Source organism: Pelodiscus sinensis, chromosome 15 (assembly GCF_049634645.1).
Source record: "Pelodiscus sinensis isolate JC-2024 chromosome 15, ASM4963464v1, whole genome shotgun sequence".
Lineage (NCBI taxonomy): Eukaryota > Metazoa > Chordata > Testudines > Trionychidae > Pelodiscus > Pelodiscus sinensis.
Window position 1 is genome coordinate 40,837,149 of NC_134725.1, and position 935,301 is coordinate 41,772,449.

The 935,301-nt window shown below is 46.7% G+C and overlaps 7 protein-coding genes and 3 long non-coding RNA genes across 28 annotated transcripts; 4 read left to right on the forward strand and 6 right to left on the reverse strand.

Moving 5' to 3' along the window:
* Positions 1-11,371: 11,371 nt before the first annotated feature.
* Positions 11,372-90,405, reverse strand: PITPNB (phosphatidylinositol transfer protein beta). The gene is made up of 12 exons (XM_075898908.1): positions 90,327-90,405; positions 79,816-79,846; positions 77,490-77,635; positions 69,463-69,554; positions 68,323-68,330; positions 63,989-64,063; positions 61,769-61,852; positions 34,617-34,694; positions 19,316-19,426; positions 18,320-18,442; positions 14,206-14,291; positions 11,372-13,269 (listed from the first exon to the last, which is right to left on the reverse strand). Exons 1-11 carry the CDS (start codon positions 90,344-90,346, stop codon positions 14,244-14,246), a joined length of 816 nt encoding a protein of 271 aa, XP_075755023.1. The 5' UTR covers positions 90,347-90,405; the 3' UTR covers positions 11,372-13,269; positions 14,206-14,243.
* Positions 90,406-119,317: 28,912 nt separating this feature from the next.
* Positions 119,318-709,500, reverse strand: TTC28 (tetratricopeptide repeat domain 28). Of its 10 annotated transcripts, XM_075898913.1 has the most exons (24): positions 708,897-708,943; positions 692,351-692,457; positions 646,609-646,887; positions 307,696-307,843; positions 303,044-303,316; positions 301,507-301,637; positions 234,652-235,159; positions 217,207-218,548; positions 215,695-216,218; positions 212,983-213,092; positions 212,384-212,513; positions 210,455-210,673; positions 206,216-206,381; positions 182,925-183,065; positions 168,337-168,481; positions 155,204-155,383; positions 145,097-145,817; positions 142,423-142,547; positions 140,372-140,603; positions 139,371-139,447; positions 136,642-136,665; positions 135,666-135,795; positions 132,595-132,702; positions 119,318-129,108 (listed from the first exon to the last, which is right to left on the reverse strand). In XM_075898913.1, the coding sequence occupies exons 3-24, from the start codon at positions 646,834-646,836 to the stop codon at positions 127,481-127,483; spliced, it is 7,290 nt and encodes a 2,429-aa protein (XP_075755028.1). In that variant the 5' UTR covers positions 646,837-646,887; positions 692,351-692,457; positions 708,897-708,943; the 3' UTR covers positions 119,318-127,480. The 10 variants fall into 10 exon arrangements, with proteins under 10 accessions (XP_075755028.1, XP_075755024.1, XP_075755026.1 ...); XM_075898909.1 differs by lacking the exons at positions 692,351-692,457; positions 708,897-708,943 and adding an exon at positions 709,357-709,500; XM_075898911.1 differs by lacking the exon at positions 692,351-692,457 and having other exon boundaries at positions 708,897-709,046.
* Positions 398,235-434,448, reverse strand: LOC142818532 (uncharacterized). The gene is made up of 2 exons (XR_012896039.1): positions 403,178-434,448; positions 398,235-403,146 (listed from the first exon to the last, which is right to left on the reverse strand). It is a non-coding gene; the product is annotated as an uncharacterized LOC142818532 (long non-coding RNA).
* Positions 709,501-715,672: 6,172 nt separating the features above from the next.
* CHEK2 (checkpoint kinase 2) lies at positions 715,673-765,662 on the reverse strand. 3 transcript variants are annotated; one of them, XM_075898919.1, is made up of 16 exons: positions 765,529-765,662; positions 764,262-764,373; positions 762,547-762,801; positions 759,954-760,078; positions 754,859-755,006; positions 748,989-749,079; positions 745,804-745,912; positions 743,275-743,328; positions 742,634-742,695; positions 740,881-740,980; positions 733,658-733,744; positions 732,716-732,879; positions 732,403-732,518; positions 720,784-720,869; positions 718,310-718,390; positions 715,673-715,915 (listed from the first exon to the last, which is right to left on the reverse strand). In XM_075898919.1, the coding sequence occupies exons 3-16, from the start codon at positions 762,794-762,796 to the stop codon at positions 715,796-715,798; spliced, it is 1,593 nt and encodes a 530-aa protein (XP_075755034.1). In that variant the 5' UTR covers positions 762,797-762,801; positions 764,262-764,373; positions 765,529-765,662; the 3' UTR covers positions 715,673-715,795. The 3 variants fall into 3 exon arrangements, with proteins under 3 accessions (XP_075755034.1, XP_075755035.1, XP_075755036.1); XM_075898920.1 differs by lacking the exon at positions 765,529-765,662 and adding an exon at positions 765,403-765,511; XM_075898921.1 differs by lacking the exon at positions 765,529-765,662 and adding an exon at positions 765,049-765,345.
* HSCB (HscB mitochondrial iron-sulfur cluster cochaperone) lies at positions 765,662-774,758 on the forward strand. 2 transcript variants are annotated; one of them, XM_075898923.1, is made up of 7 exons: positions 765,662-765,888; positions 765,995-766,091; positions 767,488-767,577; positions 768,720-768,864; positions 769,464-769,511; positions 772,249-772,312; positions 774,320-774,758. In XM_075898923.1, exons 1-6 carry the CDS (start codon positions 765,662-765,664, stop codon positions 772,299-772,301), a joined length of 660 nt encoding a protein of 219 aa, XP_075755038.1. In that variant the 3' UTR covers positions 772,302-772,312; positions 774,320-774,758. The 2 variants fall into 2 exon arrangements, with proteins under 2 accessions (XP_075755038.1, XP_075755037.1); XM_075898922.1 differs by lacking the exon at positions 772,249-772,312.
* A 2,370-nt stretch (positions 774,759-777,128) lies between these two features.
* On the reverse strand, positions 777,129-809,356 carry LOC102461712 (solute carrier family 2, facilitated glucose transporter member 11-like). Of its 2 annotated transcripts, none has more exons than XM_006119651.4 (12): positions 809,118-809,356; positions 804,184-804,282; positions 801,919-802,079; positions 798,642-798,766; positions 796,049-796,178; positions 794,193-794,341; positions 789,657-789,844; positions 788,610-788,720; positions 788,396-788,497; positions 782,172-782,247; positions 780,616-780,743; positions 777,129-777,523 (listed from the first exon to the last, which is right to left on the reverse strand). In XM_006119651.4, the coding sequence occupies exons 1-12, from the start codon at positions 809,181-809,183 to the stop codon at positions 777,320-777,322; spliced, it is 1,539 nt and encodes a 512-aa protein (XP_006119713.2). In that variant the 5' UTR covers positions 809,184-809,356; the 3' UTR covers positions 777,129-777,319. The 2 variants fall into 2 exon arrangements, with proteins under 2 accessions (XP_006119713.2, XP_014427275.1); XM_014571789.3 differs by lacking the exon at positions 809,118-809,356 and adding an exon at positions 808,705-808,955.
* Positions 809,357-826,702: 17,346 nt separating this feature from the next.
* Positions 826,703-841,295, forward strand: CCDC117 (coiled-coil domain containing 117). 6 transcript variants are annotated; one of them, XM_025182885.2, is made up of 7 exons: positions 826,721-826,778; positions 828,129-828,243; positions 828,373-828,472; positions 833,213-833,263; positions 834,195-834,422; positions 837,552-837,689; positions 838,401-841,295. In XM_025182885.2, exons 2-7 carry the CDS (start codon positions 828,135-828,137, stop codon positions 838,651-838,653), a joined length of 879 nt encoding a protein of 292 aa, XP_025038670.1. In that variant the 5' UTR covers positions 826,721-826,778; positions 828,129-828,134; the 3' UTR covers positions 838,654-841,295. The 6 variants fall into 6 exon arrangements, with proteins under 6 accessions (XP_006119711.2, XP_025038670.1, XP_006119712.1 ...); XM_006119650.4 differs by having other exon boundaries at positions 826,763-826,832; XM_075898924.1 differs by lacking the exon at positions 826,721-826,778 and adding an exon at positions 826,801-826,827.
* Positions 841,296-857,218: 15,923 nt separating this feature from the next.
* On the reverse strand, positions 857,219-861,853 carry XBP1 (X-box binding protein 1). The gene is given in 6 exon segments (XM_075898925.1): positions 857,219-858,320; positions 860,434-860,508; positions 860,511-860,597; positions 861,203-861,328; positions 861,411-861,507; positions 861,593-861,853. Coding segments are annotated over 6 exon segments (1,128 nt in total). The 5' UTR covers positions 861,775-861,853; the 3' UTR covers positions 857,219-857,759.
* Positions 861,854-867,209: 5,356 nt separating this feature from the next.
* Positions 867,210-897,337, forward strand: LOC142818533 (uncharacterized). The gene is made up of 3 exons (XR_012896040.1): positions 867,210-867,923; positions 868,789-868,939; positions 896,461-897,337. It is a non-coding gene; the product is annotated as an uncharacterized LOC142818533 (long non-coding RNA).
* Positions 897,338-907,484: 10,147 nt separating this feature from the next.
* Positions 907,485-912,966, forward strand: LOC142818409 (uncharacterized). Its single transcript, XR_012895895.1, has 3 exons — positions 907,485-910,357; positions 910,445-910,549; positions 912,507-912,966. It is a non-coding gene; the product is annotated as an uncharacterized LOC142818409 (long non-coding RNA).
* Positions 912,967-935,301: the final 22,335 nt, after the last annotated feature.

A 935,301-nucleotide genomic window follows, 5' to 3' on the forward strand; every position in this document is an offset into this window, starting at 1 on the left:
CACACTGTTGACTCATATCCAGCTTCTCATCCACTGTAACCCCCAGGTCCTTTTCTGCAGAACTACTACTTAGCCAGTCGGTCCCCAGCCTGTAACAATGCTTTGGATTCTTCCGTCCCAAGTGCAACATTTGTCCTTGTTGAACCTCATCAGATTTCTGTTGGCCCAATCCCCTAATCTCTCTAGGTCACTCTGGACCCTATCCCTGCGCTCCAGCGTATCTACCTCTCCCCGCTAGCTTAGTGTCATCTGAAAACTTGCTGAGGGTGCAATCCATCCCCTCGTCCAGGTTATTAATAAAAATGTTGAATAAAACCAGTCATAGAACAGAGCCTTGGGGTACTCTGCTAGAAACCGACTGCCAACCTGACATCCAGCCATTGATCACTATCCGCTGGGCCCAACAGTCTAGCCAACTTTCTATCCATTTTACCATCTATTTATTCAATCCACATTCCCTTAACTTGCTGGCAAGAATATTGTGGGAAACTGTATCAAAATTCTTGCTAAAGTCAAAGTATATCACATCCACTGACATCCCCATATCTACAGAACCAGTTACCTCATCAAAGAAGCTAATCAGATTAGTTAGGCCCTTCCACGCTGACTATTCCTGATCACTTTCCCCTCTTCCAAATGCTTTAAAATGGATTCCTTAAGGATCCCTTCCATGATTTTTCCAGGAACCGAGGTAAGACTGACTGGCCTATAGTTCCCTGGATCATCCTCCTTCCCTTTTCTGAAGATGGGCACTACATTTGCCTTTTTCCAATCATCTGGGATTTCTCCCAATCTCCATGATTTTTCAAAAATAATGGCCAAAGGCTCTTCAATGACATTTGCCAACTCTCTCAGTACCCTCGGTTGTATTAAGTCTGGACCCATGGATTTGTGTACGTTTAGCTTTTCTAAATAGTTCCTAATCTGTTCTTTCTCCACCAAGGGCTGTCCACCTTCGTCCCATATTGTATCACTTAACGCATTAGTCTGGGAACTGACCTTTTCCGTGAATACAGAGGCAAAGAAAGCATTGAGTACTTCAGCTTTCCTCACATCATCTGTCACTAAGTTACAGCCCTCATCCAATAGGGGCCCCACACCCTCTCTGATCAAACCTCTTATTGCTAACATGCCTGTAGACACCTTTCTTGTTACCCTTCACATCCCTTGCTAACTGCAATTCCAATTGTGCTTTTGCCTTCCTGAGAACTCCCCTGCATTCTCGAGTGATACGTTTATACCCCTCCGTAGTCATCTGTCCAAGTTTTCACTTTTTGTAAGCTTCCTTTTTGTGTTTAAGTTCACCAACCTAACCTAACCCATCCCCACTTCACACATTAGCAAGAGGGAGAGAGAACCAAGTAGGGAGAGTGCAAAGAAGGACAAGGGGGCTGTGAGGGAGCCCACTCTGCCCACCCTGGGCCAATGTGCAGGGAAGGGGCTGGATGGGGTGAGAGGCAGAGCAGGGAGGAAGCTGAGATTGGGCACTTGCAGCCCTACCCCTGGGCACTGGATTATTTCTGAACCATGGAAATAGTCAAAATCAACATAAAGAACATGGTTAGTGTGCTGTGCCTCCTAGAGAAGCATCTGCTGTCAGTCATACCCTCAGCAGAGAGGAACTTGCATGAAGACAACTGACACCGTGTTTTGAGAAACGAGTTACCAGAACTGCTCTACAGCCAGAAAAGTGAGGTTGTGTGGTCCGTGTGGGCAGGCAAAGCTTTTGGTCAAAAAATATGTCAACCAACACTAAGTCACTCTTCCTGATCCCCTTCTGAGTCCTGTCCCAGTTTACTGCCCAGTGTAGCTCTGCTTCCAACAGGCTGAAGAGCAGGGAGGCCACATGTCCTCTATTGCCACACACATCACACCTTTACAAAGTGAGTTTTCACTGGTCTTTGCAATTCAGCTACTCTCTCCTGACCCTGTGAGAACTCATTTTACTTACTCTTGAGTATTTGTACAGACACTGTTTCTAGGTTTTTTATCCCTCACAATGTGGGGTTCTAACAGACTAAAACTCAACTTCTGCCTCATCTAGGGAGCTGATGTAACAAGATGCACATTTTGTGACTGGCTCAGCAAGGTACAATTGAAATACTAAGTAAAATTCAAGACAGCATCAACATCCCGGCCTAGTAAAACACCTGAGACACCCCAAGGCTTCCTTACAGAATGCCTTTGTATCTAGGGGTATAAAATCCTGAGTAACCAGTTAATAGGTTAAACATTGGGTTAAGCCAATGTTTAACTGGTTAACTAAGTGGGATCCTGACTCCAGCCCTGCTGCCACCACTACCAGCAGCAGCAGGAGGCTCCCAGCCCCAGCACTGTTGCTGGCTCCTAGCCCTGCAGGGGCAGCCCTCTGCCCACAGCAAGCGACTGGCGTGGGGCTGCTGTTGGGCACCAGTCAACTGGTACCAGTAAGTATCACCCAATAAGGGTGATGCTTACTGGGTGTGAGAGTTTCACTCCCCATGCTTCCCTCTATGTCTGGGTGATCACCTGTAAAGAGCCTCTTTTGTTTTTTAAGTCTTAGCAGTGATTGGTCTTAGGAAGTCAAGTGACCTCCCTAACTGGTAGGGGCTGGCCAGATAATTTTCAGTAGAAGGGGACAGTGTAAAACAGAATTCCCACCTGAAAGGGAGGCTATTTAAGATATAAACACTGAAAAACTTTGCCTGTGGCTGGCATGACACTCCCAAGGAAAGGTACCAGGGACCCCATGGAGAGATCTTCCCTAGTTTGGAAATTTAGCAGGAATAAGAACAGTTTTAGGGTAAGTTTGTAATAAATATTAGATCTAGATATCCGTTTTTTGTTATTTTACATTTGTAATTAACTTTGCCTGTTTTCACTTGCAGCTACTTCTGCTGGTACTTAATAAAAATCAATTGTATTTACTATCAAGCCCCGTGTACATAATCATTACCTAGGGGAGCAACCAGTGTCTACATTCTCCTTTCACTGTTAAAGGGGGCTCACCTAAATAATTCATTTGGGGTTCTGATCCCATTTAGGGGTGTCCCTGTAAGCTGGGCCCAAACTGCATTTTCCCTGGACCTGAAGAGTTTCACTGTCTGTATTGCTCCTTGGGGGATAGTGATCTCAGCTCTGTGCCTGAGCTGGGGGAGACCAGGAGATCTGGCTCAATAGGACAGGGAGCTGAGAAGCCCCAGAGAGCAAGGAGGTGAGTGTCAGTGGCTTTGCCAGCACTCCAGGAAGCAGCCCCTGAGGTTTTCTGTGACTGGCCCCCATCAGTCTGGGTCGCCGGTTACCCGTTCACATCCCTATTGTATGCACACACTGTACAGTCTAAACTGTGGTCGGAGTCCAACTCATTGTGATTCAGAATATTGGGAGTCTGAGCGTGGCTGAAGACAGACTTTGCTACACCATATTGTCCACAAAGTTCCAAACTCATGGATATGCTGCAGCGGGAACAGCCTTGTAATGCTGCCTTCATCTTGAAGAAGAACTATTTCTGACTACAGGGGACTCTGATTGGACAATGACCAGGTGGAAACCAGGGCTCAGCCCATGCCAGGTTGAGGTGCCCATGGCAGAAAGCATGAAGCTTTGGGATGGCACCACGGGAAGTATCAGCCTGTTTAAATAGCACAGCCTACTCACAGAGATTCACCCAGCTGGTGGTGTTTTGAGCATGACTGCTTTTCATGGCCTAGACGCCTGTTCCCAACTCGCCAACTAAGAGATGGGGGAAAGCCGATTGGTGCAGAGGAGCACATGGCTTGGACAAAGACATCTCTTAGAGGAGAGTCCATTGATAGAGATTCTCTAGGTTTTAGACAGGAGGAGAGGATGGAAGAGGATAAAGTATGGGCCAAATCAGACAAAAAACATCCACATAAAAAAAGAATCTGACATCAGAAAAGGGCAGACAAATAAACAGTGACAAGTTTTTAAAGTGCTTGTACACAAATGCTAGAAGTTTAAAAAAGAAGATGGGTGAACTAGAGTGCCTCGTGTTAAAGGAGGATATGGATATAATAGGCATCATAGAAACCTGATGGAGTGAGAACAATCAATGGTACACAATCATTCTGGGATATAAAATATATCGGAAGGACAGAACGCGTCGTGCGGGTGGGGGAGGGGCACTATATGTGAAAGAAAATTTAGAACCAAATGAAGTAAAAATCTTACATGAATCAACATATTCCATAGAATCGCTATGGATAGTAATTCCCTGCTCTAATAAGAATATAACAGTAGGGATCTATTATTGACCACCTGACCAGGACAGTAATAGTGACTATGAAATGCTAAGGGAGATTACAGAGGCTATCAAAATAAAGAACTCAATAACAGTGGGGGATTTGAACTATCTCCATATTGACTGGGTATATATCACCTCAGGATGAGATGCAGACCCAAAATTTCTTGATATCTTAAATGACTGCTTCGTGGAGCAGCTGGTACAGGAACCTATAAGGGGAGAGGCAATTCTCGATTTAGTCCTGAGTGGCGCACAGGATCTGGTCCAAGAGGTAACTATAACAGGACCGCTTGGAAATAGTGACCATAATATAAGAACATTTAACATTCCTGTGGTGGGAAGAACACCTCAGCAGCCCAATGCTATGGCATTTAATTTAAAAAAGGGAAACGATGCAAAAATGAGAAGGTTAAACAGAAATTAAAAGGTATAGTGACTAAAGTAAAATCCCTGCAAACTGCCTGGACACTTTTCAAAGACACCATAATAGAGGCCCAACTTAATGTATACCCCAAATTAAAAAACATAGTAGAAGAACTAAAAAAAGAGCCACTGTGGCTTAACCATGTAAAAGAAGCAGTGAGAGAGAAAAAGACATCTTTTTTAAAGTGGAAGTCAAATCCTAGAGCGGTAAATAGAAAGGAGCATAAACACTGCCAAATTAAGTGTGAAAATGTAATAAGAAAAGCCAAAAAGGAGTTTGAAGAACAGAGACAATCAATGTTTTTTTAAATACATCAGAAGCAGAAAGCCTGCTAAACAACCAGCGGGGCCCCCTGGACGATCAAGATACAAAAGGAGCACTTAAAGATGATAAAGTCATTGCGGAGAAGCTAAATGAATTCTTTGCTTCAGTCTTCACAGCCAAGGATGTTAGGGAGATTCCCAAAGCTGACCCGTCCTTTGTAGGTGACAAATCTGAGGATTTGTCACAGATTGAAGTGTCATTAGAGGATGTTTTGGAATTAATTGATAAACTTAACAGTAACAAGTCACTGGGACCAGATGGCATTCACCCAAGAGTTCTGAAAGAACTCAAATGTGAAATTGCGGAATTATTAACTATAGTTTGTAACCTATCCTTTAAATCAGCTTCTGTACCCAATGATTGGAAGATAGCTAATGTAACACCAATATCACTGGTCTACAATTTTTTAGAAGTCGTCTGCTTCAAAGATAAAATGTACTATTTATTATGTATTTTGATGTGCTGAATTCAAATATGACAATTAAAACAACTGATTGGCTATTGTTTCCAAGATATTTAAGTTTTTACATTTTACGTCTATGTATATTGTGTAGATAGAGTTTTAATCATAAATTGTAAACCTAGGTCTTTTCATGTGTTTATGGTTGCTTTACATGATAATATTTCACCTATCCTGTTTATGTAACACTTTAAAAATCAGCAAAAGGATTATATAAATAAAATGTATTAAACAAAAGGCAAAAAACTATTATTTTCATAGTTTAGTCCTATTCAGTGTCTACTCGGCACTTCTTGGCTTGTCTCTTGTATTCATTACATGAAGCATCTCTTGTCACTGTCCAGCAATAGTCTGCAAGCATTGATGGGCTCCATTTGCCCTGATAGCATTTCTCCATTGTTGCAATGTCCTAGTGAAATCGCTCATTGTGCTAGTCGCTCACTGCTCCGCAGTTCGGTGGAAAAAAATCTGATGAGAGTGCAAAAAATGTATCTTTAGTGACATGTTGCAACCAAGGCTTCTGTATGCCTTGAGGAGGTTTTCCACCAACAACCTGTAGTTGTCTGTCTTGTTGTTTCCGAGAAAATTTATTGCCACTAACTGGAAGGCTTTCCATGCCGTCTTTTACTTGCCACGCAGTGCATGGTCAAATGCATCATCTCGAAGAAGTTCACGAATCTGAAGACCAAGAAAGACACCTTCCTTTATCTTAGCTTCACTTAACCTTGGAAATTTTCCACAGAGGTACTTGAAAGCTGCTTGTGTTTTGTCCATGGCCTTGACAAAGTTCTTCATCAGACCCAGCTTCATGTGTAAGAGTGGTAACAAAATCTTCCTTGATTCAACAAGTGGTGGATGCTGAACACTTTTCCTCCCAGGCTCCAATGACTGTCAGAGTGGCCAATCTATCTAGATGTAGTGGGACTCTCTTGCACGACTATCCCATTAGCAGAGAAAACAGCAAATCGCCACAAAGCTGCCACTGATGTTGGTCATAGTTTATGCACCTCAAAAGTTGTTTCATGTTGTCATAGGTTTCCTTCATATGGACTGCATGACCAACTGGAATTGATGGCAAAACATTGCCATTACGTAGCAAAACAGCTTTAAGACTCGTCTTTGATGAATCAATGAACAGTTTCCACTCATCTGGATCGTGAACGATGTTGAGGGCTGCCATCACACCATCGATGTTGTTGCAGGTTACAAGATCACCTTCCATGAAGAAGAATGGGACAAGATCCTTTTGATAGTCACGGAACATGGAAACCCTAACATCACCTGTCAGGAGATTCCACTGCTGTAGTCTGGAGCCCAACAGCTCTGCCTTACTCTTGGGTAGTTCCAAATCCCTGACAAGGTCATTCAGTTCACCTTGTGTTATGAGGTGTGGTTCAGAGGAGAAGGATGGGAGAAAATGTGGGTCCTGTGGCACTGATGGTTCAGGACCAGAAGTTTCATCCTCTTCCTCGTCTGACTCAAGTGAGAATGATTCTGGTGCATCAGGAACTGGCAGTCCTTCTCCGTGGGGTACTGGGCGTATAGCTGATGGAATGTTTGGATAATGCACAGTCCACTTTTTCTTCTTTGACACACCTTTCCCAACTGAAGGTACCATGCAGAAATAACAATTGCTGGTATGATCTGTTGGCTCTCTCCAAATCATTGGCTCTGCAAAAGGCATTGATTTCCTTTTCCTGTTCAACCACTGGCGAAGATTTGTTGCAAAAGTGTTGCAGAATATGTGTGGGGCCCACCTCTTGTCCTGATCTCCAATTTTGCAGCCAAAATAAAGGTGACAGGCTTTTTTAACCATAGAGGTTATACTGCGCTTGTGATGCAAAAGTCACTTCACCACAAACATAGCAGAAGTTATTCTGCACTGTTCACACAAGTACAAGGCATCTCTGCTCACTTTGGCTAAACAGAAATGTGTCCCTCTGCAAAATCAAACACTGACAAATAAGAGAGCATGACACTGTATGATTTCTAGAGCTGATATAGGGCAATTTGTTCAGCAGAGTGATGTAAGCTTCGTTATGATTGCATCATCCATGACTTCTAGGAATAACATGATGGAATTCATATCATGTATGATGCAATACCAGCTTCAGATTGCATCATTCATTGTTTTGCCTAAAAAGCAAGTACTGTCCAAACCCAGCCATAGATTTATTCATAGATCCAGTCAAAGATGTATTTTAGTCATTGAAATCCCTTCCCTTTATAACTCACTTATCCTCCGCCATTCGCAAGTCAAGGGTCGTATATACTGACCCAATAGCATATCTTGAAAACTAAAGCCAATCAACAATTTTAAGCATCATTTTTGTTCTCAGTGACCCAGAATTAGTAAAGTTTGACTACATTTATTTCAGAAGCATTTTGGCTGTAGAGCAGTTTATTTAAAAGGGGCTCTAGAGGCAATGCTGGCAATTAGAGACCAGTAAGTCTAACATCAGTACCGGGGAAATTAGTAGTAAAGAATAGTAAAGAATAAAATTGTCAGACACATAGAAGACCATAATTTGTTGGGCAAAAGTCAACAAGGTTTCTGTAAAGGGAAATTCTTTGAAGGGGTCAAAAAACATGTGGACAAGGGGGATCCAGTAGATATAATATACTTAGATTTCCAGAAAGCCTTTGACAAGGTCCCTCACCAAAGGCTCTTATACAAATTAAGTCGTCATGTTATAAGAAGAAAGATCCTTTCATGGACTGAGAACTGGTTAAAAGACAGGAAACAAAGGGTAGGAATAAAGGGTAAATTTTCAGAATGGAGAGGGGTAACTAGTGGTGTCCCCCAAGGGTCTGTCCTGGGACCAATCCTGTTCAACTTATTCATAAATGATCTGGAGAACGGGGTAAACAGTGAGGTGGGAAAGTTTGCAGACAATACTAAACTGCTCAGGATAGTTAAGACCAAAGCAGACTGTGAAGAACTTCAAAAAGATCTCACAAAACTAAGTGACTGGGCAACAAAAAGGCAAACGAAATTTAATATGGATAAATGTAAAGTAAAGAACATTGGAAAAAATAACCCCAACTATACATATAATACGATAGGGGCTAATTTAATTACAACTAATCAGGAAAGAGATCTTGGAGTCATTATGGATAGTTCTCTGAAGATGTCCATGTAGTGTGTAGTGGCAGTCAAAGCAACCAGGATGTTAGGAATCATTAAAAAAGGGATAGAGAATAAGATGGAGAATATCTTATTGCCCTTTGGTATGCCCACATCCGGAATACTGCGTACAGATGTGGTCTCATCTCAAAAGAGTTATACTGGCATTAGAAAAGGTTCAGAGAAGGGCAACTAAAACGATTAGGGGTTTGGAATGGGTCCCGTATGAGGAGAGATTAAAGAGACTAGGACTTTTTAGCTTGGAAAAGAAGAGACTAAGGGGAGGATATGATAGAGGTATATACAATCATGAGTGGTGTGGAGAAAATGAATAAGGAAAAGTTATTTACTTGTTCCCATAGTATAAGAATTAGGGGCCACCAAATGAAATTAATGGGTAGCAGGTTTAAAACAAATAAAAGGAAGTTCTTCTTCAAACAGCTCATAGTCTGTGGAACACCTTGCCTGAGGAGGTTGTGAAGGCTAGGAATATAACAGGGTTTAAAAGAGAACTAGGTAAATTCCTGGAGGTTAAGTCCATTAATGGCTATTAGCCAGGATGGGTAAGGAATGGTGTCCCTAGCCTCTGTTTGCCAGAGGGTGGAGATGGATGCAGGAGAGAGATCGCTTAATTATTACCTGTTCGATTCACCCCCTCTGGGACACCTCACATTGCCCACTGTCAGCAGACAGAATACTGGACTGGATGGACCTTTGGTCTGACCCAGTATGGCCATTCTTATGTTCTTATGCCAATGCAGTGTTACCCATCACCACTTCCAATATCTGTATACCTACTACATGAGGCTTTCCCAGGAGGTAACTCAGTCTCCAGCTGGCCTAGAACACAGCTAACTTGTTGAATAGCCAACACCAACAGCATAAATTTAACAACCACTACGTCAAAGGATGTGCTGGCTGTTATTTCCCCACACTGTAAGCTAGAGCTGAAGACAAATCTATACAAGACTTGCCCAGTTTGGGTTCAGTCTACCCAAGATACCATCTTCCCAAGTTTTGAAGCAGCAGAGACCCACCAAAATGCCCAATCCAACTGTCCTAGATTTAAATTATAGGGACACAGTTCACAGGACAAGGCCATTAGCACTAAGCTTTGCCTTCCATGTGGAGCTAGCAGAGCCCAATTCTGCCCTTCATGGCACACTCCGGGGCTCCCTTTCTGAGGCTTCTGCCTGAGCAGCACAGGGAGTAATGAGCTCAATAGTCTGTACTTTAGTCTTACACACACACACACACACACACACACACACACACTTAGACAAGCATGTTATAGAAACAAACAGTCCTGCTCTGTGTCAGCTGGTATCTCACCCCACTGCAGGTAGTGAACCATCTATGGGAATGTTTTCATGGCTGTCCTTGTCTTAAAGCCCATGTGAAGTAGCAGCTCACCCAGGCACACTGCTATCATCACAACCAGAGTGGTTAAGCTTTCCTGCCTCCAACTGGTGTGAGGCAGTGGCATGGATTCTGCTAGAACATTGCTAGTGGCCACTGGTCGGAAGATGAGGAAATACACTGCCCTTGCCATGGACTGGCGACCTTGTACTGCATGCTTTACATGGCCTTTAGGGATGTCCACACAGGGGTAACAGACCCATGGCAAGGCTGTGGCTGGCTTGGGTCAGCTGACTCAGGGTTGCCAAATCACTGTGCAGATGTTTGGGCTCAGGCTAGAGGCCAAGCTGCAGGACCCTATGGGCAGCCCAAGCCCAAATGTCTACACAATTTTTCAGCCCCAGCGTCTTAAGCCCTGTGAGCCTGAACCAGCTAACCCATGCTCGTGACAGGTGTTTTATCCCTGTGTAGATGTGCCTTATCAGGACAAGCATGGGAATATGAGCAGAATCAAACCAACTCAGACTTCCATGGAGATTGAGGTATCCCCAAGGATGCAGTGGGAGTATAGCAGCTTCTCCCAGCCCCACACGGCTGTCATTACAGTCTGACATGAGAGAGAAAACAATCAATGGCCGCAGACTCTACCACCTATCCCTCTGTTCATTTTCTCCACAACACTCTTCTAATGTGGAAAACATCTTGAACTTGGGGAAGTCACTATCATTTCTCCTTTAAATCCTTCCGGAGTAGCCTCTCCTGCTGTCCTGGCTCTGGAAACCTGCCAACTATTGCCAATTAAAATACACTTTAAAACAAAATGCAACACAAGTGTAAGCTCACTGAGGCATGGAAGTGGTCTTCCATTTCATCTACACAAACACCTAGCACCCTCACACAACACACAGAATTGTTAGAAGGAATTGCAAAGAAAATAACTGTTAGGAGGGAACTCACCATGCTTTCTGTACTGAGGTGGAAGAAATTTTGGCTCTGTCCACATCAGTGAACACACTGTTCTAGTTACATCAAGGGGTTGCTTTGGGATGGGGAGCTAACACTGATCAAACACATTGCTCATTTTCTGCTGTAGCCAGTGCCATGGTTTCCAGACAATTCCTAAGCTGAACAGCTAAAAATAAAAGGATCAGTTACCAATAGGAAACACAAAATGTAGCACTGTAGCAACATATTTGACCATTATGCTCTGCAGCCATCCATAAGAATTCACCTAAATATTTACATGACTCAGTTTAGATTCCAAGTATTTCAAGGCTTTCAAGCATTTGATTTTTTTTCCTGCTTAGCTCAAGTGGCTGAAGAACATTAGATTTTTAACCATCTCCACATATGGAGAGTTTCCACTAATCGAGAAAATGAAAATGATAGCAAGATGAGCAAGCCACAATGATACCTAAGACATGACACAAAGGATATTTTATGATAAATTTATTTAATTAAATTTAATTGACTGTTTTATTGTAGTTCATATCAGACTGCCAAAGTAAACTAAACATTTACATTCACTACAAAGTTCCTTCAAATTTTCAAAGCTAGTCCAAAAAAAACCCATGGAAGTGATAAGGGTTCCTTCCCTCCTTCAAACGTATTCTGGCTCCCACTGGTGAAAGTGGGAGTTACATTCCTGGACTGAAAAAAGAGAACGGAGCCCTTAGTTTCACAAATTGGCAAAAACCCTCCTTGTAGCAAGTTATATAAACATGGTTTAAAAGTTTTTTTTACAAAACCAATCTTCTGCTGGTGCAGAGAATAGATGTCCATTTTCATTGAAAGCTGCGGAAAGACAATCCAAAGACTGACCTTTGTAGCATGAAGATAGTGAGGCAAACAACAATACAGTACAGATGTATAAAAAAATCCACGTCCACTTGTCTGCTGTCATTGCAGATGGAATGGACTAGGTGGGCTAGTCATACTCCAAAGCTGATCTGCTTCACTTGAAGTCAATGAGTTGTCCACTGACCGTAAAGGAAGAAGAATCACTCACGCTATCCACTAATTAAATAAGCAATTATTCCCAAGTGTCTAGTGGGGGTGTGGGGCTGAAAAACAAGATAGAGATCCTTCAGCAAACCTCTACAGAGGTTTCTGGGAGGAAATCTCACCTAACTAGTGATCCTAAAGTAATTTCCTGATTTAACAAGCATTTTGATAATATATATATATATCTCTATATATCTATGATATGTTTCACTGGAATATTTGTCTTTAAAAAAATCATGAAGACCACTTCCTATTTGAGAATTATCCAAAAAAGGCCTTTTTTATACCATCTTTACTTTTATATCTACTTCTAATAAATCAGTGAAACAAGTCAGATGCTACAATTTAAACTTTCATCATACCTGAAAGAGAACATCTTTTTTTAAAAGTGAATTTTCAACATGAAAAGAGCTAAAAGTCACCGTTATAGTCCACTGCGTAATCTGTGTGAAATCGAGACCATTTGCATAGTTTCTAAACTGAAACTTTGAAAAAAAATAATTTATTGTAAGGAAGTGCTACACCTCCAATTAAACTACACAGCCTAAAATATTCTTTAAAGGTTCAACACCAGTATTGTCAGTTACTTTGTCTGAAAGCCTCCTGGAAAACTGTTTAGTTCAAACTGTTATAAATCAAAAGCCATTTTTTCCTTAATTTTGCCAATTTTTAATGAAAACATTTGAATTTCAATGTACAAAATTCTAATAAAACAGGTGATTTCTTTCAGCAAGATGGGTAAGAGTTGGGCCATTGTTATATTCCTCCTTCAACAGCAAAAGTCTTCCAATTCTCATTAATAGAAAAAATTCTTCTGATTTGACTGTTAGATGACAATCCAAAAATAAATAGTTATAAATACACTGAGAGTTCCTATTCCAAAATCACATAGGGAAAACACAAAATTGAAAATTTATTTATCACCATTTGTTTGCTTATAATGAGACATAGGTATATTATAGCAGAGTGATTCAAGAGGGAAATAAAACAAAGGTAGGGAATAAATTGGTCCAGTACTGACATTCGGGAAACATATCAGTTAGCATAATTCTGCAGTCAATGTATCCTTTAAATGACACTACTCAGTCAATCTGTATTTGCTTTAGGTATTTATAATGAAAGCAGTTTCCTTTGCATCTTTGCTGAAGATAGGTATAGTGGAGAAACTGTAACAGCCCCTCAGTATGCGTGTATGTATATATAATTATATACAGATAATCATGCATCCACACACACATCTGTTTATCAACACTGCAAGTGACAGGTCAGATCCATCATCATTCATCATTGGCAGCACTGGTTCCTCTCACTTGGCCTTGATTACGTAACTGTAGGAAAAACAAAAGATACAGTAAGTGCTTACAGCTACTCAAGCAAAATGAAACTCTAAAAATGCAGATTTTACTAATTCGTTAAGAAAAAAGGTTAGTGCAGCACAGTCAAACCTTCACCAGCATTAAGCTGGATAATCCTGTATCAGTTCAAATTCTCTAGGGAATCTTTTAGGTTAGAAACTAGTTTGTGACTGGAACAGCAACTGAGATATCAAACAGCAGAAAGGAATCACAAGTACAAAGCACACCCATACGCTGGATCTGTGAGATTTGAAGTCAGCTGCAGATACAGGGTCCACCATTAAAGGCATGTGAGAAAATACTCAAACTAAGAAATATCAATGTTAAGGTACTGGGTGTGAGCATGAAGGGTTGCACCTCTGAAGACATTCATCCCTGGCAGCAGCATTTTTAAGGATTTTTTTCCCTTGAACTGGTGTTCCCTCCATACACCCATTTCAAACCATAGTTTTTTAAAATTCAGCTCTATTATCTTTAACTGCAAAGAGGGTCTAACAGAGCAGCAAAATGTCACTTTGTTCAGGAAGCCCCTGCAGGCTTTAGCATTTAAATGCCCTGAAGGTCAAGCACAGGTCAGGAGACAAACTGTAGAGCCTGAACTTTGGGCTTTTGCACCAGACAAGCACAAAGTGTGATGTGACAGCTTGCTTTGCAACACGAATAACGCACCCTGCTGACTGAACTGACCATGTGCCCACAGCCCATCAGGATGCCAAATGCACACTGAAGGTGTCACATGAATCCCAGCCTTTGGGGTGCTATTCTTCTGTTGATTTGGTCAAAGCAGGGGAAGGAGGAAGAGTTCAGTGCCACGAAAAGCATCTGGAGACACCATTTTAGAATATCTGATCCAACAGTAATTCCCATCACCAGTAAAGATTCATCTTTTCCTCCCAGGAATTCACTTACACAGCTTGATTTTGCCTCTGAACCTACAGAGGATTCCTCTAGACGTCAGCAGCCACTGTGCCTCGAACGGAACCCTTCTTACGCATCTAAATGTAAAATAAAACTGTAAGCTACCAAATAAAGAACCTGTCACGAGGTTATTAGGAGAGAACTAAATTGCTCAGAGCCAATCCCAGATCCAGTGGAAGATTTGAGGCGGCTAGGAATGAGGGACACTTTGTAGGACAAGAAAGTCAGCCTGGTAAGGTACTGCTGCCATATGGAGATGCAGTCCCTCTGTTCCTAAGGGCCATCTGAGGACTGAATTGAACTGTTTGGAGCATACAGCACTTCCACTGCTGCTCAGGCCTGAGATGGACCACGGATTGGGCAGCTTCAAGCTGTTTCGTTCTTCTGCCAGACTAAACCCTCTCCATCAGTTGACCTGTTCAGAGGACAACTGATAGGGTTTAGTCTGGCAGAAGGCTCTGGGTGTCCACAGAGTCAGACATATAGAAGACAAAAATAGAGATAAGTACAGAAAATTGTGAACAGTATGTTAGGTAAGGCTAGAAGCCCACTGAATAGGGATGAGACGAGGCAGCCAGGAAGCAGCAAACAATGGACAGTAGAGGAAACAAAGACCAACAATAAAAACTGATCAAGACAAGGAACTGGAAAGGCAAAAAAAACCAGAACATAAAGGAGCAGAAAATCTAATGAAGTAAAGAAAAGTAACAGAAATGAAAAAGAGAAAAGATTCTAAAGAAATCAAATAGTAACAGAAAAGAGAACACAAAACTGCCAACTCAATTAAAAACAGGCCTTGTTTCCTGAAATTGTTTCTTGGGAATAACATGAAACTGCAGAAGTCAGTGAGTTCCAGGACTGTATCCCTGAAGAAGCTGTATACTGCTCAGGGGTGGAAGCGCAAGGACATTCCTATCATGCTGGGCATCCCAGCACTGAGTCTCTTTCCTGTTAGTGGTCCAGGCCCATAACAGTAAGAGCCAACCTTGAATTGTTTGAGATGTAGCAAAGTTACCATTTATCATAACATTTCAGCAAGTGGCTATTTAAGTGTGGCATATGGGGAGCAGAAATTCCTTTGGGACAAAATTAAAAGGAATGTTCAATTTCTACTGTGGATGGCACAATGAGTGTTTACACTTTATAGTTAGGTAATTCTCCATCACTAGGATACCTCTATCCCAAAAATCTTCTTGGAATGTATGTTTTAGAGATGCCTGAAGATACCTCTTATATTACTTTTTATGGCTTTTTCTTTAGTATTTCAAATAGCAGGACTCAACCTTTTCTACATGGATAGTCCAGCTACAAGACCACATTTCACCATTTTAAAGAGTCACCAGAGAACACATTTGAAAAAAGTGATTTCATAAGTTATGAGGAGCTTTCAATGTACTAAGTCTTGACACACAACTATCTGCTTAATTCTGCAAAGAATAAAAGGGGAAGTAGAAGTCAGCTTCCAGGACAGACACGATCCTTAAAACAAAGATGACGTTAAGAGTTATAGCCTGAAAACAAGAAAACTACACTTAACTTCAGTATGGCAGATAAGAGCGAATGTACAGCAAATACGTTAGGAATTAAAGTAGTTGCAAGTAGAATGCCAAAGTGTAAATAGTTACATAGCAGTGAACACAAACCGAAAAGTTACTGGTCACTTCTCTTCAGCCAATGTCCTTTTATTCCCTGTTAGAGGAAAATATTCACACGATAGCATGTACTTCTGGAAGTAAAAGGTCAGGGACCACATTTGCTTTATGTGAAACATTTGTGAATTTGAACATTTGATCTTTGAGATCACTTTTACAAAGTCAAAAAAGCAGTTGCCCATTCCCAAAGACAAGCATCAGCAGTGCATGCAGACACACAAAGAGGATGTTTTCCATAGTCTGAGGATTGTCCTACACATATCTGGGATGTGCATACCTTATACTATATTTCCCTCTTTCCCAGAGAAACTGGGTGATGTCTGGCTCATACTAGACCATAACAAGCATCCACCTCTATATTTGCATCTAGGCAGGAAGGGTCATAAGCAGTGGGAGATAATCCATCTTTATTCAAAAAAGTGTTGTGGGTTTGCCAAAGCAGCCCCTTCTTCTTTGGCTAGCTTGGAGAGGAAGGATATTTTGCACTTAGCTGTGTTAAAGCAGGTTATTTTCCCCTTGGCTTAAAAATTAGAAAATATGGGAAGACATTTAGAACCTGGAGTAAATAGACTGAATACATTTCTTCTACCCACTCCTACAGGGTAAGTAAATGGGGCAGTTAGCCCCTCATCTTGCAAATATACAGTTGAACATTGTCTGAGTAACCAGGCATAATGCTTCTGAGCCACCTTGATTGTGTTATTTTGCTAGGAAAAAAGCTTACTGCAGAGAGCCATTGTTGTGCAGAGTGTAGCCGTACTCATGTGGCCTTTGGAAACTGCCTCTGGAGCTTGGCTGATAATCTCTCCATACTTCATCCTGAAGGTGGTTGGGTTTGTTGCCATCTACAGGTCTAAGAGTAGGAAATTCCAGTGACCTTGTATTATACTACTGCTGTTCAGGGACAGCGAGGCATTTAAGACTGCTCAGAAATATAGCAGGTACTTAACTAGCAAAGGTAATCCAGGCAACACTCAATTGTGTGATCAGAAAAAAGTCTAGTGAACCTTCAGTCAATGTGACAGAATTGTCCACTCTGAAACCAATTATCTGTAGTATATTCAAAAACAGAAGGTGTTTTGATCCGACAGTACACATTTCTCAGTATCTGTGGCTACGGATAGTACTTGATATTCCATACAACATGACATGCAAGACTATGTGTCCATCCAGTCGTCTAAGAATCAAGTGTCTTGTAAGGGTGAGCAGAGTGAAGATTATCTGGCCTTTTCCTGCTAATCAGGGCCATTCTCAGGGACTCCTATGCTAAAATATAGATTCCTACAGCCTCCAGAGCATAGCCAATCCCAACCCATGGGTAAGGAGAATTTGGTGGGCTTGAGTTCATGGGGATGAGCAGAAGCATTTCTATTCCTCCTCTAAAAAACATTCCTACTCAATGCAAACAGCAATGCACAAGGCTGAGCTAGCTACACATTCCCAGAGATGGAGGAGTCAGAGGTAGCACTGGTATCAATACTAAATTAGTCTGCATCGCCCGAGCAACAAAATGTATTGGAGTACTACTAATATCAATATTGGGTCTGTAGTGAGAAAGCCAGACTGTTCCAGGATCTCTGTCAGCTTAAATGTGCTGAAGTCTTACACCTTTATTACTCTGCCTATCTGAACAGAACCAGAGTGCTTGGAAGTTCACTACACATCAAAGGAGTGCAGGGCAGTAAGGCAGTCAAGCAAGCACCTTACAAAGCTCAAAGTGAGGTTTGGGAGACGCTAAAAGATCTGAGTCTCAGAACTTACAAAGACAAACATTCACAGCAAGAGAATCACACCCTGAAAAATGACTTTGCAGCAGAAAGAACCTTTCCTATCTTGTTGTGTTCCTCAGCGTCAGAGAGAGGGAGAAAACTGAATGAAGCATGAGAAGCACTCACAGCATCCAAGACACAGAGGGAGGTAACACGCAGTTCTTGTTAATTTTCTAATATGAGATTTTTTCAGGGCTGGGTTTCTCAATGTCTATCACAATCATCAAGACAAGTCCAACTGACCTCATGTGACACAAACTTACTGCCAGACATGTCTGAAGGGGAAGACAACCAACCCAAATTACAACTCAAAAATTAAACACCACAAGACACTTACAATGCAGAAGTGAGGTGACAGCAACAAGGTTCAACTGACAAGAGATAAAAATGGAGCTGGGGGATGGTTTTGCATGAGGTATATAATACACATTTAAAGAGATGCTCAGTGCCAACATCTAAAACATGAAATGTTTACATTTAAACTACTCCTGGATCTTTACAGCACAGTACGCAGAAGCTCCAAGAGAGTAAGTCTATGAAAGAGATCCCATGAAGAAGAGCATAGCATTTTTTTAATCACCATTATCCCTGGCAGGATGGAGAAAAGCAAATAATGTAGCCTTTGTTTATAGCCCCAATTATCTCAGAGTGTATATTTAAAAGCAGCCCTCAAAGCATTCTTACCGCTTCCAGCTCTCGTTGGGTTTCATCCTCCATTCTCCTAATGTCTTCCATAGTCAGATCAATCCACTTGTCAATCCAACAAAACAGCTGGCGATGGAAGTTGGTAAATATCCTCTTTTCTTGCTTTAAGGAGGCAAAGCAGCCCATGATATATCAATAAATGTCTTAAGGAGAATTGTATTAAAATTTAAAGGCTATTGCAAGCTATAATGTCACACATTCTTTAATTCACAATGCTACTATTTGGCCTTCTCAGACTCCCAAGTTTGAGTTAAAGATTTCAACATCTTTTTTCTGGCTCTTCACGAGGAAAATGAAATGACTTAGTAATAACTAGTTGTTTTAAGTAAGAAGTTTGCCTATTTTGATACTTGAGAAGGGTGTGGACTCATTTTCCAAAATACATTTACTCTACTGACTTGGATTATAGACAGAATAAATATACTGTACCACAAAGGAACTAGGACACTCATGCACAAGCTATACAGGAACAGCATCCACTTAAAAAGCCCCAAACAACAAAACACAGCTTCTGTACAAGCTCAGTAATAAGAACATTTGTGGTAAAATAAAATGATAAAGAAAATGGCATTGGGAACTCACTAATTCATGCTTTTTTTGTAGCATTAAATCGAGGAATTACAAAATGAAACTTAACATCTACCAATGACACAGTTTAAAGCTGCACCACTACTTTTGTCAGTTTATGCTCTTATTACCTGAAAACTGTATTACATACAGTCCTCCAAATACTTATTCATGTGCTTAACTTTACTATCATGAATACTTCTGCTAAAGTCAATGGGCCTACTCACAGCAATCAAGTTAAGAGTTAAGTGGTTGCAAGTTAGGAACCTTAGAAGCCAATGGTTTGATTTGCTAAAGTGAATGTATCAGTGTCTTTACTAACATTTCATTTTAACAGAAGAAAAAATTCCCAACTTTTCACTTTTTTTTTTAAACTATGCCACAGTGTATTTAATAACCAGCTCTTACCTTCTGGATAAAGTTTTCTACTTTGTTCTGCAGTCCCCACCATTTAAATTTGATAGTCACCAACTTGTAAGCACACATTTTAGGACAGTCTTCATCTGCTGCTAGCTCTTTCTGTTTGTGGAGAATTGGAAGAAAAAACCCATTATCTTCATTTAATGCTAGTGTTTGAATAAAAACTTGTTGGCATGGAAATTTATAAAGGCAAATCAAACAAACTTCAGATGTATCAATCCATTTAGTAGTATTATTTCAAATCCCCATTTTAAATGCTTAGGTAACGGTTATATAGCACTTGGAACATGCAGCATGCCACAGATTAATAAAATATTGTCAGGTTATAAGACATTTTAAAAACATATTTACCTCTGTTACCATTGTCACAACACACACATGACAACGGATTCTGAAATAATTTACAATTACATTTCCTTGTCATGAGTTATGCTAACAGCTTACTTTTTAGTTTTCCAGCTTGGACAATGAAAACAGATTACTGTAGTGGGTATTGTTTTGGCTGAAGTCAATATTAAATCATTTGCCCTTTTGGTTCTTTAGTAGTATAACAATTCTAGTGGGTTAGACACTACAAGGGAGTATTTGTTGAAAATACTTTCACTCACCTGAAGAAAGATTCATGTAAGTGTTTTTATTGGTTTTGTAGCAGCTTATTTTTCCACACATTTGACCTGACAATGTCCCATTAAACATTAACCTCCATTTGACGTGTGGAACACTGAATTTATGCTTGAAACCCCAGTTAGATTCTCCAAATTTTGTAACACAAAAATCCATCGAAAACAGCATAAAGCCCAAGAACCAAGGCAATTTTGCAGAAGACTTGTTAGAATACTGGTATCTCACACCTATTGTGCCTACACTATGCAGTAGACAGATATGAGTCATACCCTCCTTTTCCTAGGAATCAGTACTAGAGTCAGTGTCCCATTACTTTATATGCTCTGTATGTGTTGTTTGCATTTGAATACTCATACCTTTGGCTGCAGGAGCAAAGCAGACAGGGGCACGCCAAACTCCTTCATGGCCAGCAATACTGGCAAGTAGCTATTAGCTTTACTGAGACCTCATCTCACGGGGATGGCAGAAAGAGGTTCAAACTCATGGATATGGGGAAAGTGAGGCCCTGCAGGGGACTGAACTGGAGCAGAGTGAAGAGCGCCACACCATCACCTGTTCTCCCAGCAGCAAGCCATGTAGCCGTTGGGAGTCTGCAGTCAGTGAGAGCAGCTGGATGGAGGCAGTATATCCCCTAACAGTCTCTGTGGGGAGCACCTCTGATGAACAACTCCTGCACTCAGCTTACTTGTTCTCACTGAGGAGCCTGGACTAGACAAACTGAAGACTTTACACTAAGTTGTTCCATGAGCGGGCAGGAAAGTTGCAACATTTCTGAAGGTGCTAGCCCATCACTTGTTAAACTGCCATCAAAACAATTTAGCCAATTAGCACACTTTCAAAATGAAAATATAAGGGACAACGCTGTAACATTCTTTACAGAAGCAGAAAACTCTTTTTCAAGAAAGTGGGAGTGAGTCTGTTGGAAAGAGACAAGACAAACTGTCCTATAACCATAACTGAAAAGCTATTATTGGGACTTAACAGTATCTGCCTCCTGCAATGCTGGTTACATCAAAATGTAAGCAAGTGGTTGGTGGTGACAAATAGGCCCATTCATTTTCTTCCTCCAACACACAAACAATTTTGTATTTTTTAACATTACACAGTGATTCAGGAGAAATTTTGGGGTCAGGCTAATTACAGATAAATCCTGCTTTCAAGTGTAAAACACTGCACTGACATGGCCAAGATTCCAGCTTTAAGCTGTAAACACCTCAAGGAAAAGGAGGTGCATACTATTTAAAAAAGTTAAAAGATGAGGAAAGACCTCCCTTGGTCTCATAGGTATAGCCATCCAAGACCAAAGCAAAGCAATTTGTGAGGTTTTATTTTGTAGCAGTTTATTAAGTAACAAAAGCATTACACTGCATCATAAAATATCAATTACTTAACAAGGCCTGATTAGAAGAGAGTTTCAAGCACAAGCTTTCTTTTCCACAGGATTAGTCTGCATAGTCTGCATGCGGTTTTCTTTTTACTTGCCTAACAATGAAACTCTGGATTTTGAATTTACACATCTGACAGCAATTCTGTGGTGAAACAAAATTCGTTTTTTTTTAAATCTGAAGTTATAGGTGACTGGTATTACCCAGGAAGAAAAAAAATTCAAGATTTGGGATATATAAAAATAGTCACATTTCTACTAGGGATGTAATAGGATAATTGTTTACACGGGGCAGGAGACAGGTCCCTGAAAGCTGGCAGGAGCCGGGAGCCAGAGATGTAACTGCTGTAAAATTTCAGCGGTTACATGGTAACTCAACCACCCGCTTTTTAACATTCCTAATTTCTACTGAAATCTTTGAGTATCAATCATGCTTGACAAATACTGCTTATGCTTTTAATTACAATTTAATTAAAATATTGCAGTTTAGAACTATATGAATATTCCCTGTGGGCCAGATGTGCTGTTGCTGTTCCTTAAAAAACCCACAAACCTACTATGGCACTGACTATCAGCCCTTAGAGCATATCTACACTGGGCAGTTATTTTGAAATAACTCTCCTTATTTTGAAATAAGGTGAGCATCCACACAGCGAGCCAAATTATTTCAAAATAACGGGTTTTCTTATGTTCTTATGTTTGTTATTACAAAATAATAACCCCTGCTTCTGATGAGGAATAACACCTATTTCAAACTTGTTATTTCGGAAGTTATTATTTTGAAACAATCTCATAGTGTAGACATAGCCCCAGACACAACAGGATGGAAGGCTATGAAGACAATTCCCTTCTCACACAAGAGATGGTCTCTCCTTACGAAGAGTAAGGGGCTGAAGTGAGGAAGCTCTCTCTGCTACCTGCAGTGGGGACAGAAGATAATCTTCTTCACCACTGTCACAGCTCAAAACTACAAGAGTGCGGAACAAAAAAATAAATACATTCACAAGGACTCTTTACATTACCTCTTGATCCCAGAAATGTCAGTCAGGCCCTTAAATAAAAAGCTGCTAATGTACTTGAAACCACTCAGCTGGATGGCCTGCAACTGCAAACCCAAAGCATTCAGCTTCTTTAAGACTGAATAAAAGCCTGTGGGACTGCTGTGCGTCCTGCCACCTCACCCTCACTCTGTTCCTAGAGCTTGCTGTCACTGGAGGCACAGAAATATATATTTTTTTTAAACCAACATACCTACTACTATCATACAACTTACACTGACTCCTTTAAGGAAGTGGTGGGCCACGTGCAGGTCACTGGGGCCCCATTCGTCACCCGCAGGCTTCCTGTCACCCCCTCCCATCTACGTGCCTCTTGCGCACCAGGGCACTGGAGTCCCGCACTGCCTTCTCCTTACCCTCCCTCCTGGCACTTTTGGAGTTTTGCGAATCCGCTGACTAGAGCTGCATCTTACTCTTCCACCTCCCTCCAAGAGTTGGAATGCCACAATCAGCTGTTCTGAAAAATATGACTATCACAAAACTGGGTATTTTATTGGGTTATTCCTTACTACTAAGCACTTAGAAGTGCCTCCAGAGTATTTAACATACATTTTATTTTTGTTGGGTTCCTTAGATTTCATATGTCTAAATTTAAATGTAATCCAAGAGGCTACATTATGTTTTTAATTTTACAATGCATATTAAGTTACTCTGTGGTATGCAGAAGGGGCCCCAGGGAAAGTAATGTATATTTGGGTTATATAACTTGTAGAACAGCAAGCAATCAGTATATGAAGCTCACAAGTTCTCATTTATTTTATCTATGGCCAATACAGGAGTAGGACTTTTAAAATGTGCAATGCCAAAATAGGCTAAAATTAATTTTTGAAACATTTTTAATATATAGCTCACTTCTTGCAGACAGTTTTTCTGCTAAACTTTTTCTAGGTATGTAAAATATAGGGCACACTAGAGCTAAATTTACTACACCAGTTTCTCACTAGCACTCTGGTATCAGTAAGTTAAGTGGAAATAAGTGTATACAGAACTGATTCATATGTTCTGTTTATGAAGAGAAGACTTAAAATCCAACTTTATGTGCTGAAACTGCAACAAGCTTAAACCCAGGCACCATTAGGAGAGGGGGAGTTAGAGAAGTAGCCAGTCTCCAGCACTCAAAAATCAGAACCTAAATCATGAGTTTGGCTTAAAATAATGACATTTTAAAAAATAATAAATGTTGAGTTATTTTGCCTTCTGAGTTGACTCCCTATAGTTTTCAAGTTTCTATGCAACTGTGAGGGCTAGTGGGTTACTTTTTAGAAGCTGAAGCTTTATGGAATAAACCAAATATTGTAGGACTCAAAATGAAGTAATGATGTGGAACTACTAGAGTTTATGTTTCCAGAAGACAGAAGTACAGAGAAAACACTGGAACAAGAATGCAGAGGGAGGGAGAGATCTATTTCTCCCAGTTTGATCAAGGTGAAGTGTTTGAGTTACTTTGTTCAGAACAAACAACCTTAAAGACTAACAAATTTATCAGGGCATAAACTTCTGCAGCTCACTTCATCTAATTCTTTCTGATTCTGTCATCTGACTCTTTCACTTCATATACCTGACAAAGTGAGCTGCCCTAATAAATTTGTTAGTCTTAAAGGCAATGGTGGGCAAGAGTCTCTCCGCGGCCAGATTCAGCCTTCCAGGCCACATGAACCAGTCCATAGCCACCCTTCCGCTCCCCTGCCCTTTGGACAATCGAGACATGGGGAAGTGGGAGCACACGAAGACTCATTCCATCCTGCAAAGGGAATAGAATCATAAAACACTAGAACTTGAAGGGACCTCGAGAGATCATCAAGTCCAGTCTCCTGTCCTCATGGCAGGACCAAACACCATCTCTGACAGGTGTCTGTCCAACCTGCTCTGAAATATCTCCAGTGATGGAGATTCTACAACCCCCGTAGGAAATTTATTCCAGTGTTTAAACACCCTGACAATAAGAGTTTTTCTTAAGGTCCAACCTAAACCTCCCTTACTGCAGTTTAAGCCCATTGCTTTTAGTCCTATCCTCAGAGGTCAAGAACAACTATTTTTCCTCTCCTCGTCGTAACACCCTTTTAGTTACTTGAAAACCGCTATCATATCCCCTCTGAGTCTTCTCTTTTCCAAACTAAACAAGCCCAATTCTTTTATTCTTCCTTCATAGTCATGTTCTCTTACCTTTCATCATTCTTGATGCTCTTCTCCGGACCTTTTCTATTTTCTCCATATCTTTCTTGAAATGTGGCGCCCAAAACAGGACACAACACTCTAACTGAGGCCTAATCAGTGCTGAGTAGAGCAGAAGAATGACTTCTCCTGTCTTACTCACAAGACTCTTGTTAATGCATCCGAGAATCAGTGTTGTCAAAAAAAGCAAACATATCACACTATTGACTCATTTAGCTTGTGGTCCACTATGACCCCTAAAATCCTTTCGGCAGTGCTCCTGCCTAGACTATCACTTCCCATTCTGTATGTGTGAAATGGATTGTTCCTTCCTAAGTGGAGTACTTTACATTTGTCCTTATTAAACTTCATCCTATTGACCTCAGGCCATTTCTACAGTTTGTCCAGATCATTCTGAATTTTGACCGTGTGCCCCCAAAACTCTTGCAACCCTTCCCAGCTGGGCAACATCTGCAAACTTAATAATCATACCCTCTATGCCATTATATAAATTGTTGAAGAAGATATTGAACAGAACCTGTCGCAAAACAGACTGTATGTGGAACTCCACTAGTTATGCCCTTCCAGTAGGACTGTGAACGATTAATAACTACTCTGAGAATGGTTGTCCAGCCAGTTATGCAACCACCTTATAGAAACCCCATCTAGGTTATATTTCCCTAGTTTATTGATAAGAAGGTCATGCAAGACCATGTAAAATGCCTTACAGACCGTGTCCACCACTTAAACTTTGATCAGGGCAGGAAAAAATTCCATCTTAATAGGTCACCAATAAACATTCAGGACATAAGGGAACACATGAGATTCTGACATATCCATCTTGCCCACATCTAGAGTGCACTAATTCTCAGAAATTATGATGGCCAACTTGTGGCTTTGTATAGAGACCGGCACTTTGAAAGCAACAAGGAATTTAACTGGCAAACAAACATGGCTGAGACATTACAAAGCATTGGATAATCAAAAGGAAGGCCATAGTCTGTTAGCTCAAGGTGCAAGTCTGCTGTTAAATATATTGAGGCAATTTGGAAGCACTGGAACAGCACAAAGTCTGGAAGGGTTCTAAAGCTATGGATCACTGACAGTCAGACCCTTTTCCTTCCCAGATCACATTGCTTAGACGCAGAACATGGCTCAAGCAAGTTATCCCCTCCATCGCTCCCAGGCACCACAATGGGCAGGAAACCCCCACTTCCTCAACAAGGGAGGAAGAAAACTCCGCCCAGGTCAGGCCTTCTAGTCTCAGAGATCAAAAGATGTGCCAACAGTCCATCCCCATCATGGTATAATAGCCTTTTCTTGCTGTACCTCAATGGGTAGAGATGTTACAGAACTAACCCTTGGTATACATGCTTTAGGCAGATCTACACTACCTACCAAATTGGCAAGCAACTACCGATCCAACAATGGTTGATTTATCCCCTCTAGTACAGAAGTAGTACATTGACCACCATGCCATGCTGCATTCCATTTCCCACCAATTGCTATACTCCATCAGAATGAGAAGCATAGGTGGAGTTGACAGGAAAGTGCTAGCTGTCGACTTACAGCAATTAGTAGAACTAAGTATGTCAACTACAGCTATGTTATTCATGTAGCTGACATTGCTTAACAGATCAATGGCTCACTGTAGTGAAGACTAGGCTTTAGGATACAACCTTTAATTACATGATCACATACAATTTTTCCACAGTACCACTGTTTCAACATGCAAATATAGGATGAACAAAGGGACAAGAACTAAAGGTTGTGTAAACAACTATAAATCTGCAATTACTTAACTTCCAAGTGTTTGACTTTGCAACTTCAATCTTTTAATGTGCTTTTGTATGTAATATAAATACTCTGATTATATATATTGTTCTCTAATAATTGGTGAAGCTCTATAAACCAGGTCCCTTCTGTCGTTGAAGGAATGGCACTTTTGATGCAAAATATAACATTGGTTACCATTCTGAAGAGAGAAAACGTGAAATCCACATAACAGAACTTTTTAACTGGTGCATACCTAGATAATCATGGTAAGGAAACTATTATAAATCATGTTCTCTTTTAGAGAGACAAGGGAGTGAGGCAATGTGTTTTACTGGACCAACTTCTGTTGGTGAGACACAAAAGCTTTTGAGCAACGCAGAACTCTTCTGCAGTTCTGGAGAAAGTACTTAGGTTCTCCTGACTTCCATGACTTTTCAGCCTATGTTGGCATAACTTATGGCACTCAGAGGCAGGAAAAAAAAACAACACACCTGAGTGACATAAGTTACCCCTATCACAGTGCGTGTGTGCACAGCGCTGGTTCGCTGGAGAGCTTCTGCTGCACGTGGAGGTGGTTTTATTATACTGTGGAGAGAACACTGTTGGAATATAGCGTATTCACCAGAGGTCCTGCAGAAGCACAGCTATCTTAGTACAGCTATGCTGTTGCTGCACTGTTCCTATAGACATGGCCTCCAAGTGTCAGCTAAATACAGGAAAAAAATGTTAATCAAAAGCAAATAATGGTGTCCTGTTGGGTCCAGGAAGTTGATACTAGTATGGTAATTTTCTAGACTGGAGTTTAATGTATAGATGGTGGTATATGGATTATGGTAGAAATCTGAGGGAGTTTAAGGTTGTCTGCGGAGAGGATGTAAATACATTGATGTAGCTCAGGTATACCATTGGATTTATGGTGCATTTGTTTAGAAATAATTCTTCTGGATGGCCCATACGGTCAAGAAAAAAACATGTTAGAAGAGGATTACTGTAAATATATTGTGGCCCAGTGTTGTTCCATTATTTTTTAGTATAAATGCACTAAGACTAGCTGATTAAAATGCTAGGCATTTACTGCAGTAACACTTAAATAAAATACATGACACCTGTAAAGAAAGAGTTTTAACGTTCAAACCAGTGGCTCCTGATGAGAAAGACATTTTTGCTCAATATGTTTTAAACAATCTACAGTTAAAAAAAGAACGTAAAGAAAAACCTCCAGAGAAAGCACTGAATAAATCCTTTTTCCCTTGATGCCCCTGACTTCAAAGGTAGGATGGATTAATCAATCATTTAATGTTCAACATGAAGCCAACTATCAATTCGCAAGATTTCATTTCATGTTTTTCACAAGTTATTTACATTAAGTTCATGAAAATATCTGCAAACTGGCCATTACAACAAAATATCCATATTTTATTTCAATTAATATTTCATCATTTAAGAAGCTTAATATATCCAAACTGTCTTAGTGTAAAGCCAAAGCCTGCTACTGCAAAAATGATTCACATAGGGATACTGGTATCAGTGTGCCTTTGAACATTATGAACAAACTTTGGGATTCTTTTTCATGCCATCAGTAATACTGAACTTGATACTAGTATGGTAATTTTCTAGACTGGAGTTTAATGTATGGATGGTGGTATATGGATTGTGGTAGAAATCTGAGGGAGTTTAAGGAGTTGCACACTTGTTTAAAAACAGCTGATGTAGTTGGACTAGTAAATACAATTAAATCTAATGTCCAGATAATTTATCATAAGAGATGGGCCACAGGCATTCTTTGTGGAAATGGAGGCAGGAAATACTGCTCCAAACTAATAGCAGTACATCAGAATTATAATTTCTCTACTTTTCTCTGTGTTTCCCTAGGACACTGAACACTACAGAGTACTGGAAAGCGTGCATGCACGCATGCACACGGATTTCTCCCACTCTGGTTTTTCTATAGTGCCTTTTATTGTAGAATCTGAGCACTGAAAGGGATGATTAGATTTGCATGCTGAGCTCCAAAAGGAGTCTGATTTTTGACCATTTCCTAGAGCCTGGTTAAACTAGATTATACACACATTTGTTATCACGGGAAACTTCTGCAAAAATAGGCCTTGCTGCATGCGCAAAAAAAAAAAAAATCAATCAGCCCTTAGGCTCAATTTACTCTTCTCTGGTATGTGATTCTACCAGTTTTGTCAGTGAATGGAAAATGCCTTCACCAACACTGTTTTTCTTCCTTTGCCTGGAAGCAGGGAAGTTACTTTGTACAGTAAACTTCCGATAATCTGGCACCTTTAGGACCCAGGGGGTGCTGGATTATCAGATATGCCGGACTATCGGAAGGGGGGGCTATGAGGGGTCTGGGGTGGGGTAAGGATGGGGGCGGTGTCCGTGCTGCGGGACCAACCTGGCAGCACCCCAGCTGCTCTGCCCCGGGCGTCCCCAAGTCAGCTGCTCCTGAAACTGACCAGCGGCTGACTCAGGGAAGCCCGGGGCAGAGCAGCTCCAATTGTCCAGCTGCCTGGAGCACTTCCGGGTTCCAGGTGCCGGACTAGCAGGAGTGCTGGACCACTGGATGCTGGACAACTGGAGTTTTACTGTACATTGCTGATTTACTAAAAGGCACCTTATTCCCTGGACTTTACTGAGGCTATAGAGAAATTAAGTTGATTTTGCAACTAATTTTGGGTGATGCACCAACTTCTCCTGTGCAAATACAAGTCACTAACTGGCCACGAACACCTATCCACATTCATGATTCGTGGCAGTGGAAAGTCTTTGCTGCCAAGTTACACATTTCAACCACAATAGCTTGATGTTTTGAAGTCTCATTTTTTTCCTCCTGGGCAACAGCTAGTAACCAGTGTTAGTATTTTGTCCCACAAAATGGGGTACCAAGCATCAACTGCTGAAATCCCTCTCCTGTGAAGTCCACTATACAAGCACTCATTACTGAGCTAATAAGCTGCTGCAATACTGAGACAAATACGCAATAACTTTACAGGGTCTGCACATGTCAAGGGATCCACTCTTTCACCATGCTGTAAACAGGATACATCTGGTGTCAGCAGCCCTTAGCATGCACACCACAAGTGGTATGCGAGCCCATTTCTCGTGGCATGCGGGGCAGGAGCTCAGTCCCACCCCTTCCCACTACACAGCCAGGAGCTTGTGCTGTGGTTCCAGTCTCAGCCACACAGCTACAGGCTGGAGCACTAGCTCCAACTTCCTGCTGGGGGAGGAAACGAAGGGGGAGGGTTAAGAGGCGCACACATCCCTGGGGCTGCCCCTGTCCAGCCTAGGTGTGCAGCTCCCATGAGCTAAGGGGTTAGCTCCCCTTCCCCTCCCCCGAACCTCTTCTTGGCTTACAGGCTTCTTGCTACAGGAGGGGCCAGGGTTGGACCTGCTCTGTAGGGCCAGGGCTGGGCAGCCAACACATATGGCAAGCCAGGCTGCTCCCGGCGGGCTGTGCATGGGGGGTGGGGAGCCCTTTCCCCAGCAGCCCTCTGCACTTGGCTGGACTGGAGCCATCTCTGAGCAGTCCCAGGCTCTGCCTGCCCCAGCCCAGGAGCTGCAGCCTGCAGGCAAAGGGCTAGTATAGGCAGGGAAGAGACTCCCCTCCCCCCCCCCCCCCGCCTCTCTCACCCCAGCGCTGCTGCCCTATCAATGAGTATGCTGGAGGCACAGAGACGTGGGGGAAAGAAGATGCAGGGGCAGGATGGGAGAGGAAAGGGGTTGCACTGAGGGGCATATAGCGATGTGGGGAGCAAGGCTGGAGCAGAGGGAACGTATGAGTGGGGATACAATTTGCAGAAGCTGCATTTTTCTTTTACTCCCCACTTCTTTGCCTCCTGCCCCCAACTCGTTATTTTGCTGCATTCTCACCCTCACCTTTTCTGCGTCACTCCCCCAACCTCTACCCACCCCCAAACTCCCTCTCATGCCCCCACACCCTCTCCTGCTGCCAAACTCCCTTCCAGACTCTACCATCCTCATCCCGTCCTGCATCCCTGTACCACTTGTTGGCAGCCCTGTCCCACACATTGAGCCCCTCGTTTTTGTTCCCACCCCAGAGCCTAAAGGGCTCCATAAGATCCACTAACTCTGGAACCCCAGAAAAGTAAATCTGGCCTATGGGAAGCCCTGGACCTCAGTTCTCCCTGTCTTCTCCTTGTCCCGTGGGGCACCAGAAGAGTGAGGTGCCTCAGCTGGGGGCCACATAGTGAGTGTTGGGGGGTTTTGTAGGAGTTTTTTTGCTTCTCATTTCTGTAGTTCCCAAATAATTTCTGTATGTCAGTGACCCTCAACCCAAAAAAGTTTCCCATACCTGCCATAAATAAAGAAAACATTGAAACCTTTAATATTGGACATAATATTTTCCTTTATGTAAAATGAAGTTTGAAACCAACATGAGGAAGTTAAAATGCTTAATCTGTTTAATAAATTTAAATTAAACCGTTCTCAGCGGCAGTACTAGCAAATCGGCTTAGGTGTAAATATTTTATTAATAGTGAGTTTCCATTAGCAACTGGTGGTCCACAAAGATTTGCATTGACACAGGTGGTCCAAGTGGCATGCGGTGGAGAGAGGCCCTACCCCCGTCCTGGGAGAGTGGCACAGCCCAAGGCAAAAAGTTAAATCTTTGCACGCCATGTCAGAAAGTTTGCTGACCCCTGGGATACACAGTTACAGCTACTGCCACTAGCTCCCATTAGGAAAGCAATTTAGCTGTAATGTGCTTTCAGCACTTTAAGGCTTGCTTTTCACTTAAATCAATCTACCTATGTTCCTCCCACAGCAGATATATAGTTTAGCCCACATAAGTCCTGATATGGACAACCATTATATTGGCAAAATAATTCCTCCACTAACCTATCACCTCTTAAAGGGGATCAGCTACACTAGTGGAAAAACCCTTTCTATCTCCGTAACAAGTATCTATGCCATGATGCTACATTGTCCGTGTGACATTAGCACCTGTAACAGACAAGTCATAAACAGACGTAGATAAATTGAACTAATGTAACCAATGAACATGAAAAGTTCATCCATACCTTGGGGCCAAGGGATACGTGAAGTCCTTGTATCAAAGTTTTCAGTTTTATGATCTCAGACCAAATCAATCCCATTGAGTCCTATTAGTGCATTCCTTGCTATTTAAACTCCCTCCAAGGAAGTAGAGGCTCATGAACCTGCCAGGCATGGGAGTGAGTGTGTCTGACAAATAAGATGCAGTTGAGGCTTTTGGGATCAGGGAGAAGATGTATCTCCTTAATTTTTGTGTGGGGACAGGAAACAGATGGGAGTTGCTGGCCCACTGCATCCTACACTATTACCTGATACTTTCTTACGTTGTCATTTCTGCAAAAATAATGAGCAGTAAAATAGCGAATAGTGAAAAAGCTTCAGCATCGCTACATTGATGGGACAGTTCAGAATACTCAGAGCTATTACTTCATGCTGTCTGCAGATTCAAGTACATTCATTTCACATTCTGATTCTTAGCAACCAAATACAAGAGACTTTTTAAAATGACAAATCACAACATGCACAGGCTATAGCATCTCAAATCATGTTCATATGCACTCCAAACCTCACTTCATTTAAGCCACTGTGCTTGGAATTTGCTTCTACCAAAGACGTGCCACACCACAGAATACACAAGCCTCAAAACACTGGAAAACATGCGATCTCTGTCATAAAGCTATACCCACATTGATTCAGCTTCTGTGCTCAGCTGCTAGCTAAAGTACATTTTTATCCTTCTATGCTAGGGCTGCTTCACATGATGTAAGCTATGTCCAGATGTTAAATTCTAATCACTGAGGGCTTGACCTCAGCTTCCAAGATGATCATTCTGAGAAAGATAGGAAGCTACCCATGCTAGATCTGATTACTGGTCCATCAAGTCCAGAATACCTCCATAAATAAGGCAGCCACCGCCTGAAACTTCAGAAGGCAAGAAAACCCTATAAAATCACCTTGCTGACCACACAATGCAGAAGCAGCTCAGCTATGGGTCCTGACTTGTGAGAAGATTTCCAAGGCAGGTTACTTATTACTTACATGCCTCAGATCAGGATCTCGAGGATGAGACATGAGAGCCACTATGGTATTTGGACAACCACCTATCAAATTATGCACCAAAATTATAAAATGGGCAAAATCTTGTGGTAGTTGTTTCTCTAAAGTCCCAGCTCTGGGAATCATCAGAATCTCCATTAGTCTTCATAAAAAGGAGGGTTAGTTTCTACCCCATGTAGTTGTGAAGAAAAAGTTTGAAAATAGGAAATCCTGAAAGCAAAGAAAAAGCTGACATTTTGAAAAAAAAAATCCCATGATTTGTTGAGCCTGAATTCATGAGTTGTGAATGGCCAGCATCAGCAATTGAGAGGTGGTTGCAAATAATTATTCAGACTGCACAGCTAAATGCAGTACAAAGTTTTGCTCAGGTGCATGGGACAAGCTCTGGGAACATGTTTTCCTGCTCATCCCCTCACACACAAGGAACGATTTGAAGCAGAGTTTTATTGTGTAGCTATGTTCTATAGGGAGCTAGACTTTGTTGGTGTGGGACAGCATAGTGAAACTTACCTATGACATCGTCATTACAGGTATGTCACTCTCCTGCCATTTGTTGAATCTGAGGCAGATGAATTGATACAGTGATGGGTAATAGTGAAGGTTATTGGTAACTATGCCTTGGGGGTTGGTATAAGAGACACAGGAGTAGCCTTATATCACAGGCAGCAGTCTGATTCAATACAGCTGCAGCCAATGGTAACTGCATTGCATGCTGTAGAGAGCAGGGAGGTTTTGGTAACAGTGTTAACAGAGCTTTCAATGTGACAGCATTAATAGAGCTTTCAAATAATTTAATACTTCTTTACAGAAACAAAGCTTTACTCACATAAAACTAAGAGAAAAGCTAAAGCTCAATCAACCCATCATGATGGTGATGCTTTTACTCATCTTGTGAACACGCATCTTGTTAATGCATTTAAGAAAACCACTGGTATTGTAAATGACTGATATTTGTAGCCACGCCTACTGAGATACACAGGCATGAAGGCTTTGTCTTGAAGCAAAAATGTGAGTCAAGTTATTGTTTAAATCACTGCACACAAGCCACTTAACAGAAGACTGATTCCATAAATAATGAAAAATGCGAGAGGCACATATTCCAAAGGATAAGTATGTATTTGTATCAGAACTAGTAGTTCAAAAACCAAATACATACCTAAGCTAGATGCATGATCTCTCATTAAACTCATCCATTAAGCATCAGTGTAAGTAGCTCCATTGTTTGCAGCAGAACTACAGCACTATGAGTTAGAAGAGTACCAGACACACAACAGGAGAAAGAGGTTGGGCATCACTTTCATTCAACTGTTGCTGCCTTTTTTGTTTTTATTTACCAACACTTTACTTTTTCCCTCCCCACCGGCCACTTGCTGCGTATTTTTATAAGTTCTTCCTAACCAGCTTGCCCAAGGAATGAACGAGGACAAAATATTTTTGGACAATAAGGGAGTTAAGAGTCCCTTAATGACGTAATAGAATAGGATGCGTAGTGCTTTGTAATAATGAAATATAGCAAGATCCCAGACTATAAAACCTTGCAATATAAAATGAGATTCATTTAACAGACATTGTTCTTAGGTATGTGACTTATATGGACATCACTGTAATACAGAATTCAGCTGTGCATTTATAACAATGTTAGGGATGTTAGAGTATAACTGCATAAAATGTTAGCAGTTACACAACTTCTTGAAATTCCCCAGGGGCGAGGCTGACAGCCAATGTTCTCCAGTCCCACTCTCAGGGAGCCCTCTGATCCCACGCTACTACCTCTATCATAGGCAGCAATCCTGGGAATGGGAGGGGGCAAGTGGATCTGGTGCTCTTGGAGAGCTGGCTTAAAAAGCCCGCTCCCACCTTCCCCTCCCCCACTTCCTCTAACACAGGAAGGGTGGAGAAGTAATGTGTGTAGTCATCTACATGCTGACATCCCTAAACAATGCTAGTCCTTTTTTCAATATAGCAATTCCATAATTAACCTTATGATCCCAAATGATTCAAATCAACTTGTCTATTAACATTAATACAGCATTTTTGTAATAGTGACAGACTAGGTATATTTTGTTTGCTAACACAGCAAATTCACTTTGTGTAACTGGTTTTGAAAAGGAAAAGAAAAAGAAACTAAAATATATTTCTGCTATGTCAGTATTAAATTAAAGCACCACAAACATTTATCTTCTGCTAAGGAAAAACTTATAAGGTCAGCTCACAATACCTTCCAGTTAGGCCCCAACGGTCCTCTCTTGGTTTTCACCGACTGAAACAATACTGGGTCCTCATCAGCTTTATAGTCCTGAAAAAAAGCAAAAAGCTAGAGAGTCAGAGGAAAAGCAGAAACACACTGCCACCAGCACAAAGCAGCACTTAAAATCACTGAGCCAAACAGAAATAGAAGGGAACCTCAAGAAGTCATCAAATCTAGTCCTGCAATATGTCAAGATCAAGTAAACCGAGCCCATACCTGATGGGTGCTTGATAGGTGATTTTAAAAACTTCCGATCGCGATTCCTCAACCTCCCTTGGAAGTCTGATACAGAACTTAACTACCCTCATAGTTAGCAAGTTCTCTCCATTACCTAATCTAAACCTCCCTTCCAGTTGATTAAGATCTTTACTTCTTGTACTACCTTCAGTAAATATGGAGAACATATGGAGTGCTTTTTATAACAGCACTCACCATAGAAAGACTTAACAGGTCTCCCTTAGCATTCTTTTCTCAAAGCTCACTTTTAACCTTCTCTCTTAGGTCAGGTTTTCTAACCTTTGTAACATTTTTACAGCTCTCCTCTAGACTATCTCCACTTTGTCCACATCTTTTTGAGGTGTAGCACACAGAACTGAACACAATTTGTGACCTTATTAATGTTAAATATAGCAGGACAATTACTTCCAATTTCTTATATACGACACTCCTATTAATAAACCCCAGTAAATCCTTTTCAACAGTATCACCAAGATAACAATGTCCCCCCATATAGCAGTTGTGCACTTGATTCTGACTTCTTAAGTGAACTACTTTCTTTATGTTTTTATTGACTTCCATTTGTTGGATACAGACCAATTCTCCAGTTTTTTAAAGGCGTTATGCAGTCTAATCCTACAAAGTCCTTGCAAACCTTCTCAGTTAGCATCACCCAAAAGTTTTATAAGCATGTTCTTCGCTCCATTATACAAGTCATTAATAAAAATACTGACTAGTACCAGACCATAATTGACTTCTGCAAGAGTACCCCGCCCCCAATACACCCTCCTAATCTAACAGCAAACTAATGATAATTATTTTGAGCATGGTCTTTCAATCAGTTGTGCATCCACTTTATGGTTCTCATCTAGACCACATTTCCCTAGTTTTCTTGTGGGACTGTACCAAATGCATTCTTTAAAACCAATATATACCATCTATTGTTTCTCCCCATCCAAAAGGCTAACAGATCTTCATGATTTGCACCTGACAAATCCATGCTAACTTCTTCATAACCCAATTATCTTCTAGTCTGTTTACAAACTACTTTAATAATCTGAGCCAGTGTCTCTCATATTCAGCTAGGTAGTCTAATTTCCCAGGTCCTCTGATGCTTTTTAAAAACAGATTCTACATTTGTTCTCTTCGTCTTCTGGGACCTCAATTGTCCTTCATGAGTTCTGAGACTGCATCAGCTAATCAACTTAAACCTTCCTTGCTGCAATTTAAGCCCATGGCTTCTTGTCCTATCCTCAGAGGCCAAGGAGAACAATTTTTCTTTCCCTCCTCCTGTAACAAGCTTTTAGGAGCTTGCAAACTGCCATCATGTCTCCTCTCAGTCTTCTTTTCTAAACTAAACAAGCATAATTCTTTTAGCCTTCTCTCATAGCTCATGTTTTCTAGACCTTCCATCATTTTTGTTGCTCTTCTCTGAACTTCTTCCATTTCTCCACATCCTTCTTGAAATGCGGTGCCCAGAACTGGACACAATACTCCAGCTAAGGCCTAATCAGTGCAGAGTAGAGTGGAAGAATGATTCCTCATATCTTGCTCACGACATTCCTGTTAATGCATCCCAGAATTGTTTGTGCTTTTTTTGCAACAGTGTCAAACTGTTGACTCATATTTAGCTTGTGGTCCACTATGATCCCTAGATCCCTTTCTGCATTGCTCCTTCTTAGACAGTCGCTTCCCCCTTCTGTATGTGTGAAATGGATCTTTCTTTCTTAGTACTTTGCATATGTCCTTATTAAACTTCATCCTATGTACCTCAAACCATTTCTCCAGATCATTTAGAATTATGACCTTATCTCCCAAAGCACTTGCAACCACTCCCAGCTTGGTATCGTCTGCAAACTTTATAAGCGTATTCTCTATGCCATCATCTAAATCAATGTATTTAAAGAACCTCTCCTTGCCTTATGTCCCTTGGTAGGCGTAAGTCATTCTGTGCAGTAGCCTTGCTGGTTTTGTTCCTATATTTGTGGGCTATTCTTTTCACTCCTCCTTGGCAATTTGCCCATTTCTACATTTTGTAGAATTCCTGTTCAATTTTCAGGAAATGACAGAGCTCCTGATGAAACCATACTGGCCTCTCACTATTTTCACTGTCTTTCCTTTGCATCCTTTTGGAGCACTCTGGAAAAGGGTTTTGTTCTCCCATGTATTTTGTTACTCCCCCACCTTGAGCAGCTTCTCCATTGTATGCAGACAAAGATCTCGCTATTGTTACATATTTACATAACTAGGACCCACGAGTTCCCTTTTGAGCCAGATACTCATTATATTAAATATTGTACAAAATCACAGGAAGATACTACCCTGGTCAACAGAGCTTACAGTCTGAATTGACCGAGTATACACACTATATATGCACTCTTGTAATTATCAACTTCCCACAACACTCCCTCAGGCTAGTAATCGCAGATTGGCTGATTTTTTTGTAGACATTACAGCAGAAGCAGCTATAAAATATCTGAGAAGGAACGAGGTAGGCCATATACTCTAACCTGAGACTGAACTGTTCACTTTAAGCAACAGCATAGAACGTTTTTCTACCAACTTGCACAATATAATATAGAAAAATGGCAAGTAACTCAGTTAAAGCTAAACAAAACCAAAGGTTCTAAATGTTTACAAGCTATAATGGACTTTAAGCATTTCTATAGCCCTCATTTATAGGGTGTTACAAGGAGGGACAAAAATTATTCTCCCTAACCTCTGATAATAAATAGGACAAGCAATGGGCTTAAACTGCAGCAAGGGAGATTCAGATTGGACATTTAGAAAAACTTCCTACCTGTCAGGGTGTTAAACACTGGGATAAATTGCCTAGGGAGGTTGTGGAATCTCTCACTGGAGATATTTAAGAGCAGGTTGGACAGACACCTGTCAGGGACGAACTATGGTGCTTGGTCCTGCCGTAAGGGCAGGGGACAGGTTTGATCACCTCTAGATCACCCTTCCATTTCTAGGAGTGTATCTTTGTATTATCAAGCAAGATATTGATTAAGGAGCTAGGACTTAAACAAGTCTGAAGAAACCATTAGTGGTAGGATAAAAGTGCTCCTGGAGTGCCAGACACAATTTTGAATGTCAATTACAAGAAAGCTACTCAAAGATCAATTACAGGAAAAGCCTTATAGAAGCATACCACTAGTAAGGATGGAGAAGTAACAAGAGCACAAGACTCCATGATACACTATAGTAACAGCAAGCCAGCCAACTGATTGTCCATTTGCCTCAAATATTCCAGCAAGACTGTGCAGAGGTAGGTCATAGCATGCATTTTGATAGCATCATGGTGCCATCTGTTATCAAGCCTACTTAAATGCCTGGGACACTATTACATGACAATGTCATCTGTTGGTTAAAGGGGTCAGGGGTCACTGACCCATACAAACTTGGCCAAAAATCAAGCAGCAAAAAAATCCCCCAAACCTTCACTGACATGGCTCTGGAACTAGAGATGTAAAATCCCACTTAATCAGTTAACAGTTTAAAAACCAGCTAAACATGAACCACCACTTAAACGGGGGCAGGTGTGTGTGTGTGGGGGGGGGGGGGGAGGAACAGGCACTCCAGCCCAGCTGAGCTGCTGGTTAACCGTAACCAATAAGCATCATGCGGTAAGGATAATGCTAACTGGTTAACCAGTCACACCCCTTCCCTGAACTGAAGCAAAAAAGAAAAACCCTCAATGACAAGATCTCTGAGAAGCAGAAGAGAAGGTCACTCTTCTCATTCCCCTCGCACACTGGCTCCTCACTCTAGGTACACCACCTCAACAAGAGGTGTAGCGCTTGCAGTGCACTGGCTACAACACTGGGGTGCCAGTGTGGACACCCTGGTATAGTACGGAACCGTGACTGGCCTCTACTGTGTCCCCCACAATGCCTGGTCATGCCTGTCTGGTCATCAATTTGAACTCTATTGCCCTCCCCCTTAGGTGATCAAACCTTGAGACCCCATCCTTTACATTCACTGGGAATTGTGAAAATCCTCTTCCTGTTTGAAAGACATTAAAAGGCCAAGAAAGCAATTCTATGAAAGTGCACTCCATGGCGTTTACTTTGGTCAGAGAGCTTTATCTACCACATTCACAAGTAAAAGAAGGCACAAAAGCACTGCATGTTTGCATTCACAAATCAGTGCCAGATAAATGTAAACCATATATTTTATCCTGAGACTGAGTTCCTATAATACAAATCTCAGAATTTGATACAATAATATTCTGTATGCTGAAGTTTATATTCATTTGTGATTTTGCTGGAATACAGCAGTGAAAGTGTTTGCATGTTCTCTTTTCTATAAGGCTCTCACAGTGAGCAAGTATATTCCTTCATATATGACAGTTTCAACATACAGTACACAACCTTAACTCCCAATTATAGCTGCAAATAAGCAATAGCATGGAATGAGACAGCCTGCTGGCTTTGTTAATATTCTGTCTCCTTAGGATTCCACAGGGGAAAGGGAAAATTGAACATAAAGAAGCCCTTGGCTTTTGATTTACTGTGCTTGCCACCAGCTGGAGACTTCTCATCTCATTAGTTATTTCTGAATACTGGAAGAGAAGACAGCTGTTGCCTTCTTGAATCTCCAGCTCCCAGGTATTCTGAAGTATAATGCTGGCATGCATTTTTTGCAATCCTTTTGAAAGAACAAAAGCAAATTTGCTTTGCAACAAACATTTTAAATGAGTTTCAAGGTACATTAATAGTACAGAAGCAGGATGGATTAAAATAGATTTAAAAAAATCAAATTGATATAAGTTGGATTTTTTATTTAAAAAAATAAATACTACATTTCTCATTTAAAAATAAGTTACAATTAAATCTCATCACAAATGCACTACACCTACACTTACAAGTCTCAAAAAAAAATTAAATGGCTCTAGTCTAGCCAGCCTAACAACTAGCTCTTTCTTCTTGAAAGTTCTGGGCTTTCAATTTCTGTTTCTCAGCAGAACAAAAAGTAGCATGTGCAAAGAGATGTAGGCTGGATAGGATTGTTTTTGTTCTTTGCATATGTGGTAGTGGATCTTGGCAAAGTATAGCAGAGGAGTTACTTAAGATCTCTTAAAGACATAAACAATATATAGGAAAGTCAGCACAGAAAGGAAAGTGGAGTGAGCTGGAAATAAAAATGGAAGACCTTATTCAACACATACACAGCTTCCTATGTTCCCTTCACACTTTTGCTACAGAAAAACGGTCACAGCTTCTGAGTGTAAGACACACTATCTAGGAATATTTTGAAGACACTGATCTCCTGGGTAAGAAAGCAAAACATATCAAGTGTAAGCAATACAAGAAAATGATGCAAGGCTTAGTTGCAAGAATGAAACATCTTAAGGAAAACTGCTTATTGGGAAAAAATAATTTTGATGCAGATGTGGATATGGCTGAATGGATCAACTGGTTAGTAATTTAAATAATTCACTTTCCAATGCATTATTCTTGAAGACTATGCCTTTTAATGCAAGTATGATTTGACAAGTAAATTCCCAAGCTATTGTGCTTTGTTGGATATTACTAGAAAAAAAAGAGTTTAGCTTAGCTAATGCTTACAGCTTGTTTAATTAATTAACTAGGTTTAGAATCTATCACCCAAGTATACAATACTCCTGCAGTAAGAGAAATCTAGAGTTGCCAGGTGCTACTGTCATTCTCTTATATTACATAATACATGCCCCTTATTTTGGAACATCAGGGCCACAATTCATAATGGCAATACCATAAGTCTTTCCCCTATTTTACTTCAGCATAACTCAATTTTCCCACAGAAACCACAAACTATATCATTTTTTGAGAAAAACTGAAGAGCCAATGAGTTCAATGGGGATTACTCCAAAATAAAGAATGGTCCTGCAGCACTTTAGAGACTAACGAAAAATGTAGATGGTATAATCAGCTTTTGTGTGAGCAATCCACTTCTTCAGATGAATGGAGCAAGGGGTCCAGAGGTACAAATAAATAGAAAAAAGAAGGGAAAAAAATCTTGTCAATTAGAGTGCCCGTGCTAAATGAGGCTAATAGTGTGGGCTGTAAGTGCTTGATACTTCACTTTTGATGTTATTGGTGCTGAATGTAGCAGCCCATCCAATTCATGTCTTTGTTCAAACCTTGATTAAAGGCATCAAATTTGCAGATGAAGGCAAGTTCTGCAGCTTTTCCCTCTAGCTGGTTTTTGAAATTGCTTTGTAGTAGTATAATCACTTCTAGATCCATAGTGTCCAGGCAAGTTAAAATGTTCCCCAACAGGTTTCTGTGAGTTACAAATCAGATATTTGAAATGGTGTCCATTAATCCTTTGTCGCAGCGACCGTCCAGTTTGGCCAATATACATGGCAGAGGGGCATTGTTGGCACTTGATGGCACAGATCACATCAGTGGATGTGCAGCTGCATGAGCCTCTGATGTGGTGGCTTATGTGGTTAGGTCCTGTGATGATGTGCCTTGTGTGGACAGATGTGTGGACAGAATTGGCACTGGGGTTTATTGCAAGAGTGGGTTCCTGGATAAGTATGATAGAGGCGAGCAGCGTGGTTGCTGGAAAGAATTTGTTTCAGGTAAAGAAGTTGTCAATAGGCCAATCCTTACCTATCTCCCAAGGTCTGTGAGGGTGAGGAGTCGTCTTCCAGGACAGGTTGTAGGTTTTTAATGATGCGCTGGAGGAATTTAAGTTGGAGGCGGTAAGTGATGACTAGTGGTGCTCTGTTATTTTGTTTGCTGGATCTATATTGAAGAAGCTGAGGGTACTCGTCTGGCTCTGTTAATCTGTTTTTCCACTTCCTTTTAAGTTTTAAGAATGACTGACAGATCTTTTAGGTGCTTGTCTCTCTGGGATTGGAGCAAATCCGGCTATATCTTAGAGCCTGGCTGTAAACAATTTGATTGGGAAATGCATCTTGGATGAAAGGTAGAGGCATACAGGTAAGTATAATAGTTGGTAGGTCTCCAGTATAAGGTGGTGGAAATGCGTCCATCATATAATTGTACTGTAGTGCCAAGGAAGTGGATCTCTCATGGACTGAGCCAAGCTAAGGTTGATGGTGGGGTGGAAATGTTGAAATCCCTGTGGAATTCTTCAAGGGTCTCCTTGCCGTCGGTCCGTATGATGAAGATGTTGTCAATGCAGCGTAGGTAGATTAAGGATATAAGAGGTCGAGAACTGAGCAGGTCAGCCATAAAAATGTCAAAAACAAAGTATCGGGCACTGATAACCTACTTTATTAGCCTCATTTAGCACGGATACTTTTTCTGCTATTTATTCGTACCTTTGAACCTCTTGCTCCATTAACCTGAAGAAGTGGATTATGCCCAGGAACACCCATGATATCAGCTACATTTTTGTTAGTCTCAAAGGTACTACAGGACAATTTGCTGTTTAAGTTTTGTTCAGTTACAGACTGACATGGCTACACCTCAGACTTCCAAAATTAAGTGCACTCTAAGCAGTCAGTCTTCACTTTATTGATAACTTGGTTTAAATCCTTTTTTTTTTTTGTGGTTTAAATCAAATTTGTACAGAAGTATTTTTATACTTCAAGTTACTTTGGTATTTCATATTTTGATGACTGTTTATCATTGCTGTATTTAAACTGCCCAGGTAGAAGGTTGGTTGATTAAATGAGAGAAGGGACTTAAATAAAATTATATTAAAGGGAAGAACAGATTTTATTCAAAACATTTTGCTCTAGACTATTAAACTAGGTAAGAACACTAGCATGTTAGGTGTAGGGATATTCTAAATGAAATTTTTCTAAAATTAAAGCTGGTTTATATGGTCATAAAAAACTATTTGTTCTAATAAACCCAAGTACAACAGAAAGTGAAAAAATACATGCAGACACACAAGTCTCGGTCCTTGTAAATAAGAATATTCTTTGCATTTAGAAACAGCCTTGGATCTCCTAGAACGGTGGTGACAGTGTGCTACAAATGCAGTCTGTATACATTCTAAATGAACAATGGTACATGTCACTATCTGGTGGTGGTACTTGGATGCACCAGAAGCCTCTCCCGTTGCATCAGCATCTGCTTTGAAGAGTGCTCTGAACTACAACCCTGGTTAAAAGAACAGCCCCACTGCAGCTTTAGAATTTAACTAGAATGCTATATAAATATATGTTTTGATATTCATTCACTTCTCAGTGTAATTCACTGGAAAAGTGAGTGTGATCATTTAAAGGAACCTAATCCTATGACCTGTTATCCCTGGTTAGAGAACAGGCTAGATGAGCACTTTTAAAGAAGACAATAAATGCACAGAATAATTGAGACAAGCCACCAGAAGCCCAAACAAACATGGCTAGCATTGGAAATAATGCCTAAAATCTGGGCCAGAAATTCTTGTTGGATATGCCATCCTCCTTCTGGATATGCTTGGAAACTTCTGACAGAACTGGGGATGCTATTTATTTGCACAAGTATTATTGCAATCAGCTCTCTGCTCCAATTTGCTAGATCTGTACAAACAATTATCAAAAGGATAGTTCTTGTACCAGATTTACAGTCTGGATTACAATTTACTATACTAAACGAATAGATACAAGCAAATGGAGTAGGAGAAAGATTTATGGAAGATAGATCCTGTGAAACTAATTTGATACATTTCTGATGACATTACAAATTTGGTTGATAAAAGATGATGATGTAATGTACTTAGGCTTCTGTAAGTTTTTTAATTGCTACCATACATTTTGATTAAAAACTAGAATACAAATTAACATGGCACACATTAGATAGCTTTCGATCTGATAGTTCTCAAAACATAATTGTAAAAAGGGGATTGCCACTGACGGGGGGGGGGGTGTTTGGAATAGGTCTGCAGGGATTGGTTCTTGGCTCTAAGCTAATCAATATTTTTAATCATAATAGTCTCCATTTCAATCTACATAAAATATGAAAATTTTTCTGCTGCATAATTGCAAGGGCCATTATCCCCTTACACAAACTGAAAGAGACTGTTATTGTAATATGCTCATAACAGTTTCTCCTAAGGGGCAATTTACAGCCACAAGCCATCTCCTCACTAACTCTCTCAGATGTCAGAGTCAAAGCAGCTCCTAACATCAGCCTTTCTGTTCATAGTTACAAACTCCTCAACCCCAGCACGCAACTACCTCCTGCAGAGTCTGATGCTCCTCAGTCCCTACTTATTTCCAGAAAAAGAGTAGGAGAACTGCATAGATGAGTACATACTCACTCTCAGGCTAGGTCTAGACTACAGGCTTCTTTCGGAAGAAGTTTTTTTCGGTAGAGATCTTCTGAAAAACTTCTTTTGAAAGAGTGTCCACACTGCAGAAGCACATCAAAAAAGCCATCTCTTTTTTCGAAAGAGTGTCCACACTGAATGGATGCTGCCTCACATGTAAGCTGTGATTGCTATGGACGGAATGGCCACCAGGGCACCTCTTTCCTCTTCTTCTAAAAGAACGCCCTCTTCCCCGTCCACATACGCCTTTTTGTGAAAGAGCTTTTGGAAAAAGGCTTCTTCCTCGTAGAATGAGGATTACCAATGCCAGGAAGACCCCTCTGTTCTTTTGATTATCTTGTGGAAGAACGCAATTGCAGTGTGGACATTCCTCAAGTTTTGTCGGAAAAAAATCTGTTTTTCAAACAAAACTCTGTAGCGAGGACATACTCTAAGATGCATCTGTATGGTTAGAATATTCCAAGACTATTCTAGGACTAAACTATGAACGCGTGTCAATGTCCTCCAGTTCCATCATCAGGTATTTGCTGTCTAGAGCTCATAGCCACAGAAAAGCAGTTAGAGCAGCACTATAGAGGCAGTCATAGTAGCCTTCTCTATGTCATGGGCTGTTTGGGGCACTGTGTTCAGTGTGGGGAAGAGAGAAAGACAAAAGAAATTCAGATAAGAAAGGGAAGCCAGAGACAACAAGAAGGAAACAAGTGAAGCAGAAGGGAGGGGACCTCACTTTTCTAGATAGCAATGAAAAAAAAAAAATCTACCATGTCACCACAGTCTTGAAAAACCCTAAGTAGATTTTTTTTTTTAAGTTAACCATTGGGGAAAGTTTCTAGAAGAGAAAAAAAATATTAAGCCTGGCACCTTTTGAGTAAAAATCTCCACTTGGGAAGAGTTTTAGTTCTAAGCTATAGATGTATTGGTAAATGCTATTTTTTGAGTTTTTAAAAGCCAAGTATTGAGTAACCCTCTTCAATATGAATCCAGACCGGGGTGTGTGCAATGATTTTTGAAGGGGGGCCACTTCATGAATTTTGGAAGTGGTTGTAGACCACCCAGAAAGGAGGGAACCTTGCACAGAAGGTGTGGGTCCAGGAGACTTTGCATACTCCCCTGCCCACAGACCCTGAGTGGCCCATTGGCTTCGGGGCAGGGAAGCATGTGTAGTCTTATTCCCCACTCCTGCACTGCCAGGGGTGTGCAGTGCCTAGAGGGAGCCACCAGCTGTTTTGAACAGCTAGAGGTTCCTTCTAGTTGCCATACACCCCTGCTCTGAGGGGGGGGACGAGAGGGGGAGACTTTGCATGCTCCCCCATCCCCAGGTCTCAACTGGCAGGGTGGCAGCACTCTGGATCAAATGGCTTGGTGGGCTGGATTCGGCTTACAGACACCGTCTTGCCCACCCCTGATCCAGACCAAAAATAATGTATTGTAGGCTGCTGTTAATCTAAATTGTTGTATAAAATTTGTGAACTAAGTGGCATCTCTGTCGTCAGAGAGATTAAAAACATTCCTAACTAATATTTAAAGCAAGCGGCTCACCCTGAAAATAAAAGCTACAGGAAAAGAGCTGGTGCAGAAAAAGTAATGGGATACTGAACGATGGCAATATTTCATATTTAATCAAGTAAATGTTTAACTTCCTCATTCAGCTAAAGAATAAGCCTGTAAGACAACATTTCAGTTTGATCTACAGTAACACTGAATATGCAAATATAATCAATATTAAAAATATGATTTCTGAACAGCTGTATCTGACTCAGACTCCATCTTTTTTTTTTGTAACAATATTTTTCATTCGTAATAAAGCAGCCTTTGAAGTCTCAAGAAAATAGCAACTTTCTTTTGTCCGTTGTTCAACACCAGGCAAGCCCTCCAGGACTATAACCAAGTCAGAAAGTTGTTGGAACCCAGTCATTAGCAGAAAATGAATCTTCCTGAAATATTTCTTTGTGCCAACAGATCTCATATTGTGGCAGTTCTCCCCAACCTGGAGAACGGGATACAGCTTTCTTCTTGATGCAGTTCACACCATTCCCCAATCAGCTGGGGGCTTGCCACTATTAACAAAATAGTATTTTTTTAGTGTAAGTGAATGGATATCAACATATCATCACAGCAGAAGTTAAGCTTATAAATGCAAATTAATATACATTGGAATAAATCATCTGAACTCTTCATATAGCTTACTGGATTCTAATCTAAATTAACAACTTAGAGGAAAAACGTAGTCAACTTTGTGCACAATTCAATGAAGATTAGGGATGTAAAATTTCGGTTAACTGGTTAAACATTATGCTTAATCGGTTAACCAATAAAACAGAGGAGGGCTGGAGTGCCCTAGGCTGGGAGCCACTCTAACTAGGAGGAAGCAACCCCAGGCCTGCCGTGAACGGGGGCTACTCTGGCCAGGCTGGAGCAGTCTCCTGATGGCGGGCAGGGGGCTGACTGTTCCAGCTTACCCGTTAACTATTCACATCCCTAAGAAGGTCTTTGCTCATATAGACAAAAAAACAAACAAAATGTTATGCCAGATAATGGAATGGAGTACTGTACACTGAAAGCATATCATAAAACATTGGTGTATCTTTAACTAGAATGCTACATGTTGGGCTGTACCTGTAGGAAGAGAACAGAATTAGAGGGGTTCAGAGAGCTGTGACGAACATGGATTGGAGGCCTGGAAGAATAGCTATATAAAAAAGTGAAGAGATTTACACTGAAGGGAGACAAAATAAGTGACAAAAGGATGTACAAAACAATGAATGGTATAGAGAAGGTAATTTGGTCACTGCTTTCCATAATACAAGGGCAAGGGTTCATCCAGTGACAATGAGAAACAGGAAGTTCAACACCAAGAAAAATGTTTCCCCTCCATGGAGTAGGACTTAAAATAACAAGAATATATGAAAAATTGCAAGAAACTTTCCTTCTCATTCTCCAATTTCTTGTGGCTGCTATTATGAATCCACAGGCTATAATGAACTACAATATGAAGGCCAAAATCAAGACTGCATCCCTGAATCTTGACTTAAATGAGCATCTGCATTCTGACATCACCTGCCTTTTAGGCAAATTTTGAGTTGCATTTTAGGTAGGCAGGTAACAAGTTCTTTACTGGGGGAGACAAATGCCACACTGTGGAGTTTATTGCCACATCCATTTAATCCTATCTTACAACAGCACTCGGCCAGTCATAGAATTTAAGGCCAGAAGTATCTGGTTTTTGATACATCACAGGTCAGAGATATGAAACGCAACAACTGAAATTAAAATAGGTATTACAGACCTCAGGAAAACAGAGTATATTGTACTCCAGGGACAGGTTCACAGGGCAGGAAATTGATTAAGTAAGATTTATACAGATAATCCTGGAAAAAAAAATCTGTGTGGTCAGTGATAATTGGACCTGGAGGGGGGGGGGGGGGAAGAGAGAGAGAGAGAGAGAGAGAGAGAGAGAGAGAGAGAGAGAGAGGGGGGGGGGGGGGGGTTCCTTCCATGACCAACATATAGTGATTAGTTAGAACCAGGGTGGATAAAAATCAATGGTTTAAAAAACAGCATTAATTTACTTCCACAAAATATTTTACAATGAAGAGCACACAGAATCATAAAATCCTAGGGCTAGAAGAGACCTCAGGAGGTCATCAAGTCTAGCCCCCTACTCAAGGCAGAACCAATCCCAACTAAACCAACCCAGCCAGGGCTTTGTCAATCCAACACCTCTAGGGATGGAGATTCCACCCCTTCCCTAGGTAACCCATTCCAGTACTTCACCACCCTGCTAGTGAAATAGATTTTCCTAATGTCCAACCTAGACCTCTCCCACTGTAACTTGAGACTATTGCTTCTTATTCTGCCAGCCATCACTACTGTGAACAGCCTCTCTCCATCCTCTTTGGAACCTCCCTTTAGGAAATTGAAGGCTGCTATGAAATCCCCCCCTCACTCTTCTCTTCTGCAGACTAAATAGACCCAACTTCTTCAGCTTCTCTTTGTAGGTCATATGCTCCAGCCACGGAATCATTTTGGTTGCCGTCCTCTGGACCCTCGCCAATTCATTCACATCCTTCCTGTAATTGGGGGCCCAGAACTAGACACAATACTCCAGATGTGGCCTCTCCAGTGCCGTATAAAGGGGAATAATCACTTCTCTAGATCTGCTGGCAATGTTCCTCCTAATGCACCCCAATATGCCATTAGCCTTCTTGGCTACCAGGGCACACTGTTGACTCATGTCCAGCTTCTCATCCACTGTAACCCCCAGGTCCTTTTCTGCAGAACTACTACTTAGCTAGTCGGTCCCCAGCCTGTGTCAATGCTTGGGATTCTTCCGTCCCAAGTGCAGGACTCTGCACTTGTCCTTGTTGAACCTCATCAGATTTCTTTTTGCCCAATACTCTAATCTGTCCAGGTCACCCTGGACCCTATCCCTGTGCTCCAGTGTATCTACCTCTCCCCCTAGCTTAGTGTCACCTGAAAACTTGCTGAGGGTGCAAACCATTCCCTCGTCCAGGTCATTAATAAAAATGTTGAATAAAACCAGTCACAGAACAGATCCTTGGGGTACTCTGCTAGAAACCGACCGCCAACCTGACATCGAGCCATTGATCACTACCCCTTGGGTCCGACAGTCTAGCCAGCTTTCTATCCATTTTACAGTCCATTTATCCAATCCATACTCTAACTTTCTGGCAAGAATATTATGGGAGACGGTATCAAAAGCTTTGCTAACATCAAGGTATATCACTTCCACTGACTTTCCCATATCCACAGAACAAATTAGCTCATCACAGAAGCTAATCAGATTGGTTAGGCACGACTTGCCCTTCATGTATCCATGTTGACTATTCCTGATCACTTTCCCCTCTTCCAAGTACTTCAAAATGGATTCCTTGAGGATCCCCTCCAATATTTTTCTGGGGACTGAGGTAAGGCTGACTGCTCTGTAGTTCCCTGGATTGTCCTTCTTCCCTTTTTCAAAGATGGGCACTACATTTGCCTTTTTCCAGTCAGCCGGGATCTCTCCTAACCTCCACGAGTTTTCAAAAATAATGGCCAAAGGCTCTGCAATGACATTTGCCAACTCTCTCAGTACCCTCGGATGTATTAAGTCCAGACCCATAGATCTGTGTATGTTTAGCTTTTCTAAATAGTTCCTAACTTGTTCTTTCCCCATCAAGGGCGGTCTACCTCCTTCTCCTTCTGCACTGTCTAGTGCATTAGTCTGAGAGCTGACCTTGTCCATGAATATAGAGGCAAAGAAAGCATTGAGCACTTCAGCTTTTCCCACATCGTCTGTCACTAGGTTACCTCTTAGTTGAATGTTACTGTACAACCCTGAGAGCTAAATAAATGATGAATACATGAAGCACAAGTGATAGTCTAAGGTTAGAGAGAAAGCCTGTTCTTTTAAGACGTTTTACTTAACATTAAGATTCATGTACAGTCAGTGAACACCTCTGTATTTTCAGTAAAATCACCATGTCAACACAGACCATTGCCTTCAAAATAGGGATGTAAAATCCCAGTTAGTCAGTTAACTGTTCAAAGACTATGTTTAACTGGTTAACCAAGTAAACAAGGGCAGGAGTGCCCCTCAGCCACATTGGGCACTGCAGGGCTGGAGCAGACTCCTGGCCCCGGTGGGCTGGGTGCTGCTCCAGCCCATCAGTTAACCATTCACATCCCTACTTCTCAATTTCCGTAACTTAATGTATCAATAGCCAAGCAACAATGTTCAAAGCAAGGAACAGCATAGCTACAGGATTAGTGCTATACCAAGGCAGATTTAATCAGCACTGCAGTGGGACGATCTAGTGCAGTTCTCAAACTGTGGGTTGGGACCCCCTTTTAAAGGGATTGCCAGGGCTACCTTAGACTTGCTGGAGTCCAGGAATGAAAACAAGTTCCACAGTCAAGACCCAGATCTGAAGCCTAAGGACTTATTTCCCAGGCATCAGTTCTCAGGTTACAGGCCCTCTGCTTGGGTCTGAAGCCCTTGGGCTTTAACTTCCTCTCCCCCTACACTCTTCCCCCCCCCCCCCCACAGCAGTGGAGGTCAGGCTTTGCCTCTGGGCAACAGGGTTTGGGCCAACTCGGCCTTCATACCCCTCCTTGGGGCTGTGGAGTAATTTTTCATGTCAGAAGGAAATTGCGGTGCAGTGACGTATGAGAACCTACTGATCTAGAGACATGCAGACACGAGGCAATGTCTGCACTAGAAGCAGGGATGTGATTCCCCACTCAAACTAAAAATAGCACTGGTGCCCTATGACCTATAAACGTGGTAATAAATAGAAATGAGATAAATGTAAACACAGAACCTGTTTAGGAGCCTACATACAGGGTTGAAAAGGACAATGCCTGGTAAACTGTGGGTGAAGTGAAATGAGACAGTTCAGAGACAAGCTAGTGGTAAGTTAGGACATAACACCAGGTCATGCTGTAAACAAGTTTGGTTCTGTTTTTAAAAATGTTTTGAAAGAATCCTACCTATGCTGATAGTGTCTGGAATGGTGTCTACACAGAAGTTAATTAAGGTAATTAATATTAAATAGTTAATACTGGAGAAGATATTTGACAGTGGAAATATAGATACAGGCAGTCCCCGGGTTACGTACAAGATAGGGACTGTAGGTTTGTTCTTAAGTTGAATTTGTATGTAAGTCGGAACTAGTACATATTGTAGGGAAAACTCTAGCCAAACATTTCTCCAGAGCTCAGTTTTATTCTCCCATACCTCACTTCCCTCAGTCCTTTATTTTCAAGCTGAGGTGTCTGCTGAGAAAAGCCACTCTGCATGTCTCTGGTCTGCTGGGGGGGGGCGCTAGCTTCGTGTCTCCCTGGTCTGCTGGGGGGAAGCAGCTAGTGTGGGGTTGCCTCACCCCATTTGTAAGTAGGGATCCGATGTAAGTCGGATCCATGTAACCCGGGGACTGCCTGTATAGTAAAAGAGGTATTTTTACTGATCATAAAAATGGTAGACTTAAGTGTATCACAGTCCTCCACTAAATGAATCTGCGTGCTCAAAGGATTAAACCTAAAAAAATAAGTGTAGTTATTTGTATTATTTATATTTAAAAAGACTCATTGAAAATATTTAAAATAGAGTTCACAACCCACAGGAGCACAAACACTGCCAATAGCACATATAGCAGCACATGCTAGATGCCCCACATGCATACCCATGGGGTCCGGATGGCTTTGTACAACCTTATGTCTGCCCTCTTGTGCATTTACAACAGGCTTTACACAACCTCACTGTCCTACACACACTTCCCTAAAACCTTAGGTACACAAATAGCAGCATCTACTAAGTACACAAAGCTAGATTCCATTTAAGCAATGTATAAGAAGTATAAAGCAAGGGCTTACTCTCTCTTTGCCATAAAATACCTGCAAAGAATGAGACAGGACACCTGTGCACCTCTTCAGCGGGCTGCAGGAAAAGCTCTATAATATTAGAGTTGAGAAACTGTAAACAGACATGCTAAATACTAAGGTCTTGCCTACAACAGAAGTCATGGAGAAGTCTCTGTGAAATTAGAGTGCAACAGCTATTCCTCACTGAAGGAGTGTCTAGACTACAGGGTTTTGTCAACGAAAGTGGACTTTTGGTCGACAAAACTATACCTGCATCTATACTACCGCCGAGTTCTGTCGACAGAAAGTCGACAGAACGTGGCAATTTTGTCGACGGCAGTAAACCTCATTCTACAAAGAACAACTTTTTTGACAGAGTTACTATACTTTTTCAAAAGAGAGCATCTCGACTGTTGAAAAAGTGGCTTGCTTTGTCGACAGAACTGGCTGTTGTCTAGACACTCTTTTTCGACAGAGGCTGTCGACAGTATCTGTCGACAAAGCCTCTGTCGAAAAAAGCCTGTAGTCTAGACATACCCAATCTCTTTTGTAAGAGTTCTCATCCTGAACTGAGAATGTCTGTGAATTAGGTAAATCAGCTTCCAAAGTAGATTGATTTAAATTACATAAAGACACTCAGTGGAGTATCATTGTTCATACAAGGAAGAATTATTCAGAAATAGCTATTCAAGGCTTTTTCACTCACATAAGCAAGTCCTAAGGAGGCAGAGTCATGGTTGTACAATTCAGCTTGGGCAATTCAGCATTTGTGCCTGCCTAAATATGCAGCTTTGGTTTTTTCCACAGACAGATTTTAAATTCTACCACATCTTCTAAAATTATTTGGCCAGACCCTACTAGAACATCCTATTCTATACAATGTTCTGCCTTCTAACACTTTGCATAGGGGAAGAGAGGAGAAAGACCAGCAATATGAGATGAGACAAGAGAGAAAATATTGCAAATGAAAAGTAACAGATAAGTAAAATCTGGTATTTAAGGAAAAAAGTTACCATGACTAATCCATTTTATTTAAAAAATGTTCTGGAACAAGAAAGAGACCAACTTGTGCAAAGACGCTGAATCAATTAATCCAAGTCTGGTTAAGAGAAGGAAAAAGTGAGACTGGATTAAAATCTCGATGCACAAGACAGAATTGTTAGCACTCTTCTCAGACACAAGCCTGGAGGAAGGAGTCTGGACTAGACCCAGATCACAAATAAACAAAAGCTCTTTTCAGAGCTCAAGGAAACTATCTATACAGCCAGAGCATAACTCCCAAAAGCAGCAAGTCCTTCTTAGGAAGTGAAACAGGCAAGTGTTGAACAAACAATACAGCTGAAAAATGGAAAGCTACTTGAAAGCTTAAAAGAAACGGGCAAAAAATTGTAATTCAACAGGACAACAGCATGTGGAGAATTCATAGGCCTTTCAAAAGACAGTACTTCAAAAGGGACCGTCAGCATCATTTGCAACGTTGCTAAACTGACGTCATAATCAGCTTTTCCATGATGTCCAATAGATGGGACAAACGAGTCTCTAAACTAATTCAGCCTTTACTTATATAAGTTAGGGATGTTAGATAGCAGGTACTAGAATAACCAATTTACCACATGATTTATTTGCAGTTAGTCGACTATTCTATAGTCCCCTGTGGTGGGGCTGGCATCCAGTGCAATCCAGCCCCACTTTCAGGGAGACCCAACTCCCCTTGCAGACCAGCTGCCCTCACTGCCGCAGAGAGGGCAGGTGGGGGGTGGAGGGAAGAGAGGCTGCCACAAAGCATGCAGCATCAGCTCCTGCTTCACCACCAGCCCCACTGCCTCCGATACAGAGGCAGCAAGAGGGAGAAGGGAAAATAGTTGACTAGATTAATTGATAAACCAAGGCTTATCAGTGAATCATCTACTCGACTACTTGTTTGCAACCCTGATATAACTAACCAAATCTTAATGGAGATGCTTTGGTCTTTGCAATTCTTTTCAGAAGGACACGGACCCATCCCAGACTCCACAAAGAAATGTTTCTAAAACCTGGCCAGTGATGATGCCAACAGACACCAATGTGGAAAGAGATAACACAGTGGTCTCCAACCTTTTTAAGTGCTGTCAAAGATCTACGTCGAATCAAAATACCCTTGCCCCACCTCCTTCGTGCCCCTTCTCGGAGTACCAGCCCCTGCTCGTTCCATTCTCCCTCTCTCCCCCATCCTCCCTCACTTTCACCAGGCTGTGGCAGAGGGTTGGGGTGCAGGCTCTGGTCCTGGATTAAAGGATTGGGAGTACAAAACGGGCTCTGAGCTGCTCTTGGGTCAGGCAGCTGAGGTGCCGGAGGGGTTCTAGGTGCAGGCTCTGGGAGGGTGTTCAGATGCAGGGGTGCTCAGGACTCAGGTAGGGGCTTGGAGATCTGGAGGGGGTTCATGACTGTGGCAGGGTTTCAGGACGTGGGCTCCAGCTGGGCCCTGTTACCTCAGGTGGCTCCTGGGTGGGGGTGCAGTGGGGCTAAGGCAGGCTCACCCCTGCCCTGGCCTTGCACCGCTCCCAAAAGCAGCCAGCAAACTCCATCCCAAGTCCTGTTGTGCCCCTCTCTCTGCTCTGTGGAGATAGGATGCAGAGTAGGAGAGGGGGCACCTTGACGTGGACACCGCTCTTCTCCCTGCCCTGCCCTGCACAGAAAGCAGGAGGCTCCTGAGGAGACAGCTCCAAAGCAAAGGGCAGGAGAGATGCAGCAGTGGGGGGAGGGGCAGCTGAAGTGCCGGCACTTGGTAGCCTCTTGGCCAAGCTAGTTAGGATCCCCTGTCGGATGCTCCAAGATCTACCAGTATATCCCGATCAACTGGTTGGTGACCACTGAGGTAACAGCACTACAGTCTTGTATCACCTCAGTTGAGCCTCTCAGACATTGTTGCCCTGAAAGACATGTGTAAGAAGGGCAGTGACATACAGAGGAAAATTCTATCCTGGGCCTAACTTAAGCAAGTTCAACAAGGCACCATTTGTATTTGTTAGAATTCTATGTGCTTGTTTCTCAAGAAAACCTCCTGAACATCAACAGACACAGCACTGAGTAACCAGATGGACAATCTCTCAGAGTTCTCACTCATATCCCAGTGTTAAATTTTACGCTTAAGCTTTAGAGCTTAGTATCATCACTATTACCAGAAACATTATGCCACACAGCCATTGGCTGGCAGAGCCTGTATGTCAGTATTACCCATCCTGTCTGACTGATAAAAGCACTGCAAGTGCACATGCTCTCACTACACAGTAATAGGTCAATGCCAAGAAGGAATTTTACAGGCATACTGCCTATCTTCTCACCATGGTACTTCAGGGAACTATAAATATACACGTTTTTCATCACTACTCTGTTCATTCTCCAACAACTAGAAAGAGCGCATGCATGAGTGTTTTGATGGAGGTACTTTGGAAAGACTGATTGAAGCAATAAATGTTATGCTTCATTGTAAAAATACTGAGATTTAAACAATCAATTAAGATTCATCTTTTCATTTGGACCTCTTCTTGAACAGTTTTGCAGTCACAGCTCACATCTGAGTGTAACAGGGCTGACTTACAATGTACTAGCAAAACAAATAGTACAAGCATGTCAGACAAGCATTCAGATGTTGAAAGTTTAAGGGAAGGGAAATGTGGAAAGGGTGGTTATTCTGAGCAAGCAGGGCAACTTGGAAGAAGCCATGAGATAGGGATAGATAAAGGAGATGAAAATGGGATAATGACAAGTGCAAGGAACAAGCTAGACCAGGGCTACTCAACACAAGGCCCACAGAGCACATGCAGCCCACGGCCTGTTTGAGGCCTGCAGTGCAGTCTGGGTTTACGTGGGGCTCAACATGTAGCTGGAAGCCGAAACAAAAAAGGAGTCATATAATGGTGTTCTGCTGACATGCGTTTTAGTAGTTAAATTCCTGGACTGTCATTGCTCATTAAAAGTGCTGTCATATGGATGAAAATCGGGTAAATATTGCATTTTATTAATATCAGCAGAACTGACTTAAATGGGGCCTGCATGTTGTGTAGACTTGCCTTCATTTTTGAATTCATGCCTGTCACTGTGAAAGAAGCTATTTGCATATATATTTGCATGTATATGCAACTACACTTAAGTTGCAGCCCTCAGCATGCGCTGTGAGTATCATTGCGGCCCTTGGAGATTCCAAAGTTGAGTAGCCCAGAGCTAGACGCAATTTTTTATGAGCCATCTGGAATAGAACAGGGCCCCTTAGTATTGTACCATGGGCCGTATAGCTTAGGCAAGAAGTTCCTAGGCTGCCTCCAACACCACATGTTTTGTCAGCCACACTTCTGGGCTAACAAAATATGGTTTTTTAGCTATACAACATACCATGAAGAGTCTCCTCAAAGTAAAGCTCCATTTCACCTTCAATGAAACATTCATTTTCAAAGTGGGAATATTTTAAAAGTCCTCTTAAAATTTTTTCAAATTTCTGAGCTGCATTTCTAATGAGAAATATAGAACAGGGATGATACCACATGTTCTACAGAAATTCTGTCACTTCAGGTATTTGTGCACCATTGCTAGAAAGTTTACAGATCTGTACTAAACGACATTACTAAAAAAACAGATGCTGTTCTAGAAACAAAAGAGTGATCAGATATGGTCTGGAAAAAGGCAGATGTAATCTCAGTGCACAGAAATAGCTACAAACCTGATTTCAATTTCACTGTTTTCACTATGCTCATTTTCCGTCCAATTACTTCAAAAATTGTAACCTTTATATTAATTGAATATACACTACTGCTTATGCTTTAAAGCTTCATCAGCTCTCAAGAAGTGACTTTTATATACAAATCACAAAAGCTACTTAGACAAAGTGCTGTGGATAATTAAGACTGACCAGGTTTAAATGTGTACCTTAAGAGAAAAACAGATGTAAAAATGTATACAAATGATTTGACAGACAAGGGTGTGGGTTAGCATATGTATGCCATTAGAACCTTTACTACTTTTATATTTATATGGATATAGTTTTGATTACAGTTAGAAACTAAAGGAACTGCCACACACAGAGATAGGCCAAAGTTTACTCATTTAGTATGGAGGGTAAAAATTTCTGCCTAGGGATTTGGATCAACTGCTAGAAAATTACAAATTTAATTACCTTATTTTCAGAAAAATTGTGAATTGACAGGAAAATATACATAACTTTCCTCAGACAGGAGAGCAGCAAGTCCTCTCTATAGTACATCAGAAAAATACCACACAAAAAGACAGGAAAAGCATTTACACAATCTCCACCCCACCCTCTGCCCAGCAAAACCAGAACTAATGCTGTGACTAAAGGAAAAATAGGCCAAGTGATACAAAGCACTCCACAGACTACTTAAAAGAACCAGGCAAAGAATGCCTCAGATGGGAAGTGGAGTCTGAACAGAGAAATTTAGCTACATTAAGTGGTCAATCTTCAATAAAAAAATACATCGATGGTGTAACTAAGTACAGTAGTGCCTATTTTCTAATGGTGCACGAAGGGCATAAAGTAAACAGTAGCAATTACATTAAGAGGATCCCATAGAGTGGTAAGATTTAAGCACTACTCACTTCTTTGGAGTCTAATAATTAGCATAGCTTCAAGTGTTTACACACAAACCTATACTATCTATGATCATAACCAATGTTCCCTCTAATCTTTTCCATCTATGTGCAGATTTTTTCTGTCCATGTGTGGAACAACATTTTATATTCACCGAGGCACGTGCAACTGTGCACCACAAATAGAAAAAAAAACCTAGCTGAAGGCGCCCTATTAATCTGCTGGATAAAATCTGAATCTCTCCTGAATGGCTGCACAAATGTACAATTTACAGGGAACATTGGTCAGAACCAGTACAGGCAGTCCCCGACTTACGTGGATCCGACTTACGTCGGATCCCTAGATACGAACGGGGTGAGGCAACTCCCGCACATGCGCAGCAGCATTCCCGGGGCTCGCTCACCTGGGTCCTAGGATCCTCCTCCTCCTCCTCGGGCCGGCTCCGACTGGGGTCCCGCAGAGCTGCCGGGCAGAGGAAAAGTGTCTCCCCACGCCCGCTGCCCCCTCCCCTGAGCAACAGGCTGCCGAACAGCAGACAAAAGCAGCCTCTCTGCCCCTCCTCCCCTCTATACATGCCGGGCTCCCGGAGCGCAGCAGCGTCCCCGGGGCTCGCTCACCTGGGTCCTAGAATCCACCTCCTCCTCCTCTTCGGCCGGCTCCTCCGGCCTGCCGGCTCCAACTGGCCTCTGCCTGCAGCAGCTGGCCACAGGGACAGGGATCCCACAGAGCTGCTGGGCAGAGGAAAAGTGCCTCCCCACGCCTGTGCCCCCCCCCCGCGGCCTCGCATCCTGCACACCTCCCCCCTCCCTCCCTGCCAGCAACAGGCTGCCCCCTCCCCTGAGCAACAGGCTGCCGAACAGCAGACAAAAGCAGCCTCTCAGCCCCTCCTCCCCCTATACATGCTGGGCTCCCTGGGCAAACAAAGACTCCACCAACACAAACAAAGTGCTGGCCTCATTGTGTTAGCAAAAAAAGGACCCTCCTCCTAGAACCCTGGGTGGTGTGTGGAAATAAAGCTATTAGCTCAAAGCATGGTGCAGAGCTGTTTGGTATTTGATGAGTTACTCCTTTAGTCCTGATTTTGTCACAGGGACAGAAATAGATGTGAAATCTTCTGAACAGGGGAACAGACAGCAAAACAAACATTAGAGGGGAGTTAACCTTTCCCTATGCTATCCAAAACTAAAAAAATGTTTGGCTCGAGTTTCCCCTACAATATGTACCAGTTCCGACTTACATACAAATTCAACTTAAGAACAAACCTACAGTCCCTATCTTGTATGTAACCCGGGGACTGCCTGTATTCTTACGGATGACAGCAATGATCTTGCCTGCCACAATTCCAGGTTTGCAAAAGGAAATACCCATCATTTACCTGCAACTTTTCTAAGGTTATATGCAAATGACAAAACCACAAGGTCTGATAAATGTTCATATTTTCATGCAGGTAGGAATCACTTTAACTTCAGTTAAATGGAAATTCTCAGAAGATATTTTAAAAATAAAAATTACTGAAAAAGAACTTAGTAAACAGTGCAGTTAAGACGAACAGAGTTCCTTCCCTCCATAAGGAATACATTAACACACAGTATATTCAATCAGTGGTTAGGACTGCTTGAAAAAACACAAATTCCTCTTTTATAAGTAGGGGGGGGAAACAGTGCAGAGGGAAAGAAAGATGTGCATGCGTACATAAAAGAGGAACAAAATAGAGCAACATGAACAGAACTCAAGTTTTCTTGCAAAACTGTTCTACACAATGTATCAGCTAACCTTCAAATATTATCAAATCAAGATACTCAACATTCTTCTTCAGATTAACTATTTAACAGCAGGTGGCCAATGGAGAATAGACATCCAGTCAAAAACATTTCACGTAATAGGCTAAGCCAATAGTAAGGAGACCACATTCAATATGTAAAGTCAGGACATGCCACAATTAAGACAGACTAAGTCATCTTTGTACCTGTCCTTTACAGGTCAATGTGATGCAATCGTGGATTAAAGATATCACTTTTTTTGGTGCATGGATTGGGCACCACAAGGAGCGAAAAGCAGATGCACTGTATAAAAGTGCATGTGTAACCCACACACTTAGTGTGGTTACTGAGTATTGCAAGTGGCATCTAGACCACTGCAACAGTTAAGATCAAGAGACCTCTACAGCATGGATCCCGGACAAGCCTCCACTTGTAACCACCACCAAGGCGGATTTGAACCTGGGACCTCGGGAGCTGACTCTAGGAGCCTCTACCCTCTGAGCTAAAAGCCAGCTGGCTCCCAGCCCATGCTGTAGAGGTCTCTTGATCTTAACTGTTGTAGTGGTCTAGGTGCCACTTGCAATACTCAGTAACCACACTTAATGTGTGGGTTACACATGCCTGAGAATAAGCCTCTTTTTTTCTGCTTCCAAAGGGACATGCAACTCTTCTGCTATTATTCGTACATCTCGTGTCCTTACCACCCCCTTACCCATGCACTGCCATGTCCAGGTTAGCTGGCTAAGCCACAATTAGAAGACAGTATCTAACAATCAGAGGCATAATGTCCTGAACAGGCTTCCAACAGGAGTAATGGGAGCAAGCTACCTAACTAGTTTTAAGATGCAGCTTGCTAAGTTTATAAATGTAATTAAATGGACAGGTTGCCTGCAGTAACACGAGACTGGACTCAATGACCCAGAAGGTCCCTTCTAGTTCCATGAGCATATCCAGAACTGTAACACCACATTGCGCACCTCACTACACTAACTGTGTAACCTCACTAGTGTACCCACTGTAATTTTCATTGCACTATTCATAAATTGAGTCACATCTGAAACTAGGAAGTAAGTTCTCAGGGCAGGCTCTCTGGGAGGTGCTTGACATACTTCTATATACTTAGACTAATAAATAGCAGTAATAAAGCAGTAACTGGAAAGTGAAAGTGGAAGAAATGACACAGGTGTTTATCTAGTTATAGTTGGACCCTCTGTCAGCAGAGATGAAAGGCCAGCCTATATGCTGATAATTGCTTCACTGCCTGGCAGATGTTTGGAGAGGGGAAAAAAAAAAAAAAAAAAAAAAAAAGATGCAAAAGCAATTCTCCAAGACAGATTTCAGCACAAACACAGATCTTCTTGAACTTGCCATAATCCTGCTGAGGGGTGTTTAAGAACATATTCTTAAAACAGCAACCAAAAGCAATGGTCTGGTCTCAGAGCTCTATGAGAGGCCATGCAGAAGACTTAGATTTAAGTTCTCTTTCCATTTAATTTCAGCCTCACACACTAAAACCAGCACACAACTGTTGGTCAAGTCAATTACTGTACTGTTAAGATTAAAAGCTGTATGTTTAAAGGCAATGTATTTTTAGTAATGTGATAAAAAAATCAAACTGGATAGATTAGGAAATGCCCACAAAACTTGAAAGTTTTGAGCATTTAGATTAGGGCTGTCAATTACGTGCTGGTAATGCAAGTTATTAATACAAAATAAACTAACTGGACTAAAAAGATCAATTGCAACTAATCACAGTTTCATGTATTACTGTTAATGTGAATAACAACAGTGTCCATGGAAAAAATCAGGTGTGCCGTAGCACCAAGATAGCTATGACCACTCAAAGACATCCAGTGATCACTGGTCAAAGCAACAGCTAGTGCATTTTTCAGAAGCTCCAACTTTGCAGTCTTCTCCTTGTGATTTAGGTCATGTATTCCTGATGCAATGGTTTGTTTGAAGGGCAAGGTGTAGGATTGAGTGGAAGACAGTTTGAATAACTCCTGATACTTACAATAATGAGTAGCCTGCACTCCATAGCTATACTTTGCCATAGCATTGGTTAAGCTGTTGTACTTTGTTTGATCCATGAGGCTACAGTGAATCTAAGTATACTCTGTCACAAATAGCAGTGATCACTTGCTGCCAATGGGTTGTATAGAACAAGCACTAGAGGCAGAGGCGTGCTTAGTGCATAGGAAAGAATTGCAGTCTTGTAGTACTTCCATGGCACTGGAACTCAACCTTGCAATGGCTACAGATAACCACCTCTTTACCCAGGGAACCATTTGGAAGTTTTTAAAAATAAATTCCCCATTCAAAAGATCTGAACTTTTGCTGCATTAACTATTTCTGATATTTCATCCCTCCAGATCATGAGAACACCATAGAATTTTGCCAGTGTCCACCAAGTAATAAAGTACAGTAAGTGAAGAAAAAACTGAGATATGTGATTAACGTGGATTAAAAAATGAGTTCATGTGTTGTGTTAATGACTTGTGTTCACTGTGATTAACAGCTTTTAAAAATAATTCTGTATCTAAGTTGCACTTCCATGAAAAAGACTGCAATACAGTATTTATATGAAGTGAACTGAAAAATATGATTATCTATTTACAATAAATATATTGTAATAAAAAACTGAGCACTGTACATAGTGTATTCCAAATTGTAATTTAAAATCAATATATTTGAAAATGTAGAATATCAATGTACAATAAATTTGAATTGGTATTTTGTTTAACAGTGCAAATAAAATGCAATTAATTGCCACTCTTAATCTCATGATTAATGACTTTAATAACTGACAGCCCCCAATTTAGATTAATATGTCTCTCAAACAATGCTATATTTAACTGAGATCAAATACTCTGATATCAATCTATTTACTAACAATGAAAAAACCATGTTAAAGGTGCAAATAAAGTCTAAAGTAATTAGCTAGACAGGACAATCATCTCTCAATAAGTACAATGTCTACTTACTGCTGGTTCTACTTGAGTTCTGTCCGCAATGTCAACATGAACAACTTCAACACTCTTCCATGTATTTGGATCCAAGTCATGAACCTGCAATGGGGAGAGGAAGGAGCTTCAGTCTGTGTCATCTTATCACAGCCACTGCATTAATTTTGGATTACCCAGATTTTTCTGAGTTCTATAAAGATGAAAAGTTACGTTATAAATCACTGGGGGGGAAGGAACATGGCTTAAAGTTACTGGGTTTTTCATTTTAGTAATAACTTTATTAAACCTTCAGTTCTTGTGCTTTCAGAGAAGCTTCATTTTAAGATTAAGATGTGTTTGTCTATTATTTTCCTTCCATCTAAGGACATCAAATCCTGTAACTTGAATTATACATTCAATATGCTAGACAAATGTTCCCTTAAATCAGAGACTCCAACACATTCTGAAGTTGGCTAGTATATAGTATTCATCAACATCTATCAAGACATGACCTAATGCAAACAGAAGGACCCAGATAAATAACATGTGCCATATGCATATTGCTGTTAAACATATACACACTTCAGATTAAGCACAAGCATAATTATCTAGGAAAACTTTTTATTTTCTATTTTGTTAGTGTAAGTCATCTCTCTTCAGGTTTATAAGCTGTGTAAAAAATAAATAAATAAATAAAAATGGTCCAAGCAAGTCATGCAAACATTGAAAATGGACATTTATATAGCTGCCCATCATTAATATCTGACTATTCTTTCAATGGAGAGGAGAAAAGGGACAGTCCAAATTACACATCACCCTATCCTATTACAAAGAAATTTAAAAAACCAGCTGGAAAGAGAAGCTGTAAATCTGACGCTTTTAATCAAGGTTTGAACAAAGACATGAACTGGATGGACTGCTATATTCAACTCCCTAATGACATCAAACTTTAAGTATCGGGCACTTGCAGCCCAATCTATTAGCTTAATTTAGCATGGACATAAATTGACAAGAGTTTTTCCTCCTTCTCTTCCCCTTCCCCCCCATCCTATCCCCTATCTCTCTATTTATTTGTACCTCAGGACCCCTTGTTTCAATCACATGAATTCATTAATTCATAATTGTGCCCACGAAAGTAGGGATGCAGTCAATTCATCGATTAGCAAAAGCTTATTAGTTAATACTATTGACTACATGCATTTCCCCCACCAGTAAATTTTTTAGAAGGCTGGCCAGCAGCCTGGCTCAGTCCCAGCTTACGCCAGGTCCAGGACCTACCCCTACTACTGTTCTGCATCTGAAGTATATTAGGAGCCAGGCAGGTAGCAGCCCAGCTCAGTTCTGGCTTGCACAGGGTCTAGAAGCTCAGACCCACCCTCCACGCCATATCAGAGGTGGCACCACAGGGCAACAGGCAGCTGATCTGCAAGGAGAGCTGGTTTTTAAATTAGCTCCCCTCGTGAACCAGCTTCCACTGGCACCCTGCGCTGCTGCCTCTGACACAGAGTAAGCAGCATGGAGTGACAGGGGCTCCTCAGGAATGAGGCTGGAGTGCACTGGCTGCTGGCCCCACCCCTAGGGCCTAAAGAATAGTTGAGTAACCGATAAGAATTCATGAGGTTAATCAACTATTCAATTAACCGACATTTAACATCCCTTCACAAAAGCTCATGATCCTATCTACATTTTTTGTTAGTCTCTAAGGTGCTGGAGAATCATTTGTTGTTTAAGTTTTTACGCAACCCTATTTGCACTGAACCAGCTATACTGAAAAGGACATATCCAGGAATATTTTCAAATTTAGCTAAAAGGAATTTCAGCCTGTACCTTTAATAAAATACTTGAATCAAGAAAACTGCATGCGTGCTTTCAAAGCGCCTACAATTCATTAAAACCCCTTGCTGGAACCACTGGGATAGGAGACCACCAACATTTAAAAATCTGCGATAAAAAATTTCCTTGCACAAGTGCTCAGAGTCAATATCTAGGTAGCACAACTGCAATTCACTATCTGACCTGAACATCTTGTAAGCTTTGAAAATAAAAACATTTCCCTTTCCCTAATTTCTTCCTTCAATGACGGTACGAGAAATAGCTTGACTGATTTACAGGAGTACTTTTTATTATTTGTTTGAGGGAGGCTGCTTTCTCCTTTAAGGACCAGCTATTGCCCACTGCCAAAAGAGAGATACTGGTTCACCAGGATCCATGTGTGCAGCAAACAAGGCAAATGTTGGGTTACTCTGGACCCTGACTTACGTTTTCTGATGTCCCCAAGTCTGGTTTATGCCAGGTCTCTATTTTTATGAAGAAATCATCTTTCATATATTCATTCTGTAAGAAACAAACACATGCAGCTGATGGGTGATCACACTTTTTTCCTTTTTAAAATCTTATATTTAACAAGTTCATGTCACCACCAAGGAAGACACAGCAGGCCTTGACTACCAGCTTTGCTTTCCATTTGAACGTGGATATTAACGGGAATAATAAAGGCCCCATTACTGCACATGGAAACAGTTACGTTCAGATGCCCCACACCTCAACCTGAAATGTTGGTTAGAGCATAAAATGCAACTTGAATGACAGGACACCTACCCACAATAGTTGTTGAGAATTTGTAAACATTTCAATTGGACTCTTCCAAATTGTTTCAGTATTCCCCAACCCATGTTACTGCAAGTTTTCTATTTCATCTAAAGTCCGAATTTTATTTTATTTTTTATTTATAAGACTGAATACCACAGAAATCTCAACAAAAGGTTTCATACAAAAATACTATTCTGGTGTGAGATCTTTCCTACAGCACTAAGAGTAGGAAATGTCCCTGAAGAATTTTCAATGTTTTAAGTTATGTGATAAAATACAGGGACTATGAAACAAAGCTGATCATGAAACTTCCTTCCTCCACAGAGTAGAAAGGAATGGAGTTACAGGCAGTCCATTACAGGCAGTCCCCGGGTTATGTACAAGATAGGGACTGTAGGTTTGTTCTTAAGTTGAATCTGTATGTAAGTCGGAACTGGTGTCCAGATTCAGCCACTGCTGAAACTGACCAGCGGCTGACTACAGGAAGCCCGAGGCAGAGTTGCTCTGCCCCTGGCTTTCTGGAATCAGCCTCTGATCAGTTTCAACAGGCTGAATCTGGACACCAGTTCCGACTTACATACAGATTCAACTTAAGAACCCCAGGCATCCCCAAGTCAGCTGCTGCTGAAACTGATCAGCAGCTGATTCCAGGAGACCAGCTGATTCCAGGAGACCAGCAGACCAGGGAGATAGGCAGCAAACCCCGTTCGTAACTACGGATCTGACATAAGTCGGATCCGCGTAACTCGGGGACTGCCTGTATTAACCAAGTCAGAGAACATGCACCTTTATGTGCACAATACTATGATTGGTCAGGTTAAACTTGCTTTATAGCCCCATCTGCAATCCTTTGTTTAGCTGGTCTTTAGTGAAACCCAAGCTGTTTTCTTAGACTCCACAATAAATTCAGATGCAGAATTGAAGTTTGCTTGACAGAGAACAGGTCAAGCAAATGTGCATTACTTCTGATGATAGAAGATTAGAAAAAAGGCGAAGCACTTTACAAAAAAATAACAGTCTTTTGAAGAGAGATGCACCATTACTGCAAGTACTAGTTTAAAATTAAAGTTGAGGTTAATTAAAGTTTCTGTGATACCAATCCAGATTCTGGGTTAAACCAATTTAAATGAACCAGACTTCACTAATCAGGAATAGGAATTTTTGCACGTGAGCCAGAGTTACTACTCTGCTCTTCCCATACAAGGAGCCCTATAGATTTGACCAACATACGGCTAACTTTCTGACAAACTGCCTATTGGAAAAAAATGTGGCAAATGAAGGAGTTTTATATGTTAGGAAACACACTTTTTAAAATTAGAGCTAACTATTATTTTGATGTTACTTTCACAAAGAACACTGTGCTCTTGGCAAGGCATATATAAAAAGGAAGGAATGTTCTGCAGTACAGAAGTAGAGTTTGATTTAATATAAGCTTCCCAATGAGAAGGTCAGGTCATTCAAAACATTCCCAAGTCTCCAGCCCTTCTCGGTAAGAGAAAACTCAACATACTCCTTGCTGGATTATTCATTATCTGCTCAAAGGATGATAAGGTATCTTCATCTCAGTGTCTTACAAATATTTTAGATCTCAGAGTGGATTAAATGTTGGGCTGTAAGTTCTGAGAACTGAGCCATTCAGTCCAGAGGACAGTTTGGGGGCAACCGTCCCAGGCCCCGTGCTTTGGGGGAACCTTGCAGCAGCCACCTCAACAGTCCTATGGATGAGACAGCCCTTCTGTTAGCCACAGGCCCATGGTATTCTGGTATGGGGTAGCTACAGAGGTGGAGCCCCGCCAACTCACCATGGCAGGAAAGTGGGCTGGGGCTGAGGCACTCCGCTTCCCACCACTACAGTGAAGTAGAGTGCAGCAGACTGGGAAACGGCTGCAGACCAGAGCAGGCTGCTGTTTAGCTCTGGCTCCTGCCACTGTAGTGAGTGCAAGGGGAAGGATGGGGGGGGGAGGGACAATACACCAATTCTTGCCAGGCCCCCTAGATAAATTCCAGCTTGTGTTGCTCAGGGAGGGGAAAGAACAGTGGTGGGAGCAGGGCCTGCAGCAGAGTTGTCCTGGGCCTGCGGCACTGGGGGGGGGATGGGAAGTTGCTCCCAGCCCCATGCCTCCTGTAGGGACAGCCCTGTCTTGAGAGTGAGTATCAGCGTCATCTCTACAGACATGATCCATTATATTTTCAAATGCTGGCAGGGAGTATTTCTGCCAAGCATCCCATCATCAATTGTCTAATTTCAAGCTATAGTGGCTGTATTCTATAGAAGAGATCAAAAACAGGTTTAAACACCACTACAACAGTTTTTAATGAGAGGGGCTTATTTGTTTGATTTTAGCTCATTGTTAAAAAGCCTGCTGGTGCTGTTCTTACTCTGACTAGTCGAGCTGTACCACACTGAGTAGCAATGTTGCAGCATGGGCCAAACAAGAATCAAAGGAAGCTGCTCATTTATAAAAATCTACTATTAATTTAAAATGCACTTTACTGCATTGCCAGTGAGAAGTGCTTCACAAATCTGCAAAGTGATGCACGAGGTTACACAAACTCCCATTAAATGACAATAGCAATTGTGTGTCCATTACATTAAACCATTACCACTTAGCATACCAATTTTGCTCAGTGCAATGACTATTTTGAGTATTTCATGCTTACATTCACGGAAGAGACATCTGAGTTCTTGGGCACAACCAAATAAATCAAATGAGAAAGAACTAATCCTCTTCCCTTCTAGAGCTGCACTTAACTTGAAGGATTATATGATAGGCTAGACATTCAGCATGAATATGCAGCAGCTAGCTCTGGACTGGAACCACATCAAGAACTGCCACTCCAAACCAGACTGGTGCTCCATCTAACACAGTATTCTGTCTCTGGTAAGTTCAAAGACTCAAGTATTTTCCGTCTCTAAATTCAAAGTGAGTGAATCCAACAAGAAACAACGTTCAAGTGACTATGTACAGAATGAGGTTAATGAACATTTAAAATGTTAATTTAAATTTAACCATTTAAATCCTGGAGCACAGCACCACAGGCAGGAGAATGCTCTGGCCAGGCTGCAGGCAAGGGACTGCTTAGGCCAGGCCAGGCTGCCAGTTAACCTGTTACCCAGTAAGCATCTTGGCAAGACATACGCTTATTGGGTAAGTGGTTAGCCTGTTAACCCTTTACATTCCTAATGTACAGTCTGCTTAATTTGGCCTTTTGCAGGGAATAGAGTAATAACTCAGATAAAATACAGTGGACGCTTCTTAGATATTTATAACTGGAAGTTTTACCCTTTTCAAGGATTATGGCAAAAATGAAATCTTGGGGGGATTGCCTGGGAATACTTTAAGTTGGAGGGGCTTTTCACTTCAGCTTTCCCTAATGGCATATGTTATGTACTTGCATTTGGGGCACACATTTGGCCTTCCTCAGCACTAGTTTCCATGATCACCTTACCATACAAGACCACTGAAATAGACAGGGTGCAGGCTTTCTGGCTATCCATGAAAATACTTACTACTCTGGTGGGACGAAAGCTCCTCCAGAGGTACTAGCTGCCCATTTCAAACAGAACACGTGCCCAGATCCTGCCATAATCGCATAGAGCGTGTTTGAAGCAAAAAGGCAAAGCTAGCTTGCAATACCAGACTTGCAGGAAATAGACCCCAAGGCAATTTCTTCCCTTTCCCGGATATCTTCCTGTGGAACTCCTGACATTTTAAACTGTGTATTCAGCTATTAAATGAGTTTAGCCATGGTGTACTGTTGCAATATGAGGAATGATGAAGAGCAGAGTGAGTAATGAGAGGAGCACACGATAAAAAGGAAAATAAGTCTGAGGAAGACAAGTTAGCAAGTAATGGATCTGAAAATTCTCATTTCTGACTGGTGAAATCTTAATTAAGGCAGAGTCTGAATTGGCAGCTATGGAGCATCAGAAAGTCAGTTACAACTTTAATAACCAAGAATCACATTAAAAAACATATTTAACAAATAATACAGGTACTCACCGTCACAACTGAAAGCCAGATGAACATGCAATAAAAAGGAAAAGGAAGCATTCAAAATAGTGTTAATGTGTGAAACAGATCTGTCACAAAAGTTTTAATGCTAAAGCAATCTGTAACAGACCGAGTTATATACAGAAGGTATAATACAATCTCTCATTAAAAGCCCGTTGTTCAATAAGATAACCCCCCAAAAACCTCATTTATCAGCATATTTCTATGAACCAGATTGTTAATAAGATGAAGTATGGTTTAAGGTATTTTAAACACACCGAGGATGTGTCTAGACTACATGGTTCCGTCTATGTGCCAACATTCAGCTGATCTGACACAGCGTGGCAGTCTAGACGCGGATCTGTCGGCTGGGGAAGCCTTTGCTGACCGATCCCTTATGCCTCGTGAAACAAAGTTTACAGGATCAGTCAGCAAAGGCTTCCCCAGCCAATAGATCCATGTCTAGACTGTGTCGGATCAGCTGATCGTTGGCACAGCGCGGCGGCCATGTTTATTTTTAATGAAGCGGGGATTATTTAAATCCCCACTTCTTTGACTATGCCGAATAAACTAATTTACATGGCTCCGTTGATGGACCCATGTAGTCTAGATACTCCCTGACACAATAGATGGCAAAAAATAAAAATGGACAGCATTCTTGAAACTTAAAGAAATCAAAGCTTCAGAAATGCAATCTGAATGAAATCTGCTTTATGCAACATCTCCTGTAAAGAAGAAAAAGCTTTCTGGACTCTACATATGAATACTGCATCAAATCAAAGAACTGTTAATGGTATCTATAATTATCATTTTTAACCTTTATGCTCATTTGTAGAAGCCATTAGGAACTGTAATGTTTATTTCCGAACAGGTTTTATCCTGAACTTGGAAATAAATATTAGTCAGGCTCTTAAGTCTTGTACTAGGGACATCATGCACTACCACCTTATGATGTCTTGGGATTGAAGTCTGCTGGTTAACTTAAGTTGTCATGTCTTTGATGGTTGCATAGCTCAGCCAAGAGGTTTGACAAAAATTTACCTATAAAATATTTTCAATCCAGCTGCAAAACTTTGGGGGCCTAAACCACTTGATAGTGTTGTTAAGCAGTAAAGCAAAAAATTAATAATCAAGTCAGAGCAAGCTTACTTGTTCTACAATATGGATATGCATTCCAAGCCTTTTCATGGAATACCAAGGAGCCTTCTGGAGCAATCATCCTTACAAATCCAGGAACTTTACTGTGAAGAGCAAAATATTGTACATTTGTTACAGCTTTGCCAAGTGAAAGAGATTCCACAGATTTCTAGCAATTTTGCCTAAGCATATTAAAAATTACGATGCATAAACAATCAGTTTAATTTGCATGAAATGCAATAATGTTACCATGCCTAAAGTCGGTGAGCCAATTAAGCATATTTTCAGCAGCATTATATCAGTCAAATTTAGTTTAGCTTTCGTTTCTCTTCAAATAGAGTATACACCATTGCCCAGAGCAGGGGTGGGTAAGAACTACTCGCCAAGCCTTTTAATCCAGCCAGCAGTTTGATGCACAGGGACCCTTGGGCACTGAGCAGCTCCACATTATTCAAAGTAGCTGGCTGCACCATCTGACACTACTCGGAAACCGACCAATGGGCTGAGAGAATGGGCAGCACACAAGCCTCCCCTGTGGCAGATGGTGCAGAGAGCTACATGGAATAGCCAAGCCACTTTGAGCGTGGGGCTGCAGCAGGCAGAGCGCTTGCCTGAGGGTACCGCTGGGCTGTTGTTGGGAACTACCTATGTAAGCGCCTCCCTGCCCTAGGTCACCAATCAACACTCTTCTCCCCACTCTCCCCTGCCCCAGGTCACAACTTCCTCTCAGAACATGCACTCTGTCCTACTTCTCACCCAGGCCAGAATCCTCTCCTGCACCCATATCCCCTCCTGGACCCTGCACTCCAATCCTCTGCCCCAGGCCACAAGCCTCTCCTTCACCTAATGTCCCTATCAGACCCTGCACCCTCTCCTGCACCCCAATTCCTTACCCTGAGCACCCTTCTACATCCAACCTCTATCCCAGACTCTATGACCTCTCCATATAAAAGTGCTGCCCTTGATCACTTATCCAAGTGTCCTGCCACTAAATATTATTGCCCACCCCTAGTCTAAAGAAACTGCTTCTCTCTCTAGCACAGAGGTGGGCAATAATTTTGGTGGGGGGGCCACTCCAAGAATTTGTAAAGTGGTCAAAGGCTGCACTTTTCTTTGGAGGAGGTGCGGGTCTGGACATGTGGAAGTTGGGAGCATTAGGGTACCTGGGGTAAGGGACTGGGTTGCAGGATAGAGATGTTAAAATTAATCAACGAATTGAACAGTCAATGGAATTTCGACTGTTGCTACATTTCGAACGTGGAAGTGCCACACAGCATTCTGCCTTAGAAATGTACAAGGGCCTCAGCAGGGGCTCTTGTGCATTTCAAAGACTGAAATGCTGTGTGAAGCCCAGGGCCAGTGGGGGACTCTGAGTCTACCGGCCCCAGGCTCCATAGAATCACAGAATACTAGGACTGGAAGGTACCTCAAGAGGTCATCGAGTCCAATCCCCTGCCCTCATGGCAGGACCAAATACTGTCTAGACCATACCTGATAGATAAATGTCTAACCTACTCTTCAATATCTCCAGAGATGGGGATTCCACAACCTCCCTGGACAATCTATTCTAGTGTTTGACCACCCTGACAGTTAGGAACTTTTTCCTAATGTCCAACGTAAACCTCCCTTGCTGCAGTTTAAGCCCATTGCTTCTTGTTCTATCCTCAGAGGCCAAGATGAAAAAGTTTCCTCCCTCCTCCTTATGACACCCTTTTAGAAACCTGAAAATGGCTATCATGTCCCTCCTCAGTCTTCTCTTTTCTAAACTAAACAAACCCAATTCTTTCAGCCTTCCTTCATAGGTCATGTTCTCCAGACCTTTAATTATTCTTGTTGCTCTTCTCTGGACCCTCTCCAATTTCTCCACATCTTTCTTGAAATGCGGTGCCCAGAACTGGACACAAGACTCCAACTGAGGCCTAACCAGTGCAGAGTAGAGCGGAAGAATGACTTCTCGCCTCTTACTTACAACACACCTGTTAATGCATCCCAGAATCATGTTTGCTTTTTTTTGCAACCGCATCACACTGTTGACTCATATTCAGCTTGTGGTCCACTATAACCTCTAGATCCCTTTCTGCCATACTCCTTCCTAGACAGTCGCTTCCCATTCTGTATGTATGAAACTGATTGTTCCTTCCTAAGTGGACCATTTTACATTTGTCTTTATGAAACTTCATCCTGTTTACCTCAGACCATTTCTCCAATTTGTCCAGATCATTTTGAATTATGACCCTATTCTCCAGAGCAATCGCAACCCCTCCCATGTTGGTATCATCTGCAAACTTAATAAGCGTTCTTTCTATGCCAATATCTAAATAGCTGATGAAGACATTGAACAGAGCCAGTCCCAAAACAGACCCCTGCGGAACCCCACTTGTTATACCTCTCCAGCAAGATTGTGAACCATTAATAGCTACTCTGAGTACGCTTATCCAGTCAGTTATGCACCCACCTTATAGTAGCCCCATCTAAGTTGTATTTTCCTAGTTTATTGATAAGACTATCATGTGAGACCGTATCAAACGCCTTACTAAAGTCTAGGTATATGACATCCACCGCTTGTCCCTTATTCACAAGACTTGTTATCCTATCAAAGAAAGCTATCAGCTTGGTTTGGTTCTTTACAAATCCATGCTGGCTGTTCCCTATCACCTTGCCTCCTTCCAAGAGTTTACAGATGATTTCCTTAATTACTTGCTCCATTATCTTCCATGTGGCACTTCTGCTTTGAAATGTATAAGAGCCCCACTGGGTGGAATGCCACTGTGCCCCAGCCCCCTCCCATGGAGCTGGAGGGAACCCCTCTCCTCTTGCCCCCATCCTGCTTCCTCTTTCAGATAGAGGCAGCAAGTGGGGGGGGGGGAGGAAGCAACTAGTTGACTAGTGCTTTTGCTTATCAGATAGTCAACTAGTCAATCAGTTGCTTACATCCCTAGCGCAGGAGATGGTGTGAGGTCTGAGAGGGAGTTTGGGTGAAGGAAGAGGTTGAGGCCTGGGTCAGAGAAATGGGGTGCAGGGTCTGGGAAGGTGTTTGGGTGTAGACGAGGATTCTGGCCTGGGGATGGGTATTGGGGGTACAGGATCTGGGAGGGAGCTGTGACCTGAGGCAAGGGGGTACAGGTTTGGATGGTGACCTGAGTGAGGGAGTTGGGGTGCAGGAGGGTTGGGGTGCCAGAGACAGCCTCTGGCTGTGAGGCACTTAAGTGTCTCCTGACCAGCAATCCTGCAGCATCTCCAAGGCAGGGTGAACTCCCTGCCTGCTGCATCCCCAGACCACTTGAAACTGCAGGCTCTTCCCTCCACATGGCTCTCAGCTCCAGGAGGAGGAAGAGGCTTGCGTTACCTCCCCAACTCCTGGCCAATCTTTCAGCTCCTATTGACTGGTTGTTTTTAGACAATAAGGGCTGAGAGATTGGCTAGGCTCTGTTCTTACTGGTTGGTTGTTTCCAGGCAATAAGAGCTGAGCATTAGGCCGAGGATGAGGAGATCACACAAAGCTTCCCCTTGCCTGCAGAGCAGAGAGCTGCACAGACTGCATTTTAAACTGCAGCAGATGTGTGTCTGAGACTCCCAGCAGGGTGCTCTGTGGGCCGGATCTGGTTGCTTGTGGGGCCAGACCTAGTCCCCAGGCCATATTTTGCCCAGCCTTGTTCTAGCAGCATGACATGACAACACAGATGAAGTCATGTAGCTCAGGTGGCTCTGACCTAGAATGTGGCTAGGAATTAACTAAATTATCCCAATATGTCTCCAAGTAAATATCAAATTTCTACTATAGGAATTGTCATGCATGGTTAAACCTAAGGCCCACCTAATCCAGAATTTTCTCCCCAACAGTGGGCAGATCAGATGCTTCAAAGTAAAGCACAGAACCCCAAAAGAGAAGGGTTTTTTTCTGAACCCCAGACAGCTGGTCATTGATTTATGCCCTGCAGCAGTAGAGATTCTATCTACAGTTGAGGACGATCTCATTAATCATAATGGATCAGAAGTCCCAACATCACTAAAAAAAAAAATTAAGACCACATGTCAATTTGTAGCTTACACAATTGTAATCAGTAATATATACTCCGGCTCGGTACAGTATAGACATCTACACTCAGCTCTGCCCATGCACTTCAAGAACTCCCTGCAACAACCTTCCAGGAGTTAGTTATTCCTTTCCACACCAATTAATCCCGTATAACATAGTATTTGAGAGTGACATTATCAGCTATATGTTTAGAGTGCTACTGAACTCATTTCTCCAGTCTGGATTTTATCTCTGATTTCTCAAGGTGAAAGATTCAAGTCCCATCTTATTTATGAAAGAAATGTAATTCTATAGCCTGTCTGAATTCCATACAAACATTTCATTATCTCCAGCATTTAATGATGCCCTATTCCTGAACAGATTCCTTTTAAATGGAAAATATTTTCGGTGTCCCATACTCTGTTAGATCAAGAAAACAACTCTGGCTACTCAGAGATAAGAATGAAGGGGCCCAAGAACAAAGCCAGGAACCCTGCTTAAGTCCAACGCTCTGAACAATCACTCAGTCACCATCTTTCTGCCTCAAATGGAATGGAAGAGTCATCCTTTCCCTATTGAATTACTGGTAAGTGAAGATCACCTCTTCACCAGGATTGCTCAAGTGCAAACTCACTCTCACTGTAGAAGTCATTGGTGACTGACTAGATGGGAGAGATCCAGAACAAATGGCAAAATAATGTATTGTTGTTTTCAACTATTCAACCTCCATGCCTGAAACAGATTTAAATGGAGATGGGCCAGCAAGAGTCAACCCAATAAATATACTCTAACAACTTCACAGTAGCTATAGCAACCGTGTACATCAATTTCTGTATACAAATTTCCATATGCTTACAGTTAGCTCCAGCTGATCAGCTCATGCTTTGGCTCATGCTGCCTAGCTGGAAACTGTTTTGCAATAAAAAAAAAAAAAATCTGATGAACAATTTTAATCTTGGATAGCAAAACACAATTTGATTGGTTTGATAGCAAACATGAGATTTCTGTTTTTAAAGTGAATAGATAAGGTGTTGCTAAACTTTACTACCGAAGTATTCCGACTAGCAGACACATGCAGATCTGGCTACCCTTCTAACATTTAGACATCAAATTAAGTTCACCCAATTTACACGGAATACTTTCAGTACCAATCTCTTCCACCAAAAGGAAACATACCTAAGGATCAGTTGTGAGCCAGCTGAACAAAATGTCTTAGATTTTAATACAAAAGATACACACACCCGAAATGCTACGCACCACTAACAAGCAAAAAAAGTCACTAAAAAGACTGAGTTTAAGAGCAACTGCAGTTAGGAGCAGCTACTGGTCCAAACTAGAAAAATAGTTAACCAAAGACTAAATTAAAAGTTAACAAATACTTATCACAACCTGAATTTCCCATAAATATTAGCCTTTATCACACCCTCTTTCCCTAGATAGCACAAACTGAGGACTAGCAGATAGCTATATAAGAAATGCATTAACCATCAGGACCCCGACAGAGGCTCCCTGTTTTAAACCAACTGGACTCCTGCTCCAGCTCTGTACTGGAAGTGACATCTCAGCTTCCCCCAGACACACCAGGCATTGAAAAAGCACAGGCTGGGGGGAGGGAAAGAAGTTATATTCACCCCCTCTACTATCATGTCAGCAACACCTCATAAGAACATAAAAATGGCTGTACTGGGTCAGACCAAAGGTCCATCTAGCCCAGTAGCCTGTCTGCCCACAGTGGCCAGCACCAGGTGCCCTAGAGGGGATGGACTGAAGACAATGATCAAGCAATTTGTCTCCTGCCATCCTTCTCCAGCCTCTGACAAACAGAGGCCAGGGACACCATTCCTACCCCCTGGCCAATAGCCTTTTATGGACCTAACCTCCATGAAATTATCTAGCTTCTCTTTAAACTCTGTTATAGTCCTAGCCTTCACAGCCTCCTCCAGCAAGGAGTTCCACAGGTTGACTACACGCTGTGTGAAGAACTTTCTTTTATTAGTTTTAAACCTGCTCCCCATTAATTTCATTTGGTGTCCTCTAGTTCTTCTATTATAGGAACTAATAAATAACTTTTCTTTATTGGCCCTCTCCACACAACTCATGATTTTATATACCTCTATCATTTCCCCCCTTAGTCACCTCATAATTAATGGTATTGAGAGCCAATGACAAAATATCAGCAATGGTTTTGCTTTATATGTTATTGGGTTTTTTTTAATTTTACAGAGTTGATCAAACGGTCATGAATAATTTCTTCATAAATTTTCTTCATGAATTGGTAGATGAGGGTTAGCTACATCATTAAAGTTTTGCTCAACCAGCTCTAGTTTTAAATATGTAAAATGTTGAAGGTTAAACAATTGGAACTGCAGTCTCAAGTATCGCAGAAAGTGACATATACATATGAGTGTAAACACATTCATTCTATTCCTGGGGGGAAATCTGTGCAAAAAGGCAAGATTCATACTTTGACAAAATAGCAATAAAATCACTCGTTTCAATCATTTTGGTAATTTATTTCAAAATACCTGTTAACAAGCATGTTAACAATACAGACAACAGCAAAAGAAGATTTATCCAGGAGAGTTAAAGAAATCCCTACACAACTCAGTTCCAGCAGTAGGATGCTAGAGGGGGCTGTAAGAGGCCTCAAAACACAGAGACCAGCAATCCCCTCCCTCCAAAATCCAGCAACAGAACAGCCCCCAGATACCAATACAGCCAGAGTCTTTACTGTCCCAACTTCTTTACAGTTCCACCAGGGATTATGATGCGGTGCAGCCCTGCCCTTCCTTACTCCGTACTGCCTACACCTAACAAATAGAACCCGAGCACAAGGAATGGGCTTATTTGAAACCGAAATCTGCTTTATGCATGCAAATGACAGATAACTAATGAGGAATTTCTTAGGTCAGAAAACTGTATTGGTAACTTTGAAGACTTTCACCTATCAATCAGCAGAGAACTAGTTCTATTCAAGAATTTTGTTTGTTAGCCATTTTTTTCTACATCTTTAACAACAACCTTCTGTTCTATATTTAAGCATTCAAAAAATAAAAAAGTGTACTAGATATAGAACTGTACTCTTTGATCCACTGGACAGTCTGTTTACATTTGTGACAAGGACAAACTAGATTAGGAGTCTCGGCAGATGTGGCAAGATTCCAGCAACAACTTTAATAAGCAAATATTAATGATCACTTTCCTTTCAAGAATACAAGTTGAATGCAACTGCAGCCAGGATATTAAATCCCTTTTTATACTAGAAATATCACACTGGTGCATGTGTGTCAAAACAGTATGTGAGAAAATGACCTCAGATAAAAGACATTTCCTTATTGGTAAAAAGAACAAATCAAAGCTCACTGGCAGCAAATATAACCCAATTTCAGGAACTGACCAGAGACCTGCAGCCTAGCTGAGGAAGTGCTCACATTAAACAGGGAAAAGTATCAAGTCAAGTCATGTCAAAAATACACGTTAACAGGTATATAAATCTGCCATGAATTTTTTTCATTAACAAAACCATAGGCTGAAATATCACAGCCTTTGTTAAAACTCATGTGTTTAACATGAGCAATGTGATGAACTATGTTCAGAGGAAACTCTTCTTTAAAGTGCCTAAAACTGACTTTTTTTTGGTCTATTCAGTAGGGATGTTAGCATGTAATCATTTACAGTATCAGAGGCAGTGGGGGGAGGGTGAAAACCAAGTGTCTATAGGGAACAGGCTTTTAAGTTGGCTCCCCGCAAATGCAGGCTCTGCAGTCACCTGCCCCTCCTACCAACCCTACCTCCCACAGCAGTTACACTTTTACAAAATAAATGTTTGCCAACATTCCTAATATTCAGATTGATTTTGTGGTGTGCTCCTCTTCTTGCCTACTACCCTTCTTAACATTCCCAACTGGCTCTAAACACTTCCTGGTCAGAACTGAAAGTATGTAGTACTCTTCCATGATGAAAAAAAGCTGGGAAATCATGGGCAGTACTTCTCTCATTGAAAGACAACAAATACATCCCTTACCTCTTTAAGTGATAGATTTTGTGGGTATACTGTCCCTTTTCACCATCCTTTTCATAAGGCTCATTCTTTAAGACTTGAATTCCTTCACCACCTCCTGTTTCATTTTTACTAGCTTCTGCCACAGAGTAAAGTTGCCCAACTTGATACTGAAATTAAGAGATGCAAAATTTCAAAACTAAAATGTAACAGAACACTGTGTAGAGTGTCAGAGTAGAGATATTTCAATTTGACCAGCAAACTTTGTATGGATATAATTTCTTGTAAGTGAACTGACATTTTTACTATAAGGAAAGTATACACTAGACCCGTGGTCCCCAACACGGTGACCACAGGTGCCATGGCACCCGCGGGGGCATTTGTGTGCGCCCGCCGAGTGCTCAGGGCTGGCCTGGCCCCAGGCACGTGGTGCATGCACAGTGCCAGAGCTGGGTCCGGGCACACGGCGCATGGTGAGCGCCGGCCCCGGGAGCGCTGCGGATTGGCCACCCACACTCTGGGCGTGCAGCACTTGCAGGGGGTGCCAGCCCAGGGCGCGCGGCGCTTTGGGGGGCGGGGGTAGAGCGCCAGCCCCGGGCGCGTGGCGTTTCCAGGGGGCACCGGCCCTGGGCGCGCGGCACTTGGCGGGAGGAACGCCGGCCCTGGGCGCGTGGCACTTGGGGCGCACAGCGCTTGCGGGGGAGGGGAGAGCACCGGCCCCGGGCACGCGGTGCTTGCGGGGGAGGGGAGGGGAGCGCCGGCCCCGGGCACATGGCTATGGGGGGCCTCGCCCCTGGGCATGTGGCTATGGGGGGGGGGGGCCGCCCCTAGTCATGTGGCTATAGGGGGGGCCGCCCCCGGGCGCGCAAGTGTCCCCGCCCTCTGGCGCCCGGTTGGGCGAACAGCCACGCCCCCTGGCGCCCGGCAACCTCAAATGGTTGGGGACCACTGCACTAGACAGTGGTTCCCAAACTTTTCAGCATCATGCCCCCCTTTTTGATTTGAGAAACCCCCTCTCACACACCCCCCAAATAGCAGCAAAACTTGAGCGGGGGGGGGGAGGGGAAAAAAAAGGAGCTGACTGGGGACAAAAAACTTGGGGCAGGTGGGGGGTTGCCTCCCTCCCCCTCCTCCCCTGGAATTTCAGCACATCCCCCAGTTTGGGAAACCAAGCACTAGAGAATGACAAAACTCTGGGAAAATATGTCTAATGGATTATTAAAACAAACAGTGCTGTGTTTTGTTCCACATTCATATAACAGCATACAATCTTGAGTCTCACTAGGCAGATCAAGAATGCTTCTATCAGAAAGCGTCAGCAAGAGGAAGGGAAGTGGGGGCTCCACGCAGCACTACCAGTTTGAATTGCGGCATGCAGCCTGGGCCAACTGAATCCCCAGCTGGCCCAGGCTACAAGCAACATTTCAAAGAAGCAGCGCCACGTGGAACTCCCCCACTGACCCTGTGCTCCATGTGGCGCTGCCACTTTGAAATGCTGAATGAAGCCTGACACATGGCTCCTTGCAGCGTTTCAAAGCAGCAGCGCCACATGGAGCCTGGGTTTGGCTGGGGGCTCAGAGTCCCTAGCTGACCCTGGGCTCCTTGCAGTGCTGCCACTTGGAAATGCTGCAGGGAGCACGGACTGCTTGAGTCCCCTGCTGGCTCAGTGCTCCCCACAGCACTTTTGCCTTTGAAGTGTAGGAACAGCTCTATGGTTGTTGCTACACTTCAAAGGTGGAAGCACCCTTATCAACTAATTGAATAGTCGATGCAAATTGCACTGACTATTCGATTAGTCAAATAGTTGAAGTTTGACATCCCTATCATTGAATTGAGATAAGTTTGCTCAGACTGACTGATGGAACAGTAATTCACATTTGGTGTTCTAGTGCAGTGGTCCCCAACCTTTCGTGGCTGCCGGGCATCATGCTTCCAGGGGTGGGGCCACGCATGCGTTGCGCGCTCGGGGGTGGGGTCCACCCACACGCCCTGCACCATGCATATGCTGCACGCCCAGGGCAGGGGCCGCCCATGCACCTTACCGTGCATGTGCCGCGCACCGGGGTTAGGAGCCGCCCATGCACCGAGTCCAGGGCTGACACCACGCATGTGCCGCGTGTCGGGTATAGGGGCTGCCAACACACCCTGAGCCGGCACCACACATGTGCTGCACGCCAGGGGCGGGGCCAGCCCAGATGTTTCGGCGGGCACACATAAATGGCACCCGCGGGCACCACGTTGGGGACCACTGTTCTAGTGTATGCACAGTACAACACACATTGGGATCCAGGTTAATCAGTTTTTAAAATAAGACCAAAAAAGCCCAACAAGAAAGGCAGATATTACATACCTCTTGCACGGAGCATGGTAAAGCCACTCGGCTGAAAGAGAAAAGAACAAAGTAAATGCATAAAATAAAATCTAAATAAGTCATCTGTTCCATACGCAATACCTATATTAGTCTTTATAAAGAAATTAAATTTGCCATTTTATGAATAATGTTCATTGACCTTTTATAAAGCAAAATTACATAAGCAACCAGCCAAGTATAACCCCATGTTAAATATTTGTTGTAAGTAAAAAAGTTTAAGTGGTTGAAATCGGAGAGAAGCAAAGAGACCCAAGAATTACATCCAGCTCTGTCATTAACTTGAAGTGACATCAAATGCAAAAATCACTTGCAAAAGTCAGAATTTAAGGCAAGAAAGGACGACCAAACCATCGAGTCTGACCTCCTTTACATATTGGGCCACCATCATCCTGAATTGAGGGACCTGCTTCCTCATTTGTAGAACAGCAATGAAGCTTATGCACAATACCCTGAGATTCATGAAAATACACTACTGCAGATGCAAAGTAAAAGAATGAATGAGAATGACCACAAATCTGACTGCAGTGATTTTTTTAATTATTGAAACTTAAGTACTCGTTGAAAAAAGTAAATGCAGTAAAAAGCAATCTGTATTTGGGAGAGCAAGCGGCAGTGTATGACTGGACAGGTAGTTTATAAACAGCATTGATACATCCAATATAACAGAATTACAATCACAAATATAAAAAATGTTAATATTTCAACAGCAACAATTAAGCTTCAATATACATGCCAGAGATCTAAAAGTGGAGTTGGTTAAACAATTAGCCAATAAGCTAAAGCTTGTCGGTTTATGCTACCAACTATATGCATCCCTCTCTCCCCCAGCAGTCTGGCTCAGTTCGAGCTTGTGCTAGGTACCTAGCAGTTATCCCCACTCCAGCTTTGCAATAATACTTTCTTTGCAGAGACATAGCAGCAGTAGCTCCTGGGATCTGGCATGAGCTGGGACTGATCTGGGCTGCCTGCCCACTGGCTCCTAAATGATTTTTTATGCAGAGCTATGGCAGGGGTAGTTGCTGGACCTGGCACAAGCTGGGACTGAGTGCTTGCAGTGATAACCCTTATCAATTAATTGTGTAGTTGACAAAATATGCCGACTACATGAATAAAATTACATGCTTCTTAATATCCCTAATACATACAGTATTGACTAATTCAGTTCTATACTGAAAGTACATGTGCAATGCAGTTAACTGAATATTGCTATAAAAGCCTTAAAAAAAAAAATCACAATTATCTGGAACGTAAAAGTTACCTAAGAACTGATCAACTTAACACTGCATTAAGAAATTTGCATTTTACATATGGATTTTTTTTCCTGACAAGTAAAGGGAATGAAAGTTTGGGGGGTTTTGTATTTAAAACCTAATTTAAATACAGGGTACTTTATCAACATTTACGTGAAAAGGAGACATGGATTAATACTCCATTTTTTTTATTCCTATTGTTTGGGCACTCTGTGAAATTGGGATATTAAAACTACAGCACATCAGTTACTACTGAGAAGAACTGCATCCTACAACAGAATGTTACTGATTTCCTGCAAGTAAAAACTTGTGTAAGTTTGTGGAACACAGGAACTGTTGCAGATTAGGGATGTTAGCAGGTAGTCAGGTAACAGTTAACTGGTACCCAGGAGCAGCCCCCTCACCCGCAGCCAAGTAGCTGGGAGCCAGGGTGAAGGCCAGCAGCAGCCAGGCTTGAGCAGCCCCTCCTTGGAAGGGGAGCCACTCCAGTCCAACCTCAGCTGATGGGGAGGATCCCCTCTGCCCTACCATTTAATCAGTTAAACATGGCTTCTCCAGGCCACACCAGTTAACTAATTAAACATTATATCCCTATTCCATACCTCTAATCATTTTTGTTTCCCTTTTCTGAACCTGTTCTAATGCTAATCATAGAATCCTAGGGCTAGAAGAGACCTCAAGAGTCATCGAGTCCAGCCTCCTGCCCAGAGCAGGACCAGTTCCAACTCAATCAACCCAGCCAGGGCTTTGTCAAGCTGGGACTTAAACACCTCTAGGGATGGAGATTCCACCCCCTCCCTAGGGAACCCATCCCAGTGCTTCACCGCCCTCCAAATAATTTTCCTAATATCCAACCTAGACCTCCCCTTGGAACTTTATATATCTTTTTGAGATGAGGTGACCACATTGGCATACAATATTCAAGATGTGGGATTACCATAGATTTATATAGCGGCAATATTCAGTGTCTTATTATGTATCTCTTAACAATTCTCAAAATTCTGTTTGCTTTTTTGATTGCCACTGCACGTCAAGTGAATGTTTTCAGAGAACTATCCACAATGACTCCAAGCTCTCTCAAGTGGTAACAGATAATTTAGTCACCATCATTTTGTATATATAGTTGGGATTATGTTTTCCAATAGGCATTACTTTGCATTTAACAACTCTGGGAAGAAAATGGCAAGTGAAATTCAGTCTTAGTTTTGTGAGATCCTTTTAAAGCTTCTCACAGCCCGCTGTGGACTTACCTATCTTGAGCAGTTCTGTATCTGCAAATTTTGCTACCTCAGTTTACCCTTTTCTCCAGATCACTTATGAATACAGGCAGTCCCCGGGTTACATACAAGATAGGGACTGTAGGTTTGTTCTTAAGTTGAATTTGTATGTAAGTCGGAACTGGTACATATAGTAGGGGAAACTCTAGCCAAACATTTCTCCAGAGCTCAGTTTTATTCTCCCACACCTCACTTCCCTCAGTCCTTTATTCTCAAGCTGAGGTGTCTGCTGAGAAAAGCCGCTCCGTGTCTCCCTGGTCTGCTGGGGGGAAGCAGCTAGTGCGGGGTTGCCTCACCCCGTTTATAAGTAGGGATCCAATGTAAGTCGGATCCATGTAACCCGGGGACTGCCTGTATGTTGAATAGGACTGATCCATTTGTCTCCCCTGTATATTCTGAAAACTGACCATTTATTCCTACACTTAGTTTCCTGTCATTTAACAAGTTATCAATCCATGAGAAGACCTTCCCTCTTATCCCATGAAAATCTACTTCGCTTAAGAGCCTTTGGTGAGGGACTTTGTCAAAGACTTTCTGGAAATCTACACACTGTCCACTAGATCCTTCTTGCCCACATGCTAGCTGACCTCCTCAGAGTATTCGAGTAAATTACTGAGGTATAATTTCCCTTTATACAAAAATCATATTGATTCTTCCAACAAATTATATTGATCTCAGGGTACGTCTAGACTACAAGCTTTTGTCGACAGAGGCTTTGTTGACAAAGCTTCTGTTGACAAAGAGCATCTAGACCAGTGGTCCCCAACACGGTGCCCGTGGGCGCCATGGCGCCCGCGGGGGTATTTCTCTGCGCCCGCCAAGTGCTCAGGGCTGGCCTGGCCCCGGGCACATGGCGCCTGTGCGGTGCCGGAGTCGGCCCCGGGCGCATGGTGAGCGCTGGCCCCTGGGGGCGCCACGGATTGACCGCCTGCGCTCTGAGCACGCGGCGCATGGGGGAAGCGCAGGCCCCGGGCGCGAGGTGCTTGGGGGGGGGGGGGGGAAGCGCCAGCCCCGGCCGCGCGGCACTTGAGGGGAGCGCGCCGGCCGCGCGGCACTTGAGGGGAGCGCGCCGGCCCCGGGAATGCGGCTATGGGGGGGGCCCGGCCCTGGGAATGCGGCTATGGGGGGGGGGCCCGGCCCCAGGCGCCCGGTGGGCGAATGGCCACGCCCCCGGGCACCCGGCAACCCCAAATGGTTGGGGACCACTGATCTAGACTATATCCAGTTCTGTCGACAAAGCAAGCTTCGTCGACATGAGAGTGTAGACATAAAGGACAGTGCAGTGCAATAACGCCTTCTATCGACAGAACTCTATAGACAAAAGGCGCTATTCCTCGTAGAATGAGGCTTACCACCGTCGACAAAACTGCTGAGTTCTGTCGACAAAACCCTGTAGTCTAGACACACACTCAGTATCTGACAATTCTGTTCTTTACTATAGTTTTGACCAGTTTGCCCAACACTGAAGTTAGACTTACCAGCCTGTAATTGTTAGGATCACCTCTAAAGTCCTTTTTAAAAACTGGCATGACATTAGCTATAATCCAGTCATTTGGTAGAGAGGATGCTTTAAGGACAGGTTACCATAGTTGTTAATTCCAGAATTTCACATCTGAGTTCCTTCAGAACTCTTGCATGATTCTTATGGTCTTGATGACTTATTACTATGTAGTTTATCATTTGTTTCAAAACCTTTAGAAGTGGTTTATAAATACTTATTATTTCACCTTTGCCTCAACTCCACAAGCTAGTGTTTTAATCTCCATAGATAGTTTTCTTTTTTCTACATCAGCTGTATAAAGATGTTTGAAATTCCCCTTCCCACACAGAGCACTTATGCTATCCCACAGCTTAAAGCATTCAGCTTGTATTTTCCCAAAATTCACCTTCAAGCAGAAACCAAGAACAGATTTCCACCCTAAAGGCAAAATAATTTGGTAATCTACACAAATAAAACATTAAGTAATAGAAACCAGATTATGTCCTAAAATATAACAGTTCACCCACCATAATTAATTTAAACAATCTCACTGTAGTGACTCATTCTCCTAACCCCGTAACAGGGCAAAACATAAAATGAGGTTCCATTTGGGAATACAGCTAATAAATACCTCAGGAGAAAATATTCTGAAACAGTGAATAGTAAGGAGAAATTTGGGGAGCAATAATTCCAAAGTCAACAAATGACAGAGGACACCAGGTGAACATATGCAATGAGATGGAACAGCTAAAAAGACCAATGAAATTTTGGTTCATATGTAAAGCATAGGGATGTTAAATACCATGTAACTGCACCAAATATTATTAGTTACATGATTATTCTATAGTCCCATGGGGTACAGGCAGCAGCCAGTGCACTTCCAGCCCCACTCCCGGGAGCCCCCTGCCACATTATACTGCTGCCTCTGTATGAGAGGCAGGAACATGGGGTGACAGGCAGGAGCTGGTTTGCAAGAGAGTCAGTTTAAAAATCAGCTCCCTATGCAGACGAGCTCCCATCTGCTGCTGCTGTATGCAGGAGACCCTAGCTGCACTGGCATCCCAGGGAGCAGCCTCTGGAGTGTCTGTGATGAACCTGGGCCTGTGGACAGAGGCTGCTCCATGGCAGCAGTGTGAGGATAGGAAAATAGCAGCAGCTCCAGGGGAGCAGGCACTGTCTCACACCTCCCCCTCACCGTGCTGCCTCTAACACAGAGGTGGGGGGGGGTCAGTATGTGTAGCCGATAGGATTAATCAATAAGCCCAGGCATACCGGTTAATCACCTAGTTGACTACACATTGACATCCTCAGTAAAGCAGTGACACCACCATCATTTTGCAGCAAGGAAAAGACTGTCTCTGTTACTTTACCTGTTACATGCAGACACAGCTAGGATGTTTTTTATGTTCAATTCTGGGCACCTGACTGCTGAAATTACCAATGCCTGTCCAGTTGTCTCATAGGTACACAATACACAGTTCTTCATAAATTCTGGGACTAATCCTCAGATCTAAGTTTTGTCCAAAAGCACAACCTCCACACCCCAATCTCTACCCAAAGAGTGACTATCAGATGTAGGCCTTGCTAAAACAATGCACGTATTTGACACCCTGAGGTCAGATTATTGCAGCATGCTACATATGATCACAGATCTTGAGACAATTTGTAATTTCATGTGAATGGCAAACATGGCTGTCCACTTGCTAATTTGATTTTCCTGCAGGGAGCACACTTTACAGCTGATCAGTCCACCTACTGACTCCCAAGTGGAGCTCAAAGTGCTCCTTTGATCTGCAAAATGGTTAATAAAATAAGTTATTATGGCTAGTTAAGTGACAGCCCATCCCCTCTGTATAGTACTGTGGTTAGAAGCATCAAACATGCTAAACTGAAGCCTCTTTAGTCTAAATAGGAGAAGGTGGTACTGCTTACTCCAGAATGCACTCCTGGCCATTCCTCAGATTTGTTAGTTTTCTGGGTACTCCTCTGGTTCATCTCACTACCTCACCCCCAACAGAGGAAGATGGGTTGATAGGATTAATTTGCAGTACTGTTTTGGAAATCAATTATTTGGATATTCTTGGTTGGCCTCTTATGTTTACTTTAGGGATGTTAGCAGCAATGTTCCCTCTAAGCTGTGGAGCAGCACAGCTTCCCAAGTGATTAATCAGCCCCGCCCAGTCAGAGGCTCAGGGCACCAAGCTAACTCATTGGGTGGGGCTGATTAATCACCTGTGAAGCTGTGCTGCTGTGTAGCTTTAAGGGAACACTGGATAGCAGCTACCCAGGAAAGAGGTAGCAAATGCAAACCAGGATCATTAACTGATTCAGAGGCAGCAGTGCAGTGTGGCAGGTGGGAAATAGCCTGTTTGGGGAGTTGGTTAAAAAACAGACTCACGCAGAGGGCCCAAGCTGCCTGTAGAAAGAAGCTGCTCCAGTGTCCCACAGAGCAGCCTCTGTCTCCAGCAAGCTCAGGCACCCCGAGGACAGGGGCTGCTGCTGCTGCTCCACGCTACTGCCTCTGTATCGAAGGCAGAAGACTCTGGTGGCAGAAGGCTCCCCAGGAGTGAGGCAAGGAACTGGGAGTGCACTCATTGCCAGCCCCATCCCTGGGGAGGGCACTGAGTAACCATGTAACTTAAGAATTTTAGTGGTCCCACGGTTATTTTAATAACCAATTTCAAACATCCCCAGTTTATTTGTATTTTAATATCCTTATCTCAAGCACCGAAAGGCTGCTTAAAATTTTAAACTGGCATACATTCTGATAAATGTAGTATAAACAGTTAACAGGTTGAAATAATCCCTTATGCTAAAAGAAAATATAATTGCTTTGTCAAAAAAATCTTATGTCATACCATACCATGATATGCACAGTTATGAAACTTAATCCAAACATTTTGGAACAATTTGTGCCAAATACAAAATGCAAATGAAGTTGTACCATATTGTACTGCACTGAATGGGTATAAACACCAGAACAAAGGAATTATTTGGAGGAGTCCAAGAGCACATAACTCTGTGGAATTATATAAAATTAAGCCCAAAAAAATCACTGCATCACCAGCAAAATCTGGTACACTCTCCCATAGTAAATCGTGATTGCCCCATAACTGAGTCCTTCAAACTATATTACAAAAGCCATTGGAAAACAACATATGGAACAAGCCTGCACTGGTCAGTTGGAAGAAGAGAAATGAAACTGTTCTTTTCAAGCAGAGACATCCATGAGTCACTGTGCCAACACTGAGGCCTAAAGTCTATGAAATCTTTCCCAACTGCTATTGTAAGAAGGAAGGTTCTTTAGCTGATTGATTACTCATGTTCCTTTAGAAGGGAACTGTTAGATGAGTCTAAGCCTCTCTCTCTCTCTCTCTCTCTCTCTCTCTCCAGCAGACTCCCAAGCGTACTGATGCTCTGAGTTTACAGTCTTTAATGTTCATTTCTATGAGGAAACTTCCTTCTCCTGGAGACAGAGCTAATAAGAGTGGATAGCACACAGTAAAGCACAAGAGGGCAGCCAAATCAACTACATTATCAGTATCTGTGCTATAAAGAAATTAACTGAAACATTATTCTGTACATTATGACTGTTGGCAGGGAGTTCACATTTGACACTTCAGCACTATTTTGCCAGACAAAGGAATTTGCTAAATAATGCTTAAATTGTCACAGCATTAAGTCATTTAATAAATTCTTCAGACATACCTAAAGCTAAAACAGAGGCTCCAAATGTAAACAATCTGGCCAGAAGTTTATGATATATACAAGAAAGTAGTATGTTCCTTTAATTAAACAAGTCACCAAAGAGCTCTTTGAAATGCAACATTTGGGAAAATTTATTCAAGACAACATGAATTTCTTCAACAAACCAAAATTCAGGACAATGCCTAGCAGAGGAAAAATAGTGATAGAGATGCAGCTGTGTTAGTCTGGTCTAGCTGAAGCAAAAGACAGAACTATGTAGCACTTTAAAGACTAACAAGATGGTTTATTAGGTGAGGAAGAGACATCTCACCATAATGTGGGAATGAGGAAATTTGCTACTAGATATTTCAGATGTTGCCTCCCCACACTAAGTCTGAGATTACATTGGACAGGTGAAAAGGGTTAATGTTTTAATACAAAGAACTATCACATTTAAGTCAGCCACTGTCAATGCCATCCACACCCACTGAGTTGGAGCAAAACTAACACTCTAAGCCACTGCTGTATTAACGAGCTCTAAGAGAAGGTAGGCACACAGACACTGTCAAATAGAAAATGTAGTTTTTAATCTAAGAAAGTGAAACTGAAAAATGTTTCAGTTGGTCTTTGCATCTGACAATTGTTATTCAGCCCAATCTGTTATTGTGGTTTCTTATGTAAAGGCAGTCCTAGGAGCATAACAGGTAAAACACCACCATAAGTAGTAGCTTTAAGTATGGAACTGTGTCTGCACTAGCCTATTAAAACAAACTCAACCATTACATTTTTCCCTATAAACAAGAGAGATAAATTGACATATTGCTTGAAACATGTGGCCAACAAACCCCAGTGATACCAAAAGAACATTCTTTCCTTTAGAGAAGAAACCTCCAGTTAGTTCTCCTGCCTCAAAAAATGAAAAAGGACGCAAGAATATGTGAAATACAATCATAATTGCCTGTTTGACAATTGTTAGGCCATGCTCACCATGATATTTTAAGACTTGCTCATGTCTAAGTAAATACAATTCTGAACAAACCAATGACTCATGGATTCAAAGGCCAAAAAGGCCCATTGTAATCATCTGGTCTGACTTCCTGTTAATACAAGCCACAGAATTTCCCTACAATTCCTAGAGCATCTTTTTTGTAAAATATCCTACCTTGATTTTAAAATTGTCAGTAATGGAGAATCCACAAGTTGAAGTGGTTAATTAATCTGTCAAAATTTACACTTTGGACCATATTATTAGACACTTCTCTGCTACAGTGAAGAGTCCATTATTAAATATTTGTTCCATGTAGATACTCAAAGACTAATCAAGTTACCCCTTAACCTCCCTTTAAGTTAAATAGTCAGAGTTTGAGTCTATAATTATAAGGAAGGCTTTCTAATCCTTTAAGTCACACTCCAGGCTACTCTCTGTCCTGCTCTAATTTGTCAATGTCCTTCTTACATTGTCAGCATGAGAGCTGAACCAGTGTTCCAGAAGCACTAGAGCAGTGCTTAATACAGGGATAAAATAACCTCTTCATGACTACTTGAGATTCCTTGTTTATACATCCTGAAGATTGCATTAGCTGGCTCTTTTGGCCACAGCATCACAGTGGGAGTTCATGTTCAACTGATTATCTATCACAACACTCCTCAACACTAAAAAAAAAAAAAAAAAAATCATCTCTCTCAGACTCACTACTTCCCAGACAGAATCCCCCATCTTGTAACTATGCCCTATATTTTTTGTTCATAGGTGTATACATGTAGTCAATTTAATACATATTGTTTGTGCCAAACAATCACAGTCATTTTGTACCAGTGACCTGCCCTCTTCATGTGATGATTTTGCATTTTTTTCCTAGTCATTAATAAACATATCCTGTAGGACCTCAATGGCAACCAGCTGCTTGATGATGACTCCTCTTTACAATTAGATTGAAACCTAACAGTTATTCAGTTTTTAATCAATGTGTACCATGATAATTTTATCCTATTGCTTTTAAATCAAAGTGTCATGCAGTACCAAGTCAAATGCCTTACAGAAACCTAAATATATCAACATTGCTACCTTACAAAACTAAACCTGTCATTTCATGAACATAGATCTTGAGTTAGTTTGACAATATTTTTTCCATAAACTGATACGGATTTGTATAAATTACATCACTTTGTTTTATTACTTTGGTAACTAAATGCAGCATCAGCTGCTCCAGTATCTTGCCTACAATCCGTCTTAGGCTCACAGGCCTACGATTACTCGGTTCATCCTATTCACCTTTTTTAAAGGCTGCCACAACATTAGCTGTGTCCCAGGTGCACGAACTTGCCCCCGTGCTTCAGCACTTCGTTCAGTCCTGCCCTCTGTGAAGCCAGGCTCAGTTTACACCAGAATACAAGGCAGGGCAGGCTCAGGCTCCCCCGGCTCACGGCTCAGACACGTCTCACCCGCGTGGCAGCCAGGCCCACGGGCTGTCACTTGCGTCGCGAGGAAAACAACTCGCTCGGCCGCTCCCAGACACACCCTGACCGGCCGCGGTGCCCCGGGCAGAGGCGAGCGGGCCCGGGCCCGGCGGGCAGCGGGGCAGGCGCAGAGGTGAAGGGCGGGGGCCCCGCGGGGAGGGGGAGCAGGCGGGTGGCGGGCAGAGGCCGGGGGCAGGGCTCGGGGGCACGGAGGAGCCGGCGCGGGGCCTGCCCGGAGCGGGCCCGGAGCCCGGGCGGGGGAGGGGGAGGGGGAGGGGCGGCCCTGCCCCTGCCGGACGATCAGTGCGAGGCGCGGCCGCTCCCCAGCCCCACACTCACAATTCCTTGATGAGCACCATCTTCCCGCCCGCAGAGCCGCAGTGCGCAGGCGCGACCGGCACCACTTACCCAGTCTTCCCCGCGCGGCTTCCGGGATCCGTCGCCCGCCCCGACTAGCCAATGGCCGAGGCCGGCCTCAGTCCAAGTCGCCTCCCCGTAGCTAATCCAATTGGGAACCGCGAGCTCCTCGGCTCACCAACCGCTGCAGCACAGCTCCCCGCGAGCGCCGCGCCTCCGCCAATCAGCGAGCCCCCGCGCCCTGCGCTGCCCCGCCCAGTTGGGCGGAGCGAACTCCGTAGAGCGGGCCCCTCGAACGCCCGGTAACGCCCCTCCCCGCTCCGTGGGGCTTCGTGACAGCCTCATGGCCCCGCTTCCCGGCGGCCCCCCCGCCCCGGGGCTCAGCAACCGCTTCATAGACACCCCCCCCGCCTCGAAAACGTCACATTAGAGCCCCCTGCAGGGGCCTCGCGGGGGCATCGCGCCCCCCCCCCACACTCCTGGCAGGACCAGGAACCCTCGGGGGCGCCTGTCTAATCTGCGCTTTCCATTGCCGTAGTGTCCTGCAGCAGCCGCCCTGCAGCCCCTCTCGCCGGCCGGTAGCGCCCTATAGCGCCCCACCCCCTACAGGCCTTCAGGCTGCTGTCAAGTGCCCCAGGACACTCCTCCCATAGCCGTAGAGTTTTAATCCGTAACTGAGAGTAAAGAGCAGTTACTTGCCGCAGGGCGGTTGCTCTTTAAGCTGTGGCTCATGTCCGTTCCATGCAGGTGTGCCCCTGCGCCAGGTGTGGTCAGAAATGTTTCCCTTAGCAGCACCTGTTAGGCCAGCAGAAGACTCCGAAGAAGGGGAGGTGGGTGGGATTTGCAATGGACATAAGCAACATCTTGAAGATCAACAGTTAAGAGGTAAGTAACCATTCTTCGAGTGATTGCTCATGTCCATTCCATGGAGGTGACTCCAAAGCAGTAACCCCAGGAGGCAGGATCAGAGTTCTAACCTTCCACTGAGTGGAGGACAGCCCTACCCAGGGCAGCAGCCTCCCTTGCCTGATGTGTCAGTGCGTAATGATTAGCAAAGGTGTGGACAGAACAGCAACGGTGGCCCTGCAGACTCATAGACTTTAAGGTCAGAAGGGACCATTATGATCATCTAGTCTGACCCCCCTGCACAGTGCAGGCCACAGAATCTCACCCACCCCTCTTAGAATAATCCTCTCACCTATGTCTCAGATATTGAAGCCTTCAAATACTTTGAAGGCCCCAAGATGCAGAGACTCCTCCAGCTGTGATCTGTGCCCCATGCGACAGAGGAAGGCAAAAAACCTCCAGAGTCTCTGCCAATTCTACCCTGGAGGAAAATTCCTTCCCAACCCCAAATATGGCGATCAGCTAAACCCTGAGCATGTGGGCAAGACTTACCAGCCAGACACCCAGAAAGTTCTCTATAGTAACTCCTATAATCCCTCCATTGACCTATTTCCCACTGATAATAAATGGTCAATTAGTTACCAAGATCATGTTCTCAAACCATCCCCTTATCATAGAACTGGAAGAGACATCAGAAGGTCATCAAGTCCAACTCCCCAGCTCTAGGCAGGACCAATCCCATCTAAATCAACCCAGCTAGGGCTTTGTCAAGCCAGGACTTAAACACCTCTAGGGATGGAGACTCCACTACTTCCCTAGGTAACCCATTCCAGTGCTTCACCACCCTCCTAGTGAAATAGTTTTTCCTAATATCCAACCTGGACCTATCCTACCATAACTTGAGACTATTGCTCCTTGTTCTGCAATCTGTCACTACTGAGAACAGCCTCTCTCCATCCTCTTTGGAACATCCCTTCAGGAAGTTGAAGGCTGCTATCATATCCCCCCTCACTCTTCGCTTCTCCAGACTAAACAGACCCAACTCCCTCAGCCTCTCCTCATAGGTCATATGCTCCAGCCCCCTAATCATTTTGGTTGCCCTCCGCTGGACCCTCTCCAATGCGTCCACATCCTTTTTGTAGTGGGGGGTCCAGAACTGGACACAATACTCCAGATGTGGCCTCACCAATGCCGAATAAAGGGGAATAATGACATCTCTGGATCTGCTGGCAATGCTCTTCTTAATGCAACCTAATATGCCATTAGCCTTCTTAGCTACAAGGGCACAATGTTGTCTCATCCAGCTTCTCAACCACTGTAACCCCCAGGTCCTTTTCTGCAGAACTACTACTTAACTGGTTGGTCCCCAGCTTGTAACTATGCTTGGGATTCTTCCATCCCAAGTGCAGAACTCTACACTTGTCATTGTTGAACCTCATCAGATTTCTTGTGGCCCAATCCTCTAATTTGTCTAAGTCACTCTGGACCCTTTCTCTGCCCTTGAGCTTATCTACCTCTCCCCCCAGCTTAGTGTCATCTGCAAACTTGCTGAGAGTGCAATCCATCCCCTCATCCAGGTCATTAATAAAGATATTGAACAAAACCGGTCCTAGAACCGAACCTTGGGGCACTCCACTAGAAACTGACCGCCATCCTGACATCGAGCCATTGATCACTACCCGCTGGGCCCGGCCTTCTAGCCATCTTTCTATCCATCTTACCGTCCATTTATCCAGTCCACATTCCCTTAACTTGCTGGCAAGAATATTGTGGGAGACCGTATCAAAAGCCTTGCTAAAGTCAAGGTATATCACATCCACTGACTTTCCCATGTCCACCGAGCCAGTTACCTCATCATAGAAGCTAATCAGATTGGTTAGGCAGGACTTGCCCTTTGTGAATCCATGCTGACTATTCCTAATCACTTTCCTCTCATCCAAGTGCCTCAAAATGGATTCCTTAAGGATCCCTTCCATGATTTTTCCAGGAACCGAGGTAAGACTGACTGGCCTCTAGTTCCCTGGATCTTCCTTCTTCCCTTTTTGAAGCTGGGCACTACATTTGCCTTTTTCCAATCATCCGGGATTTCTCCCGATCTCCACGACTTTTCAAAGATAATAGCCAAAGGCTACTCAATGACATTTGCCAACTTCCTCAGTACCCTCGGATGCACTAAGTCTGGACCCATGGATTTATGTACGTTTAGCTTTTCTAAATAGTTCCTAACCTGTCCATCTTCATCCCATCTTGTGTCACTTAGCGCAGAAGTCCAGGAGCTGACCTTGTCCATGAATACAGAGGCAAAGAAAGCATTGAGTACTTCAGCTTTCCCCACATCATCTGTCACTAGGGGTATGTCTACACTACAAAGTTAGTTCGAACTAACGGATGTTAGTTCGAACTAACTTTCATAGGCGCTACACTAGCGCTCCGTTAGTTCGAACTTAATTCGAACTAACGGAGCGCTTAGTTCGAACTAGGTAAAACCTCATTTTACGAGGATTAAGCCTAGTTCGAACTTACTAGTTTGAACTAAGGGCTGTGTGGCCCTTTAGTTCGAACTAGTGGGAGGCTAGCCCTTCCCGGGTTCCCCCTGGTGGCCTCTCTGGGCACAACCAGGAAAACTCTTCTCCTCTCCTCCAGCCCCGGGCCCTTAAAGGGGTAGACTCTGGCCAGACGGCACTGGAGTCAGCCAGCCCTGCCAGCAATCTCTGCCCCTGAGCCAGTGGCCCCACAATGAGCCAGGTAGCCAGTGGCAGCGAGCCGTCCCCTGCCCAGTCCCCGAGCACCCAGGGGCCGTAGACGGCGCGCGGCCTCCTGGTCTAGTGCGGAGGTCATGGACCTCATTGAGGTTTGGGGGCAGGCCCCCAATGTCCATGATCTCCGCACTAGGAGGAGGAATGCGGCTGTCTATGGCCGCATAGCAGCCGCCATGGCCAGCAGGGGACACAGGCGCACCCAGGAACAGGTGCGCATTAAGGTGAAACAGCTGCGGCAGGGGTACGCCAGGGCCACAAGGGGCGGCGCCGCTGCAGGGGCTGCCACCTGCCCCTACTTCGCTGCCCTCCACCAACTCTTGGGGGGCAGGGCAGTCCGTGCCAGCCCGGGGGACATCAAGCCGGGACCAGAGGGCCCTGACCTGGGTGCACCGGAGGGGCCACTGCTAGCTGTTCCAGCAGGGTCATCCAGGGAGACCGTACCGGGTAAGTAGTTTGAATTAAGTAGTTCGGGGGGGGGGGGGAAGTGGGAGGGAGACCAGAGACCGCGTGCGTGGGCCATGCCTTCCACAGATCACGCAGACACCTGTGCACGTGCGAGCACGTGCCATGCCACCCTTGGGCAGGTGGCTCCAGCTGCATGACACCCAGGGGCCATTGCCCAATAGGCACATGCTTGTGCAAAGAGACGTGACATGCTCCCGACCCCGGGGCAGGACCCAGCAGGATGATTTCCCTTCACATGTCCCCTCTACACGGAGGCAGGGGACATCTCCCCTTCCCCCCCCCACCGCCCCGGCCACACTATACATGGCACAGGGACATGGGTGTGGTCTTGGGGCAGCTCCCAGTCCCAGGGAGAGCCAGACATCCTGACCATGGCCTCTGTACAAGCACAGCGGCTGTGACGGTGCAGGACATGATCACCCTCACGTTGCGGAGTTGGGGAGGGGGCTGGGCATCATCCTCTGTGTCCCCAGGGAGAACTGACCACTTCTCTTCTTTCTCTACAGCTGCACCAGCTGCTCGTGCAGGGCGCACCACCCCGCCCGGGACATGCTCCCGCACCCGCGGCCTGCTCCTGACCGCCAGCACGGAGCAGGAGTACCGGGACCAGCACCTGGGGGCCCTGCGAGCCGTGCACCGCACACTACAGGCCTGGATGAGGGAAGACCTGCAGGTCCGCCACGAGCTGCTGGCTGAGCTCCGAGGGCTGAGCACCAACCTGCAGCTCCTGCTGCAGAGCATGGTGCCCCGTGCTGGTCCTGTGCCTGCTGCCCCCCCAACTGCTGTCCCTCCTCCCACTCCTGCTCCCCCTCCCACCTCTCCCTCCTCAACCCCCACAACCTCTTCCTCAATGTCCACACCCCCCACCTCAACCTCCGCACCCTCCACCCCATCGCCCCGGGGACGCCGAGGCCCCCTCCCTCGCCATGCTAGGAGGTGGTTGGCCCGGCGAGACCCCCACCCCTGATCCTTCAGTTTCCCCACCCCCTCCTTTCCCTTCCCCCTTTCAGCTCCCTCCTCCCAGTTTTCCCCCTCCCCTCTCCCAGCCTCTCTCTTCCCCTCTCCCACCTCCTTTTCCCAGTCTCCCTGAGTTTTGTTAAATAAACAGAGTTTCTATTTTTGAACACACGTGTCCTTTATTTTGTACATCAAGAAGAGGGGCTAGGGAAGGGTAAGTGGAAGGAGGTGAGGGAGGACTGGGGCACGAGCCCCCGATGGGGAGGACTGGGCTGGCTCTGTGGGCTTCTAGGGGTGGAAGCTCTCCTGCAGCCCCCCAATTGCCCGCTCTTCCCAGATGGCAGCCTGCAGCAAGTGCAACCGGGCTGATGGCCGAGTGTGTGATGTGCCCAGTGTGGGAAGTCCGGGCACTCCAAGCCAGGACTGCTTTGCAAGCGGGGCACCCCTGAGAACTGTCTGTCCGGGGTGGGGGTCGGGTCCCTTTAAGCGCAGCCCTGGGCTAGCCTGAGACAGCAGCTCCATGCTCTAAGTCCTCCTCTGATGTCCTGCCGGCACTGCTTCCGGCCATCCTTAAGCCCAGTTCAGGGTCCACTCTGTATGGACATGCTAGTTCGAATTAGCAAAACGCTAATTCGAACTAGTTTTTTAGTCTAGATCCGTTAGTTCGAATTAGCTTAGTTCAAATTAACTAATTCGAACTAAGTTAGTTCGAATTAACGTTGTAGTGTAGACGTACCCTAGGTTATCTCCTTCATCCATTAGGGGCCGCACACCCTCTCTGATCACCTTCTTTTTGTTAACATGCCTGTAGAAACCTTTCTTGTTATCCTTCACATCCTTAGCCAGTCGCAATTCCATTTGCGCTTTTGCTTTCCTGATAACCCCCCGGCATTCTCGAGCTATACCTTTAAACTCCTCCCTGGTCATTTGTCCAAGTTTCCACTTTTTGTAAGCTTCCTTTTTGTGCTTAAGTTCACCAAGGATTTCCCCTGTAAGCCAATCCGGTCTCCTACCATGTTTGCCTCTCTTGCTATGTGTCGGAATGGTTTCTTTCTGTGCCTTCAATAAGGCTTCTTTAAAATACCGCCAGCTGTCCTGGACTCCTTTCCCCTTCATGTTAGCATCCCATGGGATTCTGCCCATCGGATCTCTGAGGGAGTCAAAATCTGCTTTTCTGAAGTCCAAGGTGTGTATTTTACTACTCTCTTTTCTTCCTTTGGTCAGGATCCTGAAATCTACCATCTCATGATCACTGCTTCCCAGGTTGTCACCCACCTCTACTTCCCCTATTAGTTCCTCCCTGTTTGTGAGCAGAAGGTCAAGACGCGCACGGCCCCTGGTCGGATCCTTCAGCACTTGTGCCAAGAAGTTATCCCCAACATTCTCCAAAAACTTCCTGGATTGCCTGTGTACTGCCGTATTGATTTCCCAACAGATGTCAGGGTGATTCCCAATGAGAACCAGGGCCTGTGATCTGGCAGCTTCGCTCAGTTGTCCAAAGAAAACCTCATCTACCTCATCCACCTGATTCGGTGGCCTGTAGCAGACACCAACCACAACATCACTGCTGTTGTTTGCTCCTTTAAACTTAACCCATAGACTCTCAACAGGTTTTTCTCCCTCTTTATACTGTAGTTCAGAGCAATCGTAGTGCTCTCTTACATATAGCGCAACTCCTTCTCCTTTTCTCCCCTGCCTGTTCTTCCTGAACAGTCTGTACCCTTCCATGACAGCGCTCCAGTCATGCGAGTCATCCCACCAAGTCTCTGTTATCCCAATTAAGACACGGTAGATGTCCAGGTTTGGGCTGCAAAAGCTGCAAAGAAGGCCTGTTTTCTTGTAGAGTGGGCCATGAGGGGAGGAGCTGGCCCATAGCATTCCCTAATACATGCTGTGATCCAGGAGGTGATCCTTTGCGCAGAGACCAACTGATCTTTCAGCTGCTCTGCAATGGCAACAAAGAGCTGAGGCGACTTGCAAGAGGGCTTTGTTCTCTCTAAATAAAAAGCTAAAGCCCTCCTAACATCCAAAGTGTGCAACGCCTGTTCTTTACCCGATGCATGGATCTTGGGGTAAAAGACTGGCAGAAAAAATGTCCTCAGACATGTGGAAGTTCAACACTACCCTTAGGCGGGAAGGCAGGGTGGGGGCGCAACCTGACTTTGTCCATAACGAAAACTATATAAGGGGGTCTGAAGTGAGAGCCCTCAGTTCAGATATACACCTGGCCGACAAGATGGCCACCAACAGGGATACCTTGTAGGACAGGTATAGTAGCGAACACGTCACCAGGGATTCAAAGGGAAGTCCTATGAGTTTGGACAGGACCAAGTTAAGATCCCACTGGGGAACAGGCTGCCAAACATGCGGATAAAGCCTGTCCAGGCCCTTCAAAAACCTATTTACCATTGGATCCGCAAAGAGGGTCTTAACCCTGACATCTGGGTGAAAAGCAGATATAGCTGCTAGGTAAATCTTAATTGAGGAGGAGGATAACCCCTGATGCCTAAGATCCAGAAAGTAGTCCAGGACCAGGGGCACAAGGGCATCCATAGGAGACACCTCTCTCAGAGTAGACCAATTATAAAACCTGCTTCCACTTAGCCAGATAAGTAGCCCTAGTGGAAGGTTTCTTGCTCCCCAGCAACACCTGCACATGAGCCAAACACTGAAGCTCCACTGTCGTCGGCCACAGAGCTTCTGTACCATCAGGTGCAGGGTCCACAGGTCCAGGTGGATAAGTCTGCCAAAGTCCTGTGTGATCAGGTCGGGGACTAGTGGGAGCGCGACCAGCCTTTTGCACAACAGGCTCAGGAGGGTAGAAAACCAGTGCTGCCTGGGCCATGTGGGTGAGAATTCCCACACCTGCAGGAGAATCTTGTGGATCAGTGGAAATGATGGGAAAGCATATAGCAAATCCTCAGGCCAGGGAATTAATAACACATCTTCCAGAAAGCCCTTTCCCAGACACATGAGGGAATAGAACCCAGAGCACTTCCTATTCTGGTGTGTTGGGAACAGGTCCAGACAGGAAAACCCCCACCTGTGGAAGATGTCCACTTGTGTCCAGAGAAGGACCTGCTCAGCTGGTCTGTCAGAGTGTTCTGGGAGCCCTGGAGGTGTTGAGATCTCGGAGATCCGGGATGGGATGAAACCCAGCCTTGGCTTTGGGAACCAGGAAATACTGGGAACAGAAGCCCCTGCCCAACACCTCTGGGGGAACCGCCTCTGCAGCCCCCAGGACGAAGAGCTGAATTACTTCCTGCAGAAGAAGCTCATGCGAGGGGTCCCTGGAGAGAGATGGGGCAGGGGAATGGGAGGGAGGAGGAGAATGGAAGGAGTGACATACCCCCTTCTCACAGTTTCTAGGACCCAACGGTCTGAGGTAATAGAGTCCCAACCCCAGTGGAAAGGGAATAGATGGTACCGGAAACGGAGGGGCGAGGCTGGTAGGTTGTCCTCAGGTGTAGTTTCAAAACCCTTGACAGGGTCCAGAAGGCTTACTAGACAGACCCTGACTCTGGTCCTGGGTTGGCTGGGAATAGCATCTGCCATTCCTCCCATTGCTGTTCCTGTTAACGGCGAAAGAAGTCAGGGTGTGTGCTCTGCTCGGAGGACCAACGGGCATTCTTGCCTGAGAAGGAGCATCGCTGGGTAGCCACGGTGTGAATACCCAAAGACTGTGTCTAGACTTGCCAGCTGTCTACACTGGCCGCTTGAATTTCCGCAGGAACACTGACGATCTCATGTAAGAAATCAGTGCTTCTTGCGGAAATACTATGCTGCTCCCGTTTGGGCAAAAGTCCTTTTGTGCAAAAGAGCCAGTGTAGACAGCTCAGATTTGTTTTGCGCAAAAAAGCCCCGATCGCGAAAATGGCAATCGGGGCTTTTTTGCACAAAAGCGCGTCTAGATTGACACGGATGCTTTTGCGCAAAAGCGTCCATGCCAATCTAGATGCTCTTTTCCGCAAATGCTTTTAACGGAAAACTTTTCCATTAAAAGCATTTGCGGAAAATCATGCCAGTCTAGACGTAGCCAAAGACTTTAGGGTGGCCCGGGTATCTTTGAGGACGTGCAGACGTTGGTCCATCTGCTCGGAGAATAAGGAGGGGCCCTCAAAGGCAAGGTCCTGTATGGTGTTATGTAGTTGGGGAGTCACCCCAGATCCCTGTAACCAAGAACTGTGGCACATAACCAGCCCCGTGGCCATGGTATGTGCAGTCGTGTCAGCCACATCGAGCACAGCCTGGAGCGCAGCCCTAGAGATTGCCCTGCTTTTCTCCAAGAGGGCTCTAAACTCAGGCCAAGAGTCCCTGGGGAGTAGCTCAGTGAACTTATCCATGGAGGCCCAGGTGTTATAGACATAGCAAGACAGCAGAACCTGCTGGTTCGCTATGCAAAATTGTAGGCCTCCCGACACGTGGGCCTTCCTTCCTAGGAGGTCAATTTTCTTGGCTTCCCTGTTTTCAGGGTAGCACCCGGTTGTCCCTGCCTTTCCCTTTGGTTCACCGCCTGAATGACCAGGGACTCTGAAGGCAGATGGGAGAAGAGATATTCATTCCCCTCCTGGGACATGAAGTACCAACGCTCGGCCCTCTTGTCCATCAGTGGGATAGAGGCAGGGGTTTGCCAGAGGGACTTAGATATTTTGGCCATGATTTTGTTAATGGAGAGGACCACCCTGGTGGGAGTGTCAGACTGCAAGATGTCAACAGTTGGGTCGAAGTTATTCGACACCCTTTCAGCCTAGACGCCCAAGCTCTGAGCCAGGTGTCAGGTAGCTCCTGGTGTGCCCTCCAGTCCATGGAGGACATGGAAGGGAGAATGTCACCCAGGGCCTTGTCAGGGGAAGAAGATGAGGATCCCTTTGCCCCCATCTCCACAGGGGCCTCGGCCTGCGAGAGAATCTGAGAGGCCGTTGGTGAGGGCCCTATGGGTGGCTGAACCACCTGGCCCTTGGTCTCTGAGGGCCGTGGGGAGATTTGGCCTGGGGGAAGTGACTGCCCCAATGTGGGTGACTAGATCAGTGGGGTCATTGAAGGAGGCACCCTGGACTCAAAAAGGACTGACTCAGGTCTAGAGGGGCCCATGCTCTGGTTCTGGTGTTAGGCCCATGGGGCCCAAAATGGCCACTGAGATGGGCCTGGAGCCTGTGGGGGCCAGGACTCTTGCATCACCGATACCAGGACAGGCTGTGCCCATTAATGCTATTGCTGATGAACGGAGGTACTCCGGTGCCGTGATTGGTGGGAGTGGGGTCTGGACCCGGATCCCCTGGACGACTACGTGGACTCCGCCTCCGAGTTGGTTGAATACTCCAACGCCGACCATGGCGGGGCGGAGGCAGATGCAGTTGGTGATCTGGCTGATGGGGTGTGCCGAGCCATTGACTCCGGTTTACCCTGGTGCTGGCAGGGAGGAGGAGGAGGCATAGCCAAGCCCGGGCGTGGGAAGCTCTAAATGGTGACAGTCGCGGTGACCAATGGTGCGCTCAGTGCTGGCTGAGATCTTTGCCCTAGTGCCCAGTCTGGTGGCGCGGCATGAGCTGGGGTTGAGGTCGCAGTCGGTGTCAGCCCTGTAGGCAGTGCTGCACTCGGGCCCGGAGCAGCGTGGGAGGTGACTGTAGCAGAGCGGTGCTTCCTAGGATCCGGTGCCACGGTGCCCACTGCCATAGGATCTGGTTGGTGCCACCCAGGGTCCCAATCTTTTCCTGAAGTCAGTGCCAGGGTAGGAGAAGGGGACAGTTCAGATCCCTGGCCATCTCAAAAGCCTCCGGAGTTGAGGGCTCCAGGAAGTCCCCCATTGGGCTGGCGTTCCTGTGAGGACTTGGTCACTTGCCCGACCAAGAAGGCCTGATTATGCCACAGCTGCGTGCCCCACTTGAGGGTGCATGGAGGGCATGTGCCGTGCGGGCAGCCTACCCCTGCTAGACCTCCTCTTTTTCTGAGGCACCAGGGCCTGGGAATGGTGTCAAGGTCTGTGCGGCACCGGGAGGCGCACAAATGGCCTGATGCCTCCCGCACTGAGGCTGGTGCGCTCTGCGTTGCCAGTGCCAGGTCCTACACTGGTGCTGGACATAAACCACCTCCATTAGAATGATTTTCAGGCGTGACTCTCACACTTCGTCCGCGGTTTAAACACTTTGCAAATTTTACAGTGAGCCTCTCCCAAGCACTTAAGGCAAGCAAAGTGTCGGTCACCACAGAGCATAGGCCTCTGGCACTTGGCAAAGGGTTTGAAGCCCTGAGGGCTGGGCATGCCCTGCCACACATGCCCGGCGCGTAGAGCAAGGACCGCAGTGGGTCCCTAGCACTAGAAAATAGCACTTAACAACTACTTAGAGAACTGATAAGAACCGTAACTGTTGAAACTAGAACAAAGAACTTTAGAAATGAGTAGTGATTGAAATGTAGCCGTGTTAGCCTGGTGTAGCTGAAACAAAAAACAGGACTATGCAGCACTTTAAAGACTAACAAGATGGTTTATTAGGTGATGAGCTTTCGTGGGCCAGACCCACTTCCTCAGATCAAATAGTGGAAGAAAATTGTCACAACCATATATACCAAAGGATACAATTAAAAAAAATGAACACATATGAAAAGGACAAATCAAATTTCAGAACAGAAGGGAGATGGGGGAGGGAAGGTAAATGTCTGTGAGCTAATGATATTAGAGGTGATAATTGGGGAAGCTATCTTTGTAATGGGTAAGATAATTAGAGTCTTTATTCAAACTCAGGCGTAAAGTGTCGAATTTGAGCATGAATGACACTTCAGAGGATTCTCTTTCGAGTGTATTCTTAAAAGGCCTTTGAAGCAGGATGCAGGTAATCAAGTCGTTGAGACCATGTCCTTTCTGGTTGAAATGGCAAGAAACTGTTTTTTCTTTGTGATCCGGTCTAATACCTGTTTTGTGGGCATTGATCCTTTGGCGAAGTATCTGAGACGTTTGTCCAATGTACATAGCAGACCATCCCCCTTCTGTTCTGAAATTTGATTTGTCCTAAGTGTGTGTTATACCCCAAACCAAACCCCTCATACCCAGGGGCAGCCCATGAGCCTAGGTGAACTAGGCAGTTGCCTAGAGCGCCGCTGGCCGGGGCGCCTCATGATGACATCATGGCCATTGACGGCCATGCAGGCGGGGATGCTGATCGCGCAGCCAGCTGCCACAGCCAGCCTCAGGCCATTCCTGCTCATACCCCCATCTGAGTTTCCTGTAAGTAGCATGGCTGTGCAGCCACACAATAGCCTAATTTAGTGCTGCGTTGGCACTCAAGAAACCCAGCCCCCATGGACCTGCCATAGCCAGGGAAGATGTGCCCTATATAGAGATAATAACCTGGCCTGTGACCTGCTAGTGCTTGGGGACAGGCACCCACACCCACCTAGTCTGGCCCCTGTACTGCCTGCTATAATGGACTATGAACTGATCCTCAGTGGAGCCCAATACCTACCTTGAAACCCTCTGTTTCATCAAAGAGCATTCTTTTTTTTCCCCTGGACCTCCCACAGAATCCCAACACCATCAGAACAAGATTATCCAGTGCCCCATAGGATTGTAGCAGTTGCCTAGGTATGTTGTCGATTGTGTTTTCCAGTTGAGGGAAGCCCAAACACATTCAGGCTATGTCTACACTGGCGAGTTCTTGCTCAAGAATGGCTGTTCTTCCGCAGAGCTTCTACACGGCCCACCCACTCTTGCGCAAGATTTACAGTAAAGCATGGGAAGAGAGGATTTCTTGTGCAAGAGCAACACTCTTTTCTAACAAGTGTAAGAGCTCTTGCGCAAGAGGGCAGTGTGGACGCTCGGCAGGGGTTTCTTGCGCAAGAAAGCCCTATGGCTAAAATGGCCATCAGAGCTTTCTTGCGCAAGAGAGCATCCACACAGCCATGGATGCTCTTGCGCAAAAGCACATGGTTATGTGGACGTATTCTTGCACAAGTGTAGATGTAGCCTCAGTGTTTTCCTCCAGCTTTTTTTCCACCAAGTCTCTGGCTATGAACATTGTCCCTTTTCCTTTTTAAAATCTCTACTGCTTTCCTATAATTGGGTTCTACTTACTGGCAAATGTGACTATCTCTGATTTTAATAGTTTCGATGTAGTGAGACTGCAACTTAATTCTTTGGTACCTCAGACAGTCACATATGTCACCTTTTTGATGGTATAACATTATCAGTATTGACTTTTTCTATTCTTAAAGAATTTTCTTCTCTTTTTGAACCTCCCTCAATTTCTCTTTTGACTTTGTCCAGACCTGTTGGTTTTCCAGGTGCGACCTGCCAGATGCCTCGATGTCTACTTCAGACAGGTAATTGAGAACAATAAATACTGGTTAACTTGACTGTGATGTAGCATAAGTCGGTTTTCTCCTCATTAAGCAGATGCATTCTTACCATCCATTATGTACCATATCCCCTGTCACAAGCAGTATGCCCCCTGAATGCTTTACAAATGGCGTGTTCACTATCTTCCTTCATTCTTTTTCTTGTCCACACAATCACACACATTTTCTTTTTGTCAAGCTAAAAGAAGTTGATCAACTCATTATACAGGCTGTTTTTTTCTTTTCTGCCGGTTGCTTTGCTGTTCACTAGGAGACTTGGTAGGTGTGAACTTCCTAAGAACTATTTTCCATCAGCTTTCTGGCTTTTTTTTTTTAATTGCTGTCTTCACCTCCTCCTTCTACTGCTATTCTTCAAGAGATTGAGGTCTGATTACTTTAGCACATCCATGAAGGTAGGATCTCATCTTCTTAGATCAGTATGTTCTTGAAGATACAGAACTCCTCTTTTGCTGTTTTAGTTTCAGTAACTCTTGGCTCAAACCTTGTGACTTTCTCCCTAAACTTATCTGGTGTTGTCCTATTCAGTCTCTGCATTCTGATGCATAGATAATATAGGGGTGTTAAAAAGCAGTTAATTAGGAAACCATGTAACTGCTGAAAATCTCAGCAGTTACACAAAATGCATATTGCAGGGCCTACTGCGCAAATGGCTTTCCAGAAGCAGAGCCGGCTGTCCCCACGCCCAGAGAGCTGGCTGTGCTGAAGGCTCTGCAATTTAAGCTTTATACTTCAGAGCCTACAGCACAAGGTGGCAGCCAGCTGGGAGCCTGCATGTAACTGTTAATGGTAACCAATAAGGCCAGGCTTTTCGGTTAACCATTACCCAGTTATACTATTATAGTAAACTTCCGATAATCCGGCACCTTTAGGACCCAGGGGATGCTGGATTATCAAATATGCCAGACTATCAGAAGGGGGGGGCTATGAGGTGTCTGGTGTGGAGTCGGGGGGATGCGCCTCTTGGCGCTGTGGGACCAACCTGGCAGCACCCCACCTGCTCTGCCCCAGACTTCCCCAAGTCAGCTGCTGCTGAAACTGACCAGCAGCTGACTCCAGGGAGCCAGGGGCAGAGCCTGCTGTGCCCTGGGCTTCCCGGAGTCAGCCGCTGGTCAATTTCAGCAGCGGCTGACTTGGGGAAGTCTGGGGCAGAGCAGCTGGGGTGCTGCCGGGTTGGTTCCGCAGTGCCGAGGGGCGGCGCTACGAGACCAACCTGGTAGCACCCGAGCTGCTCTGCCCCAGGTGTCCCCAAGTCAGCCGCTGCTGAAATTGACCAGCGGCTGACTCAGGGAAGCCGGGGGCAGAGCAGCTCCAATTGCCTGGCTGCCCAGAGCACTTCCGGGTTCCAGATGGTGCCGGACCATCAGGAGTGCTGGACCATTGGATGCCGGACCACTGGAGTTTTACTGTACATCCCTAATATAGTGAGCAAAGCTTATGCTGTGTCCATTAGCAAGTTGTGACTATTGCTTGTAGGGGTGTGACTGTTTCTCTCAGGATGATGTGATAGTCCTTAACCATCTTCCTTTGACTTACTCACATTAGCAAGAAATCTGTTTGCGCCACTTCAGTCCATGTAGCAATGACTTCCTTGTTTCTTAAACCAAGTGTTGCCAGGCACCCACTGATTATCTAAACACGTGTCAAGCTTGTGGCACCTGCTCTAGTCTCCAGACTCAGCACATACTGTCCCAGTATTTGGTCATAGCTTGGATGAGTTGAACCCACATGAGTTTTGAAATCTCCCAAGACAAGCAGTAATTTCTCTGGTCCAGTTATATCTGCTCCATTTTGCAGGCTCTGCCTGATCTCTTCTGTTTTAGTTGTGGATTGAATAGCAATACCATAAATAATGTGCACTCTTTTTCTTGAAGCCATTAAACAGTCATTCAACCTGGTCGTTTCCCAAACACTTTTACAAACCTCATTGCAAATCACCACTCCTGCACCATTTCTCTTTTGACTACCACTATCCTACATAATACAACTTACAGCCCAAACTCAGGTTTCTAGTTATATTTACTACCCATCTAGTCTCCTGCTCATAGAGTATGTCGATTTTCTTTGAATCTTCATGTCAGTCAACTACATGCCTTTCCTGATTAAGGACTATACATTCAGTGGAGCAACTTACAAAAATTATTAAAAATCTCTTCCAGAAGACCAAATTTTCATCTCGCGTTTCACCTTTTGGGCTCAGCAAACTTGTAAATTCTTCAGAGAATGTAAGATGAAATCCTGGTTCAACTGAAGCCATTTAGAAAGTCCGATTTATTCACTAGAGGCTGAAGGATTTCACCCATTGTATTTTTGTCATAAGTGCTTGTGATGTGTGGTCTTCGAGGAGACAGTGTGGGGTACTTGTGAAATCAGGGCTAAGGTATAGTTCTGTGTCCTTGTCACAGCTATTCTAATGAATTGCTTTGTAACCTTGGGAAGGTCAGTTTGATTCTTTTGCAGCTTTCATCATCTATGCAACGTGGATAATAGCTACTCCACAGAGAGCTATAGAATTTTTTTCATTAACATTCATAAAATGATGCCCTTGGATGGAAAATACAACAGAAGCACAAATTACAGATTGCATACAAAGGGCAAACATGCTGTGTATTGGGTAGCTAAAGATCTTAGGTCAAGTATGGTTGATAAGCTAGAGCCAGATGTGCTACAGCTTGGGCAGGTATTGGGCAAATTTAATTCACTCCCTCACACACGTATAGCTGCTCTGGATTACATAAAATTGTCTTCTCAACTGATCACTCACAAATGTGAGGCAGCAGTTCTGGAGACCATGGAATAATTTTGTGCAGTTTAGTGACTTTTGCTGCTGAGAGAAACTATCCTTTGAATGTCACTGAAATCAGATTCTTTCAGTCTCTGTGGTCTGGGTAATAGAAACAGCATAATTCTAGTAGTAACAATTTTACTAGGGCTGTCGATTAATCACAGTTATCACACACAATTAATTCAATACAAATAATCACAATTTAAAATTAATCCCTATTGCTATTTTAAGTGCACATTTAAAAATAGTTTATCAAATGACAATTATTAAATATTTTGGATATTTTTCTACATTTTCAAATGTATTGATTTCAATTACAACATAGAATACAAAGGTTACACTGCTCACTTTATATTATTATTTTTATTACAAATATTTGCACTGTAAAAATAGCAAATATTTTCCAGTTCACCACATATAAATACCATAATGCACATTCACAATAGAGAGATTGTGACTTAGAATGTAGACCCTTTTGTTACATAATTGAACTCATAAACAAAATAATGAAAAACTTTAGAGCCTACAAGTCCACTCAGTCCTACTTCTTGCATAACCAATTGCTAAGACTAACAAGTTTGTTTACTTTTATGGGAGACTATGATGCCAATTTCTTATTCACAATGTAACCTGAAAGAAAGCACAGGCATTTGCATGGCATTTTTTATAACTGACATTGCAAAGTATTTACCAGCACTGGAAGCTACTGATGTGCCAGATTTGCTAAATATTAGGATGCCCCTTCATTCTTCAGACAGCATTCCAGAAGACAAACTTCCATGCTGATTACACTTGATAAAAAACAATGCTTTAATTAAATTTGTGACTGATCTGTCTGGCGAGACTGTTTTACCCACATTCTGCCATATAATTAATGTTATAGCAGTCTTGGATGATGGCCCAGCACATATTGGTCATTTTAAGACTAAAAAAATATGTAGGTTGTATTTTTCACTTGGGACAGAAGAATCCCAAGCACTGCTACAGGCTGGGGACCGAATAGCTAAGTAGCAGTTCTGCAGAAAAGGACCTGGGGATTACAGTGGATGAGAAGCTGGATATGAGTCAACATTGTGCCCTGGTAGCCAAGAAGGCTAATGGCATATTAGGATGCATTAGTAGGAGCATTGCCAGCAGATCTAGAGAAGTGATTATTCCCCTTTATTCGGCTCTGGTGAGGCCACATCTGGAGTATTGTGTCCAGTTCTGGGGCTCCCACTATAGAAAGGATGTGGACGCATTGGAGAGGGTCCAGCGGAGGCAACCAAAATGATTGGAGGCTGGAGCACATGATCTGCGAGGAGAGGTTGAGGAATTTGGTCTTATTTAGTCTGCAGAAAAGAAGAGTGAGGGGGGATTTGATAGCAGCCTTCAACTTCCTGAAGGAGATTCCAAAGAGAATGGAGAGAGGCTGTTCTCAGTAGTGCCAGATGGCAGAACAAGAAGCAGCAGTCTTAAATTACTGTGGGGAAGGTCTACGTTGGATATTAGGAAAAACTGTTTCAGTAGGAGGGTGCTGAAGCACTGAAATGGATTCCATAGGGAGGTGGAGAATCTCAATCCCTAGAGGTTTTTAAGTCCAGGCTTCACAACAGGGATGATTGGCTGGGATGATTTAGTTGGGGTTGTTTCTGCTTTGGGCAGATGGTTGGACTCAATGACCTCCTACGGCAGTGGTCTCCAACCTTTTTACACCCAAGATCACTTTTTAAATCTCCGAACAGGTGAAGATCTACCGCCCCGCCCCCTTCCTTGAAGCCCCGCCCCTTCCTTGAAGCCCCGCCCTCTCTATTCTCCCTCTGTCCATCATTTGCTATCCCCAGCCCTTACTTACACATTCTGATAAACAGTTTATTTTTAAATTATGCGATGTATAAAATTAAAATCACGTGTTTATAGTTATGAAATAAATGGTCTGGTTTTTATTCATGCTATTTAAATCTAAAAGGAAGCATTTATAATTATACATTTTGTGGGGACTGAGTTCTGCGGCTGGGGCCAGGGGAGAGGGAACAGGGTGCTGGGAGGGCAGAGGACAGGGTTCTGCAGCAGGGGACAGGGTGCCAGTGGGGACAGGAATAGGGACAGAGTTCTGTGGCTGGGGACAGGGGAGTGGGGACAGAATTCTGTGGCTGGGGATGGGAGTGGGGACAGCGTTCGGGGAGTGGGGAACAGAATTCTGTGGCTGGGGACAGGGGAGTGGGGACAGTTCTGTAGCTGTGGAGTGAAGGCTGGTGAGTGGGGTGCCAGTGAAGGCAGAGAGTCCCCTGTATCTGCCTCCTCCCAGGATTCCCCCGCCCCCAGAGGGAAACCAGCGCGTGCCTGCCCTGGGGCAGACCCACACGCGGCGCAGGAAAGCGATTTGTCTCGGGCCATCCATCTCCAGCCTCTGACAAACAAAAGCCAGGGACACCATTTCTATTCCCTGGCTAATAGCCTTTTATGGACCTAACCTCCATGAAATGATCTAGCTTCTCTTTAAACTCTGTTATAGTCCTAGCCTTCACAGCCTCCTCTGGCAAGGAGTTCCACAGGCTGACTATGCACTGTGTGAAAAAAGAACTTTCGTTTATTAGTTTTAAACCTGCTACCCATTAATTTCATTTGGTGTCCTCTAGTTCTTCTATTATGGGAACTAATAACTTTTCTTTATTCACCCTCTCCACACCATTCATAATGTAGCATGAACACTCTAAGTGACCATTTTATTCCCTTTTCCCCTTCTTTTTCTTTCTCTCCCCAGCCCATATTTATTTTGGAACTGGATATTTAATAACTCCATTCATCTGAAAAAGTGGGTTGTGCCCATGAAAGCTTTGTTTTGTTAGTCTTTAAGATTCTGCTAGATTATTAGTTGTTTTTTACGTTTTTCTGGTTACAGACTAATTCAGCTACCCCTCTAAAGTTTTTAGCCATTTTAAGAACACTTTCACTGCAGCTTTGACAAAACACAAACAAGATACCAGTGTGAGATTTCTTAAAATAGTTACAGCATTTCACTCAAGGTTTGAAGTGCCATCCAAAAATCTGAGAGGGAAGACATGTGGGGCATCCTTTTAGAAGCCTTAAAAGAGCAACACACTGATGCAGAAACTACAGAATCTGAATCACCAGGGGAAAAAAAGAACTTTCTGCTGGTGACATCTGACTCTGAGATGAAAATGAACATGTTTCAGTCTGCTCTGCTTTGGCTCATGACAGGACAGAACCCATCATCGGCATGGACACGTGCCATGGAATGGTGGTTCAAGCATAAAGGGACATATGTATCTTTAGCACATCTGGCATGTAAATATTTTGCCATGCTGGCTACAACAGTGTCATGCAAATGCCTGTTTTCATTTTCAGGTGACTTTGTGAACAGAAAGTGGGCAGCATTATCTCCTGCAAATGTAAACAAATTCGTGTGAAATGAATAAAAAGAGGACCCACTCCCTAAGCAGTGTTCTTACTCCCAAAAGGGAAAAGTACCAAAGACTCTGGGAATCCTTGAAGGATTCTGCTATTGCTAGTAATGTTATGTGGAAGGCAGTGGGTATGTGAAAGCGTTGCCATGTACACAATTCTCCAATGAGCCTGGGCTGATCAGTTCATGTGTGCGATTACACACAGCCTTCTCTCCCACCAAGGCTACTGCCTATGTTTGGTGACAAAACATGCCTGTGTAGCCAAAGCTCCATTTTTGGTGACAACAACCTTCCACCCCTGCAAGACACTTTTGTTTTTTCATCCTTCTTTTACAAAGGACAACAAAGAACCAGTGTGCACTCTGTTGTTTGTTCTGTCAAGAAAACTGGCTCTGCCAGAATCTGCCCTGATGGCTCTGCTTAGTGTTTTGTGATCTTTGCTGCCTTGCAGACATGTGCCTCTTGCCTTTCAAAGCTCCAGGAAGTATCTGTCAGCTGAGTGAACTGCTCCATTTGGGTAATAAAGAACAAATCATTGGAATGCTTCTGTTCTGCCATGAGCTATAAAGACAGCAGCTGGCAGGCTGCTGCTACAGGGCGAGGCTGCTCTGCTGCTTTGACATTCCTCATCATGAAGAGCTCACAGAGCTAGGAAGGAATCCCAAGATGCATAGCGATCAGCCTTGCCTTCCCATAACATTGCACTGTTGGATGCTTACCCATGTTGACTGCACCTTTGTTGCCAAATCTTCCTAGTGTAGACATAGCCTGGATGTTTTTTCTGACAAAAGTCTCATTGTAGAGTCAATGTTCTCACTGTTTTATCTCCAAAAGGCAGTTTTGGGTGACAAAATGTGCCAGTGTAGACAAGGCCTAAGCATCTCTGCATTGCTGCAGAATCTGAAAATATCCACTTCAGTTTCCCACATAAAAGTTTTCTAAACAGAGACTCCTACTGGGCCATCAAAGATTGTACAAACCTTTTCTCAGCATCCGTGGCCTTTTCCGCTCATACACGCCCAAAGATATTTTAGAAGAGAAGTCTTATGTGCCACCATATAAAGAAATAGCTCAAAACACTGAGAATCTCAAGCTATGCACCCTCTGTGAGTTTTAAGGGGGGTGGTTTTGATAGACTTTTTCTAAAGATATATGGCAACATTTGAAAAACTAATTTCTTTTTTCATTTTATTTCTTGTTGCCTCAGACAATGAAGCTCGCAATTAAGATATAATCTGCTTAATAAACTTTGCAGTCTTCCATTACTTTTCACACTGGTAAGTGGAAACCATTATATACAGCCCCAGGTAACACTTTAAAATAGCTAATTTTGTTAAAAAGATCTATTTTCCAAATTCTTTGTGACAAAAGTAATGGCATTGTCTGTTGTATGTTTGTATAGAATCTGGCCACATAAAATGCGCTGGAGGAAAGTTCTTTTCAAGCAAAATTAGCTCTTGTTAAGACACCCAGCATACACACAATTAGACACTGAAATATTATTTATTTAATTAAAACATGTTGTAGGTACAATAATGACAAATATGAAGACAACTCCCAATCAGCATGTGTGGAATGGGAGGGGAGTATTTAAAACTGCATGTGCAAAGAATATGAGACAGAAAGAACGAAAGATACAAAAAAATGCAAGTGAGCACTGATACTAGTTAGCAGAAGTTTCCATATTATTTTCAGACCTATTTTAATACAATTGCTGGGACTATGGTCTACTTTTTCTGAAGTGCTGAGCACCATTTTATTTCAGCTATAATTGCACTTCTGGGAAGAGGCCTGGTATGTCTTGTAGAAATAATGTCTGAAATGGCAATGCTGAAGTTTCAGTAATACAGTAAAACTCCAATAGTCCAGCATCCAATTGTATGGCACTCCTGATAGTCCGGCATCAAAATGGCAAGAGCCTAGTGAGTGAGCTTTGGCAAAAAAGGAGTCACAATGCAGCAGCTGAACCGAGCAAAAAGGGTAAAAAAGGGTTAACAAAACAAAACCATTGCAGTATACTCTATACAGTATGTACAATAAAAAGGGTTAAAACACTTTATATACCGTATATATTGTATATATGTATAAGCAACATATAGTACCTCCTGATAGTCTGGCATATCCGATAATCTGGCATCACCTAGGTCCCAAAGATTCCAGATAATCAGAAGTCTACTATATATGTACTTGACTTTAAACAGAAAAATGAAATGATAATTGGGAATTGTTTAAGAACATTTTTTTAAATATCCAAAAAGCAGTAATCGAGAAAGAAGACTGCATTGGTTAAAAAAAATAGAATAAAGTGGTATTTTGATCATAAGGAATATAAATCATAAGTGAAGAATTATAAAAAATCAAGAAGGGAAACAAGAGGACATAAGGTGAACACTATGGCTGACAGAGATCAGCAAAATACATTTTTGTAAAAAACGTATACTTGAAACAAAAAGAATCCAATCACCAGTATTGCTAGAGAGAAATGGTAGAATTATCAATAATAATGCAGGAAAAGCAAAAATGTTCACTGCTAGGGATGTGAAGGACTAGTCGACTAGTTGCTTCCCCCCCTTGCTGCCTCTAGCAGAAAAGAGTCAGCAGGGGGAGGGGCGGAAAGAAAGGAGTACTTCAAAGCAGCAGCACCACAGGGAGCCTCGGGCCAGACATGGTGCTGCCACTTTGAAATCTGCATGCAGCCCAGGGCTAGCTATGGTGTCCCCAGGCTGCACACAGAGTTTCAGAGCGGCAACACCACGTGGAGCCTGGGATCAGCTGGGGACTCCTCCACCACTGACCTTGAGCTCCATGCGGCACTGCCACTTTGAAATGCCACGCAGAACCTGCTGCTGGGTTCCCTGCAGCATTTCAAAGCGGCAGTGCTGCATGGAGACTGGGGTCAGCAGCGGCAGAGTACCCAGCTGATCCTGGGCTCCACATGGCACTGCTGCTCTGAAATGCTGCAAGGAGCCTGATGCTGGGCTCCCAACAGCCTTTCAAAGTGGCAGCACTGGATGGAGTCTGGAGTCAGCAGGGGAGTCCCCAGGTAACCCTGGGCTCCATGCAGCGCTTTCACCTTTGAAGTGTCCTACCGTCCTAGGGCTGTTGCTACACTTCAAAGGCAGAGGTGCCCTATCAACTAATCAAATAGTCGATGCAAAAATGCATTGACTATTCCATTAGTTAATTACTCGATATTTAACATCCCTATTCAATACATATTTGTTCTATAGCTTAGAAAAAGGCAGATGCTGTAGTCATATCATAAGATGGTTATAATGATCAAGAATCATTTTGCATTCCAGTAGTGACTCAGGAGGATATTAAACAGCAATTACCAAAGTTAGATATTCTTAAATCAGCAAGTCTTACATCCAAGAGTTTTCAAAGAGCCAGCTGAGGAACTAGATAAACAGTTATAAGATTTTTGATAAATCTTGTAATATAGGGGAAGCTGCAGCATTCTCGAAAAAAGTTAATCTTATGCCAATAGTTAAATAGATTCAGTGAGGCAACACAGATAATTATAGTCTTGTCAATCTAACATTGACTGCCAGCAATATAATAGAATGGCTGATATGATACTAAATTAATTAAAAATTAAAGATGGATACTGTAATAATTGACAACGTGGATGTATGGAAAATAGACAAACTTGGTATCTTTGTTTTTTATAAGATTACATGATTGGTTGATAAAGCTGGTAGTGTCATAGTACTATATTACGTCTTGTATCATGGTTTGGCATTGGTACTTCACAATATTTTGAAAAAGTCAGTATTAATGAGCATACATTAAATGGATTAAAATTGGTTAAATGAGAGGTTTCAAATGTAAATGTAAATGGAGAAATATCCAAGCTGGTTTTCCACGAAGAGCAATTTTTGGCTGTCTGTTATTTGATTTTTTTATTTATGACCTAAAAGAAAAAACAGAATAATCAGTGATCATCTTTGCAGATAATGCAAGGATTGGTGAAGTGGTAAAAAGGAAACAGACTAGAGATGTTAAAATCAGTTAATTGAATAGTCGGTTAACCTCATGAATTTTATCAGTTACTTGCCTATTTTATGGTCCCTGAGGGTGGGGCTGGGAGCCAGTGTGGTTGGACCCCACTCCTGAGGAGCCTCCTGTCACTCTAGTTTAAATACCAGCTCCCCTTGTGGACCAGCTGCCTGTCGCAGCAGCTCCTCTCCAGTGGAGGAGGGGGGGGGTCTAAACTCTTGGACCCGGTGCAAGCTGGAACTGAGCCGGGCTGCCTGCCCTCCTGGCTCCTAATACACTTTAAATGCAGAGCTGCAGCAGGGTAGGCCCTGTACCCTGCACATGCCGGGACTGAGCTGGGCTTCTGGCCAGCCTGATAAAACATTTACTGGAGAAGTGGGAAGTGGTGTAGTGTATAGTATTAACTGATAAGCTTTTGCTTATCGATTAATCGGTTAATAGACGACACAATTACATCCCAAAAATGGACAGATCACTGGTCACTAATACAGACAATCTGGACTGCTTTGTAGACTGGGCACATGCAAACAATATGCATTTTATAATGGCTATCTATAAGTGTATATATCTAGGAACAAAGACTGAAGACCATACTTACAGGATGGGAGATTCTCTTCTGGGCAGCAGTGACTCTGATAAAGCCTTGATATCATCATGGTGGCTAATCAGCTCATGATGAGTGCACAGGATGCGGTGGCTGAAAAGGCCAATGTGATCATTGTTTTTAGAAATGGGAATATAAGATAGGACTAGGGAACTTATATCTGTTCTTGTCACTGGTGTGACTGATGCTGGACGACTGCATCCAGTTCTGGCATCCACTAGTCAAGCACCATGTTAATAAATCGGAGCAGGTTCAGGAAAGAGCCACAAGAATTATTAAAGAATTGAAAACCTGCTTTCTCATGACAGAAACACAGAGCTCAATCTGTTCTTTTTAACAAAGAGGAGGTTGGCAGGTGATATGATAACATTTGGGGAGCAGTAATTTGATAATGTGTGTAGGCACCTGTGACATATAGTCCACAGAGTAGCAATTGAAACTGGACAGTTCAGACTGGAAATGTGGCACATGTTGAACATGGTGAGCCCAGGGGCTGGAGCACATTTTCAAGCTCTGACAATTTTGAAAGGAAGACCGCGGATCAGCTATGCAGCGGGCTGCCCCTTTAAAATGCCGCCTCTGCAAAATTCAAAGGGGCAGCTGTGGAGCCTGGAGTCAGCTGGAGAAATAGCTTTGAAATGCACAAGAGCCGCACCCCCCACCCCCCGCTGGGGACTTTTGTGCATTTCAAAGCAGGCACTCACGTGCAGCCCAGAATCAGAGAGACTTTCCGCTGGCCCTGGGCTGTACACGGAGTTCCACATTCCTCCTTTGAAATGTACAAGAGCTCCAGCAGGAATTTCAAAGGAGTGCGGAAGTGCCTATCCACTAGTCGACTAGTCAATTAACTGCATTTTAACATCCTTACCCTGTAATAACCAGCAGATTCCACTTATTCTCTCTCACTGAAAGCCCAGAGTAAGGTGGGTACATGAGCTGTCCGCATGAAGTATGAACGAAGGCCCTTCTCTAGCTTGTGCCTGCATAAAGACACACAGATTCATCTACCAAGAAGGGTGACTGCTGTCTGCCATGGAAACGTAGTTGTACTTTATAATTTTAAAGCAATGTAAGGAATCAGCAGCAAGTGTGACCAATGCTGCCCCCCGCCCCGATTGGGTGAGAATTCAAGGTTATGCTTGTATCAAATAGGCAAAGGAGGAGCGCGGGGAGAGTTAAAAGATTATTGTTCTCTTTCTCATCTGTTAACGGTGTTATTCGGCTCCCTAAACTGTTAAAGTGTTGTGTGTTAACCCCCTTCCCTTCCCTGAGTGAGTGCAGAAGAATGTCTGAGGTGGACACCAGAGGTGGGAAAACTCTGAGGTAAACAACAGGAGTAAACAACAGTGCACAGGGCCCCAGGAGGGAGTGTACACGCCCCAAAAAGTCCAGGAACCCAGAAGTTGCACGTGATTGATCCTTAAAGGAAAGAGGGACACAGAGGGTACGTCTAAACTACATGGTTCCGTCAACGGAGCCATGTAGATTTGTTTGTTCGGCAAAGGGAAATGAAGCCGCGATTTAAATAATTGCGGCTTCATTTGAATTTAAATGGCTGCCGTGCTGAGCTGACAAACAGCTGATCAGCTGTTTGTTGGCTCAGCGCGCTAGTCTGGATGCTCCCCTGCCGACATGAAAGCCCTTTATCGACCTCCCCAGTAAACCTCATCCTACGAGGCATAACGGGGAGGTCGATAAAGGGCCTTCAGGTCAGTGTGGGAGCGTCCAGACTAGCGTGCTGAGCCGACAAACAGCTGATCAGCTGTTTGATGGCTCAGCGCTGCAGCCATTTAAATTTAAATGATGCCGCGATTATTTAAATCGCAGCTTCATTTCCCTTTGCCGATCAGCCTAATTTACATGGCTCCATCGATGGAGCCATGTAGTTTAGACACACCCAGAAACAGGGGGCTGACCATCAAACAGGGAGTCTCCCACAGAATGCCCTTTGCTCGGATCGCCTGGCCATCAGACCAGCTCAGGAGTCAATGCGGGAAGATCAGATACTATGAACTGCCATCTGCTTGCCTTATCATCCTGCCTAGGACAGCAGTGTGCTTGAGTGAGATCCCTCTCCCTTCCCAGTCTGAACTTAATAAACAAACCTTTTACACTCCTGTGTGGTGATCCCCTCTCCTTAGTGTTCAAAGCCGTTGCAATTCACATCCCCTTGCAACGATATAATACCACTCCACCAAGCAGAACTGAGTAGTTCAACTTATATTCAATCTAGACACCAGGTGCCAAGGCCTGGATCAAAGTGTAGGTGCTACAGGCCTGTCCCTAAGGCTCCTCCTTGCACCATGTGCTTACCTCACACTCTCAGCATTGAAAACCCAGGCTGCGGATACAGTGACATCTTTCCAAGTGTGCAGCCAACCTGAACCAGCAGCATAGAGCTGAGTGACCCAGGGATCTCTCTGACAATATCCACTGTTCTAGGGGTAAGGTGAGTATTGACAGCACCAGCCCAGCACAGCAATTGAAGACTCTGTTTGGCAGAAGATGCTACTGGGAAAAGGGTTCTTCATGCTGCCATACCTGCCATTCTGGAGGGGAGGTGCCCCAATGCTACTCTGAAGGGGCTGCACAGCACCCCTTGCCACATTCCCTTCCTCTCTGGATGGGAGAGAGGGCCTACCTTCAAAAGCAATGCCAAGCAGGGCAGGACCTCAGCAAGGAACCCTGTGCTGTAGCACATGCTATAGACCTCGATAAACTTCTACATAAGAGCAAGGACTGGAAAGCCAAATTATAGTGATTGAGTGTGTAAGGCTTGAGGTTGGTGGCTAGAGAAGTGTGCTGGAGAGAAACCTTGGGGTGAATGAAATTAGGGTTACTCACCTGTTCTATTTGATTTTTCCTTTAAGAGTCATAGAACACTAGAACTGGGAGAGACCTCGAGAAGTTATCAGGACCAGTCCCCTGCACTCACTGCAGGACCAAGCACCAGCTGGATCATCCCTGACAGATGTTTGTCTAACACAGGGGTTTTTGAACTCTGGATTGTGGCTTGTAAGGGCAAGCTGCTAGCTGACCACAGGATGCCTTTGCCTTCACAGCTATAGGTGACTGTGGCTCCTGTTGGCTACAGATTGCTGTTCCCAGCCAATGAGAACTGCGGGAAGTAGTGTCCTGGTACTCTTTCCTAGACAGTCACTTCCCATTCTGTAAGTGTGAAATGGATTGTTCTTTCCTAAGTGGAGCACTTTGCATTTGTCCTTATTAAACTTCATCCTGTTCACCTCAGACCATTTCTCCAATTTGTCCAGATCATTTTGAATTATGACGCTATCCTTCAAAGTACTTGCAAAGTACCTCCAAGTCCGAACTTGGTATCATCCACAACTTTATTAGCATCCTTTTTATGCCATTATCTAAATCATTCATGAAGATATTGAATAGGAATGTGAAGTAGTGGTTAATAAACTAATCAAGCAGGCAATGGAATTTCCACTGACTACTCAATCAGTTGATAAAGCCAGGACAGAGCAGTTGCAGTGTGAGCTGGCTCCAGGACCACTGCAGCTCTGCTTTTAAATGTAGTAAGAGCTCCTTTTTATGCCATCTGGTAATGTAGTAAGGACTGCTCAGTCCTGGCTTGCACTGGGTTCCACCTTGTGCCTCTGCCTCCCGTCCCCCCTGCAGAGATGGTGCTTGGAGGAACTGGCTTTTAACACAGGGCAGCAAGGGCGGGGGGGCAGTAAATAGTTGAGTAGTCTTTTTTATTTTGAGGCAAAAACGAGGTCGGGCGGAGAGGGCTGATCAGCTAACTATTTAAGGGTAATTTAACAACTGCTGCGAAAATCTCTGATCTCCGGTGCTGGAACACACTGAGAGTGGAGCATCCATGGGAACACCACTCAAAGAAGAAATTTTGTCCTGCCTGTTCAACTGCAGAGCACACAGATTTCTGAGTGATAAGCCCCTTACAGATATATACCTTATACAGCAGTGGTGGGGAACCTCAGGCCCAGGGGCCAAATGTGGCCCCTGGCTTGCCTGGCTCTGGCCCCAAGGCTCAGCACCGGGGAGCCTGTGCTGACACTCCAGCCCCCCTGCCACCCACCTTCATGGCTGGAGCACACAGAATTTACTAGCCCGGGCCCCCCAAGGCTCTGGTGTGCGAGGGGAATGTGGAGAGTGTCTTTCTCCTTCTCAGTCAGGGGCTTCTCACTCTGCTTCTCACTTGAATTGGCCCTGACTGATTTTTCGGTGGGTCAGCGGCCCCTGACCCATAAAAGTTTCCCCACCCCATTATACACAATAAAAAGGCAAATCCTATTCATCGCCTTCTGCCCATATCATCATAGCAGCTAAGCAATAACACAACTTACACGTATTGCTGTGGAAGACTAGCTTAAGCCAAACAAGCCTTTTTAGCACTGCCCTCTACCTCAAATGCTGTAGACAAAGAGTCTGGGGGCTGTATCACCCATCCATTTCTCATTGCTGCTAGCAAAAACAAGGAAACTGAGCAAATGTTGACTCTGCCATCCGCTGGGGGTAGATATGATGTTCAAACCGTCACTTTTCTTTGTGACTGGAGCACTTTCTTCTGTCATAGAAAGCAAAGGGCCTGTTAACTCACTAACCCTCACATTGCCACACTAGTAGACAGTTTCTTTTCAACCTGGCCACTGACGTTCTGTAACCATAGCGTGTAAATTACAGCATGACAAATGTTTTATTTGGAGTCTGAGGAGAAAGGTAGGTAGCAGTCATCCATTGCCAGATGTCTGGAGTAGGGAAATCAGTGGACTACACAATGTAATAGAAATGAGATCCTAGGACATGACACGGCAGTACTGAGAGAACTCATGCTTTATTAGACACTGAAATCACAAAGAAAGAAGGCCAAATGCCCTAGCAATTTCAATAAAAATATGAAATTGTTTTTACATGGTAAATTTTGTAATATAAAATGTTTAATGCTGTCTGGAAACAGAGTTTTAATTTACAAAAAAGTCCATATAGGCCAAACATGGCTAATACTGCATACAAGGAGAATGAGTGCTAATGAGCTGCTGCATGGAAGAAGGGTCTTAGTTGACTAATCCTCCAAGAGTTACTATCTTCAAAGTTCTTTTGCAAGATTTCTGCAACATAAGGGCTCACTTCACAATACACATGTACAGCCTTTCTGGACCACACGGCAAAATAGATGCAATACAGTATTCCCATATTTACTGAGACCACTCAAATTCATTGTTACCCTGCCTCAAGTGACCAGTGCTTGAAACGGGCATGCAGATTTTCTGCAGGCTTGGCCCCCTACCCTAAAAACTGAAACAGATGTTCAGTAAAAAAGTGGTACCTGTTGAAGGGAAATGTTGCTGAGAGTAGGAGTCATGTTTGGAATGTCCCCTTGCCTACTTTTACCTCAACAGTTTTTCAAATATGAACTTCTCATTTAAACAAAGGTCTGATAAAAAGGAGAATCAGCACCTGGCTACTTCAGGCCAGTTAATGAAATCAAGACATAAATTGGACTTTTGGCTGTTTCCGTTTAACTAAAGCTAGACAGTCAACAAAATATGCATAATTAGTATTTTACACATACCGGGGAAAACTAAAGGAAAAATATTCTATTGCCTTGGGGATTTTTTTTTTTTTGCATGTGGGAGGTTTATTGTGAAAGTGGATAAAACCTAGTTCTTATTGCTCACTGCATTAAGCAGTGTTATCACTTGTACCATGCACAAATACGACGACAAACGCATGTAACTTCCACAGAAAGGATTCTAATATCAAAAAGAGAACAATAGGTAATTTTCACTTCCTGAATTTTGCCACATAAAGGGCAAATCTAATCATTTCTCATCTATGGGATTGGAGAAGTGAGGTGTGAGGGTTTGTGAGATGTCTCCTGACCAGGAGCAGACAGGTAGGTATGTGATGTTTACAGCTCTCAGTAAAACCCGAAGTGCCATGTGTCCATAGAAATGCAGTTCCAAAATCATCTATATTTATACACAACCAGTTCTCCAAATACTGAACGTCTTTCTTCTCAGCACCCTAATCACTTGCCTCCATTTTACCCATTAATATTTTCTGAAAGTTCCAGTACAAAGCCCCACTGGTGGTATGAAAATGGGCTATACCGAAATGGCAGCTTTTGAACTACAACAGTTCTGTATGATTATAGCTCCAGCTATGGAACATGTGGGGGGAGGGGGAAGATTTCTGAAATGTCATGCAGCACATACATTGTGCTGTTATGTAAATAAAAAACTGTCCCCTCCAACCTTGGTAAAGTTGATTAGAACTGGAGTGGAACCTGCTGGGTAGATCAGTGGCCTGAACAAATCTGGCCAAATTAATATGCATTATTAACATAATTTATCAAATGTCTTAATTCTTGTATTGACATATTTCTGTCCCCTTTCAAATGCATCTTGGCTAATTAAGAAAGGAAAACTCCTTGGGCCAAATTGTCGCAACATAGGAAGAAGGGATGTTAAGGACTAGTAGATTATCCAATAAGCATTTGCTTATCGGATAGTCTTTTGACTAATTGATTTCTATCCCCCCTCCCTGCTGCCTCATGAGATAAATGCAGCAAACGGGGGGGGGGGGGGGGGGGGGGAGAGGTAGGGTGAGGGGAAGGGATACTCCAAAGTGGCAGTGCCATACAGCTGTGTGGCACTGCCTCTTTGAAACCCCAAAGCAGTGTTTTATAAGGGGCAGCCGCTGCAGAGCTGTGTAGATCAGCTGTGCAGCGGCTGCCCCTTTAAAACGCCACTGCCGCGCATTTCAATGGGGCAGCAGTGGAGCCCGGGGTCAGTGGGGGACTCACCAGCTGATCCCAGGCTCTGCATGGCATTTCCCCAGAACCCCGTGTCAGTTGGGGAATCCCCAGCTGACCCCAGCTTCTGGTGTTTCAAAGGGACAGCTACCATGAAGACCGGGGATAGCTGGGGACTCCCCAGCTGATCCTGGGCTCTGTGTGACACTTCCCCAGAGACCAGGGCAGGTTCCGGGGAAGTGCTGTGCAGAGCCCGGGGTCAGCTGGGGCGTCCTCAGCTAGTCCTGGGCTCCTAGCAGCATGCAGTGTAGCATGGAGCCTGGGATCAGCGGGGGACTCTGAGTCTCTCACTGACCCCGGGTGCTATGGCTTTGAAATGCACAAGAGCCCCTGCGAGGGACTCTTGTGCATTTCAAAGCAGGCACCTGCGTGCTGCCCAGAATCAGTGAGACTTCCCGCTGGCCCTGGGCTGTACATGGAGTTTCGCATTCCTCCTTTGAAATGTACATTTCAAAGGAGGAACGTGGAAGTGCTTATGGGCTAGTTGATGGAAATTCTGTCGACTAGTCAATTAACTGCATTTTAACATCCTTAATAGGAAGCTATAGGCAGTGGTGTTGTAGGCATGTCAGTTCCAGGATATTAGTGAACCGAGGTGGGCGAGTTAACATTGTTTAATGGACCAACTTTGTTGATGAGGGACAAGCTTTCAAGCTACAGAGTTCTACAAGTCTGGGAAAGGTACTAAGGCTATGTCTAACTGCACTTCTGTCAGTAAAATTTGGTCACTTGGGGGTGTGAAAATCACCCACCCCCTGACTGACAAAAGTTTTATGGAGAGAAACTGCTGGTGTGAACAGCACGTTGTCAGTGGGAGATGCTATCCTGTTGATGCTGCTGCCTCTCTCATGCCAAAGAGCATCTATACTCAGAGGTGCCATTTCAAATTTTGGTTAAGAGGGGGGCAACTTTAACCATGATTTCAAAGGTTACTTAGGCACTTGAAAGCTCATTTTAGTCAATAATTTAGCAGTTAGATGACAGGAGCCCTGTATCAAATTCCTATATAAAACAACACATAAATATTAGCACCTTTCAGCTCTTGTGGCAAGTGAGTTAGGGTTAGAATTTTAACCCATATTCATACTTTGTAATGAACTCTGTGGAGAGAATGAGACCTCATCAGAACTCCTGGGCTCTATCTCAGTGTAGCATGGGAGGGAAGAGGAGTCTAATAGTTACAGCCGGGGCAGATATATCTGGATTCTATGTAAGAACATCAGAACAGCCAAACAGGGTTTAGCCCAGAATCCTGTGTTCTGACAATAATGAATCCCAGGTGCTTCAGAGGGAATGAACATACAGACAATCATTGAGTTCTTATGTTCTTATGAGCGATTCATCCTGCCACCCATTCCCACCGTCTGGCAAACAGAGGTGAGGGACGTGCAGAACATGGTGTTGGATTCTTGCCCATAATGGCTAATAGCCATTGACGGACCTCTTCTCTATGAACTTATCTAGTTCTTTTTAGAACCCTGTTATAGTGCTGGCCTTCACTGGCAAGGAGTTCTACAGATTGTGAAGAAATTTTTGTTTGTTTGTTTTAAATCTGCTGCCTACTAATTTCACTGACTCTTAAGTCTTGTGTTATTTAAAGGAGTGAATAATATTTCCTTACTGAGTTTTTCAATTATGATTTTATAGACCTTGTTTAGATTTCCCCCTTAATCATCTCTTTGCAAACTGAAAAGTCCCAGTCTTTTTAACCTCTCCTCATATGGAATGTGTTTGGTATTCCTACTAATTTCTGTTGCCATTTTCTGTACCTTTTACAAATCAAATATATCTTTTTGAAATGGGGTGACCAAATTTGCACACAGTCTTCAGTATGTGGGTGTACTATGCATTTATATAGAGGCAATATGATCTTTTCTGCCTTATTAACTGTTCCTTTCCCAAAGAGTTCCAATAGTCTGTTAGTCTTTTTGATACCCAGTAGACATAGAGCAGACATTTTCAGACAACTATCCACAATAAAGATCTCATTATTGATGGGTTCAGCTAATTTAGACCCCATCATTTTATATATATTTTGGAATTATATTTTGCCATGTGCATTGCTTTGCATTTGTCAGCATTGAATTGCATCTGCCCTTGTGTTGCCCAATCATCCAGTTTTGTGAAACCCCTTTGTAACTATGCAATTTGTTTTGGACTCATCTATCTTGAATAAACTTTGTATCATCTGCAAATTTTGCTATCTTGGTTTATCTTTTCCCCCAAGATTATTTATGAATGCGTTGAATAGCACTGGGTCCCAGTACAAACCCTTAGGGGCACCACTATTTACTTCTCTCCATTCTCACCATTTATTCCTGCCCTTCATTTCCTATTTTTGACTGGAATGCTTGAGAAATGCTTTCAGGTTTATCTAATGATCTTTAGTTTATTTTAATGACATATGCCTTTTGTTATCTTAATCATCATGCCTCTGAATATAAACAACCTCTCTGCAGGAAAAGCTGTGCTGCACCCAGCATCAAAATTCATCACACTAGGCTGTACTGCAGTTAAGAGCTTGACCTGGGGTTAAGGTAAATAGATTCATGATTCAGGGAGGGGGCGGGGGAAGCTCCCACACTCCTCCAAATGGCAGCCCCTAGCTACACTGAATGTCTTACAACAGCAAGTCTTGAGCACCACAACTGTGTTGCTGGAAGCTGTGTAGCACAGACACAGTTGATCTTCACACAGAGTTCACAGGAAGATGGAACACAGTCAGCATATATTGCAAGGGACCATTCAAAGTGAAGTGACTTGTTAACATTCCTGTAGTCACAGGACAAATGGGTGGTTAGTGGGGCTTTATCTACACTGCAGCAGTTATAGTGGCGCAGTGGCAGAGATGCAACTATGCTGGTCTAGCACTTCTGGTATAGACACTCTTAATACCAAGAGGAGGGCTGTTCTGCCAGCTTAACTCTTTCCTCCATGAGAGGTGATTGCTATGTCTCTGGGGGAGCTCTCCTGCAGAAACAGGGCTAGCCACACTGGTGCTTAGGTTAATTATTCCAAACTCCAAGCAACGTAAATTACCCCAAAGTAATTCGTAGTGCAGACATAGCCTGGGTCACGGAGATGGCTGTTATCAGCCTCAAATCCAGTGTCTTTATTTAAGGCCAGGATTGTCAGCATCTAGGAAGGTTATGAATTTCAACTCCCTGGCTTGTCTTTTGAATTACCTCACTGAGCATAGTAGCTGCCACTGTAACAGTGGGTGTGGGTGAAACCTGACAATCACTGCACTCCTCAGTGAACTCACCCAGGGAAATGATAAAGGACAAAAACACCCTGTCACCTGTGGCTGAACATTTCTCACAAAAGGCCGGCTCTGTATCTGACCTATCAGCTGTCACCTGCAAAGAAAATTGACACAACACTTTCAACAGAGAATCCTAGGGGCTGAAATTCATAACGTTGCTAGACACTAAAAACCCTGGGCTGAGCAGACACATTGGATTTGTTGCTTATTACAACCATCTGTAACTCACTGACCCCCCCCCCCACTTTTGTTTTAGGACTGCAGGGATGTTAGTGGGCCCCTTCCCCCGGAGCAGTCACTTAAATATGTGCTAATTACTGATGCTAAACTATCTAGTCAGTCTTGCATTTAGCTGTCACTTTAGAGTCTATGCTCTAAAAATGCTCCAACTGTGCTACTGCAGCACTTTCATGAAAATGCTGCTACGCCAAGAGGAGAAGCATGGGTAAGGCGGGAGCTATAATCAGTGGGAGAAGCTCTCCTGCCAACATAGTGCAGTTTACAAGGGTCCATTTGGCATAGCTGTATCTCAAGCGTGTGGATTCCCCCATGTGATGTAGTTATACCAGTATAGGTCTGTAGAGCTGACTTGGCTTTCCTACCTTTCCCAGACTTAAGGAAGAGCTCTGTGTAGCTCAGAAGTTTCTCTCTCTCACCAAGAGAAGCTGAGCCAGTAAAAGATATATTACCTCATCCCCATATGAAGCTGTAATTCAACAGCCAAATGATTTGCATCTAATAAGAAACATAGAAGATTTGGCTTACTGGTCTGACACATTCTCTAATATGTGTAAGTGCAACATTAACCATTCATCCCTCTCTCTATTTACTGTCTCCATGCACTTCCCTGACCTATGGTATCTGTAGTGTGTGCATTTAGTTTCTTACAGTTGTGATAAGGCAAACATACCTTTCTAAACCATCAGGGTTTTAAATACTAATCAAAGCCAGTATTTCATATTACAGCCATGTGACATTAAATTGGGAAAATTTAATGCTTTGTACTGCTTTAGCATCTTTCACCCAGGATTTCAAAGAGCACCTCAAATGTTGAAACCTAGAGCTGCAAAAGGGTCTGGGTGACACAATTTTATGCATCTACAGCTGTGCCCAGCTAGAAGCCTATCTAATTGATTGCACCCACAATACACAGAGGCAGACCTCTCTTACAGAGCACAATACCAGGAACTGAGCTGACATCTAACTAAAAATCAAGGCCTAATTGTGTAAGCCTCACAACACCGCAGTGAGGTAGGTAGGTAGGTGAGTGTTACTACCCCCATTTGACAGATGAGGGCACTCAGGCACAGAGGGGTGAAGTGACTAGTCCAAGGTCTCACAGTCAGAGTCTAGAGCAAAAACCCAGGGCTTTCATTTTGTTCCTTGCTCTAAGAGTCCCACAGCATATGGGGCCTGTGAAGCTTTGCTTTGAACTAGCTGTGCAGTGTAGCTGAGTTAATGTTGATGTGTATGTCCTGATTCAGTGCACATCAATTCTGTCTTTGTTCTTTTAGCTCTGTGGGTTGTATTTAATGGCCTTCCTTAAAAAAAAGTGTCCCCAGCCTGGTTTCCAACTGCCTTAGCTCTGTCACTATGTGGTGGCTGTTGCCCAGCCTTGCCTCCCGTCCAGGCTGCAGGAATGCTCCTGGCTTTCCCACTTGGCCCAGGAAGAAGAGGTTAACAGACCCAGATGCATAGATTTTAATGTACAGTTTGCACTTTCCATCCCAAGTGTGGTCTGTTTGCACAATCACACAGACCTGTTTAATTTGCATATATTGGCCCTGAAAGCAAGATAATGGGCAAAGAGATTGTGGGCTTCTCCCTGGGAGGAGGCTTGGCAAGGTCTAGCAGTAATAGAGGAGAGAGCTCCTTGAACACATCATCACCAGATGACACATCTGTGAAATGTCTGCATGCTGAGAGGCAGCACACTGCAAACCCCTTTCTCATATTCACTGTGTATCCCTCACATTTGCAGAGGTAAACAGAAAAGTTCTGTGCTGACCAGTTACCTGCTGATACAAAAATCTTACCCTAGTAAAATTATGAGCAATGAAGTTATCACTTTATAAAACCAGAACTTGTATGTGTCATTCTCCTGCTACTCAGATAAGGGATTTTCTTCATTATTTATCAAAATGTTCTCTTGGGCTCACACCAATCCATGGAAATTTCAACCTAAAAGGTATTTCTTCAGAAAAAGTGGCTTCTATCTTATCAGCATGTCACCAACACAGCATCAGAAGGATGTGAGGTAATCATCAATACAATATTGCCAAGGAGCTGTCCATTACCAGCATTTTCTCATATATGTCTGTGTTTGGCTAAGAGCAATTGTTCCATTGTTCCTACAGTTCCATTGTTACTACTCCCTGTGTGCAGTCCCAGAAGCTTAAAAGCAATGGCTTGTATTTCTCTGGACAGAACATTATGTGCATTATCCTTGTGGCATAAAATGGAAGCTTTGCCTCGTCTTGCCTCCTTCCCCAGTCCCAGGATATATATAAATTCTGTATAAAAATCCCAACTGTAAACATCCTTTCAGGGTAAGAAATACACGTAAGTGGTTTCAAGGCTGACATTTTGTTATCAAACACGTGGACTAACTGGACTTGCTGCTGCACAGAATTAGGTCTGACCACTGCAGAAAACTGTCATTAGTTGCGTCTGGCCAAAGTACTGACAAGAGGAACTGAAACCTATTTGCATAAGGCCCTTGTCATACACTGTAAAGCACCGTGCCCGGTTATTTGTCTCATGACTGTGCTGCTCATCATGGGTGTGACCATGGCTTCCTGTGGCTTTATATTGATCAAGGCAAGTGGGTAGAAGAAATTACCAAGAATCTTCCTGTGACTGCAAGTTGAATTAGCTTGTATAAAAGACATTTCAACATTTGGAGGAAGGGAAAAATCTCCCTGGTGACAAAAATTTGTAGCCATTTCCAGAGGGCAGCCTCAAGGGGCGTACTGTTCCCGGAGTGCTATTGGAAGATGGAGAATGGGGTGAAGTCACTACGTTGGTAGCTTCAGGGTGCCTGTGTCCATTTGGAGGATTCTTTTGTGGAGAAGCAAGGTGCTGCTGATGAGACAACTCCTTAAGTTCCAACTTGTCTGTATTTTCGTCTTTGCGGTGCCGAGGAGATAAGTTTAGCAAGCTGAGAACATCTCTCTTAGAAGTCATTGTTCCAGGAGCACCTCGGAAAATCTTCATGGGGCCTGTGGAATGTTGGGGAGTGCTCTGCCAAAACATTTTCAGGTTGTGGATGGCCTGCACCTTTTCATCGATGGCAGCCATTTTTAATTTGTCTAGATCTGGGGCATCAGCGGGGCTGGAGCGAGCAGAACCAGCTGAGGAGTAGGAGAGAGCAGGAGAGGGCGTGCTGCCCACGGGAGACTGATGCCCTGAGCATGGGGAGACATTTCTTGGAGATTTAGAAATATGAGAGCTGTACGGAGAGCTAGGGTACTTGAGTTTAAAGTGAGCGTGTTCTGTTAACAAGCCATGAGAGTCAGAACTTGGAGAAGGCTGCCCACTGTGTGGGCTTGTGCCCTCTTTGTTGGAGATCTCTGATATTGTGGGGCTGTTATATCCAGAACTCACCTTCTGAAGGGATGAGCTCCTTGTTGGAGGCTTTGGTTTAGTTGTAACTGGTGAATTATGGCTCCTCTGACTAGAGCTCATTGGCCTACTGAATGCGCTGGTCTCTGAGGATCTGAACACAGATGCACCAGCTGCTGCAGAGTCTCCATCTTCCGAGTTGTTCTTGCTCATCTGACTGCCACTTCTTTGAAGACGTTCAACAGCAATAAGGTGACTTTGAGTCTCCTCCAAAATTTTCTGAGCCAACTCTTGGGGATTGAGCTTTGGATTGTTCTCCTCCTGGGATTTGACAGTGCTGTCGGTTTCAGTGCTAGACTGGTCAGATTCTCCTGTATCAGAACTTGCAAGCTTTCCAACTTTTTGGAAAGGTGAGTTTGGACTGGGAATTAGAGTCATTTTAACAGGGGAGTTTGGGGTACTTATGCTCCCTTTGGAACTGACAGACATTTTGATCCCTCCAGATTGACCAGCTTTGGATTGTTTATGGTCAGGGGAAAATCCTGCTTTTATATTGTCTTGATAGGTTGTCATAGGCTCACTGCTGATTATAGAAAATCCTTCATATTCTTCATTGTCTTTGTTGGCCGCGTCACTTGTCTGTGGAGACAGCTGGCTCCGTGGCAGAGAGGGCCTTTGCAGATAGACATTCTTAGGCCTTTCGTAGTCCTGTCGCACTCTGTGCCCTCCACCTTCTGCTGTGCTCTCCGGCTTGGAAACAAAACTCATGGATGAAGCAATAGAGCTCAGGCTGTACACAGAAATGGCATCCGAGGCAATGCTGTCGGGACAGGTGGGAGAGAAAGGAGGGTTCTGGAAGCTCAGAGGTAGTGGGTTGGAAATGGACTGAGCAGAAGCCAGTGATTCCAGTGACGAGGAACTGTCCAAGCTCAGACGTTTGGGCAGCTCTGTAGAATCTAAATACATAAAAACAACAGCACTTGTTACAATGACAGCAAATGGACTCAATGTCATTATTATATTCTAGTTTAGTTTAGTTAACAAATACAATGTTGCTTCCTCTCTACAGTTGCTAGGTGTGAGAAACACACAGAATGCGCCCCAGGAAAGGGGTGTGCAGAAACTCAAGGAACTTGGGAGAGTTGCTATTTTAGCCCTCCCTTTAGTCTCTTCATATATGACTCCAAGTGCCAGCACACCTGAACTGTACTTCTGACTCCGGCACTGACTTGTTAGGACATTTTGGACCAGACACACCCTCCATGCCTCAATGGCCCTGCCTGTGAATGAGGCTTGTATTTCCCCTTTCTTGCAGAAGTGTGCGGTGAAATCAAATCCATTAACATTTGAAAGGGATTTTGAGATGGTTGGAAGGAAAGTGCTGACTCCAGGCAGGGTTAGAAGAGATTTCCTGCGTTGCGGGGCACTCTGCAGCTGTGGCCGTGGGGCCATTGTTATGGTTTCCTTCGTACTTGGTGCCAATAGGGAGTGAGAAGAAATGTATCTTGCAGCCATCACAGGCACCCAAGACAATAGTGAGAGTGCACCAGGACATGCAGCTCTTCAGATATACCAACCCTTGCACTGCTGGGACACTGGGTCAAAGGCAGTTTGGGTCAAGAATGACCTGGTATTTGATGGTGCTCAGTTATGATTCCAGTCAACAAGTATCTACAGCTCAAAAAGACACGACTGCAGTGCACCCCCTGCAGACTTAGCTGAATGAAAAGCCAGTTGATGGATCCTAAACTGCTCTCTGATGACTGCAGTGACCTCTCCCGATTATAGCTGAGGTATGTTGACAGGCGGCAGTCCATATTGCCCCTGTGATCTCTGTTTTATACAGAGACAGGGCAGACAAATTGCCGGGCTTCTGGGTGGGGGTCCTCTGGGCTCCCAGACGGGGCAAGGCCTCTGGCAGAATGGATGGGGATAGGAGCAATAAGCCGTAGTGCTGCCCCGAGCACACCGCACCTCCCCCTGCCAGCCACCCGCATGCACCACGCAGCACTGTGGTGGTGATTTAAAGGGCTTGGGGCTCTTGCTGCTGTTGCAGCAGCAGTGGTGGCAGCCAGAAGCCCTGGGTCCTTTTGAATCACCCTGCCCTGGGGCAACTGCCCCCTTTGCCCCCCTCCTGTCAGTGGGCCTGTCTGGACAGAGGACGTCAGTGCTGTGCAGCACTAATTCATACTATTAGAAAATGGGTGGTGCTCCTGAATTGTGTAAGGGACCTGATCCATGTTCACTTGACTGGCAGCCTCTCTCTGCAGAGAACTGAATGCCCTCCAGGTTTTACTCTAAAGGAGATTTAGTAGCAGGGGAACTAGTGACAGGACACGTCGTAGAAGTTGGAGATAGACGTGACCAATCCACCCACATTTCTTTCAAAGACACAAAAATCTCTTCCTACTTCCTTTTGCTCATTCGCACACCCCATATGCCAGGGTGATGTGGGGGGCACATGCCCCCCCAATACTATGGGAGGGGCAAGAGGCCAGAACCTTGAGGCAGCCCGGGGGCTCACCAGAACCTTCACCTGCAGCAAGGGTCAGGCCCCCCAGCACTCATCAGCAGTGTCTGGGGGAAGCAGAGTGATGCCGCCACAGCTGGTTCCACTCCCATGCTCCCAGCTATATACTCTGGGGAGAGGATGAGACCATCCCCCACACTTACCAGCAGCAGAAAGCAGAGCAAGACATCCAGGACCTTGGGGCTGTGCTGCTCTGCTTTCCCCACCACGGCCCGTGAGTGCAGAGAGGTGGGGGCAACCTCTTCTGCTAGCACCAGGCCCCTACTAATGCCCTGAGCTGCACTACTCAGGATAGGAATCTTGGGGGAAAAGGCAGAGGAGGGCAGGAAAGAGGGATGGGAAGAGGCAGGCCCTAGGGGAAGCCGCCCCAGCCCCCTTCCTCAAGTAAGGGTGGCACGGGAAAGAGTCATGTAGGAGGGCTCACGTGGCCCGCTGCTAAGCTCTGTCCACTTCTGATGGGGAGGACTTTCCCTGCACTGAACAGGAGGGGGTTAACTCAGCCCTAAGAGCTGAGGAGGCCACACCCCCTTTATCTTACTGAGCATGCTCAGGCTGCTATAAAAGAGAGCAGCTCCACTCCGTTGGGGCTGGCAGTGGGAGGGAGAGGACATGCGAGGCCAGCTCCCTGCAAGACCCAGTGACTGCCCAAACGCCGAGATGCTACCACGCAGGCGGGGAGTCCTGGCACATCTAGAGATTGCCCAGGTTCCAGATGCAAGTGGAGGCAGCCAGATCCCAGAGGAAGAGGGGAACCAGAGAGCCACCAGCGAGTGAAGATGTTGGGAGCAGCCCACAGATGGTGACGACCTCAGGGTGAGTGAGCTGCTGTCGGAGAGTCAGAGTGTTGCAGTTGGAATTGCCCCGCTGACTCAGTGGCTACAGTGGGGCCCTGGGCTGGGGTCCAGTGGAGTGGGAGGGCCTGGACCCCCCTTCCAGAGAGAGATAAATCTTTCCCCTATCTACTGCCCTTTAAATAGACCCTCCACATTGGGACATGTGGGGCCTATTGAATGGTGCTGCTCTGCCAAAAGAGGCTAGATATAGATTCTGAGCGGGACTAGAGGGAAGGAACAGACAGACTTTGGTGTGAGATTAGAACCATTGGCTGGGGAGAAATGGGGTGAATACATGCGTGACAGGCGCGAGGTGGGCACCTTCACCCCACCCTGGACGGGGTTTTTACCTCAGCTCTGTGACACCACTTCTCACCTATTAAATGTTCCCATCCCCACATGAGGTGCCCAGTTCAGTGCCCCACCTTATGCCTCCGATATTTTCTGCCCATAGTGTTTGCCAAATAAACTTCCTCCCTTCCCATTATTTGTGGTGAGTCTCATAGGCTATGTCTATACTGCACCCATTGTGCGCAAGAAATATACAAATGAGGCTAAGCATGGAACATCACTGAGCCTCATTTGCATAATTAATGAGCACCCGCTTTTTGCGCAAGAGGCTTTTGCGCAAAAAGGAGTCGTCTACACGGCTCCTTTTTGCGCAAAACACCCATCTTGCTCAAGAGCCGTTTTTCTGGAAAAAAAATTCAGAATAACGGCTCTTGCGAAAGAGGGTTTTTTTTGCATAAAAAGTGGGTGCGCATTAATTATGCAAATGAGGCTTGGTGATATTCCACGTGTAGCCTCATTTGCATCTTTCCTGTGCAAAATGTGTGCAGTAAAGACATAGCCATAGAGTAACAGTGGAAAGCTATCTGCTCCTGCTTTGGGCCTGTCTAATCACATGAGGAGCTCTCTGATAGACAACTCACAGGTATGGGAAGTGCCACCCATCCCGGGACACTGATAAGTAAAACTATTCACAGTTAATGCACTTCCACCTCCACCTCCATAGGCACCATCATTCTCTCGCCATGAGATGGAATGGGAGAAAATAATGTCACAGCAGGTTGCCTTACCAAAAAGTGCCAGTAGGGACTGGAGAGCAAATTGCATGGTCCTCCTATTAGCTTGTTTCCCAGTTTTCAGTATCACCTCCTCCTGCCCAACTTCACAAAGGTCAAAGCCTGCAGGAGAACATAGAGCAGAAAGCCATTTTTCACCCAAAGATTGTTAACCTTGAACAGGTCCCAGTAAGTTACTGCTGCTTTGTATGATCCAGGGCTATCAATTAATCACAGACAACTCATGCTATTAGCTAAAACAAATCATTGTGATTTTAAAAATGAGTCCCAACTAATCACAGTTTCTATCACACAGTTAAACATTTTGGATGTTTTTCTACATTTTCAAATACTTGGATTTCAGTTACAACACAAAATAGAAGGGGTACACTGCTCACTTTCAATTATTATTTAACTTACAAATGTAGATTTTGTTGTTGTTGCCGAGCTGCATTCAAAAACAAAATAATCTGAAACTTTAGAGCCTACAAGTTTACTCAGTCCTACTTTTTGACCAGCCAATCGCTAACACTAACAAAGTGTTGTTGATATTTATAATAGAAGATGTAAGCAATTAGTCGAGTCAATACACGACTTGTCGCTTATCTCTTCCTTCTCCCCCGCCACTGCCTCTGTATCTGACTTTTGCTACATTTCAAAGGCAGAAGTGCCACAGTTCCATGATGGAAATTCCATCGACTACCTGATTAGCTCATTAATCAAAATTCAACGTCCCTAATGTACAATAGATAATTCTGTTGTCTTCTTATTTACAATGTTACCTGAAGGTGAGAACAAGCATTTGCATGGCATTTTTTAGCCAATTTTTGAAGGGACTGATGAGCCAGATATGCTAAACATTCGTATGCCCCTTTGTACTTTGGCTACCATTCCAGAGGACATGCTGCCATGCTGATGCCACTTGTTAAAAAATATTGTGTTAATTAAATCTGTGACTGAATTCCCTGGGGGGAGAACTGTATGTCTCTTGCTCTGTTTATCCACATTCTGCTAGATATTTAATGATATAGCAATCTCAGGGGATGTCCCAGAACATGTTTTAAGAAAACTTTCTCTGCAGATTTGACAAAATGAAAAGAAGGTACCACTGTGAGATTTTTAAAGACAGGTATAGTATTTGACACAAGTTTTAAGAATCTGAAGTGCCTTACAAAATCTGAGAGGGAGGACATATGGAGCGTCCTTTTAGAGGCCTTAAAAGGGCAATACTCTGATAAGGGAACCCGAATCACCAGAAAAGAAAATCAAATATACTGCTAGTGGCATCCGACTCTGAGATGAAAATGAACACGTGTCAGTCTGCTCTGCTTTGCTTGTGACAGGGCAGAACCCATCGTCAGCATGGACACATGTGCCATGGAATGGTGGTGCAAGCATAAAGGGACATATGAATCTTTAGCACATCTGGCACGTAAATATCTTGCCATGCTGGCTACAACTGTGTCATGTAAACACCTGTTTTCATTTTCAGGTGACATTGTGAACAGGAAGTGGGCAGCATTATCTCCTGCAAATGTAAACAAACTAGTATGACTCAGCAACTAGCTGAACGAGAAGCAGAGTGGAATTCTACTTCTACACTAAAACTTGCAATGGGGGGAAAGGAAAAATAGTATTTTGCCTTTTATGCAGCAAGTATTTGTAATCAAATATAAAGTGAGCCCTGTGTACTTTCAATTCTGTGTTGTAATTTAAATTAATATATTTGAAAATGTAGAAAACATTATTGTATTATTGCTTAACAGTGTGATTAATTGCAATTCATTTTTTTAATCACTTGACAGCCCTAGGACAACTCTTAGGAAGCAAAGAGACACCAGGAGCTTGCAGTGGCCTCACTTGGTGCTTTCTCATCTGTGCCAATGTGCTGTGGTTGCCCTGTTAGCATTTATATGTCTATTCCAGTAAGTCCCACTCTCGACTGGGGTTTTATTGTGCTTGGTGCTGTACAAACACATGGGCAGAGACAGGCCCTGCCCTGAGGAGCTCACCTGAGTAGGATGGAGGGAAAGAGGCCAGATGTGCTTATTTCTGTGTTAGATACACATATTAGCAAATGTTTCCCTGGTATCTATAAACAGAGTCAGTGCCAGTTTTGCCCTATAATATATGGAGATATACCTATCTCATAGAACTGGAGGGGACCTTGAGAGGTCATGGAGCCCCAGTCCTCTGCCCTCACAGCAGGACCAAGCACCATCCCTGACAGATTTGCCCGAGACCCCCTAAATGGCCCCCTCAGGGATTGAGCTCACAACCCTGGCTTTAGCAGGCCAGTGCTCAAACCACTGAGCTACCCTTCCCCCCATGAGCCCCTTTGGCCATCACTAGCTGATTGCTTAGGGGGGTGGTAGCAGCAGTGGTTCTACGGGGAAGGCAATGGCCCTGGGCTCTATTTAGGGAGAGTTTGGGACAGTCCAGAGAAGCTACAAGAAGCTGATGTATGGAAGGATGAGACTGAAGGGAAGACGGGGAGGCGATGCCTTAATTTTGTCTTCTCTCCACTTCATTTCCTGACAGTGGTACCCTTTCATTAGCTATCTATAATATAATATATGGAGATATACCTAAACATATCTCATAAAGCTGGAAGGAACCTTGAGAGGCCATCAAGTCCAGTCCCCTGCCCTCACAGCAGGACCAAGCACCATCCCTGACAGATTTGCCCCAGACCCCTAAATGGCCCTCTCAAGGACTGAACTCACAACCCTGGCTTTAGAAGGCCAGTGCTCAAACCACTGAGCTATCCCCTCTCCTACTTGCATACCCTTGCCAGCGTGAGAGGCCAATGAAAAACTGGACTGCTCTTAAAATAAATCAGAGTTTGCCAATTGAAGACAACATAACCTGGGTCCTGCTGGGAGGGAGAGGAGGAAGAAAGGTTGGTTCTCCAGGCAGCAAACATGCTCACAGTAACCAGAGAAGGAGCCATTGGCCAAGTAATGAGCAGCCTGGCCATCATCTTCTACATGCCCAACAAAGTACGCAGTGAATGTGCTTGTGAAGTGTAAGGTGTCAGATGGACACACCAGAGAGCAGCAATAAACAAGGAAACATCTTCCTACCTAAGGCTGCCAGAAACTCATGGCAGCCAGGCAGCCTCCAAAGCTGCACACTGATGGAGACCTGGATCGGTGCAGCGGGGAAATCCTGCTCCTTTTCTCCTGCTTGGAGTTGAACCAAGACCTGATGTAGCTGAGGATGACAGATCAAACATCAGCCCTTCCATACCAACGCATTCACCTCCTGGTTGACATTCCCAGCCTGTGGGTCACACCTCCCCTGGATAATCACTAATATGCTGCAGGCAAGGTGCTGCCTGTCCCTGTGAAGAGGTGCCCAGACAGCAGTCAGACTCTGCCTAGAGGGAGCAGCCCTACAACTGGCTGGATTAGCGCTGGGAAGACTCCAGAGGGACAGGTGATCCTGTGAGGTAAGCTGGAGTGGGGCTGTGGCCAGAAAAAGAAGGGCAGGAGGAAAGCAGTGGACAAAAACTGCAGGAAAACAGAAAAGCAGGAGATGCTTAGTGGCTGCTCATGGCCACTTAAAGGCCATTCCATAAATGGGCCATTTGACCAGGCGTGCATGAAGCCAAAGCCAGGAATGCTTCAGGTGCCCTAAACAAGACAAAGTCTGTCATGTAAAACAGACCAAGTTTTCCCTAACGTTCCCAGGACCTCCTGGGGAGCAGTTTGTCAGCTGACTCCAAGAGACAGGAGTGTTCGGGTGGGAGCAAAGCACTTGGTTACCAAAACATAAGCTGGGTCCCCTCCTCACCCCCTCCCCCCCACACACAAAGGGGAAAGCCTGGCTGGGGAGAAGGGGCAAGGATGAAATCCCACATCTGGCCTGACCAATATTACGCCTGCAACAAAAGCCCAACACCCGTGTCCTTTCTCCCCATTGGCAGTAATTAAGCAAATCCCAGGTTTAAAGATTTGATGACAATTAAATTGTACCCCAGGGACATGGGGCTGAAAAGTTTTCCAGAGCTTTCGACTCTGCAGAGGAGTAATGTTCCCTGGTGTGTGTGGTACTCACCATTCCCACCATATTTTTAACAGCCTTCGGAGAGCAGAAAGGAGAGAAGGAGAGAAAGCGAACATGGGTTATTCTGCATGAGGAAGTGAGCATGGTTGCAGTAGCTCATCACAAGCCAGCCCCCTCCTGCAAGATGCACAGCACAGAGCAGGAGACGGGACAATGAAGGCTGAGCAGGCAGCGAAGGGACCAAACAACCAGGAGTAGGCAGCAGGAATTGGGAAGTCCCTAGGTTTTAAAAACCAGAGCTGGCACCTCACAGGCAGCTCCCAGCCTGCCAGGGAGGAGGTGAGCTCCAGAATGATCCATCTCTGGGCAGGAGTTGGGACATAAACGCCCTTACTCTGGTTTCCTTTCATCTGATGCCATCTACACTCCTTGGCTTTCCCACTGCATGTGCAAATGAGATTCTGGCCTTAGCTCTTCCATAAAAAATACACACAAACAGCCCCGAGAGAAGGGAGCAGGCTCAGTGCTTTGCTGCTTCACTGTTCCCAGGAACACTTCCCCTCCTCAGACGCTACAGTGATCACAAGTCAGGGACGAAGGCATGTGCATTACAGCAGCCTTGCAATCCAATGTTTCCCCCAAGAGAAGCCTTAGAATGGTGCAGTGCCATGTGGCTCCCAAGCCAAACTCTGAGCCCTTTAAGAGAGGAGGCCAGATGCTGCAGTGGGGACTCTTTGTGCTCTTTCAAATGCTGGATCTGTGCCTCTACAATTACGCAACCCAACTGAGGAGCTGCGCAACTCACACACAAAGCAGCTTCTCCCAACATGGGTGACCTCTGAACACGCAGGAGACTGGATGGAGCAGTCAGTCACCCAGTGGCAGTTTTGCAGGCCAGGTCATGCTGACCTGTGCAAAGTAGAAGCCATTGTTTCCTGAATGCTAATGAATGCTCCATATTTAGATAGCTCATCCTCCCAACCCCCACACAGAGAGGCTCACTGGCCTCAGTCACAGACAGGTCTCAGCACCACAAGGTGCTAGTGAAAATGCCATGACTTGAGCCCAGAGGATGGTAACAATGGAATGTGGCCCAGGCAAGACAGCGAGAGGAGGGACCCAACATTCTTGACCCAGATAGGCAGGTAGGGGAAGTAGCATTACAAACTGGCCACCTTCCTCTCAGATAGCGGGTGGCAGTATGGGTCTGGGGTTTGCATTTCAAAGAGCCTGCCTGCCATCAGCCCGTCTGGGAGCATGGTGCCTGCCATGTGTTCACATTCATTCAAAGTCCCAGGCAATGCCAGGTGTCCTTAAGGGCAAGGGATTATAGAAGCACTTCAGAGAACAGGCCCTGGTCCATCCACACTGCAGGCACAAGCCAGGACTGGGAAGGAAGTAATGTCAGTAGCCTGTGGTTTTCATAACACCGTAGGATTGGGAGGGACCTCAGGAGATCTAGTCCTGTCCCCTGCACTCCAGGCAGGACTAGACCATTCCTAGCAGGTGTTTTAAACGAAGATTTTCACTCCTTGGAACAAACCAATCCCTAGACATTTGCATGGACTGAAGAGAAGGAAAAGCTGGGCTGAACCACCTTCATTTCCAACCACTGCAATTCCTGTGCAAAGAGAAAGCTGCCTGGGGTCTGGCCTGCACAAGAACATCAGAAACAAGAACATGCAGAAACAAGACAGCATCTCTTTTCATATTTGCTGCAGAATACAGCGGGGAAATGGTGAGTAAATCTTTCGTTAGCTGCATGCAGCCATCAGCAGAAATGTCTGCTTTTCCTGAGTGATTTAATTGTCTGAGGCAAGGACACAAGCAAGGAACAGTCACATCGGTGGTTTTATGGAGAACGTTGGATTGTTGTCCTTCAATCCACCTGCTCCATTTACTCCAGGCATCCCTCTTATTGGCTATCTGCACAGCTGCTGCACTGGCAGCGTGATTCCTGCACAGGGACTCTCGGCCTGACAATCCAAAGGAAGCCATTGCTGAGCTACAGGGGGAATGTAGGGCAGGGAGGGCCTGGGTCCCAGCTGCCCACTGATGTATTTCTCCAGAAAAACTGACACTGGTGGTCAGGTAAGTATCTGTGCAAGGCAGGAGACAGCGAGCCACATGCCTGTTCCCAATTTATCCTACACCCGCCTCCCTCTGGGGGCAGACAAAAGGCCCAGTCTGAAATGCACTCCAGAGAGGGAGGAATGTGCTGAAGCATGCCAGCCACGCAGGGCGCACAACAGAGAGCTGGGTCAGGATGGCAGAGTAAGGCAGGCTGGGCTAGCAAAAGTCACGGAGCCACAGGCCGCACTGTGTTCCCACATGACAGCGGATGTTATTGAGCCTGGAAACGTGTCTGCAGAGCTGCGAGTTGTCAACAAGTAACAGCAAAGTCTTGAGAAACTACACCGCACTAAGCATTAGGGAGTGCCCTGAAGGGAACAGCTCAGTACACACTCTTATGGTAATTGGCTGATTTAGACCTAACCAAGTGTTTCCATCCCACAGTGCTACGATTCCTTCTTCCTCAGCTGTACCATACAGCACGGCTGGGTGCACATCTCACACTCTGTTCTGTCGCTGAGCCGTGATGTCTAGCAATGTACCTGCCCCCATTTGCCATGCAGTTACTCACTCACACAAGCAGACAACAGAATCAGCATTTGAGCTTCGGGCACAAAAGCCCCCTGTCTGATACAAAGCAATTCAAGTTCTAGACTCCTTTGTCCCGGGAACAAGGATTTGAAGCATGGTGTCACCACCCTACTCACCCGGTTAATAAGCTGTTCTCCCGTCTCTGAAGCAGTGATAAGTTTGCAAAGTGCCTGAAGTGCTGGGTTAGGCAAACCTGAAAAATACCAGAAACCGTAAAGTCTGTTCAAACATGCCACTCAACTTATAGAGAGAAACATCCCAAAGAGACACTGGGCCCAGCTTTCCAAGCTAACGAGGGCTCCTGAGAGGGCCTATAAGGATTTCACAAGCTTTATGCCTAATGAGCTAATTCCCCTCTAGGAGCAGAGATAGAGGAACAATAACACCTGGGTTCTGAGGTACAGTAAACTTCTGATAATCCGGCACCTTTAGGACCCAGGGGGTGCCAGATGATCAGATATGCTGGACTATCGGAACGGGGGGCTATGAGGGGTCTAGGGTGGTGTGGGGCGGATGCCACCCCAGACCTCTCATAGCCCCCCCTTCTGATAGTCCGGTTCTACCCCAGGCGTCCCCGATTCAGCCACTGCTAGTCAGTTTCAGCAGCAGCTGAATCGGGACGCCTGCGGCAGAGTGGCTGGGGTGCTGCCGGGTTGGTCCCACAGCGCTAAGGAGCGGCGCTACCGGACCAAACTGGCAGCACCTCAGCTGCTCTGTCCCAGGCGACCCCAAGTCAGCCGCTGGTCAGTTTCAGCAGCGGCTGAATCAAGGAAGCCGGTTGCAGAGCACCTCCAATGGTCCGGCTGCCTGGAGCACTTCCGGGTTCCTGATGGTGCCGGACCATCAGGAGTGCCGGATCAATGGAGTTTTACTGTACTGGGATCAATGGGAAACGAATGGGATCTGTGGCTGAAACAGCCATATTCTCACTGCAATTCTTGCTCTAGGGCTGTGCTAGTCTTATCCTCAAGTCGCATTCCATGTTACTTAGTCACTGTAAAAACACAGAACACCCAAAGAGCTGCAAGATTTCCCACTCCTCCCTTCCAAGAGACAGCAGATGGATGAGAATTTGCTAAGGCAGACAATGCCAGAGCCTCTGTAGCCTGCTCCTTACCAAGAAGGGACTGGATGGTGGTGCTGCACTGCTGTAGCCGTTCCCCAGGGTCGGCGGTTGGGAAGAACACTGCAGCTGGAAGACCACTAGCGGGAGGGTCAAGTCGAAACCCCACAGCAGTGAGTAGCGCTTGCCAGCCTGGAATACCGCCAACTTTATTCTCCACACTCTGCTGAGAGGTGTACATGGAATTGTGCTGCCCATTCTGGATTCGCTGCAGTGACTTCTCCACCTCCAAAGCAAAAGACTGCATTAGCTTATTCTGCATGAAGTCTGTCAGTACCCTTTTCCTCTTTGTGCAGTGTCTGGAGCAGGAAGACAACTGAGGTCATGGAGTAGGCTGAGTGACAGACTATTCGGCAATCAGCGTCAGACACGAGGAATTTAAAAACTAGGACTCTCTGGTCTGGCAACATCTGTGGTCCAACAGGACTATGGATGTTCCTGGGCCAGAGGGCCCTAGTAGCTGAGAGTAGGGCACAGGAGGGCTTGTGGCTGGAAGCCCTTCTGGGTTGATGGCGCTGGGGCCAGTACTCCAGCTGGGCACGGATGACAGTCCCAGTGAAGCCAGTGGCAGCCTGGCCAGGGCCAGGAGTCCCGCTGGTGCTGGCAGCCCTGCCAGGTAACAGTGCCAAGGCCAGTAGCCCAGCCAGGGATGACAGATGCAGTGGGGCCAGTGGCAGTGCAGCTGTGAGCCCATTTTCCAGCCTATCCTCCAGGGACGATTTCCTGAGAGCCAGGTGGCTGTATTTCTCCCAACCAGAATCGCTGAGATAAACCTGCAAAAGCGACAAGGAGTCCTGTAGCACCTTACAGACTAACAGATGGATTGGAGCATAAGCTTTCGTGGGCAAAGACCCACTTTGTCAGATACATGCTACAGGACTCCTTGTCACTTTTGCAGATCCAGACTAACACGGCTACCCCTCTGATACTTGAGATAAATCTGGTGGATTTCAGTGTGGCATTTTCTGGTGAAGGCTGTCAACCAAACAGAATGTCCAGCATCACACAGCACTAGTTGGCAAGAAGGGAAGGACCCCAAGAGTCAGTTCTTCTGTCTAACAAACCTTGCTCTGTTCTAAACTGCAGTGTTCATTCTTGGCTCGAAGCCATCAGTCCTTATGGACTGTACAGAGAGGGTAGTCACCTGAATAGCAGCCAGGGAGACAGACTGTACAGTGTCTTCATTCTCACCTCCCTAATTCTTGCCTGGCTCACAGCACTTCTGTCATAGAAACAATTAACCTTAGTGACAATTGCATTTTCAAAGCACAGACCCACACAAAATCTAGGGAAGTTAGATGTTGTTCAACTGAATAATTGTGCAACTGCATCAAATCTTAGCAGTTACACAATTATTTGATGGACCCTGGGGACAGAGCCAGCAGCCAGTATGCTCCTGGCTCCGCTCCTAGGGAGCCCCCTGCCACCTTGTGCTGCTACCTCTGATACAGTAGAAGCAGCAACTTGGGGCAGTAGGCGGCAGCCGGTCCGTGAGGGGAGCTGGTTTAAAAAAATAAGCCCAGCCTTACTGCTTAATCGTTTAGACAACTATACGCTAGCATCCCTAGCACAAACAAGCTAGCTCTGATGGGGCAATTTTATTCGTCATGAAAGCAAGGTGAATCTCTGCCTGGCATCCCATTCTTTTCCCAGAGACAGGGAATAACTGCAGGGATGACACATACTGAGGGAAGAGAAGGAGGGTTAGGAGTTTAGACTCCTGACATTAAATTGAAATGTTTCCCCACCCAATCAACATTCACCTCACGATAGACAATATCACCTTTCAGAAGTTAAGAGAAGGTGCCTGCCATGCTCCAAGGCAAGGACTCACATTTTGTGTCCATACATTTCAATGGAACTGTCTTATCTAGTTCACAGCATTGCCTTAGAAACAATTAACCTTGGTGACAATCGCATTTTTAAAGCACAGACACACAAAAACCAGCTGGGTCTGCTGTAGCTTTCAAAGCAAGACTGTGAGGATCTTCTCACTGCCTCTCTGAGTGTAAGGGATACTCTTAGGGCAGCCCTCTCTTGCTTACCAGGTGTAATAAGACTCGCAGGGCATCTCGTGCTCTATCCGGATGCTGCAGAATCTCTGTCAGGGCCTGTCCAATTAGCGAGGAAGGGCTGTTAAGCTTCACATCACTCCCTATGAGCATGAAGCCTGCAGGATTCAAAGGAAGAACTTCTTAGTCTCCTCTTGCTCCAGTAAAACTAATTCTCTGCTTCCCTCAAGCTAACAGGAATGAATTTCTCATTGCCTCTTGCTAAGTTATACGCCTAGCAGCAGCCTCCATGCCGCTCAATCCCAGGGACCTGACTTCTAGGGTGCCTCTAGAGTGCTCTCCCCCTGTATGAAATCAATACTGTTCTCCTGTTTACACATGTGGAAAAATGTTGCAATTCAGAGAGACTTGTCCTACCATGTTCTTCATCTCTTTTGCAGGAGCTGAAATCAATAAGAGCTAAACACTGCCAGCAAACAACAGGACCCTGAAAATGGAGAGAACATAAGAACTGCCAGACTGGGTCAGACCAAAGGTCCATCTAGCTCAGTGTCCTGTCTGCCCACAGTAGCCAATGCCAGGTGCCCCAGAGGGAGTGAACACAACAGGGAATCATCAAATGACCCCTCCCCTGCCACCCATTCCCAGCGTCTGGCAAACAGAGGCTAGGGACATCATCCCTGTCCATCCTGGCTAATCGCCATTGATGAACTTAATCTCCGTGAATGTATCCAGTTCTTTTTTGAACCCTGTTAAAGTCCAGGCCTTCACAACATCCTCTGGCAAGGAGTTCCACAGGCAGATTGTGTGCTGCATAATGAAAAACTTCCTTTTATTTGTTTTAAACCTGTCACCTATTAATTTCATTTGGTGACCTGTAGTTCTTAGGTTATGGGAACAGGTAAATAGCTGCCCCTGTCTGGGAAAAGACATCTGCTTTGCCCAGGCTGCTGGCTTGTGTGCCATGCAAATATCTGACTCCCCCATGGCAGTATAAGGAACTCTTCCTCTTCCCCTATTCATTACAGCTGCACAGGCATGTGCTTACCTATACTGTGAATATTATTTCTGTTTGAAATATCAGTACTCTCAAGGGAAGCATGAGGGTGGAGGCTTTGCATATGGATTCAGGGGAGGAGCCTGTGAGCAACTGTCCCTGTGTGCCATTCCCTGCCTGCCTCCTGCTGGTAGTGGCACTGAGTGCCATGTCTGGTGTCATTTCTACTACACTTCTGGCAAGGGGATCTGCTCTGCAAAGCCATTCCATTTCTCCTCTTTCCTGCCAGGCTGCCACACTCCCTTAGAAGGAAAAAACAGGAAACTGAATTTTGGTGTCAACCCTACGCCCAACTTCCCCCTGGTTTTCCATGCATCAGCTGCTAACACTGGACTCAGTGAGACAAGACAGTTCCGCGTGGGTTTAATCCCAGGTGCTCAGGCTAGCCAGCAGCAACAAGCTCCCTGTCCTGGTAACAGTTTCCTGGCACTAGGGTTCTGCACGCAGCAGGTACCTGATCTCCAGCCCAGGTGGGCACATCAGGGACATGCTTGGGACACAGGCCCCGCTCTCAGGAAGGAGGATTTTTGCTGAGAAAAATATGCTGTATATTTAATTCCAGTTGGTACGTTGCTAGCCTCCGTGCCTTTCTCTTTCTGAATTTCCTTTGATACATCAAACCATTCCTGACTGGCACTGGGGCAGCGGGGATTGATCCTTCCACTGTTCTGCTTGTGGACTCCCACACACGTCAGCAGCCACCTCACCTGTGAGAGGGGCACAGGGACAAGTCTTGTCACGTCTCCTGGTGATTACACCTCTGCTGTTGCTGGCGCCGCCTCTTTAGGAAACATTACGCTTTCCTCCTCAGCATGGCTAGGGTTACCCCTCCCACACACAATGATCTAACCCAGGTGTGCAGAAGACACGAACTGAACGAGACTTCAGTTTTAGAGGAAAATGCTGCTGCCATAGGAATAGTGCCAGTGTTCCTACAAACTCTGGGAAAGCGTCAGCTCTCTGGAATTCTGGGATGTTCTTAGGGAGGCTCCAATCCTCACAGGCTCTAGCCAAGGTACAGCACACGGGGAATAGTCCCAGTTCCTTATGTCACATCGCTGAACTATTTAGCACATTTAATTTTAGAATGTTGAATTAAACACACACATCCTTGTCAGTGGATCACAGCACCGTTGTTGCGGTTCCATTCAAGAAACACCCTCCTCACCACCCATCTACTAGTGGGAATCAAATCTTTCTGCAGTACTGTGCTAGACACGGATCAATAAGAACAATGCCTCTGAGGCTGTAATCTGTAGGGAGAAAAGGAATCTTATCTCGTGTCAGTTGGGGATCCTGGGTAATTTCCTGCCTGCATGGCCCTTAGCATATCAGATCTTCCTAATGATTAAACCTGCCTGATGAGACAGGTGCACTTCATGCCATGAAAATTATGTCAAACACATGCTGTCCCCATGGTGTACACTGAAGAATGAGCGTCCCACTGGCCAGTCATTCAGCAACACTCAGTAGAGCAGAATCCGGCCCGATACACAGCTCCTGGCTGCTGCAAGGGCGCACAGTGTTACTTGTGCACCCTGCTGCTATCACAGCTCCTTGCTCAACACAAACAAATAGGTCTCACTGTTTTTCCACAAACCCTTTCCTGCTGATGTCGGAGAGCAGCCCCAAGAAGCAGACTCCTCCTACCTGCCCAGTTGGATGGATGGGAGAACTGCTTGCTGCTCTGCACGGTTTTCATGGCCTCGCCCAGGGCTGCGCTGGCTTTCATTCCGTTCAGGAGGGAGGCGTAGAAGGCATGCACAAACATTTTGGAAGCAGCCACAGGAACAGGCCAGAGTGACACCAGGACACACTGAGCCCCAGCAGCTAGGAATGCCCGAGTCAAGCCAACAACCCCATCAGCAGTGACTTTGTTGCTGGACTCTTGGTAGGAGCCAAGAACTACTAATTTGACAGGAAGCCGCAGATCCAGAATGTCAGCTGCTGTGAGCAGGAACTCCTGGAGAGGAGGGCAATCTGAGATACTCTCCACGTCACTGGCATCATCCTGCATCCGGAGGGATTCTGGAATTGTGTAGGGATTCCCGAAGGAGCTCTTGCTACTGGCTGGGTTGCTATCAGCATTGGGCGTTAGGACCAATGCCGCCAGCTTCCAGGACACATGGGTTGCAAAATGGACACACTCTGCCTGAGTTAGTGCGCTCATGACTCTCTCTTTTGTTGCCACATTGCCAACCAGAGGTTGGCAGCCAAGTAATTCAGAAACCATATAGACCTCTTCTTCTGCAGAGGGCATAGGTCCCCAAAGCCATCTGTCCATTACTGCAGCAGGGAGTTTGGGATTTCCTATGACAGCTGCCATTGAAGTAGAACTGGAGTTAGCAGGAGCATTCTTCCTCAAAAGGGACTAGAAAGAGAGAGAGAAAACCAGGGTCAAAGAACTCTCGGTTGAAGCCATGGCCCTGCAAACATGCTGCCTCCCTGCAGGAGGGTATGGAGCGGCCTGGGCTCTGTCATAGGGAGGGGTTTTTATCATTACAACAATGCTTTGCATTGCTTTAGCACCTTCCATCCAAGCTGTACTCCTTTACATACCAGCTCCATGTGGTGGGGGGTAGCATTACTATTTCCTTCTTTGGAGAGAGGAAATGGATCCACAGAGAAGGAAAGTGACTTATCCAAGATCACTCTGGAGGTTTGTGGCAAAGCCAGTAATATTAACTAAATCTCTATTCCCAGACTCCTGCTGCAACCACAAGCCCATGTTTCCTCCTCAGACCAGTCGCTCTGTGCAGCATCCCGGTAGTTAATTCTCTGGTCTGGTTTTGGTGTGCTCTGGAAATAGGGATTGCACAGCATGAAAAGGTCACTTACCTCGTACAGTAACTGGAGTTCTTACAGATCTGTGTCCATTTGAGTGGTCCATGTGCATGTCCGTGCACTCCTGACTGGAGATTCCCATAGCAGTGTCCCTGGGTCAACGTCTGCTCTAGACACCTTGTGCCCCGATCTGCAGGGAGCTAGGGAGAGGTGGACTTGCCACCACTCCTAATCCTTCTCAAGCATGAAAGCGGAAAGAGTCAGACTCCAAGAGAGAGAGCACCCATGTCGAAGAACTCCTACTGCTGTACAAGGTAAGTAACCATCTTTGAGTAACATCCCTGGGGGTGCTCCAGGGCAGGAGACTTCTGAAAGTTACTTTCCTCATGAGGAAGGGGCCAAGGAGGTGGATTCAGTTCAGATCGCAGAAGAGCCCTGCCGAAAGCCATGTGATTGCATCCAGAGCTGATAAGAGTGCACTGTTGGGAGAACGTGCCCAGAAGCAGGTGGCTGCCCTGCAGATGTCTGGATAGGTATCAACAGGGCTGCTGTGGCAAATTGAATCCTGGTGAAATGAGCAATGACACTTGTAGGGGGAAGCAAGGAGTGGACGTGTCAACACTGTGTCATGATGAAACACTGGTGGGTATACTGTGTGTGGTAATGGCTAAGAGGAACACAGTCTTAAGGGACAGATGATGGAGGGAACAATTCAACACAAGTTCAAATGGGGGTTGCCTCAAGGCACTGAAGACCAAGTTGAGGTCTGATGGAATTGCTTATTTGATAGGAGGGAAGACGCTGAAGAATACTTTCATGAACCTTGCTGTGATTGGGCAAGTGAAAACTGAAAACCAAAAACCCTTGGTGAACACTGATGGAACTCAATGATCATTCTAGTTTTTAAATTGAGAAGGTTATTGAGACTGGACCCAAGAGAAGGTTCAGATCAGAAATTGCACCAAATCTGGAAGCATTTCCACTTCTGCAGGTAAATTTTCTTTAGTGTAGGTTTTCTGATATGTTGAAGTATTGTTTGTACCTTCAGGGAGCAGTCGTGTTCTACACCACGTAGCCATTTAGTAGCTACATTTTAAGATGAAAGGCTAGAACACAGGTGGGGAACCTTTTTGGTTTGGCGGCCACTGACCCACAGAAAAAATAAGTCAGGAGCCACACTCACGTGAGAAGAAAAAAAAAACCCCAAAACCAAAAACCCCTCACTGATGTGGTCCCCCATTGAGAAAGACATTCCCTACATTCCCCTCATATATCAGAGCTTAGGAAAGTCCAATCTAGTAGATTTTGTGTGCTCCAGCACTGCAGTGGGGCAGTGGGAGTGCTGGAGAGCCAGCGTGGGCTCCCCACTGATGAGTGGGAAGCCCTGAGCCTCGGGGGCCAGATCCAGGCAAGCCGGGGGCTGCATCTGTCCCTTGGCCCTTAGGTTCTCCACCCCTGTGCTAGAAGATTTGTTAAGTAATCAATCCCAACTCCTGGGTCAGGAAATTCACTGTCAGGAAGGTGGAGAGGTAGTCACAGATAAGAGCAGACCAGCTCTGGGACCACACCTGCCTTGGCCACAACAATCCTCTGAGGATGGCTACTGATTTTTCTTGTTTCAATATGTTCCAGATCTTGAGCAGTAAAGGGACTTGGAGGATAAATATAAACCAAGATATAAGGTCAAGGAATGACTTGCTCCTCAGTGATGGATAAAATATTTTGCTGCTCTGTTGTCTACCATTATTCTAATCATGTAGCCCCTAATGTAGGGCAGGAAGTGTTGCAAATAGTGTCAATCAAAGTTAATGCAAGTGATTAACCAAATACAAATTAACTAGATTAAAAAACAGTCATGATTAATCACAGTTTTAACTGTATTGTTAAACAATAACAGAATACCAATTTAAGTTTATTATAAATATTTTGGATGATATTTTCAGATATATTGGTTTCAATTATAACAGAATAGATTGTGTACAATTCTTACTTTATATTATTTTTATTACAAAGATTTGTAATGTAAAAAAGACAGACAAAACAAATAATATTTTTCAGTTCATCTCATACAAGTCCACTCAGTCCTACTTTTCAGTAAGCCAATCACTAAGACAAATTTATGTACATTTGTGGAAGATAATACTGCCCATATCTTATTTGCAATGTCACCTGAAGTGAGACTAGATATGTGCATGGCACTGTTGTAGCCGGCATTGCAAGGTTTTTACATACTAGATATGCTAAACATTTGTATGCCCCTTCATTGTTTGCATGCACTATAGTTTTATATTGTTTTGTTTCTGAGTGAAGTTATGTACAAAAATAAAATTGTAAGTGCAATTTGTCAGTTGCCCTTTCCCAGTGAAGAGATTACACTCAGTACTTGTATGATGTAATTGAACAATACATTTCTTTTATTTTTTTTACCGTGCAAATATTTGTAATAAAGTGAGCACTGTATGCTTTGTAGTCTGTGTTGTAATTGAAAATGCAGAAAAACACCCAAAATATTATTCTTCAACAATGTGATGAAAATTGCAATTAACTGCATTTTTTAAGATCATGTCACAGCCCTGGAGGCAAGCATACCAATGCGCTGCGCAGTCAGTTGCTCTGGAGCAGAGGTGGCCAACCTGTGGCTCTGGTGCCACCTATGGCTCTTCTGAAGTTAATATATGGCTCCTTGCTCAGGCACCGACTCTGGGGCTATAGCTCCAGGTGCCAACTTTCCAGTGCTCAACTCCTGGCTCCATCTCCTTCCCCAGGCGTATTGCACCCTTGCACCTTCCCTTCTCCACAGAGCCTCCTGAGTGCCATGAAATAGCTGACTGCAGTGGGCAGGAAGCGCGCAGAAGGAAGAGGAGGCGCTGATTGGTGGGGCTGCTGGTGGACAAAAAATGCTGGAGACAGGAGAGGAGGCACCTGATTGGGACTACAGACAAATTACTGTAGCTCTTTGGCTATGTACATTGGTAAACTGTGGCTCCTTCTCAGGCTCAGGTTGGCCACACCTGATTTGGAGGATAGTCTCCTGGGGGGTCCATTGTCCCTGGGCTGCAAGACTCTTGGGATGTGCATCTCAGTCTATCTGAGAGGTACCTTCAGTAATGAGGTCTGCAGGAGCAGAAATCCTTTTGTGGCTCTTTCCACCAACTGAAACAGTCAAGTACTCTCTGAGGAACTGACACTTCTTTGCATTGACTGTGCTTGTCGAGGGGATAGACTGTTCTCAGATAGGCCTCAATATATTAAGACTGTAATCTTGCCAAGGGTGTTACAAAGATTCAGGCTGCCATATGAGCCAGAAGTTGTAGGCAGGACCACACTGCAATTTGGGGGCTCTGAAACAGGGCTGGACATTGTGATAAATCTGTGTCTGGGCAGGTATACCCTGGCAGCAGAGGAATCCAGAGTAGCCCCAATGAAGTTTCTGCAACGAGTGGCTAGAGGGGTAGATTATTCTGCATGGAGGTGGAGGTTGAGAGAGTGGAAAAGAAACAGGGCATGACAGATTGCAATCTAAGCATCTGGAAATGAATGACCTTTCATGAGCCAGTCATCCAGGCAGGGGAAGATGGTTATTCTCATCTGGCAAAGAAGGGTTGTGGTGACCGACAGGACCTTGGCAAAGATTCTTAGGGTGGTGGAATGGCTGGAGGGTGGGACATGATACTGGTAGTGATCCCTCCCTACCATGAAATGTAGGACTTGTCTGTGTGAGGAGTGCATAGTAAAATAAAAATAAATATCCCGACGGCTGGAGGAAGTGACCCAGACTCCCAGATAGAGAGAACGAATTGCTGCTGTGGTTACAATTCTGAAGCGATGATCCTGGACAAAGTATTCAAAGTCCTGAGGTCCTGAATTGATCCCCACCCCTCACTGCTCTTAAGAGTCAGGAAATACCTGAAGCCTTTTCAGGTGAAGTCCAATGGAATGAGTTTGATCGCCCCATGATTAGGAGGGATCGTGTCTCCCGTCTCAAGAGATTCTTGTGAGACAGGTGCCTGAAGAAGGACAGGGCGGAGCATGAAGGAAATGGGCTGACCAGAACGGAAAAATCTGTGGAAATCACCTCCAGGCTCCATCTGTCTGAAGTGATGAGCTCCTCGGAAGGTAGAAAATAGGAAAGACAATCTCCATACGTGCGTAGGGTGGGGAGGTGCAGCGCAGAATCTGAAGTGGAAAGTAATTTGTGACCCTAGACCACTGTGTCAAAGTTGACCTTTTGAGGGCATGGCTGGTTGGGAGGTTGCTGTAAAGAAGGGCCCTTTCTTATGGAATCCAGGCTTCTTCTTAAGGGTTCCAGTCAATTGCATGGGTGGGTAGTGACTGGATGGAATCCCAGAGTCATCTGAGACCTGCTGTTGTTTTGTTTATGTCCCAGGGCTATAAATGCTGAGATCACAGTGTTGCCTGAGGATCTTTTGAGAGAACTGAGAGATCATCTGTGGTGCCACTAAACAACTTGTGTTCCACAAAAGCAATGTCTTTGACAGTATTTTGTACCTCATGGGAGAAGCCAGAGAATTGCACCTAGGAAGCTCAGTGTATGACTTCCGCCATAGCCACGGGCATGCAGCTCTGGTGAAACTGTTCTCTCTGATCTTGAGGCAAGTGTTCAGTAAAGGCTGAGAACACATTTGTGAAGACACTTTACCACTTGCTATTTGATTGCACCGAATTGCAAAGAAGCTAAGAAGTAAGCTCTTGTGATCAAAATGCTCCAGTTGCTTCAGCTCTTTGTCATACAGCATTGAAAGGAATCTGTATTGTCTGTTCCTCTAGTTTGCAACCTCAACGAGCAGATCGTTGTGTGTAGCCTGTGAGAAAAAACATTCTGAGCCTCTGGGTGGAACACAGCATTTTGTGTCAGTCCCATTTGCAGGCAGGCAGGCAGATCGCTGGAGTCTGCCACATCAGACATGCCAGCGCTAACAGTGTCACTGAAGGAAAAGGCAATGCTGGCTGGGGCAGAGGTATGACGAATGTCTAAGAGGGAGCGCTGCCATTCCTATACCTCCTCTGACAGAATTTGTAAACTGTCTCCACACATTTCATCAGGTCTGGAAAAGCTTCACAGTCATCCGGGTAAGAGAGTGAAGGAGGCGTCATTTTCCCCTCCCTTTGGTGAGGAGGAAGATTTGTAGGAGGGAGGTTTTCTTCTGCCTCAGCTGAGTCCTTCTACTCTGAGAGGTGCACCAGAGGGACAAGACCCAAGGGAGCTGGCTGCTGCTCCTGACACGCTCTCTTACAGGATGGGACTCAGTAGAACTAGTCACTGTAGGGGGCCTCAGGTTTCAACATGTCCGTAAAGGTGGGGCCTATGGGAAAGGCCCCAAGGTTGTCCATACAAGAGTCTCTGGATAAATCGCCTGCTGGGAGTTTCCTCAAGCAGGATCTCCAGGGAGTAAAGAGAGGACCTTGCGATAGACACCTCAGAGTCAGATGAGATGTTGCTCTGCAAGTCCATCAGAACAGCACATGGTGTCAGTACAAGAGATCAGGTTAGTGCTGAGTCCCGGGGAGGGGCTGGTACCTTTATCAGTTCATGTCCCATAGCAGGCTGGTTCATGAGGCAGCACTAGGGGGAGGCATGCTGGTATCAAAATCTTCACAGAGTCTGTGCAGGGGCCCTGGCATAGGCAGAGGGTAAGGAGGTTCTGTACAATGAGTTGGCACCTGTGGAGAGCATCTCTCACCTCTGGTCAGTAGTGATTCATGCTCTTCCAGGGTGCAGACGCTGGTGGAACAGGAGCCTGGAGGACCAGCACCCTAGATAAGGATCCTCTGGGGCATGTCAGGCGGATACGGTACCGACGCATGATCGGGTTGTGGCTTGACTTGAGAGTTCATATGTTTAGAAGGCACTGGGTCCAGCACTTTAGAAGGACACTTTTATGGCACATTAGACTGGTTCTCAAGATGCAACTTCCTTCCCCGTGCTGTGGAATCAGCATGGAGGGGATGGGAGCAGGATGGGAGGTCTCCTGGGACACAGACAGGGCGGGGTGGAGAGCTTTCCCCTTCTCTTATTCTGCTCTGCAGAATTGGGCCTTGTCTTCTTTGAAGGGTTGGGTGGTGCTGCAGCACATTCAGGCTCTTTGCTAGAAGAAAGGGTGGGTGGGGCCGACATATTGGGAGATGATCTGAACTGTGTAGGTCTCAGTGGATGCTCCATTATCAAGGGTTTTAATCTACCCTTCCTAAGCATCTTAATTCCAGAGCAGATCAGAAGATGTGGGACTCCGCATGGCAGCGGGTGCAGCTTGAATGTTTGTTGTTGCAGCAGGAAGACCTGCAGGGTTGTAGCCTGAAGTGTTGGGCATAAACTAAACTTCAGACCTTGGGTTGAGACTTGAGAAATACTATAAAGGAACAAATTGGGCAAAAAAAGTTAAGGAGGACTCCCCACAACAACACAAACTGTACTATTTAACAGAAACAATTATTGGCAGGGGTACCTGAGCTACTGGCTTAGCTCAGGGACAGTCCAATGCTCCATCTCAAGCCACGGGTGGCTTAGCAGGAACTGGAGAGGCAGCAGGTCTGTCCCCCGTCTGCTCTCATATCAGGGCAGAAGGGTGTCCAGGGCAGAGGTGCAGACCTATGGACACTGCTGATGAAAATCTCCATGTGGAGCATGCAAAGGGACACAACTGGAAGAAGAATCCTTGACTAAATGTTTTTACAGTTAGGAAGTTTTTTATCCTAGTCAACATTGTTTTTTCCTGTTGGCTTTGTTTGCATTTGTCAGGTTATGAAATTTAAGGACACTATTGGGAACTATTTCTGCAACAATCAGTACTGTGAAGGATGAATGAAGCAATTCCTGTTTGTAAATCCCTTTGGGATGATCAGGATGAAAAGTGCTTTAGGAAGGATAAAATAAAAATCTCTCCTCAGCTGGTAACAGGTGCAAATGACACATGATTATGTAGATTAGAGAAGACTGTGAGGAGCTTCAGAGGGACCTAACCAAATTAGGCAATTGAGCAGAGTTCAGTAAATATTTCTGTTCTGTTTTAGAAAGGATCGGGATGATATATCACAGAAGGATGAAGGATTTTCCATCCCATTAGTAACAAAGGAAGATGTTAAACATCTCTTAGGGATAAACACTTTTAATTCAGAAGGGCCAGATAACCAGCTCCCAAAAGTCCAACAAGAATTGGTCAAGGAAATCTCTGGCCTGATGATAAAAACCTTTAACAAATCTTGAAACATGGAGGAAATTGCAGAACACTGGGAAACTGTTATGTTGTGGCAATACTCAAATGCATGTAATTACAGTGTGTAAGAATCTTCATGGGCAGAAAATACCAGGTACTGAAGGGATCTTAATATAGTAGAGAAAGACAGAACAAGAATAATAGCTGAAAGGTGAAGCCAGACAAATTAGAAATTAAGCATAATTCTTTTTAACCCTGAAGGTGATTAAACATTGAAACAAATTACCAAGGAAGTGGTGAACTTTTTATCTCTGAATGTCTTCAGATTAAGACTGGATGCCTTTCTGAAGACATGCATTGGTCAAATTTAAATTCTTGAGTTCAATACAGGTGTAACTGGGTGAAATGTAATGTTCTGTGATGTACAGGCAATTAGACTAGATAATTTAATGATCCCTCCTGGCCTTAAATCAGGGGTCTCAAACTCGCAGCTGATGGGCCATCTGCAACCAAAGCATTTTTGCAATCTGACCCGTGAGTTTTGGCCCGAGGGATGTAGCCTTGGGAATTACTGGGGGAGCCTGGCACACGGCGGCAGCAGGGATTAGGGCTGCCACGGGGAGGGCAGGGGGCCCTGATCCCTATTCCATTCAGTGCCAGCCTCCCCCCCACATTAATCTGCAAGGCCATTGCCCTGGGGAGGGGATGTGGGGGGAGTGCAGGGCGATGGTAGGTAGGGGTGAGGCTTGCGGGATGGTGACAGGCACACATATCTGCATGGCTGGGCCAGAGTGTGAAAATGCTGTGGCCATAGATGACCTGTGGCTGCAAGTTTGAGACCCTGGCCTTAACATTCTCTGAGGCTGTAAGTGTAATGGCTGATGAAGTTCAGTGCTGACAAACACAAAGTAATAGACACTGAAAGGAATCTTCTGAATGATCCCTATGTGTTATCAATTAACTGTAGCTGAGTATCACTGCAGGCAAGTCAGTGAAAGCCTCTGACCAACAGATGTGCTGTGGCAGCTCAAGATCAAGCCCTGGCCAGAGACAGAGAGAGACTGGCTCCCAGGGGCTAATCCAGAACAGGAAACTTCAAGTCACATACGACAACAACAATGACAAAATCAGGCCCACCCTCCCTGTTAGATAATTTTGTGTTTCACATGGCAATCATGCAGGGTGAGCCATGGGGCTCTGTTCTGAGCAATGAGACCAAGAACTGATGTTGGCCTTGAACTCCCCTTAGATGTTTGGGCTTCATATCAATGAAAAGGCACTAGGATCTGCTGAAGGTATCAGCTTTAACCTGCACCCTGAATGTCATGAGACATCAGCAGCAAGTGCCCCAGGCAGACAGGTGTACACATGAGCAGATTGCTAGACTGTGACTAACTGGGGGAAACTCAGCTGAGGTCACTCAATCTGCATGAAACAGGGAGCTCCACCCACCCAGAACCTGCAGGCTTGTTAAGAAAGAAGCCCTAACCACTGCCTTGACACACTTTGCTTTGTGATTCCCCTGGGGCTAGGGACTGTGCCTGACTGCTCTGGGGAGCATCACAGTACACTGAGGGTGCTCAGCTCATTCAGCACCAGTATCTGGAAGGCAGTGGGTCTGTGATTTCCATTTTGGTAGCTGATGCCATTGAAAGAGGCAGCAAACCCTGCAGTTCAGTCTGGGTCCTTGCTGGGTGAGCCTGTGTGGCATGGAGCAGCTTCAGCTCTCACATGGCACAGATGGGACCCAGCATTGCATGCCTCACTGGAGCAGTATGGGGGTATGGGGTTGGAGTTGTACCTTGGAGTTGGGGTTCAGCGACTGGATGGATGGGACTGCAATGAGGCTGAAGCGCTCATAGAGGTACTCATTCGAGGAGCTTCCTTTCAGGAGAGCAAAGGGGATAAGGTACAGTTCTCCCTCTAGAACTAGTATCAGCTGGCGATGGCGGCCGACTGGACCACTGGAATGCATTAGACCCTGCAGAAGAGAAAAGACAAAGAGGCAGCTCTCAGTCCCTTGTTTATACAGCCAAAGAAACACTCCATGTTCGGTCCTCAGTTGAAGGTCAGGGGTTCTAGTGCCCAGAATCAGCAAGCCTGAAACATCTGTTTGAAACCTGCTCTTCAGCAGAGCACACAGAACACTGATCACCCTGCTCAAAGATCTCAGTAGGGACAAGCAGAGTTAGGAAAGTCAGTGAATCTCCAGCCATGTTTCATAACTGCCATTCCCACTCAAATTCAACCCTTCCCACCCACCAAAGACCATGCCAGGTCTCTGCCTTATCACTAGTCTCCTAACACCACTCTGAAGCTATTCGCTTGGTCCAGAAATTAGTCCAATATTACCTCTCCCACTCATCTCGCTAATATCTTGGGACCAATATGGTACCATAACACTGTGTAATCTAGATTCAGTTCCCTGAATGCTGCAAATCCCTCTCTTGTCATACACCAGACAACTAGCCATCCCTACTAGCACCACATACACTGGCTGCATGAGATGCTGTATGAATGGAACATGATCATTTATATCATTAATATTGCCACTGCTAGACATTGTAACAAATCTTGTACAAAATATACCACTGTAAGATGTCAATGGAAAATTTTGGTTTGCTGAGCATAATTATCCTGCTTGTGCGCATAATAAGGACATTAAAAAGTGGATAATTGAGTAACTATGTACATGCACCTGCAGCCCAGGCTGGCAGCCAGTTCCCCGGGAACAGGGCAGGAGCCTGTGTATAACCATTCACTGTAACTGATAAGCCTAAGCTTATCAATTAACCGTTTATTGGGTTATCCTATGACATCCCTAGTGCATATATCATCTTTGTAAGTAAAAGTAAGAATATTGACTATGGCTCGGTATTTCAAATCTGTTTGCTCCTGCAATAACACTCCGTGTCACAAATGCACAATGGGAAGTGACTGTCTAGGAAGGAGTGCTGCAGAAAGGGATTTTAGGGATCATCGTGAACCACAAGCTAAATATGATTATTTAGCTTGTGACACTTGCAAAAAAACCAAACATGATTCTGGGACGGCATGAAATTAGGGAGGTGGGGTGGGTTCTGCAGTGGCCTAGGGGATAGGGCATTGGCCTGAGGAGGGCAGGGAGGTGGGCTTGAATCCCACCTCCTCCCCCCCGCCCCCCCCCCACACGGGGAGCAGCAGGACAGCCAACACAGGCTCCCCCAAGGGTGAAAATGGCTCTGTCATTTGGAAGGCAGCATGACCGACACCATGAAGGTTGGGAGGTGGGGTGGGTGTGTTCTAGTCCCCGCCCACCCTGGGAGTGGCTGAGAAAAGTAGCAGTGAGAGATAAAAAGGCATTGTTTAAAAAGTCAAAGTTAAATCCTAGTGAGGAAAATAGAAAGGAGCATAAACTCTGTCAAATGAAGTGTAAAAATATAATAAGAAAAACCAAAAAGGAGTCTGAAGAACATCTAGCCAAAAACTCAAAAAGCAATAGCAAAATGTTTTTTAAGTACAACAGAAGCAGAAAACTGGCCAAACAACCAGTGGGGTCCCTGGATGATTGAGATGCTAAAGGAGCACTCAGAGATGATAAAGTCATTGCGGTGAAAATAAATGAATTCTTCGCTTCAGTCTTCATAGCTGAGGATGTTAGGGAGATTCCCAAACCTGAGCCATTCATTTTAGGTGACAAATCTGAGGAACTGTCCCAGACTGAGGTGTCATTAGAGGAGGTTTTGGAACAAATTGATAAATTTGACAGTAACAAGTCACCGGGACCAGATGGCATCACCCAAGAGTTGTGAAAGAACTCAAATGGGAAATCGTGGCACTATTAACTGTGGTTTGTAACCTGTCCTTTAAATCAGCTTCTGTACCCAATGACTGGAGGATAGCTAATGTGACGACAATATTTAAAAAGGGCTCTAGAGGTGACCCTGGAAATTATAAACCATTAAGTCTAATGTCAGTACTGGGAAAATTAGTTGAAACTATAGTAAATAATAGAATTGTCAGGAACATAGATGAACATAATTTATTGGGAGAATGTCAACATGGTTTCTGTAAAGGGAAATCATGCCTTACTAATCTTCTAGAATTCTTTGAGGGCCCAACAAACATGTGGACAAGGAGGAATCCAGTGGCCATAGTGTACTTAGATTTCCAGAAATCACCAAAGGCTCTTAAGTAAAATAAGTTGTCATGGGATAAGAGGGAAGGTACTTTTGTGGATTGATAACTGGTTACAAGACAGGAAACAAAGGTAGGAATAAATGGTAAATTTTCAGAATGGAGAGGGGTAACTAGTGGGGTCCCCCAAGGGTCTGTCCTGGGACCAATCCTATTCAACTTATTTATAAAGGTTCTAGAGAAAGGGGTAAACAGCAAGGTGGTAAAATCTGTAAGATCGTTAAGACCAAAGCAGACTATGAAGAGCTTCAAAAAGATTTCACCAAACTAAGTGATTGGGCAACAAAATGAGTAATGCACTTTGTAAAAAATAATCCCAACTACACATACAAAATGATGGGGACTAGTTTAGCTGTAACTACTGAAGAGATATCTTGGCGTCGTTGTGGATAGTTCTCTGAAAACATCCACTCAGTGTGCAGAGGCAGTGAAAAAAGAAAACAGAATGTTAGGAATCATTAAACAAGGGATAGAGAATAAGACAGAGAATATCGTATTACTTCTGTATAAATCCATGGTACACCCACATCTTGAATACTGCATACAGATGTGGTCGCCTCATCTCAAAAAGATCTCTTGGCACTGGAAAAGGATCAGAAAAGGGCAACAAAAATGATGAGATGCTTGGAAGGGGTCCCATATGAAGAGAGATTAAAAATACGGGAACTTTTCAGCTGAGAAAAGAGGAGACTAAAGGGGGATGTCACAGAGGTCTATAAAATCATGACTGGTGTGGAAAAAGTGAATAAGGAAAAGTTATTTACTTGTTCCTATAACATAAGAACTAGGGGTCACCAAATGAAATTAATAGGCAGCAGGTTTAAAATCAAACAAAATGAAGTTTTTCTTCATGCATTACACAGTCAATTCGTGGAACTCCTTGCCAGAGGACGTTGTGAAGACCAAGACTTTAACAGGTTTCAAAAAAGAACTAAATAAAGAAATAAATCCATGGAGGTTACGTCCCTCAATGGCTATTAGTCAGGATGAGTAGGAATGTTCTTTGTCAGAGGCTGGAAATGGATGACAGGAGAGGGATCACTTGATAAATACCTGTTCTGTTCATTCTCTCTAGGGCATCAGGCATTGGCCACTGTCAGCAGATAGGACACTGGGCTAGATGGACCTTTGGTCTGACCCAATATGGCCGTTCTTATATTCTTTTATCACAGGCAAATCTGACATACAGAATTATAATTAAGACACGAGAAGTAATTCTTCCACTCTACTCTGCACTGATTAGGCCTCAACTTTATTGTGTTGAGTATTGTATGCTACATATCAGGAGGGATGTGGGAAAACTGAAGGAAGTCCAGAGAACAGGAACAGAAATGATGAAAGGTCTAGAAACCATGAGCTATGAGGGAGGCTGAAGGAACTGGGCTTGTTTAGTCTGGAAAAGAGAAGACTGAGAGGGGACTGTGACGGAGCATGCCAGCCCCGCACAGGAGAGGCAGTCCGGGCCGTGCTCTACAGCCAGCAGTCTGGGGTGATTTCTCCCTGCCCGGGCTGTTCAGCTGCCGTGCGCCCAGCCCGACCGAGGAACACGGCGCCCGGCATCAGCGCGAAGCTGCCAGGGCATCCGAAATGTTGCTGCGGCAACGCCAAGCACTGCGAACGTGGGGGGAGGAGCCTCCGGGGACAGACGGGGTCACAGCCCTGGCGGGACTTTTAATAATGGCACCCGCATTAGAGAGAGGGGGAAGGAGGAAGAGAGCCTCCTCCTCCACAGGTCCTGGCAACAGGGACGAAAGACAGATCCGCGGACCAGGAACCATCCTACCCAACAGACCGAACGCACCTGCGGCCTGAAGGCTTGCGGTAAGGAAACCGTCCAGGGCCTCGGCCGCGGGGTAGCCCCGGGAAGGGCGGGGAAGGTATCGGCTCTGGGCAGAGCCCGGATGGGCTGGTGGGCTGACGAGCTGCAGTCTTGAACCCCGTCAGCCAGGCGGGGTCTCTCTAGATCCTAGCCCTTAAGGCCCTGGGCTGGGGCCCGTGAGTGGGGGCGGGCCCGGGCCCCCCTTCCCCTCCCTTCATACAAAGGGCGTGGAAAACGAAGACAGGCCACCCTGCGAGAAATAAGTGGATTTAATTAACTGCCCGGGGGAGTGACACGCGGGACACATCACAGGGACATAACAACTGTTTTCAAATACCTAAAAGGGTGTCACAAGGAAGAGAGAGAAAAATTATTCTCCTTAATTATTCTCTGTGTGTGCAGAACTGGAGAGGGTTGCTGCACACACATGTAGCGGGAATTCTCCTTGCTGCCCCGTGCCTGTCATGCTCATGCCTCTTTATGTCCCACCCACGCTCTCTAGAGTGGAACACACCCACGTTCTGACCCTCTCTCTAGGGACTGACCTGCTTTGCCCCTTTCTAGATCCCTGGACTTAGGGCTAATTTCATTCTCTCTTTCCCATTGAACTGGAGGCTGCAGCATCTTCTTTTTGGGAGTGTCTCTTTCCCCTTTCCAAAATGTTCCTGGCCTGACTTGTCAAATGAAAACATAAGCCCCTCTGAGTAAAAAGGGGTTAGAGAGCAGCATACAACGACTGGACCTACGTGTGCACAGCAACCAGGCAACCTGGGGAGAAAGGACTGGGGGGTGCATACATTAAGAGAGATGGTTTTGGTGCATATTATTGCTTGTGCCAAATTCTGCACACACAGTTCAGATGGGGCATCCCTGTCCTGACCCACAGCTCCCCCACCCTGGCCTTAGGCCTCTCCTGAGCAGATATTTTGAGTAGTGACATGCAGCAATTTTTAATGCTGTACTTTAGACTGAGGACACGTCACTGATGACTTGAAGAGTAACAGGAATCTCCAGTGGGATTCTCTAAGCTTAGCTCACAGATCACAGCAACAGTCCTAAGGCCTTCAACTCCCTTTGGCCGCCATCCACTGGTGGAGGCTGAGGCAACACCTATAAGGCTCAAAGGAGGAAGGCTAGACACACAAATAGTAGGCTAGACAGAGAGATGGCAAGAAACTTTCCCCTTTGAAATGGGAATAAAGTGGTGGAAGGAAAAAGAGATTTTCTTTTAAGAGAAGTTAAAAATAGTCACTGACCTCTTGCTGTTTTTCCTGGCCTCCTTGCAGTTCTATAGCTCACCCTGCTCCATTGACTGGAGACAAAGATACAGGGTCAGTCACTCTGACATCCAGCTGCCTCAGGAGCCTTCCTGAGAAAAATGTCCTCTCCATTCTGACATATTGTTTACAAGCACCAGCGGCTCCTTGAGGGAGGCCTCCCTCTGCACTCTGCCTATGGTGAACCAGCCTGCGTGCTCTGCAGCTAAATTTACCAGCTACGGCTCAGTCTTGCCTCTCTCTGCAGAGACCAAGTTGACAAGCAGTAGCTTCCCACCAGGGGGTTGTTGTTTTCCAGAAATGTTTTTTTATATATATAGATTCCGTTTGACTTACTGCTCCGGGAGCTTTAGCTGCAGGCAACATAATGAGACTATCTAAGCCATAGTGACATGTGCCTAGCAGAATTCTCCATTTGTATGGAAAACCCCCAGGGCTTAATATTTTTTCATGAAAGCTGCATGTGTGTTAGGAAAACAGAAATAAAATTATGAGTCTCATTTGCATTTCACATGCCTCCAAGAGCTATTTTCAGGGGCAAGATTAAACAAAAAGAAGCTGTTCAGTGCAAACAATGGATGCAAAGGTTTGGGTGGCCACAGATCCTGTGCTCTGTGTCAGGCCAAGGACACAGCCCCCACTGGCTGCCATGGGGTTCCAGATCCCAGCACATGACGGAGGCTGGAAAGGCCTCGTAATTGTTTGCCTTGGTGACTGGTGAATTGTTGGGAGTGTGACTGAGTCACTGGACACTGGCAGTGCAGTCAGCAGCTAAAATGCCAACAAGCTGCTGGCCTGGGGGGGCAAGGCTCCTCTTCTTAGCAGCCACTGCAGAATGGACATCAGAGATGAGCTGCCAATAAAGGGACTGGATATCTGGGCTACTGGCAGAGACAGAGCTCCCATCTGCTGGGGTGATGCATCAGTGATCTGCTGTGTCCATCCCAACACGTGATTCATTATTGTAACGCTGGGCAGCAGGCTCTGGCCTGCTCTGCAGCCCCTAGCCCAGGGACACAGTCACAGAATGCCCTGAGTCAGTCTCACAAAATTACAGCACAGAGCCCAAGCACAGTGCTCCTCAGGCTGCAGGGAAATAGCAGGAGCTAAGAACACCTGGAGACCCTGTTAGAGATCCACTCCCAGCCTATTTTAGTCCTCCTGACAATGGGTGAAGTGCAGTACCCAGATTCAGGACTTCGCAGAACCCAGCACAGAAAACCTGACTAGCAAATGGCTCCTCTCAAAGCCCTCTGAAGGTTGGGTTCCTTGCACTAAAACCATCATTGGTGATTCTACTGCCCTCTCTGGAAGCAGGCGCTGCCTTCCAAACTGTAGCCCATTGGGCTAACTTGCCTTTATTATATTTACTGCCTTGTCTTCACTGTGTTCTGTTTTCATTCTACTCAGCAGTTATGCAAGGAACCTCCAGGCTGGCAGCCTGTGAGATATTACCCTCCAGCAGTCCCTCTAAGGATTGGGGACCATGAATTTTGGCACAGACAAATGACCTATGGTCACCCTTGACTTTTGGGGAACTGAAAACAGAGCATGCAAAGGGGTTTTGACCATAATAATACCTACCAACCACCAAAACATCCAGAGATGGCTAGCCACACGTGTGCCTTGGCAACAAACTGATGTATCTGATAATAAGTTGAGATCATCAATATTCTAACTTATAGGAGAAGACAAGTTCAGCATTAGTACGGTGAGGAAATACAGATAAGGAAAAGAAGGGAAACTCCTAGTGCATATGCATTAGACATGGAAGCGTCAATGTAGCATCTAACAAAAGCTTCATCCCAGGCTAGGGGAAGTAGGAGGAGCTGTGGCCCCGGCAGGTGCCGAATTGATGGTCACTGGTGATAAGAGGGAAGGTGAGGGTAAAGAAGAAAGTTTTGGGTTGTTCTGCATGGGACTGTGTGAGTATTTTATGGGCAGATGTAGACTAAGTAGTACCTCAATCTACCTCATTGAGTGGGGGTGTTTGTGACTGAGCTAACTACATGAATAAACCATCTATAAATATAGAATAATTCCTATAGAGAGAGGGTTGCAGCTGTGCACATAATAATTAAGAGTAATATTGGTCCTGATCTTGGGACAAATACATGCCAACCCTCAAAGTAGTAAGTGGGAATTCAGAAGTAATCAATGCAATTAGTCCATAATCTGCAGGTCAGGCTACAAACTCCTGGCCATACTCTCTAGGATTGACGTGCATTGTTACAGTGGTTTGGGTGAGCCAGGCATTGGGCCCAGGCTTATGGCAGTTACACCTCTAGTTATGAAATGCTTTGTACAGGCAGGACCAATGTGCCAGAAAAGCCCCACTCTCTGAAGTAACCCTGAATCTCAGAGGCTTGCTGGGGTGGTTGGGAATTGTTTCTTTTTTCATATGGCCAGAACTGTGGTCCAGCACAGTCATGTGTCTCTTCTCCTTGCTGTCCCAGCGTTAGAAAAGAGCCTTAATGTTTGAAAAATTATCCTCATCTTGTCTGCCTAGAGACACAAGAAGGGAGAGCTGGACCCTGTATTTGCCCTGTTGACTGATTGCTTTGTGACACTGGAACCTGCTTGGAGGATCTCAGACCTCAGGTGGGCTGACGTTATGGGTATGACGTAACTCTGTACTTAGCACAGCCTGCTATTAATGCACTGCCAACTAGCTGTATAAAGAATAAACTCCACAGTTCAGACAATCTCTCCCTCTCTGTCAGGCTGCCATGGAACCAGATCTACACCTTCTTGAGGAATTTGGAATAGCTGAAATCACAGGAACAACAAATACCTTCGATAACCAAAAGCTTCAGGGGGTAGCCGAGTTAGTCTGTACAGGAAAAACTTAACCAACAAATAGTCTGGTAGCACTTTACAGAGTAAAAAAACATATAGCTCAGTGTTTCTTAAACTTTTTAAGACTGAGGAACACCACAATATTTTTTTTTATGAGGAAAACCAAGGATTTTTAGCTGAGAAAAAAAAAGTTGGGGTGGGGGGGGAGAGGAAAGGTAGGGGGGGGAGTTACTGACGGAAAAAGGGCTGGGGAAAAGTAATTGGGGAAAAAAATGTCACCCGCCCCTTTAAGAGCAGCCATTTTGAATTCTGTTATTCTCTGTGGCACACCTCCCACTGCCTCGCGGCACACCGGTGTGCCTCGGAACACAGTTTAAGAAACACTGATATAGATGGTATAATGAGCTTTCATGGGCACAGCCCACTGTGTAGATTCTTGCATGTAGACCCTTCCTATCTAATTGCTATCCTATTATCCTTATCTGCTTCTTTTAACTATCCAATCTTTAGGTACTTATAAGGTTACCAGTTCTGCCTGCTTGTTTTTCCCTTTGATATTTTCATACCCTCTGCTCCTTGTTTCCTGCCCCCTTCTTTTTTTCCTTCCCCCCTTTCCCTTCTCCCCTATTTATTTTGGGTCTGCAAATCCTAAACTCAAAACTCCGGTCATCTGAAGAAATGGGCTGTGCCCACGAAAGCTCATGACACCATCTACATGTTTTGTTAGTCTATAAAGTGCTACCAGACTATTTGTTGTTTGATAACCAAGTACAACTTGATACAGAGACTTTCTGTGGACCACGGATGCCCCTGGTGGACAACACATTTTAAGGTGCCTGAACAGCGAAGGATCAGCAGTGGAACACAATGAATGGATAGTCTGGTCTCTAAATGTCAAACAGCTCATTGGGAGTTAGTAGCTAGAGTGAGAAATCTCTGGTGACACCCACACCCAAACCACACCTTCCCACAAGCCCTGCTGGGGGCAGGGTTGGCTGCTTGGCCAGCTCCCAGAAATGCTGTCCATTACTGCCCATCAGACAGACAGCTTATCAGAAATCACCCTCCCACCCTATCAGTCCTGAATCTGTCCACACCTCACTACAAATATCTCAACCAGGGGCAAATCAAGCCTGGAGGCAGCCCCAGGCTCCTGCCCTTCTCCTGCAGGCTGTTTGGAAAGGAACAGGATATCTGAGCAGCACCCAGCGATCACAGCAAATCCAAAGTGTTACGGAGGCACAGGAAGGCTGTTCCTGGGACTGTCTCTTTCTGGCCCAAGAGACTGTGGCAGAGAGAGAGATGCTGGTCCAATAGATGAGCTGTGACTCCAATGGTCTGGAAAACTCAGCAGGCCTCCCCGCTGCTCCTAGTCGCAATCTGTCAGCACTGCAGGTGCAAACGGCTCGCCAGGTCCCTTTGCACACAGTGTGCCTCTCTTGCAAGTTTTCTGGTGCGGCAGCTTAAAGCTGAAGCCCTTTCTCTTGAGAGGATCAGACTGAAGCTGATGTAATGTTTCATGATGGTTCATGTACACAACAATACTATGCACTTCTCATAGAGAAGTGCAAGTGTGGCTGCCTTGCTGACAGCAAAGGACAGCATGTTTCAAGGAAACTGCCAAGGCGGTGCTTTCCCCTTAAGCAAAAATTAAATCAAAGAGCAGCGTTACGCCCATGGTGAAATATTATTCCATTCCGCTTTTCAGATTCCCAGAGCCAGGCCCTTAATAGCATCACGGCTGCTAAACAAAGACAGTTGTTCAAATAATTATGAGCCCTGCATAAAGGAGCTAACCTCTTTAGTCTTGAAGTGTCTGTGATGTATAATCTCAGACTTTTGTTTTCAATACTTTCACTGAAAAGCTGCAAAACAGAATAGTTCTATAGTCTGGCTAGGAAACCTGCAGCTGGCTTCCCAGCTCTGCTCACTTTGACAGTGCAGCACTGCCCCCTAGTGGCAGCGAAATCTGGGTAACCAATCAGTACAGCTATCTCAGGCTTTCATATAGAATTAAGACCTGTAGGAAAAAGAAACATGGGGGAGGGGGATTCTGCCGTTCACAGGCTCCCTGCTTCTCTTAGGGAAGGGGTGTCACTACATGGAGTAACAAAAATGCAGCAATCAAATCCCTCCCACAAGAGAATCCAGGAATTCAGATGAGAGAACAGTGCACCTCACTCAGCAGCAACCCTGGAGTCTGTGTGATCTGTCCCTCGCAGCGACTGCTCCCACTCACTGCAGATTGGTCGGGCCCTTTAACAGCACGTGGATGTAGCAATGAGGCCACTTGGCGAGGTTCTACTTGTCATCCGTGTCCTGTTCAGCTCCTGCTCTCCTGCAGCTCTCCCTGAACTGTACACTCACGGTCAGCCTGAGCATGTCCAGAAACCCCACACCTCACCTGACTGACAGCAGCATCCTGTCTGATCTCCAGCCTGTGCCCGCAGCCTCCCCCTCACCTCACCACAAGCCTCCCCTGCCTGTGCCCAGGCTAGCACTTTCCTACTGGCTATGCCAGGCTCTTGTTGTAACACAAAATCGCAGGATGGTGGAGAACAGAGAGGTGGGTGAGGCTTTCAGACCTTTCTATGTCCAGAAGCCTAAGGAAACCGGGGCTGGCAGCACATAGGAGAATGCAGGCTCTGGGGAACAGGATGGGGATTCACTGACACTGTCTGTACAGCAGCAGTAAAAGGAAGGGAGAGCTACATGGTGGGGTTATAACTTGTAGGGCTTTGCAACAGGCACGGAGCGTAAATCCAGACAAGCTAGCAGGGCCCACAAGAACCCTCTGGCAGAGTGCAGCCTACAGCTCTGGTCTCCTTTCTTGGAAGGACAGAGCTCAGACTGAGAGGGCATGGTGGGGACCATTGGGTTTGGGCTGGGGTTAGGGAAAAGGAACCGGCTTTGGCCTCTCTCAGCCTCAACAAAGGGAATTCTGGCGCAGGAGGTGCATCTGAAAGGAGAGTTGCAGGAAGGCTGGGGGAGCCACTATAGAAGTTAGTCCTGGGACGTACAAGGTCAGTGGGCTGAGGGGTAGGAGCTAAGAGCAGTGACTGGCTAGGTGTCAGCACTTCCATGGCATGGTGCAAACAGCAGCATCCACCTGCACAGCCCAGGAGACGGGGAAGTGATCATCCACGCAATGCTGATTATTGGTTATGTTTGAGACAGCACCTAGCCTGTCCCTCGAGATGAATGAAGTAGAAATGCAGAGCAAGGCATGGACCCTGCCTCCAGAGCTTACAGGCCAAATATATAGCACGCAGGTGGGGCACAGCAAAAATCCTGCACATGTGCAAAGAGGTCAGGAAATGACTAGAAAAAAAGCTTCTTATGTCAACCTTATTGTAACCCCTTTGTGCTGGCCTGCTTGCCGTAGACTCCATGTTTAACCTTGAGTGTCAATTCTCTCCTATACTAATTCAAGCCCTTTCAGTGTTCGAAAACGGGCAGAATCCATTGCCCCAGAGAGGGGAAGAGACTTTCACATGGTCATGCAGCAAGTCACTGGAAGAGCTGGGATGAGAATCTGGGCCCCTGACCCCTCGCCCAGAGCCACTATCCCCAGTGGCATCAGAGGTCTGGTTAGCCTGGGAGCATTCACTTCCATGCCAGCAGCGTGATGCCTTGTGACAGTCACTCTGCTGCATATGGCAACCGCAGCACCAGGTGGCACCTTTCCAGTTCTCTGCATGTGTTTAACTGATGCATGGAACATGCGCCATACATACAGCATGCAACAAACCCCTCTGCATGAGACACTCCACGCATCCCAGATACCCTGCCATGGAGCACCCTGGCTCTGAACACATGCAGCAGAAACTGACAGGCTCAGAGTTGGGTAGCACAAACCTTAAAAGCTCTGGAGAGGGTGTCTGGTAAAAGAACAATATGGGGAGCACTGAGGAATCTAAGACGATAGCAGTGGCCAGCCCCTCTCTTGCCTCTTCACAGAGAAGCTCTGCCCAGGACGGTTAGCACTCAGAGGATGCCACATTTATCGGCTTCCTTAGACAGGAGGCGTGGGGGCTCTGCTGGGATCTCACAGTCAAACAGGCCTGAGCTCTTAATGTGAGAGCCAGGCTGGAACCAACCTGCAGCAGCTCCAGTGTGTGGATCACTCGGTAACCAATTGCCCTTCTTTTCCAGGACGCATCTCTGGCCTAGCCCCTCTCTTGGTGGGGCAAAACATATGGTTTATGCTGTGGTGCACTCAGGGACAGGCCATACCCATACCCAAGACCTCCTGGAACAGACAATCCTCCAGGGAAACCTGCAAGCCCAAACTCTGACTCTCAGTGTTTCTGACAGCGCCCCAGCTTGGGGAAGTGAATGCCTGAATGCAGCTGTGCAAGCAGCCCCAGGCAGTGCAAAGCTCCGACAGGATGCTGGGCAGAGAGCTCTCTTCCTGATGGATGCTCCAAGTGGGCAGGATTCACGTTCTGTCTGGGAACATGTCACCAGAGGAGGCAACAGTGAATGGACCTGGCTGGAGAGTCTGGGACATGGAGGCACTCTTCACCCTAAGCATGGGCAGCACTGGCATCACCAGCGCCAGCTTCCCCACCACTGGGGCACTCCCCAGACAGAGTGCTCTTGGCCTCTCTGTTGTGGTTGCCTTGTGGCAGTGCTGGGCTTGGTGACATGTCTCCCAACTGGGCTGAGACCCAGCAAACTCATTCCCTGTAGGGCCCACCCCTGCAGGCACTGCTCCCTGACAGGATTCAGTCCTGCAAAACTCCATATGACCCTCCCCTGAGTGAGGCAGGCGCCCAGCTGGGCCAGGCCAGAACCAGGCACCCAAAGGTGAAAGGTTCGGTGCTTCGTTCCCAAGCCCTGTGCTATCCAGCCACTTACCCCTTCCATGGGACCAATCAGCAGGTCATAGAGCGCGCGTAGTGGGGCTTTGGCCAACATGCTTTGCCTCCTGGGAAGAGAGGCTGCTCCATCCTTCACAGGGCACATGGTGCTGCTGGCCAGGCTGCTCATGCTCTGACAGCTCCTGTGGACAGACAAGAGGGAGAGGTTAACTGCAGTGTCCTGGAGCTCTGTGCCCTGGCATCCCCATGGACAGGCTGGTGCTCCCGGAGCAGCTTCCCCCCACTCCAGTCTCACAGCACAGAGAACAATGAGAGAAACTGCAGGGTGAAGCAGCTGCAGACAACAGCTTACATTTCTTTGAAGACTCCAGTGTCCCAACATGCTGTGCAAAGTGTTTAATGACATACTTGTGTGGAGCGATTGTGTGCAGAGAACATAAGACCCATTACAACTCGCCTGCAGCCGCAGGAAGATTTACACTGGCGCTAGCTAGGCACCAATTAATCTGGGATGGCATCAAAAGGCAAATGCGACAAAGGGAGGGCCGGGCAGACTCCTGTGCTTGCTGCCCTACACAGCGTGGCCCTATATAGAGGAAACCTCCCCAAGGGAGCACCGCTGGGAGCCAGCAAGCTGCTGACTTGGCGCTGCAATTAGACCCAGCAGCATCCCTCCACTGAGAACAGATGAACATCTCCCAAAGCCCAGGCAGGCAGCACAGCCCAGGGGGAGACCCACAACCCTCACACTTCTTGTGTTGTCCAGGGCTCAGCACAGCTTCGTAGGGGAGGGGGCATTTCTCCACCAGGCCCAGCAAAAGCACAGGAATTTGTCCTGAAACAGCGGCAGGATTTACACAGGTCCATGTACCCACTTGTCCAGGGGGCCAGCAGGGAGGAACAGGAGGGAGCAGACACCAGACATGGACCTCCCAGGGGTCAGTGAATGGACTTCTCAGGTCTGTTCTACTTTTCAGAGGGGAGTTAAGGGCTCGGCTTCCCCACCCCAGTGCTCATGCTCCAGCCTGACATACTACAGCAGTGTTTCTTAAACTTTTTAAGACTGAGGAATACCAAGGATTTTTTGTTGAGGGGAAAAAAAACAGACTCGTGAGGCAGCCATCTTGAACTCTGTTGTTCTCCACGGCACACCTCCAACTGCCTCGGAACACAGTTTAAGAAACACTGCACTACTGCTTCCTCCTACAGCAGTGCAGGACAAAATGCAGCTGACCCCTCAATCCCTGGCCCTGGAGGTGTGTTTCCTGGCTGCTATTCCATCCTTGCCACCTCATTCCAATTCTCCGCTGCTGCCCCCAACCATTAACCAGACATTTACAGCTGCTCCCTCTGCACCAGCTCACCCAGCCCTGAGGTTGGTTGCAAAGGTCCAGAGCTGATCACTGCTCCTGCCCCAAAGCTGGCACCCAAAGCTGCCCCATAGTGCCCCTTCTCTCCAGACAGGCAGCAGGAGCCAGTCGCTGCTGGCCCTATTCTCAGTCACATTTCTCAGCATGCAGTGACCTCTGGAAGCTGGCAGCCTGACATGACCACTCTGACTGGCACTCAGCTGCCCCAGCTCCCCTTTCACTGCAGAAGGAAGCGGAATAAGGGAATTGCCTGTGCTCCTGATGGGCAGCAGCTGCTCCAGGTGCAAGACATGGACGGAGCTCAAGAGGGGACAGGCGCTCTGCCTGAGCCTTCCCACCACCTAACAAAGAGCACAAACGATCTTTGGAACCACTGGGTTTGGCCAGGCCAGGCGGAGTCCCAGGAAGGCTCTCTTTCCCGGCCACAAGTGTGTGGCTCTCTTTCCCAGGCACAGCCCAGAGCCATAGTACTCACGGTTTGGCCAGCAGCACAAGCGATACCTACCCAGTAGCCATCACTGAGGGCCAAGAATGAACCATCCCCTTGCTGGGGTTGTGAGTGACCCTACCCAGCATGGTGAGAGGGAACCCAGCGAGATACTCACTCTCCTCCTGCTGGCCTTCCCACACTGCTCATGCCGAGACCACAGGGCTGGACATCTCCATGTGCCCCATGACCTCTCTGACAAACACTCCCCCGTGCTGCACAGGCATAGGGTCCGTCCCCCAAACACCCCCACCCTGCACCCTATGGGCACACAACCAAACACCTGTCCTCCCGCCCCATGCTGTTTGGGCACAGGGCACCTCTCTTGAAGCCCAGTCCACCCAGCCACCCCAAGGGTAGGCAGCATGTCTGCCAAACAAGCCCACATACACCATCTCCTGGGCATTCAGAGCTGCTCCCTCGGCACTAGCTGGCCTACGGACAGGCACACAGCAACTCCATCGGACGCATCCCGCATGCTCCCCCAGGGTATGTAACACCTATGCCTCAAAACACCCTCCTTGACCCCTGCCAGACACCAGCCCACTGTGTGATGCCAGCATGTTCCCACGGGCCATCGGTGCCCCATTCTCACAGCCATGGAACAACTGTACTGTCCCCAACCGTTTCCCCAGCACTCTGAGGCTGCTGTGGTCACCCAGGGGCTAGGCAGAACTGTAACAACCGCTTAACCATGACTGTGGAGTCACCATCAGTGCTGCTGAACAGCAAAAGACAAAAAGTCCCAACACACAAACCAGCTTCCTAGGAAGGAAGCAAATGTCCACACAGCACCATGGGCCCATGCCTGGCTGTACAGAGCTGCTGCAGTCACCATCCAGCTCATCTTCTGGCCAGCTGCTAAGATCACAGAATCCCAGAGCTCAGAGACCTCAGGAGTCATCAAGACCTGCCTCCTACCCAAGACAGGACCAACCCCAACTAAATCAACCCAGCCAGGGCTTTGTCAAGCCAGGACTTATACACCGCTAGGGATGGAGATTCCACCACCATCCTAGGGAACCCAGCCCAGTGCTTCACCGCCCTCCCAGGGAAATAGTTTTTCCTAATATCCAACCTAGACCTTTCCCACTATAACTTGAGCCCATTGCTCCTTGTTCTGCCAGCCGTCACCACTGAGAACAGCCTCTCTCCAGCCTCTATGGAACCTCTCTTCAGCAAGTTGAAAGCTGCTATCAAATCCCCCCTCACTCTTCTCTTCTGCAGACTAAATAAGCCCAAATCCTTCAGCCTCTCCTTGCAGGTTATGTGCTCCAGCCTCCTCATCAATTTGGTCACCCTCCGCTGGACCCTCTCCAATGTGTCCACATCCTTTCTATAGTGGGGGGCCCAGAACTGGACACAATACTCCAGATGTGGCCTCACCAATGCCAAATAAAGGGGAATAATCACTTCTCTGGATCTGCTGGCAATGCTCCTCCTAATGCACCCTAATATGCCATTAGCCTTCTTGGCTACAAGGGCACAATGTTGACTCATCTCCAGCTTCTCATCCACTGTAACCCCCAGGTCCTTTTCTATTGCTTAGCCATTCAGTACCCAGCCTGTAGCAATGCTTGGGATTCTTCTGTCCCAAGTGCAGGATTCGGCACTTGTCCTTGTTGAACCTCATCAGATTTCTGTTGGCCCAATCCTCTAATCTGTCTAGGTCACTCTGGACCCTATCCCTGCCTGCAAATGTATCTTCCTCTCCCCCTAGCTTAGTGTCTTTTGCAAACTTGCTGAGGGTGCAATCCATCCCCTCATCCAGGTCATTAATAAAGGTGTTGAACAAAACTGATCCCAGTATCGACCGCCAGCCAGACATCGAGCCGTTGTTCACTACTTGGTGGGCCTGAAAATTTAGCCAGCTTTCTATCCACTTTATAGTCCATTTATCCAATCCATACTTCCTTAACTTGCTGGCCAGTATACTGTGGGAGATAGCATCAAAAGCCTGCTAAAGTCAAGGTATATCACATCCTTCCCCATGTCCACAGAACCAGTTACCTTGGAGGCAATCAGGTTGGTCAGGCATGACTTGCCCTTGGGGAATCCATGCCGACTGTTCCTGATCACTTTCCTCTCTTCCAAGTGCTTCAAAATGGATTCCTTCCCCCCCTTCACTTCACCTCTCTGATTGCTCTGGGCCCACTTCTCAGCCACCTCATCCAGACTACCAGGTCTTGGGCTCTTGTCTAGCTTCAACAGGAAACTTGTTTCTGGGCACTAAGCTTAAAATAACACTACGCTACACACTGGGACTGCAAAGTCTTTATTCAAGTTTCTTTTGGAACACAGAAACTGAAGAGTTTGTCACCGTCTCTTCACAGGGCTGCCTAATGCTGAGCGTTCCCATTTCTCTGTGCAGGTCACACATCCAAGGAATGACAGTGACAAAAGCCAGAACTGGGAAGTATTCATACCCAGAACATCAAAACCTAAGTAAGTCCCTACTGCACAGGCCAATCAACCCAATAACACACATTACTGCCACCTCTGTGCCTAGCAACATTTTTCTTAGTCGCTAATACGCCCTGCCAAGAATGAAATTTGTGTACCTGGTATGTTTTCTCACATACACGCTAGGCTAGTGTGTCGGTAAAGCACAGAATCAACACATTACACTCCTCCTGCCCCTGAGAAATTCCTCAACTCATGGGCTCTGACTAACAAAGGTGGACTGCCCCCGGGGACCCTGGAAAAATGTCTCCCTGCTGCAGCACAGGACTGGATTTGCTCTCACTCCTTAGGACCAAAGTTCCCTGTAAGCTGCATGGCTATTTTCTGAGCCCCGCTCACAGGTTCAGAACTCCCGTGCAGGCAGGGAGCTCAGCTGACCGGCAGGGGGAGGGCTGTCCCACTAAGCAGCAGCTTCAAATGGGAGTTCAAGAGCAGGTAAGGAGAGAAGATAAAGAGGGAATAAATGGCTGGAGGAGGGAAGGAGAGAGTAAATGACTGGGGAGGAATGACAGTCAGAGGGGAAGGTAGTTTGGAGAGTCCTGTCTGTACAAAGAGAGGCAGAGGCAGAGGCAGAGACTGAAACACAGCACTTTACTCAATCCTCCTGGGAAGGGGCTGACTACATGGGGTAAGTGGGGGACAGAGGGATGGGTGGGTGCTGGCACTGGGGTGAGGTGGAGGTAGGGGAAGTTTGTGTTGTGTCCTGGGGTGAGGTGGAGTAGGAGTGACAAGTTTGTTTCTGCTGTGTGTTCTGTGGGCTAATTGTGCCTGAAAGTTTGAGAAGCAGAATTTTATCCCAGCCCCAGCTGATAGTACAGGAGTAGGTAGGGAAAGGGGGTAGGTGGGTGTTGGTACTGGGGTGAAGTGGAATCAGGGGGGAGTGAGTTTGTGCTGTGAGGTGGGGGAGTTGTGGATAATTTATTTGTGCTTTAGCTGGGAGTTAGGACAAGACAGACTGCTGATGCCTGCTACTTTGAGAAGCAGGATTTTATCCCAGCCCCCACCTGGATACCCCCACAGGGAGGTGGGGGAGAAGGGGTGCTGGCATCTGTGTAGTGAGGTGGAGGCAGGGGACAGTTTATTTGGGGTGTCCCTGACTCACTAGCTGGCAGCCCAGGGCAGTCCTCTCTGTTTGGCTGGGAAGCAGGTTGCATGGGTTGTGTGTGTATACCAGGAGGAAATTTGCATGATTGCATTTCAAACAAAAGTTTAAATAGGTGTTAATGGCTTAAGGTAAGAAAGAAAAAGATTTTTTTAACAGATTTTTTTTGGAATATTGCAGATATCTAAAATTCTAACCTTAATGATTTTTAAAATCCTGTGTTACTATGTGGCAGAGTTCTGGCTCTTATGAGTGAGAAGTAGCCAGTACTAGGTGTGATGCTAGTTGTTTTATAGGATGAAACCTTATTTGCAAGCTCTTTGAAACTTGCATCTGTCTACAAATCTTGAAGCCATGTGTTAATTTGCTCTGGGGCTTCTAACTCTTTGAGTTGATGACACACACAAGGTAAAAGCTTCAAACCAGGAGAACTTTTATCTGTTTTTACAGGTCTCTTTCACTTGTTCTTGTATAGCATGGATCCTAAACATTCCTCAGAGAAACCATATGAGCCTTAGTGAATGCCTTTTACTCTCCTTTCCAGTATCAGTAAATATTATATTAGTCATGCTCTCCTTGCAAATACTATTTCTAGTTGACTCATGGTTTGTTTAGCGACTCAAAGATGAGCTATGTGTGGATAATATGGATTCTGGTGTGTTTACTAGGTTGAGCTATTAGAAAGGATGATGTTAACTATCCCTTGTTTAATATATTTTCTTCCACACACACAGACTGCATTATATATTTGTATCTATCTATGTGTATGTATGTTTTTGTTTGTATTGGTGGTGCACAGCGCACACACTCTCTTAATATTAGTGCTGCACATAAGAAATTTCAACCTGCCCAAAAGAAAATTCAGCCCGCTCAAGTATAGAAAATGTTGCTGCTGGGGACACTGCACATCTCTGGTCTGGAGGGGAAAAAGGAGCTGGTGGTGGGTGGGGCCGTGGGGGAAGAAGCAGAATGGAGTGGGGCTGTGCGTGGAATGGGGGTGGGATTCCAGACAGAAGAGTTGAAGGTTGGGCTTTGGTTCTGGCATGGGGAAGAGGAAGGGGGAGCAGGTCCTAGGACACTAACTGGCTGCTGTGATTAACACCTCTGACTACTCAGATCACAGCCATGTGCCTGGGGCTGGCTGCACTCCATTTGCACACAGACAATGGACAGATGGATGGAAGGCTGGTTCTCAGCACTAACTGCACTTTACACTCATGGCCTAAGGGGAGATTTTTCAAAGGCCCAAATGGCATTTAGGATCCCTAACCCAGGGTCCTATTGGCACTCTGAGACACTGACCACGCCCTCGTTCCCTGTCCTTTTACAAAGAGGAGAGTCTGCTTGTGCCTGGAATGCCACATATTTGCTCAGGGATGGGGATATGCCTGCAAGTTGCTTGACTGTGTTCACAACTGCCCATTTGTGTGCAGTTGCAACCACTAACACAAATATAAGTGCAAAGTTGTGCACAGAATTGTCTTCTCAACATTCCACAGAAAGGTGACCTAAGTCAGCCTCACAGCCCCGGAATGAGGGAAAGAGGGATTTTTCCTCTTTCCAGGGTCCCACTTCTACATCTCCAAGCTCTGCAAGGCTGGGATGTCAGCTTATTCGGGGTGGATGGGTGTAGAGGGCCATCAGACAACTAATGTCCTGCGATTGCAGAAGCAGCTGTGTGCCAGCAGGTGGCACTAGTATTCTCTCTCTCACCACGAAATAGAACAACAGACATTTATTGCAAGAAGCTTGATTACTTTAATCAGCGAAGTCTCCATCCTGAAAGGGTTTTGCAGCTAGGCAGCCTTGGATTTATCTGCTTACCACTGAGATGGGTTTTTATGAGTCCAAAGCCAAAGGAGTAACATCAGTGGTTCACTTTCCAAACCCTGGCAGTGGCTGGGCATCAGGAAGAGAAAGAACAAATCCACGCAAGGGGAGGAAAGACAAGACTCTTTTGTGCATGACATGCACAGGCCTGGCACCTGCTGTCAACTTCCCCCCTTCGTGTGCACACATACTCCCACCGAGTAGCTCTGGGTGTGTGGATGATTTAAATTCAGTGAAAAGGCCTGGACAAGTGTCCCATTTACAAGGCCCCAATGCCACTTTCCTCCAGCTGCTCTTGCTGCTGCCAAACAGTGGGTCTGAGCAGTAGCACTCCTGGCCTTGCAGTACAGGCAGTCCCCGGGTTACGTACAAGATAGGGACTGTAGGTTTGTTCTTAAGTTGAATCTGTATGTAAGTCGGAACTGGCGTCCAGATTCAGACACTGCTGAAACTGACCGCCAGTTCTGACTTACATACAGAATCAACTTAAGAACCCCAGGCGTCCCCAAGTCAGCTGCTGCTGAAACTGATGAGCGCTGATTCCAGGAAGCCCGGGGCAGAGCAACTCTGCCTCGGGCTTCCTGTAGTCAGCGCTGGTCAGTTTCAGCAGAAGCTGACTTGGGGACGCCTGGGGCAGAGCAGCTGGGGTGCTACTGGACCAACCCAGCAGCACCCCATCTGCTCTGCCCCAGACGTCCTGATTCAGCCGCTGCTGAAACTGACCAGCAGCGGCTGAATCAGGACCTGGGGCAGAGCAGCTGGGGTGCTGCCGGGTTGGTCCAGTAGTGCCCACGGGCGCTGCAGGACCAATCGGCAGCACCCCAGCTGCTCTGCCCCAGAGTCCAAAACAAAAGCCTGGTCTGCTGGGGGGGGGGGAGCACACTAGCTGCGCCCCCCCCCCAGCAGACCAGGGACACGGGGAGCAGAGCCGCAGCGGCAGCGGGGTGCCGCGCCTCTGAGGCTTTGCTCTGGCCCCGTTCGTAAGCTGCTCCGGTGCCCCTGGTCTGCTGGAGACCGTCTCCAGCAGACCAGGGGCACCGGGCGGGTTCCCGCGCTTCTGAGGCTTTGCTCTGGCAAAGCCTCAGAGGCGAGGGACCCCGCCACGGCTGCGGCTTCAGTCTGGGTGCCTGTGGTCTGCTGGGGACGGCCCCCAGCAGACCACAGGCACCCGGACTGAAGCCGCAGCCGCGGGGGGTCCCGCGCCTCTGAGGCTTTGCCAGAGCAAAGCCTCAGAGGCGCGGGGAACCGCCGCTGCTGCCGCTCCAGTCCGGGTGCCTGTGGTCTGCTGGGGACGGTCCCCAGCAGACCACAGGCACCCTGACTGAAGCCGCAGCCGCGGGGGGGTCCCGCGCCTCTGAGGCTTTGCCAGAGCAAAGCCTCAGAAGCGCGGGAACCCGCCCGGTGCCCCTGGTCTGCTGGAGACGGTCTCCAGCAGACCAGGGGCACCGGAGCAGCTTACGAACGGGGCTTTCTCGCCCCGACTTCCGGGGCGAGAAAGCTCCGTTCGTAAGTGCGGATCCGACGTAAGTCGGATCCGCGTAAGTCGGGGACTGCCTGTATAGTGAGCTCTCTCCCAATGTCCACAACCATCCCTCAGCTCTGCACTGACTCAGCCGAGTTGCTGATCTCATCCTTTGTACGAGGGGGTCCTGGCCATAGGAAGAACGCAAAAGGGAGAGAACAAGACATGGCTACATATCGGCATCACTGTTCCTGCCCTGAAATGGGCCTTTCAAGCGCCCTAGAGGAAAGGGGAGAGATCAAATTCGGCACCTGCCAGTGCTCTGCTCTATGGCAGGCTCAGGAGGGACTGACTGCAGTGCGCCTACAGGAAAGACTAGCAAGGACGCCCGGGGAGGAGGAGAGGATCACACAGGGAACATCTAAGACAAGGCTGCTGATCTCCCCTCCACACTCTCAGACCAGACACCCCTCAGGATTCCAAGTAAGTCAGACAACATTCATGGGCCCAGCACAACTGGTCTGCACAGATCCCTCTGTCCTCTCCATGCACAGCCCTTTGTTGCAATGTCAGGTGCTGACCTGGGAGAGGGGGCCTAGCCAGACTGGCACAGGGCACTGGCCCCACTCACTTTGCTTCCAGGCCTGGGCCCGGAATCAAGTTGATGTGACAGGATTCCAGCAGCCACTAGAGCCCCCCTGGGCTTCCTGAGAAAGTGATTCATAGACTCATAGACTTTAAGGTCAGAAGGGACCATTATGATCATCTAGTGTGACCCCCTGCACAGTGCAGGCCACAGAATCTCAACCACCCTTCCTAGAATAATCCTCTCACCTATATCAAAGATATTGAAGCCTTCAAATACTTTGAAGGCCCCAAGATGCAGAGAATCCTCCAGCTGTGATCTGTGCCCCATGCGACAGAGGAAGGTGAAAAACCTCCAGGGCCTCTGCCAATCTACCCTGGAGGAAAATTCCTTCCCGACCCCAAATATGGCGATCAGCTAAACCCTGAGCATGTGGGCAAGACTCATCAGCCAGACACCCAGAAAGTTCTCTATAGTAACTCCTATCATCCCTCCATTGACCTATTCCCACTGATTCAGGGTGGAGGGGGGTCTTAGACAGGGCACACGGGGTGGTTTGCTATTCTACTGGATCAGGGTGTGTGCAATGAGATCATCAAGGGGATGCCGAGCATTTCTAGTGCTCCAGGTGGAAACTCTGCCCCCTCCTCCATATCTCCTTACTAGGAGGAAGCCAGGTCAGCACCTGGTCACAGTGCCCATGTTTCTCCCAGCATCTGCAAGCTGACTCACTGCACATGTAACCCCATGAGACTCACTTCACACACGGGAGGATGCACTTGGCTTCCATGTGACAGAGACACTGAGACACCACGGGACTGACTTGCACCGTGAGCACACTGACATAAAATAAAGGCACCTCCTGCCATCTCTGGCCATAGCCCGTGTGGAAAACAAGCAAGCAAAGGGTCCCAGCATCCCCCAAGGAACACTGCCTTCTTGACCCCCAACTGGGGCCCATTTCATCATTGCTGGGGAACTCTGAATGGGTGAAATGGAGACTGAGAGGCGAAATGGACAGTGCTAGTGCCTGCATGTCAGACCCAGGTTCACATCTGGGTGAGAAGCCACTGTCCCAGCTGACATGGTCTAGCAGTCACACTGAACACTACAAGCTCATCTAACTCCTCTTTCCAGCTGGGAAGGGGTCCTGCCCTCTGAACTCAGTTGCTGTGTGGAAGCCAAAGATCTAGTGGCAGCTCGTGAGGGCTTATTTCAGTTCCATGCAGCAGCAGCGACCCAAATCTTACTAAGATTAGGGCTTCAGTTTCACTTACAACACAGAGATAGGACTGGCTGAGATCTGAGCAAGTTCTAAAGATGTAGAAAATGAACAAAGATTGGGCAGCCCATGTACAGTGCTGTATTTTTCCCAGCCAATTAGGGCTATAGTTAAAACTAATGGGAAGCAAATGTTTCCAGGAGAAACTACAGTCAGCAAACAGAGAGCTCTACACTCCATGCCTCTGGGGGAAAGACATCAGTCCATCTGCAGAATGGCTACTCATCCAGAAAAGCACGCATATCAGGTGTGTGTGCGAAAGGTTGAAAGCACCCTCCATAGTCCCCCAAGTAAGCATGCTTGGGCCAGCCAACGGAAGGCAGGAACAGACTACTGCCTGAGCCTCCCTCCCCCAAGCTTAAGCTAGCCGGGGAAAGGCTGGGGCTGATTTCTCTGCTTATTTGGGGGGGACCATGGGGGATGCAGTCACACCCTCGCAGTCCATATTTCCAAAAAAAAAAAAGCACCCCCACAGAAATTCCTGCGAATGGGCCTGCATCTGGAGGGGCAAGGTTATCAGAGTGCCTGCCAGATGCTCCTGGGGCCAGAGCCATAACTTGACTTTACTTACAGTTTCCTTCTTGCTGTCTCCAAGAGCCTGAACATCTCTGTTGCCCTCCCTCAATGGCCTCCACACTAACTTCTCAGAGGACAAATTCCTGGCCAGGGCTGTATTTCTGACTGAGCGAGGTAAACACATGTCCAACTCACTGCAAGTGTCCCTGTATGCTGAGTGCTTAGGTGGCAGCTGCCCAGGAGAGATTCCGGTGTCGCCCAGCTGATTAGCAAAGCACCCCTGTTACCTGGGGAAAAGACAATGGACGGGGGAGGGGCTGTTGCTGGGGTTATTGGAGGCTCTGCTGGGAGACTGGGGATTTTTTGGGGGGTTTTGGGGATTGACAGCAGAGCAGGCAGGACTCAACTAGCTGCATAGGTGACTGCCGTGCAGGGCTGAGGGCCCAGGCCTACAGGCCTGAGACCCGTTGCTGTTCAAAACTCAATAAGCCCGCCTGTTTGGTGCTGGCTGAGAGTTGCTCTGGTCTAGAGAACAGGGGGGGCGCTATTTCTTCTGGGGGTGGAGGCCCCAGGATCCAGAGGGAGTGGACCCCCCCGAGAGGGCTCACGGTGGAGGCAGGCAGCTGGAGGTCCTGAGAGGCACCATCCCGGAGGCGGAGGGGCGGACCCCCCCGGTGAGAGTGGGCCCCCCAAGAGAGGGTCACTGCACTGGAGAGGACTCCCTGAGAAAGGGCTGTCTCACGGCTGCTGGAGTGAAGTGGGCTCCCCGAGAAGGGGCTGCCGCACTGGAAAGGGGGGTTCCACCCAGGAGCCGAGGAGCCAAGTGTGGGCACCACCTGTGAGCTGTGACACCCCGTAAACTGGATCTAAGCTGGAAAGCAAGCCTCATGTGCAACAGAGTGTCTGCTCACTGACAGGCCACCAAGTGCCCCTCACTTAGCCTCCCTCTCCACATGCTCCAGGATGTGCCTGGCACCTCCATCCCCCTATGCCTCCCCAGTTCTAGTTCCAGATTTCAGGACAAAGCAGCCAAACACCAATAAAACCCTCTAAGCGGATACAGCTCCATGTCTCAGGGAGGCAGGCGTAGTACAAGAGCCTCCTCTCAGAGCAACCATTTCCCAGGCTAACCACAACAATAGGGGAGGGAAAGGAATAGAGATACACCATATGTATCCCAGAAGGGAGAAGACTAGGTTCAACATGCTCACCAGGGACCTGCCATGCAGCCAGAAGGCTCCTGGGAAGCACCAGGGGTTGCAGTGACAGCTGCTTAGTGAACAAACATGCACACGCACACACACCACTGACAGGCTCCTCTGCCACCCTTACAGCAGAGCGCCGGGTGCAGCATGTCACAGATCATAGCCAGTGTTCCCTCTGTGCTGTGGGGCAGCCCTGCTTCACAGATGATTAATCAGCCCCGCCTAGCTGACTGACTGGGCACTGACTGATTAATCACCTGTGAAGTTGTGCTGCCCCACAGCTTAGAGCAGCGTTTCTCAACCAGTGGTACAAGTGCCCCTTAAGGGTACTCGAGAGAAGTCTGGGGGATACGCCAAAAAATGTCTGGGATTTTTCCCTGCAAAGGGGATCGAGGAGGGGGCGGCGGCACGTGCTTGTCAAATTGAATGTTTGGAGCCACGCACCTGGACGGTAACAGCTGCTCTGCGCACGTGCTCCAGCACTAGTGGGAAAAGTGCATGGCTCTGGTGAGACCCGGAGCAATTTCAAGTCGGGGGGAGGGTATGAGTGGGGAGAAAAAAAAATCACTTCCACGGCTGCCTCTCTTAGTTCGTTTCCTCCCTGGGGTGCTTCAGCAGGGAGGGCGGCTGAACCTGGTAACGTGCATTACCCCTATCCCCGCCAGCAGCTCGGTGCAACCCGTCCCCTTTCCTGTGGCGCTGCGGAGAGGAGCTAAAAGGCAGTGAAGCAGCACAATGAACTTTGTTCCAAAGGCCGCCTCCCCACCCCAGCATCAGTGGTGTAGCAAGGGGGGGCAGTTCCCCCAGGTGCCATGCTACGGGGGTGCTAGGCTGGGGTGGAAGCGCACAGCCCCATATGGTGAGCCTGGCACTGGTGGGCCACTTGTTCCCTGCAGACAAGCTGCCGAGACAGGGCTGGGCGGTGGGAATGGGCACTTCAAAGGTAGGATTACCGTATGTCTAGTGCATGGCTCTGGGTTAGAGCAGTGGTCTCCAACCTTTTTACACCCAAGATCACTTTTTAAATCTCAGAACAGGCGAAGATGTACCGCCCTGCCCCTTCCTTGAAGCCCCGCCCCTTCCTTGAAGCCCCGCCCTCTCTATTCTCCTCCTGTCCATCACTTGCTATCCCCAGCCCTTACTTACACACTCTGATAAACACTTTATTTTTAATTTATGCGATACATACAATTAAAATCACGTGTTTATAGTTATGAAATAAATGGTCTGGTTTTTATTCATGCTATTTACATCTAAAATGAAGCATTTATAATTATACATTTTGTGGGGACAGAGTTCTGCAGCTGGGAGCAGGGGAGAGGGAACAGGGTGCTGGGAGGGCAGAGGACAGGTTTCTGCACCTGGGGACAGGGTGCCAGTGGGGACAGAGTCCGGGGAGTGGGGACGGGAATGGGGACAGAGTTCTGTAGCTGGGGACAGGAGAGTGGGGACAGAGTTCGGGGAGTGGGGACAGGAATGGGGACCGAGTTCTGTGGCTGGGGACAGGCGAGTGGGGACAGCGTTCTGTGGCTGGGGAGTGGGGGCAGAAAGTCCCCTGCATCTCCCTCCTCCCAGGATTCTCTGCCCCTCGCCCCAGGGAAAGCAGCACGCACCTGCCCAGGGGGCTGACCCCCCCCACGCAGGGAAGCCCCGCGCGCACGCCTGCCGCGGGGCCAACCCCCCCGCGCGCACCGGGAAACCCCCTGCGCACCTCCCACGGGGCTGACTCACCCCTCCTGTGCGGTGCAGGGAGCTGATGCTCCCTCCCGCAGTACACCCGACCAGCAGAGCAGCTACTGCACTTCTGGAATCCGGAAGTGGTGCTAAGCTGCGGGACTTCTGAAGTTGACAGTACCTCCGTTTTCTCTCGAGGTAAGTGGTGGAGGTTGTGGGGGGTGGGAGGGAAATGGGGACGGGGCGGACAGGACGCCTCGCGAGCGACTGGTTGAGGCCTCGAGATCGACCAGTAGCTCGCAATTGACCTGTTGGTGACGACAGGGTTAGAGTGAGGGAGCCTGGCTCTGAGGGAGCGGTGGGTGCATTGGGTTAGAGTGGGGGAGCTGGTAGTATGTATAATTTTTTTTTGATAAAGAGGTACTTTATAAAAAGGTTGAGAAACACTGGCTTAGAGAGACACTGACCCTGGGTCCTGCTCTGGCCTCAGTTGTGCACCTGAGGACTGAGTTCACGTTTGTCCCAGTACAAATTTCTATTACACTGGGTCACACAGGGATGCAGAGCCCCACCCGCACACCCCAGAAAGGAAGCATCTCTCTGCTCTGCCAGTTGCTCCCTCAGCTGGCCACAGGGCCTGGCTCTCACCTGTTGAAGAGGTTATTCCTGCTGACCATGCGCAGGAAGCCGGTGGGGTCAGTTACTGAGTTCAGCTTATTATTCATCTCCTCAAACTGCTGGTCCATGATGTCCCCAGCTTCACTCTCTGTCTCGCTGCTGGCGCAGGCTCTGAGGATCAAACAGCAGAGAAACATTAGCAAGGCAAGGCAAGGCACAGCACCAGCTGCGCTGGAAAAATGTGAGGAGCTGAGAAACGAATCTGGGCCCAGGACAGGAACCCCCAGCCTAAGGTGTGTTCTGATCTCCTGGGCAGACCAGTCCCCTTCCATGAGGCACTGCTCAGGGCTCTGGCCACATGACTCCTACTGATGGGAACCTGGAACCAAAATCCCACCACTTGGTACAGGCAATCCACCCCGTCTCCATCCTTGGAGTCTCACTGAGGCCCTCAGACTTTGCTCTTATCTTGCACTTCCCAGCAGCAGAGCTCAAAGCGCTTCACTAAGCAGGTCAGTAACATTCCCCCCAGATCACAGACAGGGAAACTGAGACAAAGAGCAGGGAACAGGGTTCTCTTCTGAGTCCCAATCCAATCTTCTACCCACTAGGAAACACTGCCTCATGGAAACTGCAGCCAGTGGGGGCTTCAGTCTGCTACTCAGGCCTATTACAAGCTGCAGTGCCATCAGCTGGCCTTGTCTGGGTCGCACACCTCTGCCTACTCCCTATAGCCATGCAGGTGTCCGTGGAGACCTGCCAAGTGCCTTTCTCATGCCTCCCTGCTAGGCCCATCATCCCTCCCTCTGGGTTTTTATTAATAAAGACTTTGGAGTGAAAAATAAGCACACAGGTGGAGGCTGACGCTGGCTGACTGGAAGCAGAGAGAAGGGGAAGGAGTGAACTTCCATCCCAGCTGCCCCCTCCACCTTCTTGGTGCAGGCCAGACCCGGATGTCACTGCCACCTCCGCTGACCCTGGCTGAGCCCCAAACATCAGCTCAGATGGGAGACTTCTTCCCTCCCCACCTCCCATGCGTCCTTTCCTCCCCCATCTCATTTCTTCTTTTTCCAATTCCTCTCTTTTTCCTTCTGTCTAGCACAAGGCTGGCTTAGTCAGCCAACACGGTATATTACAACATTGCTGCAAGCCTCTGACCAAAAGGAGGTGGCAGAAGCAATGTCCTACACAATCTGGTACATGTTTGCCAGGTCTCACAGTGGCTGTAAAACCAGTACCAGGCCTGTATTTTTCCAAGCAGTGTGGTTGTAAGAGAAACTCAACACAAGAGACAAAAGCTGGTTTTTTTCCCCTTCCCCCTTCCTTTCCCCTTCCCCTTCTCCCTTTCCTTTCCTTATTCTGTGTGTTTATCTTGTTTTGTCCTCTCAGGAAACAGCATTGGACTTGGCAGCTCTAGCCCATCTTAACTAACCTCTTCTCTCGTCAGATAAAAAAAACAGTTCTTACTGTCTTTGATACCATCTAAACAACTGTCCAACAAGGGGTTGTTCTTTTAAAAACTTACTCCAGCTAAAGGCAAAGGGAAGAAGGGAAGCTGGTAAAATTAAAGCCTGGCTTAATACTTTACATTTCAAATGTCTGGACTCTTTTTTCTGTCTTTCCTGTGTCTTCAATAAAAGCTGAAAAGAACTTTCACTGGTGTTTGTGCCATGGTACCAAGCAGACTGAGGTCTCTGGTTATCAAACCCCAAACCTAGAACTGTTTAATGTTGTTTAGTGACTGACCTAGATGTTCTAACTAAACACAGCATCCCCCACAGTGTGGAGGACACAAGACCCACACACACTCCCCCGCAGCAGAGTGCACTGTGTCATGAGACAGAAGGTCTGAGCAGCATCCCAGATTGTCCAGAGTGCACTGTATATCTGTGCATTTCACCATTTTTGTTACTACCCATGGCCTCAAACCCTGACCAGCAAAGGCAACTATCACTCATGTAGTTCACTGCGAGGTCACTGCAGCTGCACATGGACACTCAGCAGAGCTGCCAACAAAGCCAAATCTCAAGGGACCACACTGCTTTCCAGACTGAACGTGCCAAATCCTTCAGACTGGACGGGCGACGGAAACAGCAGTAATTGTGCAGACATCTGGCATTTTTTCATTTTCAAGCATTTGACTTTGTCTCCTAAAGAATACTCTTTGAACACACATTTTGGTATATACTTTCCTAAGGTGTGGTGTGTTTGTGTAAGTGCACGGAGGGAGTGGATTTAGGAAAGGTATTAACAAGTTACCTTATGCGCAATTGTGGCACCCCCTGTCCATATGACATTCTTTGCACAGATGTTACACACAGAGCTGCCCAAATCTTGTTAGCTATGTGCATGCCTTCTGGAGTGGGCCAGTCACTTGGAACATAGATTGTCTGGTGACTGACAACAGGGAGTTGTTCACTGCATCTGCCCCCTGGGGTTCGCCACAGAAATGAAACTGACTGTGAAAGAAGCCAGGAGAGAGGCTGTGCCAACCCATGTCCCACTCACGGAGCTTTGCAAGAACAACCACCCTGGTCTTTACGCAAAACACTATGGAAGGTATTTTGATGGTGGACACACAAGCTTATCTGTGCATGTGTGTGTGTGCATGGGAATCGCTCTCTACTCTTTTGCTTTTCTTCCCCTACCCCAATTTTTCTCTCCCCCTGTACAGGTTACATAGCAGTAGCTCTAAGGACTAACCACAACCCAAGGAGGAAAGGTACTTTGTGAAATCTGCCTGCAGTCAGAGACTCAGGGGGTCTTGCCAGGCCCAGTCATAACTGAGCAGCACTATTACAATGCCCCATGCTGCAGTTCCATGGGAACTGGCTGTACACCAATGCCTGCAGGAACAGAGCGTAGGAGTCTCTTCTCTCTGCACACATCCCTGCTGCATGAAGTTGCGTCCTCCTCACTGAGCAGGATGGCTCTGGCTTGTGCTTTCAAGAAGGCCTAGTTCATGCTCATTTTGCTGTGGTCTGTCTACACTGCAGCAGTGAATGCATATGAAGTCTTGGAGAGACTAAAATGCTCAATAACCAACCACTCTGGGGAGGCCAGTTACTCATCCATCCGCAGAGCAGCTGGAAGTTGCTCAGAACAGCAGAGCTGACATTAGGAAAATATTTATTGTGGCCAATAAACATTTGGAGCCAGGGCTGCGAGCCTTTGTAGCTTCTGCATCTCTCTCCTGCTCTACTTCCTGAGTCTTCCTCACCAATTAGAGTCCTTCATCAAGGAGCTACATGTCCCTGAAGTGCTCACACTTCAAACACTGTTTTTGCAAAAACAAACCTTTCTCCAGAAGTAAGCAGTCTGTTTGCAGCCTGCTTCCAGCTGCAGGAATAGGTGGCACTGCAGGCTCCTTCATGCCTCTCTGAAAAGGATTACTCTCAAGGCTAAGCGTGTCACACATGCTCTGTGCTGCTTCATTTCAGTGCATTGCATAGCTGCAATGACTCCTAGATGTCTGTAGTTTGGAAAACAGTGCTGCACAAACACAGGTGAATCTTATATTATCAGGGCTGAGATTGCAATGTCTGGTTTGACTGGTGGCCTTATGTGTTCCAAGTGCAAATGCAAGTCCAGAACCAGAGAGCTCTCTCAGCCAGCAGACTTGGAAGGCTGGAGGATGTGAGCATGGCCTCACTCTGTCTCAGCAGCTTCACACCATTCCTCACATGCAGCCACGCCTCCTGTTTGCTCCAACATCTGACTAACCACTCTTGTACCGTTCATCACTCTAGGGCAGTGGTCCCCAACCATTTGGGGTTGCCGGGTGCCAGGGGGCGTGGCCGTTCGCCCGCCGGGCGGGGCCCCCCCAATAGCCGCATTCTGGGGGCCAGCGCTCTCCCCTCAAGCGCCGCGTGCCCAGGGCCGGCGCTCTCTCCCCCCCCCTTCCCCAAGCACCGCGCGCCCGGGGCCAGCGCTCTCCCCTCAAGCGCCGCGCGCCTGGGACCAGCGCTCTCCCCTCAAGCGCCGCACGCCCGGGGCCGGTGCTCTCTTCCCCCCTCTCTCCCCAAGCGCCGCGCGCCCGGGGCCGGCGCTCTCTTCCCCCCTCTCTCCCCCAAGCGCCGCGCGCCCCGGCCGGCGCTGGCGCTCTTCTCCCCCCCCAAGCGCCGCGGGGGGTGAATCCGCGGCGCCCCCGGGGCCAGAGCTCACCGTGCACCACGCGCCCGGGGCTGACTCCGGCACCGCGCATGCGCCACGTGCCCGGGGCCAGGCCAGCCCTGAACACTTGGCGGGCGCAGACAAATGGCGGGCGCAGACAAATGGCGGGCACAGACAAATGCCCGTGTTGGGGACCACGGCTCTAGGGGGTCACCATGCTGCCTTTGGTCACCAAAAGTCACTTTGTAAAACAAGGAAGAGCAACTGATTTTGTACCCCAGACGGAAAATGTGCTAGGACAAATGTTCAAAATAAAGAGCTCACAAACCTTGCTAACACATGCCAGGAGTTACATGTCTGTGCAGACACTGGCTGCTGGCCTCTCTCAGCATCTCTGCACTAGCCAGAGGCTGCCATAGCAATATACTTCCAGGTCAGTGCTCTCTTCACCACGCAAATTCTATTATCAGCCCAGTCCAAAGCCAAAGCAACCGCCAAGAATGAGGAGCTGACTGAACAGCAGCACATGACTGATAGAACTGGTTTCCCAAAAGTTTCTCCTTTGGGTTTTATTTCTGAGCTGCAGACAGAGGGGATCACACCCATAGCCCCACAAGCAGCTCTCAGTGCCTATCCCAGGAAGGGGAGAACTCCTGGAAGAAGACAGAAACCTGAATTCATTTGCTCAGCACAGCAGGTCCTGTGCATCCTTGGGAATCAGCTGTCTAAACAGGAAGGCAAGCACATCTCAAAATCCTTTTAACTGGATGGTTTGCTGTGAGGATCCTATATAATGTAGACCTGACCCGCTAGCGCCCCACAATTAGGCACTTTATTCACAAAAGGGCAGCTCCTTGACTAATGCAGAGGGATGGGGTGTGTGTTCCCGGAGGCTGCTGGGTAATCCCATCCTAGCACAGGCAGCCAGGCAGCTGTGTTCTGCCTTTAAACAAAGCAAAATAAACCTGGCTGGGTCATGAACGGGGAGTCAAACAGCTGTCTTGGAGTTCCTGCATGTTTCCTAGGTAACTCTCTCTGCCCTCTGCTGACAGGAAGGGAGTCACTGGCAGAGAGCAGCTGCAGGGGTTCTAGGAGGGCAGATGCTGTCTTCTCTTTCGGGGGCCTCGCATGTGCAGGCCTGGTGACACCAAGCGATGGAGAGCCCCACAGTACTTGGTGGGGAGTAGTTTCAAAGTGGCGTGTGAGGTTCAATCCATGGAGTGAAAAGAATCTGGGTCCATAATTGCTGCACTGTGCGCGGGGGAGCCTCCCTCCTGCAAATCACACTTAGCCAGCTCTGAGACCTCAGGGACAGAGCAGGAGCTCCAGCCTCAGCCATTTGCACCTTGCTGCCCTCTCAATAAAGTGAGCCACTTAGTGTCAAAGCTGACTGCCACGCTGGGAACAGACTGCGCACACGGCTCCCTCCATGCCTGCACATCCTGATCACCTTCTGCCTAAGGACATTCCTTCTCAACCTGTGCATCATGGCCACAACACAGACGCCCTGCTGCTGCCTCCACCTCCTAGGCGCACACATTTTCCATTTCAGCTGCCAGGTGCCCCTGACCTGAGCCAGAGAGGCTCTGGTAGGTGGTAAGTCTCTTGCCATTGTGGTGTGGCCCTGGGAGAGTGCCAGATGACAGCCAGGCTATGGGAACGGCATAGCAGCGAGAAAAGCCCCTCTCTGCCTGCCAGTGTGCACAGACCCCCAGTGCTCTGACTTCCGGGTGCATTCTTTAAACCCAATCTGGGGGGGGGAAACCCTAAATGTAAAAGTATAGTAAGGGGGGCTAAGCAAGAATTTGAAAAGCAGCTAGCTAAGCACATGAAACCTAAATTGAAAAAAAATTAAGTGGGTTCCTGAAGAGGTCCATCCTGGGACCAGGACTGCCCATTCAGACCTGGATAATGGAGTGGAGAGTATGTTACTACAACTTCGAGGTAACACCAGGCTGGGAGGGGTTGCAAGCACTTTGGAAAACAGGATTAGAATTCAAACCTAGAGTTCAAATCAGAGAACCGGTCTGAATTCTGCAAGATGAAATTAAATAAATGGGGAACAACTAGCTAGACCAGGGGTCTCCAACCTTTTAAAGTCTGAGATCACTTTCTGAATTTAAGTGCAATCCAGGATCTACCTCAAACCCAAATACCTTTGGCCCACCTTCTTCCTGCCCCTTCTCCAAGGCCCCACCCCTGTTCATTCCATCCTCCCTCCCTCCCCCATCCTTCCTCCCTTTATTCAGGCAGGGGCAGAGGGTTGGAGTGCAGGCTTTGGTCTTGGGCTAAGGAATTCAGAGTGTGAGAGGGGCTCTGAGCTGAGCCTGTGGCAGGAGTTGGGCTGGAGGAGAGGGGGTTTAGGCTCTGTAAGGGAGTTTGGGTATAAGGGGGCTCAGGGCTAGGGCAAGGATTTGGGGTGCTGGAGAGGGTATATGACTGGGACAGGGATTCAGAATACAAGCTCCAGCTGGACACTACTTACCATAGGTGGCTCCTGGGTGGGGGTGCAGTGGGGCTAAGACAGGCTCACCCCTGCCTGACCCTGCATCACTCTCAAAAGCAGCCAGCAAACTCCATCCTAAGTCCTGTTGTACCCCTCCACCCCCATTCTGTGGAGATAGAATACAAGGTGGGAAAGGGGAACAGCTCCAAGGCAAAGGGTAGGAGATGCACAGCAGTGGAGAGAGGGGCAGCTGAAGTGTTGCTCTTGATACCTTCTTGGCCAAACCAGTCAAGATCACCTATCAGAGGCTCCAAGATCTACCAGTAGATCCCCATCGACTGGTTGGTGATCACTGAGCTAGACGGTGGCACTGTTGAAAATGATGTAAACATGACTCAACAATATGATGCAGCTGTGAAAAAGGCCAATACCATTCTGAAGGGGTATTCATAGGACTATCATACATAAGTCTGTTTCTGCTCAACACTGGTGAGATCTCAGCTGGAGCACCATGTCCAATGTTGGGTGTTACACTTCAGGAAAGACAATGAATCTCAAAATCACTGTGTTGTGTCAGGCCAATTCCATAGGGAAGCCTTGGAACTTAACTTTCTTTACAGGTTTGGGACCATCACAAAGGTCTGAAGGAAGACATCACCTGGCCAGCACACTGCCTTCCACAGCCTAATGACTTAACCAACCAAACAATGGGTACTTAAGAACAATTTGCACCTTCTCCTCAGCTTCATGTAACATGAACACCCTAATTCAAAAAGGCTGATGAAATTTAATATTGACAAACACAAAGTAATACTCACTGGAAAAAAGAATCGCAACTATATATACACAAAATTATGGGGTCTAAATTGGTAGTTACCATTCAAGAAGGAAAACTTGGAATCACTGAGGATAGTTCTCTGAACACATCTGCTCAATAAGTAGTGGAGTTAAAGAAGTGAACAGAATGATGGGAACTACATTAGGAAAGGGAAAGATAATAAAAATACCCCTATGCCACTATGTAAATCCATTGTATGCCCCCATCTTGAATACTGCCTGCATGTTTCATGCCCCCTACAGACATTGTGTCAATAGATTAAAATTGAAAAACATGCAGAAAACAGCAACAAAAATGATTATTTATTTATTTTATTTAAAATATTTTGATTAGCTGATGAGGAGGGAGGCAGAGACATTTCGAAGACAGAGGCGCAGTGAGAAAACCAGGGAGAGTGGGGAATGCTTCAATCTCTGCTCGTGTTCAGTCCTGATGACTGCGCCTCTGCTTTTGAAATGTAGCAAGAGCTGCCCGCAGCACCAGCACCCCAGCATCGGCTCCTGTTCCTGAGCCTCTGCAGGGGTGAGAAGCAGCTAGTCAAGCAGTGACTGAACTACATGATAAGCATATGCTTACTGGGTAGTCAACTACTTGATTAGTCACTTAACTCTCTAGCTGGTGCCAGCCCAGTGTCCCAGGGCAGAGAATTCCATAGCCTGGGGGCGAAGGCGGAGAAGGCCCTGCTCCACCCAGATGTCAACCGTATCTCCATAAGTGAAGGAACATGGAGTGGAGCCTCCCCAGCCGACTTCAGTCCCTGGGCAGGTTCGTATAGGAGGGGAGGGTCCTTCACATACCCCAGTCCCAACCCATGTAGGGCTTTATAAATCATAACCAAGACCTTGAATTGTGCCTGGAAATATACCGGAAGTGCAGCTGCTGGTGCACCGGCATAATGTGCTCAGAATAACGAGCGTTAGTCAAAACTCAAGCGCTGCTTTCTTGACCAGTTGAAGCTTCTGAAGACTCTTCAGAGGCATCCCCACGTAGAGCGCATTGCAGCAGTCCAGTCGGGATGTGACAAGAGCATGAACCCCTGTAGCCAGGATGTTTTTATTCAGGAAGGGTTGCAGCTGGCAGATCAACTGAAGCTGCCCAAAAGCATCCTTTGCCACTGAGGAAATGTGGGTCTCAAATGTTAAAAAAAGATCCAGGAGAACTTGCAAGTTGCACATCTGTTCTTTCAGGGGGAGTGTGACCCCATCCAGAACAGGAAACACACCACATTCCCAGACAGACAGTTTCCTGATCCACAGGACCTCAGTCTTATCTGGATTCAGATTCGCCTATTTGACCTTATCCAGTCCAAAAGCTGCCTCCAGACACAGGTTCAGATCAGTCGCTGCCACACCTGGTTCAGATGTCACAGAGAAAGAGAGTTGGGTGTCATCTGCATAATGATGGCACCGTCCTCCAAAACTCCTTAGGACCTCTCCCAGAAGTTAAGCAGCACAGAGGACAAGAAAGAATCTTGCGGGACCCCATAGCACAATCACCATGGAGTTGAATAGCAGCCCCCTAGCTCCACCTTCTAAAGGTGTCACGACAGGTAGGACCAGAACCATTACAGAACAGTGCCTCCAATACCCAACTCCACCAGGTGCTCCAGGAGGATACCATAGTCGATGGCACTGAAAACTGCCGGAGGTCCAGGAGAATCAACAGGAATGCACTCCCCCTGTCTATCTCCTGGCGTAGGTCATCTACCTGGGCGACCAACGTGGTTTCTGCTCCAAAACCAGGCCTGAAGCCAAACTGAAATGGATCAAGATAAGCCGTTTCTTCCAAGAAAGCTTGGAGTTGCAATGCCACCACCTGCTCAAGTACCTTGCCCAAGACAGGAATATTAGCGACTGGGCGATAGTTATTCACACTGTGTGGGTCCAGGGAAGGCTTCTTAAGGAACGGCTTTATTGCTGCCTCTTTCAAGGTGGCAGAAACCATCCCGGATCTAAAAGATGCATTAACAATCCCCTGGACCCAGACTGTTATCCCTTCTTGGCTCTATTTAATAAGCCACGAAGGGCAGGGATCGAGCAAGCACATGGTCGGCCGCACTCCTCCAAGCACCTTGTCCACAGCCTTGGTCTGCAAAAATGGAAACTGTTCCAAAGAAAAACAACTGGGTAGTGTGGGGCTGAACCCCACTTACATGGCAGCCAGAGTCCAAATCAGACCTGATGTGAGCCATCTTATCTGCAAAGTGCTTTGCAAACAATTCACAGTGGATTGCTCAGGGCTCCTCCATTTCATCACAAGGGCCAGGCCGTAAGAGGCCTTGCACCACTTGACACACTTGTGTTGGATGGCATTGTGCAGATGCGATGAGGATGAGGAAGTAACTTTTCTTTGCTGTCAGTGCCACCACGGAATAGGCTCGCAGTCAGCTCTAACCCACAGTTGATTGGACTCGGCTCGAGTTCCCCTCCACTGGTGTTCTAGCCATTGCACAGCCCGTTTCACTGCCTGCAACCCCCAGAAAACCAGGGAGCAAACTTGGTTCAGCTAGCCCAAAAAGGGTGCTTAGGAGCAATGATGTCCACTGCCCGGGCTACCTCGATGGTCCATATATCAACCAGGGTATCAGCAGGAGCACTAGCTATAATGGCGAAACAATCTCTCAGGAATCTCAGAAAACCCTCTGGATCCATCAGCCTCTGAGGGCAGATCATCTTAATCGGTCCCCCACTCTGCAGAGTGGAAGATCAGCAAATAGTCTAAATTTGACCAGGCAGTGATCGGTCCATGAAAAGGGAGTGTAACCACATCCTTTATCCCAAACTCTCTATCAACTTTAGTCCAAAAGACCAGATCGAGCGTATGACCTGCCACATGAATGGGGGCAGTTATTTCTTGGGATAGTCCTAAGATCGTCATGGTGGCCATAAAGTCTTGAGCCGGACAAGACAGGAGAGCCTCGACGTGAATATTCAAGTCCCCCAAGACCAAAAGCCATGGACTCCTCAATGCCATGTCCGCAATCACTTCAGCTGTCTCGAGCAGCGAGGTGGGCAGTACATAAGCAGAACACCCAACTTATCCCAGCCACTGAACACCAGGTACAGACACTCAAATATAGCACTTTGCTGGACCAGGGCCCTGGCCGGTGAGGTGGTAACCCGCCACCACCTATCCCTGACTGCCAAGCCAAGGCTGGTGCTTGATTGAGAACCAGCTGGGGACAATTGGGAGAGGTCAACACCTCCCTTCCCTGCCAGCCAGGTTGCAGTGATACAGATCAGGTCGGCTCCTTTCTTCCAGGATTAAATCATTGATGATTGCTGTCTTGTGGGATACCGACCTGGCTTTCAGCAACAGCACCATCAGGCCTGACAGCCAGCTGTTAAAGTTCCCAGGGTCATTGAAGCCGGGAACAGGACCAGAACAAGGGATAGCTCATAACTGCCTAAACCTCATTCCCTTCTGCTGGCCCATCCTAATCCCACCACCCTATCTCCCCCTGCTCATCGCAATGCCCACTATGCCATCTGAACTCTCTCCATTAGCCACCCCGCCTGGGCTGCAACACATAATGGGGGGAGGATCCCACATCACACACACCCCTTGTTTGACCTTCGGTGGGGAGAACCTTCTCTTATCAAGAACCCTCCCCTGCCTTTCCTTGCTCTCACCACACACCGAATAGGCCACCACACAAATAGCAAATGTGCTGCTCTCACCAGAAAAAATAAAATAAAATAAAATAAAATAAAATAAATTAAAACTATGCCACATGCACAACAACCACCACCACAATACAACACACACACTCACCCTTGGTCTGCCCCAAAAGGCTGGGCTTAAGCCTGCCCCTGGTAATGGCTGCAGGCAACACCCTGTTCCTAAATATTTTTAATCCTAAAGGGGCAAGCCTCCAACCCAAGAGGTAGGGCAACAGTGGCAACAGCAGGGCAAAGGGAGGGTTGGGGGAAATGCAGGTCCTTGCTCCCAGCCCTCACTACTCCCTCCTCCTTCTGAGATTAGACATATATGGGACAGCTTCTATACTTTCAAAGATTAAAACTGAGACTGTTCCATTTAGAAAAGGGGTAACTAAGAGGCGATAAGATGTAGGTCTATAAAATCAGGAACAACGAGCAGTCCTGTGGCACCTCAGAGACCAACCAAAATATATAAAATCATAAGCTGTAGCGGGTACAACTCACTTCATCTGAAGAAGTGGGTTTTACCCAGGAAAGTTGTGATACCATTTCTCTCTATGTATTTGCTAGTCTCTAACGTGCTGTCACGGGACTATTTCTTGTTTCTGAAGTGGCAGACTAATATGGCTCCCCCTCTGAGATGTTATCAAATCATGAACATGTACAGAAAGTGAATACAGAAGTGTATGTTACACTTCTGTAACAAAGGGTTACTCAACTAGCAAGCAACCTGACCCAGGTTCAACCTTGAGAGACATATTGGTAGATAATGTTTGAGTTTCTGTATAAATTATTAGAAGTCAACAATGTAACCAAACAGTTCCTGTCTATCACTGTGTTCTGTTAATTCAGAGATAAAAAGGAGCAATTAATATTTTAATGAACTGTGAATGTAGTGATATCACTGACTTAATTCCTCTTTGAAGTATACAGCAAATCACCTGCAAATGGTGGGAGATTTACATTAATCCATGTAGCTAATTACTGGAAATGTTTAGGGAAGCAGGAGTTTATTTCAAAGACACTACTGTTCACCCAAGGCGTGAACAGGGTTCAGAGGCTGCCTGGATAATGTATAAAGGGCTTTTGGGCTCAATGTTCCCTGCAGTTTTTCCCGCCACTGAGCAGACTGCATCTTGTTATGTGCACCAATGAGAAGGTGATGTGTGACACCGAGGGGATGTGTGACAAATCACCTCCATATTGGTGCATGTAACTAAATTCATGTGGTGGGGGTGGGGCCAAGTGGTTCATAGTGTAGTAGGAGGATCGGGCTGAGGCAGAAGGCTGGGGGTGCAGGCTCTGGGATGGGGTTGAGAATGAGGGCTGGGGTGCAGCAGTATGAGGGCTCTGGCTCAGGGCAGAAGCTGTGGGATGGGACCCAGGTTTGGGCAAGTTTTGGGGTGAAGGAGGGTACTCCAGATTCCCCCCAACACTCTCCCCTCGCAGCACCACTGGGGAACATGGTGGTGGAAAAGCCCTAGCAACCAGAATCAACATGTCCATAGGACAAGCTGGCATGGCCACACCAGGCCCTTCACTTTTGGAGGCCCAGGAGTGGCCACACCAGCCATCCTATGGACAGGAGGGACCTGTGGGATTATGTGGGGCCTGGCACAGGGCAGCAGCAGAGGTTGCTCTCTGCACTCACCATGCAGCAGCCTGACAACCTGCTCGACTCCGCTGCACTGCCCTCCTAGCCCGCTGCACTCAGCTTCTCTGTAATGGGGGGAAGTAGAGCACTCCAGCCCATGGGCTGCTGGACAGTGGAGCCCTAAGAGTCTGTCTGCAACCAATAGCAACACAGAACTGCAGGATACATGGTCTAAGATCTCCACAATTCCAAAACCCTCCCCACCACACAGCATGAGGGCAGAGCTGGTGCCCTCGTGTCTCATTCAGTGTTGGATGTGTTGGCATCAATCGACGGATCATTACTACCAGGGCTCGACAATTAGGGCAATCTACTCACCTGTGGTGAGTAGATTTTAGCCCGGTGTGGCTGCACAGTGCGGTCAGCGCATGTGCAGCGCGCCAAACTGCGTGGCTGGCGAGCAGAGCTCGCCGCTGCTTGTCAAGCTCTGATTATTACGATTTGCATGGAGCTGAAACTGTGGTTCAAGCTGGTCTGGGCTTTCATGGGAAGGAGGCCACCTACACTTTCACCTCTACTCCCCTAGATACAGAGGAGCTCATAGGCACTCCCAGTACTTCTGCCAGGAGCCCGCTTTAAAACATTGCTCAAGTGCTGTGTATTTCAAAAAGCTGCAGCCTTCCCTTGGAGGAGCGATCCCTGGGTTTCTGGAAGGTCATACCCCTCGGCAGAATGAATCCACTTATAGTCAGATGAGGGATAATGAAGAATTCATAAACCGTGGATTTGGGAATGTCTGGGACAGAGTCAGTTGCTAGCTATATAGTTTTCTTATCACTCTTCCCAATGACAGTGCCTGTTGCTCATGCCTGTACAGTTACAGCTTTTTAACTCCCTGGCCTTACGCTGCAGAGCTTGTGAGTCATGTTTAGCTTTTACAGGACTGAGGTAATATTACCATGCAAAAAAAGATGGTGGGGGAGTCTCAAGGGCTATGTCTACACTGGTGGGCTCTTGCGGAAGAACGGCCATTCTTGCACATGAACCCACAGAACGTCCATACTTCTTGCCTGCTCTTGTGCAAGAAGATTTATAGTACAGCGTTGGAAGAGAGGGCTTCTTGCACAAAAGCTACGCTCTTTTCTAACAAGTGTAAGCCCTCTTCCATAAGAGGGCAGTGTGGACGCGCGGCAGGGGGTTCTTGGGCAAGAGAGCGTCCACATGGCCATGGATGCTCTTGCACAAATTCACATAGCTGTGTGGATGTGTTCTTGTACAAGGGTTCTTGTGCAAGAACCCACCAGTGTAGACACATCCCAGGAGTGGGAGGCACCCACAAGCGATTTCTCATCTAGCGGCAGGGCAGGGTTGAACTGGCAGATTTCCACTGGAAGGCAGATAGAAAGTGACATAAATTCATGATGGTCCTGATAGGAGAGCCATCCTCCTGCTCAACAAGAGAAAGTTTCTTTTCTGTTTGGTAGAGCTCTGCACAGGCCCCTTCCTCACAATGTAGGTGAAAATACTTCTACTCACACTGGACTTACCACCAGTCCAGAAGACTCTACAAATGCAGAGGGCTGTTGGGACAAGAATTTCATTCACAAACAGCTCATAAATTTCCAGGCAGTTTCCAAGAATCTCCTCAGCAGCACATGACTATAGAGTCTGAAAGTTCCTGTGCTGTAAATTGTCTCTATTTATGAGTGTTCTTGGCTGAAGTCATCATGGGCCCAAATCACTGGCAGGCTGGATTTCTGCAGCTGCGTATGCTGTTTCTTGCTAGTTTTCGAAGGGTTGCTATTCTTCTCTCTCAGGTATTTCCAGCCACTGACAAGGGCCCAGCTGCTTCTCAAAGCTTCAGACACTTGCATGGAGACACATTATTTGTGTTCAGGTTTTCTCCAGGAGAGAACCGTTTCTCATGTTAACCAACATCGGGGACAGTGAGAGAAACACCCAAAGGTCTTGAAGCCCCACCCAATGGCCTCCTCCCCATATTTGCCTATCACCAGCCACAACTCAAACTCTTGTCTGGGGAACAGTAGGGACATACCCTTAGCTGAAATTTAGTGAAATAGGAGACCCTCTTATACAACAAAACTGGCAAATACCTTCCACGTTTCCCAACCCTCAGAGGCTACTCTAGTTCCCACAAGGCCTGCAACTGAGGGAGCAAGGAGGGAGAAGGCTAGAGCGCCAGTGGTGGTGAACCCACTGCATGTCTGTCTGTTTGTCTGTCTATCACAGAGAGAACTTCTCTCTCTTACTACCATGCTAGTGACAGTGGCAAGGACGTTGTTCCCTCTCCAACTCGGTGTGCAACACAGTCAGGTCCAGAGGAGCTGTATGCCTATTTGGTGTAGGTGGGAGAACTCCACACCTTCTTGCTGAAAGGAACCGCTATCTAGTTGGTTGCTCTAGCTTCTGCTGATGTGGTGAGTTTGTGCATGACCTCGGCTGCCACCTCTCGCCAGTCCCTCCCACCCCCGATAATTCCCCACTTTGCATTGCTTGGGGAGTGGCTTTCGGGCATGGGGAAGAAGCAGGGGCAGAGCTTGGAGTAGAGCTGAGGCAGGGCATGTGTGGAGCAGAGGTAGGATGGGAGCCTGGGGAGGAGGGGGATACTGGGGAGAGGAGTTGTCCCAGGCCTTGCATCTTGCCTAGGAATGGCCCTGCCAGCAGGCAGCATCAGGGCAGATTAGAAGTGTACCATTTTATAGGGCAAACCTGCTCCATGATAACCTGGAGGACTGAGGAGTGATGTCCTGCTCTTCAGCAGGTTCATCCTTTCCCCCGTGGTGGATCCCTAACCTGGGTCCCATCTGCAGAGGGTTCCACCCTTTCAGGGAGCATGGCAGTCTGTTTGGCCTGCATGGGCACTAGCTGTGAATGCCATAGCGGGCTGTGACCAGAAGTCCTGTGGCACCTTAGAGATTAACAGATTTATTAGGTCAGAAGCTTTCCTAGGCGAAACGTACTTCAGCAGATGAGTTGGAGTGGAAATGACAGAATCCAGGGTCTATAGAAGAGCAAAAGCAGTTACCTGTCAATTGCAATGTTATCAGTGTTAATGAGGCTAATTAAGTCGGGGTAGCTGTATCCCGTTCATAGCATGTGATGTAGTAATGCAAATAGCAGAGGGGGAAAATTGTCTTTGTAATGTGTTAGCCAGGTCAGATATTTATTCAAGCCTAAATTGGCAGTGTTGAATTTGTAAATGAACTCTAGTTCTGCTGTCCCTTTTTGTAACTGGGTGATAAAATTCTTTTGTAGATGGATGGCTACTTTTAAATCCATTACTGATTGTCCAGAGGTTAAAGTGTTCCCCTACAAGTTTATGTGTGTTACGATTCCTGATGTCTAATTTGTGTCCATCTGTCCTTTGATGCAGAGACTGGCCAGTGTGGCCAATGTACATGGCAGAGGGGCACTGTTGGCACTTGATGGCACTGATCACATTAGTGGATGTGCAGTTGTATGTGCTCCTGATGGTGTGACTTATAGGTTCTGTGATGGGGTCCTTTGCATAGATATGTGGACAAGGTTGCCAAAGGGTTGCAGCAATAGGTTCCTGGGGGACTGTTTCTGTGGGGTGTGGCTGCTGGTGAGTATTTGCTTCCATTTGCAGGTGCTGTGAGCAGGCGTGCCTCTGGGTGTACTGCAGGAGGCCAGTCACACCCATTGCATTCCAAATTCCAAGGAGTTTGGAGTGGGAGAGATGCTATTTTGAAGAGTACCCCCGTCTCCCCCGCCCCGGGGCATGTGTCTGATTAGCAGGCAGTTGGAAAACTAGCAAAGGGATAAAGGACAAAGCAATTATGGAATGTCACAATGAGATTGTCTTTGTGTGGCCAACACATTTTATTGGAAGTGACTGACTTTTTAAAGCCAATTCTACCTCTCATGGCCTATTAAGACTCACACATTGTATTATTCATCTGAGCTCTTCAAAGGCTAACAACAGGCCTTCACAGTCTATGACAGCCCCAGGAAACCTGAGATTTTGTCACTTCAAACCCATCACTTTCACTACAGCTCCTGCACTTCACAGAAATGGCTGCTGTAATGTTCTGCCACAGAGTTGCACTGTGGTTCCTGAGTCCTCTCCGCTCAGACCTGAAAACAAAATGGGACACCTGGAGCCTCATGGGGAGGTGGGCAGAGTGGCTAGTCTGGCAGGTGACATTCGTCCCCTTTGATCTACTGCCCCATTGGATGTGTGGAGCTGGCTGCCATCTGTGGAGGTGAAGCTTACTCCTTGCATTCCTACCAGCACTAGGAGGACTTTAGGTCACATCTCAATATGTAGAAGCAGAGAGGCCAGGAGGAACCCACACACGAGAGACAGATGATCAAGTTTACGTCTCATGGATGGAGTTTATGCACCAGCCATCTGCTCTGCAAGTGGTCCACCTGCTAGCAGCTTCAATCTCAGGAGCTATCTAAGGCTCTCCAGCAAAGTTTAAAAAGGAGAAGCAAAATCATTAGATTATTTCCCACTTGCCAGCCAAGTCTCAGGCCCTCTGCTCCAGGAATAGTGGCCTAATCAGGAAAGCTATCAGCAAAGCCTTTGGGCTACCCCCTGGATATGCCAAACTACTGCTACCCACCTCAGCAGTGTCTCACTAGATCCCATCTGGGAGGGAGTCACTCGCTGAGGACCCTGGCACACACGTGTGTGGACTAAAGGACATGGTGCCAGTTAGAAAGGGGAAGTTGAAATCAATGGAGAGACTGATGTGGTGAGAGCTGGCACTGGCCACTGTCGGCAGACAGGATACTGGACTGGATGGACCTTTGGTCTGACCCAGTACGGCCGTTCTTATGTTCTTATGAGCAACACCTCCAAACATGGGCAGATGCAAAGTTGCCAGGCACTTACCCACGCCACAAAAGAATTGTCAGCTGCATCTTTCAGGACCGCCGGGTCCAAAAGAGTGTTCATCCAGGGTAGCCAAAGCAGGCTCCGGCCTAGCTGGAACTGTGACTGATCTGAGTGGGGAGCGTCTCCGGCGCAGCCTGGAGAGCCGTCCTCTCACTCCATGTTGTTGCAGTCCCGTGGATGTGTTCGATTGCCATCGCAGTCTGCTACAGGCACAGCGCTTCCCTCATGTGTCTGAGCTGAGGGGTTTGTTTCATGCCTTTGAGCAGCAGCAGAGTGTGGTTCAAGCAGCCTCGCAGGTCACACAAAATGAGCAGTGCTGATCCCTTTCTCGTAATCTGCTATCTGCACTAAGCAGCTCGGCTGCAATTCTGAATTCATTCAGGAAGTCTGGACTGCATCCAAATTCAGGTATCAAGAGCAAGAAGCCGATCGGCACAGCAGAGCTCATGTTTCCCCCTGCCAGTATGTGGCACTCCCCCATCCAGGAGCAAGGCAATGACCTAATCTCACCTCAGCTGCAGGGGGATGGACGATGGCATTCCAGCTCTGTATTTCTCTGATTCTGTGACGAGTTGCCACAATTCCGGGACAAAGGTACCTTTTCCTACTGGTGCCAGAGGAACAACCTGCTGCACACAAAAGGCCCAACGACCTTTTTCATCTTTGTGTGGAATAAATTTTATATTGTGAGAAATGTGTGGTTGTGCACCACCAGTAGAAATACAAGCTACCGGATGTAGGCTCTGTGGGTGCTCTGCTAATCAGCTGGGCAGCATTTGACTCTCCTGGGTGGCTACCCAAGCACTCAGCTTACAGGGAACACTGCCGAGCATGACCAAGCACATATATGCACATGGCCAATGGCCCAACAACCACAGTAAGGTGTGAGCCGTAATGACCGGGTGACTTCTCACATGGGAAACCAGGTCAGACATGGCCTGAAAACGCAGCTCTGGAAGGAAGGCTCTGGCCCACATGGAGTTAAGAACCACTCCAATGAACTCTATCTCTTGCACAGGCCTTAAAGTGGATTTTTTGTCATTTATTAACAGGTCCAGGCAGCAGCAAGCAGAATGCATCAGACTGAGGCTCCTCTGCACAAGTTCCAGAGATGGGCTCTTAATGAGCCAATTGTTCAGATATGGGAAAACCTGGACCCCTTGACATCCCAGATAAGCAGCCACTGGCACCATACAGGGTCAATGAGAGACAAAAGGGCAATGCCATAAACTAGAAACGTGTCTGCTCACCATGAAACAGAGGAAGGGTCTAAGACCATTGGATATGGAAATAAGCATCCTTCAAGTTGAGGGTGGCAGATCAGTCTCCCGGATCCAGGGAGTGGATGATGGAGGCCAGGGAGACCATGCAAAACTTCACTTTATGAAAGTCTTGTTGAGGTGTCAAGTCTAGAATAAGCCTGAGATGCCCTTTTGCTTTCAGGATTAGAACTTCGGTCCCTCAATGTCCCAGGGACCTCCTCCACTGTCCCCGGGTGCAGGAACCTACCACCCCACCACCTCCCTACCTTCAGGGTGCCCCTTATGCTGCCTTTCTAATGGGGCAGCTGGTGCTGGCCATTGAGACAGTGAGAAGAACCTCTGAAGAGGAATGGAGATGGAAGTGGGGTGCTGTGGAGGGGGCAAGAACTTTGGGACACAACTCAAAATACTATCTCCAGCATGCCATGGTGTGAGGCAACCTGTGACCAGGCCAAACAGGAGGGGTGGCATGGTTCAGGAAAGAACCAGGTTAGCCAAGGGAGATGACTGGGGCATTGCTCTTGAGCACTCCCTCAAAACAATCACCTCTTCCTCCCTGGGTGCTTTGCTGGATTGGGCTGTGCAGGTGAGCAGCACGAGGAAGGGCAGCAACAATTATAGCTCACATCTCTCTTCTCCTTGCAGACCCATATAGAGGTTGCCAAGGCCTTGACAACGAGGGCAGCCAGAATTGCTTCCTTCCAGATAATGGCATATGTATACCAAACAAGTGAAGCGTGGCCTGAGTATCTTTCAACCCATGCAGCCTCACATCCATCTACTCTGCAGGAAGTCCATTCCCATCAAATGGGATGTCCTGGATTGAAGTCTGCATTTCTTGGGACAGGCCAGCAGTCTGAAGCCAGGAGCTGTGCCTCATGACCAATGCCAGTGCAACCACCCTGCATGCCAGTCAGTCGCTTCCCAACTTTTGAAGGGAGCACATTGCTGTCATGGTACCCTCCTCATTGAGGGAGCCAAATTGCTAGGTCAGATCTTGGGTGAGGGACTCCATGAATTTACAGAGGGAGTCCCATATGCTGAAACTGTATCTGCTCAAGAGAACCTGGTGTTTCACCATCCCAAATTGCAAGCTGGCTGTAGAGTAAATTTTCCTCCTGAAAACTTCTGCGGGTTGAACTTGTGTGTCTTTGCTGTCCTTTTTGTTGGCTGCAGAGACAACCAGTGAGTCTGGAGGTGGGCAGGTTGGTTTACAGGCTCTCAAAACCTTTGGGCCTTCCAGCCCTTTTGGGTGGGAGCTTCTCAGAGGGCTGTGGCAATTTTCCGGATGCCATTGTGCACTGAGGGTACGTCTAGACTACATGGCTCCGTTGACAGAGTCATGTAGATCAGGTTTCTAGACATAGGAAAATGAAGCAGCGATTTAAATAATCGCCGCTTCATTTACATCAAAATGGCTGCCGTGATGCGTCTATCAGCTGTTTGGAGGCACAGCGCGGTAGTCTGGACGGTCCGCGGTCGACAAGGGAAGCTCTTGTCAACCGCCTCATTATGCCTTGTGGAATGCGATTTACCGGGACAGTCGACAAAGGCTTCCCCACTGTGCCGCCAAACAGCTGATCGGCTCAGCACGGTGGCCATTTTGATGTAAATGAAGCAGCGGTTATTTAAATCACCGCTTTATTTTCCTATGTCTAGTAAACTAACCCACATGGCTCCGTCGATGGAGCCATGTAGTCTAGATATACCCTGACAGTGCAGCACAGGCCAGGAGGTGATGCCGAGAGCACATTTAACAACATGTCCATCTGCTCAGACAACTCTAGCCCCAAGTTCTTGGCCATCAGTCAAAGCAGGGATGGGAACTCTTTAGAAAAGTCAGGTGGACTGGCCCTCGAGGGTCCCACGACTGCCTCATCCAGGGATGAGGATGATGTTTGTGATGCTGGGGGAGACTCTGGAGCATCATCCCCCAGGGTGCAAGAAGGCTTGGGAGCAGGCACTTACCCCAATCACCGAGTGTGTTTCTCACACCAAGCCCAGTGCCCGCTCTTGCTCTTGAGGTGGAAGCTGACGAGTGGTGTGAAGGGAGCACTAGCATCACAAGCATGCCCCACATACTGCACTGGCCATAGAAGTCCATGCAGGCTCTGGTGCACAATCGCACCAGCAGTGCCTTGGCAGGGGCTAACCTGCCCTTCCATGATGGAGAAATCCCTTTCCGTCGATGCCTCTGTTTGCAGGCTGGCTGTCGCTCCTGGTGAATGGAACCTGTCACTTCAAATAAGAGGATCGGTGCCAGGGCTGGGGAGGACCAGTACCATGATAGAGATTGGTCCTACAGCGCAGCTGACAGGGGCCAACTCCAAGAAGGATTAGTGGTACGGAAAACAGTGCAGAAAAAAGGCAACCTGCATCGAGAGGGTGGCGACTGCGAATGGTGTTTGGGCAAGCCTCTGAGACCTGTGCCTAGGAATTGAAAGGCACTTCCAAAGCTCGGAAGATTGCCGGCGATCACCTGGCCTGTGGGCGGGTCTTGGCCGCTGGCATGCCCTCGTAGAGAGCCTTTGCTGTCTCCTGGAGTGCATGCAGTACCAGAGGCCCAGGCAGAGGCCTCTGCTCTTTAGGCAGGAAGAGATCACGGGGAGGCGTCAGTCCTAGGGATGTTAAATATCGGTCAATTGAATAATCGATGAACCTCATGAATTCTTACCAGTTAGTTGACTAGTCTATAGTCCCTGGGCAGCCCCTGTGCAGGGGGAAGGGATCTGAGCACCCGGACCCGGCATGAGCTGGAATTGAGCCAGGCTGCCTGCCTGCCTAGTTCCTAACACACTTTAAATGCGGAGCTGCAGTGGGGGTAGGTCCAGGATCCAGTGCAAGCTGGAACTGAGCTGGGCTGCTGGCCACCCTGATAAAAAATGTACTGGCATTAACCTATAAGCTTTTGCTTATGGGTTAATTGGTTAATTGACTAGACTATTTCATCCCTAGTCAGTCCCACCACAAGTCTGGGCCCCCTAGTGCTTTGGGGGCTAAGGGCCCTGATTGCAGAAGCAAGTCCATGTACCTGGTGTAGATGGGTGGCTTGAACTGGCTCCTTTGCCCAATATCCTATGGCCTTTCTTCTGCAGTGTCAGCGAGAGCCCAATGCTGGGGGTGCGCTGCTCACCGAGGCCAAGGCAATTGGGGCAGAGCCCAGCTGGGGCAGCTTGGAAGCTGGTGTTAAGATAGTCTCCATGAGGAGAGCCCTCGCACTCTTTCAGGGTCCTGGGCCAAAACGTGTTTACAGATTCAACACGTCTCCTTCACATGTAATTCCTCTTGGCACTTGACATGGCTGCTGTGGAGGGTCACTAACAGGCATAGGCTTGCTGCAGCCTGAGGAGGGCTTAATTCCTGGAGACCAAGGCACACGTCACCTAGGATGAAGTCCTAATGGGTCTCTAACACTGAAAAACTACTTAACACAATTATAAGTAAACTATTTACAAAGCCCTCCGGTCTCTGTCTCAAAGTTAGAGAAACTGTTGGCCCTGGCCATGCATGGCAAGACACTCCCAATAAACACCACCGTGTGGTAAGAAGGAACTGAGAGTGTGGACAGCTGGCAGCACCTGATATATTGATGCATGAATGTGGTATTCAGTGAGGCAACACAATCAGCCCCGTGGATACAACTAAGGCAACAATCTCTGACAATCATGTCAGCAGGCACATGCACACCTATAATGGAATCAACATGAGCAAGCACTTGAAGAAAAACTTATGTTTCACTAGGGTGCATTTTCATCCCCCAGAGTGACATAAATTTTGCCAACATAGACGACTGTGTAGATATGGCCTAAGTGTTGTCATGTTCTTTATGGCAGGATCTCCTACCTATTCAATTCACAAGGGTAGAAATGCCCTAGAGTCCACCCTGCTGGCTGAAGTGTTTGGAGAGGACAAAGGGTAATTGTTTGAGCTCAGTTCAGGAAGTGCTGATGTGTTCATCCACTCAGGGAATCAAAACGTTACCAGGTGGCTCATTAGACCCATCACTGTTAAGCAAGCAGCGTGAATTTAGGGTACTGGTGTTCAATCTATAGAATAAAAATTGTGCAAAAATATTTGTGGAATATACCTGTACAATGGAAAACTCAAGGAAATCTCTACCAGTTTTCACCATCAGGTGAATGGTGAGTTATTTGCTGAGACCCAGCCATAAATGGACATAATTCTAAAATGTTCTCCCCCAAGTTACAACAGCAATTTTTCCTGAGCCAATCTCTGAGGGGAAATTAATTACATGGGTAGCTGTGAATGCAATCTGCCCATCTCTAGCACATAACGAGACATCTAGCTGCCAAGGCTGTGAGTAGAAACCCCATCTGCATGCACATACTCTAGTACTGGCAGCGCAGATGGCACCAGATACAAAACAGATCTGCCTGGCTGAAGCTCATTTATAATTTGGCCCACAGAATCAGAGTTCTGAGCCGTCTCCGCTCCTCTCAGGCTGTCTGGATACATAGCGTCCAGGCGGGAGCATCAGGGTGTGAACCCCTTACTCACCGGGTGTAGTAGGAGTCCACGCCCAGTGCTTCTCGCACACTTGAGATGTAGAGATCCAGAGCAGAATTAGTCACTGTTTGGAAGGCCACGCTGCTTGCTTCATGGATGTCCCCGGCATTCTCTGCCATGCCATCGCCCAGGTAGTATTCATGAAATTTCAGAATTCCTGCAAGGAGATATTCATTGCCAGCATTACCAACTGTGGGGAAGGGAGCACGTTGCCAGAAACTGCCAAAGAAAGCAGTACAACTGTCCTGAGGGGTTGACATCTCCAGCAGCAATGGAGCGAAGCATGCGGCGCCGTGTCTCCAGAGGGCTCTCCAGGAGGTAGTCCAGCATGCTATATTAAGATTTTGCTGTTTAAAATCTGGTTTTGTACTTTGCAAATGATGGCTCAAGGTAAGAAAAATGATCAGGGCTTTAATGAGATGTTCAGAAGGTCCTTTCTATCACAGCAGCCTCATATGAATTATAAAACAGATGTTTCTCACAAGCATCTACTTGGGAAATTCAGATTTCAATAGGAGCGTATGAAAAATGTCTATTAATAGTCTCTGACCACATAAATTGGACACCTCAGGGCTGAAAGGCTGAACAAAAATGTTATTACTACAGCAGAATCTCCATGTGCCACATGGAGATTTCTCATTTCACTCATACAACGAAGTAAAAGGCAGCTTAATGCATATTAAAAGACTAAAGCAGGAACAGTACATAACGGGGCACATTAGAGGCAGGAAAGTGCAGTGTTTTGTCCAGGATTCAGCTATTACGGCAGATAAAACCCTTCTCCAGGGCAACCAGTACTCTCTTTCTGATATGGTTAACCCTGCAGTACCACAGTCCTGTGATCACCCCCCTAAAGATTACCCTGGGCACCGCGTATGCAGTGACAGTTTTAACAGCACACCATGCAGGTGAGAATGAACAGTCAAATAGTAAGACTTAAGCAAGCCATTTTGTAGCAACAGCAGCAAATGGGCCCATTCAAATGCTCCAGGGTGATGGGGGCATTCTGAGGGCATTTTGCCTGTGCAAGGAGGAGCAAGCTGAGATGCCCTCCACATGTCTGCATTTGTACTGGAGAAGACGAGAAGGAGCCAGAGAGCTGGAGTGCTGTGGTCTGTTACTGAGAACTCCCACATGAGAGTTCACAGTAAGGCAGTGAGAAGGGAAGCAGCAACAAGCTGCAGGATAAGAGTCTAAGAAAGGAGGATAGAAAAGAGTCTGAGCAGACAGCATAATCAGCACCATCCTGTTACACAGAACAGCCTCTAAAGGCCTGGGCATTTACCAACACAAGTGTCCCAGGAGACTGGTTGTGGCTGCTCTTCCACAAGCCCCTAGCTTGTGGTGGGATTGAGGGGCTGTGACTAAATCTTTTGTTTGCCAGTGACAAACTCTGCTCCTCCAGCTGATACCACCTTATCAGGCCCAGTTCTTCCCCTTCAGTGGGGTGAAGCCCTCACCATTTTATTATGCAAACTGTACAGCGTAAGAGGCCAATTAGTGACCATGTGAGAAATGGGACCTCTCTTCACTCAGATCCATAATTAGAGCAAGAAATCAAAGAGAGACATCTAGCAAAAAGCACGTCATGCAAATATGTTGTGCACACCAATGAAGTGCACTTGTGTTTGCTTTCCTTGTGGAAGTATGTTCAGTGCAATCTGAATTAGTGCTCTTTATCTCTTTAGCTTTGTCCTGGTGAAGGGTTACAATTATTAAATTATATACAGAAAGAACTCATGAAGATTTACAGTCATCACTTTATTAGATAATGAATAACAGCTGCTGGCAAAAAGGGATCCTCTTCAAATTAATCCTCCCTGCGCTGCTTCTCTGTGATAAATGTTTTCTCATTCGTGTGAAGAAGATTCAGAGTATCAGACAGTGAGATGGTGTATCAGGAAGCTGAGTTGCCCTCCTGTTTTCTGGCATCCACTTCAATTAATACATGTCAAATGCACTTGGAACAGTAAAGCAGAGAAATGTAATTAAAGGGAGGACTTTTTGTTACATAAAAGATTCTCTATTGGAGGTGGCATGTTTGGAATCTCATTATCACTCTTTGCATTGCCCCATGGGAAATCCAGGCAGACTGGCTGTTGAAAAATGGGTAAATTAAGTACCTGAAAACGTTCCCATATATGGAAGAACGTCAAAGCCCTGAACATGCTTTTCTGACTGAACTTTCCTTTCCTCTACTTCTGTGCATACCACATGGATGGCCACTTTATATGCACAGTACCTGCCTTTGTGGCTAATTTCTGCGGCTTTGGGTGTGGATACAGACATACATTGCGTGGATACAGACATACATTGTGGATACAGACATACAGGGCTCTACAAATATGCAGGGAAAGGTGCAGCCAGAGTTTCAACAGGAGTTTCTGGAGGAGGCAGGAAACAGGCTACAACCTAGGGATCCCGACTCGGACTGATGCTACCCAGAAGAGTTTTCCCCTACATAACGTAGTGTCATTACAGGATTCCTGGGTGCATTAACAGGAGTGTTGTGAGCAAGACACGAGAAGTCATTCTTCCACTTTACTCTGCACCTAGTAAATTGGAGTATTGTGTCCAGTTCTGGGCACCACATTTGAGGAAAGATGTGGAGAAATTGGAGAAAGTGCAGAGAAGAGCAACAAAAATGATGAAAAGTCTAGAGAACATGGGCTATGAAGGAAGGCTGAAAGAACTGGTCTTGTTTAATTTAGAAAAGAAAAATCTCAGAGGGAACATGTTAGCAGTTTTCAAGTATCTAAAATGGTGGTATGAGGAGGAGGGAGAAAAATTGTTCTCCTTGGCCTCTGAGGAGACGACAAGCAATGGGTTTAAACTGCAGCAAGGGAGGTTTAGGTTGGACATTAGGAAAAACTTCCTACCTGTCACGGTGTTTAAACATTGGATCCAATTTCCTACGAGGGTTGTAGAATCTCCATCACTGGAGATATTTAAGAACAGGTTGGACAGACACCTGTCAGGGATTAAGACAGTACTGGATCCTGCCGTGAGGGCAGGGGACAGGTTTTGATGGACTCTTGAGGTCCCTTCCAGTTCTAGTGTTCTAGGATTCTATGATTAATTGTGCTGGACCTAGTAAAATCTCCCTATCAATGATAGTCCCAGTAGCATCCCACCCTGGCCAACTGGGGAGGATTGGCCATCCTACAGCACCCTGATGCACTGAAGGAAGCAGGCTCTAGTTCCTTCTCTTGCCAAAGAAGGGACAGGTGTCAGGGACTGTACACTACACCAACACCACATCTGTGCTCTGGCTCCATGGAGGAGCTGCCAGCTGATGCCCCTAGTGGGCCTGGAACCACGGTGTCAGGGTGCCAGACAGACAGCTCCGGCGTCATGTCAGCTCCCCTGAGGTATGGCCTGGCATAGCGGTGTGAGCCTTGCCCACCAGGGAACCATCGGCATGCCTTAGCCCTGATGAGGGGAGGCCCCCACTCTGGAGTTAAGAGGAGAGTCCAGTCTCCATGGCTGGCTCTAAGCTGACCTACCTGCAATAGTGCTATGCAGCATTGGTTTCTGTAGAGAAGCTATTCGCACTCCAGGAACTGGAGAAGCCCCCATTTCATTTTACCAGGCCTCCCAAAAACGCTGTCAGATGGAGACACCTTTTAGTGTCTACCATGTTCAGGCCAAATTCCTCCCCAGAGCAACACCAGTGACTGCCATGGAACTAGTGCAGAGACGAACTGGAACCATGGCCGCATTTAATCCAGTGCCCTCCAAGTGAAAGGCTGCTTATCCAATTACCAGTCCCGAGCCAGGCTGCCTCTACATCCAGCTTACACAGATGATCCTTTTTTCCTGCTTTCATGATAATATTAGTTAAAGGATGAAAACATGTTCTCCCAGCAGCTGCCAAGCCCAATGGACAGATGACAAGGGCTCCATTCCCTCAGCGCCTCAGCATCAGAATGACCCCCTAGCACTGAATTCCCAGCAAGAGACAAGTATCAGTGGCACCCTGCAGAACAAGCACCCTGTAAGGATGCCACAGCACTGTCAGCGAGCAGGGCGTGGAAGGATGTGGCAGCAAAGCAGACAGCATAATCCAGGGAACATTTCCCATTACCAAGTGAGGGACTGGTTGCCAGGCCCCATTCTCTGGGCTGAGAACAGGATGAGATTCTAATGGGTCTGACCCCAACTCTGATTTCTAGGATTCCCCTTTTGCAGGCTTTGCTGGTTGCCTCTATCTACAGAAAGGAGCCTTACCTGCCCCAGGAGCAAGTAACCAGCTATACAGGTAGCCAGCAGCCAATGAGTAGTACAGAACAAGTCCCCTCTGGCCATTCACCGTCTCCAGCACCTGGTCGATGGTGATGGGAGAATAGGGGTCAGAGTCCTGCTGTCCAGTCTGACGTTCCACCAGCAAGTCGGCGAAGGCTCTCGTTCGCCCTCTTTCTGCTACCGCCAGGGCTTCGTCGTGGTGACCTGCAAAGAGGAGCCACAAGTTAGGGAAGAAGGAGCTATCTCAGGCCTGCGCTAGACACTGCAGTGCACTGCGAAGGGGCAGAGAACGTGGCAGCTATTCCAGTCCAAAGCAGCTCCAGGGGCAGCTGGGCAGCAGCACCTCAACGGGCAGACTGACTGGGCTTCCCCAGCAGCCCCAGGCATCCTGGCTGGCTGCTCTGTCATCACACACAGCCTGCGCGCTGCTTCTTCCCAGGCTCTCGGTCACAGACCCCCACAGTCTGTAAGCTGTCCCTGCAGTGGCTAGCACTTCGCCACAAGGGTAGACCACATGGCCTCCACATCCCTGAAACTAGCCTTTGCACTCTCTCTGTGAGCTCTGCCAGAGTCTGATGCAAGCAGACTGACAGTCAGAGCCTTTCATGCTCTTTGAGGATCTAAGCAGCTCAGCGAGTATCTGCTGTGGCTCCAGGCAGACTTTTCAGAACAGAGTAGAGTTCATTAGTGAACTAGAACACGGCCTGAGGCAGTCCTTCTGGGAACTGGAAAGGCAAAGGGAAGACAGAGTTCAGACTGGCCAGTGCTAAGCCAGGCTGCTGAAGAAAACATCCAGGCTCTCTCTCTCTCTCTCTCTGCCTGTCAGTCGGAGGTGAGCATCTGTGTCTCTGCAAGCCCAGTTCTTATCACTGCCTCCTGGTGCCTCTGTCCAGTGCCCTCCTGCTGCAAAGTCATGCTGTTCACCTTGCCACAACTTCCTGTTACATGTCAGTTGCTCTATCCTCAGCAAGCCCATGCTCTGTCTGGATCTGCCAGTGATAAACTGCTGACCCCAGTGCAGAATGACACACTCCAGGAGTCCCAAAGGCAGCACATAGCCTGCTCAGCACTAGAAGTGAAATTTGTAGTCTTTTGCACCCACAGAGTAGTAACACCAAGGCAGCAAGCACAGAGCCCTACAGAGGGTTCTTAAAAATAGCCCCGGCAATTCCTACACTCATCACATACTTCTCTTCCATCTAGGTTTTATCCCACTCTTGTGCCCAACGGCCTGATCACCTTCCAGATGTGCATTCAGATGACTCACATCCACTGCATGTGACTCACTCTCTCCCAGGCCTCCTGAGGATTGCAGGTGCAGGGAAGTGGTTTGCTTTGGCAGGGATTTAGCCCCACTGCTCTGTGTGTATTAGCAAAGTCAGGCTGAAGATGGGCTCCCACAGCCAGGTGCACGAGGTGCTCAGATTTGTGTAGAGGTAGAGTTCCTCTCAGCAGGCTGGGAAAGGGAATCTCCTACCCAAGCCTGGAAGGGAAGGGGCTGCACACACATGGAAAGGAAAGGAGAGCTGCCGTGGGCTCTGCAGTGGAACCCAGCACAGCCAGGAAAGACACAAGAGTGAACCCTACCTCAGCCATGTTGCTGAGAGGGACAAGCAGTGACACCTCAGGGGAAGGGCACTGTGAACTAGGCTTCATCACAGGGTCCCAGTGCTTTGTGCAAATGTTAAGTGCAGCCTCACGAGGCTCCTGCAGGAATTAGCTTCACATTACACATGGGGAACCTGAGACCCAGCTCAGCAGCAGCAGAGGCAGGGAAAAGGCGCAGGAGCCCTGATCCCAGGCTGCTTTTCTAACCTGAGAGGAACTGCATCCCTGGAACGTGGGTCAAAGCCTGAAGCCAGGGACAAACGGAGTCCTAGCTCCCCACAGCCATGGGCCCCTCAGGTATCTTACCAAGGCTGACGAGCACTCGCTGCAGGGCCTGGTATGATGATGTCTGCAGGTCAAAGAGCGACAGCTTGTAGTCTGTGCTGAGCTGCACCTCGTGACGAATGGTTTCAAACAGCGCCGATGCCCTGTAGAGCTGGGGGGGGGGGGGGGGGGGGAACAGCTCATAGTAACACTTAGAACTTCAGCAGGCCCAGGGTGTAGCCACTAGCACATCAGGGAGAGAACCTGGGGTGGCCAGAGAAGCCGGGACTAACACGCCCTCAGCAGCAGTCAGGTCTGCCCCTGCAGGCAGCTCCCCACCCCCTGTACTGCACTGGACCAAGGCAGAGGGGCAGGAAAGTGCCATTTGGTGAGATTCAGGTCCAGGCCAGGATGTAAAACTGGGGAATTCACAGAGCCCACGGCACAGCGTGATACCTAAAGGCCAAAGCAGAGAGATGTTTGTCTCTGCTCCACAAAGGCACGGCAGAGAGAGAGTGTCTGGGGACAGGAGACTGCACCCAGGTGAGTAGTGACCAGTCATCTCTGCCCAGGTGCCGGGGAAAAGAGGACCCCACCGGGATGCACTGAGAGACCTTCCATCTGCAGGAGCTGCTGCCTACCTGGTGCTGGGCCTCCTCCAGATTCCCACTAGCCCAGAGGGACAGGCCTAGGCCATGGCGGATTTTGGCTTCATCTTCTCTACGTCCCAGTTGTTCTGCCAGTCTCAGTCCTAGAGGAGAAGTAGAGTAAGTAGAGACTAGAGAAAAGGGTCCCTGCTGCTGCTACTGTTATATGCTGGACGAAGGGTGGGTTCCTCTGCCCCTTGTGATGTATTCAGGCTGCAGACAGGAGCAGGCTAACGCTGGGTCCCAGCAGTTAGGGGCAACACATGGGGGCGGGGGGGCCATGAAGGGTCACATGTCCCCAAATGCCATGGCCAGGAGGGGTGAAGGGCAGGACAACAGTAGGTGGGGCCAGAGCCGTTGGGTGGCCAGGGACTAACAGGCAGCCTGCTGCCCACAACTGAGGTCCTGCCCCCTGCAATCACTGGCAGGGGACACGGTGCCACATGGCTCCCCAGCTGTGGCACATGGGAGAGGGGCACAACTACCCTGAACCCAGCGGCGGGAAGTGGAGTGACATGCCTGGGGGCCAGAGTGAGCTGGGGCCCATTGCTCTCCCCAGTTCCCCACTGCTGCTGGTGAGTGGGGGCCTCCCACTGCTGGACTCCCAGCCCCACTAGTCCCCTGGCCACGTCTTGGGGGGAGGGGTTGATGAGGGGTTGTCCTGACTGGCGCTTCCTTGGGCTGGAGGGTTCCTGTGGCTGCTGGCCCCCATGTCACCCTTCACCAGTGGCCCCTGCTGGCAGTGCTAGCAGACCACTCCCCTGTGTGCAGGTGCCCCAGGAAGACAAGCGCTGCACATGTTCCTATGCTGCTGGAACCAGTGGATCAGCGGGAGGGTGAGGGTATGTCTACACTGCCACCCTAGTTCGAACTAGGGCTGCTAATGCAGGCATTCAAACTTGCAAATGAAGCCCGGGATTTAAATATCCCAGGCTTCATTTACATCTTGCCGGGTGCCGCCATTTTTAAATCCCCCTTAGTGTGGACGAATTCGGCTTTCTAATTTGAACTACTGTTACACCTCGTGTAGCTGCGGGCATGGAGTCCGCACTAAGGGGGATTTAAAAATGGCGGCACCCAGCAAGATATCAATGATATTTAAATCCCGGGCTTCATTTGCAACTTCGAATGCCTACATTAGCTACCCTAGTTCAAACTAGCGGGGGTAATGTAGTCATACGGAGTTGCAAATGAAGCCCGGGATTTGAATTTCCCGGGTTTCATTTGCATAAAGCCGGCGCCATTTTTAAATGCTGGCTAGGTCGGACCCCGTGCCGCGTGGCTACATGCGGCACGGACTAACTAGTTCGGATTAGGCTTCCTATTCCAAACTAGCTGTACACCTGTACACCTCGTTCCTAATCCGAACTAGCTAGTCTGTGCCGCGTGTAGTTGCGCGGCACGGGGTCCGACCTAGCCAGCATTTAAAAATGGCGCCGGCCGGCTTTATGCAAATGAAGCCCGGGAAATTCAAATCCCGGGCTTCATTTGCAACTCCGTATGACTCCATTACCCCCCCAGTTCGAACAAGGGGGGTAGTGTAGACATACCCTGAGTGAGTAACACAAGGGGCGCAGAAGAGCCAACTGGCAGGACACGCCTACAGCAGGCAGCCCCTGGCTGGGATCTTTGGGTTTTAGCCCTTCAAACATTGGAGATGAGCACGACTGAACTGAGCTGCCAGGTGCTGCTCGGGCCCTTCTTACTCTCCTGCCTCTCCTCAGCCAAGGCCTTCCTGCCAGACCTCCCAGGGCGGGTGCAGCTAAAGCTGGGGCAGAGATTTCCATCTGACCCACCACACAAACATCCACTTCTGTGCCAGCACCGCCCAAGGCCCCGGAACATCACACTTACATCCTGGCATGTGGGGCCTGCCGAGCTCAGCTGCAGAAGAGCAGCCTGCAGGGATTCTCAGCAGCTGGAGCAGCAGGGAGGTCACCTCCCATCAGGAAAGAGAGCTGCAAGGATCTCCCCCACCATTTTAACTGAAATCCCCTCGACTGCACGGAAATCCTGCTCAGCCTGCATTTCCTGGAAAGCAGCCAAACTGCTGTAGCTGCTGTAGCCAGCCCAGCTCCCCCATTCCACTCAACCCACTGACTCAACTTCTTCCTCGCACTGCGGCTGCCATGTGGCACAGAGGCTGCTCTTATCCTGGAGATGGGGCGGCAGCAGCGTGCACGGCCAGACCAAAGGGGCCCCCAGCTGCACTGCATGCCCCCTTCAAATAGTACTGTGCGGTGCAAGGTCAAGCGGCTCTGAGGCCCACTCCACAGTAATCAGAAGGGGAGAAACAGGTCGCTCCCAGCCGAGGCAAGCTCATCCTAGGGGGCTGTTTGTGGATCACGTCATTTCCTGGCCTGCAGTGTCACCGCCAGAGGAGTTTTCCCTCTCTCTGCTCAGAGTAGACTGGCTTTTCTAAGAGACTTGGGCTGCCTGAAGTTTGGTCATTAACCCTACCCCCAAGGCACTGACTGACCCTCAGCAGATTTGCCATCCCCTTGACTGCCACAACGTGCTGCTGCATGAAGGTCTGGGCAGCCTGGCCACTAAGGAAGGGCCCTGGGTGGTAGCTGCTCGTGACTGTAAGAGCTGGCAAAGATCTCAGGCGTGCGTACTCCCGTTCTGGCATCGCTGCCTTTCACAGGGCATGACCCCTCCCCACCCCCAGCAGACATAAAGCCACTGGATTGCTAATCCACTCACCTTCCTGCAAGTACATCACAGCCTGAGAGTAGTTCTGCAGGGCATGGTGCGTCCTCCCGAGGCTGCTGTAGGACATGGTTTTGGCCACCAAGTCATTCATTTGAGCTGCAATGCTGAGATGTTGCTCCTGATAAACCACTGCCCTCTCGTAGGTGCCCAGTGACTCATACGTTAGTCCCAGGTTCCCATACGCTCTGCCCTGGTGGGTGGGATTGTTGGTCTCCTCTGCAATCTGCAGGTCCAGCTGGTGGTACTGCAGTGCGGTGTCGTACTCACCCATTTGCTGATAGACTCCCCCCAGCCCGCAGGCGGCATCGCTCTCCAGAGCCTGGTCTTTCATTTCGCGGGCAATGTTTAGCTGCCGTTCCAGGCAGGAGATGGCTTGCTCGTAATTTCCTAATTGGCTGTGCAGACTCCCCAGCTCCCCATAGGCCTGGGCTTTGTTGAACGCCTCCCCAAGCTCATGGGCCACCACGAGCCGCTTCTCAAAGCAGACCAGAGCCTGCTGCAAACTTCCCATTGCCCTGTGCAGAGAGAAAAGCAGCGTTTGCTTTGCCTGGGTGGGCATGACATAAAAACCATCTTCCCCTGTCCCGTCCTGCAGAGAATCTCTGCTCTGCAGTTGGCTCATGTCTGGCATGGCCCCACCGCTAGCTCTCAGGGAATTTCAAAGCTACCATCACTGAACTTGCCAGGAAAGAGAGACTCACAAAAGCTACATCAGGCCCAAAGAATTGTTCAGGCCTCCTTTGTCCCCTGTAAACTCCCCACTCCCAGAGCACTGGGGCAGGGAAATGGAAGTTTAATTATTCTGGGTGATAGCACAGCCTGCATAACCTCACCCCTCACCACCCAGACAGCTCGGTCCTTCCTCAGCACCTGGTGAATATATCCTGCCCCACACCACTGCAGCTCCTTATAGCCACACGCAGGCACCCCTACAACCTCTCCACCACCCGCTTTCCATACACATATGCACTGCAGTCATGCATCTCCAATACACATACACCCCCCCAGTCTCCATGTATCCTCCACAGCCATACACCTCCAACATACATCTATTCACACATCCTCCACAGCTTTACAGCCTCATATCGGTACATGTACTCACAACCCACACAAATGCATCTGTAAAGCTTCCTCTCCCCCATACTATCTCTGCACATACCTTGCCCTATGCCCACCCCCTTAGCTGTCCATCCATATCTCTAAACAAATCTTTGTCTCCCCACAGGACACACACAGCTTGCTAACCAGTGACTGCATAGTGTGAGACAAATGCAGCACATTGTCTTGCGTCTGGGTGCTCAGGCTGGTTCCCTGCCAGCAACTCCCACTGGGAGCATGTGCACCCATATTCTGGCTGTGACACAGGTCACCATGGAATGACATGAATAGGGAAGGTCACCACAGAAAACAATCATCATCATTTGGCTATTTCCACTCATGCACTTCCAAGCCATTTATCATTGCCAAGGGCCATGCAACACTGCAGCCCTCGGCTTTTGTTACCTGTGCCCGTTTCCCAGGCCCCGATAGGCCTTCGCCTGGTCGTGCATGCGATTTAAGCTCTGAGCAACAGACAAGTACTGCTCATAATACTTGATGGCTTCTTCGTAATCTCCTAGAGCCTCGTAACAATCGCCCAGGTTTCCGTAGGCTCGGCCTCTGTCCAGGACAGCTTCGTTTCCACTCAGCTGCTGCAGCATGGCAAGCTGCTGCTCGAAGTACCCAATAGCTTCCTCCATGACATTCATGTTGATCTTGGTGATGCCCATATTGCCGTAGACTTGGGCCTCTATACTGGGGTCCTTCAGCTTCTGTCCAAGTTCCAGCTGCTCTTCGTAACTCTTGAATGCCATGGTGTATTTCCCAAGGGACATGTAGACTGCAGCAAGGTGGCCATGGGCTCTGCATTCACCCGGCAGATCCCCTAGCTCCTGGTAAACCTCCAGTTCCTGTGTATGGTACCCTAGGGCCTTGTCGTATTTCTGTATCATCCTGTACCCAGAGCCCAAGGCTGCATAGGCGCTGGCCTCCAATCTCCTGTCTTTGACATGATGGGCTAAGCTCAGCTGCTGCTCATAGAATTTTATTGCACCACTGACATCTTTTTTACATATAAAAATATCTCCCAGGTTCCCGAGTGCCCGGAATTTGGCTTGGGAGTTGTTCAGAGACTGGGCCAGAGACAGCAGGTACTTCTGGCACTCCTCGGCTTTGCTGAAGTCCATTAGGGCCTTGAATGCCAGGCCCAGGTTGCAGTAGGCCTTGGCTTGGCTCAGCTTGTCATGCAGGTCCTTTGCTAAGGCCAGATCCTGCTCGTAGTACTTTACAGCCTCCTCATAGTTCCCCAGGCAGTAATGGGCATAGCCAAGGTTGTGGCACACTTTCCCCTCCCCCTCCATGTCCTGCAGCTCTGGGGACAGGCGCAGGTATTGCTCATAGTAAGGGGCTGCCTGCACATACTCTCCTCGTGAGCAATGGAAGTTCCCCAGGTTACTGAGGGCCCGAGCTTCACTCTGTATGTCCCGCAGCTCCCGGGCGATGTTGAGGTGGTTTTGGTAGTGCTGCAGTGCCCGGTCATGGGCACCTAATGCCTGGTAGGCCACTGCTAAGTTCCCATGGGTGGATGCCTGCGAGGCCCGATCATTCACTTCCATCGAAATCTGCAGCTCCTGCCGGTGGTATTTCACAGCCTGATCATACATGCCAAGGGCGTTGTAGGCATTGCCCATGTTGCCATAGGCCCTGCCCTGAGCACCATAGTCATTCAGCTCCTGCGCAATGCACAAGTGAGTTTTGTGGAGCTTCAGGGCAGAGTCATAGTCGCCTTTCATCTGGTGAATGATCCCTGAGGAGGAACAGGAACAGACATTAGAGAGAGAAAAGCCCCTCAGCACTGCCCCTTCCTCACAGCTCTGCCTCTGCCCCTTCCCCACAATGCCACCCCCTGCCTTCCCGCACAGGGTTGCCTCAGCCCCCACACTGCTTCTCCCCCACAGCTCTGCCTCCGCCCCCCCACACTGCCCCTCTCCCATAGTGCTGCCTCTGCCCTAAGGATATAAACGACGAGTTGAGCTGTCGACTATCCAATAAGCCTCAGCTTATCAGGCAGTCACTACTCAGCTACTTGCTTCCCACCCCCCCTTGCTACTTCAGAAGCAGCAAGGATAGAGGGAGCAGAAGCTGGTGCTGGGGGGAGCCAGCTTAAAAGCCAGTTCCCCCCAGCACTGTCTCCACGGGGGGAGCGGGGGGGAGAGGAAGGAAGGGAGAGGCACAGTGGGGGACCCAGTGCGAGCTGAGACTAAGATCCTGGCAGCTCTCACTACATTTAAAAAGCAGACCCGCAGCTGTCCCAGTTCACACCGCCCCCAGGAGCTAGCCCCTTTATCAGCTAATTGAGTAGTTGACTACTCAATTAGTGTATTAACCTCTACTTAACATCCCTACTCTCCCCCCTCCATTGCCCCCCCACACTGTGGTGTGCCTCTTCCCCTGCACCCCCCAGGACTGCCTCTGCCTCCCACACTGACACTCCCTCCCAGCCCCACATGGCAACCTTTTCCCACACACCATCCCCAAACTGCTCCTCTCCTGCTGTGCTGCCCATAACTCCACAGCACTGCCCCCCAACAGCACCATCCCTCAACCCATACAGCAAGCCTTCCCCACACAGCGCTGCCCTTCCTCCAGCCACCCACACATCTCCTTCCCCACAGCATCACCCTCGGCCTCCCACCAACCCTTTCCCACACATTGCCCCCAACCCTAGACACTGACTTCCCCCACAGCACTGCCCCTCCTCCAGTCCCTCCCACCAACCCTTCTCCCCAGCACCAGGCCCAGCCCTGCAGCCCCACAGTATGGGGAACCACCTACATTTTCAGGAGCATTTAAGGGGTTCTTTAGCTACAGATACACTTTCCTCTTATAGTCCGAGTGCTCCAGCATTTTGTGGGTGTCCCTGTGCCTGGGCCCTGGCAGAGCAGCACACGGCACCCACTGGAGAGTCGCCTTGCTCAGCCATCACTCCTGGGCACTCAGGAGGCCCGATCAGCAGAGATGGAAGCCCTTGGCAGCTGGGCACGCAGCACCTCTAAAGGGCACTTGTGCAAAAGGACCTAGCAAGTCCATGAAAGTGCTGGCAGCAGCTCCCAGGATCCCAGCCTGGTGGAGGAGACCTCAGCCAGAGTGTGACCACCGCAGTGCCCCCGAGCAGGGAGTGGCTGGGGATGATGCAGCAGGCTGCCAGGGGACAGAGATACAGAACCAGCAGCTGGGATCAGGACTGAGGGGGCAGAAATTAGAGGTAGAGGCAGGGGAGAAGGGGCCTGGAGACAGCAGGCCTTGGACCCAGGTAAAGGCTGGTCTGTGACTGAGACTCATGAGTCTGTTTATCACCCAGGTTGCAGTCTGGAGCCTGCAATGACTAGAACAGAAGGACGAAAGATTTTTGCAGCCAAAAAGCAGAAAGGAGATGGGAGGACTTGAGTCCTGGGCATGTACGAACAATTCTGTGCTTGGAGGCGAAGAACAGAGAGCAAACCCTCCCCAAGGAGCTCAGAGTCCCCTAGAAAACAGACAGCGCAAGAAGGTGCTGGGATATCAATGAACCTGGGCCCTGGATGCCTCCATTCCTAAACTGGCAAAAGCTCAGCCACGAGGCCGTCACCATGGGGGGGCCTTATCCACTCTTTCCACAAGGCTCCTCCAAAGGGTCTGTGTGAATGGAGCAGGGGAGGGAACTGGATTTCTGCTGGAGCCTGAGGGGTGGGTCAAGAGCCCTGAACATCTCAACATTATCTTAGGCGAGTTCCCAGTTCAAAGGCATCAGAAGCTGGGCCTGGTACGGCAGCATTCCCAGACCTCTCAGCTGCCTGGGCACGCACATGTCCTGTGCTCTGCAGAAGAGGACGCAATCCCTGAGGTGGTCCAAGAAGGCGATCCCAATGATGGATGAAGCTCAGAGAAGCAGTGAGGCCGCGCTTCAGGGAGGGGGCCCAGCTAGCAGGGATGGCCTGGAAGCACAGAGAACCACCAAAACACAAAAAGCTTCTGGGTTGTCGCACTAACCATTACCCCAAAGGAGCAGCAACCCACCTGCCCGTCGCAGCTCTGACTTTGAATGAGAAGGTTGCAGGGCACTAAACACAGAGAGGCTTCATGGAATTAGCTCGGATGAAAGACACAAGTCCCTGTGTAATGCTTTCAGGACTGAGTCAGCAGGGGTCTTCCTCAGAGGGGAGGCTGCCCCATACCCTGCTGTACCAGCAGCTTGTTCCTGAGTTCTTAAGCCGCTCACCCAAGGGGATGTTGCTAAGTTTTCAGAAGTGGATTGGGTGGTTGAGACAACCACTGGAGCTAACCCTAACAAGTCCTGTACAGCCCATTCCCTCATTCCCCTGGGGCCAGTGCTGGTTTCTTCTGCCTCCCACAGACAATCGACTTTCCTGCCTGAGCCCCAGCCACACTGAGTATTACACAGACACGACTGAACAGTAAATCGGAATAGAAGAACTTCAAGGTGCCCATCATGAGTGCCCTACACCGCACAGCAAGCCCCAGCAGCTCACGTGGAGATGTGGCTGATAATCACGGCCACAAGACACTGGAACACCATAGGCCCAATCCCCAGGGTCTGCCCTATACCTGCAGCCAAGGGCGTGAGTCTCCTTTCAGTGAGTGGTGCACTCTGTACCAATGGGACTAATGAGACTGCACTTTCTTACAGGGAGCTCTGGGCCCTTTGTAGAGATTCTCCGGCCAGGAGAACAAATACAATTAGGGAGCAACACTCAGCACCTGGCCCCAAAGAGAAGTAATCAGCTGATTCCTCAACACATGCCAAAAAGCAGTGAGGATGCAATGGAAGGATGAGAGAGGGGTGGGCTTCCAGGAGTCCATACTAGGTACTAGGCATTTGATCCAGCTCTTGTTTTGTACTTACAGACACAAATGCAAAGACAGATGGCTTTACAAGCAGAGCTGGAATGCAACAGCTGAAATCTGCTTTCCCGAGGCAATTTGGAGCTAACAGATTCATTTTTAAAATTCATATTGGACTGAAAACCCAAAATCCCAATATGTGCCCATGACATATTCTGGCCAGACATATTACTAGCAAAGCAAGTTATCCATAAATTCTGTCGGTTTCCCTCCCAATAGGAAGCTTCAGGATGCAGCAATTTATCCTGTGAAAGAAATTTATCCTGGGCAGAGAGAAATAAGATTTATACAGTGAGGCCTGGGCTGCTGCTGCCGAGTCTTTGTTTGCATTGTAAGCACAAACAGATTTACAGTTTATCAAACTGCAAGACTCATCTGAGTAGCTAAATGCCATTCAACTCCCTCCAACTATGCCAATGTCCCCCGATCCTGACCTACCACACCCCTTCCTGCTCATATTCTTGGGAATCACTACTGTGCCAGTGCACTTCAGCTCTTCCCTAGCCCCTCCTGTTATTCCTGCTGCTGTTCAGTCCTAACTTGCATTTCCTGCTATGCCAGTCGTAGGACAGCAGACTGGACAACGGTGACATGAAACTAGGAGAGGGCTCACTCATTCCACATGTGTCCTGTGTGGGATTTGAAGCCAAGGAGCTACAGCTCTCCCTCTTTTCACCTCCAAGCTCCAAGTCTCCATCCTCACAGCCAAAGCAATGAGGTGGGGAGACATCTCAGGATCCATGAGAACCTGAGACTTCAGAAAACAGATTTGTATCTGAGCCTCACCTACTTTTAAAGACATTAACTACCTGGCCCTCTTCCACCTGGGAGCTGGGGGGCCTTTACAAATGCCAGCCAACACCTGCACAACCTCACAGAGAGGCAAGCAATGGAGCTGGAAGCATCAGTAAACCTACCAATGCAATGTACCTGCCTCTGTGAGAAGGCAGCTGTGTAACTGCACACAGCCAGGAAAGACAAATCCTCCATCCAGCAGAAAGGGTCAAGTGGGTGCTGTGTGACTACTGAGGTGGAGTTTGATCAGGGCACCATGTTAACCAAGAGTTAATACTGTGGAAGAACAATGATTGTAAATATGCCACCTTGTCCTTTGGAGCTGTAAAGATAGAAAAGAACTAGGGTATCTGCACGGGACAAAGGGACAGTGGGAATAAGTAGAATGCCTGTTGGTTGTAAAGAGGGGACACATATTTCTATGTTCAGTTTGTTAATCACTTGTTTTCCTTTCAGCCAGCTTTTCCATGTGCCTTGGCTCAGCAGAGCTTCTATGAGATTAGTGTGAGCAGCCAAGCCTGTCCCAAAGTGACATAATGCAGCAGGCTCCATGTATGGAAAAACTAAACACATGGCTCACTGAAAACCACAACTGAGAAAACTTTGGTTTCAAAAATAAAGGGACTGGTAAACATTTCCTAACCTGTTCCTGCTGCACAGACAGATTCCTGTGAGGTGCAAGACACGTAATCACTCTCTATCACAGGCAGTATTGCCAGGGACCCCATCCTTCTTCTGCAAGGGAGCACCCATCAGATGGAAAGATGCTTCACATTACAGACGCTCATTCCACGGGGGAGGAGAGGTTGTACTAATGCTCTGGAGAGACATTATCTGAGACACTTTCAATGGGAGTTATGAGTTGGGGTAACCTCAGTCCAGGGTCAAGCAGAGAAGATGGTTGGGTGTTGGCCACAGGAGGGAGAGGGGACAAAAACACTTATTCCTCCAATGCTCTCAGCCATGAAACAATGACATCCTGAAGACCTGTCTGGACATGCAGGGAGGGGAACTTTGCGTCAAGCACTTGCATGGAGGATGCTCACTGGAGAGCAGGGCCTCAACATACGACAGGCCTGGTGGGGAACCTCGTTGGGGTCACAAGTCTTCAGCCAACCTGTGAACGTTGCCACTGGCTCAGACACCCACCAACTCCTGGAGGTGTTCTGATGAAAGTATTTTCAAAAGCCATTGACAAAACTCAAGAGTCACTGGAAGAGGCTTGAAAACATTCCAGGGGGCACAGTTGTGCGTTTATAGTAGCATTCAACACTGGAAACTCAAGAGGAAACAAGCTCATTCCACAGGGAAGAAAAATTCCCACGGACACCTTCTCCAAATCATTGCAAGTTCACACTGACTCACCTGGGCAAAATCCCACCTGTGCCTAGATTTACACATAACATCACAGCCATCAAGGTGGGAGAAGGAAGAAACAATCAATCACCAGGGAACCGCAGCTATTCCACATTTGCCCCAAGGCAGCAAAAAGCAACAAGTTATCTTTTCTGTGGAGCCGAGGTCAGCTGCAGGCTCCTTTGGCAACTCCCACCTGCCCTGACTCTTCTGGGAGAGTGACGTTCACACACACAAGGACTCCTGCATTTTGCTTCAGCTACACCAGACTAACACGGCTACATTTCTATTACAAGGACTCAGGGCAGAGTCCCTAGGAACGGACACTCGAGCATTCAGATGACACAAACAAGACTCTTCTGGTAGTGCTGCACATGCACACTCACCTGCATATTCACCCCACATGCCCAAGATCCCCAAAGCCCCAAGAAATTGATTACACCTACTCACACATGCACCATAAAACCCTGAACATTTACACACCAACAGCCGATACCCACTCATACCCCAGGAGTCCACTCCCCTCACTCCCCCAGTAAGAACATATAGTGCTTCCCAGGCACAAAACACCAACAAACCTAATGTGTGTTCAATACCTGTTTGCTATACTGCATGACACCCAAGGCCATTTCTTATCAGGCACTATACCAACAACATCAAGTTGCTAGACATAAAATTGTCTCAGAAAGAGCAGCCACCAATCAATACCCAGGCAGGAGTGGCTTCTGCAGGGTGTTAATGAATTCATTAGTAAGACTTATGTGGTGTAAAAGCACATTTGTAAATCGCTTCTTCACAAAGCACAAACGCCTCATTAATCCTCAGGGCACCTGGCTTGGAAATAACATAATCCAGCACCAACATTTCCAGGAGCAGAGCAAGATCCACAAGAAAGGCCCATCATTGTCTCTGTTCGGTTTTCTATGGCCAGCAGGTTAGCAGCACTGGCCGGCTTGGCTGGAGACATCTGAGAGGAAGGTAAAAGGAAGGGCAGGCAGAGGGAAGAGTGCTGTGGAATGCAATTGCACTCAGAGGAACTGGGAATCACATAAGAACTGCAGCCTTGTTTACCTCACAGGGATGAATCCATTCCAAGAGACTGGACTCCATGACACAGTGCCACAGGGCTTTTAGGCTTCAGCTGTGCACACGCCCTGTCAAACTTCTCAAGGTCCCTTCCAGTTCTAGTATTCAGTGTTCAAAATGATAGGGGTTGTCACAGCTAAGCAATGGGTATAAGCATGTAGTGAGCTGTGCATGGCTGAAAGGGGTACAGCAGGCCCCTGCTGCCTGACTATTGGGCTTCTGGAGTCAAGCCACCATCATCAGGAAGAAACTTACTCAGCTCCTGCAGATGGCATGAGACAGCCATTGGGCCTCTGAAGAGTAGCCAGAACTGGATAGCTGCAATCAGTTCCTCTCTCCCGTTTGCAATGTTCCTATTTCACGTACCACCATGTGAACCATGTAATTTGCTCAGCTTCCTGGCCATCAGCACCCGCTCTACTGATGCAGGAAACTGAAATTCCCCTGTGTGTATGGAGTGAGACATCACAGAGAGTTTATCTGTACATGAAAAGCTGACAAATATAAATAATGTGAGATTAGGAGAGAGCAGGTTGTTTTGCAAATACCTTTTCAGTCTGACATGTTTGAAGTTGCATGAATGAGATAAAGGGCATCAAAGAATTTAAAAATAATTAATGCACAATGCCTGCTCAGCCCTCTCCCCCAACTCCTTCCCTGGTCTGATGCAACTACAAGCTCCCCTCAATAACCACCTTGGAAAGAGAGAGTGAGCACATGGGTCTGTACACACAAGCATGTGCATGGAACACTTGGTCATTTGGGGCCTTGCGGAATGAGCAACCTTCCCTTCCTTTACCTTCCATATCCTCAAAGCCCAGGTCACCTGCCATATGTAAAATATCCCAGCTGCAGAACCAACCTCTGAGAAACTGAACTGGACTCCAGCAGGCTGGCCTGTAACCTAACATCTCATCCATCCACAGAGCACTGAGATGAAAAACTGGACTTAGAACAGACTTACACAGCAGGGTAACTAAGGACCAGCTCCCATCCAGCCACACCATAAGCAGTGCTGAGAACCAGCAGGTGTTTGGAAAATCACAGGTCCAACTTTAGGCATTGTAGGAGGCTATGGGGGCAGTTGTGTTCAGTGGGATCTGGAAACAGGAGGCTGGAACTGGTGATCTGGTGAGGGGGATCTAAGGTGTGGGGGACTGGCATGGGGGGTGTTGGGATACAGGGGACTCTAGGGTCAGTGGCTGGTGCTGGGGGGGAGGCTCTAAGGGTTAGGGTGAGTACTGGGGGGACTCGGGAGGCTGGGGCCTTTTGCAGACTGGTAACATTTTATGTGAATACTTGCATATTCTCTGTTTACACAATGAATATGCAAATATGCAAATGAATCATAGAATCATACAGCTGGAAGAGACCTCAGGAGGTCATCAAGTCCAGCCCCCTGCTCTAGGCAGGACCAATCCCAACTCAATCAACCCGGCCAGGGCTTTGTCAAGCCGAGACTTAAACACCTCTATGGATGGAGACTCTACTGCTTCCCTAGGTAACCCATTCCAGTGCTTCACTACCCTCCTAGTGAAATAGTTTTTCCTAATATCCAACCTGAACCTCTCCCACCACAACTTGAGACCATTGCTCCTTGTTCTGCCGTCCATCACTACTGAGAACAGCCTCTCTCCATCCTCTTTGGAACCTCCCTTCAGGAAGTTGAAGGCTGCTATCAAATCCCCCCTCACTCTTCTCTTCTGCAGACTAAACAGACCCAACTCCCTCAGCCTCTCCTCATAAGTCTCATGCTCCAGCCCCCTCATCATTTTGGTTGCCCTCCGCTGGACCCTCTCCAATGAGTCCACATCCTTTCTATAGTGGGGGGCCCAGAACTGGACACAATACTCCAGATGTGGCCTCACCAGAGCCAAATTAAAGGGGAATAATCACATCTCTGGATCGGCTGGCAATGCTCCTCTTAAAGCAACCTAATATGCCATTAGCCTTCTTGGCTACAAGGGCACACTGTTGACTCATATCCAGCTTCTCATCAGGTATGTCTACACTACCCCCCTAGTTCGAACTAGGGGGGGTAATGTAGTCATATGGAGTTGCAAATGAAGCCCGGGATTTGAATTTCCCGGGCTTCATTTGTATAAAGCCGGCCGGCGCCATTTTAAAATTCCGGCTAGTTCAGACCCCGTGCCGCGCGGCTACACGCGGCATGGACTATCTAGTTCGGATTAGGAAGCCTAATCCGAACTAGCTAGTCCGTGCCGCGTGTAGCTGCGCGGCACGGGGTCCGAACTAGCCGGCATTTAAAAATGACGCCAGCCGGCTTTATGCAAATGAAGCCCGGGAAATTCAAATCCCGGGCTTCATTTGCAACTCCGTATGACTACATTACGCCCCCTAGTTCAAACTAGGGGGGTAGTGTAGACATACCCATCCACTGTAACCCCCACGTCCTTTTCTGCAGAACTACTACGTAAGTGGTTGGTCCCCAGCTTGTAACTATGCTTGGGATTCTTCCATCCCAAGGGCAGGACTCTGCACTTGTCCTTGTTGAACCTCATCAGATTTCTTGTGGCCCAATCCTCCAATTTGTCTAAGTCACTCTGGACCCTATCTCTGCCCTCAAGCGTATCTACCTCTCCCCCTAGCTTAGTGTCATCCGCAAACTTGCTGAGGGTGCAATCCATCCCTTCATCCAGCACTGCGGTGGCCACAGCTAGACCACAGTGTCCAGCTCTGGGGGCCACACTTCAGAAAAGATGCGGACAAATTGGAGAGACTCAAGAGGAGAGCAACAGAAGTGAACCTGCCTAGGGAAGAACGCTTACAAAAACTGGACATTTAGTCTTCAGAAGAGAAGACTAACAGGGGTACCTGGTAAGAGTCTTCAAATATATTGAGGGCTGTTATAAAGAGGACCGAGATCAATTGTTTTCCATACCCACTGACAGTCAGACTAGCAATAATGGGCAGTAAGGGAGGTTTACGGCAAACATTCTAACTAAAAGGAGAATTAAGTTCTGGGAAACGGCTCCTAGGGGAGGGTGTAGAAGCCCCTGCACTGCTGGTTTTTAGGAAGAAGCTGGACAAAAACCTGTCAGGGCTGGTCTAGGTTCACTTGGTCCTAGCTCAGTATGGAGGGGGATGGACTAAGACGACCTCCTGAGATCCCAACCAGCCCTACCTTTCTATTATTCTGATCTTTTTGATGCATTTCCAGACCCTTATTATTACACTAAATGCATGTTATGTATGCAAACATATGTAGTTCTATTTTTAGTTGCAGTATGTTACACATTTGCACTGTAACCAAACTGAAATTATTCTACTGTTGAGTGTTGAAATGGAGTATCAGGAAGGTCAAAAGAGTGATAAAAATAGCAGTTTAAACCAGTGGTCCTCACTGAGACATCAGAACAAAAATGCGGAGCCTGGTGGCACCCTTAAAGACTAACACACTTAGAGCACAGGCTCTCGTGGGCTGCAGCGCGCTTTGCCAGATACATGAAGCAGGCAGTGTCAAACACAGGAAACTGTTCTTTAGATATTTTGGTGCTTAAAAAGAGCCTAAGAAATCTTCTTAAGGAGAGCCTTATTGGGACGGCTGTTTTCATGCCTGCAAATCTCAAAAATGGTTACATCGATTTTTTAATTGCTTTTAAAAAAATCACAAGGGCTGAGGATAAACTTGAGACATTTTGCCCAAGTCTTTTTTTTTTTTTTAATTTTTGAAAAAGGTTGCAAGATATTTGAACACATTAGGGTCTACAACTGAAGTGTCTCTTCAAGTACAACTTCACTGCCAGATCACTGTAGTTACTTACAATGCATCTTTGCCTTTATGATTAAATAGGACGGCGTTTCTCAAATTATGTGCTGTGGCCCATTACCGGGCCACGGGAAAAAAATACCGGGCCTCAGTGTGGCTGCCGGGAGGGAAGCAGAGTAGGGCGGGCTGGGAGAAGGTGGGGGGGGAGGGGAGAACCGGTCGCCGGGAAGCAGAGCTGGGGGCAGCGGGGCTGTCCCGTGGAGATCCGGGCAGGCGGACAGCGGAAGCAGGGTTGGGGGTAGCGGGGCTGTCCCGCGGAGATCCGGGCAGGCGGACAGCGGAAGCAGGGTTGGGGGCAGCGGGGCTGTCCCGCGGAGATCCGGGCAGGTGGGCGGGCAGCTGGCGAAAGCATGGCTGGGGGCAGTGGGGCTGTCCCGCGGAGATCGGGGAGCGCAGGTGGTGGAACTAGGGCTGGCCAGGAGCCAGGGGGGCTGGCCAGGGGAGATCAGGAGGAGAAGGACGGGAGAACCAGCTGCCGAAAGCAGGGCCGGACGGGGGCGGCAGGGCTGGACTGGGGAGATCGGGAAGAGGGGGGGGGGGGGGAGCGGGACTGACCTGGGCACATGCAGACCCTGCAGATGAGTGAGTCTGGTCAGGGATTCCATTTTGCCCCCTCCCCCGCCCCCACATACCCTTCCTCGAGTAGTTGTGAACTGCCTGGCAGGTAGACACTCTCAGGCAGCGTGAGCACATCTACCAGCCAGGCAGCTCACAGCTAAGGACTGATACATCTAATTATAATAAAACTTACCTAATTAGAAAATACCAGGCATTTTATATGTCTGGTAATTTTTCAATTTCTTTCCCGGACAAAACCCTCAAATACCAGACTGTCTGGTACAAAACTGGACACCTGGCAACCCTGTCCTTCCTTGCACCCTCCCTCTTAGCCAGATACTCTACCCCCAATCTGCTCCTGCTCCCGCCTTCTGGAGTGCTCATGCGGCACTGGGTCCCCCAATCCCTGGCCCAGGCTGGGCAGAGGATGCAGCCGGGTGAAACACTGAAATTTTATTCATTTTTCATTCTTTTTTTATATGTGTTTATATTTTTGGGCTGCAAAAAATAGTACTAAAAAAAAAGTTCCAACTGAAGTAAAAAGTTTGGGAAACCCTGGTCTAGCCAGCTTTCTATCCATCTTACAGTACATTTATCCAATCCATATTCCCTTAACTCGCTGGCAAGAATATTGAGGGTGACGGTATCAAAAGCTTTGCTAACACTGGCACTAGGGGCTTTGGGAGGACCAGAAACAACTTATTTGAATATTCATCATTTGCTTAATGAATCTGCAAATGTGCAAATGAATGTTACCGGTCCTCCAAAAGCTCGTGAATGGATTTACTGGTCCCCATGGAAAACACCCTGGAAGCTCCTTACCCTGAAACTGCACTGTCTGGGGGTATATCTATACTGTGGAGTTATTTTGGGATACCGGAAGTGTACCGAAATAACTATTGTGCATCTTTTGAAGCGGCCCATTATTCTGAAACAGATTTCGAAATAACTGGCAGCTTATTCTAACGTCATGGTAACCCCCATTCCACAAGGGCTTAGGGGCATTTTGAAATAGCAAGTTATTTCAGAATTACAAAATAAACTATTTTGAAATACTGTACTCTTGAAATAAGCTATGCAATTTGCATAGTGCCAACTGCGTAGCTTATTTCGAAGTAAGGGTGCTGTGTAGATGAACCCTGAACTATAATACATGCTGTACATGCCCATGGGCAAAGTTAACTCCCTTCAGCAGGGTCATGCCTGTTGCATCTGCCTGGGTCACGGGTGGTAGACAGGGCATCTCCCATATGTAATACACCGCATGTAAAATGTTCTATTGCTAAGCACACTCGATGAGTCTACATTGGGATTTTAAACGATTCTCTTTCAAAATGAGCTAAATCCTCCCACTCTATGAAAATAAAGCAGAGCCCTCCGGGCCCAGCTCCGAGAGTGAAGGATACATTCCTCTCTCTGCTTTTGCATTGCAAGACATGCAGCATATAAGGGAAGCAGATGCAGAGGGAAATAGAAGCTTAGCATCCAAACGCAATTACTGGAGACTGTAAACAGTCCTTTGTCATATTATAAAGTGCCTTTTCTGCATGGCACTCAGCAGAGTTAAGAGTTGCAGAGGCTGAAAGCCAGCTCTCTAGATGGGGCCTTGGAATCTGAAAACACCATCTGCTTTGCAAAGGTTGACAGTCAGAGTCCTGGTTAAACTCCACATCTCCTTGTTATGAAGGGCTTGATAACTTGGGATTTGCCCTCAGTCCATTACTTTCTGCTTACTGACTCACAGAACACTCTCTGCCTCCCTGCAGAGCACTCGGCAGCTGGGCTATGTTACATGCTGTCGCTGTCTCACTCGGCATTAGATAGTACAGGGGAGGGCCTTCCGTCTCAATCACTGAAATGCAAACACAAATTTCTGTTATTTCAGCAAAGAGGCCAATGCTGACATTCTGGCTCAGAAACACACATCCAGATGCATTTTTGGCTGGCAGTGTGGTTATTCTGATGAGGTTTTGTTTTACATGTGGCTTAGATGAAAGACAATTAAGACTTAACATCTAATTGGTATTGGATGCATTTTAAATAGCATCAATGGACTTTCTCAACAAGAGCTGCACATTTTGTTTTCTCAAAGTAACTTAACTCCGACAAAGAGAAGGGCAGAAAGGTACAGCTAAAGTATCAGCTGATAGGCGAGATACTACATTTAGAAGCTAAGAAGGCTATTTCAAAGTCAAGCAGGGAGTGGCTGAGTCAACACTACCGATTAAGTTACATTTAGGCTTAAATCCAATTCAAGAAAAACATTTCTCCTACACTGAAACCCTCACAGCTCCACAGAAGAATTTCTGGAATCATGTGATGAAAGTATTGCTAAATACAAAGCTGCTGTAAGATTAACAAATACAATGGCACAGAGAAGAACTTTCTAATCCCAATTTGCCTCACTGGTTTTCCAGCTGGCAAAATGGTGAGAGCATTAAGAACTTGAGTGAGTTTGTGTGAGGTCTATAGAAGAGAAAGCAAAGGCACATGAACATGCCAGTGATGCACAGGTTCTGTCCGGCTCCAGCCTAAGCAGGCACAGTGAAAAATTTTGCTTGCAGAGTCTGTTAACGCTGTCTCTGGCGTATTTCTGTGCTAAGAGGGTTATTTCATGGACCTGGCAAACAGAGCATCGGAATGTATGTAAGGCTCAGGCAAGAAAGAAGAAATACTGTTCAGTTTCAGACTTGAGGTCTCCTCTCCAAGCTTATAGGGAACTTGCTCTACCCCACTGCATGTGTCACACAGGAAGAGAGGGCAGAGGCCAGAAAACACAAAGCTCTCAGAACCCATTGCAGGGAATTGCAAGGCTGAGGAAACCAATTTTAGCTTCTGCTTCCCCACACTACACGTCTGGCAATAGAAACCGAACATGCAGAGAGACACGTGCCCCACAGAGGAGCACTGCTTTGCAGAGGAGAACAGCAGCCATTCCTCATGCTGAAAGTTCAACCCTGTTTGTACGAACTCACTCTCTCTCTCCCCTCTGCACTGTTCAGAGGCCATTCTGTGGAGTCCTGGGGCAAGAACTCCCATGTGGCTGTGCCCTTTCGCTGAAGGCCCTTCAGTAGAGGATCCCCCTTTTCTTCCAGCCAGGTCTCCCTAGGAGCTGTCAGTAGCTCATTACTGAAGCACGCTGAGTTGAACCCCATGTACAGCTACCCGGCACTATCCTGGAGAGGCACTGGGGTGTGGTGGGCCAAAGCTTAGGGTTCCTGAAGTATAACTAGTGGGGTGGTGCCGCTGCACCAAGGCTGGCTTCTTTGTACAATGTGGCTGGAGTTAGTGCAAAGCTCAGCTAGACGGAGAGACTCAGCAATGGCATCTCCCCTTCCCATCTTCACAGGTCGTTTCCTGCTCCCTTAATTCCCATCCCATGTTCCCTATGCCCCAGGAAGGGGATCACACTACCAGGGTTCCTAATGGAGACTCCCCTGCTATCAAATGAACACAGTGATACTCAACTCATACCCAAACACCATCTTCCTGCACTCATGCATGGACCAGGCTACACAGGGCAAAGCTTGCCACAGGAAGCACCTTCCCTTTAATTCTATGCCTGGCAATGAGCAATGATCACAGGGGAGAGACCCGAGATTCATGCCCAGGTCGCACACCTTAAACCCCAGCCCTGGGCATGTGCTCCACCCCACCTTCTGGTCCAGCTGAGCCCAGAACATGCCTCTCCTGCCCTGTTGTCTGCCAGCAGAGGCCAGAGAGCGGTTCTCATGCCCCCGCAATGGATGAGTCTCCCAGCATCTGCCACAGACATGGGGAATGTAATTAGCTCTTTGCTAAGTGTGTTTGCATTGATATTTTTCTAAATCCCTTATACAAACATCTCTTATACAAGGGCACTTCAGACTCAAAACATGGTCCTGTCCAGCCCTGCTGGCCATCAGCTCCCTGGCATACCAACAAAGCATTACCACATTCAGCACTGGCTCTTGCTAGGGAAACAACACAGGAGGTTCTTGCATCATAAACCCAGTTAGTCTCCCCCACTTGCTACAGTTTGAGGATAGAAAAAGGAAACTCGGTGCACTAATTAGAAAACTTGAGCTGCTGTGTTTTCTCCAGTTCACCTTATCTTCTTCATTCAGCTCTTGAAGACTCAGCTATTAAAGGAAATTAAGTAATTCATCAAGCCCATTTCAATTATTTGCCATGGATAACATCAGAGTGCAATTAGCATCTACAAATGAACCAAGTACCAGCTGCCAGCCGGAAGCAGAAGTTAATTTCCAGTGCAGGGCTGCCTGCTAGAACATGCACTTCCAGGGCGAATGGGGGGGAGGAGGGAAGTAACCAGATATTTCATCATCTCAATAGCCCCTCCCTGCCACACCCATCCACAGCCACACCTGCTCTGCAGCAGAGATTCCCAGCCAGGAGACCTCCTGGAGCAGGAAAGTAAGTCACAGCAAGAACCACCTGAGCTCTCTGAATTCCCAGGCAAAGAGAGAAATGAAACTGGGGAATTCCTTCTAAATCCCCTGTCTAAGGTAACTGTAGAACTCCCCACAGGGAGAGACACTGTCCCAAGCCGGCTGGGCTCTGCGCTTGCTTTGAAATCAGCTCTGCCAGAGTTTGGCCAGTGCCCCCTTAGGGGTAGCCAGAAGAACAGGCAGCATTGCATTGGGTAAGATGAATAAGCAGAGCCACCTTTCGGTTGGCAACCCTCTCACTCCCCCCCCCCCCCCCCCACACACTTAAGGGCTCAGCTGGGCCTGATGTTCTGCAGGGGTCCCAAACCCTTGACAAGATGGCAACCATGATGTCCTAATCCCCAGTGGCCCTGATCATGCTGCCACAGCTGCTTTGCACATAAACCCTTCTCTTGGCTCAGAATTGCCAACCCCCAACTTACTTTCCTGCCTTTCAACTCCCTGCCAGGAGCACCAACAGCCTCATGGCAAGATGTGGGGATGGGCCCTTGGATGGAAGGGATAGGGCCTGGGGGACTCAGTCCTCAGTGCTGCTGGAAGTGCACAACATTGGCTGCCAGGCAGCCCTCAGCACTACCAGGAGCACAGTGACCCCGCACAGCACTGCCCAGAGCCTCCCCAGTTGGCAGGCCTGCTCTGCAGTCATCTCCTGCTTCACGCTCTGCCACTTGCGCACATTCAAGGGCTGGCCCAGGGGCACGCTTTGAACCTGCACAGTGCCGACTCCCGGCAGGGGTGTTGGAACAATGTGTACAGTGAGGGTATTAGGAGCCATTGCACCACACTAAGCCTGCATAGAATGGAAACCACTGCCAGCCAGGGGGTGCTACAGCACCCCTGGACCCTGGGCAAAGGACTGAGATGGGTCAAGAAGCCAGGGAGCTGAGAAGGTGGCTCAAAGCACAGCTCCCTGCAGTAAGTCACAGTTAAGCATTGTTATGCTATTCCACACACATCCTGCAGGGCACTTACCTAGATTGGAGGAGGCTCTGCCCTCAGCAGCTCGGTCCTGCAGGCTCTCAGCTATGCCCAGCTGTTCTTCATGGTACTGTTTGGCCCTCTCCAAGTCTTGCATACATCTGGCAGCATGGCCCAGGCCAGCATAGGCCCGCATCTCAATGGCCTTCTCAGCCAACTCCTGGGCCAGCTCCAGCACGTAATTGTGGTAGGACATGGCCTTGTCGAAGTTCCTCCGGTAGTGGTGGGCACTGCCCAGGTTGCTATAGGCTCGCGCCTCCTCCCGCTTGTTCCCCAGCTCCTTGGCAATCTTCAGGTGCTGCTCGTGGCACTGCACAGCATTCTCAAAGTCCCCCATGGCGATGTACACTGCCCCCATGTTGCCCAGCTCGCGGGCCTCCGAGAGCTCTTCTTTGGACTGTTTCGCAAGGAGCACACACTGCTTGTGACTGGCCAGGGCATTGGGGTAGTCGCCAATGGCTGTGTACACATGGCCCAGGCTGCTCAGGGCGGAGGACGCTGCCTGTGAGACGAGAAAGAGAGAAGGTGAGGGCGAGAGCCTGTGGAAAGAGCCAGGTCAAAGAGAGACACAACATTCACCAGTAATCATGAACAAACTTCAGCTCTGCTTCCTGATGATCCAGTGGAAACCTGGCTACATGCACCTGTGATACGATGCTCAGGAGAAAAAGCTGCAGCTGCCAACGGGAGGGGTAAATGTGCCATTTGTGATTTTCCAGCAGCTGGGGCATTTCTTGGAGGGCAGCCTGTGGCAGTGAGAGGCTGCAGGGAGAACTGGACTGGGACTCTGACTGAAGGACGGTTTCTTCCCATCCCTGGAGAGACGCAGCAGGGAAACCCCTGGTGCAGGAAAGGCCGGGCACTCTGCCATGACACAGAATGCAGAATCTGCAGGGACTTGGCAATCTCACGAGCTGCGAGGTGCCTCAGGCTACGTCTCTACACAGCAATGCTTTCTCGGGATACTGGAGTACCCCAAAATAGCTATCCTGTGTCTCCACAGCAAGCCAGTTATTTGGGGCTTGTTATTCCAACGTCCTCTTAAACCGTGTTCCACCAGGAGTAAGGGACATTTCGGAATAGCGCTTTATTTCAAAATTAAAACGATGTAATAAGCTATTTTGAAATAGCATTGAAATAAGATACACTATTTGCAAGCTCAAATTGCATCTCTTATTTCAAGTTATGGTGCCGTGTAGACACACTCTCCCTGCAAGCAGCTGCGTCTCAGCCTGTCTCTCACTCCTCTTGCACCCCTTACTGCCATTCCCGTTATCACAGCAAAGACCTGTCTACAGACAGAGCCTAATGGCATTTCTGTGCCAAATGCCAACTGCGTGTGGAGTCACGGCCTGTGCAGTGAGCTCTCTTCCAGCAGCAGTGCTCCCAGGCTCTGACTAAGAAGCCCAAGAGAACCTGCAGCAGGAGCAGCTCAGAGCAACCATGTCCACACTGCAGTGCTTCCCATTCCCTCTGCACACTGAGCCAGTGAGGATTCCTGGGCAGGACTTCCAGCGGTTGCTTCCTACCTTAGACAGCCCAGGAAATGTCTGCTGGAGGAAGGCTGAACCATGTGCAGGGAGCGATCTGACAGGAATAAGGTGCCTCTGCTGCCTACCTGCACAGTGCGGCCAGCACGCTCAGTCTCACCAAACAGCTGAGACGCCACTCTCCTGGCTGCACCCAGGTCACCTGCAGCTATGGCATGTGCTCATGGATGCCCATTGGTACCAAACAGAGTTAGCAGCACAGATTAGCCCAAATGCAAGAGCAGGGTTTTCCCATGCACCAGGTGCAAGAGAGAGACCTGTTCCAGAATGTGTGGATGCCAGGGAAAGCCAGGAGCCTGCTACAGCAGGAGGTGAGCTCAAAACTGCTGCTCTGGTTCCTTCCCCAGGTCAAGTGGAGCAGCACTGCCTGCCAAACCCTTTGGCCGCACACAATGGAGCTCGCTCTGGGGCATTAGTTATATGCTGGCATCCAGAACCAATCCTGCCTTTCTGTCCCTCTTCCTTCTTTTCAGCTGGTGCACCTCCCTTTCCCAGACTGTCTGTAATTGGGTTGTAGTTGGATTGTCTGCAGTTGGGTTTTTTCTATCCTATCCATGAGATCACCTTCTGCAGTTGGCAACCCTGGGGCCTACCAGCCCCTCCCCACAGAAGACGTCTCCCCCAGCAGATACAGACCTTTGCAAAGGCAGTTCCCTCCCACCTGGGTCCCACTTGTCCTTGATATGCTGAGACCTTCCTGATTGTTCTCTCCAGCTCAGGACCCCTACCTCCAGCCTGGACACAGCTGCCAGGTGCAAGGGTTCACATTCAGTCTCTGTTTCTCAGCAGGCAATGAATCCCTTCCTGAGCAGCCCCTCATGTGCACCCAGCCATGAACCGTCTGCAGATCAGAAGGTTTCCTCTCCCACAGGAAAGCTGGGTCAAGTCCCCTCACGGGAGCTGCACAAGATCATTACTAGCAGCTACAGTCTGGCTACAGCAATTGGGCTTTCGCCAGCTGAGGCCAGAGGAGCCTCCCTAATGATTCTTTTCATGAAGATGATATCACAGGTGGAAGAATAGTGCAGTGCCAGGAAGATCTATGGGCCAGAGTGAAGGGCAAATAGCACAGAGGGGAAATGACTTCCACGCTCAGCAACATTAATGCGCTAATGTTTCCAAAGCGAGGGTTTGTCAATGTGTGGGCAAATTAACAGGTTAAAAAGGAAACCAGTTTTTCTGATACAAGAAGCTGAGGCAACCAATAAGCGATTATACACAATTGATAGGTCACATGATATGAAAATTGGCCAAAAGCACTACCTTGGTCATCTCCATGAATAGCAAAGCTACATTTGCTTTCCTTGAGGGCTCCTTGCAGGCAGTTTAATTGTACCATAACAACCTACACAATGTGCGATGACTTCCTTTGTTTCACCTGGTGCTATTGATGAGCCTCAAGCAGCATCATCAGGCAGCAAGTAACTGATGCCAGCAGAGGTGCAGCTGGTGTTAAAAACACCCTGATTTCCCTGGGGAGGGTGATACACACTCCTGAGATAGGAGGCCAGATGCTGAAAACCTTTGGACTTCCCTAGGGGTCTCGGAAATGCTCCTGCTGAAGCCTTGAGCCTGGTGCGCTAGTCAAGGAGAAGAGGGCAGTCTGGAATGCTGGCAGTCCTACACTAGGGGCTCTGTGAGTCAGCTGTGGTACTGATGCTGCCAATCCAGGGGTTAATGTTGTAAGGGAGGGAAAATTAAGCTTCTTTTGCTGCTGCAACTTACCCCAGCTAGCAGCAATTCCCCAAACTTGCCCTTACTTGCACCTCTGAGCCCATGTGAGTGAGGCAACTGAATGAACTGGCCTGGGCTGAAAGTTACATGGTGCTCCAATCCATCCACTCCCGCCAATGTGCACAAGAACACACCCAAGAAACATGCTTTGGCAGGGGGCTTGGGACCTGACTGCGCTCCCTTAAGAGGGTACTGTGCAGCAGGGAAGAGAGAGAGACTGTTTCTGTTGGGAAGAGAAGGCCAGCCAGCTGCACAATGGCCCAGGCAGGATTGCTGGGCGCACCTCAGTGATGGGTGGAAAAGGAGGACTTCTCTTCACATATAGAGGCACCTGTCCTATGCGGAGAAGGAGTGCTGGTTAAAAGGCATTTACAATATTGGCTCAAAAAAACAATTTGCTAGCATCTTGTCTAACTAATGCAGAAGGCAGCTCAATCACTGGGGGCAAATGGTGTTGGTTGTTGGGCACCCCACAGAACATTCCTGCACTAGCTTCTGGCCCCATCTCTAACTCCTGCAACTCTTCCCAAGTCTGGAAAGTTTTAGGCAGTTACCGAGAGTTTGCCCTCCAAGTAGCTGAACAAAAGATGAAAGGCCCCAGCAGAATCCTAACAGATTGGATTTGTCGGGAATGGAAGCCCCGCAGCGCAGTGCCTCGTTACCCTGGAAAAGGTGGTGGGGTGGAGGCTGCAGACATGAAGCTGGCCTCCCAGACACTCTCACTGACAGGCTGGCGGGGTGCCATGGACGGGGCTCTCCATCCCACCGGGGCCAGTTTTTTTCCATACGTTTAGTAGCAGCCGCAAGCAGCGTTGGGAGGAGGCCCATTCCATTACACTTAGTTTCACACCAGCTTGAAAGAGGTTTGGCTCTCTGGGAAGAGCTCTCCAGCAATGTAATGAAGTGAGTATTTGGCAAACACTAACAAGGAACTGCAGTTACCCGAGGGTGGGTCTGATAAAGCCTGTTCTGAGGCTGCTTCACAATTAAGAGGCAGAAATCAGAATTTTCTGCCTTGTGACATTCCATTAAAGTGAAAATTACTCAGTCGTGTATCTACATTCCCAGCCCAATTGTACCATGTATGAACTTAGAAACCTTGCATAGCTTCCATCCAAAGCAGTGTAAGGCCCAACACAGGCTGTGACTCAGTGAAACACACCAGGGCTCCCACCTGATGGTGGCTAGTGAAGTATCCCTACTGACCATGGGATGCTGGTAGCCTGGTTGGGACATAGTAAAGCCCAGTGCAGAACAACTCCTCAGCCTCGTTTAATCCCAGGAGCTAAGCACCTCTCTCCCTTACACACTGGGCAGCCAAAGCAGCACACTGTGATGTAGCCAGAATGCAGTGCTACTTGGGGAAATGCAACCGTGGCGGAGCAATGAGGCCTGGACCTGTTGTGGATGTCTGTTTGCACGTTAGCCAGCAGGAAGAGCCATGGACAGGTAGTCTCGAGCACAGCTAGGAACAGACTCAGCTGCGTCCAAAGTGCAGGAGCTGGGGAGAGGAGGCATGACAGGAAAGCAATGGAACTCAGCACTGCTGCACAACTCCAGAGACCCTCCCCCACAATGTTTCCTGGAAGCTGAGCATGTGGGCAGCCACCCAGGCAAGACTGAAGTGCTGCCCAGCTGATTAGCACAGCGCCCACAACTGGCAGCATGTGTTGCTACTGGTGGTGCACATCTGCACATGCCTTGGTGCACAGAACAACTTTATTCCACACGTGGATGGAAAAAAGTAGAAGGAACACACACCGAGAAGCAGCATTTAGGAATCTCCAGATCATTTACCTCAGAGAGAGATCTGGCTATTAAATTCCCAGGGCTAATGCTCATTTAGGGTTCGTCTATTCTGCCTCTTTATTGTGTTGTAACTTTCTCACTCGGAGTGTGAAAAAGCACCTGCTACCCCCCGAGCACAGCAAGTTACAGCGCTGTAAAGTGCCTATGTAACCAGACTCCCAGCACTGCTCACTATTCCCTTTGGAGAGGTGGTTTGCCATGGCTGGTGCCATAACTGCTCTGCTGTGTTATGCTTGGCAGTGTAGACAAAGCCTGAGTCCAACATCAGCCCCAGACACCTAGTCTAAGGACTACAGTTTGGCCAAGGCAGTTGGTGCATGGCAAAAGGGGCATGACTTGTACCACTGAATGCCCAGGGTTTAACTCTTCTGAGAATGGAAGGGAAGAGCAGAGGAGCAGGCAGGAGAACTGTCTGGAGGACTGGGAAGGGAAAGGGTGGATTATGATCCTGTAATCTATCCACCTAACCCAGGCGACTTGCTCATGCCCAATGTGGAAGGGCAACCCCGTTGCTCTCCTTGCAGTGCTCACACAGGGATACTCCCCACAGATTGTTCTGTTACATGGAGTGATGTCTGATCATGTGCCCTGTGTAGCCGCAGAGGCAGATTTTACTGTCATTTTCATGGCTGCATAAGGAGAGCCCAGGGTTATGGCTTCTCCTGGGCTGGTTCCCTACAGCATCTCTCCTGCAGTAAGCGAATTCTCAGTGCTCTCTCTGTACTCATGGGGGTCATTAGAAAGAAGATTGAGGGGCCTGATGTTAAACCAGTGTTTGGGAACAATTTGGTGATTAAATCTGCTGGGGAACACCAGGGACATGCTGCCAGGGGCTGGTAATAGGACTGGGGAAGATATATTCATTGTATACTTAATAAAACCCTCCCTGTAATAATGTCCTCTGGGAACTCTAAGTGGCTTGTGCATAGCGCTAACAGAGGAAGGGAATTCCAACTACATTTGAAGGAGTCTCACAACATCAAGAGTGGTGCATCAAGGCAGACTCCCCAAGTGTCAGACCCACATTCAGGAGTGGCTCTACTTGGCATTGGGGGGATGGGAGACTATGGCCTGCTACTACTGGGGTTTTGCTTCATGAGACATGACAAAAATTAGTAATTATAAAGCTGACAAAGACAGATCTTACAGTGGAGGCTGTTTGCACCTTTAATCATGCAATTTATGTATCCCTTTCATAGAAAGCAGACTCCAGACACCAAGCTGAGGCACGGAAGGGAGGGCTAAGGAAGAAAATCATTTCTAACTCTTCTGGTTTTCCTGAGAACAAAAAAGCCAGATTAGCTTTTCTAGCTGAGTAAAGTAAAGAGCCTGATGCTAAACAGATGTATAATGGAGAAGCACAACTTCATGAGGACTTGATCATAGGGGACACCGGGGGCTGGGCTATTGCATCCAAGCCAGAAGGAGGCCATGTCATTGCTACTCTGGTAAGAAGCTATCTGAGTGTTGTGACAGCCAAGAGCCTGTGAACATTAGGTCAGGGGTGATTGTCAGAAGGCTCCTCCCAGCCCTGGTGCAGAAGCACTCACCAAAGACAATGTCTGGCTAGCAGAAACATGGTACCCAGCTGCACAGACAGAAGAACTGGAAACAGATCAGACATACCAGGATGTTGAATCCCCAAGGGGCAGTGCTGAGTGGGAGTCCAGCACCCATCTAGACTCACCCCTTCCCCACAGCTAGCTCTTGCGGAGAGCCACTGGTCACAGGGGTTGAATTCCTGTGCGTGGCTCAGGCAGCGAGTGATCGGGGGGAGCTGTGTGGGAATGCTGGACAGCAAGAAAGCAAGCCCCCCAGGATCCTGAGTTACGGAGTTCTCTTCTGATGGAAATACCAAAGCTCAACACTTCCCTTTGGATTTATCTTTTAAACTGGTGGATTTCAGCCATTTTCTAAAGTACACATCAGCTTGCAACTGCCACTGGCCTGGAACTCCTTTCTCCTCCTACGCCCCTTCAAGTCCTAATGCTAAATAGAACCACATCCTGGGAGCATGAACAACTGTGTCATCTCCGCTTCCTACCGGCCATCCCACGGCGGCCTTGGTTCCCAGGCCGCTACAGAGTAGCGGCAAGAGGGGCACTAGCTGACTTGCAAAGCAAAGAAAGTGGGAGGAGCCAGATGAGGAGAAGAGATTGAAATTCACCTAACACAGTTGTGAAGTCAGCATCTAAGATGAGTCTTTCCCAGACCCTGGCAAAACAAAGCATCTCAATTGCACCTGCAAAGTTAACACACTATCCACTTACCTATCAGAGCTTCCCCTTGGGGAAGCATCTGCCCTACTTTAACCACATCCAGCCATCTCTGGGCACCCCTTCACATAGCCCGTGGATCTGATTTTGAGCAAGAGGCACGTTCCAGCCCATGCCCAAGAGCACTGTCACACAGCAAGCCTCAGAGTCTGACCCCTTTCCCCCCGCCTTATAAATTAAAAACACTTTTATATTTAATACCATTATAAATGCTGGAGGTGAAGAGGGGATTGGGTGGAGGCTGATAGTGCATGACCTCCAGAGGGGTCCCAACCCTCCCCCTTAGAGAACCCTGCTCAAGAGCTTTCACACCTATCACACTTCCCCAGTGTTGTGTATTGGGTTGTAGATATAGATCTTGTTGTTATAGTAACTGAGTAGGTCACGGGGGTCAGCCCAGCTACTCTGGGCTTGTGCTAGTGAGTTCTGTGCTATGCAATAAAATGGACACTTGCAACTACTCAAGCTCTCTGCATTTCCACTGATTTCTTCCTATACCGTGAAACTCCCCATGACATAACACCCAGAACGCCCCCTCCATTTTCATAGCCCTATGTAGCACATTCAACTCACTGTGCGGCACCGAGAATTAGCTCACTTTGGCCCTGGAGTGCTCTCCACTAGCGGTGGCTCACCCACTACTTCCTGCCTCCTCCCTTCAGAGCTCCACCACTCCCTTGCTGGGGCCGTAGCACCCCCTTTCTCTAGGTACTGCCCTCTGGGGGGTGTCCACATATAGGTTCCTCCTCTCCAGGGGGACCCAATTACGTAGACCTGTCTCCTGCTTCAGTGACCCGTTGCCGTTCCTCATCTAGCCTCTCCCACTGCTGCCTATTCCTTCCCAGGCTGCCCCCTGCCACCCTAGCATCTTCTCAGGCTTCTCTATCAGGGCCTCAGCTGGGAGCTGGTCAGGCCAGTTCTCCTCTAGTTCCCTCTGCCTGTCCCCCAGCAGTTTTGCCTGTGGCACTTTTATTACAGGCAGCGAGTCCTTCCCTCTCTAGGTCTGGAGAGAGACTAAATTCCCTCTGCTTTGCAGCCTTTTTTGTACAGGTCAGCTGAGCCCCGACTGGCTGCCTTCAGCCTCCTAATTGGATCCTGGCCCCAGACTTCTCTAAGGGCTGTTTTAACCGTTTTTACTCCAGTGCGGGAAACCGCCAAGCTACACCTTCATTAGCAGTACAGGGCTTCTTTTCCCTCACGTCTCTCCCACCAGAAAGGCAGCCTTAGGCAGCACCTGGGAGCAAACCATCTAGCCCCAAGTTTAGAAGACACAGAATCACTTTTTTTTTTGGTACTTCCTTGGATCTTTTGAAGGTGATTTTGTTTCTGTGATTGCACCTGTAAAGACATTCACACCACTGGAGTGAAGTCTATAGCTGGGGGAGTGGGCTGTGTTCTCCACTAGGCCCTTCTCCATTCAGCCAGTCACACTGCTTCTGAGCAGAGTGTTTGCTTTCACTTGAGGCACTGAGGGAATGAAGTCTCATACTCATCTGCATGGGAGCTCCCTTCCAGACATGGACAAAGGCAACCTTTGGCTGGTGTACAGTTCCATGATGAAGAGCCACAGGGAAAGGGTATACAGGGGACTTTTCATGACAGGCCCACTCCCTTACACCTCTCTGGACAGCACCGTAGATGGAGAAAATCTACTCTTTATCAACTTCCTTAACGCATCTGCCATCTCAAGGCTGGGGATTTTGGCCTGTTCACAAACCCATGTTGATAAACTGAACCCAAGGGGACAGCTGGGCTCTTCAGCCAGCCTGTGAATAAAATATTATTGCAATTTGTTCTCCTCTCACATCTAGCAAGTCTCAGCATACAAGGACTCTTCTGTGCTTCAAGTATTCCCTTCCATGGAGGGCTAGGCTTAAGAGGGGGCTGCTTTAGGGAAAGCCAGCTGGGCACTGGGATTTCACACATGGGTGAATGCTACATGCTTCTGTCCCCCTACAGACCTGCTCCAGCTGGAAACAATGCACATCTGCTGCACAGCCACAAACCTGCACACATCACAGATTCAATCATTCTGGGATAATCGTGTCTGTGCTGAGCAGTTGCAACAACATCTCATTCACCTTGGATCTATACAGCATCCAAAACTTCCGGCTACAGCCACATTAAAAAATAAAATCAGGATTTACCAACTGATCGGAATACAATTCAGCATGAATGGAGAACAACTTTAGAAGGTGTATGCTGCAAGAACAGGGCAGCTGTGGGAAGAGACCACACTCTTCTGGTAACTTCATTGAGGATAAAAATGAGAAAAAAGAAGAGCTCTGAACACAGAAGTCCACATTATAACGTCACCAAGTTACGACAGATAACACAAGAGTTTGGAACTGTGCTAGCAAACAGCTATCACGTACTTCAAGATTAATTGATTCATCAGTAGGGATGCTAAAAAGTTTTTTTGTAAACATGTAACTGCTGAAATTTTCAGCAATTAGACATGTACGAGCCGGGGGGAGGCAGCTCCATGGGAGTCGGTAAGCGGGGGGAGCTGGCTTTTAAGCTGGCTTTCCAGAGACAGCAGCACGGAGGCAAGTGGCTCTGCAGCAGCCAGTGCTCATAGGGAGCCTGCTTAAAAGCCAGCTCCTCACAAGTTTCAGATCCCACCTGCTCCCTCCCCCTCACCTATGATACAGGTAACCTAACTGATGAGCCTAGGCTCAACGCATACAGTATCACATCTCTATTCAACAGTAGAAACCAAATGGAAATGAGTACAGGAAATGTTCACTAAAACTTGTAAAGAAGCACAGGGATTCACAAGGAAATGGTTATATGAGGGTACATGGCAGAAAATAGGAAAAAATGAAAAATTAAACTGAAATTAAGTTCGGCTAGAAGACCATAAACACAACTACTCCAGGAGGAACATGCCTGCCATAAAAAACAAGTAGACCAGGAAAGAGTGTTATGAGAGACAAATGAGATTTTATAGGCAGAACAGAAGCAGATGCACAGATCACTGCAGCACACAATGGTAGGGAGCCACCATACAACATCATTAACGAGTTGTCAGGCTAAATATCCTAGATAATGGCAACGTAACAATGAAGACACCAGAACAATTCAACTGTGGTGGCAGCACTGTAGTCAACTACCAATTGTTGAGCCAATCCTCCAGATACAGAGAAAGGAGTAGCTACAGTCTGCCTAATATTCAATGGAGGTTCTTAAGGCAGACACAGGAGCCATTCTGAAGGACACAGAAGACATTTTGATAGGCCTCGTACAAAAGATATGGGAAGAATTAAAAATACCCAGTGGGGAAAGGGTCATATGGTGAAGCTGCCAAAGAAAGGAGATTTAATTGCTGTCTATTCCAAGTACGGCATTTACTGTTTTCTAGATAGAATAAATGAAAGATTCAAGACTACGACAAGAATGGGAAGGGTTCAGACATAAGAAATCAAGCGTAGATCAAATAATGACCTTTTGTATTATCGTAGAACTGCTGATTGAAAGGCAGTCACCACTTTATACAAATTTTTTCAGCTGCCACTGTGGGCCCTAAGGCAAGGTGTGGGAGGAAGGGGGTGGCTCTGTGCTCTGGAATAGGTTAGGCCAAAGGCAGTTAGCCCTTGGTGCCCACATCTGAGCCCTTCAAGGTGTGCAGAACAGCAGTCTGAGCCTAATGAATAAGGTGTCACCCTCCGGAGTCTGTAGTCATGGGTTTGAGCTCCACCCCTGCCTGGGAGCAGTCACCTAGGCTGGCAATTCAAAGGGGCCTGGGGCTCTGGCTGAAGCAGCAGCTGAAAGCACCAAGCCCCTTTGAAATTTTGGGCCCTGGGGCAATTGCCTCATTTGCTGCTCCCACCATTGGAGGGCTTGTCCGTGCCAATCTGGAATCACATGGAAATGTGTGGACATCATTCAGAGCGTCTATGAAAACAAAACAGACCAAGTAATATGTACGGCGAACTAAGCCATTCAAGTTTTCTAAGAGCGTCAGTCAAGGATTCTTTGTCATCTATAATCTTTTTACTAGTGTACTGGGCAACCTGGGGTATAATATGGATTTTCACCCAGAAGTTAGAGGATTACTAGCTTTCACCAGTCTCTCAGACCTGTGGAGATATGCAAGTCAAAACAACTAATCTCCAGGTCTATATCCAATTAGGAGGGATGAAAAATCAGTGCAGGAAAAGCTAAAAAATGAGAGAAGTGAATATAAGAAACACCATAGTACTTTCTGGGTCTGACACAAAAGAGGTCAAATATGTCAGGTACAACAAGTGAATCAGACAGACATTAAAGTCAGAACAGCAAAAAGCCAAACATGCCTTCGTAACTCTACAAAGGTGATTTGGAGGGACAGAAATGTTGCCCTTCAAATTAAACTTTGAATATTTAACATCATTGTAAAGACAATCCTACCCTGTGGCACTGAAACTAGGAGACTTATGACACTGAGGATCCTTGGCAAAAGGGCCCCCAGTTCTTTGCAAACAACTCATCTCAGACTTGATAAATGTGCTCTACCAAACACATCTTGCAAGGTATTCACCCATGAAGGGCAATGTGTGAGATACCTACAGAAAACTCGTTATTTAACCAGACTTATAATCAGTGACAGATGAGTGTCTGGGTAATAGTTAAGGAATAATGTGACTATATATGCTTTATGGGCTTGACGTAAAAGTCAGCCACCATAGGATAATATGGCCTGTTCACTCAGGTGGGAGTTCTCACCTCTCTGTTTAGCTAATGAAGTAATGCAAGGGTCTACTGTCTAGCTTGCTCCTCCCAAGAATATCAATAGAAAAACATTAGAGACAGTTGCAAACTACGGAAACCACCTGGAGATTAAAAAGGAAGAAGATAAGAGGTAGGTGTGTCCCATCCATGGCAGACTATTTCTGTGTAACAGAGGAGAGGAAGACAGTTTGCCGACTTTCCCTGAGGAGATGCTTTAGGGAACATGGGTGTTCCCATGAAAAATCAGATCCTGGCTTGTGTGGAAGACAGCCAGCTGTACAGCCTCTCTCCGAGTTATGAACGAGTTACGGACCAAACACTTGGCCGTAACTCGAGCTGTTCATAACTCGGACCCCACTGAGTTACATGCGACCGCGCTGTTCGTAAGCACGAGTCGCGTTCGTAACTCGGGGACCACCTTTATGACCGCTCCATGGGAGCTTAGGTCGTAAGTGCGAACGGTCGTAACTCGACCGTTCGCAACTCAGGGAGTGGCTGTATTACAAAGTGATGTTTTGGGGCAGGAGGAGAGAACCCCCTTTATTAGATGGGAAAAGTAGCATTAACAAGTGTAGATGCAGGTTTGTATTTTATGATCATGTTTTCACCAGTCTCTCATTTCTAGTTAACTTTCCATTCTTTATTAAATAAACCTACTTCTGTTTTATTGTACGTGTAAAAATGAGCAGTCCGGTGGCACCCTGGAGACCAACAAAAATATATAGTATCATGAGCTTTTGTGGGTAAAACCCACTTCATCATCTGCTTTAAGGGGATTCCATCTGAAGAAGTGGGTTTTGCTCATGATACTATCTATATATTTTTGTTATTCTCTAAGGTGCCAGTGGACTACTTGTTGCTTTTAAAGTTACAGATTAACACAGCTACCCCTCTGAGACATCTTACTGTAAGTGGTCACAGGTGCTGTTTGTTGCACATGATCAGTGGTTAAGGAAAAACTAATAAGCCAAAATAACACTGCTTCTGTGGGGGCAGAAGACACGGGATTTCTGTACAGAGCCAGTGCAAGGGGCTAGTATCACAAGGCAGTGCTTCCAAGGGACATGAGGGGTGGGGTGCACCTCTTGTTAACCCTACAGGAGTATGCTTGAGTGCCTAATAGGCTGGTGATGCTAGGGAGCTACCTGCGAGTCATCACAAAGACAACTCCCTCAAGCAGGGTGCTGGAGGTGACAAGTTGCCTCACAGTTCTCAAGGCTATGAGGACAGTCACACCTCATAAGACCTTATACTCCAAACTCCACGTTTTCATAAACAGGGACCAGGAAAAAATGGAGGAAAGGCCCAAATAACAAAAAACAGGCTCTGGACTAGAACCCACAGGGAAAGACGTGGGCCATGGATAAGCTGGGAAAGCACTATGGAAATGGAACCGAAAGCTATCAATCACATGGAAGAAGCTACGCCCAGAGTGGGAGACTGGTAATACTTTGGTGAAGTTCTTATGTTTCCCATGGAACAGAGATGGACGAGTGGGGGTAGGGAGAGAGAACATTTCCACTCCCCCCACCCCGTGTTAGTCTGTTAGGCAGTTTGATGAGGAGTGACAAGGCTGCAGCCTGTGTGCTGCTATGTAAAGGTGCCCCTCCTGCTAACAAACAAAGTTTTGGAATCTTACCAAGGACAGAACGCTGCTTGGGACGCTAGCTGATGGAAGAGTTTGCTAGCTTGTATTCTTACAGCAACTACCAGAAGCAAGCACAGAGGCATTGGCATTGTCTTTGCTCCACTTTGTTTAAAGTGACTTAAGGCTGGGGGAGCCACCAGCATGTGAAAAGACTGGAGAACTTGCCCGATGACTCCAGCTGCCTGGTAAGACTATCTGGCAAGGAGGCAGCTCAGTTTGTTGCAATCAAAACAAGAGAAAAAGTGCTACAAAAAGTGCCCCAAATGTCCCTTGCTTAGCTTTTCCAGTTAAGCTTTGCCAGAGAGTGGGAAGAGAGACAGTGGCTACCAAAGAATTCAGTGCCACTTTGTCCCTCTCCGCCATGCTGGCAGGCTTCAGTCGTTACAACCTTTGAAATTATCAGCTTAGAGCTTTAGCTAGAGGTACAAAGGTGGCTGGTATCTATTGCTCACAATCACCCCTGAGCATGGCTACTCCCCAGGTCACAGAAGAGCAGCTGTCCACATGTCTGGAGACAGTACAGTGGTCTCAGAGTGTCCATCACCAAAAAGAAAAGTCAAATAATGAAGAAGCTCAACAGATGCTCAGATCACTGTGGCTGGCCAGGGACTAAGGCCCAGGGATTAGCTAATGATGGCTGCTTTCTTGGTTTGCTCTAGAGGTCCAGGAGGCAGTAAGAAGGAATCAATGCTTTCAGAGTCCAAAGGATCACTGAGAGAGGGTTAGCTGTCAGTTCTGTCAAAAGAAGAGGACTCACAGCAGCTGTCAACATCACTTTATAACACACATTTTCCTTCTAGTTCTATTAATCCCACAGATCATTTTCCTAAGAAACTACAGCATAACAGAACCAGTCTCCAAGACCTGCATGTGCTCTAGGTACAAATGTGAATTGAACAGACAACACACCAAAAGTGTCACCATATCCATGCTGATGGGCTGGTGCTAGACTTTGCTGGGGGCGTCGTGTGCATTGCGTCTGAAAATGAGAAAAGCACCACTAGGCTTACTTCTCCCTCCAGACATTTGTATGCAGAAAGGAGGAGCAGCTTTGCTTTAAGGGGATTCTATCTTGTGAACATACACTGGAATCAATAACACAGTCAGACCTCATTTATTTCTCTGTAGTAGGGCTTGGCCTTTTATTTCTGTAGCATCCCCTAGTTTCAATGAATCTCCTTCTCAGAACCTGTATTTCATCCCTTCAGAGCAGCAGGTTGTACAGTGCAGTAAATTGAACATAACTAAGGAGCAGCCATGCCACTGAACCCAGAGAGCAGTTAGAAGGGAGCCTTCTGCAGCCTCACAAAGGCATGTTCTGTCTCAGTTAGGGGCATCTGCAGTCTGCTATGCTACCACTGTCACTTAGCAAAAGCACTGGCAGAGCAGAAAAATGAGGCATTTTTGGAGAGGCTGCATTTGCTTGGTAGCAAGCAACCTGCCTTGCCATACCTGCTTGCATGTAACATCTGTGAACTGCATGGGAGATGCGTGTATTGTGTATTTTTATAGCATCTTTATCAGTGATGGCACAACTCCACCACACTCTCCACCAGGTACCTATCTCCCACTCCCAAGGTGAGTCACTCTGGGCTACTGCAGCATTCGGAAGTGACAATCTCTCCAGGTGCTCCAAATGCACTAGCCCCAGTCCTCTCCTCTCCACGTGCTGAAGCATGTGGTGGGCATTCGGGGACCAGCTTTGCAGGCTGTTCATTCCTGTGCAGCACCTCTGCTGCCTTGGAGAAGGGGAAGGACTTACCCCTGTGTCCACACAACGGCATTGGTCTGCAGCTCCCTCTGGCCAAGGACACTTGGGTCTACTGTGATGAAGAGGCCCAGGATGTTTAATTTCAAAAAGGGGCATTTAATTTCAAAAAGGGGAATTACACAAAAATGAGGAGGTTAGTTAAACAGAAATTAAAAGGCACAGTGACTAGAGCCAAATCCCTGCAAGCTGCATGGAAACTTTTTAAAGATACCATAATAGAGGCCCAACTTAAATGTATACCCCAAATTAAAAAACATAGCAAGAGACCTAAAACAGTGTAACCGTGGCTTAACCACCATATAAAAGAAGCAGTGAGGGACAAAAAGGTATCTTTTAAGAAGTGGAAGTCCAATCCTAGTGAGATAAATAGAAAGGAACATAAACACTGTCAAATCAAGTGTAAAAATTTAATAAGAAAAGCAAAAAAAGATTTTGAGGAACAGCTAGCCAAAAACTCAAAAAGAAATAACAAAATGTTTTTAAGTACATTAGAAGCAGGAAGCCTGCTAAAAAACCTGTGAGTCCCCTAGAAGATCAAGCTATAAAAGGAGCAATCAAGGACGATAAGCTATTGCAGAGAAACTAAATGATTTCTTTGCTTCAGTCTTCACGGCTGAGGACATTGGGGAGATTCCCAAATCTGCACCATCCTTTGTGGGTGGTGAATCTGAGGAACTGTCCCGGATTGAAGTGTCATTAGAGGAGGTTTTGGAACAAATAGAAAAACTTAAAGTTAACAAATCTCCGGGACCAGATGGCATTCATCCAAGGGTTCTAAAAGAACTCAAATGGGAAATTGCTGAGCTATTATCTGTAGTTTGTAACCTATCCTTTAAATCGGCTTCCGTACCTAATGATTGGAAGGTAGCCAACGTGACACCAATATTTAAAAAGGGCTCTAGAGGCAATCCTGGCAATTACAGACCGGTAAGTCTAACTTCAGTACCGGGCAAATTAGCCGAAACAATAGTAAAGAATAAAATTGTGAAGCATGTAGAAGAACGTAATTTGTTGGACAAACGTCAACATGGTTTCTGTAAAGGGAAATCCTGTCTTACTAATCTATTAGAGTTCTTTGAAGGGGTTAACAAGCATGCGGATAAGGGGGATCCAGTAGATATAGTATACTTGGATTTTCAGAAAGCCTTTGACAAGGTCCCTCACAAAAGGCTCTTGTGCAAATTACATGGCCATGGGATAAGAGGAAAGGTCCTTTCTTGGATTGAGAACTGGTTAAAAGACAGGAAACAAAGGGTAGGAATAAATGGTAAATTTTCAGATTGTAGAGGGGTAACTAGTGGTGTCCCCCAAGGGTAAATCCTGGGACCAATCCTTTTCAACTTATTCATAAATGATCTGGAGAAAGGGGTAAGCAGTGAGGTAGTAAAGTTTGCAGATGATACCAAACTGTTTAGGATAGTCAAGACAGAAGCAGACTGTTGAGGATAGTCAAGACAGAAGATGACCTCACCAAACTCAGTGATTGGGCAGCAAAATGGCAAATGAAATTTAATGTGGATAAGTGTAAAGTAATGCACATAGGGAAAAATAACCCCAACTATACGTACAGTATGATGGGGGCTAATTTGGCTACAACAAATCAGGAAAGGGATCTTGGGAGTTATCGTGGACAGTTCTCTGAAAACTTCCACGCAGCGTGCAGCGGCGGTCAAAAAGGCAAATAGGATGCTAGGAATTATTAGGAAAGGGATAAAAAATAAGACACAGAATATCTTAATGCCCCTGTATAAAACTATGGTACGCCCACATCTGGAATACTGTGTACAGATGTGGTCTCCTCACCTCAAAAAAGATATTTTGGCCTTGGAAAGGGTTCAGAAAAGGGCAACTAAAATGATTAGGGGTTTGGAACGGGTCCCATATGAGGAGAGGCTAAAGAGACTGGGACTTTTCAGTTTAGAAAAGAGGAGACTGAGGGGGGATATGATAGAGGTCTATAAAATCATGAGTGGTGTGGAGAGGGCCAATAAAGAAAAGTTATTTATTAGTTCCCTAAATAGAAGAACTAGAGGTCACCAAATGAAATTAATGGGTAGCAGGTTTAAAACGAATAAAAGAAAGTTCTTCTTCACACAGCTTGTAGTCAACCTGTGTAACTCCTTGCCAGAGGAGGCTGTGAAGGCTAGGACTATAATAAAGTTTAAAGAGAAGCTAGATAATTTCATGGAGGTTAGGTCCATAAAAGGCTATTAGCCAGGGGATAAAATGGTGTCCTTGGCCTCTGTTTGTCAGAGGCTGGAGAGAGATGGCAGGAGACAAATTGCTTGATCATTGTCTTCGGTCCACCCTCTCTGGGGCACCTGGTGCTGGCCACTGTCGGTAGACAGGATACTGGGCTAGAAGGACCTTTGGTCTGACCCAGTACGGCCGTTCTTATGTTATGTTACTGTGCACTCAAAGCAGACAGAAGCTGCCTGCGTGAGGCCTCACCCAACAGAGCCACCACTGGTAGCAGGACAGGGGTGCAAGGAGACACACAGAGACACTGCTTCTGAAGCCAGGGTTTATGTTGAAATGCCCAGCCTGATGTCATTCCCTCTGCAAGTCCTACTTTAGGGCCCCATCACCTCTGGGTTCAGTGCCTTTGTCCTGCCAGCCTATAAGCAATGACCTCATGCTACTGGTGGGGAGCTGACCGATGTCCCAGTTGACACACCAAGTCTGTGACAAAGCAGGGAATTGAACCTGCCTCTATTGACCTGGTTAAAACAGCCCAGAAACAGTCCAGGCAACACCAGCATTACAGGTGCACTCAGAAGCAGCAGAGCTAGCTTGCGAGTGCCTGGAAGGGACACCGGCGCGATGAAAACAGAGCAGCTCTCAGGCACTGAGGACACTAGAAAAAATGTAAAAATAGAGCAAGGAGAGCCAGCTGAAATTCCCAGTTGATGGATGGATTAAATTTCCTGGCTTTGCAGGAGCAAAGGACTCTCTGCTCATCAGAGATGCTGTGAGGTGAAGTGGACAATGCATTTCTAGACCGCTCTTTGTTTAATTCTACAAAGGAATGACTAGGCTTCAAAGCACTGGCCATCTTTTCTCTGCCATGGCACTAGGAGCTAAGGACAGCCTCGGTGTGAGTCCAGGCAAAGCTCAGCATCTAGTGTCCATACTGCAGTCCAGGGTAATTCAGTTTGTCATTTCCTGATCCCAGTTTGCACAGAGAACTCTGGCTGACAGCCACTCATTTGCAAATCAAGACAACACTGTGCTGGCAGGAAACTTACTCACATCAGTCATCTCCATCTGTTATTTTGGACCTGGAGGGTTAAATTGTGCCTGAAGTTGTTTAAAAAAAAAAAACCAGCCTCAGTTACTGCATCAGCAAAGACTGGGACCCCTTGTAGCCAATATTAGTTATCTGGGGGGAGGTGTCTTAGGCTTTGGTGGGTGAGGGAAAGCAGCAGCTGCCTAGCTCACCAGCTCCATGAGAATATACTGCTCCTTCAGGAGCTCACTATGAGTGAGAGGAACTCCAGCACCAGAATCATTCAGTCAAAGAGCAGGGCAAATACAGCCTAATGCAAAATCCAGGCATTATTCTTGGTGCAAATCTCTTCTCCAAAAGAGCCCAAATTTGGTGACTTTTGGGGCATATTGTAAAAGACACCTGGTTTGAGCAGGTTTTTGGAGAAGGCTGCAGGTTTGCTTTGGAGTGGCTTGGGCTTAGTGCTTCTCCTCTCCTTCCATCATCTAACATTCTGGGGGAAAGAGAGGAGGGCCACAGGCAGAGAGACAAGGTTTCTAATCACTCTGGGTCACTGCTTTAATGTATTTATGAGGAGCCAGACGGGTAGCGTTTTGCCACAATAGTTGGTTAAAGGCCATCTCCTTGTTTTACAGTTCTCTCCAGGGAGGTTTTAGAAATGGTGACAATAAAAGAGGATTCATGCTGGGGGCTGGGCCAGGCCCAGAGAGGCAGAACAGGGATCACACAAGTCAGGCTGCGTCACTCATATTTAGAGAGGGATTTTTCACATCCCTGGGAGCTCAAACATACATTTTGCACATGGGCCAAGAACTTACCCAGTTTCATGCCAGTCTGCTGGCTGGCTCCCCTGCTCTTGCACTGCTGGTTCTTCAAGTTGCTGTACTAGGTTGCCTTTTGGTCCCTACACTCTCGATGTGACCCTGATATACAAGTATGAAGTGGAGAGATGTGTTCACTTTTGTAGCTATTCCGAGAGCTAAACACAAGCTTTAAATGCTGCACTTTTGCTGGCTAAGTCATGCATTACTAGAGGACAGCTGGGGACTAGTCTAAGCAATCCAGAGGGTTCTTACCTCTCCATTACAATTCCCGGCAATCTCCGTGTCCCCTCCCTGCCCTACCTCGCGCACCGCATTAGATCTCCAGTGAATTCCTCAGATCCTTGCCTTGGGTTTGAGTTCCCACCACGCCACTTAATTGCTCCATTTTATCCCCCTTTTCCCTCCGGACATTGTCTGAATCTGCATCATCCCACTCAAACCCCCGGCTTCCTTTGTAAAGAACTGAACGATGGAAAGTGAAATGCATTTAACTGAAACTCTGTTTATGCAAGTCTAATTACATAGTGCCCCAGCACTATGGATTGTAGTTCACCTCTGCACATAATACTTACTACTACCTCTTTGCCCATGAATATTGTACCCACTATTGTGTTCTCATCCTTGCAGTAAGGGAGATTCCCCTTCAGTGTGAGATTTAACAATATATTAGTGCCCTAACCCAGCCAGGAGTCAAACTCCTAGCCAAAATGCACAGAGCACACAACTTCCTGCTACCTGCTACCCAAGTTTCCCAGACTTGCTAAAGTAAAGATCCCAGCTCTGATCTGGAAGAATCTTTCAAATCTTCATCAGAAAGGTGAAGGGAATTCAGCTGTTGGATGAGTTTAGACCTGAACCACTAGAAAACTGAGACCAAAAACTATGAGGTGGAATTGAAATCCATTAGAAAAGGCTAACAGTGGATTTCCTAACGAATGCTTCTGATTTGAATGAACTCTACTAAAATTAATGGTGAATTTCTTGTCGCAGTTCCTAATCACAACCCTCCCCCCCGAATATGGGCCGTTTGAAGGCCAAGTGTGTAGAGGAACAATAAGAATTACACAAGAATAGGCTAGTAGCTAGGTGAACCCGATAGCAGAGCCAAACTCCTGTGGAGAAGCCAGCCTGAAATTTCAGTGATGAGAGTGCTGTTTCAAGTGATGGTCAGGAGCACTCTCTTATCTTTCAGGCTTAGTCAAGTCTCTCTCACAAGCTCTTCTTTGCCTTAACCATTCCCAAAGTTACAGCCACCTGCAGAACTCAGTCTGCCAAGGCCAGCTGGGAACAAGCTGCTGCTTTGTTGTGAAATTTGGAGTACAGATCTGCTTTCCTCCATTCGTACCTAACTTCAGTCTTACCAGATTCAGTGCTGCTCTCTTGTCCTGACCTGCCTGGATGGATTCTTGCAAATAGCCAGATTAGTAGTACCACTGTGTCTGTTATGCACCCATCATTCAAATCCTCCTGCCAAGGCTCTCAGACACAGAGAGCACCATCATCTTAGAATTTACTCCTCACTTCTTGGTATCTCTGGGAGCTGACAAACAAAGCACCTTGGATTTAGGGGATCTTTCTCTCTTGTGATACAAGGGAACTGCCTGGTTGCAGTCAATCTCAATACAGGATTAACTGAGTTACAGCTGCTAGGATTCCCAACAGAGCATTTTTTGATTAATTGTCTCCTACCACTGGGCTCACTGAGCTTCTCATTGAGGTCTGTTTACACTGCAATTAGACACCCATGGCTGGTGACTGCGGCTCATGGGGCTGTTTAATTGCAGTGTAGACAGATTGCTGGGCTCAGGCTGAAGCCCGGGGTCTGGTATCCTGCAAGGTGGGGATGTCTCAGAGCTCAGGCTGCAGCAGGAGCCCCACAGCCTACACTGCAATGCAACAGTCCTGAGCTCAAGTCAGCAGGCAGGGGCCAGCTGCAGGCTTTTAATTGCTATGTAGACATACCTTGGAGCCCAGCTGAGGCCCTTTCCTTGCCATGTGCACCTGCAGTAGTGCCTGGCTCTCCCTGGGTTACCTTCCTGCATCACTCCATTTCTGATGGTCCTGCTGGGATGCCCTGGAGCTGCAGGCAGAATGATGAGTGACTCTCAGCAATCTGATCCCCCTCAAGCTGCTCTTCAACAACAACAAAAACATTAATTAAAATAATCTAAAACCAGCTAGCAGACTGTGACTCCACACTTCACTAGGCCGGGCTCAGACAACAGCTTTTAAAAGAGAGCTGGTGCTTTTCTTTTGAAAAGGTCCTGTACACAAAGGGCTCAGATCCTATTACCTGCTTGTGGCTTTGTGAGTAGTTTTGGCTGAGTTTCCCAAAGGAGCTCTCTTACCCCCGTTAAGCTAGCAAGGACTAGAACACTGGAAGAGAGGAAAAGCCAGAAGCCCCCTTGGCAGATTGAATCAGAAGTGACTGGCTTCAGTTCTTGGTGGCTGTCTCTGAGAAACTAAGATCTGTAACTACCCACCTTCCCTTTTGCTCTGACGCCTCTTTCATGTAACGTTTTGGTTTTTTGTCACCATGAGACAACGTTTGCTGAGCAGCACAATAATCTCTTTAGGGCAGTGGTTCTCAAAGTGTGGTCCGCAGAGCCACTCCATCTTGCAGGTGGGCTGTGGCCTTGGAATTTGTCCCCCAATGCAGCGGGGAGCCTGTGCTGGCACTCCAGCCCCAAGCTGTGAGGTGGATCAGCCTCACAAGCTGTATCTGCCTTGCGGAGGAAGGGAGCAGCTCTGCATGTTGTTGCTCCCCCTCTACCTAGCAAAAGGAAACTATTGTCTGGAGGCTTTCCCCACTACTCCTATTGGCCAGAATTCTGGAGCAGGGGGCAGTGCCTGGGAGGGGCAGGAGAGTCGGAACTAGGTAAACACCCTCCAACCCCCTCATGCCCAGATCCTGCAGCCCCCTCCCGCCAAGATCCCCCATCCCCACCTTGCTCTTGCACCCTACCTCCCACACAGACAAAACACCCTTAGCACGCTCCTGTACCCTATCTCCCATCCAGACCCCACGCCTTGACCTGCACCCATTGTGTCATCATGGGTGGTTGGCTGGTGGTCCTTCAAAAAGGTCTGTGTTCAACGCAGCAGGCTGCGGGCCAACAAGTTTGAGAACCAATGCTCAGTCTATACTAAGTTTACAGCAGCGCTTTAACACAGCAATGTGGTTATGACATTGGTGCTCTCCCAGTCCTGTGGGTAAACCATGAGGGGAGTAGCTGACAGTGCATGGGAGCCAGTTTACACTGGTGCTTTCCCGTGCAATATCTTGCAGCGCTCAGGGGGAGTGTTTTTCCACACCCCTGAGCACAGTGAGGTAGCAGTGTAGACAAGCCTTTAGAGAGGGTCCTCTCTATGTAATATGTGCACACAGCTCTCAAGTGTGCTGGGCTGAGGACTCTAGGTGCGACTGCCATACAAATAAACCATAAAATACACACCAACATTTCTTGGTAAACACAAGAGAAACCACAAGCCCTTCTGGAGATTTGCAGCTGCATCTCTGCATTTGCTGAGTGACTGAAGCAAGCCAGTTCCAATTTGACCCCACGGGACACAGGAGGGAGGAGCAGTCCTCATGAATGATCAGACGGGTCACTCTCAGACTTAGGCTATGTCTATACTGTAGCCTTCTTGAGGAAAAGCTTATGCAAATGAAGGGTGGCATGGAATATCACCGTGCTTCATTTGCATAATTAATGAGCAGCCACTTTTGCACAAGAGGCTTTTGCGCAACAAGGAGCAGTGTAGACGGCTCCTTTTTGCACATAACCCCCCTCTCAGGCAAAAGTCATTCTTCCAGGATGAATGTTCTGCCTTGTGATTCACATTTCGCAAGGCACAAACAGTGCTCCAAGGGGCAAAGCCTGGGATGCAGAGGTTTGCTCTCCACTCTGTCACCTCTACACGTTGAGTGCAAGCAACAGGCTTGAGGGAGTCCATGTTTCTCCAGTTTCCAAGACAGGCTGCTGCTATTAAAATTTGACAAACTATTGACAATGTCATGCCCTGCACAGAACAGCTAGACACTCCAGTTAGATTACAGAGACAAGGTGGGTGAGATCATTGCTTTTATCAGACCAATGTTTTATTGGTTGGTGAGGAAGACTTGTCCCTAGCACCTGGGAACCACCTGGCTACCTCACCACTTCAAGTGGCTTAGACAGATAAGAGAAAGCCCTGCCAATGTACCAGGAAGATTATTACGCTGACTTGGTAATTGTAAAAACTTAAAAAACAATGAATAGTCTGGTAGCACCTTAGAGACTAACAAAACATAGCTGGTGTCATGAGCTTTCCTGGGCACCACCCACTTCTTCAGATGAATGGAGTATTAAAAGTCCAGATCCAAAGTAAATGGGGGGATGAGGGGGGAAAGAGAGAAAGGAAAAAAACTGAATTAGAGAGTACATATGGCATGTGGGGCTATAGGAGGATTTCCTATAATCTGTTTCACATTCACTGACACATTAACACCTATCCTGAGCTCCTTAGGATCTACCAGCCACCAGCACTGCTGCTGATCTGTGGCAATCTTTGAGGGGCAGGATGCTTTATTTAGATTCAAAGCTGTTCCTTGCTTCTTCCTTATCAGGGATATTTCAGGACCATTGCTGAGTGAGAGCTTCTGTTCTGGTTAGATTCTTATAACACTGCTATCACTCTGGCTTCTGAGCACCTGTGAACAGAATCCAGATCACACAACCCAACCATCCTCAACCTGTCGGTTGCAATTCCATTGTCACAGGGTCATCAGGACTAACCTTAGACTTGCTGGGCCCCAAAGCCTGGCTTCAGCCCTGGGGGGGGACGGGGGGCTCAGCTTACAGCCCTTTGGGTTTCAGCTTTGGCTTCTCTGCCTGCAGTGTTGGGATTTGGGCTGTGGCTCTTCCCCCTCCCCCTAGTAGGGCAGTAAGGCTCAGGATTTGGACCTCCCTCTATGTAGCGATTTTTGTTCTCAGAAGGGGCTTCTTGCAATGAAGTTAAGAATCTATGGCCTGACCCATTAGGTCAGAGTTCCTATCATCCTCTTCTGACATTCCAACTAGCAGTTGTGGGGAAGACTGTGAAGTCACACAAAGAGGATTTGCACTTCTGGGTGAAACGTAAGAATGGACATACTGGGTCAGACCAAAAGTCCATCTAGCTCAATGTCCTGTCTGCCCACAGAGGGAATGAACAGAACAGGGAATCATCAAGTGATCCATCCCCTGCCCCCATTCCCAGCTTCTGACAAACAGAGGCTAGGGACATCCTCGATGCTCATTCTGGCCATTGATGGACTTATCCTCCATGAATTTATCTAGCTCATTTTTTGAAAAGTGTTATAGTCTTGGGCTTCATAACATCTTCCAGCAAGGAGTTCCATGGGTTGACTGTGTGTTATATGAAGATGTATTTTCTTTTGTTTGTTTTAATCCTGCTGCCTATTAATTTCATTTGGTGACTCCATGTGAGTGCTTGTGTTATGGGAAGGAATAAGTAACTCTTCTTTATTCATTTTTTCTACACTGGTGATACTTTTATAGCTCTCTATCATATCCCCTCTTAGTCCTCCTATTTCCAAGTTGAAAAATCCCATTTTTATTAATTTTTCCTCATATAGCAGCCATTCTATGCCTCTAAAAATGTTTGTTGCCATTTTCTGAACCTTTTCCAGTGCCAAGAAATCTTTTTGAGATGAGGCGACCACATCTGTACGCAGTATTCAAGATGTGGGCATGCCATGGGCTTTTATATAGAGGCAATAAAATGTTCTCTGTCTTATTCTCTATCCTCTTTTAAAGGATTCCTAACATCCTGTTTGCTTTTTGGGTTGCTACTACACACCGAGGGGATGTTTTCAGAGAACTACCTACAATGACTCCAAGATCTCTCTCTTGAATTATAATAGCTTAGCCCTCATCATTTTGTACATATAGTTGGGATTATGTTTCCCAATATGCATTACTTGGCATTTACCAACATTAAATTTCATCTGTCATTTTGTTGTCCAGTCACCTAGTTTTGTGAGATCCTTGTGAAGCTCTTCACAATCTGCTTTGTACTTAACTAACATGAGAAGTTTTGTATTATGTTCAAATTTTGCTCCCTCGTTGTTTATCCCTTTCCCCAAGATCATTTACCAATTTATGAAGATGCAGCAGAGAAATCCAGGGTATGTGATAGGAAGCCCAGAACCAAGTCCCAGTGGAAGCTTCTTGTTCTTTGAGTGAATGTTTCAGAAATCAAAAGAGGAAGTTACCTTAAGAAATTTGTTTGTAAAAGCCTAGGGTTTCCAGGTTGAAATAAAACTGGGTTAACCCATCTCTGTTGCATTTATCTGTTCAGCGCCTGGATCTGTGCAGTACAAGTCCACACTCCGAGCTGAGAAAATATCACTCTCTTTTCGGCAAAGTTCAAAGCCATAAGCAGAATCAAGACAATTCCACTCAGTGACCTGGAGCGCTGGGTACCAGATACCACAGCAAAAGCAGTACACAGCATTGAGATGTGCTCATGCTAGAGTCTGTCTTGTGCAAAATCCCCTGCTCCCACTATGGATAATACAGAGCCAGCAGCACAGGATGGTGGTCTGCATGTAACCATTAATGGAAACTGAAAAGCCCAAGCTTATCAATTAACTGTGTAAATTGTTATTCTATCACATCCCTACAGTGAATCACTGACAACTATTTTCTGGGAACAGAAGTGTGTTGTGCCCACAAAATTCATGAACCCATCCACATGTTTTGTTAGTCTTGAAGGTGCTGCTAGACTATTTGTTGTGTTTTAAGTTTTTCAGTTACAGACTAACACGGCTACCCCTCTGAAACTTTCTGGGAACAGTTATCCAACTGGCTATGTACTCTCTTGATAATAGCCCCGCATAGATTGTATTTCCTTAGCTTATAAAAGAGTAGAGCATGCGAATCTGTATCAAATGCTTTACTAAGGTCTAGGTATACAACATCTACCGCTTCTCCCTTATCCACAAAGCATTCCTTGTCATGGCTACCCCTCCCCAACAGAGACAGGGCAATGCTCACCCACAAAAAATAGCATGGCAGGGGCAAAGCAACTCCCAGCTGAGATGGGTGGATGCCAATCAGCTCGACCTGGGAAGATCCTTTGGACTCCCACGGCATCACTACCAAGTCTCAGTGTGAGGCTCAGCAGTGATACAGCTTTCTCTCTTTCTGAATGCACCAGCCGAGCTAGTGGCAAAACAATGTACAGAATCCTATACAAACATGGTCTGAGTTATGCCTGGCCATGCAGACTCCCAGGGAATCATAAAGCTGCAAGAGACCTCAGGAGTCATCAAGTCCAGCCCCCTGCCCAAGGCAGGACCAGCCCAAAATCAATCATCCTAGCCAGGGCTTTGTTAAGTCAGGACTTAAAAACCTCTAGGGATGGAGATTCTACCTCCTCCCTAGGGAACCCATTCCAGTGCTTGCCCACCCGCCTAGGGAAATAGTTTTTCCTAACATCCAACAAGGAGTACAAGGCTAAGAAACCCTCCTCTAGCTTCTCGGAGTTCATTAAATCTAGCTATAGGAATCTAGACACAAGCTGATTAAAAGTAACTGGTTAAGACTGCAACTTCAGAAGACTGATCAGTTGCAACAGGATAAGGCCTTTCTGTCTTATGCAGTCTAACCATCCATTCTCTCCCCATCACAGGGACAATGGCCAGTAGCAAGATTATCCCAACATATTGCTTTCATGGGCTAATCCAACACTGACAGCATGAGGCCTACCTGGGTCTCATGCATAATGGGTTGGGGCTGTGTTACTGGCGGCTGCAAACTTCAGTGGTAATTAGAGAAGAGAGAGACTGAGCACGTGTGGAGGAAGCAATATTTTCCATCCACCAGAGTCCTGGGGCACAAAGGTAGACCTAGAACTCAGCCACCCCACTTGGTCTGTTGTTTTAGACTCAGATTGTTTGCAATCTCTGAGTACGAGGAGTTAGTATATATTACTTATTCTGCTATGGGGTTGGGCCAGATGCCGGTTGGCTATTCCTGTCCCAAATTCACTCATTAAGTGAGCACAGATGTCGGAAGTTGTCTGGGGGAAGAGAATGAAAATGGTGATGTCTGAGAGGTAATGGTCTAATGAAAAGGAAAAAACACTGTCAGCCTCATGCCAGCAAATGTACCACAGAAGCTATTTCTCCCACTTAACTTACATCAACGCAGCACACTCCTGTCAAGCAAACACAAGTACAGAACTCATACATGGACCACAGTCCTCCTGAGAAAACTGTCAAATACCAGGAAAACATAGCAATAATCCATGACAGAATCACACTGCTGCTGTGGAATAAATCACAGATCTGAAAGGGAGACAATGTTTTAAAGCTTCAGCCTCTAATCATGTACAAACACAATAGAATAAAACAAATGTTTACTGATTGCTGCTACTGCAAGCAGCAATGCACTATAATTACATCACAAATGCTATAGAAAACCACAATGTATTTATGAGTCTCTCTTCTGATTGTAAGTCTGGATCTGTCCTTTTTCCCTCAGCAGTTGATACCAAGTTCCCCTCCCTAACTACAAAGAACACATGGGTGGAATTTGTGGGGCATGCTTCTAGGCAAGCTTGTCTTCTCAGTCAGTCACTGCAGATTAGAGACACCCTGTTCTGTAGCAGTAGCTGTGTCAATGAGCAGGCACTTCTGCTCCCCCTAGGAGCCACAGCACGGGTGTGTTCAGGGAGGTTACATTCCAGAAGTTAGGTAAATGCACAGCAGAGTGAGTCTCCCACTGTCAGGACTCAATCAGCACAAGTCACGGGATTTTCCCCCTGAGACTTCCTGAGGAATTCTATTTAACATACCACTGACACAGTCACCTTGATTTGAAGAGACATAGCAATTTTTTGTTTTATCCTTCTTTTTCCTACTGAGATGTGACACAAATCTCTCAGTAGGTCATTGTTCCAGAGTCCCTAGAGGAAGGCAGTGAAAGGAATAAGGTGCTGCAAGACTACTGGTTGTTTTTTAAGTTTCTCCAATTACAGACTAATTCCACTACCTCTCTGAAGCAGAAAGAAGCAAGTTATCACCTCTAGTAATTAATATATTGTTCAACCTGTGAACATCTATCCACTATGAAACTGCTAAAAAAAGTCACAGGGTGATTCTAAAGAATGAAGACACAACCACTTTACCATCAGTGCATTAGACCCTCTCAGCCAGATGTTACTTACTGCATTACAGATTCAAACAGGATCCAAGCTAATGGGGATTCTTTAGTCTACTAGCCAATTAGCCCATCATAAGACGGGATTTTCAGGTCTCTCCTCCACATCGGTCTCCTCTCCTGAGCCTCTGGTCTCTCGCGCTGTACGTCTCCTACTGCCTCTCCCCCTCTCTCTCTCAGTTCTCCTCCGCCTCCTGCCTCTCTCTCTATCTCTCTCTTTCTCTTCTCCTCCCCATCCTGCCTCTCACTTGCGGGACCGCAGAGCCCAAATGGCTGTTTGGGCTCTGCACTCCCCGTGCTGCATGGGGGATGTGAAGCCCAACCAGTCGCTTGTGCCACTTGCTTCCACGCGGCGGCCCGGCTGAGCAGCGCAGAAATCAGCTGAGCACCATGGTGGGAGGCAAAGGGGGCAGGGCGGTGACATTCACAGCCAGGGGGCAGGGCCTGGAGCCGCCGTCACACTGCACGTCACTGCCCCGCCCCCCTTCACCTCCCACCGTGGCGCTCGGCTGACTTCTGCGCTGCTCAGCCAGGCCGCCGCGGGGAAGCAAGTGGCCGCTTGGGCCCCGCACTCCCCATGCAGCACAGGCATCCCAGAGGGAACAGCCAACATTTCAGCAACAGCACTGCCCAGAGGGAACAGCCAGCATTTCAGCAACAGCACCTCCCAGAGGGAACAGCCAGCATTTCAGAAACAGCACCTCCTAGAGGGAACAGCCAGCATTTCAGAAACAGCACCTCCTAGAGGGAACAGCCAGCATTTCAGAAACAGCACCTCCTAGAGGGAACAGCCAGCATTTCAGAAACAGCACCTCCCAGAGGGAACAGCCAGCATTTCAGGCAACAGCGCGCCCAGAGGGAACAGCCAGCATTTCAGCAACAGCACCGCCCAGAGGGAACAGCCAGCATTTCAGGCAACAGCGCGCCCAGAGGGAACAGCCAGCATTTCAGCAACAGCACCTCCCAGAGGGAACAGCCAGCATTTCAGGCAACAGCGCGCCCAGAGGGAACAGCCAGCATTTCAGCAACAGCACTGTCCAGAGGGAACAGCCAGCATTTCAGAAACAGCACCTCCCAGAGGGAACAGCCAGCATTTCAGGCAACAGCGCGCCCAGAGGGAACAGCCAGCATTTCGGCGTTACAGCCTCTCAGACACTGGGCTACTATATATATGATTCCTTTGACTGGCCAGGTGACAGGAAAAGATCCTGCTAATAAATAATCCCTTATTTATTCTTGGATCTGGACTTCTAATATTCTGGTCATCTGAAGAAGTTGGTTATGCCTGCAAAAGCTCATGATACCATCTACATGTTTTGTTAGTCTCTAAGGTGCTACTAGATTATTTGTTGTTTTTTAAGTTTTTCCTACTAATTACAGTCACTGAAAATCTAAGAATGCATAGTGCAAGGAAACAGGAATCAGACAGAGGGTTTGTCTATGTGGCAATTCAACACTGTGACAGACTGTATGTATGTTCACCACTTATATAAGATGATAATAAATTCTGTACAACGTGTGCTTTGCAAGTTATTTGAAAATTCAAAATTTGCTGATCGTAGCAGACATGGTAAAATATGGGTAGTATAAATTAATGAAGTTATAAGATTACGCTGTATGATGTTGTTTGGGCATTCTGAAAATCTGAAAAAGCAGCTGAAACCACTCACTCACACCTCAGCTTGGTGTGAATATATTCATATGGACAATCACCTGGTTATGTGGCCATTTTTTGGCAGGAAGAAGAGTGTAAGTGAGTAATTTACATTTTGGCAAGGGAACAGGCTGGCTGTTGTAACCTTCAACTGGAGATGATTCTCAAAGAGGAGGAAAATATTTTAAAATGAGAAACACAGAGTCCCTAGATCTCCTCTCCTTCCTCATCTCTACTCAAAGCATCAACAAAAGTTTGAAAAATAAAAAGTGCATCACTGAACTAGGGGAGAGGTCCTGGCTGAAAACTCCAGCAAGACTGCTTCAATCATGTGGCGAGACAAATCTTTTGCTTTAAATTCACTTTGTTTCTTCTCTCTCCCCCATCCCATCCCCTATTTATTTTGGAACTGGACCTTTAATACTCCTGTCATCTGAAGAATTGGGTTGTGCCCACAAAAGCTCATGATACCAGCTACATGTTTTGTTTGTCTTTAAGGTATGGCAAGACTATTCATTGTTTTTTAATTTGTTAAGTTAGGTATTACTTTGCATTTTACCTTTTACTTCTTTGTAACTGTGATGGATAGGAGTAGTGCTGTCCTTTTCTGAACATCCCAGCATTCAGTGACTAAAGGGCTAAACTCAGGTAGCTAAGAGGTGCTAGCAGGGAGCCAAGAGAGCCAATGGAAGAAGGGATCCCTGGCGTCTCCAAGATCTGGATGGGGGACAGCTCAGAAGAGCTGAAGTTGGTTTGGAACGAGAACAGGAAGGTCTAAAGGTTAGTAACAATCCTACAGGACACAAAAGCCCTATCTTGTGTCCCTCTTACGTGCCTGAGCTCTTACCAGTGGAACCCAAAGAGCCCCACTTTCATTTGCCTCCAACACCTATGAAGAAGTTGTGTGATTCTGCTTGTTTTCACAAGAGGGGGAGAGGGAAAGACAGATGGAATCCAGAGGGGCCCTCACAAATAGGGGAAGGGACACTGTCATGTTACTGAATTTGAGAGAAGCAGCCAGATCACTGCTGCACCCATAGGTGGGGGTGTTGGCCCCAAAAATGATATAAAAGGGGGCCATGTGAGGTGTTGAATAGAAGCTCACTGTCTGCTAATCCTATGTACGCTGTTCATGTGATTGTATAATGTCTGTGTGTGAAATTATAAGCATGTACTTTTTGTAGATACTGAGTATTTCTCTGCATGTGGTTGAGCATTGGGCAGAGCCTGGCCTATGGACATGCTAATTAGCGAGGCCCTGTGGGACAATGGCACTCAATGGGCCAAGGACACACCTCGGGAATGGTGCCTGACACCTAAGGGCTGCCAGCAGGGAACACAGGGATAGGCCGCTGGCCAGGTGACCTGCTGCAGCCAAGAAGAGCCCAGGAAGGAGGTATAAAGATGCCATGTGGCTGACTCCATCTGGGTACTCAGCTCAGCACTTCATCCCAGAGGCAGCAGTGCAGGGATCGAAGGGCCGGAAAGAACCGTGGACCCATCCTGATCCTAGGATGTGCAACAAGGACTTTTAAGCCAGCAGCTGTAACGTCTCTGCTAGAGCCTGCATCGAGAACTGGGAGATTTGGTGCATGTAATGTACTATCCTTTAACAACCTTACTCTCATGATTTTCTTTATTGTATTGTAGTAATAAACCTTTAGATGTTAGATGCTAAAGGATTGGCCCAGCATGATTTGTGGGTAAGATCCAGAGGGTAAATTGACCAGGGCTCTGTGGCTGGTTTCTTGGAACCGGACAGAACTTGTTCAGGGTAGGTGGGATTGGGTGGTAGTACCCCTCACCTGTGTATGAGGCCCAGGGCCATCTGGGGCACGGATATTGTTGGGGTGTGGGAGGGGTTTTGCTCGTGAGGCTTCAGGCAGGCAGCTGAAGTGCTCTGTGGGACTGGTTTGTGGCCTGTTTGGAGAGGTCACCAGTCTGGGGGCTGTAAGGAGCCCCGGATTTGAGCAATTTGCCCTGAGCAGATGCCCTCAGCTGTGCCCAGACCCGGCCCGGTCTGTCAAAGGGACATTCTTTGCTTGAATTCTGCAAGGCCCTGGCGCCTTTAGGCGACATGGGGGGGTGGGATGCTCACTTGGTCTGAGCATGCTCAATAACACAGCTGACATCAGCTGCCTGCACTCTGCCCCTGGCAGGCCTAGGTTGTCTCTGCTGTCCCAGGCTTTGCACTACTCCTGCATTTGTCTACTCAACCCGGTTGTGACATCTCAGTCAACAGCTTCATGCATGTCATAAGAAGCTGTAGCCTAAACCAGGGGTTGGCAACCTATGGCACACGAGAGAGAGAGCTCAGCACCACCTCTCCTCCCCTGCGCAACCCACAGGAGAGTGCTCTCTCGTCCCTGCAGCAGGTTAGGCTGCGCTAGGAGGAGACAGCGCTGCGCCTCAGGCTCCTCAGAGGCACCTCAACCGGGACTGTAGGTGCTTCTGCCACAGCCACGCGGTCCAGGGACCGTCCAGAATTAGATGGCGGCAGCAGTAGCACCTCTGGCCTCTGGGGCTGGCCCCAGATCGCATGGCTGTGGCAGTGGGGCCTCTGACACTGGCCCTGGCCCACATGGGCCCTGGCAACGGCAGCAGGGCCTCCCTTTGGGGTAGCCCGGGAGAGCATGGCCGCGGTTGTTGCTGAGGTAAGTTCCTCCCTCATGCCCAGACCCCCCGAACTCCAATCCCCTCAAGACCCCACACCTCAACTTGTTCTGACACCCTCCCTTGTTCTGCATGCTCCCTCCTGGCAGACATCCCACTCCCAGCCTGCTTCTGCACCCCAGCTCCCGCCCAGATCCTGCACCCATCCCTATCCTATTTGCTGGCAGCCCTGTCTCGTGCCACTGTACCTTTCATTTGGGTTCCCACCCCAGAGCCTAAGGGGGAGGGGTCCATAAAATCCACTAACTCTGGAACCCCAGAAAAGTAAATCTGGTTTATGGGAAGCCCTGAACCTCAGTCCTCCCCCTTCCTCTCACCCTGTGAGGCTGGGGCACAAGAGGAAATTTGATAAACTAACATGAGGAAGTTAAAACGCTTAATCTGTTTCATAATTTAAATTAAACCGTTCTCCCCAGCTGCAAATGGTTCAGTGCTAGGGTGCCAGAGGCAGGCTCCGGCCAGGAGACTTACCAGTGAGACTCCCAGACAGCAGCCCAGCACATTTCTCAGGAGTCTGCCCCTCCCCTGCATAGGCTGCAGGGCCATGTGCTCTCTGAATAAGAGCCTGCAGTGAAGAGGGAGTGGTGAATTGTGCGCTGCCTGGTCTTGAAACAGGCAGCTCCCATTGGCCAGAAACTGGCCAGTTGGATTGTGCTGGGGATGGGAACAGCCATGAAGCAGCACTCTCCCCTCCCCCTGCTCACAGTGTGTGGAACACAAATGGCTTGGCAGCCACTTTCCAGAGTAGAGTGTGGAGGCGGGGCAAGCAGGGGAGTCTGCCTGAAGCTCCGGACTGTGTCTGTGGGCCAGATCCAGTGGCTTAGTGGGCTGCATGCAAACCGCAGAGGATGTTTTGCCCAGGCCTGCTGTGGAGCAAATTCATTCTCTCTCTGTAAGTGGTCTAAGCACCACTACATGGAACAGTGCACCACACCCAGGAGGTGTCTGGGTTACACAAGCACACATCCCACAGACAAGCAGGCATGGTTTGTTTCCACTGTGCCTCACTCTCGACTTTCCAGACTACCTGCTGTTGCAGTCCTGCAGAGCCACAGACCTTGCCCAACATGCTCAGCTGTGGTCTTCACAACTTCTCAGTTCTGTACAGAGCCTGGCGATCTGAGATGGGTGGGAAATTGTTTCCTCTGCTGCAGAATGTGACAGATCCAGATTTAAGTCCCTGTTCTGTCCGATTCAGACCCAGGACTAGAACCTGAGTATACCACACCCCACATGAATGCTCTGCCTGCTGGGGTAGACTCAGGTTATGGTCATGCTACAGCTTAGGTGGTCTAAGTCATGTGGCTCAGGGAGTGAAGAAGCTACACCCCCACGTGACAGAAGTTACTTCAACCTAAGTGCCAGTGTGGTGAGCTTCTCCCACCAACATAGCTACCACCACACATGGGGCCTGGAGTACTTAAGCCAAAAGGAAAGCTCTACAATGCAGCTGCACCACTGGAAGCTCTTCAGCATAGCCTTGGCCTTGGGTTCATTCCTCTCTTTTTCCTCAGGGATTCAACCCTGGACCTGAGACACCATTTTCTCAAAAAAGCCTCCCCACAGCTAGTCTAGTCCCATAACAAGTGTGAGTTGGACAAATCAGCATTTTCCAAAACAATCCATTTTGTGGGAAATTCCTGGGCCAGTTCTAAAGGAATCAGGGCATTTTTCAGAATGCAATGGGTGCCGTGGGAGCGGGGTGGGAGACCCAAGCACTTCTGCAGCATGGCCCGAGACAGGAGTGAGATCTCGGTGGCGAGAGTGGTAGGGCCAACACGTATCTACCCCTTCCTTGCTTCAGCCTGCCAGGACATTTGGTTTTTAGAAAAATTCCCTCTCCCTTCCTCATGGTAAAGCCTCTGGATCATAGAGAAACTGGGCTGCCTTGTCTTTAGATCTGCAGTTCAGCCCTTACGGACAACTGGACTTCCAATGATCAGTTTATAAACCCAGCATTGTTAATGCAGATTCCAGAGACCAACCTCCTGCAGCTACGGCCCTGAAAGGGGTCTGGAGCATCAACCAGATGACAACACAACTCAGAGTAGCTGGGAAGATCCTGGGCAGCATAGTGAGTGAAACCTTCCACCTGTTCCTATGCAGCAGTGGTCTTGCAAGACCTAGTTTGGCCAAACACTTGCATGAATGGAGAGAGAAGAACCCGGGTAATTTCCTAAGCAGGACCAGAGGGAGGGGATGGAAGACACCACTGAAGGAAATAGCCTGTGCTCCTGGCTTGTCTTCATTGAACTGCCCCCCGCTCCAGGGAGCCTTCACATACTTGGCAACACAAGGATACCTCAGAGACCTCATCCATCTGCTGACAGCTCTCTATTGAGTAACTGTAAGATGGGGAAGTTGGTTTTTCAGACTTGGCTCCCAGAGACCCTTGCTTGCAGGCTGTAATAAGTGTGTGAATTTCAGGGGGCTCTTTCAGGGAGGGAGGGGAGCAAATGCTGAGCACAGCCCAGCGTAACACAGGCATGCAGTGACAGAGGACTCAGGGAAGCAGCAGCATGTTCTGGGCAGCAGAGAGACTGCTGTGATCCAAAGACCTCTTGGTCCAGCACACGTGTGCACAAGGGCTGCAGGGATCCCTGGGTCTGGTATTCAAGGTTTGAGCTCCCCACAGTGTGTCAGGCTAGGGTTCAGCTGAGAGCCTGCGTCACACTGGACAGCACCACCTTTGCAAAATGTACGTGCAGATAATGTGGGAGGAGATTTGTGTATACAGGCAGTCCCCGGGTTACGTACAAGATAGGGACTGTAGGTTTGTTCTTAAGTTGAATCTGTATGTAAGTCGGAACTGGTACATATTGTACCCCAGGTGTCTCCGATTCAGCCGCTGCTGAAACTGACCAGCGGCTGACTACAGGAAGCCCGAGGCAGAGCTGCTTTGCCCTGAGCTTCCTGGAATCAGCCGCTGATCAGTTTCAGCAGCAGCTGACTTGGGGACACCTGGGGTAGAGCAGCTGGGGTGCTGCAAGGTTGGTCCCCGCAGCACCGAGGTGCAGTGCTGCGGGGACCAACCTGGCAGCGCCCCAGCTGCTCTGTCCCAGGTGTCCAGATTCAGCCGCTGTTGAAACTGACCGGCAGCGGCTGAATCGGACATGCCTGGGGCAGAGCAGCTGGAGTGCTGCTGGGTTGGTCTGGTAGCGCCGACCCTTGGCGCGGCAGGACCAACCCGGCAGCACCCCAGCTGCTCTTGGGGATGCCTGGGGCAGAGCAGCTGGGAGGCTGCTGGGTTGGTCCCACAGTGCTGCTCCTCGGCGCTACTGGAACAACCCGGCAGCACCCCAGCTGCTCTGCCCCAGGTGTCCCCAAGTCAGCCGCTGCTGAAACTGACCAGCGGCTGACTACAGGAAGCCTGAGGGAGAGCTGCTCTGCCCCGGGCTTCCTGGAATCAGCCGCTGTTCAGTTTCAACAGCAGCTGAATCTGGACGCCTGGGACAGAGCAGCTGGGGCGCTGTCGGGTAGGTCCCCACAGCGCCGCACCTTGGCGCTGTGGGACCAACCCGGCAGCCCCCCAGCTGCTCTACCCAAGGCGTCCTGATCCAGCCGCTGCTGAAACTGACCAGCAGCGAGAAAAGCCTGGTCTGCTGGGTGGGGGGGAGCCAACTAGCTGCGGCCCCCCCAGCAGACCAGGCTTTTCTCGCCGCGGAGGACGGGGGCGGCGGGACCGCGGCGCGTCTCGGCGGTCCCGCCACCTGCGTCCTCCGCGGCGAGAAAAGCCTGGTCTGCTGGGGGAGGGGGGAGCGCACTAGCTGCAACCCCCCCGCCAGCAGACCAGGGAGACACGGAGCGGCTTTTCTCACCGTGGCGGACGCGGGCGGCGGGACTGCCGAGACGCGCCGTGGTCCCGCCGCCCGCATCCTCCGTGGCTTTCCTCCACGTCTCTTCTTGCCGCAGAGGACGCGGGCGGCGGGACCGCCCAGACACGCCGCGGTCCCGCCGCCTGCTTCCTCTGCGGCATTGCTCCGTGTCTCCCTGGTCTGCTGGGGGGCCCCCCCAGCAGACCAGGGAGACGTGGAGCAGCTTTTCTCGCCGCGGAGGAAGCGGACGGCGGGACTGCCGTGGCGCGTCTCAGTGGTCTGCTGGGGGGGGAGGGGCGCAGCTAGTTCGAGGTTCCCTCACCTCGTTCTTAAGTAGGGATCCAACATAAGTTGGATCCATGTAACCCGGGGACTGCCTGTATATTGAAAATTATCTTTCTGCACTTCGTGATTACAGGAGGCTGCGGAGAGCTCTCTATTGACTAAGGCTTCCCAGAGATGGCATGCACCAGACCATCTCTCCCTGGCTTACACGGGGAGTCTATTTGCATACTGAGTCAAAGGCTGATGAAGGGACTGCAGAATGAACATTAACAAGAGGTAAGGAAGGATGCCTGTTTTAGAGGGGAAGAACAAAGGGCTGGTCTAATAGGGAAGAACACTGCAAAGACCATGGGGAAGCAGTAACTGATGAGACAGGAGGCATCTTGTTATGGGAGTTTAGGCTCCAGATGGCAGGTAATGATGGTGTTTTATAGGTAAGATCATATGAATCTGTTCTCGTTAAACCTGCCCGTGCTTACACTGCGCAGCTGCCTAAGTGCTGTGTGTTCAGTGGAGCTGTCTTTGATGCTTGGGGCTTGGTACCTGCAGGAGAGACAGAGTAGCCCATGTGATGAGAGGAGAGCATTCTGTTGCCTGGGAGAGTCAGGGAGCTGCCCCTGCAGGTACAAGCAAGGCTTTCCCATGCTAAGGGCAGGCTGCTGTGAGGTTCATCATAACCCTGGGTAGTGTGATGCCCCGATCCAGCACCCAATCTGCTCCAAAGTTGGGCACACAAGCACGTTCCATCTCTCTCCACCAACCCAGCCCTATGCAAGCAGGAGTCCTGAGTGGCCCCCACCCCCACCCCCACCCCATTACACACAGCACTGGGAAGCAACTGGGATGCCCTTCCCCAACAAGCCCAGGCATTCACAGCACCACTGCAACATGGGACAGCTGCACTCTTCATGGGCCTGTCCAACTGGCCATTCTTCTGCAGGGGAACTGGAGCCCTGCAAAGCCCAGAAGGGCTGTGGCTGGTGGGGAAGCTGTATACTCTGCAGCCAAAGAGTTCAGCTGGAACTGCAGAGATTCAAAGAACAAAGGCAAAAGGCTTTCCCTGTCCTCCAAAGTAGCATGTTATCAGCTTGGAGCAGCCAAAGGCAGGAGGTGGTCCCCTCCCATTTGGAAAGTGAGGGCCTGGCATCTCTCTGGCTGCCTCAAGCTGCAGCTGGGTAGACTGCCCAAGTGTCTCTCCACAGCACTGCTGGCCAGAAGGGAGAGACAAGTCTGCACTGAAAGAACAAAGGATCTAACACCAGCCTGCTGGCAGTGCCTGACAATGGAGACAGAAAGAACAAGGGAGTCCAGGAAACACATGGAGCTATTGGCTGCACAGTTCAGGGGGCTGGGTTAGGGATGTTAAGGATTAGTCAACTATCTGATAAGCAAATGCTTCTTGGATAGTCAGTCACCTAGTTGATTCCATATCAGATACAGGCAGCAAAGGGGAGGGGGAAGGGTTTTTTTCAAAAGGGAAGTGCTGCACAGTTGAGCCAGGGATCAGCTGTGCAGTGCTGTCCATTTGAAATGCCACCCTGGCATTTCAAAGTGGCAGCAGCACACAGCTGAGCCCAAGATTAGCTGTGCAGTGCTGCCATGTATGGAGCCCTGGATCAGTAGGGAGTCCTGGGTTCTGGGGAAATGCTGCGCGGAGCCCAGGATAAGCTGAGGAGTCCCCAGCTGACCCCGGCTCCATTGGCATTTCAAATCAGCACTGCTTTGAAATGCACAAGAGCCCCCACTGGGGAGTCTTGTACATTTCAAAGGAAGAATACAGAAGCACCTATCAACTAGTTGAGTAGCTGATGGAAATTCCATCCCAGAGTCAAGCTCTCCCCTGCCAAAATCTCTCACCTAGGGCTTTGGGCGTCAACCCCAGGAGCAGCAGCAGAGCAAAAAAAGGGTGGCACTAGAGCACTAAGTTGATGAATATCACTTTCTACATTGCCACTCTTGGCATGGTGCTACTTTCAGCACTAGGCGCCCTGGTCAGCAGTCACCGCTCTCCTCTTGGCCTTCAGTGCTGGGCATCCAGCCAGTAGCCGCTGCTCTCTGCTCAGCCTTGAGTGTTAGGTGGTGGTACATGTACTTTTTTTTTGAGGTGTGGGAGATGCACAGATACAAAGAAGAGGGTCCCAATCAAATAAGTTTGAGAACCACTGCTCTAGGGAGAATGAAGCAGAAACACAAAACAGCTGAGATTTTTCCTCTACCAGGAGGCTCCATACAGCCAGCATAGCCTTATTATGCACAGCACTGCAAGGAAATGGTATGGATAGAGACAGGGATGCATCAATTCAGGACATCACTGCTAAGCATCATTGGAGCCCCAAGCAGAAACATTACCCGCCTTCTCCTAAGGACAAACTTCCCTTGGGCACAGTAGCTCTGTCTGGTGCAGGGAAATATATTTCATGCCAGTCTGCATGAGCAGGCTGAGTCTGGTGAGATTTCAGCCTGAGGTGCTGAAAACTACTGGACAAGGGTTTGCCCTATAACCTAGTGTGCCTGCAGAAGCATCCTTACTCAGAGTGGCTCAGCATTCTGCACACTCGACTCACACATTTTGGAGAAGGTGCAATGGGAGTTGGTCCTGCAGCTCTCCCAGTGACATATGTACGTTTGAGTGGGAGCTCATGTTGGCTGTGTTCCAGCCACTTCCTTATCTAACTCAGAGGAGCAGGTATTTCTGACATGCCTGGCAAGGAACATGAATAAAATATAAGCTTCCTCTGAACAAGAAAACACACTGGGGGGTTCAGACAAAAGGCCAAATAGCTGTAGCTTTGCTATTTGTTAAAGATGCTACCCTGGCAGAGGCAGCATAGCAGGGAAGACACCTGGAAAGCATTTCCGCTTCTCTTTAGAAAGAGACAGAGACACTCTGGTTTTGCAGCATTTACAGATTCCCATACTAAGGCACTGACCTTTCTTTTCTACTGCATTTTTTATTGGAAGGAGAAGGTGAAATTGGATCTTTCGCTTGTACAGCTGGAATACGAGGAACTACAGTTTGCACAATGTAGGAAGCTAGAAAGCTGAGCTCTGATGCTGGCTCAGATTTGCTTGACAGGGATTGAGGAAGGTATGGGTACTGCCTGATAGAGACAGATTCTGAGTTTCAACAAGGACCAAATCAAGGCAATCTTGGGGGCCAGAACTTGCCCATGGGCCATAGGTTTCCCATCCCTATTCTAAAGATCGACTCTAGGAACTTTGAGGGGGAATTTCTCTGTCTTGCATTATTCAGGAGGTCAGACTGAAGCCGTGGTGTCCAACACACTAGCCACTAGCCACATGTGGCTATTTGGCTGGTTGAGCATGGCTAGTTCGCTACAGCAGTAGCAGAACTGGTTGGACACGATGGGTCTAGAGGATCGCAACGGTTCCTTCTGGCCTTGCAATTTCTGAATGTATCACAAAACAAATCAGTCCCTTTGGCATGATGAACCCAGAGAATGCTCTCACAGTTGCACAAGTCACAGTGCCTGGGCTCAATTCAGACATGCAGATTATGTCGATTGGACAACAGCTGTACAGGTTGACCCTCTGTAAACTGGGACTCTCTGGTTTGACAACGTCCATACACAGCCCCTCTCCACCCCCCACTCCCACTCCAATTCTCCTTCCTCCCCTGCTCAGTGCAAACCTTTTAAAAACACAAACAACTACATTTTAGCCCTAAAATGTGACTGCTCCTTTAAACTCATTTCAGCCAATGCGTGAGATAACTCTGAAGTCACTGTTGGGCCTGGACACTGCTTGGGGTGATGTCAGCCTTTTCCCACCGAAAAGTGGGGAAAGCCCGGACGGAGGAGAATGGGTGAGGCCAGGAAACAAAAGTTCCATGTGGTAGCTGAGCACCAGAACCCTGACTCTGGCCAGCCTGTTCCAAACATTCAGACAGAGACAGGATGTAAGAGACTAGTCAGCTACCCGATAAGCAAATGCGTATTGGGTAGTGGAGTAGGAATTCAACTAGTTGCTTCCCCGCCTTGTTGCCTCTGTCAGAGAGAGAACCAGGGATGGTGGGGAGCAAGAGCCAGTGCTGGGGAGAGCCGGCTTAAAAGCCAGTTCCCCCCAGCACTGTCTCTGCGGGAGCAGAGGGGGGAAGGTAGGGGGACACAGACAGCAGCAGGGAAATAGCACGAGCGGGAACTGAAACAGTCCCTCTTCAACTGGTCCCATTGCTGCTCGTCTCCCTTTAGAATGTACACTAGTCACCGGTGGCTCTTATATATTTCAAAGGAAGAGGCACCGCAGGGAACCCCTGACAGTGGGAACTACTTCAGTCCTGGGTTCCCGCTGCCACTCTCCCTTTGAAATGTACAAAAGCCGCCAGTGGCTTTTCTGGAATGTAAAAGAGCTGAGCGGGGCTCTTGTGCATTTCAAAGAGAGAGAGGCAATGGGATAGTGAGTGCCACCCACACCATCGACTAATTGAGGAAATTCCATCAACTACTCAATTAGTAGTTTCATTGATTAATTGAAATGTAACATCCCTAGAGAGGGACATTGAGCATCATGTGCTTCGCCGAAGATGAAGGGTATAGGATGGAGCCAACGTGGGCTGTAGCAGCCTACGTTTTTCTGTAACCCTGACTAGCAGTTGTAGTACAATTGGCTCAGGGAAGGAGAGCAGCTAGGAAGAATATTAGGATTAAAACTTTCTGAGAAGCATTTTGACATTTGGCAAAGCAAATCCAGAGGTCACTAGTTCAAGCAGAGAAGCCCCTGTAACTGCTGTTTCTTACACAATGGGAGTTGTATGGCTTTGACTCTTACAATAGTTAACACTCCCTTGCAGTCATTGATATCTGACGCAAATGTTTATTTAGCCCAGCTACTGACTTTGTAAATTAGGCATTTTATGCAAACAATAGTTCTGAGCCACTAAACTAGAAAAAGAGAATTTTCCACATGGCAGCCAAGCTAAATTAATGGATCCTTCAAAGTAACATGTTCATTATCCAATTTCTTTGTTTGATCTTTTCCCATTCACTTCAAAGTGTCTCTGCACCAGTCTGCCATGCACACAAAGTCCCCAGTCACCCAGAGGGAATGCCAAGGAACAGCCCCATGGAAGCTGCATGTTCACTCAATGCTCTGCTTTGAGAACTCTTTTGCAGAACTTCTCTGCCAACTATTATGTGCACATGAAGGAGCCAGAGGGAGAGCAGTTGAGCCTTCATCCCCAGCTATTCATATTCATGTCTCAGTCCCAGACACATGGATGTGTGGGAGAGGGGAGTTTGCATGGCCCATTTAATCTGGGGCTCATCTGCCGAGCACATCAATTAATGTGGGTTCAACTGTGAGAGTAGTTTTACTAAACCTAACACAGTCCATGAAAACAGACCCTTAGGCCAACTGACACAACACATACAGGGGCACTGAACAGCCCTCGCATGGGAAGGACGGCTGGTCTCTACCTTTCTGATCCAAACTGCACCAGTGACCTGGAGGTGAAAGGTCCCGTATGTGCCATCTCATTTTTTCCTCTCTCTTCTCGTAGCTAAACAGGCCCCACACTCTGCAAGCATCAGCAATCACAAGTGCACAGACTCCTCTCTCTGAGCAGCCAGCACAAAGAGCTATCAGTGGGAACATGCTGATTCAACAGGCCTGGGTGCAGTTTTGTGAGTGTTCCTACTACCCCATGTTCTGAAAATCCTGCAAATGGTATGAGAATTTTGCCACCATGTGAATTCTGTGAGGCAGGTTTTATTCTCTGGATAAATTATCTTCCACCGCTCAGGAGAGGAACTCCTATTTGCAAACATGTGGTTTGCTTCTGAACATCTGTTCCATCAGAGACCAGAAGATACCACGTTTCTAACATGTGTCGAATGGTCACTGGTTGTAAATTACATGGATTCTGGCATTTGAAATGCACATTGGGGTTGCTCTCCAAGGAGCTACAAAATAACCTGTTTGACAATTTAGTATTATTTATTATACAACAGCAGCTTGGACTGTTAAATCCAATGACAACTTACACAAAATACAGGAGAATACCACTTGCAAAAGGAAGCCTCCTACACTGCACTATGGGTTAGCTGCAGCAGGCTTTATTGTAAGGATGTCAGTTCCACCAAGCCCTGGGATTTGGAGGCAGAACACACAAGATGAGAGGTCCAGCCCTTGCGTTAGAGGGGTAGTCAAGTTAGTCAGTAACAGGAAAAACTTAAAAAACAACAAAAAACAGGACTATGCAGCACTATAAAGACTAACAAGATGGTTTATTAGGTGATGAACTTTCGTGGGCCAGACCCACTTCCTCAGATCAAATAGTGGAAGAAAGTAGTCACAACCATATATACCAAAGGATACAATTAAAAAAATGAACACATATGAAAAGGACAAATCAAATTTCAGAACAGAAGGGGGAGACTGTGGGGCCTATAGACAACCACCTAACCTCAAGATGATTCTTACCAACAACCACAGGACATACCACACTAATACCAACCCTGGTACCTTCCCTTGCAACAAACCCCGTTGCCAGCTTTGTCCACATATTCACTCTGCTGATACTATTATTGGACCTAACCAAGTGAGTTATAAGATCAAGAACACATATTCCTGCACATCCAGAAATATAATTTATGCAATCATGTGCCGAAAGTGTCCGTCTGCTATGTACATTGGACAAATGTCTCAGACACTTCGCCAAAGGATTAATGCCCACAAAACAGATATTAGACAGGATCACAAAGAAAAAACAGTTTCTTGCCATTTCAACCAGAAAGGACACTGTCTCAATGACTTAATTACCTGCATCCTGCTTCAGAAGCCTTTTAAATCTGCACTTGAAAGGGAATCCTCTGAACTGTCATTCATGCTAAAATTTGACACTCTACGTGGGGGGCTCAGCAAAGACTCTGGCTATCTTACCCATTACAAAGATAGCCTCCCCAATTATCACCTCTAATACCATTAGCTCATAGACATTTACCTTTCTCCCCCTCCCCCGAATCCCCCTTCTGTTCTGAAATGTGATTTGTCCTTTTCATATGTGTTCATTTTTTTAATTGTATCCTTTGGTATATATGGTTGTGACAATTTTCTTCCACTATTTGATCTGAGGAAGTGGGTCTGGCCCACGAAAGCTCATCACCTAATAAACCATCTTGTTAGTCTTTAAAGTGCTACATAGTCCTGTATTTTGTTTCAGCTACACCAGACTAACACGGCTACATTTCTATCACTATTAAAAAACAACAAATAGTCTGGTAGCACTTTATAGACTAACAAAACATGTAGATGGGATCATGAGTTTTTGTGGGCACAACCAACTTCTTCAGATGACTGGAGTATTGGATGTCCAGAACCAAGAATAAATGGTGGAAGGAGAGGGGAGGAAAAAAACTGGAGGGGGGGAGGGAGAAAAAGAGGCAGGAAAAACTGAAAAACAACAGATAACCTATTAGCACCTTAAAGGCTAGATAGTTAAAGGAGGCTGATAAGAATCATTAGTATGCACTAGGAAAGGAAATAACAGAGAGGTAACCATGTTAGTCTGAACTCGATAAAACAAAAAAAGCAGTTGTGTAGCACTTTAAAGACTAAAAAGATGGTTTATTAGGTGATGAGCTTTCGTGGGCCAGACCCAATTCCTCAGATCATATTCTGAAAGTGAAATGGCATGACCATTATATAACAGAGGGATACAATGAAGAAGTAAACAAATCAGCTATATAGAATAGAAGGTAGAAGTGAGGGGACGAGAAAGAGACAAGGAAGAAGGAAATTGCTTATTGTGAGAGTCAATTAAGTGGCTAATCTCGAATTACTACGAATATCAAAAAGTGGAGAGGCTGTCTTTGTAATGTGTAAGGTAATTATCATCTAAATTAAGGCCCATTTGCAACATGTCGAATTTTAGCATAAATAAAAGTTCTGAAGTCTCTGAGAGTACTGACAACAGATTCTATGCAGACATCAAATGCCATTGGCATCTTCATTGGTTGGCTGGTTGATCCAATATCCAGCCATACAATATCATTATTTAAACCATCTGCATGAGAATTAAACCTAAGAATGAAGTGGAGTTCCAATCCTTCTCTGTGTATTTGGCTTGTGGAATTGGTCTGTAACAAAACAGCAACTTGGAGATCCCTTAATGGGTGTGTAGGGAGGTTAAAGTGTTCCCAAACAGGTTTTTGTGTGTTGCCTTTTTGGATATCTGATTTGTGTCCATTCATTCTTTCCTGTAGGGACTGTTCAGTTTGCCCAATATATACTGCAGTGGGGCATTGCTCACAATCAGCTAGCAAAGGGGCACAGAAAAGACTGTCTTTTAGGAGTGGGCATTGGTCCCTCTCAGGCCTGAAGGAGTTCAGGAAGCTTTAAAGTCCAACTATGACAGCATGCAATGACTTCTGCTGATTCTGCCCTGCTTCTGGACAAATGAACAAGCAATAGAGCTGGTGAAAAAGGCTCATTTCTGCACTCCAGCTTCATTAGTATGCTGGGGGATGGGGATGTTTGCCCACAGGAAGGTTTGAAAATTCAGACTAGAGCTTAGTTAACGCCCAGGGTGGCCAGTACTGTACAGCGGCCCACCAGTGCCAGCAAATTCCTTCACTACTTACTGGCAAACTTCCTGGAGTATTTCTGAATTAACCATGTTAGCAGAAGCTGGAAGGAGCAGCCTCTTGGTTCCTGCATCAACCTCTTCAGGAATTCTAAACCCTCCCAAAAGACTGTATTGGTCAAAAAGCAAAGTCAAGGCCTGGGCCAGGGTTGCAGACCAAAGCACATAAGATACTGACTTAAAAACAGATGTGATAAGTGTGTTTCACAAGCTGCTTCAAAATGGATAAGATGATTTGATCAGAGAGGATGTGCTAAAGCCAGGAGGACTGGAGGGCTACGTCTATATTGGCACCCCTTTCCGGAAAAGGGATGCTAATGAGACGAGTCGGAATTGTAAATCCGCGGGGATTTAAATATCCCCCGCGGCATTTGCATTTACATGGCTGCCGCTTTTTTCCGGGTTGGGGATAAGCCGGAGAAAAGCGCCAGTCTAGACTTGAAAGTAGCAATAAGAGATCCTCCGGAAAAGAGCTTATTTTCCGGAGAATCGCGTCTAGACTGGCGCTTTTCTCCGGCTTATCCCCAAGCCGGAAAAAAGCGGCAGCCATGTAAATGCAAATGCCGCGGGGGATATTTAAATCCCCCACGGATTTGCAATTCCGAAGTGTCTAATCTGCATCCCTTTTCCGGAAAAGGGGTGCAGTGTAGACACAGCAGAGGGGTTATGAATCAGCTGTCAGCAATGAAAGCCCCCACCCACCCCCTAGCTAGATTCTTGTATGGTAACGCGCTTGGATCAGCAAATTATCCAGTTCGGTGAGCAGGGGTTCACCACCACATTGCCCTATAAGGGCCTAGCTACCACACAACAGCTGCCCCCTGGTATGCACATCCACAGTCAGTGGCAGTCAGCTAATAGCATCCCTCTCTGTGGCGCTCCTGCAGGCGGAATTCATCTGGCTTGTTGGGCCTGCAGCGCCTCACTAGTCCCCAATGACTCTCCCCTCTCAGGCCACCTGCTGCCACACCCCTCTCAGAGTGGGACACGGTGCAGAGGTCTCTAGCCACTTGTGACAGGGTGCTCCGGCCCCGCACTCGAGCGGGGGAAGAGCCCGCAACAAGGTGCGAGCAAGCCCTTTCTCCCCGGCGCTGCTGCGTACGCTCTCTCCGCACACCAGGAGATTTAAATGCTGGCTGCGCTGTAAGGAGGGAGGAGAATGGGGCAGATCAGTGCTGGCAGAGGAGATGGTGCTGTCAGCCGCAAGGGAGGGGGGTTCCCTGCCCTCCCCGCAGCCCCACATGCTGGAGCCAGCCTTGGCTCCCTGTTCTGTGGACCAGGAGGGACTTGGATCAGCTCCTTCAGGGACTCTGCCCCCAGAGGGCTTAAGACTGCTCATGCTACCGGGGAAGACGGATGTCAGAGGGTGTGAGGAAGGGGCTCACCCGCCTGACATCGAGAGGCAGGCACAGCGCTGGTAGGAAGTGGCCCATGGCAAGGTTGGCCCAAAAGGTTGACAGGTTTCAGGGTGCCACCCCCGCCAAGCAGGTAGCGGCAGTTGTCCCTACCCTTAGAGCCCTGGGTTGGAACCCGGTGAAGTGGGAGAGCCCGGGTCCCCCTACCTCCACCAGGGGGAAGATGGGAGAGCTCTTGGGAGGTCTCAAGGCCAGAACGTGACCGAACAGTGAACCCCAGAGCTGAGGACTATAACTTTATGTATCCAAGGGCCAAACTCGGGACCCTGGGCATGAGCCCTCATTAGTTCGGGTATAGAAAGGGCGAACTGTGGACCCTTGCTGTAATTTGGCATACTCTCTATTATCCAGGTCCCAGGTGGACGGGACCCTGGTAGGAAAACCCCAAGCCTCTTGGTGGGAGGGGCAAGCGGTGGGCCCTGGTCCGCGGACCGTACTTTTACGCCTGAGGGACAAGGGGCCACCTGAGGGGACATTGGTCGCCACATTTAGGTGCAGCCAGCTCTGCAGGGCGAAAGTAAAAGTAGGAGGGGTCTCCAGGTGACATGCCCCCAAAAGCTGGGGCTCTGCCCTGGTGACCCCTCTGACACCATTGCTCAATGGATTTTCAGCCTCTTTGCTCCCTTGCTGACTCCAGAAAGTGCTGTACTGCCTAACTTTGCTGTTAATGACCATTAATGTGACCTCAGTTGCCAGTGCCAAAAATAAGGCCAAGGTCTCAAAGCAGCTGAATTTCCACCCCCGCTCCTTGGCAAGTCCACCTCTATAATCCAAGAATCTAATTTTGGCAAATCAAAGCAGAAGAACCTTCACACAAAAAGAAAATCTGTCCAAAGGGAGTAAAATAAATAACCTGCCTCTGATCCTAACAGAGCCTGTTACCAGGGCAAGTCACGCCGTAGGCACTGGGAACAGGCCCAAATGGTTCCAGAGAAAGCAAACTCCAGAGCTGTGCACAAGGGACTGAATGGCAGCCCCCAAATAAGCAAACCATTAGAGTGCCTCATAATTCTGTCTCACTTGCTTAGGGCATTTGGTGCATGTCACAGAAACTCTCAGGCCTATCATGATTTTCCGGGATTACGCACATGAACTGAATGACTGGGGGCTCTGTTCAGAATGGGGCCTTTATTTCCCAGCACTTTATAACTCAATGAAATCAGTGAGAGGCCTGCCAGATTCCAATGGGTTTGTCTGCTGTGTCATTCACTGCGCCTGCCATCCCTCCGAAATGATCCATGTCCAACATGATCATTCAACAGTGCAGAGGAGAGATCAAGCCTTGGGGGGGAGGGGAGGATGATGGTTTGCTTGGCTGCAACAAAAAACTTCCAAAATGATTCTTCTAAATTGGAGGTCTTGTATTTCATTCTGCTTGTGCCAGAAACGCTGTGTCCAGCCCCAATTCCCCTCCACCGCCCAGAGCAACTGTCAGCTCAACATGTCGAAATCTGCGACATGCTCAAGCGCTGCTCACTAAATTGCCAGGGGCTATTCACCCAGGTGGGCGGAGATGGTGTTTCCGAGGTGGGTTAGTCCACAGAAAAGCAATGAGGAATCACTTCATCTAAGACACAGCAGCCAAGATGCTCTTGCTCTGTTTTAGCAATGAAACCCTCAAGCACATTCATTGACTTCAAGCAGACACATGCTGCTGTGGATAAGCTTGTTTCAGTCTCCAGCAGGCTCAGAACAAGCAAGCCCATCTCCCGCTGCTACTCCATGGAGTTCATGCTCTCTCTGGCTCAGCAACAGGCTCCTAACATTAGACTCTCCAATATCAGTCTGGTCACAGAACCATGTCCCTCTGGTGCAGAGCCCACTGAGAATCACCAGTGTTGCCGTGGCAGGCCGTGAGCACAGTAACACACAATTAGCAACAAGAAAATGAAGAACTGCTATTGTTCTCTAGCCCTTTCCTTTCAAAAGAGCCACTTTTAGGGCAAAACCAGACTGAGAATGACGGGTCCCCAAGGTGCTGCACAATATAAGTAGGGATGTAAAATCTCACTTAACCAGTTAACTAACCTGCGGGGGGAGGGGGGGGAGGAGGGAGTTGCTGCAGCCTGACCAGGCTGCTGGTTAATGGCACACATCACCCAGTAAGGCACCAGTTTACTGGTTAACAAGCTACATCCCTAATTACAAGACAATGCCACAAGAAGCTATGCCCAATCCCCCCACCCCCAGCCAGCTGAAAGGGCAGATGCACTAAACTGGCCTCTGGATGCTGTGCCTGTTTGGCCTCCCTCTGCTCCTCTCAATCACATTCACTCTGTCGGAAACCAGCTTTCTCAGCCCAATGCCAGCCATGTGAGCCTTTGTTTCCACCCCAAGGAGACGTCAGGTAACACACAATCTTTTCTTCCTACCCCAGTCCTTTTCCTTTCTGCACACCCAGCAGGGGAGGGGGACACTATAGCTGTAATAAGAGACCCAATTCAGTGCTGAATGTGCTAGCCAGTAAATACACAAATGCTGCCAGCACCCAGTGGCTTTCTGGTAGCAGTCTGCCGCCCCAAAACTCTGCACTGGCAGCACACTGTCGCACAAGCACTACTTTTATTATAGCTAGTTTATGATTTTGCCTCATTTCCCTTCTATTTTTAAATGCAGGGCTGTAATAGAAGGCGTCGGAAAGCCTCAGAGACAGAGGAGTGATTACACTGTGGAGCCTCTGTGGTATCAGTGGCCTTTGCAAGACAAGGATTCAAATGCCATGTCAGTCAGCATTTGAGCAGTGAATCCCGAGGGGAACTTGGCTACCCAACAAGAAACACACTGTTCTACATTCCTCCCCTCCCAGTAATGTCTGTGGCTGCTCCCCACTCTTTGCAGGCTGCTCTCGAGGAACAATTCCAGACCAAATGGCTTGGAAGAGAGAGGCGTCGGAACAGGCCCTGGAAGGCAGAGCATGCGCACAGCTAGAACAGAATCTCAGTGAGCAGCATGAGAGAGCAGCAGAAACGCTGCCAGCAGGATTCAGTTAGGAGCAAAGGGAAACGTCTCTGCTCTGGATCACACCAAGTGCCACTCAGCACGGAAAATGCTGGCTCCTGAGGAGGAGAGAGAGCCAGGCAAATGGGGAGACACATTGGGAGGGGATGGTTTCCAGTGATACAGAATAGGGAGGGCGGAGCAGCACCAAACCCCTTCACAACAGACCTCCAGCCCAAAATGGTCCTGACCCTGCTTCGCACCACATTCACTCTAGCTGTAGGGGGGATCAGTGTGCCAGTGCTGCACAAATAGGGACTTGCCCAGTCCCTGCCCCCGAGGGCTCATTGGCTATAGATAAGCAGACAAAAGGAGGGGAGCAAAAGGTGTAACAACAAGCATCGTTGTCAGGTGGTGATGGGCACGTGGCTGGTTGGTTCCATGCATTGATACAGACACACACACACAATCAGTAGACACTGTTAACTATATAATTATCACTCATTTCTTACAAGTATCCCCAAACAAGTAGGTCTGATGGAAGGGTTTCCACGAGGGACTGTTAGCGGACTTGCTGACCCATGAATCTTCAGCCCTGGCCAACATATGACTAGGCTCTCCCATGGCTTTAACTAGAGCAATTTTACACGTGACAAGCAGTGTGCCTTATAACCCCTAAACTTTACACAAGTCTTAGCTAGGGACGTTGAAATGCATTTATTGAGGTACATGTGTAACTGCTGAAATTTTCAATGGTTAAATGTTTATATGTGAGAGGAGGAGGCTCCCACTGCACCACCTCTCCCCCTTCCCCCTCTGCCTCGTGTATCAGAGGGAAAAGCTGGCTCCCCACATGCATTGGCTCCTGTCTACCCCCCTCCTCCGCTGCTGTCTCTTACACAGAGGCAGCAGTGTGGAGGGAAGGAGGAGTCTGTGTGTAACCGTTATGGTTAACTAATGACCCAGGCTCACCAGTTAACCATATACACATTTACACAGTCACATCCCTAGTGTTAGCCTGTATCTGCACAGCCACAAGGAGCATGTATGTGTGTGTGGGCGTGACTGAGATAATCCATGTACATTAGCTATCTCGCCATAAAACCCTATGGGAGCCAAAGCTCAGTAGTACTGAGCTACAACTTGGCTAGGCGAGGTGAGCACTGTACCCCAATGATGTCTGACCTACTGCAGTCACAGATAGTGGGTGAGCCACAGCTTTGGGGAAGCTAACTCACCAGCCCTGCCCCTTTTGCTTGAGGACACCCCCAGTGACCAGAAGATCAAGGCTGCCTCCTGGGGTGCTGTTATATATGTAGATATCTATCTCTATTATATATCTATCTATCTCTTGAGTGCTGTTATATATATCTTGGATTCTGTTATTTCTACTCCAACTCATCTAAGAAGTGGGTTGTGCCCACAAAAGCTCATGATTTTACATGTTTTTGTTAGTCTCTAAGGTGTCACAGGACTGCTCGTTTTTCAGCAACAGATATTAGTCTAATCATAGATTATTACATTACTGGCCTTACCTCTCTAAAACTCTGGGATGAACATAGCTACAACAACACTGCCTACTCCAAACCTGTATAAGCACCACACCCCTCAATCCAAACCAAGCTGACTGACCCTCTCCCTCCTATGCACCCTATCAGCTCCTGGCCCATTGATCTCCTTTGCCTCTATGCAAATAGCAGTGGCAGGCAGGCCAGGCTGGTGGGTGCTCTGTTATTCTCCTTAGCAAGACAGTCTGCAGCCACTATGTGCGTTGCTGCCTAAAGAAGGAAAATGCAAGAGATGTCATAAAAACGAAAGCCATCAAGCAGGATTTGTGCAGCTACTCAGCAGTGCATGTTCTAATCGCAAGGAAACAGGTGCATGGCACAGCAGCCAGGAAGGCTTAGAGACCAATTCCTTCCGTCAGCCATTAGTGCTCCCAGAAATATACAGCATGTCGTTTTCAAGGCAGAGGCAGTTAAACTCTAACTGCCTCCAGCTGGCTGTGAACTTGCCAGGGAATGAAAAGGAAATCCAAAATCAACCCTCATCTCAGAAATCAATGACACAGTGCAAGAGCTGACTGGTGCAAGGGGTGCTCTCGTGAAGTGAGCGTGCAGGCACACAGAGTGCTCTGGGGCAGCGGACCTTTAACATGGCCAGTTGGCTCCCGTGGCTGTGTGGCACTCAGCGAAGCTACACAGCACCCTGCAGGGTGGCTAGCAAGGGGCCAAGCCATGTGCTATTACCCAGAGTGGGAATTCAGCTTGGCTCCAGCAATCCTCCTTTGCAGTATTGGTGCTCAATGCTTGCGCTCATCTTTCCTCTGGAGCAGGATGAAGAGAGAAGTAACAGCCCTGCTACATTATCCTGGCTGCTCTAATTTTCCCACCCTAACTTTGTTGTACTGGGCTTCTTTTTGGAGACTCAACTGATGCAGGGTTTTTACTGCACAGGCCTCTCATTCTTCATTCTAGACCCCTAGGAACTCAATGCTCAAGTAGGCCAGGCAGGGGGAACAGTGGTTGGCCAGTTTCTGGTTTACTATGTTTACACTTTTAGAATCTTTTATTCTTTTGATAAATTCTACAAAGAGTATTTCATCGGATCTTGCTGGCCAACTCCAGTAGCAGAAGCAGACACAGCCTTTTCCAGGTTTGCCTAATCTCACTTCACCCAGTTGCAGCCAGACCTTCCTGAAGAAAATCTGTCTGTCTGTGTTCTCTACTCACAGCATGTGTAGCTGGAGACTGACGTGGAGGTCAGAAATGAAAACCCGACAGGCAAACCCAACCATGCCACAGAGCCAGGAGAGACTTTCTAGCTGTTTCTGATCTTGCTAAATCATGCTATAATTATCGAAACCCCTATGCTACAAGCGGAGACAAGTTGGTAAAACCACATTTCCCAAACCCATGGCTTTTCCATCTGTGGCAGAAATAGATACTGTCCCTACGAGCTGAGTAACTGTCATTCAACATTGGCATCCTGTGCATTTGCCAAATACTGGAGGCATTTCTAGTTGTTGAGAAGAGTCTGTTCCTCATAGTTGTGACTCAGACGTAACTTACATTCAGACTAAGTGTCACAGAGACAAGTAGGGTGCCTGCTAGAACCATGGGAGCATCAGACAGCAGTCAGCACTACCCCACGCACCTGGCTGGGAAGCCAGTGGGGCATGCATCTGCCATCTGGGGTGACACTGTAACAGTGAGTTGGTCACCCTGTGCAGTAACGGGGGCTCTTCAAGATGTGTGTCCCTACTGGTGCTGCACTCTGGGCGCTGGTGAATCCTCGCGCCAGCAGCCAGAAATTTTTCTAGCAGTGCCCTGCCATGCTGCACACACGCAGTAGCATCTCCTTGTGCCACTGGTGTTTAATAGGTGCATGTGTGGGCAGTGTCCTCATTCCTTCTCTATCTTGATTCAAGCCCCCAAAGAGGCTCCAAAGTAGGGGAAGGAGGAAGGGTAGTGGAGCACTCATGGGGATAACCACCTCTTGAAGAACCTCTGTTACTGCACAGGGTGAGCAACTCTCTTTTTCGAGTGATGTCCCCGTGGGTACTTCACTTTGGGTGATTACAGAGCATTGTTTGTATTGTGGAGGCAGGTCTGGAGCCCTGCCCCCAAAATTGAGGATAATATCACTTGTCCAACAGATGTTGTGGGAGCAATAGCAGAGGTAACATCATAGTGCTTCCCAAAAGTGTAGTCAGATGACCAAGCTGCTGCCTTGCAAGTGTCCTCTAGAGGTACGTTGTTAAGGGAAATTGTGGAGGAATGAGCTGTTATGATTGTTGGTGACTGCTTTTTATGAACGGTGTAGCAAGTGTGAATGCCAGATGAGATCCATTGGGATGCTCTCTGAGAGGAGACGGCTTAACCTTTGGAGCCCTCTGCGAAGAACAAGAGAGCCTTATTGCCTTTCTCCAGGCTCGCGTTTGATTGAGATAGAAGTAGAGCACTCTCTGGACATCTAAGGCATGCAGTGCTGCCTATGACAGATCTGTGTGTGGCTTGGGATAGAATGCAGGTAAGTGTATAGGTTCCTTGATATGGAAGGGGGTTCGGACCTTCAAGAGGAATTTGGGATGAGGTTTAAGGGTTACTCTGTCCTTAGCAAACACTGTGTATGGTGGGTCAGTCATTAATGCTGCTATTTTACCTACTCTCATGCTGGAAGTTATGGATACTAAAAAGGCCACCTTCATGGAGAGGTGTTTTCAAGACAGGTGGTTATGGTTTGAAGAGAGGCTTAGATAAGCTCTTGAGGACATGATTCAGGTCCCATATAGGAGTGGGTGTACTGATGGGAAAATATTCTGTAGGCCCGTAAGGAAGTGCTTGGTGATGGGATATCCAAAATTCTAAGTGCCATCAGTGGTTTTGTAAAAGGCTGCTATTGCTACTACATGGACCTTTACTGTACTGAAAGAGAGCCCTGCTTCCCTGAAACCCAAAAGGTACTCCAGTAGCATTAGTATGGGAGTCGTATTGGGCAGCATATGGTGGTTCTGTTTTACCCATTGTGAGGACCTCGTCCATTTGTAGATGTATGCCTTTCTCGTGTGGTAAGTATTTGTTTTACCGTGTCTGAGCAGGTAACTTGGGCATCCTGAAGCCATGGAGGAGCTATGCCATCAGGTGAAGTTTTGTGGGATTGGGATGGAGAGTCTTGCCATGGTGTTGAGTTAGGAGGTCATGATGCAGAGGGAAGATGTGAGGATCTGCAACTGCTAATTTGTGCAGGCAAGGGAACCAGGTCTGTCTTGCCCATGCTGGTGCAATCAGAATTACCCATGGTCAATCTTGTCAGATTTTCTTTATAACTTGATGGATCAGAGGTAGCTGTGGGAATGCGTATAGGAGAGGAGCGTTCCAGTTGAGGAGGAAAGCATCTCCTAGAGAGCCCTTGCCCAGGGCTGCCCTGGAGGAGATCAGATAGCTCTTCCGGTTGGATCTGGTTACAAACAGGTCAATGTCTGGTTGTCCTCTATTGCCAAAGACATCTCAAAGGGCTCAAGAGTCTCTCTCACACTCATGCTGGTTGGAGAAGATACAGCTGAGGTTGTCCGCCATCACATTGAGTGCACCCAGTATGTACGTGGCAATAGGGTTGACATAGTGCGTGATGCATTAGTTCCAGAGACTTAAGGCCCCTGTACAAAGGGAGGTGGATCAGGCTCTCCCTGCCAACTGATGTAGTACATGCATGCTGTGTTGTCTGTCATGATGTTGATAATTTTGTGGGTTATAAACGGTAGGAAAGAATGACAGGCATAGCGAACAACCCTGAGCTTGAGAAGATTGATGTGGAGCATTTTGTTTGTGTAAAACCATTTCCCCAGTACTATATGGGGTCCTAGGTGAGCTTCCCATCCCATGAGAGCGTCTGTCATGGCAGTAATGGTCGGAGCAGTTTGCTGAATAGGGAACTCCTTGTAGCATGTTCTGAGGCTATGTTCACCAATGCAGGGAAGTGAGGACATGTGATGGTATAGTGACAGTTTTGTGTAAGGAGTTCCTAGAGGGGTTATAGATTATGGTGAGTGACACAGGCCACTAGCGGCCTGCACGCTGGACAGCAGGGGGAACTGGGAGGAGGGCGGCACCACGGGAGGGGAGCCCAAGCAGCGAGATGCCTCTGCTGAATGGTAGCGGGGCCAGAACCTGCCACCATGCCTGTGCGGCAGGAAAAATGCTGGCCCCGCCCCTGGCATGCTGCCGGGGGGGGGGGAGGAGCAGTGAACAACGGCCCAGACGTGGTGGGGGAAGCCCCCATGTCACAGAGAGGGCGGGGCCCCTAGGGCACGTCACTACCGGCGGGGTGGTTCAAAAAGGCCCGCCGGCATCAGGGATGGGGGCAGCCTACTCAGCCGATGGACGGTGAGCCCCAGTCGAGGGGCAGCGCGGAGCAGCCCCCACGGCCAACAGACGGCGAGCCCCCGCCGCAGAACAGCCTACGACAGCCCCCACTGGCGGCAGACGGCAAGCCCTGGGCATGGCGCAGCACAGGGGAGCACCTGCAGCCGGTAGAGGGTGAGACGCGGCAGAGGAGCAGTGCGGGGGAGCAGATCCCTGGAAGGAGTGGCCGAGAGCCAATCCAGGCGCAGGATCTCAGTACCATGGTAGGCATAGCTGAGCCACAGGCTGGTCCCCAGGGACTCACGGGGGGGGAGGAAGCAGCCTGTGGCGGGGTCTTTGTGGCACCCGTGGACAGACGCATTTCAGTAGTGAACCCCGTGAGTCATGCAGGGACAGTATTGCACCCTGCACTTAGGGCCCCAGGCTAGGACCTTGTGGAGAAGGCGGGCCCGGGTCCCCCTTCCCACTTTCCCCAACAACCCAGCATCTATGGGGACACCAGCGCACGCCGGCATTGGCGGCTTTGACGGGCAAGGCCAGTAGGCACCGACCCAGGGAGGGGCTGAACGCGGGGCATAGGACCCCACCAACTAGACTTTAAGCTGGACGGCGGGTCCGCTGAATCCCCCCTACTTGCCCGAGAGGGGGTGATCGCACCCGAGTACCCCATCCACGGACTATGGTACCGAAAGTCGGACAGGGGGGTGTCCGCCGAACCCCCCTGCTCGGTCGAGCAGGGGGTGATCAGACCCAGGGACCCGTCACAGTGAGCCACACTTATAAGTATCTCATGTGCAGTCTGGCCAGTCTCACCACATATGTGGTAGCTGCCATGTGGCCCAGAATTTTGAAGCATTCACGTACCATCATAGCTGGCATTCTGTGTGCTGCAGCTATAAGAGCCTTAAATCTGTATCTGTGAAATATGTGCCATGAAGGTTGAGGGCCAAGAGCCAATCCCCGTGATCCAATGCAGCTATAATTGTTCTAGCATCACTATGGTACGTCCACATCTGGAATACTGCATACAGATGTGATCTCCTCATCTCATAAAAGATAAACTGGCATTAGAAAAGGTTCAGAGAAGGGCAACTAAAATGATTAGGGGTTTGGAACAGGTCCCATATGAGGAGAGATTAAAGGGACTGGGACTTTTCAGCCTGGAAAAGAGGAGACTAAGGGGGGATATGATAGAGGTCTATAAAATTATGAGTGGTGTGGAGAAAGTGAATAAAGAACAAATTAATTTTTCCCATAATATAAGAACTAGGGGCCACCAAATGAAACGAATGGGCAGCAGGTTTAAAACAAATAAAAGGAAGTTCTTCTTCACATAGTACATTGTCAATCTGTGGAACTCCTTGCCTGAGGAGGTTGTGAAGGCTAGGAATATAACAGGGTTTAAAAGAGAACTAGATAAATTCATGGAGGTTAAATCCATAGATGGCTATTAGCCAGGGTGGGTAAGGAATGGTGTCCCCAGCGTCTGTTTGTCAGAGGGTGGAGATGGATGCAGGAGAGAGATGGCTTGATCATTACGTGTTCAATTCACTCCCTCTGGGGCACCTGGAATTGGCCACTCTTGGCAGACAGGGTACAGGGCAGGAAGGATCTTTGGTCTGACCCAGTCTGGCCGTTCTTATGTTCTTATCACCATCTAGAACTTTCTGTACATGACGTACTTGTTGAGATTCCTGAGGTGTAAAATGGGCCTCCATCTGCCAGTTTTCTTCTGTGTTAGGAAATACTTCAAGTAGAAGCCCCTTCCCACAATAGCCAATGGCACTGGTTCTATGGCTCCTATTTGCAGGAGGTATTGAACTTCCTGCTGGAGCAGGACCTCATGAGAGGGGTCCCTGAAGAAGGAGGGGCAGGAGGGATGGGTAGGGGGTATGGAGATGAAGGGGATAGAGTAACTCACTTCAATGACCTCTACTATCCAGTGGTCTGATGTTATCTGTGTCCATTGGTGTAGAAAGGACCGAAGCCAGTGGTAAACTGTAAATGGGGAGACGATGGTGCTATAGCAGTGGGGATTTCTCTCTGGCCCTCAACCAAACCTTCAGATTTGTTGTTTGGAGGATGAAGGTTGGGTTGTTGCAGACTGTTGCTGGCACTGAGGTTTGCATATCTGCTGCCTGTGTTCTATCTAAAGTTGTAACGTGGGGGTTGTCTGTACAGCTCTCTGGGTCTCAGACAGTTATTGAATTTAAGTCTCATTAGGCACTGTATACATGCCTAGAGTTCTTAACTGTGTCCAAGAATCTTTCATGGAGTGTCGAACTTCATCTGTTTTAGCTTTAAACAAGTTAGTTTTGTCAAATGAAAGGTCTTCCACTTTCTACTGCAGCTCTCTTGGGATTCCCAATGCTTGGAGCCACGAGGCTCTGTGCATGACAATGGCAGTTGCGATAGTATGAGCTGCTGTGTCCACCACATCCATTGTGGATTGTAAAGCAGTACTGGCAATGGTATGGCTCTCCTGGATAATACTATGGAGTTGGGGTTTTTTCTTCTAAGGCAGGAACTGAGAGAGCTCCTGAAGCCTGGAATAACTAGTGCAATTGCAGTTGGCGAGCTCTGCAGAATAGTTTTCAGCCCTCAGTTATAAAGTCGCTGATGAGTAAACTTTTCTACCCAGGATGTCTAAACACTTATGGTCTTTGTCCTGGGGAATAGACCTTATATTAGGATGCTTTGCCTTATGCCAGACTGAGTCCACGGCCAGGGAATTAGGTGGTAGGTGAGAAAATAATAAGTCTATCCCCTTGGACGGGACAACATATTTTCGGTTCGCCCTCTTATTGGTGGGCATGATGGATGCCGGTGTCTGCCAGGTATTATTGGCAGGGTCCATGATGGTTTTGTCCATAGGAAGAGCAATCTTGGAGGGTTGAAGAGTTCGTAAAAGTCTATACTGTTTCTCTTGAACCTCCTGTACATCTCGTTCCTGTGCTGAAGCCACCCTCTTGAACAGTTCCTGGAACTGTTTGGTGTCATCAGTGGACAAAGGGATGGTGGGGATTATGGCTTCATCTGGGGACGAAGACAAGTTGTGGAGTGGTGATCTGTCCTCACCCTTGGAAAAGGAGTCCTCCTCTTCTGACTGTGGTCATGCGGGGAAGTTTAGTGCTGTGTCCCTAGGGTAGGGAGAATATGGCGATCTTTTTGCCGGCGTGGATGGAAGAGTATGGTGGCTCCCATGAGAGGACCAGGTGTCCCAAGGATGCCATGGCCAGGGTATGGAGGTGGTGGATACAGCCAATGATGACCATACCATTATGGTGGCAGAGGGCCATGAAGTGATCTTGCAGAATGGGACTCTCATGGGGGATGCCTCTGGGTAGGACTCGATTGTTGTGATGAGAAGTGACTGTGTTGATCTATGTCTGCTTGGCTGAGGGAAAGCAATGGGGCTGGTGAGTGGGGTGAGTGTATTGAGTGCACCCAGGATGCTGGTGAAGTTGTTGCTGAGGAAGTGAGGGTTGCCAATGCTGTGGAGTGCTTAACAGTCATGCGGTGGTGCCAACACTGACTGTACTGTGGGCAGTGCAGACGAGGCTGGCATTGGTGCCCAAGGAGGAGGCATGTCAGTGCAGGGTCTTTTGGGTGCCACATCTGGTGCCGTCTTCTGTGCCGATTTATGGTGTTTGGTTGGCACAATGGATGGTGGTGCCATTGGTGCTGATGACTTCTGTCTGGGCTCAGAACGGGCCCTCTTATGTGCCACCCGAATGTTTAGGCAACGCCATGCATGGGGTGCTGGGTTTGTTGCCTGTGCTCACCCTGGATGAGCTCAGTGCTGGAGGCAGTGATTTAGCCAGAGAAACCCAGACTTTTGCCTTTACCTTGTCCAAAGAGGTAGGGTGACAACTTTTGTCCATACCTCTGGCCTTGTCCATGTTCTTGGTCCTGGAAGGAGAGTTGTCACGGGATGGTTGTAGCGACTTCTCAAATAAGAATGTTTTGAGCCTGTTGGAGTGGTCCCGTCTGGCTCTGGCCATAAGGTTTGAGCAGCGTTCACACTTCTGCGCATGAGCCTCGCCTAGACACTTAATACAAGAAGAGTGGCCATCCAATGGTGGAATGGCCTCTCAACAGGAGTTGCAGTGTTGAAGACTGGGGAACAAAGCATATTGAAACAAAGAACGATGAAAGAACAGGATGGGGTGGGAGGGGGTTTGAGGAAAAAAAATGTTTGTTTATTTTTTGAAGAACAGGGAGGGTAGGATTCAAAAACTTGGATATGAGAGAAAACTGAGGGAATTTAATGATTTTCTTTGCTATTTCAGGTGAAAAAGGGCAACAGAAGAGGAGCACTATCTGCTGCCAAAGATGACAGAGAAGGAACTGAGGTGCTGCGCGCACCAACAGATAACAATGGCATGAGGAGATGCTACTGTGCATGCCTGGTGCAGCAGAACACTGCTAGAAAAATCTCCAGTTGCCGGTGTGAGGATGCACCAGCACCCAGAGTGGAGCACCCACAGGGGCATCATTCAAAGAAAAACACAAGGACATGCACTAATTTAATCATTTACATCAGTGTCTCCTCAATTGCCATTGCAGAGAACATCCTGAACACTAATGAAGTGCAATAAACTGCTGGTAGCCAAATCGATTCTTAGCCTGCTGTAGATACAGCACCATGACGGAACTCTACACATCACCCTTTCCAATCCACGTTTCACAGACACTGCCAACCTGCATCATCCTGTCTCAAAAGGGCCAGGGAAACAGACTCCAGTCACCTAATGCTCGTCACCAGCCACTCAACTATGCTCATTGATCTGTTTCATGGGGCACTGCTGGAGGAATGTCGGTCCCAGCTGCTCTCTCACCAGTGCCTCTCTGAGCATGTACAGGAGTCACGTAAACTTCTAGCCCCTGTCGAGGGGTGCCTGGCCCATCCACTAAGGAGGATGGTGACGGGCCTTTGGAGGCCCCTCAAACTCAAACTCTCTCTCACGATAGCATGGCCTAACTGCGTTTCAGGGCAGTATGGCCTACCAGTCAGAGTCTATATATTGCACCGTGTTCAGGGCTGTACAGCTCAGCAGCCACAGAGTCAATATTCAGCTCCTCTAGTTTAGGACAGCACAGCCTAATGGCTATGGAGTCAGTGTAGTACAGCCCAGTGCCCAATGAGTCTATACCAGGGGTGGCCAACCCGTGGCTTGTGAGCTGCATGCCGCTCACAAAGGAAAAAATTGTGGTCCCTGATGGAACTGGGACAAACCTGGAACTGCTCAGATCAGTCAGTCTCATGGCTGGGCTGCTGTGAGCCGCATGCGTGCTCATGGCCCTCGCCATTCTGCTCACTGCCCCCAGCACACTGCATCATCTCCTACACATGCAGGCCCAGTTGCACTCAGAATCCCAGCCTGCACGTGCTAGCAGCCAGCGGCTGAGTGCAGGCGGCGGTGCCTTAAGCTCCGGGACCAGGGCATTAGGTTGGCGGGGGGGAGGAGGATTGGGTCAGAGCGGGAGGGAGATGCCTGGCTCTGGAGAAGGTAGGGGAGGGAGATCAGGTTGGGGGCGGGAGGATGCACATGGCATCCCAGCCAGCACATGCTCAAAGCCGGCTGCTCAGCGCACACATCCAGCACCTGGGGAGCAGCGGCAGCAACAGCGGCTCTGTTCCAGGACCTGGGCATAAGGTTGGGGGGAGGGGCATTGGGTTACAGTGGAGAAGGGAGGTGGTGTCTGGCTCTGGGGAAGTGGAGGGGAGTTGGACTGGGCAGGGCAGGGCAGGGCGGGGCGTGTGTGTGTGTGTGTGTGTGTGTGTGTGTGTGTGTGTGTGTGTGTGTGTGTGTGTGTGTGTGTGTGTGTGTGTGTGTGTGTGTGTGTGTGTGTGTGTGTGTGTGTGCGCGCGCACGCATGGCGTCCTGGCATCCTGACCAGCACATGATCAAAGCTGGCCACTCAGAGCACACGCCCCAGAGATTGGGGAGATGCACGTGGCGGTAGCAGCAGCGGCAATGGCTTTGGGACTCAGACATAAGGTTGTGGGGAGGGGGATTGGGTTAGAGCAGGGAGGAGGGTCTGGCTCTAGGGGAGGAGAGGAGAAGGGGATTGGGTTGGGGGCTGGAGGGAGGGAGTAGGAATCACGGTACTGCATGCCAGCTCCAACGCGGCTGTCGTAAGGAGCGCTTCCTGAAAAATTGGAGCTGGCATGCAGTACCAGGACTCCTACACACACATACCCTGCAGAGGCAGGCAGCAAGGGGGAGGATGTCCCCAGTGCAGTGACAGACCTGGTGTTTCAGGAAGCGTGCCAGCTGTTTATCGGAGGGTAAGGGAGAAGAGGAGAGGGGAGGAGAGGGGAGGGGAAGAGCAACCCACGCACTTCCTTAGACCTGGGATCCCCAGGTACCGGCCTCGCTGTCCCTGTTCCCTCCCCCTGGCCAATCCCTCACCTGCTCCGTCAGCACCCTGTCCCTTGCCATCTGCCCCGGCATTCTCTTCTCTGTCCCCACTAGCACAGTTGGAACCACATTACTGAGGCCTGGGGTTTTTTTTGCATCTCACTTATGTGGCCCCCAACTGACTTTTCTGTGGGTCAGTGACCCCGACTCAAAACAGGTTCCCAGCCCCTCTCAGAAATAAAGACAATGCTGAAACACATTGTGTTTGACATGATATTTTATTTAAAAATGAAGCCTGAGCAACAAGCCCCCAATTGGGGCCAAGCCCCATCTAATAGCAGCATCATAACACTCCTGCACCCCCCAGACTCCAAACCTGAGCCCATCATACACTGGAACCCCCCCGGCAGACCCCAAATCTAAGCCTATCATACACCAGAACCCCCTGCCCTGAGCCTCTCACATCCCCAAACTCCTGCCCCCCCATCCGCAGCCTTCTGCCACAACACTCCTGCACCATCCACACACTGCAGATCTGTGTCCCGAGTCCCTCATACTCCCAGCCTCGCTGCCCTGAGCCCCTCACACACCCCAGCCCAAACTCCTGCACCCTCACAGCCACAAACCTGCGGCTTGCGCAGCACCCCAACCCTCCACCTGACCCCAACACTCTCCAGCCTGGAGCCCCCTCACTGGAATGGTGTACCGGCACCTATTTTCTCCCGGCGCAGCTGGTTTTTTTTTTCCTTCTCTCAACAACTTTCCACCCTGGTATGTGGCTCTTTGCACTCTGTCCACTGCTAGTTTGGCTCTTTGATTCTAACGGGTTGGCCACCCGGGTCTATACCATTCCCCTGAGTTCAGGGTAACCCAGCCCAGCAGCCAGAGATTCATACATGGCTTCTCTGATACAAATTTCCTGACACCCAGGTTAGAGAGAGAAGCAAGTCCCTGGATCTTGCAGATACACAGCTCCCTGGAACTTTGTTGTGGGCTGATAGTCTATTTGATCTAGCAGAAACCTGCGGTCCCCTCATTATTATAGAGACTTCAGAAGCCAATGCTCCCTGTGAGAAGAGAGGGCTCTGGTACAAAGGAACATTTTTACCTTCTAAGCCAATTCCCTGTAGGTCTGGGGCTAACACAATGACCTCATTACAGTCCCATGTACAACTGCCTTCTGGTGCAATTCACAGCAACACCATTGCAACTTGATAATAATATTCATGTCCTAAAAATGTCTGCAGTGGAGGCCAAGAAAAACAGCTTTGTGTTCAGAGGAAGTGCTATGGTCAAGATGATGTCATCAGAAAGCGCCAAATTAATTTCCTGTGGTTACATCCTACAGGAAATCCAAAAGGCTCAGCTTTCTCACAAACTCAAGTAGCCATTTGTTGTCAGTAACAGCTAATTATGCCCCCGGATGTGTCAAATTGAAAACAATTGGGAACAAACTCCATTCCCCTGCATACTACTGCAAAGCATTTCCATACAAAACACTCCTGGGTTTAAGGCCTTTGCCTCAGACAAAATAAAACCCACTCAGCTCAGCTTCTGGGAGCTGTTTCAATTACTGGCCGAATGCTAATGAAACAGAGCAATCAACACACACTACTTAAGGTCAGATGAGCTGTTCTGTGTTCTGACATGGCCTCCCTCCCTGTGGTGTCTGAGCTGGTTTCCAGTGTTGCACAGTGTACACATTAGACCAGTCCAGATTTGCTTATGTGTTATGAACTGCTCTTTGTTTTGGGTGGCAAGATGCCTAGAGAGTCTGTCAGGGCTGGTCAGCATGTTCCTCTGAAAAGGGTAGAGGGACCATTTCCAGCACTCGGCTACTAGCTCACTTGGATTCACACTATGGTCTCTGAATAGAATATAAAATCCAGAAGCCTAGACTAGACTAGGAATTAGGCGGTCAGAGCTAGTGATTAGAGCAGTAATCAGGTACCAGGAACCAGAGGTCTGAGCCAGAGGCAGAGCTGGAATTCAAGCAAAGGATAAATGTTGGAGTCAGTAGCCTGTGGGCTGCAGAAGCAGGAAACAGGAACAAGGCAGGAGCCAGGCAAGAAGGCAAAGCCCAGTGTAGCAACAAGACAGGGATCACCTAGTTCAGGGATGAGGAATCTTTTTGGGGCCAGGGGCCATAGACCCACAAAAGAATTGTTGGGGGCCGCACACAAGTGAGAAGCAAAAACAATCCTCACTGACCCAGCCCTCACATGAGAAAAAGGGGAAAAATCCCTCAGACATGTGGCCACCACTGAGAAGCAGGAATAAAAAGACACTCCCTTCCATCCCCTCAAGCTCCAGCCCCACATTCAGGGGAGACACTGAGACCCTGTGTTTACTCTCAGGGCTGGATTAACACTTCTAGGAGCTGGGGACTGCGGGATTTTATGGGGTCCCCCTAGGCTCTGGGGTGGGGCCAAAATGAGGGGCTCAGTGTGCAGAAGGGATCTACTGCGGAGCCATCTAAGGTTGGCAGCGCAGAGTCTGGATGGGTGCAGCAGCAGGGCTAGGGGTGGGGTTATGTGGTCTGGGCAGGAGGTAGGATACAAGAGCGGCCGGGGGGACAGGAAGTCTGCGAGGGAGGGTGCAGGAATGGCCTCAGGATGGGGTGCGAGGTCTGTTCAGGAGGTAGGTTGCAGGAGCATCTTAAGGGTGAGGGCATGGGTCTGGGAGGGAGGATTCAGGAGAAGGCCGGGGGAGGGGGGAAGGGAGGATGCAGGAGGGCTGCCTGGGGGACCTATAGAGCCAGGGTGAGAACTCGTGAACCCTCACACAAGCTCTGCATCTGAGGCCAGGAAACCCAGCCTGCCAAGCAGGTCTGAGTATATGCTGAAAGCAGTGCAGGGAACTGCAGCTGCCTGTTCTAGCAGCCTCCTTAACACCTAGTGCACAGGGGGCTTTGCCTGCCTGGCTCTCCTGGACTGGCAGCCTGAAATCACTCACTAGGGGACACTTCAGATGCTTCCATCCCCAGCCTCCTTTAGCACCCTTTGGTAGTGCAAGTAGCAGCTACTGTCCCCCTCCATCCATCAGCTAGAATGCCCATGGTCCAGCTCACACTGTACTCCCTTATAATCTCCAGCAGCTTCTGGGCTCATCCCTGCAGAGCCCAAGGGGCTGCTGAGAAATAATACCCTAGGAAGAGCTGCAGCTATGTAGACTGGTCACTTACAAAGTGGCCGAAGCCCTCCCTAATCAGCACAGCCATAGAAGAATGATGGGTAGTGTGCACAGGGAACTCGGAAAGTGATTGGGGAAATTTTCCACATGTTAAATAATCATGAAATTATCTGGCAGCTCCCTGTCCCTCCCTCCCCACACAGTTCCTCCACCACGCCTTGCAGAAGGCATTTCCTACAGGCTTTCACTTTACTAAACTTGGCAACCACATAAAATGGGGCTTCACACCACTGACAGGGTCAGTCTTACATCCTCTACTACAGCTGGCCCCAAAGACACCCCTTCCCTGCACTCATACACACTGACACTTGGCCTCAAGCACAGTCAGACACACACTTGTGCCTCTTCACCTACAATTTGCCTTCAAACACATCCACCCACCCTCAATCACAACCTCCCTTCAGTTCCCCCCATCCTACCCCATCTAAACGTTCACTGTTAAGTTCCTGGATACAAAGTCTTTTGTTCCAGAAAGTCCACTATAATGATGCCTCTGTTCTTACAGTAAACTCACAGAGCTTAGCTCTTGGGACAGACATACCTCCAAGATCCCTTTCCCTCCATACAGCTGGGCAGAAAGCCCAAGTAAATACCTGAGGGACTGTGGGGTAAACACCAAGGAGACTCAGATGAACTCAATAACAGCCATTAACATTAACACTGCAGCTCACACGTCAGGTTCTACTTTCCACATTGAGTCAATCATAATTGTGTATTTATATGTAACTGTTGTATGTTCTCCTCCCCTTCCGCCCACTTCACTGGTTTCACTGAGCTCCTGGGGGGTAAGGACTGTCGCATGTTACATGGACGGTGCATGCAAGCGCCCTCCAAATTAATCATAACAGCAGTAGTTGAGGCCCCACCCAAGGCCAGGCCCATAGTACTAGGTGCTGTGCACACACCTCGTGACAGCAGTCTCTGCCCCACAGAGTCTCCACTCTGAACTGACAGGACAAGGATAGGAGGGAAGCAGAGGCATAGAGAGGTGATGTGACTTGTGCAAGGTCACATAGCAGGTTAGAGACAGGCTGAGATGGGAACAGAACCAGTCTTCTGCTGTCCCAACCTATGTGCTATCCACTGGACCACGCTGTCTCCACAATAGCAATCGAGTTACATGTCTGGTGAACTAGAAGTGATATAGCTTCACACTTTCCAATGGGGCAAAGGTGCAGGCAGACAGGGATTCTTGAGATCTCCGGGGAATGTCCCGTGCTTCCCCAGAAAGCCACACAGTGACAATTCCCAATTCAGTCTATTTAACAAGGTTCCTACCTCTCTGTCCTTGAGTTTCATGGCGAGCACCAGCTGATGTCTGTGGTTAGTCAGGGCCTCCCGGTAATTTCCTTTGGAGAAGAATGCGGAGCCCAGATTCCCATGAGCTCGGCATTCTCCTGTCTGGTCACCTGAGTCACATACAAACAAAACAAGAGTTAGCTAATGAAAGGTCAGTGGGCAGTGGAGTGGGCTGTTTCCAGCTTCCACAGTGAAGTGGAGCGCAGTGGGCTGGAAAAGCAATAGGGTGGAGAGGAACAGGCTGCGGGGTAACTCTGGCTCTGGCCACCTAGGTGAGTGTGGGGCCCCAATCCTTGCTGCTGCCCTGTGCAAGGCCCCCCAGGAATTTCCCAGGCCATCCTGGAAGCCGTCCATAGAATAGCTGAGATGGCCACTGTGGGCGCTCCCCAAAGTGAATCCCAAACTGTCCTGTGGACTGGAGCAAGACAGATACACTGTGTGCCAGAAAGAGACAAGGACTCTGTGTGTGCGTATATGTATGTGCGGAGTGTGTGCATGAACATGCATGTGTTGGGGGGAGGACACATAGTGTGTGTGTGCGCGCGCGCGCGCTGCCTGTGAGGGAAGTGTACAAGAGACCCTGTGCTCTCTCTTTAAACAGAGCAGCACTCACCAGCCTGAAGGATATTTCAGACAGTAGAGCCACCAGCAGCTCCATCTAGCTCCTATGCCTTTTCCCCTGCCCTCTGCAAAGATGTGCTACATGGGCAGGGGATGGGGAATCCCCTGAAGTCAGCGCCCCTTCTTCCCCCTCACAAAGGAAACAGGAGGCTCTTGTGTAGCTTAGAGCAGTATTGGGCACCTGCAGTCCTGTGTCCCGATGGGTGAGAGGCATGTGGAGGAGGGAAGCAGCCAGGTGGGGAGAGGGGGGATGCGGTTCGGCTGCAGGAGGAACCCCAGTGGGCCAAGGGCTGCTGCAGCCCACTGAGGTGCTGGAGGGCCATTCATGTGGCCTGCCAACTATTGGCAGTTGCCCATCCTTGGTTTAGAGGGAACACTGGTGCAGATGGTCCTGCTGACAAAACACATGTCCTTTGGGGGATATGAGTTAATTAGGCTAACAGCAGAACTTTTGTCAGTTTAAGCTGCATCTTCGCTAGGACACATCACCAGCATAGTTAGACAGGTATAACTATGTCAGCAATGTATTTGTAGAGTAGACAAGCTATGGGTAATTCAGATTATTTGAGCACACATCTCACTTTACCCTGCAATCAATACACTGATGACCTAAGGAAAATGCATTCAAGCCTCAAGGGGAAAAGCCAGTTCACAGACAGTCGATACCATAAAGAAATCCTGAGTGCTCCTTTAGCATGTACCTGGGACCCCCATAATCCACCCCACACATTTTGTGATAAACAAGAATGTTTGTGCGGCTCAGCAACCTGTGAAATGGCACAGCAGCTCCAGCTGCTTCCTTTCATTCATCCCAGTGCCATTCCTGTTAATTTGCACCATTTACATCAATTCCACACTAACCCAGGGAGAAAGTGAGTGAAAATGAAAACTTTACCTAATGTCTTGGCTACATCCAGGTCCTGCTGCATATACCCTGTGCTTTTCTCTGTGTTCCCAAGAGACCAGTAAGCACTGCTCAGCGCAGAGAACACAGATCCCCTCAGCTTCAGGCTGCAAGTGCCGATCTTCAGGGCAGCTTCTAACACAACCACAGAGGCTCCGTGGTGGCCTGCAGTGAGGAGCTCCTGGCCAATCACTGATACCACCACAAAGGGGCTCTTGTCCAGCTTCATCTTCTGAAGTTGCTGATAGGTTGGCTCGAGTGACTCTAAAGTAAGGAATGGAAGGCAGAATTACCCCACAGGCCAAGGGTTCACAAGCATCCAGAAGTCAGTTCATTGGCACTCTTGGGAGGCAAATGATAAAGCCACACACATGAATTTTGAACCATGTATTCAATGGCACATCTAGGAAGATCGGCAATTTGACTGTCCCAGTCCTGCACTTTGCACATCAAGAGCAAAAGAGGAGAAAACTACCCAGGAGAAACCCACAAAAAAGGGAAAGCAGACATAAACCCATTCAACTTGGTTTAACTGGTCACAAGAACAGGGAGTGCCACTAGGTACCCCTGTACTGTAGGTTCTATGCCTACTGACCAAACAAGACCTATCATCACCACGGCTGCTGGAGTGCTGTTACAAAGAATTGGTTCACTAGTCCCGTGAATCCTGCAATCATATATTCCATAAAGGACAACAATCAGGCTGGGTTTTAAATCTGCAGCTCTGTATGGAACCAGAGTGTTAAAATGTAATATTTAAAATTAGGATGGTTGCATTTCTTGACAAGGCTGTTCTTGCCTGAATCAACGTAACCATGGCAACCCAAGAAAGCCATTTGTGTCCTACTTCCATTATTTTTTCCTACAATTAAATTCCTATTTGGTGTATTGCAAACAGAGAGCATTTTAACACTATGATGTATGCTACAAGTGATGCTCCAGTCGGGTGGAGATAAACACGTAAGAATGGACTTTTCACACCCCGAACACCATATTTATAAACTGATACAGGCCTGGAGTGTGTGCCACACAAAGGAGAGAAGAGAAGGGTGCTCTTGCAGGAGGAGAGTTTTGTCTTCTGCTATCACTACTGCAAACTTCAGTTTCACTCCCCTGTAGTGAGCCAAGGCAAAGAGATTTAATTTTTTTCCTCAGAAGTCACCTGAAGTTTCCACCTCCTTTGTGATTTGTTGTTCTTCTCTGAGCTCTGACGGAAAACAACCCTGGCAATTACTGCACCTGTAAGTCTGCCTGCAGTGAGGCAGCAGCTTGTCCTCCCTCTGACCCTGAAGGGGAAGGACTCCCTGAGGCACCTGGGTGGGCGGGGCAAGAGCAACCCAGCCCCAAATTCTAGGAAACAGAGGGGCGGGTCAGAAGTATAAAAACGCAGGAGCTAGGAGCTCAGCTGGGGCCAGCCACAGAGGAAGCCAGACATGCTGCCCGAACTCCCAAGGGGGGAGGCTCAGCCACACTGTGGAGAAAGGGAGAACTGGCCTGGGTCGCCAGGACCGCTGATAACCCTGAGCTGACGGAAACCCTACTGGAGTCTTCATTCCCTGCAGACCCAGAGGAGCGAGGACAAGCCAGGGAGGGTCCCAGGAGGAACGTGGAAGCAGCCCAGGGGTAGCCAACCCATGTCTGGCTGAGGAGATGGAGATGAACAGGTCGGCGTGTTGCGGCCAGGATCCCTGCTGACCCAGAGGCAGCCAGAGCTGTCACTGCTGGGGGCCTGGTCTGGGACGCAGTGGAGCAGGAGGGCCTGCATCCCTCCTGCCACCCCACTCCCCATGTGGCAGGTTGCCCCTGTTTTGGGCCAAAGTCCTACTCTGGTCGGCTCTGCCAGAGCAAGGAGACTTGACTGCCACTCAGCCTGGGAACAGGCCTGAGCCTTTTTAAATGGTTGGCTGCCCTGCTCTGCCCATGGGCCTGGGCTGATGAACTATTGCCCAGGCTGGGAATGAGCCTGAGCTTCCTTAAACTGTTTGTTGTCCCACCCTGAGCTAGGTGTGGGCATCGTGACCCTTGCTGAACTGAGTATAGACTGCAGCACCCAAACTGTGGTGGGCCTGCCTGAAGCAGTGTTGGGCTGGACTGCTAACTGGTCTGCTTCTAGCATAGGGAGGTAGCTTGGCCTCCCTCCAGACTTGGACCAGTACGCTGCCTAACTCCCGTCTCCAGTACTACAGTGCCATACAGGCCGAATAATCAGAGTGGATGAAGGCAGTAAAGTAAACATGACCTCTTTGAGTACCTCAGCTCTCCAGGTCTTATCTGAGAAATTAGCTCCAAGTGGCCTGGCTCAGTAGAGTTCCATCAACCCAGCAGTGGCCAGAGGCCCATAGCCAATGAACAATACAAAAGGATTGTACTAAGTCTGGGGCATGTCCAGAAGGATATAGAAAAGATCTGTGCTCAGCTTGGTCTTCTTCAAAGATGTGTTAATGGTGTGAAAGGGACATGGGAGTTAAATGACACACCAATGAACACAGACTGGGAGGTTCTGGACACCTGTGAGGAGGGAAATTTCATATAACAGGGCCGAAAAGGGTTAGAAATGCAGCCAGGTTAAGCTTGGGGAAAAAGAGATTCATGTATCCCAAAGCCTCCTAATCTTTCCTTCAATTCCCTCTGCAAGACCCACCTCTGCAGCAAAGCCCAGAAGAAATCACTGAACTGAGAGCTCCAGGGATGGCTGAGGTAGGTGGCACTTGCCTTCTTTATTACCACAGCAACAATGGGTATTTATTTGCCCTCCCATCAACACACTGTGGTTACCCGCCTCCCTCAAAGGAAAGCTCTGTGGGGCAGGTTCCATGCTGGTGCTATGCCCAGCACCAATGGGGTCACATCCTGAGTGAAGTTTCTGAACATTAGCATAACAATCATTAGTACTAATGAGGCAAAAATAATCCAAAGGAGTCCATGGAATGGAGACATGTGGGAGAGCAGCAATGCTGAGAGTCCTAGAGGCCAGAATGGCCTGCAGCAGAGGTGTGAAACTGCAATACGAACAGACAGCAAAAAAGGCCATCGCAGCTTTGAGCTGTTGACACAGAAGTGCCATATCACTGAGCAGGGAGTGGACAGTCTCCCTGCAGTGTGATGGCTCCTAGAATGAGGCACATTCTTTTCAGGGCACTTCAACCCCACAATGATATTTACAGACTGGGGGCAGTTCACCAATGGGTTGGGACCAAACAATGAAGATGTATAGAGTCTCCTGACTCTGAGGAATGTATTGTGCTGCAGTCTGGTGAGAGCAGAGCACACCATGCAGACAGAAGGTGCTCCAGGCTAATACCCGAGGCATACAGCAACACTCGCTTATCCAAACACATTGCAAAGAGAATGAGGAGCCGTATGTATTTACGGCACTGTTGTAGGCAGCACTGCACCACAGAATAGAAGAAATGAAATTATCCTCATGAGATATTTGGCACACAGAAAAAACTCTGGATTAATTTATTTTGGAGGATAATGAGAAAACACCAAAAGAATGTTTTCATTTTGGGCACCGGTTGGCCTCTAAGCTCCAAAGCTCCCAGCAGCATCTGATCTGCTCCATGCTCCTCACACCAGCAAAATGCATTCAACAAAAAAAGAGAGTGAAATCCCCAGCCCTGGAAATGGGGCTGTAATACATAAAGGGGGCAAGACCCAATGAGGGATTAAATTATCACATGCACCAAACCATCTCTATCCTGGTCAAGGAGAAAGGTGAATCAGCACCCTGGTCATCTGCCTCTTCTGGGGCCTTTGTTCTGGGACACATGAAAAATGAGAAAAGCTTCGGCAGAACCCAGATTTGTACCCACAAGGCTTGAAATTCACAAAGTTGTTTACCCAAAGCTCTTGTTGAGCACGTGGGGCACACTGGTACCGATATTGTGGGATCACCTTGGAGGGTTAACTGAGCCTATGCTGTTACAATGCCAAGGTTTCCAGACTGCCTTGCACTGGGAATGCTTGTGAAACATTAGTACACTTGTGTGTGGACAAGAGGAGTTTCCCAGGGAATAAGGTGTTTGACCTCTAGAATGGGGGTGAGGAACCTAAGGCTTGCCTGGATCTGGCCCCTGAGGCTTAGGGCTCCTCCACAGCATAGGGGAGCCCGCGCTGGTGCTCCAGCTCCCCCACTGTTCTCCCCATAGGGATGGAGCACACAAAATCTTCTAGCTTGGACCCGACAGATTTCTGTGAATCAATGGCCCCCGACCCAAAAATAGTTCCCACCCCCGCTCTGTAGAATAGTCCCCGACTGGAGATACCGGTTCTGGATGGCCAGCACAGAGATGCCAGCTAGGCATTAACTCTCAGACTGCACAGCCGGACTTCCCAGAAACACAAGAACAGCAGTTCATAGAAAAAAACCAAACCCCTCTTTCCCAATATCCCCAGCTGTGCCCCACTGAATCAGACAAGAGGCTCATGTAGTTTGGTTCCTGGCTGGAAGAGTCCCACAGCAGGTAACTCAACAGAAGTTGTAAAATGCCTATAATATGCCCTGCATCTTACACAGGTTTTCTCCAGACTAAAATGCTGATGCGGCATCAGCTTCCAACTGAAATCAGCTTCCCACCTTCCTTGGAAAGGCTGAACAACAGCACATCTGCAGTCCATGTGACAATGGCTGCTTTGCTTACCTCGCATGGGGGATTTCATGGCAGCTTCCACCATTCCAACAAGCAGCTGCAGACTCTTGGGATCCTGAGCCAGCCCAGATGCAAATGCTGCCAGTGCGTCCGCATGGCGTCCAAGGTACTGAAGGGCAACGCCCTGTCGGAAGTATGCCTGCAAGCCCAAAAGTAAGGAGCAAGTTATTGAACTGATGTGATCCCAGAGCCCAAGCCTACCTGACCAGGGAGCTAGTGTCAGAGAACATAGAAGCTGCAAGAACACGCCCAGGTATCCCTGCATCATGTTCAGGTCAGGCCAATATTGGCTAATCTAAAGCTGTCCTTTGGCTCCCAAGTCCCCCACAGAGCTGAGGAAACCGTCAGTGTGGGCTGCATCACTTGCCCAGGCCACATCGACAATTATCACATGCTGCTCTGGTGTCTAAAATCAAAGCCAGAAACAAACAAAGGTTTTCCCTAAGAATTTCCCCTCTCCCCCACTGGCTGCTTATTTCTTTGTGATCACAGGGCTCATAGAGCTTGTGAATGGAGATCCCCATCTCTCCTGCCAACAGAACCAGAGCTTCACCACCCAACAAGAATTTTGTATTAACAAAGGCCAAAAACCGCTAGGACACAGTGGTAGTAAAATCATTGTCCAGAGCGTTTCATCAGAACCCTCCCCTTCCTTCGATCTGTATATACAGCCCACCTCTTCCACCATCCCAGCTCAGTAGAGGTCCAGACGCGCGCCCTGCATTCAGTTCCCCTGCCTCCATCACTACCAGGGACATGTCGGCATGCTCATCATTAATTATATTTTACCATTTTCACTCATCAGTGATCAGAGACTGATCCTCTATTCATTGAGTAGCTGACTCTGGAATTCATTCTCCAGTACTACAAGGCTGGGCAAAGAATAGGAGTCTGCTGACCTTCCTGGTGAGTTATAGTCACTACTGCATTATGCTGCTGTGTTGGTAGAAGTGGGTTAGGCAGGCAGCAGAGAGCTGTACCTGCCTGCACACAAACACTAACTCTGACCGACACTTCCCCACGCTCAACGCACACACTTCATTTTAATGTGTTCACAGCCAGTTTCCTTTACTTTTTCCATTTCACATTTTCTGCAAGTCTCCCCAGAGGCTATAGCAGAAATACACCTCTACCTCACTGAGATTCAAGGGAAGCTGCAATACTTATAAAATAAACCTCACTTCTCATTTCCAATCCCAAACCTATAAGTACTTGCATAGCTGCAAATAGTTTCACTGGCAAATCCAAGATCTGGAGGTTCCCAGACAGAGTAGTGGGAGAAACCTGCTGTAACAAAGGGATAGCAATAGCAATGACTTTCTCAGAGAACACCTGAATCTCTGTGCTTGGGCATTGGTGAGTAAGGGATTCACTTATAAAATGATGGAATATTTGTAACCGTTATGTCTGCACACAGATTGCGATAATTCAGGAGCTTCTCCTAGTTTTTACAAAGATTTACTGTTCACAGGTAACCCTTTATTGTTCTCACCAGTAAATATCTCCTTGCTGCTCGCTCTGCCACATTCAATGCACTGCCAAGTCTCTGGGAGGGGTTACACAAAGCAAGTACAGTTCTGGTAAGAGGAAACACTCTCCAAAGGCTCTGAGAACAGGATGCTGCCCTATCAACTCCACTTTTGTCTCTGGCTCGTGAGAGTCTTTAGGCACAGGCTCACCCTGCACTCTCAGGCAGACCCCCGCCTGCTATTCCTTCCCATTTGTAATAGAAACTAATCTTGTGTTCAAGGTACATTAACGAGGGCATGTGTGGAAGCCTTTGTTACTTAAACTGGATAGATCTGTAATTAATATCCAAAACGACTTTTTATTAGGGCTGTCAGGCACCTTCACAGCCCAGATTATGGAGGCAAAGATTAAGAAAAATAAAAAATGACATGGGAAATTTATAGACATGAATATATAATCTCTTTCCCATTAGCAAGCGTTGATTGGTTCTATAACTGTAAATGAATTAGATGGAGGCAAAATTCATTTCATTAACCTTTAGTACAAATGTGTTCTTATTGAACCAGACAACTGCACTGGAAACCCAGTTCCGTGTTAATTCGATTACAGGCTTGATTTAAATCAAAGAGAAACCCAAGCAACAAGAAGTGTGTAGTATGCAGTGGCCACCACTGTGTGATCTCAGAATACTATCTCCTGAATCACCATGCGCACGCTGGGGGGGGTCTCTGTTTCCGCATGTAGGCTTAGTCTACATCTAAAAATTAGGTCAACATGGCTATGTCACTCAAGGGTGTGGGAAAAACACACCTCTAACAAATGCTGCTACGCAGACCTACTCTGCAGCCCAGATGCAGCCATAGCACATTAGAATGCAACTGCTGTTCCCACACCAATGAAAAACCTGTTCTCTCCCTGTAGGCTACATCTACTACAGTATAGAGTTATGCCAGCACTGTCTCCATAGTGTAGACACAGACTCAGTTTCCCTTCTGTATAATGGCCAGAGACACTTTACAAGCCAGTGTGGCTGTGTCACACCAACTGGGCTGCAACCTCATTGCATGAGAGAAGGGACCAAGAAAATGGCTTCTGTTTACACAGAAACCCGAATAATCAGCAGGAGTGAGAAAGGCTGCCCAGGAAAAAGACAGATTGTTCAATGGAGGTGTTAGCAGAATAGTATGGTTAGACAACTGGCCCGGGGACTCTTGTCCTCTGACATAGAATTGCTTGACTTGTACTGAATAGTGAGCCAGAATATGATCGCTGTGGATATTCAAAAGGCTTACAGCACAGGCCTGTGCAGGGGTAGCCCTGCAGCCACAAGCCATTTAAATCGGATCTCGCTGCCTAAGACACTGCCTGGAAATTTGGTGGCATAGGCAGCAGGATATAAATAGAAAGTGGCCAGATGCAGTCTATCGGCCAGATTGAAGTGTTAGGTGGGCCCTTGGGCCACATGGGAAAATCTGCAAAGAAGAAAGGGAATTAATCCCATTTTTGGAGAGGAAAGGGAAAATGAAAAAGAAAGTGATCAACAGCCACAGCTGAAGACATAGATGAGGGGCTATTTTCCAGGCCTCAAGTTGGAGAGAATATTCCTATGTCTCTGTAAATGACACTTGTTTAGGTTTTATGAGGAGCACAAGCATGCTTTCCCCATTAGCACATATATGATGTTTTTATTTAGCAGTGATGCTTTCTACCTAGCTTAAACAGCAGCAGAATGAAGTACTACAGAAAGAACGAAGAAGTGGCCCAACTGCAGGTGTTTTCGGAGCTGTGGTTCCCCTGGTCCCAACCATGGGTGTATTACTGCTCTTGCCAGTTTCTGCACCATATTTTCTAGGAGCACAGAGGCTGTCACACTGGATCTGACTAGAGGTCCATTCAGTCCAGTATCCCATCTCCATGAAAGGCCAGAATCAAATGTTTGATAGGACGGTAAAGAACCCGCCACAGACAAATATGGATGATCTGCTCCCTGGGAAAGCTTTCTCTGACTCTTCAGTAGTCAGAAGACAGCTCATGGTCTGAAGCAGAAGGGTTTAAATTCTTTCCAGAATTCATGAGGATGTTTTTGTTAACCACATAAATGCTCTTTTTTTCAATCCTGCTGAGTTTTTGACCTCAATGCTATCCTGTGGCAATGAGTTCCACAGGCGAAGTGCGCATTGTATGTTTTGTACCTGCCACCTCTCAATGGCCTTCACTGAGTCCTTAATCTTGTGCTAAGAGGCAGAGCGAATAACATCACCTTCTCTATCTTCTTTCTTTCATACCTGGGTCGTTTGTGTTTTATCATATTGCCTTTTATTCATCTCCTCTGTGGTAACAATTTCCAAAATTCTCTTCACTTGATCATTTTTTCATAGCCCTAATCTGTGTTTCCATCTATGAATCCATCTATTTTCATCATACTTTTCTGGGAGAAGGGATGATTCTGCCCTGGCCCTGCAGAGAGATTCCTAGAGACAGAACTGTACTTTAGCAGTAACAAAATAATGAAATATTTAACAGTGAAACACTGCCTCTTTCTAAAGCCTTCCTTCAGGCATGGCCCTTAAGTGCTTTATCAACACTACTGAACTAAGTCTCCAAATATTCCCGTGAAGCTGCCCAGGTGGAGGAGCTGAGGCACAAAGACATGATGACCCCAGGTTCCAGCTCACTGTCATTACAAAGAGGGAGGTTTTGCTCAGGCTACAGAGAGGAAGCTCACACACAAGTCTCAGAACTCACACCAGAGGCCCAGCTTCCTGCTGGGTCTGTCATACTATTTACTGAGTGTCACTGTAACTAAATTGGTCAATCAGGGCACAAACCATTAGCCCATTGTCTGCTGCCTTTTGAACAAAAAGGTTTATTTCAGCACTGCGCAGGACCTCGCCACAGCTTGGGATAATGATTAATTGAACAAGCCTCTCCACTCTTCCTCTTCTGCACATTTCTTACCCTGGAGTCAACTGATTGTCTCCTGACAATTTGCACATATTTCCCTAATATCGCTTGTACTCCAGAGTGGTGCTGGGGGTCACTTGCAGCCTGCCCACAGGAGAGAGGAGCGCTCATTAATCAGTGAAACAGTCTAAGTGGCAGTGGCAGTTCTAACGAAGCAGCAGAGAATAACTAAATGCTGCCTTAGTAACGGGCTGAGAAGAGCTTAGTGACTGATGTAGAAGTGAAACTCCATTAACAATTCAAATTAGGAAATATATACAGAAATTCGAGACAAGTTAAAATTACTCCTTTGTTGGGACAACCCAGATATAATGGAATCCTATGAAAACAAGTATAACTAATAAGTCCAGAAGACATTCAAATGACACCCAGCTGATTAGCTTCTGCTCAGCCCACAGATCTGTGATCAGCCCACAGCATGTGTTTCTACTGGTGTTGCACTTCTGTATATGCCTCAGAGCACATAACAAAATTTATTCTGCACATGAATGGAAAAAACCGAGGGAACATTGATGAGGAACTGTAGTCCCCTGAACTGCAAGCCTTGGGCAGGTGCAGCATTTGCCCATCACCACCCCCTCACAACCACACTAGCCTGCCAGAAGCTGGCCCCCCCAAACATAGGGAGTCAACCTTTGCCTATGATCAGTGCTTCATTTTGCAAAGCAGCTCAGGACTACTCTGCCATCCACATCTTTAAGGACTCTCACTTTATCGTTTGGATATTGTGTGACAAGCACTTCTGACCCGTGTGAAGTTCTAGCCCTTTTTCTCCACTAAGTGTACATCTCTAATGTGCCTCCCTCTGCCATTTGATTCTCTGGCTCTTGAAACTCACAAACCCTGGGCTTCCAGAGGGAAGTAAACAGTTAAAAAATATCATCATTCTGAAGCCTTGAATTCAGAGCAGTACAAGCAAGATACTCCCAGTCTGAAAGTCTATTTTCAGGTCTTCCTTGACACAAAAGCCTGGGCCACTATATTTCATCTATATGTTTAAAACTGATTATTCAGTTCTTGTTGTGACTTTGAAACAAATTCAGTGGAGATGTAAGAGTTAAAAATAGCCTTTGAATGAGTAGACCATTAATTCCCCTCTTCTTTCAGAATATACTGTGCTGGTAATAGAAACTAGTTTTAGAAGTTCTACACAACTGAAGATAAAGACTGGACAGCAACATGTCATTAGCCGATGTAGTAACTCCATTTTTATTGTCATATCGTGTGAGGCAGAAGTGGGAAGGATGTGGCTTATGGACCAGATCCAACACACCAAACTGCTGGATCGGGCTCGTAGGCCGTCCCACTGGAACCCTCAGGAACAGAACAGCTCCTTGCTGCTTTAAGAAGCTGGCTGTTCCCTGTGGCTCTCTGCTCTGGGCAGGGCAGACTTGGCACTCTGCTTCTGCCCCCAGCACAGTTTCACAGGTCCTATTGCCTGGTTTCCTGTCAACAGGAGCTGAGAAATTGTGCTAGAGTTGGGTAGCATCCCTCTGGTGTCCAGAGCGGAGAGCCACAGGGAGCAGCCACCCATTTTGAGCAGCCTGTGGCTGCAGCAGAGAAGAAGCCTGCCTTGGGATCCTACAAGGCTGCTGGCTGGGAGCTGCCTATATAAAAGCCTCCCAGCCAGAGCCTGCCTCTGGCACCCCACCCCCTCCCACACATCAACGCCCTGCCCCAGGTCATCACCCAAACCTCTGCACCCCCTCCAGCTCTTCTAGGTCACAACTCAGCTCTCTGAGACCCCACACTCCATCCTACCTCTCCCCCAGGCCAGAATCCTCTTCTGCACCCATATCCCCTTTCAGACACTGCCCTCCAATCTTCTGTCCCAGATCACAACTGCCTCCTTCACCCAACCTCCCTCTCAGATCCCACACTCTCTCCTGCACCCCAGTTTTCTACCCTGAGCTCCCTTCTGCACCCAACCTCAATCCCTGACCCTGTACCTCCTCCATAAAAGTGCAGCCCTTGATCACTTACCAAAATCTAGGAGTGGCCCTTCCCATCAGAAATTATTTCCCACCCTTGATGTAAGGAGTACTAATGTCTCCAAAAACACGAGTTCACTTAAGAAAACGCAGAAGACACAACTGATGTGTTTGAAATTTCTCTGATAAAAGTCAAAACACCTTCCCCAAGTAGCAGTGGAGTCTCTTAATATTCAGAGCCAACTGTGCTGACTTTTTTCCAAAGTATGCTGAACAAGAGAGATAATGATGTGTACAGCTACGAAACATCCTCTGTTACTATCACTACATTCTGACCACAAACTCCAGCAAATCACATATGCACACAGCTGGTGCCACAATGAACTGAGATGGAGAAGTGGAGTGTGGAAACACAATGTATTCTAAAAATCAAACCAAACTGTATTTTTCAACATGACTGGCTTTGGACCTTGATCTGAAGCAAACATAAATGCTTTGCCTTAGCCATTGTATTTACTTATACTTTTAATTACATATATTGACATTTTGTTTAAAAAACGTTATTTAGCTTGCAAAGTCACACATTTGAAAGTTAGGAAATGCCAGATTAAAGGGTTGACTGGGCAAACTTAATTGTGTCTCCTACTGTGTGAACTCTGTGAATTGAATGAGGTAGGGTCCTGTGGGGAAAAAATTGTAATTGATTGTGTGACTAAAGACTGTATCACAAGATATGTGCAGCAGAGACAGAATTAAAGCTGCACGAACAACTATAAATCTGGCAATTCCTAACTTTCAGGTGCTGGACTTTGCAATCTAAATAATGTTATTTTCATGTGCATTTTAATGTGTGTGTGTAGGGAGGGAGTGGTGGTGGTAATGGTGGTGTGGGGAGGGTGGTTAGGTGGTATTGGAAAGGATAAAATACAACACAATTATGGGGAACATCAGCCCAATTATGGGGAACATGCTACTTCCCCAAATCATGCATCATCATCAGGGTTGTACCTTGAACTTCTAAATTGAGGCACAGGCTGCTTTCACCTGAGCTAAAGGAACACACGATTGGCTGCCAGCAGCAGAAAAAGGGGTCAATGGGCTAGTGACACTGTGTGATTGGTCCAAACATCATTTTGGGGAAAATCTGGCCCAGCTCTCTCTCCCTCCCCCTCGGGAGATGGAGGTCCACTTCCTCCAATGGGAGGGTGGAAAGAGCTGATGCTGGGCCTATGTGCTGGCTCCAAAAGCAGAGGCTGGCCCAGCTCTGGTTTTTAACAGTTGATAACTCAGGGTACGTCTACACTACAATGTTAATTCGAACTAAACTAATTCGAACAAACGCGTCTAGAACTAAAAACTAGTTCGAACTAGCGTTTTGCTAATTCGAACTAGCAAGTCCACATTGAGTGGACTCTGAACAGGGCTTAAGGATGGCCGGAAGCAGTGCCGGCAGGGCATCAGAGGAGGACTTAGAGCGTGGAGCTGCTGTCTCAGGCTAGCCGAGGGCTGCGCTTAAAGGGTCCCGACCCCCACCCCGGACAGACAGTTCTCAGGGGTGCCCCGCTTGCAAAGAAGTTCTGGCTTGGAGTGCCCTGAGTGCCCACACTGGGCACATCACAGCACTCGGCCATCAGACCGGCTGCACTTGCTGCAGGCTGCCATCTGGGGAGAGGGGGCAATCAGGGGGCTGCAGGAGAGCTTCCACCCCCAGAAGCCCACAGAGCCAGCCCAGTCCTCCCCATCGGGGGCTCGTACCCCATTCCTCCCTCACCTCCTTCCACTTACCCTTCCCTAGCCCCCCTTCTTATTGATGTACAAAATAAAGATAACATTTCTTCCAACATTGACTCTGTCTTTATTGAACAAAACTGGGGGAGTCTGGGAAAAGGAGGTGGGAGAGGGGAGGGCAACTAACATGATCAGGGGTTGGGAACAGGTCCCAGATGAAGAAAGGCTACAGAGACTGGGACTGTTCAGCTTAGAAAAGAGGAGATGGAGGGGGGACAGGATAGAGGTCTCTAAAAGCAGGGGTTGGGTGGAGAGGGTGCATTCAGAAAAGTTATTCCTGAGTTCCCATAAAGAAGGACTAGAGGACACCAAAGGAAAGGAATGGGTAGCAGGCTTGAAACTAGTAAGAGAAAGTTGTTTTTCTTGACAAAGCAAATAGTTAACCTGCGGAACTCCTTGCTGCAGGAGGCTGTGAAGGCTACAACTAGAACAGAGTTTAAAGGGAAGTGAGATCAAGTCATGGAGGTTGGGTCCATGGTGTGGTATTAGCCAGGGGGTAGGAGTGGTGTCCCTGCCCAAAGTTTGTGGAAGGCTGGAGAGGGATGGCACGAGACAAATGGCTTGGTCACTGTCTTCGGTCCATCCCCCAGGGTCCCTAGGGTTGGCTGCTGTCGGCAGACAGGCTACTGGGCTAGATGGACCTTTGGTCTGACCCAGGACGGCCATTGTAAGCTCAGGGCTCAGGTTCGGGGGTCTCAGTGGACCCCCTTGATTTTCATGCACACCTGCTCCTGGGTGGCCAGGCTGGCAGCTCTCCTGCCCTAGACGGCCACTTTCCTGTGCCTAGTGCGGACCTCGTGGACAAGGTCCACGATGTCCGCACTAGCCCAGGAAGGTGCCCGCCTCTTGCGGTCCAGGGCAAGCTCCCGGGAGCCGCCAGCCTGGTCCCGGGAAGAGGGGGTGGGCTGGGGGACATCGGGTGGGTGGTTCTGTGCCGTGCCAGGTGCAGGGTCTGCTGGCTGGGTGCTGGCAGGCTTGCACCTGGCACGGGCACTGTAGCCAGCCCGTGCCCCTTTAAGGGGTCCGGGGCCGGGAAGGGGGCATAGAGTTTCCCTGGTGTTGGCCAGAGTGGCCACCAGGGAAACCTGGGGAGGGCTAGCCTCCCACTAGTTCGAATTAAGGGGCTACACACCCCTTAATTCGAACTAGCTAGTTCGAACTAGGCTTAATCCTTGTAAAATGAGGTTTACCTAGTTCGAACTAAGCGCTCCGCTAGTTCGATTCAAATTTGAACTAGCGGAGCGCTAGTGTAGCACCTATTAAAGTTAGTTCGAACTAACGTCCGTTAGTTCGAACTAACTTTGTAGTGCAGACATACCCTCAGCTAAGCCTGAACGGAATTTCACTGGCCAAAGAAAAGGAACTGGCCCTGTTGAAGCACTTCTGCCCTACCAGATATAAAGGGCCATCTGCAAACAGGGGGGATATGAGAACTTCCTTGTGTTTTTTATAGAGGGTGAAAAAAATCTTTTATAATGAAAGGTGTTAAACAGCCTAAGTCCAGGGACTGCAACCAATAACACATTTTAATGCTTTGATTATTAGTAATTGCCTTGCCTGTATTTGTTCTGTCTCTCTTATTTTAAAATATGCACATTTTGATGGAAATCATTTGTTTGTGGCTAGCATGACAAGAATGTAGAAGAACAAATATTGGTCACTAAGCAATAAACTAACAACTATCCTTCCTAATTGAAGATAAAAATCAATAGTTCCAATAGCTTTTACTTCACTAGGCAAGTCTTCTGGTTTTCAATGTGAGTCATGCACACAGCAGAACAAGCAATAGCTTACATTACATTATAAAAACCAGGGGGTTGAATTTCACCCAGTTGCATGCTGCACTGTTTTCATTTGCCAGGACATCCTTGTAAGAGTCTCTCTTGATTGGAATGAGATTTACTGGAGAAATAGTTTAAAGATAACAAGCAAGAGCCAACACAAAGAAAAACAAATCAAATTTTTAAGCAATAACAACAGTTACAGCAAAAGAACCAGCCCCACTGCTGGGAGACTTAAGTCTGTTTTGCTTAAGCAAACAATTGGGATAAACAACAAAGCAGTAGACCTGAAAACTGTAAATGTGCCTTTAACAATAACAAAAAAAGGAAGCTCAGCAGTTTTGTCCTATCAGCCGTTCCTGAGACATTTGTGGGTATTACAGTACTGTTATGTACTTACACTTTAGATCTGAATATAAACAGATAACTTAATATCCAAATATTAATGTACATCAAATCAATCTGGCACTGAAACTCCAGTAAATACCTGACACGGGACCCTTCATGTTGCTTTGCCTACATACACCAGCTTCAATAAGTGTTTATACCAGGGGTGAGGAAACTAGAGTCTGGGGTGGGGGCCAGGTGCAGCCCTCAGCTTACCTGGATCTGGCTGCCCAAGGCTCAGGACACCCCCCAGTATTGGGGAGCCTGTGCTGGCACTTCAACGCCCTCTCCCCACCAGCACAGGGCTGTAGCTCACAAAATCTACTAGCCTGGACCCTCCAAGGCTATGGTGTGTAAGGGAATGTGAGGAGTGTCTTTCTTCTCAGTCAGAGGCCACGTCTGTGAGGGTTTTTTTGGGGAGAGGGGGTTGCTTCTTACTAAGTCTGTGTTCCTTCCCTGAAATGGCTCATTCTATGGCTTGCAGGAAGACAAATGAGTGAAAACGAGCCTCAGCAGTTCTCAGTGACTTCTCTATCGCCTCTCTACATGGCCTCTCAAATTCCTGTCAGGGTATCTCTCCAAACAGCATCTGCTACAGTGAGTGATACAGTAACCCAGATAAGCACCCTGGTCTGGTCTGAGACTTGGCCTTCAGGCTTGGTCATAGTAGTGTAACTAGGTGCATGTTTGTTCATGTGTGTGACAGCTGGCATTGCTAAATACAATCCAAAAGTCTGTGACAGTCTTAAGACCAGGAGGAGTTAGACATTACAACCTTTCTATTTGAGCACTAGTTTTTCATCTGTGCACTGGCTACTCACTGGCTGAGAAAGGATCCTATGCCCCCCCCAGCCAGAGTCTATCTGCGTTGCACATGATGCCACTCACGTCAGCAGACAGGCAGATGCAAGTGTGGTGTCACTCCTAGGCAAAGCTACTGGCCCTGAGTGACAGCATTTTCTTCAGTCAAGCCCACGGCTTTGGCAAATCTGACAGCATGTCACAGTATCAGTCATGTTTCAGCCACTGGGAAACTGTTCTCATCTGCAGAGTTCACCTGCACGCACTCTACAGAACACAGTGGAGTTGAGCTTTGGAGCTGATAGAGGAGGCCTTTGGCACAACTACTGCAGATCAGATGTTTGGTAAATAAGCAGGTTGGTTACATTCTGTCTCTTGGGGAAGCCGCCCTGTCAGCACTGCTCCCACAAGAGACCGCTCACACATCAAAACACAGGGGCTCAAAACCGTATGCCGATCCAAGCTATGTGAGATGCCCAACCCATGCGTCCTTCCTTCCCCACGTGGGCCTCCTCTGTGCCCTCCTTTTCATCTCAACCCCAAACCCATTTTATCTTCCATGTTGGTTTGAAATTCTAGAGAGTTCGTACATCAGTTTGTACATTGCTCCTTTCATTCCCCCGCCCTTCCACAATGCAAATTAAACTGCTTCCTGCCCGACACACACAGCAATCCAACTACAGGCAAACCTGCATTCGACAAAGGCTTGAGCCAGAGTCTCTTTCCTTAATGTGCTAATTATCTAGTCATTGTCAAATGATAATATCACCTAAGTTCCAAACCAGCCAGTCCTGCTCTCCAGTGATGCAAACTGACTGTGCTAATTAAGGGAAACCAGATCCCAAATCACAACTCGCTGTTAATTGGCAGTTACTGTACTCATAACTGCTAAGTCACGTTGCCATTGGACCAAAGAAAGCATCAAAACTGACTTTGTAAATCCCCAAGAAGAGAACTCTACAATCAAGGGCTTCTTTGAGGTGACTAGCAATAGTAACAAACAGATACCCATTTCAGGGGTGCCAAACTGTACCAGTTTCCCTTGTTTATTATTCTGGGCAAATCTTTCCCAGACAACACAGCCTGAAATGCTGGAGCGGATGCTGGGAATGATGGACAGATGAGGTTTCCAGAGTATAAAATGAGCTTTTTAAGGATACACAAAACATTCCACAAAACAATTAAACACAATGTCGAATGGTAGAGACATCAAGTCTGTGCCTAGTGCCCTGTGCTGGACTGAGAGAGTGCTAAGAATGCATCGGCTCCTGGATTTTCCCCCCGAGCTGAACTGGTGTAATAGCACGCATTGCAGAAGAGTGAGAAAGAGGGTCTCTGGTAATCAGCAAGGCTAGTGCTGTGAAGAAGTCAGGCAGCCAGGCTGGAAGTCTGCCTCCTGGCTTTAATGTCTCTTCCACAATTCCACACACATAGACGACTCCTCTTTGATCTACTCACATTATTGATCACTGCAGTTTCTATTTGGGTTGGAATTTTTCAGCTTTTTGTGTTCATTACAGTCCATTTAACTGCAAGCTGAGAATGTGTTTCTTATTGTATTGCCTATTTCTAACTGCATCAGTCACTATGCCACCCATACTATAATCCAGGGGTTTTATCCCATGTATTGAGATGCCCAATGTACAGGCCTGCGGATGGAGAATGCAGGTGGGGGCAAGGGAGAGGTAATGGGGCCGTTGCCCTGGGGCCTAATGATTCAAAGGGACCCAGGAGTCTCGGCCACTATTACAACAGCAGCGGCGGAGGCTGGAGCCCCAGGTCTTTTAAATCAACCCAGGAGTGCCATCCTGTCACTGCACAGTTCTGAGGGCTTGGTGGTAGGGTAGGGAAGGGTTAGAGCAGTGGCTGGGGTAGTACCCAAACAAACACATCTTGCCCACTGGCCTGTGAAAGCTGTCCACCCCCCTGCGAGTGTAACAGGATTCTGAAAATGTTCTTTACATTAGTTACTTTAATGTCTATCTGCACGGATTCATTTGACAGCACAGCATTAAGTGATTTATAACATATACAAATATATGCAATATAAAGTGCAACTGTAGTTCAAAGTGCAATAAAACACAGCACTTACGGACCTGTATGTGCTTCCTTGCTCTTCTCTAGCATAATTATACTTCCTGAGAAACTGTAGAATCCGAACAAGAGAACCTCGAATTAATAGGTTGTTCCTCTGTGCATACAGATGCACATCAAAATTCTTAATTATCATTTTTTCTGGACGAGCGATCTTAGTGTTTGGAGCAACCATCTTTGTTGTACTGGTCTCTGCTACAGCCACTTGGCTGAGTCTAACACCCTTTCCACTGAAGCATTCATGGTTTTAACTAATGCAGAGATATGGTATATATATACCTATTACATGTGACTCTTATGAGAGCTATAAGAATGGAGCAGCTAGAAAAAATACAATTCTTTCTTAATATCTGATTTGGTCAATTAGTTCCCCAACAGGAACAACACTGGGCAACTGCCCGGCAGGCCAAGCCCATTGGACAGAAGCAGGTGACAGGGCTGGCATCTCTGGCTCCCTAGCAACGCGCTAGAGGCGCGGGGAGCTGCGAGCCCTTTCAGCGGTTTCTATTTAAAGGGCTCTTGTGTTTTCTACGGCTGCCAGGCAACTCTGCCTGACAGGCGCAGGGAAGGCATCAGCCCTTTAAACAGAAGCATTTAAAAGGGCTCGAAGCTCCGGTGCTGCTAGCACGTTGCTAGGGCGCCAGAGACGCCAGCCCTTTCAGCTGCTTCTATTAAAAGGGCTTGTGCCTTTCCCGGGGCTGCTAGGCAAGGCTGGGGAAGCCGCCCTGAGCCCTCTGAACAGAAGCAGTTGGAACTGTCTTGTGGGCCAGATCAAAGCCCTAGACGGGCCGCATCTGGCCCACTGAGAGGCTTTTGCCCACCCCAGCCTGGTCTACACTTAGAGGTGCTAGATACTTTCACAAAAGATACTGAACATGGTAGGGGAAAATTGGTTGAGCAAAGAAACAAACAAAAAAAGGACCGAATTTATTGAGGAAAAAAAAAGAGGGGAGAACAAAGTTGCTGAGCAAAAAAACCCAACCAAACAAAACCACACCACTGCACTTTTAAATACCAGAGCTCTGCACTCCCTGCTCCTTCTGCCCCCACCAGATGCGGCTGAGGGGGGGAGGGAATTTCCCAAGCAGTCTTCCATCCAAGAAAAATAGACAGAGACTGGATACCTGACAACCCTATCTACACTAGGAATTAACATTGGTATAGCTACAACTCTCAGGAATGTGAAAAACCCTCACCTCTGAGCAATGTAGCTATACTGACCTAATCCCTGTATTGGCTGTGCTAAATTGGAGGAAGAATTCTTGCTATCCTTGCTATCACCTGTCAGAAAGGTTGAGTTCCTGTGCCAAAGGGAGAAGCCCTCCTGGTGGCAATAGATAATGTCTGCACTGAAACACTACAGTAGCATAGCTACACGCTGCTGTAGCATTTTAATTGTCGCAATGGCTTTAAGCAGCAGATCACAACAAGTTGGAGGGGCTGATTTAAGCAGAGACAAATTTAAAAAAAATGCTCAGCAGCCAGAAGACTTGAGATAACCACCATTTTAGGGGGCCAGATTTCAGGGGCAAACTGGCTGGCAAGGTCCTGTAAAAACATATTGTCATCTAGCTGCACTCAGCAAAGCAGATGGATTTATCAGTGACAGTGAGAACAGTGCAGGCAAATAGGAAAGGTCTCTCATAGAAGCAGTTTAAACCAATTCAAGAGAATGAGCCGATTACTGAATTAATCCAGATGGAACCTAGATTAAGTTGGTTTTGAAATTTGTCTTAAAGCAGAGATGTATTTTGCTGTTGCTAGTCCTATATGCTTTTTCCAAACCCAAGCACTCATTACAATTCATGCTGTAATTCTGTCATCAAACTGGTTGCTGAGGAGCTGGCTTATTTACATAAAGACTCGAGAGCCAGTTTCTAATTGGATCGTAGAGACAGAAGAAGATCAGAAGAATTTAGAGCAGAAAATAACTGTTAAACTTTTTATTTGGGAAACTGAAAAAAATGTCCCAATCCTAGATAAAGATTTTCTTCTCGCAAAGGAGGTAAAACATCTTTTGATTCATGTGAACTGCAGACTCAAACAATTACTTGTTCAGAAAAGGCAAACATATCAAAGTTTTTCTGCACTGTGCTCTCTTGAATGGCAGTATTTGAAGAGGATGCCAAAAACAGTGTGAATAATCTGTGATGTGTTTAAATCACTGTGCAGCGACCCTGCAGAGTACATGATGCTAGTGTGATGCAGGTTAATGTCGATTAACCGTCTCTCTCACAGTTTTCCAGTCAGACAAAAAGGCATTATCTGATGAGGATGAGGTATATAACTAAAGAAAGACACCAAAAAAGTGATCATCCACTTAGGCTTCTGGGGCCAAACACTAATATGTATTTCACTTCCCATCCGAACTAGTCCTTAGCTGGATTTTGGAAAGAACACAGGACAAATCTCTGCTGTGGGACTTCAGGAATGTGGGAGAAGAAGGAATGCACTTTAATTTAGAACACATGCAGCACATCTATAAATATCACTCACTGTCCGTGTAGGTTACACTCCTGTTTTCACTGAGCTGCAGTTTACATACTGGGCAACAAGCACACATCAGGGTCCAAATACTCAACAGGCACCAGAGCTACTAACTTCTGTCTACTTTAAAATAGAGATTTAGGAAATCTGCTTTCTCCAGTACTAGCTGCTCTCTACTCCTGTTGGCCCTCCAGGTTTAAGTCCAGTTTTATCAGCCCATCTCCTAAAGATTTAACTCCACTTCTAAAATTAAAGCACAACCACAGGAGCACTTTGAAATGAAAGCGTGGTCACAGCAGGAGCAATGGGAGAGCTCTCCCAGAACTCTGGCTGTGTCTAGACTACACCTCTCCGTTGACAGAGAGATGTAGTTTAGGCATGTCGAAATTGCTAATGAAGCAGGGATTTAAATATCCTGCACTTCATTAGCATAAACATGGCGATCGCTTTTTTTTTTAAATGGAGCTTTTTCGGAAAAAAACCAGCAGTATAGACACAGATCTGTTGAAAATAAACCCTTCTTTGACAGATCCTGTAAACCTCATTTTTTGAGGAATATAGGATCTGTCGAAAAAGGGTTTATTTTTGACAGATCCGCGTCTAGACTGCCATTTTTTCCTGAAAAAGCTCAGTCTAAAAAAAAAGTGGCGGCCATGTTTATGCTAATGAAGCACGGGATATTTAAATCTCTGCTTTGTTAGCAATTTCGACGTGCCTAATCTACATCTCTCTGTCGACAGAGAAGTGTAGTCTAGATGTACCCTATGTAAGTCACAGGGGAGTAGCTAACTTCCCAGCTCTGCAAGGCTGAATTTCTGGCTACAAGTACTATGCTGGGTATTGTGCAGGCAAGATTTAAATATCAACGAGTGCACTCCCTACTGCCAATGGGAGAACATCGCACAGCCCATCAGCATTAGCAAGGCTTCTGATACTGTCCCACCTGACCGTCTCATAACACAAACAAGGGAAATACAGCCTTAGTGAAGCTACTATACGGTGGGTGCGCACCTGGTTAGAAAACTGTTCCAGAGAGTGGTTACTAGTGATTCACCAAGGTGGAGGGGCTTACTGAGTGGAGTCCTTTGAGGATCAAGTCCTGGGTTCAGTTCTGTTCAGCATTTTCACCAATGATTAAGATAAAGGCATAGTGAGCAGGCTGAGTGGAGGAAGGGAGAAAGGGGGCTGGCCCACCTACCCTGAGAGGGGGAAGTTTGGGGGGTACATGTGCCCTGAGAGCTCCCACCATGCATTGACTATGGCCAGTAAGCTGAAGGAACAGTTCCATCATCAGGTGAAGACTCTGGCAAGCAAATGAGAGCTAAAACCTCCACCAGGCTGCAACAGGGCAGAGGTACCTGACAACCTGTAAGTGGCAGTTTCTGATCTCGCCCAACAGGAGACGACTCGATCACCCCTGGGAACCAGTCATATGACCTGTCAGTCCATGACAAGGAAAGCAGTGGAGCCCCATCTCACAAAAGAGGCATAGCTCGGAGTGGAAATTTGGGTGGGGCCCCAACTTTTGTGCGGTTGGGCAGTGACAGACTGCTTCTCCCCCAATGCTCCACCTTCTTCCTAGCCCTGCTGTTCTCACACACTAGGCTTCACCTGCCCAGCTGGGTACGCACATGGGATGAGGTAGAGCTGTTAGAGCGCAGCTTTCTAAAGGACAGATGCTTAGTTCCTCTCTGCATGTCAGGTGTGGCTATGCCCTGTCTCATAAGCCATAGAAGGAGAGACGTGCACCTTAGCAGTGCTGCTGTAATGCAGCCATATCATCAGGCTCTTCTGAAAATGGGATTTAGGCACTTTTGAAACATGTTATCTCGAGTGGTTTTTATAGGCAATACGGACAGACTTCCCCTGACTCTGCTCACCAAAGAACACCTGACTGCATCTGGGCAATGGAAAGAAGGAGAAACTGGGAATATTCGACCTGTGCGTTGAATTGATAGCACCTCATTGGCAGCCAATCAAAAAGGGAGATACCTCTGAATGTGCCAAAGTTGTTCCATGCTATTTCCTTCAAAAGGGATATACTGTATAACCCAGCCATGGCATTCTTACCAAAGCAAAACGCCCAAGGAAATCAATTTGGGAGCTGACATAAGAGTTGGCTGTGTAACGAGGTTGCCTGTCCACACTTGCTTCCAGTCCCTGCTCTGGTCTAGTGATCAACGGCTCGATGTCAGGTTGGCGGTCTGTTTCTAGCAGAGTGCCACAAGGATCTGTTCTTGGACTAGTTTTTTTTCAACATCTTTATTAATGATCTGGATGAGGGGATGGATTGCACCCTCAGCAAGTTCACAGATGACACTAAGCTAGCGGGAGAGGTAGATACGCAGGAGGGCAGGGATAGGGTCCAGGGTGACCTGGACAGATTAGAGGATTGGGCCACAAGAAATCTGATGAGGTTCAACAGGACAAGTGTAGAGTCCTGCACTTGGGACAGAAGAATCCCAAGCATTGTTACAGGCTGGGGACTGAATGGCTAAGTAGCAGTTCTGCAGAAAAGAACCTGGGGATTACAATGGGTGAGAAGCTGGATATGAGTCAACAGGGCGCCCTTGTAGCCAAGAAGGCCAATGGTATATTAGGGTGCATTAGTAGGAGCATTGCCAACAGATCCAGAAGTGATTATTCCCCTTTATTCGGCTTTGGTGAGGCCACATCTGGAATATTGTGTCCAGTTCTGGGCCCCCCACTATAGAAAAGATGTAGATGCACTGGAGAGGGTACAGGGGAGGGCGACCAAGATGATTAGCGGACTGAAGTACATGACCTATGAGGAGAGACTGAAGGATTTGGGTCTGTTTAGTCTACAGAAGAGAAGAGTGAGGGGGGATTTGATAGCAGCCTTCGACTTCCTGAAGGGGGGTTCCAAAGAGGATGGAGAGAGGCTGTTCACAGTAGTGATGGATGACAGAACAAGGAGGAATGGTGTCAACTTACAATGGGAGAGGTCTAGGTTGAATATTAGGAAAAACTATTTCCCTAGGAGGGTGGGGAAGCACTGGGATGGGTTCCTTAGGGCGGTGGTGGAATCTCCATCCCTAGAGGTGTTTAAGTCTCAGCTTGACAAAGCCCTGGCTGGGTTGATTTAGTTGGGATTGGTCCTGCCTTGGGCAGGGGGCTGAACTTGATGACTCCTGACGTCTCTTCCAGCTCTATGGTTCTATGATTCTATAAACATCGCTACTTTTTCTGCCCTCCATTCTCACTAACACTAGGTGACATGGGGTAATAGCTGCCCTGTTTTCCCAGCGGGAGAATCCTAATGAAACATAATCAACTTTATAGTTGATAGTTTTTTCTGATGATAGAATTATAACAAATTTTATGGTCTCAAAATAAACAATTTTAAATGTTTTGTGAATTTCTATCACTAGTGAAACATGACAAATTAAATGCTCCAGAGCCACAGTTCTTAATCTCCTTTAGAAACCATGCTTGCTCACCTGGTCTATGTGGAGACAAAAATGATCAGTAATGACTAGTTAAGATTTCTGGCATATTACAAATGAAACATGCATGTCTATGGAATTCCACAGGAGGAATATGTTATGTTGGTCACCAAGCTGGGAGTGTGGGTAGTTTGTTCCTTTCACAGGACTGGATTTCAGAATCATAGGCAAGGAACAAAACTGCTTTGTGCTTTCTTATGTATTGCAGGCAGGTTTCTGGCTTCCTTCTGATTTGCTCATAAGAGGCAGGCAGATGCTGAGTGGTTCAGTTATCCTTATAAAAGGTGTTTGAACTCTGCACCACAATGTCGACCAGTTAGCGTTGAATCACAGTGGCAGGTCCATCTTGTTAGCACCAACTAGGATATGTGAAGGCTGGAATCTCTCTCTGAATCACAGGCACCAAGGAGTGGAACAGAACACACCTCCAGGAATAACCCCCTTTAGGGGAAAAGATAAGGCTACAGTTTCTGTTTTACTCAGGTTTCAGTTACTAATGAAGCCAAGCCCCCTAGAGAGGCTGAGCTTGGTCTCTCCCAGCTCAGAGAGGATGGGTACCTGGCCTGTTGATAATTTCAGGCACAACTGTTATTTGGTCAGAATTGTTCAGTAACTACAGAAGCAGATGTTTAAGAGAGTCAGAAAACTGAATCTATATGGGTGATCACGTTCTCTGAGACTGTGCCTTCGTAAGGAAGCTGCACCAGAGCCCCCAGGCCATCCACCCAGTCAATGGTCCCTGGTCCCCATCCCCAAACCCAGCTGCTAACTTGGAGTTTGAGATTAAACTAAGCAGCAGCAGCAGCTTCTGGGCCCAGCAAAGCAACACAGCTGGACAGCATAAGGCAAATGAGCAGTCCAGCAAGGAGGAGCTTATGATTTTTTTGCCAGAACAATGACAAACTGAGGCTCTGAAAGCTGACTCTGGGGACATTGTCTTTTCATTCAGTCTATTAAATACTATGGGAAGAACCCCATGCCCCCCAACATTTCTAAACAGATAAGACTGTGAGCAACTCAACTAACATCGCCTGCTCCAGAGCAGGACAGGGATAGGGTCTATTTTGGTTTGAAAAGCAGCTCTTGGATTTTATACCTCATTAGTGTTAGACTTTAATGCTGCTGCTTCCCAATTGAAAATGCATAACAGTAATGATGGTGCCAGACATTAATATTTTAGGCTAAGTCAAAGAGAATGTTAAGACTGCACAGTTAATCGTTCGGAAAATGATATAGCTAAGTATGCACACAACCTACTATGTGAATTCTCCCCAGAGCATTTATTGCACTTCCCTCCAGTGAGGACTAATTCCAGGACAAGCACTACAGCAGCACAGGTGTAGCTAGGCCAGTGTAGTGCTGTATTACAGACATTTACTATAGTGATTGCAAAGAGGTTTTCTGTAGCTGAATCCACCCCTTTGAGAGACAGAAGCTAGTCTGACAGAACTCTGATGCTGATCCAGGTGCATCTGTCATTGGAGGTAGGTTGACCTAACTACACTGCACAGAGCACAAAATTTTCTGCAGCACAGAGTGATATAGCTCAGTGAACCTACATTTTAGATCTAGACAAAGTCTCCAATTTCTATCCCTGCTGCTTTGGCACTAGAATTGCTGCTGAAGATTAGGGATGTCAACATGTAGTCGACTGTACAATTAACCAATAATCCTGGATTTATTGGTTAATCTTGTTGACTACACTGACTCTCCTCCTCACTTGCTGCCTTGGGGGGTAGGGGAGCAGGTAGCAGTCTGGAGTGAGACCAGAGCACACTGGCTGCCACCCCCACCCTCGGGTACTAAAGAATGATCGTGTAATCATTAAGAGTCCATGTGGTTACATGACTATTCAATTACCTGCTATCTAACATCCCTACTGAGGATCACATACATTTTTCATATACAAGAATGGTGAAAATCATATAACTTTGCAAACATACATTTAAAATACCACACCAGCCCTGCATATCCGCAGACAGAGGAGCAGACATCTGCACTCTCCACCCAGTCACCTGCCAGAAAGGAGGGGCCTGGCCAGGCCCTTGCAGAGCTGATAAGGAAAGGACACAACAAGCTCCATCATAAATCTCCCTGCATGAGAGGCTGAATGCCTGCCCTGCTTGGCCCCTCTCTGCTCCCTGCTGGTGAGCACTAACCTGCACAGTCCCAGCACCAAGTCCCTACTGCAGCCCTCTTACCCCCAGTCCCTGCTTTCATGCTGCCTGCCTCTTCCCTGCACAACCTTTCTCCCTTTTCTCTTATCTGTGCTCCTCTCCCCACTCTCCACACTGATGGTTCGCTGTGCAGATGCATGTAAAATCCAGAGCACGGATCCACGGATCAGATGATAAGTTGAGCCTGGTGGCTGCAGATCCACTTTTTTTTTTAACTGCACCAGGCTCTGCACACCTAATCTTCATTAGATGGTATGACATCATGCACGTTAAGGATAGAAAGCTAGGAGAGAGAACGAGACAACAGGAAGGGGACTAATGTTTACTGCAATTATACTAAATTGTTATGAAACATTAGTGCCAACAAGGCAGTTCTTGATATAATGGTTAAAAGTCTGTGTGTCCTTATTATTCTCTTTACAATCCACCATTCTGACTGCAGGTCCTACCACAGGGAGAAAGGGGGAAAGAAGCCTCTGTTCATAAAATATAAGTCCTGATTGCGACATAATATGCAACATTTCTGTCTAAATAATGTCTTTCTTTGAGATTGCTGGGTTTTCTTGGTTTAAGCAGTGATTAAAGAGTTATCTTAATATCCTCCTGGCTCTTGCTAAGAATAGTCATGTGCTATGACATTCTAGTCACATCAAGAGGTTGCTTTATAACCTACAAAGCATTTTCTTCCAAAGTGTTTCCTGTATCAGCAACATGCCAAATCTCCATAGTGAAGTGATTTTATTTTGTCTGTGGCAAAATGATGTGCTTTCTATTAAGGATGTAAGCAACTATCTGATAAGTGCAAGCTTATCAGATAGTTGAGTAGTGATTTGACTAGTTGGCTTCCCTTCCCCGCTTGCTGCCTCTGACAGAGAGAGGCAGCAATCGGGGAGCAGAGGGACAGACAGCAGGAGCCAGTGCTGGGGGGACCTGGCTTAAAAGCCAATTCCCCCCAACACTGTCACTGTGGGGAGTAGAGGAAATAGAGGCACAGTGGGAAACGGCACGAGAAGGGACTGAAGCAATCCCCGCTCACACCAATTCCCACTGTTGTTGGAGCAGGGGCTGTCCTCCGTGACCAGAGTCTGCTGGATTCTGTGTGAGCCGGAACTGAGCTGTACCCGCTCACACTGATCACTGTATTTTAAATGTCGTAAGAGCCTGGTGGCTCTTATTACATTTAAAATGCAGAGCCACATCACAGGTGGCTCCTGGTGCTGGCATGAGCTTGGACTGCTTAGGCCTGGCTTGAGCCAGCTCCCTGAGCTACCCCCCCGCCCCGTGGCTCTGCAGAGCGGTTCTATCGACTAATTATACAGTTGATACAAATTGTATCGACAACATGATTAGCTAGGCAACTTCAATTTAACATCCTTACTTTCCCGTTCTCCTCTCCCACTCCCTAACTATCCAATATGCCCACTTTGGGGTGTAGAATGGAGGCTGAGCCTAAGTGGCCAGGTCTCTCACATGTGCCATGCTTGTTAAGTTTTAATCTCCTTGGAATAGCTCTCAGCCTCCTCTATTCCCAAAAAGTTACTGTTTTCTAGATTTGAGACAAACCAAGTTTCTGGAAACTTCAAACACAGAACCAACACCAGATACAGAAACACCCAGCTTTCTGACCCTTCAGCACAGTGAGTCCACACCTGGCCACTTCACTAAATACATCTGAGACGGGGGTGGGCAATAATTTTTGCCGAGGGGCCACCTGGTGAATTTTGGGATATGAGGTGCTTTCACTCCCTAGGAAGGAGTGGAGCCTGGGACAGAAGGGGCGGAGCTGGGGACTGGTCTCCCCCCCCCCCCCCCCCCAGAGTAGTTTGGGTCTGGAGGCTTTGAATTAAAAACACAGCAAGGGCCACAGCTCCTGGCACCACCACTACCACAATGCCTGGCAGCCCCCTGGGGTTGCTGTGCCTGTTTAAAGGGCTCGCAGCTCTGGCCGCTGCCAGGGTAGCACCATGACCAAAGGAGCCATGAGCCATTTAAATAGGATCCTGCTGCCTGAGCTGCCTCCTGGAAATCTGGTGCCTTGGGCAGCAGGATATAAATAGAAAGCGGCCAGATTCAGTCTGCAGGCCAGATCAAAATGTTAGGTGGGCCGGATCCGGCCCCTCTGCTGCATCTTGCCCAGTCCTGTCTTAGACACTTAATCCACAAACACTAAAAGCCTGGCCCCATGACCCATTGTGATCTACCCGTTACAGATCAAACCATAAGCCTAGGGCCTCCAATTCCATGACTCCTGGCTCAACTGAGCACAGAGAAACCAAATGTCAGCTTCTGTAAGCATTCCATCTGGAAATCCAAGTCAGACACTAACCGGGAAGTGACAGCTCAGCATTTCTCTAAAGTGCATATTTGCTGATGTTCCCAAAGCTTTCTGTGCTGACATTTCCTCCCAGAGCCCAGCCACAGCAAGGATTCTGAGCAATCACTGCTGAGCTGAAGGGGCACCAGGCTGCCTGAAGGGGCACACAAAATATTAAAGAGGCCAATTGTGTCTCTTTCACTTCCCCTTGAAGCATTTCCTTTCAGTTTGTTGTCAGCACAGCGAGATGGGCAGATTGCTGGGTGTGGCATCCACCAGGATGGAAAAGTGGAAAAAAGAGACAAAAATCCAGAGAGATTTCACTAATGCAGCCATGGCAACAGATTGAAAAGAAAGGGTCATAGAACCACAGGTCTCATCTTGCCAGTGTATTCAATTTAAGTGACTCAAAACCTCCATAATTGTATGGGGTCAGATGAACTTTGAGATCTTGACATTTAAAGTGCTTTTTAAATTTGATTAAAAGTCCTGATTCATTACAGCATTTTAAATAGGCATTTCACAATTTTACCACAGATTCTTCCCCCCTGCAGACAATAGGCACGTGCCACAATGAAATAAAAAGACTGGATAAAATACCACTTTCAACAGCATGCAAAGACTTACACATGCTCTGATGGACTTGAAACTGTTTATGATTAGGCTCCCATTTAGGCCCCTGGAAATTTAGACAATGCTTCAGCATGCATCTCATATAGTCTCCAGATTATCAGGCTAACTTTCAGACTAACTTGATGTATCTTTCTGCCATCATATTAATTATGTGCTAAGTGTAGAAACCGCAATCTGCATTGTTCAAGCCACGTCAGAACAGTCCCCAAGCCAACCATCTAACAGACTGAAGATGAACAATTCAGGGTATAATGTATAGGTTGGGTCCAGCCTAGAACACACCTTACATGTAGATGGGAGCAGTGCTCCATAACGATCTGAGCTGGTATGTGTAGCTTGTGAAAGCAGCTACAGGCTGAACCTCCTAGTCTCACATCCTGGGGACATGACTGGTACCAAACCAGAGAATTTGCCAGACCATGGGAACTCAATATTGTCTAGCCCAGGGGAAAGCAATAATTTTTGATGGGGGGCTACTCTAAGATTTTGGAAAGTAGTCGAGAGCTGCACTCTTCTATGATATTAATGGAGGAGATGCAGGGTCTGGGATGGAGGCTGGATGTAGAAGGGAGTTTGGGGTAAGGGATTGGAGTGCAGGAGAGAGACTGGAGTCTGGGAGGGAGTTTGGGTGAAGGATGTAGTTGTGACCTAGGGCAGGGGACTGGAGTGCAGGGGTTTGGGATGTGACCTGGGGTAGGTGGGGATTGTGATCTGGGGCAGGAGATCAGGGTGCCAGATCTGGGAGGGGGTATGGGTGTATGAGGGAGACAGAGGATTTGGCTATGTGAGAGGGCAGAGAGTTGGGGCAGGAAAGGGCTGGGGGGTCAAAAGCAGGCTGTGGCCAAGAGACTTATTTGTCAGCTGCCAAACTAGCCAGCCTGCTTGCAGAGCTTAAAATGTTTCCCAGCCAGCCAGCCTGCTTGGCCATGTGCTTCATGAATAACTGAACCCAGGAGAGGGGGCGTGGTTCTTCTTAGCTGCCTGTTATTCTAACAAGCAGCTTCCATTGGCTAGTTTCTGCCAGAAACCAGCCAATAGGAATGTGCTGGGGGCAGGGCAGCTTCTAAAATGTCCCCCATCTCCTCCAGTTTTAAAACAGATAGGAGCCGTGCAGCCAAGTTTCTGCATAGCACGCGGGTCTGCAGGGAAAGCTGGAGGAGCCCACCTAGGGCTCCCTGCTGCCTCTGTGGGCCGGATCTGGCTCACAGGCTGTATTTTGCTCAGGCCTGGTCGAGCAGCATAACCTACACTCCCACTGCTTGCTGTGCTGTTAGAAGACATTTAGAGCTAACTAACAGCACAGAACACTGGAAGCCAGGACTGGTGGCTGTAAACAAACTTTATGGGACTGTGGAAAACATGGCCACTCCCATGATCAGTGGACATCTGGCTAACTGAAATCATGCTGGACCATAGATATTGCCAGACCAGAGAGTACCAGACTAGAGAGGTTCAATCTATACTTTTTGGGAAAGATTAAAATTAAAATTGTGGAAGCATGGTGCTCTCTGAGAGGGATGCCCAAATAGATGTATTGCAAGAGCATATTGCACCGGAGTATTGTGTCCAGTTCTGGACTAGTAGCAACATTCTCCAAACTATCAGTGCTGGGCGTGAGCTGCTCCCTTAGAAACAAGCATATAGAGACAGTCTTTAGCACAGTAGTACTGATCACCAACCTTCCATGTTCCCATTTCAGTTTGCATGGAGTGGACAGCAAGGGATGCAAGAGGCTGGTTCATCTCCACTGTGGAATTCAGACTTCAGGAGCTGTCTTCGAGCTGTCCTCGGGAGTCCAGCTCTTCACACCAGAGAGAAGGCCTCACACAGTAAGACCATATCTATGCTAGGAGCACTTTAGAGGAATACTGGGGATGCTTTATCTGCAAAGCAATTCCAGAGTGGATGCCACAACACCAGCAAAGCCGCACTATGCCCCTGTGTAGTAGAACTGCACCCCACCTGCAAAACAAGCAATTTCAGTAAAAACACAGCATCTACACCAGGGGTTTCTGCCAATGCAGAACTGTCAGCCAGAAATTGCAATAGCTATGCCAGAAGTCTGCAGCAGAAACTTGTCTCTTGTTCTGACTATATATGGCCATGGTTTAGTTATACCATTTTACTACTCTGCTCTCAGACAGAGCTTAATCAGTTTCTTTATTATGCAGTGTTTTGGACCTTGCTGTGATATTCATGCCCACCTGCCCTCAGAGACTCAGGGTCACTTTAAAAGGAGAGATATTTACTAATACTATCAAATACTTACAAACATTTGAATGTGGCTATGTGACATGGGAGGCAGCCTGGAGACAGCACTGAGCTAAACTAGGGCAAGAACAACCCACCCTCCGTACTGCACCAGGCTAGCAAGGGAAAGAACACCCTGCTGGCTTGCCCACCCCTCACACAGAACTAGACTAGCAAGAGTGACCCAGGAAAGAGCCATTTTGCAAGTCTGCATTAACCTACCTCTTTCTGTCCAGCTTACATGACATTCCATTTCCTTCAGAAGTGTCTCACCTGTCCCTGCTATAAAACTACAAGCACCAGCCAAGAGTAACAGGAGACTGTATGTGAAGCAAGGAGGTTTCCTCTCTGGAGGACAGAAGTGCGTTTCCAATTCTAGGCCACTTCCTGCTTCCTTTCCAGGGACAGAAAAGAAGCAGCATCTGGAAATCCCTATTCCAACACCTTGCACTTTTAAACTCTAACGGAGAATTAAAAACAATCTATTTGGGCTTGGGTGGAAGGAATGTTTGAACACAGAACACACACAAGCCCAAGAGCTTGTAAACTCTCTGATGACAACTTTGCCAGGTTTTTTTTTTTCCAGAACAGTCTTTAAAAGCGGGTGTCTATCCTTTTCCAGTGCTTATGTGGGTGTACACATATACTCCTTTCCTCCCTTGCCAGAACACACCAGGCAAAGTAGTGGTGAAGAGTACAAAAGCTGCTCCTGTCTACACATGCTCTGGTCTCTCTCACATATTCTGTTAACTCTATTAGTCCTGATGTCTCAGCTTGAAATGAAATTTCCCAAAGTCTGAGGCATTTGGCACGTCTGGATATGGAAAAGAGCCAGTTTTTATTCAGACTTTCCATTCAATGGAAGCCAGGGGGAAATATACACAGCTTTATTTCTCAACCTGACCCAGGAGTGGCCAATATGCATGGGAAGGACAAACCCCCACCCCTTAGGTTAGTGCCGTTCTCTTTTCTAAAACCCTCAAGTTGTACACCAAACCCTTCCCCCATCCGACTGCAGCACACAGATTACTTAACACTGCTCTTCTGGGACACATTTGTCAGGAAAGGAGAGCCACAGTGAGCCTTTTGAGATCACTGCTGTTTGAGTCTAATTTGGAGCTGGTGGTAGCCAGCACCTGCTTCTGTCCTTGGGTTTTCCTGGTCAGGAAGCATGAATCAGAATCCTTGAATGCATTAACTCAAGATGATTTCATTTAGGTCAGGTCCTAATTCCTCAGCACACCCTCTCAGATTCTGGGGTTTAGGGATTAAAACTGGTTTCTCTACTCCTAATAGCTCCGCAGAAGTTTAGGGGCAAACAGAGTCTTGTAACTGACATTACATTCCCGACTTTAGAACCTTGCATTGCTCTATTTCCTGCCTCAGCCAAATTTTAACTCACTGTTTCTTTAGGTAAATTTGATCAATACAGGACATTGTGCTTTAGGGTCAGGGTCCCAGATTTGGTGCTCACTAAACTCACCCGCACAACAGTGCAAGTGGGTAGTGGAGAAAACAACTCTTAGTATTCAGAAAATGATCAAATCCAAGTGCTCCTGGATATTTCTCATTTCTGCTCCCTAATCTACCTACTCCTGAGATACTGCAGTTAACACACGAAGCTCTGTTTCAGTATCTACCAATGCAACCAGAGCGCACTTGGCCATCACACGGCAAATTTCCCATGAAATGCGTGTCCCATGGTCACTTTCCTGGTTAAAGACAGCCCATATGATCTGATCCTTTTGGATCTGCCTCAGTCTGAAAAACAAGCTGAAGACATTTTTCCTTTTTTCTCTATCAGCCGTCTTTTAACTTGATATAACTCAGCTAGCTATACAGCTATCTATATCTGCCTTTGGGCAGCCCCTCTCTGTCTGCGGTGTCATCTTTGCTGATATCTCCCTGCATAAACAGCCCAGCATCTGATTTAGTGAACACTCAAGTCTCTGTCCTGGACAATGAATAATACAGAACACACCATGAATCAAGCATCGTCAATATACATGGATCGGTCCAGGGATTTTTCTCAGCAGTAAGTGAAAGAGAAGGCATAGCACACAGCATGTGTTCGCTGGGAGGCCATTCCAGGACTAAAGGGCCATCTAGAAGACTTCAGGAGAGATGCACAGGTGAAGCAAAGGATGTGGGAAGGATGCAGAATGAGACAGAAGAGATTAGTTCTCCACAAGTGGCCATAGTGTCACCACACTGCAGAAGTGAATCATGCTTTAGAGCAGTGGAACAAAGCTAGCTGTTTACCGAGCACTTGCACCAGAGGTTTCTCTGCAAGGCCCCTAAGCTGAGTGCCCAGAGGTAATTACAACATTTCCCAGATGAGGTCTTCAACAGGTTCTTCCCATGGTACCACCTGAGGGTGGGGTACCACAGAGCCTGCCTGAGCCACCGGCCTGTATTCCTTTAACTCTACACTGCTCTGCAGCCTGCCAAACCCTCCCCCAGGCTCCAGACTGCTCTGTACCAGCTCACAGACAGGGTGGGACTCACCCAAATGCAGCTGCGCACCCAGATTCAAAGATGAGCTCTGCATGGGGAGGAGGGAAGGCTTGGCTGGTACTCAAGTGCACACTAAGCTCTAGCGCAGGAGTGAGGAATCTTTTTTGGGTCGGGGGCTGCTGACCCATAGAAAAATCAGTGAGGTGGGAGGCACAGCACAGGCTCCCCAATACTGGGGGCATTGACCCTGAGGGCTGGATCCAGGCAACCCAGGGACCACGTCTGGCCCCTGGGCCTTAGGTTGCCCACCCGTACTTTAGTGAGTAAACCCCAAACTTACCATCTTGTGCTGCATAGAGAGCTATATACTGTAAGCTCATGAAATTCACCCCGCCACTCAATGTGGTGGAAGACATGCAACAACTTTTTGCCCCCCAGTTATGAATTTCACACATTCTGATTTTAGACAAAACAAAATAAGTTTATTAACTACAAAAAATAGATTGTAAGTGATTATAAGGGATAGCAAACAAATCAAAGCAGATTACCTAGCACGTAAAACAGACATGCACTCTACGCTGAGGATATTAAAGAAACTAATTACAAGTAGCAAACTTTCACCAAAAATCTTGTTTTAGGCAGATTGCAGAGATTCCTGAAGGGCAGCTGCACTTGCCTGGAGCTTAAAACTTCAGATGTTCCATTCACAGGCTACCCAAACTTCTAGCCTGGGTTCATTCCTTCTTCCCTAGCCAAGTCTTTGTTTCTTAGATGTTTACAGAAGTCATCTGGGTGAGGAGCCAATGAAGAACAATCCTTGATGACATTGCTCCCCTACATCAAGATGCTGTCATGGCTTAAATAGTTTTTGCATATGGCAGAAATCTTTTGTTTCCTAGTGTGATTCCCACCTTCTACCCTGTCAGTGGAAAAATACCAGTCTTATCATGGAGTCCCGTAGCAGGTGACTTAGACACATGACCTTGCAGACAACCCAGAGGCTGTTTGCAGCATCCCCAGAAAGACTTAGGAGTAGGAGATTAGCATCTTCAAAGACCTATTTCCCTAATGATCCTTCCCAACCGACCATCCAGACTGACTGCATTCTGTCAAATGGGTGTTCCTCTGGTGTAAACACATTTGTAATTGACACAAAGAAAATATTCCTAACTTCAACTATAGACATGATTCATGTGTACAAATAGGATCATCATACTCTGTAAATTATAACCTTTTCAGTGATATATCACATGACCCATATTGCATAAAAAAATCTAAGTGATGCCATGCTAATATTTTAACTATATCTCTATGAAGACTATGGGGTGTAGTGTCACAGAATCACTTACACACTAGGTCTCCAGACTGCAATTCCAGTTCAGCCACACTCTCTCCCAAGTCTCTCAGGCTCTACCTGGCAAAAATTCTAGATTCCAGGCCCCCAGCCCTCCTCCAAGGCAGGCTCTCTAGCATGCCCTGTATCCTGAACTTTAGCTGGCTGACACTCAACCTTCCTCAGTTCTCTGGGTCTGGCAGCACCCAGGCCCAAACCCTTCTTTCAGTCAGTCATTATTTCCAGCCGCTTGCTCACTGCAGCACCCCTTTGTCACAGTAGCCTTGCTCTCAGGGTCTTCCCTGCAGGAGCCCTTCACACTCATTACAGTCTCTCTACAGTTTCCTAAAGATCCTTCCTTTGTTGCAACCTGCTACTGTTCTTTACTGAGCAATCACCCTGATCTCCCTCTGGCATGTAATCAGGGTTGGCTATCCCCAGCCCTTAAGAGGCAAACCACCCTATTACAGGCACCATTATAAAAATCAAACCCAAAGAGGAAACCCCTTCCCCAAAGATTAAACAAATCAACATCACAAACAGGTGTAGCACAAGTATCGGGAATTCATGGTGTACAGTATGTTCACTGTATCAAAGTGAAACAAGCAATGGAAACAAGAACCATGCATGGAGCATTTCCGGCAGCCAGGACTATGGTTCAGTGAGAAAGTGTGTCAGAGAGAATAATTCATATTCTTTCTGCCAAAGATATAACCATCAAATCCTGTCTTTTAAAGACATTCAGCAGTAGGATGATCTGCAATATTATTGCTTTCCTATATATTTGGCATTTTAATTGTCCCAGTAATGCTGCCAGCTTTCAGTATGTGAAAATGATTCCAGCCCTCATTCAGAGACCACATACCATGTGTGGGAAAAGCTTGCATTATTGTTGGTCCGTCTCTCTGAAGTAAGAGGTGATGGTGGAAATCTCCCACACTCCAAAACAGCTCCCTGGGGCAAGTCATTCTTTTGCCTACTTTTTGTAACTTCCGGTTTGGCTACTCCCCTGCCATTCCCATTAAGGTATTTCTGCAAGGCAACATTTTGTCTCTTTGTTGCTTTCTTACTGTGTAAATAATATGTTTGTTGCAAGATAGGGCATATCCTGTAAACTGGGATCTTTCTTCTGCAAATGTCTATTGAGGGAATGAGCTGCCAATAATTAAAGATTGCTGAAGGTATCCCATATCTGTAATCAATAGGGACGGAGACTTCCTTATTCATTTTACTTTAACCACAAGGATTCAGGACCTTTGGAGGAGTTGAGGCTTGGAGGGGCAGTACAAAAAGAAAAGCTACAGAGAACAAAAGCATTAATACCTTAATACAGGCTCTTACCTCTCATCAGCCTGGGGTCACAGGATCGCTTACAATTCCACCAGAGCTTTGAGAGGTGAACAACTAGTCTTTGTGAATAATTGAAGACAAAATAATGAAACCTCCGTCTGTCAGAGACATAATATAGTTTTGTAGATTTCATCACGGAGCCTTTGAATTCCCAAATAAGACATGCTGAATAATTTACTACTGTGTCAATATTGGGTCAGCAGCTATTCGTTTGAAGCTAATGTTAATTGAAAAGGAACCAGGCCACTGAAGGTTGCAGTGTCTATAAAGGGGGGTAGAGGCTGACTCCATCAGAAGATGGACAATTCCTGTGATACCAGAGAAGACAGATAATGAGGCAGAAAACATGCATGTGGCCTCACAAGCGCACTGTCAATTTTAGGTAATTCTCACACTGTTGGTGTTGCACAGTTCCACCAGTGTCAGCAAAATAGGAAATCAGGATAGACACAGGCTGGTATTCTTACCACCCTGTCACCCAGATGTGTTCTGACTCGCTTTCTGCATAATAGTCACTAGCAGGGCTTGACAAAGTATTGAATCTACTCGCCCATGGAGAGTAGATTTCTGCCGGGCGCCCCGTTCATTTGCAGTGCTCGCATGCGCAATGCAGGTCTTGCGCATATGCAGTGCGGGGCTGGCGACCGGCTTTCGCCACCATTTGTCAAGCCCTGGTCACTAGGGTTCCTCCCTTGCCCCCCCAATACTCCCCAGGCAACCCCTACCCTCACCCAGGCCTCTGCTCTGCAATGGCTACGTGTTTTTCCACACTGGTTCCAGTCATAAGGGACTCATGCTACCAGCTGAGTCCCCAGGGCCTTCTCTTCTGGGACTGTCCATGAACTGAAGAAGAGAATTAACATACATGAATTATCCTGCGATGGTGCTAAAGCTCTCTATCTTCAGATGTGTATAGAAATAATCCCCTCAAAAGAAATAATGAGGAGCAATAATGTGACATCTTGGAGATTAACACATTTATTAGGGCACCCTCTTTCGTGGGTAAAATGAAGTGGGTTTTATCCATGAAAGCTTCTGCCGTAATATATCTGTTAGTCTCTAAGGTCTCCTCAATGTTTTTGCAGATACAGACTAACATGGCTACCCCTCTGAGACCTTTCCCCTCAAAAGGTGAGTCAGATACTCCCTTCCTTCAGTGAGAGGCAACAGCCAGGAAAGGCAGAGCTCTATGCAGATACAAAATTTTCATCAACATCCACAAAAATAAGCCATGGATATCCACAAATTTGCAGGGTTCTCGATACAAATTTGTATCTGCATCTGCAAAAACGAGCCGTGGATATTCACATGCATATCTGCAGATGCCAATACCAGCAGATATATAGATTTGCATGGACTTGCGGGGTTCTAATGAGAGATGCTCCTGTCTTCAGGAACTAGAAGCCTGCTCTTTCCTTGCTTCCCTCTTTACTCTCCTCCCTCTAAGGCTACGTTTAGACTGCAGGCTTCTTTCGGAGAGATTTTCCGAAAAACTTCTTCTAAAAGAGTGTCCACACTTCCAAAGCACATTAAAAAAGCCATCTGCTCTTTTGAAAGATAGCGTCCACAGTGAATGGATGCTGACTCACATGTAAGCTGTGACTGCTATGGGCAGAGTGTCCTCCAGGGCATTTTCCACTTTTTCCACTTTCCTCTTCTCCCAAAATAACTCCCTCTTCTCTGTCCACACACGCCTTTTTGCAAAATAGCTCTTTCAGAAAAGGTTTCTTCCTTGTAGAAAGATGTTTACCAACGTCAGAAAAACCCCTCCATTCTTTCAATTTTCTGCAACATCAGTGTGGACGTAAGTGAAGTTTTTTCGGAAAAATGGCCATTTTTCTGAAGAAAAAAAACGAGTATTCTAGACACACCGTAAGTCTCTCAAAGGTACAGCTCAGAGCATGCTAACCTGTGGCCACATTAGCCCTGCATTGCTGAGAGTGGGGTCTCGGTATATCCCATCACAAACATGCCCACACTGGGTCCTAGGTGTGTCAGTCAAAGTGTATGGGCAGAACAACAGAAGAATTGTGCAGGTCTTTGAAAGTGGCCGCAAGCCCTCTCTGACACTGATATATACATAGGTCTTCCTGACCTAAGTATGAATGTGGTCTCATGTCCTTCTCTAATAGACATTTCTCCAAACCAACCTCATGTCCCTTGTGGTTTTAGGGAGAGAAAGAGAGGCAAATGCTTAGCAACAATGGAAGCAGGGATGTAATAGAGTACTGTAGTCTATTAACGGATAAGCAAAAGCTTATAAGTTAATGCTATAGACTATACACATTCCTCCCCTCCCCACTGTCCGAGACAGAACATCAGAAATGGCTGCCCATCGCAGGGAGCCATAGCCTGTAATACCTCTAAGGCTGGTATAGGGGGCTTTGTCTGTGAGGTGGAGTGTTTTCCATATAAGGGCATGTAAATTAATAATCTTCCCCTGCTCGCTCCACCCATTGCAGTGAAAGATCAGCCAATGGGCTGACTTGTGCTCAGGCCTGCTACTCCACCCACTGCAGCAAAAACCAACCTATGGGGTGATAAGTTCACAGGCAATAAAACAGGCAGGCAGCCCCTCTCTCACTGGGGATTCGCATCGAGTGAACGCCTGGCCTGATCACCCAGACGCCTTGCACCCCCCGCTCTCGAGTCTTACTGAGCTTACTCCGAGTTGGTCGACCCGAGTGGAGACAGTTTATGAGCATGCGACCGGTACTTGTGTTCCTGCTGTCTCCAGAACTGGTATAACCCCCACCCCGACCATCATCCCTATCCTAATTGATTTTTTAGTTGTCCTTATTGCTTGTCAAGTGATAGTGGCTAAAAAGTTACTAAGTTAGTTTATAAATAGTTGTGGTTTAGGTTTTTTACTGTTTCCTTGTATAAAGTTGTGTAAATAATCAGCACTATGAACAATACCAGTGTTAATTCAACTGTTCCTATCCCCTGGGCAGTTATTGGGAATTATTGTGATTTAGAAAAGCCTCAGGGAATTGTTTTGTGTTGTCTGGCAATCTGGTTAATTTTTGTTCTGATGATTGTCTGGCGCCATCAAAATAAAATCAGTTTGTGCTTTTTAAAACCCCCAGTTGTGGTCTCATCCTTTCCGGCATCCCTTCGAACCTCGTGTATTACGGGGACTGACACCCACCTTGCTAGTAATTTTTTTAGCAGGCAGGCCAGTAGCCAGGCTCAGTCTTAAACTGCAAGTGTAATAGAAACTTCAATGTCCATTAAGGCTAACCAAAGACAAACAGCTCAGGGATTTCTAAAAAAACAAGAACGACCATACTTCACCAGACCAAAGGTCCATCTAACCCAGTATCCTGTCTTCCAATGGTGGCCAATTCCAGGTGCCCAGAGGGAATGAACAGATAATCCTCAAGTAATCCATTCCCTGTTACCCATTTTCAGTTTTTGACAGAGGCTAGGATACCATCCCTGCCTATCCTGTCTTATGGACATTGATGAACTTATCCACCACAAATTTATCAAGTTAGTTCTCTTTTGAACTCTGGTATAGTCTTAGCCTTCACAACATCCTCTGGCAAAGAGTTCCACAGGTTAACTATATATTGTGTAAAAAATACTTCATGTTGTTTATTTTAAGCCTGCTGTTTATTAATTTCAGTTGGTGACCTCCTACTTCTTATGTTATACAAACAAGAAAATAACTTTTCCTTATTCACTTTCTTTACAAAACTCATGAGTTTATAGACTATCATATCTGCCCTTAGTCATCTCTTTGCCAAGCTTAGAAGTTGCAATCATATTAATCTCTCCTCATACGGCAGCCATTCCATACTCCTAATAATTTTTGTTGCCTGTTTGTGAACCCTGTCCAACTCTAATATATCTTTTTTCATATGAGGCACTCACATCTGCAAACAGTATTCAAGATGTGGGTGTACCATTGATTTATATAGAGGAAACATGATATTCTCTGTCTTACTATGTATCCCTTTCTAAATGATTCTCAACATTCTATTTGTTTTTTTGACTGCCGCAGAGCACTAAGTGGATGTTTTCAGAGAACTATCTTCAGAGACTCCAAGATCCCTCTCTTGAGTGGTAGCAGATATTTTAATCCTCATCATTTTATATGCATAGTTGGGATGTTTCCCAATATGCATTAGTTTGCATTTATCAACATTAAAATTAAGCTATCTTTGTTGCCCTTTCACCCAGTTTTGTGAGATCCTTTTGAAGTTCTTCACAGTCTGCTTTGAGCAGTTTAGTATCATCTGGAAATTTTGCCACCTCATAGTTTATCCCTTTCTTCAGATCATTTTTTAATACTCTGAATAGGATTGGTCTCAGTACATACTCTTAGAGGACACCACTGGTTACTTACTTTATTATGAAAATTGACTGCTTTCCCCTGCTACTTGTTTCCTGTCTTTTAACCAGTTTTCAATCCATGAGATGACCTACTCTCTTACCCATGACAAATTACTCTGCTTATGATCCTTTGGTGAGGGATCTTGTCAAAAACTTTCCAGAAATCTACATACAGTGTATCCATTGGCTCACTCTTGTCCACATGCTTGCTGACCCCCTCAAGGTATTCTAGTAGATTGATGAGGAATGATTTCCCTTTACAAAAGCCATGTTGACATTTCCCCAACAAATTATGTTCAATTGTGTGTCTGACAATTCTGTTCTTTACTTTAGTTGTTTGATTCTGAAGTTAGACTTACCAGCCTGTAATTGCTAGGATCACTTCTTGAGACTTTTGAAAAACTGGCATCACGTTAGCTATCGTCCAGTCATTCGGTACAGAAGTCTGATTTGCATGACAGGTTACAAACCACAGTTAATATTTCTGCAGTTTCACATTTGAGTTTCTTCAGAATTCTTGGGTGAATGTCATCTGGTCCCAGTGACTTATAACTGGTAAGTTTATCAAATTTGTTCCAAAACCTCTAATGACAGCTCAAGCTGGGACAGTTCCTCAAATTTGTCACCAACAAAGAATGGCTCAGGTTTGGGAGTCTCCCTCACATCTTCAGCCACGAAGAACAATGCAAATAATTAATTTAGTTTCTCCACAATGGCTTTATCGTCCTTGAATGCTCCTTTTAACATCTTTATTGTCCAGTGGCCACTTATATCCCTTATATATGCTTAAAATGCTATCCTCTTCAATTCTGAGCAGCATATTGAAGATAATTCCTCTTTACCATCTGGTTTTCCTTTCCAACAGCATTCAAGCTGGGATAGGGGCTTTCACAGCTACTCCGTTCAGAGGTGTGGGGGAAGAAATCAATAGTCTTTTGTCTACGCCTTGTCTGATGTTTGAAGAGCAGTGGTGGCAACCTCCGACCCATGGCCCATTGGGGTTTTGTGTGTGGCCAATGCAATATTTTGCTTACCATTGCCCATGTGCAGGATTGCCAGATTCTTTTGGTTTCTGTCTGCATTGTTTTTTCCTACTGGATTTACTAAAATAAAACACATGTAAAGCAAGGGCATGTGAAGTGAGGTGTGTGTTGATTGCAACCAAGATCGACCCTGAGAGCCATACGCTCCCTCTGAATCTGACTAAAGAGCTGCTATGGTTGAATGGGGACATCCCGCAAGTTCTAGGTATGCAAGCGCAGTGAGCAAAACTGCCCTATTTTGGGTGACTGTCTTGGTTATGACAATCTTTTGGTCCACTCAGATGACACAGGTCCACTCGTGTAGCCCACTCACTAGTGTGGTTGCCTATCACTGCTGTAGACCTTATTTTATTGGGGAGGAGATAACCCCTCTTATGGTATACTAGCATTTCACACTAAATAATGCTACTCTCATGCCCAGGAGAAAAGGGTTCCTACAGTCTTAGCCAACATATTTGTAGTTAGAGAGCAAACATTTAAAAATTCCCATACATCATGGGATACAGATACTTGTGAGGTGGATTACAAGTATTCCATAAGGTCTAAGCACATTACTATAACTCTAATAAATACTAACACATAGGTGAGACAGAGCAGCTTCCAGCTATGTGTTAATCAGCATTCAGTATGGCCTGGGGCCTTGGCATGAGCTGGCACAGAGTCTGCCAGCATTACGCCCACATGCAGCATACACACAGGGACTGCCTCTGGAAATAGAACTTATGCTGAACTTACCATGGAAGCAGTTTTTATGGGGAGGAGGGGGGAGGGATGACTGATTTGAGCTATAAATCTGCTTCTTTAGTTTACAGTGGTTCCTGGGACCTATTTGCTTCACAAAGCAACAGCCATCTACTTTTATTTTAAGCCTACCTTTCAGCTGTTTATTGAGATTAGTCTTCCCCTCCACAGAGCTGCTCCTTGAGACTCTGTGGATTGGCTGCCTTACTGTGTTGGGGTTTCTTGCCTGATGGAACAGATGTGATGACAGATTATACAGACAGCTCCATTGCCATTGCAGAAGTCACCGAGCAAGGCTGCAACTGAAACGTAACATTTTGACTCCTAACAAAGGCACATTTTCATCAAGAGACTAATTTTATAGTTTGTTTAAAAACTTGAAAAAATTCATGTGTGCGTGAAGATGCTGGAGAATCCTCCGCTTTTATGAAAAATATGTGCAGCTCAATTTTCTCCACTCACTTTTGAACAGGGACCTACTGCGATCCCAGAGGTTATTTCCTTTCTTGGGACAGGGCAATAAGAGAGAGGCATTGACCTCCCAACATATGTCTACACCACTGTTTCCCAATTTTATTTGGCCACAGAACCCATTTGAACTTGAAATAATTTTGCAGAACCCCTAACTGACTGCACGGAACCTATGACTGACAGCATGTGCAGCACTGAGTAGTGACATCATCGTCCCCACTCTCTGGCTAAGTTGGCATTACACAGGGACACTTATTGTGGCAAACACAAATGAAAATTGTTTTCCATAAAATTCATAAATGAATGAAAATTCCATTCCATTACAATAATTCAGGTGGTAATGGAATTTTCTCGCGGAACCCTTATTTTCCCTTTATAGAACCCTAGGGTTCCGTGGAACACCATTTGGGAAACACTGGTCTACACAGGAAAAATAAACCCACCACAGTAACTCTGGGAACTTGGGCCAATTTACTCAGTCTCTGAGACTTGCTGGAGCAGGCTGGATTTTTGCCTGTGTGGATATTCCATTAGTCATGTCTGGGATCATCGGTGTTGAGTGAAAGCCTAGCTGGGAAGGCAAGGCCAAGCCTCACCCCCTTCCATTTGATGCCCCACCCCGCCCCCACCCAATCCTGGCTATCCATGAGGAGAGCCAGCGCTATGGTGATGCTCCTGGCCCTCTACAGCAACCGGGGAAGGAAGCCACGCTGACCCATTGTGGCCCATGTCCCTCCACAGGGACCAGGCTGCTGAGCCAGGCTGCCTACCCAGGGGTTGGAGGCAAGGTTCTCTGTAAGCTGCAGACTGCACACTCACACAGCAGTTTTCTGAGTTCCCCTCAGAAGTTCAAAGGGAGGCAGGGAGCTCAGCTGATTCAATGGGGGAGGGGCCTCTCACTGAGCAAGCAGCTCCTAAATGGAGCTAGGCTGCCTGCTTGAACTGAGGAGTTCTGAGAGCCAGTAAAAGGGAGCTAAGGAGACAATTAATGGCTAGGGGGATGGGGAGTCAGAGGGAAGGAAATTTAGATTGTCCATCTGCAGGAGGAGAGAGGGACAGAAACTTAGTATTCTCAAGGGTGGAGAGGTAGATACGCTGAAGGGCAGGGATAGGGTCCAGAGTGACCTGGACAGATTAGAGGATTGGGCCAAAAGAAATCTGATGAGGTTCAACAAGGACAAGTGCAGAGTCCTGCCCTTGGGATGGAAGAATCCCAAGCATTGTTACAGGCTGGGAACCAATGGACTAAGTAGCAGTTGACCAGGAAAGGACCTGGGGATTCCAGTGGATGAGAAGCTGGAGATGAGTCAACAGTGTGCCCTGGTAGCCAAGAAGGCTAATGGCATATTGGGGTGCATTAGTAGGAGCACTGCCAGCAGATCTAGAGAAGTGATTATTCCCCTTTATTTGGCATTGGTAACGCCACATCTGGACATATTGTGTCCAGTTCTGGCCCCCCCACTATAGATAGATATGGACACTTTGGAGAGGGTCCAGCGGAGGGCAGCCAAAATGATGAGGGGGCTGGAGCACATGACCTACGAGGAGAGGCTGAGGGACTTGGGTCTGTTTAGTCTGCAGAAGTGAAGAGTGAGGGGGGATTTGATAGCAGCCTTCAACTTCCTGAAGGGAGGTTCCAAAGAGGATAGCAAGAGGTTGTTCTCAGTGGGGGCAGATGGCAGAACAAGGAGCAATGGTCTCAAGTTACAATGGGAGAGGTCTAGTTTGGAGATTAGGAAAAACGATTTCCCTAGGAGGGTGGGGAAGCGCTGGGCTGGGTTCCCTAGGGAGGGGGTGGAATCTCCATCCCTAGAGGTTTTTAAGTCCTGACTTAACAAAGCCCTGGCTGGGATGATTTAGTTGGGGTTGGTCCTGCCTTGGGTAGGGGGCTGGACTTGATGACCTCCTGAGATTTCTTCCAGCCCTAGGATTCTAAGCCTCCTCGGAAGGGGGAAATAAGGGGCTGATTGCCTGGGGTAGGCTGGGGAAACGGGGGTGGGTGGGTGCTGGAATCTGTGCAGTGAGGTAGAGGCAGGGGGCATTTTTTAGGGGATGTTTGATTAGCTGCAGTCCTCTCTGTCTGACTAGGCTGAAGAGGGGAGCAGGCTTCAAGGGAAGTGTGTGTGCCAGGATATTTTCATCATTGCATTTCAAACAAAATGTATATAAGTGTTAATGGCTTAAGATAAGAAAGAAAAAGGTTATTTTAACAGAATGTTTTTGGAGTGTTGCAGGTATCAAAACTCTGAACTTAATTATTTTAAAAAAATCTGTACAGTATTACTAAGTAATACATGGTAAATTGTATTGCATTAAGGCCAGATCTTTGCTATTCGGTAGCATTCTGTCTCTTAGGAGTCAGAAGTAGCAAGTACTAGCTTGAGCTGTTAGAAAGGTTGATACATGTACTCTCCAAAGGTAGTGTCAATTTTCTTTTTTATTTAATTTCATATTAAATATCGATGCATTGCTCCATGTTAAATATTTCTTGTTTTAATGTATTTTCTTCCACACATATGAGCTGGTTAAAATTATGTGTGTGTGTTTTGTTTGTACTGGTTGTGCACATCCACACACACTCAAACAACCACAATATTGACATTGCTTATAAGAAATTTCAACCCATCCCCCCAAAAATTCAACCCACTCAAGTATAGAAAATGTTAGAGGAAAACTTGTTGGGGGGGGAATCCAGGCTGCCATGCCAGAGTTCTAGCCTTCCCCGGCGGCCGGGCGGAGCTGGGCTGACGCACCATGTTTCCAGCCTTTCCCAGCAGCGGCCCCAGCCTTAGGCAGTTGGTAATGTATTCAGTTTTGGGATGGCTATGCCTTCCCTTGCCTACATTACTGACCGCCCATGTCTGGGATGATGTGACTGAACCATCAAAAACTGTCAATATAGGAATGGGGTTAGCTTGTAGAGAGCATGAAAGATCAAGGACCAGCATTTAACAACTGCCAGTGGAGAGAGAAAGATAAGATGTACCAGCAGACTGTTTAAGAACTGCTCCTCATGCGGTCCTTAAACAGTGGAGGAGGAGTGGAGTCTTGGTTCTGAATCCTGCTCAATGCTGGACAAGAGAGGCTAGTGTGCTGCCAAGCAGGCATGAGCACATGTAAGTTGTGCTTTTCCATTCTCCCTTAATAACCCTAAAAGATGATATATCAGCAGATTAGTTTTGAAAAGACTGTTCTGCATCTCTGCAAACCTCTGCTCTTGCATGGCTCCCAATGGAGTACATCTTCAACAGGATTTCAAGCGTTTTTAGCCTTGCTGCAGCAGAAAAACAATCTACTAACGCCAGAGGGCCAAGGTGTACAGCTGCAGGGCTTCCCCATGTGAAGGTGTCTATAAAGCTTATAGATACAGAATGCCCTGTGAATCAATTAAAGTTTGTTTCTGAGACACTTTGCCTGATAAATGGTGGCCACTTGTTTTAGCTGTGTAGGCCACAATCAGGGCCTTATTGTGAGACACACTGTGTGTCACAAAAAAGGTAGGCCCTGGCCAAAAGACCTCAGAACCTGTGTGTACACTAAGAGATAACAGCTGGGTCCAGCAAACTGGCAGGGTGCGAAGGCAGTGAGCACAATGACATCTACTAGTTCAAGCAGCAATCACAGCACAGCTTCAGCTAGTGACTGTCCAGAATTCCCTAGATATTAATTTGCACTTGGACAATTTCTAACAGCCAATGTTATATTTGCAATTGGCATTTTCAGTGCCCAAAGAGCTCCTTCCCACCCACCCCTAGCACACAAGGTTGGCCTAATCCACCTGGGTCACTGCACACTGGAGCCAAACCATGAAGGGCTGGCGCTGCAGCTTATGCCCCAGCAATCGTATCACCGTGTCCCACACTGGAGACACACCCCACTTTTTTGGCAAAACTGGATTTTTGTCCTGTTTGCTTTTGCCAGCGTGGCTTGAACAAATGGGATAAACACCCAGTTTTGCACTAAAATAAATAAATAAATAAATACATATAATCCAGACACCTTGGAGAGAGTTTAAATGTCACTCCACCAGCATGAATCCAGATCCTCTGTCCTCTGAGCCCTGGTGTTTATTTCTAAGTGGTGCAGCTTGTCTGCTCTGCATATACAAAAGAAGCTAATCAGTAAGCTGGACAGAGAGAGGAAAGGAATATACGGCCCTACGAACAAATGTTCCTAAAAGGACCCACAGCTAGATCAGAATGTCTCGCCCCCATGCAAGTGTTCTCTCCTTCAGAGAAAGGGTATTACTAAAGCCACCTCATCAATTTCCAGCTCAAAACCTTCCACTGCACCAGCCAGTACACATCCCACCCCATTCAGTAACATGCACTCTAACCTGTTGCAAACTTGGACTATTTCTGGTCCTGCACTCAAATATTTCAAGACTCCTATCATGTCTTCCCTTAATCTCCTCTTTTCCAAACTAAACATACTCAGATCCTTCAGCCCTTGCTCAAATGGCTTGAATTCCATCCTTTAATCAGCTTTGTCACTCGCCCCTGGATCCTTTCCAGTTTGTTTTCAACCCTTCTATACATTGGTGACCATAGTTGCACACAGTACGCCAGCAGGGGCTTAACCCGTACCAAGAAGAGAGGTACGATCACTTCTGGTAAATGGTAGGCTGTGCCTCTGTTAATGAAATCTAAATTTGCATTGCATTTGCTTTTTTTGTAACAGCCTCACATTGCTTACGTGAGCTGAGGTTGTGGATGCACAACAAATCCAAGAGCTTTCTTCGCAGTGCTGATAAGCCACATATTCCTCATTCTGTAGTTGTGCATTTAGTTTTCACTCCAAGTGCAGCACTTCACATTTGTCTTTGTTGAATTTCTTTTTGTTGGCTATCATCCAGTTCTTCAATTTATCAAGATCTCTCTGAATTTTAGCTCTATTCTCCAAAATATTGGCAACCTTCCCAGCTTTATGTCATCTGCAAACTTGATCATCAGTATGCTCTATATACCTTCCAGCTCAATAATAAAGATGTTAAACACCGCTAGATCCAGAACAGATCCCGATAGAGTCCCACTTGAGACTTTTCTCCAATCTGATACCATTCCATTAATAGTTACTCTTTGTTAGTGGTTGTTTAACCAATTATGTATCTATTTAATGACAATTATGCCAAGCTGACATTTCTCCAGCTTCTTATCAGAAAGTCACGTGGTACTGTGTCAAAATGCTTTATGTCCACCAAGTCCCCCATCTACTAAACCAGTTACCCTCTATGTTCGATCTACCAAGAGAACCAAGGAATAAAGGGACCCGTGTTGCTGACAATGGGTGTACTCATGTGCTGCTCATACCAGGACAAATCCCAGCCCGTCTCTTCCTGAGTCTCCTGCATTTAGTATCAATATTACATTCACTGCTATATTTTTTACTAACAATAAAATATCAGAAAATTACATCAACTCAACCCATGCTGGAATCAGGACGCAGTCAGAGTGCTCACAAGCCTTAACCCTGCAATGCATCCATGAACACAATGCAACATTTTGTGCAGCATGTCATGATGTGGGTGTGTGCCAAACACAGAGTTCATGAAATGGGCTGGGAGTTAGCTCTCCGCTCACATTCTTCATTCCCTCCTGCTGGTGATATCTGGCTACACAAAAGACTGTTCTATCTATCCATCAGAGTAATTTCAGCAGCTGTGTGAAAGGAAAAAGCTTTAGAAGCTCTGGATCATCTCCTTTTCTGGGGCACTGATAATTCCTGCAGTCTCAGGAGCACTACCTCAATCTTCTTATGCTTCAAAGACAGGCAAGGAAGAGATACAGAAAGCAGGAAAGAAATACAAATGCAGTTAATTCTAAAATATAGAAATGAGAGATGGAAAAGATATTAGGCTTTATGCATATTCTTGCCTGTGGGCCAGTGCATAGCTGATCTAGACTTTCTAGTACTTTTACCATTTATTTTTAAACTCCTAAAGTGATGGGACTTCCTTCAACTTCCTTTAAAAGTTATTCCAGAACCCAGTTTGCAGAATGATAATGAAAAACTTCCTAATCTGTCATCTTTAAGTTAAAGTTGCTAGATAACTGAGTGAGATACAGCAGTTTCCTCAAATATTCTTTGGGCAATCTTATTGAATTAAGCTTAAGTAGCTTTGAAGCCTATTGTACTATAAATGCAAAATTTATGCCTTATTGTGGATTGTATATAACTTCTCTAAAGACAAAGAATGACTAGCATAAATCCTGTGAAGTCTTACAGTAGAACCTCAGATTTACAAACACCAGAGTTATGAAATCAACCACACTCCTCCATTGGAACTGGAAGTACAAAACCAGGTAGCAACAGAAATTTTAAGAAGCAAATACAATATAGTAGTATGCTAAATATAAACTACTAAAAAAGAGAAAGTTTAAAAAAAAGATTTGACAGGGTAAGGAAATTGTTTGTGATTGTTTTGTTTAAATTAAGATGGTTAATTCCCGAGGAGGTCAAAACTCTGAAGTTTTACTATATAATTTAAAAGACTACTTTGAATTTTGGCATCAAAGTTAAGTGGGTTTCGTAGGAAATACTTAGGAGGAGGGGAATGTAATTTCCCACCACCCAACCTCACCTTTTGAAGTTGTGCCCAAAAGAAAAACTCATTGTCTACTGATTATCTGTTCCTGGAATCAGAAGACCTCACAGCTCTGTACTACATTACGGAGGGATTCAATGATTCACAGGTGTTCTTGTTGTGTGCAAAAGCTTCTATGAATTTTTGACTACAGGGCATCTCTGCTATAAGTTGCCCCGGTATTCATCTGTTCCGCAATAAAGTCGTTGACACTTGTAGGAACTGATGTGTTGTAGGTCCTGCCATTCCCCACTCTTAAGTCACACACACAAAAAATTGTGCAAATGGAAGTCAGCTGCAAGAAAAAAATCCCTTACTTTAAGTTGTTTTGCTGTAAATCCAAGGTTTTTTTGGAATGTATGAAAGGTCATCAAGTCCAGTCCCCTGCCTTCACAGCAGGACCAAGTAACTTTTGGTGGGATGCAAAGCCTTTGCTATAGTTAGGGTTGATCTCTGGCAAGCTTAACATGGATATAGGCTTTTTAAAATTGTTTTAACATTTTTTCAGTAGTGCTTTCACCATAAGAATAAATGTGCTGGCTTAGAAAGGTTTGTATGACTGTGGGCAGTTACTCTGTTAATAGCTCTGAAGGGAAAACAAAGTTAGCCTGCTTAGGCAGTCTGATCTGTTGAGAAACTCATGATATAGGCAGGGAACAGGGCAGCCTGTGAAAAAAACATAGTCAGAAAGCAAAGAGAAGTGGGTCTCTGCCCAAGGCTACAAATTAGGGGGTATGAGCCCCCTGTTGAGTATGCATATGTGCACTAGCTGAGTATAAGAATGGCCATAGTGTGTCAGAGCAATGGACATCTTTACCAGTATCCTGTCTTCTGTCAGTGCCCAGTGGCAGGCACTTCAGAGGGAATGAGAACAGGGAATCACTGAGTGATCCTTCAACCATCAGCTCCTCTCAAAAACTACACATAAGCCTGTCTAGATGTCTCAAGAGATCTGCAATCTTCACACCCAGCCAGCACTTCACCATGCCGTTTTTCCAGTCAATATAAAGCCAGCTACCTGCAATTTTAATGATCAGATCCCCAATTACTTTTATTTGTCTTTTCCTAATTATTGGGCTTCCCTCCTGCAGAAGGGTATCCTAAATGCAAGAGGATACATGACATGAGCTGGTGGGAGAATCCCAATTATGAGATCACTTCCCTCCACTCCATCCACTTTTATGTCTTCCTGAGAATTTCATCTTCCTCCACAGTGTAGAGGCTGTCAGAATGGGGGACAGGACCACGAGATGTCTTTTATATGTGCATCTCTGTCTTCTCTTTTAGCTCCTCCAGTTCAGCCTCTGTGCTCTCAAGAGCCTATATGGTCTCTGAGGGTCATGAACTCCTTTTATTGAATGCATACACATGTATTTGCTGTCCCCATTCAGTGCTGGTGTGTATGTGGAAGGCGCACAAGTAGTCAGCCATGCTACATTCAGTTCAATAAACTGGATAGATGCTGGTCTGTTGCAGGACTTCTGTCTGCATCCTCTCTACTCCTGCAGCTTTCTTCTCTTGGGTTTTGGTTTTATTTTTTTTTACTTGTGAGAAGGGGCTTTTTTATTGCCTTAAACTGAGAGTGTACAAATCAGGTGTATCTAGTTCTCCTACTCCTTCCCTCCACTCCCAGGAGCTGCTCCAGCGGCTAGCAAAGAGCAGCATAGCGATGGTACCACAGGAGGGGCAGCAGAGCTGTGCTGAGTACCCACTCCCCAGTGTCTGGCAAATTTACACTCAGCAAAGCTCAGCAGAGCCTCCTCTGCCACTACCTGTGCTGCCATGGCTACAGAGCTCTTTGTACATGACCAGAGGAACTGCATCCTAGTTTGTGGTATAGCTGTCACTCAACAGAGGTGATGGCTGAGCTGCTTAGGAGCCTACAGAGTAAGGATGTTAAATATTGATTAATTTACGAGTCGAATAGTTAACTGAATTTCCATCGAGTATCCAACCAGTCAATAGGCACTTCCGCATTCCTCCTTTGGAATGTACAAGAGCCCCAACAGGGTTGGAAATCATAAACTCCCCTACTTTGTTTGCTGTCCCCATTCAGTGCTGGTGTGTATGTGGAAGGCGCAGAATGTTCAAGGGCCTGAAAGTGCTGAAGATGTCAAAGGGGGTCAAGACCTTTAACATTCTATGTTTTCAGAATAGTGAAAATGGCTTTAATAATTGAGCTTAGCCAGAGGCACTGAGAGTAGAGAGCTCACTGACACATGCATGATGTCTCTGTTCAAACTCAGTATTTAGATGCAATTTATTTGAGATGTGAGTGAGGCCCTGACATTCGATGGACAAACATCAATCCAAATCATGCTTGGAATCAAAATTAAGGCCCCAAATTCCCAGAAGGCACCCTTTGAAAACCCAGGTAAGGATTTCTGTCTTTTCCTAAAAACAGTTCCATCCTTCATAATTCAGCTATAAAGTCACCATGCTGCTACGTGCTACCTGACTTGTGATCTTCCCTTGCAACAGATCCTAGATATGAATGCACCCAGAAAACAGGGAAAAAGCCAAATAGTTTAGGGGTGTAAAATCCTGGCTAATCAGTGAACCAGTTAAACGTTAGGGTGACCTAATATTTACCTGAATAACCGACTAAGCAGGATTTGCGCGAGGGGCTCTTGCAGTCTGGCTGGAGCCTGTGGGGCTCCTGTAGCCCCCTGTCCACGGCGTTGGGAGCTGCTCCCAGTTAATTGGAACTGGTAAGCATTACACGTTTAGGGTGCTGCTTACCAGTTAACCAGGTAACTGGTTAACCTTTCACATACCTAACCAGTGTTTGTGTTTAATCCAGGTAAGAATACACAGTAGGTCAGACTGGGTGTCCTAGCCACCTGCATGTCAGAACTGCATCCGGATCCATTTTTTAATTTGTCCACAATGCCCAGTTTTTCCAAAATGTACCTGTAGGGTTGACATTGCCCAGGGAATCCTGCTGTCATCCATTACGGTAATGATACTAGCTAAGTGCCCACAGCACATTGCTGTATATTGCTATTCCTTCTGCTCTGATCAGCACTCAACACAGACAACACAAGACCTCAGCTCTCTTCACAAAAATGAAAACTGTAATGTTTGTAGCTGCAAACACGGACTGAAGTGTTCACAAAACATTTGAACTCTGCTGCTACCAAGCACCTCCCATGCCAGAGACCACAGAAAAGCACAGTGAAGTGCAATTCTGTGACTGTACTGATACGGGTGAGTGATCCTTCTTAGTTTGGTATGAGTTTGGGAGGACAAGCCGTCTAGGCTTTATTCAGGAAAAATGTTGCATACTCTCAGGCCGGCGGTTACACCCATTGCCCTCATTTCCCTCTATCAGGAGCAAGACTGACATATGTGAGACAGCCCTGGACAGCGGAATGCTGGAAATGGCAGAACAGCCGTGCCCTACATTTCAAAAGACGGTGCTTAGATCAAGCTGAAGAGCCCTCACCCAGCAGCAGAACTTTGTAAGGGGTCTATACTGCAAAAAGTGCATTCTGAGGTTAGCTGACCCAGGTTAAAACAGCAGTGAAGGCATGATAACTGGGTTGTTCAGCTCAATTAGCGGTGCAAGCCGAACTTAAAGGCTTTAACCTGGAATTAAATCCCCACTGAACAGCCACATCCTCACCTCCATCCTAATCAGAGCTAGCTCATGTGAGTGAAGAGCGCACTTTTTCCTGCAGTACAAGCAGACCCTTTGGAGCTGTGGAAGCATGACCAGCCAGGTGGCCAGACTGGGTAGAGTCTTTGGCAGTTTTGCTGCTGCTGCTGTTTTTCAGTTTCTCTCACTCGGGGTTTCCCTGTTACTTACACTTCTGGGGCGCAAACTGAATTTAGGCCTCTAGGGTCCCATAAGCCACCAGTGCAGCAAAGCCCTGTATGGTGAACCCTTTAAGCATGTCATCCGGGTGAGAGAATACCTTGCACAGTCCTGCCTTTCTGATGCTCCTCCTGACTTGTCTTATATATGGCAGTAACTCCGTGATTATGCCTCACTTTGTGGTACCAAACTGTCCAAAGCAATTTCCCCCATCTTTATAGAGCCATGATTTCACGTGCACCATCTCAGCCACCTGCCAGTGCTAATCACTATCCAGCATGTGTTGTGAGTTGAGATTTCAAGTGTCACAACACCCACTCACCATCAGGCTTTTGGGAGGAGGGGGTGAGAATACTGCCATTCCCATGTGAAAGGCTAGTCAAGCATCAGACTCCACTAGGTACCTACCACAAGTTTGCAATATCATTTAGCACTGAAATGAAAGGCCAAGTATTAACCCCAATTCCAACAGGATGACCAAGCAGATGCTGAAGGTGCCACTGAGACACCAGCAAAGAATATAACAGAAGAACATTATTTTTGCAGATTTACGGTCCTTTATTCAGTTGAAAGTTTTGGTCCTGAATTGGGTTTAAAGTTTTCCTTTTTAAAAGTCCACTTTCACCAAACTTATATCAGTGAGCCAATTCAAAGGGGAAGCACAGTTTAAATCTATCTGCATATTTTTATGCTTGGGATTTTCAGTAGCACATACAAGACTGAAGGGAAACTCCCTTGTGAATAAATGGGATTCATGCTCCAGGCCACTTGGTTCCTTTCGAAAATCTTGCTCAGTCTCTTCAAATATGATTTTTGTAATAATTTCATTTTGTTCAGGATTATGAAACAAACAGTAATTTAAAGCACACAAAAATACCATTTGGTTAGCTATTTCTCCATGTTAACCCTGCTTCACTAGCCAAAGGATTTTAAATGGAGCACTCTGCAGCACAAAAAAATCAAATGAGATTCATTACTTGATTTCACATTACTCTTGGAGCATTACACATTGTGATTATGAAAAGTAGATTAATCATTGAAAGCAAGCATACTTTGCAGCATCTGATCATTATTGTAGCTGGCTTGCAAAAGATATCCACAATTCTAATGACAGCAATAAAGCACATAGAATATGAACAGAGATGTGTCAGTCTGTGATGTGTTAGGGAATTTCACAGTGCCCTGAAGTCACACTGCTATACAACACATTCCTCCTCGTCATAAATATTTTCTTTTATCTTACATAATATCATGGACATTTCAAAGTTTGTCTCGGTATTCACCTACGCATCTACTGGTTCCTATACCTACAAAACTATACCTTTCCCCACTTGCCTAAGTAGACTAGATTAGAAGGAAAAGATAAACTAACAAATCTTGTTATACCACAAACATTCCTCATTAATTAGTTTATTTGCTACAAGCCTACAGCTCTAATCTACACCTTCTTCCCAAATACACTGTAAAAAATTTGCAATGTGTATCAAATTAGTTGTCATGAACAGTGCTGCTCTATAGAACTACAAGTCTATGCAAATCTCTACAATAGTAATAAATGAAAAAAGCTTTAAAAAACAGTGAATATGGATTACACTGAACTAGAATATTTGCAGGGAATAATCTTCTAGCAGTGTTTGCAAGATAATCTGCTCTCTCAGCTGTTAAACACTGAAGGAAATCTATACAATGCCTATAACACATTCAACTTGCAAGCAAGCTCTCATTTCAAGCGCATTCCTAGGAAAACAATGGAGCAAAAATTCAGAAAAATATTGCTAAACATCAATCTGTTTTTAGCGTTCTTTAAAGCACTTGCCACTGGAGTTCGTACATTCAGTGAGCAATGAAGAGTCCAAGGTATGTACAAAATAAAATATCCCAGGCAATCCTGATTAATTTTAATAGAATTACAAAATTATTGGCTCATGTGGATTAAAATTATTCCTGGACAAAGGGAATAATGTGATTTATGGGGATTTTGTTAAGCATGTACAGTTTGACACAAAATCTTATTTGTAAAAATAATTCCACTGGGTTCAGCAGGAACTCTGTTACACAGACTGAAATCTGGCTGAAGACCACAACCAAAGGCTAATGGTAGAATGACCCTGTATGAGAGTAAGTGTGTCTCAAATATCACCATTAAATTCAGTCTTGCTGAACATCTTCATTAATGAGCTGGTAAAGGTGGCAACAGCCCCTTTGTTATTTACAGAGGAGATGAGAGTGGGAGATGTTATGGACATGAGTGATGAGACACAAAAACACAAAAGGACCTGGCACAGAACAGTCCTGCTGGTCAGTGGGATGAGACTAGAAGACCAATTAATCTATTCTCTCTCTAATTTCCAGGAGTCAGTATCAGACACTGTGAAATCTGTTTCTATTTGCATTGCACATCAGAACTTCACCTAAACAACAAAGAGTTGAAGTGAACAAAAAAGATCTCACACATGTGTTGGTGATTTCTGCTGCTGGCTACATCTACATCAAGGAGTATTAATCTGTTCTTTTTCTAGGCTCGCTCACTGAGGCTGCAAAGTGACATCAAAAGTAGATGTGAAGAAAACAACTTGGGCCAACAACTCTGCCCTATCAGATCCAATAACTTAACTAAGAAGAGACCTTTATGATTCTGGTTGAACTAGTCCAGGGCTGGCCAACCCGCAGCTCATGAGCTGTATGTGGCTCTTCCCTCCTTCAAGTGTGGCTCATGAAGCCTTCCCCGTAGTTTGCAACGCTGCCCCTAAAAAGTGCCCCAGTCCCCATTTTCGTCCGCTCACCGTCTGGTGCAGCAAAGCAAAATGGCACTGGCTGATGCGAGCCTGATGTGGCCAAAAAGCCATCTGAAGTTGTGTTTAAAGGGGGCAGCGTCTTTTTTTTTCTTTTTAAAATTTTTGCTCAACCAGATGTGGCTAGTCCTTTTTTTTTTTTTTTTTGCTCGACAACTTCCCCTCCCAGATCTTAGTGCTATATCCCCAATTATTGTGGCTCTTTAAAGGCCTTTAACAGGTTGGCCATCCCTGAACTAGTCTAACACACCGTGGTCCACTCCCACATGCCACATCGCATACATGAGAAAAACTCAACATCAAAATGTGTAAAGTCACCACTCTATGCTCTTTTAAAACCCTTCTTAAAATTTATTTCTGATGTGCTGCTTCAAAATTGTTATGGTCTCATGCTGGTTAGGCAAATCCTGAGCCAAGACTTCAGTTCTGCTAAATTCTGTTCTTTTTATTGTTACCTCAGTGCTGCAGGAGATGTGAGAGAGATTTCAACACCTGATCCATTCTTTTTTCTAACAAATCTAAGGAACAGACTCAGATTATGGAGTCAGTAAAGGAGGTATTGAAACAAAACAATACATTAAACAATAATAAATCAGTAGGATCAGAAGGTATTCAGCCACAAGTTCTGATAGATATGATGTTGCAGAAAAACTAACTAGTACGCAAATCAGCTGTTTTACCAGATGTCTAGAGGACAAGTAATGTGATGCCAATTTTTCAAAAAGACTTCTAGGGAGATCCTGGCAATTACAAGTGGGTAAGATTAACTTCAGTAGCAGACAGGGTAGGTAAAAATTGAAGACTTTTTAAAAAATAAACTAAAAAAAAAATCAGATATTTTAACTTACATTGGTTTTGTTTGATTTTTTTTAAATCATCGATAAAATACTAAAATTCTCATTTAAAAATAACAGTCACAATTACATCTCATCACAAACATTCTGCACCTATACTTACAGTCTCATAAAAAAGAATTAATGGTTATAAGTCTGTCCAGTCTAACAATTAGCGCTTGTTTAGTGAAAGTTCTGGGCTTTCAATTTCCGTTTCTCAGCAGAATAAAAAGTAACATGTGAAAAGACAGACATAGGATAAATGGGATAGTTATTGTTTGTGCTTATCTGGTCATGGATCTGGGCCAAGAGGGCAGAGGAGTTAATTAAGACATTGTCTTAGCTGTGGTCTACATTAGGCTTTATTTGGAAATATCCTCCCTCAGGTCAAATTAATAAGCAGAGTCCACACTACCAAGCCCATTATTTCAAAATAATGGGCCATTTATTTCAAAATCTGTACTCCTGCTTTCCTCGAGGAATAACACTAATTTCAAAATAGTTATTTCATAATAGCGGTAGTGTGGAAGCTCTCCTGCTGCTATTTTGAAATGACAACTCCCCAGAGTAATTCAAATTAGTTACTCCCAAGTGCTTCCTGGGGTTCTAAGTTGAGGTAGCAAATCCACATTAATGGAACCTGCCTCAGACTAATTTTGAGACTTCCCTGAAGTGAGGACACACTATTTCGATTTTATTATTTCGGGAGTTATTAAATCAATTTTAGTCATTTCAAAATAGTTTCCTACTGTAGACGTGTCCGTAAAGACAGAGATATAATATATAGGGAAAGACAGAAGCAGCACAGAAAGGAACAGTGGAGTGGACTAGAAAGAAAAGGGGAAGACATTATTCCACACACACAGCTTCCTATATTCTCCTACACTTTTGCCACATAAAAAACTGTCATGGTGTCTGGGTGGAAGACAGATTTTATCTGGGATTATTTTGAAGAAATTCATTCCTTGGGTAAAAAAGGAAAAAGTGTAAGCAATGCAAGAGAAGATGCAGGGCCTAGTTGCAAGAAGGAAACAGAATACGGGAAACTGCTTATTGGGAGAAAATCGTTTGGATAATGATATGGATATGGCTGAGTGGATCAACTGTTTAGTTACTTAAATAATTCACTTTACAATGCATCATTCTTCAAGACTCTCTCTATGCCTTTTTGAAGAAGTGTGATTTGACAAGTAAATTCCCAACCACTTTGCTGTGTTGGATGTTCCTAGAAAAAAAGGGTTAGTTTAGCTAATCCTTATGGATTGTTTAATTAGTTAACTAGGTTTAGAATCTATCACCCAAGTATATAATACAGAAAGCTGCAATCAGAGAAATCTAGCATTTTCTTGTTTTCATATTACATAAATACATGCCTCTTATTTTGGAACATCTAGGTCACTGACCATAATGGTGATGCCATAAGACTACACCCTATTTTACTTCTGTTTAAACTCAGTTTTCCCCAGGGAACCTCGTCCTATGCTTGTTTTCTCAAAAAACTGAAGTGCCAGTGAATTAAATGGGAATTATTCCAAAATTAAATGCATTCTAAGCAATCAGTCTTATCTTTTTGGTAATTTGATTTAAACCAGTGATCCTTTTGGTGATTTAACTGTCCTGATTTAAATCAATCCACCCCGGTACCAGACAAATTGGTAGAAACCATCAAAAAGAACAGAAATATCAGGCATATAGATATACACAATATGATGGGGGAAGAATCAGCTTAGCTTTCATAATGGGAAATCATGCCACACTGATCTATTAGAATTCTCTGCGAGAGTCGATACACATGTGGACCAAGGTGATCCAGTTTATGAAGTGGACCTGGACTTTCAGGAAACCTTTGAGCAGGCCCCATATCAAAGGCTTTCAAGCAAACTAAGCAGACATGGGATAAGTTCCTCTTATGACTATGTGATTAAAAGACAAGGAACAAAGGATTGAAATAAATGGTCAGTTTTCACAATGGAGACGAGTAAACAGGGGGTCTCCTAATGGTCTCTACTGGGCTGTCTGTTGGACTGTGCTGTCCCACATATTCATGTGATCTGGAAAAACAGATAAACAACGAAGCAGCAAAGTTTGCAGGTCATGCAAACATACTCAAGATAGTTAAGTCTTAATCAGACTACAAAGAGTTACAAAGGGAACACACAAAACTGGGTGATGGAACAACACAATGTCAAATGAAATCCAATGTTGATAATTGCAAAGAAATGCACATCGGAAAACAATCGCAACTATACATACAAAATGAATCCGAATTTGCTGTTACCACTCAAGAAAGATCTTGGCATTATCATGGAGAGTTCTCTGAAAACATTTGCTCAATCTGCAACAGCAGTTATAAAAACTAACAGATGTTAGGAACCCTTGGGATAGGGACAGATAAGACAAAAAAATTCATAATACCACACTATAAATCCATATGCCCATGCCTTGAATACTGCATACACTTCTGGTTGCTCTATCTTAGAAATGATATACTAGAACTGGAAAAAGTATAGAGAAAGGCAAGGAGATCGAAACAGCTTCCATATGAGAAATTAAAAAGATTGGGAGCATTCATCATTAAAAAAGGTTGACTAAAGAAAGACATGATGTAGGTCCATAAAAGCCTGAATAGTATGGAGAATGGGTACAGAAAAATGTTATTTATCCCTTCACGTGACATACACTCCAGGGATCACCCAATGAAATATGCAGCAGGTTTGAAACAAACATAAGCAAGAACTTTTTTTATACTATTTACAGTCAGCCTCTGGAACTTGTCAGAGGAAATTGTGAATGCTAAAATGTTCCCAAACCTCTGACCTACAGAAATTGGGAAGTAATTACACAATACTTGCCTTGTTCTGCTCATTCTCTCTGAAGCATGTGGTACTGGCCACAGAGAAAGGATACTGGGATAGGTGAACCATTGATCTGACCAGGTATGGATATTCTCATGTTGGGATCTGTCACAATCCATCACTTCCAGGCTGATTATTTCATGCATCACACCCTGAAACCTAAGATTTTAAGCTTTCTGGCGCAGGGACTGTGTTTTTATAGCCTTTCTGTACAGATCCTTTCTGACTCAGATTTTTCACTGATGTTCCCAAGCATAACTATAACAGCAACAGAGGGTCTTTAAATGGAAGCATCAGGCGCAATACCTTATGACCTGCTCCCTGTTGTAAGGAGGAAGCAGCTAACTCCTACCTAGAAGTAGACCTGGAACGTCCTTTCAAATTCAAAGATCCTTTGTCCTCCTCCAGCCTCTGCAATGTTTTGTTCTTACGGACAAAAGAGACTTCTTTCGTCATGCAAAGCTAAGTAGGATCTATGAAATGGAAATCATCAACCAACCAATATCAGCATCTATATAACAAAATGTGTGTTATGAATAATTCCATTCAGAATTACCAAACTGTTGGCCACTTTTTCCTAGTGTCATAGGTTTCTGATGGAATAACAAAAAGTTTTGAGAATAATTACAACTTCTCTAAGCTATGATCATGGGTACTGTGTTTCTCATATCTGATGCATCTTCTCAAGTGATCTATCCTATGTTTTCTATTCTATGTTTAAATGCACTGTGGCATTTAATTTCAGAAAGCGGAATTATACAAAATTGAGGAGGTTAGTTAAACAAAAATTAAAAGGTACAATGACAAAAGTAGAATCCCTGCAAGCTGCATGGAAACTTTTCAAAGACACCATAACAGAGGGCCAACTTAAATGCATATCCCAAATTTAAAAAACACAATAAGAGAACCAAAAAGGTGCCACCATGGCTTAACAACCGAGTAAAAGAAGCAGTGAGAGATAAAAAGGCGTTGTTTAAAAAGTAGAAGTTAAATCCAAGTGAGGAAAATAGAAAGGAGAATAAACTCTGTCAAATTGTAAAAATACAATTTTACACTATCAAGTGTAAACATATAATAAGAAAAGCCAACAAGGTTTTTGAAGAGCAGCTAGCCAAAACTCAAAAAGTAATAGCAAAATGTTTTTAAATACATCAGAAGCAGGAAGCCAGCTAAACAATCAGTGGGCCTCTTGGACAACTGAGATGAAAAAGGAGCACTCAAAGATGATAAAGTCATAGTGGAGAAAATAAATGTATTCTTTGCTTCTGTCTTCATAGCTGAGGATATTTGGGAGATTCCCAAACCTAAGCCATTCTCTTTAGGTGACAAATCTGAGGAACTGTCCCAGATTGAGGTGTCATTAGAGCAAGTTTCGGAACAAATTGATAAATTTAACAGTAACAAGTCTCTAGGAGCAGATGACATTGACCCAAGAGTTCTGAAAGAACTGAAATGGGAAATCACGGAACTATTATCTGTGGTTTATAACCTATCCTTTAAATCTGCTTCTGTACCCAATGAGAGGAAGATAGCTAATGTAATTCCAATATTTAAAAAGGGCTCTAGAGGCGATCCTGACAATTACAGACTGGTAAGTCTAATGTCAGTACCAAGCAAATTAGCTGAAACTTTAGTAAAGAATAAAACTGTCAGACATATAGATGAACATAATTTGTTGTGGAAAAGTCAACATGGTTTCTCTAAAGGGAAATCATGCCTCATCAATCTACTACAATTCTTTAAGGGGGTCAACAAACATGTAGACAAGATCCTTTACCAAATGCTCTTAAGTAAAGCAAGTTATCATGGGATAAGAGGAAAGGTCCTTTCATGGATTGATAACAAAGGGTAGGAATAAATGGTAAGCTTTCAGAATGGAAAAAGGTAACATGTGGTGTCCCCCAAGGGTCCGTCCTGGGACCAATCCTATACAATTTAGTTATAAATGATCTGGCGAGATGGGTAAATAGTGAGGTGGCAAAATTTGCAGATGATACTGAACTGCTCAGGATAGTTAAGACCAAAGCAGACTGTGAAGAGCTTCAAAAAGATCTCACCAAACTAAGTGACTGGGCAATAAAATGGCAAATGAAATTGAGTGTTGATAAATGTAAAGTAATGCACATTGGAAAAAATAATCCCAACTATACATACAAAATTATGGGGACTAATTCAGCTGTAACTACTCAAGAGAGAGATTTTGGAGTCAGTGGGGATAGTTCTCTGAAAAGATCCATTCAGTGTGCAGCAGCAGTCAAAAAAGCAAACAGAATGTTAGGAATCATTATAAAAGGGACAGATACAGAATACCTTATTGCTGCTATATAATTCCATGGTACACACACATCTTGAATACTGTGTAAAGAAGAGATGGTCGCCTCATCTCAAAAAAGGTATCTTGGCAGCGGAAAATGTTTAGAAAAGGACAACAAAAATTAGAGATTTAGAATGGGTCCTATATGAAGAGAGATTAAAAAGACTGGGACTTTTTATCTTAGAAAAGAGGAGATGAAGGGTGGATATGATTGAGGTCTATAAAACCATGACTAGTGTAGAAAAAGCCAATAAGGAAAAGTTATTTACATGTTTCCATAACATACGAACTAGGGGTCGCCAAATGAAATTAATAGGTAGCAGATTAATATAGAATACTGGTCTAGATGGACCTTTGGTCTGATCCAGTATGGAGCTCTTATGTTTAGAGGGCAGACCTGATGATCTTGTAGATCTTTTCCATCACTAAATTCTAGGATCCTAATACCCTGAGGTCTCAAAGTAAGGACAATTTCTGACAACAGCATGCTAACAAGAAAGAAATCAGATGATTAGCAAACTGACAAATTCAGGACCCTATATATCAGTTGTTGAGTTTTGGGGGTTTTTTTTTCTAATTTTTGAAAAAGCTAACAGAAATTACTGCTTTAACATTTCTCAGAAATAATTAGGTCTAATGAGAAGACAGCCCACAATCCTGAATGCAGTAGGAGACAATCTTTTTGTGTCAAGCTGAAGTAATTATTTTTGACTCTCTATCCAAAGCAACAGAAGAGAAGACAAGGAAACTGGGTGAGAAACCTTTTAAAAATCCAACAACAAATCTAAAGCCAACCGATGGAAGAGAATGGAGGAGCCCTCCAGTCTCCTGAATGGTCTGCCATCCTGAACGGTCTGCCCTTTTGCTCTGAGATTGCAGACTTGCGGGGATGGGAGAGAGAATCTGTTGTTCCCCAATAAAATAGGCAGAGACCGCCCTGCTTGAATCACCCTGGATTTCTGCTACAGGTTTATGAAATGTGCCATTATCCTCTTCTGTACAACAGAGCCTGTAGGATTTATCCATATGTAACGGACCAAAAGTGGCCCTCATCAATACTAATTCATCTGACCTCCTCATAAGTAATTACCTCCGAGTTCATCCCTTAAATTACAGAAGAATTCCTCTTAGCTGAGCCATTCCCCTGAGCGTCGGTTTCCTCAATAGGAAGGGAAACCCTGACACTAGGCAGTAGGCTCACAGTAGTCTCTGTGGGGAAGGATAGCACTCACCAATTAATTTTCCTTTCTACCTAGGCTTACATTCATTTTGCAAAGTGAGTTTCAATTGATTGTCTGGGGAGAGGAGGATATTTACCATAATTCCCCCATGGATTAGTTCTTGTGGTTGCAGAGAAAAGACTCTCTATCCATTTCTGGAGGTTCCAATTTCTCCTTTTGTCATTTAAATAAGGATAAGGGGAGAGGTGAAAGGTGAAATGAAAACAAGAACAGAACAGCTCACCATCCAGATGCTCTCCTGCTCTCTGCCCTCTAACTATGACACAGATGGGGAAAATGCTACTTGACTTCACTTGACAGGAAGCATTAGCTCTATCTCTGCACCTTTTGTTTTATAAACATTCTTTCCTTGTGTCATTTGAGTCTTTGGAACATCACACTTATCCCATGCAATCAATTCTGAGTCACATGTCCTAAGTTTGCAACTTTTTAAACATAAAAGTGGGTGGAAATTAAGTGAATACAGGGGCAGGGTTGGGGATGGTTGTTTATGGGTTTTTGACTGTGACCTGTGTCAATGCTAACGATTACAGAATGATAAGTATAACCTGACAGCATCAAATGAGCACAGTTTCTGTATGGGGAACTGATCCAAAAAACCATGATAGCATTCTTTGAAAAATATGAACAAAATAGATAGACACAAGAGATACAGATTACATTGTTTTCAAAATTACAGGCAGTCCCCGGGTTACGTACAAGATAGGGACTGTAGGTTTGTTCTTAAGTTGAATCTGTATGTAAGTCGGAACTGGCGTCAGCCGCTGCTGAAACTGATCAGTTTCAACAGCGGCTGAATCTGGACGCCAGTTCTGACTTACATACAGATTCAACTTAAGAACCCCAGGCATCCCCAAGTCAGCTGCTGCTGAAACTGATCAGCGGCTGATTCCAGGAAGCCTGGGGCAGAACAGCTGAGGTGCTGCCCGGTTGGTCCAGTAGCGCCCAAAGCGGCGTTACGGGACCAACCGGCAGCGCCTCAGCTGCTGTACCACAGGTGTCCGGAGCAAAGCCACGGAGCACGGGGGCAGCGGGACAGCCCAGACGCGCCGTGGCTATCCTGCTGCCCTCGGGCTACGTGGCTTTGCTCTGCTTTGCTCTCCGTCCCCCTGGTCTGCAGACCAGGGGGACGGGGAGCAAAGCGGCGGAACACGCGGGCAGGAGACAGCCCAGACGCGTCTGGGCTGTCCGCTGCCCGCGTGCTCCGCCGCTTTGCTCTGCTTTGCTCCCCCGTCCCCCTGGTCTGCAGACCAGGGGGATGGGGGGGGGGGCAAAGCAGAGCCAAGCCACAGAGCGCGCGATCAGCTGACAGCCCAGGCGCATCTGGGCTGTCAGCTGGCCGGGCGCTCCGCGGCTTGGCTCTGCTATGCCCCCCCCCGTCCCCCTGGTCTGCAGACCAGGGGGACGGGGGGGGGGGCAAAGAGCCAAGCCTCGGAGCGCGTGGGCAGCGGACAGCCCTGTCCGCTGCCCACGTGTTCCACCGCTTTGCTTCCTCTCCCTGGTCTGCTGGAGACCAGGGAGAGGAACGGCCCCATTCGTAACTGCGGATCCGACATAAGTCGGATCCGCGTAACTCGGGGACTGCCTGTACTTTGATAGGCAGCTCAAAAAAACTGAGTTGTATAAATAACTAACATAAAGGTCAATAATTGGTAATGGAAAAATGTAAGTAAAGGAAAGAAAATGGTGCCAGTGAATGGTTGCTCAAAAGTAGGGAAAGACTAAATAGAGAAATTTCTGAGGGGTCAGATACTTGGCCAATTTTCTTTCAATATGGCAGCTGAAGATTGGGATCCAGTGGAGACTCCACAAGTAACATTTGTCAATGACTGCATTTTTTCAGCTAATAAAACAGAGATGAATATAAGACACTTCAGATGGGTTTAAATATACTGGGCCAGGGGAAGAACTAGAGAACGTGACGTTCAATTTCTATGTGTCACACTAGCAAATATGTTCTAGCTTTTCTACATCATATATATCGTAGCCCAATGTCTGTGACTCTGTAACGCTGAAATGCTGGCTGTTCCCTCTGAACGGCACTGTTGCCTCCCTGGCTGTTCCCTCTGGGCAACGCAGTTGCCTGAGTCATGTTCTTCATCTCCTGCCGTAGTGCTCGGCTGGCTTCTGTGCCGCTCAGCCAGGCCACCGCAGGGGAGCAAGCAGTGCAAGTGGCCGTTTGGGTGCTGCGGTCCCCATGCAGCACCTCTGTGCTGCATGGGGAGTGCGGGGCCCAAGCGGCCGCTTGCTCCCCCGCAGCAGCCCGGCTGAGCGGTGCAAAGTCAGCTGAATGCCATGGCAGGAGGCAAAGAAGGGCAGGACGGTGATGTACACGCCCAGGGGGCGGGGCCTGGACGAGCGTGCATCCCTGACGGAGACAGAGGAGAGTGGAGAGAGAGTGAGATGCAGGAGGGAGAGAAGAGAAAGAGAGAGACGGAGAGAGAGGCAGAAGGCGGAGGAGAGCTGAGAGAGAGAGAGAGGGGGGAGAAAAAGAGGGGAAGGCAGTAGGAGGAGGAGGAGAGAGAGAAAGAGACACAGAGCAAGAGACCGGAGGCTCAGGAGAGAAGACCGACGTGGAGAGAGACCTGAAAATCCCATCTTATGATGGGTTAATTGGCTAGTATACTCATGATAGTCTCTGAAGAAGGATACTTGGGAGTTCCTAGGTTTGTCAGAGAGGATATCATGCATTGTGGCAGGGGATTAGACTAGGTGACACTTTCAATGCCTTCTAGAACAACAAATATAATTCTTGGGTGCATTAGGAAGAGACATGCAGAATAGTAATAACTGAGCAAAGAGGGGTTTCTTTTAAACATTCTCTGAAGTCCTACGCATAATGACTCTGTTTGTCTAAGTATTAATAATGTAATAACGTACTCCTCACCATGGTTATCTAAGCATAGCCTTGCATGAGATCATATACATGAGATCACTGACAATGGTCTGATCTTTATGAAGTAACTGAGGGTACTAAATGCTAAGCAGAAAATTTTCTAATTAGGAAAGTCTGAATTATTTATGCTCAGACCCCTGCTCTACAATGCCCCCTTTCTGACTAATAGAAAGGTAGAAGGTAGCTGTCAACACCAAAAATTTAAGCAGGGTCTCTTTTCAAGCAGCCACTTCCCTTGGTGAATTCCCAGAGTGGAAGTCAGGGGGTAATCTAACCTGTCCCGGCCACATAGCCAACACTCGTCTTCTTGCAAGGCAGTTTTATTATTAAAAGGAGAAACACCGTGGGAGAATTACAGAGCTCCTCAGAAGGCCCCGTTTCCCTGAAAGAATGGTAAAATGTGCAGCTCTTCCCATCATGCACCACTGTATGTGTATCTCAGAAGAGGATGTGGAGAGGAACCGCACAAGAGAATGTTTTCCCTCAGCAGCAGAGTACATAATTACAGAGATTTCAAACATCAATTACTGGTGCATCTCAGCTCTGGCATGTGTCTTTCCCACTTGTTAGCTTTTCTCTCCCTGCAGACACTGATCTGCAGCACAAATGTTCCAGCTGCAATGTTGCCTCTTACCAACGTGAGCTTCCATTACAGGGGTGTAAGTTCTGTTCTTCCCCACCCACATTTTTAAGGAGAAGTGGTAAGAGAAGAGCTTGAGAAACTATATTCTACTTTCCATCAAGCAAAATATAATTTTTACAGGTATTTGTGTGGTAGCCCCCTGGATGAAACATGGGTACCCCATACTTGGTTTAGATTGAAGCAAATACTTTTCCATATGTCCCCATTATATCTCAGGATCATGACTAAGACAAAAAGGGGAAATGACTTGACAAAGGCTGCACTGAAAAAACTTAAAGAACAACAAATAGTCTAGTAGCACCTTAGGGTGTGTCTAAACTACATGGCTCCTTCGATGGAGCCATGTAGATTAGGCTGATCAGCAAAGGGAAATGAAGCCGTGATTTAAATAATCGCGGCTTCATTTAAATTTAAATGGATGCCACGCTGAGCCGACAAATAGCTGATCCCTTTGCCAAACAAACAAATCTACATGGCTCCGTCGATGGAGCCATGTAGTTTAGACATAGCCTTAGAGACTAACAAAACATGTATATGGTGTCATGAGCTTTCGTGGACACAGCCCACTTCTTCAGATAGTTTTTCCTCTTACAGACTAACTCAGTTACCCCTCTAAAGATTGCAGGGTAAGTGTTTCCGAGAGGGTATTAAAGTTCAGACCTCCCAAGTCCTAGGTCCCCCCCCCCCCCATTAAGGATTCAGCTGCACAACAATAAATCTCAACATGAGGCACCCATTTTCTCCTGTCTTGACAGCTACAACGCCATCCCCCTCACTTTCAACTTTATATATTCAGTCTTCTTGCAGGGTGGCCGACAGACTTTGTGACACCCTAAGCAAGAGGGAGGGTGGCTCTGGGACCCCAGAAGAGGCATTGCCTCAAGCAGAAGGGGAAGGGAGCTGGTGAAGAGCCTCCCATAGCCAGTCCTTCAGCGCTGCCTAGGGCTCTTGTGGTGATTTAAAGGACCCCTGATTCTAGCCATCGCCTTTGCTGCTGTAGCAGCAGTGGTGAGGTGCCATGGGCCCTTTTAAATAGTGTGCCCTGGGGCAGCTGTCTGCTTCTCCCCCATCCACTCCCTCTGGCAGGCCTGTCCTCTACATGCTATTCAAAATGCAGTGGTAATGCACATCATCCTTGCACATCATTCTGGCCAAATCACCTCACACTCCTCTGGCTTCCTCTCTTCCACAGTCTCAAGCTTCATTTCTGTGCTCACACTCAGGCCCCTGCATAGCTGTAACTCACCTAAATGGGCACTCTCTCTCTCTCTCATGTTAGTCCACCCCAGTTCCTATTAGCCTTGGCCAGTTGGCTGCCCACCTCTTCACAAGCACATCTCCTTGTGCTTTCTTCTGGCACACTCCCTTAATGAGTTGTTCTTCTCCACATCCTTCCTCACAGCCTGCTTTGCTAGGACAGCCAGCAAAACCAATCAGTAATGAGTAGCCCCAAGGAGAAAGGGAAGATGTACACATGCACATTAAATATTGTGTAGAAAAAATTCTTCCATCCACCCATCTCCACCCCTTCTATTTTACTTGTCATCTTTTGACACCAATGACAATGTCTACACTAGGGATGTAATATCCCAGTTAATCAGCTAACTGGTTAACTGACTGGTGGAATTCAGGCAGGGGACCACTCCAGCACAGCAGGAGCAGCCCCCAGCCCTCTGGCTCCCAGCCCTGCACTGAGGCTGTTGTAGGTTCCCAGCTCACATCCTCCCATCCTCCACAAGAGCAACCCCCTGCCTGCAGCAGGCAGGGAGCTTCTCCAGTCCTCACCAGTTCCCAGTTAATTGGTTAATCTTTCACATCCCTCGTCTACACATGTGGCAATGCCCAGTTTAATGGATTACCTGGGTGCTACTGAACTACAGACAACAATAATGATAATAAAATCAGAACCCAGCTTTCCAGCTCTTTCCTTACTGGACATGGCTTTGGCTGACTCTTCCATGCCTCAATCTCCACTTGCCAGAAATGTCTCAGAAGATGAACTGGATTTAGGAATTCACACCTTGGTTGGGATAGAAATTGTGGCCTCTGTGATGGAGATAAAGTAATGCAGAGCTGCAGCAATTTGCATCATATCATCTACTACTATTCACTAATCTCGAAGGAGAGAAACTTCATGATCTGAAAGAAAGCTCACATGCCAGATAAACAGTTACAGAGACCTTGGTTTCCAGATTCACACAGTTGGAATGACTTATCTAAACAGGCTGTACCAGGTTACAGTGCTCTGTCATCACTACAGATTTACATTGGCCCAATGGACACACAGGCATTGCAGATTAATCACTTACCTTTGGTAGGCAGGCTATTTAAAAAAGTTAAAATCTGTAAAGTAAATCTGTAGCTTCGAATGAATGAGAAGAGAGAGAAAGAAGAGTCTAGGTTTCTGTACCCAGTCTGTCTCGCAATGCAAGTGCCCATCAGACTCTGATATATGCAAAAACATGGTTCAGAAATACTGCTTTAAATGCACCATTGGTTACTGCTAGTCTCCTTGATCATGGTCATATGGGATATGCTGTGGATTGTGGGCACCAGGGAGCTGAGAGCAGCGGTGTGAGCAGCACTAGTGTGCTGTGCACATCAGGGAGTTGTGAATAGATTAGGAATAAAGTGCACTCCTCATGAACAATAGACCTTCCCTGCTTAAGAAACCATTGGCCAGGCTTGGAAAAACCAGGCAGAGAATCTGGAATCTACATTCTGAGCTGAATCTGCTTAACGGCAGATAGCAAGTGAGAGAGAGAAAATGCAGCTACAGGTCACAGAGATTGTTTTTATAATATCATCTGTAAAAATCCCCAAAATGCATTCAGTCTATGAACACCAGTCTCTCTCCCAGAGTCCCACCCCCAGACACTGACCAGGCAGACTTTCCACACACCCCAACATCTATGCTTCCAGCCACTGCCTCATTACCTTGCTTGAGCTGTCACTGAGCATCTACTAGCACAAGTCACTAGGGCCAGGGGACTGAGTGAAACATTTTAAATTCTCACTCATGATAAAATTCAAAAGATTCATAATTAAACCAACAGAAAGTCTAAGACTAATTTGATCTTATCCTATTAACCCGAGAACAGGAGAAAACTCAAAATGAAATAATAAAATCTGAACAATTTCACCACAGAGCATTATCTTCCTGTAATCACCAACTCACAGAGTTTAACAACTTCACCTTAAATAATTCTCTTTAATATAAGCTATGACATATTCACTGATGCCAGCTTTCATTAATAAACCCTTTAAGAGTAGCCCTTGTCAGAAACATTCTACTGAATATGAAATGATATGAAGCAGAAATGAGGATAGCATAGAATTCACCACTACCAGGGTGTTGAATAACATCCTGCAGTGAATTCCATATGGTACCAATCATTTCTGTTCATTTGTAGGACACATTTGCTTTGCAAATGAGACCTTTTGGTCTGCTCTACTGAGTGAGGATCAATGACTCTGCACTCTAGTTAAATTCCTTTTCTTTTGCACAACTGGCTGTACTTAGAATGCTTTTACTCCAACATACAAAGTGTATTAAATGTAGCTAAGTATATCCGATAATTAAAGATGAACTATTCGCCAAACAGCATCCTTATAAAGTTGGATCCAGAATAATCTTCATGACGTCTCAAGTTTCAGCGTTGGTTGATTTTAAAAACAATTAGGCATACTTCTTGGCTGTGGCATTAAGATATGCACTTCAACTCTGTAAGTGCACTTTCCCCAAACTGTGATGGCTCATTTGTACATACTGATTTCTTTATCAGATTTCTGCTATTTGCCAAGGGTCCTACAAACAAGTTTAGGACAACAGTGAATGGAGAAGACAGCTCTAATACCAGCAAACATGTCACTGGTGTTTTAGCAATCTTGAGTGTAAAAAAATCCTGGGGCTCACCTGTTGCCCCCACCTGTGGCTCAAGTGTGGAGGTGGTGAGGGGTTAGGGTTGCCAACTCTCCTGGACCATAGGGACTGTACACCACTGGTGTGAATGGCACCCAGTCCAGGACAGTTGGCAACCATCTCAAGGGTACAAAGAGGTCTAAGGTGGGAGGGTATAATTCAGAAACCTCCTCCCTTCTCCCCCTCCACCCACACTCCCAAAAAACTGTTCCAGCACCACTGTGGCTGAGCATGAATTAATCATGAGAAAAGTCAGCTGATTTGCCAACCTCTGTGAGGGTGCTGGACCTCACAAGGTATACAAGACAGTTGAACCTTTCATTTAGTGTGTAACCGTGGCCACGTTGTTTAACCCATCTGTGTTTTGAAGGCTCTCTCTACTAAAGGATAATATCAAGACACTTTGTAAAGGAGTGCAGCTGATGTAAGGAGAAATGCTATAGTGCTAGAGAGTATCAGTTTATAAAACACATGCAGGGAGGAGCCTTTCCTTAGATGACAGATGTCTTGGGAGCCAGATTTCTCTCTTAACTGGACATAAAATATGCAAAGCCTAAATTATTTTACTGAATCAAAAAATAAAGCTATTCCCATTTCTGGGAACATGCTACCTCCACTGCAGCTCCGTAGAGGTTACTTTGTGCTAGTTATGTTTATTGGATTCATCTGTAAGTAATTAAATGTAGTCATAGAAGCTTGATCTATAAATGGAAACTACAAAAGCAATTACCATAACTTCTATTGAACTGGTAAGTAATGGCAGTTCCATTTTATGTACATTTAAAGGAATGCTATTTATACTGCATGAAAAAAATCATAACACAATCCACTTGCAGATATTTGCTGCCCAAATCACACTCTTCATAGAATGGAGTCATGGGGTTGTAATTTTAGCTATACTGTTTCTCATCTTATAGCCTTCCTGATAGGAGTTTCATACCTTGAAAGGGTCCCAGTGCTTCTCCTCTCATTGCAGGACACAGAAAACCCAAGTGAAGGGAAATATTTAATTTCATGTACAAGAAACTGGATGACTTGCCATTACACAGTCTTCCCCCAGCTCTAATGGCTAAAATTCAGTCCATTTTTAATCACTATTATCTCATGGCTGCTCGGGGCCTCCAAACGAAGAACTGTTTTTTATCATCAAGCCCAGTTCCTAGTGGGGAGGTGTCCAGCTCATCGTCACTAGGACATAGTCATCAGGACATCTTCCCTGTTGGAAGATAAGTAAAAACTAGCCCAGAGAAAGTGAACTATCTTCTGAGGCTGATTTTTGTTGCTTCTAAGTTTACTAAACTTCAACCATTTGGCCTGAATTTTTTTATTCTGGGTTTTGGCCTTATGCTGGCAATTTTTAGAAAGTTTTAGCTAAAATGATTCAATTGTTTCTGAGGAAGAAGTAAGGGAACACATTTTGCCCAATGATTGGGACTAATGCCTCCACATTTTGAAGCAGCAGCTTCACATTTGTCAAAGAGTTCCATCAGGAATATGGCTCTGGCCATCCATGTGACAATCTGTCTGAATTTGGCCAACCTATGAACATCTGAAAATTTCATTTTTCACATGCTGATTAGAGACGGCTTAGAGTTTGGCAACTAAAGTTTCCAAAGACCAAGCATGCTGCATCCCAGGACACCAGCCAGTAAGAAGAACTTTCCCTTCTAAATCCTCCTCCTGCCCACCAGAGGCCACTATGGTGCCCGGCTGAGGAACTGCAAAGCACACTGTCACAATATTTCTTTGCGCCCAGCAAATAGTCATGAAATCCACTGGCCAAATGGGTGTTTAATCTCCCTTTAGTGTCACGGCCCAATGACCTTCTATAACAGTCGTTAGATACCCTGCCAAATCAAGTGACCTGGATTTCTGTTCTGAGCCCAATGGTTTTAACCCATCTGACAAACCATGTGGGAGCCAATATGGTTCCATATGATAGAAGTTCTTTTTTTCCAGTGTGCTTTAAAAAACCCCAGGAAATTACATATGATAATCTAGGTTAGAAGAATGTTAGGAAATTTACCAAAATTAAGGTGGCCTGTGCAACTAAAATTCAGTGCTCTTGGGCATATGCATCCTAATACAGTTTTTAGTTAAATGTTCACAATACTATATTATTACCTGGTATGAGACACCTTACTAATGGCTAACGACATGATTTAGTCATAAAGGTGATGGAATCCATGACTTTACTGGACCAGCAACTGCAACTGTGTCCTTCCACTCTGCTTGGTGGCTACAAACAGAACCCGTAGCTGTGCACTCCATCTCTCTGCAGCTGCAGCTAGAACTGGGGCAATGATCTTCCCCAGCTTTGGCCAGGGCCAGGGCTACGAACTCCCACCCCACAATTTTAGCTTGGAGTGGAGCTGGGGCTCAGCATATTCCTTCCCTCCCTGTCACTGCAGCCACGGCTGGAGCCAGGGATGAGCGCCCCCTTGCCCAAAGCTTTAATTCTGCCCTCCTCTCCACAAGCTCCAGCTGTCATTCATCCTCCCACATATGGCTCAGCATCCCATCCTCCAGTTTCATCAGTGATTTGATAATGGGATAAAGAGTACACTTATAAAGTTTGCAGATGATACAAAGCTGGGAGGGGTTGCAAGTGCTTTGGGGGACAGGGTCATAATTCTAAATGATCTGGACAAACTGGAGAAATGGTCTGAGGTAAATAGAATGAAGTTTAATAAGAACACATGCAAACTGTTCCACTTAGGAAGGAACAATCCATTTCACACATACAGAATGGGAAGCAACTGTCTACGAATGGGTACTCAGAAAGGGATCATAGAGAATCACAAGCTACACAAGTCAACAGTGTAACACTGTTTGCAAAAATAGTGTACATCATTCTGGGATGTTTTAACAAGAGCACTGTGAGCAAGGCACGAGAAATCATTCTTCTGGTCTACTCGAAGCTGATTAGTCCTCAGCTGGAGTATGGTGTCCAGATCTGCATGCCACAGTTTAGGAAAGAGGTGGAGAAATTGGAGAATGTCCAGAGAAGAGCAACAAAAATGATTAAAAGTCTTGAAAACATGAGCTATAAGGGAAATTAAAAAACTTTTAATCGGGAAAAGAGAAGACTGAGAGGGAACATAATAATAGTTTTCAATTGCCTTAAAGGGAAGGACAAGGGAGGCTTAGCTTGCACATTAGGAGAAATTGTCAAGGTGGTAAAGCACTGGAATAAGTTGCTTGGGAAGTTGTAGAATCTCCATCACTGGAGATATTTAAGAGCATATTAGAGACATACCTGTCAGGGATGGTCTTGGTGGTGTTTGGTTCTACCATGAGTGCAGGGAGTGGACTAGATGACCTCTTGTGGTCTCTTCCTTTTCTACAATTCTATGATTTTATGTCAGTCTCTACATTCAGAATACTTTGTGGGTCTATGGTTTTGTAGGGAATGAATGCAAACATACTCAGATTAAAAAGAATCTCTGACTTTTAATGTTCCAACTAGTTTCGCCTGTTGGCTTCCAAAAATAATTTGATTTTGTATTTGATATAAGGTGTGTGCAAAAGACATTCCTCTATAATACTGATGCCAAAAATAAGCATTCAGATTGTGGTGCCAATTCTGGCACTCCAAGCAGACATGAACACACACAGCTAATCTACAAAAATGTGGCCTGTGACAACATGCAGTTCTTAACATACAAAAAAGCAGCACAGAAGAGTAAAAAAAACAGACACATCAAAGAGCCTCGAGGCAGGGCTTTATTGTCTAGCTAGTTCTGACTCCAGGCTAAAAGACCAAGATGACTTTTAGGGTAAAGGCTCCTACTTGACCCTTCCTGCCTGAGTTCTACTGCTTGTATCTGAAACCTTCCTTTGAAAAAAAAAAAACAGTTTCCCAAAGGAAATATGGAAAAACTCACCACCCCAACAGAGCTGTTGACTATAAGAACACTGCCCGTTTAGTTGTTCAACATATATTCCAATTCTATGTCAACATCGCTAGGTAGAAATTCAGTCACTAGGCGGAATCTATATAGAAAAACCCTTGCTTTGAGGAGATGGAGAAGTGACATAATAAGCGATAGTGCTTGTGTTTAATTTTGGATGTCTATAAACAAGCTGGAGACTTTTCACTCCTATAACAAAAACAGTCAATGGCCGTATAGTCCCCGAGAAGAACCAGGGTTATCTGCTGTATGATGGGTGGAGTGCAAGAGCGCCAGACAGACTTTCACTGTTCACAGAAAAGCACTAACTTAAACTTTCTATTTGTAACTCCCCAGCTAAGGAAATGATGAAACCTACAGAACCACACAGCATTTCTTCCTTTGTAACTAGCTCCTGTTCCAAATACCCAGATCAGCAAGGTTTGGGGGCGGAAAGTGAAGTTCTAATCCTTTGTTCCTGGAGTCACAGCACCACAATTCCCATAAGACTAGGTCTACACTCAAAAATTAAGTTGACCTAGCTACATTGCTTGCTTAGGGCTATGAAAATTCCAACCACTAAGCAATGTAGTTAAGTTGAGCTAACCCCAGTGTAGACAGAGCTAGGTTGAGGTACAAATTCTTCCATTCACCCAGCAGCTACCTCTCACTGAGAACCCTCATGTTTCTATCATGAGTGTCTGCACCTAAGTGTTACAGCGGCACAGCTTTGCCTCTGTAGAGTTTCATGTGCAGACAAGCCCTACACAGCTGCTCTAAAATACTCAATTGGAAGGAAAAATGTTCCCCTTTGAATTAGTACACAGACCCTTCCAAGCGCACGCACAAACTACACATAAGCCCTCCCTATATGCCAGATGCATGTGCTTACACATAGGGTACAAGGACAAGAGTGGCCTTTAGAGGAGGGGAGTTGGCCTCACAGCTGCCATTCTGGGGGGGAAGGATGAGGCTACAGCTGCATAAACCAGGACACTGCTTGCACTTCTTTCCCTTCCCCTCATGATCAGGGAGCAAAGAGAAAGTACAGAGCTTCTGTGAATTCCTCTCACTCCCAGCTAGTATGGGGAAGGGGAAGAGCAGCAAGCAGAGTCCTGTCCTGGTAAGTGCAAGTGTAGCTCCCTCCCCTCCCAAGCCTCTTGAAATGGCACCTTTGGAGCTTGTGGAGGTTATTTGTTTTATTTGCCATGAGTGGAGTCCTGCCCGTTTCTCATCAGAATTCCTGGCCACTTTGGGACTTATGCTGGACTCTTAATGCAATTTCAGGGAAGATCTGTGCATGTGAATAGCTGAGTAGGTGTATGGGTAGCTACACTTCCCCTGCAAAAGCCACTGGGTAACAGTGTCTGTGCAAATGTGGATAAAGATCTGGAAGGCCCAGGAACTGAATATACCCGGAGAACGTGAGGAATCAGAAATAAAGATGACCCTTCCCAACTTCACTGTCAGACAGTGAGGGAATAAGAAGGGGGAGAAAAAAGTCTGAACACTGATGTGTTAGTGAGGTAATATCAATATTATACACACTCCACATGTACATGAGAACACGCACACCCGACACCACATAAATCTTTGCACCTTTAGTCAGTAGCAAACAGACGGTGAACTCAAAAGTAATTTGCAGAAAACCTGGCATTAGGAAAACAGTGTAAGAGAAGAGTTTTTTATAATCCTGTGTTACTGCTCTTTGCTGCTGAGACATCTGTTACGCACAGCTAAGTGTGGGCTTCAAGCAGTGTGTGAGACTTGGGGATGGCTAATATAACTTCTACTTTGACTAATAAAGCCAAGAATCACAGGTGGTAGTGGGGTAATGCCAAATTTCCATAAGACTTTCTGGCAGTCAATGCATTGCTGCCCTTTCACACCCGGAACCCCAGAAAATCCAGACTGAAAACGCATTTTAATTCCTGCTTCATTTGGAAGGGTGCCTTGGTTTGGGAGTCCCTGCAGGCTCTCCTAGCAAATACCCCACTTAGCACAAGGGAAGCTAGCAAGCTTGGTGTCTGCTTCTGCAGGGGTGTTTCAGGTATAGGCATACAGCTGGATTCCAAAGTCTCAGGGGAGAGCCGTGTGAATCTGTAACTGGAAAAACTTAAAAACCAGTAAATGGTCCTGTAGCACCTCAGAGACTAACAAAAATGTAGATGGGATCATGAGCTTTCATGGGCACAGCCCACTTCTTCAGATGAATGGAATAAAGGGGTCCATGGTGCAATTTCTTTGCGTAGAGGGAAGGAAGGTACAGGAGATTATTTCCCGGTTAGACTAAAATGCCTACATAAAGAGATTATCGGAGGCAAGCAGGGTTACTAAAAAGGATCTATACCAGCAGGGTTTGGTAACTATAGCCCTCGTTTTTCAAATGGTGTTTCCACTAATGGCCTTTGGACCAACAGGGCCCTCAGGCTGTTCTCAGGTGCTGAATACTGACATTCGGGGTAGGAAGAGCAATGCTCCTTTACCTTGTCAGTACTGCTCCAGGATCTTCTCTCACTCTTGCTGTCCGAGTGCAGGGCATAGTAGCTGAGTTCCTACTAACCCTGACTGGGGATTCCAGTCCACGCAATACAGATCCCCTTTCTCCAGCACAATGTGGGGTTACTGTCTCAGGGACTGTGCTGAGGGTTCACTGCGTCCCCATTCACAGATGTCACCTATTCCAATATGTGTCCTGTCATCATGCTGTTCTTGTATGAAACTTCCTCCTCCAGTAGGGTCATCATACATCTCCCTGGCTGGACCTGGTCCCCAGGTTGTTCCCACCTGGGGACAGGGGGTTTGGGAGTTCCCTAGGCCCATTGGATGAGGTCTGTCACATGGCTCAGCTGTAGCATTGGTCATCTCATTATAATTTCCTGAAAGGAGGTCCAATCCCAACTAACTATCACTGGATATGTTAAGTTGCTGGCTCCTGCACTGAAATCACTGTGGGTTCCCACCGTCAGTTCCAAAAATCAACTTGAAAAGGCTTCATGTCTCCACACATATACTGCAAGCAAATCTTCCCTTCCACAGGTAGCCTGAATCACTTGTTGGCTACATCCCAAATCTAGAAATCCCGGTGCCGTCTTTCTTGGACCCATACCAGGACTGCCAATTTGGGGCAGCTATCCTACAGGTCCTCCCTTCCGCCATCCAATTCCAAGTGCATTCATGTTCCATCAATGGGCTCTCATTTTTCATGTGCCTGTCTACAGGCTCCTTTCTGGGGAGCAGGTTGACCCTGTGTAGGACCTGTCCAAGCTCAAGTACTCCAGTCTGGCTGTCTTCACTGCTCTGCGGGTATCCAGACAATACCTCATGTGACTCAGCCCTATGTCTTTCCAGGTCTACTCCACTCTGTGAAAAGGTCCAGGTGGCCGGAGAGGGATCTGTACACACTTTCAATTGCACCCAGAGTTCAGAGCCTGCTGGTAGGCAACCCACTGTATCTGTGACCCTAGGTGACAAGTGGATGGAAGTTGCACCGGTCCCGTCTCTAGCAACTGATCCACTATGAAAAAATTATCCACCTGCTGCCCCGTATCTAACACTAACTCAGGGCAATGCAGGAGCATCCCCTCGCAGCCCATTACTGGTGGCATGGACCAACCCTGAGACTTGGGCTCCCTTGAACAAAGCCACCACCAACAATGCTCTTTTATTGCATGGGCCACTACCCAAGGAATAGCCCCCTGGAGGGCTGCCGATGCATCTCCATGCTGATATATAGATAATATAAAATGGTGGTGTTCATCCAATTATAGTCTCTAGTCTGCCCTGGATTATGGTTATGGTCTGTCAGGTAAGATGCTAAAATCAACACGAAACCTCTCCAGAGGCTTTTGAGAGGCTAGTATACTCTCCTCTCAAAGGTGGCAAGGAATGCTTTAGGGTTGTCCTCAGGGCCCATCGTAATTAACTTTAGCAGCACAGGTAGAGAAATCCTCCTTGTGAACAAGGCCTTTTGGGACCTGCCTGCGGAGGGACTGAGAATCTTGGCTGTTGCAGAAAGCCCCTCTGGAGTTACTGCTGCTAAGAGACCATCTCCTTCAGTAGCTGTGCTGCTTGGGCCTACTCCTGCTGGGTCATCTATTGCTCCAACATCTACTGCTGATTGGCCTGCTTTTATCAGCACTCCGCCATCAACTTCCACCAGTGCTCAGGAGTTCTCTTGACTGATGCCCCTCTCAACGAGCTGGTGAGGGACCTCTTTCAGTCATGATGCCTTTTATTAGGCAGAGGACTTCATACCCGCAGGACTTCATCAACTGCAATCAGCCTGCTCCCTGTGTGGAACTCTCTTGCCCCAAAGTTTCCTATAGGAGCTCCACTCCCGAGCAATCTTACTATTCCCAACAGAAGTCCAGGTCACTTCCAGAGTCTTTTCTGGCAAAAGGCCTGTAAATCCCAATTTACAGGCTCCTTGCCACCATTGGGATGAGGGCATGTCCCATCACACTCCCCCAAACAATGCTGGGAAAACAGGGTCCTGTTCCCAGGAATGCACTGGTACTCCTGTCACGTTAGTGTTCCCAAACATCCTGGCATGAGCCTGAACTAATGGACAGGAAGAAGTCTGGGTGGATCAGACTTGCATTGGGGAAGGGTTTAAAATACTTTCTATGTGGACTGTTATCTAAAGATGTCCTTCTTTTCCTCTCATCCCATTACAGAACCACCAACTACATCCCCATTCTCTCCTTACCTTTAGGGACACCATGGTTGGGGGGCGGGAATTTTGTATTATATCAATATCTGGCTATGCACTTTTGCATTACAAACTGGTTTTATTTGAGCTGTCGTTATGACCATACCAAGCACATTTTCTTTTAGTACAGATTATGTCCAAGATGCTAGAGTTCTAGAAAGGAGATGGCAATTAATCTAGCCATTTCACTGCTCCATTAGTGAACATGATGCTCAATTAAAAGTTTTGCTAACATTTGTTCATGTCACCTCCTATTTTTGCTGCGCTCTGTATTATTGCTGTCCTCCAGTTCAAATGTATCCCAAAGGACACCAGTTATATTTTTTTCAGATCTTGCAGAGAACTGCTTTTGAAGCAGCACTGAAACCTCCCTTACTCCCCTGAGATAAACAGCAATCATTCAACCTGATTCTTGCCTGCAAATTAGCCCTAGTCTCACAAGCAGTCCATGATATTAACAACAAGGGCTTGGGCAGTCCCAAAGCCTCTCAGAAGTCTGTTGTATTCATTTTGATGGACTTCTTTTGTATGGCATTGGAAAAGCAAAAGGCTGGATTATAACTGGATTTTAAGCCATTCTAATACTTCTGGGGTAGGCTCTGATAGAGGCAGCAAGGGAGGAAAAAAAACTTATCAAGTTCCTACTTAAGCATTTGTTTAATGTGTAGTCAACTGGTCACTTACATCCCTATCAGGAACTGCTGTTCTTGAAGTCTAATCTCAAAACATTTCAGTTGGTGTCTGGGATTCAACTGGAGTGGGACTGGGGATGTCATCTGGATTCTTCCCTCTGGCTTGATCTGGTCAGGGCATCCCTTAGGATTGTAAATCCCAGGAGAGAGGGTTGTAGCCACAATAGTGACGCTTTTTTCAGCAGTAGTTGTATCTTCTCCCTCCCAAAATCTCTCCTTAAGGACCCACAAAGGGAATGATGGTTTGCACAGCTCATACCCTCCTGATTTTGTCCATCAATTAGGCCTAATGTTGGACATGCCAACTTTGGTTCATTCATTTGCAGTTCCACATCTTCTGTTTTCACCAAGCATGATTTCAACATAGTCCTTAACCTGTATCAGCAGGCCATTTCTGCCTGAACTAATCCAGTTTCTCTATCAAGTTCTCTTGCACTTGTTCATAACATTCATTATTGAACACAACTTGACCTACTTTCTATCAACATTTATTATTATAGGTTACTGTAGCTTCTTATGAACTTTCTCATACTTTGTAAAACTGAGCTGACAATTAGGCTACATTTGTCATCCCGGTTATCACAATAACCCTTTAGGCATTCTCTAGTCCCCCTGGTGCCAGAAGAGGTAAGTGGCTTCATGCAGTTTGTAGCTACCAATGGATTTTATTTCCTAATGAAAAAATCACTGCAGTACCTCTCAGACAGTGTCAGAGGAGACAACCAGCTGATCCCACAGGGGGTTGGTAGGAGAGAGCATTGTCAGACAAGCCGGACTTCCGTAAAAGCAAAGAACCATCTGACTCTATGGAGCTGCCTTTTAATGGGGTGTCAGTTCTGCTGTCAAGGTGACTCAGCATGCACTCCAAAGACATGACTACATAACTCCACACTAAAATCCACAGGCTTTTTGCTTTTCTGTAGTTGCTGCTAAGTCTTTTCCATTGGATACTTAAAACATGGAAACATATCTTTGACAGAGATTTGCTGGGATACCAGGATGGTCTGAGAGGTGCTTAATTTGCGCCAGGGCTTGTGAAGGCTGAGTCAGAGCCTCGGCACCTCTAAGCTTGTGGCATCAGTTATGAAAGTAACAACAACTGTGACAGCTCTTCCCCACTTTCATTATAAATTAAGGACTGAGTCTAAGTGGCATTCTTACCCCCAAACACCCTATCACCTAAAAAGCCCAAACAGCCTATTTAGGTTTGCTGACTGTAATTATCCATGTAACATCTAAAAGCTGATTTAAACCTCCCAATAACCAAACAGAGCATCTGCCTTTAGAACTAGAAATTGCCTATAGATCATCCAGCCCATCTCCTACAGCCAGTGGAGAATTGGTTTTGATAACATTTCTTCTTGGGCTTTATGCAGTTTAAAATGGGATCTCAACCCCTTCCCTAAGTTTTCCTTTCCCAATTTCATCCTTAAAATCCTCCTTATACCCCCATATATAACACTAACTCCTCTCCTAGTTGTTTACAGCCTTCATCTATTTGTAGCTCAAGCTTTTCCTTCCTCGCTAGACTGGTTTCTTGGAGGATAACAAATCAAACTTTTATTCTCTCCTTTTAATCCAGTGCTTCAGACCAAAGATCATTTTTGTTGCTCCCTCCCATTTGCTGACTGTAAATTTTTTCTGCTTCAATGAGAGATGAGCCCCTTACATAAGCCCATCTCCTCAACACATTTAAAAGAGCCTTTTTGCTGTTTTAAGATTGGCAAATTGTGTCATCAAAAACAAATGGACACATTGTTCTATGCATTTAGAGGCCTTTGTGCAAACAATCCAGATAGTTTTGCACCTAATCTCTGTTTTCATTTTAGTCCCTAATCTAGGGATACATTTTGTGCAGATGTAGATTAGGAACCTAAACTCAAAAATAGGGATATCAATATGTAGTCGACTAAATGATTAATTAATAAGCCTCGACTTACAGGTTAATCCTTTCAACTATGCACACTGTCTACTGTATCAGAGGCAGCAAGGGGACTTGGGAGGGAGGTGGTGCCCATGGGGAGATGGCTTTTAAGCAGATTCCCCATGAGCACCAGATCCCATCAAGCCGCCTGCTCCCTGCATCTGCATGCTGCTGCCTCTGATAGAGAGGCAGCAGTACGAAGGGAAAGGGAGACAGATAGGAGCTGGTACATTTGGGAAGCTGGCTGCCCAGGAGTATCAGCTCCCCTGGAGCTGCTTATCCCCCACACTGCTGCCACTCTATCAGAGGCACTAGCATGTGGTGGGAAGGGGTATGAAGGGGGGGAAGCGGGAGCCAATACACATAAGGAGCCAGCTTTTAAGTTGTCTCTTGGCATGTGCCAGCTCTACAGAGCCAGAGGCAATGGGGGGCGGGGCAGGAGCTGGAGCTTAGGACGAGTCAGCTGGCTCCGTGTATGCACCATCTCTGCGGAGCTGCCTGTCCTCCACCCTCTGCCTCTGTGGGAGGCAGTAGCATGGGGGGGCGGGGCAGGGAAGAATGCCCTGGAGCAGCCTCTGTCCGCAGCAAGGTTGGGCTTGCCATGGACAGAGGCCGCTCTGTGGGGTGGCAGCATAGCTCCTGTCCACAAGGAGCTCAGGCCCTCCATGAACAGGGGCTACTGCTGCCCCCACTGCTGCCTCTGTATCAGAGACAGCAGCGTGGGATTGCAGGCCAAAGCCAGTCTGTGAGGGGATCCAGTTTAAAAACTATCTCCCCACGCAGACCAGTTCCTGCCTTCCATCCCATGCTCCTGCCTCTGATAGGCCACAGTGCGGGGTTGCAGGGGACTCCCCCGGAGTGGGACCAGGAGTGCACTGGCTGCCAGCCTCACTCCTGGGAACTACTGAATAGTTGTGTAACCAATAAAATCTGACGCAGTTACACGATTCTTCAATTAATTGATATTTAACATCCCTACTGGAAAATACTCTGGATGTGTATTACATATGAGTCCTGTGTGTCTATGGGTGCATGAATGCAACAATTTGATAATCCAGTAAATAAGTTCACTGTTTGATTAAACAGTTTTAAGATTGCTGTTTTAAGAGCTGCAAAGCCAGGAAGAACATTCAATATCTTTCCCAGTCAAAGGGCAATATCTTGACACAGGGACCAGACATCTGGTTACCTACAAAAAGGGAGTTTGATTTTCTACTTCTCAACAATTTAATGACAAAAGGCTGAAAATCCTCTGCTAACCCTCTTTTCCTTTAAATATGATCTCTATAAGGCCCCAAAAGATTAAAACAAATTTTTATCTTAGGGTACGTCTAAACTACATGCCTCCGTCGACGGAGGCATGTAGATTAGCCAGATCGGCAGAGGTAAATGAAGCCGCGATTAAAATAATTGCGGCTTCATTTAAATTTAAATGGCTGCCCCGCTCTGCCGATCAGCTGTTTGTCGGCAGATCGGGGCAGTCTGAACGCGCCGCGCCGACAAAGAAGCCTTTCTTGATCGGCACAGGTATGCCTCGTGAAACCAGGTTTACCTGTGCCGATCAAGAAAGGCTTCTTTGTCGGCGCGGCGCGTCCAGACTGCCCCGATCTGCCGACAAACAGCTGATCGGCAGAGCGGGGCAGCCATTTAAATTTAAATGAAACCGCGATTATTTTAATCGCGGCTTCATTTCCCTCTGCCGATCTGGCTAATCTACATGCCTCCGTCGACGGAGGCATGTAGTCTAGACACACCCTTATTGACAAGATTTGAGTTATTTTTATGTGTTATACCCACATGCACTAAACTGTCCTAAGTCATACTAGTTTGAATCGGCTGTTAAAAATGAACACTACCACCATGTCCCTGCTTTTAGGCTAAATCACTGATTCAGAAAGTATATACTGGAACTGTAGAAGATTCAGAGAAGGGCAACACAGACGATTAAGGGAGTGGAACAGCTTCCGTACAAAGACACTAAAAAGATTAGCGTTGTTCATTTTAGGGCAGAGACAACTATAAACAGATATGATAAAGGTTTATAAAACCATGAATAGTGTAGAAAAAGTGAATACAGAAATGTTATTTACCTCTTCCCACAACACCAAAATGAGGGTTTACCCAATGAAATTTACAGTAGTAGGTTTGATACGAACAAGAGGAAGTACTTTTCCACACATCACACAATTAACCTGTGAAACTCACTGCCATGGAAAGTTGTAAAGGCCAAAAGTAACTAGGTTAAAAAAGAACTAGATGAGCTCACTGAGGATTGGAGCAATCAGTGGTCATTAGCCAAGAGGGACAAAGATGACCTCAGCAGAGGTGCAGAAGCACTTGTCCCAGTACCAGGGACAGAGCCCAGGCCTGGGAGGACTTTATCATTTTAAAATCTATTCCTTGGATGAAAACTTGAGTGTGTCAGAGAACTTCAGAAATGTGATCCTGAGCCCTCCGACCACAGCAATCTCTGACATCCATATTCCATTACTTCATGAGGTTTCTGCTTCTATGCAAAATTATAGTAAGAAATGTTTAAATTTATGGACTGTAAAGAGAGGCTCCATTTGAGCAAATTTACGTAATTACCAAAAAATTGGCAGAAAAAGCCACATGTAATTCTGAGTTAGCTGTGGAGAAGTTGATGGTTACCATCAAACACTGGCCTCGAGGGAGAGATTAGGTGACCTTACAGGGCTTTTCCATTAGTGATTTCTAGAGTTAGGGAGAGCTGTATCACTGCCTTTGTCAGTGGGTAGTGGAATAATAGTCCAAACCAACTGCCCCATGTTTCTGGGGCTATGCACAATGCTAAGCTCTTAGTGGCTGCTTTTTTGTTTCATAAACCACTGTGGCATTATGAGTCTCTAAGGGGGAGCTGGAAAGCTGGAAAGCTGCAGCTCTGACACAAATGGGCATGTGAAGGATGAGGGACTGTCTGGTTTATTGTTATGACTCTCATATACATCTCAGTTTATCTGCTTGATTATTTTCTTGCCTGACTGCAAACAGTTAAATCAAAGGAAGCTTTTGGGAAAAAATAAACAGGAAACGAAACAATCACAGAGATAAAGGACCACCAGAAAGAATACCACATTTCCTTAAGGGAACAATAAGGGATTTATCAACTAGGAAACACCCACCTGCTGTATTCCAGCCAGGCTAGCAGGTTTACTTAATCCTGCTGGAACCTATGACCAACAGGATACTAAACTGTGAAAGACTTCTATCTAAAGAGGAAGGGGGAAAGAGGGTGAATGGGCAGCAATGGCTGGAGGTGAGTCTTTGTCAGACAGACGCTAAGGCGGAGTGGGCAACAATTTTAGAAGGGGGAGCACGTCACAAATTTTTGAAGTGGACCTGGGCCACCCTGGAAAAGGCAGGGCCTCAGATGGGAGGGATGGGGCCAGAACACTTTTTCATTGGGGAGCATATAACGTCTTTGTCCCTTGCCCCCGAGAGAATGGCCAGCTGTTCTGAACAGATGGCAGTTCCCTCTAGGTACCTGTGCCCCTGGCAGTGAGAGATTTTCTGCCCTCTTCCCGCCCCCAGTCAATCAGGGCCTGAGGGTGGGGAAGCACGTTGGTCTCTCCTCTCTTCCCCCACCCTGCAAGGGGTGAGCTGTTCAACTGGCACTTCACTCTAAGCACTGCATGCCCCTAGGGGGGGAGAAGGCCCTGACTGGCCTGGGGGTGGGCATCTGCGGGCCAGAACAACTCACTTGGCAGCCTGGATCTGGCCAACAGACTCTATTGCCCACCCTGCTCTAAGGAGGTGCTGAAAGAGCTGTCCATCTATCTGTCTGCCTCTCCTAGGGCAGGACTAGTGATCTCTGGGGATATGTCTACACTGCATGCTTATTTTGAAATAAGCTATTCTGGAAGAAATACTCTAAAATAGCTTATTTTGAAATAGCGCGTATACACTACAGAGAAGACTTAAAATGAGTCTGAGGCAGGCTTCCCTAATGTGGATATACTGCATTGATTTGGAGCCCCAGGATGTAGTAGTGAGTAATTACATGAATGGCCGTGGGGAGGAGCTATTTCAAAATAGCACTGGAGCATCAGCACATAGCTATTTTGGATTAGGTGTTTTTCCTCGTAGGTTTACAGAATTCGGAATAAGCCGTCTGTTATTTCATATTTATTTTGAAACAACAGAATTGCTGTGTAGATGCTTGCACTGTTATTACAGAATAACAGCAGTTATTCTGCAATAATGCTGCTATATAAATGCACTCCAGGTGAGTTGAACTTATCTAAATGCTATTCTTTTCTTGTAAGTTTTGGATAAGAGCTACATGTACAGGCTTTTTGTTGTTGTAGTCCCTTTCTCTGCATGCTGTGTACCTGTGATTGAATAAATAAGATTTGGTTTTAAAGAAACTGTTTTTGAGTAACTTTAATTAGCCTCTGGTCACGGGCTACCAAAAGAAAAGGACTAACAGGTGTCATTCACTGGTAGACCTGTCATGGACTCACATGGGCAGGTATTTTTTCAGACTACAGACCTATTCCAAGAGTACAGCTAGATTGCGGGGTTTTTTGGGATATCTCTGGTATCCCCAAAAAACTCTGCTGCATCCAGGGAACATATCTGTCCTTCTGCTTTTTTTTTGCGGAAGAGCAAATGCACTCTTTCGGAAGCCCATGTATTCCTCGTTTCATGAGGAAGAAGGGGGCTTTCGAAAGAGGGTGCTTTCCCAAAATTTGGCCCAGTCTAGATGGGTCAAATTTCAGAAAAGCATCTTCTGACAAAAGTATCAGAAAAAGATACACAAAATGCAAAACATATTTTGTGTATCTGTTTCTGATAGATCCTCACAGTCTAGCTGTACCCTAAGGGTGTGTCTAGACTACAGAGTCTATACCTGTGTCTATACTACCGCCGATTTCTATTGACATAACGTCGACAGAACTCGGCAGTTTTGTCGACAGCAATAAACCTCATTCTACGAGGAATAACACCTTTTGTCGACAGAGTTATGTCGACAGAAGGTGTTATTGCATCTACACTGTCCTTTGCATCTACACTGTTATGTCGACAAAGCGGCTTGCTTTGTCGACAGAACTGGATGTAATCTAGATGCTCTTTGTCGACAGAAGCTTTGTCGACAGTATCTGACGACAAAAGTCTGTAGTCTAGACGTACCCTAAGAGTGGTAGAACTGCATGGCTCTCCCCAGAGACAAGTGAAAATGGCAAAATCTGTCACCATAGGGATGCAACTCCAGAGAACATAAAATTATCTAATGAGCAACTTGTCTTGCAACTGCGACAAGGTTTTATAACCAGAATATAGCACTTTTTCTTTCAGATATTCTTTCACCCCATAACTGGAATGCACTAATGAAGCTTGACTGATCGAGTCTGCAAGCAGCATGTGTGAGGAAGACAAAATGATCAGGTGGACAGAAATGGTACTATGGATGGAAGATGCAAACAATGAAACATTTCTTTCTCATATTACTCAGCTGGACGTGGATTTGGTGACAACCAAGTTTCAGAACAACGGTTCATAATGACATTCTACTTCTACTAATTCTCAGCAGACACTTATGCATGACTTCTTCTGACTTATTTTAAGCATTTCCAGCTGACAGCAGCAAGAAGGCCTGAGAGGCAATAAATTCTCATGGGATTACTGCAGTCTTAAGCAAACAAGAAGTACCTAGAAGTCACAGTATGCCCCATATGGGGTGGAACTTTCAGGAATGTTTAATCTGTGTCACGTTACTACATGCTGAAAAATTTATCCCACATCAAATTGTGACACCAACTACATTAGAATGTTAAGCTCATTTCATTGCAACATTCTACTCATATGTGGCACAATGATTACTTGAAAAAGCTGGTATATAAATGCAATTAAAAAGAGTACAAGAATTATTATAAAGCAGCATTCAATTTAGTCAAAGTTATTTTCACAGCATGGGCTAAAGCAGAGGCGGGGAACCTTTTTTGGGTTGGGCCACTGACAGAAAAATCTGTAAATTAGTAAGGGGCCACACACAAGTAAGAAACAAAAAATCCTCACTGATGTGGCCCCCAAGTGAGAAAGAGCGATACTCCCCACATTCCCCTCACACACCAGGCTAGTAGATTTGTATGTTTTAGCTACCTATATTCTCGAGTATAAGCCGAGTTTTTCAGCACATTTTTTGTGCTGAAAAATGCCCCCCTCGGCTTATACTCAAGTCAGCGTCTCGAGAACTGAGGAAAGTGAGTACGCTGGTCAGGTTCTAAGGCATCCAGGTTGTCATATCTGTCAGGAGGTGTTATTGTTATGGACTGCGCTGTAAATTCATCATCAAAGTATCTCGTGTCAATTTCTGAGGTCTGAAAGCTCTATGTATGTGCGATGAACAGCGCACATACATAGGCTTGCTGGCTGCACAGTGACTGCCAGTGATTGGCTTGTCACTGTGCTGTGGGCAGGGGGCGGGTCCGGAGGCAGAAGCGCGGCTCGGCGCAGGCTGAAGAGAAGAGATAAGGTAAGGGGCCTGAATGGAAAGGATAAAATCCTTATGGAAAGCAGGATCTGCCCAGGGATTGTGGAAATATTTTATCCTCTGTGTCGGGGGAATGGTATATGTGGAGAGGGAGTTGCCATCTGCAAGTTTCCCTCAGCTAAAAACACAAAAACAGCTAGGAAGCTGGGACACCTTGTGTGTTAGCTTGGTTGCTGATTGAGCTAAGGTTGTTGTACTTTTAAAGTTACGGTATTTTTGATACCATATTGTTTTTGTTGACCCCCTTTTCCACTTACAGAGCTAGGTTATTGTTTTTCTTTGAAATAAATATTCATGTAATTTTATTGGTATCTATCTTCATTTTTTACATTTACCAGTAGCTGCCTCATTTCCTACCCTAGGCTTATACTCGAGTCAATATGTTTTCCCAGTTCTTTGTGGTAAAATTAGGTGCCTCGGCTTATATTCGGGTCGGCTTATACTCGAGTATATATGGTATGTGGTGGGCGGCAGAGGGACTAGAGCACCAGTGCGGACTCCCCAGTGCTGGAGGACGGGGGACGAGGGAGGAAGCCCTGAGCCTCAAGGGCCAAATCCAAGCCTGAGGTTCCCCACATCTGGGCTAAAGTTTCAAACATATTGTCTCTAAGTTGTGCCATCAAAAACACATGCACAGATTTTGTTTTATGTATTAAGAGGCCTCTGAAGCCAAACAATGCACCCAATCTCTGTTTGCCTCTTTGGTCTCTAATCGAGGCACACATTTTGTGCAATTTGATAATCCATCTAATCAGTTCACTGATTAAATGCTTCAGAGCTCTAATCCTGTTTTACAGGGCACATGGTAAGGTAATTGTCCAGAACAGCTGTAATATCCTCAGCCTGGGCAGCTGCTCCTGAGTTGCAGTGTTTGCAAGTCCCATTTACAGAGAAAAATGTGGGTAGTATGGATAGTTCACAAAAATATAATCAAGTAATGTCCAAGATCTGCTTTAAGCCAGAAATGCAGTAGGGGTATTGGAACCCCATCCTCATTCATCTGCTGTGCCTTGCTGGTATAGAACTGGTATAGAAAATTACTGTACCTGTCCAAAGGAGTCTGGAAGAGCTACCTTCCTGTGTCAAAATGGGAGGAATTTGATCCTTAATGTAACTCAAAGGCTCCTTATTAGAGGGTTAGCCACAAACTTTTAAAATTCATTTGTTATGTTATGAACCACTGCAGGGGAAAGATATACTGTATACCCAGCATGTACATTAAAAAAACAAAGATTTGTATATCCCAAATAGTTTTCCTAAAAACAACTATGAAACCACCAGAATATCTTCTACTGTCTCAGAGCTACAGACAGCATTCTTTATCAAAACAGCCCAAAGACCAAAAATTGACAACAGATATGAAAGCAACAGAGAGTAGCTTTAAAAACACCATCTTGATGCCTGATTGGAACCTAGCAAGATTGTTTTCAAAGCAGCAGTATTGTGTTGTGGGCATCAGTCCCTCCTAGGGACCTAAGCGGCATTCCAGAAGCTGGATAAAGGAATCTGGGTGACCTGGAAAGAAAGCAGGCTGAGAACTGGAGCAGGAGATGCATCATCAAAAGGAGAGGAAAACCAACAAATGCCCTGCAGATCTCATCATAATGCAAAGTGCAGCCTCCCGAGTCTGGACCTTGAAGACTGGCACATGAGCATAAAGTATTCTGAACGCCTGCAAATCACACAGGGAGAAAGTAAAATCTCATGTCTGAGTTTTCTGTAGCTTCTAGGGAAGAGTCCAGAACCATGAAAAATCGAGGTCTTATGGAAAAACAGTGACAGACACTCTCCTAGCCCAGCAGTGTTAGTAGGAAACTGCCAGAATGTTGGGACATTACAGGCAGAAACAAGCTGATGCTGGAGGGTGGGGTTCCCCACTTTGTATTAACCAGTGTTTTGCCCAGTCCAGTTCTACCTATACCAGTGGTTCTCAAACTGTTTGGCCCACAGCCCATCCTGTTCAACACAGACATTTCTACAGACCTGCCAACCACTTCTTATGACAAAATGGGTGCAGGAGCAGGGTGGGGTTGCGTGGGGATGTGGAAAGGAGAAAGGGTGGAAGTGCGGGGTCTGGGAGGGACAAGGGGTGCAGGAGTGGGGTGGGGGTGCAGAGTCTTGGCCTAAGAGGGTATGTGAGGGAGGAGGAGGTGCAGGATCTGGGCATGAGGGAATGAGGGGGCATTTACCTGGCTGCATGCCTTCCGCTGCTCCCAGGCACCGCCCCCTGCTGTTCCTGCTGCCCATGATTCCAGCCAATGGGAACAGTGAGGAAAACCTTCAGGCAAGCAGTTTCCTGCACTGGCCATCCCCCAGCTGGGAGAGAGCAGCAGCATGTGGAGCTGCCTCCTTCCCCTGCAAGCCAGATTTGGTCCACGAGGCTCGTCCCCCTTCAGCTAGTGCTTCAACCTCACAGGGGGCCACAGGGCGAGAGTACTAGTGCAGGCTCCTCACTGCAGGGAGGAGGGGGACAACCACAAGCCTGCGGCCCACCTGCAAGATGGTCATGGACCATTAGTGGTTTGTGGACCACACTTTGAGAAGCACTGACTTATACTAAGAATTTCACAATATAAACATTTGCTATTTAAAAATGTCTAATTTCCCTAAAAGTCAATGGTAACAACCAGAGGAGTATTTTTGTATGCATTTGGTATTTATAATGATATTTACATTTGGAACTTTAAAAAAAATGTTAAAAGTGATGTAACAAGTGACAGGTCTTGAACCAACAGGAAATTCTATGGCCAAACTCAACTGAACCAAGCAGATTTTTCTGCTATTTAGCATGCATTTGTCCCTCATTAATGTAATCCCATTCCCTCCTTGTCAAACCCTGAATAATCTCTCACCCCTTTAACTGTGTACACACTTCCAATAACTGTGGACTTTTACAGTTCCCCTTAGTTGCCACTTATCCAAAGGACACAAATTTAGCTCTTTTGATCTTTCCTTGCAAACCAATCCCTGCTGCCCCTTAATCACTTTTTTTACTCTTCTCTGAACTCCCTCCAATAATGATGTGATCATAATCCTCAGAAAGGAGACGCTTTGGCTTTCATTCTTCCCCACAAATGCACGCAAATTCTCAGGCAGTTCCAGGCTTCATGCATACTGCTGTCACCAGCCGCCAAGCTCTGGACTATGGCACTGAAACAAAGACGGAATTGTCTCATAAATACTAGCAATGCCAGAAGCAGAAAGGCAAACAAATGCAACACAACAAAAACTAAAACAATGAAGTGATCAAATTTAATTTTGTCAATAGGACACAGTGCATTAGAGGTAAACCCTAAAGTCAGAACACAGAAGATGCAGCTTGCTGGAGTTTTTGCAGAAGCCAGAGCTACAGCTCCCATGTCCTGTATATCTGCAACTAATGTAACAATCAGCACCATCATCTTCACTCTGAAGTTCAAAACGAGTCTTACAACCTATTCTATGTCCTTATTCTAACTTCTTGTGCATGTTGTTGCGAGCTGTTCAATAGCTACCATCCTGCAGTGGCTACATTTCAAAGGTAAATAGCATGATCCTTGCATATACTGTAAAGCGCCTGCAATATTCCAAAACTGGAGATAGTATAAATAACAGCTAGCATGGATTTCTAAAGAACCAACCTGATAGCTTTTTTTGATAGGATAACAAGTCTTGTGGATAAGTAGGATGCAGTAGATGTGGTCATACAGTCTTGCATGACCTTTTTATCAATAAACTAGGAAAATACAATGTAGACAGGGTTACTCTAAGATAGGTGCATAACAGGTTGAATAACTGTTCTCAGAGAGTAATTATCAATGGCTCACAGTCATGCTGGAAGGGCAGAACTAGTGGGATTCAATGAGGATCACTTTTGGGACTGGTTCTGTTCAATAGCTTCATCAATGGCACCTTTGGGACCTGACTGGTAACAGATGAGGGATTTTCTAGGCCAATGGAGGTTCTTTCTGGTCCCACACATTGCCACCTCCCCTGCTCTTCCCCCTCCCCATCCCAGGCTTTTCCCATTACCCAGTTGAGCAGCTCTTGTTTCCCTCCTTCCTGCCCCACAGCCCAGCATCGCCCCTCCCTGCATAGTGCCGGGCTCCCAGCCCATTTAGCCCCTGCAGCGTGCTGGGCTCCCTGATCCTAGAACATCCGTGACTCTTCCATACCACGGATGTTGCTGGACCAGAGTTCTGGTTTATAAAGGTATAACATGTGCTCCACTTAGGAAGGAACAATCCGTGTCACATGTACAGAATGGAAAGCAACTGTCTAGGAAGGAGCCCTGCAGAAAGGGATGCAGGGATCAGAGTGCACCACAAGCTAAATATGAGTCAACAGTGTGAAAAAAAGCAAATACGATTCTGGGATACCTGAACACGAGTGTTGTGAGTAAGACACGAGAAGTCATTCTTCAGCTTTACCTTGCACTGATTAGGCCTTAATTGGAGTACTGTGTCCAGGTCCGGGCACCACATTCCAAGAAAGATGTGGAAAAATTGGAGAAGGTCCAGAGAAAAGCAACAAAAATGATGAAAGGTCTAGAGAACATGAGCTATGAGGGAAGGCTGAAAGAACTGGGATTGTTCAGTTTAGAAAAGAGAAGACTGAGAGGGGTCAGGATAGCAACTTTTAAGTAGGTTAAAGTGTGTTATAAGGAGGAGGAAGAAAAATTATTTTCCTTAACGTCTCATGATAGGACAAGAAGCAATGGGCTTAAATTGTAGCAAGGAAGGTTTAGGTTGGATATTAGGAAAAACTTCCTACATGTCAGGGTGGTTAAACACTGGAATAAATTGCCTAGGGAGATTGTGGAATCTCCATCATTGGAGATATTTAAAGGCAAGTTAGATAAACATTTGTCAGGGATGATTTAGATGGTGCTTGGTCCTGCCATGAGGACAAGGGACTAGAGTTCATGAGCTCTTGAGGCCCTTTCCAGTGCTAGGAGTATTTTTTTGCATAGGAGTAGCCCTAATCAGGATCAGAGTCACATTGTGTTGGGTGTGACAGATAAATACAGGAAGATAGATAAATACAGGAAGCAATTCTGTTTTAATGTTCTAATGGGTTTTATGCTGCACTCATCACAGCAGTATCTGAGGCTATGTCTACACACCAGCATTATTTCAAAATAACTGATGTTATTCCAAAATACCATAGTCTATGTCTACTCAACAAGCTGTTATTTCAACATAATGTTGAAATAATGTTGAGCTGGAGGATGTCTTACTCTGAGTCCTGTAACCCTCATATTACGAGGCATAAGGGAAGTCAGAGCAAGAATGCACCAACTCAGACTTCCTGCTGCGTAGACAGTGCCAAAAGCCGAAATAAGCTTTTCAACTCAAGATAGACAGTTGACATTGATCAAGTTGCGTAGCTTATTTCAGCTTTAGCCCTGCTGTGTAGCTGTGTCCTCAAGTGTCTTTAACAGGGCATTACACAATGTGACTATACATCCATCAAGTGTTTGTTTTCTCATCCTTTTCTCAGAGAGAAATGTGTGCCGTGGGGTGTCTTGTTTGGGAAGGTTTCCTTTATTAATTATTATTATTATAGGATTATTAAATAAATAAACCTGCTGTTTTGCGCTTATGTTAGAGAAGATACAGTCCAAGAAATGGACCTAGAATTTCAGCTTACAAGTTAATGGAAGGGTTTACAATCAAAGGAGGATAAAAAGGTGCTTTTTCAGACCATACTAGCCAGCATGTTCTAACCCTTAATAAATCGACTGTCTGCCCATTGTGCATGGATCTTGTTGGGGTGGGGCAGCTTGCGTGTTCTTATGATCCCAGGAGCTATGCCAGCAGGAGCTTAGTGCTCCTGGTAGGTTCAACCAAGCTGGAAAGGTCAAGGGGGGAGGAGCCAGACTAAGCATGCACACGGGTCCTCCAGAATTGGTGGTTTGGCTCAGAGCTAACAACCCTGACCTAGAAAAAGCTTTTCTTATGGAAACAGCAACAAATAATTCCTTCTCAACTGTGTGTGACAGCCTTCCAGAGTCACTTACAGTGACTTGTATGACTGCCAGTGGTGAAAGCAGAAATGAAGCTATTGACATGCATGAATTACACTTGGGGCACTATTGAGAGGCTGGCCAGAGACAGAAAGAAGTGGAAATAAGTGGAGGACCTTTGTTGCTGCCCTATACACCAGTGGGTGTAAAGGACAATGTCGACGATGAAGGAATCAACTGTAGAAAAATTGAATTGTAGGTTAGCACACACTAGTTCAGCGGTGGCCAACCCACAGCTCATGAGTCACATGTGGCTCCTGACAGAACCGGGATGGAACCCAGAATCACTCAGGTCAACCGCTCTCACAGCCAGGCCGCTATGAGCCGCTAGCAGCTGGCTGCTGAGTGCAGGCAGTGGCAGCGGCTCAGGGTGCGGCGGCAGCACCAGCAGCTCTGGGACCAAGGCATAAGGTTAGTGGGGGAGGGGAACTGGGTTAGAGCAGGGGGGAGATGCCTGTCTCTGGAGAAGGGGAGGGGAGGGAAGGGGATCGGGTGTGGGGAATGCGCTTGGCGTGCCAGCCACTCAGCATGTACCCCAGCACCTGGAGGGAGACATGCAGCTGTAGTGGCGGCTCTGGGACCCGAGAAGTAGGTTAGAGCAGGGGGAGGGGTATTGGGTTAGAGCAGGGGGTGGTGGTGGTGCCTGGCTCTAGTCTGGGAAAAGGAAGGGAATGGGAGGGGATGGGAGGGAAGGGGAGAAGGATTGGGTTGGGAGTGAGGTGCACACGGCAGTCTCAAGGCCAGCCGCTCAGCGCATGCGCCCCAGTGCCTGGAGGGAAATGCGCATGGCTGTAGCGGTGGCAGCTCTGCCTCCGAGACCTGAGAATTAGGTTGAGGGGAAGGGGGATTGGGTCGGGGAGGCGGTGCCTGGCTCTGGGGAAGGGGATTGGATCGGGGGGGTGCCTGGCTCTGGGAAAGGGCAGCAGAGGGGGATTCGGTTGGGCAGGGGAGAGGTGCCTGGCTCTGGGGAGGGGAGGAGAAAGGGATTGGGTGAGAGCGGGCACGGGTGTGCCTGGCTCTGGTGAAGGGGGAGGGATTGGGTTAGAGGGGGGAAGGAGGGGTGCCTGAGGGAGGGGAAGGGAAGAGCAGCCACCACGCTTCCTGAGACCCAGGATCCCCAGGTACTGGCCCCAGCTATCTCTGTCCCCTTCCCTTGGCTGGATCCCCTCCCCCCACGAGTACCCTACCCCAACGCCCACCAGCACCCTGTCCCCTGCCCCCACCAGCACAGGGCCACATTACTGAGGCTTGGAGGATTTTAGAGCAGGGTTTTTTTGCATCTCACTTGTGTGGCCCCGACTGACTTTTTTGTGGGTCAGTGACCCCTGAATCAAAACAGGTTCCCTGCCCCTCTCATAAATAAAGACAATGCTGAAACATTTTGTGTTTGACATAGTATTTTATTTAAAAATGAAGCCTGGCCAACAAGCGCCCAACAGGGGCCAAGCCCCATCTGGCCACAGCATCATAACACTCCTGCACCCCCCAGACCCCAAACCTGAGCCCATCATACACTGGAACCCCCTTTCCTGAGCCTCTCACATTCCCAAACTCCTGCACCCCCACATCCCTATGGGCAGAGCTGGCGTTCACCTTTCAAGGAGGGGGAAGACCCTATTTGGACACAGACTGGCTAACCTAGTGAGGAGGGCTTTAAACTAGGTTCGACGGGGACAGGTAAGCAAAGCCCACAGGTAAGTGGAGAACATGGAGACCTGGGAGATGGGTCGGAAATGGGAGGGAGAGTGGGCTATAATGGCAGAGAGAACGGAGGGTTAGGGCAAAACTGGGAGGCAAGGTCAAATCAGTATCTTATATACCTATATACAAAATGCGAGAAGTATGGGTAATAGGCAGGAAGAACTGGAAGTGCTAATAAATAAGTTCAATTATGACATTGTTGGCATCACAGAAACTTGGTGGGATAATACACATGATTGGAATGTTTGTATGGAAGGGTACAGCTTGCTCAGGAAGGATAGACGGGGAAAAAAGGGAGAAGGTGTTGCCTTATATATTAAAAATGAACACACTTGGAGTGAGATGGAGATGGACATAGGAGACGGAGGTGTTGAGAGTCTCTAGGTTAGGCTAAAAGGGGTTAAAAACAAGGGCGATGCCATGTTAGGAGTCTACAATAGAAGAAGTGGATGAGGCTTTTTTTAAACAACTAATAGTATCATCCAAAGCCCAAGATTTGGTGGTGATGGGGGACTTCAACTATCCAGATATATGTTGGGAAAATAACACAGCAGGGCATAGACTGTTCTAGATTTGTTCCTAACAAATAGGGAGGAACTGGTTGAGAATTTGAAAGTGGAAGGCAGCTTGGATGAATGTGATCATGAAATCATAGAGCTCACAATTCTAAGGAAGAGGTAGAAGGGAGAACAGCAAAATAGAGACAATGGATTACATGAAGATGGATTTTGGTAAGCTCAGAGAGCTGATAGGTAAGGTCCCATGGGAATCGAGACTGAGGGGAAAAACAACTGAGGAGAGTTGGCAGTTTTTCAAAGGGACATCGTTAAGGGCCCAAAAGCAAGCTATTCCGCTGCGTCAGAAAGGTAGAAAATATGGCAAGAGACCAGCTTGGCTTAACCACGAGATCTTGCATGATCTAGAAATAAAACAAGGGGTCATATAAAAAATGGAAAGTAGGACAAATTAAAAGAATGAATATGGGCAAACAACACAGGAATGAAGGGGCAAGATTAGAAAGGCAAAGGCACAAAATGAGCTCAAACTAGCTATGGGAATAAAGGGAAACAAGAAGACTTTTTATAAACACATTAGAAGCAAGAGGAAGACCAAGGACAGGGTAGGCCTCCACTGGTCAGTGAGGAGGGAGAAACAGTAACAGGAAACTTGGAAATGGCAGAGATGCTCAATGACTTCTTTGTTTCGGTCTTTACCGAGAAGTCTGAAGGAATGCCTAACATAGTGAATGCTAGTGGGAAGGGGGGAAGTTTAAAAAAAGAACAAGTTAAAAATCACCTAGAAAAGGTAGATGCCTGTAAGTCACCAGGGCCTGATGAAATGCATCCTAGAATACTCAAGGAGCTGATAGAGAAGGTATCTGAGCCTCTAGCTATCATCTTTGGAAAATCATGGGAGACAGGAAAGATTCCAGAAGACTGGAAAAGGGCAAATATAGTGCCCATTTATAAAAAGTGAAATAAGAACAACCCAGAAAACTACAGACCAGTTAGTTTAACTTCTGTGCCAGGGAAGATAATGGAGCAAGTAATTAAGGAAATCATCTGTAAACACTTGGAAGGAGGCAAGGTGATAGGGAACAGTCAGCATGGATTTGTAAAGAAGAAATTGTGTCAAACCAATCTGACAGTTTTCTTTGATAGGATAATGGGTCTTGTGGATAAGGGAGAAGAGGCAGATGTGGTATACCTAGACTTTAGTAAGGCGTTTGATACGGTCTCGCATGATATTTTTATCAATAAACTCAGCAAATACAACTGAGATGGGGCTACTATAAGGTAGGTGCATAACTGGCTGGATAACCGTACTCAGAGAGTAGTTACTAATGGTTCACAATCCTGCTGGAAAGGTATAACAAGTGGGGTTCTGCAGGGGTCTGTTTTGGGACCGGCTCTGTTCAATATCTTCATCAATGATTTAGATATTGGCATAGAAAGTACGCTTATGAAATTTGCAGATTATATCAAGCTAGGAGGGGTTGCGACTGCTCTGGAGAATAGGGTCATAATTCAAAATGATCTGGACAAATTGGAGAAATGGTCTGAGGTAAACAGGATGAAGTTTAATCAAGACAAACAAATGTAAAGTGCTCCACTTAGGAAGGAACAATCAGTTCCACACATACAGAATGGGAAGCGACTGTCTAGGAAGGAGTATGGCAGAAAGGGATCTAGGGGTTATAGTGGACCACAAGCTGAATATGAGTCAGCAGTGTGATGCTGTTCAAAAAAAGCATACATGATTCTGGGATGCATTAATAGGTGTGTTGTGAGCAAGACATGAGAAGTCATTCTTCCTATCAGGGATGGTCTAGACAGTATTTGGTCCTGCCATGGGGGCAGAGGACTGGACTCGATGACCTCTCAAGGTCCCTTCCAATCCTAGTATTCTATGATTCTATGATCCCCAGCCTTCTGCCACAACACTCCTGCACCATCCACACACTGCAAATCTGTGTTCTGAGCCCATCATGCTCCCAGCCTCGCTGCCCTGAGCCCCTCACATACCCCAGCCCAAACTCCTGCACCCTCACAGCCACAAACCTGCGGCTTGCACAGCACCCCAACCCTCCACCTGACCCCAACACTCTCCAGACTAGAGACCCCTGCCCGAGCCAGCAGCCTCTTCTCCACCAACTCCTGCACCCAAATTCCCTCCCAGAACTTGCACCCCTCATCCTTTCCCAGAGGTTTTTTTTTTTTTGTGATGGTATGCCCTGGGATGGTGTACCGGCACCTATTTTCCCTCTGCATGTTTTTTTTCTCAACAACTGCCCACCTCCCTCTATCCCCCGGTACATGGCTCTTCGCACTCTATCCACCGCTATTTTGGCTTTTCGTCTCTAACAGGTTGACCACCCCTGCACTAGCTGGTACAGCTGCAGCTAGCAGGGAGTATTACATGTTTTTTAAAAATATATATTTTTACTCTAGTGTGGACAGTGTAAAACAAGGCACAAGAAGGTATAATAATTCTACAAAAGAGGGACATGTGGCTGGAAGTAACAGTGACGAAATGACTCAGCTTTTAGGCTCCTATGCACACATCTTGGTAGCAGGATAATTGTCTTTGTAAAGCTTACCTGCTTTCCATTGGTTTACACAACTTTCACTTCTTATCACTGAACCTCTATTTCTAGGGGTTATCCAGAGAAGTATGGAGTGAGAAGCACAGAGAGCATTGCATTTGGGAGAGCTTACAATAGTAGTAGTGCAGATGCAGAAAAAGAGAGCCATGCTTTTCAGACTGAATCAGCTTTGTTAGTGAAGACACAAATGCTTATTCAACTTAATCAGTTAGGGTATGTGTACACTGCACACTTATTTCGGAATAAGGTATTCCAGAAGAAATACTCTGAAATAGCGCATCTACACTACAGGGAAGCCTCGAAATTAGTCCGAGGCAGGCTTCCCTAATGCGGACGCACTACCTCAATTTAGAGCCCATCGGGAAGGAGCTATTTTGAAATAGCAGCAGTGGAGCGTCCACGCTACTGCTATTTCAAAATAGCTATTTCAGAATAGGTGTTATTCCTCATGGAATGAGGTTTACACAAGTCAGAATAAGCCGTCCGTTATTTCAAATTTATTTCAAAACAATGGAATTGCTGTATAGATGCTCGCATTAAATAACGTTAGTTATTTCAGAATAACTGCTGTGTAGATACATCCTTACTAAGGATCATATCTTAGACCCTAACTCGACCCTGGAGAAAGCAAGCCATGAGTTCTGGATCTCTATGCTCACTGCAGAGAAGGATAGTTACTAAGAACTGGATAACAACCAACAGAGAGAAAAGCCTCTCTTGTAAATTACTTTTCATGTTACCACCTCTCTTGTAAATTACTTTTCATGTTACCACTTCATTATTCATGATGCTTCAAGGAACAGCATCCTTTCTTAGCCTCTGTAGGGTGCAGAAATAATTTCTAAGCTGCCAACTTCAATTTATGACACTTTTGCCACTGTCTTCTGATTCCTGCCACTCTCACTGCTGCAGAACACCTGCAAGGAAGTTCTGGATTTTGTTCATTTGCTAGTAAGTATAGACAAAGATTTAAACATTAAAAACTGTCATGACTGACTGAAACTTGGAAATTAAAAAGGAAATTAGCCTCACGCGCTCAGTGTCTCAGTTCATAAGCATATTGCCTGATTCCTCTTCTTATTACACTGTGGGGCAGCTGCATTGCAGGGCCAGATGCGGAAGCACTTTTATTGTAAGCCCTTGAATTCCCTTGGCTTTGCAAAGTTTGTACACAGATCATTTTATACAGTGGGATTATAGTAAGTCTCATGAATATCAGAAATGACTATATTCTCTCCCACCAACCATGTCGCATCCGGATCTGCTGTCTACATAACCCATTTTCCTCTCAGACAGATCACACACAGGTTGTTCCAAGATATCCTGCTTCTTCACACATCATATGATAGCATGGAGCTGCTCCATGTGACAATGAGATGATACTAGAGAACTCAAGAGAGCTGCATTTCAGTAATTAAAAAGTGCCCCTGAAATGCAGAGGAGAGAAGGGGCCTTCTTTGGGGCACAAAGTACTATTGTGTGGCCAGAAGAACATATAGAACACTGTTTCCTGAGCAGAGAAGATGCGGAGTCCATCAAGGCAGGGAAGAAACAGAAAATGCTGACAGATACAAGAGGACAGGAATCACAGCAGCCACTTCAGTGCTAGTTTAATGGCCACTTGTGATGTGTCTCCATGGCAGCAAAGGCTGCACTGAAACTGCTGCCTAGAAATTATAGGTCTGATCATGGGAGGACTAGGAGACTTAACAACTGTTCCAGCTGTAGCAGTTGGGCTCCTTCGATTTTTCATTTCTAAATGATGGCCTCAAAATTAATGGAACCAAACTCCCATTGTTAGAATTCAGGCCCACATAAAAGCACATCTGGCTCCTGAAAGCCTCTCAGATTATCACTCCAGAGCAAAGCACAATACAGAACAAGAGGGAGCAGGCCTCCTTCTAGCCCAAAAGCCACCGTGCCAAAACCCTTAGTGCCAGAACTCTGTGCAGCACACTCAGAGGGCCAAGGAGTTACATGTAAATGTGTGCTTTTTCCCTCAGCCTGAGTGCTCAATCTGTCATAATGGTTGCATTCCAGGGAGCTACACTAGCTCAAGAAAGCCTTCTGCTCTGGGGTCAGGTTGCCGGATCAATCTCTTCCAGACCTGCCAATCCAGCGCTCGGTTGATTGTCACTCTGTCCTCTCACACATAGTCATCCTACTGGTCATCCTCCTCTTCTCTGTCCACAACTCTAGTTTCTAATGTCTCCTTTTCAGGATTCCCTATGACCATCCTTCGCACATGCCCATATCATCACAGCCTCCTCTGTAGCTGCTCTTCTCCAGTACTATAAATCTTGGTCTTGCTCCTGAGCACATCATTTCAGATGGGGAAATGTTCCTTCAAACATCCAATTTAAATGGCTTCTAGTCTTCTCAAGTACTTCTCTTTGGTTGTCCATATCTCTGTTCATGATGATTCTTGACCTGAGCAATTTCACTGACTTTTCTGGATCAGTGTGATGGGAGGGCTGCCCCGCACTGGCCTAACAAGTGTTAAACCCAGTCCTGGGAGAGGGCTGAGACTGTGGAGCCTACAGCTATTGCAGGTAGCAGCCACTTAAGGCCCAGCTGAAACTGTATAAATAAGGGCTCCTAGAATGGAGGAGAGACACACTTGTTCCAGCTGGGGAGAAGGCGGGACCTGGCAGCTAGGGAAGCTAGAGGCTTCCTTACACAGAGCAGGGCTGAAGAAAGGCAGGCAGGGCTGGGGAGCCCGGGCCAGGGCAAACTTCCAGGCTGAGGCCTTTGCAGAGGGGAAGTCAGGGCAGCAAAAAGCAGCAGGTCTACACCCCTTTGTCAATGTTTAGTGGCCATTTCAGACTACAGTTTGCTAGATGACGACTGGCAGTGGATCACTGGGGCAAGGTAAATATAGGGGGCTGGGGTTTCCTAGGCGGGGAGGACCCCAGAGTGCAGGAAACAGGTAACTGAGGGCAAGACACTGGCCAGCAGAAGGTGCTTTGATGCTGAAGAGCTAATTCCCAAGGAGACCATAAGGAGATGCCAGAGCCATGAGTCTCAACCCCATTACAGTCAAAATGAAAAAACCCTACAAATTCTGGGAAAAAAATTCAAAACACTTAGTTTCAACATTTTTTATATTAAATGTTTAGATTTTCTGATTCAAAATGACTTTTCATTTCAAAATTTAAATTTTATTTCTAAAAACTAAATAACTCAAAATATTTGAAATACAAACTTGATATTTCAGTTTAGGTAAAACAAAGTTCTTTCTTTTATTTGGCACAATGAGTCAAATATTTCTAAAAACTTCATTTTTGGTTCAACCTCTTGTGTACTGTTTTTTTTTAATTTTCAGAATTACCATTGAAACACAAATCTTTATCTTTTATTTGCCAAGCTCTGCCCCTTCATAACAGGACCCTAAGCTCCCTGGGCCCTGTTTAATATGAAAACTCCAGATTGATAGGAAATTAGAAATGAGCAGCACGAGGACCTAGCAGAAATGCTGCCAAACCTGCTGTGTCTTAATTCCACTCTTCAATCACATCTATGAGGTCTGAAGCTAGCTGTATTATTGAAAGGCAAGAGTTTGAGAGATGTCAAGATATGGCTGATCAAATAATAGGTACATCCAGAAAAGACTTAGATTCTTTGGAAAGAAGTCAAACTTAACTTTTTACTGGAACATTCTGTTGTTTCCTCAGCACTAATTTTAACGTAAGAAATGAGAAGGAGAATCATAAGGTTAAAAATGAGAGACACAATCTATTCTCAGAAGAGTCAAGCTATCTGTATCTGCAAAAACAAGAAGGCGCCTTATTTCAAATTCTGTAAACCTCATTTTAAAAGCAGTAACACCTATTCTGAAATTGCTAATTGGTTATGCTGCGACTGAACCAATGACATACCCTACCTGCCAGATGGCAGGGGACCCACAAGGGAAGGCAGAATGAAAACGCTCTGAACAAAATATAACATCAAACGATGACACTGTCTGGAGTAACAGTGACAACTTTTTGTTTAATTCATAATAAAACATGGACACATCAGTGTTCAGGTGAATATATTTTTCCAACTATACAGCCATCAATCACATATCTGTCATGCTGTTGACCATTCTGTGTGGGTTTTGAGGGATTATCAGAAAAATAAACTAACCATGCCTGAAAAGACAAATGTGCTCAAAGAGAATATATGCACATACTCCACATACTTCTTTCAGTTAAAATTTCCCCCAGGAAATAACCTCTAATGCATTTCACCTTGGCAAATACAGTAACACAGCTCTCCAGAATTCATCAACTGCTGACATGGATGTAAAGCAGTGGCTGATAAATGCCATGAACTGCAAGAGGAACTTAAATTGAAGTAATATTGGACCAGGAACATGGAAAAGGAATGTCTCTTGCCCAATAATGGGCATGCTTAGGATCCATGTAACTTCAGCTATAGAGTTGGGGACCCCTGTAAAACAGCCAGACTCCTGAGAACACTGCCAGTCCTAACAAAGATTGACAAATCATAACTTGTGATCCATATGCTAGATCATGCAGTGATCATCTTATTAACACTAATGAGAAGTTTCCACTGTAAGACTATGATGATGCCAGTAATTGGGTGTGATGTGGAATGTTCAAGCTTTCAGTGTTTGTCACTCACATGCCTGCTGGGTGTGGTTCACTGTCTGATGAAGTACATAAGAACATAAGAACGGCCATACTGGGTCAGACCAAAGGTCCATCCAGCCCAGTATCCTGTCTGCCAACAGTGGCCAATGCCAGGTGTCCCAGAGGGAGTGAATCGAACAGGTAATGATCAAGCGATCTCTCTCTTGCCCTCCATCTTCACCGTCTGACAAACAGAGGCTAGAGACACCATTCCTTACCCATAATGGCTTATAGCCATCTATTGACTTAACCTCCATGAATTTATCTAGATCTCTTTTAAAAGTCCTAGCCTTCAAAACCTCCTCTGGCACAGATTGATTATGTGCTATGTGAAGAAGAACTTCCTTTTATTTGTTTTCAATCTGCTGCCCATTAGTTTCATTTGGTGGCACCTAGTTCTCATATTATGGGAACAAGTAAATAATTTTTCCTTATTCACTTTCTCCACACCACTCATGATTTTATATACCTCTATCATATCCCTCCTTAGTCTCCTCTTTTCCTGGCTGAAAAGTCCCAGTCCCTTTAATCTCTCCTCATATAGGACCTGTTCCAAACCCCTAATCATTTTAGTTGCCCTTCTCTTAACCTTTTCCAATGCCAGTATATCTTTTTTGAGATGAGGATACCACATCTGTATGCAGTATTCCAGATGTGGGTGTACCATGGATTTATTTGTAGTAGCCCTTGGACCACTTACAGTGAGAGATAAGCACAAGGGAGCTCTACAGCCTGAGCTGAGAACCAGCTGGCTTTATAGCTCCTAGCTATAGAAGCTCCTACACTAAGCTTCAGAGGTCCCAGGTTCCAATCTGCCTTCAGGTGGTTACATGTTCTTATTGGCTGGGTATCTTTCTGCAGTCTTTTTTTTCCCTGGTGTCTGGTGCTCCCTTATAGGTTGCTGACCCTGCTCAGTGTGTCTTTAGGGGCTCACGTCACACTATCAAAACTGAATGAATTCCTTTTGGGAATAGCAAAGAGGTCAACAAAACTGTCTGCCCTTACTAAGGTCTTCAGTCCTGTATCTGTATCCTTTGGGTTGAGCACCTTTCTGGGGCTTTCTAAACTAGTTGTGTCCCTTTCCAGGGCTTATGCCATTCGAGCACTGGATGGGGAGAGAACCCAGGCCTGCCCGCTACTTCAGATCTCAACCCAGAGACCCTATACACGGCAACCATGTACCACTGTCTCTAGTTTGCTACGGCTATTGCCTGGGCCTTGCCCCACACAGTCCCTTTCCTTTCACTCTTAAAGTTGTCAGGTCCTCTTGTTTCCAGGGCCATTAGATCAGCACATCAAGCCCTGCTAGTTAGAGCATAGCCCCTTTGCTTGCCCCTCTGGCCCTGCCGCTCATTTTATCTGTATATGCTAGGCTCTGATTTGCTATCTCTGTGCATCCTTTCTAGACAGACCTAAAAGAACCATCACTGCTTCTTCCAGTTGAAGGCTTCAAATGGCCAGGTAGATGCCATCACAGTGAGGAAATCATTAGACTCAAATACAGTACAACTGTCTTGCACCTTTCATAAGTAACTACATATGGTGAGATATTCTCCTAAGCCTACCCTTCTGAAAGTGGAAATCAAAAAGCCAAGATTCACATTGAACCCTTCAGTCTGTTCTCAGGCCTGACCCAGTTGGCTAGGCTGGCCCAGCACCACACCCAGAAGAGCAGCATAGGAAACACAATGCTTGAGAATGCATTTGGGTCCCATCTTCTTGTGTGTGTTTCTGGAAGAGAGGGGCTTACTCTGTAGTGCCAGGCAGTACAAGGCCACCCATCTTCTCCTTTTCTGCTCATAAGAAGACTGAAGAAAACCTAGAGGGAATTATTGAGGAGTCCACTAATAGGAGCAGCTTAAGACTGCTTCTGACAGACAGGCTGGGCTATCTGCTTCCTCCTTTACTTAAATACCATTTACAAGATTCTCCTCTTATAAAAATTGTTTATCAGTCACTGAGCTAATAGAACACACTGCTGTCTCCACAACATATTTCCCTTGCAACACCATACCAGCTGGCTCTCCTCCTGGTGTCAGCTTGACACAGCTGCCATCATTAGCTTCCAAGGGAGAGCTCCTCCACTTTCTGCAGACTGGACAACAAAGTGGTTCAGAATTGTGTGTGTTCCCCAATCACCAACTGCAGGAAGGTTTGTCAGACTATGAGGCCAAAAGTTGGCACAAAAGCAACATTTGTAGAATTCTATAGTGAACCTGGCTCACTGAGTCATCTATGGTCTGACCAGAAAGAACCATTAAGGCATTTAGCCTGACCTCCTACATAAGCCAAAAAACAGAGATTTTCTTGCATCAAAGCTGTAAGTTCTAAGTGACCTAACGCAGAAATTTTAGAAAGTTGCAATTCTTCTATAAAGACTCCAAGTGACAGTGAATCTTTCACTTACTTTGATAAGCTGCTCCAATGATTAATTATCCTCATTGTTACAAATTCACTTTATTAATCATCTGAATTTGTCTAACTTCAGCTTCCAGCCACCAGTTCGTGTACTTCTGTCTTCTACATTAAAAAGCTTCCTATCATCAGAAATCTTCTCACCTGTCAGACCACGACCAAAGCACCTCTTAACCATCTCTAGCTAGAGACCCTGATTTTCCTTAGTCTCAGCATTTAGAAGAGACCAGACAGACTTTGAATCATGCTTATAGATTCAGTAGGAATTATGGTATCATTACTAGACCCATATCTGTTTTATAAATTTGTGACGGTCAGTTTTAAGGTGACTACTGGATAGTTAAGAGTTCTGTCTTCTCTCATGTAAGATGTTTAGATGAGAGAGTTACACAGAGCAGAGCATATCTAACTGGGACACGGTGGGAATAAACCCCATTGTGTTACAGAGTCAACTCCCTAACCCTGAAACTGAGAATTAATCCAACCTCTTCCACTTAATCCTTGGCTCTACCATCTCAGAATGAGTTGTTGCTTGAAGATCCCACTTAGGCATTCTGCTCAAGAAACAGATACCTTGACTCATTAGGACATGCTTGCTCATCTGTTTGGAGGGCAGAGCTGGCTTAAACTTTGCCTGATCTTTTTTTTAAAAGATTGCTAGTTTAAGAAATAGCTACCAGTGTCTTATTTTAGCTAATGACTCCTGCAGCAACAGTGCCTGCTTTCAGTGACAACCGCCTTTGCTTCTTTTTGACCAAGTGTGGGCTAGGAAAACATCTGAACAAGGAAGAATGCAAAATATACACAATGGCTCTAGCACCAGGACTTGAGAAACCTGTAGAAGCTAACTGGACTATCCAAACTCATCTTAAAGAACATTGTTCACAGGCAGTCCAATATAGGCAAAGTCAGCCACACAAATCATTAGATAAAGACAAATTCCTCGTTTATAGGGGTGTAACCTACTGGACTGCAATTCCATACCAGTATGCACAGATCAAAGACAAAATTAGTTCATTCTGTGTTCATTCCAAATGTGAATTCTGGTGACTGTATGAGGCCTGGCATCTCCCAGAATCATTTGGCACACATACAGATGCTAAATAGCATGACGGGTGGTGCTTTAGCTCAGGCAGTCTTGCGCAGTGAACATATGCCTCTTAAACAAAGTCATCAAAGCCTCAAGTCCAAGCTCCATTACAGCAAACATTTGGCTCCTGGTCCAGCCTCTAAGGCAGGAAAAGCCAAGGAAAGACGAGACTCTCCAAGGATAAAATGGCAAAAGACCCAAAAGAACAGATCATAGCATTGATATAAGGTGTTATTTGGAATGAAAGTCTAGCAATGATTGTGGCTTTGGGAATTTTAGCTCTGTCTCTGCACAGTATATTTTGTGTATATGTAAATTGCAAGTGCGTTATTATATGTCACCTTACCCACTAAAATATAAGTCCTACTTCATTCCCGTCTGCACACACACTCTTCAAAGCAACAGAACTTCTCAAGCTTTGTGGATAGAGGAATTATGAGGGGAAAAGCCTATGGAAGACTGTAATTAGGACACTGGAGTGCCTACTTACATAATTATCCCAGAGTGCCCATTAGCTATGTAACCAAGGAGGAAAGTGTGCCAGGCTTTAGCAAAGCTGTATCTTCAGCATCTTATGGAATGTATCCCTAAGTCTCCTTGCAATTAACTTCCAAAAATGCTGAGCAGGTAGAATTAAATAGCTATAACAAATCAAGTGCATTGACTTACTCCATTCTCCCGTAAGCAGTTGAACTGCTTCGAACTCATTATGCTATAGTTTATCTACAATTTTATTTAGAACTTTAAGACTTGCTTGCTTCATTGAAGGGACAAAGTGCTTGATAATGCTAAAAGGAATAAAAATACAAAGATTCTCAAAAAAATGTCCCTTTAGACTTTCTGTCCCAAGGCTAAACCCTTTTGGTTGAAACCAGCTGTAGTAGGAAAAGAGCCTAAGACGTGAGACTTGAACTAAAGAAGTGGTCAAATCTTGCTAATATACACCAAAGTTAGCAAGAAACAGGCTATGAGCAAGCTACAGAGCCTGGCAAAAATAAGGCTGATATTGCAAACACACACATTTCTCTTGCACTTCTCCTCCTCCTGATCTTGTCAGTGGGCAAATTCAAAATGCAGGAAGCCATTGCATAGGACTTGTCTCCATTTTGAGTGATTCTGGATGAATGTTTCCCAAGTGTCAACATCAATGTTGCACTTCTTTAAATTATCCTTTAGCAAGTCCTTACAATGCTTCCGCTGTTCTCCCATGTTATGGTATCCTTCTTTCAGCTGAGAAAAGAGGACCTATTTTGGGAGGCAATGGTCTGGTACCTGAACAATGTGACCAGATCCGTGATGATTATTGTCTCAATCCTGGTGGCATTGGCCTCTCCCAAAACACTGATGTTAGTGTGCCTATCTTCCCAGTTGATCTTCAAGATCTTGCGGCAGCAGTACTGGTAATACCTCTCAAGGACTTTGGAGCGATGTGTGTAGGTTGTCCAAGTTTCAGAACCATACAATAGTGTTGGGAGAATGATGGCATGATAGACAAGAAGTTTGGTGTCTGTTGGAATGTTGTGATCTGCAAAAGCCCTGTGCCATAAATGAGCAAAGGCCACACTGGCACAGCTCAGAGGATCTTGGATTTCTACATCAATATCTGCCTTGGATGAAAGGTAATTTCCAAGGCAGAGAAAATGATCAACATTCTCAGTGCCTTTCCGTTGATTTTAATAGATAGGTGTGACGTAGTGGGGGTACTTGCTGGGCTGTGGTGACCTCTGCTGTCTGGAGCAAGACCCAGCAGGGAAAACCTCATTATGCAAAGGTGACTCAAAAAACCTGTCTGACCTGCGGCCCCCCATGGGGAGAAACAAAGGGAGGTGGAATGCTGCCCTGGCTGTGGGCAGGGCTGGAAGAGGGGAAGTTAGTTCCGGGCTGGAAGGCAGGGAAGAAGGAGCTGGGGAGGGGGGCTGGGACTCCCCTATCTCAAGGGGGGCACTGAGGCCTCTTAGCCCCAGTTCCTGTAACCAGATTACATCTGTGCTGCGCTGGAGGAACAATAAACAACCTCCATTCTACTGGCTGGTGAAGTCTGTTCATGCCATTTCGGGGTGCAGGAGATGGGAAAATCCCGACGCGTCGTCACACTGGTGTCAGAAGTGGGATCCACTGCACCCCGTGGATGAAGCTCCCAGCGGCAAGCGACAAGGCGCCGTAGAAGCAAGAGCCCTGGAGCCAGGCGTGCTGGAGGCAGAGCGAAGCGGTTCCGGGGAATCGTGGGGCGCTGCAGCACTAGACTGGTGAGTCTGCACCGAGGGGACCAGCGGGCAGATGGCCTATGCCCGACTCTTGAAGGCAGAGCTGGTGGAGCTGTGCAGAGAGAGGGGCTTGCCTGTGCAGAAAGCAACCAAGGCCCAGCTGATTGCCCAGCTGGAAGATAATGACCAGCCACAGGGCCAGGATCTTGTCCCCAGGGGATTACAACCGAGTCAAGGAGGCCCTGCTGCACAAGTTCGGGCTGACCCCCGAGATGTATAGGAAGAAGTTCCGGGGGGTACAGAAAGGGCCACGGGAGACCTGTGTGGACCTGGCCTCCCGCCTGGCGCAATACTGCCGCAAGTGGGTGTCTGGAGTCAGAGCCCAGACCGCAGAGGAGCTGCTCAAGCTGGTCATGATGGAGGAGCTCTATGAAGCGTGCCCACCCAAACTGAGGCTGTGGCTCAAGGACCGGAGACCAGAGAACCCCCAGGAGGCCGGGAGACTGGCGGATGAGTTCATGGAGAGCCGGTCCGGGTGTGAACGGGAGTCCCGGAGAGAAAGAGAATCGCGCAGAGACCGGTTCTCGGCGGAGCAACGGAGAGAGACACCTCTGAGGCGAGCCCCAGGGACCAGGACCAGTCATCGATACCCCAGAAAACCAGCCAGGGCCCGGGCAGAGCCGACCCGAATGGGCCCACAGAACCTAACTTGCCATCGCTGTGGGCAACGAGGCCACAAGAGGGCTCAATGCACCAGGCGCAAGAACAGGTCCCATGACCTGGGACTTTCCAGGGTTAACTGGCTGGGGCGGGAGGAAGGGCAGGCTGCCCCAGAAGCAGGGGCTGGCCGGCAAACCTCCGCTCGGGGAGGGGGGAAGGATGCTCAGTGCACCTCCCCTGGGAGGTCTGACCCTCGGGAGACAGATTTATCCGTGCACCGGGTGGGGGCAGGGCGGCCCCTACGGAGGGACTGCCTCGTACCCCTGGAGGTGGATGGCAGGAAGGTGACGGGTTTCTGGGACACAGGGGCGGAGGTGACGCTGGCCCGACCCGACATAGTGGGCCCAGACCGTATGCTACCCGACACTCAGCTGACACTGAGGGGCATAGGGAGCACCCCCTTTCAGGTACCCGTAGCCAGGGTGCATCTGAAATGGGAGGCCAAGGAGGGCCCCAAGGAAGTGGGGGTGCACCTGCACTTGCCCACCGACATGCTAATGGGGAGTGACCTAGAGGAGTGGCCAGACGGACCCCACAGGACGCTGGTCACCACCCGTAGCCAGAGCAAGCGAGGGGCTGGCGGCCCGGAACTCGAGGAGGTTCCCCAACAGGGGGCCCAGGGCCCCATCCCAGCAGACCTAGAGTTGGACCTAGGCAGTGGGGGGAACCACGGCCCTGTCCCAGCCCCAGCCGCTGAATTCCAGGCGGAGGTGCGAGCGGATCCCTCCTTGCAGGCCCTGAGGGACCTGGCTGACCTGGGTGCCGCTCAACCCCTAGGAGGAGATTGCCAGGAGAAGTTCCGGTGGGAGAGGGGATTTCTGTACCGGGAATGGCTTTCCCCCGGGACGGTAGGGAAGTGGGGGCTCCAGCGGCAGCTGGTGGTTCCCCAAAGGTATTGCCGCAAGCTGCTACACCTGGCCCATGACATCTCGTTCTCGGGACACCAGGGGATCCGGCGCACGCGGCTGAGGCTGCTCCAAAAATTCTACTGGTCGGGGATGTTTGCAGCTGTCCAGCGGTACTGCCGGTCCTGCGACTCCTGCCAACGAGTGGGGAAGGCCCAAGACAGGAGGAAAGCTGCATTGAGACCCCTGCCCATCATAGAGGAGCCTTTCCAGAAGGTGGCGATGGATATTGTGGGGCCCTTCAACAGAGCGACCCGGACAGGGAAGAAATACATCCTGGTGGTGGTGGACTTTGCCACCCGCTACCCCGAGGCCGTGGCCCTGCCCTCTATCTTGGCAGACACGGTGGCAGATGCCCTGCTGACCATTTTCAGCAGGGTGGGGTTTCCCCAGGAGGTTCTCACGGACCAGGGATCCAACTTCATGTCGGCCCTGCTCCGGTGCTTGTGGGAGAAGAGTGGGGTGCAACACACCTGGGCCTCGGCGTATCACCCCCAGACCAACGGGTTGGTGGAGAGGTTCAATGGGACTCTGAAGCAGATGCTATGGACCTTTATGCACAAACACCCGCAGGACTGGGACAAGTACCTACCCCACCTGCTGTTTGCATACAGGGAAGTGCCCCAGTAGTCTACGGGGTTCTCGAAGTTCGAGCTGTTATATGGGAGGTGAGTGAGGGGCCCCCTGGACTTACTGAAAGACTAGTGGGAGGGAAAGGTCTCCCCAGAGGGTGAGCCGGTCGTGGAATACGTCCTGACAATCCGGGAAAGACTTGCCGAGCTCATGGGCCTGGCCAGAGAGAACCTGAGCAGGGCCCAGAGAAAGCAGAAGGTCTAGTACGACCGTAATGCACGGGCCCGCACCTACGCTACTGGGGACCACGTGATGGTCCTGATCCCCGTGCGGAAGAACAAGCTGCAAGCCGCCTGGGACGGCCCCTTCAAGGTGGTTAAGCAGCTGAACGAGGTGAACTACGTGGTGGAGCTGACGGGCCGCACGCGCGGCCAGCGGGTATATCATGTTAACATGATGAAGCCGTACTGGGACGGGGAGAACTTGGTGCTGGCCATGTGTAAGCCCTGGGAGGAGCAGGGGGAGGATCCCCTGGTGGGCCTGTTCCCTGGGACCGGAGAGGACTCTTTGCTGGAGTCAATTTCCCTCTCGGACCAGCTCACCCCGGCCCAGCAGGCCGAGATCCGAGAGGTGCTGCGCTCCCACCAGCAGCTGTTCTCCGACAAGCCTGGTCTCACCAGCCTGGCTGTCCACCGGGTGCAGACGGGCACTCACCCCCCCGGTGCGCTGCTCCCCATTCAGGGTCACAGGGAAAACAGCCCAGGACCTGGAGAGAGAGGTCCAGGACATGTTGGCCCTGGGGGTGATCCAGCCATCCTCCAGCCCCTGGGCCTCTACCATGGTGCTGGTTCCCAAGAAGGACGGGTCGATCCGGTTCTGCGTGGACTACCGGAAGCTCAACGCCATCACGGTGTCCGACGCCTACCCGATGCCAAGGCCCGACGAGCTCCTGGACAAGCTGGGGGGAGCTCGCTACCTCACCACCCTGGACCTCACCAAGGGCTACTGGCAGGTGCCGCTAGACCAGGAGGCCAGACTGAAATCGGCTTTCATCACGCCGCTGGGGCTCTATGAGTTCCTGGTCCTGCCCTTTGGCCTCAAAGGGGCGCCGGCCACCTTCCAGCAACTGGTGGACCAACTGCTGCGGGGAATGGAGAACTGTGCCCTAGCGTACATCGATGACATCTGCGTCTTCAGCCAGTCCTGGGAGGACCACGTGGCCCAGGTCAGCCAGGTACTGGATCGGCTGAGCTGACCGTAAAGGCTGGGAAGTGCAAGGTTGGAATGGCCAAAGTGTCCTACCTGGGCCATAAGGTGGGGAGTGGCTGCTTGAAGCCAGAGCCGGCCAAAGTGGAGGCCATCCGGGACTGGCCTGTGCCCCAGACCAAGAAGCAGGTCCAGGCTTTCATTGGGATGGCGGGGTACTACCAGAGGTTTGTGCCCAACTTCAGCTCCATCACTGCCCCGATCACAGAGCTGTGCAGGAAGGGGAGGCCAGACAGGGTGGTCTGGACGGAGCAGTGCCAGAGGGCTCTCTGTGCACTGAAGGGAGCCCTGGCCAAGGCCCCAGTGTTGGTAAACCCAGACTTCGACAAGCCCTTTATCGTGTTTACGGACGCCTCGGACACTGGGCTGGGGGCGGTGCTGATGCAGGCGGACGAGAAAGGGGAACGACACCCCATCGTGTACCTGAGCAGGAAGCTGCTGCCCTGGGAGCGGAGCTACGCGACCGTAGAGAGGGAATGCCTGGCCATGGTGTGGGCCCTGCAAAAGCTGCAGCCGTACCTGTTTGGCCGGCGTTTCATGGTGTTCACCGACCACTGCCCCCTGACCTGGCTACACCAGATGAAAGGGACCAACACCAAGCAGCTGCGGTGGAGCCTGCTCCTACAGGACCACGACATGGAAGTGATCCACGTCAAGGGGAGCGCCAACATCATCGCCGACGCGCTGTCCCGTAGCGAGGGACCCGAACTTCCCCAGGTCACGAGCGGAGTGACCCTGCTCAGTTCGCTCTCGGAGGGGGGAGAACTGTGACGTAGTGGGGGTACTTGCTGGGCTGTGGTGACCCCTGCTGTCTGGAGCAAGACCCAGCAGGGAAAACCTCATTATGCAAAGGTGACTCAAAAACCTGTCTGACCTGCGGCCCCCCATGGGGAGAAACAAAGGGAGGTGGAATGCTGCCCTGGCTGTGGGCAGGGCTGGAAGAGGGGAAGCTAGTTCCTGGCTGGAAGGCAGGGAAGAAGGAGCTGAGGAGGGTGGCTGGGACTCCCCTATCTCAAGGGGGGCACTGAGGCCTCTTAGCCCCAGTTCCTGTAACCAGATTACATCTGTGCTGCGCTGTGCTGGAGGAACAATAAACAACCTCCATTCTACTGGCTGGTGAAGTCTGTTCATGCCATTTCGGGGTGCAGGAGATGGGAAAATCCCGACGCCTCGTCACAATAGGGCACATGGTACCTCATCTGGAGAGGACTGATGGAGCACTTTGATTTTCTTGACGTTGAGGGTGAGACCGACACATGCACAAGCCTCAGCAAACACATTCAACATGCCTGAAGATCTCTCTGAAAGTGGGCAAAAACTAAATTGACATCTGCATACTGAAGTTCCACCACAGAAGTGGTGGAGGATCTTATTCTTAGCTTTTAGCCTGCTAAGCCTAAGCAGCTTTCCATCCATTCTGTAGATGATTTCAAAGTCAGCTAGGAGCTTCCCAGGAGTTAGGTTGAAAACGGCTGCAATAAAGACTGTAACTGTGGTTGGGGTGACGATACAGCCCTGTTTGTCTCTTGTTTGTACTTTGCAAGGTTCACTTCGGGAGCCAGTGCTGCTCAGAACAGCTGCTTTCATGTTGTGAAGCAGCTTTAGGACAATAATTCAAAGGGCACAGTGATTCACTGAGTCAGAGGCTTTAGTTAGGTCAATAAAAGCCACATACAGTGGTTGGATTTGCTCCCAAGACTTCTCTTGCTGCTGCCGTACAATGAAGATCATATCCGCAGTTCTGCGACATGGTTGGAAGCCACTCTGTGGGCAGGGGCAGAAGACTGGTTGTACGGACCTGTACCAGAACTTCACTTGGAACAGCAAAGAGAGAGGTACCATGTTAGTTTCCACAGTCCACTTTATCCCCTTTCTTAAAGAAGGTAATTTTGTGTAACCCTCTTGCTGCTCCCCGGGTTACACTGGAGCAGATCACACTCACACGTGTGCTGGGGTGCCTGGTCGTCTTGACATAAAAGGAGATTCTGAGTATCCCAGTGGTGATGTTGTTTGGTTGGGGAAAACCTATCCACTCCCTTGCTGCAGTCCCTTGCTCATAAAGAATGTACAATGGCGGTGCCTCCACCTGGCTGGCCCTGTACACACTGGTGTGCCTTGGGAGCTTCCAGGAATAAACTTGTTCCAGCAATAAACGGGATCTAACTCCAGAACAACAATTACAAATCATAAATAATATATATCGAATAGATTGCATTGGAATGAACAACCTTTACTTAACTTAAAGAAACAGGCTTTAACAAATTAACAGTGAATAACATCAATTATCAAAGTACACAGAAGTAAAAGGAACTTATCTATCTGCCAATATTTATCCCACCCCAGTGTGCACACCCCTGGACTCAGAGTCCCAGACTCTTGCTTGTGTGGGTGTGCTTGAAGAACTGCAGCTGTAATGGAGATTCTCTGTAGGTAGGGTGTATATGGGTCCAAGCTGTGCAGCAGCTCTGCTTCACTGGGTTGGCCTCTCTGCCTCTCTTTGAACCCAGAGTTAGTCTGTATCTCTGAGACCTGTCCCAGGCAGTATTTCTCCAAAGATGCCCAGTTACTCACAGTCGCCATCTGTGTTCTGGATGCAAAGTAGCTTCTAGCCACAAGTACAGCCAAAGGTCCTCCCTTCCAGGGCAATGAGAAGCAGCCTGCTAGATCCCAGTTCCAAAGGCTCACTGTCCCAGTCTGTAACTGCCACATAACAGCTCCCGAACTGGATCAAACTCCTCCACAGCAGCCTGGCTCCCTTTCTGCTCCCAAAACAGAGGGAGGAGTCCACGGTCTGCTGAGTCTTTCTCCACACACTGGAGAGACTCAGATCTCACACACAGGAGTCACTTCCTTCCTGTTTTTCCCAAGGGCTCATGGGAATTGTAGTCTGTGAGCCTGGATTGCAGCACACAGGGTCTTCCCAGAAAATAACCAGAAAAACTGTTAGTAAAGGGACTACATATGTATCTGCACAGGGCTCTAAACATAGGAAATGGAGATGCAATAATCAACTGGCCTTTAAATCTAGGAACTTCTAGCTTCCTTTGAAAATAAAAAAGTTAATATTTAACACTGAACTGAAAAAGGCTGTATATCAGAAGCAATTTAATTAACACAGTAAAAACAGAGAGGTTAGAGAGTGGGCTGGCAGAGAGTTTAGCATGAGTCTCTAAACAGGTGTCTATTTAGCATTTGATGGGAGTACATGGCAGAGAAAAGAATTCTGTATGTTTCTCAGAAGACACAAAGAGTCAAAACAAGTTAGTGCTGAAAAATCAGAAGAGTTAGAGCTGAAAGAAAGAGTTTATGTCTTAATTACTTAAGTGGCTCCTATATGCACAAAACACAGGCTCTTCATCAATTCTAAATCCTCTGACAGCACAGGTTTTGTCTGTATTGTATAGAACATGCAACTAGTTTGTATATCAACTGTAAAAAACACTCTTTCAGACCGTCTCCTGCAACCATTACACTATTTGCAACAGAAAAACACAAATTCATTTGTGCCCCACCACACTGTTCTGGCTGGGCCAGAAGCTTGGTGTCCCCAGGCAAGCCATAGAGTAGGGGTACTATCTATCCCTCTCACCCACTGAAGAGCAACACAGATACTTAACAAGCTCTGTTACAGGACTGCTCAGGTAGTACAAGGCTACTGATAGCACAGCCCCAAAGAGGACCAAAACACCAAATAAATCTGTCTTACTCTGGGTAAAAGTTTTACACAGAGAAAGCTCATAAATTCACCTTCTTTAAAGAGCTATGCAGAGTGATTACTCCCCTTATCCTCTTCAAGTGAGCAGGCAATTTCAAAAGCCATCTAAGGACAACAGCTTAATTGCTTTCCCTTCCTTAAATAGACTTTCCTTAGGATGGGAACTCTTTGTTTACTCTCCCCATCCCATTGGTAAAATATCAGATTCAAGATGGATACCAGTACCAGTTGACAAGGTCACATGTCTTTCTAGGACCAATCACAGTTTTGGCTTAGAGGAAAAATAAAACCATTTATAGATTACCTCGAGTACCAGGTCATTTTGTTTCCAGAGTATCAGTTAATGGCCCCCACTGCCACATTTAGAATTCTAAAGATATCTACACTTCATATTTCTAACTTCTCATGCAAAAGTAATACATTCACCAAAATAAAAGATAAACATTCAGTAGATCATAACATTAAAAATTATATGTTGCATGATGCACTCTGCCTCACGCTTTTTCAAATTATGCATTTTCATATTCATAAGGCAATTGTCATAGAGCATGGGGAGAGCTGTGCTGGAGGGAAATTACTATGTGGTTCTGGGAAATAGCCCAAATTCATGCCTCTAGTAAAGAGAATGTAAGCACAGTTTGCAACAAATTTGGTAGCCTCTCATAATCTTCATTTACTTCCATTAAATGTAATAAGCTGGTAAAACAGCAAAAGATACCACTGAACAGCTCCAATAAAAACAGCAACATTTCCTTATAATGGAAACAAGGCCTTTTGCACCTGAAAACATGACTCAACACACATTGTTAAAACAAACCACAACAATAAGTCTCCGGTTTCCATCATTATTGTGTAGTTTTGTGAACTAAAAAGAAATTACTGAAAAGGCTTTAACATGCACAGTATATAAAGTCCAAAAATAAGGTTTAAAGCATTTAACATGATGGAGAGAATCAGTTTCATTTTTATATGTTTCTTAAAATCAAGCTTTCTGGAGGTGTGTTATGTTACAGTCTTCTTACTTCAAGTAAAAGAGCTATACTATTTGAGGCTGTTAGAGGATTTTAGCCTCTCAAAAGGAGAGGGGCTGACACAAAAATGGCAGTGAGAGGTGAAATGTTCTTCACTGTCTCCCGTCAGGAATGCTCCTCATCCTCTCCAACATGAAGCTTCTTATCTTAGTTTGATTTGCTGATGGAAACAAATGTACTCTACAGTTTGCACCTCTAGCTGCCCACAACACTCAAATTCTCCATGACAGCATTTCCAGGCTCCCTTCTCCAACTGCATGTATTAGATAAGTTGTGGAATGGCTCCTGGCAGATGCTGATCATTCAGTCATGCTACCACTAAAAAATGCATGGAGTTCAATGTTTAGGCATTGCAGAAACACTCAACAAATATTTAGTCCCGGTTTTTTGGGTTAGAATAACATTTTTGTAGCCAAAAGGTAAATAAACCACAATATATTCACCAAGTGATATAAAGGCCTTTTTACATCTGACTCCATTGTTCACTCAGTCATTGTCTGAATAAACAAAGAAACTATGCTCTAGAGTTCCTCTTTTTAAATAAATCTATCCCCCTAAAGGTAGTGTCTTTAACTCAAGAGGGGCCATAGCACCAATTGCTTAAGCTTTACTTCCAGGGTTAAGGAGTGTCCCAGCATAAACACTAAAATACACCCACCAATCATGAGATCTTCTGATTAAAGCTGTAAACTGATCCCAGAGACACTTCAATGAGAGCTCAACAGACAGAGCAGGAGCTCAGCTGCAGAGTTCAACATGCAGACAGGCAGAAAAGTGCACTTATTAAGTTTCCAGATGATACCAAGCTGGGAGGGGTTGCAAGTGCTTTGGAAGATAAGGTCATAATTCAAAACACTCTGGACAAACTGGAGAAACGGTCTGGAGTAAATAGGATGAAGTTTAATAAGGACAAATGCAAAGTGCTTCACTTCAGAAGGAACAATCAGTTTCATACATACAGAATGGGAAGCGACTGTCTAGGAAGGAGTACAGCAGAAAGGGATCTAGGGGTCAGAGTGGACCACAAGCTAAATATGAGCCACCAATGTGATGCTGTTGCAAATAAAGCAAACGCGATTCCGGGATGAGTGCTGTGAACAAGACATGAGAAGTCATTCTTCTGCTCTACTCTGCGCTGATCAGGCCTCAATTGGAATATTGTGTCCAGTTATGGGCACCACATTTCATGAAAGATGTGGAGAAATTGGAGAGGGTCCAGAGAAGAGCAGCAAGAATGGTGAAAGGTCTAGAGAATATGAGCTATAAGGGAAGACTGAAAGAATTGAGCTTGTTTAGTTTGGGAAACAGAAGACTGAGAGGGGACATGGGGACATGTTAGCAGTTTTCAATTATCTAAAAGGGTGTTACAAGGAGGAGGGAGAAAAACTGTTCTCCTTAGTCTCTGAGGATAGGACAAACAGCAATGGGCTTAAATTGGTGCAAGGGAGTGTGACGGGGCAGAGCCGCCCCGCCACTCGCTAGCGTCACCCGGGGCCGCCGAAGGAGAGGGCACAGACGCGGCAGGGCGCGGGGGTCTAGGAAGCGGGGGCGGGGAGGCCGTGGCGTGTCATCACGGTGCCCCCAGGGACGTGACGGACGACGTCACGGGCGCGACGACGGAGGGGAAGGGGGGAACCCGGAAGAGCCGGGAGAGTAGAAAGGACGCAGGGGGAGACGCGGTAGGGACGAACGGCGCGGAGGGAGAGGAGAGAAAGAGTGCAGCAGGAGGAAGGACCTCGGGGGGAAAAGTCCCGGAGGGGAAGGTCCCGGACGAGGCGGCCGGATAGTCGGCGCGGCGTCCAGTGGAGTGGAGAAGGACCCAGGGTGGGTCGTGTATCCCAGGAGCAGGTGTGTTTGGGGTGCTAACCCCCCTGCTACCACCGAGAGACACCCTCTCGGTGTTAGGTCCCTGGGTCGGGGTCCGGAGTGAGGGCGGGCCCGGACCCCCCACTCCGCCTAGGAGGTACGAAAGCGAGCGGTGCATGGTGCACAATCTAACTTCTAGCAGAACGGGGGCGGCGGACTGTGCCGCACCCCGTGACACGTGGTGGAGAATGTGGGCAGCTGCGCCCCTGTGACCTAGGTTGTGAGGGTGGTGGGTTTTGTGTCCACTCTATTTTACTGCCATCTCAAACAGGCAACGGCACCATGGATGCCGAGAAAATCGTAGAATGGCTGGTGGATAGCCAGCGCCAGCTCCAGAGGCAACAGACAGAGGCATTGCGACAGCTAATCTCCGAGTTCAGAGAGCAGCAGAAGCAGCTGGTGAGGGAGCTGAAGGATGGGACGGGACTGATCGGACCCACCAACGAAGGAGAGGAGGACGCGGCGGGCCCAGCGCGACTCACCATCAGGCTCACCAAGCTGGGGGCCGAGGACGACGCAGAGGCGTTCCTGGTAACTTTTGAGCGGGTGGCCACGGCTGCCCGCTGGCCCCAAGAACACTGGGCTACCGTACTCGCCCCCTACCTGTCCGGCCCGGCCCAGCTTGCCTACCAGAGTTTGTCCGACTGGGACTCGTTATGTTACTACAAGGTCGAGGCGGCGATCCTTGACCAGCTGGGCATCTCCCCTGAGACGTACAGGCAGAAGTTTCGGGCGGCCAAGTATGCAGCAGGGGAGCGGCCGCGGGCAGTTGCCCAGCGGATTCGGGAGGCCGGGTTACGGTGGCTGGAACCATCCACCAAGACCGCAGCTCAGGTGGCCGACCTGGTGGTGCTCGAGCAGTACTTGAAAGTGCTCCCCGCAGAGGGCCAACAATGGGTACGCCGGCACCTGCCCGGAACCCTAGAAGAAGCTGTGACTCTCATGGAGCACTTCTTGGCAGCCGAGACGCCGGAAGGACACGGCAAGGTAGGAACGGGGACCAACCCGGTGGGCCGGGGAGGCCCTAGCCCCAGAGGGAAGGAAGGGCGGGATAGCATGGGGCCTACGGCTGGAAGCCCCCCAGCCCGAGGGCTGGAGCGACGATTGGCCCCGGTATGGCACGGAACCGAGGACCACGGAAAAGGGGAACCCCGGGCCGACGCCGGAAAGAAGGTGGAGGACGTACCGAGGGTCCAGCCGAAACCGACGTGCTACCAATGCGGCCAGGAAGGCCACATCCGCCGGGATTGCCCCATAATGGACTGCACCTACAGCCAACCCAGACCCCGGAAAGGCCCACGGCAGGAGGTAAGCCGGGCCCGCATGATAAGGCAGGTACGCTTGAACGGGGAAGTAGTGGAGGCCGTGTTGGACTCGGGGTGTGGACAGACGCTTGTGCGGGAGACGCGCTAGGGAGAGCGGGGCACATGGGGGCACCGGTTTGGATCAAGTGCGTACACGGGGACAGCCGGCCGTACCCGACGACCCGGGTGAGGTTACATGACGGGAGCCAGGGCGGGGAGCTGCGGGTAGCCGTAACGCCCCGACTACCCTACCCCGTGTTACTAGGCAGGGATTGGCCTGGGTTGCGACGGCTGCTAGGCGAACGGGGCCCTACCGACTCGAGGGGCACACAGGAGGCGTGGGCTACCCAGGAGGAGGACGAGGGGATGATGCCCCAGCAAGGGTTAGACGGGGACGAGACGCGGGCGACCCTAGAGGTCGACACAGGCGACTTCCTAGCCTTGCAGCGGGAGGACCCGTCATTGCAACATGCCTGGGAGAACGCGCTGGGGCCCCAGGTAGAGAGCGAGGGGACCGAATAGCGAGGCGAACAGGGGCCCCACTTCGAGATCCAAGGGGACCGGCTTTACTGGGTCCCGGGGACAGCAGGCGAGGAAACCCAGTTAATCGTCCCGAAAGCATACCGGTGGCGGGTGATGGAGATGGCCCACGACAACCCCTGGGCCGGGCACTTGGGCACCGAGAAGACCCAGCAACGGGTGCTCCAACGGTTTTATTGGCCAGGGGTATACCAGGACGTCAAGAATTTTTGTAGATCATGCCCCCAGTGCCAACGGACGGCGGAGGCCCGGGTTCCCCGAGCAGCCCTAGTGCCCATGCCGCTAGTATCAGAGCCCTTCGAGAGGATAGGCCTGGACCTCGTGGGGCCCTTGGAGCGGACCCGGAGGGGGCACCAGTATATATTGGTGGTGGTCGATTACGCCACCCGCTACCCGGAAGCTGTCCCCCTACCCAAGACCAACGCGGCCACGATAGCCGACGAGCTTGTGAAAATGTTCGCCCGCGTCGGGCTCCCAAAAGAGATCCTGACCGACCAGGGAACGAATCTGGTATCGCGCCTAATGAAGGAACTGTGCAAATGGCTGCAGATAAAGAAGATCCGCACCGCAGCCTACCACCCCCAGACGGATGGGTTGGTGGAGCGTTTCAACAAAACCCTGAAAGCAATGTTGCGGAGGCTGGTCCAAGACGACCCACGAGACTGGGATAAGCTGCTGCCACCCCTGCTCTTCGCAATACGAGAGGTACCGCAATCCTCAGTGGGGTTCTCTCCGTTCGAACTATTGTACGGCTGACGGCCGCGGGGTATACTAGACTTGGTGCGGGAGGGATGGGAAGAGCAGGCGTCCACCGCACTGGGGGCGGTCCAATACGTAATCAAGTTGCGGGACCGCATGCGGACTATAGGCAGGTGGGCATAAGAAAACCTAAAAAAGGCCCAAGAAACCCAGGCCCGCCACTATAACGCAGGGACACGGCTAAGGGCCTTCAGCTCGGGCGACCCGGTATTGGTACTGTTGCCGGCAGGGGAATCCAAATTGTTAGCCAAGTGGCAGGGGCCCTACCGGGTGACCAAGAGGATTAGGGAGGTGGACTATGAAGTCCAGGTAGGGGGTAGACACCGTCAGAGCCAAGTGTACCATGTCAACTTGCTAAAACGATGGGTACCCCGGGAGGAGCCCCCATCGGAAGCCCTTAGTACGGAGATCGAGTTCGGACCCTGGGGCGAGGAAGAGGTCACTTGTGCGGCTAGCCCCGTGGGGAGGGAACTAAACCATGTTCAACAGGCACAACTCCGGGCAGTACTACAGCAGGCGGCAGCCAGCTTGACGAGCCGACCCGGGAGGATGACCATGGCGTACCACGAGATCACGACGGAACCAGGGAGACGGATAAGGGATCCGGTACGCCCCATCCCCCTGAAGTTGTGGGACACGGTCCAGAAAGAGCTGCAGGACATGTTACGGTGGGGAGTGGTAGAGAAATCGCGGAGCGAGTGGCGGAGCCCCACCGTACTGGTCCCGAAGAAGGACGGGGCCATACGGTTCTGCATCGACTTCCGTAAACTGAACGCGGTATCAAAGTTTGATGCGTACCCCATGCCCAGGGTGGACGAGCTGCTGGAGCGCCTGGGGCGGGCAGAGTACCTATCAACGATTGACCTTACGAAGTGGTACTGGCAGATACCCCTGGCGCTGTCAGCCAGAGAAAAGACGGCGTTTGCCACCCCGTTCGGACTATTCCAGTTCGTCACCATGCCGTTGGGGTTACACGGCGCGGCAGCCACGTTCCAGAGGCTGATGGACGAGATCCTAGAAGATCATCGCGACTACCCCATGGCATACATAGACGACATCGTCGTCTTCAGCAGGACATGGGAGGAGCATTTACAGCAGCTGGGAGCCGTCCTGCGGGCGCTCCAACGGGCAGGGCTCACAGCAAACCCCAAGAAGTGCCAGTTCGGGAGAAGGGAGGTATCTTACCTCGGGTATACGGTGGGGAGGGGTCGGCTAAAACCGCTACTAGACAAAGTACAAGCCATTAGAGATTACCCCCGGCCCCACACCAAGCGACAAGTACGCCAGTTTCTGGGCCTCGCGGGGTACTATAGGCGGTTTATAAACCATTTTGCATCCCTGGCAGCCCCTTTAACAGACCTGACGAAGAAAGAGAAACCCCAAAGGGTGCTGTGGACGCCCCAAGGGGTGCGGGCGTTTGAGACACTCCGCCAGTGCCTGGTGTCGGGTCCAGTGCTACGGCCTCCCGATTTCGAAAAGCCGTTTCTGTTGCAGACCGACGCCTCCGAGGTGGGGCTCGGGGCAGTCCTCGCACAGGAGGAGGAGGGCGCGGAGTACCCCGTGGCCTACCTAAGTCGGAAGCTGTTCCCTAGGGAAAGAAACTATGCCGTGATAGAGAAGGAAGCGTTGGCCATTAAATGGGCCATAGACTCCTTACGCTACTTTCTTACAGGCAATACCTTCACGCTGGTGACGGACCATGCACCGCTGAAATGGATGCAGTCCATGAAGGATAACAACGCGTGGATAATGCGGTGGTACCTGAGTTTGCAACCTTTCCGTTTTGACATTAAACACAGACCTGGTAAAGATAATGTGAACGCGGACTGTCTCTCACGGTTGCCGGGTGACAAGCAACCGGGGGGCGGACAGACTGTAGGAAGGGGGGAGGTGTGTGACAGGGCAGAGCCGCCCCGCCACTCGCTAGCGTCACCCGGGGCCGCCGAAGGGCAGGGCGCGGGGGTCTAGGAAGCGGGGGCGGGGAGGCCGTGGCACGTCATCACGATGCCCCCAGGGATGTGACGGACGACGTCACGGGCGCGACGACGGAGGGGAAGGGGGGAACCCGGAAGAGCTGGGAGAGTAGAAAGGACGCAGGGGGAGACGCGGTAGGGACGAACGGCGCGGAGGGAGAGGAGAGAAAGAGTGCAGCAGGAGGAAGGACCTCGGGGGGAAAAGTCCCGGAGGGGAAGGTCCCGGACGAGGCGGCCGGATAGTCGGCGCGGCGTCCGGCGGAGTGGAGAAGGACCCAGGGTGGGTCGTGTATCCCGGGAGCAGGTGTGTTTGGGGTGCTAACCCCCCTGCTACCACCAAGAGACACCCTCTCGGTGTTAGGTCCCTGGGTCGGGGTCCGGAGTGAGGGCGGGCCCAGACCCCCCACTCCGCCTAGGAGGTACGAAAGCGAGCGGTGCATGGTGCACAACCTAACTTCTAGCAGAACGGGGGCGGCGGACTGTGCCGCACCCCGTGACAGGGAGGTTATGTTGGACATTAGGAAAATCTTTCCTAAATGTCAGGGCGGTTAAACACTGGAATAATTACCTGGAGGAGGAAGGAGATTGTGGAATCTCCATCATAGGAGACGTTAAAGAACAGGTTAGACACGCATCTGTCAGGGAAGATCTAGATTGGGGATGGGAAGATACAGCCCACTGTTTGCATTTGGGCTGCCAAGCCTTTTGATCTGGCTGGTGCTTCCCCCTTGCAGTGGGGACCAGTGTCGATCAAAGAAGCTAGCACAGGGGTGGGCAATAATTTTTGCAGGGGGGAGGGCACTGAATGAATTCGGGTACATGGGTACGGCTCAACTCCTAGCCTGGAAGGTGTGGGGCTGTGAACTAGCCTCCTTCGAGAGTTGTGTGGGGCCAGATGCTTTGAATTAAAAACACAGCAGAGGTCTCATAACTCCCAGCTCTGCCCAGGGGTGGACTGGCTCAGCGGGATACCGGGCATTTCCTGGTGGGCCATCCTCCGAAGGGCTGGCTGGCGGCTGCTGGAGGAGGAGGGGGATTGTGACGAGGCGTCGGCCATGTACAGGGCACAGTGGGGCTGAGGGAGCACATGCATGGCGTGCTCAAATACTGCACAACAGCTTAGGGAGGAGACGCCCAGGCGTAGCATGATGCCATTGCGCTCTGGTTTGAACTCCATACCTGGATGCTGCCGCCGGGGAGGGGAGAGAGGCAGGTTTGGGGCCAGGAGCTCTGAGTGCTCAGCTCGGGCAGGAGGCTGAAGGATCCGGGAGGGGCAAGGACCTCTGTCCCTCTCATGGGGGTCGGCGTGGGTGCTGTGCTCCCCGTCTGGTCATCCACCCAAGCGCCACTGCCCCCGCCCTGGCTCCTGCTCACTCAGCCCTGGCAGCACTCAGCTACTGCCTCCCCCGCTGCTAGCTGGGGCCCCCTGCCGCAGCTGTCGCACCTTTTGGCTTCACCTGGTTGCAAAGCAGCACTGCTCTGCGGCTCTGTGTGGGGACGTGATGGTGGGAGGTGCTGGCTCGAGGGGAGTGAACCCTACAGGGCAATGCAGGGACGGGCACAGTTGGGATAGCTGCACAGTGACACCCCCCCCAGTACTGAGGAGTGGGGGAGGGAAGAAGGCTGCCCCCGCCCTGTTGTCAATTTGCATTGGGAGAGGTTGTTTTTGGGGTGAGGGAAGGCCTGGGTCCGTAAATCCCCAGCTCCTGCAGTCCTGTTACTACATGACACTCTCAGTTTTCTTCAAACATTTCTAAGCTTTGTGGTTAAAGAGAAAATCTTTGAGAGGAGATCTTATGCATGTTGTGATTACATATTTATGTCCCTATGAGCGTATTTGGATCTTTAAGAGGTAATTTTCGGGGCGGAGGGGGAGTGGAGGGGTGGAGAGGTTACAAAATAAAAGGAAAATGTACATGCTTTATTTGAATGGTAGAATTTTTTAAAAACGAAGGGGAAAAGGAAGTTTGTATTAATATCAGAAGGGAAGTGATTGAAACATCAGCTATAGTTTTTTGGTGGACAGTATTTACAAGTTTTCTGTCTTGTGCTAGAATAAAAAGGGGTGGGGGTACAGGAGTGAGGGCAGGGGGCTGGGAGAGTTGGGGAACTCAGGGCAGGGGTTGAAGGGTGCTAGAGTGAAGGCAGGTGGTGGGGGGCTGAGGGCACAGGGTTTGTTGCGGGGCATTAGGGCAGGAGTATAAGGTTGCAGTGCTGGAGTCAGGGCAGAGATATGGGGGACTCTTGGTGAGGGGTAGGGGTTAAGATGTGTGGGCAGGGGGCTGGAAGGTTTGTGGGGGCAGTGAGAGTGAGGGCAGGAGGGGTGGATTCAGGGCACAGGGTCTGGTGGAGGGGGGGCTCAAGGTAGGGAGGTGGGGTAGGAGGTAGAGGGTGCAGAACTCAAGAGATTACGGGGCTTACAAGGGTGACAGTGCTGTGCTGATGACTCCTCCCTGGGGGACAGAGCTTTGCTTTCCTGTCAGCAGCTCCTCCGAGGGGGCAGAGGACCTGCATGGGCTGGGCCTGGCCTCAAGTTTGTCTGGGCTAAGCAGGGCTCCATAGGCCAGTGGTCCCCAACCTTTAGAGGCTCTCGGGCGCCCAGGAGTGGGGCCACTCACGCGCCGGACGCCTGGGGACGGGGCTGCGTGTCCGGGGGCATGCCAGGGGACGGGGATGCCCTTGCACCCAGCGCCGCCGCTGGCATGTGCCTCAGGGCCGGGGCCGCCCGAGCGCCGAGCACAGAGGGCGGGGCCGGCCCAAGTTGTTGGCAGGTGCGCACAAATGCCCCGGCGGGTGCCATGGCGCCCGCGGGCACCGCATTGGGGACCACTGCCATAGGCCAACTCTGGCCTTCAGCTGGCCCCCATCTTGCAGCTGGTGAAGGAGGGCAGGGTTCTGGGAGCCCGGTAGCCTGTCCAGAGGAACATAAGAACGGCCAGACTGAGTCAGACCAAAGGTCCATCTAGCCCAGTGTCTTGTCTGCCCACAGTGGCCAATGCCAGGTGCCTCAGAAAGAGTGAACACAACAGGGAATCATCAAGTGATTCCCCTCCTGTTATCCACAGGACCTGGAGGAACCCTGCGGTGGGAACACGACGGGGAGGGACACAGGGTCCTGTGGAGGGTCGTGGTGCATGGGCGTCCATCCAGACAGGGTGGCCAGGGAGCCCCAGCCCCTCCCCGCCTGGTCACCATGTTTGGCCATGCAGGGCAGCAGCATCTCCATGGCTCCCGAAGGGGAAACTGAGGCAGCAGCGAAGTGACTTGCCCCAGGCCAGCCGGTGGCAGGGCCGGGACAGAACCCAGGAGTTCCTGGTACAGAGTGCCTGGTGCTTTGGGTAATCTGGGGCCAGTCCTAGTCTCAGGCAGAGCTCTTATCCCTGTGCCGGGCTAGATCCTGTGGCCTGGACCAAGCGTGCCGAGCAGAATGCCCCCTCCCTCCGCAGCAGAGGGCCTAAGCCATGGCCGGAGCCGCCCCTACTCCAGGTTTGGGTCGCTGCCAACAAGAAAAGGGCGGGAAGGGCGCGGCCGAAAAATGTTTTGCTTGAGGCAGCAAAAAACATAGAGCCGGCCCTGGCAGGACTGGAGGTGTCAGTGAGAGGAGGACAGGGTGATGCTGGCAGAGGAGAGGGTAAGGGCATTGGGGGCTAGAGAGGGGAGGGGAAGGTGCTGGGAGAAGGCTTGAAAGAAGGGGTGGGCATGAGGAAGGTGGGGATGGAGCAAGTCATGTGTGAGGGCACAGAGGGGCATGAGGGGAACGGGGGCAGAGGGTAGTGAGGGGATGGGCATCAGGGAAAAAAGAGGGCAAAGGGGGCAGGGGCAGTGAGGGAAGGGGGAGGCACCAGGAAGGTGCAGGGGTAAGAGAAGATGCAGGTGCCAGGGGATTCTGGGGTGAAGCAGAAGGGCAGACACCTGCAGGGGAGGGACCAGCACCAGAGGAGAGAGGCAGGGCAGGTGTGTAGAGGGAGGTGTTAGGAGAGGAGATGAAGAGGGGTAGCTCACATGATCAGAGTGGGGCTACTGGAGGAGTGGGCACAGGGGGGAAGCTCTCATGAGGGCTGAGGGCAGTGAGAAGGGCAGGAGTCAGGACAGCAGAGGAGGGTGAGGGATTAGTAGGCACCAGGGGAGCTGATGGAACAAGGAGAGGAGACATGGCAGCAGAGGGAAAAGGTAGAGGTGTATAACATATTTATTAATAACTTGGGTGACACATCCAAAAAAGCCACATGAACTCAGGACTGGTGCACAACACAAAATCCATTCTGCTCATGGGAGGAAACTCTTAAAGGGAGCACTTCCCTCAGCCTCTCCGCCCCAGAGTTAATGTCACACACATTGGGTTAATGCAATTGCAGGACAGCTGCATGAGGGGGGTTTGGTGGGGACCAAACTAATACCTGTTGGTAGGAGGATGGTGGGAAAAGTCCTTGGGGAGGGGGGGGTCACATGACACCTTTTACTTCTGGTCATGTGTCCATCTTGCCCCGAGAGCGTTCCCTCCAGAGGCCTGGGTAACGGGAGTCAGGAGGTGTGGATAATGGGGGTCGGGGTGTGGTTAACAGGGGTCAGGGGTGTGGCTAATGGGGGTCAAAGAGTAAATTTTAAAAACATTCTTTGATGTGAAAAAGTAGGCTGTTCTCAACCCATTTTCCGGGCCTATTTTGACTGTCACGTTACCCAGCAGCTGCACAGGTTGTTGCAGCTATTTAAAGGGCTCGGGCCTCTGCTGGGGTAGCACAGCAACTATGAACCGTGAGGCATTTAAATAGGATCCTGCTATCTGAGCCACAGTCTGGAAATTTGGGCAGCAAGATACAAACTGCAGTCTGTGGGCCGGTTCAAAGTGTTAGGCAGGCTAGTTTGGTCCCCAGGCCCTGGGCTAGTAGCTCCATGTTGCTCTCTGCACTGCAAGAAGGGATGTGTGTGTGTGTGTATGAGTGTGTGAGAGAGGGGCTTCAGCACACGATCCCACCCCAGCTAAATCGCTCCATTCCTATTGGCCAGAAATTAGCCAATGGGAGCAGAGGAATTCTGCTGGGGGCAGGGCAGCACAGAATAATTTCTCAGCTCGCATTGGCTGGTTTCTCAGAGCTTCTGCTAGGGGACAGAGGCAGTTCATAAGGCCTCTCCCTTCCTCCCCACTTCTGACAGATCAGACAGCCACATGCACAGTCAGCTAGCGGTCTGGGGCTACTGGCAGGGAAGCCTGTGTGAGAGTGCCGCTGGCCAGGTGCTGCTTAGATAAGCACCTCCTGGCTAGAACACATCTCTGGCACTCCAGTCCCCACCACCTCCCAACTTCATTCCAGATCCTGCACCTCTCCTAAATCCTCTCCTGCACCCAAGCCCAGGGGCGGATATAGGGCAGCGTGAACGGGGCGGCCGCCCTGGGCCCCGCGCTTCAGAAAGCCCCGCGCATGCACCGTGGCAAAGGGGGGGCCCCGCGGAATTATGCTGCCGGGGCCCCGCAAAATGGCCATCTGCCCCTGCCCAAGCCCCCTACCACACACTGCACCCCAATCTCCTGCCCCAGATCACAGCTTCCTCTCATATCCCACATCCTCTCCTGTACCCTAGTCCCATACTCTGAGCTCCCTTCTGCACCCAATCTCTGTCACAGACTTCACAGCCCCTCCATAGAAAAGTGTGGCCCTTGACAACTTACCAAAATCTTGGTGTGGTCCCCCCAAAAATTATTGCCCAGCTTGGGCCAGATGGTTCTTGGTCCTGCTATGAGGGCACGGGATTGGACTTGATGATCTCTCAAGGCCCCTTCCAGGTCTAGTGTTCTATGGTTGTCAATACAGTGGAGTCCAGATTAACTGACACCCAGCAATCCGACACTCCGCTTTATCCGACCCTGCAGCTCCCGGGGACTTTGTCCCTGGGAGCTGTAGGCTCAGATACAGCGTGGGCTGGGAGAACGGCCCTGCTTGCTGCTCCTGCCTGGAAGCGTCCTGGCAGCAGCAGCAGTTTCTCTTAGAGAGCAAGGGAACAGCTGATGCTGCTCTGCCGGAGATGCTTCGTCCCGGCAGGAGCGGCATCAGCTGTTCCGTTGCTCTCTACAGTAGAGTCCGTATCATCCGACATATTAGATAATCCGACCATGTGTCGGTCCCGTTTAGGTCAGATGATAGGGACTCTACTGTATATCAAAACACTCTGATACCATTTACCAACTGAAAGTTGCTGCACTGTTACCTAAAAGAGATCTGAGATTCAAAACTGATGGATGGATCTAGAATGGGCCAGAGGTCTATTCTGTCATCCGTATCAATCTATAATTCACATTTGCATGTAAAAGCTGCATTTATAAATTTCACAGAGTTTTTTATGACCTGGTCTGTCGTTGCATTCTGTGCTCCAGCAATGAAGCCCTATTTATTCACCTTTTCCACCAGGCTGTCCCTGTGCATTGAGCTTTCTTCCCTAGTTCACTTCTCATTCAAATCACTCTCCAAAGGACTACTTTGCCACCACATTGACAAGCACTTAGTTAAAGACCTCATCATAGTTCTATTTTAACAAATGTTGCTCCCTCAGATGCTCAAATGCCTTCCTTCAAAGAGTAACAACATGGACTTCTCCTTTCAGTGCACCCTGTTGGTTTCTTTCCCTTGCTCACAGTCACATCTCAGCCACATGAAGCAAGGTGCATCCATCTTCTATGCACCGAGAAGTACCTAACACAACACCTCTGGATACTGGAAAACAATAATGAATCTGAGTAGTTTAGTAAGGAGCCTGCTCTGTTGTGGTTCGTGTTTCAGTTTCAGAGTTGGCTTTCACTTCCTTGACGGCAGCAATTTAGGGAAATTAGACAACAGTCCCTGAAATGTACCAGTTTAAGGGACTCACCCAGGCACAGCACTATCTTGTCCGTTGGACAGTATGAGACAGCTGCCCTAATCCCTGTGGTCTGGGGGATTAGGGCAGCTGGGGAGCCCCAAGTGGCCTGGGAGACTAGTGGGGGATCTGGCAGACTCGCCCATGCACTCACCAGTGGTGGGAAGAGGAGTGACCCAGCCCCAGCCTGCTCCATTCCCATGCTCTAGGATCCATGGGAGCAGGGTGGGCTGGGGCTGGGTCACTCCACTTCCTGCTGCTGTGGTGACTGCAAGGGGGCCGCAACTCCGGCTGCCAGCACCAGGTTCTCTGCTAGTCTCCCAGGACATCACAGAAGCTTGGAAGAAGGGGGGGGAATGGGAGGGAGGGAGGGACAGAGAGGAGGGTATCCAAGGCCCAACATTCCTGGTAGGAATAGCACTGCCTGAGCAGAAACTATTAAAACCTTGGGGGGGGGGGGGGGGAGGTGGTTCCCTAAATTCTGTCACCAAAAGTCCAAGTACTATGCAGAATTCCCAAACCAGCACTATGAGGTTGAAAGGAGACTTATAGTCCACAGAAATATCTCCCACCTTATGCTGTTCAAATCAGTTTTGCCTTAGCATTAATGCTAAATTATTCGTTAAGTTGCACAGTGTACTGAACTGGAACAGCAAAGGGGTGCAGTGACAAAACTGAAGAACTGTCCTAGATAGACATGTCATTAGAGGAGGTTTGGGAACAAATTGATAAACTGAACAGTAACAAGTCACCAGGACCAGATGTATTCACCCAAGAGTTCTGGAAGAACTCAAATAGGAAATTGCAGATTTCAAATAGGTTTTGATCTGAGGAAGTGGGTCTGGCCCACGTAAGCTCATCATCTAATAAACCATCTTGTTAGTCTTTAAAGTGCTACATAGTCCTGTATTTTGTTTCAGGAAATTGCAGAACTATAAACAATGGTTTGTAACCTATCCTTTAAATCAGCTTCCATATCTAATGACTGGACAATAGCTGATGTGATGCCAATTTTTTAAAAGGGCTCAAGAGGTGATCCTGAAAAATACAAGCCAGTGAGTCTAACTTCAATATCAGGCAAACTGGTTGAAACTCTAGTAAAGGACAGAATTCTTAGGCACATAGATGAACATAATTTGTTGGGGGAAGAGTCAATACAGTTTGTGTATAAAGGGAAATCATGACTCTTCAATCTACTAAAATTCTATAAGTGGGTCAACAAGTATGTGGACAAGGGGGAATCCAGTGGACACTGTACTTGGATTTCCAGAAAGCGTCTGACAAAGGCTCTTATGTAAATTAGCTTGTCATGGGATAAGACAGACAGTCTTTTCATGGACTGCAGACCAAAGACAGAAAACAATGGGAAGGAATTAATGGTCAGTTTGCAGATTAGAGAGAGGTGATGTGTCCTCCAGCAGCCTAACCAGAATGAATCCTATTCAACATATTTATAAATGATCAGAAGAAAGGGGGAAATTATAAGGTGGTAAAATTTGCAGATGATACAAAATGGTTCAAGATAGATATGTCCACAGCAGAATGCAAAAAGTGCAAAAGGATCTCACAAAACTAGGTGAATGAACAACAAAATGGCAGATGAAATTCAATGCTGTCAATTGCAAAGTAATGCATATTGGAAAACATAATCTCGACTATACATATAAAATAATGGGGTCTAAATGAGAAATGTCAATGTGTCGTCAACTACACAATTAACTGGTAAGCCCGGGCTAATTGGTTAATCCTACTGACTACATGCACTCTTTCCTGCTACTTACTGCCTCTGTAGCAGAGGCAGCAGGAAGGACGGGGAGAGAAGCAGGAGCCGATAGCGCGGGGAACCTTCCACAGATGCAGCAAGGGGGTGGGGCAGCGGGAGCTGGCTTCCACAGGGCCACCTACCCCCTCTTCCCTGCTCCTACAAAGACAGTGGAGGGAGGGGGGAGAGACAAGGGCAGTAGGAGCTGATGCTCATGCAGAGCCAGCTTAAAAGCCAGCTACAATGTCAAGGTTTACACAAATACCCAATAGTTAACATCCCTAGTCTAAGTTAGCTGTTACCACTTAAGAGAGAGATTTTAGAGTCACTGTGGATAGTTCTCTGAAAACATCCACTCAATGTGCCATGGCAGAGAAAAAAAGCAAATGGAATGTTGGGAATCATTAAGAAAGGAATATATAAGACAAAGAATTTCCTCTTTATAAATTCATGGTACACTTGCATCTTGAATACTTTGTGCAGATGTGGTTGCCTCATCTTGAAAAAGATATATTGGAATTGGACAAGGTTCAGAAAAGGGCTAAAAAAATTATTAAGGATATGGAACGGCTTCCATATGAGGAGAGATTAATAAAACTGGAACTTTTCAGCATGGCAAGCAGACAACTAAGGGGAGATATGACAGACTTCTACAAAATCTTGACTGGCATGGAGAAATAAGGAAAAGTTATTTACTCCTTCTCAGAATACAAGAACTAAGGTTCTCCAAACGAAATTAATAAGCAGCAGGTTTAAAAGAAACAAAAGAAAATATTTCTTCATATAACACACAGTCAACACTGTCAACCTGTGGAAATCCCTGGCAGAGGATGTGGTGAAGGCCAGGACTTTAAAAGGGCTCATAAAAGAGCTAGATAAATTCATGGAGGATAGGTCCATCAATGGCGATTAGCCAGGATGGGTAGGGATGGTGTTCCTAGCCTCTGTTTGTCACTGGCCACTGTAGGCAGACAGGATACTGGGCTAGATGGACCTTTGGTCTGACCCAGTCTGGCCATTCCTATGTTCTTAAGTTCACCTCAAATACAAGGCAGAAAACATATAAAGCCTGATATATTATGGTTCTCTAAACATTTGGTTTCTTTAAATGAAATAAGTTGGTTAATTGTTAATTATATCAGTTAATTTCTGCAGAAGTCCCTTAATACAATCTCTTCTGAACTCTCAGAACTGATGAGAACTTATTACAATGAGAGGTTAAGCCTTATTAGTTTATTTGATTTCATTTATCTTCAGACATTTATGTAGTGGTAGTTATTACAACAAATGAATGTCCACATTATTAAGCATTTTGCTTTCTTGACACTAGGAACTAATACAAAAAGCTAATACAAAAAGTGAACAGTTTCCCTCATTTTTAGAAAGACACTGCAATGCAGAGAAGCAGTGCAAATTACACCGAGTTCCTCATTACTTCCACATCCAGTATCTAAAGCTCTGTCTCCTTGCCATACATCAACAAACCATGGAATGCCATCTGCAAGACAGTTCTAATGTGCAGTATAGATGGGACATTAACCACACCTGAGCAGCATAAAAGGCACTGAAGGTTCTAACTGAGAATGGATCACGGTTACAGGCCCAACTAAGGGTACGTCTTGACTACATGCCTCTGTCGTCAGAGGCATGTAGATTAGGCTACCAGACATAGGAAAATCCTCATCCCAGGAGGCTTACCTGGGTGGTCGACAAATACCTTTGATGTCGACACCCGCGTGTCCAGACTATCGCGCTGAGCCATGTAAATTTAAATGAAGTGGCGATTATTTAAATCGCTGCTTCATTTTCCTATGTCTGGTAGCCTAATCTACATGCCTCTGGCGACAGAGGCATGTAGTCTAGACGTACCCTAAGCTGTGAACTGGAACCTTATTGTAACAGGTAAAAGAGCAGGTTCCCCAAATCCACAGTGTAGGCAGACCTTAAATAACAAAACAAACTGAGCCGCATTTCTTATTGGATCTTGACTTGCTGAATCCCATACAGAACAGAGAACAAACTCATAAGGACAGATGGTTTTTCTTTGCATGTTCTTTTTCAGATCAACTGGAACAGGAGAAAATCCATATTCAGAACTCAGCTATTCTGAGAAGCTTGGGTCAGGGTTACTGAACCATGAGGTTTCCAAACATCTCTCTGAGGCATCCAGAGTTTGTGCAATTTGTTTCCATCTAGAGATTAAGCAGTTTTTATCAATGTCCCCTAATTCAGCAGGGATGGACGGCCAAGGTGCTGCATCCTGCAGTGAAGGGAAAAGAACAATCTTAAGAACTTTGTTTACACAGACATACCTGTTTAGATAAGATTTCCTCCTGAGATGGACACTTTGGTTAAGCTGACTATCTCTTTGCTATTATTGATGTATTCTGAGGAAACTACCAACTGTACTTCCTTTGTCTTCCATGAGAACCAAAATCCTATTCTCACTTAGGGATAAACTAAGCAATCCACTAAAACAATGCCCCCTTGTTTTTTAATTAAGGACAGAAGGATTCTCACTGTTGCCTTGTATTCTGCTCACTGCATGAAGTGCACCTGGATCCCATACAGCTGCATATTTATTAAAAACAAATGAAAAATAATAAAAGAACGGGTGTTCCTAGAGGGTAATAAGTGATATAAAAAAGGAGACCTCTCTGATAGGATTGCAGTGCACATACAAGCTACACTGTATTCCTTTAGGTGATGCAGCGGCAGAAAGACTGATTCTCACAAACAGGTCAAGGGAATAAAGCTCACGTTTACCATCATTTCATTTAATATTCCAGAATCACGGTTCCAGAACCAAGCTCTATATTTTAACTCCTCATAACAGCGCAAGCTAACAAACCATGAACGTGCAGTTTGCTGACAACACATGCAGACATTGCCTACATCTGTTTATTTTCTCTGATGTTTATATGCACATATTCCAAGTGATTTTAATGGATTTGGCCCTGATGAAAGGTATTGAATTCAGAACTTTAGGGAAAGAAGACTTCTGTTTAGCTCTGGGACAGGTGCAGCACAAGAAGCAGCAGGTCAAGAGAAGTGCGTTTAAATTAGTGGTGGATAATCTGCGTCCATGTGTGGCTCATTCGGGTTTTATGTGCAACCTGCAGCAGAGGGGAGGGTGGAGGAGCCCCTGGCAAAGTAGTAAGTGGCACACATTTAAAGCAATGGCTTGTATGAGGGGAATGCAGTTTGCACACAACATTGTGAGAGCTGTACACTTCCTCTGCTTCTTTATGTTACTTTTGCTGGCAATTTAATTTGCTCCTAATAATGGATCACTTTACATTGAAAAGGTATGATAAAGAAGGAGAACCAAGTACAATGTATTTAATCTTATTCTTGTGGTCATAGTGGGTACACATACCCGAGTTCAATCTTGCAGCACCTGAGATGTAGGACAGCCACTGATGTGGCCCACTAACTAGCCTTGGTTGCCCATGGCTTGCTTAAACTGTATTCCCTTCTCCAATTCCAGACACTGAACTTACCTAATGTGCTACACATCCATTCCTCCAGCAGTTCCAATACAAGAAAAGCTCTGAAGCTTTCCTATCCTAAACTTCAGGACTAGTCAATGCCATGAACTGTTATTGGGCTTGGCACAACAGCAGAGAGAGGAATCTCAGTGCTAGTCTACACCGGATGTGCTACATTGGCACAGCTACTACGCCATAGAGAAGACACTCTATGTAGTTCCCAACTGTTTTTATACCACAGTCCAGCAAACCCATCCACACACTTTTGATAGACCAGTAACATTTTACTTGCATATTCATTATGGTAATTTTAAGAGGTCATGTGTTATTTTATATAACATCTGTACGTATACAACACATGCTGTAACAGATCAGAGTTTGCAGATCTCTACGACACAAAAAAAAAATTCACAGAAAGAATTCCCCTCTGGCTGCTGGCTGGGGCCTGCGGGGTGGTGCACAGAGGAACAGCCACCGGGGTAGGGGCCTGTGTGGCACCCTATTTAGCAACTGAAATTTTGTCAGGAACATAGGAACTGGTGCCCCCAAGCGCTACCACCAGTGACCTTTGCCTGCCCTCCCTCTTATTCCATGAGGCGGGGGGAGCTGCCATTGTATCTCCCCCATCTCCTTCTGTACAACCGTTGCCCTGTGTCTCTCCTTCCCCAGCCAGGCTGCTTTTGCTCCACAGTCCCCCCCCAGCCTCCCCTCTCCTCATCACTCCTTTCCTGCCCTGTGACCCCCCTCAGAGTTTCCTTCCATTGCACTCCTGGCTTCCATCCGCCCCGTAACTCTCCCTGAATCCCATCAAACCTCCCTTCAGCGCCTCCTGCCTCTGCCTCACACATCCCTGTTCCCCTTCACACTCTTATCTGCCCCGCCCCTCTTCAGCCCCCTCCCAGCCTCTCCAGGGCTGGCTCCCCCATGCCCCAGCTTCCCTGGACCTGGGGCAGGACCTGAAGCCAGCTCTGCTGGGAACAGCCCAGGGCTAAATCCTTCCCCTGCAGCCCCAGGGAACCAGGGGCACTGCTGCAGGGAGGCAAGAGGTGTCTTTCTTACCTCCCTCACAAGCGCTGCCCCCCTGGGGCAGGGATTGGGACAGACAGGGACTGACCATACTGGGAGCACTGCCATGGAAGAGGCTCCAGGAAAGCCACAGGACTGGCCCTGATGGAGATTCCTCCTCCCAGCAGCAGCCCAGGTTCTGGGGCCCCACAGCAACCCCCGTCAGGATTCAGGGATCCAGCCTGGAGCCAGGTCCCGGAGTCACTGCAAGCAGCCCTGGCTTCGCTGCTGCTAGGTCCTGCCACGCTGCAGCCCCTGCCCCGGGGACCCTCCCACCCCTGGGCTTGAGCAGTGTCCACTGCATCAAGGCAGTGTCATGCAGAGAAGTCAACACAGCGCTGGGCGCAGGGAGAAGTGTTAATCCTGGGGGAGGAGAAGGGGGGTTTCTGGGCAGATTGTATCTTGTTCCAGAGTCACGCCAAGCCAATCATCAAGTCATGGGCGTGGCCTGACAGTGTGCCACAGCCTGGTACCTGTCCAAAGACCAGAGGCTGGGAACCACTGGTCTATGCTGATGGAACAGAGCTATCTGGTCAGCATAATTACTCCATCTCCACAAGAGGCCAGTTATAGTGGTGGGAAAGCATCTCCCACTTATATAAAAATGTCCACCCCAGTGCTTTGGTTAGTGCAACTTCATTCATTGGAGAGACTTTAGTAATATTACCCAAAGAGAAAGTGTAGACCTGCCCTTACTCTGCATATTATCTTTTAATATCTGTTCTCTTAGCTAGAAGTGTAATATTCAGTGTCAGTTATTCTAGAGCAGGGCTACTCAACATGTGGCCCACAGGCCACATGCGGCTAATGGCCCGTTTGCTTGAGGCCCACGGTACAGTTTGGTTTTATGGTGCAGTTTGGGTTGATACCTGTTTTAATAGTTAAATTCCTGCACTGTCATTGCTCAGTAAAAGTGCTGTCATATGGGTGGAAATTGGGTAAATATTGCATTTTATTAATATCAGCAGAACTGACTTAAATGAGGCCTGAGTGTTGTGTAGTCTTGCCTTAATCTTTGTATTCATGCCCATCAGTGTGGAAGAAGCTATTTGTATATATTTTTGCACATATACACAACCACCCTTAAGTTGCAGCCCTCAGCATGTGCTGTGAGTATCATTATGATCCCCATTGCTTCCAAAGTTGAGTAGTCCTGGTTTAGAGAAAAGGTAAGAATTAAGTTTAATGGGCTGTCTGCACTTCATTAAATACTTTTTATTTAATAGAATTCTCCTGTTCACAAAAATTCCAACTGAAGTGGGATTAAAGGGGTGATTTTAGATATTCTAAGAGGGTATAGTGTCCATATACACTATCAAAGGCAGAAGGCATTAATCTCATAAAAGGATTCATATGTTGCAACTAGAGCAATTCTGCTTAACAGGAACAAATTAAGATGATTTCCCTTGTAAAAATGTCCATAATTACAAATAATTACCTTGTACTCTCTGAAAATCTCCATTACAGCACTTACTGCAAAGATGTTCCTTTCAAATGCTTTATTTAGGAGAGGAAGAAATGTTGCTTTCTGAATAATATTTTTGCATTTCATTGATTAAATTACAGTTCTGTTGTGAGTGTGAACATGCAGCTATGAAAATTCATCCTAACAAGAAAGCACCCAACTGAAACTACAACCACCATTCATTAGGTCCTCACAGCAACAAAAAATATAAATTAAAGAACATGAAATAAATCAGATATTTCCAAAAGTTAAGGCAATGAAAGATAACATTAAGGTTAAATTAAAACAAAAAACAACATAATCGTAAGGAGTGGTTTTCTGCTGGGAAAGCTGGAGAAATGATTTTAATGTGCACTTTTTCTTAGGGTAATTAGGGAAAACATGGAAACAGCTGTTGCAGTATTTGTAAAAACTATGCAAAGCCAAACAAAATACCAGAGGTTACAAGCAACTCTGAGCTTTGCATTTGTTTTTTCTTCTTGTGTAGAAATAAAATGTAAGCAAAACCAGTCACTCATTATTTCTTCATAAGCAAACATGTAAAACCCTAAATGCCTCATTGTCAACACTGGGGTTTGAGTCTGTTGGACTTTTGCTATGTCTGCACATCTTCCATCGCCATCTCGTATCTCAGTTTACATATTACCCTTTATTCACCACCGTTATGATGCTTCAGTTTTACAGTAAACTGTTACATGTTCCAGGCCCAAGACAAAAACAAAGCTTTTGCAGTATTCAATACAACAAAAAGAGAAATATCCAAAATATCAGAGAACTGGCTTCTACACTGGGTCTGTTTACAGTCTCTTGTCTCTGGAACATTTTAAAATAGGGCTGTTTGTACCAAGACTGTAAAGCGTTTGTGCTCTATTCAGTACTGATCTACAAGCTCGGCTGTATAATCTCCCCTAGAACCAGCTGCTCCATTCCTTAAAGGATATTTACTATTTTGAAAGCCTATAAATATGCATTCACATGATCAGGTAATTATTGTAGAGAAAAAACTCTCAAACACAGAGAGACTAGATGTAATAGTTTACAAAGGCAACCAACGAAAATAATATTCAATTAATTCAAAAACATTCAAACTCTGTTCAGTGATAGACAAAGATCATGATGTACAAGTCAGCCAAAACAACTCTCTTCAGACCGTTTGAGTCATGCTATGAAGATCTGGATATGAAAAAATAACAGGTGGTCCACAATCGTACACACATAAAGAGAATATATAACACTGCTAGTTTTGTGCTAAAATAAGAGTAAACAAATTTCATTCTTTGGAATAGCTGATGTAGGAGTTATGATGGAATTTCCTCTCTGACCAGTATTACACAGTTAACAGCTGGGCCTACAGAAATGTGCTCTCTCTCTTAACCATCAGGTATTTGCCACTGATTCATGATACTTGATGGACCAATAGTTTGGATACAGAAAATCATATGTACCCATGTATACTAAAGTAGGATTGGGGATCCTAGGCATTATGATAATACAAATAATAATACGGTCAGAGAAAAAAACGTTGCTGGATTATGTCCAATGTATAGCATAGGGATATTAAATATTGGCTAACTGAATAGTCAAGTAACCTCATAAATTCTTATCAGTACTCAAATATTCTGTAGTCCCGAGAAGTGGGGCTGGCAGCCTGTGCGCTCCAGTCCCACTCTTGACGAGCTCCCTGCCACCCTGCGCTGCTGCCTCTGTGTCAGAAGCAGCAGTGTGGGGTACAAGTGGAAGCTGGTCCATGAGGGGAGCCAGTTTAAAAAACAGCTCCCCTCATGGACCAACTGCCTGTTGCCAGCAGCCCCTGTCCAGGTGGCGAGGGGATCTGAGCTCCTGGACCCGGCACAATCCGGAACTGAGCTGGGCTGTCTGCCTGCCTGGCTCTTAATACACTTTAAATGCAGAGCCACAGTGGGAGTAGGTCCTGGGCACGTCACAAGCCAGGACTAAGGTAGGCTGCTGGCCAGCCTGCTAAAAAATTTACTGGTGGGGTTCTGAGATTATTTCTGTACTTTTATCTGTCAGCCTAGTCTCAGAAACAGGGCAAGCATTCTGAGTAACACTGAAGGTATGTGCCTATGTGGGAGCTTTTAGTAAACAATTGTTCAGATAATTTTCCCCTATTAGCCCTTGTTTGTGACGGTGCTTTGCCACCACGGCAAGGATTTTGGAGAACACTCACAGTGCTGTGAGAGAGCAAAAGTCAAGACCTTGTATTAGTAATGATCTCTTCCCAGCGTAAATCTAAGAAACCTTTTTGTGAGCGGGATAAATGGTTATTTGGAAAAAAGGAAGTTGAGGGCTGAGAACTAGTCCCCATGTTCCAATGCTGGAACTCTACTGAACTCTACTCTCTATGTTGTGTTAGTACCTGTTACATGGCTCCCAGATGTAGAAGATGGTTTACTTCTTTCTTGCTGTGGATGATGCTCATGAGAAGGTTTCCTGAAGAGGAAAGGGGAGGGGCTAAACTACAAAGTTGCTGAGGAGTAGATCCATTTGTTTCTACTTCTTGTCATATGGATTGAGCCTACCTTGATACTTTCTACTGAATTGGTTGACTGCATTGATGACCAAAGTGTTCTCCATGGAATGAGAGAATAAAAACTCCAACCCTTGTGAAGGGACATAATATTTTTTATCAGCCCTTCTGGAGGTGCGTGGTACTGTTGCTGGGCTTGCCATGTGTTTTTGGCTGCAGGGGCGGATGAAAGTTTTGTGGGGCCCAGGGCAGCAGAATTTCGTGCATGCACCACAGCCACAGCCGACAGGTAGTAGTGCATGCTCGGGGCCTATTAAAGCATGGGGCCCGGGGCAGCCACCCCGCTCGCCCTGACCTATATCCGCTGCTGCTCGGCTGGTTCCATGACCATGTCATGTGTTGGGAATGCTGTGTTTCAAGCCAAGGAGGTTTGCATGATGTCCAGTAGTTTATGCTGAGACTCTGGAACTTCCTTCAGAGAAATCTTTGGGGCCAGCAATCTGCTGCTCTTTTGAGGAGTACCTGAAATTGTCTGAAGTCATTCACAGTGGTGGGTCATGGAGGGCTATTTTTGTCAGGGGAAAAGGAAGAATTGTTGGAAAATAGTGGTGTTCTGTTTGAGGGTCTCCTCAGGGAGCTCAGAAAGTACAGACACTGAAGGTGACACTGGTGACCTAATGTATTTCCTGTACAGACTGGGAAGGCCTGCTGTATTGCCTTCTATTCAAAGACCAGGGTTCCCAATAAGTCTACAGTGTGGGGAAAGATACAGGTGGATGCATCTATGGATAACTGTACCATGGCTAGATGTCCTGCCTGTGGTAAGGTCTTGGTTGCATAGATTCTAGAGTTGCCATTGATCAGATGGGAGAGGAGAGGTGTGGTAAGAAAATATCCCCCCGCCCTTTCATTATCTTTCTCCTCATCGGACAACAGAAGGGCCAGAGGTGAAACAGGCTGGTCTGGTACAATGTGTACTGGGGACATGCTAGTGCTAGTAAATGAGATCGTCATGTCAATACCATCATTAAGTCTTTACATTACAGGAAGCAGTGTGGTGCTGTTGGTTCTGGCGCCAAAGTCGTGCTGATGATTTCATTGTATTTGTGGCCTTTGGCATCAGTATATATGTTGAGCAGGTGGTAGCAGCATAGTCAGTGTGGTAAGAGTCTTGGTGTCGTACTTCACATGGTTCCATCAGTACTGTGACTGAGGAGATTGGCTTTTGCTTACCTCTCAGCTCCAAACCTGCACACTTTGGGTTGGCAGATGCTACAGTATAGGCAGTGCCGGAGGATCCTCGTGCCTTGTACACAGTCAGACATACTGCAGTCATTACCGAGGATAAAGAACAAGTTGGGGATCTGTTGTTTTTGTGTGTTTTTTTGTGTTTGTGGGTTTTGGGGGGTTTTGGGGTGGGGAGCAGCTCTTTGATAGAAGTTGTTGCTATTTTCCTCATTACCTTTTTGGAGGAATGAACCCTTTCTCTGTGAAGAGGGATAAGTCTCTGGAAACTGTTGTCTAGAAGAGGCCTGCTGGCCGGGATCAGATACTGGTTACACAGACCCTCGCTCTAGCTCCATCATAGGTAAAGAATGAGAAGGATCTGGATGAGGAAGTGAGACAGCATTGAATGCATGACCCAGGCTGGCACTGTTGCTGAAATTCTCTGATCGAAGGCATAGGGATGCACCACCATCATAAGCAGAGTACCCACAGAGACTCCATGAAAATGAAGGCGCTCTCTCTTTCCTGTACTCGATGTTTCTTCCTTGTGTACAATGGAGTAATTGATCACAAAAACTGTTCAGAAAAGAGAGGTTAGTGCTCTAGCCTTTGGAATAAAGGAGACTGATTTAAAACAAAAGCCTATAATCTCTCTGAAAAGGAATGTGATTATGTTGTGATGTGTCACATTACAATATCATAATACATTATTTGGTTATTTCCACTTCTAACTTCTTCGTCTTCTTCTGATTGTACTACCACAGGCATGTTATTATCTCATTCTCTACAAGCAGTATAACATCCTCCTTTCCAAAAGCACATCTGCCTTCATGTACAGGATTTCTAAGACAAGAAAATGAATTCCAAAACACTTGCATCTTATGAGCCAGGCACCAGGAATGTTAAACTAAGGCAGTGCTCTCCAACCTTTTTACACCCAAGATCACTTTTTAAATGTTAGAACAAGCCAAGATCTACTGCCCTGTCCTTCCCCCAAGACTGCCCCTTCCTTGAAGCCCCACCCTCTCTATTCTCCACCTCTCCATCACCTGCTATCCTCAACCTTTATACACTATACACTGCCACTTTTTTCCGATTCTTCTGTAGGAAGAGGTTTTTCCAACATTTGGCCTGTCTAGACTGGACCAAATGTCAGAAAAACCCCTTCTTTCGGAAGCCCCCTTATTCCTCCTGGAAAGAGGAATATAGGGGTGACTGAAAGATCATGTTTGTTCTTCCACTAAAAAAAGCGGAAGAACAAATGCAGCCCTCGACACAGAAGAGTTTTTCCGGGATACCTCTGGAATCCTGGAAAAACTCCTGCAGTTTAGCCATATCCTCACTGGGTTGAGACAGGGTGTGAGGGCTCTGGTGTGGGAATGAGGGATTTGGGTGTGGGAAGGGGTGAGAGGTGCAAGTTCTGGTAGGAAATCTGGATGCAGGAGGAGGTGGAGAAGGAGATGCTGGTTCGGGGAGGGGACTCCAGGCTGGGAAGTGTTGGGGTACTAAGCAAGCCACGGGCTTCAGGATGTGAGGGTGCAGGAATTTGGGTTAGGGGATGGGAGGGGCTCAGGGCAAGGGGTTCCAATGTATGGGTGTGTCTACACTACCCTCCTAGTTCAAACTAGGAGGCTACGTCTACACTGGCCCCTTTTCCGGAAGGGGCATGTAAATTTCACTAGTCGTCGTAGGGAAATCCGCGGGGGATTTAAATATCCCCCGCGGCATTTAAATAAAAATGTCCGCCGCTTTTTTCCGGCTTTTAAAAAAGCCGGAAAAGAGCGTCTACACTGGCCCCGATCCTCCGGAAAAAGTGCCCTTTTCCGGAGGCTCTTATTCCTACTTCAAAGTAGGAATAAGAGCCTCCGGAAAAGGGCGCTTTTTCCGGAGGATCGGGGCCAGTCTAGACGCTCTTTTCCGGCTTTTTTAAAAGCCGGAAAAAAGCGGCGGACATTTTTATTTAAATGCCGCGGGGGATATTTAAATCCCCCGCGGATTTCCCTACGACGACTAGTGAAATTTACATGCCCCTTCCGGAAAAGGGGCCAGTGTAGACGTAGCCGGAGGGTAATGTAGGCATACCGCACTTGCAAATGAAGCCCGGGATTAGAATTTCCCGGGCTTCATTTGCATAAGCAGGGAGCCGCCATTTTTAAAACCCCGCTGGTTCGAACCCCGTGCAGCGCAGCTACACGGGGCTCGAACTAGGTAGTTCGGACTAGGCTTCCAATGCACTGCCGGAACCCCCAGAAGTGGTGCGCAGCTGCAGGACTTCCATCCACTCCTCAAGGTGGCGGCACTACCTCCACTGTTGCTGGAGGTAGGTAGCGGGGTTTCTTGGGGGTGGAGAGAAATTGCGGGGGGCACCTTGCAATCGACTGGTTGAGCCCTCGCGATCGACCAGTCAATCGCGATCCACGGGTTGGTGACCACGGAACTAAGGTATTTTCACCACTCCAAGTGATCTACAATTACTGTACCTCCTTGCCTGACTCCATGTTCTTTCTCCTTGTCTTCCTGCATTGGACTCTATGAAGAGATCTTAACATGTATAAGTGTTCTAGTCTACTCCATATACTCCTTTGATGTTAAGCCTTGTAAGTTTATCCTCTTTCCCCCAAGCCTTCAGCAAGGAAGAGCATTAGCATGGATTCCACTCACTTAACCAAGCACACGTAATTTTTACATCTTTAATCTAGGCAGGTCTCAGGAGGTAGTCGTGTGAGTCTGTAACTGGAAAAACTTAAAAAACAACAAATAGTCTGGTAGTGCTTTAGAGACTAACAAAACATGTGGATGGTATCATGAGCTTTCGTGGGCACAGCCCACTTCTTCAGATGATACTCTCTACATGTTGTGGTAGTCTCTGAAGTGTTGGAGGACTATTTGTTGTTTTTTAAATCTAGGGAGGTGATACTGAACAACAGAGCTATTTCAGGGAAGCGCAGGGAATTTCATCATGAGAGCATCTACAAAGTAGAAGTTATTAAAACTAAAGTCCCCTGAACAGCTGCATCACTCAGTTCAACTACCCACATCTTCCATTAGAGATTTGCCATCACATTTGGGGAAGCTTCTCCATTCCATGTCTCTGGTGGAGGAATGCAGAAAAAACAGCAATGGTGTGCTGTCACAGTAGCCACAAAATGTAGTAACAACCTAGGCAGAGCTGTGCTTTCAGGCTGGAAGTCATTTCCAAAGCAAATATTCACAAAACCCATACAAGAAAAATATATATAATATTTAACTGTCCAACAACACTAACTCCTTTTAATTTAAGTAGCTTAAAAGTCAGACTCAGATTTGTAAAGGCTCTTCAGAAATATTAAACACACCCTCTAAATACTGAAAAAAGGAATTTCTTGACAAATTATTTATTCTGATCTATTTCTAATAGATACTAGTACTGCGTGCAAAAACAGGTAAAGCTCATATCTTAGCCACAATATTATTTACACAGCTTTTGCCATTAGTCTCTCTGGATTGTTTTCACCTGGTCCGAACAGAATTCTTTCCTAGTTTGGAAAATCAAAAGCCAAGACAGTATTCTTAACTTTTAATACACCCACCCTACAATTCACAAAAGTAACTTGCCCTTAAAATAGCCCTAGTGCTAATAATTCTTCCTGCTCCTTTAGGGCAATGATGATTTTAGTGAGTTTCTATTCATTCTAAGGTAGGAAACATTCCAGTTCTGCAGGTAACAAGAAGTGCAAGGTTAGACTTTTACAAGTATTATTTTTTTCTTGCAAGGGAATCAATCTACCAGTTTGTTGCTGAAAGAGGGAATTCTTCAGCTGGTGACATTTCACAAGTGGAATAGATAACATTCAAGATGTTTTCGCTGCAATGTTTCTAAGCAATATTCCAAAGAAGCACAATTACTGATATGAAAAAAGGTCACTGAAAGAGATGTTGTTGTTTGAATAGACTCAGTAGAGATTGCTCTGAACCTAGAGAAGAGTGGATGTTTGCCTCACACAAGAGGCACTTGAAGCACCTAGGAAGGGCTTTGACCTTCCTCAAGTATCACATTTATAAACTGAAAAAAAAATAAGTATTTTAGAAAATAGGAAATCTAGCCAATACCTGTTTATACCTGTCACTCATGTTGAAAAAAAATCTTTACAGCACATTTAAAGAAAGCATGCTACAATAGGTCCAAATTTGGAAGCAGTCCACCAAGGGAGCCAGTTTGAAAACCAGCTGCCCACACAGACCAGGTACCAGAGGCAGCAGCATGGGGTGCCAACAGCCCGTCGAAGGGTGTGGGGGAGGGAGGATCCAAACTCTCCATGGACATGGGCTGCTGCTGTGAAGCAGCCTCTGTCCACGGGGAGCTCAGGCCCCCAAATGGAGAGGCGCTGCTCTGTGGGATGTGGAGCAGCCTTTGTCTGCGGGGCGCTCGGGCCCACTGTGAACAGAGTCTACTTTGTGGCAGCCTCCCCGCTGCCTCTAATAGAGGCAGCAGCATGGTGGGGGGCAGGCGGCACTGCAGAACCGGTGCTCAGGGGAACCTGCTTTTAAGCCATCTCCTGCCAGCACCAGCTCCCCCATCCTTGCTGCCTCAGCATCAGTGGCGGATTTAGGGCAGGGCGAGCGGGGTGGCTGCCCTGGGCCCCGCGCTTCCCGAGGCCCTGCGCATGCGCCGTGACGCCACGGCACATGCGCCATGTCAAAGGAGGGGCCCCGCAAAATTTTGCTGCCCGGGGCCCCGCAGTGCTGCCCTGGGCCCCATGGCACTTTCATCCACCCCTGCTCGGCATATCAGTTAATTGTGTACTTGACTACACATTGACATCCCTAATATGAATCAGCCCTACCAGTATCAGAAGTGACACTGCAACTTTGCTGTAAACATACATAATTTTAGCAAATCAATAACAGAGAAATGTTGCTACTCAGTCATACATTGTTATTAATGATTCAATTAATCCTCCATAGGAACAACTACAGATATGGTCAGTGAGTGATTAACAGATACAAATGCAGCTGCAATTCGAATAGTTGAACTGACTGTATTTGGCAGCATTTGACATTAATTACATTTATCAAGGTAGTGCCTCCATCACAATCAAGTTAGGTTAAACAACCCTTACAAACACAGGCCAGCCCTCTGTTCTTCCCCGTCTGCCTGCCTCAGGAGAGTTCCAGATTTTAATAGTGGTGAAAGGAAAGCTCTCACACCAGTGCTAATGTGCAATGCTGTTGTAGTGTGTAGGGCGCAGGATTCCAGACAGAGAAAGTGGGTGAGGTTATATCTTTTACTGAACCAACTTCTGTTGGTGAGAGAGACAGAAGCTTTCAAACTTACACAGAGCTCTTCTTCAGGTCTCGGAAACACAGAATGTCATCACAGCTAAATACAAGGCAGAACAGATATTTTAGCATTAGTAGCAAACACATATTTCAAGGGAATGTTCAAGGTGAACAGACACTACAGTCTGACAATCCTGCCCTCCCCCTCATGCTGTTTTCCCCCTTCCTTTTCTCACTATAACTGGCTGTTAATGGCCCACTTCACCTTGAAATAGGTGTTAACTACTTATGCTAAACAGCTCCTTTCATCCTGAATTTAGGTGTCACTCAGAGGGCAGGGCTATACTACAGATCTATATTGGCATAACTACCTTGCTCACAATGCTGATCTAACCCCTCCTGGACAAAAGAGCTTCTCCTGTTGACATCCTTACCGCCTCTTGGAAAGGTGCATCAACTACGCTACTGTTAGTCAGCCAGTGGTAGGAGTGGTCACCAAGCAGTTGATGGGGATCTACTGGTAGATCTTGGAGCCTCTGACAGGGGATCCTGACTGGTTTGGCCAAGAGGCTACCAAGTGCCAGCCCTTCAGCTGCCCCTCCCCCTCTGCTGTGTCTCTCCTGCCCTTTGCATTGGAGCTGCCCCTCCCCTTGGGAGCCTCCTGCTTGCCATATAGTGCAGGGGAGGGAGAGGAGAGAGGGGGGCACAACAAGGCTTGGGATGGAGTTTGCTGGCTGCTTTAGGGAGCGGTGCAGGGCCAGGGCAGGGGTGAGCCTGCCTTAGCCCCACTGCACCCCCACCCAGGAGCCACCTGAGATAACAGGGCCCAGCTGGAGCCCACGTCCTGAAACCCTGTCGTAGTCATGAACCACCCCCTGCACCCCAAAGCCCTGCCCTAGGCCTGAGCACCCCTGCATCCAAACACCCTCCCAGAGCCTGCACCTAGAACCCCTCCTACATCCCAATTGCCTGTCCCAAGAGCAGCTCAGAGCCCCTCTCACAGGGTATGTCTACACTTGCACTCTAGTTTGAACTAGGGATGCAAATGCAGGCATTCGAAATTGATAATGAAGTGGGGATTTAAATATACCATGCTTCATTAGCATGATCTTGCTGGAGCGCTAGTTCGAATCACAGCTGATTCAAACTAGGAAGTGTGCGTCGGGACACGTTAGTTCAAACCAACCCCCTTGGTTCACACTAACGTTACTCCTCAGGAGTAACTAGTATGCAAGTGCAGACATACCCACACTCCAAATTTCTTAATCCAAGACCAGAGCCTGCACCCCAACCCTCTGCCCCAGCCTGGTGAAAGTGAGGGAGGATGGGGGAGAGAGGGAGGATGGAACGATCAGGGGCTGGTACTCAGAGAAGGGCAGGAGGGAGGCAGGGCAGGGTATTTATATTTGAGGTAGATCTTGGATTGCACTTAAATACAAAAAGTGATCTCGTGCTTAAAAAGGCTGGAGACTCCTGCCTTAGGGGTACTGGAGGGTATGCCAACACAACTGAAATTTGGAGAAAACTGAATTTTTGTTTTAAGTTCTATAGCACTTTATTATTTGTGTACTTTTTACATCTAAAATTTCATCGCCCACCTAGCTAGGATTAAGTTGTTTAAACAAATGTGTTGCAACGGTAGAAAAAAAACTTGTGTGTCTGAAAACTATAGATTTTATAATTTTTTTAAAGGGGTACTTTATAAAAAAAGATTGAGAAACACTGAACTATGACAACAGGAGAAAGACTCCCATCAGCACTGAAGCATTTTCACTAAAGTGCAACAGCAGGGAAACTGTGCTAGTGTAGATATAGAACTGTACACGAAGACAAGCCCAGAACTTTTCCAGACAAGCTTCACAGATGCCCAAAATCTTGTCTCTCTCACCAACAGACGCGGGTCCAGTAAGAGATCCCATCCATCTGGACACCAATTCTAGTACAGCTCCTCACCCCATGGCTTTCTCTCTCTTTCATATACAAAAGAGCCTGTTTCTGTGAATAAGATAAGACAGATACTGGAGAAATAACCTCCCTTCCCACTTCTACGTGACTGTTGTAAGACTCTAGTATGATGAACTGGCATGAAAGGCGAGCTTGGAAAGGAAGAACCCAGTAGTGAAGATGGTAAGATTGGATCTCAGAATGGTGTCCTATAGATTGTCTTCCTCATGGGGGGATTCCTTAATTAGCCAATGGCAAACACCACTGGGATGGCACGGAGCACAAGACTTCTGGTAGGCCATGCCTCATTTAATCCCTGAGTAAGACAGGAGAGGCCACGGAAAGGTCTAGTCACCATTGCCTTTCTTCTAGTTCTTAACTACAGTTCTCTTTACACCATTGTCACTGAAACATTGAACATTAATGGCTCCATTACACAGGCTTTGTATCTTTTAACTTTCTGAACTTACATAGAGTTAATCAGCAGAGTGCCCCCCTTCCTCTGTGGTTGCTCGTGGCCCAGTTGGGTGCAGGAGTGGGCTAGGGGGGTGGGAGGTCTTGGCAGAGGTGTGTGTGTGAGGGGCACAGGGGTGCTTGCCTGGCTTTGCACACGCACATATACACATACACAGACACACCATTTTTCTCAGTGCAAAATGCATGGACTCAAAGTTATAGCTACACCTTAGAATCAGAAAAAAGGATGTTTACCCTCAATCCATTTATAGGACTATTAATGCATGTGGTAAACTGCTTGCTCTGTTAAACCACTTCTCTGGTAGGCACTTAGCCAGGCACCTGAAAGGACACTACCTAGTCCTAGGCAAAGCACATACCCCTTCAAACTCTCTACACAAACATGACACAAAGAGGAGAAAGTGAAAACCTAATACATTAAAAATAGGCTTCATTTGGTAAATTTAAGGAAATAGGCCCAGCTTGCTCATGTACAAATGTTTGCAATTCCTGGTTTTGTAACAAAACATTTATTTAATAAGCAAGAGACAATTCATTTTGCTATGAGAACTGAACTAACACCTAAGTGTAGCTGAAGGCTACTGAAATGCTTCTCCTTAGCTTTGTTAAAATGATATTGATTTACTGAGTAAGAGTGGTACTACTGTGCCATCTGTTAGTGTTTTGTCTGATTTATTTCCATGAAACTGCTCAATAAAGCACATGATCCTAACACTACAAAGGCACCAAGGCAAGGCCAGCAGAAATCCTGGCCATGCTCATGTGAGCACTCTGGCAGCAGTGACTAAATACACCCAATCTCTGCTAGGGTTTTTATTGGTACTGTACTACCGTTGAATACAATATGAAAATAGTTTCCATCACATCACAGCAGAAGGAATTATTTTTACCCAGACTACCAGCTCAGCCAGATTAATAAGATATTTGATAGCTCAGGCTGAATTTAAAAAAATCTCCTACCTATTCTACAGAATCAACTGTGGTTGCCTGAAATATCATAATGTGGGATTAGGAGCTAGACATTAGCACAGAGAGTAAACAGCTTCTGGTATTGTGATTTAAGCATCACTAGAGTGAGCCAATACGGTGTAGTGAATCCTGACACTTGAAATAGAATCTTCTAGAGCCAAAAAGTGCAGCCAGCTGCCAAGAATAATATTTCAGAGGTTCAGTCAATACTTCTGTATGCATGGCCTAGAGGGCTTTCCACAGTCATAACCACAGGAGTTGCTGTACGTTTGGTGGAATAGTAAAAACAGACATTTATGAATGTACAGTTTCTAGATATCTTAAAAGCAATTTGAGAGAGGAAAATGGAGATGGAGCTTGATAAATGGGCAGACTCCTCCATCAAGCATTCCCTCTGTTATTTCTACTTCACAGTTTTTAATCTGAGACGTCAGCGGTTGGAAATATGAAAAGAACATCTCTGGGCTTCAGAATGGAGAGGAGACGAGGTGTCAAGATATGGAAGCCTAACCCTGATCTGCAGTGGGAATATGAAGTCGTCAGGCTGTTCATTTCAGTGTCTAGAAGCACTGTTCATTTCAGTGTCTAGTAACACTCTAAGCAAGAGACCCTCTCACGCATTTCACATATGATTTCTATTTCTGCAGTGATGTAAAGCACAATATCACACATCATGCTATAAAGAGAGGCAGCCCTGCTGGTTCAAGCAGGTTTTTCCAAAGAAATATAATAGCCCACAGCTGCCAGAAGCAGAGGGTCATTGCCGGGGAGGGGCACAGCACATTCGCGTTGCTAGATTTTCCTTTAAAGAATGTCAATAAAACAAACTGCCAAATGTGTTTTTAAAAAATGTCCTGCTGTGCAGCAAACCACTAGGGCCATTGCATAGTTATCACAATCCAGCAAGTTAGCAAAAATAAGCCTCCGCTGCACAGGCAACTTGCTAACTGCATTCACAGCACACTCCTGGAAGGCTCATTCCATACTATTTCTGTGGTCAACGGTAATTTATTTTTACGTAAGTACTGAGCAAGCTGTGTAGACTCTGCTTCCAATACAGAAGCCATATTAGGAAATATCCGGAAAAGAGAGATTTACTATTTATGATCCATGCGCCAAACACAGACACACACAAAGGCATAATTACTGTGGCACACAGAGGTGGAATCCCAGGGGCAAATGCACATAAAGCACACTCTCACAAGCACGCTGCTCAGCACACACTCTTGACCTCAGAGGAAGAATACAATTTGTGCATGCACTGTAAGCGTGAAGCAGAGCAAATAACAAAGCTGACCTATGCACCAACACATGCACACAGACTGAGAGGCAGCTCCACCCCTTGCACCTCTGAGATCTGATCATCCCATCCCTACCTTTGTATGATTGTTCTGCTCGCCCCCCAGTGGGACCCCAGAGAAGCTGCTGTGGACCTGCAAGCCTCATTAACCCCTTCAGAGCTGGGCCACTGAAAATACAATTTCAGTGTTTTTTCCCCAACATAATGGAACAGTGGGAAATGGCATGACAGGTTCTGAAGGCTCTCATCTACTTCCAAACCCTGACTACACATCTCCAAAGTGTTGGAGACAGGAATGAATAAAACAGTCATTACCCCTCCAATAGTAATGAGCTCGTGCTTCCCTCCCCAGACTTCAGTGCCCACCACAGAGCCACAAGGAGCAGAGCAGATTTCTGTTCCCCAATATATAGTCACGTTCACAGCCCTTTTTCGCACAACCCAAAAGGGCTCCATTCCAAGCCAGAACCAGATACAAAGCTACTAGTCTACCTTTCTCCTCTTTGTGCCTCCTACCCATGGGCCAGTGCAGGAAACTAAGACGAGAAATGACAAAGGAATAGAGGGGAAACTAGTGCTCACTGATCCTGCCAGTTACAATGCAAACCCACACAGCATCCAGCATACTTTGGGTACTGTGCAATAATGTGATAGGAAAAACTGCAATAGAATATGAATGCTACCATAGCATGGGGTATGGCCCTGCTGTATTCCCAGGTCACCTATAAAGGAGAAAGGGGTGGGCCACTCCCAAGATTTACCTGTGGGGGATGGAGACGGGTTTGTTCAACCCTCACCATGGTCACCTGTAGAAGAGAGGGGCACAAGATGCTCTCGGGATTTATCTGAGGGGGGACACTGGGCAGCTGACCCCAGTCCTCACCATCACTCACCTTCTTCCGGGGCTGCCATTTCATCATATTTGTAAAGCACAAATGTTGAGCATTAAGATATTGGTTGGAAGCTGGTGGCAGATGCAGGGAAGCTGCAGCTGCAAGTCATGCTGCCTCTGTCCTGCCCCTTTAAATCTTTGCCATAATCACTGGAGAAGGAAACCGCGGAGCCAGAAAAAGGGAAAAGTCTTGAGTCTCTTGGTATTTAGCTCAAGAAAAACTGGTGGAAATGCCATAAAACCCTGACCCTCAGGAAGTCCCAGCAGCAGCAGCAGCTCCTCTGCCCGGACAGGTCATTCTCCAGGGTCCCTGGGACAGGGACTGTCCTTCAGGGAAGAGCCTCGTTGGAGTAGGGGCTGAAATTCTCTCTCCTGCAGGAAATTAGTACACACGCATACCCCCCCGCTGCCATCCAAGCCACTCTGTTAACAAAGATCAAACCCTCACCCGCGGCCGGGAAGAATTCCCAACTCCGGGATGCTCTTCTGCTTCAGTCCATTTTCACAGAGTAAATCCCAAAGGGGTGTGCGGGAACACACCCCATGGAGCCTGCAGTGCAAGGAGCAGCGCTGGCTGGAGGCTCAGCTTTGTCCACAAAACTGACACACAGAGTTACAGACGGGTAGGGAAATCCAGCAAGAGCCCCAAACTCCACGGCTCAGCCTGCACTAATGACTTCCTTCCCTCTGTACAAGCACAGCCTGCCCTGCTCCAGCCAACAAGGCAGGAGCCTCCTGGGTCTTAGTGCCTCCGACATCTCCCCTGCACAGACAAACTTCCTCAGAGGGATTATTGTCTAACATAAACCTTGCATTAGGCACCCAGCAAGGAAAACATTGAAAAACAAGTCTCAGAGGCATAGCCATGTTAGTCTGTAACTTTAAAAACAATGAGCAGTCCTGTGGCACCTTCCAGACTTCTTGGAAGAAGTGGGTTTTGTCTCTTGTTTTTTCTTTAACTTACAGACTAACATGGCTACCCCCATGATACTATATATATGTTAGTCTGTAACAGGAAAAACTTAAAAAACAACAAATAGTCTGGTAGCTCTTTAAAGACTAACTCGTCTACTCCTCTGACAATATATAGATAGTCTCCAAGGTGCCACTGGAATACTCAATTGTCTGAAAAACAAGTTAAAGCCACCTTTTCAAGCAGCTGAACTAAAGACAAGCTCTGCTCTTATGAGGCAGTGATGCCCCACATCAGTGTTTCTCAACTGTTTTTTATAAAGTACTCCTTTAAAAAAACTGTAAGTCCCCCCAGTACCTACAATTTTCAGACACACAATTTTTTTTCTACCATTGCAACACATTTGTTTAAACAACTTAATCGTAGCTGGTGGGGCGATGAAATTTTTGGGTGTAAAAAGTACAAAAAAAATAAAGCCCTGTAAAACTTAAAACAAGATCATGGTCTGTCTTAAAGTTTCTTTAACACAGGTTAGCCAAGGCACTGCACAGTATAACTAGAGGTTTTAAGGCACTGCTTTGTACTTTGCCCATTATCAAATCTGAAATGCACAAATACTAATAATAGCTCGCACTCAACGTTCTATACAGAAAGCTAACAATGTTTTCCCAGCACAGTAACAAAACCCCAATAATCCCAGAGCTTGCTGCCTGGCACCCTTAAACCAGAATCCAAGAAGAAAAAGAAAATCAACTATGGATGTCAATTAATCATAGTTAACTCATATGATTAACTCAAAAAAATTAATGGCAGTTAAAAAAAGAGTAGTAATTAATTGCAGTTTTAATTGCTCTGTTAAACTATAAAGTACCAACAGAAATTTTAAAAATTATTTTTAGATATTTTTCTACATTTTGAAATATACTGATTTCATTTACAACACAAAATACAATGTGTACACTCACTTTATATTATTTTTATTACAAATATGTGCACTTTTAAATGATAAAAGAAATAGCAGTTTCCATTTACCTCATGCAAGTGAAGTAATGCAATCTCTGTAGTGTGAAAGTAAAACATGCATATAGAATCCTGTTTTACCTGCATTCTCTCATACCTATTACCATAAAATCTCGAGTATATTGCACACCCATGTATAATGCGCACCTACCTTTTAAACGTCAGAATTCTGGAATAAACTGAGCTCTTATCTATAATGTGCACCCCCATTATACTCGATTTTATGGTCCCGCTCCCACTGCACACTCGCCTGGGAAAAGCACGCGCAGCACGGGGGAGCCAGCAGCAGAGTTTGAAACCTGCTCCCGGCCCAGCTGCTCATGCGCCGGGCTGAGCTCACGCCTGCCGCGGGGCCCCTTCCTGCCCGCTGCTGGGGCCCCCCCTGAGCAGGGGGCTCTCGCAGCAGGCGTGAGTTCAGTGCGGTGCGCCAGCAGCTGACCAGGGGGCCCCCGCAGCAAGTGCGAGGTCAGCTGGGCAAGGGGCTCCGCGGCAGGTGCGAGCTCAGTGCGGCACGCCACAGCGGGGCAGGCAGCCCCCCGTGGCAGACACGAGGTCAGCCAGGTTCCAGGACAAGGTCCGAAGCCAGCGGGCGGAGCAGCTGAGCTCGCGCCTGCTGCAGGGCCCCCTGCTAAGCTGCCCGCGCACGGTGCCTTATCCAGGAGCCTGGCGGGTATGGTTAAGTAAAAACTTTACAAATTACCTCCTATGTATAACCCTTAAAAACTGGGAAAAAAGTGTGCATTATACTTGAGATTTTACGGTACATATTTTGAAGGGTTTGTTTGCTTGTGGCTTTGTTTGTGCAAAATAAAGTCATACTTTGTGATTACCTACAGATGCCAAATTACTCATAAACAATCCTGCCACTTACATTAGCTGAATACACTACTTTTTATACCGGCACATGCTGGGTGAAAAGTTTAAATAATTATTTTTGTTTTTCACTGGAAAAAAGTCATGACTATTATGATTAGAGTTCATAAAAATATTTCCTAACAAAATTAAGATCAAGTCTCCTATTCGACTGTTATTTTAGGGCAAAGAACATTTTTACTGCTACATTTCAGTAAATAACTCAAATTGGTTAAAGAAAGAGTAATGGAAGATTTACGAGTTTCTGATTCAAATTTACTAAGTATGGTAATTATTCAATAAAATAAATAAGGTTAGAAGCTGAAATCCTACAAATTTAAAACTGTTCTTTTACTTCCCTTTTGCAAGCACATTAATAATAAAACTATTACATACAGTAAAACTCCAATAGTCCAGCATCCAATTGTATGGCACTCCTGATAGTCCGGCATCAAAATGGCAAGAGCCTAGTGAGTGAGCTTTGGCAAAAAATGAGTCACAAGACAACAGCAGCAGCAGCTGAACTGAGTGAAAACGGTAAAAAAGGGTTTAAAAACTAAAACATCACAGTATTGTATACAGTATGTACAATAATAAGGGTTAAGAACACTTTATTTACCGTATATAATGTATACAGTATGTATATATATATATATATATATATATAAAACCCTCTTATAGTACCTCCTGATAATCCGGCATATCCGATAATCTGGCACCATTTAGGTCCCAAAGGTTCCGGATTATCGGAAGTCTACTGTATATTAAATTTCTTGAACTTTCCTATAAGTAATCCACAATAACTTTGCTTGATCAACATCGGGCCTCACTTACTAGTATTTCATATTATATAGTCTCAGAAGATGACCCAGCACATGTTGTTCGTTTTAAAAACACTTTTACTACAGATCTTATAAAATGCAAAGAAGGTACTAGTGTGAGATTTCTACAGACAACATTCGACCCAAGGTTTCAGAATCTGAAGTGCCTTCCAAAACCTGAAAAGGACTCGGCACTGAGCATTTTTAAGAAATCTTAAAAAAGAGCAACTCTTCAATGTGGAAAGTACAGACCCAAGCTTCCTCCGCCAAAAAAATCAACCTTCTGCGAGTGGCATCTGACTCAGATGACAACAGTGAACATGTGTTGGTCTGCACTGCTTTGAATCATCATTATGTGGACTGAAGCATGAAGGGATATATGAATCTGTGGTGCATCTGGTATTCAAGTATCTTGCTACAATAATGCCATGCAAGTGTCTGTTCTTACGTTCAGGTGACACTGTAAACAGTAAACAGACAGCATTATCTCCTGCATATGTAAACAAACTTGTTTGAGTGACTGACTAAACAAGAAGTAGGACTGAGTGGACTTATAGACTCTAACGCAGGGGCTGCAAAAGATGACCTGTGGGCCAGATTCAGCCCATAACCATCCCAAAGCCCAGTGGGAGCCTAGGGCAGGCGTCCTGCCTGCCACACCCCTTCATGACAATCAAAATGGCCAACTACGGGGGCCATGTGTGTCTCTGCATACCATGTACCCCGGAGGGAAGGGCGTTGGGGAGCTGTTTGTGAGCTTTTCCTGCCCCAAGCACAATCTTCAAGATCTTGTTGCCCAGAAATCAGCCAATGGGAGCTGCCTGGGCCATGCGTGCAGCACAGGTAGCACGCAGAAGGACACCTATGCATGGTGCACAGAGAAACACATGGCCCCCATAGCTGGCCACTTTGAGCAGCGTTTGGAGAGTGGCAGGCATATAGCCTGCCAGAAGGTCCTGCTGATCTGCTGTCCAGGAGGCCGCCACTCCCAGACACTGCTCCCTGCTGCAACTATTGGCTGTGATTACAGCCAAATGGAGTGGCAGGGGAAAAGCCTCCAGACAGCACTTCACAGCACTGCCAAGTCCCTAGCCAGGGGGAGAGAGTAGGATTGGCGAAGGTGAAGTGGCAATGCACTAAGTCACTTCCTCCCATGCCCATTGATGAGATCCAGCCCCAGTTTGCCTGGATTCAGCCATGAGGCTCAGGGTTCCCCACACACCACGGAGACAACACTTGACACGGAGACACAGCACGGAGACAGGCTCTCAGATGAAGTGGGAGGTTTCCCCACTCCCAATTTAAATGAAGAAAATTTAATTGAGTTAAGGACCCGAGCAATGATGGGTAACTCTTTCAGTAATTCTATATTTTTAAGTTCAGATTTCATGATAAAGAGATTGTACTATGGGGATTAGCCCTATGTCATGCTGCATCCACTACTAACGAGTTAGACTGAGGATGATTGAACAAGAAGTCCAATCTTTTCGCTGGTACAAAATATTTTCTGTCGGCCTTTTTACTCGTAGGTGTAACCGATGTTGGGGTCTGCCATATCTCATCTGCCACTTCCATGATCGCATTATCAATAGGTAAGGCGATCTTTGCACGTTGTTGTGGCTAGAGGTTTTTCAAGAGACGGTGCTTTTTAACTGGAATATCCATTAGTAATATTTCCTGTGTGCCCGCCACACATTTAAAGAGGTCTTGGAATTGTCTCAGATCATCCGGTGCAGAGACAGCTGGAAATATTACCTCATCTGGAGATGATGAGGAGCAGTCTGCTGGAGAAGTTTCCGGTTTGGGCTCTTCAACATCAGACAACTGCCCCTCTTCTGGCTCTGACTGGTCTAGTTGGATCATTGGACTCTTAGATGGAGAATGTGAGTCTACGTGCTGTGATTGATGAGGTAAGTATTTTTTCACTCAATGGTTGACAAATGCAGGAGGATCCCTTATGGGAGGACTATGTACGATCACACCGGGGACAATCATCATATGGTCTATGGTAGCTGTCATAAGAGCACTCAGAACACAACGGAGAGGAGTGGCGTGACGAGCGTGCACTACCATGCTGGATATAATAGATGCAGCATGGGGAGCGTCTACCAGGCTTGTATCTTGAGGATCGACTGGGTGAGCAGGACCATGAACGGGACCGATGTGTTTCTAGATACACTGTGTCCCTATAATTACGCCATCCATATGTGACCCATGTAGGAGAAACACTATAGTCACAATAGCGAGCATACCTTCACGGTGAAAAATCTGGAGACAGGGATCTGTCTCTATAATGAGTCTTTGATAATGCCTTCCTATGTAGGGAGGTGTCTTCCACCCTAACAGCCACAAGACAGCCAGGCACCAAATAGCAGTGGAGCGGTGCCGGGGAAAGCAGCTGTTGCTGCGTTGATGCTAGTGCTGGCAGAGTGTCCGGTGCCGGAGTCAGCAGCAGTGCCGGGGCAGAGGCATCAAGACCTTCTGCCTCGGAGCCTGGTGACAGAGGAGATGGTGCCATGGAGGATGGTGCTGCCATAAGCGGGGCCAATGAGGCAGGCGCTGTTATAGCCAGTGCCGCTGAAGCCAGTGCAGAGTGGCTGGTCAATTGCGGCACCAGCATCAATTTCACAAAGCGCACAGCTGAGGCCGGTGCAGACTTGCCGGCTAGCTGCGGCACCGCTCCCGATGCTGGCGCCAAAGCCGCTCTCACTCTCGGCGGTGGGGGCTCTCTGATGGCCGCCCCAGAAGATTGTCCAGACCTCCCAGGGGTCATTTTGGACGCCCCTGAAGCCGCTGCAGCTGTTGAAGGGAGGGATCGCGCTGGTAATGGCTTAGATCGCTGGGAGCCGGCTAGTCCAGGAGAAGCCGCCCTGCGTTTTTGTTCGGGGGCTTTTGTGGCTGCGGGAGGGATCTGATCAGGCTGCAAAGCCTTCCCGAACATCAGCATTCTTATCTTCATTTCCCGCTCCCTCCGGGCTCTCGATGTTAATTTTCTACAGTGAGAGCACTTCTCGGGGACATGAGCTTCCCCAGGGCACCTAATGCAGGTGTCATGGCCGTCAGCCATTAGCATGGGCTCGTGGCATGCCAAACACTTTTTAAAACCAGTCAATCCAGGCATTTTCAAAACTAGTACAGAATAAATGCCTGTATAAGACCCGTGTGAAGCCTTGTCAATTTCACTTTTAGAGCTTCGCGCAGCGCTTTAAGAGAAGCAACTTGAGGAAAAAAACTTTTTTTTTAAGCTTTCTTATGAACAGGAGAACAAACTAGCAGGAACACGACTAATACTAACAAATTTTAATATTTACAGATGCAAAAACTGACATAAAACATTTTGAAGAGAAATTCTCAGAGAGCTCTGACCGAGACCTGAGGCGGTTGAGAGGAACTGACAGTTGCCAGCTCGCACGTGGCTGATCAAAGGCGCAAACGCCTCGCTGGGGAAGCACGCATGCGTGAGCCGGCGGAGCACGGCTATGAGAAATCTCCAAGCCGCGGCGCCGGGACAGGACCCGACACCTAGAGTGGAGCACCCACTGGGCCACTCGAAGAAAAATCAGCTGGTCCAGCTCACACCAGGTCCTACCACTGCGCTCCAGTCTTCTAAATGTATTAAGATCTTGCCAGCTCTTAACACATTTAAAAGGCAGAGCCATAGTGGTGTTAGTTCCTGGGGCCGGAAGCTAAACCTGGTGCAGCTTCCCCACTTATTGACTAGATGATGGAAAATCCGTCAATTAGTTGATTAAACTAAATTTAACATCCCTACTGTGTTATAATTGAAATCAATAATTCAAAATGAAGAAAACATCTAAAATGTTAATAAATGGTATTCTATTAATGTTTAGCAGTGTGATCAATTGCACAATTAATCGTCATTGTTTTAATCACACAGTTAACCGTGGCAGTATTTTATTGCTCGACCACTCCAATAACCATCTGTAGCTTCTCTGGTCAGCTCCCTGCAGCTGGAGAATCTCCATTTATTTGCTATTTCCTTAGACAACTTCTCATTTTGTTCACTCACATCTGTGAGGTCTCTCTGCAGGGAGGACATAAGTGCATGAAGAAGTATTCTATTATTTAAAAGTACGTTAATCCTTCTTTATTATTATTTGTCGCACTGTGGAAAGAAAAGCAGTGCTATAGGTAATATAATCCTGAAGAGGCAACTGTGAAGGAGGACTGCAGGAAAACATGTTTCTTACTTCTATTATTCAAATGAACAGTCCCCACATCAACACGCATCTCCCCAAACACAGTGCTGTAATGTAATAATCACATATGCCACACTTTCTCTATGGCTTGCCTTCAGCTGGGCAAATGAATACCCAGAAAATTCTACAGGTGAATCAGTGGCTGTGCTGTGTTGGAGCAACCTCCTAACAGCAGGATCCCAGTTAAATGGAATCCCTGACCAGTCCCGAATGAGGGATTTTGTTGGACCAAGGGAGGACCTCTGCCGTGGGACTCCCAGCCTACTGACCCTCCCTGCCGTGGCACAACTGGGAGCCCCAGCCCTGGTAATCCTCAGCTGCTGTTAGCTGTGCTGCTGCCCACTCAGGCAGGAATTACAGGCTCTGGGGATGCCCAGCCACTTTTAGCCTTGCTCACTGCTGCCGCCCTTTTGGGAATCCCCAGCCACCGCCAGTCCCTCTGCTGCTGGAGTGGCCAGGGATCCTAAACTGGGGCTCCCCAGCAGCCGCTAACCAGGGTTCTTTGGTCCAGCAACATCCATGGTCCTGCCAGACAACAGATACTGCCAGACCAGAGAGTCCTGGATTTGAGAGGTTGAACCTGTAGTTACAGATAGACTATTTCTAAATTTCTTTGATGTCACTATGTGCTCCTATCCTGTATTAACAAGCACAGACCCCACTCCACTCATCTGAGGAAGTGAGTTTTGCCTATGAAACACACACACGCTCTCTCTCGCTCTCTCCCTCTCTCTCTGTTAGTTTAGCTACCCCTCTGAGGCTAGTTAGATAATGTTAATATCATATTAATTACAAGGTGAAAGTCCTTCTGACAAGATATTTCTTGGGAGTGACCTTGGCTAAAATACTGTCCTTTGATGACATCATCTTGCAGAAACAGCATTTTGAAATTCCCTTTTTCTATCAGAAGAATTATAACTTTTCCTATGAAATAATATTTTTCTTGGCATTTGTTTTGTTGATTCAAATCAGAAGAAAAATGAGAGAAGGATAGAAAGAAAGTGAGATAGACAATAATGAAACCCTAATTGACCATTCATTATCAGTGGTAAATAGGTCAATGGAGGGATGATAGGAGTTACTATAGAGAACTTTCTGTGTGTCTGGCTGGTGAGTCTTGCCCACATGCTCAGGGTTTAGCTGATCGCCATATTTGGGGAAGGAATTTTCCTCCAGGGTAGATTGGAAGAGGCCCTAGAGGTTTTTCGCCTTCCTCTGTTGCATGGGGCACAGATCACAGCTGGAGGATTCTCTGCATCTTGGGGCTTTCAAAGTATTTGAATATCTGAGATATAGGTGAGAGGATTATTCTGGGAGGGGTGGGTGAGATTCTGTGGCCTGCACTGTGCAGGGGGTCAGACTACATGATCATAATGATCCCTTCTGACCTTAAAGTCTATGAGTCTATAAAGGGGGAGAGCAAGCAGAGGTAAAGAGAAAGGGCGAAACAAGAGTGGACAATTCTCCCCTGCACTGAACACAATGAAGGAGAGCCAAAGCAAATGCTGCTGGCTGTTAGAGAAGTGGACTTTTTTTTGTCGAGAAAGTGGAGACAAACAAAACACAGTGGTTACACTCACAAGAAGTCCTTGTTTTTGTAGATGCAGACTAATATGGCTACCTCTCAAGTGTTTATACTGCTTGTTTTTTAACAACACCTGTGAACACAGCGATGACAGTAAAAGTCATGTAGTGTCAATACACTTTAGACAGTAACAAAAGCAAATAAACTAAACTAAGTAATGGCCTTGCCTTCACTATGGGAGAGATTGACGCTGCTGCATTCAATCTTCTGGAGTTTGATTTAGCAGGTCTAGTAAAGACATGCAAAATTGAACACAGAGGGCATCCTCATCGGCATCGATACTCTTGCTCCCTGGTGTGGAGATTCATAGAAATTTGAAATAAGATAAATCAACTCCAGCTATGTTAATCACATAGCTGGAGTTGTGTTTCTTAATTTGACCTTCCTCTTTAGTGTAGACCTGGCCTAAGTGCATGAGAGGTGCCTGACTACTAGCAACCTGTCTGATATTCATGTAAAAATCCCTTTCCCTAGGTGGGGACCCCTAACCCCACAGTGCCCACACCATTTCAGGCTGTTTCAAATTTCATTACAAATAGCATAAAATTTCAAGGTTTCTGTTACTTTGGGGGCATAACTGAGTTAAGTCTGTCACGAGCCCTCCTTCCACAACTCTTAGGTACTACTGTCAACCTATGGATGCTATGCCTATGAGATAGCTGGCAGCATAATTTCTCCAAATGTACTTTATTTATTTACTCTTTAAACCAGTCCTCTCCTCTGCCCCAGCAATGCTATGCTGCTCCTACAGGCTTCTTTAGAAAATGAAAAACTCTGTCAACAGTTACATAGCACTACAGAGGCTGGAAAGAGGTGTCAGGGCTGACTGCCAGTTATCCCTGCACCTTATTGCAGACGGTTTGGCTGGAGCCAGTGGCATGGGCAGGGGGGGCGGCTGGAAGTCCCAGCTGAGAGGCGGGGCTGTGCTTGCCGCCGGGAGCCCTCAGTTGGTTGAGTGTGAGGAGGAGGAGGAGGAGAAGCCTCCTCCTCGCTCCTGCATCGCCGAGAGCCTGCTTGGGACAGGCAGCAAGTGCCCAGGTCAGTCCCGCTACCCGCCGGGCAATTTGGTCACGAACCCTTCCTGGCCTGTTATCCCCCACTTCCTCACCTGATCTTCTCCAGCCAGCCTCCCTGCACCTTCCCCAGTTCTGTTTCCCACCAGCCCATTCCTCTTCCTGATCTCCCTGGCCAGCGCTGCTGCACCTCTCCCTGCCCCTGCCAGCTCTGCTTCCCACCCCCCCCTTCCTTCCGGGGACCCCCGCGGCCCCTGATCCCCCCCAGCTCTGTGCATCCCTCTCCCCCTTACTCCTGGCCAGCCCTGACCCCTCCCGGCCGGTTCCCCCTCCCCCAATATCCCGCGGCCAGCCCCGTTGCCCCTCCCCCCGCGTTAGCTGTTTCCAGGTCCCCCCCTTCCTGGCCGGTTCCCTCCCCCCCCATGAAGTGTGTCCAGGTTTTTTTTTTTTTTTTAAATGACTACCTGGTAACCCCTAGCAGTGGTCCAGGTTCTTGGAGTCTTTTTTTTTTTCTCAACAACTTTGGTCCCCCCCCCCCCTTTTTTCCTTCAACAAAATTTTTTCCCAGTGGTTTCTTTTTTGGGGGGAGGGGCGGGAGGCAGGGGGCTGTTCAGTATTTTTGTTTCAGCCATCTGGCAACCCTAATGTTTACACCCTTAAGAATGGAATAATTATAAAACAGACAAAAGGCACTGATTGGGAGAACAGTCTCACCTGTGGACCTAGGCTACGTGGGTACCCAGGAACTTCCTACACTAGAGCAGCACCCACTACTAGCCCTCAAGAGCACGGAAGGAGGGTCCGGGACTGTCTGTAGTAGAAGGGGCGTAAGCATTGGATTCTTGCTTGCCTGCTTGCTTCCTTAATTGCTTGCTTCTCCACAGTGAGAAGCACATATTTAGTAACGCGTGAAGGCTGTGAAACATAATATGCTCTAGCAATAAAACCTCTTATATTTATGCACCCGGTGTGGCTTCACTGAGTGTATCTGAGCCTTCTATTAGAGCGACAAGAGGTGACACAGGTCTCAGGAACTGGGGTTCCCATTACAAAAGGGTGTGGTAAGATGGGCTTGCTAAAATATATTCTGCCTGAGAACTGGCCAGCAGGCACTGAACTTGCCATACCAAGCAACAACAGGACTCAGCTTGAGGACAATATACCCAAAGTAATCATGCGCCATGGAATAAATGGGTCTTTTCAGGAGCTCTTGTGGCACAAAAATTCAGAACCTGGCTCTGCAGGTCAGTCTCACTTTTGCCTCTGCTCTGATGGCATGAACTTCATGTAAGCAGTGATCAGGTAAGGCTAGCGAGATGATGTAGAGCAGGGTGGTCTAGTGCCTGGTGGGCCGCCGCTGCTACCTTTACCTGCACAGGGACACCGCTTCCTTCAGCTCTCATTGGCCAGGAACAGTGATTTGTGGCCAACAGGAGCTGCAACTGCGGAGGCTCAGGTAACTATAGCACTGGCAGCCTGCCAGGTACTAACCCTGGGGAACTGGATCTGACCTGTGGGCCACTATTTGCTCACCCCTGACAGAGGCAAACCAGGAACATTTTCAAGGGCCTTGTTCAGAGATCACAGAAATGTAGGGCTGGAAGGGACCTTGAGGAGCCATCAAATACAAAAACCCGTGCAGAGACAGAACCAAGTCAACCTAGACCAGCCCTGAAGGATTTTTGACCAACCTGTTCTTAAAAGCCTACACTATCAGGGACGCCACATCCTACTTTGGAAGCCTATTCTACAGCTTAACTCTTCTTAGAGATACAATTTATCTGCACTACCAAGTTTTGTCAAGGAATCGACAAAGAAAAAGTAATCAAAGCAGTTTGGAAGAACTTCTGTGCCAAATTCCTCTGAGGGTTCCTGATCTCTTGTGCTGTTAGACGTAAAATCTGTCACAGAGTGCTGTCATTTCCACAAGTGGTGCCTTTTTTCCTTTTGAAAGCTCTTCCAAAGAAGATCAGGACTTGAATCTGATGAAACGCAAATAAGAATCTAAGGGTTTGTCTACACTCAGACTTAGCATGTAGCAAACTGGGGTACAAATTTACAATGCACTAGCTTGCTGCACAGTAACTGGCTATGTAGACACCACATGACAAGTTCCAGCAAAGTGCATTACAGACATTAGTGCATAACAGCAAGATCCATATAGGAGAGTGACATCCTGGCTTGCCACACACTAAAGGTGGATCTACACTTGGAGCGGGAAATGTACAAGGACATATCAGCCCCTGCTCTTATCGAGCAAGCACACAAAAAGCCAGAAACGGCTGTGATGGTGTGAATGACAGGAAGGGCTAACCACCCAAGTACACACCTAGAGTCTTGGTCAGGAGCTACTCAATGCAGTTAGCCTTCCATGGCACCATAGCTGCTCTCTATTTTTAGGATGTCTGCTTGACCAGATCCAAGATGGGTTTGTCTCCTCATGGATGAAATTACATCTTTCACCTCTCAGGACAGACATACACTAAATATGTATGCAGACAAGCCCTACAATTCAACCCAACTGACAGATGAGACTACTCACATTAGCATCAGCTGAAGAGCACTTCATCTCTAGAAGGAAGGAAGTTTTCTCCACTCCTCAGATACATATACATCTCACTGATATGGAATGATCTCAGCTTCTCCATTAGGATATTTACATGATTATTGTGCATTCATACAATTTCTAACTTGGGTGTCCAGACCCGAGCAATTCTGAATATATTATTTAAGAAAACAGAAACTATTTTATTTGTTATTGACTTCAGCATCTTTCCTTTTACAACTTTTTGATTTTTTTTTGGCAACTTTCTGGTTTTTTTATCCCTAAAATTTAAAAAAAGAGAATGAACTACAGCTAACTGCTAATAATTAATTTTTTCTTCTTTGATGTTACTAGGAACAAATTAATAAGCAGATTTTGGTGACTGAGGCATATGGATCAGTGTTTGGGGCAGGGTGCCAAAAAAGCAGCTGGATTGTAGCTCTGCTTACAGACATATTAACATGAGAAAAAAGCCAAGGAGTTTAATCCTACTGTATCTCATGGTGTAACAGAGATGGAGAGAGGAAAAGATAAAGAAGCTGAAATGCTCATGGAATAAACAGTCTCAGTGTTCAGTGACAACTGGAATGTGATCATAGTGATTGACAGTCATTTCAGTAATCAATTCAATAAAATAACCATATAAATAAAATTGCAAATTGAAAGGACTTGGACTATATATGGAAACTAGAAAATAAACAGGACAGGAAAGACAGGCTGCTATTAAATTGCTCTGTCCCAGACAACTTTAAAGAGTAAGTGAACATAAGTAGTTGTTTGTACAGCACCTAGCATAATAGATTGCAGCCCATGATTCAGGCTCTTAGGCACTTCAATAATACAAATAAATAAAATAAATTGAGAACAGATCATGAACCCAGAGTGCTGGGCAGGGTGCAATTTTTTTAGCACTTGTTCATATAAACCTATCTGCTTTGGACAGGACTAAGGGTACATCTACAGAGTATCCTAAATTCAAAATAAGATACTCAATTTGCCCCATCACGCAGTTTTGTGAGATCCCTTTGTAACTCTGCAATTAGCTTTGGATTAATCACTGTTCACCCTATTTTCAAGAACATTTAGAACAGTGGTTCCCAACCTTTTCCAGATGGGGACCCATTTTGAAAATTCAGGAAGACTTGGTGACCCAAGCAATACAAAAACAGGGGGAGAAGAGGGAGCAGAGCCACCTGGGGAGACACTTGGCGACCCTTTGGAATTGTAATGGCAACTCATATTTGGGTCCCAACCCATAGGTTGGAAAACCCTGATTTAAAAGTTTAACAGCAGTGGTCCAAATACAAATCCCAGTTTTGTGAGATCCCTTTGACACTCTTTGTAGTCAGCTTTGGACTTCACTATTGTAATTTTGTAGTATCTGCAAATTTTGCAACCTCACTATATTTACCGTCTTTTCAAGAACATTTATAATTTTAACAGTATCATGATCTAATAATCTTTCAATGACTTGAAAGCCCAGTTTTTGGTAACCTTAATCACCAGCCTCCTCTTTTCATAATAAACTCCCTGCCCCAAAGGCAAAGCTACAAGCAGCTCAAACTGTGTTGCATTTAAGTACTTCCTCTGGAGGCAGGGCATGTAGCTTTAAGCAGACCTCAAGTATGAAATCCAGGGGTTCAAACTTCAGGAGAGGGGACTACTGCCCTCCCTAGTTCCCCATATAAGGTGCCGTTAAGGAGCTGAGATCCATCACCCTGTATGTTCAGAGTCTAGTGTTTCTAACAGTAAAGTGAAATGTCAGTTATGCACAAGAGATGTAAATCTGGGCTTGTATTGTCAAAACTCTATTCTGCCTGACACCCTCCTCACCTTGCTCTTTTATCACGTGGAGATGAATTAAGTCATGTCACAGATAAGGATAAGTATCCATTTATGCATTCAGCTGGAAAGGATCCAGAGGACCAAGGGAAATTAAAGGTCCACACCACTATAGGACTGCATTCATTACACAGAAGCTTTTCAGGACGTGCACGTACATAGTGCCTAACACAATGAAGTCCTGACCCGGCACATCATATCTGTGCAGTACCAGGAGCAAGCACACTGAAATCTTACATTCTGTCACAGCACTAGATGGGGTTTCAGCTCATTAACTGAGATGTTATCAAGAGAAAAGCTGCCACAAGTCTGCTGGCACACTTGGGCTCTTAGCATGCCCATGCCACCACTCCCTCTTTGTCTCCTCATCTTTCTGAACAGGAATGAGAGAGCACTTCATGGAGCCTCCAAGCTAAGCCGCAGGTGGCCTGACAGATGAATACCAAAATCATTAGATGCTTCAGTGCTATGCAATCTGGTGATGTTTTGGCCCCCACCAGTTGGTCCAATAAAGCTTTACCAGTCAGCTGCAGCTACATTCAGTCCTCCTGTGCTTGAGGAGTGAATGAGTCTGGCTGACTCCAATGGGAGGTGCAGACCATGGAGAGAGGAACGCAATCCTGGTACAAAGCAGCTTAATTCTGTTTCAGAGGCTCTCAGTCTGGACTGCTGAATGCTGCTGCTCTGGTCCCAGGGTCCTGATCTAGTGTCTCTGAAATAAGGATAAGCTCTAATGCCTCAGTATCCCAAGAGAAGGCCCCCCCAGGCATTTGGAAATGTATTGATTCCCATTCTTTGAAAACCCAGTGTGTAATATCAAATACTGGAGAAATCTGAAAGCACAGACAGGAGATGCCCAGACATCAGATCATGTTATCTGCCATAATGCTATCAGAGCGGAGCTCATTTCCCAACCAGAATGGAAAATGTGCTCTTTTCATGTCAACAGCAGAAAGCTATTGAAATTCTCCCTGCATAAGGATAATTAACATGAAGCAAAGGAGGAGGTGTGGATGCACACTCCTACTGCACAGGGAACGTGAGCTAGCTCACTGTTAATATCTATTCTTAACTCAGTGATTGGCATTTCTGCTATATTTTATTTAACCTTACGTCTTTGTTCAGCAGCAGAGGAAGAATTTCAGTATTTATTTCTACAGCCACAAGAGTTAGATGCAATAAACATAATGTAAATACTTTGTTATATGAAGGAGACAGCAACAATTACTTGCCTTTCCAATGTCTGAGAATTATTTGAACTCTTTATAAAAATGCAGTTTAATTCAGTCCTCAATAACTCGTCCATATATGTTCTTGGTCTGAAGTGATTTTATATCCATGAGTGCCCTGCCTGCAATGTGTGTTGGCATACAGCTGCCCTATTCTTCATCAGGAGAAACTGGCAAAAGCCAAGCAAGTTCAAGTAATAGTCAGATCTGTGAAGTTTAATCGTATAAGTGGCCACGGGAGTCTAGCAATGTATAACCATAAAGCAGAAAATAATCTTGGTTCATCAAAGCTGAATGTCTTCAGGTCATTAAGGGTATGTCTAACTGCAATATAAATCCATACCGAGACTCAAGCCCTAATCCAACTGTGGGGAACCTTTCTTGGGTTGGGGGCTGCTGACCCACAAAAAATCAGTCAGGGCTGCACACAGGTGAGAAGCAAAAAGGAAAACAAACCCTAACTGATGTTGTCCCTGACTGAGAAGGAGAAAGACACTCCCCAAGTCCCCCTTGCACACCTCTGCCTGGGAGGCCCTGGCTAGTAGATTTTGTGTGCTCCAGTCCTGTAGTGGGGCAGCAGGGGGTGAGAAGGGCCTGGAGCACCAGCGCAGGCTCCCCAATCCTGGGGGAGGAGCCTTGACCCTTGGGGACCAGATCCAGGCAAGCTGGAGGCTGCATCCAGCCCTCAGGCCTTAGGTTCCCCATCCCTTCCCTAATCTCACTTCCATCTACACACAAATCTCTTAGACTCAGACCCAGGGTCAAAAGACCCCACAATGGTGGAAGGCCTGATTTGGAGTCCAGCCAGACCTAGAGTTTAAGACCTATTGTTTTGTGGTGTGAATTCAGTTGTTAATTTAGGCCCTGGAGGTCTGGGAACCTTATCCCACAACTCCATGGGATTGTGTCTTTTGTATTCACTAACCCAGGAGTTACCAATCAACTCCCAGAAACCTGAGGCAAACTTCTTTGTTCAAGTACAGCTCAGTGTTTATTTCCATTTTCTTCTGACAACTGAGCAAATCCAGTGACCCTTCTCCTGAGCCCGCAATAGCCACCAAACAGAAGTTTTGGGGGTAAGCATGCTGTTTCCGGGTTGCAGGTGCACAGCCAATTTTTGGTGAATCTCTGGTGTGAGACCAGCAAAACAAATGAACAAATATGCCTACCAGCAAATATCAAAGAAGTTGGCAATGTTTGATATTTATCATACTTGTGGCCAGTGTAGGGAGACTAAGCTACTCGAGACCTACTACTGAAAAGACAAGACCCATAACTGCAACTCCAGGAACTTGCTGTTACCAAATCTGTTTTACGAAGACTTAAACTCAATTCCAAATACTACATCTAGCATCAGTGATGTAGGATGGCCTGGTCAGCCAGGAAAACAACCTCTTGATTCCAAATCTAGCATGAGAGCAGATGGGAGTCAATAGCAGACACTGATGAGGCCACAGAAGTGGCTCTGCTGACTAAACTGGTCCTCAAGTAGACTTTGCAGCAAGGGCAGATGCAGCACATACCGGAGACCCAGAACTGAGATTTTTCAAACTCCCCTGCAGGAGTGGCCCATCACAGAATCAACAGCAGAGTAGAAGAGGCAAAAGTTTCTCTGATGTTAGGTTTGCTTCTGGCCTTCTTTTTATTTTTATTGATACGGCGATGGGCAGGATTTCCCTTTTATGAACCAATGCAAAAGTCCAGGGTAGCAGTGTGTACCCACTAATGCTTTGTGACCCCTTTTCCTACTCTGTGGAAATCAAAATGGAGACCAAGAAATGCAAAGAGTGCAACAAGTGAAGTTTTACTAGGGAAGTATGAGTGTTTGCTAGGACATGCCAGTTTGTTAAAAATAAGACCTTTATATTGCCTTCCCTGTAAGCACGCCATTCCATGGCAACCCAACAGTGCAATAAGACACTCGAGAACAGTCACCTGCAGGAGTTGAGGAGTTTGAAACATAGTCCCTTTATGTCTGTCATCTATTTTAGTTAAATGTCATCCATGGGCAATTAAATCATGTGCCCCAAATACAACAAGGAATTAAGGCAGTCCCGAAAAGTAGAGAGGGAGGAACGGGGGGGGGGGGGGGGGGGGAACCAGTACAGTTGTGTGTTTGCATTCAGTCAGGAGGCATGAATGAATGTGGGTTCTAATGCATCATCCTGTTAATTCACTCATGAATTTTGACCCAATTCCAAGTACTGATAGCTGGAGATGTAATAGTGTAGTCAATTAACCAATAAGCAAGAGCTTGTAGGTTAATGCTATATGTAGTTCTTCAGGAAGGGCTGGTCAGAATTTACTGCCGAGGTGTCCTCACAGGGCTCTGGCTCAGTTGATGATGATAACCAAAAGGCTGCTTGTGTGTGCTCTGTGATGTGTTCCGTGTCGACTTGTGCAGTTGGTCTCCACAGCAGACCCCAAGAGAGCCCCCAAAGACCACAAATCAAAGGATCGAAGGTGCCAGGCCAGGTTTATTGCAGAGCAAAGTATAGCAATAGTTGTCAGTAGACTCTACTGAACCGCTGTGCGTATGTACTTGCCACAATGGAACGACTCAATCAGTGGGAAATTTCCACTGTGTCCTAGGTCATTCAAAGGCTTTCCTCCCAAGACACCACCTTAAATACAGGTACAAGAAGTCATACCTCACTGCTGACGTATCAGGTTGCCACCCTCTGACGTTCTCAGGTTACCACCCTCTAACACTACTTAGATGCCACTCATCACTCTGTACCTCCTGGTTTGATTATATCATCTCTATCCACCATGCTGTCATTTTAGACCCTTTCTTGAACCTGGGTCTGTATCTGTGAGGAGTGGGTACCAAGGTCTTTTTTAACAAGCTAGTGATATTCTGTGCTTTCCACTTATTCTGTGCTTTCCAATTATTGTTCTGCACCTGGGCCTATTACCAATTAGTGTTTTGCGCACTCAGCCCCGTTCATGCCAAGTTCTGTGAGCTGGGGCCTGCCTCTTGTTCACAGCTTAGCTTTGCTTTATGTTAGCCATGTTTTGTCCATTATTAAGTAGGCCCCAGGCCTCAAACCAGGCCTGTGCTGCATTGGCTTATGTTTTAGACCTTCATCTTACTACACTATAGAATACATGCATACCCCCCTTCCCTCCGCCGGTAAATTTTTTAGCAGGCTGGCCAACAGCCCAGCTCAGCACTGGCTTGTGCCAGGTTCCACTGCAGTTCTGCATTTAAAGTGTATTAGGAGCCAGGCAGGCAGGCAGGCAGCCCAGCTCAGTTCCGGCTTGCACCGGTCTGGGAGCTCAGACCCCTCAATGGACAGGGGCTGCTGCCACCCCGCGCTGCTGCCTCTGTATCAGAAAGAGCAGCTTGGGGTCAGGCAGCCGGTCCACGAGGGAAACTGGTTTTTAAACTAGCTCCTTCCAGGCACTGGCGCTGCTAGAGAGGCAGCAGTGCAGAGTAGCAAGGGGCTCCTCGGAAGTGGGGCCAGAGCGCATTGACTGCCATCCCTACCCCCGGGGACGACAGAATAATTGAGTAATCTATAAGAATTCATGAGATTAATCGACTGTTCAATTAACTGATACTTAACATAGTTACTGATAGCTGCAAATTTCTTCTATAAGAGAACCTCCAGACTGGTAGTCACATTCTGGGGAAGGGCATATTTTTTAGAACCACCACTGTAGCTGAACCCCACACTTCATTCCCAGACGTGCTATTTGCTCACCAACATGCGAATGATTCAGTGGCATACATGGTTGGTTTCCATTGGCAACTTGAAATAAATCCTCCCTTTGCCATTCAGAACATACAAGAACTGTTATGTTCTCTAAACTATAGAAGGCCTGATTTGGATTTACATTTAGCACTATGCAACTGGCAAGTTCATGAAGCTAGATATGATTCTAAAACGAACAAATGTTTCCAGTTAGAAAAAACCCTACCAAAAGGACTCACAATTAAATGCAAAAGGAGGTAAAAAGTGCAAATTGCAAGCCCAGGACTATGTTCACAGTCTACTTTCCATGGCTTAATATGGTATTGAACAGTTTCTAATAAACATGTCTAAACATACAAGCTTATAATGGAAATCCTGAAACATCCTCTAACTTCAATGCAGACAACAGCAGCGGCAGAATTACTGGGAAGTGAAAAAGCATGTGCTAGTATAAAGTAGTTGCCATTTGTTACTTACTGTGATCCTTGTCTTTCATCTCAGAATGTCTATGCAATCACCACAGAGATGAGTAGGTACTGCAAGGACTTTCACTTTGAATTTCTTGTGGTTCTGGAGGCAAGACCAGCAGGTGAGAGGACATCAAAGGTTATAATGACAAGTTTCAGAGAGGTAGCTGTGTTAGTCTGTTTCAGAAAAACCAACAAGGAGTCTGGTGGCACTTTAAAGACTAACACATTTATTAGTGCATAAGCTTTTGTGAGCTATAATTCACTTCCTCACACTTGAAGCCACTGAAAGGCAGAGATACAGAGCTAGGAGAATAACAACAGTGCTAAAGTGATAGAAATGTAGCCGTGTTAGTCTGGGGTAGTTGAAGCAAAATGCAGGACAATGTAGCACTTTAAAGACTAACAAGATGGTTTATTAGATGATGAGCTTTCGTGGGCCAGACCCACTTCCTCAGATCAAATAGTGGAAGAAAGTAGTCACAACCATATATACCAAAGGATACAATTTAAAAAAATGAACAAATATGAAAAGGACAAATCACATTGCAGAACAGAAGGAGGATGCGGGGGGGTGGGAAGGGGGAGGAAGGAAGGTAAGTGTCTGTGAATTGCTAATTACATCAGAGTGGATGTGGCTCACCTCCAAAAGTGATGAGGTGAGAGTACCTGAATGGGAAATTACTTACTGTAATCAGAGAACCATTCCATGTCTCTAGTCAGACCCATTCTGATGGTGTCAAATTTGCAGCTCAGCAGTTTCGTGTTGCAATCTATTTTTTAAGTTTTTTGCCTAAGAATAGCAAGTTTCAGAGAGGTAGCCATGTTAGTCTGTTTCAGTAAAAACAACCAGGACTAAGGTATTTATTCACGCATAAGCTTTTGCAGGCTGCAGCTCCCTATATCAGATGCATATAATATAGAATGCATATATGTATATAATGACAAACCAGAAAAGATCATTCAGACCACAAATCAAACTGCAGATACAGTCTAACACCAAGGCCCTAAAAGAGCACCAGAATGTGTGATTAAGCCTGGAGGGCTACATTTTCACCTCTAATCAGTGTTAACAAATGCATATGGCCAGCTGCATTTAACCTCTCTTCTGCCCTCTCCCTTTCCAGGTAGGCCCTCACCAAATCCTCTGGCTTCTCTCTCTGCATCCTTGCTGTCAAGATACTTCTTGCCGTGGCTACTATCAACCTTTTCCTTTTCTTCCTGAAAAATGGCCATCTGCCTCCTATTCTCTAATTCTCAGTAAGACTTAGGGATGTTAGCTATTGGTTAATTGAATAGTCATGTAACCACATGAAATCTTACTGATTACACAACTATTCTATAGTCCCTGGGGGTGGAGGCAGCAGCCTGTGTGCTCCGGGCCCCACTCCTGGCAGGTCCTTGCCACCCCGAGCTGCTGCCTCTGTATCAGAGGTAGCAGTGCAAGGCAGTGCCGGTCCATGAGGGGAGCCAGTTTAAAAACCAGCTCCCCACGCAGGCTGGTTGTCTGTTGTCCCATGCTGCTGCCACAGATGCAGAGGCAGCAGTGCACGATGGCAGCAGCCCCGGTCCGCGGAAGTCCAAGCTCCCTGCAGAAAGGGGGCAGGGGTGGAGGGCAAGCGTGAGGGCTGCTGAAAAGCAGCCTCTCTCCACAGCAGCCCAGGCTGGCTGCGGACAGAGGCTGGCCTGTGGCAGCAGCCCCTTCTGAGGGGGGTCTGAGCTCTCCACAGACAACAACTGCTCCATCTCCCACAGAGCAGCCTCTGTCCGCAGGGAGCTCAGATCCCCCTCCGCCCCATGGACAGGGGCTGCTGCCCTGCACCAGCCTCTGTCCATGTCCAACCCAAGCTGCAGTGTACAGAGATTACTTTATGGTAGCCTCTTGCCCTCATCACTCTCCTCTGCCCCCCTCCTCCCTCCGGCGCTGCTGCTTCTGATAAGAGGGTTATCACTACTGCATCCCTGGTCTGAATACAGAGTTAAATGTCAACAGCTAATGATCTTTGAATGTGTATATTCTCCTGTGTATTCATTAGACTTTCAGTCTGAAAAATGTCAGCATTTTAAAGGTTAACCACAGCAAGAAGGCAGTAGTTCACACATCTAACAGCTGGGTCCCTAGGTAAATTCAGTAAGTATAACATCACATGCTTTTGATTTCTTAATTTATAGAAGTGACTTTTAATTCCTTACAATAACTCTGTGACGATCAATCTGTCTGCTTCCCAGTAATACACATACAGGACCACATACACATTTAAAGTTCAAATGCAGCATTCTTAATCTAAGCTGCTGGAAATGACAAATAAGCCAGACCAACGAAAAACAATTCCTTTCAGATCACTTCCCTGATTTTCTAATTCGGATGTTTAGGCATTGGCTAGAAAGGAGCTCTTTTGTAAATCACACACTGTAGAGAACTTAACTGAGGCTCTGACAGGAATCAGAGCTCTCTAATGCATGAGAAATTAGTGAAACACTGGATCAAGTCTGTTCTAACCTGATGACTACTGTCAGTGAAAATTTATTCCCCTCCCCCCCCGTTTGCTTTGGATACAATTTACCATTGTTTTCAAGAATAAGAACTTTAGACACACAGCTAGGCCTTCTGCAAATAGCCTGTGAAAACTCCAACTAAGGAATTCACTTGAGTGGCAAAACTGCAACTTGGAAGTTAACTGATGTGGAGGAAGGAAAAACAAACAAACACAATACTCTGAGTAAAAATGACAAGGAGTGCAGTGGCACCTTGACTAAATTTTTTTATGCCATTAACTTTTGTGCGTTGCAACTCACTTCATCAGATGCATGGAGTGAAAGAAAAAAACAGATAGTAGGGATACAGAGATGGAAGTGCTACAGCAGAGTTCATTCAAACAGGGTGGATGTGAATAAGAAGGTGAGAATACCTAAAGTGGAAAATTACGGACTGTAATGAGTGTCATTCCCAGTCTCTATTTAGACCCAGTGCTTTCTTTGTAAGAAAAAAAGGCATTGGTACTCCAGGCTCAAAGACAGACAGACAGACAGGCAGACGCAGACACACACACACACACAGACACACACACACACACACACACAGACACAGACACAGACACACACACACACACACACACACACACTGCGCCCCTGTAAGATCCGTGTGTCCCAGGCACGCTTCCATCAGGAGCCAAGCCACCGCAGGAAACAGGAGCCGGTATGTCAGAGGAGAATCCCATTCAATTAAAGTAAGATGGGAAATTAGGTGTAGGATCACCGTCCCGAGGCATACAGTCACAAAAAAAGCATTGTTTAGACCCATTTTGAAGGTGTCAAATTTCCATATGAATTCTAGCTCGGCAGCTTTACATTGCAGCCTGTTATTGATGCTTTTTTCTTTAGAATGGCAACTTTCAAGTCAGTAACTATGTGTTCAGAGAGGTTAAAATGTTTTCCTACTGGTTTTTGAATGTTACCAATCTTCATGTCTGATTTATGTCCATTTATTCTTTTGTATAGAGACAGTCCATTTTGTCCATTGTACATGGCAGAGGGGTATTGCTGGCATATCACATTAGTAGATGTGCAGGTTTACAAGCTTTTAATGTGTGGCTGTTGTGATTAGGTCCTATGAAAGTGTTAGTAGGGTAGATATGTGGATAGAGATGGCAACGGGGTTTGCTGCAGTGTTTCTGTTACGATTAGTGTTTCTGTTACGATTCTCTTAGTGGTGGTGACACTGGCAGTGGTGCTGGTTCACAGAGAAGTAAACCAAAATGAGCAAATAAACCCAAAGCAGAAAAATCAGAGGACTATGAATAAACTATAGAGTGGAGATTTTTCCCACTGGTTGATTGGTTTGAACCCAAGCTCACATCAGCAGTGAATCCTAAATTATCAATATATGAGTGTTGGGCAACCTGTTGTATGTGAGAGAGGGTCTTAGTCCATCCTAGGCATCCTATACTGACATCAAAAAACCTCTCAGGAATCTTTCCCTTCACAGTAATACTTTATCTGATATTGCAAAACTACACTGGAAATTAAGGATAGACACGCACACAATGCCAAATCCTAAGAACCTCCTCAGAGATGTGAAGTAACTTCTGCTAACTTTTGAAGCAGTTGTTATAGAACTCAATTAATAAAGAATTAAGGAAGAATAATGTAATTACTGCAAATCAACATGGATACATGAAATATAGATCCTGTCCAATCAACAAGATCTCTTTTTTGATGAGATTACAAATTTGGTTGATAAAGGTAACAGTGCTTGTCAAGGCTGTTCCCGACACTGGTACTTTGAGTGCAGAAGTTAGGGGCCTGTGAGAGACTTTAAAACACCCTGCCACTAAAGGCTTTGTTTAAAATTCCCAAGGTCACAGATTCCCTGGCCTTGGATGATATCACTGCCATCACACAAGTGCAAAAAGCCCTTTGAAAACTAGAAAGTCACATTTTGGAATTTCTTCCTTTGGGGCACCCTCAAGCTCTTTAACCCTCCCTCTGGAGAGATCTTGAAAAAAACTGTAATTCTCTTAATAGCTGACCTTTCTGCTTTAGGCACGTGTACACAGAACCTCTTGCCTTTTAGGACACAGGAATCAGATGATGGTCTTTAAAAGATGACTTTTATTAACAAAACAAAGAAAATATGCTTGGTAAAATATTATTTGGTTGCTATGTAATACAGAGCAACTGAAAAAAGAAAGATTTAAGGCACACAGATTTGCTTTCTTGGGATTCAGTTTAAAATTACAGTGTGGGGTGGGGGGGAATAATACTCAGCAATGAGAAGTCCAACAAACTTAAAACCAAAGAAAATAGCCTCATCCCATCTGACTAAACATTTCCAGTTCTTTTCACATATCTATTATTCTACGGTTTAGTCCTTCCCTAGACATGGATGTTATTGGATCTTCTATGCCTTGTTTCTTCGCTCAGTCCTTGTTTTCCAGCTCTGCTCTGGTCATACAAAGACCAGAACCTGCTTCCAATATAAAAATCCACACATTGTTTTCATTGGCTCTCCTGGCTTCCTCCCAACACTTCCTTCTTCCCTAGCATTCCTGGGGCATGTCTACACTAGGAAATTATTTCAAAATAATAATTTTGAAATAACATGTCCACACTGCATAGAATCCTCGAAATTAGTCTGAGGCAGACTCCCTTAATGTGGATGTGCTACCTATACTTAGATCCCCAGGAAGCATTGGGAGGAATTACTTTGAATTTATCTGGGGAGTAGTTATTTCAAAATAACCAGCATCTACACTACTGCTATTTCAAAAAAACTATTTCAAAATAAGTGTTATTCCTTGTGGAAAGCAGGAATTATTTAGAAATAACCAGCTCCTTATTTCAAGATAATGGTCCTGGCAGTGTGGATGTTCTACTTGTTATTTCAAAATAAAGGAAGTTATTTCAAAATAACTCACTAATGTAGACCAAGGCCTGGAGACTCTCTAAGATCTACTGTCTGTGGATTTAATCCTTACAGGCAATTTAGTTAACAGAATAGCTGGGGTTCAGAAAACAGTAGTACCCCTACCATTCATTACAGTGTTAATGTAATAAACTTTTGTGAGACAAAGGTATCACTTGATATTTTGGTTAAAAAACTAAAATGAGACAAAATTAACATTGCGCACATTAAACTGGAAATTGAAAATCATCATCAACTTGGTGTGCTTCTAGTGGTGTCCTGCAAGGATTTCTTGACCCTGTGCTATTTTTTTGATTAATGATATAGAAGAAAACATAAAATCATCAGTAGTAGCGTTTGGATGTGACTTAACTAATGGGGGAGTGGTAAATAATTTAGAGAGTAGGTCACGGATACAGAGTGATCTGAATCACTTGAATAGGCTGGTACAAGCAAAACATATACATTTTAATATTTATAAATGCATCCATTGAAGATCAAAGAATGTCAACCTTGCTTATCAGATGGGGAAGCAGAGACTCTGAAAAATATTTGGGGATCATGGCGGATGATCAATTGAACAGGAGCTCCCAGTGTGACATTTTGGCTGAAAAGACCAATGTGATTCTAGGACACAAAGAAGGAGTTATTCACCTTGTACAGTAACGGTGGTTCTTCGAGATGTGTGTCCCCGTGAGTGCTCCACTCTAGGTGCTGGCACATCTTCGCACCGGCGACCAGAGACTTTTCTATCAGTTTCCACCGTGCCGCGCAAACGCTGTGGCACCCCCTTGTGCCGTTGGTGTCTGTTAGATGCGCGCGCAGCCCCTCCATTCCTTCTCTACCTGTGCTATTAAGAGCATGGGGCTCCAAAGCAGGGGAAGGAGGGAGGGTAGTGGAGCACCCACGGGGACACACATCTCGAAGAACCACTGTTATTGCACAAGGTGAGTAACTCCTCCTTCGAGTGGTGTCCCACTCCACTCTGGGTGACTACACAGCAGTTGTCGGCTTGTGGAGGTGGGTTTCGAGCCTTGTATTTGTTACTGTGGACAGTACTGCTTGTCCCACCGCCATGGATGATGCAATGGAAGAAGAAAGAGCATAGTGCTGTGCAAATGTATGGTCTTATGACCACGTGGCGGCATTACAAATGTCTTGGAGAGGGACTTTGCTGAGGAAGGTGGTAGTGGAAGACATCACCCTTGTGGAATGCGCTCAGATGGTTCCAGGTAAGTCTTTATCATGGAGTGTATAGCATGTGTGGATACATGAGGAGATCCACTTAGAGATTCTCTGCGATGAGACTGCTTGTCCTTTGGATCGTACTGCTTAGGACAGAAACAGTCTAGCAGACACTTGTCAGGCCCTGGTGCGATCAATGTAAAATGCAAGTGCTCTGTGAATATTGAGTGTGTGCCACACAGCGTGCACAGGATCAGCGTGCGGTTTATGGAAAAAGGCAGGTAAGTGTATGGGTTCATTGACGTGGAAGAGGGAAGGTACTTTGGGGAGAAATTTTGGGTGGGGTTGAAGTGTAACTTTGTACTTGGTGAACATTGTGTACGAGAGTTCAGCCATCAGTGCAGTGAGTTTGCTCACTCTCCTGCTGGAGGTTATTGCAACCAGAAAGTACACTTTCATTGATAGATGGGACCAGGAGCAAGTCGCTAGCAGCTCAAAGGGTGGTTTTATCAAGCTCTTGAGTACGTGATTCAGATCCCAGACAGGGACTGGTGGGCGGACAGGTGGAAAGGTGTTCTGTAGGCCCTTAAGGAATCTCTTGGTTATCAGACTGGCGAGGAAGGAAGCACCTCCCTTAGCCCGATGGAAAGCTACTATGGCAGTTGCAAGTACTCTGACCGTACTTAGAGCAAGGCCCGATTGTTTAAGGTGTAACAGATAGTCCAACAGAAGAGGGAGGATTCTGGAGGTGTCGTATGAAATCGTTTGAACCAATGGGAGAATCTCTTCCATTTATATAGGTATGTTTTCCTGGTGGATTGTCTCCTGCTAGTAATTAGTATTTCCTTCACCATTTCTGAACAAGGGTTTTCAGCATCCTGGAGCCATGGAGGAGCCAGGCGTGGAGGTAAAGTTTGTGCGGTTCTGGATGAAGGTTCTTCCCATGATTTTGGGATAGGAAGTTGCGCTGAAGTGGGAAGGCTTATGGATCTGCGATTGTCATCCTGTGGAGGTAAGGATACCATGTCTGCCTGGACCATGCTGGTGCGATCAGTATCACTTGAGCTTAGTCTGTTCTGATCTTGTTGACCATGTTCTGAAGAATAGGAAAGGATGGGAAAGTGTAGAGGAGAGGTGCGTCCCACCTGATGGAAAAGGCATCCCCCAGGGAGTGCATTCCTAAGGCTGCCCTGAAGCAATAAAGGTGACACTTTCTGTTGTTCCTGGTGGCAAAGAGGACTATGTCTGGTTGGCCCAACTGGTGAAAAACTTGATTGAGTGCACACTTGTCTATTTCCCATTTGTGATGGTTGTGAAACCTGTGACTTAGTGCATCTGCCGTGACATTGAGTACCCTTGGAAGGTAAGAGGCCACTGAGGTAACCTGGTGAGTCAGGCACCAATTCCATAATTTGATAGCCTCTGCACAAAGGGATGGGGATTGTGTTCCTCCCTGTCGATTAATGTAGTACATGTCTGTCATTATAGTGATGGACTTGTGGGCTATATAGGGTAGAAAATGTTGGCACGCATACCCAACCGCTCGCAGTTCTAGGAGGTTGATATGGAATGTTTGCTCTGTAAAAGACCATTTGCCTTGAGCAGTGATGGTTCCTAAATGGGCCCCCCAACCCATGAGTGATGCATCTGTCATCATTGTAAGTGTGGGGGAAGGTTGTTGGAATGGTACCGCCTCTAGCATATTTTGTGGGTTCATCCACCACTGAAAGGAGTTGAGAATCAGTGGTGAAATGATATCTAGTTTGGAGAGTGGGTCTCTGGATGGCATATAGGTTGTGGCTAGCCAAGACTGTAGGCCTCTCATGTGGAGCCTCACAAACTTGACAACGTATGTTGTGAAAGCCATGTGTCAGAGAATTTTGAGGCATTCGCGAACTGTCATGGTCAGTGCTGACTGTGCCCCTGCAATAAGATTGCGCAGGGTATCTAACCTGTGTTCGGGTAGGATAGCCTTTGCCACCACTGTGGTGATGAGAGCTCCTATAAACTCCAACCTCTGGGTTGGGTGAAGCCTGGACCACGCTGTGGAGTTTGCATAGTTTATATGAAACCCGAGGTTGAGCAGAAAGTTTGTAGTAGTATAGATCTTGGTCTGTGTTTCCTGAAAGGACGCCCCCTTTATCAGGCAGTCGTCTAAATATGGGAATATTATGACTCCCTGACGTCGTAGTGAGGCTATTACAACCTCTATAGTTTTGGAGAATATTCTGGGGGCCGTTGAGTGGCCTAAGGGGAGCACTCAGTATTGGTAGTGTTGGTGGCCCACCATGAATCATAAGAAATGTCTGTGTGCAGGATGAATTGTAATGTGGAAGTAGGCATCCTGGAGGTCGAGAGCTGAAAGCCAGTCCCCTTGATCAAATGAGAGAATTATTGTTGCTAGGGTCACCATTTTGAAACGGTGGTAAGTGATGTACTTGTTGAGTTTCTTCAAATCCAGTATAGGCCGCCATCCTCCATTCTTTTTCTGTGTTAGGAAGTAAGTTGAGTAAAACCCTCAACCCTGAAAGTCTATTGGTACCTGTTCTATGGCACCCAGGTGTAGGAGGTGCAACACCTCTTGCTGGAGGAGGGTCTTGTGAGAGGGGTCCCTGAAAAGGGATGGGGTGGGAGGGTAGGTGGGTGGGAGGTGGAGAGGTATAGGAGATGGCATAACCATGTTGCATGAGTTCTTAAGACCCATTTGTCCAATATTATTTGGGTCCACTATTGAACAAAGAGGCGGAGGCGGTGATTGAATTGAGAATGGTCGGGTGGTATAATTGTTAGTGAGGTGGCTTCCTGGCTCTCAACATATTTTTCAAATCTGCTGTTTGGATGTGGATGGCTGGGTTGATGCAGAGTGCTGCTGTTGTTGGCATTGGGGTCTGCGACGCTGGGGTCTTTGTTTTTGGTTGAAGTCATACATGGTCTGTTGCCTGTATGGCTCCCTTGGTTTTTGGTGGGTGGTATACCTTGCCCTTTTGAATGGGGGAGTATACATTCCCAGGGTTCTGAGGGCAGCATGGAAGTCCTTCATGGAATGCAATACCTCGTCGGTCTTAGCAGTGAACAGATTAATCTTGTCAAAGGGCAAGTCCTCGACTTTCTGCTGCAGATCTCTCAGGACCCCGAATGCCTGGAGCCATGAAATCCTGTGCATCATGATGGCTGACGCTGTTATGTGGGCCGCAGTGTCTGCTATGTCCATTGCGGACTGTAGGGCAGTGCGAGAAACAGTGTGGCCCTCCTGCATGATGCTAAGAAGTATCGGTCTTTTGTGTTCTGGTAAATGTTGCAGTTTTGAATAACTGGAATGGTCATAGTCTGTGAGCATAGCGGTATAATTCACTGCTCTGAGGAGCAAGGTGGCAGAGGAGTAAACCTTACAACCCATGATGTCCATTTTTTTGTGGTCTTTATCCTGCGGTGTGGACCTGATGTTGGGCTGCCTAGCCGTATGGCTGACAGAATGAACTACTAACGAATTTGGTGAGGGGTGGGTAAAGAGGAAGTTCATCCCTTTTGGCGCAGTGAAATACTTGCGGTCAGCCCTCTTTTTTGTTGGAGTAATGGAAACTGGAGTCTGCCAGATGTTATCTGCTAGGTCCATAATGGCTTCATCCATAGGGAATAATATTCTAGAAGTGGCGGGAGGCTGTAATGTCCGTTGAAGACAATATTGCTTCTCTGGTACCTCTTGTAGGTCAGTTCTTGCGCCAAAGCTACTCTTTTAAAGAGATCTTGAAATTTTTTGAAGTCATCAACCAATGGTGGGGTGTCGGCAATAACTGCCTCATCAGGTGAAGAAGAGAAATTATGCCTAGGGCACCTATCCTCGCCCCCTGCCAGAGAGTCCTCTATATTGAAATGGGCAGGGGAGTTAGGTTCTGTTGCTGAGATAATTTGAGGAGTAGCCAGTGATGGTCTAGATATTGTGGAAGGAGCAGGATGGTGGCTCTTCCCATTGCTGCCATTGTTCAGTATATGACGGTGGTGGCTATGCAGATGTCATCTGACCAGATTGCCAGAAAGGAGATCTGTGAGCAGGGCTGGAGTGTTGTGAGGAGAATCTGCTCCTGGGTTCGGTGCCCACTTCGCTGAGAGACTGTGACGGGATTGACGATCTGTGTGAGCGCACCAACTATATGCAGAATCCCGGTGATATTGGTGCCGTTGGCGTGCGGCTCCTGACTGGGGATTGATGTCGCGTGCACTCTTGAGACAGTACTGAGGTATGGGATGTACTTGGTACCAATGGTGTAGTTGGTGCAGTCTGGTCTGGCGGAGGCATGTTGGTGTGGGGCCTCTTAGACACAGATGCCGGTGCCAAATGTGGATAGTGCTTCAGTGCCGAGTGGTCTCTATGGGTATGTCTACACTACAAAGTTAGTTCGAACTAACGGATGTTAGTTCGAACTAACTTTGATAGGCGCTACACTAGCGCTCTGCTAGTTCGAATTTAAATCGAACTAGCGGAGCGCTTAGTTCGAACTAGGAAAACCTCATTTTATGAGGATTAAGCCTAGTTCGAATTTACTAGTTCGAATTAAGGGCTGTGTAGCCCCTTAATTCGAACTAGTGGGAGGCTAGCCCTCCCCAACTTTCCCTGGTGTCTACTCTGGCCAACACCAGGGAAACTCGTCTGCCCCCCTCCCGGCCATGGACCCCTTAAAGGGGCACGGGCTGGCTACGGTGCCCGTGCCAGGTGCAAGCCTGCCAGCACCCAGCTAGCAGACCCTGCACCTGGCACGGCTCGAGCCACCCACCCGATGCCCCCCAGCCCTCCCCCTCTTCCCGGGACCAGGCTGGCGGCTCCCGGGAGCTTGCCCGGGACCGCAAGAAGCGGGCACCCACCTGGGCTAGTGCGGACATCATGGACCTCGTCCACAACCTCCGCACTAGACACAGGAAGGTGGCCGTCTAGGGCAGGATAGCTGCCAGCCTGGCCACCCAGGACCAGGTGTGCATGAAAATCAAGGGGGTCCACCGAGACCCCCGACCCTGAGCCCTGAGCTTACAATGGCCGTCCTGGGTCAGACCAAAGGTCCATCTAGCCCAGTAGCCTGTCTGCCAACAGCGGCCAACCCTAGGGACCCTGGAGGGAATGGACTGAAGACAGTGACCAAGCCATTTGTCTCGTGCCATCCCTCTCCAGCCTTCCACAAACCTTGGGCAGGGACACCACTCCTACCCCCTGGCTAATACCACTCCATGGACCCAACCTCTATGACTTGATCTCACTTCCCTTTAAACTCTGTTCTAGTTGTAGCCTTCACAGCCTCCTGCAGCAAGGAGTTCCACAGGTTGACTCTTTGCTTTGTGAAGAACAACTTTCTGTTACTAGTTTGAAGCCTGCTACCCATTCCTCTCCTTTCGTGTCCTCTAGTCCTTCTTTATGGGAACTAATGAAGAACTTTTCTGTATGCACCCTCTCCACCCAACTTCTGCTTTTAGAGACCTCTATCCTGTCCCCCCTCCATCTCCTCTTTTCTAAGCTGAGAAGTCCCAGTCTCTTTAGCCTCTCTTCATATGGACCTGTTCCCAACCCCTGATCATTTTAGTTGCCCTCCCCTCTCCCACCCTCTCTCTTCCCCTCTCCCACCTCCTTTTCCCAGTCTCCCCCAGTTTTGTTCAATAAAGACAGATTCCATTTTTGAACACAATTGTCCTTTATTTTGTACATCAAGAAAAGGGGCTAGGGAAGGGTAAGTGGAAGGAGGTGAGGGAGGAATGGGGTACGCGCCTCCGATGGGGAGGACTGGGCTGGCTCTGTGGGCTTTTGGGGTGGAACCTCTCCTGCAGCCCCCCGATTGCTCCCTCTCCCCAGATGGCAGCCTGCGGCAAGTGCAGCCGGGCTGATGGCCGAGTGTGTGATGTGCCCAGTGTGGGTACTCCGGGCACTCCAAGCCAGGACTGCTTTGCAAGCAGGGCACCCCTGAGAATTGTCTGTCTGGGTTGGGGGTCGGGACCCTTTAAGCGCAGCCCTCAGCTGAGACAGCATCTCCACGCTCTAAGTCCTCCTCTGATGCCCTGCTGGCACTGCTTCCGGCCATCCTTAAGCCTGGTTCAGGGTCCACTCTGTGTGGACATGCTAGTTCGAATTAGCAAAACGCTAATTCAAACTAGTTTTTTAGTCTGGATGCGTTAATTCTAATTAGCTTAGTTCGAATTAACTAATTCAAACTAAGTTAGTTCGAATTAACGTTGTAGTGTAGACGTACCCTATGATAGCCCGCCGTTGCAGTGGGTGCAGGTAGTTTTTGTTTCAGCTCTGAATGAGCCCTTTTCTGTGGTGCCAGTGTCTTGAACGGTTCTGTACCAGACGTTCTGGGCCTATCTGCGGTGCTGACCCTTGCAGCTATCAGTGCCAAGGGTAGTGATCAGGCTGGAGACAGACCCGCTTTTCAGGTAGTCGGGCTCGAAGGGGCAGAGGGACGCGTTTTATCTATAGCCTTTGATTGGGAAACTGGTTTTGGACCCGCTGGGGTGTCCTCATAGAGCAGAGACTTCAGCCTGTTGGCTCGATCACGGCATGCTCTGGCCATCAATTTCAAACAATGGGGGCACTTTTGTGTCTGATGCGTCTTCCCCAGGCACTTTATGCACTTTGGACGTTCATGCCATCTTTTAAAGCCAAGCGATCCCGGCATGAGATGCAGGAAAAGCAGCAAGCAGCAACAAAAAACTTTTTGTTTGGTTTTTTTTTTTTGGTGTTGGGGCAGGGATAGGGATGAGAAAACTTGGAACTTGTGGTAACTAATGGGAAATAACAGGTTTTTTGTTGCTTTGTTGATAGGTCGCTTGGAGAAAGAGAGGCTCCATCTGCTGCTGAGGATGGTAGAGAAGGAAATGAAGGGATGTGCCATGAGCACTCCTAATGGACACTAATGGCACAAGGGGGCACCACAGTTCATGCGCAGCACAGTGGAAACTGCTAGAAAAGTCTCCGGTCACCGGCGCAAGGATGCACCAATACCCAGAGTGGAACACCCACAGAGACACCACTCAAAGGAGAACAAGAGAATCTCAAGTAGCGGCAAAGAGGTTATTTTACCTTTATATTCAGCAATGGTATAACCAATCTGGAATACTGTGTGCAGCTCTGGTGCCCACGGTTCAAGAAGGATGTTAATAAACTTTAAAGGGTTCAGAGATGAGCCATGAGAGTGATGAAAAGGGTTAGAAGTGACTTGATTACAGTCTATACATATTTAAAGGGGGAACAAATATTTCATAATGGGCTCTTCAATGTAACAGAGGAAGGTCTGAAATAACCTCGTGGCTGGGAGATGAACAAGACAAATTCAGACTGAAAATAAGACAGATTTTTAAGAGTGAAAGTAATTAACCATGCAAATAATGTACAGTTTGAACCTCTCTCGTCTGGTACACTCTGGTCAGCAACATCCGTGATCCAACAGGACCACAGATGTTGCTAGACCAGAGAGCCCTAGCTGCAGAGGCTAAGACCGAGTGGAAGCGGAGCCTGTCTGGTTGGTGGCACTCTGCAGGGCCAGTGACCTGGGGTAGATAGCATGCATAGGGCCGAGGAACCTCCAGGAGCAGCTGCCACTGCCACACGCACAGGGCTGGGGAACCCCCTGGGAGCAGCTGTTGCTGCTGTGCACACAGAGAACCCTCAGGAGCAGATGCTGCTGCCACATGCACAGGGAACCCCGGGGAGCACCTACTGATGCTGATGCCGCACATGTGAGGCCAGGAAACCCTCAAGAGCAGCTGCTGCTTCTGCTGCCACCACACACATGGGGCTGGGGAACCCCTGGGAGCAGCTGCTGCCATGCAGGGCTGGGGGCAGAGACTAGAGCCCCAGGAGAGAAGCAGAGCTAGGCAGGTGAGGCCTCCGGGTTCTCCTGGAGCAGCAGCCAGGAGGGGAGTCTCAGGAAATCCTGGACACCTGACCTCCCCTGGTCTGGCAAATTCCCTTGTTCGAGACCACTCTGGTCCAGAGGGCACCGGACCAGGAATGTTCAACCTGTACCAAGGCTCACCATGGACTCTCCATCACTGACAATTTTAAAAATAAAATGAGATGGTTTTATAGAGGATCAGTTCTAGGAATTATTTTGGGAAGTTCTGCGTTATTCAGGAGGTCAGATTACAATATTGCAATGAATGACACTGTCTGGCCTTGGACAGCAAGGACTTCTACCTGCTCTCCTTGGACCCTATGCCTGCCCCTTCCTTCACGCGCCTCACACACACGCTGGGGCACTGAAACCCTGCACTTCCTTCCCTCCCCCTTTCCCCCGCACTTTCAGAGCACCATGAATCGTCTGATTCATTCTCTGTTCCCACTTTTTCCCTTCCCTCCCAGAGTTTGAATGCCACAAATCAGCTGTTTGCAGCTGTTCAAGCTCTGGGAGAGATGGGGAGGAGCAGAGACAGAACCCAAATCAGGTGATTCATGGTGCTCTGAAAGTGCTGAGAGGCAGAGGGAGGGGACGGAAGTGCACAGATCCAGTGACTCAGCACGTGAGAGGTGTTGGGGGGAGAGGACCAGACAAGGAGACTGCAGGCCATAAGTGGAACCCCAGTCAGCCCTGGGCTGCTATGGCCCACTGAGATAAAGGAAGGTCATTCATGCAGCCCACCCACTATTCTTGCTTGTCTAGCCATGATTTTTCTGCCACAGCTGTCATGGAATAACTCCCCCCATGGACATGCTATTTCAACATAAAAGTGACTTTATGCCAGGATACTTACTCCAGATAAGGCAAAACTGACCTCCTCTCTCGCAGTGTGGTCTGTGAAACGCTGAACTGAATGGCATGGAACCTACACTCTTGGACCGCCTCTATGGGATGGTCCTTCCATGGGCAGCAAGTATCAAAGGCCAAGGCTGGCTAAGGCTGTGCTAACCCACGCCGTGGCCTCACCCATAGGCAGAATATGAATCGCCATAAGAGGGAGGCTAGCCTCCAGCCCCGCTCTTCCATCTCAGCAAGAGCCAAGTCCTCCTTTCTGCCAGAGTCCAGAGCCATTCCCTGCTCACTCCCACACCCAAAAGCAGTGCCAGGATGGCGGGTGACAAACAGCCCAGCCCCACAGCAGAGCTCTGGCAGGGAGGGGAGAAGGCAAGTCTAATTGCTCTCCTTATGCTATATCTCAGGGGTGGTCAAGAGGCAGCCGGATGGCCGGATCCAGCCCACAAGCCTTCAGATCCAGTCTGCGGACACCTCACCAAAAGCCTTAGGCAGAAAACAGCTCATGCTGTAAGCAGCCAATTGCTCTCCACTCTGGATGGCTGGGGAGGGAGGAGGGAGTCTTCACATGCTGCCCCTACCCCTCCAACAAAATCTCTCCCCTCCCATTGGCCAGTTTCCGGCCAAAAGGTGCTGAGAAATTTTGCTGGGGGACAGTGGGAGCATGGGAAGCCTCCCTCCCTCCCATGCCCAGAGAGGAGCCACACGAAGTAGCTTGCAGCCTCAGAGTGCAGCATTCTGCCTCAGGTTTTCACAGGGCTGCTGACTGGAAACTGCCTAGGTAAGCACCTCCCAGCCAGAGCCTGCTTCTAACACTCCACTTCCTCTCTCCCCTCTGACTACCTGCCCCAGGCCTCCACCCAAGTTCTCTGTATCCCTCTTCTTCCAGGCCACAACTCCCTCCCAGACCCTGCACCACCTCCTACAACCCTCCACCAGGCCAGACTCCTCTCCTGCACCCATACCCTCTCCCTGACCCTGCAGCCCATTCCCCTGCCCTAGGTCATTGCCCAAACCCTCTGGACCCCCTTCAGCTAGGTCACAGCTCCTTCCTAGACCTTGTACCCCCTCCTAGAGCCTCTCCCCCAGGCCAGAATCCTCCCCTACAACCATACCCCTTCCTGGAACATACACCCTGAGCTACTGCCTAGATTACAGCTCCTTTCTTCACCCAAACTCCCTCTCAGACCCCACATCCCCTCCTGCACCCCAATCACCTCACCTAAGCTCCCTTCTCCACTCAACCTCTGTCCTGGTTCGCACACCTTCTCTATAGAAGTGGAGCTCGTGACCACATGCCAAAATCTTAGATTGGCTCCGCATTAAAAATTATTCATAATTGATAAACAGAGGGGTAATCTTCAACCCTAGCAAACCAGGATATTTCACCTGTGCTTTGTTTCAAAAGAATTACTACAAGAAATTTTGCCAAAGAGAGGTTGAGCTATCCAGTTCACTTGGGGATTTTAAGAATTATGAAGAGAAGAATAGGAAACTTAAGAATTATTTAAGTGTCCTTACTAATGTCCCTCTCAACATTTTACACGCCATTTGATTTTGTCTGTATATTTATTTCCCTTCAACTTTCTCATTATCTTTACATGAGATAATCTTAAAATAATTAGGCTGATATTGAGAGGCACAAGCCATTAATTGGGAATACAGAGCTACTGAATAGTAAGTCTTCTGGGGTCAATGTTGTCTTGACACGTTGATCAGTGCGTAAGTGACCACTGGCAGTATTTGGGAGGGTGAACAAGACAGGAAAAAGAGCAAGAGTACAGCAATTCAGGCCCTTTTACAAAATTCTCACAAATTATATATTTTCCTGCCTATTAAATTTAACTCACATGCCGTTAGCTCATGTTTCCTTGTGCTGCTGGCACACATATGACTCTGCTCCCTTTCTGATAAAGGCTGATTACTCTGTACTGTAATGGATCACGTCTATCATTAGATTACTAGCAGTATGTATTTTAGCAGCTAACTCACTTCAAAAGACTCAAAATCACTTTGGAAAATACTTTGTTTAGTGAAGCAGAAAAGGCTCTTTTCTCAGAGGTATAATTCAGCCTGAAAAAGCAAGGACATGGCTTTGAAAAATGAGGGTATGGTTATCTGGAAAATTCCCCATCTGACAGGAGGGAAAGCTGAAAAAAAACTGTGGGCTTAACACTAATTAAGGAGTTGTAGTGTCATTGAGTTCAAAGAGATGCAGAGTGCCCTGAACTGGAGATAAGAAAAGGGCTTGCAGCATTTATCGCTAGAAATGGATTGGTGGGCTTTGAGGGGCAAGGGAAGGCAGCAGTCACACAAACAGGATTATCTCAGGGCTGCAGGTGCCTGTAGCTAATTACAAATTATTCATTTCTACTGTGAAATGGATCAAATAGGTTAATATACTACTAGGGTGAATCTTGCAATAAAGAATCCCCTTTCAGCTACTAACACCTTAGCTAGAACTTGGAATGAAATAGACATCTACTCTGGGCCTAGCACAGGGCATGGGACACAGACGTCCATGTTTGTTCCTCACAGTCTCAGGCCAGAGCATGGTCCTCAGGCATTCCACTCGGTACAGTGCCTTGAATTTTTGACATTCAAATGCAAATAAGAACAGCTCCTGGGAGAGGAAAGAAAAGAAACAAAGCTGTTTTCTCTATAAAATGTATCTCTCATTAAATCAAAAATATTATTTTAATGTACTGAGTTAGCAGCCAGTGCAAAAAGGGGCTGAACACCTCACTGAGCTCCTGCTGCTCCATTCTGTAGGCATGAGGTACAGTGCAGATGTCACCCTCAGTAGGCAATGGTGAACAATGCCCTAGAGAGAAAATCTGGGGATTATAGGGACAACTAAAATGATTCTGGATGAAAATTACACTAGTTCAGCTGGACAAGTCAGAAACCTAAACAAGGGTATGTCTACACTACCCCGCTAGTTCGAACTCGTGGAACCGGTACACCTCGTGTACACCTTGTGTACCGGTAGTTCGGAATAGGAAGCCTAGTCCGAACTACCTAGTTCGAGCCCCGTGTAGCCGCGCTGCACAGGGTTCGAACCAGCGGGGTTTTAAAAATGGCGGCTCCCCGCTTATGCAAATGAAGCCCGGGAAATTCAAATCCCGGGCTTCATTTGCAAGTGCGGTATGCCTACATTACCCTCCTAGTTCGAACTAGGAGGGTAGTGTAGACATATCCCAAGAGAAGAGGACCGCTTGAAAAAATTATTAGAGAGTATTTGAGCAGGACTCGGGAAGAGAGAAATTATTTCTTATACAGTGTATCTCAATGTATTCTCAGGACTTGTCTAACTGGTAGCATCCCCATTAAACATTTTTGGTACATTATGGGAATTACAGGAAGAGACTGAGGTGAGCACATCTGCATGGATGATTAGCACATGGCACACTGAACTATACATCCAGAGTGCTCTGGTTTGCCCCATGTTAACTGACTGTAAAAAACAACAAGGTCTCTAAGGTGCTGTAAGAGTATAACAAAACTTATAGAATCTAGATGGTATCATGAGCTTTCATGGGCACAACCCACTTCTTCAGATAAATGCAGTTATTAAATTCCACAGGGAAGCCTTAGAACTTAACTTAATTTACAAGTTCCATTCCTATCACAGAGGTATGAATAAAGACATTGGCTGGATGGGATGCTACATTCCACGTCCTAATGACATAAAAAAACAAACAATAGGTACTTAAGAACAATTAGTACCTTCTCCATCAGCTTTATGTAGCATGGACACTCTAATTGACTATATCTTCTCCCTTTTTTTCTTTTCTTTTTTTCCTTCTGTTTCCTTCTCCTCCCATCCCCTAGTTATTTAGAAACTGGACCTTTAATAACTCCATTCATCTGAAGAAGTGGGTTGTGCCCACAAAAGCTCATGACACCAGCTACATGGTTTATTACTCTCTACGGTGCTACTAGACTATTTGTTGTTTTTTTGGTTTTTCCATTTACAGACTAACTCAGCTAGCCTTCTGAAATTGACTGACTGTGTGGACTCTAATACCATGCCCTAAAAGTTCCATAGTACATTTTCACCTCCTGCTATTTTATTCTTGTGTGCTACCGGAGCCACATTATGAGCTTACAGTCTAAGTAGACAAAATAAAAAAAGAATGAGAAAAAGGCAGTATGATTGTACCCATTCTATTGATGGGAAACTAAGATTCAGAAAGGGGAAGTGCCTTGGTCATGATCAAATAAGGAGTCTGTAATGGACCTGGGAATCTCCTGAGTCCGAGACGAGTGCCTTAAACACAAGACTGTTATTTCTTACTTAATATGCATAATGTAATTCACAATATCCTTGGGTTCTCAGCCCAATTCATGTGAAAACCTTAGCTGTGTTTTGGACTTACAAATAAGCATGGAAATTATTGGTGATATCTTTCAATATTTTAAGTACTTCTGACAATAATATATTGAGACTGTACAAGAATTATAGAAAACAGAACTGTCTTTACCATTTTCATCATTAATTTTGGCTTTCTTCTTCAGCACATGCCATCCTCTCATTGGGCTGGTCTACACTAGGAAATTATTTTGAAATAACTAAATTTGAAATAATAACTGTGACAGCGCCTTAGGGTTTTCCTGTCTCCTGCACCCCCGTAATGGCACGGACAGACTCCACCAGCCAGTAGAATAGAGGGAATTTATTGCTTCTCCAGGATACAGCACAGCACAGATATAATCTGGTTACAGGGCAGGCCTAGGATGCCTCAGCCCCCCTTGGGATGGGAGAGCATGGGTCCCTAAATCCCAGCCTGTTGCCTAGGCTGCTTCCTCTATGATACCAGCCAGAAACCAAACTAACTCACTCCCAGCCCTGCCCCCAGCCAGGGCTCCACTCCCCTTCTTCCCATTGTTCCACTCCCTGGGAGATAACTGGTCAGACTGGTTCGAAGCCCCCTTGCATAATGACTCATCCCCTGCCCTGCTGGGCTGTGCTACAGACAGCAGCCAGTGGAGGTCACTCACAACCCAAGCCTAGCAACCAGCAAGGTACCCACACTACGTCACAATAACTCCTGAAATAAAATCGAAATAGCATGTCCACACTACAGGGGAACCTTGAAATTAGTGCAAAGTCAGGCTCCGTTATTGTGGATGTGCTACCTTGACTTAGAGCCCCAGGAAGCACTCAGGAGTAATTACTTCTAATGACTCTGGGGAATAGTTATTTCGAATTAGCAGCTGTGGAGCATCCACACTAAAACTATATTGAAATAACTATTTCAAAATAAGCATTATTTGAGGAAAGCAGAAGTACAGAGTTCGAAATAATGGGGATAGTAGGGGGGTTATTTCAAAATAACTTCCTAGTGTAGATCAGGAGATTCTGTAGAACTATTTCTGACTTCCTATGAGTTCAAGAAACTTGGGCCTAATGTTGAGAACGCTTCCAGCTTTGTATGCTTGCTCTGTCAGCCAAATGTGACTGCAAAGGTGGATCCAGAAAGCAGATGCAGTCTGAGAAGAATATGAGCCTAACCATTATGAGGAAGGGAAGGACTAAAGCAATGGTTCTCAAACTTTACTGCACCACAACCCCCTTCTGAGGACAAAAATTAAATGACCCCAAGGAGGGGGACCAAAGCCTGAGCCCCACTGCCTGGGTAGTGGAAGGAGGGGAGAGGAGACAAAGCCCAAGAGTCTCAAACCCAGGGCCCAGCAAGTCTACCATCAGCCCTGGCAACCCTATTAAAACAAGGTCACTTGCTACCCCCTTTGGAGTCAACCCACAATTTGAGAATTGTTGGTCTACAGCATTAGTCCCTGGTTCTACTTGGTCTATCAGTATAGAGAACAAAATAGAAAATCCAAGAGGCCAAGACTATCTTTGCAAATATGGAAAAATTCTGTCAACGCAACAGAAGTGGCAAAATACAGGGAGCAGGGGATGAATTTTCATATAAAGCAAATAAAATAGTGTGCTGAAATCCCATTTATGATGCAGTTAAAGCCATTATGGTTCAGCAACTAGAAATGAGAGCACAATCTAAGATGATGAGATGAAAAGAAACCTGTGGAAAGAGAGTGATATATGATCTGATGATTGTGAATGCTGCAATATTACCTTTCAATTTCCCCTCTGGCTCAGATCTGTGGGTGAAAGCAGACAAGGGAGGACATGTTCTGGGAGCAGGTGGACTGTATGCACTCCCTTGTGGTGGAGATGCAGGCAGATTGGGAGGACTAGATCACAGAGTGCCAGGAGAGGAGCACCACTAGGGAGCAGTAGATGAGGAAGCATAAGACCATGTTCGCCTCCCTGATTGCTATGGTGGAGCATGTTGCATCCTGTCTGGAGAGGGCCTCCTCCCTGAACCCCACCTTTCCTGATGACACCCCTGGTCCCTTCTCCCCCAGCCCCATTGCTTCCTTCCTAGAGTCCCCAGGGGCTGAGAGGTATGGCACTCTAGGGCAGTCATAACTTCATGGACCTTGGCAGGTAGAATGCAGTCCCACTTGCGTTCTTGAGCACCCTCCCCACTTTGGGTTCCCATTTTTTTCCTTTCCGTGCTGTTTCCCCCTAATAAACTCATGGAACAACAGTCTCTTTATTGCTTGAACTACAGGGGTAGGGTGGAGAATTAAAAACAAGCATAGGAAATACAAGGGCAACTTGTTGAGAGCCATGTGGAAGAGTCTCTAAACTGGCCTTGTGTAAAACTTTCCTTCAAGACCTCTCTGATTTGTACTGCCCCTTGCTGTGCTCTCCTTATTGCACTGCTGAGAACAGCTTCTCAAACTCTTGGGCTAAGTGCCCCTCCTCAGCCCCCCTCCCTGCCACTAAAGTTTTCCCTTGTTCTCGTAGAGCATACAGCACAGTCACCACAAAGGGAATAGTGATAGAAATGTAGCCCTGTTAGTCTGGTGTAGCTGAAACAAAATACAGGACTATGCAGCACTTTAAAGACTAACAAGATGGTTTATTAGATTTCATCATCATTTCTTTTCCTGCCCACAGGGGGTGGGTGGGGAAATGTATGTCCAGCACATGCAGCTTCTGAGAGAGAGTGCTAATTGGTTCTCCTCCTCCTTCATTCAGGATGCCATGACATATATCAGTCTTCTCCAAATCACACAATGTGATCGGGAGCGTATGCTGAGTGTGACCATATACATGGGCCTTATAGAATCACAGAACACTAGAACTGGAAGGGATCTTGAAAGGTCATAGAGTGCAGTCCCCTGCCCTCATGACAGGGCCAAGTACTGTCTAGATCATCCCTGATTGATGTCTTATCTAACCAGCTCTTAAATATCTCCAGTGTTGGAGATTTTACAAACTCCCTAGGAAACTTATTCTAGTGTTTAACCACCCTGACAGGTAGGAAGTTTTTCCTGCTATCCAACCTAAACCTCCCTTGAAGCAATGGGCTTAAACTGCAGCTTCTCCTATCAGAGGCCAAGGAGAACAATTTTCTCCCTCTTCCTTGTAAGACACTTTTAGGTACTTGAAAATTGCTATAATTCCCTCTCAGTCTTTTCTTTCCTAAACTAAGCAAGCCCAGTTCTTTCAGTCTTCTGCCATAACTCATGTTCTCTAGACTTTTAATTATTTTTGTTGTTCTTCTCCGGAAATTCTCCAGCTTCTCCACATCTTTCTTGAAATGTGGTGCCCAGAACTGGACCCAATACTCTAATTGAGGTTTAATCAGTGCAGAATAGAGTGGAAGAATTGCTCCTCATGTCTTGCTCACAACACTCCTGTTAATGCATCCCAGAGTTGTGTTTTCTTTTTTGCAACAGTGTCACACTGTTGACTCATATTTACCTTGTGGACCACTATGACCCCTAAATCTTTTCTGTGGTTCAAAGAAGCCAGACCACTGACTGGTGGCTTGGCATGGGAAAGTGTCCTACTGCCGAGCACAGCATAAAGCTGTCTCCCCAAAACCTTGTGAGAAGGATTAAAGAGTTCCTTTGTTACAACTTCATGGAGTTGTACAGTCAAGACTCCCACTCCATCTGCAAACACATTAACAGAGTGTGCCACACATCACACCCTATTGCCTTATTTTGTAGTTAGAAAAAGTTTGTGAACTCACCAAAAGTATCCACACCTGTGTCAGTGCAAGACTGGGAGACAACCTAGGAGGAAGGGACTGACTCCAGTGCCATGACCAGCTCTTGGCTCTCAGGGATTGCTGGCTGGTTAGTCTCCTCCGCCTATTTTTCAACCACCACCACCACACTATCCTGCATGCTGACATCAGGCATGTCTTGGCCAGATTCCACATCGGAGAAGCTGCCCCACTCCCAATTACATCCAGCAAGGCTGATTCTATACTAATGTAAATTTGATGATGCAAGGTCATGAATAGCATTACTCCTCATGACAAGCAAGAGTAACAAAATAAACTTCAGTGGCCCTTAAGGTTGACATAACAGGCTTGAAAGCGTGGATGCATCATTTCGAAAATCAACCACAGAATCATAGAACAGTAGAACTGGAAGGGACCTTGAGAGATCAAGTCCAGTCCCCTGCCTTCACTGCTGAACCAAGCACCATCTAGATCCGTGTTTCTTAAACTTTTTAAGACCGAGGAACACCAAACAATATTTTAGGGGAACACCAAGGATTTTTTTGTTGAGAAAAAAAAGTCAGGGGCGAAAAAGGGTCAGAGGGAAAGTTATTGGGGGGAAAAAAGAGTCCGGGAAAAGTTATTGAGCCAAAAAACCAAACCAAAACAAAACCCTGCCCTTTTAAGGGCAGCCATTTTGAGTTCTGTGTTGTTCTCTGCAGCACATCTCCGACTGTCTCGTGGCACACTAGTGTGCTACGGAACACAGTTTAAGAAAGACTGATCTAGATCATCTCTGACAGGTGTCTCTCTAATCTGTTCTTAAATATCTCCAGTGATGGAGATTCGACAACCTCGCTAGGCAATTTTTTCCAGTGTTTAACCACTCTGACAGGCAGTTTTTCCTAATGTTCAACCTAAACCTCCCTTGCTGCAGTTTAAGCCCATTGCTTCTTTCCCTATCATTAGAGGCCAAGGAGAAAAATTTTTCTCCCTTCTCCTTGTAAGACACTTTTAGATACTTGAAGACTACTATCATGTCCCCTCTCAGTCTTCTCTTTTCCAAACTAAACAAGCCTAATTCCTACAGTCTAGCCTCATAGCTCATGCTTTCTAGAACTTTAATCATTTTTGTTGCTTCCCTCTGGACCTTCTCCAATTTCTCTACATCTTTCTTGAAATGCGATGCCCAAGACTGAATATAACACTCCAATTGAGGACTAATCAGTGCAGAGTAGAAGGGAAGAATGACTTCTTGAGTCTTGATCACAACACTCCTGTTAATGCATCCCAGAATCATGTGTGCTTTTTTTTGCAACAGTGTCACACTATTGACTCATGTGTAGCTTGTGTTCGCTATGACCCCTAGATCCCTTTCTGCAGTGCTTCTTCTTGGACAATCGCTTCCCATTCTGTAAGTGTGAAATGGATTGTTCCTTACTAAGTGGAGCACTTTGCATTTGTCCTTATTAAACTTCATCCTATTTACCTTAGACCATTTCTCCAGTTTGTCCAGATCATCTTGAATTATGACCCTGTCCTTCAAAGCAGTTGCAATGCCTCTCTTCTTGGTATCACCTGAAAACTTAATAATCATACTCTCTATGCCATCATCTAAATTGTTGATGAAGATATTGAACAGAACCGGTCCAAAACAGACCCCTGGGGAACCCCACTTGTTTTGCCCTTCCAGCATGACTGTGAACCATTAATAACTACTCTCTGAGAATGTTTATCCAGCCAGTTATGCACCCACTTTACAGTAGCTCTATCTAGGTCGTATTTTCCTAATTTATTGATAAGAAGTTAATGGAAGACAGTGCCAAATGCCTTACTGAAGTCTAGGTATACCACATCCATTGCTTCTCCCTTATCCACCATTTGAAGCTAAATTAGATGTAAAATCCTTGTGTAGTAGACCAGGCCTTACAGGATCCCAGAGAATAGCAAGAAAAGAATAAAATGAGACTAATTGTGTTCTTTACACACACACAAAGACAGATTAGAGAGAAACAGCAAACTAATCAGAAAGTCCTGTCAGTGTGCACATTCTCCAGTCATCCAGATATGAACCACGCCTCACTACCATCATCATATGAACCTCTTCTGTGGTAGCCTTAGGACAAGAGCTCTGTGTTTACAAGTGCATCCCTCTTAGGATTTCTGGAGAGGAGCTTTCACACTGGGAAAACTATAAAACATTCCAGACTTGAAACCAAAATCCCTCCCCTCCCTGGTTTGAGGCATTTTCTTGCCACACATGCTAATTACTGAAACCTGAGCCTCACTCCAGTTTCTCCTTCTATGGGAACTTGCAGGAACTATGGTATTCTACATGCATACCATACTAATGACAAAGCATAAACTCCACCAGAGGAGGAAAGTCTGAACTATCTGCCCAGAGACCTGATCCCAACACATGCATCATTACTAGGGCCAACAAGGAGATTGATGCAGGCACTTATGTCTGCTGAGGTGTCCCCTTGGTTCCAGGACACACTTTTTCTTTTAGTCTCAGTGGTCGGCAACCTTTTGAAACCAAAGAGCCAGACTACGTTAAAATTCAGAACAAGTGGTCAACAAAGAGCCGGTATAAGAATGCCCATTTGCATGACTGAAAATACATAATGTAATATTATTGATAATTGACATAATGATTAATAATAATAGCACAAATAAAACACTGTACACACAAACTTTATTTAACAGGACTTGCGCTGCTGCATCTTTTTGCACATTTCTTTGAAGTTTACGTCATCATAACTGATCAAATCCAGATTCATGCATACATTCATTCTGTCTTCTGTTAATCTTAGGTGTCGAGGTTGGGATGTAAGAAGAGCTCAGGGTAGGAGACTGAGGTATATGATGAGCTCAGGGCACAAGGCTGGGGGGGGATGTGGAGGTGTAGGAGTATTATGGCAGGAGACTGGGGATGTGGGGCTACATCTACACTGCACATCTATTTCAGAGTAAACTGGTCACTCTGAAGTAACTTATTTCGAAATAGCATGTCTAAACTTCAGGGAAACCTCAAAATTAGTCCAAGGTAGGTTTCCCTAATGTGGATATGCTATCTCAATTTAGAGCCCCAGAAGGAATAACTTAGAATGGCCCTGGTGAAGGGCTATTTCGAAATAGCAGAAGTGGAGCATCTACACACACCTTATTTCGAAATAGCCATTTCAGAACAGAACAGTAGAATAATAGAATACTAGGACTGGAAGGGACCTCGAGAGGTCATCGAGTCCAGTCCCCTGCCCTCATTGCAGGACCAGATACTGTCTAGACCATCCCTGATAGACATTTATCTAACCTACTCTTAAATATCTCCAGAGATGGGGATTCCACAACCTCCCTGGGCAATTTATTCCAATGTTTGACTACCCTGACAATTAGAAACCTTTCCTAATATCCTACCTAAACCTCCCTTGCTGCAGTTTAAACCCATTGCTTCTTGTTCTATCCTTAGAGGCCAAGATGAACAAGTTTTCTCCCTCCTCCTTATGACACCCTTTTAGATACCTGAAAACAGCTATCATGTCCCCCCTCAATCTTCTCTTTTCTAAACTAAACAAACCCAATTCTTTCAGCCTCCCTTCATCGCTCATGTTCTCTAGACCTTTAATCATTCTTGTTGCTCTTCTCTGGACCCTCTCCAATTTCTCCACATCTTTCTTGAAATGCGGTGCCCAGAAGTGGACACAATACTCTAACTGAGGCCTAACCAGCGCAGAGTAGAGCGGAAGAATGACTTCTTGTGTCTTGCTCACAACACACCTGTTAATGCAGCCCAGAATCATGTTTGCTTTTTTTTTACAACAGCATCACACTGCTGACTCATATTCAGCTTGTGGTTCACTATAACCCCTAGATCCCTTTCTGCTGTACTCCCTCCTAGACAGTCGCTTCCCATTCTGTATGTGTGAAACTGATTGTTCCTTCCTAAGTGGAGCACTTTGCATTTGTCTTTATTAAACTTCATCCTGTTTACCTCAGACCATTTCTCCAATTTGTCCAGATCATTTTGAATTATGACTCTATCCTCCAAAGCAGTCGTAACCTCTCCCAGTTTGGTATCATCTGCAAACTTAATAAGTGTACTTTCTATGCCAATATCTAAATCGTTGATGAAGATATTGAACAGAACCAGTCCCAAAACAGACCCCTGAGAAACTCCACTTGTTATACCTTTCCAGCAGGATTGTGAATCATTAATAACTACTCTCTGAGTACGGTTATCCAGCCAGTTATGCACCCACCTTATAGTAGCCCCATCTAAGTTGTATTTGCCTAGTTTATTGATAAGAATATCATGCGAGACCGTAACAAATGCACTAGTAAAGTCTAGGTATACCACATCCACTGCTTCTCCCTTATCTATAAGACTCGTTATCCTATCAAAGAAAGCTATCAGCTTGGTTTGGTTCTTTACAAATCCATGCTGTCTGTTCCCTATCACCTTGCCACCTTCCAAGTGTTTACAGAGAATTTCCTTAATTACTTGCTCCATTATCTTCCCTGGCACAGAAGTTAAACTAACTGGTCTGTAGTTTCCTGGGTTGTTCTTATTTCCCTTTTTATAAATGGGCACTATATTTGCCCTTTTCCAGTCTTCTGGAATCTCTCCTGTCTCCCATGATTTTCCAAAGATGATAGCTAGAGGCTCAGATACCTTCTCTATCAGCTCCTTGAGTATTCTAGGATGCATTTCATCAGGCCCTGATGACTTGCAGGCATCTAACATTTCTAGATGAATTTTAACTTGTTCTTTTTAAATTTTATCTTCTAAACCTACCCCCTTCCCATTAGCATTCACTATGTTAGGCATTCCTTCAGACTTCTCAGTAAAGACTAAAACAAAGAAGTCATTAAGCATCTCTGCTGTTTCCAAGTTTCCTGTTACTGTTTCTCCCTCCTCACTGACCAGTGGGCCTACCATGTCCTTCGTCTTTCTCTTGCTTCTAATGTATTAAAAAAAAGTCTTATTGTTTCCCTTTATTCCTGTAGCTACTTTGAGGCGTTATTCAAATTATTTTGAAATAATGGAATTACTGAGTCTGGTATAGGCCAGGTAACTTAATCCACATGTCAACCTCCTGCATCCTCCACACCCAAACTCCTGCCCTGAGCCCCTCATAAATCCCAATCCTGACTCCTGCACCTCCTCCACACACATTCCATCACCTGCCCTGAGACTCTCATAAACCCCAGCTCTGACTAGTGCACCTCCACAGATTCCCAGCCACTTGCCCTGAATAGTGCATTTCCCCACACCCCAACCCTGTTCCCTGAACCCCCACACTCTATCCTGCATTTACATTTCTTACAGGTGCTGTTGTATCACACACACACACCGCCCTAAGCTCCAACTGAGAGGGGCAAGTTGTGATAATACAGTACCTGTAAGAAATGTACGTTACTTTCACCCCTGGTTGCAGACTAACATGGCCACCTCTCTGAGACTTTTCCTTTTAGACATCTTTGTGAATAGAAAACCACTATTTCCATGGATCAATTTCTGGACCTCTAGGAACAGTCCTCCTAATGGTTTATCTCTTACTCTTTTTTTCTTAAATCACAAAATCAGACCTATGAGGCTCCATTAGTTTTAGTGCTCCCTTTATTCTAGGTCTAATTTTTTACAGGAAGAAATTTGATTGAGAAAAATTTGTGTTACTTTATTATTTTATTTACTAATAGTAAGTACTCTGGTAATACATACTGTCTCTCTCCAAAGTGGGGGTGCAGTAGGTGGTGAGCTAGAATACAAACAGTAAGAGCAGTCATTGCAACAAAAATCTTTCAGTCTCCCTGGGTAAGATAGAATACATCGGGGAAGCAAATATTACTATACCCATGTCACAGACAGGAAACTGAGCACAGAAAGAATGAGTGATTTGTCAAGAATGTGCGACTACTTCAGACAAAAAGCAGTTTAAAAACACTACATGGAGGATGCACCAGTGAGCCACACTCTGCAGAAGAAGGGATGAACACAGGAGATTAGGGATAAAAAGGTTAAACCAGATAACTAGCAAGTACTGTCTTACCAGCATGCTTACTGGGGTAACCAGTTAACCAGCATCTGGCCTGGACGGAGCAGCCCCCGACCTATAGCATGCCACAGGCAGAGGGCTGCTCCAGCTTGGCTAGAACCTCCGTACCACAGGAAGGGAGTGCAGGGCAGTGGGCCCTGCCTGGCCCAGTCCTCTGTGACGCAGGGGGTGCTCCAGCCCCACCCCCACCACCTACCCAGTATGATGAACCCTGGCCAACATGGCCTAGTCTACTACTGGAGCAGCCCCATCAATGGCGCAGCTGGCAGTTAACCCCTCTGGTTTAACCAGTTAACAATTTACATGGGATTTTACATCCTTACAGGAAAGAGAGAGAATTTGCAGGACATGGGCTGAGTGGCCAGCTAACCACTCAGCACACAGAGGATGGAACCTCATACTGAAAGCAAGGCATCCTTGAAAAAGGGGTGGGCAATGTGTAGTTCACGGGCCAGACATGTTTCACCACGATTAGCTCCTGACCGGCTGCTGGTATTTTATTTACCTGTGTGTCCACAGATTTGGCTGCTTGCAGCTCCTGCTGGTCACAGGTTTCTGTTGCTGGCTCACAGAATCTGTGGGAAGTGGCACTGACTGGGACACTGCATCCTGCAGCTCCCAGTGATCAGGAACAGCGATCCACGGCCAGCAGGAGCTGCAAGCAGACGTGCAGGTAAATAAAGCATCTGCAGGTCTGCTAGGAGCTAACCCTAGAGAACCCATTCTGGCCCATCAGCTGTGTATTGCCCATCTCTGCCTTAAGGCCTTCATTTTCAGACTCCAAAGAGAGCGCTTCGTTTGGTCCTCTGTGGTCAGGGAGCAGGAATATAGATATGGTGGGGAGAAGGGAATTACTCTGAAAAAAAAATGAAAGTCCTAGAAAGAACAAGCAGCGGAGCTGGGGAAGAGAGGTGGCAAAAGCAAAAATTAAAACAAAATAAATACAAATAAAATAAATGGCCCTAGCGTCTTTTTATATAGCAACAACACTGATGGGTACATACTGTGCCTTAGAACAGGTTTGGGAGGGTTACAGATAATGCAGTTAAAGGATGGCAGTTTGGAGTGTAAATCAGAATTTCTTGGCTGGTAACTGTTTGCATCCAAAGTGTTACATTATTTAAATATAATGCTGTGCCTGTGAATTATTTATGTAATATTCTCACAGCAACATGTTCATTCCTGTGGTTCACTGGACAGAAAATGCATTTGAACTTTTGTTTTCATTTGAGGCCTTAAATAACTCTCTTACCAGGGATAGTAATTGTTTTGTAGATTTGAATTGTGACCCTGTTATTACTTTAAGAAGTTTCCACATATGACACTGACCTTTTATGATTTTAAAAAGAAAATACATTGTTCTGGAACCTGCCTCTGATTGTGACGGTCCCCTCCCTTTCTACTGCAAGTACTCTTATTGCTGCTATGGAGACAAGTTTAATCTAATCAAGATGTGGGTCAAAAGCAATATCTTTGGGAAAGATTTCCAAGCAAGAATCCTCTTGAATTTTCTGATCTCACTTGGACAGACAGGTTCTACAAAATGCCCTTTGCTGATTTCTATCCCCGTCTGCAACTTCAATCAGAAGTCCAGATGAAATTTCAGGAGCTAGGAGGCAAACGCTTTCCTGTTGCCCAGTTATTACAGGATGTCCCTTCCCCAGTATTGTCAGTTCAAGAGATTAAAAATCATGAGAGTGACGGAACATTCCTGACTTTTTAAAGCAGGTTATTGTCATGTCTCTAGGTCGCTCTCTTGATTTTGTAACTCCCCTGCAGAGGGTGGGCATGTGACAATTAGTGCTGTACTCTCCCACCAGCTCTGCATAAGGGGTTTTGGCCCTGCTGCAGGAGCTCTCCCCTCTTTCATCTACTCAGCTCCTTTCTGGGAATTCATCCTGTCCCCAGTGAACCTGCCTCAATCCAGTTCACCCTCAGGTCAGTCTCTCAGTTACCATCACCACCCCATTAGTTCAGACTCATTATCCCAGCCACCTCCACCACTCCCCATCCACCTTCAAAGCACCAACCCATCTGCTCAAAATCCCTCAACTCTCACCCTCCTCACTTTTCCCCCTCTTGCTTCTTAGGGTTCTCCACCCCCCATAATGCCTAGGGGGACTACAGGGGTGTCCCCTCTCTCACTTCCCAGGATGCAGGAGCGCAGCTGTGTAGTAAAATTTAGTAAAGACTATGTGTGCTTCTTCCCCCTTCCATTACTTAAGCTTGAAACAGCACATATCATTTAGCTAATTGCGCATGTTTTAGAAGCTGTAGTAAAAAGGGGAACTAGCCGTTTAGACCCATTTCTCAAGGACTGGAGTACACGTATTACTTGAGTTAGGGAAATTTGCTAATTGCTATTGCTTAAGTAAGCTATACTGGTGGTTGTTACTGAATGGAATAGAGTTGAAATATGCTAACCAATAACGCGGCAACACGAAGCTAAGGTAACAAATCAAGATGTGCCAAGTTAGATAAGAAAGTTAAAGAAAGTATAAAAAAGGATGCTTAGCCAATGCTCAGGGTCAGCTTTGCTTTGAGCAATAGCTCCTTGGCTGACCATTGCTTGCAACCAATAAACTTGAGTTGGACCCAGCCTGAAAGTGTGACTCTCTTCTTGGGGTAAATCAGACTAGCCTCCAAGGGGACGAAACCAGCAATTTATGCAACAGCTGCAGGGGAGTGACAGCTGGAGTACTGTGAGCACCTTGAGCAGCTGACAGAATTTCCAAGTAAAATTAAGCTTCACATTTAGAAGCTCTCAAATGTCAGGATTTTTTTCAGTTGCTTATTTGAAGTTTGGCCTTCTTTACATCTCAGATTAAACTTCTCTTCCCTGATGGATTGTAGCCATGCCCCCTCTCCTCCTCGTGTTAGTCTGATAGCTTTGTTTATCTGATATGTAAATGAATTCTCTTTGTATATCAAAGTACTTTGGTAGTAACTGCACTGGGGAGAAATCACATTCCTTTGCTAGGATGGGGGTAACTCCTGTTTGGAGGAACACCATTTTAGGAATGTGCTGCAGCTGATATTTTGGAGTTCTATTACAAGATCCTGAGTGTGGCTTTGACTCAGAAATCAGGACTCTCACTATTAATTGGTGAGAGCTAGTATGTCTGCCTACCTGCTGTGCCTGTTATGTGGTCTGAGAGCCACAGACACACTCAAGCTGTTCCCCTTTCAGCATGTGTACTTTTAATCTTCAGTTCTGAAGTATACAAGAAAGTCCATAAATATACAATCATATACTCCTGGGAGAATTCTGCACCAAAAAATAAAAAAAAATTCAACAAAAAGAAGTCTGTCCCCAATGTTTTAAAATACTGCAAAATATTGCATAATTTATTAGTCAAAATAATACAATATAATCATGCTGAAAAAACAACAAGGAGTCCGGTAGCACTTTAAAGACTAACAAATTTATTAGAATACTAGAATATAAGCTTTGGTCAGCTACAACTCACTTTCTCAGATGCTGAAGTGCAAAAGGAAGAAAGGATACAGAGATCAGACTGAGACAATTATTTTAATAACTTATTTAAACTACAATACATTGAATGGAAAATGGACACATGGGAGGAAATCCCAAACCCTCCTGCCTAACAGTAATCCAGGTAAGTTTGACCCTTTATTTCTAAAACTTCACAGGGGTAGTTCGTTGTTTTTTAAGTTTTTCCAGCTGCAGAATAATAGTCTAGAGGCACCTTAAAGACTAACTACACATGTAGCTGGTATCATGCACTTTCATGGGCACAACTAACTTCTTCAGATGAAAGGAGTTAATAAAGGTTCAGTTCCAAAATAAAAGGGTGGGGAGAGATGGAAAAAGGGGGAAGAAATAGTCAATTAAAGTGTTCATGGAACATGACTGGACCCAACCACATCAGCCATCACATCAGAGGCTCATTCAACTACACGTCCACTAATGTGATCTATGGCTATTCCATCAAATGCCAGCAATGCCCCTCTTCCATGTGTATTGGCCAAACTGGACAGTTTCTATGGGAAAGAATTAATAGACAAAAATCAGATGTCTGAAAAGGCAACACACAGAAAGCTGTTGGAGAACACTTTAACCTGCCTGGACAGTCATTAAAATCTCCACAAGATGTTGTGTCAAGGCCAATTCCACAAGCCAAATACATAGGAAAGCCTTGGAACTTAACTTCCTTTACAGGTTTGGGACCATCACAAAGGAATAAAGACATCATCTGGCCTTCCACGTCCTAATGACTTAACCAACCAAACAATGGGTACTTAAGAACAATTTGCACCTTCTCAATCAGCTCCAAAAAAGCTCATGATACCATCTATGTGTTTTGTTAGTCTCTAAGGTGCTGCTAGCTAGACTATTTGTTGTTTTTAAAGTTTTTTCTTTATTGCTAGTTATTAGTCAACAAATATACACAGCCATATGCTCATTTCTCTATGTAGGCAAGTGAGGGCTGGAGAATCAAACTCACAATTTAGACTGGCTACTGACCCTCTCCAGAAAGGTCAAGAGCAAACAGTTCATGGAGCAATTCTGACAGGAAATTATTGTACAGGCAGTCCCCGACTTACTTACGAACGGGGCTTTCTCGCCCCAGAGCTCGCAGGCAGCGGTCCCAGCACCTCAACCTCCAGGGCGAGAAAAGCTGCTCCCGGTGCCCCTGGTCTGCTGGGGACCGTCTCCAGCAGACCAGGGGCACCGAGAGCAAAGCCGCAGCCGCGGCGGGTTCCCATGCTTCTGAGGCTTTGCTCTGGCGGCTGAATCTGGACGCCAGTTCCGACTTACATACAGATTCAACTTAAGAACAAACCTACAGTCCCTATCTTGTACGTAACCTGGGGACTGCCTGTAGTCCAAAAAATTAGACCAGTTCTAATCCCTAAAGTCCCATAAGCATTTATAAGGCCATACTCTCCTTTACACCACTTCTTTTTACAAAGAGGTCTGCTCCAGCAAACTACCTTCCATTGGCTCCTTCTGACTGGACAGAGCTCTGCACAGGCTCCCTCCAGCCTACTTTAACTCCTTCAGGCCAGAGTGGAAAAGCTGCCCCACCAAACACAAACACAACTGCTCAGCCCCTCTGATTCACATGTGTACTGGCTGTTCCAGGCATGGGAAACAACCAGCTGGGGAGAAATGCACAGACACTCGTGCAGGTACTCTTTAATTCCTCATCAGAAGTGTTTTTCTGGGGAAAACCAAAAAATAAAAATAAATAAAAATCTGTGGAGTACTTTATTTCTGTGGACACGCAACAACACGGGATTTACCCAGTAGTCACAAGTAAGCTTCCATGCACCTTTACCTCTTCTTCCTGGCTTACTCATTGAGCCCCCCTTATTACTTCCCAGTTCCTCCCAAATATACCCTCCCAATTACTAGGTCAGTTGCCTCATTAGACCAGAAATTGACACTCAAATGCCAATAATCCCTAGTGGAAATTGGTTAATTAACTCTAATTAGGCCTGCCATCTCCCCATTGCTTCAGCAACCTCAGTGACCAGGGTGCTACATATAGCACCCTCTCCCATTAACCCATCAATTCACATCATAAATGGGGCAGCTGGCATTTCCCCAGCTCTGAAATGAGGATCCTACCAGCACACAGATGCAAGCCCAGCATCTTGCAGAAGAGTTGAGCCAGCTTTTCACCACTCCATGTCTGGTTTTCCCAGGCCCCAAAAGGATACCCCTCATCACCCTTGGTGAGATAGCTACCCATCAGTTGCTAAGTAAAGTATGGCTGCCAATGCTACAGCTATTGCATTATTATTTACTGGGGGTTGCACCCCATGCTTGCCAACCCCCCTCTCTTTGGGGGTGCAGAAGCAGGGGAGGGTGCAGCAGCAGGCTGGGGACAGGTATCTGGCCAGGAGGAGGGGACAGGTGAGGGCTGAGGATGTGGGGTCTTGGCAGAAGGACTAAGAGGGTTGAGAAGGGGGTCAGGCTTGGATGGTGGAGGGGACATGAAGCGGCCTAGGGAGGGGCAGCTCAGGCTTAGTGGCAGAGGGGACCAGGTGCGGCTCAGGGAGCAGGGGGGGTTGGGCTCAGATGGCAGAGGGGACCTAGCATGGCCTGGGGTGGGGTACAAGGATCAGGTTCAGATGGCGGAGAGGATCCAGCCCAGCCCAGAGGGGGAGGGTTGGGCTCAGGTAGTGGAGGGGCCCCTGCGCAGCTCGGGGGGTCCAACTTGGATGACAGAGGGGACCCGGAACAGCGCTGCCCAGGAAGGGTGGGAAGTTCAGGCTCGGATGGTGGAGGGAACCCAGTGCGGCCCATGAGGGTGTGGGGGGAGGGCAGGCTTAGAAGGCACAGGGGACCCAGCATGGCCAAGAGGTCCAGCTTAGATGGCAAAGGGGATGTGGCACAGTGCAGCCCGGGCAAGAGGGGCAGGCTCAGATGGCAGAGGGGGCCTGGCTCCAGCAGCAACTCCCTGGTGGCACAGTCCCTCCAGGGCGTGAAGTGGTAGCCAGAGCTGGAGCAGTCCATGCCTGGAGGGGACTGTGTTGAGACTGGCCAAATCAACAGCTGAGGATAGAGGCAGAGGCTGGCAGTGGCGGCACGAGAACACAGATAACGTGATGACTTCACTCTGTCATCTCACAGGAAAATAAAATTAGAGAGAGAGATTAGTGGTAGTGCCCACTGTATGCCCTGCACTTTCCAACTTTCAAGGAGCATAGGCCCTTTTCCAAGGAGTTAACTGTCTCAAGTAGTGGTTCTCAAACTTTTTTTTCTTTTCTGCAGAAACTTGCTGAGGGGCTTAGTGGACCACTTAAAGATCTTTCCAAATGCTGTTAGTACTACTGGCTAAATATTGCAAGGTGCTTTGGATATAAAACTGCTATATAAAAATTTACTAATTAATGGGTTTTTTTTTCTACAAATAAAAGTACACAACACATTTTAATTAGGGATGTAAAATCCCAATTAAATCAGTTAACCAGTTAAATGTCAAGTTAACCTAACATTTAAGCAGATAACTGATGAACAGTGACCCTGGATGTGAGTGCGCTTCACTCCCAGCCCCCCTACTTCCAACCCCACATTGGGGCTAGCTGCCAGCTCTAGGCCTCTGGTCTCTGAACTGGGGCTGGCTAGTGGCTCCTGGTACCAGCTGCGAGCCACATGGGGTTGGTTGCTGGGGCTAGAGTAGCCCTCCACCTGTGGCAACTCCAGGGGAACTGGGAAACTGGTTAACTGACTACTCATTCACATCCCTAATTTTAATATCAGCAGTCTTTCCTTTCTAAAAACAGAGGTGGCTGTTCTGAGCAAAACCTTAAAAAAACAACAAATGGTCTGGTAGTACTTTATAGACTAACAAAATATGTTGATGGTAATCATGAGCATTCGTGGGAACAGTCCACTTCTTCAGATGACCAGAGTTTTGATGTGTTTTGAGTTTAGGATGTGCAGACACAAAATAAATAGGGGAGAAGAGAGAAGGGAGAAGGAAAAAAAAGGAGGGAGCGGGAAACAAGGAGCAGAGGGTATTAAAATATCACAGGGAAAAACAAGTAGGTAGAACTGGCATAATCACCTAAAGATTGGATAATTAAAAGAAGCAGATAAGGATCATAGGATAGCCATTAGATAGGAAGGGTACTAAGGTAAGAATCTACACAAAGAGCTGTTGGCACCTTCATTGAATGTTAGGTTGATAATGTCCCAGCCATCTGTTATGTCGAAGGAGGAGGAAGTTCAGAGAAATCAGGTGTAATGTTTGTCAGATTTTTGTCTCTGCACACATACAAAATTTTGTATCTGATTTGTATCCACAAAAATGAGTTGCAGATATCCACAGCTTTGCAGGATTCTACAGTTTTAGTCTTAGGTCAGGTTCAGCATTCAACCTGCTTCTGTATTTGGACTTGAGGTAGTAAGTTATAAAAGTCTGTCTCTCAAAGGTACGTAGTAACAAATGGTGTTAGAAAATGCATTGCTTTGTCTGCAAATTCTGAATAGTCTCCAGTATTCCAAATCCAAAACTCAATTAGAGAAAGTCTTTTAAATTTTGACCAGAATATTTCATTGCAAGAAAGCTTCAACAAGTACTCTTGTGTCTAACTGGACAAACCAGAGGCCAGCTGACTGATTTCAATTCAGAAAGGATTATGTATCCAGTTGTTTGGTTCTGTTTCTACTAGAAAGAAATTTTCAAACTGTTGGTTAAGAGCAACAAGTAGTTCTTCAATGTCATTTTAATTTTTTTTTTTTTTTTTTTTTTTGTCAAGAACCAGTTCATTTTCATACAGAAAACTTTCCAATGTTGGAGATTTAGAAGGAGCTATCCATGGGCCCCCTGAATGGAACTTGCAGACCACTCATGGTCTGAGGGCTACAGTTTGAGATCCTCAGATCTAAAGTTAGTCAAGCAGTTAGAGATTAGATGAAAGGGAACAACAATAAGCAAAGCAGAGCAGGAAATTGTAACAATCTGTTTGGTATGGCCCTGGCCTATGTCAATCTGTAAGGCCAATAACTGAAGCATGTTCACTTCAAGTCACTGCTGTAACTCCAACCAAGAACACAATATCATCAAAATAAAATACATGATTGAAACTGTTCAATTTAGCAAAAGCGGCGAGGAGTCCTGTGGCACCTTATAGACTAAACTGAAGTGTAGGAGCACAAGCTTTCGTGGGCAAAGACCCACTTCGTCAGATGCATCTGACGAAGTGGGTCTTTGCCCACGAAAGCATATGCTCCTACACTTCAGTTAGTCTATAAGGTGCCACAGGACTCCTCGCCGCTTTTGCGGATTCAGACTAACATGGCTACCCCTCTGATACTGTTCAATTTAGGACTCTGCTTAAGTACAGAGATCCAGGCAGTCCAGACCTGTGCCTCATTCCCAAACAGCTCTCTTCCTTCAGGATCATCTCACTCACGTAGGTATTTTCCTCCAGAAAAGAAGCCACTGGGAATGCCTGTTCACTATTCTGTTTAGTAAAACCTGATTACGCCACCCCCTCTTGGGCTGTTTTCTCAGCTCATGCCAATATTTATTAGGATACTATGACATTTGTAATCAGTTGAAGCACCTCTTCCCACACATTTCCAGGGTGTACAGGCAGTCCCCGGGTTACGTACAAGATAGGGACTGTAGGTTTGTTCTTAAGTTGAATTTGTATGTAAGTCGGAACTGGTACATATTGTAGGGGAAACTCTAGCCAAACATTTTTTTTAGTTTTGGATAGCATAGGGAAAGGTTAACTCCCCTCTAATGTTTGTTTTGCTGTCTGTTCCCCTGTTCAGAAGATTTCACATCTATTTCTGTCCCTGTGACAAACTCAGGACTAAAGGAGTAACTCATCAAATACCAAACAGCTCTGCACCATGCTTTGAGCTAATAGCTTTATTTCCACACACCACCCAGGGTTCTAGGAGGAGGGTCCTTTTTTTGCTAACACAATGAGGCCAGCACTTTGTTTGTTTTGGTGGAGTCTTTGTTTGCCCAGGGAGCCCAGCATGTATAGGGGGAGAAGGGGCGGAGAGGCTGCTTTTGTCTGCTGTTCGGCAGCCTGTTGCTCAGGGGAGGGGGCAGCCTGTTGCTGGCAGGGGGAGAGGGGGGAGGCGTGCAGGATGCGAGGCCGCGGGGGGGGGGGGGGGGGCAGCGGGCGTGGGGAGGCACTTTTCCTCTGCCCGGCAGCTCTGCGGGATCCCTGTCCCTGTGGCCAGCTGCTGCAGGCAGAGGCCAGTTGGAGCCGGCCGAAGAGGAGGAGGAGGTGGATTCTAGGACCTAGGTGAGCGAGCCCCGGGGACGCTGCTGCGCTCCGGGAGCCCGGCATGTATAGAGGGGAGGAGGGGCAGAGAGGCTGCTTTTGTCTGTTCGGCAGCCTGTTGCTCAGGGGAGGGGGCAGCCTGTTGCTGGCAGGGGGGTGGGGGGGGGCAGCGGGCGTGGGGAGGCACTTTTCCTCTGCCCGGCAGCTCTGCGGGACCCCAGTCGGAGCCGGCCCGAGGAGGAGGAGGATCCTAGGACCCAGGTGAGCGAGCCCCGGGAATGCTGCTGCGCATGTGCGGGAGTTGCCTCACCCCGTTCGTATCTAGGGATCCGACGTAAGTCGGATCCACGTAAGTCGGGGACTGCCTGTATTCACTTTTCTGCTGTGAAGGGAACAAGTGTAGGCTGATCAAGAGGTGTGAGAAGAGAGATACATAATAGTAAGGGATTTTGCTTTTCAAATAAGAATTTGATTTTTCTGCCCAAACTGAAAGAATGTCCAAAAATTCTCTTTTGGTGACTTTGATTTCCAATCAAATTTCTTTGTTTTTCTCTTGTTTTCTCACATGCAAACTGATATGTGGAAATACTCTCTAAATCAGGGGTCTGCAACCTTTTAAAGTATGAGATCACTTTTTTAATTTGAGTGCAATCCAAGAGCTACCTCAAATATAAATACACTTTCCTTGCCTCACTCTCTCCCCTTCTCTGAGGCTCTGCCCCTGCTCGCTCCATCTTCCCTCTCTTGCCCATCCTCACTCGCTTTCATCAGACTGGGGCAGAGAGTTGGTTGGAGTGCAGGCTCTAATCTTGGATTAAGGTAGGATTTTTGACACGGAGACCAGTAAATCCATTCATGAACTTTTGGAGGACCGGTAACATTCATTTGCATATTCATTAATCAAATGATGAATATTCAAATAAGTTGTTTTTGGTCCTCCCAAAACCCCCAGTGCCAGCTTTAGCAAAGCTTTTGATATGGTCACCCACAATATTCTTGCCAGCAAGTTAAGGAATATGGATTGGATAAATGAACTGTAAGACAGTCAGAAAACTCGTTAGACCAGGGTTTCTCAAACTTTTTACTTTAGTTGGAACCCTTTTGTTTCAGTACTGGTTTCTGCAGCCCAAAAATATAAACACATAAAAAACAAACTGAGAAAATACCAGACATTTAACATGTCTGGTATTTTCTCATTAGGTAAGTTTTATTATTACTAGATGTATCAGTTTGTAGTTTCGAACTGCCTGGCTGGTAAATGTGCTCAGGCTGCATAAGTGTGTCTACCAGCCACACACTTCGCAACTCCTCCTGTCCCTCTCACATGACTTGCTCCATCCTGGCCTTCCTTATGCCCACCCCTTCTTTCAAGCCTTCTCCCAGGATCTCCTCCTCCAGCCCCCAATGCCCTTCCCCTCTCCTCTCCTCTCCTAGCATCACCCTGTCCCCCCTCCCACTGACACCTCCCCTCCTGCCGTTTCCATTGTCTACACTTGGCCCCCTGGCATTTGTCTCTCTCCTGCACCCTGTCCCTTGGAGCCTTCCCCTCCCCCCGCCCAAGCCCCTTCTCCTTCCACCCCTCCCTATCCGCCACCATCTCCTCTCCTCCCCCCACCTCCGCCCAAGCCCAAGCCCAAGCCCAAGCTCAAACCGCCGCCGCCTTTCCTCCCCTCTGCCACCGCTGCATAAGCCTGTTCCCTACCTTCTGCCTTCCACATTGCGGGGCCAGAGGCCGCACTCAGGCCCCGGAGGCCAAACCCGGAGCCCGTGTGGCCCCGCCACATGCCTCTGAAGAGTTTTAAAACCCCGGGCCGAGACGTCACGTCATGCCCGGGCGTCCTTCCCGCCCACATGCAACGCCACACATGGGCAACAGCAGGCAGCGCGGAGGAGCTGCGCGTGGCAGGGATGGTCCGGAGCCAAGGGGGACGCTCTGGGGGTGGGGAGGGAGGACACGCGGGGGGATCAGCAGGGGGGGCCCGGGACCCGCTCCGGGCAGAGCCAGGGGAGAGATCCAGCTCCACATATTGGTGGAGCAGAGCCCCGGGCTCTGTAACTCATCGGCACTTCTGGGTTCAGGGGCACGGGGCCTGATTCGACCAAATCGGTCGAATCAGCCTAAGGCCAGCCCTGCCGGCAGCCAACAGGCACGCTGAGGCCTGAAATTTTTTTCCTGACCACGGCCCATACTTTAGGAAACACTAGATTAAGGGATCTGGAGCATGAAAGGGGCTCTAAGCTGCTCTTGAGACAGGCAATTGGGATATAGGAGGGGTTTAGGTGCAGGCTCTGGGATCGCATTTGGATTCAGGTGTGCTCGGGGCTAAGGCAGGGGTTTGGGATGCAGGAGGGATTCAAGACTGGGGTAGGAGTTGGGATACAGGCTCCAGCTGGGCCCTGCTTATCTCAGATGGCTACTGGGTGGGGGTGCAGTGGGACTAAGGCAGGCTCACCCCTGCCCTGGCCCTGCACCGCTCCCTAAAGCAGCCAGCAAACTCCATCCCAAGTCCTGTTGTGCCCCCCTCTCTCCTCTCCCTCCCCTGCACTATATGGCAAGCAGGAGTCTCCCAAGGGGAGGGGCAGCTCCAATGCAAAGGGCAGGAGAGACGCAGCAGAGGGGGAGGAGCAGCTGAAGGGCTGGCTCTTGGTAGCCTCTTGGCCAAACCAGTCAGGATCCCCTGTCAGAGGCTCCAAGATCTACCAGTAGATCCCGATCGACTGGTTGGTGACTACTGCTCTAAATAGTTCAAAGCTAAGAGACCTATCAAGTGACTTTTAGCAAATAGGAAGAGCAGCAGAAGAAACAAAGACTGAATGTTACGCACAGAAAAGGATGGTGATAATAACTAGAAGCCCAGGAAATTATAGTAGTTTCTTTCGTGTCATTCCTCTTTATTTGGTCAAAATATCCTACAAATCCTGTGCAGCCACATCCAGATTAGAAGTTTGTGGGAAACTTTGGCATGTGGGACATCGAGCTTTTGGACAACACTCCACTCCAGAACTGTAAAAGGCAGTAAGTGATTTAGTTACTGAAAAGCAAGAGCTTTAATGAAATGTCAGAATGCTCCTGTGAAGCTCAGTTTTCTATATGATCTTTCCTACTACATAAGTTTAAGTGATTAAGTTAAAAGTCTGAGAAGAATTACCTCAATTCCCATTCCAGTTCTCTTCCCTTCTATTCCATGAACAATGTGGGAGAGAGAGAGCATCTCATCACTCATAATATCATTCTGGCCAATTAAACACCAACACTGTTGGGGTCCAAAAACTGGCAACTATGCTCTGGAGTCATTAACAAGGCCTGAAAGCAGAGAACAAATGGAGAGCACTGTCAGGGATGTGGGAGAGGGGCTGTCATGATGGAGAATTCTAGAAATAATTAATTAGTTTTTATTATTGTGGCTAAATAGGATGACAGTTGTCATCTTGTCACTGCCTCCATTTAATACTTCAGGAAGGCTAGGGTGGGGTGCAATTCCTCCCACCCACGTCACATGGCTCTGACTCCGTAACAGATGCTTTTGTTCATTCATTCGGAAGCTTCTTTTTCTCCCCTCCTCCAGGCTCTCTTTCTGGTTGCCAAGCAACCCCAGCCATACTACAAGACTTGTGCTTTAACCATCAAGAGCTAGAACCATTGCCATTTCTTTAAAAATATATATTTAAGAATAAAAACAACAGATGTCATCAAAACCAGAAAAGCATACTTTACCTCAGCCCACAGATCATTTTGTGGGAATCCTGAAAGCTGCAGATTGCCTGTAACCAACAGACAATACCAACTGCAGATGGATACAAATACCAGACAAAAAATATTCCCTCTAGTCCCGTGGTCACCAACCAGTAGATCGCGATCTACCAGTAGATCTCAGGGGCTCTAAGAGTAGCTCTTGAGCCCTCTCTGAACTGCGCGCCTACGCAGTACATTTACATTAGATTTCCTCATGTAATGTAGGCGGGGCTTCAAGGAAGGGGCGGGGCAGTAGATCTTTGCCTGTTCTGAGACTTAAAAAGTGATCTTGGGTGTAAAAAGGTTGGAGACCACTGCTCTAGTCAGTGCTTGATGGGGAAAACTTCTGCTTAGCATTAGGGATGTAAGCGACTAGTCAACTATCCAATAAGCAAGTGCGACTCAACTGGTCACTTGCCCCCTTGCTGCCTCTATCAGAGAGAGGCAGCAAAGGGGGCACAGGAGCTGGCGCTGGGGAAAGCTGGCTTAAAAGCTGGTTCCTCACAGCACCGCCTCCAGGGTGCCACCTGCCCCTGCCCCACTGCTGCTATCAGAGGCGGTGTGGGGCAGAGAAGGGACACTGCTGTGAAGCAGCCCCTGTCCACAGGGGTCCCACATGGACAGGGGCTATTGCTGCCAAGCAACCCCTGTTCACAGTGGCCAGGAATGGCCATGGGTAGGGGCTGCTCAGGCAGCAGCCCTGTCCGTGGCTATCCTGGTTGCCATGAATAAAGGCTGTTGCCAGAGCAGTCCCTGTTCCCAACAGCCAAGATTGGCCGCCACAAACAGGGGCTGCTGGACTCAGGGCAAGCCAGGACTGAGCAGTCCCAGCTCATGCTGATAGCTGTGCCTCTGTATTTTCAATACAGTAAGAGCTTGGCGGCTCTTGCTACATTTAAAATGCAAAGCTGCAGTGCAGGTGGCTCCTGGAGCCAGCATGAGCTGGGACTGCCCAGTCCCAGCTCAAGTCGGCTCCTGGAGCTCTGCAGAGGCCCTTATCAACTAATTGTATAGTTGATATGAATAGTATAGACTATATGATTAGACAGTTAATCTCATTTTTACATCCTTACTTAGCATCGTAACAATAGTAAGGTACTGAGACTCTACACACTATCCAGTGCTGACACATAGCAACTCTACACTGAATTTACCTGCAAAGTTACACAAATATCCAATCAACCAAAGACACACACACAAGCAAAACAGACTAACTCTGTTCACTTATACGTGAAACGTGTGTGCGCATGCACACACAATGTAACATCTTGATATCCATATATGATATTACAGGGGAGAGCCATTGGATAACGCTGTGATTTTCAAAAGAGCCTGTGAAGTTAGAGGCTCAGCACCCATTACACTCAAGCTGGGCATGTAACTTCCATAGGCTATTAAAAGATCCCAACCTAAAATGCAGTATCCGGAAATCTTGGTTATATCCAAGACCAGCTGAGAAGATTCCTTGCTGGATGCAGAGTTGGGAGCAATGGGCAAGAAGTGAAACCCAGTCATGTTATGTCAACAGTTAGTAGAATTGAAATGGTGTTTTAACCTGAATGAAAGTGGAGTTCACAGACTCATGCATGGCATTCTGATTTAGCAGGTCTCTCCTCCCAAAAATATGAGTCAGAGAATACAGCATGATGATAGATAGGTTAATGGCTGCATTCTTCAACTATGCTTTTTGCTATTTGTCAATCAAACTGCAACAAAGTTCGACATCAGCCAAACTCCCAATAAATTAGTTCCTGTCCTGCATACCATTCTATCCCTGCCTTCACAATGCACTCCTAACACTTGTTCTGTTCTTCTTCTGAAGTGTTATGCAAATGTATGCCAGTGTTTCATTTGTAATGAAAGAGGTGCTAAGGCTCAAGCATTTTTTAAAGTTTCATAATTTACATAATCTGCCCATCAGTGCCAGGGCTCTGAACTGCCAAGCCTAAAAGTGTCGGAACTCAGCCCTAGCAAGCCCTGGTACAAATTAAGCACTGATGCCTCCTTTCAGATGCTTGTTCTTGCCTTGCTAGTCTTCATCTTTCAATGCTTGACATTATAGATTTTAAATATACTGTTCTGCCCAATGTAATGTGCAAAACATATTTAATTTACTGTCAGACTTATTTTCAACTAACTGCATGTGACAGGGCATACTCTCCCTGCACTGAACAGGAGGGGGTTAACTCAGCCCTAAGAGCTGAGGAGGCCACACCCCCTTTATCTTACTGAGCATGCTCAGGCTGCTATAAAAGAGAGCAGCTCCACTCCGTTGGGGCTGGCAGTGGGAGGGAGAGGACATGCGAGGCCAGCTCCCTGCAAGACCCAGTGACTGCCCAAACGCCGAGATGCTACCACGCAGGCGGGGAGTCCTGGCACATCTAGAGATTGCCCAGGTTCCAGATGCAAGTGGAGGCAGCCAGATCCCAGAGGAAGAGGGGAACCAGAGAGCCACCAGCGAGTGAAGATGTTGGGAGCAGCCCACAGATGGTGACGACCTCAGGGTGAGTGAACTGCTGTCGGAGAGTCAGAGTGTTGCAGTTGGAATTGCCCCGCTGACTCAGTGGCTACAGTGGGGCCCTGGGCTGGGGTCCAGTGGAGTGGGAGGGCCTGGACCCCCCTTCCAGAGAGAGATAAATCTTTCCCCTATCTACTGCCCTTTAAATAGACCCCATTGAGAAATGTGGGAACTATTGAACTGTGTGGCCCTGCCCAAAGGGGCAAGGTTATATAGACTGTGACTAGGTCCCATGATCACTATTGAACTGTGCTTCCCTGTCAATAGAGGGCAGTTATAGACTTTAACTACTAGGTCACCTTGGGTATGTCTACACTACCACCCTAGTTCAAACTAGGGTGGTAATGTAGGCAACCGGAGTTGCAAATGATGCCCGGGATTTGAATTTCCCGGGCTTCATTTGCATCTTGCCGGGCGCTGCCATTTTTAAATGTCCGCTAGTGCGGACTCCGTGCCGCGCGGCTACACGCGGCATGGACTAGGTAGTTCGGACTAGGTTTCCTATTCCGAACTACCGTTACTCCGAAATGAGGAGAAACGGTAGTTCGGAATAGGAAGCCTACTCCGAACTACCTAGTCCGTGCCGCGTGTAGTTGCGCGGCACGGAGTCCGCACTAGTGGACATTTAAAAATGGCGGCGCCTGGCGGGATGCAAATGAAGCCCGGGAAATTCAAATCCCAGGCTTCATTTGCAACTCCGGTTGCCTACATTACCACCCTAGTTCGAACTAGCGTGGTAGTGTAGACATACCCCTTGAGACTACTGAATTGTGCTGCCTTGCCAATAGGATTCCTCCAAGAGGACAAGAGGGATGGAGTAGACAGACTTTGGGGGCATGAAATTAAGAGACACCAGCTAGGGAGAAAAAGGGGCATCCACAAGTGTGACAGACCTGAGGCAGACCCTCCCTGCCCCCAGACAAGGTCCTCACCTCCGCTGTGTGACATTGAATAACACATTATTGTCTTTTGTGTGGATAATTGTAGCAGGAAATTGGTGTTTTACTGCATTCTAGTGGCCACCTCCTAAGAAGTTCCAAGTGACTAGGAAGTCAAGAGTAGTTTTCCAGGTGCTCTACCTCTCGGGATGTAGCCCTATGGGGTTTCTTTTAGCTAAAAAAGCTTTTTTAAATGATCCAAACATGTTTTACATAATCTTAGGTTTTTTCTTCTCTCTCTATGGTCCTCTTCTTTCTTTTCACTGTTTGGAGCTGAGAATGATTAAATAACATGATGTAGCACAGCCATAGAATGGAGATGCCATTCTAACCCAAAATTAAGTGTAACCTCAGATGCCAGCTCCTATTCACAGCAGATATGGGTGACACACAAATGTGACACATACAGTTACCCTGCAACCTGCTTACACACCAAGGCTCCAGAAATTAAGCTTGATAGGTGCACAGCCAGACTTACAGAAGTGGATATTTCTTCTGTATGGAAGAACTACAAACTAAATACTAAACAACCTTATCCAGGCAAACGATTGTACAAGGTCATTTTCTCAGTCCCATGACAAGGAAAACCTGGTGCTACATAAAAAGAGTTAAGTTGCTGAAAAACAACCTGAAATATAATTTAAAATCTTTTCTATTGTGGAATAACCTCTTTTGCAAGAAATGTCTGATTATGTCCAGGAAACCAATTGAGACTGCCTTACAAGAAAATGTTTTCTACTATTAGAAATATACAAAACTGTCAAGAACACCTGGACACAATATTAAGAACCCAAATTAGGAAGTACAGTAACTCCTCATTTAACACGTGCCCACTTAACACGTTTTAGCAATAGCATGATTTTTTTTAGAGAACGTTTTTTGAATTACACGACCGTCCCCGGAATAACATGATTTTCCCAGCCTGCCTGTCGCCGGCAGCTGCCCGGGGCTTCCCTCGCCTCCCTGCAAAGCCGCAGAGGGTTCATCGCTCGCCATGCTGTTCCCCAGAGACCCCCCTGCCTGACACAGTGCGGGTCCTGGCAGACCCGCCACAGGGGCATACTTCCAACCCAATTCCCTTCCCCTCTCCTCCCCTTGTCTTCCCCAGAGCCAAACACCTCCCCTCCCTGCTGTAACCCAGTCCCCTTTCTCCCCCAACCTTATGTCCTGGTCACAACAGATACCACCGCTTGAAACGCAACCCCCACCTTTTCCATTATTTTCAATGGGAAAATTGACCCCGCATAACACGTTTTCACTTAACACAATCATTTTCTGAAACATATCTATAGTGTTAAATGAGGAATTACTGCATATGCAAATTCTTATACCCATGCATAACATTTAATTAGTTCTTATTGAAAATTCATCAAAACAAAAAAGAGCAAAATCTTTAGGACTAGGAGATTTACCCGGCGTTGCTTGGGTCCTTATCTCAAATAAGTTTTGTTTTTCTTCATTTAAATAATTATTCTGGGATTGGGCTGGGGATGAAGGATTCAGTGTGTAGGCTGCCCCAGGGTGAGAGGACTATCCCAGCCCTCCCTCACTGCAGCAGTTTGGGGCCAGGTGAGAAGCACTTCTCCATGGCCACTGCAGCTGTAACAGGCACAGCCAGGGGAGAGGGTGCATGTGCCCTGGCTGGGAGACAGACAGACACACAGACAGAGGTACAATCAGACAAGCTCTCTCAAATATATAGTAGCTAGCTGTCCCTTTCTCCACTCCTGCCCCCTCACGGCACAATGAGGTTTTAGCTGTTCCAGTCCCTTCTCTGGCCTCTTGCTGCCCTCTGTGGTCATTCTGCAGTATAACTCCCTCCTACCAGACTCATCCCTTTACATTTTATGAGAAACAATCAAATTTCAAGCACATCCCATTGTCTTGGCACAACCAAACCCCGCTTTAAGCTATGGTAAGAGGAAGCTGGATACCAAATTTGGTGGTCCTAGCTCTTACTATTTAGGAGGAGTTCTTGAACAAACGGACTCACAGATGGACTAACAGAAAAAGAAGACCACAATGATGACTAAGTGCTTTCATATTCCACTGTGGCTGAGGTAGCAGGGTTTTCCCCAGCAGTTAAATTGGCCAGGGAAAATAATTTTTTTTGGACAATGAGGAAGGGAATTTAATTTTACTGGACACCATATCAGCTGGAATTTGTAGGAGGGGTGGAGGAAGAAGAAGCAATTAATGAGGATGAAATGAAAATTTCATTCTATCAGAATATTAATTAATTTAGTATAATGTCATGAATTTAAGAATTCTTTACCTCAGTTATTACTTAATATAATCCCAATATAATCCAGGACATGATTTCTTTTGAATTTCATACCACTATGAAACACTTTTTTAAAAAGTGTTTTGGATTATATGCACTAGTTAACATGAAGCTTGCTTTGAAATACAGTGTTTATTTTCTGTATCAACTATATCTTTGCCTGAGGGGATGCAGAAGGTACTTTAATTAAGAGTAAGATTAATCAAATGGTTTGCTTTTCCCAACTCACTCCTTTTCTCTCTCCTCTCCCTTCCCTCCAAACCTTAATTGAAGACCAGAAAATCTGAGTGCTATAGATTATACTCCTCTGAATGTTTGTCTATTGACAAATGTGTTGCTTAATTAATAAAACACCATCAATATAAAAACAACAAGGAACTTCAAAGGTTCCTAACAGTTTGAATCCAACAGCCAGCTAGAGGAATCCGCATCATTTTAAAGTGAGTATGTAGCTTAGCCCAGATGTAATAATAAGTATACTTGATTCTCTCCTTTCTGATTATTATAAATTACATTTTATATGATTTAGGTAAAATTACATAAAAAAGAAAAATCATTTTGTTACAAACTCAAACACTCAAAAGTTAGAACATTCCAGATCTAAATTCATGTAATAAACTGTTACTCACTTTTCATAACTGTTGTTCTTCAAGATGTGGTGTTCATGTCCATTCCAATCAGGTGCGCGTGCACACGCATGCACAGAAACAGGAAGATTTTTGCCTAGGAGCATCTGTCAGGTCAGCCTGGGTGCCGCCTGCAGTGACACTGTTATGGTTCCTAGTATATAGCCCTGCTGACCCACCATTACTCTGACAGAGGGAATAGAGGGTGGGTACTGGAATGGACATGAACAATATATCTCAAAGAACAATAGTTATGAAAGGTAAGTACCGTATATACATTCATTAACCCATTTTTTTTATAAGCTGGTCCCCCTCTCTCCCAAGGTAAAAATGGAAAGAACCTATGACTGTTTCATAAGAAGGCCCTATATTTCAGGGGTTGGCAAACTCCGCTTCCCAGTTGTCAGAGTAAGCTGCTGGTACACCGGGATGTTTTGGTTACTTGAAGCTTCTGCAGGCATGGAGCCCTGCAGCTTCTAGTGTCTGCAGTTCACCATTCCCACCCTATGGGAGCAGCAGGAAGTGGCGGACAGCACTTCCCTTGGCCTGCACTACTTCCCACAGCTCCCAGTGGCTGGGAACAGCAAACTTCACCCACTGGGAGCTGAGCGCTGGGAGCCTGTGGATGCTCCAGATACACAAAATGTCACAGCACACTTGTGACTTAGCCTGATGGGCTGGGAGCCAAAGTTTGCAGACCCCAATGTGCAATGAAGATCTCCACTCTCTGATTCACATTTTTATGAAAAAAATTCAGCTTACGAATATATACGGTATATACAGTAACCATTTTTCCTTCTTCAAGTGCTTATTCATGTGCATTCCAATCATGTGGCTCACAAGCTAAAGCTTTAGGAGATGCACCGGCTAATAGGAGCACAACCCTACAAAAGGCTGCCTCATCTCTGGCCTGCTGGGTGATTATGTAATGTGCTGCAAACGGGTGACTAGATGACCCCAGTAATGCGCTGCAAACATGTGACTAGATGACCCCATTACCACCCTGCCTGTCTCCTGAGTTGGAACTTGTGAGAGAAATGCTGTGGATAAAGCCCGCACCCTGGCAGAAAATGCCATAATTGCCAGTGTGAGGCCTTGTGCAAGACTGTAACGTTCACAGATCCAGGAGACTATCCAAGAAGAGATCCACCATGATGACACAGGCTGGATAGAAATAACAGCTACAAATAACTGGACTGATGTTCTAAATGGCCAATATAAAAGGCTAACGTGCTGCGTACATCCAGAGTATAGAGTTTCTGTTTCGACTCCCAGAATGCACTTAGGATAAAACACTGGGAGGAATATGGATGTGGAACTGAGGAACCACTTTAAGGAGGGAAGCAGGGTTTGTTCTTAAATATCCTTAAAGAATATGGTATATTCTGATTTTAGAGCCCTGAGCTCTGACACCTTCCTGGCTGGGGTTATAGTCACTAGGAAAGCCACCTTATAAGAAAGGTAAAGCCGGGAGCATGTGGCTAGCGGTTCAAATGGAGAATCTGTCAGTCTTGATAGAACTAGGCTAAGGTAGGGATGTAAACAAGTAGTCAACTAGTGGAATACCCAACAAGCCTAGGGTTATCTGGTAGTCAAGTCAACAATTCGCATTTCCCCCCTTGGTGCCTCTGTACCAGAGGCAGCAAGGGGGTGGAGCAGGAGTCGGTACTGAGGGGAGCCAGTTTAAAAGCCAGTTCCTCCCAACACCATCTCCTTGGTGTTGCCTGCTCCCTTCCCTCCCCCTTCCCACTGTTTCCTCTTATAGAGGCAGCAACAGAGGGCAGAAGGGGGAGCAGGGGTGCAAGCTCACTGTGGGCAGAGGCTGCTCTGACAATAGTCCCTGTCCGCAGGGGATCCCACCACCCCATTGGGAACCACACACACACACACACACACACACACACACACACACACACACACACACACACACACACACACACACACACACACACACACACACACACACACACACACACACACACACACACACACACACACACACACACACCCCCCTACTATGAAGCAGCATTTCTCTGCAGTGCCCAAGCTGGCCACAGGCAGAGTTTGCTCTGGCAGCAACCCCTGTCCATGGGGGTCCCAGGTCCCCACTGGAACACCCTGCAGACAGGTGCAACTGCTGCAAATCAACCCTGGGCAATGACCAGCCCCAGTCTGCCACAGACTGGGAAATGTTCCACCTTTGGAAGAGTACGTTGGCAATGTCTGGGTGAAGATATCACTTGCAACTGTGGAAAAACAGTCTGCCCTCTCGTTCTGGGCCCCAGGAAAGTATGATGCTTGCAGGTGGACTGAATGTTCTACACAGAAGTCTCATAGGAGGAGCGCTTCTCTGCACAAGGGAGAAGAGCATACATCAGAGCACCATTTTAGATTTTGTTTGGGGAGAGGGTGATATGATATTTTCTGTCTTATTATCTATTCCTTTTCTAGTGATTCCAATAGTCTGTTAGTTTTTTTGTTTTCACACTGCCTCTGCACATTGAGTAGATGTTTTCAGGAAGCTATCCACAGTGCTTCCAATATCTCTTTCTTGAGTGGTAACAGCTATTTTAGACCCCATCATTTTTGTATGTATAGCTGGAATTTTATTTTTCCATGTGCATTACTTTGCATTTCTCAACCTTCAATTCTATCTGCCCTTCTGCTGCCCAATCACGCAGTTTTGTGAGATTCCTTTGTAACTCTGGACTTAACTATTTTGAGTAATTCTGTAGTATCTGAAAATTTTTCTACCTCCCTGTTTACCCCTTTTTCAAGAACATTTTTAAGTGTGACAGTACTGGTCCAAATGAAAATCCCAACAGCACAACATTCGTTCCTAGTATTGGGCTATGTTTCCATGATGATCTAACGATCCTTCAATTACTTGAATAACTAGTCTTTTGGTATTCTTAATCACCTGCCTCCCTTTTTTTAGAACAAACTTGCTGCCCCAAAGGTAAAGGTGCAAGCAGCTCAAACTCTGTTGCATTTAAGAACTGCCTCTGGAGCCAGGGCGTCCAGCTTCAAGCCGTATGAAATCCAAGGGTTCAAACCTTAGGAGGGGTCTACTGCCTACTGCCCCTAGAGCTCCCCCCCACCACAATGGCAGCATAGGCATGCATCCCCTGGTTTGTTGATATACAACACTGTCATTGTATTGTCTATCATCACCATCATCATAAATACGCATTAGGAATGTTAGGAAGCATGTAATTTGGTAATTGTGTGGCCGACAAAATTTTTGTCAGCTACACGATTAACCGATAAGCGGCTCTGCATTTAAAAGAGCTTGTGAGCTGGTGCACAAGCACCCTCTCTCAGTCATATACCTCAGCAGCAGAAAACATCTGCTTCCAACAAGATGGGGTTCTTTCTCAATTTCTGTAGTCAAGAAATCTAATATTAAATAATTAAGATATCTTTTATGTATGCCTTTATACATATAGCATTATGTGCATCTTATGATGAGTGGCTTTTGCATCCACTCTGAACAGACTCAGAAAACCCAAGAATGCTGCCTTCTTACTATAAAAAGGGTATGTCTCCACAGGAGCTGCACCTGTATATGACCTATACAGACCAGTGAAATCAGAGCTAGTATTTCCCAACAGCAGCATAGACACAGCTACACAGGAGGCAGGATGAGGCAGCTGATCTAAGTGGGTAGTAAGACTTCAGAGGGGCTAGACACCTGGGCTACGTCTAGACTACATCCCTTTTTCGGAAAAGGGATGTAAATTAGACATATCGCAATTGCTAATGAAGCAGGGATTTAAATCTCCCGTACTTCATTAGCATAAAAATGGCTGCTGCTTTTTTTCGGCATGGAGCTTTATTGGAGAAAAGCGCCAGTCTAGACGCTGATCTTTCGAAAAATAAAGCCTTTTCTGAAAGATCCCTTATCCCTCTTGAAATAAGGGATCTTTCGGAAAAGCTTTATTTTTCGAAAGATCAGCGTCTAGACTGGCGCTTTTCTCCGACAAAGCTCCATGCTGAAAAAAAGCGGCAGCCATTTTTATGCTAATGAAGCAGGGGAGATTTAAATCCCCGCTTCATTAGCAATTGCGATACGTCTAATTTACATCCCTTTTCCGAAAAAGGGATGTAGTCTAGACGTAGCCCTGGCGTATAATCCTATCCTACCATCTGTGCAGCCCCAGCTAGACGGCTGTTTTTAGCGTACTAGCTCAATCAGCATTAGCTCAGTTATTTCTTCCCAAGCTCCACCTCCCACTCCAATGTAGACATACCTTGAGTTTCAGGAGACAAACTTCTCAAAGAATCCTGATGCCACCAAATGACCTGGGTTCACCTACTGAACAAGCTAGACTGAAACATGAATAGGGTCTCTATGTATCTGATAGGTAACACAGACTTATCCTCAATATATCTGTAAAGGGCTCACCCTCTCTCGGGTACCTCCTTTTGACTGATAATGTCTCCAAAAGCTCTTCTACTCCAGCTGACTCTGGGAATGGAGGTATCCCAGATGACTTTTCTTCTCAGTTGCCTGGGACCAGGCTTCTTTCCTACCCCCTTTTATAGCTACGGGTTGGAGGGACCCAAGCCCATCCACTCCTCTGGGTCCCAGTCCTATGACCTGTAAAATAGCAACTGTCCGGTAAGTGTCCTCACTTATACTTCTATTTGCTCCCTGGGCCATTTCCCCAAGAAGTTGCCCTGTCCACTCCTCTCTTCAGTGCTCTGAGATAAAATCCTCAAAGCACCTTGTCCAGGTTTCTGCAATTTGCCATAGTCCACCACGGGTGATTTTCAGCCAGCAGACCTAGGGTTCACCCAGGTCTGCAATCCAGCCCACATTTGGAGCTGTCCTAGGTACCACTACCTTCCCACAGTCCCTGGGTCTGCCTGGCTTGAGCTCCAGAGAGGAACTGCCAGACCCTCGCCCAACAGCTTCTTTATAACAGCTTCCTGGGCCCTGATTGGCTGCAGCTGAAGCAGCCACTCTAGCTTGCCTGAAGGACCTCTCTTATGCTCCTTCCCTGGGTGCAGGTGTAGCAAGGCCACCAGCCTCCAGCAGAGAGCTTCAGGCCTAGTTCACCCTGCTACAATATTCCATGCTCAAGGAATCAACAAGCCCACTGATTAACTGGTAACCTAAACAAGAAAAGGGTGATATAACTGCATCAGGTTAATGATTTCTGCCACTGATCCTTTTACTGATATATAAAGTGGTTTATACATCCTTAAAATCCTGATTAATCCCACTGCCATCCCTGTTTCCCCCCTTCCCATGTCTGATCCCATTCAGTAAACTTGAAATACACTTGAGTCAATTCTTCTTGTTGCATCCAGTGGTGATTTTAAATTTCCCTACATACAAATAGCATAGCATGTGATTGCTAGTAATCCTATTCTTCTTGAGCTGATATGTAGCTGGATTAATAGCTTAGCAAGAACCGTCTTCTGGGAACAAGTGGTGATTTAAAAAAAGACTTTCTATAAAAATTTGTTTCATATTTGAATATGAAACAAGACCAAGCAGCAAAGCAAACAGCTGGTCTACATTTAAAGAGAGGTGATATTGTTGTGGAAATAATAATAAATACATTCAAATAAAATGTGAACAGCAGCCCAGTTCCAATGTTATTTCAGTGTTGTGGATGTTGCTACCTTTTCCTAAAAAGAATTTGAAAAAAATATATATACACAGGGCTCGACAAATTATGGAAAACCCTATCGCCAGACAAAAAAGGGAGTCGCCACCCTCCCCCCCCAAGTGTTTTTTTAATGGCATAAATTCCTAATAAGAATAAGAACAGTAATTACTAATAAGTTCTTAATAAATATCACCCAAGTTATTAATAAATATCTTATAAACTTCTACCTTTTCCCTCTGCTGCCATGTCTCCTCCTCTTGCTCCATCAGCTCCCCTGGTGCCTGCTGCCCCCCAACCCCTCACCCTCCTCTGCTGTCCTGACTCCTGCCTTTCTCTCTGCCCTCAGCCTTCCCGAGACCTGCCCCCCTCCACCAGCCCTTCTCTCCCCCGTGCCCACTCCTCCAGTAGCCCCACTCTGATCAACTGAGCTACCCCTCCTCATCCCCTCTTCTAACACCTCCCTCTACACACCTGCCCTGGCTCTCTCCTCTGAGGCTGGTCCCTCCCCTGCAGGCGTCTGCCCTTCTGCTTCAATCCTCTGGCACCTGCACCCTCCTGGTGCCTTTCCCTTACCTCACTTCCTCTGCCCCCTTTGCACTCTTTTTCCCTGATGCCCACCCTCTCAGCACCCTCTGCCCCCGTTCCTCTCATGCCCCTGTGCCCTCACATGTACCTTGCTCCATTCCCACCTTCCTTATGCCCACCCCTTCTTTCAAGCCTTCTCCCAGCACCTCCCCCTCCTCCCTCTAGCCCCCAGTGCCCTTACCCTCTCCCCTCCCAGCATCACCCTGTTCCCACTCCCACTGACACCTCCCCTCCTGCCCTTTTGCTCATTGTCTGCACTTGGCTCCCTGGCATTTGTCTCTCCTGCACCCATTGCTTGGTGCCTTCCCCTTTCTTCTTCTGATCTCTTCCCCTTCCCTCCCCTCCCCTCCCGACAGCCCAGCCCAGCCGCTTCCCCTCCCCCAGGGCCAAGCAAAACATTCCCCCCTTTTTTGTTGTCTTTTACATGTCTGCATTTTGCAATGGTTTTTGTTTGTTTGTTTTCATTTTTGTCCCAGCATTTTAGCCCTATAAATAGCAAATAACATTTTCATTCATTTTTGTCCATAAAGGTAAAGTTGCTTCAAGTGAACTCACCCTTTCACTCGCTGCTGGGTCACAGCAGCCTTTTCCTTTCCCTATCCAGCTCCTCCCTATGGACAAGCACCCCTCACTCCCAACCCACAAAGGAAAAAGGGTGCATGGACAGCACAGAGCCAGAGGGGTGCAGAGAACAGTGCGGGGGGAGACAGGGGTGGCATGGGGAACAGGAGGCACAGAGGCAGAAGGACGCAGGGATCAGGGGAGCAGTGTGTGGGGCACGGTGGAGGCATGGGGAATGGTATGCGGGGAATGGGAGGGGCAGAGGGATCGGGGTCTAGGGGCAGTGCAGGGAACGGGCAGCAGAGCTGGGGAGGTAGCAGGGATCGGGGGAGCTAGGTGCGGGGTGCAAAGGCGGCACAGAGCCACAGGGAGAGCAGGGGATCCGGGGTGCAGGGGCAGCATGGTGAATGGGCAGCAGGAGCCAGATGGGGTGCGGGGCGGGCGCAGCGAGCTGGGTGGTCTGCAGGGAGCGGTCTCTTGCCAGCAAGGGGCTGGGGCTGTGGCAGGACTGGAGCCGGTGGGGGGAGGCAGGGCATGGCTCCGCAGTGTGCCGCAGACAGCTGCCGGGGACACGCTGCCAGAGCCGAGCTGCTGTGGCCCTTTAAAATCAGCAGGGCCATGTCACGCGAGCATCCTGGCGACTGCCAGCACTCCGCCTCTTCGTGCTGCAGCTGCACGCAGGCAACCCGGCGCCGAGAATCACTGCAGTTCCCCCTCCCTGGCAGCACACTGCTCCTCCGCTGGCTAGCGGACTGGATGGGGCTGCACCGCTGTAGCCAGACATGAACCCCATCTTGTGTCCCCCCCCCCCCCCAGAGAGCAAGAGAAAGGCAGTCAGCCTTTGATGCCCTGGGAACGCAGGTGTGCTGCCTGTCCCTGACTCTACCATAAACAGAAACCAGACAGTAAATGGGCTAGCTGACAACTCGGGACCTCTCGCCGTCCTAATGGCTAGTACCAGTAATTGACACGCCTGCACTGTCCCAGGAGAGGAATCTTCGCCCATCACACACTAGTGGTGCCCATTGTCTGCATTTTCCCAGGTGTGAATTATGCTTTGCACCCTTCGTGGGAAACTTGGTGTTCAAAGCCATTTTTCCTAATTGACTACTTGAGACCAGGAAGAAGCCTATGTGACCCAAGGGGTATAAAGAGGGGTTTAGTAGCCCACCCCATTTGAGCTCCAATCATCTATTCCTGGCAGGTATTGATTGTCTCCCGAGGTCTGTGGGATGCCCAGCCTCGTCCTACTTCTTCCCAAGGGATTGAGAGAAAGACGCTGGCCACGCCAAGTCTGGAACGCAGGGGTGAGAATATATACCTGCTAGGTGTCTATTTTGCATGCATTTAATAAGAGCTCAGAGAACCAAAAGAGTTTCATGGTACCTGTAAGTGACTTCTTAGTGTACTTTATGTCCTGTTCTTTGTAATGGCTGTGTTATCTGTAACACAGTAGTAGCATTTAACAGCTAAGTTTACCCTGTTACAGTTGCTGTAACAGAACCAAGCACAATTTAAAAGAACTTCAGCCGGTCATAAGGGACAGGTATAGGAAGAGCTTGGGCGTTTGGATTGTGTCACTCCCAGGTGACAGATCCGTTGGGGCATCTCTCAGTCTTCCCTAGACTGCCCACTGCGAAGGGGTCCTGTATCCTAGCAGCTAAAATCTGAGGTGTAATAAGCTCTTCCTATAAACTTGGGGCGTCTGAGAGCCTGTTGGCTGCCCTCTGTGACGGGACACTGGTCCTAGCAGTAAAGTCACAGACGTTAAACTCTTTTTCAGGGAGCCCTCCAGCCTCCTAGGCTGCCCACTGCGACGAGACCTTGCGTCTCAGCAGCTGAAGACTTGGGTGTAACACACACGCACACACTGCCCTGACCATCGGCTGACAGCCACCCGCAGTGCGGGCTTCGGCCAGCCCGTTACAACGGCCCACCGGGCCAGTTCACCCCTGCACTCGCCAGCTGGCAAAATCTACTCGCCACGGGCGAGCGTATTTGTCGAGCCATGTATATACACATACACACATTCATTCTGTCTCTTTCTCTCTCTCTCAATGTACATTCCAGATACATTTGAAAATGGCAGGAAGACATTTAGTTACAAATTCACAGATTAATAAATTAAAATAATGAGCCATATTACTGGCATGTAATTCTGCATGCAATAGTAACCTATCTTGAGGAGAAAAAAAAATCAAAGGAAAAGAAAGAAAACTGAATACATCACTAAAGGACAGGAGAATGCAGCCTGTAGAATTCTTCAGCTTGCCAGAAAAAGACACAGGCCACTGTACAAAAACAAGTGAAACTACAAAACAGAGGAAAATTGCTTTTACTTCTCTGCATTTCAGAAACAGAGGAAGTTGAAAAAAGGAACCTACTGAGGAAGAAAAACTAAGTGGGATAGTGAAAGGATAACAAAGGGAGAATAATCACAGATACCGAGGGAAGACAAACTGCATTAATTAATTTCCTCCAAGAAATGCGACTAGATGCACAGTGAGATGAATAGTCTCATTTGCCAAGAGCCCCAAGTGGCGAAGTCAAACAAATCATTCTGCAATTCTTCATTAGTGCTTCATTAAATTTAACCATTTAGAGGATGGGTAGGAAAATATATCAAATAGTACTACATTCAGAATCATAAAGAATCTGCTTTCCAGGTTTACTTTTTGATGTGACCCTCTAAAGTAAACTATCAGACAGTAAGCAGGGAGGAGCCCAAATGGAAATTTTACAAAAGTCTGGAGCAGAGACCCATCAATATGCAAAGTCCACGTATCTTATGATTCTATAGTCATTAATACTTTATCTTGTTATAGATAGGAGTATAACTATATTCTAAACAATAACCTTAGATTAGAACCATAGAAATAAGAGATCAGAGAAACATATTAAAGCACCAAGTTTATTTCCTTGGGGATAGCTCAGGATTGATCCCTATTGCTCACTCACTATAGTTTTGTCTGATCAAATTTATATGTCTCGAAGAATGGGGACTCCGTTACGATAACTGATCCTATAAATTTATTCTAACCATAAGTTCAATTGTAACAAGTAAATGAAAGTTCATAAGATGTTACAGTAACTTGTAACACTAAATGGTGATGGAAAGGCGGTCAATAATTGACGTTATAAGCAAGTGCAACAGAGCAAGACATAGGCTATATTAGTCCGTCCCCCCCAAAAAAGGCCATGTTGATATAACTCAAGGGCTGTGTTGAAAGCCGGCATGATAAAAACAGGCAATGTGGATCCAGAAACAAAAGAACCCCAGCCAGCCTATAACACTCCTTGATACAGGATGTAATCCACAAAGAGATCCTCTGTATGGAGACCAGCTGCCCCTGCAGCCTCTCAATTGCTAGAAAGAGCTGTGGGGACTTACAGAAAGGCTTTGTTCTTTCCAAATAAAAGGCTAGAGCTCTCCTAACATCTATAGTGTGTAACGCCTGCTCCTTACCCATAGCATGGACCTTGGGATAAAAAACTGAAAGGAAAATCTCTTGGACACATGAAAATGAGACACTACCTTTGGAAGGAAGGCAGGGTGGGGATGCAATCTGAGATAATCTTTGAAGAAAATCATATACGGGGGGTCCGAGGTGAGGGCCCTCAGCTCAGACACACACCTGGCTGACATAGCCACCAGGAAAGACACCTTCCAAGAAAAATGCAGCAATGTGTTTTTGCCAGGGGCTCGAAGGGAGGTGCCATAAGTTTGGACAGGACCAGGTTGAGGTCCCATTGGGGGACAGGCTGACAAACATGCAGTTAAAGCCTGTCCAACCTTTTCAGAAACCTGTGCAACTTCCACACAGCTGGACTTTACTAAAATAAGACAGGAGATCTACATTACACACTTAACTTCTATACAGTAAGCTGTCTAAAATCCTACCTGCCACATGGGTCCACAACAGTAGTACCCCTAACTCACCCAGCAATATTGTCACTCTATCCAACTACACACTCAGCCCAGCAGAGGAGTCTGTCATATCTTGGGGACTCTCTTTTTGCACCCCCACCCCCAAACATGATACAGTTCTGTGGTGATCTAGAAGCCTACTTTCGCCATCTCCGACTCAAAGAATACTTTCAACACAACTGAACAGTGCACTGACACACATATACGCTCCCGCTGACAGCACAAGAAGAACTACTCCACATGGACTCCTCCTGAGGGTCGAAATGACAGTCTGGACCTATGCACAGAATGCTTCTACTGATGGGCACAGGCAGAAATTGTGGGAAAACAGCATCGCTTGCCTCATAACCTCAGTTGTGCAGAATGCAATGCCATCCACAGCCTCAGAAGCAACTCTGACATTATAATCAAAGAGGCTGATAAAAGAAGTGCTGTTGTCATCATGAATAGGTCTGGCTACCAAAAGAAGGCTGCCAGACAACTCTCCAATACCACATTTTACAGGCCACTTTCCTTAGATCCCACTGAGGAGTACGTTAAGAAACTGTACCATCTGCTCAGGACACTCCCTACACAAGCACAGGAACAAATCAACACAAACACACCCTTAGAGCCCCAACTGGGGTTATTCTCTCTACTACCCAAGATCCACAAACCTGGAAATCCTAGACGCCCCATCATCTCGGGCATTGGCACTCTCACTGAAGGACCGTCTGGATTTGTGGATTCTCTACTCAGACCCTATGCCACCAGCACTCCTAGCTATCTCCGTGGCACCACTGATTTCCTGAGAAAACTACAATGCATTGTTGATCTTCCAGAAAACACCATCCTAGCCATCATGGATGTAGAGGCTCTCTACACAAACATCCCACACATAAATGGAATACAAGCTGTCAGGAACAGTATCCCTCATGATGCCACAGCACAACTGGTGGCTGAGCTCTGTGACTTTATCCTCATACACAAGTATTATACCTCCAAACCAGTAGCACCGCCATGGACACCCGCATGGACCCACAATATGCCAACATTTTCATGGCTGACCTGGAACAACACTTCCTCAGCTCTTGTCCACTAACACCCCTTCTCTATTTATGCTACACTGATGACATCTTCATCATCTGGACGCATGGGAAGGAGACTCTGGAAGAATTCCACCACGATTTCAACAGCTTCCACCCCACCATCAACCTCAACCTGGACCAGTCTACACAAGAGATCCACTTCCTGGACACCACAGTGCAAGTGACAGTTACATAAACACCACCCTATACCGAAAACCTACCAACTGCAATGCCTTCCTTCATCCCTCCAGCTTCCATCCTGAACACACCACACTTTCCATTGTCTACAGCCAAGCACTAAGATACAACAACATTTGCTCCAACCCCTCAGACAGAGACCAACACCTACAAGATCTCCACCAAGCATTCTTGAAACTATGATACCCGCACGAGGAAGTGAGGAAACAGATTACCAGAGCCAGACATGTACCCAGAAGCCTCCTACTACAAGACAAACCCAAGAAAGAAACCAACAGAACGCCACTGGCCATCACCTACAGTCTTCAGCTAAAACCTCTCCAAAAAATCATCAGTGATTTACAACCCATCCTGGACACTGATCCCTCACTTTCACAGGCCTTGGGAGGCAGGCCAGTCTGTGCCCACAGTCAACCCGCCAACCTGAAGCAAATTCTCTCCAGAAACTATACACTGCAGCACAGTAACTCTAACTCAGGAACCAATCCCTGCAACAAACCTCGGTGCCAACTCTGCCCATATATCTACACCAGTGACACCACCACAGGACCTAACCAGATCAGCCACACCATCACTGGTTCATTCACCTGCACATCTACCAATGTAATATATGCCATCACATGCCAACAATGCCCCTCTGCTATATACGTCGGTCAAACTGGACAGTCCCTATGTAAAAGAATAAACCAACACAAATCAGATATTAGGAATGGCAATATACAAAAACCTGTAGGAGAACACTTCAATCTCCCTGGACACACAGTAGCAGATTTAGAGGTAGCCATCCTGCAGCAAAAAAACTTCAAGACCAGACTTCAAAGAGAAACTGCTGCAGAGCTACAATTCATCTGCAAATTTGACGCCATCATTTTAGGATTAAACAAAGTCTGTGAATGGCTAGCCAACTACAAAAGCAGTTTCTCCTCTCTTAGTATTCACACCTCCAGATCAGCTGCTAGAAGTGGGCCTCACCCTCCTTGACTGAATTAACCTTGTTATCTCTAGCCTTATTCTGGCCTGCCTCTGGAAATTTCCACTACATGCATCTGACAAAGTGGGTCTTAGCCCATGAAAGCTTTTGCTCCAATAGGAACTGTTACTCACCCTGTGCAGTAACATCTGTTCTTCGAGATGTGTGTCCCTGTGGGTACTCCACTACAAGTGTCGGGTTTGTCCTGGTGCTGCAATTTGGAGACTTTTGCCAGCAGTAGCCCTTGGTGGACTGCACATGTGCAGAAGCCGCCCTGCGCCATTTGCACCCTTTCTGCATGATGCAGTCCATTGCGCCAGTTCCTCCTAGCCAGAACATCTGAAAGATACAAACGTAAGAGTTCTGAAGCAGGGAGGAGGACAGGCTGTGGAGCACCCACGGGGACACACATCTAGAAGAACAGATGTTACTGCACAGGGTGAGTAACAGTTTCTTCTTCTTTGAGTAATGTCTCCATGGGTGCTCCACTACAGGCGAGTATGAAGCAGTAACCCAATGCTCATGTTGTGCTTCGGAATCATCTGCACACGGAAGAAAGCACTGCTTGAGCCACTGCTGCATCCGCAGCCCTGATACAATCAAGGACATAATGTCTAGCAAAAGTAGACGTGGACGACCAGGTCACAGCGCGGTATATGTCGTGCAAAAGAATGTCCTTTAGGAAAGCCGTCGAAGTGGCCATATTCCTGGCCACATGTGCTCTTAGTTTACAGGGCAGCGGCTTGTTTTGAAGAGTGTAACAGCAAATGATGCAATTCATGATATGCAATGAGATGCGCTGTGACGATAGTTGTTGGCCTTTGGAGTGGGTCACAACGGACAGCAACAGGCGCTGTGACTTTCAGAAGGGACATGTCCTGTCCAAAGAAAAGGCAAGCGCTCTCCTAATGTCCAGGATGTGTAAACGTGCATCCTCAGGAATGGAATGTGGTTTAGGATAAAAGGTAGGAAAAACTATGGGTTCATTGATGTGGAATGATGACTTGACCTTTGGCAGGAAAGCTGGGTGACATCGTAATGTCACACCCTGCTGAGTAAACAATGTATATGGAGGATCGGCTGAAAGCGCTGCCAGCTCACTAACTTGACTGGCCAATGTAATGGCCAGGAGAAAGGACAAAGAAATGGCCAGGAGAGAGTCTGTAGATCACAAGTTGCTAGTGGCTCAAATGGTGGGTGGGTAAGAGTGCAAAGTACAAGGGTTAGGTCCCATGGCTCTGGGACAGGTTTGCGCAGGGGGTAGAGGTTGGTAATTCCTTTCACGAATCTCTTAGAGAGTGGGTGCTCAAACACTGAAGTGACATCTATGGGAGGATGAAAGGCCAAAATCACAGCTAATTGCACTTTTAGCGAAGCAACTGCCAAATTCTGTGAACGTAAGTGAAGAATGTAGTCCAGAATGTGTTGGATGGGTACCAGCGAAGGATCCATATCCTGTGAGTGACACAAGGCCTGGAAGCAACACCATTTATAATGTAAGACTTCTGAATAGTTTGACGCCTGCTTTGTACTAACACGTCTCTGACTGAGAGCAGGCTAATTCTGGCCCCTGGAGCCAGTCAGGAGCCACACTGTTAGATGCAGTAGGTTGATGCTCGGATGCAGGAGGGTGCCATGTTGCTACAAGAGTTGCGCAATTGCAGAAGTCGTCGAGGCTGGGATAAAAACATCCAAATGACTTGCGGTAGCCAAGTTTGACGAGGCCAGAAGGGTGCCACCAATATCACCGTTGCGCCATCCGCCACTATCTTCCCTATCACCCATTTTATCAGGGGGATTGGTGGGAAGGCGTATAGCAGGCAGTACGTTCCCCAGAGGAAGGCATCTCCCTTCGATTTGGTGCCTATGCCAGCCCTCGAGTAGTAAAGGCGGCACTTCTTGTTGCGTCAAGTCACAAACAGATCTATGTCCAGGTAGCCCCATATCTGGAAAAGACTACTTCGTCGAGCAGTTCCCATTCGTGTTGCAAGCAGAAGGTTCTGCTCAAAGCATCGGCAATGGTATTGCTCTTGCCGGGAAGATAAATCACTGTGAGCGTAACCCCATGCCGAATTGCCCAATTCCAGAGGCGTATGGACTCTGCACATAAGGATCTGGATCTGGCACCCCATTGCCGATTGATATAGTAGACAGTGCAGATATTGTCGGTAAGGATTTGTACCATGGTCCCTCACAACTCATGGATGAAGTGTTGGCAGGCATTGAAGACTGCCCAGAGCTCCAGAAAGTTTATACAGAATAGGGATTCGTGATGTGACCACAACCCCTGAACCTGGTGATGCCGCCGCATAGGTGCTCCCCAGCTGATGAGAGATGATTCCGTGGTGATGTAAACAGATGGGGCCTAAGCATAAAAGGGGACACCTGCCAGTGTACTGTTCGGGTCAAGCCACCATGTGAGGGAGTCCCTCAAGCAAGTGGGAATAGATGTAAGTTTGCGGGTATTGTTGATGCCTGGTTTGTAGATCACGAGGAGCCAATGTTGAAGGCATCACATGTGTAGCCGCACATGAGGAAGGACATACATCGCTGCCACCATGTGCCCTAGCAACTTCAGGCACGTAAGTATAGAGACTGTGGGAGCGGTGAGCAGAACGTTCACTAAGTCTTGAATGGTCTGAGATCGGTTGATCAGTAGGTATGCAGTAGCAGTCGTGGAGTCCAGTTTCGCTCCAATGAACTCGATGGACTGGGATGGAATCAGGGAAGACTTTGGTAGGTTGATGATGAGGCCGAGGGCCTCCAACGTGTCTCTGGTAGTAGTATCCGCGGCTTGTGCCTCATATGCTGTGGGGGCTCTTATCAACCAGTCGTCGAAGTACAGAAAAATCGTGATACCAGAACGTTGGAGGTAGGCGGCTACGACCACCAAGGTCTTTGAAAGTACCCTTGGGGCTGCCGAAAGCCCGAAAGGGAGCACTGCGTTTTGATAGCAGTCGTTACCTAGGGTGAAACATAGGAATCTCCTGTGGGCTGGGTGAACAGAAACAGGAAAATTGGGTAGAGTAATTGGCCATTCTCAGGATGGCTGAAGCAGATGAATAGAACTTCCTCCCGAGCAGGTCCAGACGTTTTGCGTCCTTGTCGGAAGCTGTGTTCTTCGATTGTGCAGCCTTTGACTTCAGTTGAGCTGTGTTCATCGTCTGGTGAAAAAGAGGAGAGGTCCGTTGGAGAGTTGATCGGCTGCTGCTCCGTGGTAGAGGACTGACCGTTATCACCATGACAGGTGAACGTAGGTGGAGCATCGCCCGGGGGTGCCGGAGGAGGCTGTGCCGGAGGAATAATTTCCAGGGTCGGCAGCTGCGGTATGACTGAGGGCATTCTGGTGATGAAGGAGATGAACACCTTGTGGAAGAACATGGGCAGCTGCGGTAATGCGAGGTGATTCGGCGATGATGTTGGCCATGGGGTAAGTACACCAGAGAGTATGAACTAGCACTCCTGTGCCGACAGTAATGTGAACAAGAAGGCGATAACGGAGATCATGAGCGTAGTGAGTAGCGTGAAGGGGACCTCAAGTAATATGAGCAATGATAACATGGAGGTGTGAGGGATCGCCTCGGAGATCTCCGGTACCGCCGTGAAGGTAAGCGTTGATAAAAGTCCCGCCTCTCGTGACGAGGTGAGGGTGAAGGTCCCGGTGAAAAAACAGCCCTACCCAGACTGGGAAAGGGTGTGCACACACGGCGTGTTTTCCTCTGGGCTTTAGTTGGTACTTTAGTAGCAGGTGGGGGGGGGGCATGAGAAGTGGGCTGCTCAGTACCGAAATGACAGAGGTGGACTCAGATAGATCCCTTGGCAGGGATGATGATCTGGGTGCCAAGGTCAGCAATGGCAGATTGTTGGGTTTCAGGTACTGGTCCCGACTGAACCGCTGGTACTGGGTGCATTGTCAGTGCCGGCTGTCCATGCAAACTTGGTGCTGGCCCGTGATGTATGTGTTTCGGTGCTGGCTCTCCACACACGTGCCACGGAACCAATTCACGGGGAATTGTATGCGCACGGGGTGGTCTCGGCACCGGCTCGTGCATGGTCGTAGTTGGCCAGGGAGTATGACGCTCTGGCACAGCCCTCAGTGCCGGCTCAAGTCTCGGCACTGTAGAAGGTGCCGCATCAGGCTCCGGTGCCATCTGCACACTCGGTGCCGTTGCCACCGGTGCAGATTCGGGGCGTGCTGCTGTGCAAGCTGCCAGTGCCACTGTTGACAACAGTGTGGGGCTAGGCACTGATGTACTACGGCCCTCTTGACTTTTTCCTGCCATGCCTTTGCAGGAGCCCTGATGAGCTCGGTGCATCCCCTGCACATACGCTCCTAGATGGAGCGGAGCTTTTCCCTTTACGGGACTTACATGGCACTGGGGCCTCCGGTTGCTGTTCTGCTGATGAGGGTTGAAGCACCTTATTGAAGAGCAACATCGTCAGGCACATTTCCCTGTCACATCTGGCCCTAGCGGTCAACTTTGAACAGTGGCCACACTTCTGTGGTATATGGCCCTTTCCCAGGCAGCAGACACACCGGGAGTGGCCATAGGAAGCTGGCATAACGTCGCTACATGACGCGCATTTTTTGAAGCCCGAAGAGCTGGGCATGATTTAAGATCTTTTAAGTTCTTTAGAAAAATCTGACAGGCCGGGTCAGAATGGGCCTGCAGGCCAATGGTAAACTAAAAAAAAAAAGAAGTTTTTCGTTCAAACAATTACACTAACTAACTACACTAACTATTATTACGAGGAAGGGGGTTAACTGGGAGTAACAAATTCTTCAAATTCTCCTCAGGCAAGAAGGAGCGTGTTTCAACTCCATCTGTGGCTGTCGACGGTTAGGAGGAACTGGCGCAATGGACCACGCGACGCAGAAAGGGCGTGAACGGCACGAGGCAGCTTCTGCGCATGTGCGGTCCACCGGGGGCTACTCCTGGCAAAACTCTCCGGATTGCAGCACTGGGACAAGCCTGACACCTGTAGTGGAGCACCCACAGGGACACTACTCAAAGAAGAACATCTGTTAGTCTATAAGGTGCTACAGGACTCCTTGTCACTTTTGCAGATCCAAACTAACATGGCTACTCCTCTGATACTGTGCACCATGGTATCCGCAAAAAGGGTCTTGCCCTGGGAGCCCAAGTAGAAAGTGGAGATGGCCACCAGGTGCACCCTGACTGAGGAAGAGGATAATCCCTGTAGCCAAAGACCCAAGAGATAATCCAAGACCAACAGGGTCTGGAACACCCTGGGTGATATCCCCTTCTGGGCATCCCAGATAGAGAAGTGCTTCCACTTGGCCAGGTAAGTGGCCTTAGTAGAAGGTTTTCTACTCCCAAGCAAGACCTCTTGCACCCGTTCCGATCACTGCAGCGCTGCTGCTGTCAGCCATGGAGCTTCCATGCCATTAGGTGCAGGGATCGCAGGTTTGGATGGTGAAACCTGCTGAAGTCCTGTGTGATGAGGTCCAGGTCCAATGAGAGGATGATCACCTCTCGCAGGACAGGCTCAGGAGAGACATGAACTAATGTTGCCTGGGCCATACCGGCACAATGAGGATCAGGGACACCCTGAATTCCCGAACCCGCAAGAGCACCTTGTGGACCAGTGGGAAAGGTAGGAATGCATAGAGTAGACCCTCGGGCCGGGGATTATGAGCCATCTACTTGTGGAATACCTGGAGGACCACGTTCCCTCTGAGGCCACTCGTGATTACAAAGGACCTGCTCAGCTGATCCGCCAGTGTTCTGGGACCCTGGGAGACAGGAGGCAACAAGGTGAATATCCATTCTGATGTATAGAGCTGAAGGGCTTCCCAACACAGGGGAGGGGAGTGGACCCCGCCCTGCCTGTTGATATAGGCAACTGCCGACGTGTTGTTGGTGAGCATAAGGACTTGTTAGCCCCTGAGACAAGGGAGCAAAATCGTATAGGCAAGGCGGACTGTCCACAGCTCCTTGGTATTGATATGCAGGGAGAGGTCCCTTGACCACATGCCTTGAGTCCGCATGTCTCCAAGATGAGCCCCTGAACCAGTGTCAGATGCGTCCGTCATAACTGGAGGGTCGATAGAGATTTGGAAAATGGGACGCCAGCACAGACCACCTCATCTTGGGACCACCAGTCCAAAAAGCACAGGACATCAGGTGAAACTGTCACCACTCTGTCCCAAGAGTGCAGGGATGGATTGTGCACCTGCACAAGCCACATCTGTAATGGGTGCATGCAGAGCTTGGTGAGTTGAATGACACAGGTGCATGTTGCCATCAGCCCCAGGAGGCACATGCAAGACCTGGCTGAGGTCATCAGAAACTCCCATATGCCCTGGAAGGCAGCCTTGAGCACCAGGAAGCAAGATCTGGGAAGAGAGACTTTGGCCAACACTGAGTCCAGGTGGGCCCACACAACCTCTATGACCTGTGTGGGAACAAGGGTTGACTTTGGCCACATTCAGGAGCATACCTAGCTCACAAAAAAGGTCTTGCACTAGGGAGATGTGGGCTAGCAGCCAATCCAGTGAAGAACCTTGAAGGAGCCAGTTGTCCAGGTAGGGATACACCTGGACACCCCGTTTTCTCAGTGAGGCAGCCACAATGGCCATACACTTCGTGAACACTCAAGGGGCTGTAGAAAGGCCAAAAAGGAGGGCTCTAAACTGGAAGCGGTTCTGGTCCACTGTAAAGCGGAGGAACCGCTTGTGGTGCAGTACAGTGGAAATGTGGAAGTAGGCATCTTGTAGATTGAAGGCCACGTACCAGTCTCTGTGATGTAGGGAGGGAATGATGGACGCCAGAATAACGATCTTGAATTTGGCCTTGGTGAGTAAGGCATTGACTTCCTTGAGGTCTAGGACAGGCCAAAACCCTCCCTTGGCCTTGGGAACCAGGCAGTACCGGGAGTAGAAACCCTTGCCCAGGAAACCACTTCAGCCACACCAGGGTTAAGAGCTGCTGGACCTGCTCCTGGAGGAGATGCTTGTGAAAGGGGTCCCTGAAGAGGGACGGGGCAGAGGGGTGGGAGGGAGGAGTTGAAAGAAAGGGGATGGCATATCCCCCTTCTACCATTTCCAGGACCCAATGGTCTTAGTTAATGGATTACCAGGCCTGGCAGAAAGATGTAAGTGGTCCCTGAATAGGAAAGGTGGGGCTGGTAAGCTGTCCTTAAGCATACCCTCAAACCCTTGACACGGCCCTTGGAGCTTGGTGGAGGGACTCAGGCCATGGTCCAGGGCTGGGTGGGATCAACGTCTGCCATTCCTCCCATTACCATTCCTCCCTCTGTGGCAGAAGAAATTGGGGCGAGCGCCCTGCTGAGAGGGCCTGGCATGTTCCTGCCTAAGAAGGAACGCTACTGATTAACTGTGGTAAGAATTCCCAGGGACTTTAAAGTAGCCCAGGTGTCCTTAAGACCATGCAAGCATTTCTCAGTCTCTTCAGAGAAGAGGGATGAAACCTCAAACAGAAGGTCTTGAATAGTGGTCTGGAGCTCAGAGGACACAACAGAAACCTGCAGCCAAGAGCTGTGATGCAAAACAAGCTCTGTGGCCACAGTATGGGCGGGTGCATCAGCTGCGTCCAGGGCAGCCTGGAGGACAGCCCATGAGACCACCCTGCCCTTTTCCACTAGGGCTCCCAACTCAGGCCGAGATTACCCATGGATCAGCTCAGCAAACTTGCCCATGTTTGCCTAGGTATTATATGTACAGGAACTCAGCAGAACCTGCTGGTTCACTTTGCAAAGTTGAAGACCCCCAGACACATAGGCCTTTCTGCCCAAAAGCTCCATTTTCTTGGCATTCCTGATCTTGAGGGGGTGGTACCTGACAGGCCCTGCCTCTCCCTCTGATTCACTGCTTGGCCAACCAGGGACCCCGGAAGTAAATGGGAAAAAAGATGATCATTCCCCTCCTGTGGAATAAATACTGCCGCTCAAACCACTTGTCTGTCAGTGGGATAGAGGCCGGGGTCTGCCAGCGTGTCTTTGTGATCTTGGTCATACTCTTATTAATCAGCAGGACCACTCTGTTAGGGGTGTTAGTCTGCAGGGTCGACCGTAGGGTCTGAATCCTCTGACACCCTCTCTACCTGGACTCCCAAACTCTGAGCCAGTCGACGAAGGAGTTCTTGATGGGACCTCGAGTCCATGGATGGCATGGAAGGGAGAGAGCCATGAAGCTCCTCAACAGGTGAGGAGGATGAGAACCCCTTCTTGCTCACTGCCTCAGATTATGAGCTTGCAAGTGGTCTTGTAAGATCACAGATGAGGCCACAGTAACAGGCTGGGTGATGGGAGCCCCCTTTCCTGGCAATGCTCCAGGGACACCTGGACCATTGGGAGGGACTGACCCAACATTGGGGAGTGGGTCAGTGGGGTTTCTGAGGGGGGGGCGCCCTCAGTTTCAAGAAGACCAACTCTGGTCTGGATGGGTCTACCCAGGGCTCTGATGGTTGGCCCCGGGAGTCCAAAAAGGTCTCTGGGTCAGGGTCTGCACTTGAGGTGGTCAGTACTACTGTAATGTCAGAACCCGCGTAGGCTGGGGCGACTGCTGCTGCTGGCGGTAGTGCACCAAGGCTCTATGGTGCCACGAACAATGGCCAGAGTAGGACCAGTGTCTGGACTGAGACTGATCCCGCCTTATAATCCGTTCAATACTCCGAGGTCGACCACAGCAGTGCTTTGGCAGTAGCAGTTGGTGACCTCCCTGATGTAGGGTACCAAGTAATCGACTCTGGTTTCACCCGGTGCCAACGAGAAGGCGGAGGAATGGTAGGTGATGATGCCAATGAGCCTGAAGGAGAAGGGCCAGTGGATGCAGGACCTAATGTTGCAGCCGATTCCACCGGTGTTGGTGTCAAATCCAATGTCAGTGCCAGTGTCGGTCAGTGCCCAGGAAGGGGTGGGGACTGTGGCCAGTGCTGAGGGTGGAGACAGTGCCGCATCCGGGACCGGGGTGGAAGTTACCAGCAGGGCGATGGGGCCTTCTAGCATCTGGGACTGGAGCTCTGGGTACTGAGGCCACAGGGTGGTGCTGTCTAGATCCTCGCTCCCTGGCCGGATCCGGTGCTAGGGTCGGGGAAGAGGTCAACTCAATCAACTCTCTTGCCACCTCAAAGGTATCTGGAGTGAAGGGCTCCAGAAAAATCCATGCCAGGCTGGCGTCTCAATGCGGACTAGAGTGGTGTCGATCTGACCGCAATGGTCCTGGTGTTGTGTCCACTGGTGCCACATGCCCCACTTGAGAGTGCATGGAGGGCAAATGCCTCAAGTGAGACCTGCCTCTGCTAGGTCGTCTTCTTCTGAGGCATCGGGAACACACACGAGTAGCTAAGTGCTTCATGCGCCGACGCCAGTGCACTCTGGGTTTCCAGTGCCAGATCGGGTGCCAGCCCTGGACGTAAGGCTGCCTCCATCAAGATAACCTTCAAGCAAGACTCCCTTTCTCACTTGGTATGCGGCTTGAAAGCCTTGCAGATCTTACAGGATTCGGACAGGCACTTAAAGCAAGCTGCATGAGAGTCCCTGCAGAGTATAGGCTTCTGGCACTTCTCACAGGACTTGAAGGTGTGGGGCCCAGGCATGCCCTGCCGGGCACACACGGGATGGGAAGTGAGTCCTGCGCCTGGGTACTTAAGAAAAAAAAAAAGACATTTGAAGAGCAAGAGCAAAGGAGTGTTCCAATGACAGTCAAAGAGCGGTAAGAAGGAACCCAGGAGGTGGAGGGCCAGCAGGGGTATATAGCAATATAGCAGCGCCACTCCACGGGGTTCCCCTGCTGGTACTGCCCCAACAACATGTGCACGCACCTAAATGGACATCAGCAATCACTCTAAGAAGGACTAATTTTAGTGCTAGTTAGGATTTTCGTTTTAGACCAGAATGTTAAAAATTACCGATCTCTGGGTAGCTAGCACAAGTGGCACTCACTGTGGCTACTTCCGTATTGTAAGATTAAAATTCATTCTATTATTGAATCAAAATAAAATCTTCCATGTCTTATACTATTGTTGTGTTTCTTAATGAAGAACTCAGCTAGACAGAAAAGTCTCAGAGAAGCCATGACAAATATGACACAAATACCACAAATGGATCCCAGAGATCTGGTCCCTATAATCTGGAGATAAAAATGGGATAGTCTCACTAACACTTGATGAAGGGTGCTTCAAATAAACCAGGAACAGACAAAGCTTTCGCAGAGGAAAAGTTCTCTTTAGCAGAGTTTCTCTTAAATTGTCCTGTTCACATAAGCTGCGAATGGAAACTTTTACTACTATGATGCAATAGTAACAGATTTGTTTGCTTCTTCACCAACAGCAGATCATAAGCAGGTGGATATTTCTATATCTCACAAACAATGCAAAAAAATGCAGTTATTTCCTTTCTGCTATTACGGGTTCATTCATTTCCAATAAACACAAAATCACAGAACTGGATGAAAACAAGAATTTATCAGAGAACCAACTCACATGGTACCAAGTAGGGATGTTAAATTTAGTTTAATCAACTAGTCGATGGATTTTCCATCAACTAGTTGATAAAAATGAGGGAGACATAGCAAGGAGCTAACCCACTGTGGCTCTGCCTTTTAAATGTATTAAGAACCTTTTAAAAGGCTGGTGTGGAGTGGGGGCACCCTGCACAAGCTGGGAATCAGCTGTCTCAGCTTGTGCCAGGGCCCTCCTGCTACACTTTAGCCTTTTAAATGAGCCGTTGGCTCTTAATATATTTAAAAAGCAGAGGCACAGCGTCTGGGACGGGGCATGAGCCGGGAGTCAGCTGATTCCTGGCTTGTGCCCAGTCCCTGCTACACTCCTGTGGAGACAATGCTGGAAGAAACCCATTTTTAAGCCAGCTCCCATTTTTAAGCCAACACCAGCTCCCCTACTTGCATTAAGGGGGGGTGGAAGCAACTAGTCAAGGGACTTGTCAACTAGTTGCTTACATCCTTAGTACCAAGAAATGGAGCAGCAAAGAATCCACAGAGCGATCTTCCTTTTACTTGCATCACTGCTGCTCTGTCACTGAAGCAGCCATTTCAATTCTTACCGAGTTTGTGTTCTCTTTGTTGATTAGTAGGAATGTTAGATATGTAACTGAATTGTTGTATAACCACATGAATTCTTAGCAGTTACATTACTATTCAATAGTCCCCGGGGGAGGAGTCGGAAGCCAATTTGCTCTTGGCCCCACTCCCAGGGAGCTTCCTGCCATCCAGTGCTTCTGCCTCAGTATCAGAGTCAGCAGCACAGGGTGGCCAGCAGGAGCTGGTCCATAAGGAAGACCAGTTTAAAAAACAGCTCCCTTTGCAGCTGCTTGCTGCACTGCACTGCTGATTCTGATACAGAGGCAGCAGTGGGAGGTAGCAGCAACTCCTCACAGACAGAGACTAGTCCATAGCAGCAACCGTTGTCTGTGGGAAGCTCAGACCCACCGCAGACAGCGGCTGCTAATGCAGAGCAGCCTCTGTCCACGTGGAGCTCAGAACCCAGGAAAGAGGGGCTGCTGTCGCAGACCAGCCGCTGTCCAGACTTCACAGCAGCTTCCTTCACCCCCCACACTACTGCCATTATCAGAGGCAGTAGTGTGGGAGTGGGCACCAGGTGCCACTGCGCATCTGGAGCTGGGAGCGGGAGGCACCAACTTTTAAGCCACTTCCCCTACTTCTGTAGGAGACAATGGGGGGCTGGGGATGGGAGAGGCAGATCTGCGGAAGCCAATATTTGTGGGGAGCTGGCTTGAAAGCCGGCTCCCTGTACATATTAGGGCAATTTCAGCCAACACAAATATATGCCTGTTTTAAAAGATGGGTTCTCTTCCCTGAGACAGTGAATCTGAAAGAGACTTACAAACACAAATATAATCTAACTCAGGGCTACTCTACACGCATCCTGTGGACCACATGCGCCCGCGGCCTGTTTGTTTGCGGCCCGCAGGTTGGAGCCAAAACAAAAAAGTAGTCAATATAATGGTCTTCTGTTGGTTGATATGTGTTTTAGTAGTTAAATTCCTGGACTGCCACTGTTCATTAGAAGTGCTGTCATATGGGTGGAAATAGGTAAATATTGCATTTTATTAATACCAGCAGAAGTAACTTAAATGTGGCCTATATGTTGTGTAGTCTTGCCTTAATCTTTGTATTCATGCCCGTCAGTGTGAAAGAAGCTATTTGCATATATATTTGCATGTATAAACAACCACACTTAAGTTGTGGCCCTCGGCATGTGCTGTATCATTGTGGCCCCTGGGGCTTCCAAAGTTAAATAGCCCTGATCTAAACTATTTTAAAATAATGGCTCTTTGGAAGCGCAGAAGTGGTATCCTGCAACACAAAATGGTGGAGGCAGTTGCACAGATTTGCAGCTCAATCTACATATTAAGCTTCACCTAATGCTTCAGGCCATACATGTTCTAACTTTAATTAAATGTAAGATTTATTCAGAACTTACTCTCTCTCTGAAAAGGCTGCACAATAAAACTGTTGTATTGCAAAAGATCTGTTTTCTCTATAATTTTTCTTCCACACTGTGGAAACACAAGCGTGTTACAACATCTATCCTGTTCCTGAGCCCTTAAGGTATTCAACAAAAGATAATATAACGGTCAGGAACAGCACTTATAATTCCCAAAGGAGTCTTCGCTTACTGATTTATGATGATAGGCAGTTCTACTGCAGAGCTTTTTACAAAAAAGTAGAGGAGGAATGTGGTTTGTGTCTGTTTGCATATTCAGTCGGGAATATGTGAATAAGATATGTGACACAATCCATCCATACTCTGTATCATCTTTTCCCTCCAAACAATAGCATGTTGAAGCTATACTGCAGTCTTGTTTTCTGTTACAGTATTATAGGCAGGCATGGGAGCAAAAATAAATTGAATCCCCATACAATGACAAAGCACCTAGGGATGCTTAGCCAATGAGATCCTTTGACAGATTATTCAAATAAATTTTCTTCAGAAAGATGTTGCCTCTAGCACAGAACAATTATCTCATTATTCTACTGTCTGTGGAGAGAACATACGGGTTTCCACTATCATATCTGAAATAACCTGAGGCACAGCAAGGGGGAGTGATGTGTGTATTTGTTACGATTAACCGATAAACCCAGGTTTATTGTTTAAACATTTATACAACTATACTGTACCATCCCTAGTCAATGGTACAACTCTTACTACAAAAAAGCAAACATTATTCTGGAATGTATTAGCAGAAGTGTTGTAAGCAAGACATATAAAGTAAGGCTTCCTCTCTAAGGGTACATCTAGACTACATGCCTCTGTCGCCAGGGCCATGTAGATTAGGCTACCAGACATAGGAAAATGAAGCGGTGATTTAAACAATCGCCGCTTCATTTAAGTTTACATGGCTGCCGCGCTGAGCCGACAAACAGCTGATCAGCTGTTTGTCGGCTCAGCGCGGCAGCCATGTAAACTTAAATGAAGCGGCGATTATTTAAATCTCCGCTTCATTTTCCTATGTCTGGTAGCCTAATCTACATGCCTCTGACAACAGAGGCATGTAGTCTAGACGTACCCCATTACAGGCTGATCAAGTCTCAACTGGAGTGTTGTGTCCAGTTCTGGGTGCTATATTTCAGAAAGATGTGGACAAACTGGAGAAAATGCAGAGAAGAGCAACAAAAATGATTTAAAGGTTTAGAAAACACTGACCTATGAAGAAAGACTGAAAATCTTCACCCAAATGTGTCTAGGTACTGAAGGAATGCCAGCAGAAAGAGGTATTTTTTACAATCACAATGACTTGAAATCCACAGGTTAACGTGGGGAGAGAGGAACAGGGTTAATCCATAGGAGAGATTGTTTATATTACTTTAAATTATCTTTTTATAATTTAGATATCTTACAAATAGGATTCGATTTCTGCATCATATACAAAGTGCATATCACAGGACAGCTAAGAACAGAATTGTATATTAGGACTGAAAGTCACTAATAGACATTGATAAAACACTTTGTACCTGGGAAGAACAATTCTGCATAAAAATAAATATCCTCTTCAATCAGGCACGTCCCTCCCAAGGGTTTATTACTGAAGATGGATCCCATGGCAGAGACAAAAGCACTCATTTCATCATTAAACATCACTGCTGCTAAGATTATTTGTTCATCTCTCTTTCACCAATATATAATTCACTGAGGCCCTTCACTTCCACACACACGAGGTACAGCAAGAGGCACTGTAGGCATCCTTATTATGAGTCCAGCAATGTGCTGATACAGAAGACGAGACACACTGCCTTTGGAACTGAAGTGGAATTCAGTGTCCATGCCCCACTGACCCGTTCTACCCTTGCTCTCTTTAGTGCCAGTTTGGGTTGTGGCTTGTGAGATGTAAGCACAGTCCACAGGGAACCAAACAGGCTAGCAATCTATTTATTCGGCTCTATCAATCAGCTATTAAATACTGTAAACCTATATTGATTCAAACCACTGCTCTCTAAATGGAAAGCCCTAAATACCTATTACCAATAATCTCATCCAGGGCTCAACCCTTTTATGTGTTGTGTAAAGATAAACCATGTTTGCACCAAGACAACAATTAGCAGGTTAAAGTGCAGATCACCATTGAAAAATGTTTTCAAATCATGCCCTCAAACCTACAGCTTACTCAACAGTTTTAGACAAATCAATAATTTGTTACAGCTGATAAGTTCATACTCAGGATGTAAAGAGGTAGGTAATCCACTGACTGTGTAGTTGATAAAAATTTTATTGACTACACGATTAGTCTATAAAGGTAAGCATTGCTCACTCCCTGCTCACACTGTGTCCAGGAGCTACCACCGCTGCAGCACTGCAGTTTAAATGTAGTAAGAGCTGGTGCACAAGCACCCTGGACTCCTGCTACATTTAAACTACAGAGGCACAGTGGGGGTAGCTCCTGGACCCGGCATGAGCTGGGACTGATCCAGGATTGTTCAGTCCCAGTTCACACTGGATCCAACAGCTCCTATCCACAGATAGAGGCAGCAGCACAAAGAGGGGCAGGTGGCACTGTGGAGACGGTGTTGGAGACAGCTGGCTTTTAAGCCAGCTCCCCCCAGCACTGGCTCCTGCTTCCCTCTGCCACCTGCTGCCTCTGATACAGAGGCAGCAAGGGGTGGGGTGGGGGAAAGCAAGCAGTCAAATAGACTTATTGGGTAGTCGACTACTTGCTTACATCATTAGTTCATACTCTGTTCTTTAATAGCAGTCTGATCGGAAAATAATCTATGCTTTGTACTTTAGAAGAGTAAACAGAGCCACATTACTTCTCCCTCCTGCTCCATCCTCAGGGGTCTATAACCATTCTAATTGTAAGATTGCTTATACTATCTTTATTCTTTTATTTCCATAATAAAGCAAATAAGTGCAAGTCATAGATGTAGTGATGTGTGATCATAGTCCTACATGATCTTAGACTTCTGTGTAAAGAAAAACCAAGAATTTGCCCAGAAAAAAACAGGTATGTTCCAGCAGCAAAGTGAGATTTCAGAAACAGTAAATGAGTGAGGTGCCAAAGAAAGCAAATCCATGATCTCTCTGGCCATTTGTACAATATTTTTTTCTTGAGTTACATGTTAATTTATGCCTTGAAGCATTCACTTTGAAATGTAATAAAAAATAATCCACTAGTTTTCAGCAGGAGGCATAACTTGGAAAATAATGTTAACGGAGACCAAGGGATGACAGCAGACAACTCATTAGGTACAAGAATGCCATATGACTTGGCATTACTGAACACTTGATTAGCAGAAAGGCACTGAAAAGGAGGAAGCCAGTGGCAGAAAATGCAACAAAAGTTGACAAAGTATAGTCTGTGGCAAAGAATATGATTTTGGGTAAGAATCTGGTCAGGTTTGGTTGGGGTAGGCTTGTCTAATCTGAGTAAAAAGTTTCCAGAGTTTGTCCTCCACCCTGGTCACAGAGATTAAGAGCTGTAGAGTTCTATGTCTGGAGGCAGGTCTCAGGAACCACAGCAATCATACTTACACTGTGGAAAGTACCAAAATAAAGCAATTTTTATTACATTAGGTATTAAGATTGCAAACAATACAAAGTCCACAACAATGATCGCATAGATCAGTAGATCCCAACCTTTTCAAGAATATGGACCCCCTTTGCAAACTATTACAATTTTACGGACCCCCCCCCTTCCAAATATAGCTGTGCCTGCAACCTGCATGTCCCTCAACCCATGCTGCTTCCAGAGCTGCAGGAAGCATTGCAGGTTGAAGGACATGCTGACAGAGAGGTTCCACATGGACACCCTACAATACTGCTGCAGACCCCAAGCGGTCTGAGGGACCACAGGTTGGGAACCACTGGCATAGATGCATTTGATCACCCCAGAGGGTAGGATAAATAAAGCTTGAGTATACAGCAATTCCTCATTTCACACGTGCCCACTTAACATGTTTTTGCGATAGCACGATTTTTTTTTAGGGAACGTTTTTTGAATTACACGACCGTCCCCGGAATAACATGATTTCCCCAGCTGGCCCGTTGCCAGCAGCTGCGTGGGCATTCCCCCACCTCTCTGCAAAGTGGCAGAGGGTTCGCCGCTCGCCGCGCCATTTCCTGGTGACCCCACCTCGCCAGACTCAGTGCGGTTCTCGGCAGACCCGCCACAGGGGCATACTCCCAACCCAATGCCTCTCCCCTCTCCTTCCCTTTCTTTCCCCAGAGCCAAACACCTCCCCTCCCTGCTGTAACCCAGTCCCCTTTATCCCCCAACCTTATGTCCCAGTCCCAACAGACACCACCGCTTGAAACGCAACCCCCACATAACACGTTTTCACTTAACACAATCATTTTCTGAAACATATCTATAGCGTTAAATGAGGAATTACTGTACAACTGTAATTATCTAAATATACAGTTACAATTACCTAGTATAATACTATACTTGCATACACCTTTCTGGAGACCTTAAGGAGTGTGAGGACCAGCCTCCTTCCACTGGTCAAATGAGGATCTCGGTGAAAGGTGAAACAGTATGATAGCAAAAGAAACTTTGAAAAGAATACTAATACTGTGAAAGAAAGAGTTTAAGGAAGCAGTCCTGGGCAAGAACTACGTCAGGAAGAGGATCCCTCAGTGAGAAAGAGAAAATCCTGCCACACAACAACTGCCATGTGGTCTTACAGGCCTTTTTATGTCACCTTTAGCCAACCTCTTAAGGCCAAAACAGATTTCCGCTCCCTGAGATTTTTGTGGGTACTCATATTTAACTGGACAATAAAATTAGGACCTCCTTTGAATATGCATGAAAAAAAAATCACTTGATGCCCTTGTGGACAAGTTCTCCAGGGCAGGAAATAAGGGAACTTGCAGTCAAGTACCAAGAAATATCACAAGTCGCCCACAGCCCATGTTTTGTTGATAAAGCAGGATGTTCAGTTTGGCTTGGTCGTTAGATTTTGAGACCTTTTAAGAAGTCTCACAAGATACTAACTTATATCAACACCCCTGTCCAGCCATTAGAATTGGCTTGACTCAACTGGAAATTTTAGCTAGAAATCCCTCCACAACTCCTAAAACACATTAATAGAATATTCCTAAAATAGAACAACAGTATACTTTAACCCTTACTTATAACCAATTTACATATCTGCTAAAGCCAACTACTTACAGGATAGAATCCTGTAGGCCCTTGCATTACTGCTAAAATATGATAAAACAGTGCAAAGGTTTAGGAAAGCATATAGGCTTATAGGCTACATAGGGGCAAGAGGGAATTATTCATGAGAAAATACTAATACTAAGAGATCTAACTTGGCTAAGCAACAAGTTTGGGGTCATGGTGATATAGGTAAACAACATGGAGGAGGAAGAATTATCTACCTAATATAAGCAGAAATAAAAGGGAAGAACAGTCTGAATATTAGGATAACCTTTCTGTTTGAGTGGTCTATTAAGAAATGAAATCGTCTCACAAATAAAGTGGGAGAATCCATAAAGTGGGATATTTAAAACAGGATAGGACAAAAATTGAGGACAGGATTGAGCAACATCCTGCTTAGGGCTCATGAAACCTAAAAGATGAAGGATTTCATTTCTATCCATACTGCCAAATGCACATACATCCAGTCCAGGGAAGCCAACTAGCAAAATTAATTTGGTAACACTCATTCCATTTAGTCACAGATACTGCTCTGCAGCCTAGTCTACAGTAGAGAAAGTCAACTTAAGATATGCAGCTGTTAAGTCCGTAGCTGGTGTCGACATTATCTTAATTTGTGTTATAGAAGATCGACAGGAGGATTTTCTCCCATCAACTTCCTTTACATTTTGTGAGGAGCAGGATTACTGTCACTCTCTCAGTTTGAATTAGTGGGTCTTCACTAGACCCACTAATTTGAACCCCGGAAAACCAACTATGGCAGCATCAATCTTCTGCATGGTGTAGACACTGCTTATGTGACTAGGGTTGCCAGATGGTCAGTGGAGTCCCAGCCACTTGCCCTGCTCCGGCTAGGCTTCTGAAGCACCCAGAGCAGCGATTGCGTCCCCGCCTACCAGCTAGGACTCCCAGGCTGGGAGGCGAGGCCGCCATTGGCGCTGGGAGCCTGTGATTGCGCAGAAGCCTGGCGGAGGTGGGGGGCGTGGCTGGGAGTCCCAACCACTCCTCCTGCGCCCGCCTGGCTTCTGTGCAATCAAGGCTCCCAGCGCCAATGGCGGCCCTGCCTTCCAGCCGCTTCCCCTGATCACGCCAGGCTTCCGTCCGGTGTGCAACTGGAAAATCAGAGAATATTGGACATGTCCATTATTCTCTGATTTTTTTTTACCGGACTAAGAGTGCAAATACTGGACTGGCAACCCTACATGTTGCCTACAAAACCATTTTTTGTCTCACTCTTTGTTTTAAACCAGTTGCGTAAGCAGCTTGCTATAAGTGGAAGCACTCCTAACAAGTTCATAAAGCTAACTGAAAGAAACTTGGTATTAACATTCTAATAAATAACATCTAACTGATCTGCCCATTTGTATAGTGATTTACCTGTCGGGGAGATGGATGAAAGTATAAGAGCCCCAATTCCAATCGAGTGTTACTAATCTGCAATGATTTTTCTCAAATTATTTGTTTCTTTAACAGAGTTCCAATTCAGAAATAAAGCTATGATATGCAACCAGAGGAATACTAGAATCACCATATCAAATCAAATAAGTTGTTTACTTAGTCCAGTATGGTTCCTTCTGCCATACCTACAAGACCAGTTCAACTTCTCTTCCACAATGGATTAAGAAAATGGAGCCATGCTATCTGGCAAGCTACCTCCCCCATTACCAAATCAAATAATGCTCTGTAGCTTATTTTTACTACTCTGTCTCCGGTGGCTAATCATATAATGCTTCAAAGGAAGGAGAAAACACAAATACACATGGCAAATTGTGTAATCCTGCATATGGAAGAAAATAATCCTTCCTGCGTCCACTGGTGATTGATTATTTTATGCCTTGAAATAGGAGGACTGAGATGTTTTGTAACATTTATCCTAGTTAGCACAATTGCAGATGATAACCTAAGTGGCTACTATTTATAAAAGTCATACTAAGCTAGTTGGCTCTTTGGTTCTCTAATTTCACAAACCATCACCCTATTTTTTGTTCCACTTGTGGTCTCTTCAGATCCCCAGGAATACCATCAGCCTCTGATTGTTATTTGTATGTCCACTGCACTACTCAGTGTTCAAACATATAGCAAAAAGATGGGAGATTAAGTGTAAAACAGGAGGTGGATACAATTAAAAGAGGAGGAATCACAAGGTAACAATGAGACAATTATCAATAGCACGACAAGCAGTGATCACAGCTCTCCATGTGCCTAACCTCTGTGAATTTTTTCTGAAGGTATTACATCTGGGGGGAGATTTAAAAAGGGATTTGAAGGAAGCCAGTGAAGTTGCTTTATTGGTGCGGGGGGGGGGGGGGGAAGGTGTGTGTGAAGGAGGAGGCTCCTTCTTTGCACATAGGCTAGCTTAGAAACAGCTCAAAGATGTCTGCTAAAAAGCTTTGAAGGGGCAGTTTCCTTTTAAGTCACCATTATAACAGCACAGCCTAATCATACTTCAAAAGACAATAGCATGGGTTTTGGCTGCATGACTAAACTGTACAGGGGCTGACTCAGAAGAAATAAAACATCATTAATCAGCAAGAATTTTTCAGCAGCAAATCATCAGTGAACATCAAAAACAAATTACACTAAGCAAAAACATATATAACTAAAAGCCCCCTCTCCCCAGCCTGGAGTTCCCCCAACCCTTAGCAGCTGGGTAGGGAATCCTGGCTTTTCCACAGGCATTCTTCTGCTTCCAGCAGCTTTTCCCCAGAGAGCCTCTGCAACAGAAGGGGGAACATGAAGCTAAATTTTTAACTACTTGTATGTGAGACACCAGTTTGACATGAACTAGGCCAAACACTCCTATAGCCCTGGAAGACTTTGAAAATTCAGGATGGGAACTGTATTTTCACTCACATGTAAAGAGATTAATAAACCCACATTTGCTCTTATCCTCTTGTTCCACAGGGAATAAGACATTCAGACAGTCTCTGCAATCAGTCAGTTCTGTGATGGGACCAGACACAAAGTTCATCTCTGTACATTAGTAACTCGAACACTGGCTGGCACCAAAAGTCTCTGCCGTGACAATTGTTTGGCCATTTATATTACAAAATGAAAAGAGATAATGTGGCAAACAGACTGACTGGATTCATATGCCTACCACCTGCTGGAAATCATTCCCTAAAAAGCTCCAATTATGTTTAATGGATAAAATTAAGTTTCTCTCATCTCTTAGCCACAGAAAAAACATGCTGAATAAGGTCTTCTGAATGGACTGCTCCCAAGCGCCAACTAAAGAGCAGAAACCTGAAGGTTTAGGGAGTGAGAAACCTTGCAGAGAATATTCATATTTGGCAGATACTGTGGATCTGACCAGGCTCTGTACAGGATATTCTTACTTCACTTCTTTGAATCTCCATCAAGATTATTTTTCCATTTCTGAAAGCGTGTTCCAGCACATACATCTGGCTGTACACTGCAGTGTGAACAGCATTTACTAGCCCTCAGTGCATGTGTTATGCATTCAATGACATCATGCTCCTCTCTGTTTGCCAAAGCTCAGCCTCTACATTGCAGACCACCAAAACAGAGCCTCTCGGTCCCCATGGGGAAGTGGGCCAAGTTCCAAACGAAAGGCTTTTGCAGGAAAAAAAGTTTATTTAATACTTCATCCAGGGTATTTTAATTCTCTCCCAATCATACCAAATCTAACTTCCCCGTCCATCCCAAGAAACAGTTTGAAAACTTTTGCTAAATTATCTTTATCCCGTCAGTCAACATTTCCCAGCATACACAGTCTCAAAACTCTCTGCACATCCTTTTCCCTTTACTCACAACACCCTTTTAACTCCTCCTTTGGCTTACCAATGTGAGACCCGCAGACCTCACCAACTATCCAGCTTACTTACTAACGAACCTATTTTCACTCTCAAGCTTATTTTTCCCTGCTACTCTTTCTTAGCTCCTCTCTGATCAGTCCCCCATGATGTTACAATTGGCAATTTCTTGGAACTTGTATTCTTCTTTACCAGGTTCTGGCTTTTAATACACCTTCACTGTACATACATCTTTTTCATATACTTCTCCCTCCCAAAGACAAAGAGAAGAAAGAACCCATGAACTGCAGAGGGCCATGTTTTGACATGTTAGGCCCTCCTGCTGTGCTTAAATTCTCATCTCTAGCACTGTTGTGTGCCATCAGGCAGCCATCTTCTTTAGAACACTTATTTGTAACACCAAACACACAGTTCAGAAGCATGAGTGCAGAATACCCATCAGACAGACTCTGGGTTTGGGCACTTACCCATAAAAGCATGTGGCAGAGTGCACATGTCCAGCCTCTGACTGAACCACCAAAGGGAGAAGCTCAGTCTATCAAGACTGCTGGATCTGCAGTGCTAGGCTTGGAAGAGGAGCTGATAGTTGTGCTGTTAGGCTGCTGGGAGTTGCAGCCCACAGTGGTGACAATGAGACATAAAAACAATCAGAGGCTTCCAGCAGGAATGGTTAGGCAGATTCCTGCAAAGGGAAAACTGAACACTTGTTCCTGAACCAAATCCACACTGAAGGGTAAGTTAAAACTGGGAAATCTCTGCCTGAGAACTAGTCTAGCTCCCAACAGCTACAAATGTACCCGGTATGGAAACCTGAGGATGAGGTCGTCCTGTCCCTATCTCTTTGCTTTGCCGTGGAAGCCAGAGTGTTGCATAAATTGCTGGTTTCGTCCCCTTGGAGGCTAGTCTGATTTACCCCAAGAAGAGAGTCACACTTTCAGGCTGGGTCCAACTCAAGTTTATTGGTTGCAACCAAGGTACGGCTAAGGAACTCAATGTTCAAATCAGAGCCGACAACCAACATCTCATAGGCAGGGGTTTTTATAGGGTTCACATCTTTCCTGGTTTAGGTGCCTTAACATGATAGGTTACTTCATCTTTGACATTTAGCATTCCTATAGGTCAGGTTAATTTTCCAAATGAGGTTAAATACAGTGCCTACTTGCTGAACAATGGGCAAGCCATACTTCCCTTTTTCCTTTCCTGCTTGAGCCGGTCACAAGTTTAAAGGATGTGGAATCTATCCATATCTCTACTTAACAGAAGACTGGTTTCACTTCCCCTCGTCTCCTTATTATAAGTTATTACCTGTGACAGGCCTTGACCTTTGTCATGTCTTACTCCTATACAAATAGCAAATATATCTAAGCATTAGCAATGTATGTATATTGTACGTGCCCCTCATAGGGGAATCAATGGCTCCGGGGGATTTGACTTCCCTTTTACACATCAAGAGCTGGGATGTAATTCCTTCTACTGTGGGAACAAGCTTAAAGGGGGAAGAGAACCTGGGCTCCAGGTGTGGCAACAGCTTCATTATATGCACCAAGCACTTCACTACCAGCATCTCCCACATTACTAAGTTAGTTAATTTTGAATTTACATATCTGATAACAGTAATCTAAGTTTGTCTCTCGAAAAATGCTCTCCCCTATTTCAACTCTGAAATTCTGCAGCATGTGTTACTGCAGTGTACCGAATTCTGTTCTCTGTTTCATATTCATTTTATTGGATTCTGAAGAGCTTGAACAGAAAGGAGTAACTATAGATACACAGCAGTTACAAACTGGCAAGTAGCAGAAAGAGGAACTAAGCAGCAACATTTCCCAAGAGCCAATCTTCCAGCTCCAACAGCCATCACACAGTTTGTAGGTCAGATTCCATTCCAGCAGGCTGTATTGTCAATTTTAATGAAATTCATATGGTGAAAATTAATTGTAACATTTAAGTTCAAGATGGAAAATTCAGTTTTCTTCTCTTGCACAAAAAGGTTTTAAAGGCAACACAAACAGAGCCAAGCAACTCATCAGGATGGGGGTCATTCCAAGGTCCCTAGCAGGAATATGACAGAGGCTAGAAGCTAAATGTATCACAAATTGGCAAGTGTTTTGGCTTAACAGTCTGCACACAACCCATAAATGGATTTCTCCCATGATTCCACTTGTATTTCTAGAAACAGTGATCCAATTGAAAACTGCTTTCCAGGCTAATTAAGTGTTTCCAGATATCAGTTTAACTTCCCAGGTGGATCAGTTCTCATAGCAGAGGATACAAGAATGAGGACATTTGAGAGACTAAAGCATATAACTGCCAACTTTCCCAGGAAAATGCAACCTCTCAATTTTGTCGTGTAGTCACTTACCCCTTTAACTAATAAGCCTGGCCTTTATCAGTTAATCCTAACAACTACTCACAGCCTACCGGGCTGCCTCTGTATCAGAAAAAAGTAACTCATCAACCACATACCTCTAGTTATCTCCTGCCACCCCACAATAGAACCCATACAAAATACCATTATTAAACAATTACAGTTCACACTTAATGGGGACCATATCTTGAAATAAATTTTTCCTGAAGCTCTTCTGGCCATCAAACCACCCCAAAAATCACCGGATCATCATAAGAAGCAAGCTCCCCTCTCACCAGGACTTACGAATTCAAAGCAGCATTATCTTGCCAGAACAAAAGATATAAACAAGTCTCCCATGCAGCAATGATCACTTCCCACAATGCACTTTTAAAGATACAGGTAGGGTTGCCAGGTGTCTGGTGTTGTACCGGACAGTCCAGTATTTGCACGCTCTGTCCGGTAAAAAAAATCAGAAAATACCGGACATGTGCAATGTCCGGTATTTTCTGATTTTTCCAGCTGCACACCAGACGGAAGCCTGGCATGTGGGGGTGGGGGGTAGTGGCTGGAAGTCCCAGCTTGGAGGCGGGGCCACGATTGCCACTGGGAGCCCTCAGTCGGTTGAGTGTGAGGAGGAGGGGAAGCTTCCTCCTCACTCCTGCATCACCGGGAGCCTGCGCAGGACAGGCCGCAAGTGCCCAGGTCAGTCCCGCTCCCCGATGGCCGATTTGCTCACCCCCCCCTTCCGGCCGGCCAGTTCTCCCCCACTTTCCCTCCTGATCTTCCCCAGCCAGCCCCCCTACCCCGCTCCCAGCTCTGCTTCCCGCTGGTCCGTTCCTCTTCTTCATCTCCCCCAGCCAGTGCCACTGCACCCCCCCTCCGCCAGCTGTGCTTTGTGCCCCACTCTTACTCCTGGCCAGCCCCACTCCCTCCTGGCTGGTCCCCCCTCTCCCGATATCCCACGGGTTCTGCTTTAAAACTCCCCAAGATCACAGATTGAGAGGTATGCTGTCACCACCCAAGTGAAAAAAAACAAACAAACAAAAAACCTTTTTTCTTGAACCCAGGAAAAAAATCACTTAGCAACTTCTTCCAGAGGGGAACCCCAAGCTTTACCACCACAAGAGGGCTTGAAAAACAAAAAGAAAACAAACTGTAATCTTTGATAGCTGTCTTCTCAGTCTTAGGCATGCATACACAGACCTCCTGTTACCTTCCAGGATACAAGCATCATATCATAGTCTTAAAAATAGAGGATTTTATTAACAAAACAGAAGATATACTTGGCAAGGCATACTTGGCTGCTAGATGTTGCACAGCAATTGAGAAAAACAGATTAAAGCACAGAAAACTGCTTCCCTGGGATTCATCTTTATAGTATGGGGAAGGACACACATGGACTCAGCATAGAGTTTAACCAAACAACAAAACAAAGGAAATAACCTGATCATGTCTAACTAGAAACTTTCCCTATTTACTCACATATCCATACTCCCAAGGTCCATTCCAATTCTAGGCACAGTATTCTTTTCTAGGAATGATATTCTTAACTGATTCAGTTCATCTTGTTCCCCCAGCTCCTGGTTTGAATGTCCCAAAAAACAAGCAGCAATCAGATTTCCTTTCCATTCAAATCTCAACACTTTCTTCCTATTGGATCTCTGGGCTCCTTGGGTTTAATCCTTTAATTACTGAATGCTGGTATGTTTACAAAAGGACAGAACTCCTCACCATCCATCTTAGCAGGAATCCTTTGTTTGGCATCCCCACCCTCCCATAGAGAAACACCACATTCAAAATGGATTCCAGTACAAGACGGTATGGCTACATGACTTTCTAGAACCAACAATTGTTTGGACGTACAGGACAAGTCGTTGAGTTGATCATGAAGCCATTTGGCTTCCAGGGCACCAGTGATGGCTCTCATTAGCATGTTTAAAGCTACAAACATATTCACACTTCATATTTCTAAGTTCACATACAAGAATGATACATGGGGGCTCAGCCAGCATATCAGATAAGTAGATTCTCTGTCTCAATCCCTTTCCCTTTCCTTCCCAGCCCTTAGCAGCAACGTCAAAGGGGGAGGGGAAAAAAGTCCACTGGTGGTTGAGGGGTAGTTAGGGAATGGGAGATGGCTAAGGGGAGAGAAAAGATGAGACTTCCCTGCCCTGAGCCCTTCTTCACTCCACAACTCACTCTCTCTCTCTCTCTCTCTCACACACACACACATGCATCCCCCTGCCCTGAAGAACCCAGGCAACACCTGGGAAGCCTGTTAGTATGTAGACAGACTTGTGTAGTACTTTTCATCTTTAACATACTAGTATTTTGCACTTCCACCATTCCTACCATCAGCGCATCTCAAAGCACTTCACAAATAATTAATCCTCAAAAGCACACACTCCAGAAAGCAGGATGTATTTTACCGACCAGGAAAATGAAACACTGAAGGTAAATGATTTGGCAGGACATACAAAGAGTCACTTTTAGAGCCAGGATAAGTAGTTGATGGTTTCCGAAATACAGATACATGGACACTGAAACTGGAAGCAGAACTTCCTAGGTAACTTAACCCTCTCACTGACATCAATGCAAAAGATTAATGACAGGACCGTAACAGAGTTTGGTGTCATTCTCAATATTTAAATTGTTTCCTCCGTACAACAGGTTGAACCTCTGAAACCCGGGACTCTCTAATCTGGCAACATCCATGGTCCACAGATATTGCTGGACCAAAAAGAGCCCCAGCACCTGGAGAAGCAAGCCAGGAAGTCCAGCAGAGGGGAGCCCCACCATCAGCCCAGTGAGCCCCATCCCTGGAGAGCCCAGCCATGCAAGGCAGCAGTGGGACTAGCAAGCCCCATCTTTGTGGAGCCCTGGCACAGCTGTAATGGGGCAGCCACAGAACCCTGTCCCCTAGAAGCCTTAGTTGGGCAAGGCAGAAGTGGGGCCATAGCAGCTTGGGAGCTCCATCCCTGGAAAGCACCAGCCAGCTGGCAGCAGCGTGCCAAGCCCAACCCCTGTAATAGAAGGGCTGGAGCCCAGTGGCAGTGGGGCTGGAGTGGAGCCAACCAGAGGAAAGGGGAAGAATCCTGGGAGGCCAGTGGCTGGGGACCACCCCGATCTGGCAAATTCCCACATTCAGGATCTCCCTGGTCCCAAGGTTTCCTGACAATGGAAGTCCAATCTGTAGCTTCATACAGTCTAAGGGACTGATAGGTCACCAATGTGACATTAAGGCTGGAATCAGCCTGACTCTAGGATTATTTCCATGAGCTGCTCTTGAGTTTGAGTATTAACAGAAAGTTTATCATCATGTGATGGAATATTAATTAGGATGCAATACACCAGAACCCAGATTGAGACAGCCTTCACAATTTCATTAATGATTCACTTCCCTATTGAATTGGTTGCAGTAAAATAGAGGGAACTAAAAAGGCCATTATTTAATAGCTCTGTGTCCACCCACATTCCTCCATATTGCCTACACAGCCATTCTCCCTCACCATATGCTTGCACCATTCAGTGTTTTTAACTGTCACTGAAGCAGCTGTGCATGATATAGGTACCAGCTCAATAGTAGCTGATCTTTATTCATCTTATATGTTGGCAATTTTCCTTGCTCATTTCAAAATCAGTCAGTTTTCCATAACATATTTATTCTTTCACAATTCCAAAACGGTGCCAACATTTTGACTGCAAATGGTCTATCATTGTTAATCATAATTTCAGTCACACAAAAGTGGGAGCCTCAGAGGATTCTTCATTTCAAGTGAGATTTTTAATCTAACACGCCATCTTTTTATTTAGAAACTGTCAGTGAATGCGTCAAGGTATCTCAGCTGTTTTCCACACTTTATTCAAACTCATGGCAAAAACTAAACAAAAACAACAAAAAAATCCCACACCACCACACCTGAAGCTTAGGTTAAGAAATTATGTACAGGCAGTCCCCGGGTTACGTACAAGATAGGGACTGTAGGTTTGTTCTTAAGTTGAATCTGTATGTAAGTCGGAACTGGCGTCCAGATTCAGACACTGCTGAAACTGACCGCCAGTTCTGACTTACATACAGAATCAACTTAAGAACCCCAGGCGTCCCCAAGTCAGCTGCTGCTGAAACTGATCAGCAGCTGATTCCAGGAAGCCCGAGGCAGAGCAACTCTGCCTCGGGCTTCCTGTAGTCAGCGCTGGTCAGTTTCAGCAGAAGCTGACTTGGGGACGTCTGGGGCAGAGCAGCTGGGGTGCTACTGGACCAACCCAGCAGCACCCCATCTGCTCTGCCCCAGACGTCCTGATTCAGCCGCTGCTGAAACTGACCAGCAGCGGCTGAATCAGGACCTGGGGCAGAGCAGCTGGGGTGCTGCCGGGTTGGTCCAGTAGTGCCCACGGGCGCTGCAGGACCAATCGGCAGCGCCCCAGCTGCTCTGCCCCAGAGTCCAAAACAAAAGCCTGGTCTGCTGGGGGGGGGGGGAGCACACTAGCTGCGCCCCCCCCCCCCAGCAGACCAGGGACACGGGGAGCAGAGCCGCAGTGGCAGCGGGGTGCCGCGCCTCTGAGGCTTTGCTCTGGCAAAGCCTCTGAGGCGCGGGACCCCTCGCGGCTGCGGCTTCAGTCAGGGTGCCTGTGGTCTGCTGGGGACGGTCCCCAGCAGACCACAGGCACCGGCACCCAAGTGGCAGCAGCAGCGGTTCCCGCGCTTCCGAGGCTTTGCTCTGGCAAAGCCTCAGAAGCGCGGGAACCCGCCCGGTGCCCCTGGTCTGCTGGAGACGGTCTCCAGCAGACCAGGGGCACCGGAGCAGCTTACGAACGGGAAAGCTCCGTTCGTAAGTGCGGATCCGACGTAAGTCGGATCCGCGTAAGTCGGGGACTGCCTGTATTTGAATTTCACTATATGAAGCACCTGACAACAAAATAAATTTGGAATGTCTGTAAAAAAAACATCCATAAGTGCATAAAGCATTAATGTGGATATCTAATGATGGGCTGGACTCTCTCACTCTCTCTTTTTCTTCTTCACTCATTATTAAGGTGACCATATAACTATGGAATAAAAACCTGATTACTTAGAACCTCTATCCCAAGTACTGCCAAGGGTGTCACGGGATGGGGGGGGGGGGGGGGAAGGACAGGGAGAGCTCTGAGCATAGGACTAGAAGAAGTGGGCTAAAATTGCAGCAAGGGAGGTTTAAGATAGATATTAGGAAAAACTTCCTAACTGTCACAGTGGTTAAACACTGAAATAAATTACCTAGGGAGGTTGTGGAATCTCTGTCACTGGAGGCATTTAAGAGCAGGTTGGATAGACATCTACCAGGGACGATCATTCTAGACGGTGCTTGGCCTGCCACAAGGGCAGGGGACTGGCTTGATAATTTCTTGAGGTCCCTTCCAGTTCTAGTATTCTGTGATACTTCTCTGAATCTGTAGACTTAGCACCCAATTTGTTTACTGAGTAACCAATAAAGGGCATCTCTTTTAAAGATAAAATTTCCTTTATATCCTGAGTGGCAAGTATAAATCAACACTACTTTTATTTCTTAACATATGCCTAACATCTACAATTTAAGACAGGAATAATCAGAATGTTAATAAAGTGAAATGTTCATATACAGTATTTGTATATAACAACTTGTTAAATGATAAAAGTGTTCAAACTTTAAGAGTCTCTGACTATTGTAATATAATCCATGACTAAAATTTATCCAGGTCTTGCTGGCCAAGAAGTACTTATTGAACTACCTCATTAATATATAGCCTCATCTCAAGACTGGATTTCTGCAATGAAGACTTGGGGTGTATTTGTGAAAATAGGTAACTGCTGACATTTTTAGAGGTTACATGTTTACAATCAGGGGGGCAAGAAGAAGCAAGTGCTTGTGGGGAGCCGGCTTTTAAGCTGGCTCTGCCAAAGCCATTGGCTCCTGCCTGCACACACCACGTCCCGCTACCTATAATAAAGAGGCAACAGTACAGATGGCAGGCAGCTCTGTGGAAGCTGGCATCACGGCTGACTTCTCCATTAGGCACGGTAGGCAGTGACTAGGGCCCACGATACTTTTAGGGGCCCACAAAAATGTTTTAATTTCTTTTAAAATCAGAAGAAAAAAATGAACTTTTAGGGTCGAAGAAAATATTTAAATTTTTTTCTCACATCAGAAAAAATGAAACTTTTAGGGCCCATGGAAAATCTATTAAATTTTGCCTAAAACAGAAAAACAATAAAATGTTGAAGTATTTAAAGTTATATCAAAAATAATTTTTAATACTTTTTTTAATGGAGGAAGGGGCCCACGAAGGCAAAAGTGCCTAGGGCCCATGAAAGTCATAATGCGACTCTGGTTGGCATGCACAGGGAACCGGCTTGAAAGCCACCTTCCCACATGTACCGAATCATGCCTGCCCGTGCCTCAGAAGCAGCAGCCTGGGGTGAGGGGAGAGGCAGCTCCACGGAAGCCAGTGCTCATGGGGAGTTGGCTTAAAAGCCAGTTCCCCACACATATTGGCCCATGCCTGCCCCTCCCCTTGAGCTGCTGTTGGAGGCAGCGGCAGGTAAGGGGAGATGGCTCTGTGGTAGCTTGCACATGTGGGAAGCCAACTCTCGCCTCCCTCCCCTTCGCTGCCTCTGTAACAGAAGCAGCAAGGGGGAGTTGTGTGTAACCATTAGGATTAATTGATAAACTCAGGCTAGCATATAAACGATTACAATCCAACATCTGTAAAGAATGCTACAAGGGGTTACACATGAAGACCACATTCTGTACAGCTAGTGCAGCTGCTCCTGTCATGGTTGCTCCTAGAGAAGGAACACTGCATTTACTCTAGATACTGCACTGATCCCAGAGTAGTTTCTAGAAGCAGATTTTAATCTTATTGCCCAAGCAGTTGAATAGGATACAGTATGATTGGGGTAACTGTTTATGAAGGAAGTAAGTTTGGTGGAAAAAGTCCCACTTGCTATGCTGAACTAGAATTTTGTCATAGTCTTCATGAGTTTTTACTTATGTTGTACTTAATTGTTATAATGACAGAGGCACCTAGAGTAAAACACAGGTACCTTTTCATCTATGGTTACAAACTGCAAGAAATTAAAATAAATTATGATAAAAGCTCCAGATGGTTTGGACTACTCAGTATTACACAGACCAGCTATTTCACTATTTTATCTTATGTGTCACCCTCCTGCCTCAATGGGTGAGGGAACTTTATAGAGCCAGGAGCGAAAGGAGGACAGTCCCAGCAGTAAGAGAGGGAACCGTTCTGGTTTAGGAACTCTAGACAGCTCTCCCCTGCCCCCAGGAGTCTTTGAGCCCACTGGCCAGCTATGGGGGAGGGATGCTGACTGGCCATCATTCCACAGCTCTTAACATTAATTAACGTAGGGTGGGAGCCATTTGGAGGCTCTTTCAGCCGTTTCAGCAGGTGAGATCAGCCCGATTCCTTAGGTAACGGTTCCTAGATTTATAAAGGCACTGGACGCAAGTTGTTTCTCTCTTCGCAGAACTTTTTAGAAAAGATGAATTGTAGAGTCTGGAGTACACTGACGGTGTAATTCAGATGATCATTTTTATACATCCTTTACACTTTCCATTTTATTAAGCACAAAGAGTGATTCAAGGGAAAAAAATTGTGGCAGAAATGAAGTCCTGTAATCCCTATTTTTTGCTTGCAAGTTTACTACTGCATCAGAAAATGCAAAAATTATGTAGGATCATTTTCTATGTTTGGAATTGTAGTATTTTCCAGCAAGTTTGATCATACTGACTTTAGGAACATATGGGGAAAATAGATGTTTCTGAGCCAGAATTCAATTAATGATCCAACCAGAAATACTCCTTTAAAGAGATTTCAAAACCAAGAGCATTATTCTATGCAGCCCAAGTATGAAACAGGAAACGCAGGGATGGAGGAAATATGGGGATGCTAGAATTCTATGAAACCAAGAGGTGTTTTTTTTTTTTATTCTTTGGCACACTTATTTAGGCTCTTTATAAAATCTTCATTTACCACACAGACACCTTCATTTACATTCTTCTTCTGTTGCATTCCCTATTTTCATAGAATCATAGAATACTAGGACTGGAAGGGACCTCGAAAGGTCATGAAGTCCAGTCCCCTGCCCTCATGGCAGGACCAAATACTGTCTAGACCATCCCTGATAGACATTAATCTAACCTACTCTTAAATATCTCCAGAGATGGAGATTCCACAACCTCCCTAGGCAATTTATTCCAGTGTTTGACTACCCTGACAGTTAGAAACTTTTTCCTAATGTCCAACCCTCCCTTGCTGCAGTTTAAGCCCATTGCTTCTTGTTCTATCCCCAGAGGCCAAGATGAACAAGTTTTCTCCCTCCTCCTTATGTCACCCTTTTAGATATCTGAAAACTGCTATCATGTCCCCCCTCAATCTTCTCTTTTCTAAACTAATTCCTTCAGCCTTCCCTCATAGGTCATGTTCTCCAGACCTTTAATTATTCTTGTTGTTCTTCTCTGGACCCTCTCTAATTTCTCCACATCTTTCTTGAAATGCGGTGCCCAGAACTGGACACAATACTCCAATTGAGGTCTGACCGGAGCAGAGTAGAGCGGAAGAATGACTTCTTGTGTCTTGCTCACAACACTCCTGTTAATGCATCCCAGAATCATGTTTGCTTTCTTAGCAACAGCATCACACTGCTGACTCATATTCAACTTCTGGTCCACTATAATTCCTAGATCCCTTTCTGCCGTACTCCTTCCCAGACAGTCGCTTCCCATTCTGTATGTATGAAACTGATTGTTCCTTCTTAAGCGGAGCACTTTGCATTTCTCTTTATTCAACTTCATCCTATTTACCTCAGACCATTTCTCCAATTTGTCCAGGTCATTTTGAATTATGATCCTATCCTCCAGAGCAATCGCAACCCCTCCCAGGCTGGTATCATCTGCAAACTTAATAAGCGTATTTTCTATACCAATATCTAAATCATTGATGAAGATATTGAACAGAACCAATCCCAAAACAGACACCTGCAGAACCCCACTTGTTATGCCTTTCCAGCAGGACTGTGAACCATTAATAACTACTCTCTAAGTACGGTTATCCAGCCAGTTATGCACCCACCTTATAGTAGCCTCATCTAAGTTGTGTTTACCTAGTTTACTGATAAGAATATCATGCAAGACCATATCAAATGCCTTACTAAAGTCTAGGTATACCACATCCACTGCTTCTCCCTTCTCCACAAGACTCTTTATCCTATCAAAGAAAGCTATCAGACTGGTTTGACATGATTTGTTCTTTACAAATCCATGCTGGCTATTCCCTATCACCTTGCCTCCTTCCAAGTGTTTACAGAGGTTTTCCTTAATTACTTACTCCATTATCTTCCCTGGCACAGAAGTTAAACTAACTGGTCTGTAGTTTCCTGGGTTGTTCTTATTTCCCTTTTTATAAATGGGCACTATATTTGCCCTTTTCCAGTCTTCTGGAATCTCTCCTGTCTCCCATGATTTTCCAAAGATGATAGCTAGAGGCTCAGATACCTCCTCTATCAGCTCCTTGAGTATTCTAGGATGCATTTCATCAGGCCCTGGTGACTTGCAGGTATCTAACTTTTATTTTGTTAAAGCTTCCTAAAGCCTTAATGAATGTATATTATAACACCAAATATGTTTCTTCACAGTAAAGCACAAACATTTTCTGCTCTCCTGGGTTTAATGCAGTAGCTACCTGTCCCCTTTCCAAACAGTCACAGATTCTATTATTCCTAGGCACATTTTTATAGTAGAACCAAATCCAGAATTTTATTTTTTATTTTGTACTCATGTGCTAGAGACATGAAAAATTTACTTCCCATGAAATATGGCTGCATGCGTTTCAGAGGATTCTTGTTTATGAAACAATGTTACTTGCTTCAGTACATTTAGAGAGGGGGGTAAGTTAAAACATTCTGACAGAAAAAGAACATGAAGAGGCTTGACATAATGGGTGCAATGGGGAGAAGAGGGCAAAGCAGGGGCAAGAAGAAGCAGGGTAGGGTGGAGGTAGAGCAGGGGCTGGACTTATGGGAAGGGTATGGATACACCTCCAGGCTACAGGCACTCATGTGCCAGAAGCTGCAAGTGGGCTGAATTATGGAACTGCTCAGGCCATAGATGCCTGCAGGCCGTGAGTTTGAGACCCCTGCACAAGAGTGCCACCAGAAACCCTTCTTTGCAATGCAGAATGTTATCGAAGAATATATAGAAACCAGAAAGGATAGTGCCCTCCTAGGAACCCGGCAGGAGAAAACCAAAGTCCTAGCTCACAAGTCTTGGCTCTCAGACACAGATTTATGATAGGTAAAGGGGTGGGGCTCTATAGGAATGAAGAAAGAGATTGTCAGAAGTTCCACTAGCATTGTTTCTCTTTAGAATGGTGCTTCATCAAGAAAAATGGAGTCTGCATACCGTTTGAATTAACAAGGTGTAACCAGTAACCGCAAATGGTAATTTACATACTGTAGGAGTATAGGAACTGCTGTACCAGAACAGATCAATGCTTCTTGATTGCTGCCTCTGGCAACAAAAAATGTAGATACTCAAGAGAAAGGTGTACACCCTCCAGGATGCATCTAATTTAGAAATATTATACCACAGGTGGAGAGGCTGAAGCCAGCTGGTGTTAAAATTCATGCCCAGAGGCATGACGATTGATTGCCCTTGTAGTTTTTATCTTAACTAATGCAGATGCTATTCTGTCTTATGTTGAATTCCTTTTTTGAAATTTCACTGAATATTCAAATATATTGCAGCAGTGAGTCCCACTAGTTAATTATATACGGCTTAAATTATATATGGCTCAGTGGTTTGAGCATTGGCCTGCTAAACCTAGGTTTATGAGTTCAATCCTTGAGGAGGCGATCTGGGGCATAAATTGTCAGGGATGGTACTTGGTCCTGCTGTGAAGTCAGGGGAATGGACTCAATGACCTTTCAAGGTCCCTTCCAGTTCCAGGAAGGCAATCTCCATTAATTAATTAAAATTAAGAACAGTCATATTGAGTCAGACAAAAAGTCTCTTTAGCCCAATAATCTATCTTTTGACAGTGGCTGATATAAGGTATTTCAGAGGGAATAAAGAAAACAGGTTATTGTTCTCTGTGTGTCTCACGCCACATATACATATGAAGAATAATTATTGTCTATTTCCTAGCTCCTTCCTTTCCTCTAGTAAAATAAAGTAGTGGAAAATGGGAGGAAGCAAGGATATGATTTTCGCGCTGTGTTAAAGCATGATGACTTGAGATTCAAAACAAATAATCATGGGAGAAAGATGTCCATTGTGGCTTCTTTGATACAATCTTGCTTTTTAAGATCCACCATACCTGAGTTAAAGAGACCAACAGGAGAACTTCCACAGCTGCAGTACCCAATTCACTGCGCAGCTGTCCACCAAAGCAACACCTGAAAATCATCCTAACTATGCTGAATGCAAACCTGACACAGTGAAGTACACCTGACAAAGACACCAACACTTACATCTACAAAGAGAACAAAAGACTCAAAGGATCAAGGACCCAACCTTCACTTTACAGGTATGTTTAATGGATTGCTTAATTTGCAATAAAAGAAGGGCCAAAGATTTCCATGTGGGTGCCTGTATGTTAAAATAACATCGGCAAAAAAAAGTTTGAATAAAGAGGGAGTTGTAAGAAATTTATGAAACTACTTGATACCCAAGTTGCAACAATGCAATCAGTAAGTTTTAGCAAATATTCCAATAAAACAATGATGGGCAATGTAGGCTATTAAGTGGACTGCATAACTGCCTTCCTTCATCTCAGTGGGGCACAAAATTATCATGACCAAGATGGTCTTCCTGGATAGAGTAATTTTGCTAACTGTGCTTGCTCATGTTTGTAAGAAAATAAGAATGGCCATACTGGGTCAGACCAAAGGTCCATCTAGCCCAGGGGTGGGCAATAATTTTTGATGGGGAGGGGGAGTACTCTAAGATTTTGAAAAGAGGTTGAGGGCTGCATTCTTCCATGATATTAATGGAGGAGATGAGGGGTCTGGGATGGAGCTTGGGATAAGGGACTGGGGTCCTGCAGAGAGACTAGGGTCTGGGAGGTAATCAGCATCATAGAATACTAGGACAGGAAGGGACCTCGAGAGGTCATTGAGTCCAGTCCCCTGCCCTCATGGCAGGACCAAGTACTGACTAGACCATCCCTGATAGACAATTATCTAACCTGATCTTAAATATCTCCAGAGATGGAGATTCCACAACCTCCCTGGGCAATTTATTCCAGTGTTTGACTACCCTGACAGAAACTTTTTCCTTATGTCCTACCTAAACCTCCCTTGCTGCAGTTTAAGCCCATTGCTTCTTGTTCTATCCTCAGAGGCCAAGATGAACAAGTCTTCTCCCTCCTCCTTATGTCACCCTTTTAGATATCTGAAAACGGCTCAATCCCCCCTCAATCTTCTCTTTTCTAAACTAAACAAACCCAATTCTTTCAGCCTTCCTTCATAGTCATGTTCTCTAGACCTTTAATCATTCTTGTTGCTCTTCTCTGGACCCTTTCCAATTTCTCCACATCTTTCTTGAAATGCAGTGCCCAGAACTGGACACAATACACCAACTGAGGCCTAACCAGCACAGACTAGGGCGGAAGAATGACTTCTCGTGTCTTGCTCACAACACACCTGTTAATGCATCCCACAATCATGTTTGCTTTTTTTGCAACAGCATCACACTGTTGACTTCTATTTAGCTTGTGGTCAACTATAACACCTAGGAGCAATCAAGGACGATAAAGCCATTGCGGAGAAACTAAATGATTTCTTTGCTTCAGTCTTCACGGCTGAGGATGTTGGGGAGATTCCTGAATCTGCACCGTCCTTTGTGGGTGATGAATCTGAGGAACTGTCCCGGATTGAAGTGTCATTAGAGGAGGTTTTGGAACAAATAGAAAAACTTAATGTTAACAAATCTCCGGGACCGGATGGCATTCATCCAAGGGTTCTAAAAGAACTTAAATGGGAAATTGCTGAGCTATTATCTGTGGTTTGTAACCTATCCTTTAAATCGGCTTCCGTACCCAATGACTGGAAGATAGCCAACGTGACACCTATATTTAAAAAGGGCTCTAGAGGCGATCCTGGCAATTACAGTCCGGTAAGTCTAACTTCAGTACCGGGCAAATTAGTCGAAACAATAGTAAAGAATAAAATTGTGAATCATGTAGAAGAACATAATTTGTTGGACAAAAGTCAACATGGTTTCTGTAAAGGGAAATCCTGTCTTACTAATCTATTAGAGTTCTTTGAAGGGGTTAACAGACATGCGGACAAGGGGGATCCAGTAGATATAGTATACTTGGATTTTCAGAAAGCTTTTGACAAGGTCCCTCCCCAAAGGCTGTTGTGTAAATTACATGGCCATGGGATAAGAGGGATGGTCCTTTCTTGGATTGAGAACTGGCTAAAGGACAGGAAACAAAGGGTAGGAATAAATGGTAAATTTTCAGATTGGAGAGGGGTAACTAGTGGTGTCCCCCAAGGGTCAGTCCTGGGACCAATCCTTTTCAACTTATTCATAAATGATCTGGAGAAAGGGGTAAGCAGTGAGGTAGTAAAGTTTGCAGATGATACAAAACTGTTTAGGATAGTCAAGACAGAAGCAGACTGTGAAGGACTCCAAGAAGATCTCACCAAACTGAGTGATTGGGCAACAAAATGGCAAATGAAATTTAATGTGGATAAGTGTAAAGTAATGCACATCGGGAAAAATAACCCCAACTATACGTACACTATGATGGGGGCTAATTTGGCTACGACAAATCAGGAAAGAGATCTTGGAGTTATCGTGGACAGTTCTCTGAAAACTTCCACACAGTGTGCAGCGGCGGTCAAAAAGGCAAATAGGATGCTAGGAATTATTAGGAAAGGGATAGAAAATAAGACCCAGAACATCTTACTGCCCCTGTATAAAACTATGGTACGCCCACATCTTAAATACTGTGTACAGATGTGGTCTCCTCACCTCAAAAAAAGATATTTTGGCCTTGGAAAGGGTTCAGAAAAGGGCAACTAAAATGATTATGGGTTTGGAACGGGTCCCATATGAGGAGAGGCTAAAGAGACTGGGACTTTTCAGTTTAGAAAAGAGGAGACTGAGGGGGGATATGATAGAGGTCTATAAAATCATGAGTGGTGTGGAGAGGGCTGATAAAGAAAAGTTATGTATTAGTTCCCATAATAGAAGAACTAGAGGACACCAAATGAAATTAATGGGTAGCAGGTTTAAAACTAATAAAAGGAAGTTCTTCTTCACACAGCGTGTTGTCAACCTGTGGAACTCCTTGCCAGAGGAGGCAGTGAAGGCTAGGACTATAATAGAGTTTAAAGAGAAGCTGGATAAATTCATGGAGGTTAGGTCCATAAAAGGCTATTAGCTAGGGGATAAAATGGTGTCCTTGGCCTCTGTTTGTCAGAGGCTGGAGAGGGATGGCAGGAGACAAATCGCTTGATCATTGTCTTTGGTCAACCCTCTCTGGGGTACCTGGTACTGGCCACTGTCAGTAGACAGGATACTGGGCTAGATGGACCTTTGGTCTGACCCAGTACGGCCGTTCTTATCCCTTTCTGCAGTACTCCTTCCCAGACAGTCGCTTCCCATTCTGTATGTGTGAAACTGACTCTTCCTTCCTAAGTGGAGTGCTTTGTATTTGTCTTTATTAAACTTCATACTGCTTACCTCAGACCATTTCTCCAATTTGTCCAGATCATTTTGAATTATGACCCTATCCTCCAGAGCAATCGCAACCCCTCCCAGCTTGGTATCATCTGCAAACTTATTAAGTGTACTTTCTATACCAATATCTAAATCATTGATGAAGACATTGAACAGAGCCGGTCCCAAAACAGAGCCCTGCAGAACCCCACTTGTTATACCTTTCCAGCAAGATTGTGAACCATTAATAACTACTCTCTGAGTACGGTTATCCAGCCAGTTACGCACCCACCTTATAGTAGCCCCATCTAAGTTATATTTGCTTAGTTTATTGATAAGAATATCATGTGAGACCATATCAAATGCCTTACTAAAGTCTAGGTATATACCACATCCACCGCTTCTCCCTTCTCCTCAAGACTCTTTATCCTATCAAAGAAAGCTATCAGATTGGTTTGACATGATTTGTTCTCTACAAATCCATGCTGGCTGTTCCCTATCACCTTACTACCTTCCAAATGTTTGCAGATGATTTCCTTAATTACTTGCTCCGTTATCTTCCCTGGCACAGAAGTTAAACTAACTGGTCTGTAGTTTCCTGGGTTGTTTTTGTTTCCATTTTTATAGATGGGCACTAGATTTGCACTTTTCCAGTCTTCTGTAACCTCTTCTGTCTCCCATGATTTTCCAAAGATGATAGCTAGAGGCTCAGATACCACCTCTATCAGTTCCTTGAGTATTCTAGGATGCATTTCATCAGGCCCCGGTGACTTGCAGGCATCTAATTTTCTAGGTGATTTTTGAATTGTTTTTTTTAATTTTATCTTCTAAACCTACCCCCTTCTCATTAGCATTCACTATGTCACATTCCTTCAGACTTAGAATCATAGAACCATAGAGCTAAAAGAGACCTCAGGAGCTCATCAAGTCCAGCCCTCTGCTCTAGGCTGGACAAATCCCAACTAGATCAACCCAGCCAGGGCTTCGTCAAGCTGAGACTTAAACACCTCTAGGGATGGAGAGTCCACTACTTCCCTAGGTAACCCATTCCAGTGTTTCATCACTCTCCTAGTGAAATAGTTTTTCCTAATATCCAACCTGGACCTCTCCCACCACAACTTGAGACCACTGCTTCTTGTTCTGCCACCTGTCACTACTGAGAACAGCCTCTCTCCATCCTCTTTGGAGCCTCCCTTCAGGAAGTTGAAGGCTGCTATCAAATCCCCCCTCACTCTTCAATTCTGCGGACTATACACACCCAACTCCCTCAGCCTCTCCTCGTAGGTCATATGCTCCAGCCCCCTAATCATTTTGGTTGCCCTCCGCTGGACCCTCTCCAATGCATCCACATCCTTTTTGTAGTGGGGAGCCCAGAACTGGACACAATACTCCAGATGTGGCCTCACCAGAACTGAATAAAGGGGAATAGTGACATTCTGGATCTGCTGGCAATGCTCCTCTTAATGTAACCTAATATGCCATTAGCCTTCTTGGCTACAAGGGCACACTGTTGACTCATATCCAGCTTCTCATCCACTGTAACCCTCAGGTCCTTTTCTGCAGAACTACTACTTAGCTAGTCGGTCCCCAGCCTGTCACAATGCTTGGGATGCTTCTGTCCCAAGTGCAGGACTCTACACTTGTCCTTGTTGAACCTCATCATATTTTTTGTGGTCCAATCCTCCAATTTGTCTAAGTCACTCTGGACTCTATCCCTGTCCTCCAGCATATCTACCACTCCCCCTAGCTTAGTGTCATTTGCAAACTTGCTGAGGGTGCAATCCATCCCCTCATCCAGGTCATTAATAAAGATACTGAATAAAACCAGTCCTAGAACCGAACCTTGGGGCACTCTGCTAGAAATCAACTGCCATCCTGACATCGAGCCATTGATCACTACCCGCTGGGCCAGGCCTTCTAGCCATCTTTCTATCCATCTTACCGTCCATTTATCCAGTCCACATTCCCTTAACTTGCTGGCAAGAATATTATGGGAGACCATATCAAAAGCCTTGCTAAAGTCAAGGTATACCACATCCACTGACTTTCCCATGTCCACAGAGCCAGTTACCTTATCATAAAAGCTAATCAGGATTGGTCACGCACAACTTGCCGTTTGTGAATCCATGCTAATTATTCCTAATCACTTCTCGCTGAAGACCGAAACAAAGAAGTCACTAAGCATCTCTGCCATTTCCAAGTTTCCTGTTACTGTTTCACCCTCCTCACTGACCAGTGGGGGCCTACCCTATCCTTGGTCTTCATCTTGCTTCTAATGTATTTATAAAAAGTCTTCTTGTTTCCCTTTATTCCCGTAGCTAGTTTGAGCTCATTTTTTGCCTTTGCCTTTCTAATTTTGCTCCTGCATTCCTGTGTTGTTTGCCTATATTCATCCTTTGTAATTTGTCTTAGTTTCCATTTTTATAGCATTCCTTTTTTATGTTTAGATCATGCATGATCTTGTGGTTAAGGCAAGGCAGTCTCTTGCCATATTTTCTATCTTTCCTATGCAGCAGAATAGCTTGCTTTTGGGCCCTTAATAATGTCCCTTTCAAAAACTGCCAACTCTCCTCACTTGTTTTTCCCCTCAGTCTCGATTCCCATGGGACCTTACCTATCAGCTCTCTGAGCTTACCAAAATCCACCTTCATGTAATCCATTGTCTCTATTTTGCTGTTCTCCCTTCTACCCTTCCTTAGGATTGTGAACTCTATGATTTCATGAATACTTTCACCCAAGCTGCCTTCCACTTTCAAATTCTCAACAAGTTCCTCCCTATTTGTTAAAATCAAATCTAAAATAGCTTCTCCCCTAGTAATTTTTTCAACCTTCTGAAATAAAAAGCTGTCTTCAATGCAGTCCAAGAACTTATTGGATAGTCTGTTCCCTGCTGTGTTATTAACCCAGCATATATCTGGATAGTTGAAGTCCCCCATCACCACCAAATCTTGGGCCTTGGATGATTTTGTTAGTTGTTTAAAAAAAGCCTCATTCACTTCTTCCACCTGGGTAGGTGGCCTGTAGTAGACTCTTAGCATGACATCACCCTAGTTTTTAACCCCTTTCAGCCTAAGTGGAGTTGGGATGAAGCAGGCGGTTGTGACCTAGGGCAGGGGACTGGAGTTCAGGGGTTTGGGATGTGACCTGGGATAGATGGGGATTGTGATCTGGGGCAGGAGACTGGGGTGCCATATCTGGGAGGGAGCATGGGTGCAAGAGGGGGACAGAGGGTTTGGGTATGTTGACCACTTTCTGCTGTTATTGCTGACTTTTAGGAAGTCCTACAGTTGGAGAGGCAGATGGGAGGACAGTTACTGGAAGAACCAAAGGCTCTGCATTTTAAGGGAAGCACTCACAACCTCCGTCTGTCCATTCATGACATTGCCCACTCTCTCTGGAAGAGCAAATTGCTGGCAAAATACCAGGTAAAAATCACAGAATGCCTCGATGATGGCTGAAATGCATGGGTCAGAGTAGAGGCACTTAAAATACATGGTGACCCACAACTGTGCAGCATTCTTTTAAAAACAAGATATAGTGACTTTTCAGGCCCCTATACTCAGAAGTTCTTGACAAGTGTTCAGAAGGGTTAGTCTGTATCTGCAAAAACATCAAGGAGTCCTGTGGCACCTTGAAGTCTAACAGATTTATTTGGACATAAACTTTCATGGGCAAAGACTCACATTGTCAGATGCATTTGAAGAAGTGGGTTTTTTCCCACAAAAGCCTATGCCCAAATAGATTTGTTAGACTTTGAGGTGCCATAGGCCAAACTAGCCTTAGGGTTGCCAGAAACTTTCACAAAAAATCCTGAACATGGTGGGGGGGAAAAATTGATTGAGGGAAAAAAAAGTGAGACCAAACTTGATGAGCCTCTTCCCCCCGCCCTCCCAAAAGTTCCTGTGCCTTTAAATAATCCCCACGCTCCTTGCTCCCCGCCCCTGCCAGACACGGCAAGGGAAAAATGTTCTGAACCAGGATTTTCTGGGGTTTTTACCGGACAGAAGACACAATTAACGGACTGTCTGGGCAAAAATCAGACATCTGGCAACACTAACTTGCCTGCCTGCAAAGCTTAAAATGTTTCCCAGTCTGCCTGCTTGCCTGGCCATGTGCTTCATGAATAACTGAAGAGAGGAGAGGGGGCGTGGTTCTTTTTGGCTGCCTGTTACTCCAACAAACAGTTCACATTAGATGGTTTCTGTCAGAAACTGGCCAATGGGAATGTGCTAGGGGCAGGGAGGCTCCTAAAACTTCCCCTCACCCCTTCAGTTTTAAAACAGAAACGGACCCCTGCAGCCGCATTTCTGCATGATATGTGGGGCTGTGGGGCAAGCTGGGGAGCCTGCCTGGGGCTCCCGCAACCTCCACGGGCCGGATCCGGTGGCTTGGCGGGCTGGATCCGACCTGCAGACCGTATTTTGCCCAGGCCTGATCTAGCCCAATATTCCATCTTCCAACAGTGGGCAATGCCAGTTGCCCTAGAGGGAGTGAACAGAACAGGGAATCATTATATGATCCCCTCTCCTGTCATCCATTCCCAGTCTCTGACAAACATAATTCCTAGCCATAGTGGCTAATAGACATTGATGGACCTAACCTCCATGAATGTATCTTGCTCTTTTTAGAACTCTATTAAAGTTCTGGTCTTCAATACATCCTCTAGAAGGAGTTCTACAGGTTGACTGTGTGCTGAGTGAACAAAAACCTCCTTTTGTTTGTTTTAAACCTGCTATCTATTAAGTTAATTTGGGGACCTCTAGTTTTTTTATTATGGTAACAAGTGCATTTTTTCCTTATTCGCTTTTTCCACACTAATGATTTTCTAGATCTCTATCATATCCCCCCTTAGTCTCCATTTTTCTAAGATGAAAAGTCCGAGTCTTTTTAATCTCTCTTCATATGGGACCACTTCAAAACCGCTTCCCCCCCCCCTTTTCTGAACCTCTTCCACTGCCAAGGTATCTTTTTTTAGATGAGGTGACCACATCTGTACGCAGTATCCAAGATGTGGTCATACCATGGATTTGTATAGAGGCAATAAGATGTTCTCTGTCTTATTCTCTATCCCTTTTCTAAAGATTCCTAGAATTCTGTTTCCTTTCTTGACTGCCACTGCACATAAAGTGGATGTCTTCAGAGAACTATCCACACTGACTCCAAGATCTCTCTTGAGAAGTTGTAGCTAAATTAGTCCCCATCATTTTGTACGTGTAGTTGGATTTTGTCCAATGTGCATTACCAGGGCTTGACAAATCCACTTATCTACTGGCCCGTGGCAAGTAGATTTCAGCCGGTTGCCCTATTCACTGGCAGTTCGTGCATGCGCAGTGCGGGTCTCACGCATGTGCAGTTTGGGGCTGGCGAGTGGTTTTCACCACGATTATCGAGCCCTGTGCATTACTTGACATTTATCAACATTCAATTTCATTTGCCATTTTGTTGCCTAATCACTTAGTTTGGTGAAATTTTTTTGAAGCTCTTCACAGTCTGCTTTGGTCTTAACTATCTTGAGCAGTTTAGTATCATCTACAACATATGCCACCTCACTGTTTACCCCTTTCTCGAGATCATTTATAAATAAGTTGAATAGGATTAGTCCCAGTACGGACCCTTGGGAGACACCACTACTTACCTCTCTGCATTTGGAAAACTTACCATTTATTCCTACCCTTTATTTCCTGTCTTTTAACAAGTTATCAATCCATGAAAAGATCTTCCCTTTTATCCCATGACAATGCACTTTACTTAAGAGACTAGTGAGGGACCTTGTTAAAAGCTTTCTGGAAATGTAAGTATACTATATCGGTGAGATCCCCCCTCTTGTCCACATGTTTGTTGACTCCCTCAAAGAACTCTAGCAGATTAGCAAGGCATGATTTCCCTTTACAGAAACCATGTTTACTTTCCCCCAACAAATTATGTTTATCTATGTGTTTGAAAATTTTATTCTTTATTATAGTTTCAACTAATTTGCCAGGTACTGACAGACTTACCAGTCTGCAATTGCCAGGATCACCTCTAGAGCCCTTTTAAAATATTGGAATCACATTAGCTATCTTCCAGTCATTGGGTACAGAAGCTGATTTAAAGGATAGGTTACAAACCACAGATAATTCTGCAATTTTCCATTTGAGTTCTTCCAGAACTCTTGGGGAATGCCATCTGGTCCCAGTGACTTGTTACTGTCAAGTTTATCAATTTCTTTCTAAACCTCCCCTAATGACACCTCAATCTAGGACAATTCCTCAGATTTGTCACCAAAAAGAATTGCTCCGGTTTCGGAATCTCCCTAACATCCTCCGCTGTGAAGACCAAAACAAAGAATTTTATTTCATTTCTCTGCAATGACATTATCATCTTTCAGTGCTCCTTTAGCATCTTGATCGTCCACTGGTTGTTTAGCCAGCTTCCTGCTTCTGATGTACTTACAAAAACATATTGCTGTTACTTTTTGAGTTTTTGGCTAGCTGCTCTTCAAACTCCTTTTTTGGCTTTTCTTCTTGTTGGAAGGTAAAATGGAAGGTTTGAGAATGTGGCCAGCCCCAGAGAGGTGCAGAAACAGGCAGCCTTGTATTTAATATTTTTTAACTTTTATTAAAATGCTTTTAACTATAACTTTTTATTTATCAACTTTTTACATGCGTGGGCGCCAGATAACTATTAACAGTAACAACAAACAAACTGCAATACAATAGAGGAAAATGCCCTGGGGTTTCTCTAAGTCTAAGTAATTATCAATAACAGCCCAGGGATTTTTATCAGTTATATTTACATTAATTTCACTCATGAGGTTTAACATCTATTTAAACTCCTAACTATACTATTTAACAAACTTCTAACTAACTTACTCTTAACACTATTATTTATCAAACCTTTAACTAACTTTACACAGCAATACTCACATTTATCAGACATACAAGAGACAACAGAGACAACAGCATATTCGTTATTCGTTACGCTCTGCAAAAGATTCGGTAGATTCGGTGAGCGGGAGGGGGTCTTCGGGTGATCAGCCCTCAGAACCTGGCTCGTGTTCTGCCTTCCAAGTGTTCGGGAACCCTCAACTGCATGCAGGAGGGAAAGCTGTTTTATAGAGAGAGCAAGAGCTTTCCCGTGCCTAGTTGTGATAGGCTTGACAGATTCAGTCTGCCTAGTGACAGGCTGAGGGAGAAGGGGAGGGGGTGAGATGGCCCTAGAGTGGCATGAACTTTGTATAACCTTTACCTGCCTGGTGTCTTACTCCTGGTTTTTACTGATTTTTAACTCACATAGTGCAGGATTTTTGGTTTGAGGGGAAGGTAAACTTGGGCTAGGAAGGCTATGCGCACGAGGCCTGGCCAGAAAAGAGCCTGTTTTCACACTTCTTATATTTTTACATTATATTTGACAGAATATATGTTCCTTTCTATTTTCTTCCCCAGGATTTTACTTCCACTTTATTAATGATGCCTTTTTAATCTCTCACTGCTTCTTTTACTTGGTTGTTATGCCACAGTGGAACTTTTTTTGTTTTCTTACTGTGTTTTTTAATTTAGGGTATGCATTTAAGTTGGGCCTCTATTATGGTATCGTTGAAAAGTTTCCATGCAGCTGGGAATGGATTGATGGAGATGGATGGATGGATAGAGAAATACAGTGGCAATTATCTGTAGGAGAATACGGGGAACTAGAGAGAGGAAGATTCCCTGTTTTGGTACAGTCAGAGCCTTAAGCATAGTCCCTGCAAGTCTAGAAAAGGAGGAGCACCTCCTCACCGAACCACAGGAGACTCTGGCAATCTGTGGAATCGCTATTCATGATTTTGAATATTTACATGTCAATCCCATCCTCAAGATATCCTTGTGGGGAGAGGGCATGCAGCCTCAGGGATTACTGGATGGGCCTGTTGTGGGGCCACAGCTGCAGCCAGCCTCCCCCCCTCCCCCCCCAGCACTCATTGCAGGGAATCCACCACAGCAGCCAGGTAATGCAGGGAAACGGAGCGCTCACTCTGCTTCCTCCCACCCCCAGTACTCCCGGATTTCAGCATTTGTAGTGGTGTCAGGAATGTACCCATCATGAATAGTGAGGGTTCTCTGTATAGCATTGCCCTGAGAATTGGCCTCAAAATGGGATTTCTTTGGATTGAAAAGTCTTTTCTCAGACAAACAACGAGGAGTCCTGTGGTGCCTTAGAGATGAACAGATTTATTAAAGCATAAGCTTTCGTGTGTAAAACCCATTTCATCAGATGACTTGGAGTGCTGTATTAATCATGAATAAGTCAGAAGGCTGCCAGGCCAATATTCCACATGAGGATGGACTACAAACTGTATGTCACAGTATCTCTGATGATGCCATAGAACACCTGGTCGCTGAGCTATATGACTTTGTCCTCACCCACAATTTCCAATTTGGGGACAATTTATACTTTCAAGTCAGCGGCACAGCTATGGCACCCGCATGGCCCTACAATATGCCCATAATTTTTATGGATGATCTAGAACATTTCCTCATCTCCCATCCCCTAGAGCCCCTTCCCTACTTACGCTACACTGATGACATCTTCATCATATTGGCCCATGAGAAGGAGGCCCCTGAAGAATTCCACTGGAATTTCAACAATTTCCATCCCACTATCAACCTCAGCCTGGACCAGTCCACACAAGAGATCCACATCTTGGACACTACAGGATGGTTTGTTCCAGCATCCTCAATAAGCAGTGCTTGACAAACAATACACTCTGCTTGCTCATGGCAAGTAGATTTCAGCCGCGCGTCCCGTTCATTTGCAGTGCGCACATGCGCATTGCGGCTCTTGCACATGTGCAGTATGGGGCTAGCGAGTGGTTTTCGCCGCCGTTCGTCAAGCCCTGTCAATAAGGATGCCTTAAAATACTGCCAGCTGTTGTGGATTCCTTTCTCCTCTTATTAGCCTCCCACGGGATCCTGCACATCAGTTCCCTGAGGGAATAAAAGTTTGTTTTTCTAAAGCTCAAGGTCCTTATTCAGCTTCTCTCCTTTCTTCCTTTTGTCAAGATCCTGAACTCAACCATCTCATGGCCCAGGTTACCAGCTACTTTTACTTCCCCTACTAATTCTTCCTTGTTTGTGAGCAGCAGATCAAGAGAAGCATGATCTCTAGTTCGTTCCTCCAGCACTTGCATCAGGAATTTGTCCCCAACACCTTCCAAAAACTTCCTAGTTTGTTGTGCACTGCTGTATTACTCTCCCAGCAGATGTCAGGTGACTGAAGTCCCCCATGAGATCTGGGTCCTGTGATCTGGAAACTTATGTTAACAAAAGCCTAATCTACCCGATCCTCCTTGTCTGGTGGTCTACAGGAGGTTCCCACAAAGTCATCCCTCTGGGTGTCCTCATTTCTAATCTTAGTCCAAAGACTCTCAAGAGGCTTTTCTCCAGTGCCATACTGGAGTGCTGAATAATCATTGGTGCCACTCCTACACCTTTACTCCTTCTCCTATCTTTCCTGAGCAGTTTATACAGACTCATGACTATGCTCTAGTCATGTGAGTTACCCCATCAAAGTCTATGTGGGACTGCATTTGCTCCCTTAGGAAGACGGGATAAAAGAAATGTTAAATATGTTATTGTTAGAACTCATTAAACAAATCAAATTGCTTTTAGATAAATGCAAGGCCACAGGTGTAAAATGTAGGATGTCTCTGTATAATAAGCCACCCTGAGTAATGTGGGCAGTGTAAAAAATGAGGCTAGTACAATTGATCAGCTTTCTCCATTCATTGCTGTGTCTGGGCTGTTCTATCCTCCATTGCCCCCAAACTCTTGTCCTGCAGTGGATTCTTTGCAAGCTTCCATTGTGATCCCTGTAGTGATGGTACCTTGAGCACATCCTAAGCCTGCTCCACTGCCAGGTCACCCAGGCTGTTAAGAACTTTTGCCTAATTTGTTTCTTCCTTTTAACATCAATAGGTTAATATGAGATCCAAACATATTTGCAAAGTATAGCATTACGTATTTTATATGGCAGATACCTCTGTTGTGAGATGGAGCCTCTACATCCTTTTTAACTATTACCTAGTGGCTCTGTCCACATTCTTCTCAATTAGTAGAATACAATCTTTCTGAGCCACCTCCTAGTGATGATTCAATCTACTCTGGGAATGCACCCAGATTTGAGTTTGAACTCTGCAGATTGGCTTCCAGCTCATGCTTTGTACCATCCAAGTCATGAAAGTTCACAGAACTATGCAGCTAGTATGTCAAATAATTCTCAGAGGGGTAGCCATGTTTGTCCTGTGGCACTTTAAAGAATAACAGATTTATTAGGGCATAAACTTTTGTGAACAAAGCCCACTTTCATCAGATGAACTAGAGTGGAAATTACAGAGGCAGGTCAATGAGAAAAAAAGTTAATAGTTACTTGTCAAGTGTAGAATCAGTGGTAAGGAGGCTAATCAAGTCAGGATGGATGTGGCTTATTCACTGTAGTTGAAGATGTGAATATTAAGAGAGGGGGAATTGCCTTTGTAGTGTGTTAACCAGTTTAAATCCAGAGGTTAAAGTGTCCAGAGGTTAAAGTGCTCCCCTACAGCTTTATGTGTATTATCTTTCCTAATGTCTGATTTGTGTCCATCTATCCTTTGATGCAGAGACTGTCTAGTTTAACCAGTATTCATGGCAGAGGGGCATTGCTGGCACTTGATGACACAGATCACGTTAGTGGATGTGCAGTTGTATGAGCCCCTCATAGTCCTGAGACCTATAAGTCCTGTGATGGGGTCGTTTCTATAGATATGCGGAAAAAGTTCCCAAAGGGGTTTGTTGCAGTGGTAGGTTCCTGGAAGGGTGTTTCTGTGGTGTGGGGAATGGTATTTGCTTCAGGTTTGGGGACTGGCTGTACACGAGGACTAGCTTGTCTTCCAAGGTTTGTGAGAAGAAAAGATCATTTTCCAGGATAGGTTGTAAATTGTCAGTGATGTGATGGAGGGGTTTAATCTGGGGACTGTAAGTAATAACCAGTAATGTTCTTAAAAACCAACAAATAGTTTAGTTGCATCTTCCTTAAAGATCAACAAAACATGCAAATTGTATCATGAGCTTTCGTGGGCACAAGCCACTTCTTCAGGTGACCGGAGTATTGGAAACACTAACAGTAGTGTTCTGTTATTTTCTTTTGGGGGCTTGTTTTGAAGTAGGTGACTTTTGGGTACTTGTCTAGCTTCCTTTTCAACTGTAAAAAATATTTACTCTGAAATGTGAACTAGTCAGAAGGGACTGTCTTCTGCTCAGTAAAAAGGCCTATGGAAACTAAATGTGCCATCGAAGAACATCACAATACAAAGAGTCTATTCACTGCCCTTTATATCTATGAAGAGAATACATGCAAGAGGGCTCATCCCTCTGGAAAGAAATAAAAATACCTGACAAGAAAATTTCTTATCTCTTTCACTGTTTGGACTTCCACAGAATTGGAGCAATAAAAAAAGCAGAAATACCCAGGGTATTAGCCTTAAAAGGTACCCAGAACTGATAGATTACTACAAGTTCTGTCATCTTTTAGAAATCTAATTAGGGCTTATCTAGACTACAGGGAACAGTCGAAAGAGGATTGCACTTCCAATTGCAGAGCAGAGCTTTTGTAGTTTAGACATGGCTCTAAAAGTAGTTCAGACACAGCTTTTTCAGTAAATCCTCCGCCCCCTTGGTCAAAAAGCCGTGTAAACCTCATTTTTTGGTTTTGAAGTTTATGTGGCATTTCGACAAAGGGGGTGAGGTTTTCGCCGAAAAAAGCCATGTTTAAACTACTTTCACTTTCAAAAGCGCCACTTTTGAAAGTGCGATTGGAAGTAGATATGCAAATTCCCGCAGAATTTGCATATGCTCTTTCAACTGTTCCGCATAGTCTAGATAAACCCTAATTTATTTGCGCATTCATGTGTGCCTGCTTTAACTTTGTAATAACTCTCTAATTTATTTTCTTAGTTAAAAAATTCTTAGATAGTTTACTCTAGGATTGGCTAGGAGCATTGTCTTTGGTGTAATAATATAAGGTCTGAATCAACATGAGATGAGGGACTGATCTCTTGGGAATCTCAGCAACCTGAACAGGTTTTAATCTTTGGTGAATAGCAACCAACTATTACTATGTCCAGCTTTCCTGGGTGGCAACACCTAAGAGCACTGCTTGCAACTCCATGGATTAGCACAGCGATGGGAAAGAGGCTGCCAGTGGGCCAGATGTGGTTTGCCAAGCCACCAAATCCAGCCTGCAGCTGCTTTGCTGTGACCCTTAAGCACAGTGCAGTTGCAACCATTTTAAATGTGGTTGCTCTGTTCTAAAAGTGAGGAGGGAGGCTTTGTGCTCTGTTCCACCCCTCAGCAAAATCTCTCAGTTCCCACAGACCAGTTTCCAACCAATAGCAGCTGATATATTTTGCTGGGAGCAGGGGCAGCCAATGAAGCCTCCTCCCTCCCTCCGCCCTCTTTACCCTGCCTGGAATAGAGCAACTTGGAGCAAATTGCGACTACAGCCTTCATGTTCCTGCAGGGCTACTGACTGGGAGCTGCATAGGTAAGTGCCTCCCAGCCACAGCCTGCCTCTGGCACCACCACGTTGATTCCCCCCTCCTCCCCCAACCCACACTACCTGCCCCAGGCCATCACCCAAACTCTCTGAATCCCTTTCCCTCAGGTCACAACTACCTCCCAGACTCTGCATCTCTTTCCTACACCCTTCCTGCAGGCCAGAACTCTCTCTGGCACTCATACCCACTCCCTGACCCCGCAACCCATTCCCTGGCCCCAAGTCATCACCCAAGCCCTCTGCATCTCCTTCACATAGGTCACAACTCCCTCCCAGATCCTGCCACCCCCTCCTAGAGCCCATCCCTCAGGCCAGAATCCTCTCCTGCATCCACACCCCCTCATGGACTCTACACCCCAAGCTTCTGCTGCAGATCACAAGCCCCTCCTTCACCCAAACTCCTTTCAGATGCCACACCCTCTCCTGTTCCCCTGTTTCCTACCCCAAGCTCCCTTCTGCACCCAACCTCTGTCCCAAACTCCAAACTCCCTTGGAAGAAATGTGGCCCTTGACCATTTGCCACAATCTTGGAGTGGCTCCGCATTAAAAATTATGCCCATCCTTGGTCTAGTTGGTTACACTTGTCACTGTGTTGGTCAAATCTACAGTAATTATAGAGTTATAGAACATACCACTTCGGTGGACTTTACCCTGCTTCTTGACAATCTCCCCTGAAATTGGCACCTACTGTCATGAGACAGCAGGACAATAATTTGTATATATCTGACTTCTTTCAGTTTCCCGATCTCATCTCCAGCTATAATATACTATGCAAGTTGTGGGCAGCTGCAAGGGCCAGTTAATTTTGTATCCATCTTTCCTACACTCTTCAAGAATTCTGCTTTTGATACATCAGTGTTAACAAGTGTGATCAAAGGTGAAGTGGCACCACTGTGATGACTCTGTTGCAGATGGTAACTGAAACATTAATATTAAGTAAGAGCTGACTACAGGTATCAGGCATGCTTTCTTATCACATGGTAAACTGAAAGCACGACAAAGACCAATATTGGCATCAGTTGTGCTTGGTGAGTGCAGGCTTCTCAGACAAACTTAAGAATGCATCTGTTCTGTATTTAGCTTGCACGCCTAAATGAGAAAATAGGGACCGAATCTACAAACTGTCTACCAGAAACATTTAGAGTGAAACAAGCTTTTACACCAGTTTTGGGTTGAAACCCTCCACCTTCACTGTCAATAATTTGTTTGCTAGGGACAAAAGTCGGTCTCCAGATACATGCATTTGGATTTCTATTTACTGCTCTTTTCCCAAACCTAATGGCTATCAGAACAGCATATTTTTTAAAACATTCCTAAGAAAAGGAATCTCTGTGACTGGGTGCATCTGAGAAAAATCACAGCTTCTGAAATCTATATTCAACTGCAGCCAAATTAAACTGCCATATATTTTGTGATAATGGATGGCTGATTTTCAAGCCTTTCATTTCAATCTTCAAATCACTGATTTTAGACAATGTGAAAGCATAGATTTGACACAGCGTTGAAGATGTTCACACTCATGTACAAAACTTGCCTGGAGATTTGCTACTAGTCTTTTATACTGAACCAATAATGGACTATTAATAAAAACGGACATTAAATTTTAATTCCTCAACCACTGGAAGGGCCTACAACAACTCAGAGCTTGATAGCAACAAACTGTTTGGTGAGACAATGGATATTTGGTAGGAACTATTTTCATGTTTCTTCATGCAAACAACATGCAAAATGCATTCTTCAATAAAGAAGCCCTAAGCTAAATACACCAAAACTGAAATAAGCAGAATAAGGAGGAGCATGTTAACAATACTGTTCTGTTCCTTTTACAACACATATTGCTCTTAAAAATGTTCCTCCCTTTCTCGCATGAACTGCACTAGAAAGTGACCCCTACATTTGTTCCTTTGACCCTTATTAGTGGCCATTGCTATTCAACTCCCCTTCTACTGGCATGGTGAGGGATTTGTCTTATGTCTGATATTTTGCTCCAATAGCTTATCTAAGTTAAAAAAATAGGTTTAAGTAAAGAATCCAAGAGAAAGGAATGCGCTCAAGAGATTGTATTTCTACATTATACCTCATAATTAATGGTGCAATGATGTCATTGTAAAGTTTCAATGGATGCATAGACATTTCTTGCATGAGACACTACAGACATGACAAATTTTAAGCAGCATGCCTAAAACTAAGAAGGGTGATGCCTGATTGGCAGGCACAGCCAAGAGATAAAGAAGGTTGGAGGGAAGAAATAATGTTTTTGTTTTAAAGAGTAAAATTTGAGAGTTGACATCTCATTATGGTGTCAGTTCCAGAAATAAGACCTTCACACTACAACTGCTATATTCTGTCTGTTCTTTAACTGACTGGATTTTTACATTGTAAAAAACCCAAACAAAACGCATTTTGCACAGTTCATTTAGCTGATTTACTTCAGATATGATGAGCAGTAACTATAACATTACAAATACTATCAAGTTTTATATTGCATTCACAAAACGTGGCAGCATTCAGATAAGCATTCTAGATGGAATGTTCACACAGGGCCATTATTAGAACATTTCAGTATCCCATTCGTAAATGTCACGCATGTGAATGGTTTCGCAAGTATAGGGCATGGCACCAATATAGAAGATAGACAACTCAGTCCCACGGTACACACCCCAGGTGCACAGCTCAACAGATCACAAGTGAAATAAGCCAATTTTACAAGACACACAGTAATACTAGGGGCCCAAAACTGAGTCTGTAAAGTAGGTTCAGATCATAGTATCTGGTTTTACACATTTCTGTTAGGGATGTTAAATATTGAGTAATTGACTAATCAAATAGTTGATGCATTTTGCATCAATTGTTTGATTAGCGGATAGGGCATCTCCATCTGTGAAGTATAGCCTAGGACTGTTGCTACATTTCAAAAGTGAATGTGCCGCGTGGAACCCAAAGTCAGCTAGGGACTCCTGGCATCAGGCTCCACACAGCATTTCAAAGCATCAGCACTGCATGGAGTCCAGGGTCAGTGGGGGAGTCCCCAGCTGATCCTGGGCTCCACGCGGCCACTGCCACTATGAAACACTGCATGCAGCTCTGGCGTCCAAGGCTCCATGCAGTGTTGCCACTTTGAAATGGCCCCTTCTTTCCCCCCTCCCACTTCCTCTTTCTCATAGAGGCAGCGAGGGAGGGGCGAAAGAACAACCACCGTAATTTAGCGAATATAACTCATACCTGAATATACCCTGCACCCGAATATACGCCGCGGTTTTTTCTATTTGAGTAAAAAAGATCTTGTATACCCTGCCCACGAATATAACCCACGGGGTATACAAGACTTTTCTGTCCCGGGGGTATGCTTGCTGGGGGTATATTTATGGGGCGGGGCAGGGGGCAATTAGCCACTCACCACCCCAGGTTCCAGCGCAGCTGCCAGACTCTAGCCTCCGAGTGAGGGAGTGCTCATCCCACAGGTTCCTCCGCAGCCGCAGGAAGGGGCGGGGGAGCAGGACCCACCAGCCTCGGGTCCAGCTGTGCAGGAACCGGGGGGTGAGCACTTCCCTGCCCGGAGGCTGGCGGCCTGGAACCAGGGGATGAGTGCCTCCCACCCCTTCCTGCGGCTGTGCAAGAACCGGGGAGTGAGTGTTCCCCCACCTGGAGGCTGGTGGTTGTGCAGCCACAGGAAGAGGTGAAGCAGAGCTCACCACTCGGTGACTAAAAAAAATTCTGTATACCCCGCACTCGAGTATATCCCACAGGGGGAGTGGGGTTTGTAAAAACGAATATAACCCGCGGGTTATCTTCGCTAAATTACAGGCAGTCAACTAGTCATTCACATCCCTAATTTGTGTTTCTAAAAACCCTCCTGGAAGGAACATCTCCACAGAAAAAAAATACTCCAGGTGTCCAAGACCCTTCACCCACTGTCTCTAAGATGCTGTTGGCCCCATAGCACAGGAGGGACAGTTCTTTCCATAGTCAGGCAGCAGTAACTTGTGCTCCCAATACACAGAGGACTTACACAGAATCTTGGGGATACTCAAAAGACTCACAAAACAGTAGTGAGAGAAAATAATGTACTTTTCTAATAAGAACTCGAAATCTAACTTTTAGTTAATGCTATTAGTTCATCTGTCAAACTGGAGTGGCAAAGAAGGTGCTGTGAATGATTCCACTGCATCTCAAGTTTTTTTAGTGCTGGCCTCCAGTTAGTGCTTCAGTCCTGGGTTGGTGCAAATTCACCCTTCCAACACACATTCATATGCAGAACTGCCCCCACTCTAGGCAATCTGAATAATACACATTTATATCATGAAACTAGGGATGTTAGCATGTAATGGTTTAAATGATTAACAGATAAGCCTGGGTACCCTCAGTTAATCCTAATGACTACATGCATTCTTCCCCCTTGCTGCTTTTATGAGAAGCAGCAAGCGGGAGAGGAGAGGCAGAAGTCTCTGCCAGTTCCCTACAAGCACCAGGTTCTGTGAAGCCACCTGCCCCTCCACTCCTGTGCTGCTATCTACGATAGAGGCGCAGCAGTGTGGAGGATAAGGGGGGCAGGTGGGAGCCAGTACATGTGGGAAACTGGATTTCAAGCCAACTTCCTGCACATAGTGGCTTATGTAGAGCTGCCTAGTCCCCTCCTTGCAACAAATCAACCTCTGTCCAGAATGGGCCCAGGCTCACAGCAGACAGAAGCTGTTGCATGGGATGCTGGTGCAGATTCTGTCGTGGGGAGCTCAGGCCCCATGAACAGGGGCTGCTGCTGCCCCACATTGCTGCCCCTTTTTAAACTGGCTCCCCTTGCAGACTGGCTCCCACCTGCCAGAGGCAGCAGCACAAGGTGTCAGGGGACTCCCCAGGAGCGAGGCTAGGAACATACTGGCTGCTGATCCTGCCCCAAGGACAACTGAATAATCGTGTAACCACTAAATTTTGGTGCAGTTACACAATTATTACATTAAACGATATCTAACACCCATAAAGGAAACCTTAACTCATGCTCTTGGCATCATTCTGGAAAATGAGGAGCATTATAGTAATCGCCTTGCTAGCATGACACTCGTCAACTGTACAATTTCTGGAATCTAATACCTGGCTTCTGGAGACTACGTAGCAGACTTCAACCTCTCGAGATTGAAAATGAGAAGACTTACAACAGTATGAGTCATTCAGCTGTCTTTCATAATAGACTAGACTGTTCTCTGCTACCAAGTCTCACACCTTTCTGCCCAGGGTACCAGGTTCAGGATTAGCATCCATCCATCAATCTGACTACTCCAATAAATCCTCAGAAATAAACAGTCTGGGCAATGCTCTATAGTAAGGGACCCAAATCATATAATTTAACATCAAGGAGACAGTTAAATAGATGTTCAACACAGTTCTGTATATTATTTAAAATGTAATTGAGACAGCAGCTGGGTAATGCAAATTATTTTTTCTATTACAGGGCAAAAGAAGGCTTTTAATACTCAGACAACATTTAAACTGTCTTGAAAAGCTAACATTCTCTGGCCTTTGTGGTCTGACCAGAAGTACACAGAGTCCCTTTCCAGTTCTATGAGACAGATAGGTATATGGTTATTAGATACTTAACATAGTGAATGCTAATGAAAATGGGCTAAGTTCACAAGTTAAAAATTACTCCAAAAAGTAAGATTTCTTCCAAGTCACCAGGGTCTGATGAAATGCATCCTAGAATACTCAAGAAACTGATTGAGGAGATATCTGACCCTTTAGCTATCATCTTTGAAAAGTCATGGAAATTGGAAGAGATTCCAGAAGATGGGAAAAGGGCAAATATAGCGCCCATCTATAAAAAGGGAAAGAAGGACAACCCAGGAAACTACAGACCAATCAGCTTAACTTCTGTGCCAGGAAAGATAATGGAGCAAATAATTAAGAAATCCATCTGCAAACACCTGGAAGACAATAAAGTGATTAGTAACAGTCAGCCTGGATTTGTAAAGTGAAGTTACCTTTGTGCAGTAACTGTCGTTCTTCGAGAGGCGTCCCGCCCCCCCCCCGCCCGTGGGTGCTCCACTGTAGGTGCTGAGCTTGCCCCAGAGCCACGGTACAGAAATTTTCACAGCAGTAGTTGGCAGCACCGTGCATGCGCAAAGGGCATCTCATGGCATTCGCGCTCTTTCGTGCCACTCGGTCCGGTTCCAGCCAGTTCCTCAAACCCGCCTCAGGATCTGGAAAACAGAGGGACACAGACTCCGAAGCAGGGAGGTGGATGGAGAGTGGAGTACCCACAGGGACACACATCTCGAAGAATGACAGTTACTGCACCAAGGTGAGTAATTTCACTTTCTTCTTCGAGTGATATCCCCATGGGTGCTCCACTGTAGGTGTCTGTACAGCAGTATCCCCCCCGTATGAAGGTAGGTGGGATTCGGAGCCCCTTATTTATTGGCAGATGAAAGGACTGCGGGTGCCACGGAATTATCAGGCACCAACCTTCGCTGGATGGCATAGTGTTTCACAAAGGAATGATAGGAGGCCCAAGTGGCTGCCCTACAAATATCTGCAAGGGGAACACCTCTGAGAAAGGCAGGGGAAGCTGATATGGCCCTAGTGGAGTGGGCTCTAGGGTGTTCTTGGAGCGGCATTTCCCGTACGGCGTAGCAGTGGGTTATGCAGGATACAATTATGTTAGCTATCCTTTGAGAGGAAATGGGATTCTCCCTTGACCGTTCTGTCAGGGAAAGGAGGAGTCGGTCAATCTTTCTAAAAGGTTTAGTGTGGTCTACATAGAAAGCTATAGCCCTGTGTACATCTAGAGTGTGAAGGGCCACTTCATGAAGGGAAGCATGACACTTGGGTTAGTAGGAAGCCAGTATAATAGGCTTATTAATGAGAAATTCGGAACAGACCTTAGGGATGAAGGCTGTGTGATGTCTAAGGATGACACAGTCCTTCTGGAAAATGGTGTATGAGGGTACTGCCATCAACAACAATAGCTCGCTCGCTCTGTGGGCGGATGTGATGGCAAGGAGAAACACCAACTTTCTGGTGAAAACCTGGAACGGTATTGTGGCTAAAGGCTCAAATGGTGGGGCCATGAGAGTTCGTAAAAGTCCAAATTCTGTGGGCGGGAGGTCTTCACGGGGGGGGGGGGGGGGGGTCAAAATCATCAGCCCATTGAGAAACCTCTTTGTAAGGGAATGAGCAAATACAGAGAATCCCTCAACTGGTTATCGAAATGCTGCCATTGCCACAAGATGTACTTTAAAATGATGCCAAGGCTAATCCTGTTTGTTTCAGCTCCATTATGTAGTCCAGTATGTTGCGGATAGGAGTGGTTTGAGGGTCGATGCGGTGTTGGGAGCACCAACCAGTGAATCGTCTCCATTTTGTGAGGTGGGTTTTCGTTGTATTTTGCCTCCCAGGGTACGTCTACACTAGCCCCCTAGTTCGAAATAGGGAGGCTAATGAGGGTGACCAAAATTGCAAAATGAAGCATGGGATTTAAATGTTAATTCGAACGAAGGGGTTTATCTCGGAATCACGCTTCTCTGCCACATGTAGACACGGGCAGTTATTCTGGGCTAGTCAGTTTCCAAAATGGCGACTGCCCAGGAACATGCTAATGAAGCGCGGAATATTTAAATTCTGTGCTTCATTTGCAATTTCGGTCGCCCTCATTAGCCTCCCTAGTTCGAAGTAGGGGTCTAGTGTAGACATACCCCCTACTGCGTATCAAGACATTTTTTACATGATCGGAGCATAATGCTTCGGTTGCATTTAGCCAGCTAGGTACCATGCTGTGAGGAGCAGTGTGTGAAGCTGTGGGTGCAGGAGGCGACCATGGTCCTGATTGATTAGATCTGGGAGCAGTGGTAACTGATATGGAAGATACAGAGACAATCTTAGGAGGAGCAGGAACCAGTGTTGCCTTGCTCATGCCAAAGCTACCAATATAATTGTGGCCCAGTCCATCTTGACCTTCTGAAGAACTCTTGGAATGAGTGGTATAAGGGGGAAGGCATACATCAGCGGGCCCTTCCAGATGATGAAAAACGCATCACCCAACAAGTGGCGACAAAGTCCTGCTCTGTAACAATAACGGCAACATTTATTGTTGTTGTAATTTGCGAAGAAGTTGATGAGCGGTGTCCCGCATCAGCGTAAGAGGGAATGGAGGACTCCGTGGTAAAGCTCCCATTCGTGATCTGTCATGAAATTCCTGCTGAGGGAGTCCGCTGTTCTATTGTTGATGCCAGGTAAATATGATGCCACGAGAGTGATGCCGTTGGTGATGCACCAATTCCAGAGTCAGACCACCTCTGCACATAGGGATCACGAACGTGCACCTCCCTGACAATTCACATAATACATCGTCGCTACATTGTCTGTCAGGGTCTTTACTGTGCAGTTGTGGAAATGCTTGTAAGCACTGGTGACAGCCCTGAGCTCTAGAAGGTTTATGTGAAGCAATGTCTCGTGGGATGCCCAGCAGCCCCGTATAGAGACTCCGTCCATGTTCGCGCCCCAACCCATGAGGGAAGCGTCCATAGTAATCTGATATCATGGTAGTGGCTGGTGGAAGGGCACACCTGACAGTAGATATTTGTCTATGGTCCACCATTCCAATGAAGCAATGACATTGAGTGGAATGCCCACTACTCTGTGCACATCTCAAGCGGTGTGGACTGTGAACTGTAGCCAACCAATGTTGTAGAGTACAGAAGTGTAGTCTGGAATGGGGGACTACAAAAGTTGTGGCAGCCATATGGCCCATAAGCTTGAGAGCTGTGAGCACCTGTACCGTGCGTTTGGCTCGGAAGGTATCTATCAATAGTTGTATTGAATGAAATCTGGCCAACGGTAGGAATGCTCTTGCTACAACGGAGTCTAGTCACACTCCGATAAACTCCAAGTCTTGGGTAGTTTGTAATGTCGATTTGACCTCATTTACGGGCAGGCCTAGGGACTGGAAAGTTTGCCTGGTGATGTCTGGTAATGTCAAGCATCATGGATACTTGCAGGGAGGTTCAACCTTTTATAAGGCAATCATTTAGATAAGGGAATATAACAATCCCTTTGTGTTGGAGTGAGCAGCCACTAGTGAGAGCGTTTCGTAAACACCCTGGGGGCAGTAGAGAGTCCGAATGGTGGGACATAGAATTGGAAGTGGTCTTTGCCAACAGTGAACTGGAGGAATCATCTGTGTGCTGGATGAATTGTAATGTGGAAATATACGTCCTGTAGGTCAAGAGCAGCAAACCAGTAGTTCTGATCTAGGGATGGGATTATCAATGCTAAGGTTACCATCTTGAAACATTTTTGGAGATATTTGTTTAATTGTCTGAGATCCAATATTGGTCTCCATCCCCCTGTTTTCTTCTGTATCAGGAAGTAATGGGAATAAAACCCCTTCCCTTTAAAATCATCTGGCACCCTTTCCACCGTGCCAATCTCTAGTAGATGGTTGATCTCGGCACGGAGTAAGTCTTCATGAGAGGGGTCCCTGAAGAGGAACGGGTTTGGTGGGGTTGTAGGAGGAATGCGTAGGAATGGTATGGCATAACCAAATTGGATTATCTCCAGTACCCATTTATCGTTGGTGATATCCGCCTACTGGTGGTAGAATGGATGCAGGCAATGGTGAAACAAATGGGTGATCGTGACTGATGGATGAGTTGGTGAGACTGGTTCCTTGCTCTCGATCAAGCAGTCAAACCTGCTGTTTGGAACTAGATTGATCGTGTGAGCGATTATTCTGGTTACGACGTCTGGGAGGCCAGTGATGTTGGCGTGACTGGTCGAACAGCGGTGCTGTTGCTGCTACTGCTGCCTGGTATGGATGTAATCAAAGCGCCTCTGGAAAGAAGTGTAGTGCCTTCTCCTATACGGTGGGGTGTACATCCCCAGCATTCTGAGAGTCGAGCTAGAGTTTTTACTTGAATGCAGAACCGTGTCAGACTTTTCTGCAAAAAGATTGTATTTCTTGAAGAGTAAATCTTCTACCTTTACTTGCAGGTCTTTGGGAACCACAGCAGCCTGAAGGTATTAAGCCCTTCACATCACAACAGCTGTGGCTGTGGGTCATGCTGCAGTGTCTGATGCATCCATTGCTATTTGCAAGCTGGCCCTGGTGGAAGCATAGCCCTCTTGGATGACAGACTTTAAAATGGGCCTTTTGGTCTCAGGCCAGGTATCAGTGTCGTAAGTTTGGTGTAGTTATCAAAGTTATGGTTCGACAAGTGTGCCAGATAATTGGCTATCCGGAGCAGGGTAGATGATGTATAAATCCAGTCTCCCAAATAAATCCAGTCTTTTTTAATCCTTGTGTGTTGTCCGATTTCTGTATTGAGGGGACTTTGCTCTATGTTGCACCACATCCACAACTAATGAATTAGGGTGCAGGTGTGTAAATAAAAACTCCGGCCCTTTAGGCAGGACAAAATATTTCTCATCAGCCCTTTTATTTGTCAGGAGTGCGGATGCTGCAGTTTGCCATAGTTCATTGGCAACTTCCAATATGGCCTCATCCAGTGGGATGGCGAGTTTGGAGCTGTCAGATGTCTGGAGATTCTTGAGGAGATGATGTTGTTTCTCCTTTCTCTCAGTGAGCTGAATCTCCTGAGACACTGCCACTCTTTTAAAAAGGTCTTCGAACTGTCTGAGGTTGTCAGGGGGAGAAGTATCCCCTGGGATGACCGCCTCATCTGGCGAGGAAGACGATTGGTCCATGGGTGATATCTCAGGTTGTTGTACCTCTGGTGCGACTGGTTGTTCTTCCTCTGTCTCAAATTGTGGAGGGGGTGGGGACATCGGCCCCTGAGTCGAAAGGGGTGGATTAAGAGCCGGAGAGTGTCTAGAGGATGAGTAGCCTGTGCGAGACCTTCAGACCAACCTAGAGGCATAGAGGTAAGAACAGTGGTATGGTGAATGCCGCCTATAGTGGGTGCGTTTGTCATAATGGTCACAGCAGTAATAAAAAGAGCAGGAAGGGGAGCAGTCATACCGGTGAGACTTCCTATATGCTGCTCTGTAAGAGTACTCTGGGGAGCAAAGCAATGGTGATAGAGAGTAGGATCTCCATGGCAATGGTGAAGGTGAGTCAGAGAAGCACTGATGGTAACAGCTAATATGCCACCTCAGTGGAGTCAGGAATGGAGATTGTAGACATTTAAATGATGAGTAACGTCTGACTGGTGATTGCCTGGGTGACTGAGGAGGAGGTGAAGACGATGGCACTGGAGAAAAGCTTGGAGATGGCAAGTGTGGTGTCAGGCTTCGGTGCCTGCCTGTCTTGGCACTCGCTTTACTAGGCACTGACTACTGTGGTGCCGTGACTGGTTCCGTTATTGTGGGAGAGCTTGACAATGCCGTTGGCATCGGTGCCATATCATGCGGCTGTTTTTGGTGCCGTTCCAGTACGGAGTCAGGTGCCGAGGAAGGCTGGGTGCACGTTGGTGCCAGCTAGAGAGTCAGTGCCAGCGGTGCTGAAGGCTTGCACACAGAAGGTGTCAGTACCAAGGCCGTAGTCAGTGCCAGTGAATGAGATGACAGCACCGTGGCATTTGGCTTTCTTGGTCTGGACGGCACTATTGCAGTAGCGCGCACCACAGACACTCCAGATGTGCCCAGCCTACTCCCCACACTCAATCTGCCGCTCCAAGTGGCCGGCAGAGAGTGGGTTGGAGACAGCTTGGTTTTCCTTGGAGGGGCCGAAGTTGGAGAGGACGCCCTTCATTTCTGTGGCTGCTGTGATGGCCACGGGGGACATGCCAATCTTTCAGGCTGAAGAGTCTTAACAAAGAGGATCATTCGGAGCCTCATTTCCCTATCTCTTCAAGCTCTAGTCATAAGCTTAGAGCAGTGAGGGCACTTTTGCGGAACATGCCTTCCCTGAGAAAACGTATGCAGGTCGCATGGCCGTCAGAGGTGGGCATAGCCTCGCGGCAGGCCTTGCATTTTTTGAAACCTGATAACCCTGGCATCTTGGTAGTTATTTTTTTAAAGGGGTATTAACTATATACAACTGGGGAGTTAACAGACAACTATTGAACATAGCTTAAATGACTGACTATTAATGGAAGAAATTTTTTTAAACTGACAAGGGAACGAGGTAAACGGTAATGGGAAGAGGAATAATATATAATAAATAACTATTAAACAGAAACAACTTTGATTTCTCTCAAGAACAAGAAGATCCAAGGAGAGCAGTACACTTTGTCAGCAGCCTGAGGTGGTTAACAGGAACTGGCTGGAACCAGACCAAGCAGCGTGAAAGAGTGTGAACACCGTGATACACCCTCCACGAATGCATGGTCCGGCCAACTACTGCTGCAAAAATCTCGGTACTACAGCACTGGGGCAAGCCCAGCACCTACATTGGAGCACCCAACGGGACATCACTCGAAAAAGAAAGAACAAAACTGATAGCTTTCTTTGATAGGATAACAAGCTTTGTGGAAAGGGTGAAGTGGTAGATATGGTATACCTTAAACTTTAGCAAAGCATTTGATACAGACTTGCATAACTTTCTTAGAAAATAACTACAGAAATTCAATGTAGACAGGGCTACTATAGGCTGGGTGCATAACCATTCTCAGAAATTAGTTATCAGTGCATAGTTATGTTACAAGGGCATAACAAGTGGGTTTCACAAGGATCAGTTTTGGGACCAATTCTATTCAATAGCTTCGTCAATGATTCAGATCAGTGTTTCTCAACCAGTGGTACGAGTACCCTTAGGGCTGTAGTCACCAACCTGTCGATCGTGATCAACTGGCCAATCAGGGAGGCTCAACGAGTCAATTGCAAGGCAGTCGTGCACCCCCCATTTCCTCCCTTGCCCCAAGAAGAAGCCCCCACTGATGCTACCTCCAGCAACAATGGAAGCAGAGCCGGCTTCCTGCCAGGGGAGAGGGGAAAGGAGGAGGAGGCATCCCACAGCTGCGTGCCCCGTCCAGCGTTTCAGGAAGCACACATGCTGCTCCCTGCTCCCCCCAAACAGCCAGCAGGTTTCATAAAACACCAGGTCTGTGGTGCGCCAGCAACTTCCTTCCCCCTGCTGCCTTCCTGCGTGGAAGTGAAGGGGAAGTGGGAGTCTCGGGACTACACCAGCTCCAACTTCTCAGGAAGCATGCAGCTATTGTGGGGAGCCAAGGAGCAGGGCATACACTTCCTGAGCAATTGGAGCTGGCGCAGACCCGGGACTCCTACTCCCTCCCTCCGCCCCCCATGCAAGAAGGCACAAGGGGGAAAGAAGTCATCAGCGCATGTCAGACCTGGCGTTTCAGGTAACATGCCAGTTGTTTGGGGAAGAGGGGAACAGCATACATGCTTCCTGAAACCCCGGATGTGGTGTGCAGCTGCAGGACCCACAGGTACTGGCCTTAGCTGTCCCTGTCCCCTCCCCATGGCCAGACACCCCCCACAGGTACCCCGTCCTCAGTTCCCATGAGCACCCTGCCGCCAGCTCCCACCAGCACCCTGTCCCCTGCCACAGCACCCTGTCTCCTGCCCCTATCAGCACCCTGACCCCAAAAGCATCCTGTCCCCTGCCCCAGCACCCACTAGCACCCAGTCCCCGGCCCCAGCACCTACTCCCTTGCCCCAGCACCCTGTCCTCTACCCCAGCACCATCCCCTGCCCTAGCACCCTATCCCTGACCTCAACATCCACCAGCACCCTTAAAGGAATTGCAGGAGTTGGTTGCAGCTGAAGAGAGTAGAAGCTCCTGGCTTGGGGAAGATCAGGAGAAAGCTCTGCCTGTAAAAGACAGCAGCTTGTTGTGTGAGACACTTGTTTCAGTGCCTGATAGACAGAATTGTTCTGTTAACAGTGACTCCACTGACTTGGATTTAGAAAGATCCAGTGTGGATGGTTTTGGAGAGGTTTCAGAGGGGCCGAGGATTGTTTCAAATGAGGCAGGAACAGCCAAAGAGTTGGAACAGTCTTGTGATAACCAAGTGACAGTATTTGCCCAGCTTGCTGGGAAGTCACTGTGGTTGGGACAGCAATGTTTCAGATTAATTATGTGGGTGGACAGAGTATGTCTCAGATTCAATGAAAAGACTATGTAGCTAAGTATGCAGGGTAGAACAGCTGTGTGGTTAAGCTCTCTAGAATGCAGGTGATGGCAGTTCAATTCCCATCTCTAGACACTGTGGACACTTGTAATCTATCAGGGAACTTAACATCTGATTCCATGTGGAAGCAGAGGATGGAAGTGGAAAAACGAGAGGTTTGTAAGTCTACTGCTTGTTATTGTTACCTGACTGGGAGGACTCACCCAACATAAGAACGGCCATACTGGGTCAGACCAAAGGTCCTTCTATCCCAGTATCCTGTCTACCGACAGTGGCCAGCACCAGGTGCCCCAGAGAGGGTGGACTGAAGACAATGATCAAGCAATTTGTCTCCTGCCATCCCTCTCCAGCCTCTGACAGAGGCCAAAGACACCATTTTATGCCCTGGCTAATAGCCTTTTATGGACCTAACCTCCATGAAATTATTTAGCTTCTCTTTAAACTCTATTATAGTCCTAGCCTTCACAACTTCCTCTGGCAAGGTGTGTCATAATTATGAGGGTTAGCCAGCAGCCGGGGGATTAAGGGGTTAACTACACCTAGCCAGGTGGAGTGACCAATAGGAATGTAGGTGGGACTTTTCAAACTGGGAAAGGAATTTGGGTTTTTTTCTTTTCTCCCTTTTGGCTCTCTGAGAGAGCTCTCTGCAGCTACAGAGAGGGACAAGCATGTATCTCTCTCTCTCCAAGACACCATTCTTCATTTTCTGTAAGTAGGGTAAAGTTTAGGTAGTTTCGTTAGGTTTTATTGTTTTAAGGATTGGGTATGGGATCTGACATCTGGCACTGCTTAAAAGATGTGTTGGCTTTTCTTTGTAACTAAGTTCTAGGCCCATGGAGTTTCTCCATGAGTATATTTTGTTACCTTCCTCTCTAGTCATTATACTTGCAACCGGAATATTGTTGTAATAATAAAAGTTCTTTCTTTTCTTTTTATTAACCTGGCAGTGGTTAATGGTGTGCCCTGATTTTTGTTTTAGGGGTAAGATTTCCCAAATGATCTTTCGCCTGATTCCTTTATCAACATTTGGGTGGTGGCAGCGGAAGTTTGATTCCCAAGATCTAGGTTTTTAAGATTTTGGGGGAAGTTTTATACCAAAGCCTGGTAGATAAGGCTTTGGGGTACACTTTCTGGCCCCCACTTCTGCATTTATCATGCCAGAGCGGAGAAGGAGCCATGACAAGGTGTTCCACAGGTTGACTACACGCTGTGTGAAGAAGAACTTTCTTTTATTAGTTTTAAACCTGCTATCCATTAATTTCATTTGGTGTCCTCTAGTTCTTCTATTGTGGGAACTAATAAATAACTTTTCTTTATCGGCCCTCTCCACACCACTCATGATTTTATAGACCTCTGTCATATGCCCCCTCAGTCTCCTCTTTTCTAAACTGAAAAGAGTCCTTTGTCTTTGTTAAGCCAGAGACTTCAGATTTTGAGCCCACAGAACCAGCGGGAAGGGCAGAACTTGCAAGTTTCCTTTGCCAAAGCAGTTTAAACCTAAGGGGCCAGAACTACAAGGGTATGAAGCAAAAAATATGGCATGATGACAGAAAGTATTGTCAGTATACACTTGATATGGAGTTGTTCTTGTTACTGATGTTAATTTTTGTAACCAATGTGCTATTGTTTCCAAGATTTGTAAAAATGTACAATGTGTATGCTGTTTCTGAAAAACCATTGAACTGTCAAGAAATGTATCAATTGACAGACTGTATGTTAAAAGACATTGTGGTGTTTATATTTCACAGTTAATGCCTGTAACTGATCTTGGAACGTCTTAAAACAACAAAGAAGATTCCAGCCATAATGTGCTGTATGGAAAGGGAAACTGAGGCACAGCACCATTATGTGTTCATGGCTAAGGGCCAAGATGCCTATATTATGGGGGATGATAATACCTACATTAACTCAGTGTTAATTGGATTTCAGATAGTTGCCAGCGCTGGCCTGGATAAATTTATTATATTCCTTAGCTCTGGGCAAGATCACATGACACACATGTGGCTCATGCTCAAAAGCATATATGGGTCTTACCAAGTTTTACCTTAGGTTTAGAAAAGAGTGTAAGGGTATTGCTGTCTCTATGACAGACCTTGCAGTGATGAAGCCTATTTTAGGCAAATTTGGTTTTATACATTTGTCCAGTTCTGTACTGTTGTTTCTAATATGGGATTATAACTTGTAATAACACAGAGCCAAAACAGGGGGAGGCCTGTGATGCCCTCAGTGATGTGACTGACATCACTTCCTGCATCAATTTTGCGTTGGGAGTGTCACGTTACTGGATTGTAAGGGGAGCAGCCAAAGTTTGTTTGCCGCAAAGTCTATACAAAGGGGGCTGGGGAGGTGTCAAATGAAAGATTATGTTCTACAGATTCTATGTATGCTACTCATGTACTTGGTATGATGTCTGTGTGTGGAGTTATGAATATAGACTCTGTGCTGATACTGGCCTGCACTGCCCATATTAAAGGAGGATTGTCCAATGAATGACGATGCTAAATTAGCACAGTCCCACGGACAATAGCTCTCAAGGTGCCCAATACACACCTGAGGAATGCATCTGGGAACATGCAAACCTGCCAGGGCATAATGGCTGCCAGCATGTGAAACACAAACTGGTCACCTGGCCATGTGACCTGCCCTGACTAGGGGGACGCAAAGAGAGATATAAAAGTGCCATGAGGCGAACTTCATCTTGTCTTCAATCTTGCAACTGATCCCACATGCAGCCTTGCGAGGGACAGAAAGCCAGAAAGGACTGTGGACCCATCCTGACATAGGATGTACACCAGAGACTTTCAAGATAGAAGTCGTAACATCTCTGCTGAAAGCCTGCATTAAGAACTTGATTGGTACATGTAATGTATTCTCCTTAATAACCTTACTCTCAACCTTTTCTTTCTTTTATTAATAAACTTTTAGATTTTAGATTCTAAAGGACTGGCCCAGCATGTGCTTGTGGGTAAGATCTAAACTGTAAACTGTCCAGGGATTTGTGGCTGGTTCTTTGGGGCCGGGAGGATCCGTTCGGGGTAATTGAGATTGGGTTCTATAACCCCTCACCTGAGTTTAGGCCCAGGGCTGATCGTGGCACAGGGAGAACTGGAGTGTGTAAGGGGTTTTGCTTGCGAGGCTTCCTGCTGACCAGATTGGCAGCTTAAGCACTCAGTGTGACTGGTTTATTGCCTATTTGGGAAAGATCTCCAGTCAGGGCTGTAAGGAGCCCTGGTTTTGAGCAATTCGCCTTGAGCAGATGCCCTCAGCTGTGCCCAGACCCAGCCCGGCCCATCACACCCCACCAGCACCCTGTCCCCTGCCCCAGCAACCACCAGCACCTAGTCCCTTGCCCCAGCACCCACCAGCACCCTGTCCTCTGCCCCAGCACCAACCAGTACTACCCCCTGCCCTAATACCATGCCCCAGAACCCGCCAGCACCCTGTTCCCTGCCCCAGCACCCAACAACACCCTGTCCCAGCACCCTACGCCAGCACCCACCAGCATCCTGTCCCCGGCCCGAGCACCCTGCCATCTGCCCCAGCACTCACCAGTACCCTACCCCCACCAGCACAGCTGGGGTCACAATAGTGAGGCTTGGGGGGTTTTGGAGAGGTTGTTTTTTTGCATTTCATTTGTGTGGCCCCAATTGACTTCTCTAGTGAACAGTGACCCCTGACTCAAAACAGGTTCCCTGCCGCTCTCATAAATAAAGACAACGCTGAAACCTTTGGTGTTTAACATTTTATTTAAAAATGAAGCCTCTCCAACAAGCCCTCAATTGGGGCCAAGCCCCGATTTGGCTGCAGGATCATAACACTCCTGCAACCCCCCCCCCGGCAGACCCCAAATCTAAGCCTATCATACACCAGAACCCCTTGTTCTGAGCCTCTCGCATCCCCAAACTCCTGCACCCCCACACTCAGTCTTCTGCCACAACACTCCTGCACCATCCACACACTGCAAATCTGTGTCCTGAGCCCCTCATACTCCCAGCCTCCCTGCCCTGAGCCCCTTACACACTCCAGCCCAAACTCCTGCACCCTCACTGTCACAACCCTGTGGCTTGCTCAGCACCCCAACCCTCCACCTGACCCCAACTCTCTCCAATCTGGAGTCCCTTCCTCAACCAGCATCCCCTTCTCCACGTCCTCATGCTCCCAAATTCCCTCCTAGAGCTTGCACCTCTCACCCCCTCCCACACCCAAATCCCTCATTCCTACCCCAGAGCCCGCACCTTCTGTCTCAACCCAGTGAGAGTGTACAGTAATTCCTCATTTAACATGTGCCCGCTTAACACGTTTTTGCGATAGCATGATTTTTTTTTAGGGAACGTTTTTTGAATTACACGACTGTCCCCAGAATAACATGATTTCTCAAGCTGGCCCGTTGCCGGTAGCTGCACAGGGCTTTCCCCAGCTCCCTGCAAAGCAGCAGAGGGTTTGCCGCTCACCGCGCCGTTCCCTGCCTTGCTCCCTCTCCTTCACTCCTACTTGCAGGCCAGCAGCTGCGTTTCCCCAGCCAGCCCATCGCTGGCCACCCCAACTCCCTACAAAGTGGCAGAGGGTTTGCTGCTTGCCACACCGTTCCCTGGCCACCCTCCCCCCTTCGCCAGACGCAGTGCAGGTCCCAGGAGACCTGCCACAGGGTCATACTCCCAACCCAATCCCCCTCCCCTCTCCTCTCCTCCCCTTCTCTTCCCCAGAGCCAAACACTTTCCCTCGCTGCTGCAACCCAGTCCCCTTTCTCCTCCAACCTTATGTCCTAGTCCCAACAGACATTACTGCTTGAAACGCAACCCCCACCTTTTCCATTATTTTCAATGGGAAAATTGACCCCGCATAACACGTTTTCACTTGACACGAACATGTTCTGAAAAATATCTATAGCGTTAAATGAGGAATTACTGTATAAGGACTGGGGTTAGCAAGTGATGGAGAAGAAGGGAACAGAGAGGGATGGGCCTTAAGGAAGGGGTGAGATCCTGGGGAAGGGATGGGGTAGATCTTGGCTTGTCCTAACATTTAAAAAGTGATCTTGGGTGTGAAAAGTTTGGAGACCACTGCCTTATGGGTACCTGAGAGAAAATGGGGGGAGGGGGTTTACAGCCACACATCTGAAATTTGGAGAAAACTGAATTTTTGTTTTAAGTTTTAGAGCGTTTTATTATTTTTGTACTTTTTACACCCAGAAATGTCATCGCCTGCCCAGCTACGATTAAGTTGTTTAAACAAATGTGTTGCAATAGGAGGAAACAAATGTGTCTGAAAACTGTGGGTACTGGGAGTACTTATAACTTCTTTTTAAAAAGGGGTAGTACTTTATAAGAAAAGGTTGAGAAACACTGATTCAGATAATTGTATAAAAGGTATGCTTATGAAGTCTGCAGATAATACCAAGTTGGGAGGGACTGCAAGTGCTTTGGGGGCCAGGGTCATAATTCAAAATGACCTGGATAAACTGGAGAAATGGTCAGAAGTAAATAGGATGAAGTTTAACAAGGACAAATGCAAAGTGCTCCTCTTAGGTAGCAACAATCCATTTCACATACACAGAATGGGAAGCTACTGTCTAGGAAGAAGCAATTCAGAGAGGAATCTAGAGGTCAGAGTGGACCACAAACAAAATGAGTCAACTATGAGACACAAAAAAAGCAAATATGAATCTGGGATGTACTAAAAGGACTGTTACGAGTAAGACACAAGAAGTAATCCTTCTGCTCAAGCTCTGCGCTGATTAGGCCTCAGTTGGAGTATTGTGTCCAGTTCTGGGCACCACATTTCAGGAAAGATATGGAGAAATTGAAGAAGGTCCAGAGAAGAGCAACAAAAATGACCGAAGACCTAGAAAACATGAGCTATGAGGGAAGACTGAAAGAAATGGGTTTGTTTAGTCTGAAAAAGAGAAAACTAAGAGGGGACATGATAACAGCTATCAAGTGCCTAAAAGGTTGTTATAAGGAGGAGGGAGAAAAATTATTCTCCTTAACCTCTGATAACATGACAAGAAGTAATGAGCTTAAATTACAGTGAGGGAAGTTTAGGTTGGACATTAGGAAGAACTTCCTGCCTCTCAGGGTACTTTAACACCGGAGTAAACTGCCTAGGGAGGTTGTAGAATCTCCATCACAGGAGATATTTAAGAGCAGGTTAGATAAACACTAATCAGGGATGATCTACACTGTGCTTGGTCCTGCCGTGAGGGCAGGAGACTGGACTTGGTATTCTTCTAGTTCTGGTATTCTATAATTCTATAAAATAATGATCTTTTCATATTGATCTGTGAGGTATCACCCCATATTCTTTCTGGAAATATGCCCATGAATATGAATGTGAGCTAACTCAAATACGCTTTATACAAAATAATTCATGGAATCTATCATTGCAAAGCTTGCAATCCCCTAAATGTATATACAGTTAAACTCCAATTGTCCGGCATCCAGTGGTCCGGCACTCCTGATCGTCTGGCACCAACTGGAACCCGGAAGTGCTCTGGCCAGCCGGACAATTGGAGCTGCTCTGCCCCCGGCTTCCCCAAGTCTGCTGCTACTGAAACTGATCAGCGGCGGACTTGGGGAAACCGGGGGCAGAGCAGCTGGGGTGCTGCCAGGTTAGTCCCGCAGCGCCACCCTCTCCCACGCTGCACAGTTCCCCACCCACCCCCCCGCCCTTCATAGCCCCCCTTCCGGTACTCCAGCATATTTGATAATCCGGCACCCCCGGGTCCTAAAGATGCTGGATTATCGGAAGTTTACTGTATTCTATTTTTATGCATGTACCATTGAGGGTCAAATTATTATTGTGTTCATGTTGAGAAAAGCCTATATCCAGTCATAAGGAATAAAGAAGAAGTCAGACACAGAGCCGATAGCCCATTAGCAAGAGACACGTGGGTGGGGGAGAACTGCCTGACACTACAATCCATCTTGAACTTTGTACTTTACCACAGAGGTATTATGAATATTCTATATAGGGCAAGGGAAGTAAACAATGATTGTCTTCAGATGGCTTTACAGACTCCCTGCCCATCCCAAGAGAATACATGAAACACCTGGAAACCAGAGGACTGGGATGAGAGGGGTGGAAGAAAGCTGCTGGACCCTGATCAGAAAACACAGCTGTAGCTAGTGAATGATTTTACCTGCAATAACAATTAGGGTGAGAAATTACGATTTTTAAAAAGTTCTTTCAGTGTATTAAGCTTAGCTGTTGTGTTCTGTTTTATTTTGCTTGCTTAGTAACTTACTTTGATCTGTCTGCTCTCATTTGTCACTATTTAAATCAGCTGTTTGTGGCTATTCAAGCTCTGAGAGGGACAGAGAGGAACAGGGACAGAATGCAAATCAGGAGATTCGTGGCTCTCTGAAAGTGCTTGGAGGGAGGGGGACAAGTAAGAAGTGCAAGGCTCCAGTGCATGAGAGACATGTGGTGAAGAGGGGAAGACAGAGGAGGTCCACAAGCCATAGGTGGAAACTCAGTGGGGCACATCATTTGAACCTATCATTTAATGTGTGCAATGCTAATTTTATATCTTTCTAGTTTTTAATCAATGTCATGGGGCATCAAGTCAAATGCCCTGTAGAAGTCTATGTATATTACATCAGCATAATTATCTTTATCAACCAGACTTGTATTTTTATTGGTGTGTGTATAATCAATGTTTATCAATACTTATTGATAAACATCTAATCGTTCCAAGCTCAGAGTGCCAAAATGTACAATCAAAGCCTCTTCTTCTATATTACTCCAAAATGTCTGAATTCTCTCTCTAATCACTGCATGTGGTTTACTTCCTTAATGTCTTATTCTACATGCCTGCTATGCCAACGGATGAACATTTTTCTGTTGTCTTCTGGTAAACCTAGTGGAGCACAGTCACATGTAGACAAATCTTTCCTTGCCTCATCTCTCCTCATGCTGGAGAAGTTTCTTTCTTCAGATAATTGTTTAAACTCTGGCAGCATTTTATACTGCTCACCCCCCATTTCTTATGGTCTACTTTACAAATGAATACAGAGCCCCAAGTAGACCTGATGGAAACACAGGGGATATATACTCTGATAAAACTTGAGAGTGGAAGCTGCTCCCAATTGTTAACTGGAAAGAAGACATCTGTAATACTGTATGAAACCATAGAGAAAGCAAATACACAACGTAACACATAACATGCATATAACTATCCATCCTACATTCAGAAAGAAAAACAAAAAAAAATTTTTTTTTGGCCTATGGTTTTCACTATTCAGGTTAATTGGTTACTACTCTAATTCTTGTATTACAATTTATTGCTTATCCATTAAACAAAATAACTCAAGACACAGCTTCCTTTCTTCTTCCCTGGCGAGGATGCTTTTTGGGTCTAGCAGTGTTCTTAAGGCATACAGTACTTTGGATATGACAGATTCTCTTCTGATTCAGCCAGGCATATAATGAGATGTACATGAAAACCCCTTTCTGCTATTTTTACATTTAATCCTCAAAACCAAGCTCAAATTAGTTACCAGACAGAGAAACACTGGCCAGTGTTCACAAAAGCCATAGGTAGAATTGTTGAGGACTGGAGAGTGGGGAAGAAAGAATACTCAGTAGTTTCAGATCAATTTAGTAGTAGGTAATAGAGTCCTTTTGGGGGGTTTTTTGTTTGTTTTATTTTGTTTTGTTTTGTTTTGTACCTGGAAATTGTAGTGTTAGTGCTTGACATGCTGTCATGCTCCTTCCCCACTCTGGCATGATGAATGCAGAAGTGGGGGCTAGCAAGTGTACCCCAAAGCCTTATCTACTGGGCTTTGGTATAAAACTTCCCCCAAAATCTTAAAACCCTAGATTTTGAGAATAAAACTTCTGCTGCCACCACCCAAATATTAATAACGAGATTAGGGGAAAGATCATTTGGGAAATCTCACCCCTAGAATAAAAATCAGGGCACACAATTAACCAATGCCAGGTTAATTAAAAGAAAAGAGAAAACAATATTCCTATTGCAAGCTTAATGATTAGATAGGAAGGTAACAAAATATACTCATGGAGGAATTCCACCATGGGCTAGAACTTAGTTAAAAAGAAAAGCCAAACATCTCTTAAGCAGTGCCAGATATCAGATCCCATACCCAACCCTTAAAACAATAAAGCCTAACGAAACTACCTAAACTTTACCCTACGTACAGAAAGTGAATAATTGTTTCTTGGAGAGAGAGAGAGAAACATGCTTGTCCCTTGTAGCCAGACATGAACCCCCCTGTAACATCCATCTTTGCTTGCCTGGAAGCATACAGGGCACACAGAGCAGTAAAATCAGCACAGTCTTTGAAGCCTTGACAGGAGGCCCAGATATGCCAGCTCACCCAGTGACCCTGGGCAACTGTAAGCAGAGATAAGAGGGTGGTCGAACTAATCGCTGACCAAGAGGCCGCTAAGGAGTGCTCTTTACTGAAACCCATATTGATACGATCACACACTCGTCCGGGGGGGGGGGCGGGGGGAGAAATCTCCCGCCCAGCAAAGAATGTCCAGTACTCCTAATTTAGTTCTCTCTCTCTTACAAGTGTAATTTATTTGAAACTCTCTTGTAAGAACTGGCGCCACAAAAACGGACCAGTAAAATTTGGCATCTTAGATAAGAAAGAGGATACAGGCCCCTAGGGGTATAAAGATGGGTCCAGCAGCACACTCACTCTGAGTGTCGATCTGCCATCTACCTGCTGGCCGGGTTAGGTGTTTGACCTCCGAAGTTCCATGGGGACGCCTCGTCTTTCCGAGGAATTGAGGGACCGACCCTGGCCTGACCCGCTGGAGTCGAGAGGCACAGAAGGGGGTAAAAATTGTACCTGTATGGCTACGGCTACACTGACATGATTTTCCGAAAATGCTTTTAACGGAAAACTTTTCCGTTAAAAGCATTTTCGGAAAAGCACGTCTAGATTGGCAGGATGCTTTTCCGCACAAGCACTTTTTGCAGAAAAGCATCCATGGCCAATCTAGACGCTGTTTTCCGCAAAAAAGCCCCGATCGCCATTTTCGCGATCGGGGCTTTTTTGTGGAAAACTGTACTGTGCTGTCTACATTGGTCCTTTTGCGCAAAAGTCTTTCGGGAAAAGACTTTTGCCTGAACGGGAGCAGCATAGTATTTCCAGAAAAGGACTGACGATCTTACATGAGATCGTCAGTGCTTTTCCGGAAATTCAAGCGGCCAGTGTAGACAGCTGGCAAGTTTTTCCGCAAAAGCAGATGATTTTGTGGAAAAACTTGCCAGTCTAGACACAGCCTATGTGTCCTTTGTTTAAATATATACACAGTGTTAGAGCAATTAAGATTAAGCTGTCACTTGGTACCATTATTTTCCTTTATAAACATTTTAAGATCTATATTTGCTAGCAGTTAAGAAGTAGAGCAATAGCCATTGTAACCACATGCTTTATAAGCCTTTTTAATAAACCTGTAACTGGTTAAGTTTTAACCTGACTCCTTCAGTTGCTGTAACATAATCAAGCACAATTTAAAACAACTCCAGTCGGTCATAAGGGACAGGTATAGGGAGAGCTGGGGTGTTTGGATCGTGTCGCTTCCAGAGGACAGATCTGTGGGGCATCTCTCAGCCTTCCCTAGGCTGCCCGCTGCAAAGGAATCATGTATCCTAGCAGTCAAAATCTTAGGTGTAATAAGCTCTCCCTGTAAACTCTGGGGTGTCTGTCAGCCTGTAGGCTGCCCACCACGAAGGGATCCCAGTTCTAAAGGTTAAAGACACGGACATTAAACTTTGCGGTGTCTGTCAGCCTGTTGGCTGCCCACTGCGGAGGGACCCCGGTCCCAGCGGTCAAAGACACGGACGTTAAACTTCTCGGGGCGCCCGTCAGCCTCCCTAGGCTGCCTGCTGCGACGGGACCTTGCGTCCCAGCAGTTGAAAACACACACACACACACACACACACACACACACACACACACACACACACACACACACACACACCCCTGACCATCGGCTGACATCGCTCCCTGTAGCTGCAGAGGACTCACCCAGAAAAAACAAAGGAGGGGAAAAAAAACCAAATTCCTTTGTCCCAGTTTGAAAGTCCTACCTACATTCTTACTGGCCACTCCACCTGGCTAGGTGTAGTTAACCCCTTAATCCCCAGGCTTCTGGCTAACCCTCATAATCATGACACATGCCAACTGTGATGGACTAGAATGTTAACAGCTGGCAGTCCATGAAGTCAGCAGCAAGACATTCTCAGGATGAATACTGCCTCTTTCTTCATGTGTCAATGGAGACCAATGTAACTGTTGCTGGCAGTTGCATCCCAGTACTGATAGCAGATGGAAGTCAGTGTGCAGAGAAGATTAGCATCTCGTAGTAAATTTAAAAGAAAGAACAAGGAATAGTTAATGATTCTTTGCTCCTGAAATATTGTCTAATTACATACATATTTATCTTTTGGTAATATACCTTTTTAAGTGTACCTGTGATGGTTCCCTCCTCCCATGCTTTATAAAAATTTGCTTATGAATATGTGTAAGTCAAAGGCACTTTGACAAAATACCTTATGTAACATATCAGTTTTAATATTATGATCTGCTGGATCTGAATCTATTTTGGTGCATGTATCATTCTAGTATGTAAGTCAGAAATATGAAGTATGAATCTGTTTATAATTTTTAATGTACTAATGATAGCCATTAATGGTGCTCCAGAAGCCTAATAACTTGATCAGCAACTTGATCAACAACTTGTAAACAGCCTTGTTTGTCCTGAAAGTATGGAAGGTGATTGGTCAGGAGAGACACGTGGCCATACCACCTGGTGGTGGAATCCATTTTGAACTTGGTTTTTTTTCATGGAACGAGGGATGTAAAATAAAGGATAGCCACCCTGAGGGAATCTATTTAAGCAATGGCAATCATCCACTTTTGTCTTCAGATGGCCTAGAAAACTACCAGGCACACTCTAACAGGAAAAAAAAAGAAGAACTTTAAAGAAGGTTAGGGACCCAAGTCAGAGCAAAAGACTTATGACTTAAAGATTATGCCTGAAATAAGAACTGGTCTTTAAGATAAGACTCAGAATGCAATAAGTTTCTTGGGGAATTAGAAAATAACATAAAAACATCAGAACTGCCATAATGGGTCAGACCAAAGATCCATCTAGTCCAATATCATGTCTTCTGATACTGGCCAATGCCAGATGCCCCAGAGGGAGTGAACAGAACAGATAATCATCACGTGAACCCTCTCCTGTCACCCCCATTCCCAGCCTCTAACAAACAGAGACGAGGGATCAAGGATGTTAAATAGCAACTAACTGACTAATCAAAGAGTCAATGCATTTTGCATCAACTATTCGACTGGTCAATGGGGCGATTCCTTCAGGCTGTTTCTACACTTAAAAGGTGGAAGCACCACGTAGAACCCAGAATCCTGATCCTTGGCTCCAATGGCACTGCTGCTTTGAAACGACAAGTGCAGCCTGACACTGGGCTCCCCATAGCATTTCAAAGCAGCAGTGCCACACAGAACCCGAGGTCATCAGTAGAGTCACCCACTGATCCCGGGCTGCACGAAGCATTTCAAAGTGGCAACACCATGTGGATCCTGGGGTCTAGCCCCAGGCTTCAAGTGGCACTGCTGCTTTTAAGTACCCCCTCTTCTCCTCCCACACCTCTTTCTGACAGAGGCAGCGGGGGGTGGGGAGGGGAGCGACTAGTAGGTGGACTAGCTCTTCACATCCCTACTAGAGACACTATTCTTACCCATCCTGGCTAATAAGCATTGATGGAACCAACCTCCATGAATTTATCTAGTTCTTTTTTGAACCCCATTAAAGTCCTGGTCTTCATAACATCCTCTAGCAGAACTAACTATGTGTTTCTTTTCATGTTAATTTAATAACTTTCTTTGATCTGTCTGTTTTCACTTGCAACCACTCAAATCCTACTGTTTGCACTTAACAAAACACTTTTGCGTACTATCGGGCACAGTGTATATAAATGTTACCCGGGTGAGCAATCACTCTACATATCTGTCGGTCATTGTTAAAGATAGCTCACCTGATGAGATTGTCCAGTGGAAAACTTACACTGACAAAGATGGATTTATTTGGGGGTTTCTGGTCCCATTTGTGGTTTGGTTTCTTGGGTGCTGAGCCCTAGAACTTTGTCCACCCAAGTGGTTCTGTGTCTCCACTGCTCTGCCGTGGGGTGATAACCCCCAATCCATATCTTGTCGGGTGGAGACCAGAGGATCTGGCCCAACAGGACAGGGTAGTGGGGAGCCCCAAAGAGCAAGGCGGCGAGCATCAGTGGCATGATCAGCACTGCAGGGAACAATCCCAAAGGACTTCTGTGACTGTACCTCATTACAGTCCCCTCAAAAGCAGTTTATTCATGACAAACCACTTGGTCTCCTTCAGTTAATTTCATTTGGATGCTCACAAGATGAGATCACTTAGAGAAGAGGGGCTGCTATAACAATAATTCACACCTGGTGCTGCATACTTGCAAAATGACCCTCTTAGACTATGTATAATGTACACTACAAAAGAAATGTCATACAGGGTGAGACTAGTGATCCACCTGGCCCAAAATCTGCCTAGGGAGGTCGTGAAATCTCTGTCACTGGAGATATTTAAGAGCACATTGGACAGACGCCTGTCAGGGGTGATCTAGATCAGCATTTCTCAACTTTTTTTAATAAAGTACTCCTTTAAAAAAAAATTATAAGAACCCCCAGTACCTACTGTTTTCAGACACACAATTTTTTTCTACCATTGCAACACATTTGTTTAAACAACTTAATTGTAGCTGGGCAGGCGATGAAATTTTTGGGTGTAAAAAGTACAAAAATAATACAACGCTGTAAAACTTAAAACAGAAATTCAGTTTTCTCCTAATTTCAGTTCTGCTGACGTACCACCCCAGACATCTCTCGAGTACCCCTAAGTGTACTTGTACGACTGGTTGAGAAACACTTATCTAGATCAGCAGCGCGCAACCCAAGGGGGTCGCAGTGGTCTTCCTGGGGGTTGCGGCGCTTTGATCCGAGCCGGACGGTATTTTCTTTTCCTAGCTCAGCATCTGACATGCATGCAGTGGTGGTGGGGGGAGTGGCAGGGGGTCAGACTGGTGCTTTAAATTAAAGAGGCTGCAAAAAAATTGTTCCTGGCCTTTTTATTTTTCTCCTCCACAAAAATTTTTCCCGGCACCAGGGGTAGCAAATGAAAAAAGGTTGAGCATCACTGATCTAGATGATGCTTGGTCCTGCCATGAGGGCAGGGGACTGGACTTGATGACCTCTCAAGGTCCCTTACAGTTCTAGTGTATCTAATGGCAAATGCTTCAGAGGGAATTAACAGAACAGGCAATCATTGAGTGATCCACTCCCTGTCATCAACTCCCAATTTCTGGCAAACAAAAACAGAGACTATAGATACTCAGAGTACTGTGCTGCAACTCTGACCATCCAGGAACTGCATAAATTACACACAACCTTCACTATTAGCCTCCTAATCAAGACCACTTACTACATGTTTTTAGTAGCATACCTCCCTCCCATACTCACAGGTTTTTTTCTCAATCACACATTTAGGTTTCTATTAAAAAAATAATCCCAACTATACATATAATATGATGGGGACTAATTTAGCTATAACTACTCAAGAGAGAGATCTTGGAGTCAGTGTGGATAGTTCTCTGAGAACATCCTCTCAATGTGCAGCGGCAGTGAAAAAAGCAAACAGAATATTAAGAATCATTTTTAAAGGGATAGAGAATATCTTATTCTCTATGTCTGTTTTGGGACCGGTTCTGTTCAATAGTTTCATCAATGAGTTAGATGATGGCAAATAGAGTATATTTATTAAGTTTGCAGATGATACCAAGCTGGGAGAGGTTGCAACTGCTTTGGAGGACTGGGTCATATCCAAAATGGTCTGAACAAACTGGAGAAATGGCCTGAGGTAAATAAGATGAAGTTTAACAAGGACAAATGCAAAGTACTCCACTTAGGAAGGAACAATCCATATCACACATGCAGAATGGGAAGCGACTGTCTAGGAAGGAGTACTGCAGGAAGGGATCTAGGGGTCATAGTAAATTACAAGCTAAATATGAGTCAGAGGTGTGACACATAAAAAAAGCAAATATGATTGTGGGATGCATTAACAGGCGTATTGTGAGCAAGACACGAGAAGTCATTCTTCCTCTCTACTCTGCGCTGATTAGGTCTCAGTTGGAGTATTGTGTCCAATTCTGGGCACCACATTTAAAGAAAGATGTGGAGAAATTGGAGAAGGTCCACAGAAAAGCAACAACAATTATTAAAGGTCTAGGAAACATGAGCTATATATGAGGCAAGACTGAAGTAATTGGGCTTGTTCAGTCTGGAAAAGGGAAGAGTGAGAGGTGACATGATAGCAGTTTTCAAGTATCTAAAAGGGCATAGCAGGGAGGAGGTGGGGAATTGTTCTTCTTGGCCTCTGAGGATAGGACAAGAAGCAATGGGCTTAAACTGAAGCAAGGGAGGTTTAGATTGGACATTAGGAAAAACTTTCTAATTATCAGAGTGGTTAAACACCGGAATACATTGCCTAAGGAGGCTGTGGAATCTCTATCACTGGAGATACTTAAAACCAGGTTAGTCAGACATCTATTAGGGATGATCTAGACGGTGCTTGGTCCTGCCATGAGGGCAGGGGATGTGACTTGATGATCTCGTGAGGTCCCCTCCAGTTCTAGTATTCTATGATGTTATGGTTCTATGATTATTGCTTCTGTATAAATCCATAGTACACTCACATCTTGAATACTGCATACAGATATGGTTGCCTAATCTCAAAAAAGATATATTGGCATTGGCAAAGGTTCAGAAAAGAGCAACAAAAAAGACTGGGGCTTTGGAAGGGGTCCCATGTGAAGAGAGATTAAAAAGACAGACTTTTCAGCCTAGAAAAGGGGAGACTAAGAGTGGATATAATTGAGGTCTATAAAATCATGACAGGTATGGGAAAAGTGAATAAGGAAAAGTTATTTACTTCTTTCCATAATATAAGAACTAGGGGTCACCAAATGAAATTAATAGGTAGCAGGTTTAAAACAAACAAAAGGAAGTTTTTCTGCACGCAGTACAGAGTCAGCCTATGGAACTCCTTGTCAGAAGATGTTGTGAAGACCAGGACTGTAATAGGGTTCAAAAAAGAACTAGATAAGTTTATGGAAGTTATATCCATCAATACTTATTAGCCAAGATGGATAGGAATTGTGTCCCTATCCTCTGACAGGCTAGAAATGGATGACAGGAAAAGGATCACTTGATAATTACCTGTTCTCTTCACTCCCTCTGGCACTGGCCACTGTTGAAGATCGGCCTTCAGTATGACCCAGGATGGCCATTCTTATGTTCTTATAATTTTACACTTAGAGACCATTTCCATTTTAGCAAATATCCTAGAACTAGGGTGGGTAATAATTTTTACAGTGGAGCTACTCCAAGAATTTTGGTAAGTGATCAAGGGCCTCACTTTTCCATTATATTAATGGAATGTATGAGCGGTCTAGGATGGAGTTTGGGTGCAGAAGGGAGCTCTTGCCAAGTACTGGGGTACAGGAGCGTGTGCAGAGTCTGGGGGAGAATTTGGATGCAGGAGGGTATTCTGACCAAGGAAAAGGAGTTGAGGTGCAGGAGGGAATTCTGACCTGGGGTAGGCTGTTGGGATACAAGAGGGAGGACAGAATCTGGGATGGAGTTTGAGTACAGGAGGGAGCTCTGAGCAGGTCCTGGGGTGCAAGAGAGTGTGCAGAATCTGGGAGGGAATTTCGATTCAGGAGGAGATTCTGACCTGGGGTAGGGGGTTGGGGTACAGGAGGAAGGACTGGGATACAGGAAGGAGTTGTGACCTGGAGCTGGGGGTTTGACTGGAAGACTCTTACCAACATAGATGGCTCCCAGCTGGCGGTGCAGTGCTCAGGAGACAGGCAGTCTGGCTATCTGCATGTCAGGATGGCCCCATGCCACTCAAAGCTGCTAGCTAGCATGTCTCTGCATGCCCGTTGGGGAAAAGGCTCAGTAGGTCTCCATACATTGGCCACATGTGCAAGCACTGCCCTCACAGCTTTCACTGGCCAGTTCCAGCCAATGGGAGTCGTGAGGCTGTTTCTGGAAGTGGGAGCAGAACATGGAGACCCACTGCCCCACTCCCCCAAGGGCGCATATAGACACACACTTGCCAGAAGCCTCCAGCCTGACACATACAAGAATGCCACGACTGGGGCCACAGAAGGCAGCCAAACTGCCTGAGTGCCCCACTGCACCACAGGAAATTTTCCTCCACCACTGGCCTGGAGGGTGATGGTGGGCTGGAAGAAAATGTCTAGCAGGCTGAATCCAGCCAGTGGCCTGTATCCTGTGCCTAAACTGACTTATAGGATGAGTTGATAGGGTGGGTTCTTAATATGTTGAAACTCAACCAGAAGCTAGGAATCCCAAGGTGTGTAAACATATCTCCATGCATTACTAAACTGTCCTCTGAACAATAAAAATGTGCCTCCAAGCATGTTCCAGTATGCTGACCTATTTATTACACAGAACTCCAGGCCCAAACTCTTGAATGCCAACTCACTCTCCTTACTACACTACGGCCACCTGTAAGCAGGTCTCCATATAGCAAATCTCACTGCTGTCCCCCTGCTTTGCAATTAGGGATCGGCTACACATACAGCACCGCAGCATCTGTAGTGAAGATTCTCTACACCACTGTTTCCCAATTTTATTTGGCCATGGAACCCTTTTAAGCTAGGAAAACCCCTCACCACCAGGAAAACTGGTCAAACAAAAAGAAAACCAACACCACCATCACCACCACCACAACCAGCAAAATTTGTCAAGCAAAATAAATAAATAAATAAAGTAATTTTAAAAAAACCCACCACCAGGAAGTAGACTAGGGAGACCTGGGGGCCAAAATGCAGTCACGCATGTCCAAAGCGATCTTTGGAAATGCAGAATGGTAGCAGAGGAGGGGAGGTGTCTGAAAGCATCCGGGAAACCAGAGGAGGATCCAGCGTCTTTGCATACTGGCTCCTCTCTGTCTCTTTAAGAGAAGGAATGGGGAGTAATTGGGTTCTCGCAGAAACCTCACTTACAATTCGCAGAACCCCGGGGTTCCTTGGAGCACCATTTGAGAAATGCTGCTCTACACTGACAGGAGAGAGCTCTCTCATCAACATAATAAAACCATCTCCACAACAGGTGATAACTCATGTTGGCAAGAGAAGCTCTCCCACTATATAGCTCTCTTCACAACGGGCCTCATGTCGGAGTAACTTATGTCCCCCAAGGGGGGTGGTTTATTCACACCACTGAACAAAGTAAGTTATGCTAACAAAAGCTGCAGTGTAGATATAGCCTCAGAATTTGTCTACACAGTGCTTCAGTCTACACCAAAAGAGTGTAAATTTTAGTCTGCACAAGCATATCAGGCATTAACTAGCTAGCTTAATGTGGACCTGGCTGGCAAGCACTATGAGTTGTTAGTGACTGTTAGTGTAATCACTTTTCAAACAGCCCTATGTAGCACGTATTAGGGAACTTTCAGTGAGTGCCAGCAGAACCCACGCAGACATGTTTAGATCACACTAGCATGCCACACACTAAATGTATACATTTTTAGTGCAAACTACAGCATTTTTTTGCAGACAAGTCCTAACAGTTTTCCTCATGATGGCAGCATTGTTCCTTCTGCAGCTTTCCCACTGCCCTTACCAGCATTTCTGGTCCACAGAGGATCAGAACACAATATTCCAAGAGAATGTTCTCCTTATAGCTAAAATACAGTATATCAGTTACAGAACTTCTAATGCAGTGTTAAAAAAGATAATATAGAGTAGGATTCTTCATAGTTCAGTTACTAACATCAACAAGTGGTGTAAAAGCAGAAGAAACTAAACAGTGACATTTGTAATAAGTGGACATTAAGTACCTCAAAAATACCACAAGTTGTACTTATAAGCCCAGGAGACTGCAGAAACACAGCCACAAAATAGTTTTAGCAGACTGAACAAGAATGCATAGCAAAACAGATTTTGAAATGAATAGTTCTAGCCCAGCAGTATCAGATAATAGGATATGCCTTATACATGCTAACAACAGACCTCAGTAACACTAAGGACTAGAAGACTCAGGGCCAGATCAGTTAGGAACTAGCAAACAGAAGTCAGTCTCAGAGACTCATCTAAGAATGGGGAGGAAGTTAACTAAACAGTAAATACTGCTGCTTTAAAAAACAAATAATTGCTAGAAACATCCAAATCTATGTAGTTCTAGAAGTTGTTCCTAACGATGACACTTTAAAGATGACTGAGGGCACAGCACCCTCTCATGTGTGCATTCACTCATTATAATTCTGGGAAGTGCTTCATTAACAGACGATCACAGACCACTGTGATGAGATTAATAACAAAAATAATCCCCATGATGAGGAAATTCAATTCTGCTGAGGTGAGAAAATGGAGAAAGAAATGTATGGTCTGGAGAAGTCAATAAATTGGAAAAAAAATAAAGGGAGAGAAAAATACTGAATCTGAGCAGAAATCTCAACTGGCACCCCGCAAAGAGGAAAGAGGTAACAGCACATGCTTTGGTTTCTGAAGGTAGGTATAAAATCAAGTAGGAGGGCCCTCAGATAACTGTAAGAGCCCACAGTAGATGGATACAGGACAGTTCTTCTGAAAAGTAACAAAATTGATAACCTGAAGCACAAAGTTTGATGATATGTCCAGTGTACAAATAGAAAGATTTTTTTCCCCCTAACAGCCCTCCAGATTGAGCCTGGCTTTCAAGAGCCTAGCAAAGCCTTTTCACACTTCACCCATTATCAATAACAGTGGTGATGAAGAGTGATTGTTAGGACTGCCAAGAATAAAAAGTAATATGTTTATGTTATTGGAATATGAAAAGTTCTAATTCTGAATATACAGTGAGTGACGAGATTTGTTGAGAAAGGAACAGTGAATTTCCAGACGAGAAATGCACTTCAGATTTCATCAACTGCAATACAATTCCTCCAGAACCTTGACAAATCTTCCATTTGCCATGTATTAGTGAGTATTTTCCAGAAGCCCCCAGGGAAAACAAATAAAGGTTTGAAGAAAGTGTTGTGATGTTTTCTGCTGATGTTGTATTAAAACACATGAGTGTATCAGTGAGGGTTTTCAAATTCAAATCAGGTGGCCTTTTTTCTCAATATGGAACAGCTTCTTGCTGAGAACACAAATTCTATTCAGCTTCTTTTGTCTGATCTAAGGACTCATATAGTTAATGTGAATGTGTTCTGCATGGTGCAGAAAATGAAAGGCATTTTATCAGGATTTAACTTTCTAAGACAGCAACTTTATTGTAATATTTTACAAAATTGCATAGCACCCTTTCATCACCTCACACTCAACCAACCTCTAGAGGCAGTAGGGCACTGAAAGAAAAAGAGGGTCATAGATCTGCTAACCATACTTCCCTAATTTTCCAGGTCTGTCCTGATTTTAAGTACTCTGTCCCGCCGGACATTTCACTACTTGAGAGGGACACCGACTTGCGGGAAGAAGTGACTGAGTCCATGCACTGCCACAGCTCCTCGCACAGTGAAGAGCAACAGCATTCTCCCTCTCTCCCTTGCCCTTCCCCCTCCCCGCAGAGTGCATAGGCGGCTCCACTGAAGCTTTGCCAGCTGGAGCTTCTGGTGGTGTGTGGTTTTAGGCCATTCCGCCACCCACCACCCCGTGGCCTTCTCCATCCCCCATGGGACTGCATCTGTCAGGTGGGGCCCGATCCGGCCACACAACCTCCTCCAAGGTTGCCAGATGGTTTAACCAAAAATACCAAACAACCCCCCAAATACCCCTCCCCCCGCAAAAAAGGGGAAAAAAATTCTGTTGAGAAAAAAAAAGGGGGAGACCAAAGTTGTAGAGAAAAAACAAGACCCCAAAGGAGACAGCAGTTATTAAGCAAAAAAAAAAAAAATTGTTTTAATTAAAAAATAAAAAATCAGCATAACCCCTTTAAAAAAAAGACTTTTTTGCTGGTGTCCATTTTGTTTTTCTGCTGCAGCCACAAGACAAGCCCCTGCGGAGCCAGGTAAGCGGTGGAGGGTGAGGGGGTTTCTGGGGGACCCAGCGGAGAGTCCAAAAAGCTGGGCCTGGTTGCTCAGTATGTCGTAGGGTTGCCAGGTATCCCGTGTTTTCACCTCCTGGCAGGGAAAAAATCAGAAAATACCGAACATTTTAGCTGTCCAGTATTTTCTGAATATTTTTACCGGACAGGAGGAGAAAATACTGGACTGTCCAGGTCAATACCGGACACCTGGCAACTCTATCCTCCTCCACATATGCAGAAGGTGGCTTGTTCTTGCTAAGGTAGCCACTAGTGCCAGGGGCGGGGTGTTCAGGTCTGAGGCAAAAGGTGTAAAGTTGCCCATTCCAGGGCCTTGGCACTTTTGCCATGAAGATACAAAATTCTAAGACTGCATTTGAAGATAAGAGACCTCCAACCCTAAAAGGGAACCAAGAATATATAAAGTGACAAAGTATCCATCGGTAAATATACTAAATTATCCATGATGCAAAGAATTCTTCTATTTTTAGCAGACTACCACATGCATGAAGCTCTCATTGGTATAACTCGCATCTTGCAACCAGCAGCTCTAAATACGGATTACTGGAAGGGAGAAAAGGTGGAGTCACTATCTAAAAATATATCCTAAGGAGTAATTTACATGCAAATGAAAAGGAGAAGATGGAAAGGTATAGGAGTGAACATGCGAAATCTCACAATAAGCCAACATAACTGAAGCTCTAGCAAAGCCAAGAAAAATCCATTAAACAGTTGTTTCCCAGCAACTGGAATGCATCTTTTTACAAATTAAAGACAGATTGTAGATAGAAGGACAGAGCTGGAAAGTTCACTGCTCATCAAATTAAAAACAAGAGCCCTATTCATAAAAAAACAGTTATGTCGTCAAACAAGTCACATTCTTTGCTCAAAAGTTTGTGTTTACAACTAGAGATGACAGTTTCTCGATAGATCACAAGAATAATCAGTTTAATATAGATTCCCTTCAGCAAACTGGGATACAATCCAGATGAAGTGCCAGCAGAAGTACAAGAGGCAATGCAAATGCCTCCTTCTTGCTCAAAATCTGGTCACATGAACAGCAGCTGGAGTTGTTTAACAAAATAACAGCGCAAGCAATTCTGTAGCATTTCCCCTAGCTGTATGACAACACACACACAAAACCTACTTCTTTTCAAATACCCAGCTGCCTTATGGCTCAATGCCCATCCCTCCTTTCTGTGTATTTTTTCAGTATTCTTCTCAACTTACAAAGTCCCATTTTTAGAAAGAGAAGGCGGAGAAGGAACAACACTGGGAAGGTGATTACTAAAAAAATATTGGGAGTAATTTTACTCAGATTCTGGATGAAATATTTTAAGTAACATATATGGTACAAACTCATGATGAGGTCCCTGCCTAATCATGAAATCCTCTCTTTTCATCACCTGTTCTAAAGAACAGAAGCTGTTTAACTGGGAGGTAGATAACCACCAAGGAATGAGAGAGTTTTGGAAACAAAAAAATTCCATGCTCTGCAGAGTGAACAGTTTCATAAAAGCACCACACTCTTTTCTTACATCCTCCTTGTTTCTAAGTCTTAGAGAATGTATTTTGTTTCTCTTGTGGCTAACGTTATTCTGTCTCTAAAGGCATACTCTGCATTCTGTTAAAAAGCTTAGATCCTCAAACACCAGTATCTAGAGTTTAAATAAAATCACAGCATTAATAAATGATGAGGTATGCAAACAAGTTCATGAAATTCTCATCCTTATGTATATAGTGAATAAAACAGACAATGAAGACAAATACTGAGGGGGTACTTAAGGTGTACTTGAGACTACTGCAAACATTTATGTCTGCAAAGATCTTTTAAACTAATAAGCATACATGTTAACACAAGGGGTTTAGTGGCTTATCTACCATAATATGTTTTCTCACTGAAACTTTGTCTACACTTACAAAGTTTAAAGTACAGCCATGGCAGCGCTTTAAGCTGAAAGTGTGGCCACCACACGAGCACTGGGAGGAACATCTCCCAGCACTTTATGTAAACTAGGGATGTAAGCAATTAGTCAACTATCTAATATCAGAGGCAGCGGGGGGGGGGGGGGGGGAAGCAGGAGCCAGTGCTGCAGGGAGCTGGTTTAAAAGCTGGCTCACCCCAGCACTATCTCCATGGGGAACAAGGGATTAACAGGGACCGAGCACAAGCTGAGAAGAGAAGGTTACTCACCTTGTGCAGTAATGAAGGATCTTCAAGATGGTTGTCCTGGTGGGCACTCCACCTTAGGTCTTGTAGCGCCGTTGCGCATCTAGACAGAGATTTACAGTAGCAATGCCCTCCGGGGTGCCACATATGCGAGGCAGGTGACACATGAGGTGCTGCTACAATGCATGCACAGCAACCGTCCCTTCAGTTCCTTCTCTGCCCCAGAACAACAACTACTACTACTACTCCAAAGCAGGGGGAGGAAGAGCAGATGACGGAGCACCCACCAGGACAACAATCTCAAAGAACCTTCGTTACTGCATGAAGTGAGTAACCTTCTCTTCTTCTTTGAGAAGTGTCCCTGTGGGTGCTCCACCTTAGGTGCCTATGTAGAAGTACCCGTGTAAGGAGGCTTCGGTTAATAATCGTGTTGGTCCTTGGTTAAGACTGTGAATCCAAGTTCCATGCCCCATTTCAGGTAAGTGTCCAGGGTGTAATGTCTGGCGAAAGTGTGTGCAGAAGACCGTGTTGCAGCTCTGTAAATGTCCATCAGATTAATGCTGCTAAGGTAGGCAGCCGAGGTTGCCATGGCCTTTGTGAAATGCCCTCATAATTGCAGCAGGAGCTACTGGTTAAAACTGGCCTAAACTGACAGTCTGTGTGTCAAGATTTGCGTGCCCCAGGACCTTTTAGAGGTGGAGAGGAAAAGTCTGTTAGTTTTACGAATTGCCTTTGTCCTCTCTAAATAAAAGGCAATTGCGTGGTGCACATTGAGCTTGTGCTATTTAGCTTCTTCGGCAGTGGCAGGCAGCTTTGGGTAGTAGACAGGTATCATCAGCAGTTCATTGCAATGCCAGGAGGAAAGAATTTTTTGTAAGAACTTTGGATATGTTCGGAGGATCACCCTGTCCTTATGGAAAATGGTAAAGAGTGGGTCAGCCAATAGCATCTCAATTTCACTTACTCTTCTGGCTGAGGTGAGTGCGACTAACGTAGCAAATTTCATTGAAAGGTGCAGGATTGAACACGTGGTCACAGTGTATGGGTTAGGGCTCGTAGTACAAGGTTTAGGTCCCATGCCGGGACTGGTGTTCTAACAGGCAGAGAAACGTGTTCTGGATGCCTTTTAGACATCATTTGTCCACCCAATCACTAAAGACCAATTTGTCCTCAATGGGTTGGTGGAATGTGGTCATGGATGCGAGGTGTACCTTTAATGAGCAAAAGGCCTGTATATTTTAGATATACTGCCAATCTGTGGTTCGCATAGGAAGAGAGTCTTCGCCACTTATACAGGTAAGATTTTCTCGTTGATACTCTGCAACTACTTATTAGGATCTATCTGACCTGATCAGTAAATGTTGCTTTTATTGAGGAGAGCCAGTGAGAAGGCAAGCTCCAAGGTGAAGAATGTGGGAAGATGGGTGCCAGATGAGACCCTGTTGCTGAGTCAGGAGATGAGGGAGTATCAGAAGCTGCCATGGAGGCCTTAGGGACACATGAAGTAGGTAAGTATACCGTGTCTGATGGGACCACTCTGGAACAATGAGGATTATGGATGCTATCCCTGCTCTTATTTTGTTGACCACTTGGTGAAGATGCAGGGTTGGTGAGAAGGCATTGAGGAGGGGTGCGTTCCAAGGTGTTGTAAATGTGTCCCTCAGAGAGTGTAGTCCAATGCACAAGAACAGTACTGTGGACACTTTTTGCATAGAGGCTGCAAACGAGTTGATATTTGAGAATCCCCAGCATGAGAAAATCATGTGGAGTATGCTGTCATCCAATTCCCATTCATGGCTGGACATGAATTTCCTGCTGATGGTGTTCGCTGTAATATTGTCTTTGCCCAGTACATAAGAGGCCTATATGCGGACATTGTGGTCTATGCACCATGACAATAGGTGTGTCATTTCTTTCCATAGGCAGAAGGATCTGGTTTCCCCTTGCCAGTTTATATAGTACATTGTGGCTTGATTGTCTGTACAAATCTGCACTGTGTTCCCCTGATTCTGTGCCAGGAAGTTCTGGCAGGCATACTGTACAGCCCTGAGTTTCAACACATTGATGTGGAGGAAGCACTCATGGGACTGCCATCGTCCTTGGAGTGCGAGGGGGCCTGAATGTGCGCCACACCCTAAGAGGGAAGTGTGCATCATGACTGCGATCGTCAGAGGACTTCTGCAGACGGGTATCCCAGAGTACACATTTTTTTTTTTATTTGCCCACCACTCTAGTGAGCTCTTGATCCTGCATGGGAGCGACATTAGCTTGTTGATACTGGTGTAATGGGTCTGTACACCATTCTGAGCCATTGCTGCATTGGTCTCATATGCAGTCTGGCACGAGACGCCACTGCCATGTGGCCTAGAAGCTGTAGGCAAGTCCTTACAGGAACTTGCAGGCTGGATTGTAGCACTTCAACGTGGTGCTTGATCATCTGAAAGTGGTGGTATGGGAAAGAGGATGCAGTCGAGATAGGCTCCTATAAACTCTATGGTCTGAGCAAGTTGGAGCTTGCATTTGGCTAGGTTGATTTGGAGTCCCTGAGTCTGGAATAAGGACATGGCCTGGGAGACTGCCTCGAGGGCCTTTTTGATGGGTGGGCACTCTGATCAGGCAGTCATCAAGGTAGGGGAATATAGCTGTGCCTCGCTCATAGAGATGAGCCGCCACTACCACAATGAGTTTTGAGAAGACCTTTGAGGCTGTGGAAATTCTGAAGCTCAGCATTGTGTATTGGAAATGTGCTGTGCTCAGTGTAAACCTCAGGTATTTGCAATGAGCAGGATGCATGGATACGTGACAATAAGTGTCCTGAAGATCAAGAGTCGATAGAGCTCTATCATGCGCTCCCACCCATGTGTTGAAAGAAGACTGGAGTATTTGAAACTTCACTAGCAGTGCTGATAACACAATAAGTTAAAAAAAAGTCCAGTTCCGTGAGAATTTCAGTAACATTTTGATCCTGAAGAATACTGTCAATAAAGAATGCAATCCACATGTTGCCAAGCAAGAAATCTTCTCTTTCTTCTTCCACATCAATCTCCCATTGGCTTGTCTGGAGAAAATATTGTGATGTTGCTATACAAAAATATATTTTAATTATGTAAAACATAACCAAAAAATCAGCTGAAAGATTCACAATACAATATCCCATAATAAGGCATCTAATTTCCTAGCACAAGAATCCAAAACTTTATCAGTATGTTTCTATTCAACAAAAGAAGTAAAAGTAATATAGTTTGCCTAGGCTGTGTTTAGTCTCTTCTTTCTGCTTAAAAAACATGCTCCTATTATCTAAAAGAAGCTGCTTGCACTTTGCATCATCAGTTTCTTCTCATAATGTTATTTCTCAGGTGATCTGTACATAACTTTAAACATTAAATGGGACAGTGAAAACCTTCCATTAGAAACTCCAGGATGAGGGATTTGCACGTGGATTAAATTTAAAACCCCACAAAACAGAGACTTGATGTCTAGATCTCTTTCATAAATTCCTAACCCATTTCCATTCTCTTTGTAAGCACTTCTGTATTCAGGGACCTAGCTCCAAAACCTATTGTTCTATTACAGTAACTGCCTTGGTGACTTCTCTTTTTGTTGGCATTAGGAAAGTTTGCATTTTCTCTTAAAGAGAGTGCAAATATGTTTTATAGGTCAATAATATTGTTGCCTTCTCATTTTAATGTTATCTGCATACCTATTTCAGCTCTAATTCACCATTTGTACAACAGGAATGTTCTGCCCCATAAGTTTTCAACTCATCATTCAGGACAGAGTGGAGATGGTGCAACAAGCACAGAGTGCAAAGTCAGAGAGAGATTCCTACCCTTTCTGTCTGAACTAACTTTTGCTCAGTATAAATAGCAGATAAACATTACCAATTAGCTGCTTTAAATCCCATAACTCTTCAGTGAAAACATGAGACAGGTAAAACTTCAGGTGAAATGGCAGAACCCAAGTTTCTAATAAGCCTACAGACAATCAAATCAGTGAATACATTAGTGATGTAAGCAACTGGTTGACTATACGATAAGCATAAGCTTCTTGGATAGTCGACTAGTGATGCAACTAGTTGCTTCCCCACCATGCTGCCCCTATCAGCGAGAGGCAGCTGGGGGCGGGAGAGGAAGGGGAGCAGGAGCCAGTGTTGGAGGGAACCAACTTAAAAGCCGGTTCCCCTCAGCACCATCTCTGCCGGGAGGGAGCAGGGGGTGGGGGGGAAAGAGGGCAGGGGAGGCAGAGGCACAAGCAGGACTGAAGCAATAACTGCTTGTATCAGTTCTGCTGCGATTCTGTACAAAAGCCCCATCAGGCTCCTTGCAGAGCTTCCGCTTTTGAACTGGGCTCTTGTTATAGTTCAATGGCAGAGGCGCCCTTATCGACTAGTCATATAGTTGATGGAAATCCCATTGACTATTCAATTAGTTAATTAATCTAAACTTAGCATCCCTAGAATAAAGAACAGATGCCCAGAATTTTCTAATTGGCAAAATATAGTAAGTGTAAAACAAGTTCCTTAGTTCTCCATTTCTGTGCTTGGGTTCAGATAAGCTAGTTTAGGGACATCATGTCTCGTATTAGTTTCATCTTGTAAAGGACATCTTACTTGGGTGTGAAATGCTTTATGAGCTACACTTCCATTGTTCATATCCAGGAATTACTCTACCCACCACAGAAGTGGTGTCTGTGTGCTCTTAAACCACACATCACAAAACATTAAGCAAACAGCAGGATTTGGGAATATTTAACTCACTTTACTTACATCAAACAGCAAAATCAATCTAATCTCATCTACTAAGATGCTCTGCAAACTATTTGAATTTAAATTCTTCTAGGAACACAGTCCTGGAGCCTAACAGCTGAGAAGAAAACTCCCTTCTGATGGATTTAAACCAGTGATTCTTAAGAGTGCAATTCTCCCTCCATACATGCAGTAGGGAGGGAGCGTGCCCAGCCTTGTGGCTGCAGCACCAGCTCCAGCCTCTGGCTCAGAGGGTGAATAGTTTCGGGGGAAGCAGGAGGTGAAGAAAACCCCAACTTTCCCTGCCAGACCTGGCTCACCGAGAGAGGAAGAGCAAGCAGCTCCGTGCGCTGCAACTCCGTCAGCAGGGGGAGAAAGGGCATAGAGAGTGTGACAGCGCACAGAGCAGCTTACACTGCCTCCCTCTGCGATGTGGGTCTGGCAGGGAAGGGCTTTCTTCACCTCTACCCCTCCCCCCTGTGCCCTCTGAGCTGGAAGCTGGAAATGGTGCTGCAGTCACGCCATTGCAAAGGCTCCCTCAGTGCTGCATATGGCAGGTGGGAGGGGGGCTGAACTCCCTCACCACCCCACTAAGGGAATGGCAGCATAGTGATGTGCTGTCCGGAGGCTTTCCCTGCTGCAAGGAGGCACAAAGCCAAGTAAGTGTCCCCCCTCATGCCCAAATGCCTGAATCCCAATCCCCTTCATTCATTACCCTCCCCCCGCCAAGACCCCACACCTCCAGCTTGCTCCAACACCCTCCTTTGTTCCTTCACCCTCCCTTACTCTTGCAGCCTTCTTCCTGGCCAGACATTCTCTCCCTCCCTTGCTCCTGTACACTCCCTTCTGCCAGACCCTCTCCCTCCTGGCCAGAGACCCTATCCGCAGTCCGGCTCCTGCACCTTCCCTGCTGACCAGACTCGGCATCCTCCCTCCAGCCACACAACTATCTCCACCCTGTTCCTGCATCCACCTTTGCTCCTGCTACCTCCCACTGGCCAGACTACCTCCAGCCTGTTTCTGTAGCCCACCTCCCACTCAGACCTTGAAACCTCTCCGCCTTCTGCACCCCACCTCCCTCCCAGATCCTGTACCCCCATCCCTATCCGACATGCTGGCAGCCCTGTCCCACACATTGAATCCCTCATTTGTGTTCCCAACCAAAGCCTAAGAAGGTCCATAAAATCCACTAACTCTGGAACCCTGGAAAAGTACATGTGGCCTATGAGAAGCCCTGAACCTCAGTCCTCCCTGTCCCTTGTCCTCACCCCGTGGGGCTGGAGTGCCAGACGAGAGAGGTGTCTCAGTTGGGGGCCACATCAGAGAGTGCTGAGTGTTTTTAGAGGAATTTCTTTCTTCTCACTTGTGTGGTTCCCAACTGAGTTTTCAGTGGGTCAGTGGCCTCCAACCCAAAAAAGGCTCTGCACCCCGGCATAAGTAAAGAAAACATTGAAACCTTTTGTGGAGGACATAAATTCATATTTTACTCTATTTAAAATGAAGTTTGATAAACAAACATGAGAAAATTAAAACGCTTAATCTGTTTAATAATTTAAATTAAACCATTCTTTGTAGCTGCAGCCCTAGCAAAATGACTCAGGTGTAATTATGTAATTAACAGTGAGTTTCCATTAGCAACTGGTGGTCCACAGAAAGGTTTACATTGAGCCAGATGTTCCACGGGCCAAAAAGTTTGAGAACCACTGACTAAGAAAATAGGTTGGTAAAAATGCAATCTCTGCATTTCATAAACTCAAAACATCTTTTTAAATGCCTTTTATGATCGCATGTGTTTTGTTACTTTCTCACAGTTTACCCTTGGGTGAGGCCAGGCATGAAGGCATAGGTATAAAACCCAGCAGATAGGATGAATCCACTCCCTTAATTTATATTTTTATGATGCCTGGAATAGTTCCATACACTGAATTTCCTATACCAAATACGTTAGAATTCAGATTTACAATTAAATACACAGGCTGTGTTGTGCCTGATATTCCTTGGAAACAAATGAAAATTCAATATACAGCATTAGAAAGGAGGTCATTACAGAGATCAAAAAGAGTAATGTTTTGCTTCAGATAAGCAACAGAATGAGAACACCGAGTTCTAGTATATGATGGTTCATTCATTACCGATAAAAAGATCCTCTCCACCAATGTTCCCTGTAATTTTTTCCATCCATTTGCACAATACATTTTGTTATATATATAGGCAGATGTGCACATCAGTAGAAACACATGCTGTTGGCTGTGGGCAATTTGCTAATCAGCTGGGCAACAGTGAATCTCTCATGTGTGGCACTCAGTTTTCTATCCAAAAGTTAGAACAACCACTCCTCATTGACAGTAAAGAGGTGAGCCTCACGAGACTCAGTTCCAACCCTCTGACACCCAGACCATGTTAGTAACCAAAGGCATTTGCTTGCTTGGTTGGTGCCTGTTGCTTTTAAAAAAAAATAAATACAATAAAAACAAAAGTTCAAATTAGATAGAATCTTTTACAGAGTGTCATCCTGTCCACTCCCAGCAGTCTTCTGTAGCTCCATTACAGCCACAATTAGAAATTAGAGCTCTTGGTGTCTGTCACACAAGCTACAATGCCTGCACACTCCACAGCAGCCTAGTACCAGCTTCCTCACCAAAAGGGTAGAAGTTAAAATCACTAAACACTGAAGAGCATGTTTGAGCTAGATACATTTAGAGAAAGTAAACAAAAATAAACTTTTTCAGGCCAATCCATTACTGATTAGTTTACCAGTTGACAACACTGGCTTAGCAAGTGTTGAGGACCAAATTTCAACAGATGCAGTTATTCTCACATTCAAAGGAATATTACTTAACTCCCAATGCAAAATTAATGCTTTCATAACACAGTTTCACTGGGAAAAAATATAAATCATAAAAGTCAATCCTTTGGTCACAATTCTCTAAAAATATTAAGATGTGGATTTAACTAGTTATATTTGCATCCTGTAGATGCCAATAGCATTTTCAACATTGGTACGTCTAGACTACATGGCTGCATCGACGGAGCCATGTAAAATAGTTTATTCGGCATAGTCAAAGAAGCAGGGATTTAAATACTCCCCACTTCATTAAAATAAAAATGGCTGCCGCGCTGTGCCGACAATCAGCTGATCCGACACAGCATGGCAGTCTAGACACGGCACGGTTGACAAGGGAAGCCTCGTGAAACAAGGCTTACTGGAGAGGTCGACAAAGGCTTCCCATGTCGACCATGCAGCATCTAGACTGCTGCGCTGTGTCGGATCAGCTGCTCGTCGGCACAGCGCGATGGCCATTTTTATTTTAATGAAGCGGAAATTATTTAAATCCCCGCTTCTTTAACTATGCCGGACAAACTATTTTACATGGCTCCGTCGACGGAGCCATGTAGTCTAGACGTACCCCATCTGTCCTTTTCACCTCCAAATCTTGCCTCTTCTTCCTTTACAATTTCTCTAATGTTTAACCTCTCTCTGTCCCATTTTTCTGCCTCCTTAGCTTTGCACCTTGGGTGAATGGCCCACTTAGCTCTCCCTGCTCATGCCCCTGGCAACTGCTCCTTATCTGGCTTCTCTACATCTTACTTTGTGCCCTCACCCTCTACTCTCTCTTGCTACATACACCTGAGACCTTAGTAAGCAGTTATTCAGACCTTAAAAAGCAGTTATTCACCTTTTCATAACTGTTGTTCTTTGAGATGCATTGTTCTTGTCCATTCCAATCAGGTGTGCGCGTGCAACATTCACAACTGCAGGAAGACTTTTGCACTAGCAATATCTGTAAAGTCAGCCTGGGCACTCCCGGAGTTATGCTTTTATTGGTGCTGCTGACTTGCCCATCCCTCAGTTCTTTCTTGTCAGCTACTCTGTCAGAGGGGTTATAAGTGTATCTGTCTTTTTTTCCTGAATATCAGTTGAGCGCCACCTCCAGGAAGTTTTTGCTATTGCTTCTCATCTGCATGTGGACCGACTGATTTTTTTGTGGGTCAGTGGTCCCTGGCCCAAGAAAGGTTTCCACTATGCATGGCCTAGGGTGCCATTTTCACTAAGACCAGCCCTGCTCACTGTCATTCAAGCATGGCTTCAGATAGAACAGGGGTGGGGAACCTATTGCAAAAACACAAGCACTCCTAAGTAGAAATGTAAGTGACATCCATATGCTTATTGGGTAGTTGAGTAATGGCTCAACTAGTCACCTTCCCCCCCGCTTAGTGCCTAGATCAGAGAGAGACAGCAAGGGTGGGGCAAGAGCCAGTGCTGGGGGGAGCCAGCTTAAATGCTGGTTCCCCCAGCACTGTCTCTTCAGGGGGCAGAGGAGACAGAGGTGTAGTGGGGGGACTGGGCATGAGCTGTGAATTAGCTGTCCCGGCTCATGCTTGGTCCCAGATGCTGCCCCTCTGCTTTTCAAATGTATGAAGCAACCATCCTTACATACCCAGAACTACTGGCAGGTTCTGCTGTTGCAACGATTCATTGCTGGTATCGATAAGATCAGAGGAAGTTACTGTGACAAATTCTAGAAGTTGTAAAGTATCAGAACAGCTCCAACATGGGGTAGACCACTGCTCAAGCCAGTAATCAGGTGGTTTCTATTTTTATTTCTGCAGAAGGTTTCAGAAAATGTATATAAGCAGTATATCAGCCAGATCTCTATTTAGATACAAGCCAGGTACTGTATTGGTGTATAAGATGTGCATAGCCATAATAATTAGCCAGAAGGTACAGTGCAATCACCAGGTCTAACAGAAGGGGGCAAGATAATGCCATGAGGATTCTGTGAATCACAAAAGGAAACATTTTAGCATGGGAAGCAAAAACTATAGCATCTGTCCAGTTTAATTATAAAAAGGTTTATATGCAAATTATTCATGTACATTTAGCTGATTTCATATGAACAAGCAAATCAGTCACCTGCCTTCAGCAGCAGCCCGATGCAATCAAATGAAGATTTCGTCCCGAAAGGATAAAAATACACTTCCTGCTTAAAAACAAAACAACAAAAACGCACACCATCACCACCCAGAAAAAGTGTGACGGACCTATGAACAATGACCCCAACACACTCAAGTGTCTGTATATGGATTTCAGCTACTCAGAACTGCAAATAAATTTTAATAAAGCAAAATTATTGTGTGTGATCATCTTATGAATACTTAGTGCCTTCATTTCAACACATACTGAAATGTGAATAAAGGAACATGGGAATTGCCCTAACGGATTAAACCAATGGTCCATCAAGAACAGTATGCTGTCTCTCACAGTGCCTGATAGCAGACATTTCAGAGGAAGGTGCAAAGTACCTTGTAATAGGCAGTTATGAATTACACTGCCCACAGAGAAAATCTCTTCTGAACCTCTTTGTTAGAGCTAAATTGATTTTTTGAGCATAACTATATATACTATCCAGTTTATTATGACCCACTTTATTGCACTGAGCACAATATGCAGGATACAAAAAGATCATGGGCATTTAATCTCTTACCTAACAGCCTAAGTTTGATCTCCAGAACCTGTCTTTTACCTTTTCCTGCCTCGTTGGTACATATACACACAACCATACAACTGGTACACATATCAACATCAGCACTGCATGTAAGTCTGTCTAGATGTCTTGAGAAGTCTGAAGACTTTGCACCTGTCAGGCAATTCACCATACACTTCTCATAGTCATTACAAATCACTTACGTAATGACTGAATCCCCCCATAACTATTAACTGGTGCTTCCTAACAACAGGGTTTGCTCCCCCAGAGAGACAACCTCAGTATGAGAGGATTCTAGGACATCAACAGGGAGGAGGATCCCAACTGTGTGACCAGTTCCCTCCCCTTCAACTTCATGTACTCCTTTCCCAACACTTTGATCCTCAATAGCTCAGAGGCTGTCAGACTGAGGATAAGACTGCTCTATTGTATCCTTGAAAGTCTCTTCATGTGACATGCATTCATAGCTGGTGATTTGGAAAGTAGTAGTGTCCATTGGTCCGCATATGTGCCTTTCTTCCACCACATGGTTTTGTCTCAGACGATAAAAGGCAGGCCAATAGTGCCCTCAGTTCCTTCTCTGCTGCAGCAGAGAGGAAGAAGGGCAGAACTGGAAGAGAGAGAAGGATCACACATCTGAAAGAACCTGCAGTTACAGATCAGTTACCTCTGCTGCTTCTTCAAATGATATCACAGGCAGTGACTTTCCCTCTAACTCCATTGGGGAGAAATGGATTCAATGGGAAGATAAGTTCTGTAGCTTGACCTAAAGATTGCCACTCTCTTTGAGTGTTGACAGGTTCTTGTCCCAAGATCAGGCCCAATCAGATTATTATTACACGTAATCTATTGTTGGGAACCTAATGTGCACAGACACTACACTCACTCTATAGAAACTCTCTACTACTTACAAACAAATAATTTATTAATACACTTAGCTAAGTCACACACACTAACTTACCAAGGCAGATAAAGATAATACAGAAAGTATATCTGAATCACAGAACTGTAGAATACTAGAACTGGAAGGAATCTCAAGAGGTCATCAAGTCCAGTCCCCTGCCCTCACAGCAGGACCAAGCAACATCTCAGTTTGTCTAACCTGCTCTTAAAAATTCTAATGATGGAGATTCCACAACTTCACTAGGCAATTTATTACAGTGCTTAACCACCCTGGCAGCTGGGAAGTTTTTCCAAATGTCAAACCTAAACCCCCCCTTGCTACAATTTTGTCCTACCACCAAGGAGTCAAGAAGAATAATTTTTCTCCCCACTCCTTGTAACAACCTTTTAGGTACTTTTAAGCTGTTATGTGTCCTCATAGACTTCTTGTTTCCAGATTAAACAAACCCAAGTATTTCAGTTTTCCCTCATAGGTCATGTTTTCTGATTCTTTAATCATTTTTGTTGCTCTTCTCTCAACCATTTCCAGTTTCTCCACATCTTTCCTGAAATATGGCTCTAAGAACTAGACACATTACTGCAATTGAAACCTAATCAGCACAGAATAGAGCAGCAGATTTACTTCTCTGGTCTTCCTTACAACACTCCCATGAATACACTCCAGAATGATATTTGCATTTTTAGCTTGTGGTGCACTATGACCCCATAAATCCCTTTCTGTAGCACTCCCTTCTAGATCATCATTTCCCATTTTGTATGAGAGTCCTTTCATAAGTGAAGTACCTTGTATCTGACCTTCTTGAATTTCATCCTATTACCCAGATAATTTCTCCAGATCATTCTGAATTATAATTCTATCCTCCATAGGATTTGCAATCCCTCCCAGAATGGTATCATATACAAACTTTATTAGCGTATTCTCTATGCCATTATCTAAATTGTTGATGAAAATATTGAACAGAACACATCCCAAAACTACTGCAGAACCTCACTTATGCTCTTTCAGCATGACTATGAACTACTGATACCTGCTCTCTGGTATAGTTGTTATGCACTCACCTTACAGGTAGGTTGTATTTCCCTAGTTCATTGATAAGAAGGTGACATGAAACTATATCGAATTCTTTACTAAAGTTAATTTCTAGCCCATCTATCACTTCCCCCTTTTCCACAAGGCTTGTTACCCTATCAAAGGAAGCTATCAGCCTGGTTTCATATGATTTGTTCTTTACACATCACACCGTATAGGTAAAAAATTCTTCACATCCTGAAAATATCCACACTCACACCATTCCTTACAGAACAATGTAAAATGTTAGCCATTATCTCCCCAACAACATCTCCTTCCTCACCTTCACCAGTAGCCATCATTCTGGTCCTTCCCAAGCTCTACATCTCAACCTCTGCTATCCTGAATTGCCACTTTCATAATATGTTATGCTGATATTACTATAGCTAACGTATATTCAGTAGAGTTTTCCATCTCTTCCTTATTTGTACTTCCTTTCCTTATTAATATTAAGGTGTCCTTTTTCTACACATTAGCAGGGCTTGACAAATCCACTTATCTACTCACCCGGGGTGAGCAGATTTCAGCCAGTCACTCCGTTCACCGGCGGCGCGCACATGCTCAGTGCAGGGCTGGAGAGTGGGTTTTCACCACGGTCGTCGAGCCCTGCATGTAAGTATTTGTAATTTCACCCCCACTGCCATATATGTCAATTTGTCGCCATGGCACCTTTGCAGTTAGATGTTCCATCCAAAACCTTCCAGAAGATGGCCATTCCATGTTCTGTGGTTGGCTGATGTTATTATGGACAAAATTCCCCCTTTTCATCCTACTTCCAAGTTCTCTATAACTTATGGGATTACCTAATTTTATGCCAAAGTTCGTAGGCCTCAAACTTCATGCTAAATGCTAACACCAATGTATTTGAGGATTCACACTCAGGATGTAAACAAGTAATCAACTAGATTATTAACTGATAAACCTAGGCTTGAAGACTACTCGCCTTCCCCTCCCCACAGGCGCTGTATCAGAGGCAACAAGGATGGGAGGAAGAAGCAAGAGTCAGTATTGGGGGAAGATTAAGCTGGTTCCCCCCAACACCGACTCTGCAGTGCTGTCACCCCCACCTTAATGCTCCCTCTTATCAGAGACAGCAGCTGGGGGAGGGCAGGGAAGGCTGCTGCGAAGCAGCCCCTGTCTGCAGGGGGTCTGAGCTACCTGTGGAGCAGCCTTTGCCCACGAAGAGCTCAGACCACCCCCACAAATGATGGGCTGCTGCTATCCTGCTCTGATGCCTCTGTATCAGAGGCAACAGCATGGGGCAGCAGGCAGCCGGTCCACGAGGGGAGCTGGTTTTTAAACTGGCTCCCCTTGCAGACTGGCTCCTCCTGGCGCTGGCGCCTCTGATACAGAGGCAAAAGCATGGAGTGGCAGGAGTGGAGCCAGGAGTGCACTGGTTGCCGGCCCTGCCCCTGGGAACTATCGAAAAGCCATGTAACCACAAAGATTTCATGTGGTTACATGACTATTCAACTACCCAATAGCTAACATCCCAAACTCATACCTGTAGATTCCTTGTTGTACTGTGCCTTTTCTAGATTATATTAAATTGTAAAGTCTATTCTGAAATTTATGGTGTTCTCAGAACTCTGAGCCGTTTAAAATAGACTCCAAACAATTGCCTCAATTGTTCTCTTCCTTTGATAAAATTTTAGCCACTAAAATTCAGGTGTGTGTGTGCGCACACACACGCACGCGTGTACTCATGTGCACTGTATTTTTTTAAGAAAAAAATGTGTGTTGGGAGACCAGGAAAATATACCATCCAAATCTGAAAAAGCCCACAGCTCAGAGCTGTCTTTTCTACAGGACTTTTCATCTCTGCTGTGCTTTCCAAGTAATTTCCTTTGGATTAGTTTCCCTTATAAGCAATCAGAAGTAGTTGAGAAAGTAGTCCTATTTCGCCTATCAGTCCTCCAATTCCCAAGGAACCACAGATAGACATTATTCAGACTAACTTTCCTGGGGAGCATTTTTATCAGAAAACTTTCTATTTATTTTTAAGTCAAGGACAATAAAACAAAGAGAACAAAGCTTGACTGACCTGGTAGAGTCCTACTCCTTCCTAGGCCTAGAGAATTGCTGTCAGCAAAACAGAATAGCAAGATAACTCACATATGAGTGTGTGGGGCCTTCAAATAAACACAAAGGCTCCTCCGTGCCTCCTACATAAAGGTGGGCTTTTGGGTCTTTTCCCCACACCCTGCACAGACCTTCAATGCAGATTTCACCCATCATTTCAGGGAAACTCCAGGGAGAAAATTCACAAAATACAGCTAAACCAAGAAACACACAGAGCACAGCATATCTTATACACTTAAGTATACAGCCTACTCTCAGTAGTAAAGTCATTACTAGTGTTAATTAGTGTTTATCTTACGCCATTACCTATAATAATGAGGTTAAGGCAGCTTTTCTTGATAGTCCACTGAAAGCAGCTAGCTTTAGCACTCCAATGTATAAACAGTATCAGAAGTGAGCAAAACTTAGTCATCATTAGGGATGTGAACAGGTAATGGGTTAACTTTAAAAGGTGATGCTTACTGGATTACAGTTAACTAGTACCCAGGAGCAGCATGCTGCCAGAGGAGGGTTGATCTAGCCCCACTGAAACCCGGAGTGGGGCTGCCAGCTCCCAGCTGTCCTGTGGGGAGCCAGAAGCAGCTGGGCTGGAGCAGCTCTCCTGCCTGCAGCGAGGGGGCCACTCCTGACATGGGGGGGTGCTTCAGCTCAGCAGGCTAGAGCGGTCCTCCTGCCCATCTCTCCTTTAATCAATTAACTGGTTAAACACTACATTTAACTGGTTAACTAATTAAACAGGATTTCATGTCCCTAGTCAACATATTTGTTTTGGCTTAGACACGGACATACTCACACTTTTAAGGGGCCACCGGACACTGGCAGTTCACAGATAATATAACTAATAATCACTGATTTTAAGAAGTGTAATAGTCCACAGATTTTTTTCTGCATGTGAAATCAAAGTAACTGGCTTGGTAAAGATTTTACATTGTAATTTCCATTTGTATAAGTCTATATATTTGACTTTTGTCAAATATTTATTTGACAAACTGAATATATAGTCATATTGGTAAAAAATACTTCTATGTGGAGATAAGAAGGGACGATTTCTTTGCAACATCCAGATAACATTGTATTATAAATAGCACATCTTGTAACAATAGGACATGTTTAATCAATAACAGATTTAAAAACAATGAATAGCCCCAACTTGTCACTGTGATGCCCGTCTCTCTCAGATGTGTATAATGATAATCATTAATTTTGATGGAAAGTTCTATTCAGGAGAAGTATAGAAACTTTGTAAGGAAGAAAGAGCAAAACTTTGGATAAGCTTCTAGATAAAAAATAGTTTAAAATCAGAGTTTGTTTCTTTTTATATGCTAAAAAAAAATGTGAATATTACTATGGTCTGGAACAGTTAATACATTTGCTCCAACCTCAAAACACATAGGGGAAGAGTTATTATTACTTGACAAGCCAAACAGGAGTGGCAGGAGTTGGGCAAAGAAATAAAATGTTTTGGATGATCAAATTAAAACATAATACACTGGAAAATATGGAGAAGCAATAAGGACTTGAAGGGGGGAAATGTACAGAGGAACAACCAAATACAGAATGGAGGAATAACTGCAAGGCAGAAATATCTAGAGATTACTGTGGTGCTAAAACATGATATTTCACCTATCCTTGAAGTTTGCCTTCGAGTCAGATTCAGCATACACAGTAGCTACTTCTCCTCAGACAAACTGGCAAAGTGTCAAGAACTACAACAAACACAAACAGCAAAGAAAGATATCTAGACTGTTCTAGGACATCACATTAGTTTCAGACGCCACCAACCAAAACTGCCATTGTCCAGCAGCCAAATATGCACAAAACAGTTTGGCACAACGCAAAAATTTCCAACGCCAATCTAACTTGAAACAATTTCTACTGGGCCAACAATTTAGAGCAAAGAAGGATTCCTGTATAGGAGAGAGAGAAAAAAAACACATGGCCAAGAGCAAAATAAAATGCAGAGGGTGAAAAATATCAGCTGAGGAATTTCATTCTCTCAATTACAATATTAGTAGCAAAAAAAGCCAAGGAAATTTCTTTGCTGAGACATTTTAATTAGACCTCCATCCAGAATAATCATGGCTTAAATAGCCAAAAGGTTTACTTTATTGATTGAGTTGTCAGTTCAGCAAATACTACTGCATTGTTAAGTGTGTTTATTTCATATTCTGTTACCCAACACACAGTGTATCAAGTGAACATTGAAAATCTTAATTCCTTGCATACAGAATCATAGAATCACAGAATACTAGGACTGGAAGGGATCTCGAGAGGTCATCGAGTCCAGTCCCCGGCCTCCACGGAAGAACCAAAAACTGTGTAGACCATCCCTGATAGACATTTATCTAACCTACTCTTAAATACCTCCAGAGATGGGGATTCCACAACCTCCCTGGGCAATTTATTCCAGTGTTTAACTACCCTGACAGTTATGAACTTTTGTAAAATAAAAAATAATTTTAAAAATTAAAAAACAATTGTCATACTGGATCAGATCCATTATCCATTAATTCCACACACTATCCAAGAGAGGCCAGCACCAGGTGATTGAGAGAAAGGTAGAAGAAATGCTGCACATGAAATGCAGCACATGAAAAACTTACTTTCATTATGTCTTTCCATAACTATCCATTTCAGTGGGCTTCATTGTAAATCATTACCAGATTTCTCAGTAATAAAAAACAATACTATCCAAAAATGTATTGGCTTTTTATACTCCAGGCCTCTTTGCACTCATACAACAGAATGAACTGGAAACTGAAAATGGAAATACAACACAACTTTATTTTACATAGCACCGAAAACTATCCAAAATGTTTTAGAGTAATCATTAAGAGAAGATAAAAGTCAGTGACAGAAGAGACCTATGAATTTCTAGTCCATCTCCCTATCAAATTAAAATTCTCCTCGCTAACGCAGGATGTGGTACTTAGTATGAATTATAGAACACAGTGTTATCAATAAAATGGTGAATACATTAAAGCTTCAATAAAAACAACAGAGGAAGAGGCAGAGGAGAAAATGATCTAGAATGATACATCATCAGAACTACTGAAAGTGTTCTCTCCTCTTGGTACCATGCATGGACAGATCTTAGTAGAATATCTCCACTATATCAAGCCGGCGTCTTGGCCTGTCTATGCTAGAACCTTTTACTCTATGGGGAGGAAGTGCACTGGCCCAGCTTTGGGCATTTTCCCTACAATAGGAAATGTTGTGAATTAATGCCCAAAATTAGAGATCCATTTGAGTTGCCCAAGGCAGAGAACAAGGATATCTTGTCTTAGACATAAGCCTTTAATTATCAATGGCTGGGATCCATTCACATTTGTGGGAAGCAGATGACGAGCAGGAGCCACACAAGACTCACAGATTAACCCACCCCATTAAATAATACTAAAGTGTGCACACTGACTGAAGACTGATGCATGAATGACTTTACTACTGCAGGCTGTATCTGTGAGAACTGACCTGCTCAGCCTAGTTCTCCCATCCCCGAAGTCACCTACAAATTGCACTCCTGCTGTTCCTCAGGATCTAGGACAAGCAAATGAGTGCATCAGTTAGTAGTAGGATATATAAAGGGTTTTAGAAACAGCTGGAGCTTCACGGCACTAATCCAGGACCATCTGCACAAGGCCCATCATTATCTCTAAAACAACACTGCACTTTCCACCTGGTTTAAACTCTGATCCCTGCAAGAGTGAGAAAAGGCAGAGTTCTCTTCAGTGGGAGTCTGAAGAGGAGTTTTGCTTCCCCTTCCTTTGGTATATATCATGTTTATTTCAAATTGAGCTTGGAGCGTGGAGATCAGCTCCTGCAAAGATTCAGAGAACTCAGTTCTGTACCATCACATGGACAGGCTTAACTGAAGAAAGGTAATCCAATAAAAGAAATCACCAAATTCAGAAAGGATATTCTTAAATAAAAAGCACTGTAATTAAGTGCTTCAAAGACAACAGGGACAGCAGCATCTGTAAAAGCAGAACCAGCCACTTAGTACAGCTTGGCACTCAGCCAGTGACAAGTCTGTGTCTGCCCCAAATCTCCTTGGAGACTGAAAACCCAACTCAAAGCCAACCCTGGACCTGAATATGAAGAAAAGCAATCACAATATCACACCACACATGGTGAAAACAGAAGGAATATGAAGAGTGAGGTTCAAGAAAATCAACACATGAGTAATATATGAAAAATAGAACGTAATGGTGTGTCTCAATGAAAAACAACAGAAACCTGCAGTCCAAGCAACACTGTTAAATAAAAGCAGTGCAATCTCTCGGAATACTAATTTTATAAAAAAGCATCCATGACAGATCAACTTATATGGTCACTCTTTCCACATCTTACCAGGTCTTACTGAAGATTTTGGGCCATATGGAATTTCTTCAAAAATCATCAAGAAAAGATACCAAAGAATAGGACAGCTCTAGAAAAACTAAATTTCAAGAAAAACAGGAGATAGTGATCTAAGCTAAAGTCCTTAGTTTTCTACTGTAATGCCCCATTACCAACAACAGACACTTCAGCATGGTTCATCCTGCAGACTGCTCTCCTGAAGCTGTCAGAGTGAGATATTCCTTGCTGCTGCTGAATATTTATTACTGTAAATGTTAAGAGACATGTCTGATCTTCACACGCTGTGAATGACATTTGTTTAAAAGGCTGAATCCAAAATATTTACAAGATCAATAAATAGGAATCCCTGCCAGGCAATTTAGGAATAATGGGCAAATGTCTGTTTACACAAAAAATAGTTTTACTCTCAACAGGAAACTCAGAGAAGTCAAGCAGTTTTTAACACAGAAGGATTTCTATTCTCCAGAGCTCCAGAAAAGTGAACCATAAGCACAAAATGATTTATGTCTAACTGCATTACAACAAAATAATTAAAGCCTTAGTACTTTTAAAATAGCTGAAACTCCCCCAGAAAGAGTCTCTCACCAAAGGGGAAACTGGCTTTCCTACCTTTGGCCACTTAGGATTTAGGAGTCGTGCTTTGATTGCATCATCTAGTGCCTTGTCGTACTGCTTGATTTTCATGTATGCTGCAGATCGGTTACTGTACAGGATACAATTCTGAGGGTCAACTTCCAGAGCTTCATTGTACAGCATAATAGCTGTATGAAAATCGCCATCATGACAGGCCTGGTTACTCTGACGAACTTTCTCAACAAACTCAGCCTTGCTCAACATGGGGCCGTCAGGGCTTCTTCCTCCAAAAGATTTTGATCCAAACAGAGGAATCTGCAGACAGAAAAAGTTATTAACCAAAAGTATTGATTACTCACTTTCATATCATTTAAATAAAGATTTAAAAGTAGAAGGAACGGTATCATATAGGATAAAACCATTAGCATTCTAGGACAGGAAATTATAACTTCTTCCAATTTTTAAATGTTATTATTCATTTTGTAATTTTTTTTTTTTTTTTTACCAGAGGTGACAAAACTTTTCCAAAAAGCAATTAGCAACCCCAAAAAAAGTCTTCCTGATCTCCAAGAAAGATGGCTTCCTCCTCCAGATACATGACTGGTTAATACATGCTAACAACTTACTGAACTCCATATGCTTATGTAGATAAACCTCTGTATTAAGTCTTTTCGTGTAACTTATAACTTTGTATTAAGTCTTTTCATAACATTGAAACTTTGTATTAACTCTTTATATAATGTCATAGTCCCTAAGAATAATTAAGGCAAAGAAAATGTCTTTTACTAGGAGTAGAATAGTCCTCTCCCCTTTGACTTTAATGTGGCCCTTTTGAATCAATGAGGTGTGAATCAATGAGGTATGGAAGGCAAGCACTTTTGAAAAGCTGCCACAGTTGGAGAGAGGAATAGGAGTCAAGCCCACAGGCACCAAAACCTGACAAGTGACCTCACTCAGAAAAGATCAGACATATTGATGGCCTTGGGAGCCAAAATCAAGCACCTTCTTTTGAAGCAAATTCAAAAACTCTCTTTGAAGATGAATGTGGCAGCATTGAGGACAACACCCAGAAGAAGGTGCCACAAATGACTTACTGCTAGAGTGCATAGATTTGCATAAGTTGACTAACTGATACAGCTAAAGTGAATAGATTTGTATGAGAGGGAAGCTGCTATAAATGTAAGGTGTCTTGCAGGGAACCCCGGGTCTTATCTCGTCAACATCGTAGCATCGGTCCAGATCAACAGAAGCCAAGCTCCTCCCCTCACCCATCTAACTCACCTACCTGGACAGTGAAGTTAGAGGGAGCAACTAGTTGGTAACAAGACAGAGTGTGCTTGTGTGTGTGCATGTGCATGAGTGTAATATACCATATGCATATGATACAGTGCTGATTGAAATATGTATTACCAAAAACTAGGGTGTTTTGCCTTATCCCCCTGAAAGAGATCCTATGCAGTTCTTTAAGCACAACACTCACTGAGGCAAATTACAGTTCAGTAAATAAGAACCCACGCCTGTAACTCTTGAGGTGTCGACACTGGAAAGGCACAGACACTGGAAACTCTGCAGTGAGTGCACTCAAGGTAAACTACCTCCATGAGAAACACAGAGCTTGCTGTGCTGTGTAGTGCACTCAGGCGTCAGTGTGGACACCGTGGTGTAGTACTGCATCTTGACTGGCCTTTGGCATCTTTCTCACAATTCCTGTTTCAGCCTCTCTGCTCCTCTATTTGAACTCTACAATGACTGCTCTCAGGAGACCAACCAGGTCACCAAGGCCTACTCTTGCATTCTTTTTGAAATGTGAAAGTCAGCTTCCTGTTTGCTCGGTGATGCATGGTGTGTTCGTAGTGCATCTCACCAGCTAGCCATGCCTGCTTCATGCACCAGATCTTTGGTTTAGGGGTCATGTAGACATGCTAGACTTCATGTGTGTTTGGGGAGTGGAGTCACTCTAGTCCCACCTGAGCTCCAGCCATACGAATTATGATAACTATGAACACATCTCTAAGTGCATAACCGAAAGGGACTATGACCGGGATGTACTGCGGCACAGGGTCAAATTGAAGGAGCTGCAAAATGCCTACCACAAGGCACAGAAAGCCAACCACTGCGCAGGTACTGCAGGTTCTACAAAGAGCTGGATGATACACTTGGAAGTCTCCCCATCTCCACTCCCCTGTAGATATCTCAGAGCTCTGGTGGCATCCAGCAGTGGATGGAGATAGGAGGAGGAAGCTGTGGCCAAGTGTGCTCAGTGGGACAGAGAGCCAGAGGAAGACTTGGCATCCATACAGGCTTGCAGTCAAAAGTTGTTTTGTACCCCTGAAGGAGCGAGCTACTTCCAGCTCTCAAAGGCTACGGATGATGTGGTTGGTAAGTGGCTTGGGAAGCATTCAAGCTACTTGCTGGGCATGGAAGGATTACAGAAAGGAGGCTGAGTTCTGGGTAATGCTGCTACAAGCAGAGAGTCAGTCAAATGACCAACAGTTGATGCAATGACTAATGTCTCGGTAATCTGCATTGCAGACCTCATTGAAAGCTTCATGCAGCTGCTGTGCCACCCTTCTCAGATTAGCTGACAAAGCAAACATGGTACTTGACCCCTAAAGGCTGACATTCCCTTGCCATAGGACACCATGGCTATGCAAAGACAAGCTACATATGGTCCAGGACTGAAATCGAGTAAAATACCCTTCTTTGCTCCCCCTAAGTAGAGAAATGTCTTCCAAGGTGACCACAGCCTGTGGAAATGAGAGATCATTACAAAATCTTTTGCCCACTCCCTAATTCACATCTGCCAAAAACACAGCACAGCCATTTGCAAATGAATTCCCCTGTTCCTTGGCATCATACCCAACTGAAGCAAGGGATTCTACAACAAGGGGTTCTCTTGCCCAACTACACAAAGGATACCTCCACCCATGCCAACACAGCAAGGGTTTTCCCAGCCCTTTCACCTACCCCACCACACCTTGGGTTTCCTTTGGTGCCCTTTATGGTGAACTTACCACTGTGGGGTTCCTTTATGTTATGTACACTCATTGCGGACCATGTAAGTTTGTGGTCACCAACCCATCAGTAATGATCGACTGGTTGACTACAGGGGCATAACCAGTTGATCTCAAGGCATTCCGGGCCTGCCCCCGCATTCCCAAGAAGGAACCCGCACTAATGCTACCTCCTGCAAAAATGGAGGCAGCACTGGCTTCCTGCAGTGTGGGGGGGGGGGGGAGGGGGAAATCCCGCAGCTGCACACCAGGTCCAGGTCTCAAGAATAATGCAAGCTGCTCTTCTCTTCCCACAAACAGCCAAGTCTGACGTGCCACCAGGAACTTCCTTTCCTCTGCTGCCTTGCAATGCAGTGTGCAGGCAGGGGATGGAGGGTACAGAGGGAAAGAATCCTGGGATCATACCAGCTCAAACTTCTCAGGAAGTATGCACGTTTTTCCTCCGCTCTCCACAACAGCTGTGCGCTTCCTGAGACGTTTGAACTGGCGTGGTCCCAGGACTACTACTACTCCTGTCTCCCTCCCATGCAGGAAGACAGCAGGGGAAAGGAAGTCCCCAGCGGAGCGACAGACACAGCTGCTCGGGGGAGGAGAAGAGCAGCTCATGTGCTTCCTGAGACCCTGACCTGGCATGCAGCTGCGGGATCCCCAGGTAGTGGCTGAGCTGTCCCTGTCCCCTCCCCCAGGCCAGACCCCCATGAGTATTCTGCCCCAGTCCCCACCAGCACCTTGCCTCCAGGCCTAGCATCCTGCCCCAGCACTCACCAGTACCCTGCCCCCCGGCCCCACAACCCACCAGCACCCTGCTCCCTGCCCCAGCACCCTTCCCCTTGGCCAGACACCATACAACACCCTGTCCCGGCACCCTGCCTCCTGCCCCTGTCCCACCAGCACCCTGCCTCAGCCCCCACCAGCACCCTTCCCCTGGGACAGACACCATACAGAACCCTGCTTCCTGCCTCAGCACCCATCTCCTGCCCAAACCCCCACCAGCACCCTTCCCCCTGGCCAGACACCATACAGCACCCTGTTCTGCCCCCTGCCCAGACCCCCCACCAGCACCTGCCCCATGACTAAGCCCCCATCAGCATCTGCCCCCTGGCCAGACTCCCACCTGCCCTCTGCCCCCACCAACACCCTGCCCCCTAGCCAAACCCCTACCAGCACCCTGCCCCCTGCCCAAACCCACACCAGCACCTTACCCCTGCCCCCAGCCAAAACTCCACCAACACCCTGCCCCTGGCCAGACCTCATCCAGCACCCTGCTCTTGCCCTGTGGCCAGACACCCACCAGAACCCTGCCCCTACCCCCTGGTCAGTCAGCATCCAGCACACTGTCCCCTGGCCAGACACCCACCAGCACCCTGCTCCTGCCCCCTCCCTCCTGGCCAGACACCTGACCCCAGGTTGCTCCTATACACTATTTTCCACCCAGATTCTGAATCACCATTCCTATCCCAGTCACTGGCACACTGGATTCCTCATTTTTGGCCCCACCTCAGACAAACTCCACTAACCCTGGAACTCCAGAAGAGTTAATCTGGCCTGGGGCTGGAGTGCCAGGAAATGAGTTGGGGCCACATTAGTGAGGCTTGGGGTTTTTTGGAGGAATTGTTTTTTTGCATCTCACTTGTGTGGCCCCAACTCTTTTCTGTGGGTCAGTGACCCCTGACTCAAAACAGGTTCCCCACTCTTCTCATAAATAAAGACAATGCTGAAACATTTTATGTTTGACCTAATATTTTGTTTAAAAATGAAGCCTGGCCAGCAAGCCCCATCTGGCTGCATCATCATAACACTCCTGCACACACACACACACCCAGACTCGAAATCTGAGCTGATCATACACTGGAACACCCATCCTGAGCCCCTCGTATCCCCAACCTCCTACACCCCCACATTCTCAGTCTTCTGCCACCATCCACACATCACAAACCTGTGACCCGAGCCCCTCATATACCCCAAGCCAAACTCCTGCACCCTCACATCCACAAGCCCGCAGCTGCTCAGCACCCCAACCCCAACACTCTCCACCCTGGAGCCCCTCCCTGAGCCAGCAGCCCCTTCTCCACCTCCAGCTGCACCCAAATTCCCTCCCAGAGCTTGTACCTATCAAATCCCTCATTCCCACCCCAAACCCTGCACCTCCTGTCTCAACCCAGTGAGAGTGAGTATGGGCTGAAGACAGCAAATGATGGAGAGGAGGGGAACAGAGAGAGCGGGGCCTCAAGGAAGGGGTGAGGTCTTGGGGAAGGATGGGGGTAGATCTTGGCTTGCCCTGACATTTAAAAAGTTATATCCGGTGTAAAAAGGATGGAGACCACTGGTAAATATTTCAGTGGGGTTGGAGCAGTGCTGTGTCTAGTGTTAACAATCATAGAATCATAGAATAATAGGACTGGAAGGGACCTCGAGAGGTCATCGAGTCCAGCCCCCCGCCCTCAAGGCAGGACCAAGCTCCACCTACACCATCCCTGACAGATGTCTATCTAACCTGTTCTTAAATATCTCCAGAGAGGGAGATTCCACCACCTCCCTTGGCAATTTATTCCAATATTTGACCAATGTGCCTTGTGTGACATTTTGCAATTTTTTCCTTAATAGAGCTGACCTCAGAATATTAGTCTCTAGAAAATTTTACTCCTACAAAGTGTCTGAGATGGGCATGAAAGTGACCCAGAAAATCTGGAGAGACGTTTTTGAGATCCTGAGCCATGCAGACGCTGAACACAAAAGAAAATGCAGAAGTGGAGGGACAGTGACAAAAGGGAGTGGAAAGAGAGCATGCAGTGGCTCCTAAATATTATGGAGCAGCAAGCGAACACATTAGCGGCACTGCTAGAACTTCAGACTAAGCAGCTGCATGACCCTCTTTGCAGCCTGTGCCCCAAAACTTTTTCCAGTACATCTTCCGCCCCCCCATTCCCGCCAATGCAATTTGGGCACCATTCTGTCCCTGGATGCCATCCACTACACTCCACACAAGGTCACCAAACCTCCAACCATGCAGGCTCCCACAGGCTGCTGATGCACTTAATGCCAATCTGCATACACCTTAGCCCTGATGAACTGCAACCCCCCTTCCACAGCACATCAGAAGGTGGGGCTTCATATGAACCATGGACACACACAAATCTGTGAAATACTCGCAGCATGCCCCAACTCTTGCATCCCCCCATCCTACCTGCCTGTCTCCCACACTGCAGATGTATGTTTGATGCTCATGCTGCCCCACATTTACTTTGTGTTTAATAAAGGAAATTCACATGTTTAAAGCAATCTTTATTCCATTGCATAAAAGTCAGTGTATCCCAGCAAAGCTATGGTCACGGTAGCACCAAGTGCAACACACACACCAATGAGAGTATTCCCCTCGCAATGCAGTCACTGCCCTCCTGGACATGGCAACAAGTTTAACTGACTTTCAGCATCAAATTGCTGCCTCAAGGCATCCCTAATCCTTAGGGCCCCATGCTGTGTTTCTCTAATTGCTATGTAACCCTTCTTCAACTTTGAAAGAATGGCATTTCAGGAAGAAGACTAGAAAACCAATAATTGGGTTCTGATGGAAACCTGGTCTAGGGCTGTTCAAACTCAGCCTCCAGGCACTGTGCCTGAGTAAAGCTTGATGGCCCTGCACACTTCCATCAGCACAAGTCCAGTGATAGACTTGCCCACTGAAATGATTGGCAACCGAACAAAAGCTATCTGGAGTAGCCAGCTTTCACAATGGGATCACCATGCATTTCTCCACGAACAGGACAGCTCCTATTCGCGTGTCCTTGGTTCACAGTGTGGGGGTGAGCTCAGCATAGAGTCCCATGACAGTGGCTATCCTCATCCGCAAGTTCTGCAGCTGCTGCTTGTCATCCCAGGCTTGCATGACTATGTGATTCCATCACTGAGTGCTTGTTTCCTGAGCCCAAAAAGTGACGTACCACTGTGGTCAGTACCTCTGTGAATACCACATGTCTTACAAAATCTCATGTCGTACAAACTCTGCTGGGACTCGTTACTTTGCAACTTCAGGAATAAGTCAACTGCCATGAGTGACGTGTTAGTGACTCAGTATTTTCATCAATGACGAGGATCCATTCCTGCACATCAAGAAAGTAGAGCATGCAGCACAGAAGTCATTGAAAGATGGCAGGCACCAAATGTGAACAGAAGCCGAAGGGTTGCTGGGATGCAAAACGATGCATCATAGGGCATTGCACCAGGATCAAGGATGACCTGCATCTCTCCACAAACCTCTGCTGCAGAAGAGGAAGAGGTGCTCAGTGGGGGTATGTCTACACTACCACCGTAGTTTAGGCTTCCTATTCCGAACTACCGGTACACGTCGTTCCACCTCGTTCCACCGGTAGTTCGGAATAGGAAGCCTAATCCGAACTACCTAGTTCATGCCGCGTGTAGCCGCGGGCACGAAGTCCGAACTAGCGGACATTTAAAAATGGCGGCGCCCGGCAAGATGCAAATGAAGCCCGGGAAATTCAAATCCCAGGCTTCATTTGCAACTTCGTTTGCCTACATTAACCACCCTAGTTCGAACTAGGGTGGTAGTGTAGACATACCCTGGAATAGGTGCCCAGAAGGCACCACTCTAAAAGGCGCTGTAAGTGCCGTGCATGTGGTCATGCTAATGCACTGGTAGCTGACAGCGTGGTCACCCAATATGTTTTCGCCGCTGTGCTCTCTGAGCAGCACTATAACTGCCAGCACTTTATGTCTGCCTGTGTAGACGTGGCCTGAGTATTTGTCTGAACACAGCTATGATACTTGACTATCACCACAAACACATTCCCTAATTAAGAAGCGGTTAGGAAAGTGGTGTGAGATTGAGACCATACTACTGCTTTGCAATATCTGCCATCAGAAAACTGTTCAAAAAATGTTGAAGTGAACTGAGCCCTGATGAAGTAAGAGCCCTTATTCTCAGTAGAGACTTAAGCAAGATTATAGCAAAACTTAATGTACTAAAACAATCCAATGTAAAATTATCTAAACTGACTTTGATTGATCTCTGTGTCAGGATAGGCTACAAAAAGTCCAGCAGAGGCTTTGAAGGACCTAGTGCAGCCCAAGTAAAAGGTCAAAGCCCTATGAATGTCAGAACGACGTACCCCTTCTTCAGCTTTAAAAGAATGGTATTTCAGGAAGAAGACTAGAAGACCAATAATTTGGTTCTGATGAAAAACTACCTTGTGCATGAACTTTGGGGATCTCCTACCTAAAGGAAACCTTGTCTTAATGGAAGTCCACAGAAAGAGAGCCAGCCAGAAGAGATGGAAGTTCTGGAACTCACCTTACAGACCTGATTGCCATGGGAAATGCTATCTTCATAAACGATTAATGTAGTGAGACTGTTACAGGTGTAGTCTGTTCAGCTGCTGTTCAGTCGGTTACAGCTGCCACTCTTCCTCTAGCCCCTGCCTCCGGGGCAGACTGCAGTCTGTAACAGCCACTCATCACCTGCAAAGGGCTGTGTGGACCTGATGCCTCTGCCTACCAGGCTGCCTCTCACAGCCCTGCCTACCGTGGCTGCCTCTCGCAGCCCCCAAGGCTTCAGGCCTTACAGCCTGGGGCTTACTTGGCCAGAACCTCCCCACCCCTGCTCTATCTCCAGGAAGCCTCTCGCGTCCCTGGCAGTCAGATCCCTACTGCTCTCCCGCCAGAACAGAAGTAAGGTTTCTTCTCCTCCCTCCAGGAGTCCCTTTTTATATAGTCCCCAGCTGGGCCCTCATTAGCTGAGCTGCCTCAGCTGGGCTTCACTCTGCTCTTCCCTTCCCCTTCACGATCAGCCCCTTAAAGGGCCAGTGCACCGCAAACGCCCTGTCACAAGCACCCTAGGGACACACACCTCGAAGGACACACACAGGGACACACAGTCATTACTGCACAGGGTGAGTAACTTCCTTTTCTTCTTTGGGTGATGTCCCCATGGATGCTCCATTGTTGCTGCCTACACAGCAGTACTCAGTGTGGATGGTGGGACTCAGAATCACTGCTTGGCAGCTGAAGATATCACCGCTGTAACCACAGCTGTATCAACTGCCAGCTGAGGCATGATGGCATAATGCCAGGCAAAGATGTGATCAGATTACCAGGTTGCTGTCTGGTAGATGTCCCTAAAAGGCACTTTGTTCAACAAGGAAGTACAGGTGGCAGTTGTACAAGTGGAGTGTACTCTTGGTGGAGAGATGAATGACTTGTTTCAGATAGAGTAACAGTGTACTATGCAAGATGAGATCCATCTGGAGATCTGTCCCTGGATCACTCTGCAATAAAGACAAAGAGGAGTGGAGATTTACAAAAAGCACACGTCCTGTCTATGTAGAAGGTTAATGCCCACTGAATGCCCATTGAATGAAACCTAGGGGATGCATGCAGTTTTGGGGGAAGAGTGGGCAAAACTATTGGCTCATTTATGTGGAATGAGGTACCAATTTTGGGCAGAAATGGAGGATGTGGTTGTAAAGTCACTTTGTCCTTTGAGAAGACTAAAGTAGGTTGGCCATCAAAGTTCCTATCTCGCTGAGCCTCCTGGCCCAGGAGATGGCAACCAGGAAAGAGAAGTTACTCACCCTATGCAGTAACAATGGTTCTATGAGATATGTGTCCCCATGGGCCTTCTACTGTTGATGTCGGGCTCATCCTGGCACTGCGGAGCAGAGACTTTTACAGCAGTCTCCAGTCGGGCTGTGCATGTGTAAGAGGTGCATGTTGTTCTTGCCTTTGAAGTTAGCACATGCAGCCCAACTCCTGGCAAGTTGTTAATGACCGAAGAAGAGGGGAGGAAGGAGGGTAGTGGAGTACCCATGAGTACTCACATCTCAAAAACCATTGTTACTGCACAGAGCAAATAACTTTTCTTTCTTCTTCAAGTGATGTGCCTGTGGGTACGCCACTGTTGGTGACTGTGTAGCAGTGCCCAGTTATTTGGTAGGTGGGCTTCAACTAATTGTTGTGGACCATGGACAGGAACGCAGTAGCTACTGCGGTGTCCATTGTCGAGCACAGTGGAATTGCATAGTGCTTCATGAACATATGGTTAGATGACCAGATGGCAGCCCAAATGTTTTCTTGGAGAGAGACTGCTCTGAGGAAGGCAATTGATGTTGCCATTGCTCCTGGTGGAATGAGCTTTGGGAGTCCTGGGTATTTCCCTCTTCTGGAGTGAGTAGCAGGTGGTAATACAGGATGTTATCAGTTTTTATATGTTCTGGGAAGAAAGTGGACCTTTTGGCTAGAAAGACAATCAGTCTTTGTGATAGTCGAAAAGACTGCATACTGTCTATGTAAAATGCAATGGACCTTCTCACATCTAGAGTGTCCAGTATGGTTTCGTCTCTGGGGCAATGAGGTTTGGGATAGACAGTGGGAAGGACGATTGGTTCATTAATATGAAATTTGGAACAAACTTTGGGTAAGAAGGAGGGACAGGGGTTGTAAAATAATTTTTGTGTTTGTGAAAGGTCGTATATGGAGGTGAGAGCTGTGAGTTCACTAACTTTCCTTGCAGACGCGATTGCCAGCAGGAGCAGAGTTTTCATGGTGAGGAAGATAAGTGATAAAGTTGCCATTGGCTCGAAAGGTGATTTTGTGAGTGAGTGAAGAAACAGTTCTAAATCCCAAGTAGGAGGTACAGAGCTACGTGGTGGATGAAGGTTCTGCAGGCCCTCCCAAAACCTCTTAGAGATGGGATGGGATGGGATGGGATGGGGTAGGTTAAAGGCCATGATCGTGGCCAGGTGAACTCACAGTGACGCAAGTGATAAATTGTGTTGTTTCAGGTGCATGATGTATTCCGGATGAAGTGAAGCGAAGACATGGATAGTTGGACTCCCTTCTGGGTACACAACCCCTTAAATCATTGCCATTTGTACAAGCAAAGCATGTAGTGTGTCTTCTGCTATAAAGTAGTAGAGTTTTTACTTCATGTGAACATTGTTTCTGTGCTTCCAAGAACCAGATAGGTATCGGCTATCCAGTGCAGTGTTTGTAGCTGGGGATGGAGGATCGCATGCTTGCTTTGGGAGAGGAGGTCCTAGAGGGCTAGAAGTGGGTAAGAAGGTCAGTGAGACAGTTGATAGAGACATGGAAACCAGGTCTGCTGAGACCAAGCTGGGGCTATTAGAATTACACGGTCCCAGTCTAGCTGTATCTTCCAGAGGACTCTGGGCATCAGAGGGATAGGAGGAAAGGCATATAACAGGTGAGTATTTCATTGGAAGAATATTGCATCCCCCAATGAATTGGGCCCTATGCCCACTCTCAAACAGTACTGGGGGCATTTGGAATATTGGCTGGTTGCAAAGAGGTCCATCTGCGGTCGACCCCAAAGTTGGAATAGGTCATGGCTGACTTGACTGTGCAGTTCCCGTTCATGGTATGTGACAAAGTGGCTAAGGGTACTGGTCCATGGTATTCTTGTTCCCAGGTAGGTATGCACCATGATGGTTATGTTGTGGTAGATACACCAATTCCAGAGCTGAATCACCTCTGTGCATAGGGATGGTGATCTGGCTGCCTCCCCCTCCCCCCCAGGGCAGTTAATGTAGTACATTGTGGTCATATTGTTGCTGAGAATACGCACTGTGGAGCCCTGGATATATGGAAAGAAGTGTCTGCATGCGTTATGAACCAAAATTCAAAATTCAAACAGGTTGATATGGAACCTAGACTCATTGTTGGACCACTTCCCTTGTGTTTATGGTTGCTGGAAGTGGGCACCGCAGCCTAGAAATGAGGCATCCATAGTGATTTGTTTGGATGGTTGGTCTCGGTGCACCCCACCCAAGAGGCTGTGCACCTAGGTCCACCACTGTAACGAGGTAAGGACTTTTGGGGGAGGTGAAACATGTCTGTGGTGTTTGGTTGGAGTACACACCAAGGCAATCCTATGTTGGAAACATCAAAAGTGTAGTTGGGCGTGTGCAATGACATATGTGGTAGCTGCCATATGCCCCGTGATTTTGAGACCAGTTAAATGGGAAAGGTTGGGCTGGTAGTCACAACTGAAACTAGGCTTTTTATAGTCTAGAAGCATTGATTGGGAAGATAGGCACATGCCGTCATGGAATCTATGTGAACCCCTATAAACTCCAGGGATTGTGTGGGGCGTACAGTGGATTTTTTCTTGTTAACAATGAACCCTAGAGACTGGAGGAAGGTCTTTTGTCAATCTGATCATATCCATTGTGGCCTGTGGAGAGGGGCCGCGAATGAGACAATCATCCAAATAAGGGAATATTGTGATGTCTCTTCATCGAAGATGCGCTGCGACAACTGCCAAGGTCTTGGAAAAGACTCTGGGGGTGAAGGAGAATCCGAACAGGAGGACTCTGTACTAAAAATGGTCTATGCTACTGTAAAGCATAGAAAATGTCTGTGCACGGGATGTATTATGATATGGAAGTATGCATGCTGGAGGCTGAGGCCTGCAAACCAGTTTCTTTTGTCTAGTGCTGGGATAATTGTGGTGAGTGTAACCATTTTGAAGTGCTGCTTGCAGCACTTCATCTGGCAGAGGTCTAAGACAGAACCCCCTGTTCTCTTTTTGGTGAGAAAGTAGTTTGAGTAAAATCCTCTCCCGTGGTATGGTTTGGTGACCGACTCTACAGTTCTATGTTGAGATGGTGTTAGATTTCTTGGCAGAACAGCATTTCGTGAGATGGATCCCTGAAAAGGGAGAGAGAGGGTAGAAAGGTTGGAGGGGGATCAATGTGAAAGGGACAGCATACCCACAGCTGATAATTTCTAAAACCCACCAAAATCTATGGTGACTGCTGCCCACTGGTTGTAGAAAGGGCGTAACAGGTGGTAGAAGATGTTGGACATGCTTGGCACTGGTGTGGAGGAGGGGTCAGGCAGATCATCAAGCAAATTTTCAAACCTGCTGCCTAGAGGCTTAAGCCATGGAAGAGCATGTTTTGGGGGCTCTTTGCTGTTGGTTTTGTGATAGGAAACTACTTTGGTCAAGTGGTCAATGATGCTGCTGGCTGCCAAATATGTCTCTGGTAGAGTGTATAATGCTTCCTTTGGGAAGGAGGAGTATACATTCCTAGGGTACACAAGGTGGTGCATAAGTCTTTACTAGAATGCAAGGCCTTGTCAGTCTTTATGGAAAGTGATTTGTCCTTGTCAACCAGTAGGTCTTCTACCTTGGCTTGGAGATCCTTAGGGACTCCAGCTCCCTGAAGCCAGGATGAGCGTCTCATTACTATCGATGTTGCCTTACATCTTGCCGCAGTGTCTGCAGCATCGAGAGCCATCTGTAGAGCTGTGTGAGATATAGTAGACCCCTCTTTGAGAACGGCTTTCAAGATCGGCCTCTTATCATCTGGGAGGTGCTGTATGAGTTCTGTTAGTTTTGCATAGTTGTCAAAGTCAAGATTTGTGAGTACGGTTGTGTAATTAGCTATGCACAGCTGAAGGGTTGAGGAGGAGTACATTTTTGTCCCAAACAAGTCCTGGCATTTATGGTCTTTGTCTTGTGCCGTGGTCCCCAACACGGTGCCCGTGGGTGCCATGGCGCCCGCAGGGGCATTTCCATGCGCCCACCAGGTGCTCGGGGCTGGCCTGGCACCGGACGCATGGCGGGGGGAGCGCCGGCCCCGGGCGCGCGGCACTGGGCGGAGGGAGCGCCGGCCCCGGGCGCGCGGCACTGGGCGGGGGGAGCGCTGGCCCCGAGCGCGCGGCGCTGGCGGGGGGAGCGCCGGCCCCGAGCGCGCGGCGCTGGCGGGGGGAGCGCCGGCCCCGAGCGCGCGGCGCTGGCGGGGGGAGCGCCGGCCCCGAGCGCGCGGCGCTGGCGGGGGGAGCGCCGGCCCCGAGCGCGCGGCGCTGGCGGGGGGAGTGCCGGCCCCGAGCGCGCGGCGCTGGCGGGGGGAGCGCCGGCCCCAGGCATGCAGCTATGGGGGGGGCTGCCCCCGGGGCGCAAACAGCCACGCCCCCTGGCGCCCGGCGGGCAAATGGCCCCCCCCGGCGCCCGACAACCTTGAAACGTTGGGGACCACTGGTCTTGTGTATTTATTTTGAATTGAGTGGTTTTAGGCCTTTGATTTATAGCATTAACCACTAGAGAATTAGGTTGAGGGTATAAGAAGAAAAAGTCCATGCCTTTTAATGGAACAAAGTATTTTCTATCAGCTCTTTTGTTAGTTGGGGGGCTGTGACTGGCGTTTGCCATACTTGGTCTGCTGCTTCCAATATTTCTTCGTCCAGGGGAAGCACAATTTTGGATTTTGTGGAGAGCTGGAGGTTCTTTAAAAGCTTGTGCTACTTTTACTGTACTTCTTATAGCACAACGTCCTGACTGACAGCAACTCTTCTGTATAGATCTTGAAACTGTTTAAGGTCATCACTAGGTGAGGGATACTCTTGGATAACTGCTTCATCAGTTGCAGAAGACAAGTTATCATTGGGTGGCATCTCCAATTGTTGGATGCTTAGATCATCCACAATCTGCCCTTCGTCAAGGTCTGTGTCCTCTGTTGGAGGGGGTAATAGATCAGATTGTGTAGACTGCAGTGATCTCTGTGCAGGAGTGAGCAGGGCAGTGGAACTGTGTCATGGTGCCCAATAACAACAGAAGGAGCAGCAACTATGATGCTAAGGATAGTATGGCCAATGGGGGTGACATGGAGGGTACTGGTAGTACCTTAGTTGGTGTGCCCCATATGATGCATGTGGTCTCTCTGGGGAAGAATGGTGTGAGGAGAAAACACTTCTTGCATCCCCCTGGTAGCCACTATATTGCAATAAAGTGGGTAAGCATGGCAAGGGAGGAGAACCCCTCATTGATGAGGGGAAGTGAGAGCGATGATATGCCAAGGGCTCGTCCGGGGATAGCCCGGTCAGTTACTAATGCAGCGTGCATTTTGCTGCACATTGGGAAGCGGTGGTGGATTGATGTTCTATGCCATGGTGCCGAGTCAGCTCATGCCAACTTTGAAGCACTGGGAGACCTGGGACTAGGCTGTTGCTCTGGCTTTTCCCAGTGCCCGAGGCAAAAACCGTGCCAGAGTCTTGCAGGGTGCCAGGGACAGTGCTGGCACCAACAGAGCTACTGATGCTGGTGGTGCCTTTGTTGTTCTGGGGCCATAGGTGCTCTTTTCCATGGCTGGGAAGCCAACTTTGTGGGCTGTTTAGACTGCAGTTTTGAGCCTGTTAGTGAGGAGACTCAAGATTTATCAATGCCCAAGGTGCCTGGATCATCTCCCTAGCTAATTCGTAGTGGGTGAGAGTGGGCTTGTGAAGGTTTTGCTTTTGAGCACTCTTTTTGCTGTGGAGGGCTCGTGAATTTCCCAAGGGGAAGTTGCATCAGAGCCATTATTGCTCCCTTTATCCAGGTGAGGGTCTAGAGGTTGTGATGGTGAGGAAAGGAGTGTGTGGTGGCTCTAGCAACATGCGGTGGAGAAATGGGAACCAGGTGTGCTGGGACCATGATGGGACTATCAAGATGACCAAGGCACCATCACAGCAAATCTTGCACAGGACTCACAGAATGGGATGAGCGGAATTGGTGGAAACGCGCAGTAGTGGTTGGTTCCAGTGTATCAGGAAAGCATCTCCCTATGAGCTCTGGCCAAGGCCAGCCCAAAAGCAAAAGTGGGGGGATTTGGAATTCCAGCAAGTGGCAAAGAAGCTTTGTCAGCACTGGATCTTGGGGCTGATACTGAGGATTGTCCTTGTGCGGCCTCTGGTGCCAAGGACGTTTAGGTTGGCACTGAGGAGGTGCAAGCCCCAAAGGAAGCAGTGCCTGTGGATGGTTTTGGCACTGTGGTAGTGGACACACCCGGTGCGTCTCCCCACTAACTCTGGGAGACGGGGTCAGAAGAAAAGATTTAGCTGGAGAAGCACTCTTCTTTGAGGCCCTACATGGCACGGGTGAGGTGGCTCTTTTCTTCACTGTCTCAGATGGAGGGGGGTACGACCCATCCATGGATTGCATTGCCTTTTCAAATAAAATCAATCCGAGCCAAAGCTCCCTGTCCTTTCGGGCATGGATCATCAGGCTATGGCAAAGATCACATTTTTGAGATACATGAGCCTCTCCCAGAGAATACAGGATGCATGACTGTCCAACACAGGCATGGGTTTCATAGAATCATAGAATCATAGAATAATAGGACTGGAAGGGACCTCGAGAGGTCATCGAGTCCAGCCCCCCGCCCTCAAGGCAGGATCAAGCTCCGTCTACACCATCCCTGACAGATGTCTATCTAACCTGTTCTTAAATATCTCCAGAGAGGGAGATTCCACCACCTCCCTTGGCAATTTATTCCAATATTTGACCACCCTGACAGTTAGGAATTTTTTCCTAATGTCCAATCTAAACCTCCGCTACTGCACTGAGTCTCACTTTTTGAACCCCAGAATGCCTTTTCCTCTCTTCTTCGTTCTTTTTAACAAGCATGAGCTAGGATGTGGGGAGGAAAGGCAAACAGCTGGACTTTTCAGTCAAAAGGCCCTGCTGCCTCACAAGCCCACTCAAATGAAATTTTTTTTCTCAAACAGATAAGAAAAATAACTGCTAATTATCTAGAAAGAAACAACAACGCACTACACTAGCTAACTGCGTGAAGAGAAAATGCTTGAGGCAAGAGACAAGGTCCATCTACAACTGAGGGCAGCAAGCAAGGTACTAAAGGGGGAGTTGGGCCGCATGCACAAAGCACCAAGGCATGAACGGCAGGAGGTGCTTTTCACACATGCACAGCCCAAATGATAACTGCTTCAAACGACTCCAATCTGTGGCTGTGAGGGCCACCCGTCACCAACAGTGGAGCTCTTGAAGAACCACTATTCTCCTGGCCATACGGGTGACATGATGCGTAATGTTGATTTTTCTCTTTTCATTTTCTTAAGCACCCCTGGATTGAAAGAAAATGTAGGAAATACAAACAGAAGATTACTGGACCAAGGGAAAAAGACAACTTCTGTCGTGAACCAGAGGCTGCAGCTCATAATAGAGCAAAATCTCCAGTACATATCATTCAGTTTGATAACTAAAAACATCTATAATTGGGCACGCAAGTGGTGGAAAATTTGGAAAATGTGTTTTTGGATTGACCATTTATATTGACCTATGAAATCCATGATGAGAGAATCTACAATTACATTTCTCATTCCTGGAAGGTAGAATGCTTTCTGGACATGTCTTGTACATAGATTCCACGGGACAACTACTGCATAGATGAGATGAACTATCAACTCCCTACTTCTTTAGATACAACATGGCAATAGTGTTGTCTGCAAGAATTTGTATTATCTCATTCTTGATGGTGGACATAATCACTTCACAGGCCTGACACACAGATCAGAGCTCCACCACATTAATATAGGTTATAATTTCTTGGGGTGACCAAAGAGTTGAACAAAATGGAACCTCAGCCTTTGATAGGTGCATCCGCGACCAGAGTCACAGTCACTCTGGTGCAGTAACTGTAGCAGTACGTAGATGCACATAACCAGTCAAAGGAAAATCACATTATTTGCCATTGGGCTATTGTCAAATCTCAACATTAAAAAAGACTGAAAGGAATTGTTTTTGAGCTTTGCTGGGTGGGATTATCCCGCTATTAACAAATTCCAACATACAACACAGATAGACTGTTTTTTGTATGACAACATTAAATGTAGCTAATCAGTGTACTGACTGCCTGCAGCTGCTACCATGGAAACATACCCAAACTCACCAAACTGCAAGTTCAAGAAAACATGAGTACTTTCTCTTCCTTGTTTTGCCATTTAGATGCACGGGGCTATCCCCATCTCTCTCTTCTTCCACTCCCTGCCACAATTCACAGTTCAGCATGAAATACTGCTCTGCACAGGACAAAATGAAGTGTCAGTATCTGAAATATTCTTACTGACCATGACACAAACCTCTGGGGGAAAAAATCAGATACTTCTTTAAGTGAGGGTTTGGCTATTTGGAGGTGTCTATGGACAGACAACTTCCTGTTAAGATATAAATCAAGAGGAAATTTTTAAACAGCATAATTCAGATAAATGAGGTGTGACTATTTTCCTGGAAGTATTCCCCATTTGCTAAAAAACAATTACCAGGAGAGAAGAGCAACACAAATTTTAAGACAAAAATATGGCCTAACTGCATGTATTCCAAAGACTAATAATTACTCATTGCCTCTTTTAGAGCAAAGCAAGGATATCCCCACACCAGACTGAAATTCATCAGAACTTCTTAGCACTCTCACAATAAAACATAGTGTCTTAGAGGTCTGAGACAGCTAAGTATGCTGTAAAAGTGTAAAGGGAAGGAGCGTTCAAAACCCAGTGGAACACTACCAACATGTCCCTTTGTCCCAGAGATTAGAATGAAGCAGTTAATAGTCCTAAAACCCACCAATTACCTCTTTTACCTTCCATAGCACATGAAAATTCATACGCCAGACCTACAACAGCCGGAGAAAATGCATCTTCGCTAAAACATTTAATCTCAATAAGCAAAAGGGAGAAAATCTCCCAGTTCATCTAGTGACTAAATACATCTTACTACAGCCTCCGTGTATTATCACAAAAATGACACAGGATCAATATTAATCACTGCAGCAGATGCTACGAGCAACCCCAAAGACGGCTCACTGATGTCTTAAAAACACTGATGTCTTAACATGAAAGATTCCTTGTTATGGTCTGAAATACCCCTCAGCAGTTCCTTTCCACATATTTAAAACCTTGTTCCCATTACATGGCCTGCAGTTTTAAATGCAAGAAACCTTCCTACTGAAATTCATAGTGAGTGCAGAGAACGTTGACCAGGATAATTGTTACCATCTAACAGAAGCAATTTACCATTAGAAAATATCATACCTTTAGAAAAAGGAAGCAAGTCCATTACTTCTGACAGCTTTACTAATGCTAATAAATACATGGAATAAACAAACTAAAGTGAAGGAGAAATGCTTGAAGTCCAAAATCAGATCTCCTAGTCAGAGATGGTAAAAAGCAAACAAGACCATAGGGACAATGTGACTGCAAAACAGCAGCTGGCAAGAAGTGACTAACAAGCCCCCAACAAAAACCCTACTAACAAAAAGTGGACACACTCCACAAGTCTAATGTTACCTCTGCCATTTCCTTCAGCTGCTTCCTACATCCGCATCATCATATTATTTTTGTCCGCGTTGAACTTAAGCCAGCTCACTCTTATCCATGGCCCAATTTCAGCCAGACTTTGGGTGAGGCTCTAAAACACATTATCCAATTTGAATGAGACAGAGACAGGTCGTTGGGTGTCAGCATACTAACAACACTACATCCTATGTCTCTCTGTAATCACTCCTAACAACCAAGCTACATCTTGAGCAGGAGAAATGACAGAATGTCACCCTCTGTGATTTCATAATTGACAGCTTTCTGGGATAAAGAGCAGTTGCTTATGAGTATATGATGTTCTACCCCTCTGACAGAAAAGAACAAAGTAAGCAAACTGTTTTTTAAATAATTTCAAGAAAGCAAATGGAAGCCTTCTCCACACCTACTGGAGGGGAGAGGGGAAGGTCTAATGGCAAATCAGTAAGACCTCATGATCAGTGGTATAATAAGCACCTGACAGATCTAACACCACCAAAGGAACACCTGGTCTTCATCCATCACCCAGAGGACAGTAACTACTATAATCTCTCTCTGCCAAAGACAGGCCTATATCGACACTGATAAAGCTCAAGGATATCTAGGGCATTCTACAGACTGCACATTGTGGAGAAAGTTTTAGTGAGACAATCTTACAAAGAAAGGATAATGTGATGCTGGTCAATAATTAACTACACTTTCTGTTCAGGAAATCATCATCACTTGACACCAAACATGCATTATTTCTTCTTTCTAAGCATGAGGTAGCCTGTTCTTACCAATGGCAAACAAGTGAGCAGATAACTACACAGTGGCCTTTATGATCCAAAAAGGAAATAGGTCCAAAACTCTGATTGTGGGATAAAGCTCTCTCACCATACTGAATATCTCAGTGAGAATTACTGCCTGAAACTCTAGCAAAAAAGTTGAGGCTCTTGTTCCTTCAAAACTATGTTCTGCCACCATGGAAGCAGACATTACTCTTAATTTGAAATTTTATCATCCAAAGCAAGAAATTTCCTAAAAAATGGAAAGGAGTCAGACTATTTAGACCATCAGACAACCTAAAACAACCCTGCTGTCCAAGATTTTGCACATGCTATGTAGGAAAAGTTTTTTTTCACATCCTTCTGTCTCCCATTGCATGTGGGATTGGGGGGGAGAAGGAGAGAGTGTAAACTCCAAACTTTATACTGTAGCCATTCAGCCTGGGTATCAGACTTCCATCACTAGCACTCTACCCATCTTTTCTCTTGGTTCATTTTTTGCAGAGCTTATGTAAACCAGAGTAAAACAAGATCAATATTTAGCAATTATACATACTACAGTAGAACTCAGGGGCTGCAATCAGGATCATGGCCCCACAGGGAAAGAAATTGTACAAACTGGTCAATTCTGAAGATGGGGGTTAGTACAAGAATTGTAAAGTGGGTAAGAAACTGGCGAGACAGGAGTTGACGTGCTGAAAAAGAACTATTGGGCTGGAGAGAGGCTGGTAGTAGAGTTTCTTAACCTTGGGACTGATCTTATTTAATATTTTTATTAATGATGTTGAGAGAAAAAGGGAGTATGCTAATGAAGTTTTCTGGTAATACAAAGTTGAAAAGCACTGTCAAAACAGAGTGAGATCAGAACATTATACAGGAAAAATTAGATGACTTTGAAGACTGGAATAAGAGAAGTAGGATGATATTTAATAGCACAAAAGTGCATAGTCATGCATCTAGAGATAAACAGCAAGAATTTCTGCTTGGAATACTGTGTACAATTATGGTCACCCATGTTCAAGAAAGAATAATTCAACTGAACAGGAGAAGAGAGAGTTTATTTTATGAGAAGAGATTAAAAGTGTTTGCCATGTTTTAGCCTACCAAAATGGAGGAGAATGAATGTGATCACTCTCTATAAATACATACAGTGGGCTAGACATCAAGGAAATAGAAGAGCTATTTAAGAAAATGGACAACACTGGCATAAAAGAACAAATAGGTATATATAACCTGTCCATGAATAAATTTAGCCTGGAAATTAGAAGATTACTACCCAGCAAATCAAGGTTCTGGAAAAGCCTTCTAGTAGAGTCACTTGCCTCAAGTGGGGGGGCAAGAAACCTATTAATGAGGTTATATGACTGGGTTGTCTGAAATAGCAAAGAAGTAGATGATGACTAAACTTGATTATAATAGTTTGTAAGGTCCTGGTAAGTAAGTAATTTTTTTTAACCATTGAACAGTTGAGAAATCCTGTGTGTGTAACAATATCATCTAGCTACTCAGAAGTAGGAGTTGCTCTTATCTTCTAGTTTTTTTTCCACCACTAAACTTCTATATCCAGAACATCTTTTTATCTAGTTCTAATCATACAATCTCATAAGGAAACACAAATCAATGAACTTAGATGTCAAAATAAACATGAAACATCTTTACTTGGAGCTCATTTTCTTCCTCTGTTGGGCTGTGTTTAAAAATTACTTTTCAGATATTATAGCAATAAGACTAGAACAAGGACTGAACTTAATATAATTATTAACGTTCTATGCTGAAGTCTTCTTCAACTCTTCCTAAAACCCTGGGAATTTGACTTAATTCCATGGACAGGAAAAACTGAAAGACTAAGCTTGTGAAGAGGAAAAAACCTAAACTGGACATATAAGCACAGCAGACTATATTAACATATGAATACCATTTTATTTCAGGAGATCTGTTTTGTATTTTAATCTTAATTTTCACATGAGGACTTCATGTTGCATTGCAACTTCCACTGAGAATTGCAGCATTCATTGCTCTATTTTTCAACAATCTGGGCTCCCCTTAAACAACAAACTCTATAAACAGAATCCTGGATAGTAGAAGACGCTAACTTGCTCAGCCTGGAAACTGGTTCAAAAGGAAAAAAACAAATTTAAAGGGTAAATGTTCCCTGTGAAAGGGAATCCATTGCCACATGCCAGAATAAAGAGCTGGAAGAGAGAGAAGCAGAAAAGGCTATGGGTAGTAACCAAACAAGAATAATAGGAATGGTCAGTTCAGACTGTGAGGAAGTGCTTTGAGAATTATTTGGTTTTTTTTCCTCCCAGGGTGTGTCTAGACGACAGAGTTTTTTTTTTAAAAAAGTGGCCTTTTAAAAAAAAAAAACTTCCCCTGCATCTAGACTGCTGTTTCATTCTTTCAAAATTAAATCAAAAGAACACAGCGTTTTTTTTGACCGCGGTAAATCTCATTTTATGAGGAAGAACGCCTTTTTTCGAAAGTGCTCTTTCGAAAAAAAGATGTTCTTGAATGCAAACACGGCTTTTTTGAAAGAGTGCATCCAGACTGCCTGTGTGCTCTCTTTCGAAAAAGCGTCTTGCTTTTTTGAAGGAAGTGATTGCAGTCTAGACGCTCTCTTTCAAAAAAGCCTCTTTCGAAAGAGGCTTGTAGTCTAGACGTACCCCCAAAGACCCAGAGCTTTCCAGTGCTATGTAAGAGTAAAGTCCCCATGGTTAAGAAACTCTTTTACTAAGCTTTTATTCATTGCTGGCCTGTCACACTGTCACTGAGGGCATGTCTACACTACAGAGTTATTTTGAAATAACACGGTGAGTGTCCACACAGCAAGCCTGTTATTTCAAAATTATTTCAAAATAACAGGCTTGTTATTTCAAAATAATAACCCCTGAATTTACGAGGAATAACACCTATTTCAAAATTGCGATCTCAAAATAGGGTTAGTGTGGACTCTCAGCTGCTGTTATTTTGAAATAACTACTCCTCAGAGTCATTCAAAGTAATTAGTCCCGAGTGCTTCCTGGAGCTCTAAGTTGAGTGCCTCAGACTAATTTCAAGGCTTCCCTGTAGAGTGGATGCACTAGTTTCTACCACTATTTCTAAATAGTTATTTTGGGAGTTATTATTTCAAAATAATTTATCTGTAGCATAGACATAGCCTGAAGGGGCTGATGGAGAATTTCAGAGTGCCCATCACAAGGGAATATACATAAGCAACTGTAGGCTCAGGGGAAATGAGGGGTGGGGTTCACAACAGCACATCCCAAGGAAGATCAGACATGAAGTCTGCATGTGAGAGTGTGCCTTAGAAATCCAGAGCTAAGAACAGTAACCCAAGCTCTATCCAGATCCGGCTGGCATGAAAACCACATGGGAACTAGCAGTTAAATCCATTGATAATAGATGAGCTTTCCAGAGGACAAGTGGGTCAACTTGTGAAAACAAGCTTCTCCCAGGTTACAGATTAACCAAACATACATATGAATATCACCTTTTACCTGAGAGAGACCCATTTCATTTCAAAACTTAAGAAACTGCTGCTCCTTCTAGAAGGAAGCATTATATCAAAATACTAATAAAATAGTAACTCGCTGCGCTCACAGGAATAGGCAACCCCAGCTCTCCACCCAGCCACCAGGGAAGGCCAGGGTGCAGCTGTGACATTCAGCGTCACTCTCCCTCCCCCAGCCTAGGCTCCTTCTCCCTTCCCTTTCCTCCCCTCCACCAGTCCAGGTCCCTTTTCCCTACCCCATCCCCCAACTGCGTGGAGAACAGCTGTTTTTACAACACTGGCAGACACTGCCAACGTTTCAGCCAGCTGCTGTATGGCAGCTCAGGGGAACAGGGTGCACTCCGGTCCCAATCCTCCCACATCTACCTCACACGGGTCCGTGCAGGTCGGTGCAGCTGTTTTAAAACACATGGCAACTGCCAGAGCTTCAGCCAGCCAGGGTGTCCCTTAGTCCCGACCCCTGCCACCCGATCACAGATCCTGCCACCAACACCCTGATCAGCTGTTTTTAAAATGGCAGCTAGCCTCCACCTGGTAGCTGTCAGCACTTCAACCAGCCACTATGGGACAGCTCAGGGGGCCAGGGTCTACCAGAGTCCTGACCTCCCCACTGTTCGTGCCCACGCAGTTCCTGCCACTGCCCCACCCGTGGGTCCTACCGCTAGCACCCCAATCAGCAGTTCTTAAAACAGCAGCTGCCCTCCATGTGGCAGCTACTCAGGGGCCAGAGTTTACCACCCCAACTCTCCCACAGGCCTCACCGCCACCCATCCACTTAACACATAGTGCTAGCCTCCCATTCTTCCCCCACATGCCCAGCAGCAGCTTAACTTCAAGGAAGGGAAGTAGTGTTGTTGAGGAGTCAAAAAGCCATATTTAGATCTCTCACGAGCCTTTGGCTCATGAGCCAGAGGTTGCTAACCCCATTATGGAGTTAGCAGCCAGGAGAACAGAGGAAGGAGGACAGGTAGCTGAGGGGGAAGAGGCTGCGGGACACAGACTGATGTGATGACGCCACTCTGTCATCCTGCAGGAAAAGCTTTACAAGTATAGTAAGATTTTAGATCATTAATGTTTGTTCACACAATAGCAGTTAGGATTCTAGTAGCAAAGAGAAGACAAAGGCAGTTAAGACTGTTACTTATATGTCAGACTCATCCCTTAAAGTACGTATTTCTTTTTATGCTGTGTATTTTTTAAACTTAATAAAGCATCTCATCAGGTATATCTGCATTCTTTTATACTTAATTATAGTAATAAATATATTGGCAAATGCAAGAAGCTTTTTGTTTTGGTTTGTAGGTTTTTTAATTCAAAATAATGAAATGATTATTAATATGCATTTCTTTTAGTCTAGTGAAAACACGCTAATTCGAACTGAGAAGGTGCCACCGTCGATGCCAGTAGTCCTGCTTCCACAAGTGTCCTTTCGACTTCCTGCAGCATGGACGGCGCCAAAATTTAAGTTAAGATACTTTGACTTAAACTACGCAATTAACATAACTGAAGTTGCATATCTTGATTTGAACTTATCTCCTAGTGCAGTGTTTCCCAAATAGTGCTCTGTGATAACCCCATCACTCCCTTCTCCAGAGCTGGTCTTAAGAGGCAGGTGAGCTGAGCGTTCATCCAGGGCTGCCAGCGTCCAAGAGGTGTGCCAATGTTTTTGTTTGGTTCATTGGTTGGTTTTTTTTGCTTGACAGTTTTTCCCCAGCGGTTTTCTTTTTTAAAGGGTTCCAAGGCCAAACACTGCCCTAGTGCATACCAGGGGTAACAGCATAGTCTCATTGAAGGTGTCACGAAGGCTACCACGTGGCCCAAAAGTAGCAGGAAAACCTATGCTGTAGTTCACAGCCTTTGCTGTAACTTTAAAATAAGGTTGGACACGGTGACAAATTATGTTTGGGCAAATACACTCTGGCAGTGGAGATGTCCAAAACAGCCCCCCTTAGTGAAAGATTTTTCTGCACTGAGGCAAAGGCCTAATGCAGGGGTTCCCAAACTTTCTGACATGGGGACCAGTAAATCCATTGAGGACCGGTAACATTCATTTGCATATTTGCATATTCATTAAGCAAATGAATATGCAAATAAGTTGTTTCTGGTCCTCCCAAAGCCCCCAGGGCCAGCTTTAGCAAAACTTTTGATATGGTCACTCACAATATTCTTGCCAGAAAGTTAAGGGAATATGGATTGGATAAGTGGACTGTAAGATGGATAGAAAGCTGGCTAGACCAGGGTTTCCTAAACTTTTTATTTTAGGTGGAACTCGTTTTTTGAAGTACTGTTTTTTGCAGCCCAAAAATATAAATGCATATTAAAAAAAAAGAATGAAAAATAAATACATTTTCACTGTTTATTATTTATTCACAATAATAACAGTACATAACATAAATCTTAATTACAATTTAACCAGTACAATTTTAACAGTTGTAAAGTTTGTTTATTTATAATTGAATGAGTTGAATATAAGTCATTTGTGTGCACTTTATAGCTTTTAAATAACTAAAAAGAGAACTAACGGGAAGGGTGATGTTGTTTTGCATCACGTAGCAACTTTATGTCCGGAGCAAAAGAAGAAAGTTTTATCCTCAAATCTGGTTCAACATTCAGTCTATTTCTATATTTATTTTTGAAGAAAACCAAAGATGAGAAACTAGTTTCACGCTTATATGTCGTGACGAATTTGACTGCTTTAGGAATTTGACTGCTTTCTCAGATAAATGTGAATATTCATTTCTACAGCTCAACCAAAAATTAATCGAGAGTTTATCAAAGTTCTGTTTTAAAGCAGAGTCACAGGAAAGTTCAATTAATGAATCCACTTCTGATGCACTCAGTTGTAGTATTTCTTCATTTTCAGTGTCAACAGTAAACGGGTTCTTAATCCACATTTAATTGGCGTCAATTGGAGGAAAATATTCATTTAAGCTTGATGTTAGCCCCAAGAGGTGTTCGTGGATTGCTGCAGAAATCACATCTGAGATATTGGTTTCAGCATATTTTTCTTATAATTCAGTTAAAGTACAAAAAGACTTAAAGTTTCACTTGTTAACTCGCTGTGCCCATAAACGAAGTTTTTTTTATTGTTGCCTCAACTTTTTTGTGAACTTTGAAAATATTAATTTTAGTGCCTTGTAAATTCAAACTTAAATAATTTAAAAGACAAAATATGTCACATAAGGAAGCCATCATTGTTAACCAATTAAATTCATGAAGCTTGTCTTTAAATGTAAATATAACATCTTTTGCCGATGGAGGGTGCCGCTCCAAGAACAATAAAACTTTATCCTTCATTTCAAAGAGTCGTTTCAAAATGTTTTCTTTCAACAGCCATCGAAGCTCACAGTGTCATAAGAAATGCTCATGTTCACTGCACAAAGCAGTAAAGATTCTGGAATTCAAAGGATGAGATTTTATATAATTTATAAACTTCACACATTCTCGAAGAGTGGAACTCAAAAGTGATGGTATACTTTTCACAGCTAGTGCCTCTCTGTGAATACTACAGTGCACCCATATACAGTCAGGCACTACAGCTCGAATTTGCGGGATAAGCACAGTGCGAGACCCTGCCATTGCTCGAGCCCCATCACTGCTCAGTCCAACACACTTTTTCCAGTCAATATCACTTTGAATAATAAAATCATTGATGAGCTTAAAAATTTCGGCAGCCGTTTTTGTTGGAAGCGGTTTACAAAATAATAGATCTTCTGGAACGGAGCTTTCGTAATCATATCTAACAAACACATCGAATTGGCAGTGTCAGCTATATCAGTGCTTTCATCCACTTGTAATGCAAAAAACTGACTATTCTGTATTCGATGTATGAGCTTTTCTTCAATATTTTTTGCCATTTCTTCATTTCTACGTTTGTTGGATAAAGACAGAGTACCCAACTGATTTCCCTTTTTTCCTCCATAAATACGGGATGCAATAATATGCAATGCAGGAAGTATTATCCTTTTGCCAACAGTATGCGGGTAACCTGTTTCTGCTATTAGTTTTGAAACTTCATATGAAACCAACACAAAGTTTTCATTTGAAGAGCCCATAGAAAGTGCACTTTTCATGCTTTTTTTAGAAAAAGCTAATTCATTTATCTTATTTATGAAAAAATCTATGAGCTTACTCGCGTATTCTGGATGTTTGCAATCCAAATGGCGTTTCAGTTTTGATGGTTTCATGCACTCATTGGATAGTTCTGTGTGACAGATTAGGCATAATGGCAAGTGATTATCACTACCAACACTTATAAACTAAATTTCAAATACTCATCAGAATAATAGCGGGTCCAAGGAGTTTTTATCTTCTTCTTCTCACTTGTACTAGGCTTCACATCATTCAAAACTTTTTTAGTTGTATTTCCAGTCACATTCTTCAGCCATTTATCCATATTGAAGATGAAAATGAGAGGGTATTTTATTGAAAATAAATGAAGAAAGCTTAAGCAGTTAACCTAAGACAACGTGCACATTTCCCCCTGTGCAGAAACAAGCTGAGGCTGATGTATCACGTGACAGGAAAACCAATGACAAAGGCTCAGCTGTATGAAAACACGTGCTTTGGGGGAGACGAAGCCCTTTCCCTGGGGCCTACCTCTGCCCTTGCCAGGTGGCCTACCCTCCCCGGCACTGCCAAAGCACTGTGCTGCCCCTACAGAGAGCCTGTCCCTGGAGGAGCCGCTGAATTCCCGTAACAAGAAGTAGTCCACCATTCACCCATGGAGACCACCACCATCCAGTAACCCCGGCTGCATCCTTTGTCTAACCCAGCCCACGGCTTGGGGCTGCGACACTGCATGGGCAGTCTAGGAGCCTGGAACTCCCGGCTGCATCCTCCGCGCAGCCTGGGCCAGGGCTTGGGGATGAGGCACCGCATGGGCAGTCCAAGAGCCCGGAACTCCCGGCTGCATCCTCTGCGCAGCCCAGGCCAGGGCTTGGGGACGCAGCACCGCCTAGGCACGCTTGGAGCCTGGAACACCCTAGCAGCCACTCTGAAGTATTTTTTGTACCTGTCTGCGGCCCATAGTTTGGGAAAAGCTGATTTACAAAATTGTTCTTAAATATTTTGACTTAGACTACAGAATTAGAATTTATATCTCCATTTCATGGTGAGAAATATTTAAGCTAAAATGTATCTTAATTAGAAATATCTTTAGATTTTTTTCCTCAAACAACACTTTATAAAAAAATCTGTTTTTTTTTATTTTAAAGAAATCATTGATTTTTATCCACTCTGATGCTCACTAGCTCCACAGTTGCTGTGGTGTAGGTAAACCATCTTAACAATAAACATAGAGCTTACTGCATTCTGGTTACAGTGGTGGGTGCCAGTGTGGAAGGAGCTCTGTGACAGGCAAGAAGGCTCCCAAGGAAGTAGTTCTCTTATTTAATGCATCCATCCTCATAGTGGTTGGATGGAGGCAATGAGAATTAAAGTGATATATGCTGTGAATTGTGCAGAGCTGAGGTGGTTTCTTCAGAGTAATCCTATAAAGCTTCGAATGAAATCTTCTTGTCTGTTTTAACACTTATAATTGTGAACTTGTATTTGTTAGAACACAGCTATTCTATCTTTCATGGCAGGTGTGTGGAGTTTTATTTTTTAATGGAACCCTATTTTAGTTGAAGAATTCTAGAGCTCCTCATCTATCACCACAATGATCTAAGTTGTTTTATCACTTCACTCCCCTTTTTCTGTAACAAGGAATCATAGAATAATAGGGTTAGAAGAGACGTCAGGAGGTCATCTAGGTTATGTCCACAGCAGCCTTATTTTGGAATATCATCAGTTATTCTGAGATATCATAGTGCGCTTCTACACAACAAGCCTGTTATTTCTAAATAAATTTGAAAAAGTAGGCTTTTTACTCTAACTCTTGTAACCCTCATTGTATGAGGAGTAAGGGAAGTTGGAGGAAGAGTGCTCAATTTCAAAATAACTGCTATGTAGATTGCCCCAAATGTTGAAATAAGCTATTTCAACTGAAACTACGCAATTGATGGAGCTCAAGTTGTGTAGCTTATTTTGAGTTTAGCTCTGCTGTGTAGATGTATCCCTAGACCAAGCTCCTGCTCAAAAGCAGTGTACTTCTTTAGGGAAGGCTGGTCAGGATTTACTACCGAGGTGTCCTCACAGGTCTCTGGCTCCGTTGATGATGATAACCATAAGGCTGCTTGAGTGTGTGCTTAGTGATATGTGCCATGTTGACTTGTGCACTTAGTCTCCACAGCAGACCCTATGGGAGTCCCCAAAGAATCGAAGGTGCCAGGCCAGGTTTATTGTAGAGCGAAGTACAGTCATAGTTGTCAGTAGACTCTACTGAACCGCTATGAGTATAGAATCATAGAATCATAGAACAATAGGACTGGAATGGACCTCAAGAGGTCATCGAGTCCAGCCCCCCGCCCTCAAGGCAGGACCAAACTCCGTCTACACCATCCCTGACAGATGTCTATCTAACCTGTTCTTAAATATCTCCAGAGAGGGAGATTCCACCACCTCCCTTGGCAACTTATTCCGATATTTGACCACCCTGACAGTTAGGAATTTTTTCTTGCTACAATGGAATGAATGACTCAAACAGTGGGAAATTTCCACTACCCCATGGTCATACAAAGACTGTCCCTCCAAGAGACCACCTTATATACAGGTACAACAAATCACACTTCACTGACGTGTCAGGTTCCCACCCTCTGATGTTGTCAGGTTACCACCCTCTGATGCTACTCAGATATCACCCATCACCCTGTACCTCGTTGTTTGATTAGATCATCTCTGTGTATCTTTCTGTCATTTTAGATCCTTTCTTGAATCTGGGTCTGTATCTGTGAGGAGTGGGTACCAAGGTCTTTTTTAACAAGCTAGTGATATTCTGTTCTTTCCACTTATGACCAATACCAATTATTGTTCTGCACCTGGGCCTATTACCAATTAGTGTTTTGCACTCTCAGCTCTGTTCATGCCAAGATCTGTGAGCTGGGGCCTGCCTCTTGCTCACAGCTTAGCTTTGCTTTAATGTTAGCCATGTTTTGCCCATTGTTAAGTAGGCCTCAGGCCTCAAACCAGGCCTGTGCTGCATGGGCTTATATTTTAGGCCCTCAGCTTTCTACAGGCAGCACCATGATGAAGAATGATGTTTCTTATTAAAAGATATAATTGAGAAAAAGAAGTAACTTGTTTGAAATCTTGTGCCCTTTGAGATGGTTCATATTATCACAGAATCATAAAACACAGGAACTGGAAAGAACCTTAAGAGGTCATTGAATCCAGTCCCCTGACTTTACAGCAGGACCAAGCACCATCTAGATTATCCCTGGCAAGTGGCTTTCTAACCTGCTCTTAAATATCTCCAATTATGGAGATTCCACAACCTCCCTGGGCAATTTAGTCCAGTGTTTAATTACCTTAACCAGCAGGAAGTTTTTCCTGATGTCCAACCTAAACCTCTCTTGCTGCAATTTAAGCCCCACTGCTTCTTGTTCTATCTTCAGAGATCAAGGAGAACAATTTTTCTCCAATCTCCTTATAACACTCTTTTAGATACTTGAAAGCCGCTCTTCTATCCCCTCTCGGTCTTCTCTTTTCTAAACTAAACAATCCCAATTCTTTCAGCCTTCCTTCATAGCTCATGTTTTCTAGACCTTTAATCTTTTTTGTTGCTCTTCTCTGGACCTTCTCCAATTTCTCCACATCTTTCTTGAAATGTGGTGCTCAGAACAGGACACAATATTCCAATTGAGGCCTAATCAGCACAAAGTAGAAAGGAAGAATGACCTCTTGTCATTATGACTAAAATGACCTGAGTTTGAGTGAAGCCAGGGCCTACCATAGCTAAGTCCCTGTAGCATTCACATTTAATCAGGTTAAACAGAGGACAAGGGCCCCCCTCTCAACTGATTTGTTTTCTTGATAATAAATGCTGTAGGGTTAATTATGGAATCAGGCCTGAAAAATAAACCCAGGCTTTCTGTAGATAGGCCAGATCTTGTGTTTTTACTGTAAACTATTTCTCCTTCTTTCTTGCCTGTCAATATGATGTTCCAGACTACACTGAGCTTTCCCCCTCTCTCTTGGAAGGAATAATTAAACGTACTGTTTCAGAATTTAAGATAATCTCTAAATACTGGAGACTAGCATGAGACCTAATGTTGGAAGCAGATAATCCCACACCTGCCTACAATGGGGCTCTTACAAATGCCTCTGGAGCATCTACCACTGGCTAGTGTTGGAGACAAGTGTAACCCTTATTTCCTCCTGGGTTACTCTGGAGCAGATCACATTCACAGGTGTGCTGGGGCGCCTGGTCATCTTGACATAAAAGGAGATTCTGAGTATCCCAGTGGTGATGTTGTTTGGTTGGGGAAAACCTATCCACTCCCTTGCTGCAGTCCCTTGCTCATAAAGAATGTACAATGGCGGTGCCTCCACCTGGCTGGCCCTGTACACACTGGTGTGCCTTGGGAGCTTCCAGGAATAAACTTGTTCCAGCAATAAAAGGGATCTAACTCCAGAACAACAATTACAAATCATAAATAATATATATCGAATAGATTGCATTGGAATGAACAACCTTTACTTAACTTAAAGAAACAGGCTTTAACAAATTAACAGTGAATAACATCAATTATCAAAGTACACAGAAGTAAAAGGAACTTATCTATCTGTCAATATTTATCCCACCCCAGTGTGCACACCCCTGGACTCAGAGTCCCAGACTCTTGCTTGTGTGGGTGTGCTTGAAGAACTGCAGCTGTAATGGAGATTCTCTGTAGGTAGGGTGTATATGGGTCCAAGCTGTGCAGCAGCTCTGCTTCACTGGGTTGGCCTCTCTGCCTCTCTTTGAACCCAGAGTTAGTCTGTATCTCTGAGACCTGTCCCAGGCAGTATTTCTCCAAAGATGCCCAGTTACTCACAGTCGCCATCTGTGTTCTGGATGCAAAGTAGCTTCTAGCCACAAGTACAGCCAAAGGTCCTCCCTTCCAGGGCAATGAGAAGCAGCCTGCTAGATCCCAGTTCCAAAGGCTCACTGTCCCAGTCTGTAACTGCCACATAACAGCTCCCGAACTGGATCAAACTCCTCCACAGCAGCCTGGCTCCCTTTCTGCTCCCAAAACAGAGGGAGGAGTCCACGGTCTGCTGAGTCTTTCTCCACACACTGGAGAGACTCAGATCTCACACACAGGAGTCACTTCCTTCCTGTTTTTCCCCAGGGCTCACGGGAATTGTAGTCTGTGAGCCTGGATTGCAGCACACAGGGTCTTCCCAGAAAATAAGCAGAGGCACCTTTAGTAAGGGGACTACACAAGATACTGGCAAGATGAATGTCAGGTTTGATCCATTATAACTGTTCCTGTTTCTTACTATGTGGTATTGTCACAGGGTGCTTCCTCTACTATCCAATGTGCCCAGGCTGCTTTGTTTGCTTCTGTCACTTCATGGTCATTAACATATTCAAGCTATTTTTCATTCCTGACACATACCTTTTATTCTGCAGTTCTTTTGCAAATAGAACAAGATACAGGTATATTGCAACTGTTTTCTAGTCAGCTTCTCTCCTTTGCCTAGCTGACCCTTTGAGCCCATCCCCCGTGTTTCCTGTTCTTCCCATTTATATCCTTCCAGTTACTGCCAGTTGTATCTTCAACCTAGCAATTACCTCCCAAGTTCTCATAATTCCCCAAATAGAAAAGTGGTTTGCTGCAGTAATGTCAGTGATCAGGGTATAGTTGCTAGCACTCAGTCATAGGTGTCTTAATGAAAATGTCATAGTTCAGTAACTGTCATGAAAGCTGATTACATGTCAGGTCATACCCTCATCTCAGTACAGTTCACTTTTTTTCTGATCAGTATCATTCCATGATTGAGCTAAATTGCTCACAAAGCTCCTTGATTATGTATTTCACTGTTTATCTAGTTTTGCCAATTAGAAATGTTGTTTTATTTCCAGTATTTGAATTGCGTGTACTGACGTTGGGGAGGCCATGCCTGTTTTTTTTTTGTGTGTGTATGTAACTTAATTTGGTATTCATTTTCAAACTCTATCTTGGAAACTCTAGTCCTGCAGAAATTTGTAATGTAGAATTCTGTCCTTTATCAAGTCTTTAATATTCTTATTAGAGTAGTCACTATTGATTTCCATAGGTCATGGCTACTTAATACGCAGTCTGCGGGCCACATGCAGCCTGTGGCCTGTTTGTTTGCAGCCCGCGGTGCATTTTGGGTTTACGCAGGGCTCAATACATGGCCTGCAGTTGGGATCCTTTGAACATGGCTTCCACTGGGAACATGCTCCACAATGGCCACGCATCTCCCAGGCAGGGTGAGCACTGAAAGATGCCAGTGGACGGGCTGACTGGAGAGGTACAGGGTGTCAGTGTTTCTAGCCCTCAGGGAAGAAGTGCTAGTAGTGCTGGGGCATTGTGGGAAATGCTTTGTATTCATGCCCATCAGTGTGAAAGAAGCTATCTACATATAGATTTGCATGTCTATGCAACCACACTTAAGTTGCAGTCCTCTATATGTGCTTTGAGTATCATTGTGGCTCCCAAGGCTTCCAAAGTTGAGTAGCCCTGCCCTACGTGCTCATAAAACATTTTACAAGAGTTCTGCAGGCTGTTAGTGTTAGCTCTTTAGTGTATTTGTATTACCAAGCAACTTTAAAGGACATTGGTGTTTTATAGAGTACACAGTATTTGCATATAAGTTAATGTCTGACTAACAGGCTTTTTTGGGGGCTAGGAGATTGACCTAGCAGATAATTTATGTAGCTAGTTTAAAAGTATCCCTTTCTTATAAGAAAGTTACTTAGGTTTTTGCTCCCTGTATAGAATGAGTATTGTGAAATACTGATTTGGATTTGGTGTACCTGCAGTGGCCTTTGCTTTGTACTAGTACAAACAGGGGACAGTGTGAATGAAAGAAACATGAAGTTGCCAGCATGTAGATATGTACTTTGTATAGCACAAATGCTATATGGTGATTGTTAGGGCTGCCAGATCTCATGAACCTTGCATGACACTAATTCTGGCAGATGACACACATTCAGGTTGGCTGCAGGAATAGTTTACAAGGGTTGGCAATAGTACAGTGGGTGCAGAGGAGGTGATGGTGGTGACAGAAAATGAGAGGTCCAGTAGCGGTCCTAGACACTCTTCTCAGCTAACTCCCTTAAGTCCACAAAAGAACCCCACAAGCCCACATATAGTCAGCTGATTGCCTGAGCACCTCTTCAAACTCAGTTATGTGACAGCCTCAATCATCTATTTGCTCCAATCTTTTCCCCGAATACAGTTTTGCCTAGTTGCCTTCCAGCTTCCCTGGGAGGTAGCAACAGCAATTCCCTCTCTGCATTTGGGAGATGGATTCATTTTCTTGACCCTCAGTAAGCCTATTTCCATATTAACTTACATCTCTTGCAGAAATGATTTCTACATTTTGTGATAGGCAAGGACAGGTCTGCTATCCATTTTGTGTCTGACTCTTGGGCCTTTCCACTGCTCAAAGGGTGTTTACAAAGGTCCTATCAGTCTCTGTAGTCTTTCTTTGTAGGGTAGCCAGGTGTCCGGTTTTGAACCAGACAGTCTGATGTTTGAGCTTTCTGTCTGGGAAACAAATTGAGAAAATACCGGACATATAAATGTCCGGTCTTTTCTAATTAAATAAGTGTTATTATTATCCTGAATATCAGTACGTAGTTGTGTACTGCCTGGCTGGTAGACACGCAACTACGCAGTACGAGGGGAGGTGGGGTGTAGGATGGAATCCCCGGGGCCTGACTCACCCATGCGTGAGATGGGCAGCGCCCTGGGATCTGAGTGCACCCAGGCCAACCCCGCTCCCCACTGGCCAGTTCTTCCCCCCCCCCCCACCCCCTGCTCCCTCCCTCCCAGCCAGCCCTTCTCCACCCCCATTTCCCCCATCCAGCCCTGCTTCCCCTGACTCCCTCCCAACCAGCCCTGCTCCCCATCAGCAGGTTCCCCCCCGATTTCCCCCAGCCAGCCCCACTCCCCCGACCTCCTCCCGGCCAGCCCTGCTCCCTGTTGGCCAGTTCCTTCCCCTCCCCCCGATCTCCCTTGGCTAGCCCTGCTCCCCCAACCCCCTTGTAACCAGCCCTGCTCCCCACCAGCTGGTTCCCCCTCGATTTCTCCTGCCAGCCCCGCTCCCACCGCGGCCGGTTCTCCCCCCAATCTGAGATCAAGTGTGTCCGGTATTTTTGTCGAAACCTTCTGGCAACCCTATTTCTTTGCCAGGTTAGAATAATAACCTCTCTCTGCCTGGAGGCTTGTCTTTTGAAAGGTTGCTCAATTCTAGAGACTTAAACAGCAATCTGGAAATCCCTTTCTTTGTTCCATTCATTAGGCCAGTGTTTCCCAGTTGGTGCTCCGGGGAACCCTGGGGTTCCGCGAAGCAAAACTAGGGGTTCCACGAGGAGCCGGCACTCCCCCAGCCCCTCTGAAAGAGAGAGAGCTGGCTAGCCAGCAGAGGCATGGGCAGCGAGTTGTATGGACTCATGGTGCCCATGCTCCACCAATATTTGGAACTGGAGCGGGCCCTGGCTCCCCTGCGCATCCGCCCACCCCGGTCCCAGAGCATCTCTCCCCCGTCCCCGTGCCCATCCCCGCTGTGCACAACCTTCACTGAGCTTCCCCTTGCTGGCTGCTGCTGCCCTGCATGGCATGCTCAAACCGGTAGGCGGGGAGACGCCCGGGCATAACGTAATATCACAGCCTGGGATTTTAAAACTGCTGGGTGCTGCGTTGCGCCATGTGGCTGAGTTGCAGGTTCGGAGTCTGGGGACGGAGCGCAGACTCCAGCCCCACAAAGTGGAAGGCAGAAGGTAATAAGGGGAAGGGCTGATAGAGGAAGGGGCTTGTGTGAAGGGGGAGGGGGAAGAGAGGGGAAGGCACCAAAAGGACAGGGTAGAGGAGAGACAAATACCAGGGGGCCAAGTGTAGACAAATGAGGAAAAAGGCAGGAGGGGAGGTGTCAGTGGGAGGAGGAAACAGGGTGATGCTGGGAGAGGAGAGGGAAAGGGCACTGGGGACTAGAGGGGGGAGGGGGAGGTGCTGGGAGAAGGCTTGAAAGAAGGGGTGGGCATGAGGAAGGCCGGGATGGAGCAAGTCATGTGTGAGGGCACAGGGGCATGAGAGGAACGGGGGCAGAGGGTGGTGAGGTGGTGGGCATCAGGGAAAAAGAGGGCAAAGGAGGTAAAGGCAGTGAGGGAAGGGGGAGGGAACAGGAGGGTGCAGGAGTAAGAGAAGGTGCAAGTGCCAGGGGATTCTGGTGGTGAAGCAGAAGGGCAGACACCTGCAGGGGAGGGACCAGCACCAGAGGAGAGACGCAGGGCAGGTTTGTAGAGGGAGGTGTTAGAAGAGGGGATGAGGAGGGGTAGCTCACATGATCAGATTGGGGCTACTGGAGGAGTGGGCACAGGGAGGAGAGAAGGGCTGGTGGAGGGGGAGGCAGGTTGCAGGAGGGCTGAGGGCTGTGAGAAGGGCAGGAGTCAGGACAGCAGAGATGGGTGAAGAGTTGGGAGGCAGCAGGCACAAGGGGAGCTGATGGAACAAGGGGAGGAGACATGGCAGCAGAGAGAAAAGGTAAAGATTTAAAAATATTTATTAATAACTTGGGTGCCACAGTGGCACATCCAAACAAGCCACATGAACTCAGTACTGGTGCACAACACAAAATTCATTTTGCTCATGCAAGGAAACTCTTAGGCTATGTCTACACTGGCGGATTCTTGTGCAAGAACACATCCACACTGCCATGTGCGAGCTGTGCTTTTGCACAAGAGCATCTATGGCAGCGTGGACGCTCTCTTGCCTGAGAAAGTGCTGATGGCCATTTTAGCCATTGGGCTTTCTTGCGCAAGAAATTCATGTTGCCTGTCTACACTTGCCTCTTGTGCAAGAACAGTTTATTCCTGAGCGGGAGCATCATAGTTCTTGTGCAAGAAGCCCTGATTTCATACATGAGAACGTCAGTGTACTTGCGCAAGAACAGACAGACACTGTAGACAGGAAGCAAGTTTTTGCGCAAGAGCAGCCACTTTGGCACAAGATCGTGCCAGTGTAGATACAGCCAAGGGGAGGGAGGGAGGGAGAGAGTGTAGCCAGACAGACCTCCCCCACCCCATCACATCCATCTTATTTGCCTCTCTGAGGTTCCTGAAGCATATAGGGCAGAGAAAGAGCAATAAAATCAGCATAGTCTATGCTGGCTCATCTGATCCTGAGAAGCTGAAAACATAGATATGAGGAGAGAACGATTAAGGCAATAAGCTGGCCTCGAGGCTGCGAGAAGTACCCGGCTGGCACCCATGTTGATACGAACACACAGTCCCTGGAAGAGGAATTTCCCACTGAGAAAAGAATGCCCAGTACTTCCAATTTAGTTATCTCTCTTACAAGTTTAAATTAAGTTCACAACTCCCTTGTAAGAACTGGTCTCACAAAAGACAGACCAGCACCATTTGGCATCACAGATAAGAAAGAGAAATACGTGACCCCATGGGTATAAAGATGGGTACAGCAGCACACTCACTTTTGAGTGTCATTCTACCCTCTACCTGCTGGTCGGGTTAGGTGTTTGACCTCCCGAGGTTCTATGGGGACGCCCACCTCATATTTTCGTCTTTCCTAGGAATTGAGGGACCGGCCCTGGCCTGACATGCTGGAGTCTAGAAGCACAGAAGGGGGTAAAAATTGTACCAGGATGTGGTCCTCTGTCTTAAGTTTACACAGACTAAGAGCTCTTTAAAGGTTAAGCTGTTACTTGGTACTATTATTTCTGTTTTTCCTATCTTTATCTTCTTTGTAACCATTTTTTAAGATCTATATTTTGCTAGCAGTTAAGAAATAGAACAATAGCCATTGCAGCCATATGATTTATAAGTTTCCTCAATAAACCTGTAACTGTTTAAGCTTTAACCTGACTCCTTCAGTTGCTGTAACAGAACCAAGCACAATTTAAAAACTTCAGCCGGTCTTAAGGGACAGATATAGGGAGAGCTTGGGCATTTGGATTTGTGTCACTCCCAGGTGGCAGATCCGTTGGGGCACTTCTCAGCCTCCCCCAGGCTGCCCGCTGCAAGCAATCACAGATTCTAGCAGCTAAAATCTGAAGTGTAATAAGCTCTCCCTGCAAACTTATTGTGGCACTCGTCAACCTCCTCCAGGTTGCCCGCTGCAAGGGACCCCGGTCTCAGCAGTTGAAGTCTCAGGTGTATAGCACACACACACAGCACTCACTGCCCTGACCGTCAGCTGACAGGGAGACAGGGGCAGGGAATCAGCGCTGGCTCAGCATGTCTTCATGGCTTGGGGGAAGGTGCAGGGAAATTGAGCTCAGCTGGGAGCAGAGTGGGGAGGTCCGGGGAGCTGGGCTGCAGGGTGGGTGTGTGTGTGCTTGACAAACGTAGGGGTTCCTTGAAATTCTGAAAAGCTGAAAAAGGTCCCTTGGCCAAATAAAATTGGGAAACATTGCTCGAGGCAGCTCAGCCATAAGCTGTTGTTTCCCCAACAGGGGAAGGGAGAGTGGCAGCATGCAGAGCCGCTTCTGGCTCCACTTCTTCCACGTGAGCCAGATCCAGTAAGAAGCCTCCGGGCTTTCTTCCCCGCCCAAAGTGGGAAACCAAGCCCTGTACTCCAGCCTCACAGAGGAGGGACCATGAGGCTGGGGCATCAGCATGGGCTCCCCACTGTGGGGGGGGGAGGGGGAGGAAGGGGAGCTAAACTTCAGCTGCAGCCCACCTGCAAAGCATCTGAGGACTACTAGTGACCTGTGGACCCCAGTTTGAGAACCACTGGTCAAGAAGATACCATCAGCGTTGCTTATTTTTGCAGTTCTCAAACTGGTTTTGTGTTTCCAGAGCTAACATGCTTGTTAACAACAACAAAGTTTTAAATAAATAAATAAATATAGAGAGGTGAAAAATAACAGACTTCAGCCCTAATTCAGAAACAGTTGAAGTGATAATCTCTAGTCACTTTTAACAACAGTAGCTTCTTCTGCTGGTGTAGAAATAATATTTTCTTCCTTTGGACTAATTTTATGCCAAACTGAGAAATCACTTGGGACCTGAAAAAGCAGGAAAGCTCGTTTTTCTTTTCTAGATTATGAACCAAGAGGAAAATGAAGATATAAAACTGAGTTAGCTGCAGAAGCCAAAAATTACATTTCTCATATTGACCTAAATGACATGGTAGCTTTTAATTTGTATGTGTGTGTGTGTGTGTGTGTGTGTGTATGTGTGTGTGTGTGTGTGTATATATATATATATAATATAATTAATTTATCTATTTTAGTTTAAAATAATTTTAACAAAAACAAACCTGATTTAAAAACCTGAATGCATAACTAAATTCAAAAATTCATATATTTGTTTTGTTAAAATATTACATGCTTGTTGTTGAAGAAGAATCCAGACTATATAATGCTGTTGTTTTAGTTAAAAAAAAACAATTTATATGTATGATGATGATGTTCTCCTACAGCATGCCAAGAAAATCCGCCAAACATTAATGATCAACCTGTAGAACTGGAGATAGTTCACTTTCCAATGACTGCATAAATATCTGCTTCAATTACCTTTGGTAAATGAAATACTCAAGTAATCATTCATTTTCTCATATAACTATAAAACTAATCTTAAAAGTTTTCAAAATCAATCACTTTAAAAATATGTAGTGTGCACCTTCTAAAAATGAAACCAACATCTGTCTCTGAGTTGTGAAGAATATGAATTAAGGTTTTAACAATCAACAATAATGTACTTTTATGTAGAAAACCGTGATTAAATTGAGTCCTCCTGACTAGTGATTTAAATCAAATTGATTTGAATCAAATCCACCCCGGTGTGCACTAAGTGCCTTGCCAGGGTGGACTCCTCCGGAATTACAGCACAGAGAGCTGATTTACTGCGCTGTAACTTGCCAGTATAATCTTGTCCTTAATTAACTCTGTTTTGCATTGACAGAGCAACCTTTTATCCAAAGTACCTCAACAAACTTTTAAAAGATTAAGGACAACAAACATCCTGTGAGAGAAGCAAGTGTCATTTGTCACATTACCGAATTGGAGGGAAGCAGCCAGATCCCTGCTGCACCCCTAGGTGGGGGTGTTGGCCCTGGAAATTGGTATAAAAGGGAGTCATGTGGGGTATTGAATGGGAGCTTATTGTTTGCTGATCTTATGTACGCTATTTATGTGAGTGTATAATGTCTGTGTGTGTAGGTAGGAATCTGTAATCTGTGTGGAAGCTGAATATTTCTCTGAATGTGGTTAAGCATTGCTATGGACAGGCTGATTAGCCAGGCCCTATGGGAGAATGGCACTTGATGGGCCAAGGACACACCCAAAGAATGGGGGCTGTCACCTGAGAGCAGCCAGCAGGAAACAGAGATTGGCCTCTGACCAGGTGACCTGCTGCATACAAGAAGGGGCCAGGAAGAAGGTATAAAGAGGCCATGTGGTCGAGGCCATTTTGTTCTCAGCTCAGCACTTCATCCCAGAGGCAGCATTGCAGGGATCAAAGAGCCCGGAAGACCTGTGAACCCATCCTGATGCTAGGATGTGCAACAAGAACTTTTAAACCAGCAGCTGTAACATCTCTGCTAGAGCCTGCATCGAGAACTGGTAGATTCGGTGCATGTAACGTAATATTCTTTAAGAACCTGACTCTCATGCTTTTCTTTCTTGTGACAATAAACCTTTAGTTTTAGATTCTAAAGGATTGGCCCAGCGTGATTTGTGGGTAAGATCCAGAGGGTAAATTGACCAGGGATCTGTGGCTGGTTTCTTGGAACCAGACAGAACTTGTTCGGGGTAGGTGGGATTGGGTGCTAGGACCCCCCACCTGTGTATGAGGCCCGGGGCCATCTGAGGCACGGATATTGCTGGGGTGTCGGAGGGGTTTTGCTCGGGAGGCTTCAGGCAGGCAGCTGAAGTGCTCTGTGAGACTGGTCTGTGGCCTATTTGGAGAGGTCACCAGTCTGGGGGCTGTAAGGAGCCCCGGATTTGAGCTATTCGCCCTGAGCGGACGCCCTCAGCTGTGCCCAGACACCGCCCAGTCTGTCACATCATTAGACTCATTTTACAGAAAACAGCGAGACAGTGATTCTTGCTCCAAAGTTCACAGCAAGGAATAGAATCCAGGCATCCTTACTTCTGTTCCCCATTACATGGCTTTTGTGTCATATACTGTACACCTGAATAATCATAAGCAAAAATTAGATTAATGATAAGGGAAACTATTTTGATAGATTCTGGTATATGTTAAAATTTAATCCCTGCTGTCTGGAGAACTACTTATAGCAGCAAAATGTCATCTAGTGCATGACAAAAACAGACCAAAGCTAAGTAATTCTAATACCAAAATCATGAATAAGAGAGCATTATTACCACCACTGGTGGTTCTGTGACAAGTATTCATTACAAAACCATTCCTTTTTACTATCTGCAGCTAGCGTTCTTCAGTCATTATTGAGGAGCCAGTTAATAACCCCTATATTTTCCAGCCCAATACATTCCATTATAAAGGGTTCTTGCAATGTTGACGTTCACACTCCATTCTCTATAGCAATGCTTTTCTGGTCAGATCTAGTTAAACTTAAAAACTTCCATTTCCATTCTCTCATTTGCATTCCTCAGGAAAAGTGTGGTAAAAGGAGGAAAAAAAACTAATGAGTCTTCTATGGTCAGGCACATGACAGTGCCAAAGTTCCAGCACCACCACCAGCAGACTGTATTGAGAACTTGGAACTGTCAGAGCAGAGGTAGTGGAGGAGCAGAAAAGTAAGAATAAGGCAAAGCAAAGGGCAGCCCTCTTTCCCCCAGCTCCAAGGCTAGGAAGGGGAAAGAAAAAAATGGCACAAGCTCCCTCCTACTAGCACCCTTTGAATCCAGCACCTGGAGCCAGCAGGCAGTTTTACCTCTAGACATAATACATGGGGCAGGAGCTTCCCTAACTTCCTCCAAGCATCTGAAGAAGTAGATTGTGCCCATGAAAGCTCATAATTTTATATGGGCTTATATGAGAGAGAGAAAAAAACATACATTTGTTAGTCTCTAAGATGCCACAGGACAGCTTGTTGTTTTTAAAGTTAAAGACTAACACAGCTATCGGTCTGAGACTATGTTAGAGGAACAGTTAGCTTCCAAAGTCAAGAACTTAAATAGGATTTTATGAAGACTGAATATTTACGGAAATGGAAGATAATAAAGTAAGAGTGCTTGCAGGCAAAAAGGTTTGACTTTCAGAGCAGCCTTACAAAAATTCCTACCAGGAAGCAGGGTCTGCTCAAAATCTAGCAACACTAGTGACAAGGTATCATATAGCAAATCCAATTAAACAATACAAAAATATATAAAAAACACTTTTTAAAAAGACAATCTTTCTAAAAGCACACCAAAAGACTCAAAATAATAAAAAAGTGCACCACCAAGTCAAAAATAAAGTTTTAAGCTAGCAATGTAAGAGAAAGATTGTGGATACCTAAGTACGTTCACGGTAGTTGCTAACTGTTAGTCATCCAATCTTTTTCCTACATTGCTAGCTTAAAACTTTATTTTTGACTTTTGAGTACACTTTTTTATTATTTTGAGTCTTTTGCTGCGCTTTTTCGAAATATTGTCTTTTTAAAGTGTTTTTTCATATTTTTTTAAAATTTTTTGTCGTTTTGATCTTAAAGTGGTCAGCTAGTGCAGCAGTCTTTTGTTGCGGCTGGCGGGGTGCCCCATGCCGGTCCCTGCACCCCCTTGGCCTGCCCACATGGGCGGCCCACACACGGCTTGCAGGCACACATGCAGCCCCTTGCAGGGTTTGTTTGGGGCTCTGCCTGTGCCAAAGGGGAGGGCCTGCCTGGCTCGCCCACAGTGGCAGTCGCATGCCAGGGACCAGGGCTGAAGGGCATGGGCTGGGCAGGGGCAGGAGGGCACATGGGAAGTTGGGGTGGGGGGGTTGGATGTTCCTGCTCCTCTGTGGTTTCCCATTCCTCTTTGATCTGCACCGGTGCAGCTGCCACTGGCTCCCTGCTTGTGACATGCGAGGACTGCGGCTGTCCTATGTAGCAGTGCTGGGCTGTTGCCGTCTCCTTTAAAGGGACCAGCATTGCTGGGAGTTGGGAGGAGGGAGGCAAAGCATGCCTGCCATGTCAGCCACAGCGTCAGCACCTTCCTACAAGTGGAGCTGCACTGCGCAGCACTCAGGCAGGCCACACCAGCGCATGCATGGGAGCTGCCGGGCAGCAGGGGGGGACGGGCGGCAGCAAGAGGCGGTGGCAGAGCATACCTGGTGCATTGGCCACTGCAGCAGTATCTCCCCACAAGTGAAGCCGCATGGCACTGCACTGAGCCAGGCCATACAGGCACATGCACAGGAGTGTGTGTGAAAGTTGAAAATCCCATGACAGACAGACAAGAACGGTGGCCGTTTAATAGAAAGATTGTCTAAAAAACAGGATAGCAAGAACTAGACATGATACACAAATCAGGAAACACCACTGCATAGATAGAATGCTCAATTTCTCGAAGAGCTCTGACTCACGTACCTGAAAAGCAGGGATGTGGACACATATCCAAGTACACTGCTAGTACACTGCTAACCAATGAGCATGGGCTCCTTGGTTAACTCTCTCAGTTACATGCATCCCCCACCCCCGCTGCCTCTGTAACAGAGGCAGCAGTGGGGGGCAGGCAAGGAGGGAAATGGGAGCCAATACTGACAGGAAACTGGCTCTCCCATAGCACCAGTTCCCACCTTTCCTCCCATGTGTAAACGTGTAACCACCAAAAAAAAATAGCAGTTACTCATTTGCACAAATGAACGCATTTTAACATCCCTACTGAGAACTGAACTTTCTGTTCATACTCCATCTCAAATGCAGCTATAATACAGGTCTTCAAATAAATACCCCCAATATAGATCAAATGTTGCTGTCAAGTCCATTATTAAAACTGAAATACCATCAAAATCATTTAACACCTTCACAAAAAATCCTAATACTTACCATGTAGGAGAGTTACATATTTTACATTTACTGAAATATTTCCCAAGATATTCACTAAAGCATCAGAAAAAGCATAATATGAAAGGGAAAAGCCAACCAGGGAAAACTAGCATTACAGAAGGGCACTGAAAAACTGTACAGTGACATTTACTCACCCTAAATATATGTTACCAAAACCAACTCAAATATATCATTAAAAGTAACACACTCTGAAGAATTACTCTGCAGTATATCATACTATCCAGTTTCCCCACCAAGATAATTACTAGATTTTTCTAATGTTTTCATTTCTTCACCTCAATTGGAAAGGACTGCTTTTATAAAAAGCCTTGCGTTTTCCTATTCCAAACTATGCAAGAAAGTCCAGTGACAAAAGTCCAAGAACAAACAAGCAACCTAGAGCCTCTCCCAACAACTTCCATACTCTTTGCAGCCAACACATTTTCTACAGCCATTTCTCTGCTTCTGGGCTGACATCAAATCTTGCACACACATTCTTAACCCTCTCAAAGTATGGCTAGAGTGCGGGGGAGGAGGGTGGGGCATGTTTCAGGATACCGTTCTGCCATGCCCAAGGAACGCATTTGCTATTCTGCTTTTTTTTGCGGAAGAGCAAACACACTCTTTTGGAAGCCCCTGTGTTCCTCATTCCACGGCAAAGAAGGGGGCTTTTGAAAGAGGGGCTTTTTTCCAAAATTTGGCCCAGTCTAGATGGGCCCTGGTCTTCCTGCAGGTCCCGGCCCCAACTGCCAGAACAGGGCCCCACCCCCCAATGGCTCCACCAAAACACAACCTCAGCCAGCTCTAGCCTGGAGCAGCCACCTGCCACCCACTCACCTTCCTGCAAAGTAAGTGGATGGGCAGAGAATTTCTTGTGCATGGCCGCGCAGGCGCACACCTTAGCAGGAACTAAGGCTGGCCACCCTATTCCTGGGGAGGCTTCACTGCGGGCTCTGCAGTATAAAGCTTATTTTAAATGTATACCGCAGAACCCCACAGCATGTAAACACTGAGATTTTCAGCTGTTACATGGTTACCTATTTAACCGATTTTTAATTTCCTTCATATACAGACATACCAAAACACCCAAAAGTTACCCTTTTTCTGTCTTGAGAATAGGATCAATCAGATCTTAAAGATATCACACGCTCTCTGCAAGTTCATTCCCAAAAAGCATAAGGTGTTGGAACTATTTTTATAAAAATATAAATACCTTAAATCAGAAGAAATACTTAAAACAGAAAGCCCTACCCATCAATTACAGGTCTGTATTACTTTGAAAGAAAAAAAATATTTTGAAAGTGGATTTTTAGATTGGGACACTCATTTGAAAATAACTTTTTCCTTAATGATTAAAAATCAGAACCAACAAACCTTAGCTTTCTTCTTCTTTTTTTTTTAAAGGTTTCTATGAGAGGACACTCTCTAAAGTTGAGTAGAAAACTTCTGTCAACATATTTTGGAATCAGAAAATCCAGTTTCTGCAAAAATCAAAACTATGTTGGAAAAATCAAAATGACATTTTTGTTTCATGACAGGTTAACTTGAATTGAAAAGTTTTGGTCTGCTGAATTTAATCTAATGTCTAATTTCAAGTCAGTTTGATATTAACCTTTGCTTGCCTGAGGCCTCATGCCTCCCAGTATCCTGTCTGGTAAAAACTCTCAGGCAGTACTACCTCTCCCATGCGGGACTATCAGAAAGTCGACCATGCAAGATTGAATTTAACGGTTACTCTTTGTGAAAGCAGGAGTGCAGAAATTGACTTTAACGGCCTTTTAAGTTGACAGAATGGCTTGGTAGTGCAAAAATCATCCTAATGCAGCAAAGTCTGACCTAAACTTCCAGCGTAAACCAAGCGTAAGTCTCTGTCTACAGTTCAGTTCCACTGGTTAACAATACTGAGAGTTCTAGTGTAAAAAAGCCAAAACCTCAAACTTGGTTCTTTAAGTACTATGTCAATTACACATACTGAATAAGGTTAAATAATATGATGCTTACAATTCCAACAATAGCCTACAGTCCCTGGAGAATCACGCTGAATTGCTTTTTTTGTTTTTTTCTCACTCATGTGCCATGAAAAATAAAAGTCATATAGACCAATTTCTACACCTGGTAACAGCTGTGAAGTCCCTCTATCTAATTATTCCTGTGTAACAATCTTAAGTAGGAGTGCATCTGCACTGCACCATTATTTCGAGATAACTCACGTCATTTCAAAATAACGCAAGCATCTACACAGCCATTCTGTTATTTCAAAATAATTTCAAAATAACAAGCGGCTTATTCCAAAATCTGTAAACCTCATTCTATGAGGAATAACACTTGTTCTGAAATAGCTATTATGAAATAAGGCGTGTGTAGAGGCTCCACTGCTGCTATTTCAAAATAGCCCTTCCCCCGGGCCATTCTAAGTTATTCATCCCCAGTGCTTCCTGGGGCTCTAAATCGAGATAGCACATCTACATTCGAGAAGCCTGCCTCAGACTAATTTTGAGGCTTACCTGCAGCGTAGATGTGCTATTTAACAATGAACTATTCTCGAATAACTTATTTTGAAATAGCCGTGCAGTGTAGAGGCACCTTAAAAAGAACAGTCAAATCCTGCTTTAAACACTATCGTCACCAAGTATAAAAAACCAGCAACACTAGTAGTATAAAAAAACTAGTAGCACTTTATAGACTAACAAAACATGTAGATGGTATCATGAGCTTTCATGGGCACAGCCCACTTCTTCAGATGACCGGTATAACTCACCACAAATAGGAAAAAAGATTTGAGTCCAGAGTCATTTTTATTATTTCTTTTCAGACAATCACATTCTTTTAATTCAGTTACATTCAACAACACAACTTTAGGTCACATAATCAATGCCTGATTATTAATATATTGTTTCAAGTTTAATTACTGAAAATAACTGATAGGTTTAAGCAATGTGACGTAAGCTGTGGGAAAACCTCTATGCTTAATGCTTGTCTCCACAAATACAATTTGTGGCAAGTAGGGATGTCGATACCTCACATGGCCTGCCACTCACTAAAGATCAGGGATGTTAGCTATTGGGTAATTGAATTGTCATGTAACCACATGAAATTTTAGCAGTTACATGACTATTTGATAGTCTCCAGCGGCAGGGGCAGCAACCAATGCACTCCTGGTCTCAGTGCTGGGGAGGCCCCTGCCACTCCGCACTGCTGCTTCTATATTATCAGAGACAGGGTGGCAGGCAGAGCCAATGCAGGCGAAGCTGATACACAGGCAGCAGTGCAGAGTGGTAGAAGCCCCTGTTCATGAGGGAGGGTCTGAGCTCCCCATGGACAGAGGCTGCTCCATGGAATGAGGGGCAGCCTGGCAGGCCCACACTCTCTTTAGACAGAGGCTGTTATACATCTCACGGAGAAATCTCTGTCCACAGGGAGCTCAGACCCCCAAAGACAGGAGCTGCTTCAGTGATAGACGCAGCAGCGCGGAGGTTGGGGGGGGGGGGGCAGGTGGCACAATGGAGCAGGTGCTTGGGGGAAACAAGCTTTTAAACCAGATCCCCCCACACCAGCTCCAGCCTGCCCCCCCTTTGCTGCATCTGTAGGAGGCAGCAAAGGGGAGAGCAGGTGGATCCGCACAGCTGGCACACTCAGGGAACTGGCGTGAAAGCTGGCTCCTGACACGTATTGGCTCCAGCTTGCCACCCTTGGTGCTACTGCCATTCTATCAGGGGCAGCAGTGCAGGGCTGTGGATCCAGTGCTCATAGGAAGCCTACTTAAAGCCAACTCCTCACAGGAATCAGCTCACCCACCCCTCTGTCTCAGATACAGTGGCTGCAAAGGGGAGGAGAAATGCATGTGGTCAACTAGACTAACCAATAAGCCTCGGCTTATAGGTTAATCATATACTCGACTACACGTTGACATCCCTACTAAAGATATGTCTACACAGCAAAGAAAAACTCACAGCTGGCTCATGCCAGCTGCCTTGGGCTCACAGGGCTTGGGCTCTAAGGCAGTTTCACTGCTGCATAGACTTCCAGGCTCTGGATTCTGGCTAGGCTCTAGGACCCAGCAGACTGGGAAGGTCCCAGAACAAAAAGCTGCTGTCTGAGCTCTGAAATCTACAAAGCAAGGAAACAGCAACACCGCCTAAGTCAGCTGGCATAGCCAGCCACAGGTTTCTCTTTGCTGCACAGACCCCAAAGGTCTGTTTGGTGCCTACTGCTGAGCACCGGCAGTTCTGTAGAGCTCCTTCTTCTACTCTCATTTCAAGAGTAGATCAAAAAGCACACTAGGAAACTTTTGTAGATAGGGAGTATGGTCAATGCTGACACACATTTGGCAGCAGGCTAATGTGAGGTACATTTACACCCAAACTTGTGGCAAGCAAAATATGTAACCAAGTCCTTAGCTTGTGTGTCTTTGTGCATTTAAGGCTTTTTCATATCCTTCTTCATATTTGGAGCATGATAACAAATCTAACCAATAATGGCTAAACAGATGAGGAGGTAGGAAGGTAAAACTGTGGTTAAAAATGTAACCATATAACCACTAAAAATCATTGCAGTTACAGAAGCAGCAGCGCACAGTGGAAGGGGGGGCTCCTCTGGAATAGGGCTAGAGTGCACTGGCTGTAGACCCAAACCCTGGAGACTATAGAATAGTCAAGTATCCAATTAAGAATTAAGAATTCATAAGGTTAATCGACTATTCAATTAACCAATATTTAACATCCCTAGCCCAAACTCCTCATGATTGCATGCCTATATGTTTACATTGACTTGGAAGATGTAAGAGACAGGAGGCATCCACCTATGTATCTTTCCCTCCAGTACATAAGAAATCATCTGTCATTACTCAACAGCATATCCATTTATCAGCGATCTTAACAGAAAGAATCCTGAGGATAGCCCCACTAAAACTTGCTGAGCACTAGTAGGGCCAAATGGAAGTATAAAAAAAGACATGTACTCTAAGGATTTTTGAGGAATGATTTAGTTGGGGTTGGTCCTGCTTTTAGCAGGGGATTGGACTCAATGACCTCCTGAGGTCTCTGCCAACCTTTTATTCTATGACTCCCAAGAGAAATGCAAGGGACCAGCATGAACCACTGCTAGAGGAGTTCAGAAAGGGCAGAAAAGTGTAGACATCCATGCTGCAGCTGCTTAAGTAGCAGACCCAGCACTTGAACCAACTGTTGACCAAGAAGTATCAAGGACATCACTTCAGTCTACACTAAAGCATAACCAATATAAGGATCATACATCCTCTATCATATTACAGGCAGTCCCCGGGTTACATCAATCCAACTTACGTCGGATCCCTAGTTACAAATGGGGGAGGGGACGCAGCTAGTGTGGGGTGCCTCCCCCACTGTTGCTGCCTCCAGCGGTGCGGGGGGTGCTTCCCCCCAGCAGAGAAGGGAGACACGGAGCTAGCACCCCCCCTCCAGCAGACCAGGGAGATGCGGAGCGGCTTTTCTCGCCGTGGAGGACGCGGGTCTGCTGGGGTGAACAAGACACCAGCCGAAAGGGGGCACCCCAGAGCGGAAAAATTAATTTCCTAGGGAACAGTAGGAGCAGCAGGCAGTGAGACCCATTGTGTTACAGTCCCCATCTTCGGAGCAACAGCTCTTTCCCTCTTCAGCACTAGAGCTGCAAGTATCTTGTTAGCATCACTTGAAATTAACAAGTCCCTTCCAGCCTGGAAGAGGTGAAGCTGAAAAATTACCCAGTGGTGTGGGTGGCAAGAATGGGGAGGAGCAGGGCAGAAGGGAAGAGGGGATAAGCCCCAACCCCACACCCTGGCTGGAGCAGAGCAGGGTAATCCCCGATGGGTCTGGTTGCAAAGTGGGTGAGTGGACAATGAGGACCCACCTGTGGCTAAACTCCTGTTCCCAACACAGAATTTTTCTTTAAAATTAATCCTGTGGATAAATTCACAAACACACTTCACAGGAAGGGATTTCCATTTTCTGCTCAGCAGAATACAACAACAGCTTTGACTGTATCAATACTTCACTGTGCTCTCCAATGACTATCGATTACACTTAATACCCATTTCACTGAACCATCTGTAGCAAATTCTATTTGGAACAGTAATATGCATTGAATAAACTCTTTTTAGTTATAAAAAACAAAGATTCTGACTATTAAATGAATAACTGGGATCTTTCAGGTACCCCAAAAGGAAGATTTGGATATAGCATGAAATACTGAAACATAGGATCAATTTTTAATTAAAATATCAACCAAAAAAACCTTCATATCAAAACAGTATGTGTTTTTCTTAGAATAAGGAAGTTGTATGAGAATCAAGGTCTTTTCCACCTAACGCCAATTCCCCGTCCCCCCAAAATATGTACCAGTTCCGACTTACATACAAATTCAACTTAAGAACAAACCTACAGTCCCTATCTTGTACGTAACCTGGGGACTGGATATAGTTTCCTCTATATCCTGTGGTGAAATGCGTGCACACGTGTGTACTTTCCCTGTGTGCTGTCCAAACTCTACACAGATAGTTGGCTCAGCTGACCTAAAGCAAACTGCCCAAGCACTATAAGATCTGTTAATGAACAAGAAAAGCCAGCCAGGTTTATTGTTGGCGAAGCACAGTCATATCATCTGGTAGACTCTAAGGATACGTCTAGACTACATGTCTCTGGCGACAGAGGCATGTAGATTAGACTACCCAGCATAGGAAAATGAAGCGGCGATTTAAATAATTGCCGCTTCATTTAAATTTATATGGCTGCCGCGCTGAGCCGATCAGCTGTTTGTCGGCTCAGCGCAGTAATCTGGACGCTCCGCGGTCGACATCAAAGGCATTTGTCGACCTCCCAGGTATGCCTCCTGGGATGAGGCATACCTGGGAGGTCGACAAATGCCTTTGATGTCGACCGCGGAGCGTCCAGACTACCGTGCTGAGCCGACAAACAGCTGATCGGCTCAGCGCGGCAGCCATGTAAATTTAAATGAAGCGGCGATTATTTAAATCGCCGCTTCATTTTCGTATGCCGGGTAGTCTAATCTACATGCCTGTCACCAGAGGCTTGTAGTCTAGACATACCCTAAGAAGACAGTAAGACGTGTGTCTGTGACAGTGGCAATAGCTCAGACAGTGGTAGGGCTGTCCACTGCTTTCTAGACTGGACAAATATACTCTCTCTGAAATATGTATTTATACACTGATATAAATAAATTACACACCATCATCCTGACCTTATTTGAGAGCAGTGTGATTCTATTATTCCGGAGGGGAATATTTTTGTACCGTTCTTGATATTGGGATATTCTGATACCACTTGATATTGGGATGTATTAGCATGAGTACTCTGTACTTAACACTTCTTAGGTTATGTGTATCTCTGTAGTATCAGTCCCCTTCTTGCCAGATTCTGTGAGAAGGTCTTGCCTCATACCAGGCCTCTGATGCAAGGGCTTATATATCAGGTTCTCTTCATACTATATACCCTACCACAATGGACCAAAACTCAGGGAACTGCTTTCATTATGTGTTCTGTTTGTTATCTGTGATGCACAGACATCAAGTCTGCACATGACACTTTGCATAAGACACTGCATACCACAGCTACAACCAGTGCTTTTTTTGTGACAGTATGCACTGGTACAGCATACCAGCACCCTTTTTTGTGAGCATTCTTGCTGCGTTGCTTTCCCCGGTACAGCCCCCGGCCCCGAGAGCAATCGCGCCACGGGGTACAGCTTAGCTGGGCCAGCAGGAGGGGGCGGAAAAGTAGCATGCGGCTCAGCTGGATGGGGGAGGGGCGGAAAAGCAGTGGGCGGCTCAGCTGGGTTGGGGGAGTGGAAAAGCGGCGGGCGGCTCAGCTGGGCTGGGGGAGTGGAAAAGCGGCGGGCAGCTCAGCTGGGCTGGGGGGGGCGGAAAAGCGGCGGGCAGCTCAGCTGGGCTGGGGGGGCGGAAAAGCGGCGGGCAGCTCAGCTGGGCTGGGGGGGCGGAAAAGCGGCGGGCAGCTCAGCTGGGCTGGGGGGGCGGAAAAGCAGTGGGCAGCTCAGCTGGGCTGGGGGGGCGGAAAAGCAGTGGGCAGCTCAGCTGGGCTGGGGGGGCGGAAAAGCAGTGGGCAGCTCAGCTGGGCTGGGGGGGCGGAAAAGCAGTGGGCAGCTCAGCTGGGCTGGGGGGGCGGAAAAGCAGTGGGCAGCTCAGCTGGGCTGGGGGGGCGGAAAAGCAGTGGGCAGCTCAGCTGGGCTGGGGGGGCGGAAAAGCAGTGGGCAGCTCAGCTGGGCTGGGGGGGCTCAGTGAACCGACACTAGAAGCGTAGTGAGGAGGCGGCAGTTGCCCCTGGGCCCAATGCTAGCTGGAGTGAGACTGGAGTGCACGCCACACAGGCCTATGTGAAGCATAGAGCAGTGAGCCGGGAGTTGGGCCATGTGCTGCCTCCCTGTATACACTGCGAGCTAAGGCAGCCAGCCGGCGGCAGGAGCAGCCACTTTAAAGATAGGGTTACCTTACCCGTCCCATCCCTCCAGTGCCTGGCTCTGTGGGAAAGGAATTTGGAAGGGGGGAGGGTACACTGGTGGTGCCTGGCTCTGGGAGAGGGTTGGGAGCATTGGGACAGAGGGGCTGAGGTGCCAGGCTCTGGGGAAGGGGTCGGAATGGAGAAGTGGGGGTGAGGATGCCTGGCTCTGAGGGATGGAGGAGTCAGTTTTGGTCCTGGCAGTGCTTTTTTTGTGATGGTACTTCCCTATTTTCCCAGCATACCGGAACTGAATGGCATTCTGGCGTACTGGTCCACTTGGAACATGTGGGTATTTAAGGGGCTGTGACTGCATTTTTGTATCCTGGTGCAGCTTTTTTTTTTTTTTTTTCTTTTTTCTCAACAACTTTCCCCTGGAGTACCGGCAGCTTTTTCCTTACAACAAAGCACTGGCTAGTACAGTCAAAGTTGTTTACAAGTTACCACTTCTTTTCTGTGATGCTGAACATACAAGGTTAAAGTAAATGCTGGGTGAAAGATGGTGCATTTTTATTATGCTTTCCAGCTCTACAGAAACTGCCTGCAATATTAGAGAGTAATTTGTGTAACCAGAAAGATTTTCCACACACACCTCAATTTAAAAAATTAAGCGTTTATATAGTCTGCAGTCCATGCATACTACCAAAGTCTTTGTGGAAATACATCAGCAGTTCTTTTTAACTGTTGCTCGCATACATAATTTTTCATATTTCAATACAGGCAGTCCCCGAGTTACGCGGATCCGACTTACGTCGGATCCGCAGTTACGAACAGGGTTCCTCTCCCTGGTCTCCAGCAGACCAGGGAGAGGAAGCAAAGCGGTGGAACACGTGGGCAGCGGACAGGGCTGTCCGCTGCCCACGCACTCTGAGGCTTGGCTCTGCTTTGCCCCCTTCCCCCGGTCTGCAGACCAGAGGGAGGGGGGGGGCAAAGCAGAGCCAAGCCGCGGAGCGCCCGGCCAGCTGACAGCCCAGAGCGTCTGGGCTGTCAGCTGATCGCGCGCTCTGCAGCTTGGCTCTGCTTTGCCCCCCCCCATCCCCCTGGTCTGCAGACCAGGGGGACGGGGGGGGGGGCAAAGCAGAGCCAAGCAGAGCCAAGCCGCGGAGCGCGCGATCAGCTGACAGCCCAGACGCGTCTGGGCTGTCAGCTGGCAGCGCGCTCCGCGGCTTGGCTCTGCTTTGCCCCCCCCCCCCATCCCGCTGGTCTGCAGACCAGGAGGAGGGGGGGGAGCAAAGCAGAGCAAAGCCGCGGAACACGCGGGCAGTGGACAGCCACGGCGCGTCTGGGCTGTCCCGCTGCCCCTGTGCTCCATGGCTTTGCTCCAGACACCTGTGGTACAGCAGCTGGGGTGCTGCCAGTTGGTCCCGTAGCGCTGCTCTGGGCGCTACTGGACCAACCGGGCAGCACCCCAGCTGTTCTGCCCCAGGCTCCTGATTCAGCCACTGCTGGTCAGATTCAGCAGCGGCTGAATCAGGACGCCTGGGGCAGAGCAGCTTGGATGCTGCTGGGTTGGTCCAGTAGCGCCGAGGAGCGGCGGCGCTACTGGACCAACCCAGCAGCACCCCAGCTGCTCTGCCCCAGGCATCCCCAAGTCAGCCGCTGCTGAAACTGACCAGTGGCTGACTACAGGAAGCCCCTGCCCCGGGCTTCCTGGAATCAGCCGCTGATCAGTTTCAGCAGCAGCTGACTTGGGGATGCCTGGGGTTCTTAAGTTGAATCTGTATGTAAGTCAGAACTGGCGTCCAGATTCAGCCGCTGTTGAAACTGATCAGTTTCAGCAGCGGCTGAATCTGGACGCCAGTTCCGACTTACATACAGATTCAACTTAAGAACAAACCTACAGTCCCTATCTTGTACGTAACCCGAGGACTGCCTGTACAATAACCCTTAAAATTCTTTAAACCAAGTCTATCAAAACAAACTCAAACTGTGTATAAACACAATGTACTAACAACAGTTACTCTACTAGTGATCCCATAGACTTAATCCTGTTATTTATTGCCTACTGTCAAAAAAAAGCATTCAAAGCTTCCCTCACCTTAACTGCATTGGGAATGGTACTGTTAAATCAAACTACTTTTAAGATACTTGAATTCAGCAGATAGCTTGTTCTCCCCATAAACATAAACTGGCAACATGATCTCACAGATCTTATGCACTACACATCACAGAGCACTAACTTTGAGAACATTTTCCTCGCTGAGACTGAGCTTTGTCATGAGACATCTCCATTGGCCCTTCAGTCTCCAAAGACCACACCCCATGTTAATTTGGCAACCGCTTAGATGACAGACCTTTCCATGCATCTGTCCAGTTTGCCAGGGAAACAAAGGGTAGGTAGGATCACCCAGGAGGATGACTGCTGCAGAAAACATATTAATGACCATTGGAAAAGTCTGCTAAAAATTCCTTGCTTTCAGCCTGTCAGAAAGTCAAGAAGTGATGAACTTTCCTAGACCAGCCAGCATGTATATCAATAAAGCTTCCATGACTTGACTAACCACAGAGAAGTACTTCCTTTGGTTTATATACTCTGAGATTGGCAGCATATAGAATGAGAGACTTGTATCCCAACATCACAATTTACTCCCCCAGCCCGGACTCTACAACCTATGGTTCTCGAGCCAAATACGGCACAATATGTCTCTTTTGTCATTCCCAAAATACATGCAACTTTTTAAATTAAAATGAAAACTTCAAAATTTTAAAACCGCATAATTACTCAGTTTGAATGTCTGCATGAACCTGAATTTGACCAGTTATAATGTAAACGTCAAAGAAATATGCAAAAAGATGCAGCAGCAGAAGTCCCATTAAATAAAGTTTGGGAGTACAATGTTTCATTCATGCTATTATTGTCAATTATCAATAATATTAAGTTGTATATTTTCAGTCATGCACATGGGCATTCTTATAGCGCTCTTTGTTGACCACTTGTTCTGAATTTTGATGTAGTTTGGCTCTTTGGTTTGAAAAGGTTGCTGGCCCCTACCCCATACACAGCTCTAGCAACATGGACTTTTACAATCAAAAGTGCTAGAGCCACTACTGGTCATACCAGGTTTGCATGATGATCCAGACACATTGGTCTCTATTTTGAACAGACCTAAAAGAGCTCCTTCACCAGCTGCAGTTGTTTGGTGAGTAGTAATAGCATATCCCTGTCCACTCATGTTATCTTCACAAAATAGGACTGTATGCCCTCTCCTTATAATGGAGAAAAGCATTGCAGACCTCTGTGTCATATCCATGTTAGAGAAAACAAAATCTTGTAAAGAGCTTTCAGATCTATTCATGAAGAGTGCAAGATAAGAGAAAAGTACTGTTATTTTACTCCAAATGGCGACAATTCCCTCAGACATGTGTGGATATCCCACAACACTGGGTCACTGACCGGCAATACAGAAGGACACTTTTCCCACAAAATCCATGTGTCCCAAAGCAGCATGCAGGACATTAGATCACCTTTTTTGCCATTGCAACTTTGCCTGATTCCATGTGGACACAGCAGTCTGGCACAAGTGGCTGAATGTAAACATGCTCTCCACACATGTTTAAATTTTCTAGTGTGGATAAGAACAACCCTAACTCCTAGGTATTTTTCATCACACCTAATACTATGCTAAGGGCATAAGCACGATCTGCGCCCAGAGCAGTGCCAGCGTGTCTCTGCATAGCTGCAAATGAGCCATTTCCCTGCTACACCACAGTTATGGGGCAAGAGCTGTGAAGCCCCTCTGGCCAGGCAGCCCACCCATGCACCAGCCCTCCCCACCCATCTCCCACCAAGTCCCACCTGCCCAAGCCCTGCCTCAGCCCAGTAGCAGGGAACCGAAGGGGAGAGTGCAGGTGCTTGAGGGAAGGCGGGAAGGAGTTAAGGGGCTCAGCGAGCAGGTTTCCACTCCGGCAGTGGAGAGGAGAGAAGCGGGTGTGAGGGGTTCACTCCAGGCGAGGGGAGGGAAGGGAAAGGAAGGAGCGAGCAGGGGAGGGGTTCACTCCAGGCAGAGGGAGGGAAGAAACGAGCAGGGGGAGTTCGCTCCAGGCGGGGGGGGGGAGAAGCGAGCAGGGGGGTTCGCTCCAGGCGGAGAGAGGGGGGAGAAGCGAGCGGGGGGGTTCGCTCCAGGCGGGGGGGAGAAGCAAGCAGGGGGGCAGAAGCGAGCAGGGGGGGTTCGCTCCAGGCAGGGGGGGAGAAGCGAGCAGGGGGGGGTTTGCTCCAGGTGGGGGGGGAGAAGCGAGCGGGGGGGGTTTGCTCCAGGCGGGGGGGGGGGAGAAGCGAGCGGGGGGGTTCGCTGCAGGCGGAGAGAGGGGGGAGAAGCGAGCGGGGGGGCAGAAGCGAGCGGGGGGGGGTTCGCTCCAGGCGGGGGGAGAGAAGTGAGCGGGGGGGTTCGCTCCAGGCGGGGGGAGAGAAGCGAGCGGGGGGGGGTTCGCTCCAGGTGGGGGGAGAGAAGCGAGCGGGGGGGGGGGTTCGCTCCAGGCGGGAGGGGAGAAGCGAGCGGGGGGGGGGGTTCGCTCCAGGCGGGAGGGGAGAAGCAAGCGGGGGGGGTTCGCTCCAGGGAGGGGAGAAGCAAGCGGGGGGGGGGGTTCGCTCCAGGCGGGGGGGGAGAAGCAAGCGGGGGGGGGTTCGCTCCAGGCGGGGGGGGAGAAGCGAGCGGGGGGGGTTCGCTCCAGGCGGGGGGGAGAAGCGAGCGGGGGGGGGGTTCGCTCCAGGCGGGGGGGAGAAGCGAGCGGGGGGGGTTCGCTCCAGGCGGGGGGGGAGAAGCGAGCGTGGGGGAGGTTCGCTCCAGGCGGGGGGGGAGAAGCGAGCGTGGGGGGGTTCGCTCCAGGCGGGGGGGGGGAGAAGCGAGCGTGGGGGGGGTTCGCTCCAGGCGGGGGGGGGAGAAGCGAGCGGGGGGGTTCGCTCCAGGCGGGGGGGGAGAAGCGAGCGGGGGGGGTTCGCTACAGGCGGGGGGGGAGAAGCGAGCGGGGGGGGTTCGCTGCAGGCGGAGAGAGGGGGGAGAAGCGAGCGGGGGGGCAGAAGCGAGCGGGGGGGGTTCGCTACAGGCGGGGGGGGAGAAGCGAGCGGGGGGGTTCGCTGCAGGCGGAGAGAGGGGGGAGAAGCGAGCGGGGGGGCAGAAGCGAGCGGGGGGGGTTCGCTCCAGGCGGGGGGAGAGAAGCGAGCGGGGGGGTTCGCTCCAGGCGGGGGGGGGAGAAGTGAGCGTGGGGGGGGTTCGCTCCAGGCGGGGGGGGGAGAAGCGAGCGGGGGGGTTCGCTCCAGGCGGGGGGGGGAGAAGCGAGCGGGGGGGGGGTTCGCTCCAGGCGGGAGGGGAGAAGCAAGCGGGGGGGGTTCGCTCCAGGGAGGGGAGAAGCAAGCGGGGGGGGGGGTTCGCTCCAGGCGGGGGGGGAGAAGCAAGCGGGGGGGGGTTCGCTCCAGGCGGGGGGGAGAAGCGAGCGGGGGGGGGTTCGCTCCAGGCGGGGGGGGAGAAGTGAGCGGGGGGGGGGGTTCGCTCCAGGCGGGGGGGAGAAGCGAGCGGGGGGGGTTCGCTCCAGGCGGGGGGGGAGAAGCGAGCGTGGGGGAGGTTCGCTCCAGGCGGGGGGGGAGAAGCGAGCGTGGGGGGGTTCGCTCCAGGCGGGGGGGGAGAAGCGAGCGTGGGGGGGGTTCGCTCCAGGCGGGGGGGGGAGAAGCGAGCGGGGGGGGTTCGCTACAGGCGGGGGGGGAGAAGCGAGCGGGGGGGGTTCGCTGCAGGCGGAGAGAGGGGGGAGAAGCGAGCGGGGGGGCAGAAGCGAGCGGGGGGGGGTTCGCTACAGGCGGGGGGGGAGAAGCGAGCGGGGGGGTTCGCTGCAGGCGGAAAGAGGGGGGAGAAGCGAGCGGGGGGGCAGAAGCGAGCGGGGGGGGGTTCGCTCCAGGCGGGGGGAGAGAAGTGAGCGGGGGGGTTCGCTCCAGGCGGGGGGAGAGAAGCGAGCGGGGGGGGGTTCGCTCCAGGTGGGGGGAGAGAAGCGAGCGGGGGGGGGGTTCGCTCCAGGCGGGAGGGGAGAAGCGAGCGGGGGGGGGGGTTCGCTCCAGGCGGGAGGGGAGAAGCAAGCGGGGGGGGTTCGCTCCAGGGAGGGGAGAAGCAAGCGGGGGGGGGGGTTCGCTCCAGGCGGGGGGGGAGAAGCAAGCGGGGGGGGGTTCGCTCCAGGCGGGGGGGGAGAAGCGAGCGGGGGGGGTTCGCTCCAGGCGGGGGGGAGAAGTGAGCGGGGGGGGGGTTCGCTCCAGGCGGGGGGGAGAAGCGAGCGGGGGGGGTTCGCTCCAGGCGGGGGGGGAGAAGCGAGCGTGGGGGAGGTTCGCTCCAGGCGGGGGGGGAGAAGCGAGCGTGGGGGGGTTCGCTCCAGGCGGGGGGGGGAGAAGCGAGCGTGGGGGGGGTTCGCTCCAGGCGGGGGGGGGAGAAGCGAGCGGGGGGGTTCGCTCCAGGCGGGGGGGGAGAAGCGAGCGGGGGGGGTTCGCTACAGGCGGGGGGGGAGAAGCGAGCGGGGGGGGTTCGCTGCAGGCGGAGAGAGGGGGGAGAAGCGAGCGGGGGGGCAGAAGCGAGCGGGGGGGGTTCGCTACAGGCGGGGGGGGAGAAGCGAGCGGGGGGGTTCGCTGCAGGCGGAGAGAGGGGGGAGAAGCGAGCGGGGGGGCAGAAGCGAGCGGGGGGGGTTCGCTCCAGGCGGGGGGAGAGAAGCGAGCGGGGGGGTTCGCTCCAGGCGGGGGGGGGAGAAGTGAGCGTGGGGGGGGTTCGCTCCAGGCGGGGGGGGGAGAAGCGAGCGGGGGGGTTCGCTCCAGGCGGGGGGGGGAGAAGCGAGCGGGGGGGGGGTTCGCTCCAGGCGGGAGGGGAGAAGCAAGCGGGGGGGGTTCGCTCCAGGGAGGGGAGAAGCAAGCGGGGGGGGGGGTTCGCTCCAGGCGGGGGGGGAGAAGCAAGCGGGGGGGGGTTCGCTCCAGGCGGGGGGGAGAAGCGAGCGGGGGGGGGTTCGCTCCAGGCGGGGGGGAGAAGTGAGCGGGGGGGGGGTTCGCTCCAGGCGGGGGGGAGAAGCGAGCGGGGGGGGTTCGCTCCAGGCGGGGGGGGAGAAGCGAGCGTGGGGGAGGTTCGCTCCAGGCGGGGGGGGAGAAGCGAGCGTGGGGGGGTTCGCTCCAGGCGGGGGGGGAGAAGCGAGCGTGGGGGGGGTTCGCTCCAGGCGGGGGGGGGAGAAGCGAGCGGGGGGGGTTCGCTACAGGCGGGGGGGGAGAAGCGAGCGGGGGGGGTTCGCTGCAGGCGGAGAGAGGGGGGAGAAGCGAGCGGGGGGGCAGAAGCGAGCGGGGGGGGGTTCGCTACAGGCGGGGGGGGGAGAAGCGAGCGGGGGGGTTCGCTGCAGGCGGAAAGAGGGGGGAGAAGCGAGCGGGGGGGCAGAAGCGAGCGGGGGGGGTTCGCTCCAGGCGGGGGGAGAGAAGCGAGCGGGGGGGTTCGCTCCAGGCGGGGGGGAGAAGCGAGCGTGGGGGAGGTTCGCTCCAGGCGGGGGGGGAGAAGCGAGCGTGGGGGGGTTCGCTCCAGGCGGGGGGGGAGAAGCGAGCGTGGGGGGGGTTCGCTCCAGGCGGGGGGGGAGAAGCGAGCGGGGGGGGTTCGCTCCAGGCGGGGGGGGAGAAGCGAGCGTGGGGGGGGTTCGCTCCAGGCGGGGGGGGAGAAGCGAGCGGGGGGGGTTCGCTACAGGCGGGGGGGGAGAAGCGAGCGGGGGGGGTTCGCTGCAGGCGGAGAGAGGGGGGAGAAGCGAGCGGGGGGGCAGAAGCGAGCGGGGGGGGGTTCGCTACAGGCGGGGGGGGAGAAGCGAGCGGGGGGGTTCGCTGCAGGCGGAAAGAGGGGGGAGAAGCGAGCGGGGGGGCAGAAGCGAGCGGGGGGGGTTCGCTCCAGGCGGGGGGAGAGAAGCGAGCGGGGGGGTTCGCTCCAGGCGGGGGGAGAGAAGCGAGCGGGGGGGTTCGCTCCAGGCGGGGGGAGAGAAGCGAGCAGGGGGGGGTTCGCTCCAGGCGGGAGGGGAGAAGCGAGCAGGGGGGGGGTTCGCTCCAGGCGGGAGGGGAGAAGCAAGCGGGGGGGGGGGTTCGCTCCAGGCGGGGGGGAGAAGCAAGCGGGGGGGGGGGTTCGCTCCAGGCGGGGGGGGAGCTGCAAGCGGGGGGGGGTTCGCTCCAGGCGGGGGGGAGAAGCGAGCGGGGGGGGTTCGCTCCAGGCGGGGGGGAGAAGCGAGCGGGGGGGGGTTCGCTCCAGGCGGGGGGGGAGAAGCGAGCGTGGGGGGGGTTCGCTCCAGGCGGGGGGGGGAGAAGCGAGCGTGGGTGGGGTTCGCTCCAGGCGGGGGGGGGAGAAGCGAGCGTGGGTGGGGTTCGCTCCAGGCGGGGGGGGGGAGAAGCGAGCGGGGGGGTTCGCTCCAGGCGGGGGGGGGGGAGAAGCGAGCGGGGGGGTTCGCTCCAGGCGGGGGGGGGGAGAAGCGAGCGGGGGGGTTCGCTCCAGGCGGGGGGGGGAGAAGCGAGCGGGGGGGGGTTCGCTCCAGGCGGGGGGGAGAAGCGAGCGGGGGGGGGTTCGCTCCAGGCGGGGGGGGAGAAGCGAGCGTGGGGGGGGTTCGCTCCAGGCGGGGGGGGGAGAAGCGAGGGGGGGGTCCGCTCCAGGCAGGGGGGGAGAAGCGAGCGGGGGGGGTTCGCTCCAGGCGGGGGGGGGGAGAAGCGAGCGGGGGGGGGGTTCGCTCCAGGCGGGGGGGTTCGCTCCAGGCGGGGGGGGGAGAAGCGAGGGGGGGGGGGTTCGCTCCAGGCGGGGGGGTTCGCTCCAGGCGGGGGGGGGAGAAGCGAGGGGGGGGGTCCGCTCCAGGCAGGGGGGGAGAAGCGAGCGGGGGGGGTTCGCTCCAGGCGGGGGGGGGAGAAGCGAGCGGGGGGGGGGTTCGCTCCAGGCGGGGGGGTTCGCTCCAGGCGGGGGGGGGAAAAGCGAGGGGGGGGTTCGCTCCAGGCGGGGGGGGGAGAAGCGAGGGGGGGGGGTTCGCTCCAGGCGGGGGGGGGGGAGAAGCGAGCGGGGGGGGTCCGCTCCAGGCAGGGGGGGAGAAGCGAGCGGGGGGGGGGTTCGCTCCAGGCGGGGGGGGGAGAAGCGAGCGGGGGGGGTTCGCTCCAGGCAGGGGGGGAGAAGCGAGCGGGGGGGGTTCGCTCCAGGCGGGGGGGGAGAAGCGAGCGGGGGGGGGGGGGTTCGCTCCAGGCGGGGGGGGGAGAAGCGAGGGGGGGGTCCGCTCCAGGCAGGGGGGGATAAGCGAGCGGGGGGGGGGGTTTGCTCCAGGCGGGGTTGGGAGTAGCGAGGGGGGGGTCCGCTCCAGGCGGGGGGGGGAGAAGCGGGGGGGGAGAAGCGAGGGGGGGGTCCGCTCCAGGCGGGGGGAGGGGGAGGGGGAGGGTTGCTGAGGAGCCGGAGTCGCCGCCTCCCCCTCCCCGCACCGGGCGCCCGGCCCCAACTTACTCCGGGAGGCTGCGGGTCCCGTCGCTGCTGCCGCCGCTCGCGAGCCCAGCCCCCAGCGGCGGCCCCCGGCGGGGCGGGCGGCGGCGCCTGTTGCTCCATGGAGCTCGCGCCGGCTCCTCCCCCTCAGGGGAGCGCCGCCCCCCCCACTCGGGGCCGCGCTGCTCCGGCCCCGCCCCTGGGCGCGCTCTGCGCCCCTCCCCCACGCCCGCGCGCGGGCCCTGAGGCGCCTGGCGGGGCGGGCTCGTGCGGGCGGGCGGGGGGTGCGGGGCCCGGCTAAACCCTCCCCCGCCAGCCCGCGCGCGCCAGGGCACAGCCCCGCGGGGCCGCGCGCGGGGAGCTCGGCGCGGCGCAGGGCGAGACACCCTCCCCCCGCGGCCGCCGCTGCACGTTCTCCCGCGCGTGTCCCCGGCCAGCGGCAGCCGGCGGCCCTGGCACCTCGCGCACGAAGCTGAGCCGCTACCTGAGGGGCAGAAGCGGAGACTCCTCCCGGCCGCCCAGCGCTGGCCCGGCGGGGCAGCTCAGTAGAAGTGCCTGGAAGGAGCAAGGTCTGTTCGTCCGTCCGCTCTCCGCTGTGTCCTGTGCGAGGCATGAACAGAGCTGGGTTCCCTCAGCCTTAGGCAGTAGCATCCCCTCCTCCCTCGACTTGAGATTCCTCTTTGCACAGCCCCTTCTCCCACTTGTTAGTTACCTATCATGACCAAGGCTGAGTTTGGTACAGATATTTTTATCAAGTCAGGGACAGGACCTGGTCAAACTGCGGAAGCTAGATCCCATCATCCTTGGCTGATGGCCCAAGCCTTGCCATCTGGGGCAGAAGTTGTAGAGGTCACATAAAAATCACAGCATGTCACTCTCAGCTTTTGCTATGGCCCATATGTCTGTTTCAGTCCCTGCTTTCCACAATACAATCCCTCAACTCACAAATGAATGTCTGAATAATATCTTGATTGCTAAGGATTAGAAACATAGCCCTGTGGTATGGATCCATCATTCAACTATAGAAATATTTGAACATTTTTTTCCAACACTGAGAAATTTATTATATCCATCTAGTTACAGACCTGGGCAAAATACATCGCACAGGATGAATCCAGCTCACCAAGCCACTGGAGTCAGCCCTGGACACAGTGCAGAGCCCCACCCACATATGCTCAGAAAAGCAGGGGCCCAGATTCTGTGTGTTTCTCAGCTGAGACACGCAGGGGAGGGGGGGGAGAAAGGGGCACGAGGGGAAGCTTCATGTGCTGCCCCACCCTCAGCACAAACCTCTTGGCAGGTTTCTGGCCAATGAGAGCTACCTGTCTGAATAACAAGGAGCATAGAAAGCACCCGCCCTTCAGGCTCAGTCACCCATGCTGCAGCCCGGGCAGGAGCAGGCAGGCTGCCTCAGAAATATGCTGCACTCCTGGCCAGGAGTCACCTAAGTAAGTCTCCTAGCCAAAGCCTGCCTCTGGCATTCCAGCCCCTCTTTACCAACCCTCTGCCCCCCATTCCTGCCCCCCTACCTCACATAACCCAAACCCTCTACCCCTTCCTGCACCCCTATCCTCTCCCAGAACTTGCACCCCACTCCCCTGACCCAGGCTCCAACTCAAACCTCTGCACTCCAGGTCACACTCCGTTCCTCTCCTAGGGCACAACCCAAACCTTCACACCCCAATCCAGTGCTTCAGATCACAACCAGCTCCTTCACCTAAATTCCCTCCCAGACCTCAAAGTCAGCCCCTTCACCTCCAAGGCCTTACCCCAGCTCCCTTCTGCACCCAGTCTCCATCCCATACCCTGCACCTCCTCCATTAATCCCTTGACTAATTTCCAAAATCTTGGAGTGCCCCTCCCCATCAAAAATTTTGCCCACTCCTGATCTAGTAGGGTTGGACTATTAGGATTCTTTTTGTTCTTGTTTAGAGATTTTCTTTAAGAACTTCTTGACAAGTATGGGGTACCATTCCAGTAAGCATGTGCATAAGCAGTGAGTTATATGGGCCGATGGTACCCTGACACTAGGAATATTCCTAGCTCAGGACTAGACTCAACTGAAACTTTCTACATGCCTTTGCTCCCTGTTGCCTGCATCCCCTGACTCTCCTGCTGCCCCATGCACTCACTCCCTGTGCTTCTCCCAGCCCCACCCACAACTCCCAAGTGATTTTAAATGCCACTGCCAGGGGAGGGTGCCCCCAGGTAAGTGTGGCACCACACCCATTCATTCCACCCACACTATGCATCCACTCTCTCTAGAGGCTGCACCCCTCCCTCACTCAAGCTTGCTCTCAAAGCCTCACGCAGGTGGTGGTGGACAGAGAGTTTGAGTGGAGGAGCGGTGCAGGCACTGGACATTTTGAGCACCACCAACATTTTTGCAAACCTGATGCCCCTGGACACAACCATGCATTTCCTGCACTCTGGAGAGATTAAAATAATTGATTTGGCCCAATCAAAACACAATAAGTTATTTTCCTTATCAGCAAGGTTTTGCAAAACAGTCCACATCACTCTGTCTACTTTTTTCACACGGCTCACGAGCCTTTCCCATTCTGAGAGACTCTCCGAGTACTTCATGCTCACAACTGTTTTCCCCTTTGGGTCATTCCCTAGACTGAGAGCAGGGCATCCCTTTTGTAACACGTAGTGCTTTCTGCCTGTACTATGGATCTCTGTCACACGCTCCTTCTGATCAGAGCTTCACAAACTCCACATTAGGTCGGAATTTCACCCTGTCTGCTACTGCCATAGAGCAGCACAGATTTACAGAACAGCTTGGATCTCTCAATGTAGAAAGCCAGGACACATCTAACTTTGCAGAGTGGAAACATCACTCTGAATTCCTGTCCTCTTTTGGGAAGAAAACTGGCAGGAAAACAGCCTGATTACTATGGACTAGCGGGGCCACCATTGGGAGGAATGATTTGAGTGGGAGCACAGTTGAACCTTGTCCTTACAGAACCTCATATACAGGGGTTCTGATATAAGGGCACTAATTTGTAAGACCCTTTCTGGCCAAGATGATCACGACCAGGAAGGTGACCTTCCAAGAGAGAGATGACAGAAAGCACAATGCCAGTGGCTCAAACTGGGAAGGGGCCAGGAGTCTTGACATGACCATTAGGTCCCATGGTGGGATTGGTTTGTGAATTTGGGAGTAAAGTCTCTCTAATCTCATGAGGAAACAGATGGACATTTCATGGGAGAAGTCTGCTTTACCATCCACCAGGTGGTGGAAGGCTGAGATTATTGCTAGGTGCTCCTTGATATGATGCTAGGGCCTGACCTTGTTACTTCAGATGGAGCATGTATTCTAACACAGACTAGAAGGGCTAACAAGTCAAAGAGAGACCATCTTGGGAAAACCACACTGAAAACATGTTTCCACCTGGCTAGGTAAGTTGTTCTGTAATAGGAAGCCATCTCCTAAAGCAAGACCTACTGGACTTGTTTTAAAAAATGCCTGATCCACTGGATTCAGCCATGGAGCATGGTGTGGTGGAAGGCCTTGAGGATCAGGTTTGGGCAGGGTGTTAGTAGCAGAGGGTCACTAATGACAGACTCAGCAATGTGTGGAACCAGTGTTGTTGTGGTAATGCAGAGGCTATAAGGAGGACTCTTGCTTTCTTGCTTGACTTTCAAAAGGATTGTTTGCATCACAGGAACAGAGACAAATACATCGAATAAGAGCTCTGTCCATGGAGGGAGGAAGGCATCTGAGATCCCAGGGTGTGACTGCATATCAAGCAAAACCTTTTGACATTTGCTGTTGTTCATGGTTGCAAACAAGTCCACTATATAGAGACACCTCCACCTCTGGAAGATCTATATGCTTACTCTGGATGAAGGAACCACTCATGCTCCCTACAAAAATTTGGTCCCGTTAAAAAATAGCCCTACCATGAGTGCAGGGGACTGTACTAGATAAACTCTTGAGGTCCCTTCCAGTCCTATGATTCTATGGTAAAAAGAGAAAGACCTGCTGAGGTCACCTGCCAGAGTGTTCCAGGCTCCCGGAAGAGGAGAAGCTCCAAGGTGGATGAAGTATTTCACACAGAAGAATGGCCTCTTGCCCTAGTTAAAGAAGTGTGCTCCTCCCTGTCCATTTATTAAAAAATGGCTGCCCTATTGTCCATGAGCACTCGTACACCTTTGCCCATGATCTGCGCTTGGAACACTTGACCCATTATATCAGTGCATAAGTGCACAGCACCAGAAGCCTCTAACAGATACCACGGAGGGGAAATTATCCAGTAATGGTGCATGTGGTATACACACACCTACAATAGAGTGGATATGAGAAGTTCTTTGTTTGCTCATTACCTTTCTAGATCATTAAATATTTTATATACAGGCAGTCCCTGACTTACGCGGATCCGACTTATGTCGGATCCGCACTTACGAACTGGGCTTTTCTCGCCCCGGAGCTCACGGGCGACAGGTCGCCACCCGTGTCCTCCAGGGCGAGAAAAGCTTCTCCCGGTCTCCCTGGTCTGCTGGGGGGGTCCAGCAAAGCCGCTGGACCCCCCCCCCCCCAGCAGACCAAGGGGACAGGAGCAAAGCTGCCCAGGCGGCGGGGGTCCCGCTGCTTGGGTGGCTTTGCTCCCGGGCAAACGAGCAAAGCCGCCCAGGCGACGACTTTGCTTGGGTGTCCCTGGTCTGCTGGGGGGTCCAGCGGCTTTGCTGGACCCCCCCAGCAGACCAGGGAGACAGGAGCAAAGCAGCACGGGCAGCAGGGTCCCTCCGCCTGTGCGGCTTTGCCCAGGTCTCCCTGGTCTGCTGGGGGGGGAAGGGGGTGCAGCTAGTGTGCCCCCCCCCCCCCAGCAGACCAGGCTTTTGTTGCGGGACACCTCGGGTAGAGCAGCTGGGGTGCTGCCGGGCAGGTCCTGTGGGAACCTACCGGGCAGAGCCCCAGCTGTTCTGTCCCAGGCTCCAGATTCAGCAGTTGTTGAAACTGATCAGGCTGATTCCAGGAAGCTGGGGGCAGACCAACTCTGCCTCCTGGCTTCCTGTGGTCAGCACCTGGTCAGTTTCAGAGGCAGCAGCTGAATCTGGAGCCAGTTCTGACTTACATACAAATTCAACTTAAGAACAAACCTATAGTCCCTATTTTGTATTTAACCCGGGGACTGCCTGTACTTTTATAATGTCATTTCTTATTTATCTCCTAAAGTACATAACAGATATTTTTTGAGGAGACAGAGCTAGATGCCAACCATATATTGATGGCATTTTACAGCAGCTAGAACAGAAAGCTATGGACCCAATTTACAGAACAGAAAGCTATGGACCCTGTCACCCCAGAATTTACCATCTAATTGTATCTGAATCACAGTGTCTGCCAGAAGCTTAATATAAGTGCAAAATGAAGTTTGAGCCCTTTGGCATATTTCCAATAATGGCCTGTGGTGGAAGTGGATCAGCTGCTCATCAAATGCTCTGTGATTATTTGAATGAATGTGGCACCTTGAAACAAATTCCCATTATGGATCCCATAGCCAGCTCCTTATTCTCAAACAGTATCAAGGAAAAAGTCCAGCACTATTAACAGATACATTTCACTTCTGAGACCTAAGGTCATCCATCAGCATTGTGAATACTATCTCTGTGCCATTCAAGCAGCATGAAATCAGAACAGCAGAGGCCCAAACTATCAGTGAAAATCAATTGCTCATTCAATTGACCTAATATAGTGGTTTTCAAACTATGGGTCATTACCCGGCACTGGATCGATCTCATTGCTGCAGACTGATCAGTGAAGGTGCTAAGGCAACTACCTGGCACCGCTGACTGTGCTGTGCCCCGGAAGTGGCCAGCAAAAGGCCTGGCTCCAATATGGCAGGGGAGAGAGTGCCCCAAACACTAGCTCCATACCTGCTGCTGGCTGCTTAGCACCTCCGCTGCACTGCCAACAAGAAGCCTCTCAAGGTAAGCTTCTCCCACCCCTGTCCTGACATACACCTCCCAAGGCTCAGCACCCTAAGCCTCTCATCCTCAGCCCCATTTCAGAGCCCACACTCCAGTCAAATTATATTGGGTCATGGGCATCAACAATTTTCTTCAACGGGGTCAGGAGAAAAAAAAATGTTTGAAAACCATTGGCTTATCACCACCTCCTGGATAACTTCACCCTAGAAAGATGTTTGAGAGCAGGTGGTAGTTTGCTTGGTATTTTATCTTATTTCCATGGAAATCCTCACAAATGAGGGATAGCCATCAGAAGGCCTTAATGGACCATGTTGCACCCCCTTTGCATCCAGGCCCACTCCTGCAGTCCTCCACAACTCTCCTCATGCCCTAGTGCTTACTCCACACCACAGGGGCAGAGCTTGGGAGCTTACTTCACTCAACCCAGCTCTGCAGCCAGAGTTGGGGGTTTTCCTGCTTCACCCAGCTCGGCATCTGGGAAGCAGAGTTGGGACTCAGAGGTTTACCCTGCTCCTCCAGGTGCTCTAGTTGGAAAATGGGAAAGAGGGATTGCCCCACTCCATCCCCCTGGTGCTCCAACTGGGGAGCGGGCACAGGCGCTTACCCCATTCCATGTGGAAGTGGAGACAGACTTGTTTTGCTTTGCTCCGTGCACCCACTCAGTTCTCCAACCAGGAAGCAGTATTGGGACTTTGGGACTTGCTCTGTTCCACCCACCTGCGCCTGGTGCTTCAGCCCAGGAGCAGGATCCCAGGGCTGGTTCTAGCCCTGTTCCCTGGCTGGAGCACCAGGTGGGGCGGGGTAAGCCACTGGCATGTTGAACCTGCTCTCTGGGTATATCAAAAAGCTATTGTCCAAATCAGTGAGTCACTCCATTCTTACAAAGTTATTTTTATTAATCAGTGATTAGTACTGAACAATTATTCCATTATTAATAGAAAAAAATCTTATAAAAATCTGTATAAACCATAGACAAAAACAAAAATTCAAGACAGTTTACTTTCTTCCACTTTTTTTTCCTGAAATGATGTAGAAGGAACAGCATGCTTAGAAGAGACAGATTCCTCCTCTTTTTCATGGGGACGTTTTCTGGCTGCGGTTGTTGGCTAAAAGAAAGAGTCAAGAGCAGAACTACGTAAGTCAAACCCAAATACCTAACATGTTTAATTTTGATATATGTTTGGAATGAAGGCAAAGCCCAACAATTACACCTACTGTAAGTCAAGGTGATTAAGAAACCCTCTTTGTTACTTCCCATATGACAACAAAACAAAAACACCATGAACAAAGGAGAAAGATTCAGAATCATCATAAGAACAGCCGTACTGGGTCTGACCAAAGGTCCATCTAGCCCAGTATCCTGTCTGCCAACAGTGGCCAATGCCAGGTGCCCCAGAGAGGGTGGACTGAAGACAATGATCAAGCGATTTGTTTCCTGCCATCCTTCTCCAGCCTCTGACAGACAGAAGCCAGGGACACCATTTCTATCCCCTGGCTAAAAGCCTTTTATGGACCTAACCTCCATGAAATTATCTAGCTTCTCTTTAAACTCTGTTCTAGTCCTAGCCTTCACAGCCTCCTCAGGCAAGGAGTTCCACAGGTTGACTATGCGCTGTGTGAAGAAGAACTTTCTTTTATTAGTTTTTATCATCAGCTGCACTTTCCCCATTACCAGTCCCCATTACCAGTCCATCACAAAATTGATAGGACAACATTTTCCTCTTTCTTGATCATCTGTCATTTAGGGAGCTCACAATTAATGTAAATCTAATTTCTCTGGGTTATCTCAACGCTCTTCTTCCCCCCACTCCTCATGTGTCAATTTTTCCTGGACTGACACCAACCTTAAGAACACTGCAAAGGATGATCTATAAAAAAAAAAATCTCATCAAGGAATTGCAACAAATTTCTTTCAGACTTAAACTGTGATAAACAATTTAAGTACGTATTACAAGGCATATTAAAACAAGGCATGTGAGCTGGATTTATACCTCTCTCAATGGGATAATTCTTATGTCATCTTCAAGATCATGGGAATTGGCAACAGCATCTCCAGTCAGCAAGCACATTGATCCTCTAATGTCAGAAAGCTTCTGCCCTTAAATCTCTTTTCTCCCCCACCAACCGTGCAGCTTCTGGGCTTGGGTAGAGGCATCTCTCCCCACCGCAGCCCTAAGCAAGGCTTAATGGGAAGCTGTGCAGCTTTTGGGGGAGCTATGAACAGGGGTGGGCAAGCTGTGATTTACAAGCCACATGGGATTCCTTTACAGGTGATGTGCAGCTCATGGAGCCCCCACACTCCCTCATTCTTCACCAATCAGACTGAGGGAGGAGGAGGTTCTCTGGGTTTCTACCCTGCGGCAGGGTGGTGGGTTTAGGAGCTTCCACCAGAGATGAGTGGTGCCTGCTGAGAGTGGGGGAGAGGGTACAGTTGGGGGGTTCAGCTTCAGCTCTCCTCAACAGCTTGAGTCATGCCCCCTCAAACACACCCATCCCATCTAACCCTCAGCAGTCCCTCCCTGCAGCTCCCAGTGTTCACTCTGCATGATGAGGCAGCAGCAAACAGCTGGGAGCTGTAGGGAGGAGCCACTGCTTTAACTCCTCAGCCAGAGGCAGAAGCAGCAGCAAAAGCAGTAGTTCTCCCTGCAGAACCCAGCTGCTGTCACCACTTCTCATGGCCACAGCTCCCCACTTGCCATGCGGCGAGGTGGCCTGACAACACCACATGAACCAGTGGGGCCAGTAAACCTTGGCAAAAATCTGGGGGAGGGGGTGGAATATAATCACCATGAGATCTTAGGGCATGAGGTCTGCAGTATGTGCCTGCCAACGCTTGGGGCTTCAGTAGGAGCAGGGCTGAAGTCCTGAGCCACAGCAGGTACCTCCCATGGGGCAGAAGCCCACAGATGCCCCTCCCCATGTGGCTGAAGACATGAACCTCAGCAGGTGTGCCCTGACTCTTGAACTTCTGAAAACTTATCTTGTTGTACAACGCTCAAGCATTCAGTAAATTAACTGGTCTATGACATCTCTTCTACAAACCTGATACAAGAACACTGCAATTATTATTATATGCACATGATCTATTACTTTAACTCTCCTCTTTTCTTAATAAACCTCTACATGTTAGCTAAAAGATTGGCAGCAGCGTGATTATTGGGTACGAGCTGAGTTATATATATATTTACCAGGCTAAGTAGTTGACCTCTTGAGAAGGACAATTAAACTAGTAACCATTCATTAGTCTAGTGGTGAGAGCAAGGCCTAAATGCCTAAGAGAAACTGCATTTTTTACTTCTTGTTAACCACCACAGCGAGACAGAAGCTTATTTTTGATACTGGTTCGGTATAATCTAATGACAGAATAACCACAATTTTGGGATGATTCTGCCTTATTTTCCAGCAGTTTATTCTGACTCTGGCACTCTCAGCTGTGACCCATTAAGGCCAGGTGACATGTATTTAAAATGCAAACTAATCACAGCAAGAAAAGAACATACCAGTTTTGATGTCTGCGGTGGATGCATAGAGACTCTTGTTTGTGTGAATAGTTGTTGAAATGTGCTCTTCATACTTTCATCCTGTGAAGAATTATAATCAGTTAGTAACATGGAAAGTTTGGGGAAAAAAGATATGGCTGGTCCTGAGTCCTGAGGTCTGGGCACTGCACTACCATCTGAGCCTCAAGTTATGGTCCCAGGACCAGTGTCCCAGGGGCTGGGAATGCTTAAGAACTGAACACTTAGCAGTAAATCCTACAAAAGCGAGTCAAGAAAGGCATTAAGGACTCTTAAGGGAACTCTGTTCAATCCTCTTCAACCTATGTTGGTGGGAGGGGGAATTAAAAACTTTCATTTGAAGGGAGTTTTCAAAACAAACTTACTTTATGAAAGCTGCAGGAAACTATATGAAAGTTTACAACGATTTATATGCAGAACCCTGAGTAGATATAAAATTTGTATCCACATCTGTATCTGCAAAAATGAGCCATGGATATCCACACTGGCAGCTCTGGACGTGGATAGCCCTGAATATAACACAGATATCCGTGGGTCTGCAGAGCTCTATTTTTATGTTTTTGCTATAGTTGCTGATTCATCATACGCTACAGAGAAGTGATTGTGGGCACCAAAGAACACTAAAAACAGACAGTCTGAAAGCTGGCTGAGATTTTAAGACCTACCTCTTAAAACTTTAAATAAAAAAAGGGAATGAAATGGGCAGGGTCAGTGATGAATGAACAATGGGGAAGGAAGGTAAAAAGTGGGAGAGGGGCTAACAATGTGACCACACATTTTTAGAAAAACAAACAATGGTGCTGTAGCACCTTAAGAGAATAACCAAAAAATATAGATCATAACCCTTTGTTGGCTCAATTTACTTCTTCAGATGACGCTTTTTTTTTTGTTCTTTTCTTTTTTTTTTAAGAGTAAATAGAAGTTGGGAAGGATTGGCTGAAGGGCAAAGCCCACAGCCTAGGGCAGGGGTGGGCAATAATTTTCGCAGGGGGGTCGCAATGAATTTTGGTACTTGGTCGTGGGCCAGGCAGGACCTAGGGCAGAAAGGGCAGGGCTGGGGACTAGCCTCTCCCCAGAGTTGTCTGGGGCCAGAGGCTTTGAATTAAAAACACAGCAAGAGGCTCCTAGCTCCAATGCTACTGTATTGCCTGGCAGCCGCCTGGGGTTGCTATGGCTATTTAAAGGTAGTGTTGTGACCAGGAGCCTTTTAAATAGGGTACTGCTGCCTGAGCCAGCGCCTAGAAATTTGGTGGCATGGGTAGCAGGCTAAAAATAGAAAGCAGCTAGATGCAGTCTGCAGGCTGGATCAGAGTGTTAGGCAGGCTGGATGTGGCCCCCGGCCCGCATTTTGCCCAGCCTTGGCCTATAGCAATGGGTTTCAAACTAGAAGTGGCAACCCAGTACTAGGTCCCAGAATGTCAAGCACACTGGCTCATCTGACAACTGCCTCACCGGTGACGTGCAAGCTGCTCTGTGTGCTGCTCTTGACCACAGGCACTGTTCAGTTTCCCAATTATTACCAGTCCCTTCCTGTGATGAAAATATGCAAGGTCTATTAAATGCTGAATAGTGTGTCAGATTTTCTTTTGGATAAAGCATTACTTTTCCCGGACGATACCTCAGGCCATATCTGTCAATTTAAGAATGACCTGGTATGTGTGTCTTGGCAAAGCTAGTGTCTGACGTCACTGTCCCATTATGGCCATTTATTAACCGAAGCACCATTTTTCACCTCTGACAATCTTTGGATCTCTATTCTGATTTGAGCGCCCAGAGTCTCACTACAATTACAGCATGGCAATCAGAGCCTTCCACAGAGGAGGAATAAGACAGAATTTTAACAAATTCAGTTGACTTCACTGAAACAACTCAAATTCTCATCTAGTTTATAATGCCACTCCCACTTATCTTTTATCCCTTGTAATTAATTGCAGTTTTAAAAACCCATCTAGTGATGATTACTGTAAACTAAACTGCTTAAAATGTAAATCTGTACCCAGCTAATCCATTCCATGAGATCCAAAGGACTGCAAAGGTACAGAATTGTGACTCAAACCTGGAGAATGCAAAATAGGAATTTTCTAGTACCAAGCACCATTGCTTGTCTTATGATAGTGAAGTCACAGAAGGAATCACTTCAATTCAAGCAAGGATCGGACATCCTGTCTGGGTCTCTAATGACCACAGCAGTTACTCTTCCTTAAATGCTGGCTCACTCCTCTTCAGACATTACAAATGTCCTGCAAAGACAGACCACAGAGCCACTGTTGAATTTTCACTAAGAAAGAGCTTTTTAGCCATGAGAGACTGTTCTACGCCACCTTATTTAGCTAGTCTAACTAGCTATAATGTTTCTTGTGAATTAAGTCTTACATATGCCACATAGTAACAAATAGCAAGTTCCCCTCCAAGAATGTTACTACTGTACTGTTCTTTAGATACAAGTCAACACATACCTGAAGCCAGGGATGTTCTAAGGCTTGTTCCGTTGTAAGTCGTTTATTTGGATCCACTACTAACAGCTTCTTCACAAGATCCAAAGCTAAGATAATAAAATAGGGTGATTGGCATAATGCCAATAACCTAATTACTTCCTAACTTTACAATAAATTATCCAATGTGTTTCAGGTAGTACAAAGGCTTGTTATGACATTAATAAAATTCAACTAAATATTTCACTTTAGCTCATGGAAGATTAGGATTAGCAAAAGTGTTCTCCTTTAACAAATAAATATTTCCTGCTTAAAGAATAGTCTGAATACAAATGCTTTACTGTACAAAAAAACCTCTTGTGCTATAAATGGTGCTGATCAGTTTCCTCTAATTTTTTTTCTATCCATGTGCAGAATAAATTTTGCTATGTGCACCAAGGCATGTGTGCCCCCAGTAGCAACACATGCTGCCAGCTGTGGGCACTCTGTTAATCAGCTGGGCAGCATTTGAATCTCTCCTGGGTGGCCACCCAAAGTACTTGGCTTACAGGGAATACCGATACTGATCAGCAAATACATACTAAAACTCACTTGGGACAGTGAGTTACTGTCCCTAAACGGTTACAAATGCTTGTAATACTGCAAGTGGTGTTATGTGATCACATTTCATTGTGGGTACAAAACTGAACTCATTTAAAATCTAACTACCTGATTGCACCAAATCAGGCAGTGAGGCATCTAAATGGGAGCAAATGTGCCACTGTGTTGGAGGCCAGGCTGAGACCTAGCTAAGGTTTAGTGCCTGAGTGTCTATAATTAAACTACATGTTACCAGTAACATATACCTCTGGCAGATTCTCATATAGTTGTCTACTGTGTTTTTATGGCTGTTTCCTTCACTCAAGCATTCAAACCAGGATCCTAAGACTTTTGGATTGATTACATAATAAAAAACCTGCTTAATAGGCATTGTGAAAAAGCAAAAGTGATACTTTCACATGTCAGCAGACAAATAACCAGTGGCAAATTTTTAAAGTGCTTGTACACAAATGCTAGGAGTCTGACTAATAAGATGGGTGAACTAGAGTACCTTGTATTAAAGGAGGAGATAGACATAATAGGCATCGCTGAAACCTGGTGGAATGAGGAAAATCTGTGGGACACAATCATACCAGGATATAAAATATATAGAAAGGATAGAACAGGCCGGGTGGGTGGCGGAGTGGCACTGTATGTGAAAGATAATGTAGAATCAAACGAAATAAAAATATTAAGTGAATCAACATGTTCCATAGAATCGCTATGGATAGAAATTCCATGCTCCAATAATAAGAAATTAGCAGTAGGGATATATTACTGACCACCTGACCAGGACAGCGATACTGACATTGAAATGCTGAGGGAGATTAGAGAGGCTACCAAAATAAAGAATTCTATAATAATGGGGGATTTTACCCCCATGTTGACTGGATACATGTCACCTCAGGAAGAGAAGCGGAGATAAAATTTCTCAATGGCTTAAATGACTGCTTCTTGGAGCAGCTAGTGCAGGAACCCACAAGGGGAGAGGTAATTCTCGATTTAGTCCTGAGTGGAGTGCAGGATCAGGTCCAGGATATAACCGTTACAGGACCGCTTGGGAATAGTGACCATAATATAATAACATTCAACATTCCTGTGGTGGGAAGAACACCTCAGCAGTCCAGCACCCTGGCATTTAATTTAAAAAAGGGGAATTACGCAAAAATGAGGTTGTTAGTTAAATAGAAATTAAAAGGCACAGTCACTAGAGCCAAATCCCTGAAAGTTGCATGGAAACTTTTTAAAGACACCATAATAGAGGCCCAACTTAAATGTATACCCCAAATTAAAAAACATAGCAAGAGACCTAAAAAAGAGTCACCGTGGCTTAACCACCATGTAAAAGAAGCAGTGAGGGACAAAAAGGTATCTTTTAAGAAGTGGAAGTCCAATCCTAATGAGATAAATAGAAAGGAACATAAATACTGTCAAATCAAGTGTAAACATGTAATAAGAAAAGCAAAAAAAGATTTTGAGGAACAGCTAGTCAAAAACTCAAAAAGAAATAACAAAATGTTTTTTAAGTATATTAGAAGCAGGAAGCCTGCTAAAAAACCTGTGGGTCCCCTAGATGATCGAGCTATAAAAGGAGCAATCAAGGACGATAAAGCCATTGCGGAGAAACTAAATGATTTCTTTGCTACAGTCTTCATGGCTGAGGACGTTGGGGAGATTCCTGGATCTGCACCGTCCTTTGTGGGTGATGAATCTGAGGAACTGTCCCAGATTGAAGTGTCATTAGAGGAGGTTTTGGAACAAATAGAAAAAGAAGAGGTTACTTACCTCGTAACTGTAGTTCTTTGAGATATGTTGCTCATGTCCATTCTGATTAGGTGTACGCGTGCCGCGTGCACGGATTCCGGAGCTTTTTTCCCTTAGCAGTATCCATAGGGCCAGCAGGGAGCCCCCTGGAGTGGTGCCGATATACCGGTGCATATATACCCCTGCTGGCCCTCCCACCCCTTAGTTCCTTCTTGCCGGCTCCTTCCAACACGGGGAGGTGGGTGGGATGCAGAATGGACATGAGCAACACATCTTGAAGAACTACAGTTACAAGGTAAGTAACCTCGTCTTCTTCTTCGAGTGCTTGCTCATGTACATTCTGATTAGGTGAGTCCCTAGCCGTGTCCCCCCTCCAGAGGCGGGGTTGGAAAGTGACTATTATTTTATTATTCTGCAGAACACAGAACTGCTGTCCCGACAGCAGCATCCTCCCTGGCCAGCTGCATGATTGCATAATGCTCTGCAAAGGTGTGCACCGATGACCAGGTTGCTGCCCTGTAGATCTCAAGATCGACACGCAGGCCAGGAACGCTGCCGACGTTGCCTGGGCTCTAGTGGAATGTGCTGTTATGCGTGGCGGTGGTCTACCCGCGCCCTCGTAGCACAGTCCAATGCAGGAAGTAATCCACGAGGATATACGCTGTGCCGAGACTGGCTGACCACACATCCTTTCCGCCACTGACATAAACAATTGAGTTGACTTACGAAACTCTCGTGTCCTATCTATATAAAAAGCCAACACCCTCCTAACGTCCAGGCAGTGCAGAGCCTGTTCCCTGGGCGACACATGTGGCTTGGGGTAAAACACTGGCAGGTAAATATCTTGGGACATGTGGAAGTATGAGACCACTTTGGGAAGAAACCCCGGGTGTGGACGCAACCTCACCTTATCTTTAAAAAACACCGTGTAAGGTGGTTCTGAGGTGAGAGCCCTAAGCTCTGACACCCACCTGGCCGAGGTAATGGCCACGAGGAAAACTACCTTATAGGACAGATGTATCAAAGAACATGAAGCCAGGGGCTCGAACGGGGGCTTCATAAGGGCAGTCAGGACCAGGTTAAGGTCCCAAGCCGGTACCGGAGGCCTCTCATATGGCATCATCCTGTCCACTCCCTTTAGAAACCTTTTAACCAAGGGATTGGCAAAGATAGACCTTTGTCGTCCCCCCCCCCCCCCCCGGCGTGGAAGGCTGTTATGGCCGCCAGGTACACCCTTAGGGAGGCTGTGGCCAGGCCCCGTTTCCGCAGGTGGAGGAGGAATTCCAGGACAGTCGGAACCGCCCTTTCACCTGGAGCGAGCGTCCTGCCCTCCAGCCAGGAAGTAAACCTCTTCCACTTAGCCTCATAAAGGGCTCTAGTGGACGGCTTTCTGCTTTCTAAGAGGACCTCCTGGACTGCTCTGGAGCAGGCTCTCTCCGTCACTGAGAGCCACTGAGGAGCCATGCTGCTAGGTGGAGAGATGGAAGGCTCGGGTGGAGTGCCAGCCCGGCCTCGCAGCTCTGAGTGATTAGATCTGGCACTAGGGGTAGCCTGAGCAGGCCCTCCACAGCCAGATCCAGCAGGGTGGTGAACCGGTACTGTCGGGGCCATACTGGCGCTATCAGGATGATCCGAGCCCTGAACCTCTGCACTCTGAGGAGTGTGTCGTGGATCAGAGGGAACGGGGGGGGGGAAGGCATAGAGTAGGCCCCTGGGCCAGCTGACCTGCAGTGCATCTCCCCGAGAGCCCAGACCATGCCCCATGTACGAACAGAACTCCCCGCAACTGGCATTGCTCAGAGTTGCAAACAGGTCCAGGCAGGGAAACCCCCACCTTTGGAAGACCTCGTGAAGTACATCCCACCTTAGCACCCACTCGTGTGCCTGGATCGAATGGCTGAGCCTGTCCGCTAGCCCGTTCCTGGTCCCTGGAAGGTGAGATGACCCCAAGAAAATACCGTGGGCTATACACAGTTCCTATAGATCTAGGGCTTCCCAGCACAGGGGTGAGGAACACGCCCCACCCTGCTTGTTGATATAGAACATGGCCGTAGTGTTGTCTGTCAGCACCACCACAACTCTGTTCTGTAAGTGGGAAAGGAACGCCCAGCAGGCCAACCTGACCGACTGCAGCTCCTGACCCCGGTGAGCCTCCTCTATTGACCACGTACCTTGCGTCCTGAGGTTGCCCAGGTGAGCACCCCATCCCACATCTGAAGTGTCCGTGACCAGCTGCACTGACGGGGACGGCTTGGTGAATCGGACCCCTGCACACACCGTGCCCTCATCCTTCCACCAGTCCAGTGAACGAAGAATGTCCTGAGGGATAGTCACTACCTCATCTAGCAGCGACCTCAAGGGGTTGTGCACTACCTAGAGCCACCCCTGCAATGGGCGCATGCGTAGCCTGGCGTGTTGGACCACGTAAGTGCCTGCCGCCATGTGGCCTAGGAGCCTCATGCAGGTTCTCGCCATCATAGTTGGGAACTCCTGCAGCCCCACTACCAGAGAGCGAATGGTCATAAATCTGTCTCTCGGCAGGGATGCCTTGCCCAAAGGCGAGTCCAGATGGGCCCCAACAAAGTCTATGACTTGCGTGGGCTCTAGCAGTGATTTGGCCTCATTTATGAGGAGGCCGAGACCCTCGAACAAAACCCTGGCCCTTAAGACATGACCTAACACTTGTTCTTGAGACTTGCCCCTTATGAACCAGTCGTCCAGGTATGGCAGTGGTCCCCAACCTTTTTAGGTTGTCGGGCGCCAGGGGGCATGGCTGTTTGCCCGCCGGGCGCCCGGGGGCAGGGTCCCCCCTTGCCGCGCACCCAGGGGCAGCCCCCCCAGCTGCACGCCTGGGGGTGGGGCCCCCCCAGCCGCGTGCCTGGGGGCAGGGCCCCCTCCAAGTGACGCGTGCCCGGGGCCGGCGCTCCCCCCCGCCATGTGCCTGGGGCCGGCGCTCCCCCCCGCCGAGTGCCGCACACCCAGCGCTCCCCCTGCCAAGCGTGCTCCCCCCCCCCGCAAGCGCCCGTGCGCCATGTGCCCGGGGCCAGGCCAGCCCCAAGCACCTGGCGGGCACATTGAAATGCCCCTGAAGGCGCCATGGCGCCCACGGGCACCGTGTTGGGGACCACGGAGGTATGGGAACACTTGGACCCTGTGCCACCGCAGAAACGCGGCTGCCACCGTCATACATTTGGTAAAAACTCTCGGGGCTGTACACAGTCTAAAAGGGAGGACCGTAAACTGGAAGTGGTCCTGTCCCACCGTGAACCAAAGGAATTTTCTGTGACTTGGAAAAATTGAAATTTGGAAGTACGCATCCTTTAAATCGAGAGCAGCATACCAGTCCCCCTTTCTGAGCGATGTGATGATGCAGGCTAGCATCACCATCCTGAACTTTGTCTTCCTTATAACGGTGTTCAGGTTTTGGAGGTCTAGTATGGGACGCATGCCCCCTTTCACCTTGGGTACTAGGAAGTAGCAGTAGAAACCCTTTCCCCTTATGTCTGGGGGTACCCTTTCTATGGCCCCTAGCATCAACAGGTTGGACACCTCCTGCCGAAGGAGTGTCTCGTGAGAGGGGTCCCTGAAAAGGGAAGGGGCTGGGAGGCAGGGTAGGAAAGGAAGGGGATAGCATATCCCTGCTTCACCAGGTCTAGGACCCAACGGTCCGAAGTGATCTTTAACCATTCCTAGTAAAAGAGGGAAAGACGGTCCCCAAAGCGCGGACAGATAGGCGCTACTGGTACTCTGCTCTCTGGCGTACCTTCAAAATGAGGGCTTAGTTTGGTGACCAGGTGACGGACCTGAGCCTCTCTTGGAGTCTGACCCAGGGCCCCTATGCCTGCCTCTGAAGAGGTTAGGGCGGCTATTCTAGCGGCCTCTCCTGCAACCCCTATCGTTGTTTTGCCCCCTTCTAGGGTAGGGTCTAGTCTGGAAAGAGGGCCTCTGAGGCGCCGGGGTATGTATCCCTAGCGACTTCAGGGTCGCCCTTGAGTCCTTCAAACTATGCAGCTTGGAATCAGTCTGCTCTGGAAACAAGGCCGGCCCTTCAAAGGGCAGGTCCTAAATGGTGGTCTGCACCTTGGGTGGGATGCCAGACACCTACAGCCAGGCACTACGCCTTATAACAACCCCTGTGGCCATAGTTCGGGCTGCCGAATCAGCTGCGTCCAAGGCCGCCTGGAGAGAGGTACGCACCACTGCTTGTCCCTCTTCCGTCAGGGCCCCAAATTCCTGGCGGGATTCAGGAGGAAGCTTGCTGGCAAATTTCTGCATAGACATCCATGTATTAAAAGCATAATGCCCCAGCATCAGTTGCTGGTTAGCTATACGTAGTTGGAGGCCCCCCGTGGCATAGGCCTTCCGGCCAAGTAGGTCCAATCTCCTAGGCTCCTTCACCTTCGGAGTAGGACCTGGAGGCCCCTGGCGCTCCTTCTGCCCAGCAGCCTGAACCACTATGGATCCTGGAGCCGGGTGGGTAAAAAGATGCTTGTTCCCCTCCTGGGGTACATAGTACCGTCTCTCGACCCCCTTCTAAGTCGGTGCAATAGAAGCCGGCGTCTGCCACAGAGTTTTAGACAGCTTGTCCACCGTTTTATTCAGTGGGAGCGCCACTCGACCAGGGCCCGCTGCCACTATGATGTCCACCATAGGCTCTAAGTCCTCGTGAACCTCCTCATGCTGGACCGCAAGATTGACTGCCAGCCTTCGGAGCAGCTCCTGGTGAGCCCTGGAGTCCATAGACGGGGGCTGGGGCGCGGGGTCGACCAGGGCCTTGTCTGGTCAAGACAATGAGAACTCCCTTGAGGGGATTGCCTCTTCCTCAGCTATCTGTGACCCTGGTTCCCCCGGCCAGAGATGTCCACATAGGTTGCGCCCGGCTGGGGCATAGCCCCCTACCCCTGACCAATAACCGGGGGTCTCAGCATTGCCACCATAGATGAGCTGCCTCCAAGCGGGGGGGCTGTCAAGGGGGTGGCGGACGGGGTGCTACTCCTTCGGGACAACCCCGCTGCCTGCCCCATAGGGGGAGGCCCCTGGGCCTGGTGCTATGCCCAGGGCGTCCAGAAAGCCCATTGGGGTTGCCCCTGCCACTGCTGCTGGTCCACTGGCTCCCGGTGAGATGATCTGACCGACGAGCGGGACCTATGACGGGGCCGTGACCTATATGAAGACCTGGCCAAAGCCACCGACTCAGCCTCTGACTCTGAAGAGTACTCTGATGCTGACCAGGGAGGGGCCGATGAAGCCTGCACCCTTTGCTGGGCTGCCATGGCCGATGGCTTGCCCCTGTGCACTGCACGCGGTGCCGGTGGGGGCATGAGTGGAGGCCTTTGCTGCGGCAGTACCGCGCCCAGCTGCATATGATAGGCCGGTACATAACCCTCCGGTGCCGTCATGTGCAGCGGCGCCGCGCCCTGCTGCCACCCTCCCAAGGAGTAAGCAGGGATCGGTGCCGGGAGAGGCATCAGCGTCGGTACCATGCGGGGTGCCTGCTGTGGCACTGCAGGTGGCGCATAGTACGGTGCGGGGCCCTGCACCGCCCAGGGGGCCATCTGCAGCACCGGACCCTAAACCGGTGCCGGTACCGTCGGCGCTGCAAGCGCACTCGCTCCCAGTGCCGTCGGGAAGGGGCCCGGGGTCGGTGCCGGCGTTCGTCCCGGCTCCGCTGCCGGTGTTCTTCCCGGCACCGGGAAAAACTGCTGCTGGGCCGAGGCCTGCCTTTCGCCCAGAGGGTCCCACGACCCGGCCATAGCCTGCTGGGGGGCACTTGAGGCCAGTGCAGGCGCAGTCCGCTCCTGCGGCACCGGGCCCTCCCCTTCATCCACAGCCATGTGAATGAGGTCCCGGGCCGCCTCAAAGGTCTCTGGGGTGGAGGGCCAACGGACCTCTCCTAGCCCCACGGGCTGCCCCAGGCTCTTGCCCTTGTCCGGGCTGCGCCTCTTTTTGGAGGACTTATCAAAAAGGTGCCCCTCCTTAGGGAACATTCTGGGCACTCCTCTCTGCCGAGCGTCCCCTTGAGCTCTTGGAGGCCCTCGGCACTGGTGACTGCGATCTGTGCCTCGGTGCCTTGTTGTCCGACAGGGGTGCTGCCGACGGTGCGCTGCGGACAGAGTGAAGCCGCTCCTCGCTCTGAGGCTGCAGTGCCGACTCCGTTAGCAGGAGTTTCAGCCGGGAGTCCCTCTCCTTCTTGGTCCAGGGCTTAAAGCTCTTACAGATAGAGCAACTTTCAGCTCGATGGGCCTCACCCAGACACTTTAGGCAGTCGGAGTGGGGATCTCCGCAGGGCATAGGTTTGGAGCAGGAAGCACAGGGTTTAAAGCCCTGGGGCCCTGGCATGCCCTCCCCTCCTCCCTTATCTAACTAAATATTTACAGTACTTAACAACTACTTAACTAGATAAAAACTTCAACTAGAACTATAATACAACAGATAAGAAATAAGCTGCTAAGAGATAGGCTATCAGCCTGAAGCATGCACCAGCTACCGTCACGGGCGGTAAGAAGGAACTGAGGGGTGGGAGGGCCAGCAGGGGTATATATGCACCGGTATACCAGCGCCACTCCAGGGGGCTCCCTGCTGGCCCTATGGATACTGCTAAGGGAAAAAAGCTCCGGAATCCGTGCACACAGCGCGCGTACACCTAATCAGAATGGACATGAGCAAGCACTCGAAGAAGAACTTAATGTTAACAAATCTCCGGGACCAGATGGCATTCATCCAAGGGTTCTAAAAGAACTTAAATGGGAAATTGCTGAGCTATTATCTGTGGTTTGTAACCTATCTTTTAAATCGGCTTCCGTACCTAATGACTGGAAGGTAGCCAACATGACACCAATATTTAAAAAGGGCTCTAGAGGCGATCCTGGCAATTACAGACCGGTAAGTCTAACTTCAGTACCGGGCAAATTAGTCGAAACAATAGTAAAGAATAAAATTGTGAAGCATGTAGAAGAACATAATTTGTTGGACAAAAGTCAACATGGTTTCTGTAAAGGGAAATCCTGTCTTACTAATCTGTTAGAGTTCTTTGAAGGGGTTAACAGACATGCGGACAAGGGGGATCCAGTAGATATAGTATACTTGGATTTTCAGAAAGCCTTTGACAAGGTCCCTCCCCAAAGGCTCTTGTGTAAATTACATGGCCATGGGATAAGAGGGAAGGTCCTTTCTTGGATTGAGAACTGGTTAAAAGACAGGAAACAAAGGGAAGGAATAAATGGTAAATTTTCAGATTGGAGAGGGGTAACTAGTGGTGTACCCCAAGGGTCAGTCCTGGGACCAATCCTTTTCAACTTATTCATAAATGATCTGGAGAAAGGGGTAAGCAGTGAGGTAGTAAAGTTTGCAGATGATACCAAACTGTTTAGGATAGTCAAGACAGAAGCAGACTGTTTAGGATAGTCAAGACAGAAGATGACCTCACCAAACTGAGTGATTGGGCAACAAAATGGCAAATGAAATTTAATGTGGATAAGTGTAAAGTAATGCACATCAGGGAAAAATAACCCCAACTATACGTACAGTATGATGGGGGCTAATTTGGCTATGACAAATCAGGAAAGAGATCTTGGAGTTATCGTGGACAGTTCTCTGAAAACTTCCACACAGTGTGCAGCGGCGGTCAAAAAGGCAAATAGGATGCTAGGAATTATTAGGAAAGGGATAGAAAATAAGACACACAATATTTTATTGCCCCTGTATAAAACTATGGTACGCCCACATCTGGAACATTGTGTACAGATGTGGTCTCCTCACCTCAAAAAAGATATTTTGGCCTTGGAAAGGGTTTAGAAAAGGGCAACTAAAATGATTAGGGGTTTGGAACGGGTCCCATATGAGGAGAGGTTAAAGCGACTGGGACTTTTCAGTTTAGAAAAGAGGAGACTGAGGGGGGATATGATAGAGGTCTATAAAATCATGAGTGGTGTGGAGAAAAGTTATTTATTAGTTCCCATAATAGAAGAACTAGAGGACACCAAATGAAATTAATGGGTAGCAGGTTTAAAACTAATAAAAGAAAGTTCTTCTTCACACAGCGTGTAGTCAACCTGTGGAACTCCTTGCCAGAGGAGGCTGTGAAGGCTAGGACTATAATAGAGTTTAAAGAGAAGCTGGATAAATTCATGGAAGTAAGGTCCATAAAAGGCTATTAGCCAGGGGATAAAATGGTGTCCTTGGCCTCTGTTTGTCAGAGGCTGGACAGAGATGGCAGGAGACAAATTGCTTGATCATTGTCTTCGGTCCACCCTCTCTGGGGCACCTGGTGCTGGCCACTGTCGGTAGACAGGATACTGGGCTAGATGGACCTTTGGTCTGACCCAGTACGGCCATTCTTATGTCATATCTCACCACGAGCAGTCTCACCTAATATACAACAGGATCGTGGCTCTTCACTATTCCTGGTGATTCTGTTCTATTGACTAGGATTATTTATGCCCTTAGTATAACTTGCACTCATTTAAATAATGACATCTATTTTTCTACTGTCTTATTATTACTTGGACATTGGCACTATTTTGTTCAGCATCAGGCCTTTCAAAATGGGGTTACACTTTTTAAGCCTAATAGAAAGTGAATAACCTCAACACTGATAAGAAACTCCTCTGATTATCCAGAGCAGCTAGTGAAAGCTGCCCAATGGAAATACTAAATAACTGGGAGAGTCATGGCAAGCTGGGCAGCAAGTGCAGATCCATGGGTATATACTTGGGCAACAAGCCCAAACCCATACCAGTGCTACCTCCACTATGCTACAGTGAGCTAGTGCAGATGCCTCTCTGACAGTTGAGATTCACACACCTCCTGGCTGAAATCCAGATGTACCCAAAAATATTAATGAAAGCAGAATAGAAATTTTAGAGCAGGGCTACTCAACTTTGGAAGCTGCAGGGGCTACAATGATCCCCACAGCACATGCCAAGGGTCTCAACTTAAGTGTGGTTGCAAATACATATGCAATTATATGCAAATAGCTTCTTGCACACTGATGGGCATGAATACAAAGATTAAGGCAAGACTACACAATACACAGGTCCCATTTAAGTCAATTCTGCCGATATTAATAAAATGCAATATTTACCTGATTTCCACCCATATGACAGCACTTGTAATGAACAATGACAGTTCAGGAATTTAACTACGAAAATGCATATCAACAGAAGACCATTGACTACTTTTTTGTGTTGGCTCCTACCCATGGGCCGCAAACAAATGGGCCACAGCTGGGGCCACATGTTGAATAGCCTTGTTTTAGAGGGTCAGCAAAATACTTCCATAACCACTATAAAGCAAACGTACCCATATCTGACACATGGATCCATTCTCTTGGAATAAATGTATATTCTCCCCGGGTAATTTGATCTTTCAAAGACAGCTGAGTATTTTGTTCATTAAATGGTGGATATCCACAAAGGCTAAATAAGAGAAAAAATATAAAGGATAATGCAACTTTTGCCACAGTTGAAAGACTGCCTATTGTAGAGAATATGCATTTCACAATATCTATTTCATGATTGAAAATATGGCACGCACACTCATTAGCAAACTATTAAATTAATGCCTAAGACCTCCACCCATGTATGACTGTTCCACTGAGCATGTAATTTCTTACCAAATGAAGAGAATAACTCCTAAACTCCAGCAATCCACAGCACGGCTATACCCAGCTGTCCCAAGCGAATTTAGAACTTCAGGGGCAAGATACGTGGGAGTACCACATAATGTTCTCATAAGAGAGGATTCACCAAGAATCTTAGATTGTCCAAAATCTGTAATCTTGTATATGAAAATAACACCAGGTTAAAATAAAATCAAAACTGACTGATACTAGAATATACTATACTAGTCGGCATGTACTAGTAGAGAGATTTATAGCTCTAATTTCCAAGGCATTTTTGCAGTATACAACTATGCCCTATAATCTACCCAGCAGAAGTCTTCGGTAGAAAACTCAGATGGATAGCAGAATCAAATGTGGGGGTTGGCCAGAAAGTGCTAACAAAGAGTGTTGGATTAAATGCCAGTCTGAAGTATTCTATTTATCCTCAGCTTAATGAATAGCACAAGCATCAGTACTATGCATTCATGCCTACCATAGAGGACTATTACATGCAGAGCTCAGTTTCCAAAGCTCCTCAATATTTAGTCTCTCAGGCAAAACCACAGCTTGGCACTAAATAATGTGGTTAATTATAAAAATGTTGGCCATGACTCCATGATTAAAACTAGTGACACATGCAAATGAAGTATAGTCGAATTCTACTAATTACTATGTGAAATACTAACTGCCTATTCATACTTACGAGTATGTATTGATTAAAATATGCATGAGAGGGGAAGTGATATCTAAAGTTTGTGGGGAAAAACCTTATCTCAAGATTTCCTCTGTTTTAGACTCTGCTATTTAGGAACGAGCAACAGTAATCTTAATACCATGGTAATTTTTTGTGTGTTGGAATTTAATAATTTAGAAAATTGCTGAAGAACATTCCAAAGCTTCAGAATAAAGAACATCAAAATAAATAAGATACAGAGATAGAAGCTTCTTCCTCACCTTTATAAGACAAGTTTCCTCAGCAGATGAAAGTAGCACATTCTCTGGCTTTAGATCCCGATGTATAATACCATTTTCATGAAGGTACTATGCACACAGAAACACAGAACAGTACGAATGTTAAAATGTGAACTTTCAGGTCTTTCCAATAATCATAATACAATGAACTGAAACTCTTTCATTTGAGATGTGTGTATCTGAAGCCCTAGAGTTCACCAAGTGATTTAAAATATTTAGAAGCTGCTGTGCAGCAACTGCCAAGCTCCATAGGTGGACTATGTAGAACTGTAAAGCAACGCCACACTATCAGAACAGATTCTTCATGATCACACTATGGAATTTTGGTTCTCCACCTCTCCTTTTATTAATATTAACAGCTTCTTCTGTGCTCAATCTCTCAATTTAAGTACATTCCTCTGCCTCAATTTGCCAAGGCAGACACTATTATACCTAGACTTTAGTAAGGCATTTGATACGGTCTCGCATGATATTCTTATTGATAAACTAGGCAAATATAACTTAGATAGGGCCACGATAAGGTGCATAATTGGCTGGATAACCGTAGTCAGAGAGTTGTTGCTGCTAAATCCTGCTGGAAAGGGATAACAAGTGGAGTTCCGCAAGGGTCTGTTTTGGGACCCGTACTGTTCAATATCTTCATCAATGATGTAGATATTGGGATAGAGAGTACGCTTATTAAGTTACCAAACTGGGTGGGGTTGCAACTTCTTTGGAGGATAGGGACATAATTCAAAATGACCTTAGCAAGTTAGAGAAATGGTCAGAGGTAAACAGGATGAGGTTTAATAAAGATAAATGCAAAGTGCTCCACTTAGGAAGGAACAATCAGTTCCATACATACAAGATGGGAAGCGACTGTCTAGGAAGGAACATGGCGGAAAGGGATCTAGGGGTCATAGTGGACCACAAGTTGAATATAAGTGAACAGTGTGATGCTGTTGCAAAAAAAGCAAATATGATTCTAGGTTGTATCAACAGGTGTGTTGTAAGCAAAACTCGTGAAGTCATTCTGCCGCTCTACTCTGCACTAGTTAGGCCTCAGCTGGAGTACTGTGTCCAGTTCTGGGCGCCACATTTCAAGAAAGATGTGGAGAAATTGGAAAGGGTACAGAGAAGAGCGACAAGAATGATTAAAGGTTTAGAGAACATGACCTATGAAGCCAGGCTTCATGAACTGGGCTTGTTTAGTTTGGAAAAAAGAAGATTAAGGGGGGACATGATAGCGGTTTTCAAATATCTAAAAGGGTGTCACAAGGAGGAAGGAGAAAATTTGTTCCTCTTGGTTTCTGAGGACAGGACAAGGAGTAATGGGCTTAAAGTGCAGCAGGGGAGGTTTAGATTGGACATTAGGAAAAAATTCCTAACTGTCAGGGTGGTCAAATATTGGACTAAATTGCCAAGGGAGGTGGTGGAATCTCCCTCTCTGGAGATATTTAAGAACAGGTTAGATAGACATCTGTCAGGGATGGTGTAGACGGAGCTTGGTCCTGCCTTGAGGGCAGGGGGCTGGACTCGATGACTTCTCGAGGTCCCTTCCAGTCCTATTATTCTATGATTACCCTGATGTGTTATAACAATGTTTATAGGGGAGAGGGAGATGCTGAGAGTCAGGGCATGTCTACACAGCAGCATTATTTCAAAATAACTACTGATCATCCAGACAGCCAACAGAGGCTGCCCCAGGGATGGAAATGGCCCCAGCATTAAGGTGGCAGGATAGGGGACCATATGAAGGTAGGGGGGGCTTTGGAGTGGCCCAGGGGATTGGGCAGGGGTGGCCAGCCAGTTAGAGATGAAGAAATTACACAGCAAGCCTGTAATTTCAAAATAATTTTGAAATAACTGGTGGTTTATTTCAGTCTGTAACCCTCATTCTATAAACAATAATGACTATTCCAAAATAGCTATTTCAGAATAGGCACTGTATAGACAGCGCAGCTGGAGTTATTTCAAAATAAAGGGCTGCCAGGCCTTCCCACCGGTGCCCTGCTGGCCACTAAGTCCACACATTGCAAAACTCATTGGTATTCCTTCCCCTGCAGGCTTTAAAGGTACAGCCGCAGGGGAAAGGGCTTGTGGCACCCTGCAGGACCTGACACTCCAGAGCCACAGAACAGCAGCCCAAACAGCTGTCCCAGATTACAAGAGCCACCCCCATGCTCCATCTGAGCCCTTCATGGCTGCAGCCAGCTCCCAGGACCCTGCCACAGGACGAAAGAGGAGCACACTTTCCTGGTCTGGTGCAGAGATCCTGGACCTCATTGAGGTTTGGAGCAAGGAGGAAAACCTTGAGGATCTCTGCACTAGATGCAGGAACACCCATGTCTATGGCCAAATGAGCACCAAGAGCCACACCCACACCCAGGAGCAAGTGCGGATGCAGGTTAAGGAGCACAGGCAAGATGCAGCCTATGCCAAGACGCAGCCTATGCCAAGACTAGGGAACGCAGCTCCCGCTCCAGGGTGGCACCTCAGACCTTTCCTTAATATACAGGGCTCAGTCCCTCTCCCCGCCCCCCCGCCCCTAGTGAACTCAGGACTGGAAGGATGCATCGTCACCCACCCGGGGGGCAGAGACAGTGAGAAGGAGGAGCCAGATAAGGCCAGTACCAGCTCCATGCCTGCCAGCCAGGACATCATGCTCACCCTGGATCCAGTAAGCCCTCACCCCCATGTAACATCTGAAGCCAGGGAAGGCCCCTCAGGTGAGTGCCATTAATTTTCCTATACCCACACGGGCAGAGGCAGCGGATAGAGAGATGCAGCTGCGTGCTTCTCATTCAGCCTTCTCGGCCTGGGGATTGCGCAACAGTGTGTGCATGTGGAGCACCAGTCCAGGGTGCACAGCCCCAGGAGGCTTCAAGAGAGGACCCTTAAGCACTTGCTTACAGGATGGCTGGAGAGGCCTGCCTGACTCCCAATACCAATACTCTCTCTCAGTAGTGTCACGCAGCACACAGACATACCTGCTCTCTCAGGGCAGCATCAATTCCCAGAAACAGCTCAGTAAGGTGCAGGAGCATCTGCTGCTCACACACACCTCCCCCCAACATCCTGCCACCCCTCTCCTCCAGCAGCCAGGGATACATGTCCTCTCCCTATGGGACAGTCACTGTTGGACCTGGTGTGCATGTGGCAGAGGGAAGCCTAGCCACCCCACATGGCCCCCTTCCCACCTACAGGATTCCAGTCTGAACGGCACCTTCCCATGCCTGCTTGTCTCTGGACCATGGGGATAGTGAGGCTTTCCCCTGGAAATCTGTGCCCCATTAGGAAAGGGCCCCCTGCCTAGGCCACAGATGACCTTGCTCCAAGCACATTGTCTTTGTCTGACCCGAAGTCTGTCGGTGTCAGCTTAGAGAGGAGGACCAGGCTTCAGACACAGTGTCTCCAGGGATGACTGGCCTTCTCTTTGTTCTACACAGCCAGACCACCTCCTGTGCCAGCCTCCCGACACCGCATAACCCACTGGCACTGGAGACCAGAGGAGGACCTCTAGAAGAAGCATGTAGCCACCCTGCAAGTTCTGTAGCATTCCATGAACCGGCGAGACTGGAAGAGGACCTACAGCTGCACTGAGAGACCTGGCAGGAACAGGGATGCACCATCTGCGCAGCACTTCAAGCAGTCATCGCCAGCATAGAGCCCACTCCTGCAGCCACCCCATGCCAGCTCCTGACCCTTCTGCTTCTCTCCATAGCCCCCCCACCGTGGCTACCAAGGACCCTGTACATGAGGCAGTGGGACCACCTGAGGCAAACGCCACTCCCAGCCTCAGCCCTGAGCCTCTCCTCCCTTTCCTCCCCCTTACAACTCTCTCCTCCTCCTCAAGGTTCTTTCCCCAGCCCCTCCCGTTACATTTACCCCAAATAAAACCAAAGAGTTTATTTTTCAAAAATAAAAAGTGTAGTTTATTGTCTGTGCAGGGGAGGAAGGGAGAGCATGGGAAAGGAGGGGTGTGGGACGAAAGGCAAAGAAGGGCAATGCACAGACCCCATGTGGAGATGCTTTGGAGAGAGTATCACTACGTTCTTGTGAAACTCTCCCTCACGGCTTCATGGATATGCACAGTCCTGATGGGCCTGCCAGATGGCAGCTGTGCGCAGCTGCTTAAAGGCCCTGCCAAACTGGTCAACCTCCGCCCTCCCCCCCACCATCGGAGGAACATCTCCACACTGCCACTGCTTAGGGGATGTTCCGCTCCCTGATATCCAAGCGGCTGAGGAGGCAGCAGAATCTCCCCTTCAAACATTTGAAGGCACCCTTCACCACAATGTGGGCCCTGCTGAGTGTGGCATTGAAGCACCCCTTGCTTTCGTCCAGGTGTCCAGTGTAGGGCTTCATGAGTCAGGGGAACAGAGGGTAGGCTGAGTCCCCCATAATACAGATTGGCATGTCCATGTCCCAGACCCTGATGGTATGGTCGGGGGAAAAATGGTGTCAGTGTGCAGCTTCTGAAGAGGCTGGACTTTCAGGAGACATATGCATCGTGATCCTTTCCTGACCACCCGACGTAGATGTCCATGAACTGCCCACGGTGGTTGACCAGGAGTTGTGGGACCATCAAAAAGTATCCCTTGCGGTGAATGTATTTGGATGCCTGGTGGTTGGGGGCCAGGATGGGGATGTGGGTGCCATCATTAGCCTCCTTGCAGTTGGGGAAGCCCATAGAGGCAATGCCAGCGATGCCGGGGTGGATGACCCTGCTGGGCAGGACGGTATTGATGGCCTGCACCATTTGTAGAAAGAGACAAACAAAGAATCATTGAGGTGCCAGAGCACCCTCCACCCCCATACACACCAGGAGCAACCCTCTATACAGCCCATCCCCCTGGCAGGGCTGTGTGAAGGCAGGTCTGAAAAATCTCCTAGGGAGGGGGTTTCTACCACCACCACCCTTCCTTGGGGAACCGCATTCCAGAAGTTCCCCACCCTGCTGGGACAATAGCACCATACCTGCATGAGCACGGCCCCGACGGTCAATCTCCCCACTTTGAATTGGTTTCCCATGGATCAATAGTTGTCCAGCATGGCGAGCTTTCAGATGGCAATGGGCGACCTACTTCTGTAAAGAGTTGGTAGATCTCATGTGGGTGTCGTGTCTCCGGAGGTTGGGGGCGAGCCACCCACACAGCTCCAGAAAGGTTTCCTTCTGCAGGCGGAAATTCTGGATCCACTGCTAGTCGTCCCATCGCTCCATGACGATCTAGCCCCACCAGTCAGAACTTATGTTCAGTCACGAGAAGCGGCGGTGCAGTGTAGAGGGGAGGGCGGCTGGGATCATATTGTATGAGCAGTGCCCTCAGAGGGATGAGGAAGCTCTCTGCAATGAGCTTCCTTCAAGGCCAGGAAGGCACCCCACTGAAAGTGCTGGAAAAGGTGTAGGAGTAGAATTTTATATTTATATTTCAGGTTTAATAATGTAGTAATATATGACTTAATTTCATCCTGCCAAACCCTTTACTTAAATATACATTTCCTGTTTCAAGGTTTAGTAAGTAAAAGACAGGATCTTGTATTGTGTCTATGTTAATAAGATTAGAGGAATGTTGGAGGCCCAGGCCACAATGTGAACTGTTCTGATTACAAGATTTAGTAAGGTTTAATTTACAATGATTTTTTTTTAATTGATCAATATAAAACACTGCTGTTTGTACCTTTGAAGGTCTCTGTAAAAGATTATTTGTGTGACTGAGGAATGAATACATCAGGAAAAGATAAGGTGTGAAGGCTGTTGTTAAAACCAGATGGTCAAGAGAGGAGGGGGCGAAGAGATTCCAGGATGCCAGAGAACCATCAATGCGTATCCATGATTAAGAAGGGGCAGATTGACAACTCTAAGATGAAGGCTGAGACCCATAAAGACAATTAACTAACTCAATCCAGGACAGTATGACCATCTCAGAGGCATTTTGGAATGATAACATCAAAAGATAACACCAATTAAGGTTTTGCAGATCCGGACTAACTGGTCAAACACTGACACAGAGAAATCCATAGACTTCCACAGAGAAAAAGGACTATAAAAACAGGGTGTTTTGCTATGGGACTTTGGGTTCATCTTGCCACCAAGTCCAGGAGCACTGGATCGCGACTGACAGAGCCCAGCTCCTTTCTGCGATCAATCTGGCTAGTCACATCGACTGGAGGAAGAGAGAGAGGCAGAGGGAGAGAGACTGAAAAGCATATGCAATACAATTTTTGATCGCTAGAAATACAAAATTGAAGCAAGATAAAAAAATATGGAAAGTCGATCTATAAGAACAAAGTAGATGCTGATGAAGGAAAAGTTATGGAAAGATAATTTTTCAGGAGATGTTCATGCAACATAGTTACTATTTCATGAACATAATGAAGAAAGTTTATTATACATTATAGTTAAGACCTAAGTATTCAGCATTTGCAATATTAAGTGAACTATAACATGCCCTCTGATGTATTGACATTTATATTTAAAGTTCCTAGTAAAGTATCTCATCTTGGATTTTGGCTGTTACCTAAAATAATATTGTACTGATGCCTCTTTTATCCTGCATACCTGTTAAATGTTTTATTAGCTTTCAACAGCATTAATGTGTTGTTACTTTAATCCCTGATGTTTTTTAAATCATTTCATGGCCCCTCTGCTCAGCTGAGGTAAAAACGCACCAGTAAGTCAAACACTACACTAACCAATAACTCAAATTTTCATGTGAGAACTCCTTAGACGCAATGAAATATTTCAGCTTCTCCCTCTAACTTCAGCTGATCAAAATCTTGACACGCAGATTGGGAACAAAGGGGAGCAAATGAATTCACTTCTCAAAAGATACCTTTGCATTGATTTAAATTTAAGAATAAGGCAGCTTGTAACATTTCTCTTTCTTGTTTGATATCTTCCATTCAGGGCTCAACGGAAACACTCCGAATAGAATTTTGAAACAGGAGACTAAAACAATGATAGGTAAGAATCTTTTCCTACCTCCAGAGTCTCTTGCAAGCTCTGAAGTATTTATTCTTTTTCTGGAAAACAATAGAACCTTTCCAGTTGATTGGCCTAACAGCTAAAGGAACAGTGGCTTAAATCTCTACTATGAATAAGGAGAAGAGTTCATTTTGTGCTGTAAAAACACATGCAAGCACAAGTGATAGAAGCTACAATGATGGCACAGACAGAGTTGCAACAACCATATTTTACTTCGTACACATTCAAAACTATCTACCTTTACAGCCAACAGCATCTGATAAAAATACAGCTTGCAGGTAGCTTCTTTCATCTTGGCTGATCTTGACACTCTGTCATATAACTCTCCTCCTTCCATCCTGAAACAGAAGTACAGAAGGGCATTCAATAAACTTCTTTCAGAAGTTAGACTCACTAGAAAGCCTGAGACAGAAAGGCTTTTCTAAAGAAAAAGACACCAATGAAAAGTGAAGTATATTCATTTTCTGAAATGCATCCATTGGGTGCATGTTTATAAATTCTTATGCGCGACATGCAAAGTAAAAAGAAATTGGTCTAGAGCTGGCTAGAACTAAACCCAGGAAAGACCTAGGTGATGTTAACAGGAATGCAGAAACACTATTCCAAGGAAGTTCAGCTTCTAGAAGACCATCTGGCTGTTGCTTATCAATGTAGCACAAAGCCTTGGAATCTTACTGTATTTATCACTCCTCTGTATTCAACAATCACAAGAAATACCGTCTATCCTCTCTGGGCAGCCAACAGACTTCACCCTTCCTATTACACAAACCTGTAGCTACAGTAATATGAGCCCCCATCACCTTCAGACTGTATTATCCAGGACTAACAGTTAAGGCCATGCAGAAGCTGCAACTGGCTCATCATCATATCACCCACTTACCCCTCTGACTCCACACCACATTCCAGATCCAGGTTAAGAAGCAGACCTTGAACATTAAAGCGCTCCATGGTCCAGGCCTGTGTTCTTTGAGACTCTCCACCCAGGTTCCAATTAAGCTGTGCAGCCGTCTAACAAGCTCCATGTAGGGGCTCAGAACACCTGTACAGAGCACCACTGCTCCCTGCCAGCCCAGAGCTGGGGCCAGGAGGGAAGGCATCCACCCCCTTCCACCTCCCAGCCATAGCAGCTCCATGCTAGGGATAAGAAAGGATTGACTCCCTGCACCAGCTGCTCTATGCTGGTGCCAAAGGAACGAGTACCTCTCCCTGGGCCATGGCCCTCAACCCAAAGCTGTCCCAGACCTGCCACTGAGTGTGGATTCTACAGTGGGGCTGGAGTTGAGGGACTCAGGGCTGGAGGGGCTGGGGTGTGGGATGAGGGCTCTGGCTGGGGATATGGGTTCCTGGGTAGGGCCAGGGATGAGGGGTTCAGTATGGAGACTTCCGTAGGGAGAGAGGTCTACTCCAGCTCTCTCTCACCACAGCCTCTTGGGGCCATGGGAGGGGCACCTCTCCACAGTTGCTGCAGCTTTAGCGAGCACCTGTCCCCCAGCCTAAGCAAGTCCAGGCTAAGCTGGGGGCAAGGATGTCATGAACGGAGCACCTGCCCTTCAGCCAGAGTCCTCATACTTCACACACCATTCCTCTGTCCCAGCCCTGAGACCCCTCCCACACTCAGAACTTTTTGACCCCTCTCCCACCTCAAATATGAAGGAGATGTGTTGTATATCACCCCTATATTGGTGCACATAGCAAAATCCATTCCACTCAGGGAGGTAAAAATTAGAGGGAGCATTGCTCTCCACTTATGTGATCCACCACAGCAGCTGCAATTTACCAGGATGACAAGACAGACAATCCTTCAGAGGTGGAGTGTCACCCCAGCTTCAGAAGAATGACTTTCCTGCCTACCCTAACCCCCATTTTACCTATGTTTTGGATAGCATCTGCACTCATCAAGTAGGAGTCAAGTTATTAAAATTTCCATGATATTCTTTTATTTATGGCAGTAAAACATTTATTCTGGAACAAACTGAATGCAAATTACTTACAATTCCAAAACAATATAATAATCTTCTGCCTCAAAGAAGTTCTTTATCTTGATTAAGCAGGGCTAGCAAAGAGGAGAGAGACAGCAGAATCATTTTATGAAAACTTGTGTTACAAGAAAATATTATCCAAGAACATAATTTCAGAATCCAAAGTATACTTGGAAGGAGACTATGCTAATACTGGTTTCTCTTTAATATAAAATTCATTTCCAGGTGTTTTTTTAATTATAGTAAAATTAATGCAACGGGTGTTCTGCTTAGCGCAGACATGCTATGGAAGTTTTCCCCCAAAAAACATTTCTCTTGATGAACCTCAATCATATTCTGACACCCTATTGTTATTCCTATGAAGAGCTTACAGACAGCTCTCCTAAAGCATTCTATTTAGTCAATTGTACCTTTTCCACTGTACTTGATTCCTTGTTTTGTGCGGCACTTACAAACAGCAAAAAAGGGGATTAAAAAAACAGAAATCTACTAAAACTGCCAAAAGGCTAGGGCTTAAATTTTTAAATTAAATTTACTCAATTTCAATATAATTGCATTAGTTAAAAGACTATAGTAATTCCAAAAGAAGGAGAGCAAATGAGAAAACCAGAATACAAATTTAAAAAATAAATCAGATTTAAGATTATACTCACATGATCTATTTTCTTCAAAATCTCAATTTCTGTATTGACGTTAAAAGCTGGATCCTATTTAAAAGAAAACTGAAGTGTCAGACAGAGCAAGCAATAATAATGTTTATACAGGGACTATTGCCTCCATGTATCTATGGAAACACAACATACATTTGTTCCATCTTTCTTTAATGATGGCTACAACATAAATAGCAGAGCTCATCAGGGAAAAATTCTCTTGCTGAAAGTTTCAACAAACATGGAAAAAAAGAATTTAACTTGAAATCTTCCCTGGGAAAAGGTTGAGGTATTTGATAAAAAACAAGAGTCTAACCTGTTAGGCCAAAACAAAAACAAATTTTATCTGCAATGCTGCCATGGAACCTCCTGGGAGTTACAGTTGGGGTTCCTCAATCTCCCATTTTCTGCAGGACTGGCCTCCCTTTGGGAGACTACATCTTTTCTCTGCAACATGATCTCATCCCTGATACATCAGAGATGTAGTCCAAGGAGTTCTTGCTATGTAACCCATAACTAAGAAGCCCTTAACAGGAAACTTACCAACACGTATATAAAGGAAAGCAAAACTATAAACAGAGCCCTGCAAATCCATGGATGTGGATACCGAGACCACAATTCATTTTTGCAGATACAGACGCGGAAACAAATTTTGTATCTGCACAAGGTCCTAACTATAAATGCAATACAATCAAAGAAGCCTTTGAAGTGCTATGCGGGGGAGGGGGGGAGATTAAAATCAGAGAAGCAAATGTAGTAACATGAGGGGCAGAGAGGGAAGGTAGATGGTGTTTCAGGAAAAGTGGGAGCTAACTGGTTACTCTCGTAGCAGAAAAATGTTTCCAGATTAGCACAGTTGTACAAATCTTACTGTCAAGATGTAAATACAAAGATCTTCTTGGCTAGTAAGATAAGGAGCACCTGGTAACATCAACAAAGCCAGGAAGGAAACCAACAGATGTGGCTAGTCTGAGATGCATTGTGTCAGGGAGAGAAGGATAAAAACTAGCCTGGAAGGAAGTACAGACATAGAATTCTGGAAGTGGGATTTGTCTTTTTAAAAATCCCTCTCTTCTGACACTTGCAGGATTTGGGCCTACTAGTATGAGACTGTCTTCGACCTATGCATTTATTTCAAATAACATTCATTGTGGAGTTAACGGAAGCTTTTCTTTATTGTCTAAACAAGATTTAATTTAATTTGAGGCTGTTTTTGGAAAAACTCACTATAGTCTGTCCCAACAAAAGGTGAAACACCTTTCCATCTCAGAGAAGAAGTAACAAAAGGGGTCTGCATCTTGCCATAATAAACATAAAGACAATTTGGACCAGACGATTAACTAATCTTCATTGTTTAATACAATTAATTCCTTCCAAATGGTGTGGTTTAAATATACACAAAGCTTCATACACATGAATCCAAAAAAAACCCTTAAATTATAGCAACAAATATTTACAATTAGATTTACCCGGCAGACTTCTTAACTCAATTTCTGTTTTTTGGATAATAAAATGAAAATATACACACTTCACTGAAATCATTGCCTGAAAATGGGGCTGAGGATAAAGGATTAAGGATGCAGACTGCCCCGGGGTGAGGATTACCCCAGGCCTCTCTCACTGCAGCACCTTGGGTCCAGGTGAGAAGCGCCTCTCCAAGGCTGCTGCAGCTCCAGTGAGCACAGCTGAGAGAAGGGTGTATGTCCCCCAGCTGCGGCAGGTCCAGGCTCATCTGCTCCTGAATTCTCTAATCAGAATGAGGAATGCAGCAAACTGTGCACTTTCCCCTCATTCTGGGACAAAGGGGAACAGCCACCAAAGACTTCGTATGATGGGGGGGGGGGGGGGCAAAGAGAGTTTTAGCCTTCCTTAACGGCACACGGGGGGGAAGAGAGGCTCAAGAATGGGGCACCCCCAGCAACCCCTTTTACCTGCCTTGTGATCGTCTCCTTTCTATGTGATTTTATGAGAAGTAATCCCATTCCAGGCACATCCCATTTTTCTGGCACAATTAAATCCTTTCCATGCTTTAAGTTATGGTAAGAGGAAATCTGATGGCCCTAACTCTTACAGTTTAGGAGCTGTTGAACAGAAATTCTCATAGAATCATAGAGCAGGAAGAGACCTCAGGAGGTCATCAAGTTCAGGCCCCCGTCCAAAACAGGTCCAATCCCAACTAACTCAACCCAGCCAGGGCTTTGTCAAGTGAAGACTTAAAAACCTCTAGGGATGGAGATTCCACCACCTCCTTAGGTAACCCATTCCAGTACTTCACCACCCTCCTAGTGATATAATTTTTTCTAATACAGTGGGGAGTGTAGGTTGGGTAACTTGAGACCATTGTTCCTTGTTCTGCCATCTGTCACTACTGAGAACAGCCTCTCTCCATCCTCTTTAGAATCTCTCTTCAAGAAGCTGAAGGCTGCTATTAAATCCCCCTCACTCTTCTCTTCTGCATACACAGTAGATGTTCACAAAGTATTACCAAATACATTACAGCCACTGCAAGATGGCCAAAAAACAGATACTTACCGTCTCTCTCACAGCGCTTGCTATAAATCTCCGTTTATTGATTATCTTTACGGCAACTTTGTTACATGTGGTCCTCTCAAATGCCAATTTAACCTCTCCACAGGCGCCACTAATATAAAAATTTAGTTATATTAAAACTTTGCAAGCATTTTTCAATATGCAGGTAACAAATAAAAACAGATAAAACAGAAGGTGTTTGCTTCTTGAAACAGTATATGTAATGAGAATACTGCTGTCTCCTAAACCTTTGAATACAGCAGGCTTGTGTACAGTATGTAAGACCCATCAGTATTAGGCACATGATTAGGATAGATGCTGGTAGTCACCCATGTTCTAACACAGAAATTGAAATACAAACAAAATTCCAAACTGAAAGCTATTGAGAAAATGCACAAATAGCTAAAAACAGAACAAACTTCCAAGATTTAACACGCAATTATTTTAACTGAGCTTACAAAATCCATCAGTCTCTGTTAATATAGCCCAGTCGCATAAAGTCGCATGCCATAAGATTGTACGACTGCGCAATATATATAGCAGCAAATTTGTTTTTAAACATTACGAGATTTAAGAGGAAATCCATACAAATCCATACAAGTCCACTCACTCTGCTACTTTTTTATGACATGCAAAGACTTTGGGGGAAATTTTAACTTTAAAGAAATTTTATATAAAAATTTTGGGTCTCCATTTCTCTCTCTTTCACTTCATGTCCCACAAGGTAATATTCTGACCGTCAGTTCTTCCCCCTATTTCCAATCATGGGGTAGAGGAGAGATATTGATTCAGAAAGTAATAGGACCGACAGCAAACTATTTCAAACCTGACTTTCTATTTCTAAGCTATAAGTACCCCAATCATAAATTGAGTTTCACAATTAAAAGTATGTTTTAAACCCAACTCAATTAGCAGCAAAAAGCCCAAACCTGGATGTTGTAAGGAAAATAGGTCTACCTGTGTATCATAATTCAGAATACCAGTTTTAACCATTTTTATCATTCAGAGTTGAAACCGAGCAAACGGGAAGTTTATAATCCCAGCAATCCAAAGAGCCTATACCAGTGTTTCTTAAACTTTTTAAGACCGAGGAACACCAAACAATTTTTTTTTTTGAGGAACACCAAGAATTTTTAGTCGAGCAAAAAACCAACAAAACACACACACACACACATCAGACGACACTTTTATTGACAACGACAATATTCTCTCACTGCACAATGATAATTTAAGTATCTTTTTAATTATCTTTTGAAAAGTGGAACATCTTTTTTAATCTAAGAATCCCAAACATAACCTATCAATCACCTATCAATCCATTAAACGAAAAAAGGGTTGTCCAACAAAGAAGGAAAATTGTATCTGCCCCCTCCCCAGCTGTCTTGCCTAACAAGTGAGGTCTAAAGGAAGTGGTGCAAAGACCCAGTTGGGGTGGCAGCTGTAGGGCAGTTCTCTCCCCTAGCAGGCAGGATCCCCAGACTAGCAGCAGACACAGCCAATCAGAGGTGGCCCTGCAACACTCCTCCCCTCTGGCAAGGAGCGCAACCGAGGCATGGATCTTTCCCAGGTGATTGCAAGCTGGGCACAGAAGCACATGAGGAGGAACGCGGGTAGCCCAGCATCATTTCCTGCTGTATCATCACTCGCTCACCTCTTCCACCCTTTGCATGGAAGCACTTAAGAAGGAACGCGGGTAGCCCTGCCTCATTTCCAGCCGTGTCACCACTGCATCACCATTCGCTCACCTCATCCACCCTTCACTCCACCCACTGCGTCTCAGCAGCTCTAGAGGCTGTTATTTTTCCTCAAACCGTCATGGCATACCTGTGAGTTCTCCACGGAACACCAGTGTTCCTCAGAACAAAGTTTAAGAAATAAGGGCCTATCCTCTAATGGCCCAGCAGTGGAATAAGAGATGTCAAAGCCATATAGAATAGGAATGAAAAACAAATCTACTAAATTTAAGATTTACTGCCAATGCAGTTTGCCTGCTATAACAAAGATATATAATACTGTGTTTTACCCTAGGACATTCCAAACAGAAGACTTAATTTACAGACAGATTTCATAAGCAGGAACTTACTTTCAGGTGTAACATTTCAAATAAGCAGTAACTAACCATTTGCAAGATAAGCAACTGAAAAGAGAACTTTGCATGAAGGAGTAAGAATTCTCTGCAGCAAAATATTAATTTGTCCTATCAACATCTTAAAAATTCTATGAGGGAAAATGCTACAGAAAATAAACTACTAGCCATCCCTGATGTTAAAAGATTTTCCAGTAATCTCCACAAAACAAACTTCAACAAGGCCATCAAATCCCACCTCCTCTTTCTAACAGCTTTATATGCATGCATAAGCGCTCCCTGTAGAGCGGAACAAAACTACAATGAAGGAAAGATTAAAAAAACCAAAATCACCTCAGTAACTGTATTATCTTACTGAGACCACTTGTCTTCAGTATCTCCACACAAATATATAAAGCCAGTGTTTCCCCATTTCCCTCATACACAGATCTTAAAGTAAGCACTGTGGAACGCAAGCGCACATCCAGATTCCCTCCTCCATAGCTGAGTGCATTAGGGAACAAATTACACCCCTCTGATTCTCACAGCATGAATTAATTAACAAGTCAGAGAGATTATTGTGATCACAGTCTGATTCTCTGTATAACTGTATTAACATCCAGGTTTAAAACAAATAGCATGTCTCCTGCACAAGTCTCACACTTGATCTACTGATCTAAGTTACAGCATCTTAGAGGCCATGTTAACAGGCTATGATCTTCTCTCAAGGAAAAGAAAGTTATGAATTGACATAATTCAAGTATGCGCCACCTAATTTCTATCCATATTGCCAGGCTGTGGTGGAGCTACGGGCAAAGGAGAGAGGTACCATGATTTATGCCAGGCCATACCCCAAGACAATTCTCAGCTGTCCAATTAAGGCTAGATTCCACATAAGAGGCAAAAAGTAGCAGGAACAGAATGAAAAAAATCTGAGCCCTTCATTTTTTACTAGTCTGTAAAGCACCATGTTTGTTGTTTGCAGTACCATAGTGCCTAGGGTGGTATTATTGAAACAGTACTAAAATAGCAGCACGTAGTTTATACTAGTTATAGGTCAAACATCATCCACACCCAACTAAAGGAAAATAATCCCTACATATATTATAAGTATGGTTCTTACCTTCCCAAAGTCTTTGACATGATATATTTCTCTCTGAATTCTCTGGGATACCCGGACTGATCATCCACCATAAGATCAGAAAATACGAACACTGAGAAGATGAGTGGAGATAATTTTTTGTTACTAACTCCAAAGACTCTGCTAGAAGAAATAAACTACTATGACTTAATTTTAATATTCAACAATATAACTAATAAAATGCATAGGCCAGAAGAAAACATGTATATAGGTAAACATGTAACAAAAATTATACTGAAAACCATTTACCTTATCTTTTGTAAACTGCTGTTCAACAAGAGGTGTTGTACGTTTCCTTGTGTCCCCTATGACGCCTAGATCCTTTTCTGCAGTACTCCTCCCTAGACAGTCACTTCCAATTTTGTGTGTGTGAAATGGATTGTTTCTTCCTAAGTGGAGCACTTTGCATTTGTCCTTATTAAACTTCATCCTATTTACCTTTGACCACTTATCTAGTTTGTCCAGATCATTTTGAATCATAATCCTATCCTCCAAAGCACTTGCAACCCCTCCCAACTTGGTATCATCTGCAAACTTAATAACAGTACTCTCTATGCCATCATCTAAATCATTGATGAAGATATTGAACAGAACCAGTCCCACAAAGGACCCCTACAGAATCCCATTTGTTATCCCCTTCCATCATGATTAATAACTACTCTCTGAGGCTACATCTAGACTGCAGGCTTCTTTCGGAAGAAGCTTTTCCGGAAGAGATCTTCTGAAAAAACTTATTCCAAAAGAGAGTGTCCATACTGCCAAAGCGTATCCAAAAAGGGATCTGCTTTTCAAAAGATGGCATTCATTCAGTGTGGATGCTATCGCACATTTAAGCTGTGATTACTATGGACAGAATGGCCACCAGGGCACCTGTGCTTTTTCCTCTTTCCTCTTCTTGCAAAAGAACTCCCTCTTCCCCGTGCGCACACACCTTTTTGTGAAAGAGCTCTTTCGGAAAAAGGCTACTTCCTCATAGAAAGAGATTTAGCAACGTCGGAAAAAAAACCCCTCCATTCTTTCAATTTTTTTTTCTAAACACGATTTCAGTGTGTATGTTAGTGAAGGGTTTTTCAGAAAAATGGCTTTAAAAAAACCCACCTCTGTGGTGTAGATGTGGCCTGATAATGGTTATCCAATTAGTTATGCACCCACCTTATAGTAGCCCCATCTAGATTTATTTCCCTAGTTTATTGATAAGGTCATGTGACACTGTATCAAATGCCTTACTAAAGTCTAGGTATACCACATCCACCGCTTCTCCCTTATCCATAAGACTTGTTATCCTATCAAAGAAAGCTATCAGATTGGTTTGACACAATTGGTTCTTTACAAATCCATGCTGGCTGTTTCCTATCACCTGATTTTCTTCCAGATATTTACAGATTAATTTCTTAATTGGCTGCTCTATCATCTTTAGTGGCACAGAAGTTAAACTAACTGGTCTGTAGTTTCCTGGGTTGTTCTTATTTCTCTTTTTATAGATGGGCACTAGATTTTCCCTTTTCCAGTCTTCTGGAATTATCAGCTCCTTGAGTATTCTGAAATGCATTTCATCAGGCCCTAGTGAATTGAAGACATCTAACTTTTCCAGGTAATTTTTGTAACTTGTTCTTCTTTTCTTTTAATTTCTAAACCTGCCCCATGACCACTAGCATTTACTATGTAAGGCATCTCATCACCATCCATCTTCTTGACGAAAACCAAAACAAAGAAGTCATTAAACACTTCTGCCATTTCCAAGTTTCCTGTTATTGTTTCTCTGTCCTCACTGTTACCCTGTCCTTGGTCTTTCTCTTGCTCCTAATATACTTGTAGAACATCATCTTGTTAGCCTTAATGTCTCTAGCTAGATTGAGCTCGTTTTGTGCTTTTGCCTTTTTAAACTTGCCTCTGCATACTGGCATTATTTGTTCATCTTTTCTAATTTGACCTAGTTTCCACTTTTTATATGACTCCTTTTTTATTTTTAGATCATGTAAAATCTCCTGGTAAAGCCAAGGTGGTCTCTTACCATACCTTCTATCTTTCCTACGCAGTGGCATAGTTTGCTTTTGGGCCCTTACTAATGTCCCTTTAAAAAACTGCCAACTCTCTTCAGCTGTTTTCCTCTTAGTCTTGTTTCCCATGGGACTTCACCTTCCAGCTCTCTGAGTTTACTAAAGTCTGCTTTCCTGAAATCCATTGTCTCTATGAGGATGAGGTGAGCATGGCTTTGTTTCACTATAAGAGGCCTCTGGGAAGGAAAGAAATCAGAGAAAAAGCACATAGAAGAGATTCACTAAATGGTGGCAAGCTGGAGCAAACACTCATGCTGGCCATGTCTACATCTCTCTGAGGTATAATCTGGAATGCTGAACTACCTAGTTACATGGTACTATCTGACCTCATCGGAAGATGTTGATTTACTAGGAGCCTCAGTGAATCCATTTTCTCTGGAAAGACAGAATAGTCTGTTGGACTTCTAGAGGCAGCTCAAACAATTGCAACCACAACCAGAGTTTGAGCAGCTAAGTATACGCAATCCCTAAGTATATGCAAGGCAGTCCTGGCAACCAGTTTATTCTCTTGAGCTATTACTAGAAATGTTGCCTACAATCCTCTTGTCTTTAATTTTCGTAATTATCTCCCAGAGGGCGAACCCATGTTCACTCAGGAGAGCATGCTGGTTTGCAATCCTGAGTTGCAGACTTCATGAAGAACAACATCTGTAATCAGATTCAGCGTCTTTTGAGGCTTTGCCTTTTGGCATGTTGTCCCTGTTCATCCTACTCATTGGCAGCTACCTCCATAAGTGGGGAACATTGAGTGGGAATGAGACAAAATGTTCATACTCCTTACTGGGGACAAAGCACCTCTGTTCATCTCGTTTTCCTGTGAGGTCCAAGGAGGAGGGTACCCGTCTAAGGGCCTTGACTAGCTCTGTGATGGTTCCATGACTGCATTGTAGCTATCCTCACTAATGCCAGGAGTCCCCCAACTTGTGAGGGCCTGCACACACCTCTTCTTCATGAACATAAAGTGCAGAGTCCACTATTTTTAAAGGACATTGGTCAACTCTGAACCTCTGGCAATGCCAAGTCACAAACACCCAACAGCCTTGTCAAGTGAAAAAGTATGAAACAGACATCTGAAAGAGATTGGTCTGAGCATGCCTGAGTGGTTGTCTGTATGGGAATGGAGCTCTCAGTACCAGGGCCTCCAGTGAGTTCTCCATGCCAGTAAGCAAAACAGTTCAGGGGAGGTTGTGGTTGAAAGGCTACCAATATGAGCCCAGGACCCATCCTTTCCCCCGCCAGGGACTCTTAAGAGGCAGCAGCTTAGTGTTGGGGGAGGACAGGCAGTGCTGCAGGATCTAGTGCTCGTGGGGAGCCAGCTTTTCAGCCGGTTCTCTTGAGCATCAGCTCCCGCCTGCTGCCCTTCTACCCACCGCACTGCTGCCTCGGTGGTAGGCAGTGGCAGGATTGGGAAGGGAGGGGAGCGGCAGGCGGAAGAAACCAGCATGTGTGGGAAGCCAGCTTCAAAGCCGTTTCCTCACAAGCACTGGCTCCCACCTCTGTGTGTCTGACACAGAGGCAGCAAGGGTGTGTGCATGTACATGTAGTTGTTTGGACTAACCAGTAAGCCAGGCTCATCAATTAATCATTTAAATGATTATACACTAACATTCCTACTCTGAGTCCAAGGAACAAGGGTCAGATCCTTCTGACAATAGAGGTGCAAATCTCAAATGGACTGGTGAAAAGTAGTATGAGCCCAAGGACAGCAATACCAGGGAAATCCTTGGATGCTTTGAGGAAGCAATAACAGTAGCAGCTGTAAACCTTCACTACAGGCAGTCCCCGGGTTACGTACAAGATAGGGACTGTAGGTTTGTTCTTAAGTTGAATCTGTATGTAAGTCGGAACTGGCGTCCAGATTCAGCCGCTGCTGAAACTGACCAGCAGCGGCTGAATCAGGACGCCTGGGGCAGAGCAGCTGGGGTGCTGCTGGGTTGGTTCAGTAGTGCCCAGAGCGGCGCTGCGGGACCAACCGGCAGCGCCCCAGCTGCTCTGCCCCAGGGTCCACAACAAAAGCCTGGTCTGCTAGGGGAGGGGCACACTATCCGCGCCCCCCCCCCCCAGCAGACCAGGGACACGGGGAGCAAAGCCACAGCGGCTTTGTTCCCGGTGTCCCTGGTCTGCTGGAGACGGTCCTCAGCAGACCAGGGGCACTGGGAGCAGTTTCTCTCGCCCCAGAGGTCGAGGTGGCGGGACCACTGCCTGCGAGCTCCGGGGCAAGAAAGCCCCGTTCGTAAGTGCGGATCCAACATAAGTCGGATCCGCATAAGTCGGGGACTGCCTGTCTCGGGATAGCGGTACCAAGAAGCTAAGCCAGTCTACTGTGGGTGCATACACTTCCAGGTTGCACCTTCTATTGACGCCACAAATGTCTCTCAGGAAAAGTGTCTGGCACAGGTTTCAGAGGCAACAATCCCCTCTTGGGAAACATCAAGCATTCGGGGGAGTGCATTTATCCCCTGAATGGTTCTTCTGGTGTCTGCTTCTGTTGGGTACCAATACAGGTGAGCAAGGCATGGAACTGGAAGAAGGCCAAAGTCTTTTCTCTGGTATCAGAGAATAGTCAACATGCTCCACTGACATCTTTAGCAAAAAGCTCTGTACTGAAGTCAATGTACATGGGGAACTCTCCTTATGTGATGACTCTTGATAGAGGTCAAAGTCCTGCATCCATAAGCAAACTCTTAGGCCTCACCACTTAACCTTTTTTCAAGTGGAGTATGAACCTTCTGCAGATGTGACAGTCACAAATATGGGATTCCCACAAACATTTCCAACAGGCCTGATGTGGGTCACTGACTGGCATGAGTTTCACAGAAGTACAGCAGGGATTTAAACTAGTGAATGCAGCATCACTCAAGTAGTGGTTTCAAAAGTGTGAAGAGAAACCAAATGCAGCACCAGGAACCTAACACACACTAACTACGGCTAACCAGTTAGTAAACAGGCTCTAGATACAGAAAAGGAGCGAGGAAAGCACCTGTGTTAACAATCTTGAATCATCACTGAGAATCATCACTGGAGTAAGAATAAACTAGTGGTTTCTCCCTTTTATACCAGCATGCGGTGAGTGGCATGTGGCAACAAAGAGCACACCAACCATCCCAATGATACTAATGACTGAGCACATATCAGCAACACCTATACTTGGGGTATACCCACATCTACAGTTGAATGGAGTTAAACACTGGAAAAATACTTGTGGTTATCAAGGTGATCTCATTGGTGAAAGAGAACTTCTGTAATAGTAACATCTTCAATATCATCTGTTCCACAACAATTCTCCGGCATGACAATTCCTAACACTTTTTTATAATCTATTATCAGTATCAAGAGTAAAAATACAAAGAGAAATCCGTCCGTCTCATCATACAGATCTAAAATTCAAAAATGAGAATCATGCATAGATGGTACCAATAAAAAATGCTCTAATTTTTTCAGCTTGTTTACTTTGTACATAAGATGCTGACAGATGCACAATCATATTCACAATTTTCCTTGCATGGTAAGTCAGTTTTCCCTGTTTAACAACTGAAAGAGAAAAGCGTGTTTTAAAACACAAATGCTGATGCTGGGATACCAGATCATGTCTAGTACTTTTAAATCGCTTTTTAAAATGTAGTTAATTTCAGGTGAATATAACAAACTTCAAGATTGCGTGCACAAAAAGTAGTCAACTGTCAATGTCTCTATTAACTGTTTCCACCTATTATTTTATCTCTAAAGTATTTGAAAGAAGCAAAATTTTAAGGAAGGTGCTATTCAAAATCAAGTTGTCTTTGAACTTCATTTTACCTTTATTATTCTGTATAGACAGTGCAATTTCAGAATTGTGAGTCAATGGGAGCTTTTTTCCTTTCCCAATAAGCTCTTTATTTACAAAAGTCCCATTCACACTGTGGTCCTCAATGTAAGCAACATAGGAGTTTCTTGGTCCCATTTCCTAAAAAAAAAGAAAAAAATACACCAATACAGGAAGAAGGCTTTTACCATGAGACTAATGAACCATATTCAGAGTTAATAATTTATTTTCCCTAATTCACAAAATAATATATCAAGAAGTGGTGTGGCACAGTGTGTTTGGCAATACTATTAGCTGGTAGCGAAGAAGAAAGAAAACCAGTCCCTGCGGAAGAAAAGAAGAGATGGAGAGATCCAGTACTGGAACTGAAGGAAAAGTGAGGATGATATACATGGGACTGCAAAAGAGAACATAAAACAGATTCATATCAACACCCTGATGGTCTACAGCAGGATGGAGAACCTTTTTGGGCTGGTGGGCCACTGACCCACAGAAAAAAAAATCAGTAGGGGGCCACCCACAAGTAAGAAGCAACTGCTCCAAAAAAAACCACCCCCCTCACTAACATGATCCCTGACTGAGAAGAAAGACACTCCTCACATTCCCTCGCACACCAGAACCTTGGGAGGTAGGGGGACAGCAAGCTAGTAGATTTTGTGTGCTCTAGCTCCATGGGAGGATAGCAGGGGAGCTGGAACAGAGCCCTGACCTTTGGGAGCTGCATCCAGCCCCTGGGCCTTAGGTTCCCCACCCTTGGTCTACATCAGTGGTCTCCAACCTTTACACACCCAAGATCACTTTTTAAATGACAGACCAAGCCAAGATCTACCGCCCCGCCCTTCCTTGAAGCCCCTCCCTCTCTATTCTCCTCCTCTCCTTCACTTGCTATCCCCAATCCTTATACTGCTACTTTAAAAAAATAATTCCCACCATTCCTCGCAGCTACTCACCTGTGCTGTTGCTCGGTGAGTAGCTGCTCCTCAACTGAGGAAATCTAATGTAAATGTACTGCGCAGGCGCGCAGTTCAGAGACGGCTCAAGAGCTACTCTTAGAGCCTCCGAGATCTACCGGCAGATCGCGATCTACTGGTTGGTGACCACGGGTCTACATGATCAGGAACTCCACAATAAAAAGACCTAACAAACTGTTATCAGACCAAATTTAGAAACAGAAGAGTGTGCTTGCTGTCTGACAGGAACAAGGATACAAGAGTGATGCAAGATTGGAGAGGACCTAATGAGAGTGGGGAAAATCCAATGACTGTGCGGATAAGTGACTGTGGGATAAGTGACACTACTAGATTCCCATTGGAATGGATCAAGGATGCCAATGTCTCAGCCAGCTGAGCGTAAACAAACATGGAAGCTCAGATGATTTTCAGCAGAATATTTCCCGTCCCTAGAGAAAAAAGGTAACAACATAAAATGAAAATGAGCTGATGGCTCAAGGATTGGACCGACAAGGCATGTTTTGGAATGACTGACCATGGGGAAGCATTTAGGGAAAGATGACTTCTCAACAGATGATCCCCAGTTAAGTACTTGGAATATTAATTTTCTGGCATCAAAGCTACCATGACAGATGGAGGAGGCCTGAGGGAAACAACTGAAATGCTTGTACACAAACACAAAGAGTCTAAGCAACAAAATGGAGGAACTCAAACTACTGGTGCAAGATGTTACAGGGATTACAGAAACATGGTGGAATAGCACTCATTAATAGAATACAGTCATTGAAGGGTATCTGCTGTTTAGAAAAGATAGAAATAAAGGTAAAGGTGCTAGGGTAGTGAAATAAATATGTGATACAGTAATCTGTAATAAAACTCAAAACAATACTAGACACAAAACTGAATCTAGGCCAAAATCACTTTGGTAAAGGACTGTAGAAGCGGTTCTGTAGGGATAGTGTTGGGGCCTGCTATAGATCTGATGTAATTACTAAGGATGTTTAACGGTGGTTCTAGCTACTCATGTAGTCGATCAAAATTGTGTCAACTACACAATTAGTTGATTAGGGGTCACTCTGCAGAGCTGCAGCAAGAGGAGCTCCCAAATCCAACTGGAGCCAGAACTGAGTAGCCCTGGCCTGTGCCAGCTCTGGGAGCCACCTGAGCTATAGCTCTGCATTTTAAATGTAGTAAGAGCTGCTGGATAAACAAAACAGGCCATCAACTATGTTTTTTTTTATTTCAAGAAGTGAGCTAGACTGAAGAACTCAAACTTAAAAATGCAGAAGAGGCTTGGAACTTCCTCAAGTCAACTACAGAAAAACTATTTAACATGTCCCAAGAAAAGGGAAAAAAAACTTGTAGAGAAAGGCTCTGATCCACATGGAAGAATATTCGCCTAAAAAAGATAATTAGGAGTAAATAGAGAACATATAGAGTATGAAGAAAGGAGAATTGCTAGAAGAAAGGCTGAATTAGCTCTTGCTAAGGAAATTAAAAAAAATAATAAATAATATTTTTAGTTATCAAAATAAACATAAGGAAGAATTAAGTTGGGCTGCTGTGCAGTGTGGATGGAAAAAAGATTAAAAGATAATTGAGATATGACCAAAAATATTAATGAATAATTAATTTTACCTCAGCTCTCAATAATAATAATACAAACATGCATGAAGGCAGTATGGCTGATGGAAATCAATCACTAATGATGAAAATTACCACATGTGAGGTGGAAGAAGAACTTGTGCTCAAAATAAAAGTGAATGGATAATTTTCATACCGGAATACTGAAAGAGCTGGAATATGAAATGTCTAGTCTAAGTAGCAAAGGTTTTTTTTTTAAATCTATTTGCTCACAGGCACTACTATATGATGGGAGAATAGCTAATGCCAGACAATATTTAAGAAAAGGAAAATAAAGTGATCTGAACAGCTACAGACCAAATTAGAGCAAATTGTGAAGGAAAGAATAACTTCATTCATAGAAGTAAATGTCCAAAGGGATATAATGGAATATGGATTAAACAAAGGTACATCACAGTAGGCCAGTGGCTCTCAATCTTTTCAATCTATTATTATTTCAGACCTCCTCCCCCACCCATATAGCTGTGCCTGCAGCCTGAACATCCCTCAGCCCAACCTGCTTCCCGAACTGCGTCCCTCGGTCTGCACCCCATGGCTGGGAGCTGAAGGCTCCATGCCAGCAGCCAGTACATCCCTCAGCCTGTGCTGCTTCTCAATCCGCAGGAAGCAATGCAGGTTGGAGGATGTGCTGGCTGCAAGAGGCTCCATATATTTATTTTAATTTCTATTTTAAACTTTCTGTGGCTCTCTGCAATACCATCACGGACCACTAGGGGTCCGCAGATCACAGGTTGGGAAACACTGTGCTAGGCTGATTTCCTCCTTTCAGAAAATAACTGAATATGTAGATGATTTGAGTAGATCTAACATAAGTGGACTTCAATAAAGCATTTGACATGATATTACATAGATAATTAATAGTTAAATTTGGAAAGGGGGGGGAATCAACACAAGCACTGTTAAGTAGATAAGGAGGAAAAGGCAATAGGTTGGGCAGAAAGGCAAATTGTGGGACTGGAAAGTTCCTCAAGGACTGGCCTTGGGACCAATGTTATTCTATAATTTTAGAAATGATCTTGGCACAAAACGTGAGCGTGCACTAATTATTATTAATTAGCACTATCAATATGGAGGAGGATCAGATTACTACACAGGACAATTTAAATGACATTGAAAACTGGGACAACAGAAATGGACTAAAACTCAATACTGCAAAGTGTAAGGTAATGCACTTAAGTCTAACTATGAGAATTTCTACAGTAAGTTCGGAGTGACAGAGGAGCTCCATCTCCGCAAGGAGCAGGGGAGGTAGAGGCACAGCAGAAACAGCAGAGACAGAAGCAGTCTCTACTTGTGCTGGTTTGCCCACGATTCTACTTTTGAAATGTACAAGAGTCCTGCTGGGGCTCTTGTACATGTCAAAGGCTCAGGCATGGGAGGGAGCACAGGCCAGTGGGGTTGGTCCCATGATACCTGCAGGGCTTCCTTTTGAAATGTACAAGAACCCCGCCAAGGCTCTTGCTATAGCTCAAAGGCAGATGTGCCCTTATCAACTAATTGAATAGTCGATGGAAATTCCATCAAGTATTCAATTAGTTACTCTAAATTTAACAACCCTATTCAGAATCAGTGACCTCTATGTTCTCTTCACTATTTACCACTCTCCCAACTTTTGTGTCATCTGAAAACTTTATCAATGATGATTTTGTGTTTTCTTCTGGGCTATTAAACAGCATGGCTACGTCTACACTGCAAGGGTTTTGTGCAAGAAGTCTTTTGCGGAAGAGTATTTGCGCAAAAGTGTGTCCACACCTCAAAGCACATCGCTTTTGCACAACAGAGCGTCCACACTGCATGGACGTTCTTGTGCAAGAAAGCTCTGATGGCCAGTCACAAAATGGCCATCAGAGCACCTGTGCTTTTTTGGATAGGCTCTTTTTGCGCAAGAAACCCCTGCAGAGCGTCCACACATGCCTTTTTGCACAAAAAGGAGTTATATCTTGTGGAAGGAGGTATAGCTACACTGCAAAAAGCCCTCTGTTCTGTTGATTGACTATAGATTTTCAATGATTATTCCCTAGTTACAATTACAGTTTGAGACCTATAATTTACTTACACTGTCTTTACTTATTTTTAATTGAACTCCAGTTTCCATCCAAATAGAGCCTGATGCAGATCACAAACAAAGATTAAAATCTAATATGGATTGTGTCATTCACAATTTCTAACAGAAAAAAAAAGTTTAGAAAAGAAAATGTATATTATGTTATATAGTTTAAATCAATGTGGCTAGATTATATGTCCTGGTAGGACAATTACTGTAAAACTTGTATTTAGCTGCAAGTCAGCAGGTTTTAATGCTTACCAATCAAAGAGAACCAACTTGTCTTTAGGAAAATAACTATATATGCAAATTAATATTCTATCTGGTTACTGAAGTCAAGTTTTCCTGGTGGCGATTCAAATTGCTTTGCATTAGAATTTTTCAGTTAAGCCAGTTTTTCTTTCTTTACAGGACAGAAGGAAAGGGGTAAATGGTCTTTTTAGCACTTACCCTGAAGATTCGGAAGTGCTTCTTGCTGTAGTTATGGTATAAGCCTGACTCGGTCAATCCTATCTTAGCAAAGCTATAGTCACAGCTTCTGTCTCTGCCAAACCAACATTCGTCATACACGCAATCTGGGGTTGAGGAAACATGGGGAGGAAGAGAAAGAAAGAAATACAAAATTCCAATGAGTTAGACCTACCACTACAAAAATGGTATCAAATGATAACATTTAAGAGACAAAGCAAGATTCATCTGACACTGCCTGAACCCTATGCTACTTCATTTCTAAATAAAAGTAGCAGATACTTTTTTCCCTCCTCCATCTGTCCTTCCCACCTGGGATGCCAGAGCAGCCTCTGACAGTGGTAAGCTTGGGACCACCACAGACAGGGACTGCTGCTGTCCGGTGCTGCTGCCAGCACAGTGTGTCAGGGGCTCCCTGAAAGTGAGGCCAGGACTGCAGCCCCGCTGCCAGCCTCGCCCCTGGAACTATTATAGTAACCTTGTAACCGTTAAAAATTGTTGTGGCTACGTGACTACTAAAAAGCACAGTAACTAACACCACTACCTAAAACCAGGAAGAGCATACCGACTGCTACTCAGTTATGGTGATTACAACCCCTTTTTTTAGTTCTAGTTCAGATTAATAGTGTGCATCTGGGCATCAATTTATTGTTATAGATGTCATCTTACTGAACCCTGGGAGGGAGGAAGAAATATGACATATTAAAAGGTTTTGTTTCATTCTCCAGGGTCAGATTCTACAAATATATGGCTCTTCTTACATTCAGTAACATAAAATCTTAGCCAGGCAAATAAGAAGGCAGTGGAGGAGAATTCTGAATTCTTCCTCCAGATTGGTAGATGCTGTACATCTCAGTTTCCAATGGTAGCAAGATTTCTTACCCAAAAAACAAATACTGCAATCATACCAACAATTCTACTTTACCACTAATTCAGAAGGGAAATGTTCCATTTTGTTAAACCTTTTCAGGATTTGTTGTCCTATTACAGGGGTCAGCAATCTTTCCAAAGTGGCATGCCAAAATTTAACCCACCTGCCCTGGGCTGTGCCACTCTCCCAGGAGGAGGGGAGAGGATCTCTCCACCAAGCGCTCCATGGACCACCTGAGTCAGTGCAAACCTTTCCATGGAATACCAGTTGCTAATGGAAACTCACTGTTAATTACACCTGAGCTTTTGCTAGTGCTGCAGCTCAAGAAAACAGTTTAATTTAAATTAAACAGATTAAACATTTTAACTCTCTCATGTTTATTTAAAATAAAATTTGATAAACTAAGTAAAATATTAAGATGAACACAAAAGGTTTCAATGTTTTCTTTATTTATGGCATGTGTGGGGAGCCTTTTTTGGGTCAGGAATCAGACCCATAGAAAAAAATCAGCTGGGGAACATACTAGTGAGAAGCAATAAAACTCCTCTAAATCCTCCCAGCCCTCACAGATGTGGCCCCCAAATGAGACCCCTCATTATTCTGGCACCCCAGTCTCCACGGGGCAAGGGGAAAGGAAGAGGGAGGACTGAAAGGCCAGATTTACTTTTCTGGGGTTCCAAAGTCAGTGGATTTTGTGGACCCTCTTAGGCTATGGGGTGGGAACAAAAGTGAGGGGCTCAATGTGTGGGACAGGGGTGCCAGTGAATGGTACAAGGATGCAGGATGGGGTGAGTAGGGCAGGGTTTGGAAGGGAATTTGGCAGCAGGAGAGGATGTGGGGGTACAAGAGCGAATTTGGAGGTGGGAGGGGGTTGGGGAGTGAATCAGAAAAGGTGAGAACACAGCCAAATAGCTAGTTGAGGAGGAAGGCAAAGAAGTGGGGAGTAAAGGAAAGGGCAGCTTCTCAAATTGTATCCCCCCTCACATTCTCCCTCTGCTCCAACCTTGCTCCCCCAGACCCATGATCCCCCCCCCCAGCATTGCCACATGCCCCTCAGTGCACCCTCTGCCCCCTCCCATCCTGCCCCAGCATCCTTCTTCACCCCCACATCCCTGTGCCCCCAGTGCACTCACAAACAGGGCAGCAGCATTGGGGTGAGAAGAGGAAGGACAGGGGGCAGAGTCTCTTCCCTTCCTGGCCCAGCCCTTTGCCTGCAGCTCCAGGGCTGGAACAAGCAGAGCCCAGGGTCGCCCCAGAGCTGGCTCCAGCTTGGAGCTGGGGAACGGGCTCCCTCCCCTGCACATAGTCCATGGGGAGCAGCCTGGGCCCCAGTGCCATGTGTGCCAGCCACCCAACCCCACCCCCTTCAAAAGCAAGAAGCCTGCAGCCAAGAAGGGGGGTTAAGCCCTTAACTCCCAGGAGCTGCAAGCCCAGACTGGGCAGGGATACCCCCAGGGACGCGCACACAAATACACCTCTCTCACCCCTCACACTCCAGCAGGATGCTGGAGATGTTGCTGCAGCCGTGCGGCTGAGTCTGGAGCTGCAGCGTGAGCTCCTGGCTGCATGAGGCACAGGGTCGGGGCTGAGCTCCAGCCCTATGTGCCATGGAAATTGGCTCACGTGCCTCGTGTGCTGGGGGTTGGCAATCCCTGTCCTATTACATACATTGGCTTTGGAGAACCCACTATGGTCTATACATACCATAATTACAGAAGCCCTTTCCAAGTGCAAAGAGTCGACCCCATGGCTGAGGAACAGGTTCTTCGGGTTCCTGATCCTCAGGAATTGAAGGAAGCTCCTGAGTAGGAACTGTGTCCAAAGAACTGAGGGTCCCAGAACTGGAAGACGACTGACTGGCACTCTGTGATCCACTGGAGGAAGAACTTGTACCACTCTGTGATTGCTGGGCACCTTGAGATTGCTGGGATTCGCTTCCAGTCTCTCTAGACATCTTGGCTTCAGAACCAAAGTTTCAAACAGATTATATTATGTAGGATTTCTCATCACCAAAGTTAAATTAGTTGACATATTTAAATAACATTAAAAAGAGGGATGTTAGATATCGATTAATTTAATACTCATGTAACCACGTTAAAACTTAGCAATTACATGCTTATTTGATAGCCTGTATCAGAGGCATCAAGAAGGGGATGCAGGGAGGAGCTAGTCTACAAGGGAGCCCAAGCTCCCTGCAGATAAGAGGCTGCACCAGCATCCTACAGAGCAGCCACAGTCCAGGGTAAGCCCAGGCCCGCCATGGACAAAGACTGCTCTGTGGCAACCTGCTCTGCACACACACATAGCGCTATCAGGCAGCAGTGTAGGGAGACGACAGGGCAGGGGGTACGGGAGCAGCAATTCTGCAGAGTCGGTGCTCATGGGAACCAGTTATTAAGCCAGATCCCCAGGAACACTGGCTCCTGCCTGTACCTCCCCCCAGCCCCTATGGGAGCAACCAAGGGTGGGGCAGTCAGCTTTGTGGAGCCAACATATACAAAGAGCCAGCTCCCCACATGTATCAGCTCCCGCCTCCCCCCCTCCTCACACACTGGTGTCTCTGAAAGAAAGGAAGCAGTGTGTGTGTGGGAGGGGGAGGCTCCGTGGGAGCTGATACAAGCAGGCAGATGGCTTGAAAGCTGGGTTCCCACATATACTGGCTCCCACTTGCCCCCCTCGCCCTCCGCGCTGCTGACTCTCTCTAAGGCACCAGCTTTATCTGGTGGCTCGTGGGACAAAGCCAGCTCCCCATGGGCACCAGCTCCCATCTCGCCTGCTCTTGCTGCCTTTGATACAAAGGCAGCAAACGGAGAAGTGTTTGTAGTCAATAGTATGGTTAATCATGTAGTCATCTACACATTGATATCCCTAATTAAAACAGATATTGTAGTAGTTTTCTATATAAAATTTCTGGCATAAAGAACTCATCGAGCTTAAGGGTAACCTCCATATGCTCTATTTTTTTTTAAAATCCACTTCAATTGTACAAGAATTTACCAGACACAGCCAAAAAAAGCGTGTAGTGTTTCCTCTGCTGGTTGTACAACAGTTAAAACAAAATCCCCGACTTTCATGTAAGCTCTTCAAGGCACAGATTTCATGTGCATTTGTATAACAGCAATTATCCAGTGCTATCGTAATAACAATAGATCGCCAAACAAAAAGGGACAAATTAGAAAGTGATTCACTTTTGTAAAAAGAATGCTGTAAATAAGCAAACCCAAGTAAAAATCATTCAATACTATAGAAATTATTCCATTCCTTCCCAATTTTGGACCATTCTTGAAAGAGGACAGAGACTGTGTTAATGACAGTTTATTTTAAAAAGAAAAATACTCTTCATTTTATGCCACTTACTATTCTGATAAATAACTGGACAGCCTAAGAGTGGTTGTTTTCTCTTAGCTTTGAATACATACCTAAAGTCTCAACGTTGATTGCAGATACTCTATATAAGTCAGCAATGACATGAAGCTTTTAAAATCAGCTACTACACTTGCACAAGAAACAGGCATCAGAGCCCAAAGTAATCTGTAAAATAGTTAATTATTATAAGTGCATAATTTTAAAACAGGCAGGCTTAAAACAAACAAAAGGACATATTTCTTTACTCAGTGCATAGTCAACCTGTGGAACTCCTTGCCAGAGGATGGTGAGAATACCAGTACTTTAACAGGGTTCAACAAAGAGCTAGAAACATTCATGGAGGTTAGATCATCCTATTAGCCAGGATGGTTAGGAATGGTGTCCTTTGCCCAGGGGTGGGCAATAATTTTTGACCAGGGGCCACCCTGGAAGGGGCAGGGCCTCAGGCAGAATGGGGGGGGGGGGGAGACATAGGACTCTTCCATGCATCCTGATTGGTCTGGGGGTGAGGGAAGAATGCAAAGTCTTTGCCCACATCCCAGAGAGAACCACTGGTGATTCCCTCTAGGTACCCATGTCCCTGCTGGAATGAGGAGACTTTGTAAGCTCCCCTCCTATATCCCCCGAGTCAATCAGGGCCTGGGGAAGGGGAGCACATGAAGTCTCTTGCTCTCTGCCCCTGCCCTGCAAGGAAGCACAATGCTTAGAGTCAACCACCAGCCAAGTAGCTGTAAGTGCTGAGCCCCTTGCAGGGCAGGAGGAGACTGCCCAGAGGCCCTTTTGCCTACCATGACCCTAGGATCACTTGATTCTCTGTTCAGCCCCCCCCCCCCCGGGCACCTGGCATTGGCCGCTGTGGGCAGACAGGGCACCGGGCTGGATGGGCCTTTGGCCTGGCCGCTCTTCGGGTCTCGTTCCCATGGCGCAGGCCAGCTAAGCAGGGCTCTGGTTTACAGGCCGTTCCAGGAGCAGTTGCTCGGCTCCCGGAGAGGAGCGCGCAGGCCAGAGGCCCGGGGGAGCCGTGCCCGTGAGCCAGGCGGGCACAGGGCCTGCGACCCCCGCAGCGACCGGGGAGCTCGGCGCGCGGCCCCGTTGCTCGCTCTGTGGCGGCGGGGGGGGGGCAGCAAGGGGCGGCCCGGCCCCACTGGCCGCGCCAGGGTCAGGGTGGGCCCGGCCGCTGCACGCGCCTCGCACCCTCCGGCCGGCGCCCGGCCCCGCACGTCCGCGTGGCGGGAAGCCCGGGGGCCGCTGCCGGTAACTGGCCGGGGGCAGCTCAGCCTCGCGCTCGCGCCCCCACCCCTGCCTGAGACTCACACTCACCCACGCGCGCCGAATGACCGACCCGCGTCCCAACCCCATTGCGCATGCGCCCCGCGCGGCTCTCCTTTCGAATTCAGCCAATGCGGCTTTAGCGGCTGCCGCGGGGGCTGCCGGGAGCTGTAGTTCCGGCTCGATGTGGGCTGCGCGGAGGGCTCAGCTCTGCAGGGCGCTGTGCGGCGCGCGGCCGACAGCCGCCTCGTCGCGGCCCCGGGACGCGGAGCCCGGCGCTGCCCCCGCCCCGCGCTGTTGGAGCTGCGGCGCCCCCCTCCCTGCTCGCGGGGGCCTGCCCCGCTTCTGCCCGGCCTGCCAGGCCCTGCAGCCCCCCGAGGGCCCGCCCGACCTCTTCCGCCTGCTGGGCTGGTGAGCGGCGGGGCGGCGGGGCGGGAGGGCCGGCGGGCGCCGCTTGGGGCTGGGACAGTGTCTGGCTGGCTCGGGCCCTCAGGGTTTTCCGCTTGTCCCTCCTCAGCGATCGCTCATTCGACATCAGTGTGCCGCAGCTGCAGCAGCGATTCCGGAGCTTGCAGCGCTCGCTGCACCCCGATTACTTCAGCCACAGATCCCAGGTTAGGAGCTCGGGGGGGGGATTTGCCCTGGGGGTCTCCAGGCACAGGTGTGGGGCGGGGAAGTTGTCACCTTCCTTCCCGTGAAAGTCACCCGGGTAATGGTCACAGCTAATTGGCCGCTCAACAGGTGCATTTCTTGGGGAACCAGCTCCTTACCTGTGCATGTGCATGGACGGAGCACAGGAGTGGGCGGTAGGAACCCAGAGTTCTCCCTTAAGCGGCCTGAACTGGGATGTGAAAGCTTAACAGGTTAATCTTAATGGGTGATGCTTATCGGGTCTGGTAACTGGTGTGGGCTAGAACATCTCCCTGCCCACCATGGGTAGGTTGCTCTTCCAACTCTGCAGGACCTGCCATAGACAGGAGCTGCTCCAGTATCCAGCACAGTCTCTGTACAAGGCAGCCCTGTTTTCCAAGATTTTGGAAAGTGGTTAAGGGCTGCACTTTTCTGTGGAGAGTGTGTATGACAGATTGGGTGCAGAAGGGAACTCATGGTAGGGCACTGAGGTACAAGAGAGGGTGTGGGGTCTGAGATGAGGGTGTTAAACATTGTGTAATTGGTGAATCGAGTAAACGATGCATTTCTGCATTGACTATTCGATTAGTCATTAGGGCAGCACTGCCAAGAGGCAGTGCAATACAGCTGATCCCTCTATCAGATAGCAGCAGCAAGTGGGGGATCCTGGGCTCCGTGCAGTACTGCCCCTTTGAAACACCGCCATGGCATTGAAGTGCAGCGCTGTGTGGAGCCTGGGATCAGTTGTGTGGCTGCCCCTTTGAAATGCCACAATGGTATTTCAAAGGGGCAGTGCCAAGTGGAGCCCAGGATCAGCTGTGAAATGCTGCCCCTCTGAAATGCTGTGGTGGCATTTCAAAGGGGCAACGCTGCACGGAGTCCGGGATCAGCTGTGAAATGCTGCCCCTCTGAAATGCCACGGCCTCTCTGTGCCACATGCCCCTTACAAAGGGGATTTAACTTCATGCGCTGTCCCCACGCCCAGCACAATCCTCAGCACAGCTCCCACTGGCCATTTTCCTTGTTTTGTCCACCCCGATCTAGCTGAAGAAAAGCAATTGAAGTCCTACATGAAAACAAAATAAATAGTTTAAAAATCAGGTATCTTTCTGATCAAGATTTTAACTTTTTCAACTGCTGGAATTCACTAGGTATTTCTAATGTGTCCACCACTCTTATCCATGTCCGTAACAGTTCAGTCCTTTTGGTACCTTTGAATGGTTAGGCACAGATTTAATTGCAATTAAAGATTGTACTAATATGTAGTGTTTGTACAGTAGTTTTTTTCTTTACTGTTGATTACATGTATCATGATTTGACTTTGATTGTAAACATGGTAATTTTGTGTAATAAAGATATTTGTTCATCTTCTGTTGACAGAAAGAGCGGGACTTTTCTGAACAGCACTCTTCCTTGGTTAACAGAGCCTACCAAACCCTTCTGAGTCCCTTGAGCCGTGGATTATACCTAGTAAGGTGTCTCATGCAGAGGTGTCCTGTACATTGGATGGTTTGGGGTGGCTGCCCAAAGCTCCACACTTTGGAAGGGCTGGGCACTGGCAGCAAGGGTCAGGCCTGTCCCTACACTCAACAGTAGCAGCTTCAGCCACAGGAAGTGGAGCAACCTGGGCCCAGTCTACTGCACTGGATATGGTGGGGTTGGAACTCCCTGATCCCAGCCTGTTCTGTTCTCCTGAGCAATGCAGCTGAGCGCTGGTCTCAGAGCAGTGCATCAGGCTGGGGCTGGATTGCTTTGCTTCCCGCCACCATGGTGAGTGCTGGGTGGAGGTAGGGCTGACCCCTGCTTCTAGCCCCTTCCCAGTCGCATCGCTCAGAGGATAGGGTTTGGAGAAAGGGGCATTATGGGAGCAGGAAGAGGAGGGGTTTGGGGGAAGGAGTGGAGGTGGAGCAGGGGTATGAAGAAGCAGTCTCTGGGGTAAAGGTGGAGGATTGTCCCAGGCTCTGCACCCCCACCCTATCTCCATGGACAGCACAGCTAATATGTAATGTACTATCAGACCATAATCAAGTGGGGGTGACTGTAGTTTTACAGTATAATTAACCAAATCTTGTGTACCTCCTTTGCTTGCTCAACATTTGTGTGCTTTCACTAGAGAAAACAGAAATCTGAGACTGAAGGAGGCCACCTAGTTACTATCTTTACTATGTGATAACTCTTTTATTAGTTTTATCAGTATAATCTCGCTAAGGATATGTCTACCTTAGAAGCCTAACAGCACCATACTTATACCTATTCAGCTGTGTTACTGTAGGATCTCTCGTAGTCATTTAAAACCAACAGACTAGCCTATCAACATATTTAAACCACCTCCAATGATTGGCATTAACTAGGTTGGCAGGAGAAGCTTTCCCACTAACCTATTGCTGTGCTCACAACCACTTATCCCAGTAAAACATGTCACTCATGGGCGGGTTGCTTGGTTGGTTGGGTTTTCAGTTACTCCCCTGAGCAACATAAGTTTTGCCAATATAATGTAGATGTGGACTAATAGTCTATCATCCATCCAACAGATTAAATATCTGTGAGCAAAGATGTACCTCATATACTTATTTTAAACATTGTGCCTAGTAGCCTATTGTTTTCTTCACCAGCTGAAGTTGAATGGAGTAGTACTTGCAGAAGGGACAGACAGTGGCATAGATGTGGAGTTCCTCAAGGAAATCATGGAAATCAACGAGACACTGGCAGAACCTAATAACGAGGCTAAAATAGAAGAGATTGAAAGTTTCATTGAAGGTGAAGTCTAGACTTGTCTAATGTAAATGCTTTATTTTCTGTGATATGAAAAAGGCTAGTGTCTCCAAGTAAAGTGATATAAGGTGTGGGATGCCCCATAGTGCCATTTGGTTTAAAGAGACACACTTTAACTCACACAGTTAACATTTGGCATTGTGTATTTGGGAGAGTTGCTGTAAAGACTCCTCTCATCCTGCCTGCATTCTCCATTAATGTGTTGTGGGCTGTAGCCAACCATCAGTTCAGTGGTGAAGTATTTTCACACTTCCTTTTTGCACAGTTAATCATGAGTAATAGCAATCATATGTATTGTCAAAGGGTAAAGCAAAATTGAGAGTGCAAGCTTAAGTTCTAACCAAGCAACTGGCCCTTAAAATGTGTGATGACGTTCCTCTTCATATTTAGCACCAAATCAACAAGTGAATTTTAATGAAAACTATAGCTAGTCAAAGAACAAAACAATTGACAACAACATTACTGCAAAAGTGCTGGCAGCAAATCTATTTCAGTGGCCCTGCATTATGTCTTCATGCTGGAAAAGTGTTCAGTAAAAATATACACAGCTTTTTAATAAGATGGGGTTTTGTTTTGTTTTACAGTTAAACTAGAAGAATTGACCAAGAATGTGAGCAAAGCTTTTGAAAAAGGTAGTGATCTCAGTTGATTACTTCTTGAATTGTTTTTCTGCTATAATGTCAGAGTAATGAGTGATAAAGACTACATGTTTTGGTATTTAGTGAACTACAGAATTCAAATATCATTCACTGCCTTTACAAATTTAAAAAACCAAACAAACAAACAAACAAAAACCCACACTTAGAGACTCGTGGGAAAAGCCATTACAGATCCCAGAATGCTAGTATGAAGTTTTTAGCAAGATGAGCTGGTCAGTGAGCAGACTGTTGTTGTTTTGCTCCGGCTTGTCGCTGAATAGTTTTACGATGTTGCTCTACGTAAGATGCAAATCCTAATGCTAGTTGTATACCCTCAGTGAAGAGGACTGATATTACCTCTACTGTCATCACCACCTCCTTTCTTTCAGCTCACTGTCATCACGTGAGTATTGTCTTAGTTAAGTCTCATCCATCTGACTCTCTTCCATACCCCATTTTAGACATTGGCTGAGTCACTGAATTACATTCTCTGAGTCAAAGGAGAAAATGCTGATTTCTGCATCCATGCCTCCTTGCTAACTTTAACAGACCCTTGAACACAGGCAAAATAGCCACCTGCACAGACAAAATAGTACCCTTTAGAATCTCACAATTAACAGCCCTTTAGGAAGAGGAGTAGTTGCCCGCAACTACCCAATGAGATTTCTCCAAGAAAAATGCCATGAAGAGCTGCCTTTTCCACTTCTGCTAGGGGCTGCAGATGAGTCAACACCTTGTGATCAATGGTACCATAGGCTGCTGGCAGATCTAATACCACTGATATGAATACTGATATTCATCTGTCTTGTGGAGAAGATAATCAAGCACTGCGGTCTGCAAAGGTCAGGTCTGTGCTCGTATAGCCAAGTGTCAGAGATCAAAAGCATACTGGATAACAGATGCCATGTCTCACCACAGCCTTCTCCACAATCTTACCCAAAAAGGGGAGGTGGGATACAGGTAAATAATTAACTAGGTTGTCAGTATCAAGTGATGTCTTTTGGAACAAACTGCACTAAAGTGTCCTACTAAGCAGGGTGCTTCCCCACAGAGAGGCAAACAAGGGGCCCACTATTTCCTCATTAGCCTCCACCTGCTAGGTGCTGCTTCCCAGTAGTTAAGCCTACTGGTTGATGCAGAAGACAAAGCTGAATGTAGTGATGGGATTGGGCTCAGTGTAGTGCTAGAACAGAGATCTGGGAATAACCAGGGTCAGAGGAGGGTTTGGAGTATGTAAATAAGTCATTGAGGCCTGTAGCCAAAGTCCAGGTACAAGCCAGATGGTTCAGACTCAGGGACAAGAGTAGGCCAGGAGATAGGGTGGGAACTGGATCAGGAGTAGGCTGGGAGCCTAGAGAGTCTGGCACACTGTGAAGCAGCAGGGGTTCTTAACTAGGTAATGCTGTTGCACAGACTTCTCTGCAGCTCTGGTAAGGCTGGAGAAATACCTGGCCTTGGGTAGGGGGGTGTCATCTGACCCAGGCGCTCCTCAGAGATAAGCTGCCCTCATGTGCTAGAAGTCTAAGTAACTGTAGGCTGTATGGAAAAGGTAACTTGCTGCTGTGTTGCCACCTGCATAAGTGATGACTCACTGCAGTTCTGTGGAATGACGGCTCGGTGAATAGCCCTGGTTTGGCTGCAGGTTTGCTCACACCACCTGCCAAGGAGTAATGGATCCAAAACTCTGATGCAAGAGAAATCTCTTTCACCACCTTCCGTACCTCAGTGGGAATCACTGCCTGAAACTACCAGACAAGATGAGGCCCTTGTTCATTCAAAACCTTATTCTGTCACCATGAAACTAGATATCCCATCCCTAATCTAATCAATCTTCTCTGTAGAACAGCAAGAAATTCCTCAACAAGAGAAGGGAGTCAGACCAACTACAAAGATCAGATTGTCCTGATTTAGCTATAGCCTGGAATAAACTTGTCCAAGATTTTTCAGATGCTCTGGTAGAAGAAAGTAACTTTTTCTTTGCTTCCCACACAGCCAAACTTTCAGTTTTACCAAACTTTCCTATAGCCGCTGTTGAGCCACTACATGAGATTTCCACCACTGGCACTTTATACGGATGTTAAACGGCATTTAATCAGCCAGTCAACTAGTTGATAGAATTTCCATCGACTAGTCAACTAGTTGATAAGGGGAGGGATTGCAGAGCTCAGTCCTAAGTCCTAGGAGAAGCGCACAATTTGGTCAAGGGGTGAATATAGCTGGACCGCTTGGAAACAGTGACCATCATGTTATAAAATTTAACATCTGTGTGGTGGGAAAAACTCCTCAGCTGGCCAATACCGTGGCATTTAATTTCAGACAAGGGAACTACACAAAAAGGAGGTTAGTTAAACAGAAATTAAAAGGTACAATGACAAAAGTAAAATCCTTGCAAGCTGCATGGAAACTTTTCAAAGACACCATAATAAGAGGCCCAACTTAAATGTATACCCCAAATTAAAAAAACACAGTAAGAGAATCAAAAAAGTGCCATTGTTGTTCAACAACCACGTAAAAGAAGCAGTGAGAGATAAAAAGGCATTGTTTAAAAAGTGGAAGTTAAATCCTAGTGAGGAAAATAGAAAGGAGCATAAACTCTGTCAGATTAAGTGTAAAAAGCCAAAAAGGAGTTTGAAAACATCTAACCAAAAACTCAGAAAGTAATAGCAAAATGTTTTAAGTACATCAGAAGCAAGAGCCACTAAACCAGTGTTTCTCAAACTGTACTCTGCAGAGACCCAGGGCTCCACAGGACATCTCCAGAGGCTCCACAAGGTCGACAAATGAAACATCGATAGGTACAACACATACAATCAGTGGACCGCTGGGGCGCCGCATAAATTTTTACGCACGTAAAGGGTTTCAGAGCCCAAGATGTTTGAGAACCACTGCACTAAACAACCAGTGGAGCCCTCGGACAATCGAGATGCCGAAGGAGCAGTCTAAGATGATAAAGTCATTGCAGAGAAGCTAAATGAATTCCTTGCTTCAGTCTTCACAGCTGAGGATGTTAGGGAATTTCCTAAACCTGAGCCATTCTTTTTAGGTGACAAATCTAAGGAATTGTCTCAGATTGAGGTGTCATTAGAGGAGGTTTTGGAACAAATTGATAAACTTAACAGTAACAAGTCACCGGGACCAGATGGCATTTACCCAAGAGTTCTGAAAGAACTCAAATGTGAAACTGCAGAACTATTAACGTGGTTTGTAACCTGTCCTATAAATCAGCTTCTGTACCTAATGACTGGAAGATAGCTAACGAGATGCCAATATTTAAAAAGGGCTCTAGAGGCGATCCTGGCAATTACCGACTGGGAAGTCTAACATTAGTACTGAGCAAATTAGTTGAAACTACAGCAAAGAATAGAATTGTCAGGCACATAGATGAACATAATTTGTTGGGGAAAAGTCAACATGGTTTCAATAAAGGGAAATCAGGCCAGCTAATATACTATTGGGGGGCCAACAAATATATTAACAAGGGAGATTCAATGGATATAGTATACTTAGATTTCCAGTAAACCTTTGACAGAGGCTCTGAAGTAATTTGTCAAGGGATAAGAGGGAAGGTCCTCTCTCGGATTGATAACAGGCTAAAAGACAGGAAACAAAAGGTAGGAATAAATGGAGGAGACTAAGAGGGGATATGATGGGTGTCTATAAAATCATGACTAGTGTGGAAAAGGTGAATTAGGAAAAGTTATTTATCTGTTCCCATAACATAAGACCTAATGAAATTAATAGGTAGCAGATTTTTAAAAAAACAAAAGGCAGTTTTTCTTCACAGAGTGCACAGTCGGCCTATGGAACTCCTTGCCAGAGGAGGTGGTGAAGACCAGAACTTTTACAGGGTTCATGAAAGAACTAGATCAATTCATGGAGGTTAGGTCCATCAATAGCTATTAGCCAGGATGGGTAGGGATGGTGTCCTTAGCCTCTGTTGTCAGAAGCTGGGAATGGGTGATGGGAGGGGTCACTTGATGATTCCCTGTTCTGTTCACTCCCTCTGGGGCACCTGGCAATGGTCACTGTTGGAAGACAGGATACTGGGTGCGTTGGACCTTTGTTCTGACTCAGTGTGGCTGTTCTTACGTACCTTACTAAAGGTTTCCTACTTCAATGATTACATTCCTTGCTGGCCTCACATCAGTAAATGAACTTGCTTTAACTACAATTTACTTCTTAAATCCTTCAACATAAAGGATCTACAACTTAAAAAAAAATTGAGTCTGAAGGCATGCTCTATGGCTGTGTGGGATGAACTCCTCTTATAGGCTGAGCCCTTTGATGGTGGGACGGAGCCAGACTTTGTTGTAGCAGTGGTTCCCAGCCAGGTTGCTGGGTCTTGCATACTATGTGGCATAACATAACTGCAGCACTAGACTCCGGGGCCAGTTTTACAGTTTGATATCTAGCAGCCTAGTCCACTGGGTTTTTATTGGTTGTTCTCAGAGAAGTCACTGGAGGACACTGCTGTTGCATATCTTTTCCCCATTCTTTGTACACCTCTTGTTGGATTGTAAGCTTTTGGGGGCAAGCTTGTTTCATACATTTGTTTTGTAGAGTGCCTGTTGCAAGAGGGCCCTGATCCTGACTCAGGTCTCTAGGATCTTACGGTAATAAAAATAACCCAGTGTTGCAATATAGACTTTACTGTGGTATTTATGGCATTTGGGTTTTTGTAATTCACAATGTTTAGTTGTTATTTACGTGGCCATTTTACAACAGAATGTTTGAAATTAAATTTCTCAGATGAAATGGAGAATCCATTCTAATATAAACTTCGTTTCCTTGTTTCATTTCAGATGATCTCCAAGAAGCCAAGAACCTTCTAGCCAAAATGAAATACTTTAAAAACTTGGAGGACAAAGTGAAGAGTAAGAAGAACCCTTCCTAATATCTCATCTTTTGCCATTAAGACCTGATCCAATTGACTAAAGCAGTGATTGGTAGTTTCTGATTCAGGAAGTAAAAGAAGCACAACCATTGTGTATCTTTTGATTTTTTTTTTTATCCTTCTTTACTTACGGAAACAGAAGAGCTGTGCAGAAGATATCCATGTGCCAGTGTCATTAGTTGGCCGTCTTGGAAGTGAAATGTTGGTGGCAATAAGAATTCTGAACTGCTCAGTTCCAACTGCTGGCTTTTTGGCCACACTTCTTACTCTCACTGTTTACGCTGTCTGTATCCCAAAACATGTGTCTAATCGATCCTTAGTGGACAATAAATAACTGAATATGCAGATTACTGTTGCTATTTGGCTTTAGTCAGGCCTGATGCCACTGTCTTTCAACAAAACTTCCAGTAGGAGAGAATGCTTGAATGCCCACTTTGGTGGATTTTTCTCTGGATTTTGGCTATCAATGTTCACAGCCATGGGGAAAATGGTGCTTGTTTGTGGGAAATGTTTTAGCAAAGATTGCTCACTGGAAAGTTTCTTGCATGACTGGAGACATATGGTAATAACTTTCTCAGTTGTACTGAGGCCATAGATCAGGATTCCCATCCTGGGGTACATGTACCCCCTGAGGGTACGAAAAGCTTGTTAAGGAGGTATGGGGAATATTTGGTAAATAACTAGATTATCCTAATTGAAATATTCCAAAAGTAATAGTGTTAGTGAAAAAAGTTGTGGATTCTAGAGTCTAGAATATATTTCCTTTCATATTGAATAGGGGATATGGGAAGGTTTACTAAAAGCCAAGGGGTTACGGGGACTGAAAAAGGTTGGGAACCCCTGCCATAGATTATTCGGGCTGGGAATTCATTGTCTCCTCCAACTAGTGTGATTCTTACTCTTACCTTGCTTACTGTCATGTTGAGCAAGATGGATTTTTGCATGAGCCTAGTAAGAAGAACCTTTTCAAATTCTCTTCCCAAAAGCTGCCCTTATTTCCTTTCACATCACTGTGTATTGAAATATGCAAAACAGGAGATTTTAGTGTACTTTGTACATTGCCTTGTAATACTAAATTTTTTTACCATCTCTAGCAGTGCACTGAATAAAAAAAGAAGAGCTATACTTAGCCTGTTTTGAGACTGTAAATGAGACAAGACCTTATTTCACACATGGTATTCGCATTCATGGTAGTGCAGACAGTGATTTCTGGAGCAGAAACTAATTTCTCTGTATATTTTTGTGAAAACAAATGACTACATTGTTAGAATAACTTCCTGACAAGCAGTAAAAACATAGTGGCTTTGTCTTGCTAGCCTTTTCCCCTAAAAATTCCCATTGATTTTACTCTTTACCTCTGTATAGAGAAGAACAGTTTTAATTGTTGTGTCATCTAACCATGTGCTGAATAGATCTAGAAAAGATTGATCAAAATCGTGGAGTCTTTGCTGTACTGTTCCTGCTGTTCTATCACTTGTGGAATGGCTCCATTGGTAGCAACAGCTCCTATAATAGATCCTTATAGGGTGAGGAAACAACCATCAAAGGGAAACATAAATGCTGTAATAAGTTAAGACTTTTGGTGTTTTAGTTTTAAGGGAAATTAAAAATGTGAGTTCACTTTTGATTAAAAGTGCTGGCTGGAAAGCCTTGGGGAATAAACAGATAACTCCTCCACACTATAGGCACATTATCGACAATTAAAGCTATCCATCATATGTAAACAATAGGCAAACTGGGGGCCAAATCTGGACCATGAGATACTTTTGAATGGACAACAACATATTTTTATTTGCTTTACTTTCTTCTCTGGAATCTGGACTTGATGAATAAATTGGGAGCTTGACAAAAAATAATTGGCTACCCCTAATATACTTGGTCTTCTTCCTGTGCTGCTAGTGTTCCTGTCTTGAAATGACCTATCTCTAGAGGATGAGAGAAATGTTCAATTTCTATCACAAGTTGAATTTAGGCATCTCTGCTGTAGATACCATTTACTGACTATTGTGATCACATATTTTCATCCACCAGGAGCCAAACACAATGTATCTTGTTATTTTCATACAGCACCAAATATCTGTTATGCTAGTTTCTGATATTTTTTTCCTAATTGAGACTGAATTTCCACCTGTAATTTCAGGGAGGCTAGTTGTATCTTGATACTGAAAGGCATTCAGTCCTTGTAATCTATTTTAGCATGACCTTAAAAAGCACATATATAGTTTAACTACTTCCTTTATTCCAATTGGACTAATTGCTTGTGTCCATTTTGTGCTGTCACAGAAATAGGTATTAGAGTGTATAGGAAGAGCATCAAGTAGTCTGGGACCTGTCAGAGGATTAGCCTGATGGCCAGAGGAGGAGTGTTTTTATGTAGTAAGAAGACTCTCAATCAGCAATATGTTTGTGTTCAGTGTGGCCAATCTTAAATGTTCAGCATTCTAATATCACACTGGAGTAACAGCTGCATTTTATTTCAAAAAATGATGCTCTAACCCCATCTCTGTTTCCCAAATTCCTCATATTGGCACTTTAAAGGTCAGAGTGTGAGGCATGCCATGGATTCACATTGAATGAATGGAGAAATCCCCAATGAAATCTGTACTCCAAGAGACCAGGTCATCATAATTGTTTCTGGATATGTAACATACTCAAATATCTCTAAATATTTTTATTTAATTCAGTCTACTTTGTAGGCCGCAATACTGTATGCCTGCGTAAAAACATAGTATTGTTGATAATGTCTTATGACATTCCAGTAATCTACCAAGTTTCACCTTATATAACAAGTTGTGTTTGAATACCACCCTTAATACTATTTTTCTTTATATACTATATGGGATCATCTATGTATAATTCCCATGAATGTGACTGCCCGTTACCTGTGAGTGCACCTCTAAAGTGCACTTTAAAATTCATTGCAGAGCTGTCGTCTTTCATATAGCTCTGCTTCCTTCTCCTTGACTCTTCCTCTGAAATTAAGCTGTTGGAATTCTTGCTTGATTTCCAGAAAAGATTTGTTTTTTGTCTCAGGAATTACAAAGAAGATGAAAATGGCAACCAACAAGCTTTCCAGTAAAAACACCACAAAACAATATTGCTTCAGTCCATTCTAAAAACAAAATACAAGATGTTTGAGATTAATGAAAAGCATAGCCAATATTATCTAATTAACTCAACTGCTGTTGGCAGTCACTCTAGCAGTGCCAAATCTAGGTTTTAAGTGAAAGGAAGAAGTGGACCTCCATCTTCTGCCTATCTCTCTTTCTCATTAGCTGAAATGATCAATATAGGTTGCACCTGCCTGGTCCAGCACTCTTAGGACCTGACCAGTCCAATATGGGATTTTGCCGGACCAGGGGAGGTCATTTCTGACCCCTCTGATACCAGCCCTAGCCTGATCACTGGCTTCCCCTCCATCTTTCTGTCAGCCCTCACTGCAGCACCCAGCAGCCCCATCGCCTCTGCTCAGGCTCCTTCTGCCATTCTGGGCAGCTCTGCTGCTCTATTGGACAGTCCCACTACCATGCATGGAGCTCCCACTGCCCTGCCAGCCTACAGAGCTCCCATGCGCTATCTCTCCACCGTGACTGGTCCTACGAACTTCCATGGTCCTTCCAGACGACAGAAGTTCCTGGACCAGAGAATCCTAGTTAAGTTGTTCCACTGTGAATTATGAGTTATTGGAGCAAAGGGACATGACACATGGTCTCCTGCCTCCTAGATGCGCACCTGAACTCCTGGATTAGAGAGTTGTCTTCTCACACCCTCACCCAGCCACTCTTTCATTATTTAATAAAATCATAGAACACTAGATCTGGAAGGGACCTCAAGAGGTCATCAAGTCCAGTCCTCTGTCCTCACAGCAGGACCAAGCACCAATACACAGTGGAACAGCTTCAACAGGGGAGACTGAGAACCCTATCTCTAAACTGCCTGTTGCTCTGTAGTTGGAACACCTGCCTGTCATGTAGAAGTCCCCTGTTCATAACCTTCTCCCCACTTCCAAGGAAGAGCAAACTGAATCTAAGATTCCCCTATCCAAGATAAGTTCTCTGATTATTAGCAATATAAAAAGCCTGCCACCTCTTCTTATTCCTCATTTCATATGGAGCAAGGTAGGCACCTCTCTCATTCTTTATGTAACTATATAGGTGCTTAAAGAAGGAGAAGGGTAGAGCTAGGCACCTCCCTACATATTTGAAGTGTTCTAAAATAAAAACAAAACAAAAGTGATTTTTACTAACAAAACAAAAGATACTTGGTTGCTAGGTGTTACAGAGCAACTAAGTAAAACAAATTAAAACAGAAAATCCTGGGGAACAACTTTTAGATAGTGAATGGGGGAGGGGAGACAGATTCACACAAAGCAATTCAAACCAAATCACAAAAATAAAGAAAAATACTCTGATTGCCACTAAATACATGTTTCCCTTTATTTACTCACAATCCCTTCCTGGTTCAGTCCACTTCTATGCCACAAATTCTTTGGAGGCATGGTAGTCCTGCCTGGGTTTGAATCATTCTGTCTCTCTCAAATCCTGGTTTAATTCTTTCCCACAAAGAAAGCAGCCAAGGTATCTTATACAATTAATATTTCAGCACCATATCCCCATTGGTTCTTCTGGCCCTTGCCAACACCCTTGCTAGCCACCTGAGACTACAGCTACACTGCAGGCTTCTTGCTCAAGAAGCTTTTTGCGGAAAAGAATTTCTGCAAAAACATCTTGCACAAGAGAGCATCCACACCGCAAAAGTGCATCGGAAAAGTGATGCACTTTTGCGCAAGAGAGTGTCCACACTGCATGGATGCTCTCTCACAAGAAAGCTCTGATTGCCATTCACAGAATGGCCACCAGAGCACCTGTGCTTGTTTCGATAGGCTGTTTTTGCGCAAAAAACCCTGTTTCCTTCCGCACACACCTTTTTGTGCAATAACTCTTGTGCAAAAAGGAGTTATTTCTCATAGAAAGAGGAATACCTCCACTGGAAAAACCCCTCTGTTCTGTCGATTCACTGTAAATTTTCTTGTGCAAAAATGTGCTTGAAGTATGAATGCTCCGCAAGTTTTTGCATTAACTCTGCAGTGTATACGTAGCCTCAGATTAACCCCTTAGTCACCGGGTGCTGGCCATCACTCTGCCTATCCATCACAGCCCCTTTAAGCACAAGCCTCAGATAGCCTCAGACAGTAGCTATGGGAAGTGGGCATGGAACAACTTCAAAAGTGTCTCCCTTCCCCATCAGACTGATTGCTCAATGGTTAGCACATGCTCTTAGGCCAGGTCTATACTAGACCTGGAAGGTCAGCTTAAGATATACAACTCCACCTATGTAAATAACGTAGCTGGAGTCAACAGACCTTAAGCCGAGCGTGGCATCATCCCCAGAGCAGGAAGTCAATGAGAGAAACGCTCCCATCACCTTCTTTTACACTTTGTGAATCAAGGAAACCAGCACCATCAGTTTTAGGCCCCTATGTAGCTTCATAGAATTCATCCTATGAAACTACTTATTTTGAGAACATGCTAATTATTTGACATTTATTAGAGGTATGTGCATAGGAGTGTCTTAGTTCAGAAGCTCTTTTCAGCAGTCATTCTGTAGCCTGTATTTCTTTACAAGTGGAGTAACTGAAATGATTTGATCTGAAATGGAGTTTGGCTATATGTACTGTTCACTATAATAATCTCTCTTGACCTAAGACTTTTCCATTGTAAGTGACTGTCCCCAACTGAATTTGGACAGTTAATGGTGTGACCTCAAACAAAAAGTAAATAATATGTTACAGATGCTAAATCTTTCTCACCTTCCAAGCTAAGCAACAGCAAGAGATGCTAATAAAAGTGATGTATGAATCTCTGAACTTGGTGAGAATTCTTTTTATTTTTTCTGCAAATTTCTTCTGATCATCAACCTAACCCTGGAGATAAGTCCTCCTTCTGCAGACTGACTTTCTATTTATTTTATTGTCTTCTGTTGTATTATTTGGCAAGCTCTAAAATAAATTAGTCTATTAAAGAGTGACTGACTTCAATAATACCTTTTGTTGAAGGAGAATTTTCACTCATTTTAAGTCTAATCTCTTAAATTCTTCACTGTATAAAGAAGAGCAGTTTCTGTGACCTAGGAAAATTTTTCTGCAAGAAAGGCAAGTGGATATGAGGCAACTGAGAGAAGATAGCATGCATAATGGATACATACCACTATAAAGGGGAAGATCATTCCTATTGTGAAGAAACTCAGCCAACTAACAGACCCTCCTATCATGTAAGCTGCAGGCCGTGAAGACTGTGTAAATAATTCAGCAGTCAGTGTGTTTGTTATGCCACCTGCCAATGAATTTCAGAAACAGAACAAGTTCTTAAGGAAAGTGCATTTTTAGGAAAAGTTTCAAGCCAGCAAAAGAAAATGTATTCAAAAGCAACTCCCATTAACGGACATGGATTTAAGCTATAGATAGAAACAGCTATATATAAATTACCTTTGTTAATTAAGTACTTTTTACTTTTTCTTCTTAGGCACATTTTGGTACAAATTCTGATAAGCCCTATTAACATTAAAGATAAACCATTTCACAGAAATAGTCTTACTGATTTCACTGGGGCTGCCCAGGGAGTAAGGTACAACTTACCATAAGTTAAGGGCCTATTCAAATTACAATAACAAGCCTCATAGACACCCAAGAGTAGAAGGGACGTTGACAGGTCTTCTAGTCCAGTCTCCTATACTCAAGGCAGCACTAGGTATTATCTAGATGAAGGGTGGGGAACCATTTTTTACCTGGTGGCCACTGAGCCCCAGAAAAAGAAGTTTTGGGGCCCCATGCAAGTGAGAAGACAAAACCTTACAGACATGGCCCCAAACTGATAGGCGGGGGGAAAAATAGAGATACTTCCTCATGCAACTCAGGATGCCAGGGATTCCCCTTGCACTTTAGTCCATGTGGCTGGAGTACCAGTGCCAGCTCTCCACTGCTCAGGTGGGGAGCCCCAAGCCTTGTAGGGCAGATTCAGCCTGCAGGCCATAGGTTCCCCACCTCTCAATTAAACCAATCCTGACAGGATATGGTATAAAGCTGCTCTTAAAAATCTCCAGTGATGGAGATTCTATAACCTCCCTGGGTAATTTATTCCAGTGCTTAACCACCCTGACAGTCAGGAAGTTTTTCCTAATGTCCAACCTAAACCTCCCTTGCTGTAATTTAAGCCCATTGCTTCTTGTCCTGTCCTCAGAGGCCAAGGAGAACAATTTTTCTCCCTCCTCCTTGTGACAGCTTTTTATGTACTTGAAAACTGTTATGTCTCCCTCAGTCTTTTCTTCTCCAGACTACATAAATCCAATTATTTTAATCTTCCCTAGGTCATGTTTTCTAGACCATATCTTTTTTTTCTCTCTTCTCTGGACTTTCTCTAATTTGTCCTCATCTTCCTTGAAATGTTGCATCCAGAATTGGACACAATACTCCATTTGAGGTCTAGTCAGCAAGGAGTAAAATGGAGGAATTACTTTGTTTCTTGTTTACAACATTCTTGCTCATACATCCCAGAAGTACTCCTCTCAATTTGAATTAATGTGTCTTCACTAGACCTACTAATTCGAACCCTAGAAGATCTCCTGTGGCTGCTTCCATCTTCTCTGTAGTGTAGACACGGCCTATGGGAAATATTAGCTCTCTTACATATTCTACAGACAATACTGGCACTGTTTTAGAAATATGTTTTAGATAATTCTGTCAAAAGTTCACTAATGTGCAGTACCTGGACCCAACCCAAAGCTCAAGATGAAAGCAAATATAGAAGCCATGCTTAAGTAAGGCACCCAGGGATACAGCTCCTGGAAAAAAAAAGCAGAACAAGTACTTAGTTCAGATTTCAATCATCATATCTTAACATTTGGCTTGAAGTCAAAATTGTTTAGCATTTGAGCTCTTAAATGACTTCCTAAAAAAATAACAGAAAATTGGTCATTGACTCCAAGTAATAATTAACTTTCAATTAATCAAATGAGTGTCTTCAAATAATGAGAAAATGATGTATATTTAATTTAATCTCTTATTGATACTATAGTGTATAAATGAAAAAAAGTTTTAAGTCTCACATTTGCAATATTTTGTTGTAACTAGTCATTAAATACAAATTTAACAGTCAGCTATTAATTGCTAGTAATAGCCAATTTCTTGTTGTTTTAAAGCAATGAATACAGCAGTCAATCAACTTCAGATACTAATTAAAGCTTGAATTCCCATTGTTAGTAATATTTATAATTAGTAGATGCAAAACAATCTTTTAAGTCTGTAAATTCAAAGTAAAATTCTGAATTATTACTAGTTTAATTTTAATATAGTTTTATCACAGGGCCAGTCTATTATCTAAATGTCATTAAACACATAACTAGTGTGTACAAACTTTCTAGGCCTAAATAATGGATTGTTCCTTGCTGAGAAGAAATTAAAAGTAACATTTATTTACATTAAAAGAGAAAAGTTAGTGTGATGGTAAAGCAGCATAATTAGAGACACATGAATGAATTTAGCCATATAAAACCAATTTTCTATTGTATATATTTTTGATACAATACTAGCAAGGAAGGGAAGATTGGAGGCTCTCTTAATAGGGACAGCTCACCGGCTACAATTAAATTGTTTAAGCAAATGTGTTGCAATGATAGAAAAAAATGGTGTGTCTGAAAACTGTATATACCGGGGATACTTTTTTTTTATAAGAAAAGGGAGTACTTTATAAAAAAAAAGGTTGAGAAACACTGATTTAGATCATCCCTGATAGATGTTTGTCTAATTTACTCTTAAATATCTACAATAATGAAGATTCCACAATCTCCCTAGGCAATTGGTTCCAGTGCTTAACCACCCTGACAGGTAGAAAGTTTTTCCTAATGTCCAACTTAAACATTCCTTGCTGCAATTTAAGCTCATTGCTTCTTGTCCTATCATCAGAAGTTAAGCAAAATAATTTTTCTCCCTCCTCTTTGTGATACCCTTTTAAGTATTTGAAAGCTGCCATCATGGCCCCTCTCAGTCTTTTCCTTTCCAAATGAAACAAATCCAATTCTTTCAGTCTTTTTTTTTCTTTTGGATCCTCTCCTGTTTCTCTACATCGTTCCTGAAATGTGGTGCCCTGAACTGGACACAACACTCCAACTGAGGCTAATCAGTGCAGAGTAGAGCGGAAGAATGACTTCTTGGCTACGTCTAGACTGGCATGATTTTCCACAAATGCTTTTAACGGAAAAGTTTTTCCGGTTAAAGCATTTGCGGAAAAGAGCATCTAGATTGGCACTGACGCTTTTGTGCAAAAGCACTTTTTGCAGAAAAGCGTCCGTGCCAATTTAGACGCGGTTTTGCACAAGAAAGCCCTGATTGCCATTTTCACGATCGGGGCTTTTTTGCGCAAAACAGTTCTTTCCTGTCTACACTGGCCCTTTTGTGCAAAAACATTTCCGGAAAAGGGCTTTTGCCCGAACGGGAACGTCAAAGCATTTGCACAAGAAGCACTGATTTCGGACAGTAGAACATCAGTGCTTTTGCGCAAATTCAAGCGGCTAGTGTAGACAGCTGGCAAGCTTTTCCGCAAAAAAAGCTGCTTTTGCAGAAAAACTTGCCAGTCTAGACGCAGCTCTTGTGTCTTGGCCTGTTAATGCATCCCAGAATTATGTTTGCTTTTTTGTGCAACAGTGTCACACTGTTGACTCATATTTAGCTTGTGGTCCACTATGGCTCCTAAATCCCTTTCTGCAGGACTCCTTCCTAGACAGTCGCTTCCCATTTTAGTATGTGTGAAATGGATTGTTCCTTGCTGAGAAGAAATTAAAAGTATTCCACTTAATAAACTTCATCCTATTTATCTCAGACCATTTCTCCAGACCGTCTAGTTCATTTTGAATTATGACCCTGTCCTGCAAAGCACTTGCAACTCCTTCCTGCTTCGTAACAGCCACAAACTTTATAAGTGTACTTGTGGTGGGGTCAAGACATGGCCTGTACCATTGGTTCCAAACTTTTTTATACTGTGGACTGGCAAACTCTTTCACAAATTTTTGGGGGCATGTTTGGCATGTTTATTATGATAAATAATATATTTGCATATTTGCATATTCATTATGGTGATTAATTTTACATGGTCATGTGTTATTTAACATTGCATCTGTACACACACAATATATGTCATTGTAATGGGTTTTTAAATAATTATCCCCTCCCCAAGTATTCAGTTTCCACCTTAAAAAATCATACATAACACATTTCTAGCTTCCCTAAGTATTTTATTAAAGCAGCCCAATGAGACATGAGGCTGCTGCTGGAGAGAGGGAAGGGGTACTCTGGCTCCCTCCTGTCCCAGCAGCGTCCTCCCTTTCTCCTTACGTCCCTTCCCTACAAGCACATTCTTGTCTAGATTCCGAGCGGGGAGCCACCGCTGAAGGAGCACTCCTCCCCAGCCAGGAAGCTCTCTGCACAGCTTACAGGGAACCCCACCGAACCAATCATCAAGCCATAGGGGCGTGGCCTGGCAGCCAGCAGTTTACAGCCTGGCACCGGTTCGCGGACTGGCGGTTGGGAACCTCTAGCTTATACAAATTGTGGCTTGCCCCTGAGACAGAGGGGCTGGGCTTGAAGGCCACAGCTGGCTACAGTGACAAGTGAATCAGAGAACTGCTGATACCCTCCTGGGAGGAGGGCATGGCCCGTACAGACTGTAGCATGCTCCTGAGACAGAGTAGCTAGGCTTGGAGGCCACAGTTGACCACAGTGGCAGTAGATACTAAGTGATGCCAATACAACTGCCAGAAGGTTGGAGAAAGACCACTGTAGTGGATGCTGCTGGGGGGCAGTGTCTGAAAGAGGACACTGTGGTCTAGGAGTGACACGGGTCCAGAATACAAGCGTGGATGGGTGAGACACTGCCAGAATTGGGTGCCCTGCTGAGAAAGGACTACAGGCAGTCCCCGGGTTACGTACAAGATAGGGACTGTAGGTTTGTTCTTAAGTTGAATCTGTATGTAAGTCGGAACTGGCGTCCAGATTCAGCCGCTGCTGAAACTGATCAGTTTCAACAGCGGCTGAATCTGGACGCCAGTTCTGACTTACATACAGATTCAACTTAAGAACCCCAGGCATCCCCAAGTCAGCTGCTGCTGAAACTGATCAGCGGCTGATTCCAGGAAGCCTGGGGCAGAGCAACTGGGGTGCTGCTGGCCCCCCCCCCCCGCGGCTTTGCAAAGTCTGGGGAAGCCGGCAGCGGAGCAGCCCCCCCGCGGCTTTGCAAAGCCCCGGGGGGGCTCAGGCAGCAGCTTTGCTCCACGTCTTCCTGGTCTGCAGACCAGGGAGATGCGGAGCAGTTTTTCTTGCCCGGAGTACACGGGCGGCGGGACCGCGAGCTCCCGCAGTCCGTGTACTCCGGGGCAGCCCCGTTCGTAACTGCGGATCCGACATAAGTCGGATCCGCGTAAGTCGGGGACTGCCTGTAATTCCCCAGAGCTTCCAGCAGGAGACACCCTGTGACAGTACACCATGCCATTATCTGGGGGTACATCTAAACTACATTCTATTTTTGAAAGAGGATATGCAAATTCCGTGGGAATTTGCATATCTTCTTCTGATCTCACTTTCAAAAGCAGAGCTTTCGAAAGTGATAGTAGTCTGGATGTTTTTCCCCCTCATTTTTTACAGAGGAGAAGTTTTTTTGAAAAAGGTTTTTTTTTCCGAAAAAACAGCATCCAGACTTTCACTTTCCAAAAGGGAGCTTTCGAAAGTGAGATCGGAAGAAGATATGCAAATTCCACAGGAATTTGCATATCTTTCAAAAATAGAGCATAGTCCAGACATAGCCTAAATCGTTGATGAAGATATTGAACAGAACTAGTCCCAAAACTGACCCATGCAGGAACCCATTTGGTATGTTATCTTTATTTAGTATTTTTTCTGGGAATTATTACTAATTTAAAGATAGAAAGCATATTTATTCATTACTATTATACCTGCCAGCATTAGGCACAGAGCATTAGATGCAGGACCAAATTGGATGATAGCATTCTGATGTCATTTGAGAATACATTATTAGGTGCCTGAAATGAATGCAGAACTTCTGGGAATCCTGCAGTCAGTGCAACTAGAGGTTATTGGCAGCTAATCAATGGAAGCATCTGCTATCATTCAGAACAACTAATAATTTGCATTAAATAGCAGTGTCATTGCTGTATGTTTAATGTTTTCTGAAGAGTGGCTGTAGAATAGTAAGATGTCTGATTATTTTAGCATCGTGAGCTTTTGGCCAATATTTCAAAAGTGACTAGTGATTTTATATGCTTCAATGTTTGAGTGCCCAACTTGGAACACCTGAAAAGGCCTGATCTTCAAAGAGGAAGAGCTGGGCTGTTGCTGAAAATCAAGCACTTTTAGTAGGGCATGTCTACACAGCAGGGCTAAAGCTGAAATAAGATATGTGTGACGGGCCGCCAGTGGCCTGCATGCCAGACGGCCCAAGCCGCCGGGAGCCAAGAGGGCCATGGGCAGAACGCCCCCACGGTGCAGGACCACTGAGAATGGCGGCAGGGCCGGAACCTGTCGCCGCGCCTGTGCCAGCGGGAGATCACCAGCCCCTTCCTCGGGAGTGCTCAGGGAGAGGCTGTGGCGGAGAGTGACCGCCGGGATGTGCCTGGGGAAGCCACCACGTCACCGAGGGGGGTGGGTCCTCCAGAGTGCGTCCGGCCAGGTGGGCCATTTCAAAAGGGCCCGCCGGCAGAGGGGGAGGGGGCAGCCTCCTCTCAGGGAGGTAACTATGGACTGAGGCCCAGGACGGACCGGGTGCGTGCCCGAGACCAGCAGGCAGCCCGGCCCCATCCCAGAGACTCCCGGGACGGCCCCCATGGCCGGTGGTCGACGAGTCCCGGATCGGAGGACGACCAGGACAAACCCCGCCGCCTACGGAGAGAGCGACTTGGCTGGGACAAGACCCACGGAAACTGGACGACCCACGAGACTTACGCAGAGCAACCCCGGACCTGGACCACAGAATCCCAGTAGGCGTTGGGGAATGGCAGGGGTGCTCCAGGGACTGTGGGAAGGGAGGAAGCAGCCTGGGGTGGGGGCCTCCTGGCAACCGTGGGCAGACGTGTTACAGGAGGAAACACCCCCCGTCTGCCGTGCAGGGGCAACAGCGAGCCCCTGCGCTTAGGGCCCCGGGCTGGGACCCAGAGAGAGGGTGGGCTCGGGTCCCCCTCCCAACCCCCCTTGAGCACCCCACCCCTTTCAGAACCGGAACGCACACTGACGTGTGAAGTGGGGTGGCAGGACCGGCCAGGGTATCACCCCTCTGAGGGGCAAGACTCGGGGCGCAAGACCCCTCCCCTCTACTAAGGCAGAGTATAGACACGGGGTCTGCTGAACCCCCCTCTCCTGCCCTGCAGGGAGGGGGTGATAGCACCCACCTTATGGGACATACGACCAGGAATCCCGGCCGGGGGCTGGGTTAGAGGACGAAGGGGTTCACTGAGCTCCCCTGCCCACCTGGTAGGGGGTGATCGCACCCCATGACTCGTCCACACTATGCAACTTCAGCTATGTCAATTGTGTAGCTGTAGTCGAAATAGCTTAATTTGGCTTTTGGCGCTGTCTACACAGTGGGAAGTCCAAGAAAGAGCACTCTTCCTCTGACTTCCCTTACTACTCTTGAAATGAGGGTTAAAGGAGTAAGAGTAAGAAGTCCTCCAGCTTGACATTATTTTGGTATTACATTGAAATAATGACTTGTAGTGCAGTTACTCTGCAATAACACTGCTGTGTAGACATACCCTTAGTGAGCTTGGCCATGACCTTCATTGTTGTTTCAACTGTGCAGCTCTTGCTCCTTCTCTGACTGCCAAGAGAAGATGTTCTCCAAAGTTAAAAGCTCTGCTGCTTTATAATCTCTCACATTTTCAAACAGACACAGTATTGCATTTCATGGTACAGTTGAGTGCATCTCTATACCTGATACGTCAGGGAAAATGTTAACACTATACACCAAAAGCTCATCAGGGTGTATCCTCCAATGATGAGAAATCTTCTTCCCAGGTAATCAATCAGCAAACCCTGTGGACAGAATATCACTTTTGTCAGTTACCACTCTGATGCCACATTCCCACGTCTATTTTTTTCTACAATAAAATTAAGAGGCCTGGTAAAAGTACAATTGGTCACTTACACAGGTGAGGGCTGTCAGGCATTCACAAGCTCCAGTGCCTAGTGTAACATATGAGATTTTTTCAGCAGGGATCCCAGCTTGTTTAAAAATGTAACTTGCATAGAAATAAATCTACAAGAAAATATCAACAGAGCTGTTCCAGTGTGCTTGGGTAGTGAAATCATCAGTGAGAAGAAGTCAGGCTCATAAACTAAACAGCCGTTTAGTAAATTGCATCTTACAGCTTAGTAAAAACATGGAAACGAAAAGGGAAAATTACTGCTAGCAAAAACAGATCTGGCAGTCTGAACATTATCTGGTGAACATTACAAGGAAGAGTTTATCCCAGAGCCATGATATGTTCTAGTGTGGGAGGGAGATCACAAGTCATAAATGCAGCCTGAACTTCCATGCAGAGTTGGAGTCAGGCCAGGACTGGCACATTAGTTCAGAAAAGTAGTGGGAGTACTGGTCTGCTTATTTTGGTATCCAAACTCCAAACCCGTTCCAAGAGGTAAATTCGTCCCAGTTACTTGTGTTAAACTAGCACTTAAAGTAGATCTCAACTTAAAAAAAAAGACACCCAAACCATAAAGAAACCCAAAAGACATTTGTCCAAAGGGTAGAGGGACCAGGGAAGATTCAGTCATGAGAAGTGAAGCAAGGTGCAACAACTTCAGTTTTGCTGTTTATGCAGCATGGGAGATAATGTGGGAGCTTTAATCATTTTGTAAGATGCTAAAGACATCAGGGCTAGCATTAGTAACACTCTTGCTCTAGGAAATCTCCATGCTATGCTTGTTTTAAGTAGAGAGTGTTAAAAACAAACCTCTACTCTATCATCCAAATTTGACATTAACATTTCCTGCTGTTTTTAGTTGAATTAGGCTTTTCCCTCTCAGCATCAGTAACATTAAGATTCTCTCCCCTCTTCTGTATCCTGTGTTTCTGCCAGTTTCTAGACAGAGTTTCTTGATTTCAATGAAGATCAAAGTCAGATGGAAATTAGACAGGCAGAACTTTAAAACAAATTGTTTGGCTTCTAAATAATGAGGAAATTATCCTTACAGCATTGATCCCACTGAGCTGCTGGCCCATAGCCATCACAATCACGGTAATGAGCTGCCACTTTACACTGCGATCACCAAATAGTTGCCATGGCTTCTTGGGTTTCTCCCCATTTAAGACAAGATGTTCTCGCTGTATATCCTCCATCTCTGCCTGGTAATGCAAGGGCCCATGGAAACACTTCAAAGCTAATAAGAAAAATAAACATTATCTGTCCACACGCTTCACTATGCCTCTGAACTGACTTTAGCTTCTGCAATTCCGTCCACTCTCCTGTGAGCTGATCTTTGCAGGGGTAGGAATAGAAACTCTTATTTTCAAGGGGAGAAGGGAGACAAGACATTAATTTGGGTTTTGGGCTATTGGGGAGGGGGGTTGGTTGGTGTCCCTTTTTTCCTTTTTGTCTGTTTTTTATGGAGAGAGACATAATTGAACAATTTACACAAGAAGCATAACTGGTATTTAAAAGTGTCTTCCTGATATAAATATTAGACTCCCACTTCAGTCTGCAAATTTGATGGGGGGAAGGAGGCAGGAAGTTCTAAATAGCTGAAAGGGAAGTACTGAGTTCATTCCGTTTCTGGTTGTGCCAATAGTTATGTTTTGCCAATACAATATGTTTAATGGACTAAACAGTAAGTAAAGAGACAGACATTTTCCTGTGTGTCTCTTTTGAGAATGTCGTGCTTGTCTGGTTTTACCCACGCAGTTGTTATTCGGGCATGTAGTGCACTGGAGGTGGTTGTGATGGGCACGTTTAGGGTCCATGGAGCTAGAAAGGTGTTGTGTGAGGTGTGGGTCATTGTAGGAGGGAAGAATTGTCTGCACGTTTTGCATCTGTTGTTCTGGTAGGGTCTAGTGCTGCTTTGAATTGGTGTGTCCTGGTCTGTGGGGAGCTTGCTTCTGAAGATGAGTGGGAGAGACTGGGGCTTGTGTGAAAGCCAGAAAGAGTGTTCAGGAAAGGCTTCTTTCAGGGTGGGGTCTCCATCGACTATGGATTGCAGCTGTTTGCTAGTAGTGAGGTGGGAGGTGACAGCTGTGGGCATGTGGACAGAGAGGGGTTCATTTTTGCACTGAAGCAGGTTCTCTTGGGATATTAAAGTGTCCTGTTCCATAATGTGATTTACTTCCTTGGAGTATCTTTGTCTGGTGAATGCAGTTGTAAGTATGTTCAGGTTAAGCACTTCCATTTAACAGGTTAACTATTTTAACATCCCTAGACAGAAATTAAATCTCTTAGAATACAGATAATTCAACTCCAAGATTGGGTAGTCTAGATAAATTGATGTTCAGATGTCATGTGATGTCTGGTGTCATGGTTTCTCCCAAAGGTGATGTTCAGTAGGTTGTGGAATAGTTGTAATTGGTACTGCATTTGTTTTTGTATTGTGTCATTAGCTAGCTGTACACTTGTTTTGGATTTTGTGCATGATTTCCAGGTTATTTCCCTTGGTACACCTGTGTGCACCTCAACCATTGCACTAAATCCAGCAACAATAACGTAGATAAAACCAGACGATTGTTATGCTCTTGAATGAATTCACCCCGAAAATGATAAAAGACAAACACCTTGCCCCATTTTTCACACAGCAATTATACTGTACCTGACCTATCAGTCTTCATCCTCAACAGAAACCTTCATCATACTTTCAAATGAGGAGCTTAAATTCATTACTCTGCTGTAGTAAATTGAGGTCAGTAACATGGAGTCCGCAGAGGGTGCTCTCTGGCCGACCTTGGGGGGGGCGCACGAGGCGCCTGAACGGCAGGTGTCATTGCCTAAACTTACAGAGTGCACAGTAGCTTAACTTTGACTAACTGCTGTTAATATCTGTTCTATGGCAATAGGCCTGCCCGGTGTTGGTACCTTGTCAACGCGGGCCATAGTGCCCAGTGGTGTAACATTGTACTGATCTCTGTTACCAACTTCGCATTTGACAATAAACTTGCTCGATTGATTTCAAACCTTGCCTGCATCTGTCGTTTCCGGGGCCTCTCAGAGATCTCTTGTGTTGACCCAAGTGCACGGGGTCTAACACTCTAGATAAAGGGAGTACCCATTGTTACGCATGCAGCCGAAAGTTTAACAACGGAGTAGAGGTCCTGTCAGGAGCGCACCAGGACAACCCTGACCAGACGACGCTGACACTGACAGTCCAGACCACTGAAGGTACCGAGGTACGAAAACACTGAGGTACGACATCTGCTAGACACTAAAAATCATAGACTGAAAGAGACACTGGATATATGGCTTATTACAACCATCTGATGTCTATGCTATGCAGTTTTTAGTGACATGGCTGTGTCAACCTACCCCGTCACTAAGTCAGCATGTGTGGTGTGTGAATGCTGATTGCTGGTGCTTTTGCCAACAAAGTATTTCTACCCCGAGGAGCAGGTTTCACTTTGCTTTCAGGAGAGAGCTCCTGCCAACAAAGCAGCATTCACAGGCTCACTTGCTGCAGCAAAACTTTGTTGTTGGAGAGGCAGGAGGGCTAAGCACCCTTGCAGGACAAACATTTTGTGTAGCAAGAGCAAATGTAGATGCCCCTTTTTGTTCTATGTTTGCAGAGGTGCACTTAGAACAAAGAGCTGTTTTGTTACCAGGCTGAGGAATAGCACAACCATCGTGGGCCTCAGAGTGTCAGATTTGTGTTATGATGTATGAGCTTCAGCATCACATTCCTGGGATGTATGGCACCTGTGGCATTATTAGGACTCCTTCATGATCATGCTATGGGATTTGACAATAGGGAACATCCTACTTGGGAAGAGCTAGCAATTCTGAGACACTTCCTTCCCCTGTTTCTCTCACACATGAAATGCCAAAATTAAAAAATGGTAATTAAAAGGTAACGAATGATGAACTGTATCATACTGTTTAGCCAATAGCTGGCCCGGTGTACCAAAGATCTTATTTGAACTATCCTCTATCATAGCAGGCAGAAAACTAAAGGATGTTACCATCTTGTGTGTATCTTGCTCACTCATGGAAGCTCCTGGGCCAGGAGCATGACATGGTTCTCTAGGTGACAAATATCCAAACAGTTTATAATTGGAGGCTTTGCCTCAGCCCACTACCACATTCCTTTCCTGTGCTTGGGATGGCCAAAAGCAGCAGCCTGCTCTCAAAGAGGCTGTTCTGTGTTGGTTTTCAATGCATACAGGAACCAGGAATTAATTTTCTTACCGAAATTGACAAACCTCCCCCTGGTTTTCTAAAGTTTTTAATGGGCCAGCCTTAGCTGGATAGGAAGTCATGCTTGCACTGAGTGTTCCTGAAGTTCTGCCAGCCCCAACAGTTTACGACCCATCGCCCCAAATTGCATGGTTTTTCAGTCTATACCGTGAGGTTTAATCTGTCTTTTGCCTTTTTGTTTCCCCATGCTCACACCCTTGTGGGGCTGTGCTCGCTCTCCACATTTATGGAGATAGGTGATTCTGTCTGCTGCTGCAGGAGCTTCCACCTAAACATGAACATTCTAATGCTTGACAGCATTGTAACTGAATAGTTGTGAAACTGCATGAAATTGTAGCAGTTACACAACTATTCTATAGTCCCAGGAGGTAGGCTTCCTAGTCCGAACTACCGTTACTCCTCGTTTCACGGAAGGGTTTCACGGGAAGTAACGGTAGGAAGCCTAGTCCGAGCTACCTAGTCCGTGCCGCGTGTAGCCGCGCGGCACGGGGTTCACACTAGCGGACATTTAAAATGGCGGCGCCCGGCCTTATGCAAATGAAGCCCGGGAAATTCAAATCCCGGGCTTCATTTGCAACTCCGGTTGCCTACATTACCACCCTAGTTCGAACTAGGGGGGTAGTGTAGACATACCCTAGGAGAGGCAGCAGCATTGCATGGCAGGTGGGACCCAGTCCACGAGGGGAACCAGTTTAAAACCAGTTCCCCACACAGACCAGCTCCCATCTGCTGACACACACAGCTGCCTCTGATACAGAAGCAGCAGCTTGGGGTGACAGCACCCCTATTCACTGGGGCCCACTCTGGACAGAGCCTGGGCAGGTGGGTAAGGCATCCAGACAGACAATCGGTGGGGTTTTTCCCCAGGCTGGGTTGCTTTGCAGGACGTCACAGACTGGCTTGAACCAGTTCCCATCACTGGAGGAGTTGGAAATGCCTGTCCTGGCCCATACAACAGACACCTCCTGCCTCTCTCCCCTGCCATTTCCTAACCCTTTGCCCAGGCCGTGCCCAGCCCCCTCTGTAGGGGATAGTGGCATATATTCAGCAGGCAGGATCTAGGCCCAAACAACGAGCGTGGAGCCCAGAGGGAAACTGATTTATAGCCGGGGGAAGTGAGCTGGCAGATGAGGTCAGATCAGCAACAGTGTCAGGGCTATGAGTCTGCTGGGAAAGCACATGGGCTGTAGGGTGTGAGGGTTCTCTTGAGAAAGGGAAGGTAAATGGGGCATGCATGGGGGGGGGCAGGGAGGGTGGAGGAGGAAGAGAGAGAGGCACCAAATATTCACCCTGTGGTTTCTGAGGAATAGGAGGAGAGGGTAAGTGCGGTGACTTACCCTTGGTACATTTCATCTCATCCTGTCTGTCAATAAGAAGATACCTGGGACTTTCAGGAAACCAGGGGAGGAAAAGCAGTTGGGCTAATGCTGGGATACAGCTGCTGGAGAGCAAGATAGGCCAATACTTTTCTCCACCAAGTAATTCCCTGAGTGAAAACCAAAAATAAAGTAAATATCTGCCAGTGGCCATTCAGTGCTCTGCTAGGAATGATCATATGAAAAATAGTCCAGTTCCTAGATGTAAGGTGTCCCTGTTACAAAACTCACCCAGTTCTTGTCAACTTCAAAAGAGAGGCAGCAGAATTAATCGCATAGGGCAGGAGTGAGGAATCTAAGACCTGGCCCCTGCCTTGCCTGGATCTGGATCCCAAGGCACAGCCCCCCCCCCCTCCCCCCCAGCATTTTTGAGCCTGCACTGATACTCCAGGCAATCCCCTCACTGCTCTACTGCAGCGCTGGAGCACACAAAATCTACTATGCTGGCCCCCCGGCTCTTTCTCCTCAGTCAGGGGACACATCTGTGAGGGTCTGTGGGTTTTTTGTTTTGCTTCTCACTTGTGTGCCGTCCCCAACTGATTTTTTGGGGGCCAGCAACCCCCAACCCAAAAAGGTTCCCCTCCCCTGGCATAGGGAAAATCAACTACTTCTTCACCCCTAAAGAAGCAGCACCCACTAACCACTGGGACACATCAACAGGGAAAACTTGCCCTACTGTTGTCCATGCTCCATTGGTTCTAAGGCACTCAGCCAAGCCAAGACTTTCTAATCATGGGAAATGAATGGCAGAACAAGTGAAAACGTGAGGGATTCATTCAGCATGATGCCTGGGAGCTACTGCCTGATGTGGTTTTTGGCAATGTGAGTTTGTTAAAGATGCAGTGGGATGGATAGCTGCTAACAGACTAAGCTAATGGGCAAATTCTTAACCGGGGCCACTTTTCCCTTGTTTGTAACTGTGCAATGTTGGTTTGGGAAGCATGGATGCCACATCATGCTGCCACTGGACAATGAGGGAAGAAGAGGTCAAGAACTGGGGATAAGGTAAAGGAATAGAGATGTCAGCCGGGCCTGGGCACTTGAAAGGAGAAGAGCAGACGCTGTGCTATTGCTCTGGAGTCCTAGAGCCAGCAGAGGCTGATGTGGTCGCTGGAAGCCATTGGTGAGCTTAATGAAAGACATGTTTAATGCTGACATTCTCACACCCAGGTTCTGGGTCCTTTCCGGAAACAGCAGGCAGGTCCTGCTGGTTCTCTCAGGATATCCTCTAAACCATGGGTCCCAAACTGGGAGGCGTGCCTCCCTGGGGGGGGAACGTGAAGAAATGCGGGGGGGGGGGGCGCAAGGAAACCCAGCCACACCCTTGTCAAGCCCTCCCCAAGTTGTGCTGCTATATTTTTGGGAGGGGGGGCCTGAGGGTTTCTCAAAAATCAAAAAAGGGAGTGTGATCCCAAAAAGTTTGGGAACCACTGCTCTAAACAGATATTCCTTCACTCTCAGGTCTGCCCTTTTAAATTGCATGTGACAGCTCACGTATCTCACTTGGCACTAGAGCTACAGCCAGAAGCTTGCAGAAATGCCCTTCTTAGGATAGAAATGCACCTAACGTCGCTGTCACTATGGCCGCCTCCGATAAACGGAAGGGTTCCTTGTGGAGGCTATGTAGATGGACAGATACACGATGTAAGAACCCTTGTAGGTAGCTGATCAAAGAGAGTCTGGGAGGGATTTTGTTTCTTTCTTCTTCAGAGTCAGCCATTGAAAGAAGTTGGGTGACTCATGCAGGCACTGCTGAGTAGTTGGTTTACCTTTTAGAAGTTGGTAGGTTCAAGGCACTAAGGGACTATAATGCTAACCTTAGACCAATTATTTGTCCTGTTAGAATTCCTCCAGTCAAAAATATGGAACTGCCCATGGCCATAGTGCCTCGGAGATGTTTTGGAGCAATTTCCCCAATATAGAGAGGTTGCACACAGAGGCCAATACCTATAAATAAAAGAAGAAATGTTTTCCTGTTATAAATTAAACTTCATTAGCTTATGACTTGGTAAATGATATTCTGCATGGATCTGTGTGAGGCCCTTTGCCCCATTACAGTGGCTCTCAGGGACATGTAGGCAGCAACTCTGAAATCTCCTTAGGAGAAGGCTTGTGCTGCCTTCTTGACACTTTGTAATCACCCTGTTTAGTCATCCCTAAAATTTCAAATGTGAATTTAAAGGTGAAAAGACTTACACTGTCTTACAGATCCTGTCCTGTTGCAACCTGGGTCCCTGCAGCTCTTTAACTAGCTCCCTGCTGGCTTTTGCCGCAGCTCAGCCAGCTCTTGCTGGAGCTGTGCACTTGGGCGCACCCACTTCCTTCCATCTGTGTGTGAATCACTTTAATCATTCCGACCAATCTACTGTTCAAATTCATGGGCTCAAATTCATGGCTGCCAGAACAGGGAGTCGTGGAACACATTAGCAGGAGAGTCCCATGACCCATAGGATGATGTCTGTTGTACTGAGCTACCACGAGATGTCTTTTCCACAAAAGCCTGTCATGTATGATGAGGTATTTTGCCTATCATGCTGTTTCCTGTTTGCAGTGCTGCCTCTGTTGGACCCAGAATATGAGAGAGACGAGGCAGGTGAATCTTTTTTTCTTTTTTTGAGATCATTTCATCTTAAGCTGTAATGTAGGCAAGCCCAAGTGGAGGTACGTTATGTCACTCAGGAACGTGAAATGACAAACAACCCTTAACCCTCTATACATCAACTTAAAGCGGGGTCCACACTGCAGTATGTCAGCAAGAGCCACTCTCCCGCCAACACAGCTTCCACCTCTGGTTGAGCTGCCAGTGGAATAGTACTCTCCCCTCAGCTGGCCGTGTCTCCACCAGGGCTGCTACAGAGGCACAGAAGCACCGTCATGTTGACCAACCTCTTAACTCTCAGGCTGTTTCCCAATACAGGTACCCTGTGCTGATCTTATCTGTTTCCTCTCCTTGCTCTTCTACCTACACATTACTGCTGCAAGCAGAGGCTACTGTTGAGTGGGGGCACCAGCCACATTGTCCCCCCCCCCAGCCCAGGGAAGGGCCGGGACAACCCCTTCCATCCTCTCCCTGCCCCTTTTCCTGCTCCTCAAAGCAGGGCAGTGAGCTGAGGCCATTGCTTCACTAGCTCCGCTACTGCCAGCGAGTGAGGGAGTCAGACTGCTGCAGCCACTAGCCCCCGACACCGGCTAGCTCCCCTGCTGGATGCAGGCCAGCGTTTGGGACACATGATCCCTCGTACTCCCACATGCATCACTACATCTGCAAGAATCTACCCAGCCTGCTCTATTCCTTTCTCAGCTGCCTGTGCATCTTCCCTTCCTTCTCATAAGCTATTGCTGACGCTCTCTCTCTCCCTTTTTTTAAATTAGGGACTCCACTGCCAAGCCTGTTTAAATCATCACTCCCTGCATGTCAGAGTAGAAGTGGTTCTTGTGACTGTTCAATGCATCTGCACCTCTATTTCACTTCTGTGGTTCAGGACCAGCACCCACTCTCAGATTGCTGGCTCCCCGGCTATCACCTTTCTCAGTCTCTCTCCCTTCTGACTGCCCCCCCCCCCCCCATCTGTGAGATCCCACTTAATCAAACAGGATTGTACATCCCTAATACATAATGGCATTTTAAATTAGATTTATTCAGTAATGTTTATCTTAAATCCGTAAGATTTGTCCAGCATATTGTCGGTTAGACAATTTCTCTTTGCCATTATTAGCAGTATGGCAAGTTCCTGTTACAACCAGGCCAATACCATTGGCACTGTATTTTGGTGTAAAAGGATGACTGGAAAAAAAGTCTAGAAGACTGGTAACAAATTTGTGGTAGTGCTATTCTACATCAGTTTTATTTAGTAGCATTTACATTACGATCGCATTGGAACATCTCTGTTTTCAAGGTTGTAAAATAACCTATAACAACGTATTACAATAATATCTAAAGGATTATGATTATAATAACAATAAACATTATGTGCTAATATCATTCACCATGGCTATGTCTAGACTGCTCCCTCTTGCGCAACAAAATATGAGGCGAAGCAGTGAATATTGCCACACCTCATTTGTATACTGAATGAGCTGCCATTTTTGCACAAGGGGCTTTTGCCCAGAAAGGAGCCACCTACACAGCTCCTTCATGTGCAAAAACACCCTTTTGCGCAAGAGCCGTTCTCCTTGAAAAAAGTGGCAGAACGGCTCTTGTGCAAGAGGGGGTTTTTGCACAAGAAGGAGCAGTGTAGATGGCACCTTTTTGCGCAAAAGCCCCTTACGCAAAATGGCGGCTCATTAAGTATGCAAATGAGGCACAGCAATATTCACTGCTTTGCCTCATTTGCATATTTTCTTGCACAAGAGGGGGCAGTCTAGATATAGCCCATAGTTCTTTAAAGGCAAGAACAGAAATGCATTCACCTGTGTTTACACCAATCAGAAATCTGCCAACCATCAATAACTCAAACAATCCTGTTGGAAAACTGATCCCCATTAAAATGGAGGCCAGTATTGCTATGAAATTGTTCACCAGAAGAGCTCCTTTTCTAAAAGTAAAAATAACAGAAACAAATACTGTTATAAGAAAAATGTCTTAAGAGTACAGAGAAAAGGGTTGGCGTTCCAACAATACAGGTGTCTCAGGACACTGGAATAATTGATGCCTGCCTGGTTTATATTTAAAAACAAACATGCTGCTAACCTGTGTGTATGTGAACTCTCTCATGCGCATGGAGCGTGTTTCTTTATTTCCATGCACGGTGGATATGGACTACATGTGAAGTGTTTGCATTTTGTGCAGGGCCGTCCCTAGGGAGGTGCAGGGCACTCCCACTTCTGCTCTGCCCCCACCTTCCTCCATTCCAGCCTTTCCCTTCAGCCCCCTCCCCCTGGCCCAGGGGACAGCAGGAGGGCCAGAGGCCTAGCCCACCCCCACATGCACCAGTATTAATGATTAGGGGAAGTGGAGCAGCCCAGCCCCAGCCAACTCTGCTCCCCCAGCTCCCAGCTGCACTGCTCTGCTTCCGCTCACCACCCATGACTGCAAGAATAGTTCCAGCCATTCCCGCAAGCCTCTCCTCTGAGCAACACCACCTGTGGGGCTAGCAGCAAGCCTGGAGCCAGCAGAAGGGGCCAAATGCACCCCTGCACCTACCTGGATGTGGAAGTGGAACAACCTCAGTCACATTTCTGGGGGGTTTAGTGGAAGGGATGGAACCCCCCCCCCATCGTCACTGGTGATGGGAAGTGGAGTCAGGTGGGAGTGGGGGATGTGCCTGACCCCTACTGCTGGTGCTAGGCTCCCTGCTAGTGCCCCAGATCACATTGCTCACAGGAGGGGGCTTACTTGGGGTGAGGGTTGGGGCCCCAGCCCACTCAGATCTGCTAGCTCCCCCAGCCATGCCACTCTGCTTCACGCCATCCCTGGCAAGAGTGAGGAGTGGTCCCACCTCCATCACAAGGCCAGGGATGGGGCAGAGGGTTGGGGTGCGGATGAGGGGTTTGAGGTGTGGTGGGATGGGGCTAGGGCCCCTATTTCTCCCTTCCACTGTTTTGCTCTCTCCTTCCCCTTCCCCCTCCCCCCTAACATCCACACACTCATCCAAGCCCAGGCAGGAAGGACTCCACTTGGAGATGTGGGGATGGGGTGAATGCCATCCTGCAGCAGACATGGTTGTCAGCCTGCAGCCAGCCCACTCCCTATAGCCAGGCTGAGCACAGGGCCTGCCTGGGAGAACAGTTTGCTGCAGGCAGGGCAGGGCACAGGGCCAGAGGAAAGGCCCAGCCCTGACATTGGTGGAGCCCATCCTGCTCGCCACCTATGGCAGGAGAGATTGCGGCAGCTGGGAGCTCAGCACCTTTCCAATGTTCAGGCCATGGGACAACTGCCCCCTTTGGCCCTCCTCCCCCAGCAGCAAGCCTGCTGCCAAACAAGGGGTTTCCCTTCTAACTCTCTCTCCAGCTAAGGGATGGGGAACAAGGGCCATTGCTAAAGTGAAACCCTGCTTAACAGTTTACATGCCAAATGTCCGAACAGTTTGTCCTTTTCTGTACCTCTGAGGTGAAAGGGAGCTCATTGTGTCTGCCATGGGACTGAGCAGGCTGAGAACCTGGTCTAACGCTGTTCAGCGCTGGACAGCGACAGGGTTATGTTGGCACCTGTGGATAATACACTGGGGCTGCGTCTAGACTGGCATGATTTTGTGGAAATACTTTTAATGGAAAAGTTTTTCCGTTAAAAGTATTTCTGCAAAAGCGCGTCTAGATTGGCAAGTGACTTTGTGCAAAAGATTTGCTTTTGCGCAAAAGCATCCATGGCCAGTCTAGACGCGATTTTGCTCAAGAAAGCCCCGATCGCCAATTTTAGCCATCAGGGCTTTTTTGCAAGAGGGCTTTTTGTGCAAGAGGGCTTTTTCCCGAGCAGGAGCGTAAAAGCATTTGCGCAAGTAACACTGATTTCTTACATGAGATCGTCAGTGCTCTTGCACAAATTCAAGCGGCCAGTGTAGACAGCTGGCAAGTTTTTGCACAAAAGCGGCCACTTTTGTGGCTCACAACAGGCCACTGGCCAGGGAATGGGAGAAAGGGGAGCAAAGGATGCAGAGTCCCGCTCCTGCCCTGTCTAGGGAGGGAGGTGTCCGCAAGCCATTTCCAGCAGTTCTCATTTCATGGGTCTGGATCCCCCCAGCAGCCTCTTCTTTGAATTGGCCACAGTGGGAAAGGAGCCTCCCCTTCCATTCCACACCCCCTTCTGCCATTGCTCTCCCCTGAAAAGCCAGCCCCTTGGGAGGGTGGGGCAAGGGGCCCCTGGGGGAAGAGGCCTGGAAGGAGAGCACAGCTCTGACACTGCAGGGGACTGGAAGGGGATGGGAAAAGCCCAATGGGATGGGAGGGAATGATGTGGGGGTGCCAGTAGTGTGGGGCTGGGGCAATGAGAAAGAGCAGGGCTGGTTTCAGTCAGTCACCTGCCCTGGCCCAGTCAGGTTCACAGAAGAACCCTTTCTTAGTGCATGAGACTGTTCCTTGCTCTCGTGCCTGCTGCTGCAGCTGCTGCTTTGGAAGCCCAACCCCCGTAAAGCTTACCAACCAGCTTGGACACCAAATCCCTGTGTTCTACTGCTTTCTGGTTTTCTCAGCCAGGCACATCTGTGTTTCCCACCCTGGCCATCAGGACCTAGGGACAGCCCTGGCAGCGAGTGTATACTAGTGTGCAGGGGAGCAGGGACACTTACATACAATGTCCATTGGACTGTATGTGCTTTATGTTGCATGGAGTGCCATGTGCTTAAATATAAGGGAACCTTATCAGATATTGACAAAGAAGGGTTTGATCAGAAGAAGTGGACTGGCAGGCTATAATTCAGAGCTCTTCTTCCAACTCCATGTGACGAAGATCATGTCTGGAGATTATGTCCCAGGGACACTGTAGAAGTCCCCATTCTTTTTTGGCTAATACCATAGTGATTCTGTTTCTACTTAGGCAAGTAGAAGTCTTCTAACTAAAGCATGTTTCCTTCAGAGCTCTTTCTCCATTTGCTTTCATGCCTTTATTGCTAAAGAAAAGAAAAGAAAAGAAAAGAAAAGAAAAGAAAAGAAAAGAAAAGAAAAGAAAAGAAAAGAAAAGAAAAGAAAAGAAAAGAAAAGAAAAGAAAAGAAAGTCTGTTTGCTGCCAACCCTTCCACTGATGCACCCAACTCACCTGCCTAGTTTAATGGCCATGCTGCCTCCAATGTGAGCTCCACACAGACCACCAAGGGAAAATATGGAAGCAATGACCGACCAGAGAAGAGTCAGCAAGCTTGTATTCAGTTCAGTCTGATAGCGACTGCTCCAAGTTTCATTTAGGAATTTGTGGATGTGCTGGAAATGCAGAGTGGTGAATCTATGAGCAGCTCAATAAACAATTGATCACTTACCCCCAAGGCCTGAGATTCCATCCTCAGAGCCAACATGTGTGAGGGGAAACATCTTATTGACTATCAGACATTCCCGGCTAAGCTGGGTTATGCAACAATGCTACGAACTAGCTGTAAATTAGTAGAATCCTGAGTCACTCATGTAGGCAGAATAGTCTCCCTGCTTCCCAAAGACAATTGTGCACAGTGTTGCGGTCCTGCTTTATCTCAGGGGCTACTGCTTTTAAGTAGCAAGTGAATGAGCCTTCCATAGAAAGTCCATTAAGAGCTTTCACCTTCTGCTGAATGAAGTGGGGGAGGAGGTGTGGGTGTGACTGTCAATGGGGCTTGTGCTCCCTAAATCACTTGTGCTCTTTTCAAAATTCCACCCTCCATGCAGATTGCAGAGTAGGCCAGGGTCTCTGCACTGCTCAGGCATGTGATGTGATATCCATCTTGGAAAGTTAGTGGTGGGTTATTATCAGTAACTGAGTCTGACAAGAAGCTCCAGGTCTTGGGCAGAATGGTGAACATTAACACGGGAAAGTCTGGAATCACCTACAGTTCCTCTCCCAAGGAGCCAGTTCTGGCTTGTTCCCTTTCTAGTCTTTCAGCCTGTCTAGTTTTTAATGCCCTAAGAAATAGATTCCCACCACTTCTCAATGGTGACTATTGCACACACCAATAAATCTCACTAATAGGAAATTGATCCTGATAACCAGACTAAATTTTCCTTTTCTCAATTTGATCCCAGAACTCATAGAAATGCTGTCTTAAGCACCCTATGTACTCCTCCTCTTTCCTTGGGACATACAGCCTTCACAGACTGGTAAATTGTTAACCTATACATCTCTTGGACATTTCGTTTTAAGCCCCTGTTTTAGTAGTTTTGAATGTGTTACCATTATCCATGTCTTAGTCCAAATAAAAACCCTAGGTGCCCCATTAGTGCAAAGACTGCAGGTTTTACATTTGGACTCTCTTGAATTAATGTGCGTCAGTCAACAAAGCATCCAAAGAGCAGACAAACAGCGCTATTTTTGCATTCCCCCATTCTCTTTCCAGCATATGACTTAGCCTGTCATGTATAGTGTATTTTTAACCACCATAAAGCATTAAATCAAATGGAAGCTGCATAGTTTAATTGGCAAAATAAGTCAGCTGTTAGCTGAAATTCACACCCTTCTTTTTCATGCGGCCATTCTACTCTAGTTCTCTCTGGGTCTTCTACAATAAATATGCAGGATATGTAATACCACTAAGTGAAGGTACAAAAGTTAAGGGTAAGGTGAACACTTCTGAGGGCCATTTCCAGGTATAAAGAAAATAAAAATTTCTGGACACCCTTGTATATTTCTATCAGGTATTCTAAACTTGCCTTTGTGCTATGTCAGCCATAGAAATTTACGAGGGACAAGATTTATCACCTGGAGTATGTCTAGACTACATGGTTCTGTCGATGGAGCCATGTAAACTAGTTTACCTGGCATAGTCAAAGAAGTGGGGATTTAAATAATCCCCGCTTCATTAAAATAAACATGGCCAACGCGCTGTGCCAACAATCAGCTGATCTGACACAGCACGGCAGTCTAGACTGGGGAAGTCTGTTGGCTGGGGAAGTCTTTGCTGACCAATCCTGTAAACCTCATTTCACGAGGCATAAGGGATCGCGTCTAGACTGCTGCGCTGTGCTGGATCAGCTGATTGTCAGCGCAGCAGCCATGTTTATTTTAATGAAGTGGGGATTATTTAAATCCCCGCTTCCTTGCTTATGCCTAGTAAACTAGTTTATATAGCTCTGTCGACGGAGCCATGTAGTCTAGACATACCCCTTGTGCATTCCCTTGAAACAGAGCTTAGAGGAGAATTATGTCCCTCTGGTAACTTGTCGGTTGGCATTCTCTGCAGCTGGAAACTCTCAAGGAAGATCAGAGAATCATCCAGAATCCCACGAATGAAAGGTCTCCTTCTGCTCCCACTGAAACAAAGGTGAGTTTTGCCATTGACTTGAGCAGAACAGCACATGCCCCAAAGTGCACAAGAATGCAAACAATAAGATGGTGCCTTACCACAGTGGGCGCATTGATAATGGAAACATTATAGCCATATTGAAATGTCCCTCCAATTCCTACAGCACAAACAGCCAGAACCAGGGTCCAGCTGGGCAGCTATGGAAAGAAACAAAGAATAACCAGGAAATGAGACACGTGCTGCCTCTCAGTAACTCCAAAGAGTTGCACACATCTCCTAAGTGGCAAGCTGGAGTCCAGGAAACAATCCAGCAGCTTTGCTTGGGACTTTGAGGGCATGTGACTGCCTAAGCTGACAGGATGCCTGGTTCTTACAAAGGCCTGTCTGTTTATGCTGCTTCTAACAAGTCTAATAGAGGTGAGTGGCTTTTAATTATTAACTATTAATGGATTAACATGAACTATATTTAAAAAACCAAGTGGGGATAGAGCCCCAAAAGATCAGCCTGTGCTCCAGAGGATGTTCTCTTGCCCTGAAATGCGGGGACAGAAAGTGGGCCCCTTTCTGTCCACATTAGGAATGTTAAATATCTGTTAATTGAACAGTTGAGTAACCTCATGAATTCTTATAGGTTAATTGACTATTCTATAGTCCCCATGCGCGGGGGCGGCAGCCAGTGCACTGTGACTCCACTTGGGGTGCCAGACAGGAGCTGGTCTGTGAGGGAAGCCAGTTTAAAAACCTTCTCCCCTCGCAGACCAGTTGCCTGTCGCCCTGTGCTGCTGCCTCTGATACAGTGGCAGCAGCGTAGGGTGGCAGCAGCCCTGTCCAGGGGAGGGAGGGAGTGTGTGTAGTCTATAACATTAACCTATAAGCTTTTGCTTATCAGATAATCAGTTAATAGACTACACTATTACATCCCTAATCCACATGTGACCCAGGAGGCTCTCACCAGGCAGCACCAGTTTTAGAGCTGTGTCTTTGTCTGATCATATGCAGAAGTGTTCTGTTCCCACTATGGCCTCCACTACAAGTAACTCCATGGAGATGGGCACGCAGGGCCACATGCCTCCTGCCAATTTCTGCCAGGGTTTATATTTTTATTTTGTTTTTTGCAGGGGGTGGTTGCAAACCATGTGAGTGCACAGTAGTTTGTTTCAAAAGAGATACTAGCACCAGCGAGCTGCTCTCTCTTCATCCTCCCTCTTCGCAATCTCACCCCTGCTGGTGCAAGGTATGAGGATCAAATTCTGCATTTGCCTGAGGCTTTGACAGCTGGGCCCATGGTGGGATCACTGCTGGCCTGTGGGACCCAGTCCCTGCTCTGGTGTTTGTTCAGGACTCACACAGGGACCTCATGGGATATAACCAGGGCCATGGGGTGGCTAATGCACAGGCGCCCCCTTGGAAGCTAGGCTGGAAACCATCCAGCCTCCAGGGTCTCCCAGCATGGGTTTCCTGTTGACTCAGAGCTGGCCCCATGCTCGGTCACAAGATGCCTCCCTGCACAGCAGCTGGGAGAGCTGAGCCTGTACAGTGACCTCAGAGGCGGGGTGAGCTGCACCCTGCAGGGGCAGGCAGCAGCCACAACCGGGTGCTGCAGGGACAAGCTGGCGCTTTCCAGAAGGGGAGGCTGAAGGGAGGGGAGGGGCCTGCCCGGGCGGGGAGGGACATGACATGTGCCCCCCACCATCAACCGTTACATGTCACCTCTTTGGAACTTGCACAGACAACAACCCCCAGCACCGCGGGTCATATCTCATGATTTCTGGCTTGGAGCTGCATGCAATTAATCGCTGGACGGAATTAACCTGTTCCAGGTTTCTACTCTTAGAAATGTCCCAACACTCCTACTCAGAGCACACTGAGTCTATGCTGCTAAGAACACTGCATTCACTCTAAGCAAAAGCAGCAAGGCATCCGGTGGCACCTTAAAGACTAGCACATTTATTAGGGCACAACCTTTTGTGGGCTGCAGCTCCCTTGGTCAGATATGAGAAGTGAAAGAATCATATGGCAGGGATGTCTACTTCCATACAGAGACGGGAGTGTTAATGAGGCTAATTCAATCAGGGTGGATGTGGCTCACTTCCAAGAGTAATAAGGTGAGAATACCCCTGTACTTACCTACGAGCTTTCATTCAGAACGTATCACATAATCCATTATCTACAGCCAAGTGCTAAGTCACAACTGTATTTGTTCCAGCCAAACACCTGCAGGATCTCTATCAAGCATTCTTAAAACTACAATACTCACCTCCCACATAACAGACTCAGCATAGAAAGCAACAGAACACTATTGGTCATTACCTACAGCCCCCAGCTAAAACTTCTCAAATACATCATCAAGGATCTACAACCCATCCCAGATGATGACCCCTTGCTCTCAGACCATGGGAGGCAGGCCAGTCCTTGCTTGCAGACAGACCCATAACCTGAAATACATATTCACCACCAACTACACACCCCACAACAGAAACACTAACCCAGGAACCTATCCCTGCAACACCCTATTGCCAGCTCTGTCCACACCTCTATCACAGTGACACAGGACCTACCCTCATCTACCACACCATCAAAGGCTCATTCACCTGCACATCCACTTTGTGATCTGTGCCATCTTGTGCTAACAGTGCCCCTCTGCCATTCACTTGGGACAAACTAGACAGTCTCTACACAACAGAATACATGGACACAAATCAGACATCAAGAGTGGTAAATACAAAAAATGGGAGGGAGGGGTTTAACCTCCCTGGGCACACAGTTACTGACTTGAAAGTTGCCATTCTAAAGCAAAAAGCATCAAAAAATTCATGTGCAAATGTGACACCATCAGACTGTGTCTGAATAGAGACTGAGAATGACTCTCTCATTACCATAAGTAAATTTCCCCTTTGGGGATTCTCAGCCTCCTGTCACTGTTGGAAGTGGGCCACATACACCCTGATTGAATGAGCTTCATTAACACTGTTGTCACACTCCCATCTCTGTATGGAAGTAGACATCCCTGCCATCTGATTCTTTCACTTCTCGCATCTGACCAAGGGAGCTGCAGCCCACAGAAATGAGTGCCATAGAGCCCTAATAAATGTGTTAGTCTTTAAGGTGCCACCAGACTCATTATTTTTGTTGAAACAGACTCATACGGCTTCCTCTCTGAAATTAAGGCAGAAGGTTTCTTTCAGCACCTACCACAGCTGGTCACTCTTCTGGATATACAGTATATGGACGCAAAGAAATTAAGTGTAGTTAATGCTGAATAAACAATAAATAATAATTATGCTGATCCAGCCCTACAAAAATGCAGCATCCTTGCTTTCCACTATCATAAAAGCAACACTTGATGAGGAACAATGTCATTCAATGGGACTGGTATGGAACTGAGAGCCAGAACTCACAGAGTTTATTCCTGACTGTCACTGACTCTGTGTGTGGCCTGAGAAATCCAGTAAAATTGTCTTTTGTCTCAGTTTCTCAGCTGTAAGACAGGGCTTTAAAATTCTGTGAGGTACTTTGAACTCTACAGACAAACTTCTAACAGTTATATTATTAAGGAAGCATAGTCATTGCCTTATTTAATTTGACCTAAAGCTATTACATTTTGGGTTGAACCCTTCTTATCCACTGAGACTCCCTAGTTCAGTTCTCATTTTTCTTTCTGAAATCATCCCTAATCAGGGAACATTGCAGGCAAGATTAAACAACACCTATGTGCAGGGCTTCTTTCTTTCTTTCTTTCTTTCTTTCTTTCTTTCTTTCTTTCTTTCTTTCTTTCTTTCTTTCTTTCTTTCTTTCTTTCTTTCTTTCTTTCTTTCTTTCTTTCTTTCTTTCTTTCTTTCTTTCTTTCTAGTAACAACATCATTAAGGTGTACACATATCATACTAAGTAACTGTGTGATCTGCCTATTGTCCTTCCTTTCCCATTCCTGCCCATCTCTGTCTCCTTATGACTCTCATTTGTTCTGTCATGTTGATTTTAGAACAATGTTCTTCAGAGTAAGAACATGTCTATCCTTGTGTGAGCTACCCAGCCATGGTATTTTGTCACATTCAGGTTATGTCTACACTACAAAGAAAAGTTGGAGAAAGATATGCACATCGTGGTTTGCTATAAGCATATCTTTTTCCGCTTTTCTTCCAAAAGAGGCTTTTCTGACATTTGGCCAGTTTACACAGGGCCAAATGTTGGGAAAAATAACCCCTCTTTTGGAACATCTCTTCTTCCTCATAGAATGAGGTTTCCAGGGATGCTGAAAAAACGTGTCTGTTTTTCTGAAAAATGTTTTCAGAAAAGCAGACGCCTTCCTTGGACGCAGCAGAGATTTTGGTATCCCGGAAAAACTCTTCAGTGTAGACATAGCCTAATACATCAGTTTAGAAACATGTCATCAACCAAAAGACTTCTCCATAGAATTTCACATGGGACTCGGGGAAATTTCAAGAAAAGTTCCAAGTCTCAAGTCCTTTTCCTGCTAAGCCTAATTGTTTCCTTTGTGGGATTCTGATTTAAAGATACAGCACAAAACAATTGGATAATGTCTCCTTTGCAATTCATGAGTACAAGTAACAAAACCCCATGCCCCACAAGCATCTTTCCAGGTAAGGGTAGTTCTGCTTACCTTGCGGGGGCTTCTATGACCTTTCAGCAGAGGCTGGCACTCCATTCTTTGTATGGGGCTAGGTTAGATTTCCCTTGAAAACTTTAACAATCTACAGTGCAAGAATGAGAGGTGCCATAGACATTGAAGTTATGATTACTATTTGCTAGTAGTGCTAATGGGGAAAAACCTGGATTCTTTATTCCAGATCTGGCACTCTGGGCTTCTTCCTCTCAGAATGGAGCGGGGTGTTTAGTGATAGAAATATTCAACCCTCCCATAAAGTCACAGTTTGAAGAGCTATCTAAATAGCCCTTTTGACATTAAACTGTGAAGAGTCCCTTCGTTTCAGTCACTCAGGGAAACATGCACATTAGCTGCCTGTTAATTATGAACAATATTTTGGCCAGTAAAGAAAGCAAAAGGATAGTTACCTTGTGATTTGCTGTCAAGTCGCCCATTGTCCCTGATCCTGTAATAGTTTGCTTACTGCATTCCATTGATTATAAACCAAGGAGTCGAGTTAATAATATTAAACGGTGGGAAAGCAGACAACCTTGTCCCTAAACCAAGCCCTTCAAGCTCCTGGCCCTTCAGGCACAAGTAGGAAGCACCCAGCTCCTCATCTGACTAGGATTTAATACCCTGCCCAGAGCAGCTGAGCCAGATCTGAGCTAGCAGTGCCAGCTTGGAGGCAGGAGGATTAATTACTGTCTGTGTCTGTGAATACTGGAAGCTTGCATGGAATGGGATAAGAGCGCCAAATAATAAGGGATCTGTTTAGCTATTTATTTTATGTCATTGTTATCAAATGACTTTGCCAGGAGGTTTCTTTGCCATGCTGGAGGATGGTGAGATTCAGCATTCCACACATCATCAGTATTCTTTACCATTTTGTTATGCCTATGGGATGGTCAGTGGGGATGGAACATTTTCAGTGAGTGCTGAATGGTAAAAACCTCCAGTGTTACCCTTGGATACACTCATGGAGCTTTCATTAATGTCAGTGGGGATTGCGGGTACAAACCAAGGTCAGAATGGGACTCTTTTAGTTGTAACATTATTTATAAACAAACAAATTGCTAATCTGACAGCCTCTGCCTGGAAAAAAACCCAACTAACTTTTCTCTTAAAAAACAACAAATGGTCTGGTAGCACTTTATAGACTAACAAAACATGGGGTCTCCAAGCTTTTTAAGTACGAGAGCACTTTTTTAATTTAAGTGCAATTGAAGAGCTACTTCAGACCCAGATACCCTTGTCCCACCTCCTTTGTGCCCCTTCTCCGAGGCCCCGCCTCTGCTCACTCCATCCTCCCTTCCTCCCCCATCCTCCCTCACTTTCACCAGGCTGGGGTGCAGACTCTGGTCTTGGATTAAGGGATCTGGAGTGTGAGGGGCTCTGAGCTTGGGTCAGGCAGTTGGGGTGCAGGAGGGATGCTAGGTGCATGCTAGCAGAGGTGCTCGGATGCAGAGGTGCTCGGAGCTCTAGGGCAGAGACGTGCAGTGTACTCAGGGGTTCATGACTGGGGTAGGGTTTCGGGATGTGGGCTCCGGCTGGGACCTACTGACCTCAGATGGTTGTGCGGTGGGACTAAGACAGGCTCACCCCGGGTATGTCTACACTACAAAGTTAGTTCGAACTAACGGACGTTAGTTCGAACTAACTTTAATATGTGCTACACTAGCGCTCCGCTAGATCGAATTTGAATCGAACTAGCGGAGCGCTTAGTTCGAACTAGGTAAACCTCATTTTACGAGGACTAACGCCTAGTTCGAACTAGCTAGTTCGAACTAAGGGCTGTGTAGCCCTTTAGTTCGAACTAGTGGGAGGCTAGCCCTCCCCAGGTTTCCCTGGTGGCCACTCTGGCCAACACCAGGGAAACTCTACTGCCCCCCTCCCGGCCCCGGACCCCTTAAAGGGGCACGGGCTGGCTACGGTGCCCGTGCCAGGTGCAAGCCTGCCAGCACCCAGCTAGCAGACCCTGCACCTGGCACGGCACAGAGCCACCCACCCGATGCCCCCCAGCCCTCCCCCTCTTGCCGGGACCAGGCTGGCGGCTCCCGGGAGCTTGCCCTGGACCGCAAGAGGCGGGCACCTTCCTGGGCTAGTGCGGACATCGTGGACCTCGTCCACGATCTCCGCACTAGGCACAGGAAAGTGGCTGTCTAGGGCAGGAGAGCTGCCAGCCTGGCCACCCAGGACCAGGTGTGCATGAAAATCAAGGGGGTCCACTGAGACCCCCGACACTGAGCCCTGAGCTTACAATGGCCGTCCTGGGTCAGACCAAAGGTCCATCTAGCCCAGTAGCCTGTCTGCCGACAGCGGCCAACCCTAGGGACCCTGAAGGGGATGGACCGAAGACAGTGACCAAGCCATTTGTCTCGTGCCATCCCTCTCCAGCCTTCCACAAACTTTGGGCAGGGACACCACTCCTACCCTCTGGCTAATAGGACTCCATGGACCCAACCTCCATCACTTTATCTCACTTCCCTTTAAACTCTGTTCTAGTTCTAGCCTTCACAGCGTCCTGCAGCAAGGAGTTCCACAGGTTAACTATTTGCTTTGGGAAGAAGAACAACTTTCTCTTACTAGTTTGAAGCCTGCTACCCATTCCTTTCCTTTGGTGTCCTCTAGTCCTTCTTTATGGGAACTCAGGAAGAACTTTTCTGAATGCACCCTCTCCACCCAACCCCTGCTTTTACAGACCTCTATCCTGTCCCCCCTCCGTCTCCTCTTTTCTAAGCTGAACAGTCCCAGTCTCTGTAGCCTTTCTTCATCTGGGACCTGTTCCCAACCCCTGATCATGTTAGTTGCCCTCCCCTCTCCCAGCCTTTCTCTTCCCCTCTCCCACCTCCTTTTCCCAGTCTCCCCCAGTTTTGTTCAATAAAGACAGAGTCAATGTTGGAAGAAACGTTATCTTTATTTTGTACATCAATAAGAAAAGGAGCTAGGGAAGGGTAAGTGGAAGGAGGTGAGGGAGGAATGGGGTACGAGCCCCCGATGGGGAGGACTGGGCTGGCTCTGCGGGCTTCTGGGGGTGGAAGCTCTCCTGCAGCCCCCCAATTACTCCCTCTCCCCAGATGGCAGCCTGTGGCAAGTGCAGCCAGGCTGATGGCCGAGTGGTGTGATGTGCCCAGTGTGAGCACTCAGGGCACTCCAAGCCAGAACTTCTTTGCAAGCGGGGCACCCCTTAGAACTGTGTGTCCGGGGTGGGGGTCGGGACCCTTTAAGCGCAGCCCTCGGCTAGCCTGAGACAGCATCTCCACGCTCTAAGTCCTCCTCTGATGCCCTGCCGGCACTGCTTCCGGCCATCCTTAAGCCCTGTTCAGAGTCCACTCAATGTGGACTTGCTAGTTTGAACTAGCAAAACGCTAGTTCGAACTAGTTTTTAGTTCTAGATGCGTTAGTTCGAACTAGCTTAGTTCGAATTAACTAATTCGAACTAAGTTAGTTCGAACTAGCGCTGTAGTGTAGACGTACCCCCCTGCCTGGCCCTGCACCACTCCCAAAAGCAGTCAGAAAACTCCATCCCAAGTCCTGTTGTGTCCCCCTCTCTGCTCTGTGGAGATAGGATGCAGAATGGGGGAGGGGCACCCTGATATCAGCACCCTCCTCTCCCTCTCCTGCCCAGCAAGCAGGAGGCTCCTGAGAGGACAGCTCCAAGGCAGAGGGCAGGAGCTGTGCAGCAGTGCAGGGAGAGGCAGCTATGTGCGGCACTTGGTAGCCTCTTGGCCAAACCAGCCAGGATCCCCTGTCAGAGGCGCCAAGATCTACCAGTAGATCCCGATCGACTGCTTGGTGACCACTGATGTAGATGGTGTCATGAGCTTTCGTGGGCACAGCCCACTTCTTCAGATGACCGGAGTTTTGAGTTTAGGATGTGCAGACCCAAAATAAATGGGAGGGGGGGGAGGGAAAAAAGGAAGGGGCGGGAAACAAGGAGCAGAGGGTACAGAAATACCAAAGGGAAAAACAAGTATGCAGAACTGGCAATCTATAAACACCTGAAGATTGGATAGTTGAAAAGAAACAGATCAAAGGATAGTAATAGATAGAAAGGGTGCTAATGCTAGAATCTACACAGACAAAGAGCTGTTTGCACCTTCATCAACTGTTAAGTTGATAGTGTCCCAACCATCCTTCATCAGGATTGAGGCAATCAGCATGAGAACTGAATTTGCGAATGAAATGTAATTCCAACACCTTTCTGTGTACTTGACTTGTAGAATTGGTTTGTGATAAGACTGCCACCTAGAGATCTTTTAAAGTTAGTCAAGGCTAAATTAGGCAAAGTACTGATGAAAAACCATCTGACAGTCAGCAGAGCAGCTGAACTGGATATAGACAAGCTACAATCACATTTTATTTTCCTTTCCTTTGGTTTAAGTTTGTAGCTTTTGAAAGATGCCGGAAGACAAGCCTGGTGCTGATATTTTCTACTGAAACACAGCATTGACAGTGGCAACACAAGTATACTTCATATAGCTTTATCGATTTGCCCCCCCACCCTGCCATGCCCTGCCCAGATGGGGACGCCTTCTCATGCTGCATAGTGATTTAATTCTTTGTGTACAGTTAATTTATGGCATCACTGCTCAGAGAGGCCAACAAATAGGTCACTTACGATGGTGCTTTTTGTGATGTGGAAATGTCTATTCTAGAAAATGGAACTAATTCAATCTAGTCTCTCTCTGCACTGGGCACTACAAGTGAATGTTCCTTTTTTCAGTCAGTGACATTAAAAAGTATTCTGCCACCTCTTCCATACACACAAAGTAAATGATCGTTATTAAAACAGGAAATAGTCAGGCTGTTGAGGGGTAAATTGGTTATAGCTAGTAATTATACATATATTTAAATGTGGGAATTTAGGGTCTCATCCACAACTACTGGAATATGGGACTTGACTTCTGCTTGTTTATTAGTAGTTACACTTTGTCTAGCGTTGAAAATTACATTTTTGAGGCACATAGTGGGCTACCAGAACACTGCAGAAGGGGATAAAGGTCTATCTTATTGCTATGAGCTTCTGGAATTGACTCCAGCCCTGCAGTGAGAGTCACACAGGGCTGCCAAGTGTCTGGTTTTCAACACTAAGGCTATGTCTACACTACAAGCTTATTTTGAAATAATAAACTCCTGAAATAACTATTTTGAAATAATGCATCCACACTACAAATCCCCATTGAAATAGCACAGATCTATATTGAAATAGTTGTCCACACTCATTGGAGCCTGAATCACATTTCAGACCTCCCCTCCCCCCCCCAGAAGCACTCCAGGCTGGGCATCAGGACAGCAGTCACTTCCCATAGCTACTGCCTGAGGCTATCTGAGGCTTGTGCTTAAAGGGGCTGTGATGGATAGGCAGAGTGATGGCCAGCACCCGGTGACTAAGGGGTTAATCTGAGGCTACGTATACACTGCAGAGTTAATGCAAAAACTTGCGGAGCATTCATACTTCAAGCACATTTTTGCACAAGAAAATTTACAGTGAATCGACAGAACAGAGGGGTTTTTCCAGTGGAGGTATTCCTCTTTCTATGAGAAATAACTCCTTTTTGCACAAGAGTTATTGCACAAAAAGGTGTGTGCGGAAGGAAACAGGGTTTTTTGCGCAAAAACAGCCTATCGAAACAAGCACAGGTGCTCTGGTGGCCATTCTGTGAATGGCAATCAGAGCTTTCTTGTGAGAGAGCATCCATGCAGTGTGGACACTCTCTTGCGCAAAAGTGCATCACTTTTCCGATGCACTTTTGCGGTGTGGATGCTCTCTTGTGCAAGATGTTTTTGCAGAAATTCTTTTCCGCAAAAAGCTTCTTGAGCAAGAAGCCTGCAGTGTAGCTGTAGTCTCAGGTGGCTAGCAAGGGTGTTGGCAAGGGCCAGAAGAACCAATGGGGATATGGTGCTGAAATATTAATTGTATAAGATACCTTGGCTGCTTTCTTTGTGGGAAAGAATTAAACCAGGATTTGAGAGAGACAGAATGATTCAAACCCAGGCAGGACTACCATGCCTCCAAAGAATTTGTGGCATAGAAGTGGACTGAACCAGGAAGGGATTGTGAGTAAATAAAGGGAAACATGTATTTAGTGGCAATCAGAGTATTTTTCTTTATTTTTGTGATTTGGTTTGAATTGCTTTGTGTGAATCTGTCTCCCCTCCCCCATTCACTATCTAAAAGTTGTTCCCCAGGATTTTCTGTTTTAATTTGTTTTACTTAGTTGCTCTGTAACACCTAGCAACCAAGTATCTTTTGTTTTGTTAGTAAAAATCACTTTTGAAGGTGATGATTTGATTTTTGTGTCCTGGAGAGTAAGAGGGGTCTCTGTGTATATTTGCCTGCCTGAGACTGGGTGGTCAGCTACCTGAGACAGCAGTTTGTTTTTCTCTTTTCTTTTTTTTTCAAGCTCTTTGGGCCAAAAGAGCATGGGGTATCCCTGGGGGAGGAATTCAAGTGTTCCCCCCTGGTTTTTTAGGGCAAATCACTTGGTGCCAGCTTTTGTTTTTTTCTCAGAGCCAGGGCATCTGTGACTTTGGGGAGTTTTTAGAAGCAGAGCCTAGAGCCAAAGGTATTTAAGGTCTTTGTGGGCCCCCACCTTTTGCACTTGGAGTGACAAAGTGTGGATCAGCCCTGACAGGGGCTCTCCTCTGCAGTCGTGTCTCAGGTTCTTCTCTATAGCCTGCCTCCTTGAGGGGCAGCAAACACCTCACCATGCACTCTGGTTGCCCTTGAGGATGCCCCACAGCACTCCTGCCATGGAGCCAGACTTGCTGCACAGCAGTGTCAAGGCTCTTAGACCTCCTGCTGCGACTTCTGGTGCAGTTAATGCAGCCCACCCTGATGGCACTGCCAGGCCAAGATGGCCAGTTGAGACTGGGGCACCTCCTCACCCTGGCCTGGGTACCCTTCCTGCCCCACAGGCCCTTCTATCTTCCCCAGCGCTGGTGGGATCACATCACCTTGGATCAATGGGACGACCAGCAGTGGCTCCAGAACTCCTGCATATGACAAGACACTTTCCTGGAGCTCTGCGAGTGGGACACCCACATGTGACCCACCATCTCTCTGCAGAAGCTAGACACCATCGCTTTCCGGAAGCTCGCCATGCTGGACAGCTGCTGCTCTGTCAGAAACCAGTTTGGCATGGGGAGATCAGCCATCAGGGCCGTGCTCATGCAGGTGTGACTCTCTTGCTATTTCCCTGGGGGGGAGGGGTGAACTACTGCAATGGCTTCTCTAGGCAGGGGGATGGAATCTCTGTCCCTAGAAGGTTTGTAGTCCCAGCTTCACAAAGCCCTGTTGGGGATGGGGTTGCTGGGGTTACTCCTGCTGTGGGAAGGGGCTCGGGCTCAGAGACTTCCCAAGGGCTCCTGTAACCCTGTGAATCTGTTTTCCTATGTTTTTATATCTGGTGAGGGCTATTTGTGCCATCCTGCTGCAGAGGGTCAACAACCTGACTAACATGGACCCCATCGTTACCAGCTTTGCTACCATGGGCTTCCCCAACTGTGGGCAGGCCACTGATGGCACCCACAGCCTCATCCTGGCCCCCGACCACCAGGCCTCCAACTATATAAATAAGAAGGCGTACTTTTCAATGGTGCTGCAGGCCCTCGTGGACCACAGGGGCTGCTTCACAGACATTAACATGAGGTAGTCGGGCAGTTGGGGAAGGCTCACGATGCTCACATATTCCAGAACTCCAACCTCTTGCAGAGGATATGTCACGGTTCACAGGTGGTGCCCACACTTGGCCCCTCGGCTCCTGGGGTCATGTCTGCCTGCATGTCTCACAGGGTCCGGGGGATGGTGCAGGAGGTGGTGGACACATTGCGCTCACAGCTGGCCCAGCTGTGCAGAGCAGTGACAAGGGCAGTCACCCCAGGAGACAGGGTGCATGAAGCCGAGCCCTAACCTCTGAACCAACACCCAGTCTCAGTTCAGACGATGGTGATGTGCTTCAAGCAAGGACATCTGTTTCCTAGACAGTGGGCACTTTCCCGCAGGGGCACGGACATCCCAGTGGAGACTTGCTACTCCCACATCCCAGGGGCAAGCAAGCATGAGAAGGTGCCAACCAGGCCAGGAGCCGGCAGGCAGGAGGTGGGGATGGGGTGGCTCAACTTCCCTCTGTGCCACGCATGAGCCAGGTCTGGTAGTGGTGGTGTCCTCCAGAGGGAGAACTGCCATCCCTGGAGGAGGGTGTGTGTGTTGGGGGAGGTGTGTGTGAGCAGCAGAGACTGCTCTCTGGAGAGAGTGCTCCTGGGGTTCCCTCCACTTTCTCCCCCAGACAGTCTCCCCTGCAGTGGATCGGTGTCCCCCGCCTTGCCTTGCTTGGCGGGGAGCGGATGCTGCCCCAAGAGTGCGGGCATAGCCCTGTGCTGTGTGTGGCACCAGGGTGATGACCACCTCCTGATTGCTGGGCATTGTGTGCTGGCTAGCCTGCCTCCTCCTCCTCCTCCTCCTCCTGCTCCTCCTTGTCCTCATCATTCTGGTCCACAGCCCTGCCCTCCTGGAGGCTGAGGATGGGTGTATCCAGGCTGGAGTCCACAATGAGAAGGGGAAGAGACTGACCCCACCCCAGGATGCCATTTAGCTGCTGGTAAAAGTGGCAGGTCTGGGGTACTGCTCCAGTTCGGGTACTTTGTTCTCTGGCCTGGGCGTAGGCGTGGCGCAGTTCTTTAATTTTCATTCTAACCTGGTTCTGGGTATGACTTGCTCCTTCTGGACCAGGCTGGTGGCCAGATGGCTGAACACATTGGCATTCCTGCGCTTGGCGCAGTCATCCTTGAGATTAGACTCCTCACCCTAGACCTCTGTGAGATCCAGGATCTCTGTACCAGTCCAGGATGGGGCCCTCTTCTGCCCCAGACAGAGGCTTCTGAGCAGGCTGCAGCTGTGCTTGCAGCTGCTGTAAGTTGCTCGGAGGGAGCGCTGGGCTCTGCCATGGCAGAGAGGAAGGCGGTGCAAAATGCTGCTGTGTGGCACGGTGCTAGCAGGGTTCACATGATGCCACAAACCCTTTCCCTTCTGTCTGCAGATTTACACCCTGTGGGGAAGGGAAACTCTAGAGCTCTTCTGCGAGTGCTTGTTCACCTTGATCCCAGTGAGGTGTATGCATGCTGCATGCACGAGCATCAGAAACCCTCCCTTAGCCGCTCCCGTAGGGTCGGCTGTGGAGACCCTAGAGTGGCACCACTATATCAGCACATATATTACACTGCCAACCCTCAGTTCCTTCTTAGCCTCAGTGACAGCATTGGAACATCCTAACTCTTGCCTTAGCAAGTGCCTAGTACCTAGTAGAGCTTTGCTGTGATCTTCATTAATCAGCGGCAGAGTTTCTCAGACATCCGGACTTGCGCTCACTCCATCTCATGGCATGGAAGTTGGATGGTTCAATCCACTAGATCACTGAGGCACAGATCGACCTTACCAACACCACACAGCAGGAGGGAGGATAAGGGTAGATCACCCCATAAGTCTTGAAAAAGAAAGGACCAACTACACCAGAAGTCTCCAGCATGAGAAGTCCAGAATGTGCCATCGACTCCAGCCCCAGAACGTTGCCGTCGACTCCAGCAGGCAGCCCATCATGAGAGACAGAAGTCCAGCGCAGGCCCTGAACTCCCCCTTGACACCCGACACCTACAAGGGAGTCCAAGACCTCATAGAGATCTCAGCAGCCAAAGAATCCAGGGTGCATGAAGCGTCACCAGCACCACCAAGACCGTACCGGTCAAAGGGGAAACCAGCGAAGCTGTGCAGACCACTGTCTGTGGAATGCCACCGGGACAGATTGTCCTCGCTGGATGGATCACCTCTGTCAGTGCAACACACTGCCCCACTGGCACCATCAGAAGGTCTCACAGCAACCCTCAGGGCAGCGCTGGACAATCGATGCTCGGCACTGAGATCAATTTCCCAATCCAGGTCGAGGTCAAGGTCCAGGAGTGCACAGCACCATTCGAGGTCCAGACTCCCCTAGTACCACTCAAGGTCACCAAGGTCCGACTGTATGGCACTGACGCCGGCACCGGCCTCAGCAGCACTGCTGTGGTCATCACAATTGGAGTTGGAATTGGATGCGGTGTTGAACTACTCTCAAAGGAGATGCACTGGGCGTACCATATGGGACACCTGGGCACCGTGGGAACAGTAATGGCTGCTGCCTTCACAGTGGCCCTTCTGGATGCCCTGGGCATACCATCAGTCCCAGGGTGAGCCTATATCAACAGTGTTGACAAGCCACAGGTCCTGATTCCCACAGGATGGGCGTCCCTCAAGGGCACCTTTGGCAACAGAGTCCTGTCAACCAAGATGCACAGCCCACTGCCTGAGCATGGGGCTTGGCCACCCAGCTTGAGAAGCCAGACAGCACCGGATGTGGGTAACAGAACCCAAAAACCCTCAGAACTCTGGGGAGACTCTGGGGCCACCCAGGCCTACTTGTCCTCATCCCCCAGTGAAGCAGTGGCAGGCACCTCTACAGCTGGTCTTCCTCCAGTTGACCATAGGGCTTACCAAGAACTACTCCACCGGGTGACCCAAAACATGAATCTCCCTATGGAGGATATACAGGAGCCAGTGGACCCCATGGTGGACACTCTTTCACAAGAAGGACCAACCAGGGTAGCTCAGCCAATTATAAAGACTATGCAGTACAACTACATCAACTTGTGGCAGACCCTGGCTTCCATTCCTCTGATGGCCAAGGGCATCGAGAGGAGGTACTTTGTTCCCTCCAAGGGGTACAAGTTTCTATACTCACACCCCGCTCTCTCCTCACTTGTGGTCTCTACTGCCAACAAAAAGGAGAGGCAAGGTCAACAGGCCCCGTCCCCATGGTGAAGGAGGCCAAAAAGACCGATCTGTTCAGTAGAAAGATCTACGTAGAGGGGGCCTGTAGCTGAGGATTGCAAATCAGCAGACGATCCTCAGTTGTTATGCATTTAAGTCATGGGAAGTTCTCTCCAAATATAAAGGCTGTTGCCCCGTGACGCCCAGCAGCAGTTCAGAGGAGGCTGCGCTATAGCCAGGACATCCCTACAGGTGGCTCTGGACTCAGCGGACTCAGTGGCATGGACACTCTCAGCTGGAGTGGTTATGTGCCGATCCACGTGGGTTCAAGCCTTGGGACTACCCTCAGAGGCCTAGTATACATTGCAGGATCTCCCCTTTGAAGGAAGGAGCCTGTTCTCAGAACAGACTGACTCTAAACGGCACTCCTTCAAAGACTTCTGTGTGACTAGGAAATCTCTGGGGATGCACACTCCAGCACCCCAGAGGCGCCCATTCCACCCTCAACCCCCACAGCAGAGGTCTGCACCTAGGCAGCACCCTGAGCAGCAATGCAGGTGCACATGGAACAATAACAGGAGGAGAACTCTGTCCAAGCAAAACAATCAGGGGAACACCTCCCCCTGGCTTGACACAGGCCCTTTGAAAGTGCACTGGAGGGCAGGGCACCAGACTTACCAGATCCATCCCATTTGTTTTCGGACAGACTATCCCACTTCTACCATGCATGGGCCAGTATTATGTCAGACCGTTGGGTTCGCTGTATGGTTGGGGTGGGATATTCCCTGTAGTTGTATCTCCACTTCCTCACCATTCCCCTTCCATGTTCCTCTTCAGGGACCCCTCTCACGAGCATCTCCTGCAACAGGAGGCCCAGTCACTCCTTGAAATAGGAGTGATACAAGAAGTCCCTTTGTTGGTCAGGGGGAAGGGCTTTTAGCCTGTTACTTCCTTATCCTAAAGGCAAAGGCCAGTCTAAGACCCATCCTAGACCTGAGGGATCTCAATTGTTTTATGCAAAAACTAAGATTCTGGATGGTCACACTGGGCTTAATAATCCCTTGCTTGGATCCAGGAGACTGGTTTGCTGTCCTCAACATGATGGACGCATATTTCCACATTTCAATGCTTCCATGTCACAGGCGTTACCTCAGGCTTACAATGGCAAATGAGCATGGTCAGTTTGTAGTGTTGTCATTTGGCCTTTTTTCTGCCCCATGGGTGTTTACCAACAGTATGGCAGTCGCTGCAGCTTTCCTGCAGAAAAGAGAGGTGCAGGTCCTCCCATACTTGGAGGATTGGTTGCTAAAAGCGCCCTCCAGGGAACCGCTCCATGCACACACGGACCTTGTGCTAGAGCTGTTCAGAGCTCTGGGCATCCTCCTCAACAGGGAGAAGAGTGGCCTGCTGGGTGTTCCGACCCCAGATGCAGGGTGGATGTATGTTGGTCTCTACGGACAATACGACCATGATGCTCTATGTAAACAAGCAGGGCGGGGCATGGCCATCCTGATTCTGCTGCAAAGAGCAAAGCCTGAGGCACTGCTGCATAGAGCACAAGATCCACTTAGAAGCCCAGTAACTTGCAGGGCTGCAAAATACTCTGGCAGACGCCCTCAGCAGGACCTTCATGGTCCATGAGTGGTCAGTCAGGGAAAATGTGATACGTTCAATCTTCCTCAGGTGGGGGACTCCCTGTCTACACCCGTTTGCCACACCGGAGAACAGAAAGTGAAGAGACTTTGGTTCACTCCAGAATGGTTATCAAGGTTCCGCTCTCCACTGGCGGGGGGAGGGACTCTCTTGTGCACGTTCCCCCAGGTCCCCTGGTATAGTGGGTCTAATCCTGTTGGGCCAGTGTGGCCACGCCAGCATTGGTTCTCCAGCCTACTCAGCTTGTTGGTGGAGGCCCTGATAGCCCTTCCTCTATACCTGGACCTTCTGACACAACACCAGGGTTGTTTCAGACATGCGGACTTGCGCTCACTCCATCTTATGGCGAGGAAGTAGAATGGTTCAATCCACTAGAGCTTCAGTACTCTGCACAGGTGCAAGAGGTCTGACTGGGGAGTAGAAAACCCTCTACCAGGAAGGCATACTTGGCCAAATGGAAAAGATTTTCTACCTGGTGCGTAGAATGTAGTGTCCCTCCTGGCTGGGCACCTGCTCCAGTGGTGTTGGAATACCTACTGCACTTGTGGACAAAGGGGCTTGTGAAGGTGCTATTGGCGGCTGTGTCTATCTTTCACCCTGGTTGCTCTCAGCATTTCCTATTTGGGCACCCTGTGGTGACTTGCTTTAGCAAAGGGTTGGACAGATTGTATACCTATTATCGTCCACCTGTGCCAACTTGGGATATAAACCTCGTGCTCAATATACTTATGGGATCACCCTTTGAACCTATGACTGAGTGGTCACTGCTCCATCAATTCATGAAGGTGACCTTATTGGTGGCCATCACCTTAGCAAGGAGAGTATCTGACTTCAGGACCCTCTCCTCAGAGCTCCTGCACATGGATTTTCACAAAGACAAAGTGCAGCTTAAACTGCACCCACTCTTCCTGCTGAAGGTGGTCTCTGAGTTCCACCTAACTCAGGAGATCTTCCTCCCAGTATTTTATCCTAAACCACACTCCAGCACTAGGCAGAGAGTGCTTCATGCACTAGATGGAAGAAGGGCCCTGGCTTTTTACATTGACTGCACTAAACCATTTCGAATGCCCACACAGCTATTTGTGGTGACCATGGAGCAAAGGCAAGGGGACCCCGTCTCTGCGCAGTGCATATCACCATGGATGGTAAAGTGTTCTGACCTGTTCTGACCTGGCAGGGGTTACCCCTCCACTGATCACAGGACACTCGACCGGGGCGCATGCCTCATCAACAGCTTTTGTAGTGCAAGTGCCATTTCAGCACTTATGGGACAGCCATATGGTCCTCTTGTTGGTGGATACATACATTCACAGCTCACTATGCCACCAATAATTTTTCCAGGGTGGATGCAGCTGTCAGCATGCCATCCTCCAATCCGTGGTTCCTCTGATCCCACCCCCTTGGGGTAGCAGCTTGGGAGTCACCTGAATTGGAATCAACATGAACAAGTACTCGAGGAAGAAAAGACAGTTACCTATTTTCATAACTGTTGTTCTTTGAGATGTATTGTTCATGTCCATTCCAATACCCACCCTCCTTCCCTTCTGTCAGAGTAGCTGGCAAGAAGGAACTGAGAGAAGGCAGGGTTGGCTGTGGTATATATCTGCTGCTATAGTAGTGCCACTGTAGGGGTCTCCACAGCCAACCCTAAGAGAGCTACTAGAGGCAAGTTTCCAACACTTGTGCACATGGTGAACACACACTTGATTGGAATGGATCTGAGCATTCCATATTGGGGAGAAAGGATAAGGGACACCCTAAGGCAAGGAGGTGAGGTGGGCTCTTCAGTGGCCAAGGAGATAGGGCATTTGCCTCTGGGGAGGGCAGGGTTGGGGGCTCAAGTCATCACAACACATGTCAAAGGACACCAGTTATGAGAACAGTCTTTTTGGAGGGGTGTGGACAGAGTGGCCATCAGGGCAGCTGTAAGAAGCCCTGGAGGCTAATTATTCTGAAATAATCACAGCTGTGCTGTCCATACTCACCCTATTTTGAAACAGCAATTTCAAAATACGTGTTATTCCTCATGAAATGAGGGGTTATTATTTTGAAATAAGAAGCCCATTACTTCAAAATAATTTCAAAATAATGTGCTTGCTGTGTGGATGGTCCTCTTGTTATTTCAAAGTAACTCGGCAGTGTAGACATGCCCTGAAAGTGCAGTTACAGGAGTAACTGCAACTTACTTCCCCATCGAGAAGGCAGGAAGAGAAGCAGCTGCTCTGGAGCATGGAGGAGCTGGTCAGCTTCTAATGGAGAAAACTGTTGGCTCCTGTACTCAGCTCCAGTTTCTCCAGTAGTGAGAAAGGTACCAACATCTGTCTGCCACCTCCTGTTGTGACCCAATTTTCCCATTTTAGCCCCTTGCTCTGTGGACCAACCACAACCCTCCCCTTGTGCCTAGATTTCCCTGACCCTTCACTCCAGGGACTAACTTCCCCCTCTACCCTGTTATGCCCCAGTTAGAGGAAGATGCAAATAAAAAAATTCCAGTATATTTATGGGATTCTCAGTGTGTGTGTGAAAGCTACAGGTTGGCTCATATGCCAACTGGAGATAACCCCTCTGTCAAGCGGCGGCCCCCCCCCATTCACCTTTATGCCCCCACTCAACGATTATAGCCCGTGTTGGTGGGGTGAGAGGTCCGGGCCCACCCTCTCTCCAGACCCCGACCCAGGGCCCTAATGTCAGGAGCAAGCCTCCTGACGGTAACAGGCGGGGGTGCACCCCCAAAACACGCCCGTTCCCGGGTTCCACGGCCCGCCCTGGGTCTGGTTCACCCCGCCTGGTCATTACCGGCCAGCCTCTTGGCTCATGTTCTCACCCTCCTCACCTCTCGTGACGCTTCTCCCTACGCCCCCCCTTCTGTCTTCCCCTGGGTCCTTTTTATCCGGTTCCTCGCCGGCCCCGCCGGATGCCCTCACTTCCGGGTGCCCCTCCCCGCTCCACTCGGGTGCACCTCTGACATCGGCGCTCCCCCCAGGCGCATCTTGAAGACGTGCCTTTGTCTCGGGTCCTAGCCACCCCAGAGTGGCTGCGGCCGCGGCGCCGGTTCCTTCACCGTCCGCCGTGGCTTGCGGCGTTCGCGAGTGGCGGGGTTGCTTCACCCCGTCACACCCTCCCCTGGCCTTCCAAAGATGCTGCTCCACCAGCATGAACAGGGTAAAATTGTCACTCCCCTCCAGATGCTGGCCAGATCCTGCCACAAAACACAAGAGTGGTACATGCTTTGACAATGCAACTGATGATGTTATTGTTGCATAAAAAGCCTTTGCCTGAGCTATTATTTGATTTTGCACATGCATTTTCTGCAAATACACTAAACTGTAAGTGTGACGGACCCCCGCAGGTCTGCACTAGAACCGGGGCCGGCGGCGCCCCCTGCAGGCTGCCGGGCGGGCCGGCAGGCAGCCCCAGGAGCAGGGGAGAGCGGGCAAGGGGGGAAGCCCCGCCGGGGGAGGGGCGGCTAACTCCATGGCGGGGAAGGAGGGGCCGGGAACGGCCTCAGCCAAGGGGCGAGGAGCCCGAACGGCGCGCCGTTCACACGGAGCAGTGCAGATCCGGCGTCAGATATGTTAACTGAAATTTAGAGAAAACTAAATTTTTGTTTTAAGTTTTACAGTGCTTTATTATTTTTGCACTTTTTACACCCAAAAATGTCATTGCCCGCCCTTCTACAATTACGTTATTTAAACAAATGTGTTGCAATGGTAAAAAAAAATGTGTGTGTGTCTGAAAACTATAGGTACTGGCGGTACTTATAATTTTTTTAAAGGGTTCTTTATAAAAAAGGTTGAGAAATACTGGTCTAAGGTTTTAAACTGCAACTCGTAAACTTTGTCAAATTTTTCAATTCATTGTAATCTTTGTAAAACCTTGCAACTTTGTAACTCTCAGCAACTTTGCTTTAGAAGTTCAGGGGGGGAGTGTGCGTTTAATAGGAGTTACAAGACCTCTGAGGCACTTGGAGCACATGGTGATGAGTCATCAGAGACTGCTGCTTTGCTGGATAAAAGGAAGTCTGGGCATGCTCCCTGGTGATGAGGTGGATGAGTCACAGGAGCCACAATGGCTACCCCTCTTATACTAGGAGCCATACATACACAATATAAGGAGAGAGACCAAATGGCAGATGTCTCTCTCTTTTTTCCACTTCCTGAGAAGCTCTTCTTTCTATAGCTAGTGTGTTTCCTGACCAGCTCCCCAGCCATGATCAGCAGACAGACTCTCCAGAATCTACATGCTTTGGATCTTTCTGAAACCCATATGCCTGAGGGCAGGAATGAATGTGTGTGAATGAATGGAGGTATGTATGTGCCTTTTTGTGTGTGTGAGAGAGAGATAGCTGGTTCCCTCCTCAGTTTAAACCTTTGGTGGCAGCTCTATCTTTATTTTATCAATAAACCAATGCTAGTGTAACCCTGGGTAGTCTCCAGTGGGAATTTTCTGATAACAGTTATTACAGTAATAAATCTAAGAAACTAAATTAAAAAAAAAACAACAATCCACCTCTCCCTGTCATAGCTCAGAAACATTAACAGGAGTTTGACTTTTCAGATAATGACAAACTGCATATTATGACTCCCCCTATTTTTTAACCCAATTTTAAAATAGCTACATCCCTGTAGAGTAGGGTTGCCAGGTGCTTTCCCCTACGTCTTAGTGCTCAACCGCTCCCCTATTCCTATCCCTGCACTCACTCTTAAAGGGGACATACTGTTTTATTTTAATGTTTTTTGGCATACTTGGAGTCCTTTTTTTTCCCTCAACAACTTTGGTCTCCCCCCCCCCCCTTTTATTCCACTTCAACAGAATTTTTTCCCATTTTTGGGGGGGGGGTTGGTATTTTTGTTTCAACCATCTGGTAACCGTACTGTAGAGAGGTAGCTAGACATAGGGGCTGTGTCTACACTGGTGCGATCTCGCACAAAAGCAGCTGCTCGCGCAAAAACTTGCTGCTTGTCTACACCGGCCGTGTGTTCTTATGCAAGTAAACTGACATTCTAATGTATAAAATCTGGGCTTTTTGCGCCAGAACTCTGACACTCTTGCTCAGGAATAAGCCCTTTTGTGCAAGAGCTCTTCCAAAAGAGGCCAGTGTAGACAGGCAACATGAATTTTGTGCACAAGAAAGCCCCCTGGTTAAAAATGGCCATCAGAGCTTTCTTGTGCAAGAGAGCGTCTACACTGGCACGGGTGCGCTTGTGCAAAAGCACATCCCAGTGTAGACTCTCTTCTGGAAGAGTTTGCCTGAGAAAGCGCCAGTGTAGACATAGCCCAGGGAGAACTGGATTTATTGTGGTAGGGTGGGAAATGTCCTCATGCTTTTTTAGAGAGCCTTGTATAAAGGTGGGAAGCACCAATTGCTGTTGTATAGCAGGAATAATGGCACTGATAACACGGGTGGGCTGGGCTCTCTGCTAGGATGATCGTCAGTTCTGGGCTGGTCACTGGGTCACCACGCATGCCCCAGTGCGCGCCCGGAACTACAGCTCCCAGCATGCCCCAGTGCGCGCCCGGAACTACAGCTCCCAGCATGCCCCAGTGCGCGCCCGGAACTACAACTCCCAGAATGCTCCATCTTCAAGCAGGCCCCTCCCACCGGAAATATGGGTCCTGTTTTCCGGCGTCTGCGGTGCGTTCCTCCGGCGCGGAGACAGGCCTGGAAAGGGGCCAGGCTGAGGGTCCTGTGAGCTCTGGCGCTGCTCTAGCGGGAGCTGGGGCGGGGGCTGCTGGCGCTGTGTGGGGCGGGGGCTCGGGCACGGACAGTGTCTGGTCCGAACTAGACGTTTCAGTCGCTCGCGCGTCGCGGTGTTTGACACCCGCAGGCGCCTTAGCGCGGCTCAGTGACACGCACCGAGCGGGGCGGGCGGGGCCGCAGCACCCGCCGGTCGGTTAACCGGTGACGGTTGGGTGGCGCTAACGTTTAACTGATGCCCCAAGTGGGGTCCAGGCGGGGGCTCGCAAGCTGGGCAGGAGGTGGCAGAGGTTGCCCTGGATGGGAGCAGCACCAGTCCTTGGCATCTAGGAGCTGGTGCAGGCCCCACCTGTTGCCAGTGACTGGAACCTCTAAGCCAGTGGTCCCCAGCCTTTTGGGGCTGCTCGGTGCGGGGCTGCTCACACCTCTGCGCCCAGGGCAGGGCCGCCCATGTGCCGTATGCCTGGGGCCAGCACCGCATGCACCACGTGGCAGGCGCACATAAATGCCTTGGCAGGCACCATGGCACCCACGGGCACCACGTTGGGGACCACTGGTCTAAGCATTACCCAGCAGGAAAAATTCACACCTCAAGAGACAGAGTTAAGCAGACCTAGCCTATGTTGTGGACAGCTCTAGGTCAGCGGAAGAACCTTTCCCTTGACATAGCTCTCATTTATCAGGAAGGTGGAATATATACAGTTTGTGTGTGTCGGAGGGGGGGAGAACCCCTACTATTTCTATAGCAGTAGTCTATTTAACATCCTTCTCTACACTGAAAAGTTAAGTCAACCCACTTATGTCTCTTAAAGGCATGAAAAATGTGCCCTTGTGAGTGACACAGTGGAGCTGACCAATCACCCTCTCTCCTGTTCCCTCTGGACAGTGGAATGCCAATAGAAGAGTTCTTCCATCAACCTACCTGTTTTCTCTAGGAGGTGGATTAACTACAGTCATGGGAGAACCATTCCCATATCTGTAGCAAGTGTCTGCACCCAAGTGCTACAGTAGCACAGCTGTGCAATTGTAGTCTTTGAAGTGGAGATGTAGCTTTACTTTGCTCGAGCAATTAGTAAATGGCACCACCAAAAGAACTGGTTTGCCTGTATAGGTACATCCACATTAGGGTTCTTAGTGACATTTTATTAAAACAAAATCACACCCTAACCAACACAATCATGCCAGCATCCCCTTTAAACTATACACCTGGACTTTTCCTTATTGATGCTTATGCAACATGATGCTTATTATTGTCTCACTGTTCTGGGTTGATTTGTTTCCCCCCAGGTACAGATGAAAATGGCAACATTGGGCAGATCCTTTCAAGGAGTTCCTTCTGTGGAATTTCCTCAGACTCCAGCAGCTCTCTCTGAGAGTACCTTCCAACCTGGCATCACACAGAGTGAGTTGCAGCCTGGAACTGTGGGGCATGAATATCCCCAGCAAAGCATGGGGGCTACGGCTGGGAATGGAAATGATATAATAGAAGGCTCTGACCCCACCAACTCATACCTGGACCTTGCTTCCCCAGCTGCAGTTGGAAGTTATGATGACACCTTGACTATTGCAACAGTTCCTTTCACAGACTTTGAAATCCCACCAATACTATTGCAGCCGCAGATTCGCACCCAGTAAGTACAAAAACAAACAGGAGAAAGGTGGGGGACAGCACCTCCTAACTATAGTAGATTTGTCTGACCAGCTAACTTTTCAGATCTGTAATTTGTATCAGTATTCTACCGGGATTGATAATTTTCAAAGAATCACAGAAGATTAGGATTGAAAGAGACCTCAGGAGGTCATCAAGTCAATCCCCTGGTGAAAGTAGGACCAACCACAACTAAATCATCCCAGTCAGGTCTTTGTCAAACCTCACCTTAAAAACCTGTAAGGAGGGAGATTCCACCACCTCCCTAGGTACTCCATTCCAGTACTTCACCACCCTCCTAGTTAAATAGTTTTTCATAAACTAAAACGTAGAATCCAACCTAGGCCTCCCTCAGTGTAACTTGAGACCATTGTTCCTCATTCTGTCATCTGTCACTACTGAGAACAGCCTCTCTCCATCCTCTTTGGAACCCCCCTTCAGGAAGTTGAAGGCTGCTATCAAATTCCCACCCTCCATTCATCTGCAGACTAAATTAACTCAGTTCCCTCAGCCTATCCTCATAGGTCATGTGCCCCAGGCCCTAATAATTTTTATTGCCTTCTGTTGGATTCTCTCCAATTTGTCCATATCCTTTTTTAGTGGAAGCCCCAAAACTGGACATAACAATCCAAATGTGGTTTCACCAGGGCTGCATAGAGGGAAATAATCACTTCCCTTGGGCAGCTGGTAATGCTACTACTAATGCAGTCCAATATGGCATTAGCTTTTTTGCACTGTCCTGTTTCCTTATGTTTTTTCTTACTCTAACCTCACTGATGGGGCAGGAAATAGCCCTCAGTAGTTTGAGGAATTAAAGGATGTTTGCATTTAGATAACGGGATGCTGAAATGGAAACTTGATCTAGCTATAATGTTTTTCCTGCTTTCTGTCCATTGATATTTTTTTTGATTGATAGCCTTTGCTCTACAGGTTTTTTTTTCTTGTAGCACAAGAACATCAATGTTTTGAATCTACATGGTCATTGTGATCTAATAACACTTTGTGATAGGCCCATGATGTTGCGCTGCATAATTCTCAGTGGTGAAGTAAGGTATAGTTGTTATTTCCACTGTTTTATGACTGGAAAGTCCTTTAAGTTCCAGGATTTTGCCTTCCCTGGAGGCAGTAGACTGCACTCAGCCATGTTCGGAGGATGTATTAAGGTGCAAACACTGCGATGCATGACAGGACAATTGCTCCATTTATGCTTACAACAGTGGTACAAGAGAATCCAGGGATTCACCCAACTGCTCCAAAGGCATGAGAATGGTTTCAGAAACTTAAGATTCACTTATAATCTCAGCCTGCTGCTTCTCAAATGCCATATAAAAGAAGATGGCTGCATTCTTTTTTGTGTGGTTGAAGAGTATGTATACAGATCAGTATTAGGACTTGTCTTCACTGGCAAGTTACTGGGCTGTAACTTTCTTTCTCGGGGGCATGGGATAGGAGCAAGTTAAAACACTGTAACATGCTAGTGTAAACAGGCTCCCAGCACTCAAGAGCTCAAGAGCCACTCTTAGAACCCCTGAGATCTACCGGTAGATCGCGATCTACTGGTTGGTGACCACGGATCTAGAGTGCTGAGAGAGCTCTCGCCATTGGTGCTGAGACCACACTGCCATGTTAAAAAGCTGCTGTAGCAGCCCTGCTTGAGTAGCACTTTAAACTTGGAAGTGTAGACAGAGCCTTATGCTGCAGCTTTTTGATTGTTCTTTGTGTGATTAGTTTAATTCATGTACAGGTTGAATGTCTCTCTTCTGGAATTCTGGGGACCTGACTGGTTCCGAATGAGAGAATTTTTTGCACCGTGGAAGGTCAGTGCTGTCTAGCAGCATTACCAACACTTCCACTGCTTATTAGGCTGTTAGAGGACATTTAGGGGTAAATTAGAGCTAAATAACAGCACAGAACAGAGCTAGGACTGGTGGCTGTGAACAAACTTTATAGGACCATGGGAAACTTGGTCACATCCAACTAACTGAAATAATTCTGGATGACGGATGTTTCTGGACAAGAGTGTTCTGGATTAAAGAGGTTCAACCTACATCATAAAACCACATTAGGAGACTGAAGCGGCACAATAGGCACTCACCTAAAGAAATAGTAGTGCTATAGGAATAACGTATCCATTCCTTTCCCACCTTCTCCCACAAACAGTTCAAGAAAGAAACTCACGGAAATCAAGAAAAGGCAACTGAGCAAACCCTGTTTTGACAAATTTTGTAGTGTTCTGTCATTATTTTTGGGAGCAAAAAAAAAAATGTAATGTTTGCAACCTCCTTGCTATTCACAGATGCTAAGAGTCTGTATATTCTGTGCTGGTTTTCACTCAGGATTCATGGGTGAGATTTGTATAGTGCCAAATACATATCCAGAAATGTTTGCCTCAGAGTATGGTTAAACACTTAGGATTCTTACTGCAGGACTGGGAATGTTTAACAGGAACTGGAGACAAAATAGTTATCAAAAGTAGTAGAAAGTTTTAAACTTAAAAATAGCATCTATTGTTACATAAACTTTATGTGGAAACATTAATCTAGTTTACCACTTACCTTGTTCTTCAGGGTTTATTGTTTAGCAGGAATATTTTTGGGACACACTAACAAAATACACCAGCAACTACACACCACACCATAATAACTCGAACTCAGGAACCAATCCTTGCAACAAACCTCAGTGCCAACTCTGCCCACATATATACACCAGCAACACCATCACAGGACCTAACCAGATCAGCCATACGGTCACTGGTACATTCTCCTGCACATCTACCAACGTAATATATGCCATCATGTGCCAACAATGCCCCACTGCTATATACATCGGCCAAACTGGACAGTCCCTACGTAAAAGAATCAATGGACACAAATCAGATATTAGGAATGGCAATATACAAAAACCTGTAGGGGAACACTTCAATCTTCCTGGACACACAATTGCAGATCTAAAAGTAGCCATCCTGCAGCAAAAAAACTTCAGGACCAGACTTCAAAGAGAAACTGCTGAGCTACAGTTCATCTTTAAGTTTGACGCAATCAACTCTGGATTAAACAAAGACTGTGAATGGCTCGCTAACTACAAAAGCAGCTTCTGCTCTCTTGGAATTCACACCTCCAGATCAGCTGCTAGAAGTGGGCCTCATCCTCCCTGATTGGATCCACCTCGTCATCTCCAGCCTGATCCTGGCCTGCATATTTATACCTGCCCCTGGAAATTTCCACTATATGCATCTGACGAAGTGGGTCTTTGCCCACGAAAGCTTATGCTCTTACACTTCAGTTAGTCTATAAGGTGCCACAGGACTCCTCGTCGCTTTTGCAGATTCAGACTAACACGGCTACCCGTCTGATACTAACAAAATGGAACAAAAGAGTGACCATGTTCGATCATAGTGGTGGTCCATCTAGTTCTGTGCCCTGTCTTCCAACAGTGAACAAGGTCAGGTGCTTCAGAGGAAATGATGAGAACAAATAACGGTCAAGTGATCTGTTCCATATCACTTGTTCCTAGCTTCTGGCCACAGAGGCTAGGAACACTTCAGGTTTATTGATCCTCTCAAAGAATTATATAAATTACTTAGGCATGATTTCCCTTCACAGAAGCTGTATTGACTTTCCCCAACCTAGTGTTCACCTATGTGGTGATTTTGTTGTTTACTACAGTGTCAACCAATATGGCTGATACTGAAGTTGGTCTTTACCAGCCTGTAATTGTCAGGATTGCTTCTGGAATCTTATTTCTTTAATTGATGTACATTAGCTCATATTAGATGATGGGTGGATTTGAGAGAGGTGACATACCACAATCTACAATAGCATATTTCAGTTCCTTCAGAACTCTTGAGTGAATATCCTCTGGTCTTGGTGGTTTGTTACTGAGGAATTTATCTCTTTTGCAAATCCTCCTCTATTGACAATTCAGTCTGGGATAGTTCCTCCAACTTGTGACCTAAAAAAAAAAAGGGCTCAGATATAGGACTCTCCCTCACATCCTCTTCACAGAAAAATGATGCAAAGAATTCATTTAGCTTCTTCACAACAGTCATGTGTTCACTGAGTGTTTTAGCACCTCGGTTGTCCCATGGACCCACTGATTGTTTGGGGAGGCTTCCTGATTCTGATACACTGACAGAAAGTAAACAGCTGATACATTTTGTCCTTTGCTAGTTTCTCTTTGAGACTCTTTTCAGTCTGTCTGTACTTGATTTCCACCAGCACTGCTGTAGCTCAGTCCCAATAAGTATGAATGGAGCAGCTGCTGCCTCCTCTCTGAGGATCACCACTTCTATGACAAACTTAATTTTTTCTATCATTGATTGGCAGACATGTTGGAGAAGCCTACTACTGTGCCATGCTTCATATTTGTTAGAACTTCTCCATTGGCCATCATTGTTGAAACTAATTACCTAATGGTCCAAATGTTGCCCTATTTCAATTTATGTTCAGGTAACTATTTTCAAGAAGAGATGAGTGAAAGTAAATTGCTTCCTTCTATACTCCAATAAACACTTTTCTTTTTAGCGACCATATATCTATCTCTAGACTAATACATCCTCTGGCTCTGTATTTTTCTTTATATAATTCAAGTGACCTGCAAACTGAAAGACATGGAACATCAACCACTAGCAACATATGCTCTAATTTTCTTGATATCACTCAATTCCATCCAAAGTTGTAAAATGGTGTTACTAGTCACATGACTGTTCATTCTCCCCTTGCAGAGTTTCTCTTTGCCGTGGAAAGAAGCATAAACTAGAGGAAGAGGTGGATGGGTAAGTTAAACTTAGTTGTCAGTGACCTGCTTTTAGCCTAATTCACTTTCTGTCTGTTAAGTCGGATGCAGTGTGATGCACGGTAGATCTCAAAAGATTGACTGTGCTTGGGTGAGTGAATCTTTCCCAGTAGTACTGTTGTTTGGAACCACTCTGAGTTGTTCTTTCCTGAACATAATTGCAAACCTCAAATCCCATGTGTATGTGAACTGAATATGTGATGGAGATTGTCTTGAAAAGTGTTTTTTGTTTGACGGTGAGAGCTAAAATGTCTCATGTCTTTGAAGTAAAGTCTTTTTGTCAACAAAGTATGCATCTCTGTAGAAATAGGAGTGACAGACTAAGACTGTGGTGGGCAATCTGGTGCCCGCAGGTTGCCATGGGGGTTCCATGTGGGCCTAACAAAACCCTTCTCTGCTCCCTTCCTCCATAACGCTTGTGCACTGGGTCCCTGCACTTACCTCCCATTCCTGCTCCTTCCCACGAATCAGCTGATTTGTGGTGTTGAAGCTCCAGAGAAAAGGGGGAGGAGTGGGGACAGAGCACAAATCAGCCAAATCGTGGTGCTCCAGAAGTGCTGGAAGGAGGGAGGGAGCAGGGATGGGAGGCACCTGGAAGAAGAGGCCTAGCAGGGATATGACATTGTACAGTAAGAGTAAATGGCTTCTTGTTACTTGAAGCTCCATTAATACACGAATAAAGTATTTCTTCTTATTTTTAAGTGTTCAGCGTGCCATGCATAATGTATTTTTAATATTATTCTTGGGGTCGTGGTTAGTGCACACAACTGATTGCAATTTTGTGGCCCACTAAGAAGAAGGAGGGCCCTCATATGGTCCACTCACCAGCCTTGGTTGCCCATTGCTGGACTAAGATCTTAATGTCATAGATTTCTCTGTTGCCCACTTCAAATTTGGTTTTTTTTCCCTAGTTGCCCGGAAAAGAAGAGACTATTTAAAACTGTGCCCTACTCTCCGAATCCCAGCAGTGAAACGATTCTCTGTGCAGGTCAGCAGGTAGCTGGGGAAGTAGCAAGGCCATGCACTGGTAACCTTTGTGAAGCGGGCTTGTTAGAGATTGCCTGTGAAGAGATGGACCAGACAATGGGAGAACAGCAATGTGAGGTTGCTCGCAGGAAGCTTCAAGAAATTGAAGACAGGTAAAGGCAGGGATTGACTAGAGTGGTTTCTTTTCCTAGCATTTCCTTTATTCATGGGCATTATCTAAGGGTTAACTGAGCAGCTAGTGGAGTAGTGCGATGGCAGCACCACTGAGTTGGGTTGAAACTCACTTTTTAACATTTGATTTTTTTGAAGTGCTCTAAAATTCACATGGGCTACATCTACACTGGCATGATTTTCCGGAAATGCTTTTAACGGAAAAGTTTTCCGTTAAAAGCATTTTCGGAACAGAGCGTCTAGATTGGCAGGACGCTTTTCTGCAAAAGCACTTTTTGTGGAAAAGCATCCGTGCCAATCTAGACGTGCTTTTCCGCAAAAAAGCCCCGATTGCCATTTTCGCGATCGGGGCTTTTTTGTGGAAAACAAATCTCTGCTGTCTACACTGGCCCTTTTGCGCAAAAGTTTTTCGGAAAAAGACTTTTGCCCGAACAGGAGCAGCATAGTGTTTCCGCAAAAGCACTGACAATCTTACATGAGATCGTCAGTGCTTTTGCGGAAATTCAAGCGGTCAGTGTAGACAGCTGGCAAGTTTTTCCAGAAAAGTGGCTGCTTTTCCAGAAAAAGTGGCCAGTCTAGACACGGTCATGGTGACTTGTAAAGCTGCTATTGAGACAATCCCTCATGGGAATCTGGGATACGGTTATTAGTCCAAATTTGACATTGTGAGCAAGGCATTCCCAAGAAGAAGATTCATTCAAAATAATAAAATATCAAAATTTTACAGTTAAGTGTAGTTTGTACATGTTGTGGGCTCAATCTGTGCCTCTTATCCTTGTCAAATTGGTATTACAGTATCAGGACTGGTTTCAGCTAGAGTGCAGCACTCCATCCTAATATTTGGAGACAGGTCAAAGTTAAACAGTGTGGCAGAAGCTAGAGAAAATTGCTTGTGCTTGTGCATGTGCAGCTGGACACTTTTATTACAAGCCAGAGTTTTTGCACACAACGTGACACGGTAACTGGGAGGCTCAGGATGACATGCAGTGGCCACTGTACCTGAGCAACACCAACTACAAGTTCCAGTCCTATCCTAAACACTAGTTGCATTCTGCCTGCATTACTTAGGGGCTCCTAAGAGAAAATCTTCCAGAGCAAAGCTTTTAGTCTGAGATCTAGTATTCCCAACTGTTCTAAAATCCAGGGGCATGCTTGGATTTTGCTTAAGTATTGTCAATGAAAATAGCGAAGGAGGAAAGACTGAATGGATGATACTAGTAAGAGGCAATATAAAGATAACGTAGCCACACCATGTGCTCGGGTAATGGTGAGGAGTAGTGGGACTTAATGTCCTTGACCCCGTCACTGTAGTATCAGAACAATTGTCTTTAATGTGTGTAGTCTCATGACTTGTGCCATTGCCTCCATTTTACAGTTGTGGAACTGAGGCACAGAGAGACATTAGTGATTTGCCCCAGAGATGAATTGAACCTGGGATCTCCCAAGTCCTAAGCACAGACCACGGATATTCCTGGACCCCAGAGCCCAGAAAGAGGGAGGTCTGGTGGCGAGGAAGGAGCACTGTGGGGGCCACCAGTAGCTAGGCGCATGGAGCCCCAGTGGCACAGTGAGGCAGGAGGGGAGGGGCCTCCTCAGTCCAGCAAATCCCCTCGTTTGGGACCAGTGAGGTCCAGAGTGTTGGACCAGCTTGTAGTATGCTAACCAGTGGCCCATCCATCTTTTTTGGCTGGGTCTCTTCTTGGGCCTCAGGAAACACATTAATAATAAAGATGTTACTGTAAGGATGGTATAAGGTTGATTAATTCAGCACCAGGATACTGCTGTCAGTCAAAAGAGTAACAGCCTTTAAGATTTAGGAAAAATAAATAGAGAAAACAATTCACATTTCTGTAGTTCTTCCACTCTACACAAATCAAGGATTTGTACCATTTTTATCCTTCAAAGTGCTGTAGTTATGAAAAAGAAAATTTAGTCATAAGGTTTTATATTTAATCAGTCACCACACACTTCGGAATTGGTATCCCCCAGCTTGTACAGGAAAATAAGCATTATACAAACTACAGCAGTGGTAGGCAGCCGGCAGCTTGTGGGCCACTTGTGGCCCATTGGAGTTTCTGTGTGGCCACAAGACACTTTTGTTTATCATTGCCCATGGGCAGAGTTCCCAGATCATGCTCATTTTTTCCATGTTGTTTTTTCCTATTGATACTACAAAAGTGAAATGCCTGTAAAGAAAGGGCATGTGAAGTGAGGTGTGTGCTGATTGCATGCATTCAGAGCCATGTGCTCCCCCTGCATCCAGTCAAAGCACTGCTACAATTCATTCGGCACATCCCACAAATTCTAGGGATGCAAATGCAGTGAGCAAAGCCTCCCTATCCTGGGAGACTCTCTTGTGTATGACACTCTTGCGGTCCATTGAGATGAAGGAGGCTACTCTTGCAGCTGCTTACTAGCCTTGGTTGCCCCTCACTAAACTACAGTGAACACTTTAGAATGATACTTCAACCCATTAAACCGTATATTTAGATTTCAGTGGCTTGCATATAGGTGCATTCAGTGTTCTGGAATGGTAGAATGTGCTGCTGGTCATCCTTGAGTCAGGGTTTTGGAACAGTCCATTATACCTTTGATCCATTGGTCTGTGACATGAGCTCTGGCTTCTGTAACACCTATTTGGCATATCACATTGCAGGGTCAGAGCCTGCCATTGCCAGACCGATGATGGACCACATACAGGGTTCTTCTGTATGCCCTTTTCTAGGATTTCATCCTAGAAATCCAGATAGTCTCAGAAATTTATATTTAAAAGCTTTACCAAAGAGTAGATTATTGTAGTGCATCCTATGTGGTCAGGCTGTGGGTCATTCTTATCCTGAGCAGCTTATAGCATAGGGTCACCAAAATGCAGGGTCTTTCAGAGCATCTGAAAATAATTGTTGAAGCTGAAATGTGGGGAGCTGAGAGGACGAAATGGCTGCTTAATTCAGTGTTGCTGCTTTATATTGTGTGTTTGAACTGTATATCTTTCCTGAATGGGATTCACTTAACAGTGAGTATACATGATTGCTAGTCATAGGCATACATATTTGTCAGTGATGTGGTTAATAATAAGATATTATTTCCCCCTTCCTTGCCTCCATTCTTAGGATAATTGATGAAGATGAAGATGTTCATGCCGATGAGAATACTAGCAATCTGCCCACCCTTGTCCTGTCTGATACTCTTCAAAAGGGGTTGAGGAGGGATTTTGATCAAGTCCTGACAAAAAAAATAATAGAGTCCATGTAAGTTCTGGAATTAATGTTGGAGCTACACAGACACATACCCAAATGGGGGAAAGGGGGTTGGCCCATGGATTCCGTCTCTCCTCTATTGGGCAAGACTTGATTCCACTGTAACTCTTTGTAGTGTTACTGTTTGAGGGAAGACTCTCCTTTGACAGTACGTATGTGATGTAACCAGTGCTACATTGTGTAGTAGGGCACTATATGTAGTGAAAAAAATAGAGTGCATACTTCCAATTTCTGATAGAATGGTAAATTCATGTAGAGCTAACTGTTTTATGCTGCCTAGAATACACAATGTTATGTGTTCTCTCCATTTCACTAACCTTGTAGCCTGCTGTTTGTGTATGTACCTTTCCATATCAAGGGGAACAGTCTCAGTGTGGTGAACAATAATGAGATTAATGGTTGGTGCAGTAGGAGAGAAGAATTATTTCATGTTCCACGTGGGATTAGAATTGAGTAATGCAATGAACTGAAGAAAGGGCAAACTTATGATGAAAATCAAGAAACCTCCTCTTAGGCTGTGAAATAGTCTTACAAGGGGCGGAACTGGAACTGTCTCTAGTAGACTGGATGAAAAACCAGTACATGTACTTTGGGGGACATTCTGCACAGTGATGTAAACGGATGATGAAGTTAGGTGGTTTTCATTTATCATAACTGTAATTGAAAGAGTTTTGATTAAACTAAGACTCTTATCCCTTCTAGGAGCCGACCCTCCATGGAGCTGGTGCTCTGGAAACCTCTTCCTGAGTTCCTCACAGATAAACTGAAATCTGTTTCTGTTGCTAAGAACTACAAGCAGCAGGCTACAGAAGGGTGCCAAGCTAAGCAGTCAGCTCTTGGAACTCCCTTCCAGCCACAAACTGAAACATTCTCTGAAGCACAACAAACTATGCCTTCAGGTCTGTATAGTAGCCTAGAAACATCTGGGAGTGTAGAAGAGGAGATGGAATTATAGAAGTCAGATTTCAGGCTGCAATGGTGAATTTCTGAAGATTTCTGTGGCTGACTTTCACTCCCTCTACCTTCCAGTTATGAGGTATGGACAGGAAGTTGTTGTTGTTGGGATTTTCTGTTTTTTGGGGGAGTTGGGGGTTTTTTTGGGTCACAATCAGAAGAATCTGAGGTTGCCACTTTAGGAGATTGAAGAGAAGCTTTATAGTCTGTTAAAAGCAGCATCTTTGACAAGAAATCCAGTGGCCTTTGGTGCAAGGAAGTGGTTCTCCAAATGGCTGATTGCACCTGTGCTCTTAGTCGCCATGGTAAGGAACAAAGTGCTGAGATTGAATATGTCGGTGGTTCAGACAACCCTTCTACTTGGAGAGCCATTAAGGCTTTGGAGCATATACTTCTCTGTGCTCGTAAAGCAGACGCCTAGAGAATGTTCTCACCTGATTGATTTGGCTGCAGTTCTCCCTTGGTCTGTATCAGATTGGAAAGCCAGACATAGCCTTTGGAAATACTTCTGACGCACCTTTTGACTTCAATCTTGAAATGGAAAATGTGTGAAGCAGATCTAGAGGAGCTACTTTAACTGAGCTTTGTGTAAATGTTGTCTCAGTAAGGGCCAAATCCTACTTGCCATACGTGACTAACCTCAAACTTTGAGTGGGACTACGTGTATTAGCAAAGGGAGCAGAATTTGACTCTACAGTTAAACCTGGACTTAGTAGTTTACGTAAACCAGAAACGCGCATCATAAAAACTATATCCTGATTTTCTGTAGTTTTTTACATTGCACCTGGATTATTAACTTACACTGCAGGGATTTATTCCAGATAATAGTACTGCAGGAAAGGAATCCAGTTCATTGCTTATTAGAAAGTAGTACAACAAATGTACTGGTATGTGGTAAACCAAGTAATCTCATGAGTCCGTCAGTCTCAAGGTTTCCTTGGAGACATCTGAATTGAGGTTCCCTTTGTGAAAATACTCTTCTGGGTAAAGGCGATATTAGGATGGTAATTCTCAATCTGTTTGCCTAGACTTCCCCCATACCAGGAGGAAGCCCATACAATGGCTCCTCAGGAAAGAAGCTTTAGATTTATTGGAAAGGCAACTGTCTACACTACTTTGCTTAGCATATCACCTTAATAGATGTGATTAGACCTTCTTCTTGCTAACAACCCATTTTATGCATTTTAAAGCCCAGCATTTAATTTGCAGGCAGCTTTTCTGCTCCTTTGGCTGGCAGTGGCATTTTAGCTGAAAGGAGATATTCTTTCTAACATGGGTGTTCGGAGTTAGGTAGAGAACTGTCATTTCTGTCTGATATTAATATGGTTTTCTATCCCAATCTTCTTGCCCCAGATACTGAAAGAGCATTAATGTTTAATATTTAAACAGTGTTTAAGAACTACACATTAAAATTATTCTGTTGTTTGAATCAGCATTGAGCTAGGCTGGAAACTGGTGCATAACCTGACATCTCAGCCCTTGATTTTTGTATGGGGCAGCAAATGTGTGCAGTTTTCATATGCTCTTGTAGCTAACTTATGTGAGGTCGGAGAAAGCTTCCTGTATGTAATATGTAAAACTTCTCATGTGAATGCTATTAATTCCTAAATGAGACTTAAATTCTACAGCATCTGGGAGGCTGCAGTGTCACCATGTGGAAAAGAGTCAAATAATATGGAAGTGCTGAAAGGAAAACATCATTGTCTGCTTTGTGAGGTTAGAAGGGGTTGCAGTGCTTCCAAACAGAGATCTGCTCTTCACTTGTATGACTTTTGAAAAGGGTCACAGTTCAAATTGTACTGATCAGATGGCTCTGGTCCTCAGTTCAGTGAATGAGTAGGAGGAAACATTCATATGTTTAATGGAATCATCTTGCCAATACCTAAAATTATGGTACAGAGGAACCTGGAGGATCGTAGGGTGCTAAGTGTTAAATCCAAATAGGGCTCTTTTTTCCTCTCTTAAAAAAATATTAGAAGTAATATTTTAATCTGAATGTCCAAGAGGAAAACGTGTCTATACTCTGCCTATGGTCTTAACTCCTTCGTATGTGTGCCAAAGGTTACTATTCAGATGTATGTTTTCTCCTTACATTCTGTGCTGATGCAGTTTTCTCTGAGCCCTAGTACTACTCTACCACTTCAATTAAGATTTCTCAGTGGTTTATTGGAAACATGTTCATTGTCCTAAGCCAGAGAGTGATGTTCTCCAAAGCAGTTCAGCATTAATTAGTAAACATCTAATTTGGTTTTCAGAAGTCTTTATTGTTTTATATTAAGGGGAACCATTCAAAGCTCCTCTTCCTTTGATGAGGGAAAGGGAAAACTGCTTCCCATCCTGGGACTAAATGGGTTGCTAATTGAACTAAATTGTGCTTTAAGAAAATGTGTTAAAATGTGAGCAGCTGCACGATACAAAAGTTGTGTCCTGACAGTTCTATTGTTAGCTTGATTAAGGTTTTTTTGGTTCTGCATGTTAAGTGAGGGCGCAATACTGAGAATATTCTTTCTGGATGTTTTATTTTGAAATATGAACGATCTTGTTCTGGTTTGTCTTCTGTTGGGACCAAATCACCATTTGTATGTCATAATTTTCAATAAAGTTTTTAAAATTGCTGTAAAACACACTGGAAATTAAGATGTTATGCTTGGTTTCCACTAGGGATGTTAGATATCATGTATTTTAGTAATAGTGTACCAGCAACAATTAACAGTTACATGGTTACTAAAATGCTCCCTGGGGATGGGTCCAGCAGCCAGTGCGCTTCCAGCCTCACTCCCAAGGATCCCCATGCCACCCTGCACTGCTGCCTTTGTATCAGAGGCAGCATTGTGAGGCAGCAGGTGGGAGCCAGTGTCTGTGGGGAGCCAATTTTTAAATTGGCTCCCGTTGCAGCTTGGCTCCTGCTTGCTGCCCCACACTGCAGCCTCTGATACAAAGGCAACAGTGTGGGGTGGCAGCAGCTTCTGTCCATGGTAAGAAAGTTAAGAAACTGGTAGTTGGCTAATCATGTAGTCCTGGCTCGTGCTGGGTCGTCTCTTACTGCATTTCAACTGCAGAGCCACTGCAGGGGTAGGCCCAGGACTCAGTCCTGGCTCTCACTGGCTTCAGCAGCTCGTGTCCACAGAGGGCCCCAGCTACATGTGGGACCCACATGGACAGGGACTGCTTTGTGGGATGCATTCTAATAGAAGCAGCAGCACAGGGGGGGAAGCAGCACTGTGGAGATGGTGCTGGGGAGAACCTGCTTTGTAAGCTGGTTCTCCCTAGCTCCAGCTTTTGCTTCTCCCACTATACCCCCGCTGGCTTGAATACAGAGGTGGAGGAGGAAATGTGAGTAGTCAACTCAACTACCCTTAAGCCTAGGCTTGTTGGTTAGTCAGCTACTTGACTGCTTGCATCCCTAGTTCACCGAGGGCCTCAGCACCCCACGGACAGAGGCTCTTCCAGCATCCTGCCTGCCCCCTCACGCTCCCCCACTCCCATGCTCTGTATCAGAGGCAGCAGTGGGGGGGGGGGGGGAAGCAGATGGGTCCATGGGATCTGGTGCTTGTGGGGAGGTGCCTTTTTAAGCTGTCTCTCCCTGAGCACCAGTTCCCAGCTGTCCTCTACGCTGCTGCCTCTGGGAGAGGCAGGCATCTCAGCAGGAGCCAGCTTAAAAGCAGGCTACCCCTGGCACTCGCTCCTGCCTTGTTCCCCTTCCCCAAAGGGGTGGGGGCAGGTTGGCTGTAGTCATTTGGATTTACCGATATGCCCAGGCTTAGTGTCTAGTCATTTAAATGACTAAATGCTAGCATCCCTAGTTTCCACTTCTCACTATCTTCATTTCCATTTCAAAGTCCACAAGTTTTACTGGGCACTGACAATGACACAACTAAATACACTGTATTATATTTAAATGTAAACAAGCAGAGAATGCAAAGTAGGAATCAGAACTGGCTTTGTCCTACAGGTTGAACCTCTGGTCCAGCAACATCTGTAGTCCAGCATGATTTCAGTTAGCTGGATGTCCACTGATCATGGGTGTGGTCACATTTCCCTCAGTCCCATTCAGTTTGTTTACAGCCACCGGTCCTGGCTTCCAGTGCTCTGTGCTGTTAGTTAGAAGACATTTGGGGTAAATTTAAGCTAACAGCCCAGCAAGCAGTGGATGTGTTGGTCATGCTTCTATGCAATACTGACCTTGACCTCCTGTGGTCCAGCAAATTCTCTGGTTTGGCACCAGTCAGGTCTCGAAGCTCCCGTTGCAGCTTGGCTCTCTCCTAGTAGAGAGGTTCACCCTGTACTACAAGGCCAGTATCTCTACCAGCTCAGCATCATGCATAGACCACAAGCCTCCCTTTGCTGACTTGACCGTTCCAGTGTTCTAACCGAGTATAGTTGTCATAAGAGGTCCTGGGTAAGAAGGGAGAGATGATCTCTCGTGTACCGGGAGCCAGTCCCATGAAGAAGGCAGTGCTTAAAGGCTGCAGATGGCCTGACACACACACACAAAATTATATATATATTTTTAGTTAATTTCTAAGGTGCTACAAAACCAATTAAGGTTTTTTTTAGTTACAGATTAACGTGGTTTCCCCTCCAAGCCAGGAGCTATGCATGCTAATGCTGGGTGATGGTGTCGTGAACATTTGATAGGAAGGAGATCTGGATTTGGTTCTTGTTTATGTCCTGCTGGCACTTGGCCAGCTCCCTAATGGCTGAGCCACGAGACACAATACAAGCACAGAACGTACTGTCAGCAAGTTCCTAGAAGGCTGTCATCTAATATCCACTGCTTTGGAAAACCCTGCTTTTCGTGTGCGTAAGGCCCAGGAGGTGGCAGTAGTCTCTTGTTCAACCCTTGTCTTAGATTCCCTGGCAACTTGAATAGAACCCAAGACAGTTGCAACATTATTGCATAAAACATTTGTGGTAGCAAAACTGAAGGAGTAATTGCGTGGAGAGTCCTCACTATGAACTTTTAGCCTGCTATCAATATATATATTTTAAAACATGCATCAGTATCAGTCTGAGAGTCCATTTGTTCAATAATTCCTCCTAAACTAGAAGTGGGGAAACTTTTTTGGCTGGGGGGCTACTAACCCACAAAGTTGGGGGCCACACACAAGTGAGAAGTGGGAAGGGAAGCCCTCACTGTGTTCCCTGACTTAGAAACAGAAAGACATTCCCCTCACACAGTGGAGCCCAACCTAGTAGATTTTGTGTGCGCCAGCCCTGTGGGAGGGTGAGGGGCGGGGGGTAGATGGGACAGTGGGAAGGTGGGAGTCCTGAACGTAGGAGGCTGAATCCAGGAAAGCTGAAGGCTGGGTGTGGCCCTCTAACCTTGGTTTCCCCACCCCTGTCCTAAACAGTAAAAGCTAGGACCACCAAATCTGGTTGGCAGCTTCCTCTTACCCTAACTTAAAGCAAGGTCAGAGGTGTGGTTGTGCCAGGACAATGGGATGTGCCTAGAATGGGATTGTGTCTCATACAGTGGAAAGGGAGGAGTCTAGTAGGTGGGAGTTATACTGTGTAACGATCACCGGGGGGGCAGCAAGTGCTGTAGCAGAAAGCCACTGGCTGGCCTGTCCCAAGGAATGGCTGTTGCGCAGCACCCGCTGGCCCTGGAACAGCCCAGGAAGCATTGGCAGGTAGCCTACAGGCTCCCACCACCCTGTCCCATGGTCATCCCCAGGATGAAGCTGGCAGCCAGGGAGCATGGGCCTTCCATCTACCTGACACCAGGAAGAAGCCAGTGGCTGGGGTGTGCGGTCATCCTCCGCACTTTGGGCCAACCAGGGGAGAAGCCAGGGGCCATGGCCCCAAACCCTTTGCGGGCTGCACCCAGGCAATGCCAGGTAAGTCTTCTAGTACTAAATAAAACGAGGCCTTTCTTTTGAAAGCTCACAGCCCCAGGGTTAAATGTTTTTTCAGATGGAGGGACTATTCTCCAGGTCCCCCAGATCTGTTTTTTAAACATTCTCTACTTTGTCAGTAAGAAACAAACATGAACTGGCCCTCCTGTTTGTGAAGCAGCAAAGCACTCCCACTCAAACACACACCGCTAGGTGCTGCATGCTGATGTTGCCAGCACACTTCTTGGTCAATAAATAAGGTCTTCAGGGGAGTTATCCAGCCATTGCGATACTGAAGTAACGCGCTAAGGTAAAATATTATGTAAATTCAACTCTGATTAGTAGGTGCGAAAGATGATATGCTCCATTCTTTCGTGTACAAACTCTGTCAGCTCCATCAAACACTCTCGGTACGTGGAGCTTACAGGCCTATTGTAAAGATCTAATTTCAGTCTCTTCCCTTGGGGTACGTCTACACTACCCCCCTAGTTTGAACTAGGGTGGTAATGTAGTCATTCGGAGTTGCAAATGAAGCCCGGGATTTGAATTTCCTGGGCTTCATTTGCATGATGCTGGCCGGCGCCATTTTTGCATTGATGCTGGCCGGCGTACAGCTAGTTTGGAATAGGAAGCCTAATCCGAACTAGCTAGTCCGTGCCGCGTGTAGCTGTGCGGCACGGGGTCCAAACTAGCCGGCATTTAAAAATGGCGCCGGCCGGCATCATGCAAATGAAGCCTGAGAAATTCAAATCCCGGGCTTCATTTGCAACTCCGAATGACTACATTACCCCCCCAGTTCGAACTAGGGGGGTAGTGTAGACATATCCTTGTTAATACAGGATTGTTTCCTGTAGCATGTAACTGTTTGAATTGACTCAGGTCCTCATGGTGCTAGGCACTACAAAGACTGTTCCGTACCCCAATAGTTTACATTCCAAGCAAGAAAGAGCAGATGGACACAGGCCAATGAGCGCATACAAGGAAACATGAAACCCTATCGATCAGCATTAGGGATGTGAATATTAACTGGTGGGCTGGAGCACCTGTGGGCCTGGACATGCCAGTGGTTCATAGCAGTTGCAGTGATACAAGGGTCTTGCATGGGAGGAAAAAAAAGGGAAAGATCTGAGAGGGTTCTTGTCTGGAGGAAGAAAACCAACTTGGAATAGGTGACAGAATAGTAAACAGAAAATATTCTGTTGGGTATGAATTTATTACCAAGTTCATCTTCCTCTCTGTGTGGGCTTAACAAGCCTCTGGTAGGCCTAGATAGGATTTGCCCCCAGACGCTTAAAGGCACACTGGGTTTAAATTAAACCATAAAATGTTTATCAACTCAAAGTTAAATGTTAAGTGATTATAAGGAATAGCAAACAGAATGCCCAGTCTGCATTTTTGTTTATTTGCCAAGCTTCACATACTACATAGGGTGAGTCTCAGAGGGGCAGCCATGCAGAACGAGTAGTCCTGTGGCACCTTAGAGACTAACCAAAATATATAGAGAAACTACTGCTTTATATCTGATCTGAGTGCTGATACAAGCAGGCTTGCAGTTTTAAAGGTACAAGCTGCACTTGCTTCAGAGCTTGGAACCACCAAGTTTTTCATACACAGGCTAGAAATCCCTTCAACCTGGGCCCAGTACTTCCCCAAGTGTTTCCAGGGTCTGTCTTGTGCCAGTGATGTCTCTCCCTGCCTTATGCAGTTTGAGCATGCAGTACGAACCCTTGGTTCCAAAATCAGTGTGTGGGCAATGCACCCAAAATGAAGCCCAGAGCAATGTAACCTACACACACGCCCTCCGGAGCCATAGTAGCCCTCACACAATGTCTGGCTAGAGAGTTCTCGGGAAGGTAAGAGAGAGGCCTAAGGAGAAGCTTATTCTTTCCCCTAGTAGCAGACTATCCTGAATAGGCCCTTCCCACCCCGCTGTCTGTACCAGAGTGTGGAACCTTTTTCCTGTTGGGCCACTGATTCCCATAAAACTCACTTGGGGGCCTCATGCAGCTCCGTGTGTGTGGGGGGTGCATGGAGGCTTGGGGTTTCCTGCTGGCTCCAGCGTGGGGCCAAAAACGAAGGGTTCTAGATGTGGGAGAGGCTCCAGGCTGGAGCAGAGGGTTGAGGGGGTACAGGCTTGAGGGTGGAGCTGGGAGAAGGGGTTTGCAGAACAGGGGTGGGCTAAGGGCAGGTCACTGTGGTGCAGGTGTTGAGGTGCTGGAGCAGGCTCAGGGCTGGGGAAGAGAGTTGGAGTGTGGGAGGGGGTTTGGGCTCTGGTGCAGGGCAGGGGATGAAGGGGTTGCGGTGCAGCAGGAGACCTGGCTGAGGCCGGGTATTGAGGTGTGGCACACTGACTTCAGGTGCCTCCCAGTAGATGGTGCAGTGAGGCTCATGGGGCTGCCCTTGTCTGTAGGAGCTGCACCTGCAGTTCCCATTGGCCATGGTTCCCAGCCAATGGGAGCTGCAGGGCCAGCACCTGCTAGTGAGGACAGTACACAGAGCTTCTCTGCTCACTACTAGCCAGCACTCACAGCTTCAGCCCAGCCAGGGCCATCCCAAAGTGGGGCCTGGAGCAACACCCCCCCATTCCCCAGGCCTATCCCCTACCCCCTTGGCCCTTCTCCCACACAATATGTCCCAAAGGAATAGAGGGGCTTGGTGCAGGGCAGCAGCAGCCAGAGTGCTCCACCCTGCCCTTCTGTGCCCCACTTCTCCGCAGCAGTGAGTCGGTGAGGGCCAGGGTGCTGGGCTTCCCACTGCCTTGGAGAAGCCAAGCACAGCGGGCCAGGAGAACATGTTGTGGCAGAATGGAGCAGGCTGCCAGGACGCTCTGGATCCGGCCATGGCAGTGAGTGCAGGGGAGATGACCTTTGCTGTCACTGTGCCAGGCCCCCCATAATTCTCTGGGTCCCTCCCATTGATAGGGCAGTTGGGGCAACTGCGGTGGGGTCCCCAAAAGTGCTGGGTATGGGATAGCCATCCTGAACCATGTTAAAAGCTCTGAGCCCGGCGGAGGGCACAAGGCACAGGGCTTCTGTACCGCAGCACAGAGACTTGCCACAGGCCAGGGGCTGAAGGTTCCCACCCCCAAGCTAGACTGGGAGCATTTTGCTAGTGGACGCCAGCCAGGTGTAACTATGCCCCCTCACAGCAGAGATGAGCGTCTTGGAGGGCAGCTGCCTCAGTCTGTATCTGCAGACATGTCAGAAACATCCCGAACTTCAGCCACATCTGCTACATATGGCAAATGGAAGCTGCCCCTGCAACAGGTCCTGCCCCTGCTATGGCCTCTCCCTGGTGGGGTGGGCCTGGGTGATGCCACCTGCCCCAGTCATGCACTGCTGGGGTCCTGGAGCGAAAGGGAAGGAAGCTAGTGAAGGAACCTGGCTCTGCCCTCTACCCCAGGCCCTTCTGCCTTGTGGGCTGTTTGCCTCCTAGGTCCTCTGTGCTGGGGGAGGCTCTGCTTGGGTAGGGCAGCCGTACTTCCCTAACCTCTGGTCAGCTCTCCTGCCCCCTGTCTGTGGGGCGTGGCCTTAATTGCCCTGAGACAACCTTACCCTAGGCCCCCGGGGAATAAGGCCTCCATCAGCCTAGGACTGAGAGGCCTCCCGTTGGCTGCATGCCTCCGTGGTGTAGAGCTGCTGCACTCAGCTGTGGTCAGGGCCAGGCCTCCTGCCCATTACCCTGGTGGATGTAGACTCCCTGGCTGCAGCTGCTGCTGCCCTTGGGGGTCCTGCTAGCCTGCTCTCCAGAGGGGGAGTAAGGGACCCCACCTCTGCTGCTGTTGCTGATGTGAATTGTCTGCTGCTGAGACCAGGATGACCTCTCCCCCCCCCCCCCCCCCCCCCCCGGTGCTACCTTGCCAGCTGTGAGTGGCCTGAGTTCTGCTGCTCCATGGGGAGGGGTGTGGGGTGGCTGCTTGTTCCCCAGTGGGGGAGTGAGGGATGCTGTCCCTGCTGTTGCAACTACCACCTGAGGGGGCCCTGGACTCCCTGTGGCTGCTGCCCGTCCTGTGTGGAGGCTGTTCCTGCCTAGAGAAACGAAAACCTTTGCTGGGGAGTCAGGGGGGTGGGGGACAGAACACTGTGCAAGGGCCTCCAGCTGGACTGAGCGGCTGTTCCACCTCTGCTCTTGGTGGGGGAACAATCTGTTGCTGTGGGGACAAGGGGCAGTGGCATGGAGCCCCCTCAAGTCCATCTGCCACCCCTCACTCCCTCCATCACCCCTTTTGATGTCTGTCTCCACTCCCTCCTCCTCCGCTCAGCCTGTCTTTCACTGCCTGGGACTTGGCAGCAGAGGCTTCATGTGGGCCCCTCCCCGCCCTTGTTGATCTTGCCTAGTGGATTTCCCCGCCCTCTGCTTTACCCCCTGGCTACCTGCCCCACCCACCTCTTGCTTCCCTGTGCCCCCATTGCCATGGTCCCCTTGATATACCTGCCCTGCCCCCAGTCAGCTGCCAGCCTGGTGTCCCTATCTCAGCTCCCTTGCCTCGTGTACCCATATTTCCCCCCCAGCTGTGTTTATTCTGCTTCCCCTTTTCTATGGAGCCCTGTTGTCACTGCACCACCCTGCAATAGCACCAGTCCTTCCCAGCCTCCAGTGCAGCCACAATTCCCACCTTGTGTCCGCGATCCTCCCTCCTCACTTTGACAGGCACTCTGGTGGGGGCAGTTGACCTTTCCGTTACCTTCTCCAGCATTCATTCCCACACCCACTGGATATGGCGAGGGGAGCACTGGGGAGACCCCCTTGGTGGAACCAACTGCCCCTCCTCCAGCTGTTCCCCCCCCTCCATGGCTACCACTTGGACTCCAGCTGATAATCTGCCTCTCATTACCCCATTGGGTGCTGGACCCTCTAGCTCCTGCCCTTCATATCCGCAGTTGGCAGAAAGGACCATGGGAGGAAAAGGGTCTCATTGAAAAGGTTGAACCTTCATGGAAGGGGCTGCCAAAATGTTCCTCCCTCCTCTTCCTGATGTTTCCCCTGCCAGCTCTGCGGGTGCCCCTCTCTGCAGCCTCTGGCTGTGGCCCCTCCCCCTGCCAGCTCCCCTGTTTTCTAAGCGGGAAGCACAGCAGTGTTTGCAGCCTCCTGCTACCTACCTCGCCTCATATGGAGATGTGTGTGTGGCTGGTGGCCAGGGCAGTGGGACGTGCAGCCATGGTGGAGGCTCCAAGTTTGCTTTCCTCCTGGCTGCCACCCATGAAACAGTGGAGAAGGGCCTGATGGTGAGGGGTATGTACACCCCCTGTGAAGCTGGGGGACCTGGCAATGTTTGGCCTCTGTCCTGATCTTTCTTTCCAGTGCAGGCCTGTTACCTCCTGTCTCTGGCCTGGGGCAACAGCTGTCTGTCAGTAGCCTTGTCCCACTGGGCTGCCAGGACCCTCCCCTCTGTCACATCCTCTCCTTCCACCAACAGGTGCAGCTTCAGGTGCCGCCAGCAGCATGTGCCAGGGAAGCACTCAGGGCCTTTTTGGTGCAGGCGCACTGTTCTTTGGGGGGTGCCCGGTTCTACGACTGTCAGGTGCTGGGAAGTGTCCGACAGGACTGCTCTCTGCCCTAGCACACAGGAGAGTGGAAGACCCCTGAGTGTCAGGAGGCTCCATCCTTGCTGCTGACCCTGGTTGCCTGGTGCGCTCCGCCCTCCCAGCTTACCACCACTCCACTCGGTCCTGGAGGGTTGTCCCCAGTATGCCCAGACATTGCAGTCCCCTGGAGGAGGGTGTGATGAGGTTACTACCAGATGTGGGAGAGGGCCTGCCCTTGGAGGAGCTTTCCCTCCCTCTGCTGCCCTGCCACTAGCACCCCAAAACCCTCAGCCCCGACCCTGCCTACCAGCTATCCAAGAACACCCTATGGGACTGGGTCCTTGTTCGGGGAATGCAGGGTTAGCAGCAGGCCCAGGCTCGGCTCTTCTACCCCTCCCCCCTCCAATGTGGAGGAAGAGAAAGCCTCCTGTAAGACCAGGGAGGTGGTTGCTGAGGCTGAGCCTTCTGCCTTGCCCCAGATGCGCCAAGGCTGTATCTAGACTGGCAAGTTTTTCCACAAAATCATCTGCCTTTGCGGAAAAACTTGCCAGCTGTCTACACTGGCCACTTGAATTTCCGGAAAAGCACTGACGATCTCATGTAAAATCATCAGTGCTTTTCTGGAAATACTATGCTACTCCCGTTCGGGCAAAAGTCTTTTTCCGGAAGACTTTCTGCGCAAAAGGGCCTGCGTAGACAGCATCTTACTGTTTTCCACAAAAAAGCCCCGATTGTGAAAAAGACGATCGGGGCTTTTTTGCGGAAAACCACGTCTAGATTGGCCACGGACGCTTTTCCGCAAAAAGTGCTTTTGTGGAAAAGCATCCTGCCAATCTAGACGCGCTTTTCCGAAAATGCTTTTAATGGAAAAGTTTTCAGTTAAAAGCATTTTTGGAAAATCATGCCAGTGTAGATGTAGCCCATGAGTCAAGATACATTGCCCCGTACACTCTTCCTTAAGAGAGGCTCGGCAGCAGAAGTTGGAGACTCTACCAAGTTGTCCCTGGGAGTAGGGTGAGCAGGTTTCTGTAAGTAGAAGCATCAATTGCCTGTCCAACCACCCTCAGACTTTCTTCGTGTGAGGCATGTTAGAAACTATGCAGCTGTTCAGACAGCTGAATGGCTCTGGTGCTCTTAAAACAGTATTCTCGTTTACAGAGTCTCTTTTGCTATGGTGAGTTGTTAAAAAAAGTAAAGGCTTTACTCTCTAATAAGTCGCCTAAAACAGTTATGACTTTCTCAATGTGTCCTGTGTTTTATCTAGTGTTTCATCTGGTCATCAACCACTGCAGGTGCATAGGAAATGCAACTTCTCAGTTAAATCATGAGCGTGAAGGTAGGTATTTTAGCTCACTCAGGATGGTAGCAAAGTGGAATGTTGTACCACAAACAAATCTCCAAGAGCTGCCACGAGGTAAAAATGCATGAAATGATGAGAGCTCCAGGAACTAACAGCTCGAGTCCTTGCCGGGAATCCTTAGCTGCAACTGTGTAGGGGAGGAGCATTTTCTGTACCCTTCTCTGTACCTCATGTTGTAAGGATGTTATGGATATAACCAAACTGTCACAATTGTGTAATACTTTCCCAGACGTGAATGCTTTAGTCCTTGTCAAATGTGCAAACTGCATGTGACTCATCCAGCAACTGAGTAGCAAGCTGACAGCAGTTACAAGGAGCAAACAGCCCTTTAGGTGCCAGGTGTTTCTCACATCCACATCTGTGCAGGAAGGGGACCATGGCCACAAGAGCAATGGGCTGGGCTGCATGGTCTCAGTGAGTTATTTTTGATGTTACTGTGCTTTTGTGGACAATGTACAGAATTGTGAGGACTTTGAGTGCAGCTTTCAGATATTGTCTACTTCTGTATGTAAAGAATTGAAACTTAAAACTTACCATGAATGTGAAACCCTTCTATTTTATTGCTCGGGCCCCATGTCCCTCTCTATACTTCTAACTTTTTAACATCTGATTTTCTCTCTCCACCCTTAGTCTGAGGGATTTAAATACTTAATGTGTTTGTTTTCATATATGTGAAATAACGTGTATAGTAGCTGTGTGTGGCTTATGTGGTATATGCCACATCCTGCAGCAGCAGGGTCAGGGGATCTGTGACTTCTAATTGCTGTGGGGAAAAGCCGGTGCAAGCACTCGTCTTGAGGATGGCAACATCCTCCTTTCTGGCCTTCTGCAGCTCAGAGGCATTCAGGAAGCAGCACCACTCAGCATACAACAATCTTGTCTCTCTTTGCAGTTGTGATCTGGCACACCACACTTGTGCTGCTCCTCTTCACTATCAGGGCCCGTCCCCAATGACAACACTGCACACCTGGTTACAGAGCTCTGCCTCTTTGTCCTCACCCACAACTACTTCTGTTTCGGAGACAATTTGTATTTTCAAGTCAGCGGCACAGCCATGGACACTCGCATAGACCCACAATATGCCAATGTCTTTATGGCTGACCTTGAACAACATTTCCTCAGCTCTCGCGCCCTAACACTCTTACTCTACTTATGTTACATTGATGACATCTTCATCATATAGACCCACGGGAAAGAGACTCTTGAAGAATTTCATAGGGATTTCAACAACTTCCACCTCACCATCAACCTCACCCTGGACCAGTCCACAGGAGAAATCCACTTCCTGGACGCTACAGTACAATCAAATAATGGACTAATTTCCACCACCCTTTATTGGAAACCTACTGTCCGCTACACTTACATTCATGCCCCCAGCTTCCATCTTAGACACATTTCTCAATCTATTGTATACAGCTACGTCCTAAGATACAACCAGATTTGCTCCGACCCCACAGACAGAGACAAACACCTACAGGATCTTTATAGAACATTTCTAAAACTGAAACACCCACCTGCAGAAGTGAAAAAAACAGACTGACAGAGCCAAAAAAGTAGCCAGACGTGAACTACTTTAAGACAGATCTAAAAGAGAAAATAACAGAATTCCACTTGTCATTTCTTACAGTCCACAACTTAAACCCCTCTAATGCATTATCTGCAATCTACAACCTATCTTGGAAAATGATCCCTCACTCTCAGAGGCCTTCGAGGACAGGCCTGTTCTCGCTTACAGACAACTCCCCAACCTGAAACAAATTCTCTCTGGTAACCATGCTACACAGCTACATCAAACATCCAAGAACCCAGCCCTGCAATCAGCCCCGATGCCAACTCTGCCCACATAGCTGTACAAGCGAATTCATTACTGGAGCCAACCACATAAGCCACCAAATCAAAGGTTCATTTAACTGCACATCCAGGAATGTGACCTATGCCATCAAATGCCAGCAATGCCCCACTGCAGTATATATTGGACAAACTGGACAGTCCCTATGGGAAAGAATGAATGGACACAAATCAGATATTCATAAAAGGAACATACAAAAACCTGTTGGGGAACACTTCAACCTACCTGGGCATTCATTAACAGATCTTCAAGTGGCTGTTTTGTTACAGACCAATTCTACAAGCCAAATACACGGGGAAGGACTGGAACTTCAATTCATTCACAAGTTTGATACTCATGCTAGTGGATTAAATAAAGATACCAGATGGTTGGGACATTATCAACTTACCAAACAATGAAGGTGCCAATGATTCTTTGTCTGTGTAGTATCTGGTGTTAGTACTCTTCCTCTCTAATTATCTATTAATGGTTTGTATCTGCCTCTTTTGACTATCCAGTCTTTAGATATTTATAGACCAGTGTATCTTAAACTTTTTAAGACCAAGGAACACCAAACAATTTTTTTTATGAGAAACACTAGGGATTTTTTTTTTTGAGCCAAAAAAGTCGCCTGCCCCTTTAAGGGTGGCCATTTTGAACTCTGTTCTCCACAGCACAGCTCCAACTGCTGTGTCGTGGAACACAGTTCAAGAAACACTGTTATAGACTATTTGTTTTCCTTTTACATTCCAGCTCAGCTTTCCCCTGGATATTTTTATACCCACTGCTTCTTGTTTCCCCCCTCCCATTTTTCCCTTCTCCCCTATTTATTTTAGTTCTGGACATCCGATACTCTGATCATCTGAAGAAGTGGGCTGTGCCCATGAAACCATCTACTTGTTTTGTTACATTTTGAAAAACAACAAATAGATTGGTAGCATTTTGAAGTTACTTCTATTTCAGTATGAGGATGTTGGCTCCTGTCTGATTGGCCCACAATTGAAAATGCTGTTACCAACTAGTTAACATTTCAAGCAAGCAACTTCTGTGCTTTCTCTCTTGCTGTCCCTCATGATTGCGAGGGGCCTCTTGGAAACATTTGCAAAATGCATGCTTAGCCTTCTTCACACTCCTCTTTTTGGTGTTGCTTACAAAAAATAGATATGGATTAGGCTGCAGGTGTGCTAAGGCCACTCCCTCTCATGCTCATGAATACTGCTGCATTGTTTTCTTGAACTCCTTGGGTTTGTAGCTATCTGTCGTCTTCTTATACTTACCTTGTAAGCATGCTCTTGAGCATTGGGAACCATCTCTTTGCTGTGTCTGTATAGCACTTAGCTCAGGAGATTCTGGTCCATGAGGAAAACCTAGGTGGTCTAGTAATCCAAACAATAGACAGGTCTTATTTTTTTCAGCCTCATTCTGTCTGCTTTGTGTGGCTGCTAAAGTTTCCTAAAGGAGCAATTCAGAATTTCTGCCTTCACCGTCTCTCACCTTTCCATCCCAGATTTTCTTTCAGTCAAGCTGTTCTAGGTGCTATCAGGAACTGCTCTTCTTCTTTCAGGGTGCATCTACATTGCACTAAGAGCTCAAAATAAACTATGCAATTTGAGCTATGCTTCAGTGTAGATGTAGCCTCAGCGTAGTTTCCCAACTGCTCTTCTCCTACATCTCATCTGCTTGCATGGAGTCTTCTACCAACCATCACTCCCAAGTTTGACTTGTCTCTTTATCGAAACTTGGAAAGCTCCCTCTATCTCTAATGAATGTCAGGCCTAATCCTCCCTGGCTTTCTTCCTGGCTGTGGACTTCAATGCTGCCCTCAGACCTATTCATGCTCAGTAAATGTAGAAGGTCCATTTCCCACTCATCCTTATATTATATTAGGATCTTACATACGATACTGAACGCACATTTATTCCTGCAGAAATAACTCAGAGAAAATCTCTGACCTTTAGTAAATAGGTGCTCATAAAATTAATAGGCATGGACCCATTCTTTCCAGTACTTAACACTACTGTCTACAGCTGATAGTGTTTGAAACAGAAGCAGTGGGATGTGATATGAAGTTCCCTCCCTTATACTGGATTACTGTTTGAATGTACTTATTGGATTATTAAAAATTAGTGACTTTCTTCTTGCCAGAAGAGAGAGAAATCTGAGAAGCCCGAATCTCTTTCAAATAGAGGAGGCTCTTAGCATTTTCATGCAGGGATTTTCACAATTTTTTTTGCAGTCTCAGAGGGCCATTCCCAACTCTTGCTGGTGGCCTCTGACAATTTTCCCTAAAAGAACTAACTGTTAGTAAAAACCAAAATACATGTCTAAATCTTTATAATTTATTTGTGTGTGTGGGGGGGGGGGGGGGGGAGGTTCAGATCAAAAAATAACGTACAGGTCTATTCTTTACTAGACCTAACCAGAATAGAAACACAAATAAGCTGGTTTACATGTTACAAATATTTCAACCCATGAAGCTGTGGCCGTAAGAAGAGTTCCTCGTGGCCTTCTTGGAGAAATGCTGCTTTAGGGGTTGCTGTGGTTGATAACTAATTAAGCTAGTATCAAGAAGAGCAGCTTATTTTTCAGGCTCATTGGATTCTAAATTAACAGCTTCGCAACAACCAAGAGAAGCAGTAGAAGAGACCTGCAATGAGCTATAAGTTATTTCTACAGAGCACAGCTTGAGTTGTGCCCGCATCACCGTATAGCCTAGTATCCCACAGCTCCCACTGGACAGGAATGGTGATCTGTGGCCAATGGGAGCTGCAGTCACCCATGCCTGCAGAGGCGCAGGTAAATATAGCGGCACCAGCCCACCAGGGGCTAAGCCTAGTGAGCTGGATCCATCCTGTGGGCGACGATTTCCCCACCCTTGTCTTAGAGGCTTTATATCAGGTTCATCTGAACTACATCAATCTTGCCACTCTTCAGTCTATTGCATTGCAGCTTGCACTGGGAATTTACAAAAGCCTGGTCTTCAAAGGCCTAACCCTAAGTTAGCCCAGCTACACCACTTCTCGCATAGAAGCTATTCTATATCCCTAATCATTTTTGCTTTTCTGTACTTTTTCCAATGTATCTTTACAAGGAAGCTATGCCCATTGCCTGCCACTTTCACTAACCCCCCCTCTCTTGGAAGGGTAGGCAGCCCTGCCTTTCCCCCAGCTACATCAGCCCAGGCCCTTTCTCTTACCCTCCAACTCCCTGGTCGTGACCTAATGCTGACCCTCCTCCAGCTGAGGCCACACCAGGAGTAGCTCTGCCCCTGGTGGCTGGGGAGGGCTGGGCTGAGGTGCACTAGGCCTGGCTCACCACAAAGCCGCCAGAGAGGGCTAGGCTGGCAGTGGATGGGACTTGATTCCAGGAGGGGGCTGGGCCTTACCCATCCATGACTACCCCCGGCAACCTGTGCACATCGTGAGGTGATGACATCACTTATTCCACAGGTAATTTTTTTTTAAATATATATATAGAAAAGGGGACAGTGAGCTCTGCACCAGTGTTCAAAATATAAACATACCATGGATTTACAGAGGCACAAATACCGTGAGCTACCCCTTTGCCAACAATTCCCAACATTGTTAGCTTAACTGCAACTGTATATAGAGGGAATGTTTTCAGAGAATTTGCCATTAACAACTCCAAGATCTCTTTCTTGAGTGGTAACAGCTCATTTAGACCTCTTTATGTACAGCTGTAGTGTTTTAAGTGTAGACAAGCCCAAAGTCTTTGCTCCCCCCAGCAGAGAGAGTACTTTGGATCATATGTAGCAAGTTCCTATAAGGCTTTGGTATGTGATCAGACCAAAGATTGTTCTGTAACCAGTTTTGTCCCACAGCTGTACTGGGCTGTTGCAAGGAGAAGCACCGAAACAAGCCATTTCATATACCTGTAGAATAAGAGAACCATTACAACACCCACCCTTTTACCATATACTCAATATGGAGTGACAGACGCACTGAGACCTTCTCCCCCACACTATAATCTGTAATATGAAAGAAACAGAGTGAGCATTTACATTGCACTTTTTTAATTGCACAGTTTTTAAATATTAAGTGGAGAAGCAATTCATCGAAACTAAACAGCAATAGAAAACTTTCAGAAGCATTTACATAGTAAGTTACGTAAAATTTACAAGAGATGTTTAATGTTATGTTGAGCCAACTGTACATGAGAAGTACAGCCCAAATGTTGAGGCAGACAACTGCTGTGTCAAGAACATTATCCCACCTGCTTTCAACTGCCCCAAAGTCAATTTCTGTTATGTATGGAGGATTTTCCCAAATTGGGAAAGATACAGTTTAGGTACATGAACACTTGTTTCTCTCTGAGGTTATCATAACCTTTAGTCTCTGAAAAGGAAAATGAGCATTTCCTCTTCAAGAGAAAGTATACAATCGTAGCCTAAGATGGGTATAAATTAGCAATACTACGCCCGGTGAAAATACTTCTAAAGAGAGTAATGTTCTTTATGAAGTAGCCATCTACTCTACTTCTGGCTTAAGAAAAAAAATGAGGGGGAGGGGAATGGTTTCTGCAACACTAATGAACATGTCAGACACTGATCAACTGGGGAAAGAGTTCATTGGCAAAAGTATCTTCCCAAGAATGGTCTGTGCCCAGTGGAGAGGGCATTTCACTGAAGGGAGAAGGGGAGCCTTCATATCCAGAGTCACTACCTGCATCCAACCGACAGCAAGAGGTCTCAAGGCTGTGTTCAGATGAGAGCAGGTCTGAGATACCCAGCTCAGGCAAAAAGTTGTCTACGGGTTCCTTTTTAACTGAGACTGAGGCCTGAGAAAGGTCCTTGTCTTCTGAGGGAGAGAGCGATGCTTCTTCTATTTTCGCTAGCATATCAGTGTGGCTGCCCATTTTAGCAGGGATCTCAAAGATTAGGGGCTTGGTGTACACATGGTCAAACCGGATCAGTTCATTAATGGCCTCCAACTTGGCTGATGAGGACCCCAGAGAGGGAGTGGGGGAGGCTGGTAAGGAATCTGATTCTTTTCCACAGATCTCTTCCTCCAGCTCTTCCAAGCACGCTGACTCTGAATTACTGTACCGGAGGAACATGTCTGGGTCCAGGCTGTCCAGAATGCCCAACAGTAGATCAGACTGTGGAACACAAAACCCAGCACTTTAGAAAGGGCATGTAGACTACTGTACACAACTCAAACACACCCTTGAAACCAGCCCCCCCAGACAGAGTTGGCACAATATGGCCTGATAGACACTGAAAGGCAGCACCAACAGGAATGGTCACATGTACTTTGATATGGTCATTTACTTAAGCCTGAGCTTTCTTGTCCATTAACCCTTCCCAGTTTGACTGGGACCATAAGATTGTTCTCATTACTGACTTGCATAACAGAAGTCTTAATGGGGCCATCTCAAGATCAGGTACCCTGCACAGTGGTGGGTACTGTTCAAACAAATAAGCTTTCTTTGCCTCCCGTCTCTGTAGAGCCAGCAAACAGGCTAGATGTGGGAATAAAGTGTCAGTACCAGCTGCTAGCCAGAGCAGTAGTTTCCATGACCACAAGGTTATCAGTCTCAACCTGTATGTTCCTCGGCTTGCAGCTTTCACGAATCTTTGTATCTCTGACTGCTTGGAACCAAGGCAACACTTGAATAGCAGCCAGTAGACTTCACAAAATTAGGCTACTTAAAACCTGTCCAAAGCTACAGTAGGAATGCAAGGCACGCTTTGAAGGTTTGTATTTCTCAGGGCTTTCATGTGCACACAAACAGAATGAGTCAACATGTGATGCAGCTGCAACAAGGCTACATGTTCTAGGGCACAGTGAGTCTCTCGAGTAAGACATGGAACAAATACCCTGCTCTCTGCAGCAATGATGAGATCTAGTCTGGAGCACCAAGTCCACACTTTGGGCAAGATGTGAAGAAACTGGAATATGTCCAGAGATCAACAGAAGTGACATAACTGCAAGAATTCTGAGCTGGGGCAGGGAGAGGGAATGTTAAAAACCTGTGCGTGCGCGTTTAGTCCTCAGAAAAGATTGCATGGCGGGAAAATCAGTCTTCAGTTATGTTAAGGGTTGTTACAGAGATCAAGATAGTTGTCCTACCTTCAGTGGACATGGAGAAGTAGTAGTAATGACTTAGTCTAATCTCCGTGGCTGCAGGTTATCTCTACACTACAGACCTTACAGTGGCACGTATGCAAGGATTCCTGTGTATCTGCACCCTGCCTGCAAAAAACAACTGTGCCTCTGACATAAAGAAACCTCCCCCAACGAGTGCAATAACTACTTCAGTGGGACAGGGATCTCCTGCCAACAGCACTGTTCACACCACCATTTTTTGTCAATGAAACTGATGTTGGTCAGGGGTGTGAAAAATACACCCGTGAGTAACAAAAAGCATTAGCACAGACAAAGCTTTAGGCTGGCTATCAAGACAACTTTCTAATTATAAAGATAATAAAACACTGGACTACCTTCCCAAGGAGGTTACAGAATCCCTGTTATTGGAGGTTTTTAAGAACATCTTTGACAAGACTGTCAGGGATTTTCTATGTATCCTTAAATCCTGCCTCAGTGCCGGGACCTAGACAAATTTCTCAAGCTCCACCCCTTTCAGGCCTGTATTTCTGGGAGTCTGTGCTTCATGTTGCAAGAGCTGAATAATGGGTATGGGGACAATATCAAATCATATACTATTTAATTGCCTTCAAAATAGTCAGCATAACTTCTGCTTAACTTCTTGATCTGGTTTTGTCCTATGACCACAGGAGCATTAACAGGCCACTTCATATTGAATGGTTTCTTACAATATGGACTATGCAGTATTGGCCCCAGAATACTGGAAACTAGGTGAGTGAGGTAATCGCTTTCATTGGGCCAACTTCTGTTGGTGAGAAACAAGTTTTGAGTTCACACAGAGCTTGAAACCCGGTCGACCCAACAACAGAAGTTGGTCCAACACAAGTTACTGCCTCCCTCACCTAGATTCTGATTTTTTGGACACAACTTGTATGTCAGCAATTTTTGCCCAAGACTCACAAGTACAAATGTGTCTAAGAGCCTCTGGGCCTTTAAAATATGCCTTTCTATCAAGAGCTACCTCAACAATTCACACTGGAACTGTTACTGGTGTGTTACAGCTCAAATTCTACTGCCACGAGCACCAAAGCAGATGAATTGGATATCCACTTGGCTACAGTTTTTTCAAAAATTCATGCTCTGTAAAAAGGATGGCTGCTCACCTCAGAGTCTGAAGAGTCATTGCTATCAGAATCCATGTGGAGAGCGTCAGGAGGGGTGACTGCTGGGCCTGCACCTTCTGCAGAGGAACACGTAGTCTGAGTGCTGCGGACTCAGCGGACCCGGTCACCATCCTGATGTCATCCACCTGTGATTCCATCACCATCTGCATCAGAAGAGAAGCCTAATTATCCAGAGTTATTTGGACTCCCAAACCATGTGCTGAAGTTCTTGCCGTTATTGCAAGGCTGTGATACTGCCCCAGGGACATGCAGCCATCCTTTGGTTGCCTGTTGGCTGAATCACAATGTCACTTGGCTAGCACCAAGAACAAGGACCAGTGCTGCAGAGACTGGGAAGTGAGACAACAGTCATAGGCATGTGTTCATAACACACTGCTGTGGCTAACATCCATAAACTGGTTCCTTCCCCGGAGGAAAACTGACCTCTCCAGCCCATTATTTCCCCTTTGTGGCATAGATTTAATATTCACTCACCACCAACCAGTTTGTGGCCACAGTTAATGCAACTTGGAATTCAAGAGTAAAAAGCAAATTACACAGAGTCCAGCTTACATGTACATTTTAGGAGTTTGAATGCACTCTGAATGTTGGTGGGGGAAGGGCATTTCCAAGCTGTCAGTGGAGAGAGTACAGGCCTACTAATTAATGATTACAGTAGGACTTTAGCTCTCAGGATGCGTATGTAAGCCAACCTTCTGCAGGCTCAGCGGAGCTGGCTGTCCCAGACTCCCAGGGCAGGCGGGCTCACCTTGGGCACTTTGCCTGGTGTCTCCAGTGCATCTAGCCCTAAGCGGGCGCGCAGTTCCTGGTTCTGCACGGTGAGGCCTTGGCTCTTCTCCCGCAGCAGCTGGTTTTCGAGCAGGAGCTTCTGGTTCTGAAAGAAGCACAGAGACCACCTGAGCAGCCCGCTCAGCAGCGCCGCGCCTGCCCAGGCGCCTCGCCCGGCCGCCTCCTACCTCCTGCTCCAGCTCCAGCACCTGCTGCTCCAGCTCGCTCATCCGCGCCTTCTTCCTGTCCCGGGCGCTCTGCGCCGCCACGCGGTTCTTCAGTTTCCTGCGGGGAGAGCAGCACTGAGCCCCGGCCCGGCGCCCCCACTCGCTCCTCCGCCCGCCGCCCCGCACCCCCGCGCCCGGCCCACCTGCGCAGCGCCTTCTCCTCGGGGCTGAGGTGCGTGAGGCGCTGCCGCTTGCGCGCGGGCTGCGAGGGCTCGGGGCTGGGGGAGCGCGCGCCGCCCGCCGGCAGCACGAGGGAGAGGGGCTCGGCCGCCTGGCCGGGGAGCAGCAGCAGCCGCGGGGCGGCGGGGCCGGGCAGCGGCACCATCACGCGCGCGGGGCTGCGGGGCGTTCTGAGCGGAGAGCCCAGCTGCGACCAACGTTCCACCGAGCGAACGCTGGGCTCCGCCCCCTTCTACTGCCACCGTGGCTCGGCCTCATTGGTCAGGGCCTTGTGACGACAAGCGTTGCTGAGGTTGCGATTGGCCCTCTTCGGGGCCAAAGGGCAAATGTATTGCGTCAGACGGGGGTGGGGCCCTCGGCCGCCTCGGCCTTATTGCATCAGCTGCACGGCCCGGGCGCGGGTTCATGGGGCGCGCGACCCGGAAGCGGCCGCGCGCTTCAGTCCCAGCCCGGCCGGGGGGGCCAACGGGCGCTTTGAATCCCCCCCGCCCGCTTCCTGCACCCTCAGCCCCGCTGGCGCCGCGCGCCCGACGCGGCAGGGGCTGGGCCCGCGGGGGGGTCGCTGTCGGGGCTGCTGAGCGAGCGCCGGGGGCCCCGCCCGTGGAGCCGAGCTGCTCCCCCCGCCCCGTCGTGCCAAAGGTCCGGCCCGGCGCCTGCTTCGCGAAGCGGCTCCTGGGCCCCGCTGCCCGCCCAGCCCGCGGCGCCTCGGGCCTTCGCCAGTCACAGCGTCGGCCGAGGAGGTGCCCAGGGCCGGCCGCGTTCACAACAGGCACCGCGCGGCGCAGGTGGAACGTGCGGTTCTGTCCGCACTGCGCCCCTCCGGCCCTGGCTGGGAACTGGCCTGGCGCTGCCACCCCCTTGCTCCCTGTCCTGCCGCCGGCGGCCTTGCTGCAGCTCACAAGTTTTTTATTCATTTTAAAACGTGAAGTGTTCTTGGAGTTTGGTTTTAACTATTCTCCTGTGAAACCTGCAGGCCAGTCCTATAGCTTGCGCTTAAGAGCCTTCTGGAAATTAATTAGCCTTTAAATAGAAGTAAAAGTCTGTTGCCAGCTCTCATGATTTTGTCATGAGTCTTATGATGATTTGTTTCCTTGAAACCTCAGCTCCTAGGATCAAATGGCTTTGTGAGGATTTCTGCCTTCATTCTTAAAGAAAAATGTTTTAGACCTTGTGACCATGGAGAAATCTTCAAAACATGACCCCAGTGCATCCAAAAGGCTAAAAAAAAACCAGAAGGCAAATAAAAAGACCAAAGAATTGTCTATGTGGCCACTTACTGTACTGTAACTTTCTCATTCAAAGGTGTGAAAAAACATCCCCCCTCTCCCAGTGCAGGAAGCTACAGCACTGTACAGCACCAGCTTAATCAGGCTCCCAGTGCTGTTAGCTGCCCTCCTCATGGTGGTTGTTTACCTGCAGGGTTCCTGCCATGACCACACTGCCACATTAAAGAGCTGCTGTGGCAATGCTTTAAACTTCTAAGTGTAGGCAAATCCCTAATCTATTATTTTTACACATACGTGTGAGTTTAAAGCCAACCACATGATTTTAGGTGAGCCTGATTCATGATTTTTCACCATATGGGATGGACAATATTGTGAAGGTGATTTGAAAGTATCATTGTCACATCTTTTTAAAACCAGTTTCTAGTCTATTATTTGTAATGAGGTAACACCCCCTCAGCCCCAGGCAGATGCAGTAATTTCACAGGGCCTGCCGTAGTAGTATGTTTCCAAAGTTAAAATGATCTATTTGAAGCTTGGTGAACTGCAAAAAGTGATAGAAAGTAATCTAGATTTTTCTACAAATATTTCAGTTGTTGTATTCAAGAATTAGGAACAAGGTAAGAATATATTTTACAATTTAAAATCTAACCAGCAGCCTTTAAGAGAGTTGATACAAGATGTGAGAAATATGTTAGTATTGCAGCTGAGTGGTCTGACATTATTTAATGCTTGTTATTAAATAAAGGAATTAGATGTAATGTTTCTATCATCTTATTTCTAAGTTATCTTCTAAGAATCGATGGCTGTGTCTAGACTGGCCAGTTTTTCCAGAAAATCAGCTGCTTTTCTGGAAAAACTTGCCAGCTGTCTACACTGGCCACTTGAATTTCTGCAAATACTATGCTGCTCCCATTTGGGCAAAGCTTTTGCGCAAAAGGGCCAGTGTAGACAGCTCAGATTTGTTTTCTGCAAAAAAGCCCCAATTGCGAAAATGGCGATTGGGGCTTTTTGGCGGAAAAACGCGTCTAGATTGGCACGGATGCTTTTCCACAAAAAGTGCTTTGGCACGGACGCTTTTCCGCAAATCTAGATGCTCTGTTCCGAAAATGCTTTTAACGGAAAACTTTTCCGTTAAAAGCATTTCCGGAAAATCATGCTAATCTAGACGCAGCTTTTGTGTTTTCAGGTGCCTGAGTAGCCCCTGGAATTTTAATTCAGCTCCTCCACTTTTATGTAAAATGGTGCACCTGGTGATTGTGGGTCCCAAAACTGAAGGGGTAACAAGAGAGTGATAAGGTCAGCAAAAAGAAGGCCGAAGAGATATGCAGCATTATTAACAGCAAGTCTTCTAATTCTGGATGGTTAAGGTTTCAGTCCTGCTCAAAACTTTATTAAATAATCTTAATATTATTAATAGCAGTTTTATTGTCACTGAGTCATGGGATCCAGTATGTTGTAAACACACTTCTGACAGTGACCCCTTTAGTCTGCCAGGCCACAGAGACCCATACAGATCCACATAGGCGGGCCCATGGCCTCTAGGAGTCAGAGGCCTTTAGTATCTGCTATCGCAGATGCTCTGTGACTGCCTGCCAAGCCAGACTCCTGTCGGAAGCTTGCACTCGGTGCAACACTCTCAAGGTGCATTTAAAGAGACACAGGCAGCCTTTTCAAAGCACCTAACCCTTTACTAGCCCCCTGACGCACAGAATCTGAAAGTCCTTGGGTTAGTTAGTACCTCCATCCTGGCCAAACCACTGCCCCCATGATGAACCAGCTAAGCTGTGTTGGACTCTGGCTCTGACTCCTCCTCTTGTCCCCCTCCTTGTTTCTCCAGGTACAGGGTGCAGAGTCCCTCCAAGACTGCCAGTCTTATTCTAGCTACCTTCCAGTTGTTTCCCAACTCATTCCCTTCTTGTCTTGCTTGCTGTAGCTTTCTCTTGTTAGATGCTGATTGCTTAGTCAGTGGGACATTGCTTTGTCTTGCTGGCTTTCTTGATTTGACTGTTTCAGGAGTAGAATTTTAACCTGTTTGCATCCACTGGGTAGCTGTGCAACATACAGAGCAATACTGATGCCTCAGATTAATAAAATACATGACAAAAAATTCAGGTTTCACCACACCATGTTTTCAAATAAAAGTCCAGACTAATATTAGTGGCTGTCCTGTAGGAGGTGTCAGCTGTTAAGTAAACCAAATATTGAACTCTTGACTTAGAACTCTGATAAAGGCAGCTGGCCAAGTCTAGTGCTCTGGCTGCTTTGTGATGTGGCTTGAAAAGTAGGATAGCCATCTGTGACAGGCGAATTCCCAGGCAGGAGGCATAAGGGATCTGTCGAAAAAGTCTTTATTTTCTGAAAAATCAGCATCTAGACTGGTGCTTTTCTCTGGTAAAGCTCTGTGCTGAAAAAAAGCGGCAGCCATTTTTATGCTAATGAAGCACAGGAGATTTAAATCCCTGCTTCATTAGCAATTGCGATACGTCTAATTTACATCCCTTTTCCGAAAAAGGGATGTAGTCTAGATGTAGCCCCTGTGTGTTTCTCCAACGCTTCCCCCTGTGAGCACTTTTATAACTGTCTGGGTTTGTCATTTCTTCCCTTTGTCCTTCTTGGTAACTTTCTGCTCTCCCAGCCCCCAGACAAGGTGGCCAGCTGGTTTCCCCTAGCCTGCAGGTACGCTTTTGTTCCCTCCAGGGGAGGCCTGTTCAGGTGCTGATGGTTGTTAACAATGAGTGATACTCGCTTAAAGCTTGTCAGAAGAGGGGGGCACGCTGAATGGCCTTCCATGGCACAGAAGTTTCATTACTTTGTGGTATCAACCAGAATTTTAAATTTGCACAGATGCCCCCAAATGGTTTCACTCTGTGACCTTGAATAAACCTTTTATAGCAGGACTCTCAAACTCCTGACTCACAGGCCATTTGAGGCAGGAGCCATTGCACAATCCAGCCTGGGCATCTCAGTGGGGTGAAGGAGGCTGTCTTCCTCTTCCCCAAGCTCTGCCCTTCCTTCCATGGCACCCTATTCCTGAGAACATGACAGCAGTGGCAGGAGTGGGGAGGAAGTGGAGTGAGTGCACCAGCCGAGTACACTCTGCTTCCCTGCAGCTCCTGCCACCCCAGTCGCTGCTGCTGCACTGCACTAAGCCCCCAGCAATCACTGAAGCCATGGCTTTGGGGAGGGGATGGAGAGGGCAGGGTGTGGGTGGGAAGGGGCTCCCAGGCCAGATTGCATTGCGGCTCTAGCTGAGGATGTCCCAAGGCCTAGCAGTTTGACACCCCTGCCTTCCACAGTAAATTATGTATTTGTTTCTTGTTGACTGCTTGTAGTTTAACCACTGAGACCAGCAAGAAACTAAAGAAATGAATTGAATGACTTTATAAAATCTCATGAAGAAACAAATAATCTAACCCTTACCACAGAACACAGCTTTTTTATAACCCACAGAGAATGTCCATAGTTACAGTAAACATAAGTGAAAAGAAAACTAAAATTAAAATTTGAGCAGTTCAGTTCACACAAACACAATAAGAATAGACTGAGAGGTCCCAAGAGCTTAGATTTAGTTCACCAAAGTCTCAGTTTGTGCCTCTGATCATCAAATCTGCACCATATGCTGAGTCTGAACTATCTCTCCACTTGCTTGAAGGGAATCCTCAGATGGAGTTAGGGTTGCCAGGTGTCCGGTTTTCTACCAGACAGTCCGGTATTTGCGCCCTCTGTCCGGTAAAAAAATTGAGAAAATACCGGAAATGTGCAATGTCCGGTATTTTCTGAATTCCTGTCTGGGTGCCGGACGGAAGCCTGGCGGCGGTGGGGGAATAACTGGAAGGCGGGGCCATGATTGGCGCTGAGAGCCCTGTGGTCGCATGCAAAAGCCGGGCAGGACAGGGGCAGTGGCTGGGACTCCCAGCCACTCCCCCTGCCTGGCTTCTGCAAACAACCAGAGGCTCCCAATGCTGATTGCAGCCCTGCCTACCAGCTGGGAGCCTCTGGTTGCGTGCAGAAGCCGGATGAGGGGAGTGGCTCCCAGCCCCGCCCCCTGCTCCTTCCCAGCTTTTGCTAGCAACTAGAGGGAGTGCCTGCCGGAGGTGCAGCCTGTTGGACTCCAGCTGCGGCCAGTGGCTGCACCCCACCCCCCACCAGTTCTGCTTCCCGTCCCCCTTCCTCTGGACCCCCCCTCTTCCTATCCAGCTCCCCGGGTCCCCAATCCCTCCCCAGCTCTGCTTCCCACTCCCCCTTCCTTCCAGCCAGACCTGGGGCTCCCGATCCCCCCTCCAACAGCTCCGCCTCCCTTCCTCTTGGCTGGCCCTACCCCCTCCCGACTGGCCCCACCCCCCCAAGCCACGGGTCAAGTGTGTTCGGTTTTTTTGGGGGGGGGAGGGGGGACTACCGGGTAACCCTAGATGGAGTCCAGGCAGACTCTTCCTCTGCTGTGGAGCAGGCCTAGGCAGCCAGCTCCCTGATTAACCAGACAGTTAACTCACAAGTGAACAGACTCAAAGAAAACCCTGTTACAAGAAAATACAAAGACTGAGACTAACAAAACAGAAATGACTCTTCCCCCATTGCTACATTTACAGAGGAGCTGAAGAATCACATGGACTGAGAAAGTGACTAGAACAGTTTGGCTAAAATCCAAACAGCATTGAAAGCATTGCAGTTAACACAGAAGTTATTTTTCCTCCCACAGTCTCCTTGCTCTAAGTAGTATTATCCCTAGTAGGGGGTTAACAACATCACTGCCTGCTCCTGGCTTAGCGTCTTCCAGCTCTCACAGGCCTTAGAAAAGCATCTGCCTTGCCTGCGTGCTCATGCAGTCTGACCCCAAACTACCACCCCCAACTCCAGAAGCTTCTGAGTAAAGAGGTAAATCTGCCCAGCAACAGTAACACTCAACTCTCTCCTACCTCCCACACGGGGATTTCTTAAAGAGATAGCTCCCTATTAAGTGCATGGGTTACACAAGCACCAGCACAGCACTCCTCCCCATAGCACAGGCAGGATTGCGAGTGCCCACAAGGTTCCAGGGGACAAACGCCATGTATTCCACTGCCCCGCTCAGGTAGGTTTTACACAGCACCTTCTCTCTATGAGTTCTCCCACCAGTGCTGTCACCTGTGGAGCTCAACCAGTAATAACAACCTGGAAAATCTCCACAAAATTCCTTAGCTTGGACAAGGCAACTGAATCTTTGCCATAGATTAAGTCATTATTTCCCAATGATATAGCCCTTATTTGCTGTGTTCCAGGTGGCCACCATATCAAAAGGAAACAATGGTTTGTTTAAGGAAGGTGGGGAGACTGAAGGCTTGTTTACTAGAAGGGGTGGGGGGAAGACAAGTACAATGTTAGTTGCATGAGAAGAGAGAACAGTGGAAAGAGAAGAGAGAAAGGGGCTGTGAGAAAGAAGTGAGAAGAGAGGCCGTGGAAGATGCAGAACATTTAATAGTCTCACTGAGTTCAAGGGCATTTTCTGAGAAAAGAACCTGTTAGCTCAGCCTGTGTGCCGGATCATATGGACAGTGGCCCTGGGCTTCAGTCCAGCTAAACAGCTTGTGCATTGCGAGGTCTATTTCAGATGGTCAGAGGGATAGTAAGAGTGTTTCTGTTGTTCCGAGACTTGGTTTGAATTCAGACCTGTGCTCTTAGTTATTTTGTTCTTTTAATTTTAATTGCAGTTGGTATCATAGTTTTAAAATGGTTCCATCGGGACTCAAACATCCCTGTCAGACCTGGGAGGTCAATAATTGCATTTGGACTGTAACTGAGTTTGTACCAGGGTTAGGGACTAGTAGCACTGGCAAGAGAACAGTTTGGTTTCCCTAGGTAGTTTCTAGGTAAGCTTCAGCCATTCTTTGTTTACCCTCTTGGTGTTCTTCACCTGAGGCCAATCCATTGTTCTGGCAAAATGCATCTCACTCTTGCAGAATTCCTTGTGTGTCTGATTTTGAAGTACTCACATAGCGCTGTCAGCTCATCTCAGGACACAGTGAATTCACCTTGGACAGACAAGATTCACCACTAAGAGCCACAGTTCTCCAAGCACAACAAACACATGTTGAAAGAAGAAACAAAAACGTAAGCATTACCAATGATCCACCCGCAGGGAAGATTCAAGAAACCTCCCACTGGACAATTCTGGAATAACCTGCCCATAGAAAAGTTTCTTCCTTACCTCTGTTAGGGTATGTCTACACATCAAAATTATTTCAAAATAACAACTGTTATTTCGAAATAACTTTCCTAGCATCTACACAACCCAAACTGCTATTTCAAAATTAAATCGAAATAGCAGAGCGCTTATTTTGAAATTGATAAACCTCACTCCAAGAGGAATAACGCCAATTTCAAAATTGCTATTTTGAAATAAGTGCTGTGTAGACACTTATTTTGAAATAGGGGGCCTTCAGCCCTTCCCAGTGTGCCCTGGTGGCCACTCTGGCCTCAACCAAGAACACTTCTCTCCCTCCCCCGCTCCCCGGAGCCCTTAAAGGGGTAGACTCTGGCCACAGTGCCTGTGCCAGCTCCAAGCCTGCCAGCCCAGAGCCAGCAGTCACTGCCCTGACCCAGTGGCCCCAAATCATGAGCCACCAAGCCACTGGCAGCCAACCCTCCACCGCTCCCCAGGAGCAGTCTGCCAGCTCCCAGGAGCCTGCCAGGGCCCAGAGAAGGTGGGCGCCTTCCTGGTCCAGGGTGGAGATCATGGACCTTATGCAGGTTTGGGGGGGATGCCTCCAACATCCATAATCTCCGCACTAGATGGGGGAACGCGGCTGTCTGTGGCAGGATAGCTGCCAGCCTGGCCACCAAAGGCCACATGCAAACCCAGGAGCAGGGTCGCATGAAAATCAAATTGGTCCAGCGAGACCCCCCCCAGTGCTGAGCCCTGAGCTTCCCCTCCCACTTCTTCCCCTTGCTTCCCACTTCCAGCTTCCACCTCCCAGGTTTCCCCCTCCCCTCTCCCACCCTCTCTCTTCCCCTCTCCTGCCTCCTTTCCCCAGTCTCACCAGAGTTTCATTCCACCCCCCCCCCCACTTTTGTTACATAAAGAGTTTGTGTTCTTGAAAATACGTGTATTTTATTTGACATCAGGAAGGGGGGTGGGGTTCGGTGGTAAGTGGAAGGACGTGAGGGAGGAATGAGGCACAAGCCCCCAGTGGGGCAGACCAGAGAGGCTCTTAGTGCTCCTCAGGGTGGAAGCTCTCCTGTAGGGCCTCCTGGATACTGACAGCCCCCCGATGGACCTCCCAGATGGCAGCCTGCAGAAAGTGCAGCCAGGCTCGCAGCAACGCGTCCACAAGAATCACCAGAGTGCCCAGGGGCAGCTCTAGCTCCATGTTACAGAGTGCTGTGGTGTCCCGAGTGACGGCAACCAGAGCACGCAGAGACATAATGCTTTGCTGTCCTTCATTGAGGTAGGCAAACAAGCAGGGAAAGCTGAGAACCGACTGTCCAGGATGGGTCCCTTTAAGCACAGGCCTCAGCTAGCCTCAGGCAGCAGCCACACAAAGTAAATCCTGACCTGATGCCCTGCCGGACCTGGTTCCGGCTGGCCTTAAATGCGATTCAGCATCCACCCAGTGTGGACGTGCTATTTCAAAATAGGAAAACACTATTTCAAAATGCATTTTATGTGTAGATGCGTTATTTCTAAATATCTTATTTCAAAATTAGATATTTCAAAATAACGCTGTAGTGTAGACGTATCCTTATAATATTTTATGCCTGACATAACAGAGCATATTAGTTGTGTAAGTGCAGCTGCCCTGTAATAGAATGATAGAATCATAGAACACTATGGAATGGACCTCGAGAAATTTTCAAGTCCAGTCCCCTGCCGTCATGTCAGGACCAAGCACTGTCTAGATCATCCCTGACTAACCTGCTCTTCAATATCTCTAGTGATGGAGATTCCACAACCTCCCTAAGCTTATCCCAGTGTTTAACCACCCTGACATGCAGGAAGTTTTTCCTAATGTCCAACCTAAACCTCCCTTGCTGCAATTTAAGTCCATTGCTTCTTGTCCTATCCTTAGAGGCCAAGGAGAACAATTTTTCTCCCTCCTCCTTGTACACTCTTTTAGATACTTGAAAATTACTATCATGTCTCCTCTCAGTTTTCTTTTTTCTAAACGAAAAAAGCCCAATTCTTTCAGACTTCCCTCATAGCTCATGTTCTCTGGACCTTTCATCATTTTTGTTGCTCTTCTCTGGACCTTCTCCATTTGTTCACATCTTTCCTGAAACATGGTACCCAGAACTGGACACAATACTCCAACTGAGGCCTAATCAGCGCAGAGTAGATTGGGTTTCTTGTGTCTTGCTCACAACACTCCTGTTAATAGTGCATGAATACTGTATGTTATCTGGTTATTTGGCCATTTACTCTGTGAATAGTTTAATAGAGGAAATAAAACAAGAAGGGGAGAATAGCTCAGGGTAAGGCATTTCTCAGCAAACACCTGAGACAATAGCAGGATTAGAAAACACCTGGGAACCAGAAGATCAAAAGGATCCTAGTCATGTAAAAGGGCATTCTCTTTCAAAAGGGAGATACTGTCAGAGGGAGTTTTTGGGGGGACCAGACTGACACACAGATGCTACAGGGGAGAGGAGTGTCTGACAAAGTTAAGCTTGCCTAGTCACCAAGTCATGATGGTAACTCATTATTCTCCTTCAAAACCCTCCTTAAAATGTCTCTTTTCTCTGATAATTAGCAAAAGCTGGATGATGATTGAGTTGCTGGTGTGCTGAGACTACTGCTTGTCATGTTGACCAATATTGTTTGATTATTTCTTTGTGCTCCTATCCACTTATTGTCTCTTGTCTTAGATAATACACTCTTTGGACAGGCACTGTCTTTCTGAGCGGTGTTGGTACCACATCTAGGACCAGGGGGTGGTGATTGTTGGAAATAATCCAGGACACTCTGGATGCAGGTGAAGACAAGCGGAGGATTTATTATACACCAGCTGATGGAGTGACACGCAGGGGTTACCCTGGTGAACACTGGTTAATTAACACAATACAATAGGTTATATAGTCAGCAGGTGGACGGAGGAAAAATGATTTGATAGGTCTAGCAGCAAGACGAAATGAGCACATAAGCCAATAGAACTACTAAAGATTACATAATATCTCCGCCCATTGCAAAGTAACAACTCATTAATTAATATACAGGTGGTTATTGTTCAAATGCCAAAACATGTCAGCAAAGCAGTAATAACATTTTAGTCTGCATAGATGATGATGTTGCTATAGCAGGCGGGTATGGCCTTGAGTTGGTGGACTGCTTGGTTCTCAGGCTTATTATCTAGGAGTGAAGCAAGACAGTTTAAGCAAATTTTATGAATGTTATCTTAAGCAAAATGTGTTACGTTACCAACTGGGACCCTGTCCGAGTGTTTTAGAACGTGGTTGCTATGGTGCCTAGGGTCTTTTACTGCCTGCAGCTCTTATTCTGACTGTGGTGTTCCCAGGCTTGATCCCAGGATGGAGTCATGCTGTTTAGAGGCCTACTAGCACATTTAGGGCTGCCTCAGTTTACCCTACAGTGATCTAGGACTAGGAATTCTACACACGACTGTAATATAAATAATTGTTGCAACTCTTTAGGTAAGACATGCATCTGGTCGCCATAGACACCACTGGTCACAGGCACCTGCAGGACAGAACTGCACATGCTTAACGCAGTCAACTGCTGTGTCAGCAGTTTATATGCAGGGTACCGGAGCTCAAGGCCCTTTCTAAGAGAAGGAAATTTTTGAATTCCATCTCGGTAGAGGTAAAGTCCTGAGGCCTGATACTGAGGGGTACCCTCAGAGATCAGCAAGGGTAGGGATGCAGCTAGTCCTGAACCATGACACCTGTTTAATGGAGCAGTGGGTGTTCATGTTAAATTCTTGGTTTTGGGTGTCACCAAGTGACAGTAAGTTCTAAAGGAGAAGTATGTATTGTTCTAGCAAATTTACCCGGAATTCCTCGGGTCATTAAGGAGGTGCTGAGTGCAGGGGGCTGGCAGGTGTAGGGGGTGCAGGAGTTAGGGTAGGAGCTTGGGCCCAGCAGCTGGTCTGGGGTAGGGGCAAAGGCCTGGGGACTGGCCCCAGCTTGCAGCATGCCCCCCCAGACCTGCAGCTGGTCTGGAGGAGTTGAGAGTCTGTGGGCCGGCCCAGGCCTCCAGCTGGCCCTCTGCGTTGCAACTGGCAGGGGGGCATTCTCTAGGAGCTGGCCCCAGCATCTATCTACCCCTCTTTCCCTGCAGACTGTCCAAAGGGGTAGGGGGACCGAGGCTCTGGGGGGGTCTCTGGCCCTGTAGTTGGTTGGGGGAGGGCAGGCTCTGGGGAGGGCTGTCTCTGGCTGGCAGCTGGTCCAGGGGGTGAGGGTCTGTAGGCTGGCCCAGGCCTTCAGCTGCATCCCCCCAGCAACTGGTCCAGGGGGTAGCATCTGGGTGCTGGCCCTGATACCTACCAGGTCCGCCGCCCTACAGCCTGTGGGGGGGGAGGGACAGAGCCAGGCTTTGGGGGCTGCTCCAGCCTCCAGTAGGCCCCTTGCGGACTGCAGGCTCTCCATAGGGACTTTCAAGACTCCTGGGGGGCTAGTCTCCCCGCTCAGACTGGCCATAATCACTGCCAATAGAAACAGCAGGGGGTAGTGCCTGGGAGAGGTGGGGGACACAGAGCCATGTTAGGGTTGCCAGATGGTTGAAACAAAAATAGTGACCCCCCCAAAAAAAACAGGAAAAAATGCTGTTGAAGGGGAAAAAAAGGGAGGAGACCAAAGTTGTTGAGCCCCCCCCCCAAAATTAAAATAAAACAGCATTAAAAGCATGTCCCCTTTAAGAGTGAGTGCAGGGATAGGAACAGGGGAGTGGCTGAGCATTAAGACCCAGGGGAGGCAGTGCTTCCCCTAGTCTTTTTGCCGGCAGCCATTTTGTGCCAGCAGCCTTGGGGAACCAGGTAGCATGGGGCTGGGGTTGGGGGGCTGAGGGTGTTGGGGGCCGGGGAGGGGTTCGGCCGGGTGCTGAGTGTTTGTAGGGTTGGCAGGTGCCCGGCATTTTCACCTCCTGGCCGGGGAAAAAAATCAGAAAATAATGGACAGCTCAGGTGTCCGGTATTCTCTGAATTTTTTACTGGACAGGAGGCGAAAATACTGGACTGTCTGGGTGAATACCGGACACCTGGCAACCCTAAGCCATGTGTGTCTCTGGGGAGCTATGGTCAGCCAGACCCTTCGCTCCCACTTTGTCTTGCACCCCCCTCCTACCCAGACTGCCTGTCCCCACTTGGCTTCTGCACTCAACCTGCCAGCCTGCCCACCCCTGGCCTGCTGCGCCACCTTCCCGCCCGCCCAGACACCACAACTCAGGCCCACTCTCCAGCAGCCCCCTCCCACACATTGAACCCCCCATTCTTGGCCTTACCCCAGAGCCTAGTGGGCCCACAAAATCAACTACCCCTGAGGGGAAGTGGGAAGTGTCTTTCTGCTTTTCAGTCAGGGGCCACATCAGTGAAAGTTGCTTCTCACTTGTGTGCTGTGCTTGACTGATTTTTCTGTGGGTCAGTGGCCCACAGAAGGTTCCCTACCCCTGTTCTATCCCTTTTATGCTGAAATTCCAGGATTTAATTGTGAAGAAATTGACAAATATTCTCTCTCTGGTAGTCTCTTCCAAGAAGATCACGTGATCTCTTAGTTTGGAGGCTAAACTCATTTCCACACACAAAGTGAAGTGTTTTCTTCTCTGCCCAAAGTCACTGCACATGGTGGGACATGGCCCCTGCCAGGTCCCCACTACAAGTTCCGAAGGACATCTGCATACGTGGATTAGCAGGTTTGGTCCTGTTCTCACACGGTGTCAGTATGTCCTCGAGTTTTCTGGGGAGTTCTGCAAACATTTCTCATGTAAACAGTTTGGTTTGCTAAAAGGTTGGGTTTCCCTGGCAGGGGTCACATTACACATTGCAGATCAAGGCAACAGTGGGATTTAGGGTTCACTAGGATTTGCTTTTGGACTTTCCAGAGCTTTGACATTACACAGGAACATGGTTAAAATCCCATCTAAATGGCAAAATGGAGCTGTTTGGTAATCAGGTCTCCAGATGGGGTCTTGTATGTGGCAGCCTCTCGAGGAGGGATCTCAGACTCCTGGTCTGGGGGCCATCTTTGACCCAACCACTTCCCCAGTCCAGCCTGTGAAGTAGTTTGAAAAAGTTATTTAATCAGACCTGCGCAGCTGCTGGCCTAGGAGCCTGGGCCAGCTACTTACCCTCACATGTGGCTCCCACCCACACCCAGGCCCACGGTGCCCACATAGGCCCAGTGGCAGAGGGCGCTGCGAGGTCCAGGAACCACACTGGCCAGGGAACTGCCCAAGATGAGGTGCTTTTGCAGCCAGCAGGGCAGGGCTGGTGGGTTTCACTTTCGATTATCCTTGGTGGGGATCTCAGTGTGAAAGCACAGATGTTAGTAGGGGAGAGGGGGAGCACGGGTGTTAGCTGGGGAGGGAGCACGCATGTTAGTGGGTGGCGGGGGAGGCATCCCAGCATGAGGACATGGGGGTGTCAGGATGAGGAATCAGTTTCATGTCTTTTGTAGGATCCTGGACTCTGTCTGGACACAGGGGGAGACACTATCAACTTGCCTGTCGTGTATTGCCCACCAGTGAGGCCGACTGCCACCGTGGGCCAGGGGCTAAGGTGTGGGAGGGAATTGGTCCATGCCCTGGGAGGGGGCACTTTGGGCAGAAGGGGCAGACTGCAGCATAGGACCCTGGCTCTCAAGCGCCATGTGGAGTGGCGGAGCAGTGCACCAGTACTCTGGTGGCAATTCAGAGGGGGCTAGGGCTCCAGCTTCCATCACTGTCACGGTAGCGGCAGCTGGGAGCCCCAGACTCTTTGAGTTGGGGATGTACAATCCCAGTTAATTAGTTAATTGGCTGAATGTTACATTTAACTGGTGGGGTCCTGTAGGTCCTGGTAGGAGTGGTACTCACCAATTCACTGGTTAAGTGGGGACATCCCTGCTTTGAAGTGCCAGGCCATGGGCCAACTGCCCCTTTAGTCCCCCCTATTGCTGGGCTGGTGGCCAACCCCGAGTGCCCAGAACTCATGAATCATCCTTCCCCTCCCCTCCAGGAGAGAATGGCTTCTTGAAATCACAGAAAGAAATATACGTGGGTGTCTTTATTTGGCATCTGGAGTGAGAGACTGAAAGTCTGCCATTAAAAAAACAAACAGAAACAAAAAAGGCAACTGGGATTCTCTTCTAATGCCCTGTACTGACAAACCAGCACAGTCTACTCAGAGTGATCACTGGTACAGCAGGGCACAAGGCATCAGGTAGGGAAGTTCCCAGATTTGGCTTAATTCTAATGCTGTGGGTGGGACTTTCCAGAAAAAAAAAAGGAAAGAAAAGACAAAGCCCAGTGATCATGGCGCTTGAGATAAGGCCAGGAGAGTTGGCATCACAGATCTCTAGTCAGTTTCACAAAATGAGTAAGTGGTTTCCCAGCTTGCACCTCTGGATGGCACAGCTCTGCACACTCCTCTCCTGGGCACAGGGCAAGCTGGCAGTGGCATGGAGCTAGCAGTTGGAAGCCACTGTAGCCCCCCTGCATTGCCAGTGGGGGTGGCAGGGCTCTCAGAGAGTTTTAAATCACTCAGGGGCAGCAGGCTGGGCTGGGGGATGTATGGGGGGGGACACTTGAGCCAGCAGGAGGGGCTAGAGCGAATGTGTGGAGACCCCTGGATCCTGCTAGAGGGGCTGCCCACTGGTCTACTAGGAGGGTTTGAGGACTGGCCCTGGCCCTAATTGAATTGGAGACCCCAGCTCTAGAGAGAGTAGCAAGACCTGAGACATAGTCTATCCCCTGCATACAGACAATGGAGCCTAGTGACGTTAATGTGAACAGGCCAAAACAGCAGCATAAAGGCGCCTCTCGGAGCTAGTGTTGGGTTCCCACCTGACAGCCCCCCTGCCTCACATGGATCAAGTTGAGGTGACATTGGAGAGGCCAAACCCAAGGCTTTCAGTCACAGGGTGTTGTCAGTCTGTACACTGGCTTCTGTCCAAATATCCAGCAGGTTGAACCGGCTCTCTTGGGAAAAGAGCCAGTTGTTGAAATCCCAGGTGCCCAGCAGTCTCATTCCAGTAAGTTTCCATGTTTGCACATCCTGGTTAAGAACAGGAACCTCTATTTGGTGTATGGGTGGTAAACGTATGTAGCTACGAAAGTTCGGTGACCTACCTCCTGTTGGTAACACCCTGTGTTTTCCTGGACCAGTGCCAGATTGTGAACATAAATTCCCACTCTCACTTCTCAGCCTCTTTCTACATTTTGAAATCTCTTTCACTGCATGGACGCTCATGGGAATCCTGGTTTCACAGTTTGAAACAACCCCATTATATTCCCTATCTGCATGTTTTCTCCTGCATCCCTTACCCAGTGTCCTGCTCTACTGAGAGACCAACAGTGAAAGCAAAGGAAACACAAACAAACAAAGAAGCAAAGTGTGAGAAAATAGCAAAGGCAATTTTGTCTTAAATAGCATATGCAACTTGCAAAATAATAGTTCAGAGATGAGAGATCTTAAAAACACAGTTTCAGTGTCAGCAACGTCTCCCCACTCCTGTTTCCACCCCCAGAGTGGACTTCACTGTGCTGAAAGTTCCTGGGCAGTGTTCGGGACAACAGAGACAGCGGTTGGTCTGCATGCTCAGGGAGGTACAAAACTAATGTGCAGCTTTTGTGATGGCTTCGTTCCAGTTACTTGATTAGCTTTTAGTTGCACCAGGTCTTCGTGACATTGCTTGTGTGAATAGCCAGGCAGAGTTGGAGCCCTGCCTATACTCATTAAACAAACTGAATCTTGCTAGTGCTTAAGAAGAGAGAGGAGATATGCAAGTTATTCAGACTGGTGCCCCAGATGAGTGAAGAGAGCCTGTTAGAGATAGGCATGTCGCAAAAAGTTTCAGTTTTTACCGGAATCTTAGGAAGAGGAAGTCCAGAAACTCTGGCTTTCAAAATATTAAACCTCCCTATGTGTTAGGCAATTCTGTCCCCTTTTGTCATTGCTTTGGCAGGTGGCTTAATATTTAACTGGTATTCACCTCTTTTCTTCCAAGAACAAAATAGTTCAGACAGTAATGATATAATTTAGTTACGAACTTTTGATTGAAATTAAACAAACTGATAGTCAGTAAAAATAATTTTCTTTTTAAGTACTGTAAGAAGAGCTATCAAAGGAAGACAGCTGTGTTGAGACAACACAGATTATACATCACAGTAAATTCAATGGGTATATATTTTTCAGAAAAGTTGCATCATTTTTTATTCTATTAATTCCATTTGGCCTATCTTGTTTGAATATTTCAGTTGTTAGTTGAAGGGAGGCAGTAAGTTATTTTATCTCTTTTAATTCTTTTATTTTGAAGAACCATATTTCTATAGATAATATTTGTTTAAAATGCCACATTAAAATTCATTAAAATTATTTATTGGCTGCTGGCAGAAGTATTTTAAACAGGTGTTTTTAATTTCAGGAAATCAGAACATTACTCTAAATTTATATTAATTGACATTTGGGGGATATTCTTTGAAACAACTCCTGCATTATTTTTAAAAAAATCTGTCTAATAAAAATCATATTTGCTAAGCTAATATGGTACTACAGAGTACAGGGCCAGGAGACCCTGAAACTATACATCCAAAATCATTCACAAACTGTTTTTCTTAGACCAAGAGCTTGTGAATGATTTGTCCTGAATATTCAGTATTTCTTGTTTTATTAGTTTGGATAGTTTGGGTTGGCTTTAAGACATCGTGGGAGTAATTTCTGTTTATATTTGAAAGTAGGTAAGAATGAGGCTATGTGTACACAACTACTTGGGCTGGCAAATCTTATGTTGCTCAGAGGTGTAAGAAACCCCCCCCCGTTGAGTGACATAAGTTACACCAGCATGAGTAGTACGGTGGGGTGCTCTGCACTATGTTGGCAGGAGAGTGTCTCCCACTGGCACAGCTCCCACCCCTCTGCGAGGGTGTTTAATTGTTCTCTGGTCAGCATAGAGCAGCTCCCCCAGAACATTACAGTTGACTATAGAACTGAAAAACTGCTTTTGGGCAGGTCTGAAGGGTGCTTATCATAACACGTGTGTTGCAGGGAACATAAGAACGGCCAGACTGGGTCAGACCAAAGGCCCACCTAGCTCAGTGTCCTGTCTGCCGACAGTGGACAGTGCCAGGTGCCCCAGACTATTTTCACTAGTAAAGCTTGGATAATTGAAAGTGAAAACGGAGTGTGCATGGGAAGAGCTCATTCTTATAATTCAAAGAAGTATTTGTGGAAGTTGTTTTGTTATTTCATCAGCTCTAGTTTTTATTATCAAATGCAGAACATTAATGCACAGACATACAGGCACTCCCTGAGGCTATATCTACACTACAGATTTTTTTTTGAAAAACGGCCATTTTTTCTGAAAAAACTTCACTTACGTCCACACTCCAATTGCGTTCGTTCGAAAGAAAATTGAAAGAACAGAGGGGTTTTTATAGTGATAGAAATGTAGCCGTGTTAGTCTGGTGTAGCTGAAACAAAATACAGGACTATGTAGCACTTTAAAGACTAACAAGATGGTTTATTAGATGATGAGCTTTCGTGGGCCAGACCCACTGCCTCAGATCAAAAAACTTTTGATATGAGGCAGTGGGTCTGGCCCACGAAAGCTCACCATCTAATAAACCATCTTGTTAGTCTTTAAAGTGCTACATAGTCCTGTATTTTGTTTAAGGGGTTTTTATGACATTGGTAAACCTCTTTCTATGAGGAAGAAGCCTTTTTGTGAAAGAGCTCTTTTGGAAAAAGGCGTGTGTGGATGGGGCAGAGGGAGTTCTTTCAAAAGAAGAGGAAGGAGGAAAAAGCACAGGTGCCCTGGTGGCCATTCTGTCCATAGTAATCACAGCTTACACGTGTGACAGCGTCCATTCAGTGTGGAGACTATCTTTTGAAAAAGCAGATCGCTTTTTCAATGTGCTTTGGCAGTGTGGATGCTCTCCTTTGGAAGAAGTTTTTTTGGAAGATCTTTTCAGAAAAAAGCTTCTTCCAAAAGAAGCTTGTAGTCTAGACCTAGCCTGAGTGACAAACATTCGATTGATGAACGTCCACACATATCGACCTGCAGCTTCATCTGCAGCCTACGGTAGCAGGCAAGAGGCACAGGTGGTGACGAGCAGGGCAAGTGCTGTCTGGAGGACTCCAGAGGAGCAGGGTGTGGTCACACTACCAGCAACTGGGGAGAAGTGGTGCTTGGAAGGGGAATCTGCCATTTCTTTCCATCTGTTGGCTGCACAGCTGCCCCCTGTTCTTCTGGAGACCGCGACCCCACATTCACTGCCTATTGCTGAATGGGGGCTGGGTATAGCCTGTGGCGGGAGAGTAGCCGGGGTCTGGGACTAGCTGCAGGAGCCAGCACAGAACCTGCAGGGATGGTGGTGGCAGCTGGGGGAAGCCATGAAATCACCTTCAAAATCTCCACCTACCTCCTCATCCTCCTCTTATTAAATCTGCATTTCTTCAAGCACTAGCACTCAAAGGTAAATAAAAAGACTATTTATATTTCCCAGTGCAAATAGACAATATTTCAGCTACCTTATATGTTGTTTCTATGGGAAATTGCATTCTGAGTTCCAAACAACTGACTTACAAACACGCTTTTGGAACACAACACACTGGGGACTTCCTGTACTGCAGAGTTGGTGAAGAATTATGAGGACATCTAGCGGCTGATGTCCCTAAGTACATACTGAGGTAACTGCTGTTTGAGGCCACTCTCTAGAAAGTACACCATGCAGAAAATGAAGACAGTATTTGAATCTTTACAGCAAATATCTGCAGATGACAAACCCTACCATTGTTCATGTTAGTTCAAAAGTGGAAACTCAGAATGTGCTTCTTGTTCACATGACATGGCCCCATTCCAGTTGTGAAATGTGTCTGAAAAGATGAATGCTACGAGGTGTTCACCCAAGATACTGGTGATAAAAAATGGGTGTGTGCATGGGTCTATTGAGAACAGGATTTCTTCTCCAATATGGGTTGTTAGGTGAAGGATTAACTTTTTTCCTTTGGAATAGCTATGCCTTTAGCACCTGTGACCCAGAAACAACAAGTAGTCCTGTGGTACCTTAGACACTGAGGGTGCATCTACACAGCAGGGCTTAACTCAAAATAAGCGGTGCAAATTGAGCTACGTCAATTGTGTAACTTATTTCAAAATAGCTTATTTCGAAATTGGGAGCATCTACCCAGCACTTAATTTGAAATAGAGCACTCTTCCTCTGACTTCCCATACTCCTCATACAATGAGGGTTACAAGAGTTGGAGTAAGAAGTTCTCCAGCTCGACAGTACTTCAGCATTATTTTGAAATAACTGCCTGCTGTGTAGATGCAGACTAAGTTATTTTGAAATAACACAAGTTATTTCAAAATGATGTTGCTGTGTAAAAGTATCCTATCAGCTTTATTAGGGCATAAGCTTTCATGGGTGAAACCCACTTCAGTTCATCTGATGAAGAGAGTTTTACCCACTAACACTTATACTCCAATAAATCTGTTAGTCTCTAAGGCTGGGGTGGGCCATAATTTTTGGTAGGGGCCACTCCAAGATTTTGAAAGTGGTCAAGGGTCAAACTCTTCTGTGGAGGATGTGTGGGGTCTAGGATGGAGGCTGGGTACCGAAGGACACATGGAGTAAGGGACTGGGGTGCTGGAGATGGTGTGAGGTCTGAGAGGGAGTTTGGGTGTAGGAGGGGGTTTAGACCTGGGTCAGGGGAATGGAGTGCAGGATCTGGGAGGGTGTTTGGGTGCTGGAGAGAATTCTGGCCTGGGGGAGGGGTGTTGGAGGGGGTATAGGGTCTGGGATGGAGTTGTGATTTGGGACAGAGGGTGCAGAGGGTTTGGATGGTGACCTGGGGGAAGGGGTTCGGGTGCAGGAGGGGCAGGGGTGCTAGAGACAGGCTGTAGCCGGGAGGCACTTACCTAAGTGTCTCCTGGCCAGCAGCCCTGTAGCATCCCCAAAGCAAGCTGAGCTCCCTACCTGCTGCAGCCCCAGATCACTCAGAGCTGCAGGCTATTCCCTGCATGTGGTTCTCAGCTCTGGGAGGGGGGAAAAGACTTGTGCTGCCCCCATCTCCCAGGCCAATCTCTCAGCTCCTATTGGCTGGTTGTTTCCAGTCAATGGGAACTGAGTGATTAGCAAGGGTCAATTCACATTGGCTGGTTCTTTCTGGCCAATAGGAACTGAGGATTGGGCTGGGGGTGGGGAGATCACACAAAGCTTCCTCCTCCCTCCAGAGCATAGAGCTGCCAGACTGCATTTTAAATCCACTGCAGCAGTGTGCCTGAGGGTCCTGGCAGGGTGGTCCGTGGACTAGATCCAGCCCCTGGGCTGTATTTTACCCAGCCCTGCTCTAAGGTCATGTCTACACTAGGAAATTATTTTGAAATAATAACTCCCAAAATAACAAAATCAAAATAGTGTGTTCCCACTACAGGGAAGCATCAACATTAGTCTAAGGTAGGCTCTTGTAATGTGGATGCACTACCTCAACTTAGAGCCCCAGAGAACACTGGGAAGCAATTAGTTTGAATGACTCTGGGGAATAGTTATTCCAAAATAGAAGCAGTGGAGTGTCCACATTACTGCTATTTTGAAATAAGTATATTGCAATAAGCACTATGCCTTGTGGAAAGCAGAAGTTATTATTTTAAAATAACGAGCCCCTTATTTCAAAATTATGGTTTTGATAGTATGGATGCTCCTGTTTTTATTTTGAAATAATTCCCTAGTGTAGACCAAGGCTAAAGTGCCACAGGACTTCTTGTTTTTGTAGATACTGACTAACACAGCTACCCCTGTGAGACTGTGCCTCAAAATGCACTGTTCCCACAAAAACAGGATGGAGTCTGGTGATACCTTAAATCATAACAATTTTATGATTGCGTAAGCTTTCACTAGTTGCAACTCACTTAATAAATGGGTGAAGGGAAAATAAAAGAAATAGATAGTAGGGATAAAGAGATGGGAATCTTATAGTAAAACTAATTTAATGAGGGTGGATATGAATAAGACGTTGAGAATCATAGAATACCAGAACTGGAAGGGATCTCAAGACGTTATTAAGACCTGTCCCCTGGCCTCATGGCAGGACCAAGCATCATCTAGATCATCCCTGACAGGTGTCTGTCCAACCTGCTCTTCAATATCTCAGTGATGGAGATTCCACAACCTCCCTAGTCAATTTATCCCAGTGTTTAACCCCCCCCCCGTCAGGCAGGAAGTTTTTCCTAATGTTCAACCTAAATCTCCCTTGCTGCAGTTTAAGCCCATTGCTTCTTGTCCTATCCTTAGAGACCAAGGAGAACAATTTCACCCTCTCTTCCCTGTGACATCTTTTTAGATATCTGAAAACCGCTATCATCTCACCTCTCAATCTTCTCTATTCCAAACTAAACAAGTCCAATTCCTTCAGCTTTCCCTCATAGTTCATGTTCTGTAGACCTTTCATCATTCTTGTTGCTCTTCTCTGGACCTTCTCCAATTTCTCCACATCTTTCTTGAAATGTGGTGCCCAGAACAGGACACAATACTCCAGTTGAGGCCTACTCAGCTTTGAGTAGAGTGGAAGAATGACTTCTCCTGTCTTGCTCACAACACTCCTTTTAATGCATCCCACAATCATGTGTGCTTTTTTTTGCAACAGTGTCACACTGTTGACTCATATTTAGCTTGTGATCCACTCTGACCCCTAGATCTCTTTCTGCAGTACTCCTTTCTAGACAGTCACTTCCCATTCTGTAAGTGTGAAATGGATTGTTCCTTCCTAAGTGGAGCACTTTGCATTTGTCCTTATTAAACTTCATCCTATTTACCTCAGACCATTTCTCCAGTTTGTCCAGATTGTTTTGAATTATGACCCTATCCTCCAGAGCACTTGCAACCCCTCCCAGCTTATCACCTGCAAAATTAATAATCATACTCTCTATGCTAATATCTAAATCACTGATGAAGATATTGAACAGAACCAGTCCCAAAATAGACTTCTGTGGAACCCTACCGGTTATGCCCTTCCAGCATGATTGTGAACCGTTAATAACTACTCTCTGACAACGCTTATTCAAACAGTTATGCATCCACCTTATAGTAGCCCCATCTAAGTTGTATTTGCCTTGTTTATTGATAAGAAGGTTATGTGAGACTGTATCAAATGCCATATTAAAGTCTAGGTATATCATGTCCACCGCTTCTCCCTTATCCACAGGACTTGTTATCCTATCAAAGAAAGCTATCAGATTGGTTTGACATGATTTGTTCTTTACAAATCCATTCCTGTTTTTACCTATCACCTTATTATTTTCCAGATGTTTGCAAATGGATTTCTTAATTGCCTGTTCCATTATCTTTCCTGGCACAGAAGTTAAACTGACTGATCTGTAGTTTCCTGGGTTGTTCTTATTTCCCTTTGTATAGATGGGCACTAGATTTGCCCTTTCCCAGTCTTCTGGAATCTTGCGCAACTTCTGTGATTTTTTTCATACCTAAAGTGGAAATTATTTATGGTAATGAGTCATTCCCAGTCTCTATTCAGACCCAATCTGATGGTGTCAAATTTGCTCATGAATTCCAATTCAGCAGTTTTACGTTGCAGCCTGTTTTTGATGCTTTTTGCTTTAGAATGCAACTTTCAAGTCAGTAACTATGTGCCCAGGGCGGTTAAAATGCTCCGTCTTGATGTCTGATTTGTGTCCATTTGTTCTGTTGTATAAAGACTGTCCAGTTTGTCCAAAGTGCATGGCAGAGGGGCATTGCTGACACAAGATGGCACAGATCACGTTAGTGGATATGCAGGTGAATGAGCCTTTGATGATGTGACTGATGTAGGTAGGTTCTGTGATGGTGTTATTAGGGTAGATGTGTGGACAGAGCTGGCAATGCAATTGGTTCCTGTGTTAGTGTATTTGTTTTAGGGTGTGTGGCTGCTGGTGAGTGTGTGTTTCCAGCTGAGGGGCTGTCTGTAAGCAAGGAGTGGCTTGTGTCCCAAGGACTGTGAGAGCTGTTATTCTTAAGGTGCTACTGGACTCCTTGCTTTTGCTGAAACAGACTAACATGGCTGCCTCTGAAACCGGTTCTTACAGAACAAATGAGATTGGAAGTTCTAGAGACCAGGGTCCATCTGAAAGTGAATCAGGGCTGTTGATCCCTTTCTAATGACATCTGAAAGGCAGAAGGGGAAGGGTAGATTTGTTTCTCTCCTCATACCTGTGAGATGGTTTCAGAGGAAGCCACTGCAGATTTGGCATATTTTCTGTGCAGCTCCTTGGTATTTCTAAATGTTTTGTGATCTCAGTGAAGCATGTATGCTAGAATGTATGCTAGAAAATCCCATGTGCGTAGGAACCCCTGGAGCCCAAACCAGCATAGTACCTAGTAACTGTAGGAAGTGGTGAGTTTTGGATATGCTATCTGATTTTTCAAATCTGAAAATAACAGCAGTATGCAGTTTCAGAATGACCTCCAAATCAGCATATCCAGATAGATTTAAAGCTTTTTTGAGGAGCTAATCAGAGTCAGCTCAACCTGCACATCATCTTATTGTAGTCAGTGTCTGTTCTTTGGTCTTCAAAATTTGCACAAAGTTGGGGTCAGGTTTAGTGAAATTTGCCTGGGATTATCCACCATGAGTTCAGGAAAACCTACTTTTGCTTCTACTTTGTGCATTAGAAAAATAAATCAAAGTCCAGTAATAACAACGTCTTGTATTTAGCTTATATTTATAATCCCTGCAGTTGAGTTATTTCTATTATCTCCCAAGAATTTATACTGTGCTTTTTACCATGGCAGGGGCAGACTGGCCTGGCGGGATACCAGGAATTTCCTGGTGGGCCGTTGTCCAAAGGGTTGGCTGGCAGTTGCTGGAGGAGGAGGGGAATAAACCTGGCAAGCCATTCCTGGGAGCAGGGCTGGCTCTAGGCACCAGCGAAGGAAGCACGTGCTTGGGCCAGCAAGTTTTCAGGGGCGGCATTTCAGCCTGCAGGAAGAGCAGGCGGGGAGCCTTGCGGAGGCCGCCCAGAACTGGGAGCCCCGTGCCCGGCTGCTTGGAGCCTGTACCTGGTTCCAGGGCACTGGGGGCTCTGCACAGGCAGCCACAAGGTACAGCCCCTGCTGGGGTGCTTCCTGGAGGGTGGCACAGGGCGGCTGCGGCTGCTGCTGGTGACGCTGAGCCCGGTGGCCTATTCTTTACCTTCAAGTGAGTGTGGCTCCCGCCCGTGTGCTCCCTCTGGCCAGCCACTTCCCTGCCCATGGGCCCCCCCTGACTGCCCCATAACTCCCCTGCCTGTGAACCCCCCCTTGCCCAGCTGTCTTCCCTGGTCTGTGTGCCCAGGCCCACTGTCCTGTGACCCTTCCCCCACTACCTCCTCCCTCTCTTCTCCTCCCCCGGCTCAGCCTCTGCCCAGCAATCCCGCACCCCACCTCCTGGCCCACTGCAACCCTGCTGGGACCCCGTCTTCTCTTCTCCCCCCCCCCCCCCCCACCTGGATCCCCATCTCCCATTTGGCTCTCTAAACAATCACCCTTCCCCCTACTCTCGGGGCCCTGAACCCTCTCCTCCCCTCCCCCACACCTTCCCAGGAACCTAACCCCTGCTGTGTCCTGACAACCTCAGCCCTGCCTGGGACCCAGGTGATTCTCCCTCCTCCTTTGTCTGAGGAAGGGGAACTGTGGTGTTCCCAGTCCCCAAGTCCCTTCCTGTCTGGGGCAGGAGAGCTTTATTAAAATTGGAATTGTGATCCCATTTAAATAGGCTTTGTTTTAAAGAATATACCTTTAAAATTAAATTAAAAATTATGGCCTAAATTTATCATAACCTATTTAAATAACTTATGAAGTAAATTTAAAAATTAAATAGAACATGTGTCCTGCCAACTTTTAAAGAAATTCTACCAGTTCACTAGTGTAGGTTGCTGTGTAAGCATCCAGAACTAGTGTTTACATCAGCAGTAGCTTCTTCTGCAGGTGAAGAGAGAATGTTTTTATCACTTTGGTTTATTCAGCTAGTTCAATTCAATGATTAGTTCATTCAGTGTTGCAAAACCGAGAGTTGATGAAGCAGAAAAACTTGTTTTCCTCTTCTTTCAGTAAAAAACTGGTTATGAGAGTGTTCTAACATCTTGAAGAACATGATGACTAGAATCGATCTCTTAAATTCACTATGGATATTTCCTTTGTTTAATAAATTAATTTTAGATGCAAAATGTGTTTGGATATTTTTTTGTTATGTGTCCTTCACATTTAAGGTAGTTTTATTTCATACAAAAATTAAATGCTGGTTTTGTTTATTTTAAATAGAATTTCCGTCCATACAGAAGTAGATGCAAATCATATGTTTTAAAAAAAGTAGCCACCACTTAACAAATAATAAATGGGGTAAAACCTGTCTCTTAAGTGTTCCTATTACACACCATTTTGTAATAGAATAAAAATGTAAAAATTAAGAATCTGATTACATGTAAGTTACACAATTATTTGGGCATTTATTTAGTTGGTAGCTGTACTGAGTGTATTCTCCTGGTTAGTAAATAGAAGCACCAAATTTGGCATAAAGGTTATATTTAGTTGTAAATCAACATGTTTTAAAGGTTGCTAATCAATAAGACTCAACCATCCTTTAGGAACATATTTTAAAAGTATAATTTAAATTATTAATTGCTCATTTAAACAAAGGTTTTCTGCTTGCCGGTTTAAGTCATGATTAAAATTAGAGATTTAAATCAAAGCTATTTAAATCAATCCATCCTGCTTCAGAGGCTGTGTGGTCTGTCCCTGAAGGAGAAAGCACAGGGCTGCGCTCATGGAATAGGTCCTAGGCTAGTGAGGTTTTGTTCTCTGGTGCCTGTCTTGTTCTGGACAGTTGAGCTGGGAAGTTGAAAGAAAAGTTCTTTTAATCCTTTTGAACTGTCTCAGTGAGGCTGATTCTTGTCCATAGACACTAAGGGTTGGACAGCTTATGTGTTGGGGTTGGAGTCTGAGTGATTATAAGGCTTCTAATAATAAAATCCCTTTGCAGAGTGAGGAGTGGGACCGGACTCCAGAACTAGGTGATGTGAACAGCTGCATGCTTCGGAAGTCTTTAACTGACTTGCTGTGGATGAACCTGCCCTCCCATTGTCCTCACATGGGGAGTCCCTGGTGCTCTCCTATGAGATGAAAATGCCCCAGGGTTTGGGCTCCCCTTGCAGCATGCCCCACCCCCCAGCAAGCTGCGCAATCTGCATTTGCGCGCGCACCCTCCCTGGACAAAAAGGGGGGGAGATTTTTTGCTTGGGGTGCCAAAAACGTAGAGCTGGCCCTGGATACAGGGAAAGGGGGAGGGACACGCAGGGGTGACGTCATGGGGAGGGCTGTTCTCAACCCATTTCCCGGGCCTATTTTGATTGCCAGTCCGTTGCTGCACCACGGCATGTAATGCTGTACCTATGCACTTGTTGGCTGTCTTTCTCCCTATCCCTCAGTAAGCAGGAATTGTTTTATTTGATTATTTCTGGAGATGAGTGGTTAGGTGAAGAGCGATCCCTGCTGTTTGTCACCAGGAAGGAGATGCAAAGAGACATCAGGATTGAATAGAAATCTGTGGTTAAAATACTGTGACCCACATTGAATGTTTTCCAGCCTTACAAAATTACAGTGGCTCTCCCACTTGGGACAAGTATTCCTTTTTCACTGTGAGCTTGCTTACCCCCAGCCAGGGATTGGCTTTTCCCCTTCTCTGTGTATGTGTTCTGGAGTTGGCATGGCCATCTCCTTGTTCAGCTGGGTGTGCAGCCTGGAGGTCTTTGTGTGACATGTCCCCTTCTCCCTAGAAATGCCATGTGATAATGTGGGTGTGTACCCTACACTCATTAACCAGGGGCAGGCCCTCCCATGGGGGCACATAGGGCAATTGCAACAGTTTCTGCTGAGTGGCTCTGCCAAAAAGCATCTCTTCATTGGAAGAGGCTTTGGATATGCACCATGCAGGTTCCGTGTGAGGTCACTTGGTCCCAGGACCTGCATGAGGCATAATAAAGCCTCTGCCAATGAAGTGATGCTGCCGTGGCTTTCCCGAGAGCAGACAAGTTGGGTGTGGTAAAGGGGGAAGGACAGGTGTTCCACTGGTGGACAGGAAGGGGCGGTTGGTGCTTCTCTGGGTGGGCAGGGTTTGTGGCCCTGGATGAGGGCAGGGGGCCCAATGATTTCTGCCCTGAGGACTCAAATTGCTTTCAGTGGGCCTGACCAGGATTAACAGGAGCTTGAGCCCAATTGGGGCACTTGGTGGCCCCTGGAGGGATGTCAGGCCTAAATGGTGATCAAATCCAGCTCAGGAGGCCCTGGATCTTCATGGAAGAAGGTGCATGAGGCAGTGGAAAAGGGGCTGGGACAGAAACACGCAAGGGAGGCTTGTTGTCAGAGCTAGCGAACTCTGGGCTAGAAAGAAGGCAGGGAGGACAGGGGTAGCAGAGTCTGGGATGATAGGTAAGTTTTCTTGAGTTGTGAGAAGTTGGAGGGCAGAGAAGCCAAATGTCAGTGATAATAAAGCCTACAGGGTGTGTGTGGGGAGTAGCTGTGGGAAGGGATGTGCTGCTCTGACTGTCCCTGAGGAGGGCGGCTGTGGGCCTTTGAGATTTCTTTGGCTGATCCACAGTGAAGATCCTGTTTCAGGACCAGTGGCTGCTAATAGTCCCTAGCCAGGGAAGCTGAAGATCCTGGAAATTCAGGCACTGCTTTTGGGACTGGAGAGCCCTGAAAGGTGAATGGATTAAAAACATAGCCTGGGTAGACGCTGGAGGGCTGAGTTATGAGACGAGGTGGCTCACCACAGAACTAGCATGACGGTTGGCAATGCATGCTAGAGAGAAGGAGCTGCTACCCCATACCTGGCCACAAGGGCATGCTCCGGCAGTATGTCCAGTCCCCTACATATCACTAATCAAACACCAGTGGTAAACATGGAACATCTGAAATTCGGGGGTTAAAATGCAGTTGCTGATACAGTGAGCTTCATTACATTTAAAGCTATAATCTACCTTTGTGTGGGCTTCATCAGTCAAACGACAAGGCAGTTCAGCTGCATCAGCAGTATTTCTCGGTTTTTGGTGAGAGAAGGCAGTCTCCAACTCTTGCCAAGAAAACAATGGACTTCTGGTGCTGACTGTGAGCCGTGCTATGCTTAACCAGTTGCTATCTGATTTCCCCAAAGGAACACATTTCTAGGATGCTACTTGTAGGGACTATAGAGCATGGGTGGGCAATAATTTTTGAAGGGGGATCACTTCACAACTTTTTGAAGTGGCCTTGGGCCATCCTGGAAGGGGTGGGGGCCTTGGGTGGAAGGGGCAGAGCCAGGACACTTCCATACACCCCCCACCCATAGACCTTGAGTGGCCTCGGGGTGGGGGAGTATGTGAAGTCTTTGCCCTCCCCGAAAGAACTGCCAGCTATTCTGAACATCTGGCGGATCACTCTAAGCACTGTACGCCCCTTGTAGGCCGGGAGGAGACTATGCACTCCCCCTCACACTCAATCAGGGTCTGGGGGTGGGGGAGTGCATGAAGTCTCACCCTGTCCCCGCCCTGTAAGGGGCATGTGGCACCTAGAGCGAACTGTTCAGCACCACATGTCCTTGGTAAAGGAGGAGGCCTAGATTGGCCTGGGGATGGGGTAGAGATAGGGCATCCGCAGGCTGGAACCCTACACCTGCTATAGGTCCTGATTTATTGGAAGTGAAGACTGGTGACGTTCATGTGAAGGACTGGGTCACTCAGGAAAATTAGTGGAACACAAATACTTTAATATCTCACCTGTTGGTCTGAGTCCAGGACAGACTGATGGTGGCAAAAAGTCATCCCACATGATGGCCTTTTGGTGCCTCCCACTCTATGTGACTTGAATTTCCAGGCTGAAAGGATCACTGCTGCCCACACCATAGTTGGTACAGATTGACCCTTGCTGTCACTCTTAGAGTCAATGACAAAGGCTGTGGGCTACAGACAAATTAATTCCTCTTTATATAAATACTGCATTCAGTTACCTATTTGCAGGGCAAAAGTGGTTGTTGCACTTTTCCTGGAACCCTGCTATCTTCAGCTGATGTCTTGGCAACTGAGAAGTGAGCTAGGAAGCAGAACTGCCAGAATTGGTGGGTTAATGACATAGAAGTAACATGGAAAATTCTCTTTCACACACATAATTATCTCTTCCCTGGGAAACTACAGCAGTTTGCGTTGTTTTTCCCAGAAGATTAAAGACTGTAAACTTTCTCTCTGCAAAGAACTGAAGGTAGATGAGTTCTCACCATTCATGAGTTCTCCATTGTTCAATGTTGATCAGACTCACTCTTCTCTCTTACATAGAAGGTAATTAATCACATTCATTTCTTCATCCCAGAAGCCCAAGTGTATCACTGCTCCTGAATTTCACAGAAAGCTCAGTGGAAACAGCAACACCAAAGCATTTGTCTGTCTGACAGCAAAAGCGTTAACTCAGTGATTGAGCAATCTGAAGTTTGCATGGCAGCAACAATTAGGGAGGCTATTAAGCAGTAACTATTTATTAAACAGTAACTAAGTACAAAGTCAGTTTGAATCTCCAGGACTAGATAACTGCATCTCACAGTTTTCTTCGGCCAAACCTGTACAAATATGTTGCCATTGATGGTGAGATTTAACATATCTCAAATACTGAGGAGGTTCCAGAGGACTAGAAAAAAGCTAATGTGTCAGTATTTAAAAAGAAGAATAAGTGGAATGGCCCCATATCTATAGACCAGTTATCTTACCATTGATTCTGGACAAAATCACAGAATGGCTGATTTGGGAATGCCACGAATAAAGAATGTAAGGGTGTTAGTGTAATTATTGTGATAGGTTGTCCTCTCTGAGATGCCAGTGAATGTGCAGAGACATAGCTAAGCCTGCCTGTTCTGCCTGCATGGGCACCCTTGATGCCTATCTTGCTGAGCCAGGCTATTAACCCTCCTCCAACACAGAAACTGGTAGGCCACAGCCAACTGTAGAATGACAGGCTCTGAGATCTGCTCTGTGAAGATTCAGCTTGTCCAGCACCCAGGTATCTACCTCCCTTGGAGTGCAGACCCACAGTGATATCAGGTAGTGATCAACAGCTCGATGTCAGGTTGGCGGTCGGTTTCTAGCAGAGTGCCCCAAGGATCTGTTCTTGAACCAGTTTTGTTCAATATCTTTATTAATGATCTGGATGAGGGGATGGATTGCACCCTCAGCAAGTTCGCAGATGACACTAAGCTAGGGGGAGAGGTAGATATGCTGGAGGGCAGGGATAAGGTCCAGAGTGACTTAGATAAATTGGAGGATTGGGCCACAAGAAATCTGATGAGGTTCAACAAGGACAAGTGTAGAGTCCTGCACTTGGGACGGAAGAATCCCAAGCATAGTTACAAGCTGGGGACCAACCAGCTAAGTAGTAGTTGTGCAGAAAAGGACCTGGAGGTTACAGTGGATGAGAAACTGGATATGAGTCAACAGTGTGCCCTTGTAGCCAAGAAGGCTAATGGCATATTAGGTTGCATTAAGAGGAGCATTGCCAGTCGATCCAGAGATGTCATTATTCCCCTTTCTTCAGCTCTGGTGAGGCCACATCTGGAGTATTGTGTCCAGTTCTGGGCCCTCCACTACAGAAAGGATGTGGACACATTGAAGAGAGTTCAGCAGGGGGCAACCAAAATGATTAGGGGGCTGGAGCACATGACCTATGAGGAGAGGCTGAGGGATTTGGGTTTGTTTAGTCTATAGAAAAGAAGAGTGAGGGGGGATTTGATAACAGCCTTCGACTTCCTAAAGGGAGGTTCCAAAGACGATGGAGAAAGGCTGTTCTCAGTAGTGACGGATGGACGAACAAGGAGCAATGGTCTCAAGTTGTGGTGGGAGAGGTCCAGGTTGGATATTAGGAAAAACTATTTCACTAGGAGGGTGGTGAAGCACTGGAATGTGGAATCTCCATCCCTAGAGCTGACGACAAAGTCCTGGCTGGGTTGATTTAGTTGGGGTTGGTCCTGCTTTGGGCAGGGGGCTGGACTTGATGGCCTCCTGAGGTCTCTTCCAGCTCTATGATTCTATGATATGAAATTGGGGGAGGAAGGTCTGCTCAGCTTCTTATGTACCTCCTAAATATGAATTACACAAATGGGGTTCTCTTGTAAACAAGAAATAAGTTTACTAATGACAAAAGGTGAATTTTAGGTGGTGAAAGAGGTAACCAACAGAACAAAGTAAATTACTGAGCAAATAAAATAATCAAGCTAAACTTTATATATTCAAGAAACATGCTGTAAAATGTAATATGTTACCCTAACTGCTATTTTAGATAGGATGCAAAGCTTAGAGATCCAATGAGATCTCTTTTCGAAGTGCGCCCTTCATTTGCCTTCCTTTGAGGTGTCTTTAGGAGTCTTTCTTCTGAGGCTGGCAGACAATGGTGGAGAGTCCTGTTTGCCTTCCATCTCAGCATTAAATAACATTTATGCGAGGCAGGAATTTTTAAAATTTCCTAACTTGACCTCCCCTTCCTTTTAGAGGAAAATTACTATATGTCCAAGATGGTGTCTAGTACTAGGTGACAGAACCACCTGACCTAGCGGTATCATAGCTACACCCCAGGACACCTTTCAGGGAGGAGAGAGATTGGTATTTTCAAAGTAGGGCTGCCAATCACAGTTAACTCATGCAATAAACTCAACAAAATTATGATTAAAAATATACTGTGATTAGTCACACTATTAATTACCAATGGAAATTTATTAAATATTTTGGCTGTTTATCTACACTTTTAAATATATTGATTTCAACTACAACATTGTACAGTGTTCACATTATTTTTGCTTATGAATATTTGCACTGTCAAAAACAGATGAAATAGTATTTTTCAGTTCACCTCATACAATTACTATAGTACAAACTCTATATCATTACAATTGAACTTACAAATATAGAATTATGTACAAAAAGCTGCATTCAAAATAAAACAATGTAAAACTTTAGAACCTATAAATCCACTCAGTCTTACTTCTTGTTCGACCAGTCGCTCAGACAAACACGTTTAGTTACAATTTTTCAGGAGATAATCACATTTCTTGTTTATAATGTCATGTGAAAGAGAGATCAGGGGTTTTCTTGTAACCAGTGTTGCTAGATATTTATGTGCTAGATGGGTTAATGATGCATGTGTCCCTTTATGCTTCAACCACCATTCCAGCGCACATGGATCCATGCTGAGGATGCGTTCTTCTCAATAATGATCCAACCAGAATGGATCAATGCATGTTTGCTTTCACCATCTGAGCCAGATACCATCAGCTGAAGGTTGATTTGCTTTTTGGTGGCTTGGATTCTGCATTGAAATGTTCTTTTAAGATTTCTGAAAGCATTTTTCTCATCTCAGCCCTCTCCAATTTTGGAAGGCACTTTACGTTTTTAAACCTTGGGTCAAGCACCGTAGCTGTCTTTAGGAATCTCACATTGATTCTTTGCATATTTGTCAAATTTGTGGCAGAAGTGTTCTTAAAAAGAACATCATGTGCTGAGTCATCATCTGAGACTGCTATAACATGAAAAATATAGCAGAATGCAGGTAAATCAGAGCCAGAGACGTACAATTCTCCCCAAAGAAGTTCAGTCGCAAATTTAATTAATGCATTATTTTTAATGAGTATCATCAGCATGGCAGCATGTCCTCTGGAATGATGGCCAAAGCATGAAGTAACATTTCTGGCATATAAATACCTTTCAGGGCTGGTGTGACGGGATGGACCAAGCACTGGGGCCCCCTACCGGAAGCCCAGTGGTCCTGCCACACCCTGCACTAGAAAGTCGTAGGCTATATCTACACTTGCGGCTTCTTGCGCAAGAACATCTTGCACAAGGACATCTTGCACAAGACATCTTGCAAGAAGTCCTGCCCAAGAAAACATCCACACTGCCATGTGCGAACTGTGCTTTTGTGCAAGAGCGCCCATGGCAGTGTGGATGCTCTCTTGCTCAAGAAAGCTCTGATGGCCATTTTAAACATCGGGCTTTCTTGCGCAAGAAATCCCTGCTGAGCATCCACACTGCCCTCTTGCGCAAGAGCTCCAGCACAAGAGGGTTTATACCTGTTAAAAAAGAGCATAGCTCTTGCGCAAGGAGCCCTCTCTTACCACACCATACTGTAAATTTCCTTGTGCAAGAGCAGGCGGGCAGTGTAGATGCTCTGCGGATTCTTGTGCAAGAACGGCCGTACTTGTGCAATAACCCTCCAGTGTGGACATAGCCATAGAGCATCCCTCCAAGCTAGAGTGGCTGCAGGAGGAACCAGTCAATCAGGGGCCAGGAGGCCTATAAGAAGAAGCTGTAGGACCAAAGTCAGCTCAGTGTCTCTGGAGCCCTGAAGGAGTAACATGCCTGGTGGAATAGCTTTGAGGGAGCAGCAGCACCACACACAGCCCCATGTGGGGAGCCAGTGTGGACTGATGTTGACACTGAGATAAGGCCCTAAGGTGAGGGCAAAGAAACCATCTCCAGGTGGGGAAGTCCCAGAGGCATCACTCTCTCTGGGTATGTCTACACTACAGCGTTATTTTGAATTAACCTATTTCGAATTAGTTAATTCGAAATAAGCTAATTCGAAATAACGCATCTAGGCTTGTGCTTAAAGGGACCCCTCCTGGACAGCCGGTTCTCAGCTTTCCCGCTTGCTTGCCTACCTCACCAAGGGACAGCAAAGTGTTTTCCTCTCTGCCTGCTTCGGTTGCTCTCCTTTGGGACACCACTGCAGTTGGCACCATGGAGTCAGGTGCTCATGGTGCTCATGCTGAATGTGTTGCTGCAAGCCTGGCAGCAATTGCTGGAGGCTGCCTGGAACCTTCTGCTGCAGGCCAGCCCCTTGGCCCTCCCCCTGCCTCCACTGGGGGCCCTGGAGGAGCGGCACCCGGACGCCAGCCTGCCCCGCCGCATCTGGCGTCTGGACACCAGCAGCGACTGGTGGGACCGCATCGTCCTGGAGCGCTGGGGAGACCAACAGTGGACCCAGAACTTCAGGATGAAGAAGGACACCTTCCTGGAGCTCTGAGAGTGGCTTGCCCCTGCTCTGCAGCAATGGGACACACACATGAAGCCCGCTATTCCCCTCCACAAGTGGGTGGCCATGGCCCTCTCGAAGCTCTCCATGCCGGACAGCTACCAATCTGTTGGGAACCAGTTTGGCGTGGGGAGATCCACCATCGGAGCGGTGCTCATGCAGGTCCGACACTCACCAGCCACTGGGCCAGGACGGGGGGCTGCAAGGAGGACGTGGGCTGCCCCAGGGAAAATGGGGGGAGGTGGTGTAAGTGCCCTCCCTGGGAGGGGTCGGTCCGTCCCAGCCGCACTACAGATGGCCTGCGGTGGCCAATATTGCAGCAGGGGTTGCTCCTGGGAGTGGGGCACGGGGCAGTGGCGGGGAACAAACATTCCCAGCCACCCGGGCACCCCAGTGACCCTTGGGTTTGTGTGTCTCTCTGCAGGGGGTCAAGGCCATCAGAAGGGTGCTGCTCCACAGAGTCGTCTGCCTCACCGACCTGGACATGATCATCCAAGGGTTCGGCACCCTTGGCTTCCCCAACTGCGGGTGGGCAATCGACAGGACGCACATCCCCAGCTGTGCCCCAGACCACCAGGCCTCCTTCTTCATCAACAGGCAGGGGTACTTCTCGGTGATCCTGCAGGTCGTGTCTGACCACTGGGGCCAGTTCACAGACATCAATGTGGGCTGGTCCGGCAAGGCACATGACGCGCATGTGTACCGCAACTCCTCCATGTGCCAGAGGCTGCACGCAGGGACTTTCTTCTCTGACCGCCATATCAGGGTCAGGGACGTGGACATCCCAGTGTGCCTGCTGGGGGATGTGGCCTACCCCCTACAACCCTGGCTCATGAAGTCCTACATGGGACACCTCAGCCCCTCCCAGAAGGCCTTCAATGCCAGGGTCAGCAGGGCCCACATCGTGGTTGAGGGGGCCTTCGGCCGACCGAAAGCACAGTTTTGGTGCCTCCTCACCCACCTCGACCTCTCCCAGCACAATATTCTGCACGTGGTGGCAGTGTGCTTTGTGCTCCACAATTTGTGCAAGAGGAAGGGGGAGGCTTTCCTGCCAGCCTGGATGGCAGAGGCTGACCGCCTGGCTGGCCTGTACGCACAGCCCCTGCACAGCTGCCAGCCGGGAGGCCCTTCGGGGGGCTGGCCGCATCCAGGAAGCCCTGTGGGAGAGCTTCCAGGCAGATGAGGACTGAAGTCTCCCTGGCATGCCCCACTTGTGCCTGGGGCCTTACATTCCACCCCCATCTCCTTCCCCTTTCCCCTCCCAAACCCCCTTTCCTGATCTACAATAAAAACACCTGTGTGGCCACAAAACAATGTCTTTATTTCACATAACTGGGGTGGGGGAAAGGTAGGAATGAGGGTGAGAGAGGTGCGTGGGGAAACCTGGGAGGAGGGAGCTAGAAGGGGGAGGCAAGGGGAAGAAGGGGAAGAGGAAGGTCAGGGTTGAGGGTCTTACTGTGGGTGCAGGGGTGTCGGGGGTGGGTGGGTGTGGAAGGTGGAGCAGGAGGGATGGGGGTGCGGAAGAAGCAAGAGGAGGAGCAGGGGTGGGAGGAGGAGCGATAGCTGGGGCGGCCGCAGGGGCTGGAGCAGCAGGAGGCAGCAATCGGTCTGCCAGGGCCTGCAGATGCTCGTGGAGGGCATGGCCCTGCTCCCGCAGATCCCTCAAGCTCTCCCGCCGCAGCTGCAGGTCCTCTTGCACCCACTGCTCCTGGCTATGGACCTGCTATCCCTGCAGGTGTAGCTGCTGCCTCTGGAACTCCTCCTGGTTGTGGGTGCGCCTGCTGGCCCGGGTGCGGGTAGATGGTCCAGGCGGGGTGGTGCGTCCTGCACTTGCAGGTGCTGCAGCTGCGGTGAAACAAGAGAAGTGGTCAGTTCTCCCTGGGGACACAGTGGGTGAAACCCAGCCCCCTCTGCAAGGTGAGGATGGCAGGTCTCCGCATCATCACGTCCTGCTCTCCCCGGGAGTGTGAGCTGGCCCAGGACTGCACCCCAGCCCCTGTGCTGCCTCTAGTGTGGTCTGTGTGTGTGTGTATGGGGCAGGAGCTGTGCCCTGCCTCTGTGTAGAGGGGGCGTCAGGAGGGAGGGCAGTGTGCAGTGTCTCTTCCCGGGGTAAGGTCCCTGGGCTCCCCCTCCCACCTGCCCCGCATAAGGGGACCGTGATGTCACTCACATGTGGAGGCCTCCCCGGCCTCCGATGAGGCTGCTGACAGGCTCTCCGGTTTGGCACAGGTCTCCTGGGCACAGGGCAAGCTCCCTTCAGGCTCCTGGCTGCCGTCTTCCTCCTCCTCCTCTTCCCCTGTGTCAGAGACAGGGCCCTCTGCCCCGGGGTCGATGATGACCGGGGGGGCCCGGACCGTCTGACCCCCCAGGATGTGATCCAGGGCCTCATAGTAGGGGCAGGCCTCCGGGTCAGCCCCTGGTTGGGAGGCCCTGGTGTAGGCCTGCCGCAGTTCTTTCATTTTTCTGCACACCTGTTCCTGAGTCCACATGTGGCCTCTGGTGGCCAGGCTGGCAGCCATGCGGCTGTAGACGGCTGCATTCCTACACCTAGTGCAGAGATCGTGGGCATTGGAGGCCTCCCCCACAAATCTCAATGAGGCCCACGATCTCCGCAATTGACCAGGAAGGCACCCACCATTTGTGGCCCCTGGCAGGGTCCTGGGAGCTGCAAGCCTGGTCCTGGGGAGCGGTGGAGGGCTGGGTGGCAGCAGGTGGCTGGCTCATCCTGTGTCAGGTGCACGGTCTGCTGGCTGGGTTGGCAGGTTGGCAACTGGCACAGGCACTGTGGCCAGAGTCTGCCCCTTTAAGGGCTCTGGGGCTGCGGAGGTGGGGAGGGGGAGCAGACAAGTTCTTCTAGTTGTGCCCAGAGTGGCCACCAGGGCTCCCTGGGAAGGGCTGGAGGCCAGCTAATGCAAAATCAGTGTCTACACAGCACTTATTTCAAATTAGCTATTTTGAATTAGACGTTATTCTTTGTAGAATGAGGTTTACCTAATTCTCTGAGTGGGCAAACAGAATGAGGGTATGTCTACACTACCCCGCTAGTTCAAACTAGCGGGGTAATGTATGCATACCGAACTTGCTAATGAAGCCCGGGATTTGAATTTCCCAGGCTTCATTAGCATAAAGCCGGCGCCGCCATTTTTAAAAGCCGGCTAGTGCAAACCCCGTGCCGCGTGTAGCCGCGTGGCACGGGGTTCGCACTAGCCGGCTTTTAAAAATGGCGGTGCCGGCTTTATGCTAATGAAGCCCGGGAAATTCAAATCCCGGGCTTCATTAGCAAGTTCGGTATGCATACATTACCCCACTAGTTCGAACTAGCGGGGTAGTGTAGACATACCCTGAGAGACTATGAATATGGCACTGAGCTGAGCCCTTTTTAAGGGTGTATCCTGGTAGGGCTTTTGAATATTTCATATAGAGGTGTGACTTGGTCGAAGGGATGAGTAGGCAAAAAGACTTTTAAAACTCAGGGCATGCGTCTTTTGCGCAAAAACTTGCCAGCTGTCTACACTGGCTGCTTGAATTTGCACAAGAACACTGACTTTATAATGTACAAAATCAGTGCTTCTTGCGCAAATACTTTCATGCTCCCACTCAGGTATAAGCCGTCTTGTGCAAGAATACTTGCGCAAGAGGGCCAGTGTAGACAGGCATCTTAATTTTTTGCGCAAGAAAGCCTGATGGCTAAAATGGCGATCGGGGCTTTCTTGCGCAAAAGCGCGTCTAGATTGGCATGGATGCTAAGCACTTTTTGCGCAAAAGTATCTTTGCCAATCTAGATGCTCTTTTGCGGAAATACTTTTAATGGAAAAACGTTTCCATTAAAAGTATTTCCACAAAATCATGCCAGTCTAGACGTAGCCAGGGAGTGCAGGCACACACACTCAGTCAGACAGGGTCACTTGTGGGAGGTCAATGCCACCGCATTACAGCCAAATACAAAACACCTGTTCTCACTTTCAGAAGCTATTGTACATGAGCTTTGTCTACACTATGCAGCTTAAGCTGAGCACTGTAAACATTGTTTGTCAGCCCTTTTGTCGACAGAATACGTCTCCTCCCTATGAGCAGGATTTGTGTGTAAACAGAAGAGCCCTTCCACTTACAATGGCCATTTACACTGCCACTTGCTGCAGCAAAACTTTTGTCTTTTGGAGAGTTGGGTTTAAGTATCTACACGATCATAAACTCATCCAGGCAAGGTCAGGAATAGCATTACTCCTCATAAAATCGTGAGTATCTGATGTCGAAATCAGCAGCCCTTAAGGTTAACAAGACAGGCTTGGTAGCATGGACATGTCATGTAGAAAATCAACCTTATGAAGCTAAATTTGGTGTAAACTCCTAGTGTAGACCAGGCCTATAAAACAGGCAGCATTATTTCCTGGAAATGTAAGGAAACTTGTTTGTCTTAGCAATTGGCTGAACAGGAAGTAGGCTCTATAGTTTTACATTGTTTTGTTTCTGAAGTTATGAACCATAAAAACATCTACATTTGTAGATTGCACTCTCAGAATAGAATTTACTTTAGACTTTTAGAGTACTTGTATGAGGTGAATTGAAAAATACTATTTATCTTGATTATTAGTTTTACAGTGTAAATTTGTAACAAAAAATAATATTATATGAGCACAGTACACTTTATAGTCTATATTTTTTGAAAAGATAGAAAATATCCAAAATATTTAAATGGCATTCTGTTGTTTAGCAGTGTAATTAACTGCAGGATTAATCACAATTGATATTTTTAATTGCTTGTCAGCCCTACTTCAAAGTTTTTTAGTTTCTTCCTAATGGCCTGTCAAGGCTGATGACTTACTGTCTGGTGGGTGTCATCACCCAGTTGTAATTATTACATAGTCATATTCCTAACTTTAGATACAGAAATAACACATGCATATTAATTCGATACAGACATTCAGTAAATCATAACCTTTCCAATGATATCTCACATATCCCATCTTGCATGAAACATACCTTAGCTATGCCATATTCATATCAGAACATTATCATGAAGACCATGGAGTGTAACACCATAACTATTGCCAGCTGATAAGACTGTATGGAGAGTTATGTTCCACAAGCTTTATTATTTTTGGAGGAGATTGCTAGCATTCGTCTCACCATTTCCTCACCACTGGGGCTAAAATTATACCCAGAGAACTGAAGGCCAGAGGAGATTATTATTGCCACCTACTTTTCAACACAACTCAGGTCATAGAATTTCACAAGTGTGTAACTTGTGATGGTGTTGGAGCCTAGGCTATGTCTACACTGGCCCCTTCTTCGGAATAGCCATGCTAATTTAGAACTTTGGAATAGGGAAATGCGCGGGGGATTTAAATATCCCCCGCGGGATTTAAATAAACATGGCCGCCACTTTTTTTACGGCTTGGGGAAAAGCTGGAAAAGAGCGTCCAGACTGGCGCGATCCTCCAGAATAAATCCCTATAGGGAAAGTAGGAATAAGAGATCCTCCGGAATAGGGCTTTATTCCGGAGGATTGCGCCAGTCTGGACGCTCTTTTCCGGCTTTTCCCCAAGCTGGGAAAAAAGCGGCAGCCATGTTTATTTAAATCCCGCGGGGGATATTTAAATCCCCCGTGCATTTCCCTATTCCAAAGTTCTAAATTAGCATGGCTATTCCGAAGAAGGGGCCAGTGTAGACACAGCCCTAGTGTTTAAGTCTTAATTTGAAGAATACAAGTGATCAGAGAACCTCTTACATCCTAGGCCAGTTGTTCCAGGCGTTAACTATCCTAGCTGTTAAAAATGTCCTCTTCCCAGCCTGAATGTGTCTACCTTGAATTTAGATTTTGTTTTGCTTTTGAGTTTCAGCAAGTTATTTCTGAATCTTCTCTAGGATAAATGAAGATGATTGAAACTTCTTAGAAACAAATGCAGCTCCACACACAACCAAAGAGTTACAAAGCTCAGTTTTTAATGCATTGTTAAGGTTAGATGGTGTCTTTTGAGTAACCTGGCTATGTCCCCTATCCTAGCTCACTTAATCCATGTCTACACTAAGAAACTATTTAGAAATAACAAAATTTGACTTAATAACTCCTGAAATAAAAAAATTGAAATAGCATGTCCCCACCATGAGGAAGTCTCAAAATTAGTCCGAGGCAGGCTCCGTTAATATGGATGTACTACCTCGACTTAGAGCCCCAGGAAGCACTGGGACGTAATTAGTTCAAATTACTTTGGGGAGCCATTATTTCAAATGAGCAGCTGGGGAGCATCCACACTATCACTATTTCAAAATAACTATTTCAAAATTAGCGTTATTCCCTGAGAAAAGCAGTACAGATTTTGAAATAAGTGACCCCCTTATGTGAAAATAAAAGGCTTGGTAGTGTGGACACTCTGCTTATAAATTTGACCCAAGGGGGGTTATTTTGAAATAAAGCCCTAGGGTGTGTCTAGACTGGCAAAAAAAGCAACTGCTTTTGCGCAAAAACTTGCCAGCTCTCTATACTGGCCGCTTGAATTTGCGCAAGAACACTGACTTTGTAATGTACAAAATCAGTGCTTCTTGCGCAAATACTTTCACGCTCCTGCTTGGGAAAAAGCCCTCTTGCGCAAGAATATTTACTCAAGAGGGCCATTGTAGACAGGGAAGAATTGTTTTGTGCAAAAAAGCCCCGATGGCTAAAATGGCGACCGGGGCTTTCTTGCGCAAAAATCACGTCTAGACTGGCCACAGGTGCTTCTGTGCAAAAGCACTTTTTGTGCAAAAGCATCCTTGCCAATCTAGATGCGCTTTTGCAGAAATACTTTTAACGGAAAAACTTTTCCATTAAAAGTATTTCCACAAAATTATCCCAGTCTAGACGTAGCCCTAGTGTAGACCAGGGCATAGAGATTTAGTTTTTAACAGACAGTTATTTAAGGAGATTTCTATTCTTTGAATGAATGAACTATCGGGAAGGAGGTGTGGTGAACAGATTTTGCAGTAAGTGCAATTTGATGCCTAGATAATACGGTGACTAGCCTCTAAACTTCCTGAAATTAGGTATTTGTGAATAACACAAGAGACAAATTAACTGCAGGTATAATAAATCCACTGGTCTTTCTCTCTTGCTTGTCTGACTACAATGGTACAGATTTGCACTGGTAGAAGTGAAAGAAGAAGCAGGCCCATTGACTTTAATGGAGTAGCTTCATGACTTCAGGAGAATTATACCATAGATATAGATCCATTTGGCTCAGGTATTTATCAAATATAACTAACTAGATTGTGGTTTACCCCATCTCTGCACAATGCGAGCTCTAAACCCCTTACATCAGGGTAGGCAAAATATGTCTGCAGGCCAGATCCAGTCTGCCAAGCCACCAGATTCAGCCTGCAGCCTTGTGGGAGCCTCAGGCAGGCTCCCTGCCCTCTATGCCCCTGCATGCTGCTCAAAGCAGCTGGCTGCAGGTGCTTCTCTGAGCACCATGAGCCAGGTGGAGTGAGATGCTTTGTGCATTGCCTCCACCTGCAGCACAGACTCACAGCTCCCATTGGCTGGACACCAATGGGAGCTGCTTGGGCCATGTTTGTGGTGCAGGCAGCACACTAAGTACCCCCTGTAGCAGTGCACAGAGAGCACATGTCCCAGCAGCTGGCCACTTTGAGTGGTGTGCAGAGGCAGGGCAGGTACAACACCTACTTAGGGACCTGCTGGCTGCTAGCCATGAGCTGCCTTAGGTAAGCACCTCCCAATAAGAGGCTGCACCTGGCACCCCTCCTTTTCTGCACCCCTGTTCCAAGTCAAAACCCAAACTATCTGCACCCCCACAACTTCCTAGACCCTGCAGCCCAATCTCCTGCCCCAGGACACAACCCAAACATCTGTACACCCACCCCAGGTCACAACCCTCTTCCAGGCCATGCATCCCAACCTCCTACCCCAAGCTCCTAGCTGCACCCAACCAACATCCTAGATCCTGCACCTCCTCCATTAAATTCATGGAAGAGTGCGGCCCTTGACCACATAACAAATTCTTGGAGTTGCCCCCATCAAAAATTATTGCCAACCCCTGGCTTCCATCACCAAATTTGGGTCTGGCCCCATACCTTGCAACTTGAGATCCTTAGAGCAAAATATCTAATAGCACTGCATTGTTACCATGAAGACTAATGGGATAAATTAAAGTCTCCTGAGAATAGTTTAAAGCCTCTAAGCAATTATCATCAATGAGAGTCTCTATTGGACTGCCTGGGCAAAGAGTGTGCTGCGTAGCAACAGCCTGGGGTCTTGTTTGAGTGTTTTGCTTTATTTATCTTGGAGATTAATGTCTCACTTTTATCCACATAGTAAATCCTACTTTAGCTTAGTGTTCTGCTCTCACTCTGTTTTAATAAGACTGGGAGCTCCAAACCGTAGCTGGTGTTCCCACCTTGTCCCTCCCAGGACACTGTTCATGTTTCCATCCACTCCATTCATCTTGGAGCAAAGCTTCAGGTAAAAAGGACAGGAGATGTGTGTGTGTGGAGGGGGGCAGGGTATCTGGCTTTTCGAGTCTGAATTTCAGCTGGGCCAGATGCTATCATGTGCTTTCTTAACGTATAAAAGGTCCTGCCATCACATCCTTGATTATCACTGAGGGAGGATGGCAGATGGCTTGTTCTTATCACTGGCCCTTTGAGCTGCCTGATAGCTGGCGGGGAGAGGGGGAGTAGGGCCGGCTTTAGGAAGTGCGGAGCTCAATTTGAACAATTTCGACAGGGCCCCACACACGCACACAGGAAAATCCTGCGCTAAATTCATACCTCCTGTGTATAATTTGGTGGTGCCCCGTTAGCCACACCCCCTGACCTCCATTAACCACACCCCAACCATTAGCCACACCCCCTGACCCCCCATTAACCACACCCCAATCCCCATTAGCCACACCTCCTAACCCCCGTTAACCAGGCCTCTGGAGGTAATACACTCGAGGCAAGATGGACACATGATCAGAAGTAAAAGCTGTCATGTCACCCCTCTCAAAGGACTTTTCCCACCATCCTCCTACCAACAGGTATTAGTTTGGCCCCACCAAACCCCCCTCATGCAGCTATCCTGCAATTGCATTAACCCAATGTGTGTGACATTAACTCTGGGGCGGAGAGGTTGCGGGAAGTGCTCCCTCTAAGGCTGTGTCTACACTCGCCGCTTCTTACATAAGTACAGCCATTCTTGCGCAAGAACCCATAGAGCAGCCACACTGCCCGCCTACCCTTGTGCAAAGAAATTTTCAGTCCGGCGTGGTAAGAGAGGGCGTCTTGTGCAAGAGGTACACTCTTTTCTAACAGGTGTAAGCTCTCTTGCACAAGAGGGCAGTGTGGATGCTCAGCAGGGATTTCTTGCGCAAGAAACCCCTCTGGCTAAAATGGCCATCGTAGCTTTCTTGCGCAAGAAAGCGTCCACACTGCTTGCACATGGCAGTGTGGACATGTTCTTGTGAAAGCCTTCTTGCACAAGAACCCTTGCGCAAGATGTTCTTGCACAAGAAGCCGCCTGTGTAGACATAGTCTAAGAGTTTCCTCCCGTGAGCAGAATGGATTTTGTGTTGTGCACCAGTCCTGAGTTCATGTGGCTTGTTTGAATGTGCCACTGTGGCACCCAAGTTATTAATAAATATTTTATAAACCTCTATCTTTTCCCTCTGCTGCCATGTCTCCTCCCCTTGCTCCATCAGCTCCCCTGGTGCCTGCTGCTTCCCAACTCCTCAACCTCCTCTGCTGTCCTGACACCTGCCCTTCTCACTGCCCTCAGCCCTCCTGCAACCTGCCCCCCCTCCACCAGCCCCTCTCTCTCCCCTGTGCCCACTCCTCTAGTAGCCCCACTCTGATCATGTGAGCTACCCCTCCTCATCCCCTCTTCTAACACCTCCCTCTACACACCTGCCCTGGCTCTCTCCTCTGGTGCTGGTCCCTCCCCTGCAGGTATCTGCCCTTCTGCTTCACCACCAGAATCCCCTGGCACCTTCCCTTAGGCCTGCACCCTCCTGGTGCCTCCCCCTTCCCTTACTGCTCCTGTCCCCTTTGCCCTCTTTTTCCCTGATGCCCACCCCCTCACCATCCTCTGCCCCCATTCCCCTCCTGTCCCTGTGCCCTCACACATGACTTGCTCCATCTCCACCTTTCTCATGCCCACCCCTTCTTTCAAGCCTTCTCGCAACAACTCCCCCTCCCCCCTCTAACCCTCAATGCCCTTTCCCTCTCCTCTCCCAGCATCACCCTGTCCCCCCTCCCACTGACACCTCCCCTCCTGCCCTTTTCCTCATTGTCTGCACTTGGCCCCCTGGCATTTGTCTCTCCTCCATCCTGTCTCATGGTGCCTTCCCCTTTCTTCCCCCTCCCCCTCCACACAAGCCCCTTCCTCTCCCCCTCCCCTCTCTGCACAAGCTCCTTCCCCCTATTTTCCCCCCTCCCTTACCTTCTGCCTTCCACTTTGTGGGGCTGGAGTTGCGCTCGGGCCCCGGGCTCTGAACCCGGAGCCAGGCCACATGACACAACATGACTCCGAGGAGTTTTAAAGTCCCGCACTGTGACATCACGTTACGCCCGGACATCCTCCCCACTCACTTGCAAATGCTGTGCATGGCAGCAGCAGTGCGTGCCGGCGAGGGGGAGCTGCACTGAGAGCTGCGCATGGCAGAGAAGGTCCAGGGCCGGGGGGGACACGCTGGGGGCAGGCTGGGAGGACACACGGGGGGGGCCAGCAGGGAGGGTCTGGGGCCCACTCCAGGCAGAGCTGGGGGAGAGACCCAGCTCCACATATTGCTGGAGCAGGGCCCCGGCTCTGAATATTAACTCGCCGCCCATAGCGCCCAGCACACTTCTGGGTTTAGGACGCAGGGCCCTTTTAGGCGTGGGGCCCCATTTGGGGAAATCAGGCGAATCAGCCTAAGGAAACCTGCCCTCCTTCATTATTTACTGAGATAATAAATGCTCTATCACTGGCCGCCCCGCCCTTCAGACCTTTTATTGAGGAGTGCAAAGGAGGGAAGCAAGTAGGCAGGGCCATACCTGCAGGGGTACAGGGCCTGGGACAACCTCCCACCTCATCTCTTCCACCCTTGCTCTACCCCCAATTGCATCCCTCCCCCAAGGCCTCTGTGATGTGACCAGGGAGAGTACCGGGGGCCTCACAGCGGCAGCAGGGTGTCAGTGCCCTTCCCACTCTGCTCACTGGGTGGCAGGAAGTGGAGCTGGATGGCGATGGTTATACGGGTGCAGCTGAGGCTGCTGCATACCCCTTGCTACTGTAAATACACAACCATCTGCTTCCAGGAAAGAGAGAGCCAAAGAGAGCGGCAATGATACGGCTCCATCCAGCCTGTCCCAGGCTACATCTACCCTGCAGGCTTCTTGCACAATAACTGTTTTGTGCAACAGTTCTTGCACAAAAGGTCTTGAGCCAGAGCGCGTTCACACGGCCATGTGCTTTTACACAAGAGAGTCCATGGCCATGTGGACTTTCTGTTGTGCAAGAAAGCTCTGATGGCCATTTTAGCCATAGGGCTTTCTTGTGCAAGAAACCCCTGTTGCCCGTCCACACTGCCTTCTTGTGGAAGAGCTCTTGTGCAAGAGGGCTTATTCCTTGTGGGAAGAGGAATAACTCTTGTGCAAGAAGCCCTCTGTTCTGACGCTTTACTGTAAATTTACTTGCCCAAGAACACGTGTGCAGTGTAGACACTCCACAAGTTTTTGTGCAAGAACCACTGTTGTTGCGCAAAAAGCCTACAGTGTAGATGTAGCCCCAGTGAACAACGTTGGATGGTTTGTATGTGTAACCACTTCCAGGCAGATTTGAACCTGGGACCTCTGAAGCTTAGTATAGGAGCCTCTACCCCTTGAGCTAAAAGTCAGCTGGCTCCCAGCCCCTGCTGTAGAGTCTTGTGGCCTTAGCTATTGCTGTGATTTGATGCCACTGTACAGGATGGTGAACCACACTAGATGTGTGGGTTACATCTGTGCTTGCTTCCCTTCAACTTCAGAACGGGTAACAGCTGCATAATCTTGCAGGTTTATTCTCTCTGCCATGTGCCTTGGGCAGGCATGGAGCCCATCGCTCCCCTTGGCTTTGGGAGTGTTTCTCCAGGTGCTATGGGGAAGTGAAGAAGCTGTGGGATCACATGCTGGCAGGAGAGGGCTGGCTTTGTTCTAACGCTTCATGGAGGGTCTGGGTTTTGGAAACCTTCCCTTGGGGTCTGCAGCTCCTTTGAGTGAACCAAAAACTCAGGGGAGGGTATGGAGCTGTCCAGAGTGCACAGCAGCCTGCCAAACAACCTACAGCAGTGGTCCCCAATGTGGTGCCCACGGGCGCCATAGCGCCCGCCGGGGCATTTGTGTGCGCCTGCTGACAACCTGGGCCGGCCCTGCCCCCAGCGCGTGGCGCACTGGAGGCGCCAGCCCCAGGCGCGCGACACTCGGGTGGCCCCAGCCCCGGGGCACATGCGGGTGCGCAGCACCGGTGCTGGCCCTAGGCGTGCGGCTCGGGCGGCGGCGCCAGCCCCAGGCCCACGGCACAAGGTGCTCGGGCGGCCCCAGCCCCGGCCCTGGGGCACATGCCAGCACTGGGTGCAAGGGCATCCCCGCCCCTGGTGTGCCCCAGGATGCGCAGCCCCGCCCCCAGGCGCCTGGCGCATGAGTGTCGCCACCCCCCGGGTGCCCGGGAGCCTCTAAAGGTTGGGGACCACTGACCTACAGGGAGCTGCCTACACTCCAACTGCTTTGCACCCTGGCCCCCGCCACCTAGTGCCTCTTCTCACAATACCCAGCAGCTGGGAACAACTGCCTCTTCTGTGTGACCAGGCTGTGGTTCATAGGTGTTTGTGTAAAGATACAGCTACATTGTACACTCCCTTCCACAGCACAGACTGGTGGTGTGACTCTACATAGCAGTGTAGCTGCTGCAGTTTAGCTTAGATAGGTAAAGTAGGTGTGTGTATGTGAGTGGGGGTATAGTTTGGTCTTAATGAAATGCTGCACCTACCCACTTCCAATGCTCCTTCCCCAGCTCATCTGGAGGAGCCACTGGACCCAGGATACAAGTGATTGCAGGGACATGAGGGGCACAAGAATGAGGGACATAAGTTCGAAACGAGGGATCCAGAGGACACTGAGCAGAGAGCCCCAGACAGTGCCCACTGCTCTTTGTAGATGTCTAGGGAGCCAGTAGATGCTGCCCAGATACGTGAGACCAGGGAGTAACAGAAAAAGGGCCCACAGAAACAGAGCACCCCTGATCCTGCATCCTCCTCCTGGTGGTACAGATAGCCACTTTACTCAGGGCCAGGAGGAGGCTGATGAAGTGGTCTTGCCACTTTGTGGGGCCATGCACAGGGTGTGAGAATAAAAGCAAGTGTGGGGAAAACCTCAACAAGAAGTTTTGGAGGGGCTGGAATAGGGACAGCAACCTGGCACTCTGCAGATAAGTGTGTGCTTGGGGGGCACCCAAATCCCCCCCATCATTGTCCAGTAGCTCCTGCTCTTTCAGATATTTTAAATCTACCTAAAAATGACAGTCAGTTTTTTAGCAATAATGAAGCAGTACTATCAGTCTGGTAGTCAAAAAAAAAAAAGGTCAGACAAAAAGACAAAGCTAAACAAAAAGACAGTTTGTCATCTTATCTTAAATCTTGAAGTATTGAAGAGAGGACATTCATCAAAAAGTATGGGCAAGAAAACATCTCAATTATCTGATCACTTGCTGAGTTGTGGGGATACCATGACGACTGCAAAAGTTGAACACGTGGATTCTGAAGTGGCAATGAAAACACAAAATTTTGGTAGTTTTGTCAAAGTGAGGGAAGAACCCTACACTGAAGACATTGCATTATGGCCAAAATGTATTTCAGTGGCTATGACAGAATATTTCTTAGTAAATAAACTGAAAATCATAGGTAATATGGAGAATTTGAGAGAAGAGCATGATGTTGGATGACAAAAGCAATTCTGATGTCTTCGTGAGTCTCATTTCCTGAGGATGAAAAAAAATGGGAAACTGGTTGATTTTTTCTGAAACCTCAAAGGCAGTCTAATGTTATGTTTATTTTCCTTTAATATTTTCAGGGAATACTTTGCAAACTTTTTTTCAATAGGCACTCTAATTGAAGAAATGTTGCAAAAGATATTGCTGATCATGAAACTTCCAAAGCTCATATTAATGCTACATGTGAGTTTGTTCAAAGACAAAGTATGTAGAAGAACTGATTCTACATTATCGGCACAGTTTGAGATGGAGTGTTTTTATTGCAAGAAAGTGCTGAGTTGTGCTATTGTAATGGTGAAACTGTTGTCTTCTTTGGGACTACCTCTAGCAGTATCAAATAAAAAAGGTAATTTTTTAACCTGCCTTGAATATCTTAGTGATTTTGACAATTTTCTCAATGAACATTTGAAAAATTATCTGTATTGTGCCTCAGGAAAGATCAACTTTTTAACACACCAAATCTACAATGACTGCATTACTATAATGGCAGAGCAGCTCAGAAACCAATTCACTGATGAAGTAAAGGATGCCAAATATTGTATGTAGACCAAAGAACATTAATTTTAAGATAAGTGACTGGCAATGTTTAAGTTGTAGAGTGATTTCTTTGATTTGTCCCACTAAAATTTCACACTTCTGAATGTTTGGTTTTAGAAATCATTGCATATTTAGATTCAGACATCAAAAACTGTCATGGGCACAGCTTTGATAACGCCACAAATATGGCAGGAAAATATTCAGGTTTCCAAGCAAGACTGAACAATACAAATCCCTCTGTTTTATTCATACTATGTTCCAGCCATTCCTTAAATGTAATCTGCAATGCTGTAGCCGCATCTTGTGAGGGAGCTACACTTTTTTTTGACTTTGTTCAAAACATATTTTTTTTTGGTTTCCATACATCGGTGGAGTATGTCAAAATCATGTTTGGACCTGGCAAATGGAAAACATTTGACAGTCAAAAGAATTTGTGACATCAAGTAATCTGTTTATGCAGATGCTGTTTTGGCTTTGAAAATCATCTGTGATGTTATAAAGAGAACCTTATTAGACTTAGCCACATCAAATTCTGAAAACAATGTTCAAAAACTGAAGCAAAATCCTTAGCAGAAAAGTTTGAAAAGTATGATATTGCTGTTTTTAATATTTTGTGGAATCATGTACTTCAAATAATTAAATCATTGCAAAAAGTTGATACAAATTGATTAAATTTTGCACTTTCATTAGCTTCAGTTACAAGTTTTGTCAACATAAGAACATAAGAACATAAGAACGGCCGTACTGGGTCAGACCAAAGGTCCATCTAGCCCAGTATCCTGTCTACCGACAGTGGCCAGCACCAGGTGCCCCAGAGAGGGTGGACCGAAGACAATGATCAAGCAATTTGTCTCCTGCCATCCCTCTCCAGCCTCTGACAAACAGAGGCCAAGGACACCATTTTATCCCCTGGCTAATAGCCTTTTATGGACCTAACTTCCATGAATTTATCCAGCTTCTCTTTAAACTCTATTATAGTCCTAGCCTTCACAGCCTCCTCTGGCAAGGAGTTCCACAGGTTGACTACACGCTGTGTGAAGAAGAACTTTCTTTTATTAGTTTTAAACCTGCTACCCATTAATTTCATTTGGTGTCCTCTAGTTCTTCTATTATGGGAACTAATAAATAACTTTTCTTTATCAGCCCTGTCCACACCACTCATGATTTTATAGACCTCTATCATATCCCCCCTCAGTCTCCTCTTTTCTAAACTGAAAAGTCCCAAGTCGCTTTAACCTCTCCTCATATGGCACCCGTTCCAAACCCCTAATCATTTTAGTTTCCCTTTTCTGAACCCTTTCCAAGGCCAAAATATCTTTTTTGAGGTGAGACCACATCTGTACACAGTATTCAAGATGTGGGCATACCATAGTTTTATACAGGGGCAGTAAGATATTCTGGGTCTTATTTTCTATCCCTTTCTTAATAATTCCCAGCATCCTATTTGCCTTTTTGACCGCCGCTGCACACTGCGTGGAAGTTTTCAGAGAACTGTCCACGATAACTCCAAGATCCCTTTCCTGATTTGTCGTAGCCAAATTAGCCCCCATCATACTGTACGTATAGTTGGGGTTATTTTTCCCGATGTGCATTACTTTACACTTAGCCACATTAAATTTAATTTGCCATTTTGTTGCCCAATCACTCAGTTTGATGAGATCTTCTTGGGGTCCCTCACAGTCTGCTTCTGTCAAGGAAGTTTGAAATGACTGTAAGTCTGTAGAAGCAGAGGCACTAACATTAACAGAAAATATAGGTTCCTTTGATGTATCTGATGAGAAGCATAAAAAACCCAGGAAATTATTTTTTGATAAAACTAGAGACAAAGAAATCAATTTAAAAGGGAAAGATCATCGTGGAGACCGTAAATGCTATTTGTGACACAATAATAGTATAATTGCAGAGTAGAGGTGAATCTCTAAAGAAACCTGTTGATTTATTTTGCATTTTTTTGACAGAAGTATGGACGAAGAAGCTAAAAGCCACTAGAGTGAGAAACTAAATGAATTATACCGACAAGACATAGACACAAATCTTTTTGAAGACAAAGTGAAACATTTCATTCATTTTATTGAAAATGATGAAGTCTGTACTTCAAGATCATCAGTTGATTTGTGTAGACTTGTACATGATGATTTGCAGGCAACCTTTTTAAATGTACAAACCATTCTGAAAATATTTTTAACTATACCTGTCACAAATGCTTCTGGTGAACATTCTTTTTCTGTATTGAAATGAGTTATACATTATTTGTGAAATATGATGAGTCTGTTCAGCATTATTAACAATGAATGTGCCTTTTTACAAAATACTACTTATGATGACTTAATTGACAATTTTGTAAAGAAAAAGTATAGAAAGAAAGTTATCTGAATAATTTTTTTTTCAAATTGAATAAGTTTCTTCTGAGGAAGTTAGCTTTTATTTTTCCATTCATGTGTCATCTGTGCATTTTATTTTTACACATTTTTCACATTAGCTTAATGCAAATATAAGCTTTCATTTAGACCAGAAGTTCTCAAACTGTACTCTGATAACTCTATTTAGCTGGACTGAGGAATGGTTATTATTATTTTTTTTTATTAAATGCTCTTATCCAAAGCACTTTACAATAGTTAGCTAATGGTACAAACAATATTTGGAAAGATCATTAAGTAGTCCAGCAAGAACCTCAGCAAATTTTTTAGTGTTCTGTGAAAAAAAAAACCCTTAAAAAACAACAAATGGTCTGGTAGCACTTTAAAGACAAACAAAACATGTAGCTGGTGTCATGAGCTTTCATGGGTGCAGCCCACTTCTTCAGATGACCGGAGTGTTGGATGTCCAGAACCAAAATAAATGAGGGAAGAAGGGAGTGGGAGAGAGGAAAAGAAGGAAAAAAAATAGGAGGGGGGACAGAAAGAGGCAGAGGGTAGATAAGTATCAGAGGCTACATCTACACTACAGGGTTTTTGTGCAAAAATCCGCAGCGTGTCCACACCTCAAGCACGTTTTTGCTCAAGTAAATTTACAGTAAATCAAATACACGGTGCTAGTCTATTCGTATTCAGTCACTCATGTGATCCACACTCCCTGAGAGTGAGTGCGGGGATTTATGGTGGTATATAAAAGGTGATCGCACCACTGACTGACTACGTGCACAGCACTGAGAAGTGACATCATTGTCTCCACTGTCTGGCTAAGCTGGCATTACACAAATTGCCAGGACTGCCCGAGGCTGTCTAGCTGGATGCTCTACAGATCCAGGTACGCCCTCATCTAGCCCCTTCTGCCTGGTTCTTGCTGTTGATCCAGGCAGTGTGTGGCATCTGGATTCCCTGCAGACCCTGGGGCAGACCATGCTGCCGCTGCCAGGGCCCTGGAGTGCAGTGCAGTGGGCGGGCCTATGTCTCCACTGCAACTTCACCTGGGTGGCCAGCTCCCTTTTCCTAGGCCAGAAAGCCTGCATTGGTTGGCTACCACCCTGAGCGAGGATGCCCTACCCCCTTGCTACTTACTCCGTGAACACAGGCCCAACCTATAGAGTAGGGGTCTGGGCTCCCAATTGTGTTTGCTGCTTGCTCCCTGAGACAGGTCGGAACCTAGAGACTCTTGCCCCCTTGGTAGGCAATACACAGAGACGTTGTGAGGCAGAGCGGCCTCCCACATGACGGGGGGGAGGGAATGGGCAGGTGGAGGGAGAGGAATACCTGCCATTGAACTAGGACAGGGTGGAAATTAGCATATCCCCTACGTGCTTTCTCCTCTCCAAGTTGTGCCACATTAGCTACACTGCCCATTTTAGTAGTGTGGTGTCTTGCTGCCAACAGGAAAAGGCTCTGGCAGGGCAACGGCGGCTGGGCAAAGCTCAGCAGTGAAAAGCAGGCTGTGTACACTGGTGTGTAGCTATACAAGTCACTGACAGGCTCTGGCAGGCAGTCGGATGCTGCCCCTTGCCAGTGCAATGCAATTCCTCTCTGCAATGAAAGGCTCCAGCAGCAGGGAGCTACTGACCCCTTTCTGTCCTGCCTCCCTTGTGCCAGAGCCTCTCACTGACATGTGGCAGGGTGGATGCGCAGCCTGCTTTTCTCGATGGCATGTAGCTCCTTGGCCAGTACACACAGTGTATCAGTGGTGCATAACAGAGATTTAGTCTCACGTGATTCAAGTTCTGTCCATTGCAAAAGTTTGTCCAGCACTGCAGAAATGAGAGGGATTTCTTCACCTAATACTGAAAGGTAGTGGAGTGGCTGCTACAAGCCATCCCAGATTCTGTGTCAGTAACCCCACAACAGGGGAAAGAGGGGAAAATGAAGAATTCTGCCTGGTGCCAGGGCGGGGGAGGGGGAGGTTCTAACTCTTTTCAGGAAGGCACCACGTGTTGTAATGGCAACATGCAAAAGTGTCATACACTGCAGATGTGCCACCAGAGAAATAGCTGACTCCTGCTGAATCTTGGTGAAAGGTTTCGGGTTCAAGCTCTCCACAGCATAGTAAGAAATACTACTTCTCTTGTTAAGGCTGGGAGTGTGTATAGGATTCACAAGCAGAGTTGAATTTAAGATTTATGGCACCCCAAACAAGGTCTTGGTGTATAGAATCTACAGTTGTATCATATGGTAGATGTTTAATGCTGATTTGACTCTACGCATGCTTGGACTGAAATGTGCATTTGTCTACTTCTTTGTTTAAAGACCAGTTCAATTTAATTTGACCAGATTACTAAATTCCTGTTTGCTGAACCTCAAGCATGAAAAGGAACTCTTCCTGTGCCTCAGAACACCAGAGGGCTTCTATTATATATACATAAGTGTAGATTCACTCCATGATCCGCTTGTGGGATTTTATTTTCTATGGGTCTCCAGTGTGATTATTCACTATGGGGGCAGAAAATGACCCCATTTCCTCAGGGAGGCAGGCAAAGGAGAAAAGCCTGAGACACGGCTGACTGGGGGGGGGGGGTCCCTTTAAACACAAGCCCCAGATAGCCTCCAAGAAGTCAGTACTGGCCTAATGCCCTGCCTGAAGTGCGTCTGGGTGGCCTTAAATGTGATTCACCGGTGTGGATGTTCTATTTTGGAATAGCTCAGCGCTATTTCGCTGGGCGTTTGCTGTGTAGACACGCTATTTCCAAATAAGCTGTTTCGGAGTATTTCTTCCAAAAAAGCTTATTACAAAATAATGGGCAGTGTAGATGTGCCCATAGCAAAGACTGATTTGGAAGGCTTACTTCAGAGCTGCAAAACTAGAAATGTAATTTCATATTAAAAAATGAAGGTTCTTCAGAAGCTGATATAGAATCAGCATTCAGCAGGGAAGTTCACCTTACCAGTGGCAAGTGGGACTTTTCAAGGTTGTTTGAATAGCTGATTAAGTTCTCAATCATCTCACTTTTAAGGCCCTGGATCACTTTGTTGCTGATCTCTGAATTCCTGTGCAGCTTCAGGACTAAGCTAGCAACACAATGGGGAGCTCATATCTTAATATCAGGTGATAAAAGAAAAACAATCTCTACCCCACTAATGCCATATAACCTATGAGTGCATTTGGGTCATATGAGCAGTAAATACAAACTTAATGCTGATCAGCAGGGGGAGCTAGCTGCCATATTCTGAAGGCTGGAGTCTCCTGGCAGTCAGCAGCACTGGTCTAAATGATGCTCCCTGAGCTAGTCAGTGGTTTGGCAACATGACATGTTAGAGACCAGAAAAATAAAAACGGCTTTTTCTTGTTATCTGAGCAGCTCCAATTACCACATTTTCTTCTTTCTGCAAAGAGATGAACTAACCTTGGAAGGCTTGACTGAGTATATAGTTAACCACAAGTAAATGAAAATTCCAGATTACCTTGAATCTAGAAGAATTTTTATCCTGGTTCATCGTAAGGTTTGGCAACAGTTTTCCTTATTTCCTTTGTCATTGTCAATTTTAGGCAATGGTCAGTTTTGCAGTTTAAATTAAAACAGAAATCAATGTGAAAGTCTTCCTCCTCCTCTAGAATCTTGATTAAAATATAGTACTCTTGCTGATTAAAATATAGTAATTATCATCAAATTAAAATAGCATTGGTGTCAGCATAAGAATTCTATATTGTCAGGAAGTGCAGAAAGGATTAGGTGAATAAAAGTGTTACACCTTTACAAATATTTACATTTGCCAAAAAATTAGCTATTAGATTTCATCTTTAATAGTACATATTTCCATGCTTCAATGCACTGGAGAAAGATAGGATAATTAGTATAACCTGTCAATATAAAGAATTCCTTATGAAAAGGCTAAAGAAATTTGAAGTGCATTTACATTATGTAGAGAAGGGAAACAAAAGTCTTGACTTTTTGCGCTTGGCATAACACACAACGTGAAAAAGAGCTCTGTACAAGCCATAAACAGTGTTTCTTAAACTGTGGTCCATGGCACACCGGCAGTTGGAGGTGTGCCCCGGAGAATAACAGAGTTCAAAATGGCCGCCCTTAAAGGGACAGGAGACCTTGTTTTTTTTGCTCAATAACTTTCCCCGACCCTATTTTTCTTTTTTTTCCTCAATAACTTGCCCTCCGGCCCTATTTTTCTATTTTTTGCTCAATAACTTTTCCCCTGCCTCTTTTTTTTCTCTCAACAAAAAATCCTTGCTGTTCCTCATGAAAAAAAATTATTGTTTGGTGTTCCTCTGTCTTAAAAAGTTTAAGAAACACTGCTATAAAGTCTTTCTCATCAACAGAATTTGGTCCAACAAAAATTATTTCTTCAGTCACGTTGTGTCCTATCCTGTGAACAATGTGGTTATACTACATTGTAACAAATAATTTTGTTTAAAAAAATGCTAACTAGGTAATTAATCATCTATTTGAAAATAAAGGGGTAACAGACAATAGAAGGGACTGAAAATGTCTCAGTGAATTTGTGCAGTACAACTTCACTCAAGGTTCCAGACAAGTGCAGCTGATGCATTTATTTACCTGGAAGTACACGCTTTGATCACTTCCTGAATAGAAGTAGTGTTTCATATAGCATCCATTTTAGATCAGAGCTTTCATTCATCTTAATTCAGGTTTTACTCAATGTGCAGCAGCAGTCAAAGAAGCAAGCTATGATTGGGGGTCTATAAGACAGAAATTATTATCTTGCCTCTGTTTAAGTCTACAGTCTGCTCATATCTAAGTGGCCGCCCCTTCTCAAAAAAGATATACTGATAATGGAAAAGGTTCAGAAAAGTGCAACAAAAATGATTAAGGGTACGGGCAGCTTTCATGAGGAGAGATTAACAATATTGGGACTGGTCAGCTTGGCAAAGAGGCAACTAAGGGGGATATGGTAGAAATCTGTAAAATCATGATTGGTTTGAAAAAAGTAAACTTTTCCTTATTTACTTCTTCCCATATGCCAAGAACCAGGGGCCACTAAATGAAATTAATAGGCAGCAGCTTTAAAATAAACAAAAGTACTTATTCACACAATGCACAGTTAGCCTTTGGAACGTCTTGCCCAGAGTATGCTGCTGTAAAGATTAAGACAATAAAAGGATTAAAAAAAAGAGCTAGATAAATCAATGGAGGTTAGGTCTACCGTATATACTCGAGTATAAGTCGACCCGAATATAAGCCGAGGCACCTAATTTTACCCCAAAAAACTGGGAAAAAGTATTGACCCGAGTATAAGCCTAGGGTAGGAAATAAGGCAGCCTAGGGTAGGAAATGAGTCGGGGCGAAAGCTGCTCCGGTGCCCCTGGTCTGCTGGAGACCGTCTCCAGCAGACCAGGGGCACCGGGCGGGTTCCCGCGCTTCTGAGGCTTTGCCTCTGGCAACGCCTCAGAGGCGCGGGGAACCTCCGCTGCTGCCGCTTCAATCTGGGAGCCTGTGGTCTGCTGGGGACCGTCCCCAGCAGACCACAGGCTCCCGGACTGAAGCCGCAGCCGCGGGGGGGGGGGGTCCCGCGCCTCTGCGGCTTTGCCCGCCTCAGTTCGAGATGCTGACTCGAGTATAAGCCGAGGGGGGGCATTTTTCAGCACAAAAACTGTGCTGAAAAACTCGGCTTATACTCGAGTATATACGGTATTAATGGCTGTTAGGGACGGTGTCCCTAGCCTCTGTGTACCAGAAACTGGGAATGGGTTGCCTGTAAAGTTCATTGTCTGTGAATCACCTGGCAATGACCACTGTAGTAAGACAGAATACTGGGCTAGAGAGACCTTACCAAGTGTGGTTGTTCTTTTGTTCTTAAATCAAGGTATATGTAGTGCCTTTTCTGTATGGGATCTGATCATAACCTTGTCTTCGAGCAATTTAGAGTTCTCCAAAGCAATGTTGTTATAATGGATAATAAAGTGATACACACTTTTGCCTTGCCCTTCTCTTTGCTCTTCCTTAAAAGGAAATGATAGAGTTAATGCAAGGCTGAGCTTTGCCACACATATCAGGAAATTCCAAAATTAGGATTCCCAGTATAACACAGTAACCCTGCACTTGTGCAGCATCTAAAATAGATCCTTCCTGTATAGCCAAGTACTATAATGGATTACTATTTCCCCAACACACTTGTGATGGATTCACCAGTCTGCTCTGACCTGTCTGCTGCTCAGGTGATGGGAAGGGGACAGATTCCAGTCATAGCTGGCCAAAGGAGAATCTTCCCTTCGGAAGGAGAACTGGCCCTGCATAAGGCTGGCAGAGTTGACTCCTCTTGCATGAATTCCTTCCGTCTATCTTTAGTAGGAAGAGGAAAGGGGAGGGGAGTATGTTGGGGAGGGAAGGCCAAAGCAGAGTTGTTCCTATCCTCCCTTGGTCTTGTCAGAACTCTGTGCCAGTGAGGTGGAAATCAAAGCAACTGCAGGCCTGCTCTAAACTTTTCTTGAACAGGGCAGCACAGGATCAGCTGGTTCCCAGTGCTCTCGCCTTCCAATCACTCGCAATTGAAGCCGATTTGCATTTCTTAGTAACAGAACTGTGTGGAGAATAGAGTTCAGTTTTGTAAAGGGTTCTGTGACTTCCACATTTGGCCTTATTCTGAACTGGAACAAAAATTATATATTTTGGAACCTGCCAAATGAAAATGATCACCCTTCTTCCAAAATCATTTTGGGGCAATCAAATTTTTTTCCATTTTGATGTTATTAAAATAGTGTATGATACATCATACAGAATGATTACATTTTAAACATGAGACATTTGTTTTCAAACAACTTATTTTTTGATGTTTGCACTTTCTGGTGAAATGGAATCCCAGCAATGCTGACTTAGCTTGCAACATGTTCCACTTTGGACAGACCTGTATATCCTTTAATGGACCCATATTCCATCAATATTTCATCACAATTGGACGTGCCCATTATACTAGGGGTGTGTGTTCACATATCTCATGCACCAGTGATTGAAGTGTTCATGAGATGACTCATCTGTGCTTGGAGTTGATTCCTTACCTCTCTGGTTAGAGCATGGAATTAGTGTTGGTTGGGGTTAGTGGTACTCTTTTTTGGGTCCTCAGGCCTCTATCTCTCTTGCGTAGTGTACTCTACTGTTCATAAATCAACAGTCCTAGGTTTTAGTACTAAGCAGAGCTCAGTTGCTAGGTCCCTGAGACTCAAACCCTGCCATGTGGTGGTGACTGTGAGCAACCCTTTATCACGGTCTAATGTGCATGGATGAGGGCTATGTTGGGGCCCAGTGTCCAATTTGCTGACCAGACATTAAGAAGACCACAGATATACCATTACAGAGACTGCCCTTTCCCTAGTATCAGGACCCACAGCAGGCAATTTGAAGGAGTTCCTTCCCAGCCAAAAGAGCCTTCCTGGAAGGCCACAAACAGAGATTTCTTCTCTAAGGCTACCTCTAGACTGCAAGCTTCTTTCAGAAGAACCTATTCTGAAAGATCTTCTGAAAAACTTTTTTTAAAAGAGAGCGTCCACACAGCAAAAGCACAATGAAAAAGCGATCTGCTCTTTTGAAAGATAGCGTCTATATTGACTGGACACTATCTTGCATTTCAGTTGTGACAACTGTGGATGGAGTGGCCACAAGGGCACCTGTGCTTTTTCCTGGAGGCTTCTTCTTTTGAAAAAACTCCCTCTTCTGCATCCACACACGCCTTTTTCTGAAAAAGGCTTTTTTTCTCATAGAATGAGGTTTACCCTCATTGGAAAAACCCCTCAGTTCTTTCGACTTTCTGTCGAAAGTACGCAATATCATCGTGGACGTAAGTGTAGTTTTTCTAGAAAAATGGATGTTCTTCTTCGAGTGGTTGCTCATGTCCATTCGAAGTAGGTGTGCGCACCGCATGCACCGCGTCTTCCAGAGCGTTTTCCCTAGCGGTACCCGTAGCACCAGCAGGGCACCCTCTGGAGTGGCGCCGCCATGGCATGGCATAAGTATCCCTGCCGGCGCTGCCCCACCTCAGTTCCTTCTTACCACAGCGACAGTCGTTGGAGCATCTCCATATCTCCCAGCCTACTTAGTTAATGGTTCCCGTTTTTCACATTCGTTGTAAATAGTTCTCACAGTTAGATAGTTAGGTTATTAGCTTTGTTCCTTCCCCCTTGGGGGTAAGGAATGCCAGGGCCGCAAGGCTTTAAGACGTGCACTGACTGTGGGAAGTTTATGCCCGGGGTGACTGTCACGACAGCTGTCTTAAGTGCTTGGGTGAGGTTCATCTGGCTATTGCCTGTAAAATCTGTAAGTCCTTTAAGCCCCGTACCAGAAAAGAAAGGGTTTCCCGCCTGAAACTTCTCCTCATGGAGACAGCGCTTCAGCCGGTGCCGCCAAATCAGCCTGCGGTGCGCAGTGCACCGGCTTCTACGCGGGACGCCCCTCACCGGCACCGCGCGTCGGCGTCGATGTCCCGGCACCGATCGCATTCTCCTCCAACTAAGAGAGTGAAGAAATCCCAGGGAAGGTCCCCTTCAAAGAAGACGTCGGTGGGGCACCGCACTATGGGCTCTCCAATGCGCGTATCGTCCTCTCCGCACCGTCGGCACCGAGGAGGCCTAGGTAGTCCTGGTCGCCTACCTCCGCACCGCCCGTCCACGCCGGATACGTTCGAGGCGGTGCAGGACCTTATTAGCCTCACGACCTCCCCGCTATCCTCGTGTGACAGACCGGGCCGTGTCTGGGCACAGCTTAGGGCGTCCGCTCAGGGCGAATTGCTCAAATCCGGGGCTCTTTACAGTCCCCCTGACTGGCGACCTCTCCAAACAGGCCACAAACCAGTCTCACAGAGCGCTTCAGCTGCCTGCCTGAAGCCTCCCGAGCAAAACCCCTCCGACACCCCAGCAATATCCGTGCCCCAGATGGCCCCGGGCCTATACACAGGTGGGGGGTCCTAGCACCCAATCCCACCTACCCCGAACAAGTCCTGTCCGGTTCCAAGAAACCAGCCACAGATCCCTGGTCAATTTACCCTCTGGACCTTACCACAAATCACGCTGGGCCAATCCTTTAGAATCTATATCTAAAGGTTTATTATTACAAGAAAGAAAAGCTTGAGAGTGAGGTTATTAAAGTACAGTACGTTACATGCACCGAATCTCCCAGTCCTCGATGCAGGCTCTAGCAGAGATGTTGCAGCTGCTGGTTACAAGTCCTTATTGCACATCCTACGATCAGGATGGGTTCCCAGGTCTTCCGGGCTCTTCAATCCCTGCAGTGCTGCCTCTGGGATGAAGTGCTGAGCTGAGAACAAAATGGCATCGACCACATGGCCTCTTTATACTCCTTCCTGGACTCTTCTTGTATGCAGCCAGTCACCTGGTCAGAAGCCAAACTCTATGTTTCCTGCTGGCTGCCCTCAGGTGACAAATCCCATTCTTTGGGTGTGTCCATAGCCTATTGAGAGTCATTGTTCCACAGGGCTTTGCTACTCAGCCTGTCCATAGCAATGCTTAACCACATTCACAGAAATATTCAGCTTCCACAAAGATTACAGATTCCTACCTACACACACAGACATTACATACTCACATAAATAGTGTACATAAGATTAACAAACAATAAGCTTCCATTCAATACCCCACATGGCTCCCCCCACACCAATTTCTGGGGTCAACACCCCCACCTAGGGGTGCAGCAGCGATCTGGCTGCTTCCCTCCAATTCAGCAACGTGACACCCCCAACGCAAAATTGATGCAGGAAGTGATGCCAGTAACATCACTGAGGGCATCACAGGCCTCCCCCAACAAAATGGTGGTGTGCCTCAGTTTCCCTTCTTACACAGGACCTTCTGGCTGGAACCCTTTTTGTCCTGTAAGAAGTTCCAAGACCAGTTACAAGTGTTAACCACGAAATAGCAACATCACAATGTCCCCTTACATACCATCTGTCGTTTGGTACATCTCCAGACAGATTACATGGTATTTTCATAAGCTCATGCACACTGTATACCGTTACAATTCTCTGCAACAATAACACATTGGTTACAAGAATTAACATCAGTAACAAGAACAATCCTATCTCAGGTGTATACTGAAATTCTCCGTCAGGCCCCTTTTCTGGCCCCACACCATTGCAGTTTTGGCCCTTCAGGTTTAAACTGCAAATCTTCCTGGCCAAAACAAGTCCTGCCCCTCCCCCTTGTCCTCTGGGCTCCAGGCCTGAAACCTCTGGCCAGACCAAGACAAAGGGCTGGCTGGGTGTGACTCCCTGGCTCACAATGGCCCTGGAATTCTCCCCCTTCCCCCACTCAGTGGGGTAACAGCAGTGAGCTGTAGACTCCCAAGTCTCTCCTCTGTCCCTCTCTAAACTCTGTTTCCACATGGAACCAGATATCAACCTCCCTGATTGAGTATGAGTGTCCACAGTGTCCAGAGATAGGAGCATAACTGCCATCTCCTGCATCCTAGGGAGAGTGACCACACAGCTGTTCTGCTCTGCATACTTGGCTACACAGTCCTTTTCCTGAATCTGAGACACTAAGTTCCCACTCTCCTCCTTCACCTGGGAACAATCCTGTTCCACACACACTGACTTCCCAGCAAGCTGGTCACCCACAGTCACTGGATTAGCAGCCTGCTCCAGTTCTCTGGCTGTTCCTGCCTCATCTGGAACAACCCTCAGTCCCTCTGAGACCTCTCCAACACCATCCACACTGGGTTTCCCTAAACCCAAGTCAGTGGAGTCACTGCCAACAGACAAATTCTGTCTGTCAGGCACCAAAACAAGTGCCTCACACAAGAAGCTGCTGCCGTTTACAGGCAGAGCTTTCTCCTGAATGCCTTCTCCCAGCAAGGCCCTGTCACCTCCCTCAGTCACAGCAAACTGCTTGCTACAAGCACTGCCAGGACTCTCCTCCCTATGAGCTTCCTTAGGCAGCAGTTCACCCTTCCCTGGCTCTGCAGCAGCCTTGCCCTGCTGAGCCACAACCAACTCCTCCTGCAATTCCCTTACTCCCTGAGTCATCTCTGGCCCCTCAGGTGGATTCACTGATAATCCCCTCTCAGGCACATAGACAGACTCACAAGAGACAGGGTCAGAGGCATCTTCACTCCCTGTGCAGCTCTCTAGATGGCTGTAAACGTCCACACCATCATTAGGCACCAGAGTTAACACACCCTCATTCTCTCCTTGTGCCCGGGCTAAGGGGTCTCCCTGCTCCCACCGAGCAGCTCCCCCCTCTGCCAGCAACACAGCAGCATCAGGCACAATATCAGGGTCACCACTGTCTGGTCTCTGGGGTTCTGGTAAAACACTGACTGTCTCTACCTGAGTCACCTCATCCCTCTCCCCAGCAGACACAAACCTTGGGCCACCCCCTTCCTGGGCCTTAGCCATATCCAGACCCAACTCTGGGACAACCACACTGCTCTCAGCCTTCACAGGCTGTGGGGCACCTTCCTCAGACACAGGAAGAAACTCTTCCCCACACACAGCCAGACAACCAGAGACAGCTTCTCCCTTGTCCCAACACCCCTGGCTAATCTCAGTCATACAGCTAGCCACTGGGACAGCTTCCTTTACTGCCCCCTTGCTACTTCCACCAGCCAAATTGCCAGCTTGCACACACTGTGCTTCTTCACACAACTCAATTTCAGCTTGTGCAGGTTCAATTCCACAAACCTCACCAGCCACCAACTCCTCAACTAAAACTTCACTCTGGCCAGCCACTCCAGACTGCCCCAGAGAAACATTTCCCTGATTTCTGGGCTCTTCTTGCCCTGGTTCTGATTCCAGCCTCACCTCTGAGGCATCAGACGGGCCCTCACCCACAGGCTCACATATAAAGACACTTTCCTCTTGGTTACAGGGAGACTGACCAGCTCCAGGAAACTTTCCATACCCACATGCACCCCCTTCCCAAACCCCCCTGTTAGCTACAGGTAACACAAAAGGTTTGCATTTACACATGCTTTGGGGTTGGGTTTTCACATCAGCTGGGTAAAATACGTCTGCCATATCATAAGCATACCCCATACCCACAGAGTTATACATTGAACCTTCAGGAGGATACAGTCTCTCTTGTTCTTTTAGTCTCTTAAGCTGGAGGTCAAGTCTAGCATTTTCCTCCTTGGCTAGGGCCATCTTCTTTGCATGCTCTGCCATTCTCTCTGCATGTTCTGCTTTTCTCATCTCAAGTTCCCGATCCATCTCCTGCTTTCTCTTAGCAATTTCTTCATCTGCCTTCCGCCTTCTTTCAGCAGCCTCCTTGGCTTGCTTCTGCTCCTTTTCATCCACATCTCTGGTTAATAACAGCACTACCAGATCTAGTTTAGAGGCCCTTTTCCTAAAGGCAATGCCTCTCCCCAAGCACAAATCCTTCAGAGCACTTTTGCTCAGACTCTCATATAATTCCGGGTTCATCGCAGCGGCTCTTTAATCACCCAAACTCTCAACACCAAAAATCAAATTTAGACAGCGTGGGGTCCTGATCCCAAAGCTCAATTGACCAAGATCTGTGGATCCTGCCGACTACGCCACTGTGACAGACCGGGCCGTGTCTGGGCACAGCTTAGGGCGTCCGCTCAGGGCGAATTGCTCAAATCCGGGGCTCTTTACAGTCCCCCTGACTGGCGACCTCTCCAAACAGGCCACAAACCAGTCTCACAGAGCGCTTCAGCTGCCTGCCTGAAGCCTCCCGAGCAAAACCCCTCCGACACCCCAGCAATATCCGTGCCCCAGATGGCCCCGGGCCTATACACAGGTGGGGGGTCCTAGCACCCAATCCCACCTACCCCGAACAAGTCCTGTCCGGTTCCAAGAAACCAGCCACAGATCCCTGGTCAATTTACCCTCTGGACCTTACCCACAAATCACGCTGGGCCAATCCTTTAGAATCTATATCTAAAGGTTTATTATTACAAGAAAGAAAAGCTTGAGAGTGAGGTTATTAAAGTACAGTACGTTACATGCACCGAATCTCCCAGTCCTCGATGCAGGCTCTAGCAGAGATGTTGCAGCTGCTGGTTACAAGTCCTTATTGCACATCCTACGATCAGGATGGGTTCCCAGGTCTTCCGGGCTCTTCAATCCCTGCAGTGCTGCCTCTGGGATGAAGTGCTGAGCTGAGAACAAAATGGCATCGACCACATGGCCTCTTTATACTCCTTCCTGGACTCTTCTTGTATGCAGCCAGTCACCTGGTCAGAAGCCAAACTCTATGTTTCCTGCTGGCTGCCCTCAGGTGACAAATCCCATTCTTTGGGTGTGTCCATAGCCTATTGAGAGTCATTGTTCCACAGGGCTTTGCTACTCAGCCTGTCCATAGCAATGCTTAACCACATTCACAGAAATATTCAGCTTCCACAAAGATTACAGATTCCTACCTACACACACAGACATTACATACTCACATAAATAGTGTACATAAGATTAACAAACAATAAGCTTCCATTCAATACCCCACATGGCTCCCCCCACACCAATTTCTGGGGTCAACACCCCCACCTAGGGGTGCAGCAGCGATCTGGCTGCTTCCCTCCAATTCAGCAACGTGACACCTCGGTGGACTCGGAAAGGTCGAGGTCACCATCGTCGGAGGCTCGGCTGACTGCGGCTTCGCCCCAGCATGGCCCAGGTCGGCATGCTACAGTGGCTTATGCGTCGGGACCATCCCATGTGGGGTCAGTACCGATCGCTACCTCGGCTCCCCTATCGTCGCCGAGCCATCACTCCCAGGGAGTTTCCAGCCATGCGTGACCTGAGATGCAGCTGAGCTCCTTGCCAGCTCCCCGCATGGCGGTGCCGGTGCCGTATCTGAGTAGCCATGTGGTGTCCACTCAGACATCTCTCTCCTCCGTGGAGGTCACCCGGGGCCGGCGTCCGTCTCCATGCCTTCATCTGCACCGGCATTAACCCAGTGGTCTCGCCAGGCACTGGGCCTGGGTACACCGGAGCTGCAATCGCCAGACGCAACTCAACCGGCACCGGGCCTGGGCACCCCGGTGCCGCAACTGCTGGTGATTCAGCCGGCACTGGGCTTGGGCACCCCGGTGCCACAACTGGGTGCCGTTGAACACTCGGCACCGGGTCTGGGTCCCCCGGTGCCGCAACCATCAGTGGGCCTTCCGGCACAAGCCATGGGTCCCCCGGCCCCACAGATAGTGCAGCCATGATGTACTCATGCGGGCAAGCCCGAGTCAATGGCAAGGTTTGCCCCGCTCTCTTCATTGGCTCCACCCTGGCTGGAGTCCGATTATTCCTCGGACTTGGATGCTTCCTCCGTCCGTTTGGGCTCCTCGAGGGCATCCTCGACACATAGATCATGGTCCAGACATAGGAGGGACCACACTCAACAAACGTGGCCTCCACACCCAGAGTGGCCTTTCTGGATCCCCTGGGCCTACCACCAGTGGCAAGGTCAGCTACCTCCTTCTTTGGGGTCAGGGACGTCAGGGCACCGTTCCCGTCCGTCTCCGTGCCTGTTTCGAGCCCCTCCCTCCCCTCTCCGGGCACCCCAACCCGATCCAGTGGCACCACAACCGCCGGCACCGGAGGTGGACCCATCGGGAGCACAAGCTATGCAGACAGCTCCGCAGCTGGCGACAACTGTTCCTGTGCCACTTCAGGAGTCATCATCGTCGTCGTCCCTGGACGAGGCACTAGAAGACCCTGCACCGGGTCTGCCGTCAATGGATGCCCGCACACACCAAGACCTCCTCCGCCGCATATCTGCCAACTTGGCCGTGCCAGTGGAACCTGTTATTGAGGACACAGATCCAATGGTGGACATCCTCACGGACGACGCGCCTGCGCGATTAGCCTTACCGCTCAGCAAAACGGTATCAAAGATTACCAACGCCCTGTGGCAAACGCTGGCAACCTTAACCCCTACCTTAAAAGGGGTTGAGAGGCGTTACTACGTCCCAAACTCGGGGCATGATCATCTGTACTCACAACCCACCCATGGGTCCTTGGTTGTGCAGGCCGCGGCCCAAAAGGAAAGACTCCCTCAGTCGGGGCCCTCTGCAAAGGCTAGGGAGCCTAAGAGGCTGGACCTATTGGGCCATAAGGTTTACGCCACGGGGGCGTTACAGCTCCGCATCGCAAACCAGCAGGCGATGCTGAGTAGGTATGCCTTTAACACCTGGAGGCCGTCGAAAACTTCCAAGACAGTCTCCCTGTGGAGGACCATCAGGAGTTCACGGCTGTTACCTCAGAGGGCAAAGTCATTTCGCGAACTGCTCTCCAGGCGGCCCTGGACACGGTGGATTCAGCGGCCCGCATGATGGCGGCTGGTGTCGTTATGCATCGGGGGGCATGGCTCCACGTCTCGGGAATTCCCCCGGATGTGCAGCATACTATTCAGGACTTGCCTTTCGAGGGCAAGGCTCTGTTCTCGGAGCACACCGACTCTAGGCTCCATACTCTGAAGGACACTAGGTCCACCCTGAAGTCCTTGGGCATCCACACACCGGCTCCGCAGCAGCGACAGCTGCCCTATAGGTAGCAGGGAAGGGTGCAGCCCCAGGTCCCCCATGGGGATTACTGGAGGCGCCGTCCCCGGGCCTCCGGCGGAGGTTCCGGGGTGGCCGCGCACCCTTAGGGGGCTAGGGGCCGACGTCGTCGCCCCAGGACCGATACCCAGCGTGGAGGTCCTCACGGTCCTTCCCATCAGGGCAAGCCCCAGTTTTGACGCCTCGCTCGAGAGTCTCATACCAATCTCCTACCCTTGGCCCCTGTTTGGGTCCAGGCTATCCCTTTTTGCCCATGCATGGGCCATAATAACATCAGATGCCTGGGTTATCAACATAGTAAATGGAGGGTATTCAATCCCATTCCTAGGCCCACCGCCCTCAAAACCCCCTTCTCCGTCCTTAGTAAGGGACAGCCCTTACGAACACATCCTGTGCCAGGAGGTGTCTGCGCTCCTCGAAAAAGGAGCAATAGAGGAGGTTCCTCCGCAGCTGCGAGGAAGGGGTTTTTACTCCCGTTATTTTGTTGTCCCCAAACCAAATAAAGCCTTTTCCGAAAGGTCCCTTATTCCTGATTTTAAGAGGAATAAGGGACCTTTTGGAAAAGGCTTTATTTTCCGAAAGATCCCCCGTCTAGACTGGCGCTTTTTCCTGGCAAAGCCCCGAGCTGGAAAAAAGCAGCAGCCATGTTCATGCAAATGCAGCGGGGAAAATGTAAATCCCCACTGCATTTGCGATTCTGACTTGTCTCATCTGCATCCCTTTTCCAGAAAAGGGGTGTGTGACGGGGTTTCTGGGTGCGAACACCGCGCCTCTATCCCTCCGGGCGGGGGGTTAGAGGGGGCTCTGCGGACCCACCCGCCTCTTAACTGTCCCAGGCGTCCCTAGCCCAGTTCAATCGTGGTGCCAGCCGATGGGTGCGATCACCCCCTCTGCCCTAGGTCGGGTGGGGGGGGGTTCAGCGGACCCACCGCCGCGTGCGTCCCCTCCCCTGTGGTCCGGGGCGGGGACCCCCCATCCCCCTCCGGGGCTAGCAGTTGTCTGGGGAGAGAGGGGGGAGTCGGGGCTGCGACTCAGTCTTCGCCCCACCCCCGTGCGAAAGTCTCTCGTTCCGAACACCTGCTTTGGGATTGGGGTGCGTGGAGAGTGGGGGACCTGGGTCCACCCTCACCTCCGGGTCCCAGCCCGGAGCCCTAAGTGGAGTACAGCGTCTAGTGGCTGTCCCCCACGGCAGACGGGGCTGATGCCCGCAACTCGTCTGCCCACGGGTGCCAAAAGGGTCCCGCTCCGGGCTGCTTCCACTCCCCGCCGGTCGGCCCCCACGGCCGAGCCGGTGCCGGTTCGCTTACCCCGCCGAAGGCGTCGGGTCCATCCCAAGGCGAGTCGCCAGCTGCTTGCACCGTCTTTTCTCGTTGCCCGGGGTGCCAGATGTCGGGCTCCCCTGGAAGCCAGAGTGACGGCTCCCTGCCCTTCCTCCTTCTGGGCAGGCCGCCGCCGCCTTTGTAGGTGCCGGGGAGTGACGCTATGGGGTTAAGCCCCGCCTCCCCGGCGTCCTGCCCGCGGCCCTCCTCCCACCGTACGTCTGCGGCCCCGCCCTGCGAGGCAAAGCGCGGTGCTCTGGCCGGGTGCGGCGCTGCGGCTTGAGCCTCCCTCCTCATCCCGCGGCGCACGCCTACCCGCATCCTCCGGCGGGTCCGTGCTGGCCGCGCGCCATTCAGTCGGCTGCCGGCCTTCGCGGCAGCCGCTCTCCCATGGACCGCGGGGGTCTCTCCCCCGTGGTCAGTGCGGACCAGGCCGGGTGTGTCACAGGGTGCAATGTAAACACAGCCAACGAGTCTATGAGGTGGAAGACTGTGGAGAAGCGCCACTAAGAGCTAGAGTGCAGAAAATTGTGTCTGCTGCTGGTGCATATGTATTCTCTCTGCTCTAGATGGACAGAGCTGGTGGAATGCTGTGATGGAGGAAGAAGGCAGAACTGAGACCTTTCAAAGTTTTGGCCTAAGCGAGGGGGCATGGCGGCGTCATTTGACCTCTCTGCCTCAGGTGCCAAAATGTTGTGGGCCAGCCCTGCAGCTTCCATATCACCACAGTCATCCATGCAGGCCTCCTCACTTGCAAAAGCTAGTCCCTCTTGTACTGAGGGCAAAGCATTCCTTTCAGCTTCCTGATCTCTCTGCTGACACAGGGGATAACAATGGTGGGAAATGAACTTCTGCAAGCTATCAGTCACCTCTTCCTCTGCTTCCAAGCAAGGACCTGAGAGTGCACCTGACCCCTAGGCATTGCATGTCATAGTCTGGTTCCTTGGCCACTAGACCCTGAGGAAGTACATCATTCAGAAGCAGCCTCCATGAATGGGTACTTCATTTTTAAATTAAAGCAGTTCTCAGTCTGGAGACCTAACCATGGACACCTTTCCACAAATCAGATCTTGAACTACGCGTTACATCTAACAGTGAGGTTTGATGGTGAGCACTAGCCAAGTGCACTTGGACACAATCCCCGCATTACACTCTTGTATCATAGCAAGAATTTTCTCTAATCCAGTGATGTCCAGATTTTACTTAATAACGGCTCTGTCGCACAATGGGATTTGAATTTAGTATTATCAACTGCTTTGGATCTCACTCTTGCTCATGGTCACATCTTTCAGCAAAAGTGATATTTTTAGTAGCTATCATAGCCATGAAGAGTGCAGAGGAAAGGCATGCCCTTGTAATGGACTCCCCATATATGCATTTTCCCCATACAAATAGATTGGCCACATCCCAAGTTCCTTTAATCAGTATCTAATTTTTTTTTTCATTTCAAACAGCCTATATATTCACCAGTTCTATCCAAAGCCACATACTCATATGGACAAACAAAAGCTGATGCCTTTGAATGTTTAGTTGAACTCTAGCATTTTTCCTAGGTAGAACGATACCTTCTGTTCTCTTCCTAAATATTTGTCTCCTAAGAAGACAGAGAGTATGTCCAGACTATAGAGCTTTTCCAGGATACCAGAGGTATGCCGGAAAAGCTCTGCCACATCCAAGGAAACAAAATTCGGAAAAGCAGATGCATTTTGTTGGCACCCTGTAAACCTCATATGAGGAAGAAGGGATGTTCTGAAAGAGGTTTTTTTTTTTCTTTCTGATATTTGGCCCCGTGTAGAAGTGCCAAATGTCGGAAAAGCCTCTTTTGGAAGAAAAGCAGAAAAAGATACGCAAACTGTGGTTCGCAATTTGCATATTTTTTTTCTGACTTTTCTTTGTAGTGTAGAGACAACCTGAATGAGGGGGCATCCTGTACCACTACAACAGCTGCCCAATTGGATCATCAGCTGCATCATGGGCTACAATGACAAGGGGACTGCATTGCTCGTGGAAAAGTTTGTCATCTGCACATTCAACCAGGGCACAGTCCACATCCATGGTGTTTGAGAACACCAACATAGTCCACAGCTCACATCTTTGCTAGACTTTACATGGAAAAAGTGAGTTGCAACTCAGGAAAGCTTATGCCATAATAGAATTGTTAGTCTCTAAGAGTATGTCTACACTTGCACCTGTTGCCCTAGGGACGTGGACAAACAATTAAATCAAAATGGCCGACGGAGTGGATATAAAAGGGGAGAGGGAGTCCCTACACAGAAGAGAGATCCGTCCTGAGAGCCGTATCTAATCACCGGTGGATCTTTAGCCACAAATCAGGCATACACAATTTAGGGCCAAACCATGTATTTTTGAGTAAATAATGGAACAGATATACAGTTAACAGTAATTTCTAACAAACCAACCCTCCCTAACCCGAAGAAAGGAGATAGGACAGTTCCCTAAATACATAAGGTATATACAAAGCCTGAGGTGATCGATGCCTGCGACCTGCAACCCTCGGGCTATTTGTAAGCCTCTGGGGAGGACAAGCAGGGAGATCCCACGGTAGTGAGTCCTCTGTGAAGAGACGACCCCGATATGGATCCTTGATCTGGAAAGGAATTCCCTCTGGACACAGTCTGATCTGTCCTTCGACAACACCGTCTGCTCCAGTAGGTGAGTAATCCAATGAAGATGACAGGAAAGAGAGTCCCAGTCCCAGTGACCAGTGCAGACAGGAAAACCTTGTGGGTATTTACCACACAAGGGTAGCACAGTTCAAAAGTCCAGGCCTCTGATTACATAGATGGTATCCAAGCTTCAGGCAAACCATACAAGGAGCAACAACAACAACAACAACAACAACAACAACAACAACAACAAAAACTGGGGCATATTCAAGGACCCAAGCCCCTGATACCTCAGGGCTCTTATTGGCCCAGAGGCAGGAAAAATATGCTAATGAACTTAGGGATTGAGTGCAGCTTCCTAGGGGCTGTGTGCAGCGGTTTTGGTGCTGAGTGCACCAGATAGTAACGGGTGCACAGCCTGCTTGAGAGGGATGCACAAGGTAGTGCCGTGTGCAAATCAGCAGTTTGAGCGGGAAAAACCTCCATCATGTAGAGAAAAGAAACTGTCTCTTTCAAAATGGAGCCCACTGAACTAAACTATAATACAGCCCCCCTTTTCTAGGGTAACACACCGTAGTTCAAACTAGGGATGCAAATGTAGGCAATTGAAATTGCTAATGAAGTGGGGATTTAAATATCCCACACTTCATTAGCATGATCGGCATGTTACTCTGCTCAAGAGCTGTTTCTAAAGTGAAAGTGCACGCCGGGACGCATTAATTTGAACCAAACCCCTTGGTTCGAACTAATGTTACTCCTCAAAAAATGATGTTATTCCAAAATAACATAGTGTGCATCTACTCTTACAAACCATTATTTCAGAATAATGTCGAGCTGGAGGACTTCTTATTTTCACTCATGGAAATCCTCATTTTACGAGGAGTAAGGGAAGTCGGAGGAAGAGTGGTCTTCCTTTGTCTCCTGCTGTGTAGATAGTGCCAAAAGCCAAATTAAGCTATTTCAACTTAAGCTATGCAATTGACGTAGCTGAAGTTGCATAGCTTAATTCGACTTTAGCCCTGCTGTGTAGATGTGTCCTAAGGTGCCACCAGGCTCTTTGTTTTTACATCAGGGGAAGAGGGTAATGTGAGGACAGAATTCTGCAGTCTCTCATCAGGTGTAACTTTTACCCCCTTCTCCACTGGAAACAGTTTGGGGTGGGTGTTGCTTACTATACCAAATCTATGCAATCACTTACAGAGGAGAGAATGGTTACTCACTTTTTGTAGCTCATCATTGAGACGTCAATTTCCATTACATGGTTCAAGAGACCACCTGCAGGAACTGGAGGTCCTTGGGGGCCTTGGTGAGGCGCATCATGGAACAGCTCTGGCTGTCCCCTTAGGCATTGCTAAGGAAAACTCTGCAGCACAGGTACTTGAATACAGTGTAATGGATGCATGCAACATGTCTTAAAGAACAACAGTTATGAAAGGTGAGCAACTGTTTTCTCTCTGTCCAGTGCTACCTACTAAGAGCTGGTCGACACGAACATTCGAAGTCTACCTGAGTTACGTAACTGAAATTGAGGTAACCTAGGTTGACTTACAGCAATGTCTGTGTCGCATTGTTTTGGCAGATGTTCTCCCACCACATAGGGAGCTGGAGTACATATGTGGATGAGAGAGCACTATACCATCGACTTGTCGGTCTTCACCAGGTACATTAAATTGAAACCACAGCCTTGAAAGCAACAGTGCCAATCTAGCTATAGGTATTGACCTGCCCCAAATATTCTTTTTTATCCTTCTCTTAACAAGAAGGCTGCTGCCACCTCCTTCCTGTATATACACAATATGCCTCAGGCAGCATGTGACCAGGCTTCATTACCAAATTTTGTTCCTTGGTTAGACCACTAAGCTTCCCCAGCATGGGCTGGGTACTGATGGGAAGTGTGATATGAATGCCGATTCCTGTCCTCACATGAAGGAATTTGTATTGCTTATTTTATCTCAGGGTTGCTACAGCTTCCCACAGAACTTATTATTAGTACTAGCGTTACCCGCCCTGTTGGGATGGCATACGTATATACCCAGGGAGTCCTGGTGCAGGGAGCAAAAGCAGACCTGGCCCCCATCTTGCCAATGAAGGACCCACTGCTGCCATGGCCATGTTCCCGCTACTCTGCCCCCACCCTCAGCCATCCGCTCATGCCTACTGGAGAGCACTGTGGGGCTGCTGGAGTCTGTCATCCAAATGCCAGTGGGCTGGCTCCTGGCCAGCCTCTGCAGACCCGCCAGCCAGACTCCCTGCACTCCTGGCAAAGAGCGGCCTCCATTCCACACTTGGCCCATTGGCCGCTAACTTATTCCCTCTATGGAGTAGCATCTGGCTGCCATGTGGGAGAGATTGTTACAATAAATAACCCTGTTACGGACACTGGAGCTGGGGTTTGGGGTCTCTGCTCTGCAGGCAGAGCTGTGCCCCGGTGGGATCACCGGCTTGGGTAGGGGGAAGCTGGTGTGCTCGCCTGTCCCTTGTGGCCTGGCTCAGGAAACTGGGCAAACCTGAGCCAGCATTGTCCCCAGCTGCAGGGGAAGGTGTGGCTGAGGGTCTGCAAGCTGCCCTGCAGTGGCCAGGGCCAACTTATCCCTTAGGCACAGTAGGCACAGTGCCTAGGGCCCACGATACTTTTAGGGGCCCACGAAAATGTTTTAATTTCTTTTAAAATCAGAAGAAAAAAAAAACTTTTAGGGTCGAAGAAAACGTTTTAATTTTTTTCTCACATCAGAAAAAAGTGAAACTTTTAGGGCCCACGAAAATCTATTAAATTTTGCCTAAAACAGAAAAAAAAATGTTGAAGTATTTAAAGTTACATCAAAAATAATTTTTAATATTTTTTTTCTTAATGGAGGAAGGGGTCCACGAAGGCAAAAGTGCCTAGGTGCTGGGAGCTATTCTGCACACCCCAGAACTTGCATGGCTCCCTCCACATGTGCAGTCTACCCTCCCCCAA

What these genes read in the sequence shown, in the direction of transcription:
- PITPNB (XM_075898908.1), bottom strand. Translation starts at nt 90,346, where the DNA reads ATGGTGCTCATCAAGGAATT. An exon ending in ATGGTGCTCATCAAGGAATT is followed by an intron (nt 79,847 to 90,326) that starts GTGAGTGTGGGG and finishes TTTCTCTTTCAG; the next exon opens with CCGAGTGGCTTTACCATGCT. An exon ending in TACCATGCTCCGTGCAAGAG is followed by an intron (nt 77,636 to 79,815) that starts GTATGTAATATC and finishes TCTTAATTTCAG; the next exon opens with TATCAAGTTGGGCAACTTTA.
- CCDC117 (XM_006119649.4), top strand. Translation starts at nt 826,716, where the DNA reads ATGCTCCATCTTCAAGCAGGCCCCTCCCACCGGAAATATGGGTCCTGT. An exon ending in CAGCCGCAGATTCGCACCCA is followed by an intron (nt 828,473 to 833,212) that starts GTAAGTACAAAA and finishes CTCCCCTTGCAG; the next exon opens with AGTTTCTCTTTGCCGTGGAA. An exon ending in CTAGAGGAAGAGGTGGATGG is followed by an intron (nt 833,264 to 834,194) that starts GTAAGTTAAACT and finishes TTTTTTCCCTAG; the next exon opens with TTGCCCGGAAAAGAAGAGAC.
- LOC102461712 (XM_006119651.4), bottom strand. Translation starts at nt 809,183, where the DNA reads ATGGAATGCAGTAAGCAAACTATTACAGGATCAGGGACAATGGGCGAC. An exon ending in TCTGATTGGTGTAAACACAG is followed by an intron (nt 796,179 to 798,641) that starts GTGAATGCATTT and finishes TTTTATTTATAG; the next exon opens with GTATTGGCCTCTGTGTGCAA. An exon ending in CATTTTCCCTGACGTATCAG is followed by an intron (nt 782,248 to 788,395) that starts GTATAGAGATGC and finishes TTTTTTTTCCAG; the next exon opens with GAGCTGTATCCCTGGGTGCC.
- TTC28 (XM_075898909.1), bottom strand. Translation starts at nt 709,485, where the DNA reads ATGCCTCGCACAGGACACAGCGGAGAGCGGACGGACGAACAGACCTTG. An exon ending in CATGAAATCCCCCATGCGAG is followed by an intron (nt 303,317 to 307,695) that starts GTAAGCAAAGCA and finishes TCCTTACTTTAG; the next exon opens with AGTCACTCGAGCCAACCTAT. An exon ending in GTTACTTGCTCCTGGGGCAG is followed by an intron (nt 206,382 to 210,454) that starts GTAAGGCTCCTT and finishes ATCTCCTTGCAG; the next exon opens with GAATTCTGAAATTTCATGAA.
- CHEK2 (XM_075898919.1), bottom strand. Translation starts at nt 762,796, where the DNA reads ATGTCTAGAGAGACTGGAAGCGAATCCCAGCAATCTCAAGGTGCCCAG. An exon ending in TTTTGAAGAAAATAGATCAT is followed by an intron (nt 742,696 to 743,274) that starts GTGAGTATAATC and finishes CCTCTTTGCTAG; the next exon opens with CCCTGCTTAATCAAGATAAA. An exon ending in AGGAAACTTGTCTTATAAAG is followed by an intron (nt 732,880 to 733,657) that starts GTGAGGAAGAAG and finishes TTCATATACAAG; the next exon opens with ATTACAGATTTTGGACAATC.
- HSCB (XM_075898922.1), top strand. Translation starts at nt 765,662, where the DNA reads ATGTGGGCTGCGCGGAGGGCTCAGCTCTGCAGGGCGCTGTGCGGCGCG. An exon ending in GATTGAAAGTTTCATTGAAG is followed by an intron (nt 768,865 to 769,463) that starts GTGAAGTCTAGA and finishes TTTGTTTTACAG; the next exon opens with TTAAACTAGAAGAATTGACC. An exon ending in GAGCAAAGCTTTTGAAAAAG is followed by an intron (nt 769,512 to 774,319) that starts GTAGTGATCTCA and finishes GTTTCATTTCAG; the next exon opens with ATGATCTCCAAGAAGCCAAG.